General features: G+C 47.0%; 1 protein-coding gene across 1 annotated transcript; it reads left to right on the top strand.

Annotated features, from left to right (window-relative positions):
* The first annotated feature begins 824,185 nt into the window (after positions 1–824,185).
* LOC138283552 (uncharacterized protein F54H12.2-like) lies at positions 824,186–825,502 on the top strand. Its single transcript, XM_069221492.1, has one exon. It carries the CDS (start codon positions 824,186–824,188, stop codon positions 825,500–825,502), a length of 1,317 nt encoding a protein of 438 aa, XP_069077593.1.
* The last annotated feature ends 327,931 nt before the right edge of the window (positions 825,503–1,153,433 follow it).

Genomic DNA, 1,153,433 nt, shown 5'->3' with positions numbered 1-1,153,433 from the left:
CAATTAATCACCAACTGTCACCTGGCAGCCTGCTGCCCCACTACAAGGAGGTGTGAGTGGCATCAATCATAATATGGGCAACAATATATTTCAGAACTGGGTGCTTGGTGAGTTCCTCGTTTCCTTAGACACACCTCAGTGATGTGCCCAGAGCTCTGCCCAGGGTAAAAAAGGATTTGCCATGTTAGATTTTGACAGACCAGTACACTGAGGTATTATTCAGGACCAAATCCCCAGAACAGGTTATCAAAGTGGGCAGCTTTGCTCCTGGGAACTTTTTCCCCATTGGCCAGGGAGTCTTCCCCACACACAAGCTAGTGCAAGACATATAAGTGGCCTCCCTTGTTACCTTCTTTAGAACACCTTTGGGCAAGTGGAAGACAGAGGAAGGCCTGTACTGCTTTTGAGCCTGTGGTGAGAAAACACAAGAGCTGGCCCTTCTCCTTACTTGACCCTGGAAAGAAAAGTGAATTCCAAGGGCTAGTTGGTGAGCCTCCTGCTCCAAGAACAAAGAAACTGCAAGATGCCTCACATCTCTGCTATGTCTTGCTCACTTGCTCCTACTAGATTTTCCCTGGACCCGGTTGGTGTCTTCTGCGAGATTGAGTCCTAAATTCCATGTGGGCCCAAAAGGTTCTGGCCCCTTGGCTGGTATTAGAGTTTACTATTATCCCTTACTAATGCAAAACTGGAAACTTAGAAACTTTTTCTGAACTACAATAGCACTAAAAGCTACAACCCGACCACTGCCAATCCACAGCTGCCAATGTTGAACTGCCTCTTAGATTCAACATGCTGGTTTGCCCTGCTTAAAGGATCCTGACGTCCAGAAAGGTTTTAAAGTCTGCTTGTAGATAGCTTCACCAGGACCAGCCCCATGCAGCACCCATCTATGAGGACACCTTACTGGGCCCTTCAGACTTTACCCTCATGGAGTTTTCCCACCATCGATGTCAAGAGCCTTGAATTTCCCACCGGAGTGTAGACTCCCACTGGGAACCTGCGCTTCAGTCAACTGCTGTCAACAAACCCCTCCACCATCGGATCAAGCCTGCATCAGACCTGCTGATGACCTCCTCAGCTCGGACATTACCCTGGAACAACAACAAAGTCAGAAAGTAAACTTAACACTAGGATGCGCCAGATGCCATATCCAGCCCACATTCCATCATGGTCAGCCTTAAACTTTGACTTTGACACAATCTAGTCAGGCCAGATACCCGCGATTAGCGCTTTGTGCTTTTTGGCACTAGAAACACCTAAAACTTTAAGAACTTATGGGGGTCATTCCTACCCCGGCGGGCGGCGGGCGCCGCCTGCCAGGCGGTGACCGCCAAAAGACCGTTCCGCGGTCAAATGACCGCGGCGGTCATTTTGACTTTCCCGCTGGGCTGGCGGGCGACCGCCAAAAGGCCGCCCGCCCAGCGGGAAAGCACCAGCAACGATGAAGCCGGCTCCGAATGGAGCCGGCGGAGTTGCTGGTGTGCGACGGGTGCAGTTGCACCCGTCGCGATTTTCAGTGTCTGCTTTGCAGACACTGAAAATCTTAATGGGGCCTTGTTAGGGGGCCCCTGCAGTGCAGGCCCCCAGGGGCCCCACGACACCCGTTCCCGCCATCCTGTTTCTGGCGGTGAAAACTGCCAGAAACAGGATGGCGGGAAGGGGGTCGGAATCCCCAGCAGCGCCGCCGTTGAGGATTCCCTGGGGCAGGGGAAAACCGGCGGGAAACCGCCGGTTTCTCTTTTCTGACCGCGGCTTTACCGCCGCGGTCAGAATTGCCCCTGAAGCACCGCCAGCCTGTTGGCGGTGCTTCCTCCGTCCCCGGCCCTGGCGGTCCATGACCCCCAGGGTCGGAATGACCCCCTATATCTCCAGTTCCCTACATAAGATTTTTGCCATTTTTATTTATTTTCTTCATTCACATTTTCTCTAGTTTTACAAATTGGAGTGGGATTTCTAATTGTGTTGTGTTTTCTACTTTTCAACCTTTTTGCTACTGATATATGCTTTACATATTTCTCCTGACATTAATCCTGTCTGCTCTGTCCTATAGCTACCAAGGTTTTAGCTCAGGTTGAAGTTATTGAGGCCTATCTGAATCTGGTTGGTATAGTGTCATTATTACTTGAAGAGGACTAACATTCACTTGAACTAATAATTCACTTTCTCACTTAGGTGTTCATCAATGGGATCCGGAACTTGTGTTTAGAGCTACTAATCAGCTACTAACGTTGAAAATTAAGAATGACAAAATTCACTAAGTGCAAAAATGTATTTTGATTTTTAAGTGGAATTAAGGGGCATATTTATACTCCGTTTGCGCCGGAATTGCGTCGTTTTTTTTAACGCAATTCCGACGCAAAACTAACTCCATATTTATACTTTGGCGTTAGACGCATCTAGCGCCAAAGTCCATGGAGTTTGCGTAATTTTTTAGCGTGGACACCTACTTTGCGTTAATGATATGCAAGGTAGGCGTTCCCGTCTAAAAAATTGACTCCGAGGCATGTGCGCCGTATTTACACTCCTGGGCAAAATTCACGCCCGGGAGTGGGCGGGTCAAAAAAAATGCCGTACGGCCGCTTTTGCGCCGTTTTTTAGCGTCTGGAAAAGGCAGGCGTTAAGGGACCTGTGGGTTCGGAAGGAGCCCAGAGGTGCCCTCCCATGCCCCCAGGGACACCCCCTGTCACCCTTGCCCACCCCAGGAGGACACCCAAGGCTGGAGGGACCCATCTCAGGGACATTAAGGTAAGTTCCGGTAAGTATATATATATATTTTTTTGGTGGCATAGGGGGGCCTGATTTGTGCCCCCCTACATGCCACTATGCCCAATGACCATGCCCAGGGGACAGAAGTCCCCTGGGCATGGCCATTGGGCAAGGGGGCATGACTCCTGTCTTTGCTAAGACAGGAGTCATTTCTATGGGGGTTGGGAGTCGAAAAAAATGGCGCAAATCGGGTTGAGGCGAAAAATTTGCCTCAGCCTGACTTGCCCCATTTTTTTACGCCCAAGCTCCATATCCCCCTACGTCGGCGCTGCCTGGTGTACGTCGTTTTTTTCCACCCACACCAGGCAGTGCCGGCGGCAAACGCCGGCTAACGTCATTGATTAAATACGGCGCCCGCATGGTGCTTCAGAATGGCGTTAGCCGGCGCTAATTTTTTTGACGCAAAACTGCGTTAGCGCAGTTTTGCGTCAAAAAGTATAAATATGGCCCTAAGGGGGTGATTCTCACCCTGGCGGGCGGCGGAAGCCGCCCGCCAGAGTTCCCCTCTCCAAAATACCGCTCCGCGGTCGAAAGACCGCTGAGGGTATTTTGGGTTTTGCACTGGGCTGGCGGGCGACCGCCAAAAGGCCGCCCGCCAGCCCAGTGCAAAACACCCTTCCCACGAGGACGCCGGCTCAGAATTGAGCCGGCGGAGTGGGAAGGTGCGACGGGTGCAGTGGCACCCGTCGCGTATTTCAGTGTCTGCAAAGCAGACACTGAAATACAAAGTGGGGCCCTCTTACGGGGGCCCCTGCAGTGCCCATGCCATTGGCATGGGCACTGCAGGGGCCCCCAGGGGCCCCACGACACCCCATACCGCCATCCTGTTCCTGGCGGGCGAACCGCCAGGAACAGGATGGCGGTATGGGGTGTCAGAATCCTCCATGGCGGCGCAGCGAGCTGCGCCGCCATGGAGGATTCATTTGGGCAGCGGAAAACCGGCGGGAGACCGCCGGTTTTCCGCATCTGACTGCGGTCAAACTGCCGCGGTCAGAATGCCCTGCGGGGCACCGCCAGCCTGTTGGCGGTGCTCCCGCCAACCCTGGCCCCGGCGGTCCATGACCGCCGGGGTCAGAATGACCCCCTAAGTCTTTAAGGGGCATATTTATACTCCGTTTGCGCCGGAATTGCGTCGTTTTTTTTCACGCAATTCCGACGCAAAACTAACTCCATATTTATACTTTGGCGTTAGACGCGTCTAGCGCCAAAGTCCATGGAGTTTGCGTCATTTTTTTGCATGGACACCTACTTTGCGTTAATGATATGCAAGGTAGGCGTTCCCGTCTAAAAAATTTACTCCGAGGCATGTGCGCCGTATTTACACTCCTGGGCAAAATTCACGCCCGGGAGTGGGCGGGTCAAAAAAAATTACGTACGGCCGCTTTTGCGCCGTTTTTTAGCGCCTGGAAAAGGCAGGCGTTAAGGGACCTGTGGGCTCGGAAGGAGACCAGAGGTGCCCTCCCATGCCCCTAGGGACACCCCCTGTCACCCTTGCCCACCCCAGGACACCCAAGGCTGGAGGGACCCATCCCAGGGACATTAAGGTAAGTTCCGGTAAGTATTTGCTTTTTTTTTTTTTTGTGGCATAGGGGGGCCTGATTTGTGCCCCCCTACATGCCACTATGCCCAATGACCATGCCCAGGGGACAGAAGTCCCCTGGGCATTGCCATTGGGCAAGGGGGCATGACTCCTGTCTTTGCTAAGACAGGAGTCATTTCTATGGGGGTTGGGAGTCGAAAAAAATGGCGCAAATCGGGTTGAGGCGAAAAATTTGCCTCAGCCTGACTTGCCCCATTTTTTGACACCCAAGCTCCATATCCCCCTACGCCGGCGCTGCCTGGTGTACGTCGTTTTTTTCCACGCACACCAGGCAGCGCCGGCGGCTAACGCCGGCTAACGTCATTGATTAAATACGCCGCCCGCATGGCGCTTCAGAATGGCGTTAGCCGGTGCTAATTTTTTTTACGCAAAACTGCGTTAGCGCAGTTTTGCGTCAAAAAGTATAAATATGGCCCTAATTGTTTCATTTTTGATTTCTCTAAATTATTGTGGATTACAATTTTTGCACATTTTTAAAAGCCTAACTGAACAACGGATTCAATTTGGCTACCCTTCCTTACCGCACGGTGGCAGACCTGAAGGACCTATGCCCAGAAAGGGAACTTACATTGGGTCATCAGACCAAGAAGGTAGATTTTGATAAGGCCCTCAAGGCCCGGGAAGCAGCTCTCCTAGCCTAGGCAGAAGGTAGAAGAAGATGGGAGCAACAGGGTTCAAAGTCAAATTTCCAATTGTGCCAATCAGGGCTAGCAGTGAGGACAGTGAGATAGAAATGAAAAGGTATCTGCAGCGGAGTCACACAAACCTCCTTCACCAGATTTGTGGGAGGGGAACATTATAAATAAATGGTTTGGATCTTTTGAGAAGGCTTAAAGATCACTTAAAGTGGGTCTTTGATACTAGGATTATCTACAGTGAGAGATAGTCCGTGTACTGAGGAGGGATAGTCTTCTGACTCCAGAGAAGGGGCTAGCAAAATTGTATCAATACATGAAAAATTCCTTAGTGAAACAATTTGAGCTTACACCAGAACAGTAGTGCAAAAGGTTCAGAGAAACCAACAAAAATGCACAATACTACTGGGTAAATTATGTGGATACCTAAGTGAGGGGTCTAGAGGGCTGAATAAGGGTAATGAGGTTACTATTTATGACACACTGCATGTTTTGATTGTCAAAGAACACATTTTGAGTAACTGTTTTTCAGAGTTGTTAGAATAGCAACTAGTGGATTCAAATTTGTCTAATACTGGAGAGCTGGGCAAGACAGTCAATAAATAGGTGTGCACACAGGTATCCAAAAGGTACCTTAGGAGGGCCAAAGAATGGGGGTCCTTCCAACAGGGGACAAATAGCAGTAACAAGGATAAAAGTAAGGAGTTCTCTCAAAGGTCCAAAAAAATATGTCCAAGAAGGGGAATCCTATTCCTTTGCCAAAACTAAGTGGGGAGTCTAAGGGGCATATTTATACTTGTTTTGCACCAAATTTGCATCATTTTATTAATGCAAATTCGGTGCAACACTAACTCCATATTTATATTTTGACGCTAGACTCATCTAGTGCCAAATTTATGGAGTTAAAGTCATTTTTTGGACATGAAAACCTACCTTGCATTAATGAGATGCAAGGTAGGTGTTCCCATGCAAAAAAACTAATTCTATGGTATTAGTGCCATATTTAGCCCCCGTGCTAAAATCACGCACAGGGGTGAGACCTGTGGCCTATTCCCATGGGGGAACACCATGGAATAAGCTCACAGGTGTCCTCCCCATGTCCCAGGGACAGCCCCACCCACACCAGACGGACAGCAGAGGATGGGGACCCCATCCCAGGTAAGTATAGGTAAGTTCAGGTAAGTATTTTATTTTATTTTATTTTATTTTTTAAAGTGCCATTGGGGGCCCTGAAATGGGCCCCCCTACATGGCACTGGGTGCAATGGTCATGCGCAGGGGACATTGGTCTCCTCTGCTGGCCATTGGGGTGGTGGGCATGACCATGTCTTTTCTAAGACAGGAGTAATGTAGTATGGATGGCTTTGCATCAGAAAATGACGCTAGGCTGGTTAGAGTCATTTTTTATTACTCTAACCTGCCTAATGTAATTTTTTGGTGCAAAACACCCTTCTCCCATACCTCCACCCCCACCCGGCTAATGTCTTTTTTTTTTATGCTAGCCCAGGGTTCTGCAAAGTCGGTCCTGGAGAGCCGGGTCCATGCCAGATTTTTTGCATATCCACATTTAGAAAACTGTAGATTTCTGAAACATCTTTTTTCTAAATGTGGATATGCTAAAAATCTGGCATGGACCCGGCTCTCCAGGACCGACTTTGCAGAACCCTGCGCTAGCCCATACTTTGCACCGGCTTGCACATTCCATAAACATGGTGCCCGGCTGGTGCTCATGAATGGTGCAAGTGGGTGCAAACCTTTTTGGCGCAAAACTGCGTTAGTGCAGTTTTGCACTAAGAAGTATAAATATGCCCCTATAGGTGGTAGAAATGTTTTAGCTAGGAGTGTATGGAACTTGCGGGATTTCACTGCATTGAATTCTGCAGAGTTACTTAAAAACTCCACGAGATTCAGTGGAGTTCTGCCAACAAGCAGAAATATGCTCATCGCACCACTTGCAGTGCAATTTAGCACTAGTAACATGTTTCATGTGCAGAAAAAACAGCATGAATGGTATCAGGCACAAGAGCACACGGCCATTTGATTTGACTTTGCAGCCACTTGAGTAGAAAATCTACTTGAGAAGCAACACTCTGACTTCATTTGCATCTACGACCACTCATGATTAACCGTGTTAAAAAATCATGCTGGAAGTCCTCCTAGAAACTGGAAATTGTGTTAGGGAATGGAAAATTTCACTTGTATTTCTGGAGAATGGCGGAACTTGGCTGGAAATGTACAAGTGTAACATGGAGGTGCCCAAATTAAACCAGTTCCACAGGCATAACGACATTATCTGCCCAGGACTACTTTTAACCCTGTGAAAACTGGGTGTATCTGAACTGTCATGAGCCGGGGCACAATCTTGGGACACGCTGTATGTTTCAAAAAGCCCCCTTCTGGTACACAGTCCCAAGGGACTTCGGGCCAGATGTAGAAAGATTCCAAATTGCGATTTGCAATTTGCGAGTCCCTGCGACTCGCAAATTGCAAGTCGCAATTTGGAATGCAGAAAGGTGTCTCAGACACCTTCTGCAACTCGCTATGGGGTCGCAAAGACCCACCTCATAAATATTTATGAGGTGGGTCGCAGTTTGCGACCCCATAGCGAGTCTAGGCACTCACGGGGATGGTGGCCTGCTGGAGACAGCAGACCACCATCTCCGTGACTGCTTTTAAATAAAGCAGTTTTTTTTTCTCTTTGCAGCCCGTTTTCCTTAAAGGAAAACGAGCTGCAAATAGAAAAAAATACCGAAACCTTTTGTTTCGTTTTTTTTCAGAGTAGGCAGTGGTCCATAGGACCACTGCCTGCTCTGAAAAAATAATTTTGTGAGCATTCACAAAGGGGAAGGGGTCCCGTGGGGACCCCTTCCCCTTTGCGAATGAGTTACCATCCACTTCAAGTGGATGGTAACTGCGAGTTGATTTGCAACCGCTTTCGCGGTCACAAATCAACTTAAATCGCGGTGCGAGTCGCAAATAGGAAGGGAACACCCCTTCCTATTTGGAAGTCGGAAACACATTTTGCGAGACGGTTCCGACTCGCAAAATGTGTTTCTGCATCGCTTGAGGGCTTTTGCACCTCGCAAACGGCGTTTTTCGCCGTTTGCGAGGTGCAAAAGCCTACCTACATCTGGCCCTTCAAGAGGAGAATTAGGAGTGGAGGGTTTCCCAGGGGGAAACAGAGGTTACACCGAAGTATGGGTGGGTGACAAATTCCACTCTGCCGGCAGAGTTTTGGCCACTCTATGCTACACATGGAATGTGGAGTTCCAGTCAAATCCCCCACTCTGCTGCATGGTAGAGTTGTTTCTAATAACCCTCGGGCACTAGGCCAGATGTGAGCCCTGCCATCCTAGTGGAGTGTCTGTTGGAAGTGACCTAGAAACCTCTGTCTGGCCTGAGGTTGAAAGGAAGATTCATGCAGAAATGTTGCATCTCCCTGAGTGGGTGTGTGTGGCCAGAAGGTCACACACACAGCATGTCACAGGAGTGAGGGGAACCTGGAGTCTTGAACAATGGTTCAGGTTCCCATAACTAAGAGTACAGGCAAGAAGCATGTGAAACCAGCCTCAATAGTTTTCCAGGTACAGAAGGAATCTGCCACCCAAGATGAGGATCTGTGACCTATAAGGGGAAAAAGCCCTCTTGAGAGTATCACCTGAGCTTGCTGCACTGCAAGGGGCAGGAGGACTGTCGAGGGAATAATTCTTCAAAAGGCAGGAAACGCCCTACTCCTCCATCAACCTTTTACCTGCCTCTCTCTACTTTTCTGACACTGTTTTTCCTGGTTTTAGGACTCTGCGCACTTTACCACTGCTAACCAGTGCTAAAGTGCATAGGCTCTCTCCCTTAAACATGTTAACATTGGTTCATCCCCAACTGGCATATTTGATTTACTTATAAGTACCAAGTAAAGTGCTCTACATGTGTCCAGGACCTGTACATTAAATGCTACTAGTGGGCCTGTAGCACTGATTGTGCCCCATGCATATGTAGCCCCTTAACAATGTCACAGCCCTGCATTACAAGGACTGTGTGTGCAGTTTCACTGACACTTAAACTTGGCATTTAAAAGTACTTGCAAAGCCTTAAACTCCCCTTTTCCCATACATAAGTTACCCCTAGGGTAGGCCCAAGGTAACCCATAGGTCAGTGTGCTATGTAGGTAAAAGGGGGCACATGTACATATGTGTTTTATGTGTCCTGGCAGTGAAAACCTCCTAACCTGGTTTTCCATCACTGTGAGGCCTGCTTCTTTCATAGACTAACATTAGGACTGCCCTCATACACTTCTTGAGTGGTAGATTCTGATCTGAAAGGGGTAACCAGGTCGTATTTAGTACGGCCAGAATGGTAATGGAAATGTTGCTTATTGGTGAGGTTGGATTTTATGAAACAATTTTTTAAATGTAATATAATTTTTAGAAAGTGAACATTTCTCTGCACTTAAAACCATCTGTGCCTTACATTTTGTCCCCAATGAACGTCTGGTCTGTGCTGGTTGACAATTCCCTTGTGCATAACATCCAGACAACCACAAACACAGGACACTCAGTCACATCTGCATTCATCTGCATACTGATGGGTCTTCCTGGGCTGGAAGTGTGGAAAGCTTAACACTTACATTTCAAAGGCCAGTACCCTGCCCTCATACAAAGGACTGATAACCCCCCACAGGGACCATGGCAGACAGGACTGAGCTGAAAGGGGAAGTCTCCCCCAGATGAAAGGCATTTTTAGGTGTATAAACTGGGTCTCTGACCCCACAAACTCAGAGACTTCTGGCAGCCCAAATGACTCATCTGAACTGTTTTACTGAGAAGGACTGCTGCCCTACTGTTGCTTTGCTGCCCTGCTGGCCTCTGACTTTGCTGGAAGGACTCTGCCTTCCTCAAAAGTGCTCTCCAAGGGTTTAGATTGAGATTACCTCCTGTTTTGAAGTCTCAGTGACAGCAAAGACTTCACCAACTAGCTTTTAGCTAGTTTCCCGACTCCAGTGACTCTGGAAAGACTTTAACGGTGTCTACGATGTTGCAGCCTGCTCCTGTTCCATGGACCTCGCTGTGCACAATTATCTTGGCCTTCAACGCAAGTCTGACGTTGCTGCAACTCCGCTGACGTAAGTCAGGGTAATCGCATCGAGATCACCTCGTGCTGCACCCGGGAACTGGGGGGGCTCCCCCCGCACCCCCTTCCCCCAGTCAGCTTCCATCACGATCGAAAGAGAAATGCTCAGCATTTCTCTTTCGATCACATGGAGGAGGCCGGAGAGGCTTCAAAGGGAAGGAAAGGAATTTCCTTCCCTTTGAAGTCTCGAAGAGCGTTTCAAAGGCCGGATTGCAAAGCAATCCGGCTTTTGAAACGCCCACTAGACACCAGGGATTTTGTTTGTTTTTAGAAATTGGCATAAGGGAGCGACCCCTTGGGCAAGGGTCACTCCCAGGGGGGGCATTGGGAGCATTTTTTTGGAAGGCCTTTTCTTGGGCAGAAACCTCTAGGCACCAGGGATAAAATTTTTTTTTTGGAGGTGGGGAGCGACCTATTAGGCAAGGGTTGCTCCTCTAGGGAGCAAATTATATTTTTTCTACGCCAATCTGCCCCAAAACACTAGGCACCGGGGATTTTTTTTGCGCCAATGTCACGCAGGGGGAGCAACCCCATAGGCAAGGGTCGCTCCCTGGGGGAGGGTTGGGGGGGTGGGAGGGCAAATTTATTTTAGGCCATTTTTGTCCCCCCATGGGGGCAGATCGGCCTATTGTTATTAGGCCGATCTGCCCCCAAAGGGGGCAGAAACCTCTAAGCACCAGGGCAATTTTTTTTTGTGTTTATTTTTTTTGTTTGTTTGTTTTTTTAGAGATGGGGAGCAACCCATTAGGCAAGGGTCGCTCCCCTGGGCGGCAAATTGTAGTTAGACCATTTCTGCCCCCCTTGGGGGCAGATCAGCCAATTTTAGGTAAATCTGCCCCCAAGGGGGCAGAAACCACTAGGCACAGGGTTTTTTTTTTTTTTTTGCGCCAACGTCCAAGGGGAGCAACCCCGTAGGCAAGGGTCGCTCCCGGGAGTGAGGGGTTGGGGCGGCAAATTTATTTTAGGCCATTTCTGCCCCCCCTGGGGCCGGCTGAGCTGGAGGCCAAAATCCACAGGTAGGCACTTTGCAAAAAACACCTCTGTTTTCTGTCAAAAAATGTAATGTGTCCACGTTGTGTTTTGGGCCATTTCCTTTCGTGGGCGCTAGGCTTACCCACACAAGTGAGGTACCATTGTTATCGGGAGACTTGGGGGAACGCTGGCTGGAAGGAAATTTGTGGCTCCTCTCAGATTCTGGAACTTTCTGTCACCAAAATGAGAGGAAAAAGTGTTTTTTTGTCCACATTTTGAGGTTTGCAAAGGATTCTGGGTAACAGAACCTGGTCAAAGCCTCACAAGTCACCCAATCTTGGATTCCCCTAGGTCTCTAGTTTTCAAAAATGCGCTGGTTTGCTAGGTTTCCCTAGGTGCCGGCTGAGCTAGAGGCCAAAATCCACAGGTAGGCACTGTTGTCTGTGAAAAAATGTGATGAGTCCACGTTGTGTTTTGGGCTGTTTCCTGTCACGGGCGCTAGGCCTACCCACACAAGTGAGGTACCATTTTTATCGGGAGACTTGCGGGAACACTGGGTGGAAGGAAATTTGTGGCTCCTCTCAGATTCCAGAACTTTCTGTCACTAAAATGAGTGGAAAATATGTTTTTTTAGCCAAATTTTGAAGTTTGCAAAGGATTCTGGGTAACAGAACCTGATCAGAGCCCCACAAGTCACCCCATCTTGGATTCCCCTAGGTCTCTAGTTTTCAAAAATGCACAGGTTTGGTAGGTTTCCCTAGGTGCCGGATGAGCTACAGGCCAAAATCTACAGGTAGGCACTGTTGTCTGTGAAAAAATGTGATGTGTCCACGTTGTGTTTTGGGCCGTTTCCTTTCGTGGGCGCTAGGCCTACCCACACAAGTGAGGTACCATTTTTATCGGGAGACTTGTGGGAACACTGGGTGGAAGGAAATTTGTGGCTCCTCTCAGATTCCAGAACTTTCTGTCACCAAAATGAGTGGAAAATGTGTTTTTTTAGCCAGATTTTGAGGTTTGCAAAGGATTCTGGGTAACAGAACCTGGTCAGAGCCCCACAAGTCACCCCATCTTGGATTCCCCTAGGTCTCTAGTTTTCAAAAATGCACTTGTTTGTTAGGTTTCCTGAGGTGCCGGCTGAGCTAGAGGCCAAAATCTACAGGTAGGCAGCACTTTGCAAAAAACACCTCTGTTTTCTGTCAAAAAATTTGATGTGTCCACGTTGTGTTTTGGGGCATCTCCTGTCGCGGGTGCTAAGAGAGTAAAAAAAACGTCTATTTTAGAAATGCCCTGTAATTCACATGCTAGTATGGTCACCCCGGAATTCAGTGATGTGCAAATGACCACTGCTCCTCAACACCTTGTCTTGTGTCCATTTTGGAAATACAAAGTTTTTCTTGATGGCTATTTTTCACTCTTTATATTTCAGCAAATGAATTGCTGTATACCCGGTATAGAATGAAAGCCCACTGCAGGGTGCAGCTCATTTATGGGCTCTGGGTACCTTGGGTTCTTGATGAACCTACAAGCCCTATATATCCCTGCAACCAGAAGAGTACAGCAGACGTAACAGTATATTGCTTTAAAAGATCTGACATTGCAGGACAAAGTTACAGAGTAAAACGTGGAGAAGAAGTGGCTGTTTTTTTCACCTCAATTTAAATATTTTTTTATTTCAGATGTTATTTTCTGTATGACACCCTTGTAGGATCTGCACAAATGACCCCTCGCTGAATTCAGAATTGTGTCTACTTTTCAGAAATGTTTAGGTTTCTGCGATCCAGCATTGGTTTCATGCCCATTTCTGTCACTGACTGGAAGAAGGCTGAAAGCTCAAAAAATCGTACAAATTGGGAATGTCCCAGTAAAATGCCACATTTGTGTTGAAAAATTGGGTTTACTGATTCAAGTCTGCCTGTTCCTGAAAGCTGGGAAGCTGGTGATTTTAGCACCGCAAACCCTTTGTTGATGCCATTCTCAGGGAAAAAACCACAAGCCTTCATCTGCAGCCACATTTTTTCCCATTTAAAAAAAAACAAAACTATTTTTTCACTGTATTTTGGCTAATTTCTTGGCCTCCTTCAGGGGAACACACAAAGTCTGGGGACCTCTAGAATCCCTAGGGTGTTGGAAAAAAAGGATGCAAATTTGGCTTGACTAGCTTATGTGGACAAAAAGTTATGAGGGCCCAAGCGTGAACTGCCCCAAATAGCCAAAAAAAGGCCTGGCACAGGAGGGGGAAAAGACCTGGCAGTGAAGGGGTTAAAACTGAAAGTTTGACCTGCCAAATAAACCTGTGCTAGGCCTAAATCTCCCTTTTAATACTTATATGTTACCCATAAATTATGCGCTAAATGTCCATAGGGCAGGGTGATTGGCAAAAAGCTGAACATAGATACTCACGTTTTACAAGTCTTGACAGTGAAACATCTCCAAAATTGTTAATCACTGTACAAAGGCTGCCTCTCCCATGGACAAGTACTGGGTTACATTATAACACTTTTAAATGCATAACTTTAATTTTGTATTGAAATTACTAGTTAAAATCCAATATAATTGTAGTTGGATTTTAATTGACTATATTAAATATGGCTCTTTTAGAAAGTTGCCATTCTTCTGCTTAAAGTTTCTAGTAGTCTTTTCAGAGTTAACATCCTACTGTAACCTAGAGACCTGTCTGGTCCCATAGAAGGAGGTGTGAAAGTCTCACAAGAAAGGGAACTCAAGGACCTAGGGTCAGATAAGGTATAAGATGTCCTGGGGGATACGCTTCTTCAACTGCACAAACCTAAAAGGGGAGTCCCTTTCACGGGCAGATGTAACTCACACCTAGGCCTGTCTTTACCATTGCCAAAGTAGCGAGAGTGGCACCAGTCACAGTGGGGGGACAAATTGTTTCAGAACTTGTTTTCAGAGGGAGCTCCTCAATGCTCTAGAAACACTTTAGGGATGCCCAAGGGCTCAACTTATGCGATAAAACGTTCTCCCCCTGTTAAATGTTGACAGACCAGTGTACTGTGGGATTTTTTTAGGGACAAAATTAGAGGTAGGTGCAGTGTGCTGAGTTCTACTCTGCAGAAATCCAGGGAGTTCGGTAAAAACTCCGTAGAATTCCACGGGCGGAGGAGTGCTTGCCCTACCACCCTGGCCCTCAATGCACCTGATCTCGGAAGCGCTAAACAGGGTTGGGCCTGGTTAATAGTGCTAACCAGGCCTGACCCTCCTTAGCTCTTCCAAGAGCAGGCACATTCAGGGCAGGGTATGCTGAAATGGCAGCAAAAACTGCCATTTCAGGCTTATTGGGCTGACAGCCCATCTGCCTGGGGCCCCACCTACCCTTCATCAACTGCCCTCCTTCGCAAACTTACTTAAGAGGGCTAAGCATACTCCCTGTCTTGCACCAGCCTTGCAATTGTTTCCTCTGCACTCACACAGAGCCTCAGACAGCCCTTTCTTTAGGCCCCAGCACTAGCAGCAGCAAACCAGCTCACCACTAGCAGCCTGGTCTTTTCACAAAGTACCTAGCCTTGCTTGCCTCTGGGCTCTAGGGCACTCTCTCTTAGCCGCACACAACTCTAACTGGTGGGGACTGCTGGCCTACTACTCAGCAGCTGATGCTTCCCCAGTCTGTGGCTCTCCCTGCTGGCCTCAGCACCGTACCCCATAATACCACTTCCTTTCCCAAGAACTCTGGGGAGACAGGTTCTTTTCAAGAGGAGCTCTGACTGCAACTTTCCTTTGTTCCAAGCACAGCCCCCCCTCAAATGCAAATACTGTCCATGCCCATTGCTGACCCCTGTGTGCACACAGAAGAGAGCAAAATGAGGGTCTTACCTTGGTCCCTTTAGGGTTCCCATTACCAGCGGCCTGGTTCTCTGCCTCCCTCAGTCCCTTATTCCTGGGCTGTTGAGTACATTGAAAGGAGGGAGCCCTGGAACTGGTGCTGGTGCAGCCTCTTACAGCAGCTCCACTGCCATTCCTGGCCGCCGTCTTTGGGCCGACTGCACAATGCAGCCCAGTTAAAGGCCACACAGCGCAAGTGCAGGCTAGTGGAATTTTTGGCTGAACTCTGCGCTCCAAGCGGAGCACGGAGTGCCAAGAGCTCTGTTAACTCCTCCACACCTAGCCAAAACCCATGGAAGTGTTGTCAAAGTGGGTAGGGTCGCCCCAGGGAGCATTTTTCCCTTTTGGTCAATACCCATAAACTTATAGCAGGCAGAACACTGAGACCCTTGGGTACCTTCTTCAGAACACTTTTGGACCTCTGGAAGACAGAAGAAGGACTGCATCTGCTGATCAACCCGTGGAGAGAAGCCCCAAGGATTGGACCTGCTCCCCACTTGTACCCAGGACAGAGGAGTGGACTTCAAGGGGTAGAAGTGTAGACTCCTATTCAGCTCCAGGAACATAGAAGCTTCCATGACCCCTCAATCTCTACCAAGCACTGTTGACCAGTTACAGGTGGATTTCCTCCAGAACCTGCTGGTGGCTTCTGGGAGACTGAGTCCTACCCCCAAATGGCGCCCACAAGGTCCTAGATCCTTTGCTGGCGTTTGAGTGTACTCTTTCCCCCATCAAAATTGGAAGAGTTGACACTTAGAAACGGTTTCTGATCTTTTTTGCCAAAAGAGCTAGAAACAACAGCTGAACTGCCACCGAGCCACAGTCGCCGGTGTCAACCAGCCAGTCAGATTTAACTTGCTGGTTTGCCTTCCTGAAAGTATTGTGACTTCCAGAAACGTTTCCAAGTCTGAACATCTAGGGCTTCTCAAGGACCAATGCTGAGCATCACCCCATCAGTGGTGACACCTTCCTGGGACCAGACTTCAGACTTCACAGTGAGATCAACACTAACGTCGAGCATCACCCCATTGATCTTGACACCTTGCTGGGCCTGGACTTCAGACCTCACCCACTTAGCGTTTTCCCATCATTGACATTGAGAGCCTCAACTTTCCCACTGGAGCTGAGGTTCTGATGAAGGACCTGCAGTTCAGCCATCTTCTGTCGACGAGTCCCTCATCGGATCCAGCCTGCTTGATGAAGTCTTGGGAAAGAAAAACTACTAAGTGAAGAGGTAAACTTTTACAATAGAACAAACCTGGTCTCTGTATCTGACCTGCGATCCATCATGGTCAGCCTTAACTTTTGACTTTGACCAGTTCTAGCATGACCTGATACCCCCAGTAAGTACCTTGTGCTTTTTAGTGCCAGAAACATCAAAACTTTGAAGAATCATATCTATGTTGCCCTACATCAGATTTGTGTTGCTTTGGCGTCCATTCATTGACGTTTTCTCAATTTGTATAAGTTGGGGTGGGATGTTTATTCTGTTGTGCTGTCTACTTTATAATTGTTTTAGTACTGATAACTGCTTTCCACATTTCTCCCAAAGTACGCCTATCTGTTCTATGGGTATGCAGCAGCTACTAAGGGTGGAGCTCAGGTTTAAATTATTGAGATCGAACTGAATTTAGTAAGAAATAGTACCATTAATACTTGAAGAGGACTACCATCCACTTCAGCTAATAATCCACTTTTTCTCAGGGTGTATCCATATATGACATACCACCGGGACTCCCTTTGTGCCTAGTTTTCAGTACTGTCTGGGGTTGGTACATGTCCCTCAGTTCTGGACAAGCCTAGGTCCACATATCCACATCTTCTGAAAGATTAAAATTTCAAGGAAAGATATTGCTGTTTCCACAATTATTTGGAGGGATTTTCTATTGCAGAGTCCTAACCATAAATGTGGGGTACCATTTTCATGGGAAGAAATTTAGAAACAGAGATAGTATGATGTTGTTGATACTCACATATTCTACAACCTTTCCTCTCAGAAATGTCCATAAATTGGTTATTTCAGCCAAATATTAATGTTTGAAGTGCATTCTGGATAAGAAAAAAAAGAGGGTGTACCCAGATAAGCCATAGAACTGTGGACTCCCACGGGTGTCTAGTTTTTAAGAAATGCCAGGGTGTCTAATTCTCAAAATGTTTGGAGTTGGTAGGTTTCTCAGGGTGACTTCTGACCGTTGGCTCAAATAATTCAGCTATTTTCAGCCACAGAAATATTGAAATTAAACAGAACAACTTGCTGCTACCACATTGCAAAATATGGCCTTTACTGTAGCAAGTGACAGGCCTACTCACACAAGTGGGGAATAGCTTGTATTGTGAAAAGTGTGGTACTACGGGTTATTTTTATTCAATTTCACTCAAATGTTGGTTTCTGAATGTTATTCTTTATGTAAGGAAGAACATATTTTCAAGGCACCTTGAAATCTCTTAATATGGATAATTCCAACCTTAAGGTATTATAAATAACCAATATTCCTCCATTAAGATTCTTGAACGCATCCCAAAATGCATAGCTTTCCCTCATTCTTTTTTCCTCCATTAGATTTCAAATTGATACATAGTCAGTACTCAATGAAATATCATTATAAACTGCAGATTGGTTAATGGTTCTAGGCACTGTCGGCGGAAGCCGCCCGCCAGGCGGGAACCGCCATTTGGCCGCCACGCGGCCAAAATAGCGCTGCCCCCATTCCAACATTCCCTCTGAGCCGGCGGGCGCTAACCATGTTAGCACCCGCCGGCCCAGCGGGAATGAGGGCCGCAACACAGGAGCCGGCTCCGAATGGAGCCGGCGGTGTTGCTGCGGTGCGACGGGTGCAGTTGCACCCATCGTGCTTTTCACTGTCTGCTAAGCAGACAGTGAAAAGCTTCATGGGGCCCTGTTAGGGTGCCCCTGCACTGCCCATGCCAGTGGCATGGGCAGTGCAGGGGCCTCCAGGGGCCCCAGAACACTCGTTACTACCAGCCTCTTCCTGGCGGTGAAAACCGCCAGAAACAGGCTGGCGGTAAGGGGGTCAGAATCCCCATGGCAGCGCTGCTTGCAGCGCTGCCATGGTGGATTCTCCCAGCAGGGGGAAAAACGGCGGGAAACCGCCGGCCCCGGCTGGCCGACCGCAGCTGTACCGCCGCGGTCGGAATGCCTTGGGAAGCACCGCCAGCCGGTTGGCGGTGCTTCCGTCGCCAGGGTCAGAATGACCCCCTGTATGTTTCACAACACCTATGAAACACTATATATACCCCTGTAACTAGTGGAGTCTAACAAACCTATCACTATTTTACTTTTGCACTTCGGACATCGGGCACAAAATTAAACCATAAAACATTGTCACTTATTTCAGTTTTTTCTATTTACTTCCATTACTTTTTTAGTTCAACAATGAGTTTCATTCGGAAAGTGATGAGTTAACTATTCCAACAACCTCCTGCTGTATTTAGAATTTGGTCTACTTTTCAGAAATGCACAGTTTATGAACAGCTTTCTTGGTAAAATCCCCAAATTGCTCTCCATAACTCATAGGGCACATGGTGGTGTGGTATCTAGGTTCTATTCAGTCACCCGCCCCTGGCCTATGGTGTACTCTGTATTTAGAGGATGCTCAAGATAGCTAATGGAAATTGCAACAGCTATCTACCTCACTACCCCTTAAAATACCTCTATGTGGAATTCAGCCTGCATTCACAGAGAGAAAGGAGACCTGTACCAGATAGATTCATGCATGGCACAAATGGCACAGATAGAGGGTGCCATACTGGAATATGGAGAGGGTTGAGAACCTAAAAGGTTTCATAATATGAAGGTAAAAGTCTTGACTGGGTTGAACCACCAAGACTTACCCAACCCATGCTCCATCGCAGTAATCACAAAATCTTGTCCGGATGGCAATCATCTGTTCCATTGACTTGTATTGAATGTTTTTGATGACACATTTTAACATTAGTTTCTCTGGTCCAAATTTTGTTTTACAAGTATAATTTTGTTTATAAAAGTGTTCTATATTTTCTCAGATGATTTAAAATTCTTGTATTTATTCTTCATTTTATTGTTGTTTGATACTGCTTGAATCTAACTTGCACACCTCTGGAGAAAAGTGAGCTGCTTATGCCACCATTGCTAGGGGGGTCTAAGCAATGTTTTCTTGGCTGACTGGGGGTATATTTACAAGCCCTGTGGCGCACAGCAGAGAAAAAAGTGACCTTGCTGCGCTACTCTGCCCCACATGCAAAGGGCAGAAATGCACCATATTTACAAAATATGGGACATGTCTGTCATTTCTCCCTGCACTGGGGCACAAATTGCTGCCTAGCAACAACACAGTCAAAGAGGAAACAATGAGGAGAAATAAAGATATCTCTCCTCTTTGCACCTGCCGTGGGGAGATGTACAGTTTTGATGCATTCCCAGGTTTACAGATTCTTGTAAATCTGGGAAATGCACAAAACCCATGGAAGATGCGTGGGAACACCCACTGCAATAACTATAGCACGCCTCCCTGAAGCAGTGTGAGGCAAAGCTGTGATTTGTGCTGTAATGCCTTACACATATCTAAACGTCCATGAAAAGCCATGCAAAGTGGTTTTGTGTGCCCTTGTAAATATGGGTCTGCACTCTGAGCTGCTGTTTTGTCACAAATAGTGACACACCGGTGATGCATTGGCGTTGTAAATGTCTATATGTCTTTAGCTAGTGCTAGGTCACACAAGGACCCTTTTTCTTCCTTTGTCAAAATCGATTAGCAGATTGTCTTGTTCAGGTCATCAGTGTCTTTACCGGGTTTATTTCTACCGCCTTTTCCTTGTTTTCTCATTCAGATTAGCTCAACAACTCAGTCTATTGATTCCCTTCAGGTTGCATCAAAGTACTTACTCAGACATTCTCTGTCAAAGCAAAAGGACATGAACTTGTTTTGCCATTCACTTGTCGCTGCACATGCCCATTCAGGGCCTGGGTATTTTCGACTTGCTGCTCTCTTTCTTTTCAAGCTTCGTTCTCCTGCTAACTCTCCTTCACTTAGTTTGTCTTTTCTTGTAGTGTCCACTTCTTCCTCCATTGTTTCATTTATAACTAACTCCTTCTTCTTGCCTATTTGTGACTCAGGCCAATTGTGTCCTTTCCTTGTTCCTTCTGTCAGTAATCTCTTTAAGATTGGACTCTTCTCTTTCCATTTATCTGTGGTGCTTTCTCTTGATGGACCTGCAACGGGTTCAGGAGTCGGATCACCTTGGCTTTGATCCGTCTCAACTCTTTCCCCCCCTTAGTCTGGCACCTGGTCTCCTTGTGCTTCAGAACCGTCTGCTTCTGGGAGAACCTCCCCTGTGCTTGGTTCTCCAGTCGCCTTTGTAGGGTTAGGCTCTTGCTCCCTTTCTCGTGCCACTGCACCTTCGTTTCTTACTGGTGTGATTGATCCATCTTCCACCATCTCTGGGTCAACTTTAGGCTCAACTTGCTACGGGTCAGGTTCAGGAAGGGCCACTTGTTTTGCTGCTGTTGGTGCTCTCAACAACACTTCTTCATGATGTTGTGGACTCACCACTCTCTTGGTATGGCTTGCATGTATCCAGTTAGGTAGACCAGCACATTTCACAGCGGTCGTAGTTGTCAGCACCACCTGGTATGGACCCTTCCAACGTGGCTCTAGGCAAGTCTTTCGGACATGTTTTTTTATCACGACCCAATCTCCAGCTCTCAAGTTGTGACCTGGGTCATGGATGGGTGGCAGGGTAACAGCCTGTACCTGCTGAGAGAAAGATCGAATCACATCAGCCAGACCTTTGCAGTAGTTTAACACCATATCATATGTAATATTGACAAGAGCATTTGCTGGTATTGTTGGCAATCTCATTGCTCTGCCCGTGAGAATCTCATGTGGAGACAATCCTGTCTTTCTGTCAGGTATCTTTCGCATTGACATAAACGCCAAAGGTAATGCATCTGGCCATTTCAGGTTTGCCACAGCACACATTTTGGCAATTCTTGACTTCAATGTACTATTCATTTGCTCTACAAGTCCTGATGCTTCTGAACGGTAACTGCAATGAAGTTTCTGTTCAATGTTTATTGCTGCACATAAGAGTTTGATCACTTCGTTATTGAAGTGTGTTCCCCTAGCTGATTCTAAAGAGATCAGAAATCCGAACAGTGGTATAAATTCCCTAAGCAACAGCCTTGCAACTGTAACACTATCATTCCTACATGTGGGGTATGCTTCAATCTAATGACTAAACACACACACAGTCACCAACACGTAATTCAGTCCAGCACATGCAGGCATCTCAAAGAAATCCAACTGCATTCTGCTGAATGGTCCTCCTGCTCTTCCAATGTGGCTCAAATTCACCACTGTTCCTTTTCCCACATTTAGTTGCTGACAGATCACACATCTGTGACATACTGCTTCTGCTGTTTGTCTGAATTTTGGATTAAACCAGTCGTCTTGAATCAGCCTGACCATGGCATCTCTTCCAATGTGTGCCTGGCCATGGTAGTATCAGGCCATCTGAGTCAATAAAATATTTGGCAGCACCATCTGACTCTCCTCAGACACCCAAATTTCTTCTGGTCTTTGAACACATTTTAACTTCAACTATTGTTTTTTCTCTTCCTTGTCTGCATTTTCTTGCAATGTTTTTAACTCTTGTAAGGTGATGATTATTTTTAGAGCAAAATTTGCACAATTAGGGGGCTATTACAACTTTGGAGGAGGTGTTAATCCGTCCCAAATGTGACGGATATACCACCAGCCATATTACGAGTTCCATAGGATATAATGGACCCGTAATACGGATGGTGGTATATCCGTCACTTTACCATCACTTTTGGGACGGATTAACACCTCCTCCAAAGTTGTAATAACCCCCTTTGTTTCTTCCTCTGGCATTAGTTCCCACTTATCCTTGAATGATATACAGTTCAATGTGCAAAACCTTTACGACTTGATCTGCATATCCATTTCCCAAAGAAATGTAATCTTGTGTATTTTGGTGTGCACTGCATTTTACCACAGCAATTTCTTCAGGTAACTGAATTGAGTACAACAACTCTTTTATCCAGTCGCCATTTCTCACTGGTGTTGCAGTTGAGGTCATAAAACCTCACTGTGACCCCAATTGTCTAAAATCATGAACAATTCCAAATCCCTACTTACTATCAATGAAGATTTTGACTCTTAGTCTTGCAGAGATATAGCAAGCCCTGGTAAGAGCTACTAGTTCTGCCACTTGTGCAGAATACACACCTGGAAGCCAAGAAGCTTCTAATGTACATGTAATAGTGCACACAGCATATCCTGCTCTCAGTGTGCCGGTTCCATCTCTGAGACACGAACCATCAACAAAGACAATTTGATAATTTGCTTCTAAACAAGTGTCTCTAATGTCTGGCCTTGGTTATGGGCACAATTCAGTTACTTCAAGACAATCATGTTCAATATCTTCTTCCTTCTCAATTTCAACTGTATCACTTGGAAGTAATGTTGCACGATTCAGCACTGTCTTTTCAATGTTTCATTTGGAGCACCCAAGATGCTCGTCTCAAACCTTGTCAGTCTGGCCCTGTCAAATATTGTGTTTTCATCCTTGTCAGTAGAATCTCAACAGAATATGGTACCATTACCGTTACAGGGTATCCCATGACAACCCCCTTACATTGGGAAAGACTTTGACCAACTGGGAATACTGCTTGCAGACAACCTGGTAAAGCTGCTGCAACCAAGTGCAAGGTAGCTGAAAAATAAGCTACTGGGCGATAAGCACCTCCATGGACCTGTGTCAAGACAGACAAAGAACAAGCATCACGTTCATGACAAAACAATGTGAAAGGCTTTGTGTAATCAGGCATTCCCAACGCTGGAGCTCTGCACAGACTCTCTCCCAATTCTGTGAATGCTTTCATCTGGTCTTCATCTAAGATAATAGGATCTGTAATTCCTTTGTGTGTTAACTGTTGTTTGGGTTTGGCTATTTCGGCAAAATTTGGAATCCACTGTCACCAGTACCCCACCATTCCCAGAAACATTCTAACATGTCTCTGCGAAGGCAGGGGACTTCTCTGCAGAATCATAGTGATCCTTTCTCTGGAGATTCTTCTCAACCTTTTCTCAATCTGATGTCCCAGATATTTGACTGACTTTTGACAATACTCTAACTTCACAGGTGAAACTTTATGTCCAAATTCTCCCAAATGATTCAACAGGGCAATCGAGTCATGCTTACACTCGTCCCTTGATTTGGACGCAATCAACAAATCATCAATGTACTGTACAAGAGTCGATTGGCAGGGCAATTCCAATGGTTCCAGATTCTTTTCCAAGATCTGATTGAACAGGGATGGTGACTCCGTATACCCTTGTGGAAGCCTGCACCAGCTGTAGACTTTATCTAAGAATTTGAAATAAAAAAAAAACTGACTATCCTCATGAAGAGGCACAGAAAAGAAAGCTTGTAACAGATCAACTACTGTGAACCACTCTGCATAGCAATGAAACTGAAACAGTATCACCGCTGGATTGGGCACAATTGGACAACATTTAACCACCATGTCGTTCACTTTTCGCAAATCCTATACAACTCGTACTTTCCCACATGGCTTTTTCAATCCCATTATCGGTGAATTACATGGGCTGCTCAACACTTCTTTTAAAACTCCTTGTCTTCGAAAATCTCTGATTATTTGTGCCACCTTCATCAAAACATCCTGCGCCATGTTATACTGGAGAAGCTGTGAAAATTCAACATTCAGCTTCAAAGTGATTTTAATCGGCTCCACTCCTTTAATCAGACCCACTTCTTTTCCTGTCAAATCCCAGGCAGCCTCCCTCACAGTTCCCTGTAGATCTGCATGCAACTCTTTCACAGTGAACATTGGGAAAAATTAAATCAATTGGTATTCTTCATAAGCATTATTGAGTACCATTGCAAACGCCTATTCTTCTTCATCATCACTGTTTGTCTGGACTTCTATCCCTGCATCTTTACAATTTATAGAACATTTGGTTTTGCACAACAAGTCTGTACCCAATAAGGATACGGGTCTTGAGTCACACACCACAAATTTATGCTTACCCAAGTAATTTCCAATTTCAACCTGCACTGGTTCCGTGATTAGGTTTGTCAATTGTCTATTCTCCACTCCTACAACTTGTACTGTCCTGCCTGAAAGAGGTAAGTTTGGTACTTCTATGCTCCTCACTGCAGGGCGCATAGCTCCTGTATCAACCAAGAATGAAACCTTATAGCCTATCACTTTTCCCTTTACCAAAGGCCCCCTCTGGTCTACTTCTAGAGAAGCGGCAAGTATACAGGTTCCTTCATCTGAATTGTTACTCATCCATTCATCGTTTATTTCATCCTCACTGTGGCACGGGAACTGGTGTACTGTGTTATTACTATTGTCTTGTCTTTGACCTGTGACCTGTTGAGTAAGCATTACCTGTTGCTGTTCCATTGGTGCTTGGGGTATTTGCATTTGCTGTCTAGGTACCATAGAAACCTGCTGCTGTACCGGTAATAATGGAGCGAATTGTGCATGAGGCACCTGCATTTGCTGCACTGGTAAGAAATTCTGTCCTCGATTTTGTGTATTAGGAACTAAGCCCTTCATTCTCAGGACTTTCACAATTTGGAATGTACTGACGTCACCTTGCTGAACCACTCCATCCTGCACCATCAATGGACACTCCCGCTTCCAGTATCCCATTTTTCCACACAAATGACACAGTAACATCTTTTTCATACCTTGCACATCATTCTGAACAACCATAGTTCCCAAATTTGGACCACGCATCATATCCATTCCGCGCCCTCTACCCCTTACATGAGGTTGGGACATGACAGCTCTCTGTTGTGGCGGCACTAAAGATCCCTGAGCTCCTGTTTGAGCTGCCTTGATTTGCATCACCATCGCCTTCTCCTTCAATTTCATTTGCTTCAATTCAATCTCATCACTACAGTATTTAGCATATTGCAACACCTCAGCAATCGTTTTTGCCTGCCAGCAAATTAAATGATTCTTAATCATCTGTCCCACTTCTGGTCTCAGACCTTTGACAAATCTGAATACAAAATGCAACATGTCTTTCGGCTCAATTGCTTCCTTACCACTGTACTCCTTGAAAGCTTTCAACAGTCTCTCATAATAAGTATGTATTGATTCTTTAGACTGTTGGACTGTTCCATCAATCCATTGCCAATCAATGTTTTTGGGAGAGATTCTAGTCTTCAGGAACTCAATCACCTTATAATATTCCTTCATTACTTCAGGTGAAGGAGCACCTGTTACTTTGTCCCTCTCTGGTTCACTCGTCAGCCAGTCTACTGCCCTCTTACACTCGACCCACAAGTCAGCTGGAACGGCTATCTCCAATAAGGTATTCAAGTCTTTCCACAAACATTTGGAAAGCTTCACAAATCTCTCTGTCTGTTGATACCACTCAACTGGCCTCTCCCTCAGCTTGGGATAATCATTTGTGAATTGGAAGCATCTTAACTGATTCCCCTTTTTCAGTACCTTCCACCCCTTCTTCAGAATCTTGTTTCCGTTTTTCTTTTTTTCTTCGTCCATCTACCTTCCCCTCCTCTGTGTAAGACTCTAGTCAGTTCAGCCCCATTGTTCCCTCAACTAATTCATTAGCTTCTACATTCAACCCCACTTGATTTATCTGATCTTCACCTTTGGATACGTTCTGAGGAGTGTTTAGACTGTCTAGCCAATTATTCAATTGTTAAGCTGTTAACCCCAGTAATGAGATGTCACTTGCATTCGGTGCTGGTAACTGTTGTACCACTGTGCCTGAACCTTGCGGAGTCCGAAGTCTCAGACTCTGACTTGCATTCGGGTCACTTACTGCATTCAGAAATGCCACAAGAGGACTAAGATCCATTGAAGATCTAGGTTCATTGAACGCTTGTCCTGCAGATGATATCTACTTTGCAGAATCTCCCACTCCCCTTCTCACAAGACTCTGTGATAAGTCATTCTGTTCTCCTGTTTCTTATTTCTTCTGTGCATATAGGGGTACCAGTAATCGGTAGCGATATTGCATCCGGGGCTGCTATAGCACCTGCACCTTGAGTAAGTGCTACCCCCATTGCCTGGTTCATAACTGGTGTAAGATCTGACTGCGTTCCTGTCAGTGGTGTGAACTTCTGTAAACCCTCTGCTTGGGCTGAAGGAAATAACATTGGTGTCGGATCTGTCTGAATCAGCATTGGCTTTGAAAGCACCTGCTCCCCTGGCACCATGATATTCGTAACAGTCTCAAGAACTGGTACATCTGGATACATTTCTGTACTGAAGGTGGATGCATATGCGCCTGAACTACAGTATTAGTTCCTGCATTAGGTGTACTCTGTACTACCCCTGGCAATTGTCCGCCTTCTACCTGTACCCCTCCCTCAGCTCCCTGGGCTTGTGTCGAGCAGCTGTAGGGGCAGTAGCATTGGTAGCTGGACCCCCTGCATAAGTTGTTAAAGGTAGAGGTCTGTCTCTCAACAACTGCGTAATGAGATCCTCGACATCGGAATCATCATCATCTACTTAGGACTTTCTTCTTTTCTTCCTCCCTCCACTCTCATCTTCCTTAGCACTATCTTCCTTCTCTGCCTCATCTCCCTCTGTAATGGCAGGAAACAGTTTATTTGCCTGCATTGTTCCCATCCTCCATCTCTTTTGCTCCCAATCCCATCTAGATTGCGCTAATGATTTTTCCACTTTCTTCACTCTTCTATTAAACTTCAGCTCCTGTTGTTCCCAGATTGCTAAAGCCTCAAACTGTGCTGGTCTTGGTAATGGCTTCATGTCATATAATGACATTCGCAATTGATCCAATATTCTCAAATTAAATGTTCTGTGTTCCGGAAATGCTAAAGACCCTTGATTTTTTGTCAAATTGCTCCATTGTTTTAACCAAAGACACAGTAGTACACCTCGCTCTGCCATTACAGACCCATCCTTTTCTCCAGCAGACAAGAGGTCAGGAAGAGGCTCACTCTCTTTCTCCACCCCATTATCTGTTGCTAGGAGCATGGACAATTCAGTCCGCTCAAGTGTGGCTTGAGCCAGTTCACATGCAGGACTCTCAAAGGGTTCCTGGGAGTCTGCAAGTCCACCAGGTAGGTGACTTCATTCTTGCACTCCACCACCTCAAGTGGCCAAGTCCACTTGTCCTGGAGCACCCTAGGCTCCACTGGGGCCATCACCCACACTTTCTGACCAGGTTGAAACTCAACCAGAGTGGTGTTCTGGTCATACCAGCATTTCATGTCTTCCTGGCTTGCTTCCAGGCTCTCCTGTGCGAGACTTCTGAAGCGGGCAGTCTGGTTTCTCAGAGCCCAGCATGTAACTGAATACATCCTAGGGGGTTTACTAGGGGCTTTCTCCACAGCCTCCTTTACCAGATGCAAAGGCCCCCTAAGAGGGTGGCCATACAACAGCTAAAAGGACTAAAACTATGCTCTTTTTGAGGCACCTCCCTGTTAGCGAACAGAAGGCATGGCGAGAGAACATCCCACTTACGCCTCAAGGGCTCTGACAGACCATAATCATGCCTTTCAGTGTGATGTTGAATCTCTCAACCAGATCATTGCTTTGTGGATGGTGGGGTGTGGTGAACTTGTACTTTACCCCACACACCCTCCACAGAGACTTCATATAAGTTAATCTAAAGGTGGTACCCCTATCGGACACCACCTCGTCCGGGAACCCCATGTGGGTAAAACAATACACAGCCCACTGCAGAGGCAGTGATTGATCTCAAAGGAATGGCTTCCGCGTATCGGGTAGCATGGTCCACCAAGACCAGGATAAACCTGTTGCCCATGGCTGTCTTGGGACCCAGAGGCCCTAAAAGTTTCAGAGATCCAGAGGCCCCACAATGTCAATATCAACCCTTTCAAAGGGGGTACTAACCATAGGGAAAGGTTGGAGGGGAGCTTTGCATTTCCCCCAACTCTTGCCACTTGCCTGACAAGTTAGGCAAAACCTACAATGAGCATCAGAGTGCCTGCGCTTTTGGGACCAATAGAAGTGGGTGACAAGCCTCTCAAAGGTCTTGTCTTGCCCAAAATGACCAGCTAAAGGCACATCATGAGCCAGACCCAGTAGGAAGGCTCTGAAGCACTGCAGTACCACCAGAACACAGGCCGCCCCAGGCTCAGGAACCTTCCTCCCAGTAAATCAAATGTGATCCGCGCTCCTTGCTAGACGCCTGGTCTGCAGCCAGCTGCCGCAAACCCTCCAGAGTAGGGCATACATTCTGTGCCTCACAGAATGTTTCCCTGGTGGGCCCCCCTTCCTGCTGCCACTGTGACAGCTCAGGGACCTCGCCCAGTTCAGCCACCTGTTCCCCTGTATGCTCCAGGATCTCCCCCAACAGGTTCAGCCTCCGTCTGGACCATGGTAAATTCTGGGGGAACCTCCCGTTGAAAGAGGCTCTCAGAGTTGTCCACTGCAACTACTTGGTGAAGCACACAGGGGTCTATCTGCTCTTCAGACACCAGGTGACTCCTCACTGTAGTCACACTGGCTCCTGTGTCTCTCAGCCTCCACCCTCTGTCCATTGATGGCCTCCCATCACCTGTACTTCTTAGTGTTATCAGGCATGAGGGTCCTCCGGACCATCTCACTGTCCCCTAGTGAGACAAATGCCGTCTCAGCTGGCTCCCACCCACTTGGAACCAACTCCTCCCCAAGCGCTACACTGACCAAACCTTGTGACTGAGCAACAGTGGGTGCCAGTGTCCACTTGGGACATTTGGGGTGTGGTTCTAAAAATTCTGGACCCATGTAATTTACTTTGCCACAGCAGTACGATTTTAGTATCAAAAGACCGATAATGACTAGTACACTAAGCATGAGCATTTTCGCTCAATTCCAGCAGCGTTTTCACCTCGAAATCGCCATTTTCGTCCTGCACTCGTGGCTCCCATTTTATACACGGCAGCCATTTTTAAAAGTTGCCCTCACATAGGCTTATAATACAGTCAGATTTGATTCCAAGGACACGTACACCTTGATTGACTTTTCTCTGACCTGGGCAAGCTGGAACCATTGCCTCAGGCCAAACCTGTTTGGTCAGTCCCTCTCCCAGTGGCCGAATCAGATAGCATCAAGGCACACCAGGCCATAAAACCCTTATTATCGCTCACACACCCTGCCTAACTTGCTCACACCTGCACCTGCTCTTTTCTTCTTCTTACTTTACGAGGGGGAGGTGCCCGTTTTTATTAGGGGTCCACACTTATCTGATGTAAAATACTAGGCCTTGCCGGGTAATTTATTATGGGTTGGATGACATGAAATATGAGGTTTCATCATGACACTGTTTTTTTCCTTTGTAGTGAAAACATGTGAATGACCAACCAAAATGTCAAGAATGTTTGCCTGAAGCTTAAAAAACTGTTTATAAGGAAACCTGACTTTGTATTGAAACACAGTCTCCTGAGAACATACAAATCGTGTTGTTGTACTTTTAGGACACTTGTCAATTGGTTGCAGCCAATAAATTCGATCTTTGACTTCACCTAGAAGACTCTGAGTTTCTGTAGTCTGAATCAGGAAAGTACCCGAGGTCTTTGGGTGTACCCTGGCACTGCTGGGTTACCGGATCAGTACTGGTTCTGAAAAACCCAGTACCTCAGTTGGCGCCCAAACGTGGGGCGATACCAGCGGTACCGGTCCAAGCCTGAGGTCCGTGGGGAGCTTCGTGTGAAAATTCTGGAGGAAGGCCGCCACTTCATCGACCCCTGCATGTCGACGTGGTCCGAAAGTCTTTGTTGCGAGGTTCCCCGCTTCCCGATGGCTATGAAGGACTGCTGCCCTGGCTATCGCCCTGATTTGGACCCTTGATTTTTGGTAGAGCGAAACGATAAGACGAGTCTTCTGGTGACGTCATTGATATTTTCAGTTAAGTATAAGTGGAGCGTCTCCCAGTCCTTAGTTGGACACTTGGTTTGGTCCTTAGTTGGACACTTGGTTTGGTCCTTAATTGGACATTTGGTTTGGTATCCCTTTGGGATCACTTTGATTTGGAACTTGCAAGTACCAAAGCCGAAGGACTCGTGTATTCACGAGACTATCGTAAACGATAATCCTTTGAAGTTTGAAGCTAGACTAGTGAGCGAAGATGCCTGGTCTTAGCAGACTTGGAAATTTGTTTTGTCTTGGTTGTAAAAGGGACTCCCGGTTGGAGGACTCATGTCCGGTTCCTCCGATTGGAACTCCAACCTTTGAACTATATGTGAAGCACGGAGTGGGCCCCATCACGTTTAATAAAGTATGGGTCCGCTATTCTCGGAAATAATTGAGAAAAGTTTTTTTTTTTTCTTGTAAATATGACTTACAACTAGGATCTGCAAACGGTTCTGTAAGTAAATTGCGACGGCGCTATTTATGAAAAATGGCTAAAGCGCGCTGTATTGTGTGTCCTGAGTGTTTTCTGTTTATATCTGAAATGAGCTCTATGTGTGTTTGTGGGTCTTCTTGATGTTTTCAGTTTGTTAAGTAAAATGTTGGTTAATTAATATTAAGTAGAAACTTAGAAAAAATCCAGAAATGAACCATGTGATATGCTAACATAGCTATATGTTGCTCTTTAATTTATAGAATGAGCAATTGTGCACATATACAAAACTGCTGTTAAATGCTTAATAAATTAGAAAACACATTCAATAGATATAAATAGGGCCCCCCCAAAAAAAAAAGAAATTATCTATTTTCAATTCAGCCAGCACTTTCCCAGTTAAACATGGGTGGAATTTTGCATAACCTTCCTTTTAAATGAAAGTGGCGCAAAAATGTGACGCATTTCAAGTTAGGCTTATGCGCTTAGGCTTGTGAGTTAATGTATCCCAAATAATAGGCAAGGGATGCAGCTTGCTTTTATATGTGGAATTATCAAAAAAAAAAAAAAGAATAATTGGGTTCTTATTTTTTTTTAAAAAGAAAATTATTAATTAGGGAAAAATTATTTAAAAAATAAGTGCCTTTCAAAATCGTTTTTTAATATTTATAAAGCTTAATACCTATACTATGACCTCTTAACATTAAAATGTAATTTAAGTTATGTTGCACCGCTAAAATGACATTTGTATGTGCAATTTTCCCTTGGCGCAGGAGCAAACAAGCTCATTTCTATAAAGTATAAATTAATATTTTCAATGGCTGACTCATGGATTGTGTAATAGACATTCTGGTAATGCATATTATGCAAGAAAATTGTAGGATATTGATTTTTTAATGCCTAAAATATCAAAGTCGATTTTGGGCAAAAGCACTGTTTAAACTGCATTTTCTTTCATTCAGAGTACTTTTTAAAGTGTCTCAGGCTTCAGTAAATGCATACATTTAGGTTTGATATATATTTGCAGGTTGTGCCTTCTTATGATTCAATGAGTCAATGTGCCAGTACAAAGGCTTGTTTTAATATCAAGGTTGAAGGTTCTAACTTCAGCTGGGCCTACTGAGACGTTCATTCATTCGAGGTTGATGAAATATGTACCATTGCATGGGATTGCAACAAGCATTTATTCTAACAACTGGTATGTGTGTTATTAAGGTTTGTGAATTATTCACAGTAAATGTAGTTTAATAATCTGGAAATAGAGATAATTTTTTTAGCGCCTAAAAAGGAATTTTTTATTTTTTTTAAATAGAGTGAATTATTGCAGGTTAGAAGGAAAATAGGAAGGCCTACTGTCTTTGACAGATTCAGAGTGGCAGAAGCTAGGAGAGCTACAGAGGCTGGCTCAAGTCACGCTGCTGAGATGCTATCTTTAGTTTTCCCATAAACAATGGAGGAGGCTGTCATGTTGACACCTGTGACCTTTTAACTTAGGGCCTTGTCTCTGTGAAATGCAGAATGACCCTACGGGCCTCTAAAAGTGGGATTTCTGGTTTCTCCAGAAGAACATCAATACAATTAAAGAACTTAATTCCAAAGGGAAAATATAAAAAAAAAGGGGTTTCTTCGAATGACCCAACATCATGTTAAATGCTCTGCAGAACTGATACATTTGTGTCTCCGCTCTAAAAAAATAAAATGATGCCTGCTAGTTGCTTTTATTTGACAGAAAATGAAGTGTTGCATTAAGTCTTAGACAGAAAATAAGATGCAGCCCTTTTTAAAAAAAAATTTGAAGGCTACATGCCTTAATGAGAACGATTTGCCAATTAAGACTTATTTTTCACAGTGGAAATTGTAGGTGCCAAATTAATATGGAGTGTCAGTGTAACAATTTTTACTTTTAGAAAGGTAAAACTAAGGTGGCTTGATGTTGCGAAGTAACTGACAAGAGGGTAACAGTTAAGTAATGGAAATTTATTTTCATGTATTTGGTCCTATCATGAATTGTTCTTGCTGGTCCTGTATGTTAGAAGAGAAACAGTAAAGTTATATTTGACAGCAGATTTCCATTGCCTGGTGATCTACTGTCAAAAGGAGGGTAAGGATTTTAAACCTGACAAATTAAACAGGCCCAAATATTGGGTTTTGGGCTGCAGGTTTACAGTGCATAAAGTACATGACATGGTGTTGTGTGTCACCGCTTGTTCACACATGCTATTGTTTTGTCTATGCTTTTTGTGCTTGATACACAGCAAGTATATCTGATGGCTTGACGTTTTGTGCGTTTTTATTATTTTTTTTATTTGTTTTTTGCATGTTTGTTGCTGCTTTTGATACTATTACAAGCTCCCCTGTGTTGTGAGGGGATGGTCATGACGATGCCCATCGCTACGCAACAGTTGGTTGAACTTGTTCTGGTTACTAAATTCCACAGATAATGATATTTCATGCTGTGAACATAAAAGACAACACTTCACCAGTGAATGTCTATTTGGCTATAATGGTATTGAAGGAAAATAAAAAGAGATATACAGGATCAAAGTGTGTCACCTGCAGTTAGTCACGTTACTGCCCCTTCCCTTAAAGGAACAGGCAGCCCTACATTTATGTATCCTTGATTGGACCTAAGGATGAAATTATAGATCTGTGACTCAAGGTGGCCTAATTTCTATATTACATTAGTTAATGATGTTCTGTTTCCTAAGTAGCATATGGCTTTCGTTCCTTAAAAGAAAACCAGGTTTTCATTTTTTCCTGAAGAAGGAACTGAAACATTAGCTAGGAGTACCGTATATGGTGTAGTCGCCAACGGTAGAGTTAAAATTTGTGTAACGTTGGCCTTTGTGTATCACCCGTACTCTTGGTGTTGTGTCACATGCCTGACTATCACCCAAATAATTTTTTTTGTTCTTTCTATAGATTTTTTCTTTGGTTACTTCCCCTGACCAATGTCGCACCATGCTTAGTTATTGAGATTTTAGCTATGTCCTAGTCCCATTTCTCTTTTTCGAATTCCTTTCACCAGTCAGCCCTTTTATTATTATTGATGTATTGTTCAGGTTCACATTTCCAGACTGCAGTGATGTACCAGGGACCCCCATGTTATGTATAATTCCCTTTGGTATGACCAGACTGGTTTTCAAGAATTAGCCTGCTTCAATGTTTTCCAGCCTGACTGTCAGGGTAGCGATAGACTGGTTAACTGACTCAATATTATAGTAAGACAAGTTTTCCATCTCAATAGGAGATATCTTATGTTTACCTTTTTGAACATGATGAATTTTCAATGTCTATTTTAATTTGGTTTTCGGTTCCCTTCTGTTCCTGCTACTTTAATTTTTTGTGGGATCAGATGTGTCCTAATCATGCAAATATCAGGACCCTCTAGTTCTTGTCTTTTTGTTTGCACATTTGACTATTAGCCTGTGTATTGCATAGTGCACCTGATGCACAGTTTTTAAAGGAAGGTTTCTACATGTCCCTGATAATCGGTATCATGTGATTTCTCTATTGAGATGTTCTAAGGTAAGGAGGAACACCTAGACTTAATCATTGAGGCAAATATGTGTTTACCCCATTAGACAATGCCACTGTGTGAGGAAATCCATTCAGATAGAATTCTCATGTAGCTATAGATGGCAGAGAATAATGGAGAGAACTGAATTAAAGATGCTACAGACCCTGTTTTGCCCTTCTGCCTTTGTCTTTGTATTTTATGCCCATGGTGTATGGCTACTCCTTTGAAGATTGCAGACCACCTGCTTGCAGTCCCCTTGTTAAAAACCATGAACTGTTTTTGTACTAAATTGAAGGAAACTAACAGCTGTGGCACACTTCCTACGTCACTAGATTCTGCAGGTATCAAGTCATAATAACCTGCAGGACATTGATTTAAGCCTAATTCCCATCAGTGACAGCTACAGATGAAAGACGGACATCTTGGCCCTACTGTCTCAGCACCCAGGAAGTAGCAAAGCTGGACAGCGATCGCCAGCGCATGATATCGTACTTGCTCCATCAGACGGCGTTGGACATCACAAAACCAAAGTTTCAGTGTAAAAGAGCTAAAGAGAAGGATTCCTGTTGTTGATGGCAGAGCTGTTTTGAGGTTTCATTTCTCTACCTGTCATGTGCTGGTAACCTCTGACAGTGTGCAATCCCTTGAGCCCCTTGGCCTGAGTTTTGGCCACACACCCCCTTTTCTTTGCTCCAACGGAAGAAGGGCAGTGCACCGGAGATTTCAAGTTTGGAAAAAGGCACTATATTTTGGTGCCCATGAAAGAGCAGCTTGAGCGTCCTCTGACACTAAATAATGAGTGTTGGAGTCTGAAAGTGCTGCTGAGCTTGAGCTATTTCCCAATTAATGGTGCTTGGGTCTGCACAAGATGATTTGTGCCCTTGATCAATGAAGAGCACATTGTTTGTAGTATCTGCCACAGAGGAGAGACACTGGTGCATTGCTTTAAGACATTGAGACTTTCGAGTGAGCTGTGGGTGTTTGCCAGGAGGGCACTCTAACTAAGCAGTACTTTTCTCACGAAGAGGCCTGAATTGAGAGGCCCATGCGAAAGAAAACAACAAAAGAAAATTTGATGGACAATAGAAGCCTGCCAGAGAGGCTTTTTGAACGGACTCTGGGCATAGTTGGTTTCACAAGAGGTTTCCGTGTGATTGTATAGACTAGGTGTTAGGAGACTGATTGTTTTGCTGGCATTGTTTTAAAGTACTATTCTGTTTAGTAAAAGCAGAATAAAGTCCATTTTCTGTGGAAAGAGTACCCCCTTTTCACCTTAGAGCATTGATGAGAGTCACCACTGTTCCACCTGAACATACAAAAATTACTGAAATGCAGAGGAGCCCTAAAAATGTTACTAGATAATTTTAGGATTTGCTTTTTGGTTAGGGTTGTGAAAAATTATTATTTCATTTGTAAATAGTGGTCACTACTTTCTCCCGTTGTCTATATGTTCTTAATAACGTGTTTTCTAGTGTCTTTTAAACATGACGTTGTCATTTATGGGTGGGATTGTTTTTCTCTACTCAATTGACTTCTGCACCCACTTCCCAACCTATGTCTTTTCCTAGTATTGTTTCTTTGCACTCTTTTCACCCTTTTCCTGAACATGAGCAGGTTAGAAGATCAGAATTTGTAAGCAATTCTTTTGTACAGCTTCTGCATCAACACTAGTTAGTAGTGAACATCACTAATTGTTGGGTGTGTGATCTTATGCCACCTACTGCAGATAGAGGTATTCCTTATTTTGTCCTGCCATATGTGGCCTTTTGTGCTACTTCATGTTCGAGGAGACCTGTCCAGAGAGAGTTACCAAGTACTAGAATTTTGCTCCAGCAACATCTCCATGGCCTTATAAACATAGACCTGGACTCAGATTAGCATGAGAATAGGTTTATTACCTATGTAAGGGCAAAAGGAGGGTTTGTGGTTCTAAAAATTCTGGACCCATGTAATTTACTTTGCCACAGCAGTACGATTTTAGTATCAAAAGACCGATAATGACTAGTACACTAAGCATGAGCATTTTCGCTCAATTCCAGCAGCGTTTTCACCTCGAAATCGCCATTTTCGTCCTGCACTCGTGGCTCCCATTTTATACACGGCAGCCATTTTTAAAAGTTGCCCTCACATAGGCTTATAATACAGTCAGATTTGATTCCAAGGACACGTACACCGTGATTGACTTTTCTCTGACCTGGGCAAGCTGGAACCATTGCCTCAGGCCAAACCTGTTTGGTCAGTCCCTCTCCCAGTGGCCGAATCAGATAGCATCAAGGCACACCAGGCCATAAAACCCTTATTATCGCTCACACACCCTGCCTAACTTGCTCACACCTGCACCTGCTCTTTTCTTCTTCTTACTTTACGAGGGGGAGGTGCCCGTTTTTATTAGGGGTCCACACTTATCTGATGTAAAATACTAGGCCTTGCCGGGTAATTTATTATGGGTTGGATGACATGAAATATGAGGTTTCATCATGACACTGTTTTTTCCTTTGTAGTGAAAACATGTGAATGACCAACCAAAATGTCAAGAATGTTTGCCTGAAGCTTAAAAAACTGTATATAAGGAAACCTGACTTTGCATTGAAACACAGTCTCCTGAGAACATACAAATCGTGCTGTTGTACTTCTAGGACACTTGTCAATTGGTTGCAGCCAATAAATTCGATCTTTGACTTCACCTAGAAGACTCTGAGTTTCTGTAGTCTGAATCAGGAAAGTACCCGAGGTCTTTGGGTGTACCCTGGCACTGCTGGGTTACCGGATCAGTACCGGTTCTGAGAAACCCAGTACCTCAGGGGTACCCCTCATGTGACCCTCCTGATCACAGGCAAAGCACTTGCGGGACCCCTCCTCTGCAGGTTTCCCTGTAGAGACCCATGGTTTCTTTTCTACTGGGGTCTGGGATTCTTTACCCTGGGAACTAGTTTGGGGCCCTTTAGAGAACCCCCCCTGTTTACTCTTATTTCCCACTTCTTCTGATGGGGACCCTGCCCACCCTTGGCATGGTATTCCCCTGTACTTCTTTTAGACCCTGGTGATCTCCTAAAGGTCAGCTTCCCGTGCAAGCTTTCTGGGGTCAGTCAGCTTGCCGTCAATTAGCTGCTGGCACAGCTCTGGAAAATAATAAATTGTGCAAGTGCTCCCAAGCAACCAAATTGCAAAGCCCTTCATACGTTGCTATCTTACTGCCCTTCCTCCAACCAACCAGTGACCTGCAAAAAGAATAAACACACTCCAACCATTTTTGGGATTCCTTCTTCTTATAGGACCTAAACTTATACTGATCAGTGTTGAGACCAAACCTTGTGATCAGGGCATCCTTCAAGATAGGGTGAGTGAGCCCCGGGGGATCCCCTAAGAATCTCAAGCGCTACACTGACCAAACCTTGTGACTGAGCAACAGTGGGTGCCAGTGTCCACTTGGGACATTTGGGGTACCCCTCATGTGACCCTCCTGATCACAGGCAAAGCACTTGCGGGACCCCTCCTCTACAGGTTTCCCTGTAGAGACCCATGGTTTCTTTTCTACTGGGGTCTGGGATTCTTTACCCTGGGAACTAGTTTGGGGCCCTTTAGAGAACCCCCCCTGTTTACTCTTATTTCCCACTTCTTCTGATGGGGACCCTGCCCACCCTTGGCATGGTATTCCCCTGTACGTCTTTTAGACCCTGGTGATCTCCTAAAGGTCAGCTTCCCGTGCAAGCTTTCTGGGGTCAGTCAGCTTGCCGTCAATTAGCTGCTGGCACAGCTCTGGAAAATAATAAATTGTGCAAGTGATCCCAAGCAACCAAATTGCAAAGCCCTTCATACGTTGCTATCTTACTGCCCTTCCTCCAACCAACCAGTGACCTGCAAAAAGAATAAACACACTCCAACCATGTTTGGGATTCCTTCTTCTTATAGGACCTAAACTTATACTGATCAGTGTTGAGACCAAACCTTGTGATCAGGGCATCCTTCAAGATAGGGTGAGTGAGCCCCGGGGGATCCCCTAAGAATCTCAGAGTATCTCTTCACTCTACCTGGAAGTGCTTCCACAGACCCACCTCAATGAGCTTCAGGGACCAGACTCATAGCCCTTGAACCACAACAGTATGTCATTCTCCCTTTTGTAATCCTTCACAAGGTCCTTAGGAGAGTGCTGTTACCCAGGCCCTCAGTGCCTTCTGCAGCTCCTCCTTCCTGGTGGAGCCCTTAATGGGACAAGCAAGGTTTTTGCACAACAGCCTCAACTGGGCAACTGTATAGCTCTCTAGTTTCCCTAAATCAAAAGCAGCTCCAGCTGATGCATCTCCAGATTGAGGCATGATGAAGAGTTAAAAGTGCAAAGTTCGAAAGGCAGAAACACAAGTTCCCAAATGGAGTTCAAAAGTCAATAAAGGATTACCACCAAATGGAAGTAGGGAAAAATCAAAAAAAGAGAAAAAAGAAAAAATCACAAAGACAAGTAGTACGTGGTCGCGAAATGGTCTGTTCTGAAAACAGAAGTGTACACTTAATCACTGCATGTCAAGTACAAATACAAGTCCAATCTCAACCGCTGATCACCAATGTTAGAAATGGGGTCTTTGATTGGCAGTCAGGGTACCCCCTGTTTAAGCAAGGACGCTCACTCTAGTCAGGGTAAAGGAGATGCAGCCTCAGTTAACCCCTGCTTACCCCCTTGGTAGCTTGGCACGAGGAGGCAGGCTTAAATTCAGGAGCAATGTGTAAAGTATTTTCACCAACACACACAGTAACCCAGTGAAAACACTACAAAATGGCACAACACAGGTTTAGAAAATTAGATAATATTTATCTAAACAGAATAAGACCAAAATGATAAAAATCGGACATACACAAGTCAAGTTATGAATTTTCAAAAGAATAAGAGTATTAATTCTTAGAAAGCAGTGAGAATGCTATTAATGCACAAAAGTACCTGGGTAGTGCCAAAATAAAGCTGTGCGGTCAGCGCACATCAGAAAAGGACGGCGTTGCATCAAATTCTCACCCGCAAGCGAGAACGTGCATCGTTCCTCTTCATGTTGGATTGGCGTGCATAGTTTCTTCTCTCCCGCAAGAGAGCGATGCGTCGATCCGGACAGGCACCTCGAGTCTGGGAAGGCTTTGCATTGATTTTCTGCGCCCAGCGATGTTGCGTTGAAATCCGGTCGAACGGTGTGTTGCGTGTCATTTCTCCAGCCGCGTTGCGACAATCTCCCAGCCGTGATGCAGGTGGAGCATTAATTTTAGCCACAATGCCAGTGGTATGTCGTTTATCAGCCGCGAGGCGGGTGGTACGCCGAAAGTTTCCCTGCACGGTGGTCTTTGTGTGGATTTCTGTCCTTTTCCACCAGTTTCACCTTTCCAGCACCCAGAGACAGTTTAGGGCACCACTTGGAAGTCAGGACTCTCAGCAGAAAGCCCAGGTGCTGACAGAGAGAAGTCTTTGATGTCCCTTAGACTTCAACAATAGGAGGCAAGCTCAGTTCAATCCCTTGGAGATTCTTCACCTGTGGGAAGGCACACAAAAGTCAGTCTTTGTCCTTTCTCAGGTAGAAGCACCTACTGCAGGCCAACCCAGCAAAGCACAGTCACAGGCAAAGGGGCAGTACTCCTCCTCTAGTTTCCAGCTCTTCTCCTTGGCAAAGGTTCCTCTTGGTGCCAGAAGTAATCAGATTTTTCAGGGGTTTTGGGTGCTCTTCTTATACCCCTTTCTGCCTTTGAAGTAGGCCTACTTCAAAGAGAAGTCTCTGTTGTTTTCAAGATCGAGCCTTGCCCAGGCCAGGCCCCAGACTCACACGAGGGGGTTAGAGATTACATTATGTGAGAGGTGCAAACAGCCCAACTGTCAAACTGACCCAGACAGGGAATCCACAAACAAGCAGAGTCATAGAATGGTTTAAGCAAAAAGTGGCATTTTCAAACTCACAATCTATAAACCAACTTCACTAAAATATGTATTTTTAAATTGGAAGTGCAGAGACCCCAAACTCCACATGTCTATCTGCTCCCAAAGGTCCTCTGTGCTTTAATAATATTCAAAGGAAACCCTCATGTTAACCTATGAGGGGGATAGGCCTTGCAACAGTGAAAACTGAATTTGGGATTATTTAACTGTCAGGACATGCACAACACATAAGTACATGTCCCATCTTTAACATACATGGGGCTACCTAGGGCCTATCTTAGGGGTGCCTTGCATATACAAAAAAGGAAGGTTTAAGCCTGGCAAGTGAGTACAATTGGCAAGTTGAATTGGCAGTTTAAAACTGCATACACAGACATTGCAGTGGCAGGTCTGAACCATGTTTACAGGGCTACTAGCGTGGGTGGCACAACCAGTGCTGCAGGCCTACTAGTAGCATTTGATTTACAGGACCTGGGCACCTCTAGTGCACTTTACTAGGGACTTCCTTGTTATTAGGGGAGACCATGCCAATGATGCCAAGTGTAACTCCCACCTTTTAAGGGTTTGACCCCCTATTTCCCCCAGAATACGTCGTTATGTGTGGCAGAATAGTTCCATCTTAGCTTACGGGCAATATTCTCATCAGAATTCCCTATGGGGCCCCTGTGTGCTTTTATATTCCCTTTGGGCGCGCATTTGTATTGTTGTTGAACCATGTTCGCCATAAGCACTACTAATAGAGAGAAGAACTTTTCCCTGATATCAGAGGACCCATCTGTAATCTGTGACTCAGGGACCCCAGGCCTAGTGTAGTGTGTAGAGGGTCACTGGGAGTGTAAGAAAACACTAAGGGTGTCCAAGATACCCCACCCCAAGACCCTGAAATGTAGGAGTAAAGGTACCCTACTTCTCAAGAAACACACTAAAGTTGTGATAGGAGATTCTGCAAAGACCACAACAGACTGCAGAGCAATGAAGACAGATTCCTGGACCTGAGGACCTGTAAAGGAAGGGGACCAAGTCCAAGAGTCACAAAAGTGTCCAGAGGGGGCAGGAGCCCACTAAACCCTGGATGAAGGTGCAAAATGGCTGCCTCCAGGTGGAGGAAGCTGAAGATTGTGCAACAACAGATGATGCCAGGAAACTCCCCTTTGCACAGAAGATGTCCCATGGCGTGCTGGAGGATGCAGAGTTGTTTCCATGCAAAAAGACCACAAACAAGCCTTGCTAGCTGCAAAGGTTGCAGTTGAAGAAAATGGGTGCTGTTTGGGCCCAGGAAGGACCAGGAGGTCGCCCCCTGGAGGAGGAGACAAAGGGGGTACTCAGAATTAAAGAGAGCCTACACAGAAGCAGGCAGCACCTGCAGAAGTACTGGAACATGTGTTCCAGAAAACTGAGCATGGCGGTTGTCTCAACACTACAAAGGAGGGTCCCACGAAGCTGGTGGTCAACTCAGCGAGTTGAGCAACATAGGACGGAGTGCTGGAGACCTGGGCTGTGTTGTGTATGAAGGATTCCTTGCAAAAGTGCACAGACGCCCTAGCAGCTGCAGTTCACTCAGTACACAGGATTACTGTCTGACGTGGGGAGGCAAGGACTTACCTCCACCAAATTTGGACAGATGGACCACTGGACTGTCGGGGTCACTTAGATCCAGCTCCCTTGTTCCAAGGACCACACTCGTCACGATGATAGGGGACCCAGAGAACCGGTGAAGCAGAAGTTTGGTGCCTGCGTTAGCAGGGGGAAGATTCCGTCGACCCACAGGAGATTTCTTCTTGGCCTTCAGTGCAGGATGAAGGCAGACAGCCTCCAAAACATGCACCACCAGGAAACAGTCGATAAAGCAGGCAGAATTAGGCGCTACAATGTCGATGGTTGTCTTCTTGCTACTTTGCTGCATTTTTGCAGGTGTCCTGGAGCAGTCAGTGGTCGATCCTTGGCAGAAGTCGAAGAGGGAGATGCAGAGGCATTCTGGTGTGCTCCTGCATTCGTTATCTGAAGAGAATCCCACAGAAGAGACCCTAAATAGCCCTCAGAGGATGACTAGCCACCTAGTCAGGTAAGCACCTATCAGGAGGGGTTTCTGATGTCACCTGCTAGCATTGGCCACTCAGAGGCATCCTTTGTGCCCTCACACCTCTGCATTCAAGATGGCAGAGGTCTGGGACACACTGGAGGAGCTCTGGGCATCACCCCTGGGGTGGTGATGGACAGGGGAGTGGTCACTCCCCTTTCCTTTGTCCAGTTTTGCGCCAAAGCTAGGGCTGGGGGATCCCCAAACTGGTGTAGACTGGTTTATGCATGGAGGGCACCATCTGTGCCCTTCAAAGTATTTCCAGAGGCCAGGGAGGCTACTCCTTTCAGCCCCTTAACACCTATTTCCAAAGGGAGAGGGTGTAACACCATCTCTCAGAATAAATCCTTTGTTCTGCCTTCCTGGGACTGGGCTGCCCAGACCCCAGGAGGGCAGAAGCCTGTCTGTGGGTTGGCAGCAGCAGTAGCTGCAGTGAAAACCCCAGAGAGCTGGATTGGCAGTACCCGGGGTCCATGCTGGAGCCCCTGGGATGCATGGGATTGGCACCCCAATACCAGATTTGGCATGGTGGGACAATTCCATGATATTAGACATGTTACATGGCCATATTCGGAGTTACCATTGTGAAGCTACATATAGGTATTGACCTATGTGTAGTGCACACATGTAATGGTGTCCTCGCACTCACAAAGTCTGGGTAAATTGCCCTGAACTATGCAGGGGCACCTTGGTTAGTGCCAGGGTGCCCTCACACTTAGTAACTTTGCAACTAACCTTCACCAGGTGAGGGTTAGACATATAGGTGACTTATAAGTTACTGAAGTGCAGTGTAAAATGGCTGTGAAATAACATGTGTGTTATCCACTCAGGCTGCAGTGGCAGTCCTGTATAAGATTTGTCTGAGCTCCCTATGGGTGGCAAAAGAAATGCTGCAGCCCATAGGGATCTCCTGGAACCCCAATACCCTGGGTACCTAGGTATCATATATTGGGGAATTGTAAGGGTGTTCCAGTGTGCCAATCAGAATAGGTAAAAATGGTCACTAGCCTGCAGTGACAATTTTAAAGGCAGAGAGAGCATAAGCACTGAGGTTCTGATTAGCAGAGCCTCAGTGACACAGTTAGGCACCACAGAGGGAAAACATTCAGGCCACAACTATGAGCACTGGGGTCCTGGCTAGCAGGATCCCAGTGACACAGGCAAAAACAAACTGACACACAAGTAAAAATGGGGGGTAACATGCCAGGCAAGATAGTACTTTCCTACAGTAATGGATTCTTTGCATGCCACATATTTTATTAATTGGCCAGTCACAGCAAGAACAAGCAGCCATAAAACATTTAATAAATAAGTTAAATGCTTTTTGTCAGCCTAAATGGTTTTATGGTGGGTTGCTCCTCGTCTAGTTAAGTTATGGGCTTTATTATTGGAACCTTTGAGGGTGACATTGCTATGAATTTGATGATTAGCCGATTATTTCAAGAATAAATATGACTGAATGAAAAACTAAAGGCTCCATTTACAAGGCATTTGCCCCACTGTTGAATATTTTTTTTTGACACAGCGGTGACACTTAACACTGCTCCATATTCATATACTGACGCATTCGGCCCAATGCATCAGTTTGTAAAGCTTTGCTTCACATTATACCTGTGCCAGGTAAAATGTATGCAAGGTATGCATTCCTGAGCATTGAGATTTCATTTATTTTGATGAAACAGAACCAGAGCATCCTTATTGGCACACTCCAACATTCTCTTTGTCAGCCGCACTCGCTTGGGAGTTCAGAGCTAGGAGGAAGAGCTCGGAGCAGCTTCCTTGCCAATTTGTCTGCTTCCATGGTGCAAATGAAATCTCAATGTATACAAGAATTCTGTTCTGTGCCATCCATTACAGACTCCAGTGCTGAGGAGTCGTTGCTTGATAGCTACAAGAAATTCAAGAGATTTATAATTACAGATTAAGAAGCCCTGAGGAAGTCATGGGGTACACCCCTGACGAAACACGTGTTAGCTGGAATGTTGGTCAATGACTGAATACCATGTGATTGAAAAATCAAGATCTAAAGAATAAAGAGACACGTAATTGCGGTTGGAATCAAAATATGGACACTGATTTAATGGACTGGATGTTGGATGTGTGCCTTATATATAAGTAAATGATTTTCAGTGACTTGTCACTGAAACTAAGAAGCAGAGGGTGATCTTCTTCTAAGTGCACCATCAGGTGGTTTGGATACATATTGGACACATGACAAGAAGCGCCATTTACTCTTATTATATCACCCATCATTAGGATTAGTGACGGATTAGTGGGCCTACTTTTTTTCTTGAGTTGGCTGCTGGCGGACAAGATATAAATGGAAACTAAAACTGGGCAACACTTGCTACTTCTTGTGCATTGTCCACCTCAAACCATAAAAAGGAGCAGGCAGTCCAGAAAATGCACCGGTGCAACTCAGACCTACTGACAACATCCCCCAGCCCTCGCTGCAGATCAGCAAAGGGCATATTTAAAGAGGAGCTTGCCCAAGTCATGAGGGGCTTTCTCACATCCCTGTTGGACTCTTTAAAAACAGATCTCCAGGACCTTAGGAAAGACCTTTCCCAGGAAATGTGCGAACTTCGCTCAGACTTCATCTCGATAGGGGAACGGGTCTCTGGCCTGGAAGATAAAAAGATAGTGAGAGACGAGGATGTTGAGCAGCTACGTCAATAAAAATTGAGACTACAGGACTAGCAGGCCCAGCTGCAGATATTGTCCGAAGATCTTGAAAATCGCTCCCGTCACCACGACATCCATGTCCAGGGTGCTCCCACCAGAGCCGAAGAAGAAGATATTAGAGAATACATCACAGCTCTTTTCCAATCGATCTTAGGATGGAAGGATAACAGAGCTATCCTGTTAGATCATGTACATAGAGCCCGTCGCACAGGGGGAGCTGGACGTAGGTGTCCAGACATCTTAGTGTGTGTTCACAATTTGCTGATTAAAGAAGACATTCTCCAGCAGGCAAGAGGCAAATAGCATATCCAGTTCAGAGGCCATACAGTAAATTTATTCCAAGACATATCCATACTCACAGTCCTACGGCGCAGAGAGTTCAAGACCATTACAGACCATCTTCGATCTCGTGGTGTCTTGTTTGGCTGGGGGCATCCATTTAGGCTCATATTCCGCTGGGAGGGCCAACTACACCAGTTGAAGACAGTCGAGGAGGCTCAACAGGTTTTGGGTATGGAGGAGAACCCCTCGCACTCTGAAGCCCAAGCCTCTGGGGAAACCTCAGGGGGCAGGGCCTGAGGTGGGGGAGCCCTTGCGTAAAGTATGTAACACCGTTGGATATCTCTGAGCCAAGATGGACGTCCTCTCCATGGACTTGCTTGATCAATGGACTCTGTTACATGTTTGGATAGGCACATGTTGTGCCACTCTGTTGTTTGTTACATTATCCCCCTCCTCTCTACACAGAACGAAGCCAAGATCTGGTGTGTTAAAAAACCCACACAACATCAGGCATCGCACGCTGTACACCCCCGCAGCATGCAGGTGGCATATTCCCTCCCCACCCCTCAAAATACCTGACAATCAAATTTCTGAACCTCAATGTTCGAGGCCTTAACAACCCTGCTAAACAGTTGCAGCTACTCTCCCTACTTTAGCTCTTTGAGAACCATATTTGCTTACTACAGGAAACTCATCTCCCTTCTAAAGGTGTGTACTGAATGCACTGCAAAAATAAATCCCACAACAGTATTGGTCCTCAGCACACACAAAACACAGTCGGGTGGCAATCCTGGTGTCTAGATCTTTCCCAGGTGAATTCGTTACTAAGGTAGCTGAGATAAATGGTAGATTTCTCACATATAAAGTACGGGTGGCCCCCTTTCACTTCACACTCGCCTCAATTTACAACCCCCAATGTAAAACAGGAGGCATTCATTATGGAAGCTTTCACCCCAAAACTTACCATCCCCGATGCAGTGCTTCTTATAGGGGGTGACTTTAACCTAGTTATGGACAACGACCAGGCCAGGCCAGTACCTTCTGCCCTGCAGGACTTCAGTGGCTAAAGGACTGTGGATTGGTAGATACATAGCAAGAAGCAAATCTGAATACATGTGACTACACCTTTTATTCGGCTGTGAAGAAAACATATACTCATATAGACTATTTCTTAGCCTCCCCAGCTTTTCTAGCCTGCATTAGAGATACCACAATAGAACCCAGATCCCTATCAGATTATGCCCCACTTTCATTAACAGTCCAATTTGATTCCATTCCCTTTTGTTCTCCTGGTTGGAAATTTTGAGACTCTAAACTCTAGGCACATAGTTCAGTGGAGGCCATATGGCAGACGATTAAAGACTATCTTAGTAATGACGATAATGAGCTCTCATCCCTTTCGTCCATTTGGGACGCCCTTAAAAGCAGTGGTATGGGGAGAGAATTTCTATCTCTGCTGCAGACAATAAAGCTTGAAGAGAACTGAGGCTGCAACTTGAGCAGAAGGTAGCGGAGTGGGAGCAAATCCACACATTCACAGCAGCCCCTAGAGTTTAGAGAGGTTTAGAAAAAACCCACCTCCAGCTGTAGCGTCTGGATCTTGAACGAGAAGAATACGCCATTGTAAGAGGAAAGCATACATTTTATATGGGGGGGCAACCACTGTGGGAGATTGTTAGCCCATAAACTTTAGCACGTGCCCAAGCTGCTACCATTAAAATGGTATGATCCCCCTTTATGAGGAGGCATGAACAGATCCTCAAATCATGGCTACATTCTGCAAATCCTACCAAACTCTCTATGCAGCTGACACAGTTTTATCCTCTAACCCCTTCTCCTATGTAGATGGGTGTGCCCTCACACCGCTCCCCCAGGGTGACACTGACTCCCTGGATAATCCAATACAGGTAGATGAAGTTATCTCCGCTATCTTCTGAATGAAACCAGGGGAGTTACCAGGTCCAGATGGCTTTATGCCACTTTTCTTTAAAACCTTTTGCCTAGAATTAGCACCGCTACTCATGAGATTATTTAACTTGTCCACTGAGACTGGGTCCCTTCCTGATAGCATCCCTGAACAGAGCAAATTCCCAGAGGAGTGCGGGACCTACCGGCCCATTTTGCTACTTAACATAGACACCAAGTTGTTTACAGGCATCCTAGCATATCGCCTTAACCCACTCAAGCCTGGGCTGGCGGACCAGGATCAAGCTGGCTTCATTCTGCATAGGCAATGCAGAGACAACAAGATATACCTCCTACATCTTATTGATAAGACACAACAGTTGCAGTGGGAGTCATTGTTGTCCATTGACACTGAGAAAGCATTTGACAGAGACCACTGGCCTTACCTCTTCGGTCGCGTTGGTTTTGGGCCTAAACTAATGTGTTGGATAAAAAGCATCTATAGTGCGCCTAGGGCCTCTGTCCAGATGAATGGCATGTCCTCTCAGGCTTTTCCGATTAGGCGAGGGACAAGACAGGAATGCCCCTTATCCCCATTTCTTTTCGCCCTCTATGTGGAACCCCTGGCCCAATGCATACGCATGAATACCAATATAACTGGTATTAAATTTGGAGGTGACCATCATCTTATTAGTCTATACGTGGACAATGTGATATTACCCTTATCCAACCCTCTGGTCTCACTCCCGGCTATAACTGAAACTCTGCAAGAGGTTGGGACCATTTCTGGACTTAAAGTGAATTTGCAAAAATCCCAAATCCTGAACCTCACAGTGTCCCCGAACCATGAAGCAGAGCTTCACTCCTGATTCCCCTTCCTTTGGTCTTCCTCCCATGTCCCATACCTAGGCATAGAACTAGCTGACTCTTCTTCATGAACTGCCCATAGAAATTATGCTGCCCTTTCTAAACTTGTGCTGGCAGATTTAGAGGCATGACGCAAACATAAACTGTCATGGCTCAGTCGGGTAGCAGTGATTAAAATTACAATACTACCTCATATCTTATATATTTTTCAAACAATTCCTCTCTCCTCTCTGTCTAAAACATTATGGCTCATATTTAAAGGTAAATGATGGAGCGCAGTGCTGTGCCAAAAATTGGCAGCGCCGCGCTCATTCATTTTCACAGTGCAGGGATGCACCGTATTTGCACCCCTGTGTTGTCCCCTGCCCTGGCGCTAAATTGAGCTGCCTAGCATCACTGCAGGCATCCTTGCACCATCGTGCAAGAATGTCTGCATTGAGGGGTTTGATTGTTTATGTGTGGGAATGTGTCCCTTCCTGCACATAAACAATCACTTGTGGCAATTTGGCACTACACACAGAAGTGCCAGAGCGTCATTTTAAAATGATTGTTTATGTGCAGGAAGGGACACCTTCCCACACATAAGCAATCACATCTAGCATTTTGCTCTTTCTACACGTTGTGCAGAATGTAACATACATAGAAAAAGCAAAAAATGAGGAAGAATAAAAGCATTCCTCCTTGTGCCGAAAACTTGTAAATCTGAGGCAGTGTCAAAATGCAATGGGTGTTGCTGTGGCACTCCCACAGCACACCACAGCAACACCCATTGCACACCCCTTCCACGCAAAGGGATGCGTGTGAAGGGGCCGTATTTACAATGTGGCTTTAGGCCACAACACGGTGCAGGGTATTGCGCTGCCGGAGCTTCATGAAAAGTGATGCTCCGGTGGTGCTAGGGGCTCATAAATATGTTCCTATATACATTACAGTCTGCAATCCTCAAAGTCATTTCGGGCGGTAAACCTCCACGTCTGTCTAGGCAGATCCTTTTCTTCCAAATAGAAAGGGGGGATTAGTTGTCCCATGCCTTGTGAGATATTTTCAGGCTGCTCAATTGCACTTCATTATCGAAAGGAGCCACAAATACACTTAAAAGTAATGGTGCTTCATGGAGAAGGCTGTTGCAGTGTCCCACATATGGAAAGAACCCTGGATTCCATGCAAATACAGGGCTAAAAGACTCTATTCTTCCCCCATCACTACCACGTGGTTCCAGGTCTGGGGCACAGTTGACTTCAAAACTGGACTAACCTCTTTTTAATCGCCTCTGATGCCAATATGCGCCAACCCAGACTTCACCTCTGGTATGAACCCAGATTACTTCCGCAGATGGCACGCTGGAGGATGTAAGAGGATATGAAACTTATTCAACATAGATGGCATCATTCCTTTCAACCATCTGAAGGAAGAATATGGGCTAACAGAGGCGGAAAGGTTGATGTACATGCAGGTTAAGCACTGGGTGCTTCAACCCTCGGTCCGATCCCTCACTGCGAAACCCCCTACACCATTTGAGAAATGGGTAACACTCAAGCAGGACAACAAATGACTGATTTCTGATTTCTGCACCTAATCACCAAGGTACAGGTGCCCAAACCTCTGGGGCAGCGAAGATAGGAGTCTGAGATAGGAAGAGAGGGGTCAAAAGCAGAGTGGGGATACACTCACTATAGGACCCCCCCCACACCGCATACATTTCAGCAGGCACGGAGACGGCTTACAAAATTGCCTTGTACTGTTATCATACCCTAGCACGAATCCACTCTTGGGACCGCTCTAAACCGGCTACTTGCTGGAGAGGTTCCGTTAACACAAGCACATTACTACACCTGCTGTGGCATTGCCCCAAGTTGAAATGATATTGGAGTGGCATTTTATATGAAATAGACAAGGAATAAAAATGGAGATCCCTAGACTACCGACATATACTGTTATCGGCGTTTCTAATCCACTAATATTCCTGCTTCTTTCAATGAAAGGAACACAGATGGCTCTGGCTATGGGTGCAGCCCACCAAACTATTTTATCACTTTGAGGCACCAACAGAATTCCCATTCACACATCCTGGTTCCATAAACTCTGGTACCTGCTGGGGATGGAGAAGCTCTCACTCACAGCGGAACATTGGTTTACACACTTTGCTACTCTATGGGTGCCCTTCATTCAAATTCTGTCTTCTGAATTTATTGAAATCACATCGCACACATACTTAAAAGTCTTACGTTTTCCAAATTAGGGCAACAGAACAGTATTCCACTTCCAAAGCCACACTCCTCACCATTGGGCTGTCAGGTGTAACCAACACCTCCCCCAATTAACACTCTGGGCTTCAGGCGGTAGGGGAGGGCCAGAGAGGGTAAAGAGAGGGTGGGGGGCTGTTCTTGTTGGTGTTACTTTTGTGGTTCTATTATGTCTATTTACTGTTTACATTGTGACTAACTACGCTGCTGGCCCCTAGGTTGTGGCATCAAAGCTGTGTCATACGGTTCTCTAATTGCTACTACTACAGTTGGCATGAAAGGTTGTAGGCATACAACTGTGTTTTTTCTGTCCTAAAATCCCCCATAAATAGAACTGATCCATAAAAAAACAAAGGCTAGATGTACGTTATAGTTAGGTTCAGATCTTACACGCACAAAACCAGCAAAATTCAACAGTTGTTATACTTATTACTTATACGGTCTAACTATAAAGTCCCCCTAACTTTTGGTATTTTAGTTCATTTCTAAGATTTTTTTAGATTCTATTTACTAACTATAATGTCTCTGTAACCTTGGTTTTTCAGCGAATGACTAGGGTTTTTTAAACATTAAGTAATAGTTAATTACCTTACGTTAGGTTGCCAGAAGTTAATTATAGTTAGGACCTAGTTTCCATAGGAAATAGTTTTTTTTGTTTAGCCAATAACTTTGGCACCGTTTGATGGATTGTAGGAAAGGACCCTCTTTTTGGCATGTTACCCCAAATTTCTGCCTTATTTCAGTGTGTTTGACTGTGTCATTAGGATCCTGCTAACCAGGACCCCAGTGCTTATGCTCTCTCTCCACTCAATTTTCTCACTGTGTAGGAAGGTGGCTTTCTTCTAGCATGGATACTCCCATTTTTGGCCTGTTTGTCAGTGTGTTTTTACTGCCTCACTGGGATCCTGCTAGTCAGGACCCCAGTTCTCATAGTTTGTGGCCTATATGTCAGTGTGTTTTACTGTGTTGTCAGTATGCTTGATTGTCACTGGAGTTCTACTAACCAGAACTCCAGTGCTTATGCTCTCTCTGTTTTCAAAATTTGTCACTATAGTCTAGTGATGCCATATTCCAATCCAGATTGGCACACTGGATCCCCCTCATAAGTCCATAATATATGGTACCTAGGTACCCAGGTCATCGGGGTTCCAGGAGATACTTATGGGCTGCAGCATTTCTTTTGCCACCCATAAGGAGCTCATACAAACTCTCCTTCAGGACTGCCACTGCAGCCTGAGTGAAATAGTGCACATGCTATTTCACAGCCATTTTCACTGCAGTAGGGGCCATATGTACAAACACATTTTCCCATTGACACAGAATGGGAAAAACCCTTTGCTACATCTGGCCCTAGGTAACTTATAAGTCACCTAAATGTCTAACCTTCAGTTACTAAAGGCCAGGTGCAAAGATACTCTGTGTGAGAGCACCCTTGCACTAACAAAGATGCCCCTATATTGTCCAGGCCCAATTTCCCGGACTTCGTGAGTGCGGGGACACCATTATAAGCGTGCACTACATTTGTCAATACATAAATTTAGCTTCACAATGGTAACTCTGAATATGGCCATGTGAGGTGTCTAAGACTGAGAAATTGTACCCCGAATCCAGTTCTGGTATTGGGGGTCCAATTACATGCACCCTGGGGGCTCCTCCATGGATCCCCAGTACTGCCAAACCAGCTCTCTGAGGTTTCCACTGCAGCCCCTGCTGCTGCTGTTGCTTAGGCTCTCATTATTCTAATTAGACTACTGGATTTGAGCAGCAGAATCACCTTCACTGTGGGGGAATGAGTCTGAACCCACTACAGGTGACACCTGTCGGCCTAATCTGGGTTTTGCACCAGCTAACTAGTAGTGCCTACTCTCTACTCAAGAGCAGGGATGATTGGGCAGCCAAGCACATGACACAATTGATTCTTCAGGTAAATCGTGGTCACTCAGATCACATCCGTTTCTGTCAGTTACATTGGTCTCACATATACAAGAACAATTAGAGGCAGTATATGTTTCAGTAAGGTTTTAATGAAGTAACTGCATCTTAGATAATAAACCATGTACTACAATAACTAGGACGATGAAGGATGACAGGATTAAAATAGTGACGAGGAGAGCAAAACATTGAAATAACGCTACCATATTGTCTCTAGAATCATTAAAATAATTCCTACCTAGGCTATGTTAGAGCACAGCATCTTAAGCTCTATTTTTTCCCTTCAAGTTCCCCTGGGAAGACATCATCCCTCATCCCTGAGCAAGAGGCCTTTAGTCTACACAAGCAGCTGTAGTGAAGCACTCAGCAATCAGCTTACAATCTTGGTCATGTGGTTGGAATCTCCCTCTAATGTGCATTGGACAGATAATTGTTTTTATAATAAAACAGCTGATGTTCTGAGAAAGTGTCTCTACGTAAGGATGTGTGTGTTTCTATAAAACACTAGAGACAAAGCGTTACCACCTTTACCACAGCAACCTATCCTACGGTAGCCTTGAAAAAAGCACAGTGCGCAAGAAATGTCTTGTTTAAGAACACAGTGCTGACCTAGGCAAAGAACAGCTAGATAGGGAGAAATAAAACAAGACCGCAAATGTGGCAATTGTTAAAATAATAAACAAAGCTGAATAAAATATATATAGGTTTAAGTGCACAGCTGCAGGTCTAGTTCCCTAAACTAACATGTATGAAGCTATAACTAAAATACCTACACTTCACCCTCCCCTTGCCAGTTCAATGGTGGTTCAAAGCCTAATTATGTATAAAAGCTACTAAAATCCAACCTAAGGTGTATATATAAGAATGTCAATAATGTCAAGTTAAAAAAGACACATGAGCATGTGTAAAAAGGAAAATTTAAAATGATCACTGTGGTGTAAAAAGGGGTGGAATTGCAAGAGTCAGCGTCATTTTGGAAGTTGCCAATCGACTCTGGGATAATTGAAGACAGGAAATCTTCCACTATGGCAGGTGTAAAGTAGAAAGTTCTTCGCCAAGGAAAACCAAGGAGCATTTACTGGAGCCTGAGCTCCAGCAAAGGCACCAGCATTCCGCAGTGTGCCCAACAATGAATATAGAGCTGTATCCTCCACAAACACCAATTCACAAGCAGCTTCCCGTAGCAAACGCACCCTTAACGTTCATGTCTGGTAATGAGCCCAATTCCTTCCCTGTCACTGGTAAGATGGTCACCCACCCCCCCAAACACTCACCAGATGCACCGCACCGCCTCTCCATCCATGCTCCCCCTTCCAATTCCCCACCCCCCATAAACACACACCCACAGACATGCACCACGCATACACCCACTCACTCACACTGGCATACACGCATTCCTACATGCATACATCCATTCATGCTCACACACATCCATACACACATTCACACTGACATGCAGACACGCATTCACATTTCCATTCTTACACGCATTCACACACATGCATACACCCACGCAAACAACACTACACACACAGATGCATTCTTGCAAACACTTACACATTCATGCACACAACCCCCCCACACACACAATACCTCCCAGCCCCCCTCCCCTGTCGGAAGCCCAACTTACCTTCATACAGCTGGCCTTCCGTCAGGGAACGTGACAGGGCACTGCTACCGCCAGCAGCGCCCGCCTGCAGAACACCGCCAGGCCGTATCATATGTCATGATACGGCTGGCGGCAGTCTACTGGCGTGGCGGTGCTGGTGATAGCAGCACCACCTTACCACTATCTGCCAGTATGGCCATGGATGGATTTCTGCACTTCCTTTGGCAGAAATCCGGCTGTGGTCATAATCTGGTGGATGGATGGTACCCGTTGTCACCACAGCAGTAGGCAGTTACTACCGCCAATGTCATAATGTGGGCCTCAATTCTTAAATCTTTGCTAAGCCTAAACAACTTGTCTGTTGTATAGTTTCATTTAAAAATATCATTTGAACAGGTATCAGGCAAGCTCTAAATAAAGCTCCATTCCCCCTTATTTGCAAATTTCTTGTTCCCCACACACTGTTTAAGTCAATCCACTTCTACCAATATTCAGATATTTCTATAGACAACCAGGAAACAAAGGAATCTGAATAAATAAATTTCATATCTGTTGGAAAATGGGTTATTGGTAAGGGCAGGTAGGTACCTACACTTAGCAACAGGCCATTAACATCCACTAAGGTCCAGTTAGGTCTCAGTAAATTAACCCCAGCTCAACCCTTGGTAGCTTGGCAACAAGCGTCAAGGCTTAACTTAGGAGACAGTGTGTAAAGCATTCAAATATCACAAAACAGTAATTAAATAAAACAAAGGAAACAGTTTAAAAATCCAAAACCAATTTATAAAAATAGTTTATATTTTTATCTTTAAAATGACACAAAAACGAATAAAATCGGATAAAGGGAACCGGAGATATGAATTTTTAAAGAATTATTATTTTTCTAGCGCTTAGAAACAAAAAGCGCCAATCGGGTCATCTGGTTGCACCTCGACCGGGGCAAAGTCAAAGTTTCAGGCCGACCGCGATGGAGCCCTGCTCGGCTACAGGTCGCGGGAGGCCTCGGTTAAAAAGTTACCTTCTGACTTAGTCTTTATTTTGAAGATTTTCTTCACCGGGACGAACCTGCCAGTTCAATCCGACCTCCTGGAGCCCTTCTCCGGATACGCGATGCTGGATTCCTCGGTGGAGATTTTTACCTTCGGACTTAGTCGTTCTTTCGAGGTGAAAATCCTTCGACCGGGGTAAACCTGGATCTTGATCCGACGTCCATGGAGCCCTTCTCGGATACGATGGCTGGAAGGTCCTGATCAACTTTTTACCTTCGGACTTAGTCTCTTTTTCGGAGATTTTTCTTTACCGGGACGAACCACCAAGTCAGGCCGGGTCGCGGTTGAGGCAAGCCGGCTAGAATTTCCGCGGCGGGTCGGTCTCTCTATGGAGCTTTTTTACAAAAATTCTCAAATCTTCTCCAAACTTCTGGGGCTTCACCCAGATGTCCTTTTAAGGTTTTTTTGGGGTCCACAGCTCACCCCAAGGGTCCAGAAGTTCTTAGATGGTCCTTGGGGGGTGCGGACTACAACTCCCAGAATGCACCTGGCGCAAACTCCTTTTTGGCCACTGGGCAGTGGTCAGCTGGTCGCTTTCTTCAGGAGTTGGTGCAGGGGACTCTGGTTAGCAATTTTTCACCTGTAGCAAACAGGGAGTCCCTCCTTGAACCAGTTGAAGCCAGGCAAAGTCCTTCTTGTGGTGAAGCCCAAGTGTGCAGCTGGTGCAGTCCTTCTGAGTGCAGGTTCCAAGTGCAGGCCAGGGGTCCAGCAGGGCAGTCCTTCTTCTCCTTTAGTTCTTTCTTGTTGAAATCTTGTGGGGATCTGAGGTGTGGGTGCAGGTCTGCCAGTTTTATCCTTGCTCCTGGGTGAAAAGCAGGGGGGCCCTGGTTCTCCAATCAGGGACAGGGTCGTCCCCCTGTGATGACCACTTCCTGGGAAGTGTGGCAAAAATCCATCCCAGAAGGCAACAGTCTCTAAAAATCCAACATGGATGAATCTGATTTTTGGAGGTTACATCTGGCTGAGCCCACCCACTGGTGTGGCTAAAAATCATAAACACACCCCTCTCCTGCCCTCTCCTAATCTAATCAAGGGGGCACCTAATTGTCTGGGGTTGAAGGATGTGGGGGTGTTGCTGGGTGCTCCAAATGTCCTTCTCTGCCTTTGAAGACCAGTTTGGCAGCCCTCCCCCTTCCTGCCTCACCATCTGCTGTGGGGAGATTCTCTTCCCCAAGCACATTCCTTTTTGTGAAGCAAGGCCACTTCACACCTCATCAAGGCAGCCTGGCAGAAGCTGCTGCAGGCTGACCAATCAGAGCACATCAGCAAAAACAATGCAGAGCTGAAATTGGCAACTTTTTAGGTAAAGTCTAAACTTTTTACCTGAACAAGTTATATTAAATCCAACAACTGGAAGTTGTGGGATTTATTACAACAATTAATTTGATACCAAATTCTTGGTATGTAACATTTAAGGAGACTTTAAAATGTAAAATAAAGTCTGCCCATTCTAGCCTATGAAGGCCATTTACTTCAATGAGGGAAAAACTAATTTGGCTGTTTTTACCTCACCAGGGCTTATAAATCTATTTTTAAAAAGTCCCTGCTTACATGGCACCCAGCCCTAGGGGCACATAGGGCACACCTTAGGGGTGACTTATATGTAAAAATAAGGTAGTTTAAGACTTTGGAAGTACCTTTAATTCCAAAGTCGAATTTGCATATCACTTTAATTTAAAAGCAGCCAGCAAGGCAGGCTTGCTTTTAAAATGACACTGGGCACCTCAGCAGTGCACCTAGGTGTGCACCACCTATGCTGTGGTCCCTAAACCTACATGCCCTACCATATACTAGGGACTTATAGGTAGGTTAATTTAGCCAATTATAATTAGCCTAATTTGCATATCCATTTTACACAGAGCACAGGCCCTGGGACTGGTTAGCAGTACCCAGGGCACCATCAAAGTCAGGAAAACACCAGCAAAAAGAGGAAAATGGGGGCAAAAAGTTATGGGGCCTCTGCAATCAGCCCTGTTTTCTCACAATATCTGTCAATAATATATGTACATTTTCGTCAATGGCAATTTGAAAAAATATGACTCAGCTTTTTTAACAGTGTGCCCATAAAAATATGCACATTTTTCAGAATATTTTTTAGAACTCCCTTGTGGTGGAGTTGGACAATGTTCCCATTGTGTGTAATTAAAAATAGTCTTTGGGGTACTTGCTCTGTGAATGAAATGGTGCCCATAATAATTATGGCTAAACATGTCACCATAATTCTCTTTAGATTGGAAAATATCTTCACTTTCAAAGACAGTGAAATACTGCAATTCAGTCATCATAGAATCAACCGTGTTTACATCCCAGTGATCAGAAACAACTCCGGGTATTATTACATCGTTCATTGAAAGTTTAAAGACATATGGTATTTGCATGACCTCTGTGGGGCTAGATATATAAAATGTAACTTTATCTCAAACAATCTCTTCAGGAATTGGTAAAGTGGAAATGTTCACGAAAGACAAGTCTCTGCGGACCTTGGGGCATATTTATACTCCGTTTGCGCCGAATGTGCGTCAAACATTTTGTCTCACATTCGGTGCAAACTGTGCACCATATTTATACTATGAAACTTGACCCCGCGGACGTCAAAATTCCTCCGTGTGCATAATTTTTTAGATGTGGGAAACTGCCTTGCGTTAATGACATGCAGGGTATAATGCTCAAAAAAAGACTTTAAGGCCTGTGCGCCTTATTTATACTCCAGCGTCATTTTGACGCATGGGAGGGGGCGGGCCTTAAAAAACGGCACACAGCCTGATGTGCGACATTTTTTAACGCCTGGGTCAGGGCAGGCGTTAAGGGACCTGTGGGCTCACTTCCATGGTCTCTGACCATGAAAGCAGTCCAGAGGTGCCCTTCCCTGCTCCAGGACAACCCCTGCCACCCTCGCCCACTCCTGGAGGACACCCATGGATGGGGGGACCCATCCCAGGTAAGTACAGGTAAGTTGAGGGAAGTATTATTTTTTTATTTTTTTAAAGTGGCATGGGGGGCTACTTTGGGCCCCCTCACATGCCAGTGTGCCCAATGGCCATGCCCAGGGGACAGAAGTCCCTTGGGCATGGCCACTGGGCAAGGGGGCATGACTCCTGTCTTTGCTAAGACAGGAGTCATTTCAGTGGGGGTTGTGTGTCAAAAAATGGCGCCAGTCCGGTTTGAGCAATGATTTTTGACTCAAACCTGACTTGCACCATTTTTTGACGCACAACCCCTATTTTCCCCTATGCCGGCGCTGCCTGGTTTGAGTAATTTGTTTTCACTCTGACCAGCCTGCAGCACCGGGTAATGTAAATCTTTAAATAGGATGCCCGCATGTTCCGTAGGAATGTCGTTATCCGGCTGTAAATTTTTTGACGCAAACCAGTGCCGTCGAGCTCTCTGGACTCTATACAGGTGATTAAGCCAACTACGACCCGTACCCAATACTCTGGCTGTTCAGGATCGCTTTAAATCACGGTTTTGTCGCTCCACAACACTATTTCACCCGGGATGAAATGGAGACGAGTAATGGAGTTGTACCCCTAACAAAGCCATGGCATTCCCAAATGTCCTTGAGGTAAAAGCAGGACCGTGGTCCAAGTGGAAATCCACAACTGCATATGTGCCGATAAAGATTTGCAAATCTTTAATAACAGTCCGAGCGTCAGCCGAACGTTGTGGCCACTTCCATAGAAATCCGGAGCAAGAGTCAAAAGTGACTAAAATTTATTTGTATGCACTATCCGATGTTAGGGGACCACAATGCTCCAAGTACACACATTGCAAAGCTTTGTTGGAAATTAGGAGGGGTGTCTGCGGTGGGCGTTTGACGGTGGAACCCTAAGGACATATTGCTTGGTCTGTTTGCATAGACCTGGCCACCAATAACATGCTTGCAATAATGATATTGTTTTCCGCCACACCAGCATGGGCAGATGCAACCTCCTCATGCGCTGCTTTTATCAATTCTGGTATTATGTCTTTATTGGGAAACTCGAACTACCACGCCTGGTATTTTTACTTCGGGGTCAAGGAAGCCTCCCATTCGGTAGGAATATTTAGCAGGAAATGTGTTTGGAAAGGGCATGCCTTCAGCCGTAGCTTTCACGGCAGCCCATATGTCATCATCTGGTTGAATTCCAAAATAAGTTACTGCAGCAACAGCAACCGTAGCTACTGCTGATTTGGCTGCTTCTTCAGCCCGTGTGTTTCCAGCAATGTGTATTCCAACATGCTGGTGTCCAAGCGTATGTACAACATGGACATTTTGTAGCGTTTCCTTCAGATCCACTACTTTCCCCCACAGAAGTCTGTGTTTGATGGTGTTGCCTTTAGAATCTCTAAACCCATTCTGGCACCAGTAATGCAGGAACTGGATATTCTAGTTCGTATTGCAAAAATTCTTGAGTTTGTAATTTTGGGTCAAAAATGTAGTCAACATCAATAGCTGTCAAAGAAGTTGCTCATTGAATCCAACGTGGATGTAATGCTTTAGCATTCGGAACGCTGACTTTTGTAACAGCCTTGAATGCTGGGATTGGAAATATGACCATGATGCGTTTCCCCTGGGCCAGTGGTCTTTCTTTAATGACAGCCATCTGAACAGCAGTGAGAATTTTCTCAGTGGGAGCAAAGTGTTGTTCTGCTGCTGAATGCAAATGTGATTTGTATGCAATTGGGACTGTTTCACTCTCATTGAAAGTTACATAGGTAAAACCAAATTACTCTGATGACAGATGTTTTTTGTTGTCCCTTGTGTGTAAGTGTTGTACTGCAAGCATGTCTGTTTGCAAAGCTCTGAGAATGCGTGTGTGTAATAGTGATTGGAATTGTTGGTATTTGGAGGTTATAACTGCGCATTTTTTGAAGAATTGTGGTGCTAGGCTCTTTCCTTCACTTGATAGCTCATTTCCCAAAAACAGGATGCTGAGGAAGTCTATTTTTGATTTCTTAAAGTTGAATTTATAGCCGAATTCGGCAAATACTACAACAATGCGGGCTACCCGTCTTAGGTGTTGCAGTAATTTATCAACCGTGAGATAGATATCATCTACATAGGACAGGGTCAATGTCATGCAATATTGAAGTCATATGATCCGTGAACAGTCCTGGACTGTTCTTGCACCCCTGGGGTAAACAACTGTGCTGAATCTTGTCAAGCTTCTACTCCCCATGCTATATTTTGGAAGAAGAAGCCATTGGAAATGTCCAATGTTGTTCTGTATTTTTTGTGCACTATGTTGTTCATGAGTTGTATGCTATGTGAGTTTTGTATGGCGTATGTGCCTCTATGACGGTTTAGATGTCTGTAGTCTGAGACCATTCTGTACGAATGGTCCGGTTTAGCTTCTGAGAATAAAGGATTATTCATTGGTGAGACACAGGGTTCGATTATGCCCTGGTACTCCAGTTGTGTGTAAGGATTTCCCTCACGGGTGCTTTAGCATCATGTTTTATTGGATACTGGGGTTGTGGTTGGTGTTGATTTTTAATAGGAATTATATGATAGGGAAAATCTTTATCCCACCCAACTTGGTTTTAATATAACCCGAGTGCCTGTGCCAATGCCTAATCGATGGCGTAGGATTCTGTGAGCTCATTAGGAACAGGAGGCGAGAAAGAAGGTTTGATAACATCTTCCCTATATGGGCAAGTAGGGACAAATTCACGTGGCCAATCCCTTTGGACAGTAGAATATCATATATATTTATGACGCAATCCCAAAAGATAGCATCATTTGTGCGCTCAATGCCTCCTTCTAACTGTAACATTACTTTGTACACCCTATCAGGCGTGGAGACACGCATGTCCACAGTTTTAACTTGTAGGAAGTCATCAGTTGCTTTCACCTCCAAATGCTCTAGAATATTCTGGTGAATTATTGTGACCTCTGCCGCGCTGTCTAATAGTGCTAAAGCCCACTTCTTGTTCTTCAATAGAGCCCTTTTCCTGAGTGACATGAAGAACTGCAACTGCTTCCCCTTTTTACTTTTTGATTTCCAGTTTTTGTTGAGGAAGTTTCTCTTCTTTTTTAACTGAAACTCCTGTTGAGCGTTGTAATTCCTGTCTCAGTTTCATGTACTCTCTTATTCGCTCTGACCACCCACCTCTCTCACTGCTTTTTTCCAGAGAGCCCTGAAAGGAACAAGATTGGCATGTATAAGTATATTGATATCTGTCAGGCATTTTTATATTATCTCTATTTCTGAGATTATATCTATTCTGTGGGTTCTCCGTATGAGGAGATTCTCCCCCTTTCATTTGTAGGTGTTTGTTCTTTTTTATCCCAGTGTTTTTTAGAACCCTAAGTTGCTTGCTTGGTAGAATCTTTATTAGATTTATCCTGAAACTGTGGCTTTGTGGGTCTGGCCCCCAGAATATATCGACCAATACTAGAGTAGGTCTCCGCTATAATCTTTGGCAGCTCACGTTCTTGATCCTGTGGAGGATCGTCCCGGAGCTGCATAAGCACTGCTAGTGCAACTACTTCCCCTTTAAGGTTACTTAATATGATTGAAGATACTGTGGCAAATTTGTCCATGAGTTGAATCCCCAAGTCCAGGGCAGGGGCAGCCCTGTTTTCATCTTGAATTTGTTTCATCACTTCCGATAAATTGGCAAGTGTCAGTGTACCGTGTGCGGTAGTATAGAGTGTGGCAAATACCATGCCCCATGTAGTGCTGTTATCTGTAGTGGGAACCATCTCAAATGGCAAGAACATAGTTAATATTCAATGCTTTTCCTGAGGTCCCATATAGGAAAATACTGCTTCCAGCGCATTCATTTTTTGAGCTAATCAAAACGGAATTCTCATTTGGCGGGTACTTTACCCATGATCGAAAGAACAGTGGCCGGATTAATGCCTGGTGTTACTGCATGTGGTTGCTCCGGAGCAGCACATGCTGGGTTTGTATTTAATGTTTGCATTACAAACTGTACTAATTGTCTGTATATTGCCGTCAGCTCAGCATATAAGCGACGGACTTCAGCTGCTGTTAGGTTCGCTGCAGCAGGGTGAGGTGTATAGGTGGCCCATAAAGGCCACATAGGACCATCATTACTTAGAGGACCTAACCTAAAGTGTAAAATTGTATGGGGTAGGGCACCATCAAGCCAATTATGTTCTTGATAAGATAGAGGTATATCTAGATCTGCATATGCTCTGTATTGTGCAGGGATATTTGCAGGTGTATAGTGATGAAATGTATTTGTGTTCCCATCAGCTGCAGGATATGTTACCCAAGAATAAAAAAAATCTGCTCTATAGGCTGGATGAGCCTCAACAACAAATGTGACTGGACCTCCCTGGGCCGTTAGGCCATGTGCCAGTAAATGTGCAGTAAGGGGTTGTTGCTTATTAACTGAAATTGTTACCTGTTGCAGATTTGCCATAACGAATGGTAAATTCTGTTCAGAGCAAATGTGGCTATTGTTAAAATAATAAAAGAAGCTAAATAAAATTCATCTGGGTTAAAGTGCAGAGCTGCAAGCCTAGTTCAATAAACTAACATGTATGAAGCTATAACTAAAATGGCTACACAACACTGCCACCTCACAGACAGGATTCTGCCCTCCTGGGGATTGAGCAGCACAATCCCAGGAAGGAGGAACAATGTATTTCCTTTAGAAGAGGGGCGTTACACCCTCTCCATTGGAAATAGGTGTTACAGGCATGGGGGGTATCCTCCCAGAGCCTTTGGAAATGCTTTGAAGGGCACAAACGGTGCCCTCTTTGCATAATCCAGTCTACACCAGTTTAGGGACCTCCAGTCCCTGCTCTGGCACGAAACTGGACAAAGAAAAGGGGAGTGACCACTCCCCTGTTCATCCCCAGGGGTGGTACTCAGAGCTCCTCCAGAGTGTCCCTGGCATTAGCCATCTTGGATTCCAAGGTGTGGGGACCCTCTAGGAGCATCTGAGTGACCAGTGCCAGCAGGTGACGGCAGAGACCCTTCCTAATAGATGCATACCTGGTTAGGTAGCCAATCCACCTCTCAGGGCTATTTAGGGTCTCTCCTCCGGATGTTTCTTCAGATTCGGTTTGCAAGACTCCACCAGGACTCTTCTGCATCCTCTGCTTCAGCTTCTGACCATCGGATCAACCGCAGACTGCCCCAGGACTGCTGTAACTGAAGCAAAGTATCCAAGAAAGTTACTCTGACCCTGAAACTTCAGCTCCAGCCAGCAACTGCAACAGTTTCCAGGTTGTGCACGCTCTGAGGAATGCCTGTCTTCATTCTGCACCAGAAGGACTGAAGGAATCTCCCTTGAAGTGAAGGAGTCACTTCCCTGCTTCAGCAGGCACCTCTCTGCAACCACAACCGGTACTCTGGGAGTCCTCTCTTGTGAACGAGCATGATCCCTGTCCAAAGGTCCAGCTGTCCAAATTTGATGGAGGTAAGGGCTTGCCTCCCCATGCCAGACAGTATCCCTGTGCACTGCGTGTTCTGCGGCTCCTTGGGCTTCTGTGCACTTCTTCCAAAAGTCCTTTGTGCACAGCGTAGCCCAGGTCCCCATCACTCTATCCTGTGATGCTCAGCTCCCGGAGTTGTTCTCCAACAGCTTGGGATCCCTGTGTGTAGTGCTGCGATGACCGCATTCTTCAACTCCTTTGCCCCTGTGTTCTGGGACTCCTGTGGGTGCTGCCTGGTCTTCTGAGGGCTCCCTAAAGTGCTGAGAGCCCCCTCTGTCTCTTCAGTCTGAGTTGAGGAACCCAGGTCCCTCCTGGGCCCAGGTAGGGCCTTTTCCTTCCAACCGCAACATTTTCGTGAGCTAAAGCTTGTTGGCAGAATCCAATGACGAAAACCAGCCTGCATCCAATGACTCAATGTGGTACATCTCCAGCACTAAGCAGAAACCCGCAGCTGTCTTCTTCGTGCATTTCTGCTCTTTTATTCTAACCGGACAATCCACTTTTGCACCTTCATCTGAGTTAGCTGGGGCTCCTGTCCTTCTTGGTCTCCTCATCGACTTCTGGACTTGGTCTCCTCTCCCCCCCAGGTCTTCAGGTCCAGGAATCCATTGTTGGTGTTTTGCAGTCTTGCTTGGTTTTTGCATAATCTTTTACCACGTTTCTTAGTGTGTTCTGAGGAAACTTGCTGTACTTTACTCCTGTTTTCCTGGGCTCTGGGGTGGGGTACTTTACTTACCTTTGGTGATTTCTTACACTCCCCGCACCTCTACACACTACACTTGCCTAGGGGGGAATCAGACATTCGCATTCCACTTTTTAAGTATATGGTTTGTGTTGCCCGTAGTCCCATTGCAATCTATTGTATTTTTCACTGTTTGCACTATTTCCTGACTGTTTACTTGCCTGATTTTGGTTACAAGGGTCTATATATTGTGTATAATACTTACCTCCAGAAGGAGTATTGCCTCTATGATATTTTTGGCCTTGTGTTACTTAAATGAAGTTCCTTTATTTTTGGTAAGACTCAGTATTGTATTTCTTGTGTATCAGTACTGTGTGACTATAGTAGTATTGCAAGAGCTTTGCAAGTTTTCTAGTTCATCCTTGGCTGCTTAGCTACAGCTACCCCTAGACAGCCTAAGCTGCTAGACACTGCCTACATTTCACTAAGGTGGATCACTGGACCTGGCATAAGGTGTAAGTACCTCTGGTACCCACTACAAACCAGGCCAGCTTCTCACACACTGCACACTGGTAACCCAGTATTTCATCCCAAATTGGCATACTGGTCACCCCTTATAAGTCCCTACTATATGGTACTTAGATACCAAGGGCACTGGGGTTCCAGGGGATCCCTATGGGCTGCAGCATTACTTTTGCCACCCATAGGGAGCCCATACAAAGACTTCTGCAGAACTGCCATTACAGCCTGTGGGAAATGGTGCATGCACCCTTTCACTGCCATTTTCACTGCACCAGGTCACTTTTAAGTCACCTATGTGTCAGGCCTTGCAACTCTGAAGTCTGGGTGCAAAGTTCCTGTGTGTGAGTGCACCCGTGCACTAGCAGAGGTGCCCCACCTCGCCCAGGACCATTTTCCCAGACTCTGTGAGTGCCGGGATACCATTGCACTGGACATAGGTCAATACCTATAACAGGTGCATGATGGTAACTCCAAATATGACCATGTAAGGTGTCTAGCATATTGGAATTGTACTCCAATACTGATTATAGTATTGGTTGTACAATTCCATGCACTCTGGGTGATCCACAGTGGACCGCCAGTACTGCCATACCAGCCTTCTGAGGTTTTCCAGGCAGCCCCAGCTGATGCCACATCACAGACAGATTTCTATCATCCTGTTACTCAAGCAGCTTGAGCCCAGGAAGGCAGAACAAAGCATTTCCTTTGGGAGAGGGGCGTTACATTCTCTCCTTTGGAAATAAGTGTTACAAGCATGGGGGGATAGCCTCCTAGAGCCTCTGGAAATGCTTTGAAGGGCACAGATATGCCCTCCTTGCATAATCCAGTCTACACCAGTTCAGGGACCCTCCGGCACGAAACTAGACAAAGGAAAAGGGAGTGACCCCAGAGCTCCTCCAGAGTGTCCCTGGGTTTTCCATCTAAGATTCCAAGTTGGTAGGGTACTTTCGGCGGCATCTGAGTGGCCAGTGCCAGCAGGTGGGCTCAGAGCCCTACCCTAATAGTTGTTTACCTGTGTAGCTGAACAATCTTCTTTTCAGGGCTATTTAGAGTCTCTCCTCTGGATGTTTCCTCAGATTCTGATTGCAAGACTCCAGCAGGAATCCTCTGCATCCTTATCTTCACCTTCTAAAGACAAAACTGCATCTGGACCCTCCAGGAACTCTACAAACTGCAACAAAGAAGCCAATACAACTTCTACAACATTGTATCTTCAGCTCCTGCCAGCAACTGCAACTGTTTCCAGGTCATGCATCCTCAGAGGGCAGCCAGTCTTCAGCCTGCACCAGAAGAACAAAGGAATCTAACCTTGAAGTGAAGGAGTCACTTCCCTGCTTCAGCAGGCAACCCTCTTTAGCGATGACCGGTGGTGTGGGTCCCCTCTCCTGACAAAGTGCGTGGATCCAGCAACACAGGTAGTGGACTGAAGTGGTCCTTATGGTCCTAATGTCCAGCTGTCCAACTTTGGTGGGGGTAAGAGCTTGCCTCCCCACACAAGACAGTACCCCCATGAACTGCATGTTTTGAAACATAGTTTGCCATTTAATTAGCAACTTCGCTGCTGCCTCGAAAGCTTTGGGGTGATTCATCAAGTGAGGGACTGGAAAAAGGGAGAGTCCTGAAACGCGTTTTCCCCATGCAATTTCCTATAGGGATTTGAGACATGACTACAGCCCGAACCTATGAATGGAATCACACTTAACTTGAAGGAAGCTTGTGCTTTTTGTTTTTTTGTGTACATCCGTTCAGTAGTTTTGAAGTTACTAAAGTGAAAATACATTTTTGTATCTATGGATGCAGAGGTTCTGTGGATCCCAAAGATCTAATGATGAGATCTGATTGGCTGCCAACATTTCAACCAGTAAGTGAAGGCAGTCATTTTTGGGCTCAGACTCAGCTGAGTCACAAAAAAAGTTACATGAAGTAAAGGGGGCAAGGTAGGGAAACCCTGGCCCCCTAGTCTAGTTGCAGGGGTCCCCAAGAGCCCTGCCAGGGTAAAAAAACATTCACCAATTCAGTGAACAAACCCCCCAACCCAAAAGAACCAAGCACATCACCTGTGTACAGTTTAGCCCCGGGTGGGCCAGGTCCCAGGGGCATGCAAGAATTTTTAAAAAGGATGAGGTGCCCAGGGCGCCCCTCTGAAGGCTCTTTCAAGCCCTGGGGGACCACTACCTCCTGGAGTTTTTTGTTACATATTTAAGGGGGACCGCATGGACCTCCCCCACTTCATGGGCTTTTTTGAGCCCTGGGGATCAACACCTCCCTGGGCCTTGGTTTCTATTATGGAGGGGGGGGTGCAGACCTCCCTCCTGTGGCTCTTTAGAGCCCCAGATACCACCTCCCCAGTGCTTAATTTAATTATATGCAGTGGTGGGCACAGGCCCCCCAGTTCCCAGGGAGCACCACCTCCCTGGGGCCTGTAAAGAAATTAAAAGTGGGAGGGGCGCTGCACGGCCCCTTCTCAGGCCATATACGGTCATGGGGACAACCACCTTTCTGGGGGCCGGCACATGCAAACTAAAGGACGACGTGCATGCGGTTCCTCTTCTGAAGTCACTAATGGCCCTGAAGCCTGGCACCCTCCAGGGCAGACTCCATATCCTCTGAGGTGTCCATCCTCAGAAGAAAGCAGTTTGGTGTTGTTTGATTTTTAGCTTTGACAGCTCCTACCAAATGGGAGCAAACTGTAAATCTGCTCCCAGCAAGCAGGAGCAGGAAAAGTGGTCCAGCTCACTAGGAGTAGGTTTTTTATCTGTTTTCCTGTTCGCTGTCAAGCGGGCAGAAAACAGATGAAAGGGTTGCTCCTGTATGCAGGAAGCTGCATTTTTTGAAACTCCTGTATGTGGAGCAATTTTGACTCCCACAGGAGGTGAGGACTCGGCAGGAGCATTCAGGCTCTCCCCCATGGTCCCAGATGCAGAGGAATACGGGCCTTTGCCTGTTGGGAAATGGATTATTGGTAAGGGCAGGTAAGTACTTACACTTATCAATAGGCCAATAACCTCCACTTAGATTCAGTTAGGCCTGAATAAATAAAACATAGCTCAACCCTTGGTAGTTTGGCAACAAGCGACAAGGCTTAACTTAGGAGACATGTGTAAAGCATTTAAAAATCACAAACAATAAATAAGTAAAACACAAAACACAATAAAATTCCAACACCAATTTATAACAATAGAATATATCTTTATCTTTACAGTGACACCAAAATGATTAAAATTGGATAAGGGGAACGAGAGATATGAGATATGAATTTTTAAAGAATCAGTGCTTTTTAGCGCTTAGAAACTAATAGCACCAAGCGGGGCAAACCCGAATCTTGATCTATCGTCCCTAGAGCCCTCTTTGGATACATTGCCTGGGAGGTCCCTGTCAACTTTCTACGATCAGACTTCATAATTTTTTCGCAGATTTTCTTCACTGGGACGAGCCTGCAAGTCAGGCTGGGTCGCAGTTGAGGCAAGCCAACTAGAGTCCCTTTATGGAGCTTTTTTTCCAAAAGTTCTCCAAACTTCTTCAAACTTCTGTATCTTCTTCCAGATGTTCTTTTAAGGTTCTTTTGAGGTCTACAGCTCACCCCAAGGTTTCAAAAGCTCTGAGATGCTCCTTCAGGGTGCGGACTACAACTCCCAGAATGCACCTGGCACAAACTCCAAAAAGGCACTGGTCAGCTGGTCACTTTCTTCAGGAGCTGGTGCAGCGGACTCTGGTTAGCATTTTTCACCTGCAGCAAACATGGAGTCCCTCCTTGAACCAGTGGAAGCCAGGAAAAATGCTTCTTTTGGTGAAGCCCAAGTGTGCAGCTGGTGTAGTCCTCCAGAGTGCAGTGTCCAGGTGCAGGTCAGGGGTCCAGCAGGGCAGTCCTTCTTCTGTAGTTCTTCCTTATTGGAATCTGGTAGGGATCTAGCGTGTGGGTGCAAGTCTGCTAGTTTTATCCTTGCTCCTTGGTGAAAAACAGGGTGGTCCTGGTTCTCCAATAGGGTTCAGGGTCCTTCCCTCTGTGATTACAACTTCTTGGGAAGTGTGACAAAAATCAACCCAAGGGAGCAACATTCCTAAAAAATCCATCATGGCTGAAAGAGATTTTTGGAGGTTACATCTGGCTGTGCCCACCCACTGGTGTGGCAACAAATCTTAAACACACCCTTTTCCTGCCCTCTCCTAATCTAATCAGGGGAACACCTAGTTGTCTGGGTTTGCATGATGTGAGGGAGGTGCTGGGTTGCTCCAAATGTCCTTCCCTGCTTTTGAAGGCTAGTTTGGCAGCCCTCCCCCTTTCTTTCTTCTCCATCTGCTGAGGAAAGATCTCCTCCCACAGGCACATTCCTTTGTGTTGTTCACCCTAGGCTACTTCGCACCTCATCAAGGGAGCCTGGCCAGGATGCCAGAGTCTGGCCAATCAGAGCAAATCATTACAGGGCTGAAGTTGGAAACTTTTTAGGTAAAGTTTAAAACTCTTTACTTGAACAAGTTATAATAAATCCAACAATTGTAAGTTGTGGGGTTCATTTTAACAATTAATTTGATACCAAACTTGATGAATCTGACACTTAAGGGAACTGTATAAATTAAAATAAAGTCTCCCTAATCTAGGCTATGGTGGTCATTCACTACAATGAAGGAAAAACTAACTTGGCTGTTTTACCTCACCAGGGCTTATAAAACTATTTTTATAAGGTCCCTGCTTCTAGTTACATGGTACTCATCCCTATGGGCACATAGGGCACACCTTAGGGGAGACTTATATGTAAAAATAAGGTAGTTTAAGACTTTGGAAGTACTTTTAATTCCAAAGTCGAATTTACATGCAACTTTACTTTAAAAGCAGCCAGCAAGGCAGGCCTGCCTTTAAATTGACCCTGGGCACCTCAGCAGTTCACCTATGGGTGCACCACCTCTGCTGGGGTCCCTAAACCTACATGCCCTACCTTAAACTAGGGACTTATAGGTAGTTTGACTTAGCCAATTATAATTAGCCACATTTGCATACTCATTTTATACAGAGCACAGGCCCTGGGATTGGTTAGCAGTACCCAGGGCACCATCAGAGTCAGGAAAACACCAGCAAAAAGTAAAAAATGAGGCCAAAAGATTAGGGGGCCTCTGCAATCAGCCCTGTTTTCTCACACCGCCAAACAAAAAAGCACTTACTGCGTAAAAATTATAAGGAAGTGCCCTTGTTGGTGGAAATTAAGGGGCATATTTATACTCCGTTTGCGCCGAATTTGCGTCGTTTTTTTCTACGCAAATTCGACGCAAAACTAACTCCATATTTATACTTTGGCGTTGACCCGTCTAGCGCCAAAGTTCATGGAGTTAGCGTCATTTGTTTGCGTGAACACCTTCCTTGCGTTAATGATATGCAAGGTAGGCGTTCCCGTCTTAAAAAATGACTCCGATGCATATGCGTCGTATTTATACTCCCGGGCAAAAATGACGCCCGGGAGTGGGCGGGTCTAAAAAACCTGCATTAGCGCCGGATTTTAGCACCTGGGTCAGGGCAGGCGTTAAGGGACCTGTGGGCTCAGAATGAGCCCAGAGGTGCCCTCTCCTGCCCCCAGGGACACCCCCTGCCACCCTTGCCCACCCCAGGAGGACACCCAAGGATGGAGGGACCCACCCCAGGGACATTAAGGTAAGTCCAGGTAGGTATTTAAAAAAAAAAATAAATTGTGGCATAGGGGGGCCTGATTTGTGCCCCCCTACATGCCACTATGCCCAATGACCATGCCCAGGGGACAGAAGTCCACTGGGCATGGCCATTGGGCAAGGGGGCATGACTCCTGTCTTTGCTAAGACAGGAGTCATTTCAATGGGGGTTGGGCATCGTAAAAAAATGGCGCAAATCGGGTTGAGGCGATTTTTTTGCCTCAGCCTGACTTGCACCATTTGTGGACGCCCATATGCCATTTTCCCCCTACGCCGGCACTGCCTGGTGTACGTCGTTTTTTTTAACGCACACCAGACAGCGCCGGCGGCTAACGCCGGCTAACGTCATTCAATAAATATGGCGCCCGCATGGTGCTTCAGAATGGCGTTAGCCGGCGCTAATTTTTTTGGCGCAAAACTGCCTTGGCGCAGTTTTGTGTCAAAAAGTATAAATATGGCCCTAAACTCTTTGTAGTCTTGTCATCTTCTCCACAACAGGATTCATGTTATTGAAGATTTCTGTATGTAGACGCTTGAGGAACTATCACATTTCCAAAATTACAGATGTATAAGGTGACTGGAGACTTTACCTCAGCGACATTTATGCTGATATAGTGTAGAATATACACTTTAAATTTACCCAATGAGGTAACAGTTACGATCTACCCAGTACAAAATACTCTAGCTCGGTAGAAATTTTGGGCTAAACTGTTCATTAGTATTAGATAAATAAACAGGTTAGAATGCATTCTGGCACTGATTCTCATTTCATGGAACTTAAACGTCAAGGGTAAGCACTTACAAATATAAACAAGGCAGGTGCCCCAGTTGAAGCTCCACTTCTGTTAAGTACAAATAATTGAAAAGCACTTGTGTTCTCTTTGAGGTTCCACCTTCAAAACTATCTGAAATCCTTGCTGGAGGTGTTTGCATGCTTGCTCTTTTGAGTGCAATATCTTATGTAGTGACTGTGACAAGTGTTTTTTTTCATGCCATGTGGTGTTAAGAACAGAGTACGTTGGTCTCCCTTTTAACTGCTACAAGTATGTAAAATGAGCCGAAAGCCAAAATTATCCAGAGAGGGGGGCCCCTACGGGAGACCCTGCAGCCAATGCCTGATCCTCATGGCCGAAGGCTGTGCAAAGCTAGGGGTTGGATGCTTACAGGTGGGGTTGGCCACAAGGCCTGGCTGCAGGATGTGGTTGGATTAACGTTAAGTAATTCAAAACTACTTAACGCTAAACACACCATAGTTATTTCAAGGAACTATGACTCTCACCTCAAGGCCATGTGCAAGGATGCCTGCGTTGGCGCTAGGCAGCCAATAATGTGCCACTGCATTCGGAAAGGATAGGAACGTACCGTATTGCATTCCTGCACTTTCACATTGGCATAGGGCAGCCCAGCAAGAAGCCTTGCAGCCCTGCCCTACGTCAATTCCCCAGAAATAACCCCCACTGTTAGGGCGATGTGAAAAAGGGTGCTCAATGCAAAAAGCAATCTTATCTGTGAAAGTGCTTCAAACCCCCAGGTGCCAGGTGGAAGAAAAAGACGGCCAGACGGGCAACTCAACATCTCAGTTAAGATTCACTTCCTTCCCTCCAAGAATTAAAGGATACAAAAATCATGAATGTAGAGATAAAATGTCATAAAACAAGCTAAACAGGACCACAGGAACTGCATGTAAGAACATTTACAAAGGCTAGAATAAAATAGGGGTTCATCAGTCAACAGTTTGCTCTTAGTTCTTCCATCGATTCCGATAAATTTGAATATTAATTGGCTAGTCCGTCTGTTGCATAGAGTTTAAGAAAAGAAAAGACAAAGATGTGGAAAAGGTAAAGGCAGCTTCTAAATGCCTTCTACATGGCAAACAGCTGATGAGATGATCCTGTCACACAGATGGTCTTCCCTTGTATGTGACCGTTGCTTTTAAATTGAAAAGAATCTGTATAGTGTCAATGAGATGAGATTCATCATCATTCCCCATAGGCAGATATCGGGGTAAGAACGGTAAAGCACCTCAGTTTACTAATGAGAGTGGATAAACAAAGGGGAATATTTATACTCTACTTGCGCCGAATGTGCGCCAAAGATTTTGACGCACATTCGGCGCAAACCCTGCCCCATATTTATACCTTCACGGCCGACCCCGCGGACGTCAAAATCCCACCATGTGCGTCATTTTCTGGAAGGGGGAACCTGCCTTGCGTTAATTATATGCAAGGTAGGCGTTCCCTTCCAAAAAATGACTTTAAGGCCTGTTCTCCGTATTTATACTCCCGTGTCATTTTGACGCACAGGAGGGGGGGCCTTAAAAAATGGCGCCCAGCCTGATGGGCGCTGTTTTTTTTTAACGTCTGGGTCAGGGCAGGCGTTAAGGGACCTGTGGGCACGGAAGGAGCCCAGAGGTGCCCTCCCATGCCCCCAGGGACACCCCCAGCCACCCTTGCCCACCCCAGGAGGACACCCAAGGATGGAAGGACCCATCCCAGGGAAGGAAAGGTAAGTTCTGGTAAGTATATTTGTTTAAAAAAAAATCAGTGGCGTAGGGGGGCCTGATTTGGGCCCCCCTACATGCCACTATCCCGAATGACCATGCCCAGGGGACATAAGTCCCCTGGGTATGGCATTGGGCAAGGGGGCATGACTCCTGTCTTTGCTATGACAGGAGTCATGTCAATGGGGATTTTGCATCAAAAAAATGGCACAAGTCCGGTGTGAGGCCTGATTTTTGCCTCAGACCTGACTTGCACCACTTTTTGACGCACAACCCCCATTTTCCCATACGCCGGCGCTGCCTGGTGTGAGTCTTTTTTTTTACGCGTACCAGTCCGCAGTGCTGGCTAACGTCATTCCATAAATAAGGCGCCCGCATGGCGCGTTGGAATGGCGTTAGCCGGCTGTAAAACTTTTGATGCACAACTGCGTTGGCGCAGTTGTGCGTCAAAAAGTATAAATATGGCCCTAAACTCCATAAAGTGATGTTCGGTCCAGAACATCTGTCTTCAGTTCTGGGTCATAAGTTTCTTTATGTATGTGCCTTTCTGTGCTCCCTACCTGCTTTCTGATCATGTAGGCAAACTTTTTGAAATATATTGAATTTGGACTGAGCTTTTAAAAATGTAAATTAGATAAATGGTTTTGCCATAAAGTAGTGCAGTTAGCATTTATTTGCTAAGTAGTGAAATATCTGAATACTTTTCAGTGTCTTGAAGTAGAATGCATGTAAACAAATACTAAAAACTTAAATGCCAGTGTGTGAAACCCAATTCTCTACGTAAAATATGCCAGTTTAATAATTGTTTTGTTTTATGTAAATTATCAAAATCCTGAGATATCTGAATACTGAAATACAGAGGTTTCCTTAGTCAATGCAATGATACTCTGCTAAAGTCAGAAAAATGAAAAGTTGAACAGGGATAACTGGGAATCGAAGAGGTCTCCTACAGGTCACACAAAGATAGGTCTGGATGTGACACTATTATTCAGAGATATGCCATTTCTGTAGATTTTGCAAGTGAAACAATTACACATTACATGCAAGAAAACGCCTTGTTATGTCCTGCCTCCACCCTACCTGACTTTAGTAAAAGTAGAACATTTTGGGCCAGATTTACAAGAAATGACGCACAAATACTGTGCTAGTGCAGTTGTGCATCAAACACCAGCTAACGCCATTTCTTAGCGCCAAGCTTGAGCCATATTTACAAAATTGTGCATGGCAGTAAGAAATGATTAGAGTAAAAAAAGTGACGCTAACCTTTGCAACACATCGCAAAAAATGTGGCTTGTGCCGGAAAAGTAGAGCAAGCATGATTTGCGGAATGTTTCATGACACTAATCAATCTAGTCTCACTTTTTCCTATTAAAACCCTGCAAAAACGCCAAACAGAAGCCACAAGGAAGAAAAATGAAGAAATCAGGACAGGAGAGACCCAAGAGAAACCCCAATCAGCCCAGTACAATCCAGGATGGACAGACAGAGTCACAGGAGAAAGAGAAAAGGAAGAGGATGTGTTGTTTCAGTCAGGAAGAGAATCAGATCCTGATCACAGAGGTGACTGAGCACCTACACCAACTCTTTGTCACCTCTAAAGTGCCAATCAGTAGGAAGGAGACCATATGGCAGTCAATAGTTGATAAAGTCAATAGTGTGGCATAGGTGAAGAGGACTGTGAATGAATGTAAGAAGCTCTGGCACAATTGCAATCGCAGAACCAAAGAGAAACTGGCCAGCAACTGGAAGGCAGCACTGCAGACCGAATGTGGAAGTCCGGCACCCCCGGAAGAGCTGGATAAGCGGGAGGAGATGGTGGCAGCGGTCATCCCGGAGGAGATGGTCACCAGAGTCCACGGACAGGACACTGTGTCACATGATTATGAACAACAAACATAGAGTAAGTTGCAGTGGGGGGAAATGTGTTGAATAACTCATGACACAAGAGGGAGGCACATAGGAGGCACTCTATGCATGTGAAAGGGTTGCATGCGGCACAATTATGGTGAAACACCAAACACATGTAATGTGCACTGACCCCACCACCATATGCACAGACCACTTCACAACTATCACTACACTCTAACTTTTATTGGCCATCATGTACCAGGACTGTTGCATAGGGTGGGCCATCCAAGGGCAGGGATACTTCGTCCTCCACTACTGGGATAGGGTGTCAATGTGATGTACACATAACATATGGGACATGGCTGTCATCAAGGTCTGTTCTGGGGCACATTCTGCTGCCATGTGCCTGCACGGGCACACACACACACCATGCCACAAGGATGCCTGTAATTTGTGATGATTGGTGTTGTGCATCAAGGGAGACCTTCCTGCATAACATCAGGCACAAGTGGTGTCACTGTCTAACTATGTGTGATGCACAATGCAGCAGATAGAGTCACATGATATCACTTAGACAAACAAACATTACCCTCAGCCCCATGTCTCAACTATGCAAACCCTGAAGTGGTGTATGAATCAGCAGCATTCCCAGATGTGAATATCTGGGAAGGTGTAAAAAGGAATGGGATAAGACCTACATGTAGTGTGAGGTATGAAAAAGGCCCATGACACCAGGCCATCTAAAGCCATACAAGGAGTTCTTCGCCTCAGAAATATGGACTGGCACTCTGCCCCACTGGAGTGTAACATAAAAAGTATGCCCTGTAGGGCAGTGTTGAGTCAGTCTCTAGGAAATGTGGCCCATTGTTAACCATGCATGATGGACATGCAGTGCAGTACAGCAGCCCAGCCTGCTTTGATTGCTGAACCATCTTGAATGTGGGATATGTAGTTGTCACTAACAGACAATGCATCCCTGTACCAATCTTGGGCATAGAGCGCAAACTGCTGCCTAACATCAACACTTGCACACTTTGAGCTTGGCATAGGGGTGCCTGTATTGCAGATATGAATGCACATGTACAGGAAGGGACACATACTGCAACATCAACAATCAAGAATGCTGTCTGCCACTGGCAATGTTTGTTGCCAAGTGCAACACACATTAAAAGATGGAATCAAAGGGTCAGCATCAATGTCAGTCATATGTTACACAATCACAATGCCACTCCTGAGCAGTGATGCTACCTGATACAGTCACCCATTGAAATATGCCAACTCATATGTATCGTAACAGTAATGCAAGGGGGACAACTGTCCACATGCATTTGCCTTCTCCTCTCTTAACATATGTGCTGTATCTGAACCACATATAGTAAGATGCAACCACCTCTTGTGCATGGGATTGATCAGGAAGGTGTCCCTTCATGCACAAAAACACCCATGCTGCAAGGGGGCCTGTGTACAGGGATGAATGTTGTTGTGCAGGAAGGGGCACCTTCCTTTACAATCACATACAAGTGAGGTGGTTGCATCTTACCGTGGGTGGTTCATGATATAGCACACATGGTAAAAGGTGAGAAGGAGAATGCATGTTGACAGTTTATCAGCTTACACCCCTCTTACAACACACGTGTGTTGATAGAAGTTTGTGACACACATCAAAAGTCACAATTCTGGCAATGCAATAGATGTGGTACATGTCCATGGGTGCTGCATGGAAACACTCCAAGCAACACCCATGCCATGCAACTGTAATGCAGTGTAATATATGAAAGGGCTCTACAAGCAGTACACAAAACCACACAAGATGGATTAGAGTGGACTAGGAAAAGTGGACTGCTGTGATGTGCCAGCAATACATTCCAAAAATTGACACCCTGGTGTCGCTATGAGCCAATAACTGAGGAACCTGTTGGATGGCTTGTGAGTGGTGCACCATGCTTTACAACATAAAGACTCATATGAGCAGCTAAGACAGATCAACATTGACATATTCACATCTCCTTACAGAGGATGATGCCATACCTCACGGCCAGCTGCATGTCTTGGACTTCTCCGATGATGGCAATCCGACACTCGCTAGGAGATCCTGGGTGCCATCCATACACCATCTTCAGTCCCATGGAGGACACACAGCATTGCAGGATCTCCAAATGAACCACACAACACACTCCACCTACCACCTCATCCACAGCCCAGGACTCCCAAGACCAAGATATCATCTTCTAAAATACTGCAGTAGAAGTCCAGCGGGAGCTGTCACAGCATGTGCGGGTAGTGATAGAGACCATGGTAGGCAGCCAAGTGGGAGTCCACAGTTGCCTCAGTCTGAATAAGGAAAACTCTACTGCCAACAGAGGCACCCACGCTCTGCTTCATGGACTGCAGCAGTCCCTGTCTGACATAGCTGGTGTCCTGATGCATAGGATCGAACAATTGCCCTCTCACAGTGGCACCAGCATGATTGACAACAAGTTGGGGGCTATCCAAACTATACAAACTATGCAGCCGAAGCTGGGATCCCTGAGTGACAACTGGGTTGCCTACCTCTGTGAAGTTGCTGCTGTGTTGCAAAACCAGCAGTCCCTCCTGGCTCTAGTGATGCCTTTCATCTTTTCACAGATGGCAGCTGCCAAGACCTTTGAATCCACATCTCGAGTTCCTGATGTGTTTGTGCCTCCCTCACCTTCTAGACCACCACTGCGTAGGCTCTCATTATCCTAATGAGACTACTGGATTTTGAGCAGCAAGATCGTTCGCAGCGTGGGGGACTAAGGGCCGTATTTATACTCCGTTTGCGCCGAATTTGCGTCGTTTTTTTCGACGCAAATTCGACGCTAAACTAACGCCAACTAACGCCATATTTATACTATGGCGTTAGAGGCGAATAGCGCCAAAGTTCCCGGAATGTGCGTCATTTTTTAGCGTGAACCCCTTCCTTGCGTTAATGATATGCAAGGGAGGCGTTCCCGTCTAAAAAATGACTCCCAGGCCTTTACGTGGTATTTATACTCCCGGGCAAAAGAGACGCCCGGGAGTGGGCGTGGCTAAAAACGGCGCATTTGCGCCGCTTTTTAACGCCTGGGTCAGGCATGGCGTTAAGGGACAAGTGGGCTCAAAATGAGCCCAGAGTGCCCTCCCCTGCCCCCAGGGACCCCCCCTGCCACCCTTGCCCACCCCAGGAGGACACCCAAGGCTGGAGGGACCCACCCCAGGGACATTCAGGTAAGTATTATTTTTATTTTTTTTTAATAATTTTTTTTGGCATAGGGGGGCCTGATTTGTGCCCCCCTACATGCCACTATGCCCAATGACCATGCCCAGGGGACAGAAGTCCCCTGGGCATGGCCATTGGGCAAGGGGGCATGACTCCTATCTTTACAATGATAGGAGTCATGTTGATGGGGGATGGGCGTTGAAAATAAATGGCGCAAGTCGGGTTACGACGATTTTTTCGACGTAACCTGACTTGCCCCATTTTAAGACGCCCATGCGCCATTTTCCCCCTACGCCGGCGCTGCCTGGTGTACGTGGTTTTTCTCGCGCACACCAGGCAGCGCCGGTCTGCTTGCGCCGGCTAACGCCATTCAATAAATACGGCGCCCGCATGGCGCTGCAGAATGGCGTTAGCCGGCGCAAAACTTTTTGACGCTAAACTGCGTTAGCGCAGTTTAGCGTCAAAAAGTATAAATATGGGCCTAAGTCTGACCCACAGTGAAGGACCCTTGTCACTCTAAATCCGTGTTTTGCTCCAGCTAACTAGCAGTGCCTCATCTCTCCCAAAGGGAAGAGACAATTGGGCAGCCGAGCGCTTGACATCTTAATACTTCCCAGGGAAGTCGTGGTCACTCAGGTCACAACTGGTTCTCTCATACACAGTACGGTCTCATATAGAAATGACAAAAGCAGTGTAAGTTTTAAAGATTGGTTTAATAAAACAACTGCATTTTAGATAGCAAAGCGTGAGCTGCAAGAACCAGAACTACACAACACAGTAGGATTAAAATAGTAACAATGAGAGTGAAGCACAAGATTAAGACTATCATAGTGCCACTAGAATATGTTCTCTCTAAGTTATATTCTGAGCATAGCATGTGAAGCTCTAAGCCTGCCTTTCAGGTTCCCCCGGGAAGACATCAACCCTCAGACCTGAGCAAAGGCCTGTAATCTGCATCAGCATCTACGACAGGGCAGTCAGCATCTAGTTGTAGGTTCCCGGCCGGAATCTCCCTCTAACACGTACTAGGAAGTGTTTTATAACTAACACACAGATGTTCTAAGAAAATGTCCCTACGTAAGGATATGTATTTTCTACGAATACTGGAGACTAAACTTCTACCACGTTTACCGGCAATGTACCAGACTGTAGCCTTGACCGAAGCACAGGGCGATCAAGAATGCATTATTATGAGGACACAGTGCTGAACTAAGCTAAACAGTGTGACAGAAGGAAATTAAAACGAGACCGTAAAACTGGTTATTATAAAATAACGGAGCAAGGCTGAATAAAATGTATCTAGGGCAAAGCGCACAGCGGCCTAGCATGTTAAACTAATGTGCATTAAGCTATATTAAAAATGGCTACACTACAGTATGGCACAGGAGGCACTACATATATCCGAGGATTGAGATGTGGTAGGAACATCATTCACACAAAAAAGCACCTGGTAGCTACACAGTAGCACATGGACAGTTTCTCTTTTGCTTTGTGCTGAAGATCATGCCAGTGTTACAACACCTATCAACGTCCCTTCTTCACTCTCCTACTGTTGACCAATCACACACGTGAACTGTAATCCTGGCCAGTTCCTACCTGTTGGTGCTGTGATCACCCCCTTACTGATGCACTCCTCCTACACATGTCTCCTTGGACTCTGTCTGGACTTCCAATGATTCAGCATCTCTAATGAGGTTAGTCTCCTGTGTAATGTACCGTACAACCAATGACATCAATTCACATACTAATACATTTCCCCTAAACATCAATTGTCTTGAATTTGTGTCTGAGGCAGTACCAGAGTGAACTTCATGCACTGTGCAAAGCATATATACCATAACAATTTGGACAGCATGGTGCTCCAAGCAATGAAGCTGTGCTGAGCTGTGTCATAACTAAAATGCATATGGAGAATGACCAACTATGTTTTTTTTTGTCTAGCACCAGTGCATAGACAGCTGTCTAGTGCCAACGCAGGAACACTTGCACCATATAGCAAGGATGTCTGCATTGCAGGGATTGGATGTTTATGAGCAGGAAGTCTTCATCCCTGCACATAAACTACAGTGAAGGCTCCTTGCTCCTACTATGTAAGTGGCTAAATGCAGCACAAAATAATATGGAAAACCAGCCTAAAGACTTGTCTGTCTCCCTGTTGTCTCATGGCAAAGCTCTTCCCTGGGCTGATGTCATAGTTTCGGCACTGACTCAGGTATACATTCCATTCTGACTCTGAGGCAGTACCAATTGCAATGGATGTTGCATGGGTAAGCCCACAGCTACATCCATTGCATGTCCCTCTGCCACAGAAATCTGCATTGGGTGGGAGCCATCTATACTGTGCGGTGTTAAGACACCCAAAGTAGCTTCATGCCATCCCTAAAAATTAGTGAAAGGGCATAGTGCCTCTGGAGTAACACAAAAAGAGAAACTCTGATGGTGCTATGGGCCTGTCATCATGCCCTTGAGTACTTGCCTAAGGGATATGTGTGGATTTGTGACATACACAAAGTCACACACACACTGACTGCAACATGAATGAGGTGACTAACAGCTATGTGAACAAGCAAATTGAACCTTTGTATCCCAAGCATGGCATTTGACAGTCAGCATTCATGTAATGTGATAACTGACATCAATCACAGCACAAGTGACTTGGCCTAGCAAGGATGGTAGCAACAGGTAAACCATTGATTTCACTGATAAATGGTGTATGTGTGAGAATCTGAGGGACAGTCATGAGTGTCTCAGTCACAAAATCTAGATGTAGGGGGACTGCAAGTACAACAACATGATGACAATGCAAGTCACATTACAGAAAAATACAGAGACATGCTGTTTGAATCCCTGTTTTGGCACATGAATCCATGCACTTCCAGAGTGTCACATACATTGCTAATATATGTCTGGAGCAGCAGATTTGACACCATTGCCAACCTGACAGGAACTTCACAATAGGGGATACACGTAATCGCATATGTAAACTAACCATAACTTGCTAAAGCATGTGTCTAACATGACCTGTGCATACATGCTAGTACCTACATGCGAAATCGGGGTGGAGACCACATATTAGTAATAGTAAAATTATTTATTGAACAATGAAACTAAGCCTACAAATCCTAAGCTAACTAAACTACCTAAACTAACCTAAACTACACAGTCTTACCCTAACATACTAACAACTTAACGTATCGCTAAGTATCCTAAACATATGACTCCACATGATAAACATCAACCCCCCCTTAATATACTTCTGACCAGGACAACAGTAAGTAGAGCTAAACATTGACTAACTAAACATATAGCCTAACCAATGACATATTTTCTTTTGTATATTTTTCATTTTTTTTGTATTTTCTTTATTTTTCATATATACCCAAACATCTCCTGCTCCTTAAACCAAAAAAAGATGAAAGCTACCCTACAACCCTCAGCCCAAATATAAACTAAGTACTACAAACTAACCTACACTATGCTAACTTAACAAACCCTAACTAACTAAATACCCCAACTATATACATGCACATTACATATTCTGAAGGATGTGCTGAGCCAGTGTCCATATGTCTCCTCAGCACTTCATCAGATGTGCCTTAAGTTCTCTAAGGAGTGACAAAATCTGCTCTAACCGGGCAATGCAAAATATTTGGTCCGCCAACTCCATACATAACTCCTGCACGTAGGGGGGCTCCATGTAGTTAGGGGCTGCAGTTATTGTTCTTGATGGAGCAGTTGGTGGAAAAGAGGTTGAGGATCCTGCCCCAGGAGAAGTGGCACTGCCTGTAGCCGCAGGCCTTGCTGTTGCATGGGTGGTGGTGGTGGATGATTCTTTTGCTGGCCCCTCCTTGAGGGTAGGCCTTCCAGGCCCCTTAGGCATGCTCTCGGTCATACCTCCTTTGCATCCTATGGTACCCCTTGGAAACTTGTCAGATGTAGCAGTACCGCTCAGCCCTCTTTGCAAATTCACACCTCTGGGATGCATTCATGATTGCAGCTGCAACATAAAGTGGACCTGTTAGTCAACTGTATAATATGGCAAATGAACTACTCACATGCAATAGATATACCATCTGCAGGTGTAACATGTTGGTCAACACTAATCAACATGATATCCTGAAGGGCAGGGGCACATACATCTGCACAACAACCACAGGATACACATTGTCCATGTCCAAGGTATCGAGACTAGTTATTGTTGACGATTACTTTGAACATCTTGGTAAATCCTTGAAGTCCATGTCACCATTGACTAAGATTGTCATACACCTTAGCCATGTGGCCATGCTACTTCATACTCATCTTGGTGGTTTGTACATTAATATACCTCATGTTTGCGCAAGTGACCTCAGTTCCATTGAAATTTAACTAACTCATCTGCGGAAGTACTGCAAGTACAATGTAACATCACAACAGGACAACATATAGCAGGTAGAGATGTCAGGACGCATTGCTAAATGGTAAACTGATTGCGACAGACATCATATGTAAAATTGTAGGGTGGTGCAGTCATTCATGTTACACAGAGGATAAAGCCACTACTCTCCTTTTGACACAGGAAAGTAACAGGTGAGCTGTGCCAGGACTTGATGCATAGTATCTGAGTGACTTGTTTTCCCACACTATGCTGGCCACTGGTTGCAAATGTCTCCCAAACTATTCTCAGTTTGATGCATAACAGTATCCCAGCACAACTATCTTATATGTGCTTGGATGCATATCCCACACCACATCTGCACATGGATGTTGGTACAGCACAGGTTAATGCTCTACATTGATTGTCATTTGTTTTTACATCAGATTCTGGACAATATCAGGATCGCCACAAGTAGATAATGCTGTGGTTCATGGCATGTCAAATGGCAATGTAATATGGATATTCCTCTGCCCAAATAGACATGACAAGACATGTGAAAATAACATAGGTTTGAAATGTTCCAAATTACGAGGCATATTTACAAGCCCCTTGCGCATTTTAATAGTGATACCAGTGGCGCTAGGGACTTAGGAATAAGCCCCCAAGTGTTGAAGGTTGACCATTGACCTGTTACTATTAGTTGATTATTCACATAGTAATGCAACTCACCATAAGCTGAGTTACTCTGTTCTACTTGTGGCACACAGGTCAGTGACATGCATAGCCAACAACATCTAGCATCCCTGCACATGTGTTGGACCCTTAACTTCAGCCACATGACCATACTGGCATCACTGACATGGGACTCATGTACCATGTCCCCAATTTCCATGGCCTTTGCTACACATGCTGCCACCAGTGCCATAATTTCATGGAATGCACAGCCTAGACATATATGCAACCATTCAGTACATATCCTGGTTAGGCCTACTATGTTTTTGGTAGCATACATGTACTTGGTACATGGTTTTGCATATAAAATACAATTGCACATACAACACTTGCCCAACACATAACACATACAGACTGTTAATTACTGGTAGCCTTGGGTTCCTTGAAACTTTCCACCTCTCTGACTGTATATGTTTAGGGTCCACCTTCAAGATAGAACATGGGACAAGACACTGTGAAGTTTGCAAAATGGAGACTATGGACACGTATTGAACATCAGACAACATTTGCCTATGACACAAGTATACCGATATAGAAAAATGCTCAATGGTGGCACCTCACATGGCTCAGTGACATGCATTGGTAGGCCAGGCTGACATGTACACATATGTTCAGGAACCAAGCATAAATGTCATGACTACATTGCTAATAAAGTGCAGATGACTTCATACTGCAAACTTTTTTTAACATAGGTAACTGTGATGTCACCCTGCACATACATGGCTCACAGGACACACTCAGCCATGACTGCCCTTACTCCTGTGTGATTTGTGACATAAACTGTATGTGACTGCAATAGTACCTAAGCACCGAGGGACAGATCTACGAGCAACTGGCGCATCAGCACTGGTGCACCAGTTTTCTTGCACCCCCACCGCCCCTTAAGGACACCATGGGTGCACCATTTGTACAATACGGCACACCATGGCGCACCTTAGGCCAACAGCATCAACATTTGTTACGCTATTGTGGTGCTTTGCTGCACAAGTGTGAAAAATGTTGACACTACAGCAGCAAAGTGCAGGAAGGCCCATTGATTAAAATGGGTGCGTCCTTTCAATGCCTGCTTTCCTAATGCAGGAACGCCCCCCTTGCATACATTATGCCTGACGCAGGCATAATGTGGTGCGCAGGGTCCCAAAGTGGCACTATGCATGCATTGCACCACTTTAAACATTTGGGGTGGCAGAAAATGCCTCCTTGAGCCACATGGTAGTAAAACAAATTGACGCTAGTGTAGCTCAAGGAGCGGCTATGGCCTTGTAGATCTAGCCCTTAGTGGACATGGACACATGTTCCTGGTAACCATGTACCCTTTCACCACGGCACAGTTGTGTCGGCATTGGTGTACAACAGAATTAATTGGCAAAACCCAGTGGACAAGGACATGACCAAGTATTTTGTCTTGTTAATGGTGCAGTGGTGCTATTGTCATGGTTGCTCTCTTTTGCACCAACACTGTACTTACAACCCTGCCATTCGCCTTCACTTGCTAAGTGAGGCCCTATGGCCAACAGACATGCACCTGGAATTGTACAGCAATAATCACTCCAGAAATATACACCCAACAATACTATGACAACACAACATATAATTACTAATGGACAGGACAATACAGAGGGACAGCAGACAGCATAAAATGACACCTCAAACACCACTCTCTCTCAAAGATCTACAAAACACCTCCTCTCACCAAGACGTTCAAAAAGACTGTGACTGTAAAAGAACGTGAAAGTGAATTTGCAGTTCCTGGTGTGTATGGTACATCTATGACCTCACTTCCTCTTATGATGCATCATGTTTTAGAGGATGCATCATTTCTTTTGATGCTATGCACCTGTGCGTGACATTTTTATTGCATGACAAAACAACGTTAGACAGTTCCAACGTAGTACATGGCATGCATCATTTTTGGTAGATTCAATGCCATCAAAAAACACGCATGGTGGCAATGCGTTGATTTTTTTGATGCAAGGCATGTAAAAAATACAAAAATGTATGGTGTTCTAGGCAAAACGTACATTTACAATAGAACCGTCATTTGTAGTGTTGTGTTACTTGTGGATACGTGAGGTCCCCAAACTGCTCAATTTATCTGTGTCTGAAGAATGTCTTGTAAGTGGACATGTGTGATGGTACATGCCTTACTAAGACAAGATGATAACATAGACCATATTTCACATGAGTCATGTCAATGTGAGCTTCATACTGAGGCCTCATGTGCCACCAGTGAGACTCATTTAAAATGCCCTTGTGCACATTTGTGCCTCTCTAGTTTCATACAAAGTTGTAGTACGGTGCCATTAAACAGGGCCTCACCATGCAGCATACATGTTTCAAATGGCACAATGCTACTATTGAGCCACTTTGTACACCCATTGCCACACATCATACCTGTGCAAGATGAGCCTATCCCCAGAGGGAGGCCACATTAGCTACTGCACTGTGAAACTAAAAAGATGTTCTTGCACCATCCTTGCCTTATTTTGCAGATAATGGCCATGGCAGGCTTTAGACGGATGCTCGTGCTATGTACTATGGGTTCCCATCAGCTTTCATAGCCTAGTGCAACATTCTTTGGTGGCAGTCCAGCAATGCGCCACAACTGTGTACATTGTTTTTGGGTCAGCTGTGCTAAATAGTGCCATGCAGTAATGTAGTGAGAATACAGTGCTACCATGTTGTTGTTAGGTCGTCACATCACAATCCTATAGAAGTTGCTCATCATAGCCAATGAATCAGTTACGTGTGAATATGCCCCTAGTCACCTTTGAACATTAATCAGTTCACACCCAAAGTTGCCAAGGACTGACCATGGGATGTGGCCAACATGCAGGACCTCGCACATTTCAGACAATTTTTGCTTTGTCCCAATATACATACAGCAGGCTGTCATGCAAGGGGTGGTGGTGTGTAAATTGCATAGTAATAGCAAGTGTTAGGATGTAAATCTCGATCCACTTGCTTGATAGGAGCTTCACCATTTCACACCTTCCTCTTTTACCATGTGTACAACATGTGTTCTGTAAGTTTATGTATGTGGAGGTACATGCTCTCTTTGGGATCTGACCACACAGATAGGACATTTACATTATTTGTGTAGCCACATAGCTTAGGATAGAGAATCCATGTGTTAGACTTATTTACGCACATGTTCCCCTTGCTAAGTGTTTTTCTTAGGATACATCAGCTTTTCCCTAGATTGTGAGCACCTTACCCACCTCATGACGGTACATTGATGTGTCAGTCTAATGTGTGTCCAATGGAGCAATCATCAGCCTGTCACACAAGATGGACAACTTAACAGTCTCCATGCAGGTAACTGTTGTGATGCTTAGGACAGACATGTGCCATGAGTGTGTTTGTCAAGCCATGTGTGTTGTTGGTTTGTGTTCTTCATGTGTGCCTTCTTCTGCCTACTACAGTAGTATGTGTGGGAAATCAGTTCTACATTCGTCATGCTCCATTCTTTTCTCACAGCGCTCCTTCAGAACAATATCTTTGCTCATTTCAGAGACTGACATGTTACCCTATGTAGATACATTGCTACTGTAAGTGTTAAGAGGTGATTTCCCCAAAAAACAGGTGAGATGATGTATCTCCAAATTTGTCCATGCTCACAATTGTGGGCCACACAGAGCTTGGGCACAGAGCTTGGGGCACCTAGGTGGGACAATAAGCTTGTGTGATGCGCCACGTACACTTTGGCAGTACAATTCCTCACCACATACGTCTGTATATAATTCCCTCTTAGCACACACTGTGCATGGCAGGGTTACAATCAGACAGGGATCGCAAGCTACACATCAGTGCACACTCAAGTGCAGGTTAATATATGTACATTTACACTCCCCTACCCTATTATCTATTATGGTCTTTCAGGATGTTGATGTCAGCCTTGCCCTATTATCTACTAGGGATTTCTGTCAGCCTTGCCCTTTTAGGTACTAGGAACTTACAAGGGATTATTTGAGCCTTGCTGTATCATCTACCAGGGACTTGCAGAGGAATTCTGTCATCATTGCCGCATTGACTACTAGGGACATACAGGGGCTTTCTGTCAGCCTTGCCCTGCTCTCTAATAGAGACTTACAGGGGATTTTTTCAGCCTTGCCGTATTAAGTACTTGGGACTTACAGGGGATTTCGATCAGCCTAACCCTGTTATCCACTAGGAACTAACAGGGGGTTTCTGTTAGCCTTGCCCTGTTTTCTACTAGGGACTTACAGGAGCTATCTGTCAGCCTTGGACTCTCATCCACTGGGAATTACTAGAGCATGTGATTAGGAATTGTACATGAGCCTTCATTATTTTACCACTCCACTGGTAAATAGTGGGACAGGGATGTGTCTGCAGATCCAAGGTACGTATATTATCAGTTTACCCATGCATCACTCATACTTGTTTGTGATGGGCAAACACACAGGTGGACTTGCTAAAAGTGTGACTGGGATACTAAGTGGCCAACACAATGTGTGTGTGTTAATGCTCATGGTCTCACATGTGTTCAACTTTGTATTGTCGATTGATGTGATGGAATTGTGTAGACATACCCACCTGTAGATACCAGGGGCCAGATGTAGTAAAGAACCAATTTGCGACTTGCAAATTGCGAGTCCCTGCGACTCGCAATTTGCAAGTCGCAAATTGGTATGCAGTACGGTGTCTCAGACACCGACTGAGACTCGCTATGGGGTCGCAATGACCCACCTCATAAATATTCATGAGGTGGGTCGGAAATTGCGGCCCCCTAGCGAGTATAGGCACTCGCAAACATGGAGGCCTGCTGTCTTCAGCAGACCTCCATGTTCGTGACTGCTTTCAATAAAGCAGTTATTTTTTTTTTTAAGTGAAGCCCGTTTTCCTTAAAGGAAAACGAGCTGCACTTAAAAAAAAAAAAAAACCTTTAGTTTCGGTTTTTTTTCAGGGCAGGTAGTGGTCCCTTGGACCACTACCTACCCAGAAAAAATATTTTTGGGTCCATTCACAAACTGGAAGGGGTCCCATGGGGACCCCTTCCAATTTGCGAGTGGGTTACCATCCACTTGAAGTGGATGATAACTACGACACCATTTACGACAGCATATGCGGTCGCAAATGGTATTGCATACCACTCAGAATCGCAAATAGGAAGGGAACACCCCTTCCTATTTGCGATTCAGAAATGCATATTGCGAGTCGGTACCGACTCGCAATATGCATTTCTGCATTGGGAAACACGTTTAGCGACTCGCAAATGGCAATTTTTGCCGTTTGCGAGTCGCTAAACGCTTCCTACATCTGGCCCCTCATGGTGTAATGTAGGCCTCAATTGCTACATTGCTGGCAATCTTTTGACAATTGGTATTCAGCAGTCATCATCCTCATCCTCACTGTCCTGTCCTTCATGGATGTCAACGTATCTTTTCAATACGATATTTGCCAATGGACCTTGAGTTTGCTAAAGGGCAAACAATGTTAACTGTTAATTGACTATTATATGCAGGATGGAATACAGATATCCAAAGATCTCTGTACTACTGACACAGCCCTTGTGTAGTCTCTAAGTCACCTCCACAAAGAGGCTGTGACAGTTCAGTAAAGGAGTGTCTTGCCTGTACTTCAATATGTGTGTGGCTAACATGGGCACTCACACACAGCTGCTTCCAACATCCTTTGTGAGATGCATAATGAGTGTGCATTGATTTTATGTGTACTTGTGACAGCTAGGGTACACACATGCATGTGTAAATATGTCTATGTCCAGATTGACACCTGGATTTTGTCAAGGGAATGAGTGGGAGAGGCCACGACATACACGTTCATGTGTGTGTCATTGAGGGATATGTTAGGATGTTTCTACCTGTGCTTGGGACATCAGGAAATGGCATTGTCAATAACTGACATTGCCCTACTGTTGTGGGCACTGACTGAACTTGTCCTACCAGGGGCTGACTTCTGGATAACATTTCTGAAAAGGAGTGACATTGTGGCTCCTGTCAGATATCAGCCCAGCAGACATGTGTGACATGAGACAATGTGACATATATGTTACACTGGCATAGCATAGCAAACATTACACCTACACATTCCATTCTCATAGTTTTTTGTGTTGTTGTATGGTACTCAGGATTATGCTTCTACTTGTAAACCCACTGTTGTGGCCTAGCCTTGATTTATTTACTTAATACATAAGATTTGCAGTTGCATTTGCATGTGGCAGATACTCCAAGACACTTGCGTGAACAAGTGATTTATTTTCAATTTGTTTGTCAGTTATATTTCAAGTGTGAGAATCATGAGAAAGAATTGTCCACAATGTGTGCACGCCTGAGTGCCCCAGAAGTGGTACATGGTCCTTCCCTATCCAGAGGTGGGTCATCATCGCCCTCATCCTCCTCTCTGGGGTCCTCCAGCTGATCCTCCCTGGGGACAGTAGTCCCCACACATATGTTGTGCAAAATTGCACAGACAACAATGATCTTACACAGCAGTGGAGGCAAGTACAGCATTCTTCCCCAAGACATCTAAGCATTGGAATCTTGCTTTGATAATGCTGAATGCATGTTCAAGTACGTTCCTGGTGTGGACTAGTGCCACATTGTAGAACTTTTCACCATCACTCTCTGGATTTACATAGGGTGTCATCACCCAGTGCTGGATGCCATAAGTTTGGTCAGCTGCAATGGAAGACAAGAGACAGTATCAGACTTTGTCTTGTGTTTGGTAACAAATGACTTTGTTTTGTATGTGTTTGTGAAGTAAAGATATAGACTTGCTTCTGATACTGTATGGTTTCCTATTTCCATGCATGCATCTTCCAGTCAGGGATACAGGCTTAGGGGCTTGTGGATAGAGTTAATTGTGTGGCATGTCAGTTCACCCATGCAGGATGTTGCAGATGCTAGTACGTGTGTACCTGTGACCAATTACATGGGCACAATAGGCAATGTTGTGTGAGTAGTATGTGTTATGTGGGCCATGAGATAGGTGTTGTGCCCTGTGTTTTGCATGCCCCCGCCCCCACAAGTGAATGGCCACCTTAATGGCATCTTAGCATCATAGACATGACACTAGACATGACACTAAGGTGGCACTAAGACAACACAAGGGGCATGTATACGTCGCACTCAGTGATGTATGTGTGTAGGTGCGGCATTTGCAAGGCAGCGTTGGGCATCAGTAAAAGTGATGCTCTAGTGGTGCAAGAGTGTTGGACATATGCTCCTAAGTTTCTGTGATGTTCATTAGATTTGTGGACTGATGCATGTTGCGTCTGTGTTGATGAGCAGTCATCCATAAGTGACTCAATGTGAGCAGAGTGTGTTGTGTGCATTATTTGGTCACCGTGTCTCATGTGTTGTATGTGTTTTATAGTGTCTGCTGGCTTACCTACGAGCAAGCCATTTTCGTGTTGTCCATCTTGGTTATGTTGATTGATGATTGAGTGCCTGTAGATGAAGGCATCATGGATGTTTACAGAAAATTTCACAAGGACATTTGTTAAAAGTCCCCGATGGTCCACAATGGCTTGCACATTCATTGAATGTGTATGCTTCCTGTTGCGGTACAGGTGTTCGTTGGCTGCAGGAGGGACAAAGTGCACATGTGTGTAGTCCATGGCACCCAAAACATGAGGAAATCTACTGCTGTAGTTGTTGGGTGTTGGAGAATGCGCAGGTGGCGGGGAGTCAGGCGGATGTTGGAATCCATTACAGTATGTAGCAATTGCAAAAAGGAGAGCTGGGATATTCCACCTACTCATGCTGCAATTGTTTGGAAGGACCCAGAGGCCAGCATGTGCAGCACAGCCAGGAGCTTTGTGATGGGTGGAATATTGGTTTGCTTTCCAAATCTTGCCATAATGGTGGGTGCTATTTCTTGGAGGAGCCGGATTATTGACTCCTGCTTCAAACCGTAATATCTTGTGACATCTTCTTCTTGGACCACAAAAGTTGTTGTTCTTTGGCAATACATGTGCTCCCTCCTCCTGTGCTGCTTTCAGAGTCACTGTGGTGGTGATGGTGAGTGATGTGATGGTGCTGGTGGTGGCTGGCATAGTCTGTGGGTTCCAAGTTGGAGCAACAGTAGGCCATGGTATCCTGTGGGTTGGCAGGATGTTTTGTATGTGCTCTCTTCATATACCTGTGCGTGTATGTCATTTCAATGCCTGTCTGACCAGGCATTAAAATTCTGATGCAAATGCGGGTGGAGGAGGCTTGAAAATCTGACACTTACAGACTAGCGTTTATTTTTTACAAGGGAACATCTACCTTGCATATCATTTTCGGTAAATTACTCAATGTCAGGTGGTGCTCTCAAAAAATGAGGCAAACACACATTTTCTGCACTGGATAACTGTATCAATTAAGTCATCAGATTAATTCCTCAGCATAAACCAATGTTGACCCTTAATATTTAATTGGGTGGTAACCATTTTGAAAGTTTTTCATTTATTCCAAAAAATGTGAGTTTACATATTGCATAAAGTTATAGGCGGTCATTATAACATTGGCGGTAAAAGCCGCTTACCGCCGTGCAGAAGACCGACAACACACCGCCGCAGCCGCGAAAAACCGCCACAGCTATTATGACCCACATTTCGTAATCCGCCAAAATTCAGACACCCACACAAGTCCGCCACACCAAAGATCACTGATAAACTGGCGAAAACAAAACCGACACCGTCATGCCAACAGAAACACACCCACACTATCACGACACACGAATCCACACAGCGGTCTTTCAACCGCGGTATTCCATTGGCGGTACACACCGCTGCACTCAAAATACACACACATTTACAAAACACTACCACATTGGAGAATTCTAAATGAACACACCTGATACACATACACACACCACTCCCACACACCCATTACAATATAAAACACACACCCACATCATCCACAAACCCCTACGACCAAAAAATTCAGAAAGAAGGCCAGAGAGAGACACCACCAGCAGGAACAACTGCATCCACAGACACACAATACCATCACCCACACAACTTCCACGCACCTCACACAACACACCACTACATATCAGCACACTGATCACCACACAATCCACCCCACACATCACCTACACCACCCCATGGCACGGCAAAGACAGCCCAGGTTCTCAGAGGAGGAGCTCAGGGTCATGGTGGAGGAAATCGTCCGGGTAGAGCCACAGCTATCCGGTGTACAGGTGCAGCACACCTCCATTGCAAGGATGATGGAGCTATGGCGAAGAATAGTGGACAGGGTCAACGCAGTGGGACAGCACCCAAGAAATCGGGAGGACATCAGGAGGAGGTGGAACGACCTACGTGGGAAGGTGCGTTCCGTGGTCTCAAGACACCACCTGGCGGTTCAGCGGACTGGCTGTGGACCCCCACCTCCTCACCCACAACTAACAACATGGGAGGAGCAGGTTTTGGCGATTCTGCATCCTGAGGGCCTCACAGGAGTAGGCGGAGGAATGGACTCTAGTAAGTCAAATCTTAACTATTACCTCTCCCACACTACCTGCATGCTATCACACACCCCCACCCTCATCCCCAGCACCCCAACTCGTCACATATGTCCCAACATCACAAAACACCCATCCCAACACCAAGCCCTGCATGCAACAACGGAGCATGGACACCCATCACTAAAGCATGGCCACTGCACATACCCATACAACCCCCTAAACCACCATCACACAAGCTCCCACACAGGAATGCAAGCACTGGGGTACACGCCACCCACCCATTGCACACCATGACACACACAGATGTAATAACCATCCTTTTATACCCCTGCAGGACCCCTACCCAACGTCACCGGACAAGATGGTCCACACATGTCCACACCACCAACAGAAGAGGCCCACAGTGATGACAGCACCTCTGTCCAACTGGATCTAGATGACTAGTCCGGCCCATCAGGGACCTCGGGACAGTCGGTTCCCCTCACACTGGCGCAGGCCATCACAGACCTTCCCCCCTCTGGAAACACCAGCACAGCACCCACCCAGCGGGCCCATACCTCCGTCCCCAGGACACGTCAATCAGCTTTGTGTCCACCACTACAGGGAACCCAGGATAACCCACCACCCCAACAACAACAGGGACCTGGGGGCAGTGGCAGTGGGCACACGGTCCAGGGGGCGGAGGCCCAGGAACACAGGGGAACTGGTAGGGCTGCTGTGTGACAGGGGGCAGACAGGCCAAGGGAACCCACTCTCCACGAGGCCCTCTCCTCCATCATGGGAGCCTACCACCACTCCCTTGAGATGATGGCAACGGTACTGGCCAAGTTTCAGGAGACCCAGCACCTGCAGGAGGAACAGTATATGGGCTTCAGGGAGGAACTCAGAACCATCAGCTCCACCCTGGGCACCATTGTAGGGGTGCTGAAGGAAGTACTCAACACCAGGAGGGACACTGTGGCACTACAAGGGCCCCCTGAAACTAGCATGGACGATGAACTGCCCACCACCTCCGCCTGCGCTAGTGCATAGGACGCCCCGCCACAGGACCACCACACCAGCACCCCACCCCCTGGAGAGGGAGAACCACCCCGCAAATGGTCCCTGAGATCCAGGACAAAGACAGAGTACGATGCCAAGACCCCCGTCAAGAAATGAGACCACCCTGATTGTCATACTACAGTCACACTTTGTCACCCTGTCCATACTGAAAGTGCCCCAGCTCCACTTCCTATGCCCATTGAAGGCAATGCACTTGTGAGACTAATAGACTGGACACTGCCATGGACATTTCCCCGCCATCACTCCTCACCATTTCACTACCCCCTCCAATATTGAGCACTTAAATAAATACACTTAAAACACAAAACAATCTGCAGTCTGTCTGTGATTTTGAAATAGTGTATTAGTAATTACAGTGACAAAATGCTCTTTCAATAGTAATGTCAACAAACCTATGTCACACAGCTCAAGTCCATGAGGAATCAAAGCAGATGTCACACAGTGGGAACCACATCTGTGAAATCGTAAGGGAAAGTGACAACTCAGTGACCATACACTGGGTGAAAAGGACAGACAGTAGAGAGGTAGCAGTGTTTAAGTACATGTAGTAGGCAGGTCTGTACTCTTACCTGTGTATCACTGGAAATATTGCTGGATCACTGAGTCCCTGTTGTTCATGTCTTCTTCCTCTGCTTCCTCATCTTCACTATCCACAGGCTCCACAGCTGCAACAACACCGCCATCTGGACCATCCTCCTGCAGAAAAGGCACCTGTCGTCGCAATGCCAAGTTATGAAGCATACAGCAGGCCATGATGATCTGGCACACCTTCTTTGGTGAGTAGAATAGGGATCCACCTGTCATATGGAGGCACCGGAACCTGGCCTTTAGGAGGCCAAAGGTCCGCTCGATCACCCTCCTAGTTCGCCCATGTGCCTCATTGTAGCGTTCTTCTGCCCTGGTCCTGGGATTCCTCACTGGGGTCAGTAGCCATGACAGGTTGGGGTAACCAGAGTCACCTGCAAATGTCGAGGGACAAGTATTAGACACACACTAACCTGTAGGGTAACCCCAGACAACCATTCCCACTATATTGCTTCCAGGTGCTCACCTAATAGCCACACACGGTGCCTCTGGAGTTGACCCATCACATACGGGATGCTGCTATTCCGCAGGATGTAGGCGTCATGCAATGAGCCAGGGAACTTAGCATTCACATGGGAGATGTACTGGTCTGCCAAACATACCATCTGTACATTCAACGAATGATAACTCTTCCGGTTTCTGTACACCTGTTCACTCCTGCGGGGGGGGACCAAAGCCACATGGGTCCCATCAATGGCACCTATGATGTTGGGGATATGTCATAGGGCATAGAAATCACCTTTCACTGTAGGCAAATCCTCCACCTGAGGGAAAACGATGTAGCTCTGCATGTGTTTCAGAAGGGCAGACAACACTCTGGACAATACGTTGGAAAACATGGGCTGGGACATCCCTGATGCTATGGCCACTGTTGTTTGAAATGACCCACTTGCAAGGAAATGGAGCACTGACAGCACCTGCAATTGAAGGGGGATTCCTGTGGGATGGCGGATTGCTGACATCAGGTCTGGCTCCAACTGGGTACACAGTTCCTGGATTGTGGCACGGTCAAGTCTGTATGTGATTATGACATGTCGTTCCTCCATTGCCGACAGGTCCACCAACGGTTGGTACACCGGAGGATGCTGCCATCTCCTCAGATGTCCCAGCGGACAGTGCCTATGAAGGACAACAGAGAGCAGAGTCAAACAACTCAGAGGTATGTACCCACAGTTTACACAGAACACCAATCATACACAAAAGGTGGCCTGTATGTGTGTTGAGTCTAGGCCTATGTCTGTGTTACGCAGTTGGAAAGGAAGCCATGTGGGCCCCTGAAATGGCACCTGCCTGACCTCTAAAGTGGGACAATGGGATGTGAGGTAACTGCGCTGGCGCTGTACACCATCGCGGTAGGCGGTCGAAGACCACAGCGCAATGCTGCATTGGTTATCATTGGGCCCTATGGGCTCCAGGAGCAAATGACGATGTGTGCCGGTGGTGACGGTACGCACCGCCGCGGATGTGACCACCATTTTCTATCTGCTGAATCACTCGATACCTGATCTTCGACAGGAGAGGACCTACACTGCAAGTTCGGCTGTGACCCCAGTCTGGAAGAGACAATGGCTCGAGTGTCTGGGGAAAGGGCCCCTGCCTTCACATCGGAGGAGTTGGAGAAGCTCGTGGATGGGGTCCTCCCCCAGTACACGCTACTCTACTGTCCTCCAGACAAACAGGTAAGTACACAGGGAGCATGTTGTATGGCCTATGACTGTGTGGAGAGGGCTGGATGTAAGAAGGAATGAGGGAGAGTGCTGCGTGCATGAAAGACAGTGAATGCATGTGCCACATGGCAAGGGTAGGGATGGGGGCCAATCACTTTGACGGTGCAGTTGGTAATAACTTCTCTTTTTCCCCTGTATATTTCATGTAGGTCAGTGCCCACCAGAAAAAAGATATTTGGCGTGCCACCGCCAGGGACGTCCAGACCCTGGGGGTCTACCACAGACGGAGCACCCACTGCCGGAAAAGATGGGAGGACATTCGCTGCTGAAGCAAGAAGAAGGCGGAGGCTCAGATGGGGATAGCCTCCCAACGTGGGAGGGGTGCCCGTCGCACCATGACCCCCCTGATGTTCCGGATCCTGGCGGTGGCCTACCCGGAGTTGGATGGGCGCTTGAGGGCTTCACAGCAGGCACAAGGGGGTGATTACACTCTCATTCTGCTGACTTTGCGCGTCGTGGAGGTGTCTGGGTGCGGGAGGTGGGCTGTGGGTTTCCCTAGGCCAAGGCGAGTTCCGTAGGCAAGGCCCCTCCTTAAGGCAGGCCATGTGGCACCGCAGCCCACCTCTGCAGAGTGCCAAGTACACCTAGTCATGCCGCTGTGTCATCTATGTGTGCAGATGTCGTCTATAGCCTTGTAGGGCATTTCCCAAGAATTGAACAGTGGAGCCCAAGAGCGCAGCGTAGTGCAGGGGGCTTCTGTGTCTGTCGTGTCCACCAACGGTTGCGGTAATGCATGCACTCAACATGTCTCTTCCTGTCTCCCCCCCCCATTTGTGGTCTCCCTATTCTTGTGTGCATTAGCATCATCAGGCGGAGGAGCAGTGGCACCGGAGAACGAGGGAGCTGCATCCCACATGGCCCTGGAGGGTGACACTACGGAGTCTGAATTCACCAGTGGGACGGAGGGTGAGGGGAGCTCCACGGCGGGGACAGGAGCTGAGACCAGCGACACGGACTCGTCCTCTGATTGGAGCTCCCTTGCGGTGGTGGTCCCCTTTGTGCCCCCCACATCTACAGATACAGCCGCCACCCCCCCTACCAGCACCGCCTTCTCGGCAGCCCCTCAGCGTGTGCCCCGTGGCCGCTCACCCAGGAGGGTGGGCATCTCCTTCACCCCAGGCACCTCAGCCCCTGCCCCAGACAGCCCTGCTGCCCTCAGTGAGGAGGCCATTGACCTCCTCAGGTCCCTCACTGTTGGGCAGTCTACCATTTTGAATGCAATCCAGGGTGTAGAGAGGCAGCTGCAACAGACCAGTGCATACCTGGAGAGCATTCATTCTGGTCAGGCAGCCCAACAGCGAGCTTCAGCACTGATGGCAGCCATTGTCCCCATCTCTAGCCTCCCCCCTCCAACTTACTCCACCCGACCCAATCCCCTGTACCTCAGCCTATCCCGAGCACACCTACAGACCAACATGCACACACATCAACACCCAAGGGTAGCTCAGGCAAACATAAGCACCACACATCCCACAGGCATTCACGCAAGCATCACACACATGCAGACGCACCAACATCCACTGCCTCCACTGTGTCCCCCTCCTCCTCGTCTCCCTCCTCCCTCCCAGTGACGTCTACACTCACACCTGCATGCACTACATCTACAGCCACCACGTCCCTCTCCAGCACACCACCACCACACCCCGCTCAAGTGCAGTCACCACCCACATTACCATTCACACGTCCCCTGTGTCCTCTCCCAGTGTGTCTGTGACGCCCCCTCCCAAGATACACAAACGCAGGCACACACCCACCCAACAGCCATCCACTTCACGACAGCCTCCAGCGCATGCACCTTCACCCAAAGTCACCAAACAAACACCTCCTACAACCACCACCTCTTCCTCCACTCCCAAACCCCCTCCAGCTACCCGTCCCAGTGTTCCAAAGAAACTTTTCCTGGCCAGTCTTGACCTCTTTCCCTCACCTCCCCCACCCCGTCCGTCTCCTAGGTCCCGAACTAGCACCTCAGCCACAACCTCTCCGGGACCAGTGACCTGTAGTCACCGGAATCTGGAGTGCACCGGCCACCAGGGCAGCCAGTGTGGCACGGAGCCACAGCACAGACAGCACCCTCCCCTAGGAAGCATCAGAAGTTGGCCAGTGCCCGGCGGGAGAGGGGGAAGACTCCAGCCACCAAAGCCGCTCCCAGGGTCCCGTGGCAGTGTGGAGTCAGCTGTGACACCTTCCAAGGTGGGGAAGGGCAAAAGAAACCCGGCAAGTATGGGAAGAGCAGCACAGCGTAGAAGACCGCCATCATCCCCGCTGCCCAGGAGGCCGGCACCAGCCCAGCTGCCCAGGAGGCCACCGCCAGCACCAGCCCAGCTGCCCAGGAGGCCACCGCCAGCACCAGCCCAGCTGCCCAGAACAAGACCGCCAGCACAAGCCCAGCTGCCCGGGACAAGACTGCCAGCACAAGACCAGCTGCCCAGGACAAGACCGCCATCACAAGCCCCGTTGGGCTATGAAGGACCGCCAGCAAAAGCCCTGTTGGGCCATGAAGGACCGCCAGCAAAAGCCCCGTTGGGCCATGAAGGACCGCCAGCAAAGGCCCCGTTGGGCCATGAAGGACCACCAGCAAAGGCCCCGTTGGGCCATGAAGGACCGCCAGCAAAGGCCCCGTTGGGCCATGAAGGGCTGCCAGCAAAGGCCCCGTTGGGGCATGAAGGACCGCCAGCAAAGGCCTCTTTGGGCCATGAAGGACTGACAGCAAAGGCCCCGTTGGGGCATGAAGGACCGCCAGCAAAGGCCCCGTTTGGCCATGAAGGACTGCTTGCAGCTGAGACCCTGCAATGGAGACCGCCATCTCAAGCACCACTGCACAGGGCACTGCCATCTCATGCACCGCTGCACAAAGCACCGCCATCTCAAGCACCGCTGCACAGGGCACCGCCATCTCAAGCACCGCTGCACAGGGCACCGCCATCTCAAGCACCGCTGGCCCATGAGCGGCAAGGGCACTGACGCAACTGAGTCCGTCACGGGGTGAATGAAGCACTCTGGGCACAAAGCCCCCTCCAGAACCAGTGGAGAGATACATCCACTCCGTCTGTCCCTAACAGGATGAAGCACTCTGGGCACAAAGCCCCCTTCAGAACCAGTGAAGAAAGGCATCCACTCCCTCTGTCCTTAGCAGGATGAAACACTCTGGGCACAAAGCCCCCTTCCAGAACCAGTGGAGAGATACATCCACTCCCTCAGTCCTTCGCATGATGAAGCACTCTGGGCACAAAGCCCCCTCCAGAACCAGTGGAGAAGGTATCCACTTGAGAGACTGGGCTTTGCACTCCCTAGGATGGAACAGTGGGCAACCCACCCACTGTAGAGACTTGAGAGACTGTGGATTTGCACTCCCCAGGATGTAACAGTGGGCAACCCACCCACTGTAGAGACTTGAGAGACTGTGGCTTTGCACTCCCCAGGATGTAACAGTGGGCAAACCACCTACTTGAGAGACTTGAGAGACTGTGGCTTTGCACTCCTCAGGATTGAACAGTGGGCAACCCACCCACTGTAGAGACTTGAGAGACTGTGGCTTTGCACTCCCCAGGATGGAACAGTGGGCAAACCACCCACTGTAGAGACTTGAGAGACTGTGGCTTTGCACTCCCCAGGATGTAACTGCACTCCCCAGGATGTAACAGTGGGCAACCCACCCACTGTAGAGACTTGAGAGACTGTGGCTTTGCACTCCCCAGGTTGGAACAGTGGGCAAACCACCCACTGTAGAGACTTGAGAGACTGTGGCTTTGAACTCCCCAGGATTGAACGGTGGGCATGTGGCCCCCTCGTGGATTTGGCGTTGTGCACTCATCCGGCTGAGGTGCCCCCCCTTTCCCTCCCCCTGAGGTGCCTGTTTAGTTGCTGTCTGATGCCCCTGCAGTGTTCTCTCCATCATGGTCAGGGATCTTGTGTGGGCCTCGCCCATACTGTGTGGTCCCAGTGTTCCACTGACTTTCTTAGAACACTACCTGGACTACTATGCTTGGTATATATTATGTACATGGTGTATATATATATTTCTGCCTACTTGCTTTTAATATATGACAATGGTTACACTCATTTTCTATTGTCTTTGCATTCTTCCGGGGGTTTGGGGGTTGTAACTGTGATGTATTGATATGCATTGTTTGGGTGTTGTTGTGGGTGACGGTGGGGGTGTTGTGTGTGTGTGTCCCTGTTTTTTGCCTCCCCTCCCCTGTGTCGTAGGCGCAGTACTCACCGTGGTCTTCGCCGCTGGCGTTCGTGCTCCTGGTAGAGGAGCAAGAAGATAAAGGCTGGGAAAATGTGGAGCTCTGGTTCCATGGCGTCCTCGTTCCTCGTGGAGTGTGTAGAGGTGACCGTTTTCCCTTCGGGATTCCTGTTTCCACCGTGTTTTTATCTGCGGTGAATCCGCCCCGGAAAAGGTGGCGGATTGGCCTGTCATAATAGTGTGGGTGGTACATTGCCTTCCGCCTGTCTGTTGGCGGTGTACGCCGCGCTGTTTGTTTGTACTGCCGTGGCGGTCTGAGTGTTAAAGTGGCTGTCTTTGCTGGCGGTTTCCGCCATGTTCGTAATTGCAAATTTTTTACCGCTGGCCTTTTGGCGGTCTTACCGCTGCTTTAACACCGACTGCAAGGGTTTTAATGACCACCATAGTGTATAATACAAAAATCTAGTCTTTAACTCAGTTTTTGGGAAATTCAATTATGAGTGAAGACAATAGATCAGTGCATTCTCCCAGTACACATTTCCAGTCCCAGCCTTAGGGCCTGATTTAGATGTTGGTGGTAATGGTCCTAATCTTTTCTCCTGATTCTACTTTCATTTCTGGCTGAACACGACTGGACAGGACCCTACATTGCTGCTGCCACGGGATCCCAGAGAAACCTCAATCCCTCCATTGCTGGACACGAAAGTCACTGCACATGGGCACAGAACCACTGCAGACATGTACATGTCACAGTAATGTTTTAAAATTGCTATGACATGCATATATCGGGGACGGGGGTAGGTCAGACACCGGTGGGGACACATTGGTACACAACACATCGAACACATTCACAACTGTCATTATGGCATTAGTATTCATTGGTAAGTGAATATAGAGCTATGGCGGAGGATTGTGGACAAGGTCAACGCTGTGGGACAGCACCCAAGAACTAGGGATGACATCAGGAAGAGGTAGAACGACCTGGTGGAAGGTACGTTTCATTGCAGCAAGACACCAACTCGCTGTACAGAGGACTGGCGGTGGACCACCACCTCCTCCCCCACAACTAACAACATTGGAGGAGCAAGTCTTGGCAATCATGCATCCTGAGGGCCTGGAGTAGCAGTAGCAGGAGGACTGGACTCTGGTAACTCGACTCTATATTACTATCACCCCACTACCTGCATGCCATCACATACCCCCACTCTCACCCTCACTCCCATCACTCCACCACCTCCCACTCATCCCACCATCACATGCCACTCATTCCAATGCCAAGCACTACATGCCATACCAATGTATGGACACCACACACAGACCTGCATGGACATCTATCACTAAAGCATGCACACTCGAGAGAATCAGCTAGCCCACCCCATATTAACTTACACAAGTGAAAGCTGCAAGGGCAAATACAAACAAAGAGGGCAACCCACCAATGCACAACTTGTCACACACAGAAACAATAACACTGCATTTACATCCCCAGAGGTACCCAAGCCAATGTCAGTGGCGACGAGGTGCCAGCACTGTCCAGTCCCCCCACAGAAGAGGCCCACAGTGATGACAGCAACTCTGATCACCTGGATCTGGATGACCAACCTGGCCCATCAGGGACCTCTGGACAGCCAGTTACCCAGGCCCAGTCACACACCACCACAGAGCCTCCTCCATTTGGAAATACTACCAGAGCACCCACCCAGCGTACCCATACCTCTGTCCCCAGGACACGTCAATCAGCAGTGTGTCCACCACTGCAGGGACCCCAGGGCACACCTCATACCCAAGACAATCAGGGACCTGGGGTCAGTGGCAGATGGAACACAGTTCAGGGGACAGAGGCACAGAACAACAGGGAAACTGGGAAGACTGCTGTGCGCCAGGGGGAGCACGGGCCCAGGGAACCGACTCTCTGGGAGGCACTCTCTGAGATCCTGGGAGCATACCAACATTCTCAGAATACGCTGGGCCAGATCCTGGACAACATGCAGTAGAACAGGTGGCTGCAGGAGGAATAGTACCAGGGGATCAGGGAGGACTTGCAGGCCATCAACACCACCCTGGTCTCCATAGCAGGGGTGCTGGCAGACATGGCCAACATTATGAGGGAGGCAATCTCACACCAGCGGGCTCCTGCCACTCACTAGACATCTGAACTGCCTTCCATCTCCACTGCCGCTAGAGGACAGGAGGCCCTGCTACAGGACCAACAGACCACCAGCACCCCTCCCCCTGCAGAAGGAGAACCACCCCACAAACATTCCCTGCGATCCAGGCAGAAGCCAGAGACTATTGCCAAGATATCTGCCAGGAAATTAGACTCTCCTGATTGTCACCCTGTTGTCCCACTCTCTCACCTTGTCCACCTTGAACTGCCATTGCTCCCCTTCCTATGTCCCCTTGGACAATGCACCTGTGATACAAATAGACTGGAACAATACCCTGGACTTTCCTCCATCATCACCCCATCCCATTGCACTTGACCCTCTTCTTCTTAGCACTTCAATAAACACACGTTGAAAAAATACAAGTATGGAGTATGTCAAATGTTTTAAGTATGTATTTGTTTAACGAGGTTCAAACATTGCAATTCAACTGTACAGTAATGTTGACATAGTAAAGACCTGTAGTTGGCTGCAGTGATCACAGCAGGAGCGATTGTGGGGCACCAACATCTGCAAAATGATTTGCCAAAGGGTATAGTGAGTGGGCATAGAACTGGGAATTAACAGTGTGCCAGTGTCATAGATAATTCAAAAAATTACAATGAAATGTGAAGTAACAGTCTTACCTGTGTGTCGTAGGACATATTGTCAAATCGCTTCAGTTCTTTTGTCCTCATCCTCATCCTCTGCCTCCTCATCCTCACTGTCCACAGGGTCCACTGCTGCCCCACGGCCATCTCCATGGTCCTCCTCCTGCAGAAAAGGCACATGGTGTCTCAAGGCAAGGTTGTGCAACATACAGCATGCCACGATTATCTGGCAGACCTTCTTTTGTGAGTAGCATAGGGATTCACCTGTTAGATGAAGGCACCGAAACCTCACCTTCAGGAGGCCAGAGGTACGTTCGATAATCATTCTTGTTCGTCCATGTGCCTCATTGTAACGTTCTTCTGCCCGTGTCCTGGCATTCCTCACAGGGGTCAATAGCCATGATAGGTTGAGTCACCTGCAAATATCGAGGGACAACATTTAGCCACACACTATTCTATATGGCCCACACCATACCCATACACCAATATCTACTGGGCGGGAAACAGGGTTCACCTATTAGGCACACCTGGTGCCTCTGTAGTTGGGCCAACACATTTGGGATGCTGCTATTCCGAAAGGATAAAGGCATCATGCACAGACCCTGGATACTTAGCATTGACATGGGAGATGGTCCACCAAACACACCATCTGCACATTCATGGAGTGAAAACTCTTTCAATTTCTGAAGACCTGTTTATTTTGCCGAGGGGGACAAATGCAATATGTGTTCCATCAATTGCCCCAATTATGTTGGGGATATGTCCTGTTGCATAGAAGTCAGCCTTCATTGTGGCCAAATCTTCAACCTGTGGGAAAACAATGTAGCAGCACATGTGTTTAATCAGGGCAGACAACACACTGTCTGTGACATTCCTGCTGCCAAGCCCACTGTCACTAGGAAAGAACAAGTTGCCAGGAAATGGAGCACTGATAGAATTTGCACAAGATGGGGGATCCCAGTGGAGTGACGGATAGCAGATATCAGGCCAAGCTCCAGTTGGGCACACAGCTCCATGATTGTGGCCCTATCAAGTCTATAGGTGAGGATAATGTGGCTGTCCTCCATTGTTGCTAAGTCCACGAGATGTCTGTACATGGGGGTATATCTCCATCTCCTATTCATCCGCAGCGGTAGCAATCTATGGGGCAAAAGAGTGAGGAACTGGTCACAAACTGAACATTGTAGCCACAACAGTACAATGCATGATGTTAATTTGTAGTGGGTAAGTGGGATTTGTCTTGTATGTCCTATTTTGAATTGTTGTGCAGTTATTATCCAGGGCCCGCCTCCACCACCCCCCAAAATGATCTGTGTGGAGGGACAGGTGGAAGTGAGGTAATTCAGCTGACGTTCTGCGCAGTTGTGGGAGGTGGTCATGAACTGCTGTGCACCTCCTCATTGGAAAACATTGGGCCCCATGGATTACAGTGGCCAATGGTGATCTACGCCGGAGGTGACGGTATGCACCGTCGCAGACGTGACTGCCATTTTCTATCATATTCCTCACTTGCTACCTGACCTTCAACAGGAGAGGACCTACACTGCATGTGCTGCTGTGACCTGTGTCTGAAACCTACCATGGCTCTTGTGACTGGGGAAAGGGCCCCTGCCTTCTCCTCAGCGGAGTTGGAGCAACTGGTGGATGGAGTTCCGGATTGCTTGATGGGCCTCCAGACCAACAGGTGAGTACATTGTGAGCATGATGCATGTGACATGAATGCATGGAATAGTGTGTGTGAAGGCCTCATGTGGGGGGGGTGGGTGGATGTCCCCCGGGTAGCATGCAGCTTGTGTGCTGGGCCCTGTGTGTGCAAATGGCGATGTGAAGGCGTATGATGGGCCATAAGTGTAACAGGCTGGACGGTCTGACTGATACCATTTCCTGTGTGTATTTCTCTGCAGGTATATGGCGGGCCATCGCCAAGGACGTGCAGACCCTAGGGGTCTACGGCAGGCGGAGCACCCACTGTCGGAAATGGTGGGAGGACCTGAGACGCCGAGCACGGAAGACCGCGGAGGCCTCCCAACGAGTAAGGGGTGCCCGTCAAACCCTGACCACCCTCATGCCCGCATACTGGCAGTGGTCTATCCTTGGCTGGATGGGCACTTGTGGGCATTACAGCAGCCACAAGGGGATAAGTACAGTGCCCATCATCACTACTTATGCATGGTAGGGGGGTACCCGGGTGGGGGTTGTGTGTCAGTGTGTGCCCCTAGGCCAGGGCTGACATTGCAGAGTAGGTCCCATGTTGGGCAGGGTTCTAAAGTGAAATTCCTGCTACGTAGCTTTTAGGCATCCACAACTGGTCAGGGCTGTGTGGGTCCAAGGTGTGCTACATTTGGCTGTATGTGCCCCTCCCATGCCTTGGTAGCTAGCATTATCACAGGTAGTGCATTGCATGTTGCTGAAGGGCTGTTCCCTGTGTGTGACAGTTGGTGCAGCCATTGACCAAGTGTATCCTTTGTCTCTTCCTCCCCCTTTTTGTTTTGTCATCCTGTCCTTATGTGCATTAGCATCATCTGGCGGAGGAGCAGAGGCACTGCGACAGAGGGAGCTGCATCCCACAGGACCGACCCAGGAGGCAGAGTCCACCGACGGTGAGGGCACCAGTGGGACGGAGGGTGAGGGGAGCACCACGGCAGAGACTGGAGGGGATAGTTCAGACACAGATACCTCCTCTGATGGAAGTTCCCTGGTGGTGGCAGACACTTCTGTGACCACCCCAGCTACAGGTACATCTGCCACTGCCCTCCAAGCAACCCGTCAGCGAGATGCCTGTGCCCGCCCACCCAGGACGGTGGGCATCTACTTCACCCCAGGCACCTCAGGCTTTGCCCCAGTGAGCCCTGCTGCCCTGATGGAGGAGGCTATTTTCCTGCTGAGATCCATCTCTGTTGGGCAGACAACCATTGTGAATGCCATCCAGGGGCTGGCAGCCCAAATGCAACAGACAAATGCATTCCTTGAGGGCATTCACACTGGCTTGGCGGCCCAACAGAGATCAATCCAGGCTCTGGCCTCCTATCTGATGGCAGCCATTGTCCCTGTTTCTACCGTCCCCCCTCCAACTTCCTCTTCCCAATCCCATTCCGCTCAACCCCAACCTGTTCCAAGTACACAGGCAGACAAGCATGCACACAGGACAAGACACAAGAGTGGAACAGGCAAACACAAGCACCACACATCATCCCACAGGCACTCACACAAACAACATCCAGATGCAGACATAACAACATCAACTGCCTCCAATGTGTCCCCTCCTCCTCCTCCGCCACCTCCCTCCCATTTGCTTCTTCACTCACACCTTCATGCACTACATCCTCAACCACTACCAGTATCACCACTACACCTAGCAGAGCACGCACCTCACTTGCAGTAACCTCTACAACAGCCATGCGCACGTCCCCTGTGTCCTCTCCCACTGTGTCTGTCCCCCCTCCTAAAGTACACAAACGCAAGCACTCAGACACCCAACAGCCATCCACCTCACAACAGTATCCAGCCCATGCACCTGCACCCAAACACAGCAGACAGACACCTCCTACAACCACTCCCTCTTCTTCCACTCCCAAACCTTCTCCCGCTTCCTGCCCCAATGTCCCTAAGAAGCTTTTCATCTCCACCATTGACCTCTTTCTCACCGCTCCCCCGTCCTTCACGTCGGGCCAGGGTATCAAACACCCAGGCAAGCACCTTAGCAACCCAGTCCTCGGGCGCAGTAGTCTCCACACCAACTCGTCGTGGGAAAGGATCCAGGCCACCAGCCAGCCTCAAGAAAGTGTGCCTGCCCGAGCTGCTGCCCAGAAGGGCAAGGAGCCTGCCCCAGCTGCTGCCCGGAAGGGCAAGGAGCCTGCCCCAGCTGCCACCCAGAAGGGCAAAGAGACTGCCTCAAGTGCTGCCAGGAAGGGCAGGGGGCCTGCACTAGCAGGCAGGAAGGATAAGGGGCCGGTGCAGGGACTCAGACGGAGCACCCACCACCAACCATGGTTGTGCAGCCATGCGAGGCTGCAGGGGATGGGCAGGAGCTTCCCCCCACCACCACCAGCAGCACCACCACTACCAGCATTGGGCAGCCGTCCAAGGCTGCAGGGGATGGGCTGGAGCCTTCCTCCACCACCACCAGCTGCAGCAGCAGCACCACCACCACCACTGAGCATCTGTCACCGCCGGTGAACGGTATGTAGTCCTGCCTCCATGGGCTGCTGTGCGGCCTGCCTCCTGAAAATCCAGTGGGTATGACACCCAGCTAAGAGACTGTGACCTTGCACTTCCCAGGATCAAGAGCACAGGGCACAATGCCCCCTCCAGAACCAGTGGGTAAGACACCCAACAACCCCAGCCTCCCCAGGATCAAGAGCACAGGGCACGATGCCCCCTCCAGAACCAGTTGGTAAGACACCACCCAACCCCAGCCTCCCCAGGATCAAGAGACCAGGGCACAATGCTCCCTTCAGAACCAGTGGGTAAGTCACCCACCAACCCAAGCCTCCCCAGGATCAAGAGCACAGGGCTTGATGCCCCCTCCACAACCAGTAGGTAAGACACCCACAAACCCCAGCCTCCCCAGGGCACGATGCCCCACCAGAACCAGTGGGTAAGAACCCACCAACCCCAGCCTCCCCAGGATCAAGAGCACAGGGCACAATGCCCCCTCCAGAACCAGTGGGCAAGTCACCCACCTGAGAGACTGTGGCCTTGCACTCCCTAGGACCAAGCACAGGGCATGTTGCCCCCTCCAGAACAAGTGGTGTTGTTCCATCTGCTGACTGAGGTGCCCCCCACCCCCGTCCCCCTGAGGTGATTGCCTATTTTCCAACTGATGCCCCTGCAGTGTTCTCTCCCTGTTGGTGCAGGTGACAAGTGGGGGCTTGGACTTTGGCCTGTGGCCCACGCACAATGAGGACTGGGCAGTGTCCCTTGAACTGTATATACGTATATACAATGAGATTGACTTTTCATATTTCTACTGTGTTGTTATTATTACAGTCATTTTATCACATTCCTGTAGTCCTTGCATTATTCCTCAAGGGTACAGGGTAAATATGTTTTATTACTGCAGCTGATTGTGTGTATGGTGTTGGGGGTGGGGGCTGTGTGTGTTGCATGTGTGTGCATCACTCTCTTTCTCCTCCCCCCTCCCTTTTGTGCTAGGTGGCTGTACTCACCATGGTCGTCTTCGCCGACGTTGGTGTTCATGGTGGAGCAGGATGTAGAATATCATCGGGAATATATGAAGTTCCATGGCGGCGTGGTTCTCCCCTGTGTCTCTAAAAGGGAGTCCTTTCCCTTCTGTGCAGTGTTTCTGCTAGGCTTCTGATGTCATTGGTACCACCCCGGAAAAGGTGGTGGTTTCCTGTCTCATAATACAGTGGGTGGAATACTGACTTCTGCCTGGCTGTAGGCGGCTACCGCTGTGGTGCCTGTTGTTTCTGCCCTGGCGGTCGGTGTGGTAAAGTGGCTGCCTATCTGAGTTCTCACATCCATGGTCATAATTTGGTGGTAGTTATCGTGAGCCTGTTGGCGGTATTCCCACCACTTTATCACCGACTGCCAGGGTTGTAATGAGGGCCAAAGTTCTAGACAGTGGTAAAGAAATAAACAAGACAGGTGCATCTGCATTATGGCTCCTTGTCATTTGTGACACCTTTAGGCAATCCCTACTTTTTATGCACAAGCACTTTCTGTGCCCACAATAACAATGTTAAAAAATAACCTGCATGCCAACCATAGGCTTAGCCCCTGGATAGTGCTTCATTAGAGCACAGACCTTCTTTAAACCATCTTTAGGCTATAATATCTCCAACCATAAAGTTAGCCTCTAGAGGGTGCAGCATTCCCAGCTGTAGAACAAAAACAAATGTAAGAGTGCTTGAAAACATTGATGAAATCCTGGAGGGTACTGGATTCCTGACTCCTGCAGATCAGCGGTTGGTTTATAAACATTACTGCTGGGGACTGGTCTAACTGCTGCAGCTCCACACAACACTTTCTGAAATGGTTGTTGATGCCCCTATCCTTCTGGGGCCATCACAAGGCGAGAGAAATATTTGCAGGGCATTTTAGGGTGCCCCAGCCAGGAGAAGTAAAGATTATACAACTGGTCTCCTCTGTGCCTAGACTCTGCATGTCTTTTCTTTTTGTTTTGATTTTTATTGTGGAGTGTGTCTGGTCCTACCTTAGAACCCCTACGTGCCTCCTTCAATGGGAGAGCTCAGGGAGCACACCCCTGGCTGCTCCACTGGGTGTCTCATGGCCCACACCTCTGTGTGTGGCTGCAGGAGCCTGAAGGTTCTCTCACCCTGCCCACTCCTATGCAGAGGGATCTCCTATGTGATGGTAGCTGCCAGCCTTCCCTAGACACATGTAGAGGGAGCAGGGCAGGCCCACTACTACTGTGTGGTCACTATAGCACTCTCCTTTATGGTTTGGCCATTGGGCATCAGGGATGGATAGTGTCCCAGCCCCCACCATAATAAATACGTTCAGGGCGTGGTGTCCCCAGGCAATAGAAAGAGTCTGGAGAGTTGGCCCCATGCACTCCCCCTCCCTGGCAAAAAAAAATTATTGTTAAAACTTGAGTCAACCCCCAGGCCATCATCCACCCTGGGGGTAGATTATGAAACAGCATCATTTCCCCATGCACTTTGTCACTGAAAAGAGGAAAGGCCGCTGAAATTTAAAATCACATCACTTCGGCCCCATTGGGCTAATTTCACCGGTCTTGGGCTTATTTTACTCCTGGTGGTGAGCTCTATCCATGCAGATGCGGCAGACATACTTGGGGAGCTGGTTTCCCTTGCTCCCTGTGCCAATCTTCCCTGTCTTGGTTTCTGGGTGTAGAAGTTCAGGGATTTCCTCCAACTGGTCCTCAGATGGTGTAAGCGGACCAGCTGCACTAGCTCTTGGGGAGACCCTCCAGTTCTAGGGTCAACTGGGCAAAGTCCTTAGTCTTTCATGGGCTCCTCCTTTCAGTTCTCCATGGTGGCCCCAGAGTCCAGCAGCAAAGCGCAGAGAAGTTACCAGGCAAGAGAGTCTCCATCTTCTGCAAGAGCTTTTGAAGGGGAGAGGAAGGCTACAGAAGCCTGGCACCCCTGGCAAATCCTTGGGTGCAACACCACCTCTCCTCCCCTGCCCCAACCCTTCTGCACAGCATGCTGGGATAGTTCAAAATGACATCATCAAGGATTAACTAGTCACATCTCCTCGAGGGCGCAGGCTTCTTCCCTCACTGACATCACCGCCAGGGGCTTCCTTACTAACTTTTCAAAGAAGAGCCCTCTCCTGTGTTGGTTTCAGAGGTCTGGGCTCCCTCCTTAGTTCAGGGGTCTTGGGCAGGACCATCCCTGATACAGTGTGACAACTGATTGATTGATGCAGATCCTGCAGCCCCACCCCTTTCCTTCTCACGAGCTGGGGGAACCACTGTTAATATCTTCCTTTCGGGGGGGGGTTCCTGCCACTGGAGAGAACCTGGTACAGCAGGGTGGCAAAAGGTCTGTGCTCTGATCCTGAGCTGAGCCAGGGAAATATGACAACTCTGGACAACCCATACAGATTACGAATATGTTTTGATACTTGCAGAGTTGATTTTCCTCACACAGGTTAGACCCCATTTTGAATATTCACTGGTTTATTTAGGCCAAAGGGATGTGAAACTGCACTCTAAGGCTGTTTTCTCCCTACGTTTAAGTGTCACTAGAATCAGTAAATCAAACAAACTTTCACTGGTAGTGTACACTAACATTATGGGGGTCATTCTGACCCTGGCGGTCATTGACCGCCAGGGTCAACGACCGCGGGAGCACCGCCAACAGGCTGGCGGTGCTCCCAAGGGCATTCTGACCGCGGCGGTATGGCCGCGGTCAGAAAGGGAAAACCGGCGGTGTCCCGCCGGTTTTCCGCTGCCCTGAGGAATCCTCCATGGCGGCGCAGCTTGCTGCGCCGCCATGGTGATTCCGACCCCCTCACCGCCATCCTGTTCCTGGCGGTTTTGACCGCCAGGAACAGGATGGCGGTGAGGGGTGTCGTGGGGCCCCTGGGGGCCCCTGCAGTGCCCATGCCAATGGCATGAGCACTGCAGGGGCCCCCGTAAGAGGGCCCCACTAAGATTTTCAGTGTCTGCCTTGCAGACACTGAAAATCGCGACGGGTGCAACTGCACCCGTCGCACCCTTCCCACTCCGCCGGCTCCATTCGGAGCCGGCTTCCTCGTGGGAAGGGGTTTCCCGCTGGGGTGGCAGGCGGCCTTCTGGCGGTCGCCCGCCAGCCCAGCGGGAAACACAGAATAACCGCGGCGGTCTTCTGACCGCGTAGCGGTATTCTGTTGGGGGAACTTTGGCGGGCGGCCTCCGCCGCCCGTCAAAGTTGGAATCACCCCCTTTATGTGCAAAAACAAGAGATAATGGATGGAATGCAGAACAAATCAAACATTAACCCCCAGTCAAAGATCTGAGTTTAATCCATCAGTTTGTTTGCTTGCCATGCCATTTCAGTTTGGACCCAGCCATATGCAAATCAGTCTTGACCCTGCTACCCATGGGAACAGTCCAGCCCAAACTGCTAGGCCAGGTGCTCCATGAACCAGAAACAAGCATTGTGGGGCCGTTTTTAGGATGTCACCTTTCATCAACCAGGCTAGCTTTAATCTGTTGGCATAGCAAACACGGGACCTACACCTGGGCATACCCTTCCAACTTGGGGCAACAAATGCAAAAACATTAGATGATGGACAGAATGCAGAGCAAATCAAACATTCACCCCCAGTCACAGATGTGTGTTTAATCAATAATGGATTAAACCCAGATCTGTGACTAGGGGTGAGTGTTTGAAAAGTTTCAAACCTCTGTCCATCACCCTTTTGTATCACTAACATTATGAGGCCTACCTCATGTCAGTATCTAATTCTGCAGAGTTCCCACTGCTCCATGCTATCTGTGCATAGTTACCAGGCTGTGCACAGCAGTAGTCTCCCAGACCTGCACATGTGTACCCATTGGTGTACACATTTGTGCATGTGTAACCAGCTAAGTGCCCCTTACCCCAGTGCCCCAGCGCCTTAAAAATGTCAAGGGAGAATAGCCACGCTTTATAAAAACTGATTGATTGCTTGAATGATTGATACCCTTGCTGCATCCAGTGGACTTTTCTTAAAAGGCAGACACTGGCAATAAACATGTGTAGCCATTTGTCATGTGATTACCATGGGTGAGACATATGTAGTGACACTCACCCACAAGAAGAATTCCTAAACAGGGTGATCCAAAAACAAAAAACATCCTGGCATACTGAATGTATAGAACCAACTTTTAACACCTAACCATGTGCATTGGCCATTTTATGAGAGTGATAATCATCAGCTCTTTAAACTGTGGAGGGTTGATAGTAATAGCAGAGGAAAGATTATAAAGGCAGGGCATGTGCTTTTACCCATGCCAGCACTATACAGTACCTATTGGCCTTTCCTATTCAAAGTGGACTCCGAGTTGCCTGCAACCTTTGATTCATCAATAAGAGAAATGGATATGATATGTGTGTATATATGATGTGCTTGAAGCTGGATGAACATGAACCATGTCTGGTGGTAGGGTGTAAGTTTATTGCCATCTATTTTGATTTCCAGTACGCAAGTAGTACATAAAGTGGAGGATTGGTTGTGGGCGGATGGTTGTGTTCTCATATAATTTCATCAGCGTCCTTAATTGTGGTGGCTGTCCCACAGCATCCACAGGAGTAATAGCTAGTACAATTCCAGTGTTTGTGTTTGTTTAAAATGTCCTCTTTAGAATGGGTGTACCCAATAAAGGTTAACAACGGTTTCCATTTTTGAGATCTTATGTATCTTTGGGATCTGTAAATTATGTCAATGTAATAAAAAAATTTCATTGGAATATATTTTTATATTTTGGTAATGTCAAAGTAAATTTTTTAAAAAAATATATTTTATTTTTTTAAAGAAGGGCCTGTTCACTAAAAAAAGTAGTGAATCTGGCCCCACACATTTATTTTATATGTAGATGCAGATTTACTACTTTTTGGAATTTATCAGCCCTTCAAGTGATCAACATGCAAAGATACATTTGGCGTTGGTTTCCTTGTGGATTTCTTGGGAAGCCATGTTATTTCATAACTCGGAAGTTATTTGCTCCGTGCAGAGATCTCTATGACAGGGAAATTTGCACGACGAACAGATTTTCCTGAACAAATGTAAGTTTTTTTACCTTTCTTACAACAGGCACATCTTTTTTATGTGGAGAGAACCCCTTCCCTAATCAACCACCAAATCATGGGGTGATCCATTCTCCTTTCCACTCCAGAAGGGGAGTTGCGCCAGCCCTGGTGGGAAAGGGTCATACTCCAGTTTAGGAATACTGACAAACTTCTATGATTGTGGTCGGAACTCCCAAACCTTCAAAGCAAGACACAACTTGATAATCCTACTTCCCATCTGTGGAGTGGAATTTACAGTGGTTGTGATCTTCACAACCGTAAAATGGCTCATGCATAAATAATGTAAATCTAGTTGTAAAACTACATTTATATCCATATTTACCTGTATGAATAGAGTACATAAGCCCATATTTATACTTTTTGATGCAAAACTGGGCAAATTATGTTTTGCATCAAAAAGTATAGCACCGGCTTACGTCATTCTAGAGGGCCAGCCAGGTACCATATTTATGGAATGCCACAAGCCGGCACAAAGGGTGGGTTAGCATAAAACAAATGACGTTAGCCGGGTGGGGGCGGTGGCATGGGAGAAGGGGGTTTTGCACAAAAAATGACACTAGGCTGGTTAGAGGCAAAAAAATAAAATGCCTCTAACCTGCCTAGCGTCATTTTCTGATGCAAAACCATCCATACCACAGGACTCCTGTCTTAGAAAAGACAGGAGCCATGGCCAGCACAGTGTCCCCTGGGCATGACCAAGTTAGGCCCCCGATGGCACTTTAATTTAAAAAATAAAAATACTTACCTATACTTACCCTATGTACCTGGGAAGGGGTCCCCCATCCTCCGGTGTCCCTCTGGTGTGGGTGGGGGTGTTCCTGGGGCTTGAGGAGGGCCCTTGTGGACCCATTCCATGGTGTTCAACTATGGAAATGGGTCCACAGGTCCCCTAACAACTGGTCTGACCCAGGCAAGCTTTGCACCATTATTTAGCCCATCCTCCCACCTGAGTGTCATTTTAGCACGGGGATAAATATGGGGCTACAGGGATAGCACCTTTTTTTAGATGGGCATGCCTACCTTGAATATCATTGACACAAGGTAGGTTCATGCATTGAAAAAGTGGTGCAAACTCCAATATTTTGATATTAGACGTGTCTAGCGTAAAAATATAAATATGTAGTTAGCTTTGCGCCGAATATGCATACAAAAATGATGCAAATTCAGTGCAAATGGAGTATAATTATGCCCATAATTTTGACACTTACAGGGTGTTAGTCTTCTTTGGCATTTTCAAACTTTAATTGTTAATTTCTTCATTTTTACAGTAAAGGTAAAATATAGGTAAAATCTGTTAAGTTGATGTATTTGTAGTGGGAATGAAACAAGGGGATATTTGGGTATACAATATAAATGTTTAGTAATTTTAGGTGTTTGTTATACTTTTCCATCATAAATAAATATTTTTATACTTGCTTTTAGTTCAGTATGGCTTGTAGTTGCTTCTGTCCTGAAGAGTAACTTTCTCCTCATTACTTGGACAAGTGGTGCACCAGTTTGATTGTTTGGCGCCTCTTCCATTTATGTCCCTCCAATTATTAGTTGTTGTATTTTTTATGTTTTAGTTTTTCCTCAATAAATATTTTGAAGTTTATTTTTGTGCGTTTGTTATGTATGTGGGAAGTTATATATTTATGTATGGTAATTTAAAAATAGTATACATGTTTATCAATGATTTTGTTGACAATATTTATTTGCCAATATTTATGCTTCATTGCATCGTTATTTGGAAAGTATATTTTGTTCTCTATTTTTGTACTTTATGTAATTGTATGATATTTTTATGACAATATTTATGTTAATATTTCTGCGTTTTGCTTAGAGTGTTAATAAAGTCTGTATTTTTAGTAGTCGATAATATTTAATGCCTAAGTAACATAGCTTTGTGTCACAATACTTTTGTTGAAGATGCTGTACATACAATAGCCCTAATTATAACATTGGCGGTAAATACCACTTACCACCATGCTGACTGCCGCCAACATACCACAGCCGCGGCAGATACCCGTTCACCATATTATGACACACACACACCAATCCGTCACTGTTCAGCCACAGACATAACTCTGCCACACCAAAGGTCAGTGATAAACTGGCAGTGTCCAAACCCACACCGTCATGCCAACAGAACTACGCATTTCACATTATGACCCACGAATCACCACAGCGGACATTCAACCATGGTAAACCATTAGTGGTACATACCGTTGTGCCCAAAATACACACATTCAAACAAAACAACACCACATTGGACAAATAAAACTACACACACCTGACACACATACACACACCACATCCACAAACCAACACCACTATAAAACACACACCCACAGTACCCACAACCCTTTACGATTACAAAAAATTGCCACAAGATAGACACCACAACCACAGATAGACCAGAGCCACACACCACCTTCACCTATAAACCACCCACGCACCTCACAACACACACAACAACACATCACCCTACACACCCTCACCCACACTACTCACACAACATCCATGGCACCACAACGACTCCCCAAATTCTCTGAGGAAGAGCTAAGGGTCGTGGTGGAGGAAATCATCAGGGTAGAGCCACACCTATTTGGAGCACAGCCTCACAACAGCAGGCCCCTGACACTAGAAAGACATCTGAACAGCCTTCCTCCTCCGCTGCCGCTAGTGGACAGGAGGACCCGCCACAAGACCAACAGGTCACCAGCACCCCTCCCCTGCAGGAAGAGAACCACCCCGTAAACGTTACCTGCGATCCAGGCAGAAGCCAGAGACTATTGCCAAGACCTCTGCCAGGAAATAAGACTCCCCTGATTGTCACCCTTGTGTTCCACTCTGTCACCCTGTCCACCTTGAACTGCCATTGCTTCCCTTCCTATGCCCCCTTGGACAATGCACTGTGCTACAAATAAACTGGAACAATACCCTGGACTTTCCTCCATCATCACCTCAGCCCATTGCACTTCCCCCTTTTCTTCTTAGCACTGCAATTAACACACTTTGGAAAAATACAAGTATGGAGTATGTCAAATGATTTAAGTATGTATTCATTTAACAAGGTGTAAACATTGCAATTCAACTGTACAGTAATGTTCACATAGGAAAGAACTGTAGTTGGCTGCAGTGAACACACCAGGAGCAATAGTTGGGCACCAACATCTGCAAAAAGAGTTGGCAAAGGGTACAATGAGTGGGCATAGCAGTGGGAATTCACAGCCTTCCAGTGACAATGTTAAACAAAAAAAATGGCAATGAAATGTGAAGTTACACTATCTTACCTGTATGTTATTGGAAGTATTGTCTAATCACTGCAGTTCTGTTGTCCTCATCCTCTGCCTCCTCAACTTTACTGCTGCCACACCAGCCTCCTCCTCCTGCAGAAAAGGCACATGGTGTCTCAAGGCAAGATTATGCAACTTGCAGCATGCCACAATTACCTGGCAAAGCTTCTTGGGTGAGTAGCACATGGATCCACCTGTTAGGTGGAGGCACCAAAACCTGACCTTCAGGAGGCCAAAGGTACATTCAATGATCCTTCTTGTTCACCAATGTGCCTCATTGTAACGTTCCTCAGCCCTTGTCCTGGGATTCCTCACAGTGGTCAGCAGCCATGATAGGTTGGGGTAACCAGAGTCACCTGCAAAATGGAGGGACAACATTTAGCCACACACTATCCCTTATGGTCCACACCATACCCATACATCAACATCTACTGGGTGGGAACCAGGGCTCACCTATTAGCCACACCCTGTACCTCTGCAGTTGGACCATCACATTTGGGATGCTGCTATTCCTCAGGATAAAGTCATCATGCACAGACCCAGGATACTTTGCATTGATGTGGGAGATGTACTGGTCCGCACGGCACGCCATCTGGACATTCATTGAGTGAAAGCTCTTTTGATTTCTGAAGACCTGTTCATTTTGGCTGGGGGGCTAAATGCAATATGTGTTCCATAAATCGCCCCAATGATGTTGGGGATATGTCCCATTGCATAGAAGTCAGCCTTCACTGAGGCCAAATCCTCCACCTGGGGGAAAACAATGTAGCTGCACATGTGTTTAATCAGGGCAGACAACACTCTGGTCAGCACTACTGAGAACATTGGCTGTGACATTCCCGCTGCCAAGCCCACCACCACCACCAATTTCAGGGACAGCACCACCACCACCAGGGTTTGAGCCTCCACCCACCACCACCACCAGCATCAGCATTAGCGCCACCACTGAGCAGCCGTCTGAGGCTTCAGGGGATGGGCTGAAGCTTACCCCCACAACCACCACCAGCATCATCAGCAGCACAACCACTGAGCAGCCGTCACCGTCGGTGGACAGTCTGTAGTCCTGCATCCATGGAGTGTTGTGTGGCCTGCCCCCTGCAAACCCTGTAGGTATGACACCCACCTGAGAGACTGTGACCTTGCACTCCACAAGATCTGCATCACGGGGCTCAATGCCCCCTCTAGAACCAGTGGGGAAGCCACCCACTCACCCCATCCTCCCCAGTGTGAAGATCACAGGGCACAATGCCCCCTCCAGGACCAGTGGGTATGGCATCCACTTGAGAGCCTGTGGCCTTGCACTCTTCAGGACCAAGCAGTGGGCAAATCACCCACATGAGAGACTGCGGCCTTGCACTCCCCAGGACCAAGCAGTGGGCAAATCACCCACATAAGAGACTGTGGCCTTGCACTCCCCAGGACCAAGCAGTGGGCAAGTTACCCACTCGAGAGACTGTGGCCTTGCACTTCCCAGGACCAAGCACAGGGCATGCTTCCCCCTCCAGAACCAGTGTGCAAGTCACCCACTCCAGAGACTGTGGCCTTGCACTCCCCAGGACCAAGCAGTGGGCAAGTCACCAACTCCAGAGACCGTGCCCTTGCACTCCCCAGGACCAAGCACAGGGCATGTTGCCCCCTCCAGAACCAGTGGGCAAGTCACCCACTCCAGAGACTGTGGCCTTGCACCCCCGAGGACTACTCACAGGGCATGTTGCCCCCCACCCAGGACGGTGTTATTCCATTTGCCGGCTGAGGTGCCCCCCTCCCCATTCCCCCTGAGGTGCCTGCCTATTTTCGAACTGATGCACCTGCAGTGTTCTCTCCATGTTGTTTCGGGAGACAAGTGGGGCCCTGGACTTTGTCAGGTGGCCCTGTGGCCCACGCCCATTGAGGACTGGGCAGTGTCCCTTGATCTGTACTGTCAGGAATCCCCAAGGTGACTCCTGCGTTACCTGTCAGCATCCCCAGGGATTAGGGTTTAATCATATCTCTGTTCTTGGTTAAACTTTCATGTTTCTAAGTAAACATAATGTGCTGTGTTATGCAATTTGTTTTGTCAATGCTTGTTTTACCAATGCTTGTTTGCTAATGTGAGCAGGTGTAGACATGTGCTTCTAACTGGGTGTGGTGTAGACATGTGCTTCTGATTGGGTGTGGTGACTCATCAACATGTGGAAACGGAACTGCTTTCCTGATTGGCTATAAATAGCAGAGTGAAACATGCCTCCCTGCTTGTCTCTGTTTTGCTTCCTGATCTCAGCATCTGATTTGGCAGTCCAGCCCCTGCTGTCAACCTTGTGTTCAGGACTTTTGAGACAATTCTTTTCTTCGTTCCTGTACCAGCTGACACCAGGCATTCCTCCAGCACTCCGGAAAAGACTGCAGCTAAGTGACAAGTATTCTCCAGGGAGTTTGTTCTTTGAGCGCTGCGCTTTTCTAGAACAGCTGGTGTATTTCAGACCTCATATTTTAGCAAAGTGCTTATCTTGAAGAGACAAATGCATTTCTGAACATTGTATATTATTATTGTAGTTATTTGCCTAAATGTGCTTCAGAAAATCTGCTTGAGCTCAAGTACTACAAAAAGTGACAGTGCAATTTTAAAAGAGCATTTACGTGACTTTTCTTTCTCTGATAGCATAACTCTTGGATTTAAATTGTGTCATTCATGCCCGTGTTTCAGGTTTGAGGAATGTGCTTTAGAAGGGTTTTTCACACACACAGTGAAACCACACCAAACTGTGCCAACCTAACTGTTTAAACCCAGAGAGGACATTTGTATTTCTTGGATTGTTTTTGTTCCTTTTAGTTTAACCCTATGCATGCAGGAAAGTTATACGTGATATAATTAATGCCCTTGTTTGTCTTTCTTGTGCATGATAAGTGCAACCACAGTTCTAATTGTAATGTGCAATAGTGAATCTCTGTGATGCCAGCCCTAGTGTCACATTACTTATTGTTATGGTACTCAGTTTGGGTTTTTGGTAATACAGTGTTGGTAATTGTGCCAACAGTTATTATTATCCAAGAAAAGGCCTGGAGCATCCCGGTGTTTTTCTACCGCTCCGTGCCCATATCAGAAAGAGAGATTCAGTTTCAAGGAAGTTGAGTGCACTAACTCCACTATCACTCTGTCAACAACGATGTGCCCTCTCAAAGATACAGGGTGCCTGGCTGGACCGGCAATACGTGGCAGTATTTTGTCTCTTTCTCTTCCACTCCCCCTTTCCTTTTGGGACACCTGCCGGGGTTTCTGTGTCCACCAGGAAGTGCCGAGAGGTGTTCCAGGAGGTTGGGGGGCATACCATTGGCCCTGCAGACATTCTGCTTTTCAGGTGAGTGGCCCGTCTCGACAGAGCATATGTATATAATTTTAGATTGGATCTACGTATTTTTTATGTATTTATATTATTACACTCACTTTCATCTATTCGTGTCGTCCTTGCATTATTCCTGAGGGGTACGGGGTATATGTTTTCTTGCTGTATCTGATTGTGTGTATTGTGCTAGGGGTGGGAGGGTGTTGTGCCTGTGTGTGTGTGCCACTCTCTTTTTCCTCCCTCCCTCCCCGGTGCTCTAGGCGGCAGTACTCACGTGGTCGTCTTCGCCATCGTTGGTGTTCGTGGTGGAGCAGGACGTAGAAGATCATAGGAAAAATCTGCAGCTCGGGCTCCATGGCAGCGTGGAAGTTCCCTGTGTCTCCTATGGTGAGTCCTTTCCCTTTTGTGCAGTGTTTCTGCCAGGCATGGATGTCGTTGATATCGCCCCCGAAAAGGTGGCAGATTGGATTGTCATTATACGGTGGGTGAAACATTGGCTACGGCCTGGCTGTAGGTGGCTACAGCCGTGGTGGCTGTTGTATCCGCCCTGGTTGTCGGTGTGCTAAAGTGGCAGTCTATCTGAGCTATTTCCGCCATGGTTATAATTTGGCTGTTTTACTGCCAGCCTGTTGGCAGTAATGAGGGCCTATGTCTCACTTTACAAGTCATACAAGATAAGGTAAAGGGGACTGGTTCAAAGTAGTAAAGCCTCCTGCAATACGTTTTTTTTGCTTAAACCAGCTTCCAGACAGATATCTTCTGCTAGACATAGTCCCACATGCAAAGATTTATGCATGATCTCACAGGCAGGTAATCCCCAAGTTGTAAGCATATTGCATAACGTGAAGTTCCTGTCATTTGTCATTTAACACCTTATTTATGGGGAAGAGATATGGCCATTGGCTAGAGCTGCTGCATTTGGGTTTTCAGAACCCGGTTTCAAATCCTGCAAATCCTGGACTACGTGCTTGCTCAACGTTGTCTGATTCTGGGCAAACCATTTAATTTCCATGTAACTAACATATACATATATATATATAAATTCCACTTGATATTCACAATCTTGTAGTTCTTTGTCTAAATACCAACCCCAAACTCATGTACAGTGATCCGTTGCTTCTTCGCTGCCTATTCATTTTTTTAGCAAAATTATTGCACACCCCTAACTATGCAGAGAAGACTCTAGCCATGGAACACAGCACATTCCTTTGTGTTGTTGAGCCCAGGCTCCTTCACACCACATCAAGGCAGCCTGGCCAGACTGCCAGAGGCTGGCCAATCAGAAAAGGGCACTACAGAGCTGAAGTTGGCAACTTTTCAGGTAGAGTTTAAAACTCTACCTGAGCTAGTTATATTAAATCCAAAAATTGTTATTTGTGGGATTTATTATAAAAATAATTAGATACCAAACTTGAGGTATCTGACACTTAAGGGCACTTTGTTAATTAAAATAAAGTCTCCCCATTTTAGCCTATGGAGGCCATTCATTACAGTGAGGGAAAAACAAATGTGGCTATTTAACCTCACCAGGACTAATAAAACATTTTTATAAGGTCCCTACTTAGAGTTACATGGCACTAAAATCAAGGGGCACATAGGGAACACCTTAGGGGTGACTTATATGTAAACATAAGGTAGTTTAAGACTTTGGAAGTACTTTTAATTCCAAAGTTGAATTTGCATTTAATTTTAGTTTAAAAGCAACCAGCAAGGCAGGCCTGCCTTTAAAATGGCACTGGGTACCTCAGCAGTGCACCAATGAGTGCACTACCTATGCTGGGGTCCCTAAACCTACATGCCCTACCATATGCTAGGGACTTATAGGTAGGTTGATACTGCCAATTATAATTAGCCTAATTTGCCTATCCACATTTTACAGAGCACCTGCCCTGGAACTGGTAAGCAGTACCCGGGGCACAGCCAAGAGTCAGTAACCACCAGTAGCTGTTCAAAACGTTTGGGGTGACCAGGGCAAAAAGGAGGACTTTCCTATACATTTCTTCTCCCTGAACTGGCTCACTGAGTGCTGCATAGCGCCTGCATTATGAGCAGGATTCTTTTTGTGAAGGAAGGGATACCTTCCTTCACAAAAATCTGTAAAGGTATATTCCTCTTTCTTTGAAAGAAGAAGCAACAAATAGAAATAAAGATATTTCTCCTCGTTTTGCCTGGGTCTGGGAGGGGCATCTTTTTGATTCAATCTCAGGTTTACTGACCTTAGTAAATGTGGCATTGTATTGCAAACCATTGGCGGATGTGTAGTAATGCCCTAGTTCTACTCACGGAACGTCTTCTCAATGCAAGGTAACCCAAGGCAGCTCTATGCGCTCACTTGCGAACTTTGGATTTGGTAAACCACATAAAGCAACACAAGATGGCTTTGTGTGGTTTTGTAAATCCCAGTTAAGGATTTGAGTTGCTTTGTGATGACTTATGTCATACAAGGACACAGCAAGTACTGAGTAAATCTGGGTGTTAGTGATTTAACACACCTTATGCTGGGGTGTGGGAATGGTAAGTCACAGGCTTGAATGCTGATGCATCTTTTTCTTCCTCCCAAGACAAAATGAGGATCAATCAGTTGGGAAAATTTACTCCAAATCTATAACTGGTTAAATTATCAGCCATCATTGAGCTTTTCCTGTGAAAAGGGCAGTTGAACCAGAGTCTGCCATTGACCCAGGAATACGGAAGGAAATTCTTAGAATAACACTTTTAACAAAGTACTTGACTTTGACATATTAGAGGTAACGCTTGACTATCATACAAGAGGTAATGCTTCGCACTGGCTTACTAGAGGTGCATATGGGATACCAGGGCCATTGTGAACCCTCTGCTTTCTAAACTACAGCGAGAGTTGGGGTTATTTATGGGCCTCTTATCTGCAACTTGGCAGATAGAAGCTTATAATTAAAAATAAATAAATGAATGATGGATTGATAGAGGAAAGAAGTATGGACAAGTGAATGCATGAATGGATGAAAGTTTGGATGGATGAATAGGTGAAAGGATGAGGGATGAAAGGAAGGATGGATGGAAGGATGGAATAATGGATGCATGGATGGATGGAGGAATGGGTAGGTAAAAGGTTGGATGAGTGGGTGAAAGGTTGGATGAGAGGGTGAAAGGATGGGTAGGTGAAAGGATGGATGATGGATGGATGGGTGAAAGGCTAGGTCTGTGAAAGGTTAGGTGTGCGAAAGAATGGATAGGTTGGTGAATGAAAAGATGGGTGTGTGAAAGAATGGATTGGCAGGTGAGTAAAAGGATGGATGGGTGGGTGAGTGAACAGATGGGTAGATAAAAGGAAGGATGGATGGGTGGGTGAGTGAAAAGATGGATGGGTAAAAAGATGGATGGTTGGGTGAGTGAAAGGATGGATGGGTAAAAGGATGGATGGATAGGTGGGTGAGTGATAGGATGAGTGTGTAAAAGGATTAATGGATGGGTAAGTGAGAGAATGGGTGGGTAAAAAGATGGATAGATAGGTGGATGAAAAAATTGAATAATGGTTTGTTGAAAAGATAAGTGGGTGGAAGAATGGGTAGATGGGTGGATAAAAGGATTTGTGGATGGGTGGCGGAGATGCTGGGTTGATGGGTGGATGATAGGATTGCAGAGTAAATGGAAATCTGAGAGGGACGTTGGATGGATGGATGAATGGATGGATGGATGGATGAGTAAATGGAAATGTAGGAGGATGAAATGATGGAGAGGTAAAATGAAGGTAGAGTGAATGGAAAACATCAGATGGGTGGATGGATAGATGGATGGATGGATGGAGGATGGATAGATGGATGAAGGGAGGATAGCAGGCAGAGTAAATAGAAATCTGAGAGGATGGATGGATGGGTGAAAGGATGGCAGAGTGAAGGGAAATCAGGGAGGATGGATCAGAGGGAGAACAGAAAGCAAATTAAATGGAAATCTAAGAGGGTGGATGGGTGGGGGAAGGATGGCAGAATAAATGAAATCTAAGAGGATGGATGAATGGATGGTAGAGTAAATGGAAATCTGGGAGGATGGATGGGTGGTTGAAATGAGGGTAGAGGGAATGGAAAACAAGATGGATGGATTGATGGATGAATAGATGGATGGATGGCAGGCAAAGTAATCAGAAATCTGAGCGGATGGATGGATAGATGGATGAATATATAGAAGTATAGGAAAGTATATAGGACTCTGAGATGATAAAGTGATGTGCAGATGGATGGGTAAAATGATTGCAGTGTAAAAAAACAATGTGGATGGATGTATCTTAGAGTGAAAGGATAGCAAAGTAAATGGAAATAGGAGAGGCTGGATGGGTTGCTGAAATGATGGAGGATGAATGGATGGATAGGTGAAAGGATTGGTAGGTGAAAGGATGGGTGTGTGAAAGAATGGATAGATGTGTGAATGAAAGGATGGGTGTGTTAAAGGATGGATTGAGGGTGAGTGAAAGGATGGATGGAGGGTGAGTGAAAGGATGGATGGGTGGGTGAGTGAAAGGATGGACATGTAAAAAGATAGATGGATGGGTGGGTGAGTGAGTGAAAGGATAGGTGGGTAAAATAAGGGATGGATGGGTGGGTGAATGAAAGGATGGGCGGGTAAAAGGATGGATGGATGAGTGGGTGTGTGAAAGAATGCGTGGTAAAAAGATGGGTGGATGTGTGGGTGAGAGATACGATGAGTGGGTAAACCAATGGACGGATGGTTTGGTGAAAAGTTAAGTGGGTGGAAGAATGGGTAGATAAGTGGATAAAATGATTTGTGGATGACTGGGTGAGATGATTGGTTGATGGATGGATGATAGGATTGCAGAGTAAATGAAAATCTGAAAGGGGCGATGGATGGATGGATGGACGAGTACTTGGAAATCTAAGAGGATGAAATGATGAGAACGTAAAAGGAGGGTTGAATGAACGAAAAACATAGGATGGGTGGATGATGGATGGGTGAATGCAAGGCAGAGTAAATGGGAATATGAGAGGATGGATGGATGGCAGAGTAAATAGAAATCTGAGATGATGTACGGCTGGATGGGTGGGTGAAAGGATGGCAGAGTGAAGGCAAATCAGGGAGGAACCATCAGAGAGAGAACGGATAGCACATTAAGTGGAATTTTCGGAGGCTGGAGGGTGAGGGAAAGGATGGCAGACTAAATGAAATCTAAGAGGGAGGATGAATGGATGGATGGTAGAGTAAATGGGAATCTAAGAGGATGGATGGATGGGTGGTTGAAATGAAGGTAGAGGGAATGGAAAACAGAATGGATGGATGGATGAATAAATTGATAGATTGGTGGATGGATGGATGGATGGATAGATAGATGAATGGATGGATGGATGGATGGAAAAGTAATTGGAAATCTGAGAGGATAGATGGATGATAGAAGGATCACAGGTTAAATAGAAATCTGAAATGATAAATGGATTAGCAGGAGGATGGGTGAATTGATGGCAGTTTAAAAGGAAATCAGTATGGATGGATGAATCGGAGAGTGGAAGGAAAGCAGAGTAAATAGAAATCTGAGAGGATAGATGGGTTGGTGAAAGTATAGTAGAGTAAATTGACGTCTGAGAGCGTGGATAAATGGGTGGGTAAAAAGAAGGCAAAGTAAATAGAAATCAGAAAAAATGGATGTATGGATGATGAGTGGACGTATGGATGGATTGAAGGGTAAAAGGATAGCAGAGTAAATAGAAATCTAAGAGGATGGTTGGATGTATTACATAGTAAATGGACATCTGACAGGATAAATGGATGGGCGGCCAAAAGGATAAATTCATGAATTAAACACATTATTGATACTTGGGTAAGTCAAATAATGAATAAGTGGGTGGATGGATGTATGGAAGGATGCATGGACAGATGATAGATGTGTGAATAGAGAGATGGGCTTAATGGCCAATGGATGGATGGAATAGTGAAGGATTGAATGATGGATGAAAGAATGAATAGATGATAGAACATGAAGGTAAAATGGTTGATAGCAACAGGTAGATAAAAGGCTGAAAGAATGAATGGATAGAATTTTGCATGGAAGAGAAAAGGGAGCTGTTCAAGGGAGGTTCAAGCTCACTTGCTTCGCTTGCTTGGTGCCATGACAGTTTTGGTTCCAACAGGGGGGCATTTTAATTTTCTGGCTATTCCCTTGTAGAACACTGTTAGAAATTAGGAGGGTCATTCTGACCTCGGCGGTAAAAGGCCCTTACCGCCGGTCAGAAGTCCGCCATTCTACCGCCGCGGCCGCGGTAAACCGCCACGGTCATTCTGACCACCAACTGTGAAACCGCCAACAATCCGACATCCAAGGAAGGCCACCTCATCAGCGGGCCGCGGAAAACTGGAGATGACCAAACCTCCACCGTCACGCCAACACAAACACGCCCATGCCATTCTGACCCACGAATCCACGCGGCGGTCTTTCAACCGCGGTATTCCATTGGCGGTACACACCGCCGCGCTCAAAATACAGACACAGCTCCAAAACACAGCCACATTGGACAACTTGAAATACACACACCTGACACACATACAAACAACACTCCCACACATCCAATCAACTATAAAACACACACCCACATCACCCAAAAAAAACCCACTAGTTGGAAATCGGAGAGAAGGCGAGAGAGATAGAGATAGAGAGAGCGAGCACAGCAATAGAAAACCCCAACACACACAGGAACCCAACTTCATCACCCACACCACATCTACGCACACATCACCACATATCACCATGCACATCACCACAAACACCACCCCACACCTCATCCACACCACCCCATGGCACCCCAAAGACACCCCAGGTTCTCGGACCAAGAACTCAGGGTCATGGTGGAGGAAATTATAAGGGTTGAGCCCCAGCTCTTCGGCACACAGGTGCAGCACACCACTATAGCAAGGAAGGCTGAGCTATGGCAAAGGATCGTAGACAGGGTCAACGCTGTGGGACAGCATCCCAGAAATCGGGAAGATATCAGAAAGCGATGGAACGACCTACGGGGGAAGGTGCGCTCGATGGTGTCGCGACACAACATCGCTGTGCAGAAGACTGGCGGCGGACCCCCACCCACTCCACCCCAATTCACAGCATGGGAGCAAGAGGTGGTAAACATCCTGCATCCTGATGGCCTCGCTGGAGTGCACGGAGGAATGGACTCTGGTAAGTCGAATCTCAACTACTTCACCCCCCCCAACCACCAGCATGCCAACCCACACCCCCACCCTCACCCCCAATCTCAACCCCCCAGCACACAACCTCCCTGCCAATGTCTCACCAGCACAACCCACCCTAAACAACCCCAACCCCTGAATGCCAACACAAACCATAGACAGCCACCACCAAAGCATGACCATTGCACATACCCATACACCCCCCCCCAACACCCTCACAACACCTCGCACAAGGGAATGCCAGCATTGGGGGCCAAGGGCACTCAAAATGCACGCCATGGCACACACCAAAACAATAACCATACTCCTTTACCCCTGCAGGGCCCGAACGCCAACACACCGCCACGGAGGGTCCAGATTTGTCCATCCCACCCCCACAACAGGCCCCCAGCGAGGACAGCATCTCTGTCGACCTAGAACCTGATGACCAGCCCGGACCATCGGGGACCTCTGGACAGTCGGTTCCCCACACACAGACACAGGCCACAGCAGACCCAACCCCCTCTGGGAACACAAGCACAGCTCCCACCCAGCGGGCCCATGCCTCTGTCTCGCGGACGCGTCAATCAGCGGTGTGTCCGCCACTACAGGGCACCCAGGCTGACCCAACACCCCAACAACAACAGGGACCTGGGGGCAGTGGTAGTGGGCACACCGTCCAGGGGACAGAGGCCCGGGGAAACAGGGCAACTGGGAGGGCTGCTGTGCGACAGGGGGGGGAGGACAGGCCCAGGGAACCGACTCTCCAAGAGGCCCTCACCACCATCATGGGAGCATACCATCACTCCCAGGAGACAATGGCGACGGTACTGGCCAGGTTCACCGAGATCCAGGCACAGCAGGAGGAACGGTACATGGGGTTCAGCAATGAACTCAGGAACATCGCTACCGCTATGGGGACCATAGTCCAGGCCCTCAACCGTATAGAAACCACATTGTGGGACCATGTGGCACCACAAAGGGCCCCTGTCAGTAGCCAGGAACAGCCTACCACCTCCGCCGGCGCTAGTGGTCAGGAGGCCCCCACAGAACGACGGCCCACCAGAACCCCACCTCCTGCTGAAGAACAACCACCCCGCAATAGGAACCTGAGATCTCAAAGGAAGACAGAGTAGGATGCCAAGACCCCGCCAGCCTAATATCCCCCTGGATGTCATTCCACTGTCCCACAGTGTCACCCTGTCCAACCTTGAACTGCCCCTGCTCCATCCTTCCACAGGCATATGGACAATGCACCTGTGCGACCGAGAACTGGACTCTGCCATGGACATAACTCCACCCTCACCCATCACCGTTTTAATATCATGTACCAATATCTAGCACTAAAAATAAATCACTCATTGCACTGAAATCATGCTGGAGTCAGCCTGTATTATTTACAAATGTATAACACATTACTGATCAATAATGTTCTGTTATTTATGTGATGACAACATACCGATGTCAATAAGCATTAGTCCATGGGCTAACCAAGCAGAAGTCACGCAGTGGGTCATACAGCACTGAAAAGGGAAGGGAAAATCAAACATCAGTTTAAAAGAACTGGGGGGAAATACACAAAGTAAAGATGCAGGGGGCTTTCAGTAAATGTTAAATGGCGTGGGTGATTCCTACCTGTGTGCTACTGAAAATACTGTTGGATAACTCTGTCCCTGTTGTCTGGGTCGTCCTCTTCGTCTTCCTCCTCTTCACTCTCCGCAGGCTCCACAGCTGCTTCAACACCACCATCTGGACCATCCTCCTGCAGGAAAGGCACCTGACGTCGCAATGCCAGATTGTGAAGCATACAGCAGGCCACGATGATCTGGCACACCTTCTTTGGTGAGTACATCCGGGATCCCCCTGTCATATGCAGGCACCTAAACCTGGCCTTCAGGAGGCCAAAGGTTCTTTCAATGATCCTCCTAGTTCGCCCATGGGCCTCATTGTACCGTTCCTCTGCCCTGGTCCGGGGATTCCTCACTGGGGTCAATAGCCAAGGCAGGTTGGGGTGACCAGAGTCACCAATTAGCCACACACGTTGTCCCTGTAGCTGTTCCATCACATAAGGGATGCTGCTATTTCGCATCACATACGCGTCATGCACTGACCCAGGGAACTTGGCATTCACATGGGAGATGTACTGGTCAGCCAAACAGACCACCTGGACGTTCATAGAATGGTAACTTTTTCTGTTTCTGTACACCTGCTCATCGTCTTTTGGGGGTACTAAAGCCACATGGGTCCCATCAATGGCACTAATTATGTTGGGGGTATGTCCAAGGGCATAAAAATCACACTTCACAGTAGCCAAATCAACCTCCTCAAGGAATACAATGTAGCGCCCGATGTGTTTCGTCAGGGCAGACAACACTCTAGACAAGATTTTTGAAAACATAGGCTGAGACATTCCAGATGACATGGCCACTGTTGTCTGGAATGAGCCACTTGCCAAAAAATGGAGGACTGACAGAACCTGCACTAGAGGGGGAATTCCTGGGGGTTGGCGGATGGGGGACATCAGGGCTGGCTCCAGCTGGGCACACAGTTCATGTATAGTGGCTCGGTAAAGGCGGTATCGTAGTATGATATGGCGTTCTTCCATTGTCGACAGGTCCACCAGCGGTCGGTACACGCGAGGATTCATCCTTCTCCTCGCAAGTCCCAGCGGACGGTGCCTAGGAAGGACAGCATGGAGCACAGAGTCAAGCAAATCACAGGTACGTTCACCACTGCATGCATAGCACACGATTATCTATGTATTGAAAGGCGTGTATGTGTGGCAATGCAAGGCCTAGGCCTGTGTGACGCAGTACAAATTATGCCATGTGGGCCCTTGAAATGGCGGCTGCCTGACCTGTGAAGTGGGACAATGGGATGTGAGGTCAATGCGCTGGCGTGGCACACCGTGGCGGTAGGCGGTCGAAGACCGCTATACGAAGCCGCATTGGCTAACATTGAAGCCTATGGGTTTCAGGAGCCAATGACGAGGTGCGCCGGCGGTCGCGGTACGCACCGCCGTGGTACGCACCGCCACGGGCGTGACCGCCATTTTCTATCTGCTTAATCACTCGAGACCTGATCATCCACAGGAGAGGACCTATACTGCAAGTGCTGCTGTGACCTCGGTCTGGAAGTGACAATGGCTGCTGCGACTGGGGAAAGGGCCCCTGCCTTCACTACAGAAGAGTTGGAGAAACTTGTGGATGGGGTCCTCCCCCAGTATGCGTTACTCTACGGTCCTCCAGACCAACAGGTAAGTACACTGGGTGCACATTGAATGGGCTATGCCTGCGTGGATTGGGGTGGATGTAAGTTGGTGGGGTGGGGGGCGAATGAGGAGTGCAACGCACGACAGATGAGAGCATGTGCCATTTGGCAAGGTTGGGGAGGAGGGGCCAATCGCATCTAACATGCAGAAAATTGATGATTTTTCCTTCCCACCCTGTACATGTCAAATAGGTCAGCGCCCATCAGAAAGTGGACATTTGGCGTGCCATCACCAAGGACGTCCGGGCACTGGGGGTCCACAACAGACGGGGCACCCACTGCCGCAAGAGGTGGGAGGACATCCGCCGCGGGACCAGGAAGACCGCCGAGTCACTGCTGGGGATGGCCTCCCAACCTAGGAGGGGTGCCAGTCGTACCCTGACCCCCCTGATGTCCCGGATCCTGGCGGTGGCCTACCCTGATTTGGATGGGCGCTTGAGGACATCACAGCAGACACAAGGGGGTGAGTATCAGCACATTCTGCTGTCTCTCTGCGCAGTGGAGGCGTCTGGGTGGGGGAGGAGGGTTGTGGGTGACATTAGGCCAGGGCGCTTTCTGTAGTGTAGTCCTCTCCTTTAGGCATGGCCCTGTGCTCCCGGCCCCCACCTCGGTAGGGTGACAAGTACAGCTATCGATGGTCCAGCATCACACATGTGCGCCTTTGTTGTCTCTAGACCTGTTGTCCTAGTCAGAAGTACTGAGTAGTGTACCCCGAATGCGCGGCTTAGTGCATGAGGCTCCTGTGTCTGTCCTCTCCGCCAACGGTGTTGACATTGCATGCACTCAACCTGGTCTTCGTTTTTCTCCCCCCACCCTTCTTCTTCATCTTCTTGTGCATGTGTGCATTAGCATCATCAGGCGGAGGAGAATTGGCATCGGAGCACGAGGGAGCTGCAAGTCACAAGGCCCCGGTGGGACCAGGAACAGACACCGAGGGCACCAGTGATCCGGAGGGCGAGGGGAGCACCACAACGGGGACCGGTGGTGACACCAGCGACAGCGACACGTCCTCGGATGGGAGCTCCCTAGCGGTGGCGGCAACATCCGGGCCCCCCGCCTCAACAGGTACAGCCGCCACCCAGCGCACCAGCCCCGCCCTCCCAGCAGCCCCTCAGCCTATGCTCCGTGCCCGCTCGCCCAGGAAGGCGGGCGTCTCCTTCGCCCCAGGCACCTCAGCCCCTGCCCCTGTTACCCCTGCTGCCCTCAGTGAGGAGGTCATTGACCTCCTGAGGACCATCATTGTTGGGCAGACTACCCTTTTGAATGCCATCCAGGGGGTAGAAAGGGAGGTGCATCGGAGTAATGCCTACCTGGAGGGCATTCATTCGAGTCAGGCTGCCCATCAACGATCGTTCAATGCTCTGGCCTCAGCACTGACGGCAGCCATTGTCCCTGTTTCCAGCCTTCCTCTTCTGACTGCCTCCAGCCTGTCTCTGTCTCCTGTTCCTCAGCCTATCCCATCCACACCATCAGACCAGCCTGCACACACCTCAACACCCAAGGGCAGCTCATCCAGACACAAGCACCACAGAACCCACAAGCATTCACGCAAGCAACACCCAGATGCAGACATTCCAACAGTCACTACCACCTCTGTGTCCCCCTCCTCCTCGTCTCCCTCCCCCCTCCCTGTGACGTCTACACTCACACCTGCATGCACACCACCATCAGCCAGTGCTTCCATCACCAGCACACCCTCCAGTCCAGTCCGCACACGTGCAGTCACCACCCCCACTACCATTTACACGTCCCCTGTGTCCTCTCCCACTGTGTCTGTCACCCCCTCTTCCAAGACACACAAACGCAGGCAGACACCCACCCAACAGCCATCCACCTCAGGACAGCCTCCAGCACAAGCACCTGCACCCAAAGACAGCACACCTGACTCTCCTACAACCACATCCTCTTCCTCCACTCCCATCACCACTTCTCCTACCTTTTACGTTGGTCCTAAGAAAGTTTTCCTCGCTAATCTTGACCTCTTTCCCTCCACTGACCCACCCCCTCCATCTGCAAAGAGTCCCAAGAGCACCTCAGCCACCACCAGCCCAGCTTCGAGTGTCACTGTGGTGCATGGGTTCTGGAGTCCACCCTTTGCCAGCAGTGACACTTCAATCAGCAGCAAGGGGACAGCCAGCCCCCCCCCAGGCAAGAGGACCCGGAAACTAAAGGGCCGCCGTGAGAGGACTGACACGGCTGCCCCCAAGGAGCCAAGTTCGCCCACTTCACCAGCCACAACAGCTAGGGGAGGCAAGGGCCCGAGAGCCCCATCTAAGGAGCGAAAGGGCAGCAGGGCGGAGAAGTCAGCCAGCAGGAGCGCGGAGCAGGAGGGGCCCACAAGCCCCATCCCGGGTGTTAGGGAGAACACCAAAGGGCCCAGGACTCCGTCACCGAAGGGTCCAGCAACAGCACGGACGGAGGGCGACTGAGCAGGGAGTCCAGGCCAGGTCTGGCTCCCTTGACTTACTGGACGAGCACCGCTGAAGAGGGCCCCGCCGTGCAGAAGAGCACCGCTGAACAGGGCCCCGCCGTGCAGAAGAGCACCGCTGAACAGGGCCCCGCCGTGCAGAAGAGCACCGCTGAAGAGGGCCCCGCCGTGCAGAAGAGCACCGCTGAACAGAGCGCCGCCGTGCAGAAGAGCACCGCTGAAGAGGGCCCCGCCGTGCAGAAGAGCACCGCTGAACAGGGCCCGCCGTGCAGAAGAGCACCGCTGAACAGGGCCCCGCCGTGCAGAAGAGCACCACTGAATAGGGCCCCGCCGTGCAGAAGAGCACCGCTGAACAGGGCCACGCCGTCTCAAGCACCGCTCCGCTGGGCCCTTCCTGTCAAGCACCGCTCTGCTGGGCCACGCCGTCTCAAGCACTGCTCCGCTGGGCCCTTCCTGTCAAGCACCGCTCCGCTGGGCCCCGCCGTCTCAAGCACCGCTCCGCTGGGCCCTTCCTGTCAAGCACCGCTCCGCTGGGCCACGCCGTCTCAAGCACCGCTCCGCTGGGCCCTTCCTGTCAAGCACCGCTCCGCTGGGCCCTTCCTGTCAAGCACCGCTCCGCTGGGCCCCGCCGTCTAAAGCACCGCTCCGCTGGGCCCTTCCTGTCAAGCACCGCTCCGCTGGGCCACGCCGTCTCAAGCACCGCTCCGCTGGGCCCTTCCTGTCAAGCACCACTCCGCTGGGCCCCGCCGTCTCAAGCACCGCTCCGCTGGGCCCTTCCTGTCAAGCACCGCTCCGCTGGGCCACGCCGTCTCAAGCACCGCTCCGCTGGGCCCTTCCTGTCAAGCACCGCTCCGCTGGGCCCCGCCGTCTCAAGCACCGCTCCGCTGGGCCCTTCCAGTCAAGCACCGCTCCGCTGGGCCCCGCCGTCTCAAGCACCGCTCCGCTGGGCCCTTCCTGTCAAGCACCGCTCCGCTGGGCTCCGCCGTCTCAAGCACCGCTCCGCTGGGCCCTTCCTGTCAAGCACCGCTCCGCTGGGCCCCGCCGTCTCAAGCACCGCTCCGCTGGGCCCCGCCGTCTCAAGCACCGCTCCGCTGGGCCCTTCCTGTATGCACTGTTAACGGTTCACTGTGCCCACCATGCCTCCTCCTTGACCAGTGGAGACTGTAATCCACTTGAGAGACTGTGGCTTTGCACTCCCCAGGATGGCACAGTGGGCAACCCACCCACTTGTGAAACTTGAGAGACTGTGGCTTTGCACTCCCCAGGATGGCACAGTGGGCAACCCACCCACTTGTGAGACTTGAGAGACTGTGGCTTTGCACTCCCCAGGATGAAACAGTGGGCAAGCCACCTACTGTAGAGACTTGAGAGACTGTGGCTTTGCACTCCCCAGGATGGCACAGTGGGCAACCCACCCACTTGTGAGACTTGAGAGACTGTGGCTTTGCACTCCCCAGGATGGAACAGTGGGCAACCCACCTACTGTAGAGACTTGAGAGACTGTGGCTTTGCACTCCCCAGGATGGCACAGTAGGCATGGTGGCCCCTTCGTGGTTCTGGCGTCGTGGACTCATGTGGCTGTGGTGCCCCCCCCCTTCCCTTCCCCCTGAGGTGCCTGTAGTTTTTTCATCAGATGCCCCTGCAGTGTTCTCTCCAGAGGACTCAGGTCTCCTGTGTGGGCTTTGCCCTTGTGTTGTTACACTTTGGCCCACGGACACTTCGATTTTCTTTTGATGTGCAGGACTAATTGCCTCGGTTATCCATTGCACTGTATATAGACTTATTTTGATATTGATTTTTTGGCTAGTTGCCAAAACTTTTCAGAGACTATTTTGTACATAAATTTTTATTCACAATTTAATTCTGTCTTTGCATTTCTCAGGGGGGTTTGGGTGGTGTCACTGTGACTTGTTGCTCTGCATTGGTGTGTACATAGTTTGGGGGGGTGGGGGTCGCATATGTGTGTGCCCGTAAGCTTTCCTCCTCCCCCCTCCCGTGTGTCGTAGGTGCAGTACTCACCGTTGTCGAATGCGCCGGCGTTCGTACTCGTGGTAGATGAGCAGGTAGACGAGAGCAGGTAGTATGTTTAATTCGGGTTCCATGCTGTCCTCCTTCCTCGTGGAGTGCGTAGAGGTGAGCGTTTTCCCGTTCGTAGTCTGTTTCCGCCGTGTTTTTATCGGCGGGGCTCCCGCCCCGGAAAAGGTGGCGGATTGGTGAGTTATGATACTGTGGGCGGTACATTGTCTGCCGCCTGCCTGTTGGCGGTGACCGCCGCGATGTTCGTCTGTACCGCCGCGGCGGGCGGAGTGTTAATGTGGCGGGCTGTGTTGGCGGTTCCCGCCAGGGTCAGAATTCCATTTTTTGGACCGCCAGCCTGTTGGCGGGTTGGCCGCCGCTTTATCACCGACCGCCAGGGTTAGAATCACCCCCTAGGTCTCTAGTTGGCAGAGGTATACACCTTTGTCCAAGTAGGGACCTCAGTCCCAGTTGGGATAAGTCACACACAATCCAAATTATCCTAGGCCCACTCTCTGGTAGCTTGGCACTGAGCAGTCAGGCTTAACTTAGAAGGCAATAGGTAAAGTATTGGTGTAATATATCATACAGTAACACAGTGAAAACACCACAAAAAACACCAAACAGGTTTAGAAAAATATAGGATATTTATCTGGTTAAATTAAGGTCATATGATAAAGATTCAATAAGCACAAGTTGAAATATCTCTTTTTCAGGATTATAATCTTAAATCTTAGAAATCAACAGTAGCACAAAGTACATGGTTTACATCAAAAATAACATGCACGGAGACCCCAGAGAAGTGAATGTGTGGAATAATAGGGTGTGCGTTGGAATTTGTGGCACGACACAGATGATGCGTTGTTTCTTTCTACACTGAGAGGGGCTTTGCAGCAATTTCCAGTGCAAAGGTTTGGTTTCTCACTGTGATGTGGGTATGTTTTTGATTCCCAGGGATAATGGGTGGAAATCTTAAGCATGCAGGATTAAGACACAAGCGTTGCTTCGATCCGGTATGGTGATGAAAATCATTTTCTGTTGCATGGCAGGTGCTGCGTCAATTCTTCACTTGGAAGTTGAGCTGCGTAGTTCCGGTTTGGCGGCCTCAATCAGGAAGGGCTGTGCATTGAATTTCTGTCCTCAAGGCAGGCACTGCATCAATTCTTCACTCAGAAATAGGGCTGCATCACTCCGGCAATTTTCTCGTGGCAAGGTGGGCTGTGCGTCATTTCTGGCAGGCTGTGTGGTGATTTTCGGCACACAAGGAGCTCCTTGAACAGATGATGTCTTTTTTGCTCTGAGACTTCAGAAAACAGGAGGCAAGCTCAATCCAAGCCATTGGAGAGCACTTTTCAGCAAAGTCAGAGGGCAGCAGGGCAACAGCAGGGCAGAAGTCCTTCACAGCAAAGCAGTCCAGATAAGTCCTTTGTGCAGCCAGGGAGTTCCTCCTGACAGGTTGCAGGCTCAGGTCCAGAAGAGTTGGTGGGTTGAGAGACCCAGTTTGCTTTTTTCCTACATAGAACCCCGCCCTATGGGTTACCTAGGACTTACCTTAGGGGTGACTTATATGTAGAAAAAGGGGTGTTTAAGGCTTTTAAATGCAAATTCAAAGTGGCATTGAAACTGCACACATAGGCCTTGCAATTGCAGGCCTGAGATATAGTTAATTATTTTGCATGTGCTTCACCTGTGGTAACATGATAATGCTGACCTACTCGAGGCATTTTTTAGTATAAAGGACACCCGTGGGAAAATACTTGTGATAGCACATTGGAGGTAGTTCTTGGCAAATGGCAGCATGAGATATGTATATCGGACAAAAGCAAACATGATAAAATGCTGGCCCTAATATACTAGAGTTTTGTTGTTATTCTGTTCTCTGGTTGCTGTACGTTAGTATAGTGTCTGTAAACTGCAATGAAATTAAGCTGCCAGTTGACAGAAAGTGTTGCCAGGTTTGTGTCTGGACTTAATTGGTTCTGTTTCTGTCTACCTCAGGCTAATTATTAATTTTGCCCAAAGTCATAGAACCACTGACAAGTGCCATTGGCTCAGCGCGAGTTCTTCCTCTTGGGACCTTGAACCCAAGGGAAGGAAGCTTTCACATGAGATTTTGCCTAGCTGCCTGAGCTACCAACCCAAAACTTAGGACCAGGTTCAAAACCCAGCCTTGCCTCTATACCCTTTGAGTCCAGGGCAAATCACTTAACATCCTTCAAAAAAGAAATATGCAACTATTTTGAGTCTGTTGGGAAGCAATTTTGTGCTATGGAAAACTGCAACGAAAGTGGCACGCTCTAACATCATATGGTTAGATTTAAAAACACAGCATTAATGTTTGATATGAGAAAGAAATACCCTTCTGGTAGCTGAATAGCACTGGATGAATCTTGGAGCCTTTAGATTAATCACAATTTCCCTGCTTCACCCAATTGTGAGATCCTAGGCAAATAATTCATTTCACAGTTTTTCTACGTTATAACGTATGAGAGAGCTTGAATTAGTCCATAGCAGTAATTAAACACCATGGTGAATTATGGAAATTCTTGGGTTGATTCCCTTCATTTGCACTAAAGTAATGGTGGCGGAACAATTTTCGGAGTGGCATCAGTGTTACATCACTGAACTCATAGCAACTGTGAAAAACGTAAGCTTCATGCTAATAGAACAAGTTTTGGATTCAGCAGAGGAACAGTAAGAATGTATTATGTTGCCAGTGGTACACTTTGCAGCACTCGATTGCACATATATTACCAAAGCATGGCGTGGTAGCACACTGTCATTTACAGACACCACATTTTCAATTGAAATGGCAACTACATTTGAAGACACATGGAGTTGTACTGATTGAATATATAGCACTCAAATAATAATGGCGGTCATTCCACCGCCGCCCGCCAGGCGGGAACCGCCAATCGGCCGCCATGCGGCCAAAAGACCACTGCCGGCATTCCAACAATCCCGCCGGCCCAGCGGGAATGAGGCCGCAACACAGAAGCCGGCTCCGAATGGAGCCGGCGGTGTTGCGGCCGTTCGACGTGTGCAGTTGCACCCGTCGCGCTTTTCACTGTCTGCTAGGCAGACAGTGAAAAGCTGGCCGGGGCCCTGTTAGGGGACCCCGGCACTGCCCATGCCAGTGGGCCCAGGGGCCCCAGGACACCCCTTACCACCAGCCTCTTCCTGGCGGTCAAAACCGCCAGAAACAGGCTGGCGGTAAGGGGGTCAGAATCCTCAGGGCAGCGCTGCTTGCAGCGCTGCCCTGGCGGATTCGCCCAGCCGGGGCAAAAACGGCGGGAAACCGCCGGCCCCGGTTTTCCGACCGCGGCTTTACCACCGCGGTCAGAATGGGCTTTGAAGCACCGCCAGCCTGTTGGCGGTGCTTCCGTCATTCTGCGCCCTGGCGGTCCAAGACCGCCAGGGTCAGAATGACCGCCAATGTGTGGTAAATCAGCTTCACAATATTTATCATTTGTGAATCACTAAGTGCCTTGATTAGATTTGATTGAATTAATATCTTTGTTATAGTTATACTTCCCAGTTCCAAAAAATGCAAGTTATTTGTGCTTTCCTGACTGCAGATATATATTGAATATTTTGTACAATTTATTGCATTTATTTAAATGTTGTTGTGCGTTCGGTAAGAAAATCACATTCTACAGACAACTTTTACACTTCCCACACCCCTGCAAGATTGTGACATATTTCCCTTTGAAAAATCATTCTACTTTGTTTACAGTAAAAAAAAAAAACAAGCAAGCACCAGTCTCCATGTTAGAAGTCCAGACACCAATTTGACAGAAGACATAGCCTGACATTTGCCTTTAACTTTTAACACACAACAAATGTAACCTGATACAATCATAATGTAAAGACATCTTTAGTTATCTTTCACTTTCTAAATCCCAGAATGGTTGTTTTGGGGGTGCTGCAGCACCCCAGGCACCTCCAATTCCAGCAACTAGGCATTAAAGTGCCATACCTTAATGGCTTTACGGCAAAAAAAATAATGTTTGTGAGTCCTAGAGTTATTAACACTGCAAAAAGACACATAGCAAATTTTGAAATTCCTTCTCCATCTGTAGGGGAGGACAAGTCAACGACACATGTCAAGTATCCCCTTTTGTATGAGAAAAATAACTTTGTCCAGTCTTGTTATGTGAGAGAGTATCGTGTGGCACTTTGGGATGTTTTGAGACAGTTTAATGAACATTAAATTGGACAACAGGGGGTAATTTGTTCATCTTGCAATAAAGTGTCACTCAAATGCATTACAATATCACACAACTTTATTTCATAAATTGTTTAAATGACACTCTTTTTCCATTGAAATGCTCTTGAAACTGGTTCAAAAGAGCCCAGAGTACATCATGCTACTCTCTAAAAACCAATACTGGCCAAAGGCCACCCCCCGAAGACATAGAAGGAATTTCAGATTTTGTAATGTGCCCATTTGCAGTGTCAGTACACACGCTAGCACTAACAAACATTAATTTATTGCCAGTAAAGCCAATAAAGTATGGCTGCATATGTGCTGGAAGTAGGAGTGCGTGTGGTGCTGAACAGCAACACCCTCAAAATAAACATGCTGAAATTCAGAGGGTGCATGAGAAATAATAATGCATTTCCAATTTGATAATATTGTGTTACATTTGCTGTGCAGTAAAAAACAGAAGTCAAATTTCAGGCCATGGATCCTGTGAAAAAACACAAAGGGGGTTATTACAACTTTGGAGGAGGTGTTAATCCGTCCCAAAAGTGACTGTAAAGTGACGGATATACCACAAGCCGTATTACGAGTTCCATAGGATATAATGGACTCGTAATACGGCTAGTGGTATATCCGTCACTTTACCATCACTTTTGGGACGGATTAACACCTCCTCAAAAGTTGGAATAACCCCCAAAATTTGGCAATTATGTGATTGCCACAAAGTCCCAATGTTCACCTCTGAAGCTGGTGCAGGTCCTAGGCAACAACTGTCCCAGAGAAAAGTGACCCCGGCCCTCGCAGAGCTGGAAAACAGACTCTTGGTAACTTGCGGTCTGCCCTTTTGATAGTATTCTCTGGAGTTGGGTTGATCAGCAGCACAGTCGTCCTGGCATCCAGCCCCTCTCAAGGGTCTTGTGTAACTGGAGAAGTGTTTTCTGGGTTCATCTTGATCTGCTTCTCTGCCACAGTTGTTGGATGCAAAAAGAGACAGATCTGTGGCACTGTTCACTATTGTCTGGTGAGCAGTGCTGTGGATGTGTATTTGTTACATGTGCACAGACAGCAAACCCTGGAATACAACTCCAGCAGGGATTCCTTTCGAAAGGTAAAGTTTCACCTGCACTGACCTTCTCTTTTCCCCTGCTGGGCACACCTTCTCCCTCCCACCCCATGCTGCACAGCACTTGAAAAGTGCTGAGGTGAAATCTCTGCCTTCAGGCAAGGCCATCACCTTGGTAGCAACCTGTCCAGAAGGGAAAAAAAGGGTGGGGGACTAGGAGTAAGGTGGTTTGCAGAAGCTTTTTAGAGGTTGGATGGTGAGGCTGGTTTTAGGCCTCCTAGAGGTTGTCACAAAAGTACAATTCTCTAGATTCTGAAACATCCGATAGTATAAACGCTATCTGAAGTATATCTTCAGTAGGAATGGAATTGTTTCACATTTTTATTATTTTAATGAACATTAATCAAAAAGTGTGTTGCATGCTGTCAGCTGAACCTTGGCAGCCCAGACTGACGAAAACGACAGGGGGTTGAAGCTATTTTAGCCCAATGGACGTTGTGTGCCTGGGAGTCACCTAATTGTAAAAAAAAGGGGAGTTTAGGGCTTGGCAAGAACACTATATTGCCAAGTAAAAATGGCAGTTTAACACAGCATTCAGACAAGTTATGGAGTCACTACATGGGTGGTGCATTAAATGCTTTACGCCCAGTAGTTTCATAAATTTTCAGGCCCAGGGAATATGGTTTACCAAGTCACAGGGGACATATATGTAAATTAAATGTGAAAATCAGCTGTAAGCCAATTTAATCATGTTTTGGTGAGTGAGCACAAGCACTTAACTACTGGTCAGCAGTGGTAAAGTGCACTGAGTCCTATGGTCAACAAAAACAAATTTCTGCAAAAAAAGAAGGGAAAAAGGCAAACGGTTTGGTGGTGTGCTTTTTGACGCGATTCTTGGAGGGATTTGGAAAGTACCCTACAAGATACGTGGTGTGTACAGGTTTCACTAACCTTACCTCAGGGGTCACATGATTTAGGGGGTCATTACAACCCTGGCGGATGGTGTTAAAGCGGCGGTAATACCGCAAACAGGCCGGAGGACAAAAAAAGGGAATTATGACCATGGCGGAAACCGCCAACATAGACAGTCACTTTAACACTCCGACCGCCACGGCGGTACAGACAAGCAGCGCGGCGGCCACCGCCAACAGACAGACAGAAGACAATGTACCGCCCATAGTATCACAACCCGCCAATCCACCACTTTTTCCGGGGCGGATTCTCCGTGGATAAAAACACGCCAGAAACAGTTACTGCAATGGGAAAACGCTCACCTGAACACATCCCACGAGGAAGGAGGATAGCATGGAGCCGGAACTCCAAATCCTACCGCCCCTTGTATTCCTACTCATCTACGAAGACCAACGCCTGCGCCGGCGAAGACAACGCTGAGTACTGCACCTATGACATAGGGTAGGGGGGAGGCAAAAGTTAGGGACACACACACGCAACACCCCCACCCCCACCCTCACCCACGAAAACACACACACCAATGCATGTCCAAACAGCAAAGTAACAACCCACAACTCCCCCAGAAGAATGCAAAGACAAAACGAAATCAGTCCAAACATTGTAATGTATCAATATACATGTCTCAAAAATTATATACATATATTAGAAAACCATACAAAAGTATATACATTCCCAGAAGTAGTTCAGATATGCACATAGAAATGTCTGTGCACCACTAGTCCAAAAATGCATGGGCGACTCCCACAATAGATACCTGTCCACACACGGAGAGAACACTGCCGGGGCATCACATAGAAATACTACAGGCACCTCGGGGGGAAGGGAAGGCACCTCAGCCGGAGGAGTGCAAAGCCAGATCCACGACGGGGCTCCATGCCCATTGATGTATCCTGGGGAGTGCAAAGCCACAGTCTCTCAAGTCTCTACAGTGGGTGGTTTGCCCACTGTTCAATCCTGGGGAGTGCAAAGCCACAGTCTCTCAAGTGTCTACAGTGGGACGGTTGCCCACTGTTCAATCCTGGGGAGTGCAAAGCCACAGTCTCTCAAGTCTCTACAGTGGGTGGGTTGCCCACTGGACCATCCTGGGGAGTGCAAAGCCACAGTCTCTCAAGTCTCTACAGTGGGTGGTTTGCCCACTGTTCAGTCCTGGGGAGTGCAAAGCCACAGTCTCTCAAGTCTCTACAGTGGGTAGTTTGCCCACTGTTCAATCCTGGGGAGTGCAAAGCCACAGTCTCTCAAGTCTCTACAGTGGGTGGTTTGCCCACTGTTCAATCCTGGGGAGTGCAAAGCCACAGTCTCTCAAGTCTCTACAGTGGGTGGGTTGCCCACTGGACCATCCTGAGGAGTGCAAAGCCACAGTCTCTCAAGTCTCTATAGTGGGTGGGTTGCCCACTGGACCATCCTGTGAAGTGCAAAGCCACAGTCTCTCAAATCTCTACAGTGGGTGGTTTGCCCACTGTTCAGTCCTGGGGAGTGCAAAGCCACAGTCTCTCAAGTCTCTACAGTGGGTGGCTTGCCCACTGTTCAATCTTGGGGAGTGCAAAGCCACAGTCTCTCAAGTCTCTACAGTGGGTGGGTTGCCCACTGGACCATCCTGGGGAGTGCAAAGCCACAGTCTCTCAAGTCTCTACAGTGGGTGGCTTGCCCACTGGACCATCCTGGGGAGTGCAAAGCCACAGTTTCCAAAGTAGATAACAGCCTCCACTGATTCTGGAGGGGGACTGGTGCCCAGACTGGATTAGTCTCCCCGTGGAAGTTCCTGTCCCGTCATTGTTCCACCTGCACAAGGGATAACGATGCTTGATGTGGCAGCCTTTTCATTCTTACCCGGTGCATGCCCTGTTCAGCGGTGCTAGGCCATGGCGGTGCATGCATTGTTCAGCGGTGCTTTGCCATGGTGGTTCAGGACTCTTCAGCAGTGCTTTGCCATGGCGGTTCAGGACTCTTCAGTGGTGCTTCGCCATGGCGATTCAGGACTCTTCAGCGGTGCTTTGCCATGGTGGGGCATGCATTGTTCAGCGGTGCTTTGCCATGGCGGTTCAGGACTCTTCAGTGGTGCTTGGCCATGGCAGTTCAGGATTCTTCAGCGGTGCTTTGCCATAGCGGTTCAGGACTCTTCAGCGGTGCTTGGCCATGGCGGTGCAAGCATTGTTCAGCGGTGCTTTGCCATGGCGGTTCATGCATTGTTCAGTGGTGCTTTGCCATGGCGGTTCAGGACTCTTCAGCGGTGCTTTGCAATGGCGGTGTCTGGACTGGGCATTGGTGTGTGGCATGACATTCTCTGGACTGGGCATTGGTGTGTGGCATGACGTTCCCTCATTGCCCAGCGGGGCTGTGGTAGCTGGGGCCCTCCTGGGCACTGACTCTGGCGGTGGTCTCCTGACCAGTGACGATACTTGTGCCCTCCTGGGCACTGAATCCGGCGGTGGCAGTGGTCTCCTGACCAGTGACGATACTTGGGCCTTCCTGGGCACTGACTCCGGCGGTGGTCTCCTGACCAGTGACGATACTTGGGCCCTCCTGGGCACTGACTCCGGCGGTGGTCTCCTGACCAGTGATGACGGTGCTGGTGGTGGCACCACGACCGCCAGGAAGGATGCCGCCCTTCTCCGCCGTGATGCTCACACTAGGCTGTGCAGACTTCCTCTGGCCCTTCCCCACCTTTGGAGGAGTCACAGCTGACTCTGCAATCCCCCTGGAAGCCCTGTGAGTTGTTTTGCCTCCAGGAGTCTTCACAGGGTCCCGTCGGCCACTTTCCAATTTTTGAGCCTTTACAGGGGGTGGGCTGCCAGTGCCTTGGCTCCGGGTCACACTGCCTGCACTGGTGGCCGGTGCAATCCACAGACCTTGAACAGGCACCACTGGTTTTAGAGGCTTTTTAGCTGAGGCGCTACGACGGGACTGATGAATTGGAGGGGGGGCAAAAAGGTCAACTTTACACATGGACAGTTTCTGATGAACACTGGGGTGGGTAGTTAGAGGGGGTCTGGGAGTGGAGGAAGAGGAGGTGGTTGTAGGAGGTTTCACTTTAGGTGTTTTGGGTGCAGGTGCAGGTACTGGAGGCTGTCGTGAGGTGGATGGATGTTGGGTGTGTGGGTGCCCACGTTTGTGTACTTTGGGAGGGGGTGTCACAGACACACTGGGAGAGGACACAGGGGAAGTGTAAATGGGAGTGAAGATGATGAGTGCAGGTGAGCGGCTTGTGGTGCTGGGTGTACTGCTGCGAGTCCTAGTGCCTGTAGATGTAGTGCATGCAGGTGAGAGTGTAGACGACACTGGGAGTTAGGAGGGAGACGAGGAGGAGGGGGACACAGTGGAGGCAGTGGATGTTGCAGTGTCTGAATTTCGGCGTGCTCTGGGTCACAATAGCTGTGGTGGAATTCCACAGCCGCTGCGGTGTATTGGCGGTCTTCTGCACGGCGGTAAGCACCTTTTACCGCCAATATTGTAATGACCCCCTTAGTTTCATCAGATGTAATTCATTTTCAACTGTTGAAAAGGGAGGCAGCATGAACAGATAAATCTGCAGCAATGGCTTGTTTTCAGGCCCTCATGGAGAAGTCAACCGATACTCTTGTCCTAGTAGTGACCACTACTGCTAACTTCTGATTAAGTGATCAACATTCAACAGAAACATTGTCATTGAGAAAACAAGGGTTGCTTTTGTAGGGCTATCTATCCAGCATCTAAAAAGTCATCAACTCCTACAGCCACTAGTTATTCAAAGGAACATTTGCACTGTATTTAATATGAAAAAATATAAGACACCAAAATGACAAAAGTCAAATAATAACACTGGAGACATCATGTTAAGTAGAAAGACAGCCAAGAAGCCAAAGTGCCAATGATAGCCAATGGTCACAATAGGACAGGAGCTAGGCGCAATTCTATGCTAACTGCAATGAAGCATGTATCAGATACACTAATGATATCAAGTACTCTCTTTCACTGAGATGGCTCAACGGGGAATCATTTCCCCAAAAGGATGCTTATCAAAATATGGCCCAAATTCCCTCAAATTAATTTACCCTCCCAATCTCTCCAAGAATGCAGAAAAACTATTCAAACGTAGACTTTTAAAAGCCCATCCTGAAACACTCATCTCAGACTCCTACCTCTGCCCAAAGAAAGCAACAATAAAGTCAGACCTTACCTTCTTTACACAATACACAGCACGGTGGAGAAAAATAATCCACACAGTCCTACAGGTATTTAAATCGACCAAACTTCTGAGTGGTCTCAAACTGCTAATCTCTACATCCTACCTTGTTGAAGCAGAAGTAACAATATCAATCTACAAGAATGGCATCATACTTGTCCAAGCATCTGACTCTAATCTAAAAATCTTAGATCAATGGTTCCCTAAACTAAGACCACTCACAAGAGTGCCTCCTTCCCTGGACATGTCCCAAGACACACAGACTAATCAACAACCTTATAGAACTGAAAGCACACCAGAGCAAGACCTAATCCAAACCAAAAGGGACCACTCCACATCACAAGACTCACCAATTACAATGCAACCAAATTTGATCTACAACACAAGCGACAAAAAACCTAACCCAGCTATCTTCTACAGTCCCACTTACCTCTACCATAAGAAACTTGACAATTATAGATCAATGACAAAAACAATGCAGGATCCTGGTCAAACACCAGCCCCTCACAATCTGGTCATGACCTCTCTGAGGCTTCCTCATATGATTACACTGACCAATAGAGAAGAATGGAGAGTGGATGGGATTACTGAAGATAGGTCATTGAAAATAGGTAACAAAAAACAACACCCTTAGGCAACAAAGGCACTCACTGACACCTAAATGGGTATGACCAATAAAACACAAACACCATACTCCCCAGCCCTCGGTAGCTCCACTGGTCACTCTCCTAGCTCAGGAGGTACTGTCCTCAGCAGGTCCACTGATTGCACTCCTAGCTTAGGATGTCAGGAGATTCTTAAAAGCAAGCACACCAAAATTGATCCTCAGTAAAGACCCACTACAATGACCAAACCATACACTGAAAGAGCACACAAGGTCACCTACAATAAGGCAAAGAGCAAACCCAAACAGTTTGAAACTCATTGTGCACATATTCAGATCAACCCATGTAGATAACCAGTGAGCTGAATAACACTACATAGAATCCACGAAAGGTGAAATAGTTAACAGACAGAACCTGAATACCCACTGGAATACCCAGCTAAACAATCTAGAACATAAAATCAATAACTTAATTAAGGTTTAATTATAGCTAATAAGAACATCAAGAAAACCTCACTAGTTGTCGAAGAGATTAAAATTAAGGCCCTCGTTACAACCCTGGCGGTCGGTGTTAAAGTAGCAGTAATACCGGCAACAGGCCGGCGGTAAAAGAAATGGGATCACGACCATGGTGGAAACCGCTAACACAGACAGCCACTTTAACACTCTGACCGCCACAGCGGTAGGAACAAACACTGCGGCAGTAACCGCCAACAGACAGGCGGAAGACAATGGGGGTTATTCTGACCCTGGCGGTCGGTGTTAAAGCGGCGGCCAACCGGCCAACAGGCAGGCGGTAAAAAAAATGGAATTCTGACCATGGCGGAAACCGCCAACAGAGACCGACACTTTAACACTCCGACCGCCACGGCGGGACAAACAAACAGCGGGCGGTCACCGCCAACAGACAGGTGGGAGACAATGTACCGCCCACCCTATCACAACCCACCAATCCGCCACCTTTTCCGGGGCGGTAGCCCCGCCCATAAAAACACGGCGGAAACAGCTTTTGCAATGGGAAAAAGCTCACCTGAACACACTCCACGAGGAATCTGGACAGCATGGAACCCGAACTACACATCCTACCAGCTCTTGTCTTCCTGCTCCTCTACCAGGAGCACGAATGCCGGCGCAGAAGACACCGGTGAGTACTGCACCTACGACACAGGGGAGGAAAAAATTTACGGGCACACACATACGCGACACACCCATCCTCACCCTCACCCACAACTACATACACATCAATGCAGAGCAACAACTCAGAGTGACACCCACCAAATCCCCCGGGAGAATGCAAAGACAAAATAAATTGATCATGAAATTTGAAGTATATTGTACGTCTAAGTAAAAAAATATATCCAACATCTATAACTATATATACAAATGTAAATTGTCCTGTCCAAATTGGTTATCAGCCATTGTTCGTGGGCCATGGGCCCAAACACATGGGCAAAGCCCACACAGGAGACCCGAATCCATTGGAGAGAACACTGCAGGGGCATCAGATAGCAAAACTACAGGCACCTCAGGGGGAAGGGAAGGGGGGGCACCTCAGCCAGGTGAGTCCACGACGCCAGATCCACGAGGGGCCTCCATGCCCACTGTTCAATCCTGGGAAGTGCAAAGCCACAGTCTCACAAGTCCTGACAGTGGGTGGATTGCCCACTGTTCAATCCTGGGGAGTGCAAAGCCACAGTCTCACAAGTCACTACAGTGGGTGGATTGCCCACTGTGCCATCCTGGGGAGTGCAAAGCCACAGTCTCACAAGTCTCTACAGTGGGTGGATTGCCCACTGTTCAATCCTGGGGAGTGCAAAGCCATAGTCTCACAAGTCTCTACAGTGGGTGGATTGCCCACTGTTCAATCCTGGGTAGTGCAAAGCCACAGTCTCTCAAGTCTCTACAGTTGGTGGATTGCCCGCTGTGCCATCCTGGGGAGTGCAAAGCCACAGTCAATCAAGTGGATTACAGACTCCACTGGTTCTGGAGGAGGCATGGTGCCCAGAGTGCTTCGTGCAACCCTGCCCGACACAGATCCGGCCCTGCACCATCTGCCAATGGGCCAGCGGTGCTTGAGACTGCGGTGCCCTGTTCAGCGGTGCTTGACTTGAAGGGCCCAGCGGAGCGGTGCAGAGACGGCGGTGCCCAGCGGAGCGGTGCTTGACTTGAAGGGCCCAGCGGAGCGGTGCAGAGACGGCGGGGCCCAGCGGAGCGGTGCTTGAGATGAAGGGCCCAGCGGAGCGGTGCTTGAGATGAAGGGCCCAGCGGAGCGGTGCTTGACTTGAAGGGCCCAGCGGAGCGGTGCAGAGATGGTGGGGTCCAGCGGAGCGGTGCAGAGACGGCGGTGCCCAGCGGAGTGGTGCAGAGACGGCGGTGCCCAGCGGAGCGGTGCTTGACTTGAAGGGCCCAGCGGAGCGGTGCTTGACTCGAAGGGCCCAGCGGAGCGGTGCAGAGACGGCAGTGCCCAGCGGAGCGGTGCTTGACTTGAAGGGCCCAGCGGAGCAGTGCAGAGACGGCGGGGCCAAGCGGAGCAGTGCAGAGATGGCGGTGCCCAGCAGAGCGGTGCTTGACTTGAAGGGCCCAGCGGAGGGGTGCAGAGACGGCGGTGCCCAGCGGAGCGGTGCTTGACTTGAAGGGCCCAGCGGAGCGGTGCTTGACTTGAAGGGCCCAGCGGAGCGGTGCAGAGACGGCGGTGCCCAGCGGAGCGGTGCTTGACTTGAAGGGCCCAGCGGAGCGGTGCAGAGACGGCGGGGCCCAGCGGAGCGGTGCTTGACTTGAAGGGGCCAGCGGAGCAGTGCTTGAGATGAAGGGCCCTGTTCAGCGGTTCTTGAGACAGCGGTGCCCTGTTCAGCGGTGCTTGTCTTGAAGGGCCCTGTTCAGCGGTTCTTGAGACGGCAGTGCCCTGTTCAACGGTGCTTGACTTGGAGGGCCCTGTTCAGCGGTTTTTGAGACGGCGGTGCCCTGTTCAGCGGTGCTTGTCTTGAAGGGCCCTGCAAAGCGGTTCTTGAGACGGCGGTGCCCTGTTCAGCGGTGCTTGTCTTGAAGGGCCCTGTTCAACGGTTCTTGAGACGGCGGTGCCCTGTTCAGCGGTGCTTGTCTTGAAGGGCCCTGTTCAGCGGTTCTTGAGACGGCGGTGCCCTGTTCAGCGTTGCTTGTCTTGAAGGGCCCTGTTGAGCGGTTCTTGAGACGGCGGTGCCATGTTCAGTGGTGCTTGTCTTGAAGGGCCCTGTTCATCGGTTCTTGAGACGGCGGTGCCCTGGTCAGCGGTGCTTGTCTTGAAGGGCCCTGTTCAGCGGTTCTTGAGACGGCGGTGCCCTGTTCAGCGGTGCTTGACTTGGAGGGCCCTGTTCAGCGGTTTTTGAGACGCGGTGCCCTGTTCAGCGGTGCTTGTCTTGAAGGGCCCTGTTCAGCGGTTCTTGAGACGGCGGTGCCCTGTTCAGCGGTGCTTGTCTTGAAGGGCCCTGTTCAGCGGTGCTTGACATGTGTCTCCAGGGCACCAGATCCGGCCATGACATGGAACTCACTCGCCACCCGGCATGTGGCTGCCGTGCCTTTCGTGCACATCTGTCTTCTCGCTTGCGGGGCCCTCTTGTGCTGCTGTCCCGGGCCCGTGGGTGTCCTCCTTCACCCCTGGAATGGGGCTGGTGGGGCCCTCCTGGGCAGCTCGCCTGCTGCCGGACTTGTCGGGCGTGGTGCCCTTGCCACCCTTCCCTGCTCCTCTGTGGCCCTTTCCTCCCTTTGTCGGTGTGCCAGGTGGCACCCCACTTCCTGACGGTGCCAGAGTAGTGCCCTTGGAGCCTGCTGTCTCTGGCCTCTCGCGCCGGGCACTGGCTTTCTTGGCTCTTTTGCCAGGGGGTGGGCTGGCTGTATCTTTACTGCTAGCCGAAGTAGCTGGCCTTGAAGGTGGTGGACTCCAAAATCCTTGGACTATTGTCCTTGTAGGTCCAGGTTTTGTGGTGGCTGAGGTGCTGATTGGAGTCTTATGAGATGGAGGGGGTGGGTCAGGTGATGGAAAGAGGTTTATTTTGGACAGGAAAAACTTTTTTGGAGCAGTGGGAAGGGTAGGTGTAGTGGGTATGGGAGTGGAGGAAGAGGATGTGGTTGTAGGTGAGTCGAGTCTGGTGTCTTTGGGTGCAGGTGCTTGTGCTGGAGGCTGTTGTGAGGTGGATGGCTGTTGGGTGGGTGGCTGCCTGCGTTTGTGTGGTTTGGAAGAGGGGGTGACAGACACACTGGGAGAGGACACAGGGGACGTGTAAATGGTAGTGGGGGTGGTGACTGCACGTGTGCGGAGTGTTCTGGTGGGTGTGCTGCTGATGGACGTAGTGGCTGATGATGTTGTGCATGCAAGTGTGAGTGGAGACGTCACAGGGAGGGAGGAGGGAGACGAGGAGGAGGGGGACACAGAGGAGGCAGTGGCTGTTGGCATGTCTGCATGTGGCTGTTGCTTGTGTGAATGCTTGTGTGATGTGTGGTGCTTATGTCTGGATGAGCTTCCCTTGGGTGTTGAGGTGTGTGCAGGCAGGTCTGTAGGTGTGTCTGGGATAGGCAGAGGTACAGGGGAGTGGGACTGGGTTGAGGTAGTTGGAGGAGGGAGGCAGGAGACAGGGACAATGGCTGCCGTCAGTGTTGAGGCCAGAGCGTTGAACGATCGCTGATGGGCAGCCTGACCCGAATGAATGCCCTCCAGGTATGCATTACTCCGGTGCACCTCCCTTTCTACACCCTGGATGGCATTCAAAAGTGTAGACTGCCCAACAATGAGCGTCCTCAGGAGGTCAATGACCTCCTCACTGAGGGCAGCAGGGGTATCTGCGCAGGACCTGAGGTGCCTGGGAGGGCGGAGCTGGTGCGCTGGGTGGCGGCTGTACCTGTTGTTGCGGTGGGCACGGATGTTGCCGCCACCACAAGGGAGCTCCCTTCCGAGGACGTGTTCGTGTCGCTGGTGTTACCACGTGTCCCCGCTGTGGAGCTCCCCTCGCCCTCCGTCTCACTGGTGAACTCCGAGTCGGTTGCATGGCCCTCCATGGCCATGTGAGATGCAGCTCCCTCGTGCTCCGATGCCACTTCTCCTCTGCCTGATGATGCTAATGCACACATGAACAGGAAGACCACCAGAAAAAGGGGGGGGGGGGAGAAATAAAGACATGTTGAGTGCATGCATTGGCGACACAGTTGGCGGAGAGGACAGACACAGAAGCCCCCTGCACTACGCCTCGCACTTGGGGTACACTACTCAATCCGTGCGACATGGCCTACAAGCCTATGGACGACAAATCCACACATAGGTGACACCGGGCCATGATTAGCTGTACTAGGCAACCTACAGAGGTGGGGGGCGGGTGCACAGGGCCATGCCTAACGGAGGGGCCTAGCCTACGGAAATCGCCCTGGCCTAGGGTTACCCACAGCCCTCCTCCCCCACCCAGCCACCTCCAATGTGCTCAAAATCACCAGAATGTGCTTGTACTCACCCCCTTGTGTCTGTTGTGATGTCCTCACGCACCCATCCAAATCGGGGTAGGCCACCGCCAGGATCCGGGACATCAGGGGGGTCAATTGACGAGTGCCACCCCTCCTACGTTGGGAGGCCATCCCCAGCAGAGCCTCTGCGGTCTTCCTGCTCCCGCGGAGGATGTCCTCCCACCTCTTGCGGCAGTGGGTGCCCCGTCTGTTGTGGACCCCCAGGGTCCGGACGTCCTTGGCGATGGCATGCCAAATGTCGATTTTCTGATGGGCGCTGACCTATGTGACATGTACAGGGGGTGAAACAAATATCATCATTTTCTGCATGCTCGATGTGAGTGGCCCCCCATCCCCACCCTTGCCATGTGGCACATGCTCTCATCTGTTGTTTGATGCATGCCTCTTTCGCTCCCCTCCCCACCATTGATCATTCACCCCACTCAACCTTGGCATTGGCCACAAAGCATGGTCCCAGTGTACTTACCTGTTGGTCTGGAGGACTGTAGAGTATCGCATACTGGGGGAGGACCCCATCCACGAGTTTCTCCAATTCTTCAGAAGTGAAGGCAGGGGCCCTTTCCCCAGTCGCAGCAGCCATTGTATCTTCCAGACCGAGGTCACAGCAGCACTTGCAGTATAGGTCCTCTCCTGTGGATGATCAGGTATCGAGTGATTAAGCAGATAGAAGATGGCGGTCACGCCCGTGGTGGTGCGTACCGCGGCAGTGCGTACCGCGACTGCCGGCACACATCGTCATTGGCTCCTGAGACCCATAGGGTTCAATGTTAACCAATGCGGCTTTGCGCCGCGGTCTTCGACCGCCTCCCGCCACGGTGTGCCACGCCAGCGCTTTGACCTCACATCCCACTGTCGCACTTCACAGGTCAGGCAGCCGCCATTTCAAGGGCCCACATGGCTTAAAATCTACTGCGTCACACATACCTAGGCCTTGCATCAACACTCATATAAGCCATTCAGTGCATTGAGAATCGTGTACTGTGCAAGCTGTGGGAACGTACCTGTGGGTTGATTGACTTTGTGCTCCATGTTGTCCTTCCTAGGCACCGTCCGCTGGGACTTGCGAGGAGATGGAGGAATCTTCCCGTGTACAGACCGCTGGTGGACCTGTCGACAATGGAAGAAAGACATGTCATACTGACATACAGGCTTGACAGAGCCACTATACAGGAACTGTGTGCCCAACTGGAGCCAGACCTGATGTCACCCATCCGTCAACCCACAGTGATTCCCCCTCTAGTGCAGGTTCTGTCAGTACTCCATTTTTTGGCAAGTGGGTCATTCCAAACTACAGTGGCCATTTCATCAGGGATGTCACAGCCTATGTTTTCAGAGGTGTTGTCCAGAGTGTTGTCTGCCCTGTTGAAATACATGCGGAGCTACATTGTTTTCCCTGAGGTGGGCGATTTGGCTACGGTGAAGGGTGATTCCTATGCGCTTGGACATATTCCCAACATCATTGGTGCAATTGATGGGACACATGTTGCTTTGGTCCCCCCCAGCACGAGTGAACAGGTGTACAGGAACAGCAAAAGTTATCATTCCATGAATGTCCAGGTGGTCTGTTTGGCTGACCAGTACATCTCCCATGTAAATGCCAAGTTCCCTGGGTCAGTGCATGACGCGTGCATCATGTGAAATAGCAGCATCCCTTACGTGATGGAACCACTTCAGAGACACCGTGTGTGGCTAATTGGTGACTCTGGTTACCCCAACCTGTCATGGCTACTCGCCCCAGTGAGGAATCCCAGGACCAGGGCAGACGAACGCTACAATGAGGCCCATGGGCGTACTAGGAGGGTGATCGAGCGGACCTGCGGCCTCCTGAAGACCAGGTTTAGGTGCCTCCATATGACAGGTGGATCCCTAATGTACTCACCAAAGAAGGTGTGCCAGATCATCGTGGCCTGCTGTATGCTTCACAACCTGGCTTTGCGACGCCAGGTGCCTTTCCTGCAGGAGGATGGTCCAGATGGTGGTGTTGTGGCAGCTGTGGAGCCTGCGGAGAGTGAAGAGGAGGAAGACGAAGAGGACGACACAGACAACAGGGACAGAGTAATACAGCAGTATTTTCAATGACATACAGGTAAGAATCAACACCGCCATTTTACATTTTCTTAAAGTCTCCTGCCTCTCTACTGTCTGAGTTTCCCCCCAGTGTATGTTAAGTGAGTTGTGACTTTCCCTTCCAATTTCAGAGATGTGGGCCCCACTCCATGACCTCTGCTTTGTTTCCCCATGGACTACAGCTGTGTGACAGTGGTATGTTGTCATCACAATGTAACTGGACATTTTTCCACAGTTCTGTGTAATACATTTGTTCAAAAATACAGGCAGACTCCAGTTTATTTTTGTGCAATAAGTGTGTTTATTAAAGCGCTCAATTTTGGGTAATGGTTGCAATTCGGTGATGGGTGATGGTGGAGGAATGTCCATGGCAGAGTCCAGATTTTCAGTCTCACAGGTGCATTGTCCATATGCCTGTGGAAGGTGGAGCAGGGGCAGTTTAAGGTTGGACAGGGTGACAATGTGGGACAGTGGGATGACAATCAGGGGGTATCCTTTCCTGGCGGGGGTCTTGGCGTCTTACTCTGTCTTCTTCCTAGATCTCATGCCCCGCTTGCGGGGTGGTTCTCCTTCTGCAGGGGGTGGGGTTCTGGTGGCCTGTTGTTCTTGTTTCGGGGCCTCCTGTCCACTAGCGCCGGCGGAGGTGGTAGCCTGTTCTTGGTCCATGCTAGTGACAGGGGCACTTTGTGGTGCCACATGGTCCCGCAATGTGCTGACTATCTGATTGAGAGCCACAACGATGGTGCCCATTGCGGAACTTATGTTTCTGAGTTCTTCCCTGAACCCCATAAACTGTTCCTCCTGCAGTACCTGGATCTCCTGGAACCTGGCCAGGACCGTCGCCATCGTCTCCTGGGAGTGGTGGTATGCTCCCATGATGGAGGATAGGGCCTCGTGGAGAGTGGGTTCCCTTGGCCTGTCCCCCCCCTGTCACACAGCAGCCCTCCCAGTTCCCCTGTTTCCCTGGGCCTTTGTCCCCTGGACCGTGTGCCCACTACCACTGCCCCCAGGTCCCTGTTGTTGTTGGGGTGGTGGGTTAACCTGGGTTCCCTGTAGTGGTGGACACACCGCTGATTGACATGTCCTGGAGACAGAGGCATGGGCCCGCTGGGTGGGTGCTGTGCTGGTGTTCCCAGAGGGGGGTAGGTCTGCTGTGGCCTGTGGCTGTCTGAGGGGAACCGACTGTCCCGAGGTCCCCGATGGGCCGGGCTGGTCATCTTGGTCCAGGGAGACAGAGCTGCTGTCATCACTGTGGGCCTCTTCTGTGGGCGGAATGGACATTTCAGGACCCTCCTGGGCGGTGTCGTGGCGTTCGGGTCCTGCAGGGGTATAAGAGTATGGTTATTGCTTCTGTGTGTGCCAATGGCGTGCAATGGGTGGGTGCCCGTGTACCCCAGTGCTGGCATTCCCTTGTGGGGGCTGTTGTGACGGTGGTTTGGGGGGGGATGGGTATGTGCAGTAGGCATGCTTAGGTGATGGGTGTCCATGGTTTGTGGTCGCATGCAGGGCATGGTGTTGGGATGGGTGGGTTGTGATGGTGAGACATTATCAAGGAGGATGTGTGATGGGGGTGGGGGGGGAAGGGTGGGGTTATGATTTGGCATGCCGGTGGGTGGGGGGGATGAAGTAGTTGAGATTAGACTTACCAGAGTCCATTCCTCCGCCTACTCCTGCGAGGCCCTCAGGATGCAGGATCGGCAAGACCTGTTCCTCCCATGTTGTAAATTCTGGGGGTTGAGGTGGGGGTCTGCCGCCAGTCTTCTACACCGCGATGTTGTCTCTGGATACCATGGAACGCACCTTCCCCTGTAGGTCGTTCAACCGCTTCCCGATTTCGTGGATGCTGTCCCACAGCGTTGACCCTGTCCACTATTCTTTGCCATAGCTCCATCTTCCTGGCAATGGTGGTGTTCTGCACCTGTGTCCCGAAGAGCTGGGGCTCTACCCGAACTATTTCCTCCACCATGACCCTGAGTTCGGCTTCTGAGAACCTGGGGTGTCTTTGGGGTGCCATGGGGTGGTGTGGATGAGGTGTGGGGTGGTGTTCGTGGTGATGAGTGTGGTGAGTGTGCTGGTGTGTGGTGTTTAGTGCGTGGATGTTGTGTGAGTGATGGTGTTATGTGCCTGTGAATGCTCTGTACTAGCTGGTGGTGTCTCTCTCTGGCCTTAGTCAATAAATGGTGGTCGTAGGGGTTTGTGGGTGATGTGTGTGTGTGTTTTATATTGTGTTGGGTGTGTGGGAGTGGTGTTTGTATGTGTATCAGGTGTGTGTATTTCAAAATGTCCAATGTGGCAGTGTTTTGTATGTGTGTGTGTATTCCGACCGCGGCGGTATGTACCGCCAATGGAATATCACGGTTGAAAGACCGCCGCGTGGATTCGTGGGTCGGAATGGAATGGGCGTATTTCTTTTGGCGTGACGGTGGAGGTTTGGTCATCGCCAGTTTTTTGCTGGCCGTTGGTGTGGCGGACTTTTGAGGATGTCGGTATTTTGGCGGTTTGCCTGTTGTGGGTCAGAATGACCATGGCGGTTAACCGCGACCGCAGCGGTGTTATGGCGGTCTTCTGACCGGCGGTAAGCGCCTTTTACCGCCGAGGTCAGAATGACCCCCAATGTACTGCCCACACTATTACAAGGCACCAATCCACCAGCTTTTCTGGGGCGGTACCAAACCCATCTAAAGCACTGCGGAAACAGTACACAGAAGGGAAAACACTCACCCTTCGACACCCAAGGAAGAACTAGGACGCCATGGAGCCCGAATTGCAGATCCTACCCATGTTGCTGTATCTATTAATACACCACAAAGTGGAAAGAAGGCGGCAACGACAATGGTGAGTACTGCACCTAGCGCACAGGGAGGGGAGGAGGGAAAAGAGAGTGACACACACACGCAGCACACAACACCCCCACCCACAACAACATACACACACACATATCCAATAACATCACAGATACACCCCATCACCCCCTGGAAGAACGCAAGGACCAAAAAAAATGAGTTTAACTAGTGTAATATTGGAACAATCAGATAGATCAAGAGAACAGCAAATAATCAGTACACACAAATGTTTACAGCAAGTACACAAGTCTGTATACTGTCCCATGAAATGTCCGTGGACCAGTGGTCCCAAAAAGCATGGGCAAATCCCACACTTGACACCTGCCTCAAAACGGAGAGAACACTGCAGGGGCATCAGGTCGAAAAAAACACAGGCACCTCAGGCGGAAGGGGGGGCACCTCAGCCGGATGATGGTATGACGCCACTGCTCCTCGAGGGGGCTCCATGCCCACTGCTTGGTCCTAGGGAGTGCAAAGCCACAGTCTCTCAAATTTCTCAAGCGGGTTCACTGCCCACTGCTTGGTCCTGGGTAGTGCAAAGCCACAGTCTCTCAAGTCTCTCAAGTGAGTTTACTGCCCACTGCTTGGTCCTGGGGAGTGCAAAGTCACAGTCTCTCAAGTCTCTCAAGTGGGTTCACTGCCCACTGCTTGGTCCTGAGGAGTGCACAGTCACAGTCTCTCAAGTCTCTCAAGTGGGTTCACTTCCCACTGCTTGGTCCTGGGGAGTGCAAAGCCACAGTCTCTCAAGTCTCTAAAGTGGGTTCACTGCCCACTGCTTGCTCCTGGGGAGTGCAAAGCCACAGTCTCTCAAGTGGGTCCACTGCCCACTGCTTGGTCCTGGGGAGTGCAAAACCACAGTCTCTCAAGTCTCTCAAGTGGGTTCACTGCCCACTGCTTGGTCCTGGGGAGTGCAAAGCCACAGTCTCTCAAGTTTCTCAAGTGGGTTCACTGCCCACTGCTTGGTCCTGGGGAGTGCAAAGCCACAGTCTCTCAAGTGGGTGGTTTGCCCACATGCTCTGGAGGGGGCTTTGTGCCCAATGATGCTGCACCAGGGGTGTGGCAGTTGACATCCTCTCACCTGGGTGTCTTAGCCACGCGATGCATTTGGAACAGGTAGCGTGATACTCCATGGGGGCAGAGCCACACGCCATCGTGCGGCGACCTAGGCTGCCAATTGCTGGTTCATGTCAGTGCTGGAGGTGGTGACTCAAGTGCTGTGTCCAGGGTCCAGGACGTCACCTGCAGACTTTGACAGCTGCACACTGGGGATGGGGCTGACGTCTGACAGAATGGCATTGGCTGTGCACGTAGCGGTGCTGATGGTGGTGCAGGTGGCGATGTCTGCGGCAGAGATGCTGCCATCGCTGGCCGTGGTACAAGTGACTGTTGTGGTGGATGGAGACACCATCGTGTCTCCGGCAGCCTCGGATGGCTGATCCTTGGGGGGGATGCTGCAAATTGATGTTGTGGCAGCGGCAGTGCAGGTGGTGGTCAGAACGGCGGTGGTGACTGTGGTGCATGTGGCTGCCATCCCTGATGATATGGTGGTCACTAGCCCCTCACCTGGAGACATCGTGCCCTAAGGTGACGTGACCTTTGGCTTGTGGTCCTTCCCCATCTTGACAGTTGCTGCAGGGACCTTGGCACTGTCCACTCAGTGTTTGGGCGAGGCCTTGCTGGGTGGGTGGTGTGACTGTCCCCTGCTGGAAGCCGGCCTCTTTTTGACCTTTGCAGGTGGTGGAAATGGGAGTTCCTTCTTTTCTGTCGGTGGCACACTGGCAGCTCTGATGGGTGCCCCTTTGATTGTACTGGAGTAGCAGGGACCACAACGGATGCAGATTTGGTGGCTGAGGTGCTGGGCTGGGATTTAGACATTCTGGCCCTAGAGAAAGGACGGGGGAGGTGTAGGGAAGAGGATAAAGTTAGCGAGGAAAAGTTTTTTAGACACACTGGGATGGGAAGATGGAGGGGGTGTGGGAGTGGAGGAAGAGGTAGTGGTTGTAGGAGGTGTACGTCTGCGGAGTTTGGGTGAAGGTGCATGGGCTGGAGGCTGTTGTGAAGTGGATGGCTGTTGAGAGGCTGTGTGTCTGCGTTTGTGTAGTTTGAGAGGAGGGCTCAAAGACACTGGGAGAGGACACAGGGGATGTGTGAATGGTAGTGGGGGTGGTGATTGCATGCGAGCGGTGTGTAGTGATGGGCATGCTGGTGATGGAGGCAGTGGCTGATGATGTATTGCATGCAGGTGTGAGTAGAGACGAGACTGGGACAGAGGTGGAGGATGTGGAGGACGTGGAGGAGGGGGACACAGTGGAGGAAGTGTATGTTGATATGTGTGCATGGGTATGGTGCTTGTGTGAGCGCCTGTGGGATGTGTGGTGCTTATGTTTTCCTGAGCCACTTTTGTGTGTTGATGTGTGTGCATGCTGGTCTGATGATGTGCTTGGGATAGGCTGAGGTAGAGAGGTTTGGGGCTGGGTAGTGAAAGTTGGAGGGGGGAGGCTGGACACAGGGACAATGGCTGCCATCAGTGCTGAGGCCAGAGCCTGAAATGCTCTCTGTTGGGCCGCCACACCAGAATGCATGCCCTCCAGGTATGCATTTGTTTGCTGCAAATGCCTCTCCACACCCTGGATGGCATTCAGAATGGTTGACTGCCCAATGGTGAGGGATCTCAGGAGGTCAATAGCCTCCTCACTGAGGGCAGCAGGGATGACTGGGGCAGAGCCTGAGGTGCCTGGGACGAAGGAGATGCCCACCCTCCTGGTTGAGTGGGCACGGGAAACACAGTGAGGGGCTGCTGGGAGGATGGTGCTGGCACTGGGGTGGCGGCTGTACCTGTTGTTCGGGTGGGCACAGAGGAGCCCTCCACCGCCAGGGAGCTTCCATCCGAGGAAGAGTCGCTGTCGCTGGTATCCCCTTCTGTCCCCGTTGAGGAGCTTCCCTCACCCTCCATCCGACTGGTGCCTTCACCCTCTGTGGATTCACCCTCCAGGGCCATGTGGGATGCAGCTCCCTCCATCGCCGTTGCCTCTGCTCCTCCACCAGATGATGCTAATGCACACAAGGACAGGGTGAAAAAACAAGAAGGGGGGAAAGACAGAGAACCTACATGGTCAATGCCAGCAACACCACTACCGTTGGCGGACACAACACACAGGGAGCAGCCCTATGCACTAGGCCATGAACTAGCAGTTAGTAGGAAATTCACAAGGCCATGAGGTACAATGCCTAACACCATTTGCTGCACACCTGGAACCCACAGGAGCCTGCCCAGTTGTAGACGCCCACTAAAAATATTGCGGTTGGAAAGCCTCAGAGCCTGCCCAACAAGGGACCTACCCTGCCATGTTCGCCCTGGCCTAGGGGAACCCACAGCCCACATCCCCCACCCAGACACTTCATAAAGCGCGCAGAGTCAGCTTTATGACACTGTACTCACCCCCTTGTGGCTGGTGTGATGGCCCTCAAGTGCCCATCCAACTCCGGATATGCCACCGCCAGGATCCGGAACATCAGGGGGGTCATGGTGCAACGGGCACCCCTTCCACATTGGGAGGCCATCCCCAGCTGGGCCTCCGCCCTCTTCTTGCTCCAGTGGCACAGGTCCTCCCATCTCCTGTGGCAGTGGGTGCTCCGTCTATGATAGACCCCCAGGGTCCGTACTTCCTTGGCGATGGCACACCAAATACCCTTCTTCTGGTGGGCGCTGACCTAGAGGAAAGGTGCAGGAGAAAAGGACATTACGTACCCCTCTGGACCGTCATACTCATTGCCCACCAGTTCCCACCCATGCCCTGATGCACATACACTCATCATCCTCATATTCAGCCCTCAGCCCCCCAATGTGTATCTTCCATCCACACCACTCCAAACAGGCATTGCCCACGCATCATGCTCACAGTGTACTCACATGTTTGTCTGGAGGACTACAGAGTAGTGTGTACTGGGGGAGGATCCTATCCACCAGTTTGTCCAACTCCTCCGCGGTGAAGGCAGGAGGCCTTTCCCCAGATACTCGAGCCAATGTCGCTTCCAGACTCAGGTCACAGCAGCACTTGCAGTGTAGGTCCTCTCCTGTTGAAGGTCAGGTATCAAGTGAGTGCACAGATAGAAAATGGTGGTCTTGTCCGTGGCGGTGCGTACCGTTACCCATGGCGTATATCACCATTGTCTCCTGGAACGCATAGGGCCCAATGATAATCAACGATCGATTGTGCGGCGGTCTTTGATCGCCTACCGCGATGCTGCACAACGCCAGAGCAGTTACCTCATTTCCCCTTGTCCCTCCTCACAATTCAGGCAGCCTCCATTTCAGGGGGGCACATGGCATGGCACCTAACTGCGTCATAGCACAATTTTCCAGATAAACGGACTAACTAGGCCACACACAAATTTACTCACATTACTGCAAACACAGTTGTGCAACCTATGTGGTACATGGCTCTCTGCTCACCGTTCTCCTCCAATCAATCAATCAATCATTAAATTTATAAAGCGCGCTATGTACCCGTTAGGGTTTCGAGGCGCTGGGGGGAGGGGGGAAGCTGCTATCGTTCGAAGAGCCATGTCTTCAGGAGTCTCCTGAAGGTGAGGAGGTCCTGGGTCTGGCGTAGTGAGGTCGGGAGTGAGTTCCAGGTCTTGGCGGCGAGGTAGGAGAAGGATCTGCCGCCAGAGGTCTTGCGCTGGATTCGGGGGACGATGGCGAGGGCAAGGTTGGCCGAGCGTAGTTGGCGTGAGGGAGCGTAGAAGTTGAGTCTGGTGTTCAGGTAGGTGGGTCCGGTGTCGTGTAGTGCCTTGTGTGCGTGGGTGAGGAGTTTGAAGGTGATCCTCTTGTCCACGGGGAGCCAGTGGAGGTCCTTCAGGTGGTGGGAGATGTGACATCGGCGGTGTATGTCGAGGATCAGGCAGGCGGATGCGTTCTGGATGCGTTGGAGTCGTTTGATGTCGTTTGTTGGGATGCCTGTGTAGAGTGCGTTGCCGTAGTCGAGTCTGCTACTGACGAGGGCTTGGGTCACCGTTTTTCTGGTTCCTGTTGGAATCCACTTGAAGATCCTGCGGAGCATGCGGAGGGTGTTAAAACAGGAAGAGGAGACAGCGTTGACCTGTTTGGACATGGTGAGAGCGGAGTCGAGGATGAAGCCGAGGTTTCGTGCGTGGCAGGCTGGGGTGGGTGGGGGGCCCAGGGCGGTGGGCCACCAAGAGTCGTTCCAGGCCGAGGGGGTGCGACCGAGGATGAGGACTTCCGTCTTGTCGGAGTTAAGTTTCAGGCGGCTGTTGCTCATCCATTCGGCAATGGATTTCAGTCCCTCATGGAGGTTGGCTTTGGCGGTGAGAGGATCTTTGGTCAGGGAGAGGACGAGCTGGGTGTCGTCGGCGTAGGAGAGGATGCTGAGGTTGTGCTGGCGGGCCAGTTGTGCGAGGGGGGCCATGTAGACGTTGAACAGCATTGGGCTTAGTGAGGAGCCTTGGGGGACGCCGCAGATGAGGTTGGTGGCTTCGGAGCGGAAGGGTGCGAGTCGGACTCTCTGAGAAAAGAGGAGATCCAGTTGAGGGCTTTGTCTTGGATACCGGCTTCGTGGAGGCGATTTAGTAGGGTGCGGTGGCACACCGTGTCGAAGGCAGCGGAGAGGTCTAGGAGGATGAGGGCTGAGGTTTCTCCGTTGTCCATTTGTTGTCTGATGTCATCTGTGGCGGCGAGGAGTGCAGTCTCTGTGCTGTGGTTGCGTCTGAAACCGGATTGGGAAGGGTCTAGGATGGAGTTGTCTTCGAGGTAGTGGGAGAGCTGTGCGTTGACGATCTTCTTGATGACTTTCGCTGGGAAAGGGAGGAGGGAGATCGGTCGGAAGTTTTTGAGGTCGTTGAGGTCAGCCTTAGGTTTCTTGAGGAGGGGTTGGATTTCTGCGTGCTTCCAGCTGTCCGGGAAGGTAGGGGTGTTGAATGAGAGGTTGATGATCTTGCGGAGTTTGGGGGCGATGGTGACGTCGGCTTTGTTGAAGACGTGATGTGGGCAGGGGTCAGAGGGAGATCCTGAGTGGATGGAGTTCATGGTCTTAAGGGTTTTGGCGTCGTCTACTTGGGTCCAGGTGGTGATGAGGTCGGCGTGGGTGGAGTTGTTGGGGGTGGGGTCCGGCGGAGGTGTGGTGTTGAAGCTGTTGTGGATGGCTGCGATTTTCTGGTAGAAGAAGGTGGAGAGATCATCGCAGAGTTTCTGGGATGGAGGGACGTCGTTGGCGTTGGCGTTGGGGTTGGAGAGTTCCTTCACTATGCAGAAGAGTTCCTTGCAGTCGTGAGCGTTGTTGTTAAGTCGTTTTGTGAATTGGGAGCATTTGGCGCGTCGGATCAGTTGGTGGTGTTCGCGGTTGGCTTCCTTGAGGGTAGCAAGGTTGACGGGTGTGCGCTCGAGGATCCATTTTTTCTTGAGTTTCTGGCAGGTGCGTTTGGAGGTGGTCAGTTCGTCTGTGAACCAGGCTGTTTTTTTCTTTTCTTGGTTGACGGTGGGTCTCTTGAGTGGTGCTGGATGTGCTAGGATGTTCGCGCAGTTGAGGATCCATTGTTGGAGGTTGATGGCGGCGGAGTCCGGGTCGGTGGGGTCGGGTGGTGTGTTTTTGGCGAGGGTGCTGGCTAGTTGATCTTCGGTGACTTTTCCCCAGCGGCGGTGAGGCGGTAGAGGGGTGCGGTGGTGTTCAGTGTTTCTCTTGAAGGTGAAGTGGACGCAGTGGTGGTCGGTCCAGTGGAGTTCGGAGGTGTGGCTGAATGAGATGTGGTTGCTTGCAGTGAAGAGTGGGTCAAGGGTGTGGCCGGCGATGTGGGTGGGTGTGTTGACCAGTTGACGGAGTCCGAGGTTGGAGAGGTTGGTGATCAGTGATGCGGTGTTGGCGTCATTGTTGTTCTCCAGGTGGAAGTTAAGATCTCCCAGGAGGATGTAGTCTGAAGAGGCGAGGGCGTGGGTGCTTGCGAGGTCGGAGATGGTGTCGCTGAAGGGGGCTCTTGGTCCTGGAGGACGGTATATGAGGGTTCCTCTGAGGGTAGTGTTGGGGTCCGTGTGAATCTGGAAGTGGAGGTGTTCGGCTGTCTTGAGGGTGTCGTCCGTGTGGGTGTGGATCTTGAGGGTAGATTTGTGGGCGATGGCTATTCCTCCGCCGATTCCGTTGGTGCGATCTCTTCTGGTGATCTTGTAGCCGTCAGGGATGGCGATGTCTGGGGCCGAGGAGTCGTTCCACCAGGTTTCGGTTAGGAAGGCTACGTCTGGGGCGGTGCTGTCGAGCGGGTCCCAGAGCTCAATGGCGTGCTTTCGTGCGGAGCGTGTGTTGAGGAGGATGCAGTGCAGGTGGTTTGTGTTGGTTGTTGCTGGCTTCGTTGTTCTGTTGCAGGTGAAGTTGGAGGTGCAGCAGGAAAAAGGTCCTTTGGTGTGCTTCGGGGTGGCCTGGAAGCATTCTGTGGAGGAGCCAGGGTTGAGGGCGAGGAGTTCGCTGGCCGAGTAGCGGCGGCTAGGGGTGCGGGGGGTGTGCGGACCAGGGGGGGTGGCGCTGGGCGCGGTCCAGGCGCGGACGGGCGCAGACGGGCTTGCAGCGCCAGCCATTAAGAAGGGAGGGGGGAGGGAGGAGCAGCTGGGAGGCGGGAGGGAGCGGCGAATGGGGGCGCGAGGGGGGCGGGCCGCAGGGAGGCAGCGGCAAGGGGAGATCAGCAAGGGGGAGCGCCCAAGGGGTGAAAAAACCAGGGAAAAAGGCACAAAACAGTGAGGAGAAAAGTTTAAAAACAGGCACAAAATACAATTATGGCACAAGTTACAGCAATCAGAGGGGCACAACGGGGGCAGAAGCGCAAGGAGGCAAGGCGCTGAAATTTGGACAAAAACACTTACAGGAGGGCGAAAAGCGGCACAATCAGAAGGGGCACAACGGGGGCAGACGCGCAAGGGGGCAAGGTGCTGAAAATTAGAAAAACAACTTACAGGACGGCGAGAAGCGGCACACGGGTCAAGTGAAGCTTACAAGAGCCCACTAGACACCAGGGATGAGGCGCAGGAGGATGCCTGCGGGTGGAGGAGGGCCTCGAACACTCTAACAGCAGCGTGGGCGGGGGTCAGGGGCAGGAGACAGCAGGGTGGTGCTGCGGCCGTGGGGGGCGAGCTCTAGACCTAAGGCAGGTCAGAGGTTGCTCCATAGGCCACATCCGCTGGGGCAGATGATGCGATAGCGTCATCCTCCGGTGTACAGACCCCTGGTGGACCTGTCGACAATGGATGACAGACACATCATAATCACCTACAGACTTGATTGTGCCACAATCCAAGACCTGTTTGCCCAATTAGAGCCATACCTGATGTCAGCTATCCGCCTTCCCACAGGAATCCCCCCTCTAGTGCAGGTCCTGTCAGTGCTGCATTTCCTGGCAAGCTGCTCCTTTCAAACTACAGTGGCCATGGCATCAGGGATGCCTCAGCCAATGTTTTCGAACGTGTTGACCAGAGTGTTGTCTTCCATGCTGAAACACATGCGCAGCTATATCGTGTTTCCCCAGGTGGAGGATTTGCCCACAGTGAAGGCTGATTTTTATGCCCTGGGACATATCCCCAACATCATTGGTGCCACTGAAGGTACATATGTGGCATTTGCCCCCCCCCCACAGAAATGAACAAGTGTACAGAAATAGAAAAAGCTACCATTTGCTGAATGTGCAGATGGTGTGTTTGGCGGACCAGTACATCTCCCATGTGAATGCCAAGTATCCTGGCTCTGTGCATGACGCCTACATTTTGAGGAGTAGCGTAATCCCCTATGTGATGGGCCAACTCCAGAGGCACCGTGTGTGGCTAATAGATGAGCCCAAAGTCCCCACACAGTATGAGTAGGTGTCTGGGTATGGGGTAGTCCCTAAGGGTTAGTGTGTGTCTAACAGTTATCCCTCGACATTTGCAGGTTACTCTGTTTACCCCAACCTCTCATGGCTACTGACCCCAGTGAGGAATGTCAGGACAAGGGCAGAGAACTACTACAATGAGGCACATGGCCGAACTAGGCGTATTATTGAGAGGACGTTCGGCCTCCTGAAGGCCAGAATCCGGTTCCTCCATCTAACAGGTGGCTTCCTATACTACTCACCGAAGAAGGTGTGCCAGATAATCGTGGCATGCCGCATGTTGCGCAACCTGGCATTACGATGCCAGGTGCCTTTTCTGCAGGAGGATGAGCGTGTTGATGGTCTTGTGGCAGCGGTGAAGCCTGTGGACAGTAAGAACGAGGAGGCAGAGGAAGAAGATATTGACAACCAAACGAACATCATCATGCAATACTTCCAGTGACACACAGGTAAGAGGCTGTAACTGCTCCTCACCTTTCTTAATACTGTAGGACATTGTATAAGTCTGCCTCTTAACCTCTGTCGATGGACACTGAAAGTTCACTTTGTATTTCAATTTTTTAGATCTGGGTCCCTCATTCTGCCTTCTAACATATGTACTGCTGCCCAACAACTGTCATACATTGGTATGAGCAAATGAACATTTACATTGCTATTTGTTGCTGATGTTGTAATAGTACATTTGTGAAAGATCAGAAGGACTCCAGATTGGTTTGTGATTAAAGGGTGTTTATTTAGGGGCTAATGAGTATAGGGGTATTTGGAAGGGGCTGGGGCGATGGTGGAGGAAGGTCCATAGTAGAGTCCAGTCTCTTGGTATCACAGGTGCATTGTCCAATGGGGCATAGGAAGGGGAGTAATGGCAGTTCAAGGTGGACAGGGTAACTGAGTGGGACAGAAGGGTGACAATCAGGAGGGTCCTATTTCCTGGCGGGGGTCTTGGCAATGTTCTCTGTCTTCTGCCTGGATCGCAGGGACCGGTTGCGGGTGATTCTCTTTCTGCAAGGGGGGTGCTGTGGCATGTTGTTCCTGTGGCTGGGCCTCCTGTGCACTAGCGCTGGCAGAGGTGGAGGGCTGTTCCTCGATTTGGCTAGTGTCAGGGGCACTTTGTTGTGCCACTGCCTCCCCCATGGTCTTGCCTATGTCAGCCAGCAACTCTGATATGGTAACCAGGATGGTGTAGATGTTGGTGAGGTCCTCCCTGATCCCCATGTATTGTCCCTCCTGCAGCCGCTGGGTCTCCTGAAACTTGTCCAGTACCATGACCATGGTCTCCTGGGAATGGTGGTATGCTCCCATGATTTTTGTTAGTGCCTCGTGGACGGTCGGTTCCCTGGGCCTGTCCTCCCTCTGTTGCACAGCAGTCCTCCCAGCTTCCTTGTTGTCCTGTGCCTCTGTCCCCTGGACCGTGTGCCCACTGCCACTGACCCCAGTTCCCTGATTGTCCTGGGTTAGTGGGTTTGCCTGGGGTCCCTGTAGTGGTGGACACACTGCTGATTGATTTGTCCTGGGGACAGCGGCATGGGCCCGCTGGGTGAGTGCTGTGATGGTGTTTCCTGAGGGGGAGGTTCTGTGGTGGATTGGGACTGTGGCAGGGAAACCGACTGACCAGAGGTCCCTGATTGGCCAGGCTGGTCATCTTCATCCAGGTGTGCAGAGATGCTGTCATCACTGTGGGACTCTTCTGTGGGGGGACTGGATATGGCTGCCACCTCCTGTCCGGTGACATTGGGTAAGGGTCCTGTTGGGGTGTAAATGCATTGTTATTTTATCTGTGTGTGCCATCTTGTGCAATGTGTGTGTTTCCCTCTATTACTGTGCTGGCACTATCGCCTTGGCCCTTGTGTGAGTGGTGATTGTGTGCCCTGGGTGAGTCTCTATTTAGGACATGCTTTGGTGATGGGTATCCATGCATGTCTGTGATGGGTGTCCATGCATTATTGTTGCATGCAGGGCTTGGTTGTGGGAGTGGTGGGTTGTGATGGTGAGGTGTGTGGGAGATGGTGGAGTCATGGGAGTGAGGATGAGGGTAGGAGTATGTGATGGCATGCAGGTAGGGTGGCGGATATGATAGCAAAGATATGACTTACCAGAGTTCAGTCCTCCTGCTACTCCTGCAACGCCCTCAGGATGCATGATCGCCATGACTTGCTCCTCCCATGTTGTTAGTTGTGGGGGAGGAGGTAGGGGTCCACCGCCAGTCCTCTACCTGATGTCTGGATACCACGGAACGCACCTTCCCCCGTAGGTCGTTCCACCTCTTCCTGATGTCATCCTTTGTTCTTGGATGCTGTCCCACTGCGTTGACCCTGTCCATAATTCTCCGCCATAGCTCCATCTTTCTTGCAATGGAGGTCTTCTGCACCTGTGATCTGAATAGCTGTGGCTCTAACCGGATAATTTCCTCCACCATAACCCTGAGCTCCTCCTCAGAAAACCTGGGGTGTCTTTGAGGTGCCATGATGTGGTGTGAGTGATGTGTGAGGTGATAGTTGATGTGATGTGTGGGGTGATGTGTTGGGGTGTGTGGTGTGATGTGCGTGGATGGTGTATGAGTGATGGTGTTGTGTGCCTCTGGATGCTGGTGTGGTCTTTGCTTTGCTCTTTCTGTGATTTGTTTGGTGTGAGGGGTTGTGGGTAATGTGATTGTGTCTTTTACATTGGATTGGGGGTGTGGGTGCGGTGTGTGTATGTGTGTCAGGTGTGTGTTGTTTGAATTGTCCAATGTGGTGTAGTTTTGTAAATTTGTTTGTATTTTGAGCACGGCAGTGTGTACCCCCAATGGTTTACCGCGGTTGTAAGACCGCCGCGTTGATTCGTGGGTCATGATGCTGTGGGCGTATTCCTGTTGGTGTAACTGTGTGGGTTTTGGTATTGCCAGTTGATCACTGACCTTTGGTGTGGCGGACTTGTGTGGGTGTCTGTATAGTGGCAGAATTCTCAGAGTGGGTCATAATACCCATTGCGGATTTCCACCGCGGACATGGTGTGTTGGCGGCCGTCGGCATGGCGGAAAGCGGGATTTACTGCCAGGGTTGTAATGAGTGCCTAAGTCATTTTTAAAAGTCTCATCATTCCCCAAGGCCAACAACATCTCTCATTCAGCCACAAGCCATGCCACCCACCCCTGGCCATCTATTTGTTGACCCAGACGAGCTCATAATTATCTATCCACAACAGACATAGAAGCCTTGTTACTAAACTACAAGGATTTCTCACCATTAGCCCAACTGCCAAACTTCAACTTACCAACTGTCGACATCAAGGAAAGACGAAGGCCTCATTATAAAATGTATAACATAAACCACAAGGACTGAATAGAGATCACTCTAACACCAAATCTGAATTCCCCATGCCACTCAAATCTGACACCAAAATGCATGACAATAAACTGCAGATCAGAAATCAAACATGCCACAGACATCACCAAAACTATCCTACACCACAAATTAGCCATTCTTTTCATGACAAACACTTGGCTAAATCATTGGTGCTTGACACCCATGCTTGACATACTCATTCCTCCAAACTACACCATCCAACACCTGGACTGACTATGACATAGACTAGGGATCGCAATCATTCATAGAAACTCACTATTAGTCAAAATGTTCCCTGTAGACAGTCGCACATCATGTGAATACATGGATGCAGAGATCTCCACAACAAAGAGATCACTTTTCAAAATACACATCTTCTACAACCCACCCGGTAACAACCAGCTGTTAATTAAACATATAATGGAAACAATTACAATATACTCCATGCTACACCCCAGCTCCATTTTTCACAGAGACTATAAACCTTCACAGGAACAAGGAGCAGGACAGGCAGGTTTTTACACTTGAACAACTCATCACTGACCAAAATTTACTCCAATCATGCACTAGCCCAACACATAACAAGGGTTCAACGCTCGACCTAATCATATCTAGAGTAGGAGCTCTGACAATTGACTCAATCACATCCAATGACCGGTCTGATCATCGCTCAATCATATTCCACCTAAATACATGCACACAGACAACTAAAAGACAAGCATCCAAATAGAATGACTGGGTCAGAGACACCAAAAACACAGACAGGGTACTGCTGTCCTCCTTTTGCAAGGAAAACTGCACCCCTTTAACTACCACCCTCAATGCTTGTGAATTAATCAAACACTACAACCAAACATTATCAAACATAATGGAGACAGTAGCCCCACTGAGACTCAAATGACAAAAAAGCAAAACCCTCCCAACCTTGGTACAATCAAACCTAAATGAGGAAAGGAGGACTCTGAGACACGCCGAGCAAATGTGGAGATGGGCACCCTTCACACCGCTTCTAATCAAACTACGTGAACAATGGAACAACCACAAAAACACATTTGGAAATCAAAGACATTGTATTTCAGATCCCAACTCAACAATGCAAGGAATCACCAAAGAAGGCTGTTTGAAATTGTCAACCAATAAACTGGGACACGCATTGGAACCAAGATAAGCAATAACTCAGGTGAAAAATGGGAAGATTCATCTTCATTTTTCATCAACAAAATCCTAGAAATCGAAACAAATAATATAACCTACAAAGAAAGGCTGCAAACCACCATAGACAACTATCACCATTCCAAAGGTGAATCAATTTCCCCAGTGGAGGATCATACAATGTTCCCTAAATCCATGACCAAAAATCAAGCAGTCTGGAGTGAGTTTAGAACACTATCTGAGGAGGAGGTATACAATACCTTACTATCCATGAAACCAATATCTCACTTCAACAATCCTAGCCCCTTTACTATGCTGAAGGAACTCAGTCATCTTTTCTCACGTATACTAAGATTGTAAGTTTCTCACTAGAACAAGTCATCATCCCAGACTGCCTGTAGACTGGGCAACTAACGCTCTTGAAAGAAGTAGGAGCAAATCCTACAACCCTGAGTAACTTTCGCCTGGTGACGAATATCCCCTTTCTGGACAAATTGTTGGGAAAATGTGTGCATAACCAACTGAGTCAGCACGTTGATCAATTTATTCTACTCAACAAATTTCAGTCAGGTTTTAGGCTAGGGCACAGCACAGAATCAGCCATTGTTCACATTATGAAGGACACCCTTATGTTGCCAGACAACAACTCCTGCCTACTCATCCTCCTAGACCGCTCATCAGTATTTGACATGGTCAATTACAACAACCTATTAAGATTGCTAGAAGATAGAATGGGCTCTCTGACACCCTCAAAGAATCAAAGAAATCTTGTCGCGCCCTTGAGAAAGCCTGGCGCAAGGACCGCACCGCTGACAACATGACCGCCCTCAAGAACGCTACCCGCGAACACCACCACCTGATCCGCGCCGCCAAAAGGAACTTTTTCACCGACAGACTGGACAAAAACAGACACAACAGCAGAGAACTCTTCAGCATCGTCAAGGAGTTCTCCAACCCCAGCGCCAACGCCAACGCCGTCACGCCCTCACAGGATCTGTGCGAATCCCTTGCCACTTTCTTCCATCGCAAGATTAGCGACCTCCACGACAGCTTCGGACACCAGACCCAACCAAACACCACCGAACCGGCATCCACGGCCATCACCCTAATCAACTGGTCCTTCATCAACACGGAAGAAACCAAATCCATCATGAACTCTATCCACTTCGGCGCCCCTTCGGACCCCTGCCCGCACTTCATCTTTAACAAAGCCAACGACATCATCGCCCAGCACCTCCAGACCGTCATCAAGTCCTCTTTTTCTTCTGCTACCTACCCCGAATGCTGGAAACACGCCGAAGTCAACGCTCTACTAAAGAAACCTACGGCTGACCCGAGCGACCTGAAAAACTTCCGCCCCATCTCTCTTCTGCCTTTCCCAGCCAAAGTAATAGAGAAGACCGTCAACAAACAGCTGACCAACTTCCTGGAAGACAACAACCTGCTCGACCCCTCACAAACCGGATTCTGAACCAACCACAGCACTGAAACCGCCCTCATCTCAGTCACTGACGACATCAGAACCCTGATGGACAACGGTGAAACAGTCGCCCTCATTCTGCTCGACCTCTCGGCTGCCTTTGACACCGTCTGTCACCGCACCCTAATCACCCGCCTCCGCTCCACCGGAATCCAAGGCCAGGCCCTGGACTGGATCGCCTCCTTCCTCTCTAACCGTTCCCAAAGAGTTTACCACCCTCCGTTTCGCTCTGAACCCACCGAGATCATCTGCGGCGTACCCCAAGGCTCATCACTCAGCCCGACACTCTTCAATGTCTACATGAGCCCCCTCGCCAACATCGTACGCAAGCACGACATCATCATCACCTCCTACGCCGACGACACCCAACTTATACTCTCCCTCACCAAGGACCCCGCCAGCGCCAAGACCAACCTACAAGAGGGTATGAAGGACGTCGCAGATTGGATGAGGCTCAGCCGCCTAAAGCTGAACTCGGAAAAAACGAAAGTCCTCATCCTCGGCAACACCCCGTCCGCCTGGGACGACTCCTGGTGGCCCACTGCCCTCGGCACCGCACCGACCCCCACAGACCACGCCCGCAACCTCGGCTTCATCTTGGACCCTCTTCTCACCATGACCAAGCAAGTCAACGCCGTGTCTTCCGCCTGCTTCCTCACCCTCCGCATGCTCCGCAAGATCTTCCGCTGGATCCCCGCCGACACCAGAAAAACCGTGACCCACGCCCTCGTCACGAGCCGCCTGGACTACGGCAACACCCTCTACGCCGGGACCACAGCCAAACTCCAAAACTGACTGCAACGCATTCAAAATGCCTCGGCCCACCTCATCCTCGACATTCCCCGCAGCAGCCACATCTCCGCACACCTGAGACACCTGCATGGGCTCCCAGTCAGCAAAAGGATCACCTTCCGACTTCTCACCCACGCACACAAAGCCCTCCACGACAAGGGACCTGAATACCTCAACAGATGCCTCAGCTTCTACGTCCCCACCCGCCTCCTCCGCTCCTCTGGCCTCGCGCTCGCTGCTGACCCTCGCATCCGCCGCTCCACGGCGGGTGGGAGATCTTTCTCCTTCCTGGCGGCCAAGACCTGGAACTCCCTTCCCACCAGCCTCAGGACCACCCAGGACCACTCCGCTTTCCGGAGACTCCTAAAGACCTGGCGGTTCGAGCAGCGATAACCCCCCCTTTTTTCCCCTAGCGCCTTGAGACCCGCACGGGTGAGTAGCGCGCTTTATAAATGTTAATGATTTGATTTGATTTGATTTGTCTGGGAACGTGCACACCTGGTTTGCATCCTTCCTGCAGAGCTGCTCATGACAAATCAAACTAGGGAACTCATTCTCAAATACCTCACCAGTGAGATGCAAAGTACCACAAGGGTCGATCACCTCCCCCACACTCTTTAACCTATACATGGAGCCACTAAGGGAAATCCTTGAACAATCAAACATTGCATGCCACATGTAAGCAGATGACACACAACTATACTTAAAGATATCCTCCATGGAAGAGGTCATCCAACTAAATAACACTTTAGTCAAAGCTCAATCCTGGTTATCTCAAAACAACCTTAAGCTGAACTCTCTGAAAACAGATTTCCTAGTTTTCGCCCATGTTAGACCTGGCATCCTTGGCGTGGTCTCCCTTAACTTTTTGTCTCTACTTCCCAAGTTGTTGCTGTGTGCTGGACTCTGTATTTGCCGTTTTTGTTACTCTGGCCACTTTACCCCTGCTGACCAGTGCTAAAATGCAAGTGCTCCTTACGTGAAATTATATGCATAATTGGCTTTTCCATAACTGGCATATTTGATTTACTAGTAGGTCCCTAGTAAAGTGCAATAGAGGTGCTGAGGGCCTGTAAATCAAATGCTACTAGTGGGCCTGCACACTGATTGTGCCACCCACATGTGTAGCCCTGTAAACATGGCTCAGACCGGCCACTGCAGTATCTGTGTGTGTGGTTTTTAAACTGCTAATTCGACCTGGCAAGTGTACCCACTTGCCAGGCCCAAAATGTCCCTTTTTATACATGTAAAGCAGCCATAAGGTAGACCCTAGGTAGCCTCATGGACAGGGTGCAGTGTATGTTAAAGGTGGGACATGTACTGATGTGTTTTACATGTCCTAACAATGAAATCCTGCCAAATGCCATTTTCACTGTTGCTAGGCCTAACTATCTCATAGGCTAACTTGGGGGCTGCCTTTAAATATCTTTTAAGTGCAGCTTCCCTTTGGGAACAGATAGATATGGAGAGTGGGGTCTCTGAACTCAAAATGTAAAAATATATATTTGTGGTAAAGTTGGTTGTTAGATTGTTAGTTTAAAAATTCCACTTTTAGAAAGTAGGCATTTTCCTGCTTTAACCGTTCTGTGCCTGTTTGTGGTTACCTGTCTGGGTTAGACTGACAGTTAGGCTGTTTGTGAATGTCATCTAGACAGTGACACAAAGGGAGCTGGGGTGTGGCCTGAATATCCTGATGAGCCATCTGGGCTAGAATGGATGGAGGAGTGGTCACTTACATCTGAATGGGCGGTGCCTGCTCTCACACAATGCAGTCTCTAACCCCCAGGTGTGTGTCTGGGGCCTGGCCTGGGCAAGGCAGGATATCTGTAAGCAACAGAGACTTTTCTTTGAAGTTGGGCAACTTCAAAGGCAGAAAGGGGTACAAGTATTGGATCCAAAACCACAAACTTTAGATTTATTAAAGATTTGTTTCTGATACCAAGAGGAACCTCTGCCAAGGAGAAGAGCTGAAGAGCTGAGGAGAAGTGCTGGCCCTCCCTGTCACGGCACTTTGCTAGGTTATCCTGCAGCTGCTTCTGCCTGTGAAAGGGGACACAGACTGGACTTTGTGGTGTATTCCTGCTTGAGAAGAATCTCCAAGGGCTGAGACTGAGCTTGTCCCCTGTTCTGAAGTCTCAGGGCCATCAAAGACTTGGACCAGCACCTGGACTCTCTGCTGAGACTCCTGCCCTGTCAAATGGTGCCTAATCTAGTCCCTGGTCCCTTGAAAGGAGAAGCAGGTGGGAAATCAAGAAGATCCAAGGAAACCAACTTCGGAGGACTCCAGACTGATGCTGCTGCCAAATCCTGTGATGAGGCCTAAAACCAAAGCTGTGTTCCTTGCTGGAGGGCGATGACCTTGCAGGCCTGACACCGCTGCAGCCTCACTGAAGTCCACTTCACCATAATGTGAGCGCCAGACATCAACTTGCACCGAGGCCACCTCACCTCCACTGCCCTTCAGCAAGAACTTGATGCCTCCTCATGACACCTCCGCTATTTCGCTTTGCAGCACCGGAATCGACTCCACCTCGGATCCAGCAACCCCACGATCCCCGACTCCATGCAGCGGCTTGTTTCCTCATTTTCTCAAGGTACCTGAGGGTCCGTGTGACTCCGTGACCGGCGCCATTGGCGCTGAATTCTTGGGAACTACTCCGTCACGATGCTGTGATATCAGCAATTCAAAGCATTTGTGTTTCTATGTGCTATATTTAAGTTTACTCTTTAGAAATTCAGAACTTTGCCTGCGTATGTTGGATTTTTGTCATTTTTGGTTTTGTTTTGATCAGATAAATATTGGCTATTTTCAGGTGTTGAGTAATTTTGTAGTGTCTTCACTGTATTGCTGTGTGTGTTGGTAAACATACTTTACACATTGTCTCTGGGTTAAGCCTTTCTGCTCATACCAAACTACCAAGGGGGTGAGTGGGGATTAACCAGGTGTGTTTCTCCTTTTCACTGACTAGAGTGAGGGTCCTTGTTTGGACCGGGGGGTAACCTGACTGCCAACCAAAGATCCCATTTCTAACATTGGTGGTCAGCGGTGAGGATTGAGATTGTATTTCTACTTGACATACAGTGATTAAGTGTACACTACTAGTTTTAGTACAGACCATTACGTGACCACATACCACTTGTTTTTGTGAGTTTTCTTTTTTCTCTTCTTGGACTTTATTTGCTTCCATTTTTTGACTTTTCAACTTCTCATTGGGAACTTTTTGTTCTGCCTTGGAACTTTGACCTGTAGACGTGCCATAATGTCTAAATCTGGAGATGCACCAGCTGGAGCTGTTTTTGAGTTAGAAAAGCTGGAGTGTTATACAGTTGCCCAACTGAAACAGTTCAGAATCTTGCCTATCCCATTAGTAACTCTGCCAGGAAGGAGGAGCTGCAAAAGGCACTGAGGGTCTGGGTGACAGCCAAGGAGGCTGGAGACAAACAGAGGAGGAGATTGAGGGTGTGGAAGTTCAAAGCAGACAAGATGGTGTAATAAAGGTACCTGTACTGCCTGGGAGAGGGTCTCCAGGGCAGGTAGCAGTGTGTCCTCTAAGGGTCTGAATCCTGAGGAATTGCAGAACAAACAGGCAAAGATATTGCACCAGTTTGAGTTGGAGAAGCCCAAAATGGAGATGGGGATGAGGAGGCTGACCACTGAAGAGAAGAAGATGCTCTTGGCTCAGGAGCTTAGTTTGAGGGAACTAGATCAGAGAAGCCACATCTAGTAGAGATGGTTGCAGCAGTACTGCAGTGCAGCTTGAAAAGAATGTGCACATTCCCAAAGACCTAGTTAAGGATTTCAAGGGGAGGATGATACCTAGTTGTGGTTTAAAAGGTATGAGTGTGCTCTCCACATGAACATGGTCCCTGAAACACATTGGGGGTGCGGTCTGTGGAAGCACTTTGAGATAGAGGGGAGGGATACTCTGAAATCCTTAGTGGATCCTCAGGGACTCACTTACTCTACCATGAAGGACGCCCTACTCACCAGGTACTTTCTTACCCCTGAGCAGTATAAGGATAAGTTTAGGTCCAACAAGAAGAAGGAATTTCAAACATGTTTAGAATGTGCTGACCTTTACTGCAGGTCACTGGATGGTTGGGTGAAGGGCAGTAAGTTTACACATTATGAGGGGCTTTACAACCTAATTGCTTGGGAACACTTGCACAGTCTCTGTTTTCTGAGCTGTGCCACCATCTGATTGACAGCAAGCGGTCTGACCCCCCGAAGCATGTGCAGAAAGTGGACCATTGGGAGAGCATTACGTTCCAGAAGAGGTAAGGGGGAGACCACGCCAAGGGTGAACAGGGTCCCTCTCGGAAGAAATGGGGGGGGTAAGGGTAAACAGGAGGAGTTCTTTAAAGGGCCCCAACCTAGTTCCCATGATAAGGATTCCCAGACCCATTTTGAAAAGAGGCACTGGTTTTCTAAAGGGAAACCTGCAGAGGGTGGTCTCAGTAAGTGTTCTGCATGTGACCAGGTGGGTCTAGGAGAGGTGCCCAGAGCCTGTCAATCAAATGCTACTAGTGGGCCTGCAGCACTGATTGTGCCACCCATATCAATAGCCCTGTAAACATGGCTCAGACCTGCCACTGCAGTGTCTGTGTGTGCAGCTTTTAAACTGCCAATTCGACCTGGCAAGTGTACCCAATTGCCAGGCCCAAACCTTTCCTTTTTATACATGTAAGGCACCCCTAAGGTAGGCCCTCGGTAGCACCATGGACAGGGTGCTGTTTATGTTAAAGGTGAGACATGTGTTTTACATATCCTAACAGTGAAATACTGCCAAATTCTATTTTCACTGTTGGAAGGCCTAGCTCTCTCCTCGGTTAACATAGGGGCTGCTTTTAAATATTTCGTAAGTGCAGTTTCCCTTTGAGAGCAGATACAGGTTGGAGTTTGGGGTCTCTGAAGTCACAATTTAAAAATAGATCTTGTGGTAAGCTGTTTTTTAGATTGTTAGGCACATATTTAAACTCGGTTTGAACTTGGATTTGTGTCACTTTTTTTACGCAAATCCAGCGCAAACTTAACTCCATATTTATATTTTGACGCTAGACCCGTCTAGCTTAAAAAATATGGAGTTAGCGTCATTTTAAGGATGTGTGATACCGCCTTGCATTAATGAGATGCAAGGTAGGCTTTCCCGTCCAAAAAATGACTCAAACACCTTAGGTCCATATTTATCCAACAGGGCAAAAATGGTGCACTGGTGGGAGACGGACCCGAAAAATTATGCTAAACCCTATTTGCATCAACATTTAACATCTGGGTCAGGGCAGGCATTAAAATGAGGCAAGCACACCACTACTTAAGGAAAACACACACAAGCATCATCACAGCCCAACAGGACAACATGGAGGTGCTACTGATGCAGCTTGCATGATGACGTTGAGCAGAGGATCAACAGCAGCAGCCACCAACACCTCAATGTGGCCCAAAAAGGCAACACAGAAGGCAGGAGAGGGTCTTCAGGAATAGGACAACCCTCCATGGCCTCAGGGAACAGGACATCATCCAGATGTATCGACTGAACTGGGAAGCCATAAAGCAGCTTCTGTGCCAAATTTAGCCACATATAGCAGCTAGCCTGCAGAGACCACACAATATAACACCGGGGACCAAGCTTCTAGCTGTCCTGCATATGTTGGCAAGTGGCTCCTTCCTGACAACGGATACCCTGGTCGCTGGGGTATCACAGCCCTCATTCTCGGCCTTCCTGCTCAAGGTCTTAGATGCCATAATCTCTCAAACACCCCACCACATCAGCTTCCCCAATACCCAGCAGAAGCAGCAGGAGATAAAACAGGGCTTCAACCAATTCCATGGCTTCCCACATGTGCTCAGTTCAATTGACTGCACCCATGTCTGGATCGTACCACCTGCAGCAACAGAGCATCTATTCCGGAACAGAAAGCACATGCATTCCCTCAATGTGTAGGCCATAGTTGACCACTAGGGATTGTTTACCAACATCTTGGCCAAGTATCCTTGGAGTGTACATGATTCCTTCATATTCCACCACAGCATGATCAGTCAGCACTTCCAGGACAGACAATATGGCAATGGCCTTCTTGTCGGTAAGTCCATACATCTAGCAATATACACACAGCACAACAACCCTGTAGGACACACAAAACATACACCACAAAATTAACAAGTGGGCAGGATGACACTGAGGTGTGACACAGGTAGTTAGGTTGTACACCCTGACACAATGGGATACACACCTGTGGACAAATGACGGCTGCCACAAACATTACCTGCCACTCTAGAGCAACAAGGGACCAATCTCAAAGCACACAGTGACAATGAAATGGCCTAAACTGGAAGTACAACTTGGAAGATGAACCATTTACAATTACATTAGGCCACATAGTCAATCCAACACCCTCCCAGGCAGTACGTAGCATTGAAGGGGTGTGCAATCTGTGTTGCTGCAGGTCTAACACCATGAGGCACATAGCATGATGATGTTGACTCACATGTAGGTGACACAGAAATACTGAGGAAATCCCAGCATCATACATCACTCCTGAGGGGCCATTGCCAGGTATTAATAAGGAAGTGGACCGTGCAATGAACACATATTGATGTGTCACTAATGCAAACTGTACACTGCTGCCACACTGAAAGAGCCAATTGTCCATCAAAATAACATAAGTACAGATACATCCACCTCCACAAAACAGTTAGCCAGGTTACCTGGAGTGAGTTTGGCAGTGTAGGTGCACGGTTGCACATGAGCCACTGGCAGAGGGAACTACAAATGTTTGCCTAGAACCAAGTCACGCATGGGACAATTGTGTATTGAACACCTCAGTGCTGCCAACTTATGGAGATGTGTTGTGCATTGTCACCTAGCCAAATCAAAGGGCTTCACTGTTGCATTTCATCTGCAATGACATATGTCTAATTGGATGCGATGTCCAGGCCATGTAGTGCAACCATGTTACCACCATATCGGAATCTATTGTGTGTGTAGAAGTATCATGTGTCCTCCAGTGAAAGCACACTAAGACATATTGAACACTACTCAACGCATGGTACATACATACTGACCAGCAGTTTGGAAACAAAATCATAGATCCCAGGTCAATGAACCAAACACAAGTTGGCAAGTCAAACAACCCACTACAGAAAAAACTCACTGAAGCCCAGGATCTCATACAATACCACAAACACATGTGAGTCACAGATGACACAAGATATCAACGGCTGTGCTACATGATATTCCTGTTACAAGCACCAACAAAATACTCACTCCTATAATCTTTTGCAGTGGATCAGGGTTACGCGATCCACCCGTGGATCATGACCCCATTCCCCAACTCAAGCACAGCAGCAGAGAGTGCCTATAATGAGGCACATCGGAGGACACGCACCATTATTGAAAGGACCTTTGGCATTCTGAAGGCCAGATTCAGGTGCCTGGACATCACAGGAGGCAGCCTCCTATATGCCCCACACATTGTTTGCAAAATCATTCATACCTGTGCTATCCTGCACAACATTTGTGTGGGAAGGAACAACCCTCTAAATGAGCCAGAGCAAGAACTGCCTGAGGAGGAGTATTAGGAGGAGGATGATGCCAAGAAAAATAAGTGGAAACAGCAAAACACAGTTGCAGGAATGCCCCTCAGACAGCTAATTGCACACAAATCTTTCAACCAATAGTCACGCTACACACCTTGTTAAGATATTTAAATAAACACCTTATTTGATCACACAATCCCACTCTGGTTTCTTCTTTCTCCATCACATGTTCTTTAGGAACATGAGTATTACCTAAGGGAGCGTGTTATAAAGACACATCTGGCTACTTCTGATGCAACATCACATGTGATGCTTATGATTGTGCAGCAAGCATCACACATATATAAATACTCATCTTTTGAATTTCACATATGAGGGACAAAATCAATGGACCACAACATATGACACACATCCATGCTGCCAACATGGTCTACTGTAGTACATGACACGCAACTATGACATCTCCAACCATAAGGTAAATAAGCGCAACTTACATGAGACAGTGGATGTGAAATATCAGTGGAAACAGGAATGTGTGAACAGGCCCTTGACATTAGTAAGTGTGACTTTTGCAATCTCTGCAAGGAGCTTGTGTAACAAGAGGGCATCATTTCTGAAATGGATAGCATAAGTGGCCCAGGTATGACAAGAAATGTTCACAACACATGCCCTGCGCAGTCCATCCCTGGAAATAGTCCTGCCACTGCCATGTGTTACGTCTCTGCCCTCCCATCTTTAGGGGGCGCTGTAAAGGGACTATCTCTACCCTGGGAATCATCATTAACACTCACCCAAAATCCCTTTCTGACTCCTGTTTGCTTCCCTTTTCCATATGGCATGCTATAGAAGAACTACATTAGTTTGCATGGACTTCAAGTCCCATAATGCACTGCTTGGCAGTCAGTAAGACCTGTAATCTGCTGTCCATTGCTCCCTATGGGAAAAGTCCAGTTGTCCGTTTATACTGGTTTCTCTCCTACAGGACTTGTGAGAGACTGAAGCTGCACACACCTATGACCTCTCTTGTGCAGCCCAGCCATGTGACTCTGCCCTGGCCTTGCTGCTGTTCCCTGTGCCTGTCTTTTCCTCCTAATTGGTTCCCTCGATTTCTGTTTCCTCTTGGGTTGTCATGTCTGGTAAGTGTCCTATAAGTCCTTATCTGTCTAGAAGTGTTTTCCTTTGTATTTGTGTTGGCACCTGGTTTCCAGGAAGCAAATTCAGCCCCCATCTTTTGTCTAGTGTTACATGTAGTCATTAATTCCTAACAGTGACAGGCTGCTATGGCTGTATTCCAGGAATTGCCACTGTGTCTCCAGCCGGACCCATAAGGGCTAGTCTCATGTATGTAAGTAAAATCCTTGTTTGTGCCCTAAAGGACCAGACACAGAATCACTTCTGCTGCCTCCTTTCTATGGGGCTTGTGTGGTGACTATCTGTAAGATTAATCTGCACAGAGGCAATGACGTTCCCTGTTGCTGTGGAAATTTCAGAGTCCTATCCTGTGTACAATCTCAGTAATAAGTCCTGCATGTTTGTTCATTACTGACCCATTCCATATTTGTTCACACTAAGGTTGTTCTGCCTTCCCATTTCTGTTTTCTCTGCCTTATCATAGCTGGCCTTTCGCCTTATATGCGTTTAGCTGCTCTTCTGCTTTGGTACACTTCTTCCTTGAGAGATACTCTGTGAACTCAAGAGGTGCCCCTAACAGAGTCCTGACTAGACCTACCCGAAACTGTAACACCATGGAACCCAGTAATGACACAAGGTACACATTCCCACACACTTGACCTGGACACTTCTGTGGAATGCACATCTGAAAATATATTAACAGATGCAGCCAGGGCAGTAGGTCCACATCAGCAACATAAGTAACATAAGTAATTCTTATGAGTCAAACTGACGTGTACCAAACATTTTATGGGTGGAATTAATGCCTAGTGTCTCAAACACAGTACGTACCCAACATGTACACACGTCCGACATATGTATAGTTCATATACAAGTTACCACAAAGTCCTAACCAACAATTAATGACATATGAGGGGTAACATCTCCGACATAGCACTCATCAGCCATCTTCAATCATCACTGAGTTTTGTTTGTCGTGTGAAATGTAATATCCCCAAAGTCAAACAACTACACACAACACATATTACAAACACATATCATGACTGTTCTATATTACTGATTGCCATCAGATGTAGATACCCATTTGGAACACATTCATACATGAGCATTACGTTTAATGTATTGCATGCCGTTCCTTCAGAAACACAAATATTGTTACAGATCCTTCACACACAAAACACACAGTTGCATGCTTTAACACATGTGGCCAATCACTATACCACACACTGCAGGCCATGCCATCCTATCTTCATGTTGATACAGGGTGTTTGCATGTTAAATATTTTAAAATCACACAATCACAGTTTGAGTCAAAAGTTTTGATGCAAATGCGTTAAAACATCATGCAAACGCTAACTAACCATATATGGGCCCTTAGCATTAATTCCACCTGCGCACCACACACCTGCGGATATCCATTGAATTTGAAGTCTACAGGTAATGCGTGGTATTTTGCCACACATGTAGGTTATGCGTCTAAAATATTCATGCAAGCATCGTATGCATCAAAAAAATACACGAATGACAGAAAACGGGCCGCCAAGGGGACAGGAAGTGATGTAATAGGAAATCCTGTTTACAGGCATGGTACAGTGGGTGTACTTTCAATTTCACTTTACAGTCTGTGCTTTTTCTTGACTGTGTGGCTGTGTCTTGGTGTTGCTGGTGTCTGTATTGTGTTTCTTGTATCTTGTTGTGTCTCTCTTGTGTCTCTTGTGTATTCTGTTTGTTTATTGTAACCTGCGTATGTGCTTTTGTGTGATTTTGTGTCTTTCGGATTAGATTTGTACTGTCAAGTGTCTGTCTGGGGGTTAGATTAGTTGGGTTAGTTGGGGTTCTTAGGTTTAGTCTGTAAATTTCATTTTTTTACATTTATTTTCATTCTTTTTACACTTTTTCTATTTTGCTTTGTTGTGCAAGGACATGTCGAAATGGACGAGGCTGACCTGCATGGGGGAGGAGGAGCTTGGGGGCCTTGTGTGGCTGGTGTGCCACTTTCTTCCATTGATGCTGGAGATGGGTGGGCGTGTGATACAGTGGTATCACACAGAGGCAAGGCAGCTGCAGTGGGGCAAGGTTCTCTACCACCTCAAAAGAGTGTACCACGCAAGCAGGAATGAGTACCAGCTGAAGCATTGCTGGGCTTACCTGGGGGCCAGAGAGCAGGCTCTGCTGGACCACCTGGGTGTGGTGGTTGGTGGCCCTGTTGGTGAGCATTACATTGACAAATGTGTGCAGTAGAATTCTCCCGAGTGAAAGTAGCAGATGTCTTGACGTGCTGCATTCAATGTTTGTGGCCATGTTGAATGCAAGCAGAAAAAACTGTTAGTGTCTCAGTACTGAGATGTAGTCCACATGTCTATACATGTTAACAATGCAGGCCTGAGGTTTGTTGAGTCATGTTCGATTATCACTTAGGGCCACATGTACCAAGCTTTTTTTAACTCTCACAAATGGCCTAGTTTTCAGAATTTGTGTGTTTACGTCAAGAAAAAATGTTTATTCCAATGCTCATACCCAATTTTGCCATTCTGCAATCACATTGCTGAATCACAAAACAGGGTTTGCTAGTTGAATTTAGGAAGGGGTGTTCCCTTCCTATTTGTGAGTCGCAGTCCGCTGATTGATTGTTTGGTGACCACAAATACTACCAGTTTCAGGTTGGTTCAAACCCATTCGCAAAAGGGGAGGGGTCCCCATGGGATCCCTTCACCTTTGTGAATACATGCCCAAAAATTGTTTAGAGCAGGCAGTGGTCCCACGGACTGCTGTCTGCTTTAAAAATTATTAAAGTTATAATATTGGTTTTTGACATGCTTTCTGTTTACCCTTGATGAAATAAGGCTGCATTTTTAAAATAGATATACATCTCTATTTGAAAGCAGTCACAGACATGGTGGTCTGCTGAGCCCAGAAGGTCATCATCCCTGTGAATGCTGCCATTCCCAAGGGGCTTGTAAAATGAGACCTACCTCATTAAAATTCATGAGGTATATCAGTTGCTTCCCCATTTATGATTTACAAACAGTGTCATTGACAGTGTTGTATCTCAGATTATCCTACTCGCAAACTGCGAGTTGCTAAGCGTCGCAATGTGCGACTCAAAAAACCTGATCTTCATACATGTGGCCTTAGTCACACATTTCAGGTGCAATGACAACACCTGTGCCCATGCATTCTGTCAATGATGATCAGGTAATACACTGTCAGCACACCATATTTCACTTTATCAGGACAGCAAAGTGGCCAATCCATGTTTTGCACTACATTGTCATCATTACAAACACATGATCCCTGCCACGCTTGAATCGCCCCCGAATGACCAATCTCCCCAAGCTATCTAGAAATATATAACTGGTCACTAGACTGTCCCCATTCCATAGACAAATGCACTACTACGCCCCCTGTACCAGACATGGGTAAACTATACTGCCCCATACGTAATGTAACCTCCATAAATGATATTATTGTGGCACAGTTTATTGTTATGTATTCTTCCATAGTACATTAATATGGGTATTGCACTATATAGGTTTATGTATGTGTAAATGACTGCTCCGCCCTAATGGACGAATGTTCTGACAATCTTCACTATGTCTAATAAACAGATAAAAAAAAAAAAAAAAAAAAAAAGATCCCTGCCATTATGTTGGCAAAGGGGGCATACACGGCTTAGGGGACACTGCCAATGGGGCATTTGTTACCTACATACAAACATGCCACTTTTGTCATGGACCACTGAATGCATGATAATTGCAGACTGAAATTTGAGCCACGTGTCCATCACATAGTAACTCAGTGTCCCTTGATGCACAAGCCACAATACCTGAGTCACTAGTATTGCATTGCACCAGGGAAGTGCCACTGAAATTGTCACCCAAATACAAATCATGACGTGGAGTGCCATCTGAAATGGATTAGCCACAAATGTTTGTAGTCGGATTTAGCACCACATGATTGTTAGGCCAAGCGCATGTGCGCAGATGTGTGTTTATCACTCACTGGAATCTCAGTGTCAATGTGAGTTTGCAGTGGTATGCCTATTGGAGTGTCTACATGCAGGATCACCAGCTCACTCATGTAATATGTTACACACTGTGATATGTTGTCCACACATTTGTGCAGTGATCTCACATTGAGCATATATTTCCTTTCCATGTCTTACAGGTGTACCTGCCCCCTATACCATCGGGGAAGTAGCTCGATTTCAGGACCCAGCCGTATCTAATAAGTGTGATAATGTCTGTCCTGTGTAGTGTTTGCAGCTGTTGTGTGACACTCATTGCAAGGTATGATGAGTTGGCACATGATCTGTTGTAATACTTGACTGGATGTTGACATAGGCCCTCATTATAACATCAGCGGTAAATCCCGCTTACCGCCATGCTGAAGACCGCCAACACACCACCGTGGCTGCAGAATTCCACCACAGCTATTACGACCCACAGCTCGAAATCCGACAAAATCTGAACACCCACACAAGTCGGCCACACCAAAGGTCAGTGATAAACTGGCGATAACAAAACCTCCACCGTCACGCCAACAGGAATACACCCACACTAACACAACCCACAAATCCACGCGGCGGTCATTCAACCGCGGTATTCCATTGGCCGCACACACCGCCGCGCTCAAAATACACACAACCTTACAAAACACAACTACATTGGACATATCGAAATACACACACCTGATACACATACACACATCACTCCCACACACCCAATCCAATATAAAACACACACCCACATTACCCACAAACCCTTACAACCAAACGTTTTTGAGAAGCAGAGACACAGCAAAGCAAAGACCACACCAGCATACAGTGGCACACAACACCATCACTCATACACCTTCCACACACAAAACACCTCACACCCCTAAACATCACCCCACACATCACAACACACACCACCTCACACATCACCCACACCACCCCATGGCACCACAAAGACACCCCAGGTTTTCTGAGGAGCTTAGGGTCATGGTGGAGGAAATCATCCGGGTAGAGCTACAGCTATTCGGATCACAGGTGCAGCACACCTCCATAGCTAGGAAGATGGAGCTATGGCGCAGAATCGTGGACAGGGTCAACGCAGTGGGGCAGCACCCAAGAACTAGGGATGACATCAGGAAGAGGTGGAATGACCTACGGGGGAAGGTGCGTTCCGTGGTCTCAAGACACCACATTGCGGTTCAAAGGACTTGCAACGGACCCCCACCTCCTCCCCCACAACTAACAACATGGGAGGAGCAGGTCTTGGCTATACTGCATCCTGAGGGCCTGGCAGGGGTAGCAGAAGGAATGGACTCTGGTAAGTCAAAACTTCAACTACTTCATCTTCCACCCTACCTGCATGCTATCGCATACCCCCACCCTCTCCTTCACCCTATCACTCCAACTCCTCACAAATTGTCTACTATCACAAACCACACATCCCAACACCAAGCCCTGCATGCAACAACAAAGCATGAACACCCATCACCAATGCATGTACACTACACATACCCACACAGACCCCTAAACAATTATCACACAAGCTCCAACACAATAATGGAAGCACTAGGGAACAGGGTCACCCACACGTTGCACCCCATGGCACACAGAGATGCAATAAACATGCCTTTACACCCCTGCAGGACCCCTACCCAACATCACCGGCAGGAGGGTCCAGACATGTCCACTCCACCCACAGAAGAGGCCCACAGTGATGACAGCAGCTCTGTCCAACTGAATCTAGATGACCAGTCCTGCCCATCTGGGACCTCGGGACAGTCCGTTTCCCTCACACAGTCACAAGCCACCACAGAGCCTCCCCCCTCATGAAACAGCACCCACTCAGCGGGCCCATACCTCTGTCCCCAGGTCACGTCAAGCAGCAGTGTGTCCACCACTACAGGGAACCCAGGCAAACCCACCACCCCAAGAACAGCAGGGACCTGGGGGCAGTGGGCACACAGTTCAGGGGACAGAGGCGCAGGAAAACCAGGGAACTGGGAGGTCTGCTGTGCGACATGAGGAGGACAGGCCTAGGGAACCCACTCTCCACTAGGCCCTCTCCAACATCATGGGAGCGTACCATCATTCCCAGAAGACGATGGCAATGGTACTGGCCAAGTTTCGGGAGACCCAGCGGCTGCAGGAGGAACAGTATTTGGAGTTCAGGGAGGAACTCAAGTCCATCAATACCACCCTGGGCACCATTGTAGGGGTGCTGAAGGACCTCGTGAACACCAGGAGGGACACTGTGGCACAACAAGGGGCCACTGACACTAGCCTGGATGATGAACTGGCCACCACCTCCGCCGGCGCTAGTGGACAGGAGGCACCACCACAGGACCACGACACCTGCACCCCACCCCCTGCAGATGGAGAACCACCCTGCAAGCGGTCCCTGAGATCCAGGACAGACACAGTGAACAATGCCAAGACCCCCACCAAGAAATGAGACCACCCTGAATGTCATCCTCCTGTCCCACTTTGACAGCCAGTCCATCCTTAAACTGCCCTAGCTCCACTTCCTATGCCCCTTTGGACAATGCACCTGTGAGACAAATAGACTAGACTCTGCCATGGACATTCCTCCACCATCACCCCTGACCATTTTACAACCTCATCCACAATTTAGCACTTAAATAAACACCCTTCAATCACAAAACAATCTGGAGTCAGTCTGTGCTTTCACTAATGTGTATTTGCTTTAACTGGGGGAAATAGCAATGTCCATAGTATTGTCAACATACCTATGTCACACAGCTCTAGTCCATGAGGTAACATAGCAGAGGTCGCAAAGTGGGACCCACATCTGTGAAATCGAAAGGGAAAGTGACAAATCAGGGTCCATACACTGGGTGAAAGTGACAGACAGATGATAGGTCGAACAATTACATCAGCTGTAGGAGGCAGTGATGTCTTCTTACCTGTGTCTCACTGGAAGTATTGCTGGATAACAGTGTTTCTGCTGTCTATGTCCTCTTCTTCTGCCTCCTCTTCTTCACTGTCCACAGGCTACACAGCTGCCACAGCACCTCCATCTGTACCATCCTCCTGCAGAAAAGGCACCTGTCGTCGCAAAGCCAAGGTGTGCAGCATACAGCAGGCCACGATGATCTGGCACACCTTCTTTGGTAAGTAGTATAGGGAACCACCTGTCATATGGAGGCACCAGAACTTGGCCTTCAGGAGGCCGAAGGTTCTCTCTATAACCCTCCTAGTTCACCCATGTGCCTCATTGTAGCATTCCTCTGCCCTTGTCCTAGGATTCCTCACTGGGGTCAGTAGCCATGACAGGTTGGGGTAGCCAGAGTCACCTGCAAATGTCGAGGGACAACTGTTAGACAAACACTACCCTTAGGGACAACCCCAGACAACTACTCACATTGTATAGGACCCATGTCCTCACCTAACAGCCACACATGGTGCCTCTGGAGTTGCCCCATCACATAAGGGATGCTGCTATTCCTCAGAATGTAAGCGTCATGCACTGAGCCTGGAAACTTGGCGTTCACATGGGAGATGTACTGGTCTGCTAAACACACTATCTGCACGTTCATAGAATGGTAGCTCTTCCGGTTTCTGTACACCTGTTCACTCCTGTGGGGGGGGGTACCAATGCCACATGTGTCCCATCAATGGCACCTATGATTTTGGGGATATGCCCCAGGGCATAGAAGTCACCTTTCACTGTGGGCAAATCCTCCTCCTGAGGCAGAACGATGTAGCTCTGCATGTGTTTCAGCAGGGCAGACAACACTCTGGACAAGACGTTTGAGAACATAGACTGGGACATCCCTGATGCTATGGCCACTGTAGTTTGAAATGACCCACTTGCCAGGAAATGGAGTACTGACAGGACCTGCACTAGAGGGGGGATTCCTGTGGGATGTCGGATTGCTGACATCAGGTCTGGCTCCAACTGGGCACACAGTTCATGGATTGTGGCACGATCAAGTCTGTAGGTGACTATTACATGTTGCTCTTCCATTGTCGACAGGTCCACCAGTGGTCTGTACACCGGAGGATGCCGCCATCTCCTCACCTGCCCCAGCGGATGTGCGCTATGGATGAGAACAGCAATCAGAAGGTCAGCCAACACTGAGGTACAAAAATAACAACTTTCTTGTGCACAATAGTCAATCTGCGATGTTGCTGTCTTAGTGTGTATGCAAGGCCTACCTATGTGTGACGCAGTTAAAATTAATGCCATGTGGCCCTTTGAAGTGGCGACCGCCTGACCTGTAAAGTGGGACAAGGGGATATGAGGTAACTGCGCTGGCGTTGTACACTGTTGCGGTAGGCGGTGGAGGACCGCGGCGCAATCCTGCATTGGACCCTATGAGTCCCAGGAGGCAATGACAATGTACGCCGGCGGTGACGGTACGCACCGCCGCGGACGTGACCGCCAATTTCTCTCTGTTCACTCACTTGATACCTGATCTTCGACAGGAGAGGACCTACACTGCAAGTGCTGCTGTGACCTCAGTCTGGAATCGACAATGGCTCAAGTGTCTGGGGAAAGGGCCCCTCCCTTCACTTTGGAGGAGTTGGAGAAACTTGTAGATGGGGTCCTCCCCAGTACACGCTACTCTACGGTCCTCCAGACAAACAGTTGAGTACACTGTCAGCATGCTGTTTGGGCAATGCCTGTTTGAAGTGTTGTGGATGGGAGATTGGGGGGGGATGAGGTGTGCATGATACAACGGTGAGTGTATGTGCGTCAGGGCAAGGGTGGAAACGTGGGCCAATGACTGTGATGGGCCGTACGGTTAATGTTTTCCCTTTTCCTCTGTACTATTCCTGTAGGTCAGCGCCCACCAGAAGAAGGATATTTGCCGTGCCATCGCCAAGGACGTCCGGGCCCTGGGGGTCCACCACAGATGGAGCACCCACTGCCATAAAAGATGGGAGGACATTTGCCACTGGAGCAAGAAGACGGCAAAGGCCCAGCTGGGGATGGCCTCCCAATGTGGGAAGGGGTGCCCGTCGCACCTTTACCCCCCTGATGTTCCGGATCCTGGTGGTGGCTTATCCGGAGTTGGATGGGCGCTTGAAAGCATCACAGCAGTCACAAGGGGGTGAGTACCATCACATCCATATGACTCTGCGCGCATTGGAGGTGTCTGGGTGGGGGAGGTGGGCTGTGGGTTCCCCTAGGCAAGGGCGAGCCTTGTAGGCAAGGACCCTTTGTGAGGCAGGCCAAGTGGCACCCCAACCCCAAGAGCAGTAAGAGCCATCTACACCCACTCAGTCTCCTGTGGCTTCCATGTGTGCAACAATGGGGCATAGGCCATGTACCCCATGTCCCTGTGATTAATTAGGGAACTCTAAGTGCATGACGTAGTGCAGAGGGCTGCTGTATCTGTAGTGTCTGCCAACGGTAGCGGTATTGCATGCACTGAACATGTCTTACTTCCTTCTTTCCCCCCCTTTTTGTGGTCTCCCTGTTCTTGTGTGCACTAACATCATCAGGCGGAGGAGCTGTGCCACAGGAGCAGGAGGGAGCTGCATCCCACATGGCCCTGGAGGGCGAGACTACGGCCTCTGAATTCACCAGTGGGACGGAAGGCGAGGGGAGCTCCACGGCGGGGCTGGAGCAGAGACCAGTGACACCGACTCCTCCTCTGATGGGAGCTCCCTTGCAGTGGTGGGCCCCTCTGTGCCCACCGCATCTACAGGTACAGCCGCCACCCCCCCTACCAGCACCAGCAGCCCCTCAGAGTGTGCCCCGTGGCCGCTCACCCAGGAGGGTGGGCATCTCCTTCGCCCCAGGCACCTCAGCCCCTGCCCCAGTCAGCCCTGCTGCCTTCAGTGAGAAGGCCATTGACCTCCTGAGATCCCTCACTGTTGGGCAGTCTACCATTCTGAATGCCATCCAGGGTGTAGAGAGGCAGTTGCAACAGACAAATGCATACCTGGAGGGCATTCATTCTGGCCAGGCAGCCCAACAGTGAGCTTTTCAGCCTCTGGCCTCAGCACTGATGTCCAACCTCCCCCCTCCAACTTCCTCCACCCAGACCCAATCCCCTGTACCTCAGCCTATCCCAAGCACACCATCAGGCCAGCATGTACACACCTCAACACACAAGGGTAGCTCTGTCAAACATAAGCACCACACATCCCACAGGCACTCAAACAAGCATCATACCCATGCACACATACCAACATCCACTGCCTCCACTGTGTCCCCCTACTCCACGTCCTCCTCCTCCCTCCCTGTCTCATCTCCCCTCACACCTGCATGCACTACATCATCAGCCACTACATCCTTCACCAGCACGCACATCACCACACACCGCTCATGTGCAATCATCACCCCCACTACCATTAAACATCCCCTGTGTCCTCTCCCAGTGTGTCTGTGAGCCCTCCTCCCAAACTACACAAACGCATCCACACACCCACCCAACAGCCATCCACCTCACGACAGCCTCCAGCCCATGCACCTTCACCCAAAGTCAACAAACGAACACCACCTACAACTACTACCTCTTCCTCCACTCCCAAACCCCCTCCATCTACCCGTCCCAGTGTGTCTAAAAAACATTTCCTGTCAAACCTTGACCTCTTCCCTTCACCTCCTCCACCCCTTCCGTCCCCAAGGGCCCGCCTTTCCAGGTCCCAACCCAGCACCTCATTCACCACATCACCGGGCACAGTGGTGCCAGCAGTAACCGGCTTCTGGGGTGCGCCAAGCAGCAGGGCTGCCAGTGTCCCAAGGGTGGAGGCCAAGGACATTACCCCACCTCCCAAGCAGAAGAAGTTGCCCACATCCGAGAGGGAGAAGGCCAAAACACCTGACACCAAGGGTTTAGCATCGACAACAGTTGGGGGTGGCAAGACAGCTGCGCCACCATCCAAGGTGGGGAAGGGCCCGAGGAAGAAAGGCAAGTCGCAGCCAACCTGCACAGCGGACAAGACCGCCACCGGCACCGCCACATGCACCGCCGCCAAGGGCACTGCCGCCAGCACCCAAGATACTGGGCCCTTCACCTGCACTGAAGACACTGTGCCCTTCAGCAGCAGCACCCTCAGTCAGGCCGCCACCAGCACCGCCACTCAGGACACAGTCACCAGCACCGAGGTCAGTGAGCCCCCCACCAGCACCGCTGCCCAATGAGCGCCGCAAGCATCACCGCTACTGAGCCTGCCAGGGGCCACGCAACTTCCAGAACCAGTGGAGTATCACATCCACTCCCTCTGTCCTTGGCAGGATGAAGCATTGTGGGCACAATGCCCCCTCCAGAACCAGTGGAGTATCACCTCCACTCCCTCTGTCCATGGCAGGATGAAGCACTTTGGGCACAATGCCCCCTCCTGAACCAGCGGAGTATCACACCCACTCCCTCTGTCCTTGGCAGGATGAAGCACTCTGGGCACAATGCCCCCTCCAGAACCATTGGAGAAAGGCATCCGCTCCCTCTGTTCTTGGCAGGATGAAGCACTCTGGGCACAATGCCCCCTCCAGAACCATTGGAGACTGTTATCCACTTGAGAGACTGTGGCTTTGCACTCCCCAGGATAAAGCAGTGGGCAAACCACCCACTGGAAAGACTTGTGAGACTGTCGCGTTGCACTCCCCAGGATACATCAATGGGCATGGAGCCCCCTCGTGGAGCTGGCGTCGTGCACTCATCCGGCTGAGGTGACCACCATTCCCTTCCCCCTGAGGTGCCTGTTTTATTTCTATCTGATGCCCCTGCAGTGTTCTCTCTGTTTTGATCGGGTTTCTTTTGTGGGCCTCACCCATGCTTTTTGGGTCCAGTGGTCCACGGACTATGTGGTGCAGTACATGGACTTGAACTCTTGGTGTACATATTTGTTAATAGTGTATATATATTTTTGAGCAATGGATTTTTCTTGATTACATTCGTTCAACCCATTTCCTTTTGTCCTTGGGTTCTTCCAGGAGGGGTTGGGGGGGAAATGTTGTATTTCTGCATGTATTGGTGTGTGTGTTATTGTGGGTGAGAGTGTGGGTTGGGGTGTTGCGTGTTGTGTGTGTGTGTCACTTTCTTTTCCCTCCCCCCTCCCCTCTGTCGTAGGTGCAGTACTCACCGTGGTCGTGTCCGCCATCGGTCGTGCTCCTGGTAGAGGAGCAGGAAGAGAAGCGCAGGGAGTATTTGGAGTTCGGGCTCCATGGTGACCTGGTTCCTCGTGGGTTGTGTAGAGGTGAGCGTTTTCCCTTCCAAGTGCTGTTCCCGCCGTGTTTTTGTTCGAGTTGAATCCGCCCCGGAAAAGGTGGCGGATTGGTGTGTCATAATGGTGTGGGCGGTACATTGTCTTCAGCCTGTCTATTGGCAGTGACCGCCATGCTGTTTGTTTGTACCACCATGGCGGTCGGAGTGTTAAAGTGGCTGTCTATGTTGGCGGTTTCCAGCATGGTCATGATTCTATTTTTTTTACCGCCCGCCTGTTGGCGCTCTTACCGCTGCTTTAACACCGACCACCAGGGTTGTAATGAGGGCCATAGTGTTCCATGCAAGTGTTAGACATTCACAGGTAGAGAGTCATATCTTGTGAGTCTTGTGCTGCACAATAGGAAGCAGCGTGTGAACAAGGTGATTACTAGCCACATGTAGGCCCACATGTGACTTGGAAGTGCTTCAGTGTCAGTACAGTGTCACTGGGACATACCCTCATTCTCACAACACAGTGAAGCATCAGTTTTCTGCACAGAATTGTGCATCCCTGTATTGTATTGTACATGCAGTGCTGTATGGGTAACTGTCCCCCAGCATCTAGTCCCATAAGTTGTACTCCATTCACGTGACACATATGTGGTATGCAATAGGAGTGCATGCAGGTCAAGGCCCGATGTGTACTGGCAACAATGTGGATGTTTTGGGAATTGTGTTGGAAGATCAGGTATTGATGGTTATCCACAACTGGACACATGAATGTGGATGCAAATTATCTATGGATACCTTATTCCTAGGTGGCAGCCCTCCTCACACGTGTTCCATCCATGTACAAGTAGAGATGCCTTTGTGCTTGTCCTTGACAGTTGTGATGATGTATTGCATGCCCATCCCCTTTGAGGTGCAGGGGTAGGGGAACAACATGTGTCTAGGTGGATGTGATGACAGTTATCTTATTCAAGCATGCATGTGTCCCAAACAACACTGACCCCTTATAATTAGCAACTGCATACCATCCTGCCAATTACATCTACAAATCACTGGATCTGGGTGCCTTGAAGTTGACTTAGATGATGAAGATTAGTCGGTCTGGCCCATGTGAAGTTGCTGCCTTTGCACTACATCAATGCACAGATCACTTTATTTGGTCCAACTCTTGTTGTGCTTTGCTGTGGTGTAAAAGACATGATTGGTAGGCAGCGTTGCCATTACATTCATCAGGGAAATTGTATCATCTCGACTGTGATTTGGACTGCATGTGCAAATTGAGGCGGAGTGTTAGATTATCATCTGTACATCCATCACACAATGATGACACTGATGGTTGCCTGTCTCATTTTTACAGCTGCCAACATGGACGTAGCAGAGATCTTGGGCTTTCCAGAAGTGGGCAGTGAGATACAGACACACCTTGGATGTGGAGTCTAGGTACTGAAGGCTGGCAAGACGCTATCAGAGAGCACGAGCCGCAGGAGAATGGCAGGCTTTCAGCCAGGGGGGACCGGCATTGGCAACAAAGGTTGTAGCTTCCACCACAACTGCATCCAATACCACAGTGGCCACCTTCACATCTGCCCCACCTGCTGCACAATGAACCTCTGCACCACCGACCACTACACCTGCTGCACCATCAATGTCTGCAACACAGACCACCACACCTGCTGCAATGGACATGGCCGCAATTGCTGAGCTCCAGAGGGGCATAAGGAAAGTGTTAAAAAAAACTTGACACAATACAGAAGGATGTGGTCAAAAATACCCAGAGGCTGAAGGCAATTAAAAAGACACTGAGGAGGGCAAACCTTAGAATTATTGCCTCCCCTCACCCCTTATTCAGTCCCCTCCCTCCTCATTCCTCATCCTGTTCTGTAGTGGGTTTAAGGGGTTTAGTGATAGGTTAGAGTAAGGTAGTTGTTTTGATAGGATAAGTAGGTTTGAGGGGTTCACATTATTACATGTTAGTTTGTGGGTGGATGGGTGGGGGTTAATGTTGGGGCTTATGTGTATTTAAAAAAACCTAAAAAAATAATAAAAAATCTATATATTTGTTTAGTATTAGGTGCTACATATTTAGTTTAGTATATGTTGTCCTACATGTGTCTCGTCAGTAATGGGGGTGAGGGGCAAATGTTTAGAGTGTGTTGTTAATTGTGGTAAGTAAGATTAGTTTAGGGTATTTAGGGCCAGTTGTAGGTAATGTGTAGTTTGGATAGATTAGGTTAGTGTAGATGTGTTAAATAGTTTTGAGTTCTGTTTGTACATAGTTATTATTAAATATTTAGGTACTCCCTAACTGCATGTGTCATATGCTTGGGGCTCAGGGTCTTTGCATGAGTGTATAGTGCCAATTGTCTGTTGGCCTGTGAATTCCATCCTGCATCCACATCCCTCTCTTGACATGTTAATTCCCAGTTCCAACTGAGCTGTCACATTGGCAGCTACAAAAATCTAAATCTCAATGGATCTGCCATCCATTGTACCCATCACTCAACGTGACTATGGCTCCCATGTATTGGAGAGGTAGGTGTGCTTTTTAAGCTATAATTGTTTTGATCCTGTGTTGTGATGTTGGGCACTTTGGGACATCTGCCTGCAGCCTGAAGTTCATGTCAACACTGCTAGACTGAGTAGTGCCACTTTCAGATGAGGTCAAGTATACAAATTTCACACCAATGTGTTTTACTTGTACTCCCAGCTGACGTTATTGGGCAAAAACTCTTACACAGCCATTCCTGCTGTATTTTGTGGGTGAGTCATGTATGTTTTAAAGCAAATGACACATACACAATGGCTTGCTTGTAGTGGATGTGGCCAGCATTGACTTTCATCTTGTAGATACCTTGGCCCTCAATTATACTATCATTGCACTGCGCAAACTTATACTACACAATTATATTTTGTAAGTTTGCACTATTTTTGCTTAAACAAATATGCAAATGCAGCTCAGAAAAGTAAAATCAGGGCCCTTGTCCGTAGATATATGCCCACATTGTTTCTGCACTCTGGTATTGACACTCTGTGACCATAGACATGTTACATGCATAAAAAATTTCCAGCAAAGTGGATGTGTCACATTACACAGAGACAAAGTGGGTGTGTAGGTGCTGTTTATTTTAAAGTGCTGTGGTGCAATATTTAAATTGTCCAGGTCTGTAACCCCATTAGTATAAAGCATTCTATTGTGACGCAACCCAAGTGCAAGGTTGATGGACATATTATTAGACATGCTGAGATGAAGTGTTATTCAGTACAGAGGAACATGGATTGCCAATGGAGTAGTGAGAGACAATTGCAGTCCATAGTGGAAAGGTTGAAAGTGTGTCGGTGAAGAGTGCATGTCACTAACTGTAGCAACACTGGTATGTTGTCAAGCACAGGACAAAGGAAAATCAGTGCCCATGTGGCATGAGCTGGTGCTAGTGGGTTCTCCTATGGGTGAAGATGATCGGTTCCACATATTCATCCTCTGATGTGTGTGACGTCTCCTCTGCCCTTGATGGTGGTGCTGGTAAGTTTGAGGGGGCAACACACACTTCAGTGATTGGAGAAGTGAACACCAAATTCCCGGCAGCTGCCATCTGTGGAACTACATATGGCATAACTGCAGCAAGGAGGAGCTGCTGATTATTGAGTGTGGCAGCAAAATCCCTGTGGTAGGCAGCCATGTCTGCCCTGAGAGAGGCCAGTTCCCGGTGCATGGAGTCCAGCTTGTTGTCATGCATGCGGCAGTGAGATTGGGAGGGCAGGTGTTGTGGCAACTCCCTCACAGCAGTGGTTAGGTCACTCACACACTGTTGGACTCCATGTAGTAGGGACTGTGTGACTTGTTTGGCTGCTGTCTGTTTTGCCGATGTCATCATGCACATGCCCATCCCCTCAAGGCTGGCTGCCATAGTTTGCATCCCCATCCACACCTCCTTGGCCAGCTCCCACTGTACTCCCAAAACTGTCCTCTCAAAGGTGATCCCTGTGTCATCAGAGTCCTCAGCTGTGTTTGAGCTGGCAGGTCGTGCTATTGGGGTGGTGGGAGGGGTCCTCTGGGATGGCTGCTACATATATGCTCCTCCTTTCGACTGGATGTGGTGTCTGGAGGGTTCCCAGGGCATATTGGAGGGTTTCCTGGCTGATGGTGGTCAGCTGGTCATCCAAGTCATCAGGGTAGTCCAGGACAGGCAGAATCACAGAAGAGCCATCGTCCTCTGCAATGAGATATTGTATGATTAGTGTGTCTGTGCTGTGCCAGTTGTAATGTGACATCACTGAATTTCCTATTGGTGGTACATTGTTATGTTGGTTCCCATGCATTGTTTCTGTCATTAATGTTTGCAGTCTCTAAGCCCTATGTCCCACCTGCATGTCACATGTAGCGTGGGCACTTTGGGCAATTGCCTGCGTCACATCTTCTAGGTGTGTGTTCTGTACAAATTGTGGCTTGCCACCTTCTTGTACTCATCAACCCTCCCTCTGCTTCCATTAGCATGGTGAGGCCTTGCAATGACTGTTGGTGTGCTGATGCCACAGCACCACAAATAACAATATGGCCCTGTCCCAGTCTATCAATATGGCCCTGGCCCAATATGGCCCTGTCCCAGTCAACCTATGCGGTGCTGAGACACAGCACTACACTATGTATAGTATTTCCATGAGCCAATACAGGTATTACCACTGGTAGTTTCTCATGTTGATGTTTGCGTATCTGAGCTACATTGCATTGCACTGCTGGACCTGGCAGAGCTCCATTTCCTATTGTGACTGTGTGGGTGTGTTTACCTTCCTTCACACATAAGAACTCCCCCATGCAGTTGTCTTAGCACTATGACACCTGAGATGTTGCATGGTGGCATTGCAGCTATTGAGACACAGGCACAGGGGTAAACCCAGGAATGGGCAGCATGTGTATGAGATTTCTCCTGTGTACATCATTATGTATGTGACAGTGCCTGATGCTTATCGAGTCTATGGACATGAGCAATTGACTGGAGTTACACTTGGATAGGGATTGATATGGATTGATCACGTAGTCATATTGAACGCTCATTTCGAGTGTCTTTGTGCCATGGGCACCTAACTGCCATTTCCTAATTGACCAGCGCACACAGCAAAGGTAGAAGTGGCAACTGTTGTCAATGGTGAATGCTGCTTAGGCCAAGGGCCTGAGACTGGACATTGTCTTCTAGTTTACATTCTGACAATACCATCTGTCCTTTGACACCAGACCAGTTTTACATTTAACCCTACCCTCCTGGTCTGCTTCAGCATTTCCAGAAGCCTTGGCATGGCAGTGTACCCCCATGCAAAGGTTGTTGGTGTTGTGCTGTGCCCCTGGATGCACCTGCATAGCCCATGCACCTGGCATGGGCAGTGCAGGGAGTCCTGTGCCATGCCCCTTTGCCCTTTCCACTGCCTGATTTGCAGGGCTGACATGCATTGTGTAGTAGGTATGTGCCTCCTCATTCTTGCACTTGACATGTAGGCATTTTGGTCCCCCATGCAAATTACCCTGCATATGTGTTGTTTCCTGCTAGTCTGCTCTGTCCTGCACCGTGATACCAGTGACAATTTCCTCCGGGATGACAGCTGCAACCATCTCCTCCATCTCGTCCAAGTCCTCTTGCGGTGCTGGACTCCCACCTCCAGTCTGCAGTGCTGTCTTCCTGTTCCTTGCCATTTTTTCCTTTGTCCTGCGCTTGCAGTCATGCCCGCGTTTCTCGCACTCAGTGACAGTTTTCCTGAGCTCTGCCACATTGTTAATCTTGTCCGCAATCTATTTCCAAATTGCCTCTCTCCTCCCAGTGGGCAATTTAGAGGTGATGAAGAGTTGATGCTGGTGCACTGTCACCTCTCTCACCAGAATTTCTTGCTCCTCTGCGCTGAAGCGACACTTCCTCTTCTTCTTGTCTCTCCCCTGGGTCTTGTCTGTGTCCTCCTGTCTGGTTCCTGCTTGTCTGGGGTCTCCCAGGGGTCTCTCCTGGCTTCTGGGATCCATTTTGGGGCTCCTTTGCACTGTTTGCTCCATTTGCGTTGCTTTTTGATGCTATTGCGGGGAAAAATGGTGCATATCCGTTTTGCACAGTTTTTTCCATGTCATAAGCCGGATTAGAGTCAATTTCCTGCATGAACGTAATTTTGCCTTATGACAAGGCGCGAGGGTTGTCATCAGGAAAAATGACTCTAACCTATTGTTAGCGCCACCTAGCGTAAAAGTATAAATTTGACGCATGGGTGGCGTTAAGAAATAGCGCTAGCCATCGCTAAAATCTTTGACGGAAAACAGCGTTAGTGCAGTTTTGCATCAAAAAGTATAAATCTGGTCCTTAGTTTGAAAATGCCATTTTTAGAAAGGAGTCATTTTTTTGCCTTAACCATTCTGTTACTCAGCCTATTTGCCAGTTGGGCTTTTTGTGATTTTCCTGTAGACAGTGACACAAAGGGAGCTGGGGTGTAGCCTGCATATCCTAATAAGCCATCTGGGCTAGAGTGAAGGGAGAAGGGGTCACTTACACCTGAATAGGCTGTGCCTGCCCTCACACAATGCAATCTCCAACCCCCAGGAGTGTGTCTGGGGCCTAGCCTGGACAAGGTGAGATCTTGTAAACAATAGAGGCCCTCATTATGACATTGGCGGTAAAATCTGAATACCGCTACAGTGACTGCCGCCAACATACTGCCTCAGGGGTGAACATCTGTCCGCTAGATTATGACACATGCACACAAAACTGACAGAAAACTGCCACAACCACAAATCCACCAGACCCACTGAACGTGATAAACTGGCGGAACTACTACCTATATTGTTACGTCAACAAAACAGCGCCCTCCAAATAATGACCCACCAATCACCATTGGTGGTGAACACCACCGCGGCTGAAATGGCTACCCAAAAACAAAAAAAGACAACATTGGCCCAAACAAAAATTCCACACCTGAAACAGATACACACATCCCACACACCTACCAACAGCCCTATAAACACACACCCACACTACTCACAATCCTTTGCAAACACGAAAAGACTGCAAATGCTAGCCACACAAATCACAGAGACAACTTCACACACACACACACCACAACTACCCATTCATCCATCACACACCCTACACCTCTTAACATTACTCAACACTCTCTGCACAACACACACACCACACAATACCCATGTCCCCACAAATGTGTACTGTTTCACTGATGAAGAAATAGTCAGGGTAGAGCCACAACTGTTTGAAGCACAGGTGCAGCAGATATCCATTGCCAGGAAGTTGGAGCTATGGTGGAGGATCGTGGACAGGGTAAATGCTGTGGGAAAACATCCACGCACAAGGCACGATATTCTGGAGAAGTGGAACAACCTCTGGGGGAAGGTGTTTTCCATTGCATCAAGGCACCAGCTCGCCATCCAGAGGACCGCCACCTCCTCCCCCTCATCTGACAGCATGGGAGGAGCAGATCTTGGCAATACTGCATCCTGAGGGACACACTGGGGTAGCCAGCGGACTGGACACTGGTGAGTCAACATTAACAACCTACCACCATCCCATTCCTGCATGCCAACTCAGCCCCTCACCCTAACTCCCTTCACCTCACTCCATCCCACACTGTGCACCACCTTATTAACCTTACCTAAATGTTTAGCCCTGCATGCCATGCCCACTGCAAGTACATCCCTCCCTGCTCTGCATGCACACCCACTTCCAATGCATGGGCAGCATGGGGAACTACCAATCCTACAATACATCATCACACACCACCAAAGGTGGGAGGACAACACCAATAACTTTAGGAAAGCTGGAAATGTAGAAAATGTCACATAAATTTCCCTTAACACATCACGTTCATCTCCACAGGTGCCCCAGCCAATGTCCGCTCTGAGGAGGTGACATGGCAACCAAGTCTCCTACCAGAAGATGCCCTCAATGATGACAGCAACTCAGGAGGTCTGGATCTGGAGGAACTTCCTGGCCCATTTGGGACCACTGGTCAGTCGGACACCACATCCCACACCTAGTCCACCACAGGCCACCCCTCAGACTCAAACACCACAGCTGCCAGCCAATGCCCCCAAACCTCTGTCCCCAAGACACATCAGTCACTGGTGTTCCCACCTGTCCAGGGATCCAATTCTACACCACACAGGCAAGACGATGAAGGTCTTGGTGTCATTGAGAGTGGGCACACTGTTCAGGGGACACAGGCACAGGGGGCCAGGGACACTCGGAGGGCAGCTGTACACCAGGGGAAGTACAGGCCCAGGGAACGGACTGCCCAGGAGTCACTCAAAAATTTCCTGGGAGCATGTGAACAAATCCAGGACAGGATGGGCCAGGTGATCACCATCATGCAGGAGAACCAGCGGCTGCAGGCGGAACACCACCAGGAGGTCATGCAGCAGTTGCAATCCCTAAATGCCAACAAGGGCTTTCTTTGTAGGGGTGCTGGGTTACATGGCCAACACCATGTGGGAGAACTGAGCACTCCAGCGGCCCACTTCCACTAGCCAGTCCAACCAACAGCCATCAACATCAGCTGCAGCTAGTGTACAGGAGGACCAGCCACGGGACCCGCAGGCCACCAGCACCCCTCTGCCTGCAGAAGGTGAACTACCCCGCAAGTGTTCACTGTGACCCAGACTGACATTAGAGACTGTTGCCAAGACCAAGACCACCGCCAGGAAATGAGCCCCTCCAAAATGCCCCTCTTGTATCCCAATGAGTCACCCTGTTCACTTTGGACTGCCATTGCTCCTCTTCTTATGGCCCCATGGACACTGGACCTGTGCCACAAACAGACTGGACCACTACTCTGAACTTTTCCTCAACCATCACTCCACTCTATTGCGCTTCTCATTGTTTTTTGTCTTCAAATAAACACCCTTGGACACAACTTGAGTAGTAGTGCTTTAGCAGGAAGAAATGTGCAAAGTATTGAACTGTTCTATCCTGTGCAAATGTCCTGTAATGTGTGACGCAATCCAACAAATGTGTCTCAGCAGTCTGTAGTCATCACATCAATTCACTGTTGTAACCACATCAACATCTGCAATAAGATAAGGTGTAGGTAACAGTCAAATTGGGATGCAAAGGTAGTGCTGGCATAATACTACACCCAGATGGCACGTAAATCAAATGTAGACATGTATGGATCAACAGTCTTACCTGAGTGTCATTGGAAGAACTGCTGAATGATCTGTGTTCTGTTGTCCACATCCTCCTCCTCTTTCTCCTCCTCACTGTCCTCAGTGTCCACTGCTACCACAGCTGCACTGCAGTTGGAGGCACCTGAACCTGGCTTTCAGGAGACCAAAGGTTCGTTCCACAGTCCTCCTAGTACGTCCATGAGCATAATTGTACTGAATATCAGCCCCTGTTCTCAGATTCCTGACAGGGTCAACAGCCAGGACAGGTCTTGGTAGCCAGAGTCACCTTCAAGAAGTGAGGGACACACACTAACCATTCACAATGGCATGGGGTATGAGTCCAGTAGGCATACACTGACATACATTGGGTGGGCACTCATGTTCACCTATGAGTCACACTCTGTGCCTCTGTAGTCATGCCATCACCTTTGGGACGCTGCTATTCCTCAAAACATAGGCATCATGTGCAGATCCAGGATACTTAGCAGTGACATGGGAGATGTACTGGTCAGCAAGGCACACCATCTCGACATTCAGTGATTGATAACTCTTCCTATTCCTGTACCCTGTTCATTCGCTCTGGGGGGACTAAGGCAACATGGGTGCCATCAGTGGCCCCAATCACATGTGGTTTGTGTCCCATTGCGTAGAATCCAGCCTTCACAGTGGGCAAATCATCAACCTGGGGGAATGCGATGTAGCTGCACGTGTGGTTCAGCAAGGCAGTCAAAACCCTTCCAAGCATAATCGAGAACATTGGCTGTGACATTCCTGCAGCCAAGCCCACATTCACCTGGAATGAACCAGTTGCCATAAAATGGGGCACTGACAGGACCTGCACAAGAGGGGAAATTGCTATGGAGCAACAGATTGCGGGTATCAGATCAGGCTCCAATTGTGCACATAGCACTGTTATTGTGGCCCTGTCCAGATGATAGATGAGTATGATGTGGCAGTCCTCAAATGTGGCCATGTCCACAAGGGGTCTGTACATGGGTGCATGGCTCCTCCTCCAGACAGTTTGTGTCTAAGTGGGACAAAAAGAATGTGAGTGTGACAACAGCACGCATGGACACACAACATCAGAGTACACGGCGCATGTATGTGTTTAGGACCCCTGAATTGTCTAGGTGTGTACAGTGGACACCAATGACGCACAGACAGAATCCTAACATGAGCACTAGCGGAAGGAAATGGCAACCGCCTGCCCTGTATGAGGAAACAGGTGAAAGTGACCTCACTCCGCCGGCATTAGGCGTCATGGTGGAATGCGGTCTTCACTGCTATGCAATCCCTCATTGGCTAACATGGGGCTCTATGGAGTATAGGAACCAATGATGATCAGCGCCTGCAGAGACGGTGTTCACCGCCACAGACTTGACCGCCATTTCCTTTGTACAACTTTACTTGATTCCTGACTATCCACTGGACGACATCTCCACTGCATGTGCTGCTGTGACCTGTGTCTGGAACCTGCCATGGCCTGAGCAGGGGAAGGGGCCCCAGCCTTCAAGTCGGAGGGATTGAAGAAGCTGTGGATGGGGTGCTACACCTGTATGGGCAGTTGTATGGACCTCTAGACAAACGGGTGAGTACAACATGGGTAAGTTGCATGTTATAGGGCTGCATGGAGATGTATGTGTGTGCTAGCAGTGTGTCAATTGGGAGGTATGGCTGTAGGCAATGTGAATACAGAGGTACGGGTGATGTATGTGCTACATGAGTGACAAATACAGTATGTAGGCCATATGGGTGAAAGGCTGGATTGTATGGTTCATGGTATCCTTCAGTCTGTTTCCTCTGCAAGTCAGCACCAATCTGAAGAAGGGGTTGTGGCGTGCCATCGCCAAGGACGTGCAGACGCTGGGGGTCCATTGCCGCCGGAGCACCCACTGCAGGAAATGGTGGGAGGACCTGAGACGCTGGGCCCAGAAGACCATGGAGGCCCATCTGGGGATGGCCTCCCAATGAGAGAGGGGTGCCCGGCAGACCCTGAACTCCCTAATGTCCCTCATACTGGGGGTGGCGTAACCAGAGTTGGATGGGCGCTTGAGGGCAACACAGCAGCCACAAATGGGTGAGTTCAGTGGATGCCCCGATATGCTGGTGTTGACATTCCTGCATCGTCCTGCTTGGCTATGTAGGGTGGTATGCATTCTTTGTATTGTTAGGTAGCTATCTTGCCATGGCTGACAGGGCTTAGTTGTTTCCAGTAGGTGTGCAGATGGTAGTGCATAGGTTATTAGCTGCTGTAGTGTACTGAGTTAAATGTTGAAACCATACATAATAAAGGATGTTGTCTCTCATATCTCTACTACTCAGATGTGTCAGTGAAGCTCATTACTTTTCCAAGCTAGACCTTTGTGGGGCCTAAACCGTGGTCTAAATAAAACAGACAAAAAATCTAGGGGCATATTTCTACTCCGTTTGCGCCGAATTTGCGTCGTTTTTTTCGACGCAAATTCGACGCAAAACGAACTCCATATTTATACTTTGGCGTTAGACGCGTCTAGCGCCAAAGTTCATGGAGTTAGCGTCATTTTTTTGAGTGAACACCTTCCTTGCGTTAATGATATGCAAGGTAGGCATTCCCGTCTTAAAAAATGACTCTGATGCATATGCGTCGTATTTATACTCCCGGGCACAAATGACGCCCGGGAGTGGGCGGGTCTAAAAAACCCGCATTAGCGCCGGATTTTAGCGCCTGGGTCAGGGCAGGCGTTAAGGGACTTGTGGGCTCAGAATGAGCCCAGAGGTGCCCTCCCCTGCCTCCAGGGACACCCCCTGCCACCCTTGCCCACCCCAGGAGGACACCCAAGGCTGGAGGGACCCATCCCAGGGACATTAAGGTAAGTCCAGGTAAGTATTTTTTTTAATTTTTTTTTGTGGCATAGGGGGGCCTGATTTGTGCCCCCCTACATGCCACTATGCCCAATGACCATGCCCAGGGGACAGAAGTCACCTGGGCATGGCCATTGGGCAAGGGGGCATGACTCCTGTCTTTGCTAAGACAGGAGTCATGTTAATGGCGTCTGGGCGTCGTAAAAAAATGGCGCAAATCGGGTTAAGACGATTTTTTTGCCTCAGCCTGACTTGCCCCATTTTGGGACGCCCAAACGCCATTTTTCCCTATGCCGGCGCTGCCTGGTGTACGTCATTTTTTTTTACGCACACCTGGCAGCGCCGGTTGGCTAACGCCGGCTAACGCCATTCAATAAATACGGCGCCCGCATGGCGCTTCAGAATGGCGTTAGCCGGCGCTAATTTTTTGGGCGCAAAACTGCGTTAGCGCAGTTTTGCGTCAAAAAGTATAAATATGGCCCTTAGTGTGTGGGAACCCTGGCACTAGCCAAGGTGCCCCCACATTGTTCAGGGCAAATTCCCCAGACTTTGTGAGTGCGGGGACACCATTTCACGCGTGCACTATTGTAGGAGGCTGGACTGGCTTGTAGTGAGTACCAAGGGGTACTTGCACCTTGCACCAGGCCCAGTTGTCCCTTATTAGTGTATAGGGTGTCTAGCAGCTTAGGCTGATAGATAATGGTAGCTTAGCAGAGCAGCTTAGGCTGAACTAGGAGACGTGTGAAGCTACTACAGTACCACTCAGTGTCATATGCACAATATCATAAGAAAACACAATACACAGTTATACTAAAAATAAAGGTACTTTATTTTTATGACAATATGCCAAAGTATCTTAGAGTGTACCCTCAGTGAGAGGATAGGAAATATACACAAGATATATATACACAATAGCAAAAATATGCAGTATAGTCTTAGAAAACAGTGCAAACAATGTATAGTTACAATAGGATGCAATGGGGACACATAGGGATAGGGGCAACACAAACCATATACTCCAAAAGTGGAATGCGAACCACGAATGGACCCCAAACCTATGTGACCTTGTAGAGGGTCGCTGGGACTATTAGAAAATAGTGAGAGTTAGAAAAATAACCATCCCAAAGACCCTGAAAAGTGAGTGCAAAGTGCACTAAAGTTCCCCTAAGGACAAAGAAGTCATGTTAGAGGAATAATGCAGGAAAGGCACAAACCAACAATGCAACAACGATGGATTTCCAATCTAGGGTACCTGTGGAACAAGGGGACCAAGTCCAAAAGTCACAAGCAAGTCGGAGATGGGCATATGCCCAGGAAATGCCAGCTGTGGGTGCAAAGAAGCTTCTACTGGACAGAAGAAGCAGAGGTTTCTGCAGGAACGAAAAGGGCTAGAGACTTCCCCTTTGGTGGACAGATCCCGCTTGCCGTGGAGAGTCGTGCAGAAGTGTTTTCCCGACGAAAGAAAGCCAACAAGCCTTGCTAGCTGCAAATCGTGCAGTTAGCGTTTTTGGATACTGCTGTGGCCCAGGAGGGACCAGGAGGTCGCAAATTGGACCAGGAGGTAGAGGAGATGTCGAGCAAGACAAGGAGCCCTCTTAGCAGCAGGTAGCAGCCAGAAAAGTGCCAGAAACAGGCACTACGAGGATGCGTGAAACAGTGCTCACCCGAAGTTACACAAAGGAGTCCCACGTCGCCGGAAACCAACTTAGAAAGTCGTGCAATGCAGGTTAGAGTACCGTGGACCCAGGCTTGGCTGTGCACAAAGGATTTCCGCCGGAAGTGCACAGGGGCCGGAGTAGCTGCAAAAGTCGCGGTTCCCAGCAATGCAGCCCAGCGAGGTGAGGCAAGGACTTACCTCCACCAAACTTGGACTGAAGAGTCACTGGACTGTGGGGGTCACTTGGACAGAGTTGCTGGATTCGAGGGACCTCGCTCGTCGTGCTGAGAGGAGACCCAAGGGACCGGTAATGTAGCTTTTTGGTGCCTGCGGTTGCAGGGGGAAGATTCCGTCGACCCACAGGAGATTTCTTCGGAGCTTCTAGTGCAGAGAGGAGGCAGACTACCCCCACAGCATGCACCACCAGGAAAACAGTCGAGAAGGCGGCAGGATCAGCGTTACAGAGTTGCAGTGGTCGTCTTTGCTACTATGTTGCAGTTTTGCAGGCTTCCAGCGCGGTCAGCAGTCGATTCCTTGGCAGAAGGTGAAGAGAGAGATGCAGAGGAACTCGGCTGAGCTCTTGCATTCGTTATCTAAAGTTTCCCCAGAGACAGAGACCCTAAATAGCCAGAAAAGAGGGTTTGGCTACCTAGGAGAGAGGATAGGCTAGCAACACCTGAAGGAGCCTATCAGAAGGAGTCTCTGACGTCACCTGGTGGCACTGGCCACTCAGAGCAGTCCAGTGTGCCAGCAGCACCTCTGTTTCCAAGATGGCAGAGGTCTGGAGCACACTGGAGGAGCTCTGGACACCTCCCAGGGGAGGTGCAGGTCAGGGGAGTGGTCACTCCCCTTTCCTTTGTCCAGTTTCGCGCCAGAGCAGGGCTAAGGGGTCCCCTGAACCGGTGTAGACTGGCTTATGCAGAATTGGGCACATCTGTGCCCAAGAAAGCATTTCCAGAGGCTGGGGGAGGCTACTCCTCCCTTGCCTTCACACCATTTTCCAAAGGGAGAGGGTGTAACACCCTCTCTCAGAGGAAGTCCTTAGTTCTGCCATCCTGGGCCAGGCCTGGCTGGACCCCAGGAGGGCAGATGCCTGTCTGAGGGGTTGACAGCAGCAGCAGCTGCAGTGAAACCCCAGGAAGGGCAGTTTGGCAGTACCAGGGTCTGTGCTACAGACCACTGGGATCATGGGATTGTGCCAACTATGCCAGGATGGTATAGAGGGGGCAATTCCATGATCATAGACATGTTACATGGCCATATTCGGAGTTACCATTGTGAAGCTACATATAGGTAGTGACCTATATGTAGTGCCCGCGTGTAATGGTGTCCCCGCACTCACAAAGTCCGGGGAATTGGCCCTGAACAATGTGGGGGCACCTTGGCTAGTGCCAGGGTGCCCTCACACTAAGTAACTTTGCACCTAACCTTTACCAGGTAAAGGTTAGACATATAGGTGACTTATAAGTTACTTAAGTGCAGTGTAAAATGGCTGTGAAATAACGTGGATGTTATTTCACTCAGGCTGCAGTGGCAGGCCTGTGTAAGAATTGTCAGAGCTCCCTATGGGTGGCAAAAGAAATGCTGCAGCCCATAGGGATCTCCTGGAACCCCAATACCCTGGGTACCTCAGTACCATATACTAGGGAATTATAAGGGTGTTCCAGTAAGCCAATGTAAATTGGTAAAATTAGTCACTAGCCTGTTAGTGACAATTTGGAAAGAAATGAGAGAGCATAACCACTGAGGTTCTGATTAGCAGAGCCTCAGTGAGACAGTTAGTCACTACACAGGTAACACATTCAGGCACACTTATGAGCACTGGGGCCCTGGTGAACAGGGACCCAGTGACACATACAACTAAAACAACATATATATACAGTGAGAAATGGGGGTAACATGCCAGGCAAGATGGTACTTTCCTACACAACCCCCCCACAAACGAAGGACAATAAGACTAGCCATGACCTGATGAGTCTTCATTGTCTAAGTGGAAATATCTGGAGAGTCCATCTGCATTGGAGTGGCTACTCCCAGGTCTATGTTCCACTGTATAGTCCATTCCCTGTAGGGATATGGACCACCTCAACAATTTAGGATTTTCACCTTTCATTTGTTTTAGCCAAAGTAGAGGTTTGTGGTCTGTCTGAACAATGAAGTGAGTGGCAAACAGGTATGGCCTCAACTTGTTCAGAGCCCAGACCACATCAAAGGCCTCCCTCTCTATGGCAGACCAAATCTTTTCTCTAGGGGTCAACCTCCTACTAATAACAGCAACAGGTTGATCCTGGCCCTCAGAATTAAGTTGTGATAGGACTACCCCTACTCCTAATTCAGATGCATCAGTTTGGACATAGAATTTTTTAGAGTAACAAGGGCTTTTCAGGACAGGTGCAGAGCACATGGCCTGCTTCAGCTCCTCAAAAGCTTTCTGACAGTTTGCTGTCCATAATACCTTTTTAGGCATTTTCTTGGATGTGAGGTCATTAAGAGGGGCTGCAATGGAGCCATAGTTCTTAATGAACCTCCTGTAATACCCAGTGAGGCCTAGGAAGGCTCTCACCTGAGTCTGAGTGGTAGGGGGAACCCAATCAATAATTGTTTGGATTTTCCCCTGTAGTGGTGCACTCTGTTCCCCACCAACAAGGTGTACCAGATAAACCACCTTCCCCTGCCCTATCTGGTACTTTGAAGCCTTGATAGTGAGGCCTGCCTTTTGCAGGGCCTCCAAAACTTTCCATAGGTGGACCAGGTGATCATCCCAGCTGGAGCTAAAGACAGCTATATCGTCCAAATATGCTGCACTGAAAGCTTCCAGCCCTTGCGGGACTGTGTTCACTAACCTCTGAAAAGTGGCAGGTGCATTTTTCAATCCAAAAGGCATGACAGTGAACTGATAATGTCCTCCAATGGTTGAAAATGCTGTTTTAGGTTTAGCATCTTCTGATAATTTGATCTGCCAATACCCTGCAGTCAAATCAAAAGTGCTTAGATACTTGGCAGATGCCAGTGTATCTATCAGCTCATCTGCCCTGGGTATAGGGTGAGCATCAGTTTTGGTTACCAGGTTGAGACCTCTATAGTCTACACAAAACCGCATTTCCTTCTTTCCATCTTTGGAATGGGGTTTTGGTACAAGTACCACAGGAGAAGCCCATGGACTTTCAGAGTGCTCAACCACTCCTAGTTCTAACATTTTCTGCACCTCTTGCTTTATGCAGTCCCTGACATGGTCAGGCTGCCTATAGATCTTACTTTTGACAGGTAAACTGTCTCCAGTATCTATTGTGTGCTCACACCAAGAAGTGGTACCTGGCACAGTAGAGAAGAGTTCAGAGAATTGATCTAGGAGATTTATGCAATGGTCTTTCTGCTCAGCAGTAAGACAATCAGCCAAAACTACACCTTCCACAAGAGCATCTTGTTCTGTGGAAGAGAAGAGATCAGGTAGAGGATCACTGTCTTCTTCCTGTCCCTCATCAGTTGCCATGAGCAGGGTGAGATCAGCCCTGTCATAGTAGGGTTTCAGGCGATTGACATGGAGCACCCTAAGGGCACTCCTGGCAGTGCCTAAGTCAACTAAATAGGTGACTTCTCCCTTCTTTTCAACAATTGTGTGGGGACCACTCCATTTATCTTGGAGTGCTCTTGGGGCCACAGGCTCCAAGACCCACACTTTCTGCCCTGGTTGGTACTGAACCAAAACAGCCTTCTGATCATGTCATTGCTTCTGGAGCTCTTGGCTGGCCTGAAGGTTTTTACTGGCCTTTTTCATATACTCAGCCATCCTTGATCTGAGGCCAAGTACATAGTCCACAATATCTTGCTTAGGAGCTTTTAAAGGTTGTTCCCAACCCTCCTTTACAAGTGTGAGTGGACCCCTAACAGGGTGTCCAAAAAGAAGTTCAAAGGGGCTGAAGCACACTCCTTTCTGGGGTACCTCCCTGTAGGCAAAAAGGAGGCATGGTAGAAGGATATCCCATCTCCTGCTGAGTTTTTCAGGGAGACCCATAATCATGCCTTTGAGAGTTTTGTTAAATCTCTCTACCAGTCCATTTGTTTGTGGATGATAGGGTGTAGTGAACTTGTAAGTTACACCACACTCCTTCCACATGGCCTTTAAGTATGCAGACATGAAATTGCTTCCCCTGTCTGATACTACTTCCTTTGGGAAGCCCACCCTGGAAAATATTCCCAGGAGGGCCTTTGCCACTGCAGGTGCTGTAGTGGTCCTTAAAGGAATGGCTTCAGGATATATTGTGGCATGGTCCACTACCACCAAGATAAACCTATTGCCTGAAGCAGTAGGAGGGTCAAGGGGGCCAACTATGTCGACCCCTACCATTTCAAAGGAAACCCCAACCACAGGCAGTGGGATAAGGGGTGCCTTTGGGGTGCCACCTGTCTTGCCACTGGCTTGACAGGTTTCACAGGACTTACAAAATTCCTTTGTGTCCTCAGACATCCTAGGCCAATGAAACAAGGGAACAAGTCTGTCCCAAGTTTTCATTTGTCCCAGGTGTCCAGCTAGGGGAATGTCGTGAGCAAGAGTTAGGAGGAACTTTCTGTACTCCTGAGGGATCACTAATCTCCTGGCAGCTCCAGGTTTAGGATCCCTTGCCTCAGTGTACAAGAGATTGTCCTCCCAGTAAACTCTGTGAGAGTCACTAACATCCCCATTAGCCTGTTTGACAGCTTGCTGTCTCAGACCCTCTAATGTGGGACAGGTTTGCTGTGCCACACTCAGCTCCTCCCTGGCAGGCCCCCCTTCACCCGAAAGCTCAGCAGTGTCTGCTTCAAGCTCCTCTGGTGTAGGTTCTGCACAGGGAGGGAATTCTTCTTCCTCAGAAGTTGAATCCACTGTAGAGGGAGGGATAGTAGGAAGTGGTTTGCTTCTACTAGCCCTAGCTTTAGGGAGCACTTGGTCCATTGTTCCAGGATCCAAGCTTCCCTGTCCTTTTTGCTTTTTGGCCTGAGCCCTTGTCAAAGCAAAAATATGCCCTGGGATGCCCAGCATTGCTGCATGGGCCTCCAACTCCACATCTGACCAAGCTGATGTCTCCAAATCATTTCCTAGTAGACAGTCTACAGGTAAATCTGTGGCTACCACAACTTTCTTTGGACCAGTAACCCCCCCCCCCAGTTGAGATTAACAACAGCCATGGGGTGGCTAAGTGTGTTGTTATGAGAATCGGTTACTTGGTACTGGTGACCAAGTAGGTGTTGTTCAGGGTGGACCAGTTTCTCTATGACCATAGTCACACTGGCACCAGTGTCCCTGTAGGCCTGAACCTCAACACCATTTATTAGGGGTAGCTGCTTGTACTTATCCATATTAAGGGGACAAGCAACTAAGGTGGCTAAATCAATAGCCCCCTCAGAGACTAACACAGCCTCTGTGGCCTCCCTAACAAGGCCAACCCCAACTAAGTTACCAATAGTGAGCCCAGCTACTCCCTTGGATTGGCTATTAGTAGATTTGCTCCCACCACCACTGCTATTAGTAGGGACACTAGTGGTAGCAGTAGGGGTTATAGTGGTAGGAGGCTTGGTGCTTTTCTTTGGACAACTGGGATCTGTTGTCCAATGGCCTTTTACTTTATATAAATAGCACCATGGTTTCTTTTCTTTGTTTTGATTAAAGGAGGATTTGGACCCACCACCCCCACCAGAGTGTTTTTGTGGGCCTGATGAAGACTCATTTTTAGATTTGTCCCCACCCTTGTCAGAAGACTTACCATCCTTCTTTTTGTTGCCATCTTTGTCACCCCCTGTATGAACTTTTCTGTTCACCCTTGTTCTGACCCATTTGTCTGCCTTCTTTCCCAATTCTTGGGGAGAGGTCAGATCAGAGTCCACCAAGTACTGGTGCAACAAATCAGACACACAATTATTAAGAATATGCTCTCTCAGGATCAAGTTATACAGGCTGTCATAATCAGTAACTTTACTGCCATGTAACCACCCCTCCAAGGCCTTCACTGAATGGTCAATAAAATCAACCCAGTCTTGTGAAGACTCCTTTTTGGTCTCTCTGAACTTTATCCTGTATTGTTCAGTGGTTAAGCCATAACCATCCAGGAGTGCATTCTTAAGAACTGTAAAATTATTGGCATCACTTTCTTTCACAGTAAGGAGCCTATCCCTACCTTTTCCACTAAATGATAGCCATAGGATAGCAGCCCACTGCCTTTGAGGGACATCCTGTACAACACAGGCCCTCTCAAGTGCAGCAAACCACTTGTTAATGTCATCCCCCTCCTTATAAGGGGGAACTATCTTATGCAGATTCCTGGAATCATGCTCTTTTGCAGGATGACTATTGGGAATACTGCTGCTGCCACCATGGGTTTCTAAACCCAGTTTCTGTCTCTCCTTCTCTACTTCTAAAGTCTGTCTATCCAAATCCAGCTGTTGCTTCTTGAGCTTCAGTCTGGTTTGTTCCACTCTCAATCTATTGAGCTCCCTTTCTAACAATCTGTCATCAGGGTGGGTGGGAGGGACATGCCTTGAAACAGAAGTATGGTGAGAATTGACAGAAGGAGACCTGTCTCTTACAGAGGGCACCCTAACAGCTTGGCTGACAGTGTAATGTGAGAGCACATCATCTGTATGATGTGACTCCACCTCAGTACCAACTATGCTAGACTGTCTTGTAATGGGAAGGCTAAGAAGTTTCTTTCCTGAACCTTTACCTGGGGGAGTCCCTGGATCAGATTGGGAACCATTAGCTACTTTTTCAACAGATAGGGCACTTTTAGCCTTATCTTGTTCTCTAAGCATGTTAAGTAACAATTCCAAGGAAGGATTCTTCCCTACACTCAAACCTCTTTCTACACAGAGACTCCTTGCTCCTTTCCAGCTAAGGTGGTCATATGCAAGTTTAGACAGATCAACATTTTGGCCTGCGCCAGACATTTTTAGAAAGAGTTAAAGTGATAGAAAAAGGATAAAAAAGTTTTCAGAACTTTTAGAAAGACAGAAAAAAAAACTTTTAAAACTTTTAAGAACTTTTTAGAAAGTTAGAAGTACTTTTCAGCGCTTAGAAAAGAGTGAAAAGAGGAAATGCAAAACTTTTTGGCTATGTGTATATACACTGAACTTGTTTTGTATATTTTTCTCTTATGAAAAGTACAATGACAAGAGTGGTAAGTAGTCTCAAAGCACTTATCCCACCGCTGCACAACCAATGTAGGAGGCTGGACTGGCTTGTAGTGAGTACCAAGGGGTACTTGCACCTTGCACCAGGCCCAGTTGTCCCTTATTAGTGTATAGGGTGTCTAGCAGCTTAGGCTGATAGATAATGGTAGCTTAGCAGAGCAGCTTAGGCTGAACTAGGAGACGTGTGAAGCTACTACAGTACCACTCAGTGTCATATGCACAATATCATAAGAAAACACAATACACAGTTATACTAAAAATAAAGGTACTTTATTTTTATGACAATATGCCAAAGTATCTTAGAGTGTACCCTCAGTGAGAGGATAGGAAATATACACAAGATATATATACACAATAGCAAAAATATGCAGTATAGTCTTAGAAAACTGTGCAAACAATGTATAGTTACAATAGGATGCAATGGGGACACATAGGGATAGGGGCAACACAAACCATATACTCCAAAAGTGGAATGCGAACCACGAATGGACCCCAAACCTATGTGACCTTGTAGAGGGTCGCTGGGACTATTAGAAAATAGTGAGAGTTAGAAAAATAACCCTCCCCAAGACCCTGAAAAGTGAGTGCAAAGTGCACTAAAGTTCCCCTAAGGTCAAATAAGTCGTGTTAGAGGAATAATGCAGGAAAGACACAAACCAACAATGCAACAACGATGGATTTCCAATCTAGGGTACCTGTGGAACAAGGGGACCAAGTCCAAAAGTCACAAGCAAGTCGGAGATGGGCATATGCCCAGGAAATGCCAGCTGTGGGTGCAAAGAAGCTTCTACTGGACAGAAGAAGCAGAGGTTTCTGCAGGAACGAAAAGGGCTAGAGACTTCCCCTTTAGTGGACGGATCCCGCTCGCCGTGGAGAGTCGTGCAAAAGTGTTTTCCTGCCGAAAGAACGCCAACAAGCCTTGCTAGCTGCAAATTGTGCAGTTAGCGTTTTTGGATGCTGCTGTGGCCCAGAAGGGACCAGGAGGTCGCAAATTGGACCAGGAGGTAGAGGGGATGTCGAGCAAGACAAAGAGCCCTCTTAGCAGCAGGTAGCACCCGGAGAAGTGCCAGAAACAGGCACTACAAGGATGTGTGAAACAGTGCTCACCCGAAGTTACACAAAGGAGTCCCACGTCGCCGGAGACCAACTTAGAAAGTCGTCCATTGCAGGTTGGAGTGCCGTGGACCCAGGCTTGGCTGTGCACAAAGGATTTCCGCCGGAAGTGCACAGGGGCCAGAGTAGCTGCAAAAGTCGCGGTTCCCAGCAATGCAGTCTAGCGAGGTGAGGCAAGGACTTACCTCCACCAAACTTGGACTGAAGAGTCACTGGACTGTGGGGGTTGTGCGTCAAAAAATGGTGCAAGTCAGGTCTGAGGCAAAATTCAGGCCTCAAACCGGATTTGCGCCATTTTGTTTTATGCCCAACCTCCATTGACATGACTACTGTCTTAGCAAAGACAGGAGTCATGCCCCCTTGCCCAATGGCCATGCCCAGGGGACTTATGTCCCCTGGGCATGGTCATTGGGCATAGTGGCATGTAGGGGGCACCAAATCAGGCCCCCCTATGCCAGAAAAAAAATCAGAAAAAAATACTTACCCGAACTTACCTTTCCTTCCCTGGGATGGGTCCCTCCATCCTTGGGTGTCCTCCTGGGGTGGGCAAGGGTGGCAGGGGGTGTCCCTGGGGGCAGTGGAGGGCACCTCTGGGCTCCTTCCGAGCCCACAGGTCCCTTAACGCCTGCCCTGACCCAGGCAATAAAAAACGGCGCCCATCAGGCTGTGCGCCGTTTTTTAAAGCCCACCCCCTCCTGTGCGTCAAAATGACGCCAGAGTATAAATAAGGGGCACAGGCCTTAAGGCCATTTTTTGGAAGGGAACGCCTACCTTGCATATAATTAACACAAGGCAGGTTCCCCACTTCCAAAAAATGACGCACATGGTGGGATTTTGACGTCCGCGGGGTCTGGCATCAAAGTATAACTATGTGGCAGGGTTTGCGCCGAATGTGCGTCAAAATTTTTGACGCACATTCGGCGCAAACAGAGTATAAATATGCCCCTCACTATCCGAAGCTATCTATCTATGTTAAAAGGGTGCTTACGGCCACTGTCAGGAGGTGAGGTTAGTGACAGGTTGTACGTTTGTCTATTCTATCATACAGGGTCACTGAGGGGCGTCTAATGTCCCCAGTAAAAAAGATATATCTTTCCTGACACCTTTATTCTTACGTTCCGGAGAAAGACGTCCATATTAACGGTGTCCTCTGTATCCCTGAATCGTTGTATACCTTGTAGAGTGGTCCTTAAATCTATAGGGGTTGCACAAAACACAGAAAAGAGTGGGTCTTCATCAGGAACCTACCGGAAAATCTTCTGAGCCCGGTGGTGTCTTTTGCCGCAGGGGTACTATGCAAAGTTAAAAAGCATGACTCTGCTTAATTGCAGGAGTGTAAGGAAATAATCACCTAGTTGGCTGAATATTTGATTATATAATTATTCTAACTTGGACCCTCCTGTAAGGTTGGAGATTGTGTTTTTTGTCGTATTGTAAATGGTAAACCGCTGCTGCTGTACCCTCCCTCTTCTCACTTTTTGTTGTATATAAAACAGGCTATAGAGGTTTCTTGGACAGTGAAGCCACAGGGAGTATTTTGAGCCTTTTACATTTCTGCACAGAATTCATGAACAAACTAGCTATCAAAGCACATGTTCCCTTTTGTACAAGGAACAAGGTACTTTGTTTTTCTAGTTTGTCAGAACTGATGAAGAACTTTGTTCTGCGTAAACTGAGTTTGAAAGCCTACCATTGTAAATGTCTTTATTTATTCAAGAATAGCGCACGCCGAGAGCACATCATTAACTTTGACCTGCATGCTGGTGTTCTTTGCGAAAACATTCGAACATGATGAAAAACATGATGAAAAACCCGTTTCTTCAGAAACTAAGTCAAGAAAACATCACGCGTCGCTTCGACTCACAAAATAAACAGTGAAAAAGTAAAAGTGCAGAAGGGGGTCCTTCAGCAAGCGACACTCCACTGTAAGTAAATTCAGGGCCATATTTATACTCCGTTTGCGCCGAAATTGCGTCGTTTTTTTTGACGCAATTTCGACGCAAAACTAACGCCAACTAACGCCATATTTATACTATGGCGTTAGAGGCGAATAGCGCCAAAGTTCCCGGAATGTGCGTCATTTTTTAGCGTGAACCCCTTCCTTGCGTTAATGATATGCAAGGGAGGCGTTCCCGTCTAAAAAATGACTCCCAGGCCTTTACGTGGTATTTATACTCCCGGGCAAAAGAGACGCCCGGGAGTTGGCGTGGGTAAAAACGGCGCATTTGCGCCACTTTTTAACGCCTGCTCAGGGCAGGCGTTAAGGGGCCTGTGGGCTCAAAATGAGCCCACAGGTGCCCTCCCATGCCCCCAGGGACCCCCCCTGCCACCCTTGCCCACCCCAGGAGGACCCCCAAGGATGGAGGGACCCACCCCAGGGACATTCAGGTAAGTTCAGGTAAGTATAATTTTTTTTTTTTATATTTTGTTTTGGTGGCATAGGGGGGCCTTATTTGTGCCCCCCTACATGCCACTATGCCCAATGACCATGCCCAGGGGACAGAAGTCCCCTGGGCATGGCCATTGGGCAAGGGGGCATGACTCCTATCTTTACAATGATAGGAGTCATGTTGATGGGGGATGGGCGTCGTTAAAAAATGGCGCAAGTCGGGTTAAGATGATTTTTTCGACGTAACCTGACTTGCCCCATTTTAAGACGCCCATGCGCCATTTTCCCCCTACGCCGGCGCTGTCTGGTCTACGTGGTTTTTTCCCACGCAAACCAGGCAGCGCCGGTCTGATTGCGCCGTCTAACGCCATTCCATAAATACGGCGCCCGCATGGCGCTTCAGAATGGCGTTAGACGGCGCAAAACTTTTTGACGCTAAACTGCGTTAGCGCAGTTTAGCGTCAAAAAGTATAAATATGGGCCTCAGTGTTTATAGTGAAACCAGATGAGTCCATTGATGCATGACAGCCCGCTCGTTCTGAGTCGTCTAAGTCCAGGTGAGGCCTATAGCCGTCTTTAGCCACCCGTGTTTCTCAGAAGGCGAGTCAGGGGTTGGCACCCACAGCGCACGCATCAACCCTTGCCTTATGCAGCTGGTGTTTCCACAGCTAGTTCCAGTGTATCATGCAACATCCCTGCTAACCTCAGCATACCAGGGCATGGGAGGTTTCAGCGATTAATGTACACTGCATTTCATGCCACTGTGCTCGAACACTAAGCCCTGATTTTTTTTTTAAAAAGGGGCAAATTTTAGAGCCCCTTCCGCCTCCTTGTGCCAAATTAGAGTAATTGTTTTGACTCTAATGTGGCTCAACGAGGCCAAAATCGCAGCACCAAATTTATAAATCGGCGCAATGCATGCATTGGGCCACTTTGTAAACCTTTTGTGCTATATTGTGCCTGCGCCAGGCAAAATGTATGCAAAGGGGACATTCCCCCATTGGGGGAGGGGCCGAACAAATAGATCAAAGAAATGTAACACAATTCTCTGTATTATTTTTCTTGGTACTTTCAATGCCTGCTCAGACAGAGCAGGCGTTAAAAAGAGGCACACAGGGGCATATTCAAGAAAAGTGGCATATTTAAAATACGGCGCACCATGGTGGCAGTTAGGGGACTAGTGTCAGAATTTTTGCGCTTTGCAGGATTAGCATTAACATTTTTTTATGCTTATCCTGCAAAGTCCATTGAGACCCATTGACAACAATGGTGTGCCTCCTTTTAATGCCTGTGTCCTCTTTGAGCTTACTGGCTAATAGGACCAGAGTGAGACACTGAGCATGCTGTCTAACCATCTTTAACCAGCTCCTGGAAGCCAAAGAATTGAGCAAGCAGCTATTAGTTGTGTCTCCCTTCAGTCTCAGAGTCTTCTAGCTTGTGCAGCAAGACTAAAGCCTTTGGTGCGCTACTCCGTCATCTTGAAAATGTTCATGGTGGTGGGAAAGCTGGAATGGTTTTAAATGGTGGTGGCTAAGGAGCAGTGGTGAGTGACACAACCACTGTGGGTGTGCTTGGTTGTGGAACAGGACTAAGGCCTTAGGGATACTGGTTGTCTTTCTTGAAACTGCTTAATGTAATACGAAAGCTGAATGAGCCAAGACTGATGAGGGCTGCAGAGCTTTATGTGACTTTACTGAGAAAAATGGCTTTTGGAGTGAGACTGAGGCCATTGGACTCAGTCGCAATCCAATTGAACCTGTTCCAAGTGGCAGGGGAGTTGACTGGGCTGAGATGGGCTGGAGATGTGGAGAGACAGTTGATCATGTGACATCAATGAGTGTGCTGTCTTGTAAGAGCTGAATGGTGTTTACCCAAATGTGCAGCTGTCAGTTTTCATATTGTCTCAGCTGAACAAATGCAAGCACCGTCTGCCACAAGCATGCTAAAAACACTGCCTCCACTGCAGCGAATGACGCTTCATTGTTTATGCAATGAAATTCAAACACTCCTCGGATGGACTAACACAACTAATGACCAGTATTATGAAAATGAGAAAGAAATACTTCTGGAGGCTGGCTCAAGATGTAACGCTTAATTCAAGTTGAAAGACATGGTTGAAAGTGGCTGACTCACACACCAGTGGTTCAGCCAAGCTAATCCAAAGCCATTCTTTTTGCTTTTTTTGTACATGATAAGGAACTCTAGCATGCAGCTTAAGCGGTTTGTAGCAAGACCTTAAAAGGTACCACAACGATTGTTAAGAAAATGCATACTAATACGAGTACTTTACTCCAACTCAGTGTCTTCACATTGGCTACAAGTATAACAAAATGTATTAAATCTACTGCTCTGCAAGCTACCCACTGTGTATTTAATTATCACAGTCTAACACTTCCGGATCAATAGTTTAAGCGACATCCGTCAGCCCATACAGACAGAAGCAGTTATGGTCTTCTAGGAGAGGTACTAGAAGGACAATGGTAGGTAGTCGAACTTTCTCAATCCAAGCTCCGTAACTCAACACCAGCTGGTCTGTGGAGCACCCTAAAACCATACTGCTTTCAGTGATACCGTTTCACTACAGCTCTTTATGCTGTGTTTTTTCTGTTGTTTCTCTGGTGCTGATCACAATTTTGTAAGATAGTCCTGTCTAACAGCAGTGATGTTTTTCGAAAAAAATATAAATATTTAGCATAACCTAGCAGAGAATGTTGATTGCATTTTTTTGTGTTTAGAGACCAAACATATCACTTCAATAAAAAAAAGCAAAACATCGTAATGGTCTTGGGATTGCAGGAATCTATTACTGTTGACGGCCAATACCTTGACATGAACACATTGAATCTAACATTCAGACAGCGTGTAATTGAGTTACAAACTGTTAATCATGTTTGCGAAAAGTGTCCCACATAGCTCCCATTCCATTATCAGTTGTCGTCTCTTATGTAAGCGTTTTCAGGTTAAACTATTCTGAACTCTGCATGTCAAGAGTCTCTACCTTGTAATCCATTTGTTTTTGTGCCTGCAGTGTTCACACCCATTGATACCGTGATACTGAGACGGTGATGTTGAAGATGGATGATACAGTAACTTATGTGTAACATAGAAAGCGTTGCATGGATTTACATTTATAGACAGAAATCCAACGTAAGGTAAAACTAATTTACTAGGGAGCTGACAGAATGCGAAATGATGTTTTGCTGTAGAGGGTGTGTCAGAATGAGAGTGCCTGCATGCCTGAGGCGAAGTACTCTCTTCAGCTTTGTAGGTCCAGGACAGTGCTGAAAATGGAAACCTCTACTCTGGGTTCCCATATATTGTGTGCAGCAGAAAGCGGGTAGAGTCATGATGGCTGGCGTTGTGTGAGAAGGCAAGTCAGTGACAGTTGAGGTATTATTTTTCACGAACTCTGCTCAGAAGAAATTGGCAACAAAGAAAATTGCAACAGAAAAGCTGTTCTAGTTTACTTAATTGGTAACAAGCAACATTAGTTAATAAGTGACGTGGGTTGTGTAACTAAGGGCATGTCCTCATACACCTGGCTTAAAATATTGGTTTCTTCCTCTACCACGCCCCCCTCCGCCTTGCTCTCCTCCAGCTTTTACTCCTCATCCTTTTCCGTAGTCCTTATGCTTCTCTTCACCTTCCTCCTCCTGGTCTCCTCTCCCTTCTGGTATTTGTCCCCCACATTATCTTACTGGGCCTCCTCCTCCTCCTGTCTTCAGGCTCTTTCTGGCCCTTCTCCTTTTGGTACTCCTTCTACTGTTCTTGAGTGCACTCCTGGCCCTCATCATACTCCTGTCCCTTTTCTGGGCCCTGGTCTTTTTCACCTAGTTCTGACCCTCGTACTTTCTGTTTCTGATCGTTCGGGTCCTAATTCCCTTGGCACTGGTCATGCCTCATCTGCCGGTGAAGGTCCTCCTCCTCCTTTTGGTTTGCACCTTAGTCACTCGGATATTTATTTCTTTTTTTTAATGGCTTCCAGATTTCTAAGCCAGGGATGGAATGTCCTGGATGACAGAAAAAGAGAGCCCAGTAGGGACTCCTCTGACCACCTCTTTTGTTATGCAAGTGTGAATACTAGCAAGTCCCGTTTATCTCTATATAAATATCTGTGGAGCGCAGCTGTTAACTCAGACGGTGTCACTGGGCTATGCGTACAGTATAATAGAAAAGGAAAACATTGAGATTAAGGCTCCTGCTGCAGTGCCTTATAATTATGTAGCAAGTGCTACGGTTTAGCACCTGAAAATTAACTATGGCGATTAATGCACTTGTTAGATGGAGAAGTGTGCACTCTCTGGTCACAAGTTACAAGCGTCACAAAACTGCAGAGATAGTTAATGCTCTTGTTTCAGAGCATAATATAGAGGTCACAGATGTACATTTTTTGTAGGCTACCTCAATAGGTAACAAGTTTTTCTTGCACAGATCATTGTGTTACCTGCAGGTTATGAGGTACAATCTGGTCTTATAGTTCATTCAGTACTGCACCTGTAGAACAGTGATGAGTGTATCTGGCAAGGCACATGCTCTTGCGTTTTCAAAATGTGCAAAATGTGCACATTTCTTTGTGTTTTTAATGCCGCATTAAGTAACCAATGGAACTAATGATGTTGCATTTGGATGTTTGCATTTGGAGTGACTTACCTAGGTCACCAAGCCATTGCTCCCCTTGTTTCTGCAGTGCATCAAGTGAATGAGTGTAGGTAAGTGCCCCTTTTGGACATAGTCACCCTCACTTTTTGCTCGCTGGTACTAAGGTTTTTTGACTGAGGTGCACTTGGTTCCTGCTAATCATGCCCCCGGTGCCAGTTCTCTTTCCCTAAAATGAGGTCAAAGTTCTATTTGTGTACAATTGGCACACCTTCTAGTACTTCTCTAAGTCCCCAGTAAATGATACCCCTGGTACCTAGGGAATGGGTGCTAGAGAGGGTCCCTAAGGGCTGCAGCATGTATTGTGCCATCCCTGTGCCAACCTCAGAGACCCTCTAAAAATTGCACACATCCTGCCACTGCATGCTGCATGAGAGAAAATACAACATGGCACACAAATTATGTTCCATGCCTCCCCCCCACTGCATCTGGATATATGTAAATCACCCCTACAGCAGGCCCTAGAGCCCTAAGGCAGGGCACATTATACTTGATGTGAGGGCATATCTGCATGAGCAGATATACCCTTGTGATGTCTAGTTCGATTACTGGATATCATAGGTGAACAGGGAAACCATCTTAAGGTGTTACTGGATACTTGTCATTATGAGTTACAAAGTTACATAGTAGCTTCACTGAAACCTGTGGTGTATGATGTCTAACACCTCCTCCTAATAAATCCAGACTGATGCCAGCCTTGGATTTATTATGAGATGCACCCAGAGGGCACCTTAGAGGTGTCCCCTGAAACCTACCAGACCCTCAGTGTGCTGGCTGACTGGTATCGACCAGCCTGCCACCAGGGACATGTTTCTGACTCCCTGGAGGTGAGAGACTGTGCTCTCAGAGGCCATAAACAATGCCTGCTCTGGAGGAAGGTTTTATCACCTCCTCCAGCAGGATGGCTAGTGAATCTGTATACTAAGGTCAGGGACTTCAAAAACCCTGCTGCCTTTGGTATGGGACCCTAGCTTCCCTCAGACCTGGGAGCTTCCACCGCCGGCCGTGAGGCCCATTTGGCACCAGGACAGGTGGGAAATTAGCTATGCAGGTAGGTGTGGAGCACCACCAGGCTTTTCAGACCTCTAAGGTGTGCAGCCTGATGTGCTCCATGAAAGAAGGGCTTGACCATCTTCTTTTTGGTGGAATTAGGAATTCTGGGCCAGGGTTATGCTCACTCCCTGCAGGAAGTGGTCATGTAGGGGGTGTAGTTACCCTAGGAGTAAGTTGCTCATTGGCTTCTTCTCTATTGTCCCCCAAATGCCCATAAATTGAGTATTTATGTGCCCCCCTAACACCAGAAGAACAGATTTGTCTCACAGAAGAAGAAGAAGGACCAAAAAGAGCTGAAGATACGAGAACTGCGGACTGCTGGTGGACATTGGCACAAAACCCTTTCTGCCTACCTGCTCCTGTCCCAGCAATCACACCAACCCGGCGTATCCTGTAGCTGTGCATCCTCCAAAAGCTTCTTGGGACTCCAACACTCCACCAAGCCATCAGCATCTCCCTTGGAGTGGAGGGGCCACTTCCTTGTGCCCTGCAAGCACCAACCTCAACGTCTGATGCATTGTTCTACTGATCACCAAGTCCAGTGATCCAGCAGCTGCTCAGGAAGTCAAACCCATCTCCCCACCATGTGAGAAAACACTACGACTCACAGGAGCTGTCCTGCACCTATACCAAGGGTACAGGACCCCTTGCAGCAACCAAATCTTGTTTGAAGTCCAATCCAGACAACAACTACACAACTGAGGACCAGCTGCCAAGGGACGTCAGCCATGCAGAGGACATCACTGAAAGTGATCCAGCTGCCCTGTTGTGCCTGTTGTGTCCCCTTATTGTCGGTCCACCCAAGGACTGTGGGCACCTTCACGCAGGATCACCTGATAACCAAAACCTGCTGCACCCAAGCTCCCTGGTGCAGGTCCACAACAACCTGCAATGTTCCCTCACTCCCAGGACCCTCACTCACCAAGCTCTCCGTTGGGAGCTTCCAGGCGAGTACCCAAATCTCCCTCTGCATTCTTAATACAGATACCCCCTTATCACTAACCATGCAGTTTGCAAGGCACCCGACTCAACCAACATCAGGGCAGGTAAAACAGTACTGCTGGTGTTGTTAGTGGCCTTGCCCCCCTAACACCCTACTATCTACATGGGACCCCCGAGAACTGTCTGCATGGACCACTGCAGTAAGAGTACTTCTAAGTCTTTACTGCATAAAAGCACATTTAAAAAAAACTGTTACTTACTTTCAAAAGTTGATAAACTGTACAGTACTCACCTTCTTTGAAGTTTTTCTGGTGTTGACACATCCTATAAAAAAGTATCAATTTTTCTAAATATGGTCTTGAGTTTCTTCTTGAGTTTGTGTCTCATTTATTGACTTTGTGTGTTCAATAAATGCTTAGCAGTACCCTCTGATAAACCTAAACTGATCACCCACACTACCATAAAAGAGAGCATTTGGGATTATTACTTGTAACCCCTGTAAAACAATAAGGGTCACCTGGACAATCTGAATTGTGTCCCCTTACATCAGTACATTACATAGATAGGCAGCTTCCTACAAGGATGTCAATGTATTAGCAATGTACAACATTGTTAGAAAACATGTATTGTGAATGAAGCTTCCATCATATACTTAAAGTATCATTTTTAAAGACTTCTGCTGGAAGTGTTAGTGAGAATGTGCTAATTCTATGAGCAATTAATTAAGACATGTTCAATTTCTGCTGTCTATCTCGGAATGCATTTGCTAAGGGTGCAGGTGGAAGAAGTTTCTTATCTTAAGAAATTGGTTAGTACTAAAGATTTAGAATATTACTGATTTGCCAGTGCAACCTTAACCTGAGCTTGCCAAGCTGAATTTTCAGAATTGATTAATAGCCTGTGTCATTTGTCTATTAATCCTTTGGGTTTGTATCTTTTTTGGGATTCTTTTACTATTTTCTGCGTAGGCAAATTGCCATGCTCCTCTTCTGTCTTACACTTGCTATTGGGGTGCTGTTACTACCCTTTATTAGTTTGACACTTGGAATTTTTACTTAGATTCTGCTTAACTATGGATTATTAAGCATTTGATTTTGCATTTACCTGTACTTCTGTAATTGGGCCTTCATGGAATTTCAAGCATTATTTTTCTCTGTACCTCATGTTGACTATATGGTAATTAATTCTATTTTTGACCTATTTTGATCTAGAACTCAGTCCTTTATGCATCAAATATTCTGTCTTCTTTAACTCTGCTAACATTGTGTTTCCCTGATAGGAGTGTAGTCTCTTACCGCTAGATCAACTGGAGATGCTGGAGATTAATTATTTTGGTAACAATCGGGATTATTAAATGCTAAAGTTAAGTATAATATTGGGGTTCGGCTCCCATAAATTTGGTACCAGGAGATGGTTTGTATTAGACCACCTCTTTTTTAGCGAGACCCCACAAGATTTTTGGAGAATTGTTGGCCTTAGGTTTTCTGGAACAAAGGAGAAAGGAGTTTCGGAGTTTTGCCACCTTCATGATGCTAAATCATACTGCGGGGTGACAAGCTGTATTGCAGTAAGGTACTGAATTAACTTGTGTTTAAGTATGAACGGAGAAACTGGAATGAATGAGTTTCTGTTTTTTGTGATGATTAATTTCTGATTTGTGGTGAGCTGTTTGGTTATGTGATGATGGATGCGTCTTCAGTTGGTGGGCTGTTTACTCTTTTGTTGTTTGTTACTCATATTTGTGAACTCATCTGATGTTGTTTTGTTATGGGAGGGAATTGAGTTGGTTACTGGATTTCATTGAAAACCCAAGATCTCAAGATGTTAGTACCATGCCTAAATTGTGGTATGTATAGCGAGGCACCACTTACACATCTGTATTAAAGGATTTTTCCTTTTTCAGGTTTGAGAGACTAATTTGGGTTGCTGTGCTTACCCTGAGTGCACATGCTGTAGTACATTTATTTGGGGGTTGAATTCTGCTGGTCACATGTTTGCCTAGTGAGAACTTTATAAGTTATTTGAGATTCAAACTTGTTTTATGGTAATATTTCCTTAATTGGCTCGAAATCGAGTTTTTACTGCTGTGAGTGTTTTGACTTATAAATTACTGATTTATTTTCCTTAGTAGGGTACAAAGACAAGACATTTATTAATTGTTAAAGGTTTATTATGGTTTTGTAGTTATTAGCCTACGCCCCCATGCTGGAATTGGTGACATCATGACTAACTGTGCTCTGATTATTTGTTTGTCAGTATAGCCACTCTGTGATAGGTTGACCTTTGACGGATAGAGCCACTCTGCAAGTAGCTGTTGTTCTCTAAGTTCTTTTTGAGTGTAGTTGTGATTTTAAGGTTTTTTTAGCTTGAGAAAGTAAAAACATGTGTGGAATATTAAAAAAACATAAACTTAAGAGAGAGGATAAGGCTAGGGTGGGTCAGGTGATGTCAGTTGAAGGCACACCAGCATCTGAAATGATGGAAGAGGTTGGGTATCATACATCAGTTTGGTTTCATGAATGGAACAAAAATACAGCACATGATAAGGAATGACAAATTTACAACTGTATGTGGAGGGCACCATTAACTTTGAGAAATTAGACTCTTTCAGACAGAACATGTAAGATATGGGTCCAACGCCTAGAACTACACAGTTCGAAGCACTCAATAAATGGAATCGCCTTGTAACAGAGAAAGAGAGAGAGAGAAGAAAGATAGATGTGTTAAGAAGTCCTTCAGAGGCTGGTTAGAGGCCAGAATAGACAGTGAATAGGAATGATGGAGGTTGGACAAAATAGAAAGTGTGAAAACATTTCCTGCTAAAGTGACAGAAACAGAAAAGGTCAAAATAGATACATCAAAAGTAAAAGAAGAGAATGGAAAAATTAGATGATGAAGATGACAAATCCTTTAGTGAGTTACTGATTCTGGAACCTCTTCGGTACCCAGAAAGACAAGCAGAACCAACCCAGGCTACTGATGGGATTGGTCTAGAGGGAGACACAACACTGGTGCACACTCTTACTGGAGTTCTGCCAAGTGTCCCTTTAGAAGTTCCAACCATAAGAGCAATGCATAGTACAAGTGAGACAGAGCACACTATGTAGGCAGACGTTTCCTAAGGAGGTCTGTATTGGGATCTTCAGGACAGAATTTGGAGAGATGCTTCAGGGTAAAGTGGATTTGAACATACTGCTGACATATAATGCAGATGAGATGAGCTATGTGATCAAAGAAGCAGCTAGGTGTGCCAATGAAGTGTATGATTAATTAAAAGAATTGGCTAATGAATTAGATGTTGATATAAATAAAATGAAGAATGTCAAACGAAATTACCTAACATCTAATGAAATCAAGGGGATGGGTCTCATTATTTTGAGAGCCCATATTAAAGGTTTGATTGAGAAAAGAAACAATTTAAGTGATTTAAAGTGATTTAAAAAAATATTGAGAAAAATGGAAAAGGGAACAGTGAAAAGGAAAAAGATGGAGAATAATGAAGCGAAAGTGAGGAAAAGTATAGCAAGTGATTCAGAAGTGGGAACAAGTAATGGCTGAGTTTCTTCTAAGGGAAGGCCACAGAGGAAATTTGGTGGATATCACTTGGACAACGGTGTATTTGTCTGCTTTTACACATAACTTTCCAAAGTTTAAAGAAATCCCAGCAAGACTAATACACCTTTCTTCAATGTTGTGAGCAGATTTTAATTAATTATTTGAAATTGTTGTTCCGGAAGATTTATAGTTAGAGTTTAAGGTGGCTGTAGGGTGGCCAATGCAGGAATCACCTAGACAGGGTCCTAACAATGCACCATCAACAGATGTGGCAAAAATATACAAGGCAGTGATTCAGCATTTGAAGAAAAAATTATAAAAAGGGATATAAGCAGGGAAAAGGTTATGAAGACAACACAGAAGCCTAAAGAGTCAGTGCATTCCTAATATGAGAGTTTGATAGAGATATTCAAAAAACATAATGGAGTCAAAAATGCAGAGAAAGTTGCTGTTGAAGGTTTCATTTATACGCCCTTGAATGGGATAGGATCAGAGATTAGTACTCACGTTCAGCAAAGTGGATCATGTTGTTTGATAAAAGGCACTGATGAGATTGTAAAATTGTCTAAAAACAGTAGTGATTAGGCAGGAAAGCTACTGGCATGGTTAGACAAGCTAGGCTAAAGTTTAAGATGTTTACAACCTCTTCATTGCAAGCTGCACTTCAGGCCCCTTCTCCTAAAATGATACTGCTCTGCCCCTAAGCCAGAAACATTAGTTTCGTTTACCCTACCTACTGCCAACCTGGTGCTTGGTTTGATCAATTCCTTTAGGTCAGGTTCTCTACTGGACCCTTGTCCTCTGGAAATAATACAACTGGCTCCTAAGACAATATGCATACATCTGGCCAATATCTTTAACGGAATCTACAACTCTGGCTACTTACCTAAGGCTAGGAAAAAAAGCATAAATCCTGCCTCTATTAAAAAAGTCCAACCTTAGGCCTTTGGACCTTAGCAATTATGGACCTATCTCCTGTCTGCTATTCCCAACCAAAATAGTGGAAAAAGCTATGAATGAGGAGCTGGCCTCTTATACAAATATCAATAATTTGCTCAACCTTACTCAGTTTGGGTTTAGGAGCGAGCACAGCACCAAATCTGCCCTTATTGTGGTGACTGAAGACGTAAGATCTACTCTAGATTAAGGAGGATATGCAGCCTAGATTCTTTTAGATCTCTCAGCATCATTTGACACTGTCAATCATGACCTTTTGATTGACCATCTCCATTCTGTTAGAATCAGCAAAGATACTGTTTGTCAGAGCAGGAACAATCCATCCCTCTGAATGAATAAGTGTCTGATACGTTTTGCTGTCCATGTAGGGTGCCATAGGAGTCATCCCCAAGTCCCATCCTTTAGATATCACTCCTCTGGCCAGGCTTATAAAATCTTTTGTCTTATCTGACACTAAGGACACACAAATCATGGTCTCAGTGTCCAGTAATCCCAATGTTACTGCAGTCAGATTCCATGACCATATGCTGCACATAGGCAAATGAATGAACAGCAACTGCTTGAAATTGAACTCGGGTAAAACTGAGGTCCTCTTGTTTGGCAATAACACCTCCTTCTGGTACCGCAGTTGGTGCCCTCAAGAAATGGATACATTGCCAACCCTGGTCAGGAAAGTGAGGCACCTAGGGATCCTTTTTGATAACAAGCTGACCTTCAAAAACCAAATTAATACTGTGACGTTATTAGCTTTTTACACTCTGAAGATTCTTGGGAAAGTACTAACCTTTATTCCCAAGGAGCTGCAGAAGACTGTTGTCACCGCTGTAGTGTTATCTAGATTGGATTATCGCAATGCCCTTTATTCCAACATGCAGCAAAATCTTCAAAGTAAACTGCAGATCCCGTAGAATGCTGCAGCTCGATTACTGCTAGGGACTCCCAGGCGTCAATTAGCCTCACGGGTCCTTAAGATTTACATTGGTTGCCTATTAGGAGACATATTGAATTCAACTTCCTCTGCATTGCTTTTCAAGTACTCGGGCCAGATGTATCAAAAGATTTTGCATTTCCCAACAGTGTGAATCGGTAAATTTCACCATTTGCGAATGCAAAATAGCCTTTCACAATCTATGAAAGACATAGCAGTCCCATTTTATAGAATCACAACTTTTTGTGATTCCCTAAAATTGTGACTCCAAACAGAGACTCGCAATTTGTGATTACTTAAATAGTAAATAGCAAATAGGGAACTCCTATTTGCGATTCCCTATGCACATGTATTAAACATTTCCTAAATGCGAACTGAGCATTTAGGAAATGCTATTACCATCAATTCAGACCATGTGCAATTTGAAAAAATGCATTTAAAAAGTGTCATGTAGTGGACACATGCACACAATTTTTGGGGGTGTGCATCAAAGGGGGCCTTAGGGCCTCTGCACCCTTGGTTTTGCAATTCCTAATTTGCTATTTCCTATAGCTTATGGGTTCCTATTTCGGGCCCATAGGAGCAAATGGAGTTGCAATCCCTAATAACGATTCCCTTATAGCGATTGCGACTCTGTAGGAATCACTATTGGGGAATTGCTATTATGTTACATAGCATTTTGCGTTCCCTAAATAGTGATTTGTTAAACTTCGCTATTTAGGGTAATGCAAAATATTATTTTGATACATCTGGCCCTTGCTGATTCTGGCCCTGAATATCTTTAAAGCAACTTTTCTTGGTATAGCCCTTCCAGGTCATTGCGCTCATTGGCGGCGAAAAACGTAAGTGTTCCCAAGTTTAGAAAAACCCATGCGGGAGGCAGAAGCTTTGTATTCTGCACTGCTTTAATCTGGAATACTCTTTCGCTCAGTCTGAAGGAAATGACAGGTATTCTCCCATTTAGGAAAGTATTAAAAACTTTGTTGATTAGCTTATAGACTGTCTTTTGTTAACTCTTGTCTGTTCCACTTAGCAGTAGCCGCATTTCCATTCTTATGTAGCAGCAGAGCCGAAATGCCTCTGGGAATTTAAGCACTTTAGAAATATAAATTTCATTTCATTTCTTACCTGGTCCCAGACCTACTTCAAGTCCAAAGAAAGTGAACTCCGGACACTTATATCGGATGGGCAAGGCACAGATAGTGTTGCAGAAACTCACATGAGCATGGTACGATGGAGGGATCGCCCTTCCTAATATCCAAAAATATTACTGGGTGTCTCAGCTGATTACTGTAAATAGTTGGGTTTTTCAGCCCATGATGAACCTGTGTACCAGATGGATAAACTGAGGATGCACCTAAGGGGGCATCATCACTTTCTTTATAGTATTGTCCGAAAACATAAAATCCACAACCCTGCACCTGTGGTGGCATGCATCTGGCACACAACACTGAAGGCATTGGGCTGGGAAGGAAAAGTCTTTCGGAGGATGAACCTCTGGGATACGTCAGAATGGGAATACCTGGGAAAACAAGCTGGATTTGACAAGTGGGATATCCTTGGTCTTTCCTGAGTCGGAGATCTCTGGATTCGAGAGGATAGCATCCCCTTTGGCGACCTGTAGCGTGAATATGAGCTTGCCCCCTCTGAAACCTTCTGGTTCCTCTGCAAACAGCACGCACTTAGAACAGCACTGCCGAAGGGGGATTAACTCTCTGAGTCTTCACCCTTCAAAAACAGATTACCGGTTGAAATTATGCAACATAATGCGATATTCCTGATGTAAAACTAACTGAGTAACAATGCCCCCAACACCCTGACACATCCACGGGTAAAGTGGACCTGAAACGTAGATGGCGTGTATGACTATAAGTGGTTGGAGGCCCTGAAATCCCCTAGAGAGGTGGCCATATGGCTGAGATTTCATCTTGTCCAATTAAAAATGTTGCATTGTTTTTACTGTTCACAACACACTGTGATCAAAATGGGTAGGATGCTAGATCGCAGTTGTAGGCTGTGGGCAGCTTGGTACCTTCGATCACACACTGTGGGGCTGCCTGCTAACACAACAATTCTGGGCTCAATTCTGAATTGCATGGGCTCTCTCTGCCACCAGAGTGTTACTGTCTCTGCTAAGTGGTATGTGGGGGGTGTCTTGCCTCAATCATATGGAAAGAATGTGGGTCATATTCAGTCTGGGAGTGGCTAAAACATTGCACATCTCTGGGGGGCAGAACAAGCACCACAACTATCTAATCTGAAAGAGACATGGACTGATGCATGTTAGTGGAGAAAGTAGTGTACAAAGGTCAAGGGTGCCCCCAGAAATGGACTAAAGTTTGGGGACATTGGAATAACTATTGAGGTCAAATCTATGACCAGCTTGGTTCAGACACTGGGAAAATATCACCCTAGGGTTAAACTTGAATGTTGTTCATGCAGTGGGTGGGAGAGGAGGGAAGGTTTCTTAGGGATGTAAGCTGAGATATTAGTTGTCTGTACACATGTCAATTCATGACCAAAGGTATTTTGGCCCTCATTATGACCCTGTTAGTGGGTGATAAAGTGGCGGTGATACCGCCAACAGGCTGGCAGTAAGTACCGCCAAATTATGACCATGCCGGTGATAACTCCCATAGACAGCCAATGTAGCCACCAACAGCCAGGTGGGAGACAAAGTACCGCCTAGCATATTATGAGACAGGAAACCGCTACCCTTTGTGGGGCTGTACCAACGCCAACAAAAGCCTGGCAGAAACAGAGCTCAGAAGTGAAAGGACACACCATTGGAGACACGGGGAAGAACCACGCTGCCATGGAACCTGAACTGCATGATTTCCCGTTGATCTTCTACGTAATGCTCCACCTGGAACACCAACGCTGTTGAAGACAACAACGGTGAGTACAGCCGCCTAGCACACAAGGGAGGGTGGGAGGAAAACGATAGTGAAACACACACGCACAACACACACCCGAGACACACACACACCATACACACAATCAGCTGCACACGAAAAATAATTTGTCCCTGAAAAATGGTAGAAGAATGCAAGGACAACAGGAATGGATGAAAGTGATTGTAATCAGAACAAAATCAAAATCAAGAATTCGATTTGTCAATAAAAACAGATATGTACACATGTACACAAAGAGACACTGCCCAGTCCAATGTTCAAAGGGCCCACATGGCCATAGGGCACATTCTAAGGCCCAACTCGAGTCCTGACCACATCCGGATAGTACACTGCAGGGGCATTAGTTTGCAAATAGGCAGGCACCTCAGGGGGAGGAGGGGCACCTCAGCCGGATGCGGGAACAAGCCCACTGGTTCTGGAGGGGGCATCATGCCCATTGCTTTGACCTGGGGAGTGCAAGGCTAGTCTCTGGAGTGGGTGTCTTTCCCACTGGTTCTGGAATGGGCAACATGGCCATTGCTTTGTCCTGGGGAGTGCAAGGCCACAGTCTCTGGAGTGGGTGTCTTTCCCTCTGGTTCTGGAGGGGGCAACATGCCCATTGCTTTGTCCTTGGGAGTGCAAGGCCACAGTTTCTCGAGTGGGTGACTTGCACACTGGTTCTGAAGGGGGTAAGCCGCACAGCAGCCCCTGGAGGGTGGCCTACATGGCGTCCGCCGGCAGTTACGGCTCCACTGTGGTGGTGGTTGGAAGAGGCTCCAGGGCAGCCCCTGCACTCACTGATGACTGCATGGTGGTGGTTGCTGGAGGAGGCCCATGGGCAGCCCCTGCACTTACTGATGGCTGCACATCCACATCTGGTGGTGGGGGCCCGTGACAGCTGGTGGTGGTGGCTGTGTTTGCCTGACAGCTTCCGCAGGTGTAGAGTGCCCCATCTCCTTCTGTTCATAGGTCGGGGATCCCTTACCCTTCTTCCTACCATGGTGGATGGGCTCTTCCCCTCTCTGCCTGGTGGTGCAGGCTCTTTCCCCTTCCTCACAGCTGGTGCAGGCTCCTTCCCCTTCCTCAAAGCTGGTGGAGGCCCCTTCCCCTTCTTCACAGCTGGTGCGGGACCCTTCCCTTTCATCCCTGGTGGTGCTGGCTCCTTCCCCTTCAGTGTCGTAAGTCTGGCACCCTTACCAGCATGAATAGGTGGTGCCACCGCTGTCCCGTGGTCTGTTTGGCTGAAGTACTGGGCTGTGTCCTTGGAACCCTGCCCATATGTGCAGGAGGGGGTGGAGGGGTAGGGAAGAGGTTATTTTGGGAAAGGAAAAGCTTTTTAGGGACGTTTGGGCGGGAGGAGGGAGGAGTAATGGGAGTTGAGGATGAGGGGGTGGTTGTTGGAGGTGTATGTCTGCTGGATTTAGATGCAGGTGTATGGGCTGTATGCTGATATGAGGTGGATGGCTGTTGGGTGTCTGAGTGCTTACGTTTGTGTACTTTAGGGGGGACAAACACAGTGGGAGAGGACACAGGGGACATGTGCATGGATGTTGAGAAGGTGTCTGCCAGTGTGTGTGTGTGTTCTGTTTGGTGTGGTGATGCTGATAGTGGATGTAGATGTAGTGCATGCTTGTGTGAGTGTGGATGTAACTGGGAGAGAGGTGGAGGAGAAGGAGGAGGGGGAGACAGTGGAGGCTGTGGATGCTCTGCATGAATGCCTGTGGGATGAAGTGTGGTGCTTGTGTTTGCCTGTGCCACTCTTGGGTGTTGCCTTGTGTACATGCTCATATTAATGTGTGCTTGGGATGGGTTTGGGTTGAGGAGAATGGGACTGGGAAGTGGAAGCTGGAGGGGAACGGTAGAAACAGGGACAATGGCTGCCATCAGAGAGGAGGCCAGAGCCTGAATCGATTTCTGTTGGGCTGCCAAACCACCATGAATGCACTCCAGGAATGCATTGCATTGCTGCATCTGCATCTGGGATGCCAGCCCCTGGATGGCATTCATAGTGGTTGACTGCCCTACAGAGATGAATCTCAGGAGGTCAATAGCCTCCTCACTCAGGGCAGCAGGGCTCACTGGGGCAGGGCCTGAGGTGCCTGGGGCGAAGGAGATGCCCACCCTCCTGAGTGAGCGAGCATGGGCAACTCACTGAGGGGCTGCTGGGAGGGCGGTGCTGGTACAGGGGTGGCAGCTGTACCTGTAGATGGGGTGGTCACAGAAGTGTCTGCCACTACCAGGGACCTCCCATCGGAGAAGGTGTCTGAGTCTGTATTGTCACCTCCAGTCTCTGCTGTGGTGCTCCCCTCACCCTCTGTCCCACTGGTGCCCTCAGCGTCGGTGGACTCTTCCTCCTGGGTCCTGTTGGATGCAGCTTCCCCTGTCTCCAGTGCCTCTGCTCCTCTGCCAGATGATGCTAATGCACATAAGGACAGGATGACAAAACAAGAACAGAGGGGAGAGAGAGAAAGGACACACTAGGTCAATGACTGCACCAACACCACCGTTGGCATACACAGCACCCTCACACACAGGGAACAGGCCTACGCACTATGCATTGCACTACCAGTGAAATGGCTAGTCACTAAGGCATGAGGAGGAGCACACACCGCCAACTGCAGCACACCTGGGACCCACGTAGCCCTGCCTATAAGTGAATACTAACAAGCTAGGTTACCTGTATTTGCCATGCAACCATTACCCTGTTGAGGTCCTACGCTGCTATGTCTGGCCTAGCCTTAGGGGCACCCACTAACACACAACCACCCCCCGGATACCACCCCACCAGCCATAAGTTGTAATGATACCCACTGTACTCAGCCCCTTATGGCTGGTATGATTCCCTCAAGCTAAGGGTAGTCCACCACCAGTATGCGGGCCATCAGGGGGGTCAGGGTCCAATAGGCACCCCTTCCTCATTGGGAGGCCATCCCCAGCTGGGCCTCCGTGGGCTTCCGTGCCCAGCGTCTCAGGTCCTCCCACTGTTTCCGACAGTGGGAGCTCTGCCTTCCATAGACCCCCAGGGTCCGCACGTCCTTGGCGATGGCACGCCATAATCCCATCTTTTGATGGGCGCTGACCTGCAGAGGTAATACATACAGGAGAACTCCATTACACAAACAGTACATCCTGTCACACACATGGCCCACCATAACCAATCCCATCACCATTGCAACACACATAGGCCAGCACACAACATGTACACCGCCAACAGACATTCCCCCAGCCCCCACCCACCCTTACACAATGCCTTCACACACATCTCCATGCATTCATGCCACATGCATTGTGCCCACAGTGTACTCACCTGTTGGTCTGGAGGCCCATTGAGCAGTCCGTACTGGGGTAGGTCCCCATCCCCCAGTAGCTCCAACTCCTCCGAAGTGAAGGCTGGGGCCCTTTTCCCGGTCACAAGGGCCATGGTAGGTTCCAGACACAGGTCACAGCAGCACATGAAGTGTAGGTCTTCTCCTGTGGAAGGTCAGGAAAGAAGTGAAGATTGAGATTGAGACAGTCGGCGTAGATCCCCATTGGCCACTGTACCCCATAGGGCCCAATATAATTCAATGAGAAATTGCTCAGCTGTTCATGACAGCCTACCGCCATGGAGCACAACGTTGGCGGAATTAACTCACTTCCACCTGTCCCTCCACACAGGACAGGCGGTCGCCATTTTAGGGGAGGTGAACAGGCCTATCAATAATTTCTGTGTCACAGGATAAATAGCCATATACTTTTAAATTACACTGTCCCAAAACATGATTGCACAAGGTGGACTGCTGTTGTGGTATAGTTGTTCACATTCTAACAGCCTACACACTCTTGTATCCCTTAGATTCCTACCGCTGCGGATGAATAGGAGATGGAGACATACCCCCGTGTACAGACCCCTGGTGGACTTAGCTACACTGGAGGACAGGTGCATTATCCTCACCTATAGACTGGACAAGGCCACAATCACAAAGCTGTGTGCCCAGTTGGAGCCTGACCTGATCTCAGCTATCCGTCATCCTACTGGGATCCCCCTCTTATGCATGTTCTATCAGTGATCCATTTTCTGGCAACAGATTCTTTCCAAGTGACAGTGGGCTTGGCAGCAGAAATGTCACAGCCAGTGTTCTCAATCGTGACGGCAAGAGTGTTGTCTGCCCTGGTAAAACACATGTGCAGGTACAGAGCTTTCCCCCAGATGGAGGATTTGGCCACTGTGAAGGCCGGATTTTATGCAATGGGACATATCCCTAATATCATTTGGGCGATTGATGGTACACATATTGCATTTGTCCCCCCTCACCAGAATGAACAGGTGTACAGGAATCGTAAGAGTTTCCACCCCATGAATGTGCAAATGGTGTGTCTGATGGACAAGTATATCTCCCACGTCAATGCTAAGTATCCTCTGTCGGTGCATGATGCCTTTGTCCTGAGGAATGGCAGCATCCCAAATGTAATGACCCAACTACAGAGGCACAGGGAGTAGCTTATAGGTGAGCCTTGGTCCCCACCCCGTGAATGTTTGTGTATGCCTCTGCTGTTAGCAAAATAGGATAGTGTGCAGCAAAATGTTGTCCCTCAATACTTGCAGGTGACTCTGGCTACCCAAACCTATCGTGGCTGGTGACCCCTGTGAGGAATGCCAGGACAAGGGCTGAAGAAATTTATAATGAGGCACCTGGGTGAACCAGAAGGATAATTGAGAGGACCTTCTGCCTCCTGAAGACCAGGTTCAGGTGCCTCCATCTGACAGTTGGATCACTGTGCTACTTACCCGAGAAGGTCTGCCAGATAATAGTGGCATGCTGGATGTTGCACAACCTGGCCCTCAGATGCCATGTACCTTTTCTGCAGGAGGAGGAGACTGGAGATGCCCCTGTGGCAGCAGTGGACCCTGAGGACAGTGAGGATGAGGAGGCAGAGGATGAGGAATGTTACATTAGTGATCCATCAGTACTTCCAATGACACACAGGTGAAACTGTGCAACTTCACATTTCTATGACTACTGTGTGGCATTGCAATGCGGGCAATACCCACATGTTTCCTCAACTTACTGTCACCTGTGGATTATCATTTTACAGGTGTTGGTGATATGACAACAATGTCATGATGTGATCACAAAAGCCAGCAACAGGTCATTCATGTATTCTATGCTCTCACTATGTACAGTTCATTTACAATGGATGTAGCTGTTTCAATCAATACAAATTTTAAAAACATGAAATACTAGTAGTTGAGTTTTATCCAAGGGTGTTTATTGTACTGCTAATAAATTGAGGGGAAAGTGCAATGGAATGGGGTGATGATGGAGGAAAGTCCAGGGTATTGTTCCAGTCTGTTTGTAGCACAGGTGCAGTGTCCAAGGGGACATAGGAAGAAGAGCAATGGCAGTTCAAGGTGGACAAAGTGGCAGGGTGGGACACAAGAGGGACAATCAGGAGAGTTTCATTTCCTGCCGGTGGTCTTGGCAAGTGTCTCTGGCTTTTGTCTGGGTCGCACGGAACATTTGGGGGATGGTTCACCTTCTGCACGGTGAGTGGTGCTAGTGGCCTGTGGGTCCTGTGGCAAGGCCTCCTGGCCACTAGTGCCAAGGGAAGTGCAGGGCTGTTCAGATGACTGGCTAGTGGTAGGGGCCCGCTGGTGTGACACTGCCTCCCTCATGATGTTTGCCATGTCTGCCAGCACCCCTGCAATGGAGATCAGGGTGTTGTTAATGGCTTGCAAGTCCTCCCTGATCCCCTGATCCCCTGATACTGTCCCTCCTGCAGCCGCCTGTTCTCCTGCACGTTGTCTAGGATCTGGCCCATCGTGTCCTGGGAATGTTGATAGGCTCCCCAAATCTCGGAGAGTGTCTCCTGGAGAGTCAGTTCCCTGCTCCTTTCCTCCAACTGGCAGACAGCAGTCCTCCCAGTGTCCCTGTTAGCCTGTGCCCCGTCCCCTGAATGGTGTGTCCACTGCCACTGAGCCCAGGTCCCTGATTGTCTTGTGGGCGAGATGTGTTCTGGGGTCCCTGTACAGGGCCTCAAACTGCAGCTTTCTTTTGCTGCCTACGGCCCTGACCTGAATTCAGGCCAGGACTGTAGGCAGTGAAAGCTGCCAGGACTCTTGTGCACCAGCCTGTCCTATGTGCATTGCACATGGGACAGGCCGGTACACAAGAGCCCTCAAACAGCATCTTTCACTGCCTACGGCCCTAGCCTGAATTAAGGGCATTGCCGTAGGCAGCGAAAGCTGCTGTTTCAGTCCTTGTTTGTGCACCTGTGTGCAAAAACAAGGCCAAAAAAAGAAAAGAGGACTTACCTGGTTCTTCCCGGCGGGTCTTCCATTTCAACGAGTCCTCCTCAGTGTTGCTGCCTCCCTCCTCTTCTCCGGTGCATGCTGCAGCCCATACTGGGTTGCAGCATGCACCATGTAAGCTCCGCTCCGCTGGTGGGGCTATCAGGGTTTTTTGGACAACTCCATACTCTAAGCGGAGCACGGAGTTCCAAAAACTCTGTTAGCTCCGCCAGCAGAGCGGAGCACTCTGCACACCTCTAGTGACAAATCAAATGTATGGTTGGCAATGTTGAAATATTGAAAAGGCAATTGCTTGTCATTTTTGTAGGTAGATCGGGCATTGGAAGAATGAATGTAGATTATATCCCGACAGAATTCAGAAAAATATACAACAACTGGTGCAGAGAAATGATGCAACATCAATTGCACAGAACATAGGGAAAAGTCAGAAAACATTTAGAATGGCAGTACCCCAAGATCATATAATGCAGCAAAACATGAGAAAAAAATACCATATGATTTAGATTGCAATCAAAAATGGCATACTCATCACTGATGAAATAGCAGGCACCAGTTCGCAATGAAAGCGCCTGAGAAGGAAGGAAGATTGCTTATTTTGAGAAATCCTGGATGTAGGTCAAATTGGCTCATACATTGATGGAAAGGTCAATGGCCATCCCGTCTCCTTTCTTTTTGATACAGGGGCTACCCGTTCTACAGTTTGTTCTGTCGAAGTGTCTAACTCTCAGGAAGAGAAGTACAAGTTGTAAGAATCAGCAAGAAACAACATGTTAATCAAGCTTCATAAGACATACTAGTTCAAATAGGATAAATGAGGAATAAATATCAGTTTATTCTATGTGAGTCAAGTCCTGTGAACATGCTTGTAAGAGATCCTCTTTGCAAGATAAATGTTGTTATTGATTGCACACTGGATGGTGTTGCAATAGAAACACAAGATGAGGATTCACTTTTTAAACTTGACTTCAGAGTTGAGATGTACCCAGTTTTAACAAAAGAAGGCCTCACTCCAGATTTAAGACTTACTGTTTGAAAAGAGGTATGGATTATGCAGGAAAATAATTTGATTTGCTTAAAACAGAAGAATGAGTGAAAATAGGGGTGAAACCAGATGCAATATTTCTCAGAACTAGACAGTACCAATTAACTAAAACGGCTGAAGAGGGAATGAAAAAGAGATTAAGCGGGGAAACCTCTGAGAGGTCCTTGGTAGATCATGCATTTCTCCTGTACTAGTAATTAAGAAACTGAGATGTAAATAGACACTTGTTCAATCTCTCCGAAAGCTTAATGCAATTGTGGCTCCATGTTGTCTTGTGGTACTGAATGCAGTAGTAAAATTGTTCCAAATTTCAGCAGAGGTAGAATGACACAGAGTAACTGGCTTTTGCCAAGGATTCTTCTTAATGCCATTGCCTGAGGATTCCCAGTTACTTTTTGCATCTCAATTTTTTGAGAAAGTGCTAGTCTGGTGTAGAATTCCACAAGGATATACAGAGAGCACTTTGCTTTTCGGATTTTCCCTCAAATTCATAAGAAGGATTTAGAAAGTTTAAAATTGCCATGTAATTCAGTTTTAGTCCAGTAAATAGACGATCTTTTGTTAGCATTCAAACTGAATAAGATTGCAAACTTGATAGCTTCCTGAGGTGCTTGATACAAATAACATTGGAAAGTACTACACTTCCGATTGCACGACTATAGCGTGTACCCATTTCAGAATTTACTTGGGGAAGTGGAGGTTTAGCCACTAGATGGGCTCTTTATAATAAATCATTTTAAATACTGGGTGATTTACTTCATTCTTAGGTATTGGTAGTGTTATTTTTCATCGTAATACATTATACAGGGCAGATTTTCGTTTACACAGTCTGAGGCAAGTTAGAGTGAATTCCTTTAGATTCTCTCTATTTCAATTGAGCCATCTGGAAATCATCTTTATACACTGAGCTCGTTATTACCATTATGTGGTATGAGCAATATAGAGGTAATAGGGGCTTTTTTTCTGGGTTGTTTCTAGTTTCTCTGGTGGTTCTTCTCAAGCCCTCCTTTTTGTCTTTGGTCCCGTGTAGTCCCTGCTGTATAAAATATAAAACCTGGTTATGGATACAGATTAGAGGCCACATGTCGTGATTCAGGATATTATGTAGATTTATCACCATTTATGGGTGAGTTCCCATAGCCTTCTTCCCTGGTTTTTCTTTCTGTATTTGTCTATTATTTTTATTTTAGCATGTTTACTGTTAGTTTCACGAAAGCTGGTCGTTTTTTGGGATATAAGTATATTAGTGGAAGCTTCACCCTAGTTGCTCACTAGTTTCAACTAGTTTGCATGACTAGGAGAAGCACTTTAGGGGGTGTAATTTATAATATGTTTAGAGCACTTTTCTTTATTCCTTTTTCACATTGTAGGTTTGTGGGTTTCAGCACTATTCTGTTGTGTTGGAATTCATCACTGGGTGTGTGATGCAGAGAAATATTTTGAATTTCCAATTGAGCATTTCATTCATTGTTTTCTAATTTGTTTAGAGTTTGACTTATTGGACTGAACCTCTCTTTCTATGTATCTTAACTAGTTTTGGATAATATATTCGTGCCCTGAGGAAGGTGTGTGACCTTTTGGCCAAATTACACCGAAACGTACGTCGGCACGTTTGGTGAAGATGAAGAGTCTAATTGTTTGATCGGCGAATTAGAAGTACTAGATAATTATATATGTGGCATATATTTTTGTGAACTATTATATTAAATAGATATTTGTTTTGTACAACATATATATTGATAATTACTTTTCAGACTCAACGTTAACTTAATTATTGTTTGGATTCCCTCTGGAACCATTATAGGAGGTGGGTTTTGTGTTCTTATTGTTAGATTGCAAACTTGATACCATTACATTGTTGAATCAGTTGGCTGAAAATGGGCATATGTTTCCCCAACACAAAGGCAGTACTGTGAAAAAAAACTACTGTATTTTCCGGCGTATAAGACGACTGGGCGTATAATACGCCCCCTACTTTTCCTGTTAAAATATAGGGTTTGGGCTATACTCGCTGTATAAGACTACCCCTCTTCCAACGCACACCAAATAAAAATTTTAAAACATCAGATTTGATTTTAACATGGTCATTTTAATTCAAATGCTTATGACATGCAGGTACTTAGTAGGAAAACTGTCACTTATAAACAGAAGGCTGTTTGTCATCAAACATGTAAACATAAAACAGTGCAAGTGGAATAGCCTGGAGCACATGCAGGAATACGTGCCTGTCCAGACAACTGCCAGCGAGGATTGCGGCACACGGTAAGGACAGCTCAACTCACAGTTGACCAATCAACTCTGTGTCCACAAGTAGCTGAATCTTGTGGGATGCGGAACCCATCATACGCTTGGAATCGATTTCCAAATGCAACACACGGTGGCTCAGCTACAGGGCGCCTGTCACTGAAGTTTCAGCACACCGTATACCGGCGTATAAGACGACCCCCGACTTTTGAGGAGATTTTCAGGGGTTAAAAAGTCGTCTTATATGCCGGAAAATACGGTAGATATCTCAACACCATAGTGAAATTAGTGTATGAAAAGTCTCAAAAGAACGTGTTTCTGCAATTTTGAAATTGAATCCCCTGACCACCTAGATGGATGTTCAGGTGTTTATGAGAATTATTGGTTACTGTCGTCAGGGAATGTAATGATGTTCAAGATCTGGTACTATTTAATGATAAGTGCCTTGAATAATTTAAGAAACTGAAAGAGAGTTTTGGTCATGCATCTGCACTTGGGATGCCTAACTACAATATTACTTTTTGTTTGTTTTGCCATGAAAAAAGATGAGTTTGCAATTTTCAATACTTGCTCAGAAATAGAGCAGGCTTATGTGCCCAATTTCCCATCTTTCAGAGTGCTGATTCCAGTTGCTGTAAATCTTTCAGGATGTCTAAAATCAGTTGCAGCAGTTTGGATGTAGGGCACAGTAAGGAACTGTGATGGGCCATACTGTAATTGTCGATTTCCCAAACTCTGTTAAAGTCCTTTTAACAAGAACAAAAACATAGCACATTACAAACAGCAGGTTGATAGGTTATCAAAAAGTGGTACTTGGAGATGAGAACATTTCAATTTGAAGGTGCAATATCTTGAACCTAGCAACACTGCTTCTAATTTCAGACAAGACAGGAAAATATTGTTGATGATGAGTTGGAGCACGACTGTATTGAGTTGACCGAGTTAAATACAAAGACATGACCTGAAGTCCCATACGAGGATTCAGATTTGGCGCTGTATGTTGATGGTTCTTGTCTGAGGCATTCATATGGAAGGCTGAGTGCTGTTTATGCAGTGTGTTCTGTTTCAGAGTCACTGGAGGCATCCTCCTTAGCAAATGTAACTTCAGCACAAATAGCAAAGTTTATTGGTCCAACAAGAGTTTGCTGCTTGACAAAAAATTTGAATGTGACAATTTATACTTATATGGTTTTGGTGCTGCACACGATTATGGTTAGCTCTGGTCACAAAGAGGGTTCATGACGTCTTCTGGCTCTTCAATCAAATCAGCATGTACATATTGGATTTGTTAGATACAATAAAAAAATCAAAAAGAAGAGGTAGTTGTAAAGAGTCAAACCCATGAGGCTGGCATGGATTTGGTCATACAAGGAAACAAGTATGCTGACAAATAGCAAGGTATTGTGTCTTCCAGGAGAAAAAATCATTCAGGAGAATGAAGATGAGACCTTCAAAATGATATAGTTATGCAGAATTTAAACAATGCAAACTGTTTCATTATGGAATAATCACAGACTTCTTTGAATGAGATAAGAGACTTACAGGAAGATGAGCCTATTGATGAAAAAATAATAGGGCATGAAAATGAGTTAAAAAGGAGTTCTCAGGATATGTGTGTAAATAAAGATCAAGAGTATATTCCACCTGATGTGATGGTACAGCCTATCTATAAATATTTGCAAATGCAGGGAAACATAGTCTAATCAGACTATTCTAAACGTAGTGGGTAAATACAGGATTTCAACATGTTGCTAAAGATGTATGTGATCACTGTCTAGTTTGCCATATAAACAATGAAAGCAAAAAGACTGCTACCGTAATGAATCACATTGGCAAACCAAGAGGCACATTTATGAGACTGCAAGCAGACTTTATTGAGATGCCACTTTGCAATGGCCTTAAGTATATCTTGGTAGCCGTCTGTTTGTTCTCTAAATGAGTTGAACCATTTTCCACTAGAAGAGCAGATATCCTTACAGTACCCATGTTGTTCTTGAGTGAGGGACTCAGTACCATGAATTGGCTTCCTGTCTTCTGTTGAAACTGATCATTGCACTCACATCAAAAATGAAGTGCTGCAAATAATCTATATAGCCTTTGAGATGAAGCAAAAATTGCACTTTAGTTATTGATCACAATCCTCTGTAGTTAAGAGAACAAATAATACCCTCAAGAACAAAGTAGCAAAGGTCTCTGCCTCAATAGGTTTAAAATGGCCTGATGTAATACACCTTAGTTTGAAAATTATGAGAAGAACTGCAAACAGGATGACAGGTTTATCCCCCCATGAAATCATCATGGGTAGAGCAATGAGACTTGGACATGTACCTTCAGCTGCATTGGTTTCAATAACTGGTATCACTCTGGATTATTGCAAAGGCCCCGTCTGATGTGATAAAATCTGTCTCTTGCCAGGTGGATGCAGTCACCCTGCCACAGTTTGAATGCAGGGGACTGGATTTTCATTTGTAAACATATCTACAAGAGGTGTTTATATGAATGGTGGAGGAGCCCTCACCATGTTTTCCTTACTAACAATATTGCAGTCAAACGGGGAGAACATGGCGGCCAGCGGGAGGCAGCAGGAAGGCTGCTAGGCGGGTGGCGGCATCATTGGGCTCTATAAGTAATTAATGCCCAAGATTTAAGGTGAACTGCCCCTCATCCCACATTCCTCCTTACCTTATTGGGAGCGTATGCCTCCCTGCAGCCGAGAACAGAAGCACTCCGCGACGAGAGGAATTCCGCATGCGGAGACGCCAGAGGCTTCGGAGCAGATGAGGAGGAGCGGCGGCCCCTTGAGGAGGGCTGCCCTGGAGGTGAGGAGGGTCAGAACCCTCACTTCCAGGGTTGCAGTCAGGGGTGCATCCGGGAGCACGCCAGGAAGAGACAGCACTAGCAGCACAAACAGACGTGCTGTAAAAAGTAGGCAGAAAGCCTTGACGACGACGACAGAGAAGAGAGAAGGGACTCTCTCCTCCCCCAAGCCCTGGAGGAGTTCGCCCCACCAGATAAGTCTTCTTTGCATTTCCAGGAACTGGCTGGAGGGGATATTAGTACAAATAGTACAAATACAGCCGTGGGGATTAAACTAAGATGGGGATCGTTACTTCAACAAAGTTTGGAAAAAAGGAAAAAGGAGCCCCCCAGTAAAGATAACAAATCTGAGTTCCAGGGAGGAACAAATGCCCCGGCTCGGATAAAGTCATGGGGAAGGACAAAAAAAAAGCAGAAACCCCCCCGCCCTGCAGCAAAGAATAACCGCCTCTTTAAGATCCTATTTTAAGGCAAAGGATCTAGCTGCTTCTATGGCTGCTCCTTCCTTTTCTTCTCCCCCCTCGTCGGCAGGGAGGGGGTCACAGAGAGGGTTGGAGGAGACAGACGAGGGGCAGATAATGTTATCTCCCAGGATTCAGACATTATGGTCCAACGGAATCGCTGGGGGTGTGGGTTCCCATGAGTCTGCTCAGAAAGGCTTAGCACAGTTACTGGAGCAGAGTCAAGAAGCCGCTTTGGAAAGATTTAGTGGACCCAATGCGGAAAGTGCCATTACAGAGGAGACTGTAGGATCTCAGATAGTGCTTCCAGAGACGGCAAGTTCTTTACTTTCTCAATCAGGATCCTTGGAGTTTCTCCTCCAATCTCTGACAAAGGAGGTTAGACAAGGCTTCTTGGTCTCTCAAACCAATCAAAAAGGGATTCAGGAAGTCTGCGAAGGATTAGCAAACAAGATAGACTTGTTGGCGTAAGGAACTCAGACCTTGAAAATCCAAGTTGAACAATTAAAGGAAGTGTCGGAGAAGAATAGTCATGATATAGTAGATCTGAAGGCTAAGAACAAACATGACGCAGAGAAGCTAGAGTCATTGGAGATTAGTGCCAGGAGAAATAATATCAAGTTAATGAATGTCCCAGAAGCGAAAGAAGGTGAAGACCTAAAAAATTGTGTGATAAACCTTCTGATACAGAGTGGGGTGTGGGATGGAGCAGAGTCAATATTAAAAAGCAATATACAACATGTACATAGAGATCCCTTTCGGAAAACTGTTAACAGGACAAAACCCAGGAGGATCTTGGTGAATTTTCTCATGTATACAGTCAAGGAAAAGATTCTGTCTAAGGCTCTAAAATTGGGAACATTAAGGGCGAATGACTGCTCCTTTGAGATTAGATCTGATGTCTTGCGCATTACTTGGAATAGACAGTGAGAACTAGGTAAAAGGATGGAGGACTTTAGGAAACTAGGTGCAATGGTTCAATTGAACTTTCCTGCAACCTTGAGAGTGATGAGGAACAACAAAATGTATAATTTGAGAGATGCGCAGGAAGCCAACACCCTTTTGAATGAATTTAGGGAAGCTTAGCTTAATGGGGGAGGGCCCTTTGCTTATTATTTTCACGTAGAAGTTTTTTATATTATTTTGCTTTTTCTTGTTGGTTTAGGTTAAAATGTATTAGCCCATTGTGCCGAATGGCTTATTAGCCAGCTGAGGATGGGGGTGTTCTCCAGGGCAGGATGTAAGGGTAGAAGATGGGGAGGAGGAGAATCAGGGGGTGGAAAGTGGGTCAGGAAAAAATGTGTGTTCCTCATTGCAAAGCAGCCCGATTGGTAGTTTTTTTGGTTTGGTGGATCCGTAAAGCGAATGTAATTAGAAGGAATGGCCGGAAATACGGTTTTGTTACTTTCCTGGAATGTGAATGGTTTACGGGCTACGCCCAGGAAGAATTATATTCTTCAATACATTAGGGATTCTCCAGCCCAGGTTATTATGCTGCAGGAGTCCCATCTTGCAATTATAGAAGCTTGGGACATTTTTGAAACTCAGAAATGGGTGAAACATATGGTCTGTTCGAGCAACACTTTTCACTCGAAGGGAGTATTGATTTTGGTTAAAAAGGGGTTAGATGCGTCCATATTACATCATACGGTGGATTTGAAAGGTAGATGGGTCATGGCCGATGTTAGATGCAGTGGAAATAACTACACACTTGTTAGTTATTATGGCCCCAATTAGATGATATAGGGCCATTACAGGACTTATGTCGCGAATTGTTAGATGCTCGATATACCATTATAATGTCAGGTGATTTTATTGTCGTCCTAAATGAATCATTGGATAAATCTACTGAGAGTAGATCATTAGGACATTTAAAATTGTGGGCCTATATCAAAACAATTATGAAACAGTTCACGTTGGTGGATATCTGGAGAGAAACTCATGGTCAGTCTCGGGGCTATACTTACCATAACAAGAAATATAAACATCACTCCAGGATATATTACTTTTTGATAAATAATTCGCTTAGGCAGTCGGTCGTAGGCACTGACCATTTTCCTGCACACTTGTCAGATCATTCTGCGGTAACTTTAACGTTGGAAAGTGCAGTAGAGTGTTATCCGCGTGGGTGGACGCTGGACCGATCTCTTTTAAATGATCCTAAGGTAGTGGAACATTTAGAATATGAATCAAAGCTCTTCTTCGAAATTAATAGGAATTCTGTAGCTCCCCAAGTGGTCTGGGATGCTCATAAGGCTTATATTAGAGGGATCCTGATTAGTATCTCTGCACAGAAAAACAGAGGTAATAATCAGGAAGTGCAGAATCTTGAAAAGGATATAGCGTGCTTATAGCGAAGGCTAGTAAATTTACAGAAAGAAGATAGAAATTAGGAATCCACATGGTTTGAATTGTCATCTAAACAGGCCTTGTTGGTAGCCATGATAGAAGCAAGGGTAAGAGAAAGGTGGGAGGCAAGCAAACTGGCAAATTTTGAATATGGCGAAAGCACGGGTAAGTTACTGGCGTGGAAGATTAAGTCAGATTCTGTAAAAAACGAGATAACAGGAATAAGGGACCCCACTACGGGGACGGTTTTAAGGGAGGCTTCAGAGGTGCAAGACATATTTGTAAGTTTTTTTTAATCATTGTATACAGAAAGCCTACCAGACTTACCAGAGGGCGGCCTACAAGAAGTAGAAGGTTTACAGATAAGGAAAATGGATAATGAAGGAAGGCAGTTCTGGAGGAGGAGATTTTAGCAGGTGAGCTAGTTCAGGCCATTGCTAAAAGTAAAATGGGGAAGGCAGCAGGACCTGATGGCCTGCCAGTTGAATTTTATGTTAAAATGCAAGGTGCGATAGTCCCAGTTCTAACTCAGCTTTTTAATACTGTTCTCAATGGAGAGATTCTCCTGCCAAAGTCTTCGGAATGAGGCTGTGATTACCCTGATTTTTAAGCCAGGGAAAGACCCCCTATCTTATGAGTCATATAGGCCAATCTCTTTATTAAATAGTGATTATAAAATATTTTCAAGCATTTTGGCTAACAGGTTAAGCTTGGTAATTGGGAGACTGATCCAGGGTGATCAAAAGGGTTTTTAAAGGGAAGGCACATGCATGAGTTATCCCATGAATTGATTGGGGCAATCGATCTAGCAAAAGCATGCAAATTACCTCTGGCAATTATAACACTGGATGCTACCAAAACTTTTGACAGAGTAAATTGGAAATATTTCAATTGTATTCTGACATATCTTAATTTTGGAGCTAAGTTTCGTGGGTTTCTGAAGAGCATTTATAAGGCCCCACTAGCTAGACTATTATTGAATGGAATCTTAACCAAGCCCTTTTCCACAACAAGGGGAACTAGGCAGGGATCCCCACTGTCCCCGTAGTTATTTGACTTATCTATAGAACCATTGGCCCTCATGATAAAAAAGACTCCTTGAATAAACCATTTAGCTACGTGGGCTGGGAGAAGAAAATCTCTCTATGTGCAGATGATATTATGATTTTCACTGGAAACTTGCCTTCTGCGTTAGAGAGACTAGAGGTTTTAACAAGAGATTTTGGACAGATGTCAGGGTATGCAGTAAATTTGGCAAAGACAGAAATAATGACAGGGTACATGAATGAGAAGCACAGGTTGATTAAAAACAAGATTAAGTATTTGGGCGTTAAGATTTACAATAAATTAGAGGGCATCCCAGTAGAAAATTTGAAAGGTGCAACTAAAGAAATAAACAAACTTTTGGTGAGTTGGTCATACTTACCTTTGACATTGTATGGGAGGGTAAATCTAGTTAAAATGTCAATTCTACCCAAGCTTACCTTTCTTTTTAACATGATTCCATTACGTTTTCAGAAGGAAGAGATACATAAAATCCAGGCTAGAATTAATAGCTTTATTTGGTCTTCAAAGGGGATCAGGATCACAAGAAAGAAACTCAGAAGGAAATACGATAAAGGAGGGATTGCGCTACCTGATGTCCAATTATATGTTTGGGCTTTACAGTTAAAAAACACAAAAGATTTATTATCCGGAAAAACGAGTACTCATTATAGAAGAGTCATGCTAAAATGTGAGGGGCAGGAAGGACAAAAATATATGTACAAATTTGGTCACCCAAAATTTTACAAACAAGTAAGGCTGAAAACGTTACAAGCGGCCGCCTTATTGTGGAGGCAGATAAGGAGTATTACAAACCTATCTTATTATAGCACTTATGCCCCAATATGGGGTTCCCCAGGTACTCCAGCATGCCTCAAGGACTCCTTATCACGACCTCTACAGGAAGCAGGGAATGAGCAGTGGGAACAGGTATTTCAAGATGGGAAATTTAAATCCTGGGAGGAATTAGTGATAGAGACACAAAATGCATTTTCCAGGTTCAAGTACTATCAGCTACAAAGTTGGGCTCGCTCATTGCAAGAAAAAGGAACAGATACGAATGAGCTAGAGGAGATACTGGTTAAGGGTTTACCTGGTAAGAAGGAAATCGCAACTTATTATAGATTGTTTTTGGATAGCTGGGACCAGGACCAGAATGTTCCTGGTTCCTTATGGGACGGTCTAGTTCATAGTGAAGATATTACTAGATTATGGCAAACTTCCTGGCAGCTTTTATATCAGGTGGTAAAGCTGGCGTTTCTGAGGAAGAACCACCTTTTTGTACTACACAGGGTTTATTATACTCCACAGAAAATAGCTAAGTTCAGTCCTAAGGACGATATCGCTTGTAGGAAATGTGGCTTATTCAAGGGGGATGATATTCACATGTTTGTGTCCTGCCCCCAGATTGCAGGGTTTTGGGCAGAGGTATTTGAAATTTTATGTAAAGTATTACAGTCTTCGTTAACTTGTACTGCAGTAATAATTTTATTTGGTTGGTCCCACGAGACACACTATTTGTCTAGCTCTAATAGGAAATTGTTGTTTTATTTGATTCTCCTGGGCAGGCGGGAGATTTGTAAAAACTGGACCTCTGAAACACCACCCACGTGATTTGCATGGTTGAATGCGGTCTCAAAAATATGCAGGCTAGATCTCAGTCGGTCCGGGATCAACCTGCAAAAATGATGGAAACCTTGGGTAAACTGGGTGGATCAAGGTGCCCATCTCCCCGTTAGTGTCCGATGATTATCTAAGAGCAGAAGGAGAAACACTCCGGGAAAGCCTCCCATGGATAGCCTCGGTCCTTCTTCCTTAGACTTCTTAAACTGATAGCTAGACCCATTCAGAAGTGTTGGATTTGGGGTGTGGCTTAATCAGTCTGGAAGTGAATAAAGTAAATGAGGACATTAAAAAAATATATATTGCAGTCAAACGTGTGTGAGTGCCTAAACGGATCCTCGCTGCTCACACAAAGAGAGTAAGAGCAGTTGAAATAGTGAAAGAGGCAGAATTTGATGATCAAAGTGCACAGGCTGCTGAAAAAATTGACAGCTTAAGTGACAGTCCAGACCGTCCAGACCAAGCTCACAACATGTGTCCATGGGGGGAGGGCTAAAGAAACATCTTCTGTAATTGGTGAAGATTAAGTTAAAAATCAAAGGAAAATCTAAAGCAACAGTTTCAAATGAGCAAGAGTTCAGACAAAGCTTAAAACTACAGAAGTCCGGTTACAAGGTGATTAGAGTGAAGGCATGTTGCTGGGCAAAAGAGGGCACAAACAAGAACTTAAACAAAATATGAGATCAAGTGAAAGCCAATGATCTGAGAGAAACCAAGAACTAAAGGCTGTCATTGAATGATGAAGGGCTAAAGAAATGCAGACAGAAACATTGTGAGCTTGAATCGAAGACAGGAAAGAAGTCAGCCTGACAGACAATGAGAGTGAAACATTGACTGGTAAAAGGTAAACCAGAAGGAGAGTTCCTGTTTGGAAGTATGCATCATCAGAGTGGATATACCTGCCAACAATAGCAGAGGATAACACAGATGAAGATGATTAACTCTCACTGGACAGATGCCATAACTACTATGAGAACAGCCAATATCTAAAGCCCAATATAAAGGTAAAACCATGCTTTGATGGTAAAATATAGATGTTGAAATATTGCATTTTGACAAACCCAAAACAAAACATGGGACTCTTATTTAATGTTTGAAAAGACTGAAGGAGATTACATCCAGACACAATGTTATGAGCAAATTAAGTGGAGCTGATTTTGATTTTAACTTTTTGTATTAACAAGAACTGAGATATGGCGCTGAAGAGAAAGAGAAAACAAATGTAAAAATTTAAATAGATAATTTGCTGTTATTTTTTCCTGACTCTGCTATAAGAGAAGAAGATAAAGAAGAACTTAATACAGCACTAGCTGTAAAATCGTAGGGTTGACATTATTATCTTTAACATTAGTAATTTTACTTGGCCTGTTGGTCTGCTTACTGACTCCTGTGGGAAATGTTTCAAAACATATAACTAGTGATGTTGCATATAGAATTAATCATAAGGAATTAGGACAAGGAAAACCAGTACATGAAAAGAGGTCTTTAAAGATAATGTCTACACAAGAATGATCAAGGAGTATGCTGAAATGATGAGGGCTATCAATGTTTTTGTTTGTATTTTCCTTCCTAAGTTGGCTTAGGAAGGGGTAACCTATGTGAAACTGGAGCCTTCTTACTCATTCTCCTGCAGTGTGTTTGCAGCTATATTTAATTATGAGGAATTTATTTTTCCATACCTGACTGATTTTAATGTAACACTGAATAATCTAGTTGTCAAAATGAGAAAGAGATAAAATATGGTAAATATTTAAGAGGGATGGTTCAAATCAGAGTTGAAACTGATACTGATGCTGTTTATCAATGTTTATTAGGGAGGAAGAGTGTGATTCTATTATTGAATATAATGAGAGATGTATAAAGGTGGTGAGAATTTTAGAAGTGCGTGAGACTGCTTTGGGAGAAATCAGGGAAGAAGAATTTAGGTTCTCAAGTTTACATCCAAGATTGAGGATGGAGTAAAAGAGGAAAGATGAAATGTGTATTGCAAGGCTATGGAAAGATGTAACCCAAATTTGTTGGTGAAAGTATATGTCACAAAACCTATGAAGTTAGTGGAGAGTTATTAACAAGAAGAGAATCTATCAATTTAATATGTTAGTGGGAAGACTGCATATTTTAATTTGTCAAAGAACTCGGTCGGTTTGTGCTATTTAGTTTTAGTTTTTCCTAAAATCTATCATGTGGAAACATTGAAAGAGGAACATAGTTTGATAAGAATATAGAGATATTTTGACAAGTGGTTCTAGTCATACTGGGGGATATTATTTTTCCTATGGGAATAGCTATGAATAATGTAAAGATTAAATATTTGTTGGGGGTGTGACATGCAGCCAACCAAGATGGATGCCTAAAGTGGGAGCTCCACTCCCTAGCCCACAAATTCTACCAGCATTCACTATATAGTAGAGCTGATTCCTGCTCCACACCTACTGTCGCCTATTGTGAGAAGACTGCTGATGTCCTGAAGGTGAAATTGTGACCAGTCTGACCACCAGGACCGCTGAATTTGGCAGAGTGAGCACCGCAACTGACGCCTCAAGGCTGGAGGCCTGTGAACCAGCCCAGGGCCTAGAACTGGCTATGGAACCATGCCAGTGGTGACAGGCTCTGGAGAGTCCTGAGGAGCAAAGCACTGTTGAGAACCCCACCCTGCTGCCTTTTGGAAGTGAGTCTGCTGTGGCTGGAGACACCGAGGGCTGGTCCTAACGGCAGGTGGAGGACGTGAGGTGGTGCCACTTAGCACACTAGACCAGGAGCGTGTAGAGCAGAAAGCCGGTCAGTGGCACTCGTAGGAGCTCTCTATCATGCTGGGCCATGGGAGGGAACCGGTTAGTGGTGCCCACCTTAAACTAAGACCTTGGGGAGAGGTGGGAGGTAGCCAGAGTCCTGGTGGCTAGCTTCTCTGGGACTATACTGAGCCAGTGAGACAAGGGCAGGCCGCTGGGTGTACAGCCTCGGGTGGCCCTTGCCAACCATTGGACACACTATCCACACAGCACTACCATAGGCCTTTTGAGCAGCGTTACAACCACTCCTGTAGAGGAGACACTGTAAACCTCAGGAAACAGGGGCTTTTCACTTGGTTGCTGTTCCTTCCTAGATTACATTACTCAAAGGTACTATCCTCTGGTGCATCCTGAGCGCTACCTGGCCCTAAACCTCACATTTCTTGGCTAGTGCACCTTATGCCTCAGTGGCCAACCAGCATGCCTCAATATTTGGTTACTGCAGGAGAACTCTGATTTTAGGAACTGTGACTCATTTTACTAAATAACAGTTTCCTGCCTGCCTGGCTCCTGATCTTGTTTTCGGAATATCACTCCTGGGTCTTTGGTTGCATTAACTGTACTTGAGGTTTACTCCCACAGTCATAAGAGATGGGAGTCGTGTGGGGGGATATTGTGCAGTCATATTGGTGTTTGCCCCCTACCTGCAATCCACTGCCAATCCTCCCTTCCTGTGACTCGCAGAGGCTTCACTTCAAAATGACCTGGGAAGCTGTGCCCACTCATTGTCCTGGCTGATGGGTGGATATGGAAATTACCGGCGGACGTACCATGCTGCACACATCAGTGTTGCTTTCTTTGACCAGGGTGAAGGGTGAATATCCTGCCTAAGGAAGACCATGTGATCATTCACTGATGACCCTCACCTTGCTGAGATGAGAAAGCTCTGTGCTGATGGGCTGTGGACCTTGCATGTCCACTCCACGGTTCCTGTCATCATGGGCAAGATGGATCTCAGTCAACCCAAACTTAGGTTTGAACCCCATAAAGGCGCCTCTCTCAAAACTGATGAAGCAGTTACTCCAGCGGTGACTGCAGTTGCCCTTATCAGATACAATTTTTTTTTTCTTTAGATGAGTGCTAGTCTGTTAACCCTAAAATTCACTGGACAGGCTGGAGGCTCACCCTCACAAAGCAGGAGACACATAACACTGAGATTGAGCACCGCCTTCCTTCATTAAAAACGGATTGAGCAACTCTGACTGCCAACTATCAAAAAGTATACACCAAATTGCTAAATGTGACTACCAAAACTGAGGATCTGGAAGCATGTTTGAGATGGAACAACCTATGCCTGAGGGGTATCCCTGAATCCACTAATATTGGACGGATGGAGTTGTTTGTTGCAAAATTATTATGTAAACTGTTGGTTCCTTCTCTAAATGCTTTGCAGTGGAATGTGCTCATTGCTCGCTGGGCCCCCATCTGGTCCCTGGTGTACCTCTGCACCCTATTGTAGCCAGATGTCTTAACTATCATGACTGAGTGCTTCAACTGGCTCAAGAAAAGGGTGAACTTACATACAAAGGCTCTGGGCTCGCCATCTTCCCAGACTTTACTCTCAGGGTGCAGGAACCCCGGCATGCCTTCCAGGCAGTCAAGACACTTCTCTGTGGCCACAATGAGCCCTACGCCATGCTATATCCAGCACGCTTCCACTATAAATTGAATGGAAAGACAATCACTTGGACAGCACTGGTGGAGGCCCTCCACAGCATCAAAACTGCCTTCAGACAGTGCAATGATTATCACAGCAATCCTCAGTCCTCCACCCCTGTCAGTGACACTGGCCTTTAGGATATCACGGGTCCTGTCACTTGAGATTGCAGGGCCCTGTCCTTCTTATTTGTCTCTGGACTGAGGGTCCTCTGACACAATGAAATTAGACTCTTTATGCTTGCTGATCCTTCGCTATACTTGAACCTTCTAACTAGTTGGTTTGCATCGCAATGCTTGTAACTCCTTATGACCATGCACAACTGCTGCTTTGTGTCACTAAAAATCTTTTACTTGCTGGTGTAACTCCCACCCCTCCCTGAGGGCTGGTGATATCATGATGCTCTTCCATGGGGTAGCTGGCCCTTCATGATTGTTATGTGTGTGGGGTGGTTGACTGAATTGAGTTTCCCCCCTGGTGCATTGCACGTTTAATTTGTTCAATTTTGCTGCTTGAATGTAAGGTGTCTTTTGTTAATGTATTAGTGACACAGTTTCTGTTTCTATAGTATGCACTGATGATAGGGATGATCAGTGTGGGAGGGAGTGGTTATTTTTTCGATTTTGTTCTCTTTATATTTCTTTGTAATGGCCGCTGACCCTATATTGCTGACTGGACCTATGGATGCTTGCCTGGGATGAATTAGTAGGCACTATTTGGAGGCCTTTGGGCCTTCACACGTATCTGGGCCCTCCCGTAAGTCCCTATTTATAGGTACACATGCCATGGTCTCCCCTTAAGACGCTTGAGATTCACCTTCTCACCTGGAATGTGTGGGGTCTCAGTGACTGACAGAAAAAAACACAAAGCACAAGCCTATTTGAGATGTCATAACATTCATATTTCACTGTTGCAGGAAACACATCTTTTGTGGGTTATTGGGCAGCTCATGAGGAATATATACGAACAATAAAACTTATGCCAGGGTGGCAGTTTTGCTGGTCTAGAGGGGCCTCACTGGTCACCTACTGGCAGAGATTTCTGATCCACAGGGCAGATGTTACACTTAAAGTGGTCATTAAAGGGAAACATTTTACCACAATCAATGCCTATGGGCCCAACATTTCTGTTCCGTAATTTGCATAGACTGTCTGGAAATGCTGGTTAACCTTATCCACAGGTATCATTGGGTGGGGATTTTGTCCTTGTGCTAGACAGAGATATGGACTGTTCTCTTCCTGTATCTCACACCCATCGGGCTGCGGCCAGTGCTTTCCATTAGATTATGAATGTCAATGATTTGCTTGACCTCTGGGGAGACCATCACCCCAAACTCAAAAGAAGGTACCCATATATCCCAGGTTTGGCTAGATTACTGACTGGGCACCTCTGATACTTATGGTTGGGTTGCGAGAAATGAACACCTACCTAGGACTTTCTCATATCACTCCCCAGTAATTTTTGCCCTTGCCCTCCCTGCCTCTACACATACTGCTTTTGCGTGGACGCTTTCTGCCCAGGCACTTTTAGACCCACTCTTTTGATCAGATATCCAATGGGACATAATTAACTTCTTTAAGAAGATTAATAAGGGCTCAGTAGAGTCAGTGGGTAAGGGGTGGGAAACATTTAAAGTTTACCTAAGGAGAATGTATATGCCCAAGCAGTCCTTGATCAGGAAAGATCTACAGCATCAAATGGAGCCATTAGAACTCCATCTTTGTCAATTAGATCATGACCTGGAGTCTGCCTACCAGCCAAATTTGGTAGCAGAGATTTAAGCAGCTTTAACAGAAATCACTGCCCTTGCAGAGAGTGAACACAAGCATTTCCAACAATGTGATATTGCAAAAGCCTATGGGGAGGGCAATAGGCCTGGTGGAATACTAGCACACATGCTCAAGCAGAGGCAAGTACTACTGTTGTCACTCATGATGATGACACAATAGTGTTCAATGCTGATGATATTAAGGAAATGTTTGCAGCCTACTTTACCCATCTATACTCTTCCCAGCATTCATATGACTCAGAAGATCATACTGCCTATATGGACTGTATCACCCTGGCTTAGCTAGAGGGATCCTGTGGGGCAATTCTAGTGGAACCCATTACCTTTTCTAAACTGTGCTTGCAACTCTCCTTTTGCAGGTCAATAAATAAGCCTTATGCACTGGTGTCCTGCTTCCCTGTTTACAGGAGAGTGTTCTCATAACACTTTTAAAACAAGACAAGCCTCATGTGTGCCTAGACTCATACCGTCCCCTCGCATTATCACATACCAATGATAAAATCCTCCCTAAAATATTGGCCAATAGGCTAATTCTTCTATGCCCTAACCTTGCCCTGCCTGATCAGTACAGATTTAATCCCAATTGCTCCACCTCCCTCAATCTCTGGACCCTGTTTGCACACCTAATCCAACTGCTCTCAAATGAGGAAGCGGTGGTTGTCTTCCTTGACGCCACTATAGTTTTTGATTCTCTTGAGTGGCCCTACTTATTTGCGGTTTTGCACCAGCTTGGATTACTGATCCTTTTTTGCTTTTGGAACAAATACCTTATATGGTCCCATCATCATGGATCTGGATTAATGGATTGTTATCAAACCCCATCCCCATTGGCAGAGGCACAACTGCCACCCTAGGTATATCCATCGATGACTGTCCTTGGCCTTTCAAATCAAATCAAATCATTAACATTTATAAAGCGCGCTACTCACCCGTGCGGGTCTCAAGGCGCTAGGGGGGAAAGGGGGGGTTATCGCTGCTCGAACAGCCAAGTCTTTAGGAGTCTCCGGAAAGCGGAGTGGTCCTGGGTGGTCCTGAGGCTGGTGGGGAGGGAGTTCCAGGTCTTGGCCGCCAGGAAGGAGAAAGATCTCCCACCCGCCGTGGAGCGGCGGGTGCGAGGGACGGCAGCAAGTGCGAGGCCAGCGGAGCGGAGGGGGCGGGTGGGGACGTAGAAGCTGAGGCGTCTGTTGAGGTATTCCGGTCCCTTGTTGTGGAGGGCTTTGTGTGCGTGGGTGAGAAGACGGAAGGTGATCCTTTTGCTGACTGGGAGCCAATGCAGGTGTCTCAGGTGTGCGGAGATGTGGCTGTTGCGGGGTACGTCGAGGATGAGGCGGGCCGAGGCGTTTTGGATGCGTTGCAGGCGGTTTTGGAGTTTGGCGGTGGTCCCGGCGTAGAGGGTGTTGCCGTAGTCCAGGCGACTCGTGACAAGGGCGTGGGTCACGGTTTTTCTGGTGTCGGCGGGGATCCAGCGGAAGATCTTGCGGAGCATGCGGAGAGTGAGGAAGCAGGCGGAGGACACGGCGTTGACTTGCTTGGTCATGGTGAGAAGAGGGTCCAAGATGAAGCCGAGGTTGCGGGCGTGGTCTGCGGGGGTCGGTGCGGTGCCGAGGGCCGTGGGCCACCAGGAGTCGTCCCAGGCGGACGGGGTGTTGCCGAGGATGAGGACTTCCGTTTTTTCAGAGTTCAGCTTTAGGCGGCTGAGCCTCATCCAATCTGCGACGTCCTTCATACCCTCTTGTAGGTTGGTCTTGGCGCTGGCGGGGTCCTTGGTGAGGGAGAGTACAAGTTGGGTGTCGCCGGCGTAGGAGGTGATGATGATGTCATGCTTGCGTACGATGTCGGCGAGGGGGCTCATGTAGACATTGAAGAGTGTCGGGCTGAGCGATGAGCCTTGAGGTACGCCGCAGATGATCTTGGTGGGTTCTGAGCGAAACGGAGGGAGGTAAACTCTTTGGGAGCGGTTAACGAGGAAGGAGGCGATCCAGTCCAGGGCCTGGCCTTGGATCCCGGTGGAGCGTAGGCGGGTGATTAGGGTGCGGTGACAGACGGTGTCAAAGGCAGCCGTGAGGTCGAGGAGAATGAGGGCGACTGTTTCACCGTTGTCCATCAGGGTTCTGATGTCGTCTGTGACTGAGATGAGGGCGGTTTCCGTGCTGTGGTTGGTTCGGAATCCGGTTTGTGAAGGGTCGAGCAGGTTGTTGTCTTCCAGGAAGGTGGTCAGCTGTTTGTTGACGGTCTTTTCTATTACCTTGGCTGGGAAAGGTAGAAGAGAGATGGGGCGGAAGTTTTTCAGGTCGCTTGGGTCAGCCGTAGGTTTCTTTAGTAGGGCGTTGACTTCAGCGTGCTTCCAGCATTCGGGGAAGGTAGCAGAAGAAAAAGAAGAGTTGATGACGGTCTGGAGGTGCGGGGCGATGATGTCGTCGGCTTTGTTAAAGATGAAGTGCGGGCAGGGGTCCGAAGGGGCGCCGGAGTGGATAGAGTTCATGATGGATTTGGTTTCTTCCGTGTTGATGTGGGTCCAGTTGTTGAGGGTGATGTCCGGGGAAGCGGGTTCAGTGGTGTATGGTTGGGTCTGGTGTCCGAAGCTGTCGTGGAGGTCGCTGATCTTGCGATGGAAGAAAGTGGCGAGGGATTCGCACAAATCCTGTGAGGGCGTGACGGCGTTGGCGCTGGCGCTGGGGTTGGAGAACTCTTTGACGATGCTGAAGAGTTCTCTGCTGTTGTGGCTGTTTTTGTCTAGTCTGTCGGTGAAAAAGTTCCTTTTGGCAGTGCGGATCAGGTGGTGGTGTTCGCGTGTAGCGTTCTTGAGGGCGGTCATGTTGTGAGCGGTGTGGTCCTTGCGCCAGGCCTTCTCAAGGGCACGACAAGTTTTCTTTGATTCTTTGAGGGTGTCAGAGAACCAGAGAGGTTTTTTGATGTTGGTCTGTCAATGCGTGCGTTTGAGGGGAGCAAGGTTGTCAGCGCAGTTGGAGATCCAGTTTGTGAGGTTGAGAGCTGCGTCGTTGGGGTCGGTGGTGAGGGTGGGTTGGTTGGCGGCGAGAGCGGAGAAGAGTTGCTCTTCAGGGATCTTGTTCCACTGTCGATGAGGGATGGGTTGAGTGCGGAGGTGGGAGGTCTCGCGTCGGAATGTGAAGTGGACGCAGCTGTGGTCGGTCCAGTGTAGGGCAGAGGTGTGGCTGAAGAAGACGTGTTTGCTGGCGGAGAAGATAGGGTCGAGCGTGTGTCCGGCGATGTGGGTGGCGGTGTTCACCAGTTGTTTGAGGCCGAGGTTGGCGAGGTTGTCGAGCAGGGTGGTGGTGTTGGGGTCGTTGTTTTGTTCCAGATGGAAGTTGAGGTCGCCTAGGAGGATGTAGTCCGGTGAGGCGAGGGCGTGCGGGGAGATGAAGTCGGCGATGGCGTCGCTGAAAGAGGCGCGAGGTCCGGGAGGACGGTAGACGAGGGATCCTCTGAGGGTGGTCCTTGGGTCGGTGCGAATCTGAAAATGCAGGTGTTCAGCGGCGAGGGGGGGGTCTTCGGTGGAGGTGGTGACGCTGATGGAGTCTTTGAAGATGATGGCGACACCTCCTCCTACTTGGTTGGTGCGGTCTTTTCTGGAGATCTTGTAGCCTTCGGGGATGGCGGGTAGCGATGTCTGGAGCAGAGGAGGCGTTCATCCATGTCTCCGTGATGAAGGCGACGTCCGGGGCTGTGGAGTCCAGGAGGTCCCAAAGTTCAACGGCGTGCTTGTGGACGGAACGAGCGTTGATCAGGATGCACTTGAGGTGGTTGATGGCGCGTGGGCTTGTGGTCGTGGTAGTTGCGTGGTGGAAGATGCGTTTGCAGGAGTTGCAGGCGAAGGGTCCATGGGTGCGTTTGGGGTGAGCTAGGAAGCAGGTTTTGGAGCGCCCTGGGTTGAGGGCGTGGAGGGTGGTGGGGTCGTAGCATTTCAGCGGGGCTTGGGGGAGCTGGGGACCAGGGGTCGTGGCGCTGGGCACGGGCCAGGCGCGGACGGGCGCAGACGGGCTTGCCTCTGGCGCGCCAGCGGCGCGCCAGCGGCGTGCCCGCGGCGCGCGCCCGCTGCGCAGTCGCGCAGCGGCCGCCATAAGAGGTAGGAGGGGGGGGAGGGGTCAGCTGGGGGCGAATGGGAGCTGGGGGGCGGGGGCGTGCAGGAGGTCGCGGCGGGAAAGCGCGAGGGAGGGGGGGGGACAGGTAGAGTGAGAGGAGCTGGGGGAGGGGGTTTAGGGTGGAGGAGGGTGAGTGTTAGGAGGTTTGGAGATTAGGGAGAGAGATAGGAGTAGGGTTGTGAAGATAGGGGAGGGGGGGTTGTAGAGGTGGGTGAGGGAGAGAGGTAGAGTGAGAGGATAGGGAGATAGGTAGTAGAGGGGGTGGCGGGAGGGGGGGAGAGATAGAGAAATAGATAGAGAAAATAGATAGAGAAGTCGATAGATAGGGAAATAGATAGATAGACAGATAGGTAGGTAGGAGGAGGTGGAGAGTGGGGGAGTTAGATAGTGAGATAGGGAGCTAGAGAGATAGGAAGATAGGAGGAGTGAGGGAGGTAGATGGCGAACGGGTTAGCTAGGGGTGAGAGAGGGGGAGGCGAGTGAGGGAGGGGGATGAGGAAGGAGCAGGAGGGCAGGCTCGGGGGAAGAAGACGGAGGAGGTAGAAGAGCCGAAGACAGGAGAACAGAAGACAGAAGAACAGAAGACAGAAGAACAGAAGACCGGAAGAGCAGAAGACAGAAGAACAGAAGAACAGAAGACAGAAGAACAGAAGACAGAAGCACAGAAGATCGGAAGAGCAGAAGAACAGAGAAGAACACAGAAGAACACAGAAGAACACAGAAGAACCGAGAAGAAGAACACAGAAGCACCGAGAAGAACAGAGAAGAAGAACACAGAAGACCGGAAGAACACAGAAGAACAGAAGGGAAGAACAGAAGAACAGAAGAGAAGAACAGAAGAACACAGAAGAAGATTGCAGAGGGGGAGCGAGGAGGAAGAGACAGAGAGGAGGAAAAGAAGCAGGAGCAGGAGAGAAGGTGAGTGGCGCGGGGCAGGGCGAGGGGCTGGGAGGAGGGGGGTACTTACAGTTAGGTGGGTCTCAGGAACACAGGAACTCGGGAACTTGGAGGAGCTGCAGCGGCAGGGGGAGCGACCTACCCTTGGGTCAAGGGTCGCTACCACTGTCGCGCAGCGGCCGCCATAAGAGGTAGGAGGGGGGGGGAGGGGTCAGCTGGGGGCGAATGGGAGCTGGGGGGCGGGGGCGTGCAGGAGGTCGCGGCGGGAAAGCGCGAGGGAGGGGGGGGGACAGGTAGAGTGAGAGGAGCTGGGGGAGGGGGTTTAGGGTGGAGGAGGGTGAGTGTTAGGAGGTTTGGAGATTAGGGAGAGAGATAGGAGTAGGGTTGTGAAGATAGGGGAGGGGGGGTTGTAGAGGTGGGTGAGGGAGAGAGGTAGAGTGAGAGGATAGGGAGATAGGTAGTAGAGGGGGTGGCGGGGGGGAGAGATAGAGAAATAGATAGAGAAAATAGATAGAGAAGTCGATAGATAGGGAAATAGATAGATAGACAGATAGGTAGGTAGGAGGAGGTGGAGAGTGGGGGAGTTAGATAGTGAGATAGGGAGCTAGAGAGATAGGAAGATAGGAGGAGTGAGGGAGGTAGATGGCGAACGGGTTAGCTAGGGGTGAGAGAGGGGGAGGCGAGTGAGGGAGGGGGATGAGGAAGGAGCAGGAGGGCAGGCTCGGGGGAAGAAGACGGAGGAGGTAGAAGAGCCGAAGACAGGAGAACAGAAGACAGAAGAACAGAAGACAGAAGAACAGAAGACCGGAAGAGCAGAAGACAGAAGAACAGAAGAACAGAAGAACAGAAGACAGAAGCAGAGAAGATCGGAAGAGCAGAAGAACAGAGAAGAACAGAGAAGAACACAGAAGAACACAGAAGAACCGAGAAGAAGAACACAGAAGCACCGAGAAGAACAGAGAAGAAGAACACAGAAGACCGGAAGAACACAGAAGAACAGAAGGGAAGAACAGAAGAACAGAAGAGAAGAACAGAAGAACACAGAAGAAGATTGCAGAGGGGGAGCGAGGAGGAAGATACAGAGAGGAGGAAAAGAAGCAGGAGCAGGAGAGAAGGTGAGTGGCGCGGGGCAGGGCGAGGGGCTGGGAGGAGGGGGGTACTTACAGTTAGGTGGGTCTCAGGAACACAGGAACTCAGGAACTTGGAGGAGCTGCAGCGGCAGGGGGAGCGACCTACCCTTGGCCTTTCATCAACTTCATAGTCATGGGGGCCTGGCCTTCTCTCTTTGAAATATTGTTATATCACTTTATGCAAATAACATTGCTCTTTATCTTAACAACCCATGGGAGAACGCGGACTTGTTATCTGAGAACTCTTATTATTATTATGGTGTCTGGCATAGTAATTATCCAGACTAAGGGGGTCATTCCGTCCCCGGCGGGCGGTGGGCACCGCCCGCCGGGCGGAAACCGCCCAAACACCGCCCCGCGGTCAAATGACCGCAGGGACCATTTTAACCTTCCCGCTGGGCCGGCGGGCGATCTTCAAAAGATCGCCCGCCGGCCCAGCGGGAAAGCCCCAGCAAAGATGAAGCCGGCGGATTTGCTGGGGTGCGTCGGGTGCAGTTGCACCCGTCGCAATTTTCAGTGTCTGCTATGCAGACACTGAAAATCTTTGTGGGGCCCCCAGGGGCCCCAAGACACCCGTTCCCGCCAAAGGGGGTCGGAATCCCCATGGCGGCGCTGCTTGCAGCCCCGCCATGGAGGATTCTTTTGGGCAGGGGTAAACCACGGTCAGAATTGCCCATGTAGCACCGCCAGCCTGTTGGCGGTGCTACCCCCGGCCTCCACCCTGGCGGTCATAGACCGCCAGGGTCAGAATCAGGCCCTAAATCCTTTATATTTCCTCTTACCCCAGCTCCCACAATTATTCCCCTTTCATTGTCCCTTCAGTGGGTCACTGACTCTTTAAACCATTTGGGAAGCTGTGCTAGTGCTAGCAAGCCAGCAGCCATACTTGAGAATTATGGTGTAGCAATATCCACATTGGTAGACCAGATTTGGAGATGGATTATATTGTCCCCTTCATTAATGGGACAAGTCTCTCTAATGAAAATGGTTGTTCTCCCAAGAACTTTATCTCTTCATGAACATGCCCGTTCCTCCACACTGTCACTTTTTCCAAACCTTGCATACTCTTATGTTGAGGGCAACCTCTACTTAGTAGGGAAATCCTGATTCTTCCTTATGACCAAGGCAGCCTGATTTAGAGCTTTATTACCTTTGTGGTAAGGCCTCCTTTGCTCATTATTACCTCTGAGCTCACCCCTATCAGACACACTTCATGCCTGAGCATGACCAGGTGCCTCCCAACTCTTCTTCCAGCTCTGTTGGGCCACACGGTGCTCCTGTGTGGAAATAGATAGGGTTCTGTGTACGCAACAAGCCTGGGCTTTCTTACAGATTAAACTCAGTCATCAGATCCTGTACTCCCAGAAACAACTAGTCGTCCACTCCCCACTGCATGGTATCCTATAAGAAAAGGAGGCACATCAGAGAATGATTTAAGGGGGTGTGCTGGAGATGGGCAACCTCTTTCCTGATGGGCATTTTCAGTGAAGGATTAGCCGTCAGTGCAGGTGAAACTCTACACTCCCCAGATGTAGTCCCTTTTTTTCATATCTGTGTGAAGTTCAGGGAGTGCTACCCGGAATTCCCAGCAGCCCTGGCAGAATGTAAAACATTCACCCTTCACTTGACAATTTCTCCCTTTCTGCACATCCTGCCTCACCTCTATGCCTCTGCGCAAGCAGAGATGTCTCTGGGCCTACCGGGGGCCAAACGTAGCTGTGAGATTGCTCTGTGCAAATTAACCTCCGATAAGCAGTGGGTGCCACATGTGGTATAACGCAATCCACATCTCCAAATGATAGGCTACGTCTTAAACATTTTCAGCATCTTCATCAGGCATGGAAAAGGCCAGGACCACTCACCTGAAATCCAGGTTTCCGCTAGAGTGAAAAGCGTAACCCACACCCCTGTGGACTAAAACTTCACAATTGTTGGTACAAACAGTGAGGGAGTAGTCATGAGGGGGAAGGGGTGGGGAATAAAGAATAGGAAAAGGAGAAGAAAGAAAAAGCAGGTCTTGAGGTGTTGTGACATATATATATAGACATGTACTTTAGAGTATTACTCAATAACAAGAGTACACACCAATAAATATCTTGTTCTTTGTTTGTAGTAGATGACAAAACACTGTTCACATCACTGGTTATTCTCCACACTAGCCTCAGGATAAGAAGCTCTCTACAGGTTACTCTCAGCGTGGGGCCAAAGTCTTTAGAAAGAGCAGCAGACATTACCTTGAGCAGCTCAGGAACGTCTATTCCTGCATAGATTTCTTTCAAAAAGTTTTGTGACTTAATGATGTCACTTTCTAAATAACAAAGCAATGTTTAGAGTTTTTGTTTTCCTTCATTTTCTGCTTGATTATTGGCCCCTTTGTAAATAACAAAACAATGTTCTGAGTTGCCACGTAAGTTGTGTTTTCCCTGAGCAAGAAGAAAGTTGCAACATAAGGTTCTGGCAGCTTACAACTCAGTTTCTAAACGCTTCATAAGCACTAACCTTTATTTTTCCGTAGGCGCGGGGGCACAATACGTTCTTACTTTTAATAGTCTTTCTTTCTTTTTCTCGTTTAAAGGAATTCTGCTCAATGCGGTCTTGGTCCGGAATCTGCGGGGAGCCTAGAAGCAGGAAGCGGAGTCAGGAACTGGAGCCATGTTGGGAGGCAGAGTCACACAGGTGTGATACTCAAAGCCAAGCGATGAGAGTGACCGCGGGTGCTGTTGAAATAGGTGAGCTCTCACGTTGCTTGGCATGGGTAAGCTAATGCTGGAGAAAGGTCTTGGCAACATGAGAGACGTGTGCAAGGATGAATCACAAGAAGCAAGTTGGAGGCGTGTGGAAGAAACACTGTGGGGCATATTTATACTCTGTTTGCGCCGAATGTGCGCCAAAAATTTTGACGCACAATCGGCGCAAACCCTGCCCCATATTTATACTTTGATGTCCGACCCCGCGGGCGTCAAAATTCCACCATGTGTGTAATTTTTTGGAAGGGGGAACCAGCCTTGCGTTAATTATATGCAAGGTAGGCGTTCCCTTCCAAAAAATGACTTTAAGGCCTGTGCCCCATATTTATACTCTGACGTCATTTTGACTCACAGGAGGGGGTGGGCCTTAAAAAAAGGCGCACAGCCTGATGGGCGCAGTTTTTTAACGCCTGGGTCAGGGCAGGCGTTAAGGGACCTGTGGGCTCGAAAGGAGCCCAGAGGTGCCCTCCCCTGCCCCCAGGGACACCCCCTGCCACCCTTGCCCACCCCAGGAGGACACCCAAGGATGGAGGGACCCATCCCAGGTAAGTAGAGGTAAGTTGGGGTAAGTTTTTTTTAAGTGTCATGGGGGGCCAGATTTGGGCCCCCCTACATGCCACTATGCCCAATGACCATGCCCAGGGGACATAAGTCCCCTGGGCATGGCCATTGGGCAAGGGGGCATGACTCCTGTCTTTGCTAAGACAGGAGTCATGTCAATGGAGGTTGGGCGTAAAAAAAAATGGCGCAAATTCGGTTTGAGGCCTGAATTTTGCCTCAGACCTGACTTGCCCCATTTTTTGACCCACAACCCCCATTTTCCCATACGCCGGCGCTGCCTGGTGTGAGTAATTTTTTTTTGACGCACACCAGTCCGCAGCGCCGGCTAACGTCATTCCATAAATAAGGCGCACGCATGGCGCGTTGGAATGGCGTTAGCCGGCGGTAACATTTTTGACGCACAACTGCGTTGGCGCAGTTGTGTGTCAAAAAGTATAAATATGGGCCTGTGAGTTTAGTTGTGTTTTGCCTTATTCTACATTAAGTCAATGCAGCAGAGCATAATACAGTGTACATATTATGGGGTCATATATTTTTTTTAAGAATACTTGCCAGTGTTATATACCTTTCACTGTTTCCAGACTCTTACTGAAAGGAGGCTGAGGGAAGTCTAGGGGTCCATAAACAATGTTCACTAGACAACTTATAAAAGAATGTGCAGCCCATGGGATTAATTAAAGATGCTGAGAGGACTGTAAATAGCGTAAGATGAGCGTGTTGTAACAGGCATACTGAAATTATGCAAATACAAAATTGCGAGCTCCTGATGGGTGTGGCTGATGCAATGGGAATATACCTGACTTCATGCTCCTAGCCTGGTGCTGTCCTCCAATCTCAGCCTACTGGCCTCCTGTTTTACCATTCTCTCTAATATCACTTACCATTACACTCTTTGCCAGGGTCTTCCAACAGAAAGGCTAGCCGACAATGAAAAACTCCTTGCTTTGACATTTCTACTTGCCAGTTGTAGGGTGGCTTGCGCTTGGGGCCATGGACAGGGGCCCACCATGCAGAAGTAGCTGATATGGCTTATTGTCAAGAGCAATGAACATTATACTATTGTATGCTTCCTTCAGTTAGTGGGCCTAAAAATATTTGGGAGCCCTTCCGATCATATCTGTTGATGTAGACACTGCCCTACACTCCAAATACTGCAACTGCCCCTTTAACTCATTAATGTGTCTATGAACTTGCTCCCAGTGTAAAATGTTTTTACTGAGAGTTCCACTTCCAATATGAATACTTTGTTAATACATTGCCATTGCTTATTATGCTATAAATGAATTATATTATACGTGTCTTTTGACTGCCCTGGGTGCAGCACCCAATGGCATCCACTTTACTGAATGTACTAAATTTGGAGATACAGCTATTTATTGTTGTTGTAATAGTTTTATGCTTTACAATAATAAATAAATACAGCAATCAATAAATAAATCAATACATAAAGAAAGATTAGACATTTGTCTAGAGTTGTGGATAGACATGCCTGGGATACAGCAGGGTCTTTTAAACTGATGAACGTAGAGATGTGGGCAATTAGAGAAATGGTAATGCAGCACTCTCTCATCTTAGACATTATTTTGGTGAAAGAGGGGGGGCCTGTGTAAGGTAATTGGGACAAAGAAGTGTTGTCCTTATGTCCCTGATTCTAATGGAGAGATTGGCTCATTCGTAACTAGCATAACTAATGAAATTGGGTCATTACAAGAGCTAGGTGTCTGGAAAAATGTACGGTCTTGGACAAAGAAGATAGGGAATAGTTTTGGGAAAGTAAGTGGGTGGCTAAGTAGTAATGTGATGAGGTTCTGCACCATTCTAACACCCAAAACACCATTCTAATACCAATAACACCAATAATAGTGTTGATTTATGCAATTTCTTTGTTGTTCTCATTAAAACTAATAAAGGGAACAGTTGTACAATGAAAGCCTATGGTAATAAGGAGGAAGCCAAGGAAGGTGATACAAAATCCCAACAAAGTAGGCGAACAGAGGACTATTTTGAGCGGGATCAAGCATTTCAACAGATAAGACATCTGGAAGAGGATGTTGAAAAAACTAACAAGCTGAATACTTCAAAGACTAAGGGCCTGATTTAGCACTTGGCAGATGGAATGCTCTGTCACAAACGTGACAAATATCTCGTCGGTCGTATTACAATCTCTATAGGATAAAATGGGATCTTATTATGACAGACAGAATATCCATCACGCTTGTGACAGAGTATTCCCCTCCGCCAACTAATAAAGTTATTAATGGGGTTTTGATGATTATTAAAAGAATCAAAGGGAGTACTGCTGGAGCGTTTTCGATATATGTAAATTATGTAACTATTGTGCATAGAGTCCTAACCAATGAGCTAATAAAGTTGCATTTGAAATGAGTTACCTAGGTCACTTAGAAGTGTAAACAATGCTATGAATACTTCTGCCACATTTTTGTGTAATGCACCATTATTTTTAAAATGGATGCCATTTCTGGTGTTCCACTCAACTTGCCCCTGCTCAATTTCCCTTCTGTGTCTGATTCCAAAGCCATCTCTTTCCTTGTATCCACAGAGCATCGAGTAAATGACATCAATGTATTAACAATGTACAACATTGTTAGAACATGTGTATTATGAATTAAGCTACCATCGTGTATTCAAAGTATCATTTTCAAGGACTTGTGCTGGAAATGTTAGTGTGGATATGCTAATTTTATGAGCCATTGTTCAGGAAATGTTTAATTTGTGCTGTACATCTCCAGAGTGCAGCTGTTGAGGGAGCAGGTGGAAAATTGTCTTGCCTTAAGAAATGGGTTAGTACTAAAGATTCCGAATATTAAGTTATTGTTTCTGATTTACCAATGCAATCCTAATCATGACCAATAACATGCTGATTTTGCAGAATATGTTAATAGCTTGTGTGATTTTCTGTCTTTGTGGAATTCTTTTACTATTTGTTTTTCTGATAGGTGACGTGCCATGCTCCTCTTCTGCCTTAAACTTGCTATTAGGATGTTGTCACTGCTCTTTATAAGTTTGACACTTAGGATTTATAGTTAGATCCTGATTAACCAAGGATTATTAAGGTTCTGTTTTTTTTTTCATTTCTCTTGACTTCAGTAACTGGGCCTTCATGGCAATTCATGCATTACTTTTCTCTCTACCGCATTTTGACTATTCTTTAATAAATTCACTTTTTGTCCTATTTTTGATCTACAACTCAATCCTTCATGCCCCAAATAATTTATTTTGTTTAACTTTGCTAAAACTGCGCTTCCCCAATGAGGAGTGCAGTCGTTAACTGCTAGATCAAATGGAGACTCATTCAGAATTAGTTTGGTAAAATGTTAGGTGATCAAATATTGGGGTTCAGGATATTCTTGGGGTTCAACTGTCGCACATACATTTAGTGCCTTGCATGATCTTTTCTGAAGCTGTCATTATTCTAAGGAAGGTAAAATATTTTATTTAAGTAGGTATAAACAGTTATTACAAAGTGCTAAATAAAGGGGTATCAGTGAAGTAACTAAGAAAAATACACCATAGATTCTTAAATGTCTTGCAAACATCACAGGTTTGAGCATGATAAAAACACTTCTACTTCTTAGTGTTTCTCTTTCCAACTCATGAAGTGGCTTGCTGCATGTCTTTGTTTGTTGTTCTCTGATGGTCGTGTGTTTTCCTTTGAGGTATTAGGTTAGAGCTGGGATTCTTTGACATCCAACTGCTCCCAACCTTGTTGGAAAAAGGGAGCTGTTGATTGCTCTTTAAGTGTGCCAAGGCCAGCAGCAAAGATAAGCTGGAAAATTTGCCTTGATGCCTTGCAGACACTTGCACCAAGGTGACTATAACTTGCACCCTGCCATGCACAGTTTTCTTATCAATAATGTTATTGGAAACATTTCAGTGGTGTCAAAAATGGCATACAAAATCTCATTAATGACATAATATGTGGAGTAAGTAGCTGTGCATGGTGAAGGCACAAGTTATACCTTACCTTAGCATAGTACTTCAAACAACTCTAACTGCTAAATTTCTATGGTTTTGTGGGAGTAAATTCAGAACCTAACATTAACGTGTCTGTAACCTTTTTTTTTCAGTGAATTTATATGTTTTTTTTTTTTAAATGTAACGTAATTTTAATGACTATTGCCCTCATTACAAGTTTGGTGGTCTTAAGACCGTCAGACTCGAGGTGGCGGACGGACAGCCATGGTTGTGGCGGTCTGCCCGACACATTACGACCATACCGGAGCCGCCACTTTCTGACTGTCAACACCGCCTGGTTACCGCCAGTCGACAGCCTCGTGGTCACGGCGGTTGTAATCCTCCAGGGTGGTGCAGCATGCAGCGCAGCCCTGGGGTATTGCAACTCCCCAATCCGCCAACTCCCCCATCTGCCAGCCTTTTCATAGCGGTTGGACCACTGCACTTCCCATGCACTTGGTGATACCCTGAAACTGGTCCCAGGATGCTTGTTTCTGATTCAGGGAGGACCAGGCCTGGCAGTTCGTGCTGAACTGTTCCCATGGGGAGCAGGGTCAAGACTGATTTGCATATGGCTTGGTCCAAACTGGAATGGCATGGCAAGCAACAAAAACTGATGGATTAAACCCAGATCTGTGACTGGGGGTGAATGTTTGATTTGCTCTGCATTCCGTCCATCATCTGTTGTTTTTGCATTTGTCGCCCCAAGTGGGAAGGGTATTCCCAGACGTGGGTCCCGTGCTTGCTTTGACTGATGAAGGGTGATACCCTGAAGCTGGTTCCGGGATGCTTGTGTCTGGTTCAGGGAGGACATGGCCTGTCAGTTGAGACTGGACTGTTCCCATGGAGAATAGGATCAAGACTGATTTGCATATGGCTGGGTCCAAACTGGAATGGCATGGCAAGCAAAACAACTGATGGATTAAACCCAGATCTGTGACTGGGGGTGAGTGTTTGATTTTCTCGGCATTCCATCCATCATCTGTTGTTTTTGCATGCATTTGGCATGGGCAGTGCAGGCACCCCCATGGACAGCCCCATTGTGCTTTCCAGTACCTGGATTATGAGCCGGCGTCACTGTTAAGACCCTGTTCATCTCAGAGCAATGAGGGCAGAAACGCTGTTTTCGCCAGCCGGCCCTGCGGTGAACCCGCCAAACTCGTAATGAGGGCCTATATGTTATTCCAACCCCCACCACACATGGCCTTTGGACGTGCATGGCGGGGAAGGTTGGTTGCAAGGCCTGGCCTTGCAGCCAGCCCATGGAGCCAAGCCCTTATAACCACCCAACCCCATGCCACACATGGCCTTTGGCCGTGTGCAGTGCAGATTGGCCACAGTGCCTGTCTCTGTCAGTGGATGTGTGAGTGGGTGCGTGAGCATCTGAATGGGTCTGAAAGTGGGTGTGTGAGTGTATGAGTGGGTCTGAGTGGGTGCATGAGTGTCTGAGTGGGTGCGTGATTGAGTGCCTGAGCCTCTGAATGCATGTATGAGTAAATGAATTAGTGTATGAATGAGTCTGCAGTTTTTCTTTTAGTTTTCCCATAATCATGAATATTTTGCAAATAATTCACAGACATTTTAGAAAATTCATCAATTTTCGCTAATATCGTGCACCGTGATGCAAAATTATATTAAACCTATAATTTACCCTTAAAACACACCTATATCACACCCCTGGGGTCAGGGTACCTAACCCTGACCCCTTAAGCCACTTTCAATTTGAATTTTTACTCCCAGGGACTGTGTTCCCTGAAATAAAATTGTAGTTGCAACTTTCTAGTGAGGTTGTGGTAAGCCAATTGATACTCTTCTTTTTTGCACGCATATTCACGAAAATTCACAAATTTCGCTATTTATTCACAGCCAGAGATATACTAATTTATTTGCCCTTAAATATCTCCTAAATTACTGAACGGATTAACACCAAATGAGCAAAACATAAATCTGCGTTCAGCTGTAGACGTGTCTAAAGGTCCTATGAAAATTAACATGGGAAATGCAACTTTTTTGACCCCCTCTTTTTCTCGGCTGCCGCTTCATCCAGAAACCTTCCGTGCGCAACAAGAATTAGTGTGACACTTTTTTGGGGGAAATTTCATGAAGATTTGTCAAACGATGCCAAAGATATAGGCAAGTCAAAAATAGCTTTTTCTATGGTCCTAACTACAACTACCTACTGGTGACCGCTAGTAGGTTTTAAATATATATATATAGATTATTTTTTTCACTTAAAACATCAGAGGTTACAGAGAGGTTATAGTTAGCTTCTGAATTTACTTGCACAAAACCATAGAAATTCAACAATTATAGTTAGACTTATTTCAAGTGACTCTAGCTCGCAGCCTAAAGTAACTAGAACTCGCACCCTCACCGTGCACACCTTTTTTCTTCAATAATTTGACTGCTAATGTTTCATTTATATTTTTAATGACGTAATAGAAGTTGTCATAAGTGCTGTAATATCTGGTGTAATTAGCAGTGTATGGGAAGGGCGCTGTAAGGTTTGGCCACAGGGCCTGGCCTCCATCCAGTCTCTGTGGCTAACACCCCTAACCACCCAACCTCATGCTGCGCACAGCCTTTGCCCTTTCCCAGAACTGGAGCTTCAACTGGGGCATCTGCTACGTTTATATTTGTAAATGCTTCCTGTTGAGTTTTAATTTCTGTGAAATGTGCATCTAGGCCAGAACAGCCTAGCCTTTTAATAATTTTGTTTTGGGGAAGGGGGGGCATGCGGTCCTTCTCCCCTGACTGATTTCAGCCCCAGGGACCCCATTACCTGGGGCCTAGCCTCACCATATAATAATTTTTTAGGGTGGCTTCTGACCCCCCTCCCCTAGCTGATTTCGGCCCAGGGACCTCATCCCCTGGGGCTCAGCCTTCTATTATTTATTTTTATTTAGGAAGAAGGGGGAATCTCTGCCCCTAACATGGCCAACTTCAACCCCAGAGACCCCATCCCCCAGTGCCCGGCCTCACCATGTATTTTCTTTTAGGCGGGACCACGCAGCCCCCTTCCCCAGCTGATTTTGGCCCCGAAGACCCCATCTTCTGGGGCCCGGTCATCAATCTTGTGTACTACGCAGGGCACCCAGTGAGTGTTGGGGACCACAGGGGGACCCTGAAGGCCCCCAGGGTCCCTGCTGCCTCCCCAGCTCCTGCTGGAGCTGGCATTGCTTTTCCACACAGAGAGCTGCTAAACATGCAGTTCCCTGTCTGCAAAAACAATTGTTTCCCCTGTTTCCTTGCCCGCATGCAGGGGGAACAGAGGAAACCTTTGCTTTTAGCAAGTGAGAGCTGTTTGACAGCTCTCACTTGCTACAAATGGGCTGTTTGCTTCGACTTGATGGGAAATGTCAAAGTTCCAGCCAAGTGAGAGCAAACAGCTATGTCCCGGGGGTGGAGACCACGGGACATAGCAGGAGCTGGCCCTGGGTTGTGGCTGTGCCCAAGACCATTATTGGCTCCTCAAGAGGACCCCTGCCAATGTGACCTAGCACCTGGGAGGTTGAGATTCCTGTGGCCGGGGATCAGTGACTGACCTCCTTCCTTCTTTTAATTCAGCCCGGGGAGCTGGCAGTCCCTGGGGCAGGAATAAGACTAGGGACCCCATGTTCCCCCCTCCTTATTTTAAACATGCCCCCAGGACACAGTAAGATGGCGCTAAGGAATGGCTAGCATCTAAAAAAAGACACAAGCCGGTCAGGGATGGCGTTAGGGAAAATTGCACTAGTGGGTTTGAAATGACGTTATGCTGGTTAGCGTCAAAAAATATGCAGCTAACCAGCCGTGCATAATTTTTTGATGCCCAAGCAGCCAAAAAATTACTCCCACCTAAGTGTAGACAGGACTCATTACCACCACCGCAATGCCCACCACAGAGGACTAGTGCCCCCTGGGCAAGCCCAACATACCCAGTGCCAGATCGGGGGCCCTATGTAACCCCCAATGGTACTTCAAAACATAAAAATCCATACTTACCTGGGCTGGGGGTCCCGCTCCTGTAGTGTCCCTGTGGTGTGGTTGGTGGTGTTCCTGGGGGCTGAGGTGGGCATCTTTGTACCCATTCCCATGGTGTTCCACCATGGGAATGGTCCTACCTGCGCCCTAACGCGTGGTCTGACCCAGGCGTTTAATAATGGCGCTAAGCAGGCTTAGCACCATTATTAAGGTCCACCTCCTTCTTGCACGTTGTTTCTGCGCCAGGAGATAAATATGGTGCTAGGGTTGTGTTTAGGACGGGAACTCCTACTTTGCATCTCATTGACGCAAGGTGGTTTCACGCATCCTAAATGCTAACTCCAATATTCTGATGCTAGAGTGGTCTAGGGTCAAAATATAAATATGGAGTTAGATTAGTGCCGTTTTAGCACCAAAATTAATGGCTCTAAAGCCAGGCTAACCATCCATTAATATGGGACTTTGCCCCTTTCTAGCTCGGCGTGCATAGCAGTGTGCTGATCCTATGCTTAAAAACTTTCCTAGATAAACAGACTTTTGAGGTGAGCAAATATAGAGTGTTGCTGGTGTTGCAGGGTGCTCCTTACTGGAGCTGCTCTCCACCTAAACTTGGGAACTAACCAGAGTTCTCTCTTCTTTTTGGCATAATTTATGTGTCATTCTAACCCTGAAAGAGGTTTGTTCTCACTTATACTGAGTGCTCCCTTGTGTCTGGACAAAGCTAAACCCCTCCGAAGAGTTCTAATGAGAGAAAAACACATGTCAGGGGTTGCTTTTACACATTCCAGATTGGCTTGGATGTTATTTTACTACTCCAAAGCTGTAATACTGTGCTTTGAGTGGCAAATGGCTTTGGTCATTTTACGTCTCAGCAAGGATGACAATTTGTCAATCCAGTGCTTAAAGATTTTGCTGTATGGCAAAAGACTTTGGCCCTGATTTATACTTTTTGGTGCAAAACTGCACTGAAGCAGTTTTGCACCAAAAAGTTTAGCACCGGCTTGCACTATTTCTGTGCACCAGCCGGGCACCATGTTTATGGAATGGTGCAAGCCGGTGCAAAGGGTGGGCTAGCATAAAAGGAAAAATTATGTTAGTCTGGTGGGGCTGGCGGTATGAAAAAAGGGAGTTTTGCACCAAAAAATGATGTTAGGCAGGTTAGAGTAAAAACAAAAGACTCTAACCTGCATAGAGTAATTTTCTGATGCAAAACCATCTATACCACATGACTCCTGTCTTAGAAAAGACATGAGTCATGCTCACTAAACCCAATGGCAAGCACAGGAGTCCAGTGTCCCCTGGGCATGGCCATTGTACCCAGTGCCATGTAGGGGGGACCATTTCAGGGCCCCCAATGGCACTTCAAAATAAATAAATACTTACTTGTACTTACCTATACTTACCTGGGATGGGGTCCCCATCCTCCGCTGTCCCTCTGGTGTGGGTGGGGGTGTCCCTTGGGCCAGGGGAAGGCAACTGTGGGCTTATTCCATGGTGTTCCACCGTGGAAATAGGCCCACAGGTCCCCTAACGCCTGCCCTGACCCAGGCGTTAACAAATGGTGCAAACCAAGCTTTGCACCATTTTGTGATCCCTCCTTCCTCCCTTGCGTGATCTTAGCATGGGAATAAATATGGCGCTAAGGCCATAGAGTCATTTTTTGCATGGGAACGCCTACTTTGCATCTCATTGACACAAAGTAGGTTTCCACGTCAAAAAATGACTTTAACTCCATACATTTGGCAGTAGACAGGTTAGTTAGTTTTGCACCAAATTTGTGTAAAAAAAAATGATGCAAATTGGGTGCAAAACATGTATAAATATGTCCCTTAGTTCATATCTAGCTCGTCGTGGATAGCACTGTGCTGATCTTATGCGTACAAGCGTTGCTAGATAAACAGTCATTTGAGGTAAGTAAATCTAGAGTGTTGCAGGGTGCGCCTTACTTGAGCTGTTCTCCACTTAAACTTGGGAATTACCCAGAGTTCTCTCTTCTTTTTTGCATAATTTCTGCTTCACTCAAACCCCTGAAAGGGCTATATATATATATATATATATATATATATATATACATATATATATATATATATATATATAGATAGATAGATAGATAGATAGATAGATAGATAGATAGATAGATAGATAGACATAGATATATATAATAATAATAATGTATGAAAAGTCACACGAAATTCAAATATTACAACAGTAGCCTCACTGTAGTGCATAATTCACATTTAGTGAGTGAGGCACTTAACCAGCTTAGCAGTTCTTGATCTTTATCATGAAAGGTTTCACAACAAAAATGAAATAGTCATGATGACAGCAAAGTGAGGATGAAGGAGAAGGTCGCACTCCATCAGGGTTGCCAATTGTGTAAAGTCAAGTTCTCCCATATTTTTAACAATAAATATGCCCCTTAGTTCATATCTAGCTCGTCGTGGATAGCACTGTGCTGATCTTATGTGTGCAAGCGTTGCTAGATAAACAGTCATTTGAGGTAAGCAAATCTAGACTGTTGCAGGGTGCGCCTTACTTGAGCTGTTCTCCACTTAAACTTGGGAATTACCCAGAGTTCTCTCTTCTTTTTTGCATAATTTCTGCTTCACTCAAACCCCTGAAAGGGCTATATATATATATAGATAGATAGATAGATAGATAGATAGATAGATAGATAGATAGATAGATAGATAGATAGACATAGATATATATAATAATAATAATGTATGAAAAGTCACACGAAATTCAAATATTACAACAGTAGCCTCACTGTAGTGCATAATTCACATTTAGTGAGTGAGGCACTTAACCTGCTTAGCAGTTCTTGAGCTTTATCATGAAAGGTTTCACAACAAAAATGAAATAGTCATGATGACAGCAAAGTGAGGATGAAGGAGAAGGTTGCACTCCATCAGGGTTGCCAATTGTGTAAAGTCAAGTTCTCCCATATTTTTAACCAAGCAGGTACAATTGAATAAAATAATAATCAAGCTTATATACAGAGCATGACAATTCTTGTCATTCTCGATAAAGCAGAACAGCTGATAGTTGCCATAAACACTACATTTTATAGCATCCCAAGCCATCTTGATGGTGCTATGTATTGTACTAGCAAATGGACCAAGCTCTAGAACAACTTGTTTTACATGACCAAGGTGTGTGTATGAATGTGAAGCAATGCAAGAATAATTGAAAGATCTCATTAAACAGTTTTAAAGTAAAAAAATGCAGGCCCAGATTTATGCAGTGTGGCGCCAAAAATGGCACCAAAAATAGCAGCGCTGCGCCACTTTTGAAACACAGGGGTGCAACATATTTAGAGGGATACGGTGCACTCCTGCGTTTCCCCCTGTGCTAACGCTGAATTTAGCTGCCTAGCGCCAACGCAGGCATCCTTGCATCATTGTGCAAGGGTGTCTGTGTTGAGGGGATAGATTGTTTTTGTGCAGGAAGGTGCAGGTGTCCCTTCCTGCTGATAAACAATCTATAATGGCGATTTGGCATTTCTATGTGTGCTGCAAAATGCAGCACTCATAGAAGTAGCAAAGTGTCATTTTGAATGATTGTTTATGTGCAGGAAGATGTCCATTCCTGCACGTAAACAATCGTCCATAGCATTATGCTTCTTCTACGTGTGATGCAAAATGTGTCACCCTTACATGTGACTAAAGTACCAAATACAAGTTCTCTAGTATGTATACATAAACTAAAATATCAAGAATCCATGCTTCTTTCTGAATCTTTTTAGACAATACAAGTTGATCACTATATAGCAGTATGCTACACTTGCATAGATTCCACTTTACATTTATATGTATCTCCTTCACCTGAAAGTAATGTCTTTTACTTGTCAAGTATTTCCACAGCCATTATTTCTGGGGATTGCACCATCAAGCAATTAATGCCCATGACACACCAAGAATTAACACTAATATCCTGAAGTAATCATTATGTTAGGGGTGGGTGTCATCAGAATTTAGAAGTCAACAATAAACTAATGACACCATTGTTCAAGGATTAGGATTATGCTCACCAGCTGCGGGCACAGTCTTGCAATGGATCCCCCTAATATGCCAAGAAATACAGCCATTATAAAGTATTTCCTTCTATTGTTTTTTAAAAGCCTTCAACAAAATTTAATTTATATTTCAGAAACACATTGTCCCTGGCTTTTTCACTTTTTTTCTGTCTCAGGTTTGTAGAATATTACTGCCTTCAAGCATGATTTGGATTTTGGTGGACAGATTACTCCATCATAAATGTGGTGAATAGCCTGTCCACCTTATTACTAGTGCATTGTAGTCTGTGTCATTTATACGAAGGCATATCCATCATGTTTGTGAGGGAGTAACTCATCTGCTAACCTATAAATCAGGACCCTATATTTTAGACTTGAACTCAATGGATTAATTATACCATTGGAATCCTCATGGTAGCCCAATATGCTTCCACTGCAGTTTAAGAGTGTGGCATGAATAATGTATTGTTAACATGGTTAAAAATCTGCCATGTTGTACACCCAAGTCTCTAGGTCACACAGCAGACATATAAACCACCTTCAAACAAGTTTAGGTAATCTGTAAACCAGTCCTCTCAATATTTTTCTACATGCAGGTAATCGTTTGCCACAACCCGGCATCCCCTCCTCTGACTTATCACATGGCTTTGTGACCCTGCCAGTTATACAACAATTTAGCATGAAGGTGTGCTGTACATGCTTGCACTGTTGATTGAGGCACAGTTGAACAGTAAGAGCAAGACTGGTCACACTCTTTAGTAAGACCTTAAGAGCTGAGTCAGGCATGTGTGGCTGGAGAGTTGTAGCCAACAAGAGAAAGGGTGCCCTGAGTAGTAAATGAAGGGGAGGGACAGGGACACAACTGAAGAAAAGAGAAGAAAACCCCTCACCTCCTGAATAGGTTCCAGTAATGGAATCCTTATAGTGATACTATAGCGCTGAGCAAGTCAAAATGTACATATAGACATAATAATAGCAATATAAATGAATACATTTTGGGGGTTATTCTGATCATTGACCGCCAGGGCCAACGACCGCGGGAGCACCGCCAACAGGCTGGCGGTGCTCCCAAGGGCATTCTGACCGCGGCGGTACAGCCGCGGTCAGAAAGGGAAAACCGGCGGTGTACCGCCGGTTTTCCGCTGCCCTGGGGAATCCTCCATTGGGGCGCAGCTTGCTGCGCCGCCATGGGGATTCCGACCCCCATACCGCCATCCTGTTCCTGGCGGTTTTGGCTGCCAGGAACAGGATGGCGGTATGGGGTGTCGTGGGGTACCAATGGCATGGGCACTACAGGGGCCCCCGTAACAGGGCCCCACCATGATTTTCAGTGTCTGCCATGCAGACACTGAAAATCGCGACGGGTGCAACTGCACCCGTCGCACCCCTTCCACTCCGCCGGCTCCATTCGGAGCCGGCATCCTCATGGAAGGGTGTTTCCCGCTGGGCTGGCGGGCGGCCTTCTGGCGGTCGCCCGCCAGCCCAGCGGGAAACCCAGAATACCAGCAGCGGTCTTTTGACCGTGCAGCGGTATTCTGGCGGCTCCCGCCGGCCCTGCGGTTACCGCGGCCGGCGGGAGTCAGAATGACCCCCTTTATGTCTACATGTATTATTCATCCATAATTATTGTATCTTAATTCCAAAATTTATGGACATAACACAAAGACTCTCTCTCAATACTCATTCATACCCACAAGCTCAGCTCACACTCATCAATGAAAAAAACAATATACATAGACTGTTGGCCTAGTAGTCGTTATTCGTCAAATGTTCCATAAAGGTGGAGAGACCATCCTCCATAATCAAATATGATGCACTGAAATAATTCCAAAGATCCAAATGTTTATCATACAGAGTCTCTAATTTGAATCTTCATATTATGAATATATCAAGCTTCTATTGTGTTACATTTTTAATCCTTAGATGTATCTTCTTCCAATGTGTGTATTAAATACTAGATGTACATCGAACTCCACAAAAGGAACATCTGGGCAAACTTCTGTCCAACTAGCATGCCGACGTACGTTTCGGTGTCAAGTGGCCAACTGATCACACACCTTCTTCAGGGCACATAATAATCCATCATATTCGAATAAAAAATGGATACAGAGAGGTCATGTCCATTGAAGACTATTTGTAGATAAATCATCGTGGAGAATCCAAATGTCACCAAATGCTCAATCGTCAACCTGACTTGAAAATTGCATCACACACCCGGTGTGTTAGTAGAATACGTCTGATGTCATATTATTCCTAAATATGGTCATCCACTCATTGAGTGTTCCTACACCCTGAGGGAGTATACATGCATATCAAATTGTGCAAAATGGTTACAGCCCTTTAATTAACTAGTACAGAGCTATAATAAGAAAACAGATGGGGTTAGATGTACCCCCCTGTGCGATCATGTTAGTTGTGCTTCAAACAGTAAACCCAATTATTACAAATAGGAAGCCCAAATCATCAATAAAAATATTGGGAAGAGAGAAAGGAAGAAAGAAAAAGGAAAAAGAAATAAAAAGAAAATCAGAGAGCTAGGAGCGGGCTCACCATCTGTTACTTTCTTATGATGCTCTCTCTATGGTAGACGGATCTCAACTTGCCACATATATATATCTCTCATATGGGAAAAGATAAAGGCCCTCATTACAACCCTGGCGGTCCAAGACCGCCAGGGCTGTTTCGGAGGAAGCACCGCCAACAGGCTGGCGGTGCTTCCCAAGGCATTACTCTGCTGCGGTTGCACCGCCGGGGCCGGCGGTTTCCTGCCACAATGTCCCCAGCGGTTGTAATCCACCAGGGCAGCGCTGCTTGCAGCGCTGCAGAGGGGATTACGAGTCCCCCTACCGCCAGCCTGGCGGTACGGGGAGTCACGGGCGCCCCTGACAGGGCCCCGTGCAGCTTTTCACTGTCTGCTATGCAGACAGTGAAAAGCGCGATGGGTGCAACTGTACCCGCGCACGGCCGCAACACCGCCGGCTCCATTTGGAGATGGCTCCTGTGTTGCGGCCGAGATCCCCACTGGGCCGGCGGGCAGAAACTAGGGGATCTCCAAATGGCCGCGGCGGGGGTGCGGCCGCATTGAGGTCGTAATGAGGGCCTAAATCTCTAGAGAAATCAACAAAAACAAATATTCACTACTGATAATACGATCCTCATTGCATTTCAAAATTTGCAACAGTCCCATCATATCACGTATATGGGCAAATGTTGATTCCAAATGGCTCACCTGCTGATGTAGAAGCACATTATTTGCGTGTATCTCTAAACCTGTGACTTAATATGGTCCAACTACGGCTGGCTATGTGGTAAACGGGTATCTTCCTCATGTTTATAGCAACCTTACACTAACAGAAGAAAGAGGGAAAAAATATGTGAGTCTAACACTGTGCCTTCAACTTTGTATTCAGTGATTTGATGATGGTTCATAACTATCTGTGGTATATTAGAGGGATTATGATTTATGCAAACAACAAAAGAATCTCTACGACAAAGGTAGTAAACCACTGGGCTATCTACATAAAATACAGATCTTTGCAGCAGGCACATTAAGCATCTCTTTTTGTCATGAGTCAAATCTTTCACTCTTCAAAGCTCAGATCTCTCCAGCAAGTAAAATAATCAGCACAGTTAATTTAACATTCATATTTTTATTATCACCTGAAAATTGCTAGCCGCAGAACGAACTCTGCAGTAGGTGTTATCAACCTCCTAAAATAATGTAAAATTCAGCATCCTCTGATATTGAAACCCAGTTGCACTGCTCTAAAGCTGGGACTTATTTTGCTGTCCATCTCATGTGAACAAAGTTGGGCACACATGGTGGCACACATGGTGGAAAGTCTCTCTGTTTTCATAGTGCATGTGGGCCCTGAAAGAATATGTTTCAAATATAACCAAACAAACAGGGAGGGCAGCCTACATAATAATACAACAAGTCTGGGTGCTCAACTGCAAATTTTGGGACATCCTCTTTTCTCACACCCAGGGGGCTCAAACCGGCTTCTAGAACTGCTAGCTAGATCAGCCAGAAGGCCAATTCAGCTGTTTAAATTACACTTAAAAAATACTTTTATAAGTAGGGCTTGGCCCAGAGACTGCATGTCCTTGCAAGTGTTGGCTTGTATCAAAAGAATGATAAGGGGGAACAACTGCCACCCAGACAACCTTAAACCCTGTTCTACAGCTGGGGCTGTTCTCATGTGTCCATCTCATGTGAACAATGGGGGGTAGTGCTGTTATGCTGGGACTGTTCTCATGTGTCCATCTCATGGGAACAAACGTGGGCACTCGTGGTGACCACATGGTGGAAATCTCTCTGTTTTCACTGTGCATGTGGTCCCTGAAAGAATGTGTTTCCAATGTAAACATACAAATAGAGAGTTCAGCCTGCACAATAATACAGCAAGTCTGAGTGCTCAACTGCAAATTTTGGGACAGCCTCTTTTCTCACATCCAGGGGGCTTAAACCAGCTTCTATGACTGCAAGCTAGCTCAGTCAGCAGGCCTACTCTGTTGTTTAAATTACACTTAAACATATTTTTATAAGTAGGGCTTGGCCCAGAGACTGCATGTCCTTGCAAGTGTTGGTATGTATCAAAAGGATGATAAGAGGGAACAACTGCCACTCAGACAACCTTAACCCCAACTCTGGACCTGTCTCGTGGACCATGGAGGACAGGCTGCTAGGCCCGCTTACCTATTCTTCAACTCGCCTCATTCAGCCATCGGAGGGACTGAAAGGATCTAAGTCACTTCTAATAAGTACCAATTGTTCCCACCAGCAGCTTTACTACTGGATATGATCCAAGCATAAAGAGAAAGCCATGTGTGTGTCTCTGGGACTGGAAAATGGTGGGTACCAGATGCCAAAAACTCAGGGATAGTATCAGACGGGAGCTCAGTGATGAAAGATAACCACACCTTCTTAATCTTATTCACAGAGATGCTCTTGAGTAGGCTCTGGAAAGTTGGTCTTCCAGGTTTTTCCACCTCCTTAATGGTTCATACCCATCAAACAGCAAACATGCAGGCTTCAACCAGAGAGGTCTTGCTATCTGTCCTCCTGGTTAAATGCCTGTTGCCATACACAGATGAAAGAGAAGCACTTTCTCCCCTTCTGGGAACAGCATCAGGAAATGTTTAGTCTTTAGGCTCTGAACTGGTTTTTATGAGGCAAGAGGGCCCACAAGCGAGTCCTATCCATGGCAAATATTTACATGTGCTGTTTCACGAGTCTTCTTCAGAAAATCAGATGAAATACATCCACTGACTTGATGGAGTCAACATTATTCTGCTCTGGGTGAAGAGATGCAAGCCAGGGGCAACACCAGCACAGCCATTGTTCATAATTCAAAGCTAGTTAAATTGAACATAGAGTCTTTTGGAAGATGTTCTTACCTTCTTCTTTAGATGTCTATAAATACAAAAGAAGAACAGTGTGAGGTTGACATTGGAGAAAAACATATGGTACTGGCAGACTCAGGTTCCCAATTAACCATGATTGAACACAGTGTGGAAAGAAAACTTTTCAAATGAGAAATTGCTTCCACCAGATATCAATCCTGTTAGTTATGGCGGGTATACACGTTTATGTGCTGGGTTATGTTGTAAAGAAAATTGAATTTAAGAGTAAGGAAACCTTTGAAAAGATGTTGCCATAAGAGGACATAGCCTCCTGGGTTGGAGGCATCAAAGAGATATGGGCATTATTTTAAATCCCAATGCATAGAATCCACATGATCAAGTCATTCTTATTGAAGATTGAGGAGGAGGAGAAATGTTCTACAAGGAATTCCCACAGGTTTTCAGGGATGAGTTGGAACTGTTAAAATACTTTAAGCATTGCATAGTATTGAAGAAAGATGCTAAACCATCTGTATGTAAATTTCGTAGAATCCCTAACATGATGCTTGCACCTCTGAAGGAGCAATTATTAAGCTTGGGAGTTATCAATGAGATTGGGTCATCAGTGTGATTGGCTTCAGTAGTTTTAGCACCAAGGATGGAGGGAAGTATATCAGGATGTGTTTGGACTTGAGAGGACTCAATAAGGAGATTTGAGTAGAACGCCAACCACTCCCTAATATTTCTGAATCAATTCCCATATTGAAGGGAGCAAACATATTTAACATATTAGATCTCTGTTCAGCATATCACCAAGCATAACTGCATCAAGAATCGAGGCATTTGAACTCCTTTGTGATGCTGTTAGGAAATTATTGATTTGTAAGGATGCCATTTGGGCTGACTTCTACGGCAGCCTGCTTCCAGAGAATCATGAGGATGATTCTCGGGAGCCTACCTAACATTCCGTTTTTTTTCAGGATAACATTCTCATACATGGCAAGGATGTGAGTGAACATGATGACATGTTGAGAAAAAGTATTCAAAATACTACAGCAAAGGGAACTCTGAATGAAGAGGCAGAAATGTAAAATTGGAGCAGCACCAGTCTCTTGGTTAGGACATGTCATGTCAAGTGAAGGCATGCAACCTTAGCTGGAATTGGCAGACCGCATTGTAAATGCCCCAACTCAGTTGACAACAAGCAGGTACAATCATTCTTGGGACTTGCAGAGTGTTACTCCAAGTTCATAAAAGGTTTTGCAACTGTAGTTTAACCCATAAGAATGCTGTTGAGAAAAGAAGTTCACTTTGAGTGATAAAGGCAATGTGAGGATGCATTTACAACTGTGAAACAAGAAATTAGTAAAATGCCTATATTAGGGCATTTCAAACTAGGGAAAAAACATACACCACGGATGCCAGTCTTAAAGTATTGGGTGCACTACTTACCCAGATTGAGCATGGTGCAGATCAAGTGGTAGCCTTTGCTTCAAGGGCACTCAAGAAAGGTGAAGAACATTACTCATGTATTAAAAGAGAAAGGTTGGCCATATGGTGGGCAGTCAGACATTCAAGTTTTATCTGTGGGGCATTCCTTTTTTAGTGAGAACAGATCACCATCCCCTTATTCACATCTTTTCTAGCAACCACAGTGAAAAATTAAGCCTGAGAATTAAGCAATGGTGTGAAAGACTGGAGGAATTACATTTTTGAGTGCAATATCTTCCTGGTTTTACAAACAAAGCTGCAGATTGTTTGTCAGGGCTGCCAGTAGAGTGTGAGTGCCAGGTCACTGTGAATGACATTAATTGTGTAAACTGGGTGAAGGAACCAGCAATCATGAAGGATGAGTGGGATGAAAGTCAAGGAAACAGTGAGCTGTTTCCCACAATCAGAACCATTATTTAAAAAGGCAGGCCTGATTACAAGAGGTTAGATTCAGACATAAGATAATTTTGGTCAGTAAGAGATGAACTCACCATAACCAAGGAGATTTAATGATGGGTGAGAGAACTATTCCTCCCAGAAATATAGGTGCTAAAATAGTCAATTTAGGTTATGAGGGATATCTTGGTAGGAGTCTTACCAAAGCTCAAGTCAGGGAGAGGTATTGGTGGCTTAGCAAGGATTGCCAAGTGGAGGAGATTGTCAGAGTGTTATTCATGTGCCTCCAATGATAAAAACTGTGTCACAAATACTGCTACTCTGTCATCTGTGGTGATACCAGAGGAACCATTGACCAAGTTGGGTCTTGATATAATGGGCCCATTTTAGTTATTCCCGCCAGCAGTAAATGTTTTGTATTAACATTAGTAGACTACACCTCAAAATGGGTTTCTACAAGATGGTGTGAGCAACTACCAGGATGGTCTTAGAATTCCTCAAAGATGAGTTTGCTAATGAAGGGGTACCCACATTTTGAATCACTGATATTGAGGTACAGATCACCTCTAGAGAGATGCAAGAATGTTTGGTCGATTTTGGAATAACATATCACAGAACTGCTCTCTATGTACCACATGCTAATAACCTTGCAGAACGCATAAATAGAGTAGTAAAAGCATGTGTGCAGAGAGCTTTGGAAGTGAGAATTTCACTCAAAGGAGCATTGAGAGACATGTGGTGGGCACATCATATTACCTCAAATTGTGTGAAGCAGAAGTCTCATTTTGAGTTTTTATGGGGCAGAATGGCTGTCTACAAAATAAGGGGGTCATAATGAGTTTGCTGGACAGGAAAGCCCATCCGCCAAACTCCCGACAGGGTGGCTGCCGCTACCTACGCAGCAAACTCCACGTCAGAGTTATTATGAGTTTCCCGCTAGGCCGACGGGCGAAGACCTCAGTCTACAGCATTGAATCCATCTCGTAATGGAGCCGGCACACTCGCAATGTTAATTGTCTGCAGAGCAGACAGTGAACATTACGATGGTGCTGGGCAGAAGGGCCCCTGCACCTGTTACCACCATGAAAAGCCTGGCAGAGAACAAGGTTGTAATCCGCAGGCAGTGCAGGGCAGTGATTACGATCCCCGTCATCACCAGGCCGCCGGTATCCATGATCCTGGTGGAGCTGGCGGTTCCCTGGAATTTGGACCACCATGGTTGTAATGTGACGGTTGGACAGCCGCATCCACAGCGGTCCTGACCGCCACCCCAAGTGTGGGGGCCATAAGACAGCCACACTCATAATGACCCCCTAAATCAGCAATGGTTCCTATCAAGAAAACTATTAATTTGGATAAAGAAAAGATGGGGGCCAAAGTCAGGTCTTATCAAAAGAAGTTTAAACTCCTATATGATGAAAAGAACTTTGTGAGCAGTAAGAAATGGAATGTAAGAGATCTAGTCATAGTCAAGAAACCAAGGTGGGACAGGAAAGATGTTACTGAATTTATGGGACCTTTGACCATTACTTCCATTAGGAGAAATGTGATTGTTAACACAAGTTACATATGGAGTATGTCTAGGCTGGGGAAGTACCATGGCAAGAATATAGGTTTGCCAGCTGAGAGGAAGGCAGAGGTAGAGCTGGAGAAAAATTGTCTCATGTGGTGTTCCTACAAACAAAGGTACCACAAGACCAAGAAGAATGCCTGTGAAATATGAAGATTACATTATGAATTAACAGTCTTCTTTAATGTTGAGAGGATTCAGAAGAAACCTCATCTTTTCCTTCCTTTTTTGCACTGTTCAATTCTTTTTTATATATTTAGTCACAGTTCCATGATTTGTGTACATTATTTGTTGTATGTTGCTTTAGGCATTTATTCAAGTTTAAATATAAATATATTTATTGCATGTTCTTTACATTGCTGAATAAGGGGGATGTATTATAGTAAATGTTAGAATGTTAGAGGGTCTTTGGTTGACAGTCAGGTTACCCCCTGTCCAAGCAAGGACCCTCACTCTAGTCAGGGTAAAAGAGAATCACCCTCAGCTAACCCCTGCTTACCCCCTTGGTAGCTTGGCAGAGCGGTAGGCTTAACTTCAGAGTGCAAGGTGTAAAGTATTTGTACCAACACACACAGTAACTTAATGAAAACACTACAAAATGACACAACAGTTTAGAAAAATAGGAAATATTTATCTAAACAAAACAAGACCAAAACAACAAAAATCCGACATTCACAAGTCAAGTTATGAATTTTTAAAGATTAATCTAAAAAATAGCGCTTATAAACACAAAGAGCCATATTTATACTTTTTGACGCAAAGCTGCGCCTGTGCAGTTTTGCGTCAAAAAAATTACCGCCGGCTAACGCCATTTCGATGCGCCATGCGGGCGTCAAATTTATACTTTGACGCACGGCGGCGCAACCAACAGGTGGGAGTCATTATTTCGTGATGCACACAGCGGCGTCAAGTCGTAAAGGAAACCAACGTTAACGCGACGCAAATGACTGTGGGTCGATTTACGACAGCGCAACCCGGAAAGCGCAGTTTGTTTTGAGGCAATAGCGTCAAATTTACCCACGAACACTGCCCTTTCAGCAGAGGAGAGCCAAAATGGATCCCAGATGCCACAACAGACCCCAGGAAGATGACAGCAGACCAGGAACCAGCCAGGATGATCCATACAGGAACCAAGACATATATAGAAAAAAAAGAAAGTGTCGCTTCAGTGCAGAGGAGCAGGAAATCCTGGTTAAAGAGGTGACGGAACACCAGCACCTCTAAGTTGCCAATCAGCAGGAGAGAGGCCATATGGCAACAAATTGTGGACAAGATCAACAGTGTGGCTGAAGAACGCAGAACAGTCACCGAGTGTAAGAAACGCTGGCATGACTGCAAACGTAGGACAAAGGAAAAAATGGTCAGGAACAGGAAGGCAGCACTGCAGACTGGAGGTGGGAGTCCAGCACATCAGGAGGCCCTGGACCACATGGAGGAGATGGTTGCAGCCGTCATCCCTGAGGAGATCGTCACAGGGATTTAAGGACAGGACAGCGCAGACTACCACGAGACAACGCACATGCAGGGTAAGTCGCATTGGGAATTATAATGCAATAATGATAACTGCAACCGGGGTGGGGAATACCTACTACACAATGCATGTAAGTCAGCATATATTTAAAGTGGCATGGGTAAAGGGGCACGGCAGGGGGGCATGCCCAGCACGGACAGAAGCTGGGGCATGACAAAACACAGCACCAACAACAGTCCCATGGGGGGCATCCTGTCATGACAACAATGGAGCTAAGGGAAAGCCGCTACAGGTGGGAAGGCCACTACGTCAAACTTACATCCAGGCACTCGTCAGTCAAAATGTATCCTACATCAACTAGGTCCCTATCAGTAATCCAGTAGCCAAAACAACAACTGCAATGTAACTGCGACAACAGTTGACACTAACACCTCTGATCTCTGTGCAGCTATAGTAGCTAATGGCAGGAACCTCCCCATGGAACATACATACCTAAATTAGGGGGTGAGGATGACATCTGCAACTATTTCCAGAAATAAGACAAAGGCACCAGTACACTCAAATGCCAATGCGCATAGTTGACACATACATCAGCCAAAGTAAACAGCAATAGGAGCCACACAGCACTAAGGACACACACATGCTGCATACGTCAGGGTCCCTCACGTGCCTGGCTAACAAGGCAACATCACTAATGTCATACTGCTCAGACAACAACATTGAGGAGGGGACACATGCAACTGGTCACTGAAACACACCTGCACAGTCTGAGAACCAAATAGGACATTGATACGATAAACAGGGTAATCCAATTAAACACACATTATCCAACATCAGCTGGAAACATCAACAATGTCTACATCCATATCACATTGTAACATTGCCATGCATAGGATATGCCACATAACAATTACAATTAGGTCAATGTGAATAAAAAGATTTTGGGGCAGGTCCTGAGAGGCAAGTGTGCTGCCAGGGCAATCACAACACCCACAGCCAGTGAAAGGTCTCACCATAAGAATAGATATACACGGAGGGACGAGTAGGACAAAAAGATGGCTATTCCCTAATTGGTACAAAGCAACACCTGGAGGCGATTAGGCAGACAAGTCTGATAACTCTATATCATACATGTGACACACAGGTGGGCCATAGGCCTATAACAATGCCCATATGAAGGACAGCAGATAGCAATACCAAACCAGAGCACAAAGTAAAGTCATCAAAAGGCTTGCATGTTAAGGCAAAATTGTCACAACACAGACACACTAATTGTACCCTGTTTCATTGCAGAGGAACATGGATCTCCTGCCGATATGCCTGTCCCTGATTTCCCTGATGACATGGATGACGAGCCCATAAACATTTCCCAGGAGACCATCCAAAAGGTCCTTGAAACCCTCCAGACCCCACCTTCAGTCACAAGGAGGAGCACAGAACAAGCAGCCATCACAGAAGACCCACCCACCACCCCAATTGTAAGACCTGCCAGCTCCAACACAGCTGAGGACTCTGACGACACAGGCACCAGCTTTGAAAGAACTGTAGTTGGTGTACAGCGGGAGCTGGCCAAGGAGGTGCGGGTGGGGATGCAAAATATGGCAGCCAGCCTTGAGGGGGTGCGTTCGTGCATGACGTCATTTGCAGATCAGGCAGCTGCTATGCAAGCCCTAACATCTCTCTTGCAGGAACTTGCGAAAACACAGAAGGAAATCAGCACAGCTGTAATACAGTTGACACAACACCTACAACTGCAATCCAGTCAACGCGTGCACGAATGCAACATTAAACCCCTCAGGGCCGACCCGGCTCCCTACCATCGTGATGTGGCTGCTATTCTCAAAAACCAGCAGGCCCTCCTTGCAGCAGTACTGCCCTTAAGAACTTCACAGGGAGCTGCCCCCGGGATGTCTGACTCCACGTCTTCTAACACTGAGGTGTGTGTTGCCCCTTCACAACCAACAACAACAAGGACAAACCAGACAACACACACATCAGAAGAAGAAGACATGGAACAGATCACCTTCTCACGGAAGAATACCCGGAAGCACTAGTCCCTGCACCATGGCCTACTTTGACCAAGGTCCTACGTTTTGTCAAATGCCAGTCTCACTACAACTACACTCAATGACTGTTCTGCTAACCACTGTATGACTTGTCACCATTGCCAGTGAATGTCTCTCTCCTACTATTCGGCAAATCCTGTCCCTCTGCACTGTCTGTGACATCACCCCAGCATGTCAGGTGCATCATCCACACCCCTTCTGTAGGATCACCATGTAAGAATGCACCAGAACAGACTCAGCAAACATGGACAATGGACATTTTGCACTACAGCACCTATCAATAAATAGCACTTGCACACCTAATATGTCTCTGTGTTATTTGACACATCAACTGTGCAGTAGATAACTCTAAAGTGCCTGTGTGACAACCCTGTAGCTTGTCAATACAACTGTCCTGACATCATGTAGTCTGATACATCTGTGCAGTGGCCAGGATTGCATCATAGCCTTATCATCCTGAGGAGAATAACTGATGAAGGGACAAACCACACACAATCATGCTGTGTTGGACAGAATAGTGCTCCATCTATAGCAATTCAAGTCAACTAATGGTGGCTGATAAATGTAGGCACCATGCAATACTAAAACATGAAATTATGCAGCATAATCTAAGCAAACACAAATAAACACTGCATCAATCACCCTTTCTGAGTATACTTCCATGAAGGGAAGTCATGCTGAATTATTACACACATGATCTATGTCAGCAATGAAGGCAACAAGACAAGGTGTTAACAACACCTCATCTACAAAGATCTCCCTGAACATCACACTGCAGTCCGACCTAATAAATTACCCACAATACCAAGTCTGGAAGCACACTTTGTGATGTAGAATACCTACTCATCAACACAAATCCTTGGTGATCGATGTAAACTACCAATGGTGGGTCTCCCAAATGGTGGATACTTACCAAGTTAGCACAGGGGTAGCTGCCATGTTAAACCTCCATTTTCTGTGGTGGGTAGCATAGGACACAAATGTCATAGAAAAACATTCACCTACACTGATGTCAAGGCCATGATAAAGTAGCAGTTAACGCATAATGCAAAGGGTTAATTATTTGTTTATTCCTATGTATTCACACCAGAGGCAACTAAGGGAAAAGACACACCTACACTAATCTAACCTGACTACTCCTAACCCACAACTGTCCCTAACTAACCTAAGCTAAACTTACTCTACACATATAACAAATCGATCTAAACATCAACCCCCCACCCACCATTATGAGACAGGACACATGCAGGACAACACATACTAACCTACACACATACTATACTATCCTAAACAATCATATATTTTTTGGGTGTTTTTTTTTTTTTTTTAAATAACAAACAAGAATCCCAACATTGACCCCCACCCACCCAAAAAAAAAGAAAAATAGAAAGAATAAGGACCCCCCACCCTCCTCCCTAACACTAACTAAGCTAACAACCTACACTAACCTAACACTAATCCCCAAAACCCAACTATCAGTACAAAAAGGAAAGAGGAGAGAGGGGAGGGGTAAATGTAAAATATGCAAAAAGTCCTAGAGGTTGGCCCTCCGTAGGGTCCGCCTGATGGACCGAACCCTTTTCTTAATATATGCCACATCCTGGCTTAGCTTGTCCACCTTTGAAATAACTTTGTCCATTTTACGGCTTAATGCCAGGAATGCCGCTGGGTCTACAGGAGGGGCTGCTGCAGTCTGTGTGCTGGCCGAGGTGGACGGTGTGGCAGTAGTTGTATGCCCACTGGACTGTCCTGCGTGTTGGAAATGGCTGGGTCCAGGTCGTGCTGACGAGGCAGGGTCAACTGTCCCCGCCGTTGCTGGGGCCACTTGGGGAGTCCTGGTGGATGTGGTGGTGGTGGCTGTTGTGGGCAATGTAGGGCCACCCTGTGGTGAGGCCCACCATGCCCCGGAGGCCCGATCGGCTTGGTATTTGCGGGCCATCCTCCTGAACCCCGATTGCACGCCGTTCAAACTGGTGTCTCTCTGCGGCACTCATGTTTGCAGCTGTGAAGAGATATGGCAACTATTTACCATAGGAAATGCATTGGGTGGAATAGCACAATGGGTCAATTGCACATTACTTGTACTGTATTTGTTACAGCGATTGTCACAACATAGTTCATTGAAAGTCTCAGAGGAAGTACATGTGAAGCCTGCATACAAAAGGCCATCTCACACCTAGCATATCCATGTCTCTACATGATGGGTGACATCTGCCTAAACTTCTCATCCAAATAATGGCTAATGCAGCTGACATTATGGCTGGACCTCTTCCGCATACTGACTTCACTACATATGTCACTCTATGTGATAACTATCACAACCCTCACTCAATGCCATTTGTAAATTGTTGTTTGCAAATATTGAACTCATGTGCCATAACCGAATGTGTACACTAGGTTCTAAACAAAGTTGCAAAAGGTCACAAGTATGTGTAACATACTGGTTGCTACAGTCCTAGGTACCCTATTCCCAATCACATGGCAGTCTTTGAGGGTGGGGTGGGAAGAACAACCAACAATCCCAGATTCAATGCACACCCAGGAGTGTATAGAAAGGTCAACAAGTATTTGCCTCTACACACAACACCAATGAAGGGCTAGCAACAATTTGGAGTCAGCCAAACATTGTCCTATCCTAGGTCCACACATGTCAAAATGCACTGACTTAGGCCAACATCACATACTACCAGTGAGGCATATTTAAACACACACACAGAGGAGCAAGAACACCCATGATCATGAGTAGAATGAACACCTAGGCCATTGCACTCTAGTCCCACACACTTCTAGTTCAACTTGTGGAAGTACATGCCCCCGGAAGATCCAACCTACAGTGTACTCAGTCCATCCTCAACTAGGAAGCTACATATTTAAGACAAGCCTTTTGCAGAAGCTATCTGGGAGAATGTCAGTCTGGAATGCAGACTCAGTCCAAGCCAAGTCCCAGAGCAACTCTCACATTAACCAGTGTATTCCACATGACTCATCCCACTCCCCATAGCGGGGCCGACTGGAATGACCTACAGCCCCTAAATCTGAGAGATGGATAAGCATTGGTCTACAGAAACTGAAGTGATATTTGAAATCCCACTAATGCAACAATACCAATGAACGGGCAGCGCATCAAACCTTGAATTCTGTTGAACACACAGTAGTCCATCATGCATCACTAGCAAACAATAAAAATAGCACTCATGCCACACTCACTGTAGGTGTCGGGGTCCTCAAAATGAGCCACCTCTCCCACGGTGTACGGTGCAGGTCCACCTGTAAAGCATGGAAGGAAGAATATACTCAGACTCCGTGCACTGACAAACAATTGCAGTTACAATGACAATGTGAGAATATGACATGCGTAATGAAACACTTTGACACATGCTCATACTGCATGGCAGATTTCTTAATCAACATTTACATTGGATGAGTCTCCTGCTACAGTTACACACCATACTACACACATGCAGTGGCCAGGACAGTCATGTGGTGTCAAAGATACACCTCCATTAGTATGCCCCAACAATATCGGGGTGCATTCATCTCATCATGTGCATCCCAGAGAGACATCCAAAAGCTGGTTACTTGAGGACTGCATGACCCCTCAAACTCAAACAGGCTATGTGGTCATTTTCAACACACACCAACCAGACACACATGTGACATATGTGTGGAGAACATAGCTAACTTCAATTGACGTGAAGGCACCACTCATTTATAGCATCATAATGGTTTTACAAATTTCTGTCTAGCTATGGCGTCTACATATGTAGGTATGATGTTTCAACATCCCTTTTTCACTGCCAATTATGACCTGTAGAGTTCAAATAGAGGCATTAATGTGTCGCTTGCCTGACACAAAGGCAACACTACATTACATACAGCTACAGGCATCCGTTATGTGTTGAAAACATGAGCTATCTGACTGCTAGCATTTGTCTTCCTACACATTGTGCAACAATTACCCAGTAGGTTTCCCTAGCATTACACACAGTCAGCTACTTATCTAGCAGATTGGGTAACAATCATCACATGTCCCCACACAGCTTTCAATTATTCACATGTAATTGATGTGTACTCACCAACATGGCCACCAATCCTGATTCCCAGGTGGTCCAGCAGATCCTGCTCCCTGGATATCAGATCAGCCCAACGGTGCTTGAGTTGATGGTCATTCCTCATGCTACCGTAGACCCGGACCAAGTGATGGCGCACCTTCCCCCACCGGACTTTACGTGCCTCCGTGTGATACCCCTGTATCACACGGCCCCCAGCCTCCAGCATGAGTGGGAGGAAATGGCAAACAAGCCAAATAAATCCCCCCAATTCCTCCTCACCCATCCTGGCAAGCCGTGGCCTACCTGACATCTTTACAATTACAAAGGTGAAAAATTTAGAACAAAAAGGAAAAGGGGGAAATGGGGAAAGGTAGAGTAGTGAAGGAAAAAGAAAACTTAAGAAAAATAGCCCAACTAACCCCAAATTTAAACTACCCAGAACAGACTCCCACAGACAAAAAAAAGAAACACTGGATTTGACAAAAGTATACAAGACAGACTCAGACAATATTAGACAACAAGACAACGATCACAAAAGCACAATAGAGAAGGTACACTGGACACAAAAGCACTAAAACACAGGACAACACTTTTCACACAGCCACACAGTCTAGAATAATCTGAGACTGCAAAGTGAAAGTGAAAGTACACTCACAGTACAGATTCTGTAAACAGGATATCCTATTACATCACATCCTGCATAAAAGGGCCGCCGTTTTTATTTTTCCGTTATGCGTCATATTTTCATGCATACAGATTGTGCGTCATATTTTTTGACGCATAACAGTGCACATAATGCAGAGTCAAAAATAATTTCTACATTGTTCCCTTACATTTGTGTGAGGCTGAGTTTACAGTTCTAGAGTTGAAATGGAATTCGCTGGCAAATATGAGAACCAAATATGAAAATTATTTTTGACTCTGCATTCTGTGCACTCCTGTACGTCAAAAAATGATGACGCCCATGCTGTATGCGTGGAAATATGATGCATCATAGAAAATATGGTGGCCATGTAATGCAGGTTATTAATCTATTATTTTTAATAGGATATTTTTTGACTCTGCATTCTGTGCACTCCTGTACGTCAAAAAATTATGACGCCCATGCTGTATGTGTGGAAATATGACGCATCATAGAAAATATGGTGGCCATGTAATGCAGCTTATGAATCTATTATTTTTAATAGGATATTTTTTGACTCTGCATTCTGTGCACTCCTGTACGTCAAAAAATTATGACGCCCATGCTGTATGCGTGGAAATATGATGCATTTTGACAAAAATGTCTTAATTTTTTCGAATTGTGAAAGGAATTTTGTCATGACCAAACGGTGCTAAGTGATACACATTTGTGGTTAGCTATGACACATGTCCCTTATTGGATGTATAGAAGGCATTCACAGTGTAATATTAATGATTGATCAAAATGGTTATTACCCATATTTGTACACATATTTTGGGTAATTGCTGATGGCTAATTTCAAATGATGAATGGGATACCAGGATGTATTCCTTAGCAAAAATGTGTCCACATTTATCACGGTAATCCATTTATCTATAGTCCAAACAGGTAGTGCAATTGTCACTTACACTTTTTATGGGGCTAACCATTGCCTAATAATGATTTTGTGTATCTTATATGTGTTGTACATTTGACATGTAGGCCACACATGCGCCTTATGCATGTGTTTACTTCACATGTACATAATTCTTGTATATTTGGGGGGCGGTAGAGGTGGACTTAGGCCCCCAGCACCCTAGGGTTTGCCCTTCCAGATTTGCTAATTTATCCACGGCTTTCATTTATTCTGTTATGCTAAACCTGCAGCAGCAGGCTCATGGAAGGCCATAGGGTATGATTCACTGTTAGCCATTCAATAATCCCATTTGCCCATTTGACGTTTGCCCTATTGATTATTTGGAGCAATCTGACGTACCATTTTGCACAGAACTTTTTTGCTAAATCTCGGCGTTACTCATGTGCTGATGACAAATAGGTTGTTGATGTATGTGGCCCTTTATGCATTACCTGGTTTAGTGGCATGTTTCATTCTTCCTGCTAGGTTAGAACTGGGACACTACTGTGATCGGCTGCTTGCAAATATTTGGTTGATTGGATGGCATATGTGTGGTCCAATGTAGATCCACTATCAACTGTCTGGGTATATGTTGTTACTGTAACTTCAAGGTCTCCTCATGAGTTAGTGGCAGCTAATCTTGTTCCAATTGGGCATTGTTTGTAGCAAAAATTGAGAGAAGCCATTGAGGACATGGTCACGTACACATGGATGGTCCCACCCTGTCACTGAACACGTGTAATGAGACTTTCAAATGAGCTACATTTTTGTGCTGAGTGAGAGAATGTCTCAGGTGTCTGGATCAGGCATGTGTCATTGCCACATTTGTACTCCTGTTGGCCTCTGTGGATGGTAATGTATCATGAAACATCATAGCCTCTGTGCAGACATTTGTGGTGTTTTTTTTGTGTGTGATGAGTGTTATGTCATTATTGCTCAATGAGACGACATTCTTCTTCAGCAATTTCAAACTAAAGGTGGGCAGAAATGAATAGGCCAAACCATGATGTGGTGTTTGTTATCTGTGTTTATTTACAATTGTGCAATAAGTGGTGATAAGAAATTATGAAAATAAATTATTTACAATATGTTGGCGCCTACGCACTCCAGCAGCCGTGTTTGGTTGTTCCCCCTCCTGTTGCAGGCCAGCATTCTCCTCTTCGTCGTCTTCAGGCATGTCTGGGTCTGGTTCGAGGAGGGGAATGTTCCTTTTTACACAAATATTGTGCAATATGGCACAAGTGAGTATGATCCTAGAGACCATCTCTGGGGAATATAGTAGGCTACCGCCAGTGAAGTCAAGGCAGCGGAACCTTGACTTGAGGATCCCAAAGGTCCGCTCAACAATGCTGCGTGTCCTCTTATGGGTGTCGTTGTATGCCCGCTCTGCAGCAGTAGTCGGGTTCCCAAATGGTGTCATTAGCCAAGGCTGGATGCCATACCCCTGATCAGCTGAAAGAAAAACACAGAATGGGATCATGTAGATGTAGGAGGCACTCTTGTACAGACCTTTGATGGCAGTAGTTGTCTTGTGTTGTCTGTGACTCTTTTGTGTACTAATGTGACAACCTATACTTGTAGGCTAAAACTTTTGCATTGATTTTTTTCCTTGGCTGAGCAAGTGTTTGTTAGCTAACCGTTTGTCAGCAGTATGTTTTGGGATTTTCAGTACAGTGTGCCCTCCCTAGCATTGTGACTTGTGATACAGGTGTCCATGTGTCTTCACTGGGGGTGAGATGATAGTTCCATGCAGAGTTAAAAATGAAAGTGTAGTTAACACGTTCATATGAAAGTACCCTGGACATCCCATACCTTAAGACTTATGCAATGTATTAATGTACAGGTTATTGTGACACTTACAATTTGCAAGGTGACATTTAGGCAACCACACTCATTAATGTCTTCACATTAAGCTGTAGAGTAAATTCCAATGTTTGACAGGTTCAATGGTGACTTCAGAAACATGGCTAGTGATGTGAGGACCTCAGTGTGTTCCTGGCTAGGTGTTGCTATTGTGGTGTATGTGTTGTGTGTCCTAGAGGATTGCTGTGCAGTGTGTATATAAGTTGGATTTTTGTACTTAACAACAAGTAGTCCATTGCCATACCGTCCATCCTGGAAGTGTTGGTTGATGGTAGAGTGACGGAAGATGAATGCGTCATGTACACTCCCAGGATATTTAGCCACAATGTTGCTGATCAATCATTGGTGATCGACTATGGCCTGCACGTTGATTGAATGTGTGTGCTTCCTGTTGCGGTAGAGGTGTTCTGTTGCAGCAGGTGGCACAAGGCGTACGTGTGTACAGTCGATTGCACCAAGGACGTGTGGAAAGCCACTGATGGCGTAGAACCCCTGTTTTGTTTCCTGCTGCTTCTGCAGTGTGTAAGGGAAGCAGATGTGGAGGGGTGTCAGGCGAATGATGGCATCCAGTACTTTTGGCAGAAATGCGGAGAATGATGGTTGTGATATTCCACCAACCAGGGCACCAGTTGTTTGAAACGAGCCACTTGCCAGCAGGTGAAGTACGGCAAGCAGCTTTGTTTCTGTTGAGATGGTGTGGGGTGTCACCAAAGTTGGAGCCAACTGCTGTTCAATATTTCTCAGCAGCTGCTGAATGGCCTGCCAGTTCAACCGGTACCTCTGTATGATATTGTGTTCCCTGAGGCCATGCAGGGTTGTTCTTGGGCGGAATATCCTCTCCTGCCTTCTGCGCTGCCTTTGGGGTCCCTGCTGTTGTTGTTGTAGCTGCTGTTGTTGCTGCAGGGCTCTGCGTCTACGTGCATGCTGGATAAAAATCACCTCCATGTCTCCCTGTTGCTGCTCTGTTGTTTGTTCTGTGTGTTCTGATTAAATACAGGTGTGTTTGCCCCATTTTAACGCCTGCCCTGACCCAGGCGTTAAATTTTCACGCACATCGGGCTTTGCGTAATTTTTTTGCTCCGCCTCCCGGCCAAGAGTCATTTTTGCCCGGAAGCATAAATACGACGCACGGCTGTGTGCGTCGTTTTTTGGACGGGAACGCCTACCCTGCATATCATTAACGCAGGGCGGGTTGCCGCATCCAGAAAATGCCGCACATTGCAGATTTTTATCGTCCGCGGGCTCGGGCGTCAGGGTTTAAATATGGGGCAACGTTTGCGCTGATTGTGCGTCAAAAATTTTGACGCACATTCGGCGCAAACGGAGTATAAATATGCCCCAAAATGCTTCGATGAGGTGTTAAAACAGCATCATAACGGAGTCCTTCTCAACAATCCCACACCAGCAGCGCCGAACACAGAGTCGCGCACACCCCCAGGTACAGTACCTTTGGTGAAGAGTGAAAAGAAGCCGATGCGTGAAGTCAGGGATCGCTGTGTCTGTGTGAAACGTTGAATTCACGCACTTCGAGCAGCGGCGGTCACGACTTGGTGCAGTGACTTCCACAGAGACGCAGACTTCGGCAGGGCTGCAGCGATGTCGGGCCTGTGAAGGTTGTTGCGTTCCAGTGAAGATCACAGGGTCGGGTGCAGCCGGTGTCACCGCATTTAGCAGCGGAATCGGTCCGAAGTCGTCCGAAGTCGATTTCCTTGGATTTTCACCAGCTTTCCTTTCAGGGGCCCAGGGACTGGATAGGGCACCACTTGTCAGAGCAGGAGTCTCTGCAGAGACTCCTGGTGCTGGCAGAGAGAAGTTTTTGCTGTTCCTGAGACTTAAAACAAAAGGAGAAAAGCTCTAAATCAAGCCCTTGGAGATTTCTTCACAAGATGGAAGGCACACAAAGTCCAGTTTTTGCCCTCTTACTCTGGCAGAAGCAGCAACTGCAGGATAGCTCCACAAAGCACAGTCACAGGCAGGGCAGCTCTTCTTCCTCATCTCTTCAGCTCTTCTCCTGGCAGAGCTTCCTCTTGTTTCCAGAAGTGTTCTAAAGTCTGTGGTTTTGGGGGCCCTTCTTATACCCAATTTCTCCTATGAAGTAGGCCTACTTCAAAGTAAAGTCTCTTTTGAATGTGAAATCCTGCCTTGCCCAGGCCAGGCCCCAGACACTCACCAGGGGGTCGAAGACTGCATTGTGTGAGGACAGGCACAGCCATTTAAGGTGTAAGTGACCACTCCTCCCCCCCCTCCTAGCACAGATGGCTCATCAAGATATGCAGGCTACACCCCAGCTCCCTTTGTGTCACTGTCTAGTGTGAGGTGCAACCAACCCAACAGTGACACTGACCGAGACAGGGAATCCACAAACAGGCAGAGTCACAGAAATGGTATAAGCAAGAAAATTCTCACTTTCTAAAAGTGGCATTTTCAAACACACAATCTTAAAATCTACTTTACTAAAAGATGTATTTTTAAGTTGTGAGCTCAGAGACCCCAAACTCCACATGTCCATCCGCTCCCAAAGGGAATCTATACTTTAATCAGATTTAAAGGTAGCCCCCATGTTAACCTATGAGAGGGACAGGCCTTGCAACAGTGAAAAATGAATTTAGCAATATTTCACTGTCAGGACATATAAAACACATTACTATGAGCCTGATTCTGGAGGCCGGGGGTAGCACCGCCAACAGGCTGGCGGTGCTACATGGGCAATTCTGACCGCGGCGGGAAAGCCGCGGTCAGAAAAGGGCAACCGGCGGTTTCCCGCCGGTTTACCCCTGCCCAAAAGAATCCTCCATGGCGGCGCTGCTTCCGACCCCCTTCCCGCCAGCCTGGTTCTGGCGGTTTTAACTGTGGTTGATGCTGTGGTATGGGAAACTGGAAGGAGAAAATAGTATGAAAAGCTACAATGTGCTTGGATAGAACCGTATGAGGAAGTCTTTCTTTGCACGTTTGATGTCAGCAAGACATTTTGCATTTAGAAAATCATACATGTAATATGCTTCTGGGGGCTTTCAGCCCTTGCCTTTAATTGGTGTTTTTCACTTCTTCTGCCCATTACAGCATGCAGCAATAGGCAGTGGGGTAGCACACTTCAGCCACTGGCTGATTTCCCTGTGAGTGGTGGCATCCTACCCTTTCATAAGGAGCACACCCACATGCAAAATATTTCCTTTCACTTCTGGGAAATAGTATGGCAATGTGTACTTTCAGAGACCAAAAATATTTTTGCTTTTAATCTATTAGTTCCAGCAGCATCCTCAGCAATTAAGTTTAGCAAAACCCATGACAAAACAAAATAAGCAATGACAAAGTCAAAAGGCTGGTGGTCAGCACTAGACCTATTGACTTTCCAAATGCTTTTTTTTCTTTTTTTGTACAAGTAGTAGACTAGAAGAGGATGCAACAAATGTGTTTTGTGTGGAATGGCACAAACAAGCTTGAAACTTCATGGACAATAGGTTTTACAATAGGAATGTTAGTGTTTAACTTTTTTTTCAAATTTTCCTTTCTCTGAGTATATGTTGATTCCACTTTCCATCTGGCTTGAACCAATTTTACAACATAAAAAGAATTCTTATTTTTTGCACAACTTAGATGTACTAATTAAAATTTCTAGATACTTAGGCCCATAGTTATGGAAAAGTTAGCATTGCCTTAGAGTCATAAATTATTTTACGCTAAAGCGGGGAAGGCAAGTACTGCAGAGAAAAAAGTGATATACTGGTCTGTTTGATCACAATTGTGCATGTTTATGTCTACAGGGGAGTGTGCATAGTTCTGCTGAGTAGCAATCATGAAGAGGCTAGATCCCTGCTCAAAAAACCCACACACCACTGACCTGGCTACATAAACTTATGACATTGTAAGGAGCCTGGTGCATATGCACAGTGGCCTAAATAATCTGGATCTCCGTAACCCTGCCACTTCACATGCAACCATGGGTTTGTGTTGCCATACAAACTCCCACAGCAGTGATGAAGAGTAGGCTGCCATCCATGCCAGACTGCAACATAGCTACACAATGGTATGCCATTGTACGTCACAATCATAAGATACATGATGTGGAGAATGTGAGTGCATAGTTGGTGGCATGCACATATATACCACATATCTCAGCACACAAGTACCACTTAAAAGGCTCAGGCATGGTAATGTGTATTGGATTCTGAACAAAGGGCAACCTACCACAAATGTAAGGGCATATGTGTCATAAGATCACTGACTGAAATAAATGACCTTCACATGTGTTCCGACATACGGAAACATAGGTGGCACTGATATGACTACACAGGCATTTGTCAAAGTTCAACATGTGAACGTGCATCCTCACACCACTGTGGTCAATGGTACTGAAATTACCCTACACATATCTTTAAACACACACACGGCATGTAGCAACCTTCAGTGATGCATGTGTTCATACCATCTCCTGCATATAAGATGTCATATGTCATACATGTAGCAGAGCATGATGAAGGAAAAACCAACAACACACCACAGAGGGGACCCACATACATACGCAAATTGCTAGGGGTAACGTGATGTCAACCGAGTCCTAGTCCACTGCATCCTTTGAGTACAAATTGTCATGGCTGTCACATGCCTTACCATGTTTTGGACATAGGCCATCATATATTTTGTGTTGCTGGCATGTGTACATTTGTATATAAGACATAACAATGTAGTACTCCCACAAATGAGTGTTCCAACACATATGCACCCTTATAGTACAGATGTGATAACATGTACGTCGACACAGTGTAGCTACACATGCACATATGCACAAGGTATGAGAAATCACATGCAGCAGACACATAAAAATACCTGTAGGTTTAACATACCAATGTTACCGTAAAGATATGACTGGATAGTTATACACATGTAGCCATACCATAATTACAACATTCTTGCATAGCCCATGGGACATGGTGAGTGAATCTGGGTTCACTCAAGGCCTACATTGCAAAATTCCACGCATTTCCGTCATGCTCAAAAATTAATAATGCAAACGGGTCAAATCTATACTCTGCAATGCCAGAAAAATGACACCTGACCCCTGAGAGTCCATCACAGGTCCCAGGCCTTTTCATGCAAATTGGAAAAAATCGGCACATGACCATCATGTGTCAAAAACATAGACGCAAACGCCTGAACCTCATACTTTCCTCCACACTAAAAGACGCCTAGACCCTGAGCATCTACTGCACGTTCACAGGCCTTTTCACACACAATGGGGGGAAAAATCGACGCTTGACCATAATGCATCAAAAATGTATACGCATACACTTATACCATACTTTTCTCTTAAGCGAAAAGACCCCTAGCCCCTGAGTATCTATCACAGGTCCACTGGCCTTTTCACACACAATAGGAAAAAATCGACATATGACGCCATGCATCAAAAAAAACAATGCATGGCAGGAAACATGATGTAAAGGCCCAGGAAGTGATGAAGCAGGACATCCTGCCTGCATACATGGTAAAGTGAGTCCACTTTCACTTCACAGTCTTATTGTCTGTGACTGTGTGAGGGTGTGTGGTGCCGGTGCTGTTGGTGATTTGAAGTATTTGGAGTGTTTTGTGTTGGGTCCTGTAGCTGTTGTGTATTTTTTGTCTTTTAATTTGTCTTTTGTATTGTAATTGTTCTGTATCTGTCACTGTATTGTGGGGTGTTTGTCTGGGGTAGAATAGTTTGTTGCATATTTGGGGTAGTGTTAGGAAATTTGTTTCTACAGTGCATGTCAGGGAAAGGGAGGATAGCCAGAATGTCAGCTGATGAGCTGGGGGGCTTCATTTGGCTGGTACAACATTACCTCCCCATAATGCTGGTACTGGGTGACCGAGTAATTCACGGCGACCCCACAGAGGCCAGGAAGCTGCGTTGGGGCAAGGTGCTCCACAACCTGACTAGGGTTTTTGCCACAGACAGAATGACCACCAACTGAAACACCGTTGGGCTGACCTAATCACAAGGGAGCAAGATCTGCTGGATCACTTGGGCATAGAATAGAGATTGGTGGAGCAGTTGTTAAGTATGCCATTTCCTTACCAAGCCCATTATTTGCATGTGCATGACAGGTGCTGATACAGTTGAGTGCAGCATTTTTAGGGATCTGGACATGTTGTATGCTGCCTGTATGAAGATCCCCAGTGCCACCTTAGGGCTGCCATTCTATTGTAAAATAATGAAGCAGAGGCAGGGCAGATGTGCCATTTTCCCTGCACAACCATTACAAAGTGTTGTGATGCATGCATAGGGCAACTCGGTTTTAGGCAGCACGACATGAGGCATGCGCCTTGCATCATGTAGGGGAGGGGGGTCCAACACCTGTTTGGGGGCAAATGTACAAGCCTCTTGGAAAAATGAGAAATACCTACATCCATTTTTCATGCACTTTGAACGGCTGCTGAGAGCAGGTGTTATACAGGGGCAAATAAATGTATCCGGTGGGCCCCTATGTACTCAGCAGAAGTCGTGATGATCTGTTTTGTTGCAACTCCTGCTGAGTACATCATTTACTTCAATATAAATAGGTGCAGTTGGACCCTACCTGCATCATGCTGTGCCTTAGTTATCATTAAGCGCACACATGGCGGGGGTAAGCAGTGCACTGAGGGCCACAAGGACTGTAGTGATGCACTTGGTGCTGCACCTTTTTTATTAAATCTGCCCCTTTGTGTCATTGGCCAAGGCCTTGTAAGGAGTTTAACTATGCACTGGGTTTAGACTACTAGCACTTTTCTCTTCCTGTACATTGTGCATCTCATACACCCCAAAATATGTCTATTACCACACACACATGTGCTGAATTAGTACCACAAGCCTGCTGACATCTTACTGACATTATGGGGCTGCCCTACATCTGCTACATCACTGGCACATTACTCAGAAACCTGCACACGTGCATCCTTGCACCACAAAGCAAGTGTGACTGTGTTGAGGCACATGTCTATGCGCATGTTCTTAACCATTCCTGGACAAATTTTGGTATACCATGCCAACAAAGGCTGGCCACACACTATTGGAAATACATCCGTATTTTCAATCAGTCTATGTGCAGATAGATATAATTATTTGAACATAAGTAAACTCCCATGGCATTATTGCTCATGTGTGTGCTTTGTGCCTTGTGCCTTGTGATGGCACAAACATATTAGTAACTACAAACAAGGATGTATCAAAGCATTCCTCAACAGTTTGGAATCCCCACACAACCCCTGGTTAGTTGTTTATTAGTTTGCGGTGACAATGAGGTAGATGTCTTCAACATCTGGGGCAGGCTCAAATGCTATGGGTGTCATAATGGGTTGGCCACAGCAACAACCATTGCATGCCCCTCAGATGCAGTATACAGTGTCATGCAGTCCCATATGGTCATGGAGGTATAAAACGAACAAACACCTGCATGACAATGCCATGTATATGTGGTGCAGTGAAATGCATTACAGGAGTGTCGGGGAAAGTGATGGTTGTAGATGCCTGGGTCTCCATTATCTGAGACTATGGCCCTCATTATGACATTGGCAGTAAGTGCCGCTTACGCCATGCTGACTGCCGCCAACATACCCGTCCGAGGCGGTATACAGCTACCCGTATTATGATCCACACATAGAAATCTGCCACTATACAGACACAAACACAAGTCCGCCAGCCCAAAGGTCAGTGATAAACTGGCATTATCCAAACCCACACCGTTACGCTAACTGAACTACGCCGACAGCATCATGACCCACAAATCACCACGGCGGACATTCAACCATGGTAAACCACTGGCGGTACATACCGCTGCACTCAAAATACACACAACCTAGCAAAACAACACCACATTGGACAATTCAAAATACACACACCTGACACACATACACACACCACACCCACACACCCACAACACTATAAAACCCACACCCACATTACCTACAACCCTCTACGACTCCCAAAGATGTGTAACAGAGAGAGAGCCACACCAAGAGCACCCACAGAACCAGAGCTACAGAACACCATCACCCATATACCATCCACGTACCTCACAGCACACACCCCAACACATCCCCCCACACACACTCACACACACCACACACACTACACCCATGGGACCACAAAGACACCCCAGGTTCTCAGAGGGGGAGCTAATGGTCGTGGTGGAGGAAATCATCCGGGTAGAGCCACAGCTATTCGGATCACAGGTGCAGCAGACATCCATTGCCTGGAAGATGGAGCTATGGTGGAGAATCGTGGACAGAGTCAATGCCGTGGGACAGCACATCCAGAACAAGGGATGACATCAGGAAGAGGTGGAACAACCTACGGGGGAAGGTGCGTTCCGTTGTAGCAAGACACCAGTTAGCAGTACAGAGGACTGGCGGTGGGCCCCCACCTCCTCCCCCACAACTAACAACATGGGAGGAGCAAGTCTTGGCAATCATGCATCCTGAGGGCCTGGCAGGAGTAGCAGGACCACTGGACTTTGATAAGTCAAATCTTTACTACTTTCAACCCCCTACCTGCATGCCACACATACCCCCACCCTCACCCTCACTCTCAGTACTCCACCACCTCCCATATACCCCACCATCACAACCCACCCATCCCAATACCAAGCCCTGCATGCTCTACCAATCCTGGGACCCACATCACAGACCTGCATGGACAACCATCATCACTGCATGCACACTAGAGACAATCACTTAGCCAACCAAATAACAACTCACACAAGGCAAAGCTGCCACGGTAATAACAACCATTGAGGGCAACATACTCATGCACAAGATGTCACACGCACAAACAATAACACTGCATTTACATCCCCACAGGACCCCCACACAACATCACCGTAGAGGAGGTGCCTGCTACATCCAGTCCCCCCCAGAAGAGACCCACAGTGATGACAGCAGCTCTGCATGCCTGGATCTGGATGACCAACCTCGCCCATCAGGGATCTCTGGACAGTCGGTTACCCAGGCACAGTACCATCCCACCACAGAGCCTCTCCCATCAGGAAACACCACCACAGCACCCATCCAGCGGGCCCATACCACTGTCCCCAGGACACATCAGTCAGCAGTGTGTCCACCACTACAGGGCCCCCGGCCACCCCACAAACACAGGACGATCTGGGACCTGGGGCCAGTGGCAGTGGGCACACAGTTCAGGGGACAGAGGCACAGGACAACAGAGAAGCTGCAAGGACTGCTGTGCTACAGGGGGAGTTCAGGCCCAGGGAACTGACTCTCCACGACGCACTCACCAACATACTGGGAGCATACCACCATTCCCAGGAGACAATGGGCCAGATACTGGACAAGTTGCAGGAGACCCAGCAGCTGAAGGAGGGACAGTAGCTGGGGATCAGGGAGGACCTGAGGGACATCCACACCACCCTGGTCACCATTGCAGGGGTGCTGACAGACATGGCCAACACCATGAGGGAGGCAGTGGCACACCAACGGGCCCCTGACACTAGCTACACTGATGAACATCCTTCCACCTCCGCTGATGCTAGTGGATAGGAGGCCCCGCCACAGGAACAACAGGCCACCAGCACCCCACCCCCTGCAGAAGGAGAACCACCCCGCAAACGGTCCCTGCGATCCAGGCAGAAGCCAGGGAACATTGCCAAGACCCCCGCCAGGAAATAAGACTCGCCTGATTGTCACCCTTCTGTCCCACTCTGTCACCCTGCCCACCTTGAACTGCCATTGCTCCCCTTCCTATGCCCCACTGGACAATGCACCTGTGATACCAATAGACTGGACTCTATCCTGGACTTTCCTCCACCATCACCGAAGCCCATTGCACAACCCTAATTACTTCTCAGCACTGAAATAGACACCCTTGGAAAAATACAAGTATGGAGTACGTCAAATGATTGAAGTATGTAGTCGTTTAACAATCTGTAGACATTGCAAGTAGGCTGTACAATTATGTAAACATAGGTATGACCTGTAATGTGCTACAGTCAATACACTAGGATCCACAGTAGGGCTCAAATATCTGCAAACAGACATGTTAAATAAGCGGCCATAGTAGTGGGAAGAGCAGCCAGCCAGAGGAAATTCAGTACACAAAACGGCAATGGAAGGTGAGGTTACAGTGTCTTACCTGTGTATCACTGGAAGTACTGTTGTATGATAGTTGTTCTGTTGTCCACATCCTCTTCCTCTGCCTCCTCTTTGTCACTGTCCACAGGCTCCACCACTGCCACACGCCCATCTCCAGCCTCATCCTCCTGAAGAATAGGCTCCTGGCGTCTCAAGGCTAGGTTGTGCAACATGCAACATGCAACAATGATCTGGCACACCTTCTTGGGTGAGTAGTACAGGGATCCACCTGTCAGATGAAGGCACCAGAACCTGGCCTTCAGGAGGCCAAAGGTGCGCTCAATAATCCTCCTTGTTCGCCCATGTGCCTCATTGTAACGCTCCTCTGCCCTTATCCTGGCATTCCTCACTGGAGTCAGTAGCCATGAGAGGTTGGGGTAACCAGAGTCACTTGCAAATATCAAAGGATACCGGTTAACCAGACACTGACCCTGAGGGCCAACCCCACACCCATATACCAACATACACTGGGTGGGAACCATGGGCTCACCTACTAGCCACACCCGGTTCCTCTGGAGTTGAGCCATCACATATGGGATGCTGCTATTCCTCAGGATAAAGGCATCATGCACAGACCCAGGATACTTTGCACCCACATGGGAGATGTACTGGTCCACCAGGCACACTATCTGCACATTCATAGAGTGAAAGCTCTTTCAGTTTCTGTACACCTGCTCATTTCTCCTGGAGGGGACAACGGCAATCTGTGTACCATCAATAGCACCAATGATGTTGGGGATATGTCCCATTGCATAGAATTCAGCCTTCACTGTGGCCAAATCCTCCACCTGGGGGAAAACGATGTAGCTGCGCATATGTTTCATCAGGGCAGACACCACTCTGGTCAGCACGTTTGAGAACATAGGCTGTGACATCCCTGCTGCCATGGCCACTGTCACTTGGAAGGAGCCACTTGCCAAGAAATGGAGCACTGATAGGACTTGCAAAAGAGGGGGGATCCCAGTGGGTTGACGGATAGCTGAGATCAGGTCTGGCTCCAATTGGGCACACATCTCTTGGATTGTGGCCCTATCAAATCTGTAGGTGAGGAGAATGTGCCTGTCTTCCATTGTTGCCAGGTCCACCAGGGGTCTGTACACGGGGGTATGTCTCCATCTCCTATTCATCCTCAGCTGTTGTACTCTAGTGGGAAAAACAATGAGCATCTGGTCAGTTTTCAACATTACGTCATTGTACAATGCTTTGCAATTTGTGTAAGAAACAGTGGGGCATATTTATACTCCGTTTGCGCCGAAATTGCGTGGTTTTTTTCAACGCAATTTCGACGCAAAACTAACTCCATATTTATACTTTGGCGTAAGACGCATCTAGCGCTAAAGTTCATGGAGTTAGCGTCATTTTTTGGTGTGAACACCTTCCTTGCGTTAATGAGATGCAAGGGAGGCGTTCCCGTCTAAAAAATCGACTCCGAGGCATGTGCGTGGGATTTATACTCCTGGGCAAAAATCACGCCCGGGAGTGGGCAGGTCTAAAAAACCCGCTTTAGCGCCGGATTTTAACGCCTGGGTCAGGGCAGGCGTTAAGGGACCTGTGGGCCCAGAGGTGCCCCCCCATGCCCCTAGGGACACCCCCTGCCACCCTTGCCCACCCCAGGAGGACACTCAAGGATGGAGGGACCCATCCCAGGGACATTCAGGTAAGTTCAGGTAAGTATATATATTTTTTTTAAATATTTTTTTTTGGCATAGGAGGGCCTGATTTGTGCCCCCCTACATGCCATAATGCCCAATGACCATGCCCAGGGGACAGAAGTCCCCTGGGCATGGCCATTGGGCAAGGGGGCATGACTCCTGTCTTTACTAAGACAGGAGTCATGTTAATGGCGTCTGGGCGTTGTGAAAAAATGGCGCAAATCAGGTTAAGTCGATTTTTTTGACTCAACCTGACTTGCCCCATTTTAAGACGCCCATACGCCATTTTCCCCAACGCCGGCGCTGCCTGGTGTACGTGGTTTTTTTCCACGCACACCAGGCAGCGCCGGTCGGCTAACGCCGGCTAACGTCATTCTATAAATACGGCGCCCGCATGGTGCTTCAGAATGGCGTTAGCCGGCGCTAATTTTTTTGACGCAAAACTGCGTTGGCGCAGTTTAGCGTCAAAAAGTATAAATACGGGCCAGTATGTTTATGTTGAGTCCAAAAATGTGCCTATGCAGGCTGAAATGGCAGCCGCCTGACCTGTTTGGAGGGACAAGTGGAAATGAGGTAACTCCGGTGACGTTGTGCCCCATTGCGGGAGGCGGTCGAGGACCACCGTGCAACTCCTCATTGATTACAATTGGGCCCTATGGGTTCCAGGAGCCAATGGTGATGTACGCCGGCGGTGACGGTACGCACCGCCATGGACATGACCGCCATTTTCTATCTGTTCACTGACTTTCTATCTGACCTTCTACAGAAGAGGACCTATACTGCAAGTGCTGCTGTGACCTGTTTCTGGAAGTGAGCATGGCTCGTGTCTCTGGGGAAAGGGCCCCAGCCTTCACTTCGGAGGATTTGTAGTTAGTGGATGGGGTCCTACCCCAGTACCGTTTACTTTATGGTCCTCCAGACCACCAGGTGAGTACACTTTGAGCACAATGCATGGGACATGAATGCATGGAGTGCTGTGTGTGTAAGCCTCTTGTAAGGGGGGGTGGCTTAGGGGTCCTGGGCAGAGTGCTGCATGTATGGTGGTCAATGTATGTGCGTGAGGAGATGGGAAGGATTAGGTGGCCCATGAGTGTAACAGGCCAGACGGTATGGCTGATACCTTTTTCTGTGTGTCTTTCTCTGCATGTCAGCGTCCATCAGAAAAAGGGTATTTGGCATGCCATCGCCAAGGACATGCGGACCCTAGGGGTCTACTGCAGGCGGTGAACCCACTGTCACAAACAGTGGGAGGACCTGTGCCGCTGGGCAAGGAAGGCGGCGGAGGCCCAGCTGGGGATGGCCTCCCAATGAGGAAGGGGTGCCCGTCGAACCCTGACCACTCTGATGTTCTGCATGCTGGTGTTGGCCTATCCGGAGTTGGTTGGGCGCTTGGAGGCATCACAGCAGCAAATTGTGCGTGGTGGGGTGTTATCTGGGTGGGGGATGTGGGCCTGTGGGTTCCCCTAGGCCAGGATGAACATGGCAGGGTAGGCTCCATGTTGTGCAGGGTCTGATGCACTCTAGCCCCAAACATGCTAGTGGGCATCTACTACTGGGCAGGGTCCTGTAGGTTTCAGATGTGCTGCTATTGGCGTTAGGCATTGTACTCTATGGCCTGGTGACTAGCATTGTAACTGGTAGTGCATGGCCTAGTGCATAGTGATGTTCCCTGTGTGTTGTGTAGCCCAACGGTGGTGTTGTTGCTGGCATTGACCAAGTGTATCCTCTTCCTCTCCCCCCTTCTTTTTGTTTTGTCACCCTGTCCTTGTGTGCATTAGCACCATCTGGCAGAGGAGCAAAGGCACCAGCAACAGAGGGAGCTGCATCCCAAGTGGGCCATGAGGCCAAATCCACTGACAGTGAGGGTACCAGTGGGACGGAGGGCGAGGGGAGCAGCATGGCAGAGACTGGGGGACAGTTCGGACAGTGAAACCTCCTCCGATGGAAACTCCCTGGTGGTGGTGGACAGATCTGTGGCCACCCCAACTACAGGTTCAGCCGCCACCCTCCGTACCAGCATCGCCCTCCCAGCAGGCCCTCAGCGTGTTTCCTGTGACCGCTCACCCAGAAGGGTGGGCATCTCCTTGGCCCCAGGCACCTAAGGCCCTGCTCCAGTCAGCCCTGCTGCCCCTATTGGGGAGTCTATTGGCCTCCTGAGATCCATCTCTGTTGGGCAGTCAACCATAGTGAATGCCATCCAGGGTCTGGAAGGGCATTTGCAACAAACAAATGCATTCCTGGAGGGCATTCACTCTGGCATGACAGCCCAACAGAGATCATTCCTGGCTCTGGCCTCCTCCCTGGTGGCAGCCATTGTTCCTGTCTCTAGCCTCCCCCTCCAACTTCCTCTACCCAGTCCCATTCCCCTCAACCCCAGCCTATCCCAAGCAGACCAGCATGCACCCAAAACAACACACAGAAGTGGCTCAGGCAAACACAAGCACCAGCCTTCATCCCACAGGCACTCACACAAGCACCATCCAGATGCAGACACACCAACATCCATTGCCTCCACTGTGTCCCCCTCCTCCTCATCCTCCACCTCCCTTCCAGTAGCATCTCCACACACACCTGCATGCAATACATCCTCACCCACTACCCCATCACCATCACGCCTATCACTACACACCCCTCACTGGCAGTCACCCCCCCCACATCCATGCAGATGTCCTCCGTGTCCTCTCCCACTGTGTCTGTGCCCCTCCTCCCAAAGTACACAAACGCAAGCACTCAGACACCCAACAGCCATCCACCTCACAACAGCATCCAGCCCATGCACCTGCACCCAAACACAGCAGACAGACACCTCCTACCACCACTCCCTCTTCCTCCACTCCCAAACCTTCACCCTCTTCCAGCACCAGTGTCCCTACAAAGCTTTTCCTCTCCACCCATGACCTATTCCCTGACCCTACCCCCCCCCGTCCTTCACGTCGGGCCAGGGTGGTCAGGACCCAGGCTAGCACCTCAGCCTCCTAGTCGATGGCCACTGTAGTTTCTGCAGATACTGCAGTTCTTAGAGGCTTCAAGGAGACACCGGTCAGCCCGGCCACTGTGCCTGCACCAGCTGCCAAGTGCAAAAAGGGACCACCAGCTTGCAAAGCCAAAAAGGGAGCACCAGCTGGCAAAGGCAAGGAGGCACCACCAGCTGCCAAAGGCAAGGAGGCACCAACAGCTGGCAAAGGCAAGAAGGGGCCACCAGCTGACAAAGGCAAGAAGGGACCAGCAGCAGCCAAGGGCAAGAAGGGACCACCAGCTGCCAAGGGCAATGACAAAGGCACAGACGCCACAGGCAGGATGGATATGGAGCCTGGTGCTGGAGCAGCATCTGAGCAAACAACACCAGCCATGGCACTTCAGCCGACCGAGGCTGCAGGGGATGGGCTGGAGCCTTCCCCCACCACTGGCAGCACCGGCGCCAGCACTGCCACCTTCACTGCCACCTGCACCGCCACCTGCACGGCCACCTGCACTGCCACCAGCACCACTGCCAGAAGCAGCAGCCCCAGTGGACAGCCGTCCGAGGCTGCAGGGGAAGGGCTTGAGCCTCCCCCCACCACTAGCAGCACTGCCGCCAGCACCGCCACCTGCACCGCCACCAGCACCACTGCCAGCAGCAGCAGCCCCAGTGGGCAGCCGTCCGATGCTGCAGGGAAGGGCTGGAGCCTCCCCCAACCACTGGCAGCACTGCCGCAAGCACTGCCTCCTGCATCAGCACCACTGCCAGCAGGAGCAGCCCCAGTGGACAGCCGTCGGAGGCTGCAGGGGAAGGGCTGAGCCTCCCCCACCACTGGTAGAACCTCCACCAGCACCGCCACTGCCACCACTGAGCAGCCGTCACCGCCAGCGAGCAGTGTGTAGTTGTGACTCCATGGGCTGTAGTGCGTCCTGGCCCCTGCAAATCCTGTAGGTATGACACCCAGGTGAGAGACTGTGACCTTGCACTCCCCAAGATCTGCATCACAGGGCAAAATGCCCCCTCCAGAACCAGTGGAAGAAGGCATCCACTCTCCCCCTCCTTGCCAGGATGAAGCACACTGGGCACAAGGCCCCCTCCAGAAGCAGTGGAAGAAGGCATCCACTCACCCCCTCCTTGCCAGGATGAAGCACACTGGGCACAAGGCTCCCTCCAGAACCAGTGGAAGAAGGCATCCACTCACTGCATCCTTGCCAGGATGAAGCACACTGGGCAGAAGGCCCCTTCTAGAACCAGAGGAAGAAGCCACCCACTAGAGAGACTGGCTTTGCACTCACCAGGACCTAGCAGTGTGCAAACCCCCCTCTAGAGAGACTGTGGCTTTGCACTCCCCAGGACCAAGCAGTGGGCAAACCACCCACTAAAGAGACTGTGGCTTTGTACTCCCCAGGACAGAGTGGGGGCATGTGGCCCCCTCCAGGAGCAGTGGCATGGTACCATCTTCTGGCTGAGGTTCCCCCCATTCCCCTTCCCCCTGAGGGGACTGTGTATTTTCGATCTGATGCCCCAGCAGTGTTACCTCCATATCGAGGCAGGAGTCGAGTGGCCCTGTGGCCCACTGACATTATGGACTGGGCAGTGTCCCTCCATTTGTGTATATATATGTAGATACTGTTTTGTGCTTTGAGGATGTATTTCTAGTAATTTATATTATTACACTCACTTTAATCACTTCCTTTTGTCCTTGCATTATTCCTGAGGGGTACGGGGTGGATATGTAATGCTGTTGCATCTGTTTGTGTGTATGTCGTTGGGGGTGCGGGTGCTGCATGTTGTGTGTGTGTGACACTCTCTCCCCCCCCCCTTGTGTGATAGGGGCGGTACTCACCGTGGTTGTCTTCGCCGTTGTTGGTATTCCTGGTGTAGGAAAAGGTAAACCCTTATGGGTAACACCTGTAGTTCAGGCTCCATGGCGTTGTGGTTCTTCCTTGAATGTCCAGAGGTGAATCGTTTCCCTTCTGTGTACTGTTTCCACCGTGCTTTTGATGCCATTGGTACCGCCCCGGAAAAGCTGGCGTATTGGTGTCTCCTAATAGAGTGGGCGGAACCTTGTCTTCCGTCTGGCTGTTGGCGATTACCGCAGTGGTGCTTGTTGCTAGTGCCTTGGCTGTCGGTGTGTTAAAGTGGCTGTCTGTGTTGGCCGTGGTCATAATTCCATTTTTTATTCCACTGGCCTGTTGGCGGTATTACTGCCACTTTATCACCGACCGCCAGGGTTGTACGAGGGCCTATGTGTGATTGACTGATCAAAGATATTTGTCAGTTTCTCTGATTTACCACTAGGTTGACTTGCTCACTCAGCCTAACAAGTTGTTAGTAAACAATATCGTCCACTACTTGATATGTGCAAATATCACTAAGCAATGTGTTCCATTCATGTCTTGTAGGTGGACCTCCACCCAGCACCGTTGCTGAGGTCACCAGATTTGAAGACCCGAAGGCAGCCAGTAAATGTCAGCTTGTGCGCCATGTGTGCCAATCCAGGGTTTGGTGTGAGTCAGTCTGATGTGTGGAATGCTCTGAATAATGGTTTTGCCTCACCAATGATATGATAGTTGGAGTTACGATGGTGATATCATGTCTGATGGAATGTTGAGCATTGAGAATGGCTTGGTTATAGTACAAGGGGCAAGGTGTGCTGGCATTGAATTGTTATTAGGAAATGGAATTGCTGGCCACATATTCATTGATGTCTATCATGATAGGTGTCAGAGCAACTGTTTATGTAAATAGCATGCCTGTTGACAACAACTTTGTCACAGCACTATTGACAGCACTGTGTGCCACTCATAGCTCACACTTCCTCATAAGATGGTACAGATGTAGGTTATATATAGTGGTCTCTAGGGGGCTTATGTAAGAGACACTTCAGTACCCTTCAGTAGTACCCATATTGTGCTGGACAATAGTCAGTAGTGTACACAATTAGGAGACAACTCAGCTCCAGATGGTTGTGGCAAAAGTCTATAAATTTCACCAAGTCAGATCTCAGCAGAATTCCCAACATGATCCTGTCACCATGATATTTGTAAGTGATGGAGGTCACATCACATTTGCATATGATGTGAATGCTGAGTGCGTACCTGGTACTTTGATGATGTCTGACATGCATGTTCACATGATGTTCAATATATATAGGAATACTGTTGTAGCACCCAGTGCAGTGCCAAACTCGCTGTGGGCCTAGGGGCACCCATACAGCCACCATGTTTGTGCCGTTTTACACATGTAGCAGAACATAGCACAGGGTAGGGGGCATTAGTTCTGTAATGTGTAGACAACTTTGATGCTCAGGTCAGGCTTTGCCCAAACTTTCTGGGGACATTGCATTATTTGTACATGTGGGCACATCATGAACAATGGTGTGCCCCCTTGTAACGTATGCTCATACCAGATCTTAAACCAGGACACATAAATGAAGATTTTCAAATCCTTAGAATAGCCAGTGGGAAGTTTCCAGACCCTCCTATCAGATGGCTCCCACCTTGCACCCATGATGGCTGGGCAAGCCTTGATGTTTCACCAAGGGTGTCAAAGGGGTGGATTGCATACAAAGCCCCCCTTATGGACAAGGACATAGGAAATCCAGACTTGTTGGGGCACGTGATCCTCACAAGTTTGATAATACAAATGTTGATCAAGGACAAATTAGTCCACTCACCTCGGGGCCCTGATGGTCAACAATGGATTCATCCCAGTGAAATGTACATGATACCGTAGATAGCTGGTAGGAAATAGTCATAGAGGAGGAGTAAGTCAGTGTTGAGGAATGTGTGGTGGTCTGCATGTGTCATCTGCAAATGCAGTGTACATTATGGCCCTCATTATGATCCTGGCGGTCAGTGATAAAGTGGCGGTAATACCGCCAACAAGCTTGCAGTAATTTCCACCAAATTATGACCATGGCGGTGTTATCACTGATAGACAGCCAATGTACCACACCGACCTCCAGGGCGGAAACAACAGTCACCACGGCGGTAGCCGCCTATAGCCAGGCAGAAAACAAAGTTCTTCCCAACATATTATACTACAATCCACTACCTTTTCCGTACCAACAGCATCAAAAGCCTGGCAGAAACACATCACAGAAGTGAAAGGACTCACCATAGAAGGCACAGGGACGAACCACACCGCCATGGAACCCGAACTTCAAGTCTTCCCAATGATAGTCTACGTTATGCTCCACCTGGAACACCAACGCCGGCGAAGACGACAACAGTGAGTACAGAAGCCTAGCACACAAGGGAGGGGGGGAGGAAAAAGAAGGTCACACACAAATGCACCACACACACCCAACACACCAGCTGCATTACAAAAACAATCTGACCACAAAAATCTGCAGAATAATGCATGGACAACAGGAATTTATTAAAATGATTGTAATCAGTCCAACAATAAAATGTTAATTCTAATTTGGCCATGATACAGATCTGTACATGTTTTTTTTAAAAGGGACACTGCCCAGTTCATAGTGCAAAGGACCCACATGGCCACAGGGCACAGTCCAAGGCCCCACTCGAATCATGCACCAATCCGGATAGAACACTGAAGGGGCATCAGTTGTCAAATAGGCAGGCACCCCAGGGGGAGGGGGGGCACTTCAGCAGGATGCGGGAACAAGCCCACTGGTTCTGGAGGGGGCAACATGCCCATTGCTCTTTGTCCTGGGGAGTGCAAGGCCACAGTCTCTCGAGTTGGTGTCTTGCCCACTGGTTCTGAAGGGGGCAACATGCCCTGTGCTTTGTCCTGGTGAGTGCAAGGCCACAGTCTCTCAGGTGGCTGTTTTGCCCACTGGTTCTGGAGGGGGCAACATGCCCTGTGCGTTGTCCTGGGGAGTGCAAGGCCACAGTCTCTCAGATGGGTGTCTTCGCCACTGGTTCTGGAGGGGGCAACCTGCCCTGTGCTTTGTCCTGGGGAGTTCAAGGCAACAGTCTCTTGAGTGGGTGTCTTCCCCACTGGTTCTGGAGGGGGCAACATGCCGTGTGCTTTGTCCTGGGGAGTGCAGGGCCACAGTCTCTCAAGTGGGTGTCTTTCCACTGGTTCTGGAGGGGGCAACATGCCCTGTGCTTTGTCATGGGGACTGCAAGGTCACAGTCTCTCAAGTGGGTGTCTTGCCCACTGTTTCTGGAGGGGGCAACATGCCCTGTGCTTTGTCCTGGGGAGTGCAAGGCTACAGTCGCTCAGGTGGCTGTCTTGCCCACTGGTTCTGGAGGGGGCAACATGCCCTGTGCTTTGTCCTGGGGAGTGCAAGACCACAGTCTCTCAGGTGGGTGCCTTCGCCACTGGTTCTGGAGGGGGCAACATGCCCTGTGCTTTGTCCTGGGGAGTTCAAGTCCACAGTCTCTTGAGTGGGGGTCTTCCCCACTGGTTCTGGAGGGGGCATCATGCCCTGTGCTTTGTCCTGGGGAGTGCAAGGCCGCAGTCTCTCAAGTGGGTGTCTTCCCACTGGTTCTGGAGGGGGCAACATGCCCTGTGCTTTGTCCTGGGGAGTGCAAGGTCACATTCTCTCAAGTGGGTGTCTTGCCCGATGTTTCTGGAGGGGCAACATGCCCTGTGCTTTGTCCTGGGGAGTGCAAGGCTACAGTCTCTCAAGTGGGTGTCCTACCCACTGGTTCTGGAGGGGGTAACATGCCCTGTGCTTTGTCTTGGGGAGTGCAAGGCCACAGTCTTTCAAGTGGGTGTGTTACCCACTGGTTCTGGTTGGGGCAGGCTGCACAGCAGCCCTTGGAGGCTGGAGTATATGGTGTCTGCAGGTGGTGATGGCTGCACTGTGGTGGTGGTTGTGGGAGGCTCCTGCTCAGCCCCTGCACCCTCCGATGGTTGCACAGAGGTGGTGGTTGTGGGAGGCTCCTGCTCAGCCCCTGCACCGTCCGATGGCTGCACTCTGGTGGTGGTTGTGGGAGGCTCCTGCTCAGCCCCTGCACCATCTGATGGCTACACAACCACGGCTGGCGGTGGGGGCCCTGTGACAGCTGGTGGTGGTGGTGGCGGTGTTTGGCTGGCAGCTTCTGCTGGCATAGAGTGCCTCCTCTCCTCCTGCTCATGGGTTGGGGATCTATTACCCTTCCTGGCACTGGTGGATGGGCTCTTCCCCCCTCTGCCTGCTGATGCTCCTTCCCCTTGTTAGCAGCTGCTGCGAGCTCCTTCCCCTTCTTAGCAGCTGCTGCAGGCTTCTTCCCCTTCAGTATTGTTGGCCTGGAATCCTTTCCACCATGAGTAGGTGGTGCAAGCACTGGGCCCGTGGACTGTTTGGCTGAGGTGCTTAGCTGGGTCCTTGCTACCGTGCCCATACGTGAAAGGATGGGGGGGAGGGGTACAGAAGAGGTCAAGTTGGGCAAGAAAAAGCCTTTAGGGATGTTGTGGCAGGAAGAGGGAGGAGTAATGGGAGTGGAGGATGAGGGAGTGGTTGTTGGAGGTGTTTGTCTGCAAGATTTGGGTGCAGGTGCATGGGCTGTATGCTGTGGCTGTTGGGTGTCTGTGTGCTTGCGTTTGTGTACTTTAGGAGGGGAGGTGACAGACACAGTGAGAAAGGACACAGGGGACGCATGCATGGATGTTGTGGAGGTATCTGCCAGTGAGGTGTGTGTTCTGCTTGGTGTGGTGATGATGCTGGTAGTGGATATTGATGTAGTGCAAGCAGGTGTGAGTGTAGACGCAACAGAGTGGGAGGTGGAGGAGGAGAAGGAGGGGGAGACAGTGGAGATAGTGGATGTTGTCATGTCTGCAACTGAATGGTGTTTGTGTGAGTGCCTGTGGGATGAAGTGTGTTGCTTGTGTTTGCCTGTGACACTCTTGGGTGTTGTCTTGTGTGCATGCTCGTCTGCCTGTGTGCTTGGGATGGGTTGGGTTTGAGGAGAATGGTACTGGGAAGTGGAGGTTGGAGGGGAGACGGTTGAAACAGGGACAATGGCTGCCATCAGAGAGGAGGCCAGAGCCTGGATCGATCTCTGTTGGGCCGCCAATCCACTGTGAATGCCCTCCAGAAATGCATTAGATTGCTGCATCTGGGCTGCCAGCCCCTGGATGGCATTCACAATGGTTGTTTGCCCTACAGAGATGGATCTCAGGAGGTCAATAGCCTCCTCACGCAGGGCATCAGGGCTCACTGGGGCAGGGCCTGAGGTGCCTGGGGCGAAGGAGATGCCCACCCTACGGGGTGAGCCGGCACGGGCAACACGCTGAGGGGCTGCTGGGAGAGGGTGCTGGTACAGGGGTGGGGCTGTACCTGCAGCTGGGGTGGACACAGAGGTGTCCGCCACCACCAGGGAGCTCCCATCGGAGGAGGTATCTGAGTCTGTATTGTCCCCTCCTGTCTCCGCCGTGGTGCTCCCCTTGCCCTCTGTCCCACTGGTGCCCTCAGCGTCAGTGGACTCTGCCTCCAGGGTCCTGTGGGATGCAGCTCCCTCTGTCGCCGGTGCCTCTACTCCTCCTCCAGATGATGCTAATGAGAATAACGACAGGATGACAAAACAAGAAAGGGGGGAGGTAGACCAAGGATACACCAGGTCAATGACTGCGCCAACACCACCATTGGTGTACACAGCACCGTCACACACAGGGAACAGGCCTACGCACTATGCATTGCACTACCAGTGAAATGGCTAGTCACTAAGGAATGAGGAGGGGCACACACTGCCAACTGCAGCACACCTGGGATCCACACAGCCCTGCCCAGGAGTGAATTCTAACAAGCTAGGTAAGCAGTATTTCCCATTCAAGCCCTTATCCACCAGAGGAGCTACGCTGCTATGTCTGGCCTGGCCTATGGGTACCCAAGGACACACAACCACCACCCGGATACCACTGCACCAGCCGTAAATTGTAATGATAGCCACTGTACTCACCCCCTTTTGGCTTCTGTGATGCCCTCAAGCTCCCATCCAGCTCAGGGTAGGCCACCGCTAGTATGCGGGTCATCGGGGGGGGGGTTGGGGTCCAACGGGCACCCCTTCCTCGTTGGGAGGCCATCACCAGCTGGGCCTCCGCGGTCTTTGGTGCCCAGCGTCTTAGGTCGTTTCACCGTTTGTGACAGTGGGTGCTCCGTCTGCCATAGACCCCCAGAACCCATACGTCTTTGGCGATGGCACGCCTTATTCCCTTCTTTTGATTGGCGCTGACCTGCAGAGGCAATACAGACAGGAGAACAACATTAGACAAACAGTCCAGCCTGTCACTCAAATGGCCTACCATACCCAGTTCCATCACCACTGGCACACACATAGCCCAGCCCACAACATTTACACTGCCAAGAAGACATCCACCCACCCCCTTACACGAGGCCGTCACACACAACTCCAAGTATTCATGCCACATGCATCGTGCACAAGGTGTACTCACCTATTGGTAGGACCCCATCCACCAGTCACTCCAACTCCTCAGAAGTGAAGGCTGAGACCCTTTCCGTGGTCACACGGGCCATGGTAGGTTCCAGACACAGGTCACAGCAGCACATGCAATGTAGGTCCTCTCCTATGGAAGGTCAGGAAACAAGTGAGGAATCTGATAGAAAATGGCGGTCACGTCCGCGGCGGTGCATACCTTCACCTTCGGCGTAGATCCCCATTGGACACTGTACCCCATAGGTCCAATATTAGCCACTGAGGAACTGTACGGCGGTTCACGACCGCCTACTGCCATGGCGCACAACGTCAGCGGCATTACCTCACTTCAGCCTGTCCCTCCACACAGGACAGAGGGTCACCATTTCAGGGGGGGTGAACAGGCCTATTGATTATTGCTGCATCACTGGATCAATAGCACATACTTAACTAATTACACTGTCATATTACATGTTTGCACATTGTGGAGTGCTGTTGTGGCTCCATTGTTCAGTTTGTGGCAGCCTACTCACTCTTGTGTCCCTTAGATTCCTACCTCTGCATATGAATAGGAGATGGAGACATATCCCTGTGTACAGACCCCTGGTAGACCTGGCTACAATAGAGGACAGCCACAAAATACTCACCTATAGACTGGATAGGGCCACAATCACAGAGCTGTGTGCCCAATTGGAGCTTAACCTGATATCTGATATCCGTCACTCCACTGGGATCCACACTCTTGTGCAAGTACTATCAGTTCTCCATTTCCTGGCAACTGGTTCTTTCCAAGTGACAGTGGGCTTGGCAGCAGGAATGTCACAGCCAATGTTCTCAAAAGTGTTAACCAGAGTGTTGTCTTCCCTGATAAAACACATGTGCAGCCTCATTGCATTCCCCCAGGTTGAGGATTTGGCCACTGTGAAGGCTGGATTCTATGCAATGGGACATATTCCCAACATAACTGGTGCAATTGACGGAACACATATTGCATTTGTAACCCCCCCCCGTTAGAATGAACAGGTGTTCAGGAATCGTAAGAGTTTCCACTCCATGAATGTGCAGATGGTGTGCTTGGCGGACAAGTACAGGTCCTATTTCAGTGCTAAGTATCTTGGGTCGTGCATGACGCCTTTGTCCTGAGTAAAAGCAGCATCCCAAATGTGATGGCCCAACTACAGAGGCACAGGGTGTGGCTGAAAAGTGAGCCCTGGTTCCCACCCAGTATTTGTTGGTGTATGCCTATGATGTTGGCCATATAGGATAGTGTGTGCCTAAATGTTGTCCCTCATTATTTGCAGGTGACTCTGGTTACCCAAACCTGTCATGGCTGCTGACCCCTGTTAGGAATGCCAGGGCAAGGGCAGAAGAACGTTATAATGAAGCACATGGGTGAACCAGAAGGATCATAGAAAGGACCTTTGTCCTCCTGAAGGCCAGGCTCAGGTGCCTCCATCTGACAGGTGTATCCCTGTGCTACTTACCCAAGAAGGTCTGCCAGATACTAGTGTCATGATGCATGTTACACAACCTGGCACCCAGATGGCATGTACCTTTTCTGCAGGAGGAAGAGACTGGAGTTGCCCCTGTGGCAGCAGTGGACCCTGAGGACAGTGAGGATGAGGAGGCAGAGGATGAGGATGCCGACAACAGAACATTGGTGATCCGTCAGTACTTCCAATGACACACAGGTGAGACAGTGCAACTTTACATTTCTATGACTATTGGTGTGTTCTGTGGCATGCTGGCAATACCCACTTGTTTCCTCTTCTTACTGTCACCTATGGATTATCATTTTACAGATGTTGGTGATATGACAACAATATCGTGATGTGATAACAACAGCCAGCAACAGGTCATTCATTCTATGCTCTCCCTATGTACAGTTCATTTGCAATGGATGTAGCTGTTTCAGTCAATACACATTTTCAAAACATGAAATACTAGTAGTTGAGTTTTATCTAAGGGTATTTATAGTAGTGCTGATACATTGAGGGGAAGTGCCATGGAATGGGGTGATGATGGAGGAAAGTCCAGGATATTGTTCCAGTCTGTATGTAGCACAGGTGCAGTGTACAAGGGAACATAGGAAGGAGAGCAATGGCAGTTCAAGGTGGACACGGTGACAGGGTGGGACACAAGGGGGACAATCAGGAGAGTCTAATTTCCTGGTGGTGGTCTTGGCAAGTGTCTCTGGATTCTGTCTGGTTCACAGGCAACCTTTGCGGGGTGGTTCACCTTCTGCAGTGGGAGGGGTGCTGGTGGCTTGTTGGTCCTGTGGCGGAGCCTCCTGGCCACTAGCAGCAGCAGAAGTGGAGGGCTGTTCAGATGACTGGCTAGTGGTAGGGGCCGCTGGTGTGACACTGCGTTCCTCATAATGTTGGCCATGTCTGCCAGTACCCCTGCTATGGAGATCAGGGTGTTGTTGATGGCCTGCAAGTCCTCCTTGATCCCCTGATACTGACAATCCTGCAGTCATCTGTTCTGATGCACGTTGTCTAGGATTTAGCCCATCATGTGCTGGGAATGTTGGTAGGCTCTCAGGATCTAACAGAGTGCCTCCTAGAGAGTCGGTTCCCTGTTGCTGTTCTCCCCCTGGGGCACAGCAGTCCTCCCAGTGTCCCTGTTGGCCTGTGCCTCTGTGCCCTGAACCGTGTGCCCACTGCCAATGACCCCAGGTCTCTGATTGTCTTGGGGACAAGGTGTGGCCTGTGGTCCCTGTACAGGTGGGCACACTGCTGATTGACGTGTGCTGGGGACAGAGGTGTGGGTACGCTGGGTGGGTGCTGTGGTGTTGGTTCCTGATGGAGGAGGCTCTGTGGTGGTCTGTGACTGGGCTTGGGTGACCGACTGTCCAGTGGTCCCTGATTGGCCAGGTAGATCGTCCAGATCCTGAAGTCCAGAGTTACTGTCATCACTGTGGGCCTCTTCTGTTGGGGGACTGGATAGTGGTGGCACCTCTTCTCCAGTGACATTGGCTGGGGGACCTGTGGGGATGTAAATGTTGAATTATGCTTCAGGTGTCTGACATTTGTACCTCTGTAGCTTCCACTCTATGGTTGTTGTTCCCCTGTCAGTTTTTGCTCGTGTATGTTGGTGTATAGTGGTTATGTTCGTTTCCCTATGCTGTGCATGCTTTGGTGATGAGTGTCATGCAGGGCTGGGAGGGGAGTCCATGCACTGGTACTGCATGCAGGGCTTGGCATTGGGATTAGTGTGATGTGATGGTGGAGTGTGTGGGATGGAGTGGAGTGATGGGAGTGAGGGTGTGGGTGTGTGATGGCATGTAGGTATGGGGAGTGATAATTGTTATAAGTCGATTTACCAGTGTCCAGTCCTCCTCCAACTCTGGCCAGGCCCTCAGGATGCAGTATTGTCAGTACCTGTTCCTCCCATGCTGTGAGTTGTGGGGGAGGAGGTGGGGGTCCACCGCCAGTCCTCTGGATAGCGAGCTGGTGTCTTGCTGCTATGAACGTACCTTCCCCCGTAGGTAATTCCCCCTCTTCCTGATGTCATCCCTTGTTCTTGGGTGCTGTCCTACGGTGTTGACCCAGTCCACTATTCTCCGCCATAGCTCCATCTTCCTTGCTACTGATATCTGCTGCATCTGCGCTCCAAAGAGTTGTGGTTCTACCCTGACGATTTCCTCCACCATGACCATTAACTCCTCCTCAGTGAAACGGGGTGCCTTTGTGGAGCCATGAGTGTTATGTGATGTGTGTTGGTGAGGGTGTGTTGGGTAATGTTTTGGGGTGTGTGATGTGGAATACGTGAGTGGTGTATGGGTGTGAGTGGTGTGTGTGTCTAGTTGTGGCAGTGGTCTTGATGTCTGTCTGGTAACAATGATTTGTATTCGTAAGGGGTTGTGGGTAATGTGGGTGTGTAGGTGTGGTGTGTGTATGTGTTGTTTGAATTGTCCAATGTAGTGTTGTTTTGTATGTGGGTGTCCATTCTGAGCGAGGCGGTATGTACCGCCAATGGTTTACTGCTGTTGAATGTCTGCCGTGGTGATTCGTGGGTCCTAATTTAATGGGCGTTGTTCTGTTGGCGTAATGGTATGGGTTTTGGGACCGCCACTTTAGCAGTGACCGTTGGGCTAGCAGATTTGTGTATGTGGCTGTATTCTGTCGGCTTGGTGTGTGTGTGTGTGTCATAATATGGTGGACGGATATTCGCCAGCGCGGCGGTAAGTTGGCGGACATCAGCATGGCGGTAAGCGGCATTTACCGCCAATGTCATAATGAGGGCCTTTATGTCTGTTCAACCTTCACCCAATACTGTATGTGATGCTTGATTATCATCAATTTTCAGCTGCCAGTATGACACCACACCAACAGCCAGCATACCACAAAAGGGCTGAAAGGTACAGGCACATTTTGGAAGTGGATGCCGGATACCACAGGATGGGAAGGAGATTCCGCAAAGAGAAGGTCACTGCAGATTGGCATGCATTGGCACATGGGGGACCTCCACAGCAGCCGCAGCAAAAGAAGGACAGGAGGGCAAAACATCATGGGTGCAGGGGGCCTCTGCAGGTCCAAGCCCCTCCACGTCAGCTGCACCTGTAACAAGCCAGGCACCTGTGCAGCCACCTGCTGTCGTCATGAGCAGCCAATTTGAAAGGGACTTGAGACGGGACATAATGGCCAGACTGGACATATTGGAGAAGGAGAGTGCCGACAACAAGAAGATGTTGAAAAAAACTTAAACAAAATGTAAAAAGCTTGTTCCACAACCTCCCAGTTCCTTCCTTTCCCTTTTACTGTTGTAAATAGGTTTATATTGGGTTTTAGATGGGTAGTATTAGGTTAGTGTAGTAGTATTGGGTAGGCATAGGTTAGATTAAGTATAGTTGGGGGTGGGTTTTTGTAAAAAAAAATAGGGGTGTTGGGTGTGGGGTCATGTTAGGGTGTATAAAAAAGGGAAAATAAAAAAATAAAAATATAAATATATATATATATATTTGTTCAGGCCATAAGTTAGTACATGTGTAGTCATACTTTATGTTGTTGCACTTGTATTCTGTCTCTTAAGTGGGATGGGGGACAATGTTTATAGTGTGGTGTTACATGTGTAAGATAAGTTTAGAATAGATTAGATAGGTGTAGTTGTAAGTTAAGTTAGTTTAGGTTAGTTTAGTGTAGGCTAGTTTTTAGGATAGTAGTAGGTATATGGTTATTAATATTTTACAATAAATCCTGTTTCTATAAGACTAGTTTTTTCAACGTTGATTGAGTGTCTGGTGGTTCTCATGTGTGCACTGACCAAGTTGGAGGAATGGCCTAGGGTATGCTTACTGTCTTGATTTCCAAGGATTACCATGTGTAACCCTTATGACCAAGGAGCTGTCAGATTGGCTGCTAAATAGCATCAACTAGTCCATACATTTGCCATCCACTGTTCCTGTCAGTCACAATGTGACTTGATCAGGTGATCTTGAACAGGTAAGTATGGAAATTCAACTGTCATTGGTAGGGTCTTGCAGTTTCATTGTTGGAAGGTGTGGCACATCTAAGAACAGGCTAAATTGGAAATGTACACTGACAGGTGTCCATCACTGATAAGCTTAGCTTCTTCTATACCACACACATTCGTTGTACTGGTACCCCCATCTGGGTAAATTACCATTGACTTGGTTCTGAACCATACATGCCGTATGTCAACTCCAAAGGATATCTGTTCAATAGTTGTATCAAATGCTCAGCACGTTGGTTGTAGCCGACAACACCATCACTCACCCTTCTCATGTTAGGATCGTAGCGTGTGGCTTTGTGTCTGACAATAATGCACCCATGGACTGATGTTCTGTACTCATTGACATGGATTCACACAATGCAATAATTTAGCAGAGTAGATGGATCACAGTAAACGAAGTAATGCTACATATATACAAGGTGCTCTATGTGCAGGTGCAAGTGTATTTTCAAATCCTGTACAATGTCCAGTTCACAGACCCCATGAGTGAATGTTAGCCGCATGCAGCACAATAAGGCCCATATTTATACTTTTTTAGTGCCTCATTTGTGCCTCTTTTTGATGCAAAATCGGCGCAAACTTACAAAATACAATTGTATTTTGTAAGTTTGCGCCTCATTTGCATAAAAAAACTACGCAAATGCGGCACAAAAAAAGTATAAATATGGGCCAAAGAGTCCAGGGTTGAGGGACATGTCATGAGACATGGTTAGGATAAGTGTGCATTTTGAGGAGGTTAAAAATTGCCAATTGGTAAAAATGGAGGCAATGACAGTTCATAGCAGACAAGTCAAGAGTGGTTGGGTGAAGAGAGCACATTTCCTACTGTCAGAACACTGGCATGATCCTAAGCCCAGAACTAAGGAGATACTGTCCAGGTGGCACAGACCAGTGCTGCAGGGTGCTTTTCCTTCTGAATGTTATTCCTTCCACATCTTCATCCTCTGCTGTGTGTGGTGCCTCCTGTGCCATGGTTGGTACTGTTGTAGAGGTAAAGAAGGCTATACACACTTCAGGGGATAGAGATGTGGAGTCAAATGTCCTGGCAGCTGCCATTTCTGGGAACACATAAGACATCACTGCAGCTTATTTTCTTGGGAGTGTGTTTAGGATGCGTTGTGCAGCGGTGGTTCCAAAGAGACTGAGGGCTGCAATGAAAGGTCCAGCATCGGGGATGAATTGCACTGTGGCACTGCAGAAGCAGTTGTGAAGAGATGCAATGTGCTGCATCACTTCTGATCACAGGCCCATAAATGGGCTAGGAGAGCACCGTTAGGGCCAGTTCCATGGGACTGGTACTGTGGTGGCACCACTTAGGGGGAAGGACTGAAAGCAAACAGAATCCAAGTGATGGGTTCAAGGTGGTTGGAAGCATTTCTGTCCCTGAAGCTCTGCTGAGGAGGCCAGCCAACTAGCCCTTGTAATAACACTGCTGGTCAGGGGCTCAATGTGCAGGTCCAGTCTTTTCAATCAGGCAGCAGGGGAGTAGGGTAACAGAGTCCTTCTTGCAGAGTAGCACAGCAGTCCTTCTGAGTCTTCTACAGGTCCAGAGGTGCACTGAAGAGTTTAGTCTGAGGGTTCAATTTGTGCACTTGGTGTATACTTTGAAGTAGGTGAAGGTTCTGGAGGTTTCCCCCCCTAGAGGTGCTTGGAATTCCCTCTCTCTCTGTCCGAGTCTGTTAGGCCCGACATTCTGAAGTGGTGTTTCCCCAAACTTTTTTGCTTTTTCTTGTAGGTTTTGCTGATTCCACCTTAGTGCCCTAAGAGCCTCGGGCACTTTCCCACTGTAAGTGCAGTGTGAAAGTGAGCATGTGCCTTTCCACATATGTTGGGAAGTGGTGCTGCCTGTGTGTGTGCACCAGCACCACATGCGCTTTAAAATTGGATCTCGCCGGACTTAGCAGGCCTGTGTGCATACTTGCACCTTTGGTGCTTTTAAACATACATCCAGCCTACCAATACAGGCGTGTATTGATGTGCATGGGCACGTATGCCCAGAGAGTGAAGAATACCCATGTGTGTTTTGACTGCACAGGAGAGCTGCTCTTCCCATAACTTAACATTGGGGAAGTGTTACAATTACTCCTAGCTGCAACAGTGTATTGCAGCAGAGCAGCCTCATGTTGCTTAATATCATCGGATTCGTCCTGACAAACCCATTTCTATGGTAAATGTGGTTTTGTCAATAACCATGGAGAAATGCCAGTTCTCGAAAGTGGACATTTCTCTGCCTTAAAACGCTTTTTGTGCCTTTTACTTGATCTCAAGTCCACACTGGGGGATGGAGGAGCACAACTGTGCATTCCCCAGAGACAGCTATAAAACCTGGGAACACTGGAATGAAGACCTCTGTCATTTGTGGGCCTGGCTGGTTAGAATGAAGGAAGAGATTCTGACACTCGATTTCTCAGATCCAGATCATGGCCCCATTAATGATTTAGATCTGCATTCCACAACCCCTTGGCAGACAGGACTTAAATTTAGGGGAGACATCTATGGTTCAAAGGAGAACCCTCTGAACCTCCCCCAACTTCAAAGGCACACTACAGTATAATTACTGATGCCACACTGCAGCAAAGTAGAGATACACATGCAAGAACATGGTGCACACTTCCAGATGTACAAGGAAAAATCACTGTCCTAGGAAGGGACCGCATACCCTTCCTGCATCGTGGCTGGCCTGGGCAAACTGAGTGCTGCTGTGTAGCACTCTACAGTATGCTCACCAAGTGCTTGTTGGCTTGCCCCATTTTCTCTTGTGGAGGTCTCAGGGACATCAAAGACCTCCTTCGAGGGATCTACACCTTTTACCTGTGTCATCTGGAGATCTGTGCCCTCTTAAGTGCCTACATTGTCAGCTGGACGTCACCCGCTAGCAGTGGTGCGGGCATGGAAGTAAGTATTGCCTCTGGAGACCAGATTTGCCAGGTGCAGAACTTCCAAATATTGCCTGCATTCAAAAAGGGTGACCCTTCATCATGGGGCCACAGCACACATAAGCGTCTTGTTTGTAGTGAGTGGATTCACCAGTTTCAGGACCCCGAGTGGCCAGCCTTTGTTGAGCGTGCCACATTTCTCAATGTGTGCAGTGTCCAATTCACTGTTTGCGACCCTCAGAGGTGTAGGCATTCCCAGAGCAGTGTTGCAGTCCACTACATGCAGAGGCGCTGAACGTGCGTCTGTGTGACCAGGATTGTCTGGTGTGACTCAAGTTGTGTGCACCAGACGTTGTGCCTCATTTGAGGGAGGTACAGCAAAAGTAACTTTTTGTGTGCATCTGGAATTGTCTGGTGCGACTCAAGCCATCACGCACTAGGAGTTGTGCCTCATTCCAAGGGAGATACTGCATTGGTAACTTTCTATGTGTGTTCGGATTTGTCTGGTGCAGCTCAAGTCATGGCGCACCAGACGTTGTGCCCCATTCCAGGAAGGCACAGAAAATTGCTAGCTCTTCGTGAGTGATTGGAATTGTCTGGTGTGACTTAAGTCACTGTGCACTAGGGGGGGTGTCTATTTCCAGGTAGGTGCAGATTTAGTAACCCTTTTAGGCCACCCGGGGCTGTCCAGGGTGACTCAAGTAATCACACCCCTGACGTTGTACCCTCTACCAGGGAGGTGCGGAATTGGTAACTATCTGTGTATTAAGGCACCTGGCATGGCTGGGTGCCTGTGAACAGCATCTATCTCAAAGAGGCCCTCATCCCATGCTTGGCAGACTGGGGCCAGCACTGGAAGGCACGGTGGGGAGACCCCTGAGTGAACGTCCTGAGTGGTGGCCAGATCTACATTTGTCCACTGTTGCCTTATCAGCCCTTATCTCTTGTCTTCCCCGTAGCTTTGCCCCGGGATCCTGAATATGTGTAATTCTGGCCATGAGTAGGCTAGTATCCAGGGAAATTGTGCTTTCATCTCTAGCTCATGGGGGGGGGGGGTGAGGAAGGAGGAACTGGTTGGAGGGTGCAGGAATGTTGGGGCCCAAAGGGGTGGTCTGCGAGCGCAGGGAACATTGGCCTGCCAGTTATCAGTGTACCACATTTGGGTGCTGGGTGCGAGTGTGTGTGACTGCACGTTATACTAGCCTGCCTGTATACATGGCACCATGTAGCAGTCAGAGCGAGTAAGTGGGAATGATTGCCTATGATTACACCACCCGATGATGTTGCCGTACATGTTGTTTATTGTCAAAGAATTATAATGTTTGACATTGGGTTTTACCTGTGAGGCCTAGGCTGTGGAGCTATTAAAAAGTACTGCAATTCTCTGTATGTCCACATTGCTGCTATTGTTGTGAACCAGGGTGCACCTTATAATCTTGTGCTATTGAATTAGGGTAATTGCTAGGTTGGGTCTTGTGCTGACAATGTTTTGGTACTGTATGAGGGTGCTGGGAGGGAAAATATAATTTTTATCATGTGCATACTGCTATTGTTGCTTTAACACAATTGGGCTTAGTACTGCTAGGGATATTTCTAACTGTGATTTATGCCCAGATTTAAGTGATGTTCATGTTGTGTTAACTAATGTGTGTGTTGATCACAAACATTATTTAATTACACCTCCCGTGAAGTCTCTTCTTTGATGCTCAGTGTACTTGTTGTGTGGCAGTGCTGTGCCAATGCTTCACACATTGCCCCTGTGATATGCCTGACTGCTCTGTTCCAAGCTAACCAAGGGTGAGTGCAGGTTATTCAGTGAGTGTAATCACCCACCCCTGATGGAAGTGGTAGGTGCTGCCTCACTAGTGCCTCACGTCAGTCAACCAAAACATGCTGCCTCCAACACGGTCACAATAAACTAGTATCAAGCCCTTTGTGAGTGTGCAGGGGCAGAGTCTTTGTTACCATTAATTGCCTATCTCAGGGGCTAGATACCAGAGATAACCAAAAAGGGAAAAAGGAAGGGGTGGGTGTGGCACGCACAGGCATCAGGAAATGGTCGTGTTCCAGAATCAGGGGCAGCTGTTATTCAAGGGCTACCTGATGTGTCACCTCCCCTTTTGTGGCCTCTTTATTGAAGCAGTTATTTAAATACAACTTAAAAATAAACTACTTTTGACAGTGGTTTCATTGACCTTTAGTCCAAGCGAAAGTTATACACTTTCAAAAATTCCAATGCTCCTATGTGAGCATGTGGATGACACTGCACAGTGGCACTGACAGGGTTTGCCCACACACAGCCCTTATGGTTTCTGATAATGTAGTGACGTACTTGGTTTACCTTCTCCTCCACCAGAAGTACCGATAAAAACAACCTTGAGACTTTTACTATCCAGCCCAGGCTTTTAAGACTGCACCCCACTCAGCAGCTATTACTCCACCGTTTTTACTCAAATTACAGGGTGTGATCAGCAAGCCTTACTGACCACACCTCACTCTATGATGAGCTGGAAAAAGGTGGATTAAGAAGCATGCTACCAGATGTCTGCACACATGTGACATTACTTGAAATCCCTTCCCTGCATACAGCAGAAAAAGAGTTGCAGCACTGCAGCAAAGGAATATAACTCAATAAATATGTTCATATATTGCTTGTCTAGGAGACAACAGTGTATGAGCTAAGGTGACCTCAAGCAATAAATATGCTAAGGACAATGAGCACACACAAGTAGATTTGAGTTCTGCCTATTTAAAAGGAACAAAAATCTGTTAACTCAGCTGTCCCGTGCTTCCCTTTCCTGCCTCTCTAAGTGTAGCTTCTAACCACTAAAACTGGTAGATACTGGGTGAGGGAAGGCTATGTGTGTTCATGTGAATGGATGAGTCAGTGATTGCAGGGGTTGACTGAATGGCTGAGTAAATGTTGATCAATGGTTATATGAGTTAGGTGAATGGCACTCGATATGGATGGTTGAATGAGTAGGTGACTGAAGTGAGGGGTAAGTAAATTGTTAAATGCAGGTGGGTGAGTAGATGCATGGAAGCAAGTGGGTAGTGAGGCTCACTCACATGGAGTGATTCCGTGTTGGTATTTGTGGTTCACCAATATTTTCTTTCTCCAGCTGCCTCTGCCCAGCATGGTAACAAAAATGTACCGGGATCCAGGGAAATAAATGATGAAATAAAAATTGGGCTGTACCTCCTCCACATAATGGCCCAATAGTTTTTCTGCCCCATCTGAAGGCACATTTCCCTCATGGGGCAAAAATTCCACGAGAAACCAGTGAGAAAATGATCAAGAAATTAAGGGAGGAGGCACTCTAACCAGTCATTGAACCTTGCCACCACCCCAGATTGTCTTCCTGCCCCCTCCCCCCTCTGAGCTGATTGGGGGATTTAGCTCAATCTGAACCCGCGGGGACAGAAAGCCCACAAATGCCTGGGTGAAAACAATAAACCTATGAGTAATGTTGGCCCACCCGCACATTGGGCCCCACCCCCAAAGCAGACTATGTCAAGTGGTCTTTCTGCCTCCCAGGGGGTGGATTGAGGCTTTATCCCCGATGTGCTCCCCCCTCAAGTGGGGGCCAAAAGACAACTAGATACTACATAAGGAATGGTAAAAAATTGAGTGCGGATAGCCATGCTCCCACCCCAAAAGGGGCCCAACAATGTTTCTGGCAACCTTTAAGGGAGAGTGAGGAGTTTATCCACAATCTTTTACCTGAGGAGGCAGAAAGCCTAATGAACTGTAGGGTAAAAGTAGTCAAAAAAAGAAAGGATTGGGAATCTGTCACAAATGCACCAGTTTCCATGAGGGAAAGCCAGGCTGTCAACTCAGATGATAATTCACCAATTTCCTAGTCATTAATTCCTGAGAGATGAGGTGGTAAAACAATTTCTTGGATCAGTATTGAAGAGAGAAAGAGTGATACAGGGGTAGGGGAAGGTGAGAAAGGAAAGCACCACACCAGCGAGGGCCTATCACATGAGAACCCCTCTGTATGCCCAGAATGGATGGCGTTAAAGAGTGGTCACAAAGTTGGGTTATTGCCAGACCCTGAAAGAAGAAATGACACAATGTAATTCAAAAATATACAGGAGAATCGCACATGTAACCATAAACTGGAAGGCACTCACCAGATACTTCAGAAGAGAGGGCAAAAGCAAGCCTTAAAGACACCAGGAAACACCCAAGGGTCCTGAAGTACCCAGAGGACAGTCACACAAAGCAGCTCTAGTGCATAAACAAAAATTTCCCAAACTTCAAGGATCACATGGATCTAGCAGGAAAGGAGATAACACAAGAAGAGACCAAGGAAAACATGAACCAGGAGGAAAATTGAACCATAAATTCAGAGGGCAGGTGATATGGTTATGAACTTTGTGACAGAAAGAGCCATAAAACAAGCAGTGAGGCACAATCTTTCTAGTTTGTAGCTCTTTTATAGTGACCAGAAGATGCTTTGCTCCCTACACTAGTCCTGTTCTGGAAATGTCAGTTTTTGACACCCTGAAGGAGAGCCACCCACAACAACTGGTCCTCCACAGTCTCCAAACCTTCCCTATCTTTTGTGAATCTCTTGGAGAGAAACAAACTTAGGTCCACTTATGACTCTTTACTTATATGTCCCTAATGAAATTCTGACAGTAGCCTGTCCACTTATAGGACTGTGCTCCCACCATGTTTATATCAGGATAAGAAAGGAAAGGCTGGGTGGGAGGAAGTTTGTGGATGCCACAGATTCTAGAATTTTTCCTTCCAGAAGTGCATGATTGTAGACACATTTTGAGAACTGCATGGTGTTGTGGGTAAGGAAAGCTCATGGGATCCATGCACATCAAAACACCTTGGAGTCCGCTAGATGTCCAGTGTTCAGAACTGTCATGGTTTAGTAGGGTTACCTGGGTGATGATCAAGCTGAGGCCTAAATTCTGCAGCTGCCCACTTCACCAAAAGGGGTCTTTAGCCATGCCAAATACTTGATGCCTTCATATCACATTTTGGGCCATGTCCTGCTACGGGCAATAGACCCACTCACATAAATATGGTAATATTGTTATTAGGTGAAATGTGGGAATGTAGAAATAGTGGAACATTTGTTAGTACCAATTTAATTTCAGTCCATTTCTGGCTTCCAAATAAAGGCCCCTGTGGAAGAAAGAACACATTTTGCAAAATACCCTCTGAATCACAATATAGTATGGGTAACCCTCAATTCAGAGGTGCACAAATGATCACTATTCTTAAATTCAGTATATTGTGCACATTTAAAAAAAAACGTATGTTTCCTTTATACCCATGTTTTATTCATTAGATTTTTCCTTATGAATTGCTGCATAGTAGGTACACAATGAAAAATAATTAAAAACTGTAGCTCAGTTGTTAGCTCTGGATATTAGGGACCAGATTTTATAAGAAACATTTATATTGATTTTTCACACACCACGCATTGCTCTCATCAAGTCAACAGAGAGTTTACAGACGCTTCTCAGTAGAGCCACCCCCTCAGTTTGGCTCCCAGTTGCCATATCTGGTGTGGCCATTAGTACCCTACTCAACCCTGTTCTCCTAGTCTGTAATAGGCCAGCCATTTCCCCCAAACCCTGTTATATTTGTGGGAGCTTCAACATACCTCATAAATCATCTCCTCCAGCTTTGAGCCCTAATCCATACCTTTTTTTCCAGGCTACCAGAGGGGGTGCGGTACGGGACCCCCAGTGTTTGGGTATGTCCCTCTTGGCCAGGATTGTCCTGAACCCCACCAGTGTCCTATCCCCACGGGATCAAGGATGCCTAATAAACCAAGCCTAAGGCTAGGCTCGAGCAGTTGTCACCTCCTTTGACAGTATGGAGAGGATACTTGACCAAAAGTGCTGTATGACCGAGCAAGTCCATACCTCATGATAAACACCCTCCCTGGGCTCTGGGCAGCATAGACATGTGGGCAATGGGCACACCTGGGCTTTCCAAAGAGGATAAGGCATAAGATAAGCCTGATGTTGATATTTGATTTGGACGAGATGGAGACTTGCCAATATTGGCAAGGTGCGAAGAGCCATACAAGAATCCTGCCAGTCTGCCTCATCCAGGGGCCCACCCACTTCTCCCATCTCTCCTTCAGGGTATCCAACTGGGCAGGTAAGTGTGCGGCCAGTGTTTTATATATATCTGGGTGATCCATTCTTTACCCAAGTGGCCCATCAGAAACCGAGCCTCAAGTAGGCTGTACTGCGGGACATCGTCAAGGGAGCCCTGATATGTAAAAAGAGCATGCCAGAGGTAACAGAAGAATTGGGATTTGTGCATGTGGAACTCAGGCTGCGGCCCTTGAAAAGATCAAATACAGTTCCTGGCCCATAAATAACCCAAATGTGAAATGCCAACCCAGTCCCATGTGTGAAACCCCTCAAGCCCCGCCACCCATGCTAGTCATCTACCTGTCCACAGGGAAGTCTCCCAGGTAAGTTTATGGTCCCAGCCCATACAGCATAGTGTTGGTCTCCAAATCTGAAAGACCGCAATGGTCAGCTTGGACAATTTGGGGCCCAGATTTATCAAGGTTTTGTGTTCCCCATGCAGCATGCAAGGCGACGTATGGTGATGCAAACCTAGAATAGATTTACTAAGCCACACAAGGCCCCATGCACATTGGTAATCCTGGAGTAATGCAAGGCAGAGCAAGTTGCTGCCTTGTGTTACTGTGCAATGATGTTCCCACAATCCATGGATTTCGGTGCATTCCTAGATTTCCGAAGACAGGTAAACCTGGGAATGCTTCAAAGAATGACGCTTTCATACGGGGAGGCATATTGAGGAGATATATCTTAATTTCTCTCTATGTTGTTTCCTCTTTCTAAGGAAAATGAATGAGAGGATTGTTTTTGTACAGGAAGATGTCCTTCCTTACACAAAAAAACTTCTACCTGCAATGCAGGCACCATTGCACAATACCGCAAGGGTGCCTTCATTGGTGCTAGGCAGCAGATTGAGGGCCACTGCAGGCAGAGAGCAGGAATACAACATATTGGTAAATATGGTGTATTTGTGCCCTTTCACGCAGGACAGCACATCAAGTTGTTTTGCTGTGTTGCGTAGTGTGAAAGTTTGATAAATCTGTCACTGGGTGTTTTAGAGCAAACACCAAGCACTATATATCCCCATGACTAGAAGGGTGTAACTTTATGTTACTTTGATAAATTGATCATTGGGGCAAAAAATTACAGATGATTATTTTAACACCAATCACTATTTTTCCTATTTTTTTATGTTTTTATTTCAACAATTAGTTTTTTTGGGAAGGTCATGAGCAAACTACTCAAATGACTCCTTGCTGAATTAGAAATTTTATCTAGTTAAAAATGTATCGTTTCCAGGTTCACTCATAGTTTTCACACCTTTTCCCACCCCAAATTGCAAGTCAGTTGGAACCACACAAAATAGGAATAAGGACTACTATTTTATTTCGAAAAATGTGAAATAGGTGGTACAAAAATGGGGTTTCCTTTACAACTCTGTTAATTGTTGGAAGATGGTGATGTATTAAAAGTAACCATCTTACTGATGCCATTGTCAGGAAAATAAATACACTTTCCTTTACAGAGAGGCAACCCATTTCTCCACAAAACAAAATGTATACTACATTTTATCTATGTTCTCGGTTCTCTCCAGGGGAATCCATAAACCTGGATACCTTTAGAATCCCAAAGATATTGGACACATTTTTTGTGGATATGTGGGACTTTGGGATGTTGCTTGACCGGGGTGGGAGCCCTGGTCACAGAGCAACCACAATCCTTGTCAGGGTGGGGCACAAGCTAACCCTAAATTAACCTGTGCTCAGCCCTCTGAGAGCTTGGCACTGAGAAGTCAAGCTTAGCTTCGAGGCAATGTGTAAAGTATTTGGGCAACAATTCAAACAGTAATAAAGTGAAAAACCAGCACAAAAAGGATCCCACACCAAGTTAGAAAAATAAAACTTTGTTTAATAAATAACACAAGACCAAAACAACAAAACACCAATCAGTAGAACCGGAGATATGCAATTTTAAAGCATTCATTAAAATTAGTGCCAAAAAGCACAAAGTGCCAACTGTGGATATATGGTCGCGCCGGTCCGGGACAAAGTCGTAAGTTCAGGCCAACCAAGATGTAACATGGGCCTCCTGACAAGGGCCCTGGCCCTGGCACTTATGTGTATTTACGATTTAAGTACTGGATGAGACATCAGCAGAACCAAGCTACTCAAGACTGTTCATAAATTGTGCAATCATGCTGTGAAGCCGGTCTGCTAGCTCCGAGGTTTAATGCGTCACGGTTCAATGTGTACATGCGCCTATGGTAATACCAGTTTTTCATACTTACAGCATTCAAATCTGCACTGAGTGAAATTTAACAGAAGCAACAAATATTGAACATTATTGAACATATTTTGCTGTTTTGTCCAGGATTCCTTTGCTGCTATTTCCTTGTTCTCTTGAGCCAAAAGGGCATGTGTTTTTTTTTTCATATAACGTTTAAAGCACCGTTAGTGAAAACAGCTACAAGGAACAGGAGTAAAATGAAGATTTGCTGTGGTTCTAACCCTGTCAGGGAAAATTAGCTTGCATGTCTGCTTGGCGCGCTGAAGCTTGCACTTCCAGGCTGTAGTTTCTCTCTGGAGCTGTGTCCATCCTCTTTACTTTGTGGACCCTCGAGACATCTTGCTGTAGGAATCCATCTTGCGCACCCTAATGGTGGTGGCATAGTCCCCTTATGCGTCGCACCCATTAGTTTGAAATATTTTCACCTATGGCTTTGGAGAATTAGTGATGGAGTAGGGGCTAGTTGTCAAAAAGCAAGTAAGTACCATAGAACGCTTCACAAGGGATCCAGGATGGTGGCTGGTAGATCCAGCTGATTCGGACCAACTTTCCAGCCCTCCCCACTTGTTTACGGCTGCCACTGCGGCTCTCGCTGTTCGGCCGCACACGCCGTGTGGCATGATTGCAGGCAGTTTTGGAGCAGCGGCCGTGTTTTCTGGGCAGTCCGCGGCACGATTGTTGGAAGGGAGGTGCGCGGCAAGGTGCGCGGCAAAGGGCGCCATGCACCGCTTAGCTCGGCTTGCGGCTGCCCGAGCTACACTGGGGCAGCCGCTGCCCTGCTTGTTGTTTACAAGCTGCTGCACTTTCACCGGAGGCGCGGCTTTGTGTGGCTGGCTCCTAATGGCGCCTAAAGCTATAAAGACTCCCCTGACGCTACGGGGGAAGCCCAGCCTGGAGGCCACTGCGGTGAGGAGAGAGAAAAAACAGCTCGCTCCCACTCTGAAGGCTCGAACTGGTGCTCAAGGAAAAGGAGCACAGCAAGGTGCGCCGGCGATGGAAAAATCATCGGGGAATGCTGCAAAGGTCCCTGCAGTGTTTAAACAAATTGGGAAGATAAAACGGACCCCCCCCCCCAAAAAAAGAACTATGTAATGATCAAGCTGGCCCCTTGGAGGACAACGGCGACCAGACACTTTTTTACAGGAAAGGTGGCCAGAGGGACAGACATTCTGGATGAGACAGGTATGACCCTAAAAAATGGTGGTAGGGAGGGGGGTCCCTTGTGGGATGTTGATATGATAAACTCCCGGCTGCCGAGGGAGGGAAACACTGAGATGAGAGAGACCAGTAGCGGTGCAGGGACCTGCAGCTTAACTTAAAATGAGACACTAAAAGAGATCAAGGATGCGCAAACCTCCCCCCCAACATTAGAATTTAAGGCATTGAGCTCCAGTTATAGGGGGAAGAAGGATAAGTTATTCTAAAGGTGATTTTGGACAAGCGGACACCGCAGAGAGTTTTTTTTCCCTATCTGACCAGTCAAAGGACTCAGATGCAGAGATCCCATTAACAGATATTGATTCAGAATGCAGCTCTCTGGCCAGTATTTGGGGGTCGAACAAACTGACTTGCAGAAGGAAATCAATTGAACGGCTTAGTACTGGGGGTAACCTGGGGATAATGCCTAGGGGGGTGCAGCCAAATGATCAAGAAGGTGTAGGTGAACTTCAGTGGGACTCTACGGCCACCCAGCAGGCATTTTTTAAAGATTGACAGTTCTAATCATACCCCAACAAGATCTATAATGGGGCTCTCAGAACAGGCCGGGCCCCCTCGCTGGAACTTATTTACCGTACTATGGTACATAACCATGAACAGGCTCAGAAGGAGAGCAGGAAGGCCAAAATTGCAAACAGACAACTGCAGTCTTCTATTAAAAGAGTGGTAAAGTCCTCTCAGGATATAAGTACCCGTAATACCTCAATGAAGACTCGTACCCAGGCTCTGGAGACAGAGGTTAAGGCTACAGTTACATAAACGGCTACGCAAGGACAGCAGATCTTGGGGAGGATGGTAATAATGCAAGGGGTTTCTTTAACACAGAATTTGAAACAATCATGTGGCTGGCCCTGGCAGAGTATGAGAGAAGATGGGTAAAATATGGGTCAGGAAAATAAAATGCGTATAGCTACAGTGAATGTCTGTGGGCTCAATGATGGTAAAAAACGCCAGCTGGTAAGGGAAGCCTTCAAGGCCTTCAAGGCCGATATTATTTGCATGCACATATTGCAGGTGCGCAGAAGCATTTGATGGAATTTCCTGGATGGAAGCTAGTGGCACATACAAACCAGAACACTACTACCAGAGGGGTGGCCATACTTACACAAATCATGTCCCTAGTGGTTGTAAAACAGTTTACGGATAAATCGGGTCGGGTGGTTTTGCTGGAATGTTTGGCTAGAGGGTCCAAGTTCACAATTTGCTCAATTTACGGATCAATGTGGATGATCCGGAAATTCTGGACTTAGTTAACACAGTACTCGTATCTTGAGCAACCCCGGTTGTAATATGTGTGGACTTTAATATACATTTGGATAATGAAACCCCCATTCAAAAGCAAATGACATACCAGGGTAGAAAAACCAAAGTTATTTTGGCACTCCAGACATTAGTATTAAATTATGGGCTGATTGATGTTTGGCAGAGGTGCAGGCCGCAAGAACCAGGCCATACCTTTTTTTCTTTTCCGCATAATAAGTCAGTCAGGCTGGATTATATTTTTGTGTCAGCATCTCTGCAAAAGGGGTTAAGGATTGAGAGATATCCCAGACTTATACCGGATCATAATCCGTTGGTTTTGGTGGTGGATCTAGGAAAGTAAGGGCCACAAGTTAAGTTTTGGTCTTTCAATAGAGCACTACTAGCAGACCCAGTGTATGTACAACAAATAAAAGTCTGGATCCTCGAGTTTTAAGAGATAAATCAGGGTTCTGCCCCTTACCATATAGTATGGGATACGTTTAAAGCTGCTGTTAGAGGAGAAACGCTGAGGTACGCAGTGAGAAAAGAGAGATTGCACACCGAACAATTAAAGTCGATACAGATAAAGCTGACCGCAGCTGAACAATGACTGGGGGAGGTGATGCAGAGTAAGAGAGAGACTTCAGATATTTTACACGAAATAACCGCTACAAAAGCAGAGGCTGTAAAGATTTATATGGAAACGGCAGCTGCTAAATTTCTGGCATATTGGCAGGAATGCTATGAATATAGCGAGAAAGTTAGTAAGCAGGTGGCCTTAAAAATAAGGCAGAAGCTAACTCATGGCAGCATTAGTACACTTGAGAATGAAGAAGGGCAATTAGTTAGCAGAGGCCCTGGAATTCTAGAAGTATTTAGACGGTTTTATCAAAAACTTTAGTCACAAGAAGAGCAACTCCAGGAGGAGGAGATGCTCTTAAATATGGGGAATATTCCGCTGGGACACCTGCAGGAGGGAGATAAGAGTGAGCTGGAAGCCCCTGTGACAGCCAAGGAAATTGGCACAGCAATCAGCGCTCTGGCAAGTGGCAAAGCAACCGGGGTAGATCAAATTCCCTTTGAGTTCTATAAACCCCTTTTTTTAGAATTACGGAAGGAACTATTCAGTTTATTTCTTGAAGTACAGTCAGGTTCCCCACAACCGACTTCATGGGAAGAGGCCAAGATAATAGTCTTTTTGAAAAAAGACAAGGAGCCGCATCTACTGGGTTCATATCGCTCAATTTCTTTAATTACCAGTGACACCAAAATTTATGCCAAGATACTGGCTAGTCGATTAAGCCCAGTAATCTCTAATCTTGTATCTCCGTGGCAGCACAGGTTTATTCCTGGAAAAGGCACAGCCGATCATATCAGACGTGTTATCACACTGTTGGATGCCAGGGCTGTGGCTAAGCTCCCAATGGCAGTTTTACTGCTTGATGCGGAAAAAGCATTTGATTGGGTCCATTGGCCCTTCCTATAGACAATTCTGTGTAAAAATAATATCGGGCCAGGGTTTATTAAGGCGATTCAGCAGCTTTATCGTAACCCTTCCGCCACTATGCAAATAGCAGGGTTAAAATCAGCTCCTATTATTATTCAGAGAGGCACACAGCAGGGCTGTCCGTGTTCACCTTTGCTGTTTGCCCTATATATCGACCCTTTGATAAGGAAACTGCTTAACAATAAGCTGATCAGCCCAGTGAAATTGATAAGGGCAGCACAAAAATACTCGCGTATGCAGATGATATTGCGGTCGTTACAACTGATACCATGACTGCTTTAAAGGAAATAGAATATGAGGCTGCACGGTTTGGAATGGTGTCCGGTTATTTACTGAATAAAACTAAATGTCAAATATTAGCTAATGGCTGGACAGTCTTCGAGGATGAGCGCAAAAGGACTCAGGTTCAATATCTAGGAGTCAAGCTGACGGCTAACCTTGATGAGATAGTAGAAATAAACCTGGCCCCGGTTTTAACAAAGGCCAAGAAGGACCTGTACTATATCAATAATTTGCATCTCTCGCTGATGGGACGCTGTAATGTGATTAAAATGGCCTTTCTACCTAAAGTGCTTTACTTTTTTAGAACTACACCGTTAGAAATTGGGCAGGAATGGTTTAAACAAATGGAAGGGTTGACTAGTAATTTTATATGGTCTTACACTAAAGCATGCCGGGCTTCTCGCTTTTTAACGCTTCCAAGGGAGAGAGGCGGGGATGGGCGCTCCCTAACTTCAAATTATATTATCTGGCGGCTGTATTACAATATGCACAGACACTATATTTTATTGATAGAACCATGCAAGATACTCTTCCCTCAATCTATACACTAATTTTGGGTAAGGAGGCAGAGGCAGTCTTCCTACGAATTTTAGAACCTAGCTACTACAAGAAGGTTATATTTAAAACGATCAGATCTGCTTTTAAGATATGGCGCAGGTTATACGCAAGACAGGGATGCAGCGGGTTTGCTACTACACACCGCTCTGGAACACACCTATGTTTCCAGAGATCTTCAAAGATAGGTATTGTATAGGATGGGCTAGTCACGGGATTCAAAAAGTGGGGGACTTTTTTTTCGAGGGAGGTCATATAAAGACATTTGAGGATTTAAGTGAAGAGTTTGTCTAAAACAGCAGAGACTTTTTCAAGTTCTTGCAGATTAGGATTTTTTTATTAACTACCTTTAAACACAACCCGTGCGGGGGTAGGATCAAGCTGATGGAGGCTGTGGGTAAATCCATAGGCTGTACTATTAAGAACTTGTTCCCGCTCTTTCTAGATTCAGTACAGGATGATGTGGCACTGCTTGTTAAGAAATGGGAATTGCGGGTAGGTGCTAATGAGTCTGCAGTTTTTGAATCCATAGATATGGCTCAAAATGTCTTATTGTCAGCCGGCTCACAAGCCCAGCATTACATGGTTTTGTATAATTTATATTATACACCGGCCAAGATTGCCAGCTGGGGAAAAAGAGTGGGTAACATCTGTCCGCGATGTGGAAGCTCAGAGGCAGATCTTTGCCATATGTTTATTAATTGCGGGAAATTGTCAAGGCTTATTAATGAAATATCTGAATTCTTGAAGAAAGTTCTGAAGCAGAATATTAATTTAACACCTCAACTGGTGCTGCTGGGGGTTGATGAGTCAGTCTGTAAGAACCAATCAAGATATTTTTTGTTCTTGGCAATGTCTGTACTACGTGGATGTGTTGTGTCTGATTGGCGGGAATCTGATCCTCTGACTTGGAATCAATGGATTACACGGCTCTTATCTGCATATCATCTGGAATACTGTTTATATAGTATAAAGGGCGCTGCATCTAGGAAAAGAGGTTCCAAAATTTGGGCACCATTGTGCTCATGGCTTCAGGGCCCTGAGAGTGGACTGATAAAAAAAACAGATTACTAATGAATTTTCCTGCTCTTTTTACATGAATATTTTTCTACTCTGCGTATCAAAAATGTTAATAACTGATATTTGAGATTTATGTATTGATCATGATGCCCTCTCTGTGATGAAATTGTATACCGCTGTGTGTCCAATAAAACAAACAAAAAAAATACCATAGAACGGATTTCCTCAGCCATCATGAAGCGGATGGAAGTGGTGATAATGTTTGTCACTCAATGATCCTTACACGCACTGTGGCAGTAGCTGGAGTGGATGGTTAATGAACCACTGAGACAGCATGCCACTCCTTCTCCCCCTCCCCCATCTGCGACAAAGGGACAATATGAGAGCAGCCTGTTCCTTATGTCTAATCAAATTTTGCAGCAGTATGCCAATGCAAGGGAGATTACAACATGACAGAATGCTGTCACTTACAGTGAAGTTAGCCAATGACTGAAGTAGGCTGACCCACTGCTTCATGCTGTAGTGGGTGGAGGAAAATAATGATAGACACAACAACAATAAACAAAGTTTTACAAAAACCGTGATAAGGCAAAACGAGCAATGAAAAAAACAAAAGGCAGGCAGTCAATGCCAGGCCTACTGGCTTTACCATTGCTTGTTTTATTGTGCACTGTGCTTGTGGCGTGGAATGCATTCATGTTGTGGTCCTGTCGTACATGACATGACTTAAAATATCTCTCATACCATTGACATTATCATTGTTGTCCAATTACTCAAATAATATGAGTCAGTTAAATGTGAGAAGTTGTGATTGGGCATTGCTGAAAGACCGGGCCTCTGTTTTAGCTGTCATATTGTAATTTCTTATAGGGGCGTCTTCGGCTTTCATGGTGGCTGCTGTTGCTCCATTTCGGCATGTTCTCAATGCTTTCATGGTTGGGTACAGGGGGCAACTTAGGGTGGCTTTTGGGTACAGGGAGCAACTTAGGGTGGCTTTCCCTTGCTTTGTCGATCTTCCATTACTGACATGGCACACATTTAACGTTTTTAGAGCAACTGACGAGAAATCTAAAATTTTTCTGCCGTTAAAATTAAGGACATCAATATAGAACCCGATGGCAACCCATTTCAAAGTTGTTTCTTAATTACCAGCAGGTCTAACACTAGGCAGGACCCATCCCACCTAAATAACTGGGTCTACTTTATCTTGGTGAAAGGAAGAGTGGGCCTGCAATGAGATCTGCTGGAGAAGGCCGTACCAACCGCGTCAGCTTAGCTTGCAAAATTATTCATAAAAGAAAAGGATCTTTGTCTTCAAATGTGGCTCTCTAAGTACCAGTCTCATTGCAACCTTCCCTCGCAGAGACCTTCTCTGCTGCGAGGATTTCAGGGGTCTCAGAATGACCCTACGGTGACAGAAGAACGTGTGACTGCCATCCTCCACCACCCCACGTGCCGTACCCATGTGTGCAGGGCTGCTGCTTGGTAGGCGATAGCTCTCACTTGTAGACGGCATAATTCAGACTTCATTGTGTCATCTACGGATGACCCGGCACGGGTGTGTACCGCTGCCCTGCTGTTGCTCCCACCCTGTTCTAACCACTCCACGTTACCCTACCTTCTAATCGCAGGTCGACTGCATGGACAAGGCATTTGAGGTCTTGCATTTTTCTGTAAGCTTAAGTGATGGTGATGCTAATGTGGAAGTAAAATGTAGATATACCGCGTTTATGTTTGTCAAGGTAATTCCACCCAGCAGCAATAATCCGGAAAATGCTGATTCACAAACCGCACTCCTGGTAGAAGCAATTAAAAGTTTGTTTTGCCTGTAGATGCAGTTGTATGCGAGGTGTTCATGTGCTAATGAGCATTTTGTTAAGGCATATGAGGGAAATTCACTATGTGCTTCAGGAGGCCTTTAACCCAGCGGCAACGAGCCAGTTTAGGCAATAAACTTTCAGTAATGCACTCACAGCCCTCGCATGGCCCCACAGACTATCTTTAGCTGCGAGAACCATGGGGCATACGATGCCGCCATTCAGCAAGAATGTTAAATACAAAGGGGCATATTTATACTCCGTTTGCGCCGAATTTGCGTCGTTTTTTTCGACGCAAATTCGACGCAAAACTAACTCCATATTTATACTTTGGCGTTAGACGCGTCTAGCGCCAAAGTTCATGGAGTTAGCGTCATTTTTTGCGTGAACACCTTCCTTGCGTTAATGATATGCAAGGTAGGCGTTCCCGTCTTAAAAAATGACTCCGATGCATATGCGTCGTATTTATACTCCCGGGCAAAAATGACGCCCGGGAGTGGGCGGGTCTAAAAAACCCGCATTAGCGCCGGATTTTAGCGCCTGGGTCAGAATGAGCCCAGAGGTGCCCTCCCCTGACCACCCCAGGAGGACACCCAAGGATGGAGGGACCCACCCCCAGGGACATTAAGGTAAGCTCAGGTAAGTATTTTTGTTAAATTTTTTTGTGGCATAGGGGGGCCTGATTTGTGCCCCCCTACATGCCACTATGCCCAATGACCATGCCCAGGGGACAGAAGTCCCCTGGGCATGGCCATTGGGCAAGGGGGCATGACTCCTGTCTTTGCTAAGACAGGAGTCATTTCAATGGGGGTTGGGCGTCGTAAAAAAATGGCGCAGATCGGGTTGAGGCGATTTTTTTGCCTCAGCCTGACTTGCACCATTTGTGGACGCCCATACGCCATTTTCCCCCTACGCCGTCGCTGCCTGGTGTACATCGTTTTTTTTAACGCACACCAGACAGCGCCGGCGGCTAACGCCGGCTAACGTCATTGAATAAATACGGCACCCGCATGGCGCTTCAGAATGGCGTTAGCCGGCGCTAATTTTTTTGGCGCAAAACTGCGCTAGCGCAGTTTTGCGTCAAAAAGTATAAATATGGCCCAATGTGTCTTTTACCCCCTAAACTACAGGCTCTACCTTGTCACTTGGGCTAGCGGTTACTTTTACTCATCCAAAACAAGAAGGAGGCTATAAGACTCTTTCCTTTGAGATGGACACAACCGTGAAATACAGTGAGCCTGTTCTGTAATGTGAATGACAACCCATCTCCTCAATGCCTCAGGGGTGCTCACCTAAACAAGCCAATGGCCAAAGAGAACTTACCCAAAGCCAATTTCAGCATATTAAGGGGTGGCCTTTTGGTCACATACAAGACCAATGAAACAGGCTTTAAAACTTTAAAAAATAGGCATGGGGAAAAATAGCACTGAGAAATCTACAAAGTCCCGGTGCTGCTGAAAATCCAATTAGTGTAAAATTTTACATGCCTAATCTGTGAAATGGGTAGAAATAAATGCAATTTGCTCAAGTGAATTAAGAACCTAAAACAAGAAATGCTCAATTTCATGGCAGATAAAAGAACATTTCACACACATCTCTGTAAACCAGGAGTCTGTTTTTTTCTTTCTTGTTTTTTTTTTTAAATTTATTTTTTAACAAAGCCACATCTTTAAAAAGGCTGAGAGGGCTTGTGAGGACAGTGCTCGGGAACTGTCCTACCTTTGTTTATCCAGGAAGCAGAAATATTCCCTATCGTACGATGAAAACCAGTTTCAGCACCTTATTGGTTTGCTGCGTCTAATGCAAAAACTACGGCAGACATGACTAATTTCTCCTCCTGCAAAGGAGACTCCTGTGCCACAGTGCTTAATTTGTGCTTATTGTTTCCGGTGCTGAGCACCGGCACTTATTTTTGAGGGCCGGCGCTTAGTCTTCTGCCTCAAGCAATTGCTGGGAGCAAAAGACTCATTTGGGAAAAACTGAGAAAAAACAAGCATTTTCAATGCAACGGGTCTCGCATTTGTTCGGGTTAGAGCTATTAGCGTTGTAAAGCAAAAATAAACGCAGCGCGATCGCGCTATGTAAAATACAGCGCGATTGCGCTATGTAAAATTCAGCGCAATCGCGCTGCGTGGAAAATAAACAGATAAAGTAGTCCGGACTCCAAGCTGAAAACATCGAGCCTTGTATGTTTTTGGTGCTGTGTAGGTGGGCTAAACACCAGAAAAGGCATGACCTATGCATGCCTTTCACAACTGAAAGCAATCGGATTTTAAAAGGCAAGCCCACGAACCAATGTAAGTGACTGACGTGGCATAGGTGTGGTTTCAAGCCCAAAGAGAGATTACAAAATGGACGGAGCACTTTGTGCTTGCCCGTAAAAAACGAAAAAGCGTCACAATGAGAAAAAGCAGAAAGCTGCAGGAATGAGCTGAAGGGGCAGCGAGTGTCTTTATATGGATTGAAGAGGCCCGAGATGGCTTCAGGATTAAGCTGCCTCATTATTCCGAGCACCCACATTTAATTACAGCAGCTGTGTGTTTAAGAGGAGGGCTTTGGGCACGGCGCCTTTTTATTTACAAATTAAGCACTGCTGTGCCACACCGTTTGTTCAAAGGCAACTACATTTCAGCGACTGTTCCCACAATAGTCACCGTTATCTCACTTTGAAGGAAGCAGACAGGAAATAAGGGATTTAAATTATGGCAAGGCACGCGTAGGATCAGTTAACAAAAAAGCACACGTAATTTCAGTTGTTTTTAGATTTAGCTGAATGGCGGCACACGGCGGCTTATCTGTCCATGATTCCATTAAAATGGTAAAGGGATATTTTCTGTATTAAGAACACAGCCTTTCAGAATGCAGCCTATATTCTTTAAAAGCATATGTATGACATGACAACAACCAATGACTATTAATGGGAGCCAGTTGTTATCATAAAACACTACTGGTTTATCGACGTTGCCTGATATGTGTAATTTGTCATCTTTAGCTCTAACATAGATTCGGCATAATGTGCATTTCCTCTGTTATATCGTATGCCTTCAAACGTTCTGCTTTCCCGAATCATAAATGGAATGATTTATGTGTGCTATTTAGAAGCTTGCCGCCTCCCGAGATTAGATGTGTACATGTTTTGAGCACAGAAGTGTACACTCAGTAACTCTATGCTGTTTATGACTATGGAGTTACTTGTGATGTAATCAGTGACGTCATTAATGATGTAATTTCAGGGCGAGTGACAACAATATTGAATCAAAAATATTGTGCAACATGGTTATAGAGTAAAAAATATCTTCACTACAAAAATGCCAAGGAACAAAATATAGAAAGTATGAATATAATTTTTTATGCATTTAATATCGTTTAGTATCAGAAATATGGTTTAAATTTTTTTTTTTAATTTAATATAGTTGATTTAAATATAATTTTTTATTATTTCAAAGTATATCAGTTATTGTATTAATTTAAGGTGTTAATATTATTATTGCAATTGTTTTAAATTGTTTAAATGTTATTTGTAATTTTTCAATTTGTTTTTGCATTTAGTCATTTATAATTTAGTAAAGTGTTGTTGGGTTTATGTTCAATATTTAATTGGTGATTAAATATTGTTCAATATTTAATTGGGGGAGAATATGGTGGCCAGCTAGGTGCGGGCCACTGGGAGCACTCCACTGAGCGCTATGTACCACATTTAGGGAACGACTGAGGTAGGAGGCTCAGCGCTGCGAGAGGCGGCAGAAAGGGGGCATTTCACCTTTATGCAGACCCCCATCCCCTGTTCACTTACCCGCATAGACCAACGATAGTGGCGACAGAGCTCATCTGGTAGACAGAGTCCATCTGGTGGAAACTGGCACAGTGGAGCGGGTGCAGAGTGAGAGTGAGGTGGAGCGCTGGCCTGGATATGCACTCGGCCTCTGACGTGGGAGAGCTGTGTCAGCTAGAATCCCCTCCCGGGGGAGAGGGGAAAGAGGCAGGATGAGTTCTGGTGGCTGCAGAAGCACCCTGGAGGAGGTGCACCAAGAGGGTAGGCCTGTTGTGGCTGTGAGCGGCGATTTTGGGGCACCAGAGGCATCTGAGGGAAAAGGAAAGCTATGGTATAAGGAGAACGATAAAATAACTCTCACAGGGGTAAGGAGACACGGGGGAGAAACTTGGTGGGGGCTGTCAGGAAGAGGGAACAGGGACAGGCTGTAAATCAGAATAAGCAGAGCAGAAGCCCAGTGTACACATTGAGAAGCACTACAAAAGAGGTGCACATGGGTTTCAGCAAAGCTTTCCTTGTGTTTCCCGGCTTGGGCACTGTAAGGAGTGCCTATGAGTTGGCAGCAAGTCCCCAGGAAAAGGAGGAGGTCCCAGGGTACCCTGCTCTATGTCCACACAGTAGCCCTAAGATTGTGAAGGAGAGGTTGTTGAGTGTATTAAATAGAAGGGTTAAGATCACCACCTCCCTACAGACATACTATAAGGTGCTGCCTAAGACCTTAACATTGATTGAGGGGATAAGAAAGACCCCTGAAGACAAGCAGGAGGGGCAAAGGCTTGAAGAAGTCAAGATGAATTGTGGGGATCCCCAGTTATTCATCAGCCCCAATAGATATCAAGTGCTGGAGACGATAGACATTGGCAATGAAGGCAATGATGGTGGCAGTGTGAAAGTGACTATGTTACAAGGTTCAGTAACATTCAAATTGGGAGAAGTTGTGCCCTCAAGTAAAGCGGCTTCTGAGCTGTACTCAGAACAGGCTGGGGCATCTTTGGTGAGGATAGATGCAAAAGATTCCATGATATCAGAGCTCGGCTCGAGCCCGGGAAAGGAGGGAGAAAGGCAGGGTCAAGGCCCCAAAGAAGATAAACCTCATCAATCTCTTGCTGAAATGCTGTACTCCTTGTCCATGGAAGTCTGGACTGGCTTTGAGGTTTCTAAGGTGAACCAAAAAGAGATGAGGTTTATGTGAAAACCCGGGGAAGATTCTGGATAACCTCACAAATAAGACAGCTATTTTAGAAGAAGCAGTTGGAGAATTAAAATCAGCAGTGGAAGGAAATAAGGAGGAAATTTGGCTTCTGAAAGCAGTGGAAGAGGGCAATCTCACAAAACTGGAATGCCTGGAAAACCCTCAGAGGAGAAATAATCTGAGAATTTGTGTAATATTCCTGAGGGGCAGGAGGGGGAAGATCTGACAGGTTTTGTGGTGCGCTTTATCAAGGCAGGGTCCAAGTGGAGGAATCAGAGGAAGTTATTGCAAAAGTCATTCAGAGAGTCCATCACGACACTTTTAGGAAGGCTCCCAACAGAAATGAGTCTAAGAAAACTTTAGTCAATTTCCTCACTTAATCTATCAAGGAACATAGGCCTTCATTACAACCCTGGCGGTAAATCCCACTTACCGCCGTGCTAAATGCCGCCAACAGACCGTGGTGGAAATCCGCAACAGGCATTACGACCCACATCTCGTAATCCGCCATGTGAGAGAACAGGGCTGATTGCAGAGGCCCCCTAACTTTTTCCCCCCATTTTCCACTTTTTGCTGGTGTTTTCCTGACTATGATGGTGCCCTGGGTACTGCTAACCAGTCCCAGGGCCTGTGCTCTGTGTAAAGTGGATATGCAAATTAGGCTAATTATAATTGGCTAAGTCAACCTACCTATAAGTCCCTAGTATATGGCATGGCATGTAGGTTTAGGGACCACAGCATAGGTAGTGCACCCATAGGTCCACTGGTGAGGTGCCCAGTGTCATTTTAAAGTCAGGCCTGCCATGCTGGCTGCTTTTAAATTAAAGTTATATGCAAATTCGACTTTGGAATTAAAAGTAGTTCCAAAGTCTTAAACTACCTTATTTTTACATATAAGTCACCCGTAAGGTGTGCCCTTCGTACCCCTAGGGCTGGGTGCCATGTAACTATAAGCAGGGACCTTATAAAAATAGTTTTAGAAGACCTGGTGAGGTAAAAACATCCAAATTCATTTTTCCCTCATTGTAGTGAATGGCTTTCATAGGCTAGAATGGGGAGACTTTATTTTAAGTCCCCTTAAGTGACAGATACAAAGAGTTTGGTATCAAATTAATTGGTTTAATAAATCAATACCACAACTTCCAGTTGTTGGATTTAATATAACTTATTCAGGTAAAGAGTTCTAAACTTTACCTGAAAAGTTGCCAACTTCAGTCCTGCAGTGTTTTTGCTGCTGTGCTCTGATTGGCCAGCCTCTGGCAGCCTGTCCAGGCTGCCTTGATGAGGTGTGAAGTGGTCTGGCTTCACACAAGGAGATGTGCCTGTGGGAGGGGATCTCCCCTCAGCAGATGGTGAGGCAGGAAGGGGAAGGGCTGCCAAACTGGTCTTCAAAGGCAGAGAAGGACATTTGGAGCAACCCAGCAACACCCCCGCATCCTGCAACCCCAGACAACTAGGTGCCCCATTGATTAGATTAGGAGAGGGCAGGAGAGGGGTGTGTTTATGATTTTTAGCCACACCAGTGGGTGGGCTCAGCCAGATGTAATCTCCAAAAACTACTTTCAGCCATGATGGATTTTTGAGGAATGTTGCCTTCTGGGATTGATTTTTGCCACACTTCTCAGGAAGTGGTCATCACAGGGGGAAGGACCCTGCACCTGATTGGAGAATCAGGACACCCCTGTTTTTCACTCAGGAGCACGGATAATACTGGCAGACCTGCACCCACACCTGAGTTCCCTACCAGATTCCCATCAGATTCCAACAAGGAAGAACCACAGAAGAAGAAGGACTGCCCTTCTGGACCCCTGGCCTGCACCCGGGCCCTGCACTCTGAAGGACTGCACCAGCTGCACACTTGGGCTTCACCACAAGAAGGACTTTGCCTGGCTTCAACTGGTTCAAGGAGGGTCTCCCTGTTTGCTACAGGTGAAAAATTTCTAACCAGAGTCCCCTGCACCAACTCCTGAAGAAATCAACCAGCTGACCACTGTCCAGTGGCCAAAAAGGAGTTTGCGCCAGGTGCATTCTGGGAGTTGTAGTCCACACCCCCCCAAGGATCATCTCAGAGCTTCTGGAACCTTGGGGTGAGCTGTGGACCCCAAAAGAGCCTTAAAGGAACATCTGGGAGAAGATCCAGAAGGTTGGAGGAGTTTGGGGAACTTTTGAAAAAAAGCTCCATAGAGTGACCGACCCGCCGCAGCAACTCTAGCCGGTTTGCCTCAACCGTGACCCGGCCTGATTTGCAGGTTCGTCCCGGTGAAGAAAATCTCCAAAAAAAGAGACTAAGGCCCTCATTACAACCCTGGCGGTAAATGCCGCTTACCGCCGTGCAGAAGACCGCCAACATACCGCTGCGGACACGGAATTCCGCTACAGCTATTACGACCAACAACTCGGAATCCGCTATAATCCAGACACCAACACAAGTCTGCCATACCAAAGGTCAGTGTTAAACTACCGATAACAAAACCTCCACTGTCGCGCCAACAGGAATACGCCCACACTATCACGACCCAACCGCGGTCTTTCAACCGCGGTATTCCATTGGCGGTACACACCGCCGCGCTCAAAATACACACACATTTACAAAACACAACCACATTGGACAATTTGAAATACACACACCTGACACACACACACACCACTCCTACATACCCAATCCAATATAAAACACACACCCACATCACCCACAAACCCTTACTACCATAATTCTGATACCACACCATAGAGAGACACCACCATAAACAACACCAGCATCCACAGACACACAACACCATCACTTACACAACATCCACGCACCTCAAACAACACACAACACATCCCCTCATACATCTCAACACGCACCACCTCACACATCACCCACACCACATCATGGCACCTCAACGACACCCCAGGTTCTCTGAGTAGGAGCTCAGGGTCATGGTGGAGGAAATCGTCCGGGTAGAGCCACAGCTATTTGGATCACAGGTGCAGCACACCTCCATTGCAAGGAAGATGGAGCTGTGGCACAAAATCGTCAACAGGGTCAACGCAGTGGGACCGCACCCCTGAACACGGGATGACATCAGGAAGAGGTGGAACGACCTACGGGGGAAGATACGTTCCGTGGTCTCCAGACACCAGATTGCTGTACAGAGGACTGGCGGTGGACCCCCATCTCCTCCCCCACAACTAACAACATGGGAGGAGCAGGTCTTGGCAATACTGCATCCTGAGGGCCTCGCAGAAGTAGCAGGAGGACTGGACTCTGGTAAGTGAAAGCTTCACTGTTATATCCCCCACCCTACCTGCATGCCATCACATACTCCCACCCTCACCCTCACCCCATCACTCCAACACCTCACATATGCCCCCCTATCACAACCCACCCATCCCAACACCAAGCCCTGCATGCAACACCAAAGCATGGACACCCATCAACAAAGCATGTCCACTACAGATACCCACACAGACCCCAGACCAAATATCACACAAGGACCAAGACAAGAATGCAAGCACTGGAGTACAGGGTCACTCACCCATTGCACACGATGGCACACACAGATGCAATAATCATGCCTTTACACCCCTGCAGGACCCCAACCCAACGTCACCAGACAGGAGGTACCAGACATATCCAGTCCCCCCACAGAAGAGACCCACAGTGATGACAGTAGCTCTGCACAACTGGATCAAGATGACCAGCCCGGCCCATCAGGGACCTAGGGACAGTCGGTTTCCCTGACACTGGCACAAGCCACCACAGACCCTCCCCCCTCAGGAAACACCAGCACAGCACCCACCCAACCGGCCCATCCCTCTGTCCCCAGGACACGTCAATCAGCAGTGTGACAGGGGGAGGACAGGCCCAGGGAACCCACTCTCCACAAGGCCCTCTCCAACATCATGGGAGATTAACATCATTCCCAGGAGACTATGGCACCGGTACTGGCCAAGTTTCAGGAGACCCAGCAGCTGCAGGAGGAACACTATCTGGGGATCTGGTCACCATTGCAGGGGTCCTGCAAGACCTTGTCAACACCAGGAGGGACACTGTGGCACAACAAGGGGCCCCTGACACTAGCCTGGATGATTAACAGCCCTCCACCTCCGCCGGCGCTAGTGGACAGGAGGCACCGCCACAGGAACACGACACCAGCACCCCACCCCAACTTAAGTGGGGAGGAGGCAGATTCATACCCTAGTATGAAGAGGTGCTTAACCAAGAAGTTTGGTCTGACCCCAGAGCAGTATATGATGAAGTTCAGGGACACCCAGAAGGTCAATACCCAGTCTTTGTAGATACCTCACTTAAGGCACTAGAGGGCTGGATTCATGGTAACAATGTAAATACTTATGAGGGGTTATACAATCTGATCATGAGAGAGCACATCTTGACCAATTGTATCCAAGAAAGGTTAAGCCAGCATCTAGTGGACTCTAAGCTGACCAACCCTAGAGAGCTGGGGGAGGCAGCTGATGAGTAGTTGAGAACCAGGGTGGTTGTCAAGTCCCAGGGGGGAGACTCCAAGAAGGGGGGGTCTGGTCCCCAAAAACAGAGGGAGGTGGTAAGCCCACCACAGAGACTCCCTCTGTACCCCAGAACACTAAGAAGGAAGAGAGTAAATCCCACTCCCACTCTGACAAGCAGAGACAGGGAGACCCAGGGTAAAAAAAAACTATTGGCCAGTAAGGTTTGCTTTGACTTTCAGCAGACAAGCCACTTCAGAGGAGATGCAGCCTGTCCAAGGAAGGTGGTTAGCACTGGGCTGTCCAGTGTAGCCATGGAGGAGGACTCCAAGGGGGGAGACTTAAGGTGGAGAACCACCCCACAAACGGTCCCTGAGATCCAGGAACAAGACAGAGAACATTGCCAAGACCCCAGCCAGGAAATGAAGCCCCCTGAATGTCACCCTCCTGTCCTACTTTGTCACCCTATCCATCCTTCAACTGCAATTGCTCCACTTCCTATGCCCCACTGGACAATGCACCTGTGAAACAAATAGACTGGACTCTGCCATGGACATTCCTCCACCATCACCCCTGCCCATTTTACAACCCCCTCCACTTATTTGCACAGAAATAAACACACTTCAATCACAAAACAATCTGGAGTCAGTCTGTGCTTTCACAAACATGTAATTGCAATAACCATGGAATATAGCAATGTCAATTTAATTGTTCACATACCGATGTAACACAGCTGTAGGGCTGGAGGAAATATAGCAGAGAGCACAACGTGGGACCCGCATCTGTGAAATGGAAATGCAAAGTGACAATTCAGGGTCCATGCACTGAGTGAAAATGACAGACGTATGCTAGCTCCAACAATAGTATGAGATGTGGGAGGCAGTGACATCTTCTTACCTGTGTCTCACTGGAAGTATTGCATGATTATGTTGTTTCTGCCACAAGACCACTAGCTGGACCATCCTCCTGCAGAAAAGGCACCTGCCGTCGCAAAGCCAGGTTGTGCAGCATACAGCAGGTCACGATGATCTGGCACACCTTGTTTGGTGAGTAGTAGAGAGAACCACCTGTCATATGGAGGCACCGGAACCTGGCCTTCAGGAGGCCGAAGGTGCATTCAATCACCTGTGCCTCATTGTAGCGTTCCTCTGCCCTTGTCCTGGGATTTCTCACTGGGGTCAGTAGCCATGACAGGTTGGGGTAACCAGAGTCACCTGCAAATGTCGAGGGACAACTGTTAGGCACACACAAACCGGTAGGGACAACCCCATACCCAGACAACTATTCACACTGTATAGGGTCCTTGTCCTCACCTATTAGCCATACACGATGCCTCTGGAGTTGCCCCATCACATAAGGGATGCTGCTATTCCTCAGAATGTAAGCGTCATGCACTGAGCCAGGAAATTTGGCATTCACATGGGAGATGTACTGGTCGGCCAAACACACCATCTGCACATTCATAGAATGGTAGCTCTTCCAGTTTTTGTATACCTGTTCACTCCTGCGGGGGGTACCAAGGCCACATGTGTCCCATCAATGGCACCTATGATGTTGGGGATATGTCCCAGGGCATAGAAGTCACCTTTCACTGTGGGCAAATCCTCCACCTGAGGGAACACGATGTAGCTCCGCATGTGTTTCAGCGGGGCAGATAACACTCTGGACAACATGTTAGAGGACATTGGCTGTGACATCCCTGATGCCATGGCCAATGTTGTTTGAAAGGAGCCACTTGCCAGGAAATGGAGCACTGACAGGACCTACACTAGAGGGGGTATTCCTGTAGGATGGCGGATAGCTGACATCAGGTCTGGCTCCAACTGGGCACACAGTTCCTGGATTGTGGCACGATCAAGTCTGTAAGCGATAATGATGTGTCTGTCTTCCAGTGTCGCCAGGTCCACCAGGAGTCTGTATACCGGAGGATGCCGCCATCTCATCATATGCCCCAGCGGACGTGCCCTATGGAGGAGAAGGGTGAGCAGAGGGTCATACACCACAAAGGTTTCACAAGGCTTTTTAGCACAATCGTGAAATAATCTGTGTGTGCCTTTGTCTGTCCGTATTCATGGCCAAAATTGCTGTGATGCAGTTAGTTGGCCTGCCATGTGGCCACCTAAAATGGCGGCTGCCTGACCTGTAAGGAGGGACAAGGGGAAATGAGGTAACTGCGCTGGCGTTGTGTAGCGTCGCGGTAGGCGGTCGAAGACCGCAGCACAATTCAGCATTGGTTATCATTGGGCCCTATGGGTTCCAGGAGCCAATGACGATGTATGCCGGCAGTGACAGTACGCACTGCAGCGGACGTGACTGCCATTTTCTATCAGTTCCCTCACTTAATACCTGACCTTCAACAGGAGAGGACCTACACTGCAAGTGCTGCTGTGACCTGCTTCTGGAAGCGACAATGGCTACAGTGTCTGGGGAAAGGGCCCCTGCCTTCACTGCGGAGGAGTTAGACAAACTGGTCGATGGGGTCCTCCCCCAGTACGAGCTACTCTACGGTCCTCCAGACAAACAGGTGAATAAACTGTGTGCATGGTGGATGTCACATGATTGTATGGAGTGTCCTGGATGGAAGAGACAAGGGGGGGGCACAGGCCAGCATGTGAGGATGGTGAGTGTATGTTTTTCTGGGCCAGGGTGGGAGGTTTGTGGACAATGAGTGAAAAGAACTGTAGGGGGGAGTAACATCCATTTTTACTTCACTATTCCTCTAGGTCAGCACCCACCAGAAGAAGGGTATTTGGCGTGCCATCGCCAAGGAAGTGCAGACCCTGGGGGTCTACCATAGACGGAGCACCCACTGCCGTAAAAGATGGGAGGACCTGCGCCACTGGAGCAAGAAGACGGCAGAGACCCACCTGGGGATGGCCTCCCAATGTGGAAGGGGTGCCCATCGCACCATGACCCTCCTGATGTACCGGATCCTGGCAGTGGCATATCCTGAGTTGGATGGGCGCTTGAGGGCATCACAGCAGCCACAAGGGGGTGAGTACAGTCTCATTCAGCTGACTCTGCGCGCTTGACAAGGTGTCTGGGTGGGGTAGGTGGGCTATGGGTTCCCCTAGGCCAGGGCAGACGCGCCAAGGTACATCCATTGTTTTGCAGGCTCAGTGCCACTACAACCCCAAAGGTGGTAGTTGCCCTCTACACCTAGTCAGGCTTCTATGGGTTCTAGTTGTGCATGAAATGGGTCTAGACAGAGTCCCCCATGGGCATGTGCTTTTCTCCTGCACTGTTAGTGCATGCGCTGGTGCATAAGGCTGCTCCCTGTATGCTGTGTCCGCCAACGGTAGTGGTGTTGCAGGCATTGATCATGTGTCTCTTCTGTCTTCCCCCCCTTTTTGTTTTGTCACCCTGCCCTTTTGTGCATTAGCATCATCTGGTGGAGGAGCATTGGCACCGGAGCAGGAGGGAGCTGCAACCCACATGGCCCTGGAGGGTGAATTTACGGAGTCTGAAGGCACCAGTGGGACGAAGGGCGAGGGGAGCTCCACGACGGGGACAGGAGCAGACACCAGCGACAGCAACTCCTCCTCTGATGGGAGCTCACTTGCGGTGGCGTGCACCTCTGTGCCCACCGCATCAACAGGTACAGCCGCCACCCCGCCTACCAGCACATCCCTCCCAGCAGCCCCTCATCGAGTTTCCCGTGCCCGCTCAACCAGGAGGGTGGGCATCTCCTTCGCCCCAGGCACCTCAGGCCCTGCCCCAGTCAGCCCTGCTGCCCTCAGTGAGGAGGCTATTGACCTCCTGAGATCCCTCACTGTTGGGCAATCAACCATTTTGAATTCCATCCAGGGTGTCGAGAGGCATTTTCAGCAAACAAATGCATACCTTGACGGCATTCATTCTGGTGTTGCAGCCCAACAGAAAGAATTTCAGGCTCTGGCCTCACCACTGATGGCAGCCATTGTCCCTGTGTCCAGCCTGCCCCCTCCAACTTTCTCTACCCAGACCCAATCCCCTCTACCTCAGCCTATCTCAAGCACACCTTCAGACCAGCATGCACACTCTTCAACACACAGAGTGGACATGGCAAACATAAGCACCATACATCCCACAGGCACTCACAAAAGCATGCAGACACACCAACATCCACTGCCTCCACTCTGTCCCCCTTCTTCACATCCTCCTCCTCTCTCTCAGTCTCATCTCCACTCACACCTGCATGCACTACATCCTCAGCCACTACCTCCATCACCAGCACGCCCATCACTACACACCGCTCATGTGCAATCACCACCCCCACTACCATGCACACGTCCGCTGTGTCCTCTCCCAGTGTGTCTATGAGCCCTCCTCCCAAACTATACAAACGCAGGCACACACCCACCCAACAGCCATCCACCTCACAACAGCCTCTGACCCATGCACCTTCACCCAAATTCAGCAGACGTACACCTCCTACACCCACTACCTGTTCCTCCACTCCCAAACCCGCTCCATCTTCCCGTCCCAGTGTGTCTAAGAAACTTTTCCTGGCTAACAGTGACCTCTTCCCTACACCTCCACCCCCGTCCTTTCCCTAGTGCCGAGATGTCCAGGTCCCAGCCCAGCACCTTAGCCACCAAATCCTCCAGCACTGTAGTCTCAGCAAGTCGGGTCACATCGCGGGTGACAACCATCAGGGCTGCCAGTGTGCCACCTAGTGAGGCCAAGGATCAGCCAATTCTGCCACCTGCCAAGGTGAATAAGGTACCCACATGCCATAGGGAAAAGCCGCACCAACCACCCAGCAAGTGCTCCTCCAAGCCAATAGGGGACAGTGCCAAGGGACCAGCAGCGACATCCAAGGTGGGGAAGGGACACAAGGTGAAGGGGAAGTCAGGACAGGGCACGGAACCTCCGGCTGAGGGACAAGAGTCACCCCTTCTGGCAACCAGAACAGCAACCTGTACAGTGGTGGACACCGCCACATGCATGTCTGCTGCCTCTGCAACAGTCCCCAGCATCATCCCCAGTCGGCAGCTGTCCGAGGCTGCAGGAGACATCCTGCTGTCTCCCTCCACAGGTGCTGACACATTCACCACTGGCAGCATTGCCGCCACAGACACCACTGCAACCACCGCCACCAGCCCCGCGACGTGCTCAGACAGTGCCACCACAGCCGACATGGCTAACATCCCCAGTGGGCAACCGTCCGAGGCTGCAGAAGACGTCCTGGACCCTGCACAGCATACATGAGGCACGACACCTAGCACTGTTTTACCAGCAGGTGGCAGGCAAAGTCGCAGCGGGGTGGAGTGTGTCTCTGCCTCCATGGAGTATCATGCTACCTGTTCCCAGGCTATCTCGTGGCACACACACCCAGGTGAGGGAATGGGACCTGCCACACTGCATGTGAAGCACTCTGGGCATCAAGCTCCCTCCAGAACCAGTAGAGAAAAGCATCCACTCACACAGTCCTTGGCAGGATGAAGCACTCTGGGCACAATTCCCCCTCCAGAACCAGTGGAGAAAAGCATCCACAACCCCAGTCCTTGGCAAGATGAAGCACTCTGGGCACCAAGCCCCCTCCAGAACCAGTGGAGAAAAGCATCCACTCACACAGTCCTGGGCAGGATGAAGTACTCTGGGCACCTAGCCCCCTCCAGAACCAGTGGAGAAAAGCATCCACAACCCCAATCCTTGGCAGGATGAAGCACTCTGGTCACAATGCCCCCTCCAGAACCAGTGGAGAAAAGCTTCCACTAGAGAGACTGTGGCCTTGCACTCCCCAGGATAAAGCAGTGGGCAAACCACCCACTTGTGAGACTTGAGAGACTGTGGCTTTGCACTCCCCAGGACTAAGCAGTGGGCAAACCACCTACTTGAGAGACTTTAGAGACTGTGGCTTTGCACTCCCCAGGATAAAGCAGTGGGCAACCCACCCACTTGAGAGACTTGAAAGACTGTGGCTTTGCACTCCCCAGGACTAAGCAGATTGGGAGATTGAATAAACACTGTGGGACAGGGAGGTTATTTATTGGAGAAGATTCAGGATGAGCAGACATAACCAACAAACTGAGAATTCTGTCCTGAAACATTACTGTGGTTCGTGTTAAGGGTAGGCGACGGAAGCTGTTTCAGTATCTAAGGGATTTTATGGCAAGTGTTTTTGTGCTTCAGGAGGTACACCTGACTAAATCAGAGTGTATGGATTTGTTTAAGTTTCAAAGACAGGTACATCAAGTTGTATGTACGAGTCAAAATGTGGGGACGAAAGGAGTTGCTATTGTGCTCAAGAAATATCCAAACCTCTCATTTGGGAAAAACATGGTATATAATGCTGGGAGTTGGGTAATCCTGAAGTAGACAGCTGATGATCAGGTGAATACCCTAGTTGGATATTATGGGCCAAACATGGACGATATAGGTCTCCTGACAGACAGACTTGTACCAACATTTGCTGCAATTTCTGGATCCCATCATCTGGTCGGAGGATTTCACTCTAGTTCTGAACTATGACTTGAATAGATTCTCAGGTAGTAGGTCAGTAGTTAATGAGAAAATTCAATCTCAGGTGAAGGTTATGATGCACCAGCTGAAACTATGTGATGTATGGTGAGAACGGATGGGGTAATTGCGAGGGTATACCTTTAGTACTAAAAAATATAGGCATCAGTTAAGGATTGACTATTTCTTAGTGGATGGCAGGTTTATAGATTCAGTTCAAGACATTTCATATGTGGGGGCCCACACGTCAGACCATTCTGTGGTAAGCTTGGATATTAATATTGCGGGTAAAGTAAAGCAGCGTAGGTGGACGATAGATAGGATCCTACTGTTGGATGAGCAGGCAGTGAATGAGCTTTGATCCGAAGCAAGGGAGATCTTCTCCATGAATCATAAATCATCCCCTTTGGGGAAGGTGTGGGACTTGCATAAAGCTTTTTAAGGGGTAGACTTATCAGGCTGGTGTCTTTCAAAAGGAAGACTTACAGTATGGAGATTAACAAGTTGGAGTCACAAGTAAGGGAGGTGGAGGAAAAATTGGCTCAGTGTGTTCTTGGTGCTGAGGAGATAGACCATCTGAATGTGCTACTTCAGTCAGCGAAGGACAGGCTTGCTGCTGTGATCGAAGGAAGGGTTAGGAGCAGATGTGAAGTGAATAGAGTGGCACACTTTGAGTATGGGGAAAACTGGGGGACATTAATTGCATGGAAAATAAAGTCCAACTTAACCAGAAATACTATAAGTGAGCTGTACTGTAGGAAGACGGGGGCCATCTTGAGGAGCAGCAAGGATATTAAAAATACTTTGCAAGGTTTTTTCAAGGAATTATATTCAGAGGGTTTGGAGGTGGCAAAGGAGAGGGTGCAGAATTGGTTTGAGCGTGAAAATCTAGGTTGAGTGACAAAGATAATATATGACTTACTAAATATATTGAGCAGTCTGAGGTGGAACAGGCTATTAAGTCTAGCGAGGCAGATAAAGCTCCAGGTCAGGATAGTCTACACTTGGAGGTTTTATAAGGCTCTGGGTGAGACTATAACACCAGTCTTGACCACGCTTTTTGGAGACATTTTGGAGTCAGGTGCCATGCCACCCCCATTCGGGGACGAAGCTATTATCACATTGATACTAAAATCAGGGAAGTGTCCAAGGAATTGTGACTGTTACAGGCCAATATCACTCTTAAATGGTGATTATAAGATGTTTGTGAAAATATTGTCAAATAGATTGAGTGGGGTGATTGGTGGGCTTCTACATGACAATTAAAAAGGATTTCTAAAGGGCAGGCACTTGCTTGAGTTAACACAGGGTCTGATTGCTCGAATAGATTTAGCAAAGACTTGTGAAACTTCCTTGACAGTAGTTATGTTGGATGCCACTAAGGCATTTGTCAGAGTAAATTGGACGTATCTACATACATTGTGTATGATCTTTAACTTTGGGTGAGAAATGTTGTCGGGTATTACAGAGGATATATCAGAATTCCCAAGCAAGAGTATTAGTGAATGGCTCCCTTACCATCCCCTTCAATATAGCAAGGGAAAAAAGACAGGGGTGTCTGCTGTCACCACTTTTATTTGATCTGTATATAGAGCCCCCTGCTTGTAAAATCAGGAAGGAGAGGGTTATAGTGGCCTTTAGCTGTAATGGATAGCAAAGGAAGGTATCTCTTTATGCTGACGATCTTATGGTATATACTTCTGACTTAGGGGGCACTTTGCCAGCTCTAGAGAAGTTAGCAGCAGAGCTCTAAAGGGTGGCAGGGTATCAGGTTAACATCAAGAAGATGGAAGTCATGGTTTGGAATATGCAGAGGGAGAGCGCATTAATTAAAAGTGAAATTAAGTTTTGTGGGTCATTATGACCCAGTACAAAAATAAAATGGCAGAAGTACATATTGCTAAGACATGAGGGACTCCTGCAAGTTAATGAAGAGCTTGGTACACTTACCACTCACTACTATAGCAGGAGTCAGTCTGGTTAAGAAGTATATTCTGCCTAAGTGTACGTTTATTTTTCACACAATCCCATTGATGTTCAGGAAAGAATGGCTTGGTAAATTACATGGCGGGATAAATAGCTTTATCTGAATTTCAAAGGGGCATGTATTGTATGGAAAAAGTTATAGAGAAAAAATGAGGTAGGGGGTTTGACCCTCATTAATTTTCAGTACTATGCGTAGGCATTTCTCTTGAAAAATAGTAAATGCTTGTTGAATAGCCCAGTGGAGGTGGGGTTAGGGGTGGTGTATACAGCCACGGTGAATGATATTCAGGATGCAGGCTTTGGCTTCCTGTATAAATTTGGTGACCCAAAGTTTTTGAAAAAGGTGAAGTTTAAGGTGCTACAAGATCTAGCAGAATTGTGTCATCAAGTTAGGAAGATTACCAACAGTTCCTATTATAGCAAGTATGCATCTATCTGGAGTTCCCCTAGCTCACCGTAATGTACTAAGGATAGTCTAGTAACCCCCCTGAATGAGGCAGGATTTTAGGAGTGGAGTCAACTTTGTCAAGGTGGGTGTTGTTGCCCTGGGAGGATTTTATTTTAGATGTGGGTTTAAAGGCTTCCAAGTTCAAATATCTCCAAGGGAAAAGCTGGTTGCAGATGCTCGATAATGTGGTGGGGTGGTCAAATGAGCTTTAAGAGTTATTATATCAGAATGCTCACATGAAGAAGGAAGTTACACGATGGTATTGGTTAATGGTGGACCTCTCATAAGGAGGCTTCCTGCTACCAGAGGAGTAGTAGGGAGAATGCTTGATGGAGATTTAGATAAGAAACTTATGGAAAGTATTGAATAACCTTCTATACAGTGTAGTAATACCCACATATTTAAGGAGAAACCACATTTTTTCCATCCATAGGGCATTTTGGAACCCGGAAATAATATTTAAAATGAAGGCTGGCAACCTAACCAGGTGGAAGAAATGGTGGCTTGAAGGTACCAATGCTGTACACATGTTTCTGGAATGCCCACTAATCAGCTAATTGTGGGAAGATGTGTGCACTGCAGTAAGTGAGATTCTTTTTGTGACACTTCAGGTAAGCCCTGCTCTTGTTGTTTTGGGGCTTTGCAAGATCAAGTCAGAGTGAGCAATGATAGCACCAACTACTTGTTTGTCTGGCTCAGCTTCTGCAGTGGACTCTGGTCAGTCTAATACTCCTACTCCAATAATAGTGTCCTGTGACTGCACCTGAAAGTTTCCACTGTTGCCATGATGTTGGGCTGAAGGATCAGGATGCATCAGAGAACTGGGCTACTCCAGGCAAGGGTTATTCTTTTTTTTCTCCTGACTGACACATGCATCAAGGGCGGTTTATCTGAAACAAAGTTCCCAAGGAAAACACCTGGAAGTGAATGAGCACAAAAACATTAATTGGTGATTACCTATGTACATTGAATTATTGATTTATTGATTGTTATTTTAAATCTGTAGATGCATTTTGTGTTTAGTTTAAGTAGATTTTTTTTTATAGTTATATTTGTCATTTATATTTTAGTTATGGGCTGTTGGAGTTGTTAGGGAATAAGATGAGAAGTTATTTAAATTATAATTATTTTAACAAATTAGCTTTGTATGCTAATTAAATATGTAATTGGTATTTCATTATGTACATTCCTAATTGATTACTTCTTACATGAATTATCTGTTTATAAAGTAATTGATAATTGATTAGTAACTGTAATAAATAATATTTGGAAACTTTTTTGATATGTATTATTGGTATTAATATTACTTTTTTTATTTCATTATTGTTTTCATGTTAATGTTTTATTTATGATTTGTCATTTTTGTGGGCAGTTGTTTTTTTGTTGCAAGAAAGAGAAGTTCACAAATGTTACATTTGCTTACTTCTTTGTTAAATTATTTTTTAATCTATTTTTTATGTGTCTTTTTATTTATTTAATGGTACATATTTTTTAAACATTTGTTTTAATAGTTTTGTATTGCAAATAGTTTTAATATTTGCTTACAAACTATTGGAATGTTATATGTAACCTTTCTGAAGTACAGCAGTTTCCATGTTTTGGCTTACTATGGAGTGGGAATAGTAAATTTAATCTGTTCAAATTTTAACACTTTCCCTACTGTTGATTAGCTTGGAGTGAGAATAGGAAATCTTATCACTACAAAGTCCAACCCTTTTCTTCTTTTCTTTAGATTAGAATGACAATAGTAAATAAAACCCTTTCAAAGTACATCACTTTCCCTATTTTCTCTACCTTGGGGAGGGAATAGCAATTTAGATGTTCCTAAGGGCCTCAAGCCCCCATCCCTAATGTTCCAGAATTCAGGCCTGGGTGTTTGGGTCCCTCATGCCAATATATGTCTAAGGGAGGGGCACATGCCCCCTACTCTTAATAAAAAAATAATTACAGAGGCCTAAGGAGATGGGTCCTTTGGACCATTAAACATCTTGGGGAGAGGACTACACACCCACCTTCCCCTTATATTTTATAATGTTGCAATCCTTAGGCCCCTGACTTACCTATGGGGACTGTAAACTGATATTTACAGTGGTACTGCTAAGAAAGTTCAGTTTTTGGCACAACACTTTTCCTCTCAGACCCCGTTAGCCATAAGGCCAAGGGAGGGCAGCAGGAAAGGACCTCAAGCTGACCTCAGAAGTCAGCAGAGAGGGGCCCAGGTAGCACAAAGGACCACTGAGGGTAGGCAGGTGTGGGTATGGTCACCACATGGGCCACTGAGGGCAGGCCAAGAGCAGCAAGCTGACCTCAGAGGACAGCAATCATGGGCAGCACAACAGATCATGGACAGTAGGTGGGAGGTGGCAGGACCAGCACCTAAACTACAGAGAGCTGACATGGGCAAACCCCCCACTGTGCATAACTGATCAAAAAACTTAACTTACAGCAAAAACAGAATGCCTGAGTTTGCAAGTATTTATCCATGCATATACACATGGGAGTTTATCTAGTAAAATTTTGTATCTCCTGATTTTTTTCCCTTATGCTTATCATGATAAAACGTTTATGTTCGTAGACCTCTTATGTGTGGTCATGTATCTACATATTTATTTATTTTCCTCCCCCTGTAGAGAAAAAAAAAACAACTCTACCAAATCTCATCAAGTCACCACTATAAGTCTCATCTTACTCCTCTTCCAAAATATCCCCTACCTCCACTCTCTGACTCATTGCAAAACCTCTTTTAATATTATGAACTTCAATAACTCTTTCCAAACTCTTTCATCCTCTATCCAACCTTTAACATATTCCTTTAACTAACAGTCTCTGTGGCTCATCCTAAACCTCTTTTATGACTGCGAACCCCCAAATGATCCTTTATAAACTCTTCCCTTCTCTACCCATCCTCTATCGTTTTCATCAAACTAACAAACTCACATGCCAACTACTCCTAGCACTTCCAAAAACTATTTATATTTTCCCCACCTAATCCACCAGGAATCCACCTTTAGGTTCCAAAGTAGAGGGCTACTCACTGAAAAGTAGTGCTTACTGAGGTAGTAAGCAATATATAAATACAAGTACTGTCACATCATCCATGCCATGGCATTTTAATTGACCTCATTTGTGACATCACTGATGATATCACTTAATGAATGTGACAGTTTGCTATACGCTTTTTATTTCAGAAGGTTTTCAGCGAGCTACTACTAGACCAAATTTTCTAACACCTTTGTAGCCCTTAACCTTTTGCAACAAGTAGGATGGGACATGAAACATGTCTGTAAAATCACCCATATTTAGTAGGTATTATGTTTTTTTAGTTAGTACTCAGGTGCATAGGAAATGTGATGTCTCTGTAGTTATTAATGTTCCAATTTATTAAATCCTAAATACCCTTCAAAATGATGTTTGGACGTTATCACAATGAGATGTACTTACTAAATAGACCATTTGACACAGAATTTCAAGGCAACTGCTTCGCACGTCTGCATTAGCAAATGATAGGTCATGTACAACCAAGCTCTATGGACAAGCGTTCATAGATTATAAAAGTGTACTAGACATATTCTGAAATGAGCAGAATGATGTAAACCATTAGAACAGTGCTCATATATTATATATTCTTCAGCAATGTATAATGTCTGAAAATTGTCACGGTGCTTCTAGAAAAAAATATCTTCACCCTATAATTTTCTGTTTTATATAAAAATTGTCTATAGCACTACATGGCAACTCTTTAATGTCAGCAAGTGCATAGAAATGCAAAGGTGAATAAGTTATTGCAAGAAGAAGCTTCAGATTTTCTCACATATTTCTGGCCGCACACATTGAGTTAAGCCATAATTTTAATTAAAACATACATCTGCAACTCATACTAGCTATGCATAGTCTCTACCTTGTGTAAATGATGTACTGCTGGCTCTTACTGGTAGTTAAACTGTGCACCACATAACCTTTATCATATTGAATCAAGGCTGCACTAATTCATCTTTATCCAACCCTGGCTTCTAGGGGGGTCACACTATAATATTTGAATCACTTAAAAGCAAAATTCCTTTTGGCCAGATTTGGCATAGCAATATGACCCCTCCACCACCATGCATGTTGACTACAGTCATCAGACTGGAGTGGGGTAGCCAGGGAAGGTGAACTATTCAACTTCTCCATCCATCTTAAATATAGGCTGTAGCCATCATTGCAGTTGTACCCGTGGCTGGCAGAGGATGAATGATAGGTGCTCCTGCACAGAGTACTTCTTGAGACATGAGTACTTTGGAAATTACTTCAGGCCTAAGGGTTACTATTACTGGAAATTACTGCTCTTCCTTTATCACATATGGTTACTTTAAACTTTTGTTACCTCCACTTGCTATACATCTACTTTGGGCATTAGGAAGTTGTTGGAAAATGGGTTATTGGTAAGGGCAGGTAGGTACCTACACCTAGCAACAAGCCACTAACCTCCACTTAGGTCCAGTTAGGTCTCAGTAAATTAACCCCAGCTCAACCCTTGGTAGCTTGGCAACGAGCGTCAAGGCTTAACTTAGGAGACAGTGTGTAAAGCATTCAAATATCACAAGACAGTAATTAAATAAAACACAGGAAACAGTTTAAAAATCCAAAACCAAGTTATAACAATAGTTTCTATTTTTATCTTTAAAATGACACCAAAACGAATAAAATCGGATAAAGGGAACCGGAGATATGAATTTATAAAGAATTATTATTCTTCTAGCGCTTAGAAACAAAAAGCGCCAATCGGGTCATCTGGTTGCACCTCGACCGGGGCAAAGTCAAAGTTTCAGGCCGACCGCGATGGAGCCCTGTTCGGCTACAGGTCGCGGGAGGCCTCGGTTAAAAGTTTACCTTCACACTTAGGGCCTCATTATGACCCTGGCGGGCGGCGGAGGCCGCCCGCCAGGATCCCGCCCTCCAAATTACCGCGCCGCGGTCAAAAGACCGCGGCGGGTATTACGAGTTTTCCCCTGGGCTGGCGGGCGGTTCCAGTAAAACCGCCCGCCAGCCCAGGGGAAAACGATCTTCCCACGAGGATGCCGGCTCGTAATCGAGCCGGCGGAGTGGGAAGGTGCGACGGGTGCAGTGGCACCCGTCGCGTATTTCAGTGTCTGCAAGGCAGACACTGAAATACTTTTCGGGGCCCTCTTACGGGGGCCCCTGCCGTGCCCATGCCATTGGCATGGGCACGGCAGGGGCCCCCAGGGGCCCCGCGACCCCCCCTACCGCCATCCTGTTCATGGCGGCTTTCCCGCCATGAACTGGATGGCGGTAGGGGGGGTCAGAATCCTCATGGCTGCGGAGCGCGCTCCGCAGCCATGGAGGATTCCAAAGAGCAGCGGAAAGTCAGCGGGAGACCGCTGACTTTCCGCTTCTGACCGCGGCTGAACCGCCGCGGTCAGAATGCTCATTGGAGCACCGCCAGCCTGTTGGCGGTGCTCCCGTGGTCGGTGGCCGCCAGGGTCAGAATGACCCTCTTAGTCTTTATTTTGAAGATTTTCTTCAGCAGGACGAACCTGCCAGTCTTATCCGACCGCCTGGAGCCCTTCTCCGGATACGCGATGCTGGAATCCTCGGTGGAGATTTTTACCTTCGGACTTAGACGTTTTTTCGAGGTGAAAATCCTTCGACCGGGGTAAACCTGGATCTTGATCCGACGTCCATGGAGCCCTTCTCGGATACGATGGCTGGGAGGTCCCGGTCAACTTTTTACCTTTGGACTTAGTCTATTTTTCAGAGATTTTTCTTTACCGGGACGAACCACCAAATCAGGCCGGGTCGCGGTTGAGGCAAGCCGGCTAGAATTTCCGCGGCGGGTCAGTCCCTCTATGGAGCTTTTTTTCAAAAATTCTCAAATCTTCTCCAAACTTCTGGGGCTTAACCCAGATGTTCTTTTAAGGTTCTTTTGGGGTCCACAACACACCCCAAGGGTCCAGAAGTTCTGAGATGGTCCTTGGGGGGTGCAGACTACAACTCCCAGAATGCACCTGGCGCAAACTCCTTTTTGGCCACTGGACAGTGGTCAGCTGGTCACTTTCTTCAGTAGTTGGTGCAGGGGACTCTGGATAGCAATTTTTCACCTGCAGCAAACAGGGAGTCCCTCCTTGAACCAGTTGAAGCCAGGCAAAGTCCTTCTTGTGGTGAAGGCCAAGTGTGCAGCTGGTGCAGTCCTTCTGAGTGCAGGTTCCAGGTGCAGGCCAGGGGTCCAGCAGGGCAGTCCTTTTTCTCCTTTAGTTCTTTTCTTGTTGAAATCTGGTGGGGATCTGAGGTGTGGGTGCAGGTCTGCCAGTTTTATCCTTGCTCGTGGGCGAAAAGCAGGGGGGTCCTGGTTCTCCAATCAGGTACAGGGTCGTCCCCCTGTGATGACCACTTCCTGGGAAGTGTGGCAAAAATCCATCCCAGAAGGCAATATTCTCTAAAAGTCTAACATGGCTGAATCTGATTTTTGGAGGTTACATCTGGCTGAGCCCACCCACTGGTGTGGCTAAAAATCATAAACACACCCCTCTCCTGCCCTCTCCTAATCTAATCAAGGGGGCACCTAGTTGTCTGGGGTTGCAGGATGTGGGGGTGTTGCTGGTTGCTCCAAATGTCCTTCTCTGCCTTTGAAGACCAGTTTGGCAGCCCTCCCCCTTCCTGCCTCAGCATCTACTGAGGGGAGATTATCTCCCACAAGCACATTCCTTTGTGTGAAGCCAGGCCACTTCCCACCTCGTCAAGGCAGCTTGGCTAAGCTGCTGCAGGCTGGCCAATCAGAGCACAGCAGCAAAAACAATGCAGGGCTGAAATTGGCAACGTTTTAGGTCAAGTCTAAAACTTTTTACCTGAACAAGTCATATTAAATCCAACAACTGGAAGATGTGGGATTTATTACAACAATTAATTTGATACCAAATTCTTGGTATGCAACATTTAAGGAGACTTTAAAATTTAAAATAAAGTCTCCCCATTCTAGCCTATGAAGGCCATTTACTTCAATGAGGGAAAAACGAATTTGGCTGTTTTTACCTCACCAGGGTTTATAAATCTATTTTTATAAAGTCCCTGCTTATAGTTACATGGCACCCAGCCCTAGGGGCACATAGGGCACACCTTAGGGGTGACTTATATGTAAAAATAAGGTAGTTTAAGACTTTGGAACTACTTTTAATTCCAAAGTCGAATTTGCATATAACTTTAATTTAAAAGCAACCAGCAAGGCAGGCCTGCCTTTAAAATGACACTGGGCACCTCAGCAGTGCACCTAGGTGCGGACCACCTATGCTGTGGTCCCTAAACCTACATGCCCTACCATATACTAGGGACTTATAGGTAGGTTAACTTAGCCAATTATAATTAGCCTAATTTGCATATCCATTTTACATAGAGCACTGGCCCTGGGACTGGTAAGCAGTACCCAGGGCACAGCCAAGAGTCAGTAACCACCAGTACCTGTCCAAAAAGTGTGGGGGTGACCAGGGCAAAAAGGAGGACTTTCCTACAGAGGTGTATTTTATGTGGGGTAGTACCCCACTACAGTTTGGCAGATTGTGACAAACTTTTTTCCGTTTTTTTTAAACCCAATGCACAGGATAGCTTATATGTGACCTATGAAACTGGAGACTGAGATAAACAAGCAAGAGTGTATTGTTGATTAGTAGTGATGATTGTCTCACATTAGTGTGTACCTACAGAAATCATCCCTCCTCAAACTGGATGGCACCCATCTCCTTTGTGAAGGCAAGATTTGTGACCAATCAAACCTTCGTGCATGTTTGTCTATCACTTTAACACATGTGCATGTGTATTCTGTGTATTCTGAGTTTTGCAGTGTCTTTTCATGTGTGACCCACATTTGACATCCTTAACATGTGCCTTGTAACATGTGATACTTGGCTGATAAAAAATCCTGTTTTTGTTTGTATATTGGCCTATGTTTACTAGCTCTAAAACCAGGTAGGATTCACTCTGGTCCTTCTAGTGCATGGTTTTAACTTTTCACTAGTGACTATTTATTAGTCTAGGTTTTTTGGGATTCTTAGACCTGACAAATGCCCCCGATTGATATAGTTGAGCTAAAGTAGGGCAGATACATATTAGTGATACGATGACGGTCTGAGCCATTGTGTTCTCATTCCATCACGTAGTTGATTTTAGATGCACTAGAGGTCACCACTAATAAAGGTGTAAACCTAGTTACCTCTAGGTACTTTTAACTTTATCTGTATCCCCCTGTTTTGTCTAGGAACGTATCTTAGTTAAGAGCTCTCTCCATTAGGCTTACTAGGAGGTATAGTCCACCCTCGTGGTTTTGTCCTACCAGTGCGGGGAGAGGTTGCCTATGATGAAGCATATCACATTATGTGAGTGAGGCTTTCTCTTCCAATAAGAGTTCTCTTGGGATTACCCATGTCCATGCCAGAATCCTGGTAATACAAGTATCAGTGATTTGTACAATAACACTGATAAAAATAGCATTGTAGAAGCCACTACACCTTTATGTGTTTTAGGTCTTTATTATGGGAGGCCGTATCGTGGTGTGCACTCCCACTCTCTTTTTGTGTTTTGAGAACTATTTCCCATGCATACAGTCAATATATGCTTTTCATGATTTTGGCCCTTTACTACCTACTTTACCGTTATAATGACACAGCAGTATATAGAGTAATTTGTGGCACAGCCGCTTGCAGCTTGGACAATGGTATTCATGATCTCAAGATGTCACCAGTAATGTCATCAATGATGTAATTTAAGAGTGATGTGATTTGAGGGGTGATATGCAGGACATTGCAGGAACACAAGTTACAGTTTTTATATATATATTCACTTATTCACTGAAAAAAAACAAAGGTTACTGGAACATTATATTTAGATTTTGAATTTACTCATACAAAACCTTGGAAATTCAGCAGTTACAGTTAGAGTTCTTTTAAATAACTATAACTTGTGCCCCAAGGTAACTATAACTCGCACCCTTGCCAGGCACAGTTGTATGATCCATAATTTTATTGCAAATGTTGCAGTGATAATATGTAAGGTGGGATAACCCTTGTTTTTTTCAGTGAATTTCTATGGCTTTTTTAATGTGTAGTCATTTTCATTACTATACATTATTCCAACCACCGATGCACACAAACTTTGGCTGTGCGTGGTAGCGGTTGCCTGAGGCCAACCCCCTATAAGCACCCAACCTTGCATTGTGCACAGTCTTCTACCATGCACAGTAGAGGTTGCCCACAGGGGCTGGCCTGCAGCCAGTCCCTGCTGCCAATCCCCCTAATTCCCTAACCTGATGCTGTGCACAGCCCTTTGCGCATGCACTGCAGAAGTTGTCCATGATCTCTCTGGGTGTAGGAATAGGTGTGAGAGGCTGTGTCTGGGGGTAAGAATATCTATCAGAGTGTCTGACTGGCTTTGAGCGTTCATACATCAGTGTTTTAGTGGGTGCATGAGTATGTACGTGGGTCTGTGAGTGGGTGCATCAGGGTGTCAATGGGTCTCTGAGTGGGTGTGTGATGGTCTGCGTGGGTGTGTGGGTGGGTGTATAACTGTCTAAGTGGCACTGAGTGGATGTGTGAGGGTCTGACTCGGGCTGTGACTCAAACCCCCTTAGCTCAGTGCCCCTGCCATGCATGTTTTTTCATCAAAAAGTCTTCTACAAATATTACATTGATATTATCAATGATGTTATCAAAGATGTCATGAGTGCCGTAATTTTGGGGGTAATTAGCAGTGCATGGCGAGGGTGCGAGTTATAGTTCCTTGAGATAACTCTAACTAAAGCAAATGAATTTCTATGGTTTTGTGTGTTTAGAATGTGAGCCTAACTACAACATCCCTGTAACCTTTGTTTTTTTAAATGAATTTTTTGTTTCTTTAGTTCTATTTCCTAACTATAACTTTCCTGTAACCTTTGTTTTTTTTGTGAATTTCTACTTTTTTTAAACTTAAAGTAATTTTCATTACTATACCCTAATCCAACCACCTCTGAAGGCCGTGCCTGGCGACCGTTAGTCGCAGGGTCAATGGCAAAACCCGGCAGCCTACCCTCTAACTACCCAACCCTATGCTGTTTATGGCATTTAGCCATGTGCAGCACAAGTGGGCCGCAGTTCCATGTGGCCTTCTTCCCTGGCCAATTTTGGTCCAGGGGAGCCCATCCCCTGGGGCCCAGCCTTCTAATTTTCATTTTTGTGGGGGGGGGGGAGATGGGCAAAGCAGCCCCGCCTACCCTGGCTGTTTTTGGCCCAGTAACCCAGGTAAATGACCACAGACACAAATACACTTGAACATTCACACTTCAGTGTACGGATCTGAGACCTTAATCACTAGGCCAAAAGTGATGTGGTGTCCAGACTTAGCTATGACATTGAACCCAAAGATTTTGAGTGGAAAAAGACTGGAAAATAAAGACACACTGCTGTAATATACAATTATTTGAACCTTCGGCCTACTGAGTGACTGTCCAAGAGCTATACCTTTGGTCCAGAAGTGACCATGGTCTGCTGTCCATCAAAAGTAACTAAAACATTCTTACCAAGCATCTTGCTCATCTGTCTCTTTAAAGCCATTGAATGGAGAGACCATTGCAATAAAAATCTCTCCCTCTTCCATCCCATTATGAGATGGAAGAGAGAGAGAAGAAGTCATAGAACCGTGAGGGGAGACTTAAGGCCCCTGCAGTCCTTGCCGGCTCCCTGCATCCTGCAGGAGCTGGCATTGCTCCTACAAGCAAGGAGCTGCTTTAAATAGAAGCTCCATGCTTGCAGGAGCAATGTTTTCATCTGTTTCCCTGCATGCATATGTGTGTGCAGGGAAACAGATGAAAACTTCACTGTTTGACAGCTCTCACTTGCAGAAAGTGAAGTGTTTACTCTGACTTGGCAGGAGCTGTCAAAGCTCCTGCCAAGGGGGAGCAAACAGTTATGTCCAGGTAGTGGGCACCTTAGGATATAGTAGTACTTGGCCCTGTGTGTTGGCGGTCCCCAGGATCATCATTGGCTCCTTGAGGGGGGCCATGTGGCCCTCTTCCAATGTTCTATTTGCCCAGGGCAGGTGGAGGTCCCCGCGCTGCATGGGTGGGCTGCGTAGCCGGCAGCATACATAGTGTATTCTGGCCCGGGGAGGTGGCGATCCCTGGGGCTGTGGTGGGGCTGCATACCCCCTCGCATAAAATTGCATCCTTGCCCCCAGGGGGTGGAAGTGCCCAGGGCTGCTGGGGGATCTTGCCAGCCCCGCTTACATAGCGAATTTAGACCCGGAGAGGTGAAAGTCTCCAGAGCCCCTGGAGGCCACACGGCCCCCTGCATAAAATTGCAATTTTCCCTGGGGATGCAAGTGGCTGCATAACACCCCACATAAAATTAAATAATTGCCCTTGGGAGGTGGTGTTCCCTGAGGATGTGCAGCCCCTGCATATAATTCAAACGTTGACCCTTGAAGGTGGCAGTCCCTGGGGCCGCATAGGGGCCACACAGCCATCCCACACACATAGTGTATTTAGGCTTAGGAGGTGGTGGTCCCTGGAGCTGCAGGGTGGCATTGTACCCCCTGCATACTTAGTGTATTCTGCTGTGGAAAGGTGGCGGTCCCTGGAGCTGTGGACCATATGTCCCTCCCACATAAAATTGTATCTTTGCCCCGGGGAGGTGGCGGTCCCTGGGGCTGCAGGGTGGCCATGCACCCCCTGCATACATAGTGTATTCTGCTCTGGAGAGGTGGCGGACCCCAGGGCTGTGGACCATGTGGGCCCCCCCACATAAAATTGTATATTTTCCCCGGGGAGGTGGCGGTCCCCAGGGCTGTTAGAAGCCAAAGGAGGGGGGCCCATGTGCCCCCTCTTTTTAAAAGCCCCCAATGCCCCCGAGACCATGCCTACCCGGGTACTAATAATAAGAATAGGGTGGGAAACCTCCAGTTATTTTTTTTTCAAAAACATCAGAAAAATCCACGGATCCAGATCCGCAGATTTTTCTAACATTTGAAAAAATAATTATGCTTTTTAGCCCTGGCTGGGTCCTTCTGGGACCCCAGGACCAGAGCTAAGGGGTCAGGGTGAATCTACCTTGGCTCCTTTTTCTTTTTTTTATCGTATAACTCATGGCCCCCGCGATGCACAGTTTTTTCTTCAATAATTTAACTTCTAATGTTTCATTGATATTTTTATTGACATTGCAAAAGTTGTCTTGAGTGCTATAATATCTGTGTAATTAGCAGTGCGTGGCGAGGGTGAAAGCTATAGTCATCTTAGGGCACAAGTTATAGTTGCTTGAAAAAACTCTAACTATAACAACTGAATTTCTGTGATTCTGTGGGAGCTAATTCAGAACCTAACTATAACACCCCTGTAGCCTTTGGTTTTTTTAGTGACTTTCTAAGGTTTTTTTTTATTCCATTTCCTAACTATAACGCCCCTGTAACTTTGTTTTTTTAGTGACTTTCTATGGATTTTTAAACTAAAGCAATTGTCATTACTATATGTTAATCCAACCACCACCGTGCATGCCCTTTGGCCATGCACAGCCAGAGTTGGCAGCAGAGCCTGTCTCTCTGAGTATGATAATAGGTGTGAGATGGAGTCTCTAGGTGTGAGAGTAGCTGTGAGAGTATCTATCTAGGTGGGGGAATGGGTGTGAGAGGGTACATGTGAGTGTGAGAGTGGGTGTGAGAGTGTCTGATTGTGTCCCATTAGGTAAAAGATGCATTCACCTCCACAAAGGATTTTTCAGTATGGAATCACAGAGTAAACACACTTGCATTGCCTTCGCCAAGCTTAGGTGTTAGAATCAATCGTCTTTTCCAGAAATGGGGCTTCAACTGGGGCACCTGCTACGTTTATATTTGTAAGTGCGTCCTGTTGAGGTTTAATTTCTGTGAAATGTGCATCATGGCCAGAACAGAAGCTCACCTGCTCGTTTATCCAAACAGACTCCACAGTTTGCACAAAATGTCTGTCAAACTGGAGCACTTTCAAAAGGTTAGTTAGTAAGTGCTACCTCATTGGGTAATGACCTTTGTGGGGGAGGGGGGCTGCGCAACCCCCACCACTGGCTGATTTTGGCCTTGGTGACCCCATCCCCTGGGGCCTACTACAATTCCATTGGGGCTACCAGGCCCACCTCCCTGGGCTGCTCTCAGCCCTGGGGACCTTATCCCATGGGGCCGAGCCTTCAATAAATGATGAGGGGCCCCATGACACCCCTCTGTGGCCATTTTCAGCCCAGCGGACCCCTTTCACAGGGCCTGGCCTTCTAAAATATGTTTTTGGGGGGAGGGGGCTGCAAGGACCCCTCCCCTGGTTGATTTTGGCCTGGGGATCTAATCCCCCACCCTTAATATGATTATTTTTTTGGGAGGGAGGGGGGACATGCAGCCCCCTTACCCCAGTAAATTTCAGCCCTGGAGACCTGATTCCCAGGGCCTGAACTTAATATATTTATTTATTTGGGGTGGGGGGGAGTGCTCCACAGCTGATCTCATTCTTTTATTGTAGCCCCGGGAGGTAGCAGTCCCCGGGGCTGTGGGAGCTGCACGGCCCCCTTAATTTAAATAAATAGCCCCGGGAGAGTTGCAGGGGGCTGCATGGATTCCTTTAATTTAAATAAATAGCCAAGGGGAGGTGGTGGTTGCCAGGGCTGCAGGGAGGCTGCATACCCCCCTTTATTGTACTAATTTGCCCCCCGGGAGGTAACCGTCCCCAGAGCTGTGGGGGACCACATGGGCCCGGTTAGACCTGGCATCTTTGATGTAGTCTCCCTTCCCCTTTTTGCTTCTGCTTCCCATGTTTGACTGTGTGCTGGACTCTGTTTTTGCTGGTTTTGTTACTCTGGGCACTTTACCACTGCTAACCAGTGCTAAAGTACATGTGCTCCCTGTGTAAATCGTATGTGTAATTGGCTTTTCCATGATTGGTATGTCTGATTTACTAGTAAGTCCCTAGTAAAGTGAACTAGAGGTGCCCAGGGCCTATAAATCAAATGCTACTAGTGGGCCTGCAACACTGATTGTGCCACCCACACAAGTAGCCCTGTAAACATGGCTCAGACCTGCCACTGCAGTGTCTGTGTGTGCAGTTTTAAACTGTCAACTCGACCTGGCAAGTGTACGAACTTGCCAGGCCCAAACCTTGCTTTTTTATTTATGTAAGGGACCCCTTAGGTAGGCCCTAGATGTCCTCATGGGCAGTGTGCAGTGTATGTTAAAGGTGGGACATATATTGATGTGCCTTACATGTTATAACAGTGAAATACTGCCAAATTCATTTTCACTGTTGCAAAGCATATCTCTCTCATAGGTTAAAATAGGAGCTGCCTTTAAATATCCTTAAAGTGCAGTTTCCCTTTGGCAATAGATTGAGACTTGGAGGTTGGGGTCTCTGAACTTACAATTTAAAAATACATCTTTTGTTTCAAAATGTCACGTTTAGAAAAGCCTGTGGGGGGCGTGGCCAAGGCCGTCAAGATGGCGGTCACACTCTGAGAGTGCTCCAGACCCCTTTGTCAGCCGCCCTGCCAGGCCTGGCCACCCAAGAAAAACCTGTCAGCCCTGACTGTCCCCCGGCTGTCGGGGAGGCAGAGGAGGCGAGTGCCTACCTGGGACCACGCCTGGAGGCTTGAGGGGGGTGCTCCGATCCTGGGCCAGGGTGAGTCACCAAGCCCAGTGACACGTGGAGAAGCAGCCGGCGTATGGGCAGCCCTCGCCTTGGGCGGGGCTGCCCTACCTGACCACCCCGAACTTCCTTTGAGCGGCAACCCCGTTGCAGGGGGTGCCGCGGATCTTGATTGCGGCCCCGCCCCGACCAGAGAAGCGATGAGAGGAGCTCCCTGGGCCGCGGCTGCTGCCCGCACCATGAGGAGGGCCCTGGGGCTGGGACCTGATGGGGCGCGGGCCGTGTGTTGGAGCGGAGCCGGCCCCACCGGCCCAGTAACAGTCCCTGGATGCCCCGATTTGGAGAAGACACGCGCCCCCGCCAAGCAACAACTAAGTAAGGTAGGGGATCAGCGCGTTCCGCCTCGTGCACAGGAGGGTGGCTGGCCGCCCCCTCCTAGATTTTCATCGTCCGGCCGCGGTAGCACGCGGCGGGGTGATGGACTCCTGAAAAATCCCCCCCAGACTGCAGGGCGGGGGAAATGGCTGGCGTTTAGACTTGGGCCCCTCTGGAGAGATCTCTGCGGCGGCGCCGGGCCAGGAGGCCTGATTGGACTGCCGGGGCGGTGGCCTGAGACCCCTGCTCTGCTGAAGTGAGCGCTGATCGCGGTGTGGGCGTGGCGCGGGCCAAGTGGATCTCAGTGACCTGACACTGGAGCGGACTGCTCCCTGGAACCCCTGCAGTCTTACAGAAGGGGAGAGAGACACTACAGCGGCCCAAGCCTGGGTCTGGGCCCCAACCCCACCAGTAGGTGCCGGTGCTGGGCCGGAGGGACCCCGGGAAAGCAGAAACCACCTGGACAGACTCAAACTGGCCCACTGACCCCCACGTGGGGTGAATATCCCTGTCCTCGGTGGTCCTACACCGGGGCTACCGACGTGCCAGAAGCGACACAACGGTGACCCTCAGAATCTCGCCCTGGAGCTCTAGGAGCGATCCCTCCGGATCACAGCGGCCCAAACGAAATAGCAATGGGGAAGGACAGAGCGGGCAGGCAACCGCAACCGTCCCAGCAGCGCATTGACCACTTTGCCAGGCAAACTCTGCAACGACAAGGGGACGCCCCGACTCCTGAGGCAACAGCGACTGATGGAGTACACACTATTCTACAAGCCATCCAATCTTCGCAACTAACGGTCGAGAACCAGGTCGGAGAGGTCCGTGAAGACGTGGGTCTCCTGCGACAGGACCTGCGGTCTGCGGTGGGCCGCATTAAAGAGGTGTGAGATGCGTCTCCCAGACAGAAGACGAGATTGCGGACTGCAAGTTCAAGGTTGCGCAATAGCAGACTCGCATAAGTGAACTAAATCATAGAGCCGAAGATGCGGAAAACCAGGCCCGACGAAACAACCTACGCTTCGTGGGATTCCCCGAAGATGCGGAGTCGGGACATGCGATCGATTTCTTGGAGGACTGGCTTAAGTCATGGGTCCCAGCCCACCAGCTCTCGCCCTGGTTCGCCATTGAACGTGCACACAGGGCCTTGGTGTCCAAACCTCCTCCGGACAGCCCTCAAAAACCACTAATCGCGCGATTCCTCAATTTCAGAGACTGTGACGCCATATTGTGAGAGGGGAGAGCCCTCGCGGACCTCCACTGGGGCAACCAAAAAGTCCAAATCTTCCCTGACTACACCTGTGAGGTGCAGGCCAAGAGACGGTCATATGAAGGAGTCAAGCAGAAACTCCGGGCAATGCAGCTGATGTACATGCTCCTCTTCCCGGCCCGCCTCAAAGTCCTCCACGATGGGAAATCCTTTTTCTTTGACTCCCCAGAATCGGCCTCGCACTGGCTTACAGAGGAACACCGGGTGGCCTGGCGAGGCACGCCCGGACTGGGAGGGGGGGCGGGCCTCAGTGCTTGGGGACTCCCCCGGAGTCCGGGAGGGTCACAGATGAACTCGCTCTCGCAGGAGGAAACAGAGCGGCCCCCCTGGTGGAATGACGGCGAACGACCAGGTGAACCCGGACGAGCATACGGAGGTGACTGTGCCAAGAGCCCAGGCAGTGGGGATCCAGCTCTGGCCCCTCAGCCAGTACCCCCGGATCATGTGTGATTGACCCATCAGGACCCCACGGCCCGGCGAGGACAGAGCAGATGTTGAAAGTGCACAGTGACGGGCTTGAGACGGCTGAAGGCCATATTGCAGAACTCCGTCTTTATAGAGGGGTCCACCACTCCACGCATACCATTAACACTTTGCTTTCACTGGTTCGGGCGACAGATGTTACTGGGGTGGCAGTATGGGGAGGGGGGCAGTTGGGGGTTGAAAGGGGAAGGTTTATGTACCGTCGCCCACGGTTGGGCGAGCATTTTGTTACACTGTTTTTGTTAAATCGGTCACTACAGGAGGTCAAAACGGTAGTATCTCATGGGACACATTTACACACGCACATATGTTAGAACAGTTGAAACGAGTTCTCTCGTGGAATGTAAACGGACTCTTAGATAAAATCAAATGCTCCACAGTCTACTCCACCATCCGCAGACTGACCCCGTCTATAGTCCTGCTCCAGGAAACCCACTTGCTGGGTACTAGATGCCCAGTGCTCGCGAGAGGGGATCCGACAGGGTTTATCACGCCGGATTCTCCATGGGCTCAAGGGGGGTAGCGGTCTTGCTGCACCACTCTCTGCCATTGGTGGTAACAGGTTCCCAGTTGGACCCGCAGGGGCAATACGCAGCGGTGTCAGGCACGCTTGAGGGGCACCCAATCAATCTCCTAAGTGCCTATAATCCTCCAGGGGCAAGGGAGCAATTTCTAGACTCACTAGGGGGGTGTTAGCGGGACTCCCCCTGGGTCTGAAAGTGCTGGGAGGGGACTTTAATTCTGTAATAGACCCCGACATAGACATAACTGGCCCCCTGTCTACCAGCCGTAAAGCAGGGGCGTCCGGACTGAAGAGATGGATGGAGGGCCTGGGTCTCTGTGATGTGTGGCGGGTTTGGCATCCTGGCACACGACAATATACCCACACATCAGCAGCACACCATACACACGCACAAATCGACCTCCTCCTTGCACCCGCCCTCGACCTACCCCAACTCGCGGGGTCAGAAATCCTGCCCCACGGTGTGTCAGATCACGTGCCACTTCTCCTTCGTCTCGGCGGTGGGAACGCAAACCGTCACCCGATGTGGCGACTTAATGCCTGGTTCTTACAGGAGGACAAGTATGCCCACAAACTGGGTGAACACCTTTCGGAATTCTTCGCCCTGAGCGTGGGCTCGGTGGCATCACCGGGCATCGTTTGGTATGCAGGCAAAGCCGCCATTAGAGGCCATGCCAAACAGCTCCTCCGAGCTCAAGAACGTGCTTGTAACAATAAATTATCCGCTCTCGAAGCAGAGGCAATATGCCTGGAGAGCCAGGTAACAGGGCCCAACAGCGAGACAATCACGCGACAGTTGACCATGATCTGGGAGGAGGTCAAACACACCACACTCGAAACCGCAAAACATATGTGGCGGGCTTCCATGTCCCGAGTGTATGGGTGGGGAGACAAAAAAGCGAAACTCTTACTTTTTTTTTTTTTTAAATATGTTTACTAAGTTTTGAATGTTTACACTGGTAGGATTGTACAGTTACATTGCAGCACTACTTATTTGCCAGCTGCAGAGGAGAGGTAGGCACGACAGGATCAATAATAGTAGAACAGACATTACTTATACATCAAAATAAACAAACTATAATCCCCCACCTTACTCATAACAAAACTCAGGTCAGATATTGCTGCAGTATATCTATTTTACAGCTGCTCTGCTTTGGAGGAACATACTAATTGGCACCTATGATCCTATCTCGGGGTACCTGAGCGATGTTGCCCCCTGATGTTACTTGTTAATTATACTGAGAGGAGAGGAGCCACGTTTTATTTCTGATTATTTGTGTGGCGTGGTAGTGTGCGTTATGTGCGTGTTGTTTGTGTGTGTGTGTTCCTCCCCGGGCACCAGTTGTTAGTTATGCCGGTCTCTGACGAGAGGGTGTGGGCTTCCAGCCCTCTCGTCGGTTGTGTTACGGGTTTGAATTGAGTGATCCGGTTCTATATGGGTGTCCGCCGAGTCTATACTCTCCCGTTATCTCCATCTGCATCAAGGCGGCCTTTCATCGTTTTTGGCAACTAGTCGGGTAATCAGTGTTTCCCAGGTTTCCTTACCCGTGTGGTGTTGTCCCGCGCATGCAAGTTTGCTCAGTACCAGAGCCTCCGTCCTAGTCCATCACAATGTGAGGGAGCGCCAGGCTTTCAGATCGGGGGCCCTGGATGCCTTCCAGTTCATTGCGATTAGCCTTTTGTATAACACGAATGCTAGGTCTACAAACTTGTGTAAGTGTCTATGTTTCTTTTCTCTGACTCTCAGCCCTAGCAGGCAAGATTTGGGGTTTGCTGCGAGTGTCAGACCTGTTAATTCCGCTACCTCCTCTGTCAAGCCTCTCCATTCCCTGCATATGTGAGCGCATTCCCATACCATATGATAGAAATGTGCTTCTGAGGCGCCACATCGCGGGCAGGCGGGCGTCTACCCAGGGAACATGCAACGTATCCTAGCTGGGGATAGGTATGTTTGGTGCGTGTAGTTGAATTGTGTGTAGTGAAACCTGGGGTTCCTGGACACCCCCCTGATGTGGTAGAGGGCTTTCAGCCACTCCGCTTGCGAAATCGGTTCAGTGAGGACTGCATTCCACCTGTCCCTTTTTTCTCTCTAGGTTGAGCTCGGAGGGTTTGTTCAGAATTTTTTACAGGTTTGTCACTATTTTTGTTTGGTTGTTGAAATGCAACATGTGGTGTAGTGTGGGAAAGCACTCAGGTTCCGCGTCCCCCGCAGTCCACGTGTTTTGAATCAGGTGGGTTGTTGCATAATAAGACAGGAATTGCCCGGGGTTCAATGCTGTTAGGGCTTGGATAGCTTCGAATGTCATCAATTTTCCGTCTTCGAAGCAGTCCCCAACCATTGTTATCCCGGCCTCAGTCCAAATCTTGAGTGAGTGCAAGCCCACCGCATTAGCACAGCCTGTGATCGATCATAATGCTAGGAGTGGCGAGTATGGGATTGTTTTATGTCCCTTTTGTATGTATCTTTGCCAGCATGACTGCGCTACCTCCATTAGCGGGTTACCGGGGGCCCCCCTTAGTGTCTTATTCATTAACCATGTGATCAGTGGTGCCTCGTTCAGCCGTGCCAAAAGCCATTTGGACTCCGCCTGTGTTGGCCTGTGCAATCAGTTCAGTATCCACTGTAATTGTGCAGCCGCATAATACAGTTCGAAGTTAGGGGCTCCCAGCCCACCCGCATCAAGCGGGCGCTGCAGGGTGGTGAGTGCAACCCTTGTCCTGCCGCCTCCCCATATTAATTGCAGTAAAACTGTATTCAGACCCTTGAAAAAACTCCTGGGAACCCAGAGAGGCAGCGCCGCAAATTAATATAGTAACCTAGGCAGCAGCAGCATGTTTGCCACCGCCACCGTGCCCAGGGGCGACAGTGGAAGTTTGGTCCAGAATCTTAGCGATCCCTTCATGGAGGTTAGCGCTCTCCCTAGATTCCCATCTCTGAGGTCTTCGTTTTTGTGGTATATATGTACCCCCAGGTATTTAAATGTGTCAAAGCACCATTTCAAACAGCCTGCTGTGGCATTCTCTTGTCTTGCCGGGGACCATCTAGTTAACGGAAATATACATGATTTGTCCCAATTCACCACCAACCCCGATAAGTCCCTGTATTTAGTTAGTAGTGACATTACTAAAGGAATTGTCTCAGGCCCATTTCACACGTATATTAACGCATCATCTGCATACAGTGATATACTGAAGTACAGCCCACTCCTGATCACCCCCCATCTCCCCTGTGTAGCACGTATTCGGGTGGCCAACGGCTCCATTGCTATGGCGAACAGCAGGTGGGACAAGGGACAGCCCTGTCTGGTGCCCCTTGTAATTAGGAATCTATCTGATATGACCCCACCTGTTTTTACCCTGGCTTGTGGTTTGGTGTACAGTGTCTGTACCCACTGTATAAAATTAGGCCCTATTCCCATGCCCTGCATTGTGGCAAACAGGAAGTCCCACTCCAGGGTGTCAAATGCCTTCTCGATATCTAGCGATAATACCATCTCATCATGAGCCTCCGGGGGAGTGTCCCCCAGTACTCCTAAAAGCCTGTGAATATTTAAGAAGGTATTGCGTTTTGGGATGAAGCCGTTTTGGTCTTCATGTATCACAGTGTGCATTAGGGGGGCAAGCCTGTTGGCCAGGATCTTGCACAAAATTTTACAGTCTAAGTTCAGGAGAGATAATGGCCTATAGGATTTAACATCAGTGGGAGGACCACCACCATTGCCTCTCTTAATGTAGGAGGTAGGGTTTTATTGGCCCATGCCTCCTCAAACACTTTCAGCAATTGTGTTTTCAGGTGTGTCGAGCATGTGGAGTAGTATTCTATTGGGAGTCCGTCTGTGCCTGGGCCTTTATTCCTGGGCATCTGCAACACTGCTCTGTCTATTTCTTCCATTGTTAGTGGAGCCTCTAGTAGCTGCCTATCTGTTAGCGATATTTGTGCCATTGGGGAGCCCTCCAGAAAGGACCGCAGTTGCAGGTGGGTGCATGTTGTACGTTTGGTGTATAATTTTGTGTAGTACTCTCTGAAAGCCCCATTAATTTCTTCCTGCGTGGTGAACATTTTACCTGCGTGCCCCTTTATGGACCCGATCGGGGAGTGCTGCCGGTTCTCGCAGAGAAGCCACGCCAGCATCCTACCAGACCTGTCGCCCTCTGCGTGCAGTCGCATTAAGCGGTATTTATGGTCGTGTTTTCGGAGGCGAAAGTCTGCTTCATTATATTTCGTTCGTGCCTCTTTCAGTGTTGTATAGGGGACCACTTTGTTTGCCACCGCTTTTTCCAATTCTCCCAGTTCCTTCTCTAGTTTATTTATTTCCACATGCAGCGTGCGCCTGACTCCCCAGCTGGGTGAGATGCAATACCCTCTAACTATGACCTTGTGTGCCTCCCATTCCAATGCTTTGGAGCTGGTTGATTCCTTATTTATTTCCCAATACTGCTTCACAGCTGCATTTAGTCCTTCTCTGAACGGTTGGTCCTGAAGGGCCTCCCCCTGCATTCGCCAGGTGGGGATCTGCGAGCGTCTCCTGCCCCAGTTCAGAGTTATTCTTAGTGGAGAATGATCGGATAATGTTTTGGCCAAGTATTCTGACTTATTTATCAGGGCGCAGATATCCCGTGTCCCCCACATAATATCTATTCTTGTGTGTACCTTATGAGGTATTGAGTAGAATGAGTATTCCCTCCGTTGGGGGTATTTTGTGCGCCATAAGTCGAATATGCTCATATCCGCCGCCCAACCAAGCAGGGGGTTTCTAGCTGTTCTATTTGGAGTTGCTTTTAAGGTACTGTTGGACCTGTCTAGTTCTGCATTTGGGATACTATTGAAATCACCTCCCCATATAGCTGGGACTTCGGGGTTCACCAATAATGCTGGGGTGAGTGTACCCAGAAATTCGACTATAGCGCTGTTAGGGGCGTAGACGTGGACTATTGACAACTGCCTCCCGTCCAGGACCCCCTCTAATACCACAAATCTGCCCCCTTTATCGATCGTTGTGTGAGTTATGACAAAGGGAACCCTGCCAGCTATCCAAATCAGCACTCCCCTGGCGTATGCCGAGAACGTTGTACCCACCACCTGTCCGCCCCATCTTCCGCGCAGCTCACATAGGTCAGATTCCAGGCAGTGTGTCTCCTGCAGGATAGCTATATGTGTGCCCTGTCGTTTAAGGCGATCATATACCCGATATCTTTTGCTTGGAGCCCCCAACCCTCTTACGTTCCACGTAATTATATCATATTGGTGCACAGAGTGGGTTTGCACTTAGCGCCATTTCACATTGTATGTATAGCACCTACCCACCTCCTTACATCATTAGCTATATCCGCGTGGGTCCCCTCCAGCTCAATTAAATGTGCCCTCCTATGTGTTAGCACTAGCAGTATTTCCTGTATTTTGGTTTGACATTTTGAGTTCAACTTAACTGTTGTTCCCACTACTCACCCACTACTCACACCCAATTTAAAACTATTAACTAATAACAAACTACTAATCCCGTTAACACACAGCAAACTTGGTGTCCATTTGAATACCTGTGGGGCAGCCATATTAGCAACCAGGTGTGGCCCGTATATAGGGCCCACACCTTTCCACAGTGATAGGCTGCCTGTGCTTCTAGGCAACCCCGGACCCCCCCACCCCACCCACCCGGCCACCAGAACCAAACAATACCGTCAATGATATAGCCAAAGTTGTTCGAAGCCTGCAGCGGCATTCCCCAGCACGCAGGCAGGTGTGGATTCGCCACGGGCCTCTCAGCCAGGCTGTCACCCCCTGCAGCCGGGGGGGGGAGGGAGGAGAGAAGGGGAGGAGGGGGCCAGAGGGGGAAGGAAAGCGGGCGGCAACCCCCGTCTACAGTTTGTCCGCAGTTCGAGGAGTGAGTTTCGGCCCTGTAGGTGAATCCGTGAGCACGGATGCCGAGCTGATCGAGTCGGAGTCTGGGCTGTCTGCTGGGATCTCCCTCAGAGCCGCAAAGGTGTTTTGCGTGTGCAGCGGAGTGGCCCTCAGGGCTTTTGCCCTTTCCTCTGCTGCCTGTTCCTCAATGGGCTGGCCTTTGGGCCTTCTCTTGGAGCGCTTCCGCATTGGTGCGGTCAACCATTCCTCTTTCTCCTCAGTTCCGGGTTGAGATCGCGCCAGACCTTTAGCATGCAGTCACGTCCAAGCATCCTCAGGGGAGGTGAATACATGGGTGCGTTCATCCGATGTTACTCTTAGCTTTGCGGGAAACAGCAGTGCATATTTGATATTGTGTTCACGGAGGCGTTGTTTGACCCTTACAAATGAGTTGCGCTGTCTTTGCACTTCCTGTGTGAAGTCTGGGTAAGCGTTAATTTCTGAATCTTCGTGTCTGAATGGGCCTTTGCTGCGGAATAGCTGCAAGATAAGATTGCGGTCCCTATAATTTAAGAATCTCGCTATCAGAGGTCTTGGTGGCTGGCCTGGAGCCGGGGGTCTCCCCGGTATCCTGTGTCATCTTTCCACAGAAAAGAATTTCGACGGGGTCCCGTTTAGCACTTCCTTGATCAGCCATTGCTCCAGGAATATTTCTGTACTCTGCTCTGCTGAATTTTCAGGAAATCCTATAAAGCGTACGTTGTTTCTCCGGGATCTGCCTTCCGCCTCTTCGGCGCGGCGCCAAAGTGTTTTTACCTCTGCATCCAGCCGCTGTATTTGTTTTTGATTAGCCAAGACCGAAGGGTTCAATTCTTTTAGCTCCGCCTCCGCTGACTGCACCCTCTCCGCTAAATTACGATGATCCACTCTTAGCAAGTTTAGGTCTTGTGACACTGAGTCGATCCTGTTCTCCAGGGAGGTTTTAGTGTCCATAATTGCTTGCAGTACTTTTTCGAACTGAGTGGAGTGGGCTTGCAGAGTGGTTTCCAGTGCTTGTAAAGTTGGTGCTAACTGCTGGTCACTCATTGACTGCCCCTGGGCGAGACGGTCCTGGCCTTTCGTGGATTTGTTTCTTGTAGCCATGATGTGCGTCGGGTGAGCAGCTCGCAATGAGCGTGGCCGTGTATTTGTGCACCTGCTGAGTAGTGCGGAACTCAAGTGTGGCCTTTGAGGGCAGCCAGTCGAACTTCCCCTTGTGCCACAGCCAGCCCAGTCCACCGCTCGCCACGATCAGGGGGGGCGGGAGGTGGCCGCAGCTCCAGGCAACCCGCAGGCCCCACTCGCTCACAGTACTCCCGGGGCGGCGGGACTTGTCCAGCCCTACAGGGCCGTGGACCCACTTTGATCCCCCTAGGAGGAGCTGCAAATTGAAGTATTGCACAATCCTTGTGCTGGATGCCCTGTCCCGCCGCTGGACGGCCGCTCCGATCTGCTAACAGGAGATTCCATACTCCATTAGGTTTTGAGTCCCGCAGCTGCTGGCAGTTTACAGGGTGGCTGCTCCAGTCCGCCCAGGGGGCCCCGGGCCTGCCCCTCTCCCCCCGCGTCACACCGTGCCCCCCCCTCGACAAGCACAGGGGGAGAGGGGGGAGACGCGACAGTCCAGCACATCCGGTGCCAGGGGGGGGGGGGAAGAAAGCCCGGCCCCGTCCGCAATCCACAGGGCCTGCCTCACCTCGCGCAGGCAGCCACCGCTGTTACCTTCGCCCCCACCCGGATGGGGTGGAGGGGGGGATTCAGTCGGGAGTGTCCCTCGACGGCCTCCCCACGGGCACTCCGTTTTTCTCTGACCTCGCCGCTGTCTTTGCCGCAATCCTGAATAAGGGATCACCGCCCTCGGCGCGGCAGCATTCACTTCAGTGGGGGAGGGGCGGGTCACACGCGGGTCCACGCCCACTGCTATCCCCTCGTACAGGGGAGGGAGGGCACCCCCTCGGCTTCTCCCCCCGCTCCAGCAAGGATTCCGCCGGGGTCCTACCGCAGCGCGGCGTCCCAGCACTGCCGCGCCGTCCCGAGTACACCGCACGGTCTCTGCCCCCAGCCCACCTCGCTCGTGCCTCCGTTCGTCCCGCGGTTCAGCGCGGGCGGACGCGCACGAGTCCCGGGGGTCGGCGGACGTCCGCGCCGGCCTCCCTCTCGCCCGCACCCCCCACAGCGGTCCAGGGGGCGCCCACAGGATACTTTTTTGAGGGCACGGGCCGGAGCTCAGATTTTAGGCTCCTGTCCCGGCCACCATTTTGGCTCCTCCAACGGTAAACTCTTACATTGGATTACCACTAGACCGATGGCAGATAGAGTGGTCCCAGAAATCATTGACGGCACAGATGCCGTTCCGGGGACCCTAAGTGAAATTGCGCAATGTTTCGCGACCTATTACCGACATCTCTATGAAGAACACCCTCGGCCCCCCGCAGAGGTCGAAGCCTCAATACTGATGGAAGTGGCTCTCCCAATTATCTCCGCTGACGAGAGGCATGCACTTGATGAACCTCTCGACATGGAGGAGATCAGAGCAGCAATCACGGAACTGGCGACGGGTAAGACGCCCGACCCCAACGGCTTCCCGGACGAATTTTACATGAAATTTCGGGATAACCTAGCCCCCCATATACTGGCAATGTATGAGGAGGCTGAGAAGACAGGAGGCTTCCCCCCAGGCTTGGATCACGCCACTATTGTGGTGATTCCAAAGACTAGACCTCCCTCCCAGGACTGTGCGGCATACCGCCCCATATAATTCCTTAACTCAGACCTCAAGATCTTCTCAACGGTATTGGCTCTAAGACTGAAGAAGGTGCTGCCCACACTGGTCCACCCCGACCTATGCGGATTCACACCTACCAGAGGCACCCAACACTGTATCAGGCGTCTACATGTGGCCCTGGCCCATAGGGCCATCCTCACCTCCCCTCTGACTCTCATGCTGGTGCACTTTGAAAAGGCCTTCGACACAGTGGACTGGTCATACCTTTGCTGTGTCCTGAGAAAGGCGGGCTTGGGACCGCGGTTCTGTGCCCTGGTGGGCCTCCTCTACTCCAAACCGTCTGCCCGGGGACAAGTCAATAGGGTGGTCTCGGATCCATTCCCCATCCGAAGAGGGACCCGCCAGGGATGTACCCTCTCCCCCATCCTACTTAGTCTTGCAATGGAATTGCTAGCGAAACTGATACACGAGGACCCCCTAGTTGAGGGTTGGTCATGGCCTACAGGAAAGGAGGACCGTATCGCATTATATGCTGACAACGTTCTCATATATCTGGCCAACCCGACCAGCAGTGGACCCAGGGTGACGCAGTTACTTGGACTGTTCGCCGAGGCATCGGGTCTGACTGTCAATCGCACTAAATCCTTGTTGATCCCACTCGGTCACTCTGGGGAACACCCGGAATGGCAACATGGTATTCCCACTAAACGAAACAGCTTCTGGTACTTGGGAGTACAAATAGCACTCCTGCCAGAACTGGCATGGGCTCTAAACATGACTCCCCTAAACAAAAGGATCAGAGAGGATCTCCAGAAATGGAGATCTCTACCACTTAACATACTTGGACGTATAGCATTATACAAAATGATGGTCCTCCCCCGATTTCTCTATTTGCGGCAAAACTTTCCCCATCCGATCCCCCGGCGGTGTTCATCGAGATGGAAACAGCGGCACGACAATTTATATGGCACGGCTCCCGTCCGCGCCTTGCGTTCCGAACTTGCCAAAAAGATGTTTACGAAGGTGGTCTGGGGATGTCCGATCTCCATCTATACCACCTAGCGATCCACCTACTAGTAATCAATGTTTGGTTGGGTGGAGGTTGGTCGGACCCTGCCTACCAACTGGAGCTCTCGATCCTAATCTTCACTGGCTTATTTGGCATGCTATATGGTGACCCCATATCACGCAGGATCCCAGAGGTGACAAGAGTGGTACTCACGGGATGGAGGGCAGCACAGCGTGAGACAGGGTGGGGACACCGACTGATTCAACAGACCCCCCTGTGTCAAGGCTCATGGCTGAAGGAGGTTTCTACATTGCAGGGGTTCCACAGGTGGGATCTGCTGGGAATTTTGCTGCTTGGCGACACTTGGGTGGGGACTTGGGTAAGCAGACATTTGAGGGGAGCAAACCTAGATTGTCGCTGGTATTGCAGGGTACTACTTACTAGAGCTGCTCTCCACCTAAAATTGGGAGCTTCCCAGAGTTCTCCTTTGTTTTTTGCATAATTTATGCGTCACTCTAACCCTGAAAGGGCCTTGTTTTGATATATATATACATACATACATACATACATACATACATACATACACACATACACACATACACACATACACACATACACACACATACAAACACACATACATCGTTTTTGACTTGCCTATATCTTTGCCGTCATTTGACAACTCTACAGAAATTGTTCCCCAGTAAAAGTGTGCCAGTGATTCTTGTTGCACACAGAAAGTTTCTGGATGATCTGTCAAGCGGGAGCCGAGAAAAAGTGGGAAGATATAAAAACATGCTGAAATGTAGATTTTGTTCTGCAGATCGTGCTTTTTGTTATTTTGTGTAAATCAGTTCAGTAGTTGTTCAGAAATTTAAGGAAATCCAAATTTTTATATCTGTTGTCGCGACGACTTTGTGAGTAATGATAAGCTTTTGCAGACCTATGATTGGCTGCCAACACTTTAACCAGGGCGTGTCGGCCGCTGGCTTCAACCAAGTCCTTAGAAAATGTGGGGAAAAAAAGAAAAGGGGCAGGGTAGGGGCTCCATGACCCCTTAGCTCTGGTGCTGGGGTCCTGCAAGTGCTAAAAGCACTTAAATTTTTTTTTGCCTCAAATTCACAACGCCATCGCAAATTTGTGGAAAAAAAAAGGGAGGGCTCCCGTGTTTAGAATAGAAAGCTTTATTCGGTCAATTGACCATCAAAGCAGCACAATACAATAAATAATCACAATTAAATGCCGTTGTCTATAATCAATATAAAACGTTCATACATATAAATAAATAAAATCAAGATACACCTAAAAATTCAGTCTAAAGCATCTTCATAAATTCTTGAATTTTTTAAATACAATGACGTATATGCCACGCAGATACTAAAAACTTGCTCACTGCAATAATCAAATCATGTGAACTGTGGCCGTGTTTGTTTTTAATGAAGCTCCTGGGTGGACCAGGTTCCAGGGGCATGTTAAAATAAAGAGCCCACAGGGCCCCCCTCCTAGGGCATTTCTATGCCCTGGTTACCACCACCTCCCTGGGGCTTATTTATATTTATTTAATATATTTAATATGTTTTATAATATGCAGGGCATGCCTATGCCCGGGGGACTGCCACAACCCTGGGGCTAAAGACATTGTCATGCTGGGGGATCACGTAGCCCCAGGGACCGCCACCTTCCTGGGGCTAAATACCTTGTGAATGCAGGGGTGTGTGGCCCCCTCCGCTGACTCTGGGGCCACCACCTCCCTGGGACCAAACAAATTATGAGTGTGGGGGTGCTGGGTGCCCCCCTGCAGCCCCGGGGACTGCTGCCTCACTGGGGTCAAACAAAATATGTGTGCAGAAGGGCCTGTGGCCATCCAGCAGCCCTGTGGACCACCTCCTCCCTGGCGTCAAACAAATTACCTGTGTATGGAGGCCTGCGGCCTCCCCACAGCCCCAGGTACTGCCACTTCCCAGGGCCAAAACAAATTATGTGTGTGGGGGCCTGTGTGGCCCCCACAGCCCTGGGGACTGCCCATTCCCTGGGGCAATTCATCTTAAATAAGCGGGGCCGTGCAACCCCCCTGCAGCCCAGGAGACAGCCACCTTCCCAGGGCTGAATTTAAACAATGAAGGGTGTCTGCAGTTTGTACTTTTTGTTATTTGCTGTAAATCCATTCAGTAGTTTGTGCCAAATCCCCCATGGCTGGCTCCTGCTACCTCTGGAGGTAGATATGTTAACCTTTGCTTGGCGGTACCTAACAGCTTCTGCCAAGCAAAAGCAAATAAACCTCCACTACCAGCAAGTGGGTGCGTTAAAACTGTTACTGCTTGCTGGGAGTGGAGTTTTTATCTCTTTCATTGCCCACAGACATGCATATAACTCTACACTATAACACTATAACTCTGATTACAGTTGATGATTTGTGTTCAGTATGTTGAACACAAGTACTTTTGTTTCGCTAAAAGCTTTCTAACATGTAAAGATTCTATGTAGAAGATATCAGGTCTTGTAAGCAGCTGTAAGTATTTTGAGGGATTTGTTTTAGCATGACAGTTTATTCATAAGTCAAAAGACTGTATGCACCAGGTATTAATCCATGTACATAAGCTTCATTAGCAACAAAAGGTGGGCTGTCTCTAAAGCTTTTGGCAGAGCATGAAGGCTGTGTTAGTATGATCTTTAGCACCTTCATGCCTGTTGTAATTAGAGCGACTACTGTCTCTTTGGAAAGCTTTTCCATAGTGTAAACTCTGTTCTTAGTAGGTCCTTTTAGGTCTGGCATTTTCCAATACATTTTTTTTAATGTATATATGTAGTATACTTTTTTCAAAGCTCCTTAGGCAAGCTTTCTTCATCCATTTGTCGGTTGGTGTGTCATTCATAGTTTGCTTCCACCCACTACAGCATACAGCATGGGATCAGCCCACATCAACGACTGGATAACTTCACTTTGAGTGGCTGCAGTTTGCTCTTTCACGAGAAGCACATCAACACACAAGCTAGTACCCTTCTGTAGCACTGTTGTTACTTTGATGTCCCCTTTGTGTTTATAGTCTAATGTGACAGCAGGACACTACAGTTTATACCAGAAGTGAGCACAAGCCACCTTCAATGTTTTTTCAGTTACTGCATCTTGCTAATGCGGTTGTAAATGTTCTTTGTACTATATTTTGTTTGTTGTTTGGAGCAAAGGTCCAGCATATTCCTCTCAGTAGGAAAATAGAAATGTGGGACAAGATCGTTGACAAAGTGAATGCTATAGGCACCACCCTGCACACATAGGAAGACATTTGGAAGAGATAGAATGGCCTCAGGTGCAAGGTCTGCTCCTTGGTCTCCAGGCACAGACTGGCGGTGGCCCTCCCAGTGCCTCATGAAGGCCCATATTTATACTTTTTGATGCAAACCAGCGCTGGCATTTACTGCCAGCTAACGCCATTCCTACTCGCCATGCGGGCGTCATATTTAAGGATTGACGTTAGCCAGCGCTGTGGGCTGGTCAGAGTAAAAAAAAATGACTCCAACCAGGCAGTGCCGGCGTAGGGGAAAATGGGGGTTGTGCGTCAAAAAATGGTGCAAGTCAGGTTTGAGTCAAAAATCATGGCTCAAACCGGACTTGTGCCATTTTTTGGCACACAACCCCCATTGAAATGACTCCTGTCTTAGCAAAGACAGGAGTCATGCCCCCTTGTCCAATGGCCATGCTCAGGCGATGTAGGGGGGCCCAAATTAGGCCCCCCCATGCCACTTTAAAAAAAAAAATAATACTTACCTGATCCTACCTGTACTTACCTGGGATGGGTCCCCCCATCCATGGGTGTCCTCCAGGTGTGGGCAAAGGTGGCAGGGGATGTCCCTGGTGGCAGGGAAGGGCACCTGTGGACTGCTTCCATGGTCAGAGACCATGGAAGTGAGCCCACAGGTCCCTTAACCCCTGCCCTCACCCAGGCGTTAAAAAACGGCACACATCAGGCTGGCAGCCATTTTTTAAGGCCCGCCTCCTCCTGTGTGTCAAAATGACGCCGGAGTATAAATAAGGCGCACAGGCCTTAAAGTCATTTTTTGGGTGGGAACGCCTACCTTGCATGTCATTAACGCAAGGCAGTTTCCTGCATCCAAACAATGACGCACACAGAGGAATTTCGACGTCTGCGGGGTTGGCCGTCATAGTATAAATATGGTGCATGTTTTGCACTGAATGTGTGCCAAAATTTTTGACGCACATTCAGCGCAAATGGAGTATAAATATGCCCCTAAATCTCTTTCCCTTGGAGAAGGTCATGGCCATCCTATATCCTGAGGGCTTGACAGGAAAACCTGGGGAAGGAGATTCTGGCAAGTCACAGCACTAAAACTGTCACCAAAATGATATGTCATGCATGCCCACATCTCACCTTTTGGCACTTTTACTGTCACTCTACTCACCAGCCCAGTGTCCACCAATCCAAAGACCTCCATTTGGCAACTCACAATTGAAGTGTAATCACTAGGGGAGATGAGATTTGTATAGTGTGCATTACAGAGACTGAAATGATTTCAGCTCCTAGCAGGCACTGTTCCACAACTCGAAACACCAGACCAGTAGTCACCTGTCCAAATACACCTGTTTGGCAAATCACACATGAACTTCACTCACCTGGTAGGAAACCATTTGTCAAGTATGGGAAGTAGAGAGAGTGACCTAACTGCAACTCCCCAGAATGCACTATTCCAATAACTACAAACACTATCACAGTGGCCCTTGCTACAATTCATATTTTAGTGAACTCTCAATTGCAGTGTACTCACCTGGAAGTAGAACATTGGTCAAGTGTGTGTAGTAGAGAGAGTGACCAGACCGCAACTCACAGGAAGCACTGTTTCAGCAACTCCAAATACCAAAACAGTGTTCACTTGTCCAAAGGCCACGGTCTGGCAATTCACAATTTAAGTTGGGAGGATACCATTTGTCAAATGTGGGAAGTATAGGGACATACATGACTACTAAGGCCAGGAAGGCCATGTGCCTGTAAAACCAACCACCTGTCCAGTGTTCTCTTGTCCAAATACCGTTGTTTGGTAATTCTCAATTGAAGAGGACTCACCTGGGAGGATAACATTTGTATAGTGTGTGTAGTACAGGAAGTTACATGACTGCAGCTCCCAGGTGTCTGTAACTCCAAATGCCAGCATATGGTTCACTTGCCCAAATACACCTGTTTATAATCTCACCAATGCTTTTCACTTACCTGGGACTATACCATTTGTCAAGTGTTGGGAACTAGAGGAAGTGCCATGACTGCAACTCCCAGCAGGCCCTGTATCTGTAACTCCAAACACCAGGCCAGTGTACTCTTGTCCAAGGACCCTTGTGTTTTAACTCTCAATTGAATTTTACTCACCCGGATGGATACCATATGTACAGTGTGTGTAGTACATAAAGTTACATGAGTGCAACTCCTAGGAGGCTCTGTTACTGTCACCCCAAACACCAGTCCAGTGTCCTCTCCTCCAAAAACTCCTGTTTGGTAACTCATGCATGAAGTGTACTCACCCGGGGGGAGAATATGTGTATAGTGTGTGTAGTACAGGGCTGACAGGACTCCAACTCCCAGCAGACCCTTTTTCTGTAACTCCAAACACCAGCACAGTGGTCACTTGCTCCTATACCTCTGTTTGTCAACTCACAAATAACATATAGTCACCTTGGGGGAGAACATTGGAAATGTATGTGAAGTATATCGAATAACCTGACTGCAACTCACAGGAGGTACTGTTTCAGCGACTCAAAATACCAGAACAGTGTTAATTTGTTGAAAGACCCGTGTTTAGCAACCCTCTATGTAAGTTCACTCAGCTGGGAGGATACCATTTGTATAGTGTATGTAGTAGACGGGGTAACATGACTGCTAAGGCCAGGAGGGCCCATCACTTTTACTTTACTCACCAACCCAGTGCCCTTAACTCCAAAGACTCCTGTTTTTTAACTCACAAATGAAGTATACTCACCTGGGGGGATAAGATTTCTATAGTGTGCATACTAGAGGGAATGCCATGACTGCAACTCCCAGCAGGCCCTGTTTCGGTAATTCCAAACACCAGACCAGTTTTCTCTTGTCCAACGACGCATGTGTCCTAATTCTCAATTGAAGTGGACTTACCTGGGAGGATAATATTTGTAGAGTGTGTGTAGTAAAAGGAGTTACATGACTGCAACTTCCAGGAGGCTCTGTTACTGTCGCTCCAACCACCAGTCAAGGGTCCTCTCCTCCAAAGACTCCTGTTTGGTAACTCACAAATGAGTGGACTCACCTGGGAAGATAACATTTGAATAGTGTGTCGTGTAGGGAATTACATGACTGCAACTCCCAGCAGCCCTTGTGTCTCTACCTTCAAACACCAGCACAGTGGTCATTTGCTCATGTACTCCTGTTTGTCAACTTACAAATGATGTATAATCACCTGGGGGGAGAACACTGGAAAAGTGCGTGAATTAGATGGAATAACCTGACGACAACCCACAGGAAGTACTGTTTCAGCAACTCAAAATACCAAAACAGTGTTCATTCGTCGAAACCCTGTTTGGCAACTCTCAGTGTAAGTTTACTCATCTGGGAGGATACCATTTGTATAATGTGTGTAGTAAAGGGAGTACTAAGGCGCGGATGGGCCGTCACTGTTACTTTACTAACCAGCACAGTGTGCTTAGCTCCAAAGACTCCTGTTTGTTAACTCACAAATGAAGTGCATTCACCTGGTGGGATAACATTTGTATAGTGTGTGTACTAGAGAGAGTGATCTAACGGCAACTTCCAGCAGGCCCTGATGCTGTAACTCCAAACACCAGCCCAGTATTTTCTTGTCTAAAGACCCCTGTGTCTTAACTCTCAATTGAAGTGTGTTTACCTGGGAGGATAATATTTGTTCAGTGTGTATAGTACAGGGGAATGCATGACTGTAACTCCCAGGAGGCATTGTTTCTCTATCTCAAAATACCAGTCCAGTGTTCAGTTCTCCAAATACCCTTCTTTGGAAACTCACAAATGAAGCGTACTCACCTATGCTGATGACATTTATCAAGTGTATGAACTAGAGGGAGTGACATGACTGCTAATGCCAACCGGCTCTGTCTCTCTAACTCCAAATACAAGCCCAGTGTTATCATGCACAAATATCCCTGTGTCTTAACTCTCAAATGTAGTTTACTCATCTGGGAGGATAATATGTGTATGATAGTGGGAAGTAGAGGGAGTGACCTGAATGTATAGCTCAAAAGGCCCTGTGTCTCTAACTCCAAGCACAAAAACAATGTTCACTTGCCCAAATCCATCCTTTTTATGAATTCCCAATTGAAGTTTACTCACCTGTGAGGATAACATTTGTCAAGTGTGTGCAGTATAGAGAGTGACCTGGCTGCAACTTCCAGGAGACACTATTTCAGTAACTCCTAACACCAGACCAACTGGTCCCTTATCCAAATACCCTTGCCTGCTAACTCTAAATTGAAGTTACTCATCTGGAAGTGACCAAGATACAGATCATGCTCAATTCTGAGATGTGTCTGGTCACCTAGCTCCATCTTGACCTGCTAACCCAAGATGAAACTATTGAGGACCGGAAGGACACCTTTCCCACTGTGCAAAACAATGACCTCAAAGGCTACAAGATGCATCACCAGAATGGTATTGGCAGCAGACACGTTCACAATGCACTGACCGCATGATGACTTCAGTGACATATACAACAAGCTCCTGGATCTGCCTGCATCACAATCAACTAGGCTTAAAAATGGCCAAGACATGGGGGGCGTGGTCAAGATGGCGGCGAGTGCGGTCGCTTGAATCAGAGCTCCGCACGCGGCCTACAATTATCCAGCAATCCCTCTGTCCCCAGGCGTTGAAAACCCCTGGACCCGCCTGTCTTATGTTCAATAGTATTACCTAGACCCCGAAAATCTGACCCGACCGTTGCAGCTGCTCGTTCGGGGCCTGGACGGAGACGAGGACGCGGACCCAACACGGAGCCGAGCGGTCCGGCGGTCGCAGCTGCTGATCCCTGCGTGCAGGTACGGAGGGATGCCACTGCAGTGGGCGGAGACGACGGAGCACTGCGGGTGCACCCCCGTAGGTGCCGACCCTTGTGAAGGCGCATGTTAAAGGCGCCCAACCTGACGGGTGGTTTACGACTCCGAGCGGAAAAAGGGCCCGGGGCACGCGCATGGCAGCGCGACCTGATTGCGATCCAGCTACGGATGAGGAAGGGGCCGCGGCGCGGGACAGACGAAGACCGGACTTTTTGTTCGGAACTGCTGCTCAACTAAGTCGAACACCTGCATGCTGAAGAGGGATCTGGCGGTGTGGGACGGGGACCCCTGTCCCTGCTGAGGAGTGCGCGACTGGGCCGTCTGGCCTGAGACGAGGTATGGGGCCCGGCAAAAACGTGGAGCGCTAGCTATTTCTTACATGAAACATACACCGGAGTTCAGAGGGGAACTCAAACGACGCTGTGCCCTTTTGATAGAGTGACTTGGGGGAGCCCCTGGGCCCAGTAATAAAGCAATCTGTGAGTTAACCACCACACCCACCAGCAAAATTAGGTTCAATGACATTTCTTAATTTTGTGTAAAGCCCGGGAGCAATGCTGATTCTTTCCTAACATAAAACGCAGATACGTGTGCTGCAACGCGCTATCATCAACTGTAAATATCCGGCACAAATCTCTTGCAGAGCACATCAAACTCCCACACGCCTACCGAAGGGCACACAACAAGTCTGGCCTAATTGTATATAAAGACCCTCCCCCGAAACCTTGAAATCAAGGCAAAACACAAATGTCGGAACCGTGTATAAACTGGCCACTTAAACCACAACGTTATACGAGGAGAGCTCAGGGGAGACACCACGAAGGTGAAACAGAAACCGCCGAGGGGCCAATTAGAGGCCAGACTCGGGGACCCGTCACTGATGGAGGGCTCAGATCCACTGCACAATGTGGCTGAAACGCTAGCTGCTCACTCTTTACAAATCGACAAGGTACTGCAGGCGATATTAGAAACTAAAACATCCCTGGAAGGAAAAATAGACGCGATGACAGTGGAAGATACTGCGCACTGAACACCGAAAGCTTGCGGACAGAGTAACCACAGTCGAATCAACTCTAGAAACATCTCAACCAAATATCGAGGTCATGAAAACCCGAATACAACAACAGGAATCTGAGATAATACAGCTCCAAAGACGAGCGGAGGAAGCGGAGGGCCGCTCATGCCGTAATAACATTAGATTCCTGGGATTCCCGGAGCGAATCGAGCTCCCTAACCCAGAGTTATTTCTGGAGTGTTGGCTAAAAGATCACATACTGAAACAGAAGGCCTCCCCTTTCCTGACGGTGGAGCGGGCACACCGGATCCCAGGCGGACCTGCACGCCCAGGGGCCCCCCTCACCCATTAATAGCCAGGCTATTGAATTACCGTGACAGAGATCAAATTCTATAGGGCTTTCGTGTGCTGGGTCCTGTTGAAATTGAAAAAGTAAAAGTCACGGCCTACCCGGACTATACAGCGGAGGTCCAATGCAAACGTGCCACTTTTACTAAAGCAAAACGGGTACTACGCGACAAGAACTTTTCATACTCCCTCATGTACCCTGCTAGACTACGCGTAGTGGATAGCGACAAAACCCACGTCTTCCCTGCCTCAGAAGATGTTTGGACTTGGATCTACGCCAAGGGCTTAGCAGACCCTACAGATGAACACACGGAGCAAAAGGAATGGCTAACACAAAAGAAGCGTAAGAAAAGGAAATCGAAACCCAGAACCGGGTCACGCCCTACTGTAAAACAAGCAGCGGACTGGCAAGCTCAAGCGCTAAAGGACGTCAATAGGTTCTCGAACATTCGAATACAGCACAACCGCGAATCTTGCACCACGGACTCAGTCTCGATGGGGACCCTGCAGAGCCCATCCCCTCTGACATTGGGGCCCATCCCCCTTAACTTGCCTATGGGTGGAAGATGCACAGCCCTAATTCTTATCACACCAAGCAAATTGGAATCCCTCCGGAGACCATGTTGTGCCTAAACGGTGGTATATGGTCATCACGGCCACCTTGGACCATATACCACAACAGCCCCCTAACCCAGATGGGTTCCCGTATGGACACGAATCGGCTTGAAGCCACTCTTGCACCTGTTGTGCCTAGTTATTCATACTTCTTCCTTTTTCTCCCTTTCTTCCACACTCTTAACTCCTCAAGGTATGTGCTAGTCACCCTACACTCGAGGGTGGGTCCGAATCAGGGGGGCGGGGGGTGATGGGCGGGGGGACGCGGCAAATTCTACCTAAAAACATGCACCGCTTGCGGTGCGTACACAAAACGCTTCAATGACACACAATATTGTAACCTGGAACATAAGGGGCCTGGCTAATCCTACTAAAAGACGCAGAGTACATGCCTATCTCAAACGCCACAAGGTGCATATAGCTATACTACAGGAGACCCATGCCACCACACAAGAATGAAAGGAAATTAATAAAAGCTGGCTTGGCACTGTCTATGGCACTAAAATATCAAAATATGCGAAGGGAGTGCTGATTTGGATCGCTTCAGGAGTCCCTTACGTGGTCCAAAACACATATATAGACACAGATGGCAGATATGTCTGCCTCAGTGGAGAGTTGGATGGTAGACAATTAACCATAGCTGGTATATATGCCCCAAATTGGGGAGAGGGGGAATTCCTGAGGGCCACATCAGCACAGATCTCACAAGACCCGTCCATACCAATTATCTGGGGAGGAGATTTTAACAGCGTAATGGACATCTCCATGGACAGATCACACCCGCCAATGGTAAGCGCCGCTAGTAGGCAGGTATCTGAGATGCTATGGTCCTGGAGAACAGAACGGAAGTTACATGATGCATGGAGAAGTCTTCATCCCATTGACAAAGAATACTCCTTTTATTCACCGGCACACAACCTCCACACATGGATTGATTTACTATTATGCTCGGCCACGATAACACACTCAATACACAGCGCCAATTATTTGGCCAAAACCGTATCAGATCACTGCCCCCTAATCGTTACACTGAGATGGGGCACTCAGCTACCACGAACACCTACCTGGTGCTTACAACCCACCTTGCTGCGCGACCCGCCCTTCCGGGAGCAACTAGCTGACACCATAGCGTCCTATTTCACAATCAATAACCAAACAGCCACAACACGCGCAATCGAGTGGGACGGACACAAGGTGGTAATTAGGGGCATCTGTATCAGGGCTGCAGGAGGTATTCAACGCACTTTACTCTCAGAGTTACATGACACCAAGGAGAAATTACGTAAGGCGGAATGTGAAGAGGCTTTAAACAGTACTGCTAATAATAATAACACTCAAAAAGCAATGGGGGGACATTGAAACCCGTTTACGAAAATTCGACTATCAACACTACACGGCGCAACTACACGCCGAGGGTGATCGATCAAGCCGCATGTTGGCCTGGTTAGCGAAAGGGACTCAGCGGCATACTCCTATAAACGCCATTCGTCTAGATACTGGTGTGATTGTGAATACACAATCAGAAATAAGGGACGCATTCAAGCAGTATTATGCAAGGCTATATCAGGCAGAACCTCCCCACTCGCAACACAATGAAAAGATTTTTTCAGGACCTCTCATGTAAATCATCTAACGACTGCACACGCACTAGAGTTAGATAAACCCATAGAAAGTGACAAAATTAAGCAAGCATTACAACAACTAGCCCACAATAAAGCCCCAGGGAGAGACGGACTACCGATCGAGTACTACCAGATTTTCTCATCACAAACGCTCACTCCGTATCTTACTATGTTACAGGAGGCATATGAAATAGGTCGTCTTTCAGATTCACAACGTGAAGCAACGATTGTAGTCCTCCATAAAAAGGGGGGTGACCCACTAGACGTACGCTCTTACCGACCCCTGTCACTATTAAACACGGACTGTAAAATATTAGGTAAGGTACTGTCAAACCGACTTCTCCCATTAATCTCCTCCCTGATACACCCAGATCAATCCGGATTCATACCTGGACGCAGCACTTCTATTAACATCAGGAACCTATTGCGTTTGATAGTTGAAACTCCTGACACAGACTACTCCAGAGTGGCGGTCTCACTAGATGTCGAAAAAGCTTTCGACACACTGGGTTTGCCATACTTGATGGCAACTCTGCAGTTAATGGGATTTGGTAAAGCTTTCTCACGCTGGATATCTATCCTATATTCAGACCCAATAGCACAAGTTAAAACGGGCACCATCACCTCGGAAAAATTCAAGATCGGTAGAGGCACACGCCAGGGATGCCCCCTATCACCACTTTTGTTCGCACTAGCCATTGAACCCCTTGCGGCTAAATTGCGCAATGAAGCCACAAGATGGGGCATACCGGATGGCATGGAACACCGCATAGTCTCCTTATACGCAGACGATGCATTAATATACCTACGTAATCACTCCGAATCCCTGCCAAACCTGCTACAATTATTGAATTCTTTTGGAGACATATCCGGCTTGCGCGTTAATTGGGCCAAATCATGTCTATTCCCCATGCGCCGACTACCCGACACACAGACCCACATATCTGCCGAGCATGACTTACAATGGACTTATAGCACTTTTAAATATCTAGGTGTGCACATATATCATGACGAATCTGACCTTAAGGAGGGCAACTTAGACTTGAGGATTAGATCAATAAAAGGATTGTTGCCCTTCTGGTGTGCATTACCACTATCACCTATGGGCAGAGTGGCATTAATCAAAATGATAAAACTCCCTCGACTACTAAATTTTTTCGCTGCCATACCATTATAGCTCCCCAGCACTTTTTTCACACAGCTGAACAAGCTATTTATAGATTTGATATGGAGCACCGGACGCAGTCGTGTGGCCTTGGCTAAGATCTGTCTACCACTGGACAGAGGCGGGAGGGGAGTACCACAATTCAAACTTTACTACGCAGCGGCTCAGCTGCACTGGATCCTAATTTGGCTACAAGACCCCACTCATTCTGAAAGCCACACAGTGGGCGTACAACTGGGTGGCTTAAATACACTGGAATGGCTTATAGGGTGCATGACCCTTCCGCGTCATGGCAATATCCTGTTAAAAGTGGCCGATCGGGTGTGGCTGCGCTACGTGAACAGGGGGTCTGGAAAACCACCATACTCGCCCAAGATCCCATTACTCGCCATCCCAGATATACACAAACTACATGGCTGTGTGTGTCTTACTGACTGGGCCAATAAAGGTCTCCGGTTAGAGGGAGAACTATTCGCAGAGGGTCAATTCATCTCCTATGAAGTACTTGCGACGACGTATGCTCTGGGACGGGGCGGTTTTATTATATACGGCTCACTGCAATCTTTAATACGTAACGCATGGGGGCACGGCAGCAGGGAACCACAGTCATCACCTATTTTACATGAATTGCTCTTAGATACCGGCACACCAGCACGAATCTCATGGATCCACAACACACTACGGGCCAATCCGGAAGAAGTACAGTTACAAGCCAAGAACAAATGGGAAAAAGCACTACACACACAATTTACAACACCAACATGGTCCATGGCCCTCACAACCACGTGCGAGGTATCGCGCAATGCCCATTTCAGATACACCCAGCTCAACTATCTACATCAGACATACCTGACTCCACACCGCATCCACCGCATGTACCCCAAGCCAGTCCTGATTGCCCAAGATGTGGCATTACGGAAGCTGATTTCTTACACATGACCTGGAACTGCCCACCACTACTCCACGTATGGCAAGATATCACACAACAAACCGCAACATTGCTGGGAATACCCCTAGCATCTACTCCTGAGTCCTGCCTATTGGGTATCCGACACAGACGAAGCAAAGATAAACAAAAACATAGATGCGCAGATCTCGCATTTGTTACCCTCAAACGACTCATCGCCACGCAGTGGAAGTCACCTAGCACCCCAGACTCCCGCCACTGGATAACTGACGTACAGCGTTGGGTCAATGCAGAAATACAAGTATTACATACATTACGCGACATAGGGGTGGTAATCAAGGGTGCCGACATATGGGATTCCTTCGCGGATCAACTACAGGTAAATGACGATACACGACCTCCCTAGTCTACTGGAATAACAATCACCTGTGACACCACAACTGACATATTTCGCACGTGCAACCACTCAGATATGAACCTTAACTTGAACGCAGATGATAAGTATACAAGCACATGCCCTAGATATACCGCTGCAAAGCTACACCCACAGGGGTACACTCCTCCTACGACAAACATACCCTGCTCGAAATTAATAACTCACACCCTGTTTGCCTCTTATGCGTGCCCCTCCCACGGTAGCCTTACCCCCTCCATCGGATCACCAAACATTAGACCTGCGGTCATTCATCAAGCAAACTATAATCTTCATACCCCCTACTATCTATTCTAATTTCCTACTCTGCTTCTATCTCTTATAAGTATTTCAGTTGTATTGTTTAAATGGATGTGTTTTTGTTTATGTCATAAATGCAATAAACAGATTAAATTTTGTTTTTTAAAAATGGCCAAGACATATCTTGCCTAGCCACTGTTTTACCTACACTGTTGGAAAGATGTCATTCTCAGGCCATCCTCCCAAGTGCTAATGATTGGCACATTTCAGCAGCTGCTTGACATAGATGAAATTGGCATGCTTCACAAATGGCAGGTCAGTACAATCAATATCATGGGTACTTGTCACAATAGGATTCTCAGCAAATTAACTTTGTACAAGGTCTATGCTTAATTGTTGGTGGTAGATGTCGCAATACAACCACTTACATTGTATCTTTCACTTAAACAGGTCGAGCTGCCACTGGGCACACAGAGGCCACTGAAGAGACTGCCGTTACCCCCTGGATCAAGTCCTCAGTGAAAAACACACTACTGGATGTCTGGACATAGAGTACGGTTCAGGCCCATCTGGGTACCCTGGTCAGACACCAACAGTGGGTCTCACTGTGGCCACATCAACACCTACCAGCCCAGATGCCTCAATATCACAGGCAACCATTCGCCCTTCAACCTGTGTACGGAGCACAGTGTCTACCATCTTGTGCTTGCCAGTCCTGGATCGTGAGTTACAGAACAACACTTTGAACAATGAGGGTCCAGGAACCAGTGGAAGAGGTCACCCTGTGGAAAAGTCACAGACGCATGTTGGTAGGGTGCATGGGAGGGATGCTGTGGGCCAGCAGGGTGAGGCCACTGGGGCTTCTCCTGACCAGGAAACCATCAGCCACATCTTGGGGGTCCCAAGGCGTGATGGGCCAGGCCTTGACCGAACGCCCGGAAATCAAGCAGCTTCAAATGGACATGCATAGGGACATGCGAGAACAGATGGAGGACCACAATATCAGCATGGCCTCTCTAACAGGGGTGATGAAGGACATTCACACAGTTCTGATCAGGGCTTTTCCAAACAAATGTTCCCCTTCCTTTGGCTCACCATCACCATCTGCATTGGTGCCAGCCACTAGAAGGAAGGCCCTGCCAGTGGAAGACCCCACCCCAGACACCCTTGCCTCTGTAGCAGCAGGTCCCCCCTCCACTACGCAAGCAGGGACGCTCAACAAAAAATCCAAGAGGTGCAGATGGCAAGACATCCACCACTGCCAGCAAGTGGCCTCTTCCTAAACAAAATCCTTTGTGTGCCACACATTCAATCTGCTGACTGATCCTGAACAACCTACCAGTTCCAGAGGGAGGAGTACTCTGGACCTTGGACTCTCAATGGTGTGGCATCCGCTCCAATTATTTTGTTCACCATGACTTACACCTTGACTTTATTTTTCCTTCCTTTCTGTCCAAATTTTATTCTCTGCATCAGCACTGTGATAAATTCACCCGTTACAAACTCATTGTCGGTCTGCATAATTTCAACATTTTGCTATGTAGAGATGTAAGACCATGTGAACCATATGACGAAGACATAACTTATGTGTGCAAGGAGGGATATGTTACAGGTATACAGTGTCCTGGTCAGGATTACAACCATTACACACAAACACATACGTACAAGTGTCTGGTCACACCAAACATTTTCTTCCAGTTTTCAGCACATAGGCTGTCCATATGTCTGGACCTTTTTGACACAAAAATGTGTGACACATACTGAGCCAAAGTACATATTCTAGGATACATCGCCCCAAACCACAGAAGGGAGGGATTTGTCAGACATTGTCCTGTAGAATAGGCAAACATTAAAGTGGATGATGTGAGCAGCTTGAGCTTTATCAAATACCACATCAAAGTAATCCAAGATACAGACAGATGGCAGTACAACAGTCCCTGATCACAGGCCCATCATAATCCGATGACCATGCATCTGGTGGTATGACACAAACATATGACAGTGTAGTGTTGTGGGACAGGCACTGTGGCCTGCAATGATGAAACACTTCTACAGCTACATACAAGTCATACAAGAGTAGTGTTTAGCCAATGTAACGGGTAAATGACTTGGTCACAATTGATGACTACATAATTCATGCCCACATGATGACACACATGATGCTATTGGCCCAACACAGAACACAAAACAAATCCAATGTGCACTTCTGACTTTCCACCCAAACACATTGCAAGCTTCCTTGGTACAGGTCTCATACACCCCAAATCTGTGACCTACATTACCTGGAAAAATCCATGCCCACTTTGTATTTCAGAACAGCATCAGATACCTGCCAATGTCACAACTCTGAAATGCTCACATGAGGATATCATGGTGAAGGTACCTGTACAAAGACAAAAAAAGGAGTATAGGCTTGAAAGTATATCTATTACACAAATCACATATCAAGTAACTGGAAATGTAATTACATTGCCAGGAAACTGACACAAACAAAGCAACATCATCAAGGTGGGGGTATGTCAAAGGGCAACTCTTCAAGCAGCCTTTGGCTGAGTATTACAGGGTAACACCTTCCTAGTTGTTGCTAAAACACTCAACTCCACACATTCTCACAACTATAGTTATGGTACAGTCACAGTCATGACATCATATGTCATATGTACACTTATGAAAAGTAGCTGTTGATGAGATCTTCTGGCAAGTCAGCTTCTTCTTCTTCACCACTGTCATCCTCACTTGGCATTTTAGGATTCTCACCCAGTGGCACTGCTGGCTACCCCTCCTCTGTGATGTTTGGAATATTCCTTCACAGGGTGATGTTATGAAGCACACCACAGTGATCTGACACACTTTTCTTGGTGAGTAGAGGAGGGCTCTACCAGTCCTACCCAGACACCTAAATCTGGCCTTCAGGAGCCCAAAAGTCAGCTCCATTACCCTCCGTGTTCTTCCATGAGCCTCATTGAAGGGGACTTCCCCTGGCATTTTTGGATACCTTAATGGCATCAGCAACCATGGACGGTTTGGATATGCGGAGTATCCTGTTAAGGAATGGGACATATGTGCAACAATGAGTTACTCACTTCATGATTGTAGCACCTTACATTGCACACCAACCAACCCAGTCCTCTCTGGGTACAGTTGTGGCATCGGCTGGGGTATGGTGCTGTTCAGCATTATGAAGTGATCATGGGCTGAACCTGGATAACAGGCACACACATGTGAAATGTAGAGATCCGCCAAACAGACAACTTGCAGGTTGCTGGAATGGAAGTTTTTTCTGTTGCAATAAACTTTTTTATTGGCCTGTAGTGGTGCCAAGCAAACATGTGTGCCATCAATTACCCCCACCACATGTGGGATACGTGCAAAACCATAAAAGACAGCCTTCGCATGGGCTAAATCCTCACTTCGGGGAAACCAGATATAGCTGTCAAGGTGTTTTTTTAACATTGCTGAGAGGACGTCCTTCAACATCAGACTAAACACAAGTTGAGATATACCAGCGGATAGGGCCACTGTATGTTGGAAGAACCTTGTGGCTAGGAAGTGCAATATTGACATGACTTGTACAACGGGTGGCATGTTAGTTTGATAGCTAATAGCTGGCATTAGATCTGTCTCCAACTGACGACATAAGCCCAATATTGATTGTTGACCCAGGCATTAATACATTATTATGTGCCTTTGCTCCATGGTGTGAAGGTCTGGAAGTTGACGGTAGATAGGAGGTTGTCACATCCTTGCTCTGGGTACCTATGCATAACAAGACATGATTTCTAACACTTGTCAGTGTGTGCACAGCAACATACATGATGCATGTCAATGATATCTTGTGACATGGCATTTCTGAATGGATAGACATGGCACCCAGTACCTATTACAGCTGCAAATAACACAACAGTCACATGTGCCCTTCATGGTTTTCCACACGTGTCCAAAACATGGATATGGACCAATCGCAAAGATGTGCAACACAATTGCCCCTCGAAATGTGACTGTATATCCCGAACAGCAAAATGACCGTCAGCAGTTGTTGACTGTGCCCCACTGTTAAATGGCCTCTGTGCCCTGCAATATGCTACAATGGAGTTTGAGTGGTAGGACCTACATGACAACACAGGATAAGGATGTTTTTGAGGTTCAAAAATTATTTTTGCAGGTGCGACGCAGTTTCTAAAGCCCAATACAGCATTTCAGGTCGCCAATATGGCAAATACCTGACCTACTCCACTGGACATTAGGAATCGCCTGTGACCACTGGCTTATCTCATTATGGCGGTAGGCCGTTGCAACCACAGCAGACACAGCCTTAGGCTTACGTTGTTGCAAGTGGTGGTCATAGGCCAATGGCTGTGTGTGCTGGTGGTGACAACCACGTACGTGGTTGATGTGGACGCCATGTTCTGTAGATTCACTCACTTGACTCCTGACACTGCTACCAGCAACACCTCCATGACCTGAGCTGCTATGTGCAGCCTCTGGGATCAATCATGCCATGTCCAGCAGGTGATAGGACCCCTGCTTTCTCACCAGAGGAGCTGAAGAGGCTAGTGACTGAGTACCTACCCCTGTATGGACAATATATGGCTCACCAGAGGAGCAGGTAAATACCTCATGTACACAGTTTTCTATGTACTTCACCATCCTTTCCCTTCTCACAGGCTAGAATGTGCCCAGGTGTGCCAGTTAGACTTTTTTGTGGGCCTGTAGTTGCAGTATGTTTGGCATCAATGGGTTGGGCAATGTGCAGGAATTGGTAGCCAGTGACATAAGATAAGTTCAGTCACATTGTGTTGTATGATGCTTTTGGATTCCTAGATCATTCTTCTGTTGGATGCACATTACTATGGAAGGAGACATTATTCCCTTCCACTGACATCTCTTTCCTCATGATTGTTGTGATAGCCAGATAACATGTATGTGGATGCATGAGCTGTGTAAGCATGTTGTATATGTCACTTGAGTCATGTGAGCAATGTGTATAGTGCCACAGATCTTTCAAACCTCATCTGCCCTTGCTAAACTGTTGTGTAGAAGGCATATCATGAGTACCTTTGCCCTTTAGGTTGCCACACACAACACATGCCAAATTGTTGTTGGCTACATGATGTACTGTCATGCATGGAAGTGATGGGAATGGAGTGTCATGTAGGTTCTGTCTGCTCAGTCTGCAGAGACCAAGGCCTGTTAAATGTATCTCCCAGTATGGGTCCTAGTCTAGACTGTGGGAGAGTCACTGTGGCTATGCAACTTTGGCACTGTGCCCACTCCCTGTACCCCAGAAGTTCCTGTCATGTGGCCAATATGCCCTGAATGCCTCATTCATTTAAATAGATTAGGAATGGGTACAGAGGCAAATCATTAATCAAGTCCACATTTAGCATCATTTTCAATGTATGTCTTCGACTCCTAACATGCTCTTTACTCCCACAACTCTGTTGTCACCTTCACACAGATCTTTGTCCTGTACAGGTGTATTGCCCCACAGTCCCACAGCGCAGACAGTCTGTTGATTGCTGGGAGGCTATGATATGTGCTCAGTAGCTTGGTCATGTAGCAGAAACTGTACAATGCATGCCTTTCTTTGTTGGATGCCATCTCTGTAGGATAGACACACATGCCCAAAGGAGTGTTCTGTGGTACAGGTATATTTCAAGAAACCCCATCCCTTGCATGAGTCTGTATTTGTTATTCCACATGCCCGCACATGGACAAGGAAGACACTTTCTGTATGCACAATTGTAGCCTCTTGATTGTTTCTCATGTGTAGTTTTGGCATTTGTACTCTGGCAATTGCCTGTGGGGGGTGTACGCAAGGAGTCATTCTCACAGATTGTGAATGTATAGGTCCATTCATGCTTAAGGTGTTTACTCTTCAGAAGCCACATTTCTTTGTAGTGTTTCATTGTGGCTCACATCACAGTACAGGTTGCTACAGTATGGGCTACCTGATGTCAGTAAGCTTGCTTAGTCATTGTAGGTCATGAGCAGGGTAGTGGACTAGTCTTCCAATTCAAAGACATATGTCTGTAGTCAGGTCCCAGTACTTATTGGGTTGTGTGTTTCAAACTAGGGGAGTATTAACAAATACAAAAGTCCTAACTTGGTTTTACTGACATCTATGTGACTCAACCATTTGTGATAAAACTTGTGATTATAATTTCTTGATTTGTCTTTTGCATCCATGCAGGTCAACACACATCAGAGAAAGGAACTATGGAGAGCCATCGCCAAGAAGGTGCGGACCCTGGGGGTCCACAGCTGTTGGAGTGCTCACTGTCAGAAGAGGTGTGAGGACCTAAGACGCTGGGCCTGGAAGATTGAAGAGGTCCAGCTGGGGATGTCCCCTCAAAGTGGGTGGGGTACTTGTCGGACCGTGACCTCCATTGGCCCACATTCTGGTGGTGCCCTACCCAGACCTTGTGGATGTTTGAGGACAGCACAGCAGCCACAAGGTGGCGAGTACTAGGCATATTCTTGCTTGTCACATTGACAAGTGAATGTGTTAGGTTCTGACAGATTCCCTTGACGATTAGGGATGAGTCATGTGTAACACAGTAGATGAGAGATTTTTTTGTGTAGACATGTCATGTGTTGTATACTGATGTGCCTTTCCTATTGGCCCAGCGACCTAGGATACACGTGTGTATGATCCACAAAAAAAACTGCTCTCCAGGGACAACATATAGCTGTGTACAGTTATCAATCAAGTACTTTTTGTTGTTATAGTAGATGTAAAGTCTATGCAACAGATCACTACTCCTCAGTGTTACAGGCCAAAGGTAAGGAAGTGATGGATCACTGTCCTCAGCCAATTGTCTGGTAAAATTAGTATTTTGGCATCTGCCAGCCAGAAGCTTGTTGTCTTCAGCGTATGACAGGTGCTGGTGCCTCACTGCAGTCTGTAATGTGAAGATGACTATCATACATGTGAAAGAGCATGCATTGTTCTTTGGGTGCAGCTACCGATCAATACTTTCTCTTGGTAAGTTGGGAATGTCCATTCGCATGATTTATGTGCCATAGCAGTTGCCAACATGCCTTATACCTACACGTCAGCATATTTCCCCTTCTCATTAGCAAAACATTTGTAAGCTGCTGTTTCATGCATGATTTACCTGTGTTGGTGGGATGATGACTGTGTTCCCTCACATACATGTACATGGCAACCTGTGTGTGGAATGAGACATTTACAATGGGGGTACATTTCATGTTGTGCCACTTACAGGAGTGTGTCACCATTGTTTATTGGCTGACACATACCCTCATGCATCATGGCATGTTATTTGGCATGTACAACTGCAGTAGCAAAGAGGGACATGACCGGTAGGCTGAGAGGTTTTAGTCACAATGTGAATTTCTATGCCATTGATGTAGAAGCATGTAGCAAAGTGCTTAGCACATGTGAAATGGGTAAGGTTTGTAACCTGACTGTTGGCATGCATCATGGAGTGACTTGAGGTTATTTTGAAATAATATGTGTTTGGGTACAAGCATTCAACCACAGACATCTGGGTTTGCATGACCATAATGGAGACAATAATGTAGCTTCCAATTGGGCAACATGTTCAGGGCCTTCAAATCTCTGGGCCTCTCCAACATCCAAGGGACTAATGGTGTCTACTGATGCATTCAGAGTATGTCATTGTAAGGGGTGACAGACATTAGTAGTGATTTCTCTGGGGCTTGCTGATTCGAGTTTAAAGACAACTCTCCTAGACATATTGCACATGATGTCTGCAGTGTCCATTTCAATGCCGAATGTGTGGCCTATCTGAGCAACATTATTACTACCTCCATGGCTCCATTGGGACAAATATCACTTGGTGAAGTGTGCATTGTGGAACTGCTTCCGGTGTAACATGGGTATATCCATGTCACTTTCTCCAGGCTATTGTACTTTTGACAGCAACATGGCAGGATTTTGGAGCATCATTTCTTATTGATGGGCCATTATGTATGTGACAAATAGATGTGTAAATGACCTTGTATGGGATCTGTGGGAATGCATTTGGCATTGGCCTACTATTGTATGACAACAGGTAACTGAGGTGTGCTCCATGGGGCAGAGCATTTAGGGTGATGAGGTCTCCTACTAGTTTAATGGTTACTGTGATTGCACAACTTCAGCCACGCAATTGTAGTTGTCTGAGATCCTGATTTTCCTGTGGGCAACTGTTGACAGTTCAGATGGGATGCATGCTAATGGTATGGCACATGGATGGGGCACTTCGGAAAATGTTGTCACCAACCTGACATCATGGTAAGTTTTGCTAATCAGAACTGTTCTTCATGTGTGATCATGGACATGGGATGACCCTATTTCTCTTTGTATTTGCAGCATCGACCCAGGAAAGTGAAGGAGACAGAGCTCAGCTGCGAGGGGACACATCTGGCCATGAGACCTGGGGTCGTGATACCACTGACGTAGAGGGACCCAGTGGCCCAGAGGGTGAGGGGAGTGCCTCAGGGGAGATCAGAACAATATCATCGGATTCTTCCTATAGTGGACACTCCCTAGTGGTAGTAGACCTATCAGGGTGTACCCCTGTACCATCTTTGACCGCCACCCCTGTTCTATTGCCACCCGCGCTGTTGTTCCCCCTTCCAGTTGGCCCTACCCACTCATTCAAGAGGATGGGCATCTCCTTTGCCGCAGGCACCTCTGCCCCAGCCCCTATACCCCTGGGAATATCTCTGTGGGTCAGACTGCCATTACGAATGCCATCCAGGGATTGCCAACCCAACTGTAGCAGACCAATGCTTTCCTGAAAGGCATTCATGGTGCAATGTCTGGCCTACATATATCTTGTCAGGCTCTGGCCTCCACACTGACAGCAACCAGTCACCAACCACATTAGTCCCCCCTCCACCTCCCTCTTCCCAATCAAAATCCTCCATTGCCCTAATCACCTAAGCACACAGCCCGATCTGCAGGCACCCACCTCAACACAGAGGTGCATAAACACAAACACCACAAAACACACTGGCACACAAGCAAACAACAGACACCCACACACACAACATCAGTCACCAATTTCCCAGACACCCCTACCATAACACACACAACATCAAGTATACCAACAGGCACCACCACAACAGCCAGTACACAGCCACCAAACCCTGCATACCCACAGATACCACCCCAACAGACACACAGACATCCACCACAACCACCTTACCTGCAGACATCACCCAGACACACAGATATCCAAAACATCTAGCATACCCACAGACACCATGTCAACAGTCACAAAGACTTCCACCACTACCAGAAAACCTGAAGACACCACCCCAACAAATACACACATCTACCACTCCATCACCCAGCACCTCAACCTCCCAGCCCCCAGAGCATGCAAATGCCCACAATAACCCATGCAACAGACACAACCCAAACACAAGCATACCTCCTCCCCACACACACACCTAAGACATCCACACTGACACAGCTGACAACCCCTCTCTCAACCTCCGAATCCCCAGCCCCGTCTTCTGACCATCACTGTGTTCCTAAGAAAGGTTTTTTTTTGGCCTTGACCTTTCTCCTGTTCCCTCCACCCCATCCCAAACCTAAGAGGCCCTGACCCACCTTCCAACCCAACAGTTCCACCTCCAGGTCCTCCCCGGTCACAACTGCCCCCTCCTCCTCCCCTGCAAGCATTCATACCCCTTCCCCCCAATAAGAAACCCACCCCTCCAAAGAAGCACCCCTACCACACCCAAACCCACCCATCCCCAATCCAACACCCCCTCCTCAAAGATGATCCCTTAGGTTCCTGCCTGCCCACTTGATGCCCCTTCCTGTGGAGGTTCTCTGGCAGTCAGAAGTCAAGTGACAACACTGTGATGTGCCTGTGCATTTAAAAATGGACTGGCCAATGGCCTTGGAGTTTTCAAGTTAAAATATTAATGAACCCAAACAGTTACTTCTTTGGCTACACATTCATCCTGCAATTTGTTTTCTACCTTTATGTTGGTTTTGAGTAACTTGCGTTGTCTGCCTACAGTTGTGAGTGTTTCAGCCTGCTTGCTGATCAATTTGCTGTTGTTTGCAATATCTGACTTTCTGGACAGTGCTGGCGTCCCCCAAGACAAGGGTATATGTTGACTGTATGGATATGTGGGTGTAAATGCAATGGTGGTGTCATAGCATTGTGTACTATTTGGTATGGTTTTTCATCTTGTGTTATCCAATGTGAGCATGTATGGGGTTAGACTTGTCCACCTGATATGGATTATATAGTCATCTAATGTGTGGCAGCTGGAGTTTTGTCCGTGCGGACATGGAGTGTGTTAATTTGTGCTACCTTTGTTTGCATTTGACTGTGCATGAGTCCATTTAGCTGGGTACCCCTTGCAGCTAATTCATGTAGGTGTATGTCCCATGTTGTTGGAGTTGTATGTGCCTTGCCAACCTGCAATTAAACATTGTGCAGCTAAACATGTCACTTGTTTCTGCTATTCTCCATCCCTGAGATACATGTAGGGCCAGTTCATGTGCAAATGTTGTTTAAGGGGCATGTACAAAGTTATATGTGTACCACTGCAGCCTCCTTGCCTGAGTGCTCCTGATGCCTCCTTTTTATTGTGCAGGTATTATTTGCATAGTGAGTGTTGTATATTTCTCTGTCTATTGTGCATCCCATTGTCCTTCCATTGTGTTACCATGTGGGTGATGTGTGTGTCCATTGCAGGGCTGTTTAATTGGAGTGCTGTTTATGTTCCATGCCACATCCATACATATGCATATTAAATCTGATGACAGTCCATGTAATGTGTGCAATGCGAGTTGTATTTGTAGAGGTGATGTTGCTGTGTTGTGCGACACGATGTTGTGTACACTTCACCAGCTCTGTGCTTGAGATGACCAGACGTGTGGTTTGTGTAGTGTTGCGATGCAGTGTCAGTGTACTGCCCAAAGTGGGCTTATTGTGGCTGTGAATGTGTCCTCATTATTGTCTGATTCTGACCTGGGACACAATGACAAGGGTACTTGGTACCTGTAGCGTGGCCCACATATGATGTGGCTGATGGATCATGATCTATTGCTGAGCGTAATGACACAGGTAGGTGTGAGTACTTACGGTCGGTTGTTCCCACAGCGGCATGGATTTTGTGCAGCTTCAAAGATCATCAGCAGGAAATGTGTAATGGGTCCATTGGCAGCACCAGACGTGTAAAGCTGCCTGCAGGTGTGTGCCTCCCTTCATACTCCCCGCTTCCATCTGCTAAGTTGTGGCGGTTGGATGGCCACTGTCATACTGGCAGTGTGCAGCCTCATAATGTGTTGAGTGGAAACACAGGCTCTGCTAGCCTGTTTATGCAGCCTCATGACCAGAGCGGTCTGTGCAGCCTAGCGGTGCCGGCAGGACCGGGGCGCTTTTCGCTATATAGGCCTGAATAACTCGCAGGGGCTGATTCGCGAAGGTAAACTTTGACCAGAAGTTTAAGTTTAGACCAAAAGTCCAAAGTTAGACCAACAGTCTCACTTTACTCATAATAAATTTGGGGCATATTTATACTCTGTTTGCGCCAAATGTGCGTCAAAAATTTTGAACCACATTCGGCACAAACCTTGCCCCATATTTAAACTCTGACGCCCGACCCCGCGGACGTCAAAATTCCACTGTGCACGACATTGTTTGGATGCGGGAAACTGCCTTGCATTAATGATATGCAAGGTAGGCGTTCCCGCCCCAAAAATGACTTTAAGGCCTGTGCGCCTTATTTATACTCCAGCGTCATTTTGACGCACAGGAGGGGTTGGGCCTTAAAAAACGAAGCACAGCCTAATGTGCTCCATTTTTTAATGCCTGGGTCAGGGCAGGCGTTAAGGGACCTGTGGGCTCGGAAGAAGTCCAAAGGTGCCCTTCCCTGCCCCCAGGGATACCCCCTGCCACCCTCGCCCACCCCTGGAGGACGCCCATGGATGGGGGGACCCATCCCAGGTCAGTACAGGTAAGTTTAGATAAGTATTGTTTTTTTTTTTTTTAAGTGGCATAGGGGGGCCTAATTTGGGCCCCCTACATGCCACTGTGCCCAATGACCATGTCCATATAGGAGTCATTTCAATGGGGGTTGTGCGTCAAAAAATGGCGCAAGTCCGGTTTGAGGCATGAATTTTGCCTCAGACCTGACCTGCACCATTTTTTGACACACAACCCCAATTTTCCCCAACGCCTGCGCTACCTGGTTTGAGTCTTTTTTTTTTACTCAGACCAGTCCACAGCGCCGGCTAACATCATTCATTAAATAAGGCGCCCGCATGCACGTAGGAATGGTGTTAGCCGGCGGTAAAAGTTTTGACGCAAACCAGCGCCGGCGCTGATTTGCATCAAAAAGTATAAATATGGGCCTTAGACTTTTGGTCGAAACTAGACCAAAAGTCAAAACTTAGACCAAAAGTCTAAAGCTAAATTTACTTGTAGTAAACTTAGACTTTCAGTCTAAACTTAGACTTTTGGTCTAAACTTAGGGGCATATTTATACTCCGTCTGCGCCGAATTCAGCGCAAACATTGCCCCGTATTTAAACTTTGACGCCCGAGCTCGCGGATGACATAATTCCGCTCTGTGCGTAATTTTTTGGATGCGGCAACCCGCCTTGCATTAATGATATGCAAGGTAGGCGTTCCCGTCCAAAAAATGACTTAAATGGCCGTGCGTCGTATTTATGCTTTCGGGCAAAAATGACGCATGGCCAGGAGGCAGTCCCAGAAAATGACGCACAGCCCGATTTGCGTCAAACTTTTACGCCTGGGTCAGGGCAGGCATTAAAATGGGGCAAACACACCTGTATTTAATCAGAACACACAGAAGCAACAGCAGAGCAGCAGAGCAGTAAAAGGGAGACATGGAGGTGATTCTTATCCAGCGTGCACGCAGACGCAGAGCCCAGCAGCTACAACAGCAGCTACAACAACACCAGCAGGGACCCCAAAGGCAGCACAGAAGGCAGGAGAGGATATTCCGCCCAAAACAACCCTTCATGGCCTCAGGGAACACAACATCATCCAGAGGTACAGGTTGAACTGGCAGGCCATTCAGCAGCTGCTGCGAAACATTGACCCTCAGTTGGCACCCACTTTGGTGACACCCCGCACCATCCTAACAGAAACCAAGCTGCTTGCCATACTTCACATGCTGGCAAGTGGCTCTTTTCAAACAACTGGTGCCCTGGTTGCCGGAATATCAGAACCATCATTCTCTGCCTTTTTGCCCAAAGTACTGGATGCCATCATTGGACTTACACCCCGCCACATCTGTTGCCCTAACACACTGCAGAAGCAGCAGGAAACAAAACAGGGGTTCTACCTCCTTAGTGGCTTCCCACACGTCCTTGGTGAAATCGACTGCACACATGTTCACCTTGTGCCACCTGCTGCAACTGAACACCTCTACCGCAACAGGAAGCACACACATTCCATCAATGTGCAGGCCATAGTCGATCACCAAGGATTGATCACCAACATCGTGGCTAAATATCCTGGGAGTGTCCATGACTCCTTCATCTTCTGTCACTGCACCAACAATGAACACATCCAGGATGAACAGTATGGCAATGGACTACTTGTTAGTAAGTACAAAAACCTACTTATATACACACTGCACAGAATCCCTCTAGGACACCCAACACATACACCACAACAGCAACATGTGAACAGGAACACACTGAGGTCGTGACATCGCTAGCCATGTTTCTTAGGTCACCATTGAACCTGTCACACATCTGAAATTACTGTACAGCCTAATGTTAAGACGTCAAAGATCACAACGTGTGGAGTGGGTTGCCTAAATGTCACCTTGCAAATTGTAAGTGTCCCAATGACGTTTAAATTAATCCATTGCATAAGTCTAAAGGTATGGGATGTCCAGGGTACATTGATATGAACGTGTTAACAACACTGTCAAAATGATTCTGTGTATGGAACTATCATCTCACCCCCAGTGAAGACACAGGGACAACTGTATCACAAGTCACAATGCTAGGGAGGGCACACTGTACTGCAAATCCCAAAACATACTGCTGACAAACGGTCAGCAGCCAAACACTCGTTCAGCCAAGGAAACAACCCAATGTAGATCGTACATCCTACAAGCCTAGGATGCGACATAATAACACAAAAGAGTCACAGACAACACAAGACAACTACTGCCATGAAAGGTCATTTCAATGGGGCTAGCTACATCAACAGGATCCCATTCATTTTCTCTTGCAGCTGATCAGGGGTATCGCATCCAGCCATGGATAATGACACCTATTGGCAACCTGAGTACTGCAGCAGAGCGTGCCTACAATGACACACATAGGAGGACACGCACCATAGTCGAGAGGACCTTTGGCATCCTCAAGTCAAGGTTCCGGTGCTTCGACATCACTGGTGGTAGCCTCCTATATTCCCCGGAGATGGTCTGTAAGATCATCCTAACATGTGCAATATTGCACAACATTTGCATCAAAAGGAACATTCCCCTCCTGGAACCAGAGCCACACATGCCTGAAGAGGAGGAAGAGGAGGATGCTGGCCTGCAACATGAGGGGGAACTACAGAACACGGCCGCTGGTATACGCAGGCGGCAACATATCGTGAACAATTTCTTTTAAATATAATCACCATCACCACTTTAATGAACTAATTTAAATAAACACCTATAATAATCACCATATCATGGTCTGGCTAATCATTTTTGCACACCTTCATCTCTAACTATCAGAATAAGAGTGTTGGCTCATGGAGCATTGCTGATATACTGATTAGGACACTGAAAATCCCAGAGCTAATGTGATGCGTAACATACAATGGTCACATACACACACACTGTAAATGACATATATCATGTACATTTCTCCTTTGAAGGCCAATAGCAGACAGTAGGCACATTTCAGTTATCTACTGCACAGTTGATATGTCATATTACCCAGAGACAGATTTGTTGTGTAAGTGCTATTTATTGAAAAGTGTTGTAGTGCTATCTGTACATTGTCCATGATTGTGAGTCCATTAGAGTGACATCTTACATTGTGATCCTACACAAGGGGTTACGGAAATGCTTTTGACATGCTGGGGTGATGTTTCAGACAGTGCAGAGGGACAGGATTTGCCAATGAGTAGGAGAGAGACAATCACTGGGCAGGCTGACAAGATATACAGTGGTAAGCAGAACAGTCATTAAGTAGAGTTGTTGCAAGACTGGCATGTTACAAAGTGCAGGACCTTGGTAATAGTTGGCCATGTGGCAGGGACTAGTGCTTCCGGGTACTTTTCCGTGTGAAGGTGATCTGTTCCTTGTCTTCTTCTTCTGATGTGTGTGTTGCCTCCTCTGTTCTTGGTGGTGGTGGTTGTGAAGGGGTAACACACACCTCAGTGTTAGAAGACGTGGAGTCAGACATCCCGGTCGCTGCTACCTGTGAAGGTCTTAAGGGCAGTACTGCTGCAAGGAGGATCTGCTGATTCTTAAGAATAGCAGCCACATCACGATGGTAGGCAGCCAGGTCGGCCCTGAGCGGTTCAATGTTGCATTCGTGCACGCGTTGACAGGATTGTTGATGGCTGCTTGTTCTGTGCTCCTCTTTGTGACTGAAGGTGGGGTCTGGAGGGTTTCAAGGACCTTTTGGATAGTCTCCTGGGGAATGTTTATCAGGTCGTCATCCATATCATCAGGGTAATCTGGGACAGGCATATCCGCAGGAGATCCATCTTTCTCTGCAATGAAACAGGGTACAATTAGTGTGTCTGTGTTGTGGCATGAGTGATGTGACATGCCTGCCTTGTGATGAATTCACATTGTGATCTTGTTTTGTGTTCATTGCTCCAGTCCTTCAGATGGCCATTCTCCCAGGCCTATGGCCCACCTGCATGTCACATGTATGTTATTAAGTTATTAGACTTGTCGGCATCATCTCTTCTAGGTGTTGGTTTTGGCCAAATAGTGAATTGCCACCTTCTTGTCCTACTCAACCCTCCGTCTACATCCATTCTCATGGTGAGACCTTTCACTGGCTGTGTGTGTTCTGATGGCACTGGCAGCACACTTAACAATCTGGACCTGCCCCAATCTCTGATCTTTCACATCCACTTAAATGTATTTGACATGTAGCATATCCTATGCACAGCAATGTTATGACACGATATGGATGTTGGCATTGGTAATGTGTACTGCTGATGTTGGGGAATGCGTGGAGACTGGATTGCCCTGATTGTCGTAGCAGTGTCCTATTTCCTCCTCTGACTGTGCATGTGTATGTCAGTGACCAATTACATGTGCCCCCCCCCCCTCAATGCTGTTGTATGAGCAGTATGACATTTGGGGTGTTACATTGTGACCCAGGCACAGGATGGACCCTGACATATGCAGCATGGGTATGTCCTTAGTGCTGTGTAGCTCCTATTGTTGTTGAAATTGGCTGATGTTTGCAACAACTATGGCCATTGACATTTGACAGTACTGGGGCCTTTGTCTTTTTTCAGGGAATTGTTGAATTTATCATCCTCAACCCCCTAATTTAGGTGTGTATGATCCATGGGGAGGTTACTGCCATTGGCTACTTGAGCTGCACACAGAGCGGAAGTGGTAGTGGCAACTGTTGTCGCAGTTACATTCCAGTTGTCGATATGGCTAGTGGTTGTTAAGAGGGCCCTAGTTGATGTGGGGGGTATGGTGGCTGACGTGTGCCGGGATGTCAGTTTGACGTTGTGGCCTTCCCTCCTGGCATGGATTTCTCTTTGCTCCATCATTGGCATGACAGCATGCCCCCATGGGACTGTTGTTGGTGTAGTGTAATGGTGTGCCCCAGCTTCTGTCTGTGCAGGCCATGCCCCCATGCCGTGCCCCTTTACCCATGCCACTCCATGTATAAGATGACTTACATGCAATGTGTAGTAGGTATTCCCCCCCGGTTGCAGTTGACATAAGTGCATTTCAATTCCCCATGCGACTTACCCTGCATGTGCGTTGTCTCCTGGTAGTCTGCGCTGTCCTGTCCTTGAATCCCTGTGACGATCTCCTCAGGGATGACGGCTGCGACCGTCTCCTCCATGTGGTCCAGGGCCTCCTGGTGTGCTGGACTCCCACCTCCAGTCTGCAGTGCTGCCTTCCTGATCCTGGCCATCTTTTCCTTGGTCCTGCGCTTGCCGTCATGCCAGCGTTTCTTGCACTCGATGACTGTTCAGCATACTTCTGCCACACTGTTAATCTTGTCAACAATTTGTTGCCATATAGCCTCTCTCCTACTGATTGGCAACTTTGAGCTGACAAACAGTTGGTGCTGGTGTTCCGTCACCTCTTTAACCAGAATTTCCTGCTCCTCTGCACTGAAGCAACACTTTCTTTTCTTCTTATAAGTGTCATGGTTCTTGTGTGGGTCCTCCTGGCTGGTTCCTGGTCTGTTGTCATCTTCCTGAGGTCTGTAGTTGCATCTGGGATCCATTTTGGCTCTCCTTTGGTGAAATGGCAGTGTTTGCAGGGTTTTTTGACGCTATTGCATCAAAAAACGGCACATATCCGGTTTGCGGTGTCATAAATCGACCCACAGTCATTTCCGCCGCGTTAACGTCGTTTTGCTTTACGACTTGACGCCACGGTGTGCATAAAAAAAATGACTTACACCTGTGGTCTGCGCCGCCGTGCGTCAAAGTATAAATTTGACGTGCGCACGCCGCACCAAAATGGCATTAGCCGGCGGTAATATTTTTGATGCAAAACTGCGCCAGGGCAGTTTTGCGTCAAAAAGTATAAATATGGCCCCTAGTCTTTTGATTTAAGTTTAACTTTATGAATTGGGCCAGTAGTATGGTGGTCCGACCGCCAAACTGAGAAAAGTTGGACTACCAACGCCACCATGGCAGTACACAGACCGTCAAACTTGTGATGAGGACCTAAGCTTTATTATGTTTGATTTGCAGCACTTGGGACTTTTTGTATTGCTTTCTTGCCTTTCCACCTTCCTATTTTCTTTGTTTCTTTCTTTCCTTATTTCTTGCTTTCATTAATTAATTCTTCTTTCTTTCTTTCTTTCTTTCTTTCTTTCTTTCTTTCTTTCTTTCTTTCTTTCTTTCTTTCTTTCCTTCTTTCATGCCATTCCTTTTTGTTGAATTCTTTAGTTTTTTCATTCTTCCATTCCTTCTTTTTTTGCTTTCCTTTTTCCTTTCATTCCTTCTTTCTTGTTTTCCTTTTTCATTTTATTTTTCCCTCTTTCTTACTTTTTTATCTTTCATTCCTTCTTTACTTCATCCTTCCTTTCTTTATCCCTTACCTTACCTTCCCTTCATTTATTCTTTCTTTTCTTCTATCATTTTCTGTCTTGCCTTCTTCCTTTCTTTCTCACCTTCATCCTTTTTTCTTGATGCCATTCCCTTTTTCTTGCTTTCATTCCTTCTTTCTTGCTTTCCTTCTTTTCTTCAACCCTGCTTTTATTCTTGTTCTATTTCCTTTCTTTCTCTTTCCTTCTTGCTTGCCTTCTCTCCCTTTATTTTTCTTTCTTTTGCCTTCTTTTCTTCCTTTTTCTTGTTTGTTCTCTATCTTTCTTTTTATTTATATCTATCTTTCTCACTTTCTTTCTTTCCTTTTTCCATTCATTCATTCTGTCTTGCTTCCATTCCTTATTCTCACCCTTCATGTATTATGTCTTTCTATCCGTCTTTCTTTCTAATCTTCTTTTTTGTATTTTTCTTTTCTTCTTTCTATCTTGCATTATTTCTTTATTTATTTCCTTTCTTCTTTCTTGCCTTCTTTCTTTTCTTCTCTGATCTTTCATTGTTTCTTGCCTTCCATGTTTCTTGCCTTCATTCTTTTTTTCATTTCATTCTTTCTTGTGTTCTTGCTTTCTTTACTAATTCATTCTTTTATTACTTCTTTTTTATTACTTCTTTCTTGCTTTCCTTTTTTATGCTTTTCCTTTTTGTTTAATTTTCTTAATTCTTTCCTTGTTCCATTCCTTCTTTTTTGCTTTCCTTTTTTTCTTTTAATCCTTCTTTCTTGCTTTCCTTTTACATTTTATTTCTTTTATTCTTGCTTTCTTTTATCTGTCATTCCTTCTCTACTTCTTTCTTTCTTTCTTTCTTTCTTTCTTTCTTTCTTTCTTTCTTTCTTTCTTTCTTTCTTTCTTTCTTTCCTTCCTTCCTTCCTTCCTTCCTTCTCAACATCATTCCTTCTTTCTTGCTACCATTCTTTTTTTTGCTTACATTCGTTCCTTCTTGCATTTCTTCTTTCTTTCCTTCAACACTTCCTTTATTCCTCCTCTCCTCTCTTTCTCTTTCCAAACAGTTTGGCACATGTTAACTCCATACTCACATACACTTGACTTCTTATGAGAGGCTGAGTAACTGTAAAGTGTTTGATAAGGCTAAAGGCCGTCCACAGTTGGGCATTGATTATGTAAGAGAGCTTGAGTCTCTGAAGGAAGAAGTATAGTGATTCTACACCCTGTGCAGTATGGGGTTACCCCTCTGCATGGCTGCTTGACAACATGAGCTTTGCTACTCATGACGTGTACGGTATGGGCTCAACGTCATACATAAGGAAAACTTGAAAACTAAGGACTTTGTGTGTTACTACCATAAATGGCACTCAAACATATTCTGAGCTATTTGGTACTTACTTTCCTGCCTCTAAGGCTTCACTGCTTTAGAGAGTAAAGTGTGAAAAAGTGCCATGGATGATGTTATCACTGATGTAATCAATTATGTCATTTGAGATGCATCACTGATGTCATCAATTATTTTGTTTGAGATGGTATCAGTGATGTCATCAATGATATCATAGTACGTCATGAGTAATGAAATATGTGAGATCGTAAGCAGTGCATGCAGGAGTGCAAGTTATAGTAATAGTGATAACTATAACTGTTGAACATTTTTAGTTTAAAATGTTACTGTCACTGACATTTTCACCTAACTATAATAATATCATACCTAAAAAACAAAGGTGCAAGTGAAGTTAAAGTTAGGTGAAACTTTCAGTGACAAAATAATGTTTTCAACCAAAAAATAACACTGAAATGCACCAGTTATAGTTATCACTTGTAACTATATCTTGTGCACTTAGGTAACTATAACTCACTCTCCCATCATGCACAGCCTTCTCATAAATTATGTTTCAAATGTTGCAGTGATGTTATCAATGATGTCATAGAACATGACGTCATGACACAGAACATGTCATGAGTGATGCAATATGTGAGGAAATTAGCAGTCACTTGAACCTTCAATTTCTTTAGCAAACTACTAGAGTTTTTTTTAAAGTAAAGTCATATTTTATTGTCATAAGTAAGACCAACATCCCTCAGTCAAGCATGGCCATGAATGGTGTGGGGTTGGCCTCAGGACCTTTGACCAACCCAGGATTGTTTTTGTGCAGGGAGGTGCCTATTCATGCACAAAACAAATCCGGTATGCAAAGCAGATACCCTTGCACCATAGTGCAAGGGTGCCTCCATTAGTGCTGGATTGCTAAAATGGCACCAGCACAGGGTGAAAAGACAGGAATGCACTATATTTCTTAAATATTGTGCATTCCTGCCCCTTCCCTTTGATGCAATGCAGTGCAGCAAGGTGACTTGCTGCACTGCCATGCACCAAAATCTCATAAATATGGCCCTTAGTGCATAGACTGTATGTAGAGCTGACACTCTCCAGGAGACCTAAGTGCCATTAGGCAGGCTAGTCTTTACTATGCACAGTCAGCACATAGTGTATAGACAGTGCATAGATTCCACTCCCTAAAGACATGCCTGCACTATTAGGTGGACAAACTCCTACTACGCACAGTCTGTGTGAAGTGATCAGACCGTGTGTGAAGCCCATTCTCACAAAATGCACAAACCTCACTAGATGGGCATGCCCCTAATATGCACAGTGTGGGCTCATTGTGCAGACTGTGAGTTGAGCTCACTCCCTCCTGACATGCAAGCCTCCTTAAGAGGGAAAGCCTGTATGTTGCATAGTTAGTGCTCAGTATGCAGACTGAGGGTAAAGCTCACTCCTTTTAGAGATTTAAGGAGGGCAAGCCCCTACTGCATATAATCAGTACTGGGGACCAGATTTATAAGAAGTGACACGACACTGCATTGCGGCAGTGTTACATCAAAAAAACTTGTGCTTATGTGCACCATTTCCTTGTAACTTGGATGCACTATATCTATGGAACGGCATACCATGTTGTAAGGTCAAAGCAGCTTAAAAAATGTTGACGCATTAAGCAAAATTCGCAATAGGGCATAAGGCAACTGGTCCTTATGTGACGCAAAGCTGATTCATTTGCTTGATGCAAAGCTCTTGAAAGTGCTGTAAATCAGCATTGCGACACACAGGAGTGTGTTGTATCATGGGATGCATCAAAAAACAAAACATTTTAAAATCTGAACTGCAAACCACAACAAATGCACAAAATAGAGGCAACAGCATCTACAAGTCAGGAGGACAACAATTTCAATCCCAGCCAAGCTGACCAGAACAGCAGATCGGGAAGGAGGAAGAGCAATTTCAGTGAGACAGAGAACCAAATATTGAAAGCAGAGTTGACAAAAAATTAAATCTTCTCTTTGTCACCTCCCAATTGCCATTAGAGAAGAAGGAGCCATTTGGCAGTCCATAGAGGATAAGATCAACAGTGTTTGCTAAGCAAAATGACAGTGTCAGAGCTCAAAAAAGGTGGCAGATTAGCACAGGACCAAGGAGAAACTTGCCAAGAACCTGAGGGCGGCCATGCAGCCTGGAGGAGTACCAGAGTATAGGAAAGTAGCCTCTTTCTAGCTTAGTTACTCCCATTTTTGGCCTGTTTGTCAGAATGTTTGACTGTGTCTACTGGGATCCTGCTAATCAGGACCCCAGTAGTTATGCTCTCTCCCTTAAATTTGGTTGTTGCATACTGGTAACCCAGTATTTCATCCACAATTGGACTACTCTTATACATCCCTAGTATATGGTACTGGGGTACCCAGGGCATTGGGGTTCCAGGGGATCCCTATTGGCTGTAGCATACATTTTGCCACCCATAGGAAGCCCATGCAAAGGCTTCCGCTGGATTGTCATTGCAGCCTGCATGAAAAGGTACATGCACCCTCTACCTGCCATTTACACTGCACAGGTCACTTATAAGTCACCCCTATGGCAGGGCCTCCAGCCCTGAGGGCAGGGTCCAGAGTACCTGTGTGTGAGGGCATCCCTGCACTAGCAGAGGTGCCACAACGACCTCCAGGACCATTTTCCCAGGCTTCGTGAGTGCGGGGACGCCATTTTACATGTGTACTGGAGATAGGTCACTACCTTGTCCTGCTACATAATGATAACTCAGAGCAAAGACATGTTTGGCATGAAACATGTTGAAATCATACCTGAAGGCTTTTGCAAGCATTGGTTGTATGATTCCATGCACTCTGAGGGCTCCTTACAGGACCCCCAGTATTGTCAATCCAGCCGTCTGAGGTTTTCCAGGAAGCCCCAGCTGCTGCCACCCCTCAGACAGGTTTCTACCCTCCTGTTGCTTGAGAAGCTCAAGCACAGGAAGGCAGAAAAAAGGATTTCCTTTGGGAGAGGGGTGTTACATCCTCTTCCTTTGGAAATAGGTGTTATAGGCTTGGGAGGGGTAGCCTCCCCACCCACTGGAAATGCTTTGAAGGGCACATTTGGTGCTCTTCATACATAGTCCAGTCTACCCTGGTTCAGGGACCCCCAGTCCCTGCTCTGGTGCGAAACTGGACAAAGGAAAGGGGACTGACCACTCCCCTGTCCATCACCTGCTTAGAGCTCCCCCAAAGAGTCCCTGGGTTTTGCCGTCTTGGATTCCAAGTTGGCAGGGAACTCTGGACGCATCTGAGTGGCCAGTGCCATCAGTTGATGTCAGAGCCCTCCCCTGATAGGTGTTTACCTGTTTAGCTGACCAATGCCCCTTTCAGGGCTATTGAGGGTCTCTCCTTTGGGTGGTTCTTCAGTTTCGGATTGCAAGACTCCAGCAGGAATCCTCGGCATCCTTTACTTCACCTTCTCACTGAAGACACTGCATCTGGACCCTTCAGAAACTCTACAAACTGCAACAAAGAAGGAAAGACAACTTCTGCAACATTGTATCTTCAGCTCCTGCCAGCAACTGCAACTGTTTCCCAGTCGTGCATCCTCGGAGGAGTGCCTGTCTGCAGCCTACACCAGAAGAACGAAGGAATCTCCCTTGGAGTGAAGGAGTTACTCCCCTGCTTCAGCAGCCCCCTCTCTGCATTGACGATTGGCTGCGTGGGTCCCCTTTCCTGATGAGTTGCATGGATCCTACATCACGAGTGGTGGACTGAAGTGGGCCCAACAATAATCCTAACGTCCTACTGTTCAACTTTGGTGGAGGTAAGAGCTTGCCTCCCCAGTCAAGACAGTAACCCTGTGCACAGCGTGTTTTGCAGTTGCCAACGCTTGTTGGCATCCTTCCATGAAGTTCTTCTTGCACCGTGCATCTCTGGCCTCCAGCACTCTATCCTGTGATGCATATCTTCCTAAGTGGTTCTCTGGTGGCGTGGGATCTTTTATTGTAGTGCATGCTTGGGCCTCCTTTTGCACCTTCTTTGTCCTTGTTCTGTGGGACTCCTGTGTGTTCTGCCTGGTTTTCTGTGGGCTCCCTGAGTTGCTGAGAGCCCCCTCTTACTCCCGCTCCTGGGTAGAGTCCACCAGATCCCGCCTGGTGCCGGGCAGTAACATTTTCCACTAACCACGAGCTTGCGTGTGCTAAGGCTTGTTGACGGAATCCTGTGACACAAACCAGACTACAATCTTCCATCCGGTGTGGGACATCATCTGCATCAACCAGGACCATCTGTCTTCTTGGGTGCAGTACTGACTGTTGTTCTTCACCAGTGTTTCTTCTTTTGCACCTTCATCCGGGTTAACAGGGGCTTCTGTTCTCCCTGGACTATTCTGTTCTTATTTGACTTGGTCCCCATCTTCCACAGGTCTTCAGGTCCAGGAATGTACTGTTGGTGTCTTGCAGTCTCTTCTGGTTCTTGCATAATCTTCTTTCTTGTGTTTCTGTGTGTTGTGGGAAACTTACTGTGTTTTACTCCCGCTTTCCTAGGCTCTGTGGTGGGTTCTAGTACTTACCTTTGGTGTTTCCTAGCACTCCCAGCGACCCTTTACACACTACACTTGCCTAGGTGGGAAACCGACATTCACATTACACTTTCTTAGTATATGGTTTGTGCTCCCCCAGGCCCATTTCTAACTATTGTGATTTTTACTAACTGCACTGTTTTCTTATTGTTTTCTTACACATTTCTGCATAATAGTGTATATAATTTGTATACTACTTATTTCCTAAGGGAGTATAGGGGGTTATTCTAACTTTGGAGAAGTGTTAATCCGTCCCAAAAGTGACGGTAAAGTGACGGATATACCACCAGCCGTATTACGAGTTCCATAGGATATAATGGACTCGTAATACGGCTGGTGGTAAATCCGTCACTTTTCCGTCATTTTTGGGACGGATTAACACCTCCTCCAAAGTTAGAATAACCCCCATAGTCTCTATGGTATTTTTGGCATTTGTGTTACCAAAATAAAGTACCTTTATTTATGTAAAACTGAGTATTTTCTTTCATGTGTGTGAGTACTGTGTGACTGCAGTGGTATTGCATGCGCTTTGCATGTCTCCTATATAAGCCTTAGCTACTCAGCTACAGCTACCCCTAGATAGCCTGGCTTCTAGACACTGCCTACATTTCACTAATAAGGGATAACTGGACCTGGTATAAGGTGTAAGTACCATAGGTACCCACTAAAAACCAGGTAAGCCTCTTAAACAGAGCAACAGGAGGAATGGGACCCATTGGAGGAGTAGGTGGCATCAGTCATACCAGCAGGGTTGGTGGTGGGGTTTCAGGACAGGACAGTGCTGTGGTTGAGGACCAGGAAGATCTTCAGTGTAAGTGTCATCAAGGAACAATACTGTCAAACATGTCATTCATTGCAGTGCAGCAACACACTCTGTTGGGCTGCACTGCGCTGTGTACAAAAGGAAAAGGCAGGAATGTCTAACATGTCAGTCAACTCATACATCACATAAATGTTTAGTTCCTGCCCAGAATCAATTTGTCCAGGCCAGTACAGCTCTGCCAAGTTTCTTGTGTTCATGCGTGATGTGCTGCCCTAGTCTAGGTTGTCTTTTGAATACTGCAAATTGTGGACTAATATTTAACATGACTGGTCAGGACTACAAGTCCTACAATACAAAGCAAAAAACATTGAGTGGAGCAGCACATCATGCATGGACATGAGAAATATACCCAACCTTACTGTGACAACACAGGCTCCCTTGCACCATGAGGCAAATGCGTTTGTCTTGTGGCTTTGAAGCCAAAAGTGGAGTGTGAACTAATGGAATGGAATGGGGTTGACAGAGGATCAACTTTTTACCTGAGAAGGGTTACAGGAGTTGGGTATGTGGAATATTTCCAAGTAGTATCATGTGAAGAGCCATGAGTACTGTCACTAGCCTGAAACCACATTGTACACAGCTGTCCTGATGCACTGGGTCAGATCTCACAGGTGTTGTCTGCCATGTAAGAGACCACACTACCGCCTGTCTTCTACGAATAAATATTTGTGGTGAATGCAAGTGATGCACACCAGAGGTCCATGAGTGTTTGTCTGGAAGACAGATGATGTGTGAGCTTGGTGCGTCTCTGGTAGTGTAGTGCTGTGTTGGTGTGGCTGAGCACATTGAACTGGCAGTGTCTCTGAATGGGGAGCCAATGGATCTCAAGGAGGAGAGGGGTGATGTTTATGCAGTCATGCAGTGCTGCTTTTTGATAGTGCTGCACTTGTGTAGTAGCTGTGAAGGAATGTTATAGAAGAGGGAATTAGTTCATTACTCTTAACATGTGATGTTGGCCTGGCAGAAGGTGTAGCAGGTGTTGAGAGTGATGCAAAGCAGAAAAGTCTGACTATGCTACATAAGTCAAAGCAGGAGGATGTTAAATGGGGAATTGTGAAGTGACAGGATGAGCCAGGTGTCAAGGCTGATGGACAGGTTTTGGGGATGGTTGGAGGGTTAGGTGTCTGGGCCTAGTCATGGTGAAAACAAGGGTAAGTTTAGAAACACAAAAGGATGATAGACTGTATTGTGTGGGAAGGTGTCCCTTCCTGGACAAAAACAAACCTGTCAACAACGCAGACACCCTTGCACCATTTTGCAAGGGTGCCTGCATTGGCACTAGGTACCAAATTGTGCACCAATACTGGCTGAAAGGACATAAATGCACAGTATCTTATAACTACGGTGCATTCCTGCTCTTCACACAAGAACAGGGAGACCACAAAAAGGGGGGGGAGAAAGAAGAAAGACATGTTCATTGAATACAATACCGCTACTGTCGGCAGACACTACAGACACAGCAGCCCTCTGCACTACGCCATGCACTTAGAGTTCCCTAATTAATCACAGGGACATGGGGTACATGGCCTATGCCCGAATGCTGCGCACATGGAAGTCACAGGAGCCTGACTAGGTGTAGATGGCTCTTACCACTGGTGGGGATGGGGTGCCACTTAGCCTGCCTCACAAAGGGTCCTTGCCTACAAAGCTCGCCCTAGCCTAGGGGAACCCACTACCCACCTCCCCCACCCAGACACCTCCAATGTGCGCAGAGTCAGCTGAATGAGAGTGCACTCACCCCCTTGTGGCTGCTGTGATGCCCTCAAGCGCCCATCCAACTCCAGATACGCCACCGCCAGGATCCGGAACATCAGGGGGGGTCATGGTGCGACGGGCACCCCTCCCGCGTTGGGAGGCCATCCCCAGCTGGGCCTCTGCTGTCTTCTTGCTCCAGCAGCGAATGTCCTCCCATCTTTTCCGGCAGTGGGTGCTCCGTCTGTGGTGGACCCCCAGGGTCCGGACGTCCTTGCCGATGGCACGCCAAATATCCTTCTTCTGGTGGGCGCTGACCTGTAGGAATAGTACAGGGGAAAATGTAAAACTTTTTCCGCCCGGACCGTCACAGTCATTGTCCCACATTCCCACCTTTGCCCTGACGCACATACACTCACCGCCTGATCATGCAGGCCTCATCTCCCCCGTATCTTCCATCCACACCACTCCAAACAGGCATTGCCCATACAGCATGCTCACAGTGTACTCACCTGTTTGTCTGGAGGACCGTAGAGAAGCCTGTACTGGGGGAGGACCCCATCCACTAGTTTATCCAACTCCTCCGATGAGAAGGCAGGGGCCCTTTCCCCAGACACATGAGCCATCGTCGCTTCCAGACTGAGGTCACAGCAGCACTTGCAGTATAGGTCCTCTCCTGTCGAAGATCAGGTATCAAGTGAGTGAAAAGAGAGAAAAAGGCAGTCACGTCCGTGTTACCGTCACCACCGGCGTACATCGTCATTGGCTCCTGGAACCCATAGGGCCCAATGTTAACCAATGCAGGATTGCGCCGCGGTCTTCAACCGCCAACTGCGACGGTGTACAACACCAGCGCAGCTACCTCATATCCACTTGTCCCACATTACAGGTTAGGTAGCCACCATTTCATGGGGCCACATGGCATAAATTTTTAATGTGTCACACAGATAGGCCTTGCATATACACAGAGACAGGCACATAGCGTATTGACAAATGTGTGAAATAAAATTATTGTCTTACTACCTCAGTGTTGGCTGACTCTGTGCTCGCTGTGCTCATCCATAGGGCACGTCCGCTGGGGCAGGTGAGGAGATGGCGGCATCCTCCGGTGTACAGACCGCTGGTGGACCTGTCGACAATAGAAAAGAAACATGTAATAGTCACCTAGAGACTTGATCGTTCCACAATCCATGAACTGTGTACCCAGTTGGAGCCAGACCTGATGTCAGCTATCAGCCATCCCGCAGGAATCCCCCCTCTAGTGCAGGTCCTGTCACTACTCCATTTCCTGGCAAGTGGATCCTTTCAAACAACAGTGGCCATAGCATCAGGGATGTCCCAGCCTATGTTCTCTAACGTGTTGTCCAGAGTGTTGTCTGCCCTGCTGAAACACATGTGCAGCTACATCGTTTTCCCTCAGGTGGAGGATTTGCCTACAGTGAAAGGTGACTTCTATGCCCTGGGACATATCCCCGACATCATAGGTGCCATTGATGGGACACATGTGGCCTTGGTACCCCACCGCAGGAGTGAAAAGGTGTACAGAAACAGGAAGAGCTACCATTCAATGAATGTGCAGATGGTGTGTTTGGCCGACCAGTACATCTCCCATGTGAACGCCAAGTTTCCAGGCTCAGTGCATGACGCTTACATTTTGAGGAATAGCAGCATCCCTTATGTGATGGGGCAACTCCAGAGGCACCGTGTGTGGCTAATAGGTGAGGACAAGGACCCTATACCCTGTGAATAGTTGTTTGGGTCTGGGGTTGTCCCTAAGGGTTAGTGTGTGTCTAACAGTTGTCCCTCGACATTTGCAGGTGACTCTGGGTACCCCAACCTGTCATGGCTACTGACACCAGTGAGAAATCCCAGGACAAGGGCAGACGAACGCTACAATAAGGCACATGGGCGAACTAGGAGGATTATAAAAAGAACCTTCGGCCTCCTGAAGGCCAGGTTCCGGTGCCTCCATATGACAGGTGGTTCTCTGTACTACTCACCAAAGAAGGTGTGCCAGATCATTGTGGCCTGCTGTATGCTGCACAACTTGGCTTTGCGATGACAGGTGCCTTTTCTGCAAGAGGATGGTCCAGAAGGAGGTCTTGTGGCAGCTGTGGAGCCTGTGGACAGTGAAGAAGAGGAGGCAGAAGAAGAGGACATAGACAACATAAACAACGTGATCCAGCAATACTTCCAGTGAGACACAGGTAAGAAGACATCACTGACTCCTACATCTGATAAAATTGTTAGAACTATCATCTGTCTGTCACTTTCACCCAGTTTATGGACCCTGAATTGTCACTTTGCCTTTCCATTTCACAGATGTGGCTTCCACTGTGTGACCTCTGCTATGTTACCTCATGGACTAGAGCTGTGTGACATAGGTATGTTGACAATAGACTCGACATTGCTATTTTTCTCAGTTATTGCAAATACACATTTGTGAAAGCACAGACTGACTTCAGATTGCTTTGTGATTCAAGGGTGTGTATTTAAGTGCAAAATAGTGGACGGGGTTGTAAAATGGTCAGGGGTGATGGTGGAGGAATGCCCATGCCAGAGTCCAGTTATTAGTCTCATAGGTGCATTGTCCAAAGGGGCATAGGAAGTGGAGCTAGGGCAGTTTAAGGATGGACAGGGTGACAAAGTGGGACAGAAGGATGAAATTCAGGGTGGTCTCATTTCTTGGTGGGGGTCTTGGCATTGTTCTCTGTCTTTGTCCTCAATCTCAGGGACCGCTTGCTGTTCCTCCTGCAGCCGCTGGGTCTCCTGAAACTTGGTCAGTACCGTTGCCATCGTCTCCTGGGAATGATGGTACGCTCCCATTATGTTGGAGAGGGCCTTGTGGAGAGTGGGTTCCCTGGGCCTGTCCTCCCCCTGTCCCACAGCAGACCTCCCAGTTCCCCAGTTTTCCTGGGCCTCTGTACCCTGAACCGTGTGCCCACTGCCACTCCCCCCAGGTCCCTGCTGTTCTTGGGTTTGTGGGTTTGCCTGGGTTCCCTGTAGTGGTAGACACACTGCTGCTTGACGTGTCCTGGGGACAGAGGTATGGGCCCGCTGGGTGGGTGCTGTGCTGGTGTTTCCTGAGGGGGGAGGCTCTGTGGTGGCCTGTGACTGGGTCAGGGGAACCGACTGTCCCGAGGTCCCAGATGGGCCGGCCTGGTCCTCTAGATCCAGTTGAACAGAGCTGCTGTCATCACTGTGGGCCTCTTCTGTGGGGGGGGGTGGACATGTCTGGAACCTCCTGTCCGGTGAAGTTGGGTAGGGGTCCTGCAGGGGTGTAAAGGCATGATTATTGCATCTGTGTTTGCCATGGTGTGCAATGGGTGGGTGACCCTGTACCCCAGTGCTTACATTCGTGTGTGGGACCTTGTGTGATAATTGTTTTGGGGTCTGTGTGGGTATGTGTAGTGGACATGCTTTGGTGATGGGTGTCCATACTTTGTTGTTGCATGCATGGCTTGGTGTTGGGATGTGTGTTTGTGATAATAGGACATATGTGAGGAGTTGGAGTGATGGGGTGAGGGCGAGGGTGGGGGTATGTGTTGGCATGCAGGTAGGGTGGGGGATATGGTAGTTAAAGATTTGACTTACCAGAGTCCATTCCTCCAACTACTCCTGCGAGGCCCTCAGGATGCAGTATAGCCAAGACCTGCTCCTCCCATGGTGTTAGTGGTGGGGGGGGAGGTGGGGGTCCGCCGCCAGTCCTCTGAACTGCAATGTGGTGTCTTGAGACCACGGAACGCACCTTCCCCCGTAGGTCGTTCCACCTTCACTTCCTGATGTCATCCTGTGTTCTTGGATGCTGTCCCACTGTATTGACCCTGTCCATGATTCTGCGCCAGAGCTCCATCTGCACCTGCGATCCGAATAGCTGTGGCTCTACCCGGATGATTTCCTCCACCATGACCCTGAGCTCCTCCTCAGAAAACCTGGGGTGTCTTTGCGGTGCCATGGGGTGGTGTGGTTGATGTGTGAGGTGGTGTCTGTTGTGATGTGTGGGGTGATGTTTTGGGGTGTGTGGTGTTTTGTGCGTGGATGTGTATGAGTGATGGTGTTGTGTGCCTCTGTATGCTGGTGTTGTCTTTGCTTTTCTGTCTCTGCTTCTTCCAAATTTTTCGTTGTAAGGGTTTGTGGGTAATGTGGGTGTGTGTTTTATATTGTATTGGGTGTGTGGGAGTGGTGTGTTTATGTGTATCAGGTGTGTGTATTTCGAATTGTCCAATGTGGTTGTGTTTTGTAAATGTGTGTGTATTTTGAGTGCAGCGGTGTGTACCGCCAATGGTTTACCGAGGTTGAAAGACCGCCGCGTGGATTCGTGGGTCGTGATAGTGTGGGCGTATTCCTGTTGGCGTGAAGGTGGAGGTTTTATTATCGCCAGTTTATCACTGACCTTTGGTGTGGCGGACATGTGTGGGTGTCTGGATTTTGGCGGATTCCGAGCTGTGGGTCGTAATAGCTGTGGCGGAATTCCGCGGCGGTGTGTTGGCGGTCTTCTGCACGGCGTTAAGCAGCATTTACCGCCAATGTTGTAATGAGGGCCTATATCTTAGTTATTATGCACATTGTTACAGAGACTCACATGTCCATGTGAGTTATTTATACTGACTAACTCATGGATATTTCTTACAGTGTAGAACTTTATGGGTTATAAATACAGTTGACCATGGTTTGTCACATGTCTCTTCCAGTTATCCATGTCCATGCTAACGTTGTCTATGTCCTGATACTTTGAACACTTCATTCATGTTCAGGCAGCATATTATTGTGATTGATATTTCTGAAGTTGTGGACAACTCGATGTTCTCTGCACTCACTACATGTGCACAGAGACAACATAGTGATCCAATTGTAAATCATATATTCAGCACAAGGTGGGGATGGACAGTGGCAACATGTCTGCCACTCATAAATACATATATTCTTTTGAAATTCCTGAATGTTGTTGCTTGGTTACATGACTTTGACCCAGCCTTTGATGTATTCACTTACTTTTATGTTGCAAATTGCTGCCAACATGGTGTTTATTTTGCAACATGTGACATGGTTAGTTATGCATTTTGTTGTCAGCCTTCAGCTACACAAGTCTAACAATGTGGGCCATTCACATGTAGGACACATTGATGTGGATACAAGTAACTTTGTGCTACACACCAGGACACTATGCTTTATTTGTTATCATGTATGAATATGATTCCACCTTGTAGGGGAATCTGTACTTCTAGGCCTTGATTCTGTCATCATTGATGTGCCTTGAGAATGTTGAGATTGGGATGCTAATTACATAAGGATATCTTCCACTTGTTGCATGCCTTTCTATGTTAGTTACTGGTGTATGACACATTTGACAACATTGTTCTTGAGTTTGTGAGTTGAATATAGAAGGATTCATATGCTGGAAATTGGGCCTACTTACAAAAATCAGTGGTGATGTATCACATTGGTTACATATGTCAATGTGGCTTAATACATATGTATGTGAGTGTGCCTAGACTGTCAGTATGGCAGAGACATATGTATGTTTTGTCATGTTGACACTTACATTAAAACACTAAATTGACTTTTACAGGACTGTGGCCTGCACTTTCATTGCCGTACACAAATCTAATTTACAACTAGTTCATCCAGAGTTGCGCCAAGAAGTATGGTAAACATACAGGTCTATAGCCATGTGTGACACACTTACCGATGAACACTTTTTCACACATCATTCATTTTTTGGAAGTTTAACTGATACCAAGACAACATACACAATTAGACAAACTCTCATGCCACAATTAGCCATCATGTGCAGTTTGTACTTATATTAAGTTGTCTTGTGTACCACATGATTATAACCTTGATTTCTTAACTAGTGTAGAAGATGTTGTTCAGTCCATTCAGACAGTGCGAGATGAGACAACACTATACGCAGATGTTCTGTTGCTACTGCCATTAAATAATTAGTGAGGGTATGACAGAATGGGAAATCATTGTCTACACATTGCTGTAAGTTGTTCCCATTATGTGCACATGACAATAGGGGGCAGATATTTTATAAAGTGACCTTGCTGTGCTGCTCTGTATCATTGGGAAAGGCAGGAATGCACCGTGCTTAAGCCGCACAATACATTCCTATCATTTCAACATGCAGTGGCACACAGTGGTCTGCCTAGCAGAAACACAGGCAACCTTGTACTATGGTGCTAAGGTGCCTGTGTTGCATGCATTATTGTTTTAAAGCAGGAAGGGGCACCTTGTGGCGCAAACAATCCTTAGAGAAATGTTGAGTATATATATTTTCTGATCCCGAACTGTTGTGCTGTGTCTGCTGGGAAAAGCAGTTGCACATGAGTTCAATCCATAACACCCAAGACTTGTGGAAACCCGGCAATGGCATAGAATTCTTGCTTGCTCTCCAGCTGTTGTTGGCGGGTCTTGGGGACGACAATGTACTGGGGTATGATGCAAATGATGGCATCCAGGACAGTGGGTAACAAGGCGGAAAATGATGCCTGGGATATTCCAGCCACTCTTGCTGTTGTGACCTGAAATGATCCAGAGGCCAGCAAGTGGATCATGACCATCAGTTTCACTTGGGGAGGAATACTTGCGGGCATAGCAGTTGGCTGCAGCAGACTTTGCCCAAAACTTCTGGAGAAATTTGGTTATGTAACACTCCCTAAGGTTATAGAACTTTATCACCTCATCCTCCCTGAGATTGATGAGGGAGATGTGCTGCAGGAACACATTCTCTCTTCTTCTTTTCTTACTACCTGGTAGTCTCCTTTTGGTGCCGAGCTGCAGTTTCACAACCTCCATGGCATAGTTGAGCTTGCCAAAGTGTTTTTGGATCATCAGGTTTTTATACCATAGCCACTTTGTCACTTCCTACATCTGGGTTACTGCAGCACAAAATTTTTGGTGCATTTCAGGCCTTGCGTGCCACGATGTGTCACATTGCCAAAATATCACTATGTTAATTTTTGCTTGACAATTTACAGGGGAATGTCTACCTTGCATATTTTAATTTGTGTGCAGCTCAGCTGGTTTAGGTGTAGCTTTTGCCCTACGCAACCATTAAAAAATTACTCATTTGGAGAAATGCATTGTCTCACAGACATGGAGTAGTGCTTGTGCCGCTATTGCACCAAAACCTTTTTTGCAGATGTAGGGTAAGTATGCCCCTGATTGTGAAGACTGTTTACAGAGAACACTCCTTACAGAGACACAAGTCCCATTAGGTGGGAGAGTCCCAATTGCTTACAGTTTGTGCTCAGTGCTCAGATGGTGCTCAGAGCCCACTCTGTCCAGACATGGAAGCCTAATTCGGTAGGCAAGCCGATACTACACATGGTCAGTGCTCACAATGCAGACTATGCATAGAGCCTACTCCCTCCAAAGACCCAAGTCCCATTAGGTTGTTAAGCTGTGTAAGAAATTGGGTTACTGGTTGAGGGAGGTATACCTCTTCTCAAGTAGCAACCACAATTCTTCTCAGGGTAAAGTCACAAGCAAACCCTAAACTAACATATGCTCAGCCCTCAGTGAGAATAGCTCAGAGCAGTCAGGCTTAACTCACAGGCAATGTTTAAAGTATTTGTGCAACACTTCAAACAATAACACAGTGAAAACATACCTTAAAAGAAGCCCACAACTAAGTTAGAGAAATAGAGTAATTTTTAAGGAATAAGACGAAATGAAAATGACAAAAATCCAATTACTAGAACAGAGGATACTAAACTACATTTTAGTAAGAATAGCACCAACATGTGTAAAGTGCCAACTGTGGATATCTGGTTGTGCCAGACCAGGACAAAGTCACAAGTTCAGGCTGACTGCAGTGGAACGGGGGCTGGCTACAAGGGGACCCATTTAGGCCTGCTGAACAAAGTACCTTAAATCCTGGTTTGCAGAGCATTGCGAAGATCTGATTCAAAGATGCATCCCACAGAGATGCGTTGGATTCTGGGATGTGACGAGCTAGAGGGGTGAACCCCAGCACCATCATCGAGGATCCTGTTGACCACGGCCTGTGATGCGAGGTCCGGAGTCAAGGATGCACTGGACAGTTGGGACAATGCTTCAGTTTTGAGGAACTGCAAGGCTGTGATGCAGGGTCCAGCATCGTTGTCAAGGCTTGTCTTGACGAGGGTTGTGAGGGCCTGAACAGAGGATGCATTGCACAGTTGTGGTTCCAATGGGTTGGTGGGCTGTGATGCAGTGTGGGTCTCTGCAGAGGTTTCTATCAATCAGTAGCAACAATGCCTGGGTTGTGCTTGGCTTGTGCCGCAGTGGAAATGCATTGGTCCTGCTGAATCCAAAGAGGCTGGCAGAGCACTTTAGACCCACTTCCAAGGGTCCAAGACTGGGTAGGCACCACTTGGCAGGGTAGACTCACAGGTGGCAGAGCATAGGTGCTGGGTCGAGGTTTTTGAAGTCTTCTGTCCCAAACTCAAGTCAGGATGCCAGCCAACCAGCCTTTGGAGTCACCCTGAGGTTCTGGGTTCAAAAGATGCAGGTCCAATCCTTCTCACCGAAGCACAAGGGCAAAAGGAAGCAGGTCAGAAGGGCCTTCTACGTAGACGTTCACAAAAAAAAAAAAACTTTAAAGTGATATTGGTCATGGGTGGTAATATTTTGTTACTTTAAGATAAAAAAAACTAAAATTCACTAAAAACACTTTATCATACCGTTTATCACATCCTGACCACAATGGGCATGTGTAGGGTCAATGTAATCACTAGCCCTAGGCAACAGTTAAAATATGCCTGAGTAATCAAAGTCATGTCAGTAATTCCAAGTTACTCTTTTAATACAAAATTACCAATTACTGAATTGCACCAATTTGCATAATTCTGTAATTTGATACAATAATCCTACCTCAGGAGCGTAAGAAAAATTAATTTAGCAGGCACAAGTGGCTGCTGGCTGTTGTTGTGCACTATCTGGTGCATTTTGACCTATTTTCATTGCACAAAATAGATCCTGAGATCTATTTTATGCATGGGGGTACATTTTGGGCTAAGAAAATAGTATTGAACACTGGGTTACACCAATTACAATACTTTACATTATCTTGTGTCACTTTGTTGTAATTTTGCATAATAATATTACCGCAGAATACACAGGTTATGCCAAATGCCAGTAATTATGTTTGAAGACAATGTTTGGGATGGTAATAAAATCTTACTTTACATTAAAAAGAAACCTACAAATTCACTGAAAAAACAAAGGTAAAAGTGAAAATACTGTTAGATGGAAATTTCAGTTTAGACACAACATTGTAAACTCAAAAATAACACTGTAATTCACCAGTTATAGTTAACTTCTGTAACTATAACTTTCGCCTTTTCTATGCACTGCTTTTTACCTCATACTTTACAAAACCCATGATATGTTCTATGACACAATTGATAGCATCACTGATGACATCTGAAATTACATAAATGATGGTATCACAGTGCACAAGGTATAGGTTATTGAGTTAACTATAATTTTAGTGCAACTTCAGTGTACCTATATAGCCAGAAACACAATAGCATTAGATCTTCACAGTTATGAACAGTAGACTCCATGTACAGCAATATCCTGGTAGAAATGAAGGAGTACTGCAAGATTATATTCATTGTAAAGATTGTGGTTCCTGGTGATCTTGATACACAAGTAATGGAATCCATCCCTGTGTACATTAGGGGTACATTAGGGGGGAGAACTTAAAAAACCAAAGGTTACAGGGACGTTATAGTTAGGTTCTGATTTTACTCACACAAAACCAGAGAAATTCAGCATTTATTGTTAGAGTTATTTCAAGTTACTATAACTTGCGGTCTAAGGTAACTATAACTCGTGCCTCTGCCATGCCGAGTTTTCTCTTCAATAATTTGACTTATGTTGTTTCATTGATATTTTTATTGACGTTATAAAAGTTGGCACGAGTGCTGTAATACCTGCGGTAATTAGCAGTGCATGGCGAGGGTGCAAGTTATAGTTACCTTAGGCTGCAAGTTATAGTTTCTTGAAATAGCTCTAACTATAACAACTAAATTTCTCTGGTTTTGTGCAAGTAAATTCAGAATCTACTATAACATCCATGTAACCTTCAGTATTTTAAGTGAATTTCTATGCTTTTTTAAATTCAATTTTCTAATTATAACGCCCCTGTAACCTTGTTTTTTTCAGAGAATTGCTATCTTTTTTTTAACTTGAAGCAATTTTCATTACTATACATTAATCCAACCACCTCTTCACACAGCCTTCAGCCATGCACAGTGGGGGTTGGCCGCAGGGCCTAGACTGTGGCCAGACCCTGTGACCAACTGCCATAAACACCCAATCCTGCGATGTGAGCAGCCTTTTACTGGGTGTGCGGTGGTAATTGGCTGCAGGGCCTGCCTGTCTGGGAATGAGAATAGGTGTGAGAGGGTGCCTCTGTGTATGAGAGTGGGTGTGAGAGTGACTGGATGTGAGGGTGGGTGTTAGAGAGGATGTAGGATTGTCTGGGTGTGACAGTAGAGGTAAGAGGGTGTATCTGGGTGTAAGAGTGACTCTGTGAGTGGGTGTCTCATTGTGTGTAGGTCGTGAGTGTATGTATGAGAGTCTATGTGGGTCTGTGAGTGAGTGCATGAATGTCTAGGTGGGTCTGTGAGTGGGTCACACGGCCCCCCTCCATGGGCTGATTTTGGCCCTGGGGACCCCATCCTGCCGGGGCCCGCCCATCTCTCCAGGGTGCCCTCTAGGGCACCCAGTATGCAATGGAACCACAGCGGGAGCCTCAAGGCCCTACGGCCCCAGTCTTCTCCCCGCCTCCTGTTGAAGCAGGCATTACATTTGCACACAGGGAGCTACTAAACATGCAGCTCCCTGTCTGAAAATGCAATTGTTTGCTTTCCTTCACATGCTGCATCTCTGTGGGCAGGGAAAGAGCTGACACTTCTCCTTCCAGCATGTGAGAGCACACTGACAGCTCTTGCCTGCTTTAACTTGGTGGGAGCTGTCAATGCTCCCACCAAGTCAAAGCAAACAGCTATGTTCAACGGGTGGGCACCTGGGATATAGCAGGAGCCAGCCCTGGGGAATGGTGGTCACGAGGGCCATTATTGGCTCCATGGCGGCCATATGGCCCCCCTCCAAAATTTTACCTTAGCCCTGGGGAGGTGGTGGTTCCCGGGGCTGGGGGTCCGCAACAGACTCCGTACATCATTTTATTTCAGTCCAGGGGAGGTGGCGGTCCCCAGGGCTGCGAGGGTCCATGCAACACCCCTTTATTTACAATGAAATGCCCCGGGAGGTGATGGTCCCCAGGGCCTGGGGCCTACAATGGACCCCCCTCAACATTTTCTTTCAGCCCAGAGGAGGTCCACAGTACCACCCCTATTATAATTAAAGCATTTTGCCCTGAGGAGGTGGTGGTTCCCAGGGCATAAATATGCCCAGGAGGAGGGCCCAGTGTACAGCCTCCTTTATTTTGTATATGTCCTGGGACCCATCCCACCTGGGCTTTACTACAAAAAGCACAGCAGAGCTCACTTGTTTTTTGTTTTTTTTGCATCTAATTCAGGACGTTGTCACGAATTTGCAGCAATTTTTTTTTCAAAAGTGCTTTTTTGCCTTGGTGGGGTCCCCCTGGGACCCTAGTACCAGAGCTAAGGGGTCAGGGTGTCTCTACCTTGGCCCTTTTTCTTTTGTTTGATATTTTTGTCTGGGACTTGGATGAAGCTGAGTCATAAGATGGCTGCCTACATTTCCTAGTTGAATGCTGGCAGCCAATCAAATCTCTCCACGAGATTGGGAGGATTTGCAAAACCTCTGCACCTCTAGATATGCAAATTTGGTTTTCCTTTAATTTCTTTTAACCTTCTGAACAAAATTACACTAAATACAAAAAGCATAATTTGTATACTGAAAGCTACGTGTATGCCAAATTTGGTGTAATTCTGTCCAGTGGTTCGGGCTGTAGTCATGCTCAAATCTCTTATGGGAATTAACTTGGAAAATGCACTTTTTAACACCCCCTTTTCTCTGCCCCCACTTGACAGATCACCTCAAAACTTCCCATACACAACAAGATTCTTTGGCACACTTCTTTTGGATAAGTACATGAAAATTGGTATTAAGAATATGCAAGTCAAAAAATTATGTAGCTTTTTTAATGGAAACATGGTCCTAACTATAACTACTTACTGGCAACTGCCAGTACGAAATAGGAAATATGTAAATATATATACATATATATAAATGAAAAGCAAATGGCCAAATAAGCGGTGTGTTCTTGCTGTTGGTTCAGACGATGGAGCTTGGCGACTCCCTTGATTAGCTATGCAAACAAAAGATAACAATGCACTCCCGAAAGCTTGAAATTTCCAAATTCTTTAATGGCTTATGGCATCACCATCACACCCCAACACTGACGCATTTCAACATTCTGTCTTAATCATGGTGAGTGAGTCATTGCTTGATTTCACAATTTATACCTTTTTCCTTATAGCCATTGCAAGGTAATCTGGGAATTGCTGTCCAAATAGGCCTTACTTTAATGTAAAATGATGCTCCCAGGGAAATTAATCTATTATCTCCATGTTTCACAGTCATTTGAATACAATTGCAGTTCAGTGCCACTCTCTTGAAAAGTTCCTAATTTACGAGCAGCTGGGAAAAGTCACCACCTTTCTCCTTTAACCATAGAGCATAGATTTCTCAGTGTATGATGAAACCTCACATTTGACTGAAATATGTATTTAACATCCATTTTTCTATTTTCAAGTTTTACTCACATTAAAGGAGATCTGAATTCTTACCCTCACTTGTGGTGTGGTGGACGGCACTTTACATCACGTCATACAGAAATAAGGTGCCCGGCCACTTTCAATTGATTGTTACCACCAGTCCTCGGGCCACAATGCCCAGAAAAACAAATGTTTGTCCTTAATTAGCCAAAGTGCTGAGTTATCCAAATTGGTGCTTTTGAAGTTCATGCCACTGTTTATTCAAAGCAAATGGTAAATAAATAAGTGTTAATCAATTTTACAAATGAAGAGGGACTTCCATTTTGTTAATTCCTGAAATGTCATGAAGTTCAAAAGTCATGGCATAGTGATCATTGATTATGTGATGTCACTTGCTGTTACGTTGTGTGAGTTCATTAGGTTTGTATGGTTACATTCATTGCTCACGTATTGAGCCAGAGGGTTAGACAGAGAGATCTCCTATTGATGCAACTGTAAATTATTCTGCCTTAGCCAAATATGTTTGTAGCAGATGTGACAAAAAGAGCACTGTACTAGTTTATTTTTGGATACAGACACTGAGATGGAGATTACGCAGCTTGTTCATTGTGTGTGTCAGCAGGGATAAAGCGCTGTGGATGTGTTGCAATTACTTACTATGCACCCCTTGACGCTCTACAACATTTTGCCAATTGCATATATATTTCTTGCAATGTAGCCATTCATTTTTCTGTAGCGATTTTGAACAGTCAAAATTACTGAACAGAATTACACCAAAGTTGGCATGAAGGTAGGTCCTGGTCCAGAAAGAGTGTTTTTTTTGTTTTGGAGTAATTCTGTTTAGTAGTTTTTTGGGAAATTAAGAGGAAAACAAATTTGTATATCTAGGGACGCAAAGGATTCGTGACCCCTAAGGATCTCGTGCTGAGATCTGATTGGATGATAACACTTCAACAAGAGAAGCTGTTGAAGAGTTGTCAGCCATCTTGTCTTCAGCCGAGTCCCAAAAAAAAAAGGAAAAATAAAAGAAAATGGGCCAGGGTACCAACACCCTCACCCCTTAGCTCTGGCGCTGACACCCCCCCACCCCAGGGCTAAAAAGCATTTATTTTTCGAGCAGAGATGCAGTGGATCTGCAAATCCGCTGGTAAAATCACAAAAATATGAAGTGCGGGCTACTGCACTTCGTTAGTCTAATGCCCCGGGAACTTTTTACAAAAAAAGCGGGGTCCTCCTGGCCCCCTCCCGCTGCCCCGGAGACCACCACCTCCATGGGCTGATGTAATTAAAGCAGGGGGTCCTGTGGTCCCCCTGCTACCCCAGCGACCACCCCCTTCCTAGGGTGATTTGTAACTAAAGGGGGGGCCTTGTAGTCCCCGGCTGACCCAGGGGCCACCACCTCCCTGGGGCGATCTTGTAATTAAGGCGGCGGTACCTGTGCCCCCCCCCCCAGTGCCCCGGGAACCATCCCACAGGGCACATTTTAAAAAAAAAAAGGGGGACCACCATCCCCGGGGCTAAGATCTATTTGGAAGGGGGCCACGTGCCCCCACCCCTCGGGGAGCCTCTGATAGCCTTGGGGACTGCCACCCAACAGGGCCTGCTCATGCTATGTCCCAGGGATGCCAACCCCTGGGACATAGCTGTTTGCTGTGGCTTAGCTGAAGCGCTGCAGCCAAGCCCTTGTGGTCTCCCTCGTGGTCCCACATAGCCCGTAAAGGGCTTTATAATAAAGATTGAATCCATTTTTTAAAAAAAAAGATTTTTAAAGTAGGTGCTGCCGGAGAGCCCTTAAGGGCTCCACCTGCGGTTCCTATTTTTTATATATATATTTTTCACTACAAAGCCCACAAAGGATAAAAAAAAAAAATAGAAAACCACCATAGCTCAGTGAGCTATAGGGGTCCTAGTCCAGCTGGACTCATTTTCCTTTTTTTTAACATTTTTTTTTTTTACTTTTTTAAATATATTAAATACATGTTTTTGTTAAATTTAACACTGATGACATCATCCATACAGTCAGACACCCACTCATTTACTGATACAAACTTTTGTATACACAAACATCTACTCACATACTTATTCAGAGGTGCATAAGAGTAGTGATATACAGATATTCATTCAGTCAAACAACCACTGACGCAACCACTCACTCACCCATACAATACTAACTGAGGTATTCACAGACTCATACAGTTACTTACACTCCCACTCATACACCCACTGACACACCCACTGACAGACCCACTCATACTCACCCAGCCCACTAATAGATCTTTATTCTAGTGACACACCCAGTTAATCAGCTGTAGAAACCGTGACACAGCCACACACGCACCCCCTACAGTCACTGACACAGTCACTAACTGTAGGAAAGTACCATCTTGCCTGGCATGTTACCCCCATATTTCACTGTATATATGTTGTTTTAGTCTATGTGTCACTGGGACCCTGCCAGGCAGGGCCCCAGTGCTCATAAGTATGTGCCCTGTATGTGTTCCCTGTGTGATGCCTAACTGTCTCACTGAGGCTCTGCTAACCAGAACCTTAGTGGTTATGCTCTCTCTGCTTTCCAAATTTGTCACTAACAGGCTAGTGACTAAATTTACCAATTCACATTGGCATACTGGTACACCCATATAATTCCCTAGTATATGGTACTGAGGTACCCAGGGCATTGGGGTTCCAGGAGATCCCTATGGGCTGCAGCATTTCTTTTGCCACCCATAGGGAGCTCTGACAATTCTTACACAGGCCTGCCAGTGCAGCCTGAGTGAAATAACATCCAAGTTATTTCACAGCCATTTACCACTGCACTTAAGTAACTTATAAGTCACCTATATGTCTAACCTTCACCTGGTGAAGGTTGGGTGCAAAGTTACTTAGTGTGTGGGCACCCTGGCACTAGCCAAGGTGCCCCCACATCGTTCAGGGCAATTTCCCCGGACTTTGTGAGTGCGGGGACACCATTACACGCGTGCACTGTGCATAGGTCACTACCTATGCACAGCGTCACAATGGTAACTCCGAACATGGCCATGTAACATGTCTAAGATCATGGAATTGTCACCCCAATGCCATTCTGGCACCCCCGGGTCTCTAGCATAGTACCCGGGTACTGCCAAACTGCCTTTCCGGGGTCTCCACTGCAGCTGCTGCTGATGCCAACCCCTCAGACAGGTTACTGCCCTCCTGGGGTCCAGGCAGCCCTGGCCCAGGAAGGCAGAACAAAGGACTTTCTCTGAGAGAGGGTGTAACACCCTCTCACTTTGGAAATAGGTGTGAAGGCTGGGGAGGAGTAGCCTCCCCCAGCCTCTGGAAAAGCTTTGATGGGCACAGATGGTGCCCATCTCTGCATAAGCCAGTCTACACCAGTTCAGGGATCCCCCAGCCCTGCTCTGGCGCTAAACTAGACAAAGGAAAGGGGAGTGACCACTCCCCTGACCTGCACCTCCCAGGGGAGGTGCCCAGAGCTCCTCCAGTGTGTCCCAGACCTCTGCCATCTTGGAAACAGAGGTGTTTGTGGCACACTGGACTGCTCTGAGTGGCCAGTGCCAGCAGGTGACGTCAGAGGCTCCTTCTGATAGGCTCTTACCTCTCTTGGTAGCCAATCCTCCTTCGTAGGTAGCCAAACCTCCCTTTCTGGCTATTTAGGGTCTCTGCTTTGGGGATCTCACCAGATAACGAATGCAAGAGCTCATCGGAGTTCCTCTGTATCTCCCTCTTCACTTTCTGCCAAAGGATCGACCGCTGACTGCTCAGGACGCCTGCAAAACCGCAACAAAGTAGCAAGATGACTACTAGCAACCTTGTATCGCTTCATCCTGCCGGCTTTCTCGACTGTTTCCAGGTGGTGCATGTTCTGGGGGTAGCCTGCCTCCACTCTGCACCAGGAGCTCTGAAGAAATCTCCTGTGGGTCGACAGAATCTTCCCGCTGCAACCGCAGGCAACAAAAGACTGCATCACCGGTCCTCTGGGTCCCCTCTCAGCATGATGAGCGTGGTCCCTGGAACTCAGCAACTCTGTCCAAGTGACTCCCACAGTCCAGTGACTCTTCAGTCCAAGTTTGGTGGAGGTAAGTCCTTGCCTCCCCACGCTAGACTGCATTGCTGGGTACCGCATGATTTGCAGCTGCTCCGGCTCCTGTGCACTCTTCCAGGATTTCCTTCATGCACAGCCAAGCCTGGGTCCCCGACACTCTAACCTGCAGTGCACAACCTTCTGAGTTGTCCCCCGGCATCGTGGGAGTCCCTTTTGTGACTTCGCTTGGACTCCGGTTCACTCTGCTTCCAAGTGCCTGTTTAGGTACTTCTGCGGGTGCTGCCTGCTTCTGTGAGGGCTCCCTTACTTGCTGGGCCCCCCCTCTGTCTCCTCACCTGAGTGGCGACATCCTGGTCCCCCCTGGGCCACAGCAGCATCCAAAAACCCTAACTGCAACCCTTGCAGCTATCAAGGCTTGTTTGCAGTCTTTCTGCGTAGGAACACCTCTGCAAGCTCTATCGCGACGTGGGACATCCATCCTCCAAAGGGGAAGTTCCTAGTCCTCTTCTTTCTTGCAGAACTCCAAGCTTCCTCCAACATGTGGCAGCTTCCTTGCACCCTCAGCTGGCATTTCCTGGGCTCCTGCCCACTCTGGACACTGTCGCGATTATTGGACTTGGTCCCCTTGTCTTACAGGTACTCAGGTCCAGAAATCCACTGTTGTTGCATTGCTGGTGTTTGTTCTTCCTGCAGAATCCCCCTATCACGACTTCTGTGCTCTCTGTGGGTAGTAGGTGCACTTTATACCTACCTTTCAGGGTCTTGGGTTGGGCTATTTTTCTAACCCTCACTGTTTTCTTACAGCCCCAGCGACCCTCTACAAGCTCACATAGGTTTGGGGTCCATTCGTGGTTCGCATTCCACTTTTGAAGTATATGGTTTGTGTTGACCCTATCCCTATGTGCTCCTATTGCAATCTATTGTAACTTTACATTGCTTGCACTATTTTTCTTGCTATTTCCTGCATAATTTTGGTTTGTGTACATATATCTTGTGTATATATCTTATCCTCATACTGAGGGTACTCACTGAGATACTTTTGGCATATTGTCATAAAAATAAAGTACCTTTATTTTTAGTACTTCTGTGTATTGTGTTTTCTTATGATATTGTGCATTTGACACCAGTGGTATAGTAGGAGCTTTACATGTCTCCTAGTTCAGCCTAAGCTGCTTTGCCATAGCTACCTTCTATCAGCCTTAGCTGCTAGAAACACCTCTTCTACACTGATAATGGATAACTGGACCTGGCTCAAGGTGTAAGTACCTCTGGTGCCCACTACAAGCCAGGCCAGCCTCCTACACTAACTCATTATTGAAGTTACTTACACATGAAATCCCTCAACTATACAACTCTTCACACACCAAATTACTCACAAGAACAGGCACTTACATATCCACTCAATCACCCACACAGCCATTCATACTGCCACTCACTGACCAACACAAGTTCTCCCACATCCACTCGCTATCTTATATAAAAACTGACGCACCCACTCAGTTTATGATACAGCTACTCATACACCTAGTGACTCTCGCATACAGTCACTGACATGCCACTCAGTTATACTTACAGCCATAAAGTATGTGACTCACCAAGTCACTCACCAATACAGTGACACCCATTCACTTACCCAGACAACCACTCTGACACCAACTCAATCACACATGCAGCCACCCACAGACCCACTCACTAAATGAAATGCAGCTGCTCACACAGTCACTTACTCACCTATACAGCAACTTACACATCCATTCAGTCTCCTATAGAGCAAATAATCCATCCACTCATTCACCCACAGACACACTCACACCCACTCACACACAGATACAACTACTTACACTCACTGGATGATGTCATCAGTGATGTCATATGCAATGTCATTAGTGATGTCATCAGTAATGTCACTGACCATGTCATGAGCGATGTAATATGTGAGATCATAAGCAGTGCATTACGGGAGCGCCAGTTATAGTTAGCTGAGGTACCTATAACTGCTGAATTTCTATGGTTTTGTACGAGTAAATTCGGAACGTAACTATAACGTCCATGCAACCTTTGTTTTTTTCAGTGTATATATATATATATATATATATATATATATATATATATATATATATAAAGCTGACTGGGGGTCGCCATTAAGGAGCTATAGTTAGGATCTAGTTTCCATAGGAAAAGTGTTTTTTTGCTACTAACTTTAGCACCCTTTGATGTCTCTTAACAACATTTTCAAAACTGATGTGCCAGTCACTTCAGCTGCTGTCTGGAAAGTTTTGGGGTGATTCGTCAAGTGGGGGATGAGAAAAAGTGTTCCCCAAAGCATGTATTGATGCAATTTCCCTTAGGGATTTTTAGACACAACTACAGGCTGAACTGCTGAAGGAAATGACACTAAATTTTGCAGAAAGCCAGATCTTGGTCCAGAAAGAACTCATTTTTTAATTTGGTGTACATCTGTTCAGTAGTTCATTAGTTTTGGAGTTACTAAAGAGAAAAGATGTATGTATGTCTAGAGATTTGGATCCAGCATGGTGCAGATCCACGCTCCAACAGCAATGACATGATTGGCTGGCTGCAACCTGAGCGGATAGTTGCTCCCGTCATTTTGTCAATCAGGACATAGTTCCTGAGGGGGGGAATAAAGGTTAAGTAGGATGCAAAGGGTCAGGATAGGGGTATCCTGACCCAATGAGACTGATGGAGGGGTCCTCTGAAAGACGCCTCATGGGCAAGAAATTGCTGAAAAATGATTTTCGGGCACCTGAGGATCCACAGATCCTCTGCTGTTCTCAGTGTGACCCGTAGTGTAAATCCGCAACTGATCCAAAATACAATTCAAAAACATACACCTACACACACACTCACAAATGTACACAACCACTCCTACATCCACTCACACATAAACTCACACACCCTCGTATACACCCAATACAACCACTCACACACCCACTCACACACCAATACAGCCACTCACACACCCACTCACAGAAACACAAACCCACTCACACACCCACTTACAGACCTTAACAACCACTCACATATGCACTCACACATCCACTCACATACTCACACAACCACTCACACACCCATACATCCACACACACACACCCATTCACTCACACACCCACACAGCCACTCACACACCCTCTTACACACCCACACAGCCACTCACAACCACTCACACACACATACAGACAATCACACATCCACTCACACACAAACCTCATTTAGGTTTTGTGCCACCGTTGCACCAAGGGTGACGCAAAACCTTGATAAATATACACCTAAGTGTGGTGCCCAAGGCTCTGGTCAGTAGCCCGGAGCCGGTCCATTTAAATATCAGTGTGCTGACTGCCAAGGCAGCATAGTCCTAAATCCATCACATGCCTCTTTAGTTCTTTTACACGTACTCCCTGAACATTTATCTCACTCTTGCAGGTTCCTGCATTCCATCTTTGTGTGGCATTATTTCTGTCTTTCTCCATTTTCCTCCGTGTGTTTTTCTCTTTCTTGTTCTCAGTAAATGTGTGGTGCAGGAATATAAGTGTCAGTCCCCATAAATGAGAGCCAGTGACCCACACCAGCTACCTCCAGTTCAAAATAAGGATTAAATGTACCTTTTCTTCTAAAAAAAAACGTCTCCTTGGCCTACAAAAACCATACACTACTCTGTAATAGTGTCCACGTCACAAAGAGGAGTGACAGCCATAACCTGCCTCCATGTCAGGAATCCATCCCAGGATCTTGCCTTACCCATTATGGCAAGAAGGGTAAACATTTTGACCTTCATGTACAGAAATCACAAATAACTAATTGTAAGGAAATCAAAACACCTATTCCACACCAAGAGATATTTCAGTACCTTTTTAAGAGGGTTGAATTCTGCAGCACACTTAGAAAGAAGAAAATGCTTGCACAATGGTGCAAGGGAACATGCAGTGGTGCTAAACAGCAGTTTTTGCGGCACTTCAGAGAACAGGAATTACCCTTATAATGTTAAATATGGCACATTCCTGACTTCTCCCTTTCATGCAGCAAGCTGGTTTGCTGTGATGCTTGCATGCAATATTGATAAATATGGGCCCTAGTTTTTGGAGACCCTGTAAATTCGATTATCTTAAAAACCTTGTAAAAGGTTATCTGTGTAACTGAAATGATTTAGGAACCCACACAGTCTTCTCACAGAATAGTGACCTTCTGCCCGAACCCGGCCATCAAAGATGTATTGCTGCTGGTAGGGTTTAACAGGAGAACTGGGAAAAATGTCAGTGACATAACAAGGGTGCTCTGGACCTCAGTCCAAGTAAGAAAGGTCAGCCACTAGCCTATCTGTTGGACACTAAAATACAACAATAATCGAGGTTGATTGAGCCCCCAGTCCTCTGACCAATGGTTTCCCCTGCTGCACCATTGTTAGCTATGCTCCGAGGAGATAGTACCAAATTGTGAGACCACTGTGAAAATTGACTCACCAAAGGGTTATCGGTTGAAGAATCGATAGTTGCCATGAAAAAAGGTCTTTCCCTAATGAGTGGGGCTGTAGAAAAATGGATATACGTAAGTATTGCTAAATTGCTTTACTTGTATGTCTTTCAAAATGCTTCTTTCAGACTGTCAAATTTGTCAGCACTATATTGAGTGGAATATACATGGTAAACATGACTTTATACGCCCTGTTAAGAAAATGTATTAACTACATTTCTGACTGGTGAGTTGACTTTGCTATTTATTGCTGGAGAAGAAACGTTAATGTTTCCTGTGAGTGGCAGTCGAAACTATACCTCTGACGAAAGTAATTTTATATAGAAATGTTACAAATGTACTGGTAAATACATTTGCAGGACTACAAAGCAGCTTTAATGCATGCATTCTGTGGAGGCAGGAGGCACTCTGAGCTAATGGAAACTCTTTCCAACTCAGTAGAATGCTGTCATTTTCTGTTCTAGGGTGACTTTTAAGAATGAAATGTCTACATGGATAGTGATCCCAAAAATACTTTTCTTGTATATAAAGGAAGGACTATTTTTTGCTTTGCATGTATAGTTAATGACAGTCTGGATAATTTCAGTTATAAGTAGCACTCAAAGTTTGAACTAGTCATGGCAAAACATATTTTCTGTTTTCTGCTCAACAATGTCCAAGTCCCACCAAGTTTGGGTGAGTAGCCACAGCATTGCTGATGGGTATGTTTTGGTGTGTGTCCTCTACCAACCTAACAGCGATGGGTGGCAGGGTGTCAAGGAGCAATGAGGAAGGTCCTGCTAATTTTGGTTGGATTAACTAGTTTTGGCACAAGGTAAATGAGAATCCAGTTCTTTCTTGCTGTCCCAGGACTTCCAGCAGCGAGCAGAATAGACGGCGGCCAGGCAGCGTCAGTCCCCACTCCTCCAACCCCTAGAGTCCTGAGCAGCCAGAGAGTACTTATTAACTACTAATTGCTACAATTTAAGGCCCATATTTAGTAAGTACTTACGTTGTCCTTGCGTCACGCAGGTCGATGCAAACAATGCAATTCCTTGAGTGATATTTTCTAAGCCAAGCGAAGGACGATTTGTGCTGTCTTGCATGATTTTGGTAAGAAATATCATGCAACACAGTGATTTACACTGGATTGCCCGTGACAGAACCTGATAATAGCACAGCAAGTGTGCCCGTAGAATCAAAGGTGAACGTGCGGGGTGTCATCGATCTATTTAAAACATCTGACTCATACATGTCGTGAGGACGTGCTTACAGCTACTGAATAAAGACTCTATCTCAAAATCGTGCCCACCCCGAGTGATGTGCGATGAATATGTGCACAAAATGCTCCTATTTTCGGCATTAATGTATCCAAGCAAAGTGATATGAGAATAATATAAAGATTCGAAATCGCTGTTAACAGGTACTGCCATGGGTGGGGGTACTCCAGGTTTTTTAGCTGCATTTATACTTTAGACGCCTTCGGCTGCATTCATAGCATTTTTATCATTTAGATTTTTTATGTTTGGTCCATTGTTGGAAATGGCCTTTCTGCGGGATCACCCCCAAACTTTTTGCTTTCCTCCTCCTTTTTTTCTGACCTCCTTTTTTCTGGCTTTAAGACTTTGCGCACTTTACCACTGCTAATCAGTGCTAAAGTGCATATGCTCTCTCCCTAAAACATGGTGACATTGTCTCATACCCAATTGGCATATTTAATTTACTTGTAAGTCCCTTACATAGTGCACTGCATGTGCCCAGGGCCTGTAGATTAAATGCTACTAGTAGGCCTGCAGTACTGATTGTGCTACCCACATAAGTAGCCCCTTAACCATGGCTCAGGCCTTCCATTGCAAGGTCTGTGTGTGCAGTTTCACCTCCACTTCGACTTGGTATTTAAAAGTATTTGTCAAGCCTTAAACTCCCCTTTTTCTACATATAAGTCACCCCTAAGGTAGCCCTTAGGTGGCCCATAGGGCAGGGTGCTATTCAGGTGAGAGGGATGACATGAACATGTGTGTTCTATATGTCCTGGTAGTGTAAAACTCCTAAATTCATTTTACACTGCTCTGAGGCCTGCTCCTTTCCAAAGATAGCATTAGGGCTACCCTCATATACTGTTTGAGTGGTAGATTCTGATCTGAAAGGAGTAGCCAGGTCATTTATAGTATGGCCAGAATGGTAATAGAAAGTCCTGCTTAATGGTGAAGTTGGATTTAATATTACTATTCTAGAAATGCCACTTTTAGAAAGTGAGCATTTCTCTACACTCAAAACCTTCTGTGCCTTACAGCCTGTCTCCAATCCACGTCTGGCTGGGTTAGTTGACAGCTCCCTTGTGCATTTCACTCAGACAACCCCAAACACAGGATGCTAAGTCACACCTGCACACATCTGCATACTGAATGGGTCTTCCTGGGCTGGGAGGGTGGAGGGCCTGACACTTACATGTCAAAGGACAGTGGCCTGCCCTCACACAATGGACTGCCAAACCCCCTACTGGGACCTTTGGCAGACAGGTTGGAACTGAAAAGGGACCATGTGGACTTCCAAGCTACTCTTTGAAGTCTCCCCCACTTCAAAGGCACATTTAGGTATTTAAACAGGGCCTCTGACCCTACCAACTCAGACACTTCTGGACTAGATACCACTGGTGAAGAAACTCTGAAACAGACCCTGCAACCTGCCAGGAAGAACTGCCTGGCTGCCCAAAGGACTCACCTGACTGCTTTTCTGCAAAGGACTTCTGCCCTGCTGTTGCCCTGCTGCCATGATGCACTTTGGCTCTGCTGAGAAGTGCTCTCCAAGGGCTTGGATAGAGCTTGCCTCCTGTTCCTTGAAGTCTCAGGGCCAAAAAGACTTCATCCTGCAAAGAACTCCTTGTGCGGTGAAAATTTGACGCACAGCCTGCCAGAAATGACGCACAGCCTGCATCGCGGTGAGAAAATCTCTGAATGCTGAACCAGAACGACGCAGCCTGGCTCCCCAAGAGGAGATCGATGCAGAACCAGCGTTGCGACCGGAACTTTGACGCACGGGCCATTGGATTGACACACAGCCGAGCCGGAAAGACGCGGCCCGACTTCCTGCTAGAAGAATCTATGCAGAGCCTGCCGTGTGACAGAAATGTTCCCGCATCGCCCACCAAATCGACGCAGCTCAGGTTGACTTCGTCCTGCATGCGCAGGATTTCTCTGCATCATCCCTGGGTCATCCAAATTCCCCGCAACCCGAAGATGATCCAAGTCAGCACACCAGAGATCGATGCAAAGCCTTTCGTGCGTGGAAAATTATCGACGCATCGTTTGTGTGCGCCCGGAGAAACCGACGCACACCTCCCCATTTTCCGCACATCTCCTCCTTTGTGGTCCCTTGCTGAGAATTTGAATGCAAACCAGGTACTTTGTGCTTGCAAGAGACACCTGTTGCTTTTTTAAGACTAAAGACTCTTTTTATCATTCTCTAAAGTGATATTTCAATGTGTACTTATCAAATCTTAATCGTTTTGACCCGCATTTAACCAGATACATATTATATATTTTTCTAAACAATGTGTGGTGTATGTTTTGGTGTTATACTGTGTTATTGCATGATTTATTGCACAAATACTTTACACATTGCCTTCCAAGTTAAGCCTGACAGCTCAGTCCCAAGCTACCAGAAGGTGGGCATAGGATAATTTGGATTGTGTGTGACTTACTGTAGGAAGTTGGCTCTGTATGTACTATTTCAAAGTAAGAAATAGCATGCACAGAGTCCAAGGGTTCTCCTTAGAGGTAAGATAGTGGCAAAAAGAGATCATTCTAATGCTCTATTTTGTGGTAGTGTGGTCGAGCAGTAGGCTTTTCAGAGGGTAGTGTTAAGCATTTGTTGTACACACACAGGCAATAAATGAGGAACACACACTCAGAGACAATTCCAGGCCAATAGGTTTTTGTGTAGAAAAATATATTTTCTTAGTTTATTTTAAGAACCACAGGTTCAAGATTTACAAACAATACTTTAAATGAAAGGTAGTTCACTTAGGAACTTTAGGAACTTTGAATTATCAAAATAGCATATACAGTTTTCACACAAATGGCAATAAGCTATTTTAAAACTGGACACAGTGCAATTTTCAACAGTTCCTGGGGAGGTAAGTGTTTGTTAGTTTTGCAGGTAAGTAAACCACCTACAGGGTTCAAAGTTGGGTCCAAGGTAGCCCACCGTTGGGGGTTCAGGGCAACCCCAAAGTTACCACACCTGCAGCTCAGGGCCGGTCAGGTGCAGAGGTCAAAGTGGTTCCCAAAACGCATAGGCTTCAAAGGAGAAGGGGGTGCCCCGGTTCCAGTCTGCCAGCAGGTAAGTACCCGCGTCTTCGGAGGGCAGACCAGGGGGGTTTTGTAGGGCACTGGGGGGGACACCAGTCAGCACAAAAAGTACACCCTCAGCGGCACGGGGGCAGCCGGGTGCAGTGTGCAAACAAGCGTCGGGTTCACAATAGGTTTCAATGGGAGACCAAGGGGTATCTTCAGCGATGCAGGCAGGCAAAGGGGGGGGCTCCTCGGGGTAGCCACCACCTGGGCAAGGGAGAGGGCCACCTGGGGGTCGCTCCTGCACTGGAGGTCGGATACTTCAGGTCCTGGGGCTGCGGATGCAGTGTCTTTACCAGGCGTCGGGTCTTTGAAGCAGGCAGTCGCGGTCAGGGGGAGCCTCAGGATTCCCTCTGCAGGCGTCGCTGTGGGAGCTCAGGGGGGTCAACTCTGGCTACTCACGGTCTCGCTATCGCCGGGGAGTCTTCCCTGTAGTGTTTGTTCTCCACAAGTCCAGCCGGGGGCGTCGAGTGCAGAGTGCAAAGTCTCACGCTTCCGGCTGGAAACGTGTGTTCTTTCAAAGTTGCTTCTTTGTTGCAAAGTTGCAGTCTTTGTGGAGCAGAGCCGCTGTCCTCAGGAGTTCTTGGTCCTTCTAGATGCAGGGTAGTCCTCTGAGGCTTCAGAGGTCGCTAGACCCTGTGGAACGCGTCGCTGGAGCAGTGTCTTTAGAAGTGGGGAGACAGGCCGGTAGAGCTGGGGCCAAAGCAGTTGGTGTCTCCGTCTTCTCTGCAGGTTTTCAGCTCAGCAGTCCTTCTTCTTCTTAGGTTGCAGGAATCTATCTTGCTGTGTTCTGGGAGCCCCTAAATACTCGATTTAGGGATGTGTTTAGGTCTGGGGGGTTAGTAGCCAATGGCTACTAGCCCTGAGGGTGGCTACACCCTCTTTGTGCCTCCTCCCTGAGGGGAGGGGGGCACATCCCTAATCCTATTGGGGGAATCCTCCATCTGCAAGATGGAGGATTTCTAAAAGTCAGAGTCACCTCAGCTCAGGACACCTTAGGGGCTGTCCTGACTGGCCAGTGACTCCTCCTTGTTTTTCTCATTATCTCCTCCGGCCTTGCCGCCAAAAGTGGGGCCGTGGCCGGAGGGGGCGGGCAACTCCACTAGCTGGAGTGCCCTGGGGTGCTGTAACAAAGGGGGTGAGCCTTTGAGGCTCACCGCCAGGTGTTACAGTTCCTGCAGGGGGAGGTGAGAAGCACCTCCACCCAGTACAGGCTTTGTTACTAGCCACAGAGTGACAAAGGCACTCTCCCCATGTGGCCAGCAACATGTCTGGTGTGTGGCAGGCTGCTAAAACTAGTCAGCCCACACTGGTAGTCGGTTAAGGTTTCAGGGGCTCTGGGTGTATGTTACAATAAAATGTACACTGGCATCAGTGTGCATGTATTGTGCTGAGAAGTTTGATACCAAACTTTACAGTTTTCAGTGTAGCCATTATGGTGCTGTGGAGTTCGTGCATGACAGACTCCCAGACCATATACTCTTATGGCTACTCTGCACTTACAATGTCTAAGGTTTTGCTTAGACACTGTAGGGGCATAGTGCTCATGCACTTATGCCCTCACCTATGGTATGTGCACCCTGCCTTAGGGCTGTAAGGCCTGCTAGAGGGGTGACTTATCTATACCTATAGGCAGTGTGAGGTTGACATGGCACCCTGAAGGGAGTGCCATGTCGACTTAGTCATTTTATCCCCACTAGCACACACCAGCTGGCAAGCAGTGTGTCTGTGCTGAGTGAGGGGTCCCCAGGGTGGCATAAGATATGCTGCAGCCCTTAGAGACCTTCCCTGGCATCAGGGCCCTTGGTACCAGAGGTACCAGTTACAAGGGACTTACCTGGATGCCAGGGTGTGCCAATTGTGGAAACAAAAGTACAGGTTAGGGAAAGAACACTGGTGCTGGGGCCTGGTTAGCAGGCCTCAGCACACTTTCAAATCATAACTTGGCATCAGCAAAAGCAAAAGGTCAGGGGGTAACCATGCCAAGGAGGCATTTCCTTACACAACCCCCCCCAAACGAAAGAGGATGAGACTAACCTTTCCCAAGAGAGTCTTCATTTTCTAAGTGGAAGAACCTGGAAAGGCCATCTGCATTGGCATGGGCAGTCCCAGGTCTGTGTTCCACTATAAAGTCCATTCCCTGTAGGGAGATCGACCACCTCAACAGTTTTGGATTTTCACCTTTCATTTGCATTAGCCATCTGAGAGGTCTGTGGTCAGTTTGAACTAAAAAGTGAGTACCAAAGAGGTATGGTCTCAGCTTCTTCAGGGACCAAACCACAGCAAAGGCCTCCCTCTCAATGGCACTCCAACGCTGCTCCCTGGGGAGTAGCCTCCTGCTAATGAAAGCAACAGGCTGGTCAAGGCCATCATCATTTGTTTGGGACAAAACTGCCCCTATCCCATGTTCAGAGGCATCAGTCTGCACAATGAACTGCTTGGAGTAATCTGGAGCTTTGAGAACTGGTGCTGTGCACATTGCTTGTTTCAGGGTGTCAAAGGCCTGTTGGCATTCTACAGTCCAGTTTAACTTCTTGGGCATTTTCTTGGAGGTAAGTTCTGTGAGGGGTGTCACTATGGATCCATATCCCTTCACAAACCTCCTGTAATACCCAGTCAAGCCAAGGAATGCCCTGACTTGAGTCTGGGTTTTTGGAGATGCCCAGTCCAGAATAGTCTGGATCTTAGGCTGGAGTGGCTGAACTTGGCCTCCACCTAAAAGGTGTCCCAAGTAAACCACAGTTCCCTGCCCTATCTGGCATTTGGATGCCTTGATAGAGAGGCCTGTTGCTTGCAGGGCCTTCAAAACCTTCTTCAGGTGGACCAGGTGATCCTGCCAGTTGGAGCTAAAGACAGCAATATCGTCAAGAGAAGCTGCACTAAAGGACTCCAAGCCAGCAAGGACTTGATTCACCGACCTTTGGAAGGTGGCAGGGGCATTCTTTAAGCCAAAGGGCATAACAGTAAACTGGTAATGCCCATCAGGTGTGGAGGATGCTGTCTTTTCTTTTGCTCCTGGTGCCATTTTGATTTGCCAGTACCCTGCTGTCAAGTCAAAGGTACTTAAGTATTTGGCAGCACCTAGTTTGTCTATCAATTCATCTGCCCTTGGAATGGGATGGGCATCTGTCTTGGTGACAGAATTAAGTCCTCTGTAGTCCACACAAAACCTCACATCTCTCTTTCCATCTTTGGTGTGAGGTTTGGGGACTAAGACCACTGGGCTAGCCCAGGGGCTGTCAGAGTGCTTAATGACTCCCAATTCCAGCATATTGTGGACTTCCACCTTGATGCTTTCCTTAACTTGGCCAGACTGTCTGAAAAATTTGTTTTTGACAGGCGTGCTGTCTCCTGTGTCCACATCATGGGTACACAGGTGTGTCTGACCAGGGGTTAGGGAAAAGAGCTCAGCAAACTGTTGCAGGACCTTCCTACAGTCAGATTGCTGTTGGCCAGAGAGGGTGTCTGAATAGATCACTCCATCTACTGAACCATCTTTAGGGTCTGTGGAGAGGAGATCAGGGAGACGTTCACTCTCAGCTTCCTGGTCTTCATCTGTTACCATCAACAGATTCACATCTGCCCTGTCATGGAAGAGTTTGAGGCGGTTCACATGGATCACCCTTTTGGGGGTCCTGCTAGTGCCTAGGTCTACCTGGTAGGTGATCTGACTCTTCCTTTCTAGCACTGGGTAAGGGCCACTCTATTTGTCCTGAAGTGCCCTGGGAGCCACAGGCTCCAGAACCCAGACTTTCTGCCCTGGCTGAAACTCAACCATAGCAGCCTTTTGGTCATACCACAACTTCTGGAGTTGTTGGCTGGCCTCAAGGTTTTTAATTGCCTATTCCATGTACTCTGCCATCCTTGAACGTAGGCCTAGTACATAGTCCACTATATCTTGTTTAGGCTCATGAAGAGGTCTCTCCCAGCCTTCTTTCACAAGAGCTAGTGGTCCCCTTACAGGATGGCCAAACAGAAGTTCAAAGGGGGAAAACCCTACTCTCTTCTGAGGCACCTCTCTGTAGGCGAAAAGCAGACATGGCAAGAGGACATCCCATCTCCTTTTGAGTTTTTCAGGGAGCCCCATGATCATGCCTTTCAATGTCTTGTTAAATCTTTCAACAAGACCATTGGTTTGTGGATGGTATGGTGTGGTGAATTTGTAAGTTGGTACCTCTGTCAGACACCACCTCCTTAGGCAATCCCACTATGGTAAAAATACCAATGAGTGCTTTGGCTACTGCAGGGGCAGTAGTCGACCTAAGGGGAATTGCTTCAGGGTATCTAGCAGCATGATTCACTACTACTAGTATGAATTGGTTCCCTGAGGCTGTGGGAGGTTCAAGTGGACCCACTATGTCCACACCCACTCTTTCAAAGGGGACCCGCACCACTGGGAGTGGAATGAGGGGGGCCTTTGGGTGTCCACCTGTCTTACCACTGGCTTGACAGGTGGGACAGGAGGCACAAAACTCCTTGACCTTCTGGGACATGTTGGGCCAATAGAAGTGGTTGACTAATCTCTCCCACGTCTTGGTCTGTCCCAAATGCCCAGCAAGAGGAATGTCATGAGCTAAGGTCAGAATGAACTCCCTAAACTCCTGAGGCACTACCACTCTCCTAGTGGCACCAGGTTTGGGATCTATTGCCTCAGTGAAAAGGAGTCCATCTTCCCAATAGACTCTATATGTTCCTGTTATTTTTCCATTGGACTCTTCAGCAGCTTGCTGCCTAAGGCCTTCAAGAGAGGGACAGGTTTCTTGCCCCTTACACAACTGCTCCCTTGAGGGTCCCCCTGGGCCTAGGAGCTCAACCTGATAAGGTTCTAACTCCATGGGCTCAGTTCCCTCAGAGGGTAGAATGTCTTCCTGGGAAGAGAGGTTCTCTTTTTCTTGTTGTGTTTAAACTGGTTCCCCAACTTTCTTTCCTTTTCTCTTGGAGGCTTGGGCCCTTTTTCCAGGCTCCAACACCACTTTTTCACTCTGAGCCCTGCACTGTGCCCTTGTCTTGACACACACCAGTTCAGGGACACCCAGCATGGCTGCATGGGTTTTGAGTTCTACCTCAGCCCATGCTGAGGAGTCCAGGTCATTTCCAAGCAAACAGTCTACAGGGATATTTGAGGAGACCACCACCTGTTTCAGGCCATTGACCCCTCCCCACTCTAAAGTTACCATAGCCATGGGATGTACTTTAGTCTGATTGTCAGCGTTGGTGACTGGATAAGTTTGTCCAGCTAGGTATTGACCAGGGGAAACCAGTTTCTCTGTCACCATGGTGACACTGGCACCTGTATCCCTCAGGCCTTCTACACTTGTCCCATTAATTAAGAGCTGCTGCCTGTATTTTTGCAAGTTAGGGGGCCAGGCAGCCAGTGTGGCTAAATCCACCCCACCCTCAGAGACTAATGTAGCTTCAGTGTGGACCCTGATTTGCTCTTGGCACACTGTTGATCTCACTTGGAGACTGGCCATTCCAGTGTTAGCTGGAGTAGAGTTAGAAGTGGAACCTTTCTTGGGACAGGCCTTGTCTCCAGTTTGGTGTCCTTGTTGATTTTTTTCAGACACTGAAAATCGCGACGGGTGCAACTGCACCCGTCGCACACCAGCAACTCCGCCGGCTCGATTCGGAGCCGGCTTCCTCGTTGATGGTGCTTTCCCGCTGGGCGGGCGGCCTTTTGGCTTTGGGAAAATCAGAATGACCGCCGGGCTGGCGGTGCTTCTGGGGCTATTCTGACCGCGGCGGTAAAGCCGCAGTCAGAAAAGGGAAGCCGGCGGTTTCCCGCCGGTTTCCCGCCGGTTTCCCGCCGGTTTCCCGCTGCCCCTGTGAATCCTCCACGGCGGCGCTGCAAGCAGCGCCGCCATGGGGATTTCGACCCCCTTCCCGCCAGCCTGGTTCTGGCGGTTTTCACCGCCAGAACCAGGCTGGCGGGAACGGGTGTCGTGGGGCCCCCTAACAGGGCCCCACATTGATTTTCAGTGTCTGCTTGGCAGACACTGAAAATCGCGACGGGTGCAACTGCACCCGTCGCACACCAGCAACTCCGCCGGCTCCATTCGGAGCCGGCTTCCTCGTTGCTGGTGCTTTCCCGCTGGGCGGGCGGGCGGCCTTTTGGCGGTCGCCCGCCAGCCCAGCGGGAAAGTCAGAATGACCGCCGCAGTCTTTTGACCGCAGTCCGGTCTTCTGGCGGTTCCCGCTTGGCGGGCGGCGACCGCCGCCTGCCAAAGTAGGAATGAGGGCCTATGTTTCTAAAAGTTGGAATACTTTTTAAGGATCTAAAACTATCTCTAGAACTTAATTCAAACTTTTACAAAACTTTTAAACTCTAAAAGAAATGCTAACAGGGACTAACACAAGGCCCTAGCAGGACTTTTAAAAATTTAGAAAAATAGCACAAATTTAAAAAATCAGTTTCTAATGACAATTTTTTGAATTTAGTCGTGTGATCAGGTATTGGCTGAATAGTCCAGCAAATGCAAAGTCTTGTACCCCACCGCTGATCCACCAGTGTAGGAAGTTGGCTCTGTATGTACTATTTCAAAGTAAGAAATAGAATGCACAGAGTCCAAGGGTTCCCCTTAGAGGTAAGATAGTGGCAAAAAGAGATAATTCTAATGCTCTATTTTGTGGTAGTGTGGTCGAGCAGTAGGCTTATCAGAGGGTAGTGTTAAGCATTTGTTGTACACACACAGGCAAAAAATGAGGAACACACACTCAAGGACAATTCCAGGCCAATAGGTTTTTGTATAGAAAAATATATTTTCTTAGATTATTTTAAGAACCACAGGTTCAAGATTTACAAACAATACTTTAAATGAAAGGTAGTTCACTTAGGAACTTTAGGAACTTTGAATTAGCAAAATAGCATATACAGTTTTCACACAAATGGCAATAAGCTATTTTAAAACTGGACACTGCAATTTTCAACAGTTCCTGGGGGAGGTAAGTGTTTGTTAGTTTTGCAGGTAAGTAAACCACCTACAGGGTTCAAAGTTGGGTCCAAGGTAGCCCACCGTTGGGGGTTCAGGGCAACCCCAAAGTTACCACATCAGCAGCTCAGGGCCGGTCAGGTGCAGAGGTCAAAGTGGTGCCCAAAACGCATAGGCTTCAATGGAGAAGGGGGTGCCCCGGTTCCAGTCTGCCAGCAGGTAAGTACCCGCGTCTTCGGAGGGCAGACCAGGGGGGTTTTGTAGGGCACCGGGGGGGACACCAGTCAGCACAAACAGTACACCCTCAGCGGCACGGGTGCGGCCGGGTGCAGTGTGCAAACAAGCGTCGGGTTCGCAATAGGTTTCAATGGGAGACCAAGGGGTCTCTTCAGCGATGCAGGCAGGCAAGGGGGGGCTCCTCGGGGTAGCCACCACCTGGGCAAGGGAGAGGGCCACCTGGGGGTCGCTCCTGCACTGGAGGTCGGATCCTTCAGGTCCTGGGGGCTGCGGGTGCAGTGTCTTTACCAGGCGTCGGGTCTTTGAAGCAGGCAGTCGCGGTCAGGGAGAGCCTCGGGATTCTCTCTGCAGGCGTCGCTGTGGGGGCTCAGGGGGGTCAACTCTGGCTACTCACGGTCTCGCAGTCGTCATGGAGTCCTCCCTGTAGTGTTTCTTCTCCACAAGTCCAGCCGGGGGCGTCGGGTGCAGAGTGCAAAGTCTCACGCTTCCGGCGGGACACATGTGTTCTTTCAAAGTTGCTTCTTTGTTGCAAAGTTGCAGTCTTTGTGGAGCAAAGCCGCTGTCTCCTCAGGAGTTCTTGGTCCTTCTAGATGCAGGGTAGTCCTCTGAGGCTTCAAAGGTCACTGGACCCTGTGGAACGCGTCGCTGGAGCAGTGTCTTTAGAAGTGGGGAGACAGGCCGGTAGAGCTGGGGCCAAAGCAGTTGGTGTCTCCGTCTTCTCTGCAGGTTTTCAGCTCAGCAGTCCTTCTTCTTCTTAGGTTGCAGGAATCTATCTTGCTGTGTTCTGGGAGCCCCTAAATACTCGATTTTGGGGTGTTTTTAGGTCTGGCTGGTTAGTAGCCAATGGCTAGTAGCCCTGAGGGTGGCTACACCCTCTTTGTGCCTCCTCCCTGAGGGGAGGGGGGCACATCCCTACTCCTATTGGGGGAATCCTCCATCTGCAAGATGGAGGATTTCTAAAAGTCAGAGTCACCTCAGCTCAGGACACCTTAGGGGCTGTCCTGACTGGCCAGTGACTCCTCCTTGTTTTTCTCATTATCTCCTCCGGCCTTGCCGCCAAAAGTGGGGCCGTGGCCGGAAGGGGCAGGCAACTCCACTAGCTGGAGTGCCCTGGGGTGCTGTAACAAAGGGGGTGAGCCTTTGAGGCTCACCGCCAGGTGTTACAGTTCCTGCAGGGGGAGGTGAGAAGCACCTCCACCCAGTACAGGCTTTGTAACTAGCCACAGAGTGACAAAGGCACTCTCCCCATGTGGCCAGCAACATGTCTGTTGTGTGGCAGGCTGCTAAAACTAGTCAGCCCACACTGGTAGTCGGTTAAGGTTTCAGGGGGCACCTCTAAGGTGCCCTCTGGGGTGTATGTTACAATAAAATGTACACTGGCATCAGTGTGCATTTATTGTGCTGAGAAGTTTGATACCAAACTTCACAGTTTTCAGTGTAGCCATTATGGTGCTGTGGAGTTCGTGCATGACAGACTCCCAGACCATATACTCTTATGGCTACCCTGCACTTACAATGTCTAAGGTTTTGCTTAGACACTGTAGGGGCATAGTGCTCATGCACTTATGCCCTCACCTATGGTATAGTGCACCCTGCCTTAGGGCTGTAAGGCCTGCTAGAGGGGTGACTTATCTATACCTATAGGCAGTGTGAGGTTGGCATGGCACCCTGAGGGGAGTGCCATGTCGACTTAGACATTTAATCCCCACTAGCACACACCAGCTGGCAAGCAGTGTGTCTGTGCTGAGTGAGGGGTCCCCAGGGTGGCATAAGATATGCTGCAGCCCTTAGAGACCTTCCCTGGTATCAGGGCCCTTGTTACCAGAGGTACCAGTTCCAAGGGACTTACCTGGATGCCAGGGTGTACCAATTGTGGAAACAAAAGTACAGGTTAGGGAAAAAACACTGGTGCTGGGGCCTGGTTAGCAGGCCTCAGCACACTTTCAAATCATAACTTGGCATCAGCAAAGGCAAAAAGTCAGGGGGTAACCATGCCAAGGAGGCATTTCCTTACTCTTACCCTGACTAGAGTGAGGGTCCTTGCTTTGACAGGGGGTAACCTGACTGCCAACCAAAGTCTCTATTGCTAACAGCCATGGGTTGTTATTCCAGGTGTGACTGGTCATTTGGAGGCAACTCACCTCATTTTACATTCAGTGGTTATCTTGCTGTGACCTAAGGGTTCTATTCAAAGTGCAGGTCTTTGTAATATTTCGGGTATTGGAGCACCACACTGCATGTTCTGCCTATGAAGGGTCTTATTGTCTGTCCTCTTGCGTTATTAATTTGGACATGATTCCTTGTTTGGAGGTAGTACGCCTCTTCTTAACAAAGCAGTGCATTAGCCGGGATTAACCAGCTGTATTGAAGGTACTATGTTAGTATCACCTTAAGGGATTGATTACCATACTGCACGGCTGTTTGATGGTTCATCGATGGTGGTTTTTATTCTGGTTTTTCATTTTGGAGGGCTCTGTGGAGAGCAGACACAGTCTAGTCTCTCCACAGGAGCTTTCAGGACGGGAAGTGAGGACATGGTTAGACAGGATTGGTGGGGGATACGTGGGGGAGGGATTAATGGGGAGTTTTATATAGGGATTTAGGGGAGGGACCGGCCTCTACCGCGCCAGCCCATCGCGCGGTCTGAAGTTTGCCCACCTACCCGCCCCACATGTGAAAGGTACACAATAGGGGTAGGAGAGTGGTGTCGGGAAGAATGACAGTTAGAGTAGGTTGCTGATGAGGGTATGGAGGCAGTAGATGGGGGAGGGTGGAAAGTCAGATGCGGGCATGGCCACCCTTCCAGGGTGGAAAAAGAAGCAGGTGAAGGATGATAGTGTGCGGGATGCCCGAAGCAGGCAGGGATGAAAGGAAAAGGGGGATGTGTGGGGGAATTGAAGTGGAAGACAGGTGAATGAAGGAAAAGTGAGGGAATGATTGAAAAAGATGACTGGGGAGAAGTTCCCAAGGGGTGGAGTTTTAAAAAGTTAGAGTTGATTTGAGCATGTTAAATGTTATGTGATGCAATCCTGTCCTAAATAAAAGGCCTTTTATACTATGTAAACCTGTGTCACTGACTGTGTCCCGATGTTCAGTTCTCCTGTGTTTCATATTTGCTGTACGATAGCGATAAGTTGGAGTGGACAGTTATTCGTTTTAAACAACTAGAAATTTGTATGTGTTTACATATCTCAGAATACTATGGGTGGAGTGGTTTGTTTACCTCTGGATTGGGGTATTTCCTCAATTTCTGGAGGGCACTCACTCGCACGTAGGACCTATCATTATGAATATGTTAATTTTTAGGTTTTAGCTGCACACACCCTTACACGCTGCTTGCAAAATTTATTAATAAGAACAAAAATGAAAAGGGGTTTAGGAAGACCCCCGTACTTACCTGAACTTATCATTGGCTTAGTCCAACATCGCTCTCATTTACCTGCTTCTGATTGGCCGGCACGCTGTCTGCTCATCACCTTCCTTCACTTCCTGTTGTCTTCTTTGTCTTCTTCACTGTCGGGTTGCCTGTGGACAATTACTCCTTCCGGTCAATTCTAATTGAGCCAGTGTCCTTCCTCTGTGGCACAATGCTGAAAGTACTTTTTTTTTTCTCTTGGTTCGTGCTCCGTGGCAGTATATTGTTTGGGTATGTCGCTGTCCGCTTAACATGATCATGGGTTACATTAGAGAAGGAGACATTCATTGTTGTTAGACGTGGGGCATTACTGTGATTACACGCCAAGCATGTGTCTGGGAGGTAATAAAAATTGCATTTTCGTAGTCGGGTTATAGTGCCAGCTGTTGTTAATAGTGCTTAGAGGTACGTGACAGCTTTAGATGTAGATGGTGTGTTTGCTCATTGATCACTCAACCAAATATACATGTGTCCTTTTATCCACACATCCATGCTGTAACTTCACTTGTAGTCTCACTAAGTAGATGCCCCTTCTGACAAGATTTACCAAGGTGGAATGGGGGTTCAGAATTGTTTTGGCTGGGATGGGCAGGTGGGGCACCCTCTATAATTAAAACTCACAATCTCCCCCACACTTCTTTCAGGCTCTCTTGTAAGCTTTCATTTTACAAACAGTTTATTCTTACTCCAGTTTTTTGGGGTTCAGCCCCTTCAACCGTTTTTCTCACCTGTTTTTTATGTTAATTAGTCACATCTTCCCCTTTTTCTGTCCTCTGTTATTTCCCTGGTTGTCCGTTCCTGCCACTGTTCACTCCACCCCCATCGTTGACTATCTTCTCTTGTACTCTCTTTTCTTCTCTGCCCTTCTTGACTCCTTCACCCCATACTGTACCCCGGCCAGCTCCTCTCTCATTCATCAGCCCCATTTACTCTCCTTTTTTAAATGTCTTTCGTCTTTCCCTCTGCTCTGTCTGTTCTTACCCTCTGCCCCTATTGTTCTCTCTGTGTTTCTCATCTTCCTTTCTCTTTCCTTCAGTGTCCCTCACTCTGCCTTTTCCTCTCTCTCTTCTCCTCGTACCCTACTGTGTCACACTTCCATTTAACCAGCTGAACCTCCCACATTTCCTTATGTCTCTTGCTCCTCAGACAGTGCCTCTCTCTCATTTCCACTTTCTCAATCACTCTACCGTCATCTGTTCTTAGATTTCTCTCCTCACCCCCCTTCTTCCTTTTGCGCCCTTGAACTCCCTCTAAATCTGTTGTTCCTATCTCACCACATTCCCTGTCCCTGCTTGCCAATCTTGCTCGCCCACTCACCGTTGTCCTCACACACCCGTCTCCATTTCTGATGTTCCCTCCTTTTCTTTCTCTTTCCTTTCTCCCTCCCATCCCCTCACCATATGATACATCCCCTATAGATACCCTTCTCTTTTCTCTTTCTATCTCTCCTTTGGTTTCCACTTCCAAATCTCTACCTCTTGCCCTCTCGGCCCATTCCCTGACCCACTTCCACTTTAATCCATTAACTCTCTCTCCTGTATGCTTGCTCTCCCTCTTTCCATCTCAGCCTCCTTTCTTCCTTCTTGCTGCCTCGTTTTCTCTCTCTTCATCGCGGCCTTCCGTTCTCTTCTCAGCTATCCTCTTTCCTTGCTCAATCTGTGCCCCTTGTGTCTGCTCTCTCAGGTCACCAGAAAGAGCAGTGCCCCCATCTGCTGTAAAACCGCTGACAACAGAAAGAGTGTAAGGAAAGGAAATGAATAAACAGGGGAAGAGAAAAAACACAACCAAGAATGTAACACTTAAAGCTGCTCCAGAGATGAGGAGTAGAGCAAGCTGCATGGAAATGTACATATGTAAAGGCACTTCCTTGGGAAGGCCCTCATCCCCCAGATCAGACCCTTTCAATTATTCAGTAGCTGCTCAGAGCAGACCAAGTGACATCAGGTTCAGGAAGAGCTTGTATTAGATTCAGAGAGATTCACATTGCTTTCTTCCTCCATCCGTCCGCCCTTCCTCACTTCTGGAGCTCCGTATAGCCCCTCTCTCTTTTTAGGTTTCGCTTTCACGCTGCTTGCAAAATCTATTGTTAAAAAAGCAAGCAAAGCCAATAGGTTTCACCTTTATTTTTTCTTTTGCATTCTATCTTACTATGTAACTGTATTATAAATATTAGAAAAAGGTTGCAATAATGTTTGTTTGAAATTTAATAAAGCGTTAATAGTTGTTTATTAATTCAACATACATCACAACATGAACAACTATGAACAGTTTATCATATTTAAAACAAACATTATTATAAACTTTTTCTAATGTTTGTAATCCTGTTACATAGCAAGATAGAATGCAAAAGAAAAAGCAAAGGCAAAACCTATTGGCTTTGCCAATGCTTGTTTCTGTTGGCTGGTCACCATGCATGATGCATGTTCATACAATGAGTGATGCCTATTGTATAGTTTCTGGCACATTTTCACGTTTGGTGAACTTATTTGTTTGCATGGGGTGTTTAGAATATTGCAACCCCGATTATGGTATGTCCTTCTTTTTCCTGCTGCTTGGACGTTTTCACGCATAAAGCATGCTCACACTTTTATGTTGCACATTGTGTTGCTTTTGTCATTTTTGATTATGTGTAAATATTGCTAAGGCGGAGGAGCGTCGCCCCACTGCTTTTAGCAGAAGGAAAAATAAACTGATAATGACGGAGTGTTATTATCGTTTTGTTTTTCAGCTGAGACAGGTTAGGGCGGGGCTGGAGGGGGCTGGAAGGAGGAGTGGTTTGTGCACCAAAAGTGTGCATGTATTTTTTGCTGGCCGTGTTGGGCTGGCAAAACAGACATGTGCAGATTGCATTTCTGCACCCGGCTGTATTGCTCAGCCGGGAGAAAAAAGTAACAGGCCTGTACTCCCTTTGTGAACACTGAAGCAGGCCTCTCACACCAATCATGCTGCTGGTGACAGCAGCTTTATGATTGGCTGAGGGGAGTCTGGGAGCCTGTGCGCTTCCTGTATGAGGAAAACCTGTATCCGGAGGAAACAGGTAAGTTGTTTTTTATTTTAATTATTTTTTATCTTGTGCCCCCCCATTCAGTGGCAGACGCCACTAAAATAATGATAACTTCACATTGTATTATGACGTTTCATCCTTATTTGTATTGAGTACTTTTAGTCACATGATTTCACACCATTGTTTTTTTTTTTTTTTTTTTATAAACCATTTTTATTAGTTTTATATATATTGCAACATAAAACCCAACGGGTGACGATTACAATTAGCAGGCCAAACTGCACAGGTCCAAAGCATATAACACAGGTGATGACGCTGAAATGAAGGTTTTACATTTATTAGCACTTAAACGTAGTGCTGCAATAATCATGTGTGACTTTAACCGAACTAATAAAGATTGTACGGGGACGAAATGTGCCCTCAGAGTAGTTTGCCAACATTTATAAGCGTGCTTTATATAACGTGATGTATTAGAATTGTACTAATCCGACATAATCGTAAACGTGTACTATGATTTGCTTGTTTGAAATGTTTTAGCTTAGCATTACTTTAATGGAGGCTTTGGCCTAGTTGCCTGGTCTCACGATTTAGATGCTCGTATTTTTCCAATCTGCTAATAAACGTGTATTTCTGCTTGAAGCTGTATTTTTCCACTGAGATCGTTCACATGCTTATCTTAAGGTTTCGTGCCAGCCTGGCATTTTTCTCTTTGCTCCAAGGTCAATCTGCAGGTGCGGACAATGGAAGCTCTGAAAGTGAGTTAATTGGTATAAAATGTTGCAACTTGCGTACCCGTCTCCAAGGATAATGTATGCTTAAGTAAAAGCTTGAGAACTGTTGTTTTTGATTGGACAATTTGAAGCCAACCTATGAACCCTCCAATGGAAGACCCTACTGGATTTGAACTGTTGTCTATTTAAACCAGGTGCACGAGAAGAAAGCAGCTGTTACCCGACATTGCACCCATTGCGCCATTTTGCAGCTATTATGGCCCACCTTGCTGCGACGCCATTTTGAAAGAGACTTTGATGCTTTCTCTAATCGAGGGAAAGAGACTTTGAATGATTCTTACCCTAGAGACTTTAACTTTGAAATGCCCTTTGCATGAAGTAGTAGTTTTATCTTGCCGCCGTGAGGCAAACTGCCCCGTCCACCCTGCCCCTTTGCCCCGTCCCATGCTGATCGAGAAACGGTACCTGTGAGACGAAGACTTCCTTGAATGCTGATTGAAATTGGTAAATATGAAAGGATATTGTACAATTGCATTGTGTTTCTTTTAGGTAACCAACTGCTGATTTTTGATAAGAGCCCTAGTTAGGAGTTTTTCCAAATTAATGTTGCTAAATTATTTTTGCATGAAGTCCCACATGCCGATGCTAATTTGAGGTTAGATGAGGATTCCTTTTGTTGCACGATGCAATTTGAGACCTTGTTATGCTGACTAAATGTATGCAATTAGCCCATTACAGATTATAGTTTTAGTGGTTTGCATTGCTATTATCGAATGCCTTGTTATTCAAATGTTGCATAGATTGCATCTTTTCCGCCGTTATGGACAGCTATTAATGTTCATTTACGTTTACCATTTGGTGTTGAGACACATCTATATTGTGCTAGCTTTGTTAATATAGGGAAATAAATTCATTAACTTTGAATAAACTGGTGTGGTTATTCATGACCGAAAGGTCATAGTTCGCCGAAATGTATTCTGGATTAGTTGTGAAATGTTATGTTGATCAGGGTATTGCTTATGTTCGTTATTGATTATTGATTACATTAAATTGACTGATCTCGGGTGAAGAGAGTCTCACTTAGCCAAAAGATTCATCGACCTAAAGAGCGTCCAAGATACAGGTAAATCATTAGTACGGAACGCTCTATCAGTAGATGGTAGCAGAGGATGGTTTAGACTTTTGGGACCCCACTCGAGACATACATGGTGTTGAATTAACGGTTTAGACTTTTGGGACCCCACTCGAGACATACATGGTGTTGAATTAACGGTTTCGACTTTTGAGATCCCACTCGAGAAGTTGAATTAGATTTTTCTTGGGTAAAACAGATTGAGAAAATGATGATGGGCTAAGTCCACCGCGACTTTCCCGGGATCTCGGAGCTTGCGAATGGAGAGAATGGAGGTGTGGAATCAGCGTTGGTGGTACTAGTGACGGTATGAGTGAAGTTAGGATTTTGCGCTTGCACAGCTTATTGCCGCAGATTGTGTGAAAAGGTTGCGAGGATTTTAGAGGATAGCGGAGGTGCGACTCCGAGTGTAGAAGTAGGGAAGTCGTCGAACTTCATAGAAAATAGCGAAGGTGCGACTCCGAGTGTGAGAGTAGGGAAGTCGTCGAACTTCATGTGCATGTGGCGCTTTGTGCAGAAAAAGGTCCACGTGGTTGTTGTTGTTGAGACAGGCCCTGCGAGGTCAAGAGACTCCGGAGTATGTTGAAAAGTGTATGAGACACTTGTTTTATGTTGTGGTCTGGTCGGTTTAGTAGGTTGATCGGGCGTGGTCAACGAGTCGGTACGTGTGTTAAGGGAGTGAAAGAAAACTTCGACTTCGGGCTTTGACAAAATTCTAAGTGCACTAGAATAGATCACTGACAAGTTGAGAGCAGTCTGCGGGTCAGATTTGCTTGCGAAAGTGGGGACCGAGAAAGATGGAATAACTGCCGAGGCTAGTGAAAAATCCCTAAGGTCCTGAAGCGATTGTGTTACCCTTCCTGTAGTAAACCGACAGATCTGTTTTATTATTATTTTTTGGTAGCTCGCGATACATGCCAGAAGTTGTTACGAGAGGAGCTGAGTGAAGGAGGACAAGCCGCGAGGCTTTGTCAGCCGCAGTGTGTGAGTGTGACGTCACTAGGAGCCGCGCTGGGATAGGTTGGTTGCAAAGAAGGGTCGCGCACGGATTGGACGCAGTCCGTGGGGCTCGATTGGAAGGGGAAAGGCAAGCGAAGAGTATTCCGGGAATTAAAGTCACCTATTGATTACAAACTTTGTGAAATAAAAGACGAGAAAATGAAATTTTTTAAAGCATTAAAGAGTGCGATGAAGGGGGAGTCTTACATTAAAGCGAGCGTAGGAGAGGAGACGCCTCCCGAAGGTACACCAGCTTACATTGTAATGGAGGAAAAAGGGGTAGCTCCGTGCCTTTGGCTAAAGCAATGGCACAAGCTGACAGAGAAACATGGGAGCGTAGCGTTCCCGGTCCATGGGACATTCAATATAAGGATCCTAGAGAATTTGAGATTCGCGATGTACGACATGAAGGTACCTCCAAGGCCAGCACAGTTTGAGGCTCTAGCGATTTGGGAACTGATGGCTAGACAGCAACAGCAAAATAAGTTCGAGACTAGGATAAGAAAGGTAGAAAAGACACTAGCGGACGCTAGGTGGGATAATGCACAGAAGGTGTGGAGGTCAGATGTATTGCAGGGGATAAAATAGTTTCCCGCAATTACTAAGGAAGAAGAGGCGACAGGCAAGAAAGCTACCTGTAAGACAAACAGGAGGTGTTCCAAAGATAGAGAGGACGAGGAAAAGTTGAGAAGAGAAGAGGAGTTAGAGGATGAGGAGTTAATCATGCAGTTGCTGAACGACCGTCCACCACCTTATGCAGAGAATGGACAAGGTCCAAGTACCAGTTCTGCCCCTCCGGCACCGGTACAGAATAATGAAACTCAGAGTTCAGGAGCATCATCGGGATCTAAGGACCCGAGTTTACTGTTCACCCCGCAGATACCGCAGGTTAGGAGAATATATCCAGATGTGCCCATATTGAAACAAGCAGAGAATTATCAGCCGCAGGTCCCAAGGTACTACAGCAGTGACAACAGTACGGGAATGATTCTAGATCCAACCGTAATGGGAGGACAGAATGGTCGCAACCCAACATTGGCACAAGCTGAATCAACCCAGTTTTTGATGCCTCAAAAGCAGATGCAGGGGGGAACTGCACATGATCAGATGACGGGGAGTCAGACGGGCATGCCGGCAATGATGACCCATAGTGTGGGAATGAACATGTCTCAGAACATGGGAAATGGACAGAACGCAGATGCGATATCCCTACCCATTACTGTAGGTCCGCCGGTACCTTTATACATTCAGCCTAATTCAGGTATGAGCAGTCAAGGATCAATGGTGCAGAGTGGGATGGAAAGGAGGTGCATACAAAACACTCCAGAGACAACTCCGATAGCGGCTCTGCCAACTGGATCTGGGTCCTTGATGGAGTTTAGTCCCATATGTGCTCAGTCAACACTGGTGAGGTCGAGTCCCCCACTGACGATACCGCTATCATCGAACACTGAAAAGTTGCAGCAACCATCAATGGCAGTCGATGTGAATGCTACACTGATGGGGTTGAATGCGCAACAGCTGACACAGTGGTTCAACAGTCTGAATTCCACACAAAGCTCAGCCAGTGGGAAGGGAGAAGACTATCTGAATAGGGTCAGGTTGAACATGGAAGCACAAGAATTGGTGGAAGGGACTATGGGTGTGAATAGGTTAGAGTCCTACTCGGAAGAAGAGCTGAGGTATCTATGTCCCAGGATAACGAGAGAAGTGAACAAGGTACATAGAAGCTTGCAAGAAATAGCTGACAAAAACGGGGCTGATATAGACAAGACGAAACACTTGAGCAGGAGCTACAGGTTGGATTTCGGGACCACAGACTTTGAACACATGAGGTCAGCAGGCATGAAGGCGCACCTTAGAGAATTGCTGCAGAGTGCACAAGTGTGGAGGTGCTTAGACAAATGGGAAAGCAGATGGGTAAAGAGAAAGGAAAAGAGGAAAGACAGTGTTCCAGAGCTCAACGAGAAAAGACCACAGAGTAGTGATGCAGTAACCATGTTACCAATGAGGGAGACAGCAGGGGGAAAATTAATACATGGCACAGAAGCAACATTCAGTCTTTTACAGATGATTTTCCCAAACTGAGAGAGAAACCGATTGAATGGTATCAACAGACTGATAGGTTTGTGAAGCTTGCAAAATGTCTCTGGGAAGACCTGAACACCCTCTTTGAGATTGTGGTTCCGGCAGATTTGTGGGAGGATTGCAAACGAGCTGTAGGTTGGCCGACAAGTGAACCAGAGAGAGACAGGGATACGGGTGCACCATCACCTATGGTGATGAGCTTGTACTATAAGGTGATTGAGCATTTGAAGACGAAGGTTGCCGCGAAAAATGTGGATTGGCAGAAGATCGATCGAACTGCCCAAGAGGCTAAAGAGTCGATTCATAGTTACTATGAGAGGTTGTTGAAGGCGTTCAAGAACTACAGTGGTACGGAAACAATAGAGGCGAAGGACATGCTTCATTTTGTGTTTAGATTTGTGGAAGGGCTGAGACCAGAGATAAGTCAGATGGTAAAGTCGCATTTGATTTGCTGGCAATCGAAACCGATTGATGAGGTGTTGAATTATGCGAAATACTGTAGCGACGAAATTGAAGTGAAACAGAAAAGGTTGAAGGAGAAAGTGATGATGATGCAACTTAAAGCAGCTCAGACAGGTCTGCAAGGTTTGCAAGGGTTGCAAGGGTTCCAACAGCAGGTACCGCAACCGCAGCCGCAGTTGCAGGGAAATATGATGTTTCAGCCACAGGCGAGAGGCAGAGGCAGAGGAGGTTTTGGAAATAATGGTCCGGATTTGAACACTGTTGTGACTCCGAATGGTGTGCAGGCATTGAAAAAGGTGATGCCATGTCACGTGTGCGGAATTGTCGGACATTGGAAACGCGAGTGCCCGATGGTGGTGCAGGAAGGTGCAGGTGTTGGTCAGCAAAACAATGATGTCAATGCATTTCAGACAATGAGGGGACCGAAAATGAGAGGTCCAAACCCAAATTTTCAGACCATAAATCAGCTGCAGGGATTACAACCTATGCAGCCGCAACAGATGCAGATGCCCTGTATGCAGATGACGCAAATGCAGCCAATGCAACAGCAGTCTACCATGGTACCTAATCAGCAAATGCAAATACCTTTGGCACCAATGAGTCAGCAGCAAGTGATGGTTCCTCCACAGGTCTCAGGTCAGGTAATGAATACAAATGGCACCGTACAACAGTTCCCATTACACAGTGAGAGTGGAATAAACAATGTATGGGAGAGTGAAAGTTCAGGAGAGGAAGGAGATTGTGTGCTTGCAGCATCCTTGGAAGTTGATCAAAAGGGTCCGTACGTGGAGGGAAGAGTAATGGGTCATCGTGTCTCATTCTTGGTCGACACAGGAGCCACACGTTCAACTGTTAAGAGCATTGAAGTACCGAATTTGCCACTCTCAGGGAGAACAGTTCAAGTGGTGGGAGTAGCAAACAGGCACCTGACAAACCCAATCACAGATCCAGTACCAGTCAGCATTGGTAACTATCAAGGGTTACACAAATTTGTGGTATGTGACTCAAGCCCGATAGCACTGTTAGGGAGAGACCTATTGTGCAAATTGGGATGTTCGATTATGTGTTCGAACGATGGAATCAAAATTCAGACGAGCAGTGATGGGGAAGAAGAGGACAGTGTAGAGGGGGATGAGATGGAAACTGTCGATGAAGAGTATCCTCTGATTTGCCTTTTCCCAATGATAACTGAAGAAGATATTCCAGCCGAATTACGGGAAACAGTCGGAAAGGAAGTGTGGGATATGACAGGGAAAGAGGTGGGATTGATGAAAGGAGTGGAACCAGTGAAAGTGACTGTAAAGCCCAATGCAACCTTTCCCCAGACCCCACAATACCACATGGCACAAGACACCCTCATGAAAGTTGCCCAACTCATTGACGAATTTGTAAAGCAGGGAGTACTGAAAGAAGTGTTAAGCAGTCCATGTAATTCACCAATCATGGGACTAATAAAGCCGAGTGGAAAGGTCCGAATTGTACAGGACTTGAGGAAAATAAACGACATCATAATTAAATGTTGCCCTGTCGTACCAAATCCAGCTGTGATAATGTTTCAAGTCCCTTGCGATGCTGAGTGATTCTCAGTCATCGACTTGTCACAAGCATTCTTCTCGGTGCCTCTTCATGAGGACAGCCAATTTCTCTTTTGTTTCAAATTCTTAGACAGAGTTTACAGTTGGTGTCGAATTCCTTAAGGGTTTTCTGAGTCACCGTCAATATTCAATCAGATTCTAAAGAAAGACTTGGAAGCATTAGAATTGCCATTCGAGTACACCCTAGTACAGTACATCGATGACCTACTGATTGCATCTAAGACAGAAAGTGGCTGCACAGCCGACACCATTGCTCTGTTGAACCATTTGGGAAGGAATGGACACAAGGTGTCTCCTTCAAAGTTGCAGTTCTGTCAGAAGAAAGTGAAATACTTGGGTCACCAGATAGAGAAAGGGTCACGAAGAATAATGAAGGAAAGAATAACAAGTGTACTTCAAATGAGTCCACCAAAGACAAGGAGGGAGGTGAGGAAGTTTTTGGGAATGGTAAGCTACTGTCGTCAGTGGATTCCCAACTTCTCGACTCTAGCAAAGCCTTTACTGAAACTGACCCAGAAGGATGCCTTGGATCAAATTGAGCTGAAAGGAGATGAGATGGATGCTTTTATCGAATTGAAAGAATGCATGTGCAGGGCTCCAGCTTTAGGTATGCCTGATTACACAAAGCCTTTCACATTGTTTTGTCATGAACGTGATGCATGTTCTTTGTCTGTCTTGACTCAAGCCCATGGTGGCATAAACAGACCAGTAGCGTATTTTTCAGCTACTTTGGATCCGGTCGCAGCAGCACTTCCAGGGTGTTTGCGCGCCGTAGCAGCAGTTGGTATCAGCCTCACTCAGAGTGAAGGAATAGTGATGGGACACCCAGTAACAGTCATGGTCCCTCACTCAGTTGAGATACTTTTGACCCGCTACCGAACGCAACACATGACTGGAGCAAGACTCACAAGGTATGAAACGATAATTCTGGGCTCACCGAATGTGCAGCTGAAAAGGTGCACTACGTTGAATCCAGCAACCTTGCTTCCTGGTGAAAATGCTGAAATTGAGAACGCTGAAGACGTCGAGCATGACTGCCTTCAGGTGACTGAATTTTGCACAAAACCTCGACCTGACATTAAGGATACTAAGCTTGATGAAAATGACCAAATTGTCTTTGTTGATGGTTCATGTCTAAGAGATGGGATCGGAATTTTGAAACCCGGATATGCTGTAAGTACTGTAACAGGTGTCTTGGAAGCATCCTGGCTTCAAGGAGTCTATTCTGCGCAAGTAGCAGAGCTTGTAGCCCTTACAAGAGCATGCCAATTGTCTACATTGATGAAAGTTACCATTTACACTGATAGTCAGTACGGGTTTGGAATTGTGCACGACTTTGGGCAACTATGGTCACAGAGAGGTTTCCTGACTTCTTCAGGGTCCCCAGTGAAAAACGGGGAGAGAATAAGGGAATTGTTACACGCCATCCAAATGCCAGCCGAAGTTGCAGTGGTAAAGTGTAGTGCTCATACAAAAGGACAGGACTATGTTTCTCTGGGAAATGCATATGCGGATCAAGTCGCAAGATTTTGTGCCTTGAACTGTATATTACTCAGGGATGAATGGAATTCGATAAGTGAACCAGAACTCGAACCAGCTGAAGCATTTGCCTTGAAGGTCGTAGATACAATGGATGAACTAAAAGCATTACAGAACAACATCAGGGAGGATGAAAGAGATTCCTGGATTAAATCACAATGTATAAAGAGACCAGATGAGTTATGGGTTTCAAATGAGGGAAAATTTGTTTTGCCAAATAGTCTCTTATCGCAGCTAGCGCGGTTCTATCATGGGCAGGCTCACCTAGGGAGAGATGCCATGATAAGATTGTTCAAAACTGATTGGTTTAACCCCAGATTCCGTCAAGCTGCAGAAGCAGTTTGCCATCGATGTGTCATTTGTCAGCAGATGAACCCAGGGAAGGGAACGGTTGTGAACGCGAGCCACATTGGTAGGGCGAGCGGCCCGTTCAGTAGAATGCAGATGGACTTCATTGAGATGCCTGTGCATGGAGGTCTGAAGTATGTGTTGGTGATTGTGTGCATTTTTAGTCACTGGATTGAAGCATACCCCACACGTAGGAATGACAGCCTTACAGTTGCAAAACTATTGTTGAGGGAGTTAATACCACGTTTCGGATTCCCGATCTCTTTAGAATCAGATAGAGGAAGTCACTTCAATAACGAGGTGATAAAGTTACTTTGCGCAGCGCTGAACATTGAGCAAAAACTGCATTGTAGCTATCGCCCAGAAGCATCAGGACTGGTGGAGCAGATGAATGGTACACTGAAATCAAGAATGGCGAAAATATGTGCATCGACAAATTTGAAATGGCCTGACGCATTGCCTTTGGTGTTAATGTCAATGAGAAACACCCCTGACAGAAAGACTGGATTGTCTCCGCACGAAATTCTCATGGGCAGGGCCATGAGACTTCCTGCAGTTCCCGCAAACGCGCTTTTGAATATTACAGATGATATGGTGTTAGACTACTGCAAAGGTCTGGCTGACGTGGTTCGCTCTTTCTCTCACCAGGTGGAAGCAACCACCTTGCCACCGATCCAAGGTCCAGGACACACACTGAAAGCAGGTGACTGGGTCGTGGTAAAGAAGCACGTGAGGAAGTCGTGTCTGGAACCCCGTTGGAAAGGCCCTTTCCAAGTGATCCTGACGACAACTACCGCTGTGAAGTGTGCGGGAGTTCCCAACTGGATTCACGCCAGTCACACAAAGAAAGTGTTGTGTCCTACAGATGAGGAAGTTGAAGCGCTGAAACTGCCAGTGCCTGATAAAACAGTGCTGAGCGCTGAGACAGAGCAAAACCGAACTGAAAACGAACAGGCAGAAACAGGAGAGAGAGAAATATTCTCTGAGGACGAAGCAACAGACTCACTTGGGGAAGACCAAGGAGAAACCTCAGACAGCGACGAAGCAGCTGAAGGTGACAAAGAGCCTGAAGCAGCTGAGGGTAGCAAAGAGCCTGAAGCAGCTGAAGGTGACAAAGAGCCTGAAGCAGCTGAAAGTGATAAAGAGCCTGACGAAAGTAACGGTGACGAAGGGCTCGAAAAAGGTGAAAAAGCAGGAGAGCCTGATCAGAGGAGGGCTTTCCCAGAAGCAGACGATCCAGAAAAAGAAAAAGAGAACGTGATTAATTCCCCAGAAGGAGGGGACAAGGCAGAACAGAACGAAACTGTTCAAGCTTCCACAGAAAAGATCGCAGGTCCATCAAGTGGACACGGTGCAAAGAGGAGACTAAGTATATCACCAATAAAACTAAGAACTAAAGAAAATTTTAACGACGGAGAAAGGCCAAAAGTGAAAGAGAAAAGAAAGGAAGTGTCTGTCGTGGTACCAACCTCAAGTGAAGGAAAAGACTTGGCCAAAGAGGAAAGTACCAGTGAGGCAGAATCGAAAAGAGAAGCAAAATTGAAAAGGAAAAGGATACCAAACAGGAGATATTCCGGTCCAGAATGGGCATATGCAGTCAATGACGATTGGACTGACGAATTTGTATCTCTAAGCCTCGAGAACGAAGAAGAAGAGATACCAATAGAAAAGAAAAGTTTTATGGACGCTGTTGATTGAAAGGGTGATAAATGACATTGCTTGCTACAATCTAACGTGATACAACCAGCTGAGACATTGCTAAACTGGATGAGACACTTGCTGAACTGATAAAGACTGAGTTATTGCCGAATTGAGACAAATGCTGCTAACCGATAAGTGACTGGCCTCTTGAAGAAAACTGTGTGAACATTGCGCTCGTTCAGCTTTGTAACTGAATTGCTAAATACAGTACAGATCATGGCTACACAAAACAGTAGAGTGAAATATTGTAAATATGCGTGTATAGGCTTGATAATTGCATGTGTACTAATAATAATGGCAATAGTGCTTGCAATGCATGGAAAGGGTGAGAATGAGAGAATTGATGCTTCTACTTTTGCTCCTGTTACTGTCACTGAACTAACCGCATTGAAAAGACTAGAATTAGATGAGAGACACTTGCATGATAAGAAGGAGCTTTCGTATAATGTTTTCTATCGCTTGCTAACAGAATATGTTGAGACTATGGATGCGAAAGATTGCTATGTGTGTACACAGATACCGACATCAGTAAAGGAAGGGGTGACTTATCACCACATGCCTCTTACATACGGGATTACATGTAGTATAGTAACTTCTAGATTTTATGGTCAAACAAACATACAGTATTTTTACTCAAATTATGATGTTACCTTTGCATATGTTCCTATAATAGCGCAGCTAAGTCAGATTGCTAAAGATTGGGATGCTAAAATAATGAGGGAATTTTTCGAGCCAATGCAACCTTTTGAAACAGCTCACGCTCATAGGGAAAATCTTACCTGCTCGCTCACTGCAGTAGAAATAAGCTGTTTAGATCGCACAGATGATAGAAGGGCACAAATGAATGCGAAATTAGAAAAAGAGCTAAGTAAGAGGACTTCAGTAGATCATTATGATTTTGCCGCAATAAAAACACAAGGGAGAATAGCTTTAGATGCTTGGCATGTAGGGAAATTTTGTATATATCGAGGTGAATCTTATTATGATAACATTTTCGTAGGAGCGAGTGAGTGTAAACATACGTTTATCTTTAAGGCCAAATGGACATTCATGATGAACGGACTTGACCCTGTCATTCCAGGTGTATATTACATTTGTGGGTATAATGCCTATTATCGTCTTCCATAAGGATGGTGGGGGAGATGTTATTTGGGTATAGTGTTCCCAAAGGTTTATCAGCTGGATGACCTATCGATGATTCAAAAGACATCTGGATCCCATCGTATCCAGAAAAGAGAGACCGCAGCTGCTGTGGTAGGAGATATATTTGGAGCCATGATTCCTTCGTTGGGAGTTGTGTTGAATTCCATCAAGATAAGAAAGTTGTCTACTATAGTGGATAACATGTTGACAAAGTTTTCAGGTGCTATAATCCTGATAGATGCTGAACTCGCAGCGGAAAGAGCTATGACTCTTCAAAATAGGCTTGCCTTAGACATTCTTTTAGCAAAGGATGGCGGCGTTTGCAAAATGCTTGGTGCGCGCCACTGTTGCACGTATATTCCAGACAACAGTGTGAAAATTAAAACTATGCTTGCTAATCTAACAAAAGAGAGTGCAGATTTGAAGGAATTGAAAGAACCAGGAGTGTGGGAGAAGGTTGGAAAAGGACTTGCTTCAGTGGGAAATTGGATTGGTGGAATTTGGAATGGAATATTACTAAAAATAATACAGGGAATATTAATAGTACTGATTTGTATCTTTGGAATTTGGGGAATAAAAAGGGGAATAATAATGATTATGGCAAGAATTAAGAGAAGGAAGGAAGAGAAAATGATGAAAAGAATGGCAGAAGAATACAAAGCGAAAACTAGGGGAACTAAAAGGAAAAGAGAACTGACAGAATTTTAATGGAATAAAATTTGTGGGAATAGTTTGTGTGATGACAAGTAGTCATCAGAGGAGGGATTGATGACGCTGAAATGAAGGTTTTACATTTATTAGCGCTTAAACGTAGTGCTGCAATAATCATGTGTGACTTTAACCGAACTAATAAAGATTGTACGGGGACAAAATGTGCCCTCAGAGTAGTTTGCCAACATTTATAAGCGTGCTTTATATAACGTGATGTATTAGAATTGTACTAATCCGACATAATCGTAAACGTGTGCTATGATTTTCTTGTTTGAAATGTTTTAGCTTAGCATTACTTTAATGGAGGCTTTGGCCTAGTTGCCTGGTCTCACGATTTAGATGCTCGTATTTTTCCAATGTGCTAATAAACGTGTATTTCTGCTTGAAGCTGTATTTTTCAACTGAGATCGTTCACATGCTTATCTTAAGGTTTCGTGCCAGCCTGGCATTTTTCTCTTTGCTCCAAGGTCAATCTGCAGGTGCGGACAATGGAAGCTCTGAAAGTGAGTTAATTGGTATAAAATGTTGCAACTTGCATACCCGTCTCCAAGGATAATGTATGCTTAAGTAAAAGCTTGAGAACTGTTGTTTTTGATTGGACAATTTGAAGCCAACCTATGAACCCTCCAATGGAAGACCCTACTGGATTTGAACTGTTGTCTATTTAAACCAGGTGCACGAGAAGAAAGTAGCTGTTACCCGACATTGCACCCATTGCGCCATTTTGCAGCTATTATGGCCCACCTTGCTGCGACGCCATTTTGAAAGAGACTTTGATGCTTTCTCTAATCGAGGGAAAGAGACTTTGAATGATTCTTACCCTAGAGACTTTAACTTTGAAATGCCCTTTGCATGAAGTAATAGTTTTATCTTGCCGCCGTGAGGCAAACTGCCCCGTCCACCCTGCCCCTTTGCCCCGTCCCATGCTGATCGAGAAACGGTACCTGTGAGACGAAGACTTCCTTGAATGCTGATTGAAATTGGTAAATATGAAAGGATATTGTACAATTGCATTGTGTTTCTTTTAGGTAACCAACTGCTGATTTTTGATAAGAGCCCTAGTTAGGAGTTTTTCCAAATTAATGTTGCTAAATTATTTTTGCATGAAGTCCCACATGCCGATGCTAATTTGAGGTTAGAGGAGAATTCCTTTTGTTGCACGATGCAATTTGAGACATTGTTATGCTGACTAAATGTATGCAATTAGCCCATTACAGATTATAGTTTTAGTGATTTGCATTGCTATTATCGAATGCCTTGTTATTCAAATGTTGCATAGATTGCATCTTTTCCGCCGTTATGGACAGCTATTAATGTTCATTTACGTTTACCATTTGGTGTTGAGACACATCTATATTGTGCTAGCTTTGTTAATATAGGGAAATAAATTCATTAACTGTGAATAAACTGGTGTGGTTATTCATGACCGAAAGGTCATAGTTCGCCGAAATGTATTCTGGATTAATTGTGAAATGTTATGTTGATCAGGGTATTGCTTATGTTCGTTATTGATTATTGATTACATTAAATTGACTGATCTCGGGTGAAGAGAGTCTCACTTAGCCAAAAGATTCATCGGCCTAAAGAGCGTCCAAGATACAGGTAAATCATTAGTACGGAACGCTCTATCACAGGTATACATTCAAGAACCATCATGATAGTCAAAGACAAGGCACACAACCTCCCTATGATGAAGCAGTGCCTGCTGCACAATCTTCTCAAGTCTCCATCCACTTCCCCCACACTCTTTTATGCTTGGCTGGACAGCCCCTCACTTCGTAAACCAATTTCTCTTGCTGGGCGCACCAGTCTACCCCCCAGCGCCATTTCGCAATCGTGGGGGCAGTTTCAGTTTTCCAATTCACTGCAATGTCTCTTTTGGCCACTAAGCAGGCCGTCCCTCCAGATGACTGGTCTGCTCTGTTGGAACCTACCCCCTCAAGAACTCCCAGTAAAATAGATAGTGGGGCGACCTGGACCTCCACCTGTAAAAATCTCGAGATCTCTTTTACCACCACCAGCCAGTAAGTGGCTATGTGGGGGCAAGTCCACACCATGTGAAAAAAGTCTGCACTGGTGCTTGCACAATGAGGAGGCCCGCTCTATGCAACCTGTCAGGAGTGAGGTATGCTGTGTGGAGAAAGTAGGTCTGCACCACCCAGAGACGGGAGGTCATGGTCAGTGTCCGCTGGGCCATCAAAGCGTCCCTCCAGTCCTCATCCTCCATCGGACCTACCCACCATCGCTCTCGGAGCTTGTTGTCACAGTGCCCTTTCCTCGGGATCTGCACGCTGCTGAACGAAAGGCCCACCTCCCGGCGTCACCAACTCAGAAAGCTATCAGAGCACGGAGTTATGATGAAGCCAGGTGAGGGGAAGGTAATTAGGGTAGGGAACGGCAGGGAGAGAGATCTGAAAAGAAACGTTTAGAACAAATATGCATATACTCAAAAACTCACCAATATACTCTTGAATAAAGGCGTCTCTGTGGTATCAGATTGACACCCTTTGTGAATTGGGCATAGCCCCTTCTCTGAATCATGGAACAAGAACAAACTGCAACCTCTGAACCTAGAGATGGCAAGAACTTTGGACTATGGTCATACTCTCAATATCAATCATGTAACAATTATGCATTCATAACAGAAAAGTTTGATCTCAGCCTAGAAATTCTCAAAGACTTAAATATGTATCTCACATATTATGCTTCCCAAAAAACAATGAAACTATAATTTGCTTATCTCCAAAACGTTTTCACATTTACTACTAAGGCCTGAAAGTTTTACTCACTGAACTTAAAGCGCTTTTTTCATTGGGCAGAAGCGCCTTGTTTGTTGTTCATGAAACGCTTTAATCATCATACATGAAGCGCTTTGTTCATTATGCCAGAGAGCGCTTTTACTTGCTTTGTCTGAAGCGCTACGCTCGTTGTGCTAAGGGGCGCTTTACTCAGGTGGCCTGAAGCGTTTTGCTCGTTGTGCTAAGGGGGCGCTTTACCCATGTGGTATGAAGCGCTTTGACCGTCGTGCCAAGGTCGCTTTACTAATGTGGTCTGAAATGCTTTTGATTGTCGTGCCAAGGGCGCTTTACATGTGTGGCCTAAAGCTCTTTGCTCGTTGTGCAAAGGGGTGCTTTACTCATGTGATCTGAAGTGCTTTGATCGTGGCGCCAAGGTCGCTTTACTCGTTTTGCCTGAAGCGCTTTTATCATCGTGCCAGGAGCACTTTACTCTTTGGACTGAAAGCGCTTTGCTCGTTGTGCTAAGGGGTGCTTTACTTTTGAAAGTAACAACTCCCTACAAGATTGGGCTCATCAAGACCTTACCGCTACTAGTACAACCTACTCGTATCTGAATTCACCATGGAAACAAGAATACTCTGATTTGCTTTCAATCTGCCATGCAGAAAATCTGCGCTTCTTCAGAGGAACACCCACGAGGTCTGACTGCATCGAAGTCTTCAAAATAGTGAGAAATGTGCTTGGGTGTGGCTGGGCTTTATAGGCCTGCCACACCCCAAGATGGCCGCTGCCTCTAAAAACCTGGGAATTGTAATCCATTCATAGAATAGAACTGAAAAGTGCATCTTGTCCACCAATGTCCTGACCCTGCAGCTACATGAGCTTTACCACAGGGCAGGCGACGCTGATAACCACTTCTAGAACAAGAGGGGAAGACAAGTGGTTCGCATGAAGCACTGCAAATACGCGCAGTGGAGTTTCGGGCGGGACCTGGACCACGCACAGCCTTATTCCTGACACTTGTCAAGCATCTGAGCTGTGTTAATGACTAATGAGTGATAAATACGCGACACCCCCCTTAACCCAGGGCGCCCATCAGTATCTTGGCCTCAACAGGGCTAAACTAAGGGAGACCAGTCCCTGCCTGAATGTGCGCTTGCAAAGCATGTCTGAGTTGCAGATATTTATGAAACTGGGACCGAGTGAGCGTGAACTGCTGCTGAAGCTCCTGGAAGGACCGCATATGGGAACCCCTCCAGATATCACCCAGTAGCAAAATACCTATAAGGTCCCAATTATGGAACCCCTGGATCGCCGAGACCTCTCCCAGCCACAATCTCTGCCACAGCGGAGTCTGTTGAGTGAGGCAGCGCATGTCTGCGTTGCAGATATTTATGAAACTGGGACTGAGTGAGCGTGAACTGCTGCTGAAGCTCCTGGAAGGACCGCATGTTGGAACGCCCCCAGATATCACCCAGTAGCAAAATATCTATGAGGTCCCAATTATGGAACCCCTGGATCGCCGAGACCTCTCCCAGCCACAATCTCTGCCACAGCGGAGTCTGTTGAGTGAGGCGGTGCCACCATCCCGTCACCCGCAGTGCGGCCCCCCACCCCATCAGCACCACCCTAGTCACCTCTGGGATTTTACGCAGCAGGGGTGCACCGTACAGCATCCCAAGCAGACTGGGAAAGCCCATCGTCAAGAGCTCCAACTGATATGCAGGATCCGACCAATCCCCCTCAACCATTCATTAACAACCAGAAGATGCATCGTGAGGTGGTAAAAATAGAGGTTAGACATCCCCAGACCCCCTTCATAGACATCACTCTGACAGGTACGAAAAGCCAGCCTGGGGCGTGAGCTGTGCCAGAGGAATTGCCGCGCAACAGCCTCCATCTCCCTGAACCACTGCCTGGGGATGTGGTAGGGGAAGTTCTGGAGCATATAGAGGACCCGGGGAAGCACCATCATTTTATACAGTGCAATCCGGCCCAGGATGTTGAGAGGCAGTGATCGCCAATGCTGGAGGTCCTCCCTGACTCTTCAAGTTAGTGGCACCACATTGAGAGACCATGCCAGCTCAGGTAGCAGCGCTATGTGCACCCACAGATACCGGAAACTATTGCATCGGATGGGAATAGCATGCTGCCAATCATAACAGTTCCTGGTGGGGCTCAGTGGAACCAAGAGAGATTTACTGGGGTTAATTATTAGACCTGATGCCTCGGCAAACAGCCCCAACAGCTGCATCACCCGAGGTCCACTGCTGGCTGGATTTGCCAAGAACAAGAGTACATCATCTACGTATAATGCAATGCGGTCCTCCCTCTCAGTGGGCCAAGCCCAACCATCAATCAGGGGATCCTCCCTTATTAGCTTCGTTAACAACTCCATTGCTGGTGCGAATAGGAGCGGGGACAGGGGGCAGCCCTGGCAGGTACCCCTGTGGATGGGAAACTGGTCTTACATCGCCCCGTTCACCTGCACCCAGGCCGTTGGATTAGAATAGAGGAGCTCCACCAGTGCGCAGAACCGTGGACCAAACCCAGCACTCGCTAGCAACCCCTGAAGGTAGGACCAGTCCACCTTGTTGAACGCCTTTTCGAAGTACACAAGGAGGAGCACCAACGGAGAGGTCAAGAGGGCCCGGTTGGCCAAAGCCACATGCAGTCGCCTAATACAATGCCTGGTGCTCCTAGCTGGCATAAAACCACACTGATCCAGGTGTATTAATGAAGTCAACACTCTCCTCAACCTAGCGGCCAAAACAGTGGACAGTATCTTGATCTCGGTATTCAGAAGCGAGATAGGGCGTTGCGATGAGCAACTTCTCGAGGGGTACACGTCTTAGGAATCACCACAATGGTGGCCTGGTCGAGCCCCGGGGGGAGACCCCCATTCTTCTCCACCTCCTCAAACATGGCAAGCAAATGGGGAGTAAGGATATCACGAAACTTGTTGTAGAACTCCGGCGGGAACCCATTGGGGCCTGGGATCTTACCCGCAGCCAACTCTGATATAGCGTCCCTAGTATCCTCGTAGAACCTCGTGTAATAGGCAGCAAAACTCTGCGCAATCTCACAATGCGTCTGGGAAACCGCTCCCAACTTGTCTACAATCTCTGTAACGATTCTGCCTGCCATCGGGCCCATTGCAAGCCACTGCAAAAGCTTTCCATTTTTGACCCCCTACCCGTATACACAGGCCACGGAGGCCCGCCACATATGCTTCACTGTCTCAAGAGTGGAGTGCCTAATCTCTTGCCTAACCAAAGCGAGCTTCCTCATGACAGCCATATTCGTGGCATCGGTGAGTTGGCCGTCCAGACGCACCACCTGGGCCTCAAGCGCTGACACTTTCTGCCACTGTGCGTGCTCCTGCACACAAAGGAGATGCCTGGCATGCCACATAAGAGTGGCCTTGGAAGCAGCCCAGATAGTACCCGGAGACTGCACCAAAACAAGATGAAAAGAAAAGTAGTCTGAGAGCCGGTCCCCAATTGCCTGAGTGTATTTGCTATCCTGAAGATACCAGGCGTTGAGCTGCCACACCGAGCACCTGACCGCATCGATATCATCCAACCGAAGCAGGAGTGGTGGATGGTCCGAGACCCCATGGGGGAGCACCTCCACCGCCGTAACCCGGGGTACATCAAGGGCTGGCACAAGAAAGAGGTCTATCCTGGCATGGGTGTGGACCGCCGCCGACGTGTGGGTGTATTGTTGCAAGTGGGGGTGCCAAACCTGCCACACATCACAGAGACCGAGGCCCTCCACCCATCTGAGCAACTCCATTGCACTGGTAGCACAGCTCGAGGACAAAGGCCCGGTGGTACCCAACTCCGGGTTCATTACGGAGTTGAAATCTCCACCCAATATGGTTAGACCCGGGGGAAGCCACAACACCACATCCCTGAGGGTCACGAGAAATGACTACAGCATCCCCGGAGGTGCGTAGACACTTAGGATATTGATGGGGTGCCCCGAGCAGTCTGGAGACCACCACATACCGACCCTGCGGATCAGACCGGGAGTCAGCAACCACCACAGGCAAAGAACGGTGCATCAAGACGGCCAACCCTCTAGAGCCCCTGGAGAAACCCGCATGGTAGACCCTGTCATATACCCCCCTCATGATGATATGGCATTGAGTACCAAGCAAATGGGTCTCCTGGAGTAAGACTACGGATGGAGCAAAGCGGCAGAGGGTACAGAAGACCGCTGATCATTTAATTTTATCCAGGAGCCCATTTACGTTCCAGTAGAGGACCCGCTTGGCCAGCTCTGGCATGAGTAAGAAATCAGTCGTAGTGTGTGCAGTGCACCTGTCTGACCTTCCCCTAGTGACCAACTAGACCAACACTGGAGAGCATATCACAAACTGAACCATAAAAAACTACAAATGAACAACCCCCTGAAGCCCCCACCAACTGCCCCCCTCCCCATACTTCCACCCCAGAAGCATCTGTCACCCCAAACTGTAGAAACAGAGTGTCAATAGTAAGTGTGGAGTGGTGTACCCCTCCATTGAATCGGAGTTCTGCAATGTGGCCGTCCGCTGGCCCATGCCCTATGCCCAGAGGGGAGCGTTCATCCGTCACCTACCAGTTACGTAGGGTTCATACAGGTCAGTCTCAAGAGAGCAAGGGAGATTGGCTAAGGGGCTCCCCCTCCGCATCTGGAGACGGCCTCTTCTCCTCTAGACTGTCTGGTGTACTCCCACCCATGGAGGGAGCAGGGTCCGGCCGTCCATCCTCCGCCGAACCGCTGCGCAGAGTGCTCCTCCTTCTCCGGCAGGACCGGGTACGCCCGCACCCCCTGCACCCCAGAGGAGCCGGCAGAGCCAGTCGTTAGAAGGCCACCCCCAGGCCGGGAGTCCCTTCCGGGCCACCCGATGTTCCTCAGTAAGCCAATCCCACACAGCCTCCGGTGAGTCAACAAAGAAGGATTTCCTGTCCATAAGGACCTTGAGGCGCACGGGAAAGAGGAGCATTGCCCGCAACTTCTGCTTGACTCCCTCGTATGAGCGGCGCCTGGCCTGCACCTCGCGGGTATAGTCTGGAAATATTAGGATCCTGTGGTTATCCCAGTGAAGGTCCTGGTGGACCTTCAGACGGGTCGCTCCAGTGCACCGTGGCCGGTGCTGCGCTGCTCCATGTTCCCTTTTGATTTTTTGTTTTTTCTGCACCGCCGCTGTGTCCCTGCGGCCCTGACCCCTCCCTTTCAATTTCCCTTCTTCCCTTCTTCCCACTGCTGTGTCCCTGCGGACCCACCCCCTGCTCGCCCATTCGCTGTCCCCTCCCTCCTCCCTGCTGCCCCTCCCTCCCACCTCCCCTTATATGGCAGCCGCTGCGCAGTGAGGGGAGCGACCCTTGACCCTGCTTCAGGCAGGTCGCTCCCCTGCACCGCGTGCCGGTGCTGCCGCTGCTCCAGGTCCCTTTTGTTTTTTTGTTATTTCTGCCCCACCACTGCGTCCCAGCGGCCCTGCCCCCATCCCTCCACTTCTATTTCCCTTTTACCGCCGCTGTGTCCCTGCGGCCCTGCCCTCCTCCCGCCCTTTCAATTTCCCTTCTTCCTGCCGCTGTGTCCCTGCGGCCCCGCCCTCATGCTTGCCCATTTGCTATCCCCTCCCTCCTCCCTCCTCCCTCCTCCCTGCTGCCCTCCCTCCCACCTCGCCTTCCATGGCAGCGCAGCGGATGCGCACAGCGGGCGCACCTAAGGCAAGCCCATCTGTGCCCGTGCGCGCCCAGACCGCGCCCAGCGCCAGGACCCCTGGTCCCCAAGACCACCACGGCCAGCAACGCCATTACACCGCCAGCACTCTCCGCGCACTCAACACCGGACGAGCACACGCCTGCTACCTGGCCTCCCCTAAGCACACCCAGGGACCCTTCACCTGCCGGAACTGCAGCCTCACCAGCCTCCAAATCGCCAAATCTCCTGCTGAGCCTGACCGCAACTATCTCCGATGTATCCTACTTAACACCCGCTCCGCACACAAACACACCGTTGAACTCTGGGACCTGCTTGACACCTCCACCCCGGACATCGCTTTCCTGATGGAGATCTGGATGAACGCCTCTTTGGCCCCAGACATCTCCATAGCCATTCTGGATGGCTACAAGATCACCCACTGGGATCGCACCAATGGAGTCGGAGGCGGAATTGCCATCGTCCACAAGAACACCATCAGGGTCACGGCCTGTACCGACGACACCCTTAGCACCGCTGAACACCCTCACTTCCAGATCCACACCAACCCCAACACCACCCACAGAGGAACCCTCATCTACAGACCCCGGACCACGGCCTCAGTTCTGCGATTCCATCGCCAACCTTGTCAGCAGGCCCGCCCTAGCATACGCCGACTTCGTCCTCCTCGGCGACCTGAACTTTCACCTGGAGAATAACAATGACCCCAACACCACCACCCTAATTGACAACCTCGCCACCCTCGGACTCAGACAACTCGTCACTACCCCAACACACTCTGCTGGCCACACGCTGGACCACGTTTTCTCCGCTAGCCCCCACGTCACCTTCAGCCACACCACCGAACTCCCATGGACAGACCACCACTGCATCAACTTCACCTTCCCGAAACCCACCATGCACCACCGCACCCAACAGATCCCCCGCCGCAACTAGAGCAAAATCAGCCAAGACCAGCTGAACACCAGCCTCACCTGAAAACCACCCACCAAACCCACCAATCCCTACCTCGCAGCCTGCAACCTCTGGCGCTGGATCGACGACTGTGCCAAAACACTCTCGCCACGCTCAATAAACCTTCCAACAGAGGTGCCAACAAGAGAGCCAGCTGGTTCACCTCGGACCTTCAAGCCTCCAAGCAAACCTATCGGAAACTGGAGAGAAAGTGGCTCCTCGAACAGACACCGGACAACCATGCCGCCTTCAAGAACGCCATCCGCAATCACCATCACCTCCTCAGATCTGCCAAGAAAACCTCCTACAAAGACTGCCTGGACAACAGCGCACACAACAGCAGGGAGCTCTTCAACATCGTGAATGAACTCTCCTACCCCAGCTCCAGCACAAACGACATCCCACCTTCACAAGACCTGTGCAACTCCCTCGCTGCCTTCTTCCACCACAAGATCACAGACATCCATGACAGCTTCAACAGCCAGACCACCCCGCCAATCACCGACCCCTCAGACTCTCCACCTACTTTCAACTACGACCCCCTGCTCGTCTGGGCCAACGTAAACGAAGACGACACAATCAAAACCATGGGCACCATCCACTCTGGATCTCCGTCAGACCCATGCCCGCACCACATCTTTAACAAAGCAAGCACCACCATTGCACCCCACCCCTGCAAAGTCATCAACATCTCCTTCGAGAACGTGACCTATCCTGAGAGCTGGAAGCATGCTGAGATCAAACCCCTACTTAAGAAACCCATGGCGGACCCAAGAGACCTCAAGAACTTCTGCCCCATCTCCCTGCTCCCACTCCCAGCCAAGGTGATTGAGAAGATCGTCAACAGACAACTGACCCACTACCTCGAAGAAAACAACATCCTGGACCCATCCCAGTCAGGGTTCCGCAGCAACCATAGTACTGAAACCGCCCTCTTCGCCGCCACCGACAACATCAGGGCCCTGCTTGACAACGGCGAAACCGCAGCCCTCATCCTCCTGGACCTCTCGTCCGCCTTCACACCGTCTGCCACCGCATCTTACGCACATGCCTCCACAACGCAGGGAACCGGGACAAAGGTCTGGAGTGGACCACCTCCTTCCTCTCCAGCAGAACCCAGAGCGTCCGCCTCCCCCCTTTCTGCTCCGAAGCCTCCAAGATCATCTGCGGCGTTCCCCAAGGTTCGTCCCTAAGCACTACAGTTTTCAACGTCTACATGGCCCCGCTCGCCCGCGCCGCTCAGCTGCACAACCCATCATCTCCTACGCCGAAGACACCCAACTGATTCTCTCCCTCACCAAGGACCCCCTCACCGCCAAATCCAACCTCCACGAAGGAATGAAGGTCGTCGCCAAATGGATGAGGATCAGCAAACTGAAGTTGAACTCAGATAAGACAGAGGTCCTCATCTTCGGCACCTGGCCCTCAGCCTGGGACGACTCCTGGTGGCCGACCGCTCTGGGAGCAGCCCCAACACCCACCAACCACGCACGCAACCTGGGCATCATCCTCGACTCAGCACTCTCCATGACCAAGCAAGTCAGCGCTGTCTCCTCATCCTGCTTCAACATCCTCTGCATGCTCCGCAAGATCTACAGATGGATCCCCACAGATACAAGAAGAACAGTCACCCAAGCCCTCCTCAGCAGCAACCTTGACTTCGGAAACACCCTCTGGCAGGAGCACCGGACAAACTCCTCAAACGACTGCAACGCATACAAAACGCCTCCGCACGACTGATCCTCGATGCCCACTGCCACAGCCACATCACTCCCCTTCTGAGAGACCTACACTGGCACCCCGTCAACAAAAGGATAACCTTCAAGCATCTCACCCACGCACACAAGGTGCTCCACAACACCGGTCCAGCGTATCTCAACAGACGACTCACCTTCTACACCCCGTCCCGCCAACTCCGCTCAGCCGACCTCGCCCTCGCCACCATCCCCTGCATTCAAAGAGCGACTACTGGAGGCAGAGCCTTCTCCCGCCAAGACCTGGAACACCCTTCCCTTGCCCCTACGACAGACCGAAGACCTGCTGACTATCAGGAAGTGGCTCAAAACCTGGCTATTTGAGCAGTAGCAGCACCCTCCCCCCCCTCAGTGTCTTGAGACCCTCACGGGTGGTAGTGCGCTCTACAGATACACTGATTGATTGATTGATTGATTGGTGGTCTCTTGCCTCCCGAAGAATGACGCCCCGGTCTTTAAAGTTGAGGAACCTTGCAATCTGGGGTTGATGGGGTCCTACCCCAGTACCGACTGCTGTATGTGCCTCCAGACCAGCAGGTGCCAAAGCCTTGTGGGCATGCTCTATGGCAAACCAGGGGCAGAGCCGCTGATCAGGGTCCCACGATCTGAGCCAGCTCTCCAGGAAATTGACCGCAGAGCTCGCCTCCACAACTTCCAGGAATCCCACGAAACACAGGTTATTACGCCTGGAGAAGTTTTTGGCGTCTTCTGTCCAATGGTGTAGTTCACTCGTGCTAGTCTGCAGCTCAGCGACTTTGGCCTTGAGTTCCGCGATCTCATCCTCCACCTGGGAGATCCAATCTTTGACTCACTGCTTTCCACAGATCCTGTCGCAACAGGCCCACATCCTCCCTTACTTCACCGACCTTGGTCACTGTCAACTGCGAGGATTGGATGGCCTGGAGGATCGTATTCACCCCCTCTGCTGCGGAGGTCTCCGGCCCCAGATCTCCTGCCACTCAGTAGATCGCCTGCTTGGCGAATTGATCAATGTGCTGCTGCGACGCCGGTGGCTGCTTACTTGCTTTGTCCTTCCTCATGGCTGTTACTAGTCTGGGGCTGCGCTGATGCCACCAGGCCCCCTCCAATGATCCAGTCACCAAAATGCAAGTTGAGGATCCTCAGCAGCACACTCCAGACTCCAGGGAGCACCCTCCAGCAGGCAAGCAAGGGCCCGGAGTCCGACAGTCTCGACCTCCGAAGAACCCGGGCACACTCCAGCTCCTCCATGCAATGGCCCCTTGGCTGGGTCCTGCCCATGTCCCACCACTAACCCGGGTCTCACCGGTCGGCGGCGGCTCCCCCCTTCAGGCACCTTCTGTTGCAATCTTCGTTCTCCTCTGGGGCTTGGTCACCCCACCACTGGCCGCTCTACTCCTCGAGGGCTTTCTATGGGCTGGCAGGCCGATGTTCAGCCCACAAACGTGTAATAAGGCCCTAAATCTTTAGCTAGATGATGTGTGCCCATTCTCCAAATTGCGGGTCTCCTCTGGGCCACCGCCGACTGTGCGTGGCCCCAGCACCTGGGGGGGTGGTCAGGGGTCAGTGGGCCCCTCTTCCCACCCCCAAAAGTCCACTGGGACCCCTCTCAGGGTGCACCCAGTCCCTCTTGGCCCATTCAATCTGGGCCCTCCAAGGCCCAGCCGGGACCAACCACCTCAGCTGCAACGTCAGGCGTGACCAGCTGCTCCGACTCCCTCCACCAGGCGGAGCCCACCTCCACCGCCAGTCAGCGTGGGCCCCACCGGCCGCTGCTACTTCCACGCCTTCAGCGTCGGGCCGGCACAGGCCACCCTCGTCGCCATTGAGATCTCACCCCACACCCCGGCCCGTGGCCCGGAGGGGCGGGGCACCGCACATCCTCTTCGCCGCCGCCCACAGTGAAATCACAGGTCGGGGCAGGCAACGCCCCCAGTCTCAGACATGCCACCACCGGCGCAGCACACCACTCCCAGAGGCCGCCGCGGCTCACCGCCAGCCTGCCCCGCTCATCTGGGCCTCAAAGTTGGCAGCCAGCACTGGCCTCACGTGGCATAGCCCATCCCAGACTCCGCCGCAGATTCAGGAAAAAGCCGGGCCCCCCCGGCTGCCACCACTGACTGCTCCACATGCGGGGGCCCAGGCAAGGGCAAAGTGAGCACGGGAACGGCGGCAGCTCCTTAAGGTGAATGACAGAGGGGTCTGGAGCACTCTCAGAGTGCAACCGCCATCTTGACGCCCGCTGCCATGCCCCCAATTTCACACTATTTTATTCTTGTTTTATTGTTACACCTGATGAAAGTTTCACACCCGAAATGCATTGAGTCCTAATGTGAAATGTGCCCACCATAAGTGTTACCTGGAGCCAATTCGGCATATGCACAAGCTCAGGTGTGACACAACACTTGTACTTCGTCAATATAACCTGTATGATGTGTGGGTAATAATAATAAATGTGTTAATGTTTTTGAAGGAACTGTGAACATTGATTGACTTGTATACTTATTTTTTTTTGCATTGTAAGCCTTCGGGCGATGTTTGCAGTGAGTTCTGCGACTATTGGCACCTGTTTGGAGCACTAGCTTTCACATGAACATTTATGATCTCCCTATTTTACACATTACAGCACAAGTTTCCTAGCTGAAGTGCATGAAACTTTGGCTCCCCACAAATTCACTGAGTTTATGCAACTTTGAGCACCATTAATAAGACTTGAAATGATTCCTCGATAGAAATAGTTATCATCAGACCCTTGATAGTGTGTACACCTTCTTAATGAAGGTCTGTTGCAGAATGTGCTCAATTATTATATTGCTATAAACATTTTTAAACAGTAACAACATTTTCAGCTTCACAAAGTTTAGAATGTTGACATCGCATATCTTTTTTCTGTGGGTGCAATACATTTTAAATGAGAGTTCTAGTGATTTTTCTCGCAAATAATTCTTCTGACAAAAGTAGATTTCAGTTATTTTCGCCCTAAAACAACATATTTTTGCTTTTTTTAAATAACCATTGGCAAAATGTAACATGGCGACATTGTAAGCTACTAAAACATCACGAAGTTGGGGTGTTCCAGATACACCACCTCCTCTATGCCATATTCTGTTTGCTAGTATTACATGAAACTAAAACTTCTTGGAACAGGACTACTGTCACCTGCAATACTAAAATAAGCATTAATTTGTTCTTTATGTGGTATTTTCCGTTGCATTTCCTGACACACGAAACCTCTCTCACTCAGGTTAAGCTGAGGTTAACCTGAGGAAGGAAATTCATGTTTTTCTCTTCCTATATATATCCACGTGGAGATGAAGCATACAGCTACTTGGAAATGCACAGTTTATTTCATATCAGGGCAATTCCAGTCAATGTAAGAGTATTGAATACACATACAGCTAAGCAGTGGTCGTCACCGTCTTTTGACAAAGATAAGAAATTCTGAGATACAGCATAATGCACTGTAATTTCAAATGTGTAACTAATCATTTATTTCTCTCAGTACAGGGCACTCTGGCCACGAGGGACCGTGAACCACTGGCAGCATAAACAACAGTAAAATAGGGACTGCATTCCCCTCAGTCGCGGGGGCATCTGTGCTCCATGCCCTGGGTCCTAACACTCTCAGCATCGGGTATCTTTCACCCTGAAGGTCTGTCTAGCCATAAATTGAGTCCCCGTATGCCTAGAAGCCCCACCCTCCAGTTTCATACTCCCTAGTAAATAGGAAGGTATCAGATGAGGAATGAAAATTCAGCACAAAAAAATAATATAAAGTGATTGAAACTGATATTTTCAAAAAAGACTCATCAAAAACACAATGATTCAGTGAAAAACAGAAATGAATGATACATTAAATTAAACAGCAACCCTAAGCTTCGAGTTTTCAAGAATTTCACAAAAGTGAGTGAGATGAATGTCAGTAAGAAGAGGGAGCAGCTATTTAAAGCCCTGAACCCTTTTGCATTAGACACCAGCAAAGATTGCTGACCCAGGCCAATCACTTTAAGGGTTTTGGATGAAACCTTAAAACAAATGTAATTTGTTAGGCAAAAAGACTCTTCCCTAAGACTTGGACAAGTGTGCCCTGCAAAACATACAATGGGGCTTGTCAATTCAGAAATATAATTAAATGGACGGAAATTCTCTAGGTTGTCACTCGGATTAACCGAAACCCAGCCGAGAATTAACTTTCTGTCCATAACAAAAGAAATTTGATGGCACTTGATACCGTTTTATGACTGCACCATTATATATATATACCTAGCTGAACTAAATATTGTATCACTTTTCCTCTGCACATTTTCACTAAGTGAATTACTTGTCTACCTGTTTATGTTTACATTTGTGTGAAAGTCAAAATCTCTATATGCTTGGATAAAACTGAACATACAACCAGCAAAGATAATGCGATCAACCTTTCCGATCTCGGAATAGACTATTGCTTAAGAGTAGAAAACATGCTCTTAAGAAAACAAGGTAGGCTGAGACAAACTCGTCAGCAAGGCTTTCACACTATTCAGTCTGGATGGAACCATTGCTTGAGCAACTGCCTGAAATGCTGGTTAGGACCTTACAAGAGTAATCTAGTTAACCAGATGAATCTGAAAAAACGAGATTTACCCGATGCAGAAATACGAGATTTAATGTTAAGATTAGAATCCTGCACAAAACTGGAAATGCAGTCAGCGAAAGCGAGACTGGAGTAAGGTGATCAAACATTAAAGATCTCTGAGAAGACCCTAAAGTACATTCGGTGGTGCCTCTAAATGCACTGACATGTTGGTGTGCAGCCATCCACCACACTTTTAGTTTTCCAAAAATAAATTCCCAAAGCAGGAGTTTGTTTTCAAAACACAAATAAGTAATGACCTCCTGTGAGAAATTGGGTTTTCTTGTTGACGGGGTGTGTGAATCCTTCTCAAGCAACAAACACCATCTCGGTCAGGTTGAACCAGCTGGTAGCACGGCACAAAAGCAGCCAGGTTTTACTTAGATGCAATGTGTAAAGTGTTTATGCAGCACACAAGCAGTAATGAAGTGAAAACAAAACACAAGAAAAATCCAACCTCAATTTAGAAAAATAGATTATAAATTATAAATTATGTGAGCCCCAAAAAATGACAAAAACCCAATCAATAGAAGCACAGTTATGCATTTGAGATGGAGCATGGTTCTGCTACATGACTGTGCTCAGTCTCCACTTACATTCGGAATTAGAAGACATTTTTAAGAAAAATGTCTAAGAAGGCATAGTTCCCCTCAGCAAGGCAGCCAGCGATGTTTTAGAAGGAGGTATTGTCTCCAGGGAGCCACTTTACAAGTCACAGTGAAGATTTCAACTTTCAGACTTAGGAGCTTATTTACATCATTTTTTCGCAGGACAGTGCAGCAAGGCGCCCTGCATCAAAAGAAAAGGCAGGAATGCGCAGTATCTGTGACACATTCCTGTTCTTTTCCACTGCACTGGCACACAATTGGCTGTCATGCACCAATGCAGGCACCCTTGCACCATAGTGCAAGGGTGTCTGCGATGTAGGAATGATTGTTTTTGTGCAGGAAAGGACTCTTTCTAGCACAGAAACAATCAATGGAGGTGTTTTCCTCCTTCTATGTGTGCTGCTGAATGCAAAAAATGAAACAAAAAAAACACCTCCCCTACAACCCCATGGAATGCCTCTTTGGCGCAGAGTAAGGCAACGAAGCAACTTGAGCTGCGATTAATTACTCCATATCTACAAGGCCATAAAGAGCCATGCAAAGTGGCTTTGTATGGCCTTGTAGATGTGGGCCTGCAGCCTGTGCTGACAGTGCATCAAAATAAGTGATGCACCAGTGGTGGAGTCTGCTTGAAATATATGTCCTTCTGTTGTAATTTAGAAGCGATTAGATTAAGTATTAGCAGAAGACATCTTGTATTTAGCAACTATTGTGAACATTTCGCGGAACCCATTTTGTATTCATGTCAGCCATTATCTCTGCCACATGCTGCCATGTGCTCGCCATGTGCTCTGTCCTACCTTCCTGTTAACTACTCTTGAAAATCTGTCTAGTGACAAGTTATATTTAGCATCTCCCACTTTGCACATGCCCATTAAGGTCTGCAGCTGTTAGTAATTAGTAACCAACAGTAATGTGTCTACTAGTCCTTGAAAACTGTTAGCCCCTCCTACCTGTCGACTGTGCATTTCCATATGACCTTACATGTATATAAGTCTTGCTTCTATCATTGTACCACCTTCTTTTAGCCCCTGCGTGGGTATAAAAGGACCATGCTCTCTTAGTTCAGTGTGCTACTTCAAACATTACAGAAGGATGCTGTTTGAACTGTGGTACCACCTCATGAGGTTTAATAAACTTCCTCTTTTATTTCAGAAGATCTCCAGTGGAACAAAGTGGCAGGCTGTATCTGACGAGGACTCCAGGAGGCTGGATAGTCTTCCAGAGATAAGCTAATGAACAGCACTTGTTGCTGCAGGGAAGAACGCAGTGGGAGCTACTGCAAAGTCAGGCTGACCAGTGAAGCACCTTGGGCAGATCGGCGAGCACGTAGGTCCCCTTCTCCTCTTGGTTCTCAGAGCACTGTATGGCAGAAACTTTTCTAAATCCTAAATTTTTTATTTTGGTTAGTTGAGCACCAATAACTCAGCCTCCAAGTGTCCAGGACTGGGAGGCAGCACTTGTGGGCTCCCTACATACTTCAGGCTCCGTCCAGATGCACTTTGGAAGTTGTTGGAAATTTTTGTGTCACAGTACCTCTGAAAAGGAAGCCAGCAATTAGCCAGCGGAATCACTTTGGTCGTCCTGGGTTCAAGCGGAAAAGCACGCCTCAGGCAGTAGGGAAGTCCTGTAAGGTGTTAGGAAGCAGATGAGTTATCTTGTCGTAGCTGTCACCCTTCTGAAGTACACATCAGGCCACTGGCAGTAGGGCAGTCCTCTGAGAGTTCTCTGCAAGTCCAGAACTGAACTAAAGAGTGGGTATGAGGGTCCCATGTTTATACCTGGTGCCAGCTTTGAAGAGGAAGAAACTTATTGAGTTTGTCCCCAACAGATGATTCTGGAATTTCCTGCCTCCCTGCCTAAGCTCCACAAAGTATGGGATCACAAAAGTCTTGTATGATATTCTGTGTGTGTGTTTACTGAGGCATATGTCTTACAAACGTTTAGGTGGGGCTGTGCACAGCTCTGCCCTTCCATCCTGCCAACATATACTGTTACTGTCCGGGAGGAATTCACAAAGGCCATCTCCCAACTACACCAAGGCCCTCATTCTGACCCTGGCGGATACAATCCGCCAGGGCCAACGGGCGCGGGAGCACCGCCGACAGGCCGGCGGTGCCCCTAAGGGCATTCTGACCGCGGCGCTAACGCCGCGGTCAGACAGGGAAAACTGGCGGTCTCCCACCAGTTTCCCGCTGCCCTGGGGAATGCTCCATGGCGGCGCAGCATGCTGCGCCGCCATGGGGATTCCGACCCCCTTCCCGCCGGCCTGGCTCTGGCGGTTCTTACCGCCAGAACCTGGCCGGCGGGAACGGGCGTCTTGGGGCCCCTGGGGGCCCCTGCAGTGCCCATGCCCATGGCATGGGCACTGCAGGGGCCCCCTAACAGGGCCCAACTAGGCTTTTCAGTGTCTGCGATGCAGACACTGAAAAGCGCGACGGGTGCTGCTGCACCCGTCGCACGCCTTCCACTCCGCCGGCTCGATTCCGAGCCGGCTTCCTTGTGGAAGGCGCTTTCCCGCTGGGCCGGCGGGCGATCTGAATCAGATCGCCCGCCGGCCCAGCGGGAAAGTCAGAATACCCCTCGCGGTCTATTGACCGCGGGGCGGTATTCAGGCGGCTTCCGACGGGCGGGCGGCAACCGCCGCCCGCCTAGGTCGGAATGACCACCCAAGTCTTTTAACCCACAATACAGGCACTTTCCGATGTGCAACTTGCAATCCAACTTTACCATTAAAGAGGATTTTAAATTTCAATTCTTTAGACACCAAACATGACATTTTCTGCTTCTTTCCAAATAAAAAGTATCACTTATTAAATGTAATAAGGTAATTTGATGTTATCCTATGGAGTGGTAGGCCTTTTCCGAGCGAAAAACACATTTGTGAGTTCTTCACTACCAGGACATGAAAAAGTTAATAGCACATGTCCAGCTTTATAAATACAATGCACCCTTTCTTATGAGCTGTTTTGGGTCTACCCATTGAATGACGTGTATTAGAAAGGGAGTTTTAAACTTGGCAAATGATTTAATTTGCCAAGTCCAATTGGCAGTTTAAAATTGAACACAAGTTACAATGGCAAGACCGAGACATGTGCTAAAGGGCTATTGAAGTGGGTGTCACAATGAGTTGTTCAGGCTCAACAGTATTCTTTGTACAACAGGGCAAGCTAATCTTCCCCAGGGAACTGGGTAATACAATTAGAAAATAAACATTTTCCTCAAGGAATCATTTTTATACTACCCAGCAAAATAGTATATTGGTAAACATAATGATCCAACAGCAAACCATCAGAGAATATTTGAATACTCAATCAATAGTGTATTGTTATCAGCACAAATATATATATTTTCCTCTGTGTAGAAAAAAATCAATATTATATCACAACCATAGACAGCATTTAAAACAATACATCAATATGATAACACTGGTGCCACCCCACAATTCCGGTAGATTTCATAGTGGATATTAAATCCGGGGATCTGAGTAAGTGCAAACTCCTCTCAACCATACAGATTTAAAAATCCACAGTCCTATATAATTTTCATCCTTGGATTTCAAATGTTTGGAGACGACCGAAGCACCATATGTCATAATGCTGTTAAAGAGGTCACAGTGTTAACGTTTTGGTCTCAATTTTCTCAAAAGATCTGTAAGACCATCATCAGGACCCTGTCTTGGAAAGGAGCAAAACCCGAAAGGGCTTACACAAACCATAAGGACACTAATGAGAAACAGGGAGTAATAACAACATGCCAGGCTAATGTGTGCAGCGCTTGCCCAGAATACGTTAGTGTATACAACCACATAAACACCGCACTGTGACCCACAGCCAATGTGAAAACAACATGCCAAACAAATCATCGAGTGCCATAACCTTGTGGCGTCTGAACAGACAAAACATGCCCACGTGAAGCTAATTGATAATGCCAAAAGATACCTTGTCATATAGACATTCTTGCACACGGTTCCAAGATACCATATGCACCAATTTTAGGGCCAGATGTAGCAAGATATGCTTTTGCGAGTCTGAAATTGCGAGTCGGTGCGACTCGCAATTTCAGACTCGCAAAAGCATATGCAGAATGGTGTCTCAGACACCTTCTGCAACTTGCTATGGGGTCGCAAAGACCCACCTTATTATTATTAATGAGGTGGGTCGCTTTTTGCGACCCCATAGCGAGTCCCTGCACTCACAGGGATGGTGGCCTGCTGTAGTCAGCAGACCTCCATGTCTATGACTGCTTTTTAAATAAAGCAGTTTTTTTTTTTCATTTTGCAGCCTGTTACCCTTAAAGGAAAACGAGTTGCAAAATGAAAAAAATACCGAAACCATTTGGTTTCGTTTTTTCAGAGTAGGCAGTGGTCCATAGGACCACTGCCTGCTCTGAAAAAATATTTTTGTCGACATTCTCAAAGGGGAAGGGGTCCCATGGAGACCCCTTCCCTTTTGCGAATGAGTTAGCACCAATGTGACACTGGTGGTAACTGCGAGTTGGTTTGCGACTGCATTTGCGGTCACAAAGCAAGTCTGAATTGCAATGTGAGTCGCAAATAGGAAAGGAACAACCCTTCCTATTTGCGAGTCGCATTCCAAAATTGCGAGTCGGTACCGACTCGCAATTTGGGAATGAGCATCGCGGGAGGCCGTTTGCATGGCGCAAACTGCGTTTTTTGCAGTTTGCGACATGCAAACGGCTTGCTACATCTGGCCCTAAATCCTTAAAGGACGACATAACAGATAAAGAGCGCTTAAAATTATTAGAACTTGGCAGTGAACCCAACATCATCTAGCTAAAGATTTAGGGCCTCATTACAAGGTTGGCGGGCAGACCGTCGGCCTGCCAGCCCCATGGAGAGCAGATTGCCACGGAGATGGCGGTCTCCCCCCAGGCCAATTACAAGGTTTCCTCTGGGCTGACAGGCCGAACAATCAGAAATCTGAGGTTTCTGCCAGTCAGTCCAGTGGAAACTATGCAGTGGCATTGGCCTCGGCTCCTCATGGCTTTCAGCCAGCCTTTTTATAGCAGGGTCTCCATCATGAAAAGGCTGGATGAAAATGAAGTTGTGATCAGCACTGAGGTGAGCAGGACTTTGACTGCTGCCTACCCACTGGGAACATTGTTCCTGACAGTGGCAGCGGTACCCTGGTGGTCAACCATCAGGGTCTTAAATTAGCAGTCTCGGCACCTCGAGTCTGGTGGTCTAAAGACCCCAGACTCATAATGGGGTCCATATTCTCTTACCAACAAGAAGATTTTTTTAATGGGCAGAAGAACCTATACAGAAAATCACTGTCGCTTTTGACCAAAGATACAATATACAAATCACCATTTCCAGCCTGCCTCAGGTGTCATATGAACTGAAATATACTTACTGTTGCTCAAATCAGCGAAACAGCATTAATAAATCTTTGCGTTCACAATGCAACAATGGCAGGACGGATTGAATCATATGGAGAACGCTGACACACCCTCAACAAATCATGTGTAGTTAGAAGAAAGAAGAAAACAGGGGCCATCCTTAAACAATTGGAGTATGAGGAAATACACTGGGGTATTTTGGACAACGTCGGGGACCCAGAATGTAACATTAGCAATAATACTAAAACAGCCCGTCCTTCACTATTTAAATAAAATAAAAAATAAAAAAAAGAACTTTCCCTTGTGCCATCATACACCCCTGGTCATTTCCTTTAAGTGGGCCAACAATTACAGGAGCATCTGAGAGTATCTTAAACCTGTGCACAGTCACTGTGGCTATCAAGACAAAGGCTGTTACACCCCTCAAACATCACACGTTTAAACTAGAACTACAGGGCCATCTTGGAATAGCTACAAGCACATGAAAAACAAAGTAACAATAACAAGAAAAACCTGTCACCCTAAGACTCAAAACTATTGGGGCCACCTAAAGATAGTATATTATGATGGTTCTCAGATAAAGAAGCATGTTGCTGCTAAAACATATCATACAATAAATCAAGAAAGTATGGCTGAAGCAGATCAGCCAGAAAACTACATCAAATCCTGGAGATCAAAGAGCCACAACATCATTCTACTTATGTCTATATAGCTGCAGAGTCTACCACCTTACTCATTCTAAAGCTTATGGAAAGTAAAAATCCACATAATACCAGCACATAATAAAAGACCACAGAATTCTGGATTCTTCAAACCAATGGTCCAGAAACTTATAACATAGTACCTGACTGACACAATAGAAAACATCAAACTGAATCACAATAGTATGCGAAAGCCAGTTACAATGTGGCCAATGCCACTCAACCTGTTGGTTTAAACCCTTATTGACCGTATTAGCCATCCAGATCCACCTATTCTCTCTTATTGTAAGCAAGCATTCACATCATGTCTCTGACTGGAACATTTGACCACCTCAAGAACAAACCGTTCCATGCACCCAATCGACAAGTGGAGCATTCAACAATTTACATTGGATACGTGACCTATGTTTTATGATCCATTTTCTTGCTTCTTGGGTGTTTTTTTCAATATAGTACATTGCACAAAGACACCCAATCCAACATATGACATACTTAGAGCCACAATTTGATTGAGGTTTCATATTCCACGATCTGTCATTAAGAACACAAGTTTTTACCACAGTTGTAGTAGTGCAAGCTGTACAACTCCTGCATGGATAATGTGCAGACACAGGTCTCAGACTGTAAAGATGATTTAATGATACTGGGTCTGGCTCATTGAAAGCTTGAACCAGGCAATATCACAGGTTTTTACCCCTCTTGAAGGCAAGCAACGGTCTTTCACAACAAGTATGGGCTGTGTCCACCAAATGGCAATTCTTAAGTATGACCCTTTTGATCTTGTTTGATTCTATTCCAAAAGTTGTTACACAAGTCAATCTTGTTTGAGCCTCTCATTTTTTGACCTGGAGCAACAACTCTTAGTCATAATACCATGTCCTTTTCAACGATCACTTAACTAAGCAATCAGGATTACCTCAGCTCACTATTTTCGAGAGAAGATCCTTGGCTTATGCAAAACAGTCCTCCCTCCTGGTGTAGTTGCATTTGATTTGCAAACACTGTCTGATTGGAAGAGCATCTTTCTGATTCCTTGGGTGTTTGATAGTATATTTTAGAAGGGTGTTATTTGATGTAAGCTTAGCATAAAGGCCAATATTCAGAAAACCATCATTGGTGTTTTTCAAGTTTAGGAAATTAATTGAGTGGTTATATTCCACAGCAAACTGCAAGTTACTCTCCTGGTTGTTAAGCCACTCGTGAAACTCCAGGAGCTGAGCCATAGATCCATGCCAGACCAACAAGACATCATCTATATATCTTAACCATTTCTTCAAGTTACTACCAAAAGGGTTTGTTTTGTTATATGTGACTCTAGATGACTCTTTCTTCAAATGCAGCTACGTAGAGGTTGGCTATATCTGGGGTAAAAATTGTCTCCATTGCAACTTTTTTTATCTGGGCATAGAATTCCCCATTAAAGCTAAAGTAATTACATTCCAGGGTAATCCTAACACAATCCTTAATCAAGCAAATTGGTACCCTAGGAGGCCTGGGTCTAGCATTTAAGGTCATTACAATGACTTCCAATGGTTCTGTTTGTTGGATGTATATAAACTTTCGATGTCCATTGTCACAAGAATGTCACACTGGGTATCAAACTCCAGCATAGGGGCCAAAACACATCTCTGCCTCCACCCATTTTCTAAAGGAGTTCTTTTAGATAAGGCCCCATTTACGTCAAGCTTAATTTGGGCCTAATTCTGTGAATGTAATTCCTGAAGTATTGGTAATAAACTAGTGGGAATTGACAGTTGTTGTAACTTCTCCCACAATATACTATGATCTACCAGATCAAAGGCTTCACTAAAGTCAGCAAAACAACAAAACACATTCCCTGTTGTTTCCAACACTTTTTGCCCCATATTCACAAACTGAAACAACTGAATGCTCTTGCTTGAAGCCTCCTTGTTCCATAGGGACAAAATCAGTACCCTCGATCCACTTCTTTATAGAGATAAGGATTGCCTATGAGCACAATTTTGGACCAACGTCAACAAGGCTTATCAAGAGAAAATTGCTAGGGTCATTTGTCTCCCTTTTTTTAGGAATGAGGTTGATAACTGCGCCTTTCCAGGTTGTGGAAAAATATCTGTCCTTGTTATAGATACAAAAACATTTGAGAAAAAAGTTCCTCACCACTTAGGATTAGACGTTATTATGATTGCCGGAAGAGTATTCGTGTTTTAGGGAGTAAGAACAAGCATTGTAGCACTGCTTAGCAGTGGTAAAGTGCACAAATTCCTAAGGCCAGCAAGAAAGCAATCATCATACAAGCTATTGTGTCCTGTACAGATTCTTAAGGTCAACAAAAAAGCAAACATCATACAAGAGTTTAGGGCATATTTAGGAGCCCCTAGTACCACCTTAGCACCACCATAACGTCATTTTTTGACACTAAGGTGGCGCTTAAGTGGCTTTTTCCCACACCATATTGACAAAGTGGTGTAATGCATGCATTGTGCCACTTTGTAAACCCTGGTGCCACATTACACCTCTGCCAGGCATAATGTATGCAAGGAGGGAGTTCTGGCACTAGGAGGCCCACAAAAATGGTGCAGTGACACTTAACAGATTTCACTGTACCATTTTTGGCATCATATTTAATGCCTGGTCAGAGCAGGTGTTAAATAGACTATTCCATAGAAATCTATGGGCTTCCTTACAGTTTGCTACACTAGCGTCCCAAAATTTTGACGCTATTGTGCTAACGACTGCCATGGTGTGCAGTATAATAAATACAGCTCAACCATGGTGTTGTTAATTGCCAGTAGGGGCGTGCAGAAAAAGTGGCACATCAACTCAGATTCGCCACTTTTTCTTAAATAGGGGCCATTGTGTCCTGCTCCCCTTTTGAAATACATTTGTTATGATACACGTTATTAATTGTGTTTGCACAATTTCAAAGCAAATAGAAATGTCAGTGAATAAGTCTCACAGGACATTTGTTTGACTTATTACACTTAATCTGGCTCTTGTGGACAGCCAGTGTAGTCCTTGTGTAGTACACATACGTTCCCTAAAAAGCAATTCAAAATTTAGTCAAGCTTTTAACATTTTGCCACACGGGGTACTCCATGACAACATGGCATACGTTCTGTCCAACAGTGTGGGGACTACAATGCACTTGCCAATTGGCGAACAGAACACCTACCACATTCTACAGGTGAATAAATGTGTTGAGCAGGTCATAAGGAAGTCCATTATTTCCTCAAGTAGAGAAATTAAAATTCTACGTCTACTTGTTAGTGAAGCAGCTGTCAATGGAAGGTAGGTAACTATGCATAGCAATTGAAAGGTTTACCTAACAGCAGCTACACCTCAGTCAACTTCCCAGTACTTCGCTTTTGTATGCTGAACATAAAGCAAGTAGGAAAACACACGGCTGGCTGAGATGGGCATCGGGGACTCTCTTGCCTCTTTCCTTGCTTAGATCAGAATTTACAACAACAACATGGTCGAGCCTTTTTAAATGTTTCAGGAATGTGATCAGCCAAGTGTCACTCTTGCAGTTTTTCCACGTCCTCCAGAACAAATGAAGTAGAGGCTGCTGTTTCTGTAGCATTAAGACTTTCAGTGATGGACAGCTGAAAGTCAGGGAAATTCATCAGTCTTCCTGTGGTTGTCTGACTATAACATACGCATTGTATGTTGCCATCTGGATCAGGTGGGTAAACAGTTTCTTATACCAAATGTGAATTTTGTGACTCGCATTCTATGGCTGAAGAACCTGGTCATTCTTATCCACTCCATTCATGTACGGGTTGTAATCAAGTATACAGGTGGGCTTGTGAATTCTGCCATCTGACGCCAAACCTTGATGGGGAAAGTTGTTGCATATTGAATTATTATGATCATGTACATATCATGCCTATTCAGGAACTTGTCTGATAGCAGTTTGTTCGAATGCAATGCAGTGCTCTGGGATTTTCCTGTTGTAATCCTTTGCGGATACTGTAACGCAGGACACAGTGGCAGCTTTGTGAAGCTCACTGAACAACTCTACTCTGTGTGATCTTTGGCAACAGCAGCAACACATGGAATGACTCCTGGTGGCGATCACGCCTAGGACCCACACCCACTGCCTCCGACCAAGCCAGAAACCTCGTAGTCAATAATTGGCAACAAGCTTACCATGAAATCACAGATCAACACCGTCTCCTCCACCTGCTTCCTCACTTTGAGCATGCTAGATTAGATCATCAGCTGGCTGCCTCTAAACATGAGACACACCATGACACAGGCCCCATCACCAGCTGACTGGGCTACAGCTAGATAGGAATCACTGCACATCTCCTTCAGAGACTTCAGATGATACAGAATGTTGCAGCCAGACTAATTTTCTGCCTTCCCCCATGAACCCTCATCTCACCCCACCTCAGTCAACTCCTCTGGCTCCTCGAACAGAAGAGATGCCAATTCAAGCTGCTGATCCACACACACACACACAAGGCTCTACACAACCAAGGAGCCACTTACATTTACCATAAACCTGAACTTTCACCAACTGTCGAGAAGACTATGCTCTGCCTCCCTTTCACTTGCCCATACTCCTCGCATCTACTGAAGCAGAAGTGGAGGAAGCTCCTTCTCTCATATCACAGCAAAAACCTGGAACAGGCTCCCAAGTCTCCCCACGCACCTCTAGACTATCACTTCACTTCTGGAATTCTGAATGGCCCTCAAGACCTGGCTGTTCGAATAAGCCTTCAGGACCTGCAATCACCTGGATACCCTATCGGGAATTAGCTGTGCTTTATAGCTCCTGCTTGATTAATTGATTGATTAATTACAAATCCTGATTAATTGGTTGTTGGGGGAGCTGCTGGGCATTTGCCAATATAATAGTAATTCCCCAAAGCTACAAATCTTAATTTAATCTCAAGATATATATATATATATATATATATATATATATATATATATATATATATATATATATATATATATATATATATATATATATATATTGGGGTGCTGTGTTTATCATAGCATATGATTTCAAAGCACCTGCTGCAGAGTTCCTTGTGCATCCAGCTTTCAGGCAGCATTAAAAATTGTCAAGATAACTCTTTTGATTAATGTACCTGCTAGAGAGAGAGAGATAATTTGGTTAGTGGCAGTTCTGACTCCACATAAAGTAGCACAGAGAGTTAATATGCTTGCTGCAAAGAAAAGCTGTGTATTTTATGTGGCTAGCTGAGTGGATTAGTAAAATCAGAATTTGCCAGTGCTTTCAAATAAATGAATTGTACGTGAGAGAAGGGATATGGAGACATCAAAGGAAATTCGCTGGGTGCTAGTGATGGAATCCAAAGAAGAGTTCATGTTGGGGTGCCAAAGCAGATTGACTGCAGCCCTCAGGAGAATGACACATTTCCAAAAAACTTACAGGCCCATAGGGAGTCGATCCATGTCCATAAGGGCTGACACCCTGGCAATTTCATTTTTTTTCAACATTCAATTTGCCCATTTTTTCTTTACCAAATTCCCGTGGGGAGCTGGGGCGGTGTGATCAGCCACCAGGGAAGAAAACACCTTTTTATTTAATAACAATATATATATATATGCCCATGGGGTGGGGGACAGCTAATAGCATGAAGCCGACCCCCACTACAAATCCTTGGTGCCTAGTGGGGTTTCCTGGCTGTGGATCACAGGGCAGCCATAAGCCACTGCCAGGAAACCATTTCAAGAAGACTTTGCTTGAAAGGAGAGACTCTCTCCTTTCAAACAAGGCCTCCCTGGAATGTGGAAAAGCCTTTTTGAGCCTGTTTTCACTGCAGGAGTGGAGATAGCCCTTGCCTGCTGCTTTGTCAATCTTCAGTGGAAGCTGTGACATCAGCACACCTCGCAGCACGCTGGCATCACAGATGGTTGGGAGGTGGGAAAGTCGGTAGATGCAGAAGTGATTTGGTGTCTCCTCCAGCATTTGTTTAAAGGAACCATCCAGTGCTTGCACCACATGATCCTTTTGAACCCTCCTCAGTGTTGATCAGTGCCCGACAGCTGCATAGGGGAGGGTGTGCCTGTGTCGGTGATTGGTCGACACATGCAGGGAATAGGTTTACATACTGAAATAAGGAGTGATCTATGTATATCAATTTATTTTCTAACAGGCTTTATTACAAGAGGCTGTGAGCACTCTGGAGGACTGACTGATGTTTGTGAATGTTTGGTAGAAGGGGAAAATAGACATGTGAGAATCCACTAATCAAATTCCATAATTTCTTTCTCTCTAACACAAAAGAAAATCATGATATTTTTTTAACAATCTCGTCATATACCTTTTCTTTTAAACAATTCATAACATTCTGTATCACCACGTTCCTACCATTATCAAAGGGTCTGATAATAATAGGTTCAGATAATTTTAAATCCTTTAAAGCTTTCCATTGGTGAACTATGTTAGATTATATTTGGTGTGATTTCTTTTGAGATTTAGGAGAGAGGTTAGGATAGTCATGGGAATAGATACATAGGTGGTCATTATGAACATGGCGGTAAACACTGCACTGCCGGCGGTGGCGGTAACTACGGCCAACAGGCTGGCAGTCCGGACGGCCAAATAATGAAGCACCTGAGAAACAGGCAGCGGGCCATCCACCCACCGCCATTTTGGTTGTCCTGCGGATGACGGGAGAGGCCACCCTCAGCCCGGCGGAAAGGCCCTATCCACCCACCAAATAATGAAACACCTCACCGCCATCAGTTCCGGGGCGGAACCACACCCACACCCACGCAAAGCATGGCAGAAACAACCCATAAAAGGGAAACACTCACCGGAGTCACACAGAACACGCTGGCGCAGACATGGAGCGAGAGTTGGAAAAAATCCCATTGCTTCTCCTTGCCATATTTCTCCAGGACCGTGACCGACGACGAAGACGACGACTGTAAGTACCGCAGCCTAGTACACATAGGAGAAAGGGGCACAGTTACACACCCACCCGCCCCACCCGCCCCACCCACACCACAGCACACTCCCAACCCCTCCCATCAACCCAAGCCATACATACTATAACAAGATGTACTTACCAGACACAAGCCAACAAATACCTGCACCAATGCACACACCTGTGCACACCACACCCCCACAGTGAAACGCTGCACAACGGGTCAATATTGTGCCAACAGGACTGCTGGGCACTAAAAGTTACATCAACTGCATTAAAAACAAATGTACAAACAAGGCCATAGGCCAGTCCATATGTACAAGTCCCGGAAGGGCAAATATAGGCTACACATGACTCCTACGATGGCAAAGGAAACTCCACTGAGAAGGGGCATATATGGGGCAGCCAGGCACCTCATGGATCAGGGGCAGGGGATGGTGAGTCAGGTTTTGAAGGGGGGTCTTGGGCTTAGGTCTAGGGGGTGAGGTGGAGAGGGTTTGGGCTTGCTATTGGAAGGAGGAGGAGTGGGCCTGGACCGGGGGGGTGGCAGCAGGACCTGGGGCAACACGGGGGCTTCTTCCTCCCTGGGGGAGTAGCACGGGAATGGGAAGGGCGGACTGCTGAGGACTTTGAAAAGGAAGGAATGGACTGGGCTAGGGCATGGGAACGTGTTGAGACAAGACGGGGTGGGCCAGTGGGTTCAAACAGGTCAACACAGGAGAGGAAAACCTTCTTAGGTGCAGTTGGAAGGGATTTGGAGCCAGGTCTGGGAGTTGAGGTTGAGGGAGGGGTAGTACGGGGTGTAGGTGTACTGGATGTGGATGCAGGTGCCTGTTTAGTCTGCTTATGTATGGTGGATGTGTGTGGTGTGGATGAGTGGGAGCGTTGGAGTGTTTTGGGAGGAGGGGTGTGGACACAGTAGGAGAAGACCTGCTGCCAATGTGGATGGATGTTGTGTGGGTGTCTGCAGGTCTGGTGAGTGTGCTGCAAGTGTCTGTGAATGTAGTCATGGTGAGTGCAGGTGTGGTGTCTGGGGTGCATGACTGGATGTTAGCTGTTCTGGTGACTGCAAGAATGGGGGCAGCAGCAGTGACTGAGGGTGCAGTGCATGTGGGTGTGCATGGTGAGGTGACAGACAGGGAGGCGGGGGAGGTTGACACAGTGGGGGAGGTGGATGTTACTGTGTGTGCTTTGGTATGTTGGGTGTGTGCCTGCCTGTGGTGGGAAGTGTAGTGCTTGTGTTTCTCTGTGTGCTTCTTGCTTGTTGATCTGTGTGCATGGTTGTCTGTATGTGTGCTTGGGATGGGTGAAGGGAGTGGGGTGCTGGAAGGGGTAGAGGTGGTGGGAGGAGGGACAGAAAGACAAGGGACACTGGCTGCCGTCAAAGAGGAGGCCAGAGCCTGAAAAGTTCTCTGTAGGCCAGACATGGCACTGCGAATGCCTTCCAGGTAGGCATTGCATTGCTGCATCTGTGATGCTACACCCTGGATGGCATTCACAATGGTTGTCTGCCCTATAGAGATGGTTCTCAGGAGGTCAATAGCCTCCTCTTTGAGGGCAGCAGAGGTGACTGGGGTAGGGTATGAGGTGCCTGGGGCGAAGGAGACACCCACCCTCCTGGGTGAGCGGGTACGGGAGCTACTGGGAGGGCGGTGATGGTATGGGGGTGGCAGAAGATGGCAAAAAATAGGTGGGCCGGGTAGGGTCCACCACCACCAGAGAGCTGCCATCGGAAGATGTATCAGAGTCACTACCTCCAGTGGTAGTTGCCTTCTCCGTGGTAATCTCCTCGCCCTCCAACCCACTGGTCCCCTTGGCGTCGGTGGAGTCTTCCACATGGGTCCTGGGGGCTGCAGCATTCCCACTAGTCTGTGCCTCTGCTCCCTCGCCAGATGATGCTAATATACACAGGGACACAAGAGCACGGGGAGGAAACAAAACAAGAAAGAAATATGTCAGTTCCAGGAAATATGTACATGTTGGGACACATACACTTCTACCCAGCTCAGGCACTAACCCTCAGCAAACATAACACGTTATGAGAACCAATGAGAGACGATGCCAAGCCAACACATCTACAAGTCCATGAGGCTACATTAAATACAATGGCCCAAACAGGGGACCCTTCACAGGCCTACAGACCCAGCCAAAACTACCTAGGACACTATCCCACGGACTTGTAAGGGAACAGGACTGCAGGGACACACCTGTCTATGTGCCTGGCACTACTGTGCATGCACCCCTTAGCATCTAATTACACTCATCATAGTGGCATCACAACAGTGTTAGTACTAACCCCCTTGGGGCTGCTGTGCTGCCTTCAAGCACCCATCCAAATCTGGATAGGCCACCACCAGAATGCAGGCCATTAGAGGGGTCAGGGTCCGATGGGCACCCCTCCCTCATTGTGAGGCCTTCCCCAGCTGGGCTTCTCTGGTCTTCCTAGCTCAGCACCTCAGATCCTCCCACCGCTTCCCTCAGTGGTGCACCACTGGTTGTAGAACCTAGGGTCTGCACTTCCTTGGCAATGGCTTGCCACAGTCCCCTCTTCTGATGGGCGCAGGCCTGCATGGGACACATAGAGTAAAGAAACAGACGTCAGTGTGGGTGCCCCATACACAAATGCCATGCCCGCTCAAACTGACATGGCACATGGAGATATACATATGGACAATTTTTAAGGCAAAAACTGTCTGACACACTACGGGTGAGCATTCACCCAGCGAACAAAAATGCATACAGGCATCTGCACATTCACACACATCTAAGGAGGACAAATAGCAACTCACCTGCTCCTCTGGTCGCCCATACAGCTTGGCATACAGGGGTTGGACCCCATCCACCAGCTTCTCCAGCTCCTCCACGCTTAAGGCCGGGGCCCGTTCCCCTGTGACACATGCCATCTCAGGGACCAGAGTCAGGACAGAGCAGCACACGCAGCGGAGTTCTTCGCTTCTTGTAGTGCAGAAGTCAAGTGTCAAGGGCCTGTCAAATTGCGGTAGATAATTCGGCTGTGCGCACCGTCACAGCCAGCTGGATCATGATTGGCCAAGCTTCCCCATTGACAACCATGTTAACCAATGATCAGGTGCATGGCTGTGAACACCGCACATACCGCCATGACAATTTACACCAGCGGAATGAAGTCACTTCCACACTACACTACCTGTATGGCAGGAGGCTACCATTTTGCATCGAACATGCCTCTATAGCCTGGCCGGGGGCCTCATCCATGGCTCCATTCCCTCTCCCCTTCGTCAAGTACTGACGTGAGTACTGGTCCCCCACATGTAATCATGGTGGGAAGTGTGTCTACACTGTGATGCCGTTATGACTGAGACACCTCATCACACATTAGCCTGACAGGATTACCTTCTTCTTTGTGCCTGTGTGCGGTACATTTGTGTTGCATATAAAACATGAATTCTGTCACCATGTGATGCAAGTGTATGTCCCAACTCAATGTGTCTTCATACCTCCCCATAGGTACAGACCCATGTGCGAGGTAGAGCCCCATCTGTTTGCCAGATCAACCTCTGGTTGATCTGGCCACCATGGAGGAACATCACATCATCATAACTTACCACTTGAAACGAGCTACAAACCTTGAACTCTGTGCAGAAATAGAGCCTGTTCTGAAGCCGGATAATTGGAATCCCCATGCCATACATACAACTGTGCAAATACTATCTGTGCTCCATTTTTTGGCCATAGGCTCATTCCAAGTGACAGTGGGCATGGCTGCAGGGGTATCTCAGCCAATGTTTAGCCACATCCTGTCCAATTTCCTGAATCCATTCACTGAACACCTGCAAAGTTATGTCCAGTTTCCCCAAAGGGCTGATTTCACCACCATCAAATCAGGATTCTATGCCTTTGCAAATATCCCCCATGTGATGGGGCATTGATGGTACCCACATAGCCCTCATACCCCCAAAAGTAAATGAACAGGTGTTTCGGAATCATAAAGTCTATTACTCCATGAATGTCCAATTGGTGTGTACTGCTAATGAGGCACATGGTCGAACTAGGAGGGTGATTGAGTGGACCATAGGACTCCTGAAGGCAAGATTTTGTTGCCTGCATCTCTCTGGAGGATCCCTGTGCTGTCCCAGACAAGGTGTGTATGATAGTGGTGGCCTGCTGCATGCTGCACAACTTGGCTGTGAGGAAAGCTATCCCACTTCTGGAATTGGAGGACTCTGTCCAACCAGCCCTGCCACCTCAGACGAGGGATGAGAGTGATGGTGAAGAAGAGGGGGAACACATCAGTTCTAGGACCCAGCTAATCCGGCTATACTTCCAGTGACTCTCAGGTACATTTCCTATGATGTTGATGGCTTCACTGCATTGTTTCACGGTGACTCATGTAGTAAGTGCTGTGGTGTCCTTTACCAGTGATATAGCAAGACCATGACTGAAGTGGCAGATGCGAGTTAACGCTATGGAATGTACAGCAGGACATACTTCATACACTACAGTCAGTTAGACCCCGTCCTGCTTTAAAAGCGGCATTATGACGGTAACTGGCTAATGCATTCACATTCACAATTGATTGCTCATATTGATTAAGGACAGATATTTTGATTGCACAAGTGTATTTATTCAAAGTCAAAACATCCAAGAGTAATGGGACAGTGGAAGGGAGTGGGCCCATGGTGAACAACAAACTCAGGTACATTTGCTCAGCTGTTGGTAGCACAGGGGTATAGTCCACGGGGCCATTGGGAGATGGTGAGATGGAAGTGGCATGTCAACAAGGTAGCTCAGTGGCACACAAGGGAGACAGTTCAGGGAGGGAGTGACTTCCTGGTGGTGGGCTTGGTCTTGGCTGGTGTTTCAGTGGGATGTCTGGATCTGAGGGCATGTTTGCGAGGGTGAAGCTGGGCTGCAGGCATAGGGTGCTGGTGTCAGGTGAGTCCGCTGGTAGTGCCACCAGTCCAGTAGCTGCTGCAGATGTAGATGACAGAGCAGTGTCCTGGCTAATGTAAGGGGCCTGCAGGAGGGTTGAGGACTCAGGCTGGGTGTTTGTCTGGTGCTGCTGCACCCCTGAAATGGAGGCCATGGTAGCAATGAGCTGTTTCCATTGCTCCATGGCCTCCTGGTGGTGTGCTACCTGCAGCCTCTGATTCTTCTCCAATGTGTCCAGGATCTGGCCCATCCTGTCCTGGGAATGGTGGTAGGCTCCCAGGATCTCAGCAATGACCTCCTGGGCAGCAGCATCCCTCCTTGGGCTGCCCCCCGGACCACTGACACCCTCTCACTGGCCCTAGCCCCCTGTGTCCCCTGCACAGGTCTTGCAGTGGGCCCTTCATCATCCTGCCTGGTGGTGGGTGGAAACACAGGCCTCTGTACATGTGGGCAGCCAGTCTGTGGGCTGGAGACACTGGTGTGGGGTCGTTGGGCCAGAGCTGATAGTGGAGGCTGAGTGGTAGGAGTGCCAGTGGTGTCCTGGGTGGGGCTTCTGGAGGGTGACTGTCCAGGGGTGTGGGATGGGCCAGGGATTTCCTCTGTGTCCAGACATCCCACTGCACTTTCCTGAGTGGGGCCTTCGTCTTCAGGTGGAGGACTGGCACTCCTTGACATCTCCATCCGGGTGGCATGGGTGGTGGTGCCTGTGTGTGAGAGAATAGAGATGTGGGTGTCCTGCACTTTCTTGTCAATTGCAGCACTGGTCAGCAGTAGTGGCATGCAGGGGCCCTTTGTGTTCATTTTGATGCATGTATTGAGGGGGTGGTGGTGCATTGTGGGTGTTGTAGTGCTCCTGAGATTACATGCATGGTTTGGTGACTGTGCACAGGGGGCTGGATGGTGATTTGTATGGGGGATTATGGGCATGCAGGTGACATGGATATGAGTGTCTGGGTGTTGTGGGCTGGGTAGGAGATGGGGGCATGGTGGTAGTGAAAGGGATGGGGTGATACATGCATTACAGGTGTGGTGACTGTCAAGGTATTGTAGTTGACTTATCCAAGTCCAGTCCTCCAGTGAGTCCAGTGAAGTCCTCTGGGTGCAGGATAGCCAGGACCGTCTCCTCCCAGTCAGTGTATTCAGGGGGGAGGAGGCGGGGGACCACCACCAGTCTTCTGTACGGAGATGTTGTGCCTGGATGCCATGGAGTGCACCTTCCCACGCAGGTCGTTCCATCTCTTCCTGATGTCATCCCTTGTGCATAAATGGTTTCCCACAGTGTTGACTTTGTTGACTATACTCTGCCATAGCTCCATCTTCCCGGCCAAGGGTATCTGCTGCACCTGTGCCCCAAATAGGTGTGGCTCAAACCTGAGTATTTCGTCCACCATGGTCCTTAGCTCCTTGTCGGTGAAGTGGAGGTGCTTAGGGGGTGCCATGGTGTGTGTTGTGGATGGTGTGTTGTAGGTGTGTTTATGAGGGTGCTATTGTGTGGTTGGGTGTGTGGCTTGTGATGGTGGGTGTGCAATGTATGAGTTTTGGTGGTGTTTTTGTGTGTGTGACTTGTGTGATGGTTAGTTCAGTGTATGCGTGTTGTGGTGTCAATATCTGTCATGATATTGGCGTTGCAAAGGATTGTAGGGTGTGTATGTTTGTGTTTTAAAGTCTTGTGGATGTGTCTCAGGTGTGTGCCTTTCGAACTTGCCAATGTGTGCATTTATTTCTTGGTGGGTTCCATTGCTGGCCGTGGTGGTCTGTACCGCCAATGATCGTTCGGCATTCACTTCCCACTGAGCTGATTTGTGCATCATTATTTGGTGGGTGTGGGATTTGTCTGCATGGCGGTGGAGGGGTGAGGTGTACTGCCTTTCTGCCGTTGTTGGCCCTGGAGGTGGGTGGAGGTTGCAGGATTTTTGGAGGTTTGTCTTTTTGGCATCATTATACAGCGGTATGCAGTTCACCGTCACTGGCGGTCTTTTGTTCACCGTCAGCACGGCGGTCGGCGGTGATTGCCACCAAGTTCATAATGAGGACCATAGTCTGTGGACAACCCTACCTTTCCCCCCACTTGGAAAATTGGCCTAGGATTGCGTTTTTTTATCTGCAAATTTCATACATGTAGCTTGGGCAGTGCGTAGATGGATTAAGGCTCATTCCTGAATTTAACATACAGGCCCTCATTACGACCCTGGCGGTCGGTGATAAAGTGGCTGTAATACCGCCAACAGGCCGGTGGTAACTACTGCCAAATGACCATGACGGAAAGATTTCCCAAAGACAGCCAATGTACCACACCGACCGCCAGGGTAGAAACTACAGCCACCACGGAGGTAGCCGCCTACAGCCAGGCGAAAGTCAATGTTCTGCCCACCATATTAAGATCCTGCAAACCGCCACCTTTTCTGGGGCGGTACCAACAACATCAGAAGCCAGGCAGAAACTGAGCTCAGAAGTGAAAGGACTTACCATAGGAGACACAGGGAAGAACCATGCCACCATGGAACCAGAACTGCATGTTTTTCTGATGATGTTCTACGTTCCGCTCCACCATGAACACCAACGCCGGCGAAGACGACGACAGTGAGCACAGCCGCCTAGCACACAAGGGAGGGGGGAGGAAAAAGAGAGTGACACACACGCACAACACACACCCTCCACACACACCCCATAAACACAACCATATGCATTACAAAAACAATTTGACCTCGTAAATCGGCTGAATAATGCAAGGACAAAACAATTTCACCAAAGTGTTTGTAATGAGATTAACACAGTAGAAATAATAAGTTAGGCAAGATAATAGATATATTCATATTTACAGAAAAAGGGACACAGCCCAGTCCTCAATTTGCGTGGGCCACATGGCCACAGGCCAAAGTCCAAGGCCACACAAGTCACTTGCTTCAACATAGAGAGAACACTGCAGGGGCATCAGTTGGTAAATAGGCAGGCACCTCAGGGGTACGGGGCAGCTCAACTGGGAGATATAACAAGTCCACTGGTTCTGGAGGGGCAACATGCACTGTGTTTGATCCTAGGGAGTGCAAGGTCACAGTCTCTCATGTAGGTATCTCACCACAAGTTCTGGAGGGGGCAATATTCCCTGTGCTTGATCCTGGGAATGATGGGCCACAGTGTCTCCTGTGGATGTCTTATCCACTGGTTCTGGAGGAGGCAACATGCCCTGTGCTTGATCCTGGGGAGTGATGGGTCACAGTCTTTCATGTGGGTGTCTTACCCACTGTTTCTGGAGGGGGCAACTTGCCCTGTGCTTGATCCCTGAGAGTGCAAGGTCACAGTCTCTCATGTGGGTGTCTTACCCTCTGGTTCTGGAGGGGGCAACATGCCCTGTACTTGATCCTGGGGAGTGATGGGCCACAGTCTCTCATGTGGATGTATTATCCATTGGTTCTGGAGGGAGCAACATGCCCTGTGCTTGATCCTGGGGGTGATGGGCCACAGTGTCTCATGTGGGTGTCTCATGCTCCTTCCCCTTCAGTACATGAGGCCTGGATCCCTTTCCACCACGAGTGAGTGCGGTGAGGACTGGGCCCATGAACTGTGTGGCTGAGGTGCTTGGCTTGTTTTGTGATACGCTGGCTATACGTGCAGGATGGGGGAGAGGGGTAGGGAAGAGGTCAGTAGTGGATAGGAACAGTTTTTTAGGGACATTGGTGTGGGAAGAGGGAGAAGGAATGGGAGTGGAGGATGAGGGAGTGGAGGTGTCTGTCTGCTGCTTTTGGGTGGAGGTGCATGGGCTGTATGCTTTTGTGAGGTGGAAGGCTGTTGGGTTGTGTTTGTGTACTTTAGGAGGGGGAGACAGACACACACAGAGAGGACACAGGGGACATGTGCATGGCTGTTGTGGAGGTGTCTGCCAGTGAAGTGTGTGTTCTGCTTGGTGTGGTGATGATGCTGGTAGTGGATGACAATGTAGTACATGCAGGTGTGAGGTTAGACGTAACTTGGTGGGAGGAGGAGGAGGAGGAGTAGGGGGAGACAGTGGAAATAGTGGATGTTGTTGGGTCTGCAACTGGATGGTGTTTGTGTGAGTGCCTGTGGGATGAAGTGTGGTGCTTTTGTTTGTGTGACACTTTTGGGTGTTGTCTTGTGTGCATGCTCGTCTGTATGTGTGCTTGGGATAGGTTGGGGTTGAGGGGAATGGAACTGGTCAGTGGAAGTTGGAGGGGGGAAGGTAGAAACAGGGACAATGGCTGTCATCAGAGAAGAGGCCAGAGCCTGAATCGATCTCTGCTGGGCTGCCAATCCAGTGTGAATGCCCTCCAGGAATGCATTAGAATGTTGCATTTGGGCTGCCAGCCCCTGGATGGTATTCACAATGGTTGACTGCCCTACAGAGATGGATCTCAGGAGGTCAATAGCCTCCTCACTCAGGGCAGCAGGGCTCACTCGGGCAGGGCCTAAGGTGCCCTGGGGTAAAGGAGATACCCACCCTCCTGGGTGAGCAGGTACGGGCAACTCGCTGAGGGGCTGCAGGGAGGGCGGTGCTGGTATGGGGGTGGCGGCTGTACCTGTAGCTGGGGTGATCATAGAAGTGTCTGCCACACCAGGGAGCTTCCATCGGAGGAGGTATCTGTGTCTGAACTGTCCCCTCCAGTCTCCGCCGTGGTGGTCCCCTCACCCTCTATCCCACTGGTGCCCTCTACGTTGGTGGACTCTGCCTCCTGGGTCCTGTGGGATGCAGCTCCCTTCATTGCCAGTGCCTCTGCTCCTCTGCCAGATGATGCTAATGCACATAAGGACAGGATGACAAAAGAAAAAAGGGGGGAAGAGACAAAGGAAACACTGGGTCAATGGCTGCACCAACACCACTGTTGGCGTACACAGCACCCTCACAAACAGGAACAGGCCTATGCAACATGCATTGCACTACCAGAGAAATAGTTAGCCACTGTAGGAAGTTGGCTCTGTATGTGCTATTTCAAAGTAAGGAATAGCATGCACAGAGTCCAAGGGTTCCCCTTAGAGGTAAAATAGTGGTAAAAATAGATAATACTAATGCTCTATTTTGTGGTAGTGTGGTCGAGCAGTAGGCTTATCCAAGGAGTAGTGTTAAGCATTTGTTGTACATACACATAGACAATAAATGAGGTACACACACTCAGAGACAAATCCAGCCAATAGGTTTTTATATAGAAAAATATCTTTTCTTAGTTTATTTTAGGAACCACAGGTTCAAATTTAACATGTAATATCTTGTTCGAAAGGTATTGCAGGTAAGTACTTTAGGAACTTCAAATCATCAAAATTGCATGTATACTTTTCAAGTTACTGTCAAATAGCTGTTTCAAAAGTGGACACTTAGTGCAATTTTCACAGTTCCTGGGGGAGGTAAGTTTTTGTTAGTTTTACCAGGTAAGTAAGACACTTACAGGGTTCAGTTCTTGGTCCAAGGTAGCCCACCGTTGGGGGTTCAGAGCAACCCCAAAGTCACCACACCAGCAGCTCAGGGCCGGTCAGGTGCAGAGTTCAAAGTGGTGCCCAAAACACATAGGCTAGAATGGAGAGAAGGGGGTGCCCCGGTTCCGGTCTGCTTGCAGGTAAGTACCCGCGTCTTCGGATGGCAGACCAGGGGGGTTTTGTAGGGCACCGGGGGGGACACAAGTCCACACAGAAATTTCACCCTCAGCAGCGCGGGGGCGGCCGGGTGCAGTGTAGGAACAGGCGTCGGGTTCGCAATGTTAGTCTATGAGAGATCTCGGGATCTCTTCAGCGCTGCAGGCAGGCAAGGGGGGGATTCCTCGGGGAAACCTCCACTTGGGCAAGGGAGAGGGACTCCTGGGGGTCACTTCTCCAGTGAAAGTCCGGTCCTTCAGGTCCTGGGGGCTGCGGGTGCAGGGTCTCTCCCAGGCGTCGGGACTTTAGGTTCAAAGAGTCGCGGTCAGGGGAAGCCTCGGGATTCCCTCTGCAGGCGGCGCTGTGGGGGCTCAGGGGGGACAGGTTTTGGTACTCACAGTATCAGAGTAGTCCTGGGGTCCCTCCTGAGGCGTCGGATCTCCACCAGTCGAGTCGGGGTCGCCGGGTGCAGTGTTGCAAGTCTCACGCTTCTTGCGGGGAGCTTGCAGGGTTCTTTAAAGCTGCTGGAAACAAAGTTGCAGCTTTTCGTGGAGCAGGTCCGCTGTCCTCGGGAGTTTCTTGTCTTTTCGAAGCAGGGGCAGTCCTCAGAGGATGTCGAGGTCGCTGGTCCCTTCGGAAGGCGTCGCTGGAGCAGGATCTTTGGAAGGCAGGAGACAGGCCGGTGAGTTTCTGGAGCCAAGGCAGTTGTCGTCTTCTGGTCTTCCGCTGCAGGGGTTTTCAGCTGGGCAGTCCTTCTTCTTGTTGCAGGAATCTAATTTTCTAGGGTTCAGGGTAGCCCTTAAATACTAAATTTAAGGGCGTGTTTAGGTCTGGGGGGTTAGTAGCCAATGGCTACTAGCCCTGAGGGTGGGTACACCCTCTTTGTGCCTCCTCCCAAGGGGAGGGGGTCACAATCCTAACCCTATTGGGGGAATCCTCCATCTGCAAGATGGAGGATTTCTAAAAGTTAGAGTCACCTCAGCTCAGGACACCTTAGGGGCTGTCCTGACTGGCCAGTGACTCCTCCTTGTTATTCTCATTATTTTCTCCGGCCTTGCCGCCAAAAGTGGGGCCTGGCCGGAGGGGGCGGGCAACTCCACTAGCTGGAGTGTCCTGCTGGGTTGGCACAAAGGAGGTGAGCCTTTGAGGCTCACCGCCAGGTGTGACAATTCCTGCCTGGGGGAGGTGTTAGCATCTCCACCCAGTGCAGGCTTTGTTACTGGCCTCAGAGTGACAAAGGCACTCTCCCCATGGGGCCAGCAACATGTCTCGGTTTGTGGCAGGCTGCTAAAACTAGTCAGCCTACACAGATAGTCGGTTAAGTTTCAGGGGGCACCTCTAAGGTGCCCTCTGTGGTGTATTTTACAATAAAATGTACACTGGCATCAGTGTGCATTTATTGTGCTGAGAAGTTTGATACCAAACTCCCCAGTTTTCAGTGTAGCCATTATGGTGCTGTGGAGTTCGTGTTTGACAGACTCCCAGACCATATACTCTTATGGCTACCCTGCACTTACAATGTCTAAGGTTTTGTTTAGACACTGTAGGGGTACCATGCTCATGCACTGGTACCCTCACCTATGGTATAGTGCACCCTGCCTTAGGGCTGTAAGGCCTGCTAGAGGGGTGTCTTACCTATACTGCATAGGCAGTGAGAGGCTGGCATGGCACCCTGAGGGGAGTGCCATGTCGACTTACTCATTTTGTTCTCACTAGCACACACAAGCTGGCAAGCAGGGTGTCTGTGCTGAGTGAGAGGTCTCCAGGGTGGCATAAGACATGCTGCAGCCCTTAGAGACCTTCCTTGGCATCAGGGCCCTTGGTACTAGAAGTACCAGTTACAAGGGACTTATCTGAATGCCAGGGTGTGCCAATTGTGGATACAATGGTACATTTTAGGTGAAGGAACACTGGTGCTGGGGCCTGGTTAGCAGGGTCCCAGCACACTTCTCAGTCAAGTCAGCATCAGTATCAGGCAAAAAGTGGGGGGTAACTGCAACAGGGAGCCATTTCTTTACACAAGCCCCCCCCAGCCCACAGGCCAGGAGACTCAGCCAACGCTGGAAGAGTCTTCCTAGTCTGTCAGGCGAGGAAGAGTAGAGGAAATGGCTGGTTTGTTGCAGGGCCTACTCTGCCTTACATCCTCCTGTTCAGGTCATTCCCTCTGGGGAACTGACCCACTTCCACAGTGATAGGACCTAGTCTGAACTGCCTCTTGTCTGTGCTTTTTATGTCTTCACCCATTCTCTCTATTTTGAGGTCAGAGGTATCCACCTCTGCTAATCTTATCTTAGCCAGGGTCACCCCTAGCTTACCCAAAGAGGTTACCCAGAGCTGGAGTAACCCCACCATGACCAACAGGGTCAGGGGGCCTAACTTGTTATTTGGCATGGGGTCAGACCACCATGCCAAGGATAGTGCAGCCATAAAGGCTAACACCCAGCAGAGGCCACTGACAGCTGTCAGTGCCCAGAACCACACCTTTAGCTCTTCGCCTAAAAGGGAAGGGGCTAAGTTACAGGCTTCTTTGGGTTCAGGTTGCCTGTCTGCTGTATTAGAGTGGGGGGTTACCACATCTTGTAGTAAACACCCTTCTTCCACTCTTTCTTCTGTTAGCTGAGGAGCCACCCACTCAGGTTTAACAGTTGCCTGACTAGCCAGGACTTCTTGTGGGTCAGGTTGGACTTTATCAGGGCCATTTTTGGAGTTCTCCCCTACTGGAGCAGAATCTCCTTGGCTTGCTGTAACCTTGGCTAAAGGTTGTCCACCCTTCCTACTCTGTTTTCTTTTCTTCTTCTTCTGGGGTCTGCTTGCATTTACTGCAGAGGCAGGACTTCCAGAATACTTGGGAGAGGACTGGCACTGGACCAGTTCCTCTCTTGGGCTCTGACTAACCTCTGGGTAGTCATTTCCAAGGAGACAATCAAGGGGGAGGTCTGTACTGACTACTACCCTTCTCCAGTTAAGAGTGCCACCCACTTCTATGGGCACTAAAGCCACAGGCCTCTTAGTGACCCTGTCTAGGCTAACTCTTACCCTGGCAGTCTCACCTGGGATGTACTGGTTTGAGAGCACCAGCCTGTCATGCACAATAGTGTGACTGGCACAAGTGTCTCTCAGGGCAGTGGTTGGGATTCCATTCACCAGTAGGTGGTGGAAGTGTCTACTTCCCTCTGGGATCTCCAACTCACCTGTTGGGCCCTGTTTCCAGTTGAAGGCTATGAAGACCTCCTCATCTGAGGAGTCATCTCCCATGGCTACACTGGTTACCCCTGGAATCTTGTTCTGGGGTTTGTTTTTGGGACAAGAAGTGTCCTTGGTGTGGTGCCCAGACTGTTTACAGTTGTGGCACCATGCCTTAGTGGCATCCCAGTTCTTACCCTGGTACCCACCTTTGTTTTGGGTTGTGTCTTGGGGCCCACCCACCTGTTCTGGTTTTTGGGGGCCTACAGAGGACTCTTTTTCTTTGTTTCTAGTGTCACCCACTTTCTCCTGGGGAGTTTTTGTAACCCCTTTCTTTTGGTCACCCCCAGTGGAAGTTTTGGTTACCCTAGTCTTGACCCAGTGGTCTGCCTTCTTTCCCAATTCTTGGGGAGAAATTGGACCTAGGTCTACCAGATACTGATGCAACTTTTCATTGAAGCAGTTACTTAAAATGTGTTCTTTCATAAACAAATTATAAAGCCCAACATAGTCACACACTTCATTTCCAGTTAACCAACCATCTAGTGTTTTTACTGAGTAGTCTACAAAATCAACCCAGGTCTGGCTCGAGGATTTTTGAGCCCCCCTGAACCTAATTCTATACTCCTCAGTGGAGAATCCAAAGCCCTCAATCAGGGTACCCTTCATGAGGTCATAAGATTCTGCATCTTTTCCAGAGAGTGTGAGGAGTCTATCCCTACACTTTCCAGTGAACATTTCCCAAAGGAGAGCACCCCAGTGAGATCTGTTTACTTTTCTGGTTACACAAGCCCTCTCAAAAGCTGTGAACCATTTGGTGATGTCATCACCATCTTCATATTTTGTTACAATCCCTTTGGGGATTTTTAGGATGTCAGGAGAATCTCTGACCCTATTTAAGTTGCTGCCACCATTGATGGGACCTAGGCCCATCTCTTTTCTTTCCCTTTCTATGGCTAGGAGCTGCTTTTCCAAAGCCAATCTTTTGGCCATCCTGGCTAACTGGATGTCCTCTTCACTGGGGTTATCCTCAGTGATTTCAGAGGTGTTGGTCTCTCCTGTGAGGGAACCAGCATCTCTGACTATTATTTTTGGAGTCAGGGTTTGAGGGACCCTGTTCTCCCTAGATAGGACTGGTAGGGGGGAATTGTCCTCCAAGTCACTATCCTCTTCCTCTGAGTTGCCACCCTCAGAGGGGTTGGCCTTTTCAAACTCTGCCAAAAGCTCCTGGAGCTGTATTTTGGTAGGTTTGGGGCCCATTGTTATTTTCTTTAGTTTACAGAGTGACCTTAGCTCTCTCATCTGTAGATGGAGGTAAGGTGTGGTGTCGAGTTCCACCACATTCACATCTGTGCTAGACATTTTGCTTCTAAAAGTTGGAATACTTTTTAAGAATCTATAACTGGTTCTAGAATCTAATTCAAACTTTTACAAACTTTTAAACTCTAAAAGAAATGCTAAACAGGATCTAACACAAGGCCCTAGCAGGTCTTTTAAGAATTTAGAAAACTTTTCAAATTGCAAAAATCAATTTCTAATGACAATTTTGGAATTTGTCGTGTGATCAGGTATTGGCTGAGTAGTCCAGCAAATGCAAAGTCTTGTACCCCACCGCTGATCCACCAATGTAGGAAGTTGGCTCTGTATGTGCTATTTCAAAGTAAGGAATAGCATGCACAGAGTCCAAGGGTTCCCCTTAGAGGTAAAATAGTGGTAAAAATAGATAATACTAATGCTCTATTTTGTGGTAGTGTGGTCGAGCAGTAGGCTTATCCAAGGAGTAGTGTTAAGCATTTGTTGTACATACACATAGACAATAAATGAGGTACACACACTCAGAGACAAATCCAGCCAATAGGTTTTTATATAGAAAAATATCTTTTCTTAGTTTATTTTAGGAACCACAGGTTCAAATTTAACATGTAATATCTTGTTCGAAAGGTATTGCAGGTAAGTACTTTAGGAACTTCAAATCATCAAAATTGCATGTATACTTTTCAAGTTACTGTCAAATAGCTGTTTCAAAAGTGGACACTTAGTGCAATTTTCACAGTTCCTGGGGGAGGTAAGTTTTTGTTAGTTTTACCAGGTAAGTAAGACACTTACAGGGTTCAGTTCTTGGTCCAAGGTAGCCCACCGTTGGGGGTTCAGAGCAACCCCAAAGTCACCACACCAGCAGCTCAGGGCCGGTCAGGTGCAGAGTTCAAAGTGGTGCCCAAAACACATAGGCTAGAATGGAGAGAAGGGGGTGCCCCGGTTCCGGTCTGCTTGCAGGTAAGTACCCGCGTCTTCGGATGGCAGACCAGGGGGGTTTTGTAGGGCACCGGGGGGGACACAAGTCCACACAGAAATTTCACCCTCAGCAGCGCGGGGGCGGCCGGGTGCAGTGTAGGAACAGGCGTCGGGTTCGCAATGTTAGTCTATGAGAGATCTCGGGATCTCTTCAGCGCTGCAGGCAGGCAAGGGGGGGATTCCTCGGGGAAACCTCCACTTGGGCAAGGGAGAGGGACTCCTGGGGGTCACTTCTCCAGTGAAAGTCCGGTCCTTCAGGTCCTGGGGGCTGCGGGTGCAGGGTCTCTCCCAGGCGTCGGGACTTTAGGTTCAAAGAGTCGCGGTCAGGGGAAGCCTCGGGATTCCCTCTGCAGGCGGCGCTGTGGGGGCTCAGGGGGGACAGGTTTTGGTACTCACAGTATCAGAGTAGTCCTGGGGTCCCTCCTGAGGCGTCGGATCTCCACCAGTCGAGTCGGGGTCGCCGGGTGCAGTGTTGCAAGTCTCACGCTTCTTGCGGGGAGCTTGCAGGGTTCTTTAAAGCTGCTGGAAACAAAGTTGCAGCTTTTCGTGGAGCAGGTCCGCTGTCCTCGGGAGTTTCTTGTCTTTTCGAAGCAGGGGCAGTCCTCAGAGGATGTCGAGGTCGCTGGTCCCTTCGGAAGGCGTCGCTGGAGCAGGATCTTTGGAAGGCAGGAGACAGGCCGGTGAGTTTCTGGAGCCAAGGCAGTTGTCGTCTTCTGGTCTTCCGCTGCAGGGGTTTTCAGCTGGGCAGTCCTTCTTCTTGTTGCAGGAATCTAATTTTCTAGGGTTCAGGGTAGCCCTTAAATACTAAATTTAAGGGCGTGTTTAGGTCTGGGGGGTTAGTAGCCAATGGCTACTAGCCCTGAGGGTGGGTACACCCTCTTTGTGCCTCCTCCCAAGGGGAGGGGGTCACAATCCTAACCCTATTGGGGGAATCCTCCATCTGCAAGATGGAGGATTTCTAAAAGTTAGAGTCACCTCAGCTCAGGACACCTTAGGGGCTGTCCTGACTGGCCAGTGACTCCTCCTTGTTATTCTCATTATTTTCTCCGGCCTTGCCGCCAAAAGTGGGGCCTGGCCGGAGGGGGCGGGCAACTCCACTAGCTGGAGTGTCCTGCTGGGTTGGCACAAAGGAGGTGAGCCTTTGAGGCTCACCGCCAGGTGTGACAATTCCTGCCTGGGGGAGGTGTTAGCATCTCCACCCAGTGCAGGCTTTGTTACTGGCCTCAGAGTGACAAAGGCACTCTCCCCATGGGGCCAGCAACATGTCTCGGTTTGTGGCAGGCTGCTAAAACTAGTCAGCCTACACAGATAGTCGGTTAAGTTTCAGGGGGCACCTCTAAGGTGCCCTCTGTGGTGTATTTTACAATAAAATGTACACTGGCATCAGTGTGCATTTATTGTGCTGAGAAGTTTGATACCAAACTCCCCAGTTTTCAGTGTAGCCATTATGGTGCTGTGGAGTTCGTGTTTGACAGACTCCCAGACCATATACTCTTATGGCTACCCTGCACTTACAATGTCTAAGGTTTTGTTTAGACACTGTAGGGGTACCATGCTCATGCACTGGTACCCTCACCTATGGTATAGTGCACCCTGCCTTAGGGCTGTAAGGCCTGCTAGAGGGGTGTCTTACCTATACTGCATAGGCAGTGAGAGGCTGGCATGGTACCCTGAGGGGAGTGCCATGTCGACTTACTCATTTTGTTCTCACTAGCACACACAAGCTGGCAAGCAGGGTGTCTGTGCTGAGTGAGAGGTCTCCAGGGTGGCATAAGACATGCTGCAGCCCTTAGAGACCTTCCTTGGCATCAGGGCCCTTGGTACTAGAAGTACCAGTTACAAGGGACTTATCTGAATGCCAGGGTGTGCCAATTGTGGATACAATGGTACATTTTAGGTGAAGGAACACTGGTGCTGGGGCCTGGTTAGCAGGGTCCCAGCACACTTCTCAGTCAAGTCAGCATCAGTATCAGGCAAAAAGTGGGGGGTAACTGCAACAGGGAGCCATTTCTTTACAGCCACCAAAGCATGGAGAGGGGCACACACCGCCAAATGCAGCACACCTGGGACCCACGCAGCCCTTACCAATAGTGAATGCCTACGAGCTAGGTAGCAAGATTGTCTTAGATTCCTACCGCTGTGGATGAATAGGAGATGGAAACACCCCCCGTGTACAGAACCCTGGTGGACTTGGCAACACTGGAGGACAGGCACATTATCCTCTCCTATAGACTTGACAGGGCCACAGTCACGGAGCTGTGTGCCCAACTGGAGCCTGACCTGATATCTTCTATCCGTCACCCCACTGGGATCCCCCCTCTTGAGCAAGTGCTATCTGTACACCATTTCCTGGCAACTGGTTCTTTCCAAGTGACAGTGGGCTTGGCAGCAGGAATGTTACAGCCAATGTTCTCAATAGTGCTGATAAGAGTGTTGTCTGCCCTGATAAAACACATGTGCAGCTACATTGTTTTCCCCGAGGTTGAAGATTTTTCCACATTAAAGGCTGAGTTTTACGCAATGGGACATATCTCCAACATAACTGAGCTGACTGAAGGAACACATATTGCATTTGTCCCTCTCTGGCAGAATGAACAGGTGTTCATTAATCGGAAGAGTTTCCCCTCTATGAATGTTCGGATGCTGTGCGTTGCGGACCAGTACATCTCCCATGTCAATGCTAAGTATCCTAGGTCGGTGCATGATGCCTTTGTCCTAAGGAATAGCAGCATTCCAAATGTGAAGGCCGAACTACAGAGGCACAGGGTGAGGCCAAAAGGTGAGCCCTAGTTCCCACCCCATATATCTTAGTGTATGGGTATGGTGTGGGCCATATGGGATAGTGTGTGGCTAAATATTGTCTCTCAATATTTGCAGGTGACTCTGGTTACCGAAACCTATCATGGCTGCTGACCCCTGTGAGGAATGCCAGGACAGGGGCAGAAGAATGTTATAATGAGGCACATTGGCAAACCAGAAGGATAATTGAAAGGACCTTTGGCCTCCTGAAGGCCAGGTTCCGGTGCCCCCATCTAACAGGTGGATCCATGTGCTACTCATCAAAGAAGGTCTGCCAGATAGTGGTGGCATGCTGCATGTTGCATACCTGGCCCTCTGACGCCATGTCCTAGTCCTGTTGGAGGAGGAGGCTGGAGATGCCCATGTGACAGCAGTAGATCCTGTGGACAGTGAGGATGACGAGGCAGAGGATGATGATGAGGACAACAGAACATATGTGATCTGACAATACTTCCTATGACACACAGGAAGGAAAGTGTTACCTCACATTTCAATGACATTTGTTTTAATTTGTGTGGCAATGTGTTGTGTTCTACAGGTTAGCGTCGCATAAAGAATGAAGGAACCGTGTTCAGTTCTGTTGAATTAACCTGTTTAATCGTTAACTCCTCACTCATCGTCTCCTCAACTCCAGTAAACAAACAGTTTTTCCCCAACATTCTAAGGCAAGCTCCCGGGCATTCCAATGGCCAACATTCTTAGGAGCTCTTGGACTATACCACTATACCGAATTACTACTAACATGAAAGATGCATATTATACGCTGATTTATATGTTTAACCATTTTGTCCTAAATCAATAACTATAATACAGATTAATATGAACAACACGTACATTCATACATTGTTTGGTTACAACAATTAATTCATGGAAACTGGTCATTTGTCAGTACATACATACATTGCTCAGTTACAACATATCTCCCTTTCTTACTGTTCAAAGGCAAAGTCCTTGTGCCATGTAGGGCGCTTGGTGGTCCTGGCGTGTCTGTTTCGGTAGTAGCGCTCCTGCACGTCATCCCTTTTATCGTCTGGAATCTGTCCTGACACACCCGATGGTTCTTTGCTACAAGAAATTCTGTCCATACTCCACAACCTGCCATCTTCTAGCGTTACAACATTCTTTTGTACTTTAATGATTCTTTGTGGTTGAGAAAACTTGCTACCATCCCTTTTTGTAGGTTCAGGAAGCTTAACTTTAATCCATTGTCCCACCCTCCATGGTCTCCACCGGGTACGAAAGCGATTGTCATACCACTTCCTATATTTCTCTTGATGATGCCTGACTTTAGCTGCAGCTTCCTCACGCTGCTCAACAAATGATTCCCCCTCCTTCAGCCAATTAGGACTAAGGGGGTGATTCTAACCCTGGCGGTCGGTGTTAAAGTGGCGGCCAACCCGCCAACAGGCTGGCGGTCCAAAAAATGGAATTCTGACCCTGGCGGGAACCGCCAACACAGCCCGCCAACTTAACACTCCGACCGCCCCGGAGATACAGACAAACAGCGCGGCGGTCACCGCCAACAGGCAGGCGGCAGACAATGTACCGCCCACACTATCATAACTCACCAATCCGCCACCTTTTCCGGGGCGGGAGCACCGCCGATAAAAACACGGCGGAAACAGACTACGAACGGGAAAACGCTCACCAAAACACACTCCACGAGTACGGAGGACAGCATGGAACCCGAATTAAACATCCTACCTGCTCTCGTCTACCTTCTCATCTACCACGAGTACGAAGTCCGGCGCAGACGACAACGGTGAGTACTGCACCTACGACACACGGGAGGGGGAGGACGAAAGGTTACGGGCACACACATATGCGACCCCCCCCCCCCCAATCATGTACTCACCAATGCAGAGCACCAAGTCACAGTGACACCACCCAAACACCCCTGAAAAATGCTAGGACATAATCATATTTGGAATAAATATTTATGTACCAAAAAGCTCCAGAAAATTAGCCTACAACCATGAAAGATATCCACAACAAAACAAATGACATACACATCAGTGTATAACTGAAGTACCAAGTCCTGCACATCCTACGAATTCAGCATGTCCGTGGGCCAAAGTCTTGAGAAACAAGGGCAAAGCCCACACAGGAGACCTGAGTCCTTTGGAGAGAACACTGCAGGGGCATCAGATGTAAAAACTACAGGCACCTCAGGGGGAAGGGAAGGGTGGGGCACCACAGCCACATGAGTCCACGACGCCAGATTCACGAGGAGCCACCATGCCCACGGGACCATCCTGGGGAGTGCAAAGCCACAGTCTGTCAAGTCTCTGCAGTGGGTGGATTGCCCACTGGACCATCCTGGGGAGTGCAAAGCCACAGTCTCTCAATGTCTCTACAGTGGGTGGGCTGCCCACTGGGCCATCCTGGGGAGTGCAAAGCCACAGTCTCTCAAGTCTCTGCAGTGGGTGGATTGCCCACTGGACCATCCTGGGGAGTGCAAAGCCACAGTCCATCAGGTGGATGACAGTCTCCACTGGTCAAGGAGGAGGCATGGTGGGCACAATGAACCATCAACGGTGCTTGAGACGGCGGTGCCCTGTTCAGCGGTGCTTGAGACGGCGGGGCCCATCGGAGCGGTGCTTGACAGGAAGGGCCCAGCGGAGCGGTGCTTGAGACGGCGGGGCCCAGCAGGCCGGTGCTTGACAGGAAGGGCCCAGCGGAGCGGTGCTTGAGACGGCGGGGCCCAGCGGAGCGGTGCTTGAGACGGCGGGGCCCAGCGGAGCGGTGCTTGAGAGGAAGGGCACAGCGGAGCGGTGCTTGACAGGAAGGGCCCAGCGGAGCAGTGCTTGAGAGGAAGGGCCCAGCGGAGCGGTGCTTGAGAGGAAGGGCCCAGCGGAGCGGTGCTTGAGAGGAAGGGCCCAGCGGAGCGGTGCTTGACAGGAAGGGCCCAGCGGAGCGGTGCTTGAGACGGCGGGGCCCAGCGGAGCAGTGCTTGACAGGAAGGGCCCAGCGGAGCGGTGCTTGAGACGGCGGGGCCCAGCGGAGCGGTGCTTGACAGGAAGGGCCCAGCGGAGTGGTGCTTGAGACGGCGGGGCCCAGCGGAGCGGTGCTTGACAGGAAGGGCCCAGCGGATCGGTGCTTGAGACGGCGGGGCCCAGCGGAGCGGTGCTTGAGACGGCGGGGCCCAGCGGAGCGGTGCTTGACAGGAAGGGCCCAGCGGAGCGGTGCTTGAAATGAAGGGCCCAGCGGAGCGGTGCTTGACAGGAAGGGCCCAGCGGAGCGGTGCTTGAAATGAAGGGCCCAGCGGAGCGGTGCTTGAGACGGCACGGCGGGGCCCTGTTCAGCGGTACTCTTCTGCACCGCGGGCCCTGTTCAGCGGTGCCTATCTCCACGGCGGGGCCCTGTTCAGCGGTGCTCTTCTGCACCGTGGGCCCTGTTCAGCGGTGCCTATCTCCACGGCGGGGCCCTGTTCAGCGGTGCTCTTCTGCACCGCGGGCCCTGTTCAGCGGTGCCTATCTCCACGGCGGGGCCCTGTTCAGCGGTACTCTTCTGCACCGCGGGCCCTGTTCAGCGGTGCCTATCTCCACGGCGGGGCCCTGTTCAGCGGTGCTCTTCTGCACCGCGGGCCCTGTTCAGCGGTGCCTATCTCCACGGCGGGGCCCTGTTCAGCGGTGCTCTTCTGCACCGCGGGCCCTGTTCAGCGGTGCCCATCCAGCAGGTCAAGGGAGCCAGACCTGGCCTGGACTCCCTGTTCAGTCGCCCTCGGACCGTGACGTTTCTGGACCCTTCGGGGACGGACTCCTTGCCTCCTTAGTGTCCTCCTTCCCAGCTGGGATGTGGCATGTGGGGTCCACCTTCTCCGCGCTCCTGCTGCCCTTCCGCTCCTTTGATGGGGCTCTCGGGCCCTTGCCTCCCCCAGATGGTGTGGGTGGTGAAGTGGCCGCACATTGCTCCTTGGGGGCAGCCCTGTCGGTCCTCGCACGGCGGTCCTTGGTTTTGCGGGTCCTCTTGCCGGGGGGGGGGCTGGACGTGTCCTTGCTGCTGATCGATGTGTCACTGCTGGCAAAGGGTGGGCTCCAGAACCCAGGCACAACAGTGACACCCGAAGCTGGGCTGGTGGTGGCTGCGGTGCTCTTGGGACTCTTTGAAGATGGATGGGGGAGGTCATCGGGGGGAAAGATGTTAAGGTTAGCCAGGAAAAGTTTTTTAGGGCCAAGGTAAAGGGTAGGAGAAGTGGAGATGGAAGTGGAGGTAGAGGAGGTGGTTGTAGGAGAGTCAGGTGTGCTGTCATTGGGTGAAGGTGCTGGTGCTGTAGGCTGTCGTGAGGTGGATGGCTGTTGGGTGGGTGGCTGCCTGCGTTTGTGTGTCTTGGAAGAGGGGGTGACAGACACAGTGGGAGAGGACACAGGGGACGTGTACATGGCAGTGGGGGTGGTGACTGCACGAGTGTGGACTGTACTGGAGGGTGAGGTGGTAATGGAAGCACTGGCTGATGTTGGGGTGCATGCAGGTGTGAGTGTAGACGTCACAGGGAGGGAGGAGGGAGACGAGGAGGAGGGGAAACAGGGGTGGCAGTGGCTGTTGGCATGTCTGCATCTGGGTGTTGCTCGGGTGAGTGTTTGCGGGATCTGTGGTGCTTGTGTTTGGATGAGCTGCTCTTGGGTGTTGAGGTGTGTGCAGGCTGGTCTGATGGTGTGGATGGGATAGGCTGAGGAACAGGAGACAGAGACAGGCTGGAGGCAGTCAGAAGAGGGAGGCTGGAAACAGGGACAATGGCTGCCGTCAGTGCTGAGGCCAGAGCAGTGAACGCTCGTTGATGGGCAGCCTGACCCGAATGAATGCCCTCCAGGTACGCATTGCTCTGTTGCACCTCCCTTTGCACACCCTGGATGGCATTCAGAAGGGTCGTCTGCCCAACAATGAGCGTCCTTACCAGGTCAATGAGCTCCGCACTGAGGGCAGCAGGGGCAACAGGGGCAGGGGCTGAGGTGCCTGGGGCGAAGGAGACGCGCGCCTTCCTGGGCGAACCGGCACAGAGCGAAGACTGAGGGGCTGCTGGGAGGGCGGGGCTGGTGCGCTGGGTGGCGGCTGTACCTGTAGAGGCGGGGGGCACGGATGTTACCGCCACCCCTAGGGAGCTCCCATCCGAGGACGTGTCGCTTTCGCTGCTATCACCAGCGGTCCCCGTCGTGGTGCTCCCCTCGCCCTCCGGATCACTGGTGCCCTCGGTGTCTGTTCCTGGGCCCACCGGGGCCTTGTGTCCTGCAGCTCCCTCGTGCTCCGATGCCATATCTCCTCCGCCTGATGATGCTAATGCACACATGCACAAGAAGATGAAGAGAAAGGGTGGGGGGAGAAAAAAGAAGACCAGGTTGAGTGCATGCAATGTCAACACCGTTGGCGGAGAGGACAGACACAGGTGCCTAATGCACTAAGCCGCGCATTCGGGGTACACTACTCAGTACTACTGACTAAGACAACAGGCCAATAGACGTCAAACGCGCACATGGGAGATGCTGGACCTTCAATGGCTGTACTTGTCACCCTACAGAGGTGGGGGCCGGGGGCACAGGGCCATGCCTAAGGGAGAGGACTACACTACAGAAAGCGCCCTGGCCTAATGTCACCCACAGCCCTCCTCCCCCACCCAGACGCCTCCACTGCGCAGAAAGATAGGAGAATGTGCTGATACTCACCCCCTTGTGTCTGCTGTGATGTCTTAAAGCGCCCATCCAATTCAGGGTAGGCCACAGCCAGGATCCGGGACATCAGGGGGGTCATGGTGCGACTGGCACCCCTCCTAGGTTGGGAGGCCATCCCCAGCAGTGTTTCTGCGGTCTTCCTTGTTCCGCGGCGGATGTCCTCCCACCTCTTGCGGCAGTGGGTGCCCCGTCTGTTGTGGACCCCCAAGGTCCGGACTTCCTTGGCGATGGCACGCCAAATCTCGATCTTCTGATGGGCGCTGACCTATTAGACATGTACAGGGTGGAAAGGAGGAAATCATCAATGGCCTGCATGTTAGATGTAATTGCCCCCCCCCCACCCACTTTGCCATATGGCACATGCTCTCATCTGTCGGGCGTTGCACTCCTCATTCGCCCCCCACCCCACCAACTTACATCCACCCCAATCCACACAGGCATAGCCCATTCCATTAGCACCCGGGGTACTCACTTGTTGGTCTGGAGGACCGTAGAGTAGCGCATACTGGGGGAGGACCCCATCCACGAGCTTGTCCAATTCTTCAGACGTGAAGGCAGGGGCCCTTTCCCCAGTCACAGCAGCCACTGTATCTTCCAGACCGAGGTCACAGCAGCACTTGCAGTATAGGTCCTCTCCTGTGGATGATCAGGTCTCGAGTGATTAAGCAGATAGAAAATGGCGGTCACGTCCGCTGCGGTGCGTACCGCGGCGGTGCGTACCGCGACCGCCGGCGCACTTCGTTATTGGCTCCTGAAACCCATAGGCTTCAATGTTAACCAATGCGGCTTTGCGCCGCGGTCTTCGACCGCCTACCGCCACGGTGTGCCCCGCCAGCGCAGTGACCTCACATCCCATTGTCCCACTTCACAGGTCAGGCAGCCGCCATTTCAAGGGCCCACATGGCTTAATTTTGACTGCGACACACAGGCCTAGGCCTTGCATTGCCACACATACACGCCTTTCAACCCATTGCCATTCTTTAACTGTGCAAGCTGTCTGTACGTACCTGTGGTTTGGCTGACTCTGTGCTCCATGTTGTCCTTCCTAGGCACCGTCCGCTGGGACTTGGGATGAGAAGGAGGAATCCTCGCGTGTACCGACCGCTGGTGGACCTGTCGACAATGGAAGAACGCCATATAATCCTTCGATACCGACTTGACCGTGCCACTATCCATGAACTGTGTGCCCAGCTGGAGCCAGCCCTGATGTCCCCCATCCGCCAACCCACAGGGATTCCCCCTCTGGTGCAGGTTTTGTCAGTCCTCCATTTTTTGGCCAGTGGGTCATTCCAGACCACAGTGGCCATGTCATCTGGAATGTCTCAGCCTATGTTTTCAAAGATTTTAAGCAGAGTGTTGTCTGCCCTGATGAAACTCATGCGGAGCTACATCATTTTCCCCGAGGAGGGTGACTTGCCCACAGTGAAGGGTGATTTCTATGCCCTTGGACATATCCCCAACATCATTGGTGCCATTGATGGGACCCATGTGGCTTTGGTACCCCCAAAAGACGATGAGCAGGTGTACCGAAACAGAAAGAATTATCATTCGATGAATGTCCAGGTGGTCTGTTTGGCTGACCAGTACATCTCCCATGTAAATGCCAAGTTCCCAGGGTCAGTGCATGACGTGTATGTGATGCGAAATAGCAGCATCCCCTATGTGATGGAGCAGCTACAGAGACAACGTGTGTGGCTAATAGGTGACTCTGGTTACCCCAACCTGCCGTGGCTACTGACCCCAGTAAGGAATCCCCGGACAAGGGCAGAGGAACGCTACAATGAGGCCCATGGGCGTACAAGGAGGGTGATTGAGCGAACCTTTGGCCTCCTGAAGGCCAGGTTTAGGTGCCTGCATATGACTGGTGGATCCCTAATGTACTCACCAAAGAAGGTGTGCCATATCATCGTGGCGTGCTGTATGCTTCACAACCTGGCTTTGCGACGCCAGGTGCCTTTCCTACAGGAGGATGGTCCAGATGGTGGTGTTGTAGAAGCCGTGGAGCCTGTGGAGAGTGAAGAGGAGGAAGACTCTGAGGACGACACAGACAATAGGGACAGAGTGATACAACAGTATTTCCAGTAACACCCAGGTAAGAATCACCCACGCCATTTCACAATTGCTTCTAGCCTCCTGCATCTGTACTTTCTGTAGTTCCCCACAGATGTTTTTTATTAATTTATGCCTTTCCCTTCCCTTCTCAGTGCTGTCTGACTCAGTACCTGACTTCTGCTTGGTTCGCCCATGAAATACAGCGTATTGACATTGGTATGTTGTCATGACTAATTGACAGAACAGAAATTGAACAGTAATATGTTATCCCTTTGTTGATAATACAGCATGACTCAAAACAGGTTTGTGTGCAAAATGTGATTTATTTACAGTGCTAGATACCGGTACATGTGATTCTAAGGGTGATGGGTGGGGGTGGAGGAATATCCATGGCAGAGTCCAGTTCTCAGTCTCACAGGTGCATTGTTCTTTGGCCTGTGGAAGGATGGAGCATAGGCAGTTCATGGTTGGACAGGGTGGCAATGTGGGACAGTGGGAAGACTTGAGGGGGTATGTCCTGCTGGCGGGGGTCTTGACATCCTACTCTGTCTTTTTCTTTGGTCTCAGGCTCCTCTTACGGGGTGGTTGTTCTTCAGCAGGAGGTGGGGTTCTGGGGGGCTGTCGAGGTGTTGGGACCTCCTGTCCACTAGCGCCGGCGGAGGTGGTAGGCTGTTCCTGGTCCGGCCTAGTGACAGGGGCCCTGTGTGGTGCACCATGGTCCCGCAACGCGTCCTCTATCCTGTGGAGGGCCAGGACGATGGTCCCCATTGCGGTCCCGATGATTCTCAGCTCCTCCCTGAACCCCATGTAGCGTTCCTCCTGCTGTGCCTGGATCTCAGTGAACCTGGCCAGTACCGTCGCCATCGTTTCTTGGGAGTGGTGGTAGGCCCCCATGAGGGTGGTGAGGGCCTCTTGGAGAGTGGGTTCCCTGGGCCTCTCCTCCCCCCCCTGTCGCACAGCAGCCCTCCGAGCTGCCCGGTTTCCCCCGGCCTCTGTCCCCTGGCCGGTGTGCCCGCTCCCACTGCCCCCAGGTCCCTGTTGTTGTTGGGGTGTCGGGTTAGCCTGGGTGCCCTGTAGTGGCAGACACACCGCTGATTGAGCTGTCCTAGAGACAGAGGCATGGGCCCGCTGGGTGGGAGCTGTGCTGGTGTCGGCAGAGGGGGTCGGGTCTGGTGTGGCCTGTGTCTGGGTGAGGGGAACCGACTGCCCAGAGGTCCCCGATGGTCCGGGCTGGTCATCAGGTTCACTGTCGACAGAGCTGCTATCCTCAGTGTGGGCCTGTTCCGGTGGTGGGATGGACACTTCTGGACCCTCCTGGCTGGTGTGTTGTCGTTCGGGTCCTGCATGGGGTAAGAGAGTTTGGTTATTGTTTCTGTGTGTGCAATAGCATGCGTGTTGTGGGTGCCCTTGTCCCCCAGTGCAGGCATTCCCTGGAGGGAGGTGTTGTGAGGGTATTTAGTGGGGGGGAGGGGTTAGTGCAGTGGTCATGCTTAGGTGATGGGTGCCCATGGTTTGTGTTGGCATGCAGGAGTTGGTGTTGGGATGGGTGGGTTGTGCTGGTGAGACATTGTCAGGAAGGATGTGTGCTGGGGGGGTTGGGGGTGAGGGTGGGGGTGTGGGTTGGCATGCTTGTGGGGTGTGGGGGATATAGTAGTTGAGATGGGACTTACCAGAGTCCATTCCTCCGGCTACTCCTGCGAGGCCCTGAGGATGCAGGATGGTCAAGACCTCTTGCTCCCACGATGTAAATTCGGGAGGGGTGGGTGGGGGTCCGCCGCCAGTCTTCTGGACCGCGATGTTGTGCCTGGAGACCATCGACCGGACCTTCCCCCGTAGGTCGTTCCATCTTTTGCGGATGTCCTCCCTATTCCTGGGATGCTGTCCCACCGCGTTGACCCTGTCCACGATCTGCTGCCATAGCTCCGCCTTCCTGGCTATACTGGTGTGCTGCACCTGCGAGCCGAAGAGCTGGGGTTCCACTCTTAGGATTTCCTCCACCATGACCCGGAGTTCTTGGTCAGAAAATCGTGGATGCCTTTGGGGTGCCATGGGGTGGTGTGGGTGAGGTGTGGGGTGGTGTATGTGATGAGGAGTGTGTTGGTGAGTGGTGCTTTGTGCTACTATGTGGTGTGTGTGATGGTGTAGTGTGCCTCAGTGTGTCTTGCTTTGGATTGTCTGCTGTGTCTCTCTCTCCTTCTCTCAGTAATTGGGGTCGCAGGGGTTTGTGGGTGATGTGGGTGTGTGTTTTATAGTTGGTTGATTGTGTGGGAGTGGTGTGTGTATGTGTATCAGGTGTGTGTTTTTCAAATTGTCCAATGTGGCTGTGTTTTGGTGATGTGTGTGTATTCTGACCGCGGCGGTGTGTAGCGCCAATGGAATACCGCGTTTGAATGACCGCCGTGTGGATTCGTGGGTCGTAATGGCATGGGCGTATTTCTGTTGGCGTGACGGTGGAGGTTTGGTCATCTCCAGTTTATCGCTGCCCGCCGATGTGGCGGGCTGCAGTGGAGGACGGATTTTTGGAGGTTTGGCCGTTGTGGGTCAGAATGACCGTGGCGGTTGACCGCGGCGGTGTTATGGCGGTCTTCTGACCGGCGGTAAGGGCATTTTACCGCCGAGGTCAGAATCACCCCCTAAGTTTGGTACCCGGGTGCCTTCCTTTAAGTGAAATGAATGGTGAAATTCCCGTAACCAAATTCGGTGCGGTGTGATACGACCACAACATTTGCTTAAGAGCTATATCACCTGGTACGTGGTTTGTTTACGCCAGTTGCAAACACTCCTTAACCATCCTGTTGGCTCTCTCAACTAGACCATTGGCACGGGGGTTGTATAAAGCCGTTCTAAAATGGTGTATACCACACTTCAACAAAAACTCTCTCATGGTTTCTGAGGTGAACTGCACCCCATTGTCGGTCACTAAGGTGCTGGGTAATCCTTCCCTCAAGAATGCCTCCGAGAGGAAATCAATTGCATCCTGGGTAGTCACCTGATTCACTATCTTGAACATCATCCAGTGCGAGTGATAGTCTACTAGCACAAATATGAACCTGCCTTTGACACCTATTTGTGATATAGGTCCTAAAATATCCAATCCCTGCTGGTCCCACGGTTTGAGTGGAACAGGAATAGGGGACAATGGAGCCCTCCTTGTAACATTAGTCTTGTCACTCTGGGCACAGCTGATACAATCCCTCACTGCGTTCTCCACCAACTTATCCATAGTGGGGAACCAATAGGATGCTCGAAGTCTACTCTTGGTAAGGTTCCTCCCTAGATGCCCTTCGTGAGCCAGACCCACTAATTTGTCCCACAACTCACATGGAGGTACTACTCTCTCACCTCTCATTACCATGTCCTCGGATATGTGGAGTTCTGATCTCACTTCCCAATATCCTTTGAGCTCTTCTTCCAGAAATCTAGCTTTCTCTGGCCACCCTTTGACAATTTTTTCCCGGAGCATTTTTAATATATGATCATTTGAATTTTTCTCTACCCATTCATCTCTTGTAAGGCCGGCCAGTTCTATGTGTAGTACAGGTTCTAGTGTGTCACTCTTTTCTTCCATTCCAACCCCCCTCGGTGATCTGGATAGGAAGTCAGCCACCACGTTATTTTTCCCAGGGACATATTCCACCCCAAAATTATACCCTTCTAATCCTAAAATCCACTTGGCAATGCGTGGAGTGGCATGTTCTCTTCCTTTGGTGGTGAATATTCTGGTGAGAGGTTTGTGGTCGGTTCTAATTGTGAAAGGTAGACCCCAAAGGAAGAAATTAAAATGATTGATTGCCCAATAGCATGCCAATGTTTCTCTCTCTATGGTGGAATAGTTCACCTCTGCTGCTGTCAATGACCTGGATGCAAATGCTATGATTCTTTCCTGTCCCTCCACCACTTGGGAAAGGGTGGCTCCAAGACCCTTCCCACTAGCGTCAGTAGTGACCCATGTTTTCCTTTTAAAATCAAATTTTCCTAGATTAGGAGAATTCACAATGGCCTCCTTCACCTTGCTAAAAGCCTCCTGACATTCCATATTCCATTCAAATGGGACATTTTTTTTTAACAATGCTCTCATGGAAGCTGTGCACTCGGCAAAATTATGTACAAACTTGTTCATGTACTCAGCTAAGCCTAGGAAGGATTTGAGTTCCTGCTTGTTGGTAGGTGCAGGTGCCTCTTTCACAGCAACCACCAAATCCAATTTAGGCTCCACCCCATCCTTTGTGATTTTATGGCCCAAATAGTCAACTGACTCTACTCCAATTTGGCATTTATCTCTATGGATAGTCATGCCAGCACGTTCCAGTGCCGAAAACACCTTCCGCAAGGTAACATCATGTTCGCTCTCCGTAACACCATAAACAAGAATATCGTCCTGGAAGCACATTACCCGGTTTATACCCTGCAATATGCTTTGCATGATACGCTGGAAAACAGCCGCCGCCGAGGCTAAGCCAAAAGGCATTCTGCAAAATCTGAACGCTCCATATGGGGTGATAAAAGAGGTGAGAGAACAAGAGGAAGGATGAAGTTCAACCTGGTGATATGCTGAGGACAGGTCTATCACACTGAAGAATTTGGCTGGGCCCATGGTGCTCAACATCTCATTAATCCTGGGTAGGGAAACCTATCCACCCATATATTGGCATTTAAGTCCCTAAGGTCAACACATAAACGGATTCCTCTTCCTCCCGATTTACTTGTGACTACAATGGGGGCCAACCATAATGAACTTTCAATAGGTTCTATAACTCCTAATTCTACCAGTTTGTTCAGTTCTTGTTTAAGAGACTCCTGCATAAGATAGGGGATCGGTCGGGCCTTATGGACTTTCGGCATAGCATTCTCCTTCATCTTTATCTAATGTTGGTAGTTCTTAAGCAACCCAAACCTATCTCCAAACAATTCTGAAAATTTCTCACAAACTCTCATGCCACATCTAGACTCACCCACTTGACGTACCGGTTCATCATTGTTGGGGTCAAGCTTAATTCCTAATTCCCTTTGATGTCTCCACCCTAAAAGATTGGAACCCTTGTCTGTGAAGTACACTTTCCCTTTTGTATGTCGACCTTTAAAGGTTATTCGGAGACATAACATACTCCTCAGAGGTATAGGGTCATTATTGTAACCTCCCGGAGAGATGTCTGCAGGTTGAAGTTTATACCCCTTATTTTTTAAATTCTTTTCAAAAACACTGTAATCCATAAATGTAAATGGAGAACAGGAGTCTGCAAACGCCCTTACACACACCCCCTCCAGTTCGATAACACACGTAGGGTATAAAGTACCTCCTTTTCCGCTCTCATTCAGGTTTTTCAACTGCAGCACACATTTGCTCTTAATATCTTGGGTCTCTTCAACAATATGTACATTCTTTTTCTCACTACGCTCACCCCTCTCATTCTTGCATACCCTTGCATAATGTCCCCTCGCACCACACTTACGACATACACAGTTGCGGGCCGGACACATAGGATTGTTGGCCAGATTTCTACTGTTTCCGCAGCTAAAACACTTGCTTTTAATTCCCTCCATGTTACTCAGGGTATTTTTCTTGAGAGAAACTTCATGAATTTTGCAATCTTCTTCTAGGTTGGGTGCACTACTCTCTAGTTTGGGATAAACCTTAACTTCTTTGACATCTTCTTCCCCTGAGGAACATTTAATTAGTTTCATGCATTCCACTGTGTGCTCTATTCCCTTTGCTATATCCACAGCCTCCTTCAAGGTAGGATTGTAAACTAACAATTTTTCCTGAATTTTCAAGGTATTGGTACACCTTACTAACTGGTCACGTATTAAGGAATCCTAAAGGTTACCAAACTCACAGGTGTTAGCCAGTCCCCTCAAACACGCAATATAGCTGGCTATTTTTTCATCCCTACCTTGCGTTCTACTAAAAAATGTATGTCTCTCAAGCACTACATTGACTTTGTGACCAAAATTATTATCTAACTTCCTTACCGTTTTCTCGTAATCATTTAAACCATCCCCCTCACCCTCCAATACATCATCAGGGTCTGTTAAATTTTCATACACCTTTCATCCATGTACTCCTAAATTGTGTAACAGAATATGTTGCTTCCTCAACGCCGAGAATTTTTCTCCTCCAATTGCTATCAAGTAGGATTCAAATAATTTCTCCCACTCTTTCCAGGGAAGGACTGGTTCACCAATTTCATTCAAAAATGGTGGGGGCTGTGACATACCAGTCGCCGTCTTTTTGCAAATTGTCACTATGATCCAAGAGGAATTTGAACTTAGGAGTATCTGAACACCTATACTCCTATACTTTTTTTGTTTCTATAATTCCCGTCTCTCAAGAATAAAATGCCAGCAGGCAAAATCTGGAAAAAAAAAAAAAAGGGAAAGAAATCCTCCAGATGAATTTATTTCTTACTTGACAGCGCTCGTACAGTCGTGTATTATTTCCCCCAGGCACCATGCGCCCTGTAGTTCCTAGGCGCTCAGCACCGCGTTACCTCAGTTTACTCACTCCTTCCAGGTAACGAAATGCTGGTTGGCATCATGCCGGGAAAGTAGGGCTCCGCCTCTCCGCGTCGATATCGGACGCCGGAATCCACCTTCGCAGCGTCAATGCTGCTTGAATCAAGATGCGACACCCTTCTGCTTGGGGTCGCACCTCCTCCTCACTGCACCACGCAAATGCGTGACGCGGTAACAAGCAGCCAGGTCCGCCCACCCGGCAATACTATCTTCCTGCTGCGTTGCTGAGGTACTGACGCCGTACTTCCTCCGACGACCCTCACCAGTCGCCGGGACGTTTTCAGTGCATTCTATGCGGAACGAAGCGCTCCCACTTCAGGACGCTCGACGAACGCGAAATGCCTGACCCACGGGGCACTCACAGCAACAACGATGGACTCTGGATGCCACAACGGGCTGGAACAGCACAGCTACTGCCATCCATCAATATCCAAGTGAGATCTTTAGAACAAGGCGCCCACACCACACTGGAGCTCTTGGGTATCCAGAAGAGGCGATGAAGGCAATCAGGGGTGAGGAGTTTCACTGCCCCCTGCACAGGTATCCCATCCTCGTCGCCATCAAAGTTGTTGTGTTCTACAGGTCAGCGTCGTATAAAGAATGAAGGAACCGTGTTCAGTTCTGTTGAATTAACCTGTTTAATCGTTAACTCCTCACTCATCGTCTCCTCAACTCCAGTAAACAAACAGTTTTTCCCCAACATTCTAAGGCAAGCTCCCGGGCATTCCAATGCCCAACATTCTTAGGAGCTCTTGGACTATACCACTATACCGAATTACTACTAACATGAAAGATGCATATTATACGCTGATTTATATGTTTAACCATTTTGTCCTAAATCAATAACTATAATACAGATTAATATGAACAACACGTACATTCATACATTGTTTGGTTACAACAATTAATTAATGGAAACTGGTCATTTGTCAGTACATACATACATTGCTCAGTTACAGCACAATGGCATGCTGATATTTCCCACTTCTATGTCCCCTTGCTGTTCCCTCTGGCAATTCATTTTGCAGATGTTGGTGACCTGACATAATCCTGGTGTGATCACTACAGCCAGCTACAGGTCATTAATCTATGCTCATTCTCTGTACAGTTGATTTGCAATGTTTGTACCCGTTACAATGAATACATATTTGATATACATGACATACTCCAAAATTGTTTTTTTCAAAGGGTGTTTATTGAAGCGCTAAAATATGGAGGGGCAAGTGCAATGGGATGGGGTGATGATGGAGGAAAGTCCAGGGTATTGTTCCAGTCTGTTTGTAGCACAGGTGCATTGTCCATGGGGACATAGGAAGGGGACCAATGGCAGTTCAAGGTGGACAGGGTGACAGAGTGGGACACAATGGTGACAACCAGGAGAGTCTCATTTCCTCGTGGGGCTCTTGGCAAGTGTCTCTGACTTCTATCTGGATCGCAGTGAACGTTTGCAGGGTGGTTCACCATTGGCAGGGGGAGGGGTGCTGGTGGCCTGAAAGTCCTGTGGCAGGGCCTCCTGGCCACAAGCGGCAGCGGAGGTGGAAGGCTGTTCAGATGTCTGGCTAGTGGCAGGGGCCCGCTGGTGTGAGACTGCCTCCCTCATTATGTTGCTCATGTCTGCCAGCACCCCACCAATGGAGATCAGGGTGTTGTTGATGGCCTGCAAGTCCTCCCTGATCCCCTGGTACTGTCCCTCCTGCAGCCGCCTGTTCTCCTGCACGTTGTTCAGGATCTGGCCCATCGTGTCCTGGAAATGTTGATAAGCTCCCAGGACCTGTCCGAGTGCCTCCTGGAGAGTCGGGTCCCTGGGCCTGTCCTCCCCCTGGTGCACAGAAGTCCAAAGTTTCAATGTTGGCCTGTGCCTTTGTCCCCTGAACCATGTGCCCACTGCCACTGACCCGAGGTCCCTGATCGTCTTGTGTATGAGGTGTGCCCTGGGGTCCCTGTAGAGGTGGACACACTGCTGATTGATGTGTCCTGGGGACAGAGGTATGGGTACGCTGGGTGGGTGCTGCAGTGGTGTTTCCTGATGGGGGAGGCTCTGTGGTGGTGTGTGACTGGGCATGGGTAACCAGCTGTCCAGTGGTCCCTGAAGGGGCCAGGTAGGTCATCCAGATCCTGAAGACCAGAGATGCTGTCATCACTGTGGGCCTCTTCAGTTGTGGGACTGGATATTGCTGGCACCACCTCTCCACTCACATTGGCTGGGGTACCTGTGGGGACGTAAATGATGTGTTATGGTTTCTGTGTCTGAAATTTTGTGCATCTGTGGCTTCCCCTCTTTGGTTGGATTCGCCCTGGCGCTTTCACTTGTGTATGTTAGTGTATGATGGGGTAGTTCATTCACTACAGTGTGCATGCTTTAATGATGAGTGCCCATGCAGGGTTGTGAGTGGTGTCCATGCATTGGTACAGCATGCAGGGCTTGGCATTGGGATGAGTGAGATGTGATAGTGGGGTGTGTGGGAAGTGGTGGAGTGATGGGAGTGAGGGTGAGGGTATGTGATGGCATGCAGGTAGTACGGTAGTAGAGAGTTGACTTACCAGAGTCCAGTCCTCCTCCTATTCCGGCCAGGCCCTCAGGATGCAGTATTGCCAAGACCTGCAACTCCCATGCTGTGAGTTGTGGGGAGGAAGTAGGGGTCCACCGCCAGTCCTCTGGATCGCGAGCTGGTGTCTTGCTGCTATGGAATGTACCTTCCCCTGTGGGTCGTTCCTCCTCTTCCTGATGTCATCCGTAGTTCTTGGGTGCTCTCCCACGGCATTGACCCTGTCCACGATTCCCCACCATAGCTCCATCTTCCTAGCTATAGATATCTGCTGCACCTGTGCTTCAAACAGCTGAGGCTCTACCCTGACAATTTCCTCCACCATGACCCTTAGCTCCTCCTCTGTGAAACAAGGTGTCTTTGTGGTGCCATGGGTGTTTTGTGAGGTGTGTTGGTGAGGGTATGTTGGGTAATGTGTTGGGGTGTGTGATGTGTAGTGCGTGAGTGGTGAATAGGTGTCAATTTTGTGTGGCTCTAGTTGTGTCAGTGGTCTTGGTGTCAATCTCCTTCCAGTAATTTTTGTTTGTTAAGGGTTGTGGGTAATGTGGGTGGGTGTTTTATAGTGGTGTGGGTGTGTGGGTGTGGTGTGTGTATGGGGTTCAGGTGTGTGTGTTGTGTGAATTGTCCAATGTGGTGTTGTTTTGTCTGTGGGTGTCCATTGTGAGCGCGGCTGCATGTACTGCCAATGGTTTACCGCAGTTGAATGTCCACTGTGGTGATTCGTGGGTCATAATGTGGTAGGTATTGTTCTGTTGGAGTCACGGTGTGGGTTTTGATACTGCCCGTTTATCACTGACCTTTGGTGTGGCGGATCTGTGTATGTGGCTGAATACTGACGGATTGGTGTGTGCGTGTCATAATATGGTGAAAAGATATCCGCCGCCGTGGTGGTCAGTTGGCGGCCATCAGCGTGGTGGTAAGTGGGATTTACCGCCAATGTCATAATGAGGGCCACATTCTTATGCACAGAAGGAACAGGGGACAAATAAACAACAGGTAGCCAAATATGTGGGTGAAACCCAAATGAGCATTAGAAACGAGAACACCCGAACAAAGTGTGAAAGTGTTGTGCTGTGTCAACTCTGTAATAGGTGTCTACTTTAACCACTAAAGGAAGTGGTGCATCAAGCATTGTATATATTGTCCTTGGGTCTGCTTCAGTCCCTAAATCTGTCTCCCAATCTCTGTTCAATAGATGGAGGATACAAAATGTATAACATCTAGATGTTTGAGAACATTGCTGGCTATAGACTGGGACCTGTGATCTGTTGTGAATGTATGGTGAATGGTGGTCCTTACAATTTCATTAAGCAACATTCTAGGTAGCATGGGACCAATGGAAATCTTTGTTAACAGAAAGAAATGCATAGTCTTTGTGAGGGAATCTTGAACTGCTACTATGACTGTTCTTCTGTCTGGAGCAGACAAATCAATAATACATAGGTCTGGGCGAAATTTTAATTATGACAGCATAGGTCATGATTTCCTAAATGTCTCATTTCCCTGCCTACAAAATTCCTGAATTTATGCCTTTTGCTATTTCACATAGCTCTGTACTGCAAATGCAATATTCACACTAAAAATGACCAGCAAGTGCAGAGGAACAAAAGAGCAAGAAAGGATGTTTATTGCATTATTTGTGCACAACAAATGTGTACTTGCATTGCCAATTTTACAAATTTTCAAGTAATTGTTTAAAAGCATAGTACTTGAATTTCTCACAACCCGGTCATGAAATCCATAGAGATGGAAGACCATGGTTGCTGAAGGATCAGTAAATGCTTTAACAAACCTATAGGTTTCTTTTGGGTACCTTGTCCTGAGCATAAACTGTGCTTTGATGCACATCTCTTTCAATAGCTTTTCTTATTCCTGGCCACCAGAACTGCCAAGGTATTAATTCTCTGATCTTTTGTTTTCCCTGGTGTCCCACAACCGGAGCTGAACACCCCCATTTCACGATGCATCTCTGTCATTACAAATTAATAATTACAATGTTATCCACGGTTTTATCAGGTTTCTTTTGGATGAATTATGTACAATCTACTCCTATTGATTCAGAGTCAAATTTGCTCTTTTGAGCTGTTTTAAGATCTTTGCATATTCAACAATTTCTTCTGTAAGTCCTAAAATAGAGGGCAGACTGAGGACTGGTTCCAATTCTTCACCTTGCGTCAACAATACATCTGCTTTGCCTAGTCAGTTACCTGGCCTGTATATAATCTCATAATTAAAACATAGGAATAAAAGCATCCACCTTGCTTTCTGAGGCTTCATGCATTTCACAGGCTCCAAATAATCTAAGTTGTTATGATCAGTCCATATAGAAATGTGAAGTCGAGATATTTCCAAATAAGGTCTCCAATGAACCAGTGCTTCCCTTTTCAACAGAAGTTCCTGGCCATAGATGGTGCAGTTGATCGCTGAAGATCTTAAAATGCCTGATAAATAGGTTACTGAGTAGATACCCTCTTAATCACTATCCTCCTGAGAAATCTTGGAACCAGTGGCATGTGAAAAAGTATTTGTCTTTACAATGATTGGTTGATCAAGATTGGGGTGTTTCAATATAGAAGATGAGGTCAAAGGTTTCTATAGTCCTGAAAAGGCCATCTCTGGATCTATACCCCATTGGAAGGGAGCCACATTTTATTTGAAACTAGTACCTGATTTCACCAGTTCTGAAAAATCAGGTACAAAACATCTTTAAAATTTAGCAAATTCAAAAAATTGTTGCATTTGTTCCACCAACTTGGGACTTGGCCACTCTCTCACAGCCTTATCGTTGACTTGATTCAGGTGCTTTTATTGACCTGAGATGTTATACCCTATGGTCCAGCAAAAAAGCTGTGCTGCGATGTGTGACAAGGAGAGAGCAGGAGAGCGCCATATTCACATAGATACGCCACTCTCCTCTCCTCTCCCTAGTGCAGGTGCTGATTTCAGCTGCTCTGCGCCATGAACTCATCTTAGCGCCATAGTGCTAGGGTGTGTGCTTGAGTCTAACATAGGTTTTGTACAGGCACCTAACCCTTTCTGTACAAAATACTATGCCTAGACAAGTGGACAAGCTTTTCCTATTATGTATGTGTGCTGTACAGTGCAGCACACATGCAAAGTTGGAAAAGCAGGAAGAAATAAAAACATTTCTCCGTTTAGTGCCTGGTTTTCAAAGGCATTAACTTTTGGTGCTAAACCTGTTCTTCTGATGTTTCAGAATAGGATTTAGCATCAAAATGCATGAATGGTAGCACAGGTATGCCCATGTACTACCCATGTAACGCCCCTTTGTTGCAAAGTAATGCAAAGCAGTGTTTCACGCTGCTTTGCATTACTTTGCCACACAAACCAACGCAAATACCTATTTGTGTAGTTGTAGTTTGTAAATGCCCAACAAATGTTAGTGTTGGTTTAGCGTTACAAAACCAATGCTAATCCAACACTAAACCTTTGAGAATCTGGCCATATGAAGTTAACTTCTGAAACTTCAAAAGTACCTTCTTCTAACTTTGTGAACAACAAATGTCTTGTGGCCCGATTTAGACTTTGGGGGACAGGGTATTTGGTTGCAAATGCAACAGAGTACCCTGCTCTCCAAACCCTTGGTCCACCCTCCTCACTTAGAGATGAGGGACCTTAAGTATTCCATTGACAGACCCCTGTTGGCACCATCAGCCCAGAATACTTCAGTTGAAGGCCCAACAGAGTAAAGGCTGTCAGAGGGAGAACATTACACCATTTGCTCCTTGGGAGAACACACCCAGGCAATGAGTCTCATTCCTTTTTTATATTTCAAAAGCAAACTCCCACTTTGGAAGTTTGTTTTTGAAAAACCAAAACTTGTCAATAGTTTGGTGTACAGGCGTCAAAACTGATGGTGGCCATACACCAAACATTTACACTTTGAAAGGAACCACGTTGACAATGGTTTATTTCAGTGTACAGAGATGACCACTTGGTTGTTGGTCATCTCTAAATTTGGCAGGTGGAGTACCTTCTTCATGACAGGGTAAATATTTTCTGCAATCTAAACGGACACTACTCCATCCACCAAATTTTAAATCAGACCTTCACCTCTTGAGTGGCTCTTGAATGACCACATTGTCATCTTGAATGTTCCTGAAAATGTAATTTACAAAATGTTCAAACACAGCGGGAAAATGGCATCGCAAGTGCTGAATTACTTGTTAAATGTTGCCCCCCTTTGACTCCTTTCTGTATTTTCACCAGTACTGAGAAGATCTTGGCTGTTTCATCCCATCCAATAATATTCATTTGAGCGACAAATGATATGGGCCTATATAGTGCATGCATTAACATTGCTCTTGTCCTGGGTTTGGGATGCAGAAAACTTGAATTAGGCACCAGTTGGGAATAAGGAATGTTTGATGAAAGCATTTTCAGATTTTCTTGCAGATATTTATGCAGCACTCATCCTCTTTAACTGTGAGTGCAGTGGGGCAGTCATAAGATTTGTGTGGTGGTAACTGATCTGCCCCTTTCTCCCTAAAAACATCAGCAAGTTCTTGGTTGGATTTTAGAATCTGAGAAAGGAGAGATTCTGGTTGTATAATACAAGAGGACAATGGAAAGGTTGTCTAAATCCTTTATGTGGGAAATACTGAAGTTCATCATGCTGCTTCAAAAAAGTAACTGTGTCCACTTGAATTCATCTGTGTTTTGCTTACACAATCAGGAAGCTTCCAAAACCACAGGGAAAACTGGAAATCAATAAGACCAAACTGAATACATTCAAAATGTCCATTCTCCCATTCTCCAAATAGGTCATTGAGGATTCTTCTAAACACTCCTTTTGCCAATAAAACTTGCCATCAATTCCTAATATGGGTTCAGGATTTTTTATCACATTGTTTGGTAAGTCATGTAATGCATGCAATATCTTATCCTAAAAAGTCCATATGCAAAAAAGTCTATTAAAGCAGGAACTCTCAAAGTCCGATTAGCTGTTAAAATCTGCTACAGGTGTTCGAAATTATATAAAAAAAACACTTTCAGATGCAGAACTTAGGGCCTTATTTACTTGAAACTGGTGCATTGGCATCGATACACCAATTTACTTTCGCCAGACCTCTTAACGACACAATGGTAGCACTGTATTTATGGTACAGCACTCCATGGTGTACGATTCCACAGAAACACCAGAAATTCTGGTGCACCTTTTGATGGAAAAGTGGCACAGTGCTGGAGTAGCATCAGTAATCCCAGCGATGGGAGGAGGATCCAGTGTTAAGAAGGCCAACGTCACTTTAACACCTGCTCTGAGAAGATGTTAAAAAAGTGAAGCTGTGAAGACACAGAATGACGCAGTGAAATGTAGTAAATTTTACTACACCAGTTCTGCATAGCTTTTAACATTGGAACACCCACCCGGCATACATTATACCTGGCGCAGGCATAATGTGGTGCAGGACTTTACAAACTGGCACAATGATCCCATTGCACCAGTTTTTACATTTGGCACTGTTTGCGCTGCCGCTGTGTCACAAAAAGGTGATGCTATAGCAGCACAAAGGGCATATAAATAAGCCCCTTGGTCTGGCTTTGTCTTTTACTTACGCATCCAGGGGTTTCCTGAGCCTCAAAATGAGCAATCAGTTCCTGCTGCTGACAGGCTTCAGCCATGTGCAGCAGCATAATGGCTGTAGGCCTTGGTCTCCATCTATGACCTGCACATATTTTCACCTATTTTCACTGTGAGAGGCCAATCTCCCTGCTCACAGCCTTCAGCTATGTGTAGTGGTGCTTTTGACCTGTGCCCAACACATTGCAAGTGGTCACCTCTACTGACCACGTTTGGAGGACTGCTTTCTGAGACTTTTTGTTGCTGGTGTGTGTCCCGGCTGCCTCCCGGCTGAGAGGGTGAGGGTGCCTCCTCTGCTCCTTTCCAGCGCCAGATCCGCTGTCTTTTGCTGTTTTGACCCAGGTTGAGGAGCCAGGAGGAGCCCGAAAGAGCCCGAAAAGAGAGTCAGAGGGAGTTTTTGCTGCCCTCCCCGGTGGACCCCCAGCAGCCCAGCAGACCAGGTGACCAGGTGACCAGGTGAGCAGACCAGGAGAGACCGGGAGAGACCGGGAGAGACTGGGAGAGACCGGGTGAGACCGGGTGAGCAGCTACTCCTGCTGTTTCTGGGGGGCTCCTTGGTCGGATCTTGGCATGCGGGACACTCCTTGACCACTCCTTGGTCACCTGATCCCCTCCCCCCACTTCTACCTTCTGCTTCAGCTACGGTCCCGGCCTTGGTGCCGGTGTTTAGTCGACACACCCGGCCCCCCGCTCTAGCCTCGGACCCGGTGTTGTTGGTGGTCCGGTTGGTTGGTGGTCTCTCCTAAAGACTAAGACTAAAGTAAGGCAGTAAGTAAGTAAGTAAGGAACCAAGGGGAGGGACGGCGGACGGAGAACAGAGAACGGCGAAGTCCTCGAGGATGGTTGGGACAAGAGGAAAAACAAAGAAGGCCAGGGAGGCCAATAAGGCACTCGTTCACCCAGTGAAATTTCACAGTTCGGAGCAGGAACTCAACAGTTCACAAGATCTGGGGTTAGATCAGGGTCAGGTCCAGATATCCCAGGGGGGATTCACAAATCAAGGAGAGGTCACAGCAGAGGGTGTCCAAATCAGGATTCCCGGTGACGAAAACGAACCAGGAGGAGAGTCGGGTGGGACAGAAGCAGTGTCAGTGTCTCTGCTGCCAGCCCATACTGACTCCGATGATATGGAGTGTGCAATACTGAACACAGGAGAAACTGCAGGAGTAACTGCGGGGGGCCTTGTAAGTCCTCTGTGCAGGAGACAACAGTATACACCGATGCACCTGGGCCTGGGTGCAAGGAAAACTAAATTAAAGATAAACACCATTACTAACTACTATAACCAAGTGAACCAAGTGAACTTAAACTTTGAACAGCCGCAAACGCAAAGTTCCAAAGCTAGTGACCTCCCATTACAGTTATCGGGGGGAGAGGGTGGCAATAACATGCGGGGGGTGAACTAGAACTAGAGCTCTCAGAGACCGGGTACCAGGATACTTGCCTATTCCAGCAGCGATCGGATGGTTTATCGCGACTATCCTGTCCAACGAATAACCCTCTCGGGGATGGCGAAGTGGAGTCAAATAATTTCCCAGAGTGGGGCAATTTTCCGGGAGAACAAAGAAAAAGCAATGATTCACCTTTTCCTGAACCCCAAATGGGACTATTAAACTTCGGGAATTCCTCATTAACACTCCCTCCACGAAGTGCCCAAGCAGAACTTATAGTACTCCAAAACTTAATGGGTCCTGAAATAGACCAACTACCATCTAAACAGACCCATAAACTTTCAGAGCCACAGCTTTACTGCGAAAGCCAAATTGTAAAAACTAATTTAAAGCTGTGCAGACTCAATAGTAGTTCCTTTAGCCTGGAGCTGTCCTCGCCTGACAACTCCGTTATTGGTAATATAGACCCCCAACTAAACAGTATAACATCAGAAGATCTAAACTTCCTGGAAGGCAGCATAATAAAAGGCCACAGAGGAGAGGACGACAAGAACTTAGAAGGCCAGATAACCAACGAGCAAAGTGGGCAAAATTGGGGAAACAGAGATGACCTCTCATTAGATCAACCAATTCTCAGCATCATGAAAGTTATATGTACAACACTGGGGTCAATTGCAACAACGATCATGGCCCAGTCTCAAAAATTCGACGATCAACTTGAGCTGACTAAACAATTTACAACCTCAATACAGACTATAGATTACAGGATGGCCCTAGTAGAGGGCGTAATAAGGGAAAACCTGTTACATCAGGCAATGGCTGACAAAATGGACAAGACGGATAGACAAGCCTGTGGACCACTGCTGGAAAAATTACTGGAGGTCCCGAAAGTAATCAAAGACATAATCGAAGATTGCAAACATAGCCTTAAAAGCACAGAGGAGTGCAATCACGAGTCAGGAAAAACAGAATCTAGATTAACTGAAAGGCCAAGAGACAGAGTAGATGGAGAAGGGCACTCTGGTCCAGGACGAGAGAATTGCCCAGATGCAAAAAACCAGTCAGACAAGATGGAGAGAACCAACGGAAGTCCTGAATTTTGAATCAAAGCCTCAAATACAGTAGAAAAAAGGACCCCGAGTAAAAGGTCTCAACCAATAGGCAGATGGAAAAACACATGGAAAAAAGCTAGAAGAAATAAAAAACTACTAGCAAAAAAGGCTCTAAATATGCCACAACAGATAAGCCTAATAGCGGAAATCAGGGATATAGGTGTTGAGCCTGCCCAACAGCAGCATAGAGATGAAAACATCAAGTTTGAGAGTCTCGAGAGTCTCGAGAAATCTACTAACAAAGCCATTAATTTCATAAATAAAAATCCTGGATTACTGTACGACAAGAGTTGCACTCACCATTCCCATATAAACCGTATACCCATTGGCCCCAGGGGATACCAAGCAGTCGGGCATGACTTAGATAAATGAAGGAGGCTTGGAAAAGATCCTGGTACAAATCATGGGACAAAGGAGGCAAACGACTCCCTAGTCAATGGACAACCTAAATGTAGCACAGAAACATCCAAATCAAGTACCAGCATCGATAAGTACCTCCCAGCCACAAAAATAGAACACTCAGCCCAGGTACATTACTCAATTACAGTAGGAGACCATTATGAAAAACGCCAGCAGCCTCTGAACTCCATTACTGAGGGGGCAGAACAAGACAACAGCAAAGGTGAAAGCAGAAGGGCAGAGACCCCAGAGTGTATAGGAAGCAAACAAAGTATAAAAACAACCAAGTGCGTGGACAACACAACTGCCCCGGTTCCCGCACCCCGGTCAAAGGTAAAATACTGCTCTCAGGCTAGCGCTGGAAATCTCAATTTCAATAACCAGTCAGGGTGGATTACTGATTCGCTTGCCCTACCACGCCCAGTGCTGGACCAGGAAACTAAAGGAAACTGGGATAATTGGCCCCCAAAAAGGCAACCTTATGAAGAACATAGGAGCAAAGAGTTACAACTTGGGAGGGAAAAAGGCCAGGTAGAACAAACACTGACTGGTCGGGCAGTTATCACTCATAACAGAAAAAACAAAGACAATCAACTCCAAGGAAGACGGTCGCAGGGAGGTAGCGGGTATACTGAGATCTGCACTGAAATGACTAAAGACCTTGAAGCCACGATCATGTTTATCCCCGAGTACTCCTCAAGAGGAAGTCATGACATCCTGAACAGGTCTAATATTCTACATCTGGTCAATTCCCTGCCAGCCGTACAGAATGTAACATCCAAAGACCTTCTCTCAGTAAGATTCATACCAAAAAACGAATTAGAGAACAGGGAATCAACAGAAACAGTCTGGGCCTCACTTTGGATAGCAGATCAGATCTTAAAATGTTCTAACATGATGAAGACCTGGGGAATATCTATTGCTATTCCACAAAAGGAACCATATCCAACAATATTCCTTAAAAAAGCCTTAAACCAAAATATGTTGGGTAGGCAAGAGGCAAAAGGCAATTCTGGTTCGATACTCCAGGGAGCAATTAGCTCCAAACAACAACTCCCTGAACGAATAAATCTGAGCAATATGAGGTTCTGCCTGTCGGCTAATTCCCCTAGAAACAGCAGGGGTAATTTCTTACAGTTACAGAATTACAAAGATCAACCATCTAGAAGCTTGTAGCAAAAAATGGATGGCTTGAACACACAAGATAAAACTAGTCCCATATTAAAAATTCTAAGCTGGAACATTGCAGGCCTAAAAAGTAAAATGGAAGATAAGGACTGGGTTGAATTCATTAAAAAACAAGACATCAGCTGTTTCCAAGAAACTTGGGCTATTAATGCTATTGACCTAGATGGGTTCTCCACTTTCCACTCACCCGCTATCAAGCAAAAAAAAGGAAGACCAACGGGAGGCCTGATCATTTGGTTCAGAACTTCACTACTGGGAAACTCTGCAGTAACCCATGCTGTATTAAGCAAGGAAATCCAGACGCTTGCGGTAAAATATGAGGAGTGGTCACTCGAAATAGTAAATGTGTATTTCCCTCCTATTAGCCGGGTCCAAGTCATGCCAGGTGTGCGGCTCCTTAAGGAACATATCCTAAATAAAAGAACTACGGGTTGGAGGAACCCAGCACTAGGTCATACGAACAACCGCTCTCCCCAGCCTTGTAAAACCTTTTTACTGATATGCGGTGATTTCAACACTAAACCTCATTCTATCCTATGGGATGAACAAGTAGTAGAGGAAGACCATGCTTGGAACATTCCAACGCCCCGCATCCAATGTAGTAAAGACTCCAAGAAAGGAGAACTAATCTTTGAAGCATTAATAGAAGGAGGAATCCGCACCTTAAACGGAAGAACAAATTCAGATAGAACTTTCAAATCTACCTTTCGATCTGGAAAAAGGCAAAGTATAATCGACTACATGGCAATAAACATCGAAGACTGGCATTATGTCATCGATATGGAAATAAGGGACAGGATTGAGAGTGATCACGACCCACTGCTAATGAAGATAGTCCATCCGGACATGAGCCCAGGGAAGGCCGTGTCTTCATTCAACGGAAATAGCTTAACAATAACTATGAGACCAAATAGGAAAAACATATTAATGTCAAATGAGGATGAACCCTATACGAGCACACCTAGTCAAACCTGGTTGCTATTACATAGCACGTTTTTAAACACACCAGTCAACGAAGCCTTACCCCTCCTGCATAATTTTAATAATCTGCTATTACAAACAACAAAGGAAAAGACCAAGCATCCTCAAATTAATCCTAAAACGATAGAGGGCTGGTTCGATGAAGAGTGTTTGAAAATAAAAAAGATCTTATCACAAGCACTAAAGAATCGGCATTTTAATGACTTTAATGAGCAACATTTTCATTAATGCAGGCAACAGTACAAAAAAAAACTGAGATACAAAAGGAAGACTTTCCCACATAAACTCTGGAAAATTCTACTGCAGGTAATATCGGCAGGGAACTGCAAAAAGTTTTGGGAGATAGTCAGGTGGGGTTGCGAAGGTCCCTCGAAAAACCTAGAACTGAATATTAACCCACAACTTTGGGTAAAGCATTTCACCGCCTTGTTCCAGGAAGTTGCCAAGACGGCTTCCGGGAGTACCAATAACCCATACAGTCTCATTCAAGGGCTGGCAGGCAGAAATCAAAGATCAAGTAAGGTACTTCCACTTCAAAAGACCTACGCAGTACCTTCAAATCGGCTTGTTAGATCAGTAAATGAATCCCAGAATGAACTAGCCCCTAACGAACTCCCCAGCACAAATTCCATGCAAGCAACCCATGCCACTCCACGTGCAATGGAGTTAATACCGGAATACAGTGAGAAAGAAATTAAACAAGTTATTCTCCTCCAAAAGCCGCACAAGGCTCCAGGCCCAGACGGTATTCCTTCAGACGCTTACCGTAACAAACTAACGTTATGGCTACCCGCTCTAGCCCGTCTATTCAACAGTGTTTGGCACCACAAGGTAATCCCTACTTCCTGGAAGAAATCAATAATTGTTCCAATTCATAAAAAAGGTCCTCGGGACATGATGTGAAATTACAGGCCTATCTCACTGCTTGATAGTGTTGGAAAGATTTTTGCCAAAATGATTCAGTCGCGCTTAGACCATTGGCTAGAGGATGGAGACTTAATATCAACACACCAAGCTGGTTTTAGGAGAGGCCAAAGTACAACAGATCAACTTTTTAAGTTAAACATGATCTGTGCTAAATACGCCACCCTAAAAGACTGCCCATTATATCTGGTCTTCGTGGATCTTCAAACAGCCTTCGACAGCGTAAACCGCCAAACATTATGGCAGTTATTGTCGGAAATGGGCATACAGGGAAAAATGTTAAGGCTGTTAATTCTACTGCATACAGGAAATACTGCCAGGGTCAGATATACTACGAGAAATGATTATACAGCAGAAATTCCAATCGAGCGAGGAGTAAAACAAGGCTGTGTTTTGGCCCCAACCTTATTCAATTGTTATATAAATAAAGTAAGTCAAGACCTGAGGGAATTAAATCTGGACGTACCAAAACTAGCCAATGAAAGTATACCTATCCTGCTCTTTGCTGATGACGCTGTACTACTGGCAAGAACGGAGATAGCAATGCATCGACTACTCAGGGGTTTCGAATCATTTTGCACCTCAAGGAGCATGGTAATTAACGAGGGGAAAACAAAGTTTATGATTCTTAACCAAAAACAGACGATGCAATCGACCTTTAGGGTAAACAACAAGCCTTTGGCCCGAGTGGCTACTTATGATTACCTGGGTTGCAGATTAGACGAAAAACAGACATGGAAACCACAAATTTATAAAAGCAGCATCTCCCTGGCCCAACAAGCTGGAGCAGTACTCAGATTTGCAAAAGCTACAGGCAATCATTCTGTGAGTTCTGCATTGCTCGCATACAAAACAAAAGCAAGAGCCGCAGCACTTTACAGTGCAGAGATCTGGGGATTCAGAAAGACTCCATCAATACAAGTAACCGAGAATAAATTTCTACGCCGATTACTTTGTCTAGGCAATGCCACACCAATGAACGCAATAAGAATTGATCTACAAATGAGAAAGTTTGAGGACTACATTGCTCTGGCTCCAATAAGATACTGGATCCGTATTTGGTCAAAAGAGGAGCTCAAACCATATAGAGACGTACTTATGGACATCATGAAGCTACAAAGCCATCTGAAATTGCCCTGGTTCAAACACATCTCAACTACCCTGGCTGCTATCAGCCAGGAAGACCTCTGGCTCCATCCAGAAAAAATCAGAAGGCCTAGTTTAGCTGTCATAAAAAAGGCATATTGGGAGAAAAAGACTGAGAGTATGTGTGAGACACCTAGCCCCTATTCAAGCGCTATATCTTGTTTAACCAAGAGCTTAAACCAGCAATATTCATAGACAGTATTTATCCGGAGGAAAAAAGGCTTCTCTATTTTAAATTCTGCATGGGCACACTACCTGTGATGGCGGTGACCAACAGATGGCAACCCGTTCCTCCGGATAGATTAGAATGTTGTCCATGTCTTCACGGTGGCCCAGAAACACTTTCCCACTTCCTTTTATTATGTCACTTCACGCTTAAACTCCGCAAATTGTATTTACGTCCACTTTTTAGATCCTACGGAGTTAGGAAGTGCAAGGCGGCGGAAGTGCTATGTATGCGATCAGACGAGAAACACATTGTGACAAAAGTTTCAACTTATATATTGGAAGCATGGAAGCTACGCTCAATAATGCACCCACAGTTGGCACAAACATAACTACATGTGTCATCCCATAGCTATCTAGCCTGGGAAAATGGTGCAGGGTGTTGCAAAACTGGGTTAGGCATCGGGTTTTTATTAAACGGTTGGCAGCCACCGTAAGGTCCCAAATGATTTGTGCCTGAATAAGATATTTAAATATTAGATTTATAATGTCTTTTTTTTAGAATAAGTTACGTTTTTTGCAAATTATGGCTACGCATTAAGTTTTATGATAATGTAGGGCAAATCGGATATATTTCGGCACATGTTAAATCAAAATTTAAGCACAGTTTTCTTTTTATTGAGATGTTTTATTTAATGTGATTTTTTCCGAGTGTGATGGACTGATATTTATTGTGTGATTATTGTTATGGCCGGATAGGCTAACAACAATTAAATAAATGGCAAGAGGTCACCCACTGCTGCACATGACCTACACCCTGCTCAGTGCTGGTTGGCCAGAGTATCTGGTGAATCACCTGACCCTTGTATTTCTTATAATGTTATCTTTTTTAGTACTGCTGTACCAACACTGGTATCACAGCACTATAGGAGCTGCCATATTGAGTACTGTTATACCAGGAGCTGACACTGCTGTACCCATTTTCCGAATTTTTACATTTTGTTATCTTTATTGCAATGGAGAGTCCTTCTGGACCCCCATCCATGGCTCTAGCGGTCAGAGGGAGTGCTATTTCTATTGTCAAATTGCTGTCCCAGCCCTTCCTGTCCAAACTCTATAGTCAGAATGCTCACCTAGTCCCTCACATCCACTCCCTGTTGTACATTTTTTTTTAAACCAGATTTTATTGATTTTATAAACAATTCAAAACAGTTTACATTGTACTGCCTTCTTCACATCTCTCTGTATAACACATTAGATTTATTTATTTGCACGCTTAAACTGGTAGAGATTCATTCTTAGTAAACATTATTTATTTGGTATCATCAAAATCCAACTCCCCCCTCCCTATTCCCACCCTAACCCCTCGGTCCGGATACTTATTTAATGGTATTAGAACTGCAATAGGAAAGCTGGAGACTTTCAATTAACTTGATTGAGTCTCTGGGGGGAGTTTGCATGTGTAGGGGTCAGCTGACTTTGTCCATGGGAGAGCTATGTTTTGTTTTTGAAGGCTGAATGCTTTTGTGTATTTGTATAGGCAACTTGGGCTTGGCTATGGAGTGTCGGGGGAGTGCTGTATGGTTAGTTCGGTTCTTAGTGAATCCATTATTAGTTCCCAGTTATCTGATACTTCAGACGGTCTGATCCCGGTTCTGGCTTCTTTTTGTAGCAGAGTACCTTCGGCAGTAGCCCACTTAAGTAGTTCATTTTTCCAGTTTATTAGTTTAGGGCCCACAGGATTTTTCCAGTTTTTGGCTATTTCTCTTTTCGCCAGGGTTAGGGCTAAGTCTAGGAATCTGTCTGAGGCTTTGTGTTTAGTAGAATGTGTAAATGCGTGCAAGAGGCAGGTGTCAATCGAGCATGACACAGTCCTACTTAGTATCTGGGATAATTTTTGGCAAATCTCAGACCAGAAAGATGTCAGTGTTTGGCATTCCCAAAACATGTGGTTGAATTCTGCATCTATTATCTTACATCTTGGACAACACTCTGCGGTTTTGTTGAAGTATTTGTTAATACGGGCGGGCGTAAGGTAGGCTTGATGTAGGACATAAAAATTAATCAGTTTAAATCTGGCGTTCCGCGAAGCTTTAGGTAAGTTCTGTAGTGTACGTTCCCATTCTGTTTCAGAGATATCTCTGTTAAAGGTTTTTTCCCATTGTTGTTTCAGGTATGGAAAGGGGACTGTATTATCTGTTCTAATCAAAGCATATAAAGTAGAAACAACCCTAGTCTTGGGAGTTGAGGATGAAAGGTACGTGCACATTTCCTGCGCTGGTGGTTCAGAATTTTTTGTTCGCCAGTGATTGCCTATGCTAGCCTTTATGGTCCCGTAAGTTAAAAAATGTTTCGCCGGGATGTCATAGTGTGCTCTAAGGGTCTCAAACGATTTCAACTTATTGTTCTTGAATAATGTGCCTACCGTATTAACCCCGGCCTCCAGCCAGTCTCTAAGCTCAAGTACAGCCCTTTTCTGAGTTATTGCTTGCAGCGCACTGAGAGGAAGTTCCGCTGAGTAGGGAGTTTTAGTTTTAGTTTTGTGTAAGTATGATTTCCAACATTTAGCTATTATTTTCACTTCTGGGCTGTCCTGCTTTCCTTCTTTTGTGGGGCCTAACAGTATTTCAAACAGTCTTGCCTTCTGCGGCAAGGAGGTCTCTGCATTAGGTTGTAACACCAAGCTGTTAGAGATCCAAAGTGCCAGCCATTGTAATTGAGCCGCAATATAATATGACTCAAAGTCAGGTGTTGCTAGGCCCCCATTTGACATCTGTCTCTGGAGCTTTGTTAGAGCCACTCTTTTCCTGCTGCTACCCCATATAAATGAGCTTACTGTTGAATTCAGATCCCTGAAGAAGGACTTAGTAATCCATATTGGAAGGGCCGCGAAATGGTATAACAGTCTTGGTAGTACTATCATTTTAAGAATCGCGCTGCAACCCATCACCGAAAGAGGGAGTGTTTGCCAGAATGTCATGCAGGATTTTATGGAGCGGAATACGCCGCCTAAGTTTCCATCAAAAATGTCTCTAGTCTCATGATATATTTTTACTCCTAGATATGGAAGCCCATCAGGTATTCATCTAACCATTCCCAAAGTCAGTAGGGGTTGATGATGTTTCACCAGGGGGAATAAACCCGTTTTGTCCCAGTTTACCTTTAGGCCTGAATGTTTTTCGAAGTTGGACAGCATTAGTTGAGCTACAGGGAGATCCTTCTGCATATCACCTAAAAATATCAGGAGGTCGTCTGCATATAAGGCTATGAAGTGTCTTACGTTTCCGATCAGTATTCCAGGTCCTCCCTGTCCCACCCTGGCCGCCGCAGCCAGAGGTTCCATTGCTAGTGCAAACAACAGGGGGGAGAGGGGTCAACCCTGTCTCGACCCGCGTTCCACCACGTACCTGGATGATATGATACGTCTCGTACGGACTCTAGCTGCAGGGTTAGTGTAAAGCAGTTTCACCCATGCAATATATTCAGGGCCAACTCCCATTTGGGCCATAACCTTATAAAGGAAGTCCCATTCCAGGCTATCAAAGGCTTTTTCGATGTCTACTGCCAATATGCCCGGAGACTCAGTCGAGTGGGTTATTCCATTCATGACTGCGAAGAGCCTGCGTATGTTTCCTGCCGTGTTACGGCCTGGGATGAAGCCTGCTTGGTCTGGGTGGATGAAAGAGGGCATCAGAGGTAGGAGTCTAGTTGCCAAGATTTTGCTGAATATCTTATAATCGAGGTTCAGCATGGAGAGGGGCCTGTATGCCCCCATCCCAGTTGGATCCTTGCCGGGCTTGAGCAGCGGAACTATAATGGCTTCCCTAGTAGTTTCAGGTAATAGGCCCTGATCCTTGGCACATTTAAACATTTTTTCTAAGCGGGGTGCGAGTATTTCAGCAAAGGTTTTGTAAAATTCGGCAGGAAGGCCATCAGCGCCAGGTGTTTTTCCCCTTGCCAGGTCTTTCACAGCCCCTTTGATCTCATCTAGTGTGATATTTCCTTCTAGTGCATCAGTGGGTGTTGGTTCCCAGGGTTTTAAGTTTATTGTCAATAAGTATTGCTCAGTTAGGTCCCTGTTTAGGTTAGATCTTTTTTGGCATAGTGATTCATAAAAAGCCAAGAACTGGCCGTTAATCTGTTTAGGGTCGTGTATTTGGGTCCCATCTCTTGCGGTCAGGTTCATTATGGGGGGGGATTTTTCTGACTGCGATATTACCCAGGCAAGCAGTTTACTCGCTTTATCTCTTTCGCCATGCACTCTTGCGAGATATTGCTTATGGTCGAAACATCTGAGGCGTTCGACACAGTGTGCTACTTTTGATCTGTTTTCCTGTATTTGGGGTTGTAAATGAGGGTTTCCAGGCCTATTTTTCTCTGGTTTTCTTAGTATATCCTCGGCCTTCTCGGTCTCTCCTAATAAGGTCCTACGAATTCCTACTGTTTCAGCAATGCATCTCCCTCTTATTACTGCTTTAAAGGCATCCCATTCTACCAGCCCGCTAGTCGTGGTGTTGTTGTTTTCTTCGAAATAATGTTCTATGGCTTGGCGGATATCATCTCGAAAGGGGGGATCTACTAGTAATTCGGGTCTAAGTCTCCATGTGGGTATACATGGGATGGGGGACCCCCATCCTAATGACAGCAAATGGGGGTTATGGTCAGATATTGTACGAGACAAGTATTCTGTGTTTGATACAAGTGAGTGTATGTCTTGTGAGCATAAGAAGGAGTCTAATCTAACATGGAGCTCGTGGAGGGCAGAGAAAAAGGAGTAGTCTTTGGTATTAGGATGTAGTTTAAGCCAGGTATCGATGAGGCCCCAATTTGCCTGCCATGTGGTGAACTGTTGAGCTATCTTCACTCACTCCCTGTTGTACATGTGTTTCCCCAGCCACTCGGACCCATCCTCTGGTGCCCCCAGCCCTCCTCCACACTATTCTGTTATCAGCTTACTACCCCTGCACATCCTACCCACCTCCATTGTCAGCTTCCCTCCCCAGTTCCTCTCGTGTCTTTTGTCATTTTGCTGCCCCATCCCCTACAGTCTACACTCCATTATCTATTTGTTACCGCAACCCCACCTGCCTATGCTTCATTGTCCACGTGCTTTCCAAGATCGCCCTCCCCTCTGTAGTCTGTGTATTTCACCAAGCCCTCCTGCCTATCCTCTATTGTCTGGTTACTTCCCCAGCCTCTCCTGCCTACACACTGTTGTTGGTGAGCTGCCCCAGCCCCTGTAGCCTGCTATTCATTATCTATATTCTTTCCCAGCTCCTTCCGCCTAACCTATGTTGTCATTGTGCTGTCCCAGCCCATCATGCCTAACTTCCATCATCTAGGTACTACTCCTGCCCCTACATACCCCTCCCACTCATCTTCCATTGTCGCTTTGCTTCCCCAATCCATTCTGCCCGTCATTTATTGTCTGTATGCTACCTCATCCCCCATCCTCCCTTGGTTGTCAGCTTGCTTCGCCAACCCCTTCTGCCTACCCTCCATTATCTATATGTTTGCCTCAGCACATCTTGCCTACATTTTCTATGTGCTGCCCCTCCTACTTATCCTCTGTCACCCAGGCACTTCTCCAGCCCCTGCTGCCATATGTTGCTATTGCTAGAAAAACAAAGCAATGCCAAATAAAATGTAACAGGGTTAAAGTCCACAGCGGCAGGCCTGGGTAATTTAAAACAGCGTGTCTAAAACATGGCCAAAATAACTATACAACACCATTGTCTGTGTACCTCCACGGTCCCCTCCACCTATCCCCTGTTGTCTGTGTGCAGTCCCAGCCCCTCCCTCCTACCATCTGTTTTCTGTGGGCTGTCCCTACACCTGTCATTTACCAACATTGTCCATGTGCTGCCCCCTTCCCTTCCACTTACCCTCTGCTGTCAGTTTACTTCACCAGCCCCTCATGCCTACCCTCCATTGACAGTGTGCCTCCCCAGCCCCCATCTACCTCTGTTGTCTGTCTGCTGCCACATCTTTTCCTCAGCCCCTCCCTTCTGCCACCCGTCATCTGTGTGCTGTCTCTGTCCCTGCTTCCTTTCTTTATTGTCCGTTTGATTCCCACCTGTCCTCCATTGTCAGTTTGCTTCACTAGCCCATTCCGCCTCCTTTCTATTATCAGCTTGCTTCCTCTGCTCTTCATACTTACTGTCCATTGTGTGTGTGCTACCCAGATCTCTCCTTCACACACTCCATTGCCCGTCTTGCACCATGACCTCTCTTCTGCCCTCCATTGTCTTCATGCTGGCCCAGCCCCTGCTACCTACTCTCCATTTAACATATTCTGCTCCACCCCACCCAAGTGCCCTCCACTGTCTATGTGCAGTAGCTGTCCCTACTGTCCACCCTCAAATAATCCATGTGCTGTCCCAGCTCATGGTGTCTACCCTCCACTGTTTGCATGCTTCCCAGACCCTGCTACCAATGCTCCACTGTCTGTTTGCTTCCATGTCCCATTCCACCCATCCCTTTGTCAGTTTGAATACCTGCCCCCTCCCACCTACTTTCTGTTATTATGTGTTGTTGTAGCACATACCAAATAACCTTTCTGCCCCAGCCTCTTTTGCATAACCTCTAATGTCCATGTGCTTCCTGAGATTACACCCCACCTACCCTCCTTTTTATGTGTGCTGCCCCATGTCTCCAATGTTTGTGTTGTGCCACAGCCCCTTTAACCTGCCAAAGGGTTTCCGTTGGTTGCCCCATCCTTTTCCGCATACCCGCAGTTGACTGAGTGCATCCCTAGCTCCTCCCAACTATTCTTCACTGTCTGTGTGCTGTCCCAGACCCTTCTGCCTATCTCCTTGTTTTCCATGTAGTTCCTCATCTCCTCCCTCCATTAACATGTACCTTTATAGCCCATCCCACCAACACTCCATTGTCCATGGGCTGCTGCGCCAGTTGCCACTTACCATCTGATGATTGTGCATTGCCCTGTCACTTCCAATTACCTTCCATTAACTCCAAATGCTGTTTGCTTTACTAGCCCCTCCTGCCTGCCTTCCATCGACTTTGAGCCTTCCTTGTTCATTTGATTTGCCTACCCCTACTGACTGCTCCTCATTATCACATTGATTTCCCAGCCTATTTCTCCTGCTTTCCTTCTGCCCCTACTGACTGCCCCTTCCATTTCAGTGTGCACCTCCATCCCCTGGCGCCAACGCTCCATTGTCAGCTTGATTCCCCAGTACCTCCTGCTATCTCTGTTATCAGCTTGCTGCTTAAACTCCTTTTACCCACTCTCCCTTTTTCAGCTTACTTGCTGTCCAGGTCCCGAGTTGGGTATTACAGTACCAGACAGATGATACTTGAGCCCTGATTTAATTTTCATTTTACATTTTCAACTCTGGGAGGCCCTTTGTAACCCCTGAAATGGCCCAGAGGTCAGGGTGTGTCCACCTTGCCCCCTTACAGGCTATTTTGCTATTTAGAATTCAGGGACTGAGTCCTTAAGTCTTGCAATGATGGCTGTAAAAACATTTTCCACGTTATGACCAGCCACAATGGGAAAAAAAACTGTTTCTTTCAGTGAATGTCAAATTTTTATTTTCATTTAAATTAAGATCTTAATGTCATTCCTAACTATAACATCTCCTAACCTTGTTTTTATCAGTGAATTTCTGGTGTTTTTGATCGTATTCATCCAACTCCCTCACTGAGCATACATTTGACGTCTGTTGTATAGGGTTGGACGCAGGGCCAGGCTTGTGGCCAATAGCCAGGAATTTTGCCCGACCCCCACAGGTAGCCAACCCCTGGCACTTATTGCTTCCAGCCATGGACTGCATGGGGTTGGCCACAAGGCCTGTGCCCAACACCCACTGGCACCCAATTCCCCACCATGCATGGCCTTTTGTAGTGTGCATCATGGGGTTGGCCACAGGCTAGTTAAATAGGATGGGACTCTTGAAGCCACCAACATCTAAGCCACCAATAAGCACATGCAAATTCAAAATACCCTGATTGTGGCATGGATTTAAGGCCATTCACAAGCCCTTAATATAACTCCAGCACAGCAAAAATGAAAATGTAAAATCAGCTTCAATGGACTATTGCAGACTAAGCCCAGAAAAGAAAAAAAACCTACCAGTCTCATCACAAACCTAGAAATATCACTCCAGGTCCCTACCATTCCAAAATGCCCATTGCCTGTGCACTCTCCTACCTTTTTCCACAAATGGACATGCCCTGCACCCCTATTTCAAACTCCAGGCCATCCACCAACGAACAAACAAAATGAAAAAAAAATAACATAAAACAGGAAAAATGGGACGTGCCTGCTCCATTCAAACTCTAAACACTTTGCAAATTACTGGAGTACACATGCTTTATTTTCACAAAGGATGAATGATGCTATGACGATTTCAGAGAAAGGTTTAGTGGTGCTTTCCCTAAAGAATTAAAATTCAAAATTGTCAAGGGCTCAGCAAAAAAACTGAAGGCATGTTCTGGGAAGCAATAGAACGTTCATACTTTCTTTGCAGTAGCCTCTCTCAATATTGCATTTCATAGTTGATTATCAGTGACCCACATTAAAAATAGCTGCCTCTTGCATTCGGTGAAGCTTTCTAGCATTGTTCATGTGTTTCTGTGATAACATTGTTTACCTCAATGAAATCTCTAATTCCTGACAGGATAATGATGTAACTTTGGCCTTTCACTGTCACATCCAAAATATGGAATGCTGGAAATTAAGCAAGGTTTGGCTGCATAAAGGAAATTTCTCCCAGGCCAATGCCAAATAAATAAATAAATATTTATTTTAAAACAGTGTTGATGACATAAACATCAATTTGCAAGACCAGTGAAACTAAGCATTTCATGACAAAGTGGGAATCATTTAATTTACCTTGAATTTCTAATTTGAAAATGTTTTTTCTACTTCATGTAAACGCTCTTTCCTCAGTCCCTCATCTTGGGATATCAACACACGATGTGTAAGATCCTCACTTCACTAATAACTGAATAAAGCAATCAACAGCTGGAAGATAATCAGTTAATTTTTGCTCAAGTGTCTATTACTGCATTTTACCTCGTCTGCATCACCCGTCCCTCCAATACAACCGACTGGATAGGATAGCTGAGTAGCTAGGTAGGTGGTTAATAGTCACTCACTTGTGGATGACACTGTCGGGATGGAGTTCTCTAAAGTAGCTGGAGAGTGGCAAATTAGCAATATGAATAGCAAATAGATTATGATGCACACAGATTTGTTTACAGAGGATAATAATAACAAAACCTTGGGTGTCAGACACTCTATTATTTTTTTGTTTTTTGTTTTTAGGATAACACAAAACACAAATATGTGAGTGCAAGTAATAACAGTATACAAAAAGTGATGGAGAGTGCGATTGAATTATTCTCAACTACTGGTATTTACTCAGACTGCATCCCCATCATTGTTCTTTTGCATAACATGATACCTCAGCTTGAGCCCACCCATATGCACATGAATGCATGACCATTGTTAGGGGCTCTTCAGCTGGGTATAACTTGGTTCCAGTGACTCAGTGTGACTGGGACCCAGGTCTGGAAATCACCTTTCCACTTAGGATGACATATTAAATTATTAAGTATTAAAATATTGAATTAATGTCAGCCACTGGTATTTACTTGGACCGCATCCCAATGCATCTCTTTGGTGTACACCATGCCACCTCTGATTGGAGCCAGCTATATTTAAATCAGTTTTGACCTTGCTCCAGTGGGAACAGTCCAGCCCAAACTGCCAAGCCAGGTCCTCCCTGAATCAAAACACAAACAACACAGCCCAGTTTTGCCCTTGTTATGGGCTCTTCAGCCGGGTATAGCGTGGTTCCAGTGACACAGTGTGCACGGGGCTCACGCCTGGGCATATCCATTACATTTAGGGCAACATATTAAATTTATAAAAAAATATTGAATTGATCTCAGTCACTGATAATCACCCTGGACGCATCCCAATACATCAAGCATGGTCAAGACTGACCTGCATATAGCTGAGTCCAAACTGAGATGACATGGTGTGCAACAAAAGGATGGATTGTGATGCGGCGTGAGTAATGGAATTCAAGCATTCCATTCATCACTTTTAGGTATACTTTAGCAAGTAATAAATAGCAGTCACGCAAATACTTTAGCAAATAAGTACACGACAGGGCACGCAGGTGAGATTGTGGAACGTATGTAAATGTAAGAATGACACGACAATGGAGTCGTTTACAGACTGCTACAGAGTTAAAAAGCACATTGTGGAGGAAATGATACATTGTTGTGACAGACTGTGCTGCTGGGGTGGTGTCAGAGAACCTTGAGTAGGTAGATGAATGACTTAAGCAGCGTGAACCAGAAAACCCTTGGGAAGAAGAAAAGAGAATTGCTCGAAAGGATCTACAAGAGAATCTGTAGAAAAAAGTTGTTCTCTGGAGGCCATGAAAGTGTCCAATATTATTTGAATCTTTTGAGGTGATGGTATCAGGAATACTCAAAATATACCCATCACCTGCATTTTACCGTGAGTTCTCACTGTAACAGAAAAGCAAAATGGAAAGCTTCAAACAAGGCATTCATCACTACAGAGTGACCTCTAAAATTATTACAATTAAAATTAAACAGAAAGTGAAAGGAAAATATCTGCATGCAATAAATGATAAATCAAGATCATAAAACAGTAATTCATTTTCAGTGGAGAGAGTAATAGCTAATAAGGATGAAATGCTACAGGGGCTGAAGACGCTGTTTCTTGACATATTTTTCTTGAAATGGTTGAAGTAGGAATTTTTTTAATCAATTTGAAGGAGAAATCGAGCCAATCTAACTCCTTCCCTTTCTCTTTCCTCACATAAATTATGTGGAAGTCATGGAGATTGGACAAATACTTAGGGGCATATTTATACTCTGCTTGCGCCGGAATTGCGTCGTTTTTTTTTACGCAAATCCGACGCAAAGCTAACTCCATATTTATACTTTGGCGTTAGACCCGTCTAGCGCCAAAGATCTTGGAGTTTGCGTCATTTTTTAGCGTGGACACCTACCTTGCGTTAATGATATGCAAGGTAGGCGTTCCCGTCTAAAAAATGACTCCAACGCATGTGCGCCTTATTTAAACTCCCGTGCAAAAATGGCGCACGGGAGTGGGCGGGTAAAAAAAAATTACGTCCAGCCGCTTTTGCGTCATTTCTTAACGCCTGGTCAGGGCAGGCGTTAAGGGACCTGTGGGCTCGGAAGGAGCCCAGAGGTGGCCTCCCATGCCCCCAGGGACACCCCCTGCCACCCTTGCCCACCCCAGGAGGACGCCCAAGTACGGAGGGACCCATCCCAGAGAACTTAAGGTAAGTTCAGGTAAGTATTTTTTTTTTATTTTCTTGTGGCATAGGGGGCCTGATTTGTGCCCCCCTACATGCCACTATGCCCAATGACCATGTCCAGGGGACAGAAGTCCCCTGGGCATGGCCATTGGGCAAGGGGGCATGACTCCTGTCTTTGCTAAGACAGGAGTCATGTCAATGGAGGGTGGGATTAAAACAAAATGGTGCAACTCGGGTTGAGGCAGATTTTTTGCCTCAGACCGACTTGCCCCATTTTTTGACGCCCAAGCTCCATTTTCCCCTACGCCGGCGCTGCCTGGTGTGGGTCATTTTTTTTGACGCACACAAGTCAGCTCCGCCGGCTAACGTCATTCCATAAATAAAGCGCACGCATGGTGCTTTGGAATGGCGTTAGCCGGCGTTAACATTTTTGACGCACAACTGCGTTGGCGCAGTTGTGCGTCAAAAAGTATACATATGGCCCTTAGTGGCTTGTGCTGGGTTTTTAATATGAGTGCTATTGCCATTTTTGACACTATGTTGTGTGAAGGAAGTCAAGTCTAAAAGTGATCGGTGCTATAAAATTCACATACACTCTTTTTGGCCTAGACCATTTCTTTATATTAAAGATCACGTCTGAAAAATACACAAACCATATTGCAGTACCTATAATATAAAAAACTAGTTTTTTTAAATACAGATATAAACTCTATTAATGTTAATGCAAGACACACTGACAAATGAAAAGCAGGTGTAGATGTTAAAAGGCAGAATGCAAAATCTGAGCTTGTGTCAACCTCGTTTGGGTCAATTTAATTTTTAAACAAGCATCTCCAAATCCAATTGGACTAGCTTTAATGTACTAGCAAATGGGAACATAGGCATTCGCAAATGCTGTTTGCACGCTTTATATGCAAAAATGTTCATCCCATTAAATTATTACATTCAGTCCTTCTGTTTTTGCCAATTCTAAGAAAAAGTAGAAAATGTTGCTTGTTGTTTAGAATGCATATAGAGAAAAATAACTAAATGTGACAAACCACACTGTTGAATGTATTCTTCAGAATCAGACGAATCCCCATACATTCTAAAGGAAGCTCTTCCTGGAAGGTGGAATGGCACATCACTGTAGCTGGTAGCATGAGGTGAAAGAGTAATACTGCTCTGGAATGAGTCAATCTAAAACTCATTCTACCATATTTAAAAGAATTGCTACAAATAAGTCATCCAGACAGCTGAGCTGTCAGATCAAACCTAATTAATAGAAGTTTACCTCAACTAAATAGGCCATTAGTATGAAAAATGTAAAATAGTATTTTGACATACTCCTTTGAGAGTCATTTAGAATGCGTGGGAAGCTTTAAAATCTGGAGAAATGTGTGGGAAGTGTTTTTCAGTTCATTTCATGCTATTTTTGCATTAAGAGAAATGTCCCTACTGAGCTAAGCACCTCTATGTTGCTTGATGCCAAGGGCCTTATCCTTGATATCACCTGGCAGTTTCTCTTTAGAGTTCCCACTACTGAAGGCATTGATGAATGTGAGGAGGTCAGGGAAAATAGAAATAACAGGGACCTCAAGTGGGACACTGATGATCATTTACACATGAGAATTGCCAGATGAATATGGAGTTCGATTCCCAGCTATTCAGCAGAGGGAGTACCTGAGTGAGTGTTAAAGGGAAGTAACACATCTGTAGGGGTCTAGAGTATAGTATTAAGGGGCAATAGGGGGCTTGTAGGGATTATGGAAGGATAATGTTAAAGTATTGTAAGTTGTTTTTATGACTCGGAAGGGTAGCGTTAAAGGATAGCAAGAGCTTTTTAGGCTTTGGGAATGGGAGACATTAATGGGTAGTAGTTTCTAGGGTTCAGGTATGGGTACTATTACGGGGTAGTAATTAGGGTTCAAGGAAGGCTAGCAAAAAAGGGTAGTGAGGCTTCTCGGGTGCAGGGATGTCTACCTTTAAAGGGATAGTAACATGTTTTAGGGTTCAAGGAAAGATAGTGTTAATGGTAAGTTAGGGTTTTTAGGGTTCAGAGATGAATAGCAATAAATGTTTTATAGGGCTCAGCATTGTGTATTGTTAAGGGGTAATAAATGTTTTCAAGGTTCAGGGAAGAGTAGCCCTAAGAGATAGCAAAGAGTTTGTAAGGTTCAGGAAAGGGTAGCCTCAAGTGTTTGTAAGGGTTTTTAGGGTTCAGGGATGAGTAGGGCTTTAGGGTTCAGTGGTGGGTACCATTAAGGGACAGTGATGGGTTGTTAGACTTAAAGCAAAGGTTGTTTTAAGGGGTGTTTAAGGTTCATGGGTTGGTAGCATTAAGGAGTTTGTAAAGTCCATGGAGGGACGTTGTTAAGGAATAGTAATGTTTTCTGTGTTCAGGAAGGGTAGAGTTAAGGGGTAGTAAATGATGTTAAGGTTCAGGCAAGGCTAGGATTTATAGGATAGTTAGTGTTTGTTTTTAGGGTTCAGAATTGGTAGTGGCACGAGTTATAGTTTCTTGAGGTATTTCTAACTGTAGCTGCTGAATTTCTATGGTTTGGTATGGTTACAATCTGAGCCTAACTATAATGTCCCTGTAACCTTTGTTTTTTAAGTGAATTTCTATGTTTTTTAAATTCTATTTCCTAACTATAACGTCATTGTAACCTTTGTTTTTTTCAGTGAATTTCGATGTTTTTTTAACGTATAGTAATTTTAATTACTACGGCCCTCATTTCAACCTTGGCAGTTGAAACCACCGGGCGGCCCCCAATGCGGCCGCACTCCCGCGAGGCCTATTTGGAGATCCCCGCTGGGCCGGCGGGCGGAAACTTGGTTTCCACCCACCGGCCCAGCGGGGATCTCGGCCGCCACACGGGAACCAGCTCCAAATGGAGCCGGCGACCCGTCGCGCTTTTCACTGTCTGCTGTATCTCTAAATGAGGGTTCACTAGTGTTATGTACTTTTTTGATTGCAGCTACTTATCTCTCTTTGCAGCAGAGCAACCCAGAACGTCTTCCTCAGTTTTAACACATTGGTAAAGTCATCTGTGGAGCTTCCAAATCACATATGAAGACTGCATCCTTAACGTCCACCTCTGCCATTACAACATGTGCTCATGACTACACCTTTGACTTCCATCCCTACCATAGCAATACATACTGAAACACATCAAATAAGGCAAAAACGAGAAGTACAGAGCACATAGTGTGAGTATGTGCTGAAAAAAAAACAAGTAAAAGTTGTTATTGTGAGAAGATGGCCTGTCTGTGTTTGCCCTGTATCAGGGGGATGTGTGGTTTAGGCATGCGTGGTTGTGTCATACAACTGTCCAAAAGGATAACATAAATTAGCAAGGCTACAATATGCACATAAATTTCTGATTTTAAAGCAGATGATGGTGACATCAATAAATCATCAAAATACAGATGATAACAATCAATTTATGAGGCCTGGCCCATCCTTATCTCTAACACGAATTCAGACTTGCATGTGTGGAATGGGCTAACACATGCAGGCAAAAAAGACAAGACATAAATAAATAATTTGAAAAAATCATCTAACTAGTGTAACTCACTATACATATATGCTGGGACAATTATCTAAGCTGAAAAGGAAACAAGAACCCACATTTAGTTACGCCTCTCCACATGGGACAGCAGACAGGAAAGTTTCATGAAACAGAGCGTCCATCTCCTCACGACATCAGTATACAGCAGCATCATGGCAGTGCAGAACACGGGCTTCACTTTGGACAAGTTAGTAGTTTAGAATTGATTTGGGCATATTAGAACTGAACAGTATAAGCAAATAGGGCAATTAGGACTAAGAGAAAACTCATAATATAAAGAATAAATATGGCAAAAGATTTAGAGCGGGAGGTGGAGGTGACCTCAGCAGCTGTTTTGCTTTCCTTATCTTATGACCGAGCTGACAAAACTTCTCTGGAATGGACTTCTTAGTTTAAAGAAGACATTTATTATTATTACTTCACCACGAGGTTCCTGAAAGATGAGATTAGTAGGTTGGAAGCACACGTTTAAAAGTAGTCACAGCAATGAAAGCAAAATATATCAAAGTACTTCTCAGTTGCAATGTACACAGCAAATACATGTTATTATATTATAGCATATCTTCAAAGCAAAAAATAAAAGTCAAAATTGCATCACCGTAGGGCCTATCACTGCTTGTCATCTTTCTCATGCCAGCAAGCTGATGACTCCTGTTCCACTGCGAGAAAGAGATTCTCCACCCAAACGGGAGGCCAGGCAGCTGACGTCCGCTCCTGTCTGAAGTCCTGGAAAATTTCCCCTCGCAGCTGCTCAGGGCCACCGTAAAAAGCCTGCTAACAGGCCCTTTAGTCTAAACATGCTGGCTCAGTGGGGGAACCAAACAAGAGTTTGGAGACTGGCCAAGTCTCCAAACTTTGCTGGTTCCCAGGCTGGATAGAGAGGTAAACACAAGATATATGCTCTCTAATCAGCTATGGTTTGGTGTGAATTCAATACGAAAAACACAGCTTGGTCAACCATGTGGAAAAACACTGCTCATCTGCAATGTCTCAACTGCAATGTCCAACTCCAAGTTAAAGCCAATAGGCAGCTAACCTAAATACCAAATGTAATGTCTAATGCCATGTTAAAGCCAATAGGCAACTAAACTGAATACAGAATGTAATGTCTAATGCCATGTTAAAGCCAATAGGCAGCTAAACTTAGTTTTGTGCACCATACGTATTACATTGAATTTGGGGTTGTATTGAAGCTTTGAAACATTATCCGGTTTGAAGTTTGATTTAGTGTTTACATTTTCTATGGTGTTTAGAATTGTTTATGGTTCTTATGTTATGCTTTGTATTGAATAAATCTGACTATCACACTCCTCACTCAATCCAAAGATCCTGTCGACGTCTAACGGTGGGATAGGTTATGGTGTCTCACCAGAGAGCTTGTGGTTTCTGAACCCGAGGCTGGAAGAAGAACTCTGCAAGCGCGCCAGCACAACTTTGGTGCAGCATGGATAATTTGTCTTTAAGAAAAGACAACCGCCAGAGAACACTACAATAACAAACCCACCATAACAGGAGACTCAGTAAGTATTAGTCTCAAAGTTCACACTAGAATTAAGTGAAAGATAAAAATGCAGTCAGAAAGAAAAAAGCAAAGTTCAAAAAAATAAGAAAGAGTTCAAAGAACCTAAGAAAAAGCTAAAAATCTATAAGTGTAAAAATGATACACTCAAAATTAATAATGAATACAAATAATGAAAAATATCACCAGCAAATTTAATTGATGAAAACGTAGGACACAATTAAAGTGAAAAAAGATAATGACACAAGCCTCCAATGACTCCCCTGACTTGCGTTTTCTAACCTCCTGTTTGCTGACTTCATTTTTGCTGGCTTCAGGACTCTAGGCACTTTATCACGGTTAACAGTGCTAAAGTGCGTGTGCTCTCTGCTTAAAACATGGCAACATTGGCTTATCTACAATTGGCATATTTATTTTACTTATAAATCCCCAGTAAAGTGTGATACCTGTGCCCAGGGCCTGCAAATTAAATGAAACTGGTGGTCCTGCAGCATTGATTGTGCCATCCACTTCAGTTGCCCTGTAAACATGACTCAGGCCTGCCTTGCAGAGCCTGTGGGTGCATTTTTAAACTGTCAACCTAGCAGTTTAACTCACTTGCCAGGCCCAAACCTTCCTTTGTAATACATATGCCACCCCTAAGGCAGGCCTTGGAGAGTATTTTAAAAGGTGGACATGTACTTTTTAGTTTTATATGTTCAGGTAGTGAAAAACTCCCACATTCGTTTTTTCACCAGTGCAAGGCTTATCACTTCCATAGGTTGACATTGTGATTGCCTTTTTACAGTTCATAAGTATACTTTCCAATTGAGAAGAGATGTGATCCCCAAGTTTGCTTTCTCTGGAAACACAATTTAAAATCACAACTGATGGTGAAGTTGGATTTAAAATAGCCATTCTGAAGATGCAATTTTTAGAAAGACATTTTCTTACCTTAAACCATTTGGGGGCATATTTATGAGCCCCTAGCACCACTTTACGTGACGTTCCCGTGGCGCTAACCTCTGCTCCATATTTACAAGGAGGTGTAACGCCACTTTTTGTGGCGTTACACCTCCTTGTAAATATGGGTCCCTCCGACGCAGTTATCTGCATCAGAGGGGCGTGCAATGGGTGTTGCTGTGGGCATGCCATAGCAACACCCATTGCATTTTGACTCTGCCTCAGATTTACAAGATTACATAAACCTGAGGCAGCACCAAAATCTAAAACCACCCCCAGGGGTGGGGTGAGCAAGGCACAATGAGGAGGAATACTTTTATTCCTCCTCGTTTTTGCCTTTTCTATGTGTGCTGCAGAATTCGTCACGCATAGAAAGAACAAAATGCTACAAATTATTGTGTATGTGCGGGAGGGTGTCCCCTCCCGCACATAAACAATCATTTGAAAATGACGCTTTGGCACTTCTGTGTGTGTTGCATTCTGCAGCACACACACAAGTGCGAAAAAAACCATTAGTTATTGTTTATGTGCGGGAAGGGACACCTTCCCGCACATAAACAATCACACCCCTCAATGCAGACATCCTTGCACGATGGTGCAAGGATGACTGTGTTGGCGCTGGCAGCTAATTTTAGCACCAGTGCAGGGGACGACACAGGGGTGTGCTGTATTCACTTACATATGGTACATCCCTGTGTTGTGAAAATTACGGAACACGGCTCTGCCAATTTTGGCAATTTTCCCATAAATATGGGCCCTAGTGCCTTCTGCCTGTCTCTGAATACACATCTGGATTGGTGACAGCTGGGCTTTTGTACATTCCTTCTAGACAGCCACAGGCAAAGGGGGCTTAGGTGAGACTGAGTGGCCATCTGCATGTTGATGGGCCATCCTGAGCAGGATGGGAGGGAGGAGCTGAAATTTACGTCTGAATGGGCTGTGTCCTGATCCAACACAAAGGGCTGCTTAACCCCCTGTAGTGAGTCTGGACCCACGGCGTGAAGGGCAGGGACTCTGTGCACCTCAAAGGCCTCTCTTTGAAGTCTCCCCACTTCAAAGGTACCACTGGCTATAAGAACTGGGTTTCTGACCCTCCAAGATCAGTACACTTCTGGACCTAAGGACATTCAGCCAGGACCTGCTATGCTGCTGAAGAGATGGTCATTCTGCTGGACTTTGATGGATTCCTGCTCTGTTCTGCTGCCCATCTGCCTGCTGCCTTCCTTGTCTGGGAGTGAGAAGGACTGAACCTGCATCTCTACACCCTCAGAACCAAAGTGACTTCAAGGACTTGCTGGCTTACCTCCTGTTCTGAAGTCTCAGGGACATCAAAGGCTTCACTTCATCTTTCAAAAGTATCTGGACTTTGCTTGCTGCAGGTCTTGCCCTGCCAAATGGTGCCAATCCAAACTGTGCCTTTGGAAGTGGGTATAAACTGCTGCAACTGAAAAATCCACGCATCGCCATCAATGAGCTGATCGGAACTGACACAGCTTCCCTCAATGCTAACTCATTGCTGCTCAGGACCAAGACATCACATTGCTAAGGACCTGCCAATGGCGCATCTGGGATTGCACGGCTTGGAACCAATGTATTGCCTACGTCCAGTGGAATTGATGCAGTTGCATCACCTCTTCTGCGCCATGTATCGGGCCCATTTGATGACGCGACTTGGTACTATTTCAGTGGGACAAGATTGGCCCCTGCAGCCAACCCTCACTCACTCGAGGTTGTCGTGACTTTACAGATTTCACCTGGTCTAGCACGACCAGATAGCCCCGGTTGGTTTTTTAAGCTTTTAATCACTGTATTTTCAGATATTCTTTAAAAAGTGAATATCTCGATCTCCACTTATTCGATTTTTGTTGTTTACATTTATTATATTAAGCTCTATGTTTCTAACCTGGTGTGGACTATTTTTGTGTGGTGTTTTCACCTGTTTTACTGTTGTAAGTGTTGCACAAATTCTTTACACATTGCCTCTTAAGTCTACCAGAGAGTGAGCACAGGTTAATTTATGGTGTGTAACTAACATACCCTGACTAGGATTGTGGTCCCTACTTGGACAGGGTGCATACCTTTGCCAATTAGAGACCCAATTTCTAACAAATTGTATAGATTTACCCTTAAAATCAATGGATAATCCAAACATTGCAAAACAGTAACCTTTTTTAAATGTTCTTCATAAAGTTGATCGGAACATAGATACATCTGAGAGCTGACAGCTGAACATTTGTGTTTGAAACAAGGTGCTTTTTTTCCAACTGAAGGAATTTCTATTCACATTTAAAAATAAAATCTTCAGTGGAACAGAAATGGTGGCTTTACCCAAACTAAGATCCACAAGGTAAATTATATCCAGTGCAGTGATTTGAACAATTAGTGGAGTGCCATTTAAAAAGGCATTGCTTGGATTTTGAGCCATGCCCTGGCTTGAATTTAAAAGTGCAACAGCTTCTTATTTGTAAAATTGTCTTGCAAACTTGTGGGTAGGTGTTCAGTGACTATTTACACTCAGAGGAAACATTTTTAGGGGAATTTTCATTCCACACGTCCCATTTCATCTGCACGAGTTAACCAAGCCCTCTAGAATTCCGCCCATTCCAACTAGCTGCCAATCTAATTGGATCAGCAGCTCCCTCTGGATCCACAGGACCCTCTAAAAGCTAAAATTGTAAGTAGTAAGGGAATAAGAGCAAGTAAATTAACTCTCTCCAATATACAAGTCTCTCAAATGGTGCAGTTCAGGAGGAAAATGTTTCTACTCTGTAGAATGTCTTTTCTACCAATGGAATCCTGGTTGCTTATCTATGAGAACAACAGGAATGTCCTCAAAATAAAAAAAATACTATTATGTAATTAAATATAAAATATCAAGCCACTCCTAAAATATTTCCCTCTCTTACTGCCTTAACCCACCTCTCTATATCAAAATGAGCTAATACACATATTTTCAAATTTGGCGTCTGGCCGGACAAATCTCAGAGTACTTGTATGTAAAACAAAACTGTGGATGAATTGTCTCTATTTACAACAGTTGTCAGAAATAAAAAGAAAAATAATAATACAACCAAAGACACCCCTCTAAAAAGCAAAAAACAACAAACACTATCTAAGTCTTTACCAATGAAAAATAGTATTAATAATATATGGGGTAATAAGCATAACTTTGACTCTGCCTTGTCACATTGCCTTCCATACAACAAGTACTTTAAAGCTGCCAAATCGTAGCAGAATGATAAACTTAAGAAAATAGGACATTACTTGTCGTCGGAAGAGAGTTATGTGCAAAATTACCTCTTCTTTTAGAGAAAATATTAAAGTTTTCATGCTTCAAAACATATACACTGATAAGGATCTTCAAAATCAGACATTTCCCTGTACCATGGATGTAATACTATATCCGGTTGAAAAGGCTAACCTCAATTACTACCACAAGACCTGAGAAAATTTGTGTGATATATATATATAATTAGGATTTTAGAAAATTAGTCCTAGGGGTTAAACAGTATGGTACCAGTTAATATTCTGTTATCATAGTAATATATAAAACATATGGGTAGACAAAATATCAACAAGGTAAATACATATGTGTAACTATACGTTTACTATATCCACATTATAAGTATAACTTCAAGGTATGTAGATGAGGAGTTATGAATGATAAATCAATACTTACATACATATCTTTATCTATTTGATGTCTAGGTTGTCAGTATTTTTGGTGCAATATTATGGCAGTACAATATTAGAAACACGATATGTTGAAATAAAATCAGTTAAATTGGCAAAAAAAATACCTCTCTGGAATACAGACGTTTTTTAGAAGTATGATGCAAGCAGCCAGTCCCGAATGTACTTCAAAGGCTATGACACAAACTACCTAAATAAGAAATCTAAGGACTAATATTGAGGGACAAACAAGGGGAGATGGAAATACAGTGATGGCTGCCACTCAGTGGGGATGGCGCGGTGGGACAGGTCGTGGGGGGTGAAAAAAAATAAAATTGTTTTAAAAAATGTTTACCTTTGGGGAAGACACATTTGTCTCCCATTCTTCCTTCTCCTCTTCCTCTTCCGGCTGCACACAGGCTCCCAGCCAATCACAACGCTGCTGTCACCTTCTTCTTCGCCACTCAGACTGGGAGTGGGAGCCTGTGCTTATTCTCCACTCTGCTGTGCAATATAGCAGGGTAGAAAACATGCAAAGTGCGCATGTATGTTTGGCCGCCCAACATGGCTGGCCAAACAGACATGCACTTTTTTGTGTTGCAAAACCCCTCCTACAGTACCTCTCTGGCCCCCTCACTCCAGCACAGCCCCACCTCTTACTCACAGGAAAAATAAAATGATAATAACATTGTGTTATTATTGTGTTATTTTTCCTTTCTCCCAATCCAGTCCGGCAACGCTCCGCCGCCTTAGCGCCCCTTTGGAAATAAGCCAGAAACAGTATATTACAAGAGCAGTGGACTGCCTGGTTATCCTACAACAGGGTTAAAAATGGTGATAAATATCACCCAGACATAAATAAAGGTCTTATACACACTGAGAAAAGATAAATAATCATTGCACTCACACGGTAATGTTACAGAATTGCTTCATCTTCAAGTGAAGACTGGGAGACATCCAGGACTGGACCTGGAACCCTGGAATTCAGAACACAGGACAACTATGTGTTTGAAATTCAAGGAGCAATTCAAGAGAGAAATGAGAGGGATGAGAGAAAATTAGCAAAAGTTCATACAAGGAGAAGATGAAAGGAGGAAGCCGCTCACCAACGTGCACATTTATCCATTATTTATCTGTCAGTTCTACATATTCTTATGCTGCCATAAACTCTCAGAACCTGAAAGCAGAACAACACTATTGACGATGAGGTATCTAGTGACTCTTTCCTGTCTTACCTAGCCTCCATGACAATATCAGATGCTAAACACTGTTATGAACCTCTACGGTACTGTGATCGTCTGCCAATCGTATCTGTTTGCACTGGATAAATCCATCCTCATGGCACTATACCCTGAACCTTGCCAACTGCTGCCAGACCCCAATATCTTCCTAATCACTTCACAGGGAATTAGAAGTCCTTCAAATGTTGCAGTGTGATCAGGAGCCCCTATAATTGGACATATTTGTAACTGGCCAGGTCTCATGAACCTTTAAAGTTCACTGCCAATATCCTATTCATACATGTTTACATACCTTCCAGTGCCAACCAACTGACCTGGAAGCAGATCAGACAATGACAACAAAATAGTAGTAGGGCTGCACTCAAAATGTGGAACAGTGACATTTTACACGGAGTGTACTGCTGCAGAGAGTGTTTAGCAGAGCTCATACTACAACAGAGAAATTTAACAGACTGATGCAATCAAAGATTCTACTTCGGCAATGTTAAATATTGTCTGCTATCTGCCACCTGTGCACACTTTCCTACCCAAAAATATCCCAAAACCCTTGTCCTAACACTAAAAGTATATAGAAGCACTTTTTTCCCCAAAGACCTCAATCAGAATTATACAATCTCAGAAGACAACATATTAACGCCACACAAATAATAATAATGTTGGAATGAGCATTCTTGAGAAGACAGTTCTAATCCAGCTACAACAGAAAGACTATGATACCAGTGGCTGAGAAACTGAATTACTTTTATGTTTGATGATTCTACATCACAAATACTCCTGGAGCTGGTCCAATTATAGGGGCATGTCAATTTTTTATTTATGTATTTACTGAAGAGCTTTAGGAAGTGCTTCATGCAACTGGAATCAACCCAGAGAGCTGGAATAGAAAAGAAAAACCTTACAAGAGAGGCTGAGAGAGTCGGAGATTCAGAATTCAGCTGTAAACTTAGAACAATCCGAGATCCAGCATTCTTCAGCTTGTTCCCGTAAATGCTCGACTCATTTGAACATGACTTACCCTCCCCCACTTCGTGTCTATTCTTAGGAGGTCATCACAAAGGCGTTGAATGGCTACTGAAAAACTGGTGATCTTTGCCTCCCTCTACCAGCACTGATCCTGGCATCATCATTTATAGCAGCACTTGTGAAAGTGGTTTGAAGTCCATTAACATTAGCAGCACACAGAGGCTCATCAGCACCCACATTGACAGCACTTAATTTGTTAAATGATTTAACTCAGAAGCCCTCATCCAATGATATCAATGTTTATTGTGCTGACTACCAAGGCTGCACAGTTTTGATTTTACCTTGTGATAAAACTGCAAATTAAAAAGCTCCAAAGCACCTGGCTCAAAACAAACAACAATCAAGACAAACTTCGCCTACACATATAAGTCAACAATCAAAAAATCTGAAAAGGTGCTACCCAGACAGAATTCAAAATGCTACATGTACAAATTATTTTATGAAATTATCTCCGAATTTCATAAACCTCAGTGCACAGAAGGAATTTATCCCAGTCCTCAAGAATTCACAGGCAAACTGGCAAATCATTACACACCCAAAGCAGACATGTTGGACTGCTAATTAAAACAAAGGAAAACCACCAGCACCAACCCATTTCCAACAATCCACTCCAAGAATAGGCCAATCCAACGTCTGCACTCCTTCAAACAGCTATCACAAAGTGAATTTATGGATCTTGTCAAAGCAAGCAGGTCAGGCAGCTACCATTTTGACCCTCACATAACACAAATCTGCAAGAACATTCTTTCATTCTTTTAACTACCTTTGCCACCACACCATTAAGAAGAATCATCAAAAAAATTGAAAAGCAGGAATCTTTGCAGACGGCCCACAAAAGTCACACATACACCCATTATTAAAGAAAACAAATTTGGATCTGCATGACCCCGACCAATTAGAAATAGACCTTTCCTGGGCAAACATGAAAAAAAGCACCATTGGTCCACATGTCACAGTTCATTGAAGACAACTCCATATTTTCAGACTACTCAATAGGACTCCTCCCAGGAAGAAGCACAGAATCTACCCTTATCACCATCTGGGACGACCTTCAAAACACAATAGACCAGAACAGGGTTGCTGTATTACTTTTGTTGGACCTCTCAGCTGCCTATGATACAGTTGACCATGACACTCTAATATAAAGACTCTACAAAGCTGGCATAGAGGGGACTGCTCTCAAGTGGATCACATCATACCTTCAAAACAGAAATAATGTCATCCGTACTCCGTATTCTTTTCTCATGCAAACCGTACTTCACAAAAGCAGGGATCCCTCTAGGCTCTATCATCTCACCAATGCTTTTTATCTACATGATGCCATTATTTACAATGATCAATGAATTTCAGCCCATCTTGCTATAACTGTGAAAATGACACACAAGTACTCCTTAAACTGGAAAGCCCCAAATACATGGAAAAAAACAAAATCTTCAGTTTTTTCAAAATCCTTGATCAGTGAATGGCATTGAGCCATCTCAAATTGCGTGCTTCCACAATTGAAATACTCACATGTGGAGACTGAAAATAGTATGATGCACTCTGCACTGGCCTGGCAATCTGGGTCCACCTCCTAAAGTATCTAAGGAAGTAAGAAACTTTGTAATAAACATTAACTCCAAGCTATCAATGATTGCTCAAGTGCACAAATTGTAAGATCACACTTCATTACTATGAAAACTTTGTGGCGCATCTTCCCCTACCAAGCATTTTCACAAAAGGTCCAGGTTACTATCTCTCTTGTACTGTCTAAACTTGATTATGCCAATGGCCTCCACCATGGATCATCTTTATCAACTATGAAAAGACTACAACAAATTCAGAGCTCTGCTTCCAGACCTCTCCTACATGTAAAGCCACAGGCCCACATCTCCCCTGCTTTGATGGCCCTACATTAGATACTGGCTGCCTGAAGATCTACCTTCTAGCTGCTTTGTATCACCCACAAAGCAATACATGGAACAGGACTACTTTTCTTCAGGAATGTAATCACCAAACACACTCAACAAAGAAACCAACTCTCCATAATGACACTTCACCTCAAAACTCCTCCATACAATAAAAAAAGCATATGTGATGAATCATTTTCTCTTCAAGCAGCCACACTATGGAATTTATTACCCCAAAGTTATCATATTTTCAAAATAGTACTCAAGAGTTGGCTCTTTCCTACATAAGGCCCTTGGGAGGTGCTGGTCCCAAGACTCTCAGCGACAAATACAGGTGGATCTATTTTGTTATGAAGCCCTGGAGAGGTGGAGGTCCCCAGGGCTATAAAGAATCCTAGGAGAGGGACCTCAGGTAGCCCCTCCTTTTTATCTATATTAACGGCCGTACCCAGGGTCCTGGCCCACATGGCATCTTTTATGAAAACAAGCATGGGAGCCCATGTTTGCTTCTTTAAAAAAATGTTGCTGCAAATTTGGGATAAACATTTTAAAAAAAGCTTTTTTGCCTTGGTGGGGTCCCAAGGCGAGGGGATCAGGTTATTTATACCTTGCCCTCTTTTCTTTATATTTTATCTATTTGTTTAGGAAATGGCTGAGTCTGAGTCCCAAAATGGCTGGCAATATTTCCTGGCTGAAGTGTTGGCAGCCAATCAGACCTCTGCACAAGATCTGGAGAATTTGTGAATTATTTGTGCACCTAAATATACAAATTTGGATTTTCTTTGAAGTCTTGCATCCAAGATAAAGCCCTCCACTGGATCTCATCCTTCCTCTCCGACAGAACGCAGAGAGTCCGTCTCTCCCCTTTCCGCTCCAAAGCCACCAACCTCATCTGCGGCGTCCCCCAAGGATCCTCCCTCAGCCCTACGTTGTTCAATGTCTACATGGCCCCCCTCGCTCAACTGGCCCGCCAACATCATCTCAGCATCACCTCCTACGTCGACGACACCCAGCTCGTCCTCTCCCTGACCAAAGACCCGCTCACCGCCAAAACAAACCTCCACGAGGGACTAAAATCCATCGCCGATTGGATGAACAACAGTCGCCTGAAACTCAACTCCGACAAGACGGAAGTCCTCATCCTCGGGCGCACTCCCTCGGCCTGGAACGACTCATGGTGGCCCTCCGTCCTCGGACCCCCGCCCACCCCTGCCATCCACGCAAGAAACCTCGGCTTCATCCTGGACTCCGCCCTCACCATGTCCAAACAGGTCAGCGCTGTCTCCTCCTCCTGTTTCAACACCCTTCGAATGCTCCGCAGAATCTTCAAGTGGATTCCAACAGAAACCAGAAAGACGGTGACCCAGGCCCTCATCAGCAGCAGACTTGACTACGGCAACGCACTCTACACAGGCATCCCAACCAAAGACATCAAACGACTCCAACGTATCCAAAATGCCTCCGCCCGACTGATCCTCGACATACCCCGCCGAAGTCACATCTCCCCTCACCTAAAGGAACTCCACTGGCTCCCGGTAGACAAGAGGATCACCTTTAAACTCCTGACCCACGCTCACAAGGCACTTCACAACACCGGACCCTCCTACCTCAACACCAGACTTAACTTCTACACTCCAAGACGTCAACTCCGATATGCCAACCTCGCCCTCGCCATCGTACCCCGAATCCAGCGCAAGACATCCGGCGGCAGATCCTTCTCCTTCCTCGCCGCCAAGACCTGGAACTCTCTCCCCACATCTCTTCGCCAGACCCAGGACCTCCTCGCATTCAGAAGGCTCCTCAAGACCTGGCTCTTCGACCGCTAAATCAGTAGCGCTCCCCCCCCCCCCTCAGCGCCTCGAAACCCTGACGGGTACATAGCGCGCTTTATAAATACTATGATTGATTGATTGATTGATCTAGAAAACTACTGAAGAGACTTACACCAAACTCTATGTAATTCCATCAAGCAGTTCGGGCTGTAGTCATGCCCAAAATCTCTTTGGGAATTACCAAGATAAACACACTTTTTTGTCCCCAACCCTTTTTCTTGTCCCCCACTTCATGGATCACCCTGAAACTGTCCATGCACAAGACCTAACCTGACACTTTTTTGGGAAAATGTAATGAAGATTCAGCAAACTGCTCAAAAGGTATAGCCAAGTCAAAAGGTGCTGTTGGATATATATACATATATATATATATATATATATATATATATATATATATATACAAATATATATATATATATATATGTGTATATATATATATATATATATTTATATAAAGTTCACTGCATAGCTTTCATATAAGTTATTTGATTAGATGCTTATTGGTCTCTGATTTATTTATCTATCCCAATATGTAAATATTATCATAACTATTTTATCTACGAGTCCTTCACTATTGAAATACAGAGGAAAATATACATTTTAAAAAAAGTTACAAAAATACACAAATAAATTAGCTTCAAGTACAGCAACACTTGAAAGTCTATATAACACAACTTTATATCTTAATATATTAGCTTCCTTACACAAGTATACCCTTACTATGTTGATGTAGATCAATATATGTATTACTTTACTCCTACCTTTGGAAAAAAAATCCTTTGGCACGCTGCAATGTTATTCTGTCCCTCTCTCAATATGTCCTCTACTTCCACTCTCTGATTCATCCCAAACCTCATTATAGTACTATGATCTCCAAAATACTCCTTTCTAGACTCTTCCCTCTTCAATCCCTCCTTAGCTCATCCTAAACCTCATTTTACTGCTATGATCTCTTAAGCAACTCCTACTAAATTATTTCCACATGTATCCCTCCTTTGACTCATCCCGAACCTCATTTATTACTATAATCTCCCTAATACCTTCTGGAAACTCTTCCCTCCTTTCACTCATCCCAAACCTCTTCTTACTACTATGATCTCCCAAATAACACTTTCTAGACTCTTCCCTCCTATACCCTTCATTATCATATTCAATTCAACGAACAGACTTGCATGTCCACTTCTCAAATTAACTTTACACTCCTTATGCTAATCCACCACTAATCCTTTTTGGGGCTTCGACTAGTGTGCTACTGGCACCAAAGCACTGTTACGCCTCGTTAGTACTAGTGAGTGCTATATATCAATACAATTACAATTTTGCCTCTTTAAGCCACCACTAGACAGCCTCTCCCTGTTTAGTTCACTGCTGGATGTTCATTTTAATCTCTACTTTCTCCCTTTGTCTTAATTTTCCAATCTTTCTCTTTCTCCTTCATTCTGGTATTTGTGTTTTTCTCTCTCATGCTCTGAATCAAAATCTCTTGAGCAAAAATAAGTGCAGATCTCCAAAAGCGAGGTGGGCCCCACCTGCAACCACCAGCTCAATTAAGCACTGCATAGAGATCCCCTCAAAACCCAAAAGAGCACAAGGCCACACAGCAGCAGAGTCATTGTAATATGTGTGAACTTCCACAAGAGCATCGACCTCCACTGCTCCAACCAGCACACGTGCACATAATTAGTGCCATGTGCTATGTCATCCTGATGTCACACGGCGAGAAGACGAATGTGCTACCTTTCAGGAACGTAGCACCAAGGCACTAACAGAAGCGGTCTGAGGCGTGATACCAGAAGATTTCTTCACTTTCAGCTCTTCTATTTTCAGGGATATTGAGATTACGTATTACTAAAAATGTTACCTGTTCATGACTTGTAATTATATTTTTGACTTAGCATGGGACACAGCAACTCATAGAGCAGCATGACAGGTTCACTGTCCAAAACGTGCACCTTTTCATGAGATTTCTGTGCCTCCTGGTCATTCAATATTCCGCTTGAGTATAACTGGGCGAAGTAAATGATTATTAAGGTGAATACTAATTACCTTTTTAAACATAATTACAGCTTATGGGGATTAGAAAAGCAGCAGAGAACCTGATCCGAAAATTATAATGTAATGCCCTTCAAGATGTACTAATTGCAGATTCCAGTGAACCATTATCATATATATCCCTGGCATGGCCAATTAGTGCCGAAAATGCTCTTGTTGACCTCCTATTGTTCCAGCCTCATGTACACACCGGTACTCCCAAGGCCTCTGACACGCAAGATATGTATAAGACATAAAACACGTGCCCACGCCTACCTTTCGATGCAAATGTTCCTATTAAAAGAGGCCAGTGTCATTTGCATATTAATTGTCTCCTCTCTTTTATATCCCCTCGACATTGCAACAGTGTTAGAATATACAATGCCCTCGCTGTGTTTTTAAATGGAAGTGGTGTGTGGGCACTCCCAAGTGTTTCTCTCTGCAGTCACTTGTCTTCCGGATCCAGTGTGGGTCCGTAGTGCTGCAATTAAGCCAGGCAGAAAGTATTAGAATGATAGTCTGCTGTGCGATGAAAACGTCCAAGTAATTGGTTTAGAACAAATACTGCTCCTAGCCTGATAAAGGCACAGGTATCTCTCTCTTGTGCGCACTGCGGCAGTATGGATAAAAAGCAACAATGAACCCTAAGCTACCTGACGGAGGTCACAAATAATGAGAATAAATATTCTCGCGCTTTATATGAGAAAGGTGGAGTGGCACGCTATATTTCTATATGGTGTTATTAAGGGATCGTGTAAAAAAAACGGTGCAATTTGTATATTCTGAGTTCTGTTGGCATTCCATTATCTGTGTACATACGACTTTGGACTGTGTAGTTAAGATGCGCGATTCCTGAAAACACAGCGGTCAGAGTAACGTAGAAGGCATGCAACAGAGCAATAGTTGCGTGAAATGGGAGAAAGGACAGGATCATGTATTCTAAGAAATACCAGTGCTTGCTCTCTCCCCCAGTACTGGTGCATTTTCGGCCACCTTGACCCACTCACACACAGGATCGGACGGCCTATAAGACATCACGCAGTGCCTGATGGGTTGGTCTGTTCTTACAGTTGATGCCCCTATTATTCAAGCAAACATTCCAAACCTTTCAAAACACACATAAATTGCATTTGCAAGTTGAAAACTGTCCCAATTTACAAACATGGGGGTGTGAACAGCACACATGCAAAGTTTCACATCACACGTTCAAAGTTAGAAAAGTTTTGATTTTTCAAAACATTTTTAATTGATGGAAGAGTTCACACTACCATCAATTCATTTTACAGTTTAAAGAAACCCAACGTTATCACAGGATTACGGCAAAAGAAAAAAACGCTATACATATTCAGGCTTTGACATTAAGAAAATAAAGTGCGTAAAGATGAACACATATAATGCACATTGTCCCATTATTACCAGCAGCTGTGATAATTAACATGAAGAAGTAAAAACAAATATTGCCTCTTGTCCCAAACGTAAGCAGCAAAAAGAATACTACTATGGCCCTACCTATACCAATTCGCCCAATAGATTCCGAACTTTCTTATATGTGTCAGACCTTAGTGCTTGACAACATTCTAGTTGCTTAATCTAGATCATTTTAAACCGCAAGTGTTTGGAAAGTGGGAGAATTTTCAGACAGACAATTTTGCAAAATGATCGACCTTGCAATAGGAGTAATTATACAGAGTTGTTTCTTCTGCAACGATTTCATATTAGCGTCGGATGTGTTGCCCAATATTGCCTTCTGAGTATCAATTGAGAAGTGAATCTTTAACTTGCGTGAGCAGTATTTCTATAAATTGGCTCAAAACTGCTTTATTTTGGGACAATTCCAGATAATGTGTCCATGTACCCTCATCCTCCATAGCATACCTAAAACAGCTCGCCGATATCTGAGTGTTAATTATATTCAGGAGAATTGGTGTTCTACTGAGCAGTCATTTCGTTTGATATTGCATACAGCAAAAAGTCGCTTCCTTTAATAAGGAGAAGCTAAACAAAATAATCTTATTCCAAGTCTGAGCTGAAATCTAAAAACCCTCCTTAGACTGCCATTTCTGCCAAATTTTCATCGATACATCTGTTCATTCGTATTGTCTAAAAGTGGCTACTCAGCAACTAATTGATCTACGTGTTTTAGTCTCAACCTAATCTTCAACTATGTCAAAATTGACATAATTTGTCTGGGATCTAATTCTGTTAGAAAGTGTTTTACACAAAAAAAAAAAAAACACTGGACCAGCATTTTAGAGTGTCTAATGGAAGGTTCAACCTAGATCCAACCCTTCCGGGTGTTGGAATTAAAAGAAAATCTGTGATTCTCCAATATCCATTGCTCTCCCTTCTGGAAGTCTTCTTTTACCTATCAAAGGAAGGTGGGCTAAAAAACAAAATATCCATTAGACGAGTGACACTACTAATGGCAGGTGTGTTGTAATATTTGAGAATTTGCGCCTTTCATTTTTGAGACCATTGTAGAATCTTATATTTAACCGTTTGGGGTGATTTTGTAAGGCATGGGAAATCATCTATTTTATATTCCCATAAAATATGATTTAAAAAAAAAAATATCCTCCCGTTTTGAAACTTCTTTGAACCTAAACAATCTATCAGAACAGTGTGCACAATTTGCAAACTAGTACTCTTTGAGATCGGGAAGATCAAGACCTCCATCTTTCACTGTTCTAGATAAGGTGCCTAACGCTAATTTATGTGTTTCATTAGACCAAAAACATCCCCTTTAACTCTTTAAAAAACTTTGGCCCAGATTTAAGAGGGCCTAGCTCCTCCTTGCACCTCTTTAGTGTCATTTTTTATGATGCTAATGTGGAACAATGAGGCAAAATTCACTACATCATATTCCCAAAGTGGGGCAATTGCACCACTTTCTAACCCCTTGCGCCACATTATGCCTGCGCCAGGCATAATGTCTGCAAGGGGGAGTGTTTCTCCATTGGGCACTGCAAACAATGGCACAATGGAATCTAAGAGATTCCACTGCGCCATTTTTAGTGGCTATTTTTAACATCTGCAAAGCGCAGGCGTTAAAAGGGGGTGTACCATTGATTTCAATAAGCCACATTGTACTCTGCAGGATTAACACCAAACTTTTGGTGCTAATTCTGCACAGTAAATTAACAGTATCACAAATTTGACACTATTGCCCCTACCCTGTGCCATGGTACGGCGTACATTAAATATGGCAAACACATGGTGGCGGTAGGGGAGAGTTAAGAGGTGCAAGAAAAGTGGCACTGCATTGGATGTATCTCCACTTTGTGAAAATTCAGGCTGTCATCTTAGGAGCATAAGGTATCCCAGAAAAAAAAAAAGTGCAGAGGTAGAACCAACATGCGAATCAATGTGATGCAACCCTCTATCAACATCAGTAAGTTAACCCATCTCGAAAAAAGCGCCCTTATCTTACTGAGCGAAGGAGAGTAATACAGTGTGTATAAATCATTCATATTCTATCATGTGCAAATTCCTAAAAAGAGCTTTGGTTTGGAATTGACGCCGGGGTGAAATTCTAGCGCGCAATAATAAAATATTGTTTCTTAGCCTATTAATCTATTTGCCTAAGGCGTGAAAGTCTTGGCAAATATCAAATACCCTCTTCTGATTTTCCAGCCTAGGCTTAAAAAACAGAACAATATTGTTGGCGTATGGTTTCATTTTAGTCATAACGCTTATAGGGGCTCTATGCTCCTATCTGCTCTTCAAGCTATAGCTAAGGGCTCTATAAAGAGAGAAAAAAGTATAGGTGGAAGGGAACAGCCCTGTCTCGTCCCACTATTCACCTTGCAAGAGTCAATTTCACAATCGGGTTAATGCACCTTTATACATTCGGGATATGATCTGTATAAAACCGGAGGGTTGCTATGTTCACCCTAAGTGACCAGGATATGCCCAGAAGTGGGTTTCTTGCTCACTTTGTCACTGGATTCAAGCTAGTCTGGCTGCTGAAGAGTGATATCCCGAATCCCTTCCAATGATGTTTATTTGCACTCCAGGGAGAACTTGGCCTGGAAGTTCAGGCTGGACTGTTCCCATGGGGAGCAGGGACAAGACTGGTTTGCATATGGCTGTTTCCAAGTGGGGTTGGCATAGTGAGCAAATGAATGACGAATGTAACCCAGATCCATGACTGGGGGTAAGTGTCTGAAAGGTTTTTGGCACTCCGTCTATCCTTTTTCTGTGTTGCTTTGTTAAGCACCAGCCAAACCATGGCTGGTTGGACTGAGAGTGTTAGGTCACAGCTACGTAACCCAGAGAAGGGGCCCCAAGCAACAGGTTAGCACTTTGAGGCTCAGAAGAGAAAAACCCATTTCCAAGGGACATTTCAGCTACATGGTGAGTCCCAGTAGAAGAAGATAGAAAAAGGGGCCCTTCCCTCTGAGCTTCATAGCACTAAGTCATCATGGTGAGGTCTAGGTGAATGGAGCCTCCTCCTTTGGGCCTTGCACCACTAAACCATGGGTGTGAGACCCAGGTAAGCTAATACCCTTCTTAAGGACCTTGTAGTGCTAGACCATGACTGGGGGGACCCACTTCCAATGACTTCACAGTGCTGGGTCATAGCTACAAGGCCCAGGGAAGAGGACTTTCCTCCCTGATCCTTGCAGCACTAGACCATAGCTGCAAGTCATAGGGTACTGGGCCCCCATTCCTATTCCTTGCAATACTAGACCATGGCTATGAGGTCCAGAGGAAAGGGACCCCTGCCCTGGGCCTTGCAGCACTGTACTGTGTCTTTGTGCGTAGGGTCATGATAGAGGCATAGTCAATAATACTGCAGCAGGTGCCATGGCAGGAGAGGTGCTAGATGCCAAGTGCACCTATATTATGACTCAGGGGGTTATTACAACTTTGGAGGAGGTGTTAATCCGTCCCAAAAGTGACGGTAAAGTGACGGATATACCACCAGCCATATTACGAGTTCCATAGGATATAATGGACTCGTAATACGGCTGGTGGTATATCCGTCACTTTACCGTCACTTTTGGGACGGATTAACACCTCCTCCAAAGTTGTAATAACCCCCTATGTTTTTACTGCTCAGCCGATGGAGGGAGGGAGGAAATTTACCTTGTTTGCACCAGCCCCCATGACACCCCTGCTATGCTACTGGCCTTCTCCCTATATTTTACCCAATCCTTCAGTGCAGGACTGACTGGTCTGTGCTAGCCTGCTGCTGAGAGACGAGTTTCTGACCCCCTGGGGTGAGAGCCTTTGTGCTCTCTGAGGACAGAAACAAAGCCTGCACTGGGTAGAGATGCTTAACACCTCCCCCCTGCAGGAACTGTAACACCTAGCAGTGAGCCTCAAAGGCTCAAGCTTCGAGTTACACTGCCCCAGGGCACTCCATCTAGTGGGGATGCCCGCCCCCTGGACACAGCCCCCACTTTTGGCTGCAAGTTCAGGGGAGATAATGAGAAAAACAAGGAGGAGTCACCCACCAGTGGGGACAACCCCTAAAGTGTCCTGAGCTGAGGTGACCCCTGCCTTGAGAAATCCTCCATCTTGAGTTTGGAGGATTCCCCCAATAGGATTAGGGATGTGCCCCCCTCCCCACAGGGAGGAGGCACAAAGAGGGTGTAGCCACCCTCAAGGACAGTGACAGTAGCCGTTGGCTACTGCCCGCCCAGACCTAAACACACCCCTAAATTCAGTATTTAGGGGCTCCCCAGGTCCCAGGAAATCAGATTCCTGCAACCTGAAGAAACAAGAAGGACTGCTGACCTACAAGCCTGCAGAGCAGGAGGAAGACGACAACTGCTTTGGCCCCAGTCCTATCGGCCTGTCTCCAACTTCGAAAATCTGCAACCAGCGATGCATCTGAGGACTCAGAGGACCGCCCTGGACTAAAGGACCAAGAAACTCCTGTGAACAGCGGCCCTGTTCAAAACCTGCAACTTCTTTGCAACAAAGAAGCAACTTCCAAAGACTTCACGTTTCCCGCCGGAAGCGTGGGACTTCACACTCTGCACCCGACGCCCCTGGCTCGACCTGCAGAAAACCAACACCTCAGGGAGGACTCCCCGGTGACTGCGAGTAACCAGAGACGACCCCCCTGACTCCCCCCACAGCGACGCCTGCTGAGAGAATCCAGAGGCTCCCCCTGACCGCGACTGCCTGTAACAAGGGACCCGATGCCTGGAACCAACACTGCATCCGCAGCCCCCAGGACCTGAAGGAACCGGACCTCAGTGCAGGTGCGACCCCCAGGCGACCCTCTGCCTAGCCCAGGTGGTGGCTGTCCCGAGAAGCCCTCCCTGTGCCTGCCTGCAACGCTAGAGTGACCCCGGGTCCCTCCATTGTTTTCAATCTAAAACCCGACACCTGCTTTGCTCACTGCACCCAGCCGCCCCTGTGCCGCTGAGGGTGTACTTTGTGTGCCTTCTCGTGTCCCCCCGGTGCTCTACAAACCCCCCCTGGTCTGCCCCCAGAGGACGCAAGTACTTACCTGCTGGCAGACTGGACCCGGAGCATCCCTGTTCCCCATAGGCGCCTATGTGTTTTGGGCACCTCTTTGACCTCTGCACCTGACAGGCCCTTAGCTGCTGGTGTGGTAACTTTGGGGTTGCTTTGAACCCACAACGGTGGGCTGCCTATGCCCCAAACCTGAGACTTGTAAGTGTTTTACTTACCTCCAAAACTAACCTTTACTTACCTCCCCCAGGAACTGTTGATTTTTGCACTGTGTCCACTTTGAAAATAGCTTATTGCAATTTTTACAAAGACTGTACATGATATTGTTTTCATTCAAAGTTCCTAAAGTATCTAAGTGAAGTACCTTACATTTAAAGTATTAACTGTAAATCTTGAACCTGTGGTTCTTAAAATAAACTAAGAAAATATATTTTTCAATATAAAAACCTATTGGCCTGGAGTAAGTCTTTGAATGTGTGTTCCTCATTTATTGCCTGTGTGTGTACAACAAATGCTTAACACTATCCTCTGATAAGCCTACTGCTCGACCACTCTACCACAAAATAGAGCATTAGAATTATCTACTTTTGCCACTATCTTACCTCTAAGGGGAACCCTTGTACTCTGTGCACACTATTTCTTACTTTGAAATAGTATATACAGAGCCAACTTCCTACAGCCTTGCAAAACACAACCTTGGCTGCAAGGCCTAGGGGAGGAAACCCACATCTTATAGCTCTCAATAGTGCAGCAGGTGTAGTGGCACTGCGGGCCATAGATTGTAGGGGCACATTGTACCCAAATTAGTGCTGCATTTTACATGCACTACTGTGATAAAATATATCAGTTGATAAAACTCTTTTTATCTTGTGCAAGTTCAAAATTGCACTCAGATTGGAAAGGGTAAATGTGATTTGAATGTCCTCCACATACATGTAGAAGCTGACCCCTATGTATCTAGGGTATTTAAAGCTGCTGACAGATCGAAAAGCAGTGTCCCAACACCCCCATTGCTGACTATGAGTCCAAGGTTTCCATAACCAATAAGATCATCAGTTCAATACTGTATTTGTGAAGGCCTTCTTGAAACATCATGCTCAGCTGTAAGGGCATGGGCAACAGCATGGCAGTGAGTACCTTATCAACATAATGCCAAGTACTTAAGTTTACCTATCATGCACTTTAAAGTTGTGACATGTCTAAATATATATTTCTTTATTGCAACTTTTTTGTGATACTGTAAGACATGTCTGAGTCAGGTATATGCTAACGTAACTTGTTTAATCTCTGAGCACTATCCTGGAACATTCAAAATATGTCCATAATGCATGGCTTGGATAAATAAAGCCATTGTACTTCTAACTTTTGTGTTTGCACTTCATATCTTTGATCGTGAAAGGTGTTGATGAAGAGGGGAGTAACCTGTTCATGGTGGGAGATACAATCCATTTCACATTGTAGTCTGAAATGCATGTGGAATGCAGTGTTTAACATGAGTTATTCTCATACATTTTCATTGAATCTTTGGCATCACATAATGAAACATAGAACTGGGCTGATGGGCCTTTCACTGCCTCTTTCTCCACAGAGGTATTAACAGTGGAAAATTCTAGCAGGATTCTGGGCAAGAAAGGAGGACCTTGGCTACAGGGTGGGCATCCATCACCACCTCTCACACAGAAGATGCAGATGAGGAGGAAGAGGGACATTAGGAGATGAATGAGTTCTGTGCGGAAAGTAAGTGCCTCCCTCCAGAGACATACAAGATCATGTGTCAAGCAACTCTGAGAAGATGCACACAAACGCGAGAGGTGGTGAACGTGGACATCACCATATGCCAAGGGAAAATGAGGATGGTATCCTTCCTGGCTAGCTACGAAAATGGTGTTCACTGAAGAGGGAAAAATATTAACTCATCCTGAACCCACCTCTCCTTTCTCTCTCCTTCCACAAACAGTACCAACCAAACTCAAGTTGTGAGTACTTTTTGCTTGAGATACTCCTTAGCACTTATGTGTCCATCATCCCATCTGATCCCATTGTATCCTTTGAACCAGTTGAGGGGCTTTGGGGCAACTGTGACAAAGCTGGAGGCCACCATGGAACCCATAGATACAGGACATTCTGTGCAGTGTTCAAGGGTTTTGAATCAAAGGGAGTGTGAGAAAACAGGGCTGATTGCAGAGGCCCCATAACTTTTTGCCCCCATTTTCCACTTTATGCTGGTGTTTTCCTGACTCTGATGGTGCCCTGGGTACTGCTAACCAGTCCCAGGGCCTGTGCTTTGTGTAAAATGGATATGCAAATTAGGCTAATTATAATTGGCTAAGTTAACCTACCTATAAGTCCCTAGTATATGGTAGGGCATGTAGGTTTAGGGACCACAGCATAGGTGGTGCACACCTAGGTGCATTGCTGAGGTGCCCAGTGCCATTTTAAAAGCAAGCCTGTCTTGCTGGCTGCTTTTAAATTAAAGTTATATGCAAATTCGACTTTGGAATTAAAGGTACTTCCAAAGTCTTAAACTACCTTATTTTTACATATAAGTCACCCCTAAGGTGTGCCCTATGTGCCCCTAGGTCTGGGTGCCATGTAACTATAAGCAGGGACTTTATAAAAATAGATTTATAAGCCCTGGTGAGGTAAAAACAGCCAAATTCGTTTTTCCCTCATTGAAGTAAATGGCCTTCATAGGCTAGAATGGGCAGACTTTATTTTAAATTTTAAAGTCTCCTTAAATGTTACATACCAAGAATTTGGTATCAAATTAATTGTTGTAATAAATCCCACAACTTCCAGTTGTTGGATTTAATATAACTTGTTCAGGTAAAAGGTTTAGACATTACATAAAAAGTTGCCAATTTCAGCTCTGCATTGTTTTTGCTGCTGTGCTCTGATTGGCCAGCCTGCAGCAGCTTCTGCCAGGCTACCTTGATGAGGTGTGAAGTGGCCTGACTTCACACAAAGGAATGTGCTTGGGGGAGAGAAATCTCCCCTCAGCAGATGGTGAGGCAGGAAGGGGGAGGGCGGCCAAACTGGTCTTCAAAGGCAGAGAAGGACATTTGGAGCACCCAGCAACACCCCCACATCCTGCAACCCCAGACAATTAGGTGCCCCCTTAATTAGATTAGGAGAGGGGTGTGTTTATGATTTTTAGCCACACCAGTGGGTGGGCTCAGCCAGATCTATCCTCCAAAAATCAGATTCATCCATTTTGGATTTTTAGAGACTGTTGCCTTCTGGGATGGATTTTTGCCACACTTCCCAGGAAGTGGTCATCACAGGGGGACGACCCTGTCCCTGATTGGAGAACCAGGACCCCCCTGCTTTTCACCCAGGAGCAAGGATAAAAGTGGCAGACCTGCACCCACACCTCAGATCCCCTCCAGAATTCAACAAGAAAGGAACTAAAGAAGAAGAAGGACTGCCCTGCTGGACCCCTGGCCTGCACCTGGACCCTGCACTCAGAAGGACTGCACCAGCTGCACACTTGGGCTTCACCACAAGAAGGACTTTGCCTGGCTTCAACTGGTTCAGGAGGGACTCCCTGTTTGCTACAGGTGAAAAATTGCTAAACCAGAGTCCCCTGCACCAACTCCTGAAGAAAGCGACTAGCTGACCACTGTCCAGTGGCCAAAAAGGAGTTTGCGCCAGGTGCATTCTGGGAGTTGAAGTCCGCACCCCCCAAGGACCATCACAGAACTTCTGGACCCTTGGGGTGAGCTGTGGACCCCAAAAGAACCTTAAAAGAACATCTGGGTGAAGCCCCAGAAGTTTGGAAAAGATTTGAGAATTTTTGGAAAAAAGCTCCAGAGAGGGACCGACCCGCCGCGGAAATTCTAGCCGGCTTGCCTCAACCGCGACCCGGCCTGACTTCGTGGTTCGTCCCGGTGAAGAAAAACTTCAAAATAAAGACTAAGTCAGAAGGTAACTTTTTAACCGAGGCCTCCCGCGACCTGTAGCCGAGCAGGGCTCCATCGCGGTCGGCCTGAAAGTTTGACTTTGCCCCGGTCGAGGTGCAACCAGATGACCCGATTGGCGCTTTTTGTTTCTAAGCGCTAGAAAAGAAATAATTCTTTAAAAATTCATATCTCCGGTTCCCCTGAACCGATTTTAATCGTTTTTGTGTCATTTTAAAGATAAAAATATAAACTATTTTCATAAATTGGTTTTGGATTTTTAAACTGTTTCCTGTGTTTTATTTAATTACTGTTTTGTGATATTTGAATGCTTTACACTTTGTCTCCTAAGTTAAGCCTTGACGCTCATTGCCAAGCTACCAAGGGTTGAGCTGGGATTAATTTACTGAGACCTAACTGTACCTACGTGGAGGTTAGTGGCTTGTTGCTAGGTGTAGGTACCTACCTGCCCTACCAATAACCCATTTTCCAACATAATTGGAAGCAGCAACGGGATCCTGTACTTGTGTTCAATATCACGTTACAGTTTTAGGTAAAACAAATTAAAAATCCTTTAAATTGTCCTAGTGCAAAAATTGTTTTTAATTTTTAATTTGGATTAATTTCAATTATTGAATTTTTGTAATTTTTCTAAATTCTTGTTTCCAATTTTTGCAAAACGTTTTTGTTGACATAAAACTAGGGAACCATGGAGCTTGATCTGGCTAGCCTACCCACACTGACAGTAGTCCAGCTTAGGGGGTTGTGTATTGAAAGAGGGTTGCCTGCAACCACTGATCTCAGGAAGCAAATCCTGATCACATCCCTGACAGCATGGGCTGAGGCCCAAGAGGTAGAGTCAGAAGAAGCTCCAGAGGAGGGAGAAAGAAGGGAGGATGCAAGCTCTAACCACTCAGGGGAGGGAAGGCATCTGACACTAAGTGAGGACGAGGAAGAACGGTCCTCAGTAAATACAGTCACTAGGGGCAGATCCAAAGCTAGTGGTGGGAAGGGGGTCCTTTCAGGAGGAGAGAACCCATCCATCAGAGAAAGAGAGCTGGAGGCCCAGCTAGCATACATAGCTTTGGAAGCAGAGAAGCTGGCCCTAGAAAAGAAAAAGTGGGCATACAAAGAGAAAAGAGATGGAAGCAGCGATAAAGAAGCTGAGGTGTCCATGGGTGGGGGAGTTTGCCCCAGATTACCTAAGGGGGTAGTTCCTGCTTATGTAGAGGGGGATGACATAGATAAGTGGCTAGGGGCCTTTGAGAGGGCACTCCAAATGAGAAGGGTTAGGCTTCAATACTGGGGTTCCCTTTTGTGGGAGTTGGTCCCCAACTCAGGGAGGGATAGGCTTCTGACCCTAAGGGGGGAGGAGGCAGATTCATACCCTAGTATGAAGAGGTGCTTAGCCAAGAAGTTTGGTCTGACCCCAGAGCAATATAGAATGAAGTTCAGGGACACCCAGAAGGTCAGTACCCAGTCTTGGGTTGACTTTGTGGACATTTCACTAAAGGCACTAGAGGGCTGGATTATTGGTAACAAAGTAGATACTTATGAGGGGTTATACAATCTGATCATGAGAGAGCACATCTTGACCAATTGTACCCAAGAAAGGTTACACCAGCATCTAGTGGACTCTAAGCAGACCAACCCTAGAGAGCTAGGGGAGGCAGCTGATGAGTGGTTGAGAACCAGGGTGGTTGTCAAGTCCCAGGGGGGAGACTCCAAGAAGGGGGGGACAGGTCCCCAAAAACCTAAGGAGGGAGGTGGTAAGCCCACCACAGAGACTCCCTCTGTACCCCAGAACCCTAAGAAGGAGGAGAGTAAATCCCATTCCCACTCTGACAAGCAGAGACAGGGAGACCCAGGGTTAAAAAAACTCTTGGACAGTAGGGCTTGCTTTGACTGTCAGCAGACAGGTCACTTCAGAGGAGATGCAGCCTGTCCAAGGAAGGTGGTTAGCACTGGGCTGTCCAGTGTAGCCATAGAGGAGGATTCCTCAGATGATGAAGTCCTCCTAGCATTGTGCTGGGAGACAGGACCAGATGGTAAGCTGGTGATCCCTGAGGGTGGGAGTAGGCACTTCCACCACATTCAAGTGAATGGGATCCCTACCACTGGCCTGAGGGACACCTGTGCCAGTCACACTATAGTGAGTGACCGGTTAGTGACCCCAGACATGTATGTCCCAGGAAAGACAAAGAAAGTCAGGATAGCCACAGGGGAGGTCACCTCCAAACCTGTAGCCATAGTGACCCTAGAGAGGGAGGGTATCCTTGACTGGATTAGGGTGGTAGTCAGTGCTGACCTTCCCCTAGATTGTATCCTGGGCAATGACCTCCCAGAGGTGAGTCTGGTCACAGATGGGGTGGTCGCCCAGGGCGCCCCCCCAACCCAAAGTCCTGGGGAGTCAGTCCCTACAGTTAGGAGACAGGGGTCCCCAAGAAAAGGAAAGAAGAAAAGGAAGGGTAGGCCACTCTTAAAGAGAGTTCCAGGGAGCCAAGGGCCTTCTGCCCCAGTAGGGGGGGAGCCCAGAGTTGGCACTGGTGAGGCCTCACCTGACCCCAAGGAAGTCCTGAGTAGTCAGGCAGCTGTCCAGATGCAAGGTGTTGCCCCTGCACTGACAGAAGGGAGAGTGGAAGGAGGGTATCTGCCACAGGAGGTGGTAGCCCCCCACTCTAGACAGCAAGAGGGGTGCCAGGACCCCAAAGATGCCCCTAAAGCAGCTCAGCCACCTGTCAGTGGAGAGCTTAGGGTGTGGTTCTGGGTACTGACAGCTGTCAGTAGCCTCTGCTGGGTGCTAGCCTTCCTGGCAGCACTGTACTTGGCCTTGGAGGCAGACCCCAGGGCCAATAGCAAAGTAGGCCCCCTGACCCTATTGGTCATGGTGGGGTTGCTCAAGTGTTGGGTGACCTCTTTGGGTAAGCTAGGTGTTGCCCTAGCAAAGTTTGGAGTAGGGGAGGTGGGCACCTCACTACCCACGTTGGCAGAGAGAAAGGAGGAAGACTCCCCTAGAGGGAAGTTTCAGTTTGAGTTGGGTCCTTTTACTGTTGGGATGGCTTCACTACCCAGAGGGAGTGACCCTGACAGGAGGATATAAGGCAGAGTAGGCCCTGCAAAGGGACAGCCAGTTTTCTTCACTGTCTTCCTCGCCTAACAAGCCAGGAAGACTCTCCCAGGGTTGGGCTGAGTCTCCTGGGCGTGTGGGCTGGGGGGGGGGGTTGTGTGAGAAAACAGGGCTGATTGCAGAGGCCCCATAACTTTTTGCCCCCATTTTCCACTTTATGCTGGTGTTTTCCTGACTCTGATGGTGCCCTGGGTACTGCTAACCAGTCCCAGGGCCTGTGCTCTGTGTAAAATGGATATGCAAATTAGGCTAATTATAATTGGCTAAGTTAACCTACCTATAAGTCCCTAGTATATGGTAGGGCATGTAGGTTTAGGGACCACAGCATAGGTGGTGCACACCTAGGTGCATTGCTGAGGTGCCCAGTGTAATTTTAAAAGCAAGCCTGCCTTGCTGGCTGCTTTTAAATTAAAGTTATATGCAAATTCGACTTTGGAATTAAAGGTACTTCCAAAGTCTTAAACTACCTTATTTTTACATATAAGTCACCCCTAAGGTGTGCCCTATGTGCCCCTAGGGCTGGGTGCCATGTAACTATAAGCAGGGACTTTATAAAAATAGATTTATAAGCCCTGGTGAGGTAAAAACAGCCACATTCGTTTTCCCCTCATTGAAGTAAATGGCCTTCATAGGCTAGAATGGGCAGACTTTATTTTAAATTTTAAAGTCTCCTTAAATGTTACATACCAAGAATTTGGTATCAAATTAATTGTTGTAATAAATCCCCCAACTTCCAGTTGTTGGATTTAATATAACTTGTTCAGGTAAAAAGTTTAGACATTACATAAAAAGTTGCCAATTTAAGCTCTGCATTGTTTTTGCTGCTGTGATCTGATTGGCCAGCCTGCAGCAGCTTCTGCCAGGCTACCTTGATGAGGTGTGAAGTGGCCTGACTTCACACAAAGGAATGTGCTTGGGGGAGAGAAATCTCCCCTCAGCAGATGGTGAGGCAGGAAGGGGGAGGGCGGCCAAACTGGTCTTCAAAGGCAGAGAAGGACATTTGGAGCACCCAGCAACACCCCCACATCATGCAACCCCAGACAATTAGGTGCCCCCTTAATTAGATTAGGAGAGGGCAGGAGAGGGGTGTGTTTATGATTTTTAGCCACACCAGTGGGTGGGCTCAGCCAGATCTATCCTCCAAAAATCAGATTCATCCATTTTGGATTTTTAGAGACTGTTGCCTTCTGGGATGGATTTTTGCCACACTTCCCAGGAAGTGGTCATCACAGGGGGACGACCCTGTCCCTGATTGGAGAACCAGGACCCCCCTGCTTTTCACCCAGGAGCAAGGATAAAAGTGGCAGACCTGCACCCACACCTCAGATCCCCTCCAGAATTCAACAAGAAAGGAACTAAAGAAGAAGAAGGACTGCCCTGCTGGACCCCTGGCCTGCACCTGGACCCTGCACTCAGAAGGACTGCACCAGCTGCACACTTGGGCTTCACCACAAGAAGGACTTTGCCTGGCTTCAACTGGTTCAAGGAGGGACTCCCTGTTTGCTACAGGTGAAAAATTGCTAAACCAGAGTCCCCTGCACCAACTCCTGAAGAAAGCGACCAGCTGACCACTGTCCAGTGGCCAAAAAGGAGTTTGCGCCAGGTGCATTCTGGGAGTTGAAGTCCGCACCCCCCAAGGACCATCACAGAACTTCTGGACCCTTGGGGTGAGCTGTGGACCCCAAAAGAACCTTAAAAGAACATCTGGGTGAAGCCCCAGAAGTTTGGAAAAGATTTGAGAATTTTTGGAAAAAAGCTCCAGAGAGGGACCGACCCGCCGCGGAAATTCTAGCCGGCTTGCCTCAACCGCGACCCGGCCTGACTTCGTGGTTCGTCCCGGTGAAGAAAAACTTCAAAATAAAGACTAAGTCAGAAGGTAACTTTTTAACCGAGGCCTCCCGCGACCTGTAGCCGAGCAGGGCTCCATTGCGGTCGGCCTGAAAGTTTGACTTTGCCCCGGTCGAGGTGCAACCAGATGACCCGATTGGCGCTTTTTGTTTCTAAGCGCTAGAAAAGTAATACTTCTTTAAAAATTCATATCTCCGGTTCCCCTGAACCGATTTTAATCGTTTTTGTGTCATTTTAAAGATAAAAATATAAACTATTTTTATAAATTGGTTTTGGATTTTTAAACTGTTTCCTGTGTTTTATTTAATTACTGTTTTGTGATATTTGAATGCTTTACACTTTGTCTCCTAAGTTAAGCCTTGACGCTCGTTGCCAAGCTACCAAGGGTGGAGCTGGGATTAATTTACTGAGACCTAACTGTACCTACGTGGAGGTTAGTGGCTTGTTGCTAGGTGTAGGTACCTACCTGCCCTACCAATAACCCATTTTCCAACAGGGAGGTCATGTGCTTCTTTTTCTGGGCACCCTCCATGTCCTCTTGGACTCCCTCCCTTCACATCGTATCATGTGTGAGCCCCACACATTTCACTACCCTTGCCCCTCAGCATCTGCTTCATGCCCTTTGGACCTTGTTGAGCCTGCCCACCCCATCCCTGTTGATAGGCAGATGCTAGAGGAAGTGATTTTGGTCAACATAGTATCAGACTTCGAAGAGAATGGCCAGTAGTTCCACCAAGCAAGACAGCAGGGACAACACCAGTCCATGTTCGGAAGGTGACTTTGCTTTACTTTGATTTTTCATTGGTTTGGAAGTTTAGAATCTGGATTTAGTGTCTGAACATTTTATTATTGGTTACAATCATGTTTTATGGAATTTCATGATGACATTATTGGAATTTTCATTAGTATAGATAATGTGAACCTTTTTTGTAAAATGGTAAAATGTATTATTAGGATTAATTTATTCATAATCCCCTCCATGTTCTGTACATCTACTTAGACTCATGTCTGTATTTAGGTTAATTTTCTTTTTTAACTATTTATTTAAAAAGAAATACAGAAGTTACAACATTTAAAACCATGAGTGTAATCACAACACTTCAAAATCAAGTAACAGAAGGTGTGTCTAAAAGCAAGTAAGAAAAAAGAAGAGAAAAGAGAATGAGAAAAATAGAGGTAGTAGGATAATGCCAGTACATATGAAAAAGGAAATAAGGATAGAGGGTGAATGGGGACTGAATTACACACCAGTAGGAGCAGGTGACTAATGAGCTACAAGACAACAATCCAGTCACAGGGACGAGTGAGTCTCTTCCCCATCGTCATCAGCAGTAGGAGTTAGCGACAGGAGATAGTCTCTGAGTGGCTGCCATATATATTTAGGCCTTGACAATAGAGGCTTTAGTGAAGGACAGAGTTCACTTGTGGAACCGTAATAGGACATATCCCACAGCAAATCTTCCAATGTTGGGAATGTGCTGCTACCTCAATGGAGGACAACCTTTCTTTTGGCTAGCAGCTGCACAAGGGCAGTGAGGCATCATATGCTCACGGGCAGGGGCTTAACATACCTTAGTAGGGCCAAAAGCGGGTCAGGAGTAAGCACCTGCACTATCATGCGGGATAAAACAGAATGAATGTTTTCCTCAATCAATCAGATATTTGTAAAGCGCAGCTTATCACCCTGAGGGTCTCAAGGTGCTGTGGGAAAGGATGCAGATCAGTTGAACAGCCAGATCTTGAGGTCCTTCCTGCAAGGGGGATTGCCTGAGGGGGAGAGGCAGCATGTTCCAGGTATGCACCACAAGGCAGAAGAAGGATCTTCGTCCAGCTGAGTTCTTGTGGATCCTTGGGTTGGAGGTGAAGGCCAACTGGGTGGAGCAGAGCTGTCTGGTGGAAGTGTAGAAAGAGAGGTGGTGGTTGGAGTAGGTAGGTCTGATGTTGTGTAGGGCCTTATATGAGTGTGTGAGGAGCTTGAAGGTGATTCTTTTGTTGACCGGTAGCTAGTGGAGGTCTTTCAGGTGTGTGGTGATGTGGTTGTGGTGGGGAAAGTCTAGGATGAGCCTAGCGACAGTGTCCTCGATTCTCTGGAGTCTTGTTTGGAGTTTCTTGGTGGTGCTTTCATAGAGTGTGGGGATCCATTTGAAGTTGGTGATGTGTGTGGAAGCACGATGATGTGACAGAGTTGATTTGGTGGGCCATTGAGAGCAAGGAGTCAATAATGATGCAGAGGTTGTGTGTGTGGTCCATGGGTGAGGGGGTCCCTGAGAGCTGTGGGCCACCAGGCGTTGTCCCAGTTGGTAGGGGTAAAGCCAAGGATGGGAACCTCAGTCTTGTTGGAGTTGAGCAAGAGGCAGTTGTCCTTCATAGAGGCGGTGACTGCCTTCATTCTGCTGTGAAAGTTGTTCTTCGCTGTTCGTCAGTGAGGGAGCGAATCAGCTGGGTGTTGTTAGTGTAGGAGACAATGTTGAGGCCATGGTGTCTGATGATGTTGGCAAGCGGGGTCATGTACATATTGAAGAGGGTGGGTCTCAGGGAGGAGCCTTGGTGGACATCACAGCTGGTCTCCATCAGTTTCAAATGGTGGGAGCCTTACTCTCTGGGTTTGCCTGGGGAGGAAAGAGCGGCTCCACTCAAGAGCTTTGCCGCAGATGCCAGCATCATGTAGTCTGACGTAGAGGGTGGTTGCTAAATTCCTAAACTATGAGAATTGTGGCACCGTTCCAGGCTGAATGAACAAAGTTGGCATGTTCCACTGTACATTTAGGGCAGCAATGCGATCTGTTTGGGTCTAGCTTAGCTAGTGCATTAGGGGTGGAGTAGGCACTGTGGAGATATTTATAATGTAACAGTTTATGATGGTGATTATTCAAAATCATCTTTGTTTGTGCTCACCAATAATACCATGTTTTATCAGGGTGAGGGTGCCCCAAATCTCTCTCCCAAGCTGTCCTCGACTTCTTTACCCCAATATGCCTCAACTGCAAGGAGGTATATTTTAATTGGGATATCAGGCCAGCACTATCGGGGTAGTAAAAATTAAGGAGGAGGGAATTCCTTTGGTTCTTCAGGGTAGGTAGGTAAAGCAGTGCGTAACGTTTTGTATAATTGATGCAGTATGAACCTGTCCATGTGCGAGGTGTTGTGCCACTCTGTCAGGGAGGAGACAGAATGTAAGGTGAAGTTGATGGCAGATCTCCAGAGGTGTGCAGCTGATGTGTTGCGAAGTGTATGCTGAGTCAGTAGCACTCGGTGAGGGAGAGCCACACGTTGTTGGAGAGGGGGATGTGTGGGGAATATAAAGTGTCATAATCCAAATAGTGAAGGAGTTTGGTTCTTTCCCAGAATGCGACGGGAAGTGTCTGTATCTCTGTCGGGTTACTGGATAAGCTCTGGGGTAATATGGTGGAAAGGGGCAGGGTGACAGCCTGTGTCCATTCCAGTTTGAGATATTGGATTCTACAATCCGGGTGGTCCCCAGTTGTAAGCAAAATGTGCTTGAGCGACCAGATATTAAAGACAAAAATCAGAGTCTCCCGAAGCCACCTAGCTCTTAAGTAATTGTCGGAGTGCTGCAAAGTATGGGGGGTCGACAGCCTGCCCATATGAGACATGTGAGCAAGCTGCGCATAGTGTCAAAGAAACTCCTGATCAGCTTTATGGGGATAGTCAGAAACAGGTATAGAAATTGTAGGAGGACTAGCATTTTAATTATGGCTGTCTGCCCCTCTATAGACAAGGGTAAAGTGATCCATCATTCAACTTGGGCCAGGAGATTTTTGACTGCTGGACCATAATTGCTGAATCACTTCACTGATGTCTCTGTGTAGGTAAATGGCAAGATACTTAGTGGAGTCCTCACACCATAGTAGGAGTATAGCCCCTGTGAAGTTTGTCAGCATATTATCCACAATAGTAGACACCTTTCGAATCTTTATGGAGTTTAAGATAACCCCTACTGAAGGAATTATGGCTCCAAAAATATCACCTACGACAGCAGCCGCTGTCTCTCTCTTTTGTCTAGTATGATGTAGTTCAGACATTTTAGGAAGTTGCTTTAAGTCATCAATTTGGTAGATCTTTGGGAAAACTATTCCCAAATAACATGTCCCATACCATCCCTTTGGAAGACGGTAATAAGCATTAAGTCCACATATATAATAGATCCCAGGGATCGCTGGATCCTGTCCATTTAACATGAACGTCCATTTACTCTGAAACAAAAACACATGCCTGCACTCACTTGTTCCCACAAATAAAGTGTCATGCTCAGATTTTGGCCTATACATATATATACAAAGCTTTCCTACGTGTAATGCATCTATAGCTAATTTGGCTTGTGTCTTTATTGCACTGTAAGCATAATCAGTTGCAAACGTTCGTTTTTCTATTCCCTTTTCTAGCCTTTCCTTTAATGCTTTTCTTCTATCATCCTTGTGATCTAAGAAGCTCTTCTCTACAGGCGTTAGTAAGCAGGTTAGATTATTGCGGTGCGCATGAGCAGTCCCAAATGTCAGTGTCGGCTCAAAGAAACCCCTAACTATTTTTATGTTATGTTCCTTAGCTAATTTATTTAGAGACCCAATTACAGGCACAAAGGCAAACACTACATCTAGGTTAGAATAGAAGTGTTGGACATGTTCTTGATCATAGAATCTTGTAAATAGCAAACTACAGCTTATTCCGTAGGTGAGCGGCAGACTATGGTGAGTAACCTCTTCTTGTACTGATGAAGGAATCTTTGTGCACACATAGCAATTTTTTGCATCCATTATGTCAACATACTCATTCAACAAGCGATAGAAGACATTAGCAGATAGTTCCCTTTTTGAGTTAGTTCCCTCATGCAAGTACTTCGTATCCTGCTCAAACCTCTCCAATGGTGTTAGTGTAGCAGTTTCAGGAGTTGGAGCATTGTTAGTCACATTCTCTACCAATGGCATTCCCACAATCACACCTATAATTATTATTGCACATACAATACCCAAAATAACACTCAACCAACCAAGCATCCTACCCCTATCATTATTTCTAATGTTACTCATGATCTGTAAAGAATCAGACAGCAGAATAAGATGAAGCAAACAATCAACTTTGAGGTAGATTTAAAGGCTCTTTTTTTTTCTTTTTTTGTGCAAAGTCTCACTCTCTTAGCAAGTATTTACAGCATTTCACTCACTCCCCAGGACCCTTTGTCAAATCAGGTTAGCAGCTTGTCATAATCATTTTTTCAGAGTCACTTCAGGTTAACAGTGTCACATCCGGTAATTTATCAGTCTCTTTTCTCAGGTTCTTTTCTCTCTTTATTTAATTTCAGCTTCATCACAGTCTCTTCCTATGGTTGAACTCAGGTACCGTAATATTGACCTGGAATTTCTCGATCAAAACAGAAAGCCAACAATTCTTGTTGCCATTCAGCTGATGTTGCATACGCCCATTCAGGACCTGCGTACCTGCTGTTTGCAACTCTCTTTCCTTTCAGTTTGCGATCACCCTGTAACTCTCCTTCACTGAGATCTTCTTTCCTGGTTGTGTCGACTTCTTCCTCTATTGTTTCGTTAGGGATCACTTTCTCCCTTGCAGCTTGTGGCTCTGGCCAGTTATCTCCTTTAAGTGTCTTCTTTCCGCTCGACCTTTCAGGATGTTGAAGAGTGCCCTCCTCTTGTACTATGCTGTTTTCTCTTGATGGACCTGCAAGCGGCTCAGGAGGAGTTGGAACACTTTGACCTCCTTCTGCCTCACCTCCTTCGCCTTCAGGGTCTGTCAAAGGCTCAACTTCAAACCTGTATCCGTCTGCTTCTGGGAGAACCTCTCTTTGCATCGGTTCCCCTGATGCCTCAGCTGAGATAGGCTCACTGTCACTCCTCTGGATCTCATTTGCTGTTTGAGTGACTAAGCTGTTCTCAACGGGCTCTCCTTCAGTCTCAGTTCCCCTTTGATTACTCTCAGGCCCTGAGACTTCCTTCTCTGCAGCTGTTGTTTTGCCCAATTCAAGTTCCTCATCAGTTGGACACGTCACCTTCTTTGTGTGACTGGCATGGATCCAGTTTAGAAGCCCTGCACATTTCACAGCAGTAGTACTTGTCAATATTACTTGATATGGCCCCTTCCAAAGTGGCTTTAAACACGACTTCCTCACGTGTTTCTTGACAACTACCCAGTCACCGGCTCTCAGGGTGTGACCTGGATCACTTATCGGTGGCAATGTGGTAGCTTCCACCTGGTGAGAGAAAGAGCAGACCACGTCAGCCAGAACCTTGCAGTAGTCCAACACCATATCATCCGTGATATTCACAAGAACATTTGCAGGCACTGCGGGCAATCTCATAGCTCGGCCCATAAGAATCTCATGAGGAGACAGTCCTGTTTTCTTGTCAGGTGTATTTCTCATTGACATCAGCACTAAGGGCAATGCATCTGGCCATTTTAAATTGGTAGCTGTGCACATTTTTGCCATTCTCGACTTCAAAGTACCATTCATCTGCTCCACTAGTCCTGATGCTTCAGGGCGATAGCTACAGTGCAACTTCTGTTCAATGTTCAATGCAGCGCACAAGAGCTTAATCACCTCATTGTTGAAGTGTTTTCCCCTATCTGATTCTAAAGAGATCGGAAACCCGAAACGTGGTATCAACTCCCTAAGCAGCAGCTTCGCTACTGTGAGACTGTCATTTCTACGTGTAGGGTAAGCTTTAATCCAGTGACTGAAAATGCACACAATCACCAACACATACCTCAGACCTCCACACACAGGCATCTCAATGAAATCCATCTGCATTCTGCTAAATGGACCTCCTGCTCTCCCAATGTGGCTCAAATTCACCACGGTCCCTTTCCCCGCATTCATCTGCTGACAGATGATGCACCTGTGACAGATGACTTCTGCAGCTTGTCTGAATTTTGGATTGAACCAGTCGACTTTGAATAACTTGATAATTGCGTCTCTCCCAACATGTGCTTGACCATGGTAGAACTTCGCAAACTGTGACAAAAGACTGTTTGGCAGAACCATTTTCCCCTCCTCTGAAACCCATAAACCATCAGATCATTGTACACATTGCATTTTCAGCCAAGAACATTTCTCCTCTTTACTGGCACGTCCCTGCAACGATTTTAACTCATCTAGTGTGTCAACCACCCTTAATGCATACCCTGAGCATGTTTCATTTTCAGTTTCAGGTAACAATTCCCATTGGTCTTGAAACGATATACAGTTTAATGCACAAAACTTTGCGCCTTTATCTGCATATCCATTTCCCATTGACACAAAGTCTTGAGATTTAACATGAGCCACGTCAATTTCAAGAGGTAACTAAATCGCATGTAATAAATCCTTAATTTTCTCGACATTTTTCACTGGAGAACCAGAAGAGGTCAGGAAACCTCTCTGTGACCACAGTTGGCCAAAATCATGTAAAATTCCAAATCCATATCTGCTGTCAGTATAGATAGTGACTTTCAGGTTCTCAGCTACGTGGCATGCCCTAGTAAGAGCGATTAATTCAGCCACTTGAGCAGAGTATACTCTTTCGAGCCAGGATGCTTCTAAGATACCAGTGATTGTACATACAGCATATCCAGCTCTCAGTACTCCTACTGAGTCTCTCAGGCATGAACCATCAACAAAGATAATGTAATCATTTTCTTCCAACTGGGTATCTTTAATGTCAGGTCTCGGTTTGGTGCACAGATCTGTTACCTCAAGACAATCATGTTCTGCCTCCTCAGCATCATCAATGTTTGCATTTTCAATAGGAAGCAAGGTTGCCGGGTTCAACACAGTACATCTTTTCAGAGACACATTTGGTGATCCCAGTATAATTGTCTCATACTTAGTTAATCTCGCATTTGTCATAGGCTGCGTCTTTGTTCGGGTCAACAGGATTTCAACTGAATGTGGGACCATTACTGTTAAAGGATGTCCCATCACTATACCTTCACATTGAGTGAGGTTTTGACCAACTGCTGCAACTGCACGCAAACAACCCGGTAAGGCTGCTGCGACTGGGTCCAAGCTGAAAATTATGCTACTGGGCGGTTTGCACCTCCATGGACCTGTGTCAGGACAGACAAAGAACAAGCATCACGTTCATGACAAAACAGTACAAAAGGCTTTGTGTAATCAGGCATACCTAAAGCTGGTGCCCTGCACATACTTTCCCTCAGTTCCATGAATGCCTTCATCTCTTTTTCGGACATGGTTATGGCTCCCGGGCCATCCTGAATCTCCTTGACAGTCAATCTCACCAAAGGTTTAGAGATAATTGAGAAGTTGGGAATCCACTGACAACAGTAGCCCACCATTCCCAAAAACATCCTGACATCTCTCTTTGTTGTCGGGGGATTCATCTGCAATATGGCTGTCACCCTTTCTTTGGATATTTTCCTTTACCCTTTTTCAATCAGGTGACCTAGGTACCTCACCTCTTTCTGACAGTACGGCAGCTTCTTTGGGGACACTTTATGTCCGTTCTTTCCCAAGTGATTCAGTAAGGCAATAGTATCATACCTGCAGTCATCTTTTGTTTTGGACGCAATCAACAAATCATCAATGTACTGTACTAGAGTCAACCTAAAAGGCAATTATAATGATTCCAAGTCCTTCTTCAATATCTGATTGAAGATGGAAGGTGATTCAGAAAACCCTTGAGGAATTCAACACCAACTGTAAACCTTGTCCAGGAATTTGAAACTGAAAAGAAATTGGCTATCCTCATGAAGAGGCACCGAAAAGAATGCTTGAGACAGGTCCACGACTGTGAACCATTCTGCATCACATGGAACCTGAAACATAATCACAGCTGGATTTGGCACTATGGGGCAACATTTTACCACAATCTCATTAATTTTTCTCAGGTCTTGAACAATTCGAACTTTCCCACAAGGCTTTTTAAGACCCATTATTGGTGAATTACACTGGCTGCTCATCACTTCTTTTAGAACCCCTTGTTTTACAAAGTCTGCAATTATTTGCGTCACCTGTATGAGAACATCTTGTGCCATGTGGTACTGTGGCACGTAGGAAAACACTGCATTCAGCTTTACCTCTACTTTGACTGGTTCTACTCCTTTTATTAGTCCCACTTCTTTTCCTGTCAGGTCCCACACCTTTTCTGTCACTGTTCCCGACAATTCGGCTGGTAAGTCAGTCACTGTGAACATAGGGAATAAAGTTATCAAAGGGTACTCCTCATTTGCGGTCTCCGTCTCTGTCTCTGAGATCTGACCATCATCCCCTTCATCATCCCTGTTTGTCTGCACCTCAATTCCTTCATTGGAACAGGTAATTTACCACCTTGTCTTACACAGTTAGGGCCATATTTATACTTTTTGACACAAAACTGCGCTAACACAGTTTTGCGTCAAAAAAATTAGCGCCGGCTAACGCCATTCTGAAGCGCCATGCGGGCGCCGTATTTAATCAACGACGTTAGCCGGCGTTAGCTGGCGGCGCTGCCTGTTGTGCGTGGAAAAAAACGACGTACACCAGGCAGCGCCGGCGTAGGGAGATATGGAGCTTGGGCGTCAAAAAATGGGGCAAGTCAGGCTGAGGCAAAATTTTCGCCTCAACCCGATTTGCGCCATTTTTTCCGACTCCCAAACCCCATAGAAATGACTCCTCTCTTAGCAAAGACAGGGGTCATGCCCCCTTGCCCAATAGCCATGCCCAGGGGACTTATGTCCCCTGGGCATGGTCATTGGGCATAGTGGCATGTAGGGGGGCACAAATCAGGCCCCCCTATGCCACAAAAAAAAAAAAAAATACTTACCGGAACTTACCTTAATGTCCCTGGGATGGGTCCCTCCAGCCTTGGGTGTCCTCCTGGGGTGGGCAAGGGTGACAGGGGGTGTCCCTGGGGGCATGGGAGGGCACCTCTGGGCTCCTTCCGAGCCCACAGGTCCCTTAACGCCTGCCTTTTCCAGGCGCTAAAAAACGGCGCAAAAGCGGCTGGACGTCATTTTTTTTGACCCGCCCACTCCCGGGCGTGAATTTTGCCCGGGAGTGTAAATACGGCGCACATGCCTCGGAGTCAATTTTTTAGACGGGAACGCCTACCTTGCATATCATTAACGCAAAGTAGGTGTCCACGCAAAAAAATGACGAAAACTCCATGGACTTTGGCACTAGACGCGTCTAACGCCAAAGTATAAATATGGAGTTAGTTTTGTGTCGGAATTGCGTAAAAAAAAACGACGCAATTCCGGCGCAAACAGAGTATAAATATGCCCCTAAGTCTCTTCCCAATAGGGATACGGGACTCGAGTCACAGACTACAAATCTATGTAATCCCTGGAAGGTACCAATCTCAACTTGGACCGGATCTGTAATCGGATTTGTCAGGAACTGATTTGCTACTCCTACCACCCTTATAGTACGCCCCGAAAGTGGCAATTTCGGAACCTCTGCACTTCTGACTGTAGAGCGTGTAGCTCCTGTATCAACTAGGAACAAAACCTTATGACCCATCACCTTTCCTTCGACATAAGGACCCCTCTGATCTACCTCTAGGGACGCTGCAAGCCTGCACTCTTTACTATCTGAACAATCATCCGACCATTCATTGTTTATTCCATCCTCACCACGCAATGGGAACCCCTGTGGGGTTAGTGTTCCCAACCCTGCTTGCCTCATTGTTTCCAAAGGAACCCTAATCGGACTAAAGTCCAACAAGGACCTAGACCTTTCAGCTGTCTGTCCTCCCTGTGTCATTCCCTGCAAGCTTCCGGTAGACCCTCCTCTTATGGCCTCTTGTGTCATTACTCCCTGGTCACATACGCCAGGCTTAGCTTGCGCACACAGCGGTACTGGTGGACCAACTGTAATTGGCAATGATATAGCGGCTGGTGACTGTCCATTTCCAAAACCCTGTGGAGCGTTTAACTCCCACAGCTTGATTCATCATTGGTGCTGTAGCTACTGACTGCGGTCCTGCAACAGAAGTGTAACTCGGAACCACCTGTTGCTGCGGCTAGGGCAGCAATTGTGGAGTTGTCTCAATCTGCACTAACTTTGATCTCGTGTATACTGTATCAGGCGGCACCATCAAACTCGTAGTTGTCTCTCGTACTGGGACATCAGGATAGAGCCTCTGAATTTGTGGTGGCTGTAACAGTATCTGCGTGTCTGGTGCAGTGGGTAAACTGACACCATTCTGTATCAAAACTGTATCACTTGTCTGCACTGTATTCGTGATTCCCTTATTCTGTGCCAGATCTTCAGGACCTGCATTAGTACTCTGTCCATTTCCATTATCATTTATGGCATATGGTGGAGGGCGATCATGTAACAACTGATTAAGGAACTCTTCATCATCTGAATCATCTGCATCTGCCCAAGACCTCTGGGTCTCTTTTGGCTTACTAGAGCCCTTGTCTGTCTTACAAGTGGCCTTCTTTCCCTGTGCCTCATCTTTTTTAATTATAGCCGGAAACATCTTAATTCCGTCAACTATTCCCCTTCTCCACATCTTAGTCTCGCTATCCCATTTAGCCTCCGCTAGAGTCTTTTCTGCTCTTTTCATTCTCCTCATAAATTTCTGCTGCCTATGTTGTATGGCCATTAAATCCCAAACCGATAATGCCTCATACTGAGCTGATCTTGGGGCGGCTTTTGCTCACTTAGCACCCTTCGCAGATTTTCCAAAATCCTTATATTAAACGTTCCGTACTCCGGAAACGTGAAACATCCCTCCTTTTCTGTCAATTTGCACCACTGCTTTAGCCAAAGACATGGCGCTACTCCTTTCTCCTCCATTACGATATAAGCCAGAGTATCCTCTGGCAGTGTAGGCTCCCCCACACTCGCTGTAATGTATATATCTCCCCTCAAGGAACACTTTAGAGCCTTGAAAAACTTAATTTTTGCGTCTTTTATTTTGTTTAGAATCTAATCAAGAAGTGACTTTAATTTTCAAAACACTCTTCGCCTACCTTCTCAACCAATTGCCTCTCACAGATGGCTGCCAATCCGTGCGCGACCCTTCTCAGCAACTGACCTATCCCAGCGCGGCTCAAATGACGTCACACTCACACACACTGCGGCTGACAAAGTCTTGCGGCTTGTCCTCCTCACACAAAAACTGATGCAATTTATTGCAAGCACCTTTAACAACAATAACCCAAATTTGCCGGTTTACTACAGGAAGGGTAACACAATCGCTTCAGAACTTTACAGAGATTTCACTTGAAGCCTCGGCCGCTACTCTCTCCTTCTCAGCTCCCGCACTCGCAAGCAGAATTCGACCCGCAAATCCTACTCTCGACTTGTCAATGGTTTGTTCTAGTGCACTTTAGAACTTGCCAAATCTCCATTGATGGTTTCATTCACACAATTTGACTCAAACTCAACTGGTCAACCATGCCCGATTGACCTATTAAACCGCACAAATTACAACATAAACCAAGTGTCTCATACACTTATCAATATACTCCGGAGTCTTAGACCATGCCAGGTCCGTACATCACCAACAACCACGTGGATAATTTATGAGCACAAAGCGCCAAACTCATATGAAGTTTGCCGACTTCCCTACTCTCATACTGCGGAGTACGCCCACTCCTACTAAAACAGCATTACCTGGCCTAAATTCATACAAACTTCACAAATCCCCTGCAATAGCATAAGCTGAGCAAGTGCAAATTCTATTTCACACATACTAAAACGCAGAGAACATACTCAACTCAATTAGGCAAGCTCCGAGATTCCGGGAAAGTCATGGGGAATTTAGAAACCCATCATACCTCCAATTTGCATTATTTCGAAAAACACTTTTAAACAATGGTCCCTCGTCCTAGGGCCCCCAAAGGGCCTAAACCGTCGCTCTACTACCAGAACTGATAACGCGTCCCAATCTAGTTCATTTATTCACTCTGGGACTCGTTTTAGGCCAATGAATCTTTTGACCCTGATTGAAGACACCTTAGGACGAGATAACTGATCAACATGTCAATCAACAAGTCAATAACGTTATCAATCAGACTCAGAAACCACCATGACCTTTCAGTCATGAATAACCACACCAGTTTAGTACGATTTTGTGATGTTTATTCCCTATTGATTACAATTCTACTAGCAAGTTTATTAGTCTCAAAACCATAAAACACATCAGCATTTTCATAACATGGCAACTCGAATAAGATTTCATCAATGCGAAGATCACGAACATTAGAACATAACACAATGTCAACATGAATTAACCTTAGCAGAGTATTATTAGTGCATCATTCAACAAAGCATTGATTCAGTCATTTGTCTATTTGCGTCCGTTTAGTGAACCCCTTAACTAACCTCGAATTAGCATTGGCATGTTGGGCTTCATGCAAAACAATTAAGAAATACGAATTTGGAAAAACATCTATCTATGGTCTCTGTCAAAAGAAGCAGTTGGTACCTAGAATGGAAAGGCAAACAGACAATTACAATTTCATCATTATATGGTTACCCTCCGTAATGGGTCGGGTATACAGAGTCAGTCTTCATCCTCAGGACATCAGTTGATTCGTCATCAGCCAGGGAATTCAGCAAGACGGGTAAAAAGGGACACTTCCCTCATAAGGAGGAGAAGTATAGGACGGGCACGATAAGGCAAGGATAGTTTGAAGAACCAAACAGCAAAGTCTCTTTGCAGAGTGACAAAGTGTCTGGGTCATAGCAAAAATGTGCAATGGCATCTCCTAATGGCTCCTCGTGTCAAAGGTTTTTATCCCTTTTCTGTTGTACAGTCCCCTAATTTCTGATTGGGTAGGGTTGGCACCCCACTATCTCCATCCAATCGGTTTCCAAGGGTGCTATCAAATTTGTCACCCCAGAACAGTTCTCACGTAGTTTATTGGTTCTTGTGATTGACGTCTCCAGCGGGTAGAATGCCCGGTATGATGTCATACTCTCGTGGTCCTCTCGCATCTTCAGTCAATAGGTCCATTGTCTGTACCGGTTTAGGCGACCTTGTACCTGTAACCAGTCTACACTGTTGCATTCAGCAAAAATGTTTCTTTGAGCAAGTCGAATTTAATGAGAATGGATCTACTACGGTTACACTCATCTTTTAGATTTGATGACAAGCGTGGGGGTTAGGTTAATTTTCTAACTTTAATCTTGTACAGCCCCAGGACTCCCATTACCTGGCATCCTATTTACACGTCACCTATAGACTTTCAATTCCTTAATTATTCTATGCCTTGAAAACATTTTTCCGTGCATGTACGTATGTATGATGGGAATGAAAGTTCATGTGGGCGATAAAGAGTAGAATGGAATTGAGATTGGGCATGCCTCTACATTTTTCATGTATCACAGCCCTTGTGGTGCATGTGCCCATGTCATAACACCACTGCACTACTAATAATGAAACACATTTACTTTAAGTGCAAGAATTTTACTGTGTGATGCAGGGTACGCTTTTGTAATCTGTGCACATACAAGAAGAGAGCCGGACATGTGTGTTTGAAGGCAGTGTTTGTGTGCTCTAAAGTGGTGGTGATTAACATACAGATTCATAAAGATGTTGCCCTTGCTCCTGGCAATGCAGCAAAGTTCCTGAATTGTTTCAGGCCAATGAAAACATTTACTTACGTCTGCATAATCTTGTGTATTTTCCAACATTTATGTTACAAATCTTACGTGAAATGCCCAAGATTATGCCACATCATGTAAGTCAAACTTTGTTAGGGTAAAAATCCCATGACAGGATCATGTGAAGAACATGAACAAAACAAATGCAAAGTGCTGTTGTTTGTCACATGTTTTAGTGCTATTTTGTTAGTGGCAGATGTATCCTCGCAATAAAAGTGGATGAGAAGATGCATGTCCCTGTAAATAAAATTGCAAAATACTGGGCTGGCATTCCGCATAATAAAGGATCATTTTTCATATTTGACGGGGCAGTTTGCACAATTTTCTTTGAGGAAATTGGTCTTCTAGAAAAAAGCTTTACATTTTAAAATGCAGCATGGATATGTTGAACAACTGTATATTGCAGGCTACCATTCCTGTGATTTTAGTCAATTGTAGGGGATCACTCTTAGCAACCTGCCTAATTAATTATTTTAGGCAGGTTGTTCAGCTGCTCCATAAAACTCAATTCTTTTAGCAAACTGACATTTTGGAATGTAGGCAGGTGTGCAAATTTAAATACTGGTTTCAAAACTTAGGCTCCAATTTGTGACCACTTTTTGTGACCAGTATCTTAGTACATCTGGGGTCAGATATACTATTGATTGATTACAAATTATTGGTGGCAATTTGTGACCACTATATTTATGACCAGTGAAGAATTTTAAGTACCAACCCATGTACTGATAGCGAACATTCTGAACGTAGTTAGTGGCAATACGACCCAGCTCATGACAATGAAGTAGGTCACAAACTGCCTCTCATTATGATTCAAGGCGATCAAAGGAATTATGGCCTGTTGGAGGTCAGCAGACCATCACATCTGTAATTTCTTTTAAATACTGTAAACCTTTTTGTAAACCTTTTTTTGATGCAGCTTGTTTAAGGAAAGGGGGCCTCAGTTTACAAAAGTTTTCCTTTTTTAATAGTCTGGACCACAACCTACACTTCAAAAATGTTTTTCTTATTTTCACAAAGGATAAGGAGTCCCATGTTCTCAATAGGAAACCTTTCCCTTGGCAAATGTGTTACCATCTCCTATAAGGTGTTGGTAAAATTTCAATGTTTTGTAACCGAGTTTCAGTTGCAAAACAGGAATACATATGATACCTATTCAGTATTTGAATGAAAGCCTACAAAATGTTTTTTCCAGATACTGAATTGTTACTCACTTGTAATCCTGTTTTAGAAGTCTGAAAAAGGGACTATGACATATGAACAAAATGTCTCAAATCCTGAATTGGAGCATTTCAGTCATTGAAATGCTTAGTACATCTGGCCCTAGGGTCTTAATTCTTCACTGGTAAGAGCGATGAGTAGGTGGGGTAATATCAAACAGTCAATAGCCAACAGATTGAGGGTTATCAGCTGGTTGTTTTTGACCATCAGCTTGACCAATGGTATGATTTCGTCCTGCAGATGTGACAGGTGGTATAATGATATTCAGGACCTATTAATGACAACTGATGGAATGCTCCCTTGGTAAGGAGGCATAGATCAAGTGGGAAAGGACTGGGCTATCACAGTATCTTCTGTTTAGATGCTTTAGATTGCTCATGTTGCCTGGGGTATGTGATTGTGGGCAGGTATGGCTAATTTTTTATTTCTCCAATTCAGATTGATATGAAGTGCATGTGTAAGCTGCATAACTTTCCATCCACATAACATCTGTGGAGGTACGCATTAATTGTGAACGTAATGTTTTATTCAGTAAAATTACATTCATAGTTTTAGGTCTACTTTCATTCCCAGCTAATTCACATAGTTTTAAGGGAGCGTGTAAGTGGAAATCTACTCTGATTCACTGAAAATACTCTTCATTCAGAAACATGTGGAGTAGAAACTCTACACATACATGTATAAACTTTTAGAAATACAGTATTCCCTTTTTTTAATTGGGCACTGTGAGTGAAACATCATCTCTGCATTTAACACACATTGACAGAGAGCAGTCACGTTATTAGCTGTGTGTGTGGCGGATGACACTGCCATGCTTTCTGTATTAAAGATTTACTGTGAGCAAAGTGCACTGGAAACCTATTTCACCTCATGGGCAGTCGCGACAAAGATCTTTGGCAGGAGCAAATATTGCTTTGCGCAAACCCTTGTGTCCACTGTTCCAAATGTAGAATTTCAAGATGGCCTTTCCAGCATTTTTGATGGGGTGAAAGCAGTTGGTGCTGCAGAGTTTTGGCTGCTACCTTTGACGTCACAAAGTTAATCTAAACATGGCAATATTGACATTATATGGTGTAGATTAGTAACAAGCTAACTGTAAAGTGGTGCACTAGAAGTCCATATTCAGGTGCATTCACTGTAGCGTAGTTGAGAAGTTTGGATGGTAGAATTATATTAACTGAAATATAATCATTTAGACTGATTTCATATGTTTCTTTATGTTATTAGAGAATAGATATAATTGAAATTAGAATGAATTTCTTGATGGATATGCAACAAATGTTGTAAGTTAGTGTTGAAAAATGTAGTTCTGAATCATATTTACTGACATGTATTAACAAATTATTTCACCTTTGCAATTTAATGTAATATGAAGTTAGACATGATTTATTAGTGACGATTTATGTTTGAAACATTTACATTTGTTTGTTTAATGTGAATAATGTGTGCAATTTAATTCTGCTTTATATAGTCCTGTTAAGGCCTGGTAGGTCTCAGACTTCATCAATAAGGGAAGGTTGTAGGAGGAAGATGTTGTGATCATTTGTTCTTTTTTTCTGCATCCCACATTCTAGGCTTGTGATTAATGGAGTGTGGAATGTAGGGTGGTGAGGGAAGATTCGGGAGTCTGATACTGACAGTTGATGTAGTAGCGTTTGAAGACTGTGGCCAATAAAAATTCCTCTACTACTTCATCACTTTTTTGGTGTATTGGATTAATATTACTATGGCAAACATTCAATTTGAGAATTATGGAGAACCTAAGACAAATTTTATATGAGATGAAACCGCCTCCTAGACCTGCACAATTGGAAGCACTAAGTACATGGGACCACATAGCTCATAGACGACAGAAAGAGAAGTATGAGGGTAGAGTGAGGAATGAACTGTTGCAGAGGGAAGATGGGACAATTAACAGAATGCTTAGAGAGCTGACATAATAGAGGGAACTAGATTATATCCTACCTTTCATAGTGAAGAAGAAGAAAGCACTAAACCACAGGGAAAGGAAAAGGAAAAGGAGAAAAGGAAGAGCAGACAACAGAGACAGAGAATACAGCTGAAACGTATGGGGGTGACTCAGACACTGATTTTATAACTCAGTTGCTGTTAGAATCGCCACCGTCCATATATTTCTCAGAGCAGGTAGGAGCATCAAGTGAAATGTTGAGAAATGTGACCTTAGATATAATTACTGCACCTGTTGAACGGAAGTGCAGAGTTTAAATTTGAATCAGATGGGGCAGGGTTTCAATGTAAATTTGACAGGACAAAGCTTAGGGATGACATTTCCACAGCATCCAATTAATTACAATAATCTAGATGCATTAACATTCCCAGTGACAATAGATCCAGCTGTTCCTTTATGTGGTTCATGTATGGAAGGAAATATTCACATGCATTAAAATTAAATGTTCCACATGGTCCAAACGTTCCCAGTGTTCCGAATGTCCCTAATGTCCCAGTTGCTCCAACTGCTCCTTTATTTACAAATGCTCAGGGATTTGCTAGTCCAAATGGTTCAGAGTTTGAAAGAATTCTTTCACTTTTGAGACCAATGACCCCTACAAGCATTTCAGACCCAACTCTGACAACAAGTCAGACAGGATTCAAACTGATGCTAGGTTACCGCAGAGGTACTCATCATATTTTGGCCCAGATCAGAACCTACTCTGAATATTGGTTGTAGTATCCCAAATAGGAGATTACTCTTTAACTCTTTGGAAGAAGAAATGTTTATTGTAAATATCCCAATTCTTCAAGAGGAGAACCATTATTGAATCCTCCATAAGCCTACAAGGTTTTAATCCCCCATAGTTAAATGATAGGTTAAATTCTCTGAGTGTTACAAATGCAACAGGAAGCACAAGTCGCAGTGGAACATCAGTACAGACCCCAGGGAGAGAGAGAGAGAGAGAGAGATAGAGAGAGAGAGATAAAGTCCACTAGATGTGCCCTAAACTGAAGCTAGAATTAAAAGAAATGACATTGGGGAGTTTAGATTCAACTCAGTTAGACACTTACAGAGAGGACAATCTGTGGTTCATATTCAAAGACATTACAAAATGTTTAAGGTAAGCTTCTATGAGATTAGCTGAATCAACATTTTTAAGGAAGAGTTACCACCTAGAATTCAGTGACTTGACCTCATGCACATGAGACGTCTGGGAATAAAACTGCAGATTAGAGTATCAATTTGTTACATTAGAAAATGGGGACATTAGACAAGTGAAGGACGATGGGTAAAGAAGAAGGATCAGGTGAAACTGAGAACAGATCTGCCTCTGGCAGGAGCAGGCCGGAGTGAGGCGTAAGAATACTTCCCATCAGAGAAGTTCCTAGGGGAGATATGTTCATGTACCTTGAAGTAGAAGTGACATTTTGTCATTCACAAATGATTTCCTGAAATTGAGAGAAAAGCCTGCAGAATGGTATGGACAGACTGAACAATTTGTGAAACTTTCCAAATGTTTGGGGGAGGATTTGAACACCTTGTTTGACATTGCGGTTCAGAGTGATTTGTGGAGTGAATGCAAGATGGCTGATAATTGGCCTGACAGGGAACCTCCAAGTGATCCATTAACTAATGTGTCATCTGAAGAGGTAATGAAACATTTGATTGCATTTTTTAAAGAAAAGATGCCACCTAAAGGTATTGATTGGTTGAAGATTGACAGAATGACCCAGGAGTCTAAGGAGTTAACACATTTCTATTATGAAAGATTGTTTCAGGCTTTTAAGCATTTTAGTGGTACTGAGACAATTGGTGCAAAAGATATGCACCATTTTGTGTTTAGATTTGTACAGGGCTTGAAGCCAGAAGTGAATATAATTATTTAGCAGCATTTGATTTGTTTGTAGAACAAACCAATTAAATAGATCCTGCGATATGCAAAACGTGCACTGATAAGTTCAATTTAAAGCAGAAAAAATTAAAGGAGAAGATGATGTTAACGCAATTGAAGACTGCACAGAGAAATCAGAATCCACAGTTTGCAGGGAAGACTGGTGGAATGCCTGGAGCCCCGATGATGCAAGGAGATAATGGTTTTCAGCAGCAAGGCAGAGGATGAGGTCATCCTTTTGATCTCAGTAAAGGTGTCGATGTAGTGACTTTAAAGAGAGCTAATCCATATTACATGTGCAACGAATTGGGCCACTGGAAGAAGGAGTGACCCCTTAATGTCAATAATAAATCAGATTAAGAATGATGGATTTGTACAAACGCAGGGAAATAATCACATTCAGAAGCAGCGAGTGCAGAAACCCCGAGTGCAAAATTCAAATGTGTCCCAGAGACAATAGATGCAGGTTCCACAGGCCCCGATGCCCCAACAACAGTCAAATGTTCCCTGACAAAATTTAACCAAGTCACACATGTAAATTCCACTCACCGTTCTACAGTGAGAACAGCAGAGGTTCCCAACCTGCCCATCTCAGGAAAGAAGATCCAAGTTGTAGGAGTTGCAAATCAGCAATTGATCAACCTTGTAATAGAAGTAGTCCCTGTAAAAATAGGACCCTTTAAAGATGAGCACCAATTTCTGGTGTGTGATTCGGGTCTTGTGAGTGTGCTTGGATGTGACTTGCTATGCAAGCTACATTGTTCAATCTGTTGCACTCCAGGAGTCATAGAGATCCCCACAAATGATGAGGGTGTGGCATTAAAGATTGTAAATCAAACCCCAAGTGTCACTCTGCTCCCTATGTTGAGCATTAATGATTTACCCAAAGATCTGAGGACACTGTGTCCCCTGAAGTTTAGGACTTTTCAGGAAAGGAGATAGGACTCATCAAAGGTGTTGTACCTGTCAAGATAATTATGAAATTGAATGTTGTGTAACCAAGAATACCACAAGGAATTTTGAAGGAGATAATGGAAAGCCCAAGTAGCTCTCCCACTATGGGACTGTAGACGTCCAACAGAAACTACTGCATGGCCCTGGATCTTAGCAAAGTAAACAAAATAGTAGTTCCTTGTTGACCCATGGTAGTGAATCCAGCAGGGATTTAGTTTCAACTTCGATGTTAAGCTGAGTGGTTTATTGTGATTGCTGCATTGTAAGAAATAAGTCTTGTACCTAGGACATCACATTGAAAAAGGTTCAAAGAAGGTGTCACAAAACAGAATCTCAGCAATTCTGAAGATGAATCCCCTAGAAGTCAGAAAGAAGTCAGGATTTTTGGGGGAATAGTTGGTTACTGCCACCAGTGGATTCAAAACAGTTCCCTTTTGGCCAAGCCGTTACAGAGGCTGACAAACAAGGATGCGTCTGACCTGATACCATTGGAAGACAACTGCATATGTGCCTTCACAGAGCTGAGAGAAAATCTCTGTTGTGCCCCTGCTCTGGGAATGCCTGATTACAACAAACGTTTTATTTTGTATTGATGTGAAAGGGAGGGATGCACGCTATCAGTTTCGACTCAGTTACATGGAGGCACACGCAGACCTCCTGCGTATTTTTCAGCCATTCTTGACCCTGTGTGTAGGAAGCTGGCTCTGTATATACTATGTCAATATGAGATATAATGTGAACAGAGTCCAGGGGTTCCCAGGAACTTAACGGAGGCTAAAGTATATAATGTGTATGCTCACTTTTGTGGTAGTGTGGTCGAGCCTTTAGGGTTATCAGAGGGTAGTGCAAGGCATTTGTTGCACACACATAGACAATAAATGAAGCACACACTCAATGACTAACTCCAGGCCAATTTCTTTATATAGCAAATATATATTTTGTTACTTTATTCCTAGAAGCACAAGATTCAGTTTTCAGGTAAGTACATTTGCAAGTAAGTAGCAATCATATGTATGAACACCACTTTGTTTCAATTTGGCAAGTTATACGCTTTTGAAATAAATAGCAATAATCTGTTTTAAAAGTTGACACAGTGCAATTTTCAAAGACAGTCCTGGGGGGAAGAAAATGTTGTACAGTTTTGAGGTAAGTACAATACTTACAGGCTCCAGGGATTAGGATGTCCACAGGTTGGGGTCTACGTTAACCCCAAACACCAACCATCAGTAACTCGGGCCAGCCGAGTGCAGAGGTCAATGATGATTTCGAATGGGCTACTATGGAGACTGAAGTCACTCAGAATGGTATCTGCCAGCAGGTAAGTACCTGATTATTCCAAGGACAGACCTGGAGAGTTTAAGTAAGCCCCAGGGGGGCTACAGGTCAGCATTAAACACACTTCCTCAGCAGAACAGGGGCAGCCGGGTGCAGGGTGCAGACACAGCATCAGACTCCCAATGCTTTTCAATAGGGGAACCCCAGGGGTCAAAAAGATGTTGCAGGCTAGATCCAGGGGGACAGTTCCAGAAAACCACAAGCTGGAAGCTGGACAAGGAGGAGGGTCACCTGCAGAATGTTGCTGGACTGGTGTTCAGGTTCCCCAATGCCAGTGGGCTGCGGGTAGAGGGTTACCTTTAGGTGTCTGGAACCTTTGTCCGGTTCTTTTGCGGTCAGGGAGTTCTTCTGGATTTAGGCTGCAGGCATCATTGTGTTGGAAAGGAGGGGTCACTAGGGTGGACACTACTAGGGTGGACACTAGGTTATAATTGCCTAGGGACCTGCTCTGGACTGGTGGGCCACCTGTACACGGGCTGTGGATGTCCAGTGCAGAGTGGGTAGGACTCGCAGATTCTGGGCTGTTCTGGAGTTCTTTGCTGGAGTTTCTTTCTGGACAGGGCCACTGTCCATGAGAGATCTTGGTCCTCTGGTGTGCAGGCAGTTATCTTGAGGCTTTTATGAAGTTTCTGGTCCTATAGGATGCATCACCTTTTAGTAGCAGGAGCTTCAGAAGCTGTAGACAGGCCAGTAGGGCTTGAGCCAAATAAGTTGGTATCTTCATTCTTCCCTGCTGGGGGTCAGATTACCAGTCTTCTTCTTTCTTCTTCAGGTCACCAGGAACCTGGTGAGCTTGGTTCAGGGGGACCCTTAAATCCTGGATTTAGGGGTGTTACATGGGTCAGAGGGCAGAAGCCAATAGCTATTGTCCCTGAGGGTGACTACACCCTTCCAGTGTCTTCTCCCTTTGGGGAGGGGGACCCAGACCTAATCCTGTTGGTCCCTGTCTCCAGACCAATATGGAGAATTCTGCAGGCAGGGGGTCACTTAAGCTCTGGACACCTTAGGGTTGGTCCTAACAGAAATTGTCACTCTTTCTTGTTTTCCTTAGTTTTCCTGCTGGACTTGCCGCCAAACGTGGGGTTTGTCTGGAGGGTGGGCATATCTATTCACTGAAGTGCCCTGGGGCACTATAACAGTAGGCCTGAGCCTTTGAGTTCTACCGCCAGGTATTACAGTTCCTGCAGGGTGAAGCACCTCCACCCAGTGCAGGCTTTGTTTCTGGCCTTAGAGAGCACAAAGGCTCTCCCCCCTTGGAGGTCAGAAACTTGTCAGGAAGAGGCAGGCTTGCACAGATTGGTGGGTCCTGCACTAGAGGTTTGGTTAAAATACTGGGGGCATCTCTAAGTCACCCTCTGGGTGCATTTTGTGTTGAAGCCTTGTTACCAAATGTCCCAGACTTCAGTGAAGCCATCATGTAGCTGTAGAGTTCGTAATGACAAACTTCCAGCCCATGTACTCAATATGGCCAAACTGCACTTACAATGTCTAAGAATGGACTTAGACACTATAGGGGCATATTGTGGATGCAGCTGTGCTCTCACCTGTGGTACAGTGCAGCCTGCTTTAGGGCTGTAAGGCCTGCTAGAGGGGTGACTTGTCTATTCCACAGGCAGTGGTTTGTGGGCATGTCACCCTGTGAGGTGAACTTTGTACTTTTCTCCCCACCACCACACACAAGCTGCAATGGCAGTATGCCTGGGCTAGGTGAGGAGTCCCCTATGGTAGCATAATACCTGCTGCAGCCCTTGGGGACCTTCTGTGGCCACAGAGCCCTTGGTACCATGGGTACCTTTTACAAGGGACTTAGCTGTGTGCCAGGGGTGTGCCAATTGGGGCACTTTCCTACGCTTTCGTTTTGGCTTTGCCCGGCTGCCTTATGGTTGTCCCTGCAGCTAGTTTCAGCATCAAGCAGTCCAAAGGCATTGCCATGGGTCAGCCTTTGAATGTTTGTGTGCCCCATTCCATGGAAATGTTGGTTAACCTGTACCAAGAGACAGCACTTTGCAAGTAACAGACAAACCCATTATGAGCAGACTATTTTGGCTGCTCCCCATATCTTGTTGGGGAGATATCTTACTCTTAATCCAGCCACACTTTTTCCTTTGCATGTTCACGATAACAATGTTGATGGTCTTGATGAAATTTAGCATGACTGCCCGGATGTTATTGACCTATGCATTAAACCAAGACCTAGTATTCAAGATATTTCACTTCCCGAAACTGATTATGTGATGTTTGTTGATGGCTCCTGTTTGAGAGACAATGAAGTAACCCAGAGAGCTGCTTATGCAGTTTGCACTGTCTCTGGTGTGATCAAAGCCTCCTGGCTTCAATTAGTCTTTTCTGCGCAAGTAGCTGAATTATTTGCTCTTACAAGAGCCTACTGTGTTTCTGAACAGCTGCAGGTGACCATTTTCACCAATACTCAGTATGGCTTTGGTGTTGTTCATGATTTTGGACAGTTCCCAGAGAGGTTTTATGATCTTTTCTGGTTCCGCAATCATGAATGGAGAAAACGTTTACAATTTGTTTACTGCATTACAGTTGCCTGCCCAAATTGCGTTTGTGAACTGTTCAGTGCACCGCAAAGCCAATGACTATGTTACTCTTGGCAATAGCAATGCTGAAGTGGCTAGATAGTGTGCCTTAAGTTGTACTTCCTATAATGGCGATTATGTTAATGATGGTCCTGTGAGACAAATTACAACTCATGTTAACTGCTATTGATACATGGAAGGAAGTCAAAAGATTGCAGGATGAAATGTCAGAGGAAGAAGAGCAGATTTAGATTAGAGCAGGTTGTGTTAAAATAGATGAGGATGATGTTTGGGTTTCAAGTGATGTAAGAGTTGTGAGGCCGAAAGGTTTGTTACAACTTTATACAATGCATTACCATGGTCCAGTTCATGTTAATCCTGATGTCATGAGGACAGTTTTCCTGTAGACATGGTTTCACCCCAGATTGATGGCAGAACCTCTTTATCACAGGTGTGTCACTTGCCAGCAGATGAATGTAGGCAAGCATATTGCAGTTACACTAAGTTACACTGAGTCACATAGGAAGATCACTAGGACTTTTCAACAGAATGCAGCTCAATTCTATTGAGCTACCTGCATGCAATGGATTGAGACATATCTTAGTTATTACATGTGTCTTCTCTCGTTGGTTGAAGCTTACCAGACTAGACAAAATAACACTCTCACAGTTGCAAAGCTGATGCTTAGGGAGTTAATTCCTCATTTCTTGCTTCCTGACTTCTCTAGAGTCAGAGGGGTTCACTTCAGTAGTGAGGTCCTGAAATCATTGTGTGCTGCATTACAAGTTAAGCAAAGATTACGTTGCAGTTACAGGGCGGAAGCTTCTTGATCAGTGGAACAGGTAAATTAAACTTTAAAATCAATACTGGCAAAAGTTTGTGCTTCCGCCTCATTGAAATAGCCTGATGCATTGCCTCTTGTGTTGATGAGTTTGTGCAGTACTCCTGGCAGGAAAACAGAATTACTACCCTATGAAACAACTGGGTTATCTGGCACAAACTAGCAAAGTTCAAGGACCCCTTGATGAAACACCACCTTTTCCAGAAGAGTTGATTACAGTGAGACAAGGGAGCAGGCTTTTCAAACTCTTGGGGATGAGCAAGTGACTGGAACATCACACTTGCGGCCTAAGGGGTCTCTGAGTGAGTCAACAGCAGCAGTTGGTATAGAAGGGTCGGGACAAAAACAGTTGACCAAGCAAAACTCTGATGCTGACGAACAATGTAGTGCCAAAACAAAAAGAGTTGTGCTTAGAGATCAGTGGCCAAGTGAACAGACTTTGCCAGTAATACAAGTGCCCCCCAACTATCCTAGAGTAAACTGAAGAATCTGATCACAGTGACAGTGATATAGATGGATCAGTAGTCGAGAGATCAAAGTGAAGAAGAGCACCTTGTCAAAGGTATGCAGCACCTGAATGGACACATTTGGTGGCAAATGACTTGGAGAGAGAATTTACAATCTATGGCTCAACAACACGTATCTAGTTGAGCATTCTGGAATTTGTTCTTGTAGGGCGAACTGAACTTTGAAATTTCATTGCCACTTTACAGACTGAGACGTTATATTCTGGATGTGATTATTAGTGATTTTGAGCTGCACGTTTATTAGAGGCATTTGAATAATAAGTAAAAACTGTTTAAGAAGATTACCTAGGTCTGAGCTGCAATAGTCATTGTAGGGTTGTCATTTGGAAGAACATGGAATAGGGATAAGGAGGACTAATGAAGATTATTGCAAACCAACACTCAAACTTTGCTGAAGAGACACTTTCCTGCTATATGCTTTTCTCAAAACAAAAAAGACTGAGAGTTTATTTTTTATTTTCTTGAAACTAGAGAACTCATGGAGTCCCACAGAAGCAAGAGTAATAAAGGTAGATACCTATGTGAACGAATGTTAGTTCCAACAGTCATCCTGATAATTGAATTGATTATAGGGTTAAGCTTACCTACACCTTCATTAGTAGTACATTGTCAGTGAATGCCCCAAGTTCCACAGTTCCTACTGATAGTAGAATGCATGCACCAAATGAAAAGGAATTATATGTAGACAGTTCAAGAGGGGATCTTTCCTCAAATGCTTATTATAAATTGCTTTATGAGTACATTGACACAATGGACACAAAGAACCTTTATGTCTGTACACAATTGCCTGCATCAGCTAGTGAAGGAAATTAACTGACTTATGGTATTTCATGTAGGTTGCTGATTAACCTTTTGTATGAAGAGAAACATTTCCAGAATTATTATTCAAACTATGACCTTGCATTTTTAAAAGTAACCTGAATCAGATTTCCAAAGGAAAAGGTATGGAGACACTAGGAGGATTCTTTGAACCTACATTGACATTTAGTACAGTTGATGCCCATAGAAATAACCTGACGTATATTCTTACCCAGTAGAAATTGTAATATTTTGGACATGTTGAAATTAGAGGAAGAGAAAAGAAAATCGAGGCAGAGAGAGGAGTCATTGTATGTAGTTGGGGAAAGGAAGAAGAAGCCCATTCAGAAGCAGGAAATTAAGCTGCCATTAGATCGGCAAGATGTGGGGAAGCTAAGTGTGTATAGACCCATTTCAAAAAGTGACACAAGTAAGAGTAGACGTACTCAAATTTCAGTGTAGTTGGATCTTTATGTTGGATAGACAAGACCCCGCAATTCCAGGAGTTTATTTCATTTGTGGAAAGCATGCTTATTTTTGATTGCCAAAAGGATGGTATGGTAGATGTCATTTAGGAATAGTTTTCCCAAAGATTAATCATGTAGAACATTTTGATGATCTGTGTGGGATGAGAAGTCAGATGCCCGAATCAAGAGAGGTCCTAGTGCTTCAGAGATTGTAGAAGATTTTTTTTTTGGTGGAATGATTCTATCTGCAGGAGTGATTGATCATAAATGGCCTAAAGATAAAAAAGTTGGCAATTATTGTAAATATGTTGTGTACAGACAGAACAGGTGCTTCTTGTTAGATGACACTGAAATGGTTGCCATAAGATTAATGGTTTGCAAAATCATATTGCCTTAGACATCCTTCTTGTGAAAGATGGTGGAGTTTGCAAGATATTGAAAGTTTACCTATATTACAAAAGGACTTAAGAGAGTATATTAAGAATAGAGACCTGAAAGATGATTTAAAGGAATTAGAAGCAACAGGTTCCTGGCCAGCAATAGAGTGTGGTTTTTCAGCAGTAGGAAGTGGTTTGGAAATCTAGGGAGCAGAATCATTGGTAGCATCTTCAGACCTGTGCTGTTAATATGCCCTAACTGCATTTGGATCTTACCAGTTATACAAGAGAGTGAAAGTGAAGAGAACAGAGAAAGGGAGAAGGGAAGAAAAAACGGCACGTGAAAATAGACAAAACATCTATTACAGTGATATCATTGATATGAGAGATTGTAAACTCATATGATGGGTTGATTACCATCAAAGGGGAGGGACTGGTGTAGCTGAGATTTAGCTGCTACCTTTGACGTCACAATGCTAATCTAAATGTGACCATATTGGCATTATATTGTGTGGATTAGTAACAAGCTAACTGTAAAGTAGTGTACTGAAAGTCGAAATTCAGGTGCATTCACTGTAGTGAAGAAGTTTGTGTGGTGTAACCTTCTTATCTGAAATATATCATCATTTATTCTGATTTCATATGTTTCCTTATGATTTTATAGAATAGTTATCATGTAAACAATAATGAATTTCTTGATGAAATGTACATTGATTGTTATAGGTTAATGTTGAAAAATGTAGTTCCCCATCACATTTACTTACATATTACTGACATGTAATAGCAAGGTATTTCACCTTTGCATTGTAATGTAATGTGCAGTTAGACAAGATTTAATAATTGTCATTCATGTTTTAAACATTTACATGTGTTTATTTAACATGAATAAAGTATGCAATGTAAATCTGCTTTAGTTTAGTTGTGTTAAGGCCCGCTGGGTCTCAGACATCATAAATGTGGGAAAGTTGGCTTATTTTTGCTAGCATGTCAGTTATTTCCAGATGTCATTCCCATCAAATGTTAGTTTGGAAATAGATGTGTTATTGTCTTATTTATTATAAATAGCCTGTGCAGGTTGTACAGGAAAGCAAGGATGGATACCTTCCCATAGGGTTCTGGGAACTTGCCTGGGTGTTGCAGATGCCTGTTCCATGATGTGAAATGATTGGACAATCTATATGGTGTCACCAATGGGCAAATCATCATTCAGTTTGGACTTTAATTTATTGTTTCCAGTTAGCTTCAGTACCAGAGATCCCTTGGACTATGAGAGGTACAGACCCCTTTGCCCTGCACTTCGCCAATGTTTGCTCAGAGAAATTCAATTTTTCTTTTGACCCATGACTCTTGGCCGAGCTTCCGAAATGCTAACATCTTTATAGCCTAGTTATGGGATCCATTTACATTAACCTTAGTATAAGTTTGTAATTCAACCCTTTAACTTTATTTCCAATTAAATTTCTCATTCTGTGGCCATATTGGTCATACTGTAAATTTTAATGTTGATTAATTCTCATGTTAACCACTCTTACCCCATGCTAGGGTGAAAAGATGTGTTGATGTTGTTTAGAGCATATCTGAAATGCTCCATCACAGCCCAGAGGGAATGGGATTTCCTATTACTGTCTTAAGCAGAAGCAAGGCTACAATTTAGAATTTCAGTGAGACTCTTTTATACGACTGGGGAAGTCCTATTCCATATACATGTATTAAATTGGCACCAGCATTATGAGGAACTACCACGTTGGTGAAACACCCTAATCAATTACGTGAGCACCCTCTTGCTCATTGAATGCAGCTGAGCCACAAAGGAGCCTTCACATACAGTATTCCAGAAGGTGCCATAATTCCAAAATTTGACTGCATAGTAACCTTCACCAAATCAATGAACTAGTGCAGGCTTTCTGTCAGGAAAAGCCCATGCACACTTTTGTTCTAAGTATATATACTAATTGTATTTTTCTGACCATTTTGTTCATGCAGTTGGTCAGTTAGAGGTTAAGTCCATAGCATTTAGAGACCGATTTACTATGATATAGCTTTGGAGATTGCACAGATCAAAAGCATTTTTGGTATTTACTAAGCCTAGCAAAGACACTTTGCATGGCTTTGCATGGTTTTATAAATACAAAGTAACGCAGAGTGCTGCCTTGTGTTACCTTACATTGGGAAGGCATTCCATGTGTGGATTATGGGTATTCCCATCCATCCACCCGTAGATTTTGGGACATTCCCAGATTTGCTAAAGTCAGTAAACCTGGGATGGGTCAAAGTGCTACACCTTCCCAAGAGGCATACATGGATAAATATATATATTTTTTCCTTTTTCTATGTGTGATGCATTCTGCAGCACACATAGAAGGAGGACTATGCCTCTAAGGATTGTTTTTTGTGTGCAGGAAGGTATCCTCTCCTGCACAAAAACAATCCTTGTTGTAACACAGGCACCCTTGCACTATGGTGCATGGTGTGCCTGCGTTTGTGCTAGGCAGTCACAAGTGCGCCAGCACAGAGAGAGATAAAGAGTGCCATATCCTAGAAGATATAGTGCTTTTCAGCTCTCTCCCATGCATGCATGGCAGCAAAATATCTTACTGCATTGTGTTTTGTGAATCTGTGTTATGATCTTTTGCACCTGTCAGGTGGGAATGCATTCCAACCTTCTGGAAGTGAATGCTTTATTACAGAATTTTGAGGGCAGTGGAATCCAGTGTGTGGCAGCAGTGCTGAGTGGTGACCCTCAACAGTGGAGGGATGTTGACTCTGTCAAGAGGAGAGAGCATAGGGAATATTATTAACAAACACCAGAGACAGGCACTGTAATATATCACAATGCCAAAGCTCTCAATCATGGCTCATTAACAGATTTATTTGTATATCAGGCCATGACTGAGAGCTATGGAGTTGAGGCTCTCAAAAATGCCAGTTTCTCACAGTGCCTGTCAGTGGGCCAAAATGAAAACAGTATAATAAATAAAAAATGTACTTAAACAACTTTGTCATCCTCTGCTCTGTGTTTTCTTCTGGAATGCATTCAGTGTGAGTTGTCCTGGAGCCTTAGCCAACTTCCCTCTTCGAATATTGACAATGCTTTCATGCTGCTGATAATGTTAAACGCATGAGAGAAGCACCAAGATTGGTTGGAGAGGGCTGCCTTGACCTCCATCAGGCACTGGTAGCCTGTGCCGGTTCTCCACTCAGCTGCCTAAGAAAGCTGGATGGAGAGGTGTAAAATGTTCACGTCAGGCTGGCCCTTGCAAGACAGCCAGCCAAAGTATAATGCACAGTTTAAAATGGAGCAGCCATCAACACTGCTCCCTCCTGCCAGTCAGCAGCTATGGCTCCATCCCGGGTGTCAGTCGGCGCAGCTCAATTGAAAAACAAACTGGTAATGAAATCTCTTCATTAGCATTTTATTTTTGATGCATGCTGCATTGTCAGCGTGATGCAGGGCTATGCTCCTCCGCCCTAAGGGAGGAACCACTGCTGTGTGGCAGTTGGAATGCGAGGAATTATACAATGAACTTCTCTTGTTGGTAGATGTTACTCATCTCAATAAAACAAGATCTTACCTCGTGTGGTGACTTTGTGACTATGGCACATCATAACAATTCGCAATAAGTTGATAGAGGTGTGCCAATCACCAACCTCTCCTGAACTCATGGTGTTGTAATCGAACTGTGTAAATACGATTACTGGAGGCAATTTTCACATTATTGATTTTATACTGTGTTGCATTCCACAACTTTTACATGACATTGCACTTTATACAGTGGAGGCATTTTATGCAACAGCATTTCTTGATGTATGCTTACTCAGGAATTGCTGTGGAAACACAAAAGAATGAAAGGAGAACATCAAGGAAGTGGTGCCATCTTGAATTGGGTATCCCATGTAAGCACCACGCTGGGACGCTTCACAGTGCAGCCTCAAGTGAAGATGTGCAGAGTGACGTAAGGGAGTGCAAGAGGAGCAGCATCATGTGGATTAGGTTACGTTGTGACGGTATGGCATGAAAGGAATTTGGAGAAGCAGACCACAGCTATGATGGATCAGGTGTGCTCACGCTGACAGGTGAACGCATGTAACAGGACATCAGTGAAGTATAATGATGTAAAATATTTTGCATGCTTATGCTAACTTCAAGGTACCTTCTCCATTTGACGTAAAGTAAAAACGTGTCCTACATCGAAGCATCTTATTGAAATTTTCAGCATTCTGTGTGAGGGCATTTCCAACAAGCCTCAGGTTTGTCACAGGAAAGTGAATTCACTAAGCTAATTGCGATTGGATTTGATGTGCTTGGACCTTCCATCAACTCTTTCAGCTTTATAGGATCGTTCAGACACAGTCATTTCAGCACTTCAGCAATAATCACAGCAGCTGAACGTGCATGGTACTGCCACATTATTCAGCCGTAGTATATATTGTTTTGTTTTTATTCACACCTGTGACTTATAGCTTTAAGGATGGCTACTGCTAATTTGCCTCACCTCTGGTTTTTCAATCTGAGGAGAGCAAGACTCTTTTGCCCTGGAAGAGATGGAAAAATTGTTTGACGCATACTTAATAGCAATGGATGGTGAAATGTTTTCTGAAGCAAGAAAACAAGGTGTACTTTTGCCCAACTTGGGGGTGGAAGGATTAAATATCTCTGATAGTTTGGGGACAATACCTGTAGGAAATGCAGAAGGTGACCCTAGAGTTGTTTATGAATTGTCTGTACAGATGTTAGAGAAACACTTTGTGGTCAGGATCAATGTATTGTATTGTATTGTAATGTAATCGTATTTATATAGCGTTTACTGCCCCTGACGAGGCGTCGAAGCACTTTTCGGTGAGTAGCACGCTACTCTGGAACCCAACAAGAATTAGTGATGTATTAGTATGGGAAATAATGAGTACAGTTTTAGTATTATTATGAGTTTATTTGAGCTGTGGATATGAGAGTTTGTTAGTTAGATTGACTGGAGTAATGGAGGGGTGGAGGTGAAAGAAATCCAGAAGTGTTAATTGGTAGTATATCCTTCATTTACTCAACCCAAAGGCTTGGGATGAGTAAAGGGGGATGGAGGAGGGAAGAGTATGTGGGAGGGTTTGGGAGAGCATAGTAGCAGGGTGAGATAAATGCAGGAGAATTTAGTAGGGTTGTGTGGGAGGTCACGGTAGTAGAGTGAGGTTTGGTGAGTTAGATGTGGAAGCAGAGGGAAAAATTTAGGCAGAGTTATTTAGGAGATGAAAATAGTAGAATGGATTTGGGATGAGTCAGAGTGAGAATGGAGGATAGTTTGATAGAGACATGACAAAATGATGATGGGTAGATAAGTGTGATAAGATGAGAGCAGGAATTCATAGATATTTAGTATAACAACGCATCCAGGAGCCATGCAATGACCTACGAACATGCCAAGCACAGAAACAACATATACACACATATATATATATATATATTTATATATATATATATATATATATATATATATATATATATATATATATATACACGCACACATATATATATATATATATATATATATATATATATATATATATACACACATACACACACACATACAAACACACATGAATACACACTCATATGCACATAGAATACATAATTAGAACCATGGGTAAAATATACTTAGTCAAACAGGTTTAAAGAGTGTGTGTGTATTTTATTGTTATGACATAGTAGCGATACATATTTTCTAAAGAACTATACATAACTAGAAATAAACACATAATCTGAAAAAAATATTTATCAACATAGGCATATGCAGTCCATAGTTGTTTGAATATGGTGGAGCCAACTCTTGAGTAGTTTTCTGAAGACAAGAAAGTTATCTGTGGCTCTTATAGTTGGGGGTAATGAATTCCATAGTTTGGCTGCTTGAACGGAGAAGGATGTACCACCTATAGTCTTTTTCTTGTATGGTGGTGTTCTAAGGCGGGGTGCCAGTCTTGAGCAGAGGTATCTTTGTTGGATGTATTTGGTTATTTTGTTTCTGATAAAAAGCGGTCCTGTTCCATGTATAGCTTTGCGGGTGATACAAAGCAGCTTGAAAGAGCATCTCCTGGCAACGGGTAACCAGTGTAGTGCTCTCAAGGCAGGGGAGATGTGGGCTTGCGGCTTTACATGTAATAGTAGCCTGGCTGCGGAATTCTGGATACGTTGTAGTTTTTTCATAATAGATAGAGATGATCCATGGTAGAGGCCATTGGCATAATCCAGTTTGGATAGTACAATCGAGATAGTAGCTTGCACCTTGTGTGGAAATCTGAGGTGGGGGAAGATGTGTCGTAAAGTCTTCAAGGTGATGAAGCTTGTTTGTGCTAATTTGTCCACTTGGGCATTCATAGTTAACTTGGAATCCATGGTGATTCCTAGGTTTTTAACTTCCTTGGATAATTGAGGAGGTGGTCCGAGATCGTCAGGCCGGACGCACAGGGGGTCATAATTTTTCCAGTCACCACATATGAGTATTTTTGTTTTGGAGGTATTTAGTTTGAGATGGCTCCAGGTCATCCACTGATCAACGGTTGTGAGGCAACTGAAGATTTCTGAGTTTTCAATGTTTTTGGGGCATTCCAATTTAAGTAGTATGTGTGTGTCATCTGCATTGTTGTAGCATGTGAGATGGAAATCATTGATCAGTTCTGGTAAAGATATCATGTAGATGTTGAAAAGCAAAGGTGAGATGATTGATCCTTGGGGGACCCCTGCTTTTGTGAGGTAGGGTTCAGACGAGAAGGGGGGCGAGTGGATGATATTAGATCTTTTTTGAAGATAGGAAGTAATCCATTTGAAAGCAATCCCTTGTATGCCGTCTTCGTGGAGTCTTTGAATTAGGGTGTCATGGTCAACCGTATCAAAGGCAGCTGAGAGGTCCAAGAGAAGTAGTGCAGCAACTCCATTTTGGTCGACTGTGTTTTTAAGATCATCCCAGATTGCTATGAATGCTGATTCAGTGCTTCTTCCTGGGCGGAATCCAGTTTGGAAGTCTGAAAGTATAGAATTATCTTCAATGAATTGTGACATCTGGGCGAATTCTGCTCTTTCTATCAATTTGCCCAGGAAAGGTCCATTTGTGATTGGTCCGTAGTTGTTGGGGTCTTGCGGGTCTAGGTTTGTTTTCTTTAATAACGGTCGTCTGTATGCCTTTTTTAGGTCTACAGGAAAAGTTCCTGAAGTTAAAGAGTTGTTGATGAGTCTTCTTACAGGTGTGGCAGCAGAAGTAGATAGAAGAATGTTCTTGAAAATTTGTGGTGGGCAAGGGTCAGAAGGGCAACCAGAAGGTCTCCTTGCTTTGACCAAATCCATAAATTCACCCTGGGATATTTGTTTGAAGGACTGTAGAGGTTGGGTTGGTTTATTCTTAGAAGGTATTTTAGGAAAGGGGTTGGTGCTGATGTTTTTCTTCTGTTTTAAATAGGAGTCCAATGTGTCTGCCTTGGTTGTGTAGTGAGTTGCCAATTTGTTTGTGAAATCCTGAGTAGTGGGATGACTTCCTTCCATGCATGTAGGTTATTGAAATTCATTGAGAATTTTCTAAATTCCTTGGTTGTAGATTGAGCATTTTGAATTCTGTCTGAGTAGTACCTTTTTTTAGCTTTTTTGATTGATGATTTGTAGATCCTGTAAAGTTTGTGTAGCTGCAGTTTGTCTTGATTGTTTTGAGCCAGGTCCGCTGCAACTTTCTGATTTGTTGCTTTATCTTTTGAAGTTCTGTGTTCCTCCAAGGTGTTGGTTTTCTTTTGTTGTGTTTAGTTTTTCTGAGTGGTATTAGGATATCAAAAGCTTTCTGTAGCCACTCATAAAGTTTTGGCAAAGAATTAATTGTATCTAGATCTGTGTTGGCTGTTAGTTGTGTTTCTAAGTCATCCAAATTGAGTTTGCTCCATGGTCGATAGGTGTATGTATGTAAGTAGATGTGGGGTGTGTTGATTTGTGGAGTTGTATGTCGGAGAGTTATCAAATGGTGGTCTGACCAAGTGATTGGCGTGATGCTATGAATAGTAACTAGTTCAGGCTTAGCAAAAATTACATCTAGGATGTGTCCAGCGATGTGTGTGAGATTGTGTTCAATCTGATGTAGATTCAATGCAACTAGGCCAGTGGTGATAGTTGCTGGGTTGGGGTGCTTGTGGTACGTGTTTGTGAAGAGTGAGAAAGTAGAGGTGGAGATAGGATGGAATTTGTATTCTTTGTGTAGTCCTGAGGGTGGGAGTGGGTATGACGATAAGTGTAATGTAAGTTTGTTTTGCTTTGATGTGCTGATGTTTGTGGTCTGTATTGTTTTTGTGGAATAGTGAGAGGGGATATTGCTGTAGTTGTTTTTGGTGAGGGATTTGTATGTGAGTTAGTGCTGGTGAGTGGAATTTGAGTGTTAGATGGGGTGTTGATGTGTTTTGGAGATGAATGTACGAGGTGTGTAAGGGGTGATGGATGTGTGTCAGGGGAGTTAATGTTAGTTGCGATGACTGGAAGAGGTAATATGTGTGGTGGAATGAAATGTGGGGATTGTATGGTTGTGTGTAATTGGTGAAGAGAGGGGAAGAGTGTTTGTAGATGGTGTGTTTGAAGGCAGGGTTTGGGCATTGTTATGATGACAGGTGGTCTGTGTGGAGCAAACAGCGGATAGTGTTGTTGGTTAGTATAAGCAGAGGGTGTGTATCTCAGCCTGAGAGAAATGTATACTGTAGTTTTGTATTGTGTGGGTGATGGCAGGTTGTGTTAGTGGGGGTGGACAGAGTAGTGTTTGCTGTGAGAATGCAGGTGTTTGACTGTTGTAGTTGTAGGGGATATGTCTATATGTGTTGTATAAAGGGTATTGTGTTGGGTGATGGGACAATGAAATCTGTCTGTGGTCAGTTTGTGATGCATAAGTTGGATGCCTTTGTAGAATATGTGTTTGCATGTTGAGGGATGTGTAGGGGCTGGAACCATTCCTGGTCAATTGAGAATTGGGCAGCATTTCTGGCCCTTGTCCCTAGTCCCTACCAGTCCTGAATAAGCCCAAACAGGCAGCTGCCCTTGTCCTCGACGCCCGGGCTGAGACGCCCTGAGTCCTAGACTTTAATAGCCCTACTGGCCAATAAGAAGCTGGTCCTAACCCTAGCCAATCCAATTTCAAGCCCTGATTCAAACAACTAATGGGAGACCCAGCCCTAATCACCAATCATAGCCCTAATCCTGACCACCAATCACAGCCCCAGCGCTAAAGCCAGCAACCAATCAGAATCCCAGCCCTATCCACCAATCACAGCCCTAGAACCAACAGCCAATCAGAATCTCAGCCCTATCCACCAATCACAGCCCTAGAACCAACAGCCAATCAGAATCTCAGCCCTATCCACCAATCACAGCCCTAGAACCAACAACCAATCAGATTCTCAGCCCTAAAACCAACAGCCAATCAGATTCTCAGCCCTATCCACCAATCATAACCCCAGCCCTGTAGCCAGCAACCAATGGAAAGACCATCTCCCAACTACCTATCACAACAACATATGCAACAGCCAATAGGAACTTATATAAGGAGCAAGTTAACTGAAGTCCAGTCCCTGTGGTCAGGGGGAAAGGCAACTGCCTCTCTATTCAGAATCTCCTTGGATACAGACAGGCCGAATCCACACTTCCAAGCTAGCAGAGTCTACTTTCCAGGTAAGGGAGAGATTGTTTAAGAAACAAACACTGGAATACTGCTGGGCGCGCATTCTGAAATCGGGCTTTTTTAAAGGCAAAAAAACAGGGGGGCAGACAATTTTTAAGCACAATTTAAATCACAGAAACGGATTAAAACAGTCTCCTAAAAACACACTCTGCAAGATGTATGTAGCCTTTTTACTTAGAAGAAAAAAGGGGGTAGGGCTATGTGCCACAAACTAGCAAGGCAATTCACACAGTCACGGCAAAAACAAATTAAAAAAAACACCACTTTAAAAGAGGCCAGGCTGCCTGAAAGACAGAGAGTCCACAGTAAAACAGACACAGGTAGCTGAAATAAACAAATCTCAGGGCTCCTTACCTAGGTCTTTTTGCAATCCTTGAACACTGGGCTGTGTCAGGACACAGGGGAGATGCAGAGGCTCACAAAATGGAGGTTCTGTAGCATCACCAATTCTTTCTTAGAAAGCAAGGGAAGAATGAAAGTGTGGAGAACTTTGTTGCATGCTTAAGAACCTTTGCACGTACTTGTGATTTTGACCTTCTAACTGATTCTCTACTTAGAGATCAGTTAGTATGATGTGCAAACAATGTGAAGGTTCGGGAAACACTGTTGATGAAGAGTCCTGAATTTAAAGAAGCAATTGCTATTGTGGAAGTGGTGGAGAGCACAAGCTCTTGAATGCAAGAGATGCATGCTGTTCTGTCTTCTGCTCATACTGACCCTACGGCAGAAGTTGCCAATGGGAGTGGGAGTTGCCATGTTGATAATGTCTCTGAGGTGAAATCAGATGCAAAACAATTGATGAGTAACAGTGACAACAAAAATACGAAAATAACATGTTTTCATTGTGGCAACTCTGGTCATGCTGAGAATAGCCCACAATGTTATGCCAAGAGCTATATGTGCAGGAAGTATGGGATGAGGGGTCATTATGCCTGAGTCTGAAAGGATGAGAGAGATCAAGGAATTGACTCAGTGTCTGATGAGTGAAACAGCTGATGCTGAATGTTAAAGCACAACTGAGTGATGTAAATGTAAGCCTCATTGTCATGCCAGAATGTTCAATCACCTTTGGTGGTAAAGAAATTGTGGTACTGGCCGACTTATACCTTGGTGGGAGATAAGAATAGGGAGAGGGTGTTTGGATGTAAACACATTTCCCTTCTTACACCAGACATCAATCTGGTGAGGTATGGACGTACCAAGATTGATGTTTTGGGATACACTGTCATGAGGATAAAATTCAATGATAAAGAAACTGTAGGGAAAGTATGTGTGGCTATGCAGGATTTATAACCTGTTGGCATGGCGTCACCAGCGCAACTTGGGCATCATGCTTAACCCTAATGCTTCTCAGCAGGTAATGACTGCCACAGAACTAGGTGAATGTGATGATACACTACTTAAGCTTCCTGAAGTATTTAGTGGGAAGTTGGATCTTCAAAGTTATCTTGAAGAGTAATGCTTCACTGTGTTTATAAGGCTAGGAGAGTCCCCAATCTCACGTTGGAGCCTCTGAAAGCGGAGATTCAAAGGCTAGCATCTGAGGGTGTTAGGGAATAGAGTCTTCAGAGTGGCTGGTTCCAGTGGTGTTGGCACCAAAGGATTGTGGCAAATGAATCCAGATGTGTGTGGACCTCAGGGATTTAAGCAGACACATTTGGGTTGATTGTCAACCCCTTCCAAACGTTTCTGTGTGTCTTCAATTTAACAGACCTGTCATCAAGGTGAGGTCAAGGTCAAGGTGCACGATGGTTCCTGATAGCCCATATCCTATATTACCCCACTTGATATCTTTCATTTTATCAGGATGCCATTTGGGGTGGTATCGGCTGCCGCCTGTTTTCAGAGAGCAATGTAGAAAGTATTGGAGGTGTGTCAAATAAATTGTTCTTTGAAGATGATATTTTACTCCATGGCAAAAGCATGGTTGAGCATGATGTTGCATTGAAGACAGTCCTAAAGATGTTGGCAGTGGCATGGTGTTGAACCTGTCATTCCTAGGGTGGTTCCCCAAACCTTTTGCTTGTTTGCCTCATATTTTTGCTGATTCTTTTTGTTGGCCTTAGGACTCTGAGCACTTTGCCACTGTTGACCAGCACAAAAGTGCCTCTGCTTCTCCCCTAAACATGGTAACATTGGTGTATATATATTTGTCACATTTAATTAGCTAGTAAGTCCCTTGTAAAGTGGTATACCATATACCCAGGGCCTGTAATTTAAATGCTACCAGTGGGCCTACAGCACTGATTGTGCCAACTACTTAATTAGCCCTTAAGACATGCCTCAAGCCTGCCACTGCAGAGCTTGTCTGAGAAGTTTCATTTTCATTCCAACTTGGCATTAAAAACCCATTGCCAAGCCTTAAAGTTCCCTTTTATTACACATAAGTCACCCCTTAGGTAGTCCGTAAGTAACCCACAGGGCAGGGTGCTGTTTAAGTAAAAGGTTAGACATGTAATTTTAAGTTTAACATGTCCTGCCTGTGAAAAAATCCCATAATTGTTTGTTACTACTGTGAGGCCTGCTACACTTGTAGGTTAACATTGGGAATTTTTAATACGCTTTTAAGATGTAAGCCCAGATTAGAAAGGACTAGCTGTGTGATGTTTCATATCTCTGGAATGGTAATGATAACTCCTCTTTACCGGTAAATTCAGATTTAACATTACTATTTTAGAAATACCACTTTTAGAAAATAGGGATTTCTCTGCTTCCATAGCTCTATGTGCCTGCAGCCTGTCTCCAATACACATCTGGGGCAGGTGACAGCTGCACTTTGTGCATTTCCTCTAGACAGCCACAAAGACAGAAATGTTAGGTGTATCTGAGTGCTCATCTGCATTCATCTACATTCTGATCGCTATTTCTGGACAGGAAGGGTGGGATGTGATACGTATACCTGAAAAAGCAGTGACCAGTCCCCATACAAAGAGCTGATTACCCCCCTACTGGTAGTCTGGAGCCAATGGTGAGGAAGAAAGGATACTTGTGCACATCAAAGATTCTTCTTTAAAGTCACCCTCACTTCAAAAGCACATTTGGGTATAAGTACTGGGTCTCTGACCCCAAGAAAAAACCAAGCACTTCTGGATCTACAACTGGATTTTGTCAGACGGACTACTATGCTGCATTAAGGACTGTCACTCTTCTGGACTGCTGACCTGGAAGGACTGCTTTTCTGCTGTGCTGCCCTGCTGCCTGCTGCTCTTTGTCCTTGTTGAGGGAGAGCAAGACTCTGCCTTGCACCTCGGGTGATCTCCAAGGACTTGTTGGCTTTCCTCCGGTTGCTAAAGACTCAGGGATATCAAAGTCTCTACCCCTGCTCCCTTGACTGGCTCACTGGAAGTGGACTCAGATACTTTGCACCAATAAAATATGATGCATCTCCTGCCTGCTGGAAGCGGCAACTGACACATCAACCCTGTTGCATGAGTAGTACCGATGCATCCCATTCACTAACAGTGCTTCGCCATCGCATCATCACTGCACCACAGCATCACTGGCACTGCAGAAGGTAAATTAGTGAATCTCTTCACTGCATGGAGAAACCCAGTGCAACAGCTTCAGGACCAATTCAGCAAAATTGTATTGGAACCACTGCATCACCGCCAATCCTGAAGGAAGATCAATGCATCCCTTCATTGTAGAACCAACGAATCACAACACCAATGCTTTGCCTTCGTAACTGATGCATCAGCAGCACTGAGTGAGGAAAATCAACACATATTGTGATTGCGATCAGGATTATGGTACTTTGCTCGGCGGGCCTGCATTGGTCCTGTAGATGACCTGTGCTCCATTGTGGGTGGCCTGAACTCTTGACTTTGTCCCCATTCCAACATGACTTCAAGTAACCTCTATAGCGTTATTTCCTTCTAAGCTCTATAATTCTTTTGTCCTTCTAAAATTCATATCTCAAGTACTACATATTGGGCTTTTGCTGTTTTGGTCTTGATTTATTTATAAAATTATTGTCTATTTCTCTACAACTGTGTGGAGTTTTTTGTGGTGTTTTCATTGTGTTACTGTTTGTGTGTGTAGCACAAAGACTTCACACATTGCCTCTTTTGAAAAACCTGACTGCGCTGAGCCAAGGCTACCAGAGAGTGAGCACAGGTTAACTTTTAGTGTGATTCTGACTTACCATGAGTGGTGAGACTTACTTGGTCTGGGTGCCTACCCCTGCCAACAGGAGATCCCACTTCTAACATAGGGCTTAAGCTCAAGAAGGAACAAATGCAAATTATGGGTGACTTCAGTGTCCGACTTGGGTCACACAATCTCAGCTTGGGGTCAAAGCAAAATTTTAATTGGCAAATTCCATCTTGAAGGTGCCAGCTCCGAAAGTAATAGATCACACAAGATCTTTTCCAGGAATGACGGAGTTTTACTCCAGGTTTGTTCAAAAACTTTCTAGTGTGGGTCAGCCCATCAGGTTCCTACTGAAAAAAGGTAACAAGTTTGTGTGGTTAGAGGATTGTGATTTGTCTTTTAAAACAAGGAGAGTAGAAGCAAAATGCTCACCCTGGGACTTTTTGATGTAAGGAAAAATCTTTCTTGACTACTGATGCTAGTCTCAAGGGTCAGTATTGATTATAGAGAAGACAATGTTGTTGCATTCTCTTCATGTTCACTTCCATATGCAGAAGAATGTTACTTAGTGATGGAGAGAGAGGCCCTGGTGTGTGTGTGTGGGTGATAAGATATTTCAAGTTTTATTTGTGGGGTTTGCCCTTTGTAGTTCACTGTGACTATATACCTTTGACACAATTGTTCACCATTTGAAAAGTAATGCAATCACTCCTAGAATTAAGAGATGGGTAAAATGTGTGAGAGATTTTAACTTCTGTGTTGAAAAATGTTCAGGCAGCAAAAACAATGTTGCAGACTCTTTGTCCAGGCTTCACAGGGATGGAGAGGATGGTGCCACAAATTTATGTCAGGTCATTTGGGTCTGTGAAAGCTCTATTCAGAAGAAGAAATGGATGGTGGTGAAAGACCATGACACAGAAGCCCAAAGTCTTAAAGAACGTATTATGAAGGGATGGCCTGAGTACAAAACTCTTCTGGAAAATCTGAAGTGTTTGTAGAATGGGGGTGAGAATTTGAATTGGACAGGAAATGAGTTGTTCAGGGGTGATAGAGTCATTCCTCCCAAGGGCCTGAGAGATAAGGTTATAAACATGGCACACAAGGTCCATCTTGGAAGAGGTCTTACCAAAACTAAAGTAAGGGAGCTATACTAGTGACTAGGGTTAGACCGCCAAGTTGAAGAGGTAGTCAAGGACTGCGGCCTGTGTGCCAACAATGACAAGAGTAAGATGGTTGTTAAAGCACCAATGCCTTCGGTTACAATCCCAAGTGAACCCTGGAAGAAGTTACGGTTGGATTTTGCTTGCCCTTGTCATCTTTTGCGTGAGAGTGAGCGCTACATCATAATCTTAGTGGACTATGGCCCTCATTATGGCATTGGCATTAAATCCCGCTTACTGCTATGGTGATGGCCACCAACATACCGCCGCAGTGGCGAATATCTCTTCTCCATATTATGACATGCACACACCAATGCAACAGAATACAGCCACATACACAAATCCGCCATCCCAAAGGTCGGTGCTAAAGTGGCGGGCCCAACACCCATACCATTACGCCAACAGAACATTGGCCACCACATTATAACCCACGAATCACCACGGCGGACATTCAATAGCGGTAAACCATTGGCAGTACATACCGACACGCTCAGAATGGACACCCATATACAAAACAACACTACATTGGCCAATACTAAAAACATACACACACCACACACACCCAACAACAGCACCATAAAACACACACCCACATTACCCACAACCCTTTACAAACAACAATTACTGCCAGGAAATTGACACGAACAGCACAGAGACAACTAGACACACAAACCACATACACCCATCCATCCATCACGCACTCCACATCACACATCCCACCACATTACTCAACACACTCTCACCTACACACACCACACAACACTCATATCCTCACAAAGGCACCCCCGTTTCACTGATGAGGAGTTAAGGGTCATGGTGGAGGAAATTGTCAGGGTAGAGCCACAGCTGTTTGGAGCACAGGTACAGCAAATATCCATTGCCAGGAAAATGGAGCTATGTCGGAGAATCGTGGACAGGGTGAAAGTCATGGGATAGCATCCAAGAACAAGGGACGACATCAGGTACATTCTGTGGCAGCAAGGCACCAACTCGCCATCCAGAGGACTGGCGGTGGATCCCCACCTCCTCCCCCACAGCTCACAGCATGGGAGGAGCAAGTCTTGGCATTACTGCATCCTGAGGGACTCGGAGTGGCTGGAGGACTGGACACTGGTAAGTCAACATTTACCAGTTATCACTCCCATACCTGCATGCCATCACACCCCCTCACCCTCACTCCCATCACTCCACTCCATCCCACTCACTGCACCCACACATATGACTAACCCCAATGCTTAGCTCTCCATGCTATACCAATACATGGACAGCCCCCCAAGCCCTGCTTGGGCACCAATAACTAAAGCATGCACAGCATAGTGAAACTAACAATCACACAATACATCACCATATACAAACAAAGGTGGCAGGGCAACAGCAACGATAGAGGGGAAGACAGGGTTGTACAATATGTCATAGACATGAAGCATAATACATCACTTGCATCCCCACAGGTGCCCCAGCCAATGTCAGTAGAGAGGAGGTGTTACGACTATCCAGTCCCCCAACAGAAGATGCCCCTAGTGATGACAGTAACTCTGGACTTCAGGATCTGGACCAACAACCTGGCCCATCAGGGACCACTGGGCAGTTGGTCACCCAAGCCCACTCACAGTCCCCCACAGAGCCTCCCACATCAGTATCCAATACCCAAGTACCCACTCAGGGTACCCACACCTTTGTCCCCAGGACACGTCAATCAGCAGTGTGCCCACCTATACAGGGACCCCAGGCCGCACCTCGCCCCCAAGACAATCAGGGACTTGGGGTCAGTGGGAGTGGGCACACCATTCAGGGGACAGAGGTACAGGCCAACAGGGACACTGGGAGGACCTCTGTGTGCCAGGGGAAGGACAGGCCCAGGGAACTGACTCTCAAGGAGGCACTAACCAAGATACTGGGAGCCTATCAACATTCCCAGGACACAATGGGCTAGATCCTTGACAGCGTGCAGGAGAGCAGGTGGCTACAGGAGGAACAGTATCAGGGAATCAGGGAGGACTTGCAGACCATCAACACCACCTTGATCTCTATAGGAGGGGTGTTGGCAGACATGGCCAACATCATGAGGGAAGCAACACACACCAGCGGGCCCCTACCACTAGCCAGTCCATTGACCAGCCCTCCACTTCCGCTGCAGCTAGTGGGTAGGAGGCCCTGCCACAGGACGCAGAGACCACCAGTACTGCTCCCCCTATAGAAGGTGAACCACCCCGCAAACTTTGCCTGTGACCCAGACAGAAGCCAGAGACACTTGACAAGACCACCGCCAGGAAATGAGACTCTCCTGATTGCCCCCCTTGTGTCCCACACTGTCACCTTGTCCACTTTGAACTGCCTTTGCTCCCCTTCCTAACGCCCCTTGGACTCTGCACCTGTGCTACAGACAGACTGGAACAATACCCTGGACTTTCCTCCATCATCACCCAAATCCATTGCACTTTCCCTCAATTTCATTGCACTACAATAAACACCCTTGAACACAACTTGACTACTAGTATTTTATGTGTTGAAACTGTGCATTTATGGAAACAGTCACATCTAGTGCAAATGATCTGAACACTATGATAGCATACAAATAATGACATGTATCTGTCTGTATTCATCACATGAGTATACAGTTATGATCTTAACAACATCTGTAAAATGACAAGCCATAGGTGACAGTAAGTTGAGATGCAATGGAAGTTGATGCCATCAGGCTACAGCCACACAGAAAACATCAATAATTAGAGAAATGGTCAGTTGCACAGTCTCACCTGTGTGTCATTGGAAGTATTGACATATAATTGATGTTCTGTTGTCCTCATCCTCTCCCTCCTCATCCTCTCTGTCCTCAGGGTCCACTGCTGCCACAGCGGCATCTCCAGTCTCCTCCTCCTGCAGAAAAGGTACATGCCATCTGAGGGCCAGGTTGTGCAACATGCAGCATGCCACTACTATCTGCAGACCTTCCCTGGTGAGTAGCACAGGGATCCACCAGTCAGATGGAGACACGTGAAACTGGCCTTCAGGAGCCCGAAGGTCCTCTCGATGATCCTTCTGGTTCACCCACGTGCCTCACTATAACGTTCCTCAGCCCTGTCCTGGCATTCCTCATAAGGGTCAGCAGCCACAATAGGTTTGGGTAGCCATAGTCACCTGCAAGTATTGAGGGACAACATTTAGCCTCACACAGTGATTTGGGGATGACACCTGAAGGCATACACTCACATACAGTGGGTGGGGACTCTGGCTCACCTATTAGCCACACCCTGTGCCTCTGTAATTGGGCCACCATATTTGGGATGCTGCTATTCCTCAGAACAAATACATTTTGCACTGACCTAGGAAACTTTGCACTATTCCACCAGGCACACCATTTGCACATTCAGTGCGTGGAAACTCTTCCGATTTCTGAACACCTGTTCAGTCTGGTGGGGGGGGGACTAATGCAATATGTGTCCTGTGAATGGCCCCAAAAATATTGGGTATATGTTCTATTGCTTAGAATCCAGCTTTCACAGTGGCCAGATCTTCCACCTGGGGGAAAGCTATGTAGCTGCACATGTGTTTCACCAGCTGCAGACAAAACTCTTGCCAGCACGAATGAGAACATTGACTGTGACATTCCAGCTGCAAAGCCCACTATCGCTTGGAAAGAACCACTTGCCAGGAAATGGAGCACTGATAGCACTTGCACAAGAGGAGGGATCCCAGTCCGTTGACGGATGGCAGATATCAGGTCAGGCTCCAATTGGGCACACAGCTCTGTGATTGTGGCCCTGTCCAGTCTATAGGTGAGTAAAATGTGCCTGTCCTCCAGTGTAGCCAAGTCCACAAGGGGTCTGTACACGGGGGTATGTCTCCTCCACCTATTCATCTGCAGTGGTAGATATCTTAGTGACACAAGAGTGAGTAAGCTGTCACAGTTTGAACAATGGAAACCCAACCTCAGTGTACATAGTGCATTTGTGTGATGGGACAGTGGGAATGGCGAGGTATGTGCTAATCTAGGCTGTGACACAGTTAAGGTTGATATGACCGTTGTCCACCACCATGAAATGGTTACCGCCTGTCCTGTATGTAGGGACAGGTGGAAGTGAGGTAACTCCACTGACGTTGAGCGTCGTGGTGGAAGGCGGTCTTGCACTGCTGTGCAATTCCTCACTGGATAATATGGGGCTCTATGGAGTACAGTGGCCAATGGGGATTTGCACCGGCGGTGATGGTGAACCCCAGCCACGGACATGACCGCCATTTTCTATCTGATTCCTCACTTGTTTCCTGACCTTCAACAGGAGAACACCTACACTGCGTGTGCTGCTGTGACCTGTGTCTGGAACCTACCATGGACCATGTGACTGGGAAAAGGGCCCCTGACTTCACTTTGGAGGAGCTGGAGCGTTTGGTGGATGGGGTCCTACCCCAGTATTGACTGCTTTATGGGCCTCCAGACAAACAGGTGAGTACACCTCGGGCACGGTGCATGTGGGAAGGATGCATGGAGATGTGTGTGCAAGCATCGTGTCATCAGGGGGAATATCTTTTGGTGGTGTACATGGTGTGCGCCGGCCAATGTGTGCCAGTGGTGACCGAAACGGGATTAGTGGGCCATATGTGTGACAGGATGGATTGTATGTGTAATGGTGCCCTTCTGTCTGTATTACCTCTGCAGGTCAGCACCCATCAAAAGAAGGGATAACAGTGGGAGGACCTGAGACACAACCACATCCACTGTCTCCACTCTCTCCCCTTCCTCCTCCTCCTCAACCGCCCTCACAGTCTCATCCTCACTCACACCTGCATGCACTGTATCACCATCCACCACCAGCATCACCACACCAAGTAGCACACACATCTTACTAGCAGAGACCTCCACAACATCCATGCGCGTGTCCCCTGTGTCCTCTCCCACTCTGTCTGTCCCCCCTCCTAAAGGACACAAACACAAGCACTCACACACCCCACAGCCATCCACCTCACATCAGCACACTGCCCATGCACCTGCACCCAAGTCCAGCAGACATACAATTCCAACAACCACTCCCTCAACCTCCACTCCCATCCCTCCTCCCTCATCCTGCCCCACCGTCCCTAAGAAACTGTTTGACCTCCCCCCCATCCTGCCCGTAAGAGCTGGGTCCCAACGACCCAGCCCAGCACCTCAGCCAAACAATCCACGGGGACAGTGGTGGCACCACCTAGTCGTGGTGGCAAGCCAGTGAAGAATCCCACTCCACCAGCCAGGAATCTTAAGGATCCCACACCTCCTGCCATGAAGGGAATGGAGCCCGCACCTCCTGCTATGAATGGAAAGAAGCCCACGACTCCTGCCAGGAAGGGTAAGGAGCCCGCACATCCTGCCATGAAGGGGAAGAAGCCCTCAACCCCTGCCAGGAAAGGTAAGGATCCAACACTTCCTGCCATGAAGGGGAAGAAGCCATCAACTCTAGCAAAGGCTGTTAGGGTCATGGGGCCCTAACCGCCAGCTGAGGAAGTGAATCCCTCACCTCCAGCAGAGGCTGCCCAGGAGGCACCTCCACCTGCGAACATGGTGCATCCCTCACCTCCAGCAGAGGCTGCCCAGGAGGCATCTCCACCTGCCAATACAGTTCAGCCCTCACCTCCAGCGGAGGCTGTCAGGGTGACACCACCACCGCCACCATCAGTGGTCATGGGCCTTTTCCGCCAGCTGAGGAAGTGCATCCCTCACCTCCAGCAGAGGCTGCCTAGGAGGCACCTCTACCTGTTGACGCAGTGCAGCCCTCACCTCCAGCACAGGCTGCCCAGGAGGCACTTCCACCTGCCGACAGAGTGCAGCCCTCACCTCGAACAGAGGCTGCCCAGAAGGCACCTTCACCCTTACCTCCACATGACACAGTGCAGCCATCAACACCAGCGGAAGCCATGTAGGCCACCCTCCAGGGACTGCTGTACAAGGGGCCCCTTCCAGGAGCAATGGGCATGTTCCGCACCTGAGAGACTGTGACCTTGCACTCCCCAACAAAGAGAAATGGGCATGGAGCCCCCTCCAGAGCCAGTGGGAAAGTTACCCACTCCAGAGACTGTGGCCTAGCACTCCCCAGCAAAGAGAAATGGGCATGGAGCCCCCTCCAGAACTAGTGGGCTTGTTCCCGTATTCGGCTGAGTTGCCCCCCACCACCCATCCTCCTGAGGTGCTTGCCCACTTGCAAACTGATGCCCCTGCAGAGTTCTATCCGGATTAAGTCAGGAATCGAGCTGGGCCTTGGACTGTGCCCTGTGGCCATTTGGGCCCTTAGTACATTGGACTGGGCATTGGCCCTTTGTGTACATTTGTACATATCTGTTTTTCGTGCAATTGATCCATTTGGTAGTTGTTTATATCAATACATTCTCAGCACTGCATTCTTGTTGTCCTTGCATCATTCTTCTGTGTATTGTATGCCATTGTTTTTCGTCTGCAGCTGGTTGTCTGTATGGTGTGTGTGTGTCGGGTATGTGTTGTTTGTGTGGTGTCACTCTTGTTTTCCTCCCTCCCTCCCTTGAGTGCTAGGCAGCTGTACTCACTGTCGTCATCTTCATTGACGTTGGCGTTCCAGGTGGAGCATGACGTAGATGAGCATCGGCAAGACTTGCAGTTCCAGTTCCATGGCAGCGTTTTTCTTCCCTGTGTCTCCGATGGTGAGTCTTTGCTCTTCTGTGATGTGTTTCTGCCAGGCTTTTGATGGCATTGGTACCGCCCCGGAAATCCTGGTGGATTTCGGGGTCAAAATATGGTGGACGGTACTTTGTCTTCCACCTGGCTGTTGTTGGCAAGCGCCGTGGTCAGTGGTGTTAGCGCCCTGTCGGTTGGTGTGGTACATTGGCTGCCTATGGGAGCTTTCTCCGCCATGATCATAATTTGATGGTAATTACCGCCAGCCTGTTGGCAGTATTACTGCCACTTTATCACTCACCACCAGGGTCATAATGAGGGCCTATATGTTTGAATTGATAGTCACAAAGTGTGTGAAATCATAGGATACCAGGACAGTGGTGGAATTTTTAGACAAACCCAGTTACATTGTGACTGCAAATGGGGTTGAGCTGACTTTGAAGAGATTCAGGAATTTTTAAAGAGTCTCTTCGCTATGCATCTTCGGACAGATCTATATTCTCCACAGATTAATGGCTTGATGGAGTTTATGAACAGGTTGATTAGGTCTATGCTGCAAAAAGCAGTGAATTTTAAGTTGCCTTTGGCCAAATTTTTGTATGAGCTGTGGTTGGCACACCATAATACTCCCAATCTAGTAACACTCAAGCACCCTTTCATTAGGATGAGAGGAAGTTTTGGGAAATACTAATATGAATCCTGCTTGGATGAATGATGACATTCATGATCATGAGCAACTATACCTAAGCAACTGCAAGGCTCAAGGTAAGGCCTTAAGAGAGAGTTTCCAAAACATAAATGGGGGAAGGCATAATAAGAAGAACTGTGTGAAATAATGCCTTGGGTTATTGGTAGTTTGAAATTGGTGATGAAACCAGAATTTGTGAAGAAAAGGTTAAAAGAATTAATGAGTCCTTTTGAAATCAAAAGATTGATGAAGAATGTTGTAGAACTTGAGAATGGTCATGTGTGGAGCATGTCCAGATTCGTGAAATAGGATAGAAATTCTATTGACAATCAACCATTTGGTTCTATGATTTCCACTGATGATTTCAACAATGCCCATTGGTGAACAATGACAACAGAGCTCCCACAGGCATTAGGTGCTAAGCAAGACCTTCTCATTGACCAGGATGGTGGAAGGACTTTAAGAACTACTGAGTGAAGATTAAATGTCCTTGTCTTGTTTTAAACTTCTGCATGTTTAATAGGTTCAGTATTGCTTTACTATTTGTATTTAGACGATCTTCATATTAATCTATCTGATTTTACCTCATACCCCTTATGTTTATGGGACCATACTTGTGGATTTCTCTGTTGGCTCATATCAATTCAGGTATTGTGGTAAAGGAAATGTGTTATGATCTTCTCTGCCTGTCAGGTTAGAATGTCTTCCACCCTTCTTGAAGTGATTACATGATAAGAGAAAGTTGAGGGAAGTCTATCTGAGTGACTGGCAGTTGGAAGGTGAGGAATTGTACAGTGAATTGCTCCTGTCAATTCATGTTATCTCCAATACAACCTCTTGAGCTTACCTCATGTGGTGCGTTTGTGACCACGGGACATCACAACAATCTGCCTCTTAGTTTGATTGATATGGTTCAGTTTTGTTTTTTGTGCCTGTCTCCTACCATTTGCCTGTCACATTTCTTTTCAGAGATTGTTAAAGAGTTGCACAGTTTACCAAACGCATAAAATGCCTAAGTCAGTATATTTTGTTAGATCTTTTGTGTATTTAAGATACACTTCAATTGTAAAAACGTTATTGAAGGTCTTGTTCCATTTGTGAAGTTAGTAGAAGATTATGCTCTTTGGGCTAAATTGAGGAAAATAGTTATGCATATGACATACCATTTTAAACAAAATATCTCAGATTGGACAATCCTCTACAGTAACCTAATAAGCATTCTAATGTGAGAAAATGTGGTGCATTATATTTTATGGCTGTGCAACCTTAGTGTGGAATACACTTACAAAATCAGTTCTAGGTCCAGTCAGGATTGTTTGTTAAACCTTAGCTCAGCCCTGGGTCACAGTGGCTGCGAGCAGTCAAGGTTAAACAAAGGCGCAAATGTAAAGTATTTAGCAGTACCAAAACAACAAAGTAAGAAAGTCACAGAAACCTAAAGAAATAAGACACCAATTTATAAAAATAGATCATATTTTTAGAAAATTAACAAAATCCATCAGCAGGTTTTGGAGATACAGAATTTTAAGTCAAACATAAATTTCAGCTTTACCCTCAAAACTGCAGTCATTTGTGACCACAAAGTTTAGAAGCTTTGTAAAACTTAAAAAAGTTGTGTTCAGCTTCTCGTGTCCCCTTTAGGTGACCAAATCTGAGTGGGGGAAAGCTAAGGGAGCAATAAGGAGTAATATGACAGTTACCTTTGCAACAAAGCAGTCAGAAGTCCAGATGACCACAGCAACAGTAAGTACACACACTCACCTGTTATTGTTGTGTATTGTCATTTTATGGACACTCACACAACATACAATCTGCAACAGGGTGTGAGGGCAACACTCACACGTAACAGCACACAGACAAGGACACTCATATACAGCCAAACACACAACCGCACATACACACTACCCACGCCACGCCACCTCACACACACACCCACTCATCCCAAACACTCACAGGCACACACGAAAACACTGCACAGGCCCACTCTCACACAGTACCACATAAAACCACACCAAGTCACAACAACAACACAACTGCACCATCCCCAGTCTATAGGCAGGGACCCTAAGTGGACACTACTGAGGGACACAGCACACATACAACACACAATACAATGGGTGAAACTCCATAGACCGTAATAGACTTCAAAAGAGTGGTCTTTATCCAAGGAATATAGGACATTGAAGATGCTGTAAGGTGCTGAGGATGCTGTGCGATCGATCAATGGGGTCGTCTTTGGGCTACTCCTCGATCCACAATCCACGTGGGGGGACTTTGGCCATAGTGGGAGATGTCCATCGAAGTCCTATTTGGTCCAGGAAAAGTCCAGTTGCCACTGAACTCAGGTCACAGCAAAACCAGCTGTTCCCTTTGGAGAAGGCTACTGTCTGCCTTGGGTGTCCAAACTGCAGTCTGACAATTCTCCCTGGTCCAGCAGACTGGGATGCAACTTTTGAGCATTGGGACTTGGTTGCCCAGTCTGCATCATCAGTGGTCTGTGCTGATCAAACAATTGTGGCTACTGGCTGGCCAGAATCAGCTTCTTCAACTTTTGTGGCCCTGGTGCTATAACAGATAGTCAGCCACCTGACTCTTAGAGTTCACCTCCTCTATTTTGGGATCAGGAGCAACTTTTCAATGAGCCAGGAACCATAGGCATGGTCCTCTCTGTGCTAGCCTAAGGATCAGCAGGTGCAGTCCAGTGATTGGTACAGCATCTCTTGGCAGGCATAAGGAACAGTAGGGCAGTCCTTCTTTGGTCCTCTCTCCAGTTCCGGTGTGCTCTGAGGTCAGGGCTGCCGTTTTTATACCCAGAAAATGCCTTTAGGGGAGGGAGAGGGCATGGGTCACTCCCCACCTGGTAACAACTTCCTGGGATGTGTGGCATGTAGCCATCCGAGAGGGCACCCTTCTGCCCTCTCTCAAGATGGCAAGACCCCTCTCAGTGTGTGGAATTTGGTAGACCACGCTAGTGGTGTGGCTACCTGAGAGCTAAATACCCACAAAAAAACTTTCATGTGTGTTCAACATTTGCCCTTAAAAGGTGGCTTCCCCTCTGAATCTCACCTGTTGTGCTCACACCAAGTGTTGCTTCCTTCCTGAGAGAGGAGATTCCTCTTCCAATGGCAGGCCTCTATTGTTCTTACTCCTGGGAGTCGTTCACACTTCTCCCCAGGAGGACAGAAGTTTTTCTTGTGGCCATATTTGGCATGTGGCCACTGGAATACGTGGGCAATTGAATGATAACTTTCTAAAAGTTGCACTTACATGTTACATTCAATTTGAATTCTGCATCAAACCAGGTTTAATGTGATGATTAATCTGATACCTTGAAGTACCAACTTTAGTAGTCTCATTCAGGGAACATCTGAGTGGTCATCATGTAACCCTATACTCGCCATTAGGGCTACTAGCCTTTCCACAGTGAAAACAACAATTTAGGGTTGTTACTGTTAGGGCATATACAAATGCATGTCCTACATTTTAATACACTGCACTATGCCTAAGGACTCAATAAGCCTGCTATAGATGTGACATATATATATATTAAAAAGGGAGATTTGGACTTTGCCATTAGTTTGAATGGCAAGATTCAGTTAGCAGATTAAAACTGAACTGCTCTGCCAGTCTGCTCTGCCAGTCTGCAATGGCAGACCGGGGCAACATGTTTTCAAGTTGCCATATCCAGGGTGGCACAACTGGTGCTGCAGCCTTGTAGGGACACTTTAACTTACAAGCTCTGGGTACCACTGGTACCATATACTAGGGGCTCGTAGGCTAATAATGTTATGTCAATTGGTTGGAGACCAATCAGACATGTATTTTGCAGGTTCACTGGCACTGATGTCCAATTTGCAGACCTTAGTGCACTGTCAGAGTCGAAAAACCAGCAGCATCCGTCCAAAACCTTGATGCAAAAAGAGACACTTCCTTACACCTATTATCACAAGAAAAAAGACAAAAGGACCTGCAAAGCTGCCATCTTACTGAAAACCTTAAACAATGGTCTCTCTCACACTTCTCATACCACTTTATCCACTATACTTCTGTGCCGGATAACATGAAGAAACTCCTCGATGGTCTTCATGCACAACTTAGACACACTTTCCACATAGGATCAAAACATAGGAGGCAAAACCTTTGTAACCACAGACTGTACGCTGTGAAACATGCTGCCTCTGTAGGAAAGCTGCTCAGTGCTCCATCTAAGGGCAATAAGGGCAACATTGATTTTGCAGTCAGTGGCATTGTAAAACAAGAGGGGGGCCACCTGCAAACAACTTGGAGACACCCCCTGTGGACTCATTCAGGAGCTCTCAGGTCTGGGTGCTGCACTGAGGGGTCTGCAGGGGGCTTTGTTACACCACGGGTTGCAGTACAATACAATATTCCCCATGCATTACAGAATATTCAGCAGTGACTCCTCCCTGGCAAGAATCAGATACTGTTGGGAGGACCCAGCAAGTACCACTGGTGTGATGCATTGTGTGATTAGCCTACTTTTCATTATCACCTCTACCATGCAAATAAAAACATTCATATTTCAAAATTATATCAAATTCCCATTCATCATTATGATTCTGTCCACCGTTTAAGGGCACAAACCCAAATAACTTTGGGATACTTTGTTTTTTAACTTAATGGTGTTGCACTGTATTGTAGAATGTGATATGGATCCCATATCTCTCCCAAATCTCTGGAGAGGGAGATGGCATCAGTCGCTAGGGAGAAAAATCCCAGCCTAGCATGCCTAATGAGTCCCCTTTGGAAATAGGGGTAAGAAGACAGTTGCCCCATTTTCACACCTTCCCTAATGACGATTTGCTTATTGAAATTCTTCTTCATTAGAGATTTTTGTTTGAGGAAAGATTCATCGCCCACTTCATCTGCAGTATATGTTATGCAACTGCGGCTGACATAGAGCAATTATTGTAAATGCACCTTTCTCCCTGTTTATCTGCATTATATCAGATCTGATTGCGACAAACACATCATATGAATGGAAGGCTTAGTCCAACATTTTCCAAAAAATAAGAATAGTGCTCTTGAGCAGAAGTAAATAGATTAGGCCTCAGCGAAATTCAAAGTACACTGGCTTAATTTGTGTAATTTCAGTACTTTTAAATTAGATGTGTGACATGCGATTGTCATAATTACTCTTTTGTGGGACAATCATCCTGACCTCAGTATTTAGTGCAAAGGCCATTTATTAGGACAGGATTGCAATAAACATTACAACATGTCACAACACAACATATTAAGGCCCTCATTATAAAATTGCCGGTAAAAACCACCTACCACCGCGGCGACGGCCGCCAAAAGACCGTCGCCATGGCTACAAGTCATCTGCCATAATATGACCACAGCTGGATTTCCGCCACAAGAATGGCGGAAATCCGGCTGAGGCCATACTGGCGGATGGCGGTAAGGTGGTGCTGCTACCACCAGCATCGCTCCACCAGTAGACTGCTGCTAGCCTTCTTATGACAAATAATACAGTGGCAGACCCCCTGGATCCAGGTAAGCCGGAAAAGGATAACGTGGTGAATTTATCCAATAAGATTTTGACTAATGAGATGTTGACCTTATTAAACAAAGGGTTGGGATTTTGCCCTACCAGTAAGAGTGATTTGTGTAGAGCCAAAATTGATTTGTATAAGTTCATTAGGAAGTTAAAACTTAAAAGATATTTTGAGGTTAACAAAGGGTTGGGATCGGAGAAAAAAGTTACTCAGAATAAAGCACTGTTAAGTGAATTATCAATACAAAATATACATGACACCATTGTTCTAATGTCCATCACTGACTATGAGGAGTCTCCAACAACTATATCTAAAGTATTACAAAAATTGAACGTTATACCTGATTTACATGTCACAAGTGGTCTGAAGAAGAAGTCAACTTGGATACCTAGACAGACTACAGATAATAATATTGATGTATTTTATAAATTTATATTGAGAGACTTGGAAAAATATGGAGTAATGCATAAACCTACACGAAGATATAACCTTACTTTTAGAGAAAAACAAGCATTACATTTTTTGAAGAATGATGATGACATTATTATAAAACGTGCAGACAAGGGTGGCAATATAGTAATTATGAATCAAGAAGATTATGAAAAGGAAGTGTATGTACAATTGCATGATGAAAATTGTTATGAAATAGTATCATGTAATCCCATGCCAATGTTGACAAGTAAGATTAATAGATTGCTTGAAACCTGGGATGATAATAATTTTTTAGATGATGAAGAATACTTTTATTTACAAGTAAATCGCCCTAGATTTCCATGTCTGTACACACTACCCAAAATACACAAAGAATGTGAATTTCCGCCTGGAAGACCAATAGTATCAGGTATAGAAGGTCCAACAGAAAGACTATCAGAATTTGTGGACATATTTCTACAACCATATGTAATGAATCTTCCCTCATATATAAGGGATACGAAACATATTCTAAGTTTACTTTCAGATATCCAAAGAGAACCTAATATGATCATGGTAACTTTAGACGTGGTCTCTTTGTATACCAGCAATAAACATGAACTAGGTATGGAAGCAATGAAGTACATGTTGAACAGAAGATCAGCGAGTCTAATGGAGCATACTGAGATGATTGTACAGATGACTCATCTTATTCTTAACCACAATTACTTTCTTTTTAAGAAAGAATGTTACAAGCAAAAACAAGGAGTCGCTGTGGGGTCGAGATTTTCTCCCTCATATGCAAATATATTCATGGGGTGGTTTGAAGAAAAATGGGTGTGGGCCTCAGGAACAGCGGAGTGGCAAACACACATCATATGTTGGGGAAGATATATAGACGATTGTCTAATGATTTGGACAGGCAATGAAGAGAGTTTACGGGATTTTTGTACTTACCTCAATAGCAATGAAGTTAATATCAAGTTCACTTACAAATATAGTACTAAATCTATTGACTTTTTGGATGTTGAATTATATATAAAGGACAATAGAATTGAGAGCAGATTATTTCGGAAATCAACAGCTTGTAATACTTTGTTACATGCTACTAGTGCAAATCTCAAGGTACAGATAAATGCGATACCATTTGGGGAAATGGTAAGGGCTAGACGCAATTATAGCAGAAATGAAGAATTTAAGAAATGTATTGAAGATATGGGTGAAGGATTCAAGGAAAGAGGTTATTCTTTGGATGTTGTAAAAAGATCCCAATTGAAAGTATCAAAGTTACCACGATCACATACACTTTTGCAACAGGTCAAGGCAAGCAATAGAAACAAGGGAGAGGATAAAAAGGTTAGGATAATATTAGACTATAATGATAATTCAGATCTATTACTTAAAATCATGAGGAGACATTGGTCAATTTTATTGCAAGATGAGATGCTAACTAAATACATTAAAAGTAAACCTGATGTAATTTATAGAAGAGGAATCACATTGAATAATATTCTAAGTCCAAGTTACTTAAAGGAAAGAACCAAACCAAATTGGTTAGATATATATGGTTTAGGCTTTCACAAATGTGGTAATTGTGCAATGTGCAGGTGGGCATGGGATGCAAAGAAAGAATTTCAAGGGTTTGATAATAAGAAATTTAACATAAAAACTCATATCAATTGCAATACTAAATATGTCATATATATGATAATTTGTAGATGTGATAAGATCTATGTGGGAAGCACTATCCGTTCCCTTAAGGTGCGGATAGCAGAGCATTGGAGAGCAATTAGGCAAGAGAATGAATGGTATCCCATTGCTTTACATATGAGATCTTGTGAAGCACAGGGAGAACATAAAGCTTTTAGATTCTTTGGTTTTGAACAATGAAAATGGATCCAAGAGGGGGCAATCGAGAATTAACATTGAGGATGAATGAATCAATGTGGATCATGTGCCTAGGAGCGGTGGAGCATGGCTTAAATTCAGACTATGAGATGGAGTACTTTTTGGGAGACAGATGACCCCCAGCAGGTGCTGCTAATATACAATGAGGATTTTAAATAGAGGACACCTTAAGGTTATTCAGTAATTAACAATTTAAGAAATAGGGTAGGAAATAAAATATCGGTACTGTTTCTTATAATGGATAAAAATTATGAGATTAGAATATGTCAGTATAAATTAGATTAATTGCCAAACTAAAACAGTAATTGGGATTTATATTCGTTTTTATAACAAATTTGGTATTGATATAAAATAAAGGGATTTACTTATCCCCTTCCTGTGGTAAAACAATAATGAAGATTTAGAATGATGTGGGATACAAATAATGTGTATGCCTTAGGGCACGAGTCACACTGTTCTGTTTATTAGATACTGTTCATTAAAGCCGCGTACAGACGCGACACGAAGAGGACCCAGTTAGGTAACATAACGGTAGGTATGTACTTTTGGTTGAGTTCAGGTTTAATGTTAATGGAAGCCTGCCAGTGTCCTCTTTCTATGTTAATGGCCCCAGGGGGCGGACATTCAAACGCGGAAGCAATACGTGCTCGCCTTTTGAACAGAATATGCGGAAACACGAGCGACGCGGTCATAATTTAAAGGTAAGCGGTTCCCTATTGAGAAAGCAGAAATATAATAAAACATGGGTCATGTTGAAGGAAGGAGACCATTGATAAGAATTGGTATTTTTCCCCTTTATAGGTAATTTCTCCGTCACAACAGGGCTGATGGAGGGTTATTGTACATAATTGAACAAGGCAAGCGTCATAGGAACTTAGACGCAGGGATGTAGTAGTTTAGGGGAGGATTTTTTTTTTTTTTAAATATATTAATTGTGTATATTTTCAGAGGGATGCTGAATTAAGCACACAGTTAACGCCTAAGAGGGCTCATCAGAAAAGCAGATGTAAATATGGGATTAGAAACCTGGAAGAATTTATTGAAACTTTATTTGTACATGATAAGGTATGTTTTCCCTGGCTAATTAAATTGGTGAATTAGAAGTGGATAGGAGAATATTACTTGAATGTTTAATGGTTCATATGATCTTATGAGGGCTAACGTACCTTAAAATTATGATTTTAAATTCATGGTTTCCACGCTGAAATCTAATAATATCTTATTTTGTACACTTGGGTGATGGTTTAATTAAGGAATTATATTGGTTTTTGATTTAATAATGACTAAATTCTATTTATTGTAGAAAGTCCTGATGAAGTCAAATGGTACACCCTAGACGAAACACGTGTTGACTGGGACAAAGTAATTGGGATAAAGATGAGAACAAATTGGATGATTGGGATAAAATCGTAAACGTTTGGAGCATAAAGACTGGGACAAAGCTGTAAACAAATTGGATGTTTTGGATAATCGTGTAAACGTATGGAATCTATGAACAATTGGACCCAAGATGGAAACAAAAGTATGAGAACATTTTGGAGGATTGGGAGAATGTAAAGAGCAATTTGGACTTAAGAATTTCAAGGAGGGAGAAAGATTATTAATTTGAATTTATGGAATAAAATATGATTTATGAGCATTAAACACAATTGAATATGATGTGTAATCTTATTTTAAGATAAAATTGTGGTGATGTGCCGCTCATTGTTGGTATAGGAATAGCATTTATGTTATTTGTCTGGGTATAGGGGGTTTCCTAGAGAGCAGGCACCACCTGGTAAGAAATATTGAGTTGGTAGAGTGAATGAGCGCCAATTACCCCAGAAAATCACCCCCAGAAAAGTTTAGATGGGTGGGGTGGTGTTGTGTGTGTAGGTGTGTGTGTGAGGGTGTGTGTGTGTATGTGTGTGCATGAATGCGGGTGTGTGTTGAGTGTTGAATGCATGTGTGCATGTGCGGACGTGTGACTGTGTGTATGTTGTGAAATGTGAATTCGTGTCTGCGTGTATGTTTGGAAGTGTGTGCGTATGTGTCTGTGATTGGATGTATGCATGCATGTATGTATGTGTGAATGAGTGTGTGTATGCGTGTGTGTGTGAGAAGGGGGGCATGGATGTAGGAGGGTGGAGGGGTATCTGGTGAGGTGGTGGGAGACTTCTATCAGTGACAGGGAAGGAATTCCCTGTCACTGATATGGCCTGCCGCCATGGTTTATGTGGTGTTACGAACACCACGAAAACCATGACAGTAGGCGGGGTCATAATCTTGCAGGCGGCACAACGGTGGCCGCCGGACTGGAGATTGATATCTCGAGCCCGGCGGCTGTTACCACCATGGTGGTCGGAGTGGTACATTGGTGGGTTGGCTTCAGCCAACCCACAATGTCATGATGTGGCAGTAAGTACTGCCAGCCTGTTGGCGGTACTACTGCCACATTATCGCATACCTCCAGTGTCATAAAGACCCCCTAAATCCTTAACATAAGAACTGTGGCCCGTATTTATACTATTTTTAGCGCTGCATTTGCGCCGCTTTTTGACTCAAAACGGCGCAAACCTACAAAATACAATGGTATTTTGCAAGTTTGCACCGTTTTTGCGTCAAAAAACGACGCAAATGCGGCGCAAAAAAAGTATAAATACGGGCCTGTGTTTTTTCCTTTCCCCCTGTCCCCAATCTCTCACCATAATGTCTCACACCTTCCTTCCTCCTTTCACCCCATCACTCTTTCCCTTTACCGTCATCCTCCTCGCTTCCTTTCCGAAACATCCTCCAGCCACCACTTCATTCACCTGTTCCAGCCAACCTACCCCCAGATCTTCCTTCACCTGAAAACCTTATTCCCCCTCCCAAGGGATGGATCTGCCCACATCTGACTCTCCACCCCCCATGTACTGCCACCGAGAAAAACCCTGGAGGGTGTTTTTCTGCCCCATCCCAGTCCCTGTTCACTGCTGCAACACCATCATCTCCCAACACTTTACCCTCACCACACTGTCTCATTTCACAACCTCCCCAAAACGTCCCCCAGTTCTAAAATACAATAGGCTTAGCCCATCTCTGAAGGGTGCACCCCATCCACCCAGAAAAGCCCCCCTTCTTCGTCCTTGGTACCCCCATGGGACATCATTTTAATGCCCATTCCTGCATAAAAACTCCTCATTGCCCTGTTCACTTTTTTCCATGCTTTGTCAGTAGCTGCATGTTTAACTGCTCCTCTCCATATCGTACTTGGTACAAATTCTGTCGACACCAAACATGTCCCAGAAAGTCTGTGCCTGAGAATCTCCAGATCCCTCTGCATGTGTTGCAGCAGTGTCAGTCCCTATAACAGTACCAAATCATGTTCCCCAAGATGCAAGACCAACATGTCATGGCATCCCTTACTAGACACCATATTTTCGAGCCAAAGCAGTAAACTACCCCATCGCATGCCACTCTTTCCCCACCAGAGCACCTCATGCCGTCTGCTAGGCAGTCTCAGGTTGTATCCATATATCTGCTGTTTGGTGTATTATGCTGCCCAGTGGATGAACGAGTGCTTCACTAGCCAAGTCACTGCCTTGTTACTTGCTGGGCTGCTCATGCACCCTAGGGGAAAAGAAAACATGTTAGCTGCCATCTACAGAAGCCACAACCCCCCCAACGCCCCTTCACTTCCGAACGTAACACACACTACACTTAGACCTCCACTTCCTAATCTTGTGAACTTTCATCATACTCTACCCCAATCGAGCTGCTGTAGTTGCTGCCCCCATCTGAAATGAGTGGGTCCCAAATTCAACAGGATCCCCGGCCTAGCACCACCAGTGCTCTGTGCAACATCATCAAATACCGTGACCATGCTGCCACCCTGATGACAAAAAACACCCCTTGCTTGCCCCCTGGCCATACCTGAAATGACCTCCACTCTCTCACAGAGCAAACTGTCTCATAAACCCCTTCATTCAGCCAGATCTTCTTCCCTCTCCCTGCCTGGTCCATTTTGGACTTCCGCACCCATATCCCCAGGTGACCAGATTCCATCTTCACCTCTTCATATCACACACCATCCACACTCCCAAATCCCAGAATTTCAGACACCCTAAAAGTCCCAAAAAACATCCAAATCGTGCACAAGCGGAACAGCGCCACCTCAAACTTGTCATAGCAGTACATGTTGAGGCATCCCAAAATCACACCCAGCAATTCAAATGTAATGGCTTCCCTTAGTCGTCTCCCGGCACCCAGTTTCTCCTTGCTCAACCCTTTCAGTACCATGCCAAACATTTCATTGCCTGCCGGGTCAAAACCCCACAAGAGCTCCCATTTAAAGACAGGCCAGCCAGTTTGCCCGGAATGGTTGTGGGTGATAGACCCCTGTCCATCAGTTCTAACATAAAGCATAACCAATTCTTCCGTGTCCTGGCCGTCCCTGCTTGTATTCTTCCCTGCTCCCTCCTGGAATGTCTGAAATTTGTTTCACGCTAGCTGATAGCTCTTCTTGGTGGACTCGGAAAAAGACATCTCCACCAGCCTAAGAACTCTCAATCCCCCCACTCTCAGACTTCCCTAGGGACTGACATCTTGACTTACTTGGTTCCCGCTGCCATACTGTGAAAGCGGTGTCACTGTGAACGAGACAACGAGTCAGCAATAACATTGTTCACACTGGACATGTGTGGCCTTGAAAATGATATTCTTTTTCAAACACAACAACATGAATCTCCTCAACAGCCTCAAAACCGTCAAATCCCGGGCCCTCTGCTGGTTCACCAGCTCCACCACATTCATGTTATCCACATGAAACATCACCGTCCTGTTCTGCAACCCATCACCTCACACAGCCAATGCCACCTGCAATGGAAAAAACTTCGCCCATGCTACAACCACTGCTGGGGCCAGTACTCCGCACACTACCTGCCATCCCAAAACAACCAAAAAACATTCGCTCCTGAGCCATCTGAAAAAATTTGGACCTGCCACACCACTCTTTCCTCCTGAAACCACATTGACACACTGTTAAAATCTCCCAGAAAGGAGAGACACACCCTCAAATCCGCCCTTACCGCCAAGGGAAGTTGAATCCTGTGGTGTGGTAGTGTGACACCAGACATAGCCAGGCCCAGGTGTCTACAGAATTAACACCCTCCCTCACTACTCTGCAAGCAAAGTTGAGAAAACACAACCATTTTTGGGCCTTCCGAAGCTCCAGATGTCCTTCACCTATCACTGCTTCCAAAAAGGTTTGAATAATCCGCACCTTCTGCCTCATACACCTTACTGGCACTTTTGGGCCCCTTGACCCTGGGGAAATGCTCTTTATCCCTCCTCCTGCCCCTCCCCCATCCCTTTTTGCTTTATCTTCAGTAGCGAGCTGCACCCTGCTAGTGCAGCCAGAGTTGGCCTTTCCAAGCCGACCCAGGACTCCCCCTAGCACTCCGGGCCACAGTAAATGTGCACACCCGTCTTTACCAATAACGCAGGGTGCCATGCGCACCGCATTGACATTGTTCCGTACAGCCATAGCACTGCAAAATAACAGAGGCGCCAAACCTAAAATTAGGCCCAAAAAAGGAAAGGATCTCTAAACGCTCCTGTCCCGTACCAGTATACTCCAAAAGAGGACGTCACTTCCTCTCCCGGCCCCTAATTATCACCCCCACGTGACCCCCTGCCTTCTCCCCAGCCAATCCTATCCGCCCTCCCTCCGTCCCACGCAACTTCCCAGGGTAAGACTAGTCTGCAACTAGCTTCCCCTAGGACTCTCCCTTACTCCACATCTCATAGATTTACTGCCATTTGTGGCAAAATTACAGTGCAAAACCATGGAAACAATGCAAATAACAAGAGCATGAGTGATTGTTTTTTTTTTGTTATTTTCTTAGTATGAAATGCATCTTCAGGTGACCAAACTGACACAAGGATGGATTTTGTGGTAAGCTACAGCATTAAATGACAAGCTTGCTTTTTGGGTAGTTACAAGTAACTTTGCATACTTTTTCTGACATTTCTCGTATTGAGTAGAAACAAATTAGGTAAATTTCTTACACCCCTAAACTAGACCCACGTTTGAATTTTACATTACGGTGGTGGTTTCTGGTGCTCATTCAGCAGACACCTAACTATGTAAATGCTAGGAAAATGGTACCTGAGAAACTGTCAAACCACCGACCTTGCCATAAGGGGTGATGAGTATGATGATATTGGGCTTCATTACGACTTTGGTGGTCTTAGGACCACCATGTTGGTGGTCGTACCGACCAACAGGCCGGCGGAGAAGACCACCAAATTATGACCATGGTGGTATTCACAAAAGAATATAGTGAAAGCACCGCCGGCTCCGCCACCGTAGTCTGGCCGCCATGGACAACAATAGCCACCTCTAGGCCAGCAGAGACCATTTTTTCACCTGACAGATTATGGTCAAGGTTTCTGCGGCGTTGCACCACCATGGAAACTCAGGCGGAAACAAACTGCATAAAAGGAGACACCCACCTTCAGGAAGCCATACTCATCCAGAGCAGCCATGGAACCAGAACTAGACGTCATCCCGCTGCTCCTGCATGCCCAAGGACTCTGGAATCATCAACGACAACAACAAGAGCAACCATAAGTAAACACACTCATCTGTTATTGTTGTGTATTGTCATTTTATGTACACTCACACAGCACACAATCGGGAAGGGGATGCAAGGGCAACACACACATAACAGCACACTGACTCACGCACTCACATACAGCCACACACATAATCGCACATACACACTACCCACGCTATGGTCACCCCCCCACACCACCCCCACACACACATCCCAAACACACTCAGGCATGTACAGAAACACTGCACAAGCCCACTCTCACACATTACCACATAACACCACACCAAGTCACAACTACAACACAACCGCATCATCCCCAATCTATAGGCAGGGACCCGCAGTGGACACTCTTGAGAGACACAACACACATACAACACAACATACAACCAACAGGGAACAAACATGCACATTTACACAACCATACTACTTACTGATTGACATAGACAGGACATTGTATCTAATATACCATGCACAAAACACACATATGCACACAGTCAAAGCACACAAAGCCACACAACACAGCAACAGACACCACACAATACCATCACAACAAAATGTGTCGAACATACACATGGCCATCACACAAAACACACCCTAGCACTGTGAGAGAAAAGCACTGCACACAACCTCACATACTGGCTAAACAACACAGGTAGCACAAGCGCCTCACACACAACTAATGTCAGCCAGGAACAACTCCATACTAGGGAAAGAAAAGCATGACAAAGATTTAACCAGTAAGCCAACAACAAGTTGGCTGAAATATATTAAAAGTTAGTGGAAATGTGCAAGTCAAAGACCGTAGGCTAGTCCAGATAAAAAGGTCTGTATGCACACAGTGCACATATGCGTGCCCCAAACTTGACTCCTGTCTGCCATGTAATTTCTACAAGTAGGGGCATCAAGGGAGCAGGCAGGCTCCTCAGGAGTTATGAAGGGGTGGTTAGGGCTTAGGTTTGGGAGGGGTGTGTGGGATTTGGCTTGGGAGAGGGAGGTTTAGGTTTAGGCTTTGGGGAGGGTTACATCTTCTTGGGAGGGGTAGACTTCTTGGCGGGGGAGGGGCATGGGCACTGGCAGGAGGGTAGGAGGCCTTGGATGTGGACGGGACATACTTGGGGAGGGAAGCAGAAGGTTTAGGGGTTTCATTGGGGAGAGGAGTAGGGAAAAGGGCAAACCCTGTGAGGAAAGATTTCATTGACACACGGGATGTTCATAGCAAAAGGGTTTGTGTGTTGAGGAAGAGGTGTCTGTGTGCATTTCGTGGGTGCATGCTTGTGGGAGGTATGCTTGTGGGTGTCTGTTGAGTGGGTGAGTGAGAGCATTTACGTGTCTTGGGCTGAGCGGGTGGAGGTGCTGGGAGATTCAATGGTGTCTGTTGGGGTGGTGACTGCAGGTATGGTGGATGTGCTGCATGTAGGAGTGTGGTGACTGGGGAGGATGGCTGAGGGTCTGATGAGGTGCTGTCTGTGGGTAGGATAGGTGTGGTAGCTGGATCTGTGAATGTTGGTGTGGTGTCTGAAGGTGTACCAGGTGTGTTGTCTGTGATGTTGAGGGTGTTGGGGTGTCAGAGCAGGTTGTGACTGTTACTGTGTCTGCAGTTGGATGTTGCTTGTGTGCATTCCAGTGGTGTGCCTTGTGGTGCTTATGTTTGTCTGAGCTACCCTTGGATGTTGGGGTGGATGCATGCCTGTCTGTGTGCTTTGGCTGGATCTGGGAAGAGGTGTTTGGGATTGGGAAAAGGAAGGTGGAGGGGAGACGGGAGACAAAGGGTGACTGGCTGCCATCAGTGTGGAGACTAGAGCCTGAGAGGATCTCTGTAGGACAACCACTGCACTGTGAATGCCCTCCAGGAAGGCATTACTCTTTTGGATTCGAGTTGCCAATCCCTGGATGACATTCATGATGGTCGACTGACCCACAGAGATGGACCTCAGGAGGTCAATAGACTCCTCTTTTTGGGCAGCAGGCCTAACAGGGGTGGGTCGTAGGTGCCTGCTGCTAAGGAGACGCCCATCCTTTCGGGTGAGTGGGCATGACCAACTGGAAGGGGAGCTACAGGGAGGGCGGTGGTAGTTGGGTGTCTGCCAGACAGAGATGGTGCTGGGGTGGTGTCATTTGGGTCCGCCATTGCCAGGGAGTGTTCAATGGAGGAGGATTCTGAAGATGAACATGTGGATCCTGTCCCCCCCATGGCACTCTCCACGCCATCCAGGCCACTAGGTCCATTGGTGTCAGTGGTATCATGACTTCAGCTCCTGTGGCCAGCAGCTTCCGTACTTGGCTGTGCCACATCTCCGTCGCCTGCCGAAGCTGATGCTGAGAAACAGAGAGAGAGATAGGGTCATCACATATACTTACTCCACACTATACACAACACTATGGGGGTCATTCTAACCCTGGCGGTCGGCGACCGCCAGGGCTAAAATGACAGAAGCACCGCCAACAGGCTGGCGGTGCTTACAGCCGCGGTCGGAAAACCGGGTCCGGCGGTTTCCCGCCGGATTAGCCCCGGCACCCCCTTCCTGCCAGCATGTTTCTGTCGGTTTTCACCGCCAGAAACAGGATGGCGGGAACGGGTGTCCTGGGGCCCCTGGGGGCCCCAGCATGATTTTCACTGTCTGCATAGCAGACAGTGAAAATCGCGACGGGTGCAACTGCACCCGTCGCACCCCTGCAACACCGCCGGCTCCATTCGGAGCCGGCTTCTGTGTTGCAGGGCCTTGCCCGCTGGGACGGCGGGCGCTCCTTTGGGAGCGGGAAAGCCAGAATGGCCTCCGAGGTCTTTTGACCGCGGAGCGGCTAATTGGCGGTTTCTGCTTGGCGGGCCGCCAATATTGGAATGACCCCCTATATGTGTGATATACCGCCAGGTAGAAAACGTTTTGAGCCAACATTATGTCAAAACAACACACATTCCTTAACCCTATATGACAACAATGTCGCCCACCACATAAGCCACCTATCTGACAACAACATTATCATCTTATCAGTACTGCTATGACATAAACAATTCCTGCACACGATGAATTGACAACATGCAAATGGGTCCATATACACAGAATCATTGTCAAACAACAAACCAGCAATGGGAATGAGTGTTAACATTGATTTCCACATTACACATACTCCAAATCTACACATCCTCAGTGCATTGCCAGATGTCATGTTCCATGAAAATTATCTCATCAACTGCCAACAACAAAACTGAATGTTACTTAGAAATCACATACATCACATGTCACTGTTTTGAGTACAGTCACAATGGAAAATAGCTTAGATACACCTACTCCATTTGGCATATCCAAATGTGGGGTAGAATAGACTCCAAACACATTTCAGCAACACATGTATCGATTGTGTTGTTGAAAATGTTGATACAGACTTTGTGGACCTACTCATCTTAGTCATTCTCACCTAGAAAACAAAGTTATGCACACTAATAGGGGCCTACTTAACACAAAGTAATTAGCCACAGGTAACCCAAGGGAGTATACCAACACCTTAAGCACAATCGACACCTGTCATGTACATAAAGGCCACATACAGTTCAACTTATCATGATGAGTGGCAACATCAAAATAACATTATCTGAGCACCAACATCACTATCCACACTTCAGACATGAGTAACCTTACACCTTTAGAGTAAAGTTACACTGACATAAAGCACTTCTACGATAATCATGATTGAGACATACACAAAGAGCCAAGCCACTTGACTGACAACATATACCATTCCACCAACATGTGATCGCCGACTACAACACCTTCAACACAATTAAGTCAGTGCAAATTTATGTTTGCCATACTAAATCCTTCAAAACAAAATCAGATTACCAAATGTAAGTATGCCAAAGTTGAATCACAAAGCTGAAAACTGTCAGAAATTACCAATATACACATGATGGTGGCTAAAAACTGTGTATATTCCACCTATATAGAGGATCTCCTGCCCTATGTAGTATGCCCACAAAACATTGGCAAAGGGACTAACAGGGTAGCCACTTACCTTCACAATAACATGTACATGGTACAAATATTCTGAACTCCCATGTCAATTATGGCGGTCATTCTGATCGCGGCGGTTACCGCCAAATGACCGCTCCGCGGTCAGGAGACCGCGGCGGCCATTCTGGCTTTCCCGCTGGGCCGGCGGGCGACCGCCAAAAGCCTGCCCGCCGGCCCAGCGGGAAAGCCCCTGCAACAAGGATGCCGGCTCCGAATGGAGCCGGCGGAGTTGCAGGGGTGCGACGAGTGCAGTGGCAGACAGTGAAAATCTTTGTGGGGCCCTGTTAGGGGGCCCCACGACACCCGTTCCCGCCATCCTGTTCCTGGCGGTAAGAACCGCCAGAAACAGGGTGGCGGGAAGGGGGTCGGAATCCCCATGGCGGCGCTGCAAGCAGCGCCGCCATGGAGGATTCACTGGGCCAGGGGAAAACCGGCGGGAAACCGCCGGTTCCCCTTTTCTGACCGCGGCGGTCAGAATAGCCAAGGAAGCACCGCCAGCCTGTTGGCGGTGCTTTCGCGGTCCCCGGCCCTGGCGGTCATGGACCGCCAGGGTCGGAATGACCCCCTATATCTCTTACACTAGGAATGTAGTAATACCACCATGCTTTTCAGCATGGCGGATGTGCATCCTGTCTAAACATCACAGGTGCCGATGTACAGTCCACACTAAACAATGAGGATACCTCCTCACACTTCTGAGTAAGTGTAGCAAGTATGCCATGTGACATCTCAGATAGAGATCACACCCTCACATGAACTTGAAATTTATTTCACAACTCAGGGATATTTGGAGTGTTTCTTGCCTGTCAGACTCTAATTTGCACATAGATCTAGATCCAGGGGCATTGGAATGGACAAAGGCCAATTACCTGGTAAACTTACCAACAGAATATTTGGAGTATGGATCAGTAGGTGGGAAGAATGAACCAGCAGCGTATGTATAGAGCAGTATATTGGTACAGATATGACACAGTCACATGTGCATCACCACATGCTTTTATACAATAGAGATAACATAGGTGAGTATTATGTCCCTCTAAACAATAGAATGTCCACACCTGTGTATCAGTGTTATAAACAGTACATCTAGGTGTTTCTAGGATACCCTTTGCCTTTAGCACTCACCACATTGTCACAGCTTACATTGTTACATCATACACTGAACTGGCAGAGGGATGCACATGTGTCTAGTCATTTCTTACCCCCTTGTGGCTACTGTGCTGCCCTCAAATGCCCATCCAACTCAGGGTAGGCCACTTCCAAAATGCGGGCCATAAGGAGTGTCGAGGTCTGACAGGCACCCCCCTCTCCTTGGGAGGACAGCCCCAGCTGGGCCTCTGCTATCTTCCGGCTCCAACGTCTCAGGTCCTCCTATTGCTTTTTACAGTGGGGGCTCCGCTGGCTGTAGACCTCCAGGGTCCACACTTGCTTGGTGATGGCATGCAAGATACCATTTTTTTGATGGGCGTTGACCTGCATGGATGACACAGACAAGCAGAGAAAGTCATGTCCACATGCACCATCCCAACACAAGTGCTGAAAAAACGTCAGCCATACCAAGAAAGCAAACATACCCTTCCTCACAATTCAAACTCCTTACCAAATTACCATCAGCAGGCAGGCCATGTGTGAAGTGGAGTCAGCCATAGGACATGCATGATCAGTACCAAGTATTGACTAGAAACATATGACCAGGCCACAAGATTGTCCATAGCATGGTATGGCTCTACAATTATTTCTCACACCATTATTGTACATGCTGCAAAATATGTTGTTGAACAAGAGTGATAGATCACACATTAGCTACTATGTATCAGTACTTTATATCTGTCTAGGTACCTATACACATGCCCATACACCCACACATGATTACTCAATCCTTCAGTCCTGCAATTTTTCTGTACACCAACATACACTCCACCTTTTACACATCGGTACACCATTGGACTCACCTGGTTCTCTGGTGCATCATATAGCTGTTCATACATGGGTAGGACCTCATCCACAAGCTTGTCAAGCTCTTCTGGAGTGAAAGCTGAGGTCCTATCACCTGCAGGACATGGCATGATTGCTCCCAGAGGCAGTACACAGCAGCTCAGGTCATGGAGGTCTAGCTGGCAGCAATGTCAGGAGTCAAGTGAGGAATACTCAGAAGATGGCGGTCACGTCCACCACATACAGGACTGTCACCACCGGTGGAAGTTGCCATTGGCCAAAGTCTGCCAAATGTAGCAATGTGTTCCAATGGCGCTGTCCACCGTAGTTGTAACCGCCTACCTCCATGACAACATACACCAGCAGAGTTAGGTCACTTCCTCATGCCCAGTACAGTAGGTGTGGCACCTACCATTTTGAGGCAATTATGTGTATGGAAAAGTAATGGAAGGTGCGTCATTTACTTTTAATTCGTCTATGCAAACACATTTTAAGTGCTGCCTTCATGTTTACCAGTCCCAATGTGCACGTGAGTTGTAAAGGTTGTGTGAAAGAGGTATGGCTGGTTATGGACATGAAAATCTATTGTCAACATAAATGGAGTATAGGCGCAACAAATATGTCTCACATGTAAACTAGGTAGATCTGTCAGTTACTGCCTGTGAAATATTTATGCATGTAAAGTACATCTGAGGGTTTAGGGATCTGATTCAACGAACAGTCATAGAATGCATAACTATGTGCTGTAAACCAAATTTCATATGTTTCATCTGACATCATATCGACATATGTGTGACGTGTATGTGAATATAGTCATAATGTACAGATTGAATGCTTCTCCTAGAATCCGTTTTCATCCCACATAGTTACCTTGGCACGAGGAGAGGAAGACAACCTCAAGTGTACTGCCCACTAGATGACCTGCACACCATGGAGGAGAGATACATAATACAAATCTATTCCCTGATAGGCATACAATCATGGATCTATGTCATCAGTTGGAGCCAGATCTGATGCCTGCCATTTGTAATCCCAGTAGCGTACCTCCCATCATTCAAGTCACGTCAGTGCTACATTCCTGGCCACTGAGTCCTTTCAGAATACAGTAGCCCTAACTGCAGGGATCTTTCAGGTTTTGAAGGCTCTACTGTCTGCATTGTTGAAACACCTGGACAGCTACATCGGATTTCCCCAACATGAGGATTTGGCCTATTTGAAGGCCGAGTATTATGCTTTGGGACTTTTTCCACACATGTTGGAGCCATAGATGGCACCCATGTAGCCCTGGTTCCCCACAGTGCCAAGGAACAGGCATACATGAAAATAAATAAACACCACTTAATCAACATCAAAGTAGTCTGTTTGGCTGACCTGTACATTTCACAATTATGTGCAAAGTATCCTAGATCAGTCCATGATTCCTCCATCATGCGGAACAGCAATATCCCACTGCTGATGATACGACTGCACAAAGAGAGGGCCTGGCTGGTTGTTAAGTCATGGACGTCATGTGTGTCTGTAAAGTTTTCCCCTGCTATCACAAATGTTCATGTCCAAGATATATGTTTGTGTTGTTGTACCTATTCCTTGCAGGTGACTCTGGCGATCCAACCCATCCTTGGTTATTGACACCAGTGAGGTACCCAACCATACCGTGGGAAGTCCTCTTCAATGAGGCCCATGGAATAACAAGGCATGCTGTGGAACAGATTTTTGGACGCCTGAAGGCATGATTTTTCAGCCTCAACAAATCTGGAGGAGCCCTCCTCTACTCACCCAACAAGGTATGTCAAATTATTGTTGCCTGATGCATGCTCCACAACCTTGCCCTTAGACATCAGATACCATTCATACTAGATGAGGGTGAGCCATCAGATCCCGTGGGTCAAAATGCAGATTTGCCAAGTGATGATGAGCATGATGAAGATGAAACTGGAGACACACAGGGCTGATCTCATCAATCAGTCCTTCAACTGACTAAAGGTATGTGATGTGTTTTTACAAATGAGAATCCATGGTATATGGTATAATTTATGCCTGGCATGTCATCTCCTATTTACCACCATCTGTGAGATCTTAGGTTGCTCCTATACCAATGACACAGGTATGCATGTGGCTTGTTACTTGGTAATGTGTACACAACAGTTAGGTATACAGTGTCATGATTTGAAAAAGCTCAAGCAAAGTCATACTTGTACTAACGAATTATCAAAGTGATGAATGTGTACAAATTTGCCCTATCCCTTATCTTTGTCAATCACAGATCAGCTTAGTTTCTGTTGTTCTTATCTTTATTTTGAAATCTCAGATAGTGTCACAGGCAGATGGGATTTGCAGGCAGACATGAGAAGTGGACATGGATCAAACCAGTTACTCTTTATCATGAGTTTTTGGAGTGTGACTTGTATGGCCAGACTGTCAGGACAATGGGATAGCAGTGTGCTTTTCCACCAAGAAGACTTGTATGGTACTGGAGGTGGACAAATGGTGCCATATGTGACTTGTGACTGACACATGTCATTATGTAGAATCCAGGGTCTCTACCATCACATTGGTTTCTATTGTATGTGACCTACCTTGTACATAGCTGTTAGATTGTTACTACTTTGCAGACCAATGTGTATGTCTCCGAGGACTGACATAGGTGAGTGGCAAGCCTACAGCTACCTGACCATGGTAAGTGAAATATTCTAGAACTGGGGACATCAGTACTGATCTCTGTCTGTATCATGGGGTATGGTTATTAGGAAGCAAAAGTATGGGTATTTGATAAGGTTTTACCTGGTGCTAAATTAAACCTATACATTTGCCTCCTGGGTTGTACAAAGACTAACATGTCCCTAACATCAGTATCCTGTGGGTGAGCAGTGTATACCACCTGAGCTGACAGTGCTCCTCTATCTGCTGATTGACAATCTACAATAGATATGTGGATATGTACAATACAGCTGAATTTTTTCATGTCTATGTAAGAATCCCAATGTGAAATGTGTCCTGGTTATACAGTACACGCATGATGACCCTAACAAAGGTTGTACATTAGAGTTATACATTTTGATACAAGAGTTATCATACATAATAGTTGCAGTTGGTTGATACATCACACTTACACAAGCCCGGTGTTTAAGTGGTATCTATTGGAGACTGCACAGGTGTATGAGTGATTGAAAAACAAAATAACACAATGAAAACAGTGAAGGGGTCAATCATGGTGATTTTAATCATCTGGGTAGCTGCTACAACTTTTAGAGACACAAGTCCAGTGTCCTTGAACCATTGGAAAAAGGAATTAGGTTTCAGAGCAGTCACGAGGGTGTATCTGTTGCACACAAAGGGAACCAATCAGGAGAGGTGCACTTCCTGGCAGTGGGTTTGGTCTTGGCATCTGCTGTTCCTGGATGTCTGGGTGGATGTCCAAATTTGTGGGGGGTTCTTCAGCTAGTGAGGGTTGGGTGTCTGAGGTATGTCCTTCCCCTGGCAGGGCCTCCATTGCACTAGCAGCCGCAGATGTTGAAGAGCCTGATGAATCATTAGTAGTGGAAGAGGCCTGGTGTTGGGTGCCAGGCCTACTCAGGGTAGTGTTGATGTAACTCAGCACCCCAGCAATGGAAGTCAGGATGGCATTTTGGGCCTGCCACTGCTGCATGGCTTCCTGGTGGTTGTCCCTCAGCAGCTGTTAGATTTCCCCCATCATGGTGACTACCTGGCCCATCATGTTATGAGAATATTGGTACGTTCCGAAAACGGGGGTATGGTGTCCTGGTCGGTAATGTCCCTTTGAGCCCCTATCCTCTAGTCCCCACCATCCCTCCCACACACCCTACCCCCATGTGCCTGTTCCCCTGGCACAGTGTGCCCATTCCCACTGGTGGCAGGACCATCATTGTCAGGGGTGACAAGAGGTCGCTCAGGTACTGGGGGCACACAATGGAAGAGACTATTTTGGGACACAGGTTTGGGGGCGAATGGTTGCCTGTGATGTAGATGCAACATGGCTCGGAGGAGTCAATGTGGGCAGGGTATGGCTAACAGTTGTAAACTGACCAGGTGTCCCTGATGGGCCAGCTTCATCATCAGTGCCCAAACATCCAGGGGTGTTTTCCTCACTGAGGCCTTCATCCAGAGGGGTTGTGGTAGTCTCTGATGTCCTCTTCATTGAGACAATGGCAATGTTACCTGTGGGAGAGTGGAACACACAGTTGTTGTAAGTGATGCAACAAGTGATGTTTAAGTTTGTGTACTGGTGATGTTGTGTGAGATGTACTGCAAGTGCATCCAGTTTGGAATCTAGTCTTCCACCCCAGGTGAGTCAATGTCATTCTGATGAAACATTTTCTAAGGGCAGTTTGATAGGGCACTCAGCTGTAGCTGTGTTTTGCTCGTAATGGTAGTGGAAGTGGGCCATTGCATTGCTGTCATTGCCATACTTGGTTTCATCATGGAATATTCAAGATGGGTTATATTACTAGTTATTTTCACTTGCAAAACATCTCACATTTAGTGCACTGTTCTGGTTTTCATTATGGTGGAATAGTGCCTTCTGTGAGTTGTAGTGGTATCAGTTCTCAGTACTTCACATGCGCCATTTCCAAGGACTGTGGACCCAGATGAGTTTTGTAGACATGTAGCATGCCTGAGAGTGGTATTTGTACATTTGGCACAGAAGGGTTGTGGGTGGTTTGGTAATTGAGGTGGGGAAAGTGGTGAGGGAGCATGCAAGACAAAACATTTTGATAACATTAATGTTGTGGGGACTTAGCAGACTCCACTCCCCCAGGTATGCCTGTCAGGCCCTCAGGATGCAGGATGTCCAAGACCATGTCCTCCCAGGATGTGAAAGTAAGGGGAGGAGATGGGGGTCCACTACCAATCTTAAGTATTACCAGCTGGTGCCTGGATGCCATGGAACGTACCTTCCCGCTGAGGTCATTCTATCTCTTCCTGATGTCCTCCCTTGTGTGTGGATAGCTGCCTACAGAATTTACCCTGTTGACTATTCTTTGCCACAACTCAATTTTCCTGGCTATTGATGTTTGCTGGACCTGTGCTAATAAAAGGTGTGGCTCTATCATGACAATTTAGTCCACCGTGACCCTCAACTCATCATCAGTGAAACATGGGTGTTTTTGTGGGGACATGGTAGTGGTGGTAAAGATGTTGAGATAGTGTAGAATAAAACAGTGGAATGAAATGTTATTGATGAGGTGTAGGTGCTGTGATGTGAGTGGGTGATTGTTGTTGTGTGTTGGGTGTGCGATAGTAAATTTTGTGTTGTTTATGTTATACAGGTGTGGGATATGTGTCTGGTGAAATGTGTATGGGCGCCTAATCTTGCTTTTTGTTTCTCTGTTAATTGTTGGTTCTCTGTGGATGTGTGTGGTGTTTTGGTTGCAAAGGATTGTGGGTTGTGTAGAGGTGTGTAATATAGTACAGTGTGTAGGTGTGTCAGGTGTGTGGATACATCAGGTGTGGGGTATTCAAACTAACCAATGGCTGGCTGTATCCAAGGAGATTCTGAATAGAACAGCAGTTGCCTTTCCCCCTGACCACAGGGACTGGACATAGCTGATTGGCTCCCTGAGTCCCTGCTTCACCTGAGACCCACCCCCCACACCTGCTCTGGCCCCTTAAGTTTGTGGAGGGAAGCCCAAGGCAGCCACCTCCATTTTGTGAGCCTCTGAGTATCTCCCCTGTGTCCTGATACAGCCCAGTGTTCAAGGATTGCAAAAAGACCTAGGTAAGGAGCCCTGAGATTTTTCCGGGTAAATAGTATTTTTTGTTCAAAAGTGTTTATTTCAGCTACCTGTGTCTGTTTTACTGTGGACTCTCTGTGTTTTAGGCAGCCTGGCCTCTTTTAAAGTGGTGTTTTTTTTTTAATTAGTTTTTGCCCTGACTGTGTGAATTGCCTTGCTAGTTTGTGCCCCCCCCTTTTTCTCTTCTAAGTAAAAAGACTACATACATCTTACAGAGTGTGTTTTTGGGAGACTGTTTTAATCTGTTTCTGTGATTTAAACTGTGCTTAAAAACTGTCTGCCCCCCTGTATTTTTGCCTTTAAAAAAGCCCGATTTCAGAGTGCGCGTCCAGCAGTATTCCATTGTTGGTTTCTTAAACAATCTCTCCCTTACCTGGAAAGTAGACTCTGCTAGCTTGGAAGTGTGGATTCAGCCTGGCTGTATCCAAGGAGATTCTGAATAGAACAGCAGTTGCCTTTCCCCCTGACCACAGGGACTGGACTTAGCTGATTGGCTCCCTGAGTCCCTGCTTCACCTGAGACCCGCCCCCCCACACCTGCTCTGGCCCCTTAAGTTTGTGGAGGGAAGCCCAAGACAGCCACCTCCATTTTGTGAGCCTCTGAGCATCTCCCCTGTGTCCTGATACAGCCCAGTGTTCAAGGATTGCAAAGAGACCTAGGTAAGGAGGGGTAAATAGTATTATTTGTTCAAAAGTGTTTATTTCAGCTACCTGTGTCTGTTTTACTGTGGACTCTCTGTGTTTCAGGCAGCCTGGCCTCTTTTAAAGTGGTGTTTTTTTTTATTTGTTTTTGCCGTGACTGTGTGAATTGCCTTGCTAGTTTGTGCCCCCCCCCCCTTTTTCTCTTCTAAGTAAAAAAGCTACATACATCTTGCAGAGTGTGTTTTTGGGAGACTGTTTTAATCTGTTTCTGTGATTTAAATTGTGCTTAAAAACTGTCTGCCCCCCTGTATTTTTGCCTTTAAAAAGCCCGATTTCATAGTGCGCGCCCAGCAGTATTCCAGTGTTGGTTTCTTAAACAATCTCTCCCTTACCTGGAAAGTAGACTCTGCTAGCTTGGAAGTGTGGATTCAGCCTGTCTGTATTCAAGGAGATTCTGAATAGAGCAGCAGTTGCCTTTCCCCCTGACCACAGGGACTGGACTTAGCTGATTGGCTCCCTGAGTCCCTGCTGCACCTGAGACCCGCCCCCCACACATGCTCTGGCCCCTTAAGTTTGTGGAGGGAAGCCCAAGACAGACACTTCCATTTTGTGAGCCTCTGAGCATCTCCCCTGTGTCCTGATACAGCCCAGTGTTCAAGGATTGCAAAAAGACCTAGGTTAGGAGCCCTGAGATGTTTCTGGGTAAATAGTATTATTTGTTCAAAAGTGTTTATTTCAGCTATGTCTGTTTTACTGTGGACTCTCTGTGTTTCTGGCAGCCTGGCCTCTTTTAAAGTGGTATTTTTTTTTTTTATTCTTTTTTGCCGTGACTGTATGAATTGCCTTGCTAGTTTGTGCCGCCCCCCCCCCTTTTTCTCTTCTAAGTAAAAAGGCTACATACATCTTGCAGAGTGTGTTTTTGGGAGACAGTTTTAATCTGTTTCTGTGATTTAAATTGTTCTTAAAAACTGTCTGCCCCCCCTGTATTTTTGGCTTTAAAAAAGCCCGATTTCAGAGTGTGCGCCCAGCAGTATTCCAGTGCTGGTTTCTTAAACAATCTCTCCCTTACCTGGAAAGTAGACTCTGCTAGCTTGGAAGTGTGGATTCAGCCTGTCTGTATCCAAGGAGATTCTGAATAGAGCAGCAGTTGCCTTTCCCCCTGACCACAGGGACTGGACTTCAGTTAACTTGCTCCTTATATAAGTTCCTATTGGTTGTTGCATATGTTGTTGTGATAGGTTGTTGGGAGATGGTCTTTCATTGGTTGCTGGCTCCAGGGCTGGGGTTATGATTGGTGGATAGGGCTGGGAATCTGATTGGCTGTTGGTTCTAGGGCTGTGATTGGTGGATAGGACTGAGAATCTGATTGGCTGTTGGTTCTAGGACTGTGATTGGTGGATAGGGCTGAGAATCTGATTGGCTGTTGGTTCTAGGGCTGTGAATGGTGGATAGGGCTGAGAATCTGATTGGCTGTTGGTTCTAGGGCTGTGATTGGTGGATAGGGCTGAGAATCTGATTGGCTGTTGGTTCTAGGGCTGTGATTGGTGGATGGGGCTGAGAATCTGATTGGCTGTTGGTTCTAGGACTGTGATTGGTGGATAGGGCTGGGATTCTGATTGGTTGCTGGTTTTAGGGCTGGGGCTGTGATTGGTGGTCAGGAATAGGGCTATGATTGGTGATTAGGGCTGGGTCTCCCATTAGTTGTTTGAATCAGGGCTTGAAATTGGATTGGCTAGGATTAGGACCAGCTTCTTATTGGCCAGTAGGGCTATTAAAGGCTAGGACTCAGGGCGTCTCAGCCCGGGCGTCGAGGCAAAGGGCGGAGAGGACAAGGGCAGCTGCCTGTTTGGGCCTGTTAGGGCAGAGAGGACAAGGGCAGCTGCCTGTTTGGGCCTGTTAGGGCAGAGAGGACAAGGGCAGCTGCCTGTTTGGGCCTGTTCGGGACAGGTAGGGACTAGGGACTACGGCCAGAAACGCTGCCCAATTCTCAGTGGACCAAGAATGGTTTCAGCCCCTACACATCCCTCAACATGCAAACACATATTCTACAAAGGTATCCAACTCATGCATCACAAACTGACAACAGACAGATTGCATTGCCCCATCACCCAACACAATACCCTTTATACAACACATATACACATATCCCCCACAACTACTACAGTCAAACACCTGCCTTCTCACAGCAAACACTACTCTGTCCACTCCCACTAACACAACTTGCCATCACCCACACAACAGAAAACTACAGTATACATTTCTCTCAGTCTCAGCCTTCCAGATACACACTCTCTGCTCATACTAACCAACAACACTATCCACTGTTTGCTCCACACAGACCACCTGTCATCATAACAATGCCCAAACCCTGCCTTCAAACACACCATCAACAAACACTCTTCCCCTCTCTTCATCAATTACACTCAACCATACAATCCCCACACTTCACTCCACCACACATATTAACTCTTCCAGTCATCAGAACTAACACTAACTCCCCTGACACACATCCATCATCTCTTACACACCTCGTACATTCATCTCCAAAACACATCAACACCCCATCCAACACTCAAATTCCACTCACCAGCACTAACTCACATACAAATCCCTCACCAAATACAACTACACCAACATCCCCTCTCACTTTTCCACAAAATCAATACCAACCACAAACATCAGCACATCAAAGCAACACAAACTTACATTACACTTATCATCATACCCACTCCCACCCTCAGGACTACACAAAGAATACATATTCCATCCTATCTCCTCCCCTTCTTTCTCACTCTTCACAGACACCTACCACAAGCACCCCAACCCAGCAACTTTCATTCACTCGCCTCTCCTCCATTGCACAATTTAGAGCCTTACATCATGATCCACATGCTCCTCCACCACCCCTAACCCATACTCCATCCACACTAAACGAACGCAAGCAAAATAAAAAACATGCCACTCATAGCAACCTCGCATCCCCTTGTTTAATACATAATAAAACTACCCTACAAAAAACAGTACACTCCTCATGGCTCTCTCAGCCACCAAGTCCACCACCCAGACACACAGACCCAACAAAATGCCTCCTTAACCTGCTGGAAGAGGAACACTATATTGAAAAGCAAGACTATTGTGAGCCTCAAACAGTTATCACAACTAGCAACACTTCTGCTTCAAGCTCACATTATACTGCTTACCCTTCTCCTAAACAAAACAACACTACCCCTAACACAACTTTTCTAAACTACCAGCTCATAAATGCTCGATCACTCTCAAAAAACAAGCACCACATCTACGACCTGCTCACAGACACACAACCTGACTTACTATTCATAACTGAATCCTGGTTGGGAGATGACATGGCCCCAGTGTTGCACAAAGCCGTTCCTCCAGGCTATCAAACCATCATACAAAACCGTATAGGCAAGAGAGGAGATGGACTAGCTATTATATTCAAACAGGCATTGAACCTCAGTAAAACAGACAGCATCTCCATACAAGTTGTGAAGCCCTCCTTACCAGATGCCACCCTACTCCAACTTCCTCCTGTAACTTTCTCCTCCTTTACAGACCTCCACCTAACAACTCCACATTCCCAGATGCTTTTCTAGACACAGTCTCAAACCTTATTACACTATACTCCAACCTATGCATTCTTGGGGATCTAAACATTTGGTTTGACAAACCCAATATGCCCCATCCAAAAGCTATCACCACTGGCCTAGTCGCATTGAACCTACATCAGATTGAACACAATCCCACACACATCGCTGGTCACATCCTAGATGTCATTTTTGCTAAGCCTGAACTAGTTACTATTCATAGCATCACGCCAATCACTTGGTCAGACCACCATTTGATAACTTTCCGACATACAACTCCACAAATCAACACACCCCACAACTACTTACATACATACACCTATCGACCATGGAGCAAACTCAATTTGGATGACTTAGAAACACAACTAACAGCCAACACAGATCTAGATACAATTAATTCTGTGCCAAAACTTTAGGAGTGGCTACAGGAAGCTTTTGATATCCTAATACCACTCAGAAAAACTAAACACGACAAAAGAAAACCAACACCTTGGAGAAACACAGAACTTAAAAAGATAAAGCAACAAATCAGAAAGTTGCAGCGGACCTGGCTCAAAACAAACAACAGTCAAGACAAACTGCAGCTACAAAAACTTAGCAGGATATACAAATCATCAATCGAAAAAGCTAAAAAAAGGGTACTACTCAGACAGAATTCAAAATGCTCAATCTACAACCGAGGAATTTTATAAAATTCTCAATGAATTTCGAAAACCTACATGCATGGAAGGAAGTCATCCCACTACTCAAGATTTCACAAACAAATTGGCAACTCACTACACAACCAAGGCAGACACATTGGACTCCTATTTAAAACAGAAGAAAAACATCAGCACCAACCCCTTTCCTAAAATACCCTCTAAGAATATACCAACCCAACCTCTAAAATCAAATATCCCAGGATGAATTTATGGATTTGTTTAAAGCAAGCAGACCTTCTGGTTGCCCTTCTGACCCTTGCCCACCACAAATCTTCAAGAACATTCTTCTATCTACTTCTGCTGCCACACCTGTAAGAAGAATCATCAACAACTCTTTAACTTCAGGAACTTTTCCTGTAGACCTGAAAAAGGCATACATACGACCTTTATTAAAGAAAACAAACCTAGACCCGCAAGACGCCAACAACTACAGACCAATCACAAATGGACCTTTCCTGTGCAAATTGATAGAAAGAGCAGCATTCGCCCAGATGTCACAATTCATTGAAGACAATTCTATACTTTCAGACTTCCAAAACTGGATTCCCCCCAGGAAGAAGCACTGAATCGGCACTCATAGCAATCTGGGATGATCTTAAAAACACAGTCGACCGAAATGGAATTGCTGCACTACTTCTCTTGGACCTCTCAGCTGCCTTTGATACGGTTGACCATGACACCATAATTCAAAGACTCCACGAAGCCGGCATACAAGGGATTGCTCTCGACTGGATTACTTCCTATCTTCAAAAAAGATCTAATATCATCCACTCGCCCCCCTTCTCGTCCGAACCCTACCTCACAAAAGCAGGGGTCCCCCAAGGGTCAATCATCTCACCTTTGCTTTTCAACATCTACATGATATCTTTACCAGAACTGATCAATGATTTCCATCTCACATGCTACAACAATGCAGATGACACACAAATACTACTTAAATTAGAATGCCCCCAAAACATGGAAAACTCACAAATCTTCAGTTGCCTCAGAGCCGTTGATCAGTGGATGACCTGGAGCCATCTCAAACTAAATACCTCCGAAACACAAATACTTATATGTGGTGACTGGAAAATGTATGACCCTCTGTGCATCTGGCCGGACGATCTCGGACCACCTCCTCAATTATCCAAGGAAGTTAAAAACCTAGGAATCACCATGGATTCCAAGTTAACTATGAATTCCCAAGTGGACAAATTAGCACGAACAAGCTTCATCACCTTGGAGACTTTATGACGCTTCTTCCCCCCACCTCGGATTTCCACACAAGGTGCAAGCTACTATCTAGCTTGTACTACCCAAACTGGATTATGCCAATGGCCTCTACCATGGATCATCTCTATCTGTTATGAAAAAACTACAACGTATTCAGAATTCCTCAGCCAGGCTACTATTACATGTAAAGCCACAAGTCCACATCTCCCCTGCCTTGAAAGCACTACACTGGTTACCCGTTGCCAGAAGATGCACTTTCAAGCTGCTTTGTATCACCCACAAAGCTATACATGGAACAGGACCGCTTTTTATCAGAAACAAAATAACCAAATACATCCAACAAAGAAACCTCCGCTCAAGATTGGCACCCTGCCTTAGAACACCACCATACAAGAAAAAGACTATAGGTGGTACATCCTTCTCCGTTCAAGCAGCCAAACTATGGAATCCATTACCCCCAACGATAAGAGCCACAGATAACTTTCTTGTCTTCAGAAAACTACTCAAGAGTTGGCTCTTCCCTTCATAACCACCATATTCAAACAACCATGAACTACATATGGCTATGTTGATAAATATTTTTTTCAGATTATGTATATTTCTAGTTATGTATAGTTTCTTTAGAAAATATGTATCACTACTATGTCATAACAATAAAACACACACACACTCTTTAAACCTGTTTGACATTTTACCCATGGTTCTAATTATGTGTTGTATGTGCATATGTGTGTGTGTATGTATGTATATATATATATATATATATATATATATATATATATATATATATATATATATATATATATATATATGTGTATATGCTGTTTCTGTGCTTGGCATGTTCGTGGGTCATTGCATGGCTCCTGGGTGGGTTGTTATACTTGATATCTATGAATTCCTGCTCTCATCTTATCAGACTTATCTACCCATCATCATATGTGATGTCTCTATCAAACTATCCTCCATTCTCACTCTGACTCATCCCAAATCCTTTCTACTACTTTCATCTCCTAAAGAACTCTGCCTAAGCTCTTCCCTCTGCTTCCACATCTAACTCACCAAACCTCACTCTACTACCGTGACCTCCCACACAACCCTACTAAATTTTCCCGCATTTATCTCACCCTGCTACTATGCTCTCCCTAACCCTTCCACATACTCTTCCCTCCTCCATCCCCCTTTACTCATCCCAAGCCTTTGGGTTGAGTAAATTAAGGATATGCTCCCAATTAACACTTCTGGATTTCTTTCCTCCTCCACCCCTCCATTATTCCAGTCAATCTAACTAACAAACTCTCATATCCGCGGCTCAAATTAACTCATAATAATACTAAAACTGTACTCATTATTTCCCGATACTAATCCATCACTAAATTCTTGTTGGGTTCCAGAGTAGCGTGCTACTCACCGAAAAGCGCTTGGACGCCTCGTCAGGGGTAGTAAGCGATATATAAATACGATTATAATACAATACAATACAATACAATATATAGACATATATATATATATATATATTCACTGAAAAGAACAAAGGTTACAGGGATGTTATAGTTGGAAAATAGAATTAAAAAAGACATAGAAATTCACTTTGAAAAAAAAGGTTGCAGGGACATTATGGTTAGGCTCACATTTGAGGGTGTAGCAGACTATAGAAATTCACCTGTTATAGTTGGAGTTATCTCTAGCAACTATAAGTCATGCCCTAAGGTAACTATAACTCACAGCCTGGCCATGTACTCCCAATTACCCCACAAATTACAGCACTCGGGACATCTTTGATAATGTTTGAAGTAACTTCTTTGACGAAACAACTGTGCATTTCAGGTGCGTCCCTGTAAAGTGACTTTATATATATATATATATATATATATATATATATATATAGATATATATATATATGCCTTCAAACTGATACCTTTTGGATTAGAGTTTGATTCTCTCAAGAACTGAATAAGATCATCCCAAGCATACTCTGTACAACTCAATGTCAAAAGCCAAGTTGGTGGTCCTAGGTTTCTCAGCATACACTTAAGTTCTCCATGACGACGGAGCCAATCTTCGCTGGTGCCACGCTGGCCTGCCATAAAATTAATTAAGTTAGATTCTAAGCTTTCACCGTTTTCTTGATCTTTGTTATCAAAATCTCTTGCAGACATATTTTGAAGATTAACTCCAGTTTTTAGGATGTGATTCACTGCTTCTGAAAGTCCAGACAAGTCACTCTCAATTAGAAGGTGAAATATGTATGGAATACACTGTCTAAGTCTTGGATCCTCTGAATATAATTATGTTGATCGGTATTCAGCTGTTAGTATTTGTATGGGCCGGTCATCATACCAACCTCCTACTCCTGTGGGAAAAAAGTGAGGAAAACAAGGAGCCTCTAAACTTTTTTCACACACATTCATGGGAACTCCTTTAGCGTGCTTTATTTGGCTAAGGTCAATAGCATCACCAATTACTTCTTTGGAATGTAACAGATGTATGCAGTAGTGTTCATAAATTTGTTCTGATCAAGATGAATCTACTTTTTCTGTTTGCCCACTTCCTGGCAAACTGCCATCATCAACATTGGGTACATTAGGTTCCACATCAACATTTGTATAATAAACATTTTTTTGTGCCAAGTATAATGTTGCTTGTTTTACTTTATCAAAGTCAAATAACTCTTGCCAAATTGTTTTATTCTTTGTCGGTACACCATTTACCAAGATAATAAGTGGTTCTTCATTGTCTTTGTCTATTCCTACAGTTTCAACATTTTTTAAAAGTCTAATGGCAAATATACTACTCTTCCTTTAACGCCTTTCAATAAATCTGTTCGATGCAATTTACCTGTCTTTGGTTCCAATCGTATAATCGCTTGAAAAGGCTGTACAGATTGTATAAGGATAGATTCATATATATTTAAGTCTTGTCATTGTTCTGGAAAAGTCACAAGTTCTAACTTGTTATACACTGCTCTAGCTGGTGTTTTCTGATTCTCTAACGAATCATAGCATTACTTAGGTAAAAACTCGTTAAATGGGCAAGCCAAAGTGCTCCTCTACAAATAAATAAGCAGCAAATCCTTGCAACTATAATTGTTTCTCCTTCAGTGCTGGAAAACGCAACAACATTTTGTGTTTGATTTTTATAGTGAGTGGGTCTACAGCAAATGCAAACATAGGTCGGTTTTTCAGAACAAGTTGTATTAAACGTTATAATCTCTTGTTCAAAATTGTCGGAAGCAATACCTGTAATCTGTTCCTCAACAACCGAAACTGCACATCCTCACAAACATGTTCCACCTCTTGTAAGGTACCATGCAAAAGTACTCTCTTCATCTCTCCTAAAGATAACACTGGACTCGTCACAAAGTAAACTTTCCTAGCTAAACTTCATATTTTTGAATGATGAACTGCCAACATCCTGAAGTCATAAAAGTTGTTTTGGCACACTTTCTTGGATAAACATGCTATCAAATGGCCTTGTAAATTGGTGTGTTTTTCAACATTGCATGGATCTAATCCCTGCAAAGTAGAAATTTTCTGTTGGAAATTCTGTTTGTAAATTTGAGTAAAAATGTCTTCAACAAATCAATTGATTGCTGCCAAACACTGCAAATACTGCTACAATTCCATTTATACACAGAAGCCTGTCTGTGCCTTCCCTGAACCTCGTATTCTACCACCTCTTCAACATTTCTAAGAACAATCTCTTCTCTTTCAATGGGACTTCCATCCTTAATCTCGTAACATCGACCAGTTGAATCCATTGCATGCACTAATGTGTTCTGTTGTGAATACCCTTCTTCATTAAATAAGGGCTCTGTACTAAAGGTATGCTTCCATTCACCAATAAATATTGTACAAAAATTACTTTTATTAATCACTCTTTTCCATTGGCTATATCTAACCATACATCACTTTGTTTTATCCAGTGTTCTCATTCTTCTCACAATCAACATAAAAATATTTATCTTTAAGGTAAATGTCTTATCAATTACAGCTTCAACACATTGTTTTTGTTTCAATACTTCCCTTCTCCTTTTGTACTTCTTCATATTTTAAAGAAGATTCTGAATTACCCTGGCACAAAACATTCAAACTTTGATTTATTTTAACTGTTCCTGCCTTCTCTTTAACCTATCTGGGTTCTTCAGTGATTTGTTACTATTCATCTCACATGATTTTTTCTACCTTCACCATTGACTTCACACTTTCCTTTTTATTTACATCGTTTTTTACACTACTTATTTTACCAGCAGCTGTTTTCTCCTTAGCACAATGTTCTCATTTACATATGACACTGTCAATTTGATATCATTATCACATACTTCTTAAACATTAAGGTACATAGCACTGCTGTAGGCACTATGCATCTGTTTTTTTATTGATTGCCTGGCTATCTAAATATATATATCAGTCTTTGCTTCTAAATGTCTTTTTAAGCATGAACATCTATTTTTCCCTCTTAGTGGCTACATAAGTGTCACAGCCAACATGACATTGCATGCAGTATTTCTACCTTCTAGTGTTACTCTGTATGACATTCTTTATCATTCATGCCAAAAAAAGTGTTACTTGTTGTAGTGCACCAAGGAAACCTTTTAAGCAATGAGTAGCAATTAATATCACATTGCAGGGTAAAAGAACAGAAAGACAACATATCTTTCAGGTACAATACATTTCTCTCCTTTGCAGGTGGCACAGGTCAGAAAAATAAGACACTTCTGGCTCCACCGTGTATCATGGGCCTCATAAATGAGACCCTTTATGTTTAACACACATCATTTATATACCTAAACTGAATTTCCTAATATATTAAATACATTTGTAGGTATCTGAATAAAACGTTCCACACCTCTCCACCTAAAGCTCACTCATATAGTATTATGACATTGGCTGTAAGTCCTGCTTACTGCCATGCCGACTGCCGACAACATACCGCGACCGCGACGGTATACCGCTACCCATATTATGACCCACACATAGAAATCCGTCACTGAAAGACACACACACACAAGTCCGCCAGCCCAAAGGTCAGTGATAAAATGGTGGTACCAAAACCAACATCGTTACACCAACAGAACTACGCCCACAGCAGCATTATGACCCACGAATCACCACGGTGGACATTCAACTGCGGTAAACCATTGGCGGTACATACTGCCGCGCTCAAAATACACACACACATAAAAAACACCAAATTGGACAATTCAAACTACACACACATGGCACTCATACGCACACCACACCCACACCACTATAAAACACACACCCACACCACCCACATCCCTTTACGACTACAAAATAATTTACAACTGAGAGAGAGAGACACCAAGAGCACCCACAGAACCAGAGCCACACAACACCATCGCCCATACACCATCCACGCACCTCACAGCACACACCCCAAAACATCACCCCACACACCCTCACTCACACGACTGACACTACACCCATGACACCACAAAGACACCCCAGGTTCTCTGAGGAGGAGCTAAGGATCATGGTGGAGGAAATCATCTGGGTAGAGTCACAGCTATTCGGATCACAGGTACAGTAGATATCCATTGCTAAGAAGATGGATCTATGGCAGAGGATCATGGACAGGGTCAATGCCGTGGGACAGCACCCAAGAACAAGGGATGACATCAGGAAGAGGTGGAACGACCTACAGGGGAAGGTGCGTTCCGTGGTTGCAAGACCCCAGATAGCTGTACAGAGGACTGGCGGTGGACACCCACCTCCTCCCCCACAACGAACAACATGGGAGGAGCAAGTCTTGACAATAATGCTTCCTAAGGGCCTGGCAGGAGTAGCAGGAGGACTGGACTCTGGTAAGTCAACTCTTTACTACTTTCGCCCCTCAACTGCATGATATCACATACCCCTACCCCTACCTCACCCCAGCACTCCACCACCTCACATACACCCCACCATTACAACCCAATCATCCCAATGCCAAGCCCTGCATGCCCCACCTATGCATGGACACCCATCACAGACCTGCATGGACAACCATCACCACTGCATGCACACGAGACACAATCACCTAGCCCACCAAATAACAACTCTCACTAAGGCCAATCTGCCATGGCAATATCAACCATAGAGGGCATCATACCCATGCACAAGATGACACATGCAGAAACTATAACACTGTATTTACATCCCCACAGGTCCCCCACACGCCACCGGAGAGGAGGTGCCAGCAACATCCAGTCCTCCCACAAAGAGCCCACAGTGATGACAGCAGCTCTGCACATCTGGATCAAGGTGACCAACCTGACCCATTAGGGACCTCCGGACAGTTGGTTACCCAGGCACAGTCTCATATCACCACAGAACCTCCCCGCTCAGGAAACACCAGCACAGCACCAACCCAGCGGGCCCATAACTCTGTCCCCAGGACACATCAATCAACAGTGTGTCCACCACTACAGGGATTCCAGGCAACCCCACAGACCCAGGACGATCAGGGACCTGGGGTCAGTGGCAATGGGCACACAGTTCAGGGGGACAGAGACACAGGACAACAGGGAAGCTGGGAGGACTGCTGTGCAACAAGCGGAGGACAGGCCCAGGGAACTGACCCTCCACCAGGCGCTCACCAACATCCTGGGAGCATACCACCATTCCCAGGAGCCGATGGGCCAGATACTGGCTAAGTTGCAGGAGACCCAGCGGCTGCAGTAGTGACAATACCTGGGGATCAGGGAGGACCTGTGGGACATCCACACCACCCTAGTCACCATTGCAGGGGTGCTGGCTGACATGGCCAACAACATGAGAGAGGCAGTGGCACACCAACAGGCCTCTTGTACTAGCCACACTGATGAACAGCCCTCCACCTCCGCCAACGCTAGTGGACAGGAGGCCCAGCCCTAGTAACAACAGGCCACCAGCACCCCACCCCCTGTAGAAGGAGAGCCACCACGCAAGCGGTCCCTGCGATCCAGGCAGAAGCCAGAGAACATTGCCAAGATCCCCGCCAGGAAATAAGACTCTCCTGATTGTCCCACTCTGTCACCCTGTCCCCTTTGAACTTCCATTGCTCCCCTTCCTATGCCCCCTTGGACAGCCAATGCACATGTGATACAAACAGACTGAACTCTATCATGGACTTTCCTCCATCATCACCCCAGCCCAATTCACATCCCCATTTACTTCTCAGCACTGAAATAAACACCCTCTTAAAAAAGTATGGTGTTTGTCAAATCATTTAAGGATGTATTTGTTTAACAATCTGTAGACATTGCAATTAAACTGTACAGTTATGAATACATAGGTAAGACCTGTAATGTGCAGCAGGAGCCAGAATAGGGCAAAAAGATCTGTGAATAGACATCTCAAAGGGTACAGTAAGTGTCCATAGTAGTGGGAACAGCAGCCTGCCTAGAGAAAAATCACTACACAAAACTGCAATGGAAGGTAAAGTTACAGTGTCTTACCTGTGTGTCACTGGAAATACTGTTGTATGATGGTTGTTCTCTTGTCCACATCCTCATCCTCTGCCTCCTCTTCGTCACTGTCCACAGGCTCTACAGCTGCCACACGCCCATCTCCAGCCCCATCCTCCTGCAGAAAAGGCACCTGGCGTCTCAAGGCTAGGTTGTCCAACATGCAACATGCCAAGATGATCTGGCACACCTTCTTGGGTCAGTAGCACAGGGATCCATCTATCAGATGGAGGCACCTGAACCTGGCCTTCAGGAGGCCAAAGGTGCGCTCAATAATTCTTCTTGTACACCCATGTGCCTCATTGTAACGTTTCTCTTCCCTTGTCCTAGCATTCCTGACTGGGGTACGTAGCCATAAGAGGTTGGGGTAACCAGAGTCACCTGCAAATATCGAGGGATAGTGTTAGCCACACACTCACCCTTAGGGCCAACCCCACACCCATATACCAACAGACACTGGGTGGGGACCATGGGCTCACCTATTAGCCACACAGCCTCTGGAGTTGAGCCATCACATATGGGATGCTGCTATTCCTCAGGATAAAGGCATCATGCACAGACCCAGGATACTTTTCATTCACATGGGAGATGTACTGGTCCGCAAGGCACACTATCTGCACATTCATAGAATGAAAGCGTTTTCGATTTCTGAACACCTGAACACCGGGGACAAAGGCGATATGTGTACCATCATTTGCCCTAATGATGTTGGGGATAAGTCTCCTTGCATAGAAGTCAGCCTTCACTGTGGCCAAATCCTCCACCAGGGGGAAAACGAAGTAGCCGTGCATGTGTTTCATCAGGGCAGACAACACTCTGGTCAGCACTATTGAGAACATTGGCTGTGACATCCCTGCTGCCATGGCCACTGTCACTTGGAAGGAGCCACTTGCCAAGAAATGTAGCACTGATAGGACTTGCACAAGAGGGGGTATCCCAGTGGGCTGACAGTTGAGATCAGGTCTGGCTCCAATTGGGCACACAGCTCTAGGATTGTGGCCCTATCAAGTCTGTAGGTGAGGATATTGTGCCTGTCCTCCATTGTTACCAAGTCCACCAGCGGCCTGAACACGGGGGATGTCTCCATCTCCTAATCATCCTCAGCGGTTGTGATCTGGAGGGCAAAACGGTGAACAGCTGGTCATTTTCAAACATATCCTCGGAGTAAAATGCATTGTATGTTGTGACATAAACAGTATGTTTACGTGTAGTCCCTAAATGTGCTTATGTCTGCTGTGACGCAGTTATGTGCCATGGCCTGCCCCCCCTAAAAAGGCAGACGCTTGTCCTGTGTGGAGGGACAGGTGGAAATGAGGTAATTTCAGTGACGTTGTGCGCTGTTGTGGGAGACGGTCGAGAACCTCTGTGCAACTCCTCATTGGTTATCATCGGGCCCTATGGGTTCCAGTAGCCAATGGAGATGTACGCTGGTGGTGACGGTACGCACCGCGGCGGACGTGACTGCCATTTTGTGTCTGTTCACTCACTTGCTACCTGACCTTCAACAGGAGAGGACCTACAGTGCAAGTGCTGGTGTGACCTGTGTCTGGAAGCGACTATGGCTCGAGTCTCTGGGGAAGAGCCCCAGCCTTCACTTTGGAAGAGTTGGAGAGACCGGTGGATGGGGTCCTACCCCAGTACTGATTGCTTTATGGTCCTCCAGACCAACAGGTGAGTACACTGTGTGCACAATGCATGGGGCATAAATGCATGGAGTGCTGTGTGTGAAGGCCTCGTGTAAGCGGGGGCTGATTGAGGGGTCCTGAGCAGAGTGCTGCATGTATGGTGGGCAATGTATGTGCCTATGGGGATGGGAGGGATATGGTGGGCCATGGGTGTAACAGGCCAGACTGTATGACTGATACCTTTTTTCTATGTTTATTTGTCTACAGGTCAGCGCCCATCAGAAAAGGGGTATATGGTGTGCCATCGCCAAGGATGTGTGGACCCTGGTGGTCTACGACAGGCGGAGCACCCACTGTCGCAAACAGTGGGAGGACCTAAGACACTGGGCAAGGAATACGGCGGAGGCCCAGCTGGGGATGGCCTCCCAGCGAGGAAGGGGTGCCTGTTGAACCCTGACCCCCCTCATTTCCGCATACTGGCAGTGGCCTATCCAGAGTTGGATGGAAGCTTGAGGGCATCACAGGAGTCACAAGGGGATGAGTGCAGTTTCTAATTCTGCAAATTGCACATGGTGGGGTGTTATCTGGGTGGGGTATATGGGCATGTGGGTGCCCCTAGGTGAGGTCAAACATTGCAGGGTAGGTTCCATGTTGGGCAGGGTCTGTTGCACTCCACCCCCAAACATGCTAGTGGCCATCTACTACTGGGCAGGGTTCTGTGGGTCTCAGGTATGCTGCTATTGGCGTTAGGCATTATTCTCCATGACCTGGTGACTAGCTTTGCGACTAGTAGTGCATCGCCTAGTGCATAGGGCTGTCCCCTGTGTGTTGTGTACGCCAACGGTGGTGTTGTTACTGGCATTGACCAAGTGTATCCTCTGTCACTTCCCCCCCCTTTTTATTTTGTCACCCTATCCTTCTGTGCATTAGCATCATCTGGCGGAGGAGCAGAGGCACCGGCGATGGAGGGAGCTGCATCCCACATGGCCCTTGAGGCCGAATCGTCCGACCGTGAGGGCACCAGTGGGACGGAGGGCGAGGGGAGCACCACGGCAGAGACTGGAGGGGATAGTTCGGACAGTGATACCTCCTCCGATGAAAGGTCTCTGGTGGTGGCAGACACCTCTGTGGCCACCCTAACTACAGGTACAGCCGCCACCCCCATACCAGCACCGTCCTCCCAGCAGGCCCCCTCAGTGTGTTTCCTGTGCCTGCTCACCCAGGAGAGTGGGCATCTCCTTCACCCCAGGCACCTCAGGCCCTGCCCCAGTCAGCCCTGCTGCCCTGAGTGAGGAGTCTATTGACCTCTTGCGATCCATCTCTGTTGGGCAGTCAACCATAGTGAAAGCCATCTAGGGGCTGGCAGGGCATTTGCAACAAACAAATACTTTCCTGGAGGGCATTCACTCTGACGTGGTGGCCCAACAGAGATCATTCCAGGCTCTGGCCTCCTCCCTGATGACAGCCATTGTCCCTGTCTCTAGCCTCCCCCCTCCAACTTCCTCTACCCAGTCCCATTTGCCTCAATCCCAGCGTATCCCAAGCACACCATCAGACCAGCATGCACCCAAGACAACACAAAGGAGTGGCTCAGGCAAACACAATCACCACACATCATCACACAGGCACACACACAAACACCATCCAGAATCAGACATGCCAACATCCACTGCCTCCACTGTGTACCACTCCTCCTCCTCGTCCACCTCCCTCCCAGTTGTGTCTCCACTCACACATGCATGCACTACATCCTCATCCACTACCTCCATCACCATCACGCCTATCATTACACACCCTGGCAGTCACCACCCCCACATCCATGCACACGTCCCCTGTGTCCTCTCCCACTGTGTCTGTGCCCCCTCTTCTTAGAGTACACAAACACAAGCACTCAGACTCCCAACAGCCATCCACCTCACAACAACATCCAGCCCATGCACCTGCACCCAAACACAGCAGACAGACACATCCAACCACCACTCCCTCTTCCTCCACTCCCAACCCCTCAGCCTCTTCCCGCACTAGTGTCCCTAAAAAACTTTTCCTCTCCACCCTTGACCTCTTCCCTGCCACTCCCCGATCGTCCTTCATTTCGGGCTAGGGTGGGCAGAAACCAGGCCAGCACATCAGCCACCCAGTCCACAGCCACTGTAGTTTCCGCAGCTTCTGCAGGTGTGAGAGGCTCCAAGGATACACCCATCAGCACTGCAAGTGTGCCTGCACCAGCTGGCAAGGGCAAGAAGGGACCACCAGCTACCAAGGGCAAGGAGGCACCACCAGCTTCCAAGGGCAAGGAGGCACCACCAGCTGGCAAGGGCAAGAAGGGACCACCGGCTACCAAGGGCAAGGAGGCACCACCAGCTGGCAAGGGCAAAAAGGGACCACCAGCTGCCAAGGGCAACGACAAAGGTCCGGCCACTGCAGGCAGGAATGATAGGGAGCCTGGTGCTGGAGCTGAATCTGAGCACACAACACCAGCCATGGTACTTCAGCCATCCAAGGCTGCAGGGGAAGGGCTGGAGCCTCCCCCCACCACTGCCAGTACTGCCACCTGCACCACTGTCAGTACCACTGCCAGCAGCAGCAGCCCCAGTGGGCAGCCATCCGAGGCTGCAAGGGAAGGGCTGGAGCCTCCCCCCACCACTGCCAGCACCGCCACCAGCACCGGCACTACCACCACTGTGCAGCCATCGCCGCCGGCGGATGGACTGTAGTCCTGCATCCATGGAGTGTCATGCATCCTGCCCACTGAAAATCTCGTGGGTCTGACAAGCAGGTGAGGGACTGTGACCTTGCACTCCCCAAGTGCTGCATCACTGGGCACAAAGCCCCTCCAGAACCAGTGGAAGGAGGCATCCACTCACCCCCTCCTTGCCAGGATGAAGCACACTAGGTACAAAGCCCCCTCCAGAACCAGTGGAAGAAACCACCCAGGTGAGAGACTGTGGCCTTGCACTCCCCAGGACCAAGCAGTGGGCAAACCACCCACTTGAGAGACTGTGGCCTTGCACTCTCTAGGATCAAGCAGTAGGCATACCCACCCACTTGTGAGACTGTGGCTTTGCACTCCCCAGGAGCAAGCAGTGGGCAAACCACCCACTTGAGAGACTGTGGCCTAGCACTCCCCAGGACCAAGCAGTGGGCAAACCACCCACTTGAGAGACTGTGGCCTTGCACTCCCCAGGACCAAGCAGAGGGCAAACCACCCACTTGAGAGACTGTGGTCTTGCACTCCCCAGGACATCGCAGAGGGCATGTAGCCCCCTCCAGGAGCAGTGGCGTTGTACCATCTTCCGGCTGAGGTGCCCTCCCTTCCACCTGAGGTGCCTGTGTATTTTTGACCTGATAACCCTGCAGTGTTCTCTCCGTGTTGTTGCAGGAGTGAGGTGGAGCCTTGGTCTATGTGATATGGCCCTGTGGCCCACGGACATTATGGACTGGGCAGTGTCCCTCCATTTGTATTTCTGTATATACTGTGTTTATTTTTGCGGATGTATACCGGCTATTTTATCATATTACAATCCCTTAATTCACTTCCTTTTGTCCTTGCATTATTCCTGAGGGGTACGGGGTGTATATGTAATGTTACTGCATCTGTTTGTGTGTATGGTGTTGGGGGTAGGGGTGTTGCATGTTGCGTATGTGTGTCACTCTCATTTTCCTCCCCCTCCCCTGTGTTCTAGGGTAGGTACTCACCGTGGTCGTCTTCGCCGGTGTTGGTATTCCTGGTGTAGGAGGAGGTAGACCAGCATGGGTAACACCTGTAGTTCATGCTCCATGGCGTTGTGGTTGTTTCCTGATTATCTAGAGGTGAGTCGTTTCCCTTCTGTGTACTGTTTCCGCTGTGCTTTTGATGGCGTTGGTACCGCCCCTGAAAAGGTGGCGGCTAGGCCTGTTGCAATAGGGTGGGCGGTAGATTGTCTTCTGCCTGGCTCTTGGAGGTTACCGCTGCGGTGCTTGTTGCTACCGCTGTGGTGGTCGGTGTGTTAAAGTGGCTGTCTGTGTTGACAGTTTCCGCCGTGGTCATGATTCTGTTTTTTTTTCGCCGGCCTGTTGGCGGTATTACTGCCACTTTATCACTGACCGCCAGGGTTGTAATGAGGGCCAATATCATATAGATTGTTATCACTCTTATTTACAAACATAGCTTGCTTTGAAACTCACATTTTTAGTCACATACCTGTTAATAGCTGCTGTTGTCATGTAAAATAGTATCACAATCTCACTTTGGCTGCTTGTCTGTATATAATAATGACATCTCAGAATAAGAATGGTACACCACTGTTGCTCCGAGTAACCACTAGTGGCAACTTGTCCACTTTTGCTCTCAGTGATATTATGCAAGCTAGCAAATCACAACCTACATTTCATTTTTTATTTATGATATCCCACATGTGAATGGTTAGTGACTCATAAACTTTTCTTGTGCTTTTGATAAGTAGCCAAATTTGCTTCTGTGTGCTAATAGAGTGGTGACTCCTTCACTTTCCTCCCTACATCCTCCCTATGTGTACCTTCCTGACGGAGTCACAACTCCAGTCGGGGTTTGAAAATATATTTATCATTATTGTTTTGTGGGATTTCATGTGCATTCTCAATTGAGTGATGACAGTGATTTGGAAAAACTCATTTATTTTCAATTCCTTGTCCTATAAAATGTTTATTTACTGAAAAAAGGTATCCTTTAAAAGCTACCCTTCCCTCCACAGTCTTTCTCCATAGCTGTCATAGCCACCTCCCCTAGAATACTCTACTGTATCAGTAGTTCAAAAGTTCATAAGATTGATGCTTAGCAGCATTCTAGTTTTACTGTGTGCTATAGCAGATGTGGTTCACTACTACTGAATCTAAGCATATTCAAAAAGTGATTACTTGTTCAGGAAAAGTAAGATCCAATCACATACTAAGTAAATTATTAATTTTAGTCACAACCTGTTTTTATCTGCCACTGCAGTTATGATATCCAACAAAATATGTGGGTTTTTTTTTAAATCAAGGCCTCTCTCTATTATTTTAAGCACCTCAGGTTTTCTGAACTCCCTCATTTAGCTGCAGCCTTCTCCTGTGTGCAACTACTACTTCAATTCAAAATGTTCAGAGTGTAGATTGTAGGTTACAGCTATGTTTTTGGGCTAGTGAGTATGCTAGAAAGAGTGACATTGACAGGGACCTGGGTTTGCCTAATGTGGCTGTTACTTGGGTTGGCCAAAGAGGGTTAAAGTTTCAGCAATGGGTTCCAATGGTTGAAAGCATTAGAGATTTCCAACCACCTCACCTCACAATTGTGCACTGTGGTAGTAATGACCTGGGCACACTGACCAGGGTAGGATTGGAAATCTTAATAAAGGATACCTTTGTTCAAATAATGTATCTTTTCCCTTACACTGCATTTGTGTCCTCTAACATATGCCAGAGGCAGAAATGGAAGTGGTCAAATCAGCTCTGTCTGCAGATTGTTAAAGCCAGAAAACACGTTAATAAAACTATTTTAGCAGTCCTCAGAGATCAAAACATGGGCTATATGTACAATACCAACCTACAGTTTCACATGCATGGCATATATAGAAGAGCTGGTGTGCACTTTACAGATGAAGGCAACAGAGTGTTTCTCAGCAACTTGACACTCTGCATCCACTCTTATTTGTACTAAAGATATACACACAATAAAGACAATTACTGATTTTAAGTAGCGCTATGACTTTAAGGCCACAGTATAAATGGATGATTGGTTTCACCACGTGATGAATTTCAACTTGAGAGCCATGCACCTATGAATAAAGCTGTTGGTATCAGCCGAAACGCGTCAGGAATTACTGGCTTTTTTGAATTACGAGTGGCGAATAAAGTGCCTCTTTCAACAGTGAACTATGGTGTATGGCGCTTTTCTCTTTGGGGGAAACTTTTTTGTATATATATATATTTAGAGAGAGAGAGAGAGAGAGAGGCCTGCACCACCGGGAAAAGGGTAGAAATGCAGCGTATCTGTAACATATTGTGCATTTCTATTTGCGCACAAATTGCTGTCATGCACCAATGCAGGCACCCCTGCACTATGGTGCAACAGTGCCTGGATTGTGGGGATGATTGTTCTTGTGCAGAAAGGGACATCTTCCTGCACAAAAACAATCACAAGAGGGGTTTTCCTCTTTCTATGTGTGCTGCAGAATGCAGCACACATAGAAAGAGGAAAACATAGGGAGAAATAAAGATATTTCTCCCCGTTGCGTCACTCTTACACCACTCCTGAGATGGCATAGGAATGTGACACATTCTGAAACTTGTAAATCTGGGAATGCGTCAGATTCCTGTGGCTTCCATGGGTATTGCGTGGAAACACCCCAAGCAACAGCTGTGGAACTTCCCTTTCATGCAGTGTTATGTGGGAAAGCGGTCCATATTTACAAGGCCATGAAAAGCCACACAAGGTGGCTTTGTGTGGCCTTATAAATATGGGCTGGCATGCTGTGCCACTGGAGCATCAAAAAAATTATGCTCTGGTAGAGCAGTGTACCGATAGGGCCTCATAAATGAGGCCCTGGGTCTGCACAGATATTCCTCATTCAAGGGGGCTTAACTTGCAATTGTATGGTACCCATATTATGGGTGCAGAGTTTGTTCCCCATGAGTACTGAGCAACGCGTAAGGTTGTTGATCCTAGTGTGTAACGGGAAGCAGCGTAAACCACGACTCCCGAACAACGAAGCCGTGGACAACAAAAGCGTGCAGGGGGAATCACTGTAATTTATGGGGTGGGGGTTAGGGTGGTTTTAGGTTTTAGGGGAGGAGTGGGGGTCGCGGATATTTTAGGGGTGGGATGGGGGTTGGGGTGGTTTTAGGTTTTAGGGGTGGGGGGTCGTGGTAATTTTAGGGGCGGGGTGGGGGTCAGGAGGGTCGCATGCTGGAACCATGCATGCCATTCCACGCATGTTTTTACCAGGAATGCCTTTACAATGAAAGATTTGTTGTAAAGGCATTCGCAGTAGAAGGAATTAGTGATAACAATGCGGTTGTTGTTCCGACCGCATTGTTCAGGCATGCGTGGTTCCTGCATGCATTGTTCCGACATACATTCATGTGTAACAACTCGACCTTATCTGGAATAATGTTTTTATCTTCTACCTACTGTTGTATTCTTTGAACTCAAGCTGACTCCACTATAATTTTGAAAACAATTTCAGCAGTGTCTAGTTTCAATCTCACTTGAGGAATTATCCTGTTAAAGGCTAATATTAATTGGCCAGGTCATCAAGTGTGGAGTCTTTGAGTTGAGACCACAAGGCTGTGGAATTAATTGCCAAAATCTCTGCCTGGTACATGAGCATCTAGAATTTGATGAGTTTATTCATTCATGGCTAAAACAACTTAACAATTAAATGGAATCTTTTACAATGTCAGTTTTTCTCACACTCATTCTGGCAGTGCCAAGTGGCCCTCTGATATGTAGAGCACTGTAAAGATAGAACATGATAAGAAATATCGCTTGAGGCAGAAAGCCCCAGCAGGCTTGCATATTGTATCTTGTCTCTTGTTTGTGCAAAGTAAATGAAAAAAAACGGTGGGCCTTATTTACAAGACCTTTGCGCTACCGTTGCATCATTTTATTTTGTGCAATCTAGCACATTAGTACCGATGTGTCAGATTCTAAAAAATTATATCCTGACTGTACTTGAAAAGATTACCACCCAGATGAACGTGAAATAAAAGATGTTCAGGATTAGTTCATGCAAAATGCAGCACCACATTCAGACAAGATGAGTTGGCTCTGTCAATTAAGGTCTGCACTTTGAGCCTTAACTGTTGTACACCACTTACAGGCTCATTTTGAATAGATCATACTCTCTCAGTAGTAAGCGAGTCCATCAGTCAGTAATATATTCAAAACAGTACCTGTTATATGTCAATCAGACCCTTGCAAAGCATGCTGAAGGATGTTTGTGTGGAGTACATAAATGAGACTATGGTTCATGTCTATGGATTATAATTGTGTTGTGAGTGGAGCTGTGCAAAATTGTGCTTTCGTGGTTTTTACGCAAGGTCAAACCTTACAGGAAAAAAAAACAGTCTAGATGTCAGCAATATACAGTCCCACCACGATATTGTGGGCTGTTTTGCCAAATTTTGTAGTCTCAAAATATATAAATTACAGCCCAAAATTGCAAATTTTATAGTATTTTGTGACTGGCACTAAATGTGCCTGTTACAACAATACCATGGGCCAGATGTGGGGCCAGCAAACAAGCACTGCACAGCAGAAAAGAGGCTGAAGACAAATGTTTGATACCACAGAATACAGATTTAAAGGTTAAAACCACACGCTCTCTGTCAACACCTTTTACTCACACTTCTCAGCACCAAATACATGGTGCAGAAAGGAGCTGTTTTTTGGCCCCGCTAACAGGGGAACACCTACTTTGCTTACATTATACCTGGTGCAGGCATAATGTAACATAAAGGGTTACAAAGTGGTGCAATGCATGAGTTACTATACCTGCTTAGTCCCAATATCCTGCAGTCTTTTCCTCCTGGTTGCGTGTTACAGAGGATGGTGCTCCATGCAAAACGGAGAGACTAAGAAAACACCTCTTTCTTGCCTATCCATCTTTTATTAGCCAGTACGGCAACACAGGGTAAATTAAATGAGGGTTGCACAATGAGACTGTTTAAGATTTTTTACAAAAGTTCCAGTTTCAGAATTTTCCTGCAAATTGCGAAATCACAAAATCTTGAAGGGTCTGATTAGATTATCTCCAGCAGAAAGTGTTTTTCAGTGAGAAGTTTTCTGACAGAACTAGTCTACCGCAGGTGAAAAATATACAAAATCGCATAATGCAAGCAATTATACACAACACAAAATTTGGGAGTTTTGCAAATTTGATGATGTAATAAAAAAAATCAACCAGACCTTGCTTATAAGCATCCTGTGGTCACCAGGTACTTAGCTAAAACTTGCATATTCAGCAAAGGTGTGCAAAGTAGACCTGCAAACAAGTGTTTAATGGAACAGAATAATGATACAGAATGTAACGTTTTGAATCTGCTTTTTTTGTTTCCCTGACTACCTGACTCTCTTCGACTTGAGTGAAATGGCTGAGGCTCAGGCTATGGAACATAAATGCTCCTTGGTTCTTCTTAGCGATGCATTTCCAACTTTAACACCTGCCGAAGTGGAAGATTTCCTGTCCTCAGTTGTCCCAGATGTTATTGGCAACTTCCAAAATGACTCTGACTCTTGAAATTCGGCCTTTTTATGCCCCAAGTTAACATTTTAAATTGTCCTTTTATATAAGCTCAAGTGTCCTTTTCATTTGGCATTATTGACATTTTTATACATACATCTAAGGTTGAGTTTTAGTGGCTTTTATACATAATTACTCTTTGAACCACCTTCAACCGGCAAGGGGAGGGTGTTGTGTAGCCATTTTAGTTATAGCTCCATGCACATTATTTTAGCACACTAGGCCTGCCGCTGTGCACTTTAAACTAGATATATTTTATTCAGCTTCGTTTATTATTTTAGCAATAGCCACATTTACTGTCTTGTTTTATTTCTCTCTATCTAGCTATTCTTTGCTTAGGGCAGCACTGTGTTCTTAAACAAGCACTCTGTGCTTCTCTCAAGGCTACAGTAAGATAGGTTGCCAGTGAATGTGGTAAACCTTCTGTCTCTGGTTTTCATAGAAAGACACACATCCTCACGTAGGGATATTTTCTCAGAATATCAGTTGTTTTATTATAAAAACACTTCCTTCTCCCATACATGTTGGAGGGAGATTCCAGCCAGAGGACCATGACTGTATGCTGGTTGCTGAACTCTTCGTTACAGCTGCTTATGCAGACTTCAGGCCTTTGTTCAGGTATAGGAGATAATGGCCCTAATTCTAACCTTGGCGGACGGCGGAGGCCGTCCGCCAAGGTACCGCCGTCAGAACACCGCACCGCGGTCGAAAGACCGCTGCAGTGATTCTGACATTTGCCCTGGGCTGGCGGGCGGCCGCCAAAAGGCCGCCCGCCAGCCCAGGGCAAATCAACCTTCCCACTAGGATGCCGGCTCAGAATTGAGCCGGCGGAGTGGGAAGGTGCGACGGGTGCAGTTGCACCCGTCGCGTATTTCAGTGTCTGCTAGGCAGACACTGAAATACTTTGTGGGGCCCTCTTACGGGGGCCCCTGCCGTGCCCATGCCATTGGCATGGGCACAGCAGGGGCCCCCAGGGGCCCCGCGGCACCCCCTATCGCCATCCTGTTCCTGGCGGGCGAACCGCCAGGAACAGGATGGCGGTAGGGGGTGTCAGAATCCCCCATGGCGGCGCAGCAAGCTGCGCCGCCATGGGGGATTCTAAGGGCAGCGGTAAACCCCCAGGGGCCCCGCGGCACCCCCTACCGCCATCCTGTTCCTGGCGGGCGAACCGCCAGGAACAGGATGGCGGTAGGGGGTGTCAGAATCCCCCATGGCGGCGCAGCAAGCTGCGCCGCCATGGGGGATTCTAAGGGCAGCGGTAAACCGCCGGTTTACCCTTTCTGGCCGCGGCTGAACCGCCGCGGTCAGAATGCCCTGCGGGGCACCGCCGGGGTCAGAATCACCCCCAATGTCTTCCCAGGGGAACCTGAAGGGCAGAACTAGAGCTTAACATGCTGTGCTCCAATATAGCTTAGATAGGAACTAGTCTATTGACTCTAGTGACAATATGGTAGCATTATTTTTATGCTTTACTCTCCTTGTCACAATTTTAAACTTGTCAGCTTTATCATCCTGGGTATTGCAGTACATGCTGTATTGACTAAGATGCAGTCGCTTCATTAAAACCTTATTGAAACATATACTGCCTCTGCTTGTCATGTATATATGAGACTAATGTAACTGAGAGAAAAGGATGAGACCTGAGTAATCACGATTTCCTTGAGGAGTCAATTGTGTCATGCACTCGGCTGCCCAGGCATCCCTGCTCTTGGGTAGAGATGAGGCACTGCTAGTTAGTCAGAGCAAAACCCGGATTGGGGCGGCAGGTGTTACCTGTAGTGGGTTAAGACTCAGTCTCCCACACTGCAGGCAATTCTGCCGCTGAAATCCAGTAGTCCCATTAGAATAATGAGAACCTACGTGACATAAGTAAAAATAGCCCTCAGATCCTAAGCAAGCCATCTACTATTGTACCAGTAAAAATGAACGCAAGAGGACTTGGAGAAGTGTTTTTGGTGGAGATGGACCCTGGCCACAAAGTGAACTTCCTCCATACAAAAAGTATTTTCTGCTGAAATGTGCAAACCAAGCGAAGATGCATCTGCTCGAGAAAAGAATACTATTGGCTATGTGCAGCTCTTGTCTCATAATGCCACTTAAGTGAGAGAGCATAACTGAATTGTGCCATTATGAAGTTTAGATATGTCAATGAAATTGTAATCATGACAACATGTATATATTGTGTGGTAAAATAGTATTGATGTAAATGTGGTACAAAGAAAGCCACGTAATTGAAATGCACTCATGAGTGGAAATGTAGACATGTTATATGCAAGTCACATGTATGCAACTTTATTCAAATGCATTGTTATTATATTTTAGTTAAATTATATTTTCATAGTTATTCTTCATTTATTGCATATATATTCACATATTCGAATGTGCATTGCGTTCTTTGTTAAGTTGGCTCAAGTTAAGGCCTGAAATGGTTTTCTGTGTTTAACCTTCAAAGTTGAATTTTGCACTCGCTGCATATTTCTTTATTTGCTCTCTAGGTAATGAAGAGATAATTGCTAGCCTTAGATGAAGGGGTATTGGAAGACAGCTTGCCAAGGACAGGGAATTTTAATGAGAAGCCAAGAAGAAGAACTCCCCTCCGGATTCCTAGACACTGGAGTGATCCAATGTCATCCTAATGCTTGGTCCGGGAGATGAAAGGCTAATGAGAGTAACACATTTCAAACTGTGCAAGAGTGTTCTGCAGAGATTAAAGTGGTGTTAAGTTAGTTAGAAAGGCAGATTATTTTTATCCTTTGACTAGAGTGGACCGTTACAGGCTTAAGGCCAGATTTACCAAAAAGTGGCTCAGCACAGTGCTGTGCCAAAATTCGCTGTGTTGTGCCACTTTAGAAATGCATGCGCACCCCTGTATTTCCCCCTGCATCGGCACTAAATTCAGTTGCCAGAGCCAATGCAGGCACCCCTGCATCATAGCATAAGGGTAACTGCATTAAGGGGATTGATTGTTTATGTGCAGGATGGTGTCCCTACCTGCATATAAACAATCTTCAATGGCAATTTTGGCACTTCTATGTGTTTTGAAGGATCGTTTATGTGCAGGAAGGTGTCCCTTCCTGCACGTCAGCAATAATTCATGGCTTTTTGCTCTTTCTATGTGTGCTGAAGAATGCAGCACACATGGAAAAAGCAAAAATGAGGAGGAATAAAAGTATACCTTCTCAATGTGCCATTCTGGGGTGACAGTAGTTTTTGGTGCTGCCACAGATTTACGCCTTCTTGTAATTCTGGGGCAGCGTCAAAAGCACTGGATGTTGCAGTGGAATGCCCACAGCAACACCCAGTGCATGCCCCTTTGACACAGAAAACTGCATTGGAGAGGGGCCGATATTGACAAGGTGGCATTAACCCCTTCGCTGCCAGGCCTTTTCCCCCTCCTGTGCCGAGCCTTTTTTTGGCTATTTGGAGCAGTTCGCGCTTAGGCCCTCATAACTTTTTGTTCACGTAAGCTACCCACGCCAAATTTGCGTCCTTTTTTTCCAACATCCTAGGGATTCTAGAGGTACCCAGACTTTGTGGGTTCCCCAGAAGGAGGCCAAGAAATTAGCCAAAAAACAGTGAAAATTTCATTTCTTTAAAAAAATTTGGAAAAATGGGCTGCAGAAGAAGGCTTGTGGTTTTTTCCCTGAAAAGGGCATCAACAAAGGGTTTGTGGTGATAAAATCACCAGCTTCCCAGCTTTCAGGAACAGGCAGACTTGAATCAGAAAACCCAATTTTTCAACCCAATTTTGGCATTTTACTGGGACATACCCCATTTTTACGATTTTTTGTGCTTTCAGCCTCCTTCCAGTCAGTGACAGAAATGGGCATGAAACCAACGCTGGATCCCATAAACCGCAACATTTCTGAAAAGTAGACAATATTCTGAATTCAGCAAGGGGTAATTTGTGTAGATCCTACAAGGGTTTCCTACAGAAAATAACAACTGAAAAAGAAAAATATTGAAATTGAGGTGAAAAAAACATAAATTTTTCTCTAAGTTTTACTCTGTAACTTTTTCCTGCAATGTCAGATTTTCGAAAGCAATATACCGTTACGTCTGCTGGACTCTTCTGGTTGCGGGGATATATAGGGCTTGTAGGTTCATCAAGAACTCTAGGTACCCAGAGCCAATAAATGACCTGCACCCTGCAGTGGGTTTTCATTCTATGCCGGGTATACAGCAATTCATTTGCTGAAATATAAAGAGTAAAAAATAGCTATCATGAAAACCTTTGTATTTCCAAAATGGGCACAAGATAAGGTGTTGAGAAGCAGTGGTTATTTGCACATCTCTGAATTCCGGGGTGCCCATACTAGCATGTGAATTACAGGGCATTTCTCAAATAGACGTCTTTTTTACACACTGTCTTACATTTGGAAGGGAAAAATGTAGAGAAAGACAAGGGGCAATAACACTTGTTTTGCTATTCTATGTTCCCCCAAGTCTCCCGATAAAAATGATACCTCACTTGTGTGGGTAGGCCTAGCGCCCGCGACAGGAAACGCCCCAAAGCGCAACGTGGACACATCACAGAAAACAGACCTGTTTTTAGCAAAGTGCCTACCTGTAGATTTTGGCCTCTAGCTCAGCCGCCACCTAGGGAAACCTACCAAACCTGTGCATTTCTGAAAACTAGAGACCTAGGGGAATCCAAGATGGGGTGATTTGTGTGGCTCGGACCAGGTTCTGTTACCCAGAATCCTTTGCAAACCTCAAAATTTGGCTAAAAAAACACATGTTCCTCACATTTCTGTGGCAGAAAGTTCTGGAATCTGAGAGGAGCCACAAATTTCCTTCCACCCAGCGTTCCCCCACGTCTCCCGATAAAAATGATACCTCACTTGTGTGGGTAGGCCTAGCGCCCGCGACAGGAAACACCCCAAAGCGCAATGTGGACACATCACAGAAAACAGACCTGTTTTTAGCAAAGTGCCTACCTGTAGATTTTGGCCTCTAGCTAAGCCGCCACCTAGGGAAACCTACCAAACCTGTGCATTTCTGAAAACTAGAGACCTAGGGGAATCCAAGATGGGGTGATTTGTGTGGCTCGGACCAGGTTCTGTTACCCAGAATCCTTTGCAAACCTCAAAATTTGGCTAAAAAAACACATGTTCCTCACATTTCTGTGGCAGAAAGTTCTGGAATCTGAGAGGAGCCACAAATTTCCTTCCACCCAGCGTTCCCCCACGTCTCCCGATAAAAATGATACCTCACTTGTGTGGGTAGGCCTAGCGCCCGCGACAGGAAACACCCCAAAGCGCAATGTGGACACATCACAGAAAACAGACCTGTTTTTAGCAAAGTGCCTACCTGTAGATTTTGGCCTCTAGCTCAGCCGCCACCTAGGGAAACCTACCAAACCTGTGCATTTCTGAAAACTAGAGACCTAGGGGAATCCAAGGAGGGGTGATTTGTGTGGCTCGGACCAGGTTCTGTTACCCAGAATCCTTTGCAAACCTCAAAATTTGGCTAAAAAAACACATGTTCCTCACATTTCTGTGGCAGAAAGTTCTGGAATCTGAGAGGAGCCACAAATTTCCTTCCACCCAGCGTTCCCCCACGTCTCCCGATAAAAATGATACCTCACTTGTGTGGGTAGGCCTAGCGCCCGCGACAGGAAACGCCCCAAAGCGCAACGTGGACACATCACAGAAAACAGACCTGTTTTTAGCAAAGTGCCTACCTGTAGATTTTGGCCTCTAGCTCAGCCGCCACCTAGGGAAACCTACCAAACCTGTGCATTTCTGAAAACTAGAGACCTAGGGGAATCCAAGGAGGGGTGACTGGCGGGGCTCGGACCAGGTTCTGTTACCCAGAATCCTTTGCAAAGCTCAAAAATTGGCTAAAAAAACCACATGTTCCTCACATTTCTGTGGCAGAAAGTTCTGGAATCTGGGAGGAGCCACAAATTTCCTTCCACCCAGCGTTCCTCCAAGTCTCCCGATAAAAATGATACCTCACTTGCGTGGGTAGGCCTAGCGCCCGCGACAGGAAACGCCCCAAAGCGCAACGTGGACACCACCAAAATTTTGGAAGAAAACAGAGGTGTTTTTTGCGAAGTGACTACCTGTAGATTTTGGCCTCTAGCTCAGCCGGCACCTAGGGAAACCTACCAAACCTGTACATTTCTGAAAACTAGAGACCTAGGGGAATCCAAGGAGGGGTGACTGGCGGGGCTCGGACCAGGTTCTGTTACCCAGAATCCTTTGCAAAGCTCAAAATTTGGCTAAAAAAACACATGTTCCTCACATTTCTGTGGCAGAAAGTTCTGGAATCTGAGAGGAGCCACAAATTTCCTTCCACCCAGCGTTCCCCCACTTCTCCCGATAAAAATGATACCTCACTTGTGTGGGTAGGCCTAGCGCCCACGACAGGAAACGCCCCAAAGCGCAACGTGGACACATCACAGAAAATAGACCTGTTTTTAGCAAAGTGCCTACCTGTAGATTTTGGCCTCTAGCTCAGCCGCCACCTAGGGAAACCTACCAAACCTGTGCATTTCTGAAAACTAGAGACCTAGGGGAATCCAAGGAGGGGTGACTGGTGGGGCTCGGACCAGGTTCTGTTACCCAGAATCCTTTGCAAAGCTCAAAAATTGGCTAAAAAAAACACATGTTCCTCACATTTCTGTGGCAGAAAGTTCTGGAATCTGGGAGGAGCCACAAATTTCCTTCCACCCAGCGTTCCTCCAAGTCTCCCGATAAAAATGATACCTCACTTGCGTGGGTAGGCCTAGCGCCCGCGACAGGAAACGCCCCAAAGCGCAACGTGGACACCACCAAAATTTTGGAAGAAAACAGAGGTGTTTTTTGCGAAGTGACTACCTGTAGATTTTGGCCTCTAGCTCAGCCGGCACCTAGGGAAACCTACCAAACCTGTACATTTCTGAAAACTAGAGACCTAGGGGAATCCAAGGAGGGGTGACTGGCGGGGCTCGGACCAGGTTCTGTTACCCAGAATCCTTTGCAAAGCTCAAAATTTGGCTAAAAAAACACATGTTCCTCACATTTCTGTGGCAGAAAGTTCTGGAATCTGAGAGGAGCCACAAATTTCCTTCCACCCAGCGTTCCCCCACGTCTCCCGATAAAAATGATACCTCACTTGTGTGGGTAGGCCTAGCGCCCGCGACAGGAAACGCCCCAAAGCGCAACGTGGACACATCACAGAAAATAGACCTGTTTTTAGCAAAGTGCCTACCTGTAGATTTTGGCCTCTAGCTCAGCCGCCACCTAGGGAAACCTACCAAACCTGTGCATTTCTGAAAACTAGAGACCTAGGGGAATCCAAGATGGGGTGATTTGTGTGGCTCGGACCAGGTTCTGTTACCCAGAATCCTTTGCAAACCTCAAAATTTGGCTAAAAAAACACATGTTCCTCACATTTCTGTGGCAGAAAATTCTGGAATCTGAGAGGGGCCACAAATTTCCTTCCACCCAGCGTTCCCCCACGTCTCCCGATAAAAATGATACCTCACTTGTGTGGGTAGGCCTAGCGCCCGCGACAGGAAACGCCCCAAAGCGCAACGTGGACACATCACAGAAAATAGACCTGTTTTTAGCAAAGTGCCTACCTGTAGATTTTGGCCTCTAGCTCAGCCGCCACCTAGGGAAACCTACCAAACCTGTGCATTTCTGAAAACTAGAGACCTAGGGGAATCCAAGATGGGGTGATTTGTGTGGCTCGGACCAGGTTCTGTTACCCAGAATCCTTTGCAAACCTCAAAATTTGGCTAAAAAAACACATGTTCCTCACATTTCTGTGGCAGAAAATTCTGGAATCTGAGAGGGGCCACAAATTTCCTTCCACCCAGCGTTCCCCCACGTCTCCCGATAAAAATGATACCTCACTTGTGTGGGTAGGCCTAGCGCCCGCGACAGGAAACGCCCCAAAGCGCAATGTGGACACATCACAGAAAACAGACCTGTTTTTAGCAAAGTGCCTACCTGTAGATTTTGGCCTCTAGCTCAGCCGCCACCTAGGGAAACCTACCAAACCTGTGCATTTCTGAAAACTAGAGACCTAGGGGAATCCAAGATGGGGTGATTTGTGTGGCTCGGACCAGGTTCTGTTACCCAGAATCCTTTGCAAACCTCAAAATTTGGCTAAAAAAACACATGTTCCTCACATTTCTGTGGCAGAAAGTTCTGGAATCTGAGAGGAGCCACAAATTTCCTTCCACCCAGCGTTCCCCCACGTCTCCCGATAAAAAGGATACCTCACTTGTGTGGGTAGGCCTAGCGCCCGCGACAGGAAACACCCCAAAGCGCAATGTGGACACATCACAGAAAACAGACCTGTTTTTAGCAAAGTGCCTACCTGTAGATTTTGGCCTCTAGCTCAGCCGCCACCTAGGGAAACCTACCAAACCTGTGCATTTCTGAAAACTAGAGACCTAGGGGAATCCAAGGAGGGGTGATTTGTGTGGCTCGGACCAGGTTCTGTTACCCAGAATCCTTTGCAAACCTCAAAATTTGGATAAAAAAACACATGTTCCTCACATTTCTGTGGCAGAAAGTTCTGGAATCTGAGAGGAGCCACAAATTTCCTTCCACCCAGCGTTCCCCCACGTCTCCCGATAAAAATGATACCTCACTTGTGTGGGTAGGCCTAGCGCCCGCGACAGGAAACGCCCCAAAGCGCAACGTGGACACATCACAGAAAACAGACCTGTTTTTAGCAAAGTGCCTACCTGTAGATTTTGGCCTCTAGCTCAGCCGCCACCTAGGGAAACCTACCAAACCTGTGCATTTCTGAAAACTAGAGACCTAGGGGAATCCAAGGAGGGGTGACTGGCGGGGCTCGGACCAGGTTCTGTTACCTAGAATCCTTTGCAAAGCCCAAAAATTGGCTAAAAAAAACACATGTTCCTCACATTTCTGTGGCAGAAAGTTCTGGAATCTGGGAGGAGCCACAAATTTCCTTCCACCCAGCGTTCCTCCAAGTCTCCCGATAAAAATGATACCTCACTTGCGTGGGTAGGCCTAGCGCCCGCGACAGGAAACGCCCCAAAGCGCAACGTGGACACCACCAAAATTTTGGAAGAAAACAGAGGTGTTTTTTGCGAAGTGACTACCTGTAGATTTTGGCCTCTAGCTCAGCCGGCACCTAGGGAAACCTACCAAACCTGTACATTTCTGAAAACTAGAGACCTAGGGGAATCCAAGGAGGGGTGACTGGCGGGGCTCGGACCAGGTTCTGTTACCCAGAATCCTTTGCAAAGCTCAAAATTTGGCTAAAAAAACACATGTTCCTCACATTTCTGTGGCAGAAAGTTCTGGAATCTGAGAGGAGCCACAAATTTCCTTCCACCCAACGTTCCCCCACGTCTCCCGATAAAAATGATACCCCACTTGTGTGGGTAGGCCTAGCGCCCGCGACAGGAAACGCCCCAAAGCGCAACGTGGACACATCACAGAAAATAGACCTGTTTTTAGCAAAGTGCCTACCTGTAGATTTTGGCCTCTAGCTCAGCCGCCACCTAGGGAAACCTACCAAACCTGTGCATTTCTGAAAACTAGAGACGTAGGGGAATCCAAGGAGGGGTGACTGGCGGGGCTCGGACCAGGTTCTGTTACCCAGAATCCTTAGCAAAGCTCAAAAATTGGCTAAAAAAAACACATGTTCCTCACATTTCTGTGGCAGAAAGTTCTGGAATCTGGGTGGAGCCACAAATTTCCTTCCACCCAGCGTTCCTCCAAGTCTCCCGATAAAAATGATACCTCACTTGCGTGGGTAGGCCTAGCGCCCGCGACAGGAAACGCCCCAAAGCGCAACGTGGACACCACCAAAATTTTGGAAGAAAACAGAGGTGTTTTTTGCGAAGTGACTACCTGTAGATTTTGGCCTCTAGCTCAGGCGGCACCTAGGGAAACCTACCAAACCTGTACATTTCTGAAAACTAGAGACCTAGGGGAATCCAAGGAGGGGTGACTGGCGGGGCTCGGACCAGGTTCTGTTACCCAGAATCCTTTGCAAAGCTCAAAATTTGGCTAAAAAAACACATGTTCCTCACATTTCTGTGGCAGAAAGTTCTGGAATCTGAGAGGAGCCACAAATTTCCTTCCACCCAGCGTTCCCCCACGTCTCCTGATAAAAATGATACCTCACTTGTGTGGGTAGGCCTAGCGCCCGCGACAGGAAACGCCCCAAAGCGCAACGTGGACACATCACAGAAAATAGACCTGTTTTTAGCAAAGTGCCTACCTGTAGATTTTGGCCTCTAGCTCAGCCGCCACCTAGGGAAACCTACCAAACCTGTGCATTTCTGAAAACTAGAGACCTAGGGGAATCCAAGGAGGGGTGACTGGCGGGGCTCGGACCAGGTTCTGTTACCCAGAATCCTTTGCAAAGCTAAAAAATTGGCTAAAAAAAACACATGTTCCTCACATTTCTGTGGCAGAAAGTTCTGGAATCTGGGAGGAGCCACAAATTTCCTTCCACCCAGCGTTCCTCCAAGTCTCCCGATAAAAATGATACCTCACTTGCGTGGGTAGGCCTAGCGCCCGCGACAGGAAACGCCCCAAAGCGCAACGTGGACACCACCAAAATTTTGGAAGAAAACAGAGGTGTTTTTTGCGAAGTGACTACCTGTAGATTTTGGCCTCTAGCTCAGCCGGCACCTAGGGAAACCTACCAAACCTGTACATTTCTGAAAACTAGAGACCTAGGGGAATCCAAGGAGGGGTGACTGGCGGGGCTCGGACCAGGTTCTGTTACCCAGAATCCTTTGCAAAGCTCAAAATTTGGCTAAAAAAACACATGTTCCTCACATTTCTGTGGCAGAAAGTTCTGGAATCTGAGAGGAGCCACAAATTTCCTTCCACCCAGCGTTCCCCCACGTCTCCCGATAAAAATGATACCTCACTTGTGTGGGTAGGCCTAGCGCCCGCGACAGGAAACGCCCCAAAGCGCAACGTGGACACATCACAGAAAATAGACCTGTTTTTAGCAAAGTGCCTACCTGTAGATTTTGGCCTCTAGCTCAGCTGCCACCTAGGGAAACCTACCAAACCTGTGCATTTCTGAAAACTAGAGACCTAGGGGAATCCAAGATGGGGTGATTTGTGTGGCTCGGACCAGGTTCTGTTACCCAGAATCCTTTGCAAACCTCAAAATTTGGCTAAAAAAACACATGTTCCTCACATTTCTGTGGCAGAAAGTTCTGGAATCTGAGAGGGGCCACAAATTTCCTTCCACCCAGCGTTCCCCCACGTCTCCCGATAAAAATGATACCTCACTTGTGTGGGTAGGCCTAGCGCCCGCGACAGGAAACGCCCCAAAGCGCAGCGTGGACACATCACATTTTTTCATTGAAAACAGTGCCTACCTGTAGTTTTTGGCCTGTAGCTCAGCCAGCACCTAGGGAAACCTACCAAACCTGTGCATTTCTGAAAACTAGAGACCTAGGGGAATCCAAGATGGGGTGACTTGAGGGGCTCTGACCAGGTTCTGTTACCCAGAATCCTTTCCAAACCTCAAATTTTGGCTAAAAAAACGCATTTTTCACACATTTCGGTGACAGAAAGTTCTGGAATCTGAGTGGAGCCACAAATTTCCTTCCACCCAGCGTTCCCCCAAGTCTCCCGATAAAAATGATACCTCAGTTGTGTGGGTGGGCCAGGTGCCTCCAACAGAATAAGGCCCAAAACTTGTAGAGATACAGGGGATAGTACTGCGAGTTTATAAGGACATATTCTTTTATACATCTTTAGACTGACTCTGCTTTGGGGACCCACATACGTGAGGTGTCATTTTATTTGGGAGACTGAGGGGAACACTGGGGAGAAGGAATTTTGTGCTGGAGTGGTGATCGTACGAAGAAAAGTCAGGAAAATATGCTTTTTTTAAGCACATTTTGAGGTTTACAGAGGAGTCTGGGTAAGAAAATGTTGGGGGATCCACGCAAGCCACTCCTCCCTGGACTCCTTGGGGTGTCTAGTTTTAAAAAATGTCTGGGTTTGGTAGGTTTCCCTAGATGAAGGCCGCACACAGGACCAAAAACATAGGTGCCCTCTCCCCCCCCCAAACACAGGTAGTTTTGTAATATATCGTTTTGATGTGCCCACATACGTCCGTGATGTGCCAAACACTAAAATTTTGAAAAGAAACACACTTAGGTTATGTGAAAAAGACCCCTCACCCACCAACCAAGTTGGTGGCATGCTTCATCATCGGGGTCCCACCTGAGGCACCTAGCGTGTCATAGGTGTGCTGCGACGCCTGATTACAGCGGAGCAGGTTTGGTCATTTTTACCACACATACTGGTTGGATTTGGCACGAGGGTGAGTGGTGCTTCAGTGGATCAAATTTTACTAACAAGAGCTTTCACAAAAATGAAAAGCACTGTTAGTAACTGAAAGGCAAAAAACTGAACCAATGACTCACAGCTCGTGAGCTGTAAAGCCGCGACAAGGCACCGACCGCTTTACAGTCCATTCACACAACTTTCATACATGACACACACAAGGCCATTCACACCGCCAGCCACGGGCCCAGCACATTACAACACTCACATCGACAGACAGCGCCACTCAAGGGCCCATCACTTACATACGCCCACATGCCTGATACAACAATCATACCAGCTGATGGGAGTGTGTGGACTGGTGTTTGGCTGGCAGTGTGTTGCAGTAGCCAACATCAAGTCAATATGTACAGTCTCAGCCAAGCCCCACTCCACACACAATGGCATCATATATTTATTTTTTTTTAAACAGAGGAACCCCTAACTAAGTAGAAAGAATTACAAAACAACAAACACAAAAGCTCTAACTAAGAACATGACAGAAATGCTAACCATGAAACTAAACACATGAAAATACAAAACAGACATGAGTTTACACTCATGGTTGTTCCCAGAAATTCTTCTGGGTGTGGTAATTCTTAAAACAAGCACCGACACACAGCCCAGGCTTTGAAGGACAATCTGGGCAGTACATTCGAGACTCCCTCCGGATACCTCTTCGAAAACACACTCTACATTTCTTAGCTGGAAAGTCTTTTTTGGGTGTGGGAGGAATGTGCTCAGCAAAGTGGCGATCTTTCAATCTAGCCACATCCTCCACCACTGCTTCTCTAGGAACTCTGGCCTGTTCCACCACAATAAGGCTCTCTATCACTGACTCCTGAAATTTCACAAATGTCATCTTTGAGTCTGGAGACCTATCCCTAAACACAATAAAAGCATTGAAGGTTGCTAAGTGGAAGAGGTGAAGTGCTAACTTCTTATACCAAACATAAGACTTACGAATAGCAGTATAAGGTTCCAACCTCTGGTCAACTCTATCTACACCTCCCATGTGCTTATTATAATCTAAAATGCACACAGGTTTGCGCACTTCAGCAACCTGGCCCCAAACAGTCACAGGGGAAGTACTCTCATCATGGATGGTACTTAGCATGTAGACATCCCTCTTGTCTGAAAATTTCAAAGCTAGCAGCTCCTCGTTCCGCAAGGCACAGCACTGTCCCCTCTCAAGTTTTTTACAGACAAGCTCCCTTGGATAGCCTTTCCGGTTAGAACGGATTGTGCCACAAGCAACTGTGTCCACTCTAAACAATTCCTTGAACAACTGCACACCAGTGTAGAAGTTATCTACATACAAATGGTGACCTTTGTTGAACAGTCGTCTACCAAGATCCCACACTATTTTCTCAGTAACTCCAAAAGTGGGAGGACAACCAGGGGGGTCAATATTGGAATCCCTACCAGTGTACACACGGAAACTATACACATATCCTGTCCTACTTTCAGACAGCATATACAATTTAATTCCATATCGTGCCCTTTTGCTAGGAATGTACTGCCTAAAAACCAAACGACCCTTGAAGAGGACCAAAGACTCGTCCACACTTATCGCTTTGCCTGGAACATAGACCTCCGAAAACCGATCTACAAAATGATCAAGGACAGGCCGAATCTTAAAAAGACGGTCAGAATCTGGGTGATCTCGTGGCAAGGCTAATGCATTGTCAACAAAATGCAGCATCCTAAGAAGAAGCAAATACCGATTACAACTCATGGTAGCTGGAAATATAGCTGTTGCCATCAAGGGACTAGTAGACCAATAAGAAGCCAGTGACGGCTTCCTTATCAACCCCATCAAAAAAGTCAAACCCAAAAACTTTTTTATCTCCTCCAAATTTGTGGGAATCCACTGGGAAGCTCTAGAGTGTGGCCTAAGTCTAGCAGCGTTGTCCCTCAAATGCTGCTCCGCATACAAATTAGTCTGCTCAACAATCTCTTCCAAAAACACATCATCCATGAATAACTCAAAGAAATTGATAGGCATAAAGTTCTCTGTATTGGCGTTACACCCCGGGAGACCAGTAAAGGCAGGCAACTCTGGCTGCTCCATGTTTGGGGCAACCCAGACATCAGGTCTTCTAACGGGAAACCTTTCAGCCCCAGGTTGCTGCACTATTGGCACATCAATGTCCTCCTCTAAAACAGAACCTTCATCTGCACTGAGTGTGGCTTCATCATCAGAAGATTCCCCTCCAACAGAAACATCACTGCCAGAATCTCTGACTTCCTCCTCTGCCTCAGATGCAGAGTCCGTCTCATAGTCATGATCAGACTGTGACTCAAAAAGCATACCAACCACCTGCTGAGCGGTCATCCTGCGGCTAGCCATGATCTCTCCTGCTAAAATTAACTGGACAAATTCACCACCAACAACCAGCACTGTGTAAGACAAGTAACAAAGTGTAGCTTTGTTAGTAAGAGTTACAAACTCAAAAACTATACTGCTCACTTGCCTGAAAAAGCTTGATTCACCAGCAACTACACAGCAATCACCAATGATATCCCACTAAAAAGAAAGAAAGAAAGGCAAATTAGAAATAAGACAAAACAAATATCATTGTGCACAAACCTAAGGACAATTTCACACACAATCCTGCATTTAGTACACCCCCTACAAACATGTCATTCATGCATGGCAACAATACTCCTTTGGAGTAAATTGTTTTTACTTACCTAAAACATGCAACTGTGCAAACTGCAGGTCAACCACCGCCAAAACCGCAAGGAGCCACAGCAAATAAAGCAAAAGCTTTGAACTAGAACAAAAAGGAGGAAAACATTTTTTATCACAAATGCAAAGACTTCTTAGAAATTGGTGCCTAAGTGGATTCTGCCATAGGGGCAGATGGGCCTACTAAAAAAATAGGCCTGTCTGCCCCAAGGAAGCCAAAAAATACCTTTAGTACTGTGTCCCCATGGAGAGCGACCCTTGCCAAAGGGGACAGCCCTCAAACAAAAAAAAACAAAAAAAACACACACACACTATCCCTGGTGTCTACGTGGCTTCTGCCCCCCTTGGGGGCAGGTGGGTCTAGAAAAATAGGCCCATCTGCCCCCAGGGGGGGCAGAAATGGCCAACAGGTCAATGCCCCCCTTGGGAGGGCGCCCCGTGCCCAAGGGGACGCCCCCCCACAAAAATAAACACATAAAAAAAATTCCCTGGCGTTCTAGTGGTTTCTGCCCCCCTTGGGGGCAGATCAGCCTAAAAATAATAGGCTGATCTGTCTCCAAGGGGTGCAGAAATGGCCTGGGTACATGTGCCCCCAAAGTGGGGGGCGACCCTTGCCCAAGCCCCCCCCCATCCACTAACACACACACACACACACACTATCCCTGGTGTCTACGTGGCTTCTGTCCCCCTTGGGGGCAGGTGGGTCTAGAAAAATAGGCCCATCTGCCCCCAGGGGGGGCAGAAATGGCCAACAGGTCAATGCCCCCCTTGGGGGGGCGCCCCGTGCCCAAGGGGACGCCCCCCCACAAAAATAAACACATAAAAAAACATCCCTGGCGTTCTAGTGGTTTCTGCCCCCCTTGGGGGCAGATCAGCCTAAAAATAATAGTCTGATCTGCCCTCAAGGGGGGCAGAAATGGCTCTAAAAGACATGCCCCCCAAAGGGGAGCGACCCTTGCCCAAGGGGGCGCCCCCCATCCACTACACACACAATCCCTGGTGCCTAAGTGGCTTCTGCCCCCCTTGGGGGCAGATGGACCTAAAAAAAATAGGCCGATTTGCCCCCAAGGGGGGTAGAAAAGGCCAACAGTTCTCTGCCCCCTTGGGGGGGCGCCCCTTGCCCAAGGGGGCACCCCCCCCCACATAAATACACATAAAAATAAAAAACCCTGGTGATCTAGTGTTTTCTGCCCCCCTTGGGGGCAGATCTGGCTAAAAAGTAGCCAATCTGCCCTCAAGGGGGGCAGAAATGGCCCTAAAGGACATGCCCCCCACAGGGGAGCGACCCTTGCCCAAGGGGGCGCCCCCCCATTCACTACACACACAATCCCCGGTGCCTAAGTGGCTTCTGCCCCCCTTGGGGGCAGATGGACCTAAAAAAAATAGGCCGATCTGCCCCCAAGGGGGGCAGAAAAGGCCAACAGTTCTCTGCCCCCTTGGGGGGGGCGCCCCTTGCCCAAGGGGGCACCCCCCCCAACATAAATGCACAGAAAATATAAATCCCTGGTGATCCAGTGGTTTCTGCCCCCCTTTGGGGCAGATCCGCCTAAAAAGTAGGCCAATCTGCCCCAAGGGGGGCAGAAATGGCCATAACACACATGCCCCCCAAAGGGGAGCGACCCTTGCTCAAGGGGCCGCTCCCCGACACAGAAACAAGAAAGTGAAACAAAAAAAAGAAAATCCCTGGCGTCTAGTGGGCATTCCTGCTGCCCGATCGCAATGCGATCGGGCAGCAGGAATGCTCAAAGAGACACCGGGGGAAAGGAAAAGCCTTTCCTTTCCCCCGGTGCCTCTTTAGCCCAAACCCCCCACCCACCGGGAAGAGGAACTCACCTCTTCTCCGTTCGCCGCACAGGAAGCAAAGTGCTTCCTGTGCGGCGAAATCCCCATAATGAAGTCAGCGCGCGATCGCGCGCTGACGTCATTATGGGGGGGTGGGGGGGGGTGGGGGGTGGAAGGGGAAGGGCTTCCCCTTCCATCCCTGACTTTGGGGGGTGGGGGGAAGCACACAGAGGGAGCGAGAGCGCTCCCTCTGGGCTGTGTGCCGAGGACGTAGTGGTTACGTCCTCGGCACAGCAGCACTGTGCCGCAGGACGTAACCACTACGTCTGCGGCACAGAAGGGGTTAAGCCACAAAAAGTGGCTTAGTGCTGCACAATCAATTTAGTGCACTGCACTGCACCACCAAAGCGTCACAAAAAGTGATGCTCCAGTGGAACTAAAGCCTTGTAAATCTGTCCTGTAGAGAGGTACATATCTCTTGTCCTTTGTTTTGGCTCATGTAGTTTTATGTTCCTCACATCTCCCTTTCAGAACTTTTACTGATGTTTCTGTGATGCAGACACTTTTGATTCATTTTCTATTTCCATAAATTAGAGAATTCTTAGGATTCCCCTAACCTAATAGATTGGTTAGATTTCTTTAGATTCAAGGGTGAGGCGGGAAAATCAAAAATTGGACTATGAACACCAAGTGCTGTTTCTTATCTTTTGCATTACTGCCACTGAGATTCCGGTATGCCTTATGCTTGTACAATACAATTTGATTCAAAGCTTTTATTCACCTTTGGTGATTCTGTACTTATATGGTATGCTTTTGAGACTCATTTACATAAGTATGGCTTTGAATTGGTAATAAATCTTTTGAACTTTAATTTTGCATCTGAGATTCAATGTGTGGCCAAATGGGTTATACTGTAAATTGATAGAAATTGTTTTGATGTGTCTCTCTTTACCACTTGGAACTCCTAAAAGGATTCATTGGATAAAAAAAAAATAGTGAATGAGCCAGATGCTGGGTCAGAGATGTTTAGGATCCTGAAGAAAAGAGAGCTATAACCCTGTTTTCCAGATTACTTATATCCTACAGCGCAGTCCGTAGTGCCCATGTCCATACTTTGGTGAATCTGCAAAGTTGTGGAGATTCACAAGAGAATTGTTTCAGCAATAGAGGTGTAAGTATCAGAAGGATTGTGTTTTTCAGTGGTTCATATTAGTTTGTGCTATTTGTGAGTTTGGTTGGAGCCTTTTGCAGATGTTTTGAATGTTGTTTGAGTTTGGTGGTTTGTGAAGAAGTTGAAGAGGTTATTGGGTCCGATGAGGCCTAAGATCTTAGGATAGTATTAAAAGAAGCAGAAGATACCATATTGTCATTGTCTGCTAAGTTTGGTTGTTTTTGTTGTGAGATTTCATTGACAGCACAACTGAGATAAGGACTTGTTCTTGTGTGAATGTGAGACAATTGGTATAATGGGTCTGTTGGAAATGGCCCCCTCTGCAGGGTCACTCCCAAACTTTTTGCCTTCGTCCTCCTACTACTTTGTGCTGGCTTTTTGCTTGTCGGCCTTGTGCTAACCAGTGCTAAAGTACTTATGTTCAGTCCCTTAAACCATGGTTGATTGCCATACACCTGCTTGGCATATATAATTTACACGTAAATCTCTTGTAAAGTGGTGTACCATATATCCAGGGCCTGTAAATTGAATCCTACCAGTGGGCCTGCAGCACTTATTGTGCCACCCACTTAAGTAGAACCTTAAAACATGTCCCAGGCCTGCCACTGTACCTGAAGAAAATGTCTCACTGCCATGTTGACTTTCCATTTAAAACCCTTTGCCAAGCCAGAAACTCCCCTTTCGTTATATAAATGTCACCCCTAATGTAGGCCCTAGGTAGCCCATAGGGCAGGTTGCTATGTAATAATAAGGTAGGACATGTACTTTTTAGTTTTACATGTCTTAGTGGTGAAAAACTACCAAATTCGTTTTCATTACTGTGAGGCCTTCCACGCCCTTAGGAGAACATTGGGGATTCATTGTTATTTTTAATAATCTGTCATTCCTAAATTTAGAGGTGGTAGATAAGTCATGTTTGGTATCTATAAACTTGTAATGATAAACCCTATTCAGTGGTAAAGTCAGATTTTGGGTAGTGCGTGCTCTACGGGCGACTATAATGCAAAAACCCAGCACTTTCAAGACAACGTAATTTATGCATTGTGCTGATATGCTGTTGTTTAACCTTTTGTATTGCAGAGTTTAATCCTGAAGACTTATGTTCAAGGTGCTTATAAATACTGTTTATTTGCAATGTATTGCTGCAGGCTTTCAGAGTGTGTCAGGGTGTGGTCCCTTTCCAGGGCCTTCTAGAAGCTTTCCCTGCAGCATGCCTGGGTGTGGTTTGTGGGCTGGGCCAAGACTTTATATAAGGGAGCCAGCCCAGCTCCACGTGCTCAATATTCAGAGGTCCCGGTGCAGAGCAGCAGCAACTTCCTGAGGTCCTGTTCCGGAGGCCTACTTTGATCTTCCAGGCCTTGCCCTTTCACTTTGTTGGCGATTCCTGATCAGGGCGGTAAGACGGAGGACGGGCTGGGCCCCCGATCCCGTTCTCGAAGGCTTTCGAGTTTATGGGCCTAATTTGCACGATAAAACAATTATGCTCTTGTGCGTGTGAATGTGCGCTTGGTGTTTCATTGCATTTACATGCTGACACTCGAATTGGCAAGACGCGGGATTCTTTGCTCGTGTACAACTCTTGATATTCATTGTGCGCTACCATTTTATGGCATTTATAAGGTAGCATTCGAATCGGCAAGACGCGGGATTCATTTCTTGTGCTTAATCCGTGTTAATCATTGTTCGATACCATTTCATGGCATTTACAAGGTAGCATTCGAATCGGCAAGACGCGCAATTCATTTCTTGTGCTTAATTCATGTTATTCATGGTGCGCTACCATTTCATGGCATTCACATGGTGGCATTCGAATCGGCAAGACGTGCAATTCATTTCTTGTGCTTAATTCATGTTATTCATTGTGCGCTACCATTTCTTGGCATTCACATGGTGGCATTCGAATCAGCAAGACGCGTGATTCATTTCTTGTGCTTAATTCATGTTATTCATTGTGCCCTGCCATTTCATTGCATTTACATGGTGGCCTTCGAATCGGCAAGACGCGCAATTCATTCCTTGTGCTTAATTCATGAATATTTACTGTGCGCATTACCATTTCATGGCATTCGCAAGGTAGCATTCGAATCGGCAAAACGCGCGATTCATTTCTTGTGCTTAATTCATGATATTCATTGTGTGTTACTATTTCATGGCATTCACATGGTGACAGTCGAATCGGCAAGACACGCGATTCATTTCTTGTGCTGAACTCATGTGACTCATTGTGCGCTACCATTTCGTGGTAGTCACATGGTGGTATTCGAATCGGCAAGACGCGCGATTCATTTCTTGTGCTTAACTCATGAAGTTCATTGTGTGCTACCATTTCATGGCATTTACTTGGTGGCCTTCGAATCGGCAAGACGTAGGATTCATTTCTTGTGCCTAATTCATGTTATTCATTGTGCGCAACCATTTCATGACATTTACAAACTCTTGTGGAAATCCGCAATGTGCGCAATTCATGTTCCTGCATTTTAAGAAACTAAAGTGCTAGAATTCTAGATGTTATATTGTATGTGCATAATAATTCCTTTAAGTACAATTCCTATGGTGTTATAGAATTCATTCAGATTATTTTCTTGTCCTCATGCAAAAGACTATGGACCTCATTACAACCCTGTCGGTCGGTGTTAAATCGGTGGTAAAACCGCCAACAGGCCGGCGGAAAAAAAAATGGAATCATGACCATGGCGGAAACCACCAACATAGACAGCCACTTTAACACTCCGACGGCGGCGGTACAAACAAACAGCATGGCGGTCACCGCCAACAGACAGGCGGAAGACAATGAACCGCCCACACTATTATGAGAGGCCAATCCACCACCTTTTCCGGGGCGGATTCAACGCAAACAAAAAAACAGCGGAAACAGGACTTGGAAGGGAAAACACTCACCTCTCCACAACCCACGTGGAACCAGGACGCCATGTAGCCTGAACTCCAAATACTCCCTGCGATAGTCTTCCTGCTCCTCTACCAGGAGCACGACCGACAGCGGCGATGACCACGGTGAGTACTGCACCTACAACATAGGGGAGGGGGGAGGGAAAAGAGAGTGACACACACACGCAACACGCAACACCCCCACCCCCACCTTCACCCACTACAACATACACACAAATACATGCTGCAACATTACATTTACACCCCTCAACCCCCCCTGGAAGAACGCAAGGACAAAAGGAAATGATTGTAACCATTGTAACAAGAAAAATCCATTAGTCAAAAATGTATATACACTATAAGCAATTATGTACACCAAGAATTCAAGTCCAGATACTGCACCTTTATAGTCCGTGGACCACTGGGCCCAAAATGCATGGGCGAGGCCCACACTCGATACCCGATCGAAACGGAGAGAACACTGAAGGGGCATCAGATCGAAATAAAACAGGCACCTCAGGGGGAACGGAAGGGGGGGCACCTCAGCCGGATGAGTGCACGACACCAGCTCCATGTGGGGCCTCATGCCCATTGATGTATCCTAGGGAGTGCGAAGCCACAGTCTCTCAAGTCTCTCCAGTGGGTGAGTTGCCCACTGCTTTATCCTGGGGAGTGCAAAGCCACAGTCTCTCATGTCTCTCCAGTGGGTGGTTTGCCCACTGCTCTATCCTGGGGAGTGCAAAGCCACAGTCTCTCAAGTCTTTCCAGTGGGTGGGTTGCCCACTGCTCTATCCTGGGGAGTGCAAAGCCACAGTCTCTCAAGTCTCTCCAGTGGGTGCGTTGCCCACTGCTTTATCCTGGGGAGTACAAAGCCATAGTCTCTGAAGTCTCTCCAGTGGTTGGCTTGCCCACTGCTTTATCCTTGCGAGTGCAAAGCCAGAGTCTCTCAAGTCTCTCCAGTGGGTGGTTTGCCCACTACCTTATCCTGGGGAGTGCAAAGCCACAGTCTCTCAAGTGGATAACAGTCTCCACTGGTTCTGGAGGGGGCTTTGTGGCCAGAGTGCTTCATCCTGCCAAGGACAGAGGTAGTGGATGTATCTCTCCACTGGTTCTGGAGGGGGCTTTGTGCCCAGAGTGTTTCATCCTGCCAAGGACTGAGGAAGTGGATGCCTTTCTCTACTGGTTCTGGAGGGGGCTTTTTGCCCAGATTGCCTCATTCTGCCAAGGACTGAGGTAGTGGATGTATCTCTCCACTGGTTCTGGAGGAGGCTTTGTGCCCATAGTGCTTCATCCTGCCAAGGGCTGAGGTAGTGGATGTATTTCTCCACTGGTTCTGGAAGGGGCTTTGTGCCCAGAGTGCTTCATCCTGGCAAGGACTGAGGTAATGGATGCCTTTCTCCACTGGTTCTGGAGGGGGCTTTGTGCCCAGAGTGCTTTATCCTGCCAAGGACTGAGGTAGTGGATGTATTTCTCCACTGGATCTGGAAGGGGCTTTGTGCCCAGAGTGCTTCATCCCTTCCAGGGCCTGAGGTAGTGGATGTATCTCCAACCTGGTTCTGGAGGGGGCTTTGTGCCCAGAGTGCTTCATCCCGCCAAGGACTGAGGTAGTGGATGAGATACTCCACTGACGGTGGGGCAACATGGAAGCTGCCCAGGCCCCTGGAACTGACCACCAGCCTCGTACGAATGACCACTGGGGATGGCAACCATGTCTGCGGTGGTGCCACTGGCTCAGGATGTCACAGGGCCACTGGCGGTGCTGGCGGCGGGGTCAGTAGCGGCGGTGCTTGTGGCGGTCATTGGGGTGGTGCTGCTTGCGGCGGTCATTGGGCCGGTGGTGCTGGTGGTGGCCTCACTGAGAGCGGTGCAGGTGGCTGGCTCACTGACTGCCCTGCTGGTTGCTGGCTCACTGACTGCTGTGCTGGTGGAGGGTCACTGACTGCGGTGCTGGCGGCGGTGTCAGTGGCGGCGGTGCTGGTGGCGGGCTCACTGACCGCGGTGCTGGCGGTGGTGTCAGTAGCGGCGGTGCTGGTGGCGGGCTCACTGACTGTGGTGCTTTTGAAGGGCACAGTGTCTGCGGTGCTGTTGAAGGGCTCAGTCTCTGTGGTGCTGGTGGCGGTGTCCGTGGCGGCGGTGCATGTGGCGGTGCCGGTGGCGGTCTTGTCCGCCGTGCAGGTTGGCGGCGATGTTGACTTGCCTTTCTTTTTCAGGCCCTTCCCCACCTTGGATGGTGGCGCAGCTGTCTTGCCACTCCCAACTAATGTCTTTGCTGAGCCCTTGGTGGCAGGTGTTTTGGCCTTCTTCCTCCGGGATGTGGGCAACTTCTTCTGTTTTGGAGGTGGGGGAATGTTCTTGGACTCGCTCCTTGGGACAGTGGCAGCCCTGTTGCTTGGGGAACTCCAGAATCTGGATATTGCTGGCACCACTGTGCCCAGTGATGTGGTGGCTGAGGTGCTGGGTTGGGACCTGGAAAGCCGGCCCCAGGGGACAGACGGGGGGGAGGTGTAGGGAAGAGGTCAAGATTTGAGAGGGAAAGCTTTTTTGACACACTGGAACGGGTAGATGGAGGGGGTTTGGGAGTGGAGGTAGAGGTAGTGGTTGTAGGAGGTGTTCATATGCTGACTTTGGGTGAAGGTGCATGGGCTGGAGGCTGTTGTAAGGTGGATGGCTGTTGGGTGGGTGTGTGACTGCGTTTGTGTAGTTTGGGAGGAGGGCTCACAGACACACTGGGAGAGGACACAGGGGATGTGTGAATAGTAGTGGGGGTTTTGAGTGCACGTGAGCGGTGTGTGGTGATGGGTGTGCTGTGATGGAGGTAGTGGCTGAAGATGTAGTGCATGCAGGTGTGAGTGGAGATGTGACAGGGAGGGATGAGGGAGACGTGGAGGAGGGGGACACAGTGGAGGCAGTGGATGTTGGCATGTGTGCATGGGTATGATTCTTGTGTGAGTGCTTGTGGGATGTACTGTGTTGTATTGTAATAGTATTTATATAGCGCTTACTACCCCTGACGAGGCGTTGAAGTGCTTTTCGGTGAGTAGCACGGTACTCTGGAACCCAACAAGAATTAGTGATGGATTAGTATCGGGAAATAATGAGTACAGTTTTAGTATTATTATGAGTTAATTTGATCCGCGGATATGAGAGTTTGTTAGTTAGATTGACTCAAGTAATGGAGGGGTGGAGGAGGAAAGAAATCCAGAAGTGCTAATATCCTTATTTACTCAACCCAAAGGCTTGGGATGAGTAAAGGGGGATGGAGGAGGGAAGAGTCTGTGGAGGGGTTAGGGAGAGCATAGTAGCAGGGTGAGATAAATGAGGGAGAATTTAGGAGGGTTGTGTGGGAGGTCATGGTAGTAGAGTGAGGTTTGGTGAGTTAGATGTGGAAGCGAAGGGAAGATCTTAGGCAGAGTTATTTAGGAGATGAAAGTAGTAGAAAGGATTTGGGATGAGTCAGAGTGGGAATGGAGGATAGTTTGATAGAGACATGACATATGATGATGGGTAGATAAGTGTGATAAAATGAGAGCAGGAATTCATAGATATCTAGTATAACAACCCACCCAGGAGCCATGCAATGACCCACGAACATGCCAAGCACAGAAACAACATATACACATACATACATACATACATATATATATATATATACATACACACATACACACACACATACAAACACACATGAATACACACACATATGCACATACAATACATAATTAGAACCATGGGTAAATATACTTAGTCAAACAGGTTTAAAGAGTGTGTGTGTATTTTATTGTTATGACATAGTAGCGATACATATTTTCTAAAGAACTATACATAACCAAAAATATACACATAATTAGAAAAAATATTTAGCAACATAGGCATATGCAGTCCATAGTTGTTTGAATATGGTGGTTATGAAGGAAAGAGACAACTCTTGTGTAGTTTTCTGAAGACAAGAAAGTTATCTGTGGCTCTTATAGTTGGGGGTAATGAATTCCATAGTTTGGCTGCTTGAATGGAGAAGGATGTACCATCTATAGTCAGTCAGTCAGTCAGTCAAAGTACTTTATTTCGATAAATAAATATCATAAAAAGACATAAAAACAGTACAATCAAAAATTACAGGCAATCAACGATTCATATTATCTACAGTGTTTAAAAGGGGGGTCAGTAAAGTAAAACATCCTAAAAACATCATTTAACGTGAGACATTAATAATCTCCCAGATTCGCAGAAATTACATTTCCTATAAAGAGTTAATTAATCACTCAATTCATTACAATAAAATAATCGGATTGATGGCAAACTTCTTTTTCTTAACCCTAACAGCTCCCACTAAAAAACTAGCAATATAGAACATAATCCTAGGGGTCTGCAATAACTGTAAGAACAAAAGGGCAGGTTTGACCTGTATAAACCCCTCCTCCTTTAAAATTGGGAACAAATATTTCTTTCTTAAGGCCGCGTAATGGTCACAGAATAACAGAAAATGCATTGTATTCTGGATCGAAAAATTATCACAATTACACGGCGTTCCTTTTTCCGGAGGAGACCAAGTTTGAAAATGGCCAAGAGTTAGATGAATCAGGTTAAACCGAAAGCGTGTGAGTAGAAACCGGTGGAAAGGTTGATTTACAATAGACAAATATAATTCAGGGCCCACATAAGTACTCAAAATGATACTGGCCCGCACCGATGGTTTCTCATATTCAACTTGTTCTCTTTCTAAACATAACAGATCTTTCATCATGCTTTTAATCTGTCCAATATCTTTAACAGTTATTGTTTCCGGGGAGTAAAAAAGATCCGATCTCCCTAATCTAACGAAACAATTTTTGATATAAACTAGCCACGCTATTTTATTTACTTTATCCAGCTGCAGACAATCTTTTAAAATGGAGTGGTTAAGCGGAATTTCTTGATTCAGCCAGATCTTTAGCCAGGCTAGAACGGGGGCCATTTTAATCAAGTCTGAAATGTAGCCCACACCCAATTCAGTATGGACAATGTGTGTGGAAATAGACTGGGGAAGTGAGAGAACCGATCTTAAAAATTTATTTTCCGTGATCTGTATGCTTTCCATAGAGCAATAGCCCCATATCGCACTTCCATACGTTGCTATTGCAAGACATTTTGCATCATAAATTTTTAACAAACTAACAATTGGCCTCGCCCGAGTTTATTCATAAAACCCCGAAGAGCAGAAGACGACTTTACAAGGGCAACATTTCTATTTTTTATCTGGGGGCCCCAGGAGCCTTTCTCATCGAAAGTGATCCCTAAATATGGAAACATTGCTACTCTACACAATTCTTGCCTCCCACAAGTAAAACTTTTGGGGAGTTTATTTTTATTACCCTTACCCATGATCATAATCTGGGACTTTTTAACATTGATCTTTAAATCCAGGGAAGTCATAAAAACCTCAAAGGCATCCAATAATCGTTGAAGACCAACACCAGTACGAGAAAGCAGGACAGCATCGTCCGCGTATAGGAGAACCGGAATACCGAGTTCTCCTATCCGTGGGGTGTCCTGAGTAGCATCTTTTAGTGTGGATTCCAAGGCATTTATATAAATAGTAAAAAGGAGGGGAGCCAGAATGCACCCCTGCCTGACTCCCCTTTCTGAATTAAAGTGGCTAGTGCATCGCCCCGCAGTAGTAACTCTAACAGAAGCTGTTAGGTCAGTATGTAAATCTACTAGGAGGTTAACAAGAGCCTTGTCCAGTCCCATGTCAAGTAAGATTTTCCATAATTTAGATCGATTTACAAGATCAAAGGGTGACGAGAGGTCCATGAACCCCAGATACATGGAACCCTCCTTCGCCTTTGTGTATTTCTCTATTAATAAATACAAATTCAAGCCTTGATCTATAGTACTCCTTTTAGGTCTAAAACCATACTGCACCTCTGCTAGGACCCCTTTCTCTGTTAACCAATCGTTCAATTTATTTAAAATAACTCGACCTAAAATTTTCACTGAGGAATCAATCAGTGAAATCGGCCTGTAACAAGATGGGTCTTGCCTATTACCTTTTTTAAACACTGGTATAATTATAGATTTCTTCCAGGAAGACGGGATTTTATCAAATGCAAGATTATTAAAAACCTTGCATAATACCTTAGACCAGAATTTTGGAAAACTTTTAAAAACGTCCCCAGGAACCCCATCTGGGCCCGGGGCTTTGTTTTTTGTGGTTAGGTCTATAGCCCTTTCAACGTCTGCGATTGCAAAAATAACTGCATCCTTGTCAGGGGAGGTTTCCCCAACTTCATCTGCTAAAATACCACCAGGAGGACCAATATTAAAGTATATCTGACTAAAGTGTTTTATCCAGCCCTCATCAGGAATGTTTGCCTCTAAGGGAGTATTAGTTTCATCAGAAAAAAAGGGCTGATTTATTATTTTCCAGAATAAACCACTATTTTTTAGGGTATCTGGATCCAAGAGTTGAGCCAAAGCGTTATCTTTCAGAGTCCTTTTCCTCTCTAAAATAGTTTTTTTATACACTTTCCTAGCATTTACTATTTTTGATCGATCTTTAGGAATAGTTTTTAATGCCTTTAGTAGTACACCATGTGCTTTAGAGCATTCCTTGTCAAACCATCTATTGCCCTCTAGCACCTTCTGGCTAGATTTAGTCTGGAGACTACAATTAATTTCTAAGCAAATCTGATCAAATGCTACTATAACCTCCTTAGGATCTGGATTTTCCGCTAAACATATAGAGATTTCATCCTCCACTTTAGATAAGACCTCCTGAAAAAAAGTTTCAGGGACTATTTTTGTCCACTTCAACCTACGATTCTGGTCTTTGACTTTAAGGTTCAAGCCCCCACTCTCTGCGACTAATTTGAGAGAAATCAGTTCAGTGTTCTTAAAAACGAGTACAACAGGATTATGATCACTAAAAACTGACACCTCAGTACAATAATTTAAAACACTATTTAACAAAAAAGAAGACAAATAAATATAATCTATAATAGTACCATTTTCATTGCCCTTAAACGTAGGGGACCTACTATTCCCGTCTCCACAACCAGACTCATATAAATTCCATTTAGCGAGGAAAAGCTCAAGACAATCCCCCTGCCTAGTATGTTCTGGATGAGCAGTTGAGGAAAGGGGAGGGCCTTCCTCATCCCTCCTAATACATGGTAGGGTACATGGATGTATGTTAAAGTCCCCTAATAATATTAACATCTATAGTCTTTTTCTTGTATGGTGGTGTTCTAAGGTGGGATGCCAATCTTGAGTGGAGGTTTCTTTGTTGGATAAATTTGGTGATTTTGTTTCTGATAAAAAGCGGTCCTGTTCCATGTATAGCTTTGTGGGTGATACAAAGCAGCTTGAAAGTGCATCTTCTGCCAACGGGTAACCAGTGTAGTGCTCTCAAGGCAGGGGAGATGTGGGCCTGTGGCTTTACATGTAATAGTAGCCTGGCTGCTGAATTCTGGATACGTTGTAGTTTTTTCATAATAGATAGAGATGATCCACGGTAGAGGCCATTGGCATAATCCAGTTTGGATAGTACAAGCGAGATAGTAGCTTGCACCTTGTGTGGAAATCCGAGGTGGGGGAAGAAGCGTCGTAAAGTCTTCAAGGTGATGAAGCTTGTTCGTGCTAATTTGTCCACTTGGGCATTCATAGTTAACTTGGAATCCATGGTGATTCATAGGTTTTTAACTTCCTTGGATAATTGGGGAGGTCGTCTGAGATCGTCAGGCCAGACGCACAGAGGGTCACAATTTTTCCATTCACCACATATGAGTATTTCTGTTTTGGAGGTATTTAGTTTGAGATGGCTCCAGGTCATCCACTGATCAACGGCTCTGAGGCAACTGAAGATTTCTGAGTTTTCAGTGTTTTTGGGGCATTCTAATTTAAGTAGTATTTGTGTGTCATCTGCATAGTTGTAGCATGTGAGATGGAAATCATTGACCAGGTCTGGGTAAGATATCATGTAGATGTTGAAAAGCAAAGGTGAGATGATTGATCCTTGGGGGACCCCTGCTTTTGTGAGGTGGGTTAGGACGAGAAGGGGATGATATTAGATCTTTTTTGAAGATAGGAAGTAATCCAGTCGAGAGCAATCCCTTGTACGCTGGCTTCGTGGAGTCTTTGAATTAGGGTGTCATGGTCAACCGGATCAAAGGCAGCTTAGAGGTCTAAGAGAAGTAGTGCAGCAACTCCATTGCAGTCGACTGTGTTTTTAAGATCATCCCAGATTGCTATGAGTGCCGATTCAGTGCTTCTTCCTGGGCAGAATCCAGTTTGGAAGTCTGAAAGTATAGAATTGTCTTCAATGAATTGTGACATCTGGCGAATGCTGCTCTTTCTATCAATTTTCCAAGGAAAGGTCCATTTTTGATTGGTATTTAGTTGTTGGGGTCTTGCGGGTCTAGGTTTGTTTTCTTTAATAACGGTCGTGTGTATGCCTTTTTCAGGTCTACAGGAAAAGTTCCTGAAGTTAAAGAGTTGTTGATGATTCTTCTTACAGGTGTGGCATCAGAAGTAGATAGAAGAATGTTCTTGAAGATTTGTGGTGGATAAGGGTCAGAAGGGCAACCAGAAAGTCTGCTTGCTTTGACCAAATCCATAAATTCACCTCGGGATATTTGTTTGAAGAACTGTAGAGGTTGGGTTGTTTTTTTCTTAGAGGGTATTTTAGGAAAGGGGTTGGTGCTGATGGTTTTCTTCTGTTTTAAATAGGAGTCCAATGTGTCTGCCTTGGTTCTGTAGTGAATTGCCAATTTTTTTGTGAAATCTTGAGTAGTGAGATGACTTCCTTCCATACATGCAGTACCTTTTTTTAGCTTTTTTGATTGATGATATGTATATTCTGTTAAGTATGTGTAGCTGCAGTTTGTCTTGACTGTTGTTTGTTTTGAGCCAGGTCCGCTGCTACTTTCTGATTTGTTGCTTTTTCTTTTTAAGTTCTGTGTTTCTCCAAGGTGTTGGTTTTCTTTTGTCGTGTTTAGTTTTTCTGAGTGGTATTAGGATATCAAAAGCTTCCTGTAGCCACTCATAAAGTTTTGGCACAGAATTAATTGTATCTAGATCTGTGTTGGCTTTTAGTTGTGTTTCTAAGTCATCCAAATTGAGTTTGCTCCATGGTCGATAGGTGCATGTATGTAAGTAGTTGTGAGTTGTGGGGTGTGTTGATTTGTGGAGTTGTATGTCGGAAAGTTATCAAATGGTGGTCTGACCAAGTGATTGGCGTGATGCTTTGAATAGTAGCTAGTTTAGGCTTGGCAAAAATGACATCTAGGATGTGTCCAGCGATTTGTGTGGGATTGTGTACAATCTAATGTAGGTTCAATGCGGCTAGGCCAGTGGTGATAGCTTTTGGATGAGGCATATTGGGCTTGTCAAACCAAATGTTTATATCCCCAAGAATGCATAGGTTGGAGTATAGTGTAATAAGGTTTGAGACTGTGTCTAGAAAAGCATCTGGGAATGTGGAGTTGTTAGGTGAAGGTCTGTAAAGGAGGAGAAAGTTACAGGAGGAAGTTGGAGTAGGGTGGCATCTGGTAAGGAGGGCTTCACAACCTTGTATGGAGATGTTGTCTGTTTTACTGAGGTTCGATGCCTGTTTGAATATAATAGCTAGTCCACCTCCTCTCTTGCCTATACAGTTTTGTGTGATGGTTTGATAGCCTGGAGGTACGGCTTCGTGCAACACTGGGGCCATGTCATCTCCCACCCAGGATTCAGTTATGAATAGTAAGTCAGGTTGTGTGTCTGTGAGCAGGTCGTAGATGTGGTGCTTGTTTTTTGAGAGTGACTGAGCATTTATGAGCTGGCAGTTTAGAAAAGCTGTGTTAGTGGTAGTGTTGTTTTGTTTAGGAGAAGGGTAAGTAGTATAATATGAGCTTGAAGCAGGAGTGTTGCTAGTTGTGATAAATGTTTGAGGCTCACAATAGTCTTGCTTTTCAATGTAGTGTTCCTCTTCCAGCAGGTTAACGAGGCATTTTGTTGGGTCTGTGTGTGTGGGTGGTGGACTTGGTGGCTGAGAGAGCCATGAAGAGTGTACTCTTTTTTGTAGGGTAGTCTTATTATGTAATAGACAAGGGGATGCAAGGTTGCTAAGATTGGCATGTTTTTTATTTTGTTTGAGTTTGTTTAGTGTGGATGGAGTATGGGTTAGGAGTGGTGGAGGAGCATGCGGATCATGATGTAAGGCTCTAAATTGTGCAATGGAGGAGAGGCGAGTGAATGAAAGTTGCTGGGTTGGGGTGTTTGTGGTAGGTGTTTGTGAAGAGTGAGAAAGTAGGGGTGGAGATAGCATGGAATTTGTATTCTTTGTGTAGTCCTGAGGGTGGGAGTGGGTATGACAATAAGTGTAATGTAAGTTTGTGTTGATTTGATGTGCTGATGTGTGTGGTCTGTATTGTTTTTGTGGAATAGTGAGAGGAGATATTGGTGTAGTTGTTTTTGGTGAGGGATTTGTATGTGAGCTAGTGCTGGTGAGTGGAATTTGAGTGTTAGATGGGGTGTTGATGTGTTTTGGAGATGAATGTACGAGGTGTGTAAGAGGTGATGGATGTGTTTCAGGGGAGTTAGTGTTAGTTGTGATGACTGGAAGAGGTAATATGTGTGGTGGAATGAAATGTGGGGATTGTATGGTTGTGTGTAATTGGTGAAGAGAGGGGAAGAGTGTTTGTAGATGGTGTGCTTGAAGGCAGGGTTTGGGCATTGTTATGATAACAGGTGGTCTGTGTGGAGCAAACAGCGGATACTGTTGTTGGTTAGTATGAGCAGAGAGTGTGTATCTGGAAGGCTGAGAGAAATGTATACTGTAGTTTTGTGTTGTGTGGGTGATGGCAGGTTGTGTTAGTGGGAGTGGACAGAGTAGTGTTTGCTGTGAGAATGAAGGTGTTTGACTGTTGTAGTTGTGGAGGATATGTGTATATGTGTTGTATAAAGGGTATTGTGTTGGATGATGGCACATTGCAATCTGTCTGTGGTCAGTTTGTGATGCATTAGTTCGATGTCTTTGTAGAATATGTGTTTGCATGTTGAGGGATGTGTAGGGGCTGAAACCATTCCTGGTCAATTGAGAAATTGGCAGCATTTCTGGCCCTAGGCCCTAGTCCCTACCTTTCCCGAACAGGCCCAAACAGGCAACTGCCCTTGTCCTCTCCGCCCTTTGCCTCGACACCCGGGTTGAGACGCCCTGAGTCCTAGCCTTTAATAGCCCTACTGGCCAATAAGAAGCTGGTCCTAACCCTAGCCAATCCAATTTCAAGCCCTGATTCAAACAACTAATGGGAGACCCAGCCCTAATCACCAATTATAGCCCTATTCCTGACCACCAATCACAGCCCCAGCCCTAAAACCAGCAACCAATCAGAATCCCAGCCATATTCACCAATCACAGCCCTAGAACCAACAGCCAATCAGAATCTCAGACCTATCCACCAATCACAGCCCTAGAACGAACAGCCAATCAGAATCTCAGCCCTATCCACCAATCATAACCCCAGCCCTGGAGCCAGCAACCAATGGAAAGACCATCTCCCAACAACCTATCACAACAACATATGCAACAACCAATAGGAACTTATATAAGGAGCAGGTTAACTGAAGTCCAGTCCCTGTGGGCAGGAAGAAAGGCAGCTGCTGCTCTATTCAGAATCTCCTTGGATACAGTCAGGCTGAATCCACACTTCCAAGCTAGCAAAGTCTACTTTCCAGGTAAGGGAGAGATTGTTTAAAAAACAAACACTGGAATACGGCTGGGTACGCACTCTGAAATCGGGCTTTTTTAAAGGCAAAAAAATGGGGGGTAGACAGTTTTTAAACACAATTTAAATCACAGAAACAGGTTAAAACAGTCTCCTACAAACACACTCTACAAGATGTATGTAGCCTTTTTACTTAGGAGAAAAAAGGGGGGGTGGGGCTATGTGCCACAAACTAGCAAGGCAATTCACACAGTCACGGCAAAAACAAATTAAAAAAAACACCACTTTAAAAGAGGCCAGGCTGCCTGAAACACAGAGAGTCCAGAGTAAAACAGACACAGGTAGCTGAAATAAACACTTTTGACCAAATAATGCTATTTACCCAGAAAAATCTCAGGGCTCCTTACCTAGGTCTTTTTGCAATCCTTGAACACTGGGCTGTATTCGGACACAGGGAAGATGCTGAGGCACACATAATGGAGGTGGTGGATGTGGTGCTTATGTTTGCCAGAGCCACCCTTGTGAGGTGTGTGCATGCTGGTCTGATGGTGTGCTTGGGATAGGCTGAGGTACTGGGGATTGGGTGTGGGTGGAGGAAGTTGGAGGGGGGAGGCTGGACACAGGGATAATGGCTGCCGTCAGTGCAGAGTCCAGAGCCTGAAATGCTCACTGTTGGGCTGCCTGGCCAGAATGAATGCCTTCCAGGGATGCATTGGTCTGTTGCAACTGCCTCTCTACACCCTGGATGGCATTCAGAATGGTAGACTGCCCAACAGTGAGGTATCTCAGGAGGTCAATATCCTCCTCACTGAGGGCAGCAGGGCTGACTGGGGCAGGGCCTGAGGTGCCTGGGGCGAAGGAGATGCCCACCCTCCTGGGTGAGCGGCCAAGGGACACACGCTGAGGGGCTGCTGGGAGGACAGTGCTGGTAGGGGGGATGGCGGCTGTACCTGTAGTTGCGGTGGGCACAGAGGGGCCCCCCACCGCAAGGGAGCGCCCATGAGAGGAAGAGTCGGTGTCGCTGGTCTCAACTCCTGTCCCCGCCGTAGAGCTCCCCTCGCCCTCTGTCCGACTGGTGACTTCAGACTCCGTTGTCTTGCCCTCCAGGGCCATGTGGGATGCAGCTCCTCCTGCTCCGGTGGCAAAGCTCCTCCGCCTGATGATGCTAATGCACACAAGAACAGGGAGACCACAAAAAGGGGGAGGGGAGAAAGAAGAAAGACATGTTCAGTGCATACAATACCGCTACCGTTGGGGGACACTACAGACACAGCAGACCTCTGCACTACGCCATGCACTTAGAGTACCCTAATTAATCACAGGGACATGGGGTACATGGCCTATGCCCGATTGTTGCACACATGGAAGTCACAGGAGCCTGACTAGGTCTGGATGGCTCTTACTACTGGTAGGGTTGGGGTGGCACTTAGCCTGCCTCACAAAGGGTCCTTGCCTACATAGCTTGCCCTAGCCTAGGGGAACCGACTGCCCACCTCCCCCACCCAGACACCTCCAATGCGCGCAGAGTCAGATGGATGTGACGGTACTCACCCCCTTGTGGCTGAAGTGATGCCCTCAAGCGCCCATCCAACTCCGGATACGCCACTGCCCGGATCCGGAACATCAGGGGGGTCATGGTACGAAGGGCACCCCCCCATGTTGGGAGGCCATCCACAGCTGGGCCTCCGCCGTCTTCTAGCTCCAGAGGCGAATGTCCTCCCATCTTTTACGGCAGGGGGTGCTCACCTGTTTGTCTGGAGGACCGTAAAGAAGCGTGTACTGGGGGAGGACCCATCCACTAGTTTATCCAACTACTCAGATGTGAAGGCAGGGGGCCTTTCCCCAGAGACATGAGCCATCGCCGATTCCAGACTGAGGACACAGCAGCACTTGCAGTGTAGGTCCTCTCCTGTCAAAGATCAGGTATCAAGTGAGTGAACAGACAAAAAATGGCGGTCACATCCGTGGCGGTGCATACCGTCACCGCCGGCGTACATTGTCATTGGCTCCTGGAATCCATAGGGCCCAATGTTAACCAATGCAGGATTGCGCCGCGGTCTTCAACCGCCTACCACGACGGTGTACAACGCCAGCGCAGTTACCTCATATCCCCTTGTCTCACATTGCAGGTCAGGCAGCCGCCATTTCAGGTGGCCATATGGTATTCATTTTTAATGCATCACACATATATAGGCCTTGCATATACACTGAGACAGGCACTTAGCGCTTTGACAAATGTGTGCAATAAAAATTTTATTTTACTACCTCAGTATTGGCTGACTGTGTGCTCGCTGTTCTCATCCATAGGGCACGTCCGCTGGGGCAGGTGAGGAGATGGCGGCATCCTCCGGTGTACAGACCGCTGGTGGATCTGTCAACAATGGAAGAGAGACATGTAATAGTCACCTACAGACTTGATCGTGCCACAATCCAGGAACTGTGTGCCCAGTTGGAGCAAGACCTGATGTCAGCTATCCGCCATCCCACAGGATCCCCCCTCTGAAGAACCAGAACCTTATGGGCCTGGCGGCGCAGGGTACGCCTGAAATCTCCTTGGATTCACCTGCCTCAACTAACAGAAACACGGGACACTCTGTCAGGCGTAAAAGATCAGATTTTATTAGCTGCAGCTAGTACAGTTGTCCAAGAAGTACACAAGGTATGTTCTCAGGAGACTGCCACTTTACTTTGTGGCGCACAATCTTATATACCGTATAAAAACATTTATTAACTACATACACTCCCAGAACACATAGAAAGGAGCCAGTAAGAATGATGTAAAGATAGAACAGAGTCAATAGAAATGTCGGAAAAGAAGACAGAACAAAGTATCAAGTGACTTAAGGTTGCCTCCCCTCCAGCTGTGTTTGTCACCCCTCCCTTGAACTAATTCATTAACCGATCCACAACGAAGTTGCATGTGGTGCGATAAGTTTGTGTGCGTTTGGAGGACAGTTGTAAAATGAGAGAATACTAGCAAAGGACAGCGAAGGCCAGACGATAAGATAAGATCGGCGGAGAATAGTGTGAGCCTACAGATAGTTGAAACAAGGATTAGAAAACCAGACAGGGATTAGTGTACTCGGTCAGACCTTAATACCAGTCTTGTAAAGATAGAGGCAGAAGGCTGTTTTGAACACCATGTTGCAGAATAAGCAGAAAAGGCAGAATGGACTTCGTTCGCTGTGCTGCCTGAGTGAAGGCAACATAAAATGGCGGCGGGCCACAAAATGGCGGGTCGATACGATCGTATTAAAAATCGAATTTCCTCAGACCCTCCTTTTGCCAGAACTCAGGCAAGATACACAAACTCATGTTAATCTGAGTCGATGTCTATGGCCATGAGGTCATCAAGCTGTTGCTGTACCATCATTTTGATATTCTCTGCTCTTTGTGACTTGGGTTTGTGAATACATGCAGTAGCACATAGGTTGCAGACGGCAGGACCGCAGTGCATACAAAGACAACAAGAGAATATAAAAGCTAAAATTACTCCAAAGAATGTCAATACCTTCCAACCCCATTTGGACAGTAATCCCCAAAACCACTCTGAAAAGGACCAATCTCCTTCGTCCTGATGAATCGACTCGGAGATTATGTGTAACTTAGAGATAGCTTGGTATACTGTCGGAGCGTCATTAGGTATGAAAATACAGCAACTTGATCCGATCAATTTGCATACTCCACCACGGTCCGCAAGAACAAAGTCTAAGGCAACACGGTTCTGCAAGGTCATAAGACGATCAGCCTGTAGTTCAGCTGTAATGTTACTTAAAGCTCCTACAGTGATGTCTATGGTGGTTTCTACGACACGAACCAATTGCCTTATATTTCTGCTGTTGGCCATTGGACCCCAGAAGGGAAGAAATCCTTTGAGGAAATCTCCTCCCTCTTGTCCTGCTGTGTCTTTCGAATCCACAATCCCTCTGCCATATCTATTTTTATGATGGTTCGCAGGAGCGGTGTATGTAGGGGGAAGAAGAAAGGCTATATAACAAGTACCAGAGAAATCAGCTGGCAACCATGTATAAGCCCTATCGTGGCAAACGAAGTATGTACCTTGAGATGGTACTAACGGCGGTGAATTCAGGGCTGAATAAACATATGTATGGGAACATAAACTTTCTCTTTGTCCGGTGTTTGGAGTTCTACCATTTATTTGCAGACAGAAATTTCCTTGTTGGGGTATGACCCGTATCGGAGGAGATTTTCCTTGCTCAATCTTATCATTGAGGCTGGAAATGTAATTAGTTATGTTCCAATTGGTATATGCTTTTCTTTCATCTATGGAAGCTTCACTTTTTTCCATGATTTTAGCCATAGCTACCATTCCCTTTATCAATAAACTATGACTGAAATCTGAACCAACACTATGTGAACTGACAGGTTGTTTAATTTTACTTTGATATGCATTATTGAAAATGACAAAATAAGCCCAAGCGGAACCTTCATAGGAGAATGGAAGAACTAAATATGGCATTCCTTTTTCTACTGTATGTGGTATGAGTCCACACACCCAACAGTCAGTTGTATTGATCACTAACTGATGTTGATGTAACAACTGGACGAAGGAATTGTTAAAGTATTCAGTTCTTCTGATGAGTTCATGCTGGGGAAGAGTGTGGAATAGGTGCGGAGAGATAGTAGAAGAAGATGTAGAGGTAGGAGAAGAGACAACTTTTTGCTGCAGAGTAATAATGATCCAGTTTACAGATGCCAAAAGAATACACGACAATATAATGACGCATAGAGCAATACTACAACGACTATATATTTCTTTACTATTATTCTTTACATTTTTACTTTCTCTTTTATCTAATGTAGCCTCCATCTTTCTAAGTGGATGCTCACGGCAATCTTCCTCAATCACTGTAGTCACGATTATCTACCGTCCTATGACACTGTGAGGTCCTGCAGGCCTATTGCCACTTACTCAGGTCGTAACTAAGACTCCTACCGTGACCCTGCAACCGGGATAGAGTACTACATAGGAGAGAAAGTTACAAGTTCTTTGGTCTTGGTCTCAAATTATAGCGTTCCTGTCCAGAGGCAGTCTGGTTTTGAAACAATGTTCCTGGATTTGTCGTGTTCAAGCGACGATGCGATGGTATTGCTTCTTGAAGGATGTCGTCGTCCTCTTTCTCAGAAAGTGTTCCAATTAGACGCGCATCACTGAATGGTACAAATTGCGGAACTTTCTCACTTTCAGAGTCACTGATGCCTCTACGGACCCACTGATCGAAAGGCAAGGGCAAAGGCACTTTCTTGCAGTGCACGGCATGCACCCAGTTTTTCTTTCCTTCGACTTTAACTGCTGTTCTTGTGGTCAAAAGAACCAGGCGTGGCTCTCTCCATCTGGGCTCCAAATTTCTCTGTCGTTGGAAATTTTTCGTGCAGACCCAGTCACCTGGTCGGATGGAATGACCTGGGTCTGTGGAAGCCTCTGGTAGAGCACTCTGAACCTGTTGATGAAGAACACGCAATTTAGTTGTAAGGTCATGCAAGTAGTCAATCAACATCGGGTATGGCAAGTCTGAGTATTTCTTAGGGCGAGGAACTCCCCATACATTAGCTGGGCGACCAAATATCACTTCGTAAGGGCTAAGCCCCAAACGAGAGTGTACTGCTGTTCTGGTGGACAGAAGAGCCAATGGTAAAGCATCAGGCCAATTAAGTCCTGTGCTAGCTTGCACCTTAGCAATTTTAAGCTTCAAGGTTCCATTGTAGCATTCTACTAAACCAGCCGACTGTGGGTGATTCGCCGCGTGGAACTTCTGTTTTATGCCAAGACCTGCACAAACTTTTTGCATGACTTGACCCACAAATTCGCTCCCATTGTCACTCCAGACAATGCGCGGCAAACCAAACCTAGGGAAGAATTCTTTCAAAAGTATTTTGGCAGTTGATAAAGCAGTATTGTCCTTCAGAGGGTAGGCTTCTACCCATCTAGGAAAAGCACATACTACCACCAGAACATATTTGAGGTTGTTGCATCGTTCCATGTGAATGTAATCGATCTGCAACACCTCAAATGGATATGTTGGAGGAGCAAAATGACCTGCTGGAGTTGGGGTTCCCTTTCCCGGATTGTACATCAAGCAAACAATACAATGTTTTACTACATTATTTGCACACTTTGGGATCCCCTCATTTTGCCACACTGGTGCCAGAAGTCTACATATTCCTTTTGCACTTAGGTGAGCTGGACCATGTGCCATAGTAACTACAGGTAGTACATAAGCATCTGGTAACAGCCAACGTTGATGTTCTGATAATTCAACCCAACATCCCATCTCATCTAACATTCCTGTACTTTCCTTCCACTTTCTCAACTCATTCTCCGTAGCCTCTCCTTGAATTGATTTCACACTCTCTACTGTATCTTCACACATTCCCTTTTCTCTTACGCAGTTTGCGGGACTTGCAACATACATTCGACTTGTGTTGTCTCTGGCTGTCTTTTTCGCTACCTCATCTGCAAATGCATTTCCTCGACCAACATCGTCCACAATCTTTTTGTGTGCACTACACTTCACGATCGCTATCTGAGTAGGCATTGTAAGTGACTCAAGAAGTTCAGTCACTAATTGACCATGTTGTATCTTAGTACCATGGGAAGTAAAGAATCCTCTTTCCTTCCATAAACGCCCAAAGTTAAACGCTACACCAAAAGCGTATTGGCTATCAGTGTACACGTTTACTCTTTTTCCTTTGGATAACACACACGCTCTAGTTAAGGCTATCAATTCAGCTGCCTGAGCTGAATTATGTCTAATGCGTGCTGTCTCCACAATCGTATGCAAAGTAGTAATAGCGTAGGCTGAAACTGTATCTCCATTCGGGAGCTTGAAACAAGAACCATCTACCCATAGTGTTCCATCTGGATTCACTAATGGCGTGTCTTTTAGGTCAATTCTACCCTTAGTCTCTTCTTCAGTACGGAGAAAACAATCATGCTGTTCAGAGACATCTCTCTCTTCTGGAAGAGGCAACAAAGTAGCTGGATTCAGGGTATTACATCGTTTGATGTGTATGTGACTAGCCAAAAGCGTCAGCTCATATCCGGACAACCGAGCACTCGTAAGATGCTGCGTTTTTGTCCTATTTAGTAAAATATCCACTGCATGTGGCACCATAACAATGAGAGTATTATCTAGCACTACTCCAGCAGACTGTCGAATAGAAATTGCTGCTGCCGCTGTCGCCTTAAGACAACTAGGCAATGCTTTAGCTACTGGATCTAACGTAGCTGAGAAATATGCGCATGGTCGCTGTTGATCTCCAAAACGCTGCGTTAAGACTGACAATGCACAACCCTCTCTTTCGTGGACATAGAGCGTAAAGGGCTTACTGTAATCAGGAGTACCCAATACAGGAGCAGAACACAAAGCAATACGCAAATCAGTAAAACTCTTCTGACACTCGTCAGTCCACGGAAGAGGCTGAGGCGTATCTTTTAAAGTTAGCGCCAACAGCGGTTTAGCCAATAAAGAGAAACTCGGAATCCACTGTCTACAATAAGAAGTAATGCCCAAAAAAGCACGTACCTCTCTTTGTGTGGATGGCACTGACATTTGTGCAATTGCCTGAATTCGTTCGGGGGTCAATCGTCGTCCCTCCTTTGACAAGAGATGACCCAAATAAGTCACCTCGCGACAGACATATTGTAATTTAGAAGGAGAAACCTTGTGATTCAGATCAAACAAATGACGCAACAGTGCAACGGTCACGTTTTTGCAAATCTCCTCTGAATCAGCGGCAACTAACAAGTCATCCATGTACTGAATGAGAGCAGCACCGGACGGTAAGGAAAAAGCATCAAGATGACATTTTAGAGCTTGACTGTAAACAGAGGGACTTTCACAATAACCTTGAGGTGCGCGTTTAAACCGGAAGCTTCGGCCTCCGAGGGAAAAACCAAAAATATCTCTACTCTCTTCGGCGATGGGAATACTAAAGAAAGCATTCTTTAAATCGATAACTGAAAACCAAGTCGCTGTAGAAGGTATCATCGTCAACAGAGCAGTGATATCTGGGACTACAGGAAACTGCGGTACGACAATCTTGTTTACCTCCCGAAGATCAATTACAAAACGATAAACAGGAGGCTGAGAAGGATCAGTGCGTTTAAGAACCGGAAGAACAGGACTGTTACATATATTTCCTCTCGTTTCCTCAACCACACCCTTCTGAATCAAATCATGGACAATTTCCAGAAGTGCTTTCTCACCTTCAGTAGAGATTCTGTATTGCGGAATACGTGGCATTTCAGCATTGGGCTTAAGAGTAACAACATAAGGTGGGATCTCAAGACAACCAACGTCATTCGGACCCGTAGCCCAAAGCGTTTCGGGAAGAGAAAGCAATTCAGGGGAAAATTGATCTTTTGATAAGTACATTGGACTAGTCATTTTCTGTCCTAGAGTGAGGTATACACCAAAAGGTGAACAATATATCGTAGCATGCATTCTTTTTAATAGATCTAAACCCAACAGATTTTCACCACAACCATTCGTCAGAAGAAGCGAAGCTTCTAAATCATAAGGGCCTATTGAAACAGGCAAAGGGCAACAAACTGGATTGCGAACAGGGGCGCCAGAAAATCCTACAGATACATTCGTTAAGCCAGACAAAGGTGCGCCAGGGAGTTTAGAATGAATGATAGAGCTTCTCATGGCACCAGTATCTAAAAGAAATGGCTCTGAAACACCCATTGTAGTGACATTAACATAAGGTCCATTCTGATCCACTGGAATTGACGTAACCCCCTTACTTTGTCCATGGCTGTCCTATTCAAAATGAAGACTTTCATTCCCTCCTTCAATATACTGATCCTCACTGTAATACTGTGTAGACCTAACATTTTGCTGGTCAAAGTAATTTCCGGAATTTGGAGGAACAAAAGAACGCTGCCCTTGGGTTAACACACCTCGACCTCTACCTCTATTTGCTGACTGAAGACCACCACGACCTCGTGAAGCAGATGTTGCTCCATTACGCTGCAACAATGCCGGACAACTGTTCTTAAAATGACCTTCCTCCCTACAATAAGCACATTGATTGGGACCTAGCAAAGGTCTTGGAATGAATGGTTCAGGCTTTTGATACAACCTCTGAAACTGCGGAGGCTGTTGAAACTGAGGCTGAACATAACGAGGAGGATAAGCCTGTTGCAAGAGAACTTTAGTTTTTAATTCTTTCGTCTTTTTCTCTTGTTTTTCCCTTTCTTCTTTGTCTCTATTTTCATAATATTGTGCAGTAGCCAATATCTGGGCGGAAGAAGAAACTGCCCATGAACTCTCAGAGTCTTTTAGCTTGTGTGATAGTTCAGGAAGCAAGTTATATACGAACTTATCCACAAATAATCGCTGTCCCCCTTCTGTAGCCATATCTTGACCACTGTGATCAATGAATGTCTCCTCGAATCGGGTAAAGAAATCGGAAACACTTTCATCTTTCTTTTGTTTACATGCTGCTAGCTTATCCCAATTAACTCTCAAAGCAGGCATCATTGTTTTCATTAATGTAATAATCCTACCAGGGAGTTCTGAGATCAAAGCGTCGGGCTTTGCACCACCTACTTGACCTCTATCTGCGGCAATAATAGCGTTCCAATCGCCGCCTAATTCTTGAGCGTGATCCTCTCTACGAATTTTAGCCCATATTGTCTGTGGAACTACATTTCCCATCAACATGTCAATATCTGCTAGATTCATAGTACATGCATCAACTGTTTGCGACAACTCTTTATAGTAACCAGCAGGATTTTTGCGTGGATCTGGTAGTGACTGTTTAAGTGCTAAAACTTCAGACCTTTTCCAGGGGACATGTATCCATATGCGCTGAAAATGCGCAGGAATAGCTGGATTAGCACCTGCTGCTGCAACTTCTTCCTTCCATATTGGAGAAACCTCTCTCATGGGATAGTTTTTCAGTGCTGTCCTAACTGAAGGATCAGAATCAGGAAAAGTCTGTGAGAACAATAGGGATCTGAAAGAAATAAGTGTTCTGACAGCGTTTTCAACCTTAGGACCCACAATAAGTCCTTTGTCAAAGTCAGCCTGAACATCTAACAGATCCTGTGGGACCGAACCCAAATTCATATCCTCCCATTCTTTAGCGAGAGTATCGCACATAACTTTAAAAACATATCTCTGCGTAGGTGCATTCCATTGCAGAAAGGTGGACATAATATCAGACGTACTATATTGGGGACCCTTCTTGATCCATCTACAAGCAAGTGAGTCCAATTTTTCTCGCTCTTCGGAGTCTGGGAATTGACTACGAGACTGTCTTCGAGAAAAAGCTGGAGACACGTTTAAAGCTTCAAAGAAAGGTGATAAGAGACCAGAGACAGTATCTGCAAATCGCTTACGCATAGATGGAGAATTTGACATAAGGATAGGGGACAAGGTATTAGGTGAATTAACTAAAGGAGCATTAGGAATTGCCAAAGGAGCAGAAGGCAAAGGAGTTAAAGGCAAAGCTGGCATAGGCAATACTTGAGGAGGCAAATGTGGAAAAGCTGGAGCAGGCGGAAGCACAACTGGCGGCTGAACAGGCTGTAACATCGGGGGTGCATTAGCACCTTGTACATAGGGCGGAGGCAATTTCAATAAGTGGGACATTAAGGAATCTTCCTCAAAATCTTTTCTTTTATCAAGGGAAGAGATAGGCAACGTCGGATAGCATTTATCTATTGCCATTCGATGCTGTCTGTCTGAAATTTCCATTGCATTATCTATTTCATCATCTTTGAATTGCTGAGCAGCCTGTATAATCGTCATTCCCTGTGTTTTCCTATCTCGTTTCGCTTGTTTAATTTCTCTCTGTTTGGCTTCCTTACGCCAAAGGCGAAAAGAGTCAAACATTGCCGGCCGGGCTTTTCTTTTAAATAACGTTGCTTCTAAATTATCTAGCACATCAGTTTCGAAACTACCATTTTCTGGCCATTTTAAAACACCATCTTTCTTTGTATATCGGGTCCATGTCTTATTAAAGGCAATAGGACCAACACCATGTTTAGAATAGAGCTCATATGTGGGAGTTCCAACCGAAGGAATCGGACAGGAGTCCTCAAGCTGGGAGTCCCTATTACAACCAAAGCAACCAAGTTTTCCAAACTTAGTCAGACCAGACATCTCACGATTTTTACTGGCTGTTCACAAACATCAAGGGGGTAAAACTTTCAGTTTACACAGCACAAATGCACTTACCCCTCGGCTTTGGCCACTGCAATGGCCAAATCTAAGGACCTAAGGACAAAACAAAGACCAAAATTTGTGGGCGCGACCCACCAAATACTTAACTAAGGATGTCTTCTTACACCAACAGAGGCCCGTCTATCGTCTCGCTTTACCATACATCATCAAAGAAAGAGCCAAGGCAGGGCGGCAGTCAGGGCAGCAGTCGTCAGTAGCCGTCAGGAAGGAGTAACCGCGCTGAAAAAGACCTTCGGACCACTTCGACATACAGGGGTCGCTTGACGTGGCTCGCGATTCCTCCAGAATTTTCTTGCAGGGTTCCTCACGACCTTCAGGCAGAACCGGTACCGCTGAAGCCGCCCCACGTTGGGTGCCAGTTGAAGAACCAGAACCTTATGGGCCTGGCGGCGCAGGGTACGCCTGAAATCTCCTTGGATTCACCTGCCTCAACTAACAGAGACACGGGACACTCTGTCAGGCGTAAAAGATCATATTTTATTAGCTGCAGCTAGTACAGTTGTCCAAGAAGTACACAAGGTATGTTCTCAGGAGACTGCCACTTTACTTTGTGGCGCACAATCTTATATACCGTATAAAAACATTTATTAACTACATACACTCCCAGAACACATAGAAAGGAGCCAGTAAGAATGATGTAAAGATAGAACAGAGTCAATAGAAATGTCGGAAAAGAAGACAGAACAAAGTATCAAGTGACTTAAGGTTGCCTCCCCTCCAGCTGTGTTTGTCACCCCTCCCTTGAACTAATTCATTAACCGATCCACAACGAAGTTGCATGTGGTGCGATAAGTTTGTGTTCGTTTGGAGGACAGTTGTAAAATGAGAGAATACTAGCAAAGGACAGCGAAGGCCAGACGATAAGATAAGATCGGCGGAGAATAGTGTGAGCCTACAGATAGTTGAAACAAGGATTAGAAAACCAGACAGGGATTAGTGTACTCGGTCAGACCTTAATACCAGTCTTGTAAAGATAGAGGCAGAAGGCTGTTTTGAACACCATGTTGCAGAATAAGCAGAAAAGGCAGAATGGACTTCGTTCGCTGTGCTGCCTGAGTGAAGGCAACATAAAATGGCGGCGGGCCACAAAATGGCGGGTCGATACGATCGTATTAAAAATCGAATTTCCTCACCTCTAGTGCCGGTCCTGTCAGTACTACATTTCCTGGCAAGTGGGTCTTTTCAAACAACAGTGGCCATAGCATCAGGGATGTCCCAGTCTATGTTCTCTAACGTGTTGTCCAGAGTGTTGTCTGCCCTGCTGAAACACATGGGCAGCTACATTGTGTTCCCTCAGGTGGAGGATTTGCCTACAGTGAAAGGTGACTTCTATGCCCTAGGACATATCCCTAACAACATAGGTGCCATTGATGGGACACATGTGGCGTTGGTCCCCCCCGCAGGAGTGAACAGATGTACAGAAACCGGAAGAGCTATCATTCAATGAATGTGCAGATGGTGTGTTTGGCCGACCAGTACATCTCCCATGTGAATGCCAAGTTTCCTGGCTCAGTGCATGGCGCTTACATTATGAGGAATAGCAGCATCCCTTATGTGATGGGGCAACTCCAGAGGCACCGTGCGTGGCTAATAGGTGAGGACAAGGACCCTATACCCTGTGAATAGTTGTCGGGGTCTGGGGTTGTCCCTAAGGGTTAGTGTGTGTCTAACAGATTTCCCTCGACATTTGCAGGTGACTCTGGTTACCCCAACCTGTCATGGCTACTGACCCCAGTGAGAAATCCCAGGACAAGGTCAGAGGACCCCTACAATGAGGCACATGGGCAAACTAGGAGAGTGATAGAAAGGCCATTCGGCCTCCTGAAGGCCAGGTTCCTGTGCCTCCATATGACAGGTGGTTCTCTGTACTACTCACCAAAGAAGGTGTGCCAGATCATCGTGGCCTGCTGTGTGCTGCACAACTTGGCTTTGCGATGACAGGTGCCTTTTCTGCAGGAGGATGGTCCAGAAGGGGGTCTTGTGGCAGCTGTGGAGCCTGTGGACAGTGAAGAAGAGGAGGCAGAAGAAGAGGACATAGACAACAGAAACAACGTGATCCAGCAATACTTCCAGTGAGACTCAGGTAAGAAGATATCACTGCCTCCTACATCTGATTAAATTGTTAGACCTATCATCTGTCTGTCACTTTCACCCAGTGTATGGACCCTGAATTGTCACTTTGCCTTTCCATTTCACAGATGTGGGTCCCACTGTGTGACCTCTGCTATGTTACCTCATGGACTAGAGCTGTGTGACATAGGTATGTTGAAAATAGAATGGACATTGGTATTTTCCTCAGTTATTGCAAATACACATTTGTGAAAGCACAGGCTGACTCCAGATTGCTTTGTGATTCAAGGGTGTTTATTTAAATGCTAAATAGTGGAGGGGGTTGTAAAATGGTCAGGGGTGATGGTGGAGGAATGTCCATGGCAGAGTCCAGTTATTTGTCTCACAGGTGCATTGTCCAAAGGGGCATAGGAAATGGAGCTAGGGCAGTTTAAGGATGGACAGGGTGTCAAAGTGGGACAGAAGGATGACATTCAGGGTGGTCTCATTTCTTGGCGGGGGTCTTGGCATTGTTCTCTGTCTTTGTCCTGGATCTCAGGGACCGCTTGCGGGGTGGTTCTCTAACTGCAGGGGGTGGGGTGCTGGTGTCGTGGTCCTGTGGCGGTGTCTCCTGTCCACTAGCGCCGTCGGAGGTGGTGGGCAGTTCATCGTCCAGGCTAGTGTTAGGGGCCCCTTGTTGTGCCACTGTGTCCCTCCTTGTGTTCAAAAGGTCCTTCAGCACCCCTACAATGGTGCCCAGGGTGGTATTGATTTACTTGAGTTCCTCCCTGAACCCCATATACTATTCCTCCTGCAGCCGCTGGGTCTTCCGAAACTTGGCCAGTACTGTTGCCATCGTCTCCTGGGAATGATGGTACGATCCCATGATGTTGGAGAGTACGTTCCCTGGGCCTGTCCTCCTCCTGTCGCACAGCAGACCTCCCAGTTCCCCAGTTTTCCTGGGCCTCTGTCCCCTGAACCATGTTCCCACTGCCACTGCCCCCAGGTCCCTGCTGTTCTTGGGGTGGTGGGTTTGCCTGGGTTCCCTGTAGTGGTGGACACACTGCTGCTTAACGTGACACGGGGATGGGCCCGCTGGGTGGGTGCTGTGCTGGTGTTTCCTGAGGGGGAGGCTCTGTGGTGGCCTGTGACTGTGTCAGGGGAACCGACTGTCCTGAGGTCCCAGATGGGCCATACTGGTCATCTAGATCCAGTTGGACAGAGCTGCTGTTATCACTGTGGGCCTCTTCTGTGGGGGGGGGTGGACATGTCTGGAACCTCCTGTCGTTGTGATGTTGGGTAGGGGTCCTGCAGGGGTGTAAAGGCATGATTATTACATCTGTGTGTGCCATGGTGTGCAATGGGTGGGTGACCTTGTACCCCTGTGCTTACATTCTTGTGTAGGACCTTGTGTGATAATTGTTTTGGGGTCTGTGTGGGTACCTGTAGTGGACATGCTTTGGTGATGGGTGTCCATGGTTTTTTGTTGCATGCAGGGCTTGGTGTTGGGATGTGTGGTTTGATGTGAGGAGTTGGAGTGATGGGTGTGAGGGTGAGGTTGGGGGTATGTGATAGCATGCAGGTAGGGTGGGGGATGTAATAGTTACGATTTGACTTACCAGAGTCCATTCCTGCTGCTACTCCTGCGAGGCCCTCAGGATGCAGTATAGCCAAGACCTGCTCCTCCCATGTTGTTAGTTGTGGGGGAGGAGGTGGGGGTCCGCCGCCAGTCCTCTGAACTGCAATGTGGTGTCTTGAGACCACGGAACGCACCTTCCCCTGTAGGTCGTTCCACCTCTTCCTGATGTCATCCTGTGTTCTTGGATGCTGTCCCACTGCGTTGACCCGGTCCACGATTCTGCGCCATAGCTCCATCTTCCTAGCTATGGAGGTGTGCTGCACCTGTGAACCGAATAGCTGTGGCACTACCCAGATGATTTCCTCCACCATGACCCTGAGCTCCTGCTCAGAAAACCTGGGGTGTCTTTGTGGTGACATGGGGTGGTGTAGGTGATGTGTGAGGTGGTGTGTGTTGTGATGTGTGAGGGGATGTGTTTGTGTGTGTTGTGTGAGGTGCGTGGATGTTGTGTGAGTAATGGTGTTGAGGGCCTGTGGATGCTAGTTTGTTGATGGTGGTGTCTCTCTCTGGCCTTCTGTCGCAATTCTGGTTGTAACAGGTTTGTGGCTGATATGGCTGTGTGTTTTATATTGGATTGGGTGTGTGGGAGTGGTGTGTGTACGTGTATCAGGTGTGTGTATTTTTCGAATTGTCCAATGTGGTTGGGTTTTGTAAATGTGTGTGTATTTTGAGCGCGGCAGTGTGTACCGCCAATGGTTTACCGCGGTTGAAAGACCGCTGCGTGGATTCATGGGTCATGAGAGTATGGGCGTATTCCTGTTGGCGTGACGGTGGAGGTTTTGTTATCGCCAGTTTATCACTGACCTTTGGTGTGGCGTACTTGTGTGGGTGTCTGGATTTTGGCGGATTCCGGCCTGTAGGTCGTGATAGCTGTAGCGGAATTCCGCGGCAGTGTGTTGGTTGTCTTTTGCACGGCGGTAAGCGGGATTTACCACCAATGTTGTAATGAGGGCCTATGTTTGAATTTGAAAACTTAATTCTAGAAGGTTCTGATGTTTCTAATCCATGTGTAACATTTAATTGAGAGGTTCATTGGAAAGTTTGTATTAATCCTTCTTGATTCCTTCACAGGTAACCAGACAATTTGAGGCCTAGTTATTTAGTCCATGCTTAAGTTATCCATGTTTCCAGTATGACAATGCTTAGAATCATAGTCTAGTATTGATTAATATGATATAATTTTGATATTGTGTGTTTTAACCTTTTTGCTTCCTACAGGTCTCCTTCCCAGCTGTTCCCTACCTAATCCCCTTTTCCCCACTTGGACTCTCTTAGACTCTGTGACATTCTAATCAGAGTGTTGGAGCTGTCTTGTGGTGGACATGTTGGGAACGTGCGCAGACCCCAAGGATCTGGTGACTCTGACAGAACAGAATAGTGAGCCCACGTATTAATAATCCTTCTGGTTTGCGTATGTTCTCAGCATGGCCACATTGGACGAGTTAGTCAAGGCTATCAAGCAGCTCCAAGCAGAGGTGGTGTCATCAAAAGATTTGGCAGCTAGCCTAGCTGAGAGAGTGAGTCAGTTACAGGATAAGGTAGAGAAGAAGGAACAAAATCCCACAGGTGTGTCTTGGCCAGGTCCTTCTTCTGAGACTTCTGGAGGTAATCCTACAAACATTTCCCTCAATGTTACTTCAACCATTCCTTTAACTCCCCCAGAACGTTTCTCAGGCGATCCCTTGAAAGCGCAATCTTTCCTGGTTCAAGTAGAATTACACTTCACCTGCCCACCACATACTTTCCCTGATGCCCAGTCCAAAGTGGCTTTCTTGTTATCATACCTGACTGGGGATGCAGCTATCTGGGCTATTCCTCTTGTGCGTAAAGACAGTCTCCTGCTTTACAACTGGAGAAATTTTGTTTGTGAGTTTGAACGAGTATTTGATTGTAGAACTGTAACATTGTCGGCAGATCGTGAATTATTAGACTTACAACAAGGTAACCAGGATTTAGTGTCATATTTAACCAACTTTAATCGGCTGGTAGCCGAGACATCCTGGCCTGAAGAAAAGCAAGTGGCCTTGTTCTACAAGGGACTCAAAGAGGAGTTAAAAGATGTTCTAGCTCAAATAGACCCGCAGCCTATAGACTGTCAAGACCTGATAAACCTTGTTTTGAGAGTGGATCATCATTTAGCAGAACAAAGGGGAACACGCAAAAAGACTGAAAAATATTCTTGGCGTGCTCACGATAATAGAGAATCAAGAACTCAGAAAGAAAGAACGCCTGAACCTATGGAAATCGGAACAATCAGGAGGCCTCTGACCCAAGACATAAAGGCCCTACGTAGAAAGAATGGACAATGTCTTTATTGCGGGCGCAAGGGTCATTTCGCCAAAGAATGTCCAATCAAAACAAAGAGCAAACGAGGTCCTGTTAAGAAACTTGCAGCCAATGCACAAGTCGAGCTGGAAAACTCAAATCACCCAAGATGTAAAGAAGGGTTGCTCTTGGATGTCACCGTGGACCCTTAACAATCTAGACATCTCCAGCTGGGCATAAAAGTTCAAGTAAAGAAAAATACCTATTTATTTCAAGAAGGCCCTCGTGTATTCTGGGGCTACCGGGAACTTTGTTGACGCCCAATTGGTTCGGGCATGGGGAATCCCATGCATTGAGAAGAAAACTCCTGAAATAATACAAGCAGTTAATGGAAAACTCTTGACAGGAGGTCTGGTAACTCTTCAGACTGTCCCCTTGTTGGTGATCTGTGAGGGTAAGAACCAAAGCAATAAACATAAAGAGAAACTCATCCTTGACATGATCCATGCACCCCAGTATGGAACTATCCTTGGCTTACCCTGGTGAACTCATCAAAATCCTGAGATTAATTGGGCAGAAAGAAAGGTGGTGTCCTCATCAGCACTATGTAAAGAACAATGACTCCAAAAGTCTCAAGTAGCAAAAGTTAGCAACTCTTACATAGCCACTGCCGTGGAGAAAGAAGTTAAATTGCCCAAACAATATTCATCCTATGAAGATGTATTCAATGAAAAAGAAGCAGAAAACTTGCCTCCTCATAGACCTTATGACTGTCAAATTGATCTAATCCCTGGTGCGATACTCCCCAACTGTCGTGTATACGCCCTGTCAGAACATGAAAATCAACATTTACGAAAGTATCTAGATCAATTCATGGAGAATGGTTTCATCCGCCCTTCTAAGTCTCCAGCAGCCTCTCCTTTGTTTTTTGTTCCGAAGGTGAATGGAGATCTTCGAACTTGTATCGACTATAGGGGTTTGAACAAGGTCACCATCAAGAATAAATATCCCTTGCCCCTGATTCTGGTCTTACTGGAACAAGTAAAGAAAGCTAAAATCTACACTAAGCTCGATCTACGAGGTGCTTATCATTTGATCAGAATGAGGGAGGGTGACGAATGGAAAGCAGCGTTCAAGACAAGATATGGCCTCTTTGAATACACCGTCATGCCTTTTGGTCTGTGTAATTGTCCAGCAGCATTTCAATTTTTCTTGAATGACGTTCTTAGACAGTATCTCTACTTATTTGCCATAGACTACATCGATGACATTTTGATCTACTCTGACAATGTCAGTCAGTCAAATAACTTTATTCGGCAATTGCCATAAAAGTACAAACCAAGACACATTTCCCAATCTATAAATAGTAAAATAAAACTTTGAAACCATTACTGGAAGCACCAGATGAACATCCAATCTGAAACCCCTTAACATACATAGATAAATATACTAGACATGATTAAAAATCACAAAGTCAGAAAAGTACAAATGTTAGCGTTAAAAAGATATACTATACGTACATAAAATATTTAAAAAGGAGTAGGCCTTTTCCTATTACGTAAAGACGCTGTGACAAAGTCTAATACATGGTGACAAATTTGGATATTAGGCAATCTCTGAAGGTATAGCAGGGCTTCCTTATAATGAATAGGTCTAAAAAGACGTAACGTGGGTAAAATAAAGGCCCCTCTAGGTGCAGCATATAAAGGGCAAAAAAGAAAAAAATGCAAAGTGCTCTGGGTTGATTTGGAGTCACAGGGACAAAGTGGTAAATCCTTTTTCCAGAAACATGGTTCAGGGAAAGCTACCTTAAAATGAATTAGATTAAGTCTAAAAAGTGTTAAAAAGGAAATTATTCTAAAACTTGAAAACCAAGACAAATAGGGTTCAAGGCATGGAACAGTCACAATCCGAGAATAAGAATCAAAAGATTTCAATTTCAGGGAACTATAAAATCTCAGCTCTGATATGTGCTTGGAATAAGTAGACTTCAAAACAGACCTAGAGTTTGTGGTTAACAGATGGGGATCATCAAACATATATCTAAGCCCTAGGTTCTCAAAGGAGTTTTGCAGAAACATAAGCCAGGGAATCCTATTGAGTATTCCAATTGAAGACAATCAGAGATACAGTCTTGGACCAAACTTGCCATAGGGTTTGACCAACATTTGATCCACAGCAGTAGGGGAGCCATAAAGACCCTGTCCTCCAAAAAGCACTGACCCAGTTCTTCATGGCAGATTATGTTTGCGGTGCATTTTGGAACCAACAATAATCTGCGCAGGAATCTGACAATGAAAATGAACATGTACAACATGTCAAGAAAATTCTTGCAGCCCTTCGAAAGCACCATTTATATTGCAAATTAACCAAGTGTGAGTTTCATGTTACCACAGTTGAGTTTTTAGGGGTCATCCTTACACCTTCAATGTATGGTGATGGCAGAAAAGAAAGTAAAAGCCGTATCTGATTGGCCCACCCCAAAGACTGTTCGTGATGTACAATGTTTCCTGGGGTTTGCAAATTTTTACCGGAATTTCATAAATCATTTCTCCCAGACAGTGGCCCCAATCACTAAGCTATTAAGAAAGAAAGAAAAATTTGTATGGTCCCCAGAAGCTGACCAAGCCTTTTCAACTTTGAAGGAAGCTTTTTCCACTGACCCAGTCTTGACTCACCCTGATGCAGACCGTCCCTTCATAGTGGAAGCTGATGCTTCAGATGTGGCAATAGGTGCAGTCTTGTCACAACGAAACAAAGACACTGGCCATCTTCATCCTGTAGCTCACATGTCTCGGAAACTGAACGAAGCCGAACAGAACTTTGTCATTGCTCAAAAAGAGCTTCTGACAATTTGTGACGCCTTTAAAGAATGGAGACATCATTTGTTGGGTGCCAAATACACTGTCACAGTATATACTGATCATCGCAATCTCCAGTTCATGAGTTCTGCCAGACTTTTGACTCCTCAGCAATTACGCTGGATGCTGTTTTTTGCAGAATTTGATTTTGTGGTAACTTTCTGTCCTGGTAAAGACAATTGCAAAGCTGATGCCTTGTCCCGCCAAGAGTCTACCCTGTTGCCTGCAGTTCAAACCTCCAAAGCTATCATTGCTCCAGACAAAGGGGGTCATTCCTACCCTGGCGGTCTATGACCGCCAGGGTAGGTGACGGAGGAAGCACCGCCAACAGGCTGGCGGTGCTTCCGGGGGCATTCTGACCGCCGCAGTCAGAAAAGGGAAGCCGGCGGTTTCCCGCCGGCTTCCTGCTGCCCCAGGGAATCCTCCACGGCGGCGCTGCAAGCAGCGCCGCCATGGGGCCCCACGACACCCGTTCCCGCCAGCCTGGTTCTGGCGGTTTTCACTGCCAGAACCTGGCTGGCGGGAACGGGTGTCGTGGGGCCCCTGGGGGCCCCTGCAGTGCCCCTGTAGTCCCCATGCCATGGGCACTGGCATGGGCACTGCAGGGGCCCCCTAACAGGGCCTCACATAGATTTTCAGTGTCTGCGTGGCAGACACTGAAAATCGCGACGGGTGCAACTGCACCCGTCGCACCCCTTCCACTCCGCTGGCTCCATTCGGAGCCGGCATCCTCGTGGAAGGGGGTTTCCCGCTGGGCGGGCGGGCGGCCTTCTGACGGTCACCCGCCAGCCCAGCGGGAAACTCAGAATGACCGATGCGGTCTTTTGACCGCGGTACGGTCTTCTGGCGGTTCCCGCATGGCGGGCGGCAACCGCCGCCCGCCAATCTAGGAATGACCCACAAAGTCCTATGCATCATAAAAACTGAAGATTTCTTTGAAGACATCCATAATTCTTTCACCATTGAGAAATGGCAGACATGGGCCCAAGCAGATCCCAAAAGGTCAATCAAGCAAGAATTACCTTTCCATGACGCTTGTTTGTTCATGCCCACTACCAAACTTTGCAAGAAGGAATTTCATTGGTTGCATGTTATACCTACAGCAGGTCATCCAGGCACTCCTAAAACTCCTGAATTAATCCAACGCTACTTTTGGTGGCCTACCCTGACAAAAGATGTAAAAGCAATGGTAAACAACTGCGAAGTCTGTGCTTGCATTAAAACAAGTCATTCAAAACCGAAAGGGTTGTTACATCCACTCCCAACTCCAAGTCGTCCTAAGGAGCACATTTCTTTATACCTTATTACAGGACTACCAGTGGTTCAACAACATTCAGTAATACTGGTGGTAGTAGATAGTCTCACGAAATATGGACATTTCATTGTCTGTAAGAAATTGCCCACCTCCAGTGAACTGGCAACTATTCTACTGAATAGAGTGGTCCGTTATCATGGGCTGCCGAAAATGATCCTCTCCGATCGAGGGTCGCAATTTGCCTCAAATTCCTGGAAGACATGGTGCAAAACACTTCAAGTCACATCCACACTATCTATTAGCCATCATCCTCAAACAGATGGTCAAACTGAGAGACTAAATCAGACTTTGAAGCAATACCTGCGTGCTTACGCTGAAAAAGCACTTCATTCTTGGATATCAATGCTCTGGTTAGCTGAGTTAGCCTACAATAATTCATTCCACACTTCCACTGGCGTTACACCCTTTTTTGGCTTGTTTGGCTATCATCCTGACACCTTGCCCATTACGATCCCTCAAGAAAGTTCTCTTACACCAGCTGTGTCAGAAACCATTCAACATCTTCATCAAACCCAGAAATTGATTCAACAGCATTTAGAAAAGGCCAAACAAAAATACAAAAAGCATTATGACAAGAAACATTGTGAGGGACCGCAGTGTCAACCAGGTGATAAAGTGTGGCTTTCTACAAGACATATAGACTTCAAGAAGAAGCACATGTTTAAATTCAAATTCATAGCCCCGACTGCACCCGTCGCACCCTTTCCACTCCGCCGGCTCCATTCGGAGCCGGCATCCTCGTGGAAGGGGGTTTCCCGCTGGGCTGGCGGGCGGCCTTCTGGCGGTCGCCCTCCGGCCCAGCGGGAAACTCAGAATTACCGCGGCGGTCTTTTGACCGCGCTGCGGTACTCTGTCGGGGGAACTTTGGCGGGCGGCCTCCGCCGCCCGCCGAAGTCAGAATGACCCCCATAGACTTCAAGAAGAAGCACATGTTTAAATTCAAATTCATAGGTCCCTACACTGTCCTTCAGCAAATCAATCCTGTGACCTCTAAACTGCAATTGCCAAGATCATTACGGATTCATCCAGTGTTCCACACTTCCCTCTTGGAAAAGGCAGTCCAGAAGGTCTGCCCACATCCAGCTCCAGTTCTAGTACAAAGGGAAGTAAAATATGAAGTCAAGAAGGTGTTGGATTCCAAACTGAGAGGGCGTAACCTATGGTACTTAATCTCATGGAAAGGTTATGGTCCTGAAAGTAACTCATGGGTTTCCGCATCTGATATTCATGCTCCAGTACTTGTGAGGTGCTTTCATCATCTCAATCCAGACAAACCAGGCCCTAGACCATGTCTGGGAGAGGGGAGTACGGTCAACATCAGGGCAGTGCACACTCTACGGGCGACTAGAATGCAAAAACCCAGCACTTTCAAGATAACGTAATTTATGCATTGTGCTGATATGCTGTTGTTTAACCTTTTGAATTGCATAGTTTAATTCTGAAGACTTATGTTCAAGGTGCTTATAAATACTGTTCATTTCCAATGTATCGCTGCAGGCTTTAAGAGTGTGTCAGGGTGTGATCCCTTTTCAGTGCCTTCTAGAAGCTTTCCCTGCAGCATGCCTGGGTGTTGTTTGTGGGCTGGGTCAAGACTCTATATAAGGGAGCCAGCCCAGCTCCACATGCTCACTATTCAGAGGTCCCGGTGCAGAGCATCAGCAACTTCCTGAGCTCCAGTTCCGGAGGCCTACTTTGATCTTCCAAGCCTTGCCCTTTCACTTTGTTGGTGATTCTTATTCAGGGCGGTAAGACGGATGTCGGCCTGGGCCCCCGATCCCGTTCTCGAAGGCTTTCGAGTTCTTGGGCCTAATTTGCATTATAAAACAATTTTGCTTTTGTGTGTGTGAATGTGCGCTTGGTGTTTCATGGCATTTGCATGCTGGCACTCGAATCGGCAAGACTCGCGATTCTTTGCTCGTGTACAACTCTTGATATTCATTGGTCGCTACCACTTTATGGCATTTACAAGGTAGCATTTGAATCAGCAATACGCACGATTCATTTCTTGTGCTTAATCCGTGTTACTCATTTGCCGCTACCATTTCATGGCCTTTACAAGGTAGCATTCGAATCGGCAAGACACGCGATTCATTTCTTGGGCTTAATTCATGTTATTCATGGTGCGCTACCATTTCATGGCATTCACATGGTGGCATCGAATCGGCAAGATGCGCGATTCATTTCTTGTGCTTAATTCATGTTATTCATTGTGCGCTACCATTTCATGGCATTTACATGGTGGCCTTCGAATCGGCACGACGCGAGATTCATTCCTTGTGCTTAATTCATGAATATTCAGTGTGCACTACCATTTCATGGCATTCGCAAGGTAGCATTCGAATCGGCATAACGGGCGATTCATTTCTTGTGAAGTGCCTGGGGCGAAGGAGATGCCCACCCTCCTGGGTGAGCGGCCAAGGGACACACGCTGACGGGCTGCTGGGAGGACAGTGCTGGAAGGGGGGATAGCGGCTGTACCTGTAGTTGCGTGGGCACAGAGGGGCCCGCCACCGCAAGGGAGCTCCCATCAGAGGAAGAGTCGGTGTCGCTGGTCTCAGCTCCTGTCCCCGCCGTAGAGCTCCCCTCGCCCTCTGTCCGACTGGTGACTTCAGACTCCGTTGTCTCGCCCTCCAGGGCCATGTGGGATGCAGCTCCTCCTGCTCCGGTGGCAAAGCTCCTCCGCCTGATGATGCTAATGCACACAAGAACAGGGAGACCACAAAAAGGAGGAGGGGAGAAAGAAGAAAGACATGTTCAGTGCATGCAATACCGCTACCGTTGGCGGACACTACAGACACAGCAGCCTTCTGAACTACGCCATGCACTTAGAGTTCCCTAATTAATAACAGGGACATGGGGTACATGGCATATGCCCGATTGTTGCACACATGGAAGTCACAGGAGCCTGACTAGGTGTAGATGGCTCTTACTACTGGTGGGGTTGGGGTGGCACTTAGCCTGCCTCACAAAGGGTCCTTGCCTACATAGCTTGCCCTAGCCTAGGGGAACCCACTGCCCACCTCCCCCACCCAGACACCTCCAATGCGCGCAGAGTCAGATGGATGTGACGGTACTCACCCCCATGTGGCTGCCGTGATGCCCTCAAGCTCCTATCCAACTCCGGATACGCCACCGCCAGGATCCGGAACATCAGGGGGGTCATGGTACGACGGGCACCCCCCCACGTTGGGAGGCCATCCCCAGCTGGGCCTCCGCCATCTTGTTGCTCCAGCTGCGAATGTCCTCCCATCTTTTACGATGGGGGTGCTCCGTCTGTGGTGGACCCCCAGGGTCAGGACATCCTTGGCGATGGCACGTCAAATATCCTTCTTCTGGTGGGTGCTGACCTAGAGGAATAGTACAGGGGAAAATGTAAAACTTTAACCATCCAGACCGTCACAGTCATTGTCCCACATTCCCACCCTTGCCCTGACGCACATACACTCACCGTCCGCTCATGCAGGCCTCACCCCCCCCGTATTTTCCATCCACACCACACCACTTCAAACAGGCATTGTCCATACAGCATGCTCACAGTGCACTCACCTGTTTGTCTGGAGGACCGTAGAGAAGCGTGTACTGGGGGAGGACCCATCCACTAGTTTATCCAACTACTCAGATGTGAGGGCAGGGGGCCTTTCCCCAGAGATATGAGCCATCGTCGATTCCAGACGGAGGTCACAGCAGCACTTGCAGTGTAGGTCCTCTCCTGTCAAAGATCAGCTATCAAGTGAGTGAACAGACAAAAAATGGCGGTCACATCCGCAGCGGTGCATACCGTCACCGCCGGTGTACATTGTCATTGGCTCTTGGACCCCATAGGTCTCAATGTTAACCAATGCAGGATTGCCCCACGGTCTTCGACCGCTTACCACGACAGTGTACAACGCCAGCGCAGTTACCTCATATCCCCTTGTCCCACATTGCAGGTCAGGCAGCCGCCATTTCAGGTGGCCACATGGCATTAATTTGTAATGCGTCACACTTATATAGGCCTTGCATATACACTGAGACAGGCACATAGCGTTTTGACAAATGTGTGCAATAAAATTGTTATTTTACTACCTCAGTATTGGCTGACTGTGTGCTCGCTGTTCTCATCCATAGGGCACGTCCGCTGGGGCAGGTGAGGAGATGGCGGCATCCTCCGGTGTACAGACCGCTAGTGGATCTGTCGACAATAGAAGAGAGACATGTAATAGTCACCTACAGACTTGATCGTGCCACAATCCAGGAACTGTGTGCCCAGTTGGAGCAAGACCTGATGTCAGCTATCCGCCATCCCACAGGAATCCACCCTCTAGTGCAGGTCCTGTCAGTACTCCATTTCCTGGCAAGTGGGTCTTTTCAAACAACAGTGGCCATAGCATCAGGGATATCCCAGCCTATGTTCTCTAACGTGTTGTCCAGAGTGTTGTCTGCCCTGCTGAAACACATAGGCAGCTACATTGTGTTCCCTCAGGTGGAGGATTTGCCTACAGTGAAAGGTGACTTCTATGCCCTGGGACATATCCCCAGCATCATAGGTGCCATTGATGGGACACATGTGGCGTTGGTCCCCCCGCAGGAGTGAGCAGGTGTACAGAAACCGGAAGAGCTACCATTCAATGAATGTGCAGATGGTGTGTTTGACCGACCAGTACATCTCCCATGTGAATGCCAAGTTTCCTGGCTCAGTGCATGACACTTACATTATGAGGAATAGCAGCATCCCTTATGTGATGGGGCAACTCCAGAGGCACCGTGTGTGGCTAATAGGTGAGGACAAGGACCCTATACCTTGTGGATAGTTGTCTGGGGTTGTCCCTAAGGGTTGGTGTGTGTCTAACAGATTTCCCTGGACATTTGCAGGTGACTCTGGTTACCCCAACCTGTCATGGCTACTGAGCCCAGTGAGAAATCCCAGGACAAGGTCAGAGGACCGCTACAATGAGGCACATGGGCGAACTAGGAGAGTGATAGAAAGGACATTCGGCCTCCTGAAGGCCAGATTCCGGTGCCTCCATATGACAGGTGGTTCTCTGTACTACTCACCAAAGAAGGTGTGCCAGATCATCGTGGTCTGCTGTATGCTGCACAACTTGACTTTGCGACGACAGGTGCCTTTTCTGCAGGACGATGGTCCAGAAGGGGGTCTCGTGGCAGCTGTGGAGCCTGTGGACAGTAAAGAAGAGGAGGCAGAAGAAGAGGACATAGACAACAGAAACAACGTGATCCAGCAATACTTCCAGTGAGACTCATGTAAGAAGACATCACTGCCTCCTACATCTGATTAAATTGTTAGACCTATCATCTGTCTGTCACTTTCACCCAGTGTATGGACCCTGAATTGTCACTTTGCCTTTCCATTTCACAGATGTGGGTCCCATTGTGTGACCTCTGCTATGTTACCTCATGGACTAGAGCTCTGTGACATAGGTATGTTGAAAATAGAATGGACATTGGTATTTTCCTCAGTTATTGCAAATACACATTTGTGAAATCACAGACTGACTCCAGATTCTTTTGTGATTCAAGTGTGTTTATTTAAATGCTAAATAGTGGAGGGGGTTGTAAAATGGTCAGGGGTGATGGTGAAGGAATGTCCATGGCAGAGTCCAGTTATTTGTCTCACAGGTGCATTGTCCAAAGGGGCATAGGAAGTGGAGCTAGGGCAGTTTAAGGATGGACAGGGTGTCAAAGTGGGACAGAAGGATGACATTCAGGGTGGTCTCATTTCTTGGCGGGGGTCTTGGCATTGTTCTCTGTCTTTGTCCTGGCTCTCAGGGACCGCTTGCGGGGTGGTTTTCCATCTGCAGGGGGTGGGGTGCTGGTGTTGTGGTCCTGTGGCGGTGTCTCCTGTCCACTAGCGCCGTAGGAGGTGGTGGACAGTTCATCGTCCAGGCTAGTGTCAGTGGTCCCTTGTTGTGCCACTGTGTCCCTCCTGGTTTTCAAAAGGTCCTTCAGCTCCCCTACAATGGTGCCCAGGGTGGTATTGATGGACTTGAGTTCCTCCCTGAACCCCATATACTATTCCTCCTGCAGCCGCTGGGTCTTCCGAAACTTGGCCAGTACCGTTGCCATCGTCTCCTGGGAATGATGGTACGCTCCCATGATGTTGGAGAGTGCGTTCCCTGGGCCTGTCCTCCTCCTGTCGCACAGCAGACCTCCCAGTTCCCCAGTTTTCCTGGGCCTCTGTCCCCTGAACCATGTTCCCACTGCCACTGCCCCCAGGTCCCTGCTGTTCTTGGGGTGGTGGGTTTGCCTGGGTTCCCTGTAGTGGTGGACACACTGCTGCTTGACGTTTCCTGGGGACAGGGGGATGGGCCCGCTGGGTGGGTGCTGAGCTGGTGTTTCCTGAGGGGGGAGGCTCTGTGGTGGCCTGTGACTGTGTCAAGGGAACCGACTGTCCCGAGGTCCCAGATGGGCCTGCCTGGTCATCTAGATCCAGTTGGACAGAGCTGCTGTTATCACTGTGGGCCTCTTCTGTGGGAGGGTGGACATATCTGGAATCTCCTATCCGGTGACGTTGGGTAGGGGTCCCGCAGGGGTGTAAAAGCATGATTATTGCATCTGTGTGTGCCATGGTGTGCAATGGGTGGGTGACCCTGTACCCCTGTGCTTACATTCTTGTGCAGGACCTTGTGTGATAATTGTTTTGGGGTCTGAGTGGCTATGTGTAGTGGACATGCTTTGGTGATGGGTATCCATGGTTTTTTGTTGCATGCAGGGCTTGGTGTTGGGATGGGTGGTTTGATGTGAGGAGTTGGAGTGATGGGTGTGAGGGTGAGGTTGGGGGTATGTGATAGCATGCAGGTAGGGTGGGGGATGTAATAGTTACGATTTGACTTACCAGAGTCCATTCCTGCTGCTACTCCTGCGAGGCCCTCAAGATGCAGTATAGCCAAGACCTGCTCCTCCCATGTTGTTAGTTGCGGGGGAGGAGGTGGGGGTCCGCCGCCAGTCCTCTGAACTGCAATGTGGTGTCTTGAGACCACGGAACGCACCTTCCCCCGTAGGTCGTTCCACCTCTTCCTGATGTCATCCTGTGTTCTTGGATGCTGTCCCACTGCATTGACCCTGTCCACAATTCTGCGCCATAGCTCCATCTTCCTAGCTATGGAGGTGTGCTGCACCTGTGATCCGAATAGCTGTGGCACTACCCAGATGATTTCCTCCACCATGACCCTGAGCTCCTCCTCAGAAAACCTGGGGTGTCATTGCGGTGCCATGGGGTGGCGTGGGTGATGTGTGAGGTGGTGTGTGTTGTGATGTGTGAGGGGATGTGTTTGTGTGTGTTGTGTGAGGTGCGTGGATGTTGTGTGAGTGATGGTGTTGAGTGCCTGTGGATGCTAGTTTGTTGATGGTGGTGTCTCTCTCTGGCCTTCTGTCGCAATTCTGGTCGTAACGGGTTTGTGGGTGATGTGGGTGTGGGTTTTATATTGGATTGGGTGTGTGGGAGTGGTGTGTGTATGTGTATCAGGTGTGTGTATTTTTCGAATTGTCCAATGTGGTTGTGTTTTGTAAATGTGTGTGTATTTTGAGCGCGGCAGTGTGTACCGCCAATGGTTAACCGCGGTTGAAAGACCGCTGTGTGGATTCGTGGGTCATGAGAGTATGGGCGTATTCCTGTTGGCGTGACGGTGGAGGTTTGTTATCGCCAGTTTATCACTGACTTTTGGTGTGGCGGACTTGTGTGGGTGTCTGGATTTTGGCGGATTCCGGCCTGTAGGTCGTAATAGCTGCAGCGGAATTCCGCGGCCGCTGCGGTGTGTTGGTTGTCTTCTGCACGGCGGTAAGCGGGATTTACCACCAATGTTGTAATGAGGGCCTATGTTTGAATTTGAAAACGTAATTCTAGAAGGTTCTGATGTTTCTAATCCATGTGTAACATTTCATTGAGAGGTTCATTGGAAAGTTTGTATTAATCGTTCTTGATTCCTTCACAGGTAACCAGACATCTTGAGGCCTAGTTATTCAGTCCATGCTTAAGTTATCCATGTTTCCAGTATGACAATGCTTAGAATCATAGGGGGTCATTCTGACCCTGGCGGTCATCGACCGCCAGGGTCGACGACCACGGAAGCATCGCCAACAGGCTGGTGGTGCTTCCTTTAGTATTCTGACCGCGGCTGTGAAGACGCTTTCGCCCAGCCGGGTCTGGCGGTTTCCCGCCGGATTACCCCCGGCTGGTAGAATCCTCCATGGCGGTGCTGCTTGCAGCGCTGCCATGGGGATTCCGACCCCCTTCCCGCCAGCCTGTTCCTGGCGGCTTTCACTGCCAGAACCAGGATGGCGGGAACGGGTGTCGTGGGGCCCCTGCACTGCCCATGCCACTGGCATGGGCAGTGCAGGGGCCCCCTAACAGGGCCCCAGAAAGATTTTTACTGTCTGCATTGCATTCGGAGCCGGCTTCATTGTTGCAGGGCCTTTCCCGCTGGGCCGGCGGCCGCTCCTTTGGCGGGCGCCCGCCGGCCCAGCGGGAAAGCCAGAATGGCCTCCGCGGTCTTTTGACCGCGGAGCGGCCAAGTGGCGGTTCCCGCTTGGCAGGCGGCGACCGCCGCCCGCCAATGTAGGAATGACCCCCATAGTCTAGTAATGATTAGTATGATATAATTTTGATATTGTGTGTTTTAACCTTTTTGCTTCCTACAGGTCTTCCCAGCTGTTCCCTACCTAATCCTCTTTTCCCCACTTGGACTCTCTTAGACTCTGTGACATTCTAATTGAGTATTGGAGCTGTCTTGTGGTGGACGTGTTGGGAACGTGCGCAGACCCCGAGGATCTGGTGACTCTGACAGAACAGAATAGTGAGCCCACGAATTAATAATCCTCCTGGTTTGCATATGTTCTCAGCATGGCCACATTGGACGAGTTAGTCAAGGCTATCATGCAGCTCCAAGCAGAGGTGGTGTCATCAAAAGATTTGGCAGCTAGCCTAGCTGAGAGAGTGAGTCAGTTACAGGATAAGGTAGAGAAGAAGGAACACAATTCCACAGGTGTGTCTTGGCCAGGTCCTTCTTCTCAGACTTCTGGAGGTAATCCTACAAACATTTCCCTCAATGTTACTTCAGCCATTCCTTTAACTCCTCCAGAACGTTTCTCAGGCGATCCCTTGAAAGCGCAATCTTTCCTGGTTCAACTGGAATTACACTTCACCTGCCCACCACATACTTTCCCTGATGCCCAGTCCAAAGTGGCCTTCTTGTTATCATACCTGACTGGGGATGCAGCTATCTGGGCTATTTCTCTTGTGCGTAAAGACAGTCTCCTGCTTTACAACTGGAGAAATTTTGTTTGTGAGTTTGAACGAGTATTTGATTGTAGAACTGTAACATTGTCGGCAGATCGTGAATTATTAGACTTACGACAAGGTAACCAGGATTTAGTGTCATATTTAACCAACTTTAATCAGCTGGTAGCCGAGACATCCTGGCCTGAAGAAAAGCAAGTGGCCTTGTTCTTCAAGGGACTCAAAGAGGAGTTAAAAGATATTCTAGCTCAAATAGACCCGCAGCCTATAGACTGTCAAGACCTGATAAACCTTGTTTTGAGACTGGATCATCGTTTAGCAGAACAAAGGGGAACACGCAAAAAGACTGAAAAATATTCCTGCCGTGTTCACGATAATAGAGAATCAAGAACTCAGAAAGAAAAAACTCCTGAACCTATGGAAATCGAAACAATCAGAGGCCTCTGATCCAAGACATAAAGGACCTACGTAGAAAGAATGGACAATGTCTTTATTGCGGGCGCATGGGTCATTTCACCAAAGAATGTCCAATCAAAACAAAGAGCAAACGAGGTCCTGTTAATAAACTTGCAGCCAATGCACAAGTCGAGCTGGAAAACTCAAATCACCCAAGATGTAAAGAACGGTTGCTCTTGGGTGTCACCGTGGACCCTTAACAATCTAGACATCTCCAGCTGGGCATAAAAGTTCAAATAAAGAAAAAGACCTATTTCAAGAAGGCCCTCGTGGATTCTGGGGCTACCGGGAACTTTGTTGACGCCCAATTGGTTCGCCCATGGGGAATCCCATGCATCGAGAAGAAAACTCCTGAAATAATACAAGCAGTTGATGGAAAACTCTTGACAGGAGGTCCGGCAACTCTTCAGATTGTCCCCTTGTCAGTGATCTGTGAGGGTAAGAACCAAAGCAATAAACATAAAGAGAAACTCATCCTTGACGTGATCCATACACCCCAGTATGGAACTATCCTTGGCTTACCCTGGTGAAGTCATCACAATCCTTAGATTAATTGGGCAGAATGAAAGGTGGTGTTCTCATCAGCGCTATGTAAAGAACAATGCCTCCAAAAGTCTCAAGTAGCAAAAGTTTGCAACTCTTACATAGCCACTGCCGTGGAGAAAGAAGTTAAATTGCCCAAACAGTATTCATCCTATGAAGATGTATTCAATGAAAAAGAAGCAGAAAACTTGCCTCCTCATAGACCTTATGACTGTCAAATTGATCTAATGCCAGGTGCGATACTCCCCAACTGTGGTGTATACGCCCTGTCAGAACATGAAAATCAACATTTACGAAAGTATCTAGATCAATTCTTGGAGAATGGTTTCATCCGCAGTTCTAAGTCTCCAGCAGCCTCTCCTTTGTTTTTTGTTCCGAAGGTGAATGGAGATCTTCGAGCTTGTATCGACTATAGGGGTTTGAACAAGGTCACCATCAAGAATAAATATCCCTTGCCCCTGATTCCGGTCTTACTGGAACAAGTAAAGAAAGCTAAAATCTACACTAAGCTCGATCTACAAGGTGCTTATCATTTGGTCAGAATGAGGGAGGGTGACAAATGGAAAACAGCATTCAAGACAAGATATGGCCTGTTTGAATACACCGTCATGGCTTTTGGTCTGTGTAATGCTCCAGCAGCATTTCAATTTTTCTTGAATGACGTTCTTAGACAGTATCTCGACATATTTGCCATAGTCTACATGAATGACATTTTGATCTACTCTGACAATGTAAATGAACTTGTACAACATGTCAAGAAAATTCTTGCAGCCCTTCGAAAGCACCATTTAAATTGCAAATTAACCAAGTGTGAGTTTCATGTTACCACAGTTGAGTTTTTAGGGGTCATCCTTACCCCTCAAGGTATGGTGATGGCAGAAAAGAAAGTAAAAGCCGTATCTGATTGGCCCACCCCAAAGACTGTTCGTGATGCACAATGTTTCCTGGGGTTTGCTAATTTTTACCAAAGGTTCATAAATCATTTCTCCCAGACAGTGGCCCCAATCACTAAGCTATTAAGAAAGAAAGAAACATTTGTATGGTCCCCAGAAGCTGACCAAGCCTTTTCAACTTTGAAGGAAGCTTTTTCCACTGACCCAGTCTTGACTCACCCTGATGCAGACCGTCCCTTCATAGTGGAAGCTGATGCTTCAGATGTAGCAATAGGTGCAGTCTTGTCACAAAGAAACAAAGACACTGGCCAACTTTATCCTGTAGCTCACATGTCTCAGAAACTGAACGAAGCCGAACAGAACTATGTCATTGCTGAAAAACAGCTTCTGGCGATTTGTGACGCCTTTAAAGAATGGAGACATCATTTGTTGGGTGCCAAATACACTGTCACAGTAAATACTGATCATCTCAATCTCCAGTTCATGAGTTCCGCCAGACTTTTAACTCCTTAGCAATTACGCTGGATGCTGTTTTTTGCAGAATTTGATTTGTGGTAACTTTCTGTCCTGGTAAAGACAATCGCAAAGCTGATGCCTTGTCCCGCCAAGAGTCTACCATGTTGCCTGCAGTTCAAACCTCCAGAGCTATCATTGCTCCAGACAAAGTCCTATGCATCATAAAAACTGAAGATTTCTTTGAAGAAATCCATAATTCTTTCACCATTGAGAAATGGCAGACATGGGCCCAAGCAGATCCCAAAAGGTCAATCAAGCAAGGATTACCTTTCTATGGTGCTTGTTTGTTCGTGCCCACTACCAAACTTCGCAAGAAGGAATTTCATTGGTACTTTTGGTGGCCTACCATGACAAAAGATGTAAAAGCAATGGTAAACAACTGCGAAGTCTGTGCTTGCATTAAAACAAGTCATTCGAAACCGAAAGGGTTGTTACATCCACTCGCCCCGACTGCACCCGTCGCACCCTTTCCACTCCGCCGGCTCCATTCGGAGCCGGCATCCTCGTGGAAGGGGGTTTCCCGCTGGGCTGGCGGGCGGCCTTCTGGCGGTCGCCCGCCGGCCCAGCGGGAAACTCAGAATTACCGCGGCGGTCTTTTGACCGCGCTGCGGTACTCTGTCGGGGGAACTTTGGCGGGCGGCCTCCGCCGCCCGCCGAAGTCAGAATGACCCCCATAGACTTCAAGAAGAAGCACATGTTTAAATTCAAATTCATAGGTCCCTACACTGTCCTTCAGCAAATCAATCCTGTGACCTCTAAACTGCAATTGCCAAGATCATTACGGATTCATCCAGTGTTCCACACTTCCCTCTTGGAAAAGGCAGTCCAGAAGGTCCGCCCACATCCAGCTCCAGTTCTAGTACAAAGGGAAGTAAAATATGAAGTCAAGAAGGTGTTGGATTCCAAACTGAGAGGGCGTAACCTATGGTACTTAATCTCATGGAAAGGTTATGGTCCTGAAAGTAACTCATGGGTTTCCGCATCTGATATTCATGCTCCAGTACTTGTGAGGTGCTTTCATCATCTCAATCCAGACAAACCAGGCCCTAGACCACGTCTGGGAGAGGGAAGTACGGTCAACATCAGGGCAGTGCGCGCTCTACGGGTGACTAGAATGCAAAAACCCAGCACTTTCAAGATAACGTAATTTATGCATTGTGCTGATATGCTGTTGTTTAACCTTTTGAATAGCATTTTTTAATTCTGAAGACTTATGTTCAAGGTGCTTATAAATACTGTTCATTTGCAATGTATTGCTGCAGGCTTTCAGAGTGTGTCAGGGTGTGGTCCCTTTCCAGGGCCTTCTAGAAGCTTTCTCTGCAGCATGCCTGGGTGTTGTTTGTGGGCTGGGCCAAGACTCTATATAAGGGAGCGAGCCCAGCTCCACATGCTCACTAATCAGTGGTCTCGGTGCAGAGCAACAGCAACTTCCTGAGCTCCTGTTCCGTAGGCCTACATTGATCTTCCAAGCTTTACCCTTTCACTTTGTTGGTGATTCTTGATCAGGACGTTAAGACGGATGTCGGCCTGGGCCCCCAATCCCGTTCTCGAAGGCTTTCGAGTTCCTGGGCCTAATTTGCATGATAAAACAATTTTGCTTTTGTGTGTGTGAATGTGCGCTTGGTGTTTCATGGCGTTTGCATGCTGACAATCGAATCGGCAAGACTCGAGATTCTTTGCTCGTGTACAACTCTTGATATTTATTGGTCGCTACCATTTTATGGCATTTACAAGGTAACATTTGAATCGGCAAGACGCACGATTAATTTCTTGTGCTTAATCCGTGTTACTCATTTGCCGCTACCATTTCATGGCCTTTACAAGGTAGCATTCGAATCGGCAAGACACACGATTCATTTCTTGGGCTTAATTCATGTTATTCATGGTGCGCTACCATTTCATGGCATTCACATGGTGGCATCGAATCGGCAAGTCGCGCAACTAATTTCTTGTGCTTAATAACTGTTATTCATTTTGCGCTACAATTTCCCGGCATTCACATGGTGGCCTTCGAATCGGCAAGACGCGCGATTCATTCCTTGTGCTTAATTCATGAATATTCAGTGTGCGCTACCATTTCATGGCATTTGCAAGGTAGCATTCGAATCGGCAAAACGCGCGATTAATTTCTTGTGAGGTGCCTGGGGCGAAGGAGATGCCCACCCTCCTGGGTGAGCGGCCAAGGGACACACGCTGAGAGGCTGCTGGGAGGACAGTGCTGGTAGGGGGGATGGCGGCTGTACCTATAGTTGCAGTGGGCTCAGAGGGGCCCGCCACCGCAAGAAAGCTCCCATCAGAGGAAGAGTTGGTGTCACCGGTCTCAGCTCCTGTCCCTGCCGTGGAGCTCCCCTCGCCCTCTGTCCGACTGGTGACTTCAGACTCCGTTGTCTCGCCCTCCAGGGCCATGTGGGATGCAGCTCCTCCTGCTCCGGTGGCAAAGCTCCTCCGCCTGATGATGCTTATGCACACAAGAACAGGGCGACCACAAAAAAGGGGAGGGGAGAAAGAAGAAAGACATGTTCAGTGCATACAATACCGCTACCGTTGGCGGACACTACAGACACAGCAGCCCTCTGCACCACGCCATGCACTTAGAGTTCCCTAATTAATCACAGGGACATGGGGTACATGGCCTATGCCCGATTGTTGCACACATGGAAGTCACAGGAGCCTGACTAGGTGTAGATGGCTCTTACTACTGGTGGGGTTGGGGTGGCACTTAGCCTGCCTCACAAAGGGTCCTTGCCTACATAGCTTGCCCTAGCCTAGGGGAACCCACTGCCCACCTCCCCCACCCAGACACCTCCAATGCGCGCAGAGTCAGATGGATGTGATGGTACTCACCCCTTTGTGGCTGCCGTGATGCCCTCAAGCGCCCATCCAACTCCGGATACGCCACCGCCAGGATCCGGAACATCAGGGGGGTCATGGTACGACGGGCACCCCCCCAACGCTGGGAGGCCATCCCCAGCTGGGCCTCCGCCGTCTTCTTGCTCCAGCGGCGAATGTTCTCCCATCTTTTACGGCGGGGGTGCTCCGTCTGTGGTGGACCCCCAGGGTCAGGACGTCCTTGGCAATGGCACGCCAAATATCCTTCTTCTGGTGGGCGCTGACCTAGAGGAATAGTACAGGGGAAAATGTAAAACTTTAACCATCCAGACCGTCACAGTCATTGTCCCACATTCCCACCCTTGCCCTGACGCACATACACTCATCGTCCGCTCATGCAGGCCTCATCCCCCCCGTATTTTGCATCCACACCACTCCAAACAGGCATTGTCCATACAGCATGCTCTCAGTGTACTCACCTGCTTGTCTGGAGGACCGTAGAGAAGCGTGTACTGAGGGAGGACCCATCCACTAGTTTATCCAACTACTCAGATGTGAAGGCAGGGGGCCTTTCCCCAGAGACGTGAGCCATTGTCGATTCCAGACTGAGGTCACAGCAGCACTTGCAATGTAGGTCCTCTCCTGTCGAAGATCAGGTATCAAGTGAATGAACAGACAAAAAATGGCGGTCACATCCACTGCGGTGCATACCGTCACCGCCGGCGTACATTGTCATTGGCTCCTGGAACCCATAGGGCCCAATGTTAACCAATGCAGGATTGCGCAGCGGTCTTCGACCGCCTACCTCAACAATGTACAACGCCAGCGCAGTTACCTCATATCCCCTTGTCCCACATTGCAGGTCAGGCAGCCACCATTTCAGGTGGCCACATGGCATTAATTTTTAATGTGTCACACATATATAGGCCTTGCATATACACTGAGACAGGCACATAGCGTTTTGACAAATGTGTGCAATAAAATTGTTATTTTACTACCTCAGTATTGGCTGACTGTGTGCTAGCTGTTCTCATCCATAGGGCACATCCGCTGGGGCAGGTGAGGAGATGGCGGCATCCTCCGGTGTACAGACCGCTGGTGGATCTGTCGACAATAGAAGAGAGACATGTAATAGTCACCTACAGACTTGATCGTGCCACAATCCAGGAACTGTGTGCCCAGTTGGAGCAAGACCTGATTTCAGCTATCCGCCATCCACAGGAATCACCCCTCTAGTGCAGGTCCTGTCAGAACTCAATTTCCTGGCAAGTGGGTCTTTTCAAACAACAGTGGCCATAGCATCAGGGATGTCCCAGCCTATGTTCTCTAACGTGTTGTCCAGAGTGTTGTCTGCCCTGCTGAAACACACGGGCAGCTACATTGTGTTCCCTCAGGTGGAGGATTTGCCTACAGTGAAAGGTGACTTCTATGCCCTGTGACATATCCCCAGCATCATAGGTGCCATTGATGGGAAACATGTGGCGTTGGTCCCCCCGCAGGAGTGAACAGGTGTACAGAAACCGGAAGAGCTACCATTCAATTAATGTGCAGATGGTGTGTTTGGCCGACCAGTACATCTCCCATGTGAATGCCAAGTTTCCTGGCTCAGTGCATGACGCTTACATTATGAGGAATAGCAGCATCCCTTATGTGATGGGGCAACTCCAGAGGCACTGTGTGTGGCTAATAGGTGAGGACAAGGACCCTATACCTTGTGGATAGTTGTCTGGGGTTGTCCCTAAGGGTTAGTGTGTGTCTAACAGATTTCCCTTGACATTTGCAGGTGACTCTGGTTACCCCAAACTGTAATGGCTACTGACCCCAGTGAGAAATCCCAGGACAAGGTCAGAGGACCGCTACAGTGAGGCACATGGGTGAACTAGGAGAGTGATAGAAAGGACATTCGGCCTCCTGAAGGCCAAGTTCCGGTGTCTCCATATGACAGGTGGTTCTCTGTACTACTCACCAAAGAAGGTGTGCCAGATCATCATGGCCTGCTGTATGCTGCACAACTTGGCTTTGCAACGACAGGTGCCTTTTCTGCAGGAGGATGGTCCAGAAGGGGGTCTTTTGGCAGATGTGGAGCCTGTGGACAGTGAAGAAGAGGAGGCAGAAGAAGAGGACATAGAGAACAGAGACAACGTGATCCAGCAATACTCCCAGTGAGACTCAGGTAAGAAGACATCACTGCCTCCTACATCTGATTAAATTGTTAACCTATCATCTGTCTGTCACTTTCACCCAGTGTATGGACCCTGAATTGTCACTTTGCCTTTCCATTTCACAGATGTGGGTCCCACTGTGTGACCTCTGCTATGTTACCTCATGGACTAGAGCTGTGTGAAATAGGTATGTTGAAAATAGAACGGACATTGGTATTTTCCTCAGTTATTGCAAATACACATTTGTGAAAGCACAGACTGACTCCAGATTGTTTTGTGATTCAAGTGTGTTTATTTAAATGCTAAATAGTGGAGGGGGTTGTAAAATGGTCAGGGGTGATGGTGGAGGAATGTCCATGGCAGAGTCCAGTTATTTGTCTCACAGGTGCATTGTCCAAAGGGGCACAGGAAGTGGAGCTGGGGCAGTTTAAGGATGGACAGGATGTCAAAGTGGGACAGAAGGATGACATTCAGGGTGGTCTCATTTCTTGGCGGGGGTCTTGCCATTGTTCTCTGACTTTGTCCTGGATCTCAGGGACCGCTTGCGGGGTGGTTCTCCATCTGCAGGGGGTGGGGTGCTGGTGTCGTGGTCCTGTGGCGGTGTCTCCTGTCCACTAGCGCCGTCGGAGGTGGTGGGCAGTTCATCGTCCAGGCTAGTGTCAGGGGCCCCTTGTTGTGCCACTGTGTCCCTCCTGGTGTTCAAAAGGTCCTTCAGCACCCTTACAATGGTGCCCAGGGTGGTATTGATGGACTTGAGTTCCTCCCTGAACCCCATATACTATTCCTCCTGCAGCCGCTGGGTCTTCCGAAACTTGGCCAGTACCGTTGCCATCGTCTCCTGGGAATAGTGGTACGCTCCCATGATGTTGGAGAGTGCGTTCCCTGGGCCTGTCCTCCTCCTGTCGCACAGCAGACCTCCCAGTTCCCCAGTTTTCCTGGGCCTCTGTCCCCTGAACCATGTTCCCACTGCCACTGCCCCCAGGTCCCTGCTGTTCTTGGGGTGGTGGGTTTGCCTGGGTTCCCTGTAGTGGTGGACACACTGCTGCTTGATGTGTCTTGGGGACAGGGGGATGGGCCCGTTGGGTGGGTGCTGTGCTGGTGTTTCCTGAGGGGGGAGGCTCTGTGGTGGCCTGTGACTGTGTCAGGGAACCGACTGTCCCGAGGTCCCAGATGGGCCATGCTGGTCATCTAGATCCAGTTGGACAGAGCTGCTGTTATCACTGTGGGCCTCTTCTGTGGGGGGGTGGACATGTCTGGAACCTCCTGTCCGGTGACGTTGGGTAGGGGTCCTGCAGGGTTGTAAAGGCATGATTACTGCATCTGTGTGTGCCATGGTGTGCAATGGGTGGGTGACCCTGTACCCCTGTGCTTACATTCTTTTGTAGGACCTTGTGTGATAATTGTTTTGGGATCTGTGTGGGTATCTGTAGTGGACATGCTTTGGTGATGGGTGTCCATGGTTTTTTGTTGCATGCAGGGCTTGTTGTTGGGATGTGTGGTTTGATGTGAGGAGTTGGAGTGATGGGTGTGAGGGTGAGGGTGGGGGTATGTGATAGCATGCAGGTAGGGTGGGGGATGTAATAATTACGATTTGACTTACCAGAGTCCATTCCTGCTGCCACTCCTGCGAGGCCCTCAGGATGCAGTATAGCCAAGACCTGCTCCTCCCATGTTGTTAGTTGTGGGGGAGGAGGTGGGGGTCCGCCGCCAGTCCTCTGAACTGCAATGTGGTGTCTTGAGACCACGGAACGCACCTTCCCCTGTAGGTCGTTCCACCTCTTCCTGATGTCATCCTGTGTTCTTGGATGCTGTCCCACTGCATTGACCCTGTCCACAATTCTGCACCATAGCTCCATCTTCCTAGCTATGGAGGTGTGCTGCACCTGTGATCCGAATAGCTGTGGCACTACCCAGATGATTTCCTCCACCATGACCCTGAGCTCCTGCTCAGAAAACCTGGGGTGTCTTTGCGGTGCCATGGGGTGCTGTGGGTGATGTGTGAGGTGGTGTGTGTTGTGATGTATGAGGGGATGTGTTTGTGTGTGTTGTGTGAGGTGCGTGGATGTTGTGTGAGTGATGGTGTTGAGTGCCTGTGGATGCTAGTTTGTTGATGGTGGTGTCTCTCTTTGGTCTTCTGTCGCAATTCTGGTCGTAAGGGTTTGTGGGTGATGTGGGCGTGTGTTTTATATTGGATTGGGTGTGTGGGAGTGATGTGTGTATGTGTATCAGGTGGGTGTATTTTTCGAATTGTCCAATGTGGTTGTGTTTTGTAAATGTGTGTGTATTTTGAGAGCGGCAGTGTGTACCGCCAATGGTTTACCGCGGTTGAAGGACCGCTGCGTGGATTTGTGGGTCATGATAGTATGGGCGTATTTCTGTTGGCGTGACGGTGGAGGTTTTGTTATCGCCAGTTTATCACTGACCTTTGGTGTGGCGGACTTGTGTGGGTGTCTGGATTTTGGCGGATTCCGGCCTGTAGGTCATAATAGCTGTAGCGGAATTCTGCGGCGGTGTGTTGTTTTGTCTTCTGCATGGCGGGAAGCGGGATTTACCGCCAATGTTGTAAAGAGGGCCTATGTTTGAATTCGAAAACGTAATTCTAGAAAGTTCTGATGTTTCTAACCCATGTGTAACATTTCATTGAGAGGTTCATTGGAAAGTTTGTATTAATCCTTTTTGATTCCTTCACAGGTAACCAGACATCTTGAGGCCTAGTTATTTAGTCCATGCTTAAGTTATCCATGTTTCCAGTATGACAATGCTTAGAATCATAGTCTAGTAATGATTAATATGATATAATTTTGATATTGTGTGTTTTAACCTTTTTGCTTCCTACAGGTCTCCTTCCCAGCTGTTCCCTACCTAATCCCCTTTTCCCCACTTGGACTCTCTTAGACTCTGTGACATTCTAATCAGAGTATTGGAGCTGTCTTGTGGTGGACGTGTTGGGAACGTGCGCAGACCCCGAGGATCTGGTGACTCTGACAGAACAGAATAGTGAGCTCACGAATTAATAATCCTCCTGGTTTGCGTATGTTTTCAGCATGGCCACATTGGACGAGTTAGTCAAGGCTATCACGCAGCTCCAAGCAGAGGTGGTGTCATCAAAAGATTTGGCAGCTAGCCTAGCTGAGAGAGTGAGTCAGTTACAGGATAAGGTAGAGAAGAAGGAACAAAATCCCACAGGTGTGTCTTGGCCAGGTCCTTCTTCTCAGACGTCTGGAGGTAATCCTACAAACATTTCCCTCAATGTTACTTCAGCCATTCCTTTAACTCCTCCAGAACATTTCTCAGGCGATCCCTTGAAAGCGCAATCTTTCCTGGTTCAAGTGGAATTACACTGCACCTGCCCACCACATACTTTCCCTGATGCCCAGTCCAAAGTGGCTTTCTTGTTATCATACCTGACTGGGGATGCTGCTGGGCTATTCCTCTTGTGCGTAAAGACAGTCTCCTGCTTTACAACTGGAGAAATTTTGTTTGTGAGTTTGAACGAGTATTTGATTGTAGAACTGTAACATTGTCGGCAGATCGTGAATTATTAGACTTACAACAAGGTAACCAGGATTTAGTGTCAGATTTAACCAACTTTAATCGGCTGGTAGCCGAGACATCCTGGCCTGAAGAAAAGCAAGTGGCCTTGTTCTTCAAGGGACTCAAAGAGGAGTTAAAAGATATTCTAGCTCAAATAGACCTGCAGCCTATAGACTGCCAAGACCTGATAAACCTTATTTTGAGACTGGATCATCGTTTAGCAGAACAAAGGGGAACACGCAAAAAGACTGAAAAATATTCATGGCGTGTTCACGATAATAGAGAATCAAGAACTCAGAAAGAAAGAACCCCTGAACCTATGGAAATCGGAACAATCAGGAGCCCTCTGACCCAAGACATAAAGGACCTACGTAGAAAGAATGGCCAATGTCTTTATTGCAGGTGCAAGGGTCATTTTGCCAAAGAATGTCCAATCAAAACAAAGAGCAAACGAGGTCCTGTTAAGAAAATTGCAGCCAATGCACAAGTCGAGCTGGAAAACTGAAATCACCCAAGATGTAAAGAAGGGTTGCTCTTGGGTGTCACCGTGGACCCTTAACAATCTAGACATCTCAAGCTGGGCATAAAAGTTCAAGTAAAGAAAAAGACCTATTTCAAGAAGGCCCTCGTGGATTCTGGGGCTACCGGGAACTTTGTTGACGCCCAATTGGTTCGCGCATGGGGAATCCAATGCATTGAGAAGAAAACTCCTAAATTAATACAAGCAGTTGATGGAAAACTCTTGACAGGAGGTCTGGTAACTCTTCAGACTGTCCCCTTGTCGGTGATCTTTGAGGGTAAGAACCAAAGCAATAAACATAAAGAGAAACTCATCCTTGACGTGATCCATGCTCCCCAGTATGGAATTATCCTTGGCTTACCCTGGTGAACTCATCACAATCCTGAAATAGATTGGGCAGAATGAAAGGTCATGTTCTCATCAGCACTATGTAAAGAACAATGCCGCCAAAAGTCTCAAGTAGCAAAAGTTTGCAACTCTTACATAGCCACTGCCGTGGAGAAAGAAGTTAAATTGCCCAAACAGTATTCATCCTATGAAGATGTATTCAATGAAAAAGAAGCAGAAAACTTGCCTCCTCATAGACCTTATGACTGTCAAATTGATCTAATCCCAGGTGCGATACTCCCCAACTGTCGTGTATACACCCTGTCAGAACATGAAAATCAACATTTACGAAAGTATCTAGATCATTTCTTAGAGAATGGTTTCATCCGCCCTTCTAAGTCTCCAGCAGCCTCTCCTTTGTTTTTTGTTCCGAAGGTGAATGGAGATCTTCGAACTTGTATCGACTATAGGGGTTTGAACAAGGTCACCATCAAGAATAAATATCCCTTGCCCCTAATTCCGGTCTTACTGGAACAAGTAAAAAAAGCTAAAATCTACACTAAGCTCGATCTACGAGGTGCTTATCATTTGGTCAGAATGAGGTAGGGTGACGAATGGAAAACAGCGTTCAAGACAAGATATGGCCTCTTTGAATACACCGTCATGCCTTTTGGTCTGTGTAATCGTCCAGCAGCATTTCAATTTTTCTTGAATGACGTTCTTAGACAGTATCTCAACATATTTGCCATAGTCTACATCAATGACATTTTGATCTACTCTGACAATGAAAATGAACAAGTACAACATGTCAAGAAAATTCTTGCAGCCCTCCGAAAGCACCATTTATATTGCAATTAACCAAGTGTGAGTTTCATGTTACCACAGTTGAGTTTTTAGGGGTCATCCTTACCCCTCAATGTATGGTGATGGCAGAAAAGAAAGTAAAAGCCGTATCTGATTGGCCCACCCCAAAGACTGTTCGTGATGTACAAAGTTTCCTGGGGTTTGCAAATTTTTACCGGAGGTTCATAAATCATTTCTCCCAGACAGTGGCCCCAATCACTAAGCTATTAAGAAAGAAAGAAACATTTGTATGGTCCCCCGAAGCTGACCAAGCCTTTTCAACTTTGAAGGAAGCTTTTTCCACTGCCCCAGTCTTGACTCACCCTGATGCAGACCGTCCCTTCATAGTGGAAGCTGATGCTTCAGATGTGGCAATAGGTGCAGTCTTGTCACAACGAAACAAAGACAATGGCCAACTTCATCCTGCAGCTTACATGTCTCGGAAACTGAACGAAGCCGAACAGAACTATGTCATTGCTGAAAAAGAGCTTCTGGCATTTTGTGACGCCTTTAAAGAATGGAGACATCATTTGTTGGGTGCCAAATACACTGTCACAGTATATACTGATCATCGCAATCTCCAGTTCATGAGTTCCGCCAGACTTTTGACTCCTCAGCAATTACGCTGGATGCTGTTTTTTGCAGAATTTGATTTTGTGGTAACTTTCTGTCCTGGTAAAGACAATCGCAAAGCTGATGCCTTGTCCCGCCAAGAGTCTACCATGTTGCCTGCAATTCAAACTTCCAGAGCTATCATTGCTTCAGACAAAGTCCTATGCATCATAAAAACTGAAGATTTCTTTGAAGACATCCACAATTCTTTCACCATTGAGAAATGGCAGACATGGGCCCAAGCAGATCCCAAAAGGTCAATCAAGCAAGGATTACCTTTCCATGACGCTTGTTTGTTCGTGCCCACTACCAAACTTCGCAAGAAGGAATTTCATTGGTTGCATGTTATACCTACAGCAGGTCATCCCGGCACTCCTAAAACTCTTGAATTAATCCAACGCTACTTTTGGTGGCCTACCCTGACAAAAGATGTAAAAGCAATGGTAAACAACTGTGAGGTCTGTGCTTGCATTAAAACAAATGCAAAAACAACAAGTGATGGACGGAATGCTGAACATTGTCAAACATTCACCCCCAGTCACAGATCTGGGTTTAATCCATCGTTTTTTTGCTGCCCATGCCATTCCAGTTTGGACCCAGCCATATGCAAATCAGTCTTGACCCTGTTCCCCATGGGAACAGTCCAGCCCGAACTGCTAGGCCAGGTCTTCCCTGGACTGGAAACAAGCATCCTGGGACCGGTTTCGGGGTTTCACCACTCATCAGCCAGGCTAGCTTGAATCCAGTGGCATGGGAAGCACGGGACCCACGTCTGGGCATACCCTTCCCACTTAGGGCGACAAATGCAAAAACAACAAGTGATGGACGGAATGCTGAACATTGTCAAACATTCACCCCCAGTCACAGATCTGGGTTTAATCCATCGTTTTTTTGCTGCCCATGCCATTCCAGTTTGGACCCAGCCATATGCAAATCAGTCTTGACCCTGTTCCCCATGGGAACAGTCCAGCCCGAACTGCTAGGCCAGGTCTTCCCTGGACTGGAAACAAGCATCCTGGGACCGGTTTCGGGGTTTCACCCCTCATCAGCCAGGCTAGCTTGAATCCAGTGGCATGGGAAGCACGGGACCCACGTCTGGGCATACCCTTCCCACTTAGGGCGACAAATGCAAAAACAACAAGTGATGGACGGAATGCTGAACATTGTCAAACATTCACCCCCAGTCACAGATCTGGGTTTAATCCATCGTTTTTTTGCTGCCCATGCCATTCCAGTTTGGACCCAGCCATATGCAAATCAGTCTTGACCCTGTTCCCCATGGGAACAGTCCAGCCCGAACTGCTAGGCCAGGTCTTCCCTGGACTGGAAACAAGCATCCTGGGACCGGTTTCGGGGTTTCACCCCTCATCAGCCAGGCTAGCTTGAATCCAGTGGCATGGGAAGCACGGGACCCACGTCTGGGCATACCCTTCCCACTTAGGGCGACAAATGCAAAAACAACAAGTGATGGACGGAATGCTGAACATTGTCAAACATTCAACCCCAGTCACAGATCTGGGTTTAATCCATCGTTTTTTTGCTGCCCATGCCATTCCAGTTTGGACCCAGCCATATGCAAATCAGTCTTGACCCTGTTCCCCATGGGAACAGTCCAGCCCGAACTGCTAGGCCAGGTCTTCCCTGGACTGGAAACAAGCATCCTGGGACCGGTTTCGGGGTTTCACCCCTCATCAGCCAGGCTAGCTTGAATCCAGTGGCATGGGAAGCACGGGACCCACGTCTGGGCATACCCTTCCCACTTAGGGCGACAAATGCAAAAACAACAAGTGATGGACGGAATGCTGAACATTGTCAAACATTCACCCCCAGTCACAGATCTGGGTTTAATCCATCGTTTTTTTGCTGCCCATGCCATTCCAGTTTGGACCCAGCCATATGCAAATCAGTCTTGACCCTGTTCCCCATGGGAACAGTCCAGCTCGAACTGCTAGGCCAGGTCTTCCCTGGACTGGAAACAAGCATCCTGGGACCGGTTTCGGGGTTTCACCCCTCATCAGCCAGGCTAGCTTGAATCCAGTGGCATGGGAAGCACGGGACCCACGTCTGGGCATACCCTTCCCACTTAGGGCGACAAATGCAAAAACAACAAGTGATGGACGGAATGCTGAACATTGTCAAACATTCACCCCCAGTCACAGATCTGGGTTTAATCCATCGTTTTTTTGCTGCCCATGCCATTCCAGTTTGGACCCAGCCATATGCAAATCAGTCTTGACCCTGTTCCCCATGGGAACAGTCCAGCCCGAACTGCTAGGCCAGGTCTTCCCTGGACTGGAAACAAGCATCCTGGGACCGGTTTCGGGGTTTCACCCCTCATCAGCCAGGCTAGCTTGAATCCAGTGGCATGGGAAGCACGGGACCCACGTCTGGGCATACCCTTCCCACTTAGGGTGACAAATGCAAAAACAACAAGTGATGGACGGAATGCTGAACATTGTCAAACATTCACCCCCAGTCACAGATCTGGGTTTAATCCATCGTTTTTTTGCTGCCCATGCCATTCCAGTTTGGACCCAGCCATATGCAAATCAGTCTTGACCCTGTTCCCCATGGGAACAGTCCAGCCCGAACTGCTAGGCCAGGTCTTCCCTGGACTGGAAACAAGCATCCTGGGACCGGTTTCGGGGTTTCACCCCTCATCAGCCAGGCTAGCTTGAATCCAGTGGCATGGGAAGCACGGGACCCACGTCTGGGCATACCCTTCCCACTTAGGGCGACAAATGCAAAAACAACAAGTGATGGACGGAATGCTGAACATTGTCAAACATTCACCCCCAGTCACAGATCTGGGTTTAATCCATCGTTTTTTTGCTGCCCATGCCATGGCTGGGTCCAAACTGGGGTGGCATGGTGAGCAAAAGAATGATGGATTAAACCCAGATCTGTGACTGGGGGTGAGTGTTTGACAATGTTCAACATTCCGTCCATCACTTGTTGTTTTTGCTTTGTCGCCCTAAGTGGGAAGGGTATGCCCAGACGTGGGTCCCGTGCTTCCCATGCCACTGGATTCAAGCTAGCCTGGCTGATGAGGGGTGAAACCCCGAAACCGGTCCCAGGATGCTTGTTTCCGGTCCAGTGAGGACCTGGCTTGGCAGTTCGGGCTGGACTGTTTCCATGAGGAACAGGGTCAAGACTGATTTGCATATGGCTGGGTCCAAACTGGGGTGGCATGGTGAGCAAAAGAATGATGGATTAAACCCAGATCTGTGACTGGGGGTGAGTGTTTGACAATGTTCAACATTCCGTCCATCACTTGTTGTTTTTGCTTTGTCGCCCTAAGTGGGAAGGGTATGCCCAGACGTGGGTCCTGTGCTTCCCATGCCACTGGATTCAAGCTAGCCTGGCTGATGAGGGGTGAAACCCCGAAACCGGTCCCAGGATGCTTGTTTCCGGTCCAGTGAGGACCTGGCTTGGCAGTTCGGGCTGGACTGTTCCCATGAGGAACAGGGTCAAGACTGATTTGCATATGGCTGGGTCCAAACTGGGGTGGCATGGTGAGCAAAAGAATGATGGATTAAACCCAGATCTGTGACTGGGGGTGAGTGTTTGACAATGTTCAACATTCCGTCCATCACTTGTTGTTTTTGCTTTGTCGCCCTAAGTGGGAAGGGTATGCCCAGACGTGGGTCCTGTGCTTCCCATGCCACTGGATTCAAGCTAGCCTGGCTGATGAGGGGTGAAACCCCGAAACCGGTCCCAGGATGCTTGTTTCCGGTCCAGTGAGGACCTGGCTTGGCAGTTCGGGCTGGACTGTTCCCATGAGGAACAGGGTCAAGACTGATTTGCATATGGCTGGGTCCAAACTGGGGTGGCATGGTGAGCAAAAGAATGATGGATTAAACCCAGATCTGTGACTGGGGGTGAGTGTTTGACAATGTTCAACATTCCGTCCATCACTTGTTGTTTTTGCTTTGTCGCCCTAAGTGGGAAGGGTATGCCCAGACGTGGGTCCCGTGCTTCCCATGCCACTGGATTCAAGCTAGCCTGGCTGATGAGGGGTGAAACCCCGAAACCGGTCCCAGGATGCTTGTTTCCGGTCCAGTGAGGACCTGGCTTGGCAGTTCGGGCTGGACTGTTCCCATGAGGAACAGGGTCAAGACTGATTTGCATATGGCTGGGTCCAAACTGGGGTGGCATGGTGAGCAAAAGAATGATGGATTAAACCCAGATCTGTGACTGGGGGTGAGTGTTTGACAATGTTCAACATTCCGTCCATCACTTGTTGTTTTTGCTTTGTCGCCCTAAGTGGGAAGGGTATGCCAAGACGTGGGTCCCGTGCTTCCCATGCCACTGGATTCAAGCTAGCCTGGCTGATGAGGGGTGAAACCCCGAAACCGGTCCCAGGATGCTTGTTTCCGGTCCAGTGAGGACCTGGCTTGGCAGTTCGGGCTGGACTGTTCCCATGAGGAACAGGGTCAAGACTGATTTGCATATGGCTGGGTCCAAACTGGGGTGGCATGGTGAGCAAAAGAATGATGGATTAAACCCAGATCTGTGACTGGGGGTGAGTGTTTGACAATGTTCAACATTCCGTCCATCACTTGTTGTTTTTGCTTTGTCGCCCTAAGTGGGAAGGGTATGCCAAGACGTGGGTCCCGTGCTTCCCATGCCACTGGATTCAAGCTAGCCTGGCTGATGAGGGGTGAAACCCCGAAACCGGTCCCAGGATGCTTGTTTCCGGTCCAGTGAGGACCTGGCTTGGCAGTTCGGGCTGGACTGTTCCCATGAGGAACAGGGTCAAGACTGATTTGCATATGGCTGGGTCCAAACTGGGGTGGCATGGTGAGCAAAAGAATGATGGATTAAACCCAGATCTGTGACTGGGGGTGAGTGTTTGACAATGTTCAACATTCCGTCCATCACTTGTTGTTTTTGCTTTGTCGCCCTAAGTGGGAAGGGTATGCCCAGACGTGGGTCCCGTGCTTCCCATGCCACTGGATTCAAGCTAGCCTGGCTGATGAGGGGTGAAACCCCGAAACCGGTCCCAGGATGCTTGTTTCCGTTCCAGTGAGGACCTGGCTTGGCAGTTCGGGCTGGACTGTTCCCATGAGGAACAGGGTCAAGACTGATTTGCATATGGCTGGGTCCAAACTGGGGTGGCATGGTGAGCAAAAGAATGATGGATTAAACCCAGATCTGTGACTGGGGGTGAGTGTTTGACAATGTTCAACATTCCGTCCATCACTTGTTGTTTTTGCTTTGTCGCCCTAAGTGGGAAGGGTATGCCCAGACGTGGGTCCCGTGCTTCCCATGCCACTGGATTCAAGCTAGCCTGGCTGATGAGGGGTGAAACCCCGAAACCGGTCCCAGGATGCTTGTTTCCAGTCCAGTGAGGACCTGGCTTGGCAGTTCGGGCTGGACTGTTCCCATGAGGAACAGGGTCAAGACTGATTTGCATATGGCTGGGTCCAAACTGGGGTGGCATGGTGAGCAAAAGAATGATGGATTAAACCCAGATCTGTGACTGGGGGTGAGTGTTTGACAATGTTCAACATTCCGTCCATCACTTGTTGTTTTTGCCTTGCATTAAAACAAGTCATTCGAAACCGAAAGGGTTGTTACATCCACTCCCAACTCCAAGTCGTCCTTGGGAGCACATTTCTTTAGACTTTATTACAGGACTACCAGTGGTTCAACAACATTCAGTAATCCTGGTGGTAGTAGATAGTCTCATGAAAAATTGACATTTCATTGTCTGTAAGAAATTGTCCACCTCCAGTGAACTGGCAACTATTCTCCTGATTAGAGTGGTCCGTTATCATGGGCTGCCGAAAATGATCCTCTCCGATCGAGGGTCGCAATTTGCCTCAAATTCCTGGAAGACATGGTGCAAAACACTTTAAGTCACATCCACACTATCTACTAGCCATCATCCTCAAACAGATGGTCAAACTGAGAGACTAAATCAGACTTTGAAGCAATACCTGCGTGCTTATGCTGAAAAAGCACTTAATTCTTGGACATCAATGCTCTGGTTAGCTGAGTTAGCCTACAATAATTCATTCCACACTTCCACTGGCGTTACACCCTTTTTTGGCTTGTTTGGCTATCATCCTGACACCTTGCTCATTACGATCCCTCAAGAAAGTTCTCTTACACCAGCTGTGTCAGAAACCATTCAACATCTTCATCAAACCCAGAAATTGATTCAACAGCATTTAGAAAAGGCCAAACAAAAATACAAAAAGCATTATGACAAGAAACATTGTGAGGGACCGCAGTGTCAACCAGGTGATAAAGTGTGGCTTTTTACAAGACATATAGGGGGTGATTCCAACTCTGGCGGGCGGCTACCGCCGCCCGCCAGGCGGAAACCACCATTTGCCCGCCACACGGCCAAAATTCCGCGGCCTCCATTCTGACATTCCCGCTGGGCCGGCGGGCGCTAACCAAGTTAGCACCCGCCGGCCCAGCGGGAATGAGGCCGCAACACAGGAGCCGGCTCCGAATGGAGCCGGCGGTGTTGCGGCAGTGCGACGGGTGCAGTTGCAACCATCGTGCTTTTCACTGTCTGCCATGCAGACAGTGAAAAGCAGGCCGGGGCCCTGTTAGGGGTCCCCAGGACACCTGTTACCGCCAGCCTCTTCCTGGCGGTGAAAACCGCCAGAAACAGGCTGGCGGTACGGGGGGTCAGAATCCCCAGGGCAGCGCTGCCCTGGCGGATTCTCCCAGCCGGGGCAAAAACGGTGGATGACCGCTGGCCCCGGCAATCCGACCCCGGCTTTACCGCCGCGGTCGGAATGGGGATTGAAGCACCGCCAGCCTGTTGGCGGTGCTTCCGTCATTCGTGGCCCTGGCGGTCCAAGACCGCCAGGGTCAGAATGACTCCCATAGACTTCAAGAAGAAACATATGTTTAAACCCAAATTCATAGGTCCCTACACTGTCCTTCAGCAAATCAATCCTGTGACCTATAAACTGTAATTGCCAAGATCATTACAGATTCATCCAGTGTTCCACACTTCCCTCTTGAAAAAGGCAGTCCAGAAGGTCCGCCCACATCCAGCTCCAGTTCTAGTACAGGGGGAAGTAGAATACGAAGTCAAGAAGGTGTTGGATTCCAAACTGAGAGGGCGTAACCTATGGTACTTAATCTCATGGAAAGGTTATGGCCCTGAAAGTAAGTCATGGGTTTCCGCATCTGATATTCATGCTCCAGCACTTGTGAGGTGCTTTCATCATCTCAATCCAGACAAACTAGGCCCTAGACCACGTGTGGGAGAGCGGAGTACGGTCAACATCAGGGCTGTGCGCGCTCTACGGGCGACTAGAATGCAAAAGCCCAGCACTTTCAAGATAACGTAATTTATGCATTGTGCTGATATGCTGTTGTTTAACCTTTTGAATTGCATAGTTTAATTCTGAAGACTTATGTTCAAGGTGCTTATAAATACTGTTCATTTGCAATGTATTGCTGCAGGCTTTCAGAGTGTGTCAGGGTGTGGTCCCTTTTCAGGGCCTTCTAGAAGCTTTCCCTGCAGCATGCCTGGGTGTTGTTTGTGGGCTGGGCCAAGACTCTATATAAGGGAGCCAGCCCAGCTCCACATGCTTACTAATCAGTGGTCCCGGTGCAGAGCAACAGCAACTTTCTGAGCTCCTGTTCCGGAGGCCTACTTTGATCTTCCAAGACTTGCCCTTTCATTTTGTTGGTGATTCTTGATCAGGGCGGTAAGACGGATGTCAGCCTGGGCCCCCGATCCCGTTCTCGAAGGCTTTCGAGTTCTTGGGCCTAATTTGCATGATAAAGCAATTTTGCTTTTGTGTGTGTGAATGTGCGCTTGGTGTTTCATGGCATTTGCATGCTGACACTCGAATCGGCAAGACGCGCGATTCTTTGCTCGTGTACAACTCTAGATATTCATTGTGCGCTACCATTTCCCGGCATTCACATGGTGGCATTCGAATCAGCAAGATGCGCGATTCATTTCTTGTGCTTAATTCATGTTATTCATTGTGCGCTACCATTTCATGGCATTTACATGGTGACCTTCGAATCGGCAAGACGCCCGATTCATTCCTTGTGCTTAATTCATGAATATTCAGTGTGCGCTACCATTTCAGGGCATTCGCAAGGTAGCATTCGAATCGGCAAAACGCGCAATTCATTTCTTGTGCTTGATTCATGATATTCATTGTGTGTTACCATTTCATGGCATTTAAGTGGTGACATTCGAATCGGCAAGACGCGCAATACATTCCTTGTGCTGAACTCATGTGACTCATTGTGTGCTACCATTTCGTGGTATTCACATGGTGGTATTCAAATTGGCAAGACACGCGATTCATTTCTTGTGCTTAACTCATGATGTTCATTGTGTGCTACCATTCCATGGCATTTACTTGGTGGCCTTCGAATCGGCAAGACGCGCGATTCATTTCTTGTGCCTAACTCATGTTATTCATTGTGCGCAATCATTTCATGACATTTACAAACTCATGTGGAAATCTGCAATGTGCGCAATTCATGTTCCTGCATTTTAAGAAACCAAAGTGCTAGAATTCTAGATGTTATATTGTATGTGCATAATAAGTTCCTTAAGTACAATTTCTATGGTGTTATAGAATTCATTCAGATTATTTTCTTGTCCTCAGGCAAGAGACTATGGCCCTCATTCTGACCCTGGCGGTCGGCGGAGAGACGGCGGTCGGACCGCGAACAGACCGGCGGTATTAAAAATGGCATTCTGACCGCGGCGGTCCCCGCCGCGACCGACCGCCACTTCTCCACTCCGACCGCCACGGCGGTCATGACCGCGGGGCTGGAGTTTGCGCACTCCGGCCCGGCGGTCGTCCCAAGAACCCAAGGGTATTATGACCCTGCCTACCGCCGCGGTTTCTTGTGGGCGGGAACCGCCGTGCGAACCATGGCGGTAAGCACTATCGGGGCCAGGGAATTCCTTCCCTGGCACTGATAGGGGTCTCCCCCACCCCCCACTACCCACCCGAGTCCTCCCCCCACACCCTCCACCCCCCTGCCACCCCCCAGAGGTGGTACGAACCCCCTCCCCACCCCCACCCCGACATGCACATACATGCACCCCGACATGCACACACCTCCAACATGCACATATACACACCCCCTACACACACATACACAACGGGGACACATACCCGCACACATACATGCAGACATGCGCACCTGCCGAACAGCACACATTACCCATAGACACAGCAGCACCCCCCGTCCGCATACACGCACTCACACACCCCCTCTACACACTCACACGCACACCCCCATGCACGCCCACATCACACAACACCCCCCCACCCCCTCCCCTCACGGACGGTCAACTTACCTTGTGCGTTGGTCCTCCGGGAGGCGACGGGAGCCATGGGGAGGTGACCGCCAACAGAAGACCGCCAACAGAAGACCGCCACACAGAAATGTGGGTCGTAATTCTGTGGGCGGTGTTCTGCTGGCGTGGCGGTGGAGGTTGACCAGTCTCCACTTTCCCGCCGACCGCCAGTGTGGCTGCTGGCGGTTTTCCGGCGGAACGCTCCCAGCGGTCAGAATGCGCACAGCGGCATACCGCCGCGGTCGGCGGTCTTCACCGCGGCGGTAACTCGGCGGTCTTGCGAAAAGACCGCCAAGGTCAGAATGAGGGCCTATGTTTGAATTTGAAAACGTAATTCTAGAAGGTTCTGATGTTTCTAATCCATGTGTAACATTTCATTGAGAGGTTCATTGGAAATTTTGTATTAATCCTACTTGATTCCTTCACAGGTAACCAGATATCTTGAGGCCTAGTTATTTAGTCCATGCATAAGTTATCCATGTTTCCAGTATGACAATGCTTATAATCATAGTCTAATAATGATTCATATGATATAATTTTGATATTGTGTGTTTTAACCTTTTTGCTTCCTACAGGTCTCCTTCCCAGCTGTTCCCTTCCTAATCCCCTTTTCCCCACTTGGACTCTCTTAGACTCTGTGACATTCTAATCAGAGTATTGGAGCTGTCTTGTGGTGGACGTGTTGGGAACGTGCGAAGACCCAGAGGATCTGGTGACTCTGACAGATTTATCATTACATGTTTGAAAATGCCACTTTTATAAAGTTGACATTTTCTTGCTCTTAGCCCTCTGTGCCTGCAGCCTGCCTTAGGTCACATGACTGGGTATAACTGACAGTTGAGTCTTTGTGAATTCATCCCTGACAGTCACACAATAGTGGGGTTAGCAGAGCCTGAATGGGGCGTTATGTGACTTGGTGGGGAGCAGAGAGAAGCACAGCCCCACTTGCACCTTAATAGACTGGGCACTGCCACCACATAATAGGCTTAATGACCCATATTGTCAGTGCAGCCAGCTGGAAGCCAGGGCAGCGGAGGAAGGAAACCCTTGCAATTTCAAAGCACCCTTCTGGTAATCTTTACCCAACTCACAGGAGCAGGGCACCAGGGTATAAAATAGGTCTCTCCCTTTTCAGTTCACTACTAGACCTGTGGAAGGACTGTCAGAGGACTGCCTGCTGTTGTGACCTGCTGTGCACTCTATTGACCAGAGCTCTCACCCAAATTAAACAATAACCCAATTTCTCTCTCTTAAAGTGCAGAGTAAACATATCCTAATCTAGATGATACCCTGCAGGTCGAGGTCTCATTCAAAGTGTTTGGGAAAAACCTTGTGTGGTTGAGAACTGTTGATTCTTGAGTGGAGCAGACAAGGGTTATTGTATTTTTGTTATATGTGTGCAATGTTGTGAAGAATGTGTGTGTGCAGATTGTAAAGAATGGTGAAATGCTGTTAGGAACGAGATTGACATCAGAGTGTATAGGTTAGTTGGTGTGTTGCTGCTCTGCTGTTGGTTGAAGAAGCCATATGGGGTCATGCTGTGATTGGTGGTAATTGGGAAAGAAGGGATTGTGAATAGAACATTGTTTTGATTTGAAGCACAATTATATTGTAATTATTGACATTTGATTGGGGAAAATGAAATGTTTCAAAATTAAGCAAGATTTGTTTAGAGGGAGAAGAGGTACCTTCTGAAGATACCTATGTCATTATATGCCATTAAACGTAGGACTCCATACATGTGTTTGGCTTAGTCAGTGGCACAAGATCACAGAAAAAGAATGTGCATTGATGTAGCCACAATGTGGTACATTCAAGTTTGTGCATTATTGAGAATTTGAGGAGGGTGTTGTGCAAGATGAAACCTCCTCCTAGACCCACACAATATGAATCACTTAATGCTTGGGAATATGCTGCGCATGCCAGAGAGAGAGAGATTAGGGCAGAGCCTAAAGAGTTGTGCACACCTATGCAGTTGTTAGATGGGATGCGTAGCAGAAAAAGTGGAGAACTTCCATGATAGAGGGAGTTAGACTTTATCTGACCCTAATAATTGAATCATTTGAGCGAGAGAAGGAAAAGAAAAAGATTGAGAAACAGAAAAATGGAAAACCAAAGGAACCAGATGATATGAGCGAAGTCAGTGATAGTGATTCTGGAGATAGTTTTTTGGACGAGTTACTGTCCGAACGTCTACCCCCATATAATGAAGCTAGGGAAGAGGTTGGAAATGGTACTAATGGTAATGGAAAGACTGTGTTGACCACTGCCATGACAAATGTGACTGATAGTCCTGTGGGAGCCACTCCCGCTAATATGCCTTATGAACCAAGAAATGAGGGTTCAGGAATTGGTGTTCCAGTTTGTTCTCCCACAGCTGCTGTTGATGCTCTTAATGTTCCAGTTACTATTGGTCTTTTAGTACTTATGTATAAATCTGAAGGCTCAGGAAAAATGGCTTATAATTTAGCCATACCAAATTAAGTTGATTGGCAAAGCATAGTTTTAGAAAGTCCTGATACTACAGAATTTGTTCCTTTAGTTCTGACACAAACAAGTACTCCATGTGTGTGCAAGTGTGGAATCTCTATGGGTTGGATTAAGGAGAATTGAAAAAGGAAAAAATACTTACTGGCTGCCAGTTCAATGGGACAGGGAAACCAAGTGGAGTCAGTCAGTAAAGGACAGACACTATTGGAAAGGGGCCCAAAATACCTGTGGGCAGGAGGGTGACATTCAGTACTAAAAAGTAATAATAATGAACTTCATTTAGCAGTTTTTCAGTTCAGTTAAATGAAGATCATTTCGGAGCCCCATTGAACGGGCAACCAGTACGTATTTTTCCTTTTTCCATTCGCCTTAATTCACTTTAATTGAGATGCTTTACTAATTCATCTCTATCTCAGTCCCCCAGGTTATTATATGTCCTAATGAGACCTAGGTGTCCCTGAATGGGTTGAAACTCTGTTGAATGTTTCAAAGACAGAATCTTTCAATTGCTCATCTCACATAGAGATGTGTGCTGTGTGTTCAAGTGTACTGTTATTGCCTACAGCTGTATGACTTTGTAATCATACACCAACTATTGATTTCATATTATAAACCTCTTTTTCTCAGTTTGGTGTGTTTTTCCTTAGGGTGCACTTACTCACAACATTCTTTGGTCACTATTAGGAAAACCTTTTCCTGGTTATGGGACATAGGTACAAAAAAATAACTTGTTGAACATATATGATAAGAGCAGTACTGATTGCATTGTGGAATTTTAATTCATGCCTGACAGATGGTTGACTGTCTCAATGTAAAAAAATATGTATATTGAGATTGATTCCATGTGAGATTTCCTGCTTCATCATATGTACACAATAAATGAGTTTCACATGGACAGTTGTTGCACATTAAAGTCTTAAGAATACTAACCCCACACAAATGCAGAATGTAGAGGGACATTGGCAGTTTCCTCCTTAGTTTTGGGATCATGCCATTGTTGTCACAGTAGGATATGTGCACTCTTCACCAACCCACTGTTGACCTGTCTGCTTTGGACTGTCATTGTCGCTCACTTACCAATTGGCAAATTTTGTTCCTCCACACTTATCAACACTACTCCGAAGCATGTCTCATGACATGTCACTCAAACCTGGACTTGTATCGTGTCACAAATATCTTGATTTCACAAATGGGGTCTCTGACCTGGATATTGTAAATATCTCGCTTTCACATTTCCACTTGCAAATAAACACCTTGCACACATTTAGCATGCCTAGGTCTTTTGTGAGCCATCTACGCAGCTAAATGATTTTAATGTGTGAATCCATGTAATTGGTTACAGAATATCAGTACATGAGTGCAGGACTCTGGGGGCACAAAGCTACATATATGGATCCTAACATGACAAATGTGTTTGTGGGCCTCATCTCCTACAAGCAATTCACTGAGTATGTTACAAATGAGGGACACATATATGATTTCTCACCATATATAGCAGGTATGGCTGAAAAGCAACTGTAGGGCAATATTTTCAGCTGGGAGTACCAGAAGAACTCATTGGTGTTTTACAGAGGTAGCAAACCTCATTACTGATGGTCACTGGTCAGTGTTGCAGGATAGAGTTCCAATTGTGGCTGTTGTCAGATGTGTCACAGTTCCCAACATTGCTACTACAGGACCCCAACACTGACAGCTGAAATACCAGACTTACCTGTCCACTACCACATATACATAGTCATCTTGAATGGTGGGTCACTGGATAGCAGATGCATTGGCTGATAGATGTGATGTTGCAGTCAATATGATAGCTCCCGTTTTCAATAGGGGTAGCACATGGTAAATTAGGTTTTTGAAGGCAGGACATATTCCCTAGGCCATTAGCCCTATTTGCCCAGTGCACTAAGGGGGAGAACCCTGAGACTCACACTAATTACACAAACTGTATCCAATTATAACAAGATATTTATTATTAAAATGAACTACTTAAAAACAACTGAAATCTACTCTATCCTAAACTAACCTATACTAACTATAATTATCATACAACTAAATCTATTTAACCTATTAACTTACACATAAAACATCACACTCTAAACATTGCCCTGCCACCCCTCTTAAAAAACAAGAAACAAGTAGGACAACAATTACTACAACTACACATGTACTAACTAATCCTGTGGCCTAAACAAATATATATATTTTTGTATTTTTTTTTCTTATAGTAACACATATAAACCCCAACATGACACCCCACCCAGCAACCCACCAGTAAAAACATAAGAATAGTAACCCACCTCCCAACTACACTTATCCTAACTAATAACTACACTACACTAACCTACCACTAACTAGATAAAACCCAAACTAAAATATATTACAACTTTAAAAGGGAGGGGAAGGAACCAGGAGGTAGTCCATCACTGTACAAGTTAATTTCCTTGACTTTTTCACCTTCTTCTTAATGAAATTTAGGAGTTTGCGGTCCTCTGCCAAAGCCTCCTCCAACTTGTCCAACCGCTGGAGGATAAGGTTTATGTCCCGACCTGGGTCCTGCTCAACCTGTGATGGCCCAGCGGCTGGTTGTGGAAAAACTGGTGCCTGTGTGGCGATTGGTGCTGCAGATATGGATAGGCTGGGTGCATCTAGGAGCCCCTGCATGATTGAGGAGCCTGCTCCATGCATTGTCTTGGATGGCTGTGTGGGTTCCCCATGTGGGAATGCCCACCATTCCCCAGAAGCTTTTTCTGCACGGAAACTGCATGTCATGCGGCTGTATCCTGTATGCCCCTCAAGGATGTGGCGGTAACGATCGTCCCACCGGGTGAACTGGCGCCTCTCAACAGCAGTCATATTAACAGCTGTAAAATGAGAACAAACAACCATCAGTATCATCATTGGGTGGAGTATGTACAGATTTGTAACTTATACTTCTACAGCTGATTACACATACAGACCTACACACATTCCTCAAAAAAATGAATTGCCCCTCATCTGTATCTATATCCAAGCATACATCACCAGTAGCTTGTCCATATCAGTGGTATGACGTCAATCCATTGTAAATCAAGAGGGGCCACAGCTGATAGGAACTAATAATGGCCTTCTCAACCTCACTCACATCTATACTTTGAGCAACATGTTTCTCAACAAGTTGGATTTCCTGTCTCTCTGAGCAGAAGGGGGGTTGGGCATGATATCCATCAGCTCAACACTCCTGACCTGAGCAATCATCATGGAGTGAAGGTGTGGGCTATTTCTTGGGGGGGGCTGCTAACTACAATGCTGGTATTCTATGTTGTAGTACATCTACATTCATGTGTCCTAGTGTAAAACCTGGCCTCAGCCTACTTTACTAGGGTCTATCTGCATTTCCCATGCTGTGGCCACATGTAGAACTGATGCTGTCTTGCCATGAGAAAGGTTGGACAAACCCTGAGCTGCACATCACTGTTGTCAAGATGTAACAGCACTGAAGCCCCCTACCCTGTGCCATGTAGTCCTACGTGTGTTCAATAGGACACACATCATGGCTGTATGGATGCTCGTAAGGCCACAGTAATTGTGTCACAGTTTTGGGTGCTGCAACTGTATCTAGAAGTGTTTTACATACTTTGCAGATGCATATCAGATATCCTCACAGCACCATCTACACCAGGGGTCTTCAAACTGGGGGGCGGGCCCCTCTTGGGGTCCACCATTGACCGCAGGGGGGCGCCAAGCTCTGGCCAAAAGAAGCATTATGCTTTTAACAGTGCTTTGTTTTAAGCAGAAATACATTTATCCCATTTTGAAAAAGGTAACTGAACTTAACTGCAATGTTTAAATAAGCCTAGAGAAATTTAAACATTGCCAACTTGAAAGAATAATAATGAACAATTCTGAGGGTGGCCTGATGACTATCTTTTTCCACTGGGGGTGCGCAGCACTGACAAGTGTGAAAACGACTGAGCTACACACACATCACTGCCTTCTTATGCATCTGTGATGTGACCTACATCAGTCACAATTCACATAGTGGCTGCACCATATTGGTTAAACTGCTGACATCTGGTGTTAGGAGATTAATAGACTTTAACCTGATACATCTTGAGTGGAGTTGTCCACACATTGTGTACACTGATTAATGGAGTCCTGTGCATTATGGCTCCTTGCTGTACCACTACCTCATCATCTCTGGAGGGGGCTGAGACACCGGTGGTGTTTGCATGTCTCCTACAGAATCCCCGTTGAGAGTATTGCAGTTAGAACCCTAAGTCTGTGCAATCTTGTCAACAAGTGTGAGCTATGTGTGGCACACATTGCTGATTATGGTGCGGTGGCAAGGTTTTTTACAACAGGCATGCTATGTCCAAATGCAGCTGGCATGTGACCTATGATGACAGACATCCATGAATATGTGGTCAGCTATTACTATTCCTTTTACACATAATTCCATGCCAGGACATTCTGCACTTAGAACTACATGAAAGGCAATCTCATTGTACAACCCCACAACATACATGATGGGAGTATGACAGAGCACCATGCTGACGGACAATTGGCAGCACAGCACTCTGCCATATTCACAACGCATGGACGCAACGTATTGAATAGGAGATGGTGCATCACTGTGCTGTCACCTGTGCCGGCGCTATCCTTGCTTCAAGGTGCATAGCTGGCTTCGTTGAGGGGGAGATAATCATTGTGAATGATGGATACCTTCCTACACAAACAAAACCTTCAGAGGGTCTTCGCACTTTTGATGTGCGCTACCAAATACAGCACCAATTGAAAGAGCAAGAAAGGAGGGTACAGCAACATATATGTTAGCTCGTTGTGGGCTGCTAAAGCCACACTTTGGTGTGTTTTCAGAATTTGGTACAGCCTCTATTGTAAGAAAATGTTTTGATCTGGGACACTGTCTAATTGTGCTGGGTGTTGCTGTTGTACAGCCAATGGCAAGCAGGCCAATGCCATATTGTCCATCCTGGAGCCACTTCTTGATGGTGGAGTGCTGGAATATATAAGCATCATGGACTATGCCTGGGTACTTGGCTGGGATGTTCGTGAAAAGCCCACAGTCGACCACAAAGGCCTGCATATTAATCTAATGGTTGTGCTTTCGGTTCCTGTATAGGTGTTCCGTAGCTGTAGGTGGCACCAGTTTACATAGGTGCAGTCCACTGCACCCAGCACATGCGGAAACCCAGCAATTACATAGAATCCTTGGTTGGTCTCCTGCTGCAGTTGCGGGGTGTTTGGATAGTAGATGTGGTGGGGTGTGAAGCGGATGATGGCATCTAGGACCTTAGGCAGGAAAACTGATATTGATGGCTGGGAGACACCGGCTACTAGTGCCCCTGTTTTCTGAAAGGATCCAGAAGCCAGCATGTGCAGAAGAGTGAGGAGCTTTGTGATGGGTGGTATGTTGTAGGGAGTTTCCAGCCTGGCTGTAATGTCTGGTGCAATTTGGTTCAGTAGGCGTAGAATGGACTCCCCGTTGAGACGGTAAGCCTGATGGTGTCTTGCTCCCTGAGGCCAAGGAGGGTTGTCCTCTAGTGTAATATCCTCTTCTGCCTTCTGCGTTGCCTTTGCAGGTGCAGTGGTGGTGTTTGGGGTTGCTGTTGTGGAGGGAGCAGCTGTCATTGCAGACATCTGTGGCATGTGCCTAGCTGGAGCAGTACGACTTTCATGTTGTCTTGAAGGGAGCAAATGTTCCTAATCAGACCCAGGCATTAAAATTTGATGCAAAAAGGGGTTGACGTCACTTTTTGGACCCGCCTCCCAAACGTGCATCATTTTAGCACAGGGGGATAAATATCTTGCTACGGGTTTAGAGTCATTTTTTGGACGGGAACGCGTACCTTGCATCACATTGACGCAAGGCGGATTCACTATCCAAAAAATGACATTAACTCCTACATTTTGATGCTAGATGGATCTAGTGTCAAAATATAAATTTGGAGTTAAGTTTGCACTGAATTTGCGAAAGAAAAATGACGCAACTTCGGTGCAGACAGAGGTTAAATATGTCCCTTAGAGTGTCATTTTGTCTTTGGTGGTATAACTATTGGACCTCCAAAGCTGTGGGGATGAGGCCATCATTAAGCCGGATGCCTCATCCTCCATCCTACCACGATGTTTCCACCAGGCTGACTGGCAGAAATGTCATATTATAATTTTCCTGCCAGTCAGCCCAGTGAAAACAGTGCAGCGGCATTGACCTCGGCTTCCTAAGGGTGCTGAGGCCAATGCTGTTGCACCCTCAGAATGTGCACTTTCTGCATAGCAGATAGTGCACATTCTAAGGGCGATGGTAGGACGGGCCCCTGCAATGCCCATGCCATTAGCATGGCCCCCATGTGGCCCCCAGCACTGGCTTTTGGCCAGCCTTTCCTCGGTGGTGCAACCACCAAGGACACAGCTGTGTCCGACCACGTCTCCGACCACTGCCAACCCATCATATCTGTAAACCCAGCTGTGGCAGCGGTCTCCCGGTGGTCCAACCTCCAGGATCATAATCTAGTGGTCAGACCAACAGGAGTGCCTCAGTTTGACCACCACCACGAGTTTGACAGTCCTTGGACCGCCAAACTAGTAAGGAGGCCCTTACTCTGTAAGCTGAATGCATCATCTATTGTACGCCGACAGGCATAGAGGTGCAGACTCATGATGAGGATGTTGCCTTTAAACTGACAAAAGATGGGTCTTATTGTACATTGTTCACTCTCTTGACTGTTGACGATTTAACCCCAGGTTTGAAAGAGCCAGTAAAATCTGAAGTGTGGGATTTTTCAGAAAAAGATATTGGACTTATTAAAAGTGTTGAGCTTGTCCAAATTACAGTCAAGCCAAAGTGCTGAGTACCCGAGAACACCACAATGTAATTTGACATGTGACACAGTAGCTGGGATATCTCCCATAATCGAGTCGATGATTCAGCAGGGAGTCTTAATGGAAATAATCAGAAGTCCTTGCAACTCTCCCATTATGGGTTTATAGAAGCCAAATTGAAAGTACGGGATTGCAGAGAACCTGCAAACATTGTTGTTCCTTGTTGTCCTGCGGTACTGAATCCAGCTGTGATATTGTTTCTGATTCTATGTGAGGCTGAGTGGTGCACTGTCATTGATTTGTGTCAAGTATTTTTCTCGATACTGTTGCACGAGGATAGCCAATTTCTCTTTGCATTTCAGTTTGGAAATTGTGTCTTGGTATGGTGCCGGCTTGCACAAAGGTATTCTGAGAGCCCTTCTATTTTTATCCAGATTCTTAAGAAAAATCTGGAGTCCCTGGTCATGCCTTGTAATTCAGTTCTGACACAATATATAGACAAACTATTGGTGGCATTGAATACTCTAGAAGCTTGCAACCAGGATACCATTGCACGTTTGAACCTCCTGGCTGAGAATGGACATAAAGTACCCCAGGAAGGTTGCAGTATTGTCAGAAAGAGTTTTATTATCTTGGACTTCACATTGGGAAAGGAGCAAGGAAAAACTCACAAGAGAGAATTTAAGCCAATCTGAAAATTAGTCTGCCAACCACGTAGAGAGAAGTCAGGATGTTTCTGTGAATTCGGGACTACTGCTACCAGTGGATACCCAACTTTACCCTAGTAGCCAAGCCTTTGCAGAGGCTGACACACAAGGATGTTTCGGATCTAGAACCCTGGAATAAAAATTGTCTGATTGCCTTCCGAGAACAGAGAGAAAGTCGCTGTCATGCTCCAGCACTGGGAATGCCTTTATTATAATAAATCATTTGCACTTTTCTGCAGTGAGAGGGAGGACTGCACTCTCTCAGTGCCTACACAAACTCATGGAAATACCAGAACTCCTGAGCCCTACCTCTCTGCTACATCTGACCCTGTACTTCTGCCCTGCCTGGCTGCCTTAAAGATGTGGCAGCTGTTAGTGTCACCTTTGAGATTTGTGAGAACATAGTTATGGGACACCAATTAACTATGTATGTTCCCCATTCAGTTGAATTGTTCTTGACAAGAACTAGAACCCAACATCTGACAAGTAACCACCTTACCAAATATGAACAGGGCATCTTTGCGGGGGGAAATGTGATTGTCAGGCACTGTGGTGACCTAAATCTTTTTAACATTATAGCCTGTACCTCATCCTGAAAATGATGATGCATGTTGAAGTGAACCATGGTTGTCTCAATGTCTTGATGTCACTGAACTATACACCAAACCAGTACCAGACATACCAGATGAACCATTTTCAGAATCTGATGTTGTGCTTTATGTCAATGGTTCATGTTTAGCAGACAGTAGAAAAAGCCTGAGAGTGGCTTACTATGTCTGTACTCTTTCCGAAGTTGTAGAAGTTTATTGGATTCAAGGAGCATTTCCTGTACAAGTGATTGAGTTGATTGCTCTTACTAGGGCATGCTGTGTCACTGATCAATTAAAAGTGACTATTTTAACACGTGGGCCCTCATTCTGACGTTGGTGGTAACTGCTGCCTACTGCAGTGGCGATTGGCACCACCATATCACCGCCGTGGCTACCAGCCATCCACGCGTATTATGACCATCAACGGTATTCCGCCATAAGGCTGCCAGAATACCGCCGACGCCGAAGGCCACGCCAGCAAAACACCGCCAACCGGCCTGGCGGTGTTTTGCTGGCGGACGCTGCTGCTGACAGAAGCGCTGTATCCTGTCTCAAGCCGGAGGACCCCCTGCAAGCAGGTAAGTCAGGGTCTCCAACAGGAGAGGGTGTGGGGGGTGTTGTGTGTGTGTGGGTGTGTGTGTGTGTATGATTTGGTATGCGTGCATGTGGGTGTGAGTCGCCTTGAATGAGTGCATGAATGACTGAATGTGAGTGTCCGTGTATGTTGTCTGTTGTGAATGCATGTGTGTGACAAAGTATGTTGGTGTGTGTTGCAGTGTGTGGGTATGTATGTGTGCATGGGTGGGTGGATGCGGGTATGCGTATGTGCATGTGTGTATATGGGTACGCGTGTGGGTGTGTAAATGTGAGGGTGCAGGAGAGGGAGGGGAAGGGTGGGGGAGGAGTTTGGGGATTGGGAGGGGGTGGGGGAGACCCCTATCAGTGCCAGGGAAGGGATTCCCTGGGACTGCTAGTGCCTACCGCCATGGTTTTCGTGGCAATAAGATTGGCACGAAAACCATGGCGGTAAGCCGGGTCGTAATCCCAAGGGTGGGATTGTGACCGCTGCTTGCAGTCGGTGTGTTAAAGTGGCTGTCTGTGTTGGCGGTTACTGCCGTGGTCATAATCCCTTTTATTTACCACCAGCCTGTTGGCGGTATTAACGCCGCTTTAACACCGACCACCAGGGTCATAATGAGGGCCATATAGTCCATACAGCTTTGGTGATGTTCATGACGTTGGACAACTATGGTCCCAGAGAGAGTTCATGATGTCCTCTGGATCTCTGATCTGGAATCACAAACAAGTGAGAAACCTTCTTGATGTGTTACAGTTACCTGAACAATGTGTCCTGCATATCATACTGGGAGTTATCATGAGACCTTAAGCAATAACTATGTGGACAAGGTTGCAAAGTACTGTGCTCACAATATCCGTACCTTTAATGGAGAGTACGTGAATGAGGACATAGATGAGACTAACTACAACCTTTTGGTGACTACAGCTGATACTTGGGAGGAGGTAAAGAGGAATCAAGAGGAAATGTCAGAGGAAGAACAGTAGAGTTAGGTTAGAGCAGATTGTATTAAGAGAGATGATGACATTTAGAATTCGGTGAATGGATGACTAGTGTTGTTGAATAGTTAGTTGCCACCAATGGCGAGGCATGTTCACAGTACAGCTCATGTTGGTATGGATGCCATGAGGAGGTTCTTTAGGCATACATGGTTTAATCCCAATTTCAGATTGATGGCAGAAGGGCTGTGTAACAGGTGTATTGTGTGTCAATAGAACAATGTTGGAAAGAGAGCTGCAGTTAAGTTGAGATATAGAGCGAGATCAGGAGGACCCTCTAACAGAATGCAGTTGTACTTTTTTGAGCTGCCTGTGTGTAATGGGCTGACGTATGTCTGATGATTTTGGGCATTTTCTCGCACTGGATCAAAGCGTATTAAACCATGAGAAAAGATAGCCTTACTATAACAATATTGTTGTTCAGAGAGCTTATACCTAGAATCGGCTTCCTGACTTCTTTAAAATCAGACTGTGGGACTCATTTCAATAATGAGATCCTGAGACTGTTGGAACATTGCAAGTGGAACAGAGGTTTCACTGCAGCTATAAACCTGAGGCTTCAGGTCTTGTAGGGTAAGAGAATGAGACATTGAAATTCAGACTGGCAAAAGTGTGTTCTTTGACATTAATGAAATGGCCTGATGTTTTGAGTCTTCGAAGTGTACCTGGCTGAAAGACTGGACTGTCTCCCCATTAAATGATCATAGAGAGAACAATGAAATTGCCAGCAATTTCTGCAAATGCACATGTGAACATTGCAAGTGATAAGGTCCTTGAATACTGCAAGCTGATGTGTTGCATTCTTTGTTTTCTCAGATTGGAGCAGCTACAGCCCCTCCACATTAGGAGCAATGCTATGACCTCAGTACTGTTGACTGGGTCCTGGTGAAGAAACACATCAGGAAGAGGGGCCTGGAGCCCTGGTGGTGTGGACCATACCAGGTCAACCTGATCACAATGACTGCCATGAAGTGTGGAAGTTTCCCTAACTGGATTGATGCTTCCCACCCTCACAGAGTTGAATGTCCTCTTGATACTAAAGCACCTGTTTCAGAAGTGCTGGTGGTGACAGAGAGATGACAAGAGCAGGTTAGTCAAGCTGTTGGGGATCAAACTGAGCTTTAAACAGCACTTGGTCAGTCTTAGGAAAGTTTTGAGCAAGCCAAAGTTGAAGCTGAAGCTGAAGCAAATGAATTCTGTCCTGTGGTGGTGAATGAGTCAAATTCAGAATCACAACCTGATGAAGGACCCAGTGCTGGAAGAAAGTGAGTGGAAGCTGGAGACTGATGGCCAGTAGGCAAGAAAGAGAGAACCTGAATTTACCTAAAGGACGTGTGCCATAGACGATACTCGAGGATACTAAGGACTCTGATTTATGTAAAAGCGAGGGTGAGGATTTGGCACTAAGGAAGTCAAAAAGAACAAGAGTGCCCTGTCGAAGGTACTCCTCACCTGAATGGATGTACTTTGTTTGCAAATTATGAAGATACAGAGTTTTGGGAATATTGGAATAATGTTACAAGAACTGAACATTTAGCTTTAACTAGATCTTGAATTCTCGTTGCCTTCAGTGTGCTTGAACTGTGCATTTATTAGAGACATTCACTTTGACTTTTATAGGGAATTAAGAAGAATACCTAGGCCTGAGTAGAAGAAGAAAGAGGGTTTACTTTTAGAAGAACATGGAGTAGGGTTAAAAAGGCCTTACAAAGAATCTGTTAACATATCTGTTATTCATATTTGGAACTTTGCTTTGCCATTTTGCTGTAAGTAGATCTGGCTTCAGAGAAATATTGGAAGCAAATTAGAAATGTAGACATAGGTACATAATAGGTGCTGTATTGCTTGCTTCTCTTACAGTACTAGTAGTGCTGGTAATAGGAGTATTCTCATCTACACCCTTAGTAGAGGAGAAATAATCTTCTAGTGTTCTCCCACAAACATTAAGCCCTAGGTATAGTAACCCTCTAAAAACTAGATGAGAAGGGTTTACATATAGATGATTCTAGAGGACATTATTCTCCAAATGTATATTTTAGATTATTTATGAGTATGTTGACACAACGAATGCAATTGTTTGCTACATGTGGAAGCAATTGTCTGCATCAGCTACAGAGGGGATATCATACAACCATATTCCTATGATTTATGGGATTACCTGTATCCTTTTGTTGAGTTTGTTTCATGGGATAGGGCATTTGCAGTATTATTAATCAAACTTTGATTTTGTTCTTTCAGAGGTACCTATAATTGAATGTTTGAATCATCTTCCTGAGCAGTTAAAAATGATTTAAAGATTATTTAAACCTGTTACAATATTATACACTGTTTATGCACATCAACACAATCTGACATTTAGTCTGACAGATGTTGAGATTAAATTTCTAAATTTAGTAGAAGAGAGGAGTAGGGATTTAGAAGCTAAGAAAAAAAGAGACAGTAATCTTAAGAGTCAGCTTAGGTGGACTAAAGAGGAAATTGAGCATCAAATAGCAGACAGTTTGGCTGCTTTGACTTTGGATTTGAAACACAAGAAAGGTGGTATATCTGGGCAGAAAAATCTCAAGTGTACAATATATTTGTAAAAAAGAGTGAATGGGATCATACCATTGAAGTGCGATGGAACTGGAAGTTGTACTTGGTTGGAGAGGATCTCTTTATTCCAGGAGTTTACATTATTTGTGGAGAACACGCTTAATTCAGGCACCAAGGATGGTATGGTACATGTTGTTTAGGTGTAGTTTTTCCCAAGATTTATCATGTGGAACATTTAATGACCCTGTTTGGTTAATGAATATTAGGCCTAAATGAGGTACTGGTGCTGGAGAAACAGTGGGGGATATATTTGGTACATTGATTCCATCCGTGAGAGTGATTTTGAATGACCTAAAGATTAGAAGTTTGTCCACCTTTTTGGATAAGCTGGCTACTAATACAGATGAAGGCTGATTGGTCGTAGACACTAAAAACATACTATAAAATCTATGGTTTTGCAGAATCGTTTTACGTTAGACATCTTGCTTGCAAAGGAGGGCAGAGTCTGTCAGATGCTGAAGGTTCAACAGTGTTGTACTTACATCCCAGACAAGAGTAAGGACTTGGAAAAATATATGCAGAACATTTCTGGAATGGCAAATGATTTGAAAATGTTGAAAGCAACAGGAGCATGGGAAGTAATCATTAATGATGTTTCTGCTGTAGGCACCTGGTTTGGAAACTTAGGAAATGGAGTTGTGGGTTTTATTTTGAAGCCATTGCTGGTTATTGCAATATGTGCAATAGTTCTGATAGTGGGATACAAAGTTTTTCAGAGACATGAAACGTCTGGAATCATTCAGACGAAAGAGGATAAAAACAGCAAGGTTTTAGTGGGTCTCATCGGAGGAAGTAGTATGTTTATGATGACTTAATACATCATCTGAGGGGAAGGGGTTGAAAAAGCATAACTTTGGTGTGCCATTATCTGCTCCAGAAATGTCAATGAAATTGTAATCATGACAATATATGTTGTGTGTTCAAATTGTATTCATGTTAACATGGTACACTGAAATCTATATGAACAAAGTGCATTTAAAGTTACAAATTAAAAAAAGGCCTATTTAGTCATATGTATGCAACTTCATTCAAATTTATTTGTATTATGATATTTTAGTTAAATTATATTTTCATCTTTATTCATCTTGTTTATGAGAAAAGCACGTAGCATCATGTATTTGAAAATGCATTGAGTTATATGCTACTTAGGCTGGAGTTAAGGCCTGGAATGTTTTTCTGTGTTTAACCTTCAAGGTAGAATTTTGCTCTCGCTTGCATATTTCTTTATTTGCAGGTTCATCTCCACAAGTCTCTACTTAATGAAATGTTCATTGTTATCCTTAAATAAAAAGGAGTGTTAACCAGCAGCCACAAAGAAGACCTCCCCTATGGATTACTCGATACAGGAGTTATTCAAGGTAGTCCTGATGGTTGGTCAGGGAGATGTAAGGCTAACGAGAGTAATACATTTCAAACAGACTGTGGAAAGCCACTGGCAGACACATCACCTATTGACAAGGTTCAGCAGAGAAAAAAGTGGTGTTTACTTTAAAAATGCAAATTCCTTTTACCATTTGACTAGAGTGGACCCTTAGGGACAGATTTAAAGAGAAGTGGAGAAGCGTGGTGCTGCGCCAAAATTGGCAGCACCGTGCCACTTTAGAAATGCAGGGTTTTGCAGTATTTAAGGGAATACATCGCACCCCTACATTTCCCCCTGCGCTGGCACTAAATTTAGCTGGCAGCGCCAATGCAGGCATCCTTGCACCATTGTGCAAGGATGTCTGTGTTGAGGGGTGTAATTGTTTATTTGCGGGAAGGTGTCCCTTCCCGCACATAAACAATCACTAATGGCGCTTTGGCACTTCTGTGTGTGCTGCACGACGCAGCACACACAGAAGTGCCAAAGCGTAATTTTCAAATGATTGTTTATGTGCAGGAAGGGACACCTTCCCGCTCATAAACAATAATTTCTGGCATTTTGCTTTTTCTATGGGTGCAGCAGAATGCAGCATGCATAGAAAAAGCAAAAAACAAGGATAAATAAAAGTATTCTTCCTTGTTGCTAGGGGTTGGGGGGGGTGTTATATTTTGGCACTGCCTCATGTTTACAAAATTTCATAAATCTCAGGCAGCGTCAAAATGCAATGGGTGTTGCTGTTGCAGGCCCACAGCAACACCCCTTGCACGCCCCTTCCACGCACAGTGCTGTGTGGGAAGGGGCCATATTTACAAGGTCGCGTTAAGCCACAAAACGTGGCTTAACAACTCCTTGTAAATACGATGCTCCTGTGGCACTAGGAGCCTATAAATACGGCCCTTAGAGACTTAGGGAGATGAATACCTCTTTTCTTTTGCTTCGTCTAATGTGACTTTATGCTACACACATCTCTACTTCAGAACTTCTACTGAGGTTTCTAAGATGCTGACACTTTTGATTTATTTTCTATTTCCAGAAATTGGAGAATTCTTAGCTTATTAGAATAGTTACATATCTTTAGATTCAATGGTTATGCAGGTAAATCAAAGCTTGGACTTTGACCACAGAGTGCTGTTTCTTACCTTTTCCGTTGCTGCTACTGAGATTCTGATATATCTTGTGCTTGTACGATTTAATTTGATTCAACATTGTAACTTGCCTTTGGTGATTCTTTACTTATATGGCACGTTTTTGAGAGAAATTTAGTCTAGCTTTGAATTCATAATAATTCTTTTGAACTTTAATTTCGCCTCTGAGATTCAATGTGTGGCCAAATGGGTACACTGTAAATTGATAGAAATTGTTTTTGATGTCTCTGCTTAACCTTTGGAACTCCTAAAAAGATTCATCGCACCTAGAAAAACATTGAAGGGGCCAGACGCTTGTTCATCAGTATCTATGATATTATTTCTTGCAAGAAATTAAAATGTACAAATGTGCACTCAAGGACTCGCTCAGTGCAATGAAATTAAAATACTTTTTATATTAGCAGACAGGTTAGATCAGTTATGTACAGGCCTCAGCATGTAGTTTTGAGTAACCCCTACTGGAAAACAGGGGGTACAAATGTCACAAAAAAGTACTTTTCTGGAAGACATTTGTGAGAAATTGGGTTATTAGTTGAGGAGGTTGAAACTCTTATTAAGCAGCAACCACATTTTTTGTCAGCGTGAAGTCATAAGTAACCTCATATTAAAATGTACTCAACCCTTTGGTAGCTTGTCACTGTTCAGTCAGGTTGAACTTCGAAGCAATATCTGAAGTATTTATGCAGCATTTCAAACAGTAATAAAGTGAAAACACAACAAAAGAAAACGTTCACACCAAGTTACAAAAATAGAGTTTGAATAAATAAAACAAAGGCCAAAATGACAAAAACAAATAGAACTGGAGATATGCAGTTTTAAAGATTTCAGTAAATATATAGCCAAAAACCAAAAAGTGCCAACTGTGGTTATCTGGCAGTGCCAGACTGGAACAAAGTCACAAGTTCAGGCCCACCATATTGAAGCATTGACTGGCTACAAAGAAACAGTCAAGCCTGCTGGACAAGAGTACCCTACATCTTGATTGCGGAGTGTTGCGAGATCCTGCTTCGACGAAGATGTGTTGCACGGCTGAGGTGATGTGAGGTTGGTTGGAGATGTGTAATGTAACATTGGTCTTTGGAAACAGTGAGGCTGTGATGCAAGGTCCTGCATCATCATTGAAGAGGCCGTAGACAACGGGTCTTTTGTTATGAAATCCTTCATCGCGGATGCGCCGCACGGTGGTTGGTTCTGAAGAACCTGCAGGGTTTGTGATGCAGAGTCCTGTGTTGTCATCAAGGTTGCTGAAGACGAGGGGCTTGCAATGGGAGGGCCTGTGTTGAGGATGTGTCATGGAGCCACAGTTCCATTGAGGCTGTGGGCTGCAAGGACGATGCAACATTCTTGCATCAGGAATGTCTACATAGCAGAGGCAATGTGTCAGTTCTGCTCGTGGGTGCACTAGACAGCAGACAAGATGCATCAGTTCTGTGGGGTTTAGAGATGGAATAGCAGAGCACCTTCAGGCCTACTTCCAAAGGTCCAGGACTGAGGTGGCACCAATTACCAGGGTAGGATTCAGAGCTACAGAGTCATGGTGGTGATCACGAGCGTCTAGCCCTTGGAGTCAATTTGGTGGTCCTGGGTAGAGGTTGCAAGTCCCAGTTCTTCTCATTCAGCAGATTAGCAGTCCTTCAGAGCAGAAGTCCAGTAAAGTGGCAGTCCTTGCAGCAGCACAGCAGTCTTCTTCAGGTCCAGAAGTGTACTGAAGGGTTGATGTATGTGGTTCAATATTTATACCTGGTACATTCCATGAAGTGGGAAAAGCTCCAATAGGATTCCCTTTGAAGTGCTCAGGTTTCCTGATATTCCTGCCTTTGTTCCAGACTAAATGCAGGGGTTTGCAATCCTTAGTGTGAAGTATGGACACAACTTATTCAGGTGTACGTTGGTGGTTTTAAATTGGAAACAAATAACTCTTTCTAAGTATATCAGACATCAAAGACAAAAAACTCTACCTCTTCCCCTCTCAGGTTGCAGGGACATTATAGCTAGGAAACAGATTTAAAAAAACAAACATAAAAATTCACTTAAAAAACAAAGGTTACAGGGACATTATCATTAGGCTCAGGTTTAACTGTACCAAACCCTAGAAATTCACCAGTTCTAGTTACATTTACCTCAAGTAACTATAACTTGTGCCCTACGGTAACTATAACTCACATCCTTTGAGTTCTGAAAAGATTACTGGGTAGGAAAACCTGGTAGGAGCCACACAAGTAGTCCCTCCCTGGATTCCCCTATGCATCTAGTTTTAAAGAAATGTACAGGTTTGCTAGGTTTCCCTATGTGCCTACTTAGCTAGGGTACAAATCCACAGCTACCCACATTAAAAAGGGTCCGTTTTCTGTGCATTCATGTGTGTTTAGGGCCCTTTCCTGTTGCAGGAACAAGGCCCACCCACACAAGTAAGGTACCGATTTTATTGGGAGTCTTTTGAGGATACAGAATAGTAGAACCTTTGTAATTATGGCTCTATTTCTCTGCATATGTGGCTTCCAAATGTAAGGCAGTGTGTAAGAAAGAATTCATTCTGATAAAGGCCCTAAGAATCACATGGCAGTAAGAGTACCCACAAATTCAGAGATGTACAAATACCCATTGATCATAAGCTCTGTATTTGGTGTCTATTTCAGAAATACATAGGTTTTTTGATACCCCTTTTCACTCTATATATATATATTTCACTCTATATATTTCACCTTATGTATTGCTCTATATGTGGTACACAATGAAAAACAATTGCAAGGTGCAGTTAAATTGTTGGCTTTGAGTACCTCAGGTTCTTAGAGAACCTAAAAACCCTTTATATCTCAGCAACCAAAAGGGTCTAGCAGACAAAATGATGTACTGCTTTTCCAAAATGGCCATTGTGACAAGAAGTTACAAATGAAAATGTTGTGACAGAGGGGCCTTTTTCCAGCTCATTTTCAATATTTCTTTTATTTCAATATTCGTTTTTTTGGGAAAACCTACACAAATGACTCCTTGAAAAATCCAAAATTCTATCTACTTTTCAAAAAGCTTTGCTGGATTACTCATTGGTTTGACCCTGGTTTCCATCACAAAGATGAAGTAGTTTGAAAGCTTAAAACTTAGAAAGAAATGGTCTAGCTCTTCTATAAATGCCAAACTTGTGGTAAAAAAAATATGTTTTTGATTCAGCTCTGCATGTCCCGGAAAGCTAAGAAAATGGTGTCTTTAGCACAGCACACCTTTCATTGATGCCATTTTTAGGAAATAAGCAAAAGCTTTTTGTGGAACACTTTTTCCTATTTTCCCTTAAAAAAATCAAAATGCAATGGCAGGCCTGAGAAATGTTTGCAAGGCTAATTAAGTGAGTGGGTAAAACAAGTACTGAAGGCCCACTAGAAGCATTTAATTTACAGGGCCTGGGTACCTGAAGTAGCACTTTAATAGCAACTTATAAGTAAACTAAAAATGCCAATCAAGCATAAGTCACTTCTACCATGCTTTAAGAAGTGAGTACTCATACTTTATCACTGGTTAGCAGTGGTAAAGTGCACGAGTCTCAGGGCCATCAAAAGCTAGATCAGAGAAGTATGGAAGAGTAATGCAAAAGGTTTGAAAGAAGACCACCCTAAGGCTGACAGGTCTAAGAATAGGGATACATATGTTTCCAATGTATAAGAAGGAAGATAATGCCTTAATGTTCCAGGAGTTACATGTTTTCCATGGTAAGAAAAGCGTGGATTAGGAAAGCTCACAGTATCATTTTACACCACATCCGAACCTGGCTGAGTGGTATATTCCATGTTTCATTAGGAAAATCAGGCCCAATGTAGAACCAATGTAGTCAATGTTGTGGGTTATTGTCTGATAGAAAGAGTTTATGGAGGAAAGCATGGATGTATTTGTTTTTCCATTGAAGGTTGACAAGTTCAGAAAAATCTGATGAAAGAAGTAGGTGAGATGATCAGTGCTATAATCAACTGAAACATCAAGAAAACTTTGCACTCAAGTGTGTAGCCCTTACTTACCAAGTCTTTGCATTCTCCTTGCACCACACAAGGTGATGCAAGGAAAACTCAAAGGCTGTGGTTAGTTCTGAATCCTGATTGGGAGATGTCCAGAATGTTGTTGTCCTCGATGCGTTGGCCTAGCTGACTGTTGATGGCTTTCTTGGCAACCTTAGCTGGGAAGGGAAGCAGCAAGATGGGTGGTAATTCTTGAGATCTGTTGGGTCAGCTGTGGGTTTCTTCAGAAGTGGGCGGATCTCGGTGTGCTTCCAGTCCTCGGGGAAGGTTGCTGACTCTAGGGAGCAGTTGATGGTCTTGCAGAGGTCGGGCGCGATGGAGGCGCTGGCCTTGTTGAACATGTAGTGGGGGCAGGGGTCGGTGGGGGCTCCAGAGTGGATGCTGCTCATAATGAAGTGAGCCTCGTCCATCATGAGGGGGGTCCAGGCATGCAGTAGGTGTGAGAGTTCAGTAGATCCTGGTAAGGGTGCTGTTGGTAGGTTCAGAGAGTCTTGGGGTCTGAAGCTGTCGTAGATGTATTGAGTTCATCACTTTTATTTTAGAGGGCTCCTTGTGGATAAAGGGGCCATGCTGAACATTTTTTTCTTCTGTGTCTAAGTGGGGCATATTGCATCCTACTAGAATGGTAGTGGTACAGATGATGAGAGAAACCTGGTTTCTATGAGTGCAATATAACCTAGGTCATAATCTTGGATGAAGGCAGAGAATGCAGACATACAGATCACAAAGGCAACTATAATATTATGGGTAGAAGATGGATATCTGGGTTGAGAGAAGCAGATTCTTCTGAGTATGCTTGGACATATTGATATTGTGTTTACGTCTAACTCAGAAAATTGTGGAAATCAAATGTGTTGTCCATTGCTTTTTGTTTTACCAATTTTGTATTCATGAAAGGTAGCCCTATATATTCTAATTACAATTAGTGCCCATTGTCCTCTGTAATTTAGAAAAAAACAATGTTTTCAATATAACTACCCCAGTTTAGTGATGTATTAATGCCATAAACTTACTTGCCCAATGGATGGCAGAAGGCCAAATTGCGGTTTGCTCTATTTCCCCTAACATTGTGTGATCAATCATATATAGTGCAGTTGTATCACTAACACTGTGTAGAGAGACACATGCAGATTTAGAAAATATGCTACCCAAATAGTATCAATGTTTAGTAATGTGATTGATTCATGTTACATAACACAGCACATAAAAATCTCCTGGATCATAGCTAGAGGAATAAAGGTTTTTGCAGGCAGCCACTGACCTCTCATGAGAGACATGGAGACTGTTAGGTAGTGTGGTTTAAAACATATCACTCACTGGTTGCTTGGCTGGATACGGCAGTTGATAAGGAACCTATATATATACTTACCAATAAATCAAGGACAGCATGCTTAGATATTTAAGTTCCCCCATCAGAAATTTCATTTGTTTAATGCTGAGCACGGGGTTTGTGTTATATAACGGAATATCTATATATATATATATATCAAGAAAGAAACATGTTAATGCAAATTGCTATTGCTCTGGCTAAATGCTTTCTAGACTCTGCCATTTGTTTATTGGGTGAGGTCAGTTCACATGTTGGTGCACTTGTTGAAAGAGAAGAGGAATTGGTGGAGGAATGGGTGAGCATAGGACACAGGTTCTTTAAAGTAAACAGATGAAATGATATGTATGAGCACATTAGGGGCCAGATGTAGCAATATTGCAAATTGCGACTTGCAATTTGCAAATCCATCCGACTCGCAAATTGCAAGTCGCAATTTGCAATGCAGTACGGTGTCTCAGACACCGACTGCGAGTCGCTATGGGGTCGCAATGACCCACCTCATCAATATTCATGAGGTGGGTCGCAAATTGCGGCCCCATAGTGAGTATAGGCACTCGCAAACATGGAGGCCTGCTGTCGTCAGCAGACCTCCATGTTCGTGACTGCTTTCAATAAAGCAGTTTTTTTTTTTTTAAGTGTAGCCCGTTTTCCTTAAAGGAAAAAGAGCTGCACTTAAAAAAAAAAACGAAACCTTTAGTTTCGGTATTTTTTCAGGGCAGGGAGTGGTCCCTTGGACCACTCCCTACCCTGAAAAAATATTTTTGGGTCCATTCACAAAGTGGAAGGGGTCCCACGGGGACCCCTTCCAATTTGCGAGTGGGTTACCATCCACTTGAAGTGGGTGGTAACTGCGATACCATTTGCGACCGCGTACGCGGTCGCAAATGGTATTGCATACCACTCAGACTCGCAAATAGGAAGGGAACACCCCTTCCTATTTGCGAGTCTGAAATGCATATTGCGAGTCGGTACCGACTCGCAATATGCATTTCTGCATTGGGAAACGCGTTTAGCGAGTCGCAAACGGCAATTTTTGCCGTTTGCGACTCGCTAAACGTTTCCTACATCTGGCCCTAGATTCCTATAAAATTCAGTATACTTTGAGTACAATGTACCTAACATAAACAATAAATCAGCAATAATGTCAGTCTCAAGCAAAGACATACAATATTTCAGTTTAGCAGTGACAATTATATCAGTGTGGCTGTGGCATATCTTTGTGAGTGGGAGAGAGGTATGTAGAAGAGGGCTGCATTGTCACCCAGCTGTAGTACAGTTTCTCTTTTCCAACTCTTGCTACGAGTGCTCTTGGTGTAGGAACCAGATAAAAGAAAATGTGTAACAAGAATAGTATACAAAATGTGCACTGTAGCAGGTGGTTAAAGCTGTATGATAGATGTATCAGATGTGTGCCTATGTTTGGGAAGGATGGTGATGTGTCATGAGTGGGGAATTTTAATGCAGTTGATAGTAATAGGGTTTTAGTTTGCTACCTGGCCTGATGTTGGGATCTCTAGGAACAAGCAATCAACATAGCAGGGCAAGGTTAACAGGATACCTTTATCAATTGAGATGAGATGAAGACAGGATCTGGATCTGCATCCAGGACATGCTTTTGCCACTCGTATCCTGAACTATGTCTTACTCAGAAGTAGTAGGAGGGGATACCTTTCCTCATCAAACTTTTGACAGGTACCACGCCCTGTAGTGACGTAGGCAATGATGTAGGCAGAGACTTAGGTGCCCCCGCCCTGTGCTGACATAGGTGTAGGTGTTTCACGTGGTTTGTGACCTCAGGGTGTCACGTGTTAGCCATGTGCCTGGGTCCTAGCCCCTTGTGCATTGGTCTATGGGCTGTGTAAAATGAAGGCCTTGGTGTTGTGCAACCAGTTTCAGAGTCTAAGAGGACAGGTCTGGACATGCCAGACATTCAGGACCAAGTGGCTGCTTGGGGGGTCCCCTCACATGGCGGAGAAATGGGCGTGCAGGCCAAACCTCCTCACTGTTGGCTAATCCAATAAGAGGGGTGGGTAAATGGTGCAAATGCCGTGACATGTGGTTAGCACCACATGTAACCCAGCAGCGTATTAGAGCCATCAAGGTGAGCATGTGATGTGGTGTAGAGGCGCACTACCTTTTTGAACCATTGAATACATATAAGGATCGGTTAGAGCAGCATGCCAAACCGTGAACTAGTGCTGAAATAGGGTATCTAGGCAATATGAAGAGATACAATCCACTCGCCAGAAAAGCCAGAGCCTCAGGAGCCCAGAACCCTATCAATAGATACCATCGGACCCTCGCACCTCTGGTGTTGGATGAGAATGCACCGCAGACTGCCACTAAAGATGGGGGTTCCGACGTTACTGGGTTGCATGAGGAACTTTGCCAGCGGCTTGGAAAGGTCAGCCTCAAGGATTTGCCGCAACTGGTATCCCCTATCAAGGTTGATAGCAGTGACAGCGAAGCCTTGAAAGACGACTTAAGTGATGCAATCAACTTCAACAACACTGAAGATGCTGAAGAAGGTGTAGCACCTCCAAATTCGCTGATCTAGGAAGACATGGGCTTTCAGGAGGACCCTGATCCAGAGCAGTCGTGATGCAGCCAACAAGTGTAACATCCAAAGTCACTTATACACCAATGGACCTGTACAACTCACAAGATTTCAGAGCCGCACTGAGTGTAGCGAAAATGCTGAGGTTAGTAAAAACTCTATAGACAATTATCGTGTATACACCGTTATCATACTTTTAACTAATAGCATGTCTTTTGCTTTCTGTGTGAACTGGTGAAAACAACTGCAGAAAGAGATGCTCTAGAGGGGTATATGCCAAAGGTTAACAATGTACATTTTTACTGCTTATGTTGTTCCAGACAGTCTGAAAGTATTACAAGCCAGAACAAAGAGCAGCGTAAGAAATGTGTCAACACTTACATTAGCACCGATTTTGAAAAGGAAACGCCTGGCGTACCCTACGACACCATAAGGCATGTTAAAAGTTTTGCGGCAACAGTTGTGAACATGTGTGACTATTATAACCTGTGTTACAGGCATAAAATTAATGAGCCACAGCAGGAGGCTCACTACTGTCTATATGAGTCAAACACTGCAAGGACAATTCGGAACATATGTAGCCGTTTAGACCCACACAAGTGATATAAGTTGTTAAGGGTGGTGTACAGGCTGTCAGCTGTGAAGAAAGGTGTCCACGTCGATATAATTAAGGTCTTGGAGGCAGCTGTCAATAAAATCCAATACGCTGCTGAGCCCTGCTCAAAACTCAAACGTATGCAGGGGCTGTGTACCTATTTTGACAAAAGCTTGATAGAAAAGGTCATAGAAAGATTTATGTGTGATATTTATTATAAAAATAGAAGAATTACGTCTTTAGCCCCCTGAAAGTTGTTTAAAAAAAAAAAAAAAAACAGAGGTCGTGGATAACAGACCATAACGGTGTTACTTAATGCTCCATACTTACTCACTTTTAGGACAAGAATCAGAGTGTCACGGGGAAAGATGTCTATAAGTTACACCCAGGCTACATCTGTATCGGGAGATTGATACATGTGCTGGTTCAAGAGAGTATAGCTGAAATACACCCTGTGACTCTGTGTTATCTGAACATTACAGAACCGCCGGCTACGCTGCAGTGTGACAGCCCTGTGTTTATCGCCAACTGGTATATCAACGCGTGGCTACCCATAGTGGATAAAGACTGGAGCACGGCACAAGACCGGACGGGTGAGTTAAGACTTTCACCACTGACTGGGCTACACAGTGCTTTGCAACTCCTGACTGAAGATGATTTCACAAATAAAGGTCCTGTGTTGTCCCACCTAGAACTGTATAAACTGTTGAATGCTGACAGTATCCTGAGCGTCCAGAGTTATAGGCGGGGGAGCAGGAAGTCATGTCTACAGCTACTGAGTGTATAGCTATAAAAATATCAAAGCTTGTGATGCTGAGACCTAGTAAAAGGAACTGCTCGGAGTAATATATGTAACATGTATTGCAGTATGTATTTGTAGTTAAAAGGTCTCAAGGTGTCTAGCAGCGGCTAAAGCTGTAACCTGTGTACCGCAAAATCTCAAGTACATGCTGTATATGTAGTGCTGACTCATTTTTATTTATTGTTTCTTTTTATGTTTAATAAAATGACCTTACACAAAACAAATGTCTTTCATTTCTCAGGTGCGGTGTATGACAGTCTGACAGGGGCTGCTTTAAGGAGGCTTTATTACGATACACATGGGGTTTGAAGCTTCTGAGCCTCTCAAGCTCTATTTAGAAGGGCTCGAGTTGAAAATGAATCTTTAAACCGATCAAGGGTGAAGACATGGTTATCGGGGGACGAGGCATATTCACGTTACAAACCAGCCAGGAGATGTTTTAAGAGGAGGGCCACAGTTGTTGGTGCGCAGCTAGATTATCAGTGGCAGGGAGACATAATCAGTCTTCATAGCAAAACATAACAATGACGTTATGTATACATTAACCGTCATAGTCGTATTGTCCAAGTATGCCTATGCAGAGGTATTAAACAATAAAAGTGGTACCAGCGTCACAGCCGCCTTTGAAGACATCTTTGTGAGAGGTCGAGTACCGCAAAAACTACAAATAGACGCTGGAAAAAAAATGTTAAACAAGCCTTTTCAGAACTTATTAAAGCAGCAAGCTGTTCAGCATTTTGTAATGCACACTGAGGTAAAAGCGGCGGTTGTAGAGCGTTTTAACAGAACTTTAAAAACAAGGATGTGGCGATATTTCACAGCCAACAATACCTACAGATACGTGGATGTTTATGCCGCTAGTTACCATAGAACAATCAAAATGGCTTCCATGGAGGTAACCGCTGATAATTCATTAATGGTTTGGAGACTGTGTACGGTAGTCGTCTCGCGGCGAGGGTCAAGAAACCAGTTTTAAACGAAGGGGATCATGTCAGGGTTTCAAAGTTGAGGGGCGTCTTCACCAAAGGCTACCAACAGACATTTAGCGATGAGGTGTTTATAGTTAAAAGTGCAAAGTTTAAAGAAGGGGAATATATTTACAAGTTGAAGGACTACGGCGGGGAAGAGGTAGCGGGTGTCTTTTACACCGAAGAGTTACAAAAGGTGCCCTATGACACGAACAGGTTGTACAGGTTTTTTTTTGTTTTTAATATCTTTTTATTGAGCTTTTATAGCACACGGTCCCAGCCCATCCCATTAGGGTGGCCAAAGCTTATCACTTACATATGCATTAACATCAGCCAAAAACAGATATAAGTATCAATATATCATATAACAATTAATTGGAGAAAGCTGCCTCCAAAAACAGCCGAACGTAGCGATCTCCTGCGGCCACCCAGCAGGTCCGCTAAGAAATATACTAACAGTAAAAATAAAAAATAAATCTGAGATGTAGCCCGAGAGCTATAAAACACAAGCCAACAAGAGACAAGAAGAGAGAAAGAACAGGCAGAAAGAAAGAACAGCCGCAGAAGGCCACTGCAGTCACCCATCAACCAATATATCTGCAAAGGGTGAGGGATGCGATGGACAGGATTCTAACCTTCTGTATTCACGACAAGGTGCATCTCACCAACCTCAGTCTTCATAATACAGACTCTAAAAAGGAGCGCAGGGGAGCCCATCTGTCCCTAGGCCAAGACCCCTCAGGCATCAACTCCCAATATCTCATCAGCTGTTCTTGGCAGAATGAGGCATCACACAGCCACTCAGAGCCCCAGGGAGTCCGACCACGTCCCCAACACATAGCAACCCTGCGTTTAGCCAAAAGCAACAGTAGTCCCATCAGCCTCCTATGCGCTGAGGGAATCTCCTCCACATAACCAAGAAGCGCAAGTTTAGGAGTAAAGGGCAGATCAAGACTAGTCATCGTCTCAATCATCTGCAGTACCTCAATCCGATAGGCACGCATGTCAGCACAGCTCCATGCCAGATGTAAAAATTCTGCATCCGGGGCTCCGCATCTGGTGCAACAAGCATCCGCCAGAAAACCCATACCATGCATGCTACGGGGTGTATAATATGTGATGTAGAAATTTAAAATGAATCAGGCGCAGCCTATATTTGGAGGACAACACCATCATATGCACGCAGCATTTTCGCCACATCTCAGCAGGTATGACCTCGCCTATGTCCACCTCCCAGCGCATCTTGGAGGTAATCTCGGTCTCAGCCATCTCGATCTACATACAAGTATATAGCTTAGTAATAAGTTTGCACGGGGACTGCGCCCGATTCATCGGGGAAGCACGCGGGAAATATCGCGCCAATGCGAAGCATGTATAGCCGATTCAGCGATGTATCAGGCCCATCCCCAACCGCTACCTCCAAGGGGAGAAACCGCCCCTCAGCAAACCAGTCACCCAAGGTAATTAAAATTCGATTCACAGAGAAATTCGTGTAGAAGGGCATCCCGGAACATCTGCACATCCGCAACATCTAGCACCAACATCGCAGGGGCAAAAGGCTCACGCACAACAGCCCGGCGCAACAGCACAGTCCAGGCCCGGGCCGTACAGGCCACTCTGTCCACCCCATGTGGCCTGGGCCGAGACGGATTCCTGAGTACCCGAGACAATCCGTCCGGCCACACTGCATCGCTTTCTGGTGCAAGGTGCAGCAGGTTTCTGATAGGACAGAGCCAAAAATGCGCAAAGTGGGCCTGCGCACAGTGGTAGTAGGGCTCTAAATCCGGGGCAGCTAGGCCGCCTAACTCAAATTAAAGTGTCAGCTTTTCCCATGAAATTCTGGGCTGCCTATCTATGTTGATTAAGGTGAGTGTTCGGTATGAGTCGCAATTACACGGATACTTTCCAGGCTTAGAATAGTTACAATCAGAGCTTCACGTAGTGTGGCAGGAAGGACCCCGGGTTCAAGCGATTCTGCGTAAACATCCAAGAGGTATGGCGCAAGAATATCAGCATATTCCTTATAAAAGGATGGAGTCAGGCCATCCAGTCCAGGCACCTTATCACTGGGGGGACTAACAATCGCCTGTTTCACATCATCCATAGAGAAAGGGACATCTAGCTAGGACCTGTGCGATTCATCAAACCATAGAAAACTAATCTCAGAGAAGTAATCCTGTGCCACCTCAGGGTCTAACCCAGAAGGTTCCGCATATAATTCTGCGAAAAAATCAGCGAGGACAAGCATGATCCCATTAGTGGCAGCGACCTGCCAACAGGCTGGCGGTGCTTCCAGGCGTATTACGACCACGGCAGAAGCGCTGCGGTCGCACCGCCGGGGCCGGCGGTATTCCGCCACTTTTGCCCCGGCGGTGATAATCCGCCTGGGCAGCGTTGCTTGCAGCGCTGCCCAGGGGATTACGAGTCCCCGACCCCCAGCCTTTTTCTGGCGGCATGCACCGCTAGGAAAAGGCTGGCGGAACGGGGAGTCGTGGCCCCCTGACAGGGCCCCATGCAGCTTTTCACTGTCTGCTATGCAGACAGTGAAAAGCACGACGGGTGCAACTGCACCCGTCGCACGGCTGCAACTGCACCCGTCGCACGGCTGCAAGACCGCCGGCTCCATTTGGAGCCGGCTCCTATGTTGCAGCCTAGCGGGGATCTCCAAATGGCCACGGCAGGGGTGCGGCCGCCAAGGTCGTAATGGCCCCCTATATCTCTTATTGTGGGATAGTGGTACCCAGAGCTTTTATAGCTAGGTGGTAGGATTGTTCAATTTTCTGTATTGGGAGTATTGTGTATTTCTAACTAATATCTATTCTACTTACTCTTTTCATATTATTTTTTCTATCTTTGACATAACAACTGTCGCTGTCAAGTTATAACTATGCTAGTCTAGGGATATTCAGGAGGTATACAGGGGCAATGGTCCAGTGTAATCAGGAATTAAAGTGTACTCATATAGGGAGCAGTGGTCAGCACTAACCTGTGACCAGGATGGGCCAGTGTATTTGGAGGTGTGGTGTACGAGTATGGGCTGTAGGATCGTTGACGCTTAATTATTGTGCAGTGAAATTCTTGCCTTGTTTTATATTCTTGATTTGGTATTACAGTGAAAGACGCAGTCCCCTTTTTTAATTCATTTTTAGTGTAGGACGGTGAAAAACTGGTCCTTCCTCTATGTTTGTTAATAAGGAAATGGCTCTATGGATAGAGACATTGGCGATCATTCTGACCGCGGCGGGCGGCGGTCGCCGCCCGCCATGCGGTCACCGCCGAATGACCGCCCCGCGGTCAAAAGACCACGGCGGCCATTCCAACTTTCCCGCTGAGCCGACGGGCGACCGCCAAAAGGCCGCCTGCCGGCCCAGCGGGAAAGCCCCTGCAACGAGGAAGCCGGCTCCGAATGGAGCCGGCGGAGTTGCAGGGGTGCGACGGGTGCAGTGGCACCAGTCGCGATTTTCACTGTCTGCTAAGCAGACAGTGAAAATCTTTGTGGGGCCCTATTAGGGGGCCCCTGCACTGCCCATGCCAGTGTCATGGGCAGTGCAGGGGCCCCCAGGGGCCCCACGACACCTGTTCCCGCCAGAAACAGGGTGGCGGGAAGGGGGTCGGAATCCCCATGGCGGCGCTGCAAGCAGCGCCGCCATGGAGGATTCCCTGGGCCAGGGGTAAACCGGCGGGAAACCGCTGGTTCCCCTTTTCTGACCGCGGCTTTACCGCCGCGGTCAGAATAGCCCTGGAAGCACCGCCCGCCTGTTGGCGGTGCTTCCGCGGTCCCCGGCCCTGGCGGTCATGGACCGCCAGGGTCGGAATGACCCCCATAGTCCTTCTGTTATTTCCAGTGAAGGACGATGAAAGCTGGTCCTTCCTCTATGTCATTGAATAGCTAGATTTGGCACTGCAGACAGATGCGTAGTCACTTTTCTATTTCGAGTGACGGAGGACTGGAAAAAGTTTTGGTCCTTCCTCTATTTTGATGATTGTGCAAAAAGTTAAATGTTGGCTACAGGGACGCGCGGTACGCAGCGAATACGCGTGTTCCTGTATCATTATTCGGAGGCAGAGAATACTTTGGCAGATGCTGGAGGACAACTAATTCACTTAAGGTACTATGTTTGGAGAGGCATGTAAACATTTCTTTGTATAATGATGAAGCAGCAGATATAGCGTTCGTGTTCCTATTTAATGAGAGATGGAAATGGCTCATAATATGTTTGTTTTAGGACAGCGGACAACGTTTGGAGTCTGTTCCATTGGGGAAGCAGTCCTTTGAAACTCACTGACTGTGGGTCTGCAGTGAGGTTTAATTTTTTGGAGTGAATGAAACGTGATTTTGGAGGTAAAATGTTAATGGACATATTAAATTGGACTGTTATCTTGTGGCTGGTTAGTTATAACGTGACGGTATAAGGGTTGCACGATATCACTATTTTTATTCTTGCTGATTCAAATTTTACTTATTTTTATATAAAGGTTCCTTTTAATTTTGACTTAAGCATGCACACTAGGGTGATTCTGGTGACGTATATAGGGATCTTTAGAACTACGGGTGCTTTGCACGGTTGAATAGGGTGCTACTTTGAGTTTTGATTTGGCTGTTTGGATACTGTTTCATCTAAATGGACTTTCGATCACTGGGCTCAACTATGAGTTAATGGTATAGGTGTTGTGAGAATTAATATGATTCTATTGAATACATTTTTGTCTTTGGTGATTCTGGGGATTCAGATTAGCTAATGTAAGAAGTGACTACAATCCAGCCCTGAAGAAGTCAAGTGACGAAACATGTGTTGGCTGAGAAGTTGTTACAAGGAATTTGGATGCTCTATTTTGATTTAAGGTTATAAAAAGATTTGGAGGAACACTAAAGGCTAAATTTAATGGACTTTGGAGATAACATGGACTACTACTAAAACTGTTCGGTGAACTTGAAAGAGATTGGACTTACTAATATCCTTTTTGATTTCTGAGGAAATGAACAATGAATTTTGTGTTTGTAAATTAAAGAGCCAGGAAATGTATGAATTATTATTTCCAAGATTTACTACCTTTCATTGAGCCGTTTATTGCAAAAATGTGTAGAATTCTTTTTTTATTACACACATAGGAACTTGTTAGAAGAATGAAAACCTGTATCTTTAAGATAACTGTACACTTGTTCAACGGGTGCCTCAGCATTTGCATCAGGTAAGTACAGCACCGGCAGCAGCACCCAAACCAGGCAAATCCCCCAAGACGCTAGGAGGCCCGCGGTCTGACCCAACTGCCGATAGTGCCTCAAAGCTGGAGGATAGTAAATCACCTTCCAGTTGCACCCTAAAGGCCACCGCCGAGCCCAGGTCCAGTCAACAGGATCTGCACCCGTGTGTATGCCAGGCCACGTTAGGATTGTGAGTCTGCAGCCCGTAAGACCCACGCGCCCCTCTCGCGCATCCAGGTGTGTTACCAAGGGCAGGGCAAGCAGAAATTCCCTCCGCAGTCCAAGTGGCACGACCACGCGGTCCCAAGCAGCAGCCGGTCAGCCCACACTCGTCCCATCCCTGGTAAGTGAACCCGGGGGCCCGTACCAACATGGAGGAGGCCCCACCACCCCCAGGAGCCTGCAGCCCGCCTCAACCACCGATGAGGCCCTGAAGGAGAAAAAACACAGTCCATCACCCAAGTCCGCCCTCAGGTCCGCCTCCAGGTCGGCCCGGCCAGCAGGAGCTGCCAAAAAAGACACTGCGGCCTCCCGCACACTCCGGCCCGCTCGCTGCCGGCCCTGCCTCACCTCTGAGGCCCGAGCGCATCTCCCACGCCGCCAGCCCCTCCTCTTGCCTCCAGGTGCACCGAGCACCACCGGTCGCCTGGAGCTCCCTCAGAAGCGGCCCGCTCCTGCCCAACTTAGGATCCAAGAGGCCGCTCCCAAGGAGAAATGCAGGAATTAGGCCCCAGACCAGCAGAGCCTCACGCAGTGGCGGCCATCTTGCTGGTTGGCCTAGCCACGTCCCCCAGGTTGTACAGGGTTGAAAAGGTTCTGAAAAGGAAAAGCCGCGGAGCTAAGAGACAGGTGCTGGTCAAATGGCAGGGGTGGCCTGAGAAATTTAATAGTTGGGTTTTGGACATCTCACTGCGTGGGGTGTAAGGTTGAGCTATAAGCACTGAGATGGATAACTCACCACTTTACATCATGATACCGTCCAACGCTTCGAAGGGCATGTTCCCCGGCAATCAGATTTCTAATTATATACGGTGAAACTGGCTAAACTGGTGGACCTGAAAGGGTCCTGGGAGGTGGCCCTAACTGAGATACAGTACCCTGGAATGTGGAATACCTTTACAAAGCACAAGGCTAAATGTAATGTAAAGCGTGAGCAGGACCCATTGAACATCCACTTGGGATTTCGTCACTGGCTATTACCCAACCGTTTCGTCGGTGGTCGACGCCATCAACAAATCTATAGGCAGCCTTGAAACGTATGCGAATATACATCTGGTGTCAGATATTGTTAGAAGAAAAGTGCTTCTTAAAGCCCTGGAGCTCAGTACAGTGTTAACTGTTCAGGTTAATTACAAAGGGTTTTAGGAACCATACAACATGTGAAAAGACAAGTGGATCCAGACCCTACGTGTCCCGAAATTAACGGTGGAATTTATACACTCTACGTGTATAGCTACATCGTGGAACCTCAGAGGATAGGGGATAGTTATTCGCTGTTGTTGAGATAGGTCCCGGTGCAGGGCGAAAATTACACCATGGTTGATATACAACGTCACAGACCCGACTACGTAGCAATTTCCCAAAAACATTTTGACACTATAACCATCATGATCTACGACGATCAATCAGAGCCGGTGGCCTTTAAATACGGGAAAGTTATTGTTAAGCTTCATTTAAGGCTGCACTGTGACAGTGACTATTAGGCAATTGCGATGGTCATTATGAAGACATACAGGGATCCCTCTATGTACATAGACTATTATAGAGTTCAGGCTGGCTATGGGGGATGGCAGCCCTACTTTCAAGGGGCCCCCTTTATGTACGGGCCAGATTGAGGGGCTTCTTTCGGAGTTTGTTTAGAAAAGCTATGGCATTTTTGAGAAGAGGGTACGATATTGCAAAACCTCACGTTAAAGCGGCTGCCTCGAACATAGCCCATGACCATGTGGTCACCGAGCGCATGAACAAACAACCCCAGGAAGGAGCTGGGTTGTTGTACAAGGCGCGCGCTAGTGCTAAAAGGAAGGGAAGGGCTTAGAGGGTAAGGGTCCCGCCAATGCCCTAAAAAAAACTGAGGACTTCTTCAAAAGGCCCACAAAGAAGAACAGTCATAAGATGGAGGAGATCTTCCAAGAAGAAGAGACCACGCTCTAGTGCAAGTATTTTTTTAATCCGCTATCATGGCATTCGTACTCTACGCCTCAGGTGAATATGCCAAATCAGAGCTAGATTTGTTTTCTCTTAAACTCACACAGACCAGCATCGAGAACAGTTTTTTCATGGAAGTATCGCCGCTAGCCGCTCTGACACCTCTGGCGCCGATAGAGTTTTATGTGTCGGGGTCCAGGGATATGTATTTGGATTTCAACAACACTCTACTACACCTCGTTTGTAAAATAACCAAAGCAAATGGAACTAACATCGAGGATGATGCTAAATTGGCGCCGATCGCCTACACCATCGCAACCATGTTTAATCAAGTGGACATTAACCTGGGTGATCGTCTTGTCACGCAGAGTGATAACATGTACACCTACAGGGCCTACATAGAGAGTATTCTAAATTACAGTTGCAAAGCCCTGGACACACAGCTTTCAGCTAGACTCTTCCACAAAGATACTGAAGCAAATTTTGAGGACACTGCGCTGGACGGCGGCAACGCTGGTTTAAAAAAAAGAGCCAGCTTTGCCGCCGTTAGTAGGCAGTTTGCTCTCCTGGGGCGCATACATTCAGACCTTTTCTTCCAAGATAAGCTTCTAATCAACGGTATGGATCTTAAGATCAAACTCAACCGCAACAAGGACACATTCTGTCTCATCAGCGGCAATGCAGAGCAGTATAAACTGGTTATATTGTCCGCAAGTCTGTTTGCAAAGAGAGTGAAAGTGTCACCAAGCATCAGACTGGCCCACGCTGATGCTTTGCAACTATCAAATGCAAAGTACGTAATTGAACGAGTTGCTCTGAAGATATTCAGCATCCCTGCCGGTACTAGTTTAACACAGCAGCAGAATCTATTTCTGGGGCACCTACCGAAACTCATCATCAGAGGGTTTGTGGACAATACAGCTTTTAGCGGACGCTATACCTCTAACCCTTTCAACTTCAAACACTACGACATGAACTACGCTGCTTTGTTCCACAAGGGCTCTGTTGTCCCCGCAAAACCGTTCACTCTGAGTTTTGGAACATCTAATTTTGTCAGGGAATATCTTGGACTGGTCTCGCTAATGGGGAAACATCTACTGGACTCAGGAGTCATTGTTTCAAGAGAGGGGTATGGGGCCAGCTACACGATGTTTGCGTTCGACCAGACGCCTGACATGGAAGATGGTGACCACTACAACTTGATCAAAAACGGAAATCTAAAAGCTGAAATACGTTTTACAGAGGCGCTGGCTTCCAACGTGAATATGGTTGTATTCTCTGTTTTCGACAGCGTTATTCGGTCAATCACGCCCGACAACTTCTATTTGACTATCATTAAAAGATTGTAAAATGGACACAGCGGAGATACTTTACTTCTTAAGTAGGCATAAATACGCTAAGAAATATTTTTTAGGTGTATTTCCTACCAACAGGCTACTTGAAAAGATAGGCCCAGAAAGACCCCGGATTCTAGTCTTTATCACCGACCCGCATTACAAGGGTGGTACACATTGGGCTGCCATGTTTCTGGATGTAGACAAGGTTATAGTGTTTGACAGTTTAGCGGAGTTCGTCGAGCATGACATTTATACAAAACCGATATTCAAGTATCCAAACACAAGCACCAAGGAAGAAAGTCATAGGATTTGGGCGCTCACAGTGAGTCCATATAGTAGTATTAACAATTCAATTGTGGCATGGTGCTCCTGGCAAGAGGATCTTCCTTACTCCACCAATGTTTCAAGGGAAACTAACAGTGCAAAAGACAACTGTCAGGGCACTCATGAATATAGAATTAGAAGTTGGTGATGTATAGAATCTTCAGTGTGGACAGTCAATCACACCATCAATAGTTCAGATTAAATTAATTTCTTGAAGCACATAGTTTATCATAATAATTGGAAATCGTCCTTGAGTTTCATATTCATATAGCCACCACAGCCAACACGTGTTTCGTCCTATGAGAGAACCCTCTCACGGACTTCATCAGGGCTGCAAAAATGAGAACACAACTATATCTGAGGTCTATATACAAAGAACTGTTAAGAGCAGAACATAAACCACTATTTATCGTGATGTTTGTGACAGTCAAGACATGCCATATGTGACTTAGTGCGCAATCACAAAAGAAAATGTTCTGATATCAATTTATCGGACAGAGAGTTATCACCATAAATAATAACCACAATATTACTAGAGAGTAAAGCATTAAAATATAACCACAATGTGATCTCCCCTTGTATAAAGGAAATCATAAAATAAGAGTGCATGTCACCAATTTGAAAAAAGAAAGAATAAAAGAGAGAAGACCGTAACACCATAGCCAAAATCTTAGAAAAATACCCGAGAAACAAGAATAATTGAAAACAGCCACAGGCTGCTTAAACCCACGCCCGAATATTAGATGAGAAACTTTTAGAAAAAAATCAACACTAAAACTCTCTTCAAAACCGGGATATACCTTGATTCAGGTAAGTATTATGAAATAAATAATCCTTTCCAGAGACTTGTAAAATCTGCGAAAACAATCATAAGTAATCCTTTACATTATCTAAAACTCATGTGAAGCCCGAAAACACATACTACCTCAATGTAAACATATAAGTATAATCCTTGGTCTTGAAACTGACATCGTTAAAGTGCAAGAAATCTCAGAACAAATCAACTAGTGAAGAATTCATCTGACGTTATCTGAAAGTGAGATACGAAGAGAATGATAGTCAATACACTGAATAATAGTCCGGTGAGCCTAGAAGAAAACCGGTATTCCAAACGCTTCCCAATGATAACCTAGAGTACGATTATGTCCTAGAAAAATCCCCTCAGGATCACTCACCTTCTATCCAAATGTGTCAATATCTAATGGGAAAACAAACCGTCGTCCAATAATCTCACAGCGTTTCAAGTGTCCGAGAGTCAATTACGAAAGTCGAACGTCTGAGGCGGATGCATTTCTGTGTATTCACGTAAGTAATGAAGACATAGAAAACGGACTGGACCAAAACACGGGCGCCATCTTGGAACAGAGTATACTCAAATCTCGAGGTAAAGGAACTAACAACATCCCGACCATCGGTCGGAATATTAAAACACTAACTACATCCTAAAAATAACCTGTAAACAGCCATAATCAGCGGAAAGTTACTACAATCATGATCCTAATTTACACCGGGTATTGACCGCATAGGAAAAACAATATCTAAAGCCCAACAAATAAATAAACAACATCTGGGTTTCCTAAATCTAGACATAGCTGCTGATGACCTCAACAAACATACGGTCAAAATCTACAATGTACATTTATGTAATGCCAGCTACATATGTCAAAACGAGGAGAAATACCAAAATACATGAAGGTGATTGAGAAAATTTATAGTAAAATACAGAGAGAGAGAATATAGAGTTAGTAAATGTGACGTGCCCCAATCATGTCATGTATAGACCTCACAATGGCGGGTCTCTAAAGTATAAAACAATAAAGAACAGATCTACGAATGTGAATTGCTAATTATACAATTAAAGTATTACTACTCATGATCTACTTTAAAAAGTACCAATTAGTACATGGAAGAAAGGTTTGTATATTGCCCATACATAAATATTATGACTTCTGTGAAGCATCATTCATAAAACAAGCACAATTAACAGAGTATATAGTATCTTCATATAGCTAAGACACAGTACAGAATGGAAAATAATTTGCCAAAAAACTGATCATCAATGCAAGTATTATTGAACACGTAAGTCAATACAGGTAGAGAACCTAAAACACAAACAATGAGTATATATGTTGAAAAACAAGAATTATTATCCTATTCTCCCAAATATTATTCCATTTCGAAATTGGTGTTAAGAACATCTTCTACCGCTCTGAGTTTTAGGATCCAATAGCATTCTCTTCTTCTGAGGGCTAACTCTCTGTTGCCTCCTCTAGGATCTTTATTTATACGGTCAAAACCAAAAAATTCGAAGCCACACATGTTGTTTTGTTTGGGGCAATGCCGAATATGGTTTACTATAGGGTATCTCTCATCTTCTTGTCTCAGGGCTCTGAAGTGCTCGCTAGCCCTAGTTCTCAGTGGTCTAATAGTGCTACCTGGCAAATTATTTTCCATTCTGTACTGTGTCTTAGCTATACATTTTCTCAATCACCTTTATGTATTTTGGTATTTCTCCTCGTTTTGACATATGTAGCTGGCATTACATAAATGTACATTGTAGATTTTGACCGTATGTTCGTTGAGGTCATCAGCAGCTATGTCTAGATTTAGGAAACCCAGATGTTGTTTATTTATTTGTTGGGCTTTAGATATTGTTTTTCCTATGCGGTCAATACCCGGTGTAAATTAGTATCATGATTGTAGTAACTTTCCGCTGATTATGGCAGTTTACAGGTTATTTTTAGGATGGTAGTTAGTGTTTTAATATTCCGACCGATGGTCGGGATGTTGTTAGTTCCTTTACCTCGAGATTTGAGTATACTCTGTTCCAAGATGGCGCCCGTGTTTTGGTCCAGTCCGTTTTCTATGTCTTCATTACTTACGTGAATACACATAAATGCATCCGCCTCAGACGTTCGACTTTCGTAATTGGCTCTCGGACACTTGAAACGCCGTGAGATTATTGGACGACGGTTTGTTTTCCCATTAGATATTGACACATTTGGATAGAAGGTGAGTGATCCTGAGGGGGTTTTTCTAGGACATAATCGTACTCTAGGTTATCATTGGGAAGCGTTTGGAATACGGGTTTTCTTCTAGGCTCACCGGACTATTATTCAGTGTATTGACTATCATTCTCTTCGTATCTCACTTTCAGATAACGTCAGATGAATTCTTCACCAGTTGATTTGTTCTGAGATTTCTTGCACTTTAACGAGGTCAGTTTCAAGACCAAGGATTATACTTATATGTTTACATTGAGGTAGTATGTGTTTTCGGGCTTCACATGAGTTTTAGATAATGTAAAGGATTACTTATGATTGTTTTCGCAGATTTTACAAGTCTCTGGAAAGGATTATTTCTTTCATAATACTTACCTGAATCAAGGTATGTCCCGGTTTTGAAGAGAGTTTTAGTGTTGATTTTTTTCTAAAAGTTTCTCATCTAATATTCGGGCGTGGGTTTAAGCAGCCTGTGGCTGTTTTCAATTATTCTCGTTTCTCGGGTATTTTTCTAAGATTTTGGCTATGGTGTTACGGTCTTCTCTCTTTTATTCTTTCTTTTTTCAAATTGGTGACGTGCACTCTTATTTTATGATTTCCCTTATACAAGGGGAGATCACATTGTGGTTATATTTTAATGCTTTACTCTCTAGTAATATTGTGGTTATTATTTATGGTGATAACTCTCTGTCCGATAAATTGATATCAGAACATTTTCTTTTGTGATTGCGCACTAAGTCACATATGGCATGTCTTGACTGTCACAAACATCACGATAAATAGTGGTTTATGTTCTGCTCTTAACAGTTCTTTGTATATAGACCTCAGATGTAGTTGTGTTCTCATTTTTGCAGCCCTGATGAAGTCCGGAGAGGGTTCTCTCATAGGACGAAACACGTGTTGGCTGTGGTGGCTATATGAATATGAAACTCAAGGACAATTTCCAATTATTATGATAAACTATGTACTTCAAGAAATTAATTTAATCTGAACTATTGATGGTGTGATTGACTGTCCACACTGAAGATTCTATACATCACCAACTTCTAATTCTATATTCATGAGTGCCCTGACAGTTGTCTTTTGCACGATATTCAAGTATGTAAAAAGCATTATCCTCTGTTGAGTAGAATAAACTACGTGTACAGGATTCTCTAGCGGGGAACATTATTTATATTTTATTAGTAAAATGTCTGAGGGTAACATCTGTATTCTGCTGATCTAGTAAACAACGATGGTATTGTTATGAAATATGTGAATGAAAAGACTAGGCCAATGTCGAGTGTTGTTAAAACAGAATACAGTGTTTGTCAAAAGTGTAAGGCCTTGTAAAACCTCCATTTGTACTGATGACTGTCTAAAATAAAAACATTGTAAACATGAAATCAGACTATGCATTTTTATTCACCCACCACGTATTTTAAAACCATTTTTAAAAAGATGTCGGACTACTGTTGAAAAGTTACGTGTTTCTTAGAAACAGTTCACATCACAAACATTTACACTGGTAAATAATTGAAGTAAAAATCTTTCGACATGCACACCTTTTAACAAAACTGTACAACTACTCAAATGTTGTGATAGCATTAGAGCTGTAGCTAAGTGTTCATTTTGAACAGTCTCTTTTTAGGCTCCATAGTTAGAGCGTCGCTGCACCTAGACTGTGTTAGCTGCAGAAAGAAAGGCTCTGTCGACATGGTGGGACTCCTGGTAAAAATGCCACGGGTTGGATCTTTTAAACTTTCAAGCATTCAGTGGTGGTCGGCGTTACCAACGATCATGGCAGGAATGCTGAGCTCCGCAGAGGCACTTAGGAACTGCTCCCATTCTCTAGGAGTGTTTTGGGTCAATAGCATTTTGCTGAGCGTGAGACCCCTGACCAGATCATACATGTGTGATCCAGCAACCGTTTGCCCCTTATAAATGATTTCACCCCGGTCGTTCCAAGAGGTCAGATCTTAGGTAGCAGCCATTTTATCTAGTAACATTTGATCTGCCCCTCTATACTTCTGACTTATATTTTTTGAAAGGTCTACGACAAAGGCGTCAGTGGTGGCTGGCGGTCCCGGGTCTTGAGGCGCTACTGGGTCTGTTACTGGCTGTTCCTAGGCGGGTGTATACAGAGTAAGTTTGTTTTTTTCAGCGCTCAATTGTTTGTAATACTGTAAAAAGTTTTTTAGGACTCCTGAGTAAAGCCCCGCTTTGTTGTGTGGTTTTAAATTGTTTCCGTTCAAATTGGCTTTGATCTCAGCATCGAGACGCTGCATCTCATTTCTGCGTATGTCCCAGATGTCACCGGTGGAAGGGCCCAACTGTTCCAACTGGTGGCGATGCACAAGGTACATTTTTTGGGAGTGCTCCAGTATGTCCTCGATAGGAGACCTGTTATCATCCACAACAACCATGTTTACAAGGTGTTTAGGTAACAAGTTGTTGTCGTTGAGATTACTGGGGATGCCTTCTATAAATCTGATGTGTGGGAACTTTTGGGAGAGTTCCGTGTAAAGATCTTGCCAGCAAGAATGAAGCCACACAATGTTGTTAGGGGTCTGAGATAAAACACCGAGAGCATTTTCTAGCAGTTTCTTTATAAAATAACTTTTATCGCTATTTGACTGGCTAACATGCAGGAGAATGGGTGTTGCAGCCTGGTGTCCTTAGCAGTTGGGGTTCACCACTCTGTCTTTTAATAACTGTACGGTAGTGTTTTGTAGTCCTCGATGAGGACCCGTTTATCAAACACTACGTGCAGTGTTTTATACAGCGATTGTGTTGTAATTTCCCACCTCTTTTTGGACCTGACTATGCTAGGGTGGTTTACGACTATTGCTGTGCTATTTTCGTGATCGCTCGATGCGTAGTGCTCATGCACCAGACCATTCAGACTGTGAAAATGAATTTTAACCGTATTGTTAACGTTTAAAGTGATACCTTTGACTTTCATGCAAACCCTATTGTTAGAGGTTTTGTAACTGTAGGTCTTGGGTCCTGAGGAAGTGGATTCGAGTATGTACTCATCCTTTTCGAGTTCGCTGGTCAAATCTCCTAGATAATCACCCAGCAGCGGATCTTCATCACCCTCTTTAATAACAAAAATAACGGAGTCTGTGTCATGGTACAAACAATGATCCTGAAGCTTACCCAATAGCCTGTAAAGCTCTAGACGAGTTGTGAAGCACGCTATGAAGATGTTTATATTGTTACATGTTGTGGGGTACTCTCTGGTGTATTTCCAGCGTAGAATGGCCGTCTCATCATCTATAAATTCAGAACTGGACACGTAGTAAGACGGGGCAAATAGATACTTAAAAAGCTCGTCTGGTTCAGTGACAATGAATGTGTTTGACAAATTGGTACGCTGTGCGAATTTTCCCCACAAGGAATTAAGACAGAGCTTGGACAACTGACATCTGGTGGGGTTAACCTTAATGAACTCAGGTCTCAACTTAATACCCTCGTGAGCATGGTGATAAGCAATATACTTTTGCTTCAAGGGTTCATCGACACACCAGTTGGGATACCCTGATGGCTCCTTTTTTGTCTCTGAGAAACAAGTTGATGTACTCAGAAAAGAGTCGAGATGTGGTGTGTGGAAAGTGCCAAATCTCCAGTATTTTACCGAAGTGGTGCCCTTTCTCGAGGGCCGTTTGTACCTCGGTGGTTCACCAAGTCCCCTCCAGCAGCCTTTGCTCATCACTATGTCTACACGTGCGCTAGTCTGTTTACTTTCAGCACATGTTCGACATAGGGGGAACATTAGCTTGCCGTCGACTCTGTACGGAAGTACTGGGAAGTAAAGCTTCCCTGAAGGGTGAATTTGACACTTAACAAGCTCAAAGTACTCGTTGAGGGGCTTAACGTTCCTATATATGATCCTAGGATGCTCCACTGGGCACAACTTCACTTGTTCACAAATGGATACAGACTGGTGAAGTTGTAATAGTGTATTTTCTCACCCTCACCAGCGACACTGTGCAGTTGAATGGCGTTTGTACGACCGCCGAATAAGGCGTTGCAGGGTTCCAAAGGTGCTGGTAACTGTTGACTCTTAATAAAAGTGCCCAGTTCAACATCTTTGGTTAGCTCGTCTAATCACTTGTGCTCCTGGAGGGTTCTTAAAGCAAAGCCGCTGCTTTCAGCATACTGCGACTTTGCCAGAGTACGAAGATGCAGATGTTCAAACGTTGTGCCCTGCAGTCTATTAAACTTATAGGGTTTGTAACAATGCAGACTACCATGGTAGAAACAGCCATTGAACTCAAAGGCGGTTGACACCCCGTTAATTAATGCATACCCGTCTAGGTAGTAGCGGCCCAAGCGGTATTCGCCACCCTGCAAAGCATTTTGAATGAAGATGTTCTCTTTCTCCAAGACGTACATGAGCCACTGAATAGACGGGAGGAGTAACGTTTCAGTTTACTGTTATAGAGGTCGGTTGGTACTAGAGCTGTGGTTTCAGGTTTTAAAAACAAGTGCTGATAAATATACATGCACATTGAAGCCAGAGCAATGTTCCTAAATGGGTCTAGGTATTCCGGTAATTTTTTTTCTCTTGCGGGATTTGATTTAAATAATCCTAGCCCAGTTTTTTCATCTCCACCACAATGTCTCTGAAAAGGTTGCACGCTTTTCGCAAGATCATGACATCTGCCTGACAGTAGGCTTTCAACTCTGTTTGAAAATGAAACTAATTTTCACGGTTTTCATCGTACCACTGTAGAAAGCTCTGTTTTTCAGATGGCATCATGTACTCAATGCCGTAACTGGCTGAGGCATAGGACCGCTGTACTTCTGATTAGCCCACATGTTAAAAAAGTGAGGGAAATAACCTTTGCAGCCTTCAAAACCAAAGGCTTTTGTCAACTTCATGGGCAAAAAATTCAAGGTGTCTATGAACCTAATTTCAAAAGGCACAACCTGTAACACCATCAGTTTGGAACCCTGGGTGATGAGCTCCACAGCCAACTTTTCACGAATCAGGTCCCTGAGAATAAAGAATGAGATGTGCACTTTCGAGTTGTGCGCTAGCAGTGTATACTCATAGTATTTCGGCTGCATGAATGTGTTGAGGAAATCGTTCACACACGACCGGCCTTCAAACTCCCAGTTTTCATTGGCTGTTAGATGATGGGCGTAAATGGAGTTAGGCTGGTGCACACCCATCTCCTGCGTACACTCTATATCGAATATGTAGTCTTCTGTTTTTTTCTGGCTGACACATTTTACAGTGCATTTCACACTGGTGTCTGGTCCAGTTGTTGTATATGTGATTGCAGTGCTCCCACACATACTTTGCTCCTAGGAAACCCTTCAGGTTCAAGATACTGTAAAAGTGGTTTTCATGATGTAACACACAAATGGTCTTGTTTTTGACACGTTCATTGGCCTTGAAGTACTTCCAAGAACCGCTGTGGTACAGAACATTTACTGTAAAGGCAAAATGGTTCTCAAAAAGGCCGAGGTCCCCAAACCCAACCAGTCTGTCGGGCGGTAGTTTAAGCGCCTCATGGGCTGAAGCTGCCATAGACATAATGACGTTGTCTTGGGTGGCCCGGTCCACCAACAATCCTGTGATGCTTGCCGCCAGACACATATTGGTAGCTCCGCTGTTAAAGTCAAGCAACTATCAACATTTTTTGCAGTTCATTTTACTGTACATGACGCTTTTAAAGGTTCTGGAAGCACCACCCTCACGACCCCTAACAACGAGGGCGATGATTCTAAAGGTCCCGTACACCAGTAATTCAGCCATGCTCTGTAAAAGCTGAGACAGGTTTTTCTAGAAACGACACAGAGCCGAACACATCTCGATCGTCTGGTGAACAGAGGACTATTGAGACCCTGCCCCTGAAAACGCATCTGAAAGAAAACGTTAGGCCCCACATTGTGTAACAATCGTTCTATGAACGTTTGCACGGCCTGGTGCATAACTATAACACCATGATCGGAGGAGATTAGGTGGTCTAGGTTAACGAACCTAAACTCCTCATAGGGCTCTGTAGCATTAAACCTCTCCACAGTATGACAATACCTTCTTACACTTTCCAAAAACACCTGTTCTGAAGCCTCAGCATGAGAACCGCCGGAGGTTGGGGGGCTCCCCGAGGCATCATCCGCCGGTAGTTGAGTATGGTTCGCTGCTGGTGTATTTTTATACCTCCTTATAATGCTTAGTCTGGCTTTCTTTAATTTCCTTATTAAAAGCTTACAGTTTCTAGCGCTACTAACCCACTTCTGTTTCTTACAAACCCAACTGTTTTTTGGCAACCGGCCACAGTCTATATGAACAACATTTGGGGTATTTACAAGTGGTGACCCTGACATTTCACCTGATAGGGGAGGGGATCCTTCAGAATGTTTCTGGTTAAGCATGCTCTGAACTTTACCCCATGAGGACCTGTAAATGCCCATAGTCTCTCCTAACTTTATATATTGAGACCTTACGGGGAGTGTTTTAGGTGTTGAAGGTTCTGTTTTTATGAGTTTTAAACCGTTAGGGGTTGGCTCACTCTGCTTTTGAGTTTTGAGTGCTCGTAAAACACCTAGAGCTTTACTGAGTACATCCTGGGTCTTATTTTTATATTTAGACCTAAGGACAGCAGTATTAATAAATGCGGCTCTTACATTCCCTAGGTCGGCCTGCATGCATAGTCACGCGGGTATGTTACTTATGTCTGCAACTGCTGAATCGCAAGATTGCACCACCTCGCTTCTACACTGGGCCAACAGCTGTATTAAAGCCCTCACAGTAGCTCTTGAGGCCGCAGTATTGCAGCCGTTCTTACCCAGTTTTAAAGTCGGTAGAGGGAGTCTGAATTTTAGCTGTCTAACAGATTGGTGTATTTCTTCTATATATGTGTCCAGGACTCTAGTACGGTCCGATGGGCCAGGTTCTGGGTCACTACTTGTGACATTAGTTGGATGATTGACACATCCCTGAGCCGCCCCTGCTACTGGTTAACATTATTAACCCCTTTTTGAGTGGATGGACTGGAGCGGGTCATAAAAACAGGGTTCCAATGTGAACATCACGGGGTTTGGGAGGCTGGATCATCGTCTGATGGTGGTCCAAAAATCTGATTTTGTGATCCGCTACATCCTATACTGCTGGTGGGGTATATTGAGGAGGATGGTAAAGACCACTGCTCGCAGGCACTTGGTGTAGGGCTGGTGGGGTCGTACGCTCCCGGTGGTGTAACTGGTGACATCAGACATGGGGAGGTTAAATGTTGGTCATAATAACTCAGGGCCTCGGATGCACATGAAGTTCTGTGGATGGGTGATGGTGATTGCGGTCCTGTTTATTGCAACCTTGAGGGGGACGCATTAGAAGTGTGACGGGCATTGCTGTGGCTTCAGAACTCTCTACCATACCAGATAGTACCTTGAGAAGTCCTATACAACGGGAATAAGGATCCTCTCTGTGATGATAATTTTCCAAGTCTGTATCCCAAAGACTCTGATGGATAGTTACACCGGTTGTTGGTGGTAGATCGCTGACATGCCCTCCCATATTAGACTCCGGATGCGTTGAACATTTAGAACATTGGGGGCTGGGTGGAGCAGTCAGAGCCTTAACAACTTTTTTAAAAGAGAGGTCTAAAGGGAAGGCTTGTAGCTCAGGGGTCTGCAACTTCTTCTTATGATTCTACAAGGATAACCGATTTATTATAGGATTTTTGCAGTGCTTAGGGTCCCCGCCAGAGGTTTTACATGGTACAAGCTGCTGTGTGTCTGAGGTTGTAAGCATGACAATATCAGAGTGTTCAAGCCCCTGCACGTAGGTAGTTGTTGTAGAAGTGTTCTTGGTACTGGGCATACCCTTTATGACTGATGATGCAGTGTAGTTAAGAGCAGTACCTGAGCCATGACCGCTGTCTTTAGACCCGCTGCACGGTCGGTCCTGGGGTCCTGAGCTGTTCACAAATGCGGCTGGCACCATGGGGTTTTGAAGGGTCCCGTTGTTGACCTTTAAAGCTGGCATCGACCGCTTAGTCTGATGGCCGACTCCTCCAGAGCTCTTATGTGATGACTCTGGGATGTAAAGTTAGCAAAATACATATTAGGTATTGTTATAGCTACTATACCATGGGGATGAAAGAGGTTTGAGACACACTAAGGATTGTATTCATCTGGCTCTACAGTTTCTAAAAACTTACCTGAGGTTTTCCGACGTGCGGGACCATTCTTAATAGGGGGGCCGTCCTTAGACGCTGAGGACTGCCTTTTGCGGACTGTCTTTTTAATGTTCCCATCCACATTCTGGGTCGTCAACCCTGGAGTCACTTGTCCTGCAGGGGGGCCTAGATAAAAAAAAAAAAAAAATGTTACAGTTTCAATTTAATACACCGACTATACAAGTTCTCTTAGGGTTCCTTCACTGCCGCGTTTATGAGTTTTTTTTTAAAGTTTTCACAGCGTTTATACAAGGTCTACCTTTTATTTACCTGCTCAAGAAAAATCCTGAGACATGGTGCTTGGACCATCTTGAGCCTGGAGGATTTGTTGCAGAGCACCAACCGCAAGCTGTAGTTCTGCATCATAACCTGTACAAGCACACAAGCACATAGAAATAAAAAATAACAAGTACTGCAGCTTTGTTTTATAACTGCCTGTGACCTGTAACTCACCTTGTTGTATTGCCTCCATTTCCTCTGGGGACAACACAGGCTCTTGGAGGTCCTACATACAGAAGAGACCCCTTCAGAAATCATGCAAAATGTTGAAAAAAAAAAGTCTCTCAAGATGCCATTTGTTAAGCCCCTATGTTCTGAAAGTATAATACACAGAGCCACTTGTAGACCTTTTCTCAAAAACTATACACTGTTTAATAAACAAAGTCCACAGGGCAGCGCTCTTGCACAACATAAGCTCTAGGCTTCTCTCTATAAGGCATTATTTATATAAATCTAAGGGCTCCACAACCTTATTTTACTCATATTACAATGCGCCATATGGTCTTTATAACGTCCTATAATTACACTAATTATAAAAATATATAACACAACACAATTTAAAAACATTACAGTTCCTAGAATGTATACATGTACAATAGACTGGAAGCTGGTTCCTAGGATCCATGCCATGTTTTCGCAATCTAAACTCCAGCCTGCAAGGTGGAGCAGACAGACTGAGCCAGCTCCAACACCCCAGACGCAGTCTTTTTTTAAAAAAAATGGCCGTCTGTGGAGGCAGCATGTGTGGGGACCTGTGAATTTTTCTGCCATCCTAAGACACTAGGTCCCTGAACTAAGGTGAGTGGCTGGGGGTTTGGGGGACTGAGCCTACTGCTCAATGCCCACACCAATGATAAGTTGTAGGGTTGGGGGGTTACAGGGCACAGGACACACACAGTGTGTCCTGTGCCCTGTAGCCACCAGTAATTGCTATTTTAGTTTTCTGTATTAAAATAAAAAAAATAAAAAAATACATTAATTATTTTATTTATTATTTTCTTTTCTTTTAATAAAAAAAATAAATGCAGTCCGTTTGGCCCCTGGGGGCCCCAAGCATCGTGCTTGGGATCCCCAGGGGCCCAAACTTATTGATAATAAAGGGGCCTCAGGGGCCAAATGGACTGCATTTTTTTTTTTTTTTTTTTTGGCTAGGCCCTCGCGCCATCTCCGGTTTCCCCCACTGTGAAACATGGTTCTCGGATACCTTCTGCCATTAACAAGGCCTCAGAGAACAGAACGGCTTCTCTTGAGGTCACCGAGCCACAACATGCTCAGAGATCTCTAGTTAATAATAGAAATGGCCTGTTCTCAGAGGACGGGTTGCCTCTGAGAGTAGACCGTTTCTATTATTAGTGCGAGGCCCCCGAGCACAGTGCCGCTTGGAGGCCTCGTGCTAATTATAGAACCGGTCTACTCTCAGAGGCAGCACGGCCTCGGAGAGCAGATGGGATCTGCAGATAAGGAAGGTCTCCAAGCCACACCGCACTCAGAGACCCTCGTTACTAACTTAATAGCTCCACTCTTAGAGCCCACGTGGGCTCTGAGAGCGGTGCTGTTAAGTTAGTAACGGGGGTCCCTGAGCGCGGGATGGCTCGGAGACCTTCGTTATCAGGTCAACATCTCCACTCTCAGAGCCCACGTGGGCTCTGAGATCGGAGATATTAAACTGATAACTGGGGTCTATGAGCCGCTCCGAGGCCCATGTTATTAATTTAATATCTTTGCTCTCAGATACCCCGTGGTCTCTGAGAGTGGTGATGTTAAACTAATAACTGGGGTCCACATGCGTTATACGGCTCGGGACCCCTGGTAAATAATAATAGCAATGCAGACCCCAAAATACCTGCAAATGCACAGCACCAGAACCAGCAGTAAAAACTAAGCACTGCCTCCACCCCTCCAAAATAAGTGCAGACCCCCAGAATACAGGCAAATGCACAGCATCAGAACCAGCAAGCACAAATTAAGCACGGCCTCCACCCCTCCAAAATAAGTGCAGACCTCCAAAATACCTGCAAATGCACAGCACCAGAATCAGCAGTGCAAATTAAGCACAGCCTTTACCCCTCCAAAATAAGTGCAGACCCCCAAAATACAGGCAAATGCACAGCACAAGAACCAGCAAGTACAAATTAAGCATTGTACCCCCCCCACATCACGCCACAGGCCTCCTCCAACAGACATTAATATAATTTTAAAACATTTTAGTAAAGACAGGTTTTACTTAGCAACTATACACATATCCACAAATAGTTATGTTCTTTGCAGTCTGCATATTAACCATCAGGGCTACTTTACAAATCATCAACACACCCTCTAAACACGACTTTTATCTGAACATTATACATGCATCCTAAAGGCAGTTTATAGCATTTTTTTTTTAATTGTTAGCTTCAGAAGTTATTGCTAAATCCAGCGATCCCTGAGACCAGTGCCACCCTGTCCACATCACCACCACCCCTAAAGTAGACACTGCTAAGAACCTTTTTAAAACATGCATTGTTTAATTGACCCCTTTAAAAAATAAAATAAAAAAACAACTGAGTAATAAAAATGTGTTGGCCTAAACTGCATAGCTAAGTATTACAATATTAAAAACATTTTAATCAGCATGTATATTGTTCTATAAATTTAGACACTTCTGTTTTTACAACAACCAATGTTTTTACACCTTTAAACATGCTGCACACCTCTACATATTAAACAACTGTTTTCAATACTCTACAAATGTACGTCTCAAAATAACCTGTACAAAAAAACATGTGCATTTTACCCTGCTATATATAGTTAAAAAGGTTGGGGCTAATGTCAATGTTAAACTACAATAGAACATATACAAGCATCACATTGTTACAGACCTTAAGTGGAAGAGGTTTAGCATCACCAGTCTGCCCAGTGCCCTTCATATTTCTCTCCTTGAGGTGCTCTGGAAGCCCAAGCTCTCTGTATACGACCAGTATGTAGTTCAGAAAAAAGATCCCTGTGAATGTGGGGTGTTTTTATATGGCCAACACTGTGTTGATTATGCATAGGTTTTTGTTGTGTGGGCTGGGCTTAGAAATATACATCTGTTTTAGGAGGGGACATTGCCAGTCATTGGTCTATTTCAAAATTTAGCCTGGGGACACTTAGGGCCACATCTGTTTTAGAGTGTCTATCTCCTGTTTATTTCAAAACATTTTTAATGGCCTGGACACTTAAGACTACACCATGTGCAGAGCACCTCTGAACCATGGCCTGGGAACACTTGGGGCTACATCTGTTTTAGATATGCATTGTCTGTCTCATGTTTATTCTAAAACATTTTTAATGGCCTGGACACTGATGACTATACCATGTGCAGAGCACCTCTGAACCATGGCCTGGGAACGCTTACGGCTACATCTGTTTTAGATGTGCCTTTCTAAATTGATAGGCTGGCTCTAACACAATCAATATTTGCTCACCCCTTTTATTGGATTAGCCAACAGTGAGGAGGTTTGGCCTGCACGCCCATTTCTCCGCCCTGTGAGGGGACCCCCAAGCAGCCACTTGGTCCTGAATGTCTGACATGTCCAGACCTGTCCTCTTAGGCTCTGAAAGCGGTTGCACAACACCAAGGCCTTCATTTTACACAGTCCATAGACCAATGCACAAGAGGCTAGGACCCAGGCACATGGCTAACACATGACACCATGAGGTCACAAACCATGTGACACACCTACACCTACGTCAGCACAGGGCGGGGGCCGACATCATTGCCTACGTCACTACGGGGCATGGTACCTGTCAAATGTTTGAGTAGGAAAGGTATCCCCTCCTACTACTCTCAGACACCCACACCATTCTTACCACTTTTTCTCCAGCTACCCAGTGATGTATAACTCTACCCCAATGCACTGATACAGTCTTACACATGGCTACAGTTTCCGCTTCAAAGATGCTGCACTGGGGCAGACCATGTAGGCCCCTGTAGTTTATAACAACAAAAATAGCTACAAGGTCTTTCTATTCCTCAGTAAAGTTCCTTCTTTCGTCTTGCATGGGGTGGCAAGCAATAAATATAGTTCAAGGGGAAGGGGCAAAGTCTAGGGCATTAGCTTTATTTATGTGCTTGCATGGTTAATGTTTATCAGGTCTGTTTTAGTTAGGTCTGGTGATTAATTTCCACAGAGGCCACTGCAGAAATCTCACAACAAATCTCGTTTTACAGATGTAGGTTCCATTCATGTTTGAAACTAACTAAGAGCAACTTTACGGTTGTAATTTCACTTATAAGCACCATACTTTCAAATCGTACTACAGATTGTATATTTTCACCCAGAATTGATGAACACTTTTCAGGTGGAAATGTTCACCCATGTGTTGGTGGAAATCCACATGTGCAGAGAACTCTACATGTAATTTACCCTTTGGGGATCAGGCTAAGAATTCATAGGTCCAGAAGAGTATGTCCATAGTAGAAAAAACAAGTAGTCCAGTTTTAATGGAGCCTAGTCCGAAAGTATGGTATTTGTTGCTGATTAAGGCTTTTTGAGTTGGCCGTTAAACCTCAACGTTTACAGTATCGGAGGTTGTTTTAGATAAGTTAGGAGTAATAGGAAGGATGAGAGAGTACTGAATACAGCATTCAGGTGTGATCTCATTTGAAGCTCTTTTCATTCTATGTATTGCGACCATAAGAATATTCCCTGAAAATGTGTAGGCTATTGATTTGATTTTGAAAAGTATATTAATTAGAGCACAACTATAATATAGGGCCGTGTTTTAGCACTGTGTACAGAGAGAAAATGCATAAGTAAGATGTTCCTCTAGGTTTCATAGGTATGCATCAGTATGACCTCATAACAGAAAAGGAAGCCCCTAGTGCAAAATCAGCACCAGTCTGGAATTCCTTTACGATCACAAATCACATTTAGGTGCACAAATAACTTTTATGTGCAAAATTACTTTAGATCAAAATTCAATCAAGGAATAATATAAGCACACATGTGAAAATATTTGTCGAAACAAAAATAACATTTAGGTGTAAAAACACATTTTGGTTAAAAATCATGTTCAGCTTCTAAATCATACCGGATGCAAAAAAAACCTTGGTGTGACATCAGCAGGCGTGTGGGAAAGACATTAGTGAGCAAATATCACAATATTGCTTTTAAAGTGACTGTGCAAAATTACTTGGTGCAAAATGAGCAGGAGTGGTGTATCAGGTGTTTAAGTGAAAATCACTCGGCACGTTAAGAAAATGATGCAGTAATAGTACACATTAAGGCCCAGGGTCTTAGATTTTACATTAGGGATGTCCCACTTTTTTGATGCAGCCTCGAAGCAAAATCCTTTTTTTGTAATTTCAAAGCCATGTAAATGTCAATTTGTGTGGCTTCGTGAGAAAATGTATTGCAACACAATGTTGCTTTGAATCAGGTAGGAGTGTCATGGGTGCTGCATGGGCGTGCTTGTCCATTTAACCAAGGATTTTGACACAAACCCATAATTTCAAAGAGATGTAGTCATGGGCTTGCGAAAAAATGGTGCACATGCTTGAGGCTGGCATAACGAGGAGAAGTCTTTCTTCTTGTCATATCATCTTCGCATGTGCGCTACATTCAGTAGCACACATACAAGGAGGAAAGATCCTCAAGGATAACACACCTTTCTGCACAAAAACTATCCTGACCACAATGCAAACACCTGTATCTGCAATATCACTATGTGGTGCACCACAGCATGGAGACTGCAGAACTGCACTATTTCTCTGAAGATGTGGCACAGGTCTGCTCTCTCCAGGGTGTGAAGCACAAGCGTTTCTTGCTGACTTTCATTGCACCACTGCTTTGTAAATATTCTTCTGTTTCCCTATATATTGGTGTAACCTCAACTTGAGTTGGAAACACACATTATATTGAAATGTAAAATCACTTTTATGTTCAAAATCACACTTTGTAAAAATTAAACATATTTTGTCAAAATCACATATATATAAGCTTAAAATAAGTCTAGGTGCAACAACAGATCTGTGAAAATATTTTAGAAACAAAAATGTGCCTCCATTACAGAGCAATAATGCTTTGCTTCATCGTCCATACAGTATACTGCAGTACGTGGGTTATTTAGGCTAGGAAACCATCACACAAAATAGGATAAAGATACAATTGAGTTTTAAATAGTTTTGGAACCCGGTCAAAATTGTGAATGACACTATATTGAAATACGGGCTAAAACGAGCTGACCTAAATAAGCCAATGTCTAAAGTGAACTGATTTTCTCTTAGAGTTGCTGGTGACATGAGCTCTGCTAGACTGATACAACTGTCTAAAGCCAAACCCAATGTCAACCATAAATATATGGATTTGCTAATTTGTTTTGCGAATTAAGCTCATAAATGGAAATGGTGGTGCATGAATTCACGTGCACCATATAAGATGTTGTCTCAGCTGGAGACATAAGTTGTTTACCCCTAAACCTCCACAGATAATGTAGCAGGAGGTATCGATTCGTCTCAGTTTTCTACGTCATTTTAGAACATCCATCATACCTTGTTTTTGAATCAATGTCGCCTCCTGCACCCTCAGGCTTCGAACCCTATGTAACCTGCCAAGGACAAACATTTGTTGCAGATCCGCACGTGACTGCCTTCGGTAATTATGCGGATCTAATGGCTTCAACATCATGAATGTTGTGCACACGAATGCTTTAGGAAGCCATTTAAGAGAGGAAGGTAAGCTTTTTTAAAGTCTCCCTTTAATTAAGGTGTAGAACCTTCTCTAAATAAGAGACCCATTCCCAGGCATGCTCTTACAGCTATACTCCTGAGACAAAATACATGTAACATTAAAGGAATGTTGTCCTTCCCGCTTATCCATTTATGGCAAAAAGTGATAAAGATCCAAAGATATTTTTCCCCTATGAACCCTAGCTCTAACTCTGGTGCCTAAAGTGCGTATTCCTCAGATGGCTTTTGCCCCGCTTGGGTTTATGTTGGCCAGATTTAAACAGTTTGATGTCTAAGGTTTTCATTCCGACCTCGGCAGTCTTTTCTTCAGTTTCAATCCATTGCCGGCGGTATTCATGCCTCCCTATTCCGACATTGCCGCTGGGCCAGCGGACGGTAACATCGTTACCGTCCGTTGGCCCAGTGGAAATGGCACATCAACATTGCCGCCGGCTCGTAATAGAGCCGGTGGCAATGTTGATGTGCAGCGGGTGCAGTAGCACCCGTCGCGCATTCCACTGCCCGAAATTCAGGCAGTGAAATGCGCGATGGGGCTATGCCTGGGGGGCCCTGCACTGCCCATGCCAAGTGCATGGGCAGTGCAGGGGCCCCCAGGGGCACCCCCAGTCCCCTTACCGCCAGCCTTACAATGGTGGTGTTTACCGCCACGGACAGGCTGGCGGTCGGGGACTCATAATCCCCAGGGCAGCAGTGCTTGCACCGCTGCCCTGGGGATTATGCCCGCCAGGCGGAAGCCTGTCGGGAAAGTGGAGGGGCCGGCGGTCTGACCATGGCTTTTCCGCCACGGTCAGAATTGCTGGCGGAACACCGCCAGCCTGTTGGCGGTGTGTGAGAAAGTAGCCTCTTTCTAGCCTTGTTACCCCCACTTTTGGCCTGTTTGTGAGTGTATGTCAGGGTGTTTTCACTGTCTCACTGGGATCCTGCTAGCCAGGGCCCAGTGCTCATAGTGAAAACCCTATGTTTTCAGTATGTTTGTTATGTGTCACTGGGACCCTGCTAGTCAGGACCCCAGTGCTCATAAGGTTGTGGCCTATATGTATGTGTTCCCTGTGTGGTGCCTAACTGTCTCACTGAGGCTCTGCTAACCAGAACCTCAGTGGTTATGCTCTCTCATTTATTTCAAATTGTCACTAACAGGCTAGTGACCAATTTTACCAATTTACATTGACTTACTGGAACACCCTTATAATTCCCTAGTATATGGTACTGAGGTACCCAGGGTATTGGGGTTCCAGGAGATCCCTATGGGCTGCAGCATTTCTTTTGCCACCCATAGGGAGCTCTGACAATTCTTACACAGGCCTGCCACTGCAGCCTGAGTGAAATAACGTCCACGTTATTTCACAGCCATTTTACACTGCACTTAAGTAACTTATAAGTCACCTATATGTCTAACCTTTACCTGGTAAAGGTTAGGTGCAAAGTTGCTTAGTGTGAGGGCACCCTGGCACTAGCCAAGGTGCCCCCACATTGTTCAGAGCCAATTCCCTGAACTTTGTGAGTGCGAGGACACCATTACACGCGTGCACTACATATAGGTCACTACCTATATGTAGCTTCACAATGGTAACTCCGAATATGGCCATGTAACATGTCTATGATCATGGAGTTGCCCCCTCTATGCCATCCTGGCATAGTTGGCACAATCCCATGATCCCAGTGGTCTGTAGCACAGACCCTGGTACTGCCAAACTGCCCTTCCTGGGGTTTCACTGCAGCTGCTGCTGCTGCCAACCCCTCAGACAGGCATCTGCCCTCCTGGGGTCCAGCCAGGCCTGGCCCAGGATGGCAGAACAAAGACCTTCCTCTGAGAGAGGGTGTGACACCCTCTCCCTTTGGAAAATGGTGTGAAGGCAGGGGAGGAGTAGCCTCCCCCAGCCTCTGGAAATGCTTTGTTGGGCACAGAGGTGCCCAATTCTGCATAAGCCAGTCTACACCGGTTCAGGGGACCCCTTAGCCCTGCTCTGGCGCGAAACTGGACAAAGGAAAGGGGAGTGACTACTCCCCTGACCTGCACCTCCCCTGGGAGGTGTCCAGAGCTCCTCCAGTGTGCTCCAGACCTCTGCCATCTTGGAAACAGAGGTGCTGCTGGCACACTGGACTGCTCTGAGTGGCCAGTGCCACCAGGTGACGTCAGAGACTCCTTGTGATAGGCTCCTTCAGGTGTTGCTAGCCTATCCTCTCTCCTAGGTAGCCAAACCCTCTTTTCTGGCTATTTAGGGTCTCTGTCTCTGGGGAAACTTTAGATAACGAATGCAAGAGCTCATCCGAGTTCCTCTGCATCTCTCTCTTCACCTTCTGATAAGGAATCGACTGCTGACCGCGCTGGAAGCCTGCAAACCTGCAACATAGTAGCAAAGACGACTACTGCAACTCTGTAACGCTGATCCTGCCGCCTTCTCGACTGTTTTCCTGCTTGTGCATGCTGTGGGGGTAGTCTGCCTCCTCTCTGCACCAGAAGCTCCGAAGAAATCTCCCGTGGGTCGACAGAATCTTCCCCCTGCAACCGCAGGCACCAAAAAGCTGCATTACCGGTCCCTTGGGTCTCCTCTCAGCACAACGAGCGAGGTCCCTCGAATCCAGCGACTCTGTCCAAGTGACCCCCACAGTCCAGTGACTCTTCAGTCCAAGTTTGGTGGAGGTAAGTCCTTGCCTCACCTCGCTGGGCTGCATTGCTGGGAACCGCGACTTTTGCAGCTACTCCGGCCCCTGTGCACTTCCGGCGGAAATCCTTTGTGCACAGCCAAGCCTGGGTCCACGGCACTCTAACCTGCATTGCACGACTTTCTAAGTTGGTCTCCGGCGACGTTGGACTCCTTTGTGCAACTTCAGCGAGCACCGTTTCACGCATCCTCGTAGTGCCTGTTTCTGGCACTTCTCCGGGTGCTACCGGCTTCAGAGAGGGCTCCTTGTCTTGCTCGACGTCTCCTCTCTCTGCTGGTCTAATTTGCGACCTCCTGGTCCCTCCTGGGCCTCAGCAGCGTCCAAAAACGCTAACCGCACGATTTGCAGCTAGCAAGGCTTGTTGGCATTCTTTCGGCGGGAAAACACTTCTGCACGACTCTCCACGGCGAGTGGGATTTGTTCACTAAAGGGGAAGTCTCTAGCCCTTTTCGTTCCTGCAGAAACCTCAGCTTCTTCTGTCCAGTAGAAGCTTCTTTGCACCCGCAGCTGGCATTTCCTGGGCATCTGCCCATCTCCGACTTGCTTGTGACTTTTGGACTTGGTCCCCTTGTTCCACAGGTACCCTAGATTTGAAATCCACAGTTGTTGCATTGCTGGTTTGTGTCTTTCCTGCATTATTCCTCTAACACGACTTCTTTGTCCCTAGGGGAACTTTAGTGCACTTTGCACTCACTTTTTCAGGGTCTTGGGGAGGGTTATTTTTCTAACTCTCACTATTTTCTAATAGTTCCAGCGACCCTCTACAAGGTCACATAGGTTTGGGGTCCATTCGTGGTTCGCATTCCACTTTTGGAGTATATGGTTTGTGTTGCCCCTATCCCTATGTTTCCCCATTGCATCCTATTGTAACTATACATTGTTTGCACTGTTTTCTAAGACTATACTGCATATTTTTGCTATTGTGTATATATATCTTGTGTATATTTCCTATCCTCTCACTGAGGGTACACTCTAAGATACTTTGGCATATTGTCATAAAAATAAAGTACCTTTATTTTTAGTATAACTGTGTATTGTGTTTTCTTATGATATTGTGCATATGACACTAGGTGGTACTGTAGTAGCTTCACACGTCTCCTAGTTCAACCTAAGCTGCTCTGCTAAGCTACCATTATCTATCAGCCTAAGCTGCTAGACACCCTATACACTAATAAGGGATAACTGGGCCTGGTGCAAGGTGCAAGTACCCCTTGGTACTCACTACAAGCCAGTCCAGCCTCCTACACGGTGTTACCGCCAACATACCGCCGGCAGCCAGGGTTGAAATGACCCCATAAGTAGTAGACCCTCATAATTTTACCGTGATGGATTTCTGATAGAGTCCAGCAGGTCAAACCTGACAGCGATTAGAAGGGGAAAAGACATGTTAAGAAAAACTATGTGGAATTCCGTGTGTCAAGAAATAATTGCTCTTGTTCTGTCTTATTTGCCATAGAAGAATTTACCAACTGCGGTAAATGACTCATATCGGGCTAACGATATTTGCACTTATAGAAAATACCTATTACACCTAACCTGTAATGAGGGCTTTAATATTGGTGTGGGGGGGTGGTAATCAACTTTGATCTCAGCTCACAGTTGTCAAGGGTATATCTTAATAAGACTGGAAGGTCTGTGTTAGAGATGCCCTCCTTTTTTGCTTTTTGATCTGCACAAGAGACACATTTTCTCAGCAGCCTTATTGAACGGGGAGCAGTCAAACTAGTACTGAAGGATTTATTGCCTGACCGATGAGGGAAGCAGGTTCAATTCCTAAGAGACAACACCATGACAAAGTTTAAGTTGAACAAGCAGTGGGGAGTAGATAAGAACTAATTTGCCAAGAAGCAAAAGAGGTTTGGGACCGGGGCCAAAATACAAAGAAACAGATCCATCAGCAGCTGTTTTGGAGGGGGCAGAGGACATGATAACATATTTTATGACCACAAGATCTTCCTTGAATCATTGGAACTCCTGCAGGAACTAAAAATCCAGATATTTAGGACCTAGGGGGTCATTTTGACCTCAGCGGTCTTTTTCCAAGACCACTGAGGGACCGCCATGCGGAAGACCGCCAGTGGTGGCGGTTTGCCGCTCGGCCTATTATGACCGTTGGCAGCACTCCGACCTTTTTCAGACGGAGAGCCGCCAAGAGCCATACTGGTGGGAGGCAGGGAAGTGGAGGGCACCACGTCCTGTGATTCTCCGTGGCGGTGTGCTGTTGGCGGTGTGGTGTCGGCGGAGCTGCCCCCATGGCTCCCGTCCCCTCCCGGACAGGTAAGTCGATCGTCTGTTAGGGGAGGGGGGTGGGGGGTGTTGTGTGTTGTGTGGGTGCATGGGGGTGTGCGTCTGTGTATGTGGAGGGGGTGTGTGAGTGCGTGTATGCTTGCGGGGGTGTTGCGTGTTTTGGGAATGAGTGCGTGTATGTCTGTGGGTTTGTCTGTATGGATGTGTGCGTGTATGTTTGTATGTGGGTGTGCGTGTCTGACTGTGTGTGTGGATGTAGGCATGCATGTCAGTGTGTGTGCGTGTAAGTGTGTAGGTGGTGCCTGTGTGCGTGTCGTGTGGGTCTGGGTGATGTGATGTTAGGGGTCGGAGTGGGGAGGGGCCCTGCCACCTTTGGGGGGTGGCAGGGGTGGTGGGGGGTGTAGGGGAGGGAGTCGGGGTGGGGGTGGGGGGTGGGGGAGACCCCTTTCAGTGCCAGTGAAGGAATTCCCTGGCACTGATAGTGCTTAACGCCATGGATTTCATGGCGGTTCAAACCGCTGGAAATCCGTGGCGGTAAGCCGGGTCAAAATACTGCCGGCGGTATAGTGACGGCTGCCGGGCTGGAGACCCAGGTCACGGGCGGAACGGAGAACTGCCGGATGACCATGGCGGTAACCGCCATGGTCATAATACTACAAAGAAAGACCGCCAGCCTGTTGGCGGTCTTACCGCCGCTTCTCCGCCTTCCGCCAGGGTCATAATGACCCCCCAAGACTTTTCAAGATAGTTCTCTTTGTGAAAATCTCATCAAAATGTTTCACCATTGGCTCAATGGTATAGCCTTATTAGTGTGTATATCTTTCTTATTGAGTGGTCAGAACATCAAAACCAATACATTATCCCAAAGTATAATGGTACAACGAATGCTGGAACCATGCATGCCTCAACAACGCTGTTGGAACAACGACCGGGTTGTTACCACAAATGCCTTTACCACACATGCCTAGTAAAGGCATGTGTGGGAACGGTATGTGTGGTTCTAGCATGCAACCCCCCCACTTGCCCTAAGGCTCAGAAGTGCCCCAACCCTAATACTAAAACTATCCCATCCCCCTACCCCTAAAAAAAAACTACCCCGGATATCTTCTACCCACCCTGAGCCCTAAAACCTTCCCTGACATCACCCCACCCACCCTAAAAAAAAACGACCACCACCCCGCCCCTAAAAACAAAACTACCCCGATCCCCCACCACACCCCCAAAAACCTAACTACCCAATCCCTCACCCCCAAAAAACAAACTACCCCAATCCCCCACCCCCAAAAGCATAACTAACCTGATCCCCCAACCCCAAAAACCAAACTACCCCGATCCCCCACACCTTTCCCCAAAAACCAAACTACCCTGATTCATCACCCCCAAAAACCAAACTACCCCAACCTCCCCACCCCCAAATACCAAACTACCCCAATCTCCACACCCCCACCCCTAAAACCCAGACTACTCAACCCCCACCCCCAAAAACAAAACAACCCCGAAAACGTCCCCTGGGGAGGAATAGGCTTTGATGCATTCCCAGGTTTACTAAATCTAGTAAATCTGGGAATGTGTCAAATTTCATGGGTGTTACATAAGAACACCCACTGTAACACCCATGGCATGCCCCCATTGCCATGTGAGGCAATATCTATAAGAACATGTAAAGCCATGCAGGATAGCTTTACGTGGCCTTGTAAGTATGGATCTACAGTGTGCTCCACCGGACCATCATAAAAATAACATTCTTGTGGCGCAGAGGGGCTTGTAAATAATTCCCCAAGTATATTGCAGTTTCAGGATGAAATCCGGCCACCAGATTGAAGGGAGATGTGCCCACCAAATGAAGCATGATGTTTAGAGATATATATAACATGCCTGTGTAGGAAAGTCCTTTTTTTTGCCTGATCACCCCCACTCTTTCTGGATAGGTACTGGTGGTTACTGACTCTTGGCTATGCCCTGGGTACTGCTTACCAGTCCCAGGGCCAGTGCTCTGTGTAAAATGGATATGCAAATTAGGCTAATTATAATTGGCTAAGTTAACCTACCTATAAGTCCCTAGTATATGGTAGGGCATGTAGGTTTAGGGACCACAGCATAGGTGGTGCACACCTAGGTGCATTGCTGAGGTGCCCAGTGTCATTTTAAAGCAAGCCTGCCTTGCTGGCTGCTTTTAAATTAAAGTTATATGCAAATTCGACTTTGGAATTAAAGGTACTTCCAAAGTTTTAAACTACCTTATTTTTACATATAAGTCACCCCTAAGGTGTGCCCTATGTGCCCCTAGGGCTGGGTGCCATGTAACTATAAGCAGGGACTTTATAAAAATAGATTTATAAGCCCTGGTGAGGTAAAAACAGCCACATTCGTTTTTCCCTCATTGAAGTAAATGGCCTTCATAGGCTAGAATGGGCAGACTTTATTTTAAATTTTAAAGTCTCCTTAAATGTTACATACCAAGAATTTGGTATCAAATTGATTGTTATAATAAATCCCACAACTTCCAGTTGTTGGATTTAATATAACTAGTGCAGGTAAAAAGTTTAGACTTTACCTAAAAAGTTGCCAATTTCAGCTCTGCATTGTTTTTGCTGCTGTGCTCTGATTGGCCAGCCTGCAGCAGCTTCTGCCAGGCCACTTTAATGAGGTGTGAAGTGGCCTGGCTTCACACAAAGGAATGTGCTTGGGGGAGAGAATCTCCCCTCAGCAGATGGTGAAGCAGGAAGGGGGAGGGCTGCCAAACTGGTCTTCAAAGGCAGAGAAGGACATCTGGAGCACCCAACAACACCCCCACATCCTGCAACCCCAGACAGCTAGGTGCCCCCTTGATTAGATTAGGAGAGGGCAGGAGAGGGGTGTGTTTATGATTTTTAGCCACACCAGTGGGTGGGCTCAGCCAGATCTCTCCTCCAAAAATCAGATTCATCCATTTTGGATTTTTAGAGACTGTTGCCTTCTGGGATGGATTTTTGCCACACTTCCCAGGAAGTGGTCATCACAGGGGGACGACCCTGTCCCTGATTGGAGAACCAGGGCCCCCCTGCTTTTCACCCAGGAGCAAGGATAAAACTGGCAGACCTGCACCCACGCCTCAGATCCCCACCAAATTTCAAGAAGAAAGAACTACAAGGAGAAGAAGGACTGCCCTGCTGGACCCCTGGACTGCACCTGGACCCTGCACTCAGAAAGACTGCACCAGCTGCACACTTGGACTTTGCCTGGCTTCCACTGGTTCAAGGAGGGACTCCCTGTTTGCTACAGGTGAAAAATTGCTATCCAGAGTCCCCTGCACCAACTCCTGAAAAAGTGACCAGCTGACCACTGTCCAGTGGCCAAAAAGGAGTTTGTGCCAGGTGCATTCTGGGAGTTGAAGTCCGCACTTCCCAAGGACCATCACAGAACTTCTGGACCCTTGGGGTGAGCTGTGGACCCCAAAAGAACCTTAAAAGAACATCTGGGTGAAGCCCCAGAAGTTTGGAAAAGATTGGAGAAATTTTGGAAAAAAGCTCCATAAAGTGACCGACCCGACGCGGAAATTCTAGCCGGCTTGCCTCAACCGCGACCCGGCCTGACTTCGTGGTTCGTCCCGGTAAAGAAAAACATCCAAAAAAGAGACTAAGTCCGAACGTAAAAAGTTGACCGGGACCTTCCAGCCATCGTATCCGAGAAGGGCTCCACGGACGTCGGATCAAGATCCAGGTTTACCCCGGTCGAAGGATTTTCATCTCGAAAAAACGACTAAGTCCGAAGGTAAAAATCACCACCGAGGAAACCGACTTCGCGTATCCGGACAAGGGCTCCAGGAGGTCGGATCCAACTGGCAGGTTCGTCCCGGGGAAGAAAAACATCAAAAAAGAGACTAAGTCAGAAGGTAACTTTTTAACCGAGGCCTCCCGCGACTTGTAGCCGAGCAGGGCTCCATCGCGGTCGGCCTGAAAGTTTGACTTTGCCCCGGTCCTGGTGCAACCAGATGACCCGATTGGCGCTTTTTTGTTTCTAAGCGCTAGAAAATAATAATACTTTAAAAATTCATATCTCCGGTTCCCCTGAACCGATTTTAATCGTTTTTGTGTCATTTTAAAGATAAAAATATAAACTATTTTTATAAATTGGTTTTGGATTTTTAAACTGTTTCCTGTGTTTTATTTAATTACTGTTTTGTGATATTTGAATGCTTTACACTTTGTCTCCTAAGTTAAGCCTTGACGCTCGATGCCAAGCTACCAAGGGTAGAGCTGGGATTAATTTACTGAGACCTAACTGTACTTTTGTGGAGGTTTGTGGCTTGTTGCTAGGTGTAGGTACCTACCTGCCCTACCAATAACCCATTTTCCAACATAATTGGAAGCAGCGACGGGATCCTGTACTTGTGTTCAATATCACGTTACAGTTTTAGATAAAACAAATTAAAAATCCTTTAAATTGTCCTAGTGCAAAAATTGTTTTTAATTTTTAATTTTAATTTTTTTTTTAATTAATTTGGATTAATTTCAATTATTGAATTTTTGTAATTTTTCTAAATTCTTGTTACCAATTTTTGCAAAAAGTTTTTGTTGACACAAAACTAGGGAACCATGGAGCTTGATCTGGCTAGCCTACCCACACTGACAGTAGTCCAGCTTAGGGGGTTGTGTATTGAGAGGGGGTTGCCTGCAACCCCTGATCTCAGGAAGCAAATCCTGATTGAATCCCTGACAGCATGGGCTGAGGCCCAAGAGGTAGAGACAGAGGAAGCTCCAGAGGAGGAAGAAAAAGAGGAAGATGCTAACTCTAACCAGTCAGGGGAGGGAAGGCATCAGACCCCAAGTGAGGAAGAGGAGGAACGGTCCTCACTGGACACAGTCACTAGGGGCAGACCCAAAGCTAGTGGTAGGAAGAGGGTCCTTTCAGGAGGAGAGAACCCATCCATCAGGGAGAGAGAGCTGGAAGCCCAGCTAGCCTACATAGCTTTGGAAGCAGATAAACTTGCCCTAGAAAAGAAAAAGTGGGCAAGCAAAGAAAAAAAAGATGGAAGCAGCGAGAAAGAAACTGAGGTGTCCCTGGGTGGGGGTTTTGCCCCCAGATTACCCAAAGGGGTGGTTCCTGCCTATGTAGAGGGGGATGACATAGATAAGTGGCTGGGGGCCTTTGAGAGGGCCCTCCAGATGAGGAAAGTCAAGCCTCAGTACTGGGGTTCACTCCTTTGGGAGTTAGTTCCCAACTCTGGGAGGGATAGGCTCCTAACCATGAGTGGGGAGGATGCAGACTCATACCCCAGTATGAAGAGTTGCTTGACTAAAAAGTTTGGTCTAACCCCAGAGCAGTATAGGCTTAAGTTTAGGGACACCCAAAAGACAAGCACCCAGTCCTGGGTGGACTTTGTGGACATTTCAGTAAAAGCACTGGAGGGCTGGATACAGGGCAACAGGGTAAGTACCTTTGAGGGGCTGTACAATTTGATTATGAGGGAGCACCTTCTAACTAATTGTGTCCAAGAGAGGCTCCGCCAGTATCTAGTAGACTCTAGGTTGACCAACCCCAGAGAGCTGGGGGAGGCAGCAGATGACTGGTTAAGAACTAGAGTTAACCAGAGACCCCCAGGGGGTGATCAGAAAAAGGGAGGACATGGTTCTTCTCAGGGGAAGAACCAAGGGAAAGATGACAAAAAACCCAAAGAGTCCTCACAAGAGTCCCCAAAAACTTCTCAGGGAGGGGGAGCCCTGAGCCAATTCACTTTTAAAGGGAAAGGGTATCAGGGAAAGAATTTTGATCCTGCTAAAGCAGGAAAGTTTCAGGAGCTTGCTAAGGCCGGCAAGTGTTTTGACTGTTATCAGCCAGGACATAAAAGAGGAGATGCTATCTGCACCAAGAAGCCCCCCACTGGTGGGCAATCCCAGGGGATTGCTAGTGTAGGGTTGGGGGTAGAAGTTGGCCCAGGGGTGGAATCAGGGTACACTGAAGTCACCTTAGTATCCGTGGGTGGGGTGGACATTGCAACTATGGCCACCTTACCTCCCATCATGCAGAGGTATAGGCAGAGGCCTAAAGTCAATGGGACTGAAGTGGAAGCTCTGAGAGATACAGGAGCCAGTGTGACAATGGTCACAGAAAAGCTGGTTTCTCCAGAGCAGGTCTTACCTGGTGTCTTCCACCAGGTGACTTATGCAGATAGCAGAACCAAACTCCATCCCATGGCTATGGTGAGTCTGGAATGGGGAGGTGTGACTGGCCCTAAAAAAGTAGCTGTAGCTCCTGCCCTCCCAGTAGAGTGTCTGCTGGGAAATGATCTTGAAGCATCTGAATGGTCAGAAGTGGAGAGAAGGGTCCATGCACAGATGCTGGACCTCCCTGAATGGGTGTGTGCTGTGACCAGGTCACAGGCAGCACAACAGGGAAATGCTGGACACTTGGACCCTGGAACAATGGGCCAAGCCTCCAAGAAGAAGAGAAAGGGCACTGGGTCTGGCTTACCAGCCCCAACAAGTACAGAGGGTCAGGAAGGATCCAACCCTGAGGGGGAGGATCTGAACTCTGAGGGAGGGACACCTTCCCTGCAAACTCTGCCTGACTTGGCAGAACTGCAAGGGGCAGGTGGGCCCACCAGAGAAGATTTGTGCCAGGGACAAAGAGAGTGTCCCACTCTTGAGGGCCTGAGGCAGACTGCTGCCAGGCAAGAACAAGGGGATACCAGTGGTACCCACAAGGTTTACTGGGAGGATGGAGTTCTCTACACTGAGGCTAGGACCCTCAAAGAAGGGGCTACTAGGAGAGTAGTGGTCCCCCAAAAGTATAGAGAATTCCTCCTTACCTTAAGCCATGATATCCCCTTAGCTGGTCATTTGGGACAGACCAAGACCTGGAGCAGGCTGGTCAACCATTTTTTTTGGCCTGAAATGTCAGAAAAAGTCAGGGAGTTTTGCAGCTCCTGTGTCACCTGTCAAGCCAGTGGCAAGACAGGGGGCAAGCCAAAGGCTCCCTTAATTCCACTGCCAGTGGTTGGGACTCCCTTTGAGAGGGTGGGGATTGACATTGTTGGTCCCCTAGACCCACCAACTGCTTCAGGTAACAGGTACATTGTGGTGGTAGTGGACCATGCCACCAGGTACCCTGAGGCAATACCCCTCCGGACAATCACTGCACCCACAGTGGCTAGGGCCCTACTTGGTGTGTTCACCAGAGTGGGATTCCCAAAGGAGGTGGTCTCAGATAGGGGCACAAACTTTATGTCAGCCTATCTGAAAGCCATGTGGGAGGAGTGTGGTGTTACTTATAAGTTCAGCACACCCTACCATCCACAGACCAATGGTCTGGTGGAAAGATTCAATAAGACCCTGAAGGGCATGATCATGGGTTTGTCTGACAAACTCAGGAGGAGATGGGATGTCCTCCTCCCATGCCTGCTGTTTCCCTACAGGGAGGTGCCACAGAAGGGGGTTGGATTCAGCCCCTTTGAGTTACTGTTTGGGCACCCTGTAAGAGGCCCATTGTGCTTGGTGAGAGAGTCTTGGGAAAAGCCTCTCAAGGAAGCCAAGGAGAATGTGCTGGATTATGTACTAGGCCTGCGGTCTCGCATGGCTGAGTATATGAAGAAGGCAAGCAGGAACCTGGAGGCCAGTCAGGAGCTCATGAAGCTCTGGCATGATCAAAAGGCTACCATGCCTGAGTATCACCCAGGACAGCTGGTGTGGGTTTTGGAGCCCATGGCTCCTAGGGCACTACAGGCCAAATGGACTGGGCCCTATCCAATCCTAGAGAAAAAAGGTGAGGTCACCTACTTGGTGGACCTTGGCACCCCCAGGAATCCTCACAGGATCCTGCATGTTAATAGGATGAAACCCCACCAGGACAGGGCAGACATGACCATGCTGATGGTCACTGATGAAGGGAAGGAGGAGGAGGGTGAACCTCTGCCAGACCTCCTGTCCTCAAAGGAAAAAGATGGGTCAGTGGAGGGAGTGGTACTCTCTCCCAAACTGACAGATCAGCAACAACAAGACTGTAAGCAAGTCTTGGGACAGTTTGCTAGTCTGTTCTCCCTGACCCCTGGACTCACCAATTGGTGTGTCCATGATGTTGACACTGGTGACAGCTTGCCTGTCAAGAACAAGCTGTACAGGCTGTCTGACCAGGTCAAGGCCAACATCAAAGCTGAAGTGGCTAAGATGTTGGACCTGAAGGTAATTGAGCCCTCTGATAGTCCTTGGTCCAGTCCAGTGGTACTGGTACCCAAAGCTAATCCCCAAGGTGGGAAGAAAGAATTAAGATTCTGTGTGGACTACAGAGGTCTAAATGCAGTCACTAGGACTGATGCTCACCCCATACCTAGAGCTGATGAGCTCATTGACAGGTTGGGGGCTGCCAAATTCCTGAGCACATTTGATCTGACCTCAGGATATTGGCAGATTGCCTTAAGTCCAAGAGCTAAGGAGAGGTCAGCATTTTCCACACCAGAGGGCCACTTTCAGTTCAAGGTGATGCCCTTTGGGATGAAAAATGCTCCTGCCACCTTCCAACGGTTGGTGAATAGAGTCCTATCTGGGTTGGAATCTTTTAGTGCAGCTTATCTGGATGATATAGCTGTATTTAGTTCCACCTGGAGGGACCACCTGGTCCACCTGAAGGAAGTGCTTCAGGCCCTGCTTCAAGCAGGCCTGATCATCAAGGCAAGCAAGTGCCAGATAGGGCAAAGTTCTGTTGTGTACCTGGGCCACCTTGTTGGTGGAGGCCATGTACAACCTCTCCAGCCCAAGATCCAGACTATCCTGGATTGGGAGGCTCCAAAAACCCAGACTCAGGTCAGGGCCTTTCTTGGCCTGACTGGGTATTACAGGAGGTTTGTTCAGAATTTTGGGACCATAGTGGCCCCTCTGACTGAGCTTACCTCCAAGAAACAACCCAAGAAGGTCATTTGGACCCCAGAGTGTCAGAAAGCTTTTGACACCCTAAAACAGGCTATGTGTTCAGCACCAGTGTTACTGGCCCCTGACTATAGCAAGGAGTTTTTAGTGCAAACCGATGCTTCAGAGGAAGGGATTGGGGCAGTGTTAGCACAAGTTAATGAAGAGGGCCATGATCACCCAGTTGCCTTCATCAGCAGGCGACTACTCCCCAGAGAGAAAAAATGGAGTGCCATTGAGAGGGAGGCCTTTGCTGTGGTTTGGTCCCTGAAGAAGTTGAGGCCTTACTTGTTTGGCACTCACTTCCGTGTACAAACTGACCACAGACCTCTCAGATGGTTGATGCAGATGAGGGGGGAGAACCCAAAACTGTTAAGGTGGTCCATTTCCCTACAGGGGATGGACTTCACAGTGGAGCACAGACCTGGGACTGCTCATGCCAATGCAGATGGCCTTTCGAGGTTTTTCCACTTAGCTGATGAGGACTACCAGGGTGTAGGTTAGTACCCATCACCTTTCATCTGGGGGGGGGGCAGTGTAGGAAAGTCCTTTTTTTTGCCTGATCACCCCCACTCTTTCTGGATAGGTACTGGTGGTTACTGACTCTTGGCTATGCCCTGGGTACTGCTTACCAGTCCCAGGGCCAGTGCTCTGTGTAAAATGGATATGCAAATTAGGCTAATTATAATTGGCTAAGTTAACCTACCTATAAGTCCCTAGTATATGGTAGGGCATGTAGGTTTAGGGACCACAGCATAGGTGGTGCACACCTAGGTGCATTGCTGAGGTGCCCAGTGTCATTTTAAAAGCAAGCCTGCCTTGCTGGCTGCTTTTAAATTAAAGTTATATGCAAATTCGACTTTGGAATTAAAGGTACTTCCAAAGTTTTAAACTACCTTATTTTTACATATAAGTCACCCCTAATGTGTGCCCTATGTGCCCCTAGGGCTGGGTGCCATGTAACTATAAGCAGGGACTTTATAAAAATAGATTTATAAGCCCTGGTGAGGTAAAAACAGCCAAATTCGTTTTTCCCTCATTGAAGTAAATGGCCTTCATAGGCTAGAATGGGCAGACTTTATTTTAAATGTTAAAGTCTCCTTAAATGTTACATACCAATAATTTGGTATCAAATTGATTGTTATAATAAATCCCACAACTTCCAGTTGTTGGATTTAATATAACTAGTGCAGGTAAAAAGTTTAGACTTTACCTAAAAAGTTGCCAATTTCAGCTCTGCATTGTTTTTGCTGCTGTGCTCTGATTGGCCAGCCTGCAGCAGCTTCTGCCAGGCCACTTTAATGAGGTGTGAAGTGGCCTGGCTTCACACAAAGGAATGTGCTTGGGGGAGAGAATCTCCCCTCAGCAGATGGTGAGGCAGGAAGGGGGAGGGCTGCCAAACTGGTCTTCAAAGGCAGAGAAGGACATCTGGAGCACCCAACAACACCCCCACATCCTGCAACCCCAGACAGCTAGGTGCCCCCTTGATTAGATTAGGAGAGGGCAGGAGAGGGGTGTGTTTATGATTTTTAGCCACACCAGTGGGTGGGCTCAGCCAGATCTCTCCTCCAAAAATCAGATTCATCCATTTTGGATTTTTAGAGACTGTTGCCTTCTGGGATGGATTTTTGCCACACTTCCCAGGAAGTGGTCATCACAGGGGGACGACCCTGTCCCTGATTGGAGAACCAGGGCCCCCCTGCTTTTCACCCAGGAGCAAGGATAAAACTGGCAGACCTGCACCCACGCCTCAGATCCCCACCAAATTTCAAGAAGAAAGAACTACAAGGAGAAGAAGGACTGCCCTGCTGGACCCCTGGCCTGCACCTGGACCCTGCACTCAGAAAGACTGCACCAGCTGCACACTTGGGCTTCACCACAAGAAGGACTTTGCCTGGCTTCCACTGGTTCAAGGAGGGACTCCCTGTTTGCTACAGGTGAAAAATTGCTATCAGAGTCCCCTGCACCAACTCCTGAAAAAGTGACCAGCTGACCACTGTCCAGTGGCCAAAAAGGAGTTTGCGCCAGGTGCATTCTGGGAGTTGAAGTCCGCACTTCCCAAGGACCATCACAGAACTTCTGGACCCTTGGGGTGAGCTGTGGACCCCAAAAGAACCTTAAAAGAACATCTGGGTGAAGCCCCAGAAGTTTGGAAAAGATTGGAGAAATTTTGGAAAAAAGCTCCATAAAGTGACCGACCCGACGCGGAAATTCTAGCCGGCTTGCCTCAACCGCGACCCGGCCTGACTTCGTGGTTCGTCCCGGTAAAGAAAAACATCCAAAAAAGAGACTAAGGGCCTGATTCTAACTTTGGAGGACGGTGTTAAACCGTCCCAAAAGTGGCGGATATACCACCTACCGTATTACGAGTCCATTATATCCTATGGAACTCGTAATACGGTAGGTGGTATATCCGCCACTTTTGGGACGGTTTAACACCGTCCTCCAAAGTTAGAATCAGGCCCTAAGTCCGAACGTAAAAAGTTGACCGGGACCTTCCAGCCATCGTATCCGAGAAGGGCTCCACGGACGTCGGATCAAGATCCAGGTTTACCCCGGTCGAAGGATTTTCATCTCGAAAAAACGACTAAGTCCGAAGGTAAAAATCACCACCGAGGAAACCGACTTCGCGTATCCGGACAAGGGCTCCAGGAGGTCGGATCCAACTGGCAGGTTCGTCCCGGGGAAGAAAAACATCAAAAAAGAGACTAAGGTGGTCATTCTGACCCTGGCGGTCTTTGACCGCCAGGGCGGAGGACCGCGGGAGCACCGCCGACAGGCCGGCGGTGCTCCAATGGGGATTCCGACCGCGGCGGTAAAGCCGCGGTCGGACCGGCACCACTGGCGGGGTCCCGCCAGTGTACCGCGGCCCCATTGAATCCTCCGCGGCGGCGCAGCTTGCTGCACCGCCGCGGGGATTCCGATCCCCCCTACCGCCATCCAGATCCCGGCGGTCGGACCGCCGAGATCCGGATGGCGGTAGGGGGGGTCGCGGGGCCCCTGGGGGCCCCTGCAGTGCCCATGTCACTGGCATGGGCATTGCAGGGGCCCCCGTAAGAGGGCCCCTACATGTATTTCACTGTCTGCTGCGCAGACAGTGAAATACGCGACGGGTGCAACTGCACCCGTCGCACAGCTTCCACTCCGCCGGCTCGATTCCGAGCCGGCTTCATCGTGGAAGCCTCTTTCCCGCTGGGCTGGCTGGCGGTCTGAAGGCGACCGCCCGCCAGCCCAGCGGGAAAGTCAGAATTACCGCCGCGGTCTTTCGACCGCGGAACGGTAACCTGACGGCGGGACTTTGGCGGGCGGCCTCCGCCGCCCGCCAAGGTCAGAATGAGGGCCTAAGTCAGAAGGTAACTTTTTAACCGAGGCCTCCCGCGACTTGTAGCCGAGCAGGGCTCCATCGCGGTCGGCCTGAAAGTTTGACTTTGCCCCGGTCCTGGTGCAACCAGATGACCCGATTGGCGCTTTTTTGTTTCTAAGCGCTAGAAAATAATAATACTTTAAAAATTCATATCTCCGGTTCCCCTGAACCGATTTTAATCGTTTTTGTGTCATTTTAAAGATAAAAATATAAGCTATTTTTATAAATTGGTTTTGGATTTTTAAACTGTTTCCTGTGTTTTATTTAATTACTGTTTTGTGATATTTGAATGCTTTACACTTTGTCTCCTAAGTTAAGCCTTGACGCTCGATGCCAAGCTACCAAGGGTAGAGCTGGGATTAATTTACTGAGACCTAACTGTACTTTTGTGGAGGTTTGTGGCTTGTTGCTAGGTGTAGGTACCTACCTGCCCTACCAATAACCCATTTTCCAACAGCCTGAAAAACTGTAAATAAACAACACGGAAGGGGCCTTCCTAAGTTGAGATATGAAATAAGTCATAGGAATCAACAGGTAGTGTAAAAAACACCACCTGAAATGTCCAACAAAAGTTACGATTGGTCACTCAACCAGTAAATCAAGCATTCATACGCCACAGTCTACTCCATACCATCCATGCAGTCTTCAAGTGTGGGGTGGGTACAGCGATCTTAGACCAATTCTGAAGGATACAGGGGCATATTTATACTCTGTTTGCGCCAGAATTGCGCCGTTTTTTTTGACGCAATTCCGATGCAAAACTAACTCCATATTTATACTTTGGCGTTAGACGCGTCTAGCACCAAAGTCCATGGAGTTTGCGTCATTTTTTAGCGTGGACACCTACTTTGCGTTAATGATATGCAAGGTAGGCCTTCCCGTCTAAAAAATTGACTCAGAGGCATGTGCGCCGTATTTACACTCCCGGGCAAAATTCACGCCCGTGAGTGGGCGGGTCAAAAAAAATGACGTACAGCCACTTTTGCGCCGTTTTTTAGCGCCTGGTCAGGGCAGGCGTTAAGGGACCTGTGGGCTCGGAAGGAGCCCAGAGGTGCCCTCCCATGCCCCCAGGGACCCCCCCCTGTCACCCTTGCCCAACACAGGAGGACGCCTAAGGATGGAGGGACCCATCCCAGGGACATTAAGGTAAGTTCAGGTAAGTGTTTTTTTTTTTTTTTTTTTGTGGCATAGGGGGGCCTGATTTGTGCCCCCCTACATGTCACTATGCCCAATGACCATGCCCAGGGGACAGAAGTCCCCTGGGCATGGCCATTGGGCAAGGGGGCATGACTCCTGTCTTTGCTAAGACAGGAGTCATTTCTATGGGGGTTGGGAGTAGAAAAAAATGGCGCAAATCGGGTTGAGGCGAAAAATTTGCCTCAGCCTGACTTGCCCCATTTTTTGGCGCCCAAGCTCCATATCCCCCTACGCCGGCGCTGCCTGGTGTACGTCGTTTTTTTTCAGGCACACCAGGCAGCGCCGCCGGCTAACGCCGGCTAACGTCATTGAATAAATACGGCGCCCGCGCTGCTGGAGCTGGGAGGTGTGTCATCGGGCAAGGAGCCCTTTAAATACTTCGCGCTCTCCCGCCGTCGCGGGAAGCGCTGCCGGAGCTGGGAGGTGTGTCATCGGGCAAGGAGCCCTTTAAATACTTCGCGCTCTCCCGCCGTCGCGGGAAGCGCTGCCGGAGCTGGGAGGTGTGTCATCGGGCAAGGAGCCCTTTAAATACTTCGCGCTCTCCCGCAGCGCGGGTGGCGCCCGGGCAAAGCCCGGGCCAAGGGCGGGCCCGTCTTGCGCCCGTCATCGCCCGGATGAGGCTGGGCTGGGCCCACTCTCTTTCATCTGCTGCCTAAATATACCAAGTAAGCCCAACTTATATATTCCTGGTATTCCACAACCATACAGGTACCATGGGGAAAAGGAAAGCTGCTGACTCACTAGGCCCCTTGTCAGATAGCAAAAAGCAGAGGAAGCGTACTGCTAAATTGGTCACTAAGCCAAAAAAAAACTTGGAGGAGATAGATCAGTTGTTTGAAGAGGTTGAGGCAATCCTAAACTATTCACCTAACCACAATGGTGCCACACTCTGAAAAAATGCCCTAGTTCCACTTGGGAAGATACAAGACTATTTTAAGAAAAGGTCTAAGGACCAAGATCTGGACCCAGGGTTGATCAAAAACAATGCAACTTTACTAACAACGCACCTGCTATCCGTCCCCTCCTCAAATACTACAACAAACACGACAAACGTATTGGTGCACAGGAGTGGTTCTCCCCATGTGGGAACTGAGGGCAACATCCCAAATCCTGCCTTATCACTGAGTCTCGCGACCAATCTGATCTCGAATATACCTTGCAGGAACCGCTTTGAGGCCCTAGCCGAGGATGATGAAACTCCAAGAGTTTTTGATACAATATCAGACGATAGCAGCAAAGAAGCTACCCATTGCACCCCGGAACTAGTCCCTGTTTCCCCTCCAATGCACCATACCACCGAGCCTAGTAATGCTCTCATACTTCAGAGAATAGAAGATCTTAGATCCCTGGTCCTATAATTGGCCAAACGCTACCAGGAGAGCCTAGAGTGTGGATGCAAATGCAATTATAGGGATGAAGAGGCGAACACAGGCCATACAATGCCTGATCCAATACTAACAACCCAGCTTGCGCAAAAGGAGAAGATATATCGGGTTGGCTCAGACGGGAACAGAATATGCCCAGAATACAACATCTCTCAGGCGAGTCGATATTGCAAAAGACAATTAGATGAGGGGGATACTATGGGAAACCATAGTGCCATTAATAAACTCCCCTCAGGGCCCTCAAACCACCAGCCAGCAGAGAGCCGTAAACAGACTGACAATCCTCCACTCAGGAGATCCTATGCCATTCCTAATGACAGTGACCAATACGCTCCCAAATACGTTCCTGGTTGTTCTAATACCTCTTCCCTTCAGAGGACTCCTCACGACCCAGCTTTACTGCCAAAACCCCAACGCCTTATGCCGGGAACTAATACTCTCCTTCTGAAACAAGTCCCGAAACTGCTTCCTGGACTCAGTGAGGGTCATGGGTCAAGGGTTAACAAAGTAATCCATTGGCTACGACACCAAAGAAACTGTCTATCAGTTATACGTTCAGATATTCGTAGCACTAAGCGGTGGTGTCCCCTAGGATCAACATACGACGTAATCTCAATTGAGTTCCATAATAAATCCCTGGTAGAAAATCTTGTTCTGTTCAATGACCGAACTCTCCACCTTATGGAACAAAGAAGGGGGTACATCACCTTAGAAACAGCACCGGAGATGGAAGGCCAATCACAAAATTCTGATTACTTATGTAACAATTCAATCAGCAATCAGTCTAGGCATGTCGATTTTACCCGGCCTAATCCAGTATGACTGACAATAGCCCAGGGACCAATTCTCGGGACTAGTTTAACGGAACCCAGTCCGATGATCCCTGATGGACTTACTGACACAGAGATGATCCCCGAGAGGCTCAACCCACAGCCACCAACCCCGGTTCTTGAGGAAAAAGGCATATCAATCATGACATGGAATCTAGCAGACCTTGGGAGGAAATTAGACGACAACGACTGGTGTTCGTATATTCACACCCAAGACATATGTCTTTTTAAAGAAACATGGACCAAAGAGCTGACTACCCTAGACGGGTTTCTTTCCTTCAACGTGGCTGCTCAACCCTCTACAAAACTGACGGGCAGAGCCAAAGGAGGACTTCTGATGCTAATAAATAAATCCGTGCAGTGCACACATAAGACTCTAAAGTTCGATAGCCCAGATCTGATGGGGCTACAAATTACGTTCCAACAGGATTTCACCATAACAATTGTCAATATTTATGACCGTTCGGTTTCACGAGGGGCTGAGTCAATAGTTTTAAAACAGCTTTTTGACTTTTTAGATACCCTGCAATCGACTTCCTACCTAATAATAGCTGGGGACGTAAACTGCACCTTTGAACCCTCTGCGATACTAACTGGTCTCACAGAGGATGAAGATGAAACATGGGGGATTGCACAGTTGACTAGTGACAATAACTGTGTTAATTCTCGTGTAGCTATTCAATTGGCATCCCTTTGTTTGAAACATGGTCTCAGAGCATGCAATGGCCGCATGCCCTCTGACCTGGATACTGCACCCACTTTCAAACGTGGTTCAATTACAAGTGTATTTGATTACTTTCTAGTGGATGTGAGATTGTGGCCCTTTCTGGATGATATGAAGGTGGATGCTAGAACCGAAAGCGACCACTATCCCCTGTTACTCTCTATGTCAGGTGACGTTTTTGGTAGAACTTTAAACAAACAAACTACCTTGGTCCCTATTCCTACTATGAACATCACATCCACAAAGGTCAGGTGGCCAAAGGTCCAGTCAAACCCCTACCTGTTACGCGAGATTTATCAGGCTTTTATAGATATCCTTGCTCCATACAGCGATCACGACTCTAAAGATATCCCCTTCCTATCTATACATGAAAAAATGATTACAAGATTACAACGTACATTCTATAGGAAGGTTGGGGCAAGACACCAAGGAGCTACCCTTAACACATGGTTCGACGAATCCTGCCACATGGCCAAGGAAGGACTAAAAGGTGCCCTTTTGAATGGCTCTCATGGGGAAATACTATTAGCTAGACGTATTTACAAAGAATCCATCACCGAGCAAAAAAAACCTGGGAAGACACAACTTGGCAGAGGTTATTGGATGCTACCCAATCCAACAATAATAAATTGTTCTGGGAACTATTAGGTAAACGAGAGAAAGAGGGCAGGACTGGAATGAGAAGCCACATACAGCCAGAAAAATGGGTTGACCATTTCTCTTGCCTATATAGGGAAATTGAGACCCCCACAATCTTAGTTACAGGGGAAGCAGGCCAAGATGTTCCTCCTACCCCTGATGAGCATTATGGCCCAGCTCCTCTCGTAGGGGGCACACAGGTCCTCAAAAGCCACATCTGCTTTACCATCAAAGAAACAGCCAATGCTATTGGTTCTCTAAAACTTGGGAAAGCTCCAGGCCCAGACAAAATTCCGGGGGATCTCTACTCGTCAGAACCAATAGTTTGGACCTGGTATATCAACACACTCTCTAATAAAATTGTTGAAGGGGGTCAGATCCCCATGACATGGAAGGGAGCAGAAATCATCCCCATCCATAAAAAGGGTGACGTAAACCTTCCGACAAATTACAGACCAATCAGTTTAATCGATAACATCCAAAAGATATTTGCCAAACAACTCCTAGCAGATTAACCAATTGGGCCAAAGATCAGAATATTCTTTCCCCTCTCCAAGCTGGATTTCGACCAAGGACCAGTACAGTAGACCAGGTCTTTAGACTGGCCATTCTGTACTGGAAGTATACAGCCTTGGCCAAACAACCATTATATATCGCTTTTGTCGATCTGAGATCAGCATTCGATCTGGTCCCGAGGGAAAAGTTGTGGGAGGTCTTACTAAAAATAGGGACTCCGGTCAATTTAGTCCAACTTTTAAAGCAGTTGCACGAGGGCACATATGCGCATGTGAGATGGGGGAACCTAGGCGAATTAACAGAAAAAATCCCCATAAATAGGGGTGTTCGCCAGGGTTGTGTGTTGGCCCCATTTTTATTCTCTATCTTTATAAACAAGGTTGTACAGGTCTTAATGATGTGCCAGAATGATGCCCCCACCCTATGCGCTCAAAAAATTCCAATCCTCCTTTTTGCCGACGATTCTCTTCTTATTTCTAAATCTCCCTTGGGCCTTCAAACTCTTATCGATAGATTTAACTCCTTTTGTCGAGACTACGGCCTAGAGGTAAACCACAAAAAGACCAAGCTAATGGCATTCCGCTCAGGAGTGCGGAAGAAATGCACTATTCAGCTAGAAGGGAACCTTCTGGATAAGGTTTCCTCCATAGACTACCTGGGCGTAAGGATTGCTGATAATTCAAACTGGGGAGAACAGATCAATAAAAGTGTGGGTCGCTTGCAGCATGGTGCGGCATCAATCCTGCGCTTCAATAGGGGTACGACAGCAAAAACTGTCTCCCCGGCGATCAAGATCTACACCGCCAGAGCACAGGGTGCTGCCGCATATGGAGCAGAGGTCTGGGGTTTTTCTGACTGTAACAGGCTCACTATTAGCGAGAATAGTTTTGCGAGGTCCCTGTGCGCTTGTCCTCCTAGTACTCCACTGATACCTCTGTTCTTAGACTTGGGCCTGAGACGCATAGCCGATATAATTATCTTAAGACCATTACTATATTGGATACGACTATGGACCAACCCTGAATTAGACGTTTATAAGACCTCACTCCATGACCTGCTAATGTGTCCCAATTCAACCTCCATTCCCTGGGTCAAACATGTATCCAGTTGGTTTAACAAACTCGGCCTCAGTCACTTTTGGGAGGAACCCCACAAACTAGAAAAGGCTCACTCCATTGCACTGAAACGCATATATTGGTCCTATGTATGTAATGACTATATTACCCACAGAACTTATGGCACCTTAACAAATCGTTTCATAGATTTTAAATGGTATCCTCAATTTGAACCATACTTAGATAATATTCCTGACATCCTCGGCAAAAGCTTATATGCCAGATTCCGTTTTGGGTCGCTGCCGTTGAAGACATTGATGTGCAGATGGGGTACAAAAACAGATACAAGTACATGCCCAGCTTGTGGTGCAAAATCTGAAACGATTGAACATTTTATGTTTCTTTGCCCTGCATACTCCCTTCCTAGGTCCAAGTGGATTAGTCATATTTGCCGCGATATGGGGATAAGAGATTGTGCCTCTGCTTTAAGGATTTTAAAAAGTCATCATTCCACGGTTTTAATACTTGCTGTCAGCAAATATTTATTAGCAGCATGGCGAATACGTAACTCCATTGTAAAGACTGTGTTCTGATTTAGAGCCTTCTTAATTCTCTTACTCTTACAAGAAATATAGGAAGTGGGATGAAACTGTATTATGTGTATTATGTGTACCGAGAATTTTTATTTAGACTATGTTTTTAGGAACCCATGTTCCATAATAATTTTTATCTATGTTTTATAATATTATTACCATTATTGCTTTTATCTCTATTTTATTATTATTGTATTTTCGCTTTGATGATCGACTGATCGAATAAAGCATGTGCTAAACAAACGGCGCCCGCATGGCGCTTCAGAATGGCGTTAGCCGGCGCAATTTTTTTTGACGCAAAACTGCGTTAGCGCAGTTTTGCGTCAAAAAGTATAAATATGGCCCACAGTTTCTCTGTTGTCAAGGAGGTAGAGAGTCATTGCCTCTCATGTTTCGTGGTCATGGGAAAAGTCCGGAAGTCATGTAATAATATATGTGCTGCAGGGAGTGTACAGCCAAGTGCACATGTGTCAGTAAGAACCTGACACAACTGAGTATAGTTGTTGAGAGCATCGGGCAAGGACATAGAATATGAAAAATGTCACAGTTCTGAGTTGCACATCTCCAGCAGTTGAATGAGGGCACTAGTTTCAACTAGTAGAGCCATTCTGGGGACCAGTACCATTCCTGAAGTATTTAATAGTAGATTGCTTTCACCCATGCCTCCCAAGTTATCCATTGTGGTCAGCCATAGGACGCATCCACTGTGCAGGGAAGTACGATATGGCAAGTCAATGTTGCCAATGGAGTAGAAGACAGTGCAGTGGAGCAGAGAACTAACTGTCTATTGATTATTGGGTCATAAATTCCTGTGATCAGTTTCTTGTAGTGGCCCCATCGGACAAGCTAAGAATATAGTATATAGTATATGGTATATATATGGAACTCCTGCAGGAATTAAAAGTACATAGTATATAGTATATGTGTGGAACTCCTGGAGGAACTAAGGGCCAGATGTAGGTAGCAAAAAAATAGCGAGTCGGAAATTGCGATTCAATGCGAATCGCAATTTCTGACTCGCAAAATGGAATCCAAGAAAAAAGTGCCACACCAATTTGCGACTCGCAAATGATGTTGCACCGCATTTTGCGAGTTCGCTTCTAGCGAGGTCGCTTTTTGTGACCTCGCTAAAAGCGAGGTCGCAATTTGCGAGTAGGGTGTCGCAAACTGCGACTGGCCCACAAATTGCCTGCAGGTGCAGCACAACAGTTTGGAAATTCACATCCTGGCTCTTGGTGATGACATCAGAACCAGGAAGTCATCAAATACACCTGGGAGGAGGGAGGACCACACCCTTTACATACTGCTGTGCAACACCCAGGAGAGAGGACCTGCTGGTACAATGGAGGAAACAGGCAGTGCTGGGAGAAGAAGAAAACTGAAGTTTTCTGACAAAGAACTGGAGGTGCTCACAGAGGAATGCTGCCAGCACCACGACAAACTGTTTGGGAAGGCAGCTCTGAGTGTCCCAGACACAGAAAAAAAGAAGATTTGGCAGCAAATCCAGGACCGGATTAGGACAAAGGAGAGGGTAGCAGAGCGGCTGAGAGAAATGAGGGGCACCGGAGGAGGCCCATCCACCATCCCACCACCCACAGCCATGGAAGCAATGGTGGAGCAGACCCTGGAGCCTGAGGCCGTACCCGGAATGGGAGAAGTGGACAGTTCTGCGCCAGGGATATCCAAAAGTGAGTACCATGCATTCACACCTACAAATGCAGTATCCACACTCTCCCAGTACACAGCAGCAGGCACCACCAGACTAGCTCCATTCCAGTCAGGCAACCACTAGAATAGTGCATTATGGGCAATGTAGTACAGTAGTCAGCATATAGGCAAATGTTTATTATGAGGCATAAAACAGATGTGAGAGACTGACAGTGTATTCCCTATGTCCCACAGGTCTTCCACAAGACACCCCCAGCAGTGACAACAGGCAGGGAGGAGACCACGGGCCAGAGACAGTGCAGGAGGTTGCTGCAGAAATTCCTGGGCCCAGCAGGACACCACCAGAGTCCTATCAGGAACAAGAGCAGGAAATGGGGAAGCTGATACGACCCCTGGCCCCAGCGCCACAGCAAGTCGTTCTGAGCCAATAGCAGGACAAAGGCGCAGACACATACACAGAGTTCTGGTGGTGCCCCAGGAGGAGATAGGGGAGGCAGGATTTGAAGGAATAGAGGCATCCCTCCTTAACGGTCAGCGCCTGCAAAACAGACAATTGAGGTCAATCTCAAATACATTGCACAGGATGGAGAGCAACATGACCACTGGCCTGGCTGAAGTGAACACGCAGTTCACTAGACTGAATTAAATTACGGGGATCTCACCCAGGCCATCCGCCAACTTGTGACGGAACTGGTGGCAGACAGACAGAGCGCAAGGCGCAGGGAGCGCTACACAGTGGCACGCTTCGACCGCATGGCAGCTTCAATTGGGCGTCTTGCAACAAACACAGCTGCCCTGTCTAGACGGACAGTGAGTTTACAGGTGGAACTTGGCCACTTTGCGGGGGATGTGGCACGTGGACTTGGCCGCATCAGCCATTCAGTGGACTTGATGGAAGCTAGGCAGGTGACAAGGGGCACAGGTGAGACCCCTCAGTCCACAATAAGTAGTGTGTCTGCCAGTGACTCCCGTGTGCTAAGGAGTGCAAGTGCACGGCAGGGGTCAGCTGACCTACCTGGGATGAGCCATGCTGGGCGCACAAGGAGGAGGGTGTGAGCCATCAGACAGCATGAGACATAAGGCACAACTGGGCTCTGTTTGTCTGACATCAGTGAGTGTGGTGACAGTTGCCACGTACCTGCCAAAGTTTGGGTTGCAATGTGGTTCCGTCTCTGTCTGCCTTGATTTGCAATTCTTCTATCCCCAGGCTGTCGGTGTGGTAGCTCTTCCTCCTCATCCTCCGAATCTGTGTCTTCAAGGGTGAGATGTAGCCCACGTCTGGTGGCAATGCTGTGTAGGATTGCATGCTGTTTCGGGGGCATACTGGAGCGCACCTCCACTTTTGTGGAGGCATCTGAATCTTGCCTTTAACAATCCAAAGGTCCTCTCAATGACAGTTCTGGTCCGCCGATGGGCACTGTTATATCGCCTCTCGTTCTCATTCCTAGGTGTTAGGTACGGGGTAAGTATCCATGGTCTTAGAGCATATGCACTGTCACCTGTTTGACAAAAATAAGCAATGTTAGCAGGGCATGGATGGGTTCTACAGTGACCTGTATGTATGGCTTCAGGGTGTATTCAGCAATACCTAAGAGATATCCGTCTCCAAACTCCCCACGTTCTAGGCGTTGGTCTATCCCACTGTGCTTGAATATGTATGAGTCATGTGTACTCCCTGGAAATTTGGCTACAATGTCAGTAATTACATTATGGGCATCGCATACCACCTAGATGTTTAGTGAGTGGGTACATTTCCTATTGCGGAACACATATTCCAGATTTGCAGGAGGGCAGATTTGTATATGTGTCCCGTCCACACACCCTATTACATGGGGGAAGCTGGCAATTCTGTAGAAGTCCAATTTGGTGCTGTTAATTTCTGCCTTATTCCTGGGCAGGTATATGTATCTGGACATGTGGGTGAGTATGGCATCTATGAAACATCTGAAGAATCGTGAGAGTGCACTTTGAGATGCCCTACCTGCTACAGCAATCACCCACTGATAGCTACCCGAGGCCAAGAGGTGCAGTGAGCATAGCACTTGCAAATGTGTAGGGATGGCGCTGCCGCGCATTGTCTGTCGTTGAAGCTGCGGATTGAGTAGTTCAATTAATTCTAATATTGCTGCTCTGCTCAGTCTATATTTGTCATAAATCTCCTCCTCAGTTTGTTGGAAAAGTGTCTGCCTGGTTCAGTATATCCTCTTCTGTCTCTGGCTCCTCCTCCTCCTCTGCTGGGTGGCGTGGACTCTCCTCCTACATGCTATCATATACAGTTCAGCAATTTTTTTAGTAACCCAGAGCTACCTGCTCTGAATCAGTGATAATCTGGGTGTGCAAAATGGGCTTTTTGCGACTAGTCGCAATTTGCGACTGGCTTTTTCATATGGTTTGCGACTCGCAAATTGCGACTTTCTCCTTGCGGGTCGCAAAATCAGGTCACTATTTTTGCGAGTCGATAATGGCTCGCATCGATATTTGTACTTCGGAAATGGGATTTATGCATCCCATTTCAGATTTAGCGAGGTCGCAAATTGCGAATCGGGCCATTTGCGACTCTCAAAACTTTGCAACATCTGGCCCTAAGGCCCATATTTATACTTTTTTAGCACCGCATTTGCGTAATTTTTTGACGCAAAAGCAGCACAAACGTGCAAAATACAATTGTATTTTGTAAATTTGCACCGTTTTTGTGTCAAAAAGAAGCATAAATACGGCGCTAAAAAAGTATAAATGTGGGCCTAAAAGACTTAGGGCCATATTTATACTTTTTGACGCAAAACTGAACCGGCGCAGTTTTGCGTCAAAAATATTACCACCGGCTAACGCCATTTTGGTGTGCCGTGCGGGCGTCAAATTTATACTCTGACGCACTGCGGCGCAAACCACAGGTGGGAGTCATTATTTTTGACGCACACCGCAGCGTCAAGTCGAAAAGCAAAACAACGTTAACGCGGCGGAAATGACTGTGGGTCATTTTACGACCCCACAAACCGGATATGCGCCGTTTTTTGACGCAATAGCATAAAAAAAAACGCGAACACTGCCATTTGACCAGAGGAGAGCCAAAATGGATCCCAGATGCCACAACAGACCCCAGGAAGATGACATCAGACCAGGAACCAGCCAGGAGGACCCTCACAAGAACCAGGACACTTATAAGAAGAAAAGAAAGTGTTGCTTCAGTGCAGAGGAGCAGGAAATTCTGGTTAAAGAGGTGACGGAACACCAGCACCAACTGTTTGTCACCTCAAAGTTGCCAATCAGTAGGAGAGAGGCTATATAGCAACAAATTGTCAACAAGATTAACAGTGTGGCTGAAGAACGCAGAACAGTCATCGAGTGCAAGAAACGCTGGCATGACTGCAAGCGCAGGACCAAGGAAAAGATGGCCAGGAACAGGAAGGCAGCACTGCAGACTGGAGGGGGAGTCCAGCACACCAGGAGGCCCTGGACCACATGGAGGAGATGGTCGCAGCCGTCATCCCTGAGGAGATCGTCACAGGGATTCAAGGACAGGACAGTGCAGACTACCAGGAGACTACGCACATGCAGGGTAAGTCGCATGGGGAATTATAATGCAATAATGTAAACTGTGAGCAGGGGGGGATACCGACCACAAAATGCATGGAAGTCATCTTATACATGGAGTGGCATGGGTAAAGGAGCACAGCATGGGGGCATGGCCCGTTCTGAGAAGACCTGGGGCACACCATTACACAACACTAACAACAGTCCCATGGGGGCATGCTGTCATGCCAACGATGGAGCAAAGGGAAACCCACGCCAGGAGGGAAGGCTACAATGTCAAACTGACATTCCATAACGTCAGCCACCATACCCCCTACATTAACTAGGGCCCTCTTAACAACCTCTAGCCATACCGACAACTGGAATGTAACAGTGACAACAGTTGCCACTACCACCTCCGCTCTGTGTGCAGCTCAAGTAGCCAGTGGCAGTAACCTCCCCATGGATATACACACATAAATTAGGGGGTGAGGATGACAACTTCAACAATCCCCAGAAACAAGACAAAGGCCCCAGTAATGTCAAATGTCAATGCCCATAGTTGTTACAAACATCAGCCAATGTAAACAACAATAGGAGCTACACAGCACTAAGGACACACCCATGCTGCATATGTCAGGGTCCATTCTGTGCCTGGGCAACAATGCAACATCCCAAATGTCATACTGCTCAGACAACAGCATTGAGGGGGGACACATGTAACTGGTCACTGAAATACACCTGCACAGTCAGAGGAGGAAATAGGACACTGATACGATTATCAGGGCAATCCAATGTAACACACATTCCCCAACATCAGCAGTACACATTACCAATACCAACATCCATATCGTATCATAACATTGCTATGCATAGGATATGCCACATGTCAAATACATTTAAGTGGATGTGAAAGATCAGAGATTGGGGCAGGTCCAGATTGTTAAGTGTGCTGCCAGGCCCATCAGAACACCCACAGCCAGTGAAAGGTCTCACCATGAGAATGGATGTAGACTGAGGCTTGAGTAGGACAAGAAGGTGGCAATTCTCTATTTGGCCTAAACCAACACCTAGAGGCGATGATGCTGACAAGTCTAATAACTCAATAACATACATGTGACATGCAGGTGGGCCATAGGCCTGGAAGAATGCCCATCTGAAGGACTAGAGCAATTAACACGAAACAAGATCACAAAGTGAATTCATCAAAAGGCAGGCATGTCACATCAAAATTGCCACAACACAGACACACTAATTGTGCCCTGTTTCATTGCAGAGGAAGATGGATCTCCTGCGGATATGCCTGTCCCAGATTACCCTGATGACATGGATGACGAGCTGATAAACATTCCCGAGGAGACTATCCAAAAGGTCCTTGAAACCCTCCAGACCCCACCTTCAGTCACATGGAGGAGCACAGAACAAGCAGCCATCGCAGAGGATCCACCCACCACCCCAATTGTAAGACCTGCCAGCTCCAATACAGCTGAGGACTCAGACGACACTGGCACCAGCTTTGAGAGAACTGTAGTTGGAGTATAGCGGGAGCTGGCCAAGGAGGTGCGGGTGGGGATGCAAAATATGGCAGCCAGCCTAGAGGGGGTGCGTTCGTTCATGATGCCATCTGCAGATCAGGCAGCAGCTATGTAAGCCCTAACATCTATCTTGCAGGAACTGCAGAAAACCCAGAAGGAAATCAGCACAGCTGTAATACAGTTGACCCAACACCTACAACAGCAATCCTGTCAACGCGTGCACAAATGCAACATCGAACCCCTCAGGGCTGACCTGGCTGCCTACCATCGTGATGTGGCTGCTATTCTCAAGAACCAGCAGATACTCCTTGCTGCAGTACTGCCCTTAAGACCTTCACAGGGAGCAGCGACCGGGATGTCTGACTCCACGTCTTCTAACACTGAGGTGTGTGTTGCCCCTTCACAACCAACAACAACAAGGACAGAGGAGGCAACATACACATCGGAAGAAGAAGACATGGAACATATCACATTCACAAGGAAAATGACCCGGAAGCACTAGTCCCTGCCACATGGCCAACTATTACCAATGTCCTGCGCTTTCTAACTTGCCAGTCTTGCAACAACTGTACTCAAGCACTGTTCTGCAAACCACTGTAAATCTTGTCACCCAGCCCAGTGATTGTCTCTCTCGTACTCATTGGCAAATTCTGTCCCTCTGCACTGTCTGAAACATTAACCCCAGCATGTCAAAAGCATTTTGGTAAACCCTTGTGTTGGATCACAATGTAAGATGTCACTATAATGGACTCACAATCATGGAAAATGTACAGATAGCACTATAGCACTTTTCAATAAATAGCATTTACACAACAAATCTGTCTCTGGGTAATGTGACATACCAACTGTGCAGTAGATAACTGAAATGTGCCTAGTGTCAAATTACGTAGCTTGTCAATACAACTGTCCTGATATTATGTAGTCAGAGAAATCTGCACAGTGCCCATGATTGCATCATACTCTGCCCATCCTGAGGGACATATCTGATGAAGTCGGAAACCATACACAATCATGCTGTGTTGGACAGAATAATGCTTCCTCAAGGGATATCTAAGTCATCAAATAGTGGCCGCAAAATGTTGTCAACATGCAATAATAACACATATAACAGTGCACACTAATCTAAGCAAACACTACAAAAACTTCATAAATGAAGGTGTCTGAGTTTACATACAAATAGGTAATCATGCTGAACTGTGTCACAAATGACGTATGAGAGTCATGAAGACAAGAATACAAGAGTGCCAATGAGAACTCATCTTATAAGGGTGTCCTTGATCATCACACCGCAGTCAGACCTAAAACTGTTTCCCCAATACCAAGTCTGCAAGCACTGTTTGTGACTTTGAAAACATACTTATCAACAGAAACACATTGTCATCCATATTAACTGTGATTGGTGGTTGCAACGAAGGGTGGACACTTTGCAAGGTAGCTCTGGGCTAGCTGACAATCGTACAGCTCAGTTGGGATTTGTTTGTAGCATAGGACACAAATGTAATAGTACAAAATTTAAGTACACTGAATCCAAACCCAGGATCAAGTACCATTCAACACATACTATTAAGGGTTAACCAAATATTTATTAAATGCTAATCACAGAAGAGGAAACTGAGGGAAAAATCTTACCTACCCTAATCTACTCGGACTACTCATTACCCACAACTGTCCTTAACTAACCTAAGCTACACTTACTTATCACATTTTTAGATACCCTGCAATCGACTTCCTACCTAATAATAGCTGGGGACGTAAACTGCACCTTTGAACCCTCTGCGATACTAACTGGTCTCACAGAGGATGAAGATGAAACATGGGGGATTGCACAGTTGACTAGTGACAATAACTGTGTTAATTCTCGTGTAGCTATTCAATTGGCATCCCTTTGTTTGAAACATGGTCTCAGAGCATGCAATGGCCGCATGCCCTCTGACCTGGATACTGCACCCACTTTCAAACGTGGTTCAATTACAAGTGTATTTGATTACTTTCTAGTGGATGTGAGATTGTGGCCCTTTCTGGATGATATGAAGGTGGATGCTAGAACCGAAAGCGACCACTATCCCCTGTTACTCTCTATGTCAGGTGACGTTTTTGGTAGAACTTTAAACAAACAAACTACCTTGGTCCCTATTCCTACTATGAACATCACATCCACAAAGGTCAGGTGGCCAAAGGTCCAGTCAAACCCCTACCTGTTACGCGAGATTTATCAGGCTTTTATAGATATCCTTGCTCCATACAGCGATCACGACTCTAAAGATATCCCCTTCCTATCTATACATGAAAAAATGATTACAAGATTACAACGTACATTCTATAGGAAGGTTGGGGCAAGACACCAAGGAGCTACCCTTAACACATGGTTCGACGAATCCTGCCACATGGCCAAGGAAGGACTAAAAGGTGCCCTTTTGAATGGCTCTCATGGGGAAATACTATTAGCTAGACGTATTTACAAAGAATCCATCACCGAGCAAAAAAAACCTGGGAAGACACAACTTGGCAGAGGTTATTGGATGCTACCCAATCCAACAATAATAAATTGTTCTGGGAACTATTAGGTAAACGAGAGAAAGAGGGCAGGACTGGAATGAGAAGCCACATACAGCCAGAAAAATGGGTTGACCATTTCTCTTGCCTATATAGGGAAATTGAGACCCCCACAATCTTAGTTACAGGGGAAGCAGGCCAAGATGTTCCTCCTACCCCTGATGAGCATTATGGCCCAGCTCCTCTCGTAGGGGGCACACAGGTCCTCAAAAGCCACATCTGCTTTACCATCAAAGAAACAGCCAATGCTATTGGTTCTCTAAAACTTGGGAAAGCTCCAGGCCCAGACAAAATTCCGGGGGATCTCTACTCGTCAGAACCAATAGTTTGGACCTGGTATATCAACACACTCTCTAATAAAATTGTTGAAGGGGGTCAGATCCCCATGACATGGAAGGGAGCAGAAATCATCCCCATCCATAAAAAGGGTGACGTAAACCTTCCGACAAATTACAGACCAATCAGTTTAATCGATAACATCCAAAAGATATTTGCCAAACAACTCCTAGCAGATTAACCAATTGGGCCAAAGATCAGAATATTCTTTCCCCTCTCCAAGCTGGATTTCGACCAAGGACCAGTACAGTAGACCAGGTCTTTAGACTGGCCATTCTGTACTGGAAGTATACAGCCTTGGCCAAACAACCATTATATATCGCTTTTGTCGATCTGAGATCAGCATTCGATCTGGTCCCGAGGGAAAAGTTGTGGGAGGTCTTACTAAAAATAGGGACTCCGGTCAATTTAGTCCAACTTTTAAAGCAGTTGCACGAGGGCACATATGCGCATGTGAGATGGGGGAACCTAGGCGAATTAACAGAAAAAATCCCCATAAATAGGGGTGTTCGCCAGGGTTGTGTGTTGGCCCCATTTTTATTCTCTATCTTTATAAACAAGGTTGTACAGGTCTTAATGATGTGCCAGAATGATGCCCCCACCCTATGCGCTCAAAAAATTCCAATCCTCCTTTTTGCCGACGATTCTCTTCTTATTTCTAAATCTCCCTTGGGCCTTCAAACTCTTATCGATAGATTTAACTCCTTTTGTCGAGACTACGGCCTAGAGGTAAACCACAAAAAGACCAAGCTAATGGCATTCCGCTCAGGAGTGCGGAAGAAATGCACTATTCAGCTAGAAGGGAACCTTCTGGATAAGGTTTCCTCCATAGACTACCTGGGCGTAAGGATTGCTGATAATTCAAACTGGGGAGAACAGATCAATAAAAGTGTGGGTCGCTTGCAGCATGGTGCGGCATCAATCCTGCGCTTCAATAGGGGTACGACAGCAAAAACTGTCTCCCCGGCGATCAAGATCTACACCGCCAGAGCACAGGGTGCTGCCGCATATGGAGCAGAGGTCTGGGGTTTTTCTGACTGTAACAGGCTCACTATTAGCGAGAATAGTTTTGCGAGGTCCCTGTGCGCTTGTCCTCCTAGTACTCCACTGATACCTCTGTTCTTAGACTTGGGCCTGAGACGCATAGCCGATATAATTATCTTAAGACCATTACTATATTGGATACGACTATGGACCAACCCTGAATTAGACGTTTATAAGACCTCACTCCATGACCTGCTAATGTGTCCCAATTCAACCTCCATTCCCTGGGTCAAACATGTATCCAGTTGGTTTAACAAACTCGGCCTCAGTCACTTTTGGGAGGAACCCCACAAACTAGAAAAGGCTCACTCCATTGCACTGAAACGCATATATTGGTCCTATGTATGTAATGACTATATTACCCACAGAACTTATGGCACCTTAACAAATCGTTTCATAGATTTTAAATGGTATCCTCAATTTGAACCATACTTAGATAATATTCCTGACATCCTCGGCAAAAGCTTATATGCCAGATTCCGTTTTGGGTCGCTGCCGTTGAAGACATTGATGTGCAGATGGGGTACAAAAACAGATACAAGTACATGCCCAGCTTGTGGTGCAAAATCTGAAACGATTGAACATTTTATGTTTCTTTGCCCTGCATACTCCCTTCCTAGGTCCAAGTGGATTAGTCATATTTGCCGCGATATGGGGATAAGAGATTGTGCCTCTGCTTTAAGGATTTTAAAAAGTCATCATTCCACGGTTTTAATACTTGCTGTCAGCAAATATTTATTAGCAGCATGGCGAATACGTAACTCCATTGTAAAGACTGTGTTCTGATTTAGAGCCTTCTTAATTCTCTTACTCTTACAAGAAATATAGGAAGTGGGATGAAACTGTATTATGTGTACCGAGAATTTTTATTTAGACTATGTTTTTAGGAACCCATGTTCCATAATAATTTTTATCTATGTTTTATAATATTATTACCATTATTGCTTTTATCTCTATTTTATTATTATTGTATTTTCGCTTTGATGATCGACTGATCGAATAAAGCATGTGCTAAACAAACGGCGCCCGCATGGCGCTTCAGAATGGCGTTAGCCGGCGCAATTTTTTTTGACGCAAAACTGCGTTAGCGCAGTTTTGCGTCAAAAAGTATAAATATGGCCCACAGTTTCTCTGTTGTCAAGGAGGTAGAGAGTCATTGCCTCTCATGTTTCGTGGTCATGGGAAAAGTCCGGAAGTCATGTAATAATATATGTGCTGCAGGGAGTGTACAGCCAAGTGCACATGTGTCAGTAAGAACCTGACACAACTGAGTATAGTTGTTGAGAGCATCGGGCAAGGACATAGAATATGAAAAATGTCACAGTTCTGAGTTGCACATCTCCAGCAGTTGAATGAGGGCACTAGTTTCAACTAGTAGAGCCATTCTGGGGACCAGTACCATTCCTGAAGTATTTAATAGTAGATTGCTTTCACCCATGCCTCCCAAGTTATCCATTGTGGTCAGCCATAGGACGCATCCACTGTGCAGGGAAGTACGATATGGCAAGTCAATGTTGCCAATGGAGTAGAAGACAGTGCAGTGGAGCAGAGAACTAACTGTCTATTGATTATTGGGTCATAAATTCCTGTGATCAGTTTCTTGTAGTGGCCCCATCGGACAAGCTAAGAATATAGTATATAGTATATGGTATATATATGGAACTCCTGCAGGAATTAAAAGTACATAGTATATAGTATATGTGTGGAACTCCTGGAGGAACTAAGGGCCAGATGTAGGTAGCAAAAAAATAGCGAGTCGGAAATTGCGATTCAATGCGAATCGCAATTTCTGACTCGCAAAATGGAATCCAAGAAAAAAGTGCCACACCAATTTGCGACTCGCAAATGATGTTGCACCGCATTTTGCGAGTTCGCTTCTAGCGAGGTCGCTTTTTGTGACCTCGCTAAAAGCGAGGTCGCAATTTGCGAGTAGGGTGTCGCAAACTGCGACTGGCCCACAAATTGCCTGCAGGTGCAGCACAACAGTTTGGAAATTCACATCCTGGCTCTTGGTGATGACATCAGAACCAGGAAGTCATCAAATACACCTGGGAGGAGGGAGGACCACACCCTTTACATACTGCTGTGCAACACCCAGGAGAGAGGACCTGCTGGTACAATGGAGGAAACAGGCAGTGCTGGGAGAAGAAGAAAACTGAAGTTTTCTGACAAAGAACTGGAGGTGCTCACAGAGGAATGCTGCCAGCACCACGACAAACTGTTTGGGAAGGCAGCTCTGAGTGTCCCAGACACAGAAAAAAAGAAGATTTGGCAGCAAATCCAGGACCGGATTAGGACAAAGGAGAGGGTAGCAGAGCGGCTGAGAGAAATGAGGGGCACCGGAGGAGGCCCATCCACCATCCCACCACCCACAGCCATGGAAGCAATGGTGGAGCAGACCCTGGAGCCTGAGGCCGTACCCGGAATGGGAGAAGTGGACAGTTCTGCGCCAGGGATATCCAAAAGTGAGTACCATGCATTCACACCTACAAATGCAGTACCACACTCTCCCAGTACACAGCAGCAGGCACCACCAGACTAGCTCCATTCCAGTCAGGCAACCACTAGAATAGTGCATTATGGGCAATGTAGTACAGTAGTCAGCATATAGGCAAATGTTTATTATGAGGCATAAAACAGATGTGAGAGACTGACAGTGTATTCCCTATGTCCCACAGGTCTTCCACAAGACACCCCCAGCAGTGACAACAGGCAGGGAGGAGACCACGGGCCAGAGACAGTGCAGGAGGTTGCTGCAGAAATTCCTGGGCCCAGCAGGACACCACCAGAGTCCTATCAGGAACAAGAGCAGGAAATGGGGAAGCTGATACGACCCCTGGCCCCAGCGCCACAGCAAGTCGTTCTGAGCCAATAGCAGGACAAAGGCGCAGACACATACACAGAGTTCTGGTGGTGCCCCAGGAGGAGATAGGGGAGGCAGGATTTGAAGGAATAGAGGCATCCCTCCTTAACGGTCAGCGCCTGCAAAACAGACAATTGAGGTCAATCTCAAATACATTGCACAGGATGGAGAGCAACATGACCACTGGCCTGGCTGAAGTGAACACGCAGTTCACTAGACTGAATTAAATTACGGGGATCTCACCCAGGCCATCCGCCAACTTGTGACGGAACTGGTGGCAGACAGACAGAGCGCAAGGCGCAGGGAGCGCTACACAGTGGCACGCTTCGACCGCATGGCAGCTTCAATTGGGCGTCTTGCAACAAACACAGCTGCCCTGTCTAGACGGACAGTGAGTTTACAGGTGGAACTTGGCCACTTTGCGGGGGATGTGGCACGTGGACTTGGCCGCATCAGCCATTCAGTGGACTTGATGGAAGCTAGGCAGGTGACAAGGGGCACAGGTGAGACCCCTCAGTCCACAATAAGTAGTGTGTCTGCCAGTGACTCCCGTGTGCTAAGGAGTGCAAGTGCACGGCAGGGGTCAGCTGACCTACCTGGGATGAGCCATGCTGGGCGCACAAGGAGGAGGGTGTGAGCCATCAGACAGCATGAGACATAAGGCACAACTGGGCTCTGTTTGTCTGACATCAGTGAGTGTGGTGACAGTTGCCACGTACCTGCCAAAGTTTGGGTTGCAATGTGGTTCCGTCTCTGTCTGCCTTGATTTGCAATTCTTCTATCCCCAGGCTGTCGGTGTGGTAGCTCTTCCTCCTCATCCTCCGAATCTGTGTCTTCAAGGGTGAGATGTAGCCCACGTCTGGTGGCAATGCTGTGTAGGATTGCATGCTGTTTCGGGGGCATACTGGAGCGCACCTCCACTTTTGTGGAGGCATCTGAATCTTGCCTTTAACAATCCAAAGGTCCTCTCAATGACAGTTCTGGTCCGCCGATGGGCACTGTTATATCGCCTCTCGTTCTCATTCCTAGGTGTTAGGTACGGGGTAAGTATCCATGGTCTTAGAGCATATGCACTGTCACCTGTTTGACAAAAATAAGCAATGTTAGCAGGGCATGGATGGGTTCTACAGTGACCTGTATGTATGGCTTCAGGGTGTATTAAGCAATACCTAAGAGATATCCGTCTCCAAACTCCCCACGTTCTAGGCGTTGGTCTATCCCACTGTGCTTGAATATGTATGAGTCATGTGTACTCCCTGGAAATTTGGCTACAATGTCAGTAATTACATTATGGGCATCGCATACCACCTAGATGTTTAGTGAGTGGGTACATTTCCTATTGCGGAACACATATTCCAGATTTGCAGGAGGGCAGATTTGTATATGTGTCCCGTCCACACACCCTATTACATGGGGGAAGCTGGCAATTCTGTAGAAGTCCAATTTGGTGCTGTTAATTTCTGCCTTATTCCTGGGCAGGTATATGTATCTGGACATGTGGGTGAGTATGGCATCTATGAAACATCTGAAGAATCGTGAGAGTGCACTTTGAGATGCCCTACCTGCTACAGCAATCACCCACTGATAGCTACCCGAGGCCAAGAGGTGCAGTGAGCATAGCACTTGCAAATGTGTAGGGATGGCGCTGCCGCGCATTGTCTGTCGTTGAAGCTGCGGATTGAGTAGTTCAATTAATTCTAATATTGCTGCTCTGCTCAGTCTATATTTGTCATAAATCTCCTCCTCAGTTTGTTGGAAAAGTGTCTGCCTGGTTCAGTATATCCTCTTCTGTCTCTGGCTCCTCCTCCTCCTCTGCTGGGTGGCGTGGACTCTCCTCCTACATGCTATCATATACAGTTCAGCAATTTTTTTAGTAACCCAGAGCTACCTGCTCTGAATCAGTGATAATCTGGGTGTGCAAAATGGGCTTTTTGCGACTAGTCGCAATTTGCGACTGGCTTTTTCATATGGTTTGCGACTCGCAAATTGCGACTTTCTCCTTGCGGGTCGCAAAATCAGGTCACTATTTTTGCGAGTCGATAATGGCTCGCATCGATATTTGTACTTCGGAAATGGGATTTATGCATCCCATTTCAGATTTAGCGAGGTCGCAAATTGCGAATCGGGCCATTTGCGACTCTCAAAACTTTGCAACATCTGGCCCTAAGGCCCATATTTATACTTTTTTAGCACCGCATTTGCGTAATTTTTTGACGCAAAAGCAGCACAAACGTGCAAAATACAATTGTATTTTGTAAATTTGCACCGTTTTTGTGTCAAAAAGAAGCATAAATACGGCGCTAAAAAAGTATAAATGTGGGCCTAAAAGACTTAGGGCCATATTTATACTTTTTGACGCAAAACTGAACCGGCGCAGTTTTGCGTCAAAAATATTACCACCGGCTAACGCCATTTTGGTGTGCCGTGCGGGCGTCAAATTTATACTCTGACGCACTGCGGCGCAAACCACAGGTGGGAGTCATTATTTTTGACGCACACCGCAGCGTCAAGTCGAAAAGCAAAACAACGTTAACGCGGCGGAAATGACTGTGGGTCATTTTACGACCCCACAAACCGGATATGCGCCGTTTTTTGACGCAATAGCATAAAAAAAAACGCGAACACTGCCATTTGACCAGAGGAGAGCCAAAATGGATCCCAGATGCCACAACAGACCCCAGGAAGATGACATCAGACCAGGAACCAGCCAGGAGGACCCTCACAAGAACCAGGACACTTATAAGAAGAAAAGAAAGTGTTGCTTCAGTGCAGAGGAGCAGGAAATTCTGGTTAAAGAGGTGACGGAACACCAGCACCAACTGTTTGTCACCTCAAAGTTGCCAATCAGTAGGAGAGAGGCTATATAGCAACAAATTGTCAACAAGATTAACAGTGTGGCTGAAGAACGCAGAACAGTCATCGAGTGCAAGAAACGCTGGCATGACTGCAAGCGCAGGACCAAGGAAAAGATGGCCAGGAACAGGAAGGCAGCACTGCAGACTGGAGGGGGAGTCCAGCACACCAGGAGGCCCTGGACCACATGGAGGAGATGGTCGCAGCCGTCATCCCTGAGGAGATCGTCACAGGGATTCAAGGACAGGACAGTGCAGACTACCAGGAGACTACGCACATGCAGGGTAAGTCGCATGGGGAATTATAATGCAATAATGTAAACTGTGAGCAGGGGGGGATACCGACCACAAAATGCATGGAAGTCATCTTATACATGGAGTGGCATGGGTAAAGGAGCACAGCATGGGGGCATGGCCCGTTCTGAGAAGACCTGGGGCACACCATTACACAACACTAACAACAGTCCCATGGGGGCATGCTGTCATGCCAACGATGGAGCAAAGGGAAACCCACGCCAGGAGGGAAGGCTACAATGTCAAACTGACATTCCATAACGTCAGCCACCATACCCCCTACATTAACTAGGGCCCTCTTAACAACCTCTAGCCATACCGACAACTGGAATGTAACAGTGACAACAGTTGCCACTACCACCTCCGCTCTGTGTGCAGCTCAAGTAGCCAGTGGCAGTAACCTCCCCATGGATATACACACATAAATTAGGGGGTGAGGATGACAACTTCAACAATCCCCAGAAACAAGACAAAGGCCCCAGTAATGTCAAATGTCAATGCCCATAGTTGTTACAAACATCAGCCAATGTAAACAACAATAGGAGCTACACAGCACTAAGGACACACCCATGCTGCATATGTCAGGGTCCATTCTGTGCCTGGGCAACAATGCAACATCCCAAATGTCATACTGCTCAGACAACAGCATTGAGGGGGGACACATGTAACTGGTCACTGAAATACACCTGCACAGTCAGAGGAGGAAATAGGACACTGATACGATTATCAGGGCAATCCAATGTAACACACATTCCCCAACATCAGCAGTACACATTACCAATACCAACATCCATATCGTATCATAACATTGCTATGCATAGGATATGCCACATGTCAAATACATTTAAGTGGATGTGAAAGATCAGAGATTGGGGCAGGTCCAGATTGTTAAGTGTGCTGCCAGGCCCATCAGAACACCCACAGCCAGTGAAAGGTCTCACCATGAGAATGGATGTAGACTGAGGCTTGAGTAGGACAAGAAGGTGGCAATTCTCTATTTGGCCTAAACCAACACCTAGAGGCGATGATGCTGACAAGTCTAATAACTCAATAACATACATGTGACATGCAGGTGGGCCATAGGCCTGGAAGAATGCCCATCTGAAGGACTAGAGCAATTAACACGAAACAAGATCACAAAGTGAATTCATCAAAAGGCAGGCATGTCACATCAAAATTGCCACAACACAGACACACTAATTGTGCCCTGTTTCATTGCAGAGGAAGATGGATCTCCTGCGGATATGCCTGTCCCAGATTACCCTGATGACATGGATGACGAGCTGATAAACATTCCCGAGGAGACTATCCAAAAGGTCCTTGAAACCCTCCAGACCCCACCTTCAGTCACATGGAGGAGCACAGAACAAGCAGCCATCGCAGAGGATCCACCCACCACCCCAATTGTAAGACCTGCCAGCTCCAATACAGCTGAGGACTCAGACGACACTGGCACCAGCTTTGAGAGAACTGTAGTTGGAGTATAGCGGGAGCTGGCCAAGGAGGTGCGGGTGGGGATGCAAAATATGGCAGCCAGCCTAGAGGGGGTGCGTTCGTTCATGATGCCATCTGCAGATCAGGCAGCAGCTATGTAAGCCCTAACATCTATCTTGCAGGAACTGCAGAAAACCCAGAAGGAAATCAGCACAGCTGTAATACAGTTGACCCAACACCTACAACAGCAATCCTGTCAACGCGTGCACAAATGCAACATCGAACCCCTCAGGGCTGACCTGGCTGCCTACCATCGTGATGTGGCTGCTATTCTCAAGAACCAGCAGATACTCCTTGCTGCAGTACTGCCCTTAAGACCTTCACAGGGAGCAGCGACCGGGATGTCTGACTCCACGTCTTCTAACACTGAGGTGTGTGTTGCCCCTTCACAACCAACAACAACAAGGACAGAGGAGGCAACATACACATCGGAAGAAGAAGACATGGAACATATCACATTCACAAGGAAAATGACCCGGAAGCACTAGTCCCTGCCACATGGCCAACTATTACCAATGTCCTGCGCTTTCTAACTTGCCAGTCTTGCAACAACTGTACTCAAGCACTGTTCTGCAAACCACTGTAAATCTTGTCACCCAGCCCAGTGATTGTCTCTCTCGTACTCATTGGCAAATTCTGTCCCTCTGCACTGTCTGAAACATTAACCCCAGCATGTCAAAAGCATTTTGGTAAACCCTTGTGTTGGATCACAATGTAAGATGTCACTATAATGGACTCACAATCATGGAAAATGTACAGATAGCACTATAGCACTTTTCAATAAATAGCATTTACACAACAAATCTGTCTCTGGGTAATGTGACATACCAACTGTGCAGTAGATAACTGAAATGTGCCTAGTGTCAAATTACGTAGCTTGTCAATACAACTGTCCTGATATTATGTAGTCAGAGAAATCTGCACAGTGCCCATGATTGCATCATACTCTGCCCATCCTGAGGGACATATCTGATGAAGTCGGAAACCATACACAATCATGCTGTGTTGGACAGAATAATGCTTCCTCAAGGGATATCTAAGTCATCAAATAGTGGCCGCAAAATGTTGTCAACATGCAATAATAACACATATAACAGTGCACACTAATCTAAGCAAACACTACAAAAACTTCATAAATGAAGGTGTCTGAGTTTACATACAAATAGGTAATCATGCTGAACTGTGTCACAAATGACGTATGAGAGTCATGAAGACAAGAATACAAGAGTGCCAATGAGAACTCATCTTATAAGGGTGTCCTTGATCATCACACCGCAGTCAGACCTAAAACTGTTTCCCCAATACCAAGTCTGCAAGCACTGTTTGTGACTTTGAAAACATACTTATCAACAGAAACACATTGTCATCCATATTAACTGTGATTGGTGGTTGCAACGAAGGGTGGACACTTTGCAAGGTAGCTCTGGGCTAGCTGACAATCGTACAGCTCAGTTGGGATTTGTTTGTAGCATAGGACACAAATGTAATAGTACAAAATTTAAGTACACTGAATCCAAACCCAGGATCAAGTACCATTCAACACATACTATTAAGGGTTAACCAAATATTTATTAAATGCTAATCACAGAAGAGGAAACTGAGGGAAAAATCTTACCTACCCTAATCTACTCGGACTACTCATTACCCACAACTGTCCTTAACTAACCTAAGCTACACTTACTTATCACATGTAACAAAACGTTCTAAACATCTAGCCCCCCACCCCCCTTATGAGACGGGACACATGGAGGACAACACATACTAACCTAAACACATACTATACTATCCTAAACAAATATATATATATATATATATATGTACATATATATATATATATATATATATATATATATATATATATATATATATATATATTTGTGTGTTTTTTTTTAAACACACAAGAACCCCAACATAGACCCACACACTTAATAAGTAAAAATAGAAAGAATCAGGACCCCCCACCCCCACCCACTAACACTAACTAAACTAACAGCCTATACTAACCTAACACTAAGCCCCATAAGCCCACTAACTATAAGAACAAGGAAAGAGGAGTGAGGGGAGGGAATCATGTCCATTTCAAATACAATCTAGAGGTTGGCCCTGCGGAGGGTCCTCTTGATAGACTTAACACGCCGGTTAATGTGGCGCACATCCTGGCTCAGGTGGCTCAACTTGCGCAGCACACAGTCCATCTTCCGTTCCATGTTGTGGAAGGCTGCAGGGTCAACAGATGGAGCTGTGGCAGTCTGGGTACCGGTGGAGGAGGTCTGTGTGTGTGTGGTGCCAGGCCCAGTGGGCTATCCTGCACTTGTAGCAATGCTGGGGCCTGGAAGTCCAGCAGATGTAGGCACAACAGTCTCAGCTGTGGGTGGGGCCACCTGGCTTGAAGTGGTGGTTGTGCTGGTGGTGGCTGTGGTGGGCAAAGTAGGGCCACCCTGTGGGAAGGCTCTCCATGCCCCGGAGGCCCGTTCATGGTGATATCGCCGTGCCATCCTCATGAACCCCGACTCCACCAGCAGGATGTGCTGGTATCTCATGGCCCGGCGCTGGAATTCACGGACCTGGTCTGGAGTCATGTTTGCAGCTGTGAAGACAAATGCAAATATTCTACATTAGTAACTGCATTGTGTGAAATGGCACAAGAAGTTAATCAGACAATACATCTACAGTACTTGTAACAGCTCATATCACAATACAGATCATTCAATGTCCCTGAGGAAGTACATGGCAGGCCAGCCTACAAAGGTCACATCATAAATAGCACATCCATAACCTACAAGATGGGTAACAACTGGCTTTGACAGTTATCAGCTAAGAATCATGCTGCATATCTTCCGCCAAGACCTGGCCTACAAATGTCAGTGTACGGAAAGCAAAACTAAAGCCACATGGTCTGCAAGTTGTAACTGGACTTGCCAGTATAGTACCAAGTGCCAAACCTGAGTATGTATACTAGGTTCCAACCAAACAGTCACTTATTCAAATGTATGTGTAACATACTGGTAGCATCAGTACTAGGTACCCCATTCACAAACCCATGCCCGTGTTTGAGGGTGGGGGGGTGGATAAACAACTATCAATTTCCAACAACATGTACACAGAGAAGTGTATGGAAAACTGCACACGTGTTTGGCTCTACACACACACCACAGTTAAGGTCTATCAACAATTAGGAGTCAGCAAACCCTAGACCAATCATAGGGCCACACATGTCATGAAATGCAGAACTTGGTACACCACATATACTTCCAGTAAGGCCTGACTTACATCAGACACAGAGTTGCAAGAACACCCATGATCATGAATTGCATGCACACCTAGGCCATTGCACTCAAGTTCCACATACTTGTAGCCCTACATGTGGAAGTACATGCTGCTAGGAGGTTCTACCTACAGTTTCATAATTACGTTGGTAAATAGGGAAGCAGAAGTCTATTGGAAAGCAATTTGCCGTACCAATCTTGGAGAATATGGTTCTGACAGGCTGACTAAATCGGAGCTGACTTCCAGTGCGACTCTTGTTGATACAAGTGTCATCCACATGACTAACCCCAGTACTCACAGTGGGGCCTACAGGAATGGCCTACAATCCCTACATAATGCCATTGGATACGCATTGGCCAACTCAAAACATGTGAGAAACTGAAATCCCACTCATGGAACAAGAGAAATGATTGCCCAACGCATCACACCTTGCTATGCGTTCAACACGCACGAGTCCATAGACAGCAAACACAACACATAACAGACATGTCAACACTTACTGGAGTGGTCGGGGTCCTCAAATGTCGCCACCTCTTCCACAGTGTCGTGTGCCGGTCCACCTGTAAGGTATGGAAGGAAGAAAGGAAGAAATGTGCTCAAAATCTGTGTACAGCGCAGCAATTTCATAAACATATACAATGTGTAGGCTGAATAAGGAAATGGCAGCGATTCAGACATGATGGTACTGCATCTGATATATCACGGCCAACTTGTACATAGCATGGGTCTCCTGTGACAGTTACACAAATATCTGCACACATACATTGGCCCTAACTATCATGTGGTTGCAAACATGCCCCGTAATTGGTGACCAGAAAAAAATATGGAGTGTAATCGTCTCATCATGTGCATCCAAGAGAGACATCCAAAGCCTGGTTACTTGAGGACTGCATTACCAGTCAAACATGCCTTGTGGCCATGACACATTAATGACACATAGGTACAATGTACAGAGGGAGGGGCAGGGACTTTTGTAAGCCCTCCTGTTGTTACATTTGATTCAATTGATGTGGCCCAGCTATGGTGATTTGCACCAACCATGGAGATGTGAAGCCATGTGCATACCTTTGGACTGCCATCCATATTTGGAATGTGGCACAACTAACTCCAACAAACATTCTAAGATGTTAGCTGAGGGCACCTTACACCTTTTCACGATGTTTTCAAATCCAGATCTGACATGTATCCAAAAAGATCAAGGAACACAATAATCCCTAACATTCATAGTACTTCCATGAACGCTTTCCTTCCACACTCACCAGACTCACATGAGACATATGTCTGAGCCACTTTGCTATTATCAATTGACGTGAAGGCAGCACTCATTTTCAGTGATTCTAAAGTCAGTCTAGCTATTGCGTCAACAAAGTTAGCCAATATGTTGGTACATCTTTACTTCTCTGTCAATAGTACCCTATATAGACATGATTGGCTACTATTTTGTTTGGTTGTCTGACACAAATGCCGCACCAATTTACTTCATGGAAAAGTATTCTGTAAGTTTGCTGAGCACGTCCTACCTGACAGCTAGCAATTGTGATCCTTACCACAGTGCATCAATTATCCCTGTATGTTTCCCCAGCATTACACACAGTCAGCAAGTTAGCTGGCAGACATAGTACAAATCCTCTTATGTCACTACAGAGCATTTAATCGTGCACATTTACATGATTAGTACTCACCAACAGTGCCACCAATCACGATTCCCAGGTGGTCCAAGAGATTCTGCTCCCTGGTGATGAGATCAGCCCACTGGTGCTTCAGCTGGTGGTGACTCCTATGGCTGGCATACACACGCTGCAGGTGATGCAGCACCTTTCCCCACCGGATTCTGCGCGCCTCTGTTGGATACCCCTGTATCACCCTGCCCCCTGCCTCGATCATGAGTGGCAAGAAATGGTACACAAGCCATATGAACCCCCCCAACTCCTCTTCACCCATCCTGCCAAGACGTGGCCTACCAGACATAGTGGAAAAGTTAAAGGAAATAGGGGTAAAAGAAATAGAAAGGGGAAAAGGGGAAAAGGGGTAAAGTAGGGGTAGAAATACAGATGAAAAGTAAACTTAACCACTAAAAGAGCCCAACTATCCCCAAACTAACACTACCCACAACAGACTCCCACAAACAACAAAAACACAAGATAAATAGACATATGTACACAAAACACAGTAGTACAGTATACACCAACAATATTTATTTCACAAATGGACAATACAGATAGCACACAGGACAAAAAAGCACAAAATCTCAGGACACCACTCTCTGCACAGCCACACAGTCTAGAAGGATCATAGAGTGCAAAGTGAAAGTGAAAGTACACCCACTGTACATGATCTGTAAACAGGATATCCTATTACATCACTTCCTGTAAGAAATGCCTGCCCTTTTTTTGCGTTATTCGTCATTTTTTGTCTACCAAAACTGTATTTGCGTAATTTTTTTTGACGCACAGGAGTGAAAATTAGCCCGCATCCACATAATAGTACATGGCCTGTACAAATATCTGGATGCGGGCTAATTTTCACTCCTGTGCGTCAAAAAAAATTACGCAAATACAGTTTTGGTAGACAAAAAATGACGCATAACGCTAGGAACGTCAAAATTTAAGTGCATTAACTGGTTTTGGGCAATTTTTCTGTTTTTTTGTTATTTTACATTTGGGACACATCAGAGATAGGCTGATTGAACACACTATGGTGTTGATGGTGTATGTTCACATGTGTGACATCATACTGCAGCGGACCATGATCCGCTACTCCCTTCACAGTATTTTTACGGTTGGCTGACGCAATAGTTGGTCATAAGTGTGGCCTACATATATGTGTTGCACAAATTGTGCATGTTTGGCATAAGGAGAGAATAGCAATGTGACGCACATATGTACAATACCTAAATGCCTTTGTCTCAAAGTGTGTGCTTTGGCAACTAATGTATTTGTTGACCAAGTGTGTGTGTATCACATGAAGCATTATTGCACATATGCTTGTATGAATGTGACGTCCATGTGTCCAATCCTTAGATGCAAGTCATTGTGGAAATGAGAGAGAGCATGTGTTAGTCATACATGTAGCAACATCCGTAATGTGGACTTCCAAGATTTAGGGTAACGTAGACACCGCATGTGTCTGAGCATGCACCAGATAGATGGCAGACGCTTGTTCATTTCAATGGTCCACATTTTCAACATCCTATGCCCTAGAGTATTGGTAACAGCTTCCTAGGCACTAGTTGGTGAATCCCACAGTGAGCCATACACATGCATTGAGGAAGTGGGTGCCATGTTGTTTGCACAGACAGACAAGGGTGAATCTCAAATGTATGATGACACCACAGCTGAGGCCATAGAAGTGAGCCCCAACTATCAAGTGGCTGTGGTGGACCAGCATACAAGACAGCACGTGTCCACATATTTCCAGTGATCAATTGCACATAGGTGTCTTGTTCATGTGTGTGGTCCAATTATGATCCTGTATATTGTTTGGGGTGTAATTTGTCACAGTTCGGTCCAGGACTCATCATGAGTCAGTGGCAGCTATTCCTGTATCTACTGAGTATCCTTGGTTGATCAATGTGAGTTAAGTGGATGAGGACATGTGAACCTACATGGGGATGGTCCCACCCTGTCACTAAAGATGTGTAATGAGACAGTCAACAGGGCAACCTTGGTGTGCTGAGGGAGATAATGTCTCAGGTGTCATGTTCCGGCAGGTGTCATTACAACATTTCTACACAGGTTAGCCTCTGCAATTCCCACTGCATCTGGGAACATCATAGCCTCTGTGCTGATTATTTTCGCTGCTATTAACCACACATGGCCCATCAATATGTTGTGAGCACTGTGATTCTGTGTGTGAACTGTCATGGTCCTCACATGTGTGTATTTTTCATGGACATTATCAGAGGTTGCTGGTTCTGCTGAAAGCCCCGTACCCAATCCCTGCCTACGGCCCTGGGACACTGTCACACTTTGTCATTCATGCATAAATGAGACCCAGAAAAGGGATGGGAATGAATGTTGCTTTTCCCAGAGGATTTTACTCAAATGGTACAGTTAAAAGGCAGATGATGCTATACAATGTATTTGGGTATGCATTGAAGAAGCCCATGCCCAATACCCCCTGATGAATGAGAGGTTTGCTAACGCAAGTGTGGTACATATGTAGACACAGGGATACTTTAGTGTGACGCACAGACAGATGCCAGTCAGGCTGACAGAATGCAGGGTGATTCAGGATCCAGCAATTTGACAAGTTACATAATCAGTGGTCTAACTCAGATTGTTTGGAGGACAAACTAGACAGTTGACATGTCAAACTATGTATGTCCTGTGTTTTTGAAGGTGACAAATGAACCCAAGGGCTGTGTTACACAGCTTAATTAGTATCAATGCTTTACGGTGTAATTGACAAAATGGCAACTCCTATGCTGCTCCAGGCATCAGCAGGGGCAGTGCTTTTTGAAATGGGTGGTGTGCATGGAGGTGATCACAGGTGTGGGCTGCATCTGTTTCTCACAGGTCCTGTAGGTGAGATTTGCATTCTAAGGGCCAACAGACATTTTCACATGGGAAGCAATCTACAGGTGCTAACAGGGCTTTGAAACTAGAAGACAGTGTATAAATTAACCTGACGTCCATGCAGTCAGATGTTCTATGACAATGGCATACCATAGGAAAGGGTGTAGCACACTGGATTGCTAATGTTGGTCTGTGTGTGTAGAGGAGGGAATATCAGGGTACACATCTTAGTATTCCAGGGACCTCTTCCGACAGGTGGGTTGTGACCAGGTGCATGGGTATGTCAGGAGTTAGGATATGGGCTGACATGTACATGGAATGTCATGTGTGCAATGCTGCTCATATGTGTGGCACTTGCGCTGTCTATGTTCTGCTTCTATGGAACTCTGGTCACAGATAGTCCTTGCAAATATTGGATGCAGTTGGACTTACTGCTGTCAAGGGTCTGGTCAGACATTCCTGTTGCTGATGCAAAAGCACATTGACTGCCTCATGTATGAGGCTTGTTTTCCCCTTATTGAGTGATGGTGTCTTAGTTGTGTGCCACATGCTGCATTGGACCTTGATTTCAACATGTATGTGTGAAATAGGTGTGGTCCTCTGCTATTGGCCTTCAAAGGAGAAATGTACATGATAGATGTCATTTACAGTGTGTGTGTATGTGACCATTGTATGTTAGGCATCACATTAGCTCTGGGATTTTCAGTGTCCTACTCAGTATCTCCGCAATGCTCCATGAGGCAACACTCTTATTCTGATAAGTAGAGATGAAGGTGTGCAAAAATGAATAGCCAGACCATGATATGGTAATTATTATAGGTGTTTATTTAAATTAGTTAACTAAAGTGGTGAAGGTGATTATATTTAAAAGAAATTGTTGACGATATGTTGCCGCCTGCGTATACCAGCGGCCGTGTTCTGTAGTTCCCCCTCATGTTGCAGGCCAGCATCCTCCTCTTCCTCCTCTTCAGGCATGTGTGGCTCTGGTTCCAGGAGGGGAATGTTCCTTTTGATGCAAATGTTGTGCAATATTGCACGTTAGGATGATCTTACAGACCATCTCCGGGGAACATAGGAGGCTACCACCAGTGATGTCGAGGCACCGGAACCTTGACTTGAGGATGCCGAAGGTCCTCTCGACTATGGTGCGTGTCCTCCTATGTGAGTCATTGTAGGCACGCTCTGCAGCAGTACTCGGGTTGCCAATAGGTGTCATAATCCATGGCTGGTTGCCATACCCCTGATCTGCTGCAAGAGAAAATGAATGGGATCATGTTGATATAGCGGGCCCCATTGGAAACCCCTTGCATGGCAGTAGCTGTCTTGTGTTGTGTGTGACTCTTTTGTGTTATAATGTAGCATCCTAAGCTTGTAGGATGTACCATCTGCATTGTGTTCTTTCCTTGGCTGAACGAGTGTTTGGCTGCTGACCGGTTGTCAGCAGTATGTTTTGGGATTTGCAGTACAGTGTGCCCTCCCTAGCATTGTGACTTGTGATACAGGTGTCCCTGTGTCTTCACTGGGGGTGAGATGATAATTCCGTACACAAGTTAAAATTGACAGTGTTGATAACACGTTCAAATCAATGTACCCTGGACATCCCATACCTTCAGACTTATGCAATGGATTCATGTAAACGTCATTGGGACACATACATTTTGCAAGGTGACAGTTAGGCAACCCACTCCACACGACCTCAGTGTGTTCCTGTTCACATGTTGCGGTTGTGGTGTATGTGTTGTGTGTCCTAGAGGGTTGCTGTGCAGTGTGTATATAAGTAGGTTTTTGTACTTACCAACAAGTAGTCCATTGCCATACCGTCCATCCTGGAAGTGTTCATTGATGGTGCAGTGACGGAAGATGAAGGAGTCAAGTACACTCCCAGGATATTTAGCCACGATGTTGGTGATCAATCCCTGGTGATCAACAATGGCCTGCACGTTGATGGAATGTGTGTGCTTCCTGTTGCAGTAGAGGTGTTCAGTTGCAGCAGGTGGCACAAGGCGTACATGTGTGCAGTCGATTGCACCAAGGACATGTGGGAATCCACTGATGAGGTAGAACCCCTGTTTTGTTTCCTGCTGCTTCTGCAGTATGTTAGGGAAGCAGATGTGGCGGGGTGTAAGTCCAATGATGGCATCCAGTACTTTGGGCAAAAAGGCGAAGAATGATGGTTGTGATATTCCGGCAACCAGGGCACCAGTTGTTTGAAAAGAGCCACTTGCCAGCATATGAAGTACGGCAAGCAGCTAACTGCAGTTCAATGTTGAGCAGCAGCTGCTGAACGGCCTGCCAGTTCAACCTGTACCTCTGGATGATGTTGTGTTCCCTGAGGCCATGAAGGGTTGTTCTGGGGCGGAATATCCTCTCCTGCCTTCTGCGCTGCCTTTGGGGTCCCTGCTGGTGTTGTTGTAGCTGCTTTTGTTGCTGCTGGGCTCTGCGTCTGCGTGCACGCTGGATTATAATCACCTCCATTTCTCCCTCTTGCTGCTCTGCTGCTCTGCTGTTGCTTCTGTGTGTTCTGATTAAATACAGGTGTGTTTGCCCCATTTTAACGCCTGCCCTGACCCAGGAGTTAATTTTTTATGCAAATCGGGCTGTGCGTCATTTTCCGGGTCCGCCTCCCGGCCGTGCGTCATTTTTGCCCGAAAGCATAAATACGACGCACGCCAGTTTAAGTCATTTTTTGGACGGGAACGCCTACATTGCATATGATTAACGCAAGACGGGTTGCCACATCCAAAAAATGACGCACACGGCGGAATTTTGTCATCTGCGGGCGTCAAAGTTTAAATACGGGGCAATGTTTGCGCTGAATGTGCATCAAAAATTTTGACGCACATTCGGCGCAGACGGAGTATAAATATGCCCCTTAGAGGCAGATGTATCATGCATTTTTGCATTCCTCGATCAGGCCTTTTGCTACCGCAAAAAAATGCATTTTGGTATGTATGAATTCCACTTAGCGATTTGGTAACATGCTACAATATCGCAATTTGGAATTGTGACTACACATCGATTCTGTTGCAAAACATTTGCTTTTTACCACCTACTTAAAGTAGTAACTTCAAGTACTTTAAGTATTTCAAGTGGTAACCCATTTGCAAATGGGAAGGGGTCACAAAGGGACCCTTTCCCCTTTGTGAATGCACGTGAAAATGTTTTTTTTTTAAGAGCAGGCAGTAGCAGGGAGCACTTTTAAAAACACTTTTCATTTTTCTTTTTAAAACGCATCCCATTTTCCTTTAAGGAAAACAGGCTGCATTTTTAAAAAAAAGATTGCTTTATTTAAAAGCAGTCACAGACATGGTGGTCGTTTCCTAATGGGTCTCAAACTGTGACCTACCTCATGAATATTAATGAGGTAGGTTGATTTGTGAGCCATTGTGAAATGCTAAATGAAACTCCTGGAGTTTCATTTATTCAAACAGCAATTATATAATTGCGATTTGCCGAATATCACAACTAGGTAATCCCTATTGCAAATATTGATACATCTGGCCCCAGATATATAAGGTCAAGACTTTTCAAGATATACAAGGTAAGTATATAGCAAAGACAGCATGTGGTGCCCCTTACGAGTCTTCAGCACTGAATGGAAGCAATGCAGCAGCTAAAGGTACCTCTAAAAGTGAGATTTGGTATGTGTCTGACAGCTCTGTGAAAGGTTTCATGACTCCGTCAGTCAGTATCTGATCTACTTCAAAGATACCCTTAAGACACCAGTCTGTTCATAAGAAGGGTTTACAGTCTATGGACACAGGGCATTGTTCCACTGTGGGGTCCTAGGATGTGTTAGCCTGCCTTCCTTCAAGAATTCATGTGCTGTTTTCCTGCCACTATGGGCCTCATTATGAGTTTGGTGGTCCAAGGACTGCCATGTTGGTAGCGTCCGTCAGACTGCCAACAGGCTGCCGGAGAAGACCGGCAAATTATGACTTAGGTGGTATTCCCCACGGAATACAGCTGAAGCACTGCCGACACTGCCAGTGCGGTAACACCGCCACCAATAAATGATGGCACCAGCAGGCTGGCTGGCAGAGACCATATTACCGTCAGACCAATTATGAGGGTGCACACCACCAGGATTTCTGCCGCGATCAAACCACCATAGAAATTTAGGTGGAAACAACTGTATAAAAGGAGAAACTCACCTTCAGGAAGCCATACCCTTACCTGTTACTGTTGTATATTGTTGAATTTTGTACATTTACAGACGCAAACAAAATAAACAATATGCCACTCTTGACAACTTTGCATCCCCTTGTCTATTACATAATATAAAAAAACAGCACACTCTTCATGTCTCTCTCAGCCACCAAGTCCACCGCCCACACACACAGACCCAACAAAATGCCTCCTAAACCTGCTGGAAGAGGATCAATTTATTGAAAAACAAGACTATTTTGACACTCACACAGTTATCACAACTAACAACACACCTGCTACAAGCTCAAAATATACTGCTACCCTTCTCCTAAGCAAAATAACACCGCCACTAGCACACCTTTTCTAAACAGCCAGCTCATAAATGCTCGGTCACTCTAAAAAAACAAGCACCACATTTACGACCTGCTCAGAGACACACAACCTGACTTACTATTTATAACAGAATCATGGTTGGGAGATTACATGGCCAGAGTGTTGCACGAAGCCCTTCCTCCAGACTATCAAACCATCACACAAAACCATATAGGCAATAGAGGAGGTGGACTAGCTATTATATTCAAACAGGAAATAAATCTCAGTAAAACAGACAACATTTCCATACAAGGTTATGAAGCCCTCCTCTCCAGATGCACCCTACTCCAACTTCCTCCTGTAACCTTCTTTTCCTTTACAGACCTCCACCTAACAATTCCACATTCCCAGACGCTTTTCTAGATACAGTCTCAAACCTCATTACATTATACTCAAACCTATGCATTCTTGGGGACCTAAAAATTTGGTCTGACAAACCCAATATGTCCCATCCAAAAGCTATCACCACTGGCCTAGTTGCATTGAACCTACATTAGATTGTACACAATCCCACACACATCGCTGGACACATCCTAGATGTCATTTTTGCTAGGCCTGAACTAGTTACCGTTCATAGCTCCACACCAATCACATGGTCAGACCACCATTTGATAACTTTCCAACATAAATCTCCACAAATCAACACACTCCACAAATACGTAGATACATGCCCAATCGACCTTGGAGCAAACTCAATTGTGATGGCTTAGAAACACAAATAACAGCCAACACAGATCTAGATACAATTAATTCTGTTCCAAAGCTTTATGAGTGGCTACAGGAAGCTTTTGATATCCTAATACCACTCAGAAAAGCTAAACACGACAGAAGAAAACCAACACCTTGGAGAAACACAGAACTTAAAAAGAGAAAGCAACAAATCAGAAAGTTGCAGTGGGCCTGGCTCAAAACCAACAACAGTCAAGACAAACTGCAGCTACACAAACTTAACAGAATATACAAATTATCAATCAAAAAAGATAAAAAAGGTACTATTCAGACAGGATTCAAAATGCTAAATCTGCCAAAGAATTTTATAAAATTCTAAATGAATTTCGAAAACCTACATGCATGGAACAAATTCGCAACTCTTTACACAACCAAGGCAGACACATTGGACTCCTATTTAAAACAGAAGAAAATCATCAGCACCAACCCCTTTCCTAAAATACCCTCTAAGAATAAACCAACCCAGCCTATACGGTCCTTCAAACAAATATCACAAGGTGAATTTATGGATTTTGTCAATCAAGCAGACCTTCCGGTTGCCCTTCTGACCCTTGCCCACCACACATCTTCAAGAGCGTTCTTTTATCTACTTCTGCTGCCACACCTGTAAGAAGAATCATCAACAACTCTTTAACTACAGGAACCTTTCCTGAAGACCTGAAAAAGGCATACATTAACCGTTATTAAAGAAAACAAACCTAGACCCGCAAGACCCCAACAACTACAGACCAATCACAAATGAACCTTTCCTGGGCAAACTGAGCATTCACCCAGATGTCACAATTAATTGAATACAATTCCATACTTTCAGACATCCAAACTGGATTCCGCCCAGGAAGAGGCACTGAATCAGCACTCATAGCAATCTGGGATGATCTTAAAAACACAGTCAACTGCAATGGAGTTGCTGCACTACTTCTCTTGTACCTCTGGGCTACCTTTGATATGGTTGACCATGACACCCTAATTCAAAGAATCCACGAAGCCAGCATAGAAGGGACTGCTCTCGACTGGATTACATCTTAACTTCAAAAAAGAACTAATATCATCTATTCGCCCCCCTTCTCGTCCAAACCCTACCTCACAAAAGCAGGGGTCCTACAAGGATCAATCATCTCACCTTTGCTTTTCAACATCTACATGATATCATTACCAGAACTGATCAATGATTTTCATTTCACATGATACAACTATGCAGGTGACACACAAATACTACTTAAATTAGAATGCCCCAAAAACCTTGGACACTCACTAATCCTAAATTAGTTCAGAGTCGTTGATCAGTGGATGACTTGGAGCCATCTTAATCTAAATGCCTCCAAAACAGAAATACTCATATGTGGTGAATGGAAAAATTATGACCCACTGTGCACCCGGCCTGACGATCTCAGACCACCTCCTCAATTATCCAAGGAAGTTAAAAACCTTAGAATCACCATGGACTCCAAGTTAACAATGAATGCCCAAGTGGACAAAATAGCACAAACAAGCTTCATCACCTTGAAGACTCTACAACGCATCCTGGATTTCCTCACACAAGGTGCAAACTACTATTTCGCTTGTACTATCCAAAACTGGATTATGCCAATGGCCTCTACCATGGATCTTCACTATCTATTATGAAAAAACTACAACATATTCAGAACTCTGCAGCCAGGCTACTATTACATGTAAAGCCACAAGCCCACATCTCCCCTGCCTTGAGAGCACTACACTGGTTACCAGTTGCCAGAAGAAGCTCCTTCAAACTGCTTTGTATCACCCACAAAGCTATACATGGAACAAGACCACTCTTTATCAGAAACAAAATAACCAAATACATTCAACAAAGAAACCTCTGCTAAAGATTGGCATCCCGCCTTAGAACACCACCATACAAGAAAAAGACTATAGGTGGTACATCCTTTTATGTTCAAGCAGCCAGACTATGGAATTCATTACCCCAACTATAAGAACCATAGATAACTATCTTGTCTTCAGAAAAATATTAAAGAATTGGCTCTTTCCTTCATAACCACCATATTCAAACACCTATGGACTGCATATGCCTATATTGATAAATATTTTGTATCTGTTTAAGTGTATATTCTAGTTATATATAGTTCTTTAGAAAATATGTATCGCTACTATGTCATGACAATAAACTACACACATACTCTTTAAACCTGTTTAACTAATGTATTATATTCATGGTTTAAATATGCATATGTATGTACATACTATTTTCCATAAGGAGGCATTGATTGGTATTTAAAGACTTCCATCTAAACAAATGTGCAGTTCAGTTTTAAGTTTTATTAAATCAGCCATTGCTATTAGGAATCAGTACGAACTAGTCGATGTACCCGTTTAATAACATAATTCTGATTATCTGTGATTTTATTTTGTTGATCGGGATCTTAATGTTTGTAAATTATTATATTCCCATGTAGAAGGATTGCGGGACACTTTTTGATATGCTTTGATAATTAGCCTTGCAACTTTAGTCGGATGAAGATGTTTGTATTTTGTCTTAACTTATAAGGATTGTATTTTAATAGTTATTTATATTTTATGTAACGTATATGCGCTTTTATGGCAAAATGCTGAATAAAGATCCTTTGACTGACTGACTGACTGACATATATGTGTGCATATGTGTGTATGTTCATGTGTGTATGTATGTGTGTGTGTGTGTGTATATATGTGTGTGTGTATGTTATTCTATGCTTAACATGTTCCTAGGTCATTGCATAACCCCTAGATAAGTTGTTATATTAGATACTTATGAATCCCTGCATTTTATATCACACTGTCTACCCATCACCATACATCATGTCTCTATCAATCTATCCTCCATTCCCACTCTGACTCTTCCCAAATCCATTCTACTACTTTCATCTCCTAAATAGCCCTGCCTAAGCTTTTCCCTCCTCTTCCACATCTAACTCACCCAAAACCTCACTTTACTACCATGATCTCCCAAACAAGCCTACTAAATTCTCCCTAATTTATCTCACCCTGCTACTATGATCTTCCCTCCTCCATCCCCCCTTTACTCATCCCAAGCCTAAATCCTATTACCATAAACTTCCAATTAACACTTCTGAATTCTTCCCTCCTCCACCCCTCCATTACTCCAGTCAATCCAACTAACAAATTCACATATCCGCTGCTCAAATTAACTCTTAATAATACTAAATCTGTACTCATATTTCCCTATACTAATCCACCACTAATTCCTTTTGGGTTATGGAGTAGCGTGCTACTTGCCAAAAAGCGCTTCAACACCTCGTCAGGTGTAGTAAGCGCAATATAAATAATATTACATTACAATTACAATACAATACTTATGCACAGCATAGGCCGAGTCTCACAGAAAATCATACAACAAAACAACACGTCACAACAACACCACACCCGCATAGTCAGAAACACATTGGCAATCACTCACAACAGACACTACCCAGGGAGACATCACATATACAACACAATGTACAATCAACAGGCAACAAACACAACACACAATGATACAATCATAAAACTTACCAATCGACACACACATCATAAACAGCACATCGTACCTATCATTCCATGAACAATGCATGCTCACTCACACAGTCAAAGCACACAAAGCCACACCCCACAACAACAAACATGTCACCCCAAATACCATACAATACCATAACAACAACATGTCTGCTACAAACACATGCCCATCACACCACACACACACAATCCCTGGGGGACAAAAGCACTGCATACACCATCAAATACTCCCCATACAATACAGGAAGTACAAGCACCACACGTACACAAATACTCACACACATCCAATATCAGCCAGGAACAACTTTAACCTAGAAAAGGGAAGGCAGGACAAAGATATTACCTGAAAACCAACAACGGGTTGGTATCTTTATATATTTGGAAGCAATAAACAGATAAATACTAGGCCATTAGCCAGTCCAAAATCCAAGCAATTGTACATTGCCAAAGGCACCCTATGGTGCCTCAACTTGACTCCTGACTGCCATATAACCTTCACAGGTAGAAGCATCAAGGGGGGCAGGCAGGCACCTCAGAGATGATCTGGGGGTGGTGGTGGGAGAGTATTGGGCTTAGGCTTGGCATTTGTGGTTTGGGATTTGGCTTGGGGGTTGTTTTGGACTTGGGGAGGATTGGGTCTTCTTGGGAGGGATAGACTACTTGGCGGGGGAGAGGTATGGGTACTTGCAAGGGGTAAGGGAGGCCTTGGAGGTGGAAGGGATAGCCTTGGGGAGGGAAACAGAACATTTAGTGGTTTCACGGGGGAGTAGGGAAAAGGTCAAACTTAGAAATAAAGGAATTCTTCCACACACTGGGCGGTCATAGCAAAAGGGTTTCGGTGTGGAGGGAGAGGGAGTGGTTGTGAGAGGTGTTGATGTGGATGCTTTGGGTGCGTACATGTGGGAGGTATGCATGTGGGTGGTTGGTTTCTGTTGGGTGGGTGAGTGAGGGCATTAATGTGCCTTGGGCCGAGGGGGGAGGAGGTACTGGAGAATGCCGTGGTGGATGGGTGACTGCCTTTTTGTGTGGTGACTGCAGGTATGGTGGATGTGCTGCATGTAATTGTGTCTGTGATTGCGGTGTCTGCAAGTATGGGGACTTAGGTGGATGTCTATGGGTCTGATGGGTGCCTTCTGCAGGTAGGATAGGTGTAGCAGCTGGATCCGTGAATGTTGGTGTGGTATCTGAACGTGTGTCAGGTGTGCTGTCTATGATGCTTGGGGTGGTGGGGGGATCAGGGTAGGTTTTGACTGTTACTGTGTGTGCATCTGAATGTTTCTTGTGTATATGCTGGTGGTGTGTTCTGTGGTGCTTTGGTTTGTCAGTGCTACCCTTGGATGTTTAGGCGGATGCATGCTTGTCTGTTTGTGTGCCTTGGCTGGGTCTGGAAAGGGGGGTTTGGGATTGGGAAGAGGAAGGTGTAGGGTGGACGGGAGAAAAATTATGACAGGCTGCCATCAGTGTGGAGGCCAGAGCCTGAAATGATCTGTAGGCCAGCCTGTGCACTGTGAATGCCCTACAGGAACGCATTACTCTGTTTTATCTGAGTTGCTAGTCCCTTGTTGGCATTCACAATGGTCTACTGACCCATAGAGAAATACCTGAGGAGGTCAATAGTCTCCTCACTGAGGGCAACAGGGTTAACAGGGGCTGGGGCAGAGTTGCCTCTGTCGAAGGAGATGCTCAACCTTTTGGGTGAGTGGTCACGGCCTATTGGGTGGGGAGCTACATGGAGGGCAGTGATAGAAAGGGGGGTGGTGGACAGAGATGGTGCTGGGTTGGTCCCAGATGGGTATGCCACCACTAGAGGAGGTTTCTGAGGAAGATGAAGTAGATCCTGTCTCCCTCATGGAAGTCCTCTCGTCCTCCGGGCCACTGGGTCTCTTGGTGTTGGTGTTCTCATGACTGGAGTTCAGATAGCCAGCAACTTCCCCACTCAAGTGTGCCCCATCTCCTTCGCCTGTCGATGCTGATGCTGGAAAACAGAAAGTGCGGTAAGGTCATCACATTCTTTACGTACCACTTACATAACACTGTACATATCAACAACATTACATCCAGTTGTACTACACCCCCAGGTAGAACCAGTTTTGTGCCAACATCATGTCACAACAAGATACAATGTATACCCTTACATAAAAACCTTGTCACACACCAGTTAAGCCACCTATCTCAAACCTACAATAACAACATATCAGTAGAGCTATCACACTAACCATTCCATAACAAGCTGACATAGCCACATAATACTGGGACCCTATCTACAACAACATAGCCAACCAATAGCCAAGCCATGGGATAGAGTGGTAATATTGGTTTGCACATATCACATCCACAAACTACACACCTACCAACATATTGACCTGATGTCATGTACCAGGCAAGGGACTATGGTGGTCATTACAACCCTGGCGGTCGGTGTTAAAGCGGCGGTAAAACCGCCAACAGGCCGGCGGTAAAAAAATTGGAATCACGACCGTGGTGGAAAACTGCCAACATAGACAGCCACTTTTACACTCTGACCGCCAAGGCGGTACAAACAAACACCGCAGCGGTAACCACCAACAGACAGGCGGAAGACAAGGTTCCGCCCACTGTATTACAACAGGCCAATCCGCCACCTTTTCCGGGGCGGATTCACCGCGAACAAAAACACGGCAGAAACAGGACTTGGAAGGGAAAACGCTCACCTCTACACACCCCGCGAGGAATCAGGACGCCATGGAACCCGAGCTCCAGATACTACCAGCCTTTATCTTCCTGCTTCTCTACCAGGAACAACAAAGACGGCGGCGAAGACCACGGTGAGTACTGCGCCCACGACACAGGGGAGGGGTGAGGGAAAAAAGAGTGACACACACACGCAACACGCAACATTCCCACCCCCACCCTCACCCACTACAACACACACACAAGTACATGTTGATACATTACATTAACAAACCCCAACCCCCCCTGGAAGAATGAAAGGACAAAAGGAAATGAGTTGAACCTTTGTAATCTATTCAAATACAGTAATCAAAAATATATACATATATATATCTTTACACTAGAAACAAATATATACACCAAAAATACAAGTCCAAGGTATTCCACCATCATAGTTCGTGGACCACTGGGCCCAAAATGCATGGGCGAGGCCCACACTCAATACCCGATCAAAACGGAGAGAACACTACTGGGGCATCAGATAGAAATACAACAGGCAGCTCAGGGGGAAGGAAAGGGGGGGCACCTCAGCCGGATGAATGCACAACGCCAGATCCACGAGGGGGCTCCATGCTCACTGCTTTATCCTGGGGAGTGCAAAGCCACAGTCTCTCAAGTCTCTCCGGTGGGTGGTTTGCCCACTGCTGCATCCTGGGGAGTGCAAAGCCACAGTTTCTCAAGTCTCTCCAGTGGGTGGTTTGCCCACAGCTTTATCCTGGGGAGTGCAAAGCCACAGTCTGTCAAGTCTCTCCAGTGGGTGGTTTGCCCACTGCTTTATCCTGGGGAATGCAAAGCCACAGTCTCTCAAGTCTCTCCAGTGGGTGGTTTGCCTACTGCTTTATCCTGGGGAGTGCAAAGCCACAGTCTCTCAAGTCTCTCTAGTGGGTGGTTGCCCACTGCTTTATCCTGGGGAGTGCAAAGCCACAGTCTCTCAAGTGGATGTCAATCTCCACTGGTTCTGGAGGGGGCCTTGTGCCCAGAGTGCTTCATCCTGCCAAGGACAGAGGTAGTGGATGTGATACTCCACTGGTTTTGGAGGGGGCTTTGTGCCCAGAGTGCTTCATCCTGCCAAGGACAGAGGTAGTGGATGTAAATCTCCACTGGTTCTGGAGGGGGCTTTGTGTCCAGGGTGCTTCATCCTGCCAAGGACAGAGGTAGTGGATGTAAATCTCCACTGGTTCTGGAGGGGGCTTTGTGTCCAGGGTGCTTCATCCTGCCAAGGACAGAGGTAGTGGATGTGTTACTCTACTGGTTCTGGAGGGGGCTTTGTGCCCAGAGTGCTTCATCCTGCCAAGGAAAGAGGTAGTGGATGAAAAACTCCACTGGTTCTGGAGGGGGCTTTGTGCCCAGAGTGCTTCATCCTGCCAAGGACAGAGGTAGTGGATGTGATACTCCACTGGTTCTGGAGGGGGCTTTGTGCCCAGAGTACTTCATCCTGCCAAGGACAGAAGTAGTGGATGTGATACTCCACTGGTTCTGGAGGGGGCTTTGTGCCCAGAGTGCTTCATCCTGCCAAGGACAGAGGTAGTGGGTGTAAATCTCCACTGGTTCTGGAGGGGGCTTTGTGTCCAGGGTGCTTCATCCTGCCAAGGACAGAGGTAGTGGATGTGATACCCCACTGGTTTTGGAGGGGGCTTTGTGCCCAGAGTGCTTCATCCTGCCAAGGACAGAGGTAGTGGATGTAAATCTCCACTGGTTCTGGAGGGGGCTTTGTGCCCAGAGTGCTTCATCCTACTCGTGGCGGCCTCAGTAGCGTCGGAAGCTTTGGCGCTCACTGGCCTGCTGTGCTTCTTGCGGCGGTGTCCTGTTCAGCGGTGCTGGTGGGGGTGGTGTCCTTGGCAGCGGTGCTTGTTGCGGTGGTGTCCTGTTCAGCGGTGCTGGTGGCGGCGGTGTCCTGTTCAGCGGTGCTGGTGGCGGCGGTGTCCTTAGCAGCGGTGCTTGTCGCGGCGGTATCGTGTTCAGCGGTGCTGGTGGCGGCGGTGTCCTGTGCTGGTGGCGGCGTTGTCCTGTTCAGCGGTGCTGGTGGCGGCGGTGTCCTTGGCAGCGGTGCTTGTTGCGGCGGTGTCCTGTTCAGCGGTGCTGGTGGCGGCGGTGTTCTGTTCAGCGGTGCTTGTGGCGGTCTTGTCAGCCGTGTAGGTTTTCACAGACTTGCCTGTTTTACTGTGCCCCTTCCCCACCTTGGATGGTGGTGCAGCTGTCTTCACACTCCCAACTGTACCCCTGGGAGAGGCTTTGGTGGAAGATGTTTTGCCTCTCTTCCACTGGGCACTGGACAACTTTTTGTGCTTTTGAGGTGGGGGACTGTCCGTGGTCTGGCTCCTTGGCACACTGGCTGCCCTGCTGCCTGGCACACTCCAGAAGCTGGTTACTACTGGCACCACTGTTCCCGCAGATGTGCCTGAGGCGCTGGGTTGTGACCTGGAAAGGCAGGCCCTAGGAGACTGAAGGGATGGGGGAGGTGAGGGGAAGAGGTCAAGGTTGGACAGGAAAAGTTTTTTGGACACACTGGGACGGATAGATGGAGGGGTTTTGGGAGTAGAGGAAGAGGAAGTGGTTGTTGGAGGTGTATGTTTGGTGACTTTGGGTGAAGGTTCATGGGCTGGAGGCTGTCATGAGGTGGATGGCTGTTGAGTGGATGTGTGGCTGCGTTTGTGTACCTTGGGAGGTGGGCTCACAGACACACTGGGAGAGGACAGAGGGGATGTGTGAATGGTAGTGGGGGTGGTGAGTGCGCGTGAGCGGCATGTGGTGGTGGGTGTGCTGGTGATGGAGGTAGTGGCTGAGGATGTAGTGCATGCAGGTGTGAGTGGAGACAAGACTGGGAGGGAGGAGGGAGACGAGGAGGAGGGGGACACAGTGGAGGCAGTGGCTGTTGGTATGTCTGCATGGGTATGATGCTTGCGTGAGTGCCTGTGGGATGTGTGGTGCTTATGTTTGCCTGAGCTTCCCTTGTGTGTTGAGGTGTGTGCATGCTGGTCTGATGGTGTGCTTGGGATAGGCTGAGGTACAGAGGTTTGGGTATGGGTGGAGGAAGTTGGAGAGGGGAGGCTAGAGACAGGGACAATGGCTGCCATCAATGCTGAGGCCAGAGTCTGAAAAGCTCGCTGTTGGGCTGCCTGACCAGAATGAATGCCTTCCAGGTATGCACTGGTCTGTTGCAACTGCCTCTCTACACCCTGGATTCCATTCAAAATGGTATACTGTCCAACAGTGAGGGCAGCAGGGCTGTCTGGGGCAGGGGCTGAGGTGCCTGGGGCGAAGGAGATGCCCACCCTCCTTGGTGAGCGGCCACGGGGCATACGCTGAGGGGCTGCTGGCAGGGCGCTGCTGGTAGGGGGGGTGGCAGCTGTATCTGTAGATGCGGGGGCACAGAGGGGACCGCCACCGCAAGGGAGCTCCCATCAGAGGAGGAGTCGGTGTCACTGGTCTCAGCTCCTGCCCCCGCCGTGGAGCTCCCCTCGCCCTCCGTCCCACTGGTGGCTTCTGACTCCGTTGTGTCGCCCTCCAGGGCAATGTGGGATGCAGCTCCCTCCTGCTCTGGTGGCACTGCTCCGCCACCTGATGATGCTAATGCACACAAGAACAGGGAGAGCACAAAAAGGGGGTGAAAGACAGAAGAAAGACATGTTGAGTGCATCCAATACCGCTACCGTTGGCGGACACTACAGACACAGAAGCCCCCTGCACTACGCTGTGCACTTAGAGTTCCCTAATTAATCACAGGGACATGGGTTACAAGGCCTATGCCCGACTGCTGCACACATGGAAGTCACAGGAGCCTGACTAGGTGTAGTTGGCTCTGAACACAGGTGGGGTGGGGTGCCACAGGACCAGCCTTAAGAAGGGACCTAGCCTACTAAACTCGCCCTTGGCTTAGGGGAACCCACAGCCAACCTCCCCCAACCAGACACCTACAATGCATGCTGAATCAGCAGAATGAGAGTGTACTCACCCCCTTGTGGCTGCTGTGATACCCTCAAGCACCCATCCAACTCCGGATACGCCTCCGCCAGGATCCGGACCATCAGGGGGGTCATGGTGCGACGGGCACCCCTCCCATGTTGGGAGGCCATCCCCAGCTGGGCCTCCGCCGTCTTCTTGCTCCAGGGGCGAATGTCCTCCCATCTTTTACGGCAGTGGGTGCTCCGTCTCTGGTGGACCCCCAGGGTCCGGACTTCCTTGGCGATGGCACGCCTCTTCTGGTGGGCGTTGACCTACAGAAATAGTACAGGGGAAAAGGAGACGATATAACCGTCCGCACCGTCACAGTCATTGGCCCGCATCCCTACCCTTGCCATGACGCACATGCACTCATCGTCGTATCATGCATGCCTCATTCTCCCCCTTCTATCTTTCATCAACACCACTCCAAACAGGCATTGCTCATACAGCATGCTCACAGTGTACTCACCTGTTTGTCTGGAGGACCGTAGAGTAGTGTGTACTGGGGGAAGACCCCATCCACTAGTTTCTCCAACTCCTCCGTGCTGAAGGCAGGGGCCCTTTCCCCAGACACACGAGCCATTGTCTCTTCCAGACTGAGGTCACAGCAGCACTTGCATTGTAGGTCCTCTCCTGTCGAAGATCAGGTATCAAGTGATTGAACAGAGAGAAAATGGCATTGACGTCCGCGGCGGTGCGTACGGTCACCGCCGGCGTACATCGTCATTGGCTCCTGGGACCCATAGGGGTCCAATGTTAACCAATGCAGGATTGCGCCGCGGTCTTTGACCGCCTACCGCGACGGTGTACAACGCCAGCGCAGTTACCTCATATCCCCTTGTCCCACATTAGAGGTCAGGCAGTCACCATTTCAAGGGGCCACATGGCATTAATTTTCACTGTGTCACACATATCTAGGCCTTGCTTAAACACTAATACAGCCATATGTCGATTTTCAAACATTTTCCGATAAAGTTGTGTTTACCTACCTCAGTGTTGGTTGACTCTCTGCTTGCTGTTCTCCTCCATAGAGCACGTCCGCTGGGGCAGGTGAGGAGATGGCGGCATCCTCCGGTGTACAGACCGCTGGTGAACCTGTCGACAATGGAGGAGCGGCATGTAATTATCACCTACAGACTTGATCGTACCACAATCCTGGAACTGTGTGCCCAGTTGGGGCCAGACCTGTTGTCAGCTATCCGCCATCCCACAGGAATCCCCCCTCTAGTGCAGGTGCTGTCAGTACTCCATTTCCTAGCAAGTGGGTCTTTTCAAACAACAGTGGCCATAGCATCAGGGATGTCCCAGCCTATTTTCTCCAACGTGTTGTCCAGAGTATTGTCTGCCCTGCTGAAACACATGTGCAGCTACATCATTTTCCCTCAGGTGGAGGATTTGCCTACAGTGAAAGGTGACTTCTATGCCCTGGGACATAACCCCAACATCATTGGTGCCATTGATGGGACACATGTGGCCCTTGTCCCCCCCACGCAGGAGTGAACAGGTGTACAAAAACCGGAAGAGTTACCATTCTATGAATGTGCAGATGGTGTGTTTGGCCGACAAGTACATCTCCCATGTAAATGCCAAATTTCCTGGCTCAGTGCATGACGCTTACATTCTGCGGAATAGTAGCATCCCTTATGTGATGGGGCAACTCCAGAGGCACTGTGTGTGGCTATTAGGTGAGGATATGGACCCAGTACAGTGTGACTAGGTGTCTGGGTATGGGGATGTCCCTAAGACTTTGTGTGTGTCTAACAGTTGTCCCTCGTCATTTGCAGGTGACTCTGGTTACCCCAACCTGTCATGGCTACTGACCCCAGTGAGGAATCCCAGGACAAGGGCAGAGGAATAATACAATGAGGCCCATGGGCGGACTAGGAGGATTATAGAGAGGACCTTCGGCCTCCTGAAGGCCAGGTTCCGATGCCTCCATATGACAGGTGGTTCCCTATTCTACTCACCAAAGAAGGTGTGCCAGATCATCGTGGCCTGCTGTATGCTTCACAACTTGGCTTTGCGACGACAGGTGCCTTTTCTGCAGGAGGATGGTCCAGATAGAGGTGTTGTGGCAGCTGTGGAGCCTGTGGACAGTGAAGACGAGGAAGCAGAAGAAGAGGACATAGACAACAGGAACACGGTGATCAAGCAATACTTCCTGTGAGACACAGGTAAGAAGACAACACTGAGAGAAAAACTATATGGGGATGCCCTAATAGAGTAACAGTAGCTCAATCAGGGAAAAATACAGTTAAGAGAAACTACAACTTGAGCTACCTAAATAATATAATATCTGAAGTAACAGATACACTTCAGAGAAAAAGCCTTATAAGGACTGATAAATATCCATTGATAATTCAAAGTCGTATGAGAAAACAATATGCAGCTGCTGAAAGAATTAAAGGAATGACAAAAGATAACAGGGAACTAAATCTCAACTGAACACATTTTAATGAAGCAATATAACAAAACACGAGGAATCAAGAAATATAATACATGTATGGAAATATATATGACGTTAAACTTCTAAATCAGGCACACCACAATCAAACTAGACGACAAAGAATGGATAAGAAAGACATATGAGGTAAATGAAAAAACAATTAACATATAAATCTACATGAATAAACTAACGTGTCTGAAATACAGTACATACAAACATGTAAAGATTGTTTCCAACAATACATAAATGTACATTGATATCATACTGATAAATAAATATATATATATATATAGATTGATGTTTAGAAAAAATTAAATTAGAGTGGTGTTGAGACAGGGATACTCTTAGGGAACCAAAGGCCTACGCGCGTTTCGGTGTTCCTATTGGTTATAGGTCACCTTCTTCAGGGCCAATCCCCTTAATAACAAACAACAAAGTTCATTTCAGCAACCAATGTTCTAATTATTTTTTCATTAAATACTTGGTACGCTGGAATCTTGTAGTCATGTCATCTAGTAAGGAAGAGAGAAAGATAAAGAATAGTATATTTTTATAGATTTGTTTGCTTTCTTTCAATCAATTATTTTATTTCATTTTAATACCGTGTGCAGATATATGTGTCTTCATATAAAATTATATAGTAGACGTGCCCATTATCAGTTTAGAATATAAATTGAAACGTGTTCAAATTTAAAGTCTAGTAATCGAAAAGATTGTTTATTTACAGATTACAAGTAAGAGAATAAAGATAGTGAAATAATTATATTAATTATATTAATTAATAAAATCATTAAAATGTATTAGTATATATATATTAGGTCAAGATTAATGAAATAGTAACTTGTGCTATAGTACTTAAAATTATTATTATTATATTATATCCCAAGCTTATAAACACATGCATCAGTGCATATTAGAAAAGTGGTACCATTCCATAGATAGTTGTTTATTTGCTTACTGAAGTAATATATAGTAGTAAATCCTTGAATCAAGGATTGGACATACCATGAGCTCTGAACATTGCTCGATTTACTACTATATATTACTTCAGTAAGCAAATAAACAACTATCTATGGAATGGTACCACTTTTCTAATATGCACTGATGCATGTGTTTATAAGCTTGGGATATAATATAATAATAATAATTTTAAGTACTATAGCACAAGTTACTATTTCATTAATCTTGACCTAATATATATATACTAATACATTTTAATGATTTTATTAATTAATATAATTAATATAATTATTTCACTATCTTTATTCTCTTACTTGTAATCTGTAAATAAACAATCTTTTCGATTACTAGACTTTAAATTTGAACACGTTTCAATTTATATTCTAAACTGATAATGGGCACGTCTACTATATAATTTTATATGAAGACACATATATCTGCACACGGTATTAAAATGAAATAAAATAATTGATTGAAAGAAAGCAAACAAATCTATAAAAATATACTATTCTTTATCTTTCTCTCTTCCTTACTAGATGACATGACTACAAGATTCCAGCGTACCAAGTATTTAATGAAAAAATAATTAGAACATTGGTTGCTGAAATGAACTTTGTTGTTTGTTATTAAGGGGATTGGCCCTGAAGAAGGTGACCTATAACCAACAGGAACACCGAAACGCGCGTAGGCCTTTGGTTCCCTAAGAGTATCCCTGTCTCAACACCACTCTAATTTAATTTTTTCTAAACATCAATCTATATATATATATATATTTATTTATCAGTATGATATCAATGTACATTTATGTATTGTTGGAAACAATCTTTACATGTTTGTATGTACTGTATTTCAGACACGTTAGTTTATTCATGTAGATTTATATGTTAATTGTTTTTTCATTTACCTCACATGTCTTTCTTATCCATTCTTTGTCGTCTAGTTTGATTGTGGTGTGCCTGATTTAGAAGTTTAACGTCATATATATTTCCATACATGTATTATATTTCTTGATTCCTCGTGTTTTGTTATATTGCTTCATTAAAATGTGTTCAGTTGAGATTTAGTTCCCTGTTATCTTTTGTCATTCCTTTAATTCTTTCAGCAGCTGCATATTGTTTTCTCATACGACTTTGAATTATCAATGGATATTTATCAGTCCTTATAAGGCTTTTTCTCTGAAGTGTATCTGTTACTTCAGATATTATATTATTTAGGTAGCTCACGTTGTAGTTTCTCTTAAGAAGACAACACTGCCTGCTACATCTGATTTAATTCTTCTACCTCTCATCTGTCTGTCATTTTCACCCAGTGTATGGACACTCAGTTGTCACTTTCCCTTTCGAATTCATAGATGTGGGTCCCACTGTGTGACCTCTGCTTTGTTTCCGCATGGACTAAAGCTGTGTGACATAGGTGTGTTGGAATTACATTGGATATAGCATTTTGCCACAGTTATTGCTAATACACATTTTCGAAAGCACAGACTGACTCCAGATTGTTTTGTGATTTAAGGGTGTTTATTTAAGTGCTAAATAGTGGAGTTGGTTGTAAAATGGTCAGGGTTGATGGTGGAGGAATGTCCATGTCTGAGTCCAGTCTATTAGTCTCACAGGTGCATTGTCCAAAGGGGCATAGGAAGTGGAGCTAGGGCAGTTTAAGTATGGACAGGGTGACAAAGTGGGACAGAAGGATGACAATCAGGGTGGTCTCATTTCTTGGCGGGGGGTCTTGGAATTGTTCTCTGTCTTTGTCCTGGGTCTCAGGGACCGCTTGCGGGGTGGTTCTCCATCTGCAGGGGGTGGGGTGCTGGTGTTGTGGTCCTGTGGCGGTGCCTCCTGTCCACTAGCGCCGGCGGAGGTGGTGGGCAGTTCATCGTCCAGGCTAGTGTCAGGGACCCCTTGTTGTGCCACAGTGTCCCTCCTGGTGTTCACAAGTTCCTTCAGCACCCCTACAATGGTGCCCAGGGTGGAATTGATGGATTTGAGTTCCTCCCTAAACCCCAAATAATGTTCCTCCTGCAGTCGCTGGGTCTCCTGAAACTTGGCCAGTACCGTTGCCATCGTCTCCTGGGAATGGTGGTAGGCTCCCATGATGTTGGAGAGGGCCTCGTGGAGAGTGGGTTCCCTGGGCCTGTCCTCCCCCTGTCGCACAGCAGCCCTCCCAGTTCCCCTGTTTCCCTGTGCCTCTGTCCCCTGAACTGTGTGCCCACTACCACTGCCCCCAGGTCCCTGGTGTTGTTGGGGTGGTGGGTTAGCCTGGGTTCCCTGTAGTGGTGGACACACTGTTGCTTGACATGTCCTGGGGACAGAGGTATGGACCTGCTGGGGGGGTGCTGTGCTGGTGTTTCCAGAGGGGGGAAGCTCTGTAGTGGCCTGTGTCAATGTGAGGGGAACCTACTGTCCCGAGGTCCCAGATGGGCCGGTCTGGTCATCTAGATCCAGTTGGACTGAGCTGCTGTCATCACTGTGGGCCTCTTCTGTGGGTGGAGTGGACATGTCTGGACCCTCCTGTCCGGTGACGTTTGGTAGGAGTCCTGCAGGAGTGTAAAGGCATGATTATTGCACCTGTGTGTGCCATGGTGTGCAATGGGTGGGTCACCCTGTACTCCAGTGCTTCCATTCTTGTGTTGGACCTTCTGTGATAACGGTTTAGGGGGGGGTATGGGTATGTGCAGTAGACATGCTTTGGTGATGGGTGTCCATGCTTTGGTGTTACATGCAGGGCTTGGGTTTGGGATGTGTGGTTTGTGATAGTGGGACATGTGTGAGGAGTTGGAGTGATGGGGGTGAGGGCGAGGGTGGGGGTATGTGATAGCATGCAGGTGGGTGGGGGATGAAGTAGTTTAAGGTTTGACTTACCAGAGACCATTCCTACAGCTACTCCTGCGAGGCCCTCAGGATGCAGTATAGCCAAGACCTGCTCCTCCCATGTTGTGAGTTCTGGGGGAGGGGGTAGGGGTCCGCCTCCAGTCCTCTGAACTGCAATCTGGTGTCTTGAGACCACGGAACGCACCTTCCCCCGTAGGTCATTCCACCTCTTCCTGATGCCATCCCTAGTTCTTGGGTGCTGTCCCACTGCGTTGACCCTGTCCACGATTCTGCGCCATAGCTCCATCTTCCTAGCTATGGTGGTGTGCTGCACCTGTGATCCGAATAGCTGTGGCTCTACCCTGATGATTTCCTCCACCATAACCCTGAGTTCATCCTCAGAAAACCTGGGGTGTCTTTGCGTGCCATGGGGTGGTGTGGGCGATGTGTGGGGTGGTGTGTGTTGTGATGTGTGGGGTGATATTTAGAGGTGTGTTGTGTGAGGTGTGTGGATGTTGTTTGAGTGATGGTGTTGAGTGCCTGTGGATGCTATTGTTCTTTCTGGTGGTGTCTCTCTCTGGCCTTCTGTCGCAATTGTTGTTGTAGGGGTTTGTGGGTGATGTGGGTATGTGTTTTAAAGTGTATTGGGTGTGTGGGAGTGGTGTGTGTATGTGTATCAGGTGTGTGTATTTTGAATTGTCCAATGTGGTAGTGTTTTGTAAATGTGTGTGTATTTTGAGCACGGCGGTGTACCGCCAATGGAATACCGCAGTTGTAAGACAGCCGCGTGGATTCGTGGGTCGTGATAGTGTGGGCGTATTCCTTTTGGCGTGACGGTGGAGGTTTTGTTATTGCCAGTTTATCACTGACCTTTGGTGTGGTGGACTTGTGTGGGTGTCTAGATTTTGGCGGATTCCGAGCTGTGGGTCATAATGGCTGTGGCGGAATTCCGCGGCGGTGTGTTGGAGGTCTTCTGCACAGCGGTAAGCAGCTTTTACCGCCAATGTTGTAATTACCCCCTATATCATTTGCTAAACTCAAGACAGCATGTTGGATACAAGCCATAACCAGTTCATGTCATTAGATTCACAGCCTTCACAATGGGAATCAGCAAACATGTAACTCCTCAAATTGGCAAGTAGAAATTTGGAGTTTGATAGAGTCAGAACACATGTCACCAACAGAATGTACCAATAGTGATGTAGCAAAGGATGATACAAACTTTGTGGACCATTTCATTTAAGTCATTGCCCTCCTATAAACAAAGTATTTCACACTTTAAGGGCCTATTTAGCCCTGAGCATTTACCCACAAACAACCACAGGTAGTATTACAACTCTTTCAATGCAATGGACACCTGTCATGTGCATGAAAGTGACACGTAGTTCAACGTATTATACTATTATTCCATCAATAGCCCAAAGACTGAGTGGCAGCATCACCATTCATACATCAGACATGACTACCCTTACATCTGATTGTTTAAAAATAAGAGACACAAACCACATCTGAGGCTTCATGATTGGGACATACACCTTGATGCAAGCCAAATTCCTGAATACACATACCATTCCAACAACATATGCATGCAAACTCCCAGAATTGCACCAAAGTGTAATCAGTGCAAACAAAATGTTTCCATACAAAAAGTATTCAAACCATATCCAAAATAGCAAAAGAAGATATTTTTAAGACACATTACAAGTATGAATTTAGACAGATCCTTACAATATACACATGATGTTGGCAAAAACCTGTTCTGATGGTAACTCTAAAGAAGAGGTATTGGACTATTAATCATGCCTACAACACTATGGCGAAGGAAATAGCTGTGCAGCCATTTCCCATCTGCAGAACATGAGCATGTCACTATTATTCATAGCTCTGATATCAATGTATGTGATCCTAGAGGAGTCTAGCAGTATCCCCATGATAACCTGCATGTTGGATGTCTACTCAGATGACACATGACAAAGGCATATGTGCATCCAACACATACCAAAGGGGTTCACCTTGTAACTGCTCAGATTAAGGTATGCAAGTATGGCATGTGAAATGTCAGATGGACATCACAGTCTCACATGATGCTGTCACTCAGCAGGAACCTTATGAAAAGTATGGATGACTTTAACTTGTCTAACTTGATGTTGCACAAAGATATGGATCAAGAGACATTGTAATAGACAGAGGGTAGAGACTTGGACAACTTACCATCATGATATTGGCAGTATAGATCTGCAGGTGGGAAGGAACAGCCAGCAGGGTATGAAAAGCAGCATGGTGGTGCACATATGACACAGTCACATGTGCATCATCCTATGCTTCTCTACAGCGGGGACATCATAGGTAGGTTATTCCTATGAAAAAATGGAATTTGCTCACTTATGTAACAATGTTGATGACTGTACATCTATGTGTTTCTTTGATAATTTTAAACCCTTTGCACTCACCACATTGTCACAGCTTAGAGTCTTTCCCATCTTCCACTAACCTGATAAGTTGAGTTTGTACTTACCCCCTCAGGGCAAGCCACCGCCAATATGTGGGCTATTAGGGGGTCAAGGTCAGATGGGCACCACGTCCTCCTTGGTAGGACATCCCCAGCTGGGCCTCTGCGGTCTTCTGGGCCCAACATCCAAGTCCTCTCACCTTTTCCGACAGTGGGTGCTCCACCGGCTGTCCACCACAGGGTCTGCACTTTCTTGGCGATAGCACACCAAATCCCCTTCTTCTGATGGGTGTTGACCTACATGGATGACACAAACAAAAGGAAAATGTCATGTACACATTCACCATAACAAAACAAGCAGGGTGAAAATACAAGTAAGTGCAAGTAGCCATACGCAGACTTCCTTCAATATCCCCTTCTATGTGGAATGACCATCTGTAGTCAGGCCATGTGTGACGTTGAGAGAGGCATACAACATGCATATCCAGCACCAGGTGTTGGCTGCAAACATATGACTAGACCACAAGCATGTCTCTGAACATGGTATATCTGTCCAAGTAGTTTTCACACCACCTTCAAATATAATGTAATACAGTTTGTAGGTGTCTTAGGGTATGTACATCACACACTCCCTACTATGTAACAAAACTCAAATTCTGTATATCAACATGTGCACATGTCCAACAACCCACACATATGACCTCATTCCTTCATTGAACCACATTTCCAGAACATCATCATAACTCAGCGCCTCAAACTTTGGTGTTGCTATGCACTTACCTGTAATGCTGGTGCACCATAGAGCTGTTCATACAGGGGTCGGACCTCCTCTACAAGCTTTCCAGCTCATCAGGTGAGAAGGCAGGGGCCTTATCACCAGTAATACGTGGCATGATTGTTCCCAGAGGCAGTACAGGTCGTGGAGGTCTTGCTGGCAGCAGTGTCAGGAGTCAAGTGAGGGATGAAGTTTGAGATGGCCGTCACATCAGCCACGTACATGCCCGTCACTGCCGTTGGACGTCGCCATTGACCCAAGTCCACCAAAGGCAGCAATGTGTTCCAATTGCAATGTCCACCACGGTTGTATCTGCCCACCACCATGACGACATCCGCCAGTGGAGTTAGGTTACTTCCTAATGTCCAGTACAGTAGGTCAGGCAGCTGTCATTTGAAGGCTCATAGAAGAACGATAAGGTTTAGAAAGGTGCTTCACTAACTGTGAAACGTATCTACAAGATATATCTAGAGTTATGTATGAAGTAGTATTGTCAGCAGAGTAATGGAAATCTGTAAATGGTATGGGTGTACCAAATATGTGCAACATGTTAATAAGTTAATGCCTCATTCACTTTCAGTGACATGTTTCTCCATTTAAAGTACATGATAGGTGTTAGGGGATCTGAATTCAGTTATGAACCAAATGTTGCATAGGTATATGCTGACTACAACTTTTTCTCAGTTTCATGCGTCAAAAAGTAGCATTATATGTGACGTTGGTGTGATCATACTTATGCTGTACAGATTGTGTGACACACATATATTCTGGTGTTCTCCACATAGTTATCCTGGCATGAGAAAAGCAAGACAATGTCCAGTATACTGTCCACTAGCAGACCTGCAGAACATGGAGGAGTGACATGTGATTTGAATCTTCCTACTGGATAGGCAGACAATCATTGATCTCTGTCGTCAGTTGGAGCCAGATCTGGTCTTCCATTTGTAATCCCAATAGCATACCTCCCATTGTACAAGTCATGTTAGTGCTGCACTTCCTGGCCACTGGGTCCTTTCAAATACAGTGGCCCTAACTGCAGGGATGTCTCAGCCAATGTTCAGTCTGGTCTTGAAGGCTGTACTGTCGGATTGTTGAAACACCTGGACAGCTACATCAGATTTCCACAACGTGAAGATTTGGCCCATGTAAAGGCTGATTTATATGCTTTAGGACACATTCCACATTTGGTGGGAGCCATAGATGGCACCCATGTAGCCTTGGTTTCCCCAAATGCCAATGAACAGGTGTATATGAACAGGAAAAACTTCTACTCCATCAATGTCCAAGTGGTCTGTTTGGCTGACCTCTACATTTCACATGTTTGTGCACAGTATCCAGGTTCAGACCATGATTCCTTCATCATGCGGAACAGCAATAGCCCACTGCTGATGACATAACTATAAACAGAGAGGTCCTGGCTGGTTGTAAGTCACTTATGTCATGTGTGTCTGTAACTTATGTCTGCTACCAGATATGTGGATGTCCATGGTCTATGTGAGGCTTGTAGTAACTATTCATCACAGGGGACTCTGGCTACTCAAAGCCTCCTTGGCTGTTGACGCCAGTGAGGTACCCAACCACACCAGGAGATGTCCGCTTCAATAAGGCCCAAGGAAGAACAAGGTATGTCATGGAGTGGACTTTTGGGCTCCTAACGGCAAGATTTAGCTGCATCGATCCCTCCTCTACTCATCCAACAAAATATGTCAAATTATTGGTGCCTGCTGCATGCTCCACAAACTCGCCCTGAGACATCAGATACCATTTATACCAGATATGTGTGAACCAGTAGATCCTGTGTGTGGAAATGCAGATTTGCCAAGTGACGATGAGCATGATGAGGATGAAGCTGGAGACATCAGGGCTGATCTCATCAATCAGTACTTCATCTGACTTAACTTATGTGATGTGATGTAATTAAAGTGAATCAGTGGGGAATAGGTGAGGTTAGGAATGCCTGATAAGGTTCTTAGTGTGACCATCAGAGAGATCATAGGTGGCTCCAAAGCCCATGACTCAGATATGCATGCAGATTGTTACATGGAGTTGTGTACAGACATGTGATAAACATAGTCTAAGTTTTACACAATCAAAGTTACATTTGTATTTGTAAATTGACTGTGTTATGTATATGCATCAATGTAACTTGTACCTTATCTTTGTCATTTACAGATTTCAGATTGCCTTTTCGGCTCATCCTCATTTGGCAGTATCAGACAGTGTCACCGGCAGATGGGATTTGCAGACTGACATGTGAAGTGAACATGGATTGAAGCAGGTACTGTCGGGCATGAAATTAGTAGTGTGTGAGGTCTATTCCCAGACTGTCAGGATAGTGGGATGGTAGTGTCCTATTCCACACTAAAGACCTGTTTGGTATTGGAGGTGGGGCCAGAGGTGCCATGTCTGTGTTCATTTGTCTCATAAGCTTGTCATAAGGTGGTATCCATAGTTTTTGTTAGATAAGAGCTAACTTGCATGTAGCTATCACTGTGCTTCCTCTTCGCAGACCAATGTGCATGTGTCTGAAAACTGACATAGGTGGATGGCAAGCCTGATCACGGTAAATGGAAGGTTCCATGACTTGGGACATTAGTACGGACCTCTGTCTGTTTCATGGGTTCTGTTAATTTGGAAAGCATGGTATGGTTGTGTGATAAGGCTTTAGCTGATGATACATTGAATCAATATTTTTGCCTCCTGGAATAGTGACAGACTGACATGTCTCTAAATTCAGTAGTCTATGGGTTGGGGGTGTATGACACCTATGCTGATACACTGAAGTTAGCAGAAGTACTTCTCTTTGCGATAACTGGCATTCTCTCTATCTATATGTGTGAAAGTGCAATACAAGTGATTTGAGTAATGTCTCATATAATTAGTCAATACAATATCTGGCCTGTTCATACAGTACATGTGTGATGACAAAGGCTTTACATTTGAGAGAAACATTTTTGTGCAAGAGTTGTCATACATGACAGTTGTATATGGTTGTATAAAAAAAACCCTAACACATGATCTGTGGTTAAGTGGTATTTGTCAGGGAGCGCATAGCTAATTGAGTGAAATTAACACAAATAACACAAAGTAAACAGTGAATGGTTCAGTCATGGTGGATGACATCATCAGGGTAGCTGCTACACCATTTAGAAAAAGTTCAGTGTCCTTGTACCATTGAAGAATGGAGATAGGTTTCAGAACAGTCAACAGGATGTATCTGTGCCACACAAGGGGAACCAATCAGGAGAGGTTCACTTCCTGGCAGTAGTTTTGGTCTTGGTATCTGCTCCTCCAAGATGTTTGGGGGGCATCCACATGTGGGGGGTTCTTCAGCTACAGAGGGTGGGGTGCCTGAGGTATATCCTTCACCTGGCAGGGCCTCCATTCCACTAGCTGCCTCAGATGTAGAAGGGTGTGATGTTTCATTGCTAGTGGAGGAGGCTAGATGTTGGGTACAAAACCTACTCAGGGTGGTATTCAGGTCTTTCAGCTTCTCAGCAATGAAAGCCAGGTGGACATGTTGGGCCTGCCACTGCTGAATGACTTCCTGGTGTGTGTCCCTCTGCAGCTATCTGATCTCCCCTATCACAGTAAGTACCTTTCCCATCATGCCTTGGGATTGTTGGTAAGGTTCCAATACTTGGGAAATGGTTTCCTGGCCTATTGTGTCCCTTGGAGCCTCCATCCTCTGACCCACACCATCTTTCCCACGCATCCTACCCTCATGTGCCCCTGCTACAGTTTGCCCACTCCTTCTGGTGACAGGTACATCATTGTCTGGATTTACAACAGGAGACTGAGGTACCTGTACTGGGGGGCACACAATGGAAGACACTGGCCTTGGGACACAGGTTTGGGGGTGAATGGTTGACTGTGATGTGGATGCAACAGAGCTGGGAGGAGTCGATGTGGGCAGGGTGAGGCTCACAGTTGTTGGCTGACCAGATGTTCCTGATGGGCCAGCTTCGTTCTCATTGTCCAAACACCCAGGGATGTTTTCCTCACTGGGGCCTTCATCCAGAAGGGTAGGCTCAGTGTCTGGTGTCCTCTGCAGGGTAAGAATGGCAAGGTTAACTGTAGAAGTAGAACACACAGTTGGTGTAAGTAATGCATCAAGTGATATATACGTTTCACAACAAGACATGCTATGTGACATGCACACGAAGCCCTTACATGATCACCTGATATGACAATGACAGCTGCTTCAAAATCGGGTTTACAGCTACGTGGGACATGAAGATTTCCTATTGCATACACCATGCTCCAAGCTCTTGGAGTACCTTGGTGGTTTGATGACTGATCATTGACTCATACCTGGTCTGAGAAAAGGCATGACCATGTGCAGTTATCTCCTAGTAAGGTGTATGGCATCATCACTGAGTCAAGTAACAGCTGCACAATGTACAATGGTAACACAGTTAGCCAACAGTATGGGAGTTCCCATTTAACCTGGGCCTCTGTATGGGTGTACAGCAAGTGAGTACATGAAATTGTTTGGATGGTAATTTCAAAGGCCAGTTTGGTAGGGAACACAGTTGTAGCTGTGTTTTGCTTATAATAGTACTGGCCCATAGCATTGCCACAGACTGTGCAATTGTGTAGCATTCAGATGGGTTTTATTGATTGTTAGTTTAACATGCAAGGCAATTTATTTTGTTTTCTAACAGGTGGAACGGTGCCTTCTGGAAGTTGTATTGCTGTCAGTCCCTGTACTTTACATGCCATACACAAACACTGTGGCCTCAGGTGAAATTAGTTCACATGTGGCATGCCAGAGAGTGGTATTTAGACATTTGGACACAGGGTGGTAGGTGATTTGGTCATTGAGGTTAGGAAAGGTGATCAGTGCGCATGCAAGACAAAACTGTTTGGTGACATTGGTATAGTGACTTACCCAACTCCACTCCTCCAGGTATTTCTGTCAGACCTATTCCTCCCATGATGTGAATTGCGGGGGACGAGGTGGGGGTCTACTGCCAGTATTATGGACCACCAGCTGGTGCCTTGATGCCATGGAATCTACCTTCCCCCTGAGGCCCTTCCACCTCTCCCTGATGTCTACCCTTGTGCGTGGCGTGAATAGCTGCCTACAGAATTCACCCTTTTGACTATCCTTTGCCACAACTCAATTTTTCTGGCTATTGATGTTTGCTGGACCTGTGCTCCAAAAAGGTATGGCTCCACTCTGATAACTTTTGTCCACCATGACCCTCAACCCATTATCAGTGAAATATGGATGTTTTTGTTGGGACATGGTAGTGGTAAATGAGACAGTGAGGTAGTGAGAATTGTGAGGAAAACAAAATATGTGATGAAGTGTGGGTGCTATGATGTGAGTGGGTGATGGTTGGTGTGTATTGTGTGGGTTATTAAATTGTGTGTTGTGCAGGTGTGGGATGAGTGCTGAGTGAAATGTTCAGGGGTGCCTATTGTGTGCTTTGTTATAATTTTCTTTTGCTTTTCTCTAGCTGTGTGTGGCATTCTGGTTGCAAAGTATTGTGGGGTGTGAAGTGGTGTGTTATATAGTGCTGTTTGTAGGTGTGTCGGTTGTGTTGATGTGTGTCAGGTGTGGGGTTTTCAAACTATCCAATGTGGTGTGGTGTCTATCTGAAGTGACCGCCGCGGTATGTACCGCCAATGATTTTCCGCCATGTTAGAACAGCTGTTGTAATTTGTGGATCGTAATATGATTGGAGGTTTTTTGGGGGGCTGTGGTGCTGGTGGGGGGACCGTCTCTTTCCCGCCTTGCAGTATCCTGGCGGTTTGGGAAATTTGGCTGGATTTTGGCAAACTTGGCTGTGTGACTCTTAATACGGCAGTCGGATCACTGCCAATATGGCGGTCTTTTGGCAGCCGCCACCGCGGCGTACTTGCCAAAAGACCACCAAACCCATAATGAAGCCCTATGTGTCTTCAAGAATATGGGATTGTGTGATCTGATGAAAATTTGGGGTCTGCATATACAGTAGAAGTAACAAGTGTTCCACTTTCTTATAAAGTCTGCATTCTATTTTAATGGTGATTGGGGGCTCAATATGGGAGTACAGGTGGTAGGCCATCTGGGAGAGGTGCTAAGCCCTGTAGTATGACTGGGCATGCAGGAGGCAAAGACCCCCAGAGGCCGTGGCTGTATGACGCTTGGATGCTGACAGCTGAGATAGAGTAGTATATCATACATATTGTAAAATTGTTGTATCAATCTGTTTCAAATAACTGACTCGTATCTGAAATGGAAGCATGCCAGACACATAGTTGAATCGAGGGGCAACCATCATATTGATAATTTGAACACTGGCCCATAGGGAGAGCCAAAAGACCTCCAGATGTTGATATCTGTTTTGCATTTTTTCCAGGAGTGGGAGGACATTGCCTGAAACCATGGTAGCAAAGTCAATATTAATTCTTATCATGAGATATTTCAGCCCCCTTGGAAGCCATCTCACTGGCATTTGCTAAAGTGAAGCCCGGTAGTGGTGGGCATTATGGGCAGCATTTCTGTTTTGTCCCAGTTAATCTTGTACCCAGAAAAGGAGGAGAAGTCTTCAATAAGCATCATCAATGCTGGCATTGAGGTCAAAGTGTTACTCAGCATCAGGAGCATATCGTCTGCATAGAGCAGAGGTGTGAGATTTCCAGCAGTAGTGGTTTCTCCAGCAATTGAGGTGGACAATTGTTTGGAAATGGCCATTGTTTCTAAGGCAAGGAGAAACAGCAGTGGTGAAACAGTGCAGTCCTGCCTCGGGCTGCATTTGACACTATATGGTCAGAGAGGAAGCCTTTGCAGAGGACCTGGGCAGTCTGGGTGGGATAAAGGCAGCACACCCTGCCTAGATCCAGTACTGAATTGTTGCGTAGTGTGAGAAAGATAAGGCAATTCAGCTCAATCAAACACCTTCTCAGCGTTCAGCAAGAGTAACAATTTGGCACCTATGTTTGCTTGGGATTGTAAAAGGATATACAGCAAGGAGCATAGGTGGTTGTGGGAAGAACAGCCTGGCAAAAATGCTACTTGATTTTCATGGATGAAAAGAGGGATCACTCTACCCAGTCTACTGGCCAGAACCTTGGCCAAGATTTTTGTAGGAGCCAAGCGGTAATCCAGGTTTGTTTTCTTCATCTTTATTTCCAAGTTGATAGTATAACAGCATACATAACCCCCAGCAAAGTATCAAGCCTCCATCTCTCCTCAACTGCTTACTCCTTCTGCCCCTCACCACTTCTGGAATCCCAGGATCCTAAGATTCCACTTTCTCAACATTCCCTCACTATGAGGCATGATCCTACACATCTTCCCCCTTTTGAATTACAACAATTACAACGATTATAATCACATTTAATATTCCAATAATTGGAAAAAAATAAAACAAAATAAAATGAATTAAAATGGAAAGAAATACAGGCAAGAATAATCACCTAGTATATTCTTAAGTAATATTATTATTATTATTATTATTTTTTTTTTACATGCAACAGTGTATAATTTCTATTACACATAATTCCCACTGCCGGCACATCGCAAGATAACATCATTATAGTCAGTGCAAATTGGATGGGATAGAGCGTATAACCATTACTTCTGTTTAACTATGAACAGATTCCCCATACTCCATTCTCTTCCATCTTCCAATTTGACTACAGAATTCTTTACAGAAATTACTTTTTGTGGCCTGTGAAATTTGCTGTCCCCCTTCCTTACCATTCCTACCTTCTTAACCGCTACAAGATCCCCACACTTCACCTCAGTAAATTTAACCCCTTTTCTTCCATCGTAACACATTTTATTCTTCTCCTGAGAACACCTAACTCTTGTTTGCAATTTCTCTTGATCAACACACACTTGCCGCTTCTCACTGATTCACCAAGGAGATTCCTTAGTACCCGGCTCCCTCCCTTTAAGAGCAATGAAAGGTGACACACCTGTCACAGAATGAGGTGTAATCCTGTGCGCCCATAACATATTGTTCAACTCATGTCTCCAGTTCAAACCATTAGCTAAGGACAATTGAATATTCTCCATTATGATTCTGTTCACCCTTTCTACTAAGCCATTTGCCTGGGGCTGACCCAACGCACCTTTCTCATGTTTTATCCTCAACCCATTTAGAAACGTGGTCATGGCAACAGAAACTAATTGTACACCGTTGTCTGTTACCAAAATTTTCGGAACTCCTTCCTCCAAAAATGAATCTCTAAGAAATTCAATTACTTTATCCGTAGTAATTTGCTCAGTGCACTTAATACGGAACCATTTACTGTAATAATCTACAAGTACCATGAGAAAGCGATTATTTTTTCCTAATCTTTCAATTGGCCCCACTAAATCAAATGCTAGCCTCTCCCATGGCGCCTTGGGAAATTGCAATTCGCCTAAAGGAGGTTCCCTCACAATCTTTGACTTGTCACTATTCCTACACGCCTGGCACTCTTCAACCACCTTCTCTACATCCCTGTCCATCCCAGGCCACCAGTAGAATTGCCGCAATCTTCTTTTAGTTGCACTCTTACCCAAATGTCCCTCATGCACAATTGTTACTAATCTCTTCCTCAATTTCGGTGGTGGTACTATTCTATTCCTTTTCAAAATCTTTTCCCCTTGTAGACTTAACTCATCCTTTACTGCCAAAAAACTCTTCAAATCTTCCTCCATCTGAAAATTTTGATCGACCACCAGCTCCTTTAACTTATTATATTCTGAGTCGTCTTTCACAGCTTCATCACATTCCACCTTACTTAAAGCCAATTCTCCATCAATCAAGAAGGCCTCCAATTGCACACTGCACATTTCATCACTTCCATCTCCATACCCCTCAATAGGTAGTCTAGATAGGCAATCTGCAACCACATTCTTCTCTCCCTTTACATATTCTACGTTAAAATTGAACTCAATAACAGACAATAACCACCTAGAAATCCTTGGAGTTAAACTACCTTCCAATCCTCGCCCACACTTGAAAATTTGCAATAGGGGTTTATGATCAGTTCTTAAAGTGAAAGGTATCCCCCATAAATAATACTTAAAATGGTTAATTCCCCAACAACAAGCCAAGGTTTCTTTTTCTATGGTAGAATATGTCCGTTCTGCCCCTTGCAATCACCACAAGGCGAAACCAATAATTTTTTCATCATTATCCTCAATCTGAATTCAAACTGCCCCCAATCCCACATTACCGGCATCGGTAAATATAATTGTCTTCCTCATCACATTAAAATGGCCTAAAGTTGGGGATCCCGCAATGGACACCTTAATCTGTTCAAATGCCTTTGCACAATTTTCATTCCACTCAAACACTGCTCCTTTTTTTAGTAAGATCCTCATGGGCTCTACACGTTCTGCAAAATTGTATACAAATTTCAAGCAATACTCTGCTAGCCCTAAAAATGACTTCAACTGGTCTTTATTAGTAGGACATGGGGCATTTTTAATTGCCTCCACTATACTTCTCTTTGGTTTAATGCCATCAGCTGAAATCTCATGTCCCAAGTAATTTACACTACTTTTCCTTAGTTGGCATTTCTCTTTTTTTACCGTCAAACCATAATCTTCAATCCTCTTCAACACTACCATCAGTAACTCATCATGATGGTCCAGTGACCTTCCTATCACAATTATATCATCTTGGAAACATAAGACATTATCGAGGTTTTTAAGAATATTCTGCATTATCCGTTGAAAGACAGCAGAAGCTGATGCCAAACCGAAAGGCATCCTACAATACCTATATGCTCCAAGAGGGGTCACAAAGGAAGTCAGAGGTCTAGATTCAGGATGTAAGTTGACTTGGTGATATGCAGCTGACATGTCTAATACACTAAATACCCTTCCACTACTCATTACGCTCAACATCTCGTTAATATTCGGAAGGGGTTGCCTATCTACCCAAATATTCTTGTTGAGGTCCCTCAAATCAATGCACAACCGCACCTTGTTCCCATCCTTGGGTGCCAAAACTATTGGTGCCAACCATTCGGACGACTCAATTGGCTCTATTATTTTCTGTTGAAGAAGTTTATCTAATTCATATTGTAATGGTTCTCTCATCAAAAAGGGAACTGGTCTTACTTTATGCACTATTGGGATAGCCTTCTTTTTCAAAATTATACAATGTGTAAATCCCTTCAATTTTCCGAGTTTGTAAGTGAAAACTCCAGAAAACTTAGACATTAAATTTTCAGACCATTGTTCATTGGAAACTAAATCATCCACATTGGCCGCTTGTTCCATAATCATAACCGGATTAGGGGCATTCGGGTCGAGCACTATATTTAAATCTTTTTGATGTCTCCATCCCAAAAGATCTGATCCTTCATTCGTCACATAAACTTTACCATAAACTCCATTCCCTTCAAACGCAATATCCATCCATTCCATTCCTATGATTTCTATTCTCTTGCCTCCATAACCAACCGCCTTCACATCAGTTTTAAACAAATCATCAACTTTTTTTTTTATGTGCCCTCAAAAGTCTCCCTAGAGATCAATGTGAAAAGACTACCCAAATCCACTAATACCTTCACTATTACAGAATCCATAAGCACATGGCAATGTGTTTTTTCTAATTTGTAAGAACTTTCACTCTTCCACCTTCCCACACCTTTAGGTTCTGCTAGAGATTGCTTTGTTTCACTAATCTCATAGATGGGTAATATGATTTCTTGGTGATTCTCATCTAAATTGTCAATAGATTTCACACTACTCATCACTTTCCCTTTGGACCTGCAAACTTTAGCCAAGTGTCCCTTCCTCCCACAGGACCTACATACTATGTTACGTGCAGTACACTTAGAACTGGATGCAATGTGACCTGAACACCCACATCTAAAACATATTGGGGGTTATTCCAACTTTGGAGGAGGTGGTAATCCGTCCCAAATGTGCCGGATTTACCACCAGCCGTATTACGAGTTCCATAGGATATAATGGACTCGTAATACGGCTGGTGGTATATCCGTCACTTTACCGTCTCTTTTGGGACGGATTACCACTTCCTCCAAAGTTGGAATAACCCCCATTATGTTGAAAGTCTTCCTATCACCCATTTTTCTTTCTGTATTGTCAACCGAAAATTCCTGTTTTTTCAATTTTACTTACTTCACTTCCATCGTTGATTTATCATCGATATCCTTCAATTGGGTGTTGGACTTTTCTATCTCCTTCATCAAAGTAGCCGTGTGTTCCATACTTCTGGCCACTTGAATACTTTCCTCCAACGTAGGATCCATTGATAACAACTTTTCCTTTACCTTCTTATTATTAGTACAACGTACTATTTGATCCCTAATCAAGGAGTCAGATAAATCATGAAAGTCACACGTGACTGCCAACCCTCTAAGAGTTGCCACAAATGACATAATGTCCTCATCCTGGCCTTGAACACGGGAGAAGTATTTATGACGCTCAAACACTGTGCTCAATTTTGGAGTGAAATGTTTCTCTAGCATCAATAAAGACATTTCATAAACATTAGTAGGATGACCATCTCCAGTGCCTAGAGGTATTTCAGGCAGGTCATCATAAATTCTTCTCCCTTCCGCTCCAAGATGGTGAAGCAGTATTGCTTGTTTCCTAACAGGGGTATATCTATCCCCCGCAATAGCCAACAAATAGGTGGAAACATATTTCGCCACCGTTTCCATGAAATTGAAGGTTCACCAGGTACTGGTAGAAAACAAGGTGGTGAAGACATATTTTGTTCTGCCATCCTGAAGGAGAAAAAAACAATAAACTACAATAATATACTAAAATAATAAATTAAAGTAATAAGTTAAAATAATAATCTAAAATAATAATTTAACACAACAACACTTTAGCTCAATGTTCATAATAATCCTTCTCCAACACTGTGTGCAAATAACAGTCCACTTTTTGTTTCTATTCTTGTTTCCTCTGTCCAATAGTCTTTCCACAGTGTTTATTATTCTATTTCACCCAATCGGTGTAAGCAGGACTTCAATAGATAAGTTGAACTCCATCAAAGAGGAAGCCGGCCGGCATAACTGTAATAAGGTAAGTCTTCTCTTATTTTTCTCTTTCCTTAATAATTTGCGTTAGTCCCGATTTATTCCTTGTAGCACGCGCGTCTGTCAAGTGTTGTGCTCGGTGCAGTGCGCGTGCCTCAACACGTGCACTGTTGATGTTTGAATTGATTGAATTCACACATGCGCGTGTAGCACGCGCATGTGTCAAGCGTTTAGCTCGATGCAGTGCGCGTTTGAATCGATCGGTTTCACATGTGCGTCTATACACGCACGCAAAGCTACTTAGCTGAAAAACGATCTCAGACACGAAGCAAAATTTACTTAGCCACACCACACCAAATCTTCTCTTCATATGTTCATAATTATATCAATCCTATTTAACTCCAATGTTCCCGATTCAGATCGAAGTTCGTTCAAACATACCAGTTCTTACAAATAACGTTAACACCCATAGAAAGTCTTTCCTTTGGATTACTGTTCTTCATAACATGAAAAGTACAACTTACTTAGGAAGCAGATACTTGTCTATATTCATTAATTAAGGTCTTCAAGTCTTGACGATATCCAGGGGTTGGGGGTTATAAGTAATTTCTGCCCCCTGCGCAGAATAACCCTCGTCACCAAATTATGTAGGAACCACGTGGTAATCCAGGTTCGTTTTCTTCATCTTTATTTCCAAGTTGATAGTATAACAGCATACATAACCCCAGCAAAGTATCAAGCCTCCATCTCTCCTTAACTGCTTACTCCTTCTGCCCCTCACCACTTCTGGAATCCCAGGATCCTAAGATTCCACTTTCTCAACATTCCCTCACTATGAGGCATGATCCTACAATTTTCATATCACAGTTCAAGAGGGAAATAGGGCAATATTCGGCACAATTACGTGGGTCCCTATCAGGCTTAAGAATGGGTGTAGAATGAGCTTGAATAAATTCCTCTTGCAAGAAGCCAGAAGTTGTAACCTCTGAGAACATTGATGTAAGAAGGGGTATGATGACTGAGTGATTTAGCAAAATTCAAGTGTGAACCATTCTCACCTGGGGCCTTACCTGTCACCTTCCACTTAGTAGCCTCCCCCACTTCTTCTGCAGTAATATCCTGTTCCAGCTTTTGCCACATAGGGATGAGAAGTATGGGCTGGAAAACAACGAATCCTCTCTTACAGTATGGTCAGGACACTCCAGAAAATAAAGATCAAAGTAAAAGGTGGCAAATTCATGTGCTATGATGTCCAGCCAGTACAACAAGGAGCCAGAGGGATCATGGACAACTGGAACTGCTGTCTTAGCCTCCGTTTGCCGTAACTGTAGAGCGAGAAGCTGGCAGAATTTTTCACAACGTTTATAACTCCTTTGTTTACCTCTCATGAGTGCTTTCTCTGCAAGCCTGTTGTAGGTTATGTTCAGTTCATATTTTTTGTTGAGAAGGGTACAAAAAGAGGGTTGGCATGCACTGCTCCCTATAGGTTACCAGTAACGATTTTATTTCCTCCTTCAGAATCGATTGATTGTATTCAGGGTCTCTCTTTGCAGTCTTGGAGTCCTTCATGAGGATGCCTCTGGGGTATGATTTTCCTGTCACCCACGAACTCTGCTTCGAGGGAGCTCTTGGTCCGTTAAGTTCAAGGCACTTCATAACATAGGTAAGAAGCCTCTGTTTATCTTTATGTTGTTACAAATAAACAGGGTAACCCAATATTCCCCAAAGAACTGGGAAATCTAAACTGTAAAGCACACAATGTTCATGGAGGAATCATTTAAAAACAAATGTTTCAGTGATATTAAATATTATTAATGTCATAATGAACCATAAATCAAATTCCATAAATAAATAATTCTTCAAACAGTGTGTAATTTGTTTCTGAAAAAATGAAGAATTTTTTATATATTCATTAATAATATATTCATCAATATAGCAAATAACACAGAGACTTTTTGGTGTTTTTATACAAACGCACTGGTGAACCCTCTTGTCCCCAATCCCTTTACCTCCAAGAGGCGGAAGGAGAGCTCCAACTCTCCTGACTCTCCAACTACAAAAGGTTTGAGTTGTATATTCAGTCTTTCAAAAAAATCAAAAATCACTCCTAATGAACTCCAGCAGTCATGCGATGAATTGCGTCATGGAGAGTATGAGGTCGACGTTTCAGTCTCCCACGGCTCAAACCGTCCATGAGACCCTCCTTAGGACAATATGTCAAAATAGATAAAATCACAATAATTGTTACTCTACAGCACAATAAATAACCAACATTATAAAAGGCTATGCAACACTAAAAGGCAGCAAAAAACTAAACCAAGCTGTTCATGCAAGTGAATCGCCCACCTACAAAGTACCCCAAAAATCAGCCTACATAAACCTCAGTGTAAAATGTGCATTTTTCACATCACTATAACATGCAAGACCAAATTTACACCAAAAAGTGTGTGTATGTCTGTGTGTGTGTGTGAGTGTGTGTGTATATATATATATATATATATATATATGTGTGAGAAAACAGGGCTGATTGCAGAGGCCCCCTAACTTTTTGCCCCCATTTTCCACTTTTTGCTGGTGTTTTCCTGACTCTGATGGTGCCCTGGGGACTGCTAACCAGTCCCAGGGCCTGTGCTCTGTGTAAAATGGATATGCAAATTAGGCTAATTATAATTGGCTAAGTTAACCTACCTATAAGTCCCTAGTATATGGTAGGGCATGTAGGTTTAGGGACCACAGCATAGGTAGTGCACCCATATGTGCACTGCTGAGGTGCCCAGTGTCATTTTAAAGGCAGGCCTGCCTTGCTGGCTGCTTTTAAATTAAAGTTATATGCAAATTCGACTTTGGAATTAAAAGTAGTTCCAAAGTCTTAAACTACCTTATTTTTACATATAAGTCACCCCTAAGGTGTGTCCTATGTGCCCCTAGGGCTGGGTGCCATGTAACTATAAGCAGGGACCTTATACAAATAGTTTTATAAGCCCTGGTGAGGTGAAAACAGCCAAATTCGTGTTTCCCTCATTGTAGTAAATGGCCTTCATAGGCTAGAATGGGGAGACTTTATTTTAATTTGTAAAGTCTCCTTAAATGATGCATACCAAGAGTTTGGTATCAAATTAATTGTTGTAATAAATCCCACAACTTCCAGTTGTGGGATTTAATATAACTTGTTCAGGTAAAGAGTTTTAAACTTTACCTGAAAAGTTGCCAATTTCAGCCCTGCATTGTTTTTGCTGCTGTTCTCTGATTGGCCAGCCTCTAGCAGCCTAGCCAGGCTGCATTGATGAGGTGTGAAGTGGCCTGGCTTCACACAAAGGAATGTGTCTGTGGGAGGGAATCGCCCCTCAGCAGATGGTGAGGCAGGAAGGGGGAGGGCTGCCAAACTGGTCTTTAAAGGCAGAGAATGACATTTGGAGCAACCAGCAACACCCCCACATCCTGCAACCCCAGACAACTAGGTGCCCCCTTGATTAGATTAGGAGAGGGCAGGAGAGGGGTGTGTTTATGATTTTTATCCACACCAGTGGGTGGGCTCAGCCAGATGTAACCTCCAAAAATCAGATTCAGCCATGATGGATTTTTGGAGAATGTTGCCTCTTGGGATTGATTTTTGCCACACTTCCCAGGAAATGGTCATCACAGGGGGAAGGACCCTGCACCTGATTGGAGAACCAAGACCCCCCTGCTTTTCACCCAGGAGCAAGGATAAAACTGGCAGACCTGCACCCACACCTCAGTTCCCTACCACATCCAACAAGGAAGAACTACAGAAGAAGAAGGACTGCCCTGTTGGACCCCTGGCCTGCACCTGGAACCTGCACTCAGAAGGACTGCACCAGCTGCACACTTGGGCTTCACCACAAGAAAGACTTTGCCTGGCTTCAACTGGTTCAAGGAGGGACTCCCTGTTTGCTACGGGTGAAAAATTGCTAACCAGAGTCCCCTGCACCAACTCCTGAAGAAAGCAACCAGCTGACCACAGTCCAGTGGCCAAAAAGTAGTTTGCTCCAGGTGCATTCTGGGAGTTGTAGTCCGCACCCCCAAGGACCATCTCAGAACTTCTGGACCCTTGGGGTGAGCTGTGGACCTCAAAAGAACCTTAAAAGGACATCTGGGAGAAGCCCCAGAAGTTTGGACAACTTTTGAAAAAAAGCTCCATAGAGGGACCGACCCGCCGCGGCAACTCTAGCTGGCTTGCCTCAACCGCGACCCGGCCTGATTTGCTGGTTCGTCCCGGTAAAGAAAATCTCCGAAAAAGAGTCTAAGTCCGAAGGTAAAAAGTTGACCGGGACTTCCAGCCAGCGTATCCGAGGAGGGCTCCAGGGACGTTGGATCAAGATCCAGGTTTACCCCGGTCGAAGGATTTCCACCTCGAAAAAAGAGACTAAGTCCGAAGGTAAAAATCTCCACCGAGGATTCCCGTATCGCGTATCCAGAGAAGGGCTCCAGGAGGTCGGATTGGACTGGCAGGTTCGTCCCGCTGAAGAAAATCTTCGAAAAAAAGACTAAGGGGGTCATTCTGACCTCGGCGGTAAAAGGCGCTTACCGCCGGTCAGAAGACCGTCATAACACCGCCGCGGTCGCGGTAAACCGCCACAGTCATTCTGACCCGCAACTAGCAAACCGCCAAAAACCCGACATCCACAAAAGTCCGCCACACCAAAGGTCAGCGAAAAAATGCCGAAGACCAAATCTCCACCGTCACGCCAACAGAAATACGCCCATACCATTCTGACCCACAAATCCACGCGGCGGTCTTTCAAACGCGGTATTCCATTGGCGGTACACACCGCCGCGGGCAAAATACACACACACATAGAAAACTCTGCCACATTGGTCAGTTTGAAATACACACACCTGATACACATACTAACACCACTCCCACACACCCAACACAATATAAAACACACACCCACATCACCCACAAGCACCTACGACCCGAATTCATTGACGAAGGCGAGAGAGAGAGCACAGAATAGACATTCCCACAACACAGAGGCACACAACACCATCACCCACACAGAATCCACGCACCAAACACCACACACCACCACACGCACCACACTCATCACCACAAACGCCACCCCACACCTCAACCACACCACCCCATAGCACCCCAAAGACACCCCAGGTTCAGTGACGCCGAACTCAGGGTCATGGTGGAGGAAATAGTCCGTGTAGAGCCCCAGCTCTTCGGGGCACAGGTGCAGCACACCACAATTGCCAGGAAGATGGAGCTATGGCAAAGGATAGTGGACAGGGTTAACGCGGTGGGACAGCATCCACGCAATCGGGAGGACATCAGGAAGAGATGGAACGACCTCCTGGGGAAGGTGCGTTCCATGGTATCAAGGCACAACATTGCGGTGCAGCGGACTGGTGGCGAACCCCCACCTACTCCCCCAGAATTTACCGCGTGGGAGGAGGAAGTCTTGCACATCCTGCATCCTGAGGGCCTCGCAGGAGTAGGCGGAGGAATGGACTCTGGTAAGGCAAATCTGCACTACTGCTTCCCACCCCCACCCCACCTGCATGCCAAATCATACCCCCACCCTCACCCCCTCCCCCATCACACCAACCCCTAGCAAAAGGCTCACCATCACAACCCACCCATCCCAACACCAAGCCCTGCATGCGAGCACAAAGCATGGACACCCATCACCAAAGCATGCCCACTGCACACACACATCACCCCAAGCCACACTCACAAAAGCCCCCACAAGGAAATGCCTGCACATGGGTACACGGACACCCACCCAGCACACGAAATGCCACACACAGAAGCAATAACCATACCATTATACCCCTGCAGGACACGAACGCCACCACACCGCCACGGAGGGTCCAGAGATGTCCATCCCACCCCCAGAAGAGGCCCTCAGCGATGACAGCAGCTCTGTCTCCCTGGAGCCAGACGACCAGCCCAGCCCATCGGGGACCTCTGGACAGTCGGTTCCCCACAGACAGCCACAGGCTACACCAGACCCAACCCCCTCTGGGAACACCAGCACAGCTCCCACCCAGCGGGCCCATGCCTCTGTCTCCAGGACGCGTCAATCAGCGGTGTGTCCACCACTACAGGGCACCCAGGTTGACCCACCACCCCAACAACAACAGGGACCTGGGGGCAGTGGTAGTGGGCACACCGTCCAGGGGACAGAGGCCCAGGAACACTGGGGAACTGGGAGGGCTGCTGTGCGACAGGGGGGGACAGGCCCGGGGAACCGACTCTCCAAGAGGCCCTCTCCTCCATCATGGGAGCATACCACCACTCCCAGGATACGATGGCGACGGTACTGGCCCGGTTCCAGGAGATCCAGGAACTGCAGGAGGAACGGTACATGGGGTTCAGGGAGGAACTGCGGAACATCGGTTCCGCAATGGGGACCATCGTCGTGGCCCTTACCCAGATCGTCACCACATTGCGGGACCATGTGGCACCCCAAAGGGCCCCTGTCACTAGCCCAGGCCTGGAACAGCCTACCACCTCCGCCGGCGCTAGTGGACAGGAGGCCCACACACAACGACGGGCCACCAGAACCCCACCTCCTGCAGAAGAAGAACCACCCCGCAAGCGGAACCTGAGATCTCACAATAAGACATAGTAGGATTGCAAGACCCCCGCCAGCCTAAGATACCCCCTGATGTCATCCCACTGTCCCACATTGTCACCCTGTCAAACCTTGAACTGCCCCTGCTCTATCCTTTCCCAGGCATATGGACAATGCACATGTGCGACTGAGAACTGGACTCTGCCATGGACATTACTCCGCCCCCACCCATCACCGTTTTACAATCATGTACCTATATGTAGCACTTAAAATAAATCACTTATTCCACTTAAAAAAACAGGAGTCTGCTTGTATTCTTAACAAATGTATTACACATAACGGTGCAATAATGTCCAGTTACTTTGCGATGACAACATACCAATTTCAATAATCTTTAGTCCATGGGCAAACAAAGCGGAAGTCAGGCAGTGGGTCATACAGCTCTGAAAAGGGAAGGGAAAGTCACAAATCAGATACCAGGAACTGGGTGGATACACAGACAGTGGAGACGCATGAGGCCTTAAGTAAATGTAAAATGGCGTGGCTGATTCTTACCTGTGTGCTACTGAAAGTATTGTTGTATGACTGTCTCCCTGTTGTCCGTGTCATCCCCGTCGTCTTCCTCCTCTTCACTCTCCACAGGCTCCACAGCTGCTACAACACCACCATCTGGACTATCCTCCTGCAGAAAAGGCACCTGGCGTCGCAATGCAAGATTGTGAAGCATACAGCAGGCCACGATGATCTGGCACACCTTCTTTGGTGAGTACATCAGGGATCCCCCTGTCATATGCAGGCACCTAAACCTGGCCTTCAGGACCCCGAAGGTCCTTTCTATGATCCTCCTAGATCGCCCATGGGCCTCATTGTACCGTTCCTCTGCCCTGGTCCGGGGATTCCTCACTGGGGTCAGTAGCCACGACAGGTTGGGGTAACCAGAGTCACCAATTAGCCACACACGGTGTCTCTGTAGCTGTTCCATCACATAAGGTATTCTGCTATTTCGCATGACATACGCGTCATGCACTGACCCAGGGAACTTGGCATTTACATGGGAGATGTACTGGTCAGCCAAACAGACCACCTGGACATTCATCGAATGATAACTTTTTCTGTTTCGGTACACCTGCTCACTTCCACTGGGGGGAACCAAAGCCACATGGGTCCCATCAATGGCACCAATGATGTTGGGGATATGTCCAAGGGCATAGAAATCACCCTTCACTGTAGCCAATTCACCCACCTCAGGGAAAATAATGTAGCTCCGCATGTATTTCATCAGGGCAGACAACACTCTGGACAAAACCTTAGAAAACATAGGCTGAGACATCCCAGATGATATGGCCACCGTTGTCTGAAAAGACCCACTTGCAAAAAAATGGAGTACTGACAGAACCTGCACCAGAGGGGGAATCCCTGTGGGTTGGCGGATGGGGGACATCAGGTCTGGCTCCAGCTGGGCACATAGTTCATGTATAGTTGCTCTGTCAAGCCGGTATGTAAGTATGATATGTCGTTCTTCCATTGTCGACAGGTCCACCAGCGGTCGGTACACGGGAGGATTCATCCTTCTCCTCGCAAGTCCCAGCGGACGGTGCCTAGGAAGGACAACATGGAGCACAGAGTCAAGCAACCCACAGGTTCGTTCACACAGCTTGCACAGTACACAAATCGGTATGCATTGAATGGCTTGTATGAGTGGCAATGCAAGGCCTAGGCCTGTGTGACGCAGTAGAAATCATGCCATGTGGGCCCTTGAAATGGCGGCTGCCTGACCTGTGAAGTGTGACAGTGGGATGTGAGGTCAGTGCGCTGGCGTGGCACACCGTGGCGGTCGAAGACCGCGGCGCAAAGCAGCAGTGGTTAACATTGAACCCTATGGCTCTCAGGAGCCAATGACGATGTGCGCCGGCGGTCGCGGTACGCACCGCCGCGGTACACACCGCCGCGGGCGTGACCGCCATTTTCTATCTGATTAATCACTCGAGAGCTGATCATTCACAGGAGAGGACCTATACTGCAAGTGCTGCTGTGACCACGGTCTGGGAGATACAATGGCTGCTGCGACTGGGGAAAGGGCCCCTGCCTTCACTTCCGAAGAAGTGGAGAAACTTGTTGATGGGGTCCTCCCCCAGTATGCGCTACTCTACGGTCCTCCAGACCAACAGGTTAGTACACAGGGTGCACGTTGAATGGGCTATGCCTGTGTTGAGTGGGGTGTATGTAAGATGGTGGGGAGGGGAGCGAATGAGGAGTGCAACGCACGAAAGATGAGAGCATGTGCCACATGGCAAGGTTGGGGGGGGGGCACTCACATAGACCAGGCAGAAAACTGATGCGATTTCCTTTACCACCCTGTACATGTCACATAGGTCAGCGCCCATCAGAAGATCGACATTTGGCGTGCCATCGCCAACGACGTCCGGGCCATGGGGGTCCACAACAGACGGGGCACCCACTGCCGAAAGAGGTGGGAGGACATCCGCCACGGGACCAGAAAGACCGCCGAGTCTCTGCTGGGGATGGCCTCCCAACGTAGGAGGGGTGCCAGCCGCCAATTGACCCCCCCTGATGTCCCGGATCCTGGCGGTGGCCTACCCCGATTTGGATGGGCACGTGAGGACATCACAGCAGACACAAGGGGGTGAGTATCAGCACAATCTGCTATCTTTGCGCGCAGTGAAGGTGTCTGGGTGGGGGAGGAGGGCTGTGGCGATCTCCAGGCCAGGGCGCATTCTGTAGGCTAGGCCCCTCCGTTAGACACGGCCCTGTGCCCCCGCCCCCCACCTCTGTAGGGTGCCAAGTACAGCTATCCATGGTCCGGCCTCACCCATGTGTGCATTTGTCGTCCATAGACCTGTAGGCCTACTCACAATAACTGAGTAGTGTACCCCCATTGCGCGGCCTAGTTCAGGGGGCTTCTGTGTCTGTCCTCTCCGACAAAGGTGTTACCAATGCATGCACTCAACCTGTCTTCATTTCTCACTCCCCCCATCTTCTTTGTCTTCCTGTTCATGTGTGCATTAGCATCATCAGGCGGAGGAGAAGTGGCATCGGCGCACGAGGGAGCTGCATCTCACATGGCCCCAGAGGGTCATACAACAGACTCCGAGTACACCAGTGAGACGGAGGGCGAGTGGAGCTCCACAACGGGGACCCGTGGAGACGTCAGCGACACCGACACGTCCTCGGAAGGGAGCTCCCTAGCGGTGGCGGCAACATCCGTGCCCACCGCCACAACAGGTACAGCCGCCACCCAGCGCACCAGCCCCGCCCTCCCAGCAGCCCCTCAGCCTTCGCTCCGTGCCCACTCGCCCAGGAAGGCGGGCATCTCCTTCACCCCAGGCACCTCAGGCCCTGCCCCAGTTACCCCTGCTGCCCTCAGTGAGGAGGTCATTGACCTCCTCAGGACACTCATTGTTGGGCAGTCTACCCTTTTGAATGCCATCCAGGGTGTAGAAAGGGAGGTGCATCGGAGCAATGCATACCTGGAGGGCATTCATTCGGGTCAGGCTGCCCATCAGCGATCGTTCAACGCTCTGGCCTCAGCACTGACGGCAGCCATTGTCCCTGTCTCCAGCCTCCCTCTTCTGACTCCCTCCACCCAGTCCCAGTCTCCTGTTCCTCTGCCTATCCCATCCACACCATCAGACCAGCCTGCACACACCTCTACACCCAAGGGCAGCTCATCCAGACATAAGCACCACAGATCACACAAGCATTCACCCAAGCAACATCCAGATGCAGACATGCCAACAGTCACTACCACCTCTGTGTCCCCCACCTCCTCATCTCCCTCCTCCCACCCTGTGACGTCTCCACTCACATCTGCATGCACACCACCATCAGCCAGTACTTCCATCACCAGCACACCCTCCATTACAGTCCGCACACGTGCAGTCACCACCCCCACTGCCATTTACACGTCTCCTGTGTCCTCTCCCAGTGTGTCTGTCACCCCCTCTTCCAAAGCACACAAACGCAGGCAGCCACCCACCCAACAGCCATCCAACTCACGACAGCCTCCGTCACAAGCACCGGCACCCAAAGACAGCACACTTGACTCTCCTACAACCACATCCTCTTCCTCCACTCCCAAACCCACTACACCTACCCGTCCCTGTCCTTCCAAAATCCTTTTCCTTTCCAACCTTGAGCTCGTTCCAATCACTGACCCACCCCCTCCATCTGGTAAGAGTAAAAAAAGCGCCTCAGCCACCACCAGCCCTGCATCTACTGTGACCAAAGTGCAGGGCTATTGGAGTCCACCAGATCCTAGGGCAGGAACATCGGCCAGCAGCAAGGGGACAGCCAGCCCACCCCCTGGGAAGAGGACGAAAAAGAAAAAGGTCCGGCGCGACAAGACTGAGACGGCTGCCACCAAGGACAGTAGCCTTGCCCACTCACCTGCCACATCATCCAAGGGAGGCAAGGGCCACAGAGCATCAGCGAAGGAGGGCAAGGGTAGCAGGGCGGAGAAGTCAGGCAGCAGGCGAGCTGCCCAGGTGTGCCCCACCAGCCCCATTACGGGTGTGACGGACGACACACACGGGCCCAGGACTCCATCACAGGAGGGCGCCGCGACCGCAAGTTCGGATGGTGAATGAGCGGGAAGTCTTGCCCAGGTCTGGCTCCCTAGACACACGGGACAAGAACCGCTGAACAGGGCCCCGCCGGGAGGAGCATCGCTGAACGGGCCCCGCCAGAGGAGCACCGCTGAACAGGGCCCCGCCGGGAGAGGAGCACCGCTGAACAGGGCCCCGCCGGGAGGAGCACTGCTGAACGGGCCCCGCCAGAGGAGCACCGCTGAACAGGGCCCCGCCGGGACAAGACCCGCTGAACAGGGCCCCGCCGGGAGGAGCACTGCTGAACAGGGCCCCGCCGGGACAAGAACCGCTGAACAGGGCCCCGGCGGGACAAGCACCGCTGAACGGGACCCGCCGGGAGGAGCACCGCTGAACAGGGCCCCGCCGGGAGGAGCACCGCTGAACAGGGCCCCGCCGGGAGGAGCACCGCTGAACAGGGCCCCGCCGGGACAAGAACCGCTGAACAGGGCCCCGCCGGGAGGAGCACCGCTGAACAGGGCCCCGCCGGGACAAGAAACGCTGAATGGGCCCCGCCGGGAGGAGCACCGCTGAAAAGGGGCCCTTCATCTCAAGCACCGCTCCGCTGGGCCCTTCCTGTCAACCACCGCTCCGCTGGGCCCTTCCGGTCAAGCACCGCTCCGCTGGGCCCCGCCGTCTCAAGCACCGCTCCGCTGGGCCCTTCCTGTCAAGCACTGCTCCGCTGGGCCCTTCCGGTCAAGCACCGCTCCGCTGGGCCCCGCCGTCTCAAGCACCGCTCCGCTGGGCCCTTCCTGTCAAGCTCCGCTCCGCTGGGCCCTTCCTGTCAAGCAGCGCTCCGCTGGGCCCCGCCGTCTCAAGCGCCGCTCCGCTGGGCCCTTCCTGTCAAGCACTGCTCCGCTGGGCCCCGCCGTCTCAAGCACCGCTCCGCTGGGCCCTTCCTGTCAAGCACCGCTCCGCTGGGCCCCGCCGTCTCAAGCACCGCTCCGCTGGGCCCTTCCTGTCAAGCACCGCTCCGCTGGGCCCCGCCGTCTCAAGCACCGCTCCGCTGGGCCCTTCCTGTTAAGCACCGCTCCGCTGGGCCCCGCCGTCTCAAGCACCGCTCCGCTGGGCCCTTCCTGTCAAGCAGCGCTCCACTGGGCCCTTCCTGTCAAGCAGCGCTCCGCTGGGCCCCGCCGTCTCAAGCACCGCTCCGCTGGGCCCTTCCTGTCAAGCACCACTCCGCTGGGCCCCGCCGTCTCAAGCACCGCTCCGCTGGGCCCTTCCGGTCAAGCACCGCTTCGCTGGGCCCCGGCGTCTCAAGGACCGCTCCGCTGGGCCCTTCCGGTCAAGCACCGCTCTGCTGGGCCCCGCCGTCTCAAGCACTGCTCCGCTGGGCCCTTCCTGTCAAGCACCGCTCCGCTGGGCCCTTCCTGTCAAGCAGCGCTCAGCTGGGCCCCGCCGTCTCAAGCACCGCTCCGCTGGGCCCTTCCTGTCAAGCACCGCTCCGCTGGGCCCCACCGTCTCAAGCAGCGCTCCACTGGGCCCTTCCGGTCAAGCACCGCTCCGCTGGGCCCCGCCGTCTCAAGCACCGCTTCGCTGGGCCCTTCCTGTCAAGCACCGCTCTGCTGGGCCATTCCTGTCAAGCACCGCTCCGCTGGGCCCCGCCGTCTCAAGCACCGCTCCGCTGGGCCCTTACTGTCAAGCACCGCTCCGCTGGGCCCCGCCGTCTCAAGCACCGCTCCGCTGGGCCCTTCCTGTCAAGCACCGCTACGCTGGGCCCTTCCTGTCAAGCACCGCTACGCTGGGCCCTTCCTGTCAAGCAGCGCTCCGCTGGGCCCCGCCGTCTCAAGCACCGCTCCGCTGGGCCCTTCCTGTCAAGCACCGCTCCGCTGGGCCCCGCCGTATCAAGCACCGCTCCACTGGGCCCTTCCTGTCAAGCACCGCTCCGCTGGGCCCCGCCTTCTCAAGCACCGCTCCGCTGGGCCCTTCCTGTCAAGCACCGCTCCGCTGGGCCCGCCGTCTCAAGCACCGCTCCGCTGGGCCCTTCCTGTCAAGCACCGCTCTGCTGGGCCCCGCCATCTCAAGCACCGCTCCGCTGGGCCCTTCCTGTCAAGCACCGCTCCGCTGGGCCCTTCCGGTCAAGCACCGCTCTGCTGGGCCCCGCCGTCTTAAGCACCGCTCCGCTGGGCCCTTCCTGTCAAGCACCGCTCCGCTGGGCCCTTCCTGTCAAGCAGCGCTCCGCTGGGCCCCGCCGTCTCACGCACCGCTCCACTGGGCCCTTCCTGTCAAACACCGCTCCGCTGGGCCCTTCCGGTCAAGCACCGCTCCGCTGGGCCCCGCCGTCTCAAGCACCGCTCCGCTGTGCCCTTCCTGTCAAGCACCGCTCCGCTGGGCCCTTCCTGTCAAGCAACGCTCCGCTGGGCCCGCCGTCTCACGCACCGCTCCGCTGGGCCCTTCCTGTCAAGCACCGCTCCACTGGGCCCTTCCTGTCAAGCACCGCTCCGCTGGGCCCCACCGTCTCAAGCACCGCTCCGCTGGGCCCTTCCTGTCAAGCACCGCTCCGCTGGGCCCTTCCTGTCAAGCAGCGCTCCGCTGGGCCCCGCCGTCTCAAGCACCGCTCCGCTGGGCCCTTCCTGTCAAGCACCGCTCCGCTGGGCCCTTCCTGTCAAGCACCGTTCCGCTGGGCCATTCCTGTCAAGCAGCGCTCCGCTGGGCCCCGCCGTCTCACGCACCGCTCCGCTGGGCCCTTCCTGTCAAACACCGCTCCGCTGGGCCCTTCCGGTCAAGCACCGCTCCGCTGGGCCCCGCCGTCTCAAGCACCGCTCCGCTGGGCCCTTCCTGTCAAGCACCGCTCTGCTGGGCCCTTCCTGTCAAGCAGCGCTCCGCTGGGCCCCCCCCCGTCTCACGCACCGCTCCGCTGGGCCCTTCCTGTCAAGCACCGCTCCGCTGGGCCCCGCCGTCTCAAGCACCGCTCCGCTGGGCCCTTCCTGTCAAGCACCGCTCCGCTGGGCCCCGCCGTCTCAAGCACCGCTCCGCTGGGCCCCGCCGTCTCAAGCACCGCTCCGCTGGGCCCTTCCTGTCAAGCACAGCTCCGCTGGGCCCTTCATCTCAAGCACCGCTGGCCCATTGACAATGCCGGTTCTGTGTCGAGCAGGGCTTCAGGAAGCACTCTGGGCACCATGCCTCCTCCATTAACAGTGGAGTCGGTAATCCATCTGATGGACTGTGGCTTGGCACTTCCCAGGATGGTCCAGTGGGCAAGCCACCCACTGTAGGGACTTGTGAGACTGTGGCTTTGCAATCCCCAGGATGGTACAGTGGGCAAGCCACCCACTGTAGGGACTTGTGAGACTGTGGCTTTGCACTCCCCAGGATGGTACAGTTGGCAAGCCACCCACTGTAGGGACTTGTGAGACTGTGGCTTTGCACTCCCCAGGATGGGACAGTGGGCATGGAGGCTCCTCGTGGATCTGGCGTCGTGGACTCATGTGGCTGAGGTGCCCCCCCTTCCCTTCCCCCTGAGGTGCCTGTAGTTTTATCATCTGATGCCCCAGCAGTGTTCTCTCCAATGGTATCTGGTCTCCTGTGTGGGCTTTGCCCATGTGTTTGTGCACATTGGCCCACGGACTATGGAACTTTGACGGAATGTGCAGGACTTTTTGCCTATGTATCTATTGTTGAATATGTTCATTCTTTATTTTAGTATCTTTTATATGGCATATTTCCCATACCTTCAATGGAGCTATTTATACATATATTTTATGGATCATTTTAATTGTGTCTTTGCATTATTCCGGTGGGTTTGTGTGGTGTCACTCTGACTTGTTCCTCTGCATTGGGGTGTAGGTATTTGTGGTGGGGGGGTGGGTGTATGGCGCATGTGTGTGCCCGTAAGCTTTCCTCCTCCCCCCTCGCCTGTGTCGTAGGTGCAGTACTCACCGTTGTCGTCTGCGCCGGCGTTCGTACTCCTGGTAGATGAGCAGGTAGACAATAGCTGGTAGGATGTGTAATTCGGGTTCCATGCTGTCCTCCTTCCTCGTGGAGTGTGTATAGGTGAGCGTTTTCCCGTTCGTAGTCTGTTTCCGCCGTGTTTTTATCGGCGGGCCTCCCGCCCCGGAAAGGTGGCGGATTGGTGGGTTGTGATAGGGTGGGCGGTACATTGTCTGCCGCCTGCCTGTTGGCGGTGACCGCCGCTCTGTTTATCTGTCCCGCCGTGGCGGTCGGAGTGTTAAAGTAGCGGGCTGTGTTGGCGGTTCCTGCCAGGGTCAGAATTCCTTTTTTTGGACCGCCTGCCTGTTGCCGGGTTGGCCGCCGCTTTATCACCGACTGCCAGGGTTGGAATGACCGCCTAAGTGCGAAGGTAAACTTTTAACCGAGGCCTCCCGCAGCCTGTAGCCGAGCAGGGCTCCATCGCGGTCGGCCTTAAACTTTGACTTTGCCCCGGTCGAGGTGCAACCAGATGACCCGATTGACGCTTTTTGTTTCTAGGCGCTAAAAAAAAAAAAACAATCTTTAAAAACTCATATCTCCGGTTCCCCTTATCTGATTTTATTCGTTTTGGTGTCATTTTAAAGATAAAAATATAATCTATTTTTATGAACTGGTTTTGGATTTTTAAACTGTTTCCTGTGTTTTATTTAATTACTGTTTAGTGATATTTGAATGCTTTACACTCTGTCTCCTAAGTTAAGCCTTGACACTCGTTGCCAAGCTACCAAGGGTTGAGCTGGGGTTAATTTACTGAGACCTAACTGGACCTTAGTGGAGGTTAGTGGCTTATTGCCAAGTGTAGGTACCTACCTGCCCTTACCAATAACCCATTCTCCAACAATATATATATATATATATATATGTATATATATATATATATATATACACAAACAAACTGGTCCTCCTTATGGCGCGCTCTTTCATGCTGGTGCAGGTCTGAGGAATGGACCTCTTCCCCCCATAAATTCAAAACAAACAGTTGAAAACAACTGCACCACTGCACTCCAGGAGGAAAAATATTATTTTTTCTTTATTGCAGTCAAAAATAAGTCTTCATCCTTCACCACCGACGCGTTTTGACCTACTGGTCTTGATCACAGTAAATTAGTCCTATCTCCATGTCCCTTATTTATAGTATTGCTCCTATTGCCCCCTACTAATGCATTATGGGACATGTAGTCTATTAAAAATAAAATACATTTTAAAATACATTTTATGAGTTAAAAAACAAGATCCCAACCACCACAAACTACCAAATAATACAAAATGAATATAAAATTAGTATATATAGAGAATGTTGCAGTTCAGAGTCATAACCAAGTCCGTTTCTGAGCCCACCAAATGGGGACTATTAACCTTATTACCCTAAAATCATTTCTATAATTTCTGTGCTACTGCTGCTAGATAAATCAATGTGTACACTTCCTAATTTCTTTTCATAGATTTTCACATTATAACATGAATCTACCTAATTTTCTCGTTTGTGTAGCACTGTAAGATCACTCGATATGTATATCATCAAATGCTATTATCTAGTGGCTATCAAAAAAACATTATTACTCATAATATTACAGATGATAATGTAATTCCTCATCCCCATTGAGGCCCCTCGAACTCATGGTTTTGAGCTGTATTATGAAACGTGACTCCAACCGTCTCAGTTGTAACTCTCTATCTCTATATATATATATTTAAATAACCCACCAGTGCTCATCAGACAACTGACAAAAGGGAACAAACTAATGCTGACACCAATTCCAAAAATAAAGCAGCATAGCATATTAATACTTGCTTCAACATCAACTTAATAGAAAAGCACTGCTTAATCCTTTTCATCCAGTGCATCCAACTAAACAAAAAACATACCAAGGAAAGTATAAAGTTCTAACATCTGATCTACAGTAGCAGGACTCCCACAGGACCATGCTTACCACTAGTCAATTACTCCAGTACAAAGAAAGGATGATATAATCTACATGAAGACAAAAAAAACACCAATCCATTAACCAGATTCTCACAAACGCACTAAAATTCAGTTTGCTATGGAACATAAATCCATTAGACACAAATATTACTTACTTCACCACAGATATCTAAACTCCATTTGGGCTTGAATTATAAAGGTCAGGCACGCAACCAAACAGTCCTGTTTAACCAAACGCCTAGATGGCATAGCCCCTTAGAAATAACAAGCGGGGGCTATCTTGGAACAAAATATCTTTCATTAAACCTATTGAATTCCTGATTGGTCACAACATTCCATACAATAAATTGGCAACAGTATGATGCATTCAAACATCAAAGTGAATGCAGATCTTATTAAACACAAGTATACAGTCATAACTACCTTGGTGGTCAAATAGTCCCTCATAACCAAACGCTTGGAAGGCCTTACCTCTTAAAAATCACATGACTAGTCAAAAAAAATGTGGCAGCCGTCTTGGAACTGAGTATCTTTCATCAGATTTTCAGGCATCATACACCTTGAGATATTTATATGCAATGTATGGGATTTGTGTGATGCCAGGTGGAGGTCTATAAAGAGGGCAAGGGGGGCATGGCCTGTTACAGCCCCCAGGTTCATCTGTCTGGATTTTTATAAGACTTTCAAATTTATCAGGAAAAAGACTAATCTGAATATTGTACCGTGAGCTGGAGTTGGTTATGCTGCCACTCGAGTAGATTTTATATTCAAATAGCAGCCTTCTGACCTTGAACAGTCACAACCACCTGCATTACTAAAATCTAAACAGATGTCCTTCTAGTGACTGGAAATCATGCTAGGCGACATCAAACCTTGCACACACTTGCCAGCTTATCATTCTGGAACCATGCAAAACAAAAAATTCCACCACGTGGCAATTGGCAGAATTTACCCAGAATTCTGTGTTAACAAGAGAAACAAAGAAGTTGCCAAAATGTTACCAACTCCACCAGTGTAGTGTAATTCTTGTCCTTAGGATGCAACCATTGTCATTGGTCACAGAGACAGAAATCAGTCATTATGTTGACCTGGGTGGATCCATCCCATTAGTGCAGTGGATCATGTCCACCCATTTTATCCAGAAGGGGGTCCAGCAAAAATTACAGGATAGGAGCTAATTTCTTCCATCAGCCTGCTCAGGTGTGAGAACCACCAAAGACGCTTGGTGCCAGTGGAGCCTAGACAGAGCCCACCACAAATGTTTAGCCCAATACATGTAGATAGGCAAAGACATACTGACAGTGTATGTCAATCCACATCTTTAGGATAGGATCCCCATGGAGAGATTCTTGTGAATGAGCATAGCCACTGTGTTTTTGATGGGAGTGTGCACAGGGTCAGCATATACGCCAGGGAGGTTGTCTAATCCAGATGAGGAGATCACCCTGCCCACCCAATCTCTCTTTCTTTTCATGGATTCCAATGCTGAAAGAGGTATCCTGTAACAGGGGGATGTCTGGATGTTTAGAGTTAAAGGACATTGGAACCTTTTTCCGCTTAATAATGTAGATCATACCAGTGACACTGAGAGACCATATATATAGGTCCATGAGGAGATTGTGGGCCACGCCAACTGATCATGATCAGTGGAGAACTAATTAGCAATATTATACAGGACCCAAACAACAATCCATGAAGGAGGTAGTAGCGGCTACCAGCATAGCAGCTCCCCCCCCCCCCCCCCCCCAAATTTGAGGCTAACTTCATTCCAGTGGCATAGTGAGCCCGTGATCCACGTCTGGTCATACCCAGCACACTTAGGTAGACAATAGGAAATGATGGCCAAAAAGACCCAATAAAACATTCACCCCCAGTCACAGATCGGGGTTTAATCTATCAATTCTTTTGCTTACCACACCACCCCAGTTTGGACCCAGCCATATGCAAATCAGTCTTGACCCTGTTCCCCATGGGAACAATCTAGCCTGAACTGCCAGTGCAGGTCTTTGCTGGACTGGAAACAAGCTAGGGTGGCATGCTGAGCAAAATAATTGATAGATTAAACCCAGATGAGGTGGCGTAAGAATCTGATGCATTCCCAGACGTGTAAATCTGGGAATACATCAGATTCCTTTGGGTTCCATGTGTTTTGCTTGCGCTGTTCCCACAAAACACCCATGGAACCCCTAAGTAATTTGTTGCATTCCAAGATTTGGAACACCCCACGTAGTGTTATACATCGAAGGAGTCCATATTTACAAGGTCATAAAAAACCACGCAAGGTGGCTTTGTGTGGCCTTGTAAATATGGGCTGGCACACTGAGCTACCGGAGCATCCCAAAAATTATGCTCTGGTGGCACAGTGAGCTGCTAGGCCTTTGTAAATGAGGCCCCCCAGTCCCTATTACAGGAAAGACCACTAAATAATGTATCATGTTCCCCCTTAGCTTATCTCTAAGATAAAATCTAGATTCTGATGCTTTTATCCAGTTTACATAAGGTTCGATGTCTTGAGTTGTTATAAGTGGCATAAATATGATTGGACCTTTACCAATTCAAGTGCAGTTAAGATCCTCATATTTTTTTTATGTGCAAAAAACCTTAACAGAACTCTTCAAAAGTGAAATAATTTTGCCCGTATTATCAAAAAGATAACTCAATCCCATATCTTTTAGATTATTTTAATATATTTAAGCCATGGAATGGCTATCCTGTTTACAAGCAGAAGGCAGTTCTTTACTATTTCGCGTGTAAAGCCCAGTTCTGGAGAGGACCACATTTTGATCCACAATTGAATAGATGACCAGGCCTTTTGAATCTTCCAAATATTCTAGACCCAATTCATTATGGGTTATATAGGTAGGGGTGGACTTGGAAGTCCCTAGCAGTCTGTATAAGAAATTATTCTCCACCACCTGCAAGGGCTTAATTTTTTTTAAACCAAAAACTCCCTCCTTTATGAACCTGCAGCAATACATTTACTTTAAAAAAGTGCCATCATTTGCATTGGAGGCTTGTGTCCTAGTTTCTTAGCAAACCTAAAGATTGATTGACAAGAAGCCTCCATTTTTTGTGATCTCTGAGTTATTAGCCTGCTCCACAGCATATTTTCACTGAACAGAATGCCCAAGTAACTAAGGCCCTCATTACAACCCTGGCGGTCGGTGATAAAGCGGCGGTAATACCACCAACAGGCTGGCGGTAAATACTGCCAAATTATGACTATGGCGGCAAGAGCTCAGACAGACAGCCACTTTACCACACCGACCACCAGGGTGGAATCAACAGGCACCACGGAGGTAGCCGCCAACAGCCAGGCGGAAGCCAATGTTCCGCCCACTGTATTGTGACAGGCCAATCCGCCATCTTTTCCAGGGGGGTACCAATGACATTAAAAGCATGGCGGAAACACTGCACAGAAGGGAAACTACTCACCATTGGAGACTCAGGGAAGAACCACGCCGCCACTGTGCCCGAGCTGCAGATTTTTCCAATTATTTTCTACGTCCTGCTCCACCACGAACACCAACGATGGCTAAAACGACCATGGTGAGTACAGCTACCTAGCACACAGGGGAGGAGGGGGAGGAAAAAGAGAGTGACACACACAAGCAGCACACAACACCCTCAACACCAAACATACAAGCAGATCCACTAACATGACATATTTATCCCTTACCCCTCAGGAATAATGCAAGGACCACAGGAATACATGAAAGTGAGTGTAATAATATTAATACATTAGAAATAAGAAAATTCAATCTAAATGTATATACATATGTACAAACAAGGGACACTGCCCAGTCCTCACTCTGCGCGGGCCACAGGGCCACATTACAAAGTCCAAGGCCCCACTTGACTCCTGCAACAGCACAGAGAGAACACTGCAGGGGCATCATTTCAAAAATAGGCAGGTGCCTCAGGGGGAAGGGGAACAGGGGGGGCACCTCAGCCGGCAGATGGTACAACACCACTGGTCCTGGAGGGGTAACATGCCCTGTGCGCTGTCCTGGGGAGTGCAAGACCACAATCTCTCAAGTGGGTGTCTTGCCCACATGCTCTGGAGGGGGCAACATGCCCATTGCTCTTTGTCCTGGGGAGTGCAAAGCCACAGAATCTCAAGTGGGTGACTTGCACAAATGCTCTGGAGGGGGCAACATGCCCTGTGCTCCTTGTCCTGAGGAGTGCAAGGCCACAGTCTCTCAAGTGGGTTACTTGCCCACATGCTTTGGAGGGGGCAACATGCCCTGTGCCTGGTCCTGGGGAGTGCAAGATCACAGTCTCTCAAGTGGGTGACTTGCGCACATGCTCTGGAGGGGGCATCGTGCCCTGTGCTTTGGAACCTGCTGAGGATGGGGTGAGTGGGTGCCATACCCACTGGTTCTGAAGGGAGCATCATGCCTTGTGCTTCTCATCCTGGGGAGTGCAAGGTCACAGTCTCTCAGGTGGGTGTCATACCAACTGAATTTGCATGGGGCAGGCCACACAACAGCCCATAGACTGTCTGCGGGCAGTGACGCTGCTCACTGCTGGTGGTGGTGGTGCTGCTGCTGCTGATGGTGGTGCGGGGACGCTCCAGCCCATCCCATGCAGCCTTGGATGGCTGCCCACTGCTGGTGGTGATGGTGCTGCTGATACTGATGGTGGTGCGGGGAGGCTCCAGCCCATCCCCTGCAGCCTCGGACAGCTGCCCACTGCTGGTGGTGGTGGTGCTGCTGATGGTGGTGCGGGGAGGCGCCAGCCCATCCCCTGCAGCCTCCGACGGCTGCCCACTGCTGGTGGTGGTGGTGCTACTGCTGCTGATGGTGGTGGGGGGAGGTTCCAGCCCATCCCCTGCAGCCTCCGACGGCTGCCCACTGCTGGTGGTGGCAGTGCTGCTGATGTTGATGGTGGTGGGGGGAGGCTCCAGCCCATCCCCTGCAGCCTCGGACGGCTGTACCACCATGGTTGGTGGTGGGGGCTCTGACTGGGTCCCAGCACCAGGCCTCTTGTCCTTTCTGCCTGCTGGTGCAGGCCCCTTGCCCTTCCTGGCAGCAGCTTGGGATTCCTCCTTGCCCTTCCTGGCAGCAGCTGAGGATTGCTCCTTGCCCTTACTGGCAGCAGCTGGGGGTGGCATCTTGACCTTCCTTGCAGCATCTGGGGTGGCACCTTGGCCTTCATGGCAGCAGCTGGGGAGGGCTCCTTGCCCTTCCCGGCTGCACTTGGGGCAGGCACCCTTTCTGTGTGGCGGCTGATGGCCTGGATCCTTTACCACCACAAGTTGATGTGAACACTACTGGGCCCGTGGACTGGGTTGCTGAGGTGCTTGCCTGGGTTTTACATACCCTGGCTAGACGTGAAGGACGGGGGAGGGGTATGGAAGAGGTCTATGGTGGAGAGGAAAAGCTGCTTAGGGACATTGGGCCAGGAAGAGGGAGAGGGTCTGGGAGTGGAAGAAGAGGGAGTGGTTGTAGTAGGTGTCTGTCTGCTGTGTTTGGGTGCAGGGCTGGATGCTATTGTGAGGTGGATGGCTGTTGAGTGGCTGAGTGCTTGTATTTGTGTACCTTGGGAGGAGGGTCCACAGACACAGTGGGAGAAGACACAGGGGACGTGTGCATGGATGTTGGGGTGGGGACTGCCAGTGAGGTGTGTTTTCTGATAGGTGTGCTGGTGCTGGAGGTAGTGGATGAGGATGTTGTGCATGCTGGTGTGAGTGTAGACACAACTGGGAGGAAGGTGAAGGACGAGGAGGAGGGGGCCACAGTGAAGGCAATGGATTTTGGTATGTCTGAATCTGGATGGTGTTTCTGTGAGTGCCTGTGGGATGAAGTGTGGTGCTTGTGTTTGCCTGTGCCACTCTTGTTTGTTGTCTTGTGTGAATGCTTGTCTTTCTGTGTGCTTGGGATAGGTTGGGGTTGAGGGGAATAGGATTGGGCAGAGGAAGTTGGAGGGGGGAGGGTGGAAACAGGGACAATGGCTGCCATCAGCAAAGAGGCCAGAGCCTGGATTGATCTCTGTTGGGCCGCCAAGCTAGTGTGAATGCCCTCCAGAAATGCATTGGTCTGTTGCATTTGGGCTGCCAGCCCCTGGATGGCATTCACAATGGTTGACTGCCCTACAGAGATGGATATCAGGAGGTCAATAGCCTCCTCACTCAGGGCAGCAGGGCTAACTGGGGCAGAGCTTGAGGTGCCTGGGGCGAAGGAGATGCCCACCCTCCTGGGTGAGCGGGCACGGGCAACTGGATGAGGGGCTGCTGGGAGGGCGGTGCTGGTACGGGGGTGGCAGATGTACCTGTAGCTGGGGTGGTCACAGAGGTGTCCGCCACCACCAGGGTGCTTCTATCGGAGGAGGTATCCGTGTCCGAACTGTCCCCTCCAGTCTCCGCCGAGGTGCTCCCCTCACCCCCTGTTCCACTGGTGCCCTCAGCGTTGGTAGACTCTGCCTCCTGGGTCCTGTGGTATGCAGCTCCATCCATCACCGGTGCCTCTGCTCCTCCGCCAGGTGATGCTAATGCACATAAGGACAGGGTGACAAAACAAAAAGGGGGAGAGACAAAGGATACACTTGGTCAATGGCTGCACCAACACCACCATTGACGTACATACCACCCTCACACACAGGGAACAGCCCTACGCACTATGCAATGCACTACCAGTAACAATGCTAGTCACCAGGGCATGGGGAGGGACACATACCACCACCTGCAGCATACCTGTGACCCACACAGCCCTGCTCTGTATGCCTACTAGCTAGGTTGGACAATTTACCCATCAAAACCCTGCCCAACATGGGACCCACTCTGCGATGTCAGGCCTGGCCTAGGGGCACCCATAGACACACATCCCCCACCCGGATACCACACTACCATGTGTAAGTTGTAATGATGGGCACTGTACTCACCCCCTTGTGGCTGCTGTGATGCCCTCAAGCGCCCATCCAGCTCTGGATTGGCCACCACCAGTATGCGAGCCATCAGAGGGGTCAGGGTTGGACGGGCACCCCTTCCTCGTTGGGAGGCCATCACCAGCTGGTCCTCCGCGTTTTACGTGCCCACCTTTTCCGACAGTGGGTGCTGCACCTGTCATAGACCCCCAGGGTCCGCACGTCCTTGGCAATGGCATGCCATATGCCCTTCTTTTGATGGGCGCAGACCTGCAGAGAAAATTCAGACAGGAAAAGGTATTAGTTAGACCATCCTGCCTGTTATACTCATGGCCCACCATAGCCCTTCCCATCCCCTTTCAACAAACATGGCCCAGCATACATGTGACATGCTCCCCAGGGCCCATCCACCAACCCCCCCACACAAGGCCTTCACACACACCACTCCATGCATTCATGCCCCATGCATCATTCTCACAGTGTACTCACCTGTTGGTCTGGAGGCCCAACGAGCAGTCCGTACTGGGGTAGGACCCCATCTACTAGACTCTCCAACTCTGCCAAGGTGAAGGCAGGGGCCCTTTCCCCAGTCACACGTGCCATGGTAGGTTCCAGACACAGGTCACAGCAGCACATGCACTGTAGGTCCTCTCCTGTTGAAGGTCAGGTAGCAAGTGAGTGAACAGATATAAAATGGCAGTGACATCCATGGGGGTGCATTCCGTCACTGCCGACGTACATCACCATTTGCCACTGTAACCCATAGGGCCCAATTATAACCAATGAGGAGTTGCACAGTGGTTCCCAACCGCCTCCTGAAACGGCACACAACGTCAGCGGAATTACCTCACTTCCACCTGTCCCTCCATACAGGACAAGCGGAAGCCATTTCAGGGTGGGGGCAGTTCATGGAACATAGCAGCGTCACAGACCATAATTGTACATACAGGACATATGTCAGTAAGACATTTAAAATACACATCATGCATTGAACTGCAGTGGCTACTATGTACATTTTGTGACTGCTCCTCACCTTTTTGCCCCATAGATTGCAACTGCTGCGGATGAATAGGAGACTGAGACATCCCCCCATGTACAGACCCCTGGTGGACTTGGCAACAATGGAGGACAGGCACATTATACTCACCTAGAGACTTGACAGGGCTACAATCACGGAGTTGTGTGCCCAATTGGAGCCTGACCTGATATCTGCTATCCGTCACCCCACTGGGATCCCCCCACTTGTGCATGTGCTATCTGTGCTCGATTTTTGGCAACTGGTACTTTCCAAGTGACAGTGAGCTGGCAGCAGGAATGTCATAGCCAATGTTCTCAATAGTGTTGACAAGAGCGTTGGGTGCCCTGATTAAACACAAGTGCAGCTACATTGTTTTCCCCCAGGTGGAGGATTTCCCATGGTGAAGACTGACTTCTATGCAATGGGGCATATCCTCAACATAATTGGGGCGATTGATGGAACACATATTGCATTTGTTCCCCCGCCCAGCAAAATGAACAAGTCTTCAGAAATTTTAAAAAAAATCACTTGATGAATGTGTTTGGCAGACCAGTACATCTCCCACGTCAATGCTAAGTATCCTGGGTCTGGGCATGATGCCTTTATCCTGAGGAATATCAGCATCCCAAATGTGATGGCCCAACTTCAGAGGCACTGTGTGTGGCTAATAGGTGAGCCCTGGTTCCCACCCAGTGGATGTTGGTATATGGGTATGGTGTGGGCCTTAAGGGATAGTGTGTGGCTAACAGTTGTCCTTCAATATTTGCAGGTGACTCAGGTTACCCCAACCTATCATGGCTACTGACCCGTGTGAGGAATGCCAGGACAAGGGCTGAGGAACGTTACTATGAGGCACATTTGAACATACCTTTGGCCTCCTGGAGGAGATGTTCTGGTGCCTCCATCTGACTGGTGGATCCCTGTGCTACTCACCCAAGAAGGTCTGCCAGATAATCGTGGCATGCTGCATGTTACATAACCTTGCCTTGAGATGCCATGTGCCTTCTCTGCAGGAGGAGGAGGCTGGAGATGGCCATGTGGCAGTAGTGGACCCTGTGGACAGTGAAAATGAGGAGGCAGAGGATGAGGATGAAAACAACAGATCTGCAGTGATTAGGCGATACATCCAATGACACACAGGTAAGACACTGTCACTTCACATTTCATGGTCAGTTTTTTGTTTCACATTGTCAATGGCAGGCTGTGATTTCCCACTTCTGTGCCCACTCACTGTACTCTTTGGCAACTCTTTTTGCAGATGTTGGTGCCCCACTATCGCTCCTGGTGTTGTCACTGCAGCCAACTACAGCTCTATACTATGTTAACATTACTGTACAGTTGAATTGCAATGTTTAAACCTTGTTAAACTAATACATACTTCAATCATTTGACATACTCCATAGTTGTATTTTTTCAAATTGTGTTTATTGCAGTGCTAAGAAGAAAAGGGGAGGAGCAATGGGCTGGGGTTTATGATGGAGGAAAGTCCAGGGTATAGTTCCAGTCTATTTGTAGCAAAGGGGGCATAGGAAGTGGAGCAATAGCAGTTCAAGCTGGACAGGGTGACAGAGTGGGACACAAGGGTGACAATCAGAAGTCTTATTTCCTGGCGGGGTCTTGGCAATATTCTCTGGCTTCTGCCTGGATCACAGGGAATGTTTGTGGGGTGATTTTCCTTCTGCAGGGGGAGGGGTGCTGTTGGCCTGTTGGTCCTGTGGCGGGGCCTCCTGTCCACTAGCAGCAGCGGAGGTGGAAGGCTGTTCAGAAGCCTGGCTAGTGGCAGGAGCCCGCTGGTGTGACACTGACTCTCTCATAATGTTGGCCATGTCTGCCAGCACCCCTGCAATGGTGACCAGGGTGGTTTTAATGGCCTTCAAGTCCTCCCTGATCCCCAGTTACCGTCCCTTCTGCAGCCGCCTGTTCTCCTGCACGTTGTTCATGATCTGGTCTAGCGTATCCTGAGAATGTTGGTATGCTCCCAGGATCTTGGTGTGCGCCTCCTGGAGAGTCAGTTCCCTGGACCTGTCCTTCCCCTGGTGTACAGCAGTCCTCCCATCTTCCCTGTTGCCCTGTGCCTCTGTTCCCTGAATGGTGTGCCCACTGCCACTGACCCCAGGTCCCTGATTGTGTTGTGTTTGTGGTGTGCCCTGGGGTCCTTGTAGTGGTGGACACACTGCTGATTGACATGTCCTGGGGACAGAGGTATGGGCACACTCGGTGGGTGCTGTGGTGGTGTTTCCTGAGGGGGGAGGCTCTGTGGTGGTGTGTGACTGTGGCTGGGTAACCTACTGTCCGGAGGTCCCTGATGGGCCAGGTATGTCATCCAGATCCAGGCGACTAGAGTCACTGTCATCACTGTGGGCCTCTTCTGTGGGGGGACTGGATGCTGCTGGTACCTCTTCTCCGGTGACATTTGCTGGGATACCTGTGAGGATGTAAATGCAGTGTTATTGTTTCTGTGTGTGACATATTGTGCATGGATGGGTTGCCCTCTATGGTTGTTTTTGCCCTGGAAACTTTCACTTGTGTACGTTGGTGTATGGTGCGCTAGCTGATTCTCTCTAGTGTGCATGCTTTACTGATAGGTGTCCATGCAGGTCTGTGAGTGGTGTCAATGCATTGGTATGGCATGCAGGGCTCAGCATAGGGATGAGTGACATGTGATGGTGGGGTGTGTGGGATGGAGTAGAGTGATGGAAGTGAGGGTGAGGGTATGTGATGGCATGCAGGTAGGGGAGTGATAGAAATAGAAAGTTGACTTACCGGAGTCCAGTCCTCCTGCTACTCCTACCAGGCCCTCAGGATGCATGATTGCTGAGACTTGCTCCTCCCATGTTGTTAGTTGTGGGGGAGGAGGTGGGGGTCTACCGGCAGTCCTCTGTACAACGAGTTGGTGTCTTGCTGAAATGGAACATACCTTCCCCCATATGTCGTTCCACCTCTTCCTGAAGTCATCCCTTGTTCTGGGGTACTGTTGCACGGCATTGACTCTGTCCATGGTCCTCTGCCATAGCTCCATCTTTCTAGCAATGGATATTTGCTGCACCTGAGCTCCAAATAGCTGTGGCTCTACCCAGATGATTTCCTCCACCATGACCCTTAGCTCCTCTTCAGAGAGTCTGCGGTGTCTTTGTGGTGCCATGCGTGTTGTGTGAGTAGTGTGGGCGAGGGTGTGTAGGGTGATGTGTTGGGGTGTGTGTTGTGAGGTGCATGGGTGGTGCATAGGTGATGGTGGTGTGCAGCTATGGTCTTGTCTGTGGTCGTGGTGTCTGTCTCGTTTGTAATGGTGAAGGGTTGTCTGTAATGTGGGTGGGTGTTTTATAGTGGTGTGGGTGTGTGGGTGTGGTGTGTGTATGGGTGTCAGGTGTGTGTAGTTTGAATTGTCCAATGTGGTGTAGTTTTGTTTGAGTGTGTGTATTTTGAGTGTGGCGGTGTGAACCGCCAATGGTTTACCGCCGTTGAATATCCACTGTGGTGATTCATGGGCCATAAGGTGGTGGGCGTAGTTCTGTTGGCATAACGGTGTGGTCTTGGATACCGCCAGTTTATTACTGACCTTTGGTGTGGCGGAGTTGTGTCTGTGGCTGAAAAGCGACGGATAGGTGTGTGTGTGTGTCATAATATGGTGAACGGATATCTGCTGCGGCAGCGGTATGTTGACGGCAGTCAGCATGGCAGTAAGTGGGATATACCACCAATGTCATAATGAGGGCCTAAAATCCTTCATGGTTAAGATTGGGATTTCTCCAATTTAGAATTTTTTCGAACTGGTATTTTTTTGTACCGGAGGTGATAACATAAGATTTAGGGCCTGATTTAGATGTTGGCAGAGGGGAATACTCCTAAGTAAATGTGACGGAAATCCTGTCCGCCATATAACGATCCCATTATGTCCTATGGAAATTGTAATACGTCGGATGGGATATCCGTCACGTTAGTAATGGAGTATTCTGTCTGCCAAAATCTAAATCAGTGTGGTTCACCTTCAGTTTTAATTTCTTCATAAAAAGGCTAACCGTCTAAAAGCGATTGTAGCCCATTTGCTGTCTGTGTGACTAAAACTGCATTGTCTGAGTACAGATGTACAGGAACTGTGCGGGAACCCATTTTGGGGGCATCAGACGTACAGGCTGTTAAAAAAGTATACAGTGCATTGATATATGATATATTTGATCAATCGATGCTTCATGAGGAAAAGTCATCAAAGCTTTGAAAATGGAAGTATCTGGAATGTTTAACTCCCTCCACTCTAATCTGAAACCGGATCCAAACTACAAGTAATTTAAAAAAAACTGAAATATTTAGACTTGCTTCAAGTGAATGGTGCACAGGGTGGGTCACTGAAAAACAATGAACAACATTGCAACCCTTATATGTTTCATTTTAGTAATGGTACTGCACCTAGCTCTTTACAAAACTCACTCTTATACAACAATAAATACCAATAGTGAAATATATAGGATGGTGGTGTTTCTTGTGGTCAGAGCCTCCATCACAGCAAACAAAAAGCAGGCCCTTTCCGTTTCTGCTGTTAGTACATACTTTACAAAAGACAAATCTATTCTTTGTGTTAAACGTTTTTTTTTCGTGGTGTAAATATTGAGTTTCAAATTAATCAAATGATTACCTAATGCTCCTTCTTCTTTCCTCTTCCACATTTTTCCAAAAAGGAGAAAAATGATGCATACATAGACCAGATCTGAATATAGCTACATCAACGGAATGACCACTTCTATGCTGGATGACAATCTCTTTGTAGGTTATGAAGGAAACAAACTAGGTAATGAGGTCTCACACCAGACCAATTCATAGTGACTTTACATAACTGTAAAACATTGTTATTAGTAGGGGTGGGCAGAGGTGATAGAGTTCCAATCCGCAGAATTCCACGGAGTTGGTTAATAAATCCTTGGAATTCTGTGGAGGCAGAGTTCCGTGAGCTGACAAGTGGCCCTGAATGCGTACGATCTCAGAAGAGCTAAGCAGGGTTGGGCTTCCTTAACCCTTTTTAAACATGAACTATTTGTATCTTTATTATTATTTGTGTCTTTCTTTGGCTTCATACACTCCGATGATTATGGGGAGTATGCATGTATCTGACATCAGTTCCATACAAGCCAAGTAAGTCCCAATTTTGGACTGCACCATCTGGCCCTGGTGACTGCACATTGCAAGATCCAGTCCAAATGTATTGAAGTCACACTCTCTAAATACCCTAAGCCCCTAATATTAAAAGCAAGCTATTTAGAGAAAAAAAGAAATGGCAGGTGTCACTCACTCGCTGCCTCCTCCCACCATTTAAGCTACCGACTAAGCTAGGCTGTAGTAGATGGAAGTGTTTGAAGTCAGACCAATATGTCTGACAATATCGCCTCCACGGGTGATAGACACAGAGCTCTGACTCTTGATATAAATCACTACACACTAAGAGCACGATTCACAAAAGGTAAACTTAGACCCAAAGTCTATGGACCCGATTTAGATCCTGGCAGACGGTGCACTCCAGCACAAACGTGACAGATATCCTGTCACACAGTATTACAATCCCCAGGGGCTACATTGGTATGCTAATATGACGGACGGGATATCTACCACATTTGTGATTGAGTAACCCCCTCCACCAGGATCTAAATCAGGCCCAAAGTTTAGACCGAAAGTCAAAGCTTAGACCTAAAGTCTAACTTTACTAGCAGTGAAGGTAGACGTTTGGTCTAAGTTTAGACTTCTGGCCTAAGTTTAGACCAAAAGTCAAACTTTACTAATAGTAAAGTTAGATTTTTGGTCTAAGTTTAGACTTGTTGTCTAAACTTCAGCCAAAAGTCTAAAATGTGACCAAAAGCCTAACTTTACTACTATTAAGTTAGACATTAGGTCTAAACTTAGACTTTTGGTCTAAACTTAAATTTTTGGTCAAAGCTTACCTTTGTGAATTGGGCCCAATAATTGATATTTTACTATTGATTGCTTATTATCCACTTTTCATCTGCTAACATGTATTCTTATGTTACTTCCATACAATATGCCAAATCATGCAGTGCCTCCCCACGTACCTTTTTGGTGAGTTTCATGCCGCACCAGCACCAATAACATACATACAGTTCTTCTTCATGGTGTTCAATGAAATGAGGAAGGGGTCAGCTCTTGCTTGGTTCCTCTATAATTGCATATGATATGTGAACAATGCCTCCTGTTCAAAAAAAGTGAAAACAGAAAATGACGTCTGCTTTTTTTTACTTCTTCTCAGAAAGTGGAAGACACAAGTTAATCTTACCTTGTGGCAGTATTTTCAGCTGCCCTATTTACAAACGCGTGCACAAGGAGATGGAAATGTTTCTTTTCTGTTCTGTTAGCTTTATTTATGGACCAAAACGACCAACAAAGCACGCATTTATGAGCCTACCTGCCATACCTTCCATACCTAACTTACAATTCCCTGCTACCCACCACATTACGCTTTTGGGGCAAGGTAGGTGGATGCCCTGCAACTGCACCCTGCATACACCGTATTTGAATACAAGCCTACACTACAAGTAATACAAAAATACACTTATAGAGCCTTGAGACGTGTCGCCCCAGAAAAAATGTTACTAAAGTGAATCAACTCGTTTATTTATGTGGAAAATTAGTAGCATTATTGATGTTAGTTGTCAGTGGATAGTCACACTACACATTCGAGGGCATACAGGAGGGTTGAGAAGAGTTACAGAGGTTTTCCTTTAGGGGGTTGTAGAGTTTAAAAAAAAACATCCCTGCAACCTTTATGACTTCCACAAAGAACGCAAAGCTTTTGTTAAAAAATGCAAAATAGCGGCCATCATTTTTCTCAGAAATGGATTTGTTGAGTAAAGTTTAAACTAGAAAAGTTAGTGCAAGCAAATCCTCTAGAAGATACATGATTTTCATAGGGCCAGAGAGCACGTTAGCTGTTTGGAGCCTATCATGAAATTAGTTTGTCTAAAAAGTACAATGAGGCATAGAGTGGGCGTTCGGGAAGACCCACTGAGCTTCTTTTTTGGATGTTTTTTCATCATTTGCCATTGCTCAGAATGTCTGTCTTTTAAAACGACTTCTTTTGGTGGATGATTACATTAATGCATTTGCATTCCATGAGATTGTGGTAATGAGGCATTCTTATTAACCTGCAGAACTGATACATAGCTAGTAACTGAGGAACAGTTTCAGATATATGTACATTGCGGTCACAAATAAATTTGAATTTCTGCTTTTAGTATTTATGTTTTGTAAGTGTTTGCTGTTTGGATGCCTTTGCCTATCTTAAAGATAGAGGTCTCGTTAGGAATCACCCTTGCTAGTTCATCTGTTTTACTATGTTGTTATCATAACTGTGGGATTTAAAGACTTTTTTGGCCCTGCTAAGGATGAACGAAAATTATTTCTGTCATCAAAAAGAATCTATGTTATAGTTTGCTGTCCATGCTTTGTAAGTTAAACTACTCATTCATTATCTGTACATCTACTGCCCGACTAGGCTCACTTTTTGGTCAGAGGCCTTTATAGAAGATGCATTGGGAGCAATTGGTCAAATTGTGAAACTTTAATTCATTTTCGGGCTTACCGTGTAATTTGTCCTGTATCATATTTGCTCGGTGTCCTCAAAAGTCAGGCTTGTTTACCTTGAATTTTCTACCTACATTTTAGGCTGCCGAGCACTTCAAATTATTTTTGTCTAATTTGCACAAATTGTGTTTTACCCGTGATTGCACTAAGAATGCTTAGTGTAATAGATGAAACTGAGATTCTACATGGAGTCTATCTAGCTTTAATTTACCCCTTATGTCTGTTGGGTACTCAGGATAATCCATTTGTACCACTTTGCACTGTAATTTCGTGCCATTACTGCACTATGTTAATTGACTTTCTGATAAATAAAAATGCATCCTGACATACTGTACTACAGCGTTTTAATGCTCATTAAGTTTAATTCGCATTTTACAAACTATGCAAAAATATGAATATGCAAATAACTAAAGCTAGTCAAATGAAACAGCTAAAGTGAAAAAAGTCTTAACTTTATCATGACAGTCCCCAAACAAATGCAGTCTAAAGTATCAACATTTGTCTAAAAAGACTGAACCTTTCACACAACATGTTAAAGTTAAACCACAAAGCTTTTTCTATCACAGTGTGTAACAAGAAAAAGATGTTGTAAAATGACACTATGGGATAAGCAGAGTTGAAACACGTCTTGTTTTTGAACGGAGGCTAAGAAGGAAAGCATTTGTGAAAACATCCTAATATTCCAACCCTGTCTCTTTGGAGTACACATCGCACATTTTTAGGGACCCAGGTACAGCGAATGAGCAAATTCAACCAGGAAGTTACTTTTACTTTTCAGAAAAACACCCTTCCCAGTTGTATGAAATATTTTGTAAGCAGCTAGAAGCTTTTCGTATTGTTCTCATGCCTATAATGTTGGTACAAGTGTGTTAGATACTCGGTGCATATTTATACTTATTTTGCGCCAAATTGGTCTAATTCTTTTTATGCAAATTTGGTGCAAAACTAACTTCATATATTTATAATTTGGGCCTAGACCCGTCTAGCGCCAAATTTATGGAGTTAAAGTCATTTTCTGGACGTGTAAACCTACTTTGCGTCAATGAGATGCAAAGTAGGCTTTCCTGTGCAAAAAATGACTCTATGGCCTTAGCTCCATATTTATCCCCCAGTGCTAAAGTCATGCATGGGAGGAAGGAGGGGTCAGAAAATACTGCAAAGCTTGCTTTGCATCATTTTTTAACACCTGGGTCAGGGCAGGCATTAGGGGACCTGTGGGCCTATTTCCATGGTGGAACCCATTGAATAAGCCCACAGGTGCCCTCTCAAGGCCCCAGGGACACCCCCACCCACACCAGAGGGACAGCGGAGGATGGGGGACCCCATCCCAGGTAAGTATAGGTAAATACAGGTAGAAATGGGCCCCCCTACATGGCACTGGGTGCAATGGTCATGTCCAGGGCACCCTGGTCACCTGTGCTGGCCATTGTGGGGTGGGCATGACTCCTGTCTTTTCTAAGACAGGAGTCATGTGGTATGGATGGTTTTGTGTCAGAAAATGACTCTAGACAGGTTAGAGTCATTCTTTTTACTCTAACCTGCCTAGCGTCATTTTTTGGTGCAAAACCCCCTTCTTCCATACTGCCAGCCTCACCCGACTAACATCATTTTTTTTTACGCTAGCCAACCCTTTGCACCAGCTTGAGCCATTCCATACATATGGTGCACGGCAGGTGCACAGAAATGGTGCAAGCCGGTGCTAAATGTTTTGGTGCAAAACTGTGTCAGAACACCAAAAAGTATAAATCAGGGTCTCTGGGCCTCATTTACAAGGCCTTTGCGCCACTGTTGCATCATTACTTTTGACACAACGATGGCACAGCAGTAGATTTTCTACTCAAATGGTAGCTTTCTCACCGTAAATGGTTGGAACTGCCTACGACCGCCGACACTGGGAACATTTCACCGGGTATGCTCTAGCTCCTGAAATTGTGCTAGGAGGTGCTAATTTTCACTTGCCAACTTACCTCTTGCAAGCCGCAAGCGCGAAAAAGCTCTGCCACATGGCGGTTGGTGGAATTTGACCAGAACTCCATGTTATAATCAGTGCCTAAACCTCCTCAACTCTGCTAGCGGAGCAGAATTTATTGCTCAACCCTATTTTTTTAAATGTAAAGTAATATTTTATTACCATACATAAAGCCGACACCCTGCCACACAAGCCCTTTTCCAGTGCTTAGAGGAGTTGTCTGAAGGACCTCACCTGCATCCAGGCCCTGCATCTAACCCCCCTGCAGTAATCTACCCCTCACCCTGCACAGACTTTGGCTCTGTGCATCAGGGGGTTGGCCACAAGCCAGACTCAGCATCTAACCTCCAGCAGGCAGCCGCACGCCTCTGTGTATGGCCTTTGGCCCTGCACACCAGGGGTTTGGCTGAACGCCCCCCCACACAGGTAACCACCCCATAAGGCAATGAGACCCACCTAACCAATGAACCACTGCTCTATATATAAAGAATTTTAGTCAAATGTACATTTCAATAATACACCCAAATCAATGTTTATTAATATTGATTACTTAAAAGCACATTTAGTAAAGTTTTATCAAAACACGTCTGTGTGTTACACAGTTTACACAGTGATTTTCAGCACCATTTGTGAGTGAAAAATATGAAAACAAGTCAGAGACATATTTTTTTTAAAGTCTCCAAACCTTTTACCATTGTTTAACACAAAAATGCAGAGAACAACCACAAGAGGACCTAATATATTTTTTATACATCTTTACCACCACATTAAATGCAACCATAGAACATGCCTCTAGAGCATAGGTCTTCAAACTGGGGGGCCTCAAGTGATCCCAGGGGGGGCGCCAAACTCTGGCCAAAAGAAATATTAAACAGATAACATGCCTTTGTTTTAAGCAGAAGCATGTTATTGCAGTTTTTAAAAGGTAACAGTACTTAACTGCAATGTTTAAATAGGTATAGACCTATTTAAACATTGCCATCTTTCTAAAATAATTGTGAAACATTCTGAGGGGGGCCCAATGCTTTTTTTTTTCAACTGGGGGGGCGCGGCATTAAAAAGTTTGAAGACCACTGCTCTAGAGGGTGCGGCATTCCTGTCTGTAGAGAAGGAGCTCCAGCCTCTAAAATATAGTTCTTCAGAGGTCATGGTTTCAATGACCCAGAGACTTAGACCCTCATTATGAACTTGGTGGCAATCACCACCGACCACCGTGCTAACGGTGAACAAAAGACTGCCAGTGGCGATGAACTGCATACCGCGGTATATTGATGCCAAAAAGAGAAACCTCCAAAAATCTTGCAACCTCCACCCACCGCCAGGGCCAAAGACGGCAGAAAGGCAGTACACCTCACCCCGCCACCGCCATGTACACAAATCCCCTGCCCACCAAATAATGATGCACAAATCAGCTCGGCAGACAGGGAAGGTCGAACGACCATTGGCGTTACGGACCGCCACAGCCAGCAATGGGATCCACTAACAACAAATGCACACATTGGCAAGTTTGAAAAGCACACACCTGACACACATCCACAACACTTTAAAACACTCACATACACAACCCCACAATCCTTTGCAACGCCAATAGCACAACAGAGATTGACAACATAACATGCATACATTGAACTAACCATCACACGTCACACACACAAAAACACCACCAAAACACATACATTGCACACCTACCATCACACGCCACACACCCAACCACACAACAGCACCCTCACCAATACACCTACAGTACAGCACCCACAACACACATCATGGCACCCCCTAAGCACCTCTGCTTCACAGACAGGTCACTAAGGACCATGGTGGACGAAATACTCAGGGTCAGGCCACATCTATTCAGGGCACAGGTGCAGCAGACACCCTTGGCCAGGAAGATGGAGCTATGGCAGAGGATAGTCAACAAGGTCAACGCCGTGGAAAACCATTTACGCACATGGGATGACATCAAGAAGAGATGGAATGACCTGCGTGGGAAGGTGCCTTTCCCATGGCATCCAGGCACAACATCACCATACAGAAGACTGGTGGTGATCCCGCACCTCCTCCCCCTGAATACACCGACTGGGGGGAGAAGGTCCTGGCTATCCTGCACCTGGAGGGCCTCACTGGACTCTCTGGAGGACTGGACTCAGGTAAGTCAACTACAATACCTTAACAGTCACCACACCTGTAATGCATGTATCACCCCAATCCCCTCACTACCACCAAGACCCCATCCCCTACCCAGCCCACAACACCCACACACTCACATCCAAGTCACATGCATGCCCACAATCCCCCATACAAATCACCATCCATCCCCCTGTGCACAGTCACCAACCCATGCATGTAATCTCAGGAGCACTACAACACTCACAATGCACCACCAATCCCTTCAATAAATGCATCAAAATGAACACGAAGAGGCCATGCATGCCACTACATCCCTGGACAGTCACCCTCCAGAAGTCCCACCCCGGAAACCACTGACATCCCTACCCTTCAGCCACCACCATCAGCTCTGGCCAAACGATCCCACACCAGTGTCACCAGGCCACAAACTGGCTGCCCACATGTACAGAGGCCCGAGTCTCCACCCACCAGGCAGGAAGATGAAGGGCCAACTGCAAGTGGGACTGCCAGACCTGTGCAGGGGACACAGGCACAGAGGGGGCTAGGGTAAGTAGGAGGGTTACAGTGGCCCAGGGGGGTGCCCCAAGGAGGGATGTTCCTGCCCAGTAGGTCATTGCTGAGGTCCTGGGAGCATACACCCATTCCCAGGACAGGATGGGCCAGATCCTGGCCATGTTAGAGCAGAATCAGAGGCTGCAGGCAGCACACCACCAGGAGGCCATAGAGCAATGGAAACAGCTTATTGCTACCATGGCCTCCATTGCAGGGGTGCTGCAGTGCCAGACAATCATCCAGCCTGAGTCCTCCACCTACCTGCAGGTCCCTTACACTAGCCAGGACACTGCCCTGCCATCTACATCTGCTGCATCTACTGGACTGGTGACACTGCCAGAGGACTCACAGGACACCAGCACCCCTACCCCTGCTGCCCAGCTTCACCCTCGCAAATGTGCCCTCAGACCCAGACATCCCACTGAAACACCAGCCAAGACCAAGACCATTACCAGGAAGTGACTCTGCCCTGAACTGTCTCCCTTGTGTGCCACTAAGCTACCTCGTTGACATGCCACTGCCATCTCACCATCTTCCAATGCCCCCATTGACTATACCCCTGTGCTACCAACAGCTGAGCATATGTACCTGAGTATGTTGTTCACCATGTGCCCACTCCCTTTCACTGTCTCAACACTCATGGATGTTTTGACTTTGAATAAATACACCTGGGCACTCAAAATATCTGTCCTTAATCAATATGAGCAATCATTTGTGAATGTGAATGCATTAGCCAGTTACCATTTTAACAATGCTGCTTTTATTGCAGGAGGGGATCTAACAGACTGTAGTGTCTGAAGTATGTCACTCAGTACATTCTATAGCGTTAACTGGCGTCTGCCACGTCAGTCATGATTTTGCCATGTCACTGGTAAAGGACACAACAGCACTTACTACATGAGTCACCCTGAAACAATGCAGTGAAGCCATCAGCATCATAGGAAATGTACCTCAGAGTCACTGGAAGTATAGCCAGATTAGCTGGGTACTGGAGTTGATGTCTTCCTCCTCTTCTTCACCATCACTCTCATCCCTCCTCCAGGGTGGCAGGGCTGGTTGGACAGCATCCTCCTCTTCCAGAAGTGGGATAGCTTTCCTCACACCCACGTTCTGCAGCATGCAGCAGGCCACCACTCTCTTACACACCTTGTCAGGGACATAGCACAGGGATCCTCCAGAGAGATGGAGGCAATACAATCTTGCTTTCAGGAGTCCTATGGTCCGCTCAATCACCCTCCTAGTATGACCATGTGTCTCATTATAATTCCTTTCTGTATCTGTCCTGGGATTCCTCACAGGTGTCAGGAGCCATTGCATGTTGGGGATAGCCAGAATCCCCTGTAAAAGTGGGTAAAAGAGGCTTGAAACACACACAATTTAACTGCAAACAGCCTAGCTGTCAGCTATGTAACTGATCCAGTGTCATACACACTCACCTATGAGCAAGCGCTGATCCTCTGTAGTTGTCCCATCATGTGTGGCACACTGCTTTTTCTCAGGACAAATGAATCATGGACTGATCCTGGGAACCTTGCATTGACATGTGAAATGTACTGATCAGGAGTACACACCAATTGGACATTCATGGAGTGATAGTTTTTACAATTCTGAAACACCTGTTCATTTACTCTTGGGGGTATGAGGGCTATGTGGGTACCATCAATGGCACCCGTTACATGGGGGATATTTGCAAAGGCATAGAATCCTGTTTTTATGGTGGTGAGATCACCCCTTTAGGGAAACTGGACATAACTTTGCAGTTGTTGAACTAATGCATTCAGGAAATTGGACAGGATATGGCTGAACATTGGCTAAGACGCTCCTGCAACCATGCCCCCTGTCACTTGGAAAGAGCCTGTGGCCAAAAAATGGAACACAGATAGTACCTGCACAGTTGTAGGTATGGCATGGTGATTCCTATTAGCCGGCCTCAGAACAGGCTCCATTTCTGCATAGAGGGCAAGGATTGTAGCTTGATTCAGTCAGTAAGTTATAAGGTGACGTTCGTCCATGGTGGCCAGATCTACAAGGGGTCTGTAAACATATGGGGCCCTCCCTCACCACAGGTGTCTGTACCTCTGGGGAAGGAAGGAAGACGCATTGAGTTTGGACATACACTTGCATCACATGGTGACAGAATTCATGTTTTACATGCGACACATATGTAACACACACACAGACACAAAGAAGGAGGTAATCCTGTCAGGCTAATGTGTGGTGAGGTGACTCAGTCAAAATGGCATCACAGCGTAGACACACTGCCCACCATGATTACATGTGAGGGACCAGTACTGATGTCAGTAGTCGATGAAGGGGAGAGGGAATGGAGCCATGGTTGTGGCCCCTCACCAGACTATGGGAGCATGGTGGATGCAAAATGGCACCCTCCTGCCATCCAGGTGGTGTAGTGTGGAAGTGATTTCATTCCACTGGCGTAATTTGTCATGGCGTTAAGCAGTATTCACTGCCATGCACCTGATTATTTGGTTGTCAATGGAGAACCTGGGCCAATCATGATCCCCATCGGCAGTGATGGTGCACACCGCCGCGGCATCTACCGTCATTTTGACAGGCCCTTGACACTTGACTCCTGCACTACGAGAAGGGAAGAACTCCACTGCGTGTGTAGATGTGTCCTGACTCTGGTCCCTGAGATGGCACGTGTTACAGTGTAATGGGCACCGGCCTTCACCACGGAGGAGCTGGAAAAGCTGTTGGAAGGTGTCCTACCCCTGTATGCCAAGCTGTATGGGCCACCAGACAAGCAGGTGAGTAGCTATTTGTCCTCCTTAGATGTGTGTGAATGAGGTGGATGTTTGTATGCGTTTTTGTTCGCTGTGTGAATGCTCACCCGTAGTGTGTCTGGCAGTTTTTGGCTTGAAAATTGTCCATATGCATGTCTCCCTGGGCCATGTCAGTTTGAACGGGCATGGCATTTGTGTATGGGGCACCCACAATGACGTCTGTTTCTTTACTCTATGTGTCCCATGCAGGTCAGCGCCCATCAGAAGAGGAGACTGTGGCAAGCCATCGCCAAGGAAGTGTGGACCTGGGGGCCTACAACTGGCAAAGCACCCACTGCAGGAAGTGATGGGAGGACCTGAGGCACTGGGCCAGGAAGACTGGAGAGTGCCAGCTGGGGAAGGTCTCCCAACGAGGAAGGGGTGCCTGTTGGATCCTGACCCCCCTAATGGCCCGCATTCTGGTGGTGGCCTATCCGGATTTGGATGGGCGCTTGAAGGCAGCACAGCAGCCGAAAGTGGGTGAGTACCAACACTGTTGTGATGTCACTATGATGAGTGTATTTAGATGCTAAGAGGTGCATGCATAGTAGTGCCAGGCACATAGACAGGTGCGTCCCTGCAGTCCTGCCCCCTTCCACGTATGTGGGATAGTGTCCTATCTAGTTTTGGCTGGGTCTGTAAGCCTGTGAGGCGTCCCCTGTTTGGCCCATTGTATTCAATGTAGCTTCATGGACTTTCAGATGTGCTGGCTTGGCATCGTCTCTCATTGGTTCACTTCACAAAGTGTAACAGAGTAGTGGGGCAGGATGGGAATGCAGTGTGCTGTGGGGTCATGCCTACCAGTCAGCGGCACATTCATAACATGCATTGTGTCTGCTGAGGGTTTGTGCCTCAGCTGGGTAGGAGTGTATGTGTCACAACATGTACATATTTCCTGGAATTGACATACTTCGTTCTTGTTTTGTTTCCCCTCCCCTGTACTCTTGTGTCCCTGTGTACATTAGCATCATCTGGTGAGGGAGCTGAGGCACCGGTGAGTGGGGATGCTGCACCCCACAGGACCCATGTGGCAGAGCCACTGACGCCAAGGGGACCAATGGGTTGGAGGGCGAGGGGAGTACCATGGGAGAGGCAACTACCACTGGAGTTAGTGACTCCGATTCGTCCTCCAATGGCAGCTCCCTGGTGTTGGCAGACCCTACTGGGCCCAACCATTCTTTGCCATCTTCTGCCAATCCCTATACCATCACTGCCCTCCCAGTTGCTCCCCACCGAGTTGCCCATGCCTGCTCACCCAGGAGGGTGGGTGTCTCCTTCGCCCCAGGCACCTCATCTCCTGCCACAGTCAGCCCTGCTGCCCTCACAGAGGGGGCTATTGACCTCCTGAGAACCATCTCTGTAGGGCAGACAACCATTGTGAATGCCACCCAGGGCTAGCATTCCAGATGCAGCAATGCAGTGCATACCTGGAAGGCATTCACGGGGTCATGTCTGGCCTACAGAGATCTTTTCAGGCTCTGGCCTCCTCTTTGACGGCAGGCAGTGTCCCTGGTCTTTATGTCACCCCTCCCACCACCTCTACCCCTTCCAGTACCCGACTCCCTTCACCCATCCCAAGCCCACATACAGACAGCCATGCACACAGATCAACACACAAGAAGCACACAGAGAAACACAAGCACCACACTTCCTACCACAGGCAGGCACACACCCAACATACCAAAGCACACACAACAACATCCACCTCCCACAATGTGTCAACCTCCCCCGCCTCCCTGTCTGTCACCTCACCTTGCACACCCGCATTCACTGCACCCTCAGTCACTGCTGCTGCCCACATTCTTGCAGTCACCACAATAGCTAACATCCAGTCATGCACCCCAGTCACCACACCTGCACTCACCACGACTACATTCACAGACAGTTGCAGTGCATTCACCAGACCTGCAGACACCCACACAAAATCCATATACACTGGCAGCATGTCTTCTCCCACTGTGTCCACCCCCCTCCTCCCAAAACAATCAAACGCTGACAAGCAGACTAAACAGGCACCTGCATCCACGTCCAGCACACCTACACCTCATACCACCACTCCCTCAACCTCCATTCCCAGTCAAGCCTCCAAATCCCCTCAAACTATACCTAAGAACCTTTTCCTCTCTCATGTTTACCTGTTTGAACCCACTGGGCCACCCCGTCTTGTCCCTAAACAGTCCCATGCCCGAACACAGTCCACTCCTTCCTCTTCAAAGTCCTCAACAGTTTGCTCTTCCCATTCCTGTGCCCCTTCCCCAGGGAGGAAGAAGCCTCGTGTTGCCCCAGGTCACTTTGCCACCCCCCGGTCCAGGCCCACTCCCCCACCCTCCAAGGGCATGCCCAAACCCTCTCCACCTCCTAAACCTAAGTCCAAGACCCCTCTTCCAAATCAGACTCATCACTCCCACCACCCCCTACCCCTGATCCCTGAGGTGCCTGGCTGCCCCATAGATGCCCGTTCGAAAGTGGAGTTTCCTTTGTCATTGTAGGAGTCAACTGTAGCCTTTATTTGGCCTTCTGGGACTTGACTATGGACTGGCTTATGGCCTTGTTTGGACATTTTATATTATTTATTCTTATTAAATTTGAGTGCCCAGCAGTCCTGTTGGCATAATATAGAGTCGTTGTGCAGCATTTCACTGTGGGGGTGTGGTGTGCAAAGGTGTGTGCATTGGTGCAGGTATTTGTTGGCTTGTGTCTGGTAAGTACATCTTGTTATGGTACGTACTGCTTGGGATGTGGGAGGGGTTGGGAGTGCGTTGCGGTGTGGGAGGAGTGGGTAGGTGTGTCACTGTGCCCCTTCCTTCCATGTGTACTAGGCTGTGGTACTTACCATCATCGTCTTTGTCGTCTGTCACGGTCCTGGAGAAATATGGCAAGGGGAAGCACAGGGATTATTTCCAACTCTCGCTCCATGTCTGCGTCGGCGTGTTCTGTGTTCCTCCAGTGAGTGTTTCCCTTTATATGGGTCGTTTCCGCCGTGCTTTGCATGTTGGTGGTTCCCGCCCCGGAACTGATGGCGGTGTGGTGTTTCATAATTTGGTGGGCGGGTAGGGCCTTTCAGCCTGGCTGAGGGGTACCTGGAGCCAGTGATGTCACCCATCCCCCTCAGCCAAAAACTTTTATATTGGGAAGGGGGGCAATTGGCCCTTGTTCTCAAGTCCAAATGGGCCTGAGTACCCTCTCCCCAGAGCTATATTTTAAGAATCAGGGAGGAAAACAAGTGCCCCCCTTCAGAGCCTTAAAAGGCCCTCAGGACCCTTCCCCCAGGGATGATTGCTAAAAGTAAGGGGAGGGGGCATGCAGCCACCTCCCTAATTCCAATGTGGACCAAAGAACTCTATCCTCCTTGGCTGAATGTGATTACAAAAGGGAGGAGGCTAGGAGGTGCCCCATCGCCAAGCCTTATTAGGCCCTAGGGACTCATTTGCCAGAGCTGTATTCTACTATTAAGGGGAGGAGGGTCACATATCCCCCACCCCAAAGCTTATTAGTTGCCAGAAACTCAATTTCCGGTGTCAAATTTTGAGATGAGGAGGTGTTACTCCCCTCTCTAAGCTTTATCAATCTACCTAGATGCCATCCCTGGGATGAAATGCAATAACAAAGGGGAGGGAGGCTACGTTGCTCCCATCCCCAATCTGTGTTAGAACCCAAATACCCCTTTCCTCAGGCCAAATCTAATAGAAAATGGGAGGGGCTGTGCAGCCCATCTCCTTGAGCCATATTGTGCCCCATGGGACCCCTACCCTAGGGCCAAATTCCATAATTAAGAGGAGGGGGTATGCGACCCCTTGACACGTCTTGTGTCCCGAGGAACTCATCCTTCAGAGCATCATGTGACTGCCTCAATGCCCATCGAGGGCACCCAAAAACCTCAAGATGGGGCTGCAAAAGTGCAGGCAGGGAAACAGAAGTCTGCTCTCTTTCGCAGGGGCATTTTTAAATCTCTTGTTCCAGGGAACAGGCATTCCTTCACTGCCCTCACTGTTGTAGGCAGGGAAGGCATATTTGCTCCCACCTGGTGGATTTTTAAAAATGCTCCCATCAGGCATAGGTAAACATAAGGGGTCCCCAGGACCACCATCGGCTCAGGGGAGGAGGGTCTGGCCTTGATTAATGTACTTGGTCCTGTGGCATGGGATCCCTAGGGCCCAAAATGGACTTGTGGAGGGGAGCCCTACTGACTCCCCCTCCCCAAATGTGTTAAAAACAATTGCAGACTGCCAGCTATTTTTTTTCTTTTTTGCCATGATCCTGTGGAAGTCCAGGGGGACTGCAGCAACAGTGTCCATTTTTAAAAATAATTGTGGTCCAGGGATTCCTCTGGGTCCCACACAAAGGGCATAAGGAAACAGGGTATACGCACTCAGCCCCATCATATTATTTTTATGTTAAAATGTTGGCGGATGGGTTTCTCCATTTTAAATGTGACAGATATACCATCTGCCATATTATGACGCCCATAGGATATAATGGGGTCGTAATGCGATGGACAGGATATTCATCACATTTGTGACGGAGTGAACTCCTCCGTCAAACTCTAAATAAGGCCCTAAGTCCCTGAGACTTGTAATGGCTGCCAGGATCATTTTTCTCAAGCTGCTGGCAGTCAGTCAGAGTGCTCACTCTGACAGAGTTTTGAGTCCTAAGGGAGCGAATTAGCCAAAGCTCCTTGGGCCAACTTGAAAGCCGTAGTTTTTTATTTGACGCTCCTGCAAGACTCTTGAGAGACTCTTTCAGACCCAACTGTCCAGATATACAAATATTTGTGAACCTTAATTTCTCAAACTACTAAGTGGACTCACACGATGTCACAAAAAAGCACAATATTTAAACAAAGTTCTAGCTTCCTGCTAAATTTGATGTAATTCAGTTCAGCATTTCTTGCGGTAACACTGCCAAAAGAAGTCTATGGGAAATGCAGATTTTGAATTTTGGGGCCCTCCTTTTGGGATGCCCCTGGCATGATGGCTCACCTCATGATTTTCAATGCACAAATAGAGCACTTTTTGGAAAGTTTCAGGAAGATACATTAAACTGTGCCAACGTTTTAAGCAAAATGTCATTCAAATGTCACTACAGATATCATAAGTGTTGTTATGACTGCTATGATTTCACCTGGTAAAAGTGATGTAATATGGTAGGGTATAAATAGTGCATGGAGAAGGTGCATGTTATAGTTAATGAAGTGTGGGGAGTGAGGCACCAAGACCATGTATAGAGGTGCATTGCTTATAATAATTTGAAGGTGGTACATCAATTAGAAATGCACATTATAACTGGTGGTGTGTAGAAATGAAAGTTATAACATGTAGTGCATAATTTAGAAATTTAAGTTATAAGTATAATTCTAGAATTTCTAATGTTTGTATAGTTTAAGTTGGGTTTGTATAGAAAGAATAGATACATTTTTCCTAACTATAACCTATCTTTAACCTTTGTTTTTTTATTGAACTTTATTTTTTAATGGGGTGCTGTTAACTGCAGTTTTGTAGAGAATAGTAGAGGGCAGTGGTGTACAGTTTAGTGCCATGGAGTCTAGTGCTGGAGAGAAGAATACAGTAGAGTGGAGTGGCCTTGCAAGTAATAGAATAGAGTGGAGCGGTATGGTGTGTTATATAGTGGATTTGAGTATCATAGAGTGGAAAGGCATGTTGTACACTGGAGTGGCATGCTGTAAAGTACAGTTGTAGGAAAGTACCATCTTGCCTGGCATGTTACCCCCATTTTTCACTGTATATATGTTGTTTTAGTTGTATGTGTCACTGGGACCCTGGTAACCCAGGGCCCCAGTGCTCATAAGTGTGCCTGAATGTGTTACCTGTGTAGTGACTAACTGTCTCACTGAGGCTCTGCTAATCAGAACCTCAGTGGTTATGCTCTCTCATTTCTTTCCAAATTGTCACTGACAGGCTAGTGACCATTTTTACCAATTTACATTGGCTTACTGGAACACCCTTATAATCCCCTAGTATATGGTACTGAGGTACCCAGGGTATTGGGGTTCCAGGAGATCCCTATGGGCTGCAGCATTTCTTTTGCCACCCATAGGGAGCTCTGACAATTCTTACACAGGCCTGCCACTGCAGCCTGAGTGAAATAACGTCCACGTTATTTCACAGCCATTTTACACTGCACTTAAGTAACTTATAAGTCACCTATATGTCTAACCTTTACCTGGTAAAGGTTAGGTGCAAAGTTACTTAGTGTGAGGGCACCCTGGCACTAGCCAAGGTGCCCCCACATTGTTCAGAGCCAATTCACTGAACTTTGTGAGTGCGGGGACACCATTACACGCGTGCACTACATATAGGTCACTACCTATATGTAGCTTCACCATGGTAACTCCGAATATGGCCATGTAACATGTCTATGATCATGGAATTGCCCCCTCTATGCCATCCTGGCATTGTTGGTACAATTCCATGATCCCAGTGATCTGTAGCACAGACCCTGGTACTGCCAGACTGCCCTTCCTGGGGTTTCTCTGCAGCTGCTGCTGCTGCCAACCCCTCAGACAGGCAGCTGCCCTCCTGGGGTCCAGCCAGGCCTGGCCCAGGATGGCAGAACAAAGAACTTCCTCTGAGAGAGGGTGTGACACCCTCTCCCTTTGGAAAATGGTGTGAAGGCAGGGGAGGAGTAGCCTCCCCCAGCCTCTGGAAATGCTTTGTTGGGCACAGATGTGCCCAATTCTGCATAAGCCAGTCTACACCGGTTCAGGGACCCCTTAGCCCCTGCTCTGGCGCGAAACTGGACAAAGGAAAGGGGAGTGACCACTCCCCTGACCTGCACCTCCCCTGGGAGGTGTCCAGAGCTCCTCCAGTGTGCTCCAGACCTCTGCCATCTTGGAAACAGAGGTGCTGCTGGCACACTGGACCGCTCTGAGTGGCCAGTGCCACCAGGTGACGTCAGAGACTCCTTGTGATAGGCTCCTTCAGGTGTTAGTAGCCTTTTCTCTCTCCTAGGTAGCCAAACCCTCTTTTCTGGCTATTTAGGGTCTCTGTCTCTGGGGAAACTTTAGATAACGAATGCATGAGCTCAGCCGAGTTCCTCTGCATCTCCCTCTTCACCTTCTGATAAGGAATCGACCGCTGACCGCGCTGGAAGCCTGCAAACCTGCAACATAGTAGCAAAGACGACTACTGCAACTCTGTAACGCTGATCCTGCCGCCTTCTCGACTGTTTTCCTGCTTGTGCATGCTGTGGGGGTAGTCTGCCTCCTCTCTGCACCAGAAGCTCTGAAGAAATCTCCCGTGGGTCGACGGAATCTTCCCCCTGCAACCGCAGGCACCAAAAAGCTGCATCTCCGGTCCCTTGGGTCTCCTCTCAGCACGACGAGCGAGGTCCCTCGAATCCAGCGACACCGTCCAAGTGACTCCCACAGTCCAGTGACTCTTCAGCCCGAGTTTGGTGGAGGTAAGTCCTTGCCTCACCTCGCTGGGCTGCATTGCTGGGAACCGCGACTTTGCAAGCTTCTCCGGCCCCTGTGCACTTCCGGCGGAAATCCTTCGTGCACAGCCAAGCCTGGGTCCACGGCACTCTAACCTGCATTGCACGACTTTCTAAGTTGGTCTCCGGCGACGTGGGACTCCTTTGTGCAACTTTGGCAAGCACTGTTTCATGCATCCTTGTAGTGCCTGTTTCTGGCACTTCTCCGGGTGCTACCTGCTTCAGTGAGGGCTCCTTGTCTTGCTCGACATCCCCTCTCTCTGCAGGTCCAATTTACGACCTCCTGGTCCCTCCTGGGCCCCAGCAGCGTCCAAAAACGCCAAACGCACGATTTGCGTGTAGCAAGGCTTGTTGGCGTCCATCCGGCGGGAAAACACTTCTGCACGACTCTCTAAGGCGTGCGGGATCCATCCTCCAAAGGGGAAGTCTCTAGCCCTTGTCGTTCCTGCAGTATTCACAGTTCTTCAGCCTAGTAAGAGCTTCTTTGCACCAACCGCTGGCATTTCTTGGGCATCTGCCCATCTCCGAGCTGCTTGTGACTTTTGGACTTGGTCTCCTTGTTCCACAGGTACCTTCAGACAGGAATCCATCGTTGTTGCATTGCTGATTTGTGTTTTCCTTGCATTCTCCCTCTAACACGACTATTTTGTCCTTAGGGGAACTTTGGTGCACTTTGCACTCACTTTTCAGGGTCTTGGGGTGGGTTATTTTGCTAACTCTCACTATTTTCTAATAGTCCCAGCGACCCTCTACAAGGTCACATAGGTTTGGGGTCCATTCGTGGTTCGCATTCCACTTCTGGAGTATATGGTTTGTGTTGCCCCTATCCCTATGTTTCCCCATTGCATCCTATTGTAACTATACATTGTTTGCACTGTTTTCTAAGACTATACTGCATATTTTTGCTATTGTGTATATATATCTTGTGTATATTTCCTATCCTCTCACTGAGGGTACACTCTAAGATACTTTGGCATATTGTCATAAAAATAAAGTACCTTTATTTTTAGTATAACTGTGTATTGTGTTTTCTTATGATATTGTGCATATGACACTAAGTGGTACTGTAGTAGCTTCACACGTCTCCTAGTTCAGCCTGAGCTGCTTTGCTAAGCTACCATTATCTATCAGCCTAAGCTGCTAGACACCCTATACACTAATAAGGGATAACTGGGCCTGGTGCAAGGTGCAAGTACCCCTTGGTACTCACTACAAGCCAGTCCAGCCTCCTACATTGGTTGTGCAGCGGTGGGATAAGTGCTTTGAGACTACTTACCACTCTTGTCATTGTACTTTTCATAAGAGAAAAATATACAAAACAAGGTCAGTGTATATACACATAGCCAAAAAGTTTTGCATTTCCTCTTTTCACTCTTTTCTAAGTGCTGAAAAGTACTTCTAAACTTTCAAAAAGTTCTTAAAAGTTTAAAAAGTTTTTTTCTGTCTTTCCAAAAAGTTCTGAAAACTTTTTTTTCTCTTTGTCTATCACTTTAACTCTCTCTAAAAAATGTCTGGCACAGGCCAAAAAGTTGAACTGTCCAAACTTGCATATGATCACCTTAGCTGGAAAGGAGCAAGGAGTCTCTGCATAGAGAGAGGTTTGAGTGTAGGGAAGAATCCTTCTTTAGAACTGTTAATTAATATGCTTAGAGTACAGGATATGGCCATAAGTGCCCAATCTGTAGAAAAAGTAGCTAATGGTTCTCAATCTGATCCAGGGACTCCCCCTGGAAAAGGTTCAGGAAAGAAACTTCTCTGCCTGCCCATTACTAGACAGTCTAGCATAGTTGGTACAGAGGTTGAATCACACCATACTGATGGTGTGCTCTCACATTATACTGGTAGCCAAGCTGTTAGGGTGCCCTCTGTAAGGGACAGGTCTCCTTCTGTTCATTCCCATCACACCTCTGTATCTAGAAATGTCCCTCCCACCCACCCTGATGACAGATTGTTAGAAAGGGAGCTCAATAGATTGAGAGTGGAGCAAACCAGACTGAAGCTCAAGAAGCAACAGCTGGATTTGGATAGACAGTCTTTAGAAATAGAGAGGGAAAGACAGAAGATGGGTTTAGATACCCATGGTGGCAGCAGCAGTATTCCCCATAGTCATCCTGCAAAAGAGCATGATTCCAGGAATCTGCATAAGATAGTTCCCCCTTACAAGGAGGGGGATGACATTAACAAGTGGTTTGCTGCACTTGAGAGGGCCTGTGCTGTACAGGATGTCCCTCAAAAGCAGTGGGCTGCTATCCTATGGCTATCATTTACTGGAAAAGGTAGGGATAGGCTCCTTACTGTAAAAGAAAATGATGCTAACAATTTCCAAGTTCTTAAGAATGCACTCCTGGATGGTTATGGCTTAACCACTGAACAGTACAGGATAAAGTTCAGAGATACCAAAAAGGAGTCTTCACAAGACTGGGTTGATTTCATTGACCAGGCAGTGAAGGCCTTGGAGGGGTGGTTACATGGCAGTAAAGTTACTGATTATGACAGCCTGTATAACTTAATCCTGAGAGAGCATATTCTTAATAATTGTGTGTCTGATTTGTTGCACCAGTACTTGGTGGACTCTGATCTGACCTCTCCCCAAGAATTGGGAAAGAAGGCAGACAAATGGGTCAGAACAAGAGTGAACAGAAAAGTTCATACAGGGGGTGACAAAGATGGCAACAAAAAGAAGGATGGTAAGTCTTCTGACAAGGGTGGGGACAAATCTAAAAATGAGTCTTCATCAGGCCCACAAAAACACTCTGGTGGGGGTGGTGGGCCCAAATCCTCCTTTAATCAGAACAAGGAAAAGAAACCATGGTGCTATTTATGTAAGATAAAAGGCCATTGGACAACAGATCCCAGTTGTCCAAAGAAAGGCACCACAGCTCCTACCACTACAACCCCTACTGCTACACCTAGTGTCCCTACTAATAGCAGTGGTGGTGGGAGCAAACCTACTAATAGCCAATCCAAGGGAGTAGCTGGGCTCACTTTTGGTAATTTAGTTGGGGTTGGTCTGATTAGGGAGACCACAGAGGCTACTTTAGTCTCTGAAGGGGCTATTGACTTAGCCACTTTGGTTGCTTGCCCCCATAACTTGGAGAAGTACAAGCAACTAACCCTAATAAATGGTGTTGAGGTCCAGGCCTACAGGGACACAGGTGCCAGTGTCACAATGGTGATTGAGAAACTGGTGCACCCTGAACAACACATACTTGGACACCAGTACCAAGTAACCGATGCTCACAACATAACACAAAGCCACCCCATGGCTGTTGTAAATCTCAACTGGGGGGGGGTATCTGGTCCAAAGAAAGTTGTGGTAGCTTCAGATTTACCTGTAGACTGTCTATTAGGGAACGATTTGGAGACATCAGCTTGGTCAGATGTGGAGTTGGAGGCCCATGCAGCAATGCTGGGCATCCCAGGGCATATTTTTGCTTTGACAAGGGCTCAGGCCAAAAAGCAAAAAGGACAGGGAAGCTTGGATCCTGGAACAATGGACCAAGTGCTCCCTAAAGCTAGGGCTAGTAGAAGCAAACCACTTCCTACTATCCCTCCCTCTACAGTGGATTCTACTTCTGAGGAAGAAGAATTCCCTCCCTGTGCAGAACCTACACCAGAGGAGCTGGAAGCAGACACTGCTGAGCTTTTGGGTGAAGGGGGGCCTGCCAGAGAGGAGCTGAGTGTGGCACAGCAAACCTGTCCCACATTAGAGGGTCTCAGACAGCAAGCTGTCAAACAGGCTAATGGGGATGTCAGTGACTCACACAGAGTTTACTGGGAGGACAACCTCTTGTACACTGAGCATAGGGATCCTAAACCTGGAGCTGCCAGGAGATTAGTGATCCCTCAGGAGTACAGAAAGTTCCTCCTAACACTGGCACATGACATTCCCTTAGCTGGGCACCTGGGTCAAATGAAAACTTGGGACAGATTGGTACCACTGTTTCATTGGCCTAGGATGTCTGAGGACACAAAAGAATTTTGTAAGTCCTGTGAAACCTGTCAAGCCAGTGGCAAGACAGGTGGCACTCCAAAGGCACCCCTTATCCCACTGCCTGTGGTTGGGGTTCCCTTTGAAAGGGTAGGGGTTGACATAGTTGGCCCCCTTGACCCTCCTACTGCTTCAGGCAATAGGTTTATCTTGGTGGTAGTGGACCATGCCACAAGATATCCTGAAGCTATTCCTTTAAGGACCACTACAGCTCCTGCAGTGGCAAAGGCCCTCCTGGGAATATTTTCCAGGGTGGGCTTCCCAAAGGAAGTAGTATCAGACAGAGGAAGCAATTTCATGTCTGCATACTTAAAGGCCATGTGGAAGGAGTGTGGTGTAACTTACAAGTTCACAACACCCTATCATCCACAAACAAATGGACTGGTGGAGAGATTTAATAAAACTCTCAAAGGCATGATTATGGGACTCCCTGAAAAACTCCGCAGGAGATGGGATATCCTTCTACCATGCCTCCTTTTTGCCTACAGGGAGGTACCCCAGAAAGGAGTGGGCTTCAGCCCCTTTGAACTTCTTTTTGGACACCCTGTTAGGGGTCCACTCACACTTGTAAAGGAGGGTTGGGAACAACCTTTAAAAGCTCCTAAGCAGGATATTGTGGACTATGTACTTGGCCTCAGATCAAGGATGGCTGAGTACATGAAAAAGGCCAGTAAAAACCTTCAGGCCAGCCAAGAGCTCCAGAAGCAATGGCATGATCAGAAGGCTGTTTTGGTTCAGTACCAACCAGGGCAGAAAGTGTGGGTCTTGGAGCCTGTGGCCCCAAGAGCACTCCAAGATAAATGGAGTGGTCCACACACAATTGTTGAAAAGAAGGGTGAAGTCACCTACTTGGTTGACTTAGGCACTGCCAGGAGTCCCCTTAGGGTGCTCCATGTCAACCGCCTGAAACCCTACTATGAAAGGGCTGATCTCACCCTGCTCATGGCAACAGATGAGGGACAGGAAGAAGACAGTGATCCTCTACCTGATCTCTTCTCTTCCACAGAACAAGATGCTCTTGTGGAAGGTGTAGTTTTGGCTGATTGTCTTACTGCTGAGCAGAAAGATAATTGCATAAATCTCCTAGGACAATTTTCAGAACTCTTCTCCATTGTGCCAGGCACCACTTCTTGGTGTGAGCACACTATAGATACTGGAGACAGTTTACCTGTCAAAAGTAAGATCTATAGGCAGCCTGACCATGTCAGGGACTGCATAAAGCAAGAAGTTCAGAAGATGTTGGAACTAGGAGTGGTTGAGCACTCTGACAGTCCATGGGCTTCTCCTGTGGTACTGGTACCAAAACCCAATTCTAAAGATGGAAAGAAGGAAATGAGGTTTTGTGTAGACTATAGAGGTCTCAACTTGGTAACCAAAACAGATGCTCACCCTATACCCAGGGCAGATGAGCTAATAGATACACTGGCATCTGCCAAGTATCTAAGCACTTTTGATTTGACTGCAGGGTATTGGCAGATCAAAATGTCAAAAGATGCTAAACCTAAAACTGCATTTTCTACCATTGGAGGACATTACCAGTTTACTGTAATGCCTTTTGGTTTGAAAAATGCACCTGCCACTTTTCAGAGGTTGGTGAACACAGTCCTGCAAGGGCTGGAAGCTTTCAGTGCAGCATATTTGGATGATATAGCTGTCTTTAGCTCCAGCTGGGATGATCACCTGGTCCACCTTTGGAAAGTTTTGGAGGCCCTGCAAAAGGCAAGCCTCACTATCAAGGCTTCAAAGTGCCAGATAGGGCAGGGTAAGGTGGTTTATCTGGGACACCTTGTTGGTGGGGAACAGATTGCACCACTTCAGGGGAAAATCCAAACTATCATTGATTGGATTCCCCCTACCACTCAGACTCAGGTGAGAGCCTTCCTAGGCCTCACTGGGTATTACAGGAGGTTCATTAAGAACTATGGCTCCATTGCAGCCCCTCTTAATGACCTCACATCAAAGAAAATGCCTAAAAAGGTATTATGGACAGCAAACTGTCAGAAAGCTTTTGAGGAGCTGAAGCAGGCCATGTGCTCTGCACCTGTCCTGAAAAGCCCTTGTTACTCTAAAAAATTCTATGTCCAAACTGATGCATCTGAATTAGGAGTAGGGGCAGTCCTATCACAACTTAATTCTGAGGGCCAGGATCAAACTGTTGCTTTTATTAGTAGAAGGTTGACCCCTAGAGAAAAGCGTTGGTCTGCCATTGAGAGGGAGGCCTTTGCTGTGGTCTGGGCTCTGAAGAAGTTGAGGCCATACCTGTTTGGCACTCACTTCATTGTTCAGACAGACCACAAACCTCTACTTTGGCTAAAACAAATGAAAGGTGAAAATCCTAAATTGTTGAGGTGGTCCATATCCCTACAGGGAATGGACTATACAGTGGAACATAGACCTGGGAGTAGCCACTCCAATGCAGATGGACTCTCCAGATATTTCCACTTAGACAATGAAGACTCATCAGGTAATGGCTAGTCTTATTGTCCTTCGTTTGGGGGGGGGTTGTGTAGGAAAGTACCATCTTGCCTGGCATGTTACCCCCATTTTTCACTGTATATATGTTGTTTTAGTTGTATGTGTCACTGGGACCCTGGTAACCCAGGGCCCCAGTGCTCATAAGTGTGCCTGAATGTGTTACCTGTGTAGTGACTAACTGTCTCACTGAGGCTCTGCTAATCAGAACCTCAGTGGTTATGCTCTCTCATTTCTTTCCAAATTGTCACTGACAGGCTAGTGACCATTTTTACCAATTTACATTGGCTTACTGGAACACCCTTATAATCCCCTAGTATATGGTACTGAGGTACCCAGGGTATTGGGGTTCCAGGAGATCCCTATGGGCTGCAGCATTTCTTTTGCCACCCATAGGGAGCTCTGACAATTCTTACACAGGCCTGCCACTGCAGCCTGAGTGAAATAACGTCCACGTTATTTCACAGCCATTTTACACTGCACTTAAGTAACTTATAAGTCACCTATATGTCTAACCTTTACCTGGTAAAGGTTAGGTGCAAAGTTACTTAGTGTGAGGGCACCCTGGCACTAGCCAAGGTGCCCCCACATTGTTCAGAGCCAATTCACTGAACTTTGTGAGTGCGGGGACACCATTACACGCGTGCACTACATATAGGTCACTACCTATATGTAGCTTCACCATGGTAACTCCGAATATGGCCATGTAACATGTCTATGATCATGGAATTGCCCCCTCTATGCCATCCTGGCATTGTTGGTACAATTCCATGATCCCAGTGGTCTGTAGCACAGACCCTGGTACTGCCAGACTGCCCTTCCTGGGGTTTCTCTGCAGCTGCTGCTGCTGCCAACCCCTCAGACAGGCAGCTGCCCTCCTGGGGTCCAGCCAGGCCTGGCCCAGGATGGCAGAACAAAGAACTTCCTCTGAGAGAGGGTGTGACACCCTCTCCCTTTGGAAAATGGTGTGAAGGCAGGGGAGGAGTAGCCTCCCCCAGCCTCTGGAAATGCTTTGTTGGGCACAGATGTGCCCAATTCTGCATAAGCCAGTCTACACCGGTTCAGGGACCCCTTAGCCCCTGCTCTGGCACGAAACTGGACAAAGGAAAGGGGAGTGACCACTCCCCTGACCTGCACCTCCCCTGGGAGGTGTCCAGAGCTCCTCCAGTGTGCTCCAGACCTCTGCCATCTTGGAAACAGAGGTGCTGCTGGCACACTGGACCGCTCTGAGTGGCCAGTGCCACCAGGTGACGTCAGAGACTCCTTGTGATAGGCTCCTTCAGGTGTTAGTAGCCTTTTCTCTCTCCTAGGTAGCCAAACCCTCTTTTCTGGCTATTTAGGGTCTCTGTCTCTGGGGAAACTTTAGATAACGAATGCATGAGCTCAGCCGAGTTCCTCTGCATCTCCCTCTTCACCTTCTGATAAGGAATCGACCGCTGACCGCGCTGGAAGCCTGCAAACCTGCAACATAGTAGCAAAGACGACTACTGCAACTCTGTAACGCTGATCCTGCCGCCTTCTCGACTGTTTTCCTGCTTGTGCATGCTGTGGGGGTAGTCTGCCTCCTCTCTGCACCAGAAGCTCCGAAGAAATCTCCCGTGGGTCGACGGAATCTTCCCCCTGCAACCGCAGGCACCAAAAAGCTGCATCTCCGGTCCCTTGGGTCTCCTCTCAGCACGACGAGCGAGGTCCCGCGAATCCAGCGACACCGTCCAAGTGACTCCCACAGTCCAGTGACTCTTCAGCCCGAGTTTGGTGGAGGTAAGTCCTTGCCTCACCTCGCTGGGCTGCATTGCTTGGAACCGCGACTTTGCAAGCTTCTCCGGCCCCTGTGCACTTCCGGCGGAAATCCTTCGTGCACAGCCAAGCCTGGGTCCACGGCACTCTAACCTGCATTGCACGACTTTCTAAGTTGGTCTCCGGCGACGTGGGACTCCTTTGTGCAACTTCGGCGAGCACCGTTTCATGCATCCTCGTAGTGCCTGTTTCTGGCACTTCTCCGGGTGCTACCTGCTTCAGTGAGGGCTCCTTGTCTTGCTCGACGTCCCCTCTCTCTGCAGGTCCAATTTGCGACCTCCTGGTCCCTCCTGGGCCCCAGCAGCGTCCAAAAACGCCAAACGCACGATTTGCGTGTAGCAAGGCTTGTTGGCGTCCATCCGGCGGGAAAACACTTCTGCACGACTCTCTAAGGCGTGCGGGATCCATCCTCCAAAGGGGAAGTCTCTAGCCCTTGTCGTTCCTGCAGTATTCACAGTTCTTCAGCCTAGTAAGAGCTTCTTTGCACCAACCGCTGGCATTTCTTGGGCATCTGCCCATCTCCGAGCTGCTTGTGACTTTTGGACTTGGTCCCCTTGTTCCACAGGTACCTTCAGACAGGAATCCATCGTTGTTGCATTGCTGATTTGTGTTTTCCTTGCATTCTCCCTCTAACACGACTATTTTGTCCTTAGGGGAACTTTGGTGCACTTTGCACTCACTTTTCAGGGTCTTGGGGTGGGTTATTTTGCTAACTCTCACTATTTTCTAATAGTCCCAGCGACCCTCTACAAGGTCACATAGGTTTGGGGTCCATTCGTGGTTCGCATCCCACTTCTGGAGTATATGGTTTGTGTTGCCCCTATCCCTATGTTTCCCCATTGCATCCTATTGTAACTATACATTGTTTGCACTGTTTTCTAAGACTATACTGCATATTTTTGCTATTGTGTATATATATCTTGTGTATATTTCCTATCCTCTCACTGAGGGTACACTCTAAGATACTTTGGCATATTGTCATAAAAATAAAGTACCTTTATTTTTAGTATAACTGTGTATTGTGTTTTCTTATGATATTGTGCATATGACACTAAGTGGTACTGTAGTAGCTTCACACGTCTCCTAGTTCAGCCTGAGCTGCTTTGCTAAGCTACCATTATCTATCAGCCTAAGCTGCTAGACACCCTATACACTAATAAGGGATAACTGGGCCTGGTGCAAGGTGCAAGTACCCCTTGGTACTCACTACAAGCCAGTCCAGCCTCCTACAACAGTTGAGTGTTGTATAGTGAAGTGCTGTCAACTGCAGTGTCATGGAGTCAAGTGTCATGAAGTGGAGTTGAGGGGAGTGTTTTAGAGTACACCTTACAGTAGCATAGAGTGGTGAAGAGTTTTGTGCAATGTAGTGGTATGCAGTGGTATACAGCACAGTAAAGTGTGGTACAGTTCAATGTTGAGGATTGGAGTATCACCCAATGGAGTGGTAGTATCATCCAGTGTAGTGTCATACACTGCAGTGTCGTAGAATGGTAAGATGTACAGTGGACTGTGGTACAGTGTTAGACAGTGTAGGATAGTGTTGTAGAGTGAAGTGCTCTGTGGTACAGAGGAATAGGGTATCATAGAGAGGAGTGGCATGAGCTAGAGTGTCATACAGTGTAGTAGAGTGGCATAGAGTGGAGTAAAATGTCATATAATGTTAAAGAGTCTAGTAGAGTCTTGTAGAAGAGAGTTGCATAGAGTACAGTAGGGTGTCGTCAGGGAACTGACATATAGTGGAGTGCTGAACAATGGTGTAAAGTGGGTTAAAGTATCATACAATGGAGTAAAGTGTAGTGGAGTTCATTGGAGCTGTGTAGGACCCAGTACTGAAAACAGTGATACAGTAGAGTATTATGCTGTGTGGAGCACAGTAGAGTGGGCTAGCATATCATATAGTGTGATAGAATAGAGTGATGTGTATTACAGTGGAGTGGGTTGGTATGTCATACAGTGTTGGGAAGTGTTGTACAGTAGAGTACAGTCAATTAGCATAGATTTGAGTAGAGTTTTGTACAGTGGAGTGGCATACAGTACAGTGTTATAGAGTATGGTAGACTGTAGAGGTTTAGGGTTTTGTAGCGTTGAGTGGTGTAAAGCCATGTAGAGTGGAGTGGTGTTCAGTCAAGTAGAGAAGTACAGTGGAGTAGAGTAGAGTGGTGTGTTATAGGGTACATTGGAGTAATGTGTGGTGGATTGGCATAGAGGTAACTACCTGGGGTGTCTTAGAGTGCAGTAGAATATTGTAGAGAGGCAAAGAGTTGAGTGGAGTGTTGCACAGTGACATAGTTTGGAGTACTGTGCTGTACATTGGAGTGTGGGGTAACACAGTTTAGTTCAGTATTGTAAAGTGGCATAAAGAGTTGTGGCGTGTTATAGAGTTTTGTTTTTTCAGAGCAGAGTGTTGTAGAGGAGAGTGGCATACATTGGAGTGTTGCACACTGGCATAGAGTAGGGTGAACTGTTATACAGTGGAGGCAAGTGGAGTGGCGCAACATAGAGTGGAATAAAGTGTCCAGTAGCATTTTGTATAGTAAAGTGTTGTTGAGTGGAGTTTACAGAGTAGGATGCAGCACAGACTGGAGTAATGTTTTATAGTGTGGAGTGGTGTATCATAGAGTGGAGTGGTGTGCATTGTTGTAGAGTGTGAGAAGCTGTTGTAGAGTGGAGTGGCATACAGTGCAGTACAGAGTTGTAGAGTGGAGGTAGGTAGAGTGTGGTACAGTGATGTGATAGAGTGCTGTAGAGTCATGTGGCATACAGTGTTGTTGAGTGGAGTGACATAGAGTGCAATAGTGGATGTGGGTGCAGCACAGTAGATTGTTATAGAGTAAAGTGAAGCAAATTCAGGTGTAGAGGTGTAGAGAGAGCTGCATAGAGTGTTGTAAAGTGGAATTCAGTCTGGTAGAGTGGCATACACTGGACTACAGTGTTGTATAAAGACAAAGATGGGAGTACAATGTCATACAGGTGAGTAGTAGAGAGTAGAGTTGAGTTTGGGATAGTGGAAGGGCAAGTAGCATCGTACACTGGAGTAGAAGTTCCTAGAGTGGAATAGATTTGAGTGGTATAGACTGGGGTGGTGTAGAGTACAGTGTTGTACAGTGTTGTGTTGTAGAGTGTTGTTTCATAGAGTATTATAGAATACAGTGTCATGGCATAGAGTGTTGTGATGTAGAGTGTTGAGGCATACAGTGTAGTGGTGAAGAGTAGAATGGCATTGAGTGGTGTGCACTGGATTAGCATATAGTAGAGTGGCCTACAGTTGAGTGGATTCCAGTGTAGTGTTATGTAGTGGAGTAGCATAGATTAGAGTGGTGTACAGTGGACTAGCATAGAGAAAATATCATAGAGTGCAGTAGCGTAGAGTACAGTGGCATATAGTTTTGTGCCTGAGTGGAGTAGGTTAGAGTGGACTACTGTACATACAGTGTTATACCATTCAGTGGAGTAGCATACAGTGGAGAGGCATAGAGTGCAGTGATATACAGTGAAAAAGCATAGATCAGAATAGCATAGATTGGGGTGGCGTGAATTGCAGTTGTGTACAGTGGAGTGGCATACAGCTTATTTGCATATACTGGAGTGGCATAGAGTGGAGTTGGGTTCAGTAGAGTGGCACAGAGTAGAGTGGTGTACCGTGAAATAGAACATAGTTGAGTGGTGTGGCTTACAGGGGAATAGCATTGATTGGAGTGTCATGCAGTGGAGTTTCGTACAATAGAATAGTGTAGAGTGGAATGGCGTAGACTGAGGTGTAATACAGTGGAGCAGCATACAGTGATATAGATTATTGTGGAGTGGTGTATGGCGCAGTGGCATAGAATGGAGTGTGGTACAGTAGACTAGCATACAGTGGACAAAAGTAGAGTGGAGTGGCGTACAGTGGAGTGGTGTAGAGTGGAGTGACATAGACTAAAGTGTCATGCAGTGAAGCAGCATACAGTGATAGAGCGTACTGTGGAAAGGTGTGCAGTGCAGTGGCATAGAGTGGAGTGTGGTAGAGTGGATTGGCGTACAGTGGAACAACGTGGAGTGGCATAGAGTAGATTAGCATATAGGGAAGTAGCTTACAGTGGAGTAGTATGCAGTGGAGTGGCATACAGTGAAGAAAGGCACAGTGTTGTGGTGTACAACAGAATAGAATAGACTGGAGTGGCATAGATTAGAGAGACGTACAGTGGGGTGGCATAGAGTGGATTGTTGCTGAGTGGGATACCGTAGAGTGGAATATTGTAAAGTGGAGTGGTATAGAGCGTAGCGGGATAGCCTTTGTGGCATACAGTGTAATAGCATACTCTGGAGTGGCATAGAATGGAGTGTTGAAGAGTTTAATAGCATACAGTGGAATAACATAAAGTGTAGTGGCATAATGTAGAGTGGCAAAGAGTTGAGTGGCATTCATTGGAGAAGTGTACAGTTGATTGGTGTGGAGTAGAATAATGGTGAGTGTACTGACGTACAGTGTAATGACATAAAGTGGAATGGTATAAAGTGGAATGGCATAGAGTAGAGTAATGTAGAATGGAGTGTCGTACAGTGGAATAGTATAGAGTATAGAAACAGAGCATGGAGTTGTGTATATTAGAGTGACATGGAGTGGAGTGGTGTAAAGCAGAGGCACAAAGAATGCAGTGGTGTACAGTGTAACAGAATACAGTGGATATTTTCACAGTGAAGTGGCATACAGTGGAGTGGTGTACAGTGAACTGACAACATGAAATAGCATACAGTGCAGTGGCATACAGCCCAGTGGCACACATTGAAAAAGCACAGAGTGTAGAGTTGTCAGTGGGGTTGAGTACTCTGGAATAGCATACTGTGGAATAAAGTAGAGTGAGGTAGAGTGGAGTGGAGAGGCATACAGTAGATTAGCATTAAGTGGAGTGGTGTATAGTGGACTGAAGTAGAGTGGAATATTGTAGAGTGTAATAGCATAGAGTGGAGTTGTGTAGAGTAGAGTGACATAGATTGAGGTGATGTAGACTGGTGTTTAGTAATTGAAACAGACGTAGAGTGAAAGTGTGTCTGTACGGATGCAGGTGTAATGTGGCAAGATTATACATTATGAAGTGTAAATAGTAATTTTTGGTAGCATGCATGGATAGAGTAAGTAGTGGTAAAGCTATACGTTTTAAAATAGTTATATATTGTGATGTGATATATATCACTGTGGTATACCACAGTACATTTGTAGTATACTGCGATACATGCAGATGAGAAGGGAATATGTAATTGGCTAATGGCTGTGTTTGCCAAAGGTAAAATGCAGCCATGTTGTTTTCAGCACAATTTGGCTGTGTTCTGCATTTCACTGAGTTCTGTGTTAGGGTCTTTGATATAGTTAAGTAGTAGGTTTTATTGTTGTACCTTACCTATTACCACTTCATTAAAGTGGTAATAGTAAGAGAAATGTATTCATCATTTTCTATATATTTTTACATCAGTTTAGGGAGAACTGCACTTTTTTAAAGTAGTGCTATAATTTGTAGGTATTACTGTGTTGCTCTGTAGACATTTTTTGTGAAGATTTAAATATGTTAGAAATAGTAAATACACTGTAGCAATATTTATAAAATATGTTGTATTACAGTGTGTTTTCAATTTTTAAAATATTTATTTTGTAATTAATTTTAAGTACTGCAGTACTTTGGAGGAAGTACCTCGGTAATCAATACATTTTTAAAAAAAATATATAAAAATATATATATTCTTTCCTACCTATTACCACTTTAATGAAGTGGTTATAGGCAGAGAAAAAAATCAAACCTTATATTTACCTACATCTAAAGACGTATCCCAGAACAAACCAAACTGTACCTAAAAACAACATGGGTGCCTTTAACTTTATAAAAATGTTTTGGCATTGCTATGTACCACAGTACGTCTGCAAATTACTGTGAAATACTGTGACATTTTTTGAAACTATCATGATAACAGATATTGCTAAGTTTAAATGCCTTATAATGTAAAAGATGCTTACTCTACTGACCTGTAGCAGCAAAAAGGATCATATGCACAGCATTATCTACAATCTTGCTCAATGTCATGGTAATCTGTGCATTTGGCTGCTACCTGTGAGTACAAAGCCAATGGAAAAATGCATTTTGAGACCCACCCTTTTATCTATCCTACCTCTTGACCAACCACTGCAACACTTTCCATCTTCCTCCAATATAGAAAAAGAAATAGGCCTGGAAAAGTTTGTGGCGATTTATCACATGGGGGTAAAGTTATTAATGATGTAAATTCGAGGAAGTCCTGTCTCGGGTAACTCTATCTACAAGGTGGCCAAGTTTACGCTTTGCTAATAACTTGGATGGCATTTGACAAATGTTCACAAAATGTTTAAAAGAAAAAGTTCATCCACCTCAGTTCCTTCCAGTAAAGTTTCAGGTTAGTCCGACAAGCATGAGCCAAGAGAAAAGTGTGGTCCCAACTGCACACCCCCTCCCATTTTTAATGAAAGAAGGCCCAAAGGATGGGGTCCCTGGGACATATAGTTGCTCAGGGTGGGGGGCCCTGCTCTTCCTAAAATGTATGTTTTGGCCACTAGGTATGGGGTACCCAGACCACTATTGGATCAGGTAGAGGACCTCATGTCCCATCCCAATAAAGGCCCAGAGGGAAAGAGTCGCTGCAACCCCTTGTGGCTCGGGGAGGATGGCTTCATTCCCCCTCCCCGGTACAAGTATGTTTTCATCATGGGGAATGGTGTCTCGGGGCTCCTAGTGACTTGAGGAAGAGGACTCTGTGCACCCGTCTCCTTAATAAAGAAAAAAATATCCCCCAAGATTTGGACCCTGGGGCGCAAAATAGTATGGGGAAGGGAGCTGTGTGCCACCTCACCTTAAAAAATATGAATGCCCCAGAGGATGGGGATCCCTGGGGTCTAAAGTGGATATAGAGAGAGCCAAGGGTTTCACTCCCAGATAAAAAAGGCCCCCCGCAGATGCAGTTCCTAGGACCTGAAGTGGTTTGGGCAAGAGGGCTGCACCAATGGGTTGGCCAGGTCCTGCAGCCAAGCCCCTTCAGCTGTGCATGGCTCGGGGTTGGCTTTAAGTATGGTAATAAAATGTTACGTATGTTAAAAAAATCATGGAAATTCACAGAAAAAAACAACTGTTAAAGTGACATAATAGGTGAAAATTTCAGTGACAACATAATGTTTTAAACTTAAAAAACACAGAAATCCACCAGTTACACTTATTTCTAGTAACCATAAATCATTACCTAAGGTAAATATAACTTGTGTTCTCACCATACACAGTTAATTACCCCACATATTACATCATTCACAATGCTCTATAATATTGATAACATGAAAAATATAGGAAAAGCACTGATGTTTAACCTGCTTTATCATAGTCGAACAGTTTCTGTTTGGTGAATACATGATAAACTGTTGATCAAACATTTAGTAAAAGAATCCTGTGTGTATAATGGTTTGAGATTTAATCAATTGCCAGGCTATGACACCTTGACGGGTTGCTTCTGACCCTTTCCAAGATGGCTGAATTTCATGTCTTGTTAGTTTTTCTACAGGTTGTGTTTGACCTCGCCAAACATTGTACTATAATGGTGTGGCTCGTCACTATGATTTAAGTTTATATTTTTTAGGTTTTTTTAATAGAATCCAATGGTTGTATATTTCTAAATGGGAAGGATGTGTCATTTCAACTGCCACTTATAAGTAATGGTATTTCAGAATATTCCACTTTAAAACAGTGAAATTATGTTTTTGAAAAAAATGCTTGAAGAATTGTTTTCAATATGGATTCACATGCTTATCAGGTGCCTCATAATAAACTTGGTTTGTTTAGAGAAGGGTTCACTATGGTTTATATGTTGCTGCTTTAGCCTGATGGACTTTTACTAGACAATTTCATAATGCTTGGTGTCTCAAATTATTAGGATATACTTGTGTGTCAAAACTTTTAGTTTTGATTTTCATGCACTTTATATATATTCTGCCACATATTATGTGTTGATAAAGTCAATTTCAATAATGTGTATTTGGATTCTTTTTGAATTTCAAATATGGATAGATATGAATAAAGAAAATGTAAGAATTCACAGTAAGTTTGTTGTCGTTAAGTGAATTTGATAATATTATGACCATACAAAAATATTTTGTAGGGGATTTACAAAAGATTTAGGACTCTAAGCAATTTCAATAATGGAAGAAAAAATTATTTTAAAAGTACATTTTTGAAGAAGAAGAATTTGGTAAGGTATAATATTTTGGACTTTTCATTAAGACTGATAATATCTGGTTAGAGTGGTGAAGGTTAACACAATTGTCTTTGTTACAATTATATAGATTTGATCATTTATGATGCCTGTTTATTGGCTTTGGTAGAGGTCTCACATTTTAATAAGAAAATGGTGTCCATTTGGAGATTTTAAAAATGCAAATTGCTTTGCGACCGCGTTCGCGGTCACAAAGCAATTCTGCATTGTGATGCGAATTTCAAATAGGAAGGGGAAAACCCCTTCCTATTTGCGTCTTGCATTCCCATTTTGCAAGTCGATAACCAGGTTACTGACTCGCAAAATGGGAATGAGCAACGCGATGTGCTTTTTGCATGTCGCAAACAGCGAAATTCACTGTTTGTGCCATGCAAAAAGTTTCGTACATCTGGCCCTATGTTAGTTAATGAATGCTCTGCCTGTCATTAGACTAGAAAACATGAATTTTATATGTTAATTTGCTGCCTTGCAAGTACTTGAGTGAAACAATTTCTTATTCTAAGGGATAAAATAAGTTACACTTACAAATATTGAGTCACAAAACTGGTTACTTTTCACACTGTACATAACTGTTTTTATAGACTGAAGGTATTTATTGGTACTTTGTTGCATGGGGTAATTCCCCTAAAACTATGTATATTTGTATATGTATATCTATCTATCTATCTATCTATCTATCTATCTATCTATCTATCTATCTATCTATCTATCTATCTATCTATCTTCACTTAAAAAACAAAGGTTATAAGGATGTTATAGGTAGGTTCTGAATTTAATCACACAAAACCAAATTCAGCACTTATAGTTAGAGTTATTTCAAGTAACTACAACCCAGGCTATGAGGTAACTATAACTTGCACCCGGCCATGCACAGGTATCTGACCAATACTTTTACTGCAAATGGCACAGTGAAATGATCAATGATGTTATCAAAGATGTCATCAGTGCTGTAATTTGTGGGGTGATCAGCAGTGAACGGTGAGGGCACCATACCCTGCGACGCACATGGCCTGCATTCAGGCCCTCCTGCCAAACCCTATTATCACTCAACCCTCCACCACCCATGGCTTTGGACCATGTGCAGCAGGAGGGCTGGCCTGTGGATAAGCCTTGTGGCCAACTCCCTGTAACCACCCTGAGAGTTTTTCTAAACTTCAATAAATTATATAGTTAGATTGATATATTTTAGGACAAATTGAAAAGAAAAAAATAATTGTCAAGTAAAAAAGTGAGATCACTTTTCAGCATATACCTTAAACATTTGAAGTTGAAAAGAAACTTAATTAGACAAACAATCAGAGACACATTAAGACTGGAACCTTCAACGTTTAGTGTGAGGGTCAGAGAACGTAACCACTGGTCTATAGATGACTTCTCAGAGCACAGCATTCAGATATAACTTTGACATTCAAGCCAAAGATTTTGTTGGTGAATGGGACTTAAATATTACATAACTAACAAAGTTTAACATTAAAAAACACTAGTAAGTAAAAAGACACACTGCATTCGATACCAGGACTTGAACCTTCAACCTACTGAGTGACAGTCAAATAGCTTTACCAGTAGGCCAGAAGTGACTTTTTGAATAAAACCTAACTAAAAGGTTTGACCCAAACATCTTGCTGGTGTGACACTTTGAAGTTATTTGTGGAGAAACAATGACAGTACCAATCTTCCTCTCTCTCTCTTCCATCCCGTTATGAGATGGAAGTGAGAGAGAGAGAGAGTGACAGTACTGCATGGGGAGTCTCAAGACTTCAGTGGTACTAGCTGTTTCCCTGCATCCTGCGGGAGCTTGCATTGCTCCCATAAGCAAGGAACTGCTTGGAATAACAGCTCCCTACTTGCTTGAGTAATGTTTTCATCTGTTTCCATGCATATTCACTTAAAAGACCAAAGGTTACAGTGATGTTATACTTAGTCTCACATTTCAAATGTACAAAACCATCGAAATTCAGCTGTTATTTACAGTTTTTTCAAGTAAAGTCACACCCCCACCATGCACAGTTTTCTCATCAAGAAAATTACTGAGAATGTTACAGTGCTATTATCAATGATGTTATCAAAGATTTCATGAATGTTGCAATATCTGGGGTAATTAGCAGTGCATAGCGAGAGCACGAGTTATAGTTACCTTGGGGTACAATTTATAGTTACTTGAAATAACGTCCCTGTAACCTTTGTTTTTTTTTAGGTGAATTTCTATGTTTTTTTTAATGTAAAGTAATTTAATTACTTTACGTTAATCCATTCACAACCTCACACGGCCTTAGCCCGTGCGCAGCGGGGGTTGGCAATCTCCTATAGCCACTCAACTCCATGCCATGCATGAGCTTTGTACCAGAATAAATCCTGCCCTATCCATTTATCTACTAGAAATATGCGGGGCAGGACTCATTTTGTTTTTTCTGTCGGGGACCATGAGGTGAGCCTCATGGCCCTCACGGTCCCAGGAGGCTACCCACCTCCTGCGGGAGCCACCATTGCTCTTGCACACAGGGAGCTGCTGAAAATGAAGCTCTCTGCATGTGGGAGCAATACTTTTATCTTTTTCCCTGCCTGCACATTTGTGGGCAGGGGAAAGAGATGAAAACTCTGCTTCCAGCTAGTGTGTGCATTTTGACAGCTCCCAGCTCCTGCTTCCTGGAAGTGGAGTGGTTGCTTTTGCTTGGCAGAAGCTGTTTACAGCTCCTGCCAAGCAATAGCAAACAGTTCTCTATTGAGGGTGAGCACCTCAGGAGGTGGGAGAAGCCAGCCCTGTGGCTTAGCAGTCCCCAAGGCCATGCATGGCTCCAGGAGGAGGGCCACATGGCCCTCCTCCTTTGATCTACATGGGCCATACTCAGGAAGGTGGTGGTCCCTGGGGCTGTATATGGCCCAGGAGTGGGGCAGTGTGGCCTCACTCCCTTCTTTAAAAAATGTAGTTGACCCCAGGGAAGTGGTGGTCCCTGTGTCTGGTGGAGTCTGTGCATGCCCCCCTAAGAATTATATTTATCTAGTCCCAGGGATATGGTGGTCCTCAGCACCCAGGGAATCCTCATGGCCCTCTGTATTTTTATTAAATGTAGCCCCAGGAACGTGGCGGTCCCTGGGGCCCACCTCATTATTTTTATTATGTAGCCCAAAGGAGGTAGTGGTCCTTGGGGCCCAGGGTGGTCCATGCAGCCTTCCATATATTTATTGAATGTAGCCCAGGGGAAGTGATGGTCCCCTGGACTTTTAAAAGCCCTAGAAGAAGAGCCCTGTGTGCCCCCTCCTTATTTATGGTTATGCATGTGCCCCAGGGACCTTACCCACTTGGAAGCAATACTAATAAGAAGCAGGGGATTCCATGTATTTTTTTATTTTTTTTAAGTAGGCAAAATCCGCGGATCCACCTGTGGATTTTGCTAAAAAATGGAGAAAAAAAATTGGGTTGCTCTGGATGGATCTCGGGGGACCCCAGCATTAAGACTAGAGGACTAGGGTATTCCTAGTTAGCAAGTTGGTAGTTTAAAAAAAAAAACATAAACACAAAAAAAAAAGGTTAATGTTACGTTATGTTTAGATGTTGAAATGGTTACAAAAGAACATTTATATACCAAAACACATTTAATTTGGGTAGTTATAGTTCATTGAATTCAGTATAACTGTAGCCCCGGTCATGCATTGCTTAAGACCACACATATTATATCACTCATGAAATATTAAACACCATCATTGATGATATCACTGATGACATCACTAAATTATAACTGGCCAATAAAGTGGTTAAATTATAATCTACAGTACTGTAATACATAAATAGTACTTAAAAAAAGCAATTACATCATGGTCAAAGTTTTTAAGAGAATTAGAAGACATGCAAATCCTCTGCAATGAAGTGAAAGAGAAGTTAGATCAACATCTAGGTTATCAACAGTTAAAAATATTTTAAAGGGGCAGAGTTAAAGTCTACTGTACTGTAAATACTCACCCACTGTTTCAAATATATGATTATATGATCAAAGTTGAAAGACATAGGTGGTCATTATGACTTTGTCAGTCTTCTTCTAAGACCGCTGAAGCTGCTGCATCCAAGAGACCGCCAGCCAGGTCTGAAGACGCCTATATTTTGAGTTAGGATGGATTTCCACCCTTTTAGGGGCATAAATCCGGCCCCGTCAGCCACCAGCACCACCACGCTGACAAGACTCCACCTGCTGTAGTACGATAAGTAAAAGGCGTGATGAAGTCCTGTCAGTGGTGTGGTGCTGATGGTGGAAAACACCAGGACCCATCCCCTCTCAGACGACCACCTCGCCAGAAAAGATAAGTTGGTCGTCCGAAAGTCTGGGGGTGTTGGGTGCATGTATCTAGTCTGGGTGTGCGAATGGGGGTGTCTGGGTTTGTGTATGTGTGCGAATGGGGGTGTCTGGGTGCATGAATGGATGTGGTGTCTGGGTGTGTGCATGAATGTGGAGGGGGAATTTGTTTTCATGAATGCGGAGAGAGGGAGTGAGTGTGTATGAATGTGGAGGGGGAGTGTGTGTGCATGAATGCAGAGAGTGGGAGAGCGTGAATGGATGCGGTGTCTGGGTGTGTGCATAAATGTGGAGGGGAGTGTATGTGCATGAATGGGAGAGTGGGAGTGCGTTTATGGATGCTGTGGGGGAGCGGAGGTGTGCATGATTACAGAAGAGGGGTGTGTATATGTGAGTGTGAGTGGGGGTGTGTGTATGGTTGTGTGCGGTTGGGTGGGGAGGGTGCATGCAGGTGCATGAAAGTGGGGGTAGGGTGCATGTGTGTGGACATGGGGGGGACGGTGCGTTACTACCAAGGTTTCTGTGGCAGTGAGACTGCCACAGAAAGCCTGGCAGTCTGCTGGCTTACAATACCGCCGACGGTCACTTGGCTGCCCCAAGCTGGAGGTGCTTACCTCCGGCCCAGCGGTCAGACCTGGTCAGACCCCCCTGGCAGTACTGGAGGCATTGTGGCAGCCAAACCGCCTATCTCATAATGTGAGGGTCTTCATCGCCATGTCTGCGGCAGTGTAACTGCAGGCACAAGGCTGGTGGTCTAAAGATCGCCAGCCTCGAAATGACCACCTATGTACAAATAGAGAAAATCCAGGTGGTTCTTTCAGGAAGAAGTTCAACATAAAGAGGAAGATGAAGATGGTACGAAATCTTCAGCAGTGCGTTGTGAGAGAAGTTTGTTCAGTAGCAATTTCTAATCAATAAGGTTCTGATTGGGGGATGGGTTACTCTGTCACAATGGTCACGGATATCCCATCTGCTGAAATCTAAATCCTGTCATATCGATGGGATTTAGATTTCGGTGGACGGGATATCCATCACAGTTCTGACAGAGTAACAACTTTGCCGTTTGCCAAGTTTAAAATCAGACCCTAAGGGCCTGATTTAGAGTTTGGCAGAGGAGTTACTCCATCACAAATGTGACAGATATCCCGTCCACCATATCCCGAACTCCATAGGCAATTATGGGATTGTAAGAAGGCAGATGGGATATCCATCACATTTGTGACCGAGTAACACCTTCCGCCAAACTCTAAATCAGGTCCTAAGAGACAGATTTACAAGAAAGTGGTGCATCAGTACTGATGCGCCACTTTTATTACGTTGCCCGTGCCCCATCTAAAAACACCATGTGGGCGCCGTATGTACAATATGGTGCACCATTGCGGTTGTTAGAACAATGGCGTCAAAATTGTTGGGTAAGAGAGAGGAAAGCAAACACGGTAGAGAGAAGGAAGAAGAGAAACAGAGTAAAACAGTGGTAAAGCGAGACAGCTGGGTTAAAAAAGAACCATCACAGGGGCGATAAAGAGATTAGTATAGGATGGTGACGAGAAGGAATAACTGTAAATAGAGTTTTGCATCATGTGTGTGCTTTTAGTCATTAATTTTCACAATTTCACCTACCCTTGAGATAAAGGCGAAAGCAAACACGCCAAACCTCTATGCACCCGCTGTTTTAAAAAAAACATTAAAAAACAATTTGTTATAGAAATAGAGTAGAAAATGACGTTTCTTTAAAAGTCCAAATAACCACTAATAAAAAAAAAAGTCTTGAAACGATTTTCTCTACTTTTAAGAACTGAAGTGAAAATATTACCTCTGGTCCATAACACACGTGTGCAGTTACTAATTTTTTGCCTGTGGGATCTGTTCCTTACACCACTTCCTGTTGTTTGAGAACCTTACTTTTAAATATGCCACTCAATCTCCGGGATGGTCATGCATGTATGATTTTCACATTCATCAGCTACAACTGTAGTATAAACATGTACCAATAATGGTATCCTAATAGCTGCGTAAGCCATGCTTCATTTATCAGGCACGCCTTTGGATAGAAAGATGTAAGAATTTTTTTTAAAAAAGCACTGGTAAACGAGATCTATGTATTTCAGCTTTAAGCGAGCAGATGACAAAGGTGATTTGGACTTTCAACGCCACTATCCCATTGGTGTCACAGGTGTCAAAGTGGGGTTTACATATAGCTCTTGGTGATTGTGTAGAGGAACATAATGTCCATCCCCTAATTCAGTACAGTAAGGAGAGCACACCCAATTAGAGAGACAGTATAGGGCATGTTGAGAAATATAGATTTTGAGTGACACAAATAAAGAATAATATATTCGACACCTGCATTGAAATCTCGGATAATTCGAACTTTTGGCCTAAGTAAGTGATTCTTATCCTGGGGTCCATTAAGCCTTCTCAGAGGGTGCGCAACTGTTTGGAAAATTAAATAATTTTAGCAGATTTAAAAAGTATACATCCATAAAAAAGAAACATTTAACCTTGAAAGTTTTACAATGCTCTAGAACGGCGCAAATGCAGATGGCTTGACTGAAATACTGGTATGGGTCTCACAAGAAGTGTGCATGCATTAGGAGCAAAAAATAAAGAGAAAAATTAGAACATTGGATTGTTGGGCGCTCCATTGAAAACAATGGATTGCTCTGGGCTTCTAATGGCCAGTAAAAGCCCGAAGCTTCAATATCCCAATGTCTTGGTTGGGCTGTTGCTGTGAACAAAGGCCTCACGGAGCCTAAGGGGATTTCTAGGGCTCAGTGAAGCCTTGGTTTTATTTATTGGAACATTCTGCCTTCTAGTGGCAGAATGTTCTAGTAGCTTATAGCCCTCCGTAGCTGGGCTATACCGGCATTTAAGTCCTGCTCCCTTGTTAAAGGCCCTCTCCTTCAGCTCAGGCGTTTAACACTGGAACAGGCTTTTAATGGCTGGTATAGCCCACTACAGCAGGCTATAAGGCTATAGTGAGTGCAATAGACTGCGGAGGCCATTCTGGCTTTTCCGCTGGGCCGGCGGGCGCCCGCCAAAAGAGCGCCCGCCGGCCCAGCGGGAAAGGCCCTGCAACAATGAAGCCGGCTCCGAATGGAGCCGGCGGAGTTGCAGGGGTGCGATGGGTGCAGTTGCACCCGTCGCAATTTTCACTGTCTGCTATGCAGACAGTGAAAATCTTAATGGGGCCCTGTTAGGGGGCCCCTGCACTGCCCATGCCAGTGGCATGGGCAGTGCAGGGGCCCCCAGGGGCCCCACGACACCCGTTCCCGCCATCCTGTTCCTGGCGGTAGAAACCGCCAGAAACAGGATGGCGGGAAGGGGGTCGGAATCTCCATGGCGGCGCTGCTTGCAGCGCCGCCATGGAGATTCAGCCCAAGCAGGGGAAATCCGGCGGGAAACCGCTGGATTCCCTTTTCTGACCGCGGCTTTAACGCCGCGGTCAGAATGGGCAATGAAGCACCGCCAGCCTGTTGGCGGTGCTTCAGTGGGCCCCGGCCGGTCGGAATGACCCCCTTTGTCTTTTAGAAGTAAAACATTATGAAAAGCTTCAATCTTCCCATTAAATTTAAAATGTCAATGCTTGCACATTTTATGTTTGTGACTTTAATAAGTCATAATTTGTTTGTATACCTGTTTATGTATTTTTGGGGTTCAAATTGTAGAAACTGTATAGGTGATGGTCCTAGCTTCCAGTAGTGATTTAGTGGGGGTCACAGACGCTAAAAGGTAAACAATTGTTAGCCGAAGGTGTGAACACATATTAGAACTTTGAAACGTTGAGACCTCCATTGACAACATGACAACAATTACATGGCTTCAGAGTCTTAAACAACTGGTATATCCCTCGGGCCTTGCTGGTTGTTAGTGGCTTAGGCATATAACGGGGTTGAGGGCCTTTAACAACAGCAGACATAGCCTGAGGCATAAGGGCTACAAGGCTATTAGAACATTTCACCCACCAAGGGTAGAATGTTCAAAATTAAAAAGGGAGAAACATAAAGACAAATATTGGAATGTTGGCACTCTGGACTTATACCAGCCATTATAAGTCCAGACCTCCTCCATTGAATTTAATGGAGCTCTCAACATTCCAATACTGTAACGCTAGATTCAGGATTTCATTTATCAATGAGGAGGTAAGAAAGAAGCTGTTTGAACTACTCATGCAGCGGACAATAACGTGTTCAAAGGATTTGTAGAGTATCTTGGCTAGTTACAGATTAGACACTCAAACCCCCTCTTTTGGATTTTGGTGTCCGAGAGGAGTAATTAGTTAAAGCTTATGAACTCCTTGTATTCAAGCCAGTTTTTTGACATAAGCCTAACAATGAAGAACCAGGTATTAATATTCTGACTGTTTATATTGATCATGTGTTTTGGGCCGAAAATTCAAGTTAATTAGATCCACCTGTAAATAAAATAATTTCCAGGGGGAATGTGGATGTACTAAATTTATTGGGATCATTACATTATTGGGTTATGTACTTCTGACCTGGTTGTTAGAAGAACAAGTTAATTTTCTGTTTTCTGTTTTTGATGATATTGTATGCTGCTCCAAATTTGTGGCCTTTTTCATTTGTAATGTTTTTGATAGTGGTCAGTTTTATCCAGAAGTGTTTACAATTTTCTATACAGTGCATGAAGAATATTGAATCGGTTGTGTTGGAATGTATTAATGGGCTTAACATACACATTCACTGGGAGGATTTCTTGCAGTATTTTGTAATGTTAATATTCATTTTTGTAAGATATGTACCGGGGGCACTTTATGGATATCAAAAAAAGAGAGGGACTGGGAGAATAATGGTCCAGTGCACGGTCTCCCAAGACTCATATTCATAAATAAATGTGGTACACTGTTCCAAAAAATGAATGAATTCATACAGGGCTGAGGAAAGTCAGTAGATTCAGGAGAGCCCTCACACATCCAAAAGGATGTCAAGCTTCATCAATGGGCAGTCACCTCGTCAGACCGGTGGTGCAATGTCTGGCGGACCACCCCTGTAATGGTGGTGGTACTGTACCGAAGACTGAATACCAAATATGGTAAGGTCTGAGATGAATACTGACTATTGGAAGCAAGTAGGAGAGACAAAAAAAAAAAAAATTGGCTCAGAACCTTAAACATCATTTTTAATGAATCAGGAATGGGTTCGGGCCAAGATTAAAAGGGAAGCAAGGGGAGTGAAAATGGGGATAATGTCCCACTGCACACCACACACAGGAAAAAGGTAGTGTGCCTAATCCTAAAAAGATGTGGTCAACATGTTTTGTGTCTAGACAGTCAAAAAGATCCCACAACGCTTCATCAGGACCGTAACTACTACTTCTCCTATGCTAATGTACAACAATAAGTGCTGGATGGTCACTTACTCAATGAGGGCTGTCTGTCAGTGTCGGTTGGTCAGCCAGTTGCCCTGCATGAAAGTGAGAACATAGGAGTTCATTAGTGAAAGAGAAGGGAAAGATACTAAGGGTGATGAATTCAACAGAAATCCAGGTCCCAAGTGCAGCACATAAAAAAGTAGCAAAAATGGCTTACCATCCCAAAGTAGAGATTGGGCATCAGAGGAACACGCAAGCCTCAAACCAAAGGAGCATTACTAGGTACAAAAATAACAAAGTAGTGCAATATTTAAATACACAATGTCAGGTTATCACCTGGAAGTGCCATAAAAAGAACAAACGTTCATTCATTCTTTAGTAAGTCATATAGCTCCTAAAATGAAATCTAGACTGTAAGTACAGAGGGGTAATAACCAAGTCCCGTGGTGACCCTTAGCATTAGGGCTGATCACTATCAGACCCCACTAACAAACACATGATAGTCAGTTCCACAACTTGAAGAGAATGATTGGTTGAGTCACAAGAAAATCGAACATAACGTTCTAATAATCCACATTCAATGGTACAGGTCATGTGCACAGAAATCAGGAAAGAAAAAAACTCACATTTCCTTGTCCCCAGTCTTGTAGTGGACCTACCCACTGCCACACACCTGAAAAAAATACACGGGCTTGTCCGGGACTCCTAATAAAGGGCAATGTACAAACGTGAGCAATCGTGGTAATTGTTGGAAATGCTGTACGCGGCGGCAAAACGTTGAACCCCAGTCGGGTCCGAGTCGGGTACTAAAAATAAACGATGGACTAGTGTAGATAGGCACGTGGTGGCCATCTTGAGGATATTAAAGAAGGGGGATAGTATGCCCAGTCAAAAGTCGAGATAGGCAAGAAAAGTGGCAGACATCTTGCTTGTGTAAAACAATGATATTAATGATGGGATCGCCTGTAGATCATCAATGGCGGCCATCTTGCTAATGCAAAAATAGAGATGATTAATCAGGAATAAGTGACCTTCATTCAGAGGTTTGCTGGCTTGTGTTTTCTCTCTTGCAAATATGACAGTTGTTCCATGATTGATTCATGATCCTTATTCGATGTTAAGGGGGAGGTGACTTACCAAAATCTGGGCACTTCTGGATCCCACAAACTGGTGCAGTCTGGTGGGTTTCCAGGCAGCCATGCCCTAGATCCCAGATGTTCATGAATTCATCTACGAAACATTGGGAAGGTTTTACTGATGGTGACTTTTGGAAGGGAAGAGCTGAGACTTAGAGTCACTCTTCTAGTATGAAAATGAGAAAGGATCCAAGCCATGGGAAAACATTGGAAAATAAAAAAAAATCCATAGAGTAAAGGTTTAGTCTTGAGGTAGTCTCAGTCGATTCTCGGTAGTGGTGCACAAGGTAAAGTCTGCTTTGTAGAGTGTAGTGAAAAGGCAAGTGTGCTAGAAAATACTGCATTTGTTTAATAATTTGTTAACTGACTGTGATAATGTGACAGCAAAGTAAGGGCAACATAATTTACCTGATTGATTGATGGAACAGTTCAAATTAATTATATATGAGGCCTTTTTGTTATAGAGATAAGTTCCATGTAAGAGCTCGTCCGTGAAATTACTTTTGTTTTTAATTGCAATACCTGATAATAAGTAAGGAGACACAAACATATCATCTTTTCTAACCATGTATCATCTTTTATTCTTCTCTAACCATGTATCACTTTTATTCTACTGGCGTGGAGACCAACATTCACTGCAGAACTACATGGTAAAGACAGTTCAGCCCAGCATTTAAGTTTAGACCAGATTTGATCACTTACAACTATGCATAATCTGAATTGGTAACACCAGAAGCGTGATAGAAGGAAATCCTTGAGCCAACACTTCTTAACAAAATGGAATTACTCTTGCTATCCTTTCATGCCATGCTTTTTTAACTCTTTCAATCCATTACAGAAGAGTACCACACAAATATAGAGCAGCCTTGTTCAAGAATTACATCAGTTACAGTCGTATAAAGATAAGGTACTACATTCAATTTCCAGATGTTTTGTTAGTTACAGCTAAAGACCCCTAATACAGCAACAACTTCACATATGAAGCAACTTGAATCGTAGTTACTAAATGTTACAACTGGCGGCTCTTGGCATGGTTTTCCTGTACTTTTGCATCTGACCACCTGTTTTTGAATTCTGTGCTGTAATTTGTTTTAGCTGGTTTTGATGCTCTGTGCACGTTACCACTGCTAACCAGTGCAAAAGGTCAAGTGCTCTCTGTCTCAATTGGATTCGTGATCGGTTGTTCACAATTGGCATATTTGATTTAGTAGTAAGTCTCTAGTAAAATGCACTAGATATGCCAGGGTCTGTGAATCAAATGCTACTAGTGGGCCTGAAGCACTGATTGTGCCACCCACATGAGTAGCCTTGTAAACATTTCTCAGACTTGCTACTGCAGTGTCTGTGTGTGCAGTTTCAAACTGCCAATTCGACCTGTCAAGTCCACCCACTTTCCAGACCCAAACCTTCCCTTTTACTACATGTAAATCACCCCTAAAGTTGGCCCTAGCTAGCCCCATGGGCACAGTGCACTCTAAATAAAAGGTAGGACTTGTACTGATGTGTTCTACATGTCCTGATAGTGAAATACTGCCAAATTTGTTTTTCACTATCGCAGGGCCTTTCTCTCTCATAGGTTAACATGGGGACTGCCTTTTAAGTGCAGTTTCCCATTGGGAGCAGATGGAGTTGTGAAGTTTGTGGTCTCTGAACTCACAATTTAAAAATACATCTTTTGGAAAAGTTGGTTTTTCGATTTTCTGTTTGATAATGCTGCTTTTGGAAAATGGGCATTTTCTTGCTTAACCATTCTGTGCCTCTTCCTGCCTGTGGAATCTATGTCTGGGCTGTTTGTAAATTCCCTCTAGACATTGACACAAAGGGAGCTGGGGAGTGTCCTGCATATCCTGATGAGTCTCCTGGGCTTGAGTGGGGAAGGAGGAGCTGACACATCTGTAAGGGCTGTGCCTGTCCTCACACAATGCAGACGCCAACCCCCTGGAGTGTGTCTGGGGCCAGGCCTGGGCAAAGCAGTTGAAAAGATTGATGCACGGCCCTTTCTGCGGCTGAAAATTCAATGCAGTGCCTGCCTTGGGGCTGGAGAAACGACGCTGCACGTGTTCTCACTGCGGACTCTTCGCATATCGCGTCAAAAATTTCTACGCACAGATCCTGGGCGTCAAAGTCTTCAACATCCCCACACAAACCCGAGGCTGCACACCCAGAATTGAAGCCCGGCTACCCTTGCAAGAAAAGAATCAACGTAGGGCCTCCGGCGAGAGCAAAGATTGGATGCACGGCCTAACGTGCTAGTAAGGATTCGACGCATTGCTTGCTTTTCTGATGCACCGTCGCCCTTGCAGCTTTCTTTTTACATAAACAAGTTACTTTGTGCTAAAATAACACATCCATTGATTTCTACAGATTGAGAATCTTTTTATTTTAAAAATTCATATCTTTGCTTGTGTATGTTGGATTTTTGTCATTTTTGTAATCCAGATAAATATTGGCTATTTGTCTAAACGGGTGTGGATTCCTTTTGTGGTGTTTTCACTGTGTTACTGTGTGTGTTTTGTACAAATACTTTACACATTGCCTCTGAGATAAGCCTGATTCTTGTGCCAAGGTACCAAGGGGGTGCGCAAGTGTTATCTGGGCTGTGTATCGCCCTTACCCTGACTGAGTGAGGGTCCCAGCTTTGACAGAGTGCAAACTGACTGCCAACCTGGTACCCCATTTCTAACACTAAACCAAGGTTATTCCAGCAGATTCTGTGGAAGGCATTGATATTCTGAACGTATCGCAAACCAAATATGTCATAGGCCACTTCTCCAGTGTCTCATTAATTTTGGCAGGCAGACACCAGTTTCTAAGTAGGTCCCAGAGGTCCTTAGACTAAGTGATAAGTGGCAATAATGATGCATTTGTATCAATTATATAATTAGAAATTTTTTAAGTCAGTAAGCTATCCTTTGATTGCTAGCTTCTAATTTGAGGTCCATAGCACAGCAATTGTCCTTTCAGCTAAAAGCAGCATCATGCATAAATTGTGTTGCTTATTGGCTGAAATTTTCTTGACCCAACAGACAGCAGCCAGTTAACCATCTACTTCAGCACCATAAATATTTCTATACACTAATACATTATGTTTGGAATTGCCACACCAGGTGCATGAAATGGGCACCACATGATCCACATTTAAGGATTTTATCATCTTCCTATAGTGCTATTGCTTTCAGAGCAGCTGTAGTATGGTACATATGGCATAAGAACATGAAATGCTCTAAACAGTGCTTACTGTTCAATGATATGGTTTTAGGGCCTGGTTTAGGTCTTGGCAGTAATGGTCACACCACCAGTTTTTCCATCAGAAATCCAGAGCCTTTGTGGTCCACCCGCATGTGGGTTTGATGTTGTTGTGTATGTTTGGGTGTGTGTTGTGTTGCTGTGTGCAACATTCAGATTAATCTGGCTGTTGTTCGGTGGTCGTGGTCGTGATGTGTGTAGTTGTGCCAATGTGAGTGTGTTTTTGTAACTGAGTGTGTGCTTGTGTCAGTTGTTGTGGTTGTGTCATGTATGTGTGTAGTTTCAATAGTGTTTGCATGTTGTGTCATGGATGTATGACAATGTGTGCTTTCAGCATGCACATGTTGTGTGGTGATGAAATGGCAATGGGTTATTGTGTGTATGTGGTGTATTGTGTAGTGTGTTGTGCAGGGGGGCAAATATGGTTAAGGTACAGTGTGTGTGTGTGTGACTTACCCCTATTTCACTGCCCCTGCCTTTGTCAGTTGTCCATTGGGTCCTGCAACGGGCTCCCTGCTACAGCAAAACCTCTGCCAGTCCACCGCCTGCAGAGCTGTGGTATCTAAATATGGTCGGTGGAAACCTGATGGGTAGGGAGAGCACTCCATTGTGGCGGTCTGCAACTCAGCCGCAATACATCTGAATACAGTGGACGGAACACTGTTGACCTGACGGTGTCTTCGAATCTGCGGTCATGGTGAATTGGCAGTAATACCTCCAAGTTCTAAATCAGGCCCTACATTTGCTTACAACAAAATAGCCATTGGTTTCCTCAACAATAGCATTCATCGATGCTAGACGGTAGGAAGCAGGATCAGTCTTGTAAGCCATGATGACATCTTTATAGATCAGTGCCACACATTTACTCATCCCTTGGCCTGAATAATTTTTCAAAGAATATTTGCTGGTCTACATTCATTGAGGTAGTATTGTTAGATTTTAATGTGTGCAGTATTCCATAATTTAAAAATGGGTCTAGGATGGATTTTTTGTCAAGATTAGGGAAGTCTTAAATTAATATAAACTTCCCAATGGGGGACAATCGGCCCAGGGATTGGACCCCAAGTTTGTGCAATTGCGCTATGGCTTTAGGTTCAAATATGGGCTGGATAAAGGGGCTACTCTTGATAGGAATCATGGGGAAATGCACAATTTCAGGCCCATAATACTCCACCAATTTGCACCATGTCCTAATCCTACATTCTACTTGATTCATTTGCACTGTAGGTCTGCTGTGCCTGTCAGTTAGCCTGGTGGTCAGTGGGATTGGTTCAGTGATCTCTTGCTCAATCGTACATGGAGTAGCCCAGTGCTGTCACCACCCCAATGTCTCAAATGCTGTGCAGTGATTTGTAGTGTAGATCTTTATCAGGAACCCTTAGTATAGCCTTTTGATAGGGAAGAGTCAAGGAATTTCAGATCACCCTCAGTTGCTTATGTCCCCAGATCATGTGCCTGAGTGCATATCAGAAGTGCTTAAGGAGTGTCCCTGGCAGTAGTTCTGGGATATTGCAGAAGATGTAAAGAATTTTGGAGAGGACCAATCATTCTGATAAGGGTTATTTCGTCAGCCTGGCATGAGCAGCAAGCCAATCCATTTGCCTATTTTGTCCTGAAATGTGGTGTGCATAGTACCAAATTTTTCCCTCAAAGCTACATCTTGATCGATGTAGATTCTGATCCCTAAAAAACATGTCAACTTATGTATACAGACAAGAGCAGTGATTAAGTTGAGCCAGTAGTTTCCGGTAGGGACAAAGGCACTTATTTTTTACGGCAAGCACATACTTTTCAGCATCGGGCATTTACTGCGAGTAAAAGACACATATGGGAAAGACAGCGGAAGAGAAAAATGAAAAGGTTTCACAAAAGGAGAAAGCAAAAAGCTGCAATAGTGAGCCGAAGAGGCAGAGGGTGGCTCTGAATGGATTAAAGAGAACTGAATTGGCTTTAGGATTATGCTGCCTCAGTATTCTGTATTCACACGTTTAATTGCAGCAGCTGTGTGTTTCAAAGGAGAACTTTGAGCAATGGCACAATTTTTATTCACAAATTAAGCACTGGACAAGAGGATAGTCCAGTTGAGGGCATAGTTGGATCAAGTCAGAAGGGCTAATTCTGATTTGTCCTAATTTATGTTGATGCCAGACATCCCCCCCAAACAAAAGATCTCCCTTGATGAGAGGGGATATGTTAGTTTCATCTTAGTAGACATAATAGAAAGTGAAAACCTGATTTTGTGTCCTTCCAAGTATGTTGCGCCCCTCTGCATGGTAGTTGCGAATGAAACAGGCGAGACGCTCATTTGCACTACAGAAAGCAATTCAGATGGAGGGGAACCCCTACCTGGTACTACTGGCTGTGGTCAAATTATTGGATAACAGGACATTAATCTTTATACAGGTTGCTCACTGTATGTGAAGCAGGGTATCCATTCCACAATCAATCTGCCTACACCTAGGCATTCCAATACTACACATAAATAATTTCATGAAACTGAGTCACACGCCTTTTCAGCTATGAGAAAAGTTGCAGCTGCAGGCAGGTCTGGGCAACGAACACACATATTTTATGGATTGTTAGGAGCCCTGGAATAAAACCGGTTTATCGAAAGTTGATCCCCTTCATGATGGAAGAAGATGTTTAGACATAATCTTGGGAAGAATCTTGGGCCCAGATTCATACTTTTTGCCGCAAAACTGTACAAATGCAATTTTGCAGCAAAATGTATAGCGCCGGCTTGCGCAATTCCTCAGCGCCATATTAAAGGAATGGCACAAGCCGGTGCTAAACTTGGGCAAGCCGGGTGGAGCTGGTGGTAGGGAAGGAGGGGGATTGTGTATCAAAAAATGATGCTAGCCTGGTTAGAGGCAAAAGAAAATGCCTCTAACCACACAAGTGCCATTTCTTGGTGCACAACCACTAAAACCATGACTCCTGTCTTGGGAAAGACAGGAGTCATGCCCACCACTCCAATGGCCAGCAGATGGGACAAGTGTCCCCTGGGCATGGCCAATGCACCCTGTGCCATGCAGGGGCCCCAAGTTACGGCCCCGATGGCACTTTAAAATAAAATTATAAAATACTTACCTCTACTTACCCTACTCACCTGGGATGGGGTCCCCATCTTCTTCTGTCCCTCTGGTGTGGGTGGGGGTGTTCCTGGGAGGGCACTTGTGGATCCATTCCATGGTGTTTAACCATAGAAATTGGTCCACAGGTCCCCTTACGCCTGGTCTGACCCAGGAATTAATTAATGGTGCAAAGCAAGCTTTGCACCATTATTTAGTCCCTCCTGCCACCCGTGCGTCATTTTAGCATGGGGGATAAATATAAGAGCTATGGGGATAGCACCATTTTTTAGATGGGAATGCCTACCTTGCATCTTATTGACGCAAGGCGGGTGCAGGCATCTAAAAAATGGTGCAAACTCCTATATTTTGACGCTAGGCGTGTCTAACGTCAAAATATAAATATGAAGTGAGGTAAATTTGCATATAACAAAATGATGCAAATTCAAAGCAATTGGAGTGTAAATATGGGTCTAGGTGTCCAGATTAACAAAAGAAAGAGGCCTGTAGGAGGCACATTTCATTGCTGCCTTACCCTTTTTAATGCAAGGTAGTGATTAATGCCCCCATCAGGTTGAGGGACAGGGTGCTTTTTGATCTACACTCTTCAACTATTTTAAGCATACGAGGGATCAAAACATCACCATAGTCCTTGTAGAAATCTGAAGACAGTCTATCACCCCAGGGTATCCTGCTGGCTTGTGAACAGCCATCTTGACCTCGGTCTCAATCAGAGGAGAGCACACAGGTGTGCGTTCAAATGTCTAGCCACGCAATTTTTGCCCTATCCAGGTAGGCTGTCCAGAGCCCACTGTCAGGAAGTGCCTGCTCAGCATCCAGTTTTGTTTGAAAGTCACTTGGTGCAACAAGGATCTGCTCATCTGAAAAATGATGACTGTCATTAACTGTTTTGATCTCAATAATATTCTTTGCCCTGTATATCACTCAGACCAAACACACCCCCTTTTCACCTGGGTCTTTCACCTTCGTTATACATGCAGACCTTGACAATGTGCCCAAAAGTTTAGACTCTGACTCTGCTACTTGGCTGTTACTGTCAACAAAGGTATTTATGTTACATAAGGCAATCCTGACACCATGCAGTAGTATTCTCAGTCCACAGCACAGATCTTGTTTCATAATCTGAAAAGCTTACCATGTAGAGCTGTAAGCACTCCCTCGTGTTTGGATATCCATATACTGTGCATTGATAAGTTGTAAGACTCCCATACCAAGACATGCTGTTCACTGACTCTGTTTTAATATTTAGAAAAACTCTGTCACCGGCTGATGTATTTCAGCTTCAAAGACAGAGTCGAGAGGAGTCTCAGCGGGAAAACTCTATGTACAGACCCCTGGCGTTAGGAAAGAGATCACGTATTTCAAGGTTACAAGTGAGTGGTCAGACAGTGTGAGCACTATTATCTTAACTGAGGTCACCGAGCAGCATTTATCCGTAGATAGCAGCCAATAATCAAGCTAAGATGAGGCACTGTGTACTGGTGAATAGAAGGTAAAGTCATGTACTTCTGGGTTTCTGTTTCTTCAGATATCGACAGGGCCATATTGCTATGCCAAACCCGCCATTACAATAGAGACAGTGTTGTGATTGCATCCAGAAGATCTGAATCGGTCGATGCATGGTTCTAACAATGCTTTGAAGTCCCCTCCCTTAAATACAGTGGTGGGGAAAAAAGTTAGTATATATTGAGAACAAGTGTACAAAAAAATCTGGATGTATGCTTTGGCTATATATATTGACAAAGAACAAGTTGCTTACCTGTACACTGTGGTTCTCCAGTATTGATATATTTTATAGATGCACATGCTTGAATCTTCCCTGTCATTATGGTGGGAGTCCCATGGTAACAGTACTAAAAGCAGTGATATAGCCATAGCATGTATATCCATTGTAAAACCAATACACATTGCTAGCCTATTCACATAGTTTTAATACACCCAATCTTCAGCCAATCAGAGCCCAGACCCTTAAGCACTCATTCCCTGCAGAGCCCCCATACCTCAGAATTCGAGCACACATGTAATACAAGCATAAGAGGTCTGAAATAGTGATTATTAGAAGATAGGAGGCAGGGTCACATGTGAATTTATAAAAGATATCAATACTAGAGAAGCACAAGGTACAGGTTAGTAACCTGTTTTTTATCCTGCATTGTATCTTTGATAAATTCACATGCTTGAATCAGGCTAGTTAGCAGTATCAACTTAACCATGGTTGTGGGTAAGGAGTCCCATCCCACCATGAAAGAGCTTAAATGGGAAGAGTAAAAGAAAGCAAATTGAAACTGTAAAGAAGCATTGAAGAAGCAGCACAGCAGCAAGTAATAGCATTATTAATTGAAACATTAGAGAAAACATTAGATGGAATAACAGATATGGCCTGGAATAGGGCTGCATATCTGATGAAAACAGGTGTTGCAGGGTAGCCTGTCCAATTGCTAAATTATCTTTACTCCAGGAATCCAAGCAGTAGTGCTTTGTGATGGTATGGGCATTAACACATGATGCCACCCTGCAGATGTCAGGTAGTGACACTCCTGCAAACAGGGTTGAAGATGCTGCGACCTTCTGGTTAAATGAGCTTTCACTTTAGCAGTAAGTAAGATGTCTGCCCTTTTCATGGCAGAAGTCTTTAGTCCCCAAGACCCAGCGAGCAATGAATAGCTTGCAGTAAGGCTTGACCCTGTCTTGAGAGAAGATAATGAGCAATTGATTTGACGTCCGGAAAGCTTTTGTTCTTTGAACTTCAAACAGTGTTTAATGTCCAGAGAACGTAAGGGTTTTTCTGCAGGTGAGGACAAAGAGAAGAAAGATGGTAAGTGCTTCTGTTTTAGAAGGCGAAGTCCTGGCAGACAGGCAGACAGGCATGGTCTGGTGCAGCATGTGCCCCCACTCAGTCCATGCTCACCAGCCACATTTAGAATGTGTGCATGTTTTTGTTTCATAATTGCTGATGGAGGGCTGCTTACTTTTGAAAAAAAAGTGGAGCCGAGGCACTGAGACCCAAAGTCAGGGCCCAGACATCAGGATTCCCATTTCCAGAGCTTAACTTTTGCCAGTGGTTGTGGTCCCTAGAGTTCAACTTGCAATTTTTGTTGAGGGAAGCGGTTAAAAGATCTAGGGTTGGATAACCCCCAAGACTGGAAAACATTCTTTAACTGACTCTGGATGAGCTCCCACTCGTGGTATTGTTTGTCTGTTCTGTTTAAGGAGTCTGCCCATTGTTCTCCGCTCCTGGACCATGCTCTATTTTCAACGAGATGCTGTTGGTTAACAACCATTCTCATATCTGTTGTGCTTGGGCTGACAGAACCCGTGGTTTTGTCCCTCCTTGTTTGATGAGATAAAACATGGTGGTAGTGTTGTCCATTCTCACCAGTACTGGAGAGTTGTGGACTCTAAGAAGAAAGGACTGAAGGTTTAGGTGAGACAATTCTCAGTCACTGGACCACTTCCTGTGAACCACTAAGTCCTTCAGTTGCGCTTCCCATTGTTCTAGGGAGGCATCCATTGTCATTACCACCTGAGGTATCACAGAAAGGAAAGCGAGACCCTGTGAGACATTGTTTCTGATTGTTCACCAGGACATCGCTAACTTCATCTTTGGAGTAATTGAAATCCTGTCCTGGAAAGATCTGCAGCACTGAGTCCACTCTAAATCGAGGTGTATGTGAAGAGAGCGCATGCCAAGGTGGTAATTCAGAATCGATGGGACGCAGGATGACATTGTCCCCAACATGGACTTGTATGTTCTAACATAAGTGAACTCTTCAGAAGGGAAGGGTTGCATGAGTGTTTGTAAGTGAGAAATCCTTTACTCCGTGGGAAAAGCTTTTGACAATCTTGTCTTCTAGGATCACTCCTAGGAACACTGCCCAGCTGGATGGAATGAGTGAGGGTTGTTCCTTGTTGAGTTTGAGGTCTAAGGATTGGAACAGCTGCAGGCAAGCCTTTGTTGACTTCTTTGCTGAATTAAATGTAGTACCTTTTATCAAGCAGTCATCCAGATACGGAAACACCTGGTGACCTGAACATCTGAGAAAATCCTCCACTTGCTCCATGCATTTGGTAAATACTCTGGGAGATGACCTTAACACGAAAGGGAACACCTTGAATTGGTAGTGGCACCCTGCCACCCAGCCACCTTGAACCTGATAGACCTATGGTGCGTCGGATGTACCAGAATTTGGAAATATGCGTCTCATAGATCTAGGGAGAACAGGTAGTCCCCAGAGTCCACCAGCTGCAAAATCTCCTGAAGAGATAGCATCCTGAAGGGCTGTTTTTTTATGAACTTGGTTAATAGCCTCAGATCCATCACCTGCCTCCATGCTCCTGACTTCTTCTTGATGAGGAAGAAGTTGAAGTGTAAGCCTCGGTTGCCCTTATGGAAGGGCACCTCATCTATTGCCTTCTTGGAGATAAGACATCATTTATTTTTTCTTCAGAATAGGAAGATGATGATGAGATGCCATGCACTGAGGTAGATTGGGAGGCATTTGAATAAATTCCAGGGTGTGACCTTGTTGGATTATGTCTAACACCCAACTGTTGGAAGAGATGGGTTTTCAGTGATTAAAGAAAATGGAAAAATTTGAAGGGGGACTGACGTGAAAAGAACCTGCTTCACATTATTGCCTCCTGGTGTTCTGCTGTGTCTTTCCTCCCACATTGTTGTTGATCTGTAGGACTAAGCTGTACATTGTGTTCATAAGACCTGTTTTGAGTAGGGCTGAAACCTCTGCTGGAACTGTGGTCAAGTATGAAGGTGCCCTGTAATATAGCAGTCTCAGTATGAGCCTTTATAGACTGCAAAGCCTTGTCAGCAGTTTCGCAAACAGGTTCTCTCCGTCAATAGCATGTTGAGTATTTTGGCTTGCACTTCAGTGTGAAATGCGGCCACTTTAATCCATCCTTGGTGCCCCAATATTGCCGCTCCAACCATTTGCCTGAAGGCTGTGGAAGAAACATCCATGGCCACACCAATGATTTCAGACAAGGCCTTTTCTCTTTTAATGAGGATTTCCAAGGCCTCCTTCTTTTTTTCCTTTGGGAGATACTCCAAAAGAGATGAAATGTCAGACCACATCTGTCGTATCTCCCAAGGACGGCCTGAGCATTGGAGGCTCTTATTGAAGTAGCCGCCATGGCAGAGAACCTCTTTCCGATAATATTAAGCCTGCTTCCTTCTTTATCCAAAGGAGCCATGCACGGAGTGGAAGATTGTGTATCAAAAAATGATGCTAGCCTGGTTAGAGGCAAAAGAAAATGCCTCTAACCACACAAGTGCCATTTCTTGGTGCACAACCACTAAAACCATGACTCCTGTCTTGGGAAAGACAGGAGTCATGCCCACCACTCCAATGGCCAGCAGATGGGACAAGTGTCCCCTGGGCATGGCCAATGCACCCTGTGCCATGCAGGGGCCCCAAGTTACGGCCCCGATGGCACTTTAAAATAAAATTATAAAATACTTACCTCTACTTACCCTACTCACCTGGGATGGGGTCCCCATCTTCTTCTGTCCCTCTGGTGTGGGTGGGGGTGATCCTGGGGAGGGCACTTGTGGATCCATTCCATGGTGTTTAACCATAGAAATTGGTCCACAGGTCCCCTTACGCCTGGTCTGACCCAGGAATTAATTAATGGTGCAAAGCAAGCTTTGCACCATTATTTAGTCCCTCCTGCCACCCGTGCGTCATTTTAGCATGGGGGATAAATATAAGAGCTATGGGGATAGCACCATTTTTTAGATGGGAATGCCTACCTTGCATCTTATTGACGCAAGGCGGGTGCAGGCATCTAAAAAATGGTGCAAACTCCTATATTTTGACGCTAGGCGTGTCTAACGTCAAAATATAAATATGAAGTGAGGTAAATTTGCATATAACAAAATGATGCAAATTCAAAGCAATTGGAGTGTAAATATGGGTCTAGGTGTCCAGATTAACAAAAGAAAGAGGCCTGTAGGAGGCACATTTCATTGCTGCCTTACCCTTTTTAATGCAAGGTAGTGATTAATGCCCCCATCAGGTTGAGGGACAGGGTGCTTTTTGATCTACACTCTTCAACTATTTTAAGCATACGAGGGATCAAAACATCACCATAGTCCTTGTAGAAATCTGAAGACAGTCTATCACCCCAGGGTATCCTGCTGGCTTGTGAACAGCCATCTTGACCTCGGTCTCAATCAGAGGAGAGCACACAGGTGTGCGTTCAAATGTCTAGCCACGCAATTTTTGCCCTATCCAGGTAGGCTGTCCAGAGCCCACTGTCAGGAAGTGCCTGCTCAGCATCCAGTTTTGTTTGAAAGTCACTTGGTGCAACAAGGATCTGCTCATCTGAAAAATGATGACTGTCATTAACTGTTTTGATCTCAATAATATTCTTTGCCCTGTATATCACTCAGACCAAACACACCCCCTTTTCACCTGGGTCTTTCACCTTCGTTATACATGCAGACCTTGACAATGTGCCCAAAAGTTTAGACTCTGACTCTGCTACTTGGCTGTTACTGTCAACAAAGGTATTTATGTTACATAAGGCAATCCTGACACCATGCAGTAGTATTCTCAGTCCACAGCACAGATCTTGTTTCATAATCTGAAAAGCTTACCATGTAGAGCTGTAAGCACTCCCTCGTGTTTGGATATCCATATACTGTGCATTGATAAGTTGTAAGACTCCCATACCAAGACATGCTGTTCACTGACTCTGTTTTAATATTTAGAAAAACTCTGTCACCGGCTGATGTATTTCAGCTTCAAAGACAGAGTCGAGAGGAGTCTCAGCGGGAAAACTCTATGTACAGACCCCTGGCGTTAGGAAAGAGATCACGTATTTCAAGGTTACAAGTGAGTGGTCAGACAGTGTGAGCACTATTATCTTAACTGAGGTCACCGAGCAGCATTTATCCGTAGATAGCAGCCAATAATCAAGCTAAGATGAGGCACTGTGTACTGGTGAATAGAAGGTAAAGTCATGTACTTCTGGGTTTCTGTTTCTTCAGATATCGACAGGGCCATATTGCTATGCCAAACCCGCCATTACAATAGAGACAGTGTTGTGATTGCATCCAGAAGATCTGAATCGGTCGATGCATGGTTCTAACAATGCTTTGAAGTCCCCTCCCTTAAATACAGTGGTGGGGAAAAAAGTTAGTATATATTGAGAACAAGTGTACAAAAAAATCTGGATGTATGCTTTGGCTATATATATTGACAAAGAACAAGTTGCTTACCTGTACACTGTGGTTCTCCAGTATTGATATCTTTTATAGATGCACATGCTTGAATCTTCCCTGTCATTATGGTGGGAGTCCCATGGTAACAGTACTAAAAGCAGTGATATAGCCATAGCATGTATATCCATTGTAAAACCAATACACATTGCTAGCCTATTCACATAGTTTTAATACACCCAATCTTCAGCCAATCAGAGCCCAGACCCTGAAGCACTCATTCCCTGCAGAGCCCCCATACCTCAGAATTCGAGCACACATGTAATACAAGCATAAGAGGTCTGAAATAGTGATTATTAGAAGATAGGAGGCAGGGTCACATGTGAATTTATAAAAGATATCAATACTAGAGAAGCACAAGGTACAGGTTAGTAACCTGTTTTTTATCCTGCATTGTATCTTTTATAAATTCACATGCTTGAATCAGGCTAGTTAGCAGTATCAACTTAACCATGGTTGTGGGTAAGGAGTCCCATCCCACCATGAAAGAGCTTAAATGGGAAGAGTAAAAGAAAGCAAATTGAAACTGTAAAGAGGCATTGAAGAAGCAGCACAGCAGCAAGTAATAGCATTATTAATTGAAACATTAGAGAAAACATTAGATGGAATAACAGATATGGCCTGGAATAGGGCTGCATATCTGATGAAAACAGGTGTTGCAGGGTAGCCTGTCCAATTGCTAAATTATCTTTACTCCAGGAATCCAAGCAGTAGTGCTTTGTGATGGTATGGGCATTAACACATGATGCCACCCTGCAGATGTCAGGTAGTGACACTCCTGCAAACAGGGTTGAAGATGCTGCGACCTTCTGGTTAAATGAGCTTTCACTTTAGCAGTAAGTAAGATGTCTGCCCTTTTCATGGCAGAAGTCTTTAGTCCCCAAGACCCAGCGAGCAATGAATAGCTTGCAGTAAGGCTTGACCCTGTCTTGAGAGAAGATAATGAGCAATTGATTTGACGTCCGGAAAGCTTTTGTTCTTTGAACTTCAAACAGTGTTTAATGTCCAGAGAACGTAAGGGTTTTTCTGCAGGTGAGGACAAAGAGAAGAAAGATGGTAAGTGCTTCTGTTTTAGAAGGCGAAATCCTGGCAGACAGGCAGACAGGCATGGTCTGGTGCAGCATGTGCCCCCACTCAGTCCATGCTCACCAGCCACATTTAGAATGTGTGCATGTTTTTGTTTCATAATTGCTGATGGAGGGCTGCTTACTTTTGAAAAAAAAGTGGAGCCGAGGCACTGAGACCCAAAGTCAGGGCCCAGACATCAGGATTCCCATTTCCAGAGCTTAACTTTTGCCAGTGGTTGTGGTCCCTAGAGTTCAACTTGCAATTTTTGTTGAGGGAAGCGGTTAAAAGATCTAGGGTTGGATAACCCCCAAGACTGGAAAACATTCTTTAACTGACTCTGGATGAGCTCCCACTCGTGGTATTGTTTGTCTGTTCTGTTTAAGGAGTCTGCCCATTGTTCTCCGCTCCTGGACCATGCTCTATTTTCAACGAGATGCTGTTGGTTAACAACCATTCTCATATCTGTTGTGCTTGGGCTGACAGAACCCGTGGTTTTGTCCCTCCTTGTTTGATGAGATAAAACATGGTGGTAGTGTTGTCCATTCTCACCAGTACTGGAGAGTTGTGGACTCTAAGAAGAAAGGACTGAAGGTTTAGGTGAGACAATTCTCAGTCACTGGACCACTTCCTGTGAACCACTAAGTCCTTCAGTTGCGCTTCCCATTGTTCTAGGGAGGCATCCATTGTCATTACCACCTGAGGTATCACAGAAAGGAAAGCGAGACCCTGTGAGACATTGTTTCTGATTGTTCACCAGGACATCGCTAACTTCATCTTTGGAGTAATTGAAATCCTGTCCTGGAAAGATCTGCAGCACTGAGTCCACTCTAAATCGAGGTGTATGTGAAGAGAGCGCATGCCAAGGTGGTAATTCAGAATCGATGGGACGCAGGATGACATTGTCCCCAACATGGACTTGTATGTTCTAACATAAGTGAACTCTTCAGAAGGGAAGGGTTGCATGAGTGTTTGTAAGTGAGAAATCCTTTACTCCGTGGGAAAAGCTTTTGACAGTCTTGTCTTCTAGGATCACTCCTAGGAACACTGCCCAGCTGGATGGAATGAGTGAGGGTTGTTCCTTGTTGAGTTTGAGGTCTAAGGATTGGAACAGCTGCAGGCAAGCCTTTGTTGACTTCTTTGCTGAATTAAATGTAGTACCTTTTATCAAGCAGTCATCCAGATACGGAAACACCTGGTGACCTGAACATCTGAGAAAATCCTCCACTTGCTCCATGCATTTGGTAAATACTCTGGGAGATGACCTTAACACGAAAGGGAACACCTTGAATTGGTAGTGGTACCCTGCCACCCAGCCACCTTGAACCTGATAGACCTATGGTGCGTCGGATGTACCAGAATTTGGAAATATGCGTCTCATAGATCTAGGGAGAACAGGTAGTCCCCAGAGTCCACCAGCTGCAAAATCTCCTGAAGAGATAGCATCCTGAAGGGCTGTTTTTTTATGAACTTGGTTAATAGCCTCAGATCCATCACCTGCCTCCATGCTCCTGACTTCTTCTTGATGAGGAAGAAGTTGAAGTGTAAGCCTCGGTTGCCCTTATGGAAGGGCACCTCATCTATTGCCTTCTTGGAGATAAGACATCATTTTTTTTTTCTTCAGAATAGGAAGATGATGATGAGATGCCATGCACTGAGGTAGATTGGGAGGCATTTGAATAAATTCCAGGGTGTGACCTTGTTGGATTATGTCTAACACCCAACTGTTGGAAGAGATGGGTTTTCAGTGATTAAAGAAAATGGAAAAATTTGAAGGGGGACTGACGTGAAAAGAACCTGCTTCACATTATTGCCTCCTGGTGTTCTGCTGTGTCTTTCCTCCCACATTGTTGTTGATCTGTAGGACTAAGCTGTACATTGTGTTCATAAGACCTGTTTTGAGTAGGGCTGAAACCTCTGCTGGAACTGTGGTCAAGTATGAAGGTGCCCTGTAATATAGCAGTCTCAGTATGAGCCTTTATAGACTGCAAAGCCTTGTCAGCAGTTTCGCAAACAGGTTCTCTCCGTCAATAGCATGTTGAGTATTTTGGCTTGCACTTCAGTGTGAAATGCGGCCACTTTAATCCATCCTTGGTGCCCCAATATTGCCGCTCCAACCATTTGCCTGAAGGCTGTGGAAGAAACATCCATGGCCACACCAATGATTTCAGACAAGGCCTTTTCTCTTTTAATGAGGATTTCCAAGGCCTCCTTCTTTTTTTCCTTTGGGAGATACTCCAAAAGAGATGAAATGTCAGACCACATCTGTCGTATCTCCCAAGGACGGCCTGAGCATTGGAGGCTCTTATTGAAGTAGCCGCCATGGCAGAGAACCTCTTTCCGATAATATTAAGCCTGCTTCCTTCTTTATCCAAAGGAGCCATGCACGGAGAGGAAGAGTTCTTTGATCATCTCTGAGTGGCCTGCATAATAACTGAGTCAGGACTAGTTTGACCAATGAGGCATGTTGGTAAATTCTTTGGAGCTTTGTATTTTTTATCCAGCTTTGGGATAATAGCAGCTACTGGTGCAGAGGTCTTCATTAGTTTTAAGCCTTCTTGCCAGATAAAATCGACAATTGGGATAGCATGAGTTGTGCATTGTGCTCCTACCTTAAAAGGAAGCACTCCATCTGTGTTGCTGGCAGAAGAAGGTCAAAGCGCTTGAACACTTTTTCAAGCAGGTCAAGGAGACTACCAATGTCCGCTGGTGGAGAGTCAAGTGCAAGAGGATTAGGAGATGCCAGCATTGGTGTCACATAATCATACAACCAGGATGGTCACTAGGATACAACTAGATCTCTCCCTCTTCCGGCAGCTGGTCACCATCACTGCCACAAAAAGTATTTTGAAAAGTAATCAGTGGTGGTACAGGTCTTTATTTTTGTCGCTTGCATGTGCTCTGTGGGGCAGGAGTGTTCACAGGGCATGCTGCCTAGGTGTAGGCTTTTAAATGGCATTAACATCTGGGAACCTCTTGTAATAGTCCCTTATCATCATGCGCAAGTCTATGACTAGTGTGACAGGGAATGCGATAGCCGGCCCTTGTACTGATGCCACTCTTCCTCTTGCTCTTCGTATGGATAGTATTCTTGGAATGTGTTGTATTCCTTGGCCAATTTATAACCCTTGTCAGAGAAGGAATATTCACTATCAAGAAATGTCCATGGTCCGCTTCTGCATCCACTGTCTCCTGACAGTTAGCATTTAAGTTTTAGGGGCCATATACAGGACCAAAAGATCTTCATGCCCAGATTCCTGAAACTCCAGTAAATGTGGTGGAGGCAGGAGTGAGATCTTTGAAACATCCTGAGGCAGAGATGCCCTTACTAGCTACCTACAACGTGTCTTTTCCTTTGTTGACAGGCTCGTCAACAGGGACATCACTGCCGTGGATCGGCAGCAACCTTCCTCGATGAAAAAGCAGCAGGTGTGGCTGTCGTTGTTCAAATCTTCACCGGAGGAGACAGCCTTGTTGATGACACCTTCATCAGGGTCTTTGTCGATGACAATGAGGAACTTGTTTTTGTTCTCGTTGTCGATGTAGTCGAAGTCACCGTTGACACTGTCATTGGCGAGGGCATTCTAGGTGGCATGGAAGCCATAAACAGTAAAATCTTCATCGACTGAAGAATTATTTTTGTAGACAGCTCCATGAATTGAGTATCAGGAGCAGATAAGGCTGGCTGAAACTGACCTTTCAGGAGAGGAGGAAGGATCAGTTGGTCCCTTGCTTCTTTTTCTCTCAATACTGGTCTCCCTACTGCAAGACCTGGATCTCTTAGAGTCTCTGTCTGAGGATGAAGAGCTCTCTTATTTTCCTGTCTTTGAGGAGGAATGAGCCCTGTCCTCACACTCAGAATCTGAGTCAGAAAGTGTCTTCTTTTTTCTGCAGACACAGGAGCAATCTACCCTCCTGATATTTGAAGGTTTTAGCAGAAAAAGTACAGCAATATTTGCAGTCTTCAGGCTTATGCTGAGGGCAAAGACAGTATACAATTTCTTTGTGGGGGTCCTCAGAATAAAGTCCAGACTCTCCAAAAGTCTTACATGGCCTGACATCCCTTTTTGTAGCCTCAGGCATTCTGTGAAAAACAGTCAAACACACTTAAGAAGCCTGAGGTTTGGAGGCTCTGTAGGATATGAGTGCTTCTGGGTCTGAGCTCTGATTGGTTGAAGTTTGGGTGTATTAAACAATGTGAATAGACTAACAATGTGTATTGGTTTTACATTGGAGGTAAATGTAGAGGCTTTAGCACTGCTTTTAGTACTGTCACCGTGAGACTCCCACAACGATGATGGCGAAGATTCAAGCATGTATATCTATAAAAGATTAACTAATGGAGAAACATGATATGACTAAGTCCCAATTTTTCCTAAGTGATAATAAACCCCTTATAGAGTCCAGGTGCAGAAACTGGGCATTTTTTATGTATAAGTAGAGCTACTCACCTGGCAAAGTAGAGGGACAATCCCTAATTATAGGAAAGCCCATCTTCCCTATCATGGTAAAGGTGTGTTTCTGGCAAGAAAACTATTTTGATGTTAGGTTTACAGTCATATGCAAGAATAGGCCTGATTTTTTTTTGTATTATTTAACCCTGTAATATTCTAGAATGCATTTTTAGTGTCATATTCTCCTGGCTATCACCTCAGGGTAGAATATGTTGCTGAAGACCAGAGAGCAGATGTGAGTGCCTTCTGTAACTGCCTCAGAAACAGAACTAAATAGGAGCATTTCTTGTTTTTAGACACCCATTACATCTACCTTCTCTTCCTTCCACTCTGAGCAGTATGATTCCCAAAAAGAACTAAAACAACTAAAACAACTAATAGACGAAAAACCCAATTAACTTCTCCATTGTACACTAAAGGGTAAGTGACATTACCCGCTTCATAATGCCTATTTGTATGAAGTAAATTAATCATACTATCTCCTAGTGGGTAGAATATATGCATGTCAACACAGAACTTCGCATAGGAAACTTTACAACAAAAACCTAGAAGTACAGCCCTTCATACAGGCAGCTTCCTGTACATGTAATGTATCAAGTGTCATGCTATTGGGCCATACTGAAACCAGTCAAGTTGCTCCGCTGGTTGTAGTGTCCTCAGCCCTGTATCCAACATCCTTATCTGTGTGCTTTCCATTCCATTTTTGCTTAGGTAATAGTGACTTTTGGCAAACTGAAGCACATTAGCAGCGTTTGTAAAGATTCTCATTGATTTATTCAAAGTACTTTTTAGAGTAGCTGAATGAAGCATGGCTTATTGGTCCAGGTGTTCTCTCAGCAATTCTGAGACTGGATGGAAAGCTCACCTAGCCTACTAGATAATGTACATTAAATTAGGACATTTGGCAATTTCCATGCCCTTGAACTCCAGTTCTCCCTTTTACTGGCTGTTAGAAATGGAGTCTCTTGTTGGCAGTCAGTTTACACTCTGTCCAATGAGTTTAGAAAAATAGGTACTATTTATATAAATCAAACAAGACCAAAACGACAAAAATGCAACATACACAATTCAAGTTATGAAATTTAAAGCAAAATAGAGTCTTAATCCTTAGAAAACAGTGAGAATGCTGTTGTTACACAAAAGTACCTGGTTCACGTCATAAATAAAGCTGCACGGGTAAGCGTGCATCCAAAAAAAGTTATGGGTGCGTCGTTCCTTTTTCGCAAGCAAGGCTGTATGTCGTTTCCTTCTCCGAGCAGGTCAGCGATGCGTCATTTTTCTCCCTCAGAAGACAGCAATGCATCAGTTTCCGGACGGGCCACCTCGGGTCCGGGCAGGCTATGCATTGATCTTTTACACCCAGCAATGCTTCATTGAAGTCCGGTCGCACAGTGTCAGAAAAATGCTCTGCGTAGGGTTTGCGTCATTATAAGACTCCATAAGCGGGTGTTGCGCATAGTTTGGCTAGCTGCAATCCATCGATCTCTCAGCTGCGATGCAGGTGGAGCGTCGCATTTAGCTGCAAAGCTGGCGGCACGTCATTTATCAGCTGCGTTGCGGAAGATGCATCGAATATTTCCCTGCACAGATGTGTTTGCATGGATTTCAGTCCTCTTCCACCAGTTTCACCTTTGAAGGGCCCACGGACTCGATGAGGGTCCACTTGGCAGGACAGGAGTCTCACCCGAGAGTCTAGGTGCTGGCAGAGAGAAGTCTTTGATGGCCCTGAGACTACAAAAACAGGAGGCAAGCTCACTCAAGCCCTTTGAGATTCTTCCCAAGCAGGAATACGCAACAAAGTTCAGGCTTTGTCACCTTTCAAGGGCAGAAGCAACAACTGCAGGATAGCCCAGCAAAGCACAGTCACAGGCAGGGGCAGCACTTCTCCTCAGCTCTTCAGCTCTTCTCTTTGCAGAGGTTCCTCTTGAATCCTTGAAGAAATCTGATTTTCAGGGGTTTTGAGTCCAATACTTATACCCCTTACTGCCTTTGAAGTTGGCAAACTTCAAAGGAACGTCTCTGTTGTTCACAAGATCTTGCCTTGCCCAGGCCAGGCTCCGGACTCATATCAGGGGGTTGAAGACTGCATTGTGAGAGGGCAGGCAAGGCCCATTCAGGTGTAAGTCCACTGTAGCTCAGATGGCCCATTAGGATATTCAGGCTACTCCTCAGCTCCCTTTGTCTCACTTTCTAGAGGGAATTCACACCAGCCCAAATGTCAGTCTGACCCAGACAGGGAATCCACAAACAGGCAGAATCATAGAATGGTTTAAGCAAGAAAATGCCCATTTTCTAAAAGTGGGATTTTCAAAATGACAATTTAAAAACCAACTTTAACAAAAGATGTATTTTTAAATTGTGAGTTCAGAGACACCAAACTCCATATTTCTATCGGCCCCCAAAGAGAATCTGGGCTTAACTATCATTTAAGGGCAGCCCCTATGTTAACCTGTGAGGGAGCTAGGGCTTGCAACAGTGAAATCTGAGTTTAGCAGTATTTCACTGTTAGGACATGTAAAACACACTAGTACATGTCCCACCTTTAACATACACTGCAGCCTGCCAACGGGGCTACCTAGGGCCTAACTTAGGGGTACCTTACAAGTAGAAAAAGTGATGGTTTAGGTCTGGCAAGTGGGTGCAGTGGCAGGTCTGAGACATATTTACAGGACTACTCCTGTGGGTGCCACAACCAGTGCTACAGGCCCACTAGTAGCTTTTGATTTACAGGCCATGGGCACCTCTAGTGCACTTTACTAGGGACTTACTGGTAAATCAAATATGCCAATCAGGAAGAAGCCAACTACACATATAATTTGCACAGGGAGTACTTGTACTTTAGCACTGGTCAGCAGTGGTAAAGTGCCCAGAGTGTCAAAAACAGCAAAAACAGAGTCTAGCACAGAGTCAAAACATGGGAAGCAGAGGCAAAAAAGACAGGGGAGACCACGCCAAGGATGCCAGGTGAAATTGGGAACAAACTACCCATGGGAGTTCTCATCACTAAGGTAGAAAAATCTAGACAGATCATCAGCATTGGCGTCTTCTGTGCCAGACCTGGTCTGTCAGTTCAGGCTGGACTGTTCCCATGAGGAACAGGGTCAAGACTGATTTGCATATGGCTGGGTCCAAACTGGTGTGGCATGGTGAAGAAAAGAACAATGGATTAAATCCAGATTTGTGACTGAGGGTGAATTTTTGTAACGTCAGCACTCCGTCCATCACCCTTTTGTGATGCTAAAGTTGCCCTAAGTGGAAAGGGTATGCCCAGACGTAGGTCCCTTGCTCACTGTGCCACTGGATACAAGCTAGCCTGGCTGATGATGGATGATACTGTGAAATTGGTCTCAGGATGCTTGTTTCTTTGCCAGGGAGGACCTGGTCTGTCAGTTCTGGCTGTACTGTTCCCATGAGGAACAGGGACAAGACTGATTTGCGTATGGCTGGGTCCAAAGTGGCTGGCATGGTGATCAAAAGAATGATGGATTAAACCCGGATCTGGGACTGGGGGTGAGTGGTTGCATTGTCAGCACTATGTCAATCATCCTTCGGTGTTGCTAAAGTTACCCTAAGTGGGAAGGGTATGCCCGAACGTGGGTCCCTTGCTCACCGTGCCATTGGATTCAAGCTAGCCTGGCTGATGAAGGTTGATACCTGAAACCGGTCCCAAGATGCTTGTTTCAGGTCCAGGGAGGACCTGGTCTGTCAGCTCGGCCTGGACTGTTCTCAGGAGGACAGGGTGAAGACTGTTTTGCATATGGCTGGGTCCAAAGTGGGATGGAATGGTGAGCAAAAGAACAATGGATTAAACCTAGATCTGTGACTGGGGGTGAGTGTTTGCATTGTCAGCACTCCGTCCATCATCCTTTTGTGTTTCTAAATTTGCCCTAATTGGGAAGGGTATGCCCAGACGTGGGTCACTTGCTCACTGTGCCACTGGATTCAAGCTAGCCTGGCTGATGAAGGGTGATGCCCTGAAACCGGTCCCAGGATGCTTGTTTCCGGTCCAGGGAGGACTGGATCTGTCAGTTCGGGCTGGGCTCTTCCCATGAGGAACAGGTTCAAGACTGATTTGAATATGGCTGGGTCCAAAGTGGGGTGGCATGGTGTGAAAAAGAACAATGGATTAAACCCAGATCAGTGACCGGAGGTGAGTTTTTGCATTGTCAGCACTCTGTCCATCATCCTTTTGTTTTGCTAAAGTTGCCCTAAGTGGGAAGGGTATGCCCAGATGTGGGTCCCTTGCTCACTGTGTCACTGCATTCAAGCTAGCCTGGCTGATGAGAGGTGATACACTGAAACCGGACTCAGGATGCTTGTTTCCGGTCCAGGGAGGACCTGGTCTGTCAGTTCGGGCTGGACTGTTCCCATGAGGAACAGGGTCAAGACTGATTTGATTATGGCTGGGTCCAACCTGGGGAAGCAAGGTGAGCAAAAGAATGATAGATTAAACCCAGATCTGTGACTCGGGTGAGTGTTTGCATTGTCAGCACTCCGTCCATCATCCTTTTGTGTTGCTAAAGTTGCCCTAAGTGGGAAGTGTATGCCCAGACGTGGGTCCCATGCTCATTGTACCACTGGATTCAAGCTAGCCTGGCTGATGAAGGGTAATACCCTGAAACCTGTTCCAGGATGCTTGTTTCTGGTCAAGAGAGAACCTGGCCTGGCAGTTTGGGCTGGACTGTTCCCAAGAGGAGCAGGGTCAAGACTGATTTGATTATGGCTGGGTCCGAACTGGGGTGGCATGGTCAGCAAAAGAATGATGGATTAAACCCAGATCTATGAATGGGGGTGAGTGTTTCCATTGTCAGCACTCCGTCCATCATCCTTTTGTGTTGCTAATGTTGCCCTAAGTGGGAAGGGTATGCCAAGAGGTGGGTCCCTTGCTCACTGTGCCACTGGATTTAAGTTAGCCTGGCTGATGAAGGGTGATACCCTGAAACCGGTCCCAGGATGTTTGGTGCCGGTCCAAGGAGAACCTGGTCTGTCAGTTAGGGCTGGATGGTTCCCATGAGGAACAGTGTCAAGGCTGATTTGCATATGGCTGGGTCCAAACTGGGGTGGCATGGAGAGCAAAAGAAAAATGAATTCAACCCAGATCTGTGACTGGGAGTGAGTGTTTGCATTGTCAGCACTCCGTCCATCATCCTTTTGTGTTGCTAAAGTTGCCGTGAGTGGGAAGGGTATGCCCAGACGTAGGTCCCTTGCTCACTGTGCCACTGGATTCAAGTTAACCTGGCTGATGAAGGGTGATACTTGCAAGCGGTCCCAGGAAGCTTGTTTCCGGTTGAGGGAGGACCTGGTCTGTCAGTTCAGGCTGGACTGTTCTGAGGAGGAACAGGGTCAAGACTGATTTGCATATGGCTGGCTCCAAACTGGGGTGGCATGGTAAGCAAAAGAACGATGGACTAATCCCAGATCAGTGGCTGGGGGTGAGTGTTTGCATTGTCAGCACTCCGTCCATCATCCTTTTATGTTGCTAAAGTTGCCCTAAGTAGAAAGGGTACACTCAGGTGTGGGTCCCATGCTCACTGTGCCACTAGATTCAAGCTAGCCTGGCTGATGAAGGGTGATACCCTGAAATTGGTCACAGGATGCTTGTTTCCGGTCCAGGGAGGACCTGGTCTGTCAGCTAGGGCTGGACTGTTCCCATGAGGAACAGGGTCAAGACTGATTTGCATATGGCTGGGTCCAAGCTGGGATGGCATGGTGAGCAAAACAACGATGAATAAAACCCAGATCAGTGGCTGGGGGTGAGTGTTTGCATTGTTTGCACTCCGTCCTTCATCCTTTTGTGTTGCTAAATTTGCCCTAAGTTGGAAGGGCATGCCCAGAGGTCGGTTCCTTGCTCAATGTACCACTGGATGCAAGCTAGCCTGGGTGATGAAGAGTGATACCCTGAAACCTTTCATAGGATGCTTGTTTTTGGTCCAGGGAGGACCTCGTATGTCTGTTCGCGCTTCTCTGTTCCCATGAGGAACAGGGTCAAGACTGATTTGCGTATGGCTGGGTCCAAAGTGGGTGGCATGGTGATCAAAAGAACGATGGATTAAACCCAGATCTAGGACTGGGGGTGAGTGGTTGCATTGTAAGCACTCTGCCAATCATCCACGTGGGTCCCTTGCTCACCGTGCCATTGGATTCAAGCTAGCCTGGCTGATGAAGGTTGATACCTGAAACCGGTCCCAAGATGCTTGTTTCAGGTCCAGGGAGGACCTGGTCTGTCAGCTCGGCCTGGACTGTTCTCTTGAGGACAGGGTGAAGACTGTTTTGCAGATGGCTGGGTCCAAAGTGGGATGGAATGGTGAGCAAAAGAACAATGGATTAAACCTAGATCTGTGACTGGGGGTGAGTGTTTGCATTGTCAGCACTCCGTCCATCATCATTTTGTGTTGCTAAAGTTGCCCTAATTGGGAAGGGTATGCCCAGACGTGGGTCCCTTGCTCACTGTGCCACTGGAATCAAGCAAGCCTGGCTGATGAAGGGTGATGCCCTGAAACCGGTTCCAGGATGCTTGTTTCCGGTCCAGGGAGGACCGGGTCTGTCAGTTCGGGCTGGGCTCTTCCCATGATGAACAGGTTCAAGACTGATTTGAATATGGCTGGGTCCAAACTGGGGTGGCATGGTGTGAAAAAGAACAATGGATTAAACCCAGATCTGTGACCGGGGGTGAGGTTTTGCATTGTCAGCACTCTGTCCATCATACTTTTGTTTTGCTAAAGTTGCCCTAAGTGGGAAGGGTATGCCCAGATGTGGGTCCCTTGCTCACTGTGTCACTGCATTCAAGCTAGCCTGGCTGATGAAAGGTGATACACTGAAACCGGACTCAGGATGCTTGTTTCCGGTCCAGGGAGGACCTGGTCTGTCAGTTCGGGCTGGACTGTTCCCATGAGGAACAGGGTCAAGACTGATTTGATTATGGCTGGGTCCAACCTGGGGTGGCATGGTGAGCAAAAGAATGATAGATTAAACCCAGATCTGTGACTCGGGTGAGTGTTTGCATTGTCAGCACTCCGTCCATCATCCTTTTGTGTTGCTAAAGTTGCCCTAAGTGGGAAGTGTATGCCCAGACGTGGGTCCCATGCTCACTGTACCACTGGATTCAAGCTAGCCTGGCTGATGAAGGGTAATACCCTGAAACCTGTTCCAGGATGCTTGTTTCTGGTCAAGAGAGAACCTGGCCTGGCAGTTTGGGCTGGACTGTTCCCAAGAGGAGCAGAGTCAAGACTCATTTGATTATGGCTGGGTCCGAACTGGGGTGGCATGGTCAGCAAAAGAATAATGGATTAAACCCAGATCTATGAATGGGGGTGAGTGTTTCCATTGTCAGCACTCCGTCCATCATCCTTTTGTGTTGCTAATGTTGCCCTAAGTGGGAAGGGTATGCCAAGAGGTGGGTCCCTTGCTCACTGTGCCACTGGATTTAAGTTAGCCTGGCTGATGAAGGGTGATACCCTGAAACCGGTCCCAGGATGTTTGGTGCCGGTCCAAGGAGAACCTGGTCTGTCAGTTAGGGCTGGATGGTTCCCATGAGGAACAGGGTCAAGACTGATTTGCATATGGCTGGGTCCAAACTGGAGTGGCATGGAGAGCAAAAGAAAAATGAATTCAACCCAGATCTGTGACTGGGAGTGAGTGTTTGCATTGTCAGCACTCCGTCCATCCTCCTTTTGTGTTGCTAAAGTTGCCCTGAGTGGGAAGGGTATGCCCAGACGTAGGTCCCTTGCTCACTGGGCCACTGGATTCAAGTTAACCTGGCTGATGAAGGGTGATACTTGCAAGTGGTCCCAGGAAGCTTGTTTCCAGTTGAGGGAGGACCTGGTCTGTCAGTTCAGGCTGGACTGTTCTGAGGAGGAACAGGGTCAAGACTGATTTGCATATGGCTGGCTCCAAACTGGGGTGGCATGGTGAACAAAAGAACGATGGACTAATCCAAGATCAGTGGCTGGGGGTGAGTGTTTGCATTGTCAGCACTCCGTCCATCATCCTTTTATATTGCTAAAGTTGCCCTAAGTAGAAAGGGTATACTCAGGTGTGGGTCCCTTGCTCTCTGTGCCACTAGATTCAAGCTAGCCTGGCTGATGAAGGGTGATACCCTGAAATTGGTCACAGGATGCTTGTTTCCGGTCCAGGGAGGACCTGGTCTGTCAGCTAGGGCTGGACTGTTCCCATGAGGAACTGGGTCAAGACTGATTTGCATATGGCTGGGTCCAAGCTGGGATGGCATGGTGAGCAAAACAACGATGAATAAAACCCAGATCAGTGGCTGGGGGTGAGTGTTTGCATTGTTTGCACTCCGTCCTTCATCCTTTTGTGTTGCTAAATTTGCCCTAAGTTGGAAGGGTATGACCCGACGTCGGTCCCTTGCTCAATGTACCACTGGATGCAAGCTAGCCTGGGTGATGAAGAGTGATACCCTGAAACCTGTCATAGGATGCTTGTTTTTGTCCAGGGAGGACCTCGTATGTCTGTTCGCGCTTCACTGTTCCCATGAGGAACAGGGTCAAGACTGATTTGTGTATGGCTGGGTCCAAAGTGGGTGGCATGGTGATCAAAAGAACGATGGATTAAACCCAGATCTGGGACTGGGGGTGAGTGGTTGCATTGTAAGCACTCTGCCAATCATCCTTCGGTGTTGCTAAAGTTATCCTAAGTGGGAAGGGTATGCCCGAACGTGGGTCCCTTGCTCACCGTGCCATTGGATAAAAGCTAGCCTGGCTGATGAAGGTTGATACCTGAAACCGGTCCCAAGATGCTTGTTTCAGGTCCAGGGAGGACCTGGTCTGTCAGCTCGGCCTGGACTGTTCTCAGGAGGACAGGGTGAAGACTGTTTTGCAAATGGCTGGGTCCAAAGTGGGATGGAATGGTGAGCAAAAGAACAATGGATTAAACCTAAATCTGTGACTGGGGGTGAGTGTTTGCATTGTCAGCACTCCGTCCGTCATCCTTTTGTGTTGCTAAAGTTGCCCTAATTGGGAAGGGTATGCCCAGACGTGGGTCCCTTGCTCACTGTGCCACTGGAATCAAGCTAGCCTGGCTGATGAAGGATGATGCCCTGAAACCGGTTCCAGGATGCTTGTTTCCGGTCCAGGGAGGACCGGGTCTGTCAGTTCGGGCTGGGCTCTTCCCATGAGGAACAGGTTCAAGACTGATTTGAATATGGCTGGGTCCAAACTGGGGTGGCATGGAGTGAAAAAGAACAATGGATTAAACCCAGATCTGTGACCGGGGGTGAGTTTTTGCATTGTCAGCACTCTGTCCATCATACTTTTGTTTTGCTAAAGTTGCCCTAAGTGGGAAGGGTATGCCCAGATGTGGGTCCCTTGCTCACTGTGTCACTGCATTCAAGCTAGCCTGGCTGATGAAAGGTGATACACTGAAACCGGACTCAGGATGCTTGTTTTTGGTCCAGGGAGGACCTGGTTTATCAGTTCGGCTGGACTGTTCCCATGAGGAACAGGGTCAAGACTGATTTGCATATGGCTGGGTCCAAGCTGGGGTGGCATGGTGAGCAAAACGACGATGGATTAAACTCAGATCAGTGGCTGGGGGTGAGTGTTTGTATTTTTAGCACTCCGTCCATCATCCTTTTGTGTTGCTAAAGTTGCCCTAAGTTGGGAGGGTATGGCCATACATGGGTCCCTTGCTCGGGCTGGACTGTTCCCATCAGGAACAGGGTCAAGACTGATTTGATTATGGCTGCGTCCAAACTGGGGTGGCATGGTGAGCAAAAGAATGATAGATTAAACCCAGATCTGTGACTCGGGGTGAGTGTTTGCATTGTCAGCACTCCGTCCATCATCCTTTTGTGTTGCTAAAGTTGCCCTAAGTTAGGAGGGTATGGCCATACATGGGTCCCTTGCTCACTGTGCCACTGGATTCAAGCTAGCTTGGCTGATGAAGGGTGGTAACCTGAAACCGGTCCCAGGATGCTTGTTTCCGGTTCAGGGAGAACCTGGTCTGTCAGTTCGGGCTGGACTGTTCCCATGAGGAACAGGTTCAAGACTGATTTGCATATGGCTGGGTCCGAACTGGGGTGGCATGGTGAGCAAAAGAATGATGGATTAAACCCAGATCTGTGACTGGGGTGAGTGTTTGCATTGTCAGCACTCCATCCATCATCCTTTTGTGTTGGTAACGTTACCCTAAGTGAGAAGGATATGCCCAGACGTGGGTCCCTTGCTCTCTGTGCCACTGGATTCAAGCTAGCCTGGCTGATGAAGGGTGATACCCTGAAACCGGTCCCAGAATGTTTGGTTTTGGTCCAAGGAGAATCTGGTCTGTCAGTTAGGGTTGGTCTGTTCCCATGAGGAACAGGGTCAAGACTGACTTGCATATGGCTGGGTCCAAACTAGGGTGGCATGGCGAGCAAAAGAACGATGGATTAAACCCAGATCTCTGACTGGGGATGAGTGTGTGCATTGTCTGCACTCCCTCCAGCATCCTTTTGTGTTGCTAAAGTTGCCCTAAGTGGGAAGGGTATGCCAAGAGGTGAGTCCCATGCTCACTGTGCCACTGGATTCAAGCTAGCCTGGCTGATGAAGGGTAATACCATGAAACCGGTCCTAGGTTATTTGGTTTCGGTCCAATGAATACCTGGTCTGTCAGTTCGGGCTGGACTGTTTCCATGAGGAACAGAGTCAAGACTGATTTGCATATGGCTGGGTCCAAACTGGGGTGGCATGGTGAGCAAAAGAACGATGGATTAAACCCCAGATCTGTGACTGGGGGTGAGTGTTTGCATTGTCAGCACTCCGTCCATCATCCTTTTGGTTGTTAAAGTTGCCCTAAGTGGGAAGGGTATGCCCAGACGTTGGCCTCGTGCTCACTGTGCCACTGGATTCAAACTAACCTGGCTGATGAAGGGTGATACCCTGAACCCGGTCCCAGGATGCTTGTTTCTTGTCCAGGAAGGACCTAGTCTGTCAGTTCGGGCTGGATTGTTCCCATGAGGAACAGGGTCAAGACTGATTTGCATATGGCTGGGTCCAAGCTGGGGTGGCATGGTGAGCAAAACAACAATGGGTTAAACCCAGATCAGTGGCTGGGGGTAAGTGTTTGCATTCTGAGCACTCCGTCCATCATCCTTTTGTGTTGCTGAACTTGCCCTAAGTTGGAAGGGTATGCCTAGACGTGGGTCCCTTGCTCAATGTTCCACTGGATGCAAGCTAGCCTGGCTGATGAAGGGTGATACCCTGAAACCGGTCAGAGGATGCGTGTTTCTGGTCCAGGGAGGACCTGGTATGTCTGTTCGTGCTCGTCTGTTTCCATGAGGAACAGGGTCAAGACTGATTTGCGTATGGCTGGGTCCAAAGTGGGTTGCATGGTGAGCAAAAGAACGATGGATTAAACCCAGATCTGGGACTGGGGGTGAGTGTTTGCATTGTCAGCACTCTGTCAATCATCCTTTTGTGTTGCTAAAGTTACCCTAAGTGGGAAGGGTATGCCATAACGTGGGTCTCTTGCTCACCGTGCCATTGGATTCAAGCTAGCCTGGCTGATGAAGGGTGATACCTGAAACCGGTCCCAAGATGCTTGTTTCCGGTCCAGTGAGGACCTGGTCTGTCAGCTCGGGCTGGACTGTTCTCATGAGGACAGGGTCAAGACAGATTTGCATATGGCTGGGTCCAAAGTGGGGTTGAATGGTGAGCAAAAGAACGATGGATTAAACCTAGATCTGTGACTGGAGGTGAGTGTTTGCAGTGTCAGCACTCCGTCCATCATCCTTTTGTGTTTCTAAATTTTGCACTAAGTGGGAAGGGTATGTCCAGACGTGGGTCCCTTGCTCACTGTGCCACTGGATTCAAGCTAACCTGACTGATGAAGGGTGATACCCTGAAACCGGTCCCAGGATGTTTGTTTTTCGTTCAGGGAGGACCGGGTCTGTCAGTTCGGGATGGACTGTTCCCATGAGGATCAGGGTCAAGGCTGATTTGAATATGGCTGGTTCCAAACTGGGATGGCATGGTGTGACAAAGAACGATGGATTAACCCCAGATCTGTGACTGGGGGTGTGTTTTTGCATTGTAAGCACTCTGTCCATCATCCTTTTGAGTTGCTAAAGTTGCCCTAAGTGGGAAGGGTATGCCAAGACATGGGTCCCTTGCTCACGTTGTCACTGCATTCAAGCTAGCGTGGCTGATGAAACGTGATACTCTGAAACCTGACCCAGGATGCTTGTTTCCGGTCCAGGGACGACCTGGTCTGTCAAGTTCGGGCTGGACTGTTCCCATGAGGAACAGGGTCAAGACTGATTTGATTATGGCTGGGTCCAACCTGGGGTGGCATGGTGAGCAAAAGAATGATAGATAAAACCCAGATCTGTGACTCGGGGTGAGTGATTGCATTGTCAGCACTCCATCCATCATCCTTTTGTGTTGCTAAAGTTGCCCTAAGTGGGAAGGGTATGCCCAGACGTGGGTCCCTTGCTCACTGTACCACTGGATTCAAGCTAGCCTGGCTGATGAAAGGTAATACCCTGAAACCAATCCCAGGATGCTTGTTTCCGGTCCAGAGAGGACCTAGTCTGTCAGTTCTGGCTGGACTGTTCCCATGAGGAACAGGGTCAAGACTGATTTGCATATGGCTGGGTCCAAACTGGGATGGCATGGTGAACAAAAGAACTATGGATTAAACCCAGATCTGTGACTGGGGTGAGTGTTTGCATTGTCAGCACTCCGTCCATCATCCTTTTGTGTTGCAAAAGTTGCCGTAAGTTGGAAGGGTATGCCCTGACATGGGTCCCTTGCTCACTGTGCCACTGGATTCAAGCAAGCCTGGCTGATAAAGGGTGATACCCTGAAACCTGTCCCAGGATGTTTGTTTCCGGTTCAGGGAGGACATGTTCTGTCAGTTCGGCCTGGACTGTTCCAAAGAGAAGCAGGATCAAGACTGATTTGATTATGGCTGGGTCCAAACTGGGGTGGCATGGTTAGCGAAAGAACGATGGATTAAACCCAGATCTGTGAATGGGGGTGAGTGCTTGCATTGTCAGCACTCCGTCCATCATCCTTTTGTTTTGCTAATGTTGCCCTAAGTGGGAAGGGTATGCCCAGACTTAGGTCCCTTGCTCACTGTGCCTATGGATATAAGCTAGCCTAGCTGATTAAGGGTGGTACCCTGAAACCGATCCCAGAATGCTTGTTTCCGGTCCAGGGAGAACCTGGTCTGTCAGTTCGGGCTGGACTGTTCCCATGAGGAACAGGGTCAAGACTGATTTGCATATGGCTGGGTCCAAATTGTGGTGGAATGGTGAGCAAAAGAAAAATGGATTAAACCCAGATCTGTGACTGAGGGTGAGTGTTTGCATTGTCAGCACTTTGTCCATCATCCTTTTGTGTTGCTAATGTTGCCCTAAGTGGGAAGGTGTTAGACCTGACAGCCTTAGGGTAGTCACCCCTAACTTTTTGCCTGCCTCCCTCCTCTTTTTGGATACTGTTTTTGCTGGTTTTTAGACTCTGCGCACTTTACCACTGCTAACCAGTGATAAAGTGTATATGCTCTCTCTCTGCAAACATGGTAACTTTGGATCATACCTGATTGAACTATTTAATCTACTTATAAGTCCCCAGTCATGTGCACTCCAGGTGCCTAGGGCATATAGATTAAATGCTACTAGTGGGCCTGCAGCACGGATTGTGCCACCCACTTAAGTAGCCCCTTTTCCTTGTCTCAGGCCTACCATTGCTAGGCCTGTGTGTGCAGTTTCACTGCCACCTCGACTTGGCATTTAAAAGTACTTGCCAAGCCTAGAACTCCCCTTTTTCTGCATATAAGTCACCCTTAATGTGTGCCCTGGGTATCCCCTAGAGCAGGGTGCTGTGTAGGTAAAAGACAGGACATGTACCTGTGTAGTTATATGTCCTGGTAGTGTAAAACTCCTAAATTCGTTTTTGCACTGCTGGGAGACCTGCTCCCTTCATAGGCTAACATTGGGGCTGCCCTCATACACTGTTGAAGTGGCAGCTGCTGATCTGAAAGGAGCAGGGAGGTCATATTTAGTATGGCCAGAATGGTAATACAAAATCCTACTGACTGGTGAAGTCGGATTTAATATTACTATTCTAGAAATGCCACTTTTAGAAAGTGAGCATTTCTTTGCACTTAAATCCTTCTGTGCCTTACAATCCACGTCTGGCTAGGCTTAGTTGACAGCTCCTTGTGCATTCACTCAGACACACCCCAAACACAGGGTACTCAGCCTCACTTGCATACATCTGCATTTTGAATGGGTCTTCCTGGGCTGGGAGGGTGGAGGGCCTGCCCTCACACAAAGGACTGCCACACCCCCTACTGGGACCCTGGCAGACAGGATTGAACTGAAAGGGGACCTGGTGCACTTCTTAGCCACTCTTTGAAGTCTCCCCCACTTCAAAGGCACATTTGGGTATAAAACAGGGCCTCTGCCCTACCTCATCAGACACTTGCTGGAGAAGAAACCGGAACCAGAAACTACATCCTGCCAAGAAGAACTGCCTGGCTGCTCAAAGGACTCACCTGTCTGCTTTCTACAAAGGACTGCTGTCTTGCTGTTGCCCTGCTGCCTTGCTGAACTCTTGTCTGGCTGTGAAAGTGCTCTCCAAGGGCTTGGATAGAGCTTGCCTCCTGTTCCTTGAAGTCTCAGGACCAAAAAGACTTCTTCCTTTCACTTGGACGCTCCGTGCGCCGAAAATTTCGACGCACAGCTTGTTTCGCGGCGAGAAAAACGCCGCACACCGACGCTGATCGACGCGACGCCCTCGGGACGATCGAGACTTCGACGCACAACCTCGCAAGGACAAAGCCGCTCGACTTTCCAGGAGAAATCGACGCGACGCCTACCGTGAGCGCGAAACTTTGACGCACGGCCTCGCAAGGACAACGCCGCCCGACTTCTAAGGAGAAATCGACGCGACGCCTGCCGTGAGACCAAATTTCCGACGCACGGCCTCGCAAGGACAACGCCGCCCGACTTCCAAGGAGAAATCGACGCGACGCCTACCGTGAGATCGAAACTTCGACGCGCAGCCCCGCAGAACGACGCGCAGCCGGAAAACAAGCAGGAGAATCCACGCACAGACCCGGGACATCTGGTAATCCCCGCGATCCACGAAAAGAGACTGTCTGCGCGCCGGAAAACGACGCCCGACTTCCCCGCGTGGAAAAAGAACGACGCAAGTCTTTGTGTGCTGAGGAGAAATCGACGCACCCACCCTTTTTCCACGCATCTCTCCACCCGTGGCCCTCTGAGGAGATTTTCCACCAGAAACCAGGTACTTTGTGCTTGAAAGACACTGTATTGCATTCTAAAAACTTAAGACACTTTATATCACTTCCCTGTGATATTTCTACAATTTTCCATTGCAACTTTATTCTTTTTGACCTACAATTATCCTGATAAATATTATATATTTTTCTAAACACTGTGTGGTGTATTTTTGTGGTGCTATATGGTGGTATTGTATGACTTATTGCACAAATACTTTACACATTGCCTTCTAAGTTAAGCCTGACTGCTCGTGCCAAGCTACCAGAGGGTGGGCACAGGATAATCTTGGATAGTGTGTGACTTACCCTGACTAGAGTGAGGGCTTTTGCTTGGACAGGGGGTAACCTGACTGCCAACCAAAAACCCCATTTCTAACATTGGTGATCAGCGGTGAGGATAGGACTTGTATTTGTGCAGTGACATACAGTAGCTAAGTATTTCACTACCTACCCACAGTTGAAGGTCAACTTGGTTTTTATCTCTTTTTGAAAATCCGTTTTTTCCTGACAATTTTCAAAAACTAAATCCTCACTCAACATGTCTCTGACTGGGTCTCAGACAGGGGACTTTGACCTAGTCCAGTTGGATACATACACGGTCAAACAACTAAGAGGATTCTGCAGGGCATTAAGGGTACCCACCCAAGGGGCCTCCAGAAAGGAGGACTTTCAAGTGGCGCTGAGGGCCTGGGCAGAAGCCCATTTAGAGGATGATGAGGAAGAGGAGCCAGAAAATGGCCCCTCAGAAGGATTTTCACTATCTATGGATGGTGTTACCACTGCAATTGTGCACCCTTCCAGACCAGGGAGCAGTGTCTCCATGCAAAGCCTGACTGCAGAGGAAAGGAGAGAGGAAAGGGAGTTCCAATTGCAAATGGCAAAACTGAAAATTGAGGCACAACAGGAGGAGAGGAGGGCAGAAAGAGAAGCCAAACAAGCTGAGGCTGAAAGAGCAGCCAAACAGATTGAAGCTGAAAGAACAGCCAAACAGATTCAAGCAGAAGCTGAAAGGGCAGCCAAACAAGCAGAAGCTGAAAGAGCAGCCAAACAAGTGGAAGCTGAAAGAGCGTTGGCTGAAAAGAAACTATTGTTGGCTCATGAACTGAGTCTCAAGGAGCTGGAGATCAAGGCAAGACAGTCTGAATCCAGCAATAATGGTGGCAGCATACAGACAGGACCTGCTGGAGAAAAGAAGGTTCGTATACCCAAAAATGTGGTGCCCAGTTTTGTGGTGGGAGATGACATAGATAAATGGTTAGCTGCTTATGAAGTTGCACTAAGGGCTCATGAGGTTCCTGAAGGGCAATGGGGGGTAGCTATGTGGGGTTATGTGCCGCCATTGGGGAGGGACACACTTCTCACATTGGATCCACCGGATCAAAACACATACCCACTCCAGAAAGCCACTTTACTTGCCAAGTTTGGGCTGACCCCTGAGGGATACCGTCAGAGGTTCAGGGACAGCACCAAACAAACCACACAAACATGGGTAGATTTCTTTGATTTCTCTAGTAAGGCACTGAATGGATGGGTGCGGGGCAACAAAGTAGCAGATTATAAAGGTTTATATGACTTGATCCTGAGAGAGCATATGCTTAATGTTACTTATACCGATTTGCGCCAGCACCTAGTGGATAGTAAGCTGACTGATCCCAGGAAGCTTGCTGAGGAGGCGGACCTCTGGGTTAGCACCAGAGTGTCCAAAAAGGTACCTGGGGGGGACTCCCACAAAGGTGGTCAGGGTTCCCAACAGAAGAAAGAGGGGGGAGATAAACTTACAGATAAGGAACTCTCTAAAGGCCCCCAAAAGAATTCCCAGGGAGGGGGTGGCAACCCTTCCTTTTCCAAATTTGGGAAGAAGCCAGGGACATTTGACAGGTCAGGAAAATCTAGCCCCAAATGCATGGAGTGTTACCAATATGGTCACTACAAAGGCGATCCACAGTGCCCCAAGAGGGCACCGTCCACTACCGGACAGGCACCTGGGTTGACTAGTGTAGCACTCGGGGGGGAGATGGACCCAACTAGCTTTGGGGAGCAGGTAGAGATTTCCCTAGTGTCCCTGGGAGAAGGAGAAATGATGTCCAAGGTCCACATGCCTAAAAATACTTCCAAGTACCGGCAGTGGGTCCTCATTGATGGGCAGAAGGTGGAGGCTCTGCGTGACACAGGAGCCAGTATGACTACTATCAAGAGTCAGCTGGTGTCCACAGAGCAGATAATCCCTAATACATTCCACCAGGTCATAGTCGCTGACAATCGCGAGAGTCACCTACCGGTGGCTCGGGTTCCCTTTGAGTGGGGGGGGGTCTCTGGTACTCTGAAAGTAGCTGTGAGTCCTGCCATGCCGGTAGATTGTCTGTTAGGCAATGATCTAGAGCATACTGCTTGGAAAGAAGTAGAGCTCAGATCTCACCTGGAGATGTTAGGGTTACCTGAGTGGGTCTGCATGACCACCCGGTCCATGGCTGACCGAGAGGGAAGTCAAGGGCATCTGGAGCCTGGAACGATGGCCCAGGGAGCTGCCAAGAGGAGGGACAAGGGGCGCGGGAAACCGGCCCCAGAAGTTCCCACAGTGGCTGACGGGGCTCCTGAGGAGGAGACTCCCGAGCCAACTGGGGAAGACATTGCCACCCTAGGTGACTTACCTGAGCTTGCTGGCTGGCAAGTTGAGGGTGGACCCACCAGGGAGGAATTCTGCAAGGCGCAGAAAGAGTGTCCCACTCTAGAAGGGTTGAGGAAACAAGCCTTAAACCAGGCAGCAGGTGACGCCTCTGGCAATCACCACCTATATTGGGAGAATGATCTCCTCTACAGTGAGCCTAGGGTTCCGGTCTTTGGGGCAGCACGTGTGCTGGTGGTCCCCCAATGTTACCGAGCCTTCCTACTGGGTCTGGCTCACGACATTCCCCTGGCAGGACATTTGGGACAAGACAAGACCTTCAACAGGCTTGTCACCCACTTTCACTGGCCCAAAATGAGGACACACTCAGACAAATTCTGCAGGGCTTGTCCTACCTGCCATTCTAGTGGTAAAGCAGGAAAGAGGGTTAAAACCCCCCTGATTCCACTTCCTGTCGTTGGCACCCCCTTTGAAAGGGTGGGCGTCGACATTGTTGGCCCCTTGGACCCCAAAACTGCCTTAGGCAACAGGTTTATCCTGGTTTTGGTGGACCATGCCACCCGGTACCCAGAGGCAATCCCTCTGAGGACCGTAACTGCATCGGTGGTAGCCAGAACCCTGATGGGGATATTTACCCGTGTGGGATTCCCCAAGGAGATAGTGTCTGACAGAGGCACTAACTTCATGTCCGCGTACATGAAGCATCTGTGGGATGCGTGTGGTGTAACCTACAAGTTCACCACACCCTATCACCCCCAGTCTAATGGGCTTGTGGAGAGATTCAACAAGACCCTGAAAGGCATGATTGGTGGCCTCCCTGAGGCCATGAGGCGTAAATGGGACGTCCTCTTACCATGCCTTCTCTTTGCTTACAGAGAGGTCCCCCAGAGGGGGGTAGGGTTCAGTCCCTTTGAGCTTCTCTATGGGTACCCCGTCAGGGGACCCTTAAGCATTGTCAAGGAGGGATTGGAGAACGCTCCAAAGACACCCCCTCAGGACGTGGTCAGCTACATGTTGGCCCTCCGCAATCAGATGACCCGCTTCTGGAAAGAGGCCCAAAGTAACCTGGAGGCCAGTCAAGAGGTGATGAAACAATGGTATGACCAGAAGGCCACTCTGGTAGAGTTTCAACCTGGAGACAAAGTGTGGGTAATGGAGCCAGTAGAGCCCAGAGCTCTCCAGGACCGCTGGTCTGGCCCATTTGAAATAAAGGAGCGGAAAGGGGAGGCCACTTACCTAGTGGACCTCCAAACCCCTAGGAACCCCCTAAGGGTGCTCCACGTGAACCGACTAAAAGCTCATTTTGAGAGGTCGGAGATCAACATGCTTCTGGTCACAGATGAAGGAATGGAAGAGGAGAGTGAACCTCTCCCTGACCTCCTCTCTGCCCAAGAAGGGGATGGGTCCGTAAGCGGGGTCATTCTGTCTGACTCCCTGACTCTAAACCAGAAAGGAGACTGCTATGAGCTGTTGGAGCAGTTCTCCCCCCTCTTCTCCCTTACTCCTGGACTGACCCACCTCTGTGTTCATGATATTGACACCGGTGACAGTCTCCCTGTGAAGAACAAAATTTACAGGTTGTCAGATAAGGTGAAGGCCAGCATCAAGGAGGAGGTCTCCAAGATGTTGATGCTAGGGATTATTGAGAAGTCCAGTAGTCCCTGGGCCAGCCCAGTGGTGTTGGTCCCCAAGGCTACTGCCCCAGGCGCGAAGCCAGAACTCCGGTTCTGCGTGGACTACCGGGGTCTCAACTCAGTCACACGGACTGATGCTCACCCCATCCCCCGAGCTGATGAGCTCGTGGACAGGCTAGGCGCTGCCAAGTTCCTGAGTACGTTTGATCTTACTTCAGGGTACTGGCAGATCGCCCTGACTGAGGGGGCTAAGGAAAGGTCCGCCTTTTCCACCCCTGACGGCCATTACCAGTTCCGGGTGATGCCGTTTGGATTGAAAAATGCCCCCGCTACCTTCCAACGGTTGGTTAACGGGGTCCTGGCTGGCAAGGATGCCTTCTGTGCAGCCTACCTGGATGACATAGCTGTCTACAGTTCCAGCTGGGAGGAACACCTGCTCCACCTCAAGGAGGTGCTTCAGGCCCTGCAACAGGCAGGCCTGACCATCAAGGCTAGTAAGTGCCAGATTGGGCAGGGTTCCGTGGTGTACTTGGGACACCTAGTAGGTGGTGGCAAGGTGCAGCCACTCCAGGCCAAGATCGAAACTATCAAGGCCTGGCAACCACCTCGAACCCAGACTGAGGTGAGAGCCTTTTTAGGCCTCACCGGATACTACCGCAGGTTTGTCAAGGGCTATGGTACCATTGTGTCCCCCTTGACAGAACTCACGTCCAAGAAGCAACCTAGGTTGGTGAATTGGACAGAGGCTTGTCAGAAAGCCTTTGACGCCCTGAAGGAAGCCATGTGCACGGCCCCCGTGCTCAAGGCCCCTGACTACTCCCAGGAATTTATCGTGCAGACAGACGCTTCCGAGCATGGCATAGGGGCAGTCCTAGCACAGCTAAATGAGGAGGGCCAAGATCAACCGGTAGTCTTTATTAGCAGAAGGCTATTACCACGGGAACAGAGGTGGAGTGCTATTGAAAGAGAAGCTTTTGCTGTGGTCTTGGCACTGAAGAAGCTGAGGCCCTACCTGTTTGGGACTCACTTCCTAGTTCAGACAGACCACAGGCCCCTCAGATGGCTCATGCAGATGAGGGGTGAGAATCCAAAACTTCTGAGGTGGTCCATTTCCCTACAGGGGATGGACTTTACGGTGGAACATCGCCCAGGGGTTGACCACGCCAATGCTGATGGTCTCTCCAGGTACTTCCGCCTTAGCGATGAGAGCTCCCAGGAGGTCGGGTAGCTCTCCCCACTTTCAGCTGGGAGGGACACATGTTAGACCTGACAGCCTTAGGGTAGTCACCCCTAACTTTTTGCCTGCCTCCCTCCTCTTTTTGGATACTGTTTTTGCTGGTTTTTAGACTCTGCGCACTTTACCACTGCTAACCAGTGATAAAGTGTATATGCTCTCTCTCTGCAAACATGGTAACTTTGGATCATACCTGATTGAACTATTTAATCTACTTATAAGTCCCCAGTCATGTGCACTCCAGGTGCCTAGGGCATATAGATTAAATGCTACTAGTGGGCCTGCAGCACGGATTGTGCCACCCACTTAAGTAGCCCCTTTTCCTTGTCTCAGGCCTACCATTGCTAGGCCTGTGTGTGCAGTTTCACTGCCACCTCGACTTGGCATTTAAAAGTACTTGCCAAGCCTAGAACTCCCCTTTTTCTGCATATAAGTCACCCTTAATGTGTGCCCTGGGTATCCCCTAGAGCAGGGTGCTGTGTAGGTAAAAGACAGGACATGTACCTGTGTAGTTATATGTCCTGGTAGTGTAAAACTCCTAAATTCGTTTTTGCACTGCTGGGAGACCTGCTCCCTTCATAGGCTAACATTGGGGCTGCCCTCATACACTGTTGAAGTGGCAGCTGCTGATCTGAAAGGAGCAGGGAGGTCATATTTAGTATGGCCAGAATGGTAATACAAAATCCTACTGACTGGTGAAGTCGGATTTAATATTACTATTCTAGAAATGCCACTTTTAGAAAGTGAGCATTTCTTTGCACTTAAATCCTTCTGTGCCTTACAATCCACGTCTGGCTAGGCTTAGTTGACAGCTCCTTGTGCATTCACTCAGACACACCCCAAACACAGGGTACTCAGCCTCACTTGCATACATCTGCATTTTGAATGGGTCTTCCTGGGCTGGGAGGGTGGAGGGCCTGCCCTCACACAAAGGACTGCCACACCCCCTACTGGGACCCTGGCAGACAGGATTGAACTGAAAGGGGACCTGGTGCACTTCTTAGCCACTCTTTGAAGTCTCCCCCACTTCAAAGGCACATTTGGGTATAAAACAGGGCCTCTGCCCTACCTCATCAGACACTTGCTGGAGAAGAAACCGGAACCAGAAACTACATCCTGCCAAGAAGAACTGCCTGGCTGCTCAAAGGACTCACCTGTCTGCTTTCTACAAAGGACTGCTGTCTTGCTGTTGCCCTGCTGCCTTGCTGAACTCTTGTCTGGCTGTGAAAGTGCTCTCCAAGGGCTTGGATAGAGCTTGCCTCCTGTTCCTTGAAGTCTCAGGACCAAAAAGACTTCTTCCTTTCACTTGGACGCTCCGTGCGCCGAAAATTTCGACGCACAGCTTGTTTCGCGGCAAGAAAAACGCCGCACACCGACGCTGATCGACGCGACGCCCTCGGGACGATCGAGACTTCGACGCACAACCTCGCAAGGACAAAGCCGCTCGACTTTCCAGGAGAAATCGACGCGACGCCTACCGTGAGCGCGAAACTTTGACGCACGGCCTCGCAAGGACAACGCCGCCCGACTTCCAAGGAGAAATCGACGCGACGCCTGACGTGAGACCAAATTTCCGACGCACGGCCTCGCAAGGACAACGCCGCCCGACTTCCAAGGAGAAATCGACGCGACGCCTACCGTGAGATCGAAACTTCGACGCGCAGCCCCGCAGAACGACGCGCAGCCGGAAAACAAGCAGGAGAATCCACGCACAGACCCGGGACATCTGGTAATCCCCGCGATCCACGAAAAGAGACTGTCTGCGCGCCGGAAAACGACGCCCGACTTCCCCGCGTGGAAAAAGAACGACGCAAGTCTTTGTGTGCTGAGGAGAAATCGACGCACCCACCCTTTTTCCACGCATCTCTCCACCCGTGGCCCTCTGAGGAGATTTTCCACCAGAAACCAGGTACTTTGTGCTTGAAAGACACTGTATTGCATTCTAAAAACTTAAGACACTTTATATCACTTCCCTGTGATATTTCTACAATTTTCCATTGCAACTTTATTCTTTTTGACCTACAATTATCCTGATAAATATTATATATTTTTCTAAACACTGTGTGGTGTATTTTTGTGGTGCTATATGGTGGTATTGTATGACTTATTGCACAAATACTTTACACATTGCCTTCTAAGTTAAGCCTGACTGCTCGTGCCAAGCTACCAGAGGGTGGGCACAGGATAATCTTGGATAGTGTGTGACTTACCCTGACTAGAGTGAGGGCTTTTGCTTGGACAGGGGGTAACCTGACTGCCAACCAAAAAACCCATTTCTAACAGAAGGGTATGCCAAGATGTGGGTCCCTTGCTCACTGTGCCACTGGAATCAAGCTAGCCTGGCTGATGAAGGGTGATACCCTGAAACTGGTCCCAGGATGTTTGGATCATGTCCAAGGAGAACCTGGTCTGTCAGTAAGGGCTGGACGGTTCTCATGAGGAACAGGGTCAAGACTGATTTGCAAATGGCTGGGTCCGAACTGGGGTGGCAAGGTGAACAAAAGAATGATGGATTAAACCCAGATCTGTGACTGGGGTGAGTGTTTGCATTGTCAGCACTCCATCCATCATCCTTTTCTGTTGCTAAAGTTACCCTGAGTGAGAAGGGTATGCCCAGATGTGGATCCCCTGATCACTGTGCCACTGGATTCAAGCTAGCCTGGATGATGAAGGGTGATACCCTGAAACCGGTCCCAGAATGATTGGTTTTGGGCCAAGGAGAACCTGATCTGTCAGTTAGGGTTGGTCTGTTCCCATGAGGAACAGGGTCAAGACTGATTTGCATATGGCTGGGTCCAAACTGGGGTGGCATGGTGACCAAAAGAACGATGGATTAAATTCAGATCTGTGACTGAGGCTGAGTTTTTGCATTGTCAGCGCTGCATTCAAGCTAGGATGGCTGCTGAATGGTGATACCCTGAAACCGATCCCAGGATGCATGTTTCAGGTCGAGGGAGAAACTGGTCTGTCAGTTCGGTCTGGACTGTTCTCATGTGGAACAGGGTCAAGACTGACTTGCATATGGCAGGGTCCAAACTGGGGTGGCATGGTGAGCAAAAGAACGATGGATTAAACCCAGATCTCTGACTGGGGGTGAGTGTGTGCATTGTCAGCACTCCCTCCAGCATCCTTTTGTGTTGCTAAAGTTGCCCTAAGAGGGAAGGGTATGCCAAGAGGTGGGTCCCATGCTCACTGTACCACTGGATTCAAGCTAGCCTTGCTGATGAAAGGTAATACCCTGAAACCGATCCCAGGATGCTTGTTTCCGGTCCAGGGAGGACCTAGTCTGTCAGTTGTGGCTTTACTGTTCCCATGAGGAACAGGGTCAAGACTGATTTGCATATGGCTGGGTCCAAACTGGGATGGCATGGTGAACAAAAGAACTATGGATTAAACCCAGATCTGTGACTGGGGTTGAGTGTTTGCATTGTCAGCACTCCCTCCATCATACTTTTGTGTTGCTAAAGTTGCCGTATGTTGGAAGGGTATGCCCAGAGGTACGTCCCTTGCTCACTGTGCCACTTGATTTAAGCTAGCCTGGCTGATAAAGGGTGATACCCTGAAACCTGTTCCAGGATGCTTGTTTCCGGTTAAGGTAGGACATGGTCTGTCAGTTCGGGCTGGACTGTTCCAAAGAGGAGCAGGGTCAAGACTGATTTGCATATGGCTGGGTCCAAACTGGGGTGGAATGGTGAGCAAAAGAACAATGGATTAAACCCAGATCTGTGACTGGAGGTGAGTGTTTGCATTGTCAGCACTTTGTCCATCATCCTTTTGTGTTGCTAATATTGCCGTAAGTGGGAAGGGTATGCCAAGAAGTGGGTCCCTTGTTCACTGTGCCACTGGATTCAAGCTAGCCTGGCTGATGAAGGGTGATGCCCTGAAACTGGTCCCAGGATGTTTGGTTCAATGCCAAGGAGAACCTGGTCTGTCAGTTAGGGCTGGACGGTTCCCATAAGGAACAGGGTCAAGACTGGTTTGCATACGGCTGGGTCCAAACTGGGGTGGCATGGTGAGCAAAAGAGCAATGAATTAAACCCAGATCTGTGACTGAGGGTGAGTGTTTGCATTGTCAGCACTCCGTCCATCATCCTTTTGTGTTGCTAAAGTTGCCCTGAGTGGGAAGGGAATGCCCAGACGTGGGTCCCTTGCTCACTATGCCACTGGATTCAAGTTAGCCTGGCTGATGAAGGGTGATACCCTGAAACCGATCCCAGATGCATGTTTCCGGTCGAGGGAGAAGCTGGTCTATCAGTTTGGGCTGGACTGTTCCCATGAGGAACAGGGTCAAGACTGACTTGCATATGGCTGGGTCCAAACTGGGGTGGCATGGTCAGCAAAAGAACAATGGATTAAACCCAGATCTCTGACTGGGGGTGAGTGTGTGCATTGTCAGCACTCCCTCCAGCATCCTTTTGTGTTGCTAAAGTTGCCCTAAGTGGGAAGGGTATGCCCAGACGTGGGTCCCTTGCTCACTGTACCACTGGATTCAAGCTAGCCTGGCTGATGAAGGGTGATACCCTGAAACCGGTCACAGGACGTTTGGTTTCGGTTCAATGAGAACCTGGTCTGTCAGTTCGGGCTGGACTGTTCCCATGAGGAACAGGGTCAAGACTGATTTGCATATGGCTGGGTCCAAAGTGGGATTGCATCGTGAAGAAAAGAACGATTGATTAAACCTAGAGTTGTGACTGGGGTGAGTGTTTGCATTGTCAGCACTCTGTCAATCATCCTTTTGTGTTGCTAAAGTTGCCCTAAGCGGGAAAGGTATGCCTAGACGTGGGTCCCTTATTCACTGTGCCACTGGATTCAAGCTAGCCTGGCTGATGAAGGGTGATACTCTGAAAGCGGTCCCAGGATGCTTGATTCCTGTTCAGGTAGGACCGGGTCTGTCAGTTCGGCCTGGACTTTTCCCATGAGGAACAGGGTCAAGACTGATTTGAATATGGCTGGGTCCAAATTGGGGTTGCATGGTGTGAAAAAGAACGATGGATTAAACCCAGATCTGTGACTGGGGGTGAGTTTTTGCATTGTCAGCACTCTGTCCATCATCCTTTTGTGTTGCTAAGGTTGCCCTAAGTGGGAAGGGTATGCCCAGACGTGGGTCCCTTGCTCACTGTGCCACTGGATTCAAGCTAGCCTGGCTGATGAAGGGTGATACCCTGAAACCGGTCCCAGGATGCTTGTTTCTGGTTCAGGGAGGACCGGGTCTGTCAGTTCGAGCTGGACTGTTCCCATGAGGAACAGGGTCAAGACTGATTTGAATATGGCTGGTTCCAAACTGGGATGGCATGGTGTGAAAAAGAACGATGGATTAAACCCAGATCTGTGACTGGGGGTGGGTTTTTGCATTGTAAGCACTCTGTCCATCATCCTTTTGAGTTGCTAAAGTTGCCAAAAGTGGGAAGGGTATGCCCAGACATGGGTCCCTTGCTCACGCTGTCACTGCATTCAAGCTAGCGTGGCTGATGAAGGGTGATACTCTGAAACCGGACCCAGGATGCTTGTTTCCGGTCCAGGGAGGACCTGGTCAGTCAAGTTCGGGCTGGACTGTCCCCATGAGGAACAGGGTCAAGACTGATTTGATTATGGCTGGGTCCAACCTGGGGTGGCATGGTGAGCAAAAGAATAATAGATTAAACCCAGATCTGTGACTCGGGGTGAGTGTTTGCATTGTCAGCACTCCGTCCATCATCCTTTTGTGTTGCTAAAGTTGCCCTAAGTGGGAAGGGTATGCCCAGACGTGGGTCCCATACTCACTGTACCACTGGATTCAAGCTAGCCTTGCTGATGAAAGGTAATACCCTGAAACCGATCCCAGGATGCTTGTTTCCGGTCCAGGGAGGACCTAGTCTGTCTGTTGTGGCTGGACTGTTCCCATGAGGAACAGGGTCAAGACTGATTTGCATATGGCTGGGTCCAAACTGGGATGGCATGGTGAACAAAAGAACTATGGATTAAACCCAGATCTGTGACTGGGGTTGAGTGTTTGCATTGTCAGCACTCCGTCCATCATCCTTTTGTGTTGCTAAAGTTGCCGTATGTTGGAAGGGTATGCCCAGACGTGGGTCCCTTGCTCACTGTGCCACTGGATTCAAGCTAGTCTGGCTGATAGAGGGTGATACCCTGAAACCTGTTCCAGGATGGTTGTTTCCGGTCAAGGTAGGACATGGTCTGTCAGTTCGGGCTGGACTGTTCCAAAGAGGAGCAGGGTCAAGACTGATTTGCATATGGCTGGGTCCAAACTGGGGTGGAATGGTGAGCAAAAGAACAATGGATTAAACCCAGATCTGTGAATGGAGGTGAGTGTTTGCATTGTCAGCACTTTGTCCATCATCCTTTTTTGTTGCTAATATTGCCGGAAGTGGGAAGGGTATGCCAAGAAGTGGGTCTCTTGTTCACTGTGCCACTGGATTCAAGCTAGCCTGGCTGATGAAGTGTGATGCCCTGAAACTGGTCCGAGGATGTTTAGTTCAATGCCAAGGAGAACCTGGTCTGTCAGTTAGGACTGGATGTCTCCCATAAGGAACAGGGTCAAGACTGGTTTGCATACGGCTGGGTCCAAACTGGGGTGGCATGGTGAGCAAAAGAACAATGAACTAAATCCAGATCTGTGACTGGGGGTGAGTGTTTGCATTGTCAGCACTCCGTCCATCATCCTTTTGTGTTGCTAAAGTTTCCCTGAGTGGGAAGGGAATGCCCAGACATGGGTCCCTTTCTCACTGTGCCACTTGATTCAAGTTAGCCTGGCTGATGAAGGGTGATACCCTGAAACCGATCCCAGATGCATGTTTCCGGTCGAGGGAGAAGCTGGTCTGTCAGTTCGGGCTGGACTCTTCTCATGAGGAACAGGGTCAAGACTGACTTGCATATGGCTGGGTCCAAACTGGGGTGGAATGGTGAGCAAAAGAACAATGGATTAAACCCAGATCTGTGACTGGAGGTGAGTGTTTGCATTGTCAGCACTTTGTCCATCATCCTTTTTTGTTGCTAATATTGCCGGAAGTGGGAAGGGTATGCCAAGAAGTGGGTCCCTTGTTCACTGTGCCACTGGATTCAAGCTAGCCTGGCTGATGAAGGGTGATGCCCTGAAACTGGTCCGAGGATGTTTAGTTCAATGCCAAGGAGAACCTGGTCTGTCAGTTAGGACTGGATGTTTCCCATAAGGAACAGGGTCAAGACTGGTTTGCATACGGCTGGGTCCAAACTGGGGTGGCATGGTGAGCAAAAGAACAATGAACTAAACCCAGATCTGTGACTGGGGGTGAGTGTTTGCATTGTCAGCACTCCGTCCATCATCCTTTTGTGTTGCTAAAGTTTCCCTGAGTGGGAAGGGAATGCCCAGACATGGGTCCCTTGCTCACTGTGCCACTTGATTCAAGTTAGCCTGGCTGATGAAGGGTGATACCCTGAAACCGATCCCAGATGCATGTTTCCGGTCGAGGGAGAAGCTGGTCTGTCAGTTCGGGCTGGACTGTTCTCATGAGGAACAGGGTCAAGACTGACTTGCATATGGCTGGGTCCAAACTGGGGTTGCATGGTGAGCAAAAGAACAATGGATTAAACCCAGATCTCTGACTGGGGGTGAGTGTGTGCATTGTCAGCACTCCCTCCAGCATCCTTTTGTGTTGCTAAAGTTGCCCTAAGTGGGAAGGGTATGTGAAGAGGTTGGTCCCTTGCTCACTGTGCCACTGGATTCAAGCTAGCCTGGCTGATGAAGGGTGATACCCTGAAACCGGTCCCAGGATGTTTGGTTTCAGTTCAATGAGAACCTGGTCTGTCAGTTCGGGCTGAACTGTTCCCATGAGGAACAGGGTCAAGACTGATTTGCATATGGCTGGGTCCAAAGTGGGGTGGCATCGTGAAGAAAAGAACGATTGATTAAACCCAGAGTTGTGACTGGGGTGAGTGTTTGCATTGTCAGCACTCTGTCAATCATCCTTTTGTGTTGCTAAAGTTGCCCTAAGCGGGAAAGGTATGCCCAGATGTGGGTCCCTTGCTCACTGTGCCACTAGATTCAAGTTAGCCTGGCTGATGAAGGGTGATACCCTGCAACTGATCCCAGATGCATGTTTCCGGTGGAAGGAGAAGCTGGTCTGTCAGTTTGGGCTGGACTGTTCTCATGAGGACAGGGTCAAGACAAATTTGCATATGGCTGGGTCTAAAGTGGGGTGGAATGGTGAGCAAAAGAATGATGGATTAAACCTAGATCTGTCAGTGGAGGTGAGTGTTTGCAATGTCAGCACTCCGTCCATCATCCTTTTTTGTTGCTAAATTTGCCCTAGGTGGGAAGGGTATGCCCAGACGTGGGTCCCTTGCTCACTGTGCCACTGGATTCAAGCTAGTCTGGCTGATGAAGGGTGATACCCTGAATACGGTCCCAGGATGCTTGTTTCTGGTCCAGGGAGGACCTGGTCTGTCTGTTTGGGCTGGACTGTTCCCATGAGGAACAGAGTCAAGACTGATTTGCATATGGCTAGGTCCAAACTGGGGTGGCATGGTGATCAAAAGAACGATAGATTAAACCCAGATCTGTGACTGGGGGAGAGTGTTTGCATTGTCAGCGCTCCGTCCATCATCCTTTTGGTTGCTGAAGTTGCCCTAAGTGGGAAGAGTATGCCCAGACGTGGGTCCCTTGCTCACTGTGCCACTGGATTCAAGCTAGCCTGGCTGATGAATGGTGATACTCTGAAACCGGTCCCAGGATGTTTGATTTCGGTCAAATGAGAACCTGGACTGTCAGTTCGGGCTGGACTGTACCCATGAGGAACAGGGTCAAGACTGATTTGCATATGGCTGGGTCCAATGTGGGGTGGCATGTTGAGGAAAAGAACAATGGATTAAACCCAGAGATGTGACTGGGGGTGAGTGTTTGCATTGTCAGCACTCTGTCAATCATAATTTTGTGTTGCTAAAGTTACCCTAGGTGGGAAGGGTATGCCCGTACGTGGGTCCCTTGCTCACTGTGCCACTGGATTCAAGCTAGTCTGGCTGATGAAGGTTGATACCCTGAATCCGGTCCCAGGATGCTTGTTTCTGGTCCAGGGAGGACCTGGTCTGTCAGTTTGGGCTGGACTGTTCCCATGAGGAACAGAGTCAAGACTGATTTGCATATGGCTGGGTCCAAACTGGGGTGGCATGATGAGCAAAAGAACGATAGATTAAACCCAGATCTGTGACTGGGGTGAGTGTTTGCATTGTCAGCGCTCCGTCCATCATCCTTTTGGTTGCTAAAGTTGCCCTAAGCGGGAAAGGGATGCCCAGACGTGGGTCCCTTGCTCACTGTGCCACTAGATTCAAGTTAGCCTGGCTGATGAAGGGTGATACCCTGAAACTGATCCCAGATGCATGTTTCCGGTGGAAGGAGAAGCTGGTCTGTCAGTTCGAGCTGGACTGGTCTCATGAGGACAGGGTCAAGACAAATTTGCATATGGCTGGGTCTAAAGTGGGGTGGAATGGTGAGCAAAAGAACGATGGATTAAACCTAGATCTGTCAGAGGAGGTGAGTGTTTGCAATGTCAGCACTTCGTCCATCATCCTTTTTTGTTGCTAAATTTGCCCTAGGTGGGAAGGGTATGCCCAGACGTGGGTCCCTTGCTCACTGTGCCACTGGATTCAAGCTAGTCTGGCTGATGAAGGGTGATTCCCTGAATCCGGTCCCAGGATGCTTGTTTCTGGTCCAGGGAGGACCTGGTCTGTCTGTTTGGGTGGACTGTTCCCATGAGGAACAGAGTCAAGACAATTTGCATATGGCTGGGTCCAAACCGGGGTGGCATGGTGAGCAAAAGAACGATAGATTAAACCCAGATCTGTGACTGGGGAAGAGTGTTTGCATTGTCAGCGCTCCGTCCATCATCCTTTTGGTTGCTAAAGTTGCCCTAAGTGGGAAGGGTATGCCCAGACGTGTGTCCCTTGCTCACTGTGCCACTGGATTCAAGCTAGCCTGGCTGATGAATGGTGATACTCTGAAACCGGTCCCAGGATGTTTGATTTTGGTCAAATGAGAACCTGGTCTGTCAGTTCGGGCTGGACTGTACCCATGAGGAACAGGGTCAAGACTGATTTGCATATGGCTGGGTCCAATGTGGGGTGGCATGTTGAGGAAAAGAACAATGGATTAAACCCAGAGATGTGACTGGGGGTGAGTGTTTGCATTGTCAGCACTCTGTCAATCATAATTTTGTGTTGCTAAAGTTACCCTAGGTGGGAAGGGTATGCCCATACGTGGGTCCCTTGCTCACTGTGCCACTGGATTCAAGCTAGTCTGGCTGATGAAGGTTGATACCCTGAATCCGGTCCCAGGATGCTTGTTTCTGGTCCAGGGAGGACCTGGTCTGTCAGTTTGGGCTGGACTGTTCCCATGAGTAACAGAGTCAAGACTGATTTGCATATGGCTGGGTCCAAACTGGGGTGGCATGGTGAGCAAAAGAACGATAGATTAAACCCAGATCTGTGACTGGGGTGAGTGTTTGCATTGTCAGCGCTCCGTCCATCATCCTTTTGGTTGCTAAAGTTGCCCTAAGTGGGAAGGGTATGCCCAGACGTTGGCATCTTGCTCACTGTGCCACTGGATTCAAGCTAGCCTGGCTGCTGAAGGGTGATACCCTGAACCTGGTCCCAGGATGATTGTTTCTGGTTCAGGGAGTACCTGGTCTGTCAGTTCAGGCTGGACTGTTCCCATGAGGAACAGGGTCAAGACTGATTTGAATATGGCTGGGTCCAAGCTGGGGTGGCATGGTGAGCAAAACAACAATGGATTAAACCCAGATCAGTGGCTGGGGGTGAGTGTTAGCATTGTTAGCACTCCGTCCATCATCCTTTTGTGTTGCTAAAGTTGCCCAAAAAGTGGGAAGGGTATACCAGAACGTGGGTCCCTTGCTCACCGTGCCATTGGATTCAAGCTAGCCTGGCTGATGAAGGTTGATACCTGAAACCGGTCCCAGGATGCTTGTTTCCGGTCCAGGGAGGACCTGGTCTGTCAGCGCGGGCTGGACTGTTCTCATGAGAACAGGGTCAAGACTGATTTGCATATGGCTGGGTCCAAACTGGGGTGGCATGGTGAGCAAAATAACGATGGATTAAACCCAGATCTGTTAATGGTGGTGAGTGTTTGCATTGTCAGCACTCCGTCCATCATCCTTTTGTGTTGCTAAAGTTGCCCTAAGGGGGAAGGGTATGCCCAGACGTGGGTCCCTTGCTCACTGTGCCACTGGATTCAAGCTAGCCTGGTTGATGAAGGGTGATACCCTGAAACCAGTCCAATGATGCTTGTTTCCGGTTCAGGGAGGACCGGGTTTGTCAGCTCGGGCTACACTGTTCTCATGAGGACAGGGTCAAGACTGATTTGCATATGGCTGGGTCCAAAGTGGGGTGGAATGGTGAGCAAAAAAACGATGGATTAAACCTAGATCTGTGACTTGGGGTGAGTGTTTGCATTGTCAGCACTCCGTCCATCATCCTTTTGTGTTGCTAAAGTTGCCCTAAGTGGGAAGGGTATGCCCAGACGTGGGTCCCTTGCTCACTGTGCCACTGGATTCAAGCTAGCCTGGATGATGAAGGGTGATACCCTGAAACCGGTCCCAGGATGCTTGTTTCCGGTTCAGGGAAGGCCGGGTCTGTCAGTTCGGTCTGGACTGTTCCCATGAGGAACAGGGTCAAGACTGATTTGAATATGGCTGGATCCGAACTGGAGTGGCATGGTGTGAAAAAGAACGATGGATTAAACGCAGATCTGTGACTGGGGGTGGGTTCTTGCATTGTAAGCACTCTGTCCATCATCCTTTTGTGTTGCTAAAGTTGCCCTAAGTGGAAAGGGTATGCCCAGACGTGGGTCACTTGCTCACTGTGTCCGTGCATTCAAGCTAGCGTGGCTGATGAAGGGTGATACCCTAAAACCGGACCCAGGATGCTTGTTTCCGGTTCAGGGAGAACCTGGTCTGTCAGTTCGGGCTGGACTGTTCTCATGAGGAACAGGTTCAAGACTGATTTGCATATGGCTGGGTCCGAACTGGGGTGGCATGGTGAGCAAAAGAATGATGGATTAAACCCAGATCTGTGACTGGGGTGAGTGTTTGCATTGTCAGCACTCCGCCCACCATCCTTTTGTGTTGCTAAAGTTGCCCTAAGTGGGAAGGGTATGCCCAGACATGGGTCCCTTGCTCACTGTGCCACTGGATTCAAGCTAGCTTGGCTGATGGAGGGTGATAACCTGAAACCGATTCCAGGATGCTTGTTTCCGGTTCAGGGAGAAGCTGGTCTGTCAGTTTGGGCTGGACTGTTCCCATGAGGAACAGGTTCAAGACTGATTTGCATATGGCTGGGTCTGAACTGGGGTGGCATGGTGAGCAAACGAATGATGGATTAAACCCAGATCTGTGACTGGGATGAGTGTTTGCATTGTCAGCACTCCATCCATCATCCTTTTGTGTTGCTAAAGTTACCCTAAGTGAGAAGGGTATGCCCAGATGTGGGTCCCTTGCTCATTGTGCCGCTGGATTCAAGATAGCCTTGCTGATGAAGGGTGATACCCTAAAACCGGTCCAGGTTGCTTGGTTTTAGTCCAAGGAGTACTTGGTCTGTCAGTTAGGGTTGGTCTGTTCCCATGTGGAATAGGGTCAAGACTGATTTGCATATGGCTGGGTCCAAACTGGGGTGGCATGTTGAGCAAAAGAACGATGGATTAAATCCAGATCTGTGACTGAGGGTGAGTTTTTGCATTGTAAGCAATCCGTCCATCATCCTTTTGTGTTGCTAAAGTTTCCCTAAGTGGGAAGGGTATGCCCAGACGTGGGTCCCTTGCTCTCTGAACCACTGCATTCAAGCTAGGGTGGCTGATGAATGGTGATACCCTGAAACCGATCCCAGGATGCATGTTTCCTGTCGAGGAAGAAGCTGGTGTGTCAGTTCGGGCTGCACTGTTCCCATGAGGACCAGGGTCAAGACTGACTTGCATATGGCGGTGTCCAAAATGGGGTGGCATGGTGAGCAAAAGAACGATGGATTAAACCCAGATTTCTGACTGGGGTGAGTGTTTGCATTGTGAGCACTCCCTCCATCATCCTTTTGTGTTGCTAAAGTTGCCCTAAGTGGGAAGGGTATGCCAAGAGGTGGGTCCCTTGCTCACTGTGCCACTGGATTCAAGCTAGCCTGGCTGATGAAGGGTGATACCCTGAAACCGGTCCCAGGATGTTTGGTTTCAGTCCAATGAGAACCTGGTCTGTCAGTTCGGGCTGGACTGTTCCCATGAGGAACAGGGTCAAGACTGATTTGCATATGGCTGGCTCCAAACTGGGGTGGCATGGTGAGCAAAAGAACGATGGATTAAACCCAGATCAGTGGCTGGGGGTGAGTGTTAGCATTGTTAGCACTCCGTCCATCATCCTTTTGTGTTGCTAAAGTTGCCCAAAAGAGTTTAAGGGTATGCCCGAACGTAGGTCCCTTGCTCACCGTGCCATTGGATTCAAGCTAGCCTGGCTGATGAAGGTTGATACCTGAAACTGGTCCCAGGATGCTTGTTTCCGGTCCAGGGAGGACCTGGTCTGTCAGCGTGGGCTGGACTGTTCTCATGAGGACAGGGTCAAGACTGATTTGCATATGGCTGGGTCCAAAGTGGGGTGGAATGGTGAGCAAAAGAACGATGGATTAAACCTAGATCTGTGACTGGGGGTGAGTGTTTGCATTGTCAGCACTCCGTCCATCATCCTTTTGTGTTGCTAAAGTTGCTCTAAGTGGGAAGGGTATGCCCAGACGTGGGTGCCTTGCTCACTGTGCCACTGGATTCAAGCTAGCCTGGTTGATGAAGGGTGATACCCTGAAACCGGTCCAATGATGCTTGTTGCCGGTTCAGGGAGGACCGGGTTTGTCAGTTTGGGCTGGACTGTTCCCACGAGGAACAGGGTCAAGACTGATTTGAATATGGCTGGGTCCAAACTGGGGTGGCATGGTGTTAGAAAGAACGATGGATTAAACCCAGATCTGTGACTGGGGGTGAGTGTTTGCATTGTCAGCGCTCTGTCCATCATCCTTTTGGTTGCTAAAGTTTCTCTAAGTGGGCAGGGTATGCCCAGACGTTGGCCTCTTGCTCACTGTGCCAATGGATTCAAGCTACCCTGGCTGATAAAGGGTGATACCCTGAACCTGGTCCCAGGATGATTGTTTCTGGTCCAGGGAGGACCTGGTCTGTCAGTTCGGGCTGGACTGTTCCCATGAGGAACAGGGTCAAGACTGATTTGCATATGGCTGGGTCCAAGCTGGGGTGGCATGGTGAGCAAAACAACGATGGATTAAACCCAGATCAGTGGCTGGGGGTGAGTGTTTGCATTGTTAGCATTCCGTCCATCATCCTTTTGTGTTGCTAAAGTTGCCCAAAAGTGGGAAGGGTATGCACGAAAGTGGGTCCCGTGCTCACCATGCCATTGGATTCAAGCTAGCCTGGCTGATGAAGGGTGATTCCTGAAACCGGTCCCAGGATGCTTGTTTCCGGTCCAGGGAGGACCTGGTCTGTCAGCTCAGGCTACACTGTTCTCATGAGGACAGGGTCAAGACTGATTTGCATATGGCTGGGTCCAAAGTGGGGTGGAATGGTGAGCAAAAAAACGATGGATTAAACCTAGATCTGTGACTGGGGGTGAGTGTTTGCATTGTCAGCACTCCGTCCATCATCCTTTTGTGTTGCTAAAGTTGCCCTAAGTGGGAAGGGTATGCCCAGACGTGGGTCCCTTGCTCACTGTGCCACTGGATTCAAGCTAGCCTGGCTGATGAAGGGTGAAACCCTGAAACCGGTCCCAGGATGCTTGTTTCCGGTTCAGGGAAGGCCGTGTCTGTCAGTTCGGGCTGGACTGTTCCCATGAGGAACAGGGTCAAGACTGATTTGAATATGGCTGGATCCGAACTGGGGTGGCATGGTGTGAAAAAGAATGATGGATTAAACGCAGATCTGTGACTGGGGGTGGGTTTTTGCATTGTAAGCACTCTGTCCATCATCCTTTTGTGTTGCTAAAGTTGCCCTAAGTGGGAATGGTATGCCCAGACGTGGGTCCATTGCTCACTGTGTCAGTGCATTCAAGCTAGCGTGGCAGATGAATGGTGATACCCTAAAACCGGACCCAGGATGCTTGTTTCCGGTTCAGGGAGAACCTGGTCTGTCAGTTCGGGCTGGACTGTTCCCATGAGGAACAGGTTCAAGACTGATTTGCATATGGCTGGGTCCGAACTGGGGTGGCATGGTGAGCAAAAGAATGATGGATTAAACCCAGATCTGTGACTGGGATGAGTGTTTGCATTGTCAGCACTCCGCCCACCATCCTTTTGTGTTGCTAAAGTTGCCCTAAGTGGGAAGGGTATGCCCAGACATGGGTCCCTTTCTCACTGTGCCACTGGATTCAAGCTAGCTTGGCTGATGGAGGGTGATAACCTGAAACCGATCCCAGGATGCTTGTTTCCGGTTCAGGGAGAACCTGGTCTGTCAGTTTGGGCTGGACTGTTCCCATGAGGAACAGGTTCAAGACTGATTTGCATATGGCTGGGTCCAAACTGGGGTGGCATGGTGAGCAAACGAATGATGGATTAAACCCAGATCTGTGACTGGGATGAGTGTTTGCATTGTCAGCACTCCATCCATCATCCTTTCGTGTTGCTAAAGTTACCCTAAGTGAGAAGGGTATGCCCAGATGTGGGCCCTTTGCTCATTGTGCCACTGGATTCAAGTTAGCCTCGCTGATGAAGGGTGATACCCTGAAACCGGTCCCAGAATGTTTGGTTTTAGTCCAAGGAGTACTTGGTCTGTCAGTTAGGGTTGGTCTGTTCCCATGTGGAATAGGGTCAAGACTGATTTGCATATGGCTGGGTCCAAACTGGGGTGGCATGTTGAGCAAAAGAACGATGGATTAAATCCAGATCTGTGACTGAGGGTGAGTTTTTGCATTGTAAGCAATCCATCCATCATCCTTTTGTTTTGCTTAAGTTTCCCTAAGTGGGAAGGGTATGCCCAGACGTGGGTCCCTTGCTCTCTGAACCACTGCATTCAAGCTAGGGTGGCTGATGAATGGTGATACCTTGAAACCGATCCCAGGATGCATGTTTCGTGTCGAGAAAGAAGCTTGTGTGTCAGTTCTGGCTGCACTGTTTCTTTGAGGAACAGGGTCAAGACTGACTTGCATATGGCTGGGTCCAAACTGGGGTGGCATGGTGAGCAAAAGAACGATGGATTAAACCCAGATTTCTGACTGGGGTGAGTGTTTGCATTGTGAGCACTCCCTCCATCATCCTTTTGTTTTGCTAAAGTTGCACTAAGTGGGAAGGGTATGCCAAGAGGTGGGTCCCTTGCTCACTGTGCCACTGGATTCAAGCTAGCCTGGCTGATGAAGGGTGATACCCTGAAACAGGTCCCAGGCTGTTTGGTTTCAGTCCAATGAGAACCTGGTCTGTCAGTTCGGGCTGGACTGTTCCCATGAGGAACAGGGTCAAGACTGATTTGCATATGGCTGGCTCCAAACTGGGGTGGCATGGTGAGCAAAAGAACGATGGATTAAACCCAGATCTGTGACTGGGGGTGAGTGTTTGCATTGTCAGCACTCCGTCCATCATCCTTTTGGTTACTAAAGTAGCCCTAAGTGGGAATGGTATGCCCAGACGTTGGCCTCTTGCTCACTGTGCCACTGGATTCATATAAGCCTGGCTGAGGAAGGGTGATACCCTGAACTCGGTCCCAGGATGCTTGTTTCTGGTCCAGGGAGGACCTGGTCTGTCAATTCGGGCTGGACTGTTTGTAGGAGGCTGGCCTGCCTTGTAGTGAGTACCAGAGGTACTTACACTTTGTGCTAGGTCCATTTATCCCTTATTAGTGTAGAAGAGATGCTTAGGCTGATAGAAGTTAGCTATGGCATAGCAGCTTAGGCTGAACTAGGAGACATGTAAAGCTCCTACTATACCACTGGTGTCATATGCACAATATCATAAGAAAACACAATACACAGAAGTACTAAAAATAAAGGTATTTTATTTTTATGGCAATATGCCAAAAGTATCTCAGTCAGTACCCTCAGTGTGAGAAAGTAGCCTCTTTCTAGCCTTGTTACCCCCAGTTTTGGCCTGTTTGTGAGTGTATGTCAGGGTGTTTTCACTGTCTCACTGGGATCCTGCTAGCCAGGGCCCAGTGCTCATAGTGAAAACCCTATGTTTTCAGTATGTTTGTTATGTGTCACTGGGACCCTGCTAGTCAGGACCCCAGTGCTCATACGTTTGTGACCTATAGGTATGTGTTCCCTGTGTGATGCCTAACTGTATCACTGAGGCTCTGCTAACCAGAACCTCAGTGGTTATTGTAGGAGGCTGGACTGGCTTGTAGTGAGTACCAAGGGGTACTTGCACCTTGCACCAGGCCCAGTTATCCCTTATTAGTGTATAGGGTGTCTGGCAGCTTAGGCTGATAGATAATGGTAGCTTAGCAGAGCAGCTTAGGCTGAACTAGGAGACGTGTGAAGCTACTACAGTACCACTTAGTGTCATATGCACAATATCATAAGAAAACACAATACACAGTTATACTAAAAATAAAGGTACTTTATTTTTATGACAATATGCCAAAGTATCTTAGAGTGTACCCTCAGTGAGAGGATAGGAAATATACACAAGATATATATACACAATAGCAAAAATATGCAGTATAGTCTTAGAAAACAGTGCAAACAATGTTTAGTTACAATAGGATGCAATGGGGAAACATAGGGATAGGGGCAACACAAACCATATACTCCAGAAGTGGAATGCGAACCACGAATGGACCCCAAACCTATGTGACCTTGTAGAGGGTCGCTGGGACTATTAGAAAATAGTGAGAGTTAGAAAAATAACCCTCCCCAAGACCCTGAAAAGTGAGTGCAAAGTGCACTAAAGTTCCCCTAAGGACAAAATAGTCGTGTTAGAGGGAAAATGCAAGGAAAACACAAATCAGCAATGCAACAACGATGGATTCCTGACTGAGGGTACCTGTGGAACAAGGGGACCAAGTCCAAAAGTCACAAGCAGCTCGGAGATGGGCAGATGCCCAAGAAATGCCAGCGGTTGGTGCAAAGAAGCTCTTACTAGGCTGAAGAACTGTGAATACTGCAGGAACGACAAGGGCTAGAGACTTCCCCTTTGAAGGATGGATCCCCCACGCCTTGGAGAGTCGTGCAGAAGTGTTTTCCCACCGGATGGATGCCAACAAGCCTTGCTACACGCAAATTATGTGTTTGGCGTTTTTGGACGCTGCTGGGGCCCAGGAGGGACCAGGAGGTCGCAAATTGGACCTGCAGAGAGAGGGGACGTCGAGCAGGACAATGAGCCCTCACTGAAGCAGGTAGCTCCCGGAAAAGTGCCAGAAACAGGCACTACAAGGATGCGTGAAACGGTGCTCGCCGAAGTTGCACAAAGGAGTCCCACGTCGCCGGAGAACAACTTAGAAAGTCGTGCAATGCAGGTTAGAGTGCCGTGGACCCAGGCTTGGCTGTGCACGAAGGATTTCCGCCGGAAGTGCACAGGGGCCGGAGTAGCTTGCAAAGTCGCGGTTCCCAGCAATGCAGCCCAGCGAGGTGAGGCAAGGACTTACCTCCACCAAACTTGGGTTGAAGAGTCACTGGACTGTGGGGGTCACTTGGACGGTGTCGCTGGATTCGAGGGACCTCGCTCGTCATGCTGAGAGGAGACCCAAAGGACCGGTAATGCAGCTTTTTGGTGCCTGCGGTTGCAGGGGGAAGATTCCGTCGACCCACGGGAGATTTCTTCGGAGCTTCTGGTGCAGAGAGGAGGCAGACTACCCCCACAGCATGCACAAGCAGGAAAACAGTCGAGAAGGCGGCAGGATCAGCGTTACAGAGTTGCAGTAGTCGTCTTTGCTACTATGTTGCAGGTTTGCAGGCTTCCAGCGCGGTCAGCGGTCGATTCCTTATCAGAAGGTGAAGAGGGAGATGCAGAGGAACTGGGCTGAGCTCATGCATTCGTTATCTAAAGTTTCCCCAGAGACAGAGACCCTAAATAGCCAGAAAAGAGGGTTTGGCTACCTAGGAGAGAGGAAAGGCTACTAACACCTGAAGGAGCCTATCACAAGGAGTCTCTGACGTCACCTGGTGGCACTGGCCACTCAGAGCAGTCCAGTGAGCCAGCAGCACCTCTGTTTTCAAGATGGCAGAGGTCTGGAGCACACTGGAGGAGCTCTGGACACCTCCCAGGGGAGGTGCAGGTCAGGGGAGTGGTCACTTCCCTTTCCTTTGTCCAGTTTCGCGCCAGAGCAGGGGCTAAGGGGTCCCTGAACCGGTGTAGACTGGCTTATGCAGAATTGGGCACATCTGTGCCCAACAAAGCATTTCCAGAGGCTGGGGGAGGCTACTCCTCCCCTGCCTTCACACCATTTTCCAAAGGGAGAGGGTGTCACACCCTCTCTCAGAGGAAGTTCTTTGTTCTGCCATCCTGGGCCAGGCCTGGCTGGACCCCAGGAGGGCAGCTGCCTGTCTGAGGGGTTGGCAGCAGCAGCAGCTGCAGTGAAACCCCAGGAAGGGTAGTCTGGCAGTACCAGGGTCTGTGCTACAGACCACTGGGATCATGGAATTGTACCAACAATGCCAGGATGGCATAGAGGGGGCAATTCCATGATCATAGACATGTTACATGGCCATATTCGGAGTTACCATGGTGAAGCTACATATAGGTAGTGACCTATATGTAGTGCACGCGTGTAATGGTGTCCCCGCACTCACAAAGTTCAGTGAATTGGCTCTGAACAATGTGGGGGCACCTTGGCTAGTGCCAGGGTGCCCTCACACTAAGTAACTTTGCACCTAACCTTTACCAGGTAAAGGTTAGACATATAGGTGACTTATAAGTTACTTAAGTGCAGTGTAAAATGGCTGTGAAATAACGTGGACGTTATTTCACTCAGGCTGCAGTGGCAGGCCTGTGTAAGAATTGTCAGAGCTCCCTATGTGTGGCAAAAGAAATGCTGCAGCCCATAGGGATCTCCTGGAACCCCAATACCCTGGGTACCTCAGTACCATATACTAGGGAATTACAAGGGTGTTCCAGTAAGCCAATGTAAATTGGTAAAATTGGTCACTAGCCTGTTAGTGACAATTTAGAAAGAAATGAGAGAGCATAACCACTGAGGTTCTGATTAGCAGAGCCTCAGTGAGACAGTTAGTCACTACACAGGTAACACATTCAGGCACACTTATGAGCACTGGGGCCCTGGGTTACCAGGGTCCCAGTGACACATACAACTAAAACAACATATATACAGTGAAAAATGGGGGTAACATGCCAGGCAAGATGGTACTTTCCTACACAACCCCCCCCAAACGAAGGACAATAAGACTAGCCATTACCTGATGAGTCTTCATTGTCTAAGTGGAAATATCTGGAGAGTCCATCTGCATTGGAGTGGCTACTCCCAGGTCTATGTTCCACTGTATAGTCCATTCCCTGTAGGGATATGGACCACCTCAACAATTTAGGATTTTCACCTTTCATTTGTTTTAGCCAAAGTAGAGGTTTGTGGTCTGTCTGAACAATGAAGTGAGTGCCAAACAGGTATGGCCTCAACTTCTTCAGAGCCCAGACCACAGCAAAGGCCTCCCTCTCTATGGCAGACCAACGCTTTTCTCTAGGGGTCAACCTTCTACTAATAAAAGCAACAGGTTGATCCTGGCCCTCAGAATTAAGTTGTGATAGGACTGCCCCTACTCCTAATTCAGATGCATCAGTTTGGACATATAATTTTTTAGAGTAACAAGGGCTTTTCAGGACAGGTGCAGAGCACATGGCCTGCTTCAGCTCCTCAAAAGCTTTCTGACAGTTTGCTGTCCATAATACCTTTTTAGGCATTTTCTTGGATGTGAGGTCATTAAGAGGGGCTGCAATGGAGCCATAGTTCTTAATGAACCTCCTGTAATACCCAGTGAGGCCTAGGAAGGCTCTCACCTGAGTCTGAGTGGTAGGGGGAACCCAATCAATAATAGTTTGGATTTTCCCCTGAAGTGGTGCAATCTGTTCCCCACCAACAAGGTGTCCCAGATAAACCACCTTACCCTGCCCTATCTGGCACTTTGAAGCCTTGATAGTGAGGCCTGCCTTTTGCAGAGCCTCCAAAACTTTCCAAAGGTGGACCAGGTGATCATCCCAGCTGGAGCTAAAGACAGCTATATCATCCAAGTATGCTGCACTGAAAGCTTCCAGCCCTTGCAGGACTGTGTTCACCAACCTCTGAAAAGTGGCAGGTGCATTTTTCAAACCAAAAGGCATTACAGTAAACTGGTAATGTCCTCCAATGGTAGAAAATGCAGTCTTAGGTTTAGCATCTTCTGACAATTTGATCTGCCAATACCCTGCAGTCAAATCAAAAGTGCTTAGATACTTGGCAGATGCCAGTGTATCTATAAGCTCATCTGCCCTGGGTATAGGGTGAGCATCAGTTTTGGTTACCAAGTTGAGACCTCTATAGTCTACACAAAACCTCATTTCCTTCTTTCCATCTTTAGAATTGGGTTTTGGTACCAGTACCACAGGAGAAGCCCATGGACTGTCAGAGTGCTCAACCACTCCTAGTTCCAACATTTTCTGAACTTCTTGCTTTATGCAGTCCCTGACATGGTCAGGCTGCCTATAGATCTTACTTTTGACAGGTAAACTGTCTCCAGTATCTATAGTGTGCTCACACCAAGAAGTGGTGCCTGGCACAGTAGAGAAGAGTTCTGAAAATTGTCCTAGGAGATTTATGCAATTATCTTTCTGCTCAGCAGTAAGACAATCAGCCAAAACTACACCTTCCACAAGAGCATCTTGTTCTGTGGAAGAGAAGAGATCAGGTAGAGGATCACTGTCTTCTTCCTGTCCCTCATCTGTTGCCATGAGCAGGGTGAGATCAGCCCTGTCATAGTAGGGTTTCAGGCGGTTGACATGGAGCACCCTAAGGGGACTCCTGGCAGTGCCTAAGTCAACCAAGTAGGTGACTTCACCCTTCTTTTCAACAATTGTGTGTGGACCACTCCATTTATCTTGGAGTGCTCTTGGGGCCACAGGCTCCAAGACCCACACTTTCTGCCCTGGTTGGTACTGAACCAAAACAGCCTTTTGATCATGCCATTGCTTCTGGAGCTATTGGCTGGCCTGAAGGTTTTTACTGGCCTTTTTCATGTACTCAGCCATCCTTGATCTGAGGCCAAGTACATAATCCACAATATCCTGCTTAGGAGCTTTTAAAGGTTGTTCCCAACCCTCCTTTACAAGTGTGAGTGGACCCCTAACAGGGTGTCCAAAAAGAAGTTCAAAGGGGCTGAAGCCCACTCCTTTCTGGGGTACCTCCCTGTAGGCAAAAAGGAGGCATGGTAGAAGGATATCCCATCTCCTGCGGAGTTTTTCAGGGAGTCCCATAATCATGCCTTTGAGAGTTTTATTAAATCTCTCCACCAGTCCATTTGTTTGTGGATGATAGGGTGTTGTGAACTTGTAAGTTACACCACACTCCTTCCACATGGCCTTTAAGTATGCAGACATGAAATTGCTTCCTCTGTCTGATACTACTTCCTTTGGGAAGCCCACCCTGGAAAATATTCCCAGGAGGGCCTTTGCCACTGCAGGAGCTGTAGTGGTCCTTAAAGGAATAGCTTCAGGATATCTTGTGGCATGGTCCACTACCACCAAGATAAACCTATTGCCTGAAGCAGTAGGAGGGTCAAGGGGGCCAACTATGTCAACCCCTACCCTTTCAAAGGGAACCCCAACCAAAGGCAGTGGGATAAGGGGTGCCTTTGGAGTGCCACCTGTCTTGCCACTGGCTTGACAGGTTTCACAGGACTTACAAAATTCTTTTGTGTCCTCAGACATCCTAGGCCAATGGAACAATGGTACCAATCTGTCCCAAGTTTTCATTTGACCCAGGTGCCCAGCTAAGGGAATGTCATGTGCCAGTGTTAGGAGGAACTTTCTGTACTCCTGAGGAATCACTAATCTCCTGGCAGCTCCAGTTTTAGGATCCCTATGCTCAGTGTACAAGAGGTTGTCCTCCCAGTAAACTCTGTGAGAGTCACTGACATCCCCATTAGCCTGTTTGACAGCTTGCTGTCTGAGACCCTCTAATGTGGGACAGGTTTGCTGTGCCACACTCAGCTCCTCTCTGGCAGGCCCCCCTTCACCCAAAAGCTCAGCAGTGTCTGCTTCCAGCTCCTCTGGTGTAGGTTCTGCACAGGGAGGGAATTCTTCTTCCTCAGAAGTTGAATCCACTGTAGAGGGAGGGATAGTAGGAAGTGGTTTGCTTCTACTAGCCCTAGCTTTAGGGAGCACTTGGTCCATTGTTCCAGGATCCAAGCTTCCCTGTCCTTTTTGCTTTTTGGCCTGAGCCCTTGTCAAAGCAAAAATATGCCCTGGGATGCCCAGCATTGCTGCATGGGCCTCCAACTCCACATCTGACCAAGCTGATGTCTCCAAATCATTCCCTAATAGACAGTCTACAGGTAAATCTGAAGCTACCACAACTTTCTTTGGACCAGATACCCCCCCCCAGTTGAGATTTACAACAGCCATGGGGTGGCTTTGTGTTATGTTGTGAGCATCGGTTACTTGGTACTGGTGTCCAAGTATGTGTTGTTCAGGGTGCACCAGTTTCTCAATCACCATTGTGACACTGGCACCTGTGTCCCTGTAGGCCTGGACCTCAACACCATTTATTAGGGTTAGTTGCTTGTACTTCTCCAAGTTATGGGGGCAAGCAACCAAAGTGGCTAAATCAATAGCCCCTTCAGAGACTAAAGTAGCCTCTGTGGTCTCCCTAATCAGACCAACCCCAACTAAATTACCAAAAGTGAGCCCAGCTACTCCCTTGGATTGGCTATTAGTAGGTTTGCTCCCACCACCACTGCTATTAGTAGGGACACTAGGTGTAGCAGTAGGGGTTGTAGTGGTAGGAGCTGTGGTGCCTTTCTTTGGACAACTGGGATCTGTTGTCCAATGGCCTTTTATTTTACATAAATAGCACCATGGTTTCTTTTCCTTGTTCTGATTAAAGGAGGATTTGGGCCCACCACCCCCACCAGAGTGTTTTTGTGGGCCTGATGAAGACTCATTTTTAGATTTGTCCCCACCCTTGTCAGAAGACTTACCATCCTTCTTTTTGTTGCCATCTTTGTCACCCCCTGTATGAACTTTTCTGTTCACTCTTGTTCTGACCCATTTGTCTGCCTTCTTTCCCAATTCTTGGGGAGAGGTCAGATCAGAGTCCACCAAGTACTGGTGCAACAAATCAGACACACAATTATTAAGAATATGCTCTCTCAGGATCAAGTTATACAGGCTGTCATAATCAGTAACTTTACTGCCATGTAACCACCCCTCCAAGGCCTTCACTGCCTGGTCAATGAAATCAACCCAGTCTTGTGAAGACTCCTTTTTGGTATCTCTGAACTTTATCCTGTACTGTTCAGTGGTTAAGCCATAACCATCCAGGAGTGCATTCTTAAGAACTTGGAAATTGTTAGCATCATTTTCTTTTACAGTAAGGAGCCTATCCCTACCTTTTCCAGTAAATGATAGCCATAGGATAGCAGCCCACTGCTTTTGAGGGACATCCTGTACAGCACAGGCCCTCTCAAGTGCAGCAAACCACTTGTTAATGTCATCCCCCTCCTTATAAGGGGGAACTATCTTGTGCAGATTCCTGGAATCATGCTCTTTTGCAGGATGACTATGGGGAATACTGCTGCTGCCACCATGGGTATCTAAACCCAACTTCTGTCTTTCCCTCTCTATTTCTAAAGACTGTCTATCCAAATCCAGCTGTTGCTTCTTGAGCTTCAGTCTGGTTTGTTCCACTCTCAATCTATTGAGCTCCCTTTCTAACAATCTGTCATCAGGGTGGGTGGGAGGGACATTTCTAGATACAGAGGTATGATGGGAATGAACAGAAGGAGACCTGTCCCTTACAGAGGGCACCCTAACAGCTTGGCTACCAGCATAATGTGAGAGCACATCATCAGTATGATGTGATTCAACCTCTGTACCAACTATGCTAGACTGTCTAGTAATGGGCAGGCTGAGAAGTTTCTTTCCTGAACCTTTTCCTGGGGGAGTCCCTGGATCAGATTGAGAACCATTAGCTACTTTTTCTACAGATTGGGCACTTATGGCCTTATCAGGTACTCTAAGCATATTAATTAACAGTTCTAAGGAAGGATTCTTCCCTACACTCAAACCTCTCTCTATGCAGAGACTCCTTGCTCCTTTCCAGCTAAGGTGATCATATGCAAGTTTGGACAGTTCAAAATTTTTTCCTGTACCAGACATTTTTTAGAGAGAGTTAAAGTGATAGAAAAAGAGAAAAAAAATTTCAGAACTTTTAGAAAGACAGTGAAAAAAAACTTTTAAAACTTTTTAGAAAGTTAGAAGTACTTTTCAGCACTTAGAAAAGAGTGAAAAGAGGAAATGCAAATTTTTTTGGCTATGTGTATATACACTGACCTTGTTTTGTATATTTTTCTCTTATGAAAAGTCAATGACAAGAGTGGTAAGTAGTCTCAAGCACTAATCCCACCACTGCACAACCAATGTAGGAGGCTGGACTGGCTTGTAGTGAGTACCAAGGGGTACTTGCACCTTGCACCAGGCCCAGTTATCCCTTATTAGTGTATAGGGTGTCTGGCAGCTTAGGCTGATAGATAATGGTAGCTTAGCAGAGCAGCTTAGGCTGAACTAGGAAACGTGTGAAGCTACTACAGTACCACTTAGTGTCATATGCACAATATCATAAGAAAACACAATACACAGTTATACTAAAAATAAAGGTACTTTATTTTTATGACAATATGCCAAAGTATCTTAGAGTGTACCCTCAGTGAGAGGATAGGAAATATACACAAGATATATATACACAATAGCAAAAATATGCAGTATAGTCTTAGAAAACAGTGCAAACAATGTATAGTTACAATAGGATGCAATGGGGAAACATAGGGATAGGGGCAACACAAACCATATACTCCAGAAGTGGAATGCGAACCACGAATGGACCCCAAACCTATGTGACCTTGTAGAGGGTCGCTGGGACTATTAGAAAATAGTGAGAGTTAGAAAAATAACCCTCCCCAAGACCCTGAAAAGTGAGTGCAAAGTGCACTAAAGTTCCCCTAAGGACAAAATAGTCGTGTTAGAGGGAAAATGCAAGGAAAACACAAATCAGCAATGCAACAACGATGGATTCCTGACTGAGGGTACCTGTGGAACAAGGGGACCAAGTCCAAAAGTCACAAGCAGCTCGGAGATGGGCAGATGCCCAAGAAATGCCAGCGGTTGGTGCAAAGAAGCTCTTACTAGGCTGAAGAACTGTGAATACTGCAGGAACGACAAGGGCTAGAGACTTCCCCTTTGGAGGATGGATCCCCCACGCCTTGGAGAGTCGTGCAGAAGTGTTTTCCCTCCGGATGGATGCCAACAAGCCTTGCTACACGCAAATCGTGCGTTTGGCGTTTTTGGACGCTGCTGGGGCCCAGGAGGGACCAGGAGGTCGCAAATTGGACCTGCAGAGAGAGGGGACGTCTAGCAAGACAAAGAGCCCTCACTGAAGCAGGTAGCACCCAGAGAAGTGCCAGAAACAGGCACTACAAGGATGCGTGAAACGGTGCTCGCCGAAGTTGCACAAAGGAGTCCCACGTCGCCGGAGACCAACTTAGAAAGTCGTGCAATGCAGGTTAGAGTGCCGTGGACCCAGGCTTGGCTGTGCACGAAGGATTTCCGCCGGAAGTGCACAGGGGCCGGAGTAGCTTGCAAAGTCGCGGTTCCCAGCAATGCAGCCCAGCGAGGTGAGGCAAGGACTTACCTCCACCAAACTTGGGTTGAAGAGTCACTGGACTGTGAAAGTCACTTGGACGGTGTCGCTGGATTCGAGGGACCTCGCTCGTCGTGCTGAGAGGAGACCCAAGGGACCGGTAATGCAGCTTTTTGGTGCCTGCGGTTGCAGGGGGAAGATTCCGTCGACCCACGGGAGATTTCTTCGGAGCTTCTGGTGCAGAGAGGAGGCAGACTACCCCCACAGCATGCACAAGCAGGAAAACAGTCGAGAAGGCGGCAGGATCAGCGTTACAGAGTTGCAGTAGTCGTCTTTGCTACTATGTTGCAGGTTTGCAGGCTTCCAGCGCGGTCAGCGGTCGATTCCTTATCAGAAGGTGAAGAGGGAGATGCAGAGGAACTCGGCTGAGCTCATGCATTCGTTATCTAAAGTTTCCCCAGAGACAGAGACCCTAAATAGCCAGAAAAGAGGGTTTGGCTACCTAGGAGAGAGGAAAGGCTACTAACACATGAAGGAGCCTATCACAAGGAGTCTCTGACGTCACCTGGTGGCACTGGCCACTCAGAGCAGTCCAGTGTGCCAGCAGCACCTCTGTTTCCAAGATGGCAGAGGTCTGGAGCACACTGGAGGAGCTCTGGACACCTCCCAGGGGAGGTGCAGGTCAGGGGAGTGGTCACTCCCCTTTCCTTTGTCCAGTTTCGCTCCAGAGCAGGGGCTAAGGGGTCCCTGAACTGGTGTAGACTGGCTTATGCAGAATTGGGCACATCTGTGCCCAACAAAGCATTTCCAGAGGCTGGGGGAGGCTACTCCTCCCCTGCCTTCACACCATTTTCCAAAGGGAGAGGGTGTCACACCCTCTCTCAGAGGAAGTTCTTTGTTCTGCCATCCTGGGCCAGGCCTGGCTGGACCCCAGGAGGGCAGCTGCCTGTCTGAGGGGTTGGCAGCAGCAGCAGCTGCAGTGAAACCCCAGGAAGGGTAGTCTGGCAGTACCAGGGTCTGTGCTACAGACCACTGGGATCATGGAATTGTACCAACAATGCCAGGATGGCATAGAGGGGGCAATTCCATGATCATAGACATGTTACATGGCCATATTCGGAGTTACCATGGTGAAGCTACATATAGGTAGTGACCTATATGTAGTGCACGCGTGTAATGGTGTCCCCGCACTCACAAAGTTCAGTGAATTGGCTCTGAACAATGTGGGGGCACCTTGGCTAGTGCCAGGGTGCCCTCACACTAAGTAACTTTGCACCTAACCTTTACCAGGTAAAGGTTAGACATATAGGTGACTTATAAGTTACTTAAGTGCAGTGTAAAATGGCTGTGAAATAACGTGGACGTTATTTCACTCAGGCTGCAGTGGCAGGCCTGTGTAAGAATTGTCAGAGCTCCCTATGGGTGGCAAAAGAAATGCTGCAGCCCATAGGGATCTCCTGGAACCCCAATACCCTGGGTACCTCAGTACCATATACTAGGGAATTATAAGGGTGTTCCAGTAAGCCAATGTAAATTGGTAAAATTGGTCACTAGCCTGTTAGTGACAATTTAGAAAGAAATGAGAGAGCATAACCACTGAGGTTCTGATTAGCAGAGCCTCAGTGAGACAGTTAGTCACTACACAGGTAACACATTCAGGCACACTTATGAGCACTGGGGCCCTGGGTTACCAGGGTCCCAGTGACACATACAACTAAAACAACATATATACAGTGAAAAATGGGGGTAACATGCCAGGCAAGATGGTACTTTCCTACAGTTATGCTCTCTCTTTACAAATTGTCACTAACAGGCTATTGACCAATTTTACCAATTTACATTGGCATACTGGAACACCCTTATAATTCCCTAGTATATGGTACTGAGGTACCCAGGGTATTGGGGTTCCAGGAGATCCCTATGGGCTGCAGCATTTCTTTTGCCACCCATAGGGAGCTCTGACAATTCTTACACAGGCCTGCCACTGCAGCCTGAGTGAAATAACGTCCACAATATTTCACAGCCATTTTACACTGCACTTAAGTAACTTATAAGTCACCTATATGTCTAACCTTTACCTGGTAAAGGTTGGGTGCTAAGTTACTTAGGGGGTTATTACAACTTTGGAGGAGGTGTTAATCCATCCCAAAAGTGACGGTAAAGTGACGGATATACCACCAGCCGTATTACGAGTCCATTATATCCTATGGAACTCCTAATACCGCTGGTGGTATATCCGTCACTTTACCGTCACTTTTGGGACGGATTAACACCTCCTCCAAAGTTGTAATAACCCCCTTAGTGTGTGGGCACCCTGGCACTAGCCAAGGTGCCCCCACATTGTTCAGGGCCAATTCCCCGGACTTTGTGAGTGCGGGGACACCATTACAGGCGTGCACTACATATAGGTCACTACCTATGTGTAGCTTCACAATGGTAACTCCGAATATGGCCATGTAACATGTCTATGATCATGGAATTGCCCCCTCTATGCCATCCTGGCATTGTTGGCACAATCCCATGATCCCACGGGTCTGTAGCACAGACCCGGGCACTGCCAAACTGCCTTTTCAGGGGTTTCACTGCAGCTGCTGCTGCTGCCAACCCCTCAGACAGGTTTCTGCCCTCCTGGGGTCCAGCCAGGCTTGACCCAGGAAGGCAGAACAAAGGACTTCCTCAGAGAGAGGGTGTTACACCCTCTCCCTTTGGAAAATGGTGTGAAGGCAGGGGAGGAGTAGCCTCCCCCAGCCTCTGGAAATGCTTTCATGGGCACATATGGTGCCCATTTCTGCATAAGCCAGTCTACACCGGTTCAGGGACCCCTCAGCCCTGCTCTGGCGCGAAACTGGACAAAGGAAAGGGGAGTGACCACTCCCCTGACCTGCACCTCCCCTGGGAGGTGCCCAGAGCTCCTCCAGTGTGCTCCAGACCTCTGCCATCTTGGAAACAGAGGTGCTGCTGGCACACTGGACTGCTCTGAGTGGCCAGGGCCAGCAGGTGACGTCAGAGACTCCTTCTGATAGGCTCCTTCAGGTGTTGCTAGCCTATCTTCTCTCCTAAGTAGCCAAACCCTCTTTTCTGGCTATTTAGGGTCTCTGCTTTGGGGATTTCCTTAGATAACGAATGCAAGAGCTCATCCGAATTCCTCTGCATCTCTCTCTTCACCTTCTGCCAAGGAATCGACTGCTGACCGCGCTGGAAGCCTGCAAAACTGCAACAAAGTAGCGAAGACGACTACTGCAATTCTGTAACGATGATCCTGCCGCCTTCTCGACTGTTTTCCTGGTGGTGCATGCTGTGGGGGTAGTCTGCCTCCTCTCTGCACTAGAAGCTCTGAAGAAATCTCCCATGGGTCGACGGAATCGTCCCCCTGCAACCGCTGGCACCAAAGAACTGCATCACCGGTACCCTGGGTCTCCTCTCAGCACGACGAGCTAGGTCCCTTGAATCCAGCAACTCTGTCCAAGTGACTCCCACAGTCCAGTGACTCTTCAGTCCAAGTTTGGTGGAGGTAAGTCCTTGCCTCCCCATGCCAGACTACATTGCTGGGAACTGCGACTTTTGCAGATACTCTGGCCTATGTGCACTTCCGGCAGAAATCCTTTGTGCACAGCCAAGCCTGGGTCCACGGCACCCTAACCTGTATTGCACGACTTTCTAAGTTGTCCTCCAGCGACGTGGGACTCCTTTGTGCGACTTCGGGTGAGCACTGTTTCACTCCTCTTTGTAGTGCCTGTTCCGGCACTTCTGCGGGTGCTGCCTGCTTCTGAGAGAGCTCCTTGTCTTGCTCATCGCCCCCTCTCTCCCCAGACGCAATTGGCGACATCCTGGTCCCTCCTGGGCCACAGCAGCATCCAAAAACCTTAACCGCACGATTTGCAGCTAGCAAGGCTTGTTGGTGGTCTTTCTTCAGGAAAACACTTTTGCACAACTATCCACGGCGTGGGAGATCCCTCCTCCAAAGGGGAAGTCTCTAGCCCTTGTCGTTCCTGCAGAACCTTCAGCTTCTACTGTCCAGTAGCAGCCTCTTTGCACCCACAGCTGGCATTTCCTGGGCATCTGCCCATCTCCGACTTGCTTGTGACTTTTGGACTTGGTCCTCTTGTTCCACAGGTACCCTCGACTAGAAATCCATCGTTGTTGCATTGCTGGTTTGTGTCTTTCCTGCAGAATTCCCCTATCACGACTTCTATGTCCTTTGGGAACTTTAGTGCACTTTGCACTCACTTTTCAGGGTCTTGGGGTGGGCTATTTTTCTAACCCTAACTGTTTTCTTACAGTGCCAGCGACCCTCTACAAGGTCACATAGGTTTGGGGTCCATTCGTGGTTCGCATTCCACTTTTGGAGTATATGGTTTGTGTTGCCCCTATCCCTATGTGTCCCCATTGCATCCTATTGTAACTATACATTGTTTGCACTGTTTTCTAATACTATACTGCATATTTTTGGTATTGTGTACATATATCTTGTGTATATTTGCTATCCTCATACTGAGGGTACTCACTGAGATATTTTGGCATATTGTCATAAAAATAAAGTACCTTTATTTTTAGTATATCTGTGTATTGTGTTTTCTTATGATATTGTGCATATGACACTAGTGGTACTGTAGGAGCTTCACTCGTCTCCTAGTTCAGCCTAAGCTGCTCTGCTAAGCTACCATTATCTATCAGCCTAAGCTGCTAGACACCCTATACACTAATAAGGGATAACTGGGCCTGGTGCAAGGTGTAAGTACCCCTTGGTACTCACTACAAGCCAGTCCAGCCTCCTACACTCAGTATGAGGATAAGATATATACACCAGATATATGTACACAAACCACAATTATGCAGGTAATAGCAAGAAAAGTAATGCAAGCAGTGTAAAGTTACAGTAGATTGCAATAGGAGCACATAGGTATAGGGACAACACAAACCATATACTCCTAAAGTGGAATGCGAACCACGAATGGACCCCAAACCTATGTGAGCTTGTAGAGGGTCGCTGGGACTGTAAGAAAACAGTGAGGGTTAGAAAAATAGCCCACCCCAAGACCCTGAAAGGTAGGTGTAAAGTGCACCTACTACCCCCAGAGAGCACAGAAGTCGTGATAAGGGGATTCTGCAGGAAGAACAACCACCAGCAATGCAACAATAGTGGATTTCCAGACCTCAGTACCTGTAAGACAAGGGGACCAGGTCCAATACTCGCGACAGTGTTGAGAGTGGGCAGGAGCCCAGGAAATGCCAGCTGAGGGTGCAAGGAAGCTACCACCGGATGGAAGAAGCTTGGAGTTCTGCAAGAAAGCAGAGGACTAAGAACTTCCCCTTTGGAGGATGGATGTCCCACTTCGATATGAAGCTTGCAGAGGTGTTCCCACGCAGACATACCGCAAACAAGCCTTGCTAGCTGCAAGAGTCACAGTAGAGGTTTTAGGGTGCTGCTGTGGCCCAGGAGGGACCAGGATGTCGCCATTTAGCGGAGGAGACAGAGGGTGCGCCCAGCAAGCAAGGGGGCCCTCACAGAAGCAGGCAGCCCCTGCAGAAGTACCTGAACAGGCACTTGGAAGAAGAGTGAACCGGAGTCCATATGAAGTCACAAAAGGGAGTCTCACGACGCCGGAGGACAACTCAGAAGGTTGTGCACTGCAGGTTAGAGTGTCAGGGACCCAGGCTTGACTGTGCACAAAGGAAATCCTGGAAGAGTGCACAGGAGCCGGAGCAGCTGCAAATCACGTGGTACCCAGCAATGCAGTCCAGTGTGGGGAGGCAAGGAGTTACCTCCACCAAACTTGGACTGAAGAGTCACTGGACTGTGGGAGTCACTTGGACAGAGTTGCTGAGTTCCAGGGACCACGCTCGTTGGGCTGAGAAGGGACCCAGAGGACCAGTGTTGCAGTCTTTTGGTGCCTGCGGTTGCAGGGGGAAGATTTCGTCGACCCACCGGAGATTTCTTCAGAGCTCCTGGTGCAGAGAGGAGGCAGGCTACCCCCAGAGCATGCACCACCTGGAAACAGTAGAGAAAGCCAACAGGATGAAGCGATACAAGGTTGCTAGTAGTCGTCTTGCTACTTTGTTGCAGTTTTGCAGGCGTCCTGAGAAGTCAGCGGTCGATCCTTTGGTAGAAGGTGAAGATGGAGATGCAGAGGAACTCTGATGAGCTCTTGCATTCGTTATCTGGTGAGATCCCTAAAGCAGAGACCCTAAATAGCCAGAAAAGGAGGTTTGGCTACCTAGGAAGGAGGATTGGCTACCAAGAGAGGTAAGAGCCTATCAGAAGGAGCCTCTGACGTCACCTGCTGGCACTGGCCACTCAGAGCAGTCCAGTGTGCCACAGACACCTTTGTTTCCAAGATGGCAGAGGTCTGGGACACATTGGAGGAGCTCTGGGCACCTCCCCTCGGAGGTGCAGGTCAGGGGAGTGGTCACTCCCCTTTCCTTTGTCAAGTATTGCGCCAGAGCAGGGCTGGGGGATCCCTAAACCGGTGTAGACTGGCTTATGCAGAGATGGGCACCATCTGTGCCCATCAAAGCATTTCCAGAGGCTGGGGGAGGCTACTCCTCCCCAGCCTTCACACCTATTTCCAAAGGGAGAGGGTGTTACACCCTCTCTCAGAGGAAATCCTTTGTTCTGCCTTCCTGGGCCAGGACTGCCTGGAACCCAGGAGGGCATTTCACTCAGGCTGCACTGGCAGGCCTGTGTAAGAATTGTCAGAGCTCCCTATGGGTGGCAAAAGAAATGCTGCAGCCCATAGGGATCTCATGGAACCCCAATACCCTGGGTACCTCAGTACCATATACTAGGGAATTATATGGGTGTACCAGTATGCCAATGTGAATTGGTAAATTTAGTCACTAACCTGTTAGTGACAAATTTGGAAAGCAGAGAGAGCATAACCACTGAGGTTCTGGTTAGCAGAGCCTCAGTGAGACAGTTAGGCATCACACAGGGAACACACAGAGGGCACATACTTATGAGCACTGGGGCCCTGCCTGGCAGGGTCCCAGTGACACATAGACTAAAACAACATATATACAGTGAAATATGGGGTAACATGCCAGGCAAGATGGTACTTTCCGACACAAACCCCCCCCCCAAACGAAGGACAATAAGACTAGCCATGACCTGATGAGTTTTCATTGTCTAAGTGGAAATATCTGGAGAGTCCATCTACATTGGAGTGGGTACTCCCAGGTCTATGTTCCACTGTATAGTCCATTCCCTGTAGAGATATGGACCACCTCAACAATTTAGGGTTTTCACCTTTCATTTGTTTTAACCAAAGTAGAGGTTTGTGGTCTGCCTGAACAATAAATTGAGTGCCAAACAGGTATGGCCTCAACATTTTCAGTGCCAAGACCACAGCAAAGGCCTCCCTCTCTATGGCAGACCAACGCTTTCCTCTAGGGGTCAACCTTCTGCTGATAAAAGCAACTGGTTGATCCTGGCCCTCAGAATTCAGTTGTGATAAGACTGCCCCTACCCCTAATTCAGATGCATCAGTTTGAACAATGAATTTCTTGGAGTAACATGGGCTTTTTAGGACAGGTGCAGAGCACATGGCCTGTTTGAGCTCCTCAAAAGCTTTCTGACAGCTAGCTGTCCACAATACTTTTTTAGGCATCTTCTTACTTGTGAGATCATTAAGAGGGGCTGCTATGGAGCCATAGTTTTTACTGAAGCTCCTGTAATACCCAGTGAGGCCTAAGAAGGCTCTCACCTGGGTCTGTGTTGTAGGGGGAACCCAATCCATGATGGTCTGGATTTTTCCCTGAAGTGGTGCAATCTGTTCTCCACCTACCAGGTGTCCAGATAAACCACCTTTCCCTCCCCTATCTGGCACTTTGAGGCCTTGATAGTGAGGCCTGCCTTTTGCAGGGCCTCCAGCACTTTCCAAAGGTGGACCAGGTGCTCATCCCAGGTGGAGCTAAAGACAGCTATATCATCTAGATATGCTGCACTAAAAGCCTCCACACCTTGCAGGACTGTGTTCACCAACCTCTGAAAAGTGGCAGGTGCATTCTTCAAACCAAAGGGCATCACTGTAAAGTGGTAGTGCCCTCCTATAGTTGAAAATTCAGTTTTAGGTTTAGCATCCTCAGCCAATTTGATCTGCCAATACCCTGCAGTCAAAGCAAAGGTGCTTGGATACTTGGCAGATGCTAGTGTATCTATGAGCTCATCTGCCCTGGGTATAGGGTGAGCATCAGTTTTTGTTACCTGATTGAGACCTCTGTAGTCTACACAAAACCTCATCTCCCTTTTTCCATCTTTTGAGTGAGGCTTTGGTACCAGCACCACAGGACTCGCCCATGGGCTTTCAGAAGGTTCAACCACTCCTAGATCAAGCATTTTCTGAACCTCTTCTTTTATGCAGTCCCTGACATGGTCAAGCTGCCTATAGATTTTACTTTTGACAGGCATGCTGTCTCCAGTATCAATTGTGTGTTCACACCAAGATGTGGTGCCTGGCACAGTTGAAAAGAGTTCAGAAAATTGTCCAACGAGATTTATGCAGTTGTCTTTCTGTTCTGCAGTCAGACAATCTGCCAAAGCTACTCCCTCCACTAAACATCATTTTCAGTGGTGGAAAAGAGATCAGGGAGAGGGTCACTCTCTTCTTCCTGTCCCTCATCTGTTACCATGAGCAGGGTGAGATCAGCCCTGTCATAGTAGGGTTTTAGGCGGTTGACATGAATCACCCTATGGGGAGCCCAGGTCTACCAGATGGGTAACCTCACCCGTTGTCTGAACAATTAGATGGGGTCCACTCCATTTGTCCTGGAGTGCTCTTGGGGCCACAGGCTCCAATACCCACACCTTCTGTCCTGGTTGGTACTGAATCAGAACAGCCTTCTGGTCATGCCATTGCTTCTGGAGCTCTTGGCTGGCCTGAAGGTTTTTATTGTCCTTTTTCATGTACTCAGCCATTCTGAATCTTAGGCCAAGTAAATAGTCCACTATGTCCTGTTTGGGAGCTTTTAAAGGTTGTTTCAACCCTCCTTCACAAGTGTTAGTGGACCTCTTACAGGGTGTCCAAAGAGGAGTTCAAAGGGGCTGAAGCCCACTCCTTTCTGGGGTACCTCCCTGTAAGCAAAAAGGAGGCAAGGTAACAGGACATCCCATCTCCTCCTGCGTTTTTTAGGGAGTCCCATTATCATACCTTTGAGAGTTTTATTAAACCTCTCTACCAGTCCATTAGTCTGTGGATGATTAGGAGTGGTGAATTTGTAGGTTACACCACTTTCCTTCCACATAGCTTTCAAGTATGCAGACATAAAGTTGCTACCCCTGTCTGATACAACCTCTTTTGGAAAACCTACTCTGGAAAAGATTCCCAGGAGGGCTTTTGCCACTGCAGGTGCTGTAGTGGTCCTTAGAGGAATTGCTTCAGGATATCTTGTGGCATGGTCCACAACCACCAAGTTAAACCTATTGCCTGAAGCACTAGGAGGGCCAAGGGGGCCAACTATGTCATCCCCTACCCTTTCAAAGGGGACCCCGACCACAGGTAGTGGAATAAGGGGAGCCATTGGTGTGCCACCAGTCTTGCCACTGGCTTGGCAGGTTACACAACACTTGCAAAAATCTTTAATGTTCTCTGACATCCTAGGCCAGTGAACAGGGGGACAAGCCTTTCCCATGTTTTGATCTGGCCCAAATGCCCAGCCAAAGGAATGTCATGTGCAAGAGTTAGGAGGAACTCTCTGTACTGCAGGGGAATGACCAATCTCCTGGCTGCTCCAGGTGTTGGGTCCCTTGCTTCTGTGTACAAGAGGTTGTCCTCCCAGTAAACTCTATGTGAGTCACTGACATCCCCATTTTGCTGCTTGACAGCTTGCTGTCTGAGACCCTCTAATGTGGGACAGGTTTGCTGTGCCACTCTGAGCTCTTCTCTGGCAGGCCCCCCTCCACCCAAAAGCTCAGCAGTGTCTGCTGCCAGCTCATCTGGTGAAGGTTCTGCACAGGGAGGACTTTCATCTTCCTCAGAAGGAGAATCATCTGTAGAGGGAGGGATAGTGGGTAGGGATTTACCCTTGCTACCCCTAGCTTTAGGGAGCACTTGGTCCATTGTTCCAGGATCCAAGTTACCCTGTCCTTTTTGCTTTTTGGCCTGAGCCCTTGTCAAAGCAAAAATATGCCCAAGAATGCCCAGCATTGCTGCATGAGCCTCCAACTCCACTTCTGCCCAAGCTGATGTCTCTAAATCGTTCCCTAGTAGACAGTCTACAGGTAAATCTGAGGCAACCACAACTTTCTTTGGACCAGTAACACCCCCCCCAGTTGAGATTCACAGCAGCCATGGGGTGGCTACGAGTGTTGTTATGAGCGTCTGTCACTTGGTACTGCTGACCAAGTAGGTGTTGTGCAGGGTGCACCAGTTTCTCTATCACCATGGTAACACTGGCACCTGTGTCCCTGTAGGCCTGAACCTCAACACCATTTATTAGGGAAGTTGCTTGTACTTATCCATATTAAGGGGATAAGCAACCAAGGTGGCCAAAACAATGGCACATTCAGAGACTAACACAGCCTCTGAGGTCTCCCTAACAAGACCAACCCCAACTAAATTACCAAAAGTGAGCCCAGCTACTCCCTTGGATTGGCTATTAGTAGGTTTGCTCCCACCACCACTGCTGTTACTAGGGGCACTAGAATTTGCAGTAGGGGTTGTGGTACTGGGAGGTTTGGTGTTTTTCTTTGGACAACTGGCATCAGTAGTCCAATGGCCTTTGACTTTACACAAATAACACCAAGGCTTTTTAGGTTGATTATTGGAAGAGGATTTGGACCCACCACCCCCACCAGATGATTTTTGTGGGCCTGATGAAGACTCAGTTTCACTTTTGTCCCCACACTTGTTAGAAGACTTACCATCCTTCTTCTTGCCATCCTTGTCACCCCCTGTATGAACTTTTCTGTTTACTCTTGTTCTGACCCATTTGTCTGCTTTCTTTCCCAATTCTTGGGTAGAGGTCAGATCTGAGTCCACTAGATATTGGTGTAACAAGTCAGACACACAGTTATTCAGAATATGCTCTCTCAGAATAAGATTATACAGGCTTTCATAGTCAGAAACTTCACTGCCATGTAACCACCATTCCAAGGCCTTCACTGAACAGTCAACAAAGTCTATCCAGTCTTGTGAGGACTCTTTTCTGGTGTCTCTGAACTTAATCCTGTATTGTTCAGTGGTTAAGCCAAATCCATCCAAGAGTACATCCTTCAAAACTGCAAAATTGTTAGCATCACTTTCTCTAACAGTAAGGAGCCTATCCCTACATTTTCCATTGAAAGATAGCCACAATATAATAGCCCACTGTCTTTGAGGGACCCCCTGTACCATACAGGCCCTCTCAAGTGCAGCAAACCACTTGTTAATGTCATCCCCCTCCTTGTAAGGGGGGACTATCTTGTGCAGATTCCTGGAATCATGCTCTCTAACAGGATTACTATCAGGAATACTGCTGCTGCCACCATGGGGTCCTAACCCCAATCTCTGTCTCTCCTTCTCCAGGTCCAGGGATTCTCTATCTAAGGCCAGCTGTTGCTGTTTAAGCTTCAGCCTGGTCTCTTCAACCCTTAAATATTTTGAGTTCCCTTTCTAACATGTTGTCTTCAGGGTGGGTGGGTTGGGAATGCTTGGACACAGAAGATAAATTGGAAACAACAGAGGGGGTTCTGTCCCTAACTGACTGAACCCTAACAACTTGGCCTCCAGGAATAAAGACTCCCCTACTATGATGGGAACCTCCATTACTACCAACATTTATAGGTGTCCTGCTAGGGGGCAGATCTGGTACAGAACCCTCCCCACCTCCCTCAAGGAGATGCTCTGAGTCAGAATGGGAACATTCTATTAACCTCTCATTTGAAGTGCCTGCTTGGGACTCATCATTCACAATAAGCATGTTAAATAGAAACTCTTTTGTAGGGTTATTTCCTATCACTAAACCTCTATCTAAGCAGAGACTACTTAGGCTCTTGTAATTCAAATTGTCATAAGTAGTATTGACCATTTTAAGAGCAGACTCTACATCAGACATGATAGTAAAAGGTTTAGAAATAGTGAGAAGGAAGAAAAAGTTTCAGAACTTTTTAAAGAACAGAGCAAAAAACTTTTTCTAACTTTTTAGAAACTTTTAGAATACTTTTCAGTACTTTGTAAAAAGTTTAAGAGGAGAAAAGCAAAATTTTTTGGTTAGGTCTACATACACTGAACTTGTTTTGTACATTATTCACTTATGAAAAGTACACAATGACAAAGTGGTAAGTAGTTACAAGTACTTATCCCACTGCTGCACAACCAATGTAGGAGGCTGGCCTGGCTTGTAGTGGGTACCAGAGGTACTTACACTTTGTGCCAGGTCCAGTTATCCCTTATTAGTATAGAAGAGGTTTTTCTAGCAGCTTAGGCTGATAGAAGGTCGCTATGGCAAAGCAGCTTAGGCTGAACTAGGAGACATGTAAAGCTCCTACTATACCACTGGTGTCATATGTACAATATCATAAGAAAACACAATACACAGAAGTACTAAAAATAAAGGTACTTTATTTTTATGACAATATGCCAAAAGTATCTCATTGAGTACCCTCAGTATGAGGATAAGATATATACACAAGATATATGTACAGAAACCAAAATTATGCAGGTAATAGCATGAAAAGTAATGCAAGCAGTGTAAAGTTACAGTAGATTGCAATAGGAGCACATAGGTATAGGGGCAACACAATCCATATACTCCAAAAGTGGAATGCGAACCACGAATGGACCCCAAACCTATGTGAGCTTGTAGAGGGTCGCTGGGAGTGTAAGAAAACAGTGAGGGTTTGAAAAATAGCCCACCCCAAGACCCTGAAAGGTAGGTGTAAAGTGCACCTACTATCCCCAGAGAGCACAGAAGTCGTGATAAGGGGATTCCGCAGGAAGAACAACCACCAGCAATGCAACAACAGTGGATTTCCAGACCTGAGTACCTGTAAGACAAGGGGACCAAGTCCAATAGTCGCGACAGTGTCGAGAGTGGGCAGGAGCCCACGAAATGCCAGCTGAGGGTGCAAGGAAGTTGCCACTGGATAGAAGAAGCTTGGAGTTCTGCAAGAAAGAAGAGGACTAGGAACTTCCCCTTTGGAGGATGGATGTCCCACGTAGCGATGAAGCTTGCAGAGGTGTTCCCACGCAGAAATACCGCAAACAAGCCTTTCTAGTTGCAAGGGTCGTGGTAGAGGTTTTTGGGTGCTGCTGTGGCTCAGGAGGGATCAGGATGTTGCCACTTGGAGGAGGAGACAGAGCGGGCGCCCAGCAAGTCAGGGAGCCCTCACAGAAGCAGGCAGCACCTATTGAAGTACCTGAACAGGCACTTGGAAGAAGAGTGAACTGGAGTCCGCGCGAAGAAACAAAAGGGAGTCCCACAATGCCGGAGGACAACTCAGAAGGTTGTGCACTGCAGGTTAGAGTGTCAGGGACCCAGGCTTGAATGTGCACAAAGAAAATCCTGGAAGAGTGCACAGGAGCCGGAGGAGCTGCAAATCACGCAGTACCCAGCAATGCAGTCTAGCGTGGGGAGGCAAGGACTTACCTCCACCAAACTTGGACTGAAGAGTCATTGGACTATGGGAGTCACTTGGACAGAGTTGCTAAGTTCCAGGGACCACGCTCGTCGGGCTGAGAGGGGACCCAGAGGACCAGTGTTGCAGTCTTTTGGTGTCTGCGGTTGCAGGGGGAAGATTCCGTTGACCCACAGGAGATTTCTTCAGAGCTCCTGGTGCAGAGAGGAGGTAGGCTACCCCCAGAGCATGCATCACCTGGAAAGAGTCGAGAAAGCCGGCAGGATAAAGCGATACAAGGTTACTAGTAGTCGTCTTGCTACTTTGTTGCGGTTTTGCCGGCGTCCTGAGCAGTCAGCAGTCGATCCTTTGATAGAAGGTGAAGAGGGAGATGCAGAGGAACTCTGATGTGCTCTTGCATTCGTTATCTGGTGAGATCCCCAAAGCAGAGACCCTAAATAGCCAGAAAAGGAGGTTTGGCTACCTAGGAAGGAGGATTGGCTACCAAGAGAGGTAAGAGCCTATCAGAAGGAGCCTCTGATGTCACCTGCTAGCACTGGCCACTCAGAGCAGTCCAGTGTGCCACAGACACCTTTGTTTCCAAGATGGCAGAGGTCTTTGACTCACTGGAGGAGCTCTGGGCACCTCCCCTGGGAGGTGCAGGCCAGGGGAGTGGTCACTCCCCTTTCATTTGTCCAGTTTTGCGCCAGAGCAGGGCTGGGGGATCCCTAAACCGGTGTAGACTGGCTTATGCAGAGATGGGCACCATCTGTGCCCATCAAAGCATTTACAGAGGCTGGGGGAGGCTACTCCTCCCCAGCCTTCACACTATTTCCAAAGGGAGAGGGTGTTACACCCTCTCTCAGAGGAAATCCTTTGTTCTGCCTTCCTGGGCCAGGGATGCCTGGACCCCAGGAGGGCAGAAACCTGTCTGAGGGGTTGGCAGCAGCAGCAGCTGCATTGGAGACCCCGGAAAGGCAGTTTGGCAGTGCCCGAGTTCTGTGCTAGAGACCCGGGGGATCATGGAATTGTCCCCCCAATGCCAGAATGGGGTGACAATTCCGTGATCTTAGACATGTTACATGGCAATGTTCGGAGTTACCATTGTGACGCTGTACATAGTTAGTGACCTATGTACAGTGCACGATTGTAATGGTGTCCCCGCACTCACAAAGTCCGGGGAACTTGCCCTGAACGAGGTGGGGGCACCGTGGCTAGTGCCAGGGTGCCCACACACTAAGTAACTATGGGCCAGATGTAGGAAAGGAATTGCAACTCGCAAACGGCAAAAACTGCCGTTTGCGAGTTGCAAATCACATATTCCTATGCAGAAATGCATTCTGCGAGTCGGACCGACTCGCAAAATGCATTACAGAATCGCAAATAGGAAGGGGTGTTCCCTTCCTATTTGCGATTCCTAGTGGTATGCAATACCATTTGCGACCGCATATGCGGTCGCAAATGGTGTTGCAGTTACCACCCACTTCAAGTGGATGGTAACCCACTCGCAAATTGGAATGGGTCCCCATGGGACCCCTTCCAGTTTGTGACTGGACCCAAAAACATTTTTTCAGGGCAGGGAGTGGTCCAAGGGACCACTCCCTGCCCTGAAAAAATACTGAAACTAAAGGTTTCGTTTTTTTTTTTAAGTGCAGCTCGTTTTCCTTTAAGGAAAACGGGCTACACTTAAAAAAAAAAAAAACTGCTTTATTTAAAGCAGTCACGAACACGGAGGTCTGCTGACTACAGCAGGCCTCCATGTTTGCGAGTGCCCATAGTCGGTATGGGGCCGCAATTTGCGACCCACCTCATGAATATTCATGAGGTGGGTCATTGCAACCCCGTACCGACTTGCAGACGGTGTCTGAGACACCGTTCTGCATAACATTTTGCGACTTGCAAACAGCGAGTCGCAATGACTCGCTATTTGCAAGTCGCAAAATGTTATTTTGCTACATCTGGCCCTTTGTACCTAACCTTCACCAGGTGAAGGTTAGACATATAGGTGACTTACAAGTTACTTAAGTGTAGTGGTAAATGGCTGTGAAATAACGTGGACGTTATTTCACTCAGGCTGCACTGGCAGGCCTGTGTAAGAATTGTCAGAGCTCCCTACGGGTGACAAAAGAAATGCTGCAGCCCAAAGGGATCTCCTGGAACCCCAATACCCTGGGTACCTCAGTACCACATACTAGGGAATTATATGGGTGTACCAGTATGCCAATGTGAATTGGTAAATTTAGTCACTAGCCTGTTAGTGACAAATTTGGAAAGCAGAGAGAGCATAACCACTGAGGTTCTGGTTAGCAGAGCCTCAGTGAGACAGTTAGGCATCACAAAGGGAACACATACAGGGCACATACTTATGAGCACTGGGCCCTGCCTGGCAGGGTCCCAGTGACACATAGACTAAAACAACATATATACAGTGAAATATGGGGGTAACATGCCAGGCAAGATGGTACTTTCCTACACTGTTCTCATGAGGAACAGTGTCAAGACTGATTTGATTACGGCTGGGTCCAAACTGGGGTGGCATGGTGAGGAAAAGAATGATGGATTAAACCCAGATCTATGACTCGGGATATAGTGTTTGCATTGTCAGCACTCCGTCCATCATCCTTTTGGGTTGCTAAAGTTACCCTAAGTGGGAAGGGTATGCCCAGACGTGGGTCCCTTGCTCACTGTGCCACTGGATTCAAGCTAGATTGGCTGTTGAAGGGTGATACCCCGAAACCGGTTCCAGGATGCTTGTTTCCGGTCCAGGGAGGACCTGGTGTGTCAGTTAAGGCCGGACTGTTCCCATGGGGAACAGGGTTAAGGCTGATTAGCATTTGGCTGGGTCCAAGCTGAGGTGGCATGGTGAGCAAAAGAATGATGGATTAAACCCAGATCAGTGCCTGAGGGTGAGTGATTGCATTGTCAGCACTCCGTCCATCATCCTTTTGTGTTGCTAAAGTTACCCTAAGTGGGAAGGGTATGCCCAGATGTGGGTCCCTTGCTCAATGTGCCACTGGATTCAAGCTAGCCTGGCTGATGAAGGGTGATACCTGAAACCAGTCCCAGGATGCTTGTTTCCGGTCCAGGGAGGACCTGGTCTGTCAGTTCTGGCTGGACTGTTCTTATGAGGACAGGGTCAAGACTGATTTGCATATGGCTGGGTCCAAAGTGGGGTAGAACGGTGAGCAAAAGAACAATGTATTAAACGTAGATCTGTGACTGGGGGTGAGTGTTTGCATTGTCAGCACTTCATCCATCATCCTTTTGTGTTGCTAAATTTGCCCTAAGTGGGAATGGTATGTCCAGGCGTGGGTGCCTTGCTCACTGTGCCACTGGATTCAAGCTAGCCTGGCTGATGAATGGTGATACCCTGAAACAGGTCCCAGGATGCTTGTTTCCGGTCCAGGGAGGACCGGGTCTGTCAGTTCGGGCTGGACTGTTCGCATGAGGAACAGGGTCAAGACTGATTTGCATATGACTGGGTCCAAACTGTGGTGGCATGGTGAGCAAAAGAACGATGGATTAAACCCAGATCTGTGAATGGGGGTGAGTGTTTGCATTGTTAGCACTCTGTCTATCATCCTTTTGTGTTGCTAAAGTTGCCCTAAGTGGGAAGGGTGTGCCCAGACGTGGGTCCCTTGCTAACTGCATCACTGCATTCAAGCTAGCCTGGCTGATGAAGGGTGATACCCTGAAACCTGACCCAGGATGTTTGTTTCCGGTCCGGGGAGGACCTGGTCTGTCAGTTCGGACTGGACTGTTTCCATGAGGAACAGGGTCAAGACTGATTTGCATATGGCTGGTCCAGACTGGGGTGACATGATAAGCAAAAGAACTATGGATAAAACCCAGATCTGTGACTGGAGGTGAGTGTTTGCAATGTCAGCACTCCATCCATCATCCTTTTGTGTTGTTAAAGTTGCCTGAATTGGGAAGGGTATGCCCAGACGTGGGTCCCTTGCTCACTGTGCCACTGGATTCAAGCTAGCCTGGCGGATGAAAAGTGATGACCTGAAACCGGTCCTAGCATACCTGTTTCTGGTCCAGGGAGGACCTGGTCTGTCAGTTCGGGCTGGACTGTTCCCATGAGGAACAGGGTCAGGACTGATTTGCATATGACTGTGTCCAAACTGGGGTGGCATATGAGCAAAAGAACAATGGTTTAAACCCAGATCTGTGACTCGGGGTTAGTGCTTGCATTGTCAGCACTCCATCCATCATCCGTTTGTGTTGCTAAAGTTACCTTAAGTGGGAAGGGTATGCCCAGACGTGGGTCCCTTGCTCACTGTGCCACTGGATGCAAGCTCTCCTTGCTGATGAAGGGTGATACCCTGAAACAGGTCAAAGGATGCCTGTTTCCGGTCCAAGGTGGACTTAGGTGGTCATTCTGACCTCGGCGGTAAAAGGCGCCTACCGCCGGTCAGAAATCCTCCATAATCCCGCCGCGGTCGCGGAAACCCGCCACGGTCATTCTGACCCGCAGAAGGCAAACCTCCGAAAATCCGACCGCCACAACAGACCGCCAGACCAGCGGTCGGCGGAAAGGTGGAGGTGACCAAACCTCCACCGCCACGCCAACAGAAATACGCCCATGCCATTACGACCCACGAATCCACGCGGCGGTCATTCAAACGCGGTATTCCATTGGCGGGACACACCGGCGCGGTCAGAATACACACAAACGAACAAAACTCACCCACATTGGACGATTTGAATCCCACACACCTGATACACATACACACACCACTCCCACACACACAATACAATATAAAACACCCACCCACATCACCCACAAACCCCTATGCTTAAAAATTCGTAAAGAAGACAAGAGCGAGACACCAGCATCCAAAACATAACAGCCACAGCCACTCAACACCATCACCCACACACTATCCACACACAAAACAACACACACCACCACACTCAACTCACTTAAATACACATACTCCACCCCACACATCATACACACCACCCCATGGCACCCCAAAGACAACCCCGCTTCACAGACGAAGAACTCAGGGTTATGGTGGAGGAAATCGTTCGGGTAGAGCCCCAGCTGTTCGGCACACAGATACAATACACCAGCATTGCCCGGAGGACGGAGCTATGGCAGAGGATTGTCGACAGGGTGAACGCAGTGGGACAGCACTCCAGAAATCGGGAAGACATCAGGAAGCGATGGAACGACCTACGGGGGAAGGTGCGTTCCATGGTATCCAGGCACAACATCGCCGTGCAGAAGACTGGCGGAGGACCCCCACCTCAACCCCCACAATTCACATCATGGGAGGAGGAAGTCTTGAACATCCTGCATCCTGACGGCCTCGCAGGAGTCGGAGGAGGAATGGATACTGGTAAGTTGAAGCTTCAATACTGCTTCCCCCCCACCTGCATGCCAAATCAGACCCCAACCCTCACCCCCATCCTCGAACCCCACCCTCACCCCCACCCCCATCCTCACCCCCACCCTCACCCCCACCACCATCCTCACCCCCACCACCATCCTCACCCCCACCACCATCCTCACCCCCAGCACACCTATTCCCCGCCAATGTCTCACCATCACAACCCACACATCCCAAAACCTAGGCCTGCATGCGTCCACTAAGCATGGACACCCATCACCAAAGCATGCCCAATGCATATACACATCCCCCCCACAAGCCACCCTCACCAAAGCCCCCACACACGAATGCCAGCACTTGGGGACACGGGAACCCACAGATACACCAATATGCCACACATTGAAACTATAACCATACCTCTATACCCCTGCAGGACCCGACCGTCAACACACCGCGGCGGAGGGGCCAGAATTATCCACACCCCCCACCCAAGAGGCCGTCAGCGATGACAGCAGCTCTGTCGATCTGGACACCGATGACCAGCCCGGACCATCGGGGACCTCTGGACAGTCGGTTCCCCTCACACAGGGACAGGCCACTATAGACCCTAACCCCTCTGGGAACACCAGCACAGCTCCCACCCAGCGGGCCCATGCCTCTGTCTCCAGGGCGTGTCAATCTGCGGTGTGTCTACCAGTACAGGGCACCCAGGATAACCCACCACCCCAACAACAACAGGGACCTGGGGGCAGTGGTAGTGGGCACACCGGCCAGGGGGCAGAGGCCCAGGGAAACAGGGCAACTCGGCGGGCAGCTGTGCGACAGGGGGGGGAGGAGAGGCCCAGGGAACCCACTCTCCACGAGGTCCTCACCACCATCATGGGAGCATACAACCGCTCCCAGGAGACGATGGCGACGGTACTGGCCCGGTTCCAGGAGATCCAGGTGCTGCAGGAGGAACACTATCGGGGGTACAGGGAGGACATCAGAGCCATCAACACCACCCTGGTTACCATGGTAGGGCTGCTGCAGGACCTCGTAAACAGCAGGGCGGACACTGAACAACACCCAAGGGCCCCTGCCACTAGCCTGGACCAAGAACAGCCATCCACCTCCGCCGGCGCAGGTGGACAGGAGGCCCCCGCACAGCAGCAGCCCACCAGACCCCCACCTCCTGCAGGAGAAGAACCACCCCGCAAGAGGGCCCTGAGATCTCGCAAGACAGAGTAGGATGTCAAGACCCCCGCCAGCAATGGATACCACCTGATGTCATCCCACTGTCCCACATTGTCACCCTGTCCATCCTCGAACTGCCCATGCTCCATCTCTCCACAGGCCTCTGGACAATGCACCTGTGTGACTGTTACTCTGGACTCTGCCATGGACATTCCTTCACCATAGCCCCCACCCACTTGAAACCACCCATCCCATTTTGAGCACTTCAATAAACACCTATTTTGCACCAAAATATCAGGAGTCTGGCTGTGATTTCAATAGATTGTAATTGACATGACAGTGCAAATATGTCCTTGTACATGGTGAAGTCAACAAACAGCTGCCACAAAGCTGTAGTCCATGGGGAAACGAAGCACAGGACTCGTAGTGGGGACCCCAGATCTGAAATAGGGAGGGAAAAGCCAAAACTCAGTCATCATACACTGGGGCAAATAGACAGGCAGCAGAGATGCTGCAGAGTAGTTAACATTTACTAAATTATCTTTGAAATGTTACCTGTGTCCTATTGGAAGTACTGTTCAATGATTCTGTCCCTGTTGTCTGTTTCAGCCCCGTCGTCTTCCTCCTCGTCACTCTCCTCAGGTTCCACCGCTGCCACAACACCACCGTCTCGACCATCCTCCTGCAGGAAAGGCACCTGGCGGCGCAAAGCCAGGTTGTGAAGCATGCAGCAGGCCACGATGATGTGACACACCTTCTTAGGTGAGTACATTAGGGATCCACCGGTCATATGCAGGCAGCGAAACCTGGCCTTTAGGAGGCCAAAGGTGCGTTCGATCACCCTCCTAGTACGCCCATGGGCCTCATTGTACCGTTCCTCTGCCCTGGTCCGGGGATTCCTTACTGGGGTCAGTAGCCACGACAGGTTGGGGTACCCAGAGTCCCCCACTAGCCATACACGGTGTCTCTGTAGCTGTTCCATCACGTAAGGGATGCTGCTATTCCTGAGGATGTAGGCGTCATGCACTGACCCTGGGAATTTGGCATTTACATGCGAGATGTACTGGTCAGCCAAACACACCACCTGGATGTTCATTGAATGGTAACTTTTTCTGTTCCTGTACACCTGCTCCCTGTCTCTTGGGGGAACCAAAGCCACATGGGTCCCATCAATGGCACCAATTACGTTGGGAATATGTCCAAGGGCGTAGAAATCACCCTTCACTGTAGCCAATTCGCCCACCTCAGGGAAAATGATGTAGTTCCTCACGGATTTCATCAGGGCAGACAACACTCTGGATAACACCTTCGAAAACATGGGCTGAGACATCCCGGAAGCAATTCCCACGGTTGTCTGAAATGACCCACTTGCCAAGAAATGTAGTACTGACATGACCTGCACCAGAGGGGGAATCCCTGTGGGTTGGCGGATGGGGGACATCAGGTCGGGCTCCAGCTGGGCACACAGTTCATGGATAGTGGCACGGTTAAGACGGTAGGTCAGGATAATGTGGCGTTCTTCCATTGTCGACAGGTCCACCAGCGGTCGGTACACGGGAGGATTCATCCGTCTCCTCGCCCAACCCAGCGGACGGTGCCTAGGAAGGACAACATGGAGCACACAGTCAGGCAACCCACAGGTACGTACTCACAGCTAGCACAGTATAAGATTCTCTATGCAGTGAATGGCGTGTCTGAGTGGCTATGCAAGGCCTAGGCCTGTGTGACGCAGTTGAAATTGAGCCATGTGGGCCCTGGAAATGGCGGCTGCCTGACCTGTGAAGTGTGACAATGGGATGTGAGGTCAATGCGCTGGCGTGGCACACCGCGGCGGGCGAAGACCGCGGCGCGAAGCCGCATTGGTTAACATTGAAGCCTATGGGTTTCAGGAGCCAATGGCGAAGGGCGCCGGCGGTGGCGGGACGCACCGCCGCGGTACGCACCGCCGCGGACGTGACCGCCATTTTCTATCTACTTATCCACTTGCGACTTGAACTTTCACAGGAGAGGACCTATACTGCAAGTGTTGCTGTGACCTCGGTCTGGAAGGGACAATGGCTGCTGCGACTGGGGAAAGGGCCCCTGCCTTCACTGGAGAGGAGTTGGAGAAACTTGTGGATGGGGTCCTCCCCCAGTATGCGCTACTCTACGGTCCTCCAGACCAACAAGTGAGTTTAATTCAATATGGATTTGGGGCCACTGGCTGGCTTGGGGGCCTGGCGGGGATGGGGGGCATGTTGGGGCTGGCGGGGGGCCTGGCGGGGGGCCTGGCGGGGATGGGGGGCATGTTGGGCCTGGCGGGGGGCCTGGCGGGGATGGGGGGCATGTTGGGCATGGCGGGGGGCCTGGCGGGGGGCCTGGCGGGGATGGGGGGCATGTTGGGGCTGGCGGGGGGCCTGGCGGGGATGGGGGGCATGTTGGGGCTGGCGGGGGGCCTGGCGGGGATGGGGGGCATGTTGGGCATGGCGGGGGGCCTGGCGGGGGGCCTGGCGGGGATGGGGGGCATGTTGGGCATGGCGGGGGGCCTGGCGGGGGGCCTGGCGGGGATGGGGGGCATGTTGGGGCTGGCGGGGGGCCTGGCGGGGATGGGGGGCATGTTGGGGCTGGCGGGGGGCCTGGCGGAGATGGGGGGCATGTTGGGCATGGCGGGGGGCCTGGCGGGGGGCCTGGCGGGGATGGGGGGCATGTTGGGCATGGCGGGGGGCCTGGCGGGGGGCCTGGCGGGGATGGGGGGCATGTTGGGCATGGCGGGGGGCCTGGCGGGGATGGGGGGCATGTTGGGCATGGCGGGGGGCCTGGCGGGGGGCATGGCGGGGATGGGGGGCGTTGGGCCACTGGAAAGGAAAATGCTGAGTAACTTGAACGTGGTATTTCTCCCTCCCTGTACGTGTCACATAGGTCCGCGCCCATGAGAAGATCGGGATTTGGCGTGCCATCGCCAAGGAAGTCCGGGCCCTGGGGGTCCACCATCGATGGGGCACCCACTGCCGCAAGAGGTGGGAGGACATCCGCCGCGGGACCAAGAAGACCGCCGAGTCTCTGCTGGGGATGGCCTCCCAACGTAGGCGGGGTGCCTGCCGTCAACTGAGCCCCCTGATGTTCCGGATCCTGGCGGTGGCCTACCCTGATTTGGATGGGCGCGTGAGGGCAGCACAGCAGACACAAGGGGGTGAGTACAAGCATTATCTACTCTGTTGTCGCGCAGTGGAGGTGTCTGGGTGGGGGAGGAGGGCTGGGGGTCCCCCTAGGCCAGGGCGATATCTGTAGGCTGGGCACCCCCGTAAGCCCCTGTGTCCCCAGCCACCACCCTCAGTAGTTTGTCAGTACAGCCATCCCTGGGCCGTGTCATCCATGGGTGCAGTTGTCAACTCTAGGCGTGTAGGGCATGTTCCACGGAATGCGTAGCATACCCCAAGTGCGCAACTTAGTGCAGGGGGCATCTGTGTCTGTCATGTCCGCTAACTGTACCGGAGATCCATGTACTCAATATCCCTTTATTTCTCTCTCCCCCCCCCTTTTTGTTTGTCTTTCTGTGCTTGTGTGCATCAGCATCATCAGGCGGAGGAGAAGTGGCATCGGGGCAGGAGGGAGCTGCATCTCACATGGCCCAGGAGGGCCATGCCACAGAGTCAGACTGGACCAGTGAGACGGAGGGCGAGGGGAGCTCCACGACGGGGACGACTGGAGCCTGCAGCGACACGGACACGTCCTCGGAAGGGGGCTCCCTTGCGGGGGTGGCACCATCCGTGCCCCCCGCCATTACAGGTACAGCCGCCACCCAGCGCACCATCTCCGCCCTCCCAGCAGCCCCTCCGCGTTCGCCCCGTGCCCGCTCTGCCAGGAAGCCGGGCATCTCCTTCGCCCCAGGCACCTCAGGCCCTGCCCCTGTTACCCCCGCTGCCCTCAGTGAGGAGGTCATTGACCTCCTCCGAACGCTCATTGTTGGGCAGACTACCCTTTTGAATGCCATCCAGGGGGTGGAGAGGGAGGTTCATCGCAGCAATGCGTACCTGGAGGGCATTCATTCGGGTCAGGCTGCCCATCAGCGATCGTTCCAGGCTCTGGCCTCAGCACTGACGGCAGCCATTGTCCCTGTCTCCTGCCTGCCTCTACTAACTCCCTCCTCCCAGTCTCCTGTTCCTCTGCCTGTCCCACCCACACCATCAGACCAGCCTGCACACACCTCAACACCCAAGAGAAGCTCATCCAAACATAAGCACCACAGATCACGCAGACATTCACACACGCAACATTCCGATGCAGACATGCCAACAGTCACTACCATCTCTGTGACCCCCACCTCCTCGTCTCCCTCCTCCCTCCCTGTGACGTCTACACTCACACCTCCATTCACCTCACCATCAGCCAGTGTTTCCATCACCAGCACACCCTCCACTCCAGTCCGCACACGTGCAGTCACCACCCCCACTGCCATTTACACGTCCCCTGTGTCCTCTCCCACTGTGTCTGTCACCCCCTCTTCCACACCACACAAACGCAGCCACCCACCCACCCAACAGCCATCCACCTCACGACAGCCTATCCCTCCTGCACCTGCACCCAAAGACAGCAAACGTGACTCACCTACAACCACATCCTCTCCCTCCACTCCCATTCCCACTGTACCTACCACTCTCCATTGTCCCAAGAAGCTCTTCCTCGCCACTACTAACTTCTTTCCTGACCCTGAGCCCCCCCCTCCTTCTCGTCGGGGTAAGAAGAGCACCTCAGCCACCACCAGCCCTGCAGCCCCCTTGACAAGGGTGCAGGGGTATTGGAGCCCGCCAGCCCGCATGTCTGGATCTTCGCCCAGCAGCAAGGGGACAGCCAGCCCACCCCCTGGGAAGAGGAGCAGAAGGCGGAAGGGGTGCCGCAGGAGCCCGCCTTCTACATCCCCCCCGGACACCACCCAGAGACAGTCACCAGCCACAGCTCCAAAGGGAGGAAAGGGCCACAGGCCGACGACTAAGGAGGGCAAGGGCAGCAAGTTGGAGAGGTCAGGCAGCAGGCCTGCTGCCCAGGAGGAGCCCACAACCCCCATAGCCGCTGCCCCGGGAGGAACCGGCACAGCTGCCCCGGGAGAGCCCACCAGCCCCATAGCCGCTGCCCAGGGAGGACCCAGCCCAGCTGGCCAGGAGGGCCCCACCACCCACAGCCCAGGTGGGCAGTGAAGGAGCACCATCCCCGCTGCCCAGGAGGGCACCACCAGGCATTTAGCAGTTGGCCATAGACCGTCCGCCGTCTCAAGAACCGCTGAACTGGGCCCTTCAAGGCAAGAACCGCTGAACTGGGCCCCGCCGTCTCAAGAACCGCTGAACTGGGCCCTTCAAGGCAAGAACCGCTGAACTGGGCCCTTCAAGGCAAGAACCGCTGAACTGGGCCCCGCTGTCTCAAGAACCGCTGAACTGGGCCCTTCAAGGCAAGAACCGCTGAACTGGGACCTTCAAGGCAAGAACCGCTGAACTGGGCCCTTCAAGGCAAGAACCGCTGAACTGGGCCCCGCCGTCTCAAGAACCGATGAACTGGGCCCTTCAAGGCAAGAACCGCTGAACTGGGCCCTTCAAGGCAAGAACCGCTGAACTGGGCCCCGCCGTCTCAAGAACCGCTGAACTGGGCCCCGCCGTCTCAAGAACCGCTGAACTGGGCCCTTCAAGGCAAGAACCGCTGAACTGGGCCCTTCAAGGCAAGAACCGCTGAACTGGGCCCCGCCGTCTCAAGAACCGCTGAACTGGGCCCCGCCGTCTCAAGAACCGCTGAACTGGGCCCTTCAAGGCAAGAACCGCTGAACTGGGCCCTTCAAGGCAAGAACCGCTGAACTGGGCCCGCCGTCTCATGAACCGCTGAACTGGTCCCCGCCGTCTCAAGAACCGCTGAACTGGGCCCTTCAAGGCAAGAACCGCTGAACTGGGCCCTTCAAGGCAAGAACCGCTGAACTGGGCCCCGCCGTCTCATGAACCGCTGAACTGGGCCCTTCAGGGCAAGAACCGCTGGCCCTTTGGCAGACGTGGCAGGGCAGGATCTATCTCGGGCAGGGCTGCAGGATGTCCTCTGGCCAACTTGCCTCCTCCAGTGGCAGTGGGGTCTGTTATGGACTGTATGGACTGTGGCTTTGCTCTCCCCAGGATGGCCCAGTGGGCAGGCCACCCACTGTATGGACTGTATGGACTGTGGCTTTGCTCTCCCCAGGATGGCCCAGTGGGCAGGCCACCCACTGTATGGACTGTATGGACTGTGGCTTTGCTCTCCCCAGGATGGCCCAGTGGGCAGGCCACCCACTGTATGGACTGTTTGGACTGTGGCTTTGCTCTCCCCAGGATGGCCCAGTGGGCAGGCCACCCACTGTATGGACTGTTTGGACTGTGGCTTTGCTCTCCCCAGGATGGCCCAGTGGGCAGGCCACCCACTGTATGGACTGTATGGACTGTGGCTTTGCTCTCCCCAGGATGGCCCAGTGGGCAGGCCACCCACTGTATGGACTGTTTGGACTGTGGCTTTGCTCTCCCCAGGATGGCCCAGTGGGCAGGCCACCCACTGTATGGACTGTTTGGACTGTGGCTTTGCTCTCCCCAGGATGGCCCATTGGGCAGGCCACCCACTGTATGGACTGTATGGACTGTGGCTTTGCTCTCCCCAGGATGTCCCAGTGGTCATGGAGTCCCCTCGTGGATCTGGCGTCGTGTACTCAAGTGGCTGAGGTGCCCCCCCTTCCCTTCCCCCTGAGGTGCCTGTCCTATTTTCTTTCTGATGCCCCTGCAGTGTTCTCTCCGTGGAGTTCTTGTCGTGGGACTGGGCCTTGCCCCTTTGCACAGGACCCCTGTGATCCACGGACAGTGGTTGGACTACATTTAGTAGCTGTATATATTTTGTACATAGTTTATTTATTTATTGGGATTAATGGCGTACATATTTCAATATATCTGCCCGTTTATGATCTCTTCTTTTGGTCTTTGCATTATTTCGGAGGGGGGTGGTTTGTGGGTTGTGACAGTGATCTGTGGGAATGCATTGATGTGTGTGTTGTAGAGGGTGTGGGTGGGTGGGTGTGTGCCGGTAATCTTTTCTCTCCCCTGTGTCGTAGGTGCAGTACTCACCGATGTCTTCCGCGCCGCCGGGCGTGCTCCTGGTATATGAGGAGGAATAGGAGTGCGGGGATGACCTGTAACTCTGGCTCCATACTGCCGGAATCTCGCGTGGAGTGCGTAGAGGTGAGCGTTTTCCCGTTCGTAGTCTGTTTCCGCCGTGTTCTTATCGGCGGTGCTCCCGCCCCGGAAAAGGTGGCAGATTGGTGGGTCGTAATAGGGTGGGCGGTACTTTGTCTGCCGCCGGGCTGTTGGCGGGAACCGCCGCGCTGTTTGTTTGTACCGCTGTGGCGGTCGGAGTGTTAAGTTGGCGGGCTGTGTTGGCGGTTCCCGCCAGGGTCAGAATTGCATATTTTAGACCGCCGGCCTGTTGGCGGCTTGGCCGCCGCTTTATCACCGACCGCCAGGGTCAGAATGAGGGCCTTAGTCTGTCTGTTCGTGCTTGACTGTTCCCATGAGGAACAAGGTCAAGACTGATTTGCACATGGCTGGGTCCAAAGTGGGGTGGCATGGTGAGCAAAAGAACGATGGATTAAACAAAGATCTGTGACTGAGGGTGAGGGTTTGCGTTGTCAGCACTCCGTCCATCATCCTTTTGTTTTGCTAAAGTTGCTCTAAGTGGAAAGGGTGTGCCTAGACGTGGGTCTCTTGCTCACTGTGCCACTGGATTCAAGCTAGCCTGGGTGATGAAGGGTGATACACTGAAACTGGTCCCAGGATGTTTTTTCGGGTCCAGGGAGGACCTGGTCTGTCAGTTCGGGCTGGACTGTTCCCTTGAGGAACAGGGTCAAGACTGATTTGCATATGGCTGGGTCCAAACTGGGGTGACAAGATGAGCAAAGGAACAATGGATTAAACCCAGATCTGTGACTGGGGATGAGTGTTTGCATTGTCAGCACTCCGTCCATCATCCTTTTGTGTTGCTAAAGTTACCCTAAGTGCGAAGGGTATGCCCAGATGTGGGTCCCTTGCTCACTGTGCCACTGGAATTCAAGCTACCCTGGCTGATGAAGGGTGATGCCCTGAAACAGGACCCAGGATGCTTGTTTCCGGTCCAGGGAGGACCGGGTCTGTCAGTTCAGGCTGGACTGTTCGTATGAGGAGCAGGGTCAAGACTGATTTGCATATGGCTGGGTCCAAACTGGGGTGGCATGGTGAGCAAAAGAACGATGGATTAAACCCAGATCTGTGAATGGTGGTGAGTGTTTGCATTGTCAGCACTCTGTCCATCATCCTTTTGTGTTGCTAAAGTTGCCATAAGTGGGGAGGGTATGCCCAGATATGGGTCCCTTGCTCACTGTGCCACTGTCTTCAAGCTAGCCTGGCTGATGAAGGGTGATATCCTGAAACTGGTCCCAGGATGTTTTTTTCCGGTCCAGGGAGGACCTGGACTGTCAGTGCGGGCTTGACTGTTCGCATGAGGAACAGGGTCAAGAGTGATTTGTATATGGCTGGGTCCAAGCTGGGGTGGCATGGTGAGCAAAAGAACAATGTAATAAACCCAGATCTGTGACTCAGGGTGAGTGCTTGCATTGTCAGCACTCCGTCCATCATCCATTTGTGTTGCTAAAGTTACCCTAAGTGGGAAGGGTATGCCCAGACATGGGTCCCTTGTTCACTGTGCCACTGGATGCAAGCTAGCCTGGCTGATGAAGGGTGATACTCTGAAACCAGTCCCAGATTGCTTGTTTCAGGTCCAAGGAGGACTTAGTCTGTTTGTTCGGGCTTGACTGTTCCCATGACGAACAGGGTCAAGACTGATTTGCATATTGCTGGGTCCAAAGTGGAGTGGCATGGTGAGCAAAAGAACGATGGATTAAACAAAGATCTGTGACTGAGGGTGAGGGTTTGCATTGTCAGCACTCCGTCCATCTTCCTTTTGTTTTGCTAAAGTTGCTCTAAGTGGAAAGGGTGTGCCTAGACGTGGGTCTCTTGCTCACTGTGCCACTGGATTCAAGCTAGCCTGGGTGATGAAGGGTGATACACTGAAACTGGTCCCAGGATGCTTTTTCGGGTCCAGGGAGGACCTGGTCTGTCAGTTCGGGCTGGACTGTTCCCTTGAGGAACAGGGTCAAGACTGATTTGCATATGGCTGGGTCCAAACTGGGGTGACAAGATGAGCAAAGGAACAATGGATTAAACCCAGATCTGTGACTGGGGATGAGTGTTTGCATTGTCAGCACTCCGTCCATCATCCTTTTGTGTTGCTAAAGTTACCCTAAGTGCGAAGGGTATGCCCAGATGTGGGTCCCTTGCTCACTGTGCCACTGGATTTAAGCTAGCCTGGCTGATGAAGGGTGATACCCTGAAACAGGTCCCAGGATGCTTGTTTCTGGTCCAGGGAGAACCTGGCCTGTTAGTTCGGGCTGGACTGTTCCCATGAGGAACAGGGTCAAGACTGATTTGCATATGGCTGGGTCCAAACTGGGGTGGCATGGTGAGCAAAAGAACAGTGTAATAAACCCAGATCAGTGGCTATGGGTGAGTGTTTGCACTGTCAGCACTCTGTCCATCATCCTTTTGTGTTGCTAAAGTTGCCATGAGTGGGGAGGGTATGCCCAGATATGGGTCGCTTGCTCACTGTGCCACTGTCTTCAAGCTAGCCTGGCTGATGAAGGGTGATATCCTGAAACTGGTCCCAGGATGCTTTTTTCCGGTCCAGGGAGGACCTGGACTGTCAGTGCGGGCTTGACTGTTCCCATGAGGAACAGGGTCAAGACTGATTTGATTATGGCTGGGTCTAACCTGGGGTGGCATGGTAAGCAAAAGAATAATGGATTAAAACCAGATCTGTGACTCGGGTGAGTGTTTGCATTGTCAGCACTCCGTCTATCATTCTTTTGTGTTGCTAAAGTTGCCCTAAGTGGGAAGGGTATGCCCAGACATGAGTCCCTTGCTCACTGTGCCACTGATTCAAGTTAGCCTGGCTGATGAAGGGTGATACCCTGAAATCGGTCCCAGGATGCTTGTTTCCGGGCCAGGGAGGACCCGGTCTGTCAGTTAGGGCTGGACTGTTCGCATGAGGAACAGGGTCAAGAGTGATTTGTATATGGCTGGGTCCAAGCTGGGGTGGCATGGTGAGCAAAAGAACAATGTAATAAACCCAGATCTGTGACTCGGGGTGAGTGCTTGCATTGTCAGCACTCCGTCCATCATCCATTTGTGTTGCTAAAGTTACCCTAAGTGGGAAGGGTATGCCCAGACATGGGTCCCTTGTTCACTCTGCCACTGGATGCAAGCTAGCCTGGCTGATGAAGGGTGATACTCTGAAACCAGTCCCAGATTGCTTGTTTCAGGTCCAAGGAGGACTTAGTCTGTCTGCTCGGGCTTGACTGTTCCCATGACGAACAGGGTCAAGACTGATTTGCATATTGCTGGGTCCAAAGTGGAGTGGCATGGTGAGCAAAAGAACGATGGATTAAACCCAGATCTGTGACTGAGGGTGAGTGTTTGCATTGTCAGCACTCCATCCATCATCCTTTTATTTTGCTAAAGCTGCCCTAAGTGGGAAGGGTATGCCTAGACGTGGGTCTCTTGCTCACTGTGCCACTGGATTCAAGCTAGCCTGGCTGATGAAATGTGATACACTGAAACTGGTCCCAGGATGCTTTTTTGGGGTCCAGGGAGGAACTGGTCTGTCAGTTCGGGGTGGACTGTTCCCTTGAGGAACAGGGTCAAAACTGATTTGCATATGGCTGGGTCCAAACTGGGGTGACAAGGTGAGAAAAAGAACGATGGATTAAACCCAGATCTGTGACAGGGGGTGAGTGTTTGCATTGTCAGCACTTCGTCCATCATCCTTTTGTGTTGGCAAAGTTGCCCTAAGTGGGAAGGGTATGCCCAGACGTGGGTCCCTTGCTCACTGTGCCACTGGATTCAAGCTACCCTGGCTGATGAAGGGTGATACTCTGAAACCAGTCCCAGATAGCTTGTTTCAGGTCCAAGGAGGACTTAGTCTGTCTGTTCGGGCTTGACTGTTCTCATGAGGAACAGGGTCAAGACTGATTTGTATATGGCTGGGTCCAAAGTTGGGTGGCATGGTGAGGAAAAGAACGATGGATTAAACCCAGAGATATGACTGTGGGTGAGTGTTTGCATTGTCAGCACTCTGTCAATTATCCTTTTGTGTTGCTAAAGTTACCCTAGGTGGGAAGGGTATGCCAGACGTGGGTGCCTTGCTCACTGTGCCACTGGATTTGAGGTAGCCTGGATGATGAAGGGTGATACCCTGAAACTGGTCCCAGGATGCTTGTTTCTGGTCCAGGGAGGACCTGGTCTGTCAGTTCGGGCTGGACTGTTCCCATGACGAACAGGGTCAAGACTGATTTGCATATGGCTGGGTCCAAACTGGGGTGGCATGGTGAGCAAAAGAACGATGGATTAAATCCAGATCTGTGATTGAGGGTGAGTTTTTGCATTGTCAGCAATCTGTCCATCATCCTTTTGTGTTGCTAAAGTTGCCCTAAGTGGGAAGGGTATGCCCAGATGTGGGTCCCTTGATCTCTGAGCCGCTGCATTCAAGCTAGGTTGGCTGATGAATGGTGATACCTTGAAACCGATCCCAGGATGCATGTTTCCGGTCGAGGGAGAAGCTGGTCTGTCAGTTCGGGCTGCACTGTTCCCATGAGAAACAGGGTCAAGACTGACTTGTATATGGCTGGGTCCAAACTGGGGTGGCATGGTGAGCAAAAGAACGATGGATTAAACCCAGATCTCTGAATGGGGGTGAGTGTTTGTATTGTCAGCACTCCGTCCTTCATCCTTTTGTGTTGCTAAAGTTGCCCTAAGTGGGAAAGGGTATGCCCAGATGTGGGTCCCTTGCTCACTATGCCACTGGATTCAAGCTAGCCTGGCTGATGAAGGGTGATACCTGAAACCGGTCCCAGGATGCTTGTTTCCGGTCCAGGGATGACCTGGTCTGTCAGCTTGGGCTGGACTGTTCTCATGAGGACAGGGTCAAGACTGATTTGCATATGGCTGTGTCGAAAGTGGGGTGGAATGGTGTGCAAAAGAACGATGGATTAAACGTAGATCTGTGACTGGGGGTGTTTGCATTGTCAGGATTCCGATCATAATCCTTCTGTGTTGCTGAAGTTGCCCTAAGTGGGAAGGGTATGCCTAGATGTGGGTCTCTTGCTCACTGTGCCACTGGATTCAAGCTAGCCTGGCTGATGAAAGGTGATACACTGAAACTGGTCCCAGGATGCTTTTTTTGGGTTCAGGGAGGACCTGGTCTGTCAGTTCGGGGTGGACTGTTCCCTTGAGGAACAGGGTCAAAACTGATTTGCATATGGCTGGGTCCAAACTGGGGTGACAAGGTGATAAAAAGAACAATGGATTAAACCCAGATCTGTGACAGGGGGTGAGTGTTTGCATTGTCAGCACTTCGTCCATCATCCTTTTGTGTTGGCAAAGTTGCCCTAAGTGGGAAGGGTATGGCCAGATGTGGGTCCCTTGCTCACTGTGCCACTGGATTCAAGCTACCATGGCTGATGAAGGGTGATACTCTGAAACCAGTCCCAGATTGCTTGTTTCAGGTCCAAGGAGGACTTAGTCTGTCTGTTTGGGCTTGACTGTTCTTATGAGGAACAGGGTCAAGACTGATTTGCATATGGCTGGGTCCAAAGTGGGGTGGCAGGGTGAGGAAAAGAACGATGGATTAAACCCAGATCTGTGACTGGGGAGTGAGTGTTTGCATTGTCAGCACTCTGTCAATCAACCTTTTGTGTTGCTAAAGTTACCCTAGGTGGGAAGGGTATGCCCAGACGTGGGTCCTTTGCTCACTGTGCCACTGGTTCAAGCTACCCCGGCTGATGAAGGGTGATACCATGAAACCAGTAACAGGATGCTTCTTTTCTTTCCAGGGAGGACCTGGTCTGTCAGTTCGGGCTGGAGTTTTCCCATGAGGAACAGGGTCAAGACTGATTTGCGTATGGCTGGGTCCAAAGTAGGTGGCATGGTGAGCAAAAGAACGATGGATTAAATCCAGATCTGGGACTGGGGGTGAGTGTTTGCACTGTCAGCACTCTGTCAATCATCCTTTTGTGTTGCTAAAGTTACCATAAGTGGGAATGGTATGCCCGAACGTGGGTCCCTTGCTCACCATGCCATTGGATTCAAGCTAGCCTGGTTGATGAAGAGTGATACCTGAAACCGGTCCCAGGATGCTTGTTTCCGGTCCAGGGAGGACCTGCTCTGTCAGCTCGGGCTGGACTGGTCTCATGAGGACAGGGTCAAGACTGATTTGCATATGGCTGGGTCCAAAGTGGGGTGGAATGGTGAGCAAAAGAACGATGGATTAAACCTAGATCTGTCACTGGGGGTGAGTGTCTGCATTGTCAGCACTCCGTCCATCATCCTTTTGTGTTGCTAAAGTTGCCCTAAGTGGGACGGGTATGGCCAGACGTGGGTCCCTTGCTCACTGTGCCACTGGATTCAAGCTAGCCTGGCTGATGAAGGGTGATACCCTGAAACGTGTCCCAGGATGCTTGTTTCCGGTTCAGGGAGGACCGGGTCTGTCAGTTCGGGCTGGACTGTTCCCATGAGGGACAGGGTCAAGACTGATTTGAATATGACTGGGGTGGCATGGTGTGAAAAAGAACGATGGATTAAACCCAGTTCTGTGACTGGGGGTGAGTTTTTGCATTGTAAGCACTCTGACTATCATCCTTTTATGTTGCTAAATGTTGCCCTAAGTGGGAAGGGTATGCCCAGACGTGGGCCCCTTTCTCACTGTGTCACTGCATTCAAGCTAGCGTGGCTGATGAAGGGTGATACCCTGAAACCGGACCAAGGATGCTTGTTTCCGGTCCAGGGAGGATCTGGTCTGTCAGTTCGGGCTGGACTGTTCCCATGAGGAACAGAGTCAAGACTGATTTGATTGTGGCTGGGTCCAACCTGGGGTGGCATGGAGAGCAAAAGAATGATAGAATAAACCCAGATCTGTGACTCGGGGTGAGTGTTTGCATTGTCAGCACTCCTTCCATCATTCTTTTGTGTTGCTAAAGTTGTCCTAAGTGGGAAGGGTATGCCCAGACATGGGTCCCTTGCTCACTGTCCCACTGGATTCAAGCTAGCTTCGCTGATGAAGGGTGATAACCTGAAACCGGTCCGAGGATGCTTCTTTCCGGTTCAGGGAGAACCTGGTCTGTCAGTTTGGGCTGGACTGTTCCCATGAGGAACAGGTTCAAGACTGATTTGCATATGTCTGGGTCCGAACTGGGGTGGCATGGTGAGCAAAAGAATGATCGATTAAACTCAGATCTGTGACTGGGGTGAGTGTTTGCATTGTCAGCAATCCGTCCATCATTCTTTTGTGTTGCTAAAGTTGCCCTAAGTGGGAAGGGTATGCCCAGACGTGGGTCCCTTGCTCTCTGAGCCGCTCCATTCAAGCTAGGGTGGATGATGAATGGTGATACCCTGAAACCGATCCCAGGATGCATGTTTCCGGTCGAGGGAGAAGCTGGTGTGTCAGTTCGGGCTGCACTGTTCCCATGAGGAACAGGGTCAAGACTGACTTGCATATGGCAGGGTCCAAACTGGGGTGGCATGGTGAGCAAAAGAACGATGGATTAATTCCAGATTTCTGACTGGGGGTGAGTGTTTGCATTGTCAGCACTCCCTCCATCAATCTTTTGTGTTGCTAAAGTTGCTCTAAGTGGGAAGGGTATGCCAAGAGTTGGGTCCCTTGCTCACTGTGCCACTGGATTCAAGCTAGCCTGGCTGATGAAGGGTGATACCCTGAAACCGGTCCCAGGATGTTTGGTTTCAGTCCAATGAGAACCTGGTCTGTCAGTTCGGGCTGGACTGTTCCCATGAGGAACAGGGTCAAGACTGATTTGCATATGTCTGGCTCCAAACTGGGGTGGCATGGTGAGCAAAAGAACGATGGATTAAACTCAGATCTGTGACTGAGGGTGAGTGGTTGCATTGTCAGCACTCAGTCCATCATCCTTTTGGTTACTAAAGTTGCCCTAAGTGGGAAGGGTATGCCCAGACGGTGGCCTCTTGCTCACTGGGCCACTGGATTCTAGTAATCCTGGCTGAGGAAGGGTGATACCCTGAACTCGGTCCCAGGATGCTTGTTTCTGGTCTAGGGAGGACCTGGTCTGTCAATTCGGGCTGGACTGTTTGTAGGAGGCTGGCCTGGCTTGTGGGTACCAGAGGTACTTACACTTTGTGCCAGGTCCAGTTATCCCTTATTAGTGTAGAAGAGATGTTTCTAGCAGCTTAGGCTGATAGAAGGTAGCTATGGCATAGCAGCTTAGGTTGAACTAGGAGACATGTAAAGCTCCTACTATACCATTGGTGTCAAGTGCACAATATCATAAGCAAACACAATACACAGAAGTACTAAAAATAAAGGTATTTTATTTTTATGGCAATATGCCAAAAGTATCTCAGTGAGTACCCTCAGTATGAGGATAAGATATATACACAAGATATATGTACACAAACCAAAATTATGCAGGTAATAGCAAGAAAAGTAATGCAAGCAGTGTAAAGTTACAGTAGATTGCAATAGGAGCACATAGGTATAGGGGCAACACAAACCATGTACTCGTAAAGTGGAATGCGAACGACAAATGGACCCCAAACCTATGTGAGCTTGTAGATGGTCGCTAGGACTGTAAGAAAACAGTGAGGGTTAGAAAAATAGCCCACCCCAAGACCCTGAAAGGTAGGTGTAAATTGCACCTACTAACCCCAGAGAGCACAGAAGTCGTGATAGGGGGATTCTGCAGGAAGAACAACCACCAGCAATGCAACAACAGTGGATTTCCAGACCTCAGTACCTGTAAGACAAGGGGACCAGGTCCAATAGTCGCGACAGTGTCGAGAGTGGGCAGGAGCCCAGGAAATGCCAGCTGAGGGTGCAAGGAAGCTACCACCAGATGGAAGAAGCTTGGAGTTCTGCAAGAAAGCAGAGGACTAGGAACTTCCCCTGTGGAGGATGGATGCCCCACTTCAAGATAAAGCTTGCAGATGTGTTCGCATGCAGAAAGACCACAAACAAGCCTTGCTAGCTGCAAGGGTCATAGTAGAGGTTTTAGGGTGCTGCTGTGGCCCAGGAGGGACCAGGATGTCGCCACTTGGAGGAGGATACAGAGGGGTCACCCAGCAAGCCAGGGAGCCCTCACAGAAGCAGGCAGCCCCTGCACAAGTACCTGAACAGACACTTGGAAGAAGAGTGAACTGGAGTCCACGTGAAGTCACAAAAGGGAGTCCCACAACGCCGGAGGACAACTCAGAAGGTTGTGCACTGCAGGTTAGAGTGTCAGGGACCCAGGCTTGACTGTGCACAAAGGAAATCCTGGAAGAGTGCACAGGAGCCGGAGCAGCTGCAAATCATGCGGTACCCAGCAATGCAGTCTAGTGTGGGGAGGCAAGGACTTACCTCCACCAAACTTGGTCTGAAGAGTCACTGAACTGTGGGAGTAACTTGGACAGAGTTGCTGAGTTCCAGGGACCATGCTTGTTGGGCTGAGAAGGGACCCAGGGGACCAGTGTTGCAGTATTTTGGTGCCTGCGGTTGCAGGGGAAGATTCCGTCGACCCACGGGAGATTTCTTCAGAGCTCCTGGTGCAGAGAGGAGGCAGGCTACCCCCAGAGCATGCACCACCTGGAAAGAGTCGAGAAAGCCGGCAGGATGAAGCGATACAAGGTTGCTAGTAGTCGTCTTGCTACTTTGTTGCAGTTTTGCAGGCGTCCTGAGCAGTCAGCGGTCGATCCTTTGGTAGAAGGTGAAGAGGGAGATGCAGAGGAACTCTGATGAGCTCTTGCATTCGTTATCTGGTGAGATCCCCAAAGCAGAGACCCTAAATAGCCAGAAAAGGAGGTTTGGCTACCTAGGAAGGAGGATTGGCTACCAAGAGAGGTAAGAGCCTATCAGAAGGAGCCTCTGACGTCACCTGCTGGCACTGGCCACTCAGAGCAGTCCAGTGTGCCACAGACACCTTTGTTTCAAAGACGGCAGAGGTCTGGGACACACTGGAGGAGCTCTGGGCACCTCCCCTGGGAGGTGCAGGTCAGGGGAGTGGTTACTCCCCTTTCCTTTGTCCAGTATCGCGCCAGAGCAGGGCTGGGGGATCCCTAAACCGGTGTAGACTGGCTTATGCAGAGATGGGCACCATCTGTGCCCATCAAAGCATTTCCAGAGGCTGGGGGAGGCTACTCCTCCCCAGCCTTCACACCTATTTCCAAAGGGAGAGGGTGTTACACCCTCTCTCAGAGGAAATCCTTTGTTCTGCCGTCCTGGGCCAGGACTGCCTGGAAACCAGGAGGGCAGAAACCTGTCTGAGGGGTTGGCAACAGCAGCAGCTGCAGTGGAGACCCCGGAAAGGCAGTTTGGCAGTACCCGGGCTCTGTGCTAGAGACCCGGGGGATCATGGAATTGTCCCCCCAGTGCCAGAATGGCATTGGGGTGACAATTCCATGATCTTAGATGACAATTCAATGATCTTAGACATGTTACATGGCCATGTTCGGAGTTACCATTGTGACGCTGTACATAGGTAGTGACCTATGTACAGTGCACACGTGTAATGGTGTCCCCGCACTCACAAAGTCCGGGGAATTTGCCCTGAACGATGTGGGGGCACCTTGGCTAGTGCCAGGGTGCCCACACACTAAGTAACTTTGCACCCAACCTTCACCAGGTGAAGGTTAGACATATAGGTGACTTATAAGTTACTCAAGTGCAGTGGTAAATGACTGTGAAAAAACGTGGACGTTATTTCACTCAGGCTGCACTGGCAGGCCTGTGTAAGAATTGTCAGAGCTCCCTATGGGTGGCAAAAGAAATGCTGCAGCCTATAGGGATCTCATGGAACCCCAATACCCTGGGTACCTCAGTACCATATACTAGGGAATTATATGGGTGAACCAGTATGCCAATGTGAATTGGTAAATTTAGTCACTAGCCTGTTAGTGACAAATTTGGAAAGCAGAGAGAGCATAACCACTGAGGTTCTGGTTAGCAGAGCCTCAGTGAGACAGTTAGGCATCACACAGGGAACACACAGAGGGCACATACTTATGAGCACTGGGGCCCTGCCTGGCAGGGTCCCAGTGACACATAGACTAAAACAACATATATACAGTGAAATATGGGGTAACATGCCAGGCAAGATGGTACTTTCCGACACAAACCCCCCCCCCCAAACGAAGGACAATAAGACTAGCCATGACCTGATGAGTTTTCATTGTCTAAGTGGAAATATCTGGAGAGTCCATCTACATTGGAGTGGGTACTCCCAGGTCTATGTTCCACTGTATAGTCCATTCCCTGTAGAGATATGGACCACCTCAACAATTTAGGGTTTTCACCTTTCATTTGTTTTAACCAAAGTAGAGGTTTGTGGTCTGCCTGAACAATAAATTGAGTGCCAAACAGGTATGGCCTCAACATTTTCAGTGCCCAGACCACAGCAAAGGCCTCCCTCTCTATGGCAGACCAACGCTTTCCTCTAGGGGTCAACCTTCTGCTGATAAAAGCAACTGGTTGATCCTGGCCCTCAGAATGCAGTTGTGATAAGACTGCCCCTACCCCTAATTCAGATGCATCAGTTTGAACAATGAATTTCTTGGAGTAACATGGGCTTTTTAGGACAGGTGCAGAGCACATGGCCTGTTTGAGCTCCTCAAAAGCTTTCTGACAGCTAGCTGTCCACAATACTTTTTTAGGCATCTTCTTACTTGTGAGATCATTAAGAGGGGCTGCTATGGAGCCATAGTTTTTACTGAAGCTCCTGTAATACCCAGTGAGGCCTAAGAAGGCTCTCACCTGGGTCTGTGTTGTAGGGGGAACCCAATCCATGATTGTCTGGATTTTTCCCTGAAGTGGTGCAATCTGTTCTCCACCTACCAGGTGTCCCAGATAAACCACCTTTCCCTCCCCTATCTGGCACTTTGAGGCCTTGATAGTGAGGCCTGCCTTTTGCAGGGCCTCCAAAACTTTCCAAAGGTGGACCATGTGCTCATCCCAGGTGGAGCTTAAGACAGCTATTATCATCTAGATATGCTGCACTAAAAGCCTCCAAACCTTGCAGGACTGTGTTCACCAACCTCTGAAAAGTGTCAGGTGCATTCTTCAAACCAAAGGGCATCACTGTAAAGTGGTAGTGCCCTCCTATAGTTGAAAATGCAGTTTTAGGTTTAGCATCCTCAGCCAATTTGATCTGCCAATACCCTGCAGTCAAATCAAAGGCGCTTAGATACTTGGCAGATGCTAGTGTATCTATGAGCACATCTGCCCTGGGTATAGGGTGAGCATCAGTTTTTGTTACCTGATTGAGACCTCTGTAGTCTACACAAAACCTCATCTCCCTTTTTCCATCTTTTGAGTGAGGCTTTGGTACCAGCACCACAGGACTCGCCCATGGGCTTTCAGAAGGTTCAACCACTCCTAGATCAAGCATTTTCTGAACCTCTTGTTTTATGCAGTCCCTGACATGGTCAGGCTGCCTATAGATTTTACTTTTGACAGGCATGCTGTCTCCAGTATCAATTGTGTGTTCACACCAAGATGTGGTGCCTGGCACAGTTGAAAAGAGTTCAGAAAATTGTCCAAGGAGATTTATGCAGTTGTCTTTCTGTTCTGCAGTCAGACAATCTGCCAAAACTACTCCCTCCACTAAAGCATCATTTTCAGTGGTGGAAAAGAGATCAGGGAGAGGGTCACTCTCTTCTTCCTGTCCCTCATCTGTTGCCATGAGCAGGGTGAGATCAGCCCTGTCATAGTAGGGTTTTAGGCGGTTGACATGAATCACCCTAAGGGGAGCCCAGATCTACCAGATAGGAAACCTCACCCTTTGTCTGAACAATTGATGGGGTCCACTCCATTTGTCCTGGAGTGCTCTTGGGGCCACAGGCTCCAATACCCACACCTTCTGTCCTGGTTGGTACTGAATCAGAACAGCCTTCTGGTCATGCCATTGCTTCTGGAGCTCTTGGCTGGCCTGAAGGTTTGTATTGTCCTTTTTCATGTACTCGACCATTCTGAATCTTAGGCCAAGTAAATAGTCCACTAAGTCCTGTTTGGGAGCTTTTAAAGGTTGTTTCAACCCTCCTTCACAAGTGTTAGTGGACCTCTTACAGGGTGTCCAAAGAGGAGTTCAAAGGGGCTGAAGCCCACTCCTTTCTGGGGTACCTCCCTGTAAGCAAAAAGGAGGCAAGGTAATAGGACATCCCATCTCCTCCTCAGTTTTTCAGGGAGTCCCATTATCATACCTTTGAGAGTTTTATTAAACCTCTCTACCAGTCCATTAGTCTGTGGATGATAAGGAGTGGTGAATTTGTAGGTTACACCACATTCCTTCCACATAGCTTTCAAGTATGCAGACATAACGTTGCTACCCCTGTCTGATACAACCTCTTTTGGAAAACCTACTCTGGAAAAGATTTCCAGGAGGGCTTTTGCCACTACAGGTGCTGTAGTGGTCCTTAGAGGAATTGCTTCAGGATATCTTGTGGCATGGTCCACAACCACCAAGAAAAACCTATTGCCTGAAGCAGTAGGAGGGTCAAGGGTGCCAACTATGTCATCCCCTACCCATTCAAAGGGGACCCCGACCACAGGTAGTGGAATAAGGGGATCCTTTGGTGTGCCACCAGTCTTGCCACTGGCTTGGCAGGTTACACAACACTTGCAAAAATCTTTAGTGTCCTCTGACATCCTAGGCCAGTAAAACAGGGGGACAAGCCTTTCCCATGTTTAGATCTGGCCCAAATGCCCAGCCAAAGGAATGTCATGTGCAAGAGTTAGGAGGAACTCTCTGTACTGCAGGTGAATGACCAATCTCCTGGCTGCTCCAGGTTTTGGGTCCCTTGCCTCTGTGTACAAGAGGTTGTCCTCCCAGTAAACTCTATGTGAGTCACTGACATCCCCATTTTGCTGCTTGACAGCTTGCTGTCTGAGACCCTCTAATGTGGGACAGGTTTGCTGTGCCACTCTGAACTCTTCTCTGGCAGGCCCCCCTCCACCCAAAAGCTCAGCAGTGTCTGCTGCCAGCTCATCTGGTGAAGGTTCTGCACAGGGAGGACATTCTTCTTCCTCAGAAGGAGAATCATCTGTAGAGGGAGGGATAGTGGGTAGGGATTTACCCTTGCTACCCCTAGCTTTAGGGAGCACTTGGTCCATTGTTCCAGGATCCAAGTTACCCTGTCCTTTTTGCTTTTTGGCCTGAGCCCTTGTCAAAGCAAAAATATGCCCAAGAATGCCCAGCATTGCTGCATGAGCCTCCAACTCCACTTCTGCCCAAGCTGATGTCTCTAAATCGTTCCCTAGTAGACAGTCTACAGGTAAATCTGAGGCAACCACAACTTTCTTTGGACCAGTAACGCCCCACCAGTTGAGATTCACAATAGCCATGGGGTGGCTAAGAGTGTTGTTATGAGCGTCTGTCACTTGGTACTGCTGACCAAGTAGGTGTTGTTCAGGGTGCACCAGTTTCTCTATCACCATGGTAACACTGGCACCTGTGTCCCTGTAGGCCTGAACCGCAACACCATTTATTAGGGGAAGTTGCTTGTACTTATCCATATTAAGGGGACAAGCAACCAAGGTGGCCAAAACAATGGCACCTTCAGAGACTAACACAGCCTCTGTGGTCTCCCTACTAAGACCAACCCCAACTAAATTACCAAAAGTGAGCCCAGCTACTCCCTTGGATTGGCTATTAGTAGGTTTGCTCCCACCACCACTGCTATTACTAGGGGCACTAGAATTTGCAGAAGGGGTTGTGGTAGTGGAAGGTTTGGTGTTTTTCTTTGGACAACTGGCATCAGTTGTCCAATGGCCTTCGACTTTACACAAATAACACCAAGGCTTTTTAGGTCGATTATTGCAAGAGGATTTGGACCCACCACCCCCAACAGAGGATTTTTGTGGGCCTGATGAAGACTCAGTTTTACTTTTGTCCCCTCCCTTGTCAGAAGACTTACCATCCTTCTTCTTGCCATCCTTGTCACCCCCTGTATGAACTTTTCTGTTTACTCTTGTTCTGACCCATTTGTCTGCCTTCTTTCCCAATTCTTGGGGAGAGGTCAGATCTGAGTCCACTAGATATTGGTGTAACAAGTCGGACACACAGTAATTAAGAATATGCTCTCTCAGAATAAGATTATACAGGCTTTCATAGTCAGAAACTTTACTGCCATGTAACCACCCTTCCAAGGCCTTCACTGAACAGTCAACAAAGTCTATCCAGTCTTGTGAGTACTCTTTTCTGGTGTCTCTGAACTTAATCCAGTATTGTTCAGTGGTTAAGCCTAATCCATCCAAGAGTGCATCCTTCAAAACTGCAAAATTGTTAGCATCACTTTCTCTAACAGTAAGGAGCCTATCCCTACCTTTTCATTGAAAGATAGCCACAACATAGTAGCTCACTGTTTTTGAGGGACCCCCTGTACCATACAGGCCCTCTCAAGTGCAGCAAACCACTTGTTAATGTCATCCCCCTCCTTGTAAGGGGGGACTATCTTGTGCAGATTCCTGGAATCATGCTCTCTAACAGGAGTACTATCAGGAATACTGCTGCTGCCACCATTGGGTCCTAACCCCAATCTCTGTCTCTCCTTCTCCAGGTCCAGGGATTCCCTATCTAAGGCCAGCTGTTGCTGTTTAAGCTTCAGCCTGGTCTCTTCAACCCTTAAATATTTTGAGTTACCTTTCTAACATGTTGTCTTCAGGGTGGGTGGGTTGGGAATGCTTGGACACAGAAGATAAATTGGAAACAACAGAGAGGGATCTGTCCCTAACTGACTGAACCCTAACAACTTGGCCTCCAGGAATAAAGACTCCCCTACTATGATGGGAACCTCCATTACTTCCAACATTACTAGGTGTCCTGCTAGGGGGCATATCTGGTACAGAACCCTCCCCACCTCCCTCAAGGAGATGCCCTGAGTCAGAATGGGAACCTTCTATTAACCTCTCATTTGAAGTGCCTGCTTGGGACTCATCATTCACAATAAGCATGTTAAATAGAAACTCTTTTGTAGGGTGATTTCCTGTCACTAAACCTCTATCTAAGCAGAGACTCTTTAGGCTCTTGTAATTCAAATTGTCATAAGTACTATTGAAAATTTTAAGAGCAGACTCTACATCAGACATGATAGTAAAAGGTTTAGAAATAGTGAGAAGGAAGAAAAAGTTTCAGAACTTTTTAAAGAACAGAGAAAAAAACTTTTTCTAACTTTTTAGAAACTTTTAGAATACTTTTCAGTACTTTGTAAAAAGTTTAAGAGGAGAAAAGCAAAACTTTTTGGTTAGGTGTACATACACTGAACTTGTTTTGTATATTATTCACTTATGAAAAGTACACAATGACAAAGTGGTAAGTAGTTACAAGTACTTATCCCACCGCTGCACAACCAATGTAGGAGGCTGGCCTGGCTTGTAGTGGGCACCAGAGGTACTTACACTTTGTGCCAGGTCCAGTTATCCCTTATTAGTGTAGAAGAGGTGTTTCTAGCAGCTTAGGCTGATAGAAGGTCGCTATGACAAAGCAGCTTAGGCTGAACTAGGAGACATGTAAAGCTCCTACTATACCACTGGTGTCATATGCACAATATCATAAGAAAACACAATACACAGAAGTACTAAAAATAAAGGTACTTTACTTTTATGACAATATGCCAAAAGTATCTCAGTGGGTGCCCTCAGTATGAGGATAACATATATACACAAGATATATGTACACAAACCAAAATTATGCAGGTAATAGCAAGAAAAGTAATGCAAGCAGTGTAAAGTTACAGTAGATTGCAATAAGAGCACATAGGTATAGGGGCAACACAAACCATATACTCCAAAAGTGGAATGCGAACCACGAATGGACCCCAAACCTATGTGAGCTTGTAGAGGGTCGCTGGTACTGTAAGAAAACAGTGAGGGTTAGAAAAATAGCCCACCCCAAGACCCTGAAAGGTAGGTGTAAAGTGCACCTGCTACCCCCAGAGAGTACAGAAGTCGTGATAAGGGGATTCTGCAGGAAGAACAACCACCAGCAATGCAACAACAGTGGATTTCCAGACCTGAGTACCTGTAAAACAAGGGGACCAAGTCCAATAGTCGCGACAGTGTCGAGAGTGGGCAAGAGCCCAGGAAATGTCAGCTGAGGGTGCAAGGAAGCTGCCACAGGATGGAAGAAGCTTGGAGTTCTGCAAGAAAGAAGAGGACTAGGAACTTCCCCTTTGGAGGATGGATGTCCCATGTCGCGATGAAGTTTGCAGAGGTGTTCCCACACAGAAAGACCACAAACAAGCCTTGCTAGCTGCAAGGGTCGCGGTAGAGGTTTTTGGGTGCTGCTGTGGCCCAGGAGGAATCAGGATGTCGCCACTTGGAGGAGGAGACAGAGGAGGTGGCCAGCAAGTCAGGGAGCCCTCACAGAAGCAGGCAGCACCCTCAAAAGTACCTGAACAGGCACTTGGAAGAAGAGTGAACTGGAGTCCACGCAAAGTCACAAAAGGGAGTCCCACAATGCTGGAGGACAACTCAGAAGGTTGTGCACTGCAGGTTAGCATGTCGGGAAACCAGGTTTGACTGAGCACAAAGGAAATCCTGGAAGAGTGCACAGGAGCCGGAGCAGTTGCAAATCATGCGGTACCCAGCAATGCAGTCTAGCGCGGGGAGGCAAGGACTTATCTACACCAAACTTGGACTGAAGAGTCACTGGACTGTAGGAGTCACTTGGACAGAGTTGCTGAGTTCCAGGGACCACGCTCGTCGGGCTGAGAGGGGACCCAGAGGACCAGTGTTGCAGTCTTTTGGTGTCTGCGGTTGCAGGGGGAAGATTCCGTTGACCCACAGGAGATTTCTTCAGAACTCCTGCTGCAGAGAGGAGGTAGGCTATCCCCAGAGCATGCACCACCTGGAAACAGTCGAGAACGCCGGCAGGATGAAGCGATACAAGGTTGCTAGTAGTCGTCTTGCTACTTTGTTGCGGTTTTGCAGGCGTCCTGAGCAGTCAGCGGTCGATCCTTTGGTAGAAGGTGAAGAGGGAGATGCAGAGGAACTCTGATGTGCTCTTGCATTCGTTATCTGGTGAGATCCCCAAAGCAGAGACCCTAAATAGCCAGAAAATTAGGTTTGGCTACCTAGGAAGGAGGATTGGCTACCAAGAGAGGTAAGAGCCTATCAGATGGAGCCTCTGATGTCACCTGCTGGCACTGGCCACTCAGAGCAGTCCAGTGTGCCACAGACACCTTTGTTTCCAAGATGGCAGAGGTCTTTGACTCACTGGAGGAGCTCTGGGCACCTCCCCTGGGAGGTGCAGGTCAGGGGAGTGGTCACTCCCCTTTCCTTTGTCCAGTTTTGCGCCAGAGCAGGGGTGGCGGATCCCTAAACCGTTGTAGACTGGCTTATGCAGAGATGGGCACCATCTGTGCCCATCAAAGCATTTCCAGAGGCTGGGGGAGGCTACTCCTCCCCAGCCTTCACACCTATTTGCAAAGGGAGAGGGTGTTACACCCTCTCTCAGAGGAAATCCTTTGTTCTGCCTTCCTGGGCCAGGGCTGCCTGGACCCCAGGAGGGCAGAAACATGTCTGAGGGGTTGGCAGCAGCAGCAGCTGCAGTGGAGACCCCGGAAAGGCAGTTTGGCAGTGCCCGAGTTCTGTGCTAGAGACCCGGGGGATCATGGAATTGTCCCCCCAGTGCCGGAATGGGGTGACAATACCGTGATCTTAGACATGTTACATGGCAATGTTCGGAGTTACCATTGTGACGCTGTACATAGTTAGTGACCTATGTACAGTGCACGATTGTAATGGTGTCCCCGCACTCAAAAAGTCCGTGGAACTTGCCCTGAACGATGTGGGGGCACCGTGGCTAGTGCCAGGGTGCCCACACACTAAGTAACTTTGCACCCAACCTTCACCAGGTGAAGGTGAGACATATAGGGACTTATAAGTTACTTAAGTGCAGTGGTAAATGGCTGTGAAATAACGTGGACGTTATTTCACTCAGGCTGCACTGGCAGGCCTGTGTATGGGTGGCAAAAGAAATGCTGCAGCCCATAGGGATCCCCTGGAACCCCAATACCCTGGGTACCTCAGTACCATATACTAGGCAGGATGGTACTTTCCTACACTGTTCCCATGAGGAACAGTGTCAAGACTGATTTGATTATGGCTGGGTCCAAACTGGGGTGGCATGGTGAGGTAAAGAATGATGGATTAAACCCAGATCTGTGACTCGGGATATAGTGTTTGCATTGTCAGCACTCCACCCATCATCCTTTTGTGTTGCTAAAGTTGCCCTAAGTGGGAAGGGTATGCCCAGACATGGGTCCCTTGCTCACTATGCCACTGGATTCAAGCTAGATTGGCTGATGAAGGGTGATACCCTGAAACCGGTTCCAGGATGCTTGTTTCCGGTCAAGGGAGGACCTGGTGTGTCAGTTCAGGCAAGACTGTTCCCATGGGGAACAGGGATAAGGCTGATTAGCATATGGATGGGTCCTAACTGGGGTGGCATGGTAAGCAAAAGAACAAGGGATTAAACCCAGATCTGTGACTGGTAGTGAGTGTTTGCATTGTCAGCACTCCATACATCATCCTTTTGTGTTGCTAAAGTTGCCCTAAGTGGGTAGGGTATGCTCAGACGTGGGACCCTTGCTCACTGTGCCACTGATTCAAGCTAGTCTGGCTGATGAAGGGTGATACCCTAAAATCGGTCCCAGGATGCTTGTTTCTGGTCCAGAGAGGACCTGGTCTGTCAGTTCAGGCTGAACTGCTCCCTTGAGGAACAGGGTCAAGACTGATTTGCATATGGCTGGTCCAAACTGGGGTGGCATGGTGAGCAAAAGAACAATGGATTAAACCCAGATCTGTGACTGGGGTGAGTGTTTGCATTGTCAGCACTCTGTCCATCATCCTTTTGTGTTGCTAATTTTGCCATAAGTGGGAAGGGTATGCCCAGGCATGTATCCCTTTGTCACTGTGACACTGTATTCAAGCTAGTCTGGCTGATGAAGGGTGATACCCTAAAATCGGTCCCAGGATGCTTGTTTCTGGTCCAGAGAGGACCTGGTCTGTCAGTTCAGGCTGAACTGCTCCCTTGAGGAACAGGGTCAAGACTGATTTGCATATGGCTGGTCCAAACTGGGGTGGCATGGTGAGCAAAAGAACAATGGATTAAACCCAGATCTGTGACTGGGGTGAGTGTTTGCATTGTCAGCACTCTGTCCATCATCCTTTTGTGTTGCTAATTTTGCCATAAGTGGGAAGGGTATGCCCAGGCATGTATCCCTTTGTCACTGTGACACTGTATTCAAGCCAGCCTGGCTGATGAAGGGTGATATCCTGAAACCGGTTCTAGGATGCTTGTTTCCGGTCCAGGGAGGACCTGGTCTGTCAGTTCGGGTTGGACTGTTCCCATGAGGAACAGGGTCAAGACTGATTTGATTATGTCTGGGTCCAACCTGGGGTGGCATGGTAAGCAAAAGAATAATGGATTAAACCCAGATCTGTGACTCGGGGTGAGTGTTTGCATTGTGAGCACTCCGTCCATCATCCTTTTGTGTTGCTAAAGTTGCCCTAAGTGGGAAGGGTATGCCCAGACATGGGTCCCTTGCTCACTGTGCCACTGGATTCAAGCTAGCCTGGCTGATGAAGGGTGATACCCTGAAACCGGTCCCAGGATGCTTGTTTCCGGTTCAGGGAGAACCTGGTCTGTCAGTTCGGGCTGGACTGTTCCCATGAGGAACATGTTAAAGACTGATTTGCATATGGCTGGGTCCAAACTGGGGTGGCATGGTGAGCAAAAGAACGATGGATTAAACTTAGATCTCTGACTGGGGGTGAGTGTTTGCATTGTCAGCACTCCCTCCAGCATCCTTTTGTGTTCCTAAAGTTGCCCTAAGTGGGAAGGGTATGCCAAGAGGTGGGTCCCTTGCTCACTGTGCCACTGGATTCAAGCTAGCCTAGCTGAAGAAGGGTGATACCCTGAAACCGGTCCCATGATGTTTGGTTTCGGTCCAATGAGAACCAGGTCTGTCAGTTTGGGCTGGACTGTTCCCATGAGGAACAGGGTCAAAACTGATTTGCATATGGCTGGGTCCAAAGTTGGGTGGCATGGTGAGGAAAAGAACAATGGATTAAACCCAGAGATATGACTGAGGGTGAGTGTTTGCATTGTCAGCACTCTGTCAATCATCATTTTGTGTTGCTAAAGTTACCCTAGATGGGAAGGGTATGCCCAGACGTGGGTCTCTTGCTCACTGTGCCACTGGATTCAAGGTAGCCTGGATGATGAAGGGTGATACCCTGAAACTGGTCCCAGGATGCTTGTTTCTGGTCCAGGGAGGACCTGGTCTGTCAGTTCGGGATGGACTGTTCCCATGACGAACAGGGTCAAGACTGATTTGCATATGGCTGGGTTCAAACTGGGGTGGCATGGTGAGCAAAAGAACGATGGATTAAATCCAGATCTGTGACTGGGGGTAAGTGTTTGCATTGTCAGCAATCCGTCCATCATCCTTTTGTGTTGCTAAATTTGCCCAAAGTGGGAAGGGTATGCCCAGATGTGGGTCCCTTCATCTCTGAGCCGCTGCATTTAAGCTAGGTTGGCTGATGAATGGTGATACCTTGAAACCGATCCCAGGATGCATGTTTCCGGTCGAGGGAGAAGCTGGTCTGTCAGGTCGGGCTGCACTTTCCCATGAGGAACAGGGTCAAGACTGACTTGCATATGGCTGGGTCCAAACTGGGGTGGCATGGTGAGCAAAAGAACAATGGATTAAACCCAGATCTCTGAATGGGGGTGAGAGTTTACATTGTCAGGACTCCCTCCATCATCCTTTTGTGTTGCTAAAGTTGCCCTTAGTGGGAAGGGTATGCCCAGCCGTGGGTCCCTTGCTCACTGTGCCGCTGGATTCAAGCTAGCCAGGCTGATGAAGGGTGATAACCTGAAACCGGTCCCAGGATGCTTGTTTCCGGTTCAGGGAGGACCGGGTCTGTCAGTTCGGGATGGACTGTTCCCATGAGGAACAGGGTCAAGACTGATTTGAATATGGCTGGTTCCAAACTGGGATGGCATGGTGTGAAAAAGAACAATGGATTAAACCCAGATCTGTGACTGGGGGGTGAGTTTTTGCATTGTAAGCACACTGTCCATCATCCTTTTGTGTTGCTAAAGTTGCCCTAAGTGGGAAGGGTATGCCCAGGCGTGGGTCGCTTGCTCACTGTGTCACTGCATTCAAGCTAGTGTGGCTGATGAAGGGTGATACCCGGAAACCGGACCCAGGATGCTTGTTTCCGGTCCAGGGAGGACCTGGTCTGTCAGTTTGGGCTGGACTGTTCCCATGAGGAACAGGTTCAAGACTGATTTGCATATGGCTGGGTCCGAACTGGGGTGGCATGGTGAGCAAAAGAATGATGGATTAAACCCAGATCTGTGACTGGGGGTGAGTGTTTGCATTGTCAGCACTCCGTCCATCATCCTTTTGGTTGCTAAAGTTGCCCTAAGTGGGAAGGGTATGCCCAGACGTTGGCCTCTTGCTCACTGTGCCACTGGGATCAAGCTAGCCTGGCTGATGAAGGGTGATAATCTGAACCCGGTCCCAAGATGCTTGTTTCTGGTCTAGGGAGGACCTGGTCTATCAGTTCGGCTGGACTGTTCCCAATGGGAACAGGGTCAAGACTGATTTGCATATGGCTGGGTCCAAACTGGGGTGGCATATGAGCAAAAGAATGATGGTTTAAACCCAGATCTGTGACTCGGGGTGAGTGCTTGCATTGTTAGCACTCTGTCCATAATCCTTTTGTGTTGCTAAAGTTGCCCTAAGTGGGAAGGCTATGCCTAGACGTGGGTCTCTTGCTCATTGAGCCACTGGATTCAAGCTAGCCTGGCTGATGAAGGGTGATACCCTGAAACCGGTCCGAGGATGCTTGTTTCCGGTTCACGGAGAACCTGGTCTGTCAGTTCGGGCTGGACGGTTCCCATGAGGAACATGTTCAAGACTGATTTGCATATGGCTGGGTCCAAACTGGGGTGGCATGGATGTGCAAAAGAACGATGGATTAAACCTAGATCTCTGACTGGGGGGTGAGTGTTTGCATTGTCAGCACTCCCTCCAGCATCCTTTTGTGTTGCTAAAGTTGCCCTAAGTGGGAAGGGTATGCCAAGAGGTGGGTCCCTTGCTCACTGTGCCACTGGATTCAAGCTAGCCTGGCTGATGAAGGGTGATACCCTGAACCCGATCTCAGGATGTTTGTTTCTGGTGCAGGGAGAACCTGGTCTGTCAGTTCGGGCTGGACTGTTCTCATGAGGAACATGTTCAAGACTGATTTGCATATGGTTGGGTCCAAACTGGGGTGGCATGGTGAGCAAAAGAACAATGGATTAAACCTAGATCTCTGACTGGGGGTGAGTGTTTGCATTGTCAGCACTCCCTCCAGCATCCTTTTGTGTTGCTAAAGTTGCCCTAAGTGGGAAGGGTATGCCAAGAGGTGGGTCCCTTGCTCACTGTGCCACTGGATTCAAGCTAGCCTGGCTGATGAAGGGTGATACCCTAAAACCGGTCTCAGGATGCTTGTTTCTGGTCCAGTGAGAACCTGGTCTGTCAGTTCGGGCTGGACTGTTCCCATGAGGAACAGGGTCAAGACTGATTTGCATATGGCTGGGTCCAAACTGGGGTGGCATGGTGAGCAAAAGAACAATGGATTAAACCCAGATCTGTGACTGGGGTGAGTGTTTGCATTGTCAGCACTCTGTCCATCATCCTTTTGTGTTGCTAATTTTGCCATAAGTGGGAAGGGTATGCCCAGGCATGTATCCCTTTGTCACTGTGCCACTGTATTCAAGCCAGCCTGGCTGATGAAGGGTGATATCCTGAAACCGGTTCTAGGATGCTTTTTTCCGGTCCAGGGAGGACCTGGTCTGTCAGTTCGAGTTGGACTGTTCCCATGAGGAACAGGGTCAAGACTGATTTGATTATGGCTGGGTTTAACCTGGGGTGGCATGGTAAGCAAAAGAATAATGGATTAAACCCAGATCTGTGACTCGGGGTGAGTGTTTGCATTGTGAGCACTCCGTCCATCATCCTTTTGTGTTGCTAAAGTTGCCCTAAGTGGGAAGGGTATGCCCAGACATGGGTCCCTTGCTCACTGTGCCACTGGATTCAAGCTAGCCTGGCTGATGAAGGGTGATACCCTGAAACCGGTCCCAGGATGCTTGTTTCCGGTTCAGGGAGAACCTGGTCTGTCAGTTCGGGGTGGACTGTTCCCATAAGGAACATGTTAAAGACTGATTTGCATATGGCTGGGTCCAAACTGGGGTGGCATGGTGAGCAAAAGAATTATGGATTAAACTTAGATCTCTGACTGGGGGTGAGTGTTTGCATTGTCAGCACTCCCTCCAGCATCCTTTTGTGTTCCTAAAGTTGCCCTAAGTGGGAAGGGTATGCCAAGAGGTGGGTCCCTTGCTCACTGTGCCACTGGATTCAAGCTAGCCTAGCTGATGAAGGGTGATACCCTGAAACCGGTCCCAAGATGTTTGTTTCTGGTCCAGGGAGAACCTGGTCTGTCAGTTCAAGCTGGACTGTTCCCATGAGGAACACGTTCAAGACTGATTTGCATATGGTTGGGTCCAAACTGGGGTGGCATGGTGAGCAAAAGAACAATGGATTAAACCTAGATCTCTGACTGGGGGTGAGTGTTTGCATTGTCAGCACTCCCTCCAGCATCCTTTTGTGTTGCTAAAGTTGCCCTAAGTGGGAAGGGTATGCCAAGAGGTGGGTCCCTTGCTCACTGTGCCACTGGATTCAAGCTAGCCTGGCTGATGAAGGGTGATACCCTAAAACCGTTCTCAGGATGCATGTTTCTGGTCCAGGGAGAACCTGGTCTGTCAGTTCGGGCTGGACTGTTCCCATGAGGAACAGGGTCAAGACTGATTTGCATATGGCTGGGTCCAAACTGGGGTGGCATGGTGAGCAAAAGAACAATGGATTAAACCCAGATCTGTGACTGGGGTGAGTGTTTGCATTGTCAGCACTCTGTCCATCATCCTTTTGTGTTGCTAATTTTGCCATAAGTGGGAAGGGTATGCCCAGGCATGTATCCCTTTGTCACTGTGCCACTGTATTCAAGCCAGCCTGGCTGATGAAGGGTGATATCCTGAAACCGGTTCTAGGATGCTTGTTTCCGGTCCAGGGAGGACCTGGTCTGTCAGTTCGAGTTGGACTGTTCCCATGAGGAACAGGGTCAAGACTGATTTGATTATGGCTGGGTTTAACCTGGGGTGGCATGGTAAGCAAAAGAATAATGGATTAAACCCAGATCTGTGACTCGGGGTGAGTGTTTGCATTGTGAGCACTCCGTCCATCATCCTTTTGTGTTGCTAAAGTTGCCCTAAGTGGGAAGGGTATGCCCAGACATGGGTCCCTTGCTCACTGTGCCACTGGATTCAAGCTAACCTGGCTGATGAAGGGTGATACCCTGAAACCGGTCCCAGGATGCTTGTTTCTGGTTCAGGGAGAACCTGGTCTGTCAGTTCGGGCTGGACTGTTCCCATGAGGAACATGTTAAAGACTGATTTGCATATGGCTGGGTCCAAACTGGGGTGGCATGGTGAGCAAAAGAATGATGGATTAAACTTAGATCTCTGACTGGGGGTGAGTGTTTGCATTGTCAGCACTCCCTCCAGCATCCTTTTGTGTTCCTAAAGTTGCCCTAAGTGGGAAGGGTATGCCAAGAGGTGGGTCCCTTGCTCACTGTGCCACTGGATTCAAGCTAGCCTAGCTGATGAAGGGTGATACCCTGAAACCGGTCCCAGGATGTTTGGTTTCGGTCCAATGAGAACTAGGTCTGTCAGTTTGGGCTGGACTGTTCCCATGAGGAACAGGGTCAAGACTGATTTGCATATGGCTGGGTCCAAAGTTGGGTGGCATGGTGAGGAAAAGAACAATGGACTAAACCCAGAGATATGACTGAGGGTGAGTGTTTGCATTGTCAGCACTCTATCAATCATCATTTTGTGTTGCTAAAGTTACGCTAGATGGGAAGGGTATGCCCAGACGTGGGTCTCTTGCTCACTGTGCCACTGGATTCAAGGTAGCCTGGATGATGAAGGGTGATACCCTGAAATTGGTCCCAGGATGCTTGTTTCTGGTCCAGGGAGGACCTGGTCTGTCAGTTCGGGCTGGACTGTTCCCATGACGAACAGGGTCAAGACTGTTTTGCATATGGCTGGGTTCAAACTGGGGTGGCATGGTGAGCAAAAGAACGATGGATTAAATCCAGATCTGTGACTGAGGGTGAGTTTTTGCATCGTCAGCAATCCGTCCATCATCCTTTTGTGTTGCTAAAGTTGCCCAAAGTGGGAAGGGTATGCCCAGATGTGGGTCCCTTGATCTCTGAGCCGCTGCATTTAAGCTAGGTTGGCTGATGAATGGTGATACCTTGAAACCGATCCCAGGATGCATGTTTCCGGTCGAGGGAGAAGCTGGTCTGTCAGTTCGGGCTGCACTGTTCCCATGAGGAACAGGGTCAAGACTGACTTGCATATGGCTGGGTCCAAACTGGGGTGGCATGGTGAGCAAAAGAACGATGGATTAAACCCAGATCTCTGAATGGGGTTGAGTGTTTGCATTGTCAGCACTCCCTCCATCATCCTTTTGTGTTGCTAAAGTTGCCCTTAGTGGGAAGGGTATGCCCAGACGTGGGTCCCTTGCTCACTGTGCCACTGGATTCAAGCTAGCCTGGCTGATGAAAGGTGATAACCTGAAACTGATCCCAGGATGCTTGTTTCCGGTTCAGGGAGGACCGGGTCTGTCAGTTCGGGATGGACTGTTCCCATGAGGAACAGGGTCAAGACTGATTTGAATATGGCTGGTTCCAAACTGGGATGGCATGGTGTGAAAAAGAACAATGGATTAAACCCAGATCTGTGACTGGGGGGTGAGTTTTTGCATTGTAAGCACACTGTCCATCATCCTTTTGTGTTGCTAAAGTTGCCCTAAGTGGGAAGGGTATGCCCAGGCGTGGGTCCCTTGCTCACTGTGTCACTGCATTCAAGCTAGTGTGGCTGATGAAGGGTGATACCCGGAAACCGGACCCAGGATGCTTGTTTCCAGTCCAGGGAGGACCTGGTCTGTCAGTTTGGGCTGAACTGTTCCCATGAGGAACAGGTTCAAGACTGATTTGCATGTGGCTGGGTCCGAACTGGGGTGGCATGGTGAGCAAAGGAATGATGGATTAAACCCAGATCTGTGACTGGGGGTGAGTGTTTGCATTGTCAGCACTCCGTCCATCATCCTTTTGGTTGCTAAAGTTGCCTAAAGTGGGAAGGGTATGCCCAGATGTGGGTCCCTTGATCTCTGAGCTGCTGCATTTAAGCTAGGTTGGCTGATGAATGGTGATACCTTGAAACCGATCCCAGGATGCATGTTTCCGGTCGAGGGAGAAGCTGGTCTGTCAGATCGGGCTGCACTGTTCCCATGAGGAACAGGGTCAAGACTGACTTACATATGGCTGGGTCCAAACTGGGGTGGCATGGTGAGCAAAAGAACGATGGATTAAACCCAGATCTCTGAATTGGGGTGAGTGTTTGCATTGTCAGCACTCCCTCCATCATCCTTTTGTGTTGCTAAAGTTGCCCTTAGTGGGAAGGGTATGCCCAGACGTGGGTCCCTTGCTCACTTTTCCACTGGAATCAAGCTAGCCTGGCTGATGAATGGTGATAACCTGAAACCGGTCCCAGGATGCTTGTTTCGGTTCAGGGAGGACCGGGTCTGCCAGTTCGGGATGGACTGTTCCCATGAGGAACAGGGTCAAGACTGATTTGAATAGGGCTGGTTCCATAATGGGATGGCATGGTGTGAAAAAAAACTATGGATTAAACCCAGATCTGTGACTGGGGGGTGAGTTTTTGCATTGTAAGCACACTGTCCATCATCCTTTAGTGTTGCTAAAGTTGCTCTAAGTGGGAAGGGTATGCCCAGGCGTGGGTCCCTTGCTCACTGTGTCACTGCATTCAAGCTAGTGTGGCTGATGAAGAGTGATACCTGGAAACCGGACCCAGGATGCTTGTTTCCGGTCCAGGGAGGACCTGGTCTGTCAGTTTGGGCTGGACTGTTCCCATGAGGAACAGGTTCAAGACTGATTTGCATATGGCTGGGTCCGCGCTGGGGTGGCATGGTGAGCAAAAGAATGATGGATTAAACCCAGATCTGTGACTGGGGGTGAGTGTTTGCATTGTCAGCACTCCGTCCATCACCCTTTTGGTTGCTAAAGTTGTCCTAAGTGGGAAGGGTATGCCCAGACGTTGGCCTCTTGCTCACTGTGCCATTGGGATCAAGCTAGCCTGGCTGATGAAGGGTGATAATCTGAACCCGGTCCCAAGATGCTTGTTTCTGGTCCAGGGAGGACTTGGTCTATCAGTTCGGCTGGACTGTTCCCATGAGGAACAGGGTCAAGACTGATTTGCATATGGCTGGGTCCAAGCTGGGGTGGCATGGTGAGCAAAACAACGATGGATTAAACTCAGATCAGTGGCTGGGGGTGAGTGTTTGCATTTTTAGCACTCCGTCCATCATCCTTTTGTGTTGCTAAAGTTGCCCTAAGTTGGAAGGGTATGCCCAGACGTGGGTCCCTTGCTCAAGGTGCCACTGGATGCAAGCTAGCCTGGCTGATGAAGGGTGATACCCTGAAACTGGTCATAGGATGCTTGTTTCTGGTCCAGGGAGGACCTGGTATGTCTGTTCGGGCATGACTGTTCCATGAGGAACAGGGTCAAGTCTGATATGCGTATGGCTGGGTCAAAAGTGGGTGGCATGCTGAGCCAAAGAACAATGGATTAAACCCAGATCTGGTACTGGGGGTGAGTGTTTGCATTGTCAGCACTCTGTCAATCATCCTTTTGTGTTGCTAAAGTTACCCTAAGTGGGAAGGGTATGCCCGAACGTGGGTCCCTTGCTCACCGTGCCATTGGATTCAAGCTAGCCTGGTTGATGAAGGGTGATACCTGAAACTGGTCCCAGGATGCTTGTTTCCGGTCCAGGGAGGACCTGGTCTGTCAGCTTGGGCTGGACTGTTCTCATGAGGACAGGGTCAAGACTGATTTGCATATGGCTGGGTCGAAAGTGGGGTGGAATGGTGTGCAAAAAAATGATGGATTAAACGTAGATCTGTGACTGGGGGTGAGTTTTTGCATTGTAAGCACACTGTCCATCATCCTTTTGTGTTGCTAAAGTTGCCCTAAGTGGGAAGGGTATGGCCAGACGTGGGTCCCTTGCTCACTGTGTCACTGCATTCAAGCTAGTGTGGCTGATGAAGGGTGATATCTGGAAACCGGACCCAGGATGCTTGTTTCCGGTCCAGGGAGGACCTTGTCTGTCAGTTCGGGCTGGACTGTTCCCATGAGGAACAGGGTCAAGACTGATTTGATTGTGGCTGGGTCCAACCTGGGGTGGCATGGTGAGAAAAAGAATGATGGATTAAACCCAGATCTGTGACTGGGGGTGAGTGTTTGCATTGTCAGCACTCCGTACATCATCCTTTTGGTTGCTAAAGTTGCCCTAAGTGGGAAGGGTATGCCGAGACGTTGGCCTCTTGCTCACTGTGCCACTGGTATCAAGCTAGCCTGGCTGATGAAGGGTGATAATCTTTACCCGGTCCCAAGATGCTTGTTTCTGGTCCAGGGAGGACCTGGTCTATCAGTTCGGCTGGACTGTTCCCATGAGGAACAGGGTCAAGAGTGATTTGCATATGGCTGGGTCAAAACTGGGGTGGCATATGAGCAAAAGAACGATTGTTTAAACCCAGATCTGTGACGCGGGGTGAGTGCTTGCATTGTTAGCACTCCGTCCATAATCCTTTTGTGTTGCTAAAGTTGCCCTAAGTGGGAAGGGTATGCCTAGACGTGAGTCTCTTGCTCATTGAGCCACTGGATTCAAACTAGCCTGGCTGATGAAGGGTGATACCCTGAAACCGGTCCGAGGATGCTTGTTTCCGGTTCACGGAGAACCTGGTCTGTCAGTTCGGGCTGGACTGTTCCCATGAGGAACATGTTCAAGACTGATTTGCATATGGTTGGGTCCAAACTGGGGTGGCATGGTAGTGCAAAAGAACGATGGATTAAACCTAGATCTCTGACTGGGGGTGAGTGTTTGCATTGTCAGCACTCCCTCCAGCATCCTTTTGTGTTGCTAAAGTTGCCCTAAGTGGGAAGGGTATGCCAAGAGGTGGGTCCCTTGCTCACTCTGCCACTGGATTCAAGCTATCCTGGCTGATGAAGGGTGATACCCTGAAACCGGTCTCAGGATGCTTGTTTCTGGTCCAGGGAGAACCTGGTCTGTCGGGCTGGACTGTTCCCATGAGGAACATGTTTAAGACTGATTTGCATATGGCTGGGTCCAAACTGGGGTGGCATGTTGAGCAAAAGAACAATGGATTAAACCTAGATCTCTGACTGAGGGTGAGTGTTTGCATTGTCAGCACTCCCTCCAGCATCCTTTTGTGTTGCTAAAGTTGCCCTAAGTGGGAAGGGTATGCCAAGAGGTGGGTCCCTTGCTCACTGTGCCACTGGATTCAAGCTAGCCTGGCTGAGGAAGGGTGATACCCTAAAACCGGTCTCAGGATGCTTGTTTCTGGTCCAGGGAGAACCTGGTCTGTCAGTTCGGGCTGGACTGTTCCCATGGGGAACAGGGTCAAGACTGATTTGCATATGGCTGGGTCCAAACTGGGGTGGCATGGTGAGCAAAAGAACAATGGATTAAACCCAGATCTGTGACTGGGGTGAGTGTTTGCATTGTCAGCACTCTGTCCATCATCCTTTTGTGTTGCTAATTTTGCCATAAGTGGGAAGGGTATGCCCAGGCATGTATCCCTTTGTCACTGTGCCACTGGATTCAAGCTAGCCTGGCTGATGAAGGGTGATACCCTGATACCGGTTCCAGAATGTTTGGTTTTGGTCCAAGGAGAACCTGGTCTGTCAATTAGGGTTGGTCAGTTCCCATGAGGAACAGGGTCAAGATTGATTTGCACATGGCTGGGTCCAAACTGGTGTGGCATGGTGAGCAAAAGAATCATGTATTAAATCCAGATCTGTGACTGAGGGTGAGTTTTTGCATTGTCAGCAATCCGTCCATCATCCTTTTATGTTGCTAAAGTTGCCCTAAGTGGGAAGGGTATGCCCAGACGTGGGTCCCTTGATCTCTGAGCCGCTGCATTCAAGCTAGGTTGGCTGATTAATGGTTATACCCTGAAACCGATCCCAGTATGCATGTTTCCGGTCGAGGGAGAAGCTGGTCTGTCAGTTTGGGCTGCACTGTTCCCATGAGGAACAGGGTCAAGACTGACTTGCATATGGCTGGGTCCAAACTGGGGTGGCATGGTGAGCAAAAGAACGATGGATTAAACCCAGATCTCTGACTGAGGGTGAGTGTTTGTGTGGAATCACGTTCTCCTGGATCCATTTGGACCTAGTAGACCCTGTGATACACAATGAAAATACAGGCCTGTTTCTGTTGAACACATTACAATGTTGAATTAAGAAGGCCTTGAAGAAATCTCTATTGTGCTTGAAACGCATTATGTTGCATGGCTTGCTAAACTGACGGCCATCACAAGACACCACCGCATGCTAGCTTGCGAAATCCTCACTGCTAAAAGTACTAATGTATGCACTTATGGTTCCTCTTTCTCTACATATAGATGTATCACAAGACATTTGATTCAGAGGACATTGTGCAAGCTTCCTGTCCATGATTCTAACCCTTATATGGAGCATCACAACATTATCAAGAACTAATGAAATGTATTAATGTGTCTGCGGTTTAATGCTATAAAAGATCATGCATTACTTCTTTGGGCAGACTGTTCGAGCTGGATTTTGCCCGCTCACTCTCCGTGTACACATATTTCTTATTGTGTCTTATTAGTTCTTATTAAAAGTAATCTAAAGAAGAGCAGCTGGTCTCGGTTTGTTACCTGAATTGTCTGGATCTGAAATACTCTAACTTGGCTTCAACATCTGGTGGAGGATTGCGATTGGATTTACGATTTCACAGGCTCAGCTCCTGCCTCTCTGCGGAGGGGTGCAACGGCGTTTTGGGCTGGTCGGGCCCCCTCCGGGGCAGGGTGTTGGTGCTGTCGTGAGTATCTTTCATTTCCTCGGTCCCGTCTGTTCATGTTTTGAGTTTTTTGTTTCCCTCTTCTTCTCTCTCTCTCCCTCTGTTCGCAGAGGGTGTTGTATAGGGGGGAGGTGGTGGGGTGATTTACGTTTGCACTTCTAAATGGAGTTGTGGATAGTTGTACTATATGCTATTCCTATTAGCCTGCTGTTCTTTCTTGTTATGTTTGTTCTTTGTTTACGGTGGCATGCGGATGTTCCTGTCCCCATTATTCCAGACTCTTCCAGAGTACCTCATTCAGACATTCAGATGATGGCCTTCAGATGGCCGCGTGCTGGAGTTTTGTGTTGATATTATCGTTTATGCCTTATTGCGCCATTTCCTTCCCTCTTTTGTTCTCATTGCTAAGGAATTCATGGTTCAGTAGTTACTGTAAATATTAGCCAAGGGTTTCTGTTTATCCAGAGACGCTACATGTGTGAGACTGTTAGTGGTATGGTCTCGGTACACAGCGGGAGGCGCTGTGTGGCCACAGCTCCCAACCGGAAAGGGTTTGGGCAGCATTTCCCAGCCGGAGGGGCTGGGGAGGAATACTCTGGCCACAGGGGGTGGTGATTGTCCACCCCAGCAGGAAGGGCAGGTTGTGCCCGGTGATTTATCGAGTGGTAGGTGTCCACTCCAGTGGAGCAGGCAAGGCAGGCAGTGCCGTGTTCTCGCATATTTATTTATTTATTTTCTCTCTCTCTCTGCGCTGATAGCGTTGCGGTGTTGTGCTCTGTGGGGGCGTCGTATTGAATTTTTCCTTCCTTCTTTCTTCTCTTTCTCTCTCTCTCTCCTGCTGGTTAGATGGAGAGATAGACGGGGTGGTTGAATTATGTGTTAGGATAGTAGTGAGAATATAGTGAGGAAGGAGATGTGTATTAACTGACTGACTCAAGATGCGATTGTACCAGAACTCAGGAGCATTACGCCCGCCAGTACCATTACAGTGACTGATTACTACGACTGACAGGGTCTGCCTGTGCACCACACTCTACTGTCACCACGCACCAGCACAAAGGGTGGGAGGCATGACCATCACGTAGGGCAAGTACCTGTTTTTGTTATATTGTTATCGTATTGTCCTATATGTGATTGAGTGCACTGTTCACCATTATTGCATTACCTGTGTGTCACCCGCCACGGATCTGGTCTGGGTTCTAATCCCATACAGCCACACCCTGTCTCAGGGCAGGAAAGCAAGGGTGTGGGATCTTTGCCTTTCTCTCTTGACTTTCCTGTCATCTTTTATTCGCTAAAAGGACGCCAGTGTACGCCGTCACCAGCACCTTGGCACTGTTTTTTTTCATTCCAAACTTGTGCATGCTTGCGGTGAACAAGGCTGCGTGTACTGTTGTGTGATTGTAGAAAAACTCTCCGCTTCACTAATAACAAATGCAGTTGGCAGTGCTGATTTGAGTGCGGGTTTTCCTCATGTGTCATTTGATATGAGCGGCAGAAATAGCCGACTCCCTGGTGTTTCCTGGTGTGACTGTACTGTTTACGTGAAGTGGTAAGGGAAAGCAGTGACCTTTTATTTAGCTATGGGGAACCCCTGTAGCAAGGAACATTTTGACACACACCAAATCACACCCCCTAGGGATAGTCCTGCCTACCAAGTAGCCATTAAGCAAGGACTACATGCATTAATGTTTCTTGACAAATGGCACAGGCTGACGGCAAGGCGACCGACTTACAGTTTCCAAGTAATGGCACATATGACATGAACAAGTTGTCATACTTGAGACAAATGCTGATTGTAAGGGGACGTAAGACTCGTAACCTGGAATGGGACTCTTTCTATTCCTGGGACTATTGCCTACGAGACCTCCGACATACAAACGACATAAAAGCTAAAGTGTGCAAGGAATTGGTGGTGTTGAAAGACGGATTTTATTGTGAAAGACAGAGAAATGAGAAGAGGTAGGAGTGGAGGGATAAAATGCTCGATATGGTAGGAACATTCCCATGTCTTCCTGTGGTAGGTGCACCATTACAGGAACACAGTATGCAGGGAACAACAAAGGAAGAGACTGAGGACGCACTCATAGAAGACATACTGATGGGGAGGTTAGGTAATGAGAACAAAACAGTGAGTTCGCAGAAAAAAGTGCACGTTGAGCACTTAGCGACAGGTATAGAGCCTCCTGAGCTATCTCTGGCTCAGAAAACTGCAGCCTGTGAGCTCGCACATGGTTTAATAAAAGAGGAACTAACAAAAATGAACCTTGACCGATTGAAAGACTTTCAAATGCTGCAGGAAGTCAGAGAGGAAGTGGCCCACATTGCTCAGAAAACGAACAAGGAAAGTGACAGTTTGTTGGCGCAGGCTACAAAGAAAGGAAATGGACCAAAATTGTTGAATACACATTGGAAACAGCAGTTCCAAGACGTGTCCAGGGACAGTAGTGAAGGGATAAAGGGATTGCATGAGCTAATATGGGAGATATGTATTTTCACACACCACACGAAGCATAACATTGATATTTTGACAAGGTTTTTAGACAGAAGTCTATTTGAAAGGAGGAACAGCCTCACCGCAACACAAATGAAAGGAAATTCACCATACGGTACACCGAGTGCTTCTCCCAGCACACTAAGGAAGACTAAGGCCCATATTTATACTTTTTGACGCACAACTGTGCCAACGCAGTTGTGCGTCAAAAATTATACAGCCGGCTAACGCCATTCCAAAGCGCCATCCGGGTGCCTTATTTATTGAATGACGTTAGCCGGCGCTGCGGCCTGGTGTGCGTAAAAAAAATTACTCACACCAGGCAGCGCCGGCGTAGGGGAAAATGGAGGTTGGGCGTCAAAAAATGGGGCAAGTCAGGTCTGAGGCAAAATTCAGACCTCAACTCGATTTGCGCCATTTTTTTTTACGCCCAACCTCCATTGACATGATTCCTGTCTTAGCAAAGACAGGAGTCATACCCCCTTGCCCAATGGCCATGCCCAGGGGACTTATGTCCCCTGGGCATGGTCATTGGGCATAGTGGCATGTAGGGGGGCCCAAATCTGGCCCCCCTATGCCACAAACAAAAACGAAAAAAATACTTACCCCAACTTACCTCAACTTCCCTGGGATGGGTCCCTCCATCCTTGGGTGTCCTCCTGGGGTGGGCAAGGGTGGCAGGGGGTGTCCCTGGGGGCATGGGAGGGCACCTCTGGGCTCCTTCTGAGCCCACAGGTCCCTTAACGCCTGCCCTGACCCAGGCGTTAAAAAACGGCGCCCATCAGGCTGGGCGCCGTTTTTTAAGGCCTGCCCCCTCCTGTGCGTCAAAATGACGTCAGAGTATAAATATGGGGCACAGGCCTTAAAGTCATTTTTTGGAAGGGAACGCCTACCTTGCATATAATTAACGCAAGGCTGGTTCCCCCTTCCAAAAAATTACGCACATGGTGGAACTTTGACACCCGCGGGGTCGGACGTCAAAGTATAAGTATGGGGCAGGGTTTGCGCCGATTGTGCGTCAAAAATTTTGACGCACATTCGGCGCAAACAGAGTATAAATATGCCCCTAAGTTCCTGAAATCAGACAGAAAAAATTGTCGTGCCATACTCACAGATCTCATTGATAAAAGACAGACACTTGGGGAAGTAGAAAGAGATAACAATAGGGAATACAGAGAGGAACTTCTAGCCATGGCGCGATCAGAACTGATGGCCCTAGGCCCTGAGATACACCAGATATATGCTCACTACACTAACAGCACAAGTCCCCTGCCAACAGAATACAGTTGGGACACTTCTCAAATGAGATTCACAGATGCAGACGTGCCATCCTGGAGTAACGACAAATTGTCTGAAAAACTGGAATACGCTATATTAAAATTACAGAAATGGAAAGAATTGAAAGAAGGGTTAAAAGCAGCTCAGGTCCTGCAGAGCCTAGAGAAAAATAAGGAAGGGACAGAACAGGTACAGACAAAGATGATGCCTCTGAGAGAGGTACCTTCGTCCTCCTTAGGGGAGGATGGCCATACCCCAACATATGTCTATGTACCTTGGCATAGAGCTGACCTGTTTTCCTTCACCAAAGACTTCCCAAAATTACGCGATGAGCCACACAAATGGTACACAGAATTGAATAGAATAGTGGCAATGGGAGAAATGTTGTGGAAGGATTTGAACATGTTATTCAGTATAATAATACCACGAGATTTATGGGAGGATTGTAAGAAGGAGGTAGGATGGCCGGCAGAGGAACCAGTGAGGGGAAAAGGGGGGCACCGGGACAAGAGGTAGAGACAGCAAGAGACAAGGTGATGAAATGCATACGAGAAAAAGTACCAGAGGAAAAGGTTGATTGGTCTAAAATAATACATACAAAACAGGAGAATGAAAGTGTGACAAGTTACTATGACCGCCTTCTACAGGTCTACCAGCAGAGTGGTGGAATGAGGAACCCACTGGGTGAGGCGATGCCTGCGTTTGTGACCAACTTTGTATATGGATTACAGCAGCCTATTCAAACTCATTTACAAACGTCTTTTGTGTGTTGGCAACAAGAACCCATTGACAAAGTGTTAACAGCAGCCAGGTATTGCGCAGACTATCAAACAAATATCCAAAGGGCAGATGATGAGAAATTGAAAAAGGATAAGGTGAAATTAATGGTGGCACAAGAACGATTTTACAATAATAATCAAAGCAGGGGTAGGGGAAGGGGCAGGGGCAGAGGACAGGGTGAACGGGTACCTTTCACGCCCCCGCCAGGTACCACCTGTTTCCACTGTAACCAACAGGGACACTGGAAGGCAGATTGCCCTTTTTTAGCCAGGGGACAAAGAGGTAGAGGTCAGCAGAGACAACAACAGGGCAGTATACAATACGGGACTCAACAGTTACTACCCCCACCTTATACTAACAATGCATTTGATGCTGCCACTGTAAATGACCCGGCTTGTGCGCGGTGGGGTACATATCAAGACATACCACAGGCACCTCAGGGGGGACATGGGTTTCCATACCCACCTCCTGTGGAGACACATTTCTCAGGCCCAGTACTGTCGGTTGATCAAGAAGGTCCATATGTAGATGGAACAGTGCTAAGCAGAACTGTGCCCTTTTTAGTTGATGTCAATGCTAAAGGCCTCTGATGTACCCAACGCACCATTATCAGCAACTCAAATAACAGCCGTAGGTTTGACAGGACAACCTATGAGTGAATACTTAACACAACCATTGAAATTCAAAGTAGGCCCTATTACTGTAAATCACCAATTTATGTTTGGGAGACACTGTCCAGTAAATTTGCTAGGAAGGGATCTCCTATGTAAGTTACAGTGCACCATCAGCTGCTCACCTGAAGGGATCTTTCTGGAAAGCAAGGAGAATGGGATAGCATTGCAGGCTTTCATGGGATGTGACTCCAGAAGCAAGGGTTAAGAACAAAGTCTCCCACAAGAATTACAAGACTCGGTCCCTAGTGAAGTGTGGGCAAAGGGGCCAAATGATGTGGGAAGAACATTAGATTGCCCCCCAGTGCAAGTGACACTGCGCCCTGGAGCCCGTCTACCACAGGTGCCACAATACAAAATAGCAAAAGAGGGAGAGGAGGGGATAGCTCCAGTAATAGAAGAGCTTTTAAAGAAGGGGATACTGCAGGAGGTACGACACAGCCCATGCAACACTCCTATTCTCCCCGTGAAAAAGGCAGCGAAAGGACCAGATGGGTCCCCGGTATACCGATTTACTCAAGATCTTAGGGAACTGAACAAGGCAGTTATACCATCATTCCCTGTGGTTCCCAACCCAGCCACCATCATATCAAACATTCTGTCAACACCAGGACAGTGCGCGCTCTATGGGCATCTAGAATGCAAAAAACCAACACTCTCAAGATAATGTAATTTATGCATTGTGATGATATGTTATTGTTTAACCTTTTGCATTGCAGAATTCCATCCAAAAGATTCATTTTTAAGGTGCTTATAAATACTGTACATTTGCAATGTATTGCTGCAGACATTCATAGTGTGTTAGGGTGTGGTCCCTTTCCAGGGCCTTCTAGAGACTTTCCCTGCAACATGCCTGGGCGTGGTTCTACGCTGGGCCAAGATTCTATAAAAGAGAGTCAGCCCAACTTCCAGTGCTCACTATTCAGAGGTCCCGGTGCAGAGCAGCAGCTTCTTCCTGAGCTCCTGTCCCGGCGGCCTATTTGGATTTTCCAGTCTTCTGCACTCATCTCTCATTGGTGATCACTGTTTCCAGGCGGTAAGACGGTGTTTGGACATTTTCCAACACCGTAATTGAAACTTTTCATATTCTTGATTTTAATTCTTAAATGAATAACAGATTACTTGTGCGCTGCCATTTTTTGACATTTGTATGGTGGTTTGCAAATAGAGAGGACGAGCAATTTATTCCATAAAGATTTGACTTCGTTATTACATTGTTGTTCATTGCGCGCTGATATTTCTTGACATTTACATGATGTTTTACGAGTTGGCAAGATGTGCAAGTCATTTCATGAGCATTTAATTGTGTTGTTCATTGCGCGCTACCTTTTCTTGACATTTACATGGTGGCTCACTTCTCGTGTGTAATTCATGCTGTTCATTGTGCGCTACCATTTTCTGGAATTTACATGGTGGCATTCGAATCGGCAACACGCACAATTCTTTCCTTGAGTGTTTTTTCATGTTATTCATTCTGCGCTACCATTTTTTGGCATTTGCATGGTGGCATTTGAATCGACAAGACGCGCAATTTTTTTCCTGAGTGCTTTTCATGTTGTTCATTGTGCGCTACCATTTCTTGGCATTTGTATGGTGGCATTTGAATCGGCAAGACGCGCAATTCTTTCCTCGTGTATAAATAATGTAAGTTACTGTGCGCTACCATTCTAAGACATTTTCTTGGTAGCATTTCAAGTTGACAAGTTGCGGGATTTATTCCTTGAATCTACGTTGTGTGATTTCATGGTGCACAATCCTTTACGGTGTTTAATACTCATATAAAAATCTGCAATGTGCCCAATTCACTTTCCAATGTTTTTTCTGAGAGGAACACAACAATACCAGAGTTCTAGATGTAATGCTGTGTGTTCCTGATATGTATTTTTAAAAGGAGATTCATATGGTTGTTTAGAAATTGCTCAGAGTGTTTCCTGATTCTCATGCTAAAGAAAGTACTTGAATCTGAAAGTCCTATTTAACTTTTCCTGTTTCCTCCTCAGGTATTCGGTCATCTAAAACCTAGTCAGTTTTAGGACTATTCTAGGGTTGTTCATGTTTTTTCGGAAAAGACGAAGCTTAGAGTTGTAGCATGGTACTGATTTCATGAGATGTAATTTTGATGTTGTGTTTTAACCTTTTGCTTCCTACAGGTCTCCTTCCCAGCTGTTCCCGTCCTAATCCCCTTTTCCCCACTTGGACTCTCTTAGACTCTGTGATAAATCTAATCAGAGTATTGGAGCTGTCTTGTGGTGGAAGTGTTGGGAACGTGCACAGACCCCGAGGATCTGGTGACTCTGACAGAATAGTGAGTCATATCTGTCTGGAGATGCAGCTACATGGGCTATTCCTCTTGTGCGTAAAAATAGTCCCTTGTTGTACAACTGGAAAAATTTTGTTCGTGAATTTGAGAGAGTTTTCAATCGTAGAACTGTAACACAGTCAGCAGATCGTGAATTATTAGACTTACGCCAAGGGAATCAGGACTTAGGGGGTGATTCCGACCCTGGCGGTAAAAACCGCCAGGGCCGGGGTCCGCAGGAGCACCGCCAACAGGCTGGCGGTGCTCCTTGTACCGCCGCGGCCAGAAACGGAAAGTCAGCGGTGTACCGCCGACTTTCCGCTGCCCAGGGGAATCCTGCGCCGCCAAGGGGATTTCGACCCCCATACCGCCATCCTGTTCCTGGCGGTTTCGGGCGCCAGGAACAGGATGGCGGTATGGGGTATCGTGGGGCCCCTGGGGGCCCCTGCAGTGCCCATGCCAATGGCATGGGCACTGCAGGGGCCCCCATAAGAGGGCCCCACTTAGAATTTCAGTGTCTGCTTAGCAGACACTGAAATTCGCGACGGGTGCTACTGCACCCGTCGCACCCCTTCCACTCCGCCTGCTCCATTCGGAGCCGGCTTCCTCGTGGAAGGGTGTTTCCCGCTGGGCTGGCGGGCGGCCTTTTGGCGGTCGCCCGCCAGCCCAGCGGGAAACCCAGAATGACCGCTGCGGTCTTTTGACCGCGGTACGGTCTTCTGGCGGTTCCCGCTTGGCGGGCGGCCCGCCGCCCGCCAAGCTTGGAATGACCCCCTTAGTGTCATATTTAGCCAATTTTAATCAGCTGGTCGCTGAGACATCCTGGCCTGAAGAAAAACAAGCGGCCTTGTTTTACAGGGGACTCAATGAGGAGCAAAAAGACATCTTAGCGCAAATCGACCCACAACCTGCAAACTGTCAAGATTTAATAAACCTTGTCTTGAGGCTTGATCATCGTTTAAATGAACGAAAAGGAACGCGTAAAAAGACTGAAAATCATTCTTGGCATGCTCATGATAACAAAGACTCAAGAACTCCGAGAGAAAGAATGCCGGAACTGATGGAAATTGGAACCATCAGGAGACCTTTGACCAAAGATGAAAAGGACCTACGCAGAAAAAATGGGAAATGTCTCTATTGTGGGCGGAAAGGTCATTTCGCCAAAGATTGTCCAATCAAAACAAAGAGCAAGCGAGGCCCAGTTCAGAAAGTTCCAACCAATGCATCAGTCGAGTCGGAAAATCTAAAGCACCCAAGTTGCAGAGAAGGGTTGCTCTTTGGTGTCACCGTGGATCCTTAACAATCCAAACATCTAAAATTGGGAATAAGAGTTCAGGTCAAGAAAAAGACCTATTTCAAGAAGGCTCTAGTCGACTCTGGGGCTACAGGAAACTTTGTTGATGCCCAATTGGTTTGTGCATGGGGGATCCCATGTATTGAAAAGAAGACCCCAGAAACCATCCAGGCAGTTGATGGAAAACTCTTGACTGGAGGTCCAATAACTCTTCAGACTGCCCCCTTGACAATAATTTGTGAAGGTAAAAATCAAAGAAAGAAACATAAAGAGGAACTCATCCTTGACGTGATCCATGCTCCCCAGTATGGGATCATCTTTGGCTTGCCATGGTTAACTCATCACAATCCAGAGATTAATTGGGCAGAACGAAAGATCGTGTTCTCATCAGTGCTATGTAAAGAACATTGTCTCCAAAGGACTCAAGAATCGGAAGTTCGCCATTCTTACATAGCTACCGCCGCAGAGAAAGAAGTTCAGTTGCTCAAACAGTATTCGTCTTAAGCAGATGTATTTGATGAGAAGGAAGCAGAGAACTTACCTCCTCATAGATCTTATGACTGTCAAATTGATCTAGTCCCAGGGGTGATACTTCCCAACTGTCGTGTGTATGCCCTGTCAGAACATGAAAATCAACATTTACGAAAATACTTGGATCAATTCTTAGAGAATGGTTTCATCCGCCCCTCTAAGTCTCCCACAGCTTCTCCTTTGTTTTTTGTTCCAAAAGCGAACAGAGAGCTTCGAACTTGTATCGACTATAGGGGCTTGAATAAAATCAACATCAAGAACAAATATCCTTTGCCTCTAATTCCGGTCTTACTGGAACAAGTAAAGAAAGCAAAAATCTACACAAAGCTTGATCTTCGAGGTGCTTACCATTTGGTCAGAATGAGAGAGGGTGACGAATGGAAAACGGCATTCAAAACAAGATATGGCCTTTTTGAATACACCGTCATGCCTTTTGGTCTGTGCAATGCTCCAGCAGCATTTCAGTTTTTCTTAAATGACGTTCTTAGAGAGTACCTCGATATCTTTACCAGAGTTTACATTGATGACATTTTGATCTACTCAGACAATGAGAATGAACATGTTCAACATGTCAAGAAAATTTTGGCAGCCCTTCGTAAACACCATTTATATTGCAAGCTAACCAAGTGTGAGTTTCATGTTACCACAGTTTGCTAACGCAGTTTTGCGCCAAAAAAATTAGCGCCGGCTAACGCCATTCTGAGGCGCCATGCGGGCGCCGTATTTATTGAATGGCGTGCGTGAAAAAAAACGACGTACACCAGGCAGCGCCGGCGTAGGGAAAAATGGCGTTTGGGCGTCCCAAAATGGGGCAAGTCAGGCTGAGGCAAAAAAATCGTCTTAACCCGATTTGAGCCATTTTTTTGGGGCGCCCAGACGCCATTAACATGACTCCTGTCACAAATCAGGCCCCCCTATGCCACAAATTTTTTTTTTTTTAAATACTTACCACAACTTACCTTTTCTTCCCTGGGATGGGTCCCTCCATCTTTAGGTGTCCTCCTGGGGTGGGCAAGGGTGGCAGGGGGTGTACCTGGGGGCAGGGGAGGGCACCTCTGGGCTCATTCTGAGCCCACAGGTCCCTTAACGCCTGCCCTGACCCAGGCGTTAAAAAGAGGCGCAAATGCGGGGTTTTTTGCCCCGCCCACTCCCGGGCGTCATTTTTGCCCGGGAGTATAAATACCACGCACATGCCTGGGAGTCATTTTTTAAGACGGGAACGCCTACCTTGCATCTCATTAACGCAAGGAAGGTGTTCACGCCAAAAAATGACGCTAACTCCATGAACTTTGGCGCTAGACGCATCTAACGCCAAAGTATAAATATGGAGTTAGTTTTGCGTTGAATTTGCGTAGAAAAAAATGACGCAAATTCGGCGCAAACGGAGTATAAATATGCCCCAAAGTACCTTTATTTTTAGTATATCTGTGTATTGTGTTTTCTTATGATATTGTGCATATGACACTAGTGGTACTGTAGGAGCTTCACTCGTCTCCTAGTTCAGCCTAAGCTGCTCTGCTAAGCTACCATTATCTATCAGCCTAAGCTGCTAGACACCCTATACACTAATAAGGGATACCTGGGCCTGGTGCAAGGTGTAAGTACCCCTTGGTACTCACTACAAGCCAGTCCAGCCTCCTACATTGGTTGTGCAGTGGTGGGATAAGTGCTTTGTAACTGCTTACCACTTTTGTCATTGTACTTTTCATAAGAGAAAAATATACAAAACAAGTTCAGTGTATGTACACCTAACCAAAAAGTTATGCATTTCTTTTCTCACTTCTTTTCTAAAGTGCTGAAAAGTACCTCTAACTTTCTAAGAAGTTCTTAAAAAGTTTTAAAAGTTTTTTTCTGTCTTTCCAAAAGTTCTGAAAAACTTTTTTCTCACTTTTTCTATCACTTAAACACTTTCTAAAATGTCTGGCACAGGCCAAACTGTTGATCTGTCCAAACTTGCTTATGATAACCTTAGCTGGAAAGATGCAAGGAGTCTCTGCATAGAAAGAGGTTTAAGTGTAAGGAAGAATCCCTCTAGAGAACTGTTGGTAAATGTGCTTGTTGAACAGGATAAGGCCAGAGCTGGCACTCCTGTGGAAATGTTAGCTGATGGTTCCCACTCTGATTCTGGGGCACCCCTAGCAAAAGAGGTGGGAGGGAAACTTCCAAGCCTGCCCCCTAGCAAGCCACCTAGCATAGCTGGGACTGATGTAGAGTCACACCAAACTGATAGTGTTGTCTCACATCACAGTAAGAGTATCCCTTCTCATCATAGTAGAAGTGCTGTTTCTGTTAGTCAAGCTATTAGGGTGCCATCTGTTAGGGCCAGGTCTCCTTCTGTCCTATCTCAGCATACTTCTGTCTCTAGACATGCCTCACCCACCGACCCTGATGACAGAGTGTTAGAAAGGGAGCTCAATAGATTGAGAGTGGAACAAACCAGCCTGAAGCTCAAGAAGCAACAGCTGGATTTGGATAGGCAGTCCTTAGAGGTGGAAAGGAAAATACAGAAATTGGGTTTAGAAACCCATGGTGGCAGCAGCAGTATTCCCCATAGTCATCCTGCAAAAGAGCATGATTCCAGGAATCTGCAGAAGATAGTTCCCCCTTATAAGGAGGGGGATGACATTAACAAGTGGTTTGCTGCACTTGAGAGGGTCTGTGTTGTACAGGATGTCCCTCAAAGGCAGTGGGCTGCTATCCTATGGCTATCATTTAGTGGAAATGGTAGGGATAGGCTCCTTACTGTGAAAGAAAGTGATGCCAATAATTTTGCAGTTCTTAAGAATGCACTCCTAGATGGTTATGGCTTAACCACTGAACAGTACAGGATGAAGTTCAGAGAAACCAAAAAGGAGTCTTCACAAGACTGGGTAGACTTTGTTGACCATTCAGTGAAGGCCTTGGAGGGGTGGTTACATGGCAGTAAAGTTACTGATTATGAAAGCCTGTATAACTTAATCCTGAGAGAGCATATACTTAATAACTGTGTGTCTGATTTGTTGCACCAGTACCTGGTGGACTCTGATCCGACCTCTCCCCAAGAATTGGGAAAGAAGGCAGACAAATGGGTCAGAACAAGGGTGAACAGAAAAGTTCATACAGGGGGTGACAAAGATGGCAACAAGAAGAAGGATGGTAAGTCTTCTGACAAGGGTGGGGACAAATCTAAAAATGAGTCTTCATCAGGCCCACAAAAACACTCTGGTGGGGGTGGTGGGTCCAAATCCTCTTCAAATCAAAACAAAGAAAATAAACCATTGTGCTATTTATGTAAAATAAAAGGCCATTGGACAACAGATCCCAGTTGTCCAAAGAAAAGCACCAAGCCTCCTACCACTACAACCCCTACTGCTACACCTAGTGTCCCTACTAATAGCAGTGGTTGTGGGAGCAAACCTACTAATAGCCAATCCAAGCGAGTAGCTGGGCTCACTTTTGGTAACTTAATTGGGGTTGGTCAGGTTAGGGAGACCACAGAGGCTGTATTAGTCTCTGAGGGGGCTATTGATTTAGCCACCTTAGTTGCTTGTCCCCTTAACATGGATAAGTACAAGCAACTACCCCTAATAAATGGTGTTGAGGTTCAGGCCTACAGGGACACTGGTGCCAGTGTCACAATGGTAATAGAGAAACTTGTCCACCCTGAACAACACCTACTTGGTCACCAGTACCAAGTAACCGATGCTCACAACAACACACTTAGCCACCCCATGGCTGTTGTAAATCTCAACTGGGGGGGGTTACTGGTCCAAAGAAAGTTCTGGTTGCCTCAGATTTACCTGTAGACTGTCTACTTGGAAATGATTTAGAGACATCAGCTTGGTCAGATGTGGAGTTGGAGGCCCATGCAGCAATGCTGGGCATCCCAGGGCATATTTCTGCTTTAACCAGGGCTCAGGCCAAAAAGCAAAAAGGACAGGGTGACTTGGATCCTGGAAGAATGGACCAAGTGCTCCCTAAAGCTAGGGCTAGTAGAAGTAAAGCACTACCTACTATCCCTCCCTCTACAGTCGATTCTTCTTCTGAGGAAGAAGAATTTCCACCCTGTGCAGAACCTACACCAGAGGAGCTGGAAGCAGACACTGCTGAGCTTTTGGGTGAAGGGGGGCCTGCCAGGGAGGAGTTGAGTGTGGCACAGGAGACCTGTCCCACACTAGAGGGTCTAAGGCAGCAAGCTGTCAAACAAGCTAATGGGGATGTCAGTGACTCTCACAGAGTTTACTGGGAGGACAATCTTCTGTACACTGAAGCAAGGGATCCAAAACCTGGAGCTGCCAGGAGATTGGTGATTCCTCAGGAGTACAGAAAGTTCCTCCTAACTCTAGCCCACGACATTCCCTTAGCTGGACATTTGGGGCAAATGAAAACTTGGGACAGGCTTGTTCCCTTGTTTCATTGGCCTAGAATGTCAGAGGACACAAAGGAATTTTGTAAGTCCTGTGAAACCTGTCAAGCCAGTGGCAAGACAGGTGGCACTCCAAAGGCACACCTTATCCCACTACCTGTGGTTGGGGTTCCCTTTGAAAGGGTAGGGGTTGACATAGTTGGCCCCCTTGACCCTCCTACTGCTTCAGGCAATAGGTTTATCTTGGTGGTAGTGGACCATGCCACCAGATATCCTGAAGCAATTCCTCTAAGGACCACTACAGCTCCTGCAGTGGCAAAGGCCCTCCTGGGAATCTTTTCCAGGGTGGGCTTCCCAAAAGAGGTGGTATCAGACAGGGGAAGCAATTTCATGTCTGCTTACTTAAAGGCCATGTGGAAGGAGTGTGGTGTTACATAAAAGTTCACCACACCCTATCATCCACAAACAAATGGACTGGTGGAAAGATTTAACAAAACTCTCAAAGGCATGATTATGGGACTCCCTGAAAAACTCCGCAGGAGATGGGATATCCTTTTACCATGCCTCCTTTTTGCTTACAGGGTGGTACCCCACAAAGGAGTGGGCTTCAGCCCCTTTAAACTCCTATTTGGGCACCCTGTGAGAGGTCCTCTAACACTTGTTAAGGAGGGTTGGGAACAACCTTTAAAAGCTCCAAAGCAGGACATAGTGGACTATGTACTTGGCCTCAGATCAAGGATGGCTGAGTACATGAAAAAGGCCAGTAAAAACCTTCAGGCCAGCCAAGAGCTCCAAAAGCAATGGCATGACCAGAAGGCTGTTTTGGTTCAGTACCAACCAGGGCAGAAAGTGTGGGTCTTGGAGCCTGTGGCCCCAAGAGCACTCCAAGATAAATGGAGTGGACCCCACACAATTGTTGAGAAAAAGGGTGAAGTCACCTACTTAGTTGACTTAGGCACTGCCAGGAGTCCCCTTAGGGTGCTCCATGTCAATCGCCTGAAACCCTACTATGACAGGGCTGATCTCACCCTGCTCATGGCAACTGATTGGGGACAGGAAGAAGAGAGTGACCCTCTCCCTGATCTCTTCTCTTCCACAGAACAAGATGCTCTAGTGGAAGGTGTTGTACTAGCAGATTGTCTTACTGCTGAGCAGAAAGACCACTGCATAAATCTCCTGGGTCAGTTTTCTGAACTCTTTTCTACTGTGCTAGGCACCACTTCTTGGTGTGAGCACACTATAGATACTGGAGACAGCTTGCCTGTCAAAAGTAAGATCTATAGGCAGCCTGACCATGTCAGAGACTGCATAAAACAAGAAGAGCAGAAAATGCTTGAACTGGGAGTGGTTGAGCACTCTGAAAGTCCATGGGCCTCTCCTGTGGTACTTGTACCAAAACCTCATTCCAAGGATGGAAAGAAGGAAATGCGGTTTTGTGTAGACTATAGAGGTCTCAACCAAGAAACCAAAACTGATGCTCACCCTATACCCAGGGCAGATGAGCTCATAGATACACTGACATCTGCCAAGTATCTAAGCACTTTTGACTTGACTGCAGGGTATTGGCAGATCAAATTATCAGAAGATGCAAAAGCAAAAACTGCATTTTCAACCATTGGAGGCCATTACCAATTCACAGTAATGCCTTTTGGATTGAAAAATGCACCTGCCACTTTTCAAAGGTTGGTGAATACAGTCCTGCAAGGGCTGGAGGCTTTTAGTGCAGGATATCTGGACGATATAGCTGTCTTTAGCTCCAGTGGGATGATCACCTGGTCCACCTATGGAAAGTTTTGGAGGCCCTGCAAAAGGCAGGCCTCACTATCAAGGCTTCAAAGTGCCAGATAGGGCAGGGGAAGGTGGTTTATCTGGGACACCTGGTAGGTGGAGAACAGATTGCAACACTTCAGGGGAAAATCCAAACTATTATAGATTGGGTTCCCCCTACAACTCAGACCCAGGTGAGAGCCTTCTTAGGCCTCACTGGGTATTACAGGAGGTTCATAAAGAACTATGGCTCCATAGCAGCCCCTCTTAATGACCTCACTTCAAAGAAAATGCCTACAAAGGTATTGTGGACAGCTAGCTGTCAGAAAGCTTTTGAGGAGCTGAAGCAGGCCATGTGCTCTGCACCTGTCCTGAAAAGCCCCTGTTACGCCAAGAAATTCATTGTCCAAACTGATGCATCTGAATTAGGGGTAGGGGCAGTCCTTTCACAACTTAATTCTGAGGGCCAGGATCAACCTGTTGCTTTTATCAGCAGGAGGTTGACCCCTAGAGAAAAGCGGTGGTCTGCCATAGAGAGGGAGGCCTTTGCTGTGGTCTGGGCACTGAAGAAGTTGAGGCCATACCTGTTTGGCACTCACTTCATTGTTCAGACAGACCACAAACCTCTACTTTGGCTAAAACAAATGAAAGGTGAAAATCCTAAATTGTTGAGGTGGTCTATATCCCTACAGGGAATGGACTATACAGTGGAACATAGACCTGGGAGTACCCACTCCAATGCAGATGAACTCTCCAGATATTTCCACTTAGACAATGAAGACTCATCAGGTCATGGCTAGTCTTATTGTCCTTCGTTTGGGGGGGGTTGTGTAGGAAAGTACCATCTTGCCTGGCATGTTACCCCCATATTTCACTGTATATATGTTGTTTTAGTTGTATGTGTCACTGGGACCCTGCCAGCCAGGGCCCCAGTGCTCATAAGTGTGCCCTGTATGTGTTACCTGTGTTATGACTAACTGTCTCACTGAGGCTCTGCTAATCAGAACCTCAGTGGTTATGCTCTCTCATTTCTTTCAAATTGTCACTAACAGGCTAGTGACCAATTTTACCAATTTACATTGGCATACTGGAACACCCTTATAATTCCCTAGTATATGGTACTAAGGTACCCAAGGTATTGGGGTTCCAGGAGATCCCTATGGGCTGCAGCATTTCTTTTGCCACCCATAGGGAGCTCTGACAATTCTTACACAGGCCTGCCACTGCAGCCTGAGTGAAACAACGTCCACATTATTTCACAGCCATTTTACACTGCACTTAAGTAACTTATAAGTCACCTATATGTCTAACCTTTACCTGGTAAAGGTTAGGTGCAAAGTTACTTAGTGTGAGGGCACCCTGGCACTAGTCAAGGTGCCCCCACATTGTTCAGGGCCAATTCCCCGGACTTTGTGAGTGCGGGGACACCATTACACGCATGCACTACATATAGGTCACTACCTATATGTAGCTTCACAATGGTAACTCCGAATATGGCCATGTAACATGTCTATGATCATGGAATTGCCCCCTCTATGCCATCCTGGCATGGTTGGCACAATCCCATGATCCCAGTGGTCTGTAGCACAGACCCTGGTACTGCCAAACTGCCTTTCCTGGGGTTTCACTGCAGCTGCTGCTGCTGCCAACCCCTCAGACAGGCTTCTGCCCTCCTGGGGTCCAGTCAGGCCTGGCCCAGGATGGCGGAACAAAGGACTTCCTCTGAGAGAGGGTGTTACACCCTCTCCCTTTGGAAAATGATGTGAAGGCAGGGGAGGAGTAGCCTCCCCCAGCCTCTGGAAATGCTTTCATGGGCACACATGGTGCCCATTTCTGCATAAGCTAGTATACACCGGTTCATGGACCCCTTAGCCCTGCTCTGGCGCGAAACTGGACAAAGGAAAGGGGAGTGACCACTCCCCTGACCTGCACCTCCCCTGGGAGGTGCCCAGAGCTCCTCCAGTGTGCTCCAGACCTCTGCCATCTTGGAAACAGAGGTGCTGCTGGCACACTGGACTGCTCTGAGTGGCCAGGGCCAGCAGGTGACGTCAGAGACTCCTTCTGATAGGCTCCTTCAGGTGTTGCAAGCCTATCTTCTCTCCTAAGTAGCCAAACCATCTTTTCTGGCTATTTAGGGTCTCTGCTTTGGGGATTCCCTTAGATAACGAATGCAAGAGCTCATCCAAGTTCATCTGCATCTCTCTCTTCACATTCTGCCAAGGAATCGACTACTGACAGCGCTGGAAGCCTGCAAAACTGCAACAAAGTAGCAAAGACGACTACTGCAACTCTGTAACGCTGATCCTGCCGCCTTCTCGACTGTTTTCCTGGTGGTGCATGCTGTGGGGGTAGTCTGCTTCCTCTCTGCACTAGAAGCTCCGAAGAAATCTCCCGTGGGTCGACGGAATCGTCCCCCTGCAACCTCAGGCACCAAAGAACTGCATCACCGGTACCCTGGGTCTCCTCTCAGCACGACGAGCGAGGTCCCTTGAATCCAGCAACTCTGTCCAAGTGACTCCCACAGTCCAGTGACTCTTCAGTCCAAGTTTGGTGGAGGTAAGTCCTTGCCTCCCCACACCAGACTGCATTGCTGGGAACCGTGACTTTTGCAGCTACTCCGGCCACGGTGCACTTCTGGTGGAAATCCTTTGTGCACAGTCCAGCCTGGGTCCACGGCACTCGAACCTGCCTTGCACGACCTCCTAAGTTGTCCTCCGGCGACGTGGGACTCCTTTGTGCGACTTCGGGTGAGCACCATTTCTCTCCACTTCGTAGTGCCTGTTGCAGCACTTTTGCGGATGCTGCCTGCTTCTGAGAGGGCTTCTTGTCTTGCTCGACGCACTCTCTGTCCCCAGACGCAATTGGCGACATCCTGGTGCCTCCTGGGCCACAGCAGCATCCAAAAACCCTAACCGCACGATTTGCAGCTAGCAAGGCTTGTTGGTGGTCTTTCTTCCGGATCTCACTTCTGCACAACTCTCCACGGCGTGGGGGATCCATCCTCCAAAGGGGAACTTCCTAGCCCTTGTCGTTCCTGCAGAATCTTCAGCTTCTACTGTCCAGTAGCAGCTTCTTTGCACCCACAGCTGGCATTTCCTGGGCATCTGCCCATCTCCGACTTGCTTGTGACTTTTTGGACTTGGTCCCCTTGTTCCACAGGTACCCTCGACTGGAAATCCATTGTTGTTGCATTGCTGATTTGTGTCTTTCCTGCAGAATTCCCCTATCACGACTTCTATGTCCTTTGGGGAACTTTAGTGCACTTTGCACTCACTTTTCAGGGTCTTTGGGTGGGCTATTTTTCTAACCCTTACTATTTTCTAATAGTCCCAGCGACCCTCTACAAGGTCACATAGGTTTGGGGTCCATTCGTGGTTCGCATTCCACTTTTGGAGTATATGGTTTGTGTTGCCCCTATCCCTATGTGTCCCCATTGCATCCTATTGTAACTATACAGTACATTGTTTGCACTGTTTTCTAATACTATTACTGCATATTTTGGTATTGTGTACATATATCTTGTGTATATTTGCTATCCTCATACTGAGGGTACTCACTGAGATACTTTTGGCATATTGTCATAAAAATAAAGTACCTTTATTTTTAGTATATCTGTGTATTGTGTTTTCTTATGATATTGTGCATATGACACTAGTGGTACTGTAGGAGCTTCACTCGTGTCCTAGTTCAGCCTAAGCTGCTCTGCTAAGCTACCATTATCTATCAGCCTATGCTGCTAGACACCCTATACACTAATAAGGGATAACTGGGCCTGGTGCAAGGTGAAAGTACCCCTTGGTAGTCACTACAAGCCAGTCCAGCCTCCTACATTGGTTGTGCAGCAGTGGGATAAGTACTTTGAGACTACTTACCACTTTTGTTATTGTACTTTTCATAAGAGAAAAATATACAAAACAAGTTCAGTGTATGTACATCTAACCAAAAAGTTTTGCATTTCTTTTCTCACTTCTTTTTGATGTGAAGGCAGGGGAGGAGTAGCCTCCCCCAGCCTCTGGAAATGCTTTCATGGGCACACATGGTGCCCATTTCTGCATAAGCCAGTCTACACCGGTTCAGGGACCCCTTAGCCCTGTTCTGGCGCGAAACTGGACAAAGGAAAGGGGAGTGACCACTTCCCTGACCTGCACCTCCCCTGGGAGGTGCCCAGAGCTCCTCCAGTGTGCTCCAGACCTCTGCCATCTTGGAAACAGAGGTGCTGCTGGCACACTGGACTGCTCTGAGTGGCCAGGGCCAGCAGGTGACGTCAGAGACTCCTTCTGATAGGCTCCTTCAGGTGTTGCTAGCCTATCTTCTCTCCTCAGTAGCCAAACCATCTTTTCTGGCTATTTAGGGTCTCTGCTTTGGGGATTCCCTTAGATAACGAATGCAAGAGCTCATCCGAGTTCCTCTGCATCTCTCTCTTCACATTCTGCCAAGGAATCAACTACTGACCGCGCTGGAAGCCTGCAAAATTGCAACAAAGTAGCAAAGATGACTACTGCAACTCTGTAACGCTGATCCTGCCGCCTTCTCGACTGTTTTCCTGGTGGTGCATGCTGTGGGGGTAGTCTGCCTCCTCTCTGCACTAGAAGCTCCGAAGAAATCTCCCGTGGGTCGACGGAATCGTCCCCCTGCAACCGCAGGCACCAAAGAACTGCATCACCGGTACCCTGGGTCTCCTCTCAGCACGACGAGCGAGGTCCCTTGAATCCAGCAACTCTGTCCAAGTGTCTCCCACAGTCCCGTGACTCTTCAGTCCAAGTTTGGTGGAGGTAAGTCCTTGCCTCCCCACACCAGACTGCATTGCTGGGAAACGCGACTTTTGCAGCTACTCCGGCCACCGTGCACTTCTGGCGGAAATCCTTTGTGCACAGTCCAGCCTGGGTCCACGGCACTCGAACCTGTATTGCACGACCTCCTAAGTTGTCCTCCGGCGACGTGGGACTCCTTTGTGCGACTTCGGGTGAGCACCATTTCTCTCCAGTTTGTAGTGCCTGTTGCAGCACTTCTGCGGGTGCTGCCTGCTTCTGAGAGGGCTCTTTGTCTTGTTCGATGCACCCTCTGTCCCCAGATGCAATTGGCGACATCCTGGTCCCTCCTGGGCCTCAGCAGCATCCAAAAACCCTAACCGCACAATTTGCAGCTAGCAAGGCTTGTTGGTTGTCTTTCTTCCGGATCTCACTTCTGCACGACTCTCCACGGCGTGGGGGATCCATCCTCCAAAGGGGAACTTCCTAGCCCTTGTCGTTCCTGCAGAATCTTCAGCTTCTACTGTCCAGTAGCAGCTTCTTTGCACCCACAGCTGGCATTTCCTGGGCATCTGCCCATCTCCGACTTGCTTGTGACTTTTTGGACTTGGTCCCCTTGTTCCACAGGTACCCTCGACTGGAAATCCATTGTTGTTGCATTGCTGATTTGTGTCTTTCCTGCAGAATTCCCCTATCACGACTTCTATGTCCTTTGGGGAACTTTAGTGCACTTTGCACTCACTTTTCAGGGTCTTTGGGTGGGCTATTTTTCTAACCCTTACTATTTTCTAATAGTCCCAGCGACCCTCTACAAGGTCACATAGGTTTGGGGTCCATTCGTGGTTCGCATTCCACTTTTGGAGTATATGGTTTGTGTTGCCCCTATCCCTATGTGTCCCCATTGCATCCTATTGTAACTATACATTGTTTGCACTGTTTTCTAATACTATTACTGCATATTTTGGTATTGTGTACATATATCTTGTGTATATTTGCTATCCTCATACTGAGGGTACTCACTGAGATACTGTGAGAAGGTAGCCTCTTTCTAGCCTTGTTACCCCCACTTTTGGCCTGTTTGGGAGTGTATGTCAGGGTGTTTGTCACTGTTTTCACTGTCTCACTGGGATCCTGATAGCCAGGCCTCAGTGCTCACAGTGAAAACACTATGTTTTCAGTATGTTTGTTATGTGTCACTGGGATCCTGCTGGTCAGGACCCCAGTGCTCATAGGTTTGTGGCCTATATGTATGTGTCACTGGGACCCTGTCACACAGGGCCCCAGTGCTCATAGGTGTGCATGTATATGTTCCCTGTGTGGTGCCTAACTGTCTCACTGAGGCTCTGCTAACCAGAACCTCAGTGGTTATGCTCTCTCATTACTTTCAAATTGTCACTAACAGGCTAGTGACCAATTTTACCAATTTACATTGGCTTACTGGAACACCCTTATAATTCCCTAGTATATGGTACTGAGGTACCCAGGGTATTGGGGTTCCAGGAGATCCCTATGGGCTGCAGCATTTCTTTTGCCACCCATAGGGAGCTCTGACAATTCTTACACAGGCCTGCCACTGCAGCCTGAGTGAAATAACGTCCACGTTATTTCACAGCCATTTTACACTGCACTTAAGTATGAGGGCACCCTGGCACTAGTCAAGGTGCCCCCACATTGTTCAGGGCCAATTCCCCGGACTTTGTGAGTGCGGGGTCACTACCTATATGTAGCTTCACAATGGTAACTCCGAATATGGCCATGTAACATGTCTATGATCATGGAATTGCCCCCTCTATGCCATCCTGGCATGGTTGGCACAATCCCATGATCCCCGTGGTCTGTGGCACAGACCCTGGTACTGCCAAACTGCCTTTCCTGGGGTTTCACTGCAGCTGCTGCCAACCCCTCAGACAGGCTTCTGCCCTCCTGGGGTCCAGTCAGGCCTGGCCCAGGATGGCGGAACAAA

Source organism: Pleurodeles waltl, chromosome 3_1, assembly GCF_031143425.1.
Source record: "Pleurodeles waltl isolate 20211129_DDA chromosome 3_1, aPleWal1.hap1.20221129, whole genome shotgun sequence".
Taxonomy (NCBI): Eukaryota; Metazoa; Chordata; class Amphibia; order Caudata; family Salamandridae; genus Pleurodeles; species Pleurodeles waltl.
The sequence above is the reverse complement of the archived record's forward strand: the minus strand, read 5'-3'. Positions and strand labels throughout refer to the sequence as shown.

What these genes read in the sequence shown, in the direction of transcription:
- LOC138283552 (XM_069221492.1), top strand. Translation starts at nt 824,186, where the DNA reads ATGGCATTCGTACTCTACGCCTCAGGTGAATATGCCAAATCAGAGCTA.